The following is a 1,015,000-nucleotide window of genomic DNA, read 5'->3' on the forward strand; positions in this document are numbered from 1 at the left end:
AGAAAAGAACATTTCAGTAGTTTTTCATGTTGTGCATAGAGAAAGTTGGGACGGTAAGCTGGCGATAGTAGTAGGCCTACATATCCTGAACTGGTGTTCAGGCAAGCATATATTTTTCATGTAGTCAAATGTGACAGCGAGAAAATCCTCTGTCTCTATGCTTAACTTGGCTCCATTTTGCAATACTTTTTTACTTCAGCTACAAGTTTAGCACGATTACTAAGCATATTGTTTTTCATTTTCATGCTCTGTTCTTCAAACGTGTTAAATTTTCTCAAACTAAAGAATTACCAATGACAACAGACAAACATTTTGTCAGCTGAATGTATGATTAAAATTACATATTATGTAAGTTTCTTCAGCACTTGATAGGCAAAACAACTTAAATCCAGCACTAAAGTCGTTTTACCCCTTAACCAAACATTTTGCTGCTAAGAAAAACTATACAATAGTCGCGGATTAAACTCATTCTGCCACTAAATGATGCCCGTAGCACAAAGTAACATAATCATGCTCTCAACTCAAAACCCCCAAAATGTGGACTTAAGTCGTTTTGCAATTTCGCCATTCACATGTACTCGGTCTGAATAGCAGCATTCCGTTCCTAAATCACTGCAATAAAGTTGACAGACTTCCTGTCAGCAGGAAATAACGATATCTGTTAAACCTTTTATTAAATGTGCAAGAAAACCGTTCATTTTAACAACTGCAGAGGGTTAGGCTAAATAATTACTTATCACTTTCTCTATTGATAAGAATAAACATCATAATCGTAGATAGTAGTTATCGAGTAAAACTGTGTTTTAACATTTAACGTTTAGAATAAACATCATAATCGTAGACAGTAGTTATCGAGTAAAACTGTGTTTTAACATTTAGGGAAAAGTATTCATTTGGGTCTAATATTGTATTAGAATTTTTTGTTGCTGCTAAAACATGTTTACTTTTTAACTTCGCTCTAGAATATGCCATTAGGAAAGTTCAGGATAACACAGAGGGTTTGGAATTGAACGGGTTACATCACCTTCTTGTCTATGCGGATGACGTGAATATGTTAGGAGAAAATCCACAAACGATTAGGGGAAACGCGGAAATTCTAGTTGAAGCAAGTAAGCGATTGTGTTGGAAGTAAATCCCGAAAAGACTAAGTGTATGATTATGTCTCGTGACGATAATATTGTACGAAATGGAACTATAAAAATTGGAGATTTATCATTCGAAGAGGTGGAAAAATTCAAATATCTTGGAGCAACAGTAACGAACATAAATGACAGTCGGGAGGAAATTAAACGCAGAATAAATATGGGAAATGCCTGTTATTATTCGGTTGAGAAGCTTTTGTCATCTAGTCTTCTGTCAAAAAATCTGAAAGTTAGAATTTATAAAACAGTTATATTACCGGTTGTTCTGTATAGGTGTGAAACTTGGACTCTCACTTTGAGAGAGGAACAGAGATTAAGGGTGTTTGAGAATAAGGTTCTTAGGAAAATATCTGGGGCTAAGAGAGATGAAGTTACAGGAGAATGGAAAAAGTTACACAACACAGAGCTGCACGCATTGTATACTTCACCTGACATAATTAGGAACATTAAATCCAGACGTTTGAGATGGGCAGGACATGTAGCACGTATGGGCGAATCCAGAAATGCATATAGAGTGTTAGTTGGGAGGCCGGAGGGCAAAAGACCTTTGGGGAGGCCGAGACGTAGGTGGGAAGATAATATGAAAATGGATTTGAGGAAGGTGGGTGATGGTAGAGACTGGATTAATCTTGCTCAGGATAGGGACCAATGGCGGGCTTATGTGAGGGCGGCAATGAACCTGCGGGTTCCTTAAAAGCCAGTAAGTAAGTAAGTTAAAACATGCACAATTACAGCATATTATTTCCACTTTGTATATTTTCCTTTACCATGTCTTCCCTGATAAATGATACTCAGGTACGAAACGTTGGATATCTCCACAGCTACAGCACGCCGCAAAACCCAATTAAATTTAAGACTTACTCGTAAATTAAACAGAAAAAAATAAAGAAGTATCCGTCCCTGGCTGTAACATCCTGCGGCACATGATGGGCGCTTGCAGATCAAGAGGCAAGGAGGACGATAAATGTAATCTTGGTGTCAGCATTGCTAGAGATGGAGTAGAATTCTACGTGCCTCGCTAATAACGACACGAGTTTCCTACGCGGTTTTTTATTTCGCTCGCTCCCAGCGACGAGACTATTAATTACAGCTATAAACGTTTTAAACCAGTGCTTCCCAAACATTTTCCGGCGTGGAAACCTCAGGAATAGCGACGAAAGCCCACAGCAATGCAAATAAACCAACTGCGAGGCGCCAAGTAATACACAAGAGCTCACAGCTTCACCTTCGTATTACATTACACGGAGTGGGCGACCTAGCGGTTAATATGCCTGCCATTAGATGAGGGAGGTTCGCGGTTCAAACCCGGACGAGGGCGGTGTTTTATTGATAAGAAAGCTTTCCGAAGTAATCTTGAATAGTCGGACATGGATTAGGTATTGAAAACGAAAGGTTAGCTAGCAGTAAACAGAAATAAAGGCTCCAAAACAGCATAAACTTGACTTTGAGTAGCCAGGTTGCTGAACCACAAGTGGATCTGGAGAGCAATAATTATGAACATTGTCTCGTCCTCCTACATCAAGCAAGGGAATCTCAAGAGAACAGAGTTATGCATTAGGTATGTTTAAGGCATTCGCTAGATGAAAACTGGATTACGAACATATATTAAGGAAAAGAACGAGCTCAATCCACTTCAGAAAATTGTTCAGGAGAGCAGTTTAAAGTCCATCTTTAGCATAGCCTATACTTTCGATTGTATGCCAAATCTAAAATCTATCATAGCACTTAGACTCTTCAAATAATCACCACAGTATTTCATCCATGGGATTAAACTACATTGAATCCTACTACACACAATACGCGTAACTCACTTTCGAAGAAAATTGGACAAAACTGGTTCTGTCCTTGTACCCTTCATGTGTAAAAACACACACACACAGAAACACAAAAAAAACACACACACACACACACACATGGCCACTGGCGTGGCTAAGTCGGTTAAGGCGCTTGGCTGCCGGTATGAAGTTGCTCTCGGGCGTGGGTTCGATCCCCGCTTGGGCTGATTACCTGGTTGGGTCTTTCCGAGGTTTTCCCCAACCGTAAGGTGAATGCCAGGTAATCTATGGCGAATCCTCGGCCTCATTTCGCCAAATACCATCTCGCTATCACCAATCTCATCGATGCTAAATAACCTAGTAGTTGATGCAACGTCATTAAATAACCAACTAAAAAATTAAAAAAAAAACACACATATACTCGTATATATAATATAACATCAATGAGGGGAACAGTGACAGTTTCAGTAAGTCATAAATAAACATATTACTTTGACATTTTAGCAAATAGTAAATTAGTTATAAACGTGAAAATTGCTTAAGGTTTTTGCAATAGAACTAGGTACATTTCTCAACACTAAATATGGGAGATGCACATACAAATGCAACACCCTTTATTCTCCTTCTATTCTCTATGTTCTTCCTGTAGGCTATTCCTCTTATTCTCCTTGTATTTCTCTTGTCCTCTTTGCATTCTCCTTGTGCTTCTTGCCTTCCCCTTTTCTTCCTTGTATTGCGCTTATTGTCCTTGTATTTCCCTTGTACCTCTTGTATTCTCTTACTCTCTTTGTGTTTACCCTTTCCCCTTGTACTCCTTGTACTACCCTTGTTCTCCTTGTATATCCATTTTTCACACTCTATTTCACTTGTTATTCTTCCATTCCCCTTGTTCTCCTTGCATTCCCCTTGTTCTCATTTTATTCCTCTTGTTTTCCTTGTATTTTCCTTGTTATACGCATCTTGTTCTTCTTATATTCCCATTGTTACTCTTGTATTCTGCTTGTTCTCCTTGTATCCTCCTTGTTCTCCTTATTCATCTCGTTTTTTTTCTTTTTCCCTTGAAATTTCTTTGTTCTCCCTATATTCCCCTTGTCCTCTTTGTTCCCAGCGCTATTCGTCAACCCTTCTACAAAGGTTGACATGTGATCGCACCCATAGCTAACTATGATCCGTCCCAGAAATCTGCGGAGTAACTTCGCGCATATGGGGACAGAGTCTGTCTGTGCCGGAGTGTACTGCGGACAGCATCAGCTCGAGTTCGCTAAGGAATAAGATGCTCGTGGCAGAAGGTAGAGTAGAGTTCAGATAGAAATGATCCCCTCCTGCAAGCGATTGCTCGCTTGGTTCAAGTAATGCCTCCCCCAGAGCAGTCACTGGCCCTAGCCCTCCCGCATATCACTTGCGCAGAGGTCTTGTTTCGTCTTTCCACTCCACAGATTCCTGGAACGATCACAGTTCTACGTAAAGAATAAAGATATACAGCATAGTAAAGTTATGCAACTGTCGATTTTTTTTTTTGTACAAAACAAATTGACAGAACTCGTTACAAGTTGCTCCTTTAGAAAACGATTTGAAGCTCTCTGACATGTGCTGGCCTCAAATATTTTTCTTCTTAATGATAGTGATAAATAACCTGCGGTTGCAAAGGTACTGTTGACTCCTATTAGTAGAAGTATTGACACGGATGGAACATCATAGTGCCAGGATTGTAAACTAACTTCCACGCAATCCTACTTGTGTGTAATTGAAAGGATGACAAAGCGAGTGATTCTCAAAGCCACACATCACTGTCTGTCTATATCTTACTATGTTTCTATTAACACAGAGAAAGTTAGGAATTCCTTACAGACATTCAAACAGTTATACAACATACTGCTGTACTTAGTAGCCCCTGAACAACTCCAATGTAGCGCAAAGTGTACCTTCGTTAGCGACGAGTATGGAGGTTAATCAATTGCCAGTAAAATAACACATTTTTACTGTTTTTAAACAAGTATGTTGTCTTACAGTTATATTATTATGAGCCAAATTCTTGCAGGTCGCATTTGCTTACAGTGTTCACACATGTGCAAACTTTCGAAACGAGTTTTCACCTGAAGTTGTGGACTGTTTCCTTGTCAGATGAAATTCCTAGTAGAGTAATCCTATATTCTAAGAATACACTGTGTGTCTTAAAGAGCAGTTTTACGATAGTTCTCCACCCCCACAGCTGGCACGCTGTACAGCACTTGCAATAAGATAATAAGCTATATAGTCTATCTTTTCTGTAGGTAGTAACAGTGGTAATGTCGTCAACACACATAAATAAAAACAAAGAATAGGAAGCAAAACGACGTGAGTTTACTGTCGGAAGTGCCTGGAAGATGGAGGGGTAACTCATTTTGGCCTCATGCGTTTTCAACGTCGTCCCAAGAGCCAAACAAGTAGGCGGCGGACAAACTTTTCTGCAGTTCGGTACGGGCTGCTCTTCCAAAGCAACAAGCACCAAACTCTTTAGTGTACACCCGCCCCGCATAAAGAATAAGACTGCTCTATGGTTAACAAGTAAACATGTAGCATTCCATCTACTGCAACGTTCTTCGTCAACTCTACAGAATAGGCCTACTTTAGAACTTTTGGGATTCCCAAGAAAGTATGTAACTGTCAAGAGACTATTCTTTAACTCCATTTTTTTTAAATAATATTGTATTATCAGAATCGAAATGACGCCAGGAGTCCCGTGTCATAGATTTACAGCATGCATTTCAAAGAATCCTGGTCCTCAATAGTTCAGATGATGAAACTATTTGTTGAAACTACAGCAATGGATCTATGAGTTGCCGTTAAATGTAAGTAAGTACTGGGAGAAGTACGAAATTAGAATAACTGGCAACGTGCGTTGTATTACTTTTGTTTACATACATTCAACATTTTCCATTGACTTGATCGAATTACAGTAAAACCTCGTTAATCCGCACTAATTTGGGGATAAGTTGACCGGTTTATCGAAAGTCCGGATTAACTGAAATACCTAAACCAGACCTGCAGAACTGTAGCTCCTCAGAGCGACTACTTCGTACCCCTTCTAACCCACCCACCTTTTCTATCAGTGTGGTCATTGCGTTCTAGTTGCGCTCGACTGTATCACATTCATTCTCGCGGCGGCAGGTACACAATACGCTATCAAGATTTACAAATGAACAGATAATAAAATCCGTAGGAACATACCTTCGGAAAGTAAGAGAAATACGAATGAGGGAAATAAATAAGTTAAAAGGCATGTAAAATAAATTTTACAATGTATGTGTGCATATATATATGATCTACTTATATAAACTGTATGTTGATAAGTGAGTGATAGCTATATGACCGGAGGTCAATGCTGTCATTCAACACTGTAAAGCACTGCAGCCAAATAAATAAATAGACAAACAGGCAAACAAACAAACAAACAAATAAATAAATACACGTACTGCAGTTTGAAGAGAACTGGAACATGGCAAAATCTAAACCCGAGAAGAAATACTACTTCCAAAGGAAGTGGGAATATGATTACGTTGTTGTTGAAGAAGACGAAAAAATTGCTTATTTACTGCGTCCCATCCAACTTATTTCTACTCGTCATTTCAATATTAAACGAAATTTAAACAAAGCCCATATTAAGAATTATGCAATAGTCAAACTTCCGGGTAAGTTCATTGTTATGGATGTACATTGAATATTTATTTATAGGCCTATATTATTAAATTAAGGACATCGCTCGTTGTGTTCATTTTGTATTGAAATGAATAGTGACATTTACATTAATTTCAATGTTCATTACTTAAATGTTACAAATTTATGTTTCCGTAGGTGATGGTAGGAGGAAAGTTTTGGAAAATCTAAAGCAGGTTGAGCGCAAAGAAATCTCAAAGAAACTACCGACAGAAAATCTAGCATAATTGTAAACTTTGAAACGACACAACGCATTACAAATACAATGACTTTATTATAATCGTTTTTGAAAATTACAGTGCTGCCACTGATGGACCTTCCACACGCAAAAATGTCAACAATTCTACCTAGAAGTCGATCATCCCCAATAGAAGTGGAGTGAGGCTGACGTCATTATTCCCCTACTTACGGGTTCTACAGGCCTGACCTAAATAGTAGTTTATAGCAACAGAACATCTTTATTATGGTGTATTTAAAGGGCATAGGCCTAAATACACAATACAATAAAATGTGAAGCAATACATAAAACGCAGTACATAGGCCTACGTGATACCCATGATTATGATGACGTGGTCGACGGACCTGCTATACATCATTAGAAAATATTGTGATTATTTGAATTCCATAGTTTTAATGTATAGCAGTAGGCCCTAAGTCTTAAAACAAAGTTCTTTAATTTTTCCAAACTCATAGTTTTTTTACCTGTCCGGATTAAGTGAAGTCCGGCTTATCGGGGTCCGGATTAACTAGGTTTTACTGTACTCTTCATTGTAGAAATACCTAATGTCCCAGATTGAAACCCTGTGTCCGTCCAAACTGATTCGGGTTATTCATGGTTTCCATCAGTCACAATTCCAAATGCCGGATTGAAAATTTACGATTGTTTTGAAAAGTAATGCCTCCTAATTATTTGTGTTGATGTATTTCGAAGTACTAGCTTCATACATTCTATTCAGTTAACTTTCCTGCTTCACTGACGTAAGTTCCATACCTCTGCCTCTAGAGAGCTCTGAATTACAGTCTGAAACAGAGTCCGTGTAGTAGAGTAGCGCAATCATCGAATTTGCCGCCATTGTTATTCCTTTTCAACACGCTTGGGATAGGAATATTTCATATAAAAGTAAGATATTTTTAATTTGAATAGCAACAACTTCTAAAGGATCTTCATATACTTTAGAACATTATTGTCAGTTAACATACTAATATACAAAATCTTCATTTTATAATTATTACAGCATAAATATACATTAATTAAGTGTTCAATACATTCCTTCATACACATAACATATATTACAGCAACATGAACTTAATAAATTACAACTAATAAATGGAAATAAATTACAAGTAGTAAATGAAAGCAACAATGTTGCAAATTAAACAAGTAATAAATCCAAACATTTCCAACCGCATTCCTCTTGCCCACTCTTTGGCTTCAGCATTTAATAGGATTTCTACGGCTTTTCTTTGTATTTTCCAATCAAACTAAACAATACAATCTTGTTCTGAAGAATGAATTCAGAACTTTAAAAACTATATTATGGCATTCTGGCAAATCGTGATTAGAATTGAATTCAGAACTGTTTGGTTTTAAAAGGATAAGATGATGAAATTTGACATTTTCCCTGATTGATACATAATTTTCATTTGTTTTATGTAGAAATATCATGGCTACAACAACTTAAATTCTAGATTAGTTTTAGAAAATCATTGCGGCCAAATTTTTGGGGAGAAAAAAACAAGATAAAGTCATTCATTAATCTTAAAATGTAATGCTCGCTTAGGTAGTGGATCGTTCCTTTCCAAATTTATAATCACTTCTTTCCTTTTTCTTTATTTCTTTCGCCTTGTGACAGTGATAACAAATTTGCGCCTTTTTCAGTTCTCTGTAAACAGTACGGAACACAACATGACCTTTTTTTTCGCATCACATTACTTTCGTTCCCTGTATGTATACTGCACAGCCCACGCTGAAATAACAATGGCTGATTTGTCGGCATTTGCCGGCGTAAAGAATTGCGGTACTCTGGATATTCACGGACTCTGGTCTGAAACATGGCGGCATATAACAGCACTATGTTGGTGCGTCTGAAGCAGTGTGCTGTGATAAAGTTTGTAACGGCAGAAAATGTGGTTCCGATTGACATTCACAGGAGAACGAAGGTTATTTATGGAGGTGAATGTGTAGACATCAGTACTGACGTAGATCTGTTCGTGTTTGTAACGAACCTGGTGCGACTTACACTTCGTTTCTGGGATAAATCGCAATATAGCGAACGCCAGTAGGGGAAGTTATCCCCACCCATAATAAATGTGCATTCCACACAACACTTGCCTATCACGTTGAGCTAGTAGGAGAAAAGTGAAAGGGGTCGTGGGTGGAGCTTCTACGTTCGCTATATTGCGATTTGCGCCGTTTCTGAAATCTGTAATGACGACGCATTTGGGTGGGACCGGTGAGAAGCGAATGGGCGGAGTCTATCAGTACAGAAGTGTGTTGCGGGCTGCATCTGCTCGCGACCGCTAAGGGGTAAGAAGGGCGCGGCAGAAAGTGATCATACAGTAGCATTTTAGACGCTCGTCTTCAAGCAATGCTTTCCCTCAGAGCGGTGATTGGACTGGCCCCCTCCACTCACCACTTGCGCATAGGAGTTGTTTCGTCCCAGGAATCGCGCATATGGGGGCGGATTCTATCTGTGCCGGAGTGTACTGCGGGCAGCATCAGCTCGATCTGCTAAGGGGTAAGATGCTTGTGGTAGAAGGTAGAGTTCAGATAGAAATAAAATCCTCTCCTGCAAGCGATTGCTCGCTTCTTTCAAGCAATGCCTCCCCCTCAGAACAGTCATTGGCCTAGCCCTCCCACATACTACTTGCGTAGAGATTTTGCTTCATCTTTCTACTCCACAGATTCCTGGGACGGACCATACACATTCTAGAAATGAAGTGCAGTCCCAATCTGGCGCCATCAGATTTGTATCTGTTCCCAAAACTTCAAGTACGAGTACACCTGAGAGGACTGTACCTTGATTCTGGTGATGCAATGCAGACAGAATTGAGGCTGTGATTCTATCGTTAAAGTGGAATATTCTACAGTGATGGTATCAAGAAACTGGTCTCTCGTTGAGGGAGATGTGTTAATCGACAGAGCGACTGCATGGAGAAATAATTATAAGGATATTAAGAATAAAGTTGTAGGAAGTTACCACTTATTGTTTTACTCAAATATCTATACCCATTTCCAAATGAAAAATAAGAGGCAAAACGTTTCAAAACAACCTCGTGGACTATATATCAAAATTCATCAATGTCTTAATAACCAGTATCATGCACAGAAAAACAAAAATCTGAATCAATTACATGAATACAAGTCATCTACAGTATATCCTCATTCCCTTGTGTACAGCTGCACTATGTACTGCCGTGTCCGCTCTACATCCGGGAGCGGAGGAAGATAAAATACATGCACTGTATAATACATGACAATAGAAACAGAAATTCAACAGTAGTAAACGGCCTACTGATACAATCCCAAAGATATATATATATATATATATATATATATATATATATATATATATATAGTATAATAAGTAAATCCCTGATTTTAAGCTAAATTCTTATTTTTTATCGATAGAGATAAGCTGAAACTAGTTCAATATATTCAAGTTCTATATAAAATATCAACGTTTGGAAAGGGTTTTATGGTGCCTAAAATTCTATTTTTCCCATTGTTACCTATTTTAAGACTTTACAGCCTAAAAAGACTATTTAAATTCTGTTAATATGTGTAGGAATGAAAGAGAAAGCATTGAATATCATGCGGTGGATTTTGCTCAAAGACCTTAAAATAATTTGGTTGTAGGAATGAAGAAATTTCTTGAAAGTGACTGGTTTTGTTAAGCACTTGAGCAAGCAGTAGGAATGTGACGAATGAGGAGGATATACTTCTCCTCAAAGAAATCAGCATGATAAATGTTGCTAGATTGAAATGTGCACTCATTATTTCGGTATTTTTGGAAAAAAACTGTCCGTTTTATAAAGTGGTTCTGTCTAAGGAAATGCAACGTTTCACAATAGAAAATTTAGAGAAAATCTTATTATGTAGGCCTACTGCAATGAATTATGGATCTGTTAACTGAAGTTCATTGACAAAATAATTTAATTGTAACATTAATACTTATACGAGTGTACCAGAAACCATAGAGCTATGAGGCTGATGAATTCAATAATTTATTCATAATTTAAAGCATAACAAAAATAGCTTCTAGCCATAATAACTTTTCACTCTTTTGTCACTGTTTACCATAATGTTTAATACGCACTAATTAATTGCATTTTATAGTTATTACAGTTTGAATGGATAGAAACACGTTTTAGTTTTATGGAATCGTATTTTATCTGCCTGAAATTGTATTTTTAGGTGCCTGAATCTCTATTCTTATTGCCCATTTTAATCAAATTAGAGCCTATTCTAGACGACTAAAAGTTGGTTTTTACGGGCCTAAAATCCTAAGTCTAATGACTTCTGACATTCTGAAAGTGAAGAAACATTCACGTTTCGCAATTAAAATGAATATAAATTAGGGGCGCATAAAAATGTTATGTGACACACTATTTCATTTGTATAAAACAGTGGCATCATTTAGGGGTGGGCAGAGGGGGACTGTCCACTCTCGGAGTGTAAGATTAACAAAATTAGTAATTCAGCAGTACTACTAAGGACAAATAAATCTGAGAACTGTAATCTTAATATTAAAACATAACAATTTTATAAACGTATCAGAAATAAAAGAAGAGCAAATTAATACTTTGCTCAAATTAAAACAAGGCGTCACTCTTTGCTATATTAGTGGTTCTTGACTGTTGCAGAGCCGGATATTTATGTGGGTCGCGATAATCACGAAATTTTAGATATACAATTATTTTTTAAATTAATATTGAGTAATTAAGTTATTACAATTAATAATGTGTAGATAAAACAACAGCGATAAATTACGAACTGGGAGCCTAATAGCGAAATACAAATACAATCGTGAATCATCACTATTATGTTGTTTTATAGAGCTTTTCAATTATCAGTGTCTAATGCAGATTCTGGAAGATTTTTATAAGGTACCTGCAATTATATTTAACACACAAGCGCTTTAAAATGTTGCAAAACAATATTGAAACATGTGCAATGCTACAGTTAGGGATGCTCCGGGTGACTATTAAGAATACATGAGGTTTCCTAATTCTAACTGTAAGTAAAATGCAATCACTTACCAGATTTATGATTAAAATATAACTTTCTCTTTCATAATATGAAATAAATAATAGGGCCTCTATGTACTTCATAGTGTGTGATGATAGAGACTGGATTAATCTTGCACAGGATAGGGACCGCTGGCCAATCTCCGACATGGATACAAAATAATCTCCAACAATCTCCGTTGACACCAATAGGCCTACTAAGTAACACAAATTATAAAATTAATCTCCATAAATACTTGCATCTGCCTACTGTAAATACAACTATATTTTTCGGTAATTTAAATTAAGGCGTTTTATAAATAAAATTGTCTCTTCATTTGTTCGCACCTACGTCATATTAACGGCAAGTTTATGTAAATTACTTAGCATGTAACTTAAGTAGGATAAGAAGTTAAAACTAGGTCCATGTATGAAAACAAGAAAAGTGCTTTGGCTCTGAGCTAGGTATAAACTTTATCACAAAACTACAAAGAATAAATAATGATATCAATCCTATTTGTAATTTAAAACAATGAAAAATACTTAAGAAATGGAGGAAAAATAATTATTTAAAAATGTGTTTAATTCATCTGATACCACGGTTTAAATCTTTTTTTTTTATGGTCAAGTTTACTCCAGTTTACTGCAAGAGAAATAGTTCATTTCAAAGGAAATGGGAAGGGGGTAAGCCATGTGATATATCCTACAAGGTTTTCCCTAAGAAAATCTCGTCCCCCAAAGCAAAACCTGAAATGATGCTCCTGATATGGAATCAGGAGTAATGTCACTACAACAGCATTTTTTCGAGCCATGCGAAAAGGAAATGTTTTTACATTAGTATTGACATTCACGTCAGTGGTGTGTTCGTCACCCATTGCAATGTCTATTCCGAAGGTAAAGATGCAGAAGAAAAGCTCTCCTAGGCGGTGTGTTCCTATTGTCACATTATACACTCCACAATTAATTGACGTAGCCGACACCTTTCCCGCATTCTTCGCGACTAGCAATGTTAACAAAATTATATGAAAGCTAATTTTATAATAATCTGACATAATAATATAATTCAGTGTTGAAAAAGGACCTTGCCAGTGCTTACCTCGTAGTCTCGGTGCCACGAATTTCGGCTGAATCGTTGTCCTTCGCGATGATAACATAAGTTAATCTACTGGTGATATATCATCACATTGCACGTTTCTGAGTCTTTCAACAAGAATAACGTATCCAACAATACAATTAGACAGAGAGCACAGACCTACTAGAACATAAGTTCTAAGGCATTTTCAGATGCCTCACGGAAAGGAGAACTGAATTACATTAGTCATAGCAATACAGAGGACTTCTGATTACACCAACTTCTTCCCCGTTTAAAATCCACTTTAAGTAATTAGCACATATTTGTATTATTAAACTAAAGCTGTAGAGATCACGAGGAGAAGAAATTTCACATTGCACGTGCTCCTACTTCATAAAATAAATTCCCGACAAAGCAGAGTCCGGGAAGGTCCAAGTGAACATAACCAAGCAGCACTGTAATACTCACAGCTTGGTTGCGGCGCTGGTCACACCATCCTTGAGCACAACTATCGGTTAGTCACAACTCCTCGCATGGAGCCCATTCTCGCAGCTCTGGATCTTTCGCCTCAGCGCCACCCGCGGACCACAATTTGAGAACCACGGCTGCAAGCCACTAGCAGCCTCACCATCAGTGTTGACGTCGTCGAAAACAATCAAGGTGGCGAAGGGAACCGATTTCGACCAAACTCGGGCCACAGCCGGCCGGCTCCACGAGCGTCAGGTCCCCGCAAGACTCGGCCGAGGACTGGCGGGCCATGCGCCGCGCCGGCAGGCGGAGCTGCTGTGCTGGACCGGGCGGGGGCAGCGCGCGGCCCGCGACCCACAGCGGCCCGTGCGTCGCCTTTCTACGAGGCTCGTCCCAGGAGTAGGTTTACAAGAACTGATTTCAATGGTAGCGGAATTTACGCGTGACTTGCGTGTGTCACGTGGAACATTTAGCTGCATTATTGGGCAGTTGGGTTTTCACGATGTTGATGTTGATGTTTATTGACTTTACTGGCTTTGAGCCAGAGGCCGTTTTAGGGTCTTACACGCGCAGGATGCCCTCTCCAGCCATTGTACATAAATAACAATACATATATATTTACATACTGTGTATGACACTATTTCTGGCATAAGTGCCAGTAGGTGTGTGAGTGCAGTGATTGGCTTTTTATTTATTTTATTTTATTTTATTTTTTACTTTATTTTTTTTTTGTTTTAATTATTTTGGTGTAGGCCTAATTTGTTAATTTGGGATGCTTAAGGAATGGTGAATGGGACAAGAGTTCGGGGTAAAAGATATCAGTTGATAGACAGCATTAAAGTATTATATGGGGAGATTAAGAGGAAAGCAAGAAAGGGAAATGCTGGGTTTGCAGTTAAAGACCTGCTCTTGGGCAGAACACTGTGCATACATACATACTTTTTTTTTAAGTTTTCCCTTCCGGTGGCAGAAGCGTCTGAATCGTTATGGAGACTTTCATGGTGTGGTGTTATTTTATTCATCTGCCTCTCTGTTGCTGTCGTGTGTCCTCTCAGACGAAGTGCGTGCACGATGGGTCACGAGAAATCTTTCTAAAGACCACAAAGCTCAGAGATTGACTTTTAAGGCTGGTTCACAAGAAACCAGAAACGAGAATCGGAACGAAAACGAAAACGGTAAAATTATTAAAATGTGTACATTTAAATGTGAGCATTCACAATTAACGAAAAGCTTGCCGGAGCCCGGGATCGGGAACGGAGAGTTGCCCAAGTTTCAACATTGGCGTTCACGTTTCCGATCACAGCCCACTAGATTCATTCTATTGCCATCTAAAAGCTATTTTGTCGTCATATATTTTGTAGCAAGAAGACCGTGACATAACCTATGCATTATTTTGTTCTGTGCTGTGCATCATGGAGCAAGTTTTATTTGATGAGATTCTAATATTGAGTGTTGAGGAAAATCCTCAAGTTTACGATAAGCGGCGCGCCTCGTATAAAGATGAGAAAATGAAGGAGAATACGTGGCTTTCAATAGCTGCATCTTTGAACACCGATCGGAAGCGAATCATATTTTATTACTGTATTGGTTGTATTACACACTACATATTCATGCTTCAATTCAATAACTACTGTTGTGTTCATTTTTGTTCTATTACAAATGTTTCTTCTCTAATTGTTTTACGTTATGGTAGACTAAAAATAGGTTGTGATAATAAAGATGCATGGGCATATCTATAGTACCGTACCTAATGAAATGTTTCAGTTGAAATTTCGAAGTTGGTTAACCTGTGTTTATGTTGGCTGCCTTGTACTCATGAGAGAACGCCATTGGTCAATTATACACAAATAACATCAGAATGCGTAATATCGACTTTACATATCGTTATTGACATGCATATCGATATGCATAGTCGTCTACGTTCTCGGTTTATTGTGAATAAAAAATTTTCATATTCACGTCGTCTGCTTCTCGTTGTCATTCCGGTTCTCGTTCCCGGTTTATTGTGAACCAGCCTTTACTCTTGCAACAATATGTCACTGGCAGATAAGACCTTCTTGAACGCATTGTCACTTGTGATAAGACATGGACTCACCATCACACATCAGAAACGAAAAGAGCAAGCATGGAGTGGAAGTATCCAGGTTCCTCGCGAACAAAGAAATACAAAGTCGTGAACCAGGTTGGCAAAGTGATGTCTACTGTCTTCTGGGACCAGAAAGCTGTGTTGCAGGTTGATTTCTTAGAAAAGGGAGCATACTTCCATTCGGTAATGAGTTTTGGAATAATATTCTGGGGAAATTCCACAGATGGTAACAGTAGTCTATATTCCTACTACAAAAAAGAGTAATTAGAATAATAGGTGCCAAATCTAGGGAATCGTGTAGAACTATTTTAAAAAAAACTACAAATAATGTCTATGGCTTGTCAGTAAGTTATATTTTTTCACTAATAATCTTCCTCGTATGAAATCGTGAAAATTTTGTAACTAATTCAACAGTTCATAGCATAAACAGGCGTCAAAAATAACTTCCATACCGATACTCCATAGGCAAGTCTATCGTGCTATCAAAAAAAAGTGCATTATAAGACAGTAAACATTTTTAATAGCTTCCCTATGGAAATAAAAAATGAAACTAAAAACATAAGATTATTTAGGGCCTAATTTCTCACGCCTTCTATTCTGTAGGTGAATTCATGACATTCAACAACGCTTCATGAATATTTCTGTCTTATATTACTGTAAGTATTGATACTTATTGTGTTGTACTAGTAGACTATACCGCAAAACTCTTCTGTATATATTTCAACTGGACTGTGACTATAATTAAGACTTTATAGTACTATTAAGGTTTTTTCCATATTCTAGTTGTGCTGTACGAATACCATGGAATGTATCTAAATAAATACAATACAATACAATACAATACAATTAATGGAGCTGTATGCGGTGTTTCAGGTGTAACGCTGACCCAACGGTCAGGACTCCACATTTTACGAGAGTGACATCGAAAAACTTGTCTTACGGTTACACAAATGCCTCAATCGCCGTGGAGACTATGTGGAAAAAATTAAGTGTTAAGGGAAGACCACAGTACATAGTGTGTTATGTAAGAATAAGAATAAGAACAGCCCATGAAATCCAATTAGGGCAAGCGCCTCCTTTAATGCCTGTTACAGGACTAGCTCAATTACTCTCAATTGACGAGTCAATCCAATTGAGATTTTTGCCTGCTCATCCTATTTTCTTCTGGTTAATTCAATACTCTCTGCTTATACCTTCGGTTTTTATACTACAAACGGTAAAATATACACTATACATAGACAAATGCCTTGCACTCAAATGCTTTACTTATATGAAACACAAAGTACTGATCGACTCGAAATTGAGTACCGTCTTGTAAGTTGTATGCTCGGTCCTTAATCATATTTTACACTGCTACGGTTTGAATCGTTCTTCTTTCCATATGTCTCCATTCTTCACGTTGTTTTTCTCTTCTAGACCGTACTGTTTCTCCTGTTTCTTTGGACAAAGCCGCCTCAGTCTGCCCTGGCCTCTCTTTCCTGTTCTCGGGTCCCTTACAGTTAATGCATAGGCCCATCTTGACTGACTGAGCTTCAGCCCCATTTCCATCTGGCTTCGATACTTCATACTTATCGGGATCATCACTTCTCACAAACTATTATATTGTCTAATAATTGTATTGAGACATATACAGTAGGAGTAGGATGATCTGAAATATATGCAATTTATATAAAATTTAATAATACATTGATATAATTTTATGTACTTTCAAAACTTTAAATTCTAAAAACAATTTTTCTGTAGGATAATCAATACGTTTTTTAGACATATTTTAATTATTCTTCTCTGTAATATATCTAGTGCATTGAGGCTAATTTTAAAAATACTACCCCATCCTATCATAGACTACTGAGTTAAAGACTGAAATAGGGCAAGGTACATTGTACTAAGTATATCCATTTTCGTAATTCAGCAAAATAATATATGTATAATTCTACGTAATTTGTTGCAAAGGTAGTTGAGGCGGTCAGAAGAAAAGGGGTGTGAGTGCACTTAAGTTATTTGCGAGAAAATATCATTAAAAGTTACTAAGGTTTCGTAAATTCCGTGAAGTTTTAATTTTAAATATTAATGTGTGATATAGTTAGAAGATATATCCCTTTACCACTGAAATGTCAAATGCTTTAGTTTACCCTGAATGCACTTAAATCATTTTTTATAAATGTCACTTACATCCCTTTGCTTCTTACTGCCTCAATTGATATGTCTGTCGCATTTCAGATGTTTGTCAATAACAATTCCGAAATATTTAACCTCTGAAGATTTATTTATTATTGGACAACTACAACTAACTGGGGAATAATCAAAATCGTATAGTTTAATGTTTAGGCAATTTTATAACATTTACTAGTTAACGAAAAAGGAATAACTATAGTTTTAGCAGTGTTAAAAGACAGAATATTCAAATCAAACCATGCTTTCCATAATTTTAAATCATTATTAAGAGAGAGAATATTCAAATCAAACAATGCTTTTCTTAATTTTAAATCATTATTAAGAGAGAGAATATTCAAATCAAACCATGCTTTTCTTAATTTTAAATCATTATTAAGAGAGAGAATATTCAAATCAAACCATGCTTTTCTTAATTTTAAATCATTATTAAGAGAGAGAATATTCAAATCAAACCATGCTTTTCTTAATTTTAAATCATTATTAAGAGAGAGAATATTCAAATCAAACCATGCTTTTCTTAATTTTAAATCATTATTAAGAGAGAGAATATTCAAATCAAACCATGCTTTTCTTAATTTTAAATCATTATTAAGAGAGAGAATATTCAAATCAAACCATGCTTTTCTTAATTTTAAACCATTATTAAGAGAGAGAATATTCAAAACAAACCATGCTTTTCTTAATTTTAAATCATTATTAAGAGAGAGAATATTCAAATCAAACCATGCTTTTCTTAATTTTAAATCATTATTAAGAGAGAGAATATTCAAAACAAACCATGCTTTTCTTAATTTTAAATCATTATTAAGAGAGAGAATATTCAAATCAAACCATGCTTTTCTTAATTTTAAATCATTATTAAGAGAGAGAATATCCAAATCAAACCACGCTTTTCATAATTTTAAATCATTATTAAGACAGAGAATATTCAAATCAAACCATGCTTTTCTTAATTTTAAATCATTATTAAGAGAGAGAATATTCAAATCAAACCACGCTTTTCTTAATTTTAAATCATTATTAAGAGAGAGAATATCCAAAACAAACCATGCTTTTCTTAATTTTAAATCATTATTAAGAGAGAGAATATCCAAATCAAACCACGCGTTTCTTAATTTTAAATCATTATTAAGAGAGAGAATATTCAAATCAAACCATGCTTTTCTTAATTTTAAATCATTATTAAGAGAGAGAATATTCAAATCAAACCATGCTTTTCTTAATTTTAAATCATTATTAAGAGAGAGAATATCCAAATCAAACCACGCGTTTCTTAATTTTAAATCATTATTAAGAGAGAGAATATCCAAAACAAACCATGCTTTTCTTAATTTTAAATCATTATTAAGAGAGAGAATATCCAAATCAAACCACGCGTTTCTTAATTTTAAATCATTATTAAGAGAGAGAATATTCAAATCAAACCATGCTTTTCTTAATTTTAAATCATTATTAAGAGAGAGAATATTCAAATCAAACCATGCTTTTCTTAATTTTAAATCATTATTAAGAGAGAGAATATTCAAATCAAACCACGCTTTTCTTAATTTTAAATCATTATTAAGAGAGAGAATATCCAAATCAAACCATGCTTTTCTTAATTTTAAATCATTATTAAGAGAGAGAATATTCCAATCAAACCATGCTTTTCTTAATTTTAAACCATTATTAAGAGAGAGAATATTCAAATCAAACCATGCTTTTCTTAATTTTAAATCATTATTTAGGTTAATATAAATGTCGTGTCAAGATATTCCCCCGAATTAAATATAATGTTCTTTCGTGTCGGTATAATTTATTCTGGGCCAAACTGTACATGTGTCAAACAAAATAATTTTTAGCAACAGATGCCACTGTCATTGGCTATAGGATGTCGAATTCCAGAATACAGAGTTCCTATAGATAGGCAACATACAGTACACTGTATCCTACTTTACTTAATCCACTTCGGTGCAGAAACGAAGGATACTGAGTTACAAACGCGCCGGTAGCATAGAAAATCATGGCGTGCTACTCGAGATAATCAGCTTCACTCTGCTTGAAGAGCTTGTCCTATTCAGTTCGGCGCTTTTTATATCTTTATATGTTGCATTCGTAGTTATTTTACCATAGCTTACTGCAGTAGTGGTTTATTTTGTATTTTTGAAATGGAAAACGAGTGTTTGAAACGTGTTGTTTTACACAAACAAGCACAGGATATTGCGTTTAACGTTTTCCAATACTTCCGAAGCGAGGCAGAGGAAAATAAAATAGTCTCGGGCTGTATCTCTACTCCGCTCACTATCACGCACCGAAGTTCAGAAACATATTCGGAGCCGGGATTTTTTATTAGCGATAAACGCGAAGTACGACTAAAGCCTTGGGTTTTCTGAACCGACGCATGCGAGGTGCGAGGCGGACAAATCCGGACTACACGAGAGATAGTGAGTGGTTTCGATAGCTGCGAGGTGCGCAGACCTCACATCTCGCAGCTATAGTAACCACTCACTATCTCTCGTAAAGTCCGGTTTGTGAGAGACGGGCCTCGCAACTCGCATGCGTCGGTTCAGAAAAACCAAGGCTTTAGAGTTGCAGCAAAACGTACATACAAGTTTTATTATAAATGTGACTGATTTATGACAGTAAATTTGTCGCGAATTTTCACGAAAATTGACTGCTTCTGCGAACATGTTTATTTCTACAATAAAAACGAAAAAATACAATATATTAGTTTTAAAGACGTTAGCTGCAAAAGAACAGAGAGATAATAAATTATTTGAAAAATTCTGCCACGGATGACCCGCTGGTGTGCAGCGAGAAAATCATTTGAGCTAGCATTCGAATGCGAAGTACATGTTCCTTACTTACTGACGTTTAAGGAATCCGGAGGTTCATTGCCGCCCTCACATAAGCCCGCCATTGGTCCCTATCCTGAGCAAGATTAATCCGGTCTCTACCATCATATCCCACCTCCCTCAAATACATTTTAATATTATCTTCCCATCTACGTCTCGGCCTCTCCAAAAGTCTTTTTCCCTCCGGCCTCCCAAATAACGCTCTATATGCATTTCTGGATTCGCCCATACGTGCTACATGCCCTGCCCATCTCAAACGTCTGAATTTAATGTTCCTAATTATGTCAGGTGAAGAATACAATGCGTGCAGCTCTGCGTTGTGTAACTTTCTCCATTCTCCTGTAATTTCATCCCTTTTAGCCCCAAATATTTTCCTAAGAACCTTATTCTCAAACACCCTTAATCTCTGTTCCTCTCTCAAAGTGAGAGTCCAAGTTTCACAGCCATACAGAACAACCGGTAATATAACTGTTTTATAAACTCTAACTTTCAGATTTTTTGACAGAAGACTAGATGACAAAAGCTTCTCACCCGAATAATAACAGGCATTTCCCATATTCATTCTGCGTTTAATTTCCTCCCGAGTGTCATTTATATTTGTTACTGTTGCTCCATGATATGTGAATGTTTCCACCTCTTCGAAGGATAAATCTCCAATTTTTACAGTTCCATTTCGTACAATATTCTGGTCACGAAACATAATCATATACTTAGTCTTTTCGGGATTTACTTCCAACCCTATCGCTTTACTTGCTTCAAGTACAATTTCCGCGTTTTCCCTAATCGTTTGTGGATTTTCTCCTGCATATTCACGTCATCCGCACAGACAAGAAGCTGACGTAACCCGCTCAATTCCAAACCCTCTGTGTTATCCTGAACTTTCCTAATGGCATATTCTAAAGCGAAGTTAAAAAGTAAAGGTTATAGTGCATCTCCCTGCTTTAGCCCGCAGTGAATTGGAAAAGCATCAGTTACAGCAAATTTAAAAATCTGCAAAAGTGATGTTTGTAAATCATGCCTTAAACAACAATTATATAATGTGTTCGACACTGCATATTTCTGGAAAACTCTAAATTACATGCATATTTCTGAAATTTTATCGTAAACTGCATCCTTCACTAATAATTTCGATTAAAAAAAACATAATTTATCCCCCTTTGGAGCTCATATGAATGTTCTCATCCAGTTGTGACTCGATGTGGTTGATGGTAAGATACTGCAGAATGTTACGCGAAAAATTTCTCTTAAGTGAGAAGAGTGTTCGGTATTCTGAATGCTGAAGACGCTGCCAGCATTTCAATAGCTTAGAAATGTTTTGGCACCGACACTAAATAATTCTTTGCAGCTTTTAGTCCCTCTTTCACCAATATTGTCTTCAGAAACCTACAGTATAGCCAAATTTACAATTGATAAATTATGTAATTTCACGATATGAATCCTGGCTATATAGCAATATGAGAAAATGTCAAGAAGCTGTCCCTTGAGAAGAGGAAATAGAAGACGAGTTTACACGTAAGAAAACGTATGGTGTTTGTCATATTATTATCCAGTGACATCACGTCACGTCACATAGAAAGAACATTCACTGATAAGACGTGAAGGATACACATATGAAAATCTCAGGATGACTTCTCTCGTGTACAGCAATACCAAAGAATAAGTTAAGTTTTGTCACGAAACACGAAGTTTGTTGTCTTAATCTGTTTCGCATGTAACTATGCATACTTTTCTGAAGTGAATATGTCTATATAAGTTCGGTCCAGTACTAGGATGTCATTCCAAAAAGTCAAACAACGCATTTCTAGGTCAGTACTGTCGCGTCCATCATTTGTAAATTTTATTACAAAACATATTCCACGACGTAAATACCAGAGCACTTATCTGTGGCACGCTAAGTATACCTCTTCATAGAACATCTTGTTATTCATCATCTTTTACAGTATCCACCTCGCGTCAATGGAATTCCTTGTCACAAAGTATTAGGGGCTGCAAGACAATAAACACCTTCAAAAACAGCTTAAAAGATAACCTTACTAGCATTTCACTCCAATCATACTGATTTAAACTATCACTGACTACATTGTTACTTCTTTCTTTAGACATCATCCTGATAGTGCTATATTTTCAAAATTGTCTCATAATAATCTCTGTCTATTATCTAATATTATTTGAAATACATTAACATTCTATGTATTTTAGCTTAATTCTGCTACACAGTTTATTTCAGTGTTTAATTAATAGTTCATAGTATTTTGTTGTTCAATTCGTAAATAACTCTTGTATACATGTAACTCTCATCTAAATCAAATTGTTGAATTCTTTGTAAGTTCATGCATATATATATATATTTTTTTTTTTTTTTTTGCTGGTTGAGTGGAAGAGAAGGCCTTACGGCCTTAACTCTGCCAGCTAAAATAAATAATCATCATCATTATTATTATTATTATTATTATTATTATTATTCCAATAAAGTAATCTGCGATAAACAGACGAAAGATAAATGCATCCAGTGTGATCTTGAGTTGGAACGGGTGAAGTCATGTAGCGATACGGGGGAGGGGGAAGCTGAGATACGAATTGGAGGGTCGCGCGGCAGTCGAGGCAGTGTAACTCGAGAATGCAAAGCGCTAGAATATTCGCTGTGATGTCAAACGATTCGTAGCAAACAGGGATGCAATCTAAATTAAGTAACAATCGCAGTCGACCAGTTACATTAGAAAAATGCGCGAGTGAATTTGGGTGAAGGAAGAAAATTGACAATGTAGAGGCATATGCAGAGCAAATGGGAGCAGGCGTATAAGCAACGGCCTAGATCATATATACCCCAGATAGGTCGGCCTTATAGGCTTTGAGGTTAACAACTTTTGTCAGGTTTACTATGCTGCCATCTAGTCGTTACATAAGGAGTCACGTCATAACTCCCATTTGAATTGCATTAGCGACTGTACTGCCATCTTATGTTCGTTTATGACGGACGGGTGGCGATCCTGGCGGTTGTTTTCTTCAAAGTTCTGCCGATTTTAACATAGCGATGAGTTATCTGTTACATACATGCTCTAGGGCAACGGGTAGCAAACGATAGAGGACGAGGTTTAAGTTTGTTATAGCAACCGACATGTTTACTCTCAATCCAGACAGATGGCTACTCCAGGAGTCCCAGTACAGCGAAGATAGGTCTATACCAGGCTAACTGGAAAGAAGAGGTGTTGATTGTCACTGCTGACGTTTACCTTAGCAGAAATTCTATCAGCGCACAAAACTTGCGGCTTTGTCTTCGATATAGCCTACCCCGATTTTTTAAACTTTCATGCATATTTGCATACATATTTTACTATTTTATTTTGCACAGGAATCCGGGCCCTGCAATCTCAAAGAAGGATAAAATCAAGTGGCAAATTCCGAATAGTAATTATGCCTTCAAGCTACGGCTGCCAACTTTTCAAACTGAAAACTAGAGAGATTTTGAAAATGATTGCCAAAATCGTCTCATCGTGGCATTACTGTCATGTTTTATCTTTAAGGAATGTTATACACAACTATAGACAAAAGTATTTTAAAACAAATCTCATAGCATAATTAACATTAAATCCAGACGTTTGAGATGAGCTGGGCATGTAACACATATGGGCTAATCCAGAAATGCATATAGAGGGTTAGTTGGGAGGCCGCGCGTAGGGAAAAAGACCTTTGGGGAGGCCGAGACTAGATGGGAGGACAATATTAAAATAGATTTGAGGGTGGGATATGATGGTAGGGACTGGATTAATTTTAATTTAAGACTTCACAAAAATAAAATTTCTAACCACAATTTGATTTTGTCACTTTATAGCTAATTGCATTTTATAATTACTGTAGTTCGTGTGGATAGAAATTATATTTTAATTGCATTAAATAGTATTAATAGTAATTTTATGTGCCTAAATCCATGTCCTTAGTGTCTATTTTAATAAATTCAGGGCCTATTTTAGGTGTCTAAAAGTTAGCTTTTAAGTGCCTAAAATTCCGAGGTCTGCTTGTAAGAGTTACGTGTAATATTTAAGTAATGAAAGATCGAGAGAATGCATTAATTTTTTACCGAATGAAGTTTATACATTTTCTTTGGTAGTGCGCAAAATGAATAGCTATGCCTATAGTGATTACTTACTCTTTTACGCACTAGTGTTTTAAAGACTCACTCTACACACTGATAACAGTGGGTAAATGCAAGTTTACGCACTATCGTACAAAAAAATATTTAATTAAAACAACCTTCAATAGCATCATAGCACTATTAGTATTTATTTTATGAATGAATGAATGAATGGATGGATGGATGGATGGATGGATGGATGGATGGATGGATGGATGGATGGATAGATAGACGGACAGACGGATGGACGGACGGACGGGCGAACGAACAAATAAATAAATAAGTAAATAAATAAATACATAAATAAATAAATCTTTATGAATGTACAGGAAAAACATTATCAAATACGTGAGATGAGAGGCAGGAGAAAATGCGGATAAAATACGGGAGACTTCGCAGCCCTCTTCGAGCTGTGACTATTGTTACTGCACCCACCTCCGAGCTTAAATCACTTTACAAAAAAACGAAGAAAGGAGCTAAACTGTGAGATTTTCAACATGTGGTCGTTCTGGGCGTCGTGTGTCCAGAATGGTTTCCCTCCTGTAGCTGATCGCTTGAGCCCATCGTACGAGATAATAACTAGAGAACAGAATTCTAGGCCCTGAAAAGTGGCATTTTAGGCGCCTAAAATAGGCTCTTAAACTCCTTTATTTACGCTCTATAAAATAAAAAAATGACTTTTTTTTTTTTTTTTTGTTAAAGAACGTCACTAATATAAGGTTCAACATTTACAATGTTAATGCAAAAGTCTAGGATTAAAAGAAACTTCCACACATTTCACATTTTGCAAGGGTGCACATGCATACACAAAACGAAGACATTCTGTCTTTAAGTTAATGTTTTTCATTCACCAATCACATAGTTTGCTTCACAGTACTGCGTGTTCAGTTCAAAGTGTGTCATGACTCGCTGTATGCCGTCATGTGGCTAGCCGATGAGCCTAGAGAATTCAATCTTTCTACACTTCAGCAGAGGCGTATTACCTATGTGCCAGAGAAGTTGCCTAGCAAGTACGGCGTTCATTCTGAAGAGTACGTACCGAAACGTACGGTAACACCTGTAGTGGCAGGAATGTGAACTGTTTGGAAACACGTACTGAGGTGAGTTTTTTTTCTTACTGTTGGGATATGGGGAGAGGGCTAAGACGATTACTTACGTATTTGTTGACACTAACTTGGACGGTCAACATGGACACGGAGCATTTGATTTGTATTGTGGAATGTTGCCGTACGCAACCGATGATAACAAATACCCTGCGTACGACTTGCCCGCGCAAAACACAGTTCGAAAGAGGTTATGGTAGCACAGAGACTTTACAGACCGCCATCTATTGCTACGACGTTCAAGTTATACAGTACACGTTCTCAAGTTCAGATTGAACGCCTTGATTAATAGGCAACTTCTCTGACATAAAAGCTGAAACTCGCTTCAAATTGCTGACTCACAACAGTGACGTCATGACACGTTTTGAAATGAACACCCGGTAGATGATCAGCACCCATTGTGGCTATTGTGTCGCCCAGTGCTGTACTTACAAATGGTGAGAAAAAAGGAAGGGGTTGTTATCTGTCTTGGAATGTAAGAGAATGCTTACTCGGGTACAACCCAGCGAGTTTGTGTTGAATTCATGACAGACAGAGAAGATATAATAATAATAATAATAATAATAATAATAATAATAATAATAATAATAATAATTTGTCCCGCAGGAGTTCTTCTACATGCCAGTAAGTGTACTGACATGAGCCTGTCGCATTTAAGAACACTTAAATGCGATTGACCTGGGCCAGGATCGAACCCGCAACCTCGAGCTATACCGACTACGTTACTCAGGCCGACTGAAAGTTGGAATTTTAGGACTGAAAAATTGTAAGGGTGGTCCGGAGGTACTTCTCTGTTGTGTTGTTCACCGCTAGGAAGGAGTTGTTGTTATCCGTCTTGGATTGTAAACGGTACAGGTTGTTAAGAAAAACAGTTACGAAAAATGATGCAAAAATAAAACAAAACTTAAAAATAGACACTAACGTCGAAATATGCATTTTTAGGTACTATAAAACCCCTTTATTTATAGCTATATTTCTATGAAAAAATGTAAATATTAAATCTTAAGCCTGTAGGGGAGAGTTGGGTAGTATGGGACATCGGGTAATATCGGACAGTGAATTTCTTTCATCTACCACTAGATTATAGTACCTGAATGACATGGTTACGTTTCTGTGATGTCGCATACAGAAACGTAAACATGTCATTCAGGTACTAGCATCTGGTGGTAGATGAAAGAAACGCACTGTCCGATATTACCCGATGTCCGATACTACCCTACTCTCCCCTATGTATCAAGGGAAAAAAATAGGTTTTTGCCTAAATTCCGTTCTCTATTAAAAACATTTTGTAGCTATAAAGGAGAAGAACCACAGCACGCGCTTCATATCCGAAGACTATAGATTGTAGTCTCATTCTCAATCAATATTTCGTAACGACAAATAATCACCACAAAGCGACACATATGGCCTCCGAATTATTCACATAAACAGACTGCTCATGCATGAACATACTTGGAACTCTTGATCGACAGTAACATTCCAACGATCCTTACATTCTGAATGTCCTCGTATTTCGACATACGGTTCAAATACTCATCGATTACATTAGCTACAGAAATATTACATTTCTTGAGATGAGAGACACATTTCTGAGATCGCATTTGACTTCATTCAGCGTACGTAAAGGCCACGGAAACGTCAGTTTCCATCAATACGCCACCTAAGGGAGCGACATTACACATCACGCCGTCAAGCTCGCGGATTAGCTCCGCAATTCCATTTCCAGAGCAAAGATTATAAGGTCAGAGGCCGTGCATTCATGGAGTTGCGCAATTCATTACGAGAAGCACTGAGAAATTTAACAGTAAAATAATCCGGCAATCCCAGTGTAGGAGTGGATTTGGCATGTCGTCCGTTCTCCTACACAGGCTGATTCATTCAAAAGTACGACTCAATTCAGCTGCGAAATATGTAGTGGAATTTCAAATTTTCTAATACAAAAAAAAGTGTCGCTAACATGATGGGTACTTTCTCATTTTACCTTATATGTGTAAATAATAATAATAATAATAATAATAATAATAATAATAATAATAATAATAATAACCTACAATCATTCATAGTTAATTTTCTGAAATGTATATTAAAAATATCCAAATAAAATCACACTGTATGCACCCAAATATTAATAGGCTACAGTAAAATCCCTCGTAACCGATAATACCAAAACAACGGCACTTTTGGCTGAGCCAAAAAAAAATAAATAAATAAATAAATCTACCATATTGCCATAGTCTAGACCATCAGTGTTGCCACAATAGAAAGTTTGCACGAAATTTCATTTTCAGTGAATATTCGAACCTAAAATTTGTGTCTTATTTGTGTTGTGTGATGTGTTTTAATTTCCACGCAGCTTTTATGTTTATTTAATTATGTTTGGGTCCGTCAGTGTTGCCATATTAGGAAGTTCGCACGAACGAGCCTAGAGAATTCAATCTTCCTACACTTCCGCAGAGGCATATTACCTATGTGCCAGAGAAATTGCCTGGCGTTCATTCTGAAGAGTACTTACCGATACGCACGGTAACGCCGGTAGTGGCAGGAATGTGAACTGTTTGGAAACACGTACTGAGGTGAGTTTTTTGTTACTGTCGGGATATGTGGAGAGGGTTAAGACGATTACTTCCGCATTTGTTGACATTAACTTGGACGGTCAACATGGACGCGGAGCATTTGATGTGTGTTGTGGAATGTTACCGTACGCAACCGATGATAACAAATACCCTGCGTACGACTTGCCCGCGCAAAACACAGTTCGAAAGAGGTTATGGTAGCACACAGACCGTACAGACCGCCATCTGTTGCTACGACATACAATTATACCATACACGTTCTCAAGTTCAGATTGAACGCCTTGATTAATAGGCAACTTCTCTGACATAAAAGCTGAAACCCGCTTCAAATCGCTGACTCACAACAGTGACGTCATGACACACTTTGAAATGAACACCCAGTATTATTGTAGAATTTGTGTTATGTGATGTGTTTTAATAAAGAAAATCCACACAGCTTTTATGTTTATTTAATTATGTTCGTTGACCTCTTATATCTGTATTACGAGAAGAAAGAACATTGTGTTAGTGGCAATGTTGCCAGACTGCTGTAAATTCCAACTTAATTTTCTAATTAACCATGCATTTAATCACAAAACGTGATATAGGTTTTCTGTTGTACCCTATCGTCTCTTTCAATCTGCAGTATTGTTTTACTTCCACCCAGTATATACACATATACATAAATAGAGGTAGTAATTATTAAGGATATGTACATATAGAGGCCCTTAGCGCACTAAAATATGTATATCAAGAATGTTCGTACTTCGCATTTTTAATGCTTGGAGTGTAGATTTGGCGAAGTATTTAATGTTCTGTGTTTATTTACTTGATATTAATAAATCCGGGTGGATCATAAGCAGTTCACTGAAACCTACGAATATTTGTGCAAAAATCAACACAGATTAGTAGACTGATTAAAATTGTTCTAATTTAGTAAATAAAGACTGGCAACACTGTAAATTTAAGCAACAATGTACGAGAAATCAACAGCTGCCAGTCTATGTTTGCTTCTCATTACAGATGCAGCTTTACTTTCGAAGGTTTTATTTTGTCGACATAGATCGTGAATTAGTAACCGAACGACATGCATTCTACTTCAGAAGTAAGTTATAATGCAGCATTCTCAAGGAAAGCTAGTGACACTGACAGTCTTAAGTTTCTAATCGAAAAGTAATGATGCTAAATGAGAATAAGGAATTTTGCTAGAAGGAATGCTAGTCTGTTATTAAACGATGTCAGATGCATTAATAATACTTACAGTATTTTACATTTAAATGTATCAGGAGCTTACGCAAGGGGGTTGCCAGGTTTGAACCTCCCCCCCCCCCTTGAACTTAAAAAAGTGACATATTTAGATCTGAGTATTTTTAAAACCTTAATAATTTTCCACATGAGAGGAATGATAGTAGGAGGAAGAAGAATAAAGTGCATAAGATTTACTGATGATATGGCGTTGTTAGCAGAAGAGGAAATGATACTAAAGGATATGCTTGCTATTGGAGATAAATGACAGCTGTGAGCAGTATGGGTTGCAGATAAATGCAAATAAGACGAAGAGCATGGTCATAGGAAGAAAAATACAGAAGATAAACTTGCGAATTCTAAATGAGGCAGTAGAGCAAGTGGACAGCTTCAAATACTTGGAATGTACTATAAGCAGTAATATGAGCTGCTGCCAGGAAGTCAAAAGGAGGATGACAATGACCAAGGAAGCTATTAATAGGAAAAGGAGCATGTTCTTCGGACCTCTGGAAAAAGAACTAAGGAAGAGACTAGTGAAGTGTTTTGTGTGGAGTGTGGCACTGTATGGGGCAGAAACATAGGCATTACGATGAAGTGAATAGAAGCATTTGAAATGTGGATATGGATAAGAATGGAACGTGTTAAGTGGACAGAAGAATAAGAAATGGAGCTGTGTTGGAAAGAGTGGGTGAAGAAAGAATGATGCTGAAACTGATCAGGAAAGAGATAAAGAAATTGGCTGGGTCACTGGCTGAAAAAAAATGCCTACTGAAGGATACACTGGAAGGAATGGTGAACGGGAGAAAAGTTCGGAATAGAAGACGATATCAGATGGCACATTAAGATATATGGATCATATGAGGAAACAAAGAGGAAGGCAGAAAATAGGAAAGACTGGGTTTGAAGTGAAAGGCCTGCCCTTGGGCAGAACACTAAAATAATGAAATGAAATAGTTTCCCCTTCTATAATTTCTCACTGTCAGAGTAACAAAATCTACATCGACATAAGGCATAGTCCTCCTACCCCTTTCTCAATATAATCCCTGTGCTTGGTGCTGCGGTACGTTCGAATTATAACAATGCTATCTTTATTATCGAGAGACCTACCGCCTAGTACCGACCTTGTAATAATATGAAGCCGACACAATATGAAATTTAACTTGTGAAACATATTGAAAAGGTTGTTTTGATAGTTCTGCTGTGTAGATGTTAAATATTGTGCATTGTCGATTTTAAACTCATAACTTTATTGTGAAACATCCGTTTAACATTTTTCGCCTTTATATTTTTAATATGAACTTCACATTATCGTTCCGGGTTCTTTGATATGCCTCAGCGACAACAAAGTTCAAAACCTTTTTAGAAAAAATTCGCGTAGTGATTCTCGTGAGGTTAGTGAAAATTTCACAATGTGACGAAGTTGTCGCGAACATTCTTCCAGGAACTACATAGTTTCATGCTAATTCAATTATTTGACCTTCCAATAAAAATCGATTAATATATTTATTGAAAATTATTGCAATTATTATATATGATACAACTATTAAAATTATAATAATTATTATTAATAATAATTATTAATAATTATAAAACAGCAACTAAAATAACTAATTAGATCCTTCAAAATCGGGAAACAAAAAATATATAATATAATTTAATAAATTCACGTCCCCCTGTGAAAACTCAACTAATAATAATAATAATAATAATAATAATAATAATAATAATAATAATAATAGTAATAGTAATAATAATAATAATACACAAAATTTTTAAAACCGATCATGTAAATTGTAAACAGTTTTAATAACGACAAAATTTTGCGTACGCCACTGAAATGTATGAATAATGTAAGAAAATTCCGTTTGTCCTCTGTAATAAATCGCAAAAAGGATGTCAGATGCGTTTTGAAAACAATGGTGTACAATTTGACCAACACTTGTAATATTATTCTGGTTGGTTTCAATTAAAAAAATCAATTTTGCATTATTCCATAAAAGTGGCTTACGGGCCACTCTATATAATTAAAAAAAAACATTGTTGACTGAACTAGACAAACACAGCATATTGCGTGTAAATATAACCTTACAATAGGCCTATTACTTTAATATCAACATACAAAATAATTCAGATTATCCACAAACAAAATATGGAAATTGTTAACGGGACACATCCATCCTCCCTCTCCCCACATAGGCTACACAAAAACGGCCGGTTCACATATAGGACGAGCCTGGAGCGACAAATTTTGAGGGATGGCGCTTCTCTAACACAAAAACACGTACTTGGTGCCGCTCATATTGAACTAATTTGTTATTTTTTCTTTCTAAAGAAAACACTTCGACATCAGCGTTGCTAACAATCAAAACAGCTGTGGAAGATATCAAAATTATGCATGTCTTAGAAGAATAAACATTTCTCAAGATCGAGCATATTTCATTGTAATCTGGCATAATTATTGTTGATAACATCTGGCATATTTCAGCTAGTAGAGTTGGTAACACTGAGTTACAAAGACAGACGCGCTCAAATGGTAATGTTGTGGACAATGTGGTACTGAGATCACGACCAGGCGACTTAGATCAGCTATGGTTATGTCTGGGGTTTGATCGCGATACTTACGTTAAGGTTTTTGTGAATTCCCAAGTCTCTCCAGGCCAATGTCAGGTTAATACCGATTGCAAACGAACACGAACAGCTTCCTTCCCAATCCTCTACCCTTTCCTCATTAGCATAAAATTCCACATGTCATTCATCCAACTTTCGCGACAGACGTGCCATATGTGTGTCCGAAATATATCTTGAAATATCGCTTGAGTGCGCTCTCTCTGTGGAGAGGCAAAGAGAATCTGTAGCAACATGGAACCGCAAGAGACAACCACTTAATAATATAGCAAACACCAAAACAAATAAAAGTGCAAAGTTTTACTATGTACATATCTTAACGTAAAACGCGGTGTGAATGCGATCACACAAGGGGAATGCTAGGAGAACAAGAGGGACTCTGACAGAAAAAGGGGAATATAAGGAGAACAAGAGAAATACAAGGAGAACATGGAGTAGATAACGAAAAAGGAGGAATACAAGGATAACAAGGGGAAGACAAAGAGAACAACGGGATCACAAGGAGAACAAGGAAACGACAAAGAGAACCATGGGAATAAAAGAACGACACGGCGAATACAAGGATAACAAGGGGAATGCTAAGAGAACAAGGGAAAGATAAGAAAGACAAGAGGAATACAAGGAAAGCAAGCATATTATATGTAGAAGAAAGCGAATACAAGGAGAACAAAGGGGAGACAAAAACAACAAGGGGAATATTAAGAGAACAAGGGGAATACTATGACAAGAAGAGGATTGCTAAGAGAACAAGGGGAATACAAGAAAAACAAGAATAGTATATGTAGAACAAGGCGAATACAAGGAGAACAAAGGGAAGACAAAAAGAACAAGGGGAATATTAACAGAACAAGGGGTATACTAAGAGGGCAATGGGAATACTAAGAGAAAAAGAAGAAGACAAGGAGAACAAGGGAAAAACAAGAATATATGTAGAACAAGGTGAATATAAGGAGAACAAAGCGGAGACAAAAAAACAAGGAGAATCCTAAGATAACAAGGGGAATACAAGGAAAATAAGAATAACATATGTAGGCCTAGAACAAGGCGAATACAAGGAGAACGAAGGGGGTGGGGGAAGAACAAGGAGAATATTAACAGAACAAGGAGAATACTAGGAGAACAAGTCTCTTTTGGAATAGGCCTATATTACGACTAAGCTTATGAGGTACATCTAGTTCTCACTAAATAGCCACCTTTCGACGGAAAATAAGATCAATGCACGTTGCACTTCCTATAGGAAATTAGAAACAAACAAAATTTTGGCTTTTGAGGGTTAAAATATGACCCATTAGTGAAAGCCAGAAGGTCATTATTCTCCTATATCTCGCTTGAAGATGGCATAACATTACTCATACCAACGGGGGCATCTTTTCCTCTGATATTACGAATTCATGCGGCTAACCTTTCCATCATAAAAGTTCAAACCGACTCGTACACACGAGATCTCGGCAAGTCACGACCTTGTTACAAGTTGTCAGCAAGTCATCCTTAGAACTACTTCAAAATGTCGTCAATTTTCAGCATGGTGAAATGAACGCAGCACGCGGACACTTACTAGGGACGTTACATCGCGTAACGAATGTCGACACAAAACGCTTTAAGAAAACAATACAGTATTTTTGTGTAAGTTTATGGTCGCTCTTCAATATACTGCATCGAGCTGCAAATATTCGATATATTTTCCCTACTTTGACTCACTTTCATACTTTGAACGTCCACCAAATTGCTCGATGATATGAAGGGTTCAGAGCCATAATGGACCAAGCGCTATTTATTAAAAACGGAGAAAGTAAGGGTTAAAGGTAAGTGAATACCATAGTTTAATGAAGACTGACATATCATTTAGTTTTAATGTGCATACTTTATATTACTTGCTATATGTTTTCATTGAATTATGGTAATAACTTAATTTTAACCCTTGTTTTCTACATCGTTAATATATGGCGCTTGGCCCATTATGGTTCTGAACTTTTCATATATTCTTCTACGACCACAAAACATGCTAATCTTATATAAGGCAATATTCTGGAGCAATGGTCATGCTATTAAGGCAGTTTATTTCTTGGACTGTAGGTCGTACCTACATTCATTACAAAAAGATATTTAAATGAAAATAATCAAAATGACCCATTTTAGAAAAAAATAATAATAATAATAATAGCTTAATTGCCATTAAACATACATTTAATATGCCTTATCACAGCAACTAAGGTAATAACATATTACATATTAAAAAATTCGTCACGATTATAAAAACTGTGATCCAATAAAAATGTCTTAACAGAAGCTTCAAAACTACTAAAATTGCTACTCTGCTTAATAAAATTGTACTGGGTAATTTGTTATAGAAATTTACACTCATTATTAAAAATTTATTCTGTGCCTTAGTCAATCTACAAGTGGGAGTTACTAAATTCGTTCTCGTTCCAATTTTGTAACCATGAATATCTTGAACACTCATATAACGGCTTTTTTATACAAACATAATTCATGCACTCGTAAATATACATCATAGATGTCCAATTGTAACTCGTACGAGGTAATCCCTGGTGTAAGCAACCCGCAGCGCATATTCTTTAAGGTCGTTTTTCCTATTTTATATGGAAAGTTATTGACTTTAGCACGGCATGCTTGACGTACAATATCTCCTGGTTCTATATGCGTTTGGACATCCATGATATACATAGTTGGGAGAATCAAAATTGAAAGAGTCCTAAACAATAATTGTCTACATGAGACAGTAGGCAGAGACGATGTTATAATTCTTTTGCAGTATAAATACATGTCTGAAGTCACTACTATTTCCCCATAACAAAATTCCATAATTTAAGGAGCTATGAAAGAAGCCAAACAAAGCACTGATTAAGGTATTTAAACCAACACACTTTTTCATGCTCTTTAAAAGAAATATAAATCTAGACAATCTGCTGCAGAGCTCTTCAGTATGTCGCTTACAAGCCATCTTACTATCAATAAAAACCCAGAAGTTTAAGGGGTTAGGTACAGCTTACAGCAGTAAAATTTTTGGAAATATTCAACATTTTTTTCCTTCATTACTGTATTTTTTACAGTAATGAAAATTGGTATGTGTAAAACACTGTCCTTCTGCTATATGAAAAAAATATTTTTACGATTTAAAAGAAATTATTTATTTATTTATTTCAAAATTCAAAATGGTGCCATTTCACTGTGCAGTGATGAAGCTTTTCCCTCTTAACTCATAAACTTGTTGACTTTTTCATGTTCTCTCTCTTTTATTTTATTGCTGAAACTCATGTTTACAATATCATGCTCTTTCAACTACATTCCTTAATAAATAATATATAAATAATGTATTTAATAATAATTTTAATTTTTAATAATAATATTTATTTATTTTGTATTAAAATTTTATTGTGTTAGAAGACCAATGGGGGGCTTATGTGAGGGCGGCAATGAACCTCCGGCTTCCTTAAAAGCCAGTAAGTAAATATTAGAAGAAAATACTGCTATCTGACCATTTTTAAATGAATTTATTTTTTATCAGACAATCTATCAAAGGTACAGAAGTGATTTTGCATCATATTGCAGATATGACATGCATAAATACACACAAAAAATTTAATCACAGAATGTTGGATAGTTTTTGAGTTATGAGGGAAACGCTTACCACTGCACAGTGAACTGACATCATTTTTTAATTTTGAAAAAAAAAAATATAATTTTTTAAACCATAAAAATATTTTTTTCATATAGCAAAAGGACAGTGTTTCACACATACTAATTTTCATTACTGTACAAGATACAGTAATGAAGGAAGAAAATGTTGAATATTTGTAAAATTTTACTGCAGTAAGCTGTACCTAACCTCTTAACAGCTTGATCAGATCCCTGAAATAAATTAATGAAATCAGGACAAGTCTTTAACATTTCAATTTTACTAGCACAAATAATGCTGAACTCCGATTCTTCGCCTTCCTTTTCTGTGTCTTCGAGGATTTCGATCGTCTACTGGACTTCTGAATCTCGTCCCTGGCTCTAAAATATTTACTTTTTTGGGTTGATTTATTTATGTAAAAATTATTTTTATATGTTGGAATTGCCCGTAGAGTATTATAAGAACATTCAATCATCGTTCTCTTACTTAGCAGTTATTCTGAAGAAGAGAGAAAAATACTGGACGTGGAAGAGACAGCTTTAGAAAACGTTCTAAAAGCAAGAGAAATCTACAATTTTTCTCTAATAAGTACTCGTACTAGAATTGTTGTTAAAAATTGCATAGTTCAACAGTTTTACATTTATTTTTGTTTCCAATTCAATTCGAAACTGTGACTCTTTGTATGCACATATTTAATTTTTCAAGTTTACCAATTTCTGTTACTTTCATTTTATTACGAAACTATTAATTCCAGTTCTATTTACAAAAAAAAATATTTATTTCCATTGTGTTCAACTAACGCGAACGAAGTTATGAATGGTTTGTTAGATATGTTCAACGCTGCAGATGAATTATGAGGCCTCCTGGAGTAATCGCAATTATGAGTCCTAGTTCTTGACCCTCCGCTTTGATGTTTTTGTGGTTACACGATATTTGAACTCTCTCGCACAAGAAGGGATGATTTCTTGAGGCTAGCAGGACGTTTACGTCGCACTTTCTCTAGTCAAAACTTCCATCCTACTTCGTTTATCCATCATTTTTCTTGGGCACAGAAAGCAATTCTTTCCGGAATTTTAGGCGCAGATTTTAGTCATTATTGCAGGCAATTCTGTATAATTTGCACAACATAAAATGAGAACAGAAAAATGCCACGTTTCACAGCTGGATGTTTCAATTGGACGGAGTTTCGCAATAATAGACCAATGACAATTTGAAAAAAAAAAATGAGATATTTGCACAAATCTGGTGATAGCAAGCTAATTTAACTCGGAAAAAATCAAGAATGCGATATCTGAATTTTGTTGCTATTTATAAGCAAAAATTCATTTCTTGCATAAAATTCATTTACTTATTTTGCTTTGAAATATTAATTTAACTGCCGGTCTCTTATTAAAAATCGGTTAGCCTTTTTTGGTATTATTTGTGCTATTTTTTGTTTTAAAAAACTGGGACATTTCCAATTTTTTAAATTAAAAAGCTGGGACATTTTGTAAAAAAACGGGACACAATAAAAACTGCAAATTTATAAATAAATCCATCACATATGTCACAATCACATTTTAATCAAATTATAAAAATACATCCTAATAGCCATTCGGCAAACTTTGAAATTATTAATCTATTATTTTTTGTATTATTATCATCATCATTATTATTATTATTATTATTATTATTATTATTATTATTATTATTAAAATACAACTTGATGATAGGTACTGTAAACAAGAATGAAGATAATATTTTAAGATGCATTCAAGTATTTCTCAGATTTATGGACGTGGTTGACTATGACCGAACACCATGTGAAATGCAAAATCTATTACTGCACAATATACAGTACATTCCAAATTTTCACCCGCACTTTTGATGAATGAAATTTCTCTTCTGATGCTATCGTTTATACTGCACTTCGGCATGATTAATAACGGTACAAAATTATAATGAGCTATATAACCTCAACTTTCTGCTATGATACTGAATGTAATCTGAAACGGAAATTATAACTAATACTGCCAACATAAGCATGGAGAGAGAAGAAAAGGCATCGCTTTAAGTAGGCGTATCACCAACATTGCAATAGAAATAATGTTCCATGAATTAGTCACCAGGAGCGCTACTTATTGAAAAGAGAACAGCTTTCGTAATCCATTTTTAGGAAGGCTATTCAAAAGCGGGACTTTTGAAAAAAGTCGGGACACCGGGACATATAATCAGAAAACGGGACTGTCCCGAGAAAAACAGGACGAATGGGAACCCTACTGGAGATCGAACCCGATCCGCCTAGATGGAAGTCCAGCGAGCTATAGCACCTGAGACGCGGCATACGCGAGTTGCTTTCACAAGTCTGCGTTCATCCATCTTGGAAAAAAGAAAACAAAGAGCTTACATTATGAACTGCCTTCCTAGAAGGCAAGGAGATTTTATCAATATCGAATTACAGTATCTTCAAGAGTATTACCTGCAGCCTTCGCTAAAACTTCGCTATACAAACGCAGCTCTCCATCACTCCGCTGCGACAGCCCTTAATGTTGCTATGAAAGCTAGCGTCGAGATTGTCTCCACCGACAAAATACATTTCGTAAGAAGCCAAGTGTCAAGTCAGGACAGCATTAGAGATGTGGGAAGTGTGACACACACAGGGTCTAGCAGCTCGTGCTTTAACATTAACGAATCAACGTATAAATAAATAGATAGACTATTAATAAATCTAAGAAAAATAATGCTTTACAATTTTCTATAGTTAAAAACGTTAAAAATGTTACAATTTTAAAAAAGGTAATACACACTGACGTTCAAAGGTATCCCACTTACGATTTTATGATGGTTTAAGGGGATACGCTACTGAGTTTTCGTCAATTTTGGTCAATGTTAAAAGTTAATTTTTTTTACTGATGAACTGTATTGACTAGGAACAAACCCATGCACCATTTCATTGTAGGGAGTCTTAGCATCATTTTAAAAGTTTAAGAAACAAATTATCTTTATATGAGACCTAGATATTTGTTTACTAAAATTATAAACACTTTTTTATATTTTATTTTTTTCCGAGTAGCTACATTTTTCAACATAAAAATTTGAAAATAATTGTGCACATGTAACTCATCAACATCTATTCGATTTTAAAATTTCAAAAACTTACAATCAAAATTGTGGAGATTAGAAATCTCAGTAGCGTGTCCCCTTAAGCGAACTTTCAAACCAAGGGATAAGTCAGAACCAAGGATATACACTATCTACCAAAATGTAATTGGGCATTGTTTTTGCCCCTTTTAGAATCTCTTGGTACCACCTCTTGTTGCTATAACAGCAGCCACCCTGTCAGGCATGTTCTCCACTGGTTTGTGTAGGATATCCACTGGAATGCGTCGCCATTCCTCTTGCAACATGGCACTCAGTTGGACAATGGAAGTTGGCCGCGTCTCCCGAAACCTCAATCGCCGGTCCAATTCGTCCCAAAGGTGCTCAATGGGATTGAGATCAGGACTCTGTGCAGGCCAGTCCAACCGGTGAACATTATTGTCTGCATACCACTGCATAGTAGCCGCCGAAACATGGGGCCAACTTCCATTGTCCAACTGAGTGCCATGTTGCAAGAGGAATGGCGACGCATTCCAGTGGATATCCTACACAAACTAGTGGAGAGCATGCCTGACAGGGTGGCTGCTGTTATAGCAACAAGAGGTGGTACCACGAGGTTCCAAAGGGGCGAAAACAGTGCCCAATTACTTTTTAGTAGATACCGTTAGTGTATAAAAGTGACAAACGTTTGAAAGAGTTCCGCTAGTTCTCTATAGGTGGCACCATTATTGGGGCCGTTAAAAAGTATCAGGGAAAATTATTATGTAGATTAAGCATAAATTATTCTCATAATTGACAATATCAGCGGTTTCTACCTAAACCCAGTGTTGTTTTACAATCAGTAGAGTGGGATGAAAAAGTGAACTTTATATTGCGGCTATATTTATCTACAATTGGCAACAGTGACTATTACCTCGCCATCTATTCATAGAAGTAATAACTAAAGAATCCACACTTACACCAACAAATTATCGATCACTATCGATTAGCAGGGTCAGATATCTTTGAACGTCAGTACCTTTATGACAGAAGGGCCCCGTTTCAAAACCGGTGTGGTGTCATTTTCAGTGTCCTTCGAACTACTGGTGTTCCAGCTGGTCTTGATTTCCGGCGATAGCTGGAGCATCGGTATTTCGAAAGATAATGAAGATGACACCACATCGGTGTTGAAACCGAGGCCCGTCTGTCATAAAGATATATTACTTCTTTTAAATTGTAACACTTTTAAGTTTTTAAGTATAGAACGTTTTAAAGTTTTAATGAAGTGTTAAGGTGAACACAAGAAACAATGAAAAATCATTATTACTGATTCGAATTATATATATAATTTTTTCGGTATATTATACTATAAATGTATTAAATTGGGTGAGTTCCTTGTGGAACAAGATGGGTAAATATATGCTGAGTATTATTAATTCATCCAAATAAAGTAAATCTACTTCATAACGGACTGTCAGAAAGAGGACGCGAAAAAGCAACAGTGCAGAAAGGTGACGTTGCTGTAACTAGAAGCTTGTCTCGTTGGGAAGTGAACTCTGATACTCAAGTATTTCAGCAGTGAAAATGCATCTTTTATTTTATTCTTTCCTTTGAAATTCAAGATAGCTACTCGAAATACCAGGAACCATCGTATGTATGAAAAGGTAATAAATTATCCTGTTTAGTCAGCTTACTTCTATTTAATTTTTAATTGGTTTATTTTACGACGCTTAATCAACTGCGATAGTTATCTACCGTCGAGTGAAATGAAGGTGATAATGCCAACGAAATGAATCCAAGGTCCAACGCCGAAAGTTACACAGCATTTGCTTTTGTGTTGAGGGAAACCTCCGAAAAAAATGTCATTCACATAATTTATCCCAACCAGGGGTGCTAACCGTTATTCCACAGCGGTGGATATTCATTTTTCCTCACACTACTTCTAATTACAGATAATCTCCCTTCTAGCTAATAGACCTACGTTGGTTGAGTTTTATTAATTTAATATTTGATAATGTACATATTGTTGATGCATTTCATGAGTCAACATTTTCTGCCACTTTACTGATGAGTAGAAAAATGACCAATAAAATGACTTCAAATTTTTGAAAATGTGACTTTGAAATTTAGAAAAACGACCATGACTTTTCATTTTAATAGTAAAATACAAACAAAATAATAATATACTTCCATCTTTGGAAAAACTCAGTCACACTATCGTAAAAATTTTGCGTTGTTCTACTTTCGGCATTTTTACGTCTTCACTTGTGTGATATAATATGCTGACCGCGGACACTGCGGCTGCAGTGTAAGATGCAATCGAATTGCGTAAAATTCTGCAGTAGGTGAATATAGACTATTACACCGTAAAAATAAGCAGAAAAGGGCAAAAATGGAACAAAAAGTAGAACATTTCCTAAAAAAAATGACCAGTAGACAATAAAAGAAAATGCAAAATAAAAGTAGGCTATATTAGTTCGTGTTGATGTGAAACGAGTTTGTATTGCATCCTGCATTGTCTGTGACTTCTAAGAAAAAAGATGATATTTCATCAACTTCTGAGCCCTACTTAAGAGTGATTCGTTCTCTCCCTTTCTTTCATAAAAAATTAAAATAACTGGGCCCTTGTGCCAATGCTTCGAAGGAGTCTCGCGAGCATAGTCCAATTTCCTTAAAGCTGTCACAAGCAAGGAACCGACTTCTAACAGTGCCATAACGTCTATGTTTAAATCTCCTTCTACTCACTCCCGTTTGGAACAGCGAATTGAAACTGATTCGTCACATCGACTTTCAGGCGATACAATGCAACTGAAGACGGCGTTGTCACATAGTTCCTTGTCTCAGATGTCATCGTGGTGTAAAATCTTGCGAGCTTAACAATAATGTCCGTCCTATTATCTGTCTCGGAAGGAGGGGAGGCGAAAGCTGCTAGCTGCAACGCCGTGCTCTGGCTCTGTATCTTCCACGTGCTTCATTAGAGACGCCAGAAGTCGCTTTTTTGGCTGCGACGGCTGTAGCTAATAATGTACGTTCAAACAGGCTTTTAGATATACGGAAACGTAATATTTTTTAAAAGTACAGAACTAAAGTCGTTCTCAGCTGTTGGCATTATATTCGAAAACTTGTATTTATGCGAAAAACACCCATTTTTTACAGTCTTTAAACTCCATCAGTCTTACTAATAAACCGTGTATATTTTTTATAAGAGACTTATGCAGAGTTGAGACACAAAACGTTACTAATAAACCGTGAATAAGCTATGGACGTATAAGCAGGCTGTAACTATACAATGGGAATTGCTTTGCAGTAGTTATATACACGAAACCCCTTGTTTAAGCGTTGTATATAGAGAAAAAATGGCCGCCCCTTTAACAGCTGTTCGTATCGACTGTCATTTTATGATGATGTTTACCTTGTAACCACAGAAGAACAAACCAAAGATCATAGAATTATTAGGATAATATTGCTGTAGCTTGTACTCTTTGACCAAAATGTAGTGTGGTAATCGATTAGAGCCAATTGTACTATCGATATTTAACACACCACACTAGAGCGCTCTACCGGATCCAGTAGAGAACCTCAGATATTATGTTACCTTTCGTAACGAAGTAATGACGAAACTATGACGTAGCTGTGTAACAGTTATACTGTTATACACGACGTATGTAGTGATTATTAGTAAGGGATTTACACACAACTTATAAACGAGCTACTCATTGTATAAGTATAAGACAGTTAAACGTCTGTATATAGAGTTTTTATTAGTAAGACCGCATACGTATACGCTAATACAAAAGTTGAAAACGTCACTGATGACAACCTTACAAAGCAAGAGATATGTTACAAAGCACGAAGACACCAAACGGCTGCCACAAAATATTGCTTCAGTTTCTCATGTTTGGAAGTTCCGACTAAAGACATCGTCCAAAGGTCTGCGCAGCTGCCCGTGCCCACACCACGGTGTGATCTCCCACGCGCGGCATATAGGCGAAGGCACAGCTTTTGCTTTACAGCATTGCTCAATGAATCGGAGCTAATGTGTAAATATAGATGCAAAGAATCGAATGTTTCCACACAGGGACTTTTTGATTTCAAGGAATCTCACATTTGACACAAAGCTAGTAGCAGAACGGCGATTTTCAATCTCTTTCAACTCAGGCATGCTGAACAAAGCGCTAAAATTGTCAAGGCAACACCTCTGTTCTAATTCCTGATAAAAAATTGGACGTCAGCAAGGAAACTCATTCATTTATATTTTACGTTTTGTGTTTCGCAACAATTTAGTTCCTTTAACTTATCTTGTTGCTGATGATGATATTACCGTTTATACGAGGGAGAATCAAACAGTAACCTTAATAATTGTTTTATTAATTGAATATGTACAATAAGACTACAAACACTTCATCACTTTTCAACATAGTATAACAGGAACATTTGCATTGAATGTAGTGGGGACTATATTGAAAAGTGATGAAATGTTTGTAGCCTTATTGTACATATTCAATTAATAAAACAAATTATTAAGGTTACTTTTTGACTCTCCCTCGTACATTAATTGCTGAAACTGTTACTCAAAAGACACACCTAAATTAAATTATTTATTATGCATAGAGAAAGTGTTACAAATATGGAATACCATTCCGATTTTTCGTTTTGGAACCTACATGCGTTGAATACAGAACGTAAAGTATCGTTCTGTTTATTGCTAAATGTCCCAGTGAATGATACAAAGGATTAAAAAGTTCATAAGGCGTTATAAAATGTTTGAAAAAATAAATAATTTCCTCAAAATCTAACATATTTCCTTCATAAAAATTGAGGTACAAATGTGGAATACTACTAACAAGTTACAAGATTAACAAAATTGCAAAGTCAAAATGGTCTCTACTAGGAAAAGCACAGAAAAAGAATTCAGCATTTTTAATTAGGAGGTGTTTTCCCAACCATAATACTGGGTCCAGATGAATCATTTTTCACGTCTTTTCTCGAACTTGTTTTATGGCTTCTTGCATTGCCTTTTCATTTCACTGTTTTCTAAAGTTTGTTGAAAAATGAGGTTTTCCTTCCTCCTACAAGTGCCAACACTAGTAACGAAACAGAAAACCAGGGTATAAGCAAGCTCGATTTGCACATAATAGGCACATATCTAAAGTAGTAATGTATAGTCCATAAAACGGGGACTCCATATAAAGCCCTCCGCCCTACCCCATAATAGAGAATTGATCATGTTGAATTAATAAAGCTTCCAGTTACTCTTTAGAATGGAGATAGGGCAGAACAGAGTAGCGTCACATAGCCTGATTTTCATACGACGACTTGAATATAAATTTGTTGCAAACAAAAATTGCTTTCTGGTATTTATACACTCAGACGTCACCATTCACAACAATGTTCGAAGTGCCAACTTCTTTCTTCTTACACAGGAATATGGTGACCTACTCACAGAAAATGTTGTCGCCTGTGCCCTTGTGACTTATGATTCCAGACGATATCAGCACCAAACAGCCAAGATTCTGAGGTACCCCATATTAAGTACCACCCCATATTAAGCTACTTTCGTCTATACATACAGCCAGTGCCACCGTTTCTTGCGTGTGAAATATGTAATGGAAATGTTGAGAGCGAGTATCTTATCTTTGCCTCAAAATGTGGGCGAGAAAGCTGACAACTGTGATTGGCAGATTGCTGACGTCACATCTGTTTAGGAGGTGGTACCACTCTCAGCCGAAGTGGCAACAGATGCCACTGACTGGACAGTGTACTCAAGGACACACCCACGAAACGCGAAGTGCGAGTGTCTTGCTTTTGACACAGTTGGCATATTGCTGACGTGACGTGTTGGATGGTACCGTTCTCAGTGCACTGGAATAAGTGCTCACTGACTGGCGTTTTACTCAAGGACACGCGCCAAAAACACTGGCACTGGTTATACATACGGTTGTTCCGCGACGTAGCGTGATATGCATCATGCCTGGACTTCCGTTACGAAATGAAAGCTGGTTTGAGTTCTCATGGGGAAAAATTTTTCTCATCAAATTTCGGCCACTGTATAGGACCGGCGCCCACCCTGCATCGTAATGAATTTGGGGAGCTACTCAAGGTAGCAAAATTCTGCTTCGAAAACCAGCTATAGCGGCTCAGGAATCATCGTACTGACCACTATTACCCCGTACTGGTGCATGATCGTTCACCTCTAAGCAGATGTGAGGCCAGCAGTCGGCAAGTCGGCCTTAGCACCTCATAGGCTGTCGCGCCACGTACTACATGTATGCGATTACATCACGAAGATAACTGCAGCATAGACTGTTGTGGTTGCTTTAGAAATAAATAAAAAGAATTGATCACACGCAGTTACTATCAGAATATGCTGTAAGAATTTATAAAATAAAAGTTTTTTTTTTTTCCTTTTACGGTTGTCGCACGATCTTTTGCCACTACTAATGATCTAAACCGCCAGATTTGGCGGAAAACCGCTGACGCAGGAAACACTGACCGCAGCTTAAAGCTTTGTCCTGCAACTGTACAAGGGGATACCGAACGAATTTACCTACCAACATAAAGTTTTACTTTTTTCGCAAAAATGAACAAGGCAATATGAGTCACTAAGTGTCCGCTGATTAAATACGTATTGATAGATGGCAAGTACACACATCAAATTAGCTCTTTACCGCCTGAATTGTGGTCAAATGTGCGAATCTGATTCCCTGAGAAGCGAGAAATCAGTAGGTTGGACTTCTAAGAATGAATACTTCTCGACTCCGTTACCATCCACCAGGAGAAAAGACGCTTTTGGAATAATATATTTCGATAATTCTGCTTCTGCTGAAGTTAACGATGTACAGTAGTGACAAAACCGACTCTTATACCTGATTTCAGAGCCTTGTTCACTCCAGAGCACGATAGACAGGTAACTAAGACTTCCGTGATTCGAATCCTGCCTGGGAAGGAAACTTTTTTTTTTGTTCCTTATTCAAATTTATTCCCAATACTTTTCGATTGCAGCGATATTTTACTACTTAATTAATTTATTATTCCCAGAACATAAATTTTACCAGCAATCGAAAAGTATTGGGAATAAATTTGAATAAGAACAAAAAAAAAAAAAAGTTTCCTTCCCAGGCAGGATTCAAACCACGAAAGTCTTAGTTACCAGTCTATTGTGCTCTGGAGTGAACAAGGCTCTGAAATCAGCTACAAGGGTCGGTCCGGTTTTTTTGCCACTACTGTAAATGAGTCATACAAAAGTCAAAGCTTAAAGATTTGACAGCATAGTTGGAGAAAACCTGTGAAAAACACAAACCAGATAATCAGTCCAAAAGGGAATCGAACCCACGGTTTATGGAAGTATTTCTCGTATGATGAAAGAGTAATGGAACGGAGAAAAATTCTCTCCGGCGCCGGGATTTGAACCCGGGTTTTCAGCTCTACGTGCTGACGCTTTATTCACTAAGCCACACCGGATTCCACCCCGGCGTCGGAAGAATCGTCATGTGTGGACTTCGGTCCTAGGTTCATAGATATCTATGACGTAGTGCAGAGGGCGGCCACTAGAGGGAACCCAAGAGTTGGAACTTAAAACTGAGACGATTCTTCCGACGCCGGGGTGGAATCCGGTGTGGCTTAGTGGATAAAGCATCAGCACGTAGAGCTGAAAACCCGGGTTCAAATCCCGGCGCCGGAGAGAATTTTTCTCCGTTCCATTACTCTTTCATCGTATGATGACGCAGAATATCTGCATGGAAATATCATATGTACTTCGGTACATTATAATAATATATATTTCTCCTATGTTTAAAGTAATGCATAGAAGCAGTGTTTTTCCTTAATACAGTGCTTTATAACGTGTGATGTGTCAAAATCATTCGTTTACCCGAAATTATAGAACTTTCAAAGGCTACTCTTTAAGAGGAGAAGATGGTTGAATATGGTGAAAAACAACAAAAGAGCACGATTGTCTAAAAACACAGCAGCGACTGAAAACAAACTGGAAATAGGCCTACTGTACTAATGAACAAAATGCATTTTGTGGCTTGCTAACTATATGTGTAAGTACTGCATTACAGCAATGCGACGTCGATTTTGTCGTGTGTATGTTGTTCGATAAACAAGAATGCAATGGAATCCATTTATAAGCCATACGCTTCTGTCTGTAAGCTATCGTTGCTATGACAGCGAGGCTCAATAAAAGTCTGAGGCGGTCGTTGAGAGAGATGGCTACTCCATACATCATCTTAGAGAACAACTTGTGAGTTTGTGGAGGGCCAATTGCGTGGACCTGAATTTCACCGTACCTGACCCCACACGACTAATGACGTAGAATAGCCTTCGTCAGTGGTACCCAAGCATTTGGTTGCCTAGAATCCCATAAAGCGGACTCCCCCTTTAATTCTTTACATAAAATATGACCATAAACACGTTTTACTAATTCAATACTTACATAATGTAGTGGATGCAGCATTTTTAATATAAATTAAAAGCGATATCAGGCTGAATTTTAGTTTTATCTGCTTAAAGATTTAAGAAAATACAATGGGATTATTGATGTTTTGCAACTGTCAGTTCTGCGAAGTCTAACTCAACCAAGTTTGCAACAGAATTGTAGGAAACACGATTTTTAAACTCAAACCAGATTTCTTTATAAAATATATTGGACCGACAAGTCAATACAAACAAATAAATGATAATGAAGGCTCTATGCACTATCATTTATTTGCTCAAACCAGAAGATGATTCTAATAGCTCTTCTTCTTCTTTGACGGCTGAACTATTTTTTCCCCCAAAAATGAGTAGGCCTATGTCTTAACCCAGATAAGCCCAAAAATTTTTTGTGACTATTACACTCTTACTACGTCATACTACTTTTGACCAATAAAACGGTACGAAAGGACGTATTTCAACCAATCGTGGCTGCTTATCGCACAATTTTATCGCGTCCCTAGCATTTGTTTCTTTGTTTGCCAACATTTGAAACTGCGCTGGTCTGGACGTCAAATATATATATATATATATATATATATATATATATATATATATATATAAGTACAAACCACTCCAGTCGATGCACAGCAGTTTCAAATATGACTCGCATTGGCATTCAAGAACAAGAATTAATAAAAATCACTGATCATAACTATGCATCTTCTGAAATCCGATTTACAAATAAATGAAGAGCACCATTCGGAAATCCTGAATAAGTTGAATACACCATGTAGGCCTAAATCAACGAGTTCCACTTCTATTACGCACACGTCCAATATAACATCAATTGAACCACCAACCACATTCAAATTTGAAAATTGTACATTCAATAATTATTCCTTTTAAAATTATTCATTCGGAAATTCTGAATAAGTTGAATACACCATGTAGGCCTAAATCAACGAGTTCCACTTCTATTACGCACACGTCCAATATAACATCAATTGAACCACCAACCACATTCAAATTTGAAAATTGTACATTCAATAATTATTCCTTTTAAAATTATTCAGGTTTATTTTTTATGTCATCGTCGTTAATTAAAACTTTCTAACACTTGTGTATATTAGTTAGGTTATGTTATAGCTTCTGCTATATGATATTATGGATAGTCACGTATCAGAGATTGTTTAATATTAAGATTTATTGAAAATCATCTGTCAAGTGACGTTGATTACTGGGATTCGGATAATTGAAGTGGAATGTTGCATTTTAATAAAAATGAAACTGAATCAACAAAGCCTTCTTGACTAGTAACACTGCCATCGTGTATAATAGATCGAGAACTTCTCGACGAGAAGGCATTGCTCACTACTGCCATTTAGCATGCATCTAGCGTAATATTTGTAATGTTGAGATGGTACAATAATACATTTGAAGACAGTTGTATTTTCATAAGTCAATTAATATTTTATTGTACTGGAGTACTTCGTTACTTCTAATCTATATATACTTTCTTCTAATCGTGTAATAGTCAATTAAATCCCACTCGAGTTTTGATTTTCTCTAGATAAATCGAAACATCTAGTGAGATTACTGTTGATAAAAATACAGTATCACATTAGTTACTCTCAAAAATCGGTTAAATGATGTTGAAATAAACTGAAACAAGGAACGTATATTTTCTAAAGCTAACATATACTACCAACATTATCGCACAACTTATAAAATGTCCCTAACACCAACAATGACATAATATCCGAAGGCACTGCAACTGTCCTTAAAAAAGGACGGTGGGAAAATCTGGGTTAATTTCAATCTTTATATTTTCAACGATACCGGACTAGAGTGCATTACCATTTGATGTTAGAATGTAACATTTAGTCGGAAATTAAGGGGTTAGGTACAGCTTACAGCAGTAAAATTTTTGGAAATATTCAACATTTTTTTCCTTCATTACTGTATCTTGTACAATAATGAAAATTGGTATGTACATAACACTGTCCTTTTGCTATATGAAAAAAAAATGGTTTTACGACGTAAAAAAATTATATATATATATATATTTTTTTTTTTTTTCAAAATTCAGAATGGTGGCAGTTCACTGTGCAGTGATGGACTCCCTCGTAACTCATGAACTTGTTAACTTTTTCGTATTCTCTCTTTTTTATTTTATTGCTGAAACTCAAGTCTACAACATCATGCTGTTTCAATTAAATTCCTTAATAAATATTTTTTTTGTTTTGTGTTGGAGGAAAATACTGATATATGACCATTTTTAGAATTAATTCATTTTTATCAGACAAACTATCAAAGTCAGAGAAGTGATTTTGCATCATATTGTAGATATGACATGCACAAATGCACACAAAAAATTTAATCACAGAATGCTGGATAGATAGTTTTTGAGTTATGAGGGAAAAGCTTCATCACTGCACAGTGAACTGTCATCAATTTGAATTTTGAAAAAAGAAAAAATTTAATTGTAAAAATATTTTTTCCATATAGCAGAAGAACAGTGTTTTAGTGTTTTACACATACTAGTTTTCATTATCGTACAAGATACAGTAATGGAGAAAAAAATTGAATATTTCCAAAATTGTACTGCTCTAAGCTGTACCTAACCCCTTAATCGAATTATAAATCTACAATTCAGCGACATCACAAGTTTAATTTCTTTACTGTTCCTTTTATCTTATCCTGAACTGTGAACTGTGTTGAAGTTGGATCCTGAGCATGAAATTTAGAGAATTTAAAACACTTAATATATCAAATAGATAGGCGAGACTTCTCAGCCAAGAAAACTCCTTCAGGAGAAACCTCGTTCCTGCTGAACTCTGGTGCCTCAAAATCTGAGATAATCAAACATTTTCCAACAAGCTACAAATATCAGAGAACATAACAAAGCCAAAATTAATTAAAACATAATTTTAAAACATTTAAAACATACTTTGGTCCGAGAACTCCTTTCGAATCATTCGCGAACCCCCATCGTTCCGCGGAATGAAGTTGGTTTACATCTTTCCCAGCACTGAATAAGGGCATATACTTCTGGATCCGTGGTGAAAAAATGGCAGAATTTCAAATTCTTACTGTAATAACATTATGAGCCACAGTCGAATGCTGATGTCATTAGTGGTTAGGTCATGAACCAATGTAACTTATGAGCCACCGGCGTGGCTCAGTCGGTTAAGATGCTTGCCTGCCGGCCTGAAGTTGCGCTCGGGTGCGGGTTCGATCCCCGCTTGGGCTGATTACATGGATGGGTTGTTTTCGAGGTTTTCCCCAACCTTAAGGTGAATGCCAGGTAATCCTTGGCGAATCCTCGACCTCATATCGCCAAATACCATCTCGCTATCACCCATTTCATCGACGCTAAATAACCTAGTAGTTGATACAGCGTCGTTAAATAACCGACTAAAAAAATGTAATTTATGTGACCACGTCTAACGACGTCACCTCCTAGTGCTGCGGGAATGATGACGCAGAAGTTGCGTATAAATTTAACCGCATCGAGCTACCTCTGTCAGTAATATCTCGGCATCGAGAGTGAACCATAGTAAAAGAAAAACTTGGTGTGAGATGGGACTAATTTCGGAATGTCACTTCATGAGAAGAGAAAATATATTGCATGTCCTTCATTACGAGCACTTCTCTTATCGCAGATCCACACTCTCCATGTGCAAATCGAAACAAAAATAAAATTCCAGCCAACACAACTGTAGTTCCATTCCCGAAACTAGGTGACGTATGTTACGTGGCGATGTATCCTTGACAAAGCGCACAATTCCTTTTTTGTTTGCGGTTGTGGCACACTGTATACGCACAATGACCCAAGGGACGAACATTGATCCACGGGCATTGTTGGTTTCAAAATGAACTGCATGACAAAGAGAAATGTGTTATTTATTACTTCAAATAAACTTGCCTAATTAGAAAAACTAGTTTACCCTCTCTCCACTATTTACGGATAACATTACAACACATATGGTGTTGCAAATACCACGATAAATCCATAACTTAAAAAAACCATTAACACTTACAAATATTATTTAAATTTGCAGCTACATATTACCACATAAATTAGTTCACGATGGCGTTTTTTTTTTTGGTGGACACAACTCATGCTATAAAAGACAATGTCAAGAAATGTTTTTAGTTGGTTATTTAACGACGCTATATCAACTACTGGATTATTTAACATGGATAGAATTGGTGATAGCTACAGTAGATGGTATCTGGCGAGATGAGGTCGAGATTCGCCATAGATTATCTAACATTCGCCTTACGTTGGGGAAAATATCGGAAAAAGCCAAGGTAATTTCATAGAAGACGGGCACCTGGTTTGATGTAGTAAGTATTGCCAACTTTTTTACTTTAGATTTAAATGTTAGTGATTTTAGTGACTTTTATATGTTAGTTCTAGGTTTTTATACTAGGTGTCGCCGTGATGTTCTTTCAATTTGATTGGTTATAGTTGTCATTTGTTCTAGAATTTTCGTTAATCTTGAATGGGTAATGATGTTGTCAGTTGTTCTTGGTTGTTTGACGTGAGTGGTGTTATACTGTTCTAGTGGCTAAACCTATTGGAAGTTTGTCATTTTATGATTTTCTTTTGATTTCATTGGTTATAGTTGTCATTTGTTCTAGAATTTTCGTTAATTTTGAATGGATAATTATGTTGTCAGCAAGTTGTTCTTTGTTGTTTGACGTGAGTGGTGTTATATTGTGTCTGATGGCTGAAGCCATTGAAAGTTTGTCATTTTATTATATTTGTAAAAGATGTGTGAACATAGAACAGAGTATTAAATTTTGTGTCGATTTTAGTTTAGTTCTTTCGCTGTTGAATAAGAATTGTGTCGATTGTTAAGGAGAACACTGTTTCTGTGGTTCCAAGGAATTATTTGCTAAATTTTCCGTATAAGTTAAGGTGTAATAAGTCTTCGAAGAGAATTTCATTTTGTGTAAATACATGGTTTAAAGGAAGACTCCACTGAAAATCATGAAAATTTTTTCAAATTTTTTTAGCTATTTCACTTATTCAGAATTTATATTTTCATACCCCAAATAGATTCAGCTCAATTCTGATTACAAATATTCGTATGTTTACACTTTTTAAATTAAGGCTGGAAGGTGGCGTGGAATTTAAAGAGCTGTCAAAATTGTTTTTCCATCGAAGAATTCTTTTTTAAAATTTCTGATTACGAATCTAGTAACTTTTTGTTGGCTCCCTGAAGTTACTAGATGAATGTAGCGGAGGAGAATATTAATTTACATAAATATTCATTTTATTTTCAAATCTATTTTTCTGTGTTCATTTTTGTTGATTCAACACCAACTTTCTTATGCCAAATATTAATCAATCTGGATGAAATTTTTACTGCAAGTATTTATGAGGTAGCTGCATGTTTCTATGCATTTACTTAGTGAGAAATGCTGCTAGTGTATTTTATTAATATTTTTCTTAATGCTGCTAGTTCATTTTATTAATATTTTTCTTAATGCTGCTAGTTTACTTTATTAATATTTTTCTTAAGAAAAATATTAATAAAATAAACTAGCAGCATTTCTCACTAAATAAATGCATAGAAACATGCAGCTACCTCATAAATACTTGCAGTAAAAATTTCATCCAGATTGATTAATATTTGGCATAAGAAAGTTGGTGTTGAATCAACAAAAATAAACACAGAAAAATAGATTTGAAAATAAAATTAATATTTATGTAAATTAATATTCTCCTCCGCTACATTCATCTAGTAACTTCAGGGAGCCAACAAAAAGTTACTAGATTTGTAATCAGAAATTTTAAAAAAGAATTCTTCGATGGAAAAACAATTTTGACAGCTCTTTAAATTCCACGCCCCCTTTCAGCCTTAATTTAAAAAGTGTAAACATACTAGTATTTGTAATCAGAATTGAGCTGAATCCATTCGGGGTATGAAAATATAAATTCTGAATAAGTGAAATAGCTAAAAAAAATTTGGAAAAATTTTCATGATTTTCAGTGGAGTCTTCCCTTAATTATGTGAAGTTGACTGTACGACAAAGTGTTGGTTTAGTTCTTTTGTTGCCTGCATGATTTAAGTTTAGATTGCATTGAAGCCTGTGTCATAATGGAAGTGAAGTAATTGTCGTTGAAAACGTCAATGAGGATAGAATTTTGTTTGCTAATGTGATAAATTATCGTTTTGTTTTGTGTTTTAGTGATTTGTAGAGGTAAAGTGCGAACGAAAACTGCCAGAAAAGTACTGCCAACTATTAAGTTCCAATACCACCAAACACCAAAAAATCAAAGATGAAAAATTAGACATATTTTCATTTTTTGAAGGGCGTATTCTTCTTTAAAAATACGAATATATGTTTGATTTTCCATCATCAATTTTATTATGTTTGGTAGCATTTGAACTTCATAGTTGGCGTCCACACCTGTGGAGTAACGGTCAGCGCGTCTGGCCGCGAAACCAGGTTACCCGGGTTCGAATCCCGATCGGGGCAAGTTACCTGGTTGAGGTTTTTTCCGGGGTTTTCCCTCAACCCAATACGAGCAAACGTTAGGTAACTTTCAGTGCTGGACCCCGGATTCATTTCACCGGCATTATCACCTTCATTTCATTCAGACGCTAAATAACCTAGATGTTGATATAGCGTCGTAAAATAATAAAATAAAATAAATAAATTCATAGTTGGCAGATCGTTTTTGGTAGTTTTCGTCAGCCATGTTGGATTTTGCCCGTCTTCTAGGAAATTACCAAACCAGGTAATCAACCCAAGCGGGGATTCGAACCCGCGCCCGATCGTAACTCCAGACCGGCAGGCTACGCCGACTGAGCTACGCCGGTGGCTAAGAAAAATTTTATTTTGCTGTGTTATTAGCTTATAATTCATAAACTGCGGTTAATGCGAAGTGTTCAAACACATCCTTCTCTCAACATGCCCTACTGTAGTTGATTGGTACACGACGCTAATCGTCGTGAAATTGCTTAATACTCAATTAACAGCGAAGGTAGCAATCTGCGCAAGGTTCATGCTGTAAGCCGTCATCGATAGCAGCCATGTCGATCAGCGGTGTCAACAAATCTAAACTCTGAGCAACTTCAACTCTGTTTCGAAACACAAGTAACAATACCAGCGACGTAGAGCGGTGGTCTAAGACATCACGTCTACAACTCGCGTTATTGAATGAGCGCTGGTTCGAGGAAGGAATTTTCTAATGATCAAATTTCGGCCAGTGTATGGACGCGGTGCTCACCCAGCAACGTGATGCATTTGGGAAGCCTATGGTAGATGACGAAAACCAACTAAGGTAAAATATCGTTATAATTAGGGGACGGATGTTGATGAATGTCATCTTATTTTTCACATTAGAACGATGCCTATTAATATAGAAATACTTTCTATGTTAATATCAACGTAAAGAAGTAATTTCTTATATTGCATTTTTGACGTTTTTGAACTAAGAGGTCATTTTTATATTTTTTCGGCATTTTTGGTCATTTTTAATACTTTGAAGAACTTTTAGAACATTTGGAATGCGTTTTACTTTCTACTTTACCGATAGGTCTGTTAAATCATTTTCTAACCAAATAGGTCAGTAGTAATTACCTACTGAATAAGTGAATAACAGTGAAGTTTGATTTTTATGGTTTGGAACAGACTCTCAAGTTCATCCCTCACTTCACAACGAAAGTAATATAAACTGCTTGACAACAGCTTAGTTTAAGTGAGGACTTTCACCGCTGCTGTTCTTTTGTCGGTACGAGGGTGTCTTTAGAATTTATGATTGGAAGGGGGGAAACTTTCACCGTGTCCTGGATGGGACATTGTGTCCTCAACATGGTTTGGAAGAGATGTCTACTATAGTAGACAATATTTTTAACACAAAGATTGCAAGAATGCACGCTGCGCCCACAATTTGTTTCGTCATTCACACTCCCTCATCTGGAAGATCCGGTAACAAAAGTGTAGCGCGGAAGGAGGAGGAGAGGAAGAATGAAGGCACTGACATGGACCACCCCTGATTGAAACACATTGTTTACCCTTAAAAACCTTCATTTTGTTGCATATTCTTTTCCTTTATCTTAGCCAAATTCCAGGTAGTTGCCTCCTCTCTCCGAGATTTACAGGGCAGTCACTGAAACAAAGTGAATAATTTTTAAGAAGTTGTGGTGCGAGTACGGTGAATAATATTTAAATGTCACTTTCTTTTAATGTTAATTTTTCCATCAGTTTAAGGACATTCTAATGATCATATTAAGTAGGTTTTTAGGTCAACAACATCCGTCCCTTAGGTTTAACGAACGTCAGTAGCCCTATAACGAAATATTTAGTATTACAAAATTTATTATTTTCTGTTCCCTGACTTTTTTCGTTAGGTTATCATTTAACGTTAGAATATTTTAATTTAACGAATCTCGTTTCTACAAAAAAAATGAGTATATAGCGGAATAAAAATTCCGTTCCGCTTCCTTGACGAAACAAATTTACTGTTTTAACGATTCGTTAGCAAGCAGGGACATATTTTATAGGAGGAACGATATGAGGAGAAAGGAATGATATTGTTGGTAGAGGAGATTGGTGCAACGGATCATGTTCACCATCATTATCGTCGTCGTCGTCGTCGTCATCGTGAGAGACTGCATGGTCATCCTCTTCGTCGTTTGGTTTCTCTTGCATTTGTTTTGCCAGTGTGTTGCTTTTGACAGGGCGGGATTTCAAAAAGTTGTTCAAATATTGTATATATGGTGTCAGATAATACTCTTTAACTGGTTTAACTCCAGAACCTGAGGGCTGAGCTCTTTTTTTTTTATTATACTTGGAGTACCGTCTTCTAATATTTTTCCAGCGCTCCTTGCAATCGCTTACTGAAAACAAATGCAATCCACTGATGTATCGACAAATCAATAATTTAAATACTGTTTTCCCAGAATGACACATAAATCAATTTTAAAATGTGTTAATAAATAATTAAATAACATTTTTTGTTCCTTTACAGGTACTAAGCGACTGGATGTTCATTTAAAGCACTATCATTCTATTTTCTGAAAGGACACTCCACGATACGAAACATTGTGCATGAAACCTCTGAAGTTATTTGGGACAAATTACAGCCAAAGTTCATGCTTACACCTAGTACAGAGATATGGGTGGATATAGCTCAACGTTTCTACACACAGTGGAATTTACCCAATTGTACTGGGAGTATAGATGGAAAGCACATTCGAGTGAAAGCGCCGCCAAATTCAGGTTCTGCCTTTGTGAACTATAAAGGATTCTTCTCTATAGTATTGCTAGCAGTAGCAGATGGGGATGGCCTATTTGTGACGGTGGATATTGGTGAATACGCACGAAACAGAGATGGACGGGCATTTCAGTGTAGTGAGTTGTGACAAGCTATGCAACAAGAACGTCTCCATTTACCTGAATCAACTCTACTACTTGGAGAAACACAAAATATCCATTATTTTGTAGCAGATGAAGCGTTCCTTCTTAAAAGAAATGTAATGAAACCTTTTCTCGGAATCAAATGACGTACGAACGGAAATATTTAATACTAGGTTGTCTAGAGGAAGAAAATCCATAGAATGAGCATTCGGTATGTCGACATCGAAATTCAGGGCTCTGACTATCTCCATTTGTTGTCATCCTTCTAAAGTTGATGTGATCATCTAAGCAATATGCGTGTTGCACAATGTCATAAGTAGGGGCGTGACATCGGTATATTTGTACAGAGACATCATTTTATTTTTACTAACATTTTTAATATTAACCTGGCTATATCTTTGGATTAACGCTTGACAACCGGAAACACCGTTTGCTACCCCGTTCCACGACTGGAGTTCGATGATATGGCGTAATATATAAACAAATCACTTTCCTAGGTATAGGAGGGAAGAAAAGTAGTTTACCCATTTACGTAAACTAGGAAATATCATGATTTTGAGTTTGATAATTTTCATTAGGTTTTTGTTTAATCAAAATACAGTGCAGTATTAACAATAAGTGTTTTTGCTCATGAACTGAATTATCCATGCGAACGTATTCATTATGCAGTGTATATTAAACTGTCTACAGCACATAAGCGTACAATATAGAGAATGAAGTTAAATTGAAAAATAATCATAATAACTTATGGATATTTAAACACATTTTTTAAAATGGTGGCCGTTCATTTCGATACAGGCTTCAGTTCTTTTGTGCATATTATCGCACTATAGACTATTGCATCTAGTTCCAATTACCAGTTTCGTCCTTCGTACTAGCAACTCATGTTGAAATAATTCTGTACCTATTCTATAAAAAAGTACCTTACGTACTGCAAATTCAATCTTCACTTCTGCCGATCCGAAAAGATAAAATTACTCAGACATGTTATCTACAGTCCGTCCAAGTGGTTTTGTCGCAGAAAGGGGAGAAATCACGTGACAGTTAATTACTTAACGAGGCCCTTTTATTTAAGTTATATTAAATAGTTGTTTAAATAGTTGTAGACGTCCAATTCCTAACAGAAATTAATGTTTTCAGAAAAGAGCTAAGACAGCGCAGCCACTAACCTTTACAGAGGGGCGAGCATACGCGGGTGGGGGAAAACCGGGATGCGACATAGGCAAACGGACGACAGTACCTGTGCGAAAATATGATTCAATATTGAAAGCTCTTTCGTCACTGGAAAACGCGAACATATTTCTGGAACGTACTATACTCACTTACTCAATACTGCTTACTATATGCGGCCTTGGTTCTGTGTGGAGGACAGTTGGAACTTCATTAGTAGAAGGGGTGGGAGTGAAGTACATTCAAAAACTCAGGTACAATAAAAATTGAAGTAAAAATAAAATGATGTCCCTGTATTAGTTTGAAGGTGAACATACGACGCCGGACAGAATGTAGTCGAGGTGTTTCAAGTACAGGCAGCGGAAAAGAATTTGACACACGTCTAAACAAGCACGTTCCGTATTTTATATACGATTATTAGGTGTTATAAAATCAGACAATACAATCATTGTATATAAGTGTTAATATCGGAAAGGTCTGAAATGCTGGTGAGGTTAAGAAATCATAGGGCCTACTTAAAGTGTCACAAATGTGGTAAAACGTAAGTCTGAAAAGATGTTTTTTTTTTTTTTATACTTGCAGTTTTGCATTACAATTTTAGAATGCCGAAAACGAATATGGCGTACAATTTTGCTTTCTCTATGTTTAAGTGTTACATTAATTTATTTATCATATCTATTCTGTACCTTACTTTTCTTGCATGTTGTTCGCCTGGTTTCGATTCCTGCTGAAATAAACAACAACAACATCCATTTCAAAGTTTCAAATGAAAATGACAGCCAAGTGTCGGATAGTATAACCTTGTATGGGGAAAAACTGCGTTTAACATCGACTGAAATCAAGGGCGCATATGTCAAATATTTCACATCATCCCTTTCTACATCAACGCCAACATCCAAATTTAAAAAATGAAATAATCTACATTTTAGGGAATTTCTAGGAACGTACACAGAAAAATAGTGGATTTTCAGTGATGAGCGCCATGCAATATCCTAATGAAACATGAAAAAATATCAGACAATAGGAATATCTTGTACTGCATCATGCACCAATAACGTCACGTGCTACTGAAAGAATTTCTTGCAATATAAAATCATTTCCAGTGACATCCGCATATGTTCAAGTTCTGTAACTTACGAATGCACGTTATTATTCATTGCAAAGATCACGACGAAAATGAACATCAGGACTCAAGCACGTGTTTACCACTGCTCTGATGTTTACTAGTATAGGCTCTTCAGAATGTCGGGAGTTGATTGTACTCCACGAACACGCAGCGACGACGTGTTGTTTATATTTTTATTCGTTGCATTACCTGTGTTCGGCATACTATACAGGGTGTTTCAAAAATAGAGGGCATAATTTCAGGTATGTATTCCCCATATGTAGGCAATACAAAAAGTTCATTACAACATATGTCCTAAAATGTTTGATTTCCGAGTTATGGCCTTTAAAACAGTGATATTCACCGGAAAGGTTTTCTTTCCGCAGTTAGTTGCCTTTACAGCAGATGTTCAAAATGTCCACCTCCTGCTTGAATACAGCCCTCATATCGATGTCTCATGGCCCTGCGAACACGATCCCAAATTCCAGGAATATTGCGTATTTCCTCACAATCTGCCACAATTCGATTCCGAAGGGATTCCATGTCAGGCACCGGAGACGAATACACCAATGATATTAAATAGCCCCACAAATAGAAATCGATAGGGTTCAGATCAGGTGAGCGTGGAGGCCAAGCAATTGGGCCACCGTCGATCAGGGTACTTCTCCTGGTACGAACGATGAGCCAGCGCAGCATTGCCGTCCGCCTTACCGTACATGAAGTGCACTTCTGCCACCTGATTTGAGTACATGTCGCACAGTACGACGCCAAACACAACACTCAATGTATCTTTCGTCTCGGAATTAACTGTCAGTGTCCTCTGTTTATATCTGCTGTCACGACACCTACCTGCGGGAAGAAAAATGTTCCGGTGAATATCACTGTTTTGAAGGCCATTACTCGGAAACCAAGCATTTCCGGACACATGTTGTAATGAATTTTTTGTATTGTCTACATATGGGGAATACATATCTGAAATTATGCCCTCTATTTTTGAAATACCCTGTATACGTAATGTGTCTTTAACTTCAGTCTTTAGGTAGCTGGAATACGAAGCCTAGTTATCACTAGGGACCGGATTTTTATGTCCTTACATATTATATTCCTTTCAACCTAACCGTATATAAAGAACAAATCTTTGCGAATCTTGTAATTACTATTAACATATTAAAATTTGATACTACATATTTTTACATATTTACCCCACATTACATATTATGGCTTGGTATTACATGAATATACATATTTGGGTTTTATTCATTTTTACTTCTCTAAAAGGAAAAAAAAACAAAAAACAAAAAAACAAAAAAAAAACTTCTGCTGGGGAAGTTTACATTTTTAAATACACAGATTTAAAAAACTTTTTTTTTACCTACCCAAGAAAGGATATATTTCGGGACGAAATATAACGTCCTTAGTTCCAGGAAGTAATAGAGGCACTCGCCCCATACTGCCCACTGTAAATATGAATGAACAAAAGGCAATCTTTATCATACAACTAACTTGTATTGTAAAAATCACTCAGAAAGTAGCGTTGCCTTCATGCGGTGGAGTGGGATGAGGACGACATGATTTGCCTCGAACTATAATTGTTCTGCACACGTCTTAACAAGCCGTTCCCATGCAATTTGCAACCTTACCCACACTATTCCTAATCCTTCCAGGGAAAACCCATGTTAAGTCTGACATGAGCCGCAATAAAGTACCCGACTTTTGAAAAGAATCTGAAGTAAAGGAACAAACTGGAAAGATGTTGATAGATTAAAATAAATAGCTTTTCAGATTATTGCTTGATCTCTTTACTTTAAATTTAGTATACCTATACGGAAATGGGATTTTTCGAGTAATTAGAAAGTATGGTTCTCGGCTGGACTAATCCTACCCTTCTGAATGAGACAGGAATGTCACTTTTCAAACAACAGTTTGTAAATGCCTATAGTTTGAGGTTTTAGTAGGTACTTTGTTTCTTACAGGGAGCAGCTAAAATGCATGTGTCTCACATCTCCTTTTATTTTCTCCTAATCCAGTAAAGCGAAACAGTGCTTGCAGTACTGTTGTGTCATTCTTTTCACTCAGTTCTCTAGTTTTAGTACCTACAGTATAAAGTGCAAGTGAGTTTATGTACTGCTTTTAATTAACTAAAATTGCCTCTGTATCTTCAACCCTAACGACAAAAATAAAATCGCTGATTGTGATGGACGAAGTTTTCACTACAGATGGAAAAATAGTAATGTGTCAAGTGTGCGGTAAAAAAGTCGGGTGCTCTATGAAACCACAACTGAAGAGTCTTATCTATCCTATACCTGTCAGATATTGATATTAAATATGTTTTATGATTTTACATATTTTGGTACATATTCAGCTTATTTTTCTTACATAAATATGTACATATTTCACACCTTGATATTACATAAAAATCCGGTCCCTAGTTATGACTAACAATGTGACATCGCGCCGTAGGCTGTAAAGGAATGATCGCGATGATCACACGCTGTCTCTATTCTGGTCGGATTATCGTTCACCTCTGCTGAGGCATGTGGACGTGAGCCAAGCAGTCGGCCTTCGCCCTTCACGGGCTATCGCGCTAGTCGCTACAGATTACATATACAGTAGCTAATGAAATAATGATATTCTTCAGAAACATTTGAGCGACAAGCTTATTCTGAATTCGGCAGCGTCGCATCATAACCACGGAAACGAGAGAACATCAGAAAGAACTTACAAGTTGGCTCAACTTCTTGGCATGGTATACCTCGTGTCCCTTTTCACTTTACTGTCACGCACAATCTTTCCCCGCACGGAGATTACCCTAGAAAGTCCGAGGAGACCAGTGGACCCACGATGAAAATGTATTAGCTTGTGTAACATTCGTCTTCCTTACGCTCGGTGACTTGCTTTTCTTGCGTGTTGCCTACTGGATAAATTTTATGAGCTGCGCTATACAGACAACACGAAAGAAACAAAAAACAGAAAGCAGGTACGAACCCACAACCAAGTCATTCCCTTTGCATATGTATATAACCTAAGAGTTTACGCAAAAACATAGAACAGTACAGAGTATTCATAGAATTCCTGCAATTGCTTGAAACTTTTCTGCCCTCTATTGAGTGTTATTGTTATATCTGGGTTTTTAAGGAATTGGTTATTATTTAGGAAGACTGTGAATATTTTTTATTTTATTTTATTTTAAATCCACCACGAACAGAAGCAGGCTTCCGATTACAGGTGGATTATATAGATATATACACAAAATACATAATAAGAGAAAAAAAAACAACAAAACAAACAACACAAACGAAAGAAAGAAAATATATAATGGTAATAGATGCTAGAATATAATATTACAGTTAATACAGTGCCAAATGTCAATATAGTGATGCAAAATTATTTAAAAACTAGAGTAAAAACATAATACACTTCTTCATAATTTAAATATCTAAGGAAATACAATTCTTTTTAATACTGTATGAAATTTTTCAATTGTTAAACTGAAATCCAATTGAGAATCACAGTTTAAAAACAGAGAGTTGTAAGTATTACACATCACAAACAATGGAGAGTTCTTGAAGAAAACAATTCTAGGAATAGGAATAATAAAAGGTTGCCTATGACGTAATTCTGTTCTTTTTACGTTGAACTGAAGGAATTTAAGCAAATCACAGTTATTCAATATACCGTTAACAGTCTTATAGAGTAAAATTTGGCTATTTATTAATCGTCGAGATTTTAAAGTTTTATAATTAAATTCAAAAAGCAACTGATTATATGAAATTTGCTTCTCATAAGACGACACGTTATGTTTTTTTTTAATATAAATATAAATATATGATTAACAGAGAAATAAATGTAATGCAATTTATGTATTAATATTATTTTTCCTTTATTTTTATTGAATATCTACACAAGTACTTACAATGGAATTACTGTGTTCCATCTGAATTGGTTTGTTGGAGAGCGGTTAGTATGTATCTATGATAAGAGAAATAAGAAAGTAAGCCTAGCCGTCTAGCAAACTTCATATCAATGTAAGAGTCTGTTCCGTTGCTAAGCATGTAACGTCAGAATAGTGTGATGTACAATAAATGAATGTCGTTGCTAAGCAACTGAAGTCAGATATTGAAATTTTGATAGGCCCTAACATTTTATTCAATTGACAGTCGAAATTGTTGCGAATATTTGGGTAGATTTATGACAAAAAAAATGAGAAAATACATATAGAAAAAAATACTAGACGGTTTAATAAATAATGCATATCAATTTGTTTTCTTTTTTTTTTATTTTAGTAGGTTATTTTACGACGCTTTATCAACATCTCGGGTTATTTAGCGTCTGAATGATATGGTGATTTTTATTTTATTTTATTCGGTTATTTTACGACGCTGTATCAACATCTAGGATATTTAGCGTTTGAATGAAATAAAGGTGATAATGCCGGTGAAATGAGTCCGGGGTCCAGCACCGAAAGTTACCCAGCATTTGCTCACATTGGCTTGAGGGAAAACCCCGGAAAAACCCTCAACCAGGTAACTTGCCCCGACCGGGATTCGAACCCGGGCCACCTGGTTTCGCGGCCAGACGCGCTGACCGTTACTCCACAGGTGTGGACATGAAGGTGATAATGCCTGTGAAATGAGTCCGGGGTCCAGCACCGAAAGTTACCCAGCATTTGCTCGTATTGGGTTGAGAGAAAACCCCGGAAAAACCCTCAACCAGGTAACTTGTCCCGACCGGGATTCGAACCCGGGCCACCTGGTTTCGCGGCCAGACGCGCTAGCCGTTACTCCACAGGCGTGGATTTTTGTTTTCTCATTCAAAGTCTGTTTTTATTACAAATCCAATACATCACATTATTCCCCAATTAATTGGCTACAAATATCTATTGCGACCTGAGTCACTAGAGAAGGACTAGTTGCGGTAATAAAATTAGTTTTGTTTTGATCATGCGCGATGCCTCCTTTCTGGGACTATACCTGGTAAGGTTTATCTTGTCTCAGTAGCAATAAAACCAAGTCCCTTCAAATGAGGGTGGAGATTATAGGAGGGTTGTAAATTTTCAGTATTCCTTTCAAAACCTTGTTATTGTACAGGCTGCCGGAGCTCAGTTTCTTGAAAGACAAGCTCAGTGACGGAACTACACAGTAGGAAGAGAGATATTTTGTTATTTTATTTTGCGCTACAGAATTTATCAACTAGTCCCTTCCGCCACTGGATGGATGGACGGCACCGCTCCACTCCCCCATCGCCATAACAACACAGACGAGGAAAGACATATCTCCTTTCTCTCTCTTTTTACAGTGAGACAAGATACATCACACAGCCTTTAATAAAGTATCTGAGCGACGAAACTTTTTCTTCTAAGACTGTACACAAATTAAATAAATTGCTACAACAGCTATTTCATTGGTAAGACTGTACACAAATTAAATAAATTGCTACAACAGCTATTTCATTGATAACTATGTGAAACAATTACGAATGAAATAAAATTAGGTATAAAGAATTAGAGGGCACTAGCATTTCAACCGAAGACCTCTCGATCTGCAGTAAAATGCTCTACCAGTGAGCTACAACAGACTCGTGTGCAATGTGTTAAAGTTTCACTGTTACAGTGAGCGATGATACAGTAGTGGAGAAGTCCTGAGAATAATTCAGCACGGACGAACGGCTGTGTAAAAAGTAATGTGCGACACTTGTTAAAAATGGCGTTTCATTTTGTGAGTAGAGTTCCCGAAACGAGGCAGTAGGCCAGATGAAGTAATCCCTATGAATAAAATAAACTGTCACTATTAACACTAGTATCGTAAATAATTAGATCACTTTCTTTTCATCGAAGTCGGTATTTAAAATAATGTAAATATTATCAATAGTAATCTCACTAGAGATTTTGATTTATCTAGAGAAAATCAAAACTCGATAGGAATTTAATTGACTAAGAAAGTATAATAAAGATTACAAGAAATGAAGTACTCTAATACAATAAAATATTAATTGACTTACTAAAATTCTATGTCACTAATATTAGCTTCACCAAAACGTTCGAACGGAGCCGCCATTTTCAGTTGACTGTAAACAAATGACGATCGCAAGCATGTTTTATAGTACCGAAAAGAATTTGCAGTTTAAAATGCCAGCAAACAAAGAAATAAATGGTAGGGAGGTGATAAAAATAGACGTATATAAAGATTAGAAGGAAAGAAGTACTCTAATACTCAATAAAATAGATATTAGAGCCTATTTGACTTAATAAAATTATATTTCACTAAGGTTAGCTTTACCAAAACGTTTGAACGGAGTCGCCATTTTCAGTTGACTATGCAAAAAACAAATAACGATCGCAAAGCATGTTTTATAGCACCGTAAAGAATTTGCAGTTTGAAATGTTCGCAAACAAAGAAACAAATGCTAGGGAAGTGATAAAAACAAATGTCAGGGAAGTGATGAAATAAATGCTAGGGAAGTGATAAAACTGTAGCGATAAACAGTCATGATTAGTTGAAACACATCCCTTTGTACCTTTTTTTTTTTGTCAAAAGTAGTATGACGTAGCAAAAGTGTAATAGTCAATAATAATTAACTTATAATAACATGTAAGTTACCTGGTTCGGGCTTTTTCCCGATGTTTTCCCTCAATCTATTAACAGCAAATGCTGGGTAACTTCCGGCGCTGTACCCTGGACTCATTTCGCTGGCATTGTCACTTTCATCTCATTCAAACGCTAGATAACCTTAGCAGTTGTTGATAAATAATCAATTAAAAATATGTAAGGAGAGATAATATCAAATGTACCAGATCATTGAACGGCAAATTATAAAACTATATATATTTTTTTTTGTACGTAACGAGATATTTAAGAAAGAAAGAGCCCGCATGTCTATGTCGCCCCACCTGGTATCGAATTGCAGTACTTGTGGCAAGAAATGATTTGCGAGCATAAAATTGAGGTATTAGTGAAATGTCAATCCTGGGCGTAACATGAAACGGCAGTCAAGCTAACAGCGTTGGAGGAAAACCATTTCCACTAAAAAATGAGAAAATATAGAAGGAACTTTGATGGTTACGTGATATCCAGTGTTTCTTTTTTTATGGACGCGTTAAAAAAAAGTACACTTTGCATCTCATGTGACGATTCCCTTTCAAAATCGGTCGTCCAAAGGACTTTCCGCTAAATGACGGCAGATCTCAATCTGTCGTTCGGCTTACGCATTCGTCAATCGCTAGGGATCTGTAGAAGCAGGTTACGAGTAAACTGAGGCGTTGATTGCGAGAGACCAAGGGCTGTTGACATATCTCGAGGGCTTCATAATGGTTCTTCTTCCAATTCAATTCGTAGAGGCCCATCAGTAACGTCAGATGGCAGCCCAGACCTAGGTTTATCTGTCATGGTGGGTCATCTGCATTGAAATGATTGAACCAAACAGATGTAATACTCATATTCACTTCTTGCTCATCTCCAATTTTACAAATTTCTTCAGCAGTTGCTTTTGCACCACAAAAACGATTCTATTATGACAAAATAAGCGCGTGTTACTATGACGACAGAAGAGCGTATTCCACATAACATTCAATTATCGTTCAAATTCTAATTTTAAAAAAATTGTAAGTTTATGTCTAATGAAGTCTAAATCAAGCTATTATTATTATTATTATTATTATTATTATTATTATTATTATTATTAAAAAGCGATTGAATATGCAGCACCAGTTTTTCTTTGCTTTGTGGACCTAACCAAACCTTTCGATCGAGTTAGACTAGACGACGTAACAAGAATTTTAAGAGAAAAAGAAGTATCAGAAGAGATAATTGCAGTAATAGAAGAAATGATAAAAATACAATAACAAAAATTTGTATGGAAGAACAAAAAGACAGATGAGATAAAATGTTAAAAAGGAATAAGACAAAGTGATTCCCTCAGTCCCTTATTATTTAATTTAATAATGGACAAAATTATATATAGTGTAGAGATTTACGATGTTATTTGATGGGAAATAAAAATTTTAATATAATAGCTTATGCTGATGACGTGGTACTGACGGCTAGTACTGAAGATGATTTACAACGATTGCTATATCATTTTGTAAAGAATGCAGTGAAATATAATATGAAGGTATCTACAGAAAAAAGTAAAAGTATGTGTGTCAAAAGAATCAATAAGATGTAAATTGGAAATAGGAAAAAAAAAAAAAAAAAAAAAGATCGAACAGGTGATGAGTTTTAGATACCTCGAAGTGGATATAACGAGTGATCAGCATATAATAAATGAAGTACGACATCAAACACAAAAAGCAGCTAGAATTTCAGGATGTCTATGTGATGTGGTCCGGAAAAATAAATACCTTAATACTTAAAAGTAAAATAAAAATATATAAAACAGCAGTTAGAGCAATTCTAACATATGGTACAGAAACTAGTAAAATCAAACAACTTATGAGGACAACAGAAATGAACACTTTAAGAACAATACTAGGAAAAACAAAATTAGATAAAGTAAAAAATGAAACAATCCGACAAGAATGTGATATAATGGATGTGATTAAATTCACAAAAGCAAGAAGACGAGAATGGAATTTCCATGTAGAACGAGCAGAAAGAAATAGATTGATCAGAGCAGCCAGATATTTTATACCACGCGGGAGGAGGAGAAGAGGTCGTCCAAAGAAGAGATGGAAAGAGGGATGTCTTTCATCTCCGTCAGACCAAGCGTGAAGACAAACAAGCGAAAGCTTAAACAAAAGAAGAAGAAGATTATTATTATTATTATTATTATTATTATTATTATTATTATTACTATTGTATTTATTGCTACATACTACAATACAAAATTAATTCACTGAAAAGATATAGGCCTAGTGTACACCCATTGGAGCATGTTCCTGTTCGAGGGCAGTTCCCATAAATAAAACTTTGTACTTAAATAAAATATTAAACAACTTCAATGAAATTACAAAATTTAATACAATAATTACAAAACATGAACTACTAAAACAGAAAAAGAAAACGATATCAAGAATATATGAATAACTTTGAATATGCATTGGTAATAAAAAAAGGGACATGAATAATAAAACAATTTGCTTAATTTATTCTTAAATTTATAAAAACTAAATTCCTTAGGTCTGGAATTATTATCAATATGAAGTTGTATAATCTTTGTCCGTAACTCTGGCTGCGATTTAGTCTCCTGATTGTGTAACATTTAGATTCAGCTGAAGGACATGACAAATTCCTGCGGTTCTTCTTCATATTTTTTATGACTTTTATGATAATAGGCTACTTTAGTAATGTATCTTTACATATCTGCTCAATTTGAAAACATTAAAATTGGAATACTTTGAATTTGTTGGATAAATAATCAATTTACTCTGTAAGCAAATTTTAATTATCCGCTTTTGAAGCACTAGTATAATTTTGTTGTTCCTCCCCATCCGATTACACCATACTGAATGGCAGATTGAACCACACTTTGAACTGTGGCTCCACAGTGAATTATAACTTGGATTAAATCTGCAAGATACAAAATTATTCGGAGTATACTGTACCTAAAAATGGAGGAAATATTTTGAGCAGCGAGTACGCCCATTTTCAACTTCTATTAAAAATAAACTAATTAATTTACTTTGTTTCTTTGTTTATTTATTTTGCTTAATTAATCATTCATTCATTTACTTATTTATTTACAATTTTTTTACTCATTTATTTATTTACTCATTCATTTATTTAGTTACACATTTATTCATTTACTCATTCATTCATTTACTTACTCATTAATTAATTTATTCATTCATTAATTTATCCAATCTTGTATTTACTCATTAATTTTTAAATCATTTATTTATTTCACTTTATCGTTTATTAATTTACTCATTTATTAATAAATTTACTAATTATTCATTTATTTATTAAAGCAATCGTTTATTTAACCATTTATTTATTTACTAATTTATTTATTTCTTTATTTACTCATTCCTTCATTTATTCATTCATGCATTCATTCATTCATTCATTCATTCATTCATTCACTCATTGATTTTTTCATTCATTTATTTACTCATTCGTTTACTTACTCATATATTCATTTATTCATTCGTTTAATTACTCATTTATTCATTTACTCATTCAGTTCTGTATTCATTAATTTATTTACTCATTCATTTATGTACTCAATCGCTTATTTACTCATTCATTTAATTGTTAATGCATTTATTTACTCATTCGTTTATTTATTCATTAATTTAAGTACTCAACCGTTTATTTACTTATTCATTCATTTACTTATTTATTTACTCCTTCACTTATTTACTCATTAATTTATTTACTCATTTATTCATTTATTTACTAATTCATTTATTTATTAATTCATTCATTTGCTCATACATTTATTTACTAATTCGTTCATTTATTCATTCATTTACTTATTCATTCATTAATTTAGCCATTTATTTATTTACTCATTCGTTTACTCATTCATTTATTTGCTCATTCACTTATTTAATCAATCATTCATTACTCACTCATTCATTTACTCATTCATTTATTTACTCATTCATTTATTTCCTCATTCATTTATTTACTCATTTATTCTTTAACTCATTTATTTACTCATTAATTTATTTACTCATTAATTTAGTTACTCATTCACTAATTTACTCATTCATTTATTTAGTCATTCGTTTACTTACTCATTCATTTATTTACTCATTTATTCATTTACTCATTCATTTATTCACTCATTCATTCATTTACTCATTCATTTATTTACTAATACACTTATTTACTCATTCATTTATTTACTCACTCTTTTATTTAGCCGTTTATTTTTTACTCATTCATTTATTTACTGATTCATTTATTTACTCTTTATTTATTTACTCATTTATTTTATATACTCATTTATTTATTTATTTACTCATTTATTTATTTACTCATTCATTTATTTAATCATCCGTTTATTTACTATTATATTTATTTACTCGTTCATTTATTTACTCTTTATTTATTTACTCATTTATTTATTTAATCATTTATTTATTTATTTACTCATTTATTTATTTATTTACTCATTCATTTATTTAATCATTCGTTTATTTACCATTATATTTATTTACTCTTTATTTATTTACTCATTTATTTATTTAATCATTTATTCATTTATTTACTCATTTATTTATTTATTTAGTCACTCATTTATTTATTTATTTACTCATTCTTTTATTTAATCATTCGTTTATTTACTATTATATTTATTTACTCTTTATTTATTTACTCATTTATTTATTTAATCATTTATTCATTTATTTACTCATTTATTTATTTATTTACTCACTCATTTATTTATTTATTTACTCATTCTTTTATTTAATCATTCGTTTATTTACCATTATATTTATTTACTCTTTATTTATTTACTCATTTATTTATTTAATCATTTATTTATTTATTTATTTACTCATTTATTTATTTACTCACTCATTTATTTATTTATTTACTCATTCATTTATTTAATCATTCGTTTCTTTACTCATTTATTTATTTACTCATTTATTCACTCACTGCTTTGTAATAGTTCATCAAGTAAGAAAAGTTCGAATTACTCTCACGAATGAAAGAGACCTTTTGACTTTTATAGATTTCCGGTTTCAATTAATTAATTTTATTTATATCTACTATATAGGCTAAATACGAGAACGGCTGGACGCATCATCGTTCTGACCACACGATACCTCCGCTCTGGCTGGATGAGCATTCACTCATCAGGCAACTAAGCCAGAAGATAATGTGCTAGGGTGGCCACTTCCTTTCTCCTTCCATTGCATACATCACTATGATGATGATGATAATTATTATTATTACATAAACCCCAGTCATTACGTCCCTTAAAACTGTGGTATGATAATGGGCTCAACTTGGAACAGAACACCAAGGGAGCAAAATTCGAGCTGTCCCTACGAATGAAAGAGAACTTTGACCTTTGAGGATTTTCGACTGCAATTAATTGATTAATTTACATGTACTACATGTACCGAGGCATTACTATCCTAAAAAATTCATCTCCTACGATCGGGTTTTAACACGCGAGCTTCGACTATAATGTCAAGTTGTGAGTCCGAACCGTGTTCCTTTATCCCCACATCAATTAGGAGGCATCTATAGAAAAAGAACTTCGCTAGCAAATTACTTTAATGATTTCACTAACTCCAAGCAAAACCAAGCCCATAATTTACTGAAAACTAACAAGATATTTACACAACTCATTTCGGTTAATTAAATCGCCTCCCTATCTTTTATTTCGCGTAATTAAAACTGACTATCGGCGCAAGGGTCCAGTTTCAAGAATCAACACTAACATCCCATCGAAGCCCAGGCAGTAGTCAAGACACAAAGTGGTTATTTGCGAGCTCGCGCGAGTGCATTATTAATTACGACTCAGTCAAACAGCAGTTCCCCACGTCGGTCGCCGAGCCCAATTCGTTGCTAGGAGACGGAATATTAAAGCGGAGCTGCTGCTACTTGTGGGCCACCCTGTTCCGTCCTGAGAGTCTCCATAAAACATTTCACGACCGCTTTACGGCTTCACACGGCATCGCTTATTTTATGACGCCAAATCAGTTGCAGAGTCACGCGACTGCTCCGGCATCGAGGCGTCGAGGGTTCGAAATCCGTCCACAGAACAGGGTGTTCCAAAATATCAATAAAGCATTCCTCACATAAAGGAACGGGTAGCTGCGGTAACAAACTGTCGACATGACGAGGAGATCCGATGACATTCGTTCACAGCGAAATGAGTGACACCAAACGACACAGAATCTGACATTGAAGAGTATCACAAAAGAGAAGCAAATCCAGTGGGACACTTTGTCATTTATATTGGGAGTAGCCTACAAATATAAATGCTCTTTAATAATCAGTGTCATGAAGAAGATGATAGACTCTCATACTGAAGGGTGCCACAGATCTTAAACCAAGGGTTTTCAACCTTTTTAAGATTGTGAACACCGTCCAGAAGCAACGTTAAGTGAGCGAGTGCCATGAAATGGCATAGATTTAATAGGCTTACATAAATACATACTCACTTACTTACAAATGGTTTTTAAGGAACTCGCAGGTTCATTGCCGCCCTCACATAAGCCCGCCATCGGTCCCTATCCTGTGCAAGATTAATCCAGTCACTATCATCATATCCCACCTCCCTCAAATCCATTTTAATATTATCTTCCCATCTACGTCTCGGCCTCCCCAAAGGTCTTTTTCCCTCCAGCCTCCCAACTAACACTCTATATGCATTTCTGGATTCGCCTATACGTGTTACATGCCCTGCCCATCTGAAACGTCTGGATTTAATGTTCCTAATTATGCCAGGTGAAGAATACAATGCGTGAAGTTCTCTGTTGTATAACTTTCTCCGTTCTCCTGTAAATTCATCTCTCTTAGCCTCAAATATTTTCATAAGAACCTTATTCTCAAAACCCTTAATCTCTGTTCCTCTTCCAAAGTGAGAGTCCAAGTTTCACAACCATACAGAACAACCAGTAACATAACTGTTTTATAGATTCTAACTTTCAGATTTTTTGACAGCAGACTAGATGACAAAAGCTTCTCAACCGAATAATAACAGGCATTTCCCACATTTATTCTGCGTTTAATTTCCTTCCGAGTGGCATTTATATTTCTTACTGTTGCTCCAAGTTATTTTAATTTTTCCACCTCTTCGAAGGATAAATCTCCAATTTCGTACAATATTCTGGTCACGAGACATAATCATATACTTTGTATTTTCGGAATTTACTTCCAAACCTATCGCTTTACTTGCTTCAAGTAAAATTTCCGCGTTTTCCCTAATCGTTTGTGGATTTTCTCCTAACATATTCACGTCATCTGCATAGACAAGAAGCTGATGTAAACCCGTTTAATTCCAAACCCTGTCTGTTATCCTATATGAATACATAAATTAAATAAATAAATAAATAAATTTTTTAACACTTACCAGATAATGATATCCTTCAACTTGAATGTTACTCAGAATTTCAGTGATATCCAAGGAGAAGTCGCTTATAGCCTAGCCACACGTAACAGTCCTGCAGATGTGAATTAGATAACACTGGTCTGTGTCATTTTTGAGGTCGACATCTTTCTAGCTGTTCTTTTATATTTAGCGCATGCTGAATTCAGAAATACAACTCATTTTGCTCACTCAGGTCAGATTTTCTTGCTATCACATTTTTTTTAAATATGGTGTTTCAGAAATAAATTGTATCTTATAGCAATGAAACTATACTAATTGAGGTTTCAAATCAGACTTACATTTGCAATAATATGAACATATGTGTACGGAATGAAACACGAACACAATTATTGCGGAAGAAAGAAGCTTTTCAAGGACTTTCGTGTGTGTTTTGCATCTGGAACATCCTCTTGAGGTACCAACATGTTCACATCCCAGCGACCCTGGTACCTCTCTTCCTTCACTCCAGTGTCTCTATGAAAGCATTCGCCTTGCTCCTCTCCGTATTCCTCACAGTTTTCAGGAAAGTAATCTAAATGCGAGCTGAGAAATAATTTCATTTTTATGGACATACATGCACCAAGAGCCTGGTAGTTCCTCAACAACATGTTCGTACTCTGGGCTCCTATGGCTGCCCAGAAAGTTTTAATAATAATAGACTTCAATGCGAGCCAAGCCTCTTTATCCTCTCTATCATGATTCTAATTAAGCATCATTCATAAGCTCTCTGATTTGAGGGCCATCAAAAATACCTGTTATTAGTTTGGCCCCATTGACACGTGGAAACTTCTGACTTAGGAAAGCAAGAGCTCTACTTTTTTTGTTGTCTTGACAAAATTTTTCATTAGGCCAAATTTGATGTGCTATGACGGAGGTAAAAAATTTCAGACTTTTCTTTTTGACGGTGAGGATTGGTATAAGCCTTATGTCCATAATATTGCAGATATATTAATAATTTTGGTAGGGTGTGTTTTAGTATCTATGAGCAGTAAGTGGCTAAAGTTTCAATTCAAAGGGTGCTGGAGTAAGTGAACAGATGCACCTAATCACAGGCATGTAGCGAATTTATATAAAAAATATGTTTAAATTAAATAATTCTTTTAAGGGAAAGATTTACTCTAGGGTAACAATTCATTTTTTATTTTAAAGCTTAATGTGTATACGTACATCACTAAAAAAATGAAAGAGCTCTGATAAATAGTATAATCTTTTCGCTGTAAGAAAAATCCTAATGTAAACAATAGCACGTGACTGAAGTGAGGCTTCATTGGCCGCTGTTTGGCGCCATAGATTTTCAGTACGTGTTCCCGCCTACTGTTGTACATTCTGTTTCATGTTAAACATTTCCCGTTACTCGTCAAGTAGGCCTAACCTCACTACTATGCATTCGTTTGCTTAGGAAACATTTACTTTATAATTATACTGTAATTAAATTATCACATGATTTATTATATTCATTTAAGACTATTTGTTTTTCCGCTTTTGAGAAGGTTTCCAATCTTATGACTAATAACCACACACACCGAGGATACAAAAGCCATACTTCAGTACCACGTGCTTACGTAGTGACGCCAGCTCTTACAAGAACAGACTACCGCGGTATTACTGTTGGTATTCATCCGCGTTCATAGTACATAACAAAATATAAAAGTAGTTTTTCTTTTACATAGCGTTTTACATATGAGTGAAGTTATATGTTTCATTGTATTTAACAACTAGAATTGAATTTTTTATTTTCAAATAATACGAGATTATGGTTTCCAAACACGAACTATATTTCTCTGCGTCGTGTGAGTGTTTCGACTGGGAGCCAATCACGGGTGTGACAGCAACGTGCTTGTGTTTACATTAGGATTTTTCTTACAGCGAAAACAGTATAGACTATTATATTTATGACTGCAAGAAGATAGGATATTTTTTACCATTATTTTGTAAGCGATAAGTACCAACTTCCCTTAAGGCTACTGAAACATGAAGAGTTGTCTATTTTAGCTCTTGAACTTGCAAATGACATATAAGCTCTACTGAAACATTCCTATGTCACAGGATTACAAAATTTATTTATACCATGCATTAAACAGTGCTTATAGTAGGCTACCTTTCGAAGAAAAATTAAGTCACTTATCGCAACAGAATATTAATGTGCCCAGCGTATAGGTAATTAAGAATGGACACTTCGCGTCGGTACCTTTGATGTAGCCGGACTGATTTCAATGACCTTCAAGCCAGCTAGAGCGTGAGATTATGCTTTCTTCCTAGAGTTGGCGCTGACATCACACCAGCTAGCAGTCGACACAGCGGAAATATAACACATATAATTAATACATCTAGGTATATTATGTACTCAAATAAAATAAATGGGACCCATAAAATAATAAATCCGCCATTAACTGTAATGTCTAGACTTTAGAGTTCCTTTATAATGAGAGTTGAGACGTTGACCCCAACAACAATTAAAATATGTAATGATTTGATAGCACTGAAAATGGAAAAACAAACTCTTATGAGAAGTAAAACCATATACCTATATTATATTATATACAAATATTAAATAAATTTGATACTTAATTTTATAATGTATTATATTATTTTATAATATAATTTATTATATCTGAAATATAAAAAATTATTATTATAACTAGTTCGTCACTGAGAAATAAGGAAAAGCTGTTAACTTGAATTTATTTGAAGCAAAGCGTTACTGGATTATTCAATAAGGTAGGCGATGTTCGGATCCAGTATCTCAACTCTATACTCAATTATTATCTTAGCGTATGCTCGATTACACTAACCTCTAGCGCTTGAAAGTGGAACTAAACGCCGGCGCACAGAGAAACAAAACACAGGAAAATTCGCTCAGTGTCCATTCTTTATAATCCCTATTCGCCGGGGTGCCCCCAAATACGGTAATTACAAAATAAAGTGTTACGCATGGTTCATCAGTTAGGTACACATATCTCATAGAATTTTAGTCAGACCTCTCTCATTTTTTTCTGAGAATATATCACATGACAAAATGAATGCACTATTTTCTTAACTAAACACTATATATGTACAAAAATAAAAAAAATATATATGAAATTTTTTTTTTTTCAAAATTTTCCTTAATTTTGAATTTTTAAAAATTAAGTGATGAAGTTTAAAAGCAAACCACTCCAATTATTTTAAAGAACTAATTAATATGTACCTGCCATAACAATTTCATGACTCTATCTTCATTAGTTTATGAGATAAGTGTATCTAAGTTTTGAAAAATCAAGGTTACGGGAAATTCTAATTACCGTATTTGGGGGCACCCTATAAATATCATGTTTAGGATAAGTGATTTAATTTTTTATCAAAAGATACTACAAAATTTCGTAAATCTGTGACATAGAAATATTTCAGTAGGGCCTATATGTCATTTGCAAGTTCAAGAGCTAAAATAGACCAGTCGTCATATTCCAGCACCCTTAAACAATATACAAAATAAATATAAGTATGGAATATTACTCGTAACTTAATGAATGTTAGTTTTACCATAAAATATTATATACAAAAGTTATTGAATATAAATGAATTATGCTAATATTAGAGGTCGGTGTTAGAGTCATACACACAGTCTGACAAAAAACTGTCACGCGCACGCATGTACACACATGAATTAATGGAATTAAGTCGGAAGACGTTTTTATGGCAGAGCTCTTAGTCAGCTGTGCTGCAGATTCTCATAATTCCTACTGCTAGTTTTAAATTTTCAACAAGCAAAAGCGGACCCAATATTTGAAAGCAAATGCAACCCTCAGTAGTACCACAGAGTCCGCATAATGTTCAGTTAAGAAACCAACTGACTGTAACATTGACAAGCGATTCATACACATTTTCATTTCAGTTTCTTTGATGTTACTGAAATAAATATTCCTTTCTGGCGTTTCTACTCTCTTTATATTTTTCCATGTCTGCATACCCATAAAAATGTTAATTCTGATATTTATGCAATGATTGAATCGCATTCCGATTGCTCATTCGTGATTAAAAAGCACAGAATGACTTTCGCCGTCTATCAACTGGTGCACACTTGAAATGTCACTGCAGAACCGGGTTGAACTAGATAACAATAATTAATAATCGATAATTATCGACATAAAGCGTGATGTAGCTTGTTACCGCACATGCGCAATTGGAAAAGTTTATAAGCATCTAAAATGTTAATGGGAAGTTTCATTCGTGGAGTAAACGAAAACTTCGCATAAATAAGACAGAAAAATTAGCGAATGAATAATTTTTATGAACGTCGAAAATGTGTATTCGTTGAGGTGTTCATTCCGTGTAGAATAATAATAATAATAATAATAATAATAATAATAATAATAATAATACTTAGCCTACTTACAAAAGGCTCTTAAGGAACCCGAAGGTTCATTGCCGCTCCCACATAAGCCCGCCATCGGTCCCTATCCTGTGCAAGATTAATCCATTCTCTATCATCACATCCCACCTCCCTCAAATCCATTTTAATATTATCTTCCCATCTACGTCTCGGCCTCCCCTAAGATCTTATTCCCTCCGGCCTCCCAACTAACACTCTATATGCATTTCTGGATTCGCCCATACGAGCTACATGCCGTCCCCATCTCAAACGTCTGGATTTAATGTTCCTAATTATGTCAGGTGAAGAATACAATGCGTGAAGTTCTGTGTTGTGTAACTTTCTCCATTCTCCTGTAACTTCATCCCTCTTAGCCCCAAATATTTTCCTAAGCACCTTATTCTCGAACACCCTTAATCTCTGTTCCTCTCTCAAAGTAAAAATCCAAGTTTCACAACCATACAGAACAACCGGTAATATAACTGTTTTACAAATTCTAACTTTCAAATTTTTTGACAGCAGACTAGATGACAAAATCTTCTCAACCGAATAATAACAGGCATTTCCCATATTTATTCTGCGTTTAATTTCCTCCCGAGTGTCATTTTTATTTGTTACTGTTGCTCCAAAATATTTGAATTTTTCCACCTCTTCGAAGGATAAATCTCCAATTTCTATATTTCCATTTGGTACAATATTCTGGTCACGAGACATGATCATATACTTTATCTTTTCGGGATTTACTTCCAAGCCTATCGCTTTACTTGCTTCAAGTAAAATTCCCGTGTTTTTCCTAATCGTTTGTGGATTTTCTCCTAACATATTCACGTCATCCGCATAGACAAGAAGCTGATGTAACCCAATAATAATAATATACTCTTAGTATGGAATAAACCAATAAAAGTGGTGTTTGAAGATATAATTATTTTGGATTTTGGGTCACAGCCAATGTGAACCACTTCCCACCATATTCGTTCAATTACTATTTCCATTTAGGCTTATGGGAGCAGGGTTTGTAAGAACAAACCTCATTCGCTGAAGGATCTGAAGGCAATATGCGGGGAAATATAACATTTTTATGCAAAACATTTATATACTGCATGCTGTATCAGTCTAGGCCCTAGGTTACACTAGTACATGTTTCATACGGTACTAAATTTCAGTCTACAACAAATTAAAGACAATTGTTTTAAAAAAATTGCAAAAATGTTTTTAAGTAATTATTTATGGATTTATTTGATACCTACTCGCCAGGTCCTTTTTGAGTACGTTTCCTGCGATTGTCAGGACCTCTCATTTGAATAACATGATAGACAGCTTGTGGTCTTTTTTCCCAGATAAATGTTTCTTCTTCTACTAAGTTATTCGAAATCCGTGCAAGAAGTTTCTTATCTCACTGTAGTTTAGTTAATAGACGCTAAAAAATGTGCAAACTCTGCTATAACTGGATTGTTATATTTTATATTTATTCTTTTCAGAACTAAGAGAAGAAAGACTTGTTCGCTTCACCCTTAGATGTATTCGTCCACAGCAGTCGTGTTCAAGTTTCCTTCTACAAACAACTACTCTATCTGCTGCCGCTTCTTTTGCCAATTTGTCAGTTCGTTGCCATGAATTCCCGTGAGTTACTTGACCCACCTGAAATGTACCGTGCACCGTTGTCTCCTGAGACACAAACTTCGTCTCCGATTCTATCAGGAAGCTATTTTACATCATTTTAGAAAGATCTAAAGTAATTTTACTACCTGTAAATACTTTCACCCTTTTTATTTGTGTTGTTGGTTTTTTAAATGGTTCTTCTACAGCCGAAGATACAGTGGTGATATTTAGTGACTGTTCCTGAGATGAAGTTTATAAAAATACTAACAAAGATATAAATACGGTTAAAGATAGGCTTGATGCCTTTCTCTTTAACAACTATTAGACAACAATATTTGAATCATCGTAATGTAAGTTTACTAATAAATACGAGGGTCATTTCATAAGTCATGGCAATTATGTTATATCTTCCGAATAACCGAAAATGTGGTTAGATCAGTATATACGTTTGAAAGCCTGTCGTACATTGTACGGGATGCCACCGCCAGTTTACTTTTGTGTGCATTGGTGGCCAGTTGACACCACACGCAAAAGTTAGTATGCTAGAGGCTGTGCTCCAAGATGGATGTAAGTAAAGCTGAACAGCGGTCATACGTGAAAATTGCTGTTCTTCGTGGTAGAAATGCTCGTCAGTGTCATTCTGAGCTACGAGAAGCATTGGGTGATAGTGCGTTGAAACATCCTCCCTACTCGCCTGATCTCAGTCCATGCGACTTTGATCTCACTCCGCAATTGAAGAAGCCTGCAAACAGGGAGGACTTCTTAACAGCGTTTCGACGAGAGTTGGTACACATAGACGAATCGCACACATTTATATATAACTCGCACATTTGGTATAAATAAATATCAAATATAAAAATAAAAGCAACGTTTTCCAAACTTTCTAGTCGCGTGACTGCCAGAACTAAAAAATAAAAATACTTCGCGATTCTCTTACAAACACTTAATAATATTAATAATACTTAGCCTACTTACAAATGGCTTTTAAGGAAACCGCAGGTTCATTGCCGCCCTCATATAAGCCCGCCATCGGTCCCTATTCTGTGCAAGATTAATCCATTCTCTATCCCTCCCTCAAATCCATTTTAATATTATCCTCCCATCTACGTCTCGGTCTCCTCAAAGGTATTTTTCCCTCTGGTCTCCCAACTAACATTCAATATACATTTCTGTATTTGCCCATACGTGCTACATACCCTGCCCATCTTAAACGTTTGGATTTAATGTTCCTAATTATGTCAGATGAAGAATACAATGCGTGAAGTTCTGCGTTGTGTAACTTTCTCCATTCTCCTGTAACTTCATCCCTCTTAGCCCCAAATATTTTCCTACACACTTTATTCTCAAACACCCTTAATCTCTGTTCCTCTCTCAGAGTGAGAGTCCAAGTTTCACAACCATATGGGCTATTCCATATGAAATCGATCAGTAAAAAACCTCGCATTTTTTATACTCTAATTTTTTCCCTATTTATACAAGGTACTGAGGAGAGTGCATTTGCAAAAATATACTATCGAAAGTCAAACGGTTTTCGTATTGTTGAGCGACAAATTTAGCGTATTTTAGAAAAACAAGCCTCTTTCAGCGCTCAGAACTCTGGAACCATTTACTGCAGAACATTGAACGAGAGCTCATTTTGAAGCTGACATTTGGTAGGTTATGATAAGAAGTAATCCTTATTTTCACTGTATACAGAGAGACAGATAATCAGATTTTGCTTACTTTTAGGCTTTTTGCCCATTTGTAAAAATGTAAAAAAATATTGAAAAAAAAAACCTTGCATAAGAGGGATTCGGCATTGTTTGCTTAGTGTCACGGCAATAAGTTTCGGGGGTTTTAAATAAATTATTTTCATACGCCTAGACTTGAAAGGCACAACACAGCACGCACTGGCCGAGAGATGAAGATAAGCGAGCGGTGGGCGTCATTTTACTCCTGTGTTTATGAAAACCTGTGATAAAGCTAGCCCAGCTATGCGCTACTAGACGAAACATCACGTGTTTATGTCTCCTGGCCTTGCTTGCCTAGGCTAGCTCCCGCCTCACAGTCAGCTGGTTAGTTTATACGCGTACTATTTATTTTCTTTATTTGATTTTTCAATACTTTCTTATTAACGTTGCACCAGTAAAAAAGTGTTTATTTATACTTTCAATGCGGAATCTAACCATATATTTTAAAAATATTTTTTCGTGGGCAAAGGTGCCTTAATTAAGAAAAATCTAAATTTCTCCATTTCCATAAAAAGTAAGAAAAACTGTTTACATGTCAGTATAAACTTTAACTTTTCAGCATCAAAATAAACCATGATTTTGATCATTGGGTGAAAGGGTTTCGGAGCCACAACAGTTTAAAGTTGCTAATTTTATGAAAATACGATAAATTAAAATATTTTTAATTTAAACACTATGAAGTTCTGATGCCTCAAACTTTGCACAAAGCATTGTATCATAGTTGTCTACGGACAGAAAAAGTTTCATTGTATTTAAAAATTGCAAGGTCAATTTTCTCTATATTTCGGTCGATTTGAGATGGAATAGCCCATATAGAGCAACCGGTAATATAACTGTTTTATAAATTCTTTCAGATTTTTTGACAGCAGATTATATGATAAAAGCTTCTCAACCAAATAATAACAGGCATTTCCTATATTTATTCTGCGTTTAATTTCCTCCCATTAATATAATAATAATAATAATAATAATAATAATAATAATAATAATTATTATTATTATTATTATTATTATTATTATTATTATTATTATAACTTACAGTACGACATGAGCAACTAATTACAGAATAGCTTGTTTGCTAGAGTGTCCGATAAAATGGAAGCAAACAACAAAAAGCTCCTTTTCCACATTGAGGTCAGGAGGTTATCGCTAACTGCATACAAGTTGTATGATACAACACAGAGTAGTTCGTTTGGTAAGTCCATACCCATAGACTTATGCTGTACATGGGCCAACAACGGCCGTTAACAAGGGCCGACACCACTCACTGTTACCACTACAGCCACTCGGTCTATCCACATTACCGTGATTATGTGGTCTATACCCTAGGAGACGGAACAAAGATATTGCATTGAGTTGTCTAACTTTAAAAACGATATGGTACTATTAAGCAATACAACAATTTATGTAATATGATTAAAAACACAATACGAAATATTAGAAACACTGACAAATATAAAGAGTGGAAGTAACGTAACTGTTGATTTTAATGGCTTATTCCTTGGATAGAGCACAACAACAAAATTTGAATATATTAGTCCTAAATGAACACTTTACTCAGAAAAAAATATTTTGTGCGAGATCGTGCGTATTTGCTTGTTTTCCGCACAGAACCAATACGCGGTAAGTGTGAAATACCACATTCAGTATTCCCAACCTAACACACATAACAATTTCCCTCTTCTTACCGCTTAATCGCGACATTCATTTTACTGCTTTAGGCTTTTAACATATTATTTTTAGAGACGTTTAACATAGTAATAATTATAAATTGGAAACTTACCACTGCAATTTCACCTAAATTGCAATGTTAATTATTGTTTTTAAATATTTGCAAAAATTAAGTAAAGTCTACTACTCCACGAAACTTATTGCATTCCTGATACAAGTAACATTAAGGAAGCCGTGAAAAAATCAACAAGATTCCAGATGCCGATGTTATTACTGCAATATGTTATATAAATAATATTGTTAAAATATTAAAATGAAAAATAAATCATTACATAACCTTACCGATTGTTTTAAGTTCGCATTTATAGACTGGGGGAAAAAAAGACAGACGTATATCACGGCCTGCTGGAGTATAGTAAACACAGAAAACATTTTATAGCAACAATGTTGAAGAAAGATATTTTTGTTTTGCAAATTTGCCGTCATTGAACAGAAACCAAGATGGAGATTTCATTGCAACTAATTAGAAATTCGTCTTTCAGGTATGTAATAAACGATCTTCGCGCAAAATAATGTACGATACACGAGCGGTATGTTTGCTTTCATGTTCTCGGAAATTAAAAAAGCTCAACTACGTTTCGCTTTTTCAATCTTTTCCTCGACCATGAAAACGTCAACATACCGCTCTTGTAACGTATATTACTATTCTCCTGAATGTTTACACTGTTTTACTCACAAAACAGAAACGCAATACAATAACCAGAATGCTTAAAAGAACTAAAAAGCGTTGTCACGGATTTTAAATTCTGTTTAGACATCACGCCATACTAGACAAATGATTTATATGAGTAGGCCTACGAGTTCTGTGCATTACGCTGTTTAAAGTGATAGATAACGGTGTAGACACGCGTATTAAACACTTCTGAAAGAATTAGCACAATCGGTTGGAATCTATAGGTTTTATTAACGTTTATACAAATCGCGTTTTTAGCTTCTGAAACGAAAGATTCTCCGTTTCTGAATTTTATTCTTACCATTAGAGAAAATGATAAGGAATGATTTACCTCTTTGCAGTTTTTTAATAAAAGGGTTTTCTTTCAAATTAAATACATAGATTAACGCGGATCGTTGTTTCCTGCCATTCGAAAGTCCGGCAAACCTGCTGCAACGACTAAGGGACGGAATGTTGCTATTCAGTTGTGTGTATTCGTAGGTGAGCCGGCGATGCGCTGTTGCCAAACTATACAGAATTTCAGTCTAATTTTCTAATTCATCACGCACTTAATTACAAAGCGCATAATACATTTTTATTTATTTTAATGTATTTTATGCTCGACCATGCCGAAATGTAGTAATTATACACCTGGTAGCAGTCCTTTAATGCATGTCATTAAAGTACACCTACTCATTAAAGTACAGGTGTTCAGTCAATGACAACTCAGCTTACAGGTGTTCAGCCAATGACAAGTCAGCTTTGTACCGTTATAAAACCGCAAGTATCGATAATTATCGGATATGCAATCGAAAGAGAATTAGCGAAAAGTCACGGAGGCTGGAAATCCAATACTGTCGCAGATGGTTATGTTCTGTTACTATAATAATTAGCGTTAATTGTAAATAATATTCAAATAAATTAAATTTGTCATCTCGTTTTTCAATGTCGAATTCAATAATTAAGGTTATGTCAAATTTAAAGGGATTACATCAAGGTCAATGACATTATTGTTCCTCGGAAAAAATCAATACTTTCGCGTCTGCGCACACCTCACAATGCACGACCTAGAACAAGGTCACTTCCGATCTTGTCTGATACAAATAAAATGTATACATCTGAATAATTTCAAGTTAGAAATATGGTCGAGCATAAAAAGTCATATGAAACTTGCCTATAGTGGTAATTAAGACGCTCCATACTTGCGTCTTAATTACTATCATTATAGGCTCGTTACATAATGTACTATTATTGCACATTTGAATCTGCAGAGATATATATACAACTCCCACCCTTTATATTTTAGGTAACGTTGTGTAAATTGGAATAATTAATTGCGACGAAAAAAAATGTGGTTTATTTAACGACGCTCGCAACTGCAGAGGTTATATCAGCGTCGCGGTGTGCCGGAATATTGTCCCCCAGGAGTTATTTTATATGCCAGTAAATCTAGTCTACTAACATGAGCCCGACGCATTTAAACACTTAAATGTCATCGACCTGGGTCGGGATCGAACCCGTAACCTCGAGCACAGAAGGCCAGTGCTATACCGACTACGCTACCGAGGCAGACAATTGCGAAGATTTTGGGATGGTTTTCTCCTCTTTCCAGAAGTAACATTGGGAACATATTTTTATTCAGTTAGGATGCGAAATCTCTTTCTATTGCAAACGTAAGACCTATTACAGAGTTCCTTCCCTTTAAGCATAGAATAATGGCGAGTCAACACAGCCTGGAAGTTTACTCAGAAACCCTCTCGACTGAAGGCAGGCTGGATGTATAAAACAAAATAGGGATTTCAGTTTACTTGACTTTGAACAGCATCAATTTCCGGTCCATCTCAACGATGTATCTCGCCCTCGGTGTTCAAATACACGCACAAGCAAGTCCTTGACAGTTTCCATGTGTTACCCTCTCCATCTCTTTCACTGTATTAAACTTCGTTTTCATTTCAGTTTTTTTCTATTTTATTTCCAACCGCTTTGTTTCTTGGTTATTTCTGCAATGCTTTCAATTACAGTCCACAAAGAGTATACGTATGCACGATGAGGAGAAATCGAAGCATTTAAATCTCTACAACAAACATCGCAATGTAAGTAGGTCTATAGTCATGAAAGGTAGCTGGATTCAATCTCTTGGAGAAACAAAGAAAAGCTGTTATTGGAGAACAGCTGGATATTTTTAACTTGTATCACAGACTTGAAAAGCCCAGAGAAATGTATCAAAAACATCCTCTACGAGGAAAATCTCACGGAAATTATACACAATTCCAGTCCCTCACGATGTAAAAGGTAGTGGGCAATTATATACTTCTTGAATTGTATCACTGATGCAGATACATCCAACGTTTCGGCTCCGTTACAAAGAAAGAAAATGAAAAAGAAAGTTATGAATTAGATCTATTCTCTAGGACCGTATGTTAAAGACATTTTGAGATATATATATATATATATATATATATATATATATATATATTGATTGTATCCTCTTTTTATATTAATTGTATTATTTTATTTCTATTTCTATTGTTGTAATTATATTCTGTAGTCTGATATATTATTCTGTATTAAGTTATATGTTCTCTTCTGTATTATTATATAAATTTGTACTTGACCATGTTATAGCATCTTACAATAGATTTGAAATTTGAAATAAACAATAATAATAATAATAATAATAATAATAATAATAATTAATGGTGTTATTCATAGATATTTCGCTACCCCAGGCTACGAGCGTGCTAAACTAACCCCGGCTATCGACTGGTTACTTGCACAATATTCATATCATATCATATCATATCATATCATATCATATCATATCATATCGCTAACACTGGTTTATGAATACGAAAAGCGTTAGTTCACTGATCACCCACCGGAAGCCCGCGCTAAAAATGTCTATGAATACGGCCCAATAAGATTAACGCCCTCCTAAGAGCCACGAAGATATTAGTAAAGAAGAAAGGAAGAAGATTTATATTGAATGTCACTCATCAACCATCAATACTTTCTTATTTTCATGTTTAAAAATTTCAATGATCATTATACTCCCACAATCCCGCATAATGATAAACTTTTTTTACTTGGTTATTTAACGACGCTATATCAACTACGAGGTTATTTAACGTCGATGGAATTGGTGATAGCGAGATGATATTTGGCGAGAGGAGACCGAGGATTCGCCATAGATTATGTGACATTTGCCTTACGGTTGGGAAAAAAACCTCCGAGAAAACCCACCCAGGTAATCAGCCCAAGCGTGAATCGAACCCGCGACAGAGCGCAACTCCGGATCGGCAGGCAAGCGCCTTAGCCGACTGAGCTACGCTGATCGCTGATAAACATTTTCTGGAAAATATTAAATTCGAAAAACTTCAACTTATTAGGTATTTTTAGCTTATTGAATTTGGCAAGTTTCATAATCGTACTGATTTAAAATATTATAAATGTTGCTGGAATGTTTCACCTTATTAATGATTTTTTATACTAATTGAGTTTGCTAAGTTTTATGGGCCTAATTTTATTGTATTGATACAATTTTATTATAAAGAAGTCATCAAAAATTTTCTCTTAGATCTAAATAAATAAATATATTATTATTATTATTATTATTATTATTATTATTATTATTATTATTATTATAGATAGGGACCGATGGCGGGCTTATGTGAGGGCGGCAATGAACCTTCGGGTTCCTTAAAAGCCATTTGTAAATAAGTATTATTATTATTATTATTATTATTATTATTATTATTATTAAGCAATATTTTTAGTTTAACGATTTTGCTAGCTTTTATAATCATTGTATTGATAATCTATAATCAGTCAACAGTTATCCTGGTTGGTACACAACTTCATACTGCTCGAATAGCCTCCAATTACACGACACATATGTTATGTATCACACAATTAAAGGAAAACCGTACACGCAGAATTCAAAATGGATCAGAAATTAAAACAAATTTTATGTGCACATTAATAGAATAACATAAAATACAACGCAGAATTATGGATGAAGAACATTCAACATTCTACACTACACACCAGCTGCAAGGAGATATTTGGGAAGACCGTTCAAAAGATGGGCAGACCAATAAATAATTGTTACAATTTTGAACTCAGAAGGAACCAATATCAGGCGTTGATGATGATGATGATGATGATGATTATGATGATGATGATGAACTTCGTTCTTGCTAAGTGCAGTAAGTGTATGGGTGACTGAGCGGTAAATATGTTGTAAAAACCGGAAGGAAAAAGCCATACATCATATTTTAATGTTTTCTTTAGCCAGTCATAACTATTCCAAAATGATAGGCATACATCAGTTCAACATGGTGCAAATTGTGTTGTGACAATTTGGATTAGATCAATAAACTTCTCGGAAAAATATATTCGTCAGCGCTTGCTTCTTAATCAGTGTTAATGTTTGGTAAAACAAACGTGACAATGGCGCTTGTTCTTCAGTCAGTATTGACTGTTAACACAGCCATCAAAAGTGAGACAACATAATGACACGTTTGATAAGCTGGCGGCTGGTGAGAATTCTGAGTAAAAAGTTCTGTGCAGCTCTTGAAGCTATAAGCAATCAATTTTTTCAGGCGGGAAACTTTCCTTTTTCCATCACTAGCCCCGCATAATAATCTCATGACACTCAAAAAATTAGGATGATTAATATGACCCGAGGTTAACTTACGTTAGGTTAGTCTTGCTAAATATGTTTACCTCACAATGAAGCACATTTCTTTTGGTTCTCACGAGATTAAGTGAAGGAACAACAGACCAACCAGAAGTTTTGTAAAATGAGATTTTGGTATTATCTCCAGGAAAATAGTTGGAACTACATATGCTCCCTTATTTTTCACTATCAACATTGAGTTTCAGTTCTAGCACACTTCCTTTTCCTCTATTTCGTATTCTACAAGAAGAGACCAGCACTTAGCTTGTTACTGCAAAACTTACAACTTATTTCATACAACGGTAACAAATTTGCTCAATAAAATCTCTATTTTCTGCATCTTGGTACAACAATATAAGTTACACTTAACATGATTTAGCATCTCAAGAAGTCCCAAAATATTACTAGAAAGTTACTCCCCCTCCACCCCAGGATTTTTAGGACTAATTTTCTAGAATTTTATTTTCCTCGCGTAATTTCCCCCCTTTTACATTAATTCTCGAGGAAATAAATTACGAAAGTAAATTTGGTATTGGGACGGATGTGATCGTTGGAATGCAACCTCGCCTGCACTGCAGAAATGGGGCACGCAGATTTCAGGCTGGGATTCTGCAGTGGAAGGCAAGCGGCCAAGCTTGCCCGGTCACCCGCCAAGTGGTCCAGCAGCTGAACGGTATTTATCCTGTTCGGACGTATTGCAGAAATCAATGCGGGTCAGGGAGATAGCGGCGCGACATCAATAATAACAACACGACGCGACAAGCAGGCGGAGACGGAAGGGAACCAGAACGAAGCTAAGGATACGAGAAGAGAAACAGCATAAAGAAGAGTAAAAACAAAAAGGGAGTAAAGCAAAGGGAAAAGGACAGAGAAGCAATGACAACAAAAGAGGAAGAACCGATGGAAACGGAAGGGATGAGAAGGGAATTAAAAGAAAAGGAAAGCAAGCAAAGCAAATCAAGAGAAAGAAAGCAAAGCAAAAGAAAGGAAAGTAAAGCAAGAGAAAAGAAATTAAAGAAAAAGAAAGGAAAGGAAAGTAAGAGAAAGCAGAGCAAAAGAAAAGCAAAAGAAATCAAAGCAAAGCAAAAGAAAAGGAAAGAGAGCAAAAGAAATGAAACCAGAGCAAAAGAAAAGGAAGTAAAGCAAGAGAAAGGAAAGCAAAGAAAAGAAAGGAAAGGAAAGGAAAGGAAAGGAAAGGAAAGGAAAGGAAAGGAAAGGAAAGGAAAGGAAAGGAAAGGAAAGGAAAGGAAAGGAAAGGAAAGGAAAGGAAAGGAAAGGAAAGGAAAGGAAAGGAAAGGAAAGGAAAGGAAAGGAAAGGAAGGAAAGGAAAGGAAAGGAAAGGAAAGGAAAGGAAAGTAAGAGAAAGCAGAGCAAAAGAAAAGCAAAAGAAATCAAAGCAAAGCAAAAAAAAGGAAAGAGAGCAAAAGAAAAGGAAAGAGAGCAAAAGAAATGAAACTAGAGCAAAAGAAAAGGAAGTAAACCAAGAGAAAGGAAAGCAAAGAAAAAGAAAGGAAAGGAAATTAAAGCAAGAGAAAGGAGAACAAAGGAAATCAAAGCAAAAGAAAGGAAAGCAAAGCAAAAGAAAAGGGAAGATATTAACCTTATGCTTTCAAAACATATACTTTTCTTTAAAGCTTTTTAACTTACTTTAATTATTTAAATTGTCTCAAAATTTTATTAAATTTAATATTCATGAAATTGCTATCAATAAACAGACATTCCCAATATATGGTTAGATAAGGTAGTAATTATACCTGCATTATAAGATTTAACATTTTGATAAATAACTAAACAGTAAGAAACCAAACCCAAACCATCCCAACCTAATAAGAAATGAAACCAGAGCCAAAGGAAAGAAAGTAAAGTAAGAGAAAGAGAAGCAAAGAAAAGGAAAGGAAAGTAAAGCAAGAGAAAGGAGAGCAAAGGAAATCAAAGCAAAAGAAAGAAAAGGAAAGCAAAGAAAAGAAAGCAAAAGAAAGGGAAAGAGCAAAAGAAAGGGAAGCAAAGCTAGAGAAAAGGAAACAGAGCAAAAGAAAAGAAATAAAGCAAGAGAAAGGAAAGTAAAGTAAAGAAAAAAGAAGAGCAAGAGAAAAGAAAGCAAAGGAAATCAAAGAAAAAGAAAGCAAAGAAGAGAAAGCAAGGCCAAATAAAGGGAAGAGGACCAAAAAAATGAAAAGCAAAACAAAATAAAGGAAAGCAAAGGAAGAGAAAACAAAGCAAAGCAAGAAGGAAAGCAAAGAAAGTAAAACGAATGAAAGCAAAACAAAAGAAAGGAAAGCAAAGCAAAAAAGAGAAGCAAAAGAAATCAAAATAAAACAAAACAAAGCAAACGAAAGGAGAGTTAAGCAAGGAAATCGCAGCGAAAAAAAGAAAAACAAAGCAAAAGAAACGAAATCAAAGCAAAAGAAACGAAAGCAAAGCAAAAGAAAACAAATTAAAGGAAAAGAAAACAACGCAACGCAAGAAAAGAATACAAAAGGAAAGAAATGAGAACAAAGGAAAACAAAAGAAAAGAAAGCAAAACAAAGAAAAGAAAGCAAAACAAAAGAAAAAGAACAAAAGAACGAAAGAAAGAAAAGAAAATCAAAAGAAGAGAAAACAAAAGTAAAATAACGCAGAGCAAAGGAAAGCAAAGCAAAGAAAAAAAAGCAAACGGAAAAGAGAGCAAAACAAAAGAAAGGAAAGCAAACCAAAAGATAGGAAAACAAAGCAAAGCAAAAAGGGAAGCAAATAAAAGGAAACGAAAGTAAAGCAGAAGAAAACAAAACAAAATAACGGAAAGAAAATCAAAACAGAAGGAAAAAATCAAAGATAGGAAAGCAAAGCAAAAGAAAGAAAAACAAAGTAAAATGGAAAGATATGAAAAGGAATGAAAAGGAAAGTAAAAAAGGAAAGTAAAAAAAATCAAAGATAGGAAAGCAAAGCAAAAGAAAGAAAAACAAAGTAAAATGGAAAGATATGAAAAGGAATGAAAAGGAAAGTAAAAAAGGAAAGTAATGCAAAACAAGCAAAGATGGAAAAAAGGAAAAGGAAAGAAAGGAAACCAAACTAAAGATAAAGAAAATAAAGCAAAAGAAAAGCAAAACCAAATGGAAAGGAAGGAAAAGGAAATAAAGTAAAAGAGTGGAACGGAAAGGAAAGCGAGGAGGCACGACGCTAGCTCTTCACATAATCTATAAGGCAACTTTCACTGGGATGGCTTTGAAATGCGACCTCGCCAACACATCTTAAGTAGACAAATTAAGAGAGAGAGAGAAAAACTCTCGTTTCTGAGTGGCAGTGGTGGAGCGCCGTGCGAGGTCGGCATCTTCTCCGGCTTGCTCGTACTGCGTGTTGCCTACTCTCTGCAAAGTCGGATTGTTTTACAGTAACACAGCCCCGCCCAATAGCGGCTGCCCCAGCGACGCATGGTGGAATGGGAATGCCACGAGTCGAACCACGCTGCACATACATACAACGGTTGTTTAGTGCTGCTAATTGCATGCTTTCCATAATTATGATACACAAAACTAAACTTCTGCTAACAGCAATCAAAGCCAAAACTAACTAAATATCAGTAAATAACTGAATATAGAAAAACGCATGAATTCAATCTCTCTACACCTGGCATTTATAGAGTACAACAAAACATTCGACCGTATCGGCAGGGAAAATTTATGGAAGACAATGGAAGAAGGAAGAATTCCAAAACATAACGGTGGTAAATTTGTACAATAACACCATCAACATCATCATCATCATCATCATCATCATCAATAACAGTCTTGGATTATGGTCCTGGCCTGTTCGCTTCCAGAAGAAAGTTGGTCTTTCCATCTCTTCCTTGGTCTTCCGATATCTCGTTTTCCATGAGGTGTATAGTCCAATAGTCTCTTGGGTAACCTATTGTTGGGCATTCTTAATACATGTTCATACCAGTTGTTGCGGTAAGATTCTACAGTATCCGTAATGGCGGTGATGTTCAATTCTGTTCGGATTTCAGCGTTCCTTTTATGGTCGTAAAGAGTATAACCTGCCAGAGATCTTAGCAAAACACTATAATTTATATAAAAGTGGAACATTACGTTTGTGGCATTCTTCCTTACGTTTTCCCTGTCAACTATTATTTTGTACTAATTGAGTTGCTTATGGTATATTCCAGTCTTTAGATCTGTATTTTACTTTTTTTTTCTATTAGCCTACAGCATTATTTTCATTTTGTACAGTGTCAACTCTTGTTATGTTATCATTTTCTGTAATATGTTAGTATTTTGTTCTTTCACTTTTTGTTAAATTTCACTGCTTATGTACTTCGTGACCTGTTAGAGTATATAGGCCCTATGGCCTATAAATAAATAAATAAAGTAACAGAGGAAATTAACACTAACCGAGAATTAAAATAAGGATGCAGTATGTCATCCACATTACTTGACACACATAACACAGTCCGCTCAATAATTGCTAACAGATTAAGGGAACATGGTGAATACGAAGTATATGAGGAAGTTCAATATCTTTTTACGATAGGATCTACACGGCGAGCTGACATCATAATAATTGACCGAGATAAAAAAAAACTGGTCTCATTCTTAACCCAACTGTAAGGTTCGAAATTAATGAAGATCAAGCAAAGCAGGTACATGAAGAGAAACGCGCTATTTACCTTCCATGCTGTGATGATCTCAGTCATAAATATAATATTCTGACGTATCTTCCTCTCCGTTTCGGCGAACGGTAAACACAGCTCTCCCGTTCCAAAGGAGCGCGCGCGCTCGTTGAACGCTGTTTGTGCAGGTATGGTCTAAAGTAACCATGTGCTTAACTGAAGATAGTACTACATGTGTGATCAGTATTTAAATGTAAATAAACAAATAATAAATAGTTCCTTAAAGAGTGTATAATTTCTTTTGGTGGACCCTGCATATTTGAAGTATGTAATGTCAAAAGTAACCTAAATAAATTTTGTGTGAAACAGTAACTATGTTGTCAATACTTTTCGAATGCTCTAGTATATAAAAATGAAACCCACTCGTTCTGTAGTAAAGTGTACTGTAATAACGTGAACAATAAAATTGAAGCATATCAACTTAATCGGTGCTATAATATCATAAAGGAGAATAATCACAAATAACAGAGTGAGACGCTTAAAACGAATAGAACTTCGGATCTGGTGTATGACTAAGCACGAGAGAATTCCTTGTGGCACGGAATTCAATTCAAGGGCTATTCCATACGAAATCGATCAGTAAAAAACCTCGCATTTTTTTATACTCTAATTTTTTCCTTATTTATATAAGGTGCTGAGGAGAGTGCATTTTCAAAAATATACTATCGAAAGTCAAACGGTTTTCGTACTATTGAGCAACAAATTTAGCGTATTTTATAAAAACAAGTCTCTTTCAGCGCTCAGAACTCTGGAACCATTTACCGCAGAACATTGAACGGGAGCTCATTTTGAAGCTGACATTTAGTAGGTTATGATAAGAAGTAATACTTATTTTCATTGTATACAGAGAGACAGATAATCTGATTTTACTTACTTTTAAGCTTCTTGCCCATTTGTAAAAATGTAAAAAATATTGAGAAAAAACCTTGCATTATTAAGAGGGATTCGGCATTGTTTGCTTAGTGGCTCGGCAATAAGTTTCGAGGTATTAAATAAATTATTTTCACACGCCTAGACTTGAACGGCGCAGTACCCCACACACTGGCCGAGAGCTGAAGATAAGCGAGCATTGGGCGTCATTTTACTCCTTTGTTTATGAAAACTTATGATAAAGCTAGCCCAGCCATGACTGCTAGACGACAAATCACGTGTTTGTCTCCTGGCCTTGCTTGTCTCGACTACCTGCAGTCAGCTGGTTAGTTCACGCGCGTACTATTTATTTCCTTTATTTGATATATTCAATACTTTCTTATCAACGGTGCACCAGTAAAAAGTATGTGCTTATTTGTACTTTCAATGCGGAATCTAACCATATATTTTAAAAATATTTTTTTCGTGGGCAAAGGCGTCTTAATGAAGAAAAATCTAAATTTTTCCATTTCCATAAAAAATAAGAAAAACTGTTTACATGTCAATATAAACTATAATTTCTCAGCATCAAAATAGACCATGATTTTGATCACTGGGTGAAAGGGTTTCGGAGCTACAACAGTTTAAAGTTGCTAATTTTATGAAAATACAGTAGAACTTGGTTATAACGACATCCAAGAGACCTTAAACATTATCTTGCTATGAACGAGTGTCGTAGTAACCGAGATTCACATTATCAATCTAGTGAGGAGGAAAATGAAAAATAACAAACTTAATTAGACTTATTTTAAATTTATGTATTGACTTTTAAGCCTACAATGAACATAATAAAATACACGTAGGCCTACAATTATAAATACAGTATTCTGTGTTAAAAAGGTTTGTTCAGTACTCACCAAACTACTTTACTTGGAAGTGAAGTAATCAGTCATTTTATTCTGTTGTCTTCTACTTGCCCAATACACACTTTCTAGGGCTAAATTACGTTCTATGTTCATAATTTCAGTTGCAGTTTCACTGCTCCCTTCCCTAGTTTCACAGGACATGTTCATAATTCTAATGACTTCTAAAGCGTCACTCACTTCTTTTAGTGGCCATACTGCGTTAAAATGCGTGCACTCAGTGAAAACTTCCAGTCGAAACTGATCTAATACCGCATGAATTCGGGCAGGTTCAATGGGGTGGGGACTCCGCCTGCATTCCAGAGATCTATGACAGAAGGAGACTGTAAAGAATTTGTCAGGGTCAGATTTCAACAAAATATTTCTTAAAATACTTAAGTTTATTGAAAATCTTATTCCAAACTGAGGTTGAAAATGACGTTATATGCGAGGTAGACGCATGCGTTTGTCGTATTAAGCAAGGTAGGAAAGCATATGTCTTATGGGGAATTAGTTGGGACCACAGAATATTTGACGTTATAGGCGAGGTGTCGCACAAAACGAGGTCGCTATAACCAAGTTCTACTGTACGATAAATTTAAATATTTTTATGCTCTACCATGCCGAAATGTAGTAATTATACACCTGGTAGCAGACCTTTAATGTATGTCATTAAAGTACACCTACTCATTAAAGGTCAGGTCTTTCAGCCAATGACGACTCAGGTTACAACTGTTCAGTCAATGACAGGTCAGCTTTCTACCGTTATAAAAAAAGCAAGTATCGATTATTCTCGGATATGCAATCGAAAGAGAATTAGCGAAAAGTCACGGAGGCTGGAAATCCAATACTGTCGCAGAAGGTTATGTTCTGTTACTATAATAATTAGCGTTAATTGTAAATAATACTCAAATAAATTCAATTTGTCATCTCGTTTTTCAATGTCTAATTTAATTTTAATGTTATCTCTGTAGGTTCTCATGGCCTAGCAAGGTCAATGTGAACATCTGTTCCTCGGAAAAAATGAATACTTTCGCGTCTGCCCACATCTCACAACATACGGGACATTAGCCAAGGTCAGATACAAAGAAAATTAATAATATGAAGTTAGAAATATGGTCGCTTGCGGTCGTTTCATAAATATCCATACTCGCTTCTTAATTACCTTCATTATAGGCTCGTTGCATAATGTACTATTAATTTAAACACTATGAAGTTCTAATGCCTCAAACTTTGCACAAAGCATTGTATCACAGTTGTCAACGGACAGAAAAAGTTTCATTGTATTTAAAAATTGCAAGGTCAATTTTCTCTATATTTCGGTCGATTTGAGATGGAATAGCCCTCAAATGTCCTACCATGTGCAGGACTGTAGTACTCCTGAAGAACTATGAGTATGCAAAGGGGAAACAACGGATCCATGTGGGATGCTGCAGGCGCATGCGCACTTGAACCAAACTTCGATTGATGGGCAAACACATCGGCCGGCGCTTCTCTTTTGTTCAATTTAATTTGAGGGCGGCGGAATAATGCTCCTATTGATCAACTCAAACATCACACAAGTCAAATCATCTGAGGTAGACAAGCAGCAATGCTAATACCGGGAGGGATGTTTCCCAGGGCAGTAATCCTTCCTCCCTGAAAGAGGGAGAGAGAATTAGATGTAAACAGAAGAAACTTCGACGATTCAAAACACACACATCCTTGTACCCTATCAACTCTTAACCTGCATGTAGGCCTATTTATAAAATGCTGGCATGTCCCAGAAGCACAGCTACTTATGAGTTATGAAAGATCTGGTGGTCCAAGATTCAATTCGGTAAACTAGTATAAGCCGCAATAAATATTTGTAAATCTTCACCCCAATATATTTATTTATTTATTTAACCTGGTAGAGATAAGGCCATCAGGCCTTCTCTTCCCCTCTACCAGGGGATTACAACTACAATATTAAGACTACAATTACGATTATAATTACAATTAATATTGAATTTACAAATGCAATAAAAATCAAAGTACTAAAAGATTAACAGACTAATAAAAGCTAGACAGTTCATTGTAAAAATTAAGAAGAGAGAAAATTTTTTTTTATTAACTAAGTAAAAATTAAACCTACTCTAAGCAGTAAGAAAATGCTTAATAAGTTTGCTTTTGAACGCTACTAAATTCCGACAGTCTCTGATGTCACTGGGTAGGGTATTCCACAAGCGCGAAAGCGAGATTGTGTATGATGATGAATACGATGATGTCTTATGTGTTGGTATGGCTAGTATGAGGCTATTTTGCGTGCATGTGAAGAGGTTATGATATGATGACAGGTAACTGAAACGGGAGGCAAGGTAGGTAGGTGTAGAGGTGTGAAGGACTTGGAAAAGGAGAACAAGAGAATGAAAATTTCTACGTTCGTTAAGCCGTAGCCAGTTTAGAGTTTGGAAGGATGGGGTAATGTGGTCATCGCGACGGACTCGCAGACGAAGCGAACACAAGAATTATGAACACGTTGTAATTTTTGCGACTGGTTGACATTGAGGTCAGTCAGTAGAAAATCACAATAATCGAAGTGGGGCATTACTAGTGTTTCCACTAGTATTTTCTTGAGCGATAGCGGGAGGAATTTTCGAATGTTGTTTAAGGAATGTAGTATGGAAAGCACTTTTTTGATAATATGGGTTACTTGATAATTCCAGTTTAAATGCCTGTCAAAGTAAACTCCAAGATTTTTAAGACAGGAAGCAAAAGGGATTATTGTGTCGTTTAACTTGACTGGAAGAGCAGGAGTAATGTTGCGTAATAGACGTTGATGTCCCACTAGGATTGCTTGTGATTTTCTTGCATTGAGAATCAAACAAAACTTTCTGTATTTCTGTACTGAAGATGATCTCATTAATGAATTTATATTTCTTGACATTTTATACATGTTATGACTATATTTGAATATAATCATGTCACTTTCTTGTCGAAAATGAACCAAGACTGGCAATGCATAGCTTAAGACATATAGAATGTACATAGAGAGTTATATGGCATTAACACTGATAGTCATTGTCCAGTAATGATCGGAAAATCACAGTTAAGCTTTGAGCGCTAAGCATTTCAAACTTTCAATTGCTTCTCCTGCAAAATGTATTCCAAATGACATCCATCATTCTTGCAGTGGACTCTTCATTTACAATGGCGATCGTACTGAATAGGAAAATGAATAACCGACAGTTGAAACGAATCTTTTATTTCTAGTGTTTTACTGTAAGGACATGCCTTACTCTTTCCCTTTGAAGGCTAGAACTTCACGAGGTATTTCTAAGTCATAACTAAACCTCGGATCTTTAGGCTGGTTTAACGTAGGCTGAAACATACGTTCTTTAATGCATCTAGTTTTAGGCAGTATCGTTCTTTGAGAGTTTCTTGTGATAAATGGGCTACATTTAGGGATTTTTACTTACAATTTTTGCAACCTCTCCTATTTTAGCATAAAAATCCGAGGTCTAGTCATAATCTTTTTATAGTTGTAATCTTTTGATAATACTCAAAATTCATTGGTTTACAATATATTTTCAGGAAAGGTCTATTATAACTTGCAACATTATCGACGAAAGAATGATAAAATTGTCTGAATGTGAAGCAACATTTAACACCCTTTACTTTTATTGCGCTTTGACAGTAGATCTAACAAAGTAAGGTTTGTGTGTAAGGAAAAACACGCGAAAATGAAAAAAAAGAAATTAAAATTTCTATAACCTTAAAAATAGTATGGGTTGTTGTTTATCATATCCGAAAATATTTTGATTTTATTATCTATTTTGATTGTATTATGTCTTTAAGTGCACTTAAAAATTTAAATGCCATAACGCTACTCTGCAGCGACGCATGGTATTTTAGCCAACCGTCTCTGTAACTTAAACTTCCAATATGTTGAATCCATTTTTCTCAGAAACTGTTTATTGTATGACATGAAATTATACACAGCTATTTTAGATAGTAATCGACATAATATAACTTATTGTTGGTTTAAGAACGCAATAACAATAATAATAATAATAATAATAATAATAATAATAATAACAAAAACAATAATAATAATAGTAATAATAATAATAATAATGAGGTTCTGGCTGATATGTTGGCCTACATCTACTGTATTATCAGGCAGTACATCTCACTTGACGAAATGTCCCAGAGAAAGAAAAATTGTTTGTATACATCTGAAGTCTGATTAGTGTAATATTTACGTACCCGTAATATGTATGCAATGGAGGGGGAAAGAAAGTGGTCACCCTACCCCATTATCTCGTAGTTCCCTCATAAGTGATGCCTTGTTAGTATCACTTGTAAGGTTGATACCTGTCTTCGGACAGTTGACTATACTAAAATAATAATAATAATAATAATAATAATAATAATAATAATAATAATAATAAGCTATGGTATAGTTTCGGTGTTGCAAAATATACCATTAAGTATTTTGCATTAGGCCTTCTGGCTTCTTCTGCTTCAGGTTGAAAGCTGGTCTCTTCACTGCTTTCTTGGTCGCCCACGGTCTCTCTTTCCACAAGAATTGTAGTTAAATAGCCTCTGAGGTAGCCTGTTGTCGGGCAATTAACAATTCTTTCGTTATGTTGATATGGTATGGGTGATGGTGATAATATTTAATTCCTTCCTGATGTAATCGTACAGAGTACGTCCTACCAAAGGCTTTAGCAGTCTCATTTCTGCGACTTCTATGTATTCTTCGAAGTTGTCCCAACATTAACACCTAGGCCTAGTGTAATAAAGTTGGATTTGCCATTATTTTATAAAGTTTCAAAATTGTCTCTGGGATTACTTTTTTTATATAATTTCGACTTCAACCTAAAAGTTGCCGAAATTTTTAAATTTGATGTCTACATCAACAGTAACAGAGTTAACTGAACATTTATATTTTATTGATTTTTATAAAATCAAATTACAACAGAAAACAAAAAACCAGAACCAATATAATCATTGTTCATTCATTCATATTTTTCTGCCCAAGGGCAGGTCTTTCACTGCAAACCCTGCAGTCACCAGTATTTCCTATTTTATGCCTTCCTCTTTGTCTCTGCATATGATCCACCATATACTGTATCTTAATGTAGTATATCATCTGATATCTTCTTCTGCCTCGAACTCTTCTCCCGTTCACCATTCCTTCCAGTGCAGCCTTCAGTAGGCAGTTTCTTCTCAGCCAGTGATTCAACCAATTCCTTTTTCTCTTCCTGGATCAGTTTCAGCACCATTTTTTCTTCACCCACTCTTTCCGACACAGTTTCATTTATTATTCTGTCTGTCCATTTCACACGCTTAATGTGTTTAAAACAGTTGTAAAAACTACTAAATTTTTATAAGTTTAGTTTTACAAAAAGTTTGGTAGAAATGAAAGTAATTATTACATTAGGTACTCTATTAAAAAAATAAAATTTCCTGCTTTAAAAATTATTTTTAAAAATAAAGGGAAAATAAGCTCGTTTTCTGTGAACATAACACGTTCGTAAAACTTCGGGAGTTATAAGAACTGAGGGGTGATCTGCAATAACAAGGTATCTACACATACCTCGGTGTAGTCGCCACAATTAATGTATCAAAATAACAAATTCAATAACGAGATTTTGACGAATAATACATGAAACTTATACATATAAATTATCAATAATACTAATTCAAAGGTACTTCTTTGTTAATGAAAACAATGTTACTTTTACTTACTGCCAAACACCCACTTCATACACATGCCTTGTTATTGCAGAGCAGGCCTCAATTTGTATATGACTCTACATTTTTACATCAGCTCCCCCTTATGTCCTTATGTTGTCTCAAAGGTACTGTACATGGCAAGTTGTGTCTGCCAGTTTATCACTATTATTTATCGGACAGCATTGCCGGCCGCAGTCAGATTAAAGAAACAGGAAGAACGTAAGAGCTCCACAGCAGCCACTCCAATTAGAGCGCAGTAGGACGGCTGGCGGACTCGAGAGTGGATAGCTTGAGTGCCCACAAAGAATGCACACGCGGCTTGCTTCGTCTGCGAGGCCGTCGGTTGTCCACAAGCTCAGTTCTTATATAAAATATAAGGCAGAGATGATGTCGATGACTATTGCAACAATGCGGAACATATACGGATTTCATTTTCTGTCGAAAGAAGGATCTTTTAATAGAAAACAATATATAAACTCAATTGAAGAGTGTGATCCCAAAACGCTTTAAGTCCATTTTTTTTATGAAAGGACTGCGTTAGTTCTTTTATCCACTGGTCTACGGACTGAGTGAGTTTTCAAGTGACATGCACAATACAAACTTTTAGATGAGGATTGGTTTTCTTTTTTTGGGGGGGGGAGGGGAGAAAACAAGCTTAAAATATGATTATAAAGATCTCAAACATAGTCATATATATAAATATATAAATCATAAAAATAGCCAAATAGACTGAGCGAGTTTTGATATCAAACTCTTCAACTAGCTACTACATCAAAAAACAAAATTAACTGTTGAAGAATAGCACATCTTACAATAGTATGGACGCCTCGAATTTTGGCGAATATGAAGTAGTAGTAGTAGTCACCATTACGCCTAGATTATTTAGTTACTTACTTGCTTACTTACTTATTTACTTACTTACTTGCTTACTTACTTATTTACTTACACACTCACTTATTTATTTATTTATTTATTTACTTTTTTATTAGTTTCTTTAGTTCTTTATGCCATTATTTATTTATTTATTTATTTATTTATTTACTCATTTATTTCATTATTTCTTTCTTTATTTCATTATTTCTTTCTTTCTATTTATTTATTTATTTACTTATTTCTTTCTTTATTTCATTATCTCTTTCTTTCTTTAATTCTTTCTTTTTATTTATTTATTTATTTATTTATTTATTTATTTATTTATTTATTTCCTTCATTATTTCATTAATCCTCTCTTTATTTTATTACTCATTTATTTATTTACTTATTTCATTATTTCTTTCTTTATTTCATTATTTCTTTCATTATTTCTCCCTTTATTTCATTATTCATTTATATATTTACTTATTTCATTATTTCTTTCTTTATTTCATTATTTCTTTCATTATTTCTCTCTTTATTTCATTATTCATTTATTTACTTATTTCATTATTTCTTTCTTTATTTCATTATTTCTTTCATTATCTCATTATTTATCTCTTTATTTCATTATTCATTTATTTATTTACTTATTTCTTTCTCTATTTCATTATTTCTCTCTGTATTTTATTATTCATTTATTTATTTACTTATTTCATTAATTCTCCCCTTATTTAATTATTTACTTATTTATTTACTTATTTATTTCCTTCTTTATTCGTTTCTTTAGTTCTTTATTCCATTATTTATTTATTTCATTATTTCTTTCTTTCTTTATTTATTTCTTTTTATTTATTTATTTATTTATTTATTTATTTATTTATTTATTTCATTATTTCTTTCTTTATTTCATTATTTCTCTTTTTATTTCATTATTTCTCTCTTCATTTCATTATTTATTTAATTATTGATTCGACTGGTGCAGTTAAGGACTTCAGACCTTCTCTTCCACTCAACCATAAGAAACTATTACATACAATATAAAATATAAGTTAATATAATAATACTATTTACTATATGAGTATCGTAACATTAATTTCATATTAATTATAATACCAGTCGAATTTTGTAACATGAAGATACGATAAGTAATTTTGAATTGTATTCTCATAGTTATGAAACAAAAGGTACGAATTCTTTAAGGGAAGACTCCACTGAAAATCATGAAAATTTTGTCAAATTTTTTTAGCTATTTCACTTATTTAGAATTAATATTTTCATACCCCAAATGGATTCAGCTCAATTCTGATTACAAATACTCGTATGTTTACACTTTTTAAATTAAGGCTGGAAGGGGGCGTGGAATTTAAAGAGCTGTCAAAATTGTTTTTCATCGAAGAATTCTTTTTTAAAATTTCTGATTACAAATCTAGTAACTTTTTGTTGGCTCCCTGATGTTACTAGATGAATGTAGCGGAGGAGAATATTAATTTACATAAATAATAATTTTATTTTCAATCTATTTTTCTGTCTTCATTTTTGTTGATTCAACACCAACTTTCTTATGCCAAATATTAATCAATCTGGATGAAATTTTTACTGCAAGTATTTATGTGGTAGCTGCATGTTTCTATGCATTTATCTTAAGAAAAATATTAATAAAATAAACTAGCAGCATTTCTCACAAAATAAATGCATAGAAACATGCAGCTACCTCATAAATACTTGCAGTAAAAATTTCATTCAGATTGATTAATATTTGGCATAAGAAAGTTGGTGTTGAATCTACAAAAATGAACACAGAAAAATAGATTTGAAAATAAAATGAATATTTATGTAAATTAATATTCTCCTCCGCTACATTCATCTAGTAACTTCAGGGAGCCAACAAAAAGTTACTAGATTTGTAATCAGAAATTTTAAAAAAGAATTCTTCGATGAAAAACAATTTTGACAGCTCTTTAAATTCCACGCCCCCTTCCAGCCTTAATTTAAAAAGTGTAAGCATACGAGTATTTGTAATCAGAATTGAGCTGAATCCATTTGGGGTATGAAAATATTAATTCTGAATAAGTGAAATAGCTAAAAAAATTTGGAAAAATTTTCATGACTTTCAGTGGAGTCTTCCCTTAAGATTGTTCGAATCAAAATGCAATACTGCTACAATATTTAATCATAGTAGTAATTTAGATATCCTAATCTTGTTAATTCTAATTGTTCTACTATTACATTTAAAAGTTATTTATGGATTTTATAAATAAGGAAAAATTGTAAATTTAATTTTTATATATTCTTAATGCGTAGAAGACATAAGACAAATTGTATTATAATATACTCTTTCAGGGGTGAGCTAAAGTTTTATCTGTTTATGTTATATTTTATATTAAAATTATTAGCAAAATAAATATAAAACAAAATATCGTACATTTTTTTAATCCACTTTGACAAAAAAAATTAATTCCTAAATAAAATTAATTGCATTATTTTTATTAATTTTAAACATGTATTTTGTAGGGAGGCAATTGCATTATCTAGTAGCGTGGAAGAGAAGGCCTTATGGCCTTAACACCACCAGAATAAATAAATTTATTATTATTCCTGCGAGAGGCGATTCGCTTATGTTAGTTTTGAACACGATAGGTTTTTGTTTATAACAGGAAACCAGGAAACTAGAAGAAATAAATAAACATTGTTAAAATGAGTTCAAACGAGGATTCAGATATTGAAAATGCTGCAAATTCTGCAATTGAACATTTAGTATCACCGATTTCCCGCGTAAGATATGAATGTTTAAAATAAATAAATTCCATTCCGTTTAATTTAATTAATGTGTGGATCACGCACCTCTGTACATAGTGCGTTGGACATTGCGCCACTGTCACATATTCTGTGACACACGGAACTTGAGGATAGGCCACCAAAGGGAAAACTAAGAGGTAGAACTTAAACTGATCCGGCATCGGAACTGGAACCCGGTGAGGCTTAGTGGATAAAGCGTCAGCACGTAGAGCTGAAAACCCGGGTCAGGGTCCCGGTGCCGGAGTGAATTTTTGTCTGTTCTATCCATCCTTCATCATATGGTAACGCAGAATTCCTGCATGGAAATATCATGTGTACTTCGGTACATCATAATAATATGATAATTTAGCTTAAATTAGTACTTTCATTTTGTTGAGGTTTTGACCGATAAGCAGAGTACAATAGGTTTTGGATTGAATGGGGCCGTCTGATGCTTATCTACTAATATAGTATTAATATGTTACAATTTATTAATCATGAACGTTTTCGGCATATTTATGCCATCTTCAGATATTAAACTTTGTCATTGTACATACTTAATATATGCCACAATGGTGAAACATGAGTAAGAGCGACGTAATCGTTGTGTGCTATTTAAATGAACTTATGGATATCGATATGAACACATCACTACAACAACACAAGCTTCTGCACGTAAGTTACTTCTACAATTTCTTCTTAAGAACTAGAAACTACAAAAAAGTACTTCAGTTGCATACAGTCCTAATATTTCGCGTGTTTACAGTCTGGCTATCTGAACTCCGAGAAGTGACAACGTGAAATTTGTTAATGCAGAACCATAGTAAGCTGATACCAAATAACAACATCACTGCACTTCAACTGTTAGTGACAACACAAATCACTACAAACGCAGAGATTAACTGAGGGACTTAGAACAAAAAGCAGGTAAGTGACATTATTTAAAAAAAATGAGGTAAGTGCGTGTTGTGATAGCCCAAAAGGATGTTTCTTTGGAATGAAATCAGGTAAGTGATCACACCGTCTAGTGCTGCTATATGGGCATCATTTCACCAAACTAGTGTATAATATTCCATTGCATGTAGAACTTTAACCGTAATTTTCTCAAAACTAGGTTTCTGTCACTTACCTGCTTTTTGTTCTAAGCCCCTCAATTGTTTTAATGTGTTTTATTCAAAATGTAACTAAGTGATTCACATTAATGACATTCACCTTTGAATTTTACCAATTATCATTTACCAGTGTGTTAAAGCTAATGTTTTATATTTCTGTTTTAGTTGTTCCATTCTTTCAGTGTGTATTTAACCGTTTTAAAGTTTATTTGAAAATGTAACTAAGTGATAGACACTAATGACATTCACCTTGAATTTTACCAAGTATCATCTGCTAGTGTGTTAAATGTTTACACCTCTGTTTTAGTTGTTCTATTCATTCAGTGTGTGTGTTTTAATTCATTACGAAGTGACAGTGTATAATCAATAGCTCTATGAACACTGTAATCCATAAGTTCATTTAAACACCACACAACGATTACGTCGCTCTTACTCATGTTTCACCATTCTGGCATATATTAAGCATGTACAAAGACAAAGGTTAATATCTGAAGATGGCATAAATATGCCGAAAACGTTCATGATGAATAAATTGTAACATATTAATACTATATTAGTAGATAAGCATCAGACGGCCCCATCCAATCCAAAACCTATTAAATTAGTACGATAAAAGCTTTTACACCAAGAGTCGCGACATCAATTGAGGCGCTGACATGGGAAAGGTAGTAACTGCCAAAAACAAAATTTTTCAGGGGAAGCAAAAAACAAATTTATGAACACTTTCTCACTTACATTATTACAGAAACTGCTTTAAATGAAAGGCATACACTCATGTTTGTGTTACATACGAAATTTGAGAAGTCTGGCACAGATTTATCTGTGAAATCCTATTTTATGAAAATACAACATTGAAATCACTCCTTAGCCAAACTGAGAATTAACGTTATTTATACATTATCCACAAATTTTCCGGTAAAATGCATGATACTTTTCATCGAGGAAGTCTAACATAGATAACAAGTCTCTCTTTTTGGCATCAGGGACGACTGGTCTTCTTTCAAGGCGTTGCAAGCACTGCAAGTTAGTGATTGACGTTAATGACTGTCCTTTCTTAAAAATCCTGTGCTCTGTCCACATTTCAAGGTCATTAAATGACCGTCTTGTTTTTATTAGAGGAAAATCAGCTCTTGAGAGTCTAATCTAGTTGAGGGTGCTGATTTTGATAGGAGTTGTATTCAAAAACTTGTCACATTCTGCAGAAAAGTCGAAGAAATCCTCATCCTTTCATCATTACTACATTATTAGGCCTTACCTCTTCTGGAACCATGGTCTTGCCTTTTCTCTATGATGCCAAATTCCTTATCACATGGCATGTAGGAATGTTCTGAAACCAGGAATTTCAAGTCCACTGAATCAAAATGTTTCTTGGCAATAATGTAAATCAGGACCATTAGAATCATCCGATTCTTATTCTGCCCTGCACAGTTATCAGCCCATATTTGTCTAGACATACGCTGATGTTGTAAAAGGAGTTACTACCTTCTCCGCGGCAACAGCTGTGCACATACAACTTACAACATCTAGTGACTACGTTTCCAACTTCGTTTCATTACATACGTACATACTACTTTCTCTGTGCCATTGGCATGGTCATTTACGTCCTTCTCAATGAAAAACCTAAAAATTCGAATTTTTGGCAGTTACGACCTTTCCCATGTCAATGCCTCAATTGTTCTAAAACTGTACATATCAGCCAGAACCTCAATCAGAGGTAAAAGTTTTAGTGAAGGAATGAACAAATACGAGTATTGTGCCTGTTGCCCATTACGGCAGTGATGGGAACTAAGTGAACACGGCTGGCGTGGACACCAAAGCAGACGGCGCAAATCTTCGTTCCGCCTTTTCCATAATAACTGACGCTGCAGGACCCAAGACTAGACCCGGTTGTGCGTGCACTGCACATTATTGATACCAGAACGAGAATTCAGAGCTCGTGGTAAATATATGAGCGGATCGCGCGTGGGATGGACATATTACTGCTCGTTAAGCTGTCCAGTGCTATGTTGTCAATTAACCGCGCCTATGACGGGCTCATGTGCGTCACAACTGCGAGGGGCAATTGTATACTTACTGGTCGGTTACCGATCTACTAGTCTATGAAGCACCTACCATTGACACAGGATATTATTATAATGGAGCTCCTTAAAAAATCATCACGTCCATTTTTTTCTTGACACAACATGCTCGTCGAGTTATTATACACGTAGTGAGATTCGTCAAAATCGAACTATGCATCCAGAGGAGGTAACTCACAACCGGCGTGGCACGAACGGTCCGCAAATGTCTCGCTGGAATTTTGGTACAGGCAGAAAAAGTTCAGGAATAAAAAATCATAACATATTATAATTTTTTAAAAACCTTGCACTTTTAATAAGGAGCGAGAAGAATGTGTTTATTTATTTATTTATTTACTTATTTACTTATTTATTTTCTTATTTACTTATTTACTTATTTATTTATTTATTTACTTACTTATTACTCATTTATTTATTTATATTTTATTTATTTATTTTCTTATTTATTTCCTTACTTATGTACTTATTTCCTTACTCTTATTTACTCTTACTTTTTACTTATTTACTTATTTACTTAGTTACACATTTATTTATTTATTTATTTATTTATTTGTTTAAATATTTATTTATGTCCTTATTTATTTTATTTATTTATTTCCTTATTTATTTATTTATTTATTTTCTTATTTATTTCCTCACTTATTTTATGGTTGTGAAACTTGGACTCTCACTTTTAGAGAGGAACATAGGTTAAGGGTGTTTGAGAATAAGGTGCTTAGGAAAATATCTGGGGCTAAGAGGGATGAAGTTACATGAGAATAGAGAAAGTTACACAACACAGAACTGCACGCATTGTATTCTTCACCTGACATAATTAGGAACATTAAATCCAGATGTTTGAGATAGACAGGGCATGTAGCACGTATGGGTGAATCAAGAAATGCATATAGAGTGTTAGTTGGGAGGCCGGAGGGAAAAAGACCTTTAGGGAGGCCGAGACGTAGATGGGAAGATAATATTAAAATGGATTTGAGGGAGGTGGGATATGATGATAGAGAATGGATTAATCTTGCTCAGGATAGGGACCAATGGCGGGCTTATGTGAGGGCGGCAACGAACCTCCGGGTTCCTTAAAAGCAAGTAAGTAAGTAAGTTTCCTCACTTATTTCCTTATTTACTTACTTACTCTTATTTACTCTTACTTACTTACTCATTTATTTATTTAATCCTTTATTTATTTATTTATTTATTTATTTATTTATTTATTTATTTACTGTTCTTTTGTCGGTACGAGGATGTCTTTAGAATTTATGTTTGGAAGGGGGGGGAACCTTCATCATGTCTTGGACAGGACGTTGTGTCCTCAACATGGTTTGGAAGGGATATTACTGTAGTAGACAGCATTTTTAACACAAAGCTAGCAAGAATGTACGCTGCGCCCACAATTTTTGTCATTTACACTCTCTCATTTGGAAGATCTGGTAACAAAAGTGAAGCGCGGAAGGAGGCGGAGAATGAAGGCACTGACATGGACCACCCCTGATTGAAACACATTGTAAACCCTCATTAAAATCTACCATTTTTTCTTTAAAACCTTTATTTTGTTGCATGTTCTTTTCTTTTATCTTAGTAAAATTCCAGGAAATTGCCTCCTCTCTCTGAGATTTGCAGGCAGTCACTGAAATAAGGTGACTAATTTTTAAGAAGTTGTGGTGCGAGTACAGTGAATAATATTTAAATGTCATTTTCTTTTAATTTCGTCATTTTTTTCATTAATTTAAGGACATTTTAATGATCATTTTAAGGGGAGAGGATGGTACTTTTTGGTGAAAAATGAGTAAATTTAAAAAAAAAAAAAGTTCTTTAAAATACTCTGTGATATGTGTGGAATGCATACCATAACATTTTGTGGGTATTTGTGCCCTTATCGGATATTGAGCCGCCATATTTAAACTTCTTGCGTTATGGATTTTTAAATCACTCGCCCACTTTTATTGTTGTTTCCGGTAAACTAAATTAAAAAAAAAATCGTTTTCTTTAAAATACCCTTTGATATGTGTGGAATGCATTGCATAACATTTTGTGGGTATCTGTGCCCTTATCGGATGTTGAGACGTCATTTTTAAACTTCTTGGGCTGTGGATTTTTAAATCACACGCCCGCTTTTATCGGTTTCCAGTAACTTCATTTTTTTTTGCCACATTGCCAGACAAAAATTGATATAATTTCTGAACTATTAAAGATACATAATATTTAATTGTTTTATTGAAATTTTTTATTCAAATATTATTTATTTGTAATTATGATGGAATTAGTAATTTTCTAATTATATTGTTAAATTTTTGTTAAGATTTTAAAAGGAACTAGGCAAATAAATTTATTCTCGCATGTTGCATGAAATTTAGAACACACATTCTTTAGACTATTAGGAAACGTTTCTCTGTAACAGAATTTTGTTAATTGATTTCATTTTAAAAATACGTCCGTTTGTTTGCAAGAAAGGAAATCAGAAAATTGTTATTAATTTGTAATTGTTTATTTTACAAACGTAGGGACTAATATCAAAATTCTGTTATAAACAATTTGTAGAACATGCTTTTGCAAATACATTGCATCAAACTGTTTGAATCTATATTTAAAAACGGTTTAGATATATCGGTGTTAGTACAATCCTGCATTGGGTATATTTTTTTTCAAATTTGGGCCCCCAAATAATTTTTATTTTTATTTGGTTCAGTTGCCGCAGCTATGAGCTCTCTACATACAAAAAAATTAATATTTTACACCAAATAGGAAAAAAAGTTTTAAAAAATACCATCTTCTCCCCTTAAGTAGATTTTTAGGTCATCAACATCCGCCCCCAAGTGATGTATAATTTTAAATAACTACTGCGAGGAGTGTTGAAGATTACGAATCTTAACATCATTCTGGAATTGAAATGAACAGCTTTATCTGTACACAGGTACAGTTAAGAAGACAGCTGGACGTAATCGTGACGTATCTGGACTGCGCCGCGCGTAGTCTGAGAACACCTGCCCCGCAGCAGCACACGCCTCCTGGCGGCGGCACGTGTGAGGCAAGCACCCCCCCCCTCCAACGGACCTGCGAGGTTCGATCCGAGCGTTGCCATGGCTACAGCCTCATACTCGCAGGACGAATTCTGATGAAATTTGGAGTAGTCGCGGGATACAGGGAAGAATAAGAAATTCTGCCGGACAAACCTGATCGGGACGGTCGGGTCGTCATGGAAACATGAGCCGCGTAACAAACCAACTGATTGAGAAGGTGGGACAGGTAAGAGAGAGAAGGAAAAAGCGGGAGATGTAGACTACGATTAGAAAGAATAAAGATAAAAAAAACGGCAAAGAGAAAAAAGAACTACATAATATTAATGGTTTTAATTTTTCGACACTTTATCAATTGCGATGGTCACCTAGCGTTTAAGTGAAATCAAGATGGCATTGCCAGCGAAATGAGCCCAACATCCAGCTCACAAAGTTACCCGGCATTTAGGCTGAGGGAACACTCCGAGAAAAACCCCAACCAGGTAAGTTCTTCCAGCCAGAATTTGAACCCAGGCCCACTCGTTTCACGGTCAGACATGCTGATCATTACTCCTCAGAGGCAGACAACTACTTGTAAAAATTAATGCAATAATAAAGAGAAAGAAACAAAGAATGTAGGAAAGTGTAAATAGAAATAAATAAAAAGCAGAAAATGAGTGAGAAATACAGAAACAGAAAAAAAGAGAAGAAACAAAGGAAGTGAATAAAAGAAAAGGAAACTACACAGAAAAACATAAAATATCAAGAAAGTTGAAAAGGTACGAAGAATAAAACATGAAGAAAATATATAACGGAATAAATGACCGAGTAAAGGAAGGATGTAAAAAAATAGACAAAAAGTAAATGAAGAAAAAATAATTACCACAAGAAGAGATTGTGGATTAATTCAAACTAAATTAAAATTTCGCTTAATATTTAATGTGACTATTTCGCTAAAAGCATGATAAATAATTAATGCTGCATTAAGATAATATGGCATACTATGTATTACATCCTATAATAGATACATTCGAATTCGTAAGGAAAGAATGAAAATACGTATTCATAAATACGACCAGAGGCATAGAGTTAATCACCTACCCTAACTACAAAGGATTAGCGGATATGTTCATTTTGTTACAAACATAATTACATTTAAAAAGACGGGAATGTAATTAAATACAAAATTTTATTATGAAAGTGGCATTCAATAAAAGTAAATTAATTGGGTGTACTTGATGCTGTGGAAACTGTTTTGATTGATAATTTGTGCGCGTTTATTGATTGGGTTACTATGCTCATTAATGATTTGCTGAAACAACTGCGAATCATCAGTGACAAAAGTGACAATACCAAATCGACAATATTGCAGTGATGTATGGTTCTGATTGAAATTCAACGGATTCTTTCACTCCACTGCGTATTGGTAAAATAGTAAATGTAAAGGTATCCCCTCTTTTACGGCATGAAGGCGCTTGTGAGATACGGAGCAGAGCTCCAAGCTTTCACGACCTCGGCACTAGAATGAGGTTCTGTGGTCGGCACTACACTCCGACAGCCTTTCACACCCGGAAAGAACTCTTAGGCCTACTCAATTTGAAAGGAAACTTAGTTCTCCAGCCATCTAACGTTCTATCTAGTTTACGGGATTTTCGGGTTTTCCCCTGCAAAATTTACTTGAGTACTATTTACTTCACAAGTTGCAGTGTCCAGTCGATCAGTCCTAGTGAAATGGAGGAGTACACGAAAGCGGAATATGCAGACCTGATTTTCGAATACGGATGAGCCAATGGGAACAGTAGACAAGCTCACAGATTGTATCGGTACAAGTACCCACATAGGAGACATCCGGCCCATAGGGGAGAGTCGGGTAGTATCGGACATCGGGTAATATCGGACAGTGAGTTTCTTTCATCTACCATACGATGATAGTACCTGATTGATATGGTTACGTTTCTGTGATGTCGCATAGAGAAACGTAACCATGTCATTCAGGTACTACCATATGGTGGTAGATGAAAGAAACGCACTGTCGATATTACCCGATGTTCGATACTACCCGACTCTCCCCTACCATTTTTCCACGACTGTTCCAAAAGTTAAGGGAAGAAGGGCACGTGGTGCCAAATTACAATTCCATTTCCACACAACTATTTTCGCTTATAACTTTCGACTCAGTCATTTCCGGCTCCTTATCTCAAATTGATACATGTGCCCTTCGCCATCATCTCTGAAAGTTTGTAACACCACTTCGGAAACACTCTGTATATTTGTAATGTTTGTCTTAAGTACTTTTAAGTGAACATTGTAATTGGGTTATCCTATATGTTCACATCTTGAAATAAATAAATAAATACTAACTTACTTACAGGCTTTTAAGGAACCCGGAGGTTCATTGCCGCCCTCACATAAGCCCGCCATTGGTCCCTATCCTGAGCAAGATTATTCCTTTGCAGTAGTCTTGCCAGAGAATCAGCCCCATTCCGAGGCTTATTTGAAGGATTCGTAACAAGCTGTTTTTTACGGTGATGGGTTGTTAGCCCTTCGCCCAACCCCCAAGCTGGAGGACCACCCCTCATCGGCTGTCCGCGACTGCTTATTCAATATATTCACAGCTACCCTCCATATCTGAAGGCCGTCTCCTCGATCCGCAACCTGAGGACGCGCCATGCCGTTGTGTTAAGGTCCCACAATATATGGAAATAAATAAATAACCCAAATCCTGTCCACCATAAATATTTTTCAGTCAACGCTGTGGATTCAAAGACCCATCGCTCTAATGGAAAGGTCGCTGTTTCACATTAATAATTCTCTGAACCTCCATTTGGTCGAGAACTATCCATTAGTGCAGTGAGACGAAACTCTATGCCATGGATTAGGCATTGTGAGGCACTGGTGACCCTTCCGTAGATTCAACTCACCACCACGAATACGATAAAGAGAAATGCAGAGCGGAAACAGCAAACGCAGGATATCCAACGGGGTTACCCAGTTCGACGACGTCGTATCAACTGGAAACAAAACCTCCGGTCGAGTGGAAAGGCTTGATAACCCGCACGCAGTGTTTATGTTGCAACATCCGCTGCAGTTGATACGTCATACAAACAATTGAACGTCACCACCGTGCAACTGCCTAAGCTCTCTCACTGATCAAATAAATGCTCTTGTTAAATTTCTCGTTTGCCTATTTACCATACGACGCTGTTCAACTACCAAAGCTATTTAATGTCTGTGCGAAATTACGATAAAACGTCGGTGTTGATTATAATGGTAATTACGACGATAAAATGTTGCACAGTGATGAACTCGGGGAGTAGCCCGGGGGAAATAACCTTTGAGAGATCAAAACTTACTTCTCTCCGGAGATTTCAAGCGTGTCTACATCATTTTACTTTAATTTCAAGCTGTTCGTTACAACTTAAACTTAGAAACTTTATTAAAAATTAAGGAATAGTCAGTTTTCTACTATAGACTATTTGTTAGGCCTATGCCATGAAGATCAGCACAAATAGTAGTGGCTCTCTACTTTAATATAAACGAGCGTTTCTACTGTTCTCCAACCAGGAGATTAACCGTGAAAGGAATGTGCTTACTATTGCGTCATCTATTGGAGCGAAGTAGACAGATAATATTACCGTTATAACGTAAGTTTAAAAAACATGCTCTCTCCTGCATATGTTATTTCCTATATGGAGGGATTAAAAGACCAGGAAAATAACCGTGATCTAATTTTGTAACTAGGGTAGTATAAATATGTGTGTATCAGTGTTATCGTTTGTGCTTTGAGAGTTACCCAATGGAGATGCGTGTACCCACGTGTGTGACCTTATGACATCAACATTCATTCATAGCATCACTCGCTGCGTCTCATTCCCCTGAGACTTTCTCCTGGTTGGAGTACAGTATTGTTTTTTTTTATATTATGGAAAACGTCTTCCAGGTTGTTATTTTCATTGTATCATAAACATGGCTATATTGCCATGATTTTTATTTCTACAGTATGCAAAACGTTTCCGTAGTTTGTTTCTAGTATCGCAATAGTATATTATGAAGCAAGTTTATAATGTAATAATTGTATAACATTATAAATGTGTTTCATACGCTATTTTTGTACGACATAAAGAAATAACATCAGATTTGTAATTATGGGAACTTTGATTTCATGATCTTTGAAGAAAGAGGTTGCTATGACAACAATGATTTTATAGCATTGGCAAATCGCTTCATAATGTTCACTTTATGATACAAGTCATGCCTTCTTCTTAATAGAAGTCATGACGTTTTAATTGTCTTGGTAATATTTTTACAGTATATTATGCAGGATTTTGACTAACGAAAAAGACTGTTTAACGTATAATGTTGATGTAGGAAAACATATGTTTTTATAGTTTTTATTTTAATAGTACCTCGCAAAACGTTTCCATGGTTCTTATTTTTATAGTAACGCAAAACGTTTCCATGGTTCTTATTTTTATAGTATGGCAAAGCGTTTCCATGGTATTTATTTTTATGTTATCGCAAAAGTATATGTGGGTTTTATTTTTCTAATAGGCTATCGTAAACATACATTTTCATGGTATTTATTTTTATATTATTACAAAACGTATCCGTGATTTTTATTTTTATAGTGTCGCAAACAAAATAATATATCCCCATGGTTTTTATTTATGTAGTGTGGCAGAGCGTTTCCATGGTTTCTGTTTTCATAGTATCGCAAAGCGTTTGCATGGTTTTTATTTTTATAATTTCGCAAAGAGTTTTCATGGTATTTACAAAAGTATTCGTGGTTTCTATTTTTCTAGTCTCGCAAACGCATATTTACATAGTTTTTATTTTTATACTCGACCATGCCGAAATGTAGTAATTATACACCTGGTAGCAGTCCTTTAATGCATGTCATTAAAGTACAGGTGTTTTCAGCCAATGATAACTCAGCTTACATGTGTTCAGCCAATGACAAGTCAGCTTTGTACCGTTATAAAACCGCAAGTATCGATTATTCTCGGATATGCAATTGAAAGAGAATTAGCGAAAAGTCACAAAGGCTGGAAATCCAATACTGTCGCAGAAGGTTATGTTCTGTTACTATAATAATTAGCGTTAATTGTAAATAATATTCAAATAAATTCAATTTGTCATCTCGTTTTTCAATGTCGAATTCAATAATCAAGGTTATACCAAGTTTAACGGGATTACACAAGGTCAATGACATTATTGTTCCTCGGAAAAAATCAATACTTTCGCATCTGCGCTCGTTTCATAAACATCCATACTCGCTTCTTAATTACTATCATTATAGGCTCGTTGCATAATGTACTATTATAGTCTCGCAAACGTATATTTACATAGTTTTTATTTTTATAGTACCGTTATGACAAAGCATTTCCATGGTTTCTATTTTTATAGCATCGCAAAGCGTATCAATTGTTTTTTATACAGGCCTATAGTAACGCAAACATAGGCCTACATTCCCATGATATTTATGTACAGTATATAGTATCGCAAAACACTGCCATAGTTTTTATTTGTATTATAGCGCATTTTTATAGTATTAGTATTTTTTCTACTAATATTTCTAGGGTTACTTCTAAAACCTTGTAACTGCACTTGAGGAAATTGCAGCGGAGAGCAAAATAACTTATTTTTTTTTTTTTTTTTTTTTTTTGTAATTCGATGGCTTAGTGCACACATGTGTTAAGTACGTTTTCCGGTCAAATTGAGTTAAGTACAAAATCGGAGTCCTGTGAGATGTATCCTTACTGTGCAGTGCACAGATGTGGGAAGTGAATACTAAGAGTTTCCTATGTTATGTTTACTTTTTGAGAATAGATCTTAATTGAAGTGTAATTCAGTATTGAAAATTAAAACTTGTTTTCCTCAAAATTAAGAAATTAGCACTTACAAACTGTTATGTATTTGTTATTTTGATGAAAATCAGAAATATTTGAAGATTTAAGATATGTTACCAGCAGATTCACTTTGAAAATATACACAGACTTAATGGTTGGGAAATATTTGACTTACGATTTATTCCTACAGAATCTATATATATAATTTGAACTGGTAATGGAAATTACGGGAAAACGGCTGAACGGATTTTAATGAGTGACCCCTCATTTTCATGCCTGGCATCCAAAGTTTTTCGGAAAAATAGTAGTTATCAGTGAAATGTCAATTTTCCTACATAATTTTCCTATTTTCCAAAATCCATCTGTTGTCAGTTTTGAGAACTAATTTTATCGAATCACGGCCGACTTGATTGAATTTCAGAACAAAACACACACTACAATAAACAATAGGCTTTTACACGAAGGCCATGACCTGCAGGATTGCCGACATATTTAGAGCTCAATTCAATTTGTTATTAAAAACTGATTCTGCAGTGTATAATTTTCTGAGTAGGCCTACAGCTGTGTATTGGATATTCAAATCTACGGAACTTGAGGTGGTTTGATGACATTATTACCATTAGAAATGAAATATTATTATAGTTAATATCATGATGCGTCTATTCTTCATTAATTGTACATAATATTGATGCTATATTGATGACATGAAAGTGAAACGTTTTGAGGTTATGTAAGTAAATGTAGAGAATATCTTAATTTAGATCTTCATTTGTAATAATTTACTGAGTGACTGCTATATATAACTACAAAACTTAAGTAAGATAATAATATTGTTACTAAAAATCAAATATTTTTATACTTAATAAACCAGTGGGGTTGGGTCTTTTTCATATACTTAATGGCGGTGTAGTGTAGATATTGATATGTGTCATTGTCTTCAGTATTGGCTCGAGAGAGCGCAAAAATTTCAGTTCCTAAGGAAAGATAAAAAGGTATTGCTTACTGATAAAATAAGAGGCCTAGAAAATTTTGTAGTCTCCAGATCATTTCAGCAAGATCTCTTTGAAGGATAAAATGATTTTACGCTCTACATTTCAAATTCTACATGCAGCAGCTATACGAAAATGTTATTGTTCGAAAGCTTAGCAAACCTGACATTTTTTTAACTTTTGCCTACAATCCACAATGACCTGAAATAGCTACTGCTATCGTCCTGACATTGATACTTGCGTTTTCGCGTTGAAACTCAAAAACTGAAGTTGGATAGGTTCAAGAAAAAGTATTTGGCCTAAAAAAATCCATTCAGAGGGAGTATGTTTCATTATTATGGAAGCAAATAACTATCAAAAAGACAAGTATTCTTCATTGAAAATAAATCTGAAAAATTTTTATTTGAACGTCTAACGAACTTAGTTTGCAGCAGCATTTGCTGCACAAGCCACTAGTACAATATAAATATATAATTATTATGAACGTAGGGCACAATCGCATAGCGTATAGTATTGCAAAACATTTCTTTCTCTTGGATGAACTAGAAATTGACAGATATAATAATAATAATAATAATAATAATAATAATAATAATAATAATAATATTTAATCTTCCTCAACTAGGTGACGTTGCCTAAGACAAAGAATGTTAAATAGTAACATTTACGCCATGATATTTAAATGCCTCAGAAGAAAATGATTTACATGAAACTGAAAAAGGCGAAAAATGGATGTTCTTGTGAGATGTTTAAATGTTATGTTTTATTTAACGACGCTCGCAACTGCAGAGGTTATATCAGCGTCGCCGGTGTGCTGGAATTTTGTTCCGCAGGAGTTCTTTTACATGCCAGTAAATCTACTGACATGAGCCTGTCGCACTTACGCACACTTAAATGCCATCGACCTGGCCCGGGATCGAACCCGAAACGTCGGGCATAGAAGGCCAGCGCTATTCCAACTCCGCCAACCAGGGGCCTGTTTCTCAAAACTCATGGACTAGTAATACTAGTCTGTACAGTAGTAATATTAGTTTATTTTACAAGTCTGTGTTTCTAGAAACTACAAGGGTAAAGTAGCAGTTACCATTTCAAAGACCAGTAATGTTGGTCGATTTCACCAGTTCATAAGTGATTCTGTTTCTCAAAATGCTAATCTAGTTGATTATACTTGTATTCAACAGAAATATTCCTACAAGACTCTAAAGACTGGTGATTTATACATTATCAGCAGGGAAAGGATTTATATGTAAATACATATTTACTTATAAAGCTAATATAATTTATATTTTGCATTATCTTTATGTTTCACAATGTGTAGGGTTGAAAAATCCTACTTTTATTTTCCATATTTTTCCATATTTTAGAGTTTAGTACATAGTTTCGTTAATTTCCATATATTTTCCATATTTCATATAAAACAGTCCATATTATATTAGGTTTAACAATAAAACAAAACAAGATTCCATTAACTTTTAAAAATACATTTCAACAATAGAGATTTAAACACATGTTCAGTAATCCCTTTAACATCAGAGTTATTTGAAAATTAGCAGTCCTATCAACAATGGGAAAGTAAGTTACAAAACTGTATTAATTTAATTTAAAATTTTTAACAGACTTCAGTTGTGCAGCTCAACAGTTAAATGCCAGTCAGAGTACACATAGGTTCAGTTTTGTAAATCATACTATAAAGACGGTAAATATGCCAAAAGTACGTCATTCAGTCAATTTAAAATCAAAACTAACAAGTTACATTTCAGAATTTAAAGAAGATGGTTTATCAACTGACAATAAAATATTATTTTGTAATTTGTGTCAGTGTGCAGTATCATCTACACAAAAGTTCCTGGTGCAACAACACATTACAACTAGTAAACATCAGGCCAACAAACAACTAAATTCCAAGCAGAGACAATTGTTTTTAACACAACCAACAACATCGAATGTAAGATCTGAGTTTAACATCGACCTGTGCCGTTCTCTCATCTCTGCTGATATTCCTCTCTACAAACTAAAGAATAAGGTCTTCAGGGAATTCCTTGAAAAATATACTCAACATACAATCCCGGATGAGTCAACACTTAGGAAGACGTATGCTCCATCCATCTACGATGAGACAATACAGAAGATAAGAGATGAAATTAAAGATAGTTCAATTTGGGTTTCCATTGATGAGACTCCCGACAAAGAAGGTAGACTTGTTGGTAATGTAGTTATCGGTTTGTTAAGTGAACAATATTCTGAACGAATTCTTTTACATTGTGATGTTCTAGAAAAGTGCAATAACAAAACTATAGTTAAACTGTTCAACGAAGCTATGGGTATCCTGTGGCCAAAGGGTATTATGTACGATAATGTGTTATTCTTTATTAGCGATGCTGCCCCTTATATGGTCAAAGCTGGACAAGCATTATCTGTTGTATATCCTAAATTGACTCATTTTACTTGTGTGGCGCATGCATTTCATCGTGTGGCAGAAGTGGTCAGAGACAATTTCCCTAAAGTAGATTTGTTGATTTCATCAGTGAAAAAAGTATTTCTCAAAGCTCCCAGTAGAGTTAACGTGTTGAAAGAAATGTACCCTGAAATTCCATTGCCACCAAAGCCAATTTTAACTAGATGGGGTACATGGCTAGAAGCAGTTGAATATTATGCCGAACATATAGACTCTATTAACAATGTTCTCCTTGCATTGGACTCTGAAGATGCAGTCTCAATTGATACTGCGAAAACAGTTACCTGTGACATAAGTGTGAAGAATGACTTAGCTCACATTCAGCATACATTTTCATGCATCATAAAAACGCTCAAAAGTCTCCAAAATAGGCACCTTTCACTATCTGAAAGTTTTGAAATTATAAATAGTACTGTGGAACAACTGAATCGTGGTAGAGGTAAAGTTGCAGATGCAGTAAGAGCTAAGGTGGACACTGTACTTTCAAAAAACCCTGGATATGAAGAACTACAAAAGGTTGTTGCTGTGATGAGTGGTGAATCAACAGTGAAGATTAACTTGGACTTATCCCCAGCAGACATTGTGAAATTGAATTATGTACCAGTTACTTCTTGTGACGTCGAACGCTCTTTTAGTCAGTATAAATCTATCCTCAGAGACAATAGAAGAAGATTCACTTTTCAGCACTTGAAAGAAATGTTTGTAACCTATTGTTATGGTAACAGACAATAAAAATTGTGTTTTGTTGAAACTACATTGGAAGATAAGGTACGTCCATTATATTTTTTGTTTAGTTTGATTAAAATGTACCAATATTTAACGTACATAGTCATTTTTTTATAATTTTAAGTCCATATTTAATTCCATATTTTGGTAAAAATCCATATTTAATTCCATATTTTGGTAAAAATAACTACATATATATTTACATATTTCATATATTTTTAGTCCATATAAATCCGTTCCCTGATTATCAGTTACCAGTGACATCTTTCTCAGATAATCAAAACAAAATATTGTAGTTATTTTTTTTAATATATGTGGTTTAGTGATTCCGATTGATGTGATGAAGAAGTTGTTGTGAGAAGAGCTAAAACTATATCGAGAAGGAACAATTATTATTCCTTTACGGGAGCATTGTTTAAATATAATGAACGGTTTAAATAAAGTGCTGAAAAGCTTGGAGAGTTGTTAGACACAGTGGGACTGCCATAACAAGACAAACAAATAGAAGTCATGCATTATCAGCAAAGCTTCAAATACAAATTGCTCTACAAATCGGAATGTTGATTATTTTCCAATGCCATCTGGTTTTTCTGCCCAAGACTAGCAACACATGCAGAATTTTTTTCCTAATAATCTCATACCAATTCATCAACTGCAGTAATTTTTGCTGGCTTTCCTCCTCCACTGGCAGTTCTTCTGACATTGTCAACTTTAGCCTACAAATTAAATACAAAAGACACTAATTTACGAATAGATCAAACGTAAAACTGAAAAAAAAAAATAGCTAATTTTTCAAGTCATAAGTGGCATTCATATCGCCAGTAGACCCACTAGCTACATAATGTGTTCATATTATGATACTGTGAACTTGAATTGGTACTCGTCAAAGTTGCTTTCTTAATGTTGGGCCAGTAAGTGTTCCTAACGTATGCATAATCTTTGTTCTGAGGTATCAGTTCCATAGCCTCACATATTACAAATTTTTTCGTCCATTCGTTTACTTTATCATTTTTTGTTATTATGCTTGAAAAACACCGAATGATATATCCTTTGATTCATTAATCATATTGAGTATAGTTAATTTGCTTTCAATTGATGGAACTTCAAGAGAAGAGAGAAGTAAGAACCGAAACACAACTTAGCCTTCTAACCTCAAATGACAATACCTACCAATGGCTATAAACAATTGAACTCAATGAGCTGACTAGTGAAAGAGATCATGTGACTAGTGAAAAATTGTCACAAGTTACTAGACTGGTAAAATAGTTTGAGAAACAGAATCTACTATAGCTGGTGAAATATACTCTGGTAACTAGTAACTGGTGAACTACTAAATTAGTATTTTTGAGAAACAGGCCCCAGGCCGATTTCTTGTGAGAAATGTGGTAGGCCTACTTTGAAGTATCGTACTTTTGTAACGAAAAGCTCTGCGACAAACTGTCATAAATCATCACGTTGACGAAAAGTTTGTGACGAATACCCCTAGACCTTTCTCCGGGAGAGAAGTAAAACTGGTCTCTTTCCTCACATTTACGCCAGTAAACAAGCCCCGTCTATCTTCGATAAAGTCCTTCATGTCTCGTCGATGTTGAATTTCAACATTAAATAATCTGAATAATCTCTGGAGTGGAAAGCGTCGTTAAATAAACTGCCGTACTACTACTACATTTATCTCTTTCCACCAGAAAATAAACCTCAAACCATCACAGTTGACGAATATAATGCCGATTGTGTTGAGGATTACAAAACCATTATGATGAAATGGAACTGTTCAAAGAGATTCTATCCCCTTCGCATCGGCGGAGCACCCTGTGGCAGGCTGCCACATAATTAGCCTCACATGTGTTCACAACAAAGCATTAATTACTGGGGCGAGGCGCGTGTCGTCTTTCCTCGTTCCGCCACGCGCGGCGCCACGGTCGCTCGTGCAGACCGTGCTGAATCGCCATTGTTGCAGTTGCCTCAGAAACCGAAGTAACTCCCATGCGATGAAACTTCTACAAACTAGGCATAAAACAAGTTGGGTTCAGATGGAAAATCGTCCTAATATTACAGGTCAATGCTTTTCCTGGATCGCAACGATAATGTACCGAACATGAGGTGCACGAAGGAGGGCGTCTCTACCCTCAGCCAGACACGAAATTGGAGAAAAAAGATTTGTTTTTCTTCTGTGAAAGAGTTTTCGTTCAGTACCAAAATCTAATTGAAAGATAAAAAATCTGTATTATTAATTATTCCGTTCCTCAGAAAGATTCAAATGAGGTTACTGAATTAAATATTTTTTATGAGCGTGCAGATCGTCTTGGTATACAGGGCGGAAGTGATACATCTGTGCGGATTGAAGGGGGGATAGAATACATTAAAATAAACAAAAATAAACTACAGGATGAATCAAAAGTCTGGAACCACATAAATATCTTCCATATGCTTGATTTTCGATTACTATAGATGTTATCAGTATTTGTAAGACAAAATGCTCTACGAGTGACACATTCGATTCTAGCTCTCAGTTATCTCAGCCGCCATTTTGGATGCAACTTCGAAATTTTAATGTAGTCAAAATCATGTTAAATTTTCTGAAAAAAAAAATGGTGCAATCTGTTTTGAGATATCTCTAATCGTTTTCAAGTTATTTAAAGATAACTGTCATGACACAAACATAAGTTAGTGCATCTACAGATACCGTATTCTGTAACATGGTACAGTACTAAGGAGGCTTTGGAAATAGTAATTGCGTTACAAGAGCGGTATGTTGAAGTTTCCATGTTCGAGGAAAAGTTTGAAAAAGCGAAACGTAGTTGAGCTGTTTTAATTTCCGAGAATTGAAAGAAAACATACCGCTCATGTATCGTACATTATTTTGTGCGAAGATCGTTTATTACATACCTGAAAGAGGAATTTCTAATTAGTTGCAATGATCTCCATCTTGGTTTCTGTTCAATGACGGCAAATTTGCAAAACAAAAATATCTATCTTCAATATTGTTGCTTTAAAATATTTTCTGTGTTGACTACACTCCAGCAGGCTGTGATATACGTCTGTCTTTTTTTTCTCCCAGTCTATGATGAGCCTGGAATCTTGTTGATTTTTTCACGGCTTCCTTAATGTTACATGCATCACGAATTCAGTAACTTTAGTGGAGTTGTAGTGTTTACTTAATTTTTGCAAATATTTAAAAACAATAATTAAGTGCAATTTAGGTGAAATTGCAGTGGTAAGTTTCCAATTTATAATTATTACTATATTGAACGTCTCTAAAAATAATATGTTAAAAGCCTAAAGCAGTAAAATGAATATGTCACTTAAGCGGTAAGAAGAGGGAAATTGTTATGTGTGTTAGGTTGGGAATACTGAATGTGGAATTTTAGACTTTCCGCGGATTGGTTTTGTGCGGAAACCAAGCAAATACGCACGATCTCGCACAAAAGATATTTTTATGCAATCCTGGTAATTAACATTTCCTAGACATCCTGTCACTTATCTATTCCCTCATCTAACCCACTCTACCCTTGTCACAGTTCTCGGATTGCTGTTACATAGCTATAGGAGCACGTGTCCACGTCGTGCAGAATACCAAACAGTGATAATTAAGCCGCGAATTCATGCCTATATGTCTATTTTAATGCTTAACCTGAAGACCCAAGCTTTTAGGTTACATATCCGTTTTAAGGCATTGTGTGCATTATATGCGAATTCTATAGTGCCTATAATTGCCTATTTCACTAGTAAATGCCTATTTGCTTATAAATGCCTAAAAGTTGCCTGAATATCCGTATTATATATTATACTTGAATTTATTGACCATTCTATCGATATTTTTTGAATCTGTAATTTGTTTCTTTTTTATCCAGCAGAGTGCAAGAACTAGAACTATTGATAATTCTGTGTGTTACGTTTTACTGCCAGTAGAACATGGAGAAATCGAATAATTTAAAATCAACCAATAGCAAAAAAATGTTTTTCGAAAGCCGCTTGAATCATTGGTGATAGTTGACTAGGGCAGTTGTTTTAAACTGTGTATTCGTTTTCAGAGTTTGTGAGTTGAGTAAAGCGTTGAGTTTTCTGCTGTAATACGTGAAATATATGTGGAGATATGCCAAAGCAAAAGTCATCAGAAGCACTGACATTACTGCGTTCCCACTGGTTTGGTCCCCAGCTGAGATTGGATCCTTGAAGTATTGCCCATCACTTCACATGAAGTGAAGAGGAGTTTCCCCAATTTAAGAACATTCTTACGACATAGGCTACATCAGTTTTCATTACAACATTTGGAGGAATATTTAGTTATTCACTGCCATAATGACATTCCTATAGAAACTAGTGTATATGCTACGTAATGCTACACTGTGATCGTGTTAGCCATTAAGAATTAGACATTTTTAGTGCCTTTTTAAATGCCTATTTTAGAATTTTGAATGCCTATTTTGTCTGCCTATTTCAACTGTTTTTAGTGCCTAAAGATCCGCAGCTTGGTGATAATATTGCTTTTCCATTTTTATTTTACTTTTGGACCAGGGGAAAATACTCTTCTTTGTTCATACGGAGTTTTACAGTGTCGCCATGTTGTTTAGTCAACTACCCGAAGATAGGTTTGAATCTCACACCAATAAGACATCACTCATGAGGCAACTAAGCTAGTAAATAATGAGGCAGAGTGGCCAGTTCCTTTCCCCCTCAATTTCATACATCGCTGACCAGTTACACATTACACTAATCAGACTTCAGTCGCCATGTATGAAATGAAAAGTTGGAAATAATGTTGGTAAAACGTATGAAGCCTGCATAGAAGGAAATGTGTATAATGAATACTGATAGCATTGTAATAGTCGCTCCTCATTCGTTACGCTTGCAGAAGACTGTTTAGTGCGTCGCAGTGTTGAAGGTCTCCCGGTGAAAGTAAAAGATATCTTATCATGCATTTCACATAGTAACTACTGTGCTCCAACCACGAGAAAGTCTCTGCCGGATGAGATGAAGGGGGATAATGCTGTGAATGAATGTTGATGTCATAAGATGTCATAAGGTCACACACGTGGGTACTCTTATCTCTATTGGCTAGCTCTCACAGCACAAACCATAACATTGATACAGACATATTGATACTACCCTAGTTACAAAATTAGATCACAGTTAATCTCCTGGTCTTTTAATCTCTTCATACAGGAAATAACATATGCAGGAGAGCGCATGGTTTTTAAACTGGCGTTATAACGGTAATATTATTTATCTACTTCGTTCCAATAGATGAGGCAATAGTAAGCACATTCCTTTCACGGTTGATCTCCTGGTTGGAGAACAGTACAGACTCTGTTGTCCTTGGTGGTCTGGTGGATGAGAGGCTAACTTATGTCCAACAGGTGAACAATAATCATGTCAAAGAATCTATATAATTCGACCAACATAAACGCAATGAAATCAATATGATCTAAAGGTAAGAACTCAAATCAAAGAATCTATGTACTGCGAGCAACAGGAACGCAATGAAATCAATATACATAGTGCGGTCAACAGGTAAGCAATCAATTCAAGCGATCTATATGGCAAGCAGCAGGTAGTCAATCCAATCAATCAACTTCTCCGTGTAGGGTGTGGTTTCCTGGAGCAGCGACTTTCCTTCATTATTCCAATTTCACAGAACCCCCGTCACGACTATTTTTAGGTTATGCTCGAACATTAAAATATGGCACACCATTAGAGCGTACCTTAAGTGGTTTGCGTGAGAATTTCCCGTCCATGGAAGAACACAGAAAAGACAGGTGCATACAGCTTACGATTTCAGAAAAGTAGAACGAGTGTGTTGGCTAAGCAGCAATGACTTCAAGACAGATAATGTACCGTATACAATAGGTTTAATCCGTGTTCTTCAGAAATGGATAAATCTTACCATGCTATAGCTGGTTTAATAAAGGACAAAAATGTGTACTCCCTGTTATTCGCCGACTATCAGATGATAATAACGCAGGACAGAGAATATGCAGAATTTATGGTAAAAAAGCAGTATGAGAAACATATTAAGCACATGGATTGAGGATAAATGCATAGACGACGGAGTATTTAGAGGCTGATGGAGATGGACAGCACATGGACAGACCTGGAGTAATACCACAGTCTAGTATATACAGTCACGAAGCTTGAGTTGTGAGTGTGCTAGGAACAACAGACTGTGCCGGTACTATTTCGCATTGTCTGTAATGAGGCGATATTAGAGATCCTAGTGGTTAGCAACTATCTATGGATGCATATTTACTACGTATTGAGCTTCTATATACTAGACTGTGGTAATACTTCAGGAGAAATCGCTATAGGTACACATAAAGATAGGTGGCATGACACAAATACTCTTTCCCATGTTATGAATGCTGAAAAACGCATATTTTCGTCAAATTATTATTTTTTTGCAATATTACAATAGCACGAATAAAGTATAAACAAGCTGTGATTAAAATAAATATAAAACAACTTTTTATTATTTATTTTTATACACGCTTTAATATTTGTGATCATATCGCGTGTTTAGGATCTGTGGGTATACTAGTAGGCCGTTGTTACTACTGTTGAGTTCCTGTTTCTATTGTGTATTGTAGATGGCTTGTGATAATGTAACCGATGTTAGATTGTAATTTGATGTTTGATATATCTGATGTCAACATGTACATCCATGTAACGTGGACCTCACAATTTTGTATCCGGTGCCACAATTACATTCATTACAGATAAACCTTTTGTTTTAACTTTCGATCTCATTTAAATTAATCAATATTCCCACCTTTAAAACCTAACAACTTAATTTAGATCATTCAAAATTGGACCTATTACGACTCTGTTTTTGATTTTCAGTTCACTTATATCGAAACACACACTGTTTCTAATAACACTTGTTACTAAAATATACTACACCATTGTCCAATATGCTCTTTATTATGTCTGTTTCTTGTGTACATTCCCTTTTCAGATCTCACTAATTTTCTACATATTATACTTCACTATCCTAGCTAGCCTCCCCCGCAATACTCCCCATCTATTTTCATTATCCCTATCGTTTTACTTAACTTCCTATTACACTCCTCTAATTCATTCAAAATTGACACTTTTGTCACTTCGTTTTTTATTTTTAGTTCACTTAGTCTATATCGAACACACACTGTTTCTAATAATACTTGCCACTAAAACATATTACAGCATTGTCTAATATCTTCGTTATTATGTCTGTTTTTTGTGTACATTTCATTTTCAGATCTCCCTAATTTTCTACATATTATACTTCGCTATCCTAGCTAGCCTCCTCCACCATACTCCTTAGGCCTACCTCTTTTCAATACCTCTATCGTCTTATCTATCTTCCTATTACACTCCTCTATTTCATATTTAATTTTACTTACTAAATCCTTAGTCGTCTCTTCCTTAGCCGTCTCTGTACCAGAAACATCCACTTCACCCTTTTCTGTTATAAATTCGTCATTCTTTTTCTTCACTTCACTTCTCACCATTTCAGCTCTTGCACTCACAGAAACAATTTCACTTCTCCTCTCGGCACTGACCTTCCTTCCCACTAAAGATTTTAATTAGTGTTTGTGATTTTGGTGATTGAGGCGGTGATGAATCACGGTATGTAAATTTCCAATCCGGTATTTGCATTTGTAACTGAGGGAAACCAAGAAAAACCTCAGTAGGATTGGTCGGCCACGCGGTTTGAACCAAGGACCTTCCGAATGCGAGATTCAAACGCTACCATCAGAGGTAATTCACTCGGTCAAACGACATTATGAAGCATTCCATAAGAAAATATATTAAGATGCTAGTAGGCCTAAAACTTCTCCAATTCTCAAAATAAAATAAGGATGATGCGATGAACCATTTTATACAGTTTAGATTTTGAATCAGTACGATTACCACGCGTGCCTTGTATTCGGAAGATAGGTTCGATTCCAAGAACCCGTTACTCTAACTTAATTTTTTCGTGGATTTTCAAGCCCTGCCAGGTGAATGTCGAGACAATACCTTATACAAAGCGAAACGACGGGTTCCTTCCCTGTCCTGTAAAACTTGATATCACTAGGACCAGGATTCGTATGCATATTTTTACTGATCGGTTGAAAGTTATGCAAAAACATTTTTATAGTCTACATGTTTTGAATGTCTGTGATGTCGAATATTGCATATTTTTGCACATTTCAGGCGTACCAGGATATAATAGACCATTGTGTATATAAAGTAGCATATTTTCAGATTTTGTTGCACAAACCCTCAAATTTGTACATTTTATAATAATAATAATAATAATAATAATAATAATAATAATAATAATAATGTTTTTTTCTAGATTGTTTCGAAGTTAGCACACAATATTTTTTTGGCTGACTACTTGATGGCTAGAAATTTCTTGCATATTAAGGGTAGATGTGAAAAAACCAGAACCACCACCCCTGTTTTAGTTCCACTGAACTACTGCACAACATGAAGCAATCTCTAACACCCCCTCTCCATGTTTCTTCTGTTTCACTTATTTGTGATGTCCACTGCAAAATTAGTACAGTAGCATAATTCCTAACACCTTTCCCACGCATAAGGACCCATTGGTGAGGCAGTCAAGATAAAACTAGACGTGGATCTACAAAAAAAAATAGTACATTATGCAACAAGCCTATAATGATAGAAATTAAGAAGCGAGTATAGATGTTTATGAAACGAGCGCAAGCGAGTTTCATAATTTTCATACGAGCTTCTTAATTACCATTATAGGCGAGTTTCATATGACTTTTTATGCTCGACCATATTTCTAACTTGAAATCATTCAGATGTATACATTTTATTTATATCTGACAAGATCGGAAGTGACCTTGTTCTAGATCGTGAATTGTGAGATGTGTGCAGACGCGAAAGTATTGATTTTTTCCGAGGAACAATAATGTCACTGACCTTGATGTAATCCCGTTAAACTTGATATAACCTTGATTATTGAATTCGACATTGAAAAACGAGATGACAAATTGAATTTATTTGAATATTATTTACAATTAACGCTAATTATTATAGTAACAGAACATAACCTTCTGCGATAGTATTGGATTTCCAGCCTCCGTGACTTTGCGCTAATTCTCTTTCGATTGCATATCCGAGAATAATCGATATTTGCGGTTTTATAACGCTACAAAGCTGACTTGTCATTGGCTGAACACCTGTAAGCTGAGTTGTCATTGGCTGAACACCTGTACTTTAATGAGTAGGTGTACTTTAATGACATGCATTAAAGGACTGCTACCAGGTGTATAATTACTACATTTCGGCATGGTCGAGCATAAACATCGTTATAACCAGGGAAAGGATTTATATGTAAATACATATTTACTTATAAAGCTAATATAATTTATATTTTGCATTATCTTTATGTTTCACAATGTGTAGGGTTGAAAAATCCTACTTTTATTTTCCATATTTTTCCATATTTTAGAGTTTAGTACATAGTTTCGTTAATTTCCATATATTTTCCATATTTCATATAAAACAGTCCATATTATATTAGGTTTAACAATAAAACAAAACAAAATTCCATTAACTTTTAAAAATACATTTCAACAATAGAGATTTAAACACATGTTCAGTAATCCCTCTAACATCAGAGTTATTTGAAAATTAGCAGTCCTATCAACAATGGGAAAGTAAGTTACAAAACTGTATTAATTTAATTTAAAATTTTTAACAGACTTCAGTTGTGCAGCTCAACAGTTAAATGCCAGTCAGAGTACACATAGGTTCAGTTTTGTAAATCATACTATAAAGACGGTAAATATGCCAAAAGTACGTCATTCAGTCAATTTAAAATCAAAACTAACAAGTTACATTTCAGAATTTAAAGAAGATGGTTTATCAACTGACAATAAAATATTATTTTGTAATTTGTGTCAGTGTGCAGTATCATCTACACAAAAGTTCCTGGTGCAACAACACATTACAACTAGTAAACATCAGGCCAACAAACAACTAAATTCCAAGCAGAGACAATTGTTTTTAACACAACCAACAACATCGAATGTAAGATCTGAGTTTAACATCGACCTGTGCCGTTCTCTCATCTCTGCTGATATTCCTCTCTACAAACTAAAGAATAAGGTCTTCAGGGAATTCCTTGAAAAATATACTCAACATACAATCCCGGATGAGTCAACACTTAGGAAGACGTATGCTCCATCCATCTACGATGAGACAATACAGAAGATAAGAGATGAAATTAAAGATAGTTCAATTTGGGTTTCCATTGATGAGACTCCCGACAAAGAAGGTAGACTTGTTGGTAATGTAGTTATCGGTTTGTTAAGTGAACAATATTCTGAACGAATTCTTTTACATTGTGATGTTCTAGAAAAGTGCAATAACAAAACTATAGTTAAACTGTTCAACGAAGCTATGGGTATCCTGTGGCCAAAGGGTATTATGTACGATAATGTGTTATTCTTTATTAGCGATGCTGCCCCTTATATGGTCAAAGCTGGACAAGCATTATCTGTTGTATATCCTAAATTGACTCATTTTACTTGTGTGGCGCATGCATTTCATCGTGTGGCAGAAGTGGTCAGAGACAATTTCCCTAAAGTAGATTTGTTGATTTCATCAGTGAAAAAAGTATTTCTCAAAGCTCCCAGTAGAGTTAACGTGTTGAAAGAAATGTACCCTGAAATTCCATTGCCACCAAAGCCAATTTTAACTAGATGGGGTACATGGCTAGAAGCAGTTGAATATTATGCCGAACATATAGACTCTATTAACAATGTTCTCCTTGCATTGGACTCTGAAGATGCAGTCTCAATTGATACTGCGAAAACAGTTACCTGTGACATAAGTGTGAAGAATGACTTAGCTCACATTCAGCATACATTTTCATGCATCATAAAAACGCTCAAAAGTCTCCAAAATAGGCACCTTTCACTATCTGAAAGTTTTGAAATTATAAATAGTACTGTGGAACAACTGAATCGTGGTAGAGGTAAAGTTGCAGATGCAGTAAGAGCTAAGGTGGACACTGTACTTTCAAAAAACCCTGGATATGAAGAACTACAAAAGGTTGTTGCTGTGATGAGTGGTGAATCAACAGTGAAGATTAACTTGGACTTATCCCCAGCAGACATTGTGAAATTGAATTATGTACCAGTTACTTCTTGTGACGTCGAACGCTCTTTTAGTCAGTATAAATCTATCCTCAGAGACAATAGAAGAAGATTCACTTTTCAGCACTTGAAAGAAATGTTTGTAACCTATTGTTATGGTAACAGACAATAAAAATTGTGTTTTGTTGAAACTACATTGGAAGATAAGGTACGTCCATTATATTTTTTGTTTAGTTTGATTAAAATGTACCAATATTTAACGTACATAGTCATTTTTTTATAATTTTAAGTCCATATTTAATTCCATATTTTGGTAAAAATCCATATTTAATTCCATATTTTGGTAAAAATAACTACATATATATTTACATATTTCATATATTTTTAGTCCATATAAATCCGTTCCCTGGTTATAACACTGTGCTCAAAGTGAAGATCTTGTACCAACAAAATGTGGATTGCTTGAGCCTGAATCTTACAAACATATGTGTGTATTAAAATTTTGTTCAGTAATCTCAAGTGATGTTGAACGATCATTTTCATTATTAAAAAATATCCTTGTAGATAACAAAACATAAGAACAGAGAACCTTGAAAAGTTGTTAGTTGTGTTTTGCAACCAGAAAAAGTAAGGTAAGCAAAGAAATAAAGTGTACGGTACATATTGGACCTTAATATCAATTAAAAATACATAATGTATGCCTACCTGATACATCATCCACATTTTGTTTTTCAGAAAGATAGTAAACCGTACAAAAATTGGATTTTGCATGTTTTTGCATATAAATCCTGGCCCTAATTATGACATAGGCCTACGTATCCACCCATCTTCCCCGACAGATCTGTCACATATCCGGAAAGTATCGCAATTGGTCGAATGCGCTCCCCTTTGTCGAGCGGCTATAACGCCATGGATCTGCGTGGCAACAACTGATAAGTGGAAACGATCTATAAAAAAATAACTAGCTATTACAAACCATCTATAAAATATGAAAAGTGTTTCGTAGTTAGACCATTTTCAGAAGTTCCTTATCGTTCTTTGTTACAACGCTTCCATTGAAACTTCCTGGGCTTTAAAATTACATGTTTCTTTATATCCTGCGGTCTTGCATTTTATCATGTGTTTCACTGTCTAGATCTAGGTTTACCGCTAATCCACTACATTAGTCTAAAAAAAAAATTGTGCGCCGCTAAAAACAGAATTCATCTCCTGTTCATAAGTACAAGGAAGATGTCCTTAGGCATCGCCGCAATATACCTTGGCAATAAAACAAAAATTAGAATGGAAACTTTAACGTTACTGTGGTATATATTTGCTTTCGTGTTAAAATAGCCTAAATCCATCTAAATATGGATTCACAAACGATACATAGACAGTAACCAATTTAGCTTTATATTTACATAAAATAGCATTCACCCACTATCAACAGACACGAGCTACGACTCTGATTTATTTCGATTGTAGCAGTCTTCGAAATCGTTAAATGTAAAACTTTCGTGATAAATTGTTAACTGTTTGTTTCTTGGTAAGTTAGGTAAACTGGCTTAGCGAAGTACAACAGAAAATCATAGGAGGCTGTTCAGTAACCTTTATATGAAACAACGAGTCAAAGTCAGGATAGGAGAAGAAATGTCAGAAGAAAGTGAAATAGGGAGAGGAGTACGGCAAGGATGACCTTTATCACCTACCCTGTTCAACATCTACTTGGAGGATTTAGTGAAGAACTGTTTGCAGAACATTGGAGGAGTGATAGTAGGAGGAAGAAGAATAAACTATATAAGATTTGCTTATGATATGGCGTTGTTAACAGAAGAGAAGATGATAATAAGGGATATGTTACTGGAGCTAAATGACAGCTGTGAGCAGTATGGGATGAAGATAAATGCTAACAAGACGAAGACCATGGTCATAGGAACAAAAGTAAAGAAGCTAAACTTGCGAATTCTAAATGAGGCAGTACAGCAAGTGGAATGCTTCAAATACTTGAGGTGTACTATAAGCAGTAACATGAGCTGCTGCCAGGAAGTCAAAAGGAGAATAGCAATGGCAAAGGAAGCTTTTAATAGAAAAAGGAACATCTTCTGCGGACCTCTGGAAAAAGAACTAAGGAAGAGACTAGTGAAATACTTTGTGTGGAGTGTAGCAGGCAGAAACATGGACATTACAACGAAGTGAAGAGAAGCGAATAGAAGCATTTGAAATGTGGATATGGAGAAGGATGGAGCGTGTGAAATGAAAAGACAGAGTAAGAAACGAAGCTGTGTTGGAAAGAGTGGATGAGGAAAGAATGATGCTGAAATTGATTATAAAGAGAAAAAGGAATTGGCTGGGTCACTGGTTGAGAAGAAACTGCCTATTGAAAGATGCACTGGAAGGAATGGTGAACGAAAGAAGAATTCGGAGCAGAAGAAGATATCAGATGACAGCCGACATTAAGATATATGGATCATATGCGGAGAAAAAGAGGAAGGCAGAAACTAGGAAAGACTGGAAAATGCTGGGTTTGCAGTGTAAGACCTGTCCTTGGGCAGAACACTATGAATGAATGAATGAACAGATAATCTTGCACCAGACCGTTTAACAAGCTTTCAGATGTATTTACTTCATACGGTTAACTGCCAAAAGGCTCAAAATTAATGTTAAAGGTATATTAGACTTTGCTTTTTATTTCTGGAAGAAAATAAACGATGTAAAATCATATACACCGAACAAAAATTCTAGAAATCTCCTGAAAGACTATGATCTCGTGCTCAGGGGAGGATTTAATAGATAATATATTTACATAGATAAATTACAATAAAGGACAATTCAAAATAATATTCACTGGGCCTAATAACAAAGTGATTACATACATTTTTAAATTTAAAACTGTTTGTTATTTTATTAAAAGATCCGTCTGTCATAACAAATGACCATATAGATCCGGAAAAATGCATATATGGAATAGAAATAAAAATCAATACAATAGATAGAAATCATGGTACAATATACAATTTAGAAAGTTTAAAAATTAAACATTATATAAATGATTATGTAATATGCCTGTGGATTTCTTTAAGATATTTAAACAAATATTTTTAATATCTTGGGATGTCATATCATATTGTTTTAAAATGTTGTAGTATATTTATACGCCGATCGGCGGGCACCAAATAGCGAATCCCTCACCTCCCAGGTGTAATCAATTGCATTATATCTCTCACTCAAGTGAGGAACACATGGGCGGTAAATGACTTGATTTTCTTTATCAACCGCTAAGGCTTGAGTTAGGCCTACATTCTTTTCGAACCGTACAGTTGGTTCCAATATTACTGCCTTTTTCGTCTGTCTGTTAAGAGCAATTATATCCGCTCGTCTGTTACTGCCATCCTCAGATATACAATGTACTTCTTCATGTACTTCAAGATTTTTATTTTTCCTTAAATGTGAGGCAATATAAGAGCGAACACTATGATGACGTACATTGCGCAATAAATCTCCTTTAGGACATAATTCTAGCACATGACCAAGACTAGATGAGGATATTTCTTAACCGGTGTATTATAAATTCTAGGACCAATATTACTATCGAGGAGACGGCCTCCAGATATGGAAGGTAGCTGTGAATATATTGAATACGCAGTCGCGGACAGCCGATGAGGGGCGGTCCTCCAGCTTGGGGGTTGGGCGAAGGGCTAACAATCCATCACCGTAAAAAACAGCTTGTTACGAATCCTTCAAATAAGCCTCGGAATGGGACTGATTCTCTGGCACGACCACAGCAAAGGAATAAAAAAATCTGAAAGTTAGAATTTATAAAACAGTTATATTACCAGTTGTTCTTTATGGTTGTGAAACTTGGACTCTCACTCTGAGAGAGGAACATAGGTTAAGGGTGTTTGAGAATAAGGTGCTTAGGAAAATATTTGGGGCTAAGAGGGATGAAGTTACAGGAGAATGGAGAAAGTTACACAACACAGAATTGCACGCATTGTATTCTTCACCTGACATAATAAGGAACATTAAATCCAGACGTTTGAGACAGGCAGAGCATGTAGCACGTATGGGCGAATCCAGAAATGCATATAGAGTGTTAGTTGGGAGGCCGGAGGGAAAAAGATCTTTGGGAAGGCCGAGACGTAGATAGGAGGATAATATTAAAATGGATTTGAGGGAGGTGGGATATGATGATAGAGAATGGATTAATCTTGCTCAGGATAGGGACCAATGGCGGGCTTATGTGAGGGCGGCAAGGAACCTCCGGGTTCCTTAAAAGCCAGTAAGTAAGTAAGTGAGTAAGTAAGTAAGTAAGGACCAATATTACTACTATAATTTATTGAAGGCAGTGACCGTTGACATCTAGGTTGAAACAAACGTATTGTATCCATGCCTTTGGTTTTGTGTTCGTGAAAATATGATCTGAAATTTGTATAATGTTTATATATTTGTTTTAATAATGCATTGATATAAATAAGTTGTATTTTCAAGACTTTAAATTCTTATATAGTTTTTCGGTAGGATAATCAATAGACATATTTTAATGAATCTTCTCTGTAACAAATTTAGTGGAATAAGATTAGGTTGAAAAGTACTACTACCTGATCCTAATATTCTACGAGTAGGCTATATTGAGTTACAACGCAATGTAACTGTTTGTAGTACGTCTATTGGTAGGTAATTTCGCAATAATAATAATAATAATAATAATAATAATAATAATAATAAATGCATTTATAAGCCTTACAATGACTTTTCAAACTTTGTTCAACATTACTCCTTAAAGAGCATAAAATTTACTTCTGCTCCTATAGTGAGGCCCTTCGCAACATTCGTCACCATGCTGTCTGTTCTATGCTGCCCGAGGCACTGAAGGAAGTAGGGTTTACAGCAGTGGCGGTTCCTCGGGGGAAGGAAGGGAGGAACGTCCTCCTCACATTTTCTTCTTTTGAAAGTAAATACCAAATAAAATATGTGCCTTGAATTCGAGGAAGATTCGATAATTTTTAAGTTCACAGCTATAAGAAAAACTCGGTTGATCGAGTTTTAAACGACGCGCAATCATGTGCTGTAGAAAACTGTGAGATTGTCTGTGTAGAGGAAAGGCACTCCATTCCTCCTCTACTGCAGTTAACACACACAGACAACAGCGCACTAGCGGCCAGAGAAAGAAGCAGAGTTTTAAAGCAAGTAAATGAACGGAGAGGGAGGAGATCCTCCTCTGAATCGGTCATGGGCGGGAAATAGAAACCGACTGGTCGTGCAGCAAGCTCTCTACCGCTGCTACCTAACGATGTTGCATTCAACCAGACTATAACACATCTAGGAGGAGACACAACAAAAGCAGTTTTAACGCAACGCTATGAAAGACACCATGTAAACTTTTTTTTTTTAAATTATAAATAAAAAATATTATTCATTGCACTTTATATAGGCTACTATTCATGGTTTGAAACATTCGTGGATATTTGAAAGTTAAAGTCGGGTTTATGTAAAACAAAGAGGAAGTAGTTTTACGTAGTTGGCCCCTGAAATTCACTTCTATTCATTGTTTACTAGACAGGGCAACAGCCAAGTTGTCAGTTTTGTACAAACATATTTCAAACTGAAAGTAGGTACTCCAAACTACATCATTTTAACATAAAAAATTAATCGGCCACCGGTAGCTTTGAACAATAATGATAGTATGACTTTACAAGAACTGACATTCTTCAAACGTATGTGATACTGAACTTGTAAAATGTACATGTGGCAACACAGACCCATATTCATTTCCGTAAAACGGTTCCGGTTACGAGTTAGTAGTCTCTTCCAACACGTGTGATGGATGCTGTAGTGTGCTCGAAAAATGCTACGAGGTTGTGAATTTCCTTGTAATTGTTAATTTGTGCAATTATTCAACAATGAATGGAAGTGAAATCATAATATATTTTGGACAATTTAGGAAACTCAGTTTACAAGAACAGATTATTGCTATACAGAAGGGAAGGCCAACCCTAACAATACCTGGTCTTACATGTATGCATGTAGGCTAATTTGTAGCATTTTTCATTCAAGAAGGTGTCATTTAGTGCTGTTAATTTCTTTCCTCCTCTTAAGAAATATGCAGGAGCCGCCACTGGTTTACAGTCCATCAAGAGGTGCAGGGACTAGCCACACAACAAGGAAGTGTTCGGCGAATTGATATCATTGCCATTAAGAACAACTCGGCATACATTCTCGATCCCACCATCAGATTTGAGACACATGCAGATCAACCGCATGAGGTGGACAGTGAAAAGAAGCGGATCTATGAACCAACAATCCCGTTCTATAAAGATAAATATAGCCTGTCCCACATTGATGTAATAGGTCTGATGGTGGGAACACGAGGTACCATACCCTCCTTCTTTGCCAACAAATGTAAAAACCTGGGGCTAACACACAGCATTGTGAAGGAAATAGCCATTAGTGCCCTCAAAGGATCGGTTCAGATATTGAGAAATCATTTATATGGGAGTGATAATGGAAATTTCAAGTTATCTTAACCGATGGCTGTTGATTGGTTTAGATATCAATGCCAGTAAATCCGTACTATTATTTTTCTCGCGGTATATGGCATTCAAATCATTCTAACCTATCTGATGATATTTTTTCCCCTCCTTTCTTAACTGTAAATGAGCACAAACGCTAATTAGGTGTAAATTTTTCTGACATTTTGTATATTCGATTCCCTAACCGTTTCAAATGTATATCGTTTTACCTTTTAGGGTGTTTTTCCAGATTATATGTAATACGCTTTGTCAAATCTGGCAACCTTTTCATAAGGGAAGCTAAATTTATTATTATTACACTTTCAAACTGAGCCTTGGGTACATTTTAAAATAATAATAATAATAATTATTATTATTATTATTATTATTATTATTATTATTATTATTATTATTATTGATTCGACAATTTGTAGAACGCAGCATGGGTCTCATCTCACATTTGTATCACGTTCAGAATTTCGTCACGGAATATGTGAATTCGTCACAAGAAAAGGTGAAAGAAAAACTGGAAAAAAGTCCACAGTAAAGGAATAAAGGAAAGAAAAAATAGATACAAAGAACTCGAGCAAAAAATAAATAGAAATCAGAGCAGAGAGCAAATATAAATAATAAATAAGGAGAGAAGGAAAAACGTAATGTACAGCACACTTCAGATTATTCGTGCGCGAGTTATTCGGTTTGCGAGCTGTCCGTGCGTCCCTCCTCTATTCCTGTAATTTGCAATGCGAACGGCATCTTCTGTGACGCAATAAAGCACCGCCTGTATTCAGTTCATGACAGGCTCCTTACTATACGATTCACTTGCAGCTTAAGACAAGCACCGTATCACTGTTAGCAGTGATCCGAAATACAAAAGCAATCGATAGCTGCACTTGTGAAAAATTGAAATTTCTCTGTTAGATTCTGTCAGATAATTATGTTCAATTCTTGCGCTAGACGACGGTTACTTTTTCTTGGAATCAACTTCGTACGGCATGCATCAGCAAAAATGTAATAGTGAACTCTAACAATAGTGACGTCGCAGGGGAAGCGCAGTAAACTGTTCTTACTTCGTCCCCTCCCTTCCATCCAACTCCCCTACAACTCCTGTACTGTACTCCAACCAGGAGAAAGTCTCAGGGGAATGAGACGCAGCGGGGTAATGCTGTTAATGAATGTTGATGTCATAAGATGTAAGATCACACACGTGGGTACATGCATCTCCATTGGCTAACTCTCAAAGCACAAACGATAACACTGATACACACATACTTATACTACCCTAGTTACAAAATTAGATCACGGTTAATTTCCTGGTCTTTTAATCCCTCCATACAGGAAATAACATATGCAGGAGAGCGCATGTTTTTTAAACTGACGTTATAACGGTAATACTATCTACTTCGCTCCAATAGATGACGCAATAGTAAGCAAATTCCTTCCGCGGTTAATCTCCTGACTGGAGAACAATACTCAAGCGTTCATCAGTGGCGGGCTACCTGCCTAGATTTAGATTGTTTCTTTCTCAAAACTTACGTCGTTCGGAAACGTGTGTTTAACGCAGAATGGAAGGAACAATATTTGTTGTGCACATGGTGACAATGTAGATGCTTCATGTGTTCTAAAATTCTAATAATAATAATAATAATAATAATAATAATAATAATAATAATAATAATAATAATAATAATAATGATTTATTTTAGCTGGCAGAGTTAAGGCCGTAAGGCCTTCTCTTCCACCCAACCAGCAAAAAGGATACACACATTTATATGAACTTACAAGCTAGATAAATGTTACGTGTATACAAGAGTTACTTGTGAATTAAACCGTAAAATGGTACTATGAACTATTAAACAATGAAATACAAACTGTGTAGCAAAATTAAACTAAAATACATAGAATGTTTAATATATTACAAATAATGTTCTATATAGTCAGTAACCGTTTAAGTCAGTTTAATTAGAATGAATTACCATTTAAGCTATTTTTTTAAATGTTTATTGTCTTGCAGCCTCCAATACTTTGTGACAAGGAATTCCATTGTCGCGAGGTGGATACTGTAGAAAATGATGAATAGCGAGATGTTCTATGGAGACGTATACTTAACGTATCACAGGTAATTGATCTGGTATTTACGTCGTGGTTAGAGTATAGATAAGAGAAACGAGACGAAAGGTAATTTGGTGTTAAGGTGTGCAGAATTCGAAAGAGTACAGAGAAAGAGTGTAAAGTTCTACGTTCTTAGTCTAATAGGCACCTAATAATAACAATAATAATAATAATAATAATAATAATAATAATAATAATAATAAACGTTGGACATTATGACACATGCCATAATGATTATCACGAAATCATAGGTAAGTATGAACACATCTAATCTAATTGTAATCGGAAATATAGAGAGAAAATAAGAATAAAAATAATTTTCTTTCCGTAGGTCTGCATGGGACGAAGAAATTACAATATTTAAAGAACGAAATTCAAATAATAGTTCCGGTATTAAAATATGATGAAACAAGATATGAGTGAAAAAAACTCTATGCCAGTTATGTTCCTGCTTTCGAAATAGCAAAATCTGCGAACTGCGATAATGAGAAGTTCATTAAAACGTGTTTGAATGAAGTTGCTAGCATTATTTGTCCCGAATAATCTGATGTGTTTAATGATATGAAATTATCCACACGGACAATTCAAAGGAGGATAATGAACACTAAAACACTAGCTGAATGAGAAATAAATCAAAGACGCGCCAATAAAATTTTTGGTCTATTCTCTCGCTTTAGGTGAAAGTAGCCTACAGATACTGACAGAGTAGAATTGATCATTTTCATCCGCGCAGTTACGAAGGATCTCTCCATATAAGAATATTTGCTCGATGTCATTCCACTTACAGGAAATAGAATAGGAGAAGAGTTATTCCAAGCATGAATAAAATGTATGAAGAAAAGAATCTGAAAATAAAGCAACTTGTCCAGACCTGTGGAGTAACGGCTAGCGCGTCTGGCCGCGAAACCAGGTGGCCCGGGTTCGAATTCCGATCAGGGCAAGTTACCTGGTAGAGGTTTTTTTCCGGGGTTTTCTCTCAACTCCTTTATGAGTAAATGCTGGGCAACTATCGGTGCTGGACCCCGGACTCATTTCACTGGCATTATCACCTTCACTTCATTCAGACGCTAAATAACCTAAGATGTTGATATAGCGTCGTAAAATAACCCACTAAAAATAATAATAAAGCAACTTGCGTCTGTAGTAATAGACGAGGCTCGAAATATGACTTTAAGAAAGTCTACTATGTCGACTAACGTAATGTTTCCATTGTATGACATATTCAGACTGATCTAGATTTAATTGAAATGCTCTCCATAGAAAAATATCTTTAGTCCCACCTTAGGTCGCCTATTAACTGTGCATTTCGAACTGGCGGCCCAAGGTCAAGTAATGGACTGCATTTTCCACGTATGCTTACGTATCCTGGACCATTCTCCTCAACTAAAGTAAGCTGGGACAGCCGGAATTACCAGTGCTTCCGTTCACAGTTTTCAGTTCAGTGACTCATGCGTGGTTTGTAAGTTTGTACGTGACCTTGAGCCGCCTGTTCGTAATGCAAAGATAATACCGCGACTTGGCTCTACATTCAGTAAATTTCCGAACAATTGTTTTCTGAATGAAAACCGGTAAGATCTAAACAAAGATCGCGTCTAACAGACGAATATTTACGAGTTGTGTTAATGGTAGCAAATTCTGACATATTTTCCTAGGCTCTTGTAGTACAGTAAGTATTATGGTGAAATAAAATATAATTTGTCCAGCTATAAATCATTAACGTGTAATCTACGTCAGATGCGTGTGTTGAGAGTCCGCCACTGGGATCTTGATATTATCTCATAATGTATTGCGGCTTGCGTCCAATGATGTCATCGCGAGTACAAATTTGCCGATGGGTGCCATACAATGTTTGTGTTTGTTATCTTTGAGCACGCTTTGAACAACGTTTCTTCTTATCGAGTACGTAATCTATTTCTAATTTAACGACACAATGTTTCGATGGTTGTGTGGCCTTTGGTTAACGCCGCCGAAAACACAACTCGTACTTCTTTCAGTAGATACGTTTGAACGAGGAAATACGTTTCTGTACTTTAACCATGGTTAAAAATACAATTTGTTAATAGGGTCCACGGAGCTGAGTAACTGAGATTGACAACGTAAAGTGTCAGCTAATTATGTTGCCAGCGTAGTGCAAGTGATAAAGAGAACCCACGCGCTATATTCTGGGCCAGTTTAAAGCAAATACCAGTAGCCTATTCCTACAGAGCTGCGAGATCGCTGTGTGTCAAGTAGTGACTTGGATTTTCTTGACCATGTACAGAACTGAATGTAGGACATTTTCAGCAACTGTTTTGAAATTCAGATAAGGTTCTCGCCACTTAAATATACAGAGTGGAACGTGTTCAATGACAATAACGTCAGAGTATATCCTTAAGAAAAAAGAAACAGAATTTTCCTTTGCCGTCTTGGGTTAATTATTTTAATTTACAGTGAAACCTCTCATTTACGGACATCAAAGGAACGTAAGAATCTGTCCGCATCTGGGAGGTGTCCTTTATTGGGAGGGAGGCTCCCCAATCTAACAGTAAATTTATAATATGCATTAAGTATCCCTTCACGTTTTAAATGAAATGTATTACTGTAGTTTAATTCTAAATATAGTCTACAGTACTATAGCAAATTCTTTGCAACTTTGAACTATAGTAGATAAGACCGAAAAAGGCCTACAGTACTGTGCCATGCAATTTTATACTAGGTCTACAGTTATGCAGAACTGTAATTTACAGTTGTCAACTTAAACTTTACGTTCAGGTGTCATGTCTCTCGAAACAGAACAACTGATTGAAGTGAAGAGAATAATCCTACTAACCCTATCATGTGTCGAATACAATTTCACGATCGCGGAAACCTTGGACCCATCAGACAGGTTAAATTTAATGACTTCGTTTATCCACCCGCTTCCAGCTAACAAAGGGTAGCCGGCTGGGCTATTGATAGCCTACGAGACCCTTATTGTCTTCTTTCGTGATAAGGAATTTCTACAGTTCTCAAAACTAAATTTTCCATTTTTGTAACACATTAGGTCTTGAAATCTAAGTTCTGTCCGCAGTCAGGAGGTAAAGCAAGCTTTAGGACTGTGAAACAGCTGTCCGTGTCCGTGTCTGAGAGTGTCCGTAAAGGAGAGTTAAATTTATCATTATTTCTATATTATATCATTTGGGACATAAAGATCTGTCCGTTTTTGAGGAGAGTCCGTATCTTGGGGGTGTCCGTAAGGAGAGGTTTCCCTGTACACCTTTTCCAACTGTAATTCAGAAAAGATCAATTTTATTTCAAATTAATAAGTGAATTTCATAAAATATCGGTTATAATTCAGATTTTTAAATTGTACAATTCAGAAAGCGTTATATATACCATGTTTACTCGGCTATAGGATCTTATTGTTTATAGTACCCCCCACTCCGTTACTTTTTGAAAGTCAAAATACAAAATTTTATAATAACTTTGTTTTAATTACAAATATCTGTATTATGTGGCATAAAAATGAAATACCGTATTTTTCGTCTTCTCTCAAACCAATTTTGGAAGTAAAAATAGATAAAAGGGGGGGGGGAGATCTTACAGCTGAATAAATACGGTAATTCAGAAAACATCAAATGTAATTCAGAAAACATCATCTGTAAATTCCATACTTATTAAGCTTCATGTTGACATAATATACAATCACAAAAACAAAATAGCCAGTTATCATAACAACACTTGGATTAAAAATATTTTGTGATCGCCAGCTGATGCATTCTGAGAGCAATGTTGCCGTACATTTTACTCTTCTGCTGATGTATTTCGAACCTAAACAATCGTCATGTCGCGAGAACAAAATTACAATATAAATATCAGTGATAAAATAACAAGATAATAATAGGAACGAAACAAATTGATTTAACAATGAATTAAACAACAGCAGCACTAAAAACAACTATACTATATAACAAAACAGAACAAATTCGTTTACGTTAGCTGGGAATTGGTGCGCATAAGCCACACAGCAGACGAAATACAAAGCGAACAAGCGTGGTTTAGTTTATAAAACGAAACGGTAACAATGCTACTATGTCACGACTCAAAACGGGCAGTGATTTGTTGTTGCTATAGCAACTTCATGTGAGCATACTTTCGGCGCAATCACAGTCTGAATAAAATAACATTAATTGATTAATCTCAATTACAATTAACTGATGTTTTCTGAATTACATCCGAATTACAATTAGTGATCATATATACTGACGTACGAGGAAGTGTAAAGATGATGGCGCAGCAAGGAGAAGAAAACAATAACGTGATCACGCAACGTAAGCGGATTCCTAGTCTCCATACGATGGCGGTAAGGTTAGCGCACTCCAGAAGGAATCCTGACAATAATGGAACAAACAACACGGGCGCTAGAAAAAAGGCGAGGGGTGATAAAAAGAGAAACCAAGAGTCAGGAAGTGATAGGGAAGAAAGTAGTGTAAGGAATATGGGTGCGAGTGTAAGTGGAAATCTAGTATGTGAAAGTGAAAGCGTGGGGGGGAATAAAAGAGGAATAGAAGAAGAAATAAATAGAAAGAAAGACAAAGTCAGAAATATGACAGAGACGAACAGTAAAGAAAGGTCAGAATTTGCGACAGTGGAGGATTTAGCAGAGATATTTGTATGTATGTATTTATTTACACTGCAAGTGGGCAAGCACCCGGTGGCAGTAGTATATACAATATTAACAATACACAATAAAATGATAAGCAATACACAATAAAATTTACAATACACAATACAATTTTACAACACATATACAATTTTACACACAATACAATAATAATACACAATACAATTTAACAAAATAATAATAAAACATAAAATAAAATACCTAATTTTACAATACAACCTACACAATTATGTATAGGTCCTACATAAGTTTCAATAGTCTTTCACTTTACTCTCATCTCATTCCATGTAGTGGCACTATGACGCATTTCACTGACACTTTAGCACACATTTCACTGACACTATAGAACATATTTCATTGACGCTATAAATTATCACTGATCGGAACTGTTCACTGCACTGTAAAACCATAACTTCACTGACTCACCTCGCTTCACTGATACAACAGTTCAAATAAGTCAAATAATTACATCCTTATGCATACTTATAAACAGAACTACATTTAAACTAAACATTTCTAGTCTAAGGCCCTCTTACACGCTAGTTTTAAATAATTTACAATTCAAACCAAGGAAGTAAACTCGTCAGCCTAGATAAATATATGTCACCTTAAAAAATTAAATGTTGAATGTCACCTTAATTTTAATTTTCACTTTATATACAACTTTTTAAATTATTCTTGAATCTCCTTAAGGAAGGACAGCCCTCAAAGACCGCTGCAGGTAGGTCATTCCAATCATTTATAGTTCTATTTAAAAATGAGAATTTACCTACATCCGTTTTCTGTTTCCTACATTTGATTTTAAAATCATGATCGTTCCTACCATAGTACGTTGGCTCTTCTAACCGAGCCGTGTAAAAAAAAAACTGGGGTTGTGATAAAAAAAAGTGCAAGTAAAGTGAAACTGGAAAAGATCGAGAAGTATAGGGGAGAGAGAAAGTGTTTAAACAGATGTGAAAAATAAAATAAAAGTATTTATAGGAAGTGTGAATAGTGACAATGGATTAGGTGTAAGGAGAATAGTGAGAAAGTGAAAATGAGCGCAAACAGGAATGAGTGATAATAGTGAGAAAGGGTTTAGAGAAATGAACAAGTGACAGCATAAAAATAGTACTAACATTTGAATGTTGGAACAGTAATTAAATAAAAGGTCAAAGAACAAATAGGCAAATAATTCAATATGATAATTTATAGAGAAAAATTGAAATTGAGATTTTAGTGAATAGTAGTTAGAGTAAAGGGGGGTGTGAAAGGAGTATATAATATTAGATATATTAGGATTAATGATCAAATAGAGAACAGCAAATGAAATGTAGGGAAATACTGAAGGAGAGATTGACCAAATAACAAAAAAGGTACATAGCTTAATTGGGAGTATGTGTGTAGACGTGTACTGCAAATACTGTGTTATTGTAATAATATGTTAATGGTGGCACGGATACAGAAATGTGAGGTACACCATTACATGTAAAGAAGTGCTGTGAAGAAATATATATCATATCATATCATATCATATCATATCATATCATATCATATCATATCATATCATATCATAACATATCATATCATATCATATCATATCATATCATATCATATCATATCATATCATATCATATCATATCAATTAGTGATCACATCTGAAATTCAGTTGCACAAATTAAATTACATACATGTGACCTATTCTGAAATGGACTTGATTAATCTAAATTATTGTTGATATTTTCAGAACTACAGCTGGAAAAGGTGTAGTGGGAAATCTAATTTGTTTGCAGAAAAAATTGCAACATCGCAGCGAATTCAGTAGCATTTGCACTCCGATCTGCAAGGCGCTCTACATGCCGTACGACCCACGTCGTCCTGCGAAACTCGTGCCTTTAAATTGAAGCACGTTTCGGTAAAAGCGTTACCAGACATCCATTTCTTCAAATGATTTAGTAATAATTAAAGTATTAAAAGGCTATTAACCTTAAACGTGACAGAAACAATATACAAAATATTTCTGGAACTGAGAACTCTAATGTAAAGACGTATTTCTATGTGTTTAAAAGATGAATAAAAAAATTATCAACAATAATCTCACTAGAGGTTTTGATTTATCTAGAGAAAATCAAAACTCGAACGGGATTTAATTGACTATTACACGATTAGAAGAAAGTATATAAAGATTAGAAGTAACGAAGTACTCCAATACAATAAAATATTAATTGACTTACGAAAATACAACTGTCTTCAAATGCATTATTGTAGTATCTCAACATTAAAAATATTACGCTAGATGGCATTAGCTGTTTTCCTTGTTATCAGTTGTGCTAACTATGATTACAAATATTACGCTAGATGGCAGTAGTGTGTTATGATTAGCTGTTTTCTTGTTATCAGTTGTGCCAACTATGGAATCTTCATTGAACTCTGTGGACGGTTACTAGTCAAGAAGGCTTTGTTGATTCTGTTTCATTTTTATTAAAACAGCTGCATTCCACTTCAATTATCCCGATCCCAGTAATCAACGTCACTTGACAGATGATTTTCAATAAATCTTAGTACATTAAACAATCTCTGATACGTGATTATCCATATCATATAGCAGAAGCTATAACATAACCTAAATAGGCCTAATATAAATAAGTGTTAGAAAAGTTTTAATTAGAGATGATGAAATAAACAAGAAAAGTTTTAATTAACGATGATGAAATAAAAAATAAACATGAATAAGTTTGAAAGGAACAATTATTGAATGTACAATTTTCAAATTTGAATGTTTTAGTGGTTGGTTGTTCAGTTGATGTTATATTGGACGTGTGCGTAAAAGAAGTGGAACTCGTTGATGTACATGGTGTATTCCTCAACTTATTCAGGATTTCCGAATGGTGCTCTTCATTTATTTGTAAATAGGGCTTCAGAGAAGATGCATTGCTATGATCAGTGATCTTTATTAATTCTTACTCTTCAATGCCAATGCGAGTCATATTTGAAACTGCTGTGCATCGACTGGAGTGGTTTGTAATTTTCTGTTTTTTTTTTTTTTTTTTTTCATGTCTAGACCAGTGCAGTTTGAAATGTTGGCAAACAAAGAAACAAATGCTAGGGTAATGATAAAAATAAACAAATGCTAAGGAAGCGATAAAATCAAACAAATGCTAGGGACGCGATAAAATTGTGCGATAAGCAGCCATGATTGGTTGAAAGACGTCCTTTCGTACCGTTTTATTGGTCAAAAGTAGTATGGCGTAGTAAAAGTGTAATAGTCATGTAACATAATTATTTCTGGGAAATCTAAGAGCAAAAGAACAAAATGGTAGACGCTATTCATGCTAGGCCTATACTTTGGCCGTGTCTCAAAGCTACATTTTCAGAAGAAGTGAACTAGATTGTTGAATAAATAGACAGATGTGACATCAGAAGTTACGATCCAAAGCTACGTAATGAATAGCAATCAAGTCCGTAGTAGCTAGTAAACGAAAATGCTTGCTTGATTGATGACTTGTTCACTAAACAAACATGGATGCCTCATCAGCAATTGGGGTTACGAAATCTGAAGATGCTTTGGAAGTGAAATAATGTAAATATAATGTAGAATAACACGTTAACTTTGAACATTGACATTGTTAGTACCTTTTTTACAATATTATTACTGTAATATATTAAGCCCTTATCTTTTTCACATAACTCGTAATGAAACTGCATTAGGACACTGCCTTCTTAATTCAGTGCTGCACCATAATGTCGCGGTTTTTAGAACACCTTTAACCTCTGTTCCTTTCTGAAAGTGAGAGTCCAAGTTTCACAACCATACAGAACAGCCAGTAATACAACCGTTTTATAGATTCTAACTTTCAGTATTTTCAAAGCAGACTAGATGCCAAAATCTTCTCAACCGAATAATATCAAGCATTTCCCATATTTATTCTATAATAATAATAATAATAATAATAATAATAATAATAATAATAATAATAATAATAATAATAATAATAATAATAATATAGTAAAATGGACGAAAAATGTATAGGAAAACAGAAAATAAGAAAGAATACAAGAAAATCAGAAAATAAAAAGAGAAAAAACAGAAAATGACGAAAGACGGAGGGAAGAGGGACAGGAGCAAAAATGAGAACACGAAAGTAATATAGAAGGAAAAAATGGAAAGACAGGCAAAAAATAAAGGCGAAAATAAAGAAAATGGAAGAAGATAAAGAAGAAAGAAGAATGAGAGAGGGAGAGGGAGGGAGGAAGGGAGAGAGCGGCGATGGGGCGGGTTGGAGGGTCATAACTCAGGCCGCTGGCGGGTTCTCAAGCCTGCACTTGCCAAGCTGCGCTGTACAGTGGCGGCTGCGACCTCGGAACGGAAAGAAAAGAAATGCGAGCGAGGGAGGAGGGCGGCCAGGGTAATTAAAACTGCGGCGACCGGCGCCATGAATGCTAATCGGGGTCACTTGCAGTGTTGCCAAGTTGGTGCTCTTGGCACCAGACCTGGTGTTTTTGACATCATCTGGTGTCCAATTTCATACACTTACCGTGTCACATCGAAAATCTGGTGTTCCATCAATAAAACCAGTTCCAAATCCGGAACTTTATGTTTTTAGACAAGGATCTATTTCGATTATTTTTAGGCAAGCAGATATGCAATTAGAATTTAACCAAAGACGTTTAAAGAGAAGACAGCCTCTCTTCGACATATCGCAGGACAACGACTACAGCGCACCTGGCGGCTCGACCTGGTGCGGAGAATATAACAGCTAGGCGTGTGTACATTGTAATATTGTTAATAGCCTACAGTGTTTTCTACTTCTCTAGAGGATTCGCAATTACTGTTTCGTTCCCGACTCCCTATGGCTCCATGTTAATTAATCAAACACGTCTGAAAAGTTTGTACAGTTTCTGGGTGCAGAAAAGGATTCATGTAATTTTTTCGTTTCCCGAGAGATATAAATCTGTAAGTATTGCATTAGGTTCCAGAGTTGATTTATTATAAAGAAAAAAAATTATAAATTACTGTACAGGGCTCCTACAAAATACCTTTCCGGTTTTGAACACATGTAATTTAGGTTCTACGAATCTAAGGTGCATGAAAATAGCACCAATGGAAAGAGAAACTCAAAACGTTTAGTTGTGGCAGCATTGTTTTCCTAGTTGGTAACACTGCCTGTAACAGTCCATATAAACAAATTTGTTCATTGTTGAGGCGAAATGGCTGTTATAGAGGACAAAAAAGCATGATTTTCATGTGAACCAGTCGGTTATTAATGTGCAACGGCAATACCGAACAAAGTTTGGTGCAGATCCACCCAGTGGGCCTACAATCCATAAATGGTACACTGATTTTAACGCAAGATTCTTCGCAAGCGGTTGCGATTTCATCCATACCAACTACAGCCCTTAAACGAGAGGATAAAGTGCTACGAAGAAATTTCTGCATAACTATGCAGACTTCAATTGAAAACGATGTTGAATTTATTCGTTCCGTGGTGTTTTCTGACGAAACCACTTTTCATCTTTCTGGTAAGGTGAACAGACATAACCTCAGAATCTGGGGATCGGAAAATCCGCGTACCTACGTGAAAATTGACTATAGGCTTGATGTGTGCCGTGTTACCAAGGGACATTGAACATCTTGAAGGTAACGAACTAAAATTTTTGAGTTTCTCTTTCCATTGGTAATATTTTCATATACATACCTCAGATTCATAGAACGTACGTATATTACACGTGTTCGAAACCGGAAAAGTCTTTTGTAGGAGCCCTGCACTTTGTGCACGCTTTATGTATATTTAGGCTGTTGTTATATTTGTACTGGCAACGACATATTATTTAATATAAGTGAGGTTAAATGCTGAATTAAACATAACGAAAACCTTGGTATTTGCAGATGTGATCTGTGGGTGCTGAGCTGCAGGACGAGTAATCTAGACTTCTTATATAAAAAAGAAGGACCTTTCAAGATTTATAAGACCTATAAAATTTGTTCGGATCACATTACTGAGAAAGATTTCAGGATTTCTAAATTCTTCTTCAGTCAGGGGAGAGTTTAAGAATCTAGTAGGCTAATTTTTATGGCAGCTTATAAAGTGTTCTGCAAAAAAAAAAAAAAAAAAAAAAAAAAAACCTTTTTAAGACTGAAATCTGAGGTAGTTCCATCCCTGAATCTGCCAATTACACCTCGCAATCTACACCAACAAGCAGAGCAGTTCACGTAAAAGGAAAAAAGAAGACAGTGTTGATAATAGCAGCATTAAAACAAACAAAGTTCCAGACAAATTGATCAATGTGTTGATAAAGTGTTATTTGCTGTAATAAAGTGAAGTGAAGGGTAAAAACATGCTTCCAAGAACTCCAAAGCAAAGAAGATTATGCATGACTGGGCAGTGAGGTTGTTTTATTCTTGTCTTAATGAAAGAAGATAGAATATTAAATATTCTGTTTTCTGTGTATTTATCCCTAGATCATATATACCCAGATAGGTTGGCCTTACAGGCTTTTCGGTTAACAACTTTTGTCAGGTTTACTATGCTGCCATCTAGTTGTTACATAAGGAGTCAAGTCATAATTCCCATTTGAATTGCATTAGCGACTGTGCTGCCATCTCGTGTTCGTTTACGGCGGACGGGTAGCGATCCTGGCGGTTGTTCTCTTAAAAGTGCTGCCGATTTTAACATAGCGATGAGTTATCTGTTACATATTAATATGATCTAAGATTTATCCCAATGTAATATTAATCATAATTATAAAAAAAAAATCTGCAGTGCCCGGGAAAAGTGACATAAGTCAGTTTCCACAAACCTTTTTTGATAATTTATTGACAACTTACACTGGTTTATGTCGATTTGATTTTTTTCTGTATGCATTATTGTGATGGGAGGAATACTTATGTATTTTTTCCAAGCGAGCAGATCAAAAAAAGGTTGTGGAAACTGACTTATGTCACTTTTCCCAAGCACTGCAGATATAATCTGCACTACAGTATAACACAAATTCAATAAAGTTTTATTTTCTTAATGAATTGTCACTATAAAATATTCCTATATTGAATTCCCGCTTCTTCTACAGGTCCAGCCGCTCGGAGCGCTGCATGCAACTTGTCTCTTCAGTAACATGTGAATTAATAGAAGACGGCTATCTTCTCCTTAAACGTCTTTGGTTTAACTAAAATCTACATTCATTGTAGGTAATCTTCTTCTAATACTGAACAAATGTCCCTGATTCAATCAAGTGTCATTGCATCCAAATGCACTACAAAACACAAAAGTATTACGTCATATTACTGATTTATCCGGTTGTGTTTTGCGGTCATTATCTTATGTTACTGTAAGACATTTAGTTTCCAAGCTTTGTTAATATATACAGTTTGATTAGAATATAATAATTTGTGATTGTAAGAGCAATGTTCCCGTACATTTCACTCTTCCGGTACTTGATGCTCGCTCGATCTGCCCGCGTGTCTTTCCGCCATTACGAATTTTCGCCCAGTACGACGACAATAAATACCGGTAATAAAATAAATAACAAAAACGAAAACAAACATATTTAACAACGAATTAAACTGCATCTGCAAATAAAAAGATAAAGAAATATGTGCTGTAAAAATCACAATTAAAAATAGGGCCTACTTGAATGATTAATATCACCACATTCAAGAATTAAATCAATCCGTTCGCACAGCTTTCAAAATCAACTGTTCATGCCACCTGTCAGCAAGTTTTCTTCTACTTCTGTATACTTTATATGTACTTCGACTTTTTTTTTGTTTTTACCTTTTCGACAAGTAAATTTATCAACTCTGCCGCATTACGAAGCAAAGTTCTGTGTATGATGCCGCCACGTCCGTCTCCTAAGTTAGACCCGTAACACACTTGAAGAGTTTTCGCTAGCGAGAAATGTGTTGCGAGAAAGAGGCGAAGAGCCTTCCTCCACACGCTTGGCGAGTTCTCGCTATCACAGATCACTTCTCGCTATGATCATCTATGCACTGCCTTCATGCAGAAAACATTTTTCTGATTAACTTATAGTAATCACTCGTTGGGTAAAATATTATAGGTTATGTATTTACGTATTTGTCGTACTTAAATATATAACCTGTAAGTATACTGTCGTACTTTACAAATTACGTACGAACGCTATGTTGAATCTGAGTATTCAGATGATGAGGAAGTGGAGTTACATGAACATATTTTGTTAATGAAAAGAAAAGGTAGGCCTAAAATCAAAGCCAGAAATATCTGAAAATCACATTGTATCTTACAAAAATAAACTGGTTTCGGTTTGAATGATGATACGTTTAGGCGTTATTTCAGGTTGAATGGGCCACAGTTTTTTGCCATTCATGATATGATAGAGGATTCTTTGCTATGTTCTGATTAAAATTATTTAAACTGTTAAGACATAGATACATTATTTCAAATGTTTAATTAATACAAATCCCAAATATATATATATATATATATATATATATATATATATATATATATATATAGCCCTATTTATTTTCAGATAATCTCATATTTGTCTCCAGATTTCCTCTTTAAGTTTCGTGTTTTTATAGTTTTCATCCCGTGTATCATATAAATAGGCCTAAGGGTGACATCGTACAAGTTCGATCATCCCGTGTACCATATAAATAGACCTACGGGTGACATCGTACAAGTTCGATAAGTTTCTGACTGCAATTATCAGCCATCTTTCCTCATTTTCAAATAAAAACAATACAATTCATCGCCACCTGTGATATCTTTTTCTACATTCAATCGTCATAAAGAATATAAATGTCAAACATCTTTGATAAATGTGTCAAGAAAATTCGCTGAGCTACCGATTCCAGCGAGAAACTCGCGCGAGGTTTTTGCCTCAAACGAGAATCTCTTCCAGTGTGTGGACGTCCATTTGAATCCATGTTATTAATCTTTGAATTTTCTCGCAATACATTTCTCGCTAGCGAAAACTTTTCAAGTGTGTTACGGGCCTTAGAAGGGTGCTTGTCTGTGTCACCAACATGTTTAAATGCAGGCATTCCCGAGTTAAGTCTGATTTAAGGAGCTCCGCATTTAGGACGCTTTTCAATTGCCGCCAGACCTCGAACGTGAGGTGCTTGCTTTCGCATTTACGACACTTAGCGACATGTCACCACTCACCACCGCCTCTTCAACCTCTTGGCGGCACGGCAGTCAGTTCGCTTGCAACACGTTGCGGTTTGAATCTCCGTAATTAAGTGAAATATCATCAGTAATTGTTTGCACTGCAACTTTTGCTTTAGTGATACAAATTTAAAATTGGTACATTATGCGACGAGCCTATAATGGTAGTAATTAAGACGCAAGTATGATTGTTTATGAAACGAACGCAAGCGAGTTTCATAATTTTCATACGAGCGTCTTAATTACCATTACAGGCAAGTTTCATACGACTTTTTATGCTCGACCATATTTCTAACTTGAAAGTATTCAAAATTATGGTTATGTGCGAACTGACCTGAATTGTGAGATGTGCGCAGACGCGAAAGTATTGATTTTTTTCCGAGGCCGAATTTCATTGACCTTGGCACAGAATAAGATGAACATTACTCAGGTATAACCTGCAAATTGATTTAGAACTGAAAAACGAGATGATAAATTGAATTTATTTGAATATTATTTACAATTAACTCTAATTATTATAGTAACAGAACATAACCTTCTACGACAGTATTGGATTTCCAGCCTCCGTGACTTTTCGCGAATTCTCTTTCGATTGCATATCCGAGAATAATCGATATTTGCGGTTTTATAACGGTACAAAGCTGACTTGTCATTGGCTGAACACCTGTAAGCTGACTTGTCATTGGCTGAACACCTGTACTTTAATGAGTAGGTGTACTTTAATGACATGCATTAAAGGACTGCTACCAAGTGTATAATTACTACATTTCGCATTGTCGAGCATAAAACATAATAAAGGCTGAAAGTATTGAACTTAGGGCGGTGTCAGTCATTTTGTAATAGTCATGTTTATTTTGGAAAAGTATGATTTGGATTATAAGGAAAATTCTAAAGTCAATGCCGATCTTCTAAGACAGCGTTTCTCAAACTTTTTTAAAGTGGGGACCACTTTTTAAGTCAGAACAGTTTCGCGGACCACCTTACTCTTGTTCCCTTAGATAGCAAATTTATCATTTTTGTAGCTTATTTTAATACCAGTATACTTATATTTTAAAATAGAATTAATTAATTATAATACTTTTCTAATTATATTTTTGTAGCCAATCAGAAGTAACTTATAACTACAGCTAGGATTCGGTATGTAGTAAAAGCTAATACTTTTTGTTGGTATAGTTTATGAACATGCAAACCATGCTCCCCCCCCCCCCACTTCTTATACTTTCCATTCTTAGTACTTCCATTACTTAGCGGTAAGGGTCTTTAATCCTCTGAACCACCACTTACAAAACAGCGGGGGTTTAAAAGCTGTATTGTCTAGTCCTTGTGACCTTTCTTGCATTTCGAGTTTTGTCAACCAGACTTAAAACCTTCTTAACCGGCATCACATCGATTCAGCTATACTCGGAGTCATTTTTAACTCTTACTACATATAAATCCTAGCTCTACTTATAACAAATTCTGTGCATTGTTGCTTCATCGCTTGCCTGTTAGCAGTTAGTTGTTTGAAATCCTTCGTATGTTGTACACGCTAGTAGTTGTCCAGGTCCCTGTTAAATAATGCCCATTATAAATAATGGAAAACTGGCTTCGATCCGGATTTTTTGAAAAGAAAAGAACATGGTACGCTTCATTTAGGCAGTGCTAATAGTTCAGAAGCTGTGTGTAAAGAAGTATATTAATTATTTTTGTGCCATTAAATAAATATCTAGTCCTAGTGAAAAAGAAAAAAATATTTTCGTAAATATAACAAGAGTTATTTGGAACTTGGATTTACTTGGTGTGGCAACGAGAGCGAACCAAAACCTCGGTGCGTTGTTTGCTACGATGTACTTTCAAACGAGTGTATGAAACCCGTGAAATTGAAACGACATCTAGAGACGAAACACGCTAGTGTAAAAAGTAAATCTGTTCGGGTGCTATTCATAGACATTTCGCAGCACGCGTTACGAGCGTACTAAGCTAGCCCCGGCTATCCACTGGTTACTAGTACAGAATTCAAATCATATCCTATCGCTAACACTGGTTTATGAATACGAAAAACGCTGATCTTCCACCGGAAACCCGCGCTAAAAATGTCTATGAATACGGCCCTTGGATTTTAAAATAGACGGATTCTAAAATTTCTTTTATCGTCACGTGGAAAAACAAATAGAAAAATTAATGCAGAAACATGCCCGATTTTTAACAAGTAAAGATGAAATTTGGCACGTTCTATTATTGGTGTACGACGTACAGTTACGTGCCCATTTCAATGTGCAGACTGGGTGTCGGAAAAACTATTAAGGAAGTCATCAATACATGAAAAGATTCGATCCTCTGTTATGAATTTGGGTTGTTCCTGGCTGGGTTACAAGCTCGGCGCTAGATGTGCAGGGAAACACCACATTCATAGTTCATAGTGCTTTAAATCCCTCTTCTGTTGCTGAGTGTGTGAGTAGGAAGTGAGTAGGGTAATAAATTTCATAAAATATTAGTACTGGGAGAAAAAGTGAAAGGTGATTGCCATGTGTCATTTCCAAACTCTGAGATTTTAAGCTATAGTGTGATACGTAATTCGTTTGAATTTTATTATTTCTTGTCTTTTTGAAGGACCACAAGGGCAGAACTCGAGGACCACAGGTGGTCCGCGGACCATAGTTTGAGAAACGCTGTTCTAAGAGATTACGCTTGTTACAGAAATGTTCACAGAAAAGAAAAGACTATAGGCCTATAGCTCATAAATGAAGTTAGACATACTTAAGCAAAGACCTGCAACCATCAACATCCACTGAAACTAAACTTCTTCCATCGATATTTTCTTTCTTTCTAAACAGTCAGCAAGAAAGTGTCTCTTTCTTGATGATTAAACATTATGAGCGTATTCCGAATCTCAGCGCTGAGCAATCTAATGGCATCACGGTGTCCGAATTTCAACGATGACGTCACTGATGCTCCACCGGTGTCGCACCGGTTCCATCAGCTTGCAGAGGTGGTGGCAGTCTCCTTCCGTGAATCTGATTGGTTCTTGCATAGGGCGGGAATTAGCAAACGAATGACATCGTGCACTGTTGTGTCATGGTGGTGCGTTCTGCTTTGGTTCTGCTGTATTGTTTGTAATGAGCACAACGTAATAACAATGTATTAATAGCTTATGAGCGAACATGTCAACGGACCAGATATTACTATTGGTTAAAGAAATAAATTGTTTATGCTTTCTTTTCTTTGAACGAGATGACAGCACGGAAATTTCGCAAAATCTTGCTACCGTAGCACAGACAACAACTTATAAAATCGCAGTTTTGTTCCCATTTCGCTGCAGCGTGACGTCATTGTTGTCCACCGGTCCGGTGAGATTCGGAATACGCTGAATGCAAATGTTTCCACGTAAATCGATGAACCTGAATTCATTGCACTAAATAATGTGCGAAATCCTACTTCCACATCTACATCTTCTTCTTCTAATTCCATGTCCATTGTATCTAAAGAAAATGACACTTCTTCATAACAATTGTTCATTTAATTAATGTATTAATCAGGTTATTTGTAATTATACTATTAAATGTTTAAATTAAATTATGATTTCAGCAGATAATGAAAACATATTTCTGTTATAATAACAAAAGAAAAATGCAGTACATGTAATTAACATTTTTAAACCTTTATTTCGCTTTTCTCAATTGGCATTACTGAATAACATTCAATTTCTTTATTCCAGTAATCGTTATTCATCTATTTCGACTTCACAATGTCTGAATAGGTTAAGTATTCATAAATATACAATAAATTATTAACATTTTGTGAGCAAATTTTAGGGATATATTATTTACATTTTTATTTTATTCACGAAATAGTCCTAATAAATGTCACTCGAGGTCTGAGATTTCCCAAATAAATCCACTCGCTTAGCTCGTGGATTTATCGGCAAATCTCAGACCTTTTGTGACATTACTATAGATGGTAAATACAAGATATGTCTAAAAAGTAATGAGACTGGTACCTACTGTAAATTTTGTTATTATGAACTTTCCTACAAACCAACACTATCTCCTTCAATGTAGTTTCCTTGAGAAGCCAAACAACGCCCGAGACGTTGCTCTCATTTCCGGTAGCAGTGCTGCAAGTCTTCAACTGAACTCTGTTCAGCTGGACGATATAACATTTTGTATGTTATCCACAGTTCCAAAATGACGACCTTAGAGATGGAATTTGACTTTCGGGAAAACGAAGAAGCCACACGGACTTCGATCTGGATAGTAGGGGAGCTGTGGGACAAAAGGAATGTCCTCTTTGATAAAAAAAAAAACTTGTCACGGAGATGGCTGTAAGAGAGGTGCGTAGTGATGCAGCATCCAAAAATTAGCAACCATTTCATGATTCAAATACAGCTCACTTGCGATCACTCTGTCAAACGTCGATCAGGGCCCCACGAGATCCCTCTCCTTAGTCATATTTTCGTCAGTTTTCGACGTGCAAGGCCTTCCAAAACAAGATTCATCTTCCACATTCTCACGACCACCCTAAAATACTTTATACCGTCTAGAAAGCTTCAAACCGCTGCGGTGGCTGAGTGGTCAGACCTCCGGCCTGACATGCAGGTGGCCCAGGTTCGAGTTCCGGTCAGGCCTGGGATTTTTCATTGAAAAATCCATAGTGACACTTGTGGCGGACAAAGTCGCAGTTGGGGTTTTTCTCGGAGTTCTCCCATTTTCCCCATATTAGGTATTTACATCATTCCGTCACCATTTCTCCATTTCGTCATCATTCCATAGCATTCCCCGATCGCAGAGTGGCGACGCACGGAGAGGCTGACCTAGGGACGAGGAGGATTACCTGTTCAAATCTGGGTAAGCAGCGAACTTTATGCCCAGTTGCTTCAAACTTGTTTAAAATACTTTAATAGCTAACCGTGGTAATATCGTTATCACGTTTAAGGAGGAAATCCGTTGCACCATTACTTATCATGATTTCTTTACGCCCGGTGGTATTCTGGTGGCAGTGATTGAATGCGTTATTCTTTTGTCTGCCGAATTTATGTAAACAAAAAGCCTCAGCTCTTCCGTTTTGTTACAATTTCGTTAAATTTAGCCTCTATTATGGAAGGAAATCGAGTAAGAGCACCGAACTTCAGTAAATATGAAGTGGAAATGCTCATCGAGCTTGTAGAGAAATATAAATATTTGATAGAAAATAAGAACGGACGGCGTTTCACTAAAAGAAAAGAACATAACTTGGCGAAAAATTGCAGAAGAATTCGGTCAACTTCGTGGTAAGTTATTAATTTATATTTATTTGTATGTATTTATTTATTTTCCTGTAGGATTGAACTGATGTCACTACACAGGTATAATTAGTATAATGCATATTGCAGACCTACAAGTAGTCGAAATCATATCTGTAGGCCTACCTACTTTTTAGTGATGTATTCAGGTGCTGGGTTTGGATAAATTTCAGAACATGAATACCTTCATTCCCCTTTACTCCAAAATTCCAACCTTGTGCACACAAAATAATTATTTGCACTGAAAAGTGGCTTTTCGTAGTATAGTCAGCTATGTGGGTTTGGGAATGTGCCCAGCGCAATAGATCGTAACAGGTCGCAGTGCTAGGCTATAGTGTCCCCATCCCGTAAATTCCATTCTAAAATCCAATTCCAACCTGTACTCTCGATAGAGCATGCTCTCCATAGGCCCACTGCAAGTTTTCATAAGTTACTGTTACGCTTTCATGGAGTTCCAAGCAAAGTTTAATCGCACAACGCTGCTAAAGATTTTGTTGCTTCATTTCGTAACGCGTCATTATTGTTAAGTTAGACGTGTTACCGCTATCAAACTGAAACTTGGAATGAACCTCAAGCAAGAAAGTAGGTCTCGGCTGGCATTAGTAGCGTGGTTGCATTGTTGCCAGTTCTCAAGCAATTACCAGAATGTAATACCAGCAAGGCACTGAAGTACAGTATTACAACGTAATGTTAATTATTTTGTTTATTTCACTTCGCTCTAAAGAAGTTAGTGGATTAGGCTTGAGGGGAAGTTATGACGCATTGCTTCGAAGCGACAGTTTCTGCTCCCTGTACATCAATTTCAATACGAAACAGGATCATTTTAAAACTGGAGATTGCAAGGCGTGTCGGCCTGCCAGGAGATTTTACGCATCATACAGTAGCTTCCCTATACAAATGACCCTAATCAGCCCAGTAAGATGGACCGGGCTTTAAGTTAATTAAGTGATTACGACGTGGCGAACTCCTCGACCGGCACGCAACTTACTGTTGCACGCGAACTCGGTACATCAACATCACAACTGAAATATCTTAATAATGAGAGATGGGGGTCAGCGAGGAGCACAGATGACAAATTTCCTAGTAAATCACGCTTACTGGAGGACAGACTCATCAAGTAATATTTATATGTACAGATGATGTATAGAAGTACATTAAATGATAGTCTACGTCTGTGGCTTTAATTCAGAAATAAATGCACCGACTTCTTCATTTTATTTTTTATTTTATTATTATTTTTTGTAGACGAATAGGGTTTATTATTCTTTTTAAAATAATGTGTCTGAAGATAGGAAGGAGTACAATTTTAAATTCAAAAGTTGGGGAGAGTTGGGGTGAAAAGTGGAACAGAAAATTAAATCGGCAGAGGTTTTGAACTTCCCTCTCAGAAACTAAATTGACATATTTTTCCTCAAAATCATTTTCTCTGCACAACTAAAATCATACATACATACATACATACATACATACATACATACATACATACATACATACATACATACATACATACATACACACACACATATACATACAGTACATACATACATACATACATACATACATACATACATACATACATACATACATACATACATACTGTACACACATACACAGGGTAAAGTTGCTTAATCCCGTGATACTCCTAATCTCGTGATATTTTTATTAAATTGAATGTCAGTCAAAGCTTTGCCGTTCGACCATAGCGCCAGACATCTTTCTCGAAAAAGTGCATCTTTCGCCTGCTTTTGAGACATCGGTGAACTTCCTAGCAAGATCATTTTAAAACTGGAGATTGCAAGGCGTGTCGGCCTGCCAGGAGATTTTACGCATCGTACAGTAGCTTCCCTATACAATCCCGTGACATTCAGTGAAGAAAACGTATCACGGAATTAGCCTACTTTACCCTACATACATACATACATACATACATACATACATACATACATACATACATACATACATACATACATAGTCCACACCTGTGAAGTAACAGTTAGAGCGTCTGGCCGAGAAATCAGGTGGCCCGGGTTCGAATCCCGGTTGGGGCAAGTTACCTGGATGAGGTTTTTTCCGGGGTTTCCCCTCAACCCAATTTGAGCAAATGCTGGGTAACTTTCGGTGCTGGACCCCGGACTCATTTCACCGGCAGTATCACCTTCATCTCATTCAGACGCTAAATAACCTGAGATGTTGATACAGCGTCGTAAAATAACCTACTAAAAATACATACACACACACACACCAGACTGGATGAACTTCACTATCAGACGGCGAACGGCGGACCGTAAACCGCAACGGAAATCTTCAGCATGTTCCCTGAAGTCCGAACGTTGGTGTTGTTTACACCGGAATATAGTAATAATAATAATAATAATAATAATAACAATAATAATAATAATAATACTTACTTATGGCTTTTAAGGACCTGGAGGTTCACTGCCGCCCTCACATAAGTCGCCATTGGTCCCTATCCGACTCAGAAAGATTAATCCAGTCTCTACCATCATATCCCACCTCCCTCAAATCCATTTTAATATTACCCTCCCATCTATGTCTCCGCCTCCCCAAAGGTCTTTTTCCTTTCGGTCTCCCAACTAACACTCTATATCATTTCTGGATTAATAATAATAATAATAATAATAATAATAACAACAATCCGTGGCGCTACAGTCCTCTTAAGGGCTCAAACCGACCAGCCAGCTACTGGCCTCACGCCCACACGCCGAAGCAGAAGTAAACGATCATCCAACCACAATAAAGGTATCGTTGTTTAGCACGTTCATCCCCCCAGCCGTTATACCTGCTTTCGTAACCGGATTTCAATACCTATCGTAGCTCTCCAAGTGCATCACGATGTTGGGTGGGCACTGACCGAAATTTCATGAGAAGAGTTCTTTCCCCTTGAGGGCTAGAACCATCGCGAATTCCTTAACGCGAGTCCTAGGCAGGATGCCTTAGACCACGACGCCGCAGCGCGGGGCCTCAGAATATTATTATAGCATTGACTTAATCAGAACTTACTTTCTGAACGTCCTACGTAAATTAACATATAATGGAGATGTAACTGACACATGTACGTTGTATACGAAATTTTAAACCAAATGAAACATTGCAATTGAGCACACAATTAACTATACTATTATGAAAATGTATGGATGAATATGAGGACGAAAAAAATCTGCATATCTTTACTGTAATAATTCAGCTCCAGTACAATAATAGGCTCATCTCTTAACCCTTTCTTACCTATAGATACCATACGGCAATAATTAACTTTATAGCATTTATATACTTGTGTGTTACATATGAAGGTGTCCACACCTATGGAGTAACGGTCAGCGCGTCTGGCTGCGAAACCAGGTAGACCGGGTTCGAATCCCGGTCGGGACAAGTTACCTGGTTGAGGTTTTTTCCGGGGTTTTCCCTCAACCCAATACGAGAAAATGCTGGGTAACTTTCGGTGCTGGACCCCGGACTCATTTCACCGGCATTATCACCTTCATATCATTCAGACGCTAAATAACCTAGATGTTGATATAGCGTCGTAAAATAACCCAATAAAATAAATAAATAAATACATATGAAGGTAAATTTTGCTGGATAACTTCTATTTCAATACATTTTCATCAATATAGTTTTGTTTCAAATGTTGCCACTCCCGTAACTTTGTCACTGAATTGGTCCTAATACAGTTATTTGTTTCAACATGGATTGCTTGTAAATTTAATTTCGGTTAGAAAGGGTTAAGATCTATCACGGCCTGCTTTGTTTGGTGCACCCTGTACTCGTGTTTACGTTTGGGTCGCGCATCTGCGCTCGTCTTGGTCACATTTTCAATTCAACCCGCGGGGGGGCGCATCGCATGAATATGTAGACCGCGGAATCATATAAACGTCTTCTATTCATAGCGACGCATCCGAGATTTATATGTCACGTGCTTCAGATATGTCGTTTATGCATTCACAACAGTGTAGGGCCTAAATGCAACGACAGATGAAAGTCCTGCTGGTATATACCTTGACTTATGGCTCTCCGACAAGTCAAAACTCACAACGAAGCATGTGTAAATTTAGACTCACAACCTGCAGACAGACCAATTGTATAGCTTACTACAACGTGTGCGCAGGCAGGGTAAGTCTACAGGTATGCTTGTCTGATAAATAGTTCACAACAATGAATGTGCAGATACATACTTTGTCCAGGACGAACACTATCGATAAGAAAGTTTTGTAACTCAGTAATTAATCACAACTCCATATCACACTCTCCATTCCTAAATACAGAACATCCTTATACTCTTCATCTTTCACGGTCTCTGCAGCTCATCTCTGGAACTCTCTACCACAACATGTCAGAGACTGTCGGACATTGTCTAGTTTCAAAAATAAATTAAAATTGCACTTTTTCAATTCAGATTCCTTTCAGTTATAAGCCCTTTTCTCTGCGTTAGTTTTCTAAAAATATAGGCTATACATTTTTTTCCTTCATTTCCCCTTTTTGTTCTCTTTATCAGCCGATGAATTTATTAGCATAGCCATTTTATTGTGAATTTTATTTAATATTCGTATTTCTTTTCTTTTTTATTATTATTTTATTACATTCCATTTTGATATATTCTACCTTACGTTTTCCATATTAACCATTTGTACTAAATAAGTTGCTTTTACTATATTTCAATGTATTTTACTTTCTTTTTTCTATTATGGTATTATTTTCATGTTGTTTAGTGTCGATTTTATTATGCTATTATTATTTTTTTGTAATATGTTAGTATTCTGTTCTTTAACTTTTTTTTTAATTTTAACTGCTTGTATACTTCGTGACCTGTTAGAGTGTAAGAGAAGGCCCTATGGTCTTAACTCTGCCAGTATAAATAAAGAATTATTATTATTATTATTATTATTATTATTATTATTATTATTATTATTAATCATTTTATCTGAAGGTGACAGAAGATAATAATTTAATATTTGGACGGAGTTATGCAATAACATATCAAGCGCCAAAAACCTGTTTCGAGATATTGGGCATTGAAATAAATCTATTTTGTTATAAAACATTTTATGCAAGAAGTATTATAACATTCATACTATTACAAAAAAAATAGCACAAATAATACCAAAAAAAGCTAACCGATTTTTAGTAAGAGACCAGCAGTTGAATTAATATTTCAAAGCAAAATAAATACATGAATTTTATGCAATAAACGCATTTTTGCTTATAAATAGCAGAAAAATTCAGATATCGCATTCTTGATTTCTTCCGAGTTAAATTAGCCTGCCATCAACAGATCTGTGCAAATATCTCTTCTTTTTTTTTTTTTTTTTTTTTCAAATTGTTGGTTGGTCTATTGTTGCGTAATTCCGTCGAATTGTTTTATTTAACGACGCTCGCAACTACCGAGGTTATATCAGCGTCGCCGGTGTGCCGGAATTTTGTCCCGCTGGAGTTTTTTTACATGTCATTAAATCTACAGGCATGAGTGTGTCGCATTTAAGCACACTTAAATGCCATCAACCTGGGCCGGGATCGAACCCACACCTCGGGCACAGAAGACCGTGACAGAGGAACTCACCGAGTTCCTAAATGATGGCAACACAGTAATTCAATTAGTCGTGATTTTCCATAGATGTTCAATTGTATTTAAGTTTTATGTTAGCGACACTGTTATTCCTTTCATTGTTGCTGCGTTGATACAATCATTTGTTTACTCAAAATGGCACCCGTGAAGATTTACTGATCACCATAAAAATTTGGTGAGTTCCTCTGACTTTTGCAGCAAAAGGCATTCGGATAAAATTGTTGTTTGGATTAGGCCTATGAAACCTTATCGGTACTGTTTGTCCAGGACACTCTTTAGGTTCACAGCTTGCATAATAGGCCACTTTTATGGTTTACGAACATAGTTCTCAACAATGAATGCGAAGATATATGTTCAAAGCTTGCTTATAAGCAAGTTGGTACCGAAACTATTGTGTGAGCTTGGACTATATCCCTACCGAACGGAAAGTAATAGCGCAGCTCTCAATGTCAGTGAACCAGAACGACAAACATGTACAGCCGGGTGGGTAACCAAACTTGTGCTGCAATCGTCCACGGCTTAGAACGAGAAAGGAATAAACGAATAATAAAAAAAAAACAATAATTTGTAATTACAAACTTCGCAACTCCCAATCTAAAATAATTTATCCATACACATAAATAGTACATTATGCAACGAGCCTATAATGGTAATAATTAAGACGTAAGTATGTTTATGAAACGAGCGCGAGTTTCATAATTTTCATACGAGCGTCTTAATTACCATTATAGGCAAATTTCATACGACTTTTTATGCTCGACCATATTTCTAACTTGAAATTATTCATAAGTATTCATGCTATGATTATGTAAGTGAGAAGCGGAACTGACCTGAATTGTGAGATGTGCACAGACGCGAAAGTATTGATTTTTTCCGAGGAACAAATGCCATTGACCTTGATATAATTTAGAGAGTAAAGTGAACATTAATCTTGATATAACCTTGAAATTGATTGAGACATTGAAAAATGAGATGAGAAATTGAATTTATTTGAATATTATTTACAATTAACGCTAATTATTATAGTAACAGAACATAACCTTCTGCGACAGTATTGGATTTCCAGCCTCCGTGACGTTTCGCTAGTTGTCTTTCGATTGCATATCCGAAAATAATCGATACTTGCGCTTTCATATTGCTGCAATGGTGTTTTCTGATTGGTGAAACACCTGAACTTTAATGAATAGGTGTACTTTAATGAGGTCCATTAAAGGGCTGCTACCAGGTGTATAATTACTACATTTCGGAATGGTCGAGTATAAAATAACATACAAAGTATATAATTATGATTCTAGCCTCATAATAACAAATAACAATGAACATTTTCATTTTATCAAACGAAATGTTCCTTTTATGTTGAGAGAAAAAAAACATATTTGTACTCTGAAAATATTCGTTCTGCATCACAAGATGTTACTGAAACAAATCTCAAATATGATACAGTATTTCTTACTATCATCAGGTGAACAACAACTTTGTGAATCTAATAGTGCATCTCATACGTGGCTCATAATAACATATATCATAATGGTAAACGGGAAAAAAGTTCGGGGTCAAAAGAAGATATCAGATGATAGACAACATTAAGATATATGGATCATATGAGGAGACAAGAGGAAGGCAGAAAATAGGAAAGACTGGAGAATGCTGGGTTTGCAGTGAAAGACCTGCCTTTGGGCAGAACACTATGGATGAATTGTTTTCGAGAATTTTTTTTATTTCTATTGTAATGACAGTAGAAAGTTCGTATTGTAATTCTGATGTTGAATGAACTTGGACTGTAACGCAACCGAATGCATAGTAGCACAGCAGCATGAGACGTCAACAGACCAGCAGAACAAACAAGTATTGACTGCTGATAAATAAACTTGTCTTTCAACCAACATTTAACGAAGAATAATCCGGGAAAAAATAAACGTGTTAAACACTTCTGTTTGCATAATTATTTAATAACAGATGAGTTTACTTTTTTTAGAATCATGCATAATATTAACATTACATAACAAGAGAATAGCTCACTTTGTACAAAACATAAACTATTAATATAAATTAACAATATTCTTCAAATTACTCATGACTGTACATAGCTCCAAAGAATGATACTATGCGTTGTTTATGTGAACTGCGTATCGTCTGTAGCAAGCGCGAGCTGGGCGAGGCGCGGGTGACATCTATACTACTCGTTGTACTCAACTGAAATCTATTGTTTTTGTGCGAACTTACTACCTATGCTTATCAGTCACTTGTATGTAGTCTAACATAGATCACAACAATGAATGCGAAGATATAGGTTCACAGCCTGCTTATAAGTCACTTGTATGTTGTCTAACATAGTTCACAACAATGAATGCGAAGATATAGGTTCACAGCCTGCTTATAAGTCACTTGTATGTTGTCTAACATAGTTTACAACAATGAATGCGAAGATATAGGTTCACAGCCTGCTTATAAATCACTTGTATGTTGTCTAACATAGTTCACAACAATGAATGCGAAGATATAGGTTCACAGCCTGCTTATAAGTCACTTGTATGTTGTCTAACATAGTTCACAACAATGAATGCGAAGATATAGGTTCACAGCCTGCTTATAAGTCACTTGTATGTTGTCTAACATAGTTCACAATAATGAATGCGAAGATATAGGTTCACAGCCTGCTTATAAGTCACTTGTATGTTGTCTAACATAGTTCACAACAATGAATGCGAAGATATAGGTTCACAGCCTGCTTATAAGTCACTTGTATGTTGCCTAACATAGTTCACAACATTGACTGCGAAAGATATAGGTTCACAGCCTGCTTATAAGTCACTTGTATGGTTGTCTAACATAATTCACAACAAGGAATGCGAAGATACAGGTTCACAGCCTGCAGATAGGTCACTTGTATGAGTTGTCTGGCAACATGTTATGGCTCACAACAATGAATGCTCTTGGATATAGGTTCACGGTCTGCAGATGGGCTACATGTATGGTGTCTAACTTGTTACAGCTCATAACAATGAATGCGCAGATACTGACTCACAGCCTGCGGATAGTTCACTCGTATCATTGTCTAACACGTCAAACTCGTAACAAGGTTTGCAGATTAGAGGCTCACAACCTGCAAGGCTGTATGACAACATATCAAATCTCACAACAAAGTTTACGCATGTGCATTGTACAGGTACACGTGCCGCTTGTATTTCAAAAGCCTACCAGTATATATTGCTTAAAAATATGTCAAACCATTAATCACAATTAATGCAACTGAACACGTGAAGGTCTGTACTCCACCAAAGTCCCATGAGACCTTTCACAAAGCTATTTCAGTGCACAAGCCGCCACTGAGAGGCCGCGCTCTGTATACAATTTGCCTTATACCACATCGATCCGCCACACCGCACTGTGTCCAACCCGGCGAAAAGAGGAGGAGGATGAGGAAAGGAACTGAGGCAGAGATCTGGAAAGAAAGAAACAAACAATGAAACAAAAAGAAAGAAAGAGAAATTTTAAGTAGGAATATAAGGAGACAAAAAGAAAAACAATAATAAGCAATGAAGACAGAAAGAGAATGAATGAATGAATGAATGAATGAATGAATGAATGAATGAATGAATGAATGAATGAATGAGTGAATGAATGAATGAATGAATGAATGAATGAATGAATGAATGAATGAATGAATGAATGAATGAAGGTGTTAGTGGGGTTTAAAAAGGGCGCGTCAGCATCTATGGCTATTTGCGCCCTTATCTAAAATTCTTTACAGAACAGAGACATAATACAATAATCAGAATGCTTAAAAGAACTAAAAAACGTTGTCACGATTAAAACGAGGTACACAAATGCAGTTTCAACAGGGTGATGCATAAAACATTATAAAAATCTCAGACCTTAACTAGTATTTAAAAAGAGACAATAAAATAACAATACAAATGCTACCATAAATAAATTATCTGGCGTATTTCTAAAATACTCAGATGTAAAAGGTCCGAATGTCAAGTTTGTTAAAAAAACTTATATACTAAATAACAAATGTAACCTCCGGATGTAAAGGGTCCGGAGGACAGGAAAACGGGTCAATAAAAAAAAAACTAAATCACCCTGTCAAGTCCAGTACTCGATAAAAATCTCAGGACTGCATTTGTACAATTAAAATCATTTCCAAGAGCGTCACGAAGAGTCGGCCGAATTCCATATTGCCGACGGACTGAATGAATGAATGAATGAATGAAAAGTACAGAAAAATTGGTAAATTCGTTTGTAGACAAAACGCAGATAAATATTGAATAGAAATACATACATACATACATACATACATACATACATACATACATACATACATACATACATACATACATACATGTGTACATATACACAGGCCTGCATTACATACATAACGTTATATTACATTACGTATACTAAACATACATAGTACAGACAGGAGGCATAAATAATAAAAAAGAAAACTAAACAGAAAAGAAATAAAAAGTAGAAATTGTCGATACTAGAGAAAGAAACAAGCAAAGAGTATAACAAGGCACTCTTTTCGAACGTATTGAACCTTGCAGCGGTGTTTGTTAATTAGCCAACTCCCAGCTACTTCTCGTCTCCTTATATTTGACTTTGTTTGAAGAGGGCTGGAAGTACCCAGAGCTATCTTGAGACGGAGGAGAAAATGAAAAAAGAAATAAAGCGAGTTCATCTTCTTCTTGATAAGTTGTAGGCCGGGAATCGAAGCCTTGCCCTTCGTTCATGCGGAAGTGCATTGGGGCTCACCCTTTACATCGACCCGAAAGTTTAATTACCTCGGCGACAAACGAGGGGCGGAGCGGCCTGAAGGGCGGGCGAGGTCGCAAACTTTTAAATTGCAAGTGGTTCAAACTGAACGCAATTTCCAGATTAATTTTTTAACGTCTTAATTTGCAACACGATACCACGCCTGTCCAACCGGGAGGAATTGCCAGTGTCGGAGAAGGACCCAACAGCGGATGGATAACTGCTGAAGATAGTATGAATAAATACAGTTTATGACGGCATACCAAGGCGTAACATGACAAGATCAGTGCTTATTCAAGCAGTTGTAAGATAAAGGAGGGCAAGTGTGCGCACCTGGTGTATTATTGTCTGTGGAATCTATTGTATTATAGACGAAATAATGAAAAATTGTTTATGCTCAACCATGCCGAAATGTAGTAATTATACACCTGGTAGCAGTCCTTTAATGGACCTCATTAAAATAGCTATACCTATTCATTAAAGTTCAGGTTTTCCACCAATCAGAAAGCAATATGAAAGCGCAAGTATCGATTATTCTCGGATATGCAATCGAAAGACAACTAGCGAAACGTCACGGAGGCTGGAAATCCAATACTGTCGCAGAAGGTTATGTTCTGTTACTATAATAATTAGCGTTAATTGTAAATAATATTCAAATAAATTCAATTTGTCATCTCGTTTTTCAATGTCTAAATCAATTTCCAGGTTATATCAAGATTAATGTTTATTTTACTCTCTAGATTATATCAAGGTCAATGACATTTGTTCCTCGGAAAAAATCAATACTTTCGCGTCTGCGCACATCTCACAAATTACGAGATTGCACAAGGTCACTTCCGCTCCCCAGTCAGATAAGAATAATATGAATACTTATGAATAATTTCAAGTTAGAAAAATGGTCGAGCATAAAAAGTCGTATGAAACTTGCCTATAATGGTAATTAAGACGCTCGTATGAAAATTATGAAACTCGCGCTCGTTTCATAAACATACTCGCGTCTTAATTACTACCATTATAGGCTCGTTGCATAATGTAGGCCTACTATTAATGAATGACAGTATGATACGGATTATAAATTCAACAGATGAACTTTAGAAGAAGATACAAATGAAATTCGATTTTTTTTAAGGAGACAAATGCATACTTAGCCACATAGGCGGGTAAGAGTAAGCATAACGAGTTTGCAGTCATGAAGTTATAAAACAAATATTTGAATTCACGCCAAAACAATTTGTTTTATATGAGAAGACTTTTGAGACATACACGGAAATTTTCAGGCTTTTAATACACTTATAACCAGGGAACGGATTTATATGGACTAAAAATATATGAAATATGTAAATATATATGTAGTTATTTTTACCAAAATATGGAATTAAATATGGATTTTTACCAAAATATGGAATTAAATATGGACTTAAAATTATAAAAAAAATGACTATGTACGTTAAATATTGGTACATTTTAATCAAACTAAACAAAAAATATAATGGACGTACCTTATCTTCCAATGTAGTTTCAACAAAACACAATTTTTATTGTCTGTTACCATAACAATAGGTTACAAACATTTCTTTCAAGTGCTGAAAAGTGAATCTTCTTCTATTGTCTCTGAGGATAGATTTATACTGACTAAAAGAGCGTTCGACGTCACAAGAAGTAACTGGTACATAATTCAATTTCACAATGTCTGCTGGGGATAAGTCCAAGTTAATCTTCACTGTTGATTCACCACTCATCACAGCAACAACCTTTTGTAGTTCTTCATATCCAGGGTTTTTTGAAAGTACAGTGTCCACCTTAGCTCTTACTGCATCTGCAACTTTACCTCTACCACGATTCAGTTGTTCCACAGTACTATTTATAATTTCAAAACTTTCAGATAGTGAAAGGTGCCTATTTTGGAGACTTTTGAGCGTTTTTATGATGCATGAAAATGTATGCTGAATGTGAGCTAAGTCATTCTTCACACTTATGTCACAGGTAACTGTTTTCGCAGTATCAATTGAGACTGCATCTTCAGAGTCCAATGCAAGGAGAACATTGTTAATAGAGTCTATATGTTCGGCATAATATTCAACTGCTTCTAGCCATGTACCCCATCTAGTTAAAATTGGCTTTGGTGGCAATGGAATTTCAGGGTACACTTCTTTCAACACGTTAACTCTACTGGGAGCTTTGAGAAATACTTTTTTCACTGATGAAATCAACAAATCTACTTTAGGGAAATTGTCTCTGACCACTTCTGCCACACGATGAAATGCATGCGCCACACAAGTAAAATGAGTCAATTTAGGATATACAACAGATAATGCTTGTCCAGCTTTGACCATATAAGGGGCAGCATCGCTAATAAAGAATAACACATTATCGTACATAATACCCTTTGGCCACAGGATACCCATAGCTTCGTTGAACAGTTTAACTATAGTTTTGTTATTGCACTTTTCTAGAACATCACAATGTAAAAGAATTCGTTCAGAATATTGTTCACTTAACAAACCGATAACTACATTACCAACAAGTCTACCTTCTTTGTCGGGAGTCTCATCAATGGAAACCCAAATTGAACTATCTTTAATTTCATCTCTTATCTTCTGTATTGTCTCATCGTAGATGGATGGAGCATACGTCTTCCTAAGTGTTGACTCATCCGGGATTGTATGTTGAGTATATTTTTCAAGGAATTCCCTGAAGACCTTATTCTTTAGTTTGTAGAGAGGAATATCAGCAGAGATGAGAGAACGGCACAGGTCGATGTTAAACTCAGATCTTACATTCGATGTTGTTGGTTGTGTTAAAAACAATTGTCTCTGCTTGGAATTTAGTTGTTTGTTGGCCTGATGTTTACTAGTTGTAATGTGTTGTTGCACCAGGAACTTTTGTGTAGATGATACTGCACACTGACACAAATTACAAAATAATATTTTATTGTCAGTTGATAAACCATCTTCTTTAAATTCTGAAATGTAACTTGTTAGTTTTGATTTTAAATTGACTGAATGACGTACTTTTGGCATATTTACCGTCTTTATAGTATGATTTACAAAACTGAACCTATGTGTACTCTGACTGGCATTTAACTGTTGAGCTGCACAACTGAAGTCTGTTAAAAATTTTAAATTAAATTAATACAGTTTTGTAACTTACTTTCCCATTGTTGATAGGACTGCTAATTTTCAAATAACTCTGATGTTAAAGGGATTACTGAACATGTGTTTAAATCTCTATTGTTGAAATGTATTTTTAAAAGTTAATGGAATTTTGTTTTGTTTTATTGTTAAACCTAATATAATATGGACTGTTTTATATGAAATATGGAAAATATATGGAAATTAACGAAAATATGTACTAAACTCTAAAATATGGAAAAATATGGAAAATAAAAGTAGGATTTTTCAACCCTACACATTGTGAAACATAAAGATAATGCAAAATATAAATTATATTAGCTTTATAAGTAAATATGTATTTACATATAAATCCTTTCCCTGCTTATAACTAAGTTCTTTTACACTATTATAGAGCACAATGCCCACAACAGAAATATGAGATTTAGTAATAAATTTAACTACAACTGTAGAAACGAGAAATAATAGATAATGATTACAAGAAAGGGCTCAACAACAATAGTCGCATACAAATGCTCCAAATCCTTCGCAACTTGAATATAACTCGCGCATTCTTACCCGCTCATTCTACGCACACTCTTAGCCGACATCGAATCAGTTTAGGGATGTGTTACTAAAGAGCAGCACAATACGGTCTTAGGACATTAGTTCATGCCACTTCATTGCTACAAATACGACTTCTTTTTAATGTCAACATGTTCCTTCTGATTGACTTATAGTTATAACTAAAATGCGGGAGTGCGGGCCCTTTGCCGTCAAGTTAAGTACGACTGGAGTGTTCCGTGGCGAGTGTACTGAACTCTCAGGTAAGCAACTCACTGTGCGTGCTTCAGCCGTAGACGTACAGTATTGAGTATATGAATTGCATACATACAATAATCATACATTTCGTATTTACCTAATTGATGTGATGAAGACGGAATCTTTTTCTTTACAATAAGGAATTACAATATACTTCTACAACTATGTACATATGTCGATTGTCAAAGGGGAAACTTCTGCGTGTATCAGAACATGTTTGTACTGCGAAAATCTTCTTCCGACATCACATGAGGTTAATGGAAGTACGTGAAAAGATTTACATTGTCATTTAAGTTTTTGTCCTGTTTTTTCACCAAACTGTTCAACACTGCATAGTCATTATTTTTAATTACACTATGTAATTTGTCATTTACCTTATCAGGATACAGTCCTTGGTGTACCTTGTTAGTTGTTTCCGATACTTTCTTAATTAATTTAATATTTTGGCAATCGTATTCTGGTACGAAATTGGTAAATATTCTTTACGTGTTGTTGCTTCTCCTGGAATATGTTGATTTGCGTATTTTTCCAGAAATGATCTAAAGTGGGGGTTGTCCAAAATTCTGAATGGAATGTTTGTGTGTACCAACATGCCACATAAGTCTATATTGAATTGTGACCGACTATTTGAACTCGATTGGTTCTTGTTTGAATTGCGTTCAACATTTTCCTTGTGTGCTTTACTATTACAGTGTCTTTCAAAATAGTACTTCTTAGTTCGTAATAATCTGAAATTATACACGACACATACAACATTTTCTCCTTAGGTTAAATATATCGCTTCCGAATTGTTTCACCAAATTATTTAGTATTGCATTTCGTGAGCGAGTTGTTTTAGGCATTGTAATATCGATGGCTGAGAACCAGACTGTTCTAAGTTCAACTTTTTATAAGAAAGAAATCTGTGTTTCATTGTGTTCCAGTTCTTGTCCGCATATATGAATCGAACAAAATTGTAAATATTCCTCTCCATAAGGTTGCTATGAAGCTATTCCAAATTGTTTCATGAAGCTTTGAATGTCAGGAGCTTAAAATAGCTCTTCTGAAAAAAAAATAGTAAAATGGACTTGGAACAGTCTGGTTCTGGGCTATCAATATGTGTCATTTCACACACGCAATTCTTCAGTATGACAGCTAAACACACACTGAATGTTTCGGACTCGATGCACGGAACAGTACGACGAAAGGCGAGAGAGACTTACGTCATACTCTATACTCGTCTGCATAGTCAACTGTAATCGCTGTATTAGGCCCGCACTCCCGCGGTCTAGTTATAACTGTGTAGAAAGCTCAAGTTTTCTTTTGAAAAAATTACATGAGATTTCAAATAAATTACACACCTTTCTAAATAGAGATTCTTCTGCGGCTCGACCAACGTATAATCTTGTAAATAATCCATACTCAATGGAATAATGTAAACCAATTTTGCAGTAGGCATACCAACTATGAAAAATTCATGAGAGCACTCTTACCCAACGCGCACACTTACCCTCCGTTACCTTGCATGGGCTTTTCCAAAAGTAGTCCCCTAGCTGTTTCCATAGCCTCTGAACATCGTAAGCATGAAATACAATCTAATTGGCAGTCGTCTGAAAATCGCATCCACAGTCTTCCAAGACAGCTTAATCAGACTTGTAAATAAGCAGACGCCCAAGGCGTATAAATTATTTTCGCGGTATCTAAGATATCAATAACACGGGCGCCTCAATTTAAGAGAAAACAGCCGAAAAAAATTGCGTTATAAAATGAATGTTTAAAACGTCGTATTATTTTGCGACATCTATTACGTTTTCTTTTATATTAGGACTATGTTTACTCTTAGAGCATACTTCTTCCAGAATTTTCTTCAATGTTATACAGTGGACTGCTAAGGGAGTACAGTAAGTATGTACAGTAGTGGCAAAAAAACCGGACCGACCCTTGTAGCTGATTTCAGAGCCTTGTTCACTCCAGAGCGTGATAGACTGGTAACTAAGACTTTCGTGGTTCCAATCCTGCCTGAGAAGGAAACTTTTTTTTTTTTTTTGTTCTTTATTCAAATTTATTCCCAATACTTTTCGATTGCAGCGATATTTTACTACTTAATTAACTTATTATTCCCAGAACATGAATTTTACCAGCTTATTTTCTAATGGCTTTCGAAATGGGCTACGTCAGCAATCGAAACTACAACAATTTCAATAGATTACTCGCTATCTTGTGAATGCGGGCGTGGCATGCGCAGTGGCTCATTTCGGGGACTTTGATTATCCCGTCGGTCCGGTTTTTTTGCCACTGCTGTACATTGTACAGTGCGTCTTCGCTATCACGTTCGCGACGACCGACCGGCCGCGTGCCCGGTGGGGTACCGCGTTTCTGCCGATTGACGGTCGGTCGTCGCGACGTGATGGCGAAGACGCAACACTCATCACTACCACAAGATGGCGTTTAAGTTGTATTAACAAGAAATTGGACTGACACTGAATGATCAGTGCCAAGAACTTCCCGATTATTTTGCTAGAGGTAACGAATACTAGTAATTATTTAGGGGAGGTTGTTTTCCAAACAGATCGTAAGGACAAGAGTCACTATGGACAAGTCTATCTGGAAAGATTTACTAATATATCTTCCGTTTTGTTAAACATGGAGGTTTCTGACACAGCTAAATGGCCAGTTGGACGTCATTTAGCTGAAGCTAGACGCAAAGAAATACTGCAAATGGCAGAACATACCAAAGATTCCTTTCCAAACTTCAGTGGAGATCGGTTGCTTAATGAATAGTTTCGTTTAAGGTACTTAACTACCCTTGGGAAAAAAATTTGCAATTTTATTCAATTTTTTAAAACTATGTTTTTCCTGATTACTTGACATAAAATTATGGATTTTCGCACAAAATAAACACCTCAAATTTTTTTGGAGAGCAGGGGGACAATTTTTTAAAGCGAAAACTAAAATGTGTTTCAGTCCTTGGCCCACAGTTTTTATATTAGAAGAAAATCTCTTTCACTATCTTACTATTGAAAGAACACAGAATAAGCTGTGAAAACAGTTTTCCCCTATCTTTTCCCACTAAGAAAAAGTGTCATTTTATTTTTTGAAAATTTCAAACATAAAAATAAAAATTTAAGATCTTGGAATTTCAAATTAACTTTCTTAAGCAGTAGGAAATTGTTTGTAGTTTGGCATTTCGGAAGAAAGGTGTTGAAGAGAAGTCTCTCCGTGAGAGTAGAATTCGCTCTTGGTGCCCAGCCCTGGCTAAGGGTAAAGATACGAGCTGGACATGCACTGATGTGTCAGATTTAAGCCATTTGACACAAAAAAATTAAGAAGCTTTAGGAATCTATTGCTCATAAGAATGCTTGCCTAGATTTATCAGTCTTTGGAAGAACAGAAATTAGGCAACAGCTTAGCTCAGCTTTCAGGAGAATATTGAAAGACAGAATGATAACGTAAGGAAAAATCGTTATGTTCTTTCAAAGATAATTGAACATCATTATCATCATCATCATCATCATCATCAGGCTCATTTTAAGGTAATTAACTACTTTAGAGAACTAGTATTTTTTTAATTTTTCAGAAATTAGATATTGTTTAATTTGTTGGAAAACTATGTAATATCATAAAAGTAGTGAACCCTTGTCATTTTAGGCACGAACCGCCATTGTTTAACATCAACTTGATGGATATGTTAATGACTGCAACTTGGAGTAGTACATCCAGATAGGCCTAAGTTGTCACAGGGCACGCTCCCTTTTCACAGGAGAGGGCGTGTCCGTGCACGTGTGCAACAGCGCATCACATAGCGTGGTGGGGAAACAATCGACAATTATTTACAGCCTTGAACAAAGGACTGTGTACGGTTTTTTTCTTTAAACGATCGTTCAGGCGGAAATACCAACAAAAAAAAATGAAAAGAAAAATAAAAGTTCTGTGTTACCCTTTACAGTGATTATTTGTAAGTTTGTGAAAAACCTGAATAATTAATGCAAGTAAAATCATTTATGTTCAGGAAGGTGAAAAAATGTCGTTTTTGTCCCTGCTATTCTGTCATCGTTCCACAGGGTATTTCGCAGTCATATTGCATTATGTGAGACTAGGTGATGATGGTGACCAAGCTCACAATCAAGTTCCAGGGATCAAACCTGGCGTTGGGAGGCTGATTTTTAAGTGTGACAAAAATTCTTAGCATGATTGTCTTGAAAGAAGAGTAAAGTGATGAAGCTTTGTCCAATAACAAGCGGGTTCCAGGCAAAATTATACGGCACTTCTCGACCAAGTCTCTCAGACAGATAGACATATATTCTATAGTTATCTCCAGAGCTGGAAACTTACGCGTAAAAAAAATTCTACGCAACATGTAAAATGCGTGTAAAATACGCGTAAATGCGTAATTTATGTAATAAATGTAAAACAGTAAAACCTTGTTGTGTTGTTGTTTAGTCAACTGTCCGAAGACAGGTCTGAACATCACAAGTGGTGCCTTGTTGGTATCGCTTACTTACTTACTTACTTACTTACTTACTTACTGGCTTTTAAGGAACCCGGAGGTTCATTGCCGCTCTCACATAAGCCCGCCATAGGTCCCTATCTTGAGTAAGACCAATCCAGTCTCTATCATCATATCCCATCTCCCTCAAATAAATTTTAATATTACCCTCCCATCTACGTCTCGGCTTCCCCAAAGGTCTTTTTCCCTCCGGCCTCCCAACTGTGGCTTATTGTGCTTACCATTTCTATTCAGTGAATGATTGAGTAGTCGAATGGTCGCGCTCTTGTACAAGTACAGCACGCTGCACCGTGAACTTAACCTGGGCTATTATATGGATGGTGATGATGATGATGATGATATGTGAATTAATGATGACGAAATGAGTCCGAGGTCCAACGTCGAAAGTTATCCAGCAATTATGCTTCAATTGGTTGAAGGAAACCGTCAGAAAAAAACTCCAACCAGGATTTGACCCAGGGTCCGCTCGTTTCACGGGCAGACGCTCTAACCGGTGTTAAATTGTTACGCAGGTTCCCAGATTACCAGCGTGCATTACCTACTTATAATTCATTCGAGCGCTTCATATTGTCTTAATTCCTTCCATCCTTCGAAAAGATACGCCAACACCACACAGTGTTTCCGCGTGTTACTTAGCTACTCGCCGCGTCGATATAGATCCCAGATTTACATGTAATTTACATAAAATATGTATCATGTAATTTACGCGGCCAAACCTAGTTGTCTCGGATTCCAGCGTTAATGTAAATTGGACCTTTTCCATTGGTTGTAAAACAGAAATAGGCATACAATTCACGACGTTTCGAAGACTGGATCTACCTTTTGTGTTCGAGTGGACAAGGTCATCTTACTCATTCGGGCCGTTAAAAATGACTAAATCTACATAAATGGTCATTTGTGATGGCTTCTATACAAGCATAATTTATAATCTACGTACCGGCAACGATCACCACTGCGTCCGCGAAGTATAGTGACATAACTCGGTAGTGTTCTACGACAGTCTGGCTCAAATGCACGTTATTAACTGATTTTAGGAACCATTTTTGTGTCTTACAATCCGTATTAGCAGATAACTTGTTACATTCAATCTTTCTTTTGTAGTACAACGCTTACGGTTCTTCAAAGGAGATGATTTAGGAACAGAGGAGTCATTTAGACGGGGGTTAAGGTTAAAAAGTTCAATAATAGAGTAATAATACTTACGCACTTACTTACTTATGGCTTTTAAGGAACCCGGAGGTTCATTGCCGCCCTCTCATAATCCCGCCATCGGTCCCTATCCTGTGCAAAATCAATCCAGTTTCTATCACCATATCCCACCTCCCTCAAATCTATTTTAATATTATCCTCCCATCTACATCTAGGCCTCCCCAAAGGTATTTTTTCCTCCGGCCTCCCAACTAACACTCTATATGCATTTCTGGATTCGCCCATACGTGCTACATCCCCTGCCCATCTCAAATGTCTGGATTTAATATTCCCAATTAGGTCAGGTGAAGAATACAATGTGTGCAGTTCTGCCTTGTGTAACTTTCTCCATTCTCTTGTAACTTCATCCCTCTTAGCCCCAAATATTTTTCTAAGAACCTTATTCTCAAATACCTTAATCTCTGTTCCTCTCTCAAAGTGAGAGTCCCAAGTTTCACAACCATACAGAACAACCGGTAATATAACTGATTTATAAATTCTAACTTTCAGATTTTTTTGACAGCAGACTGGATTACAAAAGCTTCTCAACCGAATAATAAGAGGCATTTCCCATATTTATTCTGCGTTTAATTTTCTCCCGAGTGTCATTTATATTTGTTACTGTTGCTCCAAGATATTTGAATTCTTCCACCTCTTCGAAGGATAAATTTCCAATTTTTATAGTTTCATTTCGTTCAATATTCTGGTCACGAGACATAATCATATACTTTGTTACTTCCAAATCTATAGCTTTACGAGTAATAGTAAAGACAAAAAAAATGAGAAATGTACCTTTAATATTAAAATATTCCACTTTTATAAGCGCTTAACAAATAAAAGACGAGATAATGGCTTCGATCAGATGAAACCAAGCCGTTACCCTTTGCTATATTAGTGGTTTTTACCTATTGTAAATAAAATCAGAACTTTTTCTTAATTGAAATTCCAATTTCTTTATCAATAAAACTGTGTTTCATTTGTTCCCACCTACGTCATATGAACTGCAAGTGCATGTAAATTATATAGCGTATAAGTAGGATAAAGAAGTTAAAATTAGATCTATGTGTGGAAACTATAAATGTACCGATACTGTAAAGTGTGGTAAATTTGAGCATAAAACAAAAATAATAAATAAATATATCTATCCGTAGCTTAAAATAATAAAAAGAATAATGAACTTTAAAAATAAGTTCACTGCGTCTGATATCATGGTTTACATCTATCTTTCATGGTGAAGTTCGTCCCAGCAGTCAAGTTTACCCCATTTTACGGTATGGAAAGTGGTTCATTTCAGAAGAAATAGGGAAGGAGCACCCTACGAAAATCTTGCCTCCTCCAAGCCAAAATTGAAATGACACCCCTATTTTGGAAGTTTCCTTATCATGGAACGAACCAAGAGTTGGGTTAACTACGCTGGAAAAATCCACATCGCCAAAATTTTAGCCATAAAAAAATTCTGGACAGTAATAGCAGATATATGCAGGGGACATCCTGACATCATCTTCAAACTCGGAAGAGGAAACGCGCAGCAACATTTTTCGTTAATTACTACGAGAGTTACCCTCACCACAAGACTCCATTACACACCCCTCTCTCACTCGCTCTCTTTTTTCTTCCCTCTCGCCTCCTCTCTCCCCTCCTCAAGCCACTTCTCAATCCTTTTGTCCCTATCTCAACAAGTACATAAATATGACAATATCTATTTCAGCTATATTTGTGACTGTTCATGAATTTGTGATTGCAATATTTTCTTTCTACTGTAAGTACTAGAAACACAGTAAACAAATCAAATACGAGACCAAAAATGTGGAATTTTGTTTTCTATCTAAAAATTAAGTTTCTTTGTCATTTACGCTAACTCGCTTAACAGACTGAAGCGTTTGAATAACTTCAAGGAAAAATTGTTCCGGGGCCCGGAGCTACTACCTGAAAGCCAGATTTGCAGAGATAGAAGCGTTCTTTACGATTACGACTGTGCAAGTTGTATGACTATAATCCCTGCAATATAATTTGAACTTTCAGAGGTAATGACGAATTCTGTTTATAGTCCGGAGAGAAAATTGCTCCCAGAGCTAAAAATTGTCCATCCTCAAAGGATTTCATACACGTATATAGTCAACTCGTTTGCAGTGAACCTCTAGGGACTCGGATATTTGGTTCACTACGTCCGAAGTTGAATAATATAACTGAAATTTATTCCTTTAACTCCAATTGAACATAATAGTGACAAAATAGAATATACATAAAATAGAATTGATGTTATTATTGTAGAATCTGTTAATAAGAAACAAATATAAAAAACTATTATTCTTACCTTATTTTCCATTCAAATAATGACTTAGGGGAGAGTCGGGTAGTATCGGACATCGGGTAATATCGGACAGTAAGTTTCTTTCATCTACCACACGATGATAGTACCTGATTGACATGGTTACGTTTCTGTGATGTCGCATAGAGAAACGTAACCATGTCATTCAGGTACTACCATATGGTGGTAGATGAAAGAAACGCACTGTCCGATATTACCCGATGTCCGATACTACCCGACTCTCCCCTACTGTTACCCTAGATCATATATACCCAGATAGCTCGGCCTTATAGGTTTTGACGGTAACAACTTTTGTCAAGTTTACTATGCTGCCATCTAGTTGTTACATAAGGAGTCACGTCATAATTCCCATTTGAATTGCATTAGCGACTGTACTGCCAATTCGTGTTCGTTTACGGCGGACGGGTGGCGATCCTGGCGGTTGTTCTCTTCAAAGTGCTGCTAATTTTAATACAGGGATGAGCTCTCTGTTACATATATGATCTAGGCTGTTACATACAGCTGCTTGCAGTGATTTAAACATTTTAACTGAACTGACAAGTATAGCACAGATAGATAATTGTTGTCCCACTCGCAAGATTACCCCTCTTATTTATCCCGTGGGTTCGCAGTTAGCCACAGACTTTTCTTGGGCCCTCATTCACTTCCTCTCACTTAACATGTGGGTTGGAAGCTGTTGTCAATTGGACTTGGTCAAGGATTTTCTCTGGGCCCTCATTCACCCCTTCTCACGTCAAACACGCTACCAAAATAACTCAGGTATGGAACCTGCATCTTCAAGCTTATGAGAAATGCTTGTTTGAAAATATTTTTGTGATGTTACAATTGAATTTTTCCTTGCAAGTTATTCTTAGATTTACTAAAACTGAGGTTGAGAGTTCATTAAAACCAAATATTTTAGTGTATATTTGTATTGTATGTGGATAGGAGCCAATGTTTTAAGTTCACTATAATTATATAAAATCAGTGAGGGAAGTGAGACGGTATGCGTCGGTATGGAATACCGTCACTGGTTTCTGTGACCAGAAAACATACTGTCACTGAAAAAATGTGATCCATAAGAATTTGTTTATACATTCTTTCACAGCAAAGGGTTCTATCTGTTTGCTTCGTGAATCTAAACCATTCTGGAACTGTAGTCAACGCGTATTTAGACACGTTTATTTGATGTCTACTCTTGGAACGCTTAACAATGGTAGAATTTCAAGTATAGAAGGCTGTGATCTGTAGCTTGTGGTGGTCATTGTTGCCAACTTAGTGATTATATCAGATCTTATTATTTTAAAATATTTGTCAGTGACTTATCTATTATTAAATAGAGTTACATACAGTACTAATTTAAGTATTCGCACTTTGAAGCTTTAACATTATCTTAAATGATAAGTCTCAACGGATATTGGAAAATAATCTAGTAAATGACTGAAGTAACTTGAAATTATTTTATTAAGAAATTTAATATGTTGCGTAAGCTTCGAAGACTCGCGTTACTGACTAAATGAAGCAATTTATTGTATATGTCATGTGTGTGTATATTGTAAAGGGAATGGTAGGCCTACGACTTTTTAAATAGAGGTATGCCAGGGGAAAATCTAGGAGTAGCATACCACATCTGGTTGTTTACAGTTGTTTTAAATACTACCGAATGTTAATATAAGCATTAATTTAAAGATATTAATATTGTTATGCAAAACATGGTTAATACGAATAGGGGACTGTCCTGCGTAAAATTGTCACATAAGGCTCGTGTTAAGTGTTTTTATGTAAATTATTACTTAATTAAAAAAAGTCTTATGTTTCTGGGAGGAGGGACACATTCTGGAAGTTTGGGGGACTCCCTGAATTCACCACTCTTCTGGTGATAGAAAAAAATGTGATAAGAAGTAGTTCCTACCCACTGAGGTCGTGACAAACAGCTAAAATTTGTTTGAATGACCAAAACAATAGAGAAGATTTGGTTGTTTGTATCGACTCCAACAAGCAGAAATCTCATCTCACTCCACTTTTTTTTTATTATTACCTGAAGATGAAGATATAGCCAATTTTCAAAACATTGTGATTTCTTCTTTCACCACCTGCACTGTGAAAAGTTCCATCTACAACTCTTCTAAATAACTACTTCCGTACCAATTACCAATGATCTGTAGGAATTGTTACAGGAAAGACAGTTTAGTGAACATCCCTCTATCTTTCCTGAAGCATTAGGCTACCACACACAGAAAGCTATAAACTAAGCTACACTACGCTAACTGATGCTAAGCTATGATGTATTATGACATGAAATGCTAATTAAGTTAAGTTAAGCTATACAGATGTTTTAAAATGGCTGCATTACATCCACTTAATATTTGAAGGGGAGGCAAATTTAGGTATTAACATTGCTGTCGTGGAAGATGAAGAAAGAGAAAGAAACAGATTGCTTTTGTTCATAGAGGCCGAAATCAAGATTGACTGTTCAAAATGGGCTCATTATTATATTAGTAATATAAACTTTAATACAATGTAAAAAATGTATTTCATAAAATGAAAAACATATTACTGAATTTATAGGCAGTACTCACATGTATTATGCAAAAGAATAAATGATACTATAATCAGTTCCGAGAGTTTCACTTATTTCTTGCCAACAGTTGTTTTTCCTGGTTGTGTATAATAATAATTTGAGATTGTGTAATAGATATATGGATATTTTTGTATTTTTTTAATTACCAGTAATCTTTTCTCCCTTGGTCTGCCTTCCATGATAATTAGTACACAGAAACAATAAAATAATTATTAAAGTAGGTCTAACAAAATTTACACACAACAGTCTGCTAGATTCCTCCTAATAACTGATTATGTGTATGCGCTAAACTAGCTACAACTACGAAAATCGCCTCCTAGGCAATCTGTGAAACCTAACTTAGCATAGCTCAACTTATCTTGGCTTAGCATAGCGCTCTGTGTGTGCCATTCCATATAACTACATTAGAGCTACTTTTTCCTTGGCTTGCATAGCTTAGCTTTCTGTGTGTGGTGGCCTTAATAAAAAGAAAAAAATATTAGTCTCTCATGACATCAATTGCAAGACACTTGGCTTGCAGCATAATATTTCTAACTGAATGTTACCTATCAGAATGTCGTTCATTCTCAGTGACTACTGTTTCATCAGCTTACAATTTTTTTAGAAAAAAATAATAATATGCCTAATGGATGTAAAAAGCATCAATTAATTCAATCAGTTTATGGTTACTCAAACTGGAAAAGGCTTTTCATCTCATTCACTAAAGCTGTCCAGAGATTCCTGTCTTCAGCTACGCCTTGATGGCTTCTCAGTAGGTGCAGATCGTTGTCTACTTGGTCCTTCCATCACAGTTATGGTTTACTGAGCGACCTCTCCTCTCTTGGATTATTCTGATATCTACATAGAATATGGTCTAGCCATCGTAGTCTTAAGTTTTCACAAATGCCACTATATCTGGATCTTTATGCAGGTTTTTCAGTTCGTTCACTATTTTTTTTAGGATTTTCCATGCATCCTGGTCTAGAATGGGTCCAAAAATCTTTATTAAAATTTTGCTTACTTTTTTTTTTGTTACAATCCTTATTTCAGCTGGGTATAAAAGCATACATAATATTACTACTTTTGTAAACTTTTAGTTTTGTTGTTCTGGACAGGAATTTGGATTCCAGAATTTTTGAGAGACTGTAATAGCATTTGTTTGTGCTGGCTAAGCAGTGCGTGACTTCCTTCTCAAACATATTTTCATCGTTAATAATATAGCCTACATCCCAATACATCCAGACATTTAAACTGTCCCACTTTTTGAAATTCCCAATTATCTATCTTAAATGTGTTTATATTATTTAAGTGTCTTTATATCTTCGTATGTTCGGTTTTAGAGGTGTCTAATTTAATTCACTGACCAAAACTCCGAATAAATGTTTGATGTGAAGAGTTGTTGGTCTCCCATCACAAGCAGTGGCAGATAAGGGAATGCCCACCACATAGGTTATGGAAATAAAATACCTAGGGTGGACCAAAACAAACAGATGGTGCCTTACAGTGACAGAAGTTAGATCTTCAAAGGCTAGGGAAAGAAAATCCTGATCAAAAACTCAGCTGGTCCTCCAACGGAACTAGATATTTAAGCACTGGGCCAACAAACCACCTTAGAAAAAAGTAAATGTTGTGTATCATTCACAAATAGCCTCGATGAAAAAAGCACTGCTTTTGCACCATGACAAAGATGCAGAAATAGCCAACGTTTCGGAGCCAACTATCAGTCTTACTATCAGGGGAAGGAAAGAAAGACTGACCTATCTCTTGCAACTACTATATTAACCATGAGCTTTGTCTAGATGGAACCAACAGTTAGTATGCTCTTTCCTTGCTTATTGAACCAATAGGTAGCTATGCAGTTTCTAATTTTAAAACAAATGTTCTTAACAGGCAGTTGTTACACAGTAAACAAGAGCACAAATATGCCTACAAAATTAATAAAGACAAAATATAGAAATTATGAGGTAATTATTTAAGTGATGTGTAAGCCTAAACGGTGAAACTTCAATCTCGATGAAAAATTTTTGATTTTCAGATTTACCAAACCTATGACAAACTTTGAGCATTTCTTTAGTTGCTAACTTTTGTACAGCAATGTATACATCCGCGTTAAAAATCCTGTCAATAGCACAATTAAGCCTTCAAAGAGGATATAATATAAACATAAACATTACAACCTTAGCCCCTAATAGTGTTACTACTAATAGCACTTCTAATTAACATATCAAAAATTGAATACGAATTAAAATAAATTAAAAATTTAGTCGAACATAAATCATACAGATAAAGGTCTGAGTTTCTAACTACCGGTCACAGTATTTATGAAGAAAGCTATAAAGAATCATCTAAAATTCTCTGTAACTCATGCTGCTTTTCCTCCATCATGCAGTCAATGCAATTGAGATGGCAATGAAACTGGTACAATAATTATTTTCTTCTGTGCCAAATTGAACTTGATCAGTATGGTGGACATCATCGAGGATCAGTGACAGGTTAGGTTTGGTTTGTTCACGATATTTGGTTCGTCTTGCATATTATACGTTTTTTGGTAAGCATACCGAAAATCTGAACAAATCAAACCTAACTTGTCACTGATCCTCGATGATGTTCACATACTGACCAATATTTAATTCGGCATAGGATAAAATAATTACTATATAACTAATCACAGTTTGATGAAACAATTAATATAAAAATGATAAAAGATTAAAAAATAAGTACCAAACTACGTTGATAAGTGTTAGAATGCATTCTTAAAACAATATTTAAATTACTGGGTGTTTTTGAACTCTGAACATACCGGTATGTAAAAATTGGTGCAGTGAAATTCTCTTGTAACCAATAAGTTATTTAAGTTTTTTTTTTTTGGGAAGGGGGGCGGGATTAAACAATAATTTGAAAGTTTATCAGTATAAGCAAATAAAAATTATTAGTAATTACTGATAACACTTTCACTTAAATGTCTTTCAGTAAGCCTACAACAATAAAATTGAAATTCTTATGTAAGTATGTACTTACAGAAGCAGAAGTTAAATTTTTTGTTGCAAGTGTACACTTACTCCCATAAAGAAATAAATACCATAACTTGATAATACGATGTTTACTTGAAACCTAAAATTAACAAATTTATTGGTTAGTTTTTGTTTTACAAACACTACGGTAGGGTAGCATCTCAATTTGGAACTACCGAGCTGGTAGGCCTACTTGACAGGCATCTTATAGTTATGACAGCTGAAAATCTAGTACGTTACATTATTGTAACCGATTGTAACAGATTTTCCGGCACATCACAGAGATTAACAAAGTTAATCACTTCTATTCATTTTACTTTACCAATGAAACATTCCATACACGATGAACCTCAATTTCACTGTCACTGAACGTCAAATACGATAATATGACACAAATTTCCATTGTATTGCATTAGAATGACATGACTAACCTTAAATAAACTCAGCCAGCAAAAAGGAGATATATCCAGTCATCATGCTCACAATATTTATACACGAAATGTTTTAAATGAAAATCTTTATGCACAACAGTACTCCACAAACAAAATAAACTCACATGTCCATTTTGAAACTGACGCCATTACTCTTGTACCCTGAGGCCGCGAAGTCAGCGATTATACAATATAGACTTTTCTCGATTTAAAAATACCCTTTAGTCAATTAAATATCTCTAGTTTTATTTTCGTAATGTTGACGTTACTTTAATGTTTCTTTAATTAAAATTGTTCACAAAATAAATAAATAAAGGCACTGCTCACGAAAAATATAAAATTCATGTCTGAGGAAGCTAGTAAAATAACAAATGAAGAAAAGAAACCATAAACGTGGGGCGCCACAATTGAAATGCATTTCGAAACTTGACTTTTCATCATTCACCCATATGAAGTCAAAAAGTTTACAATAAATTAGTAATAGGTTTTCAAACCATTTCCTTTCGGAATTTTATCATCATCATCATCATCATCATCCTAATTCCCTACTAACTTACTTATAGATTTTAAGGAACCTGTAGATTCACTGCCACCCTCGCATAAGCCCGCCATTCGGTCCCTATCCTGAGCAAGATTAATCCAGTCTCTACAATCATATCCCACCCCCTCAAATCCATTTTAATTTTATCCTCCCATCTACGTCTCGGCCTTCCCAAAAGGCTTTTTTTCCATCCAGCCTCCCAAGTAACACTCTATATGCATTTTTGGATTTGTCTATATGTGCTAGATGCCCTGTCCATCTCAAACATCTGGATTTAATGTTCCCAATTATGTCAGGTGAAGAATGCAATGTGTACAGTTCTGTCTTGTGTAACATTCTCCATTCTCTTAGCCCCAAATAATTTCCTAAGCACCTTATTCTCAAACATCTTTAACATCTCTGTTCCCCTCTCAAAGTGAGAGTTCAAGTTTCATAATCATACAAATGTTTTATAAATTCTAACTTTCAGCTTTTTTTAGAGCAGACTGGATGACAAAAGTTTCTCAACCAAATAATAACACGCATTTCCCATATTTATTCTGCATTTAATTTCCTTCCGAGTGTCAGTTATATGTGTTACTGTTGCTCCAAGATATTTGAATTTTTCCACCTCTTCAAAGGATAAATTTCCAATTTTTATATTTCCATTTCGTACAATATTCTAGTCACAAGACATAATCATATACTTTGTCTTTTCGGGATTTACTTCCAAACCTATCTCTTTACTTGCTTCAAGTAAAATTCTCGTGTTTTCCCTAATAGTTCGTGGATTTTTTCCTAACATATTCATGTAATCCGCATAAACAACCCATTCAATTCCAAACCTTCTCTGTTATCCTGGTCTTTCCTAATGGCATACTCCAGAGCAAAGTTGAAAAATAAAGGTGACAGTGCATCTCCTTGCTTTAGCCCGCAGAGAATTGAATAGCATCTGACAGAAACTAACCTATATGGACTTTACTATACATTTCACTGATACAAATTTTAATTAATCGAACTAGTTTCTTGGGAATACCAAATTCAATACCAGGTAATAATCCTAAACAGAACTGTTCCTGTCAACAAAATTTTCCTTCCATCTCTTCACAATATGTAGGGAATATGCATCCAATGACAGTTGAACTTTAGTTGCTAGCCACTAGGATTGCTACTATAGCCTCATCACAGACCGGCAGAGTCTACCATTCCTAGTACTCTCAGTTGCTAACCGGTTGGAGCACTGTATCGAACTTGTGTCTCCCATTTCAACTGACAGAATGATGATCGAGTGAAGCAAACTCAACAACAGTACACCGACGTAACCACAATTACTAATGTTTTTTATAATATGAAACGCTAATAAGAAACTAAGTAAGTTATAGGGGTATACAGACTTCCCGGACGTACTATATATTGACATAAATATGTTCTTAATTACTTTAATTTAAGGAAATAATTTATCAAGGACATCTATGATACTATTTTTACATAGGATGATGCAATATATAGGCTATTTTTGTTAACAAGCTGTAAGCACCTAATACTTGTAGAATTATATGCATGTAATGTGTAAACTATTGCCCAACCTAGAATGTAATTAAGCATTTGAAAAGACCATGGTCTCTCATGTATTTTGTATATTACATATCTAGATCCAACTTTAATATGTAATGGCACATGTTTGAACGTAATTCAACATACAATTTTTTTTGTACATTATAGTAATACACGAGTAATAAATATTTAACTGTTATATAAGTTCACATATAAAGCGTTTTAAAAATATTTATTTTGTAATCCTTATCTTTCTTAACTTATCGTGAGTTATTCAGCAAATCATTCTCTGAGAGGTCTGTTACATGTAGGATGTATCCGTTAATAAAGTGACAGGTGAAGTTGGTATAATGATGGACTTACTCTTACATTACACGTAAGCAGTTTTTATGCATCATCCTTCAACATAGAGGTATTAACGTCAAAAAAGTTAAATTCCCAAATAAAAAAATAACATCACACTAAAAGTTTGTTTTGTATGCTCTAATTCAAGTTACGGCAACGTAATGCTTCTGTTCTGTTTGGAGTTTGCCACAATAATGTAAATGCTGTAGTAGGATAAACAAAATTCTCGAATCTCTCTTCACTGCTGCAAAAGCTGTCAAAGTCATTCTTCTAGAAGACCAAGGATAACCACAGGCTACTGGAAAAGTAAGTGTAATGAAGGTGATACATATCTACCTTTTCATTGTAAGTTCTAGTACGCATTTCGGAAAAAATTCAGTTCCCTTATCAGGTTAGATTGATATTATAGTTCATAGTTTATTTTCTTGAACGATTATTCAAAAGATAAACCCAATGAAATCATTTAATATGGACCCAAATTAGAAAATGAACTTTAATTTTCTGGATTGCATACAAGACATTTTCTATAATCCCAAAATTAGGATTTGACTTCAGTTACAGATTTTACAGTATAAGTAGACAAATATAATTTATCTTTCACAAATATACATTAAATAATTCTATGTATATTGTAATAATTTCTAATAGCATTTTCTACTTACAAAAAAATCGGTATTTAACAGTGATATAATTATTACTTCGTGCACTTAGCCTAAAAATACTCCAATTTCTTGCATATGTAACTGAAATTATAAACATAAATGAGGATCTCAAAATGACTGTTGAACAAGTCACTTTCTACAAAAATGAGTTTAATGTTTATACTCTATACTAGAAATACATTCCATTCCACCCAAGTTTTTGTACGAGATCCAAAAATTTACAACCCCCTAAATACGGCCTTGTCTACAATGTGGCACTTCATTAAACGTAATAGCTATACCTGGTTAGTTCTGAAAGCTATTTTGACTCAGAATATCTGCAACAAAAAGGAGAAATAACTGTATATATATATATATATATATATATATATATATATACAGTAAAAACTGTGTTAACCGAAATAAAGGAGGCTAACCCCATTTCGGTTAAGCAAAATTTCGGATAATATATACCGGTACCCTCTTTTTAGAGTTAAAAGGTTAGAAACTGCCTCATGTTGTGTACACGAAAGCATGACGTGTATTAAAAAAAGTTGATATAATGCATACAGTAGGCAGAGTATTATCAAATCTAAACATTGATTTTTCAGTTTCTTTAAAAAAAAGTTTTGGCCTCGCACATATTCCTCTGACCTGCTTAGTGACTACTTGTCTTGGAACTGCTTCTACTTTGGCCTTATATTTTGCCCATAAAGTATTGAAATTAAACATAAATATGAGTGAAATTGTATATTTCATAAATATAGTACATAATATAACTTTTTCAATTTCTTTATAAAAATTCATTTACATAACTTGCACGTTTCAGTTAAGTCAGTTTTCTGTTGACAAAGGTTTGGTTATTGATGTTTTACTCTAATAACTAATTTAATAAGAAAAATAGGGTTTGGATACATACTACACTGCCCATTTTCATTTATTTCTTTGAATAAACCTATGCAAAAAAATAAATAAATAAAAGACATTCATTTGAGCCCAATTTAAGTTCATATCCATTTTTGTTTATGATTTCAAATAGATACCTATTAATTTATTACGGTACTGGAATTTTTGTATCATGTGCAAATTTCCCAGATAAAGTGACTGATATGAACTAAATCAGACAAACAATAGGAGGTGGATGGGGTGGAGGGGAGGCAGGCAAACACGAAAAATAGAATGGCTCAAAACCACTTTTCTTTATCAGAGACTCGAAAAACGTGTAATAATGGGAAAATCTCTAAATTGATTTTTTTTCAGCAACAAAATACTATCTTCACATCACACATATTAGTGTGTAGACATTTGCGCTTCTGCCTACTTTTTGGCGATTATGGTGAAGAATACTGTTCCGAGGTTGGGACAGGATGCATGAAGAGGGTGATAATGGCAGTGAAATGAACTTGATCAGGCCCCAAAAGTTACTCAGCATTTCCTATTAATGGGTAGAGGGGAAAACCCCGAAAAAACCTCAACCAGGCAGCTTGTTCCAATCAGAATTCCATCCTAGGCCCTCTAGTTTCGCAGTCAGATATCTGACCACTGCTCCAAAGTGCTGGACTTCCATAGAGAAAGTGAAAATGGTTGAAGTGTACATACGTATTACACATACTACACATTTCACATGTTGGTAGGAGAATTGGCCCAGTGGAATACAGACTCTAAATCAGGATACCTTTTGCTCCTCAACACTGAAAATTCAGGAATTCTATGTCGCAATCACATTTTCAGCATGAAGTGACTGAGGTCGACCTAGCACAAAAAGAGAAACAATCATTCACAGATTGCACCACTCCACTGGTAGAGGCACAGATGGAAGCAGGCTGCAATGCATTTTATTTCACAATTTCTGTACATCTCAAGGCACATGAAGCACACACACACAGCCAAAATATTCTTATTTCGGCATTACCAACTGTTTGGCACAAGAGTTAATTACAAGTATTAACCACAGCCAAAATATAAAGAGGTGAGACCCGAGACAGCACAGCGGGGTACACAGAGAGGTGCAATGCACCTCGTCACATGTGGAAGACAACGCACTCACATCCTTGCTAGTTACACAGCAGTGTTGCCACGTTGTCGGCTTCCCTTGGAAGTATCTCCAGTCATTATAAAATGTTACAAATATGTTTCTTGTACAGTTTCCCTTCCATCACAAAATTCTCCCTACACGGGGAAGGGTATTACCAAGCTCACCTGCTATTCATACATTTACAAACAGCTGCTATATTATATATATATACTTTTTTAAATCCTTCATAACCGTTTTTTGGTTCATCTGCGTGGTTCAGTTCCTGACAATACTGAATGCAGCAATGAATGATCTGATTCATATCCAGATTCTTCTGCTTTATGACCAAAATTATCAGATGTATCACACTCATTCAAATGTTGACATAGAGCGTATTCCGAATCTCACCGGTGAGCAATCCGATGACATCAGTGTTCCGAATTCCACCGATGACGTCACTGATGCTCCACCGGTGTTGCACCGGTGCCATCAACTTGCAGAGGTGGTGGCAGTCTCCATCAGCCGCCATCAGTGAATCTGATTGGTTCTTGTATAGGGCGGGAATTAGCAGACGAATAACATCGTGCACTGTTGTGTCATGGCGGTGTGTTCTGCTGTATTGTTTGTAATGAACACAACGTAAAAACAATATGTTAATGGCTTATGAGCGAACATGTCAACGGACCCGTTATTACTACCGGTTCAAGAAATAAATTGTTTATGCTATCTTTTCTTTGAACGAGATGGGAGTACGAAAATTTCGCAAAATTTTGCTAGCGTAGCACAGACAACATGACAGCCATCGATCCTTCCAGCAGTTTTGTTCCTTATTTCGCTGCAATGTGACGTCATTGATGCCACCGGACCGGTGAGATTCGGAATACGCTGTTACAGACAAGTAAAAAAAGAGACAGGCATTTGGCAAAGAAAGTAACAATTAATTATGATTTTCTGGTTTAAATTACTGTTTAGAAAAAATCAATACTTAATAAAATCAATATATAAAACCTAGAAACAATTTTCTGTTACACTATCAGTTATTATCAGTACGGTTACAAAATAATAAGAACAATGGCAGTGCAGGCCCCATCGAGACAGTAACATGATCTGGGAGATTCTAAAGTTATCATTCTTAGGAAATTCTGTGAGATATAACTGTGTATAAAATATTATTTCGAGTGAACACTACTTAATTTTCTCAGCCATTCTTTATTATGTGTGTATAATTATATACTGTATATACATATATACTCTGTAATGGACCTTAATGAGTGTAATGTTGGGGTATACAATGAAGAACCCACATAATGAGTGTGGTTTGGCATTAGAAGTAGCCATCCACATTATATGTAAATTCTAGGCCTAATAGGAACAGAACTGGAAAGTACCACAGCATTCCAGCACAAAATATTCCGTATGTAATTCGTTTTTTTTTTTTTTTTTTTTTTAGGGATCTAAAGGAAACTACTTTTTAGTATTTAATTGTAATTTTTAAGACACATAATTTTGTTCAATTAATTTAGAGTTTTCGAACTATGTGGACTGTTTGAAAATTTTGTGGACTGGTCACAGTGCTAATATGAAAAGTTACAAATTAAACACAATAATGTTACAAAAATATTCTGATGACCACTGGAGAGGCAGAACAATGTTTTTCTACTCTGGTAATTGGTTGGTTGGTATCCAGTATTCAGGTATTTGGCAATGAAGTCATGTTGCAACCTAGCGGTGTTGAATTAAACTCATGTTAGAAAGACCCTTGCAGTTCAGTAAGTGATTTCCATTCATCAGTAATTTATTTTTACATAAAACCAGTTCGGTGATTTGAGAATTCCTATTCGGTTAAGGTGCTTAACAAGACAGTTGTGTTCAGTTAAGTTTGTACATTTTACTACTGCTGTTCTTGAGTTCTTCTGGAATACTGGGTGGTTTATTCAGGATATCTTCTTATAGTTTTCCTATAGCTGAGAGCTTATGTACATTGTACATTGTAGAACTGTATTTAATACTGTCCTTTTATCATAGATTTCTCTTTTCTGAAACAGGTGAAAACTTTCGTGCGAAATACAATGGAAAAAGACAGATTTTTTGCAGTTTTATTGAAAAGAGGCCATTACTGGAATCACAGAACTTTGTCATAAACCACTTTGCTGCACAGAAGAAGATGGTTGATTTAATTTACAAACAAATGAATTCAAGAAGGCCAAGTTCTCATATTATAATATAGGCCATACATACATAAGTGTTCTGCTCATGGGCAGGTCTTTCACTGGAAACCCAGTTTTTTCCAATCTTTCCTATTTTCTGCCTTCCTCTTAGTCTCCACATATCTTAATGTCGTCTATCATCTAAGATCTTCTGCCCCGAATTTTTCTCCTGTTCTCCATTCCTTCCAGTGCATCCTTCAGTAGGCAGTTTCTTCTCAGCCAATGACCCAACCAATTAAAATAGGCCCTAATAAGTAATAATTATACTGTTACAACTTTCTACTTACAAAAATAAGTAACCGAATAAACAAATATATAAATAAATATACAACCCCTGAGGACCAAACAATTCACAGCCTTTCCAAACTTTAAAACCACAAGCCATGAATGCTTCTTCAGTTGAATGACATTGACGAGTTACTTTGCAACCACTGGGTGTGTTTTTTTTTTTTGTGGTTTATTTAACAACGAATCCTTCTCAGAAGAGATCTGAAGAACACACTGAGAAAGAAGAGGTAAGTTCATCTCAGTGAAAGTGGTTTTTCTGCTTTAGGGTAACATAAGATCAAATAATAGTTCATGGATCAGCTCATGTACGGTTCCTGTACCGTCTTATGCGCATGCGGTAGTTGAGCATCTGCTATGGGATTGACACTGGACTGGACGCTGTTGGAATGCTTTCGCGGATCGTTATGTACTAAATCCAGAGATGCTATAACTGTAATCATATTTGCTAAGAACGAGATGCTTTATTATTATCGTTTCACAGCTAATTCTAATTGCAGAAAATAGAATTTCGATCATTTTCTATAAGAAGATGACAAAAAATATGGAAGGCAAGAATTCTGATAAATCAATGTAGTGTACTTGGGGATTCTCATCTAAAAATAGTTCTTTATATACGTGATTTATTATATTTTTAAACAAAGCTGCGTGTTGAAATTGTAATTAACTATTTCAATACCTAAATAATTTCCATTCCCTTTCTTTTTGACGAGAATTTAAATTAAATCTCTAGTTTTATTATTCGTCTGCACTGTCACTTTTCATCTTAACCTCACTGATGTGAACAGTCGATCATGTCTTTCTTCAGTATCCAGGAGACGTTTGTGAGCTTATGCACATGCGCGTCTCACATACTCTTCCGTACATGCCTCAATCCACTTACTACTTCTGACCGTTCCGAACCCGTGTCAAAAGTTTGTTGGAACACCCGACTGCAGTACATGTTTCCGGTTCAGGACTGGTTCGGATTGTGTTGGAACACTTTTTCTGTACTGCGCATGCTCACAATAGTTACGGACGGTTCCTGACTGTTGTTGGAAAGAACCTAATACTGGAGTGTATCAACTACTAGGTTATTTATTTAGCATCAATGAAATTGGTGATAGCGATATGGTATTTGACGAAACAGGCTGAAAATTCACCATGAGATTACCTGACACTTGTCTTCAATTTGGGAAAACATCAGAAAAAGCCCAACCAGATAATCAGTCCAAACAAAAATCGAATCCACGTCCGACCTCAGTCCAAATTGGGAGGTAAACGCAATCCTGCCTGAGCTATGTTGATGGCTCTGTGGGTGTTGCACGGATGATATACAGTAATACTGAATCCTTCTCAGAAGAGACAAATTCATGGCAATGAAGATGGTTTCTGCTTCTGGGTAATGCAAGATCATACAAGGCTGGAGTGACAGAGAGAGCATTCACTGAACTCAATGGAACACTGTTAGAACATCTATCTCATAATCTCATAGTTAATTTCTCGTATCTTATAATTTTAGGCATTTCCAACTACGATTAAGAGCGTTGGGAGGTAAGAGGTTTCGAAGTGATCAAGGCCATTATTTGTTCCATCAACACTTTGGAGATGTCAAAAGAAGTTGTACAAATGTAGGCCTACATGTTTCAGAAATATAAAGTCAATGCATAATTTTAAATCACCGTTGCTCCTTTAACTTTGTATCTCTTGAATGTAGCAAATGACAAAAAGAAGATTAGTCAAACAGGCTTATTACCATTGTTGGGATATTCCAAAGTTTTTGTAAAGCTAAAAGAATGGTGCCATTTCTTAGCTTTTAAAGAAAGATCTAAAGGAATGGGGTTCTTTGATTCATATTTAGAGGTGATGGAGGAGATAGCAAGAGATCCATGCTACACTGGATGGTTAAACAATCAGCAATCGCCATCAGAAGTTAATGACAACTGGAAGTGTCTGCGATAAAATAAGAACTGGACTACCAGTAGCAATCAAGACTAAAGAGAACATAAATCTTGTGCGTAAACTTTTTATAAAAAGTCGTTCAAAATCCATTTGCCAAGTCAATTGAGAAAGTGAATTCTCCCATTCTGCCTTGGAAACCTTATTGCGTCCAACAGAAGAATGGAATCTGTGGAAATTTTTCTGCAGTGGAAGGACAATTGCTTTATTTGTTTGATATTCTGTAAAGTAATGAAGCAGTCTTCCATGTCAGTTGCTTTGTTCAGAGTATAACTGCCATTATTGGACACAAGAAAATCCCCATATTAAAATGTACCTATTCATTTACATAAACGTGTAGAAAATGCAGGAGTTTATATTGAAATTTGAACTGTATGAGAAAGAAACTTTATAGTTCACTGTATTTTAGATTTGTCTTCCAATGAAATAGCTAACAAATAATGTTGTTATTTGAAATTATGCAATGGATTAACAACCATGATGCAGATAGAATATTGTAAGAAGTGTATTGCTTCTCAAGAAACCTTCCTCAAAAAAGAAAAGTTCAACATGGCAGGACCAACCTCTAATTATGAAGAATAAAATGAGTCCACAACTTTCTTCAAACAGCCCTCAGAAAATGATCTATATAGAGTGTTCTGAAAAAAGGTTCCAATATTTAGAGAGGAAGTAGTATGCAACAAAACAAGAAATAAAAGTCCTACAAACATGGGTCTTAAAATTAATATCTTCTGAGAAATGAGCATTGTTTACCATTACTGTAAGAGCAGCATATCTTCCACTGCGAGCTCTTTGGCAAGAGGAAACAGAATGCAACCGTTTGTCACTACATATTACACAGCACACCTTTGTTTGTGTTTGTATCAAGAGGACACTTAAGCAGATGGCAGTACATTAGAGTTCATAATCTTACTACTGCAGTAGTATTACTATATCAATCAGGTAAGTTAGTTTCGTATGTGATGAATAGGATCATGTTTTGTTTCTCGCCCAAGAGCTCATAGCATGTAAAAGATAAGCTGCTCTTACAAGATGGTAACATGCTCCTACTCAACAGATACGAAACTAACTTTACAGTAATAGTACTGCTGTAGTACTCTAGTGTACTGCCGTCTACTTAAACGTCCTTTTGATACAATCACAAACAAAGGTGTGCTGTGTAATACATACTGACAAACGGTTGCATTCTGTTTCCTCTTGCCAAAGAGCTCATAGTGGAAGATATGCCGCTCCTACAGTGATAGTAAACATTTGCTCATTTCTCAGAAGATATTAATTTCAGGGTCCACGTTTGTAGGACTTTCATTTCTCGTTTTGATGCTTATCCCTCTCCAAATCTTGGAACCTTTTTTTCCAGAACACCCTGTATTATTATGGCCAAGTCTCTCAGAGAATTGCATGACACATTCCTGTCAGACTGACATTTTTCACTCAGTTGATTGATTAAAAAATGCACCGAGTATTAAATATTAGGCACTGAACTTCAAAATTTAGTGATATGGGAATTATGTATCATCTTCATCACATCTCTTGCTTACACAACACTTCCGTCTTGCCAACAAATGTAGGCGTTAGAAGACTGGATATCTAAATTTAGGCCCAAGTTGAACGAATGTTTCCTTCCAATGCAAAATACTCCTATACCTTCATCTGGCAACACTGCACAAGGCTCTTGCACTGAATATCTTTGTCCTCTGTACCGATCTATGGTACAGACCCTGCACATCAGCAACTGCCACAAGTCGATGGTGGAGGGTTGAGGGTCACGTCTGCTTCCTCATCACCGGGCTTGGGTCGTCCACGCCTCCCAGGCAGCATGGCTCTGTCAACTGCCAACTCCATGCGCTTCATGACGCGGTCTAGCAGCATGTCAACAGCCCGTGCAACATTGTGGCCTGTCGCAGCACTGGTTTCCATGTATGGCAACCTGTTGAAATAAAATGAGCTAAATTACGTACTTTATTTATTTTGCCTAAAGAAAAAAAATCAGTCATGAAGACGACACGTAAATTCTCAGTACCCATTTTACATGTTCTGTAAAAATTCAATACCACACTTTTATCATTTTGCCGCAATTTACACGTATTTTCCAGAACTATTATTCAAAAACATTTTATGCATACAAACTTGTTATTCTTTTACTATCAACAGACAGTTTATCATTATTGTTTATGAATTGCAAATAATCTTTGACAACACAATACTCGAACAGAAAGTTCATCTGAGCATCGGTACCTTTGATGTAATAGTGCCTTATTTCAGTGTCCTTCAAACCAGCTCTATCTGCATCAGTGGGAAGTTCTGCCTTTCTCTCTAGAATTGGCACTGATATCACACCAGTAATTGACAGCAGAAATATTTTTCAGCAGACTTGCCAGCAAATAGAGATTGCTGTTCCATCATTCGCGGGTGCTCGATTACATTGACCTCTAGCGTTTGAAAGTGGAATTATACATTAAAAGAGCGCATGAGTGCAGAAAAACAGATCAGAGAAATTCGCTCAGTGTCTTCTTCATAATTCTTATTTGCTGGTCTGACAGTACAATTGAAGACATTATTACAAAAACAACCCTGGTCAAAATTGCTATTTTTCAGGAGAACAATAAAAATAAATAGAACAACACATGTCAGCTGTTTCTGTACAACTGGTGTTTATCTTTGTGGCTATTACACCTGACATGTGTCATTTTTGGAGTCTATAAACATTTGAAGTAGTAGCAAATGTGTCCTTAACTCAATTTAATTAAAAATGATAGGGTTGTTTTTGTAATAATGTCTTTAATTTGTTCCTCTTACCCATATTTCTCAGCAATCTCCTTGACACGCTGCTCGCTGATGATCCGTCTGTCCTCTAGGTCACACTTGTTGCCACACAGCACGACATCAGGATCCTCGCAGTATGCATGTGTCTACACACAAACAGTCAACCACTCATGTACTGCATTCCATTTCCTGCACCCTCACAAGTCTTCATATTTGCATACTTAACTCTAGAGAAGGGGCCAGAGAGACAGCACCATGTCATGCACTCCTGCGTCTCCGGCCCCTGTGTTAGTAGAGTGCTTCGGGCACACATATATGAGGGCGACCCCCATGATATGCAGTGCCGAACCACTTCCGTACCCTCAATTGGTCAAGCCAATTCCTTATTTCCAAGAAGGACTGCTCGTTAGTCAAGTCAAAGAGTAGCAAGAAGCCCATTGCATCTCTGTAGAAGGCGGTGGTTAGGCTACGGTATCTAAGGCAAGACAATACAATGTTATTTCAACACTACAACTATAAGCGTGTTCTACACTAAAGTGCACTAACCAGGACCACTCTGCACTGCTATTGTGTTCACTGTAGCAAATGTCTGTAATTAGAGTTATGAAAAACAACGCTCACACAAAAAAAAAAGTGGACAGAGAAAAAAAAAGGGGGGGGGACAAAGTACCCATGTTCTATACAATATTTCCAGTTCCGACATTTTTTCTCTCATTACAGTGCTTCAAGTCCATCAAATGGATATTAGCCAAGGGCAAAAAAATGAACTCCACTATGATAGTTAACATAATTTACAAAAAAAAAAAAGAAAATAATATCTACAAAATTTGGACAGAATTGAAGATAATCATATCTCCAAGTATGCCTATACTGCATTGCAAGGCATTATGATACAGAATGAGGAAACAAGAGATTATTCAGTGATTACAGAGACTATAATGGATGATAGTGTAGTGACAGTAGTGATAGTCAATGAAGGGGCGAAAATGACGATGATGATGATAATAATAATAGTGGTGATAGTGATGATGATGTTTTCAATGAAGAGGAGGAGGAAAAATACCGCAAGTCTTTTGTGTCAATGTTCTGAGCTTTACAGTAGAGCAGAGTGGACCAGGTGCTACAGTTGAAAGGCATTGCCATGCCTCATGCAGGCAGTCAACCCTTCCAACGTGCAGTGCTGCAAACTACCAACTGTATGATTCACAGCTCGAGGTTGGCATCACTGCTCTTATGAGTACATGCTTCAGTGTGAAATTAGCCTACACTGACTGCAGTGATGGCTAGTACTTCTTTAAAAATTTCCCTTTTCCTTCTCTATAATTTTCCTTCCCATAACCGAATCTCCCTCAAGTTTTAATATTAGCCACGGATAAGTGAAATCCAAGAATTTAAATATTGGTTCAAACAGAGAGCACGAAACCTACTCATAATAAATAGTAAAGCTAACATTAATTTCAAGATTAAATGACTCGTTCTGGTGGAAATTTATGGAAAAAGTCCTGAAAACTATTAAGTAAAATTACTGAGAATAGTATAATAAATGCCAAAGAGAAATGTTTACTATTCTCTTTGCTTCTACAAAATATGCCCAAAAAAGGAAATTTCCATCGACTTACCATCACTGATTATGTTACTAGTTTACTGTGACCTATGTAGACTCTGCAAAAAAATTAAAATAATTACGCACATACATATATTTATATTATTCAAAATTCATGTCTTTGCTTCATTCATTATGTCAAATTCGAAATCCAACATGTAGGTTTCATGAGCTAGTGTGAAATATACGAATGTGATTCATTAATCTTCAGATATCAAATGTTTTGGTTATAAAAAATCTGGAGAATGAAGTGCCACCAAAACGGACAGTTATAGTCTTATTGACAGGACACTTTATCCTTAGAAAGCACAAACAAAAGAACTGAAAGCTTCAGTGTACATTTTTTAGGCTGGAAGAAGACATTGCCTGGCATGCAATCTGTGAATGTGATACATTAAGCCTCATAAGGTAAGGTATCTCAAGTGAATATGACACGAAAATTTCCACCTCAAAGACAAAGGCATGACAATGTGTGGGAAAAACATCCATTGCATGAAAATTGAAATAAATGGGGAAATAATAGAAGAAGTTTCTGAATTTACATACTTAGGAAATTTATTTGCAGAACATAAAACTGATCTGGACGTCAAATTACAAAAATGTAATAAAATGAATGGAGTTATTAGAAGACATTTTTGCAAACAGATGACAGTGGATACTATATTAAGACTACTCAAAATAACGTCAAAAGCAGCATTTAGTTTGGATATTAAATAAACGAATTTCACAGACACTTGAAGAAGCTCAGATGCGTTTTTTTAAGATTGTTATTGGTATAACGAAGTTGGACCATAAAAGAAACATAGATATCTGAAAAACATTACAAGTTCCTAGTATAACTGAAGAAATTCAACAATATCAGCAACATGGAAGAACCATGTACAAAAAATGGAAAGGGAGAGACTTTCAAGATTAGCCTTAGAGATCAAGGAAAGCAAAGACATCGATGGAGAGATCAAGGCCATCTTTCTTAGATTATCATTATAGATCACATGGTCTAAAACGAAGAAGTTGATGATGATGATGATGAGATACAGAATCAATTGTTTGATATCAAACATTTCGGGTAAAGAATATCACTAAATGAGATTATTAAGAGGTTACTGATGGGGCACTATACTCTTAGAAAATACAAAGAATGTGAACGTCAACTGTAATTTTTATGGGCTAAAGGAAGAGGCAATTTGGCATTCAATCTATGAATGTTATCATTAAACCTCTAAACTTGCCAACTGTGTGGTATATATCTCTGGGACAAAGCGTACCAGAAAAAGAGACTGCAATAGTCTAACTGCAAACCCTGTGCTTCAACATAGGGCCAATAAACTGTCAATATGATATCATATTAAATTGATAAAAAGATCTGCTGTACTCGTGCTTGTATTTCTATGGTGAAGTTAATGAGGCTGCAAGTCTTATGTAAGAATGTGTCCAATGAAGACATCTACATCGTGACTGTATTAAAAATAAATCATATGAATTCCAAACTGGCAATTGACGTAGTAACAGAGCAAGTGATATAATTACTGAACAGTTCTTTCATGAAATGATTATATGATTTATTTTGTTGGTTCTTATATTTGTGATGTTTATAAATTATTAGACCTAATTTAATTAGAATTTTGTTAGGTTGGGATGGATTGGGTTTAGTTTCTTATTGTTTAGTTATTTATTATCAGAATTTAATTATGTTGAAGAAGCAAATACGTATTATTTCAACATTAATGAACTGAAGCACTGTTAGAAGTGAGAAGCTACTGAAATATAAACCAAAATGGTCTACATAGATCACAGTCTCTGCACTACAGGGCTGCTGCCACGCAGACCCATGCAAGGTTATTTCATAATGCTGTAGCAACTAGTTGCGTTATTTAGGAGCCACAACTTCCTCTTCAAATATGCAAAAAGACACATGCCCTTGTAGTTTCATTTGGAATCCCTAAAATTCAAGATGAATTAAAACTTTCTAATTAGTGTAGTGAGTACAGCATCCAGACCTGAGAAAAATACCCACCTCTCCTGCCCAGCAGTGTCCCATAACTGCAGGTGCACCCGCTGACTGCGTCCTTGTGAGCGGTATACCTGCAACACAAACATATTGTTCATGTATTGCAACAACATGAAGTTCAGAAGGGGGCTCAGCCATAGGTAGTCTTTCTGTACAGGAAGAAAGAAGCAGACACAATACAAGAAATTCTCATCAATGTGCCAGAATCAATTAATTGTGCTTTTATGAAATTTTAGCATGAGTCTTTTAACAGCTTCACTTTCTTTATGGACATTTTATTAGGAAGATTGAAAATGACAGTCAGGAAATATCTGTCGAGTTATTTATCAAGGTCATAAGAATGGGAACCATGCACTGTAATTTACACTACATCGATGTTCAAAAGCCAAATCTAGAACCTAAATGATTTAACCCACTGTTGCAACACCAGGACAGTGTGAAAGCAGTGGTTATGGGTAGGCTTAATTGTTGCGACCCCATTTGCAAGAAATTATCATGCAAACACTTAAAAATTATCGTTTTTTGGTTAAATTCTCGTACAGTACTAATTGTTCTCTTTCTACCTAGAAATTTAAAATCTTGTACATACTGAAAAAAATTAAGTTTTTTTTCTTTTTTCCAGTACTTCAAAACAGTATTTTATTTCAGTCTTATCTAAAATGTTTACTGAAATATGAATTGCTTTAGACTTAGAATTAATAACAGCAGTAAAACTAATAAAATTATATATGTGTGTGTGTGTGTGTATATATATATATATATATATATATATATATATAGAGAGAGAGAGAGAGAGAGAGAGAGAGAGAGGACAAAAAAACATTACACTGATTCACCAGTCAAGTGATAGTATTCCATGCCAGCTGCTGATACTCTAATATCAATGTATTAGGCTACTACTGGTGTCGGATCACTAAAACATTGTAGATTTACTTCAAAATATCCATTTATGACTGAATGTCACACACAACACAAAACACTAAAACACATAAAATGTGCTTAATTTTTGGACTCAGTATTTTAATAAAAACTATTTGTTCTTATTAAATGTTACTTATGAAAACACCACTTCAAAGATCTTTATATTCCTCTACCTCAGTGCTCGTCTCTAGAGTTGACGATTTCTTTTTCTCTTCTTTTTTTTTTCTCTCTCCGGGAAAAAGTGAATTATTATTCATCAAACTGATCATTACTTGACTCGTTTACTGAAATTTGCCACAACCACAAATGAAAGACACATATTGTGAGGAAAATAACAGGGCATTTATGGTATCAGTAACTAGACGGTTGCGAACTTTTGTTTTTGTTGAATTAATTTCAGAAAATACATGTTCACATGTATCATATGCATGAGGGAGGGCCAATTATCATATAATAAGGGATTATCCTACGGACATTATCATACACCAGAAGACAGTCAAAATTATGGTACGAGGTGGCAACACTGGTAGGCATAATGAAGAAAGGATTAAATGCTGGTTAAGAGATGATTGTCTATCTAATCTCTTTTTGTCTTTTCTGTTCTGCAATTCTATCAACAGTCACATTACAGTTCAGCGACGCAATTATAGTGTGGTATTATGAAAGTTTCAATTTACTTGCGATTAGAGATGGATGGACTTGAATCTGCTACTATCAGTTTTACTGCAAATCAGCTCTATGTACTTAATTTATATCATTAAGCTATCAAGTCAGTAAGTATGTTTGAAATGAAACAGTTGATAGAGACAAGACCACAGATCACACATAACACAGAAAGGAAAATATGAGATGAAGAGAGGGAGAGACGGGGGCAAAGGAGCAATGTGGCATACAGAGTCATTTGTTAACGAAGATTTAAATCTTTACGCGCTGTAAGCAAGCTGTCGCGTTCGGGAAGAAACGGCTTAAATAGCTATTCAGGTTTTAGGCTTTTACCGAAATGAAACTAACGTTGAGGCAGTTCCGGTGATTTCGGAAGTGAAAATCGTTGAATTTATAAGGGATTTTTTTTTTTGTAGAGATGCAGTTGATCGTACGCAAGGCATAACAAAAGCCTAAACTAACCAAATCTAACCTGTCACAGATCCGTATATACAAGGTGTATAAGCGGAAGTACGAAGGTAACTACCTCAACGCTAGTTTAATCCCGAAAGGCATTATCAAGAGGACTTGATATATATATTCCTCTTGTGCACTATGCTATAGCCTACAAGTTATGACTGCAGACTTACAAGTCTCTTTTCTCTGAAATCTATGCCCACAGTGGAGATGAATCGAGAGTTGAAGATTCCGTCCGTATACTGGTACAGGAAGCTGGTCTTGCCCACGCCAGAATCGCCCAGTGCCAGGAACTTGATTAAATAGTCGTAATCCATCACAAGACCTGCAGACATCGAACAGAACTGAAGGTTAAATTAAAGTACTTTAACATTGTCCTATTTTGTCTAGTCACACAGCTATGAAAAGTAAGCCTTAAAACTGAGAAGCGTTTTAGGTTTCCCAGACGTAACATTAGACCGTACAAATTCCAAAATGAGATTACAAACTTGCTCATTTCGTTATCAAGCAGGTACTTAAAGGTCACCTACTCTATGTTGGGTTCTATAGGACTATAAATAAAATCCAAACGGATGAACCTATTCTTAAACTGAAAGTGTCAAATCTAGGAACATTTGTTAACCCAGTTTAAAGGTTCACAGTTTCTACATTAAGCCCTACCATTTTGTCGCACAATATAACATAACCTACATTTCCTTTCAAGCATTGACGAGCAGTCGCAAAATCAATAATTTACGTTTCTAGTTTAGTGACAAGCAAGCTTATCATAGCATGACCCATACCGGTACACTGCTGAAAATACAAAATGTGCTATATAAAATACAAGCGACTACTGGTAGTAATAACTGACAATATACTACCAAGACAATCTTAAAACAGCCCTAAGTTTTCACGAAATCGAATTAAAGTTTACGAATGCCATTCACACAGAGCACAATAGTGGCTATAACAGCTTTAAGCTTACCTTTACTACCTCCTTGTGTATAACCAACACTACCCTTCACTCCTTCGTGTACTATATCTACCGCCTATTAGCCTATTAAGCCTATACACTATACAGTAGATATTTGCCCTATATAAATGAATTATGAAATAGCACACATGGCACAAACATCCAGGAGGCCGTGATTAGAAACTATTCTTGATAGCCACCCGCCACAGATATAATTAATCTTCTACAAGTGCTGTGGGATCTACAAGCGTTAAGTCCTCTTGTACATAAACAAATCAAATTTGCTTTAATAAGTAATTCTACAACGTTACACGAATAAAATGCAATCCCTATATACATCCACCTGACTCATGCAAGGGTAGTGCTTTCCTTCAATAATACAATAGGCCTTATCATTTTTGCCATCTTGCCACATAGAGGAAAACGTTATGGACACGAAAGAAATCTTAAGGAAACAATTTTATGAAAATTTAAATTACTATTAACATACGTTCTGCGTTTTAGCTGCGTAGTTTGAGAGTAACTATCACTATGAATATAGATAAGAGAGGGGGCAAGTGTAATCCTAGATCATATATACTAACAGATAGCTCTTTTATATAGGCTTTAGGGTTTGCAGTCGAGGCCGGCTTGATGTAGTTCAATAATCGTCAACAGATGGCACAACGACCAACACCATCACGAGACACGAACTCTGAACCGGTCTGGTCGGTCTAAATCGATTATTTCCTGCTTACGAGATTATCTCGTATGTACTGTCGACAACTGATGACCATGGATAAATATTATTGGCCTATATGACCTCGGCAAGTTCGGAACGAGGGAGCTAAATATAGTTGTCACGTGGGCGAAGCGAAGAGATAAGATAAAGTACGCCTTTGTATTGAATAGAATGCAATACAATCTCTCGGCGCAAAGCCAATGTACCTATATAGAATATAGAATATGTAGACCATGTTATAAAGTTATCGGTCGGCTAAATTATGATTCGTTATCTCTTCTGTTTTTATATATTTGTCGTGAATATTATTTATATTATCAACTGAGTGTATAACATAATTTATCCGTTAATTGATATTTTACTAAGATAAATCCAAAGAATAATGGGAAATAAGGGACCAAACACTGAAAAATAAATAAAATAAGAGAATTTGACGTTCATAATTATAATGTTGTCGGAGTTTCGTTATACTTTACTTTGAATTATTTTAACTTGCACCACAAAAACGTATGAAAATTAATGTTAACATTACCTATTTAGTTATGATAGTAGTATATTGGAAAATTTGTGCATATAGCCTGATTACAATATATAAGTAATACTATCCTAACCTAAGCAATAGTAGTCTTGTTTATTTCATACATGTTCGTATAATTATACAAAAACAAGAATAATCTAGTTCGCAGCCTGTGATGTCTCGTTTACAGTATTATATAATATACATATTACGATATTTACTAGGTACTTTAACAATATATAGTTAATAATATAAAATATACAGGCCTAATCCATTACCAAGAAATACCCCTTCCCTCACATTTTCAATACTGTTTACCTCAAAAGGCCTTCAAATCTTAAAAACTATTAGACACTGGATTAAAATAGTCATGTTGATGTAGGCCTACAACATTACATTTTTTTGTTACTACTCCTGATCCCATTTTAACAGTTTCAGGTTTTGTAATTTGTAACAATACTAACAATACTGATGGGTCATTCCATAGTGACACACATAACATTTTCGAAGTAACTATGATCTTCACAGGATATTTAATTAAATACTTAAGAGTTTATGAAAGAGACATCACTGTCTTTTAACGTAAGCATTCCAAAATATAAACAGAAAATCTTAATGAAAAGGAATAATTAATCGTGTAAAAAATATGAAATATTATATGGTGTGACGAACATTTTCTTGCCACTTAATTTATTACCAAAATGGAAAATATTCATATTATTGTTCCAAATGACATAAATAGTTGTTTTCCAAAGAATTAAGACACTTGTGTAGTACATGTAACTGCTGACATACTTTAATCAAAATAACAGTGCCATTAACAAATAAAATATTACGAATTATATTGTGACACACGAACATTTCTGCCAAGTTGATTACTATTTTTTTCAGATGCATATCGAGATTTATACACAGTGCCTACAGTTCTTATTATACAAAGCAACACTTGATTACACTAAAATACACATTCAGATTTAAAATGTTCTTGGTTATTTACAACCATATGTGGTGATATCTCCTGTGTAATATCATGTGTTGAATATACCAATATAGGCTATCTATTTTTCCTCCCATTTGTTGTACTTTCCTTTCTTGAACATCACGGAAACTTTAAATTCATCACCACAAGCTTTTGTAACTTCCTCTGCTTATCTGACGTCTTTTTTTTAAATTGATTATTTAACGATATTGTATCAACTACTAGGTTATTTAGCCTCGATGGGATTGGTGATAGTGAAATGATATTTGGCGAGATGAGGTTGAGGATTCGCCATAGATTACATGACATTCGCCTTACAATTGGGGAAAACCTCGGAAAAAACCTCAACCAGGTAACTTGTCCCAATCAGGATTTGAACCCGGGCCCACTCATTTCACGGTCAGATGTGCCTACCATTACTCCACAGCAGTGGACCGAACATGGGTTATGTACATTAATTCTTTTGACTTTCAGTTAGCTTTCTTAAGAATACGCATAAAGAAATGTAGTGTTTTCAGGCTATCCTTGTAATATTAGTGACTTATTTCAACCAGTTTGTTACTAAAATATATACAGTACCTAAGTGTTTACTTGTGGCACTGGTGATCCATTTAATTGGTATATGAGACGAATTTAATTTTGTGTTTTACAGAAGGATACATATTGATTTACTTTTGCTCACATTGATTTTAATTTTATTTGTTGTAGTCCAGTTTTCAATAACGTCAAGCTAGTTTTGCAAGGCGGTGATACAAGATTTATCACTAATTTTTTCTATATATATTATACAGTCATCCACGAATAACCTTGCCTGAGAAGTGGCATTTCTATTCAAATCCTACAATAATTTTCAGTAAATATTTTGCACCGAGAAGCTATTATACATTTAATTTTACTTCTGAGACCAGTGAAATATATGCCAATTTTATTAGAAAGGTGCATGTATAATTATCCAATAGCATGATGTTATCTGCAACAAAAACTAAAGGGCATGAAAGAAAAGAAGAAAACATTAATGCTGTGGTTCTTAGAGTTCCATTAGAGTTACACGTTCATTGTCCACTGAAAGTTGTATTTCTCTATTGAAGTGTAAAAGAGAGGCTTACTGTAGGAATTCGTAACAAGCTGTTTTTTACGGTGATTAAACGCAGAATAAATATGGGAAATGCCTGTTATTATTCGGTTGAGAAGCTCTTATCATCCAGTCTGCTGTCCAAAAATCTGAAAGTTAGAATTTATAAAACAGTTATATTACCGGTTGTTCTGTATGGTTGTGAAACTTGGACTCTCACTCTGAGAGAGGAACATAGGTTAAGGGTGTTTGAGAATAAGGTGCTTAGGAAAATATTTGGGGCTAAGCGGGATGAAGTTACAGGAGAATGGAGAAAGTTACACAACACAGAACTGCACGCATTGTATTCTTCACCTGACATAATTAGGAACTTGAAATCCAGACGTTTGAGATGGGCAGGGCATGTAGCACGTATGGGCGAATCCAGAAATGCATATAGAGTGTTAGTTGGGAGACCGGAGGGAAAAAGACCTTTAGGGAGGCCGAGACGTAGATGGGAGGATAATATTAAAATGGATTTGAGGGAGGTGGGGTATGATGATAGAGACTGGATTAATCTTGCACAGGATAGGGACCGCTGGCGGGCTTATGTGAGGGCGGCAATGAACCTTCGGGTTCCTTAAAAGCCATTTGTAAGTAAGTAAGTAAGTAAGTGTAAAAGAGAAACTCTCATAAATTATGTCAGAAACAAAGAGAAAGGCACCACCCAAATATGTGGGATAATTAATTTAATAACGTTATTACCGGGACTTGAAAAAAGCAATCATATGTAATGGGTGGGGAAAAAAATACTTTTTAATCGCGCTTCTATAGTTCGACAATGCAGACTATTCAGAGTTTTGCCTGACAGGTGAGCTACCATAAATTCCTTGAAGTCCTAGTTATTATTGAAGCCAAATGTGTGTCTATTGTCAAGAGTCCATTTTATTTATACTTGTTAAGACATCATTCATAGACTAGTTACCACTTTCAGTTTTGATACTACATACATTGAAATTAATCTATTATTATTCGTCCTATTTATACATTTATATTGAATGATTCGGTCTACCTTCATAACACATCTCATCAACAATACTCGATAAAGTTGAATTAGCTTCCATGCTGCGTTGTATTTATTTTGTCATGTTCCTATAGCAGGAATATTAAATAGGAATTCCTTAAAACAGATTTATATTCACTCCTATGCCTTTATATAGAATACCAGTACATATACTGTATTTCTTAAGATTTGGTTACTTTATAAACAGTATGTTAGTGCAAGAACTCTTTTTTTCATATTTAATAATTCTGGCATGTGTCATTAAATATGCTTGAGACCTCTGTCTCTCTGAATTACTCTTTACTAACTGGAAACATATTCCAAATTTATATTTTAAAAAAGTATTAAAATATCCTCACAATTTAGAGCATAACAATTCCCGAAATAATCATCCTACATTAAATTATTAAGATAAAAATGATTCAATCTATCGCTTGTAACAATACCTTTATGGTCCTAATAAATTAAGAAATAATTTACATCCAACAGATTTATTTTAAAATGGCCTGCAGTTATTATTTTGAATTTTATTGTACCTTAATAAATTGAGTTAAGGTACAATAAAATTTCATCAAGTTTCAAACAAAGTAATTCCATCTTTCCAACAGGGGGACAATAAATACTTAAAGTAATGCTAAACTCGAAAAACTTATTGATGCAACTTAATTTCATATTCTATACCACTAGCACCAAAAAAAAAAAAGTATCTTATTGTTCATACTGATTCAAGATGAATAGTTTCTTAGTGTTTGTCCATTCCACTTTTTTTATTGTCCTTCCCATTTCTATTTCTCTCATTTTTAGTAGGTACTTCACATGTAATATATGTTTTATTTTAATACATATAATGACCATGAAGATAAAATGGATTTGAGGGAGGTGGGGTATGATGATAGAGACTGGATTAATCTTGCACAGGATAGGGACCGATGGTGGGCTTATGTGAGGGCGGCAATGAACCTTCGGGTTCCTTAAAAGCCATTTGTAAGTAAGTAAGTAATGACCATGAAGATATTTGGATATGTCTTACAAAATTCTTGCTGAAGACCATTGTGGTAATATTCTGCCGCATCTGTAGTTTGTACATTTCGAAATTTTCGTGCTTCAGCCCAGAATTCAGGCGGGGGGAGGGGAGGTTGATGTGCCAATGTAGTTTTCCAGAATATAATAATATTCAAAACATTCTCTAATAGGAGGGGCCTCTGATATTAGCTCTGCAAAAAATCTGATACCGGTACTTCTGTTGCTGGTAAATAAGAAAGAACGAAATATAAAAATTTTTAACCACTTTCGAATTTCAGGTGCTTTGTGTCTCAGCTGCTGGTTTGATATACTGTTTGTTTCCTTTAATTTTCCAGAGCAAAAACTGTCCTAAGCGAAATTTACACTCTGTAATTTTAACACTGGGAACATTTATTTTGGCAGCATTGTGTGATGCTATTTCATAATATAACAAGAGCTTTGAAATGATTAACTGCTAACTACTTACCTGGGTGAAGCGGTTCCTGTGATTTCTGAAGTGAAAACCGTTCAATTTATAAGGAATTTTTTTGTGGAGATGCAGTTGATTGTATATGCAAGGTGTAAAAGTGCCTAAACTAACTGACCCCAGTGCTGTCATGGAGGCCACATGAGGCCATATATCGTATGGAACCTACAATTTTTTTTAATTAATCGTATGGGGAAATGAAAATTTTGTCTGTAAGGAGCCATATGGCATATGGTGCCTAAGTTTTGTACGTGGAGATCTATACAGATCTTAGATCATCTCTTCCTGTTCCTACTGTACCTATTTTGTTTGATGTTCATAAACAAAAATTATCCACCTCTTCAGCACTGGAATCCAGAATTATATAAAATAATGGTTGAAAAACAAGAAGTGCTGCAAATATACACTCCAAGATTCATCGAGACAAGTGTGCATCTATGGTGGTGCTACATGGTGTATTCTTTAAATCAAACTTGTACAATTAAATTGTAAAGCAAAACAATTTATTTACTTCTTCTTTAATATTAAAAAAAAATAATTAAATGGCAATTGGAGAGATAGAGAGAGGAGAGTAAAATATATTTCAAGGGAGAAAACAAGGGGTGGGGTGTATGGCCAAGAAAAAAATTACCATGACAGCACTGACCAAACCTAACCTGTTTACAGACTCGTGTATGCAAGGTGAATAAGCGGAGTATGAAGGAAACTACCTCAGCGCTAGTTTAACTCTTATAGATGAACTATATAAAGAATTTCAAGTGTCAATATTGTCTCAAAGGTTTCTGTGTAACAAACTTCATTTAGAAATGTCCATCTGCGATTATGTTAACTGCAGAAGAAGGAAGAAATATTGTCGTCATATGAAGTTACTCAAATTTCCAATTAAGGACAAGGAAAGGCTACAAAAATTATTTTTGATTTCACCCTTATAAATTGAACTATTTTCACTTCAGAAATCACCGTAACTACCTCAGCACTAGTTTCAGTAATTTAAGGACCAGTATAAAGTAAATTTGATTAAAGTTAGAAAGAAATTCGTAAGGGAGGCGGTCAGGAGGGATTGAGGTTGTCTACTAATTCGTTACAAACAACTATTATAGGCTATTTCATTTGACTAACGATGATTTGTAGAGAGCAAAATACCTACAGTAGGGTAAAGAATCTAAATCAGTACGTTTATGAGAACGGATATAAAAGTGTCAGGAAAATAACAGAATTACCGTATATTGCAATTAACTCTGCATTGGCAGAGAAACCGCACAGGGTATCTTAAATCTGTTGAAAATTAGAAAATTGTGTAAAAAAAAATGCATTCAGAGCGAATTTTCCAGCCTGATAATATCTCGCCCACGTTATGGACATAATTCAATACCGTAAGACTGATATGAAACGAATACTTGAACAATTTGTTAAACAAAGACGATGTTCAGTAGTTATTTAACAACATACAGAGCAAATAAAAACACAAACGCATATTCTAGCAATAGTTCAGATGAAAAGAAAATGATTAGTACGACCGCTTATTTGTAAAAAGAACACTGCCAGCTGTGTAGCCTACATGAAGCAATATATCAGGTCTACGTTATGAACACGTTGAATTTAATGTGGACGAGAAATGTACAGTTATTATTTATCTGCTTCAATATCGCATCATATAATACACCTGTAAAATGAAAACGTGTAGGGGGAGGGAGTTGTAATTCTTCCCCTTTCGGATAAATTTCAGAAGAGGGATACCTGCTTTTCCTTCATATTCAAAAATTGTAATCTTGGTCACACAAAATAAATTAGTGCCTTTTCGTGAGCATCATGATGTGCATTCAACAAACGCAGACAAATCTGCTCTTTTTAGTATTTTGTGATAGTTGTTGCTAGGGAGGTATTGTATACTGAAAATTAAAAACAATTAGATATCGTACATCAAATGATGACAGATTATATATTGAACGCAAACAACATTATATCAGCCATGTACCAAAATGTCATCTATGTGTGTTGATGAATTTGGGTAAAACAAGCTTCTGTATGCTACAATTTAGCGACACATCAAAGTCTTATTGTAACATAACCTCACTTTACAATGAGAAAGAAATTTGGAGGTGGCATCACGTAAAAAAGTCTTCCCACAGTCGTATTACTCTATGTACTTTTCAGGTACTCTGCCATCTAGTGTTTGTTATTGCAAGCTCATTTCTCGACACTAGCGACGCATAGCGTCCGTTATTTTCCAGTTGCGTCCAAATTTAACATAAGCTTGAGCGATCTGTTTTATATATGATCTAGGGTGTAATCTAACAAGTCAAAAAAAGCGGAAAATTCAAAAGACATCTCTGCATCTCTTATATTCATATTTACATCATTGTTTAGAATTTAACTATTAGTACTAGAATTTATTTTTTTTTATAATATAAAAATATTCAGCAAACAACATCAGAACTTTAAAAAATGTGATATGCCAATTGCCATATGGAATGGAATGGAATTTATGTGAGGGGGGCATGGATGGCCCAGCACTGCGACCTGTTGAGATCTATTGCGCTAACCCTCGATATGGAATGGGTTGCGTGCCATAGATCCCCTATGCGCACCAATCCAACCACATGACTCCCTGACGACCGGTCCCTACAGAAATCCATATACCATTCCTGCTTCGGCAACTTCCCTCAAGGCCCCCCTTGTCGGTCCGAGGCGAAACTCCTTCCTCGAGTAGGTCCGCCTCGGGTGCTCGTTGCAGAAGCCATCTAACATCGCTGGAGCTACATTCCACAGAGGCCAGTCAAGAGAGCCAGTAGTTCAGGGAAGCCGCCTGTAGAGTGATCTGAAAAACCAGAAGATGAGGAAAGGATGATGGGGGAGGAAAGGAAATGGCGAAGATGAGTGTGGTTCCAATCGCCTGATAAAGTTACCTGATATTCATCCATAGGAGTGAGGGAAAAACCCTGTAAAAACCTCACCCAGGCAACTCGTCCTGACCGGGAATTGAACCCGAGACCGCTGGGTTCGGAGTTAGACTCGCTATCCCCTCAGCTACAACGGTGGATGCCAATTGGCATAACTATAACATCGATATCGCTAGCAACCTCTATAGACCACTCTTCTTCAGTTGGGAAACATTTCTACATTGAAGGAAAATCCAATTAAATAATGTCTTAGTCAATGCAGCAGATCATGTAGTGTCTCTGATTATTTTTTTTTCCATTTCATTTATTGTATGCCATAGATCTTACATTAGCATTGAAGTTTTAAAATGTGGAACAAGTCAAAATTTTAAAAGATTACAATTTTTGGGCGAGATGTAGTGAATGAGGCCGAGGATTCGCCATAGATTACCTGGCATTTGCTTTTTGGTTGGAGAAAAACTTGGGAAAAGCCCAACCAAATAATCAGATCAAACGGGGATCTAACCCAAGCCCAAGCATAGCTCTGGATCAGCAGGCTAGCGAGTCTGCCGACTGAGCTACCTTGCTGGCTCTACAAAAAAAAATAAAGAGTACATAACAATCAAATGTAAACAGATTAAACATTTAAATTTAGAAGTAGAATGTAATCATTAAAAATTCTCTGTAGTTAGCTATATAGTAAATGTGACTGGATACCATCAAGCATCTACACATATTGGACATCATTGATGGCCCATCTTGTACGAAATTTGGGATGGATGCTGAGTCAGCACCTCACATTTTTCTGGATTGTCTAGGTCTAAGTCACATCAGGCACTAGTATCTCAGGAAACACATGCTGTCTCCCAAAGAATTTCAGAAAATAAAATCCAGCAGCGCTGCAAAGTTGATCACACACTCCAGTGTTCTGGGCTGGTTTCCAGTTTATGGGCCATTTATGCCTAAATGCTTCAGTAGCACACTATATCCTTATTTAGGAAGAAGAAGAGACTGAATCCTATGGGTGAGAAGGTGAAATAGATATTATTTCAGAACAGAAATTATACTCAAGATGGATGAGTCAACAGACAGTAATAGTACAAAACACCTACTATTAGTTTCAATTGATTTTTTATAGAATAATACTTAATCATATTATATCAGGTTTTTTTTTCGTAAACTCAATATTCACAGCCACTGTTCTTCTTTTCTTCGTTTACTTTCTGGCATATCATGCCGATTGGGTTGCTATCATTATCACTAATGAATGATACCTCAATGGAGATGCACTGTCTCGATGCTTGTCTGACTTGATTCTTTTCTAAAATCAACAAATTTGTGGGATTGCAGCAGTGACAACAGCGAATAAATGTCAGGAGTTACCAAGTTTTCATTTTACTTTTTACTTACCTAGAGATGTAGGTAGTACAATATAAATTTATGGCAACAAAACTTGGGTGAATTTCTGTACCAGAAACTGAAAAACTATTCTGATAGATATCATGAGAACCCATCAATGATTCCTTGTTCTTTTATATTGGCCATAATAAAGATGCTATGTGCAAGACATTGAATAAAATGAAACACGTGTGCTTAGCACAGGGATTCTCAACCAGTGTGCCGCAAAATTTTGGAAAAGTGCCGCGAAATTTTGTCTTGTAAAAAAAATAAGATTGGTCGACGTATTGCAGAAATGTCCGAGGACGTAAATCAGAATGTCGTTGAACAAATTAAAGCAAGCAAGCAATTTGCTCTTCAAGTAGATGAGAGTACTGACAGAAACAACAAAGCCCAGTTACTTGGATTTGGTTGTTTTGTTTATAGAACAGGTATTATTGAACAATTTTTGTTTTGCTTGGAACTGAAGACCACAACGGCTGGAACTGACATATTTCAAGGAGTGAATTGTTACTTAGCAGATTCAAGTTTAATATGATATGACTCCTGTGCCCTTAGTACGGACAGAACACCGTCTATGTTGGAAAAGTATGAAGGATTTGTTTCCAGAACAAAGAATGCAAATCCATCAATAATAGTTACATACTGTGTTCTGCATGGGGGAGAATCGGTAGCTAAGACAATTGAAGGAGAGTTGTCTAAAGTCCTCGATGGTGCTGTACAAATGGTGACATTTATAAAATCTCGTCCTGTAAAGGTACAAATTTTTTAGAAACTTTGTCATGGCATGGATTCAGTCCATAATATCTTCTTTTCCACAAAGAGGTAAAGTGGTTATTCAGGGGCAAGTTTTAAATCGAGTTCTTGAACTGAAGAAAGAGTTATGTGCATTTTTTTAGGAGGGTCACCTTTTATTTGTTGCATTCTTGAGTGACGAAAGCTGGTGTTTTAAACTGGCTTATCTTGCAGACGTATTAAAAAAACTGAACGACCTAAACTTGTCACTACAAGGACGCCAAGAGAATATAATTACCTCGACAAACAAAATTAAAGGTCAGTTCTTGGAAGTACTCTATTTCGAAAGGAGATCTATCGATCTTCCCTACATTGCAGAATATGGTTTCAGGAAATGAAGTTGAAGAGTTGAAATAATTGATTGTCGAGCATATTGTGAATCTGGAAGAAAAATTCAAAACTATTTTCCATCGCTGTCCACAACAAACCTCGACTGGATTATGATGCCATTTAATTTTGCCGATAGAGTTGAAGATTTGGATTTGATGGTAGTAGAAAGAGAAGAACTAACTGATTTGTGTTGCGATTCTACACTGGCACTGAGACCAATTTTATTAATCATATGGATTCTGTTGTTGTTTTCTAATGCCAGGCGTTTGACAATAAAGTCATTTGACCTCTTGCACTCCAATATTTTTCAAAGATATTATCACGACCAGCCAATGAAGCATCATATGGATTCTTTCTGGCTAAACATTACAGAACATTACCCATCTAAATCAATGAAAGTTACTGCAATGTTGTTGCCATTCTCAACATCTTACTTGTGTGAGCAGACATTTTCGGCAATGAATGATATAAAATCAAGTTGCAGGATTCTTCTGTCTAACTTTGAAGTCAATCTACGAGTTGCATCTTCAAACATTCGACCCAGGATTGACAAGATTTGAAAGCTACATCAATCCCAAGTGTCACATTGATGGAACATTTCTTTATAAAGTACTTAAACTTTTTGTTTGTTTTGTATTTTGTAATAAGGAAATAAATTAAGTTTCTGTCAACTGCAACTTGACATTAATAATTTAAATTCAAACTTAAATTTAATATAAATCTCAGACAACGACAGTTCATCAATGCCAATTGCTGGTCTGATATAACGACCTTTAAACTAGTGTTCCCAGAAAATTTGGCCTCCAATCAAGTGTGCCGCAAAATGAAAAAAATTGGGAACCCTTGGCTTAGCATATTATTATCGCCTTGTCTGATTTTAGAAATGCCACGAAACTACACAGCAAGTGTATGGTAGGTAATGGATTCTATTAAAATATGAGTTGGCAATTCCATGTGATATTAGAATGCAAGCTTTTTTGTGATTACATTTTATTTCATATTTGAAGGAAACATTATTGAGGTTTGCCTTGTTGATGCAGCATCACTGAAGAAGATAAAATGCCACTGTGGGCTTATTGTAGAGCTCGGATTTTCATTCTGTAATAACAGAAACAGATTAATTTCAAAGCTACCTAAGGCAAGGTACGTGGCTATAAATAATGAATATTATACAACTGAACCTAATTTATGCAGGCGAAACTGTATAACACTGCAGTAAAAGTAAGATCAGATAAAGATTTTATTCTTGCACTGCATAGAATTTTATTTGTGGTATTGTTTCTAAGCGACAATATATAAATGGAAAAAAGCAACTATGTATGAACCAATCACAGTGCTTGCCATCTTGTTGACATTGCGGCATTCATCCAGATGAAACAAGTTATTTTGTATTGTGGCGAAACATAGTGATACCCAGTGAGACAGGGAGATAGAACAGCTTAGGCATGCACTGCTTCATTTAATTCAATTTTTTTTAAGTAGACTAAGTCTTTCCCCACACCGAATATGGGTACCTGTTTCGGGATCCATGTTGAAACAAAACAACGACAGAAATTCAAATGCTTACTGTAACAACACTATGAGTCACAGCTGAGTGCTAATGTTATTAATAGTTAGGAGGGCATGAATCTATGTAAATTGTGTGACCATGCCAATGATGCTATCTCCACTTGGCGCCAAAGTTGTGTATTAAATTAGTCATACTGTGCAGCCTCTCTCAGTAATATCTTGGCATCGAGGGCAGGATACAGATCTGTGTGAGCACTTCTTTAATTTGTAATCACGAATTCTGCAATATTAAGGTGACAGCAGACATATGCGATAAACTTTAGTGAACTATAATAACAATTTATTGTTAGGTGGGACTATTTTTGAAATTTTACCGGTACTTCATATTATGAAAATAAAATACATTGCATGCCCTTCATTAATTAATTACTATCTTATATTACGTCACTGCTACTTTAGTATTAAGATATCTTTATTGGTTTCTTTAATTCGAATATCATTACATATCAAATTATAAAACTTTAAATTTAATTAAGTTGTCCTGATCCTAATAGTAATAATGGACAGACCAATCAATATATAAGGTAATGTGAAAGACTGAATATTTTAACTTTCACTTAGTATATTGCATGATACAATATTATAACTTTCATTTTTTTAACTGGACCTCTTCTCATGGACACAATGATTTCCAAGGAAATACCGTTCTCCCTTCCTGACCCAACCTAATTTGAACCAAACGAAACTAGAACTAACTTAGTTCAGGATAGGTTTGATAAGAGAAGGTGAGCGACTTTTCCTTGGAAATTACTAGATATTTTCATCAGTTAAAGCAAGTTAAGAATTCAGATGACACTTGGATGTATAATCAATTGTTACAATTTGTACTTTCCTTATTGATTCTTCCTAGTGGTTATTAGTATTAATTTTGAATGGGCATGCACTATCAGTAAATCAGTTCATTATTTCTAAATAAACCACAGAATTTCATTAAATTGATTTCATATAATACCTACATTCATTTCTGAATAAAGAATATACTAGTACACAAAATCTAAATCTTTAGAGATTGGCCAACAACAGTTTAAAAAGAAATCATGTGAAGTTGTACCCATTTTCGTGTACGATAAATTACACTAGTAATTTTCTTGTTTTTTGTTGTGCACATAAAAATAAATTTCGAGTTAAAGTCATGTTCTTTGAATTTTCTACTCAAGGACTCGTACAGTTTCTCAAAGCTAGGTCTTATGAGTTATATAACTTTGAACAATATTATATATTACAAAAAATATCATCTCTCCACACTACCCATACTGAAGGATTCCTCAAATGCTTCATTTCTTTCCACAGAAAAAAATTAAGTCGAATTCTTTTTTAACAGACTTTGTAGATGCCTATGTAATAAAGACAGTAGGTCTAAGAAACGAAATCCTCGGGAGCGTTACTGGATGTTTGAGATTGTGTGAATGTTAATAATCCAGGAGAAAAGTAGACCTACCAGTACATGAACAAGCAAAGACAATGATTAGTAAATTGGATACTTAACAGTAGAAAGGTGCTAAGTACCAAAATTTAAAAAAAAAAATGTGACATTTTGCTAGAACGGTGAAAATTGCCAAGGGGCATTATATATCAACAGGGCTAGGTCCACAGAAGATGGTAGAGTGTTATTAAGACCACCAAAAGATGGCAGTGGTGCTAAGTTATCAGGGCTCTCTCATAAAAAGGTGCAATGCGCCATTCGTTTTAATTTCCCTCCACTGTTTATTTGTCGTATTAATAGTGAAGTTATGGCAAAAGGCATTATTGATTATATACCATGGTGTTTTCTGCAAACAGGAAGATCAGCATAGGTAAATCTTATATAAAACATAAGACGTAGGACATGAATCACATAGAAATATAATGTATTACCTCTAGATGATACAGCTGGTTTGTTTTAAACTTTTCAATTCCTAGTGTTAAACATCTAGAAAATTGGGGAAATATCATTAAATTAATATGTTTTTCTTCATTGTAAGTGGCATGAAAATGCAGAATAAAATGCAGTAAATTAACACCTGAGTAGAAAATAGCTTTATTTTCTAAGTTATATGATAAAGATTATTCAACACTGGTTGGGTTTCATTATTGTCATACCAGTACAACGACCTCAACAAAGAATGTATGATAATCATCATGAAAGTCGGTGATATTCAGTTCCAAGTGGTGAGGGTGATTTGCTTCCAATGGAAGTATTTGCAGAAATTAACAGATCTGTGGATACTAAATGGATCATAGTACCTACGAAATGTTTATAGGACTTAACACCTTTCATAAATTGTGAAGTTTGTTTGTCTCTCAGTATGTTAATTTTAGTAGTATCATCAAACTATTGATAAAGATTGGTGAAAAGTTGTCATAAATACTATCAATTCAATTCTAAAAAATATATTCTTAAAATTGTTCAAGAGCGAAAGTTATTTATTATTAAATAACAAATTTGGCACTTTGCACCTTTCTATTGATAAGTATCCAATTATCGCTGATAAGTATCCAATTATATCAATGCTGCACTGTATGCTGGATGGTAGACTAATCAAAATAACAACTAATGAAAACTGTTAATGGTTTAAGACTGCAATACCCCATAATAAGTTAACGAAGTTCTTATGATCATGTTATATTATTCAAAACGGCATTACAAGGACCTGCATTTTTCGCAAACAATAAAATCGACTTATACAAATTTGGCTTTTCACATATAGCTTCTTGTAAAGCTGGCTTGAATAATTTCAAGAGAAAAATTATTTCAGGGCCGAGTATCAATAGGTAGAGCGTTGGCGCGCTCAGCCAAAGGTCCCGGGTTCGATACCCGGCCCTGGAATAATTTTTCCCTTGAAATTATTCAATAAAATCTACTATTTTTTAAGTGTCTATTCTAAGCGACTAGAGAAGTTCCTGAGAGATATGTTTGTTGAATATGTCTAATGCTGCATTTTAAAAATTGTGAAATACTGGTAATTTTGGCCCACAGCGCGAATTTTCAGAAGAATGGGGCTTTATGACGAAAAATCAGTGTTCATAAAGTGGAATTTAAATAAGGAAAGAATAATTCGAACAACAAGCCAAGTTTTATTTCTTGATAATCTATTACTGTATCTTTCTTATGCAAGGATTGCATTGTATATTTATAGCCAGTGAGAATGCTAGATATCAGAAACCATTCCTTTATCTCTTAATGCAATAATTAACAATATATAAATGTGAAAATGTTAGTGAAACATTAAACTTACGATTTCATTGTTAAATAGTTATCGTAATGTGAAGGATCTTTGAATCGTAATCACAGTACTACCGAAAACCTAAAAAAATTAATGCTGATTTTAACAAAAAATAAAACGAAAAATGCAGATCTCATATAAGGTGGTAACGTTAAACAAATGAGTGTTCCAGTTTTCATTCAACTTCAATCCAAAGAGCACAGAAATGAGCACAGATGAACAAGTAAAAAAAAAAGTATATGATTTAGTAAAAATAGAAAAATCATATGATCACAACGTCAAACTACATATTGCTCATACAAAACAAATATATTTTTACAACTCTATAGGATGAAGAAGACAGATGGCACGAAGTCTGGCGATTTCACAAACAGGAAGACAATGCAGAGCATTAAAAACAAAGAATATAAAAGTATATTGTCACTCACTCACTCACTCACTCACTCACTCACTCACTCACTCACTCACTCACTCACTCACCCACTCACTCACATTCTGACATCTCACATCACATATGCAACTCAGTTTCTGTGTGTCGCGACTGGGGTGCTTCGTCCTGTAGTGAAAATCCAGGGTTTTCTGCTCCACTTCGACATTCTTCATTCCGTGGCGGATCTGACTTATTGTTATTACTGGTCGTTTCACCAATCACCTCCGAGTATTCTGGTGGTTCCGTCCCCCATGTGCCAGGTAACTGCAATGCAAGAACTTATCTTAGTACACGAATTCATTTGTAACATATTATACAGAGTAGAATAAGACTTCATGCATTTATTTATAAGAATAATAACGCACGTGATTATTATTAAAATAGCATAACTAAAATCCCTCTAACAGCCATCATTTTTCGGATATTCTAATTTTAACAGAATAAAATTAATGAACACTGGTGAAACACTACAAACAATGCACTTTACTTCACAATTCTCAACACATCTAACACATTGTAAACAATATGTAATTATAATCATCACTTCATACAACTTGACTGATTAGAGAATGCCCTGTTACAGCTCTTTCACTGATATTAAAGTTCCTTAATGTGATGACTGTGATAAGTAAACTTCTTAATTATGAATTGCAGACAGTTTCTAAGATGTACAGTAGTGGCAAAAAAAAAACCGGACTGACACTTGTAGCTGATTTCAGAGCCTTGTTCACTCCAGAGGACGATAGACTGGTAACTAAGACTTTCGTGGTTCGAATCCTGCCTGGGAAGGAAACTTTTTTTTTGTTCTTTATTCAAATTTATTCCCAATACTTTTCGATTGCTGGTAAAATTCATGTTCTGGGAATAATAAGTTAATTAAGTAGTAAAATATCGCTGCAATCGAAAAGTATTGGGAATAAATTTGAATAAGGAACAAAAAAAAGTTTCCTTTCCAGGCAGGGTTCGAACCACGAAAGTCTTAGTTACCAGTCTATCATGCTCTTGAGTGAGTGAACAAGGCTCTGAAATCACCTACAGGGGCCGGTTTTTTTTTTTTTTTTTTTTTTTTTTTTGCCACTACTGTACATTTTAGAGACAAAACATCATAAGAACTTTTTATTGGTACAAATTACATTATAAAAATAAATAGTTTTCCTGATATGGAATATCAAAGTTTGTTTAAAGAATTTTCTTTTCTCTAAAGCCACAAACAAAGAAACAAAATGCCAAAGAACTTTTCTCCTTGGTTCGCTTCAAGAATTCATCACTCCTTATCCCAATCTGCATTACAAATACTTCCATTCAACTGAAACCACTTGACACTTCATTGTACATCTAATATTGGTATCGCATTATATCAATGGCAGTTTCTGGTCTAGTTGTAGGTTTTCACTACCACTACTTTCACTAACACCTTTATTGTTGTTGTTTAGTCAACTGTCCGAAGACAGGTCTGAACCCCACAAGTGATACCACGAAGGCACTACTTATGAGGCAACTAGGCCAGGAGATAATGGGGTAGGGTGGCCAGTTTCTTTCCCCCTCCATTGAATACATCGCCCACTAGCTACATATTACACTAGTCAGACTTCAAACATATACAAACAATTGTTCTTCTTCTGACACATATCGTCAAGTAAGGTGTACTGCCTGATAATATACCTTTATTATACCCATTTTATTGAATCGAAATTGAATTGTTACTTCTCCCAATAGCATTTCAATTAATTCTTTCTGAGCAGCGATTCGTTCAAAGCTCTCTAAATTCAAAAGCGGCACTGCATAGCCTATGTTCAGTGCAGCGAGGTATGGCAATTGCTCTGCCACCAAGCAAGCACAAAATCAGAATTTTTGTTCAAATCAAGCTTTCAGGTATAACTCCCTGTAAAGTTAATTTGAATAATTTCGAGGGAAAAATTGTTCCAGGGCCGGGTATCGAAAATTATTCAAATTAACTTTACACGGAGTTATACCTGAAAGCTTGATTTGCATAATACACGTCACTGTACGTAACAGAAAACCACAATTTAAGTCGCACAGAGTTAGTGTGCACTCAATGTTGGTTGCTTGACGGTTGTCAGCCCACTTTGATGTCTGTGGATATAGAGGGAAAAATTGGATCGGTGTCAGGTAGAGTTCCCGGGTAGCTCAGTTGGGAGAGTGTTGGTACGTTTAACCAAAGGTCCCGGGTTCGATACCCGGCCCCGGAACAATTTTTCCCTCGAAATTATTCAGAATTTTTGTTTTTCGCGCTCGCGCATCTAGTCTATCTCTCTCACAACTCGAGCAGTTAAGATCTCCATTGCAAATGCTGGTTGCAGTGAGCTTGCAAACTTTGTGGTGATGATAAGGAAATGGTATTGTTATTGTTGCTGTGTGTTTAAACCCGACAGTAACTTAACTAATGCATTTCTATGATTCAGTGTCCAGTTTCATGTTAAAACCCTTTAGTTTACATTCCATGGAGGAACTGGAAATGAAAACTTTACGACAATCCGCTCCAGCTTAAAACATGACGCAGACTAGAAAAAATGCCGAGGGATAAGAGTGGCTTTCAGTAGAAAAAGATTTTAACATTAACATTTTCAATTTCAAAGCAGAAAGTTATTGATAGCAAAGTAGGATCAAGTTTTTTCAAGGATTGCAAAGGCAACAGCACACCACAGCCTTCCTCAGCAAGGTGAGACAAGCACGTGAAAATGATAACTGTCATGGTAATGTAAACAAAACATTTCAACAGGATATGCATTCGGATTCCAAAACTTTCTCTTTCCCACCTTTACAGGAGCTATTTTTCTAGAGGTCTAAGCCTAAAAGTATGAACCTGTGATTCTGTGCCAGCAGTTTCCTGGTAGGGTGGTGGCTTCTCTAGGCGGATCTGGTTGTTGTCTTCATACCGTGGTGGCCTGTCTCGCAGTCGTTGCATGATAAATCTCTGCATGGATGTGAGGCTGCTCTCTCGCTCTCGTATCAGTGACGACGAGTGTCCATTGTTGGATGCATTGCGACTGTGCACAGAGTAAAACCTCAAAATGGGATTAGTGCATTAGGTAACATAATTATTTTATTAAAGCAGTGATAAGCAGAAAGTAAAAATGTGACATTGGATTTATGAAACCCTTGGATTGCGCGAAACATCTTTATTCTTGATATATAATTTTTAGGTTAGGTTAGGTTGGATTCAAGGATTAAGTACACCTTATCCAATAATAATTAGATAACGAAGCAAGACAGACAAGGTATATTAAATAGAGAATGGAGTGAGGCAGACTACGTAGGACGCGAGGCACGAAGTTCATCTTACACTTGTTTCCATGGTGCCATCACTGACGTAAGGGTAAACCTTTCATATGAAAACGTCACAATTTTTCTCTCTAGCAGGTCGAATATAGACGTTTCGCATGTGAAAATAAGAAAATCGCATCATATTAAACGAAATAAAAATAAGAGTCATATAAAGAACTGGATATTTCCGATATTATTGAATATTTATAAAAATCCACAAATAAACATGTAGTGCACAAAAGATGCCAGAAACGAAAATTCATACAATTGTTTATAAGTGAATACAGAAAGAGACGAGAAGTTGACTGATAACTAGACGAAATAACCAATTTACCATAATCATACTCATCATCATCATCATCATCATCATCATCACTTCATGGTATAGGATAAACTCCTGTTATTATTATAGCTGAAATGGACTCTTTCCATTTTTTTATCATTCAAGGTTTCGTCTTTCTGCGGCTTTGTATTCACACGCTTGTCCTGGAATGCAAGATATTGGAATCTTTAAAACGTGGGCATTCCATCTGTCTATATATTCGGTGAGTTTTTCTTGAAGGGAAAATATGTCCATCTCGTTATGAATATCTTCATTTCCAATTTGATCTAATTTATTAGTTCCTTGATGATTCTCAGAAATTTCATCTATGCTGATTAGATTTCATTCCAATCTCTTTTTCGTAATGTATGAAGTATTTTTGTAATTTTTTTCTGCCTTTTACTTCATACTTTCGTCATTTGTTCTTGCACTATGCATGTACGATTTACCATACCTGAAGTTAATCCACTTACAGCAAGTCATTTATGGCACTGTTTACTTTTCGTTTTTTCTTTATTTTGCTCCATTATTACTTATCTTCAAGTATTTACCTACGTATGATATTATCAATGCTTGCTAGAACTGTAAATAACCAAACAAAACATTTTTCATCCCATTGCTAAACAGAGAAGATGATAATGACGTCTTCAAAATGAACTTTGCAATTGGTAATTCATCATTTCCAGAGCGATAAGCCCAATAGGATGGAATAGCTATTATTTTCTAAGAATCACATCAATGTTTATATTCAGTGGAATTCAGTAGTTTGGTTCTTAAAAGTTTTTCTATACATGTAAGTATATTTCAATTTCCTTTTGTAAAGTGAGTATTTAATTTATTCTTGTTCATTCACTATGAGTGTACCGTTTGTCAATAAGGTATATTACCTTTTTCAATATTGTTAACACTTTTAAAGTTTTGATTTTTACAAAAGTTTTATATATTTATATGTATATTTATCATGCCTGAAGATAATCCATCTACAGAGAGTCATGTAAGGCAGATTGTTTTAGAACTCAGCAATTTTTTTTTTTTACTGATGGTCAAATACTTTCTCTTAAAACATGACAAGTGAAAGTTGCAGCAGATAAAAAGTTTACTGTTCAACAATATGTCGGTCGTGAAAACCACGTACATGTTATCTAGAATACCAGAAACAAGCAGTCCGACTGTTATTCACATGAAACACCCCTACAAGCAAAGGTTCTGAATTTTACATGCTTAATGTAAATCCCCACTATTACAGAATAAATTTCCATTCAAATCTTTAATAACTTTTGGTCGTAAATTTTAATTTTATTTCTCATTATACACCTTATGAAGAAAAAGTAGCCTACTATTCTAATACAAAAATTGATTTCAAGACTTTTGCAAAGATATACCGTTTCAGCAGCCTCAGTAACAAAAATATGGTTTTTGCATAATATGCTGTCTGTGCACTTTTGAGGGTTTTAAATCTGATGTTTCTTTCATGCATATACCGAGATGCAAGCAGCAAGCAGTAATTTAATTTTTCGTTCTCGAAAACGAAAGTGTGGTGAACATCCATAAATGTTTGTGTGCAGTGTATGGAGTCGTGCAGTTGATAGGAACACTACTGGGTAGGGTATTCAGAGAGTTCAGGCGTCAGAAGTGCAGAAATCGAGCTGCGTACTGCACGCCCCACCATAGCCAACATTCCAGACATTATTAATCGTGCAGATGTCAGTATCTGTGTGGATTGACACATCACAACACAACAAATGGCCCTACAGCTGTTAGAAAGCATTGGAAGTCTTCATTCCATTAGTGAGGTTCTCTGATATTCCAAAGTCTGTACAAATTGGATTTCACAAAATCTCACCATAGACCACAAGTTGCAGAGGGAAGCCATTCTGAATTCTTAGAGTGCTTTGAAGCCGAAGGGGAGGCCTTTTTGTCCTGGATTGTTAAGTGGCGAAATTTTGGTGCATCATTTTGAGCAGGAGACAAAAAGGCAGCCAGTGAAGTGGCATTATCTTCAATCGTTCAGAAATAAGAAATTCAAGACAGCCCCCCTTGCAGAAAAAATCATGGTTACTCTCTCTTGGGATTGTGAAGGAGTCGTTCTTGTGGATGTGATACCAAGAAGAGCAACCATTAACTCAGATGTGTACATCAACGCCTTGAACAAGCTCAAGACTGGCCTGGCAAGAATCCAGCAGAAATGTTTTTCCAGCTGACAATGCAGACCCTCACACAAGTCTGAGAACCCAAGAACACATTACAAAACTTAGGATAATATTCGATGTTTCGTGCACGACAAATTCTTCGCAGATCCCTTCTTTTTGGAGACTGTAACACCTGGGTCAGGAGCCACACATGAGTATCATTATTTGTCACAGTAACAGGCTGATCTGTGCAGCCTTTTCTTCGAGTGAGGTCACTTCCTGTACGGCGAAACTTATCAACAACTTGTAACAAAACCGCGTTACCCAGAGGAGCTTTGTGAAACTTATCACGAAACTCATCTGAAACTTGTTTCAAACTAGGACCATTTGCGTGTCCTAGCCCATATGAACGGAAATAATACTCTACAATAAACACTTCTTCCTCAGTTGTGAGAACCATTTTAGCAAGTCTTCACTATATTACGAGGGGGGGTCCAGGAAATAACGACCGTTTTGTTGTAATAATTAAAAAAAATATATTTATTTGAAAAAAAAAAGTCTGTTACATAACTGAAGCTTCCTTTACTTCTCTACTTAATCACCACCTACATTTAAACATTTGTCGTATCTGTTCACTAGCTTTAGAATTCCCCGTTATACTCCTCTGCCGCCAGTTCATTAAGCCAGGTGTTCACTGTCTTCTTCAACTCTTCATCACTTCCAAAACGCGTACCACCCAGAAAGTCTTTCAGCAATTCGTCGAGTGATGTGCGCCTGTCTTGCAAGATTCTGTCGTTCACTTTAGTCTTCAGGTCTTCTGTGATGAGTGATGGGCGTCCGGATCGAATTTCATCATGGACATTTGTTCGCCCATTGTTGAACATTTCGCACCATTTTCTCACATTTCTTTCATTCATTACAGTATCACCATACACTTCTTTCAATTGTCGGTAAATTTCTGCAGGTTTCAAATGTCGGGCATTCAAAAATCGAATCACACTTCTCACCTCACAGTCGGCAGGATTATCAATCACGTCGTTCATTTTGAAGTAACACAAAATGCACAATGGCGACTTGTTGCAACCAGTACTCACAACATTATGAGAACACATGTTAAGGAAGCCAGTTGACCTTCAAACAAGGAAGGGGAGTCAGCTGCATGGCGGGTATGCCCGAACGGTCGTTATTTCCTGGATCCCCCTTGTATGTATCAACAATACAACAATAAGTTCAGAGGATACGATACCTACGTACATGCACAGTATCAATGCGAAAATTTCAGTGCTGTTTATTAAAACAGCACAGCAACTAACAATTAAAAAAAAAAAACTATAATGTGAACTGAAACGAAAATTTTTCTGCTGGCTAATAGTAAAGGCTAGCTGACAATTTTATTCTGAGATAAAGGTCCATACTCACCGAGGGCAGGTCTTCCAGAAGAGGGCCACAAGAGCCAGGAAAGCAATGGCGAGAGCTGCTCCCAGAGCCACTTGGGCTGCCATTACAAAAGAGTCACTGCAAAACAACAATCATGTGAAGTAGCACACTGATATGATATGAAGAGACTCGCACATTCACATGGAACTCACTTGCAGTTAGCGATGCACACACACCTCCCGCTGGTCTGGTCACAGCTCATCTGTTCAGGTGGGTAGCAGCAGCCATCACATGGCTTGTTTAGTCCTGCATAACACACAATGATGGGTTCTCAAATTATATGCCCGAGAACTCTGAGAGTCATGAGTCTCAATTGGCAGCTTGGCACATTCCTTATCATAATTCTTAATACAATTTTCAAAAAACGTGTTTTTCCTAACTGCAATTTTCGAATTAAAATTTCTTAAATTACTTTCCCTAAAACACTTTCCTAACAACCAAATTTCCTAATAAACTAACTTCCGAATCCAACCTTCCTAAATTTCCGTATTAATATATATCGTATTATGTATTGGAAAACAGGACATGTGGTCCCATTTCATCAGTCATGAAGGCAGACACAACTGAAAAATGTTTGGGTAGCATATAACAGCTATGTTAGACACTAAATTACGATTACTTACAAGGGAGAAGGCACATTTAGTATCAGTAGTGTATTTTCCCACAGCAACATTTTGATATCCTGTCAAATATTAAACCAGTTTGTAAAATGATAATCAGTACCGATAACTAATGACTGTTACGTCGTCACTAGCAGGAAGTTGTGGGCAAGAGCACGTCAAGTGCAAGGAAACAAGTTGCCAGTTTTCTTACTTTATTTCATATCATTTACACGAATCCTTTTAGTTTATAATCTATGCAGCCCATCCCCAGATTTGTAACGAACAATGAAGAGCTGACAGATGAATACTGGTATCACAATCACCAATTCTCACAAATATTCATTTTGCAAGCGAAAAAGTTGCAGACTGAAACTGATATGTCAAATGCGATTCATGTGAAAGAAGTGTCTTTGTGTACACAAATGAATAACTTGCTAAACTAAAAGCCATATATAGGACTTCATACCCAAACCAAGTGCAACACGCTATACAATATACAATTATTCGATCAAATACTATTAAAATTCAATTGCGGAATTGACAAGAAAAGGATATTATTTTGCAAAAGAAAGCAATTTAGGTTCATAAGATATTATTATTACAGAAGTATTTTGTGTCAGTGACGTGTAAATATATATAGTATGTAATGACTTTAATATTTTCAACAAATCCTTTGGTTCACAACTGAAAAAATAGACCTTCATTTGCCAAATAATAACATTGATCATTATGAAAAAGACGTACACTATACTGGATAAAGAAGGTCAGCAATCTAGCAGCTTATATATAGAAAAGCTAGGCAATAAGAAAAAAAAATCATAGAAACCTACAATGGTTATTTATGCAATGAAAAATGAAAGCAGGGAGCGAATTAAGATTTCTGATGACGGAGAGGGATAGAATCCTAGATAGAGAATACCATGCTGCTGCTGCTGCTATTATTACTATTATTATTATTATTATTATTATTATTATTGTTATTATTATTATTTATTATTATTATTATTATTATTATTATTATTATTATTATTATTATTATTATTATTATTATTATTATTATTATTATTACCAGATATTGTGTTACATGACACATATTATGTAGTGGCCCACTTTCACTACGTTCTATCAATAGGAGCAGTTTTTGCCATTATAGCAGGATTCATTCAATGATAACCACTATTTACAGATCTAACTATAAACCCTAAATGACTAAAAGCTCAATTTGCAGGAGAAATTACAGAAACAAGGAAAGGAACTGACGAACAAAAAAATAATTTTTTCCAAAAACCTACACCCTACAAGAAAAGTACCATACAATCTTCCAACAGTTACTAATACTTTAAAATCTTTTACTTCCAATTTTAATTCTATCACAATCAGAAGTCAATTACAAAGAAAATCTTCTGTAAAACATATAGTCATAACGAGATGCAAATACAGACACACTCAAAATACTAGCTTTAGAAACAATCCACACCAGTTATCCTCAACATTCGTGGTTATGAAATACACTGATGGCTCACTAATAATAATCGACAAGGAAGGTACAGTAATGCAGGAGCAGGGATTCACAGTGGAATATTCAATTTCTCCTTCTCTTTAGGCATATTGGCAACTCACTATGTTGGAGAACTGGAATCAAGCAACACTTCATTGAAACAACTCTTGAACCACATAAATTCCTTCTCAAAGGACTCTAAATCAACACTTCAAGGATTATTATCATATCCCATCAGCACATGACATTCATAGTTCATTAAGGATATTACAAGGTCTTAGAAAAGATATATATTTCCAATGAATACCGGTACTATGTCACTGTGGCAATGCAGAAATGAAATGGCAGATTTCGCACCAAGAAAAAAAAAACGAATATAAAACAAAGCTGCTCAACCAAACTCCCATTCTACTCATGTAAAATACATATAAACTACCAGAATAAGTTTACTTCGGAATCAAGAATGTAAAGAAAAAAGTGTAAAAAAAAAACAATGGAAAATCATACTAGAACAAAAAAAAATCAACATCTCAGACTACCCAAGAGGCAGTACTGTCCCTGTTTTTAGGCTGAGAACTAGTCATGACTGCTTGACTGAACTCACTCACACTCACTCACAAATGGCTTTTAAGGAACCCGAAGGTTCATTGTCGCCCTCACATAAGCCCGCCATCGGTCCCTATCCTGTGCAAGATTAATCCAGTCTCTATCATTATATCCCACCTCCCTCAAATCCATTTTAATATTATCCTCCCATCTACGTCTCGGCCTCCCCAAAGGTCTTTTTCCCTCCGGTCTCCCAACTAACACTCTATATGCATTTCTGGATTCGCCCATATGTGCTACATGCCCTGCCCATCGCAAACGTCTGGATTTAATGTTCCTAATTATGTCAGGTGAAGAATACAATGCGTGCAGTTCTGCGTTGTGTAACTTTCTCCATTCTCCTGTAACTTCATCCCTCTTAGCCCCGAATATTTTCCTAAGCACCTTATTCTCAAACACCCTTAACCTATGTTCCCCTCTCAGAGTGAGAGTCCAAGTTTCACAACCATACAGAACAATCGGTAATACAACTGTTTTATAAATTCTAACTTTCAGATTTTTTGACAGCAGACTAGATGATAAAAGCTTCTCAACCGAATAATAACAGGCATTTCCCATATTTATTCTGCGTTTAATTTCCTCCCGAGTGTCATTTATATTTGTTACTGTTGCTCCAAGATATTTGAATTTTTCCACCCCTTCGAAGGATAAATCTCCAATTTTTATATTTCCATTTCGTACAATATTCTGGTCACGAGACATGATCATATACTTTGTCTTTTCGGGATTTACTTCCAAACCGATCGCTTTACTTGCTTCCAGTAAAATTCCCGTGTTTTCCCTAATCGTTTCTGGATTTCTCCTAACATATTCACGTTGACTAACTGAACACGAACATAAAATTACCCTTTAATCCCCAACCTACGTAATTTATAAAGATCTAGCCTGAGTGATGAACAGAGACCATCTACTCGAGTATAATGCTTGTATAAAAAAAACAGAGGAACTGTTGTTCTAACTAGTCGCACATTACTGGGAGGCCAAACGGAAAATAGAAATACTCCAATTCCAAGAGCATTAGCAACCAACCAACCATATTGTGAATGTTTAAAAAGAAAATATATAAAATAAAAAATTTAACTTCGATAAAGGTGAGCTACTGGTCAGTGATAAAGTATCCATTTTTTAAAGATGGTCTGATAAGAAAATTTAAGAGAAAAAGAACAGAGATCACAGATGAACACTGTGTTGAAGGACCTATTTCTGTGATCACTTCAGAAAAATTGTGATGGTGTCCCTGACATGATTTTGCAGGACTGGCAAATTTGGCTGAACATATATGAGAGTTTGAAAATTGTTTATGAACATGTCCTTCACATCGTACATCATGATTTGTGTACGAAAAAATTATCTGCTAAATGGATCCCTAGATGCCAGAATGCTGATCAGAAACAATTAAGAGTGACAATTTATGTCACTTTGCTACCATCTTGGAGAGCATTTTTCTAACCTTTCGGATCAAACCTGGGTGTCATTTTATATTTAATTCTTAATTATTTCATATAATTATCAATAAAATTGTTGTTCAAGCAATTTATTTAATTTGTTTACATTACTTAAGCAAACAAAGTCATTTTTAAAAGTAGCCAGCCATTGTTTGAACTGCTTTATTGATCAATGTCATTGTTCCCATTTGACATCTGGTGGGAAATAATTGACAATCGGCATTAACAGTTGAAAGTCAGTGTTAAAAATACTTTTAGCACTAGTGTTAATAGTAATTTATAGTATAAGAATAAAAATATATTTAATTCGTAAGTGGAATGTTTAGCGCCTGAGGCAAAGCTGAGAGTGATAATGTTTATGCATGCATATAATATGTTTATTCTCGTGTTAAATAAATTAGACCTACTGGAATCTGAATTTCATTACTGGTATCTAAATTTAATTTTAAATTATAGACCTTTTCTTTGTAATAGCCTTATATGGATTTCATTATTGTCAACGTGTTGGTTATCAAGGAAAGAGTAAGTTAAAAATGTTTAATTCACAGTTATGAATAAAGTCACTGCTTAGGTTGCAAAGGAAAGTGAAATAAATACAATTTAGATACCATCATCTAGAAAACTATGGCACATTTTGCACGCCAATATATAGTAGTTATTTTTGACATACTTGCCTAGTGTTAAAAGATCTACTACTTTTAGGAATGGCTGTTTTAAAAAATCGTTGTAAAGACAGATTCAAACTCTAACATTTTTTTATGAAAACGTTTTCGATTGGAGATAAAATTTATCTGACAAAATAATTTTTTTTGTAGAAATAATGTCCGCAACAGTATCAGTTCATTTACATAATATGATCTATTGTAAGAAAATTAATAGAGAAAAATTGGCATTTCCATTTTGAATAAATCGGCATTTTTTTTTAATTAAAAAAAAAAAGTTTAACATCATGTGCGCTATTCCAGTTGAATTGATTCGTACATACTATGAAGGAAATTCGTTCTATAATTTAGGAAAAATAGCCGTTTAAGAAAGATAGGGAGACAAACACAATGCCAAAAACCACTTTTCGGGAGTTTTAGTGTACTTTCGTAAAAGTCTCAAAATCGATTTTTTTGCAGCATAATAATACTTTTTTATTTCTATAATAAATAGCTAATCATTCGCCACAGTTTTCATATCAAATAATAGTTATTAACTTTACGTAGATTCATATCAAATGCCTATATAAAATTTGTCCCTAACAAACAGGGAAATAAATTAATTGTCTTCTCTATCTTAATTCCAACCATTAAAAGGTCTATTAAAACCAACACGGGTAATATCTTTCACATTTCACTTTATAAGATTTCATCTGCTGATCGTATCTCTTATTGTGATTGACATTTCCTACTTCAGTATCAAACTCTGACTTCACAAAGAACACACCTGGACAAACTTCACAGTTGCAATATTCTTCATCAAGCTTAGCCCCAGGGTTACATTGTATATTACAAGAATCTGCAAACAAAGAAAGAAGACATAAGTCAGCTCGCTTAACTCCAAGGCTGGTCTGCAACTCACTGATGGCAACTGCGTGTTTGGAACTTACTTTTCTCCGCAAACACTATAGAAAAACACCACACCACCAATACCAGCACCTCCATGGTGGCCTACTGCCATATCACAGGGTGGGCGAGCGGGCAGGTGCGAGTAGGCCAGATAAGATAAGAGCCTCAAGCCAGCAGCTGGCGTCAAGGCTCCCTTATCTTCAGGCACACTGTGAAGAATGGCTTCTACCTTAGGCGGAGGGAGACTGGCTTTTAAACGAATTGGAATTTGATCCCCAGTCAATTTGTGCTCCGCAAATACTTGTACATTTTTATTCCCCCCCCCCCCCCCCCCGAGCATTTCTCTCTCATCCATAACACTAATAAACACACAAAAATCTGATTTTCTGATGACATGATTACTCACCTCAAAATTATTCAGATTCTTATCACACTTACAATATATTCCCGTTTACAGTTTATCTTATTTAACCATCATTCAAAATACATAGATACATAAATGAACACTGTAGTCCCATAAATTGATTAGTAAAATAAGAGTATTTTCCCTGGACCAAAAATAAAATACAGAGTGAGTAAAAAATTAGTATTTTACCGTGCACCAAATTTGTAGTCAAACAGCTTAAGTTCACATTACTGTGGATCACTATAGCTGTTCCGAAATCATTTAGTGCGCACCAAGATAAGCAGTTACATTTTTGTTTGAACTGCACACAAAGACATTTTTCCTATTCCCAGAAAGAATGATACTGGCACCTGACTTTATTTATGAAGTGTACAGATATAAGTACAGTAGAATTACGTAATTTGCATAACATAATGTACCCTTTCATCAATGACAACAGAAAAAACCTCTCCTACTATAGGAATAATGCTATATAACAAATTACTTAAATACCTTAGGATTGAACAGGATAACACTTTTATCGGACATTAAAAAAATACATGCTAGAAAAATGCCCATACAGACTAGAAGAGTTATTACATTCAGTTTATTTTCTTTCATAACAAAATAATTTTTCATTTTTCTGTATACACTTTTAACACTTATATATCACAGATTAACTTTACAATTTTTTTACTGTGTTAATATTTAGGAATTTACCTGGCGACTAGTTTCCGAAAGTTGATCAATAATAAAATAATTATTGTCTGCAGTTGTATTTATAACTCTTGAACACTGTATGGTATTAATTAATTATTCTGAAGTTATATACATATTTTTAACATTGTATTAATTATCCTATAGTTGTATTCATAATTTTAAGCACATTATTAATTATTGTTTAATTACATTCATATTTTAATACTGTATTTAATTATGAGCACTAAGTATTAGATATATAAACTGATATTGATAAGAAAGTAATGACAGTGCTTAATACTGAATTTTACAAGTCTATGAGCAATAAAGAATTTGAAATACTGTACTGCCATTTATTAAAATCGGTATTTAGGATGGATAAACACAAGAAAGAATCATTTATAATGAGATACGAATTACACTTCTTGTCAACCAACCAACAGTATTATGAAAGCAAATAGTTCAAGAGTAGAAATATTTATGACCATTTGTTCATGACTATAAACGTGCTCTTTACAATAACTATGAAAAGCAAGTAATCCTTCATCACACAGAGTGAACTGTTTTATTTGAACTGTTTTTCCCAGTTTGTAAATTATTTGTGGTGAGGGAGATATTTGACTGCATTTTAAGGTCTAAATACCTATTACAAAAATACTGTTTTTTTTTCTATTTTCGTAGTGGCTAGGTTCAATTTTACAGAGTAATAACTTATCCACAGATATCTTTAAGCCCTAACATTTTTGTTCAAAGTTTTCTGGTGTAAGGAAAATATCGTAAATATACTTTTTTTTTAAGGAAAAATTATCTCTTTTTTAATGTTTCCATTGCATGTATAAATATGTCAGTATGCAGTAGTTATTAATTGATTTTATGTAATTTCCTTTCTGAATAAGTTTTCGATTGGAGACATAATAATTATGTCATACAGAAGTTTGACATCATAGGCCTGCTGTCTATAACATTCAATTTATAGTTTCAGCTTGTAGATAAGAAATGTTTTTCACCGAACAAGATGGCTCAGTGGTAACACACTGGACTCACATTCGGGAAGTCATGGGTTCGATCTCCAGTGCTGATCAATGTGGACGAGATTTTGTCCGTGGTTTTCTTCGACTGAATACAACTAATTTTCAGTTAAATAAAGGTGGATGTCGGATTGAACCACAATAGACACAATATAACAGCAAGCATTCTGTACAATAAACTACAGACAGTCATGGTATGACCCTAAGTACAGACAGACAAACAAATAAATAAATTAAATAAATAAAATTAATTAAATAAAATAAATTAAATACATTAAATAAATAAAAAATTAATTAATAAAATAAAATAAAAATAAATAAATCAATTAAATAAATAAATTAAATTAAATTAAATTCAGTAAATAAAATAAATGAATTAATTAAATAAATAAAATTAAATAAATTAATTAAATAAAATTAAATAAATAAATTGGATTAATTAAATAAATTACATTAAATAAATTAAATTAATAAATAAAATTAATAAATACAGATAAAAAACGTATTTTTGCAACACAACAAACCACGAAGTGAACATAAAAAAATAAATACAGTACCTGATACTGGTTTGTTACAAATTAAGACATTACCATCTTCCACACAAAGGTGACCACTTATATCCTGTTTAATGGGCTGTCTCATTTTCTTAATTTTAATTTGTAATTAATTTCAGATGTATTTCAAACTCTTCATTACGAAGATAGCAATCACTTCTTAAGTGAAACCGAAAAGAAAACTTCAACAATGGATTTATATTACATAGGAATTACGTAATTCAGGGTTCAGTATTTATTGAAATGAATTTGAACGACAGTACATGGTGAAAAGAAATTCTTTAAAGGAATAAACAGATGATGTATCCTCATACCAAGGCCAACACGGACGAGGTGAGTTATTGCCTATCCAAGTTAAAGTTAACCTGTGCTCATCTTTCTTCTCCCTCCCTTCACACAAATATTGAAAATGCAGCTCGCATATTCATGAATTTAATTATTATTATTATTATTATTATTATTATTATTATTATTATTATTATTATATTTAGTTCACAATTCTTCACAGCTTTACTTATTGCTGTGCATAAACAATGTTCATGTCCCGACATTGATGTTGCAACATTCTGTGAAGTCCTGGGCAAGATAAGGTGAAGCCCCCTCTCTTCACTTTAATCTTTCAATTGTCGACTTTAAATTATATTCAGACGTATTTCAGCAACAATGTAATTAAATATTAATGTGTCGTATGGTTTAATAGTGAAGGTAGTAGGAGCAATAAATGGTCTAATAAATAACCGGTTAGCATAACTTTTAATAATTTCACTCATCTTAAAAAAGCTGGCAATCCAGACAGTCATGCTTATGACATAGGTGTTGTCTGAAAGAAGGTCTTCATTAACTTAAACTATAATTTCTTTATTGTTTTTTTTTTTCAACACACATGATCAGAATTTCCTTCCCACATTGCATTCCAGGCATCCATCATAACTGTATGAAACCACCATTGTCTTTCAGAACTGAACATTAATTACAGTAGAACCCCGATTATCCATCACCCTATTAACCGATGGGTGGATTATTGTCCAACTATCTTTCTCTCGCTCTTTTCTTTCTTCCTTTGCTGCGGAAAAAGTGTAGTACTATACCTTACATTATTATTTTTTCTGGAGTGTATTATTACAAGTCTTTACCCTTACATAGTACTACTGCTGGCAATAAGAACAGTTACGTGAAGGTGTTTTTCTCAACTTGTAAAATAGTTATTACCTGCTTCCAAAGGAATGGTCCCAAGAACTTCCGCACAATTTATAGCAAACCTGTGCAGCATTCAGCCCTTGTCCTATTGTTCAAGTGCCCGTACTTTATATCTTCTATGTAAAATATCTTCCACGGGTGTGAAAAGTGTTTTGCTAAGTATCGAAATAAAAATATAAATAGTTAGGAGCATTGGGAAAAGAGAAATCGCAGCTCATTTCGCATCAGAATACGAGATTAATGTCAAAACTGTGCACGATTAATGAAAAACAAAGATAAATTATACAGAGTGTTTCCAGGCTAGTATTACAAACTTTTAAAGATGATGGGGAAGTGTACATGTACAAATTTGAGATAAGGAACCCTAGTCCGGAAATGACTGAGTCGAAAGTTATAAGCAAAAATAGTTGTGTGGAAATGGAATAATTTTATTCCTCTGTACACCTTACACATACTGTATTCATCTGATGTTGTTTACATTGTCCACTTACAGTATTCCATTCAGTGCGCTGTCTCAGGGGTGGGGACAGGAAACTACACTAAAGCAATGCAGATAGCATAATGTGTAACGGACATAGTTGGTCCTGATATGCACGTCTGTAAACAGCAGTGTATGTGTAAAAGTTGCAGTGTCCTGTCGATCGGTCCTAGTGAAATGGAGAACACGAGAGCGGAATATGCAGACCTGATTTTCGAATATGGATGAGCCAATGGGAACAGTAGACAAGCTCACAGATTGCATCGGGCCAAGTACCCACATAGGAGACATCCGGCCCATACCATCCTTCCACGACTGTTCCAAAGGTTAAGAGAAGGAGGGCATGTGGTGCCAAATTCCATTTCCTCACAACTATTTTTGCTTATAACTTTCGACTGTCATTTCCGGACCAGGGTTCCTTATCTCAGATTGATACATGTGCCCTTCCCCATCATCCCTGAAAGTTTGTAACACCAGCTCGGAAACACTCTGTATAAAGTATGTAAATCTTCAAAACGAGACCTCTACTATTCCTATCTTTCCTCAAACAAACATCACAAGGAATTTCCTTGGCCCTTATAAACCGATCATTGACAACCAGACGTAAATTAGTGAACTTTTGGTCCACTATCTAGCATGTTAAACATGGCACCACGGAAGGAATTACAAAACTGTAATGAAAATATTTTATGGTACGGATTATCTGATTTTTTCGATTAACTGTCAAGCCCACCCCCTTCATTACCACAAATAATAACTGTATTGCTATTCTTTAAAACGTCTGTGTATATATGCAACAATTTTATTATACATCTCCTTGCAAAGAAAGGTGCTGAACTACCCCGAAATAGGACAAAAAAATTATGCTTCATGTCCATAAAAATACAATTAAAAATAGATACGGTACAAAGATAAACATAATTAAGAAATACACAACAAAGCCAAAGACAAAAATTGGAATATTGTTAACCAACCAGAAATCATCTTCAAACACCTTTTAATACTCATACTGCAGTAGCAAGATTCAGACTTATCACAGAACATGATTATTGGTTAAACATATAAACAAAATAGGAGTTCACTCTAACCCAAACTGTTCCCTATGTGGCAAAGTAGAAGAAATGACAAAGATCATCTCAAAACCTGCAAAGCCTTACCTGCTGGATCTATAACAGAAAGCTACTTAGGGGAGGAAAAAATTACTAATTGCTTCAATGCCAATGCAAGCATTCGACAACAACAAAACAACCACCACATTTAACTCTGAATTTAAAGAGGAGGAATTGAATACAGTAGTTTTTATTTAATGTCTTCATATTTCAAATTTTCTGTCGGATTTTAATTTTACTGTTCTTTGTATAGCAACCTTATGGGGCACTAGACCCCTTTAGGCATGAGGCATTAGCCATCGTCCATTTTGCCTATCTGCTGTGACATCTTTGAATTTCAATTTGTTGAATATTCTTAAAATTATTAACTTCATTTTGTTCATCTTTATTTTGTGTCTAGGTGATGCCAAATATTAAATGAATTTATGTAATCAGTATCAACATTCAGTATTAAAACACTTGCATCAATTTCTTCTGCTTCATTCCATAATACACGGCTTGGAGGCATAAAAATTCCCAATTATATAAATGTTCTGCAGTATCAAATCTTTGGTCGGTGGGAAAAGGCACACAATTCTTTCGTACCTAATCACTTAAGTCTAGTATTTTTTTCTAATTTTTGAAATAATAAAATTTCTTGTATTTTAAATTGAAAAGGGTCTTACCTTAACCAACATACATGAATTTCATTATTTGTACTTATATTCAGTTAAGAGTAAATTAAAAAGAAAGTCTCTCCTGAAAAAATTATTTTTTTTGACTGATGTGCCTTTTCCCACTGACCAAAGAAATACAAATTTTGTGAAGTTTGATCTTCAGAAATCATGTAGAAGCTTGTTGCTTTTGTCATATTTTAAATTCATCATATTTTAGTTATGCATAAGGTATTTAAATAAATGAATGAATGAATAAATAAATAAATAAATAAATAAAAATATTCTCTACATGAACTAAAATTCTAATAAATAACGAAATTATAGAGTATGTAAATTCCTTTGACTACCTCAGTTGTAATCACGTAGACAGCAATAAAAAAGTGATCTAATTCCAACATTTCAGAGGCACAATGAAAAGAACATGATTCTGGAAAATAAGACCAGAAACCAAATTAAAATTTTGAAAAACATTAGCTTCCCAACAATAAAACATAGTTTCGAAGTACGGCCACATCATCAAAAACAGAAATGGAATATTAAGATAAACAATTAGTGGACATACATTATCAGATGGAGCTAAAGAAGAATGAGGACATCACTCACAAACTAAGCATAGAAAATTACGAACTACAGAAATAACTGGAGTAGCAATGTAGAAAGACTGAATCCGACAGTCTATCATATAATCTTCTGATGTACAAATCAACCAGGATAAAAGTTATAAGAACCCCAGAAGTGCTGGAAAAATAAACTCTAACGTCTACACTTCATCAACTTTTTGAAGACAGAATAGACCAAATGGTCTAACCAGTGATGATTATTATGATGGTGATAACGATGATCATCTAGTACACTTGCTTTCAAAGTACTGAGCAAAAACAACATGCTACTAACATGCATTCTTGAAATCCATGACCTGTATGTTCGTCATTATCTTCGTAACATGTTGATACAGGTACTGTACCGCTAGCAAGATGAGAAATAAAAGAATGGTTTTGTATAATTAGATCCTCTACTAACAAATGTATTTATGACAATGATGCTTATCCTATAATAATAAAGTGATTTTCATTGTTTATACAAGTACTCATTATCTTCTTCGTTCAGTGAAAAAAAAAATTGTAAATCATTGTGTCTTTTGGCAAACGCATATATTTGTGTCACATTCTAAATAATAATAATAATAATAATAATAATAATAATAATAATAATAATAATAATAATAATAATAATACTGTAAATAATTCACAATCGTAGCATGTTCTAGTGTAAAGTAAAGGCAAAAAAAGATAACAATAAATAAATGGTCTGGCAATATTGTTTTGTTGCAGAGATCAAACTTGTTTCGGATATACTGTATAGCACAGACCTGCAGAATGTAGCTCCTCAGAGCGACTGCCTTTGTATCCCTTCTACCCCACCTACCTTTTCTACCAGTGTGGCCTTAGCGTTCTAATTGCGCTCGCCTATATCAACATTCATCCTAGCGGCGGCAGGTACACAATACGCGTACTGCAATTTGAAGAGAACTGGAACATGGCAAAATCTAAATCCATGAAGAAATACTGCTTCCAAAAGTAATGGAAATATGATTATTTTGTTGTTGAAGAAGACGAAAGAACTGTTTGTTTACTGTGTCCCATCCAATTTATTTCTACTCGTTTCAATATTAAACTACATTTCAACAAATGTTTTGTAAAAGCAGGAGCAATATTTTTATCACTATATAATACTTTGTTCTTGAATTTAATTGGTTCTTTTTTAAATTGATTGTTCTTCTTTACATTTGATAGGAATTGATATATTTTAGAACTATGTTTTTTGTACTGTACCCAATATTTTCTAAAAATGTCTGTGTGACTGTCTTTTTGACAAAATTATTTCCCTTTTAAAAACTGCAACTTTTCTTCCATTTTTAAACCAGTGCAGTATCTTCAGTTTTTTAGCTTCTTTTCTAGTGTCAATTCTGCCTTTTCTTAATTGTGTTAAATGTTCAGTCCAGAAGGACTTGTATTTTGGAATTTTTCTAAGGAATATGTTTTCTTTACAGGAATAAGAAGCATATCAGTAAATACTTTGCTGCAGTTCCTGTCGGATAATTTTTCAGCTCTGAACTCAAAAATTTTCACATTCTGCTTCAACTGCTTCTTGATATTTTTTTTCCACTTTGCTTTTTTTAAATTTCAAGAGCATCTCTGTTCAGTAGGTATACATTGTTTTGGTTTATTCTTAAGATGAATTGTATTAATAATGATTCTATGGCCACTACCATGATCAGAAATAATTTATTTCTTTATATGTTCAGAAATAATTTGTTTCAGCAATATCTGAAAATGCTAAAGTTAAATCAGGATTGGACATACATTATAATTGATAAAGATGGAAATATCTGTGTTGCTATAAATTACATTAGTTCAACATTCTGACTGCTGATAAAGTCTTTAACTTTTCCTCATGCAGAATTTGTATTTATAACTAACTTCAGGAAAGCATGCATTAGAATTTTCAATAATAGCAGTTTTAAGAGAAATATTCAAGCTATCTACAACTGGATAGTTATTTGGGAGGTTATGACATACGTATATGCTATATAATTTTAAGTGAATATTTTTATTCCATACATTAGTTTCAACTGCCTAAAAGGCAACCTCATTACATGACATGAAGCCATTTAGGGTGCATGGAGATAAGAGCCCCATGCTTTCTAGACCTCAGCACTAGAATGAGGTGCTCCAACTGCCTTTTACTCCCAGGAAAGACTTGGTACTCAATTTGATAGACTGAGAGAACTTGGGGTCCGTTCTGGAAGTTTGGAGACGAGAAAATTCTGCCTTCATCCAGGATCGAACCCCAGACCGCAGTCAGCTGCTCTACTAACTCAACTATCCAGCCGCCATAAATATAAATATATAATAATAATACTAATAATTAATTAGTGTCCCATGCCGTGGCATCATGGTCTAAGCGATCCTGCCCAGGACTCACATTATGGAATGCACATTGGTTCGAGTCCTTATGGGGGAAGAAATTTTCTCATGAAATTTCGGCCAGTGTATGGGACAGGTGTCCACTCAGCATCGTGATGCACTTGGGGAGCTACGATAGGTGGCAAAATACGGTTGCGAAAGCCAGCTATAATGGCTGGGAGAGATCATCACGTTAACCACATGACACATGATACCTCCATTCTGGTTGGATGATCGTCCACCTCTGCTTCAGCATGTGAATGTGAGACCAGTAGCTGACTGGTCGGTCTGGGCCCGTCAAGAGCTGTGGCCCCACAGATTATATATAATTAGTCCTTACCTCAAGTCTACTGTCTAATGTCAGATCTACAGAAGAAAATAAATTAAATAAAATATCTATGTAGGCCTTGTAACATATTACCTGTGGATACAGGGACACTATTGTATTCAGTTCTTTTCAAGAGATGGTCGTAATTGATGTGTGTAGTATTTATTGTGCTTTGTAAATCAATCTCTTTCAACTAATTACATTTATTACTAATTTATTTACTGCATTGTTCTTACTATTATAACATGTCATGAGAATCAAGAAAGGAAGGATGACCGAAGAACTATTAAAGAATTATTGGGAAAGAAATTATAGTGCAAATTCAGTCCCACAAATTCGAATGTTCCAATTTCTATTAAAGAAGCAAACAAAACAAGTCATTTACCTCTCCTGTCATTAATAATAATTGGTCACATGAAATTCAGTAATACTGTACTAGTGTTGTAATTCCAAGATACTTTATTTTCCATTGCTGCATGGGTTTTAGAATGTTTTCCTAACAAGCAGTCAATAGCAGTTGTTTGGCTCAAAGATTGATTCAGACGAATCTTGCAGGCCTGGGTGTGCACAATAACAGCAGGATGAATAGAAGTAATAGTGTACACACTTCCAACGTTTTCTCATTGTCTGTGGCAGACCTGAGAACTAGTGGCGCTTCGATCACTAAGATCTATCGTTTGAGGTCAGACAAACATCAGACACCTCGAAAAAATATTTTTCTTTTCACGCGTTTAATGGCGAAAGTTGCTACGGGCTGTTAGTATGCTTTGTTGTTGAAGGTTGTGTAGATGTCTTTAATTTGTTGTGCCTTGAACTAACAAATAATGAAAAAATATTGTGTGGTTGTTTACAAAATAATTACAGAAATGCCATACTCTTTTGTTCTGAGTTGTAGATCGGAATAGATTAGAAATAATGACAAGACTTTTGTTTTCACCTTCCAAAGAATAAGATGAGTTTGTGAAATGTGCCAGAGTGATTCCGCTGAAAGATTGGCAACTTTCGGTAAATAATCGTATTTCTGATGTGTATTTTTCAGAAGACATTATTTTAAAATCAGACTGTTTTGTTGTAAAAGGTCAAAAGACAGAAATATCGCGAGTGTGTTGGATTCAGGAGCTGTACATTTTCTCTAATTCACTGAAATATTTATGAAGTCAGGTAAAACATCAGAAATCACTCACGAGTCAGAAGAATGTTGAAGCCTCAAGACAGAGATCCAACAATAAAAACAGTTAATTGAATTGAAGTTGAAAGTTAGTCTAGCAGTGATAAAGATAATGAGATTCAAATTCAACCCAATTCTCATGTCGATATTAATAATATATTACATTTGAAAAAGCAGCTTAAAATTTTGAATCAAAAGTACACAAAAGCTAAAATAAGTCTGCCCTCGACAAAGCAAGAATTTGTTTGCTAGGAAAGCAATTGAAATGTAAAAAAAAAAAGTATAAAGATAATACTTTTATTAGTAAGAAGCTGAAAAATGATTATAGGGAGAAAGATAAAGAAATGTGGACTCAGAAATCACAGTGGAATTAGATATAGTGCTGACTTTATTTCAGAGAGTTTGCTCTTTAAAATAATATCACCAAAATGGTACACACACTGCGGCATGATTTGCTGCCTCTTCCTTCAGAATAGGATTTAAGAAAATTTTGCCTACAGGTATAGCAGTTATATTGTCAGACTCCATAGCAGCTATTCTATCAATCGTCTCTAAACACACACCTTCATCTCAAACAGCAGAAATAACTAAAATGCTCTCTTAATAAATATCACTCAATAAAAGAATTGTATTCCAATGGATACCATCCCATTGTGGAATCCTGGGAAACGAGAATGTGGATGCTTTAGCATAGAAGGGCAGCACTGCTACTTACAGACCTGTTACTAAATCTACGTATTACTCTGTGAAGAGATTTATTAAATCTACATACTTAGACTTCAACAAACAAAATTTGATAACTCAATCCCAAGGGAAAAAATGGAACTCTCTGCATCAAAATCCACAGTTAATTCCCGATTCACCACGAAAATCGTCTGTAGCTGCATTTAGATTGGCAACAGGCCATGATTGTTTGGCCAAACACCTGCATAGAATTGGAATATATCAGTCCCCTAACTGCCCACTGTGCAACTCAAACCAAGAAATGGATTCGGAACACCTCAAAATCTGTGCTTCAGTGGCTGGTCATGATAATATCTTTGAAAAATATTGGAGTGCAAGAGGTCAAATGACTTTATTGTCAAACGCCTGGCATTAGAAAACAACAAGTATAGCATAAATTCACATTTCTTGGATGCTATTTCAGATTCTTATAAAAACGTAATAGGTGAAAATAAATGTTACCAAGTGGTAATATTCGATGACGTCAAACTCAGAGAAGAAATTCACTTTAATAACTCTTCCCTTAAATTGTACCGATCTGTTGATTCCATAGATCTCACGATTGATGTCCAAAAGAGACAAAACTAGCAAATCATGCATTAGTATTTATGTTTATGCCATTTATGCAAGACTGGATCCAATCAATTGATTACGCTAACAGAAATGCTACTCAAGGAGATATTCTCGCTATAATTCTTATACAAATGCTACTAAAATTAGAAGCATTTGGGGCAATAGTAGTCCATTTCATTTACAATGGCAGTCAAATAAATAAAAAGGCTCGGAAATCTTTAAAAATTAATGGGAAAAGAAATATATCGAGCACAATGCTATATTGTAATCCATCTGACGAAAAAGGAAATATGGGCGTTCTTAATTTTGTGCACTTACTGAAATGCATAAGAAATTATGTCCATGATAAAGTCGAACTATCCTATAAGGATAAAAATATCAACTTCAGTTTTTACAGTAGACATTTTGAGGAAGACTTTTCTGGATGTGCCAGTCTTAGGGTTTGTGCCAAGTTGACAACAGCTCATGTAGATCTCTCGTCCTTAAGAGAATGGATGCCAGACTCACGTTCCAATTCTTCAGCGACAGTGTTGTTAAAGGCCTCAAATTTTTGTCATGAAATACAGTAATCAAGTTTTGAAGGCAATGAAGACACTGAAGAAATTGCAAGGCATTTAAACTGTAATGTCCACGCATTAAATTCACTCATTCCTGCCAAGGCTCTTTATAAAGACTCTTCTGACCACAGAATTCTTATTAATTTTCTTCAATGTCTCAAAACTACAACCAACACATTTTCTTCTGGTATAACAAAGAAGTCTTTAATAGCAACCTTACAGAATACCTTAGAAATGAGTGAATGACTCTGGTGCAAAAGATATGAGTACAAATATGTCTTTAACAGGGAAACTCACCCAAAACCCCTTAGAACGTCACTACAGAATTTTGCGTTCACTCAGTTCAGATGACATTCCTTCAATGATGGACTTTCTCCATATGCATTTACTACAATGTATTTATGTCCCAGCAAAGCAGGTCCATAACATTGCAATAAACTGTGAACCGAAAAGTGATCATCTACTATGTCGTTTGTAAACCAAATGTTAACCTTAGTGTGAAATGCAGAATTACACAACAAGACAATAAAGTCTGTAGAAACTTGTATAAAAGGTAGAAATACATTGTCAAAACTAGGAATGTCCTGTGCCTGAGTTGGTAAAAACTAATCCCGATGCGTTGATTGACATGCTTAGTATATCATGTGGCCGATTATGTCGTAAATAATTCCTCTAAATTTATTGCGTGTAACCTCTGTGCATATTGCCTCCGACAAAACAGTAATAGATATAAACACTAAGCAGTTCTTACCCAAATCAAAGACTACAGATCAGATATGAACACCAATTCTTTAACCTTTCCTTCCCGAGCTGTGTACAACGTACTTTTTCAAACAAACACGAAAATTAAAGAAAAGATTTGCTCAGCAAATGCAATGTGGGATGAGCATTTTATGAATGTCTCGACATCATTTGCCCTCTTTTGACCCAGTCTTTGGGAGCAGGCTGTTGCAGAGAATACATCATGGATATTATTCCTAAATTGGCCTATCACTGTTTAAAGTAGTGATTCTTTTTAAACACAAAGGGAATTCGATGAGAATTACAGACTCGTAAATCTGCCAAGTCATCTTGCAAACTCTCGAAAGTAGCATCATGGTGAGTAATTTAATTCATTTATGAGTATGTGAAATATTTAACTCTGTTTTTATTTAACATTTTATAGATTTTTCTGTCCCTGAATTCGCAACTTGTTATGGAAAGATCACTTGATTACTGAACTTATAATCACCTTCATAATACTTCAGATATTGTATTTCTGTTATGGACGTTCATAGTAGTATTAATCAAGAGAAAAATATGAATTATAAATAAGGGACCATACAGATATTCCATAAGTTATGAATAGCAGGGTTAAATGCAAGAAATTAGCTTCTAAAAAGGACTATGTTCTGAAACTTCCTGACTCTTTTAATGGTGCCGACAAAACATCTGTTTACCAACATAACCCAAAAACAACTGGTAATGTGAAGAACATAATATGAATGTTAATGAAATCAGTGTCAAGAAATATTTCAATAAAAGTGTGCAAGAATAAATCTACTTGTGTCGAACTTCATTTTGAGTTCTGTGATAAATATTTGCAATACTAATTTTGAAATTATACAAAGCGAGTGTAACATCTAAACATATTTATTTACAGTACGATTATTTAGTCCTGACAGTCGCCGGCAATCTGCACCTGGGTCAGGTGAGTCCATTAAGTTACGCCAAGGGGTGTTCAGGTTAGTCTGTTGCCTGCAGTCAGAGCGATTGGATGTCACACATGCGGTATAGCGTTGTGTTTCCAGTACAGTTAAGCTGTACTACATTCCTTTACCGACTGCTCGCCCCTATGTCTACTCCGGAATTCTCCCCACTACTCCTGTTACTTCCCCTCTTTCGCGTCTCTGAGCTGTCAGGACTAAATAATCAGTTTGAATAGGACTTTCAGCTGCTCGGCTATGACAAGTGAAAATAATTCTGACTTTTTAATTGCGCTTCTGTAATTTGACCATGCTGACTAATGAAATTTTTGCCTGAATGGTGAGTCATCATAACATTTTTAAAGCCCTGTTTATAAATGTTTTATTATTTCCGAATTGACCAAATCACTCCTATAACATGAGGATGTAATGCCAATTTAACTTTTTCTTTTACCAGGCCTCTGTCTTTGTACCTGCTGGAAAGGAATTTTTCTACACACAACAAAAATTTAAACCCACAAAAAGACAGCATACCATACGCTTGCAAGGTTGACTGTAGAATGCACTTCTGTAGAAAGCTGCGTGGTTTTTCATAGTAATGTAGGCAAAAACCAGGCAGACCCAGTTCTGGAACTTTCTCTTCTTTCTTCACTTCAATAATAGTTGTCAGAACAGTTCTTTCAATGACCTTAACCCTCAATTTAATAATGACTCAGAAGGAAGACAGGATGGGGGAGACAGAAACATGCAGGCAGCTTCGATATTCAGTCTGTATTATAATATTGCGTAGCCAGCACCATACAATTGCATGTATCAATATCACAAAGATCAGTCTGTAAGCGCCACTAGTGCCTCGACAACGTTGCCATGGTGCTCCCGCAATGTGCGCTCTGCAAGGTTCCGAGAGATCTCCAGCTCCCGCATCTGTGAAGAGAGCAAACACAGTCACTATACAAAATAAAATGCAATAGGTACAATATTTTATTCTTTAATTGGGAAATGAAAGTAAGTTATATGATTTACCAATAATAAAAATACGTCTTTCATCATCTGATTCAGGCTTTGGACATAATTATCTATTGTGGTCTCATTAGTTTCATGCCATCTTGCAATACATCATTTTCCAGTGGGGAAATAATTTCATGTCTACGTTTCATGAATATCCATGAAATTTGATAAAAATTTTATATATCCTAAAAGGGGAAAGGAAGTGGTCAGCCTACTACATTATCTCCTGGCCTAGTTGTCTCATGAGTAGGGGACGGATGTTGATGAAAAGTCATCATCTTATTTTTCACAATAGGATGATGCCTATTAATATAGAATCGTTTCTAAATATCAACGTAAAAAAAGTAATTTCTTATATTGCACTTTTTGCATTTTTTGAACTAATAGGTCATTTTTATATTTTTTCGGCATTTTTCGGTCATTTTTAATAGTTTGAAGAACTTTTAGATCATTTGGAATGCCTTAGAGAGTGAAGGCTCTATAAAGTCTAGGTAATATCGTTCGCCATTTTTGTTCTTTCATTGCCGAGCTACGAGACAAGGAATCTATTTGCCGCACTGTTAAACTTTATCATGTCGTAGCTCCTATAATAATAAATCGACTCTCATAGGAGCTACAACATGATATTTAACAGTGCAGCAAATAGCAACCTCATGTGCTTTCTTTTAATGCCAATGAAAGAACCAAAATGGCAGGTCTTAGGTGGTACATAACATCGTTAGCAGTGAATGACAAGATTCACATGTTTAAATGTAGCTGACCTGCAATGTGATTGGCTGCAGGAAATAAAAGTGATGCGACTATACATATTACACTAGTCAGACTTCAGATGCATACAAATAATTAACTTATTTAACAAATTTATCTAAATCTACAGTTTAGGTCCCATGTTAGAATTGTAGATTTGCTTACTCATAGGCCTAGTTACACTCCAAGTTATGTAGTTAGATTAGGTCAATATTTTTTGTCCCATTGACTAATATTAAAGGGGTTCTGGTTTCAGTATACACAAGTAACTCACAATTAAATCGACGTCTTCTTTTTTGATGGACACTTTCAGTAACTCTCGCTCTTTTGCCATTTTTTCTGCTGCTTCTTTGTTACGTCTATCTCCAATGATTGTCATTGCCTAAAAATAAACCATATGCCAAACATAATTAGAAGCTTTCTACTTCTTATACAATCTAAAAAAACTGCTGCTGCTACCAGTTCTCCAGATCGCCCACTCACTCAGTAGTAATGTGCATTCGACACTTCATAAAATAACATGGAAATAGCACATTTTTAGATTTTCTCGATATGCTGTGAGACATCATTACATATAGACCCGTTTTACACTAAACCTAAGGTACAGATCTTGTAGATCTATTATATCTCTGCCTCTGTGCAACGTCACGTTTGCTGTGGGGGACGAGAGAGAAACAAAGTTCACAATCATTTTTAATGCTCTCATGTCCATGATTAAGATAAGACATTTGAAATTTACCGGTCACTCCCTGCCAGAGATATAATGAAAGAACTGTAACAGTTCCATATACCTAGTACACAACACTCTATACTGGATAATTAAATAAGCAAACCAACACTTTTAGCACGACTTGTGGGCTATCCCAAACCCCGACTTCCACCCCTCTGAGCGCGAGTACCTATATAATCGGTCTGTGAAGATCTATTATTATAAATAAAAACAATTAATAATGTGTATCTCAGTCATAACAACCTCATAAAATATCAGATGAAACTCCTGTTGAAACTATGAAGTAGCCTAATTAAATAATTATAAGATGATCATTTGTGCAATAAAGCATCTGTTTTTTGTGCAAAGATAATTCGTTTAACATGTCTAATTGCAATTGTATTTAAATAATTAAAATACGATCATTTTGGTCCAGGGAGCAAGCATTTTGGGAGAAAATTTCAGTATACGGATTCCTCACTGACAATTATATCTTAAAATACTAAAACGGGCAGATTTGTCTACGTTTGTCAAATGCGCATCATCATGCTTACGGAAAGGCACTTTTCAGTGCCAATTTTATTTTGTGTGCACAAGGTTGGAATTATGAAGTAAGAGGGAAAGGAAGGAATCTGCGTTCTGAAATTCATCCTACATCACTTCAAACCAATTTGGATACAGGGTGGATTGTGTATGAAGATATATTTTTTTGTGTTGACTCCATTATGCATAATTGTTTACGTAAAGAAAAGCAAATGAAAATAAACAATGCATATACACAAATAGAAGAAAGAAATTTGAATATTCATCTCTCTTAACGTTCATAGGATAGAAATAACATACCAGTCAGCGAGAAAAAAAAAAGTAGAGGGAATTTCGATTAATTGCTTAATTACTCCGGGTTTAATGAAGTAAAAATTGGCCTATATGCAACGTCGTCGCCTACCAAATTACTAAAATATGAAATTAAACAGTTTTACCAGATCACCTTGTTTAGAATTCAAAGAATCACAAGCATGTCCTTAGTGACAACAGTACACTATCGGTCCAATCAAGCTTACGAAAAGGCACTTTTCAGTGCCAATAATTCATTTTGAGTGCACAAGATTGGAATTTTGGAGTAAGAGAAAAAGGAAGATCTCCGTGTTTTGAAATTTATTCTAAATATCAAGACTACATTCTCACGAATTCCTCATAACAAAAATGCATTTGGCTATTTGTACATGTCTCGACCAAATTATTAACCCTTAAATGCAGTATACACGTGAAACTTACGCCTGACAAATCTGCAGTAAATATTTCTTTCTCTTCAGCATAATCTGTAACTTTCTCAAGATCTGCTGCTCCACTGTCATATTTAGCTATCTTTTTCTGGAACTTCTCTTGCTGAACTTCGTCGGAATCTCCACCAATATCCCCATTTGCTTCATCGTCCGCCATTGCTGGTCTATCGATGTATCGAATTAAATCTGTCGACTATTTCGATTGTTACAATCACCGCCGTCTGAATGGTCAATATGCAATGTTTGCAATAATTACAATCCAGATGGCAGTGATTATATCGAGGTTCTCGCTGTGTACTTCCAGTGTCGCCAATTTAAGTTTACCGCTAAATCTGACGACTTTGTACGGCTTATCGGTGACAATTTCGTTTAACTTTTCAAGTGCTTAAATAAGGATTTAGCAAATTTTTCAGCACCCTTAGTGACAAAATAAAACTTTCTCTATTGATGATAAAGAATCTACTACTGAACTTTCCTTACATTTTATTTGGCAACACTGCTCCCCTCAGTCCACACTCATGGTGTTGCCAACATGGTGCTTTTGGCACTAGATATGTTTTTTGAAAGTCATCTGGTGCCAAATTTAAATAAATATCGCATTAGCGAAACTTTAGTGCTTTTTGCAGTAATTTTAGTGCCTAATTTGGAGCTTTTGGAGAAAAGACGAAAAATACTGATGAAAAAGAGGTTCGTTGGCCATGCAGAAAAAAAATGTCATAACGGAAACCACTTCACCTCCTCTATGAACCTTGGGTCACACCAGGAGAATTGTAAAGGGGCTTCCCTGACTAAAATTCCAGTTCTTACCTGTCTTGGGTCTTGGTGTTCTATGGTTCAGTCTCGGTTGCAACAAAGTTAGTTTCTATCTGTTAAAAGTTGAATGTGTTAGAATGATTGTTATAAATGTGTGATAATATTGTAATAGTGAAGTGTTAATTTAAATAGGGAAAACAACTAAAAATAATTATAACAGTTCATTATCATGGGGAAGAGCAGTATGGTCAGCGATGAATGGCAGAAACATTTAGCAGTAACCGGCAACCTGTTTTACCGTTTAAGCCGATAAATGAGGAATCGAAATTAGAGGAGGGGAAAATGAGACTTTTTATTCCAAACACTGTTCAATTCAAACAACAGACCATCTCTGTGATCTATGAAAATCCTGTTTTTCTGATGGCAAAGGAGCAGTTGATCTTAAGCTCCGTCGACCACATTGGCAAGTTGGTATAGCACTGGCCTTCTATGCCCAAGGTTGCAGGTTCGATCCCGGACCAGGTCGATGGCATTTAAGTGTGCTTAAATGCGACAGGCTCATGTCAGTAGATTTACTGGCGTGTACAAGAACTCCTGCGGGACAAAATTCCGGCACATCCGGCGACGCTGATATAACCTCTGCAGTCGCGAGCGTTGTTAAATAAAAAACATAACATTAACATCTTAAGCTCCATTGTACAAAGTGCACTGCAATTGCATGTGGTGTATTGGCACCACATTTTGAACACTTTATAATCAATGACTTTGGAGATCAAGGGTGTAGTTTACTACTTGATGAGAAGAATGACATTTCTATCACAAAACTGTCAGGAATAGTTATTATACCAGTTTTTTTAAAGATGGGACATTACAGTTAAGCAGCCGAGCTTGAACTACAGTGCTATGTTGCTAATATGGACTACCATGCTGTCAGCGGATGGATGCTAGCAATTGCCGTTAGATAGCAGACGTTAAAAAATTGACATTTGATGCGAAGGTAAACAAGAATACGAAAATCGAAAGAGAATCAAAGACAAAATGTATCAATGCTAACACTGTGTGCACAATAAATGTCTCCAAGAGAGCTATTAAGCGCGAAAAATACCATAACCACATATCTACAAGTGGTAGAATTAAGAGAGTAAAAGTCAGTACGCAACGTTTTAATATATTTACTAACAATTATTACAATAAGCAGGTTAGGCTTATTTACTGAAGTTCTGGTGTTTTTTGAACAAGGATTTAGTGCTTTCTCATTTGTCGAGTTGGCAACACTGCTAGACAATATTTTAAGTGATTACAGTCAAAATCCACATTATCCAGACTGGTCGTTTTCTAAACTCAGTCCACCACTGTGGAGTAACGGCTAGCATGCCTGACAGTGAAATGAGCAGGCCTGGGTTCAAATCCTGATTGAGATTTTTTCAGAGTTTTCCCACAACTCATTAAGAGCAAATGCTGCGTAACTTTTGGTTCTGAACTCTGGACTCATTTCAGGGGGCATTATCACCCTTATCTCACTCAGATGATAGATAACCATAGCAGTTGATAAAGCATCTTAAAATAACCAATTAAAAAATGTAAAGTCTCATGTTCAAAAAGCCACATTGTCGAAACATAATATGTGATCCAGAGGTCATTGTCAAAACTCACATCATCCAATATTTAATGTTAAATGAATGCTATTGCTACACAAACTTTTCATAAATGTAAATGATAATTTTTAGTCATTGTTTTTTCATAGTAACCTTCATTCTCAAGGATAGAATTCTAAATATTAAAATCATTTTTTCCCTCATTTGTGAAAATTTCTATTTTTGGAGGATGAGAGTTATGACTCTAACCTACTCAATTGAAAAAATCACATAAAAGTATACTTCATGAGTGATATGAATGTAACAAGTGACGAGGTTTGTTTTCTTTGTAGAGAGCGAATCTTAATGTGGTATTGATGAATGCCACTTTGAATGCCAAGAATTTGCCAAGTATTTGGTAGTTGTCCTTGCCTCAACATCCCGGGCTTCACCTGTCCTGTGATGGAACACAACCTACAGGATGTCTTGGACATGACTGGGTACATTACATGAAAGGAACTAGGGTATCACTCAAGTTGTGTGGATATAAAGGGAAAAATTGAGACAGTGTCGGGTTGAGTTCCTGGGTACCTCAGTCAGTAGAGCACTGGTGCATTCAACAAGAGATCCCGGGATCGATACCCGGGCCCGGAACAATTTTTCCCTTGAAATTATTCAAATCTGCTTTACAGGAAGCTTTACCTGAGAAACTAGATTTGCATAACATGGCATATCCTAAAACCAAATAAATATCATATTTATCTCCAGATACATTTACATTATATTTATTTTTAAACAACCATGTAATTCAGTTTCAAACAACTACCTATGTCAACACCCATTTTAAATAAAGAGAAAATTTTAATAATCCTCATTCAACAGACATTCCTTGAAACAGTGACTGCTACATTTTATGGAATAAAATAATATTTTCATGTTGAAAAACTGCTTTCTGCAGAATGAAACCAGATTCTTCTGATATCATTAATGAAATGCATAGCCCATCGAAGTTGGGTAACATAAAACATGTAAATATCATACACAAATAACGAATCGTGATGAGGGGGCATTGAGCAAGTGATATTAGTACACAGATTGTGCATGAAATATCGAACACACTTGGGATGTAAAGGTTAAGTTTACAATTATTTGGTTGTTCAGTTCAAGGCCAAGAATATTCTCTTTTATGTATATTATATACAAAATGGATCTGGGTAACTATTCATACAAGCATTGGAATAATCCACCGATAGAATTGAAATTGACAGATTTTTAAATTTACGAGAGAAGAGAGAGAGAGAAAAAAACAATCGTCCACTACTCGTTTTAAAGATGGAGTTCAAGTGGACCAACAAACATGTTCCTGTTATACAGGGATATCATTTTATTTTTACTTGCATTTTTATTGTACCTGCATTTCTGAATGTACTTCACTCTCACCCCTTCACTAATGTCCTTGCTCCCGTCAGACACACAAACTTACGGCTGCTGTTGCATTCGAAGTCTTCAAGCAGTGAAGTAAACACTGCAGTATATAGTGTGTTTCATAAATATGATTGCGTTTTCTATAGAAGAAAGAACCTATATTAATAATATTGTACCAAAAAATTATATTCAAGAAACGATAAATTCAATTTCAGAGAATATGGTTCAAAATGTTTTTAATAATATGCGTACTGAATTGAAGCCTGCATTGTAATGAATGGCAACCATTTTCAGAAACTTGTTTAAAAATTCAGATTAGCTTATTTTGAATTGAGGTGGCTAGAAGCAAAGGAATGCTAGTGACATTTGTAATAACATGAGTTAAGTGCATCCAGTGTAAGCAAAAGTATCTAAAATTTTAGTGGCAAAGGGATATTTTAATCGCATCACACATTAAAATTTAAATAAAAATTTCACCGATTTTACGAAAGCTTAAATATTTAAACCCCATTTTCTCAAAAGTAACTTAAGTACACTTACAGCCCTTTACTTATGACCCCCTCAATTTAAATGCATCTCTATATTGTATGTTAACATTAATAATTAATATGCTAAATAAAGTAGACATTACATAACGAACATAGCCGCCTGAAAAGTTGAGTTTTTGAAAAAAAAAAAAAATGTTACTACTCTACTGTATTTTGATAAATTCCGTAAAAGTGAGGATCAAACTGAAAATCGTAATATCGTATTTCCCTACAACATAAATGGATACACTACTTTTCTCTCCTCCTATACCTAGTAACATCAAACTCCTGTAATGGAAGGGAGCAACAGTGTTTCCGAGTATAGCCAGGTTAATGTTAAAAATGTTGGTAAAAATAAAGTGGTATCCCTGTAAAATTTTACGTAATTTTTGTTTAGGCCAAAACACTTGAAACTACAGCTTATGAGTAGCAAAATGGGAAACATGCGTAGATTTTATTTTTCATTCAAATGAAATGTGATATAATCTCTTAGCATTTATAGCTACACTAAAACCTACGAAGGAACTTCAAACTATTGTGATTATAATGCAAAAATAAGTAATGTTACTCAAGAACATTATTTCAATATGTAGTTGAAATAGTGTGACATCACAGCACACATTACTACAACAAATATAATGTGGGTCAGATGGGAGGACACTTTCACTACTTAATATTTACATTCCTGCCAGTTGTTTAGATATCAACCATTGCAGAAATTTTATGTTGATACGAGTGTATCAATGTGCAAAAACATAAATTATCACTCCTGTGCTCAGGAAACATTTTGAAATTAGCAACGCACTTGAAACTTTCACACTAGCAATATTTATAAAATTACAGGAAAAAAGTTTTTAACACAGTCTCACATTGCAACAATTAAGAGAATTAATGATTCAGGAAAAGACCATGTCGTTGTTTACAGTGTGGCCGGAATTTTGGCAGACACAAACAAAGATCAATCAATTTTATACTCGAGTTTGTATCTATACGTCGAAAAATATCTGCTACTGTCAGAAGTAATTATAAATCACAAACCATGTTCACATAGTGTAAAATACATAAAATTACGCTGACATGTACGTATTTTCATGTAACGCACATCTCTATTTCTTCCATTTTTCGCTCAACAGCCGCTGGCGATGATGTGGGCGGACAGATCATCACTTTTTGACTGGCGTCCCGGACTGCAAGCTGCTGGCAGAGCACATAGTCATGTTCTTCTCGGTTCGGCCGGAGCACATCTGATGGTAGAGAAGGGATGAGTTTAAACGATATTTTCAAGTATCTGTGACTTTTATCAGTGATTTTGTCACACCGATATTTTTATAGTATTGATAAGTAAGCAAAATATGCATGAATTACACCGATAAAAATTAACAGGAAATATTAAAGAGCAGTGAAATGTGAATACGATTTCTCTACACATGCCACACATCAGTGATTTATATGGGAAAATCCAAGAAATAAATTAAATACACGTCCCATTAACAAATAAATACTTCAATGGTTGAGTTGTTTGGAGTTTTTCCATTGCTAATTTTTTTAATATTGTAACACAACGTTTCAAAGAGTGGATCTCTCTTCGTCGTCAGGTGAAAACCTACTGTTGGGATCATTATGAACAGCTATGATATACGTAAACAGTATTTGATTTAAGTTCATTGGTATAAAAGGCATTATTAGTATTATTTATGTTAAAATAAATTTAAAATAAAGCATAATTTGAAAAAAGATGAAGCATAATTATAAAAAAAAATCAAGCTCAACACCCCGTACAAATTAGTGTCCATCCATAGAAGATGATGTTACGTATGTGTCTGGTGGGACAAATATTCCATCAGTAGGTACGTAGATATTTAAATGAATCATTTTTTTTTAATTGCAGCTAGTTTAACGAAACTGTCTAAAAATGGATTTAGTATCCATCTGTGACTGTCGCTATGTTTTGAGTGTTTTCCAGAAACTATTCACAAAGCTGTTAACAAACTCAGTATTTGCCATACCACACGTAGCTACTTTTCCCATAAGATCTTTAATGCATTAGAATGCTCTCACTGTTTCTTGTCAAGTGATGTAGATCAGAAATCAAATTTCTTTATAAATCCTTTGATTTTATCCCTGGCTATATGTTAACAGCTTGGCCTTGCAAGCTCGTACTATTCAAAGTGTTTAAGAGTTCGAAAATATCAGCAAAGTAGGTCACTAGAAATGACTTTCATGCAATATTTCATATCATTGTTGCACTATATTTTTCTATTTTGGTCGTTCTTTGGGTTGTTTCTACTAATTATCGTTGTTTTCAATTTTACAGGGATTTGCAATTTTCGAATGGGGCTGAGTACTCTTCCAGTTCGGTAAAGGGAGTTGCATACAGAAGTCTCCCCCAATAGTGGGTTGCGCCTTCAAAAAGTTTGGGGACCACTGAACTAGACGTACGGAGAGCTCATTCAGTCGTCTGCCGCGACACATTGTTGACCATCGCGTAACAACAGGCTGTGAAGGCAGAGGAACAGTCGGTGCAGTTACCTTAAATGTTAACACTCGTGAAGGAGATTTAAAAAAATACTTTTTTGCAGTTAGTGGTCCTCAGCTTGGGAGTTGGGCAAAGGGCTAACAACCCACCACCGTAAAAAACAGCTTGTTACGAAACCAAACATTAAGCCTTGGAATGGGACTGATTCTCTGGCACAAAAATTGGAGATTTATCCTTCGAAGAGGTGGAAAAATTCAAATATCTTGGAGCAACAGTAACAAATATAAATGACACTCGGGAGGAAATTAAACAGAATAAATATGGGAAATGCCTGTTATTATTCGGTTGAGAAGCTTTTGTCATCTAGTCTGCTGTCAAAAAATCGGAAAGTTAGAATTTATAAAACAGTTATATTACTGGTTATTCTGTATGGTTGTGAAACTTGGACTCTCACTTTGAGAGAGGAACATAGGTTAAGGGTGTTTGAGAATAAGGTTCTTAGGAAAATATTTGGGACTAAGAGGGATGAAGTTACAGGAGAATGGAGAAAGTTACACAACGCAGAACTGCACGCATTGTATTCTTCACCTGACATAATTAGGAATATTGAATCCAGACATTTGAGATGGGCAGGGAATGTAGCACGTATGGGTGAATCCAGAAATTCATATAGAGTATTAGTTGGGAAGCTGGAGGGAAAAAGACCTTTGCGGAGGCCGAGACGTGGATGGCAGGATAATATTAAAATGGATTTGAGGGAGGTGGGATATGATGGTAGGGACTGGATTAATCTTGCTCAAGATAGGGACCGATGGCGGGCTTAGGTGAGGGCGGCAGTGAACCTCCGGGTTCCTTAAAAGCCAGTAAAGAAGTAAGTAAGTAAGTGATGAAACACTAAAGGATGCCTGTATCTATTTAGCAACCCTGGTGGCATCCATGGACTAGACATGTTAAGTGGATGAGTTTGGAGTAAGTGTGTTAGTTTATGTCACTGCTTGTAGCATGTATGTAGCCCCATCCGTTACAAAGAGAAGAATATTTTCTTTATTTACTCCGGCAGGATATAAAAGATCCATTGCCTTATTAAAAATAATAGACAATAGACGATTAATTGACGTTTTCTATAACCTCACTGGTTAGTAGAAATTGTTTTCCTGGACTGTCAGTTACAAAGGTTCCGACTATGACACTATATACCTGCGAGCTGAATCAGCAGCTTCATCTATCGACACCCAGATTTTATTATTCGCTGTTTGTTGTCTAATGTTATTTAATGTTCTATTGTAGCACCTTTTCAAATAAGTCTGCCGTAATGTCGAGTTAGTAGGGAGTACTCTTGATATATTTTTCCATGAAAGCTTTGAAATTAGGGTTGTTTACTTTATTAAATGACTATTGACAAATCATGACTGTCTAGGAAGTCATCTCTACAGAATAGATATCTCAGCTTCACCAATATGTGTCCTGTGTAATGATCCAGCAGAAATGAATGAAGATCACTTGAAGACCTGTGAAGCATTAAGATCAGAAGAAACTACAGTTCAAAAGTATTGGAAAGCACGATTGCTAATGGCTTCACTGCCAGATGCAAGGCACTAGACAACAACAACAACAACTTTATTAAATGATATGTTTATAGCTACCATCATTTCACATAGATCTAGAAAGAACTCAGATTCTTTATTTGTAAGTGAATCTGACACAGGTGGAATTTCTTCCCTCTTAAGAGACAAAATATTTATATGTGAAATGTGTTTTCGGGTCGAGAGTTACAATGGGTCTCAATGTATCGTTTTTTGTCTCCCCTTAGTCTGACATGACACAATTTACAAGTAACATGGTCCCCATTAACTTCAAAATAATCACTTCCAAACTCCTGCACAAATAAATGCGTCTTAGAGCCTTTCACTTTTGGCAGACTTACTGTTAATTATATTCAACTAATCAGATAGATAACCACTTGCACATACAAAACTAGACTACTATCCCATCCTTTTTTCTGCCAAAGTGAACTAGGCATACGGGACTGTTTTTATTATCAGAACAGTACCTCCTCTCTTACCTTTTGAGTATGACTGAGTCAGTGGCGTGCGGTAGCATGACGTGAAGGGAAGCAGTGCCTGTATGTATGCCATTGCTCGACTGGGCTTCGATGCCTGTTGCCTACATACAGTGTTTCCATGGAATTGCTTCCCCGAAAACATTATCACCGCACGACACTGGACTGAGTAAATAAAACTCATGGTACCCACAGGTAGGTCGCTACCCTCACTGTCCCCACCCACTACCGTCCTGTTTTCCAACTTGAAAGCTCACTGTTTTTGTCTATTGGGTCTAAAGTCTTAAGCCTACTCATTACCTACTGTATTTGACTGGTAGTATGTATGCCTAAACAAGAACATAGTGTGAAATAAATAATAAGTTCAAATACATTTATGACACATTCATTTTGCACTTTCTTCTCCATGCCATGCCATCCTTCTATAATTGAATCAGGAATGTGCAAAAGGGACCTAGTCCGAAAAAGTTGTTGTTTTCTAATGCCAGGCGTTTGACAATAAAGTCATTTGACCTCCTGCACTCCAATATTTTTCAAAGATATTATCATGGTCAGCCACTCAAGCACAGATTTTGAGGTGTTCCGAATCCATTTCTTGGTTTGAGTTGCATAATGGACAGTTAGGGGACTGATATATTCCAATTCTATGCAGGTGTTTGGCCAAACAATCATGGCCTGTTGCCAATCTAAATGCAGCTACAGACGATTTTCGTGGTAAATCGGGAATTAATTGTGGATTATGATGCAGAGAGTTCCATTTTTTCCCTTGTGATTGTGTTATCAAAGTTTGTTTGTTGAAGTCTAAGTATGTAGATTTAATAAATCTAGTCCGAAAAAGCAAATGTTAAGAAAACAACACAAAACCTTTTTGTATGGATCCTGATGTATAACAGTCCAAACATGTTGATACACAATCTATATAGCTTAGTTCCTTTTAATGCTGAATCCAAGAAGAGTGTATGGAGAGCCAGAAAAGGATATAAACTCAATTTGCAAAAAATATGGACTTGGTCCCTTTTGCAAATTCCTGATTCAATTGCTTCTGCTACCTCTATCCTTTCAGATCCCTATTGCAGTAGTCTTTGTCCTTTAAATCATATAAACATGGTTAGTGTTCAACTTCTGTTATAAATTTCTCTGTATCCAACATATTACTGGAACAACAGTGAGCCCTTACTCTAAAAAAGGCTACTTATCTACTGGAGTATCGCTGCGACCTAGTCTTACGTATGACTATGTGCGACCAGGTCGCCAGTCTGGTCTTATCCTAAGACTTTACATAGTTCTTTATCACAGAAAATGACAGTTTCGCCACATCACCATAATACCTTGTCAAAACTGGTGCTCTTACCTTGAAATGTTCATTTGTCGAGATTTTATTCTTGCTTTATACAGTAACGTATGGATTTCAAACATGGCCTCAAATTGCTCTTGGGGTGGTAAGGCTAGAAGTCCTTCCACTAAACGTCTTTGAAAATCAGATATTTTCTCGCTCTTCTGCATCCCTACCTGAAATACAGATTTTTTTTAATGTACAGTATATAACAGTGTTGTTTGTACACATCATATATTATTAAACTAACGTTTGAAATGACTTTAAAATTCAAAATATATCAATAAAACTAAATTCATTATGTTTGATGAGTTAAACACGAACACCATGACATGAATAAAATTAATTTACATAAATCTGTTACTTACATAAAAATTTAAAACTACATATTCCGTGAAATTCATGTAACACTGTTGTTCGTACATTTACCCCATGGAGAAGAGGTAGTTACGTTTAGATGCATAGTAAACAAGTATGCGTGCACACAGGGTTGTCTTTCAGTGGACGTCACTTGCTGTTAGTCTGTCATTCAGAATTGTATACAATGGAACATCGTAAGGAGCTCAGTTCCGATTTAAAGAAAGTTATTGTTCGCCTGGCACTGAAAGGCTATTTCTATAGAAAAATAGGTAAAATAGTGCATAAAACTCATTCTACAGTACAAAACATTGTAGATAATTTTCGAAATCATGGAACTTGTAATAACTTGACAAGAAAAACTATGAAAAATTTGCTAAATGCACGTAATGAGAGATTCATAGTTAATCATGTTGTAAAAAAAAAAATTCAAGAATAAGTGTTCCAAATTCGAATCATGATTGAAGAGTCTTCGAACACGAAGATCAGTAAAGCAAACTATCTGGCGATATTGTGAAAAAATGGTTACCATGACAGAAGACCACAAAAGAAGCTGTACATTAGTGAGACAAATCGAGCTCGAAGATTGGACTTTGCTAAAGAACATGTCGGTAAGGATGTGGAATTTTGGAACAGGGTGATTTGGTTAGATGAGACAAAGATAAATCTTTATGGTTCCGATGACATTCATAGGATATAGAGGAAGCCCAACACAGATAACGACAGAAACAACACATTACCTACAGTGAGACATGTGAGTGGATGTATACTATTGTGGGGATGTATGTCTGCAAATGGTGTGGGGAATATGGAGATAGGATTATGGATAAGTATGTGTACAATAACATTTTAAGATCAAATGTTAGGCAGAATGCACAAAAAATGGGGATGCCACTTGTGTATATGTTCCAACAAGACAATGACAGTAAGCATACTGCTCAAATTAATAAGGATTGCCTCATATGGAACACACCCCAGCAACTGCGAACATCTCCTCAATCACGAAATTTTGAAAAGGACTGTGAAAATGCAGAAGTGTACAACCATAGAGGATTTCAAACGTGTAGTAAGAGAAAAATGGACTAAAATCAAACCAGAACAATGTAAAATCAATGAGAAGGAGATGCGAAGCAGTAATAAAGTCGAAAGGCTATGCAATAAGATATTGTTTTTCACAATTGTAAATAATCAAAGTGTACGAACAAGATTATTAGGCTACATAGAAATTGGACGTTTTTGTTTATTTTGTTTTGTTTAATGTATTAGAAGTTTACATTAAATTTTTTAACTTCAATATATTTCAAAGTCCGCGCGTAATAGTACTCTCATATGAAGAGAAATTAAATTATATATTTTCATAAGATAAATTAGCATTTTATTTGCAAACAGAACTGTATGAACAACACTGTTATATACTGTAGGTCTAATTATCATTATTGGCATTGCTTACTGGATAAGGAATGGCAATATGGGTCCATAGGCGTCTCAAGAAAGAGGGGCGGTCATCCTGAAAGCACACAGAATTTAATATATTATTTCATTATGTTTCTTTCGATCTGAGAAGCATGGAGTATGGAGCAACCAAACGACGATGAATTGCAGAATTCAGAAAGAGAGAGAGAGAGAGAGAGCGGGTGGAACCATGGGAAAAGTATTGTTTTCCCATCCATAGTCCAAGAGCAGTGAATTTTTATTAAGTATTAAAATTTAGCATAATTAGCCCAAATCTGCCCCTGCCTCCAGCACCAATTTTAACTAGATGGGGTACATGGTTAGAAGTTGTGCAGTATTACAGCGAAAATGTTAGGTTATTTAGTGTCCAAATGAGATGAAGGTGATAATGCCAGTGAAATAAGTCTGGGGTTCAGCACTGATAGTTACCCAGCATTTGCTCATACTGGGTTGAAGGAAAAACCCCGAAAAAAACCTCAGCCAGGTAACTTGCTCTGACTGGGAATCGAACCTGGGCCACCTGATTTCACAGCCAGACACGCTAACCGTTACTCCACAGATGTGGACAACTATATTATGATGGAATGCAGTTATATTGTCAGACTCCAAAGCAGTTATTCTATCAATCGTCTCTAAACACACACCTTCATCACAAACAGCAGAAATAACTAAAATGCTCTCTCAATTAATATCACTCAATAAAAGAATTGTATTCCAATGGATACCATCCCACTGTGGAATCCTGGGAAACGAGAATGCAGATGCTTTAGCAAAGAAGGGCAGCACTGCTCCTTACAGACCTGTTACTAAATCTATGTATTACTCTGTGAAGAGATTTATTAAATCTACATACTTAGACTTCAACAAACAAAATTTGATAACTCAATCCCAAGGGAAAAAATGGAACTCTCTGCATCAAAATCCGCAGTTAATTCCCGATTTACCACGAAAATCGTCTGTAGCTGCATTTAGATTGGCAACAGGCCATGATTGTTTGGCCAAACACCTGCATAGAATTGGATTATATCAGTCCCCTAACTGCCCATTGTGCAACTCAAACCAAGAAATGGATTCGGAACACCTCAAAATCTGTGCTTCAGTGGCTGGTCATGATAATATCTTTGAAAAATATTGGAGTGCAAGAGGTCAAATAACTTTATTGTCAAACGCCTGGCATTAGAAAACAACAACAACAACATATTATGATGGAAAGTTGACATTGTCTGGTGAAAAAAATATGACGTTAAATTGTTCGAATTAGACTCTATCCTAACATTAGTTTTATGGCCTTCACTTCTGGCATGCTGTTTCAGAACACACTCCCCTCCGTGAGATACAGACACTTCATATGCACAAACAATACACTTAGTGTTATAAGAATTTTTTAATTACATCTGTAGGCGTGGAAAGGTTCTTCTCAGCATACAAAGTTGTGTTAAGTGATAAATGTCGTAAACTTACCCCTGAGCATTTGGAAAAAATTATCATTGTGTACTGCAAATCAAATTAACGACCAGAATGATGTCTAAGGAAGAATGTTGTTGTTTTCTAATGCTAGGCGTTTGACAATAAAGTCATTTGACCTCTTGCACTCCAATATTTTTCAAAGATATTATCATGACCAGCCACTGAAGCACAGATTTTGAGGTGTTCCGAATCCATTTCTTGGTTTGAGTTGCACAATGGGCAGTTAGGGGACTGATATATTCCAATTCTAGGTGTTTAGCCAAACAATCATGGCCTGTTGCCAATCTAAATGCAGCTACAGACGATTTTCGTGGTAAATCGGGAATTAACTGTGGATTTTGATGCAGAGAGTTCCATTTTTTCCCTTGCGATTGTGTTATCAAATTTTGTTTGTTGAAGTCTAAGTATGTAGATTTAATAAATCTCTTCACAGAGTAATACGTAGATTTAGTAACAGGTCTGTAAGGAGCAGTGCTGCCCTTCTTTGCTAAAGCATCTGCATTCTCGTTTCCCAGGATTCCACAGTGGGATGGTATCCATTGGAATACAATTCTTTTATTGAGTGATATTAATTGAGAGAGCATTTTAGTTATTTCTGCTGTTTGTGATGAAGGTGTGTGTTTAGAGACGATTGATAGAATAGCTGCTTTGGAGTCTGACAATATAACTGCATTCCTAAATTTATTGATGTGACATAGAAGATTCCTGAGACTTTCCCTTATTGCAATGATTTCACCATCAAAACTTGTTGTTCCATACCCAAGAGATCTATAAAGTGAGAAGAGACAGCACGTAACACCTGCACCTGCACCTGCACCTTGTTCCCTGGAGATCAAGGATCCGGCCAGCTTTGTGGAGGGTACCTAATATTAATTGTCTCTAAAGACAATTGTTTCAGTATTTCAGTGTTTACTTCTGTTTTCAGTATTTCTTGTGTTAAATTTAGATTATATCCTATATTTAATAGAGTTAAAGGGTTTGGTTTAATTTGTAAGTTTTCTTTTAAATTCGGGATATTGATTTTCTGTTTTAATTCTTGAACAATGGATATGAAACTTTTTTGAGTTTTCAATCCACAGAGAGGACTGTATGAATGCCAATTGTTTCCTGGTAATCTGATAAGTTTTTCATATTGAATCAGTGCTTTTTCTTCTATTGTCATTTTGATACTGTTAATATTAGTGAGGAATCTCATAGAGCTTGGTTTTGAACATATTCTATGTCGTTTATGAAAGGTGAAGTAATTAAAATTTCTCCGCAGTATGTCAGCACTGGCTGTATAAACATTTTGTATGTAGTGTTCAAAGTATTCCTAGAGCATCCCCATTTCTTTCCTGCTAGTCTTTTTAGAAGGGAGAATCTTTTACGAGCTTTTTCAGAAATGTATTTCAAATGGTTGCTCCATGTTAACTTACTATCGAAAATAACTCCAAGAAATTTGGATTCATAAGTCCTAGGAAGGTGTTGGCCATTGTATTGGATATTGAATTCTCTTTCTTTTTTACCGAGTGAAAATATTTGGTAGTTACTTTATTGAGTGTCATCAGATTTGATGTATTCCATTCATGTAGTTGATTTAGAGCTTTAAGAGCAGAATTTTTAATTTTGTCTCTATGTCTGTAAGATCCGGAAGTCCACAAAACTATATCATCTGCAAATATTGCTGTTTTCATGTTTGATTCCTCTAATAGGGAGGGTAAGTCATTTATATAAATATTGAATAAAGTTGTGCTGAGGACAGCGCCCTGAGGTAGACCTCGATATGTTTGTCTGTAACTAGAAAGTGAGTTATTGAATTTAGTGGCAATGAATCTTTGACTAAGGAATTCTGATATCCATCTGAACATATTGCTGGAGATACCTAATTTCTGGAGTTTTAGTAATAATTTATTTCTCCAAACAGAGTCATATGCTAACTGAAAGTCAATAAATATTGCCAAGGTATCTTCTTTCTTGTTAAAACTGTCTTTTATTTCTTGGCCGAGGCATATGACTTGTTCATTGGTAGAGTGTAATTGTCGAAAGCCGGCTTGTCTTGGTGATAAAAGATTTTGGGATTCTAAATACCAAGTTAATCTGTTGGAGATCATGGACTCCATGGTTTTTGCTATCATGCTTAATAGTGCTATTGGTCGATAACTATTAATATCATGAGCAGGTTTCCCTTTTTTGTGAATTGGTACGATTGCTTTTTTCCAAGCTGCAGGAATTGAGGTGTTCCATGATAAATTGAAAATGGATAAAAGTACAGACCTGGCTTTTTCCCCCAGATGTTTAAAAAATTCGGAATGAATGTTGTCGGGGCCAGGAGATTTCTTGGTTTTTAAATTTTGTATAGAATGTACATTGTAAGGACCAAAATGCATAAGCTTAGAATTAAAATTTTTAGTGCATGTTTAGTGCATCTTTTTGAAATGATAGAGCACATTTGAAAGATTTTGACAGCACAAATGTATGCATATTTTAGATAAATTTAGTGCATATAAATCTGATGTCTACTTATTAGATAGTGCTCAAATGAGAAGTAAAATGAGGGAATCAAAAGCGAAGGGATGTAAGTACACTTAAGTTACTTTTGAGAAAATGGGGTTGAAAATATTTAAGCTTTCGTAAATTCCGTTAATTTTTTAATTTAAGTTTTAATGTGTGATATGGTTAAAAAGGCTTATTGTAAGGTTTCGCAACAAGCTGTTTTTTTTATGGTGATGGGTTGTTAGCCCTTCGCCCAACCCCCAAAAAGTATTCTTCACTTGACATAATTAGGAACATTAAATCCAGATTTTTGAGATGGGCAGGGCATATAGCACATATGGGCAAATCCAGAAATCGATATAGTGTGTTAGTTGGGAGGCCAGAAGGAAAAAGACCTTTGGGGAGGCCGAGATGTAGATGGGAGGATAATAATAAACTGGATTTGAGGGAGGTGGATATATGATAGACACTGGATTAATCTTGTACAGGATAGGGACCGGTGGTGGGCTTATGTGAAGGTGGCAATGAACCTGCAGGTTCCTTAAAAGCCATTTGTAAGTAAGTAAGATGTGGTTAAAAAATATATCCTTTTCCACTGATATTTTAGAAGCTTTAGCTTTCCCTGGATGCACTTAACTCATGTTATTAGAAATGCCACTTGCATCCCTTAGCTTTTAACCACCTCAAATATGCATAATATGTAGGTCTAATTATTGGAATTACTTACATTTATCCATAATTTGCGTCTGAACCAATTCAGTACTGCTTGGAAGTGCTGAAAACAAACACAGTTTAATATTACACCATAATATATATGCATAATATGTAGGTCTAATTATAGTTATTGGCATTACTTATATTTGTGAATAACCTGTATGTGAACGAATTCAGTATTGCGTGTAAGTGCTGAAAACAAACACAGTGTGATATTACACCATAATATAATAATATCAACATGGCAAATGTTCCCGTGGAGTAAGTGTACAAACAACAGTGTTACATGAATTTCACAGAGGGTCATTCCAGGGTAACTTACATTACAAACTGACATTTTCAATTATATATTACCATAAATATCTAAAAACAAGGAACTTTATGAGGTATATGGTGAACCGCATATAATGGGTGTAATTAGAAGCACAAGGTTGAGATGGGCCAGCCATGTTGAAAGAAGTGAAAAGGGATCATTACTGAAAAAGATTTATAGAGGGAAGTCGGATGGTAGAAGATGTGTTGGGAGACCTAGGAAGAAATGGATTGAAGGCACTGAAGAAGATATAAAGCAGATGGGTATAAGGGCATGGAGGAGAAAAACTCAGGACAGAAGAGAATGGGCTTCTATTGCTAGGCAGACTCTGTTCCTTCAAGGAATGTAATGGCCATGGAGTAAGTAAGTATAAATAGCTTATCTAAAGAAGTTCAGTGAATACAATATTGTAATATTTATTATTTAATAGTATTGATCCATAGAGAACAGATACAGCAAACATTTTGTAATGTTGTTGTATATAATATAAATTAAATTAATACACCATTGGTAACTTTCATTACAATTCGAGATAAAAATGTAATAGATTACTGAAAACTTAGAAAACTCTGCTCTGCTAGTAATTCTGTTAGCTGCATAATTTTATAGAATATACACAAAACATGTAGAAATGTTGCACAGTACAATTATTGCAAAATAATTCTATAAAAAAATAAACTTCAGCTTAGTAACTTACATTACACTGTCAAACACACTATGTTTTAATATGATCTTCTTCCTATTATTTTCTATCTCTCATGGTCATGGTTATGGATAACTCATAACAATCACATGTTTGAGTATATTTTAGAGCCGTTCTTACAATATTTTCAACTATTAATTAATTAAATTAAGAAATGTTAGTTTCTACTATGATGCCATGGGTGAGTAACACAGTGCAGATTGTCCCACTGTATATGTTGTGGAGTACCAACTAATGGTGAAGAAAACATTTATCTTTCCTTCTCAGTAGCTTTTTAGTGTGCCAATTGATATAAACAGCAATAAAAATTAAATACAAACACTTATAAAAATGAAATACAAATGATTATAGACTTTCGAAATATAAATTACGGGTAAAAATTTTCAGTAATAAAATTTGTTACAGTATTCAAAGTCAATTAGTATAGTGTTTGTGAGACAGACAGTAGCATCTTTCCCTTCACTGTTGGTAGAGAATGTGAGTGGAGGGGAAAGGCCAATCAACCAAACTGAAATGGAGATTACACTTACGTAATCCTTACTATAGTCATCTATCATCAGGCAGTACATCTCACTTGACGATATATTGTGTCAGAGGAAGAACAACTCTTTGTATAGGCCTACTACAGTGAAGTCTGATTAGTGTAATATGTAGCTAGTCGGCAATATATGCAATGAAGGGGGAACAGAACTGGCCATCCTACCCCATTATGTCCTCAGCTAGTTGCCTCATAAGTGGTGCCTTCTTGGTATCTCTTGTGAGGTTCAGACCTGTCTTTGGACAGTTCACTAAACATACAGTAATGTGCCAGTCCAATTTTTTTTAATTCATCTGGTAGTATCCAAATTGAAAAGCAAAAATACAGAAGAAATAGAGAAGGAGTATATAGAACGAGAAGTAGGCCTACTTTAAGATGATGTTATCTTTAAATTAACTGTGGTGTCATCAGCGACAACAATAAATGTGACCATTCGAGCAGTGATACAAATATGGGGTATAGAACAGCTGGCGAACATAGATTAGTAGCTGTGTACAGGTATGTCGTCAATGTTTTTAGTTCGGAGTTCAACTAGACTAGCAAAGTCGCACATCCCGAACCACAGTGACATCACTCACGTGCCAAGTACAATGTATGTGCCCAGAAAATAAATATATAAATAATATATTATTTTGAATTATATTTTCAGGAAAGGCTAATTAATTAACTATCCCTTTGGTATTATTAATTGAACAAATAAATAATTTCCTGTTTAAATCTGTACCGATATAGTAAGAGGCCAATAGCGGGAAATTATTTACACACCCGAGATTGAGTAGTTTACACTTTATTTTAAATCATGTCTTTTTCAGGGAGCTTTTTAACTGATATAATGTTATGATAATGTGGGAAATTACATATACGCCCTCACACTCTTACTTGAAAATAGTTTCATTCATGTATTGTTAATTTAAAGGTACTTAAATCCTGTAGCACTGAATGAAAGGGAACGAGGGCTACCGCAGCCTCGTGTCAGTTGTGTCATATGTGCGGAGACACAGGAGAGAATTTCGCGCATGCATACTCTCTATTTGGTGCAAAGATCAGACTATCACTAGACGCTCATCTCATTATTTCTAGAAAGTCAAGCTGAATACTTTTACTGGATACTTACAGCCTGAAAAAATCCCATAATACCTCTACACATCTTGGTATTCCAGAATTCTGAAAAAAAAAAAGAAAATTCAATTTTTTTTATTTTGGTCAGTTATTATTATTCAGACTTTTACCTTTAAAATAATCTAACATTGAATACATCTGAATGGAAATAAAAAGAAAATGATGAAATACTGCACTCCAATTAATTGTTCTAACATAGTCTATATTGTAGGATACTCAGAAAAGCATGCATCTCTTAATACAAAGTGAGCCAATGGAACAGGCAATTTTCAGATTCGTGTCTTTTCGGCTGTTGTTGGGTATTTTAATTGTTACATGCAACAATTTATTCTTCATTCGATAGCATTTGTTTATAATGGATCGTTGGATGGGTGAACAATGTGCTTTTGCTATTAAGGCATATTACAAGAATAATTACAGTTTCATTGCTGCACAACGGCTATTTCAACGTCATTACAATATCCATTGCAATGATCCAATACCCCATGTATTGTGGGTCCCTATCACGCATTGTATTCTTCACCTGACATAATTAGGAACATTAAATCCAGACGTTTGAAATGGGCAGGGCATGTAGCACGTATGGGCGAATCCAGAAATGCATATAGAGTGTTAGTTGGGAGGCCAGAGGGAAAAAGACCTTTAGGGAGACCGAGACGTAGATGGGAAGATAATATTAAAATGGATTTGAGGGAGGTGGGATATGATGATAGAAAATGGATTAATTTTGCTCAGGATAGGGACCAATGGCGGGCTTATGTGAGGGCGGCAATGAACCTCCGGGTTCCTTAAAAGTCAGTAAGTAAGTAAGTATGATCCAATACCATCAGTCCATGAATTAAAAATCTGGATTCAGAACTTTGAAGTAACTGGTTCTGCGGTAAAGAATAAGTTTCCAGGTAAGCAAAGATATGTACCCCGGATAACATCAACACCATAAGAGTTGCTATGATCCGTAGTCCTACATGTTCTACCCGTCGTCATGCACTTGGCTTGTCAAACACCAGTATATAAAGAATTCTTCATAAGGACTTACACACGCATCCATACAAAATTCAAGTAGTCCAGACATTAAAAGATGCTGATAAAGTAAACCGCATGACTTTTTGCCAACAATTCTTGGATCTAAATGTTAACAAAGACATTGTCCACAATATGCTCTGATGAATGATGAATCTCATTTTCATCTCTCTGTTAATATCAATAAACAAAACTTTCGATACTTCATACTGGTCACTAACTAACCCTTATCAAATGCATGAGGAAACCTTACACAGTGTCAAAGTCACAGTTTGGTATGCAATAGCGTCATTTGAAATCAGCGGTCCTTATTCTCTGAGGATGGTAATGGGACATCTGTTACTGTAACATCACAGCGATATGTCTGAATGATTCAAGAATTTTTGTCTTCACAAATTGCAAATAAATAATCCTCTCATCAATAGAGACACGTGGTTTCAACAGAATGGTGCAACCAGTCACACAGCTACACTTAGACTTAAAGAATGTGTGCAATGAAACGGGTCCCACCTGCGGGATATAGTGTTCAGAAAATAAGAATTTCATGAAGTACAGGTAAATGCTGTTGTGTAAACTTTAAATATAAAGTGAAAGTTTCGTTTCAAAGTAATCAGTGCAATAATTATTAAAGTTTTAAAATCGCCTGTTTCATTGGCTCACCTTGTATTTGGAAGAATGTTCTAATTGCAGTTCCTCATCTGAATGTGTTTACAGAATGTCAAATCATTTTTTGGATAACTTTTATCCAGAAACTCATTAATCAGGTTTATACAGTTGATTTCAACAATGTATGTAAGGTATAGGTGCCATCATATTAGTGGATTATAATAGCAAAATGCATAAGAAGTTCCTTAGACAGCATCTGTATAAAACTGTTTTGTTTCAGAATAAATTAATTGATCATGTAATTAAATTCTGTTGCTTTCAAATTTCCAGGGATTGTTATTCAAGTACTTCTGCATACTTTAACATGGCCATTTCGAAAAAAAATAATACATAAAAAAATATGGGTTGGAATGTGTTCAAAAATGTAAATGTTGGGTCCAAAGAAATTTTTTTTTTTGATAAGTAAAAGTTGATTTATCAAAAAATTCCTGTGTTAAAGTGAAGCCAATGTATATAACCATGCTGCATATGGTTTTGTGCGAGATCGTGCGTATTTGCTTGCTTTCCGCACAAAACCAATACGCGGTAAGTGTGAAATACCACATTCAGTATTCCCAACCTAATACACATAACAATTTCCCTATTCTTACCGCTTAAGCATCATATTCATTTTACTGCTTTAGGATTTTAACATATTATTTTTAAAGACGTTCAATATAGTAATAATTATAAATTGGAAATTTACCACTGCAATTTCACCTAAATTGCACTGTTAATTATTGCTTTTAAATATTTGCAAAAATTAAGTAAACTCTACAACACCACAAAAGTTACTGCATTTGTAATGCAAGTAATATTAAAGAAGCCGTGAAAAAATCATCAAGATTCCAGACTCATCATAGACTGGGGGAAAAAAAAAGACAGTTGTATATCACGGCCTGCTGCAGTATAGTAAACACAGAAAACATTTTATAGGAACAATGTTGAAGATAGATATATTTGTTTTCCAAAGTTGCCGTCACTGAACAGAAACCAATATGGAGATTTCATTGCAACTAATTAGAAATTCCTCTTTCAGGTATGTAATAAACGATCTTCGCACAAAATAATGTACGATACACGAGCGGTATGTTTGTTTTCATGTTCTCGGAAATTAAAAAAGCTCAACTACTCAACTACGTTTCGCTTTTTCAATCTTTTCCTTGAACATGAAAACGTCAACATACCGCTCTTGTAACGCATATTGCTATTATGGCACGAAGTTTGGACACAAGTTATTTAAATGTCGCACATATCTTGCCTGTTGCAACCATAAAAGCTGAACATTTGTATGTGTTTGGAAGGGGTATTATTTTTAACCTGAAGGAGACAGGTTTCCAGGTTTCTAGCATTATCTCAAATAACAATGCTATAAATAAAAAAGACTGTTTCATTATTTAGTAACTCCTCAGAGCTGGAAGTAGAATATAACCACCCCAAAAGCAATGTCACAGAGCGACCCCTGTACTTTATTTTTGACAGTGCCTTAGAAAAACGTTTTATCAGATGGATACTTTACAAGTCCCAGAAAGGAGGCAGTGAGCATGATCAGACATACAACGAAACAAAACGAATTTTATTACCTCAACTAGTCATTCTCTTGTGAACTAGGCCGCTCGTCCTCTGATCATGCGCACTGCCTCCTTTCTAGTACTTATAAAGTATTTCTGCAACAAAACTTTTTTCTGAGACTGTACAATACATATTTGTAAGTGTGTCAGAAACAAATGGCTGAAACAAACAGATCAGGTTATTAGATTTAAATGTTTCAGTAATGATATACAGGAAGGAGGCACTTCTTCTGCTGCTCTCAAAGACCTTCATGCCCTTGAGAAGGACAATTTATTGAAATATGGTAAAACTCTTGACTTTGAAGTCTTCTTCCTTGGAGAGACAAAATGTAAAACTTGCTATAAGTATTTTTAACCACTGTACTCAGCTGCACTAAGAGAACTAGGTCAAAAAAACATTGAAAACTGCCAAGGGATCGCAGATTTAATTGAATTGGTATGTACAATACTGCTCAAAAAGAATGAGCACTTGAAATATTGAAAGGTCCAGTATTCCACACTGCTCATGCAATGCTTTGTTCACAACACAACGCATATTTAAGTAGCTTAAATTTGCTTATTTGGTTCAGTAGTCTGAAATATGTTACAGATCAGACCAGACAGGCTATGCTAGATCTTCTGAGGGTCTGAATAATGTAATATGAATCGAATAGAGATATGTAATGTCAGTTAAAAATCTTGTGCGTAATGTGTATATGAATAAGTAAGGTAGGAAATAGACACCAAGTTATCAAAGCTCCGATAGCATAGATGGCTAAAGCAAGAACCACGATAGAAGCTGAATTACATTGGCTTCCAGTTCGAATCCCGTGCAGTACTTTTGTACGGGACCCACAAACTCGAGCACAGAAGGCCAGCGCTATACCAACTGCACTACCCAGGCTGATTTGGTTAATTTATCTTCATATTGGATCAACATAATGCAGAGGAACAATTTTTTTTTAACGGGTAGGATGCAGACAGATTTGGTAACTAGCGTCAAATGAGTATGTGGGAATTACCAATATCTGTCACACAGGTTTATGAAACAGACGCAAATAAAGAGTATGCTACATGAAACATTTCATAGCATGTTTCGGGAAAGTCATTGATTTAATTCCTAATAGCCTATGCTCAGTCAGTTTAAGAGACCAGGGTATTATGTTAAATGACAAAGAATTTTAGTTTTGTCCTTTAAATGTGCAGAAATTTAAATTATTTCAATAATTTATTATCATTATATACTGCTCTCTTAAATTGTAAATTAATTCAGTAGATTTCCCAAATTACGTTATAGATGAAATGTTGGTTGTTTCATATAATTTTTTTTTTTCTCGAAAAGGAAGCAAAAGAGCAAAATTGTATTAAACTTTTTTGTTTGAAATATTTTAAAGAATAACCTCTTAAAATTAATTATAATGACATTTCTTATGGTTCAGCCGGTATATGTATGTAAAGACCAGAAACACAATTTCGGCCACCTAAATTTTCCAAGTTCCTGGTATAAACATAAGCATTGAACATGCGCAGTATGTTATAACTGGAACTTAGAAAATTCAGGTGGCCCAAATTTTGTTTCTGGGTCTGTACCAGGTCAGTTATAATATACATAATTCAACATGTACTCATGTCTTGTGAGATATGAAATGCTCCATTTTTATATTGTAAGTTATGGCAGTCGAAATATTGGAATAGTATTATGTCTATTATGCCCTTTTCAACCCACGTTATCTTACCCATATGCTGCATCATCTTTAATTCCAAATAAAAGACAACATTAATAGGCTATTTTTGTAATTTGTATTCCTGCCGGTTAAGGAATATTACTCACCTGATAAGATATTTCTAGTACTATTAACTAGCGTTTCTATACAATTTTTCGTAACTCTGAATTTTAAACAATGGTAACTAAAACAAAATAACGAACACCAACGATAACCACATGGACAATGAAGCTGCTAAAACTTATGTTAATCCATGCACAGTATATCCTAGTTTGTACCAAAATCTAGGCTGAAATCTTGAATTTGAGTCTATGTGCTCTCTTTCTACTGTTTCATAACCGAAAATTCATCCAATAGCGTACTCAGTACTCTGTTCAAAAAGTATTTGCTTCTATGTTTTCTCATTGTCGGTGGCGGACTTACGAACTAGTGGCGCTTCGATCGCTAAGATCTACAGTTTGAGGTCAGACACATCGAAAATACAATTTCTCGCGCGTTTAATGGTGAAAGTGCTAACGGTTGTTAGTATTTATTGCTTATTTATGTAGTTTTCATAATTTATCCAACAGTGCTTTGTTGTTGGGGGTTGTGTAGAAGTCTTCAATTTGTTGTGCTTTAAATTAACAAGTGACAAAAGAATATTGTGTGGTCGTTTACAAAATAAAAATAATTGCAAAAAAAAAATATTATCCCACCCAGCAGCCAATCACAACCCCCACTCAAACCGAGCCACCAATCACCACAAAGCCCGCCGAATTCAACCGTATAAATCTTCTTCTTCTTCCTATAACGTATCTTCCCATTAATGCCCATGGCAGGTTTTCCTACCAATCACGTTTTAAATTTTCAACAATATATAAATATTTTTTTTCTTATGAATACTGTAACAATGGGTTCTAAGTTATATCCCGCACGGTATTTTCTTCATTTATTTTATAGACATATTATCTGACGTTTGAAGAAAATCTGAAATCTGGATGAGACAAAGTCAAATCTAGGTAAAAAGCAGTGAACTTGGTGTTCGATATTATCATAATAATGACGTAGTGCCACCAACCACAGTTGCTCCATGGGGAAAGTGCGGAAATCATTCATTAATTGTTGGCTGCATTTCGTTTCAACCTCTTTCTTAAAAAAAACATCCAAGAAATAGAAGGAACAGCAGATGGAAGTGTAGGCCTTCAAATATAGGAACGTAGTGGAAAATAAGAAATCAGACATTGTTTCGTTTTTCGCAAAGAAGAAATGGCACGAAAGTATATGACCTAACTTCTGACTTCAGAAAGTGAAGATGAAGTGAAATTGAAGTGATGTTCTTAGATATGGCCCATAAGCTTTTAAAAGTGTAATTCCATTGTAGCTCGAATAAGTGACTAGAATTTAAAGTAACATCACTACTGCATGTAATAAAATGGCTATGAACTATAGTTGGTAAAATGGCCCTGTATTATATTTTAAAAAGTGAGTGTATCTAACCTGATAAGACTCTTTCTCTTTATTATAATGTAGTCACGTCACTATCTGGCTACTTAATCCTTCAGGCATCTTAAGGAAACTACCGTCTGTCCCCATTTCACCATCTTTTTTTTCTTCACCATATTGCTGTCGCACACCTCTCTGGTGCTGTTGGAGACGTCTTGCAGCTATCAACAAAATCAAAATTATTTTTCAGAAAATACAGATTAGTTAAACTAAAAAGCTAGTACAGTGCAATGAAGAGATGGGCTGAAAACTTTTGTGGACAGTAACAATCCTTCTGGGACTATAACCTGTATGGCTGATGATGATGATGATGGCGACGACGACAAACATGAAGTTCTCCAGGGATTAGGTCCATTGTTTTTTCTAGTTTACATTAATGATTTAGCCTTAATCATAAATAATTTTATTTGCAGATGATACAAGTATGATTATTTCAAGCAAACAATACGATCACTTTACAAACACTTCTAATATAGTGTTGAATCTAATGAATGAATGGTTTCGTGTAAATAAACTATAGAGTATTCGGACCAAAATTGCAGTACAGCACTTACGGAGGGAGTTGTTGCAACGTCAACTGCAGAAGAGTGCGCGCAAGAGTGGCTTAAATGGAACGTCACATCTATAACTGTGCGCAAGAGTAGCTTAAGTGGAACGTCACAACTATACATTGAACATCTAAGGATTAAAATTAAATCCATTAGAATTCTAAATTATGTACCGTACTACATACCTTAACCACTGTTGTTGCTTTCAGGTAGTGGTAGTATCCCTTCTGTGATTTCTGCAAGTGCCGATGATCCCACCTTAGGCAAACTCCGGGAGATGAATGAGATGAATTTGAAGATGTTGCAGACGAAGAAGATGAAATTCTTATTAAAAATTGTTTTTCGTTGCCCTGAAATTCATCTGCTTTTCATAGATCTTCAATTTTCTTCACGCGGTTCACATAATTTGCCTTATTGTCCACAGTAATATTTTTGTAAGCAGCAGATGAGATTCTGGATACTTTTTTTTTCTTTGAAAGATGTATTGTGCATCCTAATGTAATTTTTCATCTGAGCCCACCCCAAATTTCACAGATCATTTCGTCGTGGGAATCTGCAGTGTTTTTGCGACACAAAAATGTTAGCTCAGCATTTCGAACGAATCCATGTTCATTACTCGCGTAAACGAAGGAGAATTGCGCTCCTCAGCCTTCTGGCGATTTAAGTCCTGAACTCACCTCCTCGATAGCAGCCTGCAGCGCACTTTTCACTTTTGTGTCCCTCCATTCTTTAGTTACACTGAGACGACATTTACACAAGATTCGTCTGTGTAAATTGTAGGTTTATTTTGTGCTCTCAAACGTTTTATCTCCCGTAGATATCTGTGCTTCCAAATAATAATTTCATGGTTTCAATGAAACTAGCTTTATTACCTCTTCTTAGGTACCAGAAGCCTATGTCAAAAGAACTACTCGACATAAGGGAGTTCGCAAAGAACCCTGTTTTGGTTCCTTCCCTATAGCATTATATTGTTCACTCGGAACAACCTGTCGCTTTAACACTTTCTCTAACCGAGCTACTCACATTCACTATCTTCAAAAAATAGTCCAGGACTTTCATAACAATGCTGCGTTCTTTCTTCCTAAGGACCAATGGAACATTTCTTCTTAATTAGAGAATCCATTTTACACTCTGATATCTTATAGGCCTATATCTTACTCGTATTTTATCTTGCACAAGTTTTACTTTAAGACACTGTTGAGCACAAGCAGTAAAAAAAAAAACAAAAAATCACACACACAGTTACTCTTCTCACGTATATAATTATATATATTTCACTATAAAAATTACTAATGATCGTCAATGCACATGACCATAGCAAGATTGAAATGTATAACTCGGTACTCTCTTCGAATGTGTGTATGTTGTACGATAGTTGCAACTTTCAGCTAACTCGGCACGTCAGAATGAAACAGAACAGATATCCACTCTTTCCTAAATCATAAATCTAGAACTAAATGAGCTACAGACTTGGGTTTTATCTTAAAAATAACTTCCATCTCGGAAGGACATTTCTACTGCTTTGACCCCTTGTACAAGTCAATACCAAAAAAGTTTTCCGCTCACTGAATTTTTCGTGTAAAAATTTCTGACTATGACTGAAAAGAAAGAGAGATTCTGTATTTTCTTATCATTCAAATGTAGATTTAAATTTACGTACGTGGACAGTGAATGTTTGTTTACCAACAGTAAAAAAAGAGAAGTTTCTAATAGATTTAATATAGGATTTATAACGTGATATGTTTTGTGCACCGAAGATTTTGCATTTTGGGTAAATTTTCACCTATATTGACATTTTAACCCTTAATTACTTCGTAAGACATTTTTCATTAATGCCAACAGATGCAGCTTCAAATTCTGTACGTAACTATATATTCATATGTCCGAACACCTTGTCCACATTCTGTAACAAAGCACATAGCATATTGACAAAACAGCAGCTGCTAATAGCAATACAACAATCTGAAATGGCTGAAGAGCAAAGGCTGCATGTATTATGTATTCAGAAACGTCAATCATTTTACTAACTTTATTTCTAGCCCACGACAGTGGTACCAGTATAAGTAGTTGGATTCCTTCACAGATGTTGACATGTTTAATTTTATCTTTAATTTGCCCCATTAACTAATCAAAATGTTGTGCTTTTTCTTGCACATTCTCTTCTGTTGTCTCAAGTTCTGGTTCGGTTGCTAATTCAGTATTATAAATTTTACTAATTTTAGTTTGAAGTGCTTGTGCTGCTGATTGAAACTTTCACTTAGCTGCAACTGATCGGCTGTGCCTAGGAACTGAGTGCAATTGTATAGGGGATATGTATGTATGTATTTATTTACACTGCAAGTGGGCAAGCACCCGGTGGCAGTGGTATATACAATATTAACAATACACAATAAAATGATAAGCAATACACAATAAAATTTACAATACACAATACAATTTTACAACACATATACAATTTTATACACAATACAATTTAACACTATAATAATAAAACATAAAATAAAATACCTAATTTTACAATACAACCTACATAATTATGTATAGGTCCTACATAAGTTTCAATAGTCTTTCACTTTACTCTCATCTCATTCCCTGTAGTGGCACTATGACGCATTTCATTGACACTTTAGCACACATTTCACTGACACTCTGTAACACATTTCACTGACACTATAAATTATCACGGATCGGAATTGTTCACTGCACTGTAAAACCATAACTTCACTGACTCACCTCGCTTCACTGATACAACAGTTCAAATAAGTAAAATAATTACATCCTTATGCATACTTATAAACAGAACTACATTTAAACTAAACATTTCTAGTCTAAGGCCCTCTTACACACTATTTTTAAATAATTTACAATTCAAACCAAGGAAGTAAACTCGTCAGGCTAGATAAATACATGTCACCTTAAAAAATTAAATGTTGATCAGCGATTTCCCACAATATCTCACAACATAAATTAGTGTTAATTTAAATTTGTTCAAGTATGAATATAGTATGCCATTAAATATAATATGTATCCCAGTTTTCAAGAGAATTTTGTCAAAAAAAGATATGTATTATAATAGCATAACTACATTGGTACATTCACATGATGCGAACATGATGTACGCAGATTTTCTCTTATGTACCCACATGAAATTTAACAGGCTGCCACACGAAATTTTTCACTTGTTGGAAATCCTTCGTGAAACCATAGAGAGAAGAGGAATACATAGCACATGTTGGCAGTTTTCAGGACAGTTGTAGAATATTCTGATAAACTTGTTTTTACCAATTTTGCTAATAATGTTGAGTGTTGTACTAACTTAAAACAGATAATGAATATTTCACAGGTGTCTGAAAAATTCTTTAGAATGACTACAGTATTCAATCAAGTTATCTGGTAGATGGGGAAGAGTCATCAAGGAGGCAGTATATGAGAATTGTCTGGCCAATCATAAAGAAGTAACAGGCAATAATACTAAGGGTCGTATTCATAGACGAGACTTTGGACCAAAGTTGACTTTGGAAAGTACAAAGTCACCATTTTCCTATTCACAGTGGACACTTTGAGGAAAGTAAACTTCAATCATGACTTTACTTCGAAGTCGCCGAAAATCTAGATTTTGACTTCGACTTTTGTTCGTGGACAAAAGGAAAATGACTGATATTTGGGAAATTGTTGAATTTGCCGAGAATATTGAAGACATCTAGGAGATTATTAAAGCTGCTCATGTTCCTTAGCGTATTAATATAGATTATAAATTCAAATCAAGGTACAGATTTGATAGATAGTATTAAATATCCTCATCATGTTTCAACTTTCAGTGATGAATAATCAAAGAGGATTATCTGTTCCACCAATAAATAATACAACTTATTTCATCGCGATTTTACGCTATAGGTAAGGATTAATAGCTCAATATTGATTCTACTATTTAATTTTATATTATAGGTTATACAGTTGGAAATGCAGTTAATTTATAATCCTTGCGGTCGTCATGTTTCCAGCATATTGATTTCAGATAATTTTAAGTAGTTTCTGCAGACATGCAGGGAATAACTCTGCCAACTGTCAGCAGGATAATATGTCTCTTTCATAGTCTGTCATTGGTGGAATCTTATCTTCCATGTCTTCACAACAAAATTATTTTACAATGAAATATTTTCAGGGCTTAATGTGAACCTAACGTAACTACAATAGACGTTTTATTCACAACAAAATTCTTAACACGCAATACTATTTCAGATAACCTATACCATCATGTTTTGTAGTTATGAATTGTGTTATATACAAGACTGTTCGAACTGAGTTACGATTTTTTGTGGCCAGGTAGAAGAACAAAATAATTATTATCGATTGGTGTAAAGACCTAAAAATGTCAATTTTTGTACTTACGTTAGTTTCACAATAAGCCCTTGAATAATATTATTCTTATGTAAAGCTGCAAGAACGGTTAACAATTGCTTAACATGTACCGATGTTGAATTGTTTCATTGATTTGTGACTCAAAAGATGGCTTTGATTGTGGCAATGCCTACTCTATTTCAACTATCTATTAATTTAATTCGTTTAGAAGGCAGTGATTTTGATTGCCAACATTAGAACAAGATCGTCAAATCTCGACTTACCAAAGTCAAAGTCTCAGAAGTATTGTCTATGAATAGAACTTTTAATAAAGTTAAACTTTACTACGAAAGTCGACTTTGGGAAGTCTTCATTCAAAGTCTCGTTTATGAATACGGCCCTAAATTCTTTTGTTGATGTTGAGGGCAAAAGTAATTTTAAATAGACAATATTCACCCTCATTTTTATTTTACGAAATACCCACCATTCCAGATTCTTTCATAGCACTTATTTTATTTCACCAAAAAAGAGAATCACTATTCACAGAAAAATGCGAAGTGTCTCTTCCCCATAATTCAGTGGGTAGGAAAAAGGTAATTGTCATTTATATGCAGAGAACCAACAAATTAAGCCTAGATAATGTTGAAGACAGACAGTTCTTTATTTAACAACTCACTTCAACTACAGATGCTATTCAGTCAGTGAAATGGTATTGCAATAATGGAGCAATGATGGAATGAGAATGGCAGGGGAAACAGCCATTCGGAAAAAGAATTGCCCCACAGCTGCTTTCCACTAGAGGAATGGAACCCATTCCCTCGCATATGTGCAACTTGGAGTGGAAGGAGTTAGTCGAATGTAACTACACACACAATTACCTCACTTGAATTCTGTTATCTATCTACAATTTTTGAGCTTATTAATATACAAATAAAAAGAGAGTTTTTAAAATAAACAGTTCTGTATGTACTCTTTCCTCAGTGTACCAAATCAATACATTCTCCAATTTAGCTTCAACACTCAGATTTATTCTACAGAACAATCAAATGAACACAAACGATGGCACTGTTGCAAAATTTGTACTATCATACTAATCTGTTTAGAGTGTGCGCTCTGTCCATATCAAAATCGTGAGTAGGAATTCAACGTCGCTGAAACAAACGGCGTTTCGTGGGGTTTATAAACATTTACCAAAAATTGAAAATAAATAGCTTTTAAAAATCTGCAAAAAACAATATCAAATCAACAAAATAATAGTGTTGGCCACTGATTTCACTGAGACTCGCCCTTCTTGTGCTCCAGAAGTACACGTTGCCTCATCTCAATCTTATCTGTCCACAGCACAGCAGCCTGTGGGTTCATGGGGCTGTCGTTATTGGGCTCTGTAAGCAAACACACACACATCAGCAATAAACATAGAAGCAAGACGTTTCATTCAAGCTATCCATTATCACCTGCTTTACAATTAGTTTAGTTCCAAATATTTTTCGTGTGTTCCAGAGACAAATGTAGGTTTCAAACCTAAAAGATATAAATAATTTCGAGGGAAAAATTGTTCCAAGCCGGGTATCGAACCCGGGACCTTTGGTTAAACGTACCAACGCTCTCCCAACTGAGCTACCCGAGAACTCTACCAGACACCGATCCAATTTTTCCCTCTATATCCACAGACCTCAAAGTGGGCTGACAACCATCAAGCAACCAACATTGAGTGCACACTAACTCTGTGTGACTTAAATTGTGGTTTTCTGTTAACAAACAGTGACGTGTATTATGCAATGTTGGTTGCTTGACAGTTGTCAGCCCACTTTGAGGTCTGTGGATATAGAGGGAAAAAAATTGGATCGGTGTCTGGTAGAGTTCTCGGGTAGCTCAGTTGGGAGAGCGCTGGTACGTTTAACCAAAGGTCCTGGGTTCGATAGCTGGCCCCGGAACAATTTTTCCCTCGAAATTATTCGAATCAACTTTACAGGGAGTTATACCTGAAAGCCTGATTTGCTAAAAGATATATTTAAGTTGGTAATAATGTCAATAGCTCTGCATATTTAATGTCTTTGCTACAATTAACGGTTTTACAAAATTTCCATCCGAAACTGTGTCATCAAAACTAGTAAACTCAAATCATGTGTTGATTTGTGTTTTTCTCTAGTTTTAAAATAATTGCAAGTTTCTAGTTTATGTAAGTTATCTCAGTTTTGTTAATTAACTAGGATATAATTATGACACTTAATCTTAAGTTTACCTCTAATTGAGGTTCTGGCCGATATGTACATCTATTATCATGCAGTGTACATCTCACTTGATATGTCAAAGAACAAGTATGCATCTGAAATCTGACTAGTGGAATATGTAGCTAATCAGCGATTGTATGCAATGGAGGGGGAAAGGAACTGGCCACCCTACCCCATTATTTCCTGGCCTAGTTGCCTTATGAGTAATGCCTTATTGGTGTCACTTATGAGGTTCAAACCTGTCTTCAGACAGTCGACTGAACAACAACAATCTTAAGTTTAGGTTCACTTATTTAAATTTTGTGTGACTGTAGCCCGTGTATCATTTTGTGTTTACTTAATATTTTTTATAATTTGACTTTTCCTGGTATAGAATATGTTTATCTGGTGGTTTGAAGAGGATTCGATCCTGGGCCCACAAATTTTGCAGTCAGGCACACTGACTACTACTCCAAAGCAGTGAACTATAGTCATTGTTCAGAACCTACCCCATTTGTAAGGTTAAGTACTTAATTATTGACAAAATTTGTGCTTCATTGGCTGGTCATGATAATATCTTTGAAAAATATTGGAGTGCAAGAGGTCAAATGACTTTATTGTCAAACGCCTGGCATTAGAAAACAACAACTTAACTATTGAGGAAGTTGTAAGAACTTTAAATTATGTCCCAACTAATCTTCTTTCATACAATCATGCAAAAGGTTAGAGATTGAACAACAAGTAAAATTAAGTTTCAATGCAAAGTCACAGTTCGTTTCAATCATAAGTATCGTGCATTCTTATATTTTCAATTCTCTATGAACAGTAGTAGCGCTCCTTTTCACAATACACACACATTCATTCAGAAATTTCTAAGTGTACAATACTCAGTGAAAGAGTGAATTAAGAGTAACTATTTTTTAAGTGATTGGAACTGCTGGAGGAGGTTAAGTTACAGATTTACCTCCCAAGAGAGATTGAATGGACAGCAGGATCGTCCGCACATCATACAAAGCTGACCACTTCTCCTTCAAAATGTCGAGGCAGATGTTGCCAAACTGATCCACATTCGGGTGGAAAATCGAGCTGACGAATTTTACTACTGGAGCACTGAATGGGTAACTGTGGGGGAACTCCAAGCACAGCTTGAACGTCAGGTCTTCGTACACCTGCAACAGAACAATTTGTCATAGTATTGCCAACAAGTACCAATTAGTGTTACATGCAGTGCTGTCATTGGGGGTCATATGGCATATGGCAACCTACGATATTGTAATGAAAATTCTGTTCAGATGGAGCCATACAGCATATGGGTGCCTCAGTTTCGTACACAGAGATCTGTATTGATTTTAGAACATCTCTTGCTATTCCTAATATGCCTTTTTTTTTTCCGAGGAGGACCAGCAGGGAAGCAACACAGCCTTAGGCTTAGGTGCAACCTACTTATGCTAGAATAATTGTTATAAAGTCCATTAGGATCACTCTTCAAGCGCATGATTCACTGCATGGTGTCATCATATTGATTCAGCCATAGCATTCAGTTCTGACTGGAGACCTGATCCTTCGCCTGCCTGTGTTGTTCTGCGGCCTCCTCAGATTGATGGCATCTGTTCGCAATTCATGTGCCTGAATCTGCTGCATCCTCAACCAGAAGAACATGCCACAGTTGATTCTGTGAATCACCAAGTGTCATCTATCCGAGGGAGCTAAACTACTCCTGGATGCACCCAGTCCACACTGAAGCCCCTGTGGCTTCGCTGGATATGTGCAGCTCCCTTAGACAGATGTCACCTATAAGCAGATCCTGGAACCACATCCGCCATGTCCTCCTGGTCGACCTGTAAACTATTAAGATTAATGAAATGATACTAATGAAGGCGAAATGAGTCCAAGATCCAACACAGAAAGTTACCCAGCAATTTTGCTTAGAGTGGTTGAAGAAAACATCAGAAAAAACCCCAACCAGGATTTGAACTTGGGCCCGCTTGTTTCATGGCCAAGAAGGCTAACCATTACTCCACAGTGGTGGACTAATATACCTTACTTTGTTGTCCATAAACGTAAATCGTTGTTCCTGCAATAACTCCTGCAATAACTTCCTAACTCAGTAGGAAGAAAAAACACATTCCTCCTATGGCAGTAGTACAAAGGTGATTGTGAATTCTTACATTTTCGAAGGAAAGAAATATAATTAGATATAGGAGATTTTATTATTTGCTCTATCACTATTTAAGTTATTTAATAGAGCAAACATCTGAAAATCGATAAACCTGTCACATAGAAGTTATTGCAGGAACAATGACAAAATGGTCCACCTCTACAGCAGTGGAATCCAGAACCATACATAAAAGAATAGTCGAAAAACACCGAAGTTTTGCAGATTCACGCTCCAGGATTCATAAAGACAAGTGTGCATCTACTGAGAGATCTTCATAGATCTTCTTTCAATCAAGTTTGTTTTAAAATTAAAAGCCAAAGCAAAATAATTTCTTTACTATAAAAACATCGATTAAATGATGGTTGAAGAGATAGAGAAAAGAAAGTAAAATAAATTTCTAACAAGAGAATTCTAATGAACTCATGAACATAGTACGCCTATGATTTATTTACATAATCACAATAATATATTCACCTGTGATTGAGGTTCTGGCTGATATGTACGTCTATTATCAGCTGTATATCACACTTGACAATATGTCAAAGAAAAAACAATAGTTTTTCAACATCTGAAGTCTGACTAGTACACTTAATCAGGGATGTATGAAATGGAGAGGAAAGGAACTGGCCACCCTAACCCATTATCTCATGGCTTAGTTGCCTCATGAGTGATGCTTTATTGGTTTCACTTATATGGTTCCAACCTGTTTTCGGGCACTTGACTAAACAACAATATATTTACAATTTTCACATGCAACCACATAAAATTTCTACAAGCTTACTTTCAACCCTGATCACATATATAACAGATTGGCCATCTCCATGTTAAAAACGGTAACATGTGGAAGAGAACAACCACCAGAATCCTCACCGTCAATTGAGAACGACTGCTATATGGCAGCATAGTGAAATTAATCAACGTTGTTGCCATCAAAGCTACAAGGCTGAGCAATCTGTTATATATGCGATCAGGACTTTCAATCAAGATAAGACGCATGCTATTGATCGATCATTAAGTACTGTTGCTAGTGCTACTTTTGTGTTTCCGTACCTCGTACAAAAATATATGTAATTGGACTAGTGGCTTGTGCAGCAAATGCTGCAAACTAAGTTCATTAGATGTTCAAATAAACATTTTTCAGATTTATTTTCAATGAAGAATACCAGACATTCGGAAAGTTATTTGCTTCCATAACAATGAAAGATACTCTCTCTCGAGCCAATACTGAAGAGAACCACGCATATAAATAACTACACCACACTGCCATTAAATATATGAAAAAGACCCAACCCCACTTGATTAATAATTATAAAAATATTATTATCTTACGTAAGTTTTATAGCTTTCAGTAACATATACTATATAGCCGCCACTCAGTAAAATATAGAAATCAAAATCTAATTTAAGTTATTCTCTACATCTACTTATATAACCCCAAAACGTTTCACTTTCATATCATCAATATAGCATTAATATGTATAATTAATGGAAAATAGTCACATCATGGCATTAACTACAATAATATTTCATTTCTAATGGTAATAATGTCACCAAACCACCTCAAGTTTTGTAGTTTTTAATATCCAATACACAGCTGTACCCAGATAATTACACACCACAGAATCGAACCTGTAAATTACTTTTAGTAAGTTAAGTTTTTAATAACCAATTTGAGCTCTAAATATGTCAGCATTCTTGCGGATCATGGCCTTCGTGTAATACCCTTCCTTTACAAAAAAGCAAAGGGAATATCAAGTCAGCTGTGAATGCTATTAGCTAGTTCTCAAAACTGACGACAGATGGATTTTGGAAAATTATGTTTAAAAACTGACATTTCACTGAAAACTACTATTTTTCCGAAAAACTTTGAGTTCCAAGCTTCAAAATGAGGGGTCATTTATTAAAATCCGTTCAGCCGTTTACCCGTAATTTCCATTAACAGTTCAAATTATATATATATATATATATATATATATAGATAATTTGAAACAGGTTAGAAATTTTGCTAAAAAGGTGATGAAAATTTGCAAATCCATTCAAATTTCTCCTTAAAACGGGAATTAATTACATTGTTTTTATGGTAGTTCTTCCAGAACTTCTGAAACCATTATCCAAAAACAGGAATGTCGAAACGAATTTATTTTACTACAGTTATCAAAATGCGCAGGTGGACAAAACTCGTACAATCAGAAAGAAACTAATTAAACACTGTGTTGTTGGCGTGGTTCAATGTATGATGGATGAAAACACGGTCAAACACTGTCCCTGTCTTAAAAGACAGTCTCTCATTGGATTAAAGACTTAGCAGTGCAGCGATTTTGTTCTGCAAATTGACGAATCTACACTGGATGACAGGAATATGAATATTAAGGTAATTCTACAGACGAGCTAGATCAAAGGAGGCACTATTTTTTAAAACTCGGTCCAATCTCGCTCTGTTCCTCTTTCTCTCTTTTTCCCTTCCTCGCACAATCTCTCTTTTTTTCCTTCTAATGACTTTGCTGACGCTAGGACTTGATCTGTCGAACTTGCCAACGAAACGCAGGCACAGTATTTGCTAATGTTTTAGACCACTCGGCTACCGAGACGACTTGCTGGAAGAAGGGAAAATTAATCTACTTATGTTCAATGGAGACTACCATAATGTACTGCAGCAATGTAATGTGTGACGTTGAACACATCTTTAAATGTATTTTACAGTGCTATGTTCACAGGTGAGTGTTATTTTATGCTAAATAGGCGTGTGTTAAGCTAAATACGTGAGTGTCGAATGCAAATTTCATTTGCAGGCAGTGATCCACTGGGACAGGGAGCAGACAGTAGACAGAGTAGCTGCCGTATGGCGAGGGTGGGAATAACTTCCCCTACTGGCGTTCTGTTCTTTGCGATTTATCCATAATCACTTTTGTGAGAACTCACTGTGCCTTTGGGACCAGAAATTGTGCCTATCCACTTGAAGAGAGATTCTCCCTCTGGAAACGCTGACACACTTCTATCTTTGTTGATCTGAAAGAGAGAATTAAGCGTTAATGTTTATTCAGCTTATAATACCTGAAAAGGGATAATTTTAGTATACGGATTCCACATGACAATTATATCTTAAAATACTAAAAAGAGCAGATCTGTCTGCGTTTGTCGAATGCGCATCATGCTTACGAAAAGGCACTTTTTAGTGCCAATAATTTATTTTGTGTGCACAAAGTTGTAATTTTGAAGTAAGAGGGAAAGGAAGGAATCAGTGTTCCGAAATTTATCCAATACTTGTTACGGCTAATCCCTCATCAAATCCCACGTAACCTTGTCACTGAAAATGAAGCTACTTATCACTAAATTGAAAGAAGGGTACAAGAAAAACAGTTTCCTGGTAAGAACGACACATGTGAACGTCAGGTCCATTGTCCATTACGTTCGAAAAGAATATCAGTTTTCCATCATGCATTTTAAAACTGTACACTTTCCTAACCATATAGCTTACTGAAGTAGCTACTTTCTAGCCCTACTTTTTTTCTTATTACATAAATCTCAAACGGTATTTTCATCCCCTAAGGTACTACTACATTCATGCAAACTACGAAGTCTTAATTGTTATATAAATCACTACAACACATGCCATACGAACCATTAATTCCATCAGCTCCTTCTGCAACCTAGAAGAGGGGAAGAATTGCACATTACTCGAATGAAAGGTTTAATCAAACATATTTGTGAAGTCAAACACACGTACCACATATCTCGTTTGTAGTTTACAAGTATATTAAGTTAATAAGAAAGCAGGATTCGTGATTTTATTATACGAAATGGAAATGTACCACAAAACGAACATTACACTGAAAATTTTGAAGTCGAGGGCCATCTTTATTGCCCTATCGTTAGTTATTATGTATTACTTGCCTCTTCGTTACTGCATGATTATCCTGAGAAACGTTTTGTGTTTCTTCGTCTGTTTTCACAGTAAATGTTGAACTAGTCATGAGGGGATTAATATTTTGAGCCATTATGAAAATAAATTACCGTTACACACAACAGTTCAAAAGAAGCAATTTCGCCAACAGTAATTTAAATGCGATATTAACCAATCAATGACCTTCGTCCCAACTCATGATCCGACCAATCAGAATACCCATTTATTTCCATTTCCGATTCCGTTTACGGGAGCACCAACAATAAGTGGTATATATGTTTTCCCTAAGGAAATAAGTGCAGGGAAATTTATGTATATTCCTCAAGAGGTATATACGCAGGGTATATCACTATTATAACGTCTTTGGGTATATCTCGTGATCTGGGTTCGGGTTCAGGTTCAGGCCCATATGAGATCAAGGCTTCAAGTCAAAGAAATACCACCTTGATTAAACAGTACTGTACAGTACCGACATACCCCACCCCCTGGGGCATACCAAAGAGAGATAACTCGAAAAAGATAATATAGCAAAGTATAATAATTCATGGGATTTGTACGTTTTGAGACCTGAAGAATCCAAAAAGAAAAAAATGAGTAATTTACATAGAGCCATAGAAAAAAAAAAAAAAGACTCCATAACATACACATTATACTAGGGCTGGGCAGCAAGAGCGGATTCTACTCTCTCACAGGGAGCTATATGACTTCGCTTCAATCCCTTTCTTCCCCGCCGAACACCGCGCAGCGTTGATTCAGTTACGGATGAATATTAAGCGTCCCCGTTTAGAGTGTGGATCTGCTCCCGATGCCCAGCACTGCATTATACTTAATTTGAAAAACATACTTTTCTGAAACATGTTAAAATAAATATTCCTTTTTTTCATACCCCTCTATAGCTAACTTTTGTAAAGAGAGTTTCTTCGTAAAATTGAAAATATTCACCTGATATAAATGCAATAGGCCTATAATGTAGGTACTTTAACTCAATCTAGAATGTTTTGCTGGTTTCCATTTTGTATTCTGTGCTATCAGTATCTTGAGAGCTTTGCTTGTTCAGAGGAACCTTGCATCATTGGGGATTTATTACTTAAATAAATAAATTTATCCTCCACATGCTTTAAATATTAAATATGATTGTCTATTATGTAAGTTTTTCCTATTATACATATTGGTACCGTTACGATGGAAATAGTTTTCAGCTGGATCAGGAAGTTCTAATGCCTAAATAAAATTTAACAGACTTCACTCAAAAGGGAGAAAACAGTACCTCCATTCTAAGTTTATATAGAATATTTGAGTCCAGTTATTTTTTTATTCTTGAGGAGAAAAAAGGCTTCGAGATCTAAGACTGTCACGAGGACAATTTAATTATCTAGGAGACTTAAAGTCAGTTTCTGGAATCTGTAGAGTATAGGAGACGAAACAAATCCTCTGTGCAAGTGGTGAGTGGAGGGGGCCAGTCCAATGACAGCTCTGGGGGAAGCATTGCTTGAAGGTAGGAGCGACTGCAGAGAAGGGGTTATTTCTATCTGAATTCAACTGCAGTTAAAATGTCACACTATCAGTAAGCTTACCTATCACTTTCTGCCATGCGCATCCGATGCATCCCATGCTGATAGGCTCCGCCCATTTGTTTCTCATCGGCTCCACCCAGATGCACTGTCTTACTCTACAGATTCCAGAAACGGAGTTTAAATTCTTAGCATTCTACAGGATAAGATGATGAAAGGCTATATAATTATTAATGTATATTTTGAACCAACTGTGATTTCCCAATGGCCGTGGGTATACCATTATGGTGCCATGCACATTTGGATCGGTTTCACAGTACCCAAAGCTTCGAGGCAGAGGAAAGCAGTCCACACCTGTGGAGTAGGCCCAACGGTTAGCGCGTCTGGCCGCAAAACCAGGTGCCCCGTGTTCGAATCCCATTTGAGGCAAGTTACCTGTTGAGGTTTTATCGGGGTTTTCCCTCAACCCAAATTGAGCAAATGTTGGGTAACTCGGTGTTGGACTCTGGACTTATTTCACTGGCATTATCACCTTCATCTCATTCAGACGCTAAAAAACCTAAGGTGTTATTACACAGCGTCGTAAATAACCTACTTAAAAAAAAAAACAGGAAAGCAATTTACCATCAAAAGCAATTATATTGACAATATATTTCTGGTCTCGCTCACCATTCAAGAGCAATCAATAATTTACAGGTAACAGAAATAAAGTAATTAGTATCTTGGGGCATTCAACAAAAGACTATTCCTCCATCTGCAAATCCTTCACATTAGACACAAAGTTCTTTAGAGATTTATGTAACTCTATCCATTTTTCAAAACCCATACTCCTAACAAAATTCAAACATTGTATAAAGTAGGCCTACTAATCAAATGTTATATGACATACTGCTGCGAGATATGGAGGTTCACATCTGTCATCTCGAATGCCTGCACCAGATGTAGAACTATTACTGGACCAAATTACTACATAACCGGTACGTATTATCGAATTACACAACAAACTTTATATTCCACTTCAGTAAGTATGACACAAAAAATCTACAAACAAATTTCCTTCACCTTCTTCACGAACACCTCATCCACCGATATTAGTAACAACAATCAGATACACAATAATAACTATTGTCAAGTATATTCAAATACTTTCCCACTTCTCCAACCATTGAACATAATTCTTACAGTTTCTTCTCCATTGGCAGAGAAACGGCCAACTAACATAAATATTATTATTTATCCAATATTTCATAATATTGATACCGTACTTCTTGAAAAAAAGGCAAGGGTCATAAATAGGACTACCAGATAGGTACTCATGAGTGAAAAACGTAACTGATTCAAAAAGCAGGACAAAAGTAGAAAACGAACAATTAAATTAGTTTCGAGTGAATCTGATTGTGAAATTCGTCTGAACAAAAAGTGCTAAGCTTGCAGAAAGGAGACAGAATAAGCGTACGATAATGAAAAAACTATGGTGAAGTGTAAAACTATACCCAATAATGTTCACCAAGAAGCATTCAGAACAAAATTTAAGAGGTGATTCTACATGTTAAATAATATACCAATACTTTTATTACACTTTTCCTTCAATGAAGCACCGTTAAGCAAATGGCTGATTGCTATATAAGCAGATAGGTAACAGTTAATGTCTTGAATTTTTTTTTTCTTTGCAAATTAAACAGTTTAGCCATAAATTTAAATTGAATAATTGCGAAAATCGTTAAAATAAATCTTGCAATGCAGGCCACTGTTGTGTCCCATCAGCTGAGTACAGCAGAGGGGGAGGGGAAGGTAAGGAGTGCAGGCCGCGTTTGCTTGCAGTAGCCGTCATGTTGCCAAATGCTTCACAGAAACATAAAAATATCCTCTAAAACGGTGAATGTTAGAGAAAAAAACTTTAGATTTTTTAAATCTCTCCTCATGATCTATTACCAGTTTCATTTTGGTGCAGAAGTTACCATCCACTCTGTATAACTGATACAATTCGTGGTTATATCTTGTAGATACGTCATTTTCGCATATTGGACCATATATTTTTCAAATTATCTTAGTTTCAAATGTCTTTTTCACTGCCATATATTAATAGTGGTTTTACAAGGGTTTCATAAAGCTTGTATTTTGTTTTTCGATTAAGAAGCTTCGATTTTAAGGGTGCTATTCATAGACATTTCGCTAGCCTGGGCTACGAGCGTGCTAAACAGGATTCATATCATATCATATCACTGACATTGGTTTATGAATACGAAAAACGTTAGTTTGCTGCTCATCCAGTGAAAGCCCGCACTAAGAATGTCTATGAATACGGCCCAAAATGTCTTTATAGTACAGAATAGGTTTTATTGTCATTTTGTATTCTTCTATTAATTTTATGTACAACGGTATTTGTCATGAATTTCCGTCAATAGGTGATTTGTAGACTGAGAATTTATGTGCACTGTAAGCTGAAAGTGACATCTACTATAATTGGATAGACATGGTGTACATTACGGTTGACAAAGCGTGGTTTACAACATCACGAAGTTTAAATCTTTCAGTCACTATCTAATCGTACCTAAAAAAAAAGACAAAAGTCGCCTACTGAACTGCACACCGGTATATTACACGTGCAAGTTGCTGTTAGAGTGGTTATCAGGAGACACTGCACCTGAATGTGTTTTGTCTTTTTTACAGGCTTCTGTGATTGCATATGGGGGAGTGGTTAAATGTATATGAATTAGGAATACTACTTTATAGTGCATATAAATCCTCAATCTAATGATCTGTTTATAGGCCAGCTCTCTCGTCTGAACGAATTAGTCTTTCAGAGCAGATGAAATAAACTTCCAACATATTGGAAAGCCATTCATGTGTGTTGTGAGGTACCGTACAGGCACAGTCCAAACTATGCTGCATTGCTAAATAAGAAGAGGTCTGCTTGGTGTTCAATTGTGTGGAGGTAAAACAGTACAGCCACCCAAAGATTAATATACCAGTTATTCATACTCATTTAAGACACTTGGTATTCACCAATCCATCAATATATTTATTCCAATATTATCCGAATGCTAAATAACTGTGAAAACTAAAAGCACATTTAAATAATACATAAATATAATTTCTCATATATTTTAGTTAACAGATATATCACCGTGTTTTGGGCTGCAGTACAAAAACAAACTTTTCTGTTATGTTAATTCAACAAAATTTCTCGGCCTGTTCTGATGAAAATGTGTCCTGCACTTTAGGAATTATAACACAAGTCAATTAGATTGGGACTGTGAGGTAATAGGAAAATTAAGATGCATTATACAACTTAACATGCACTTTTCTATATTCTTAATATTATTAATGGAATGATTAAGTAACATTAAAAAATAAACAAACAAAAAACATGTAAAAACATCATCTAAAATTCTATACAATCAAATTTCTATACAAATGCAATTCAGTTAAGGCACACATTGCTTTATGCACAATTACGTCATTCAGAACCTACAGCCTTCCACAGCCCTGTGGAAAGGGCACAAATGTGAGTACATCGAAAGGTGGCTATGTGGGAAGCCAGTGCCAGCCAATCCTACCGTAAAACGCCTTGCGTAACTATCCGAGGTAGAAAGTAAACACAGGTACGAGGCACATTCAAGCAGTGACGGCACCAGCTTTCTTAAGTTTGAGGGTGATGGGCATTTTGGTTGGAAAAATTTAATCAAGGTGGGCTACCATCCTTTTTGTGTCTCAAACCAGTCAAATTGTTATGGGAATAGTATTACTGATCACGACAAATAATTGTACTTCCTTGCTTATGGAAGGTCCGGGGCTCGATCCCAAGGGTCAGCTCTTTTAACTTAAATTTTTCTTTCCAGGCGAATGCCAGGATAAAAATCTATTACAAAGGGCATAACCTTTCCAATGCTGTAACTCTCCATTTGTCCAGGAAGTATTAAAACTGTCTAAGTGCACTCCCCTCTTTTGAGGGGCAAAAGAGGTTGTAAAGCCAAATAGCATTAGTGGTAACCTATGATAAGGAGAAACATTCTTAAATATGTATATATTAGTACCTTACTACTTTACTACTTGCTCCCAACCTACATGTGAAGTAAAAATAAACAAGATGAAGCTAAAATGTAATGCAGTTGTAGCAAATTACAATATGAATATGCGAGAAATTGTGAGCTGATTATATATTAATGAGTGAATAGGGCTGGAAGTGTTCTGAAACAAATTTCAGCTGTGCTGTCAACATCTGCGTCGCATTGGAGGACATGGATGGCCACTAGCCCTTTGCAGCCCCTCTGCTGGTGCCTCCTGTATTTGAAGTAATAAAACCTCAAGAAAGTCTTACTGCTCTAATCCAGTACCGGTAATCACTTACAGACTTCAAAAGAAATGCACGTTTTAAGGTTTACAATTTCTAGGCGAACAATAGTCACATGACTAAAGCATTGACTTTCCATGCCAGAGACCTAGGTTCAAGCCATGGCTAATCAAAGTTGAATTTGTGATTGATAAGTACTGTGTTCGGGCAGGTTTTTGCGAGATACAACCATTTCTACTGTCAGCATTTCCGTATTTCACTTACTCATTATATATAAATATACCTTTTCCGTATTTTTTTTTTCTGGAATGATGGAGAAATAAAGTATTTGCAGAAAACCTGCTCCAAAAGCTTGCATCACAAATTTCAGAGCATACGTAGATAATTAAAAGACTGTTCATTTATCAATTATCATTACACTTCACGCCCATAAAAAATAAGTGCATTCAATTTCCATGTTGTCCATACCATAATGAATTCGTATTACATTTGTGGAGGAACAAAGAGCGTATTCCGAATCTCACTGGTGAGCAATCCGATGGCATCACGGTGTTCCGAATTCCACCGATGACGTCATTGATGCTCCACCGGTGTTGCACCGGTGCCATCAACTTGCAGAGATGGTGGCAGAATCCATCAGCCGCCATCAGTGAATCTGATTGGTTCTTGTATAGGGCGGGAATTAGCAGACGAATAATATCGTGCACTGTTGTGTCATGGCGGTGTGTTCTGCTGTATTGTTTGTAATGAACACAACGTAAAAACAATATGTTAATGGCTTATGAGCGAACATGTCAACGGACCCGTTATTACTACTGGTTCAAGAAATAAATTGTTTATGCTATCTTTTCTTTGAACGAGATGGGAGTACGAAAATTTCGCAAAATTTTGCTAGCGTAGCACAGACAACAACTTGTACAGTCGCCATAACAGCCATCGATCCTTCCAGCAGTTTTGTTCCTCATTTCGTTGCAACATGACGTCATTGATGCCACCGGAACGGTGAGATTTGGAATACGCTGAAAGACAGATTTGTGGACAATTTTTATTAATCATCCAGCTGTACGGACGCAAGGTTATTGATAACATGATTGCAAGCGACTGCTATATTCTCCCAATAGATGACATAGCAATAGTATAAAATAGGAATGATAATATATCTGAATAGCAACCACTGCAGTTTTCAATGTGTAGGTCATGATCCATTGATCCATGTTATTTATGCAGCTCTCGGTTAGAATAAATTTCTTTAGGATAAGTTAGGTTTGTTTACGTTTCTTTGGTTAACAAATTGGGTAGGCTCAGCTAGTAGCAGAGGGTAGCTTAGATAGCCGAAGTATTTAGCTTATGTAGATTGTATCGAAGAAGTATTGTAACATTATGTAGATGGAGTCAATTAGTGAGCTGGATAGGTTAGTTAGGTTAGATAGGTGGGTATAGTCATTATCGTTTCCATTATGTTGGCAGTATCGCTCTGTCAATGTTCCAATCAAAAACAATTTAAGATGTCATTATGCTTCACTACTATTCAGAGTGAACAATTGGTATGGAATAGGCCTATTGCTAATAACTTCTTAAATTTTAATTTTACAAAAAAAGTTTTATACAAAAGTGTTGGAGGTCAACCATACAATAATGTGATACCAGTATTCGGAAAAAGTCAGTTATTCAGGCATACAAGGTGTGACAGTTAATTTTATTTTTTCTAAATGGCACCCTATATTAAAATTTACATATTCCTAATCACCATTAAATTTCACGTACGAATGTATAGAAACTTTACCTATTCACCCATCCATTTCATGTTATTTACCTGTTTATTAAACTTGTTTTGTGGACTTCAAATTAGAGGCAATTAAGTATACTATGTAAAATCATGTTAAACCATAAAACTAAACACTATCACTAACAAAACTTGACAACAGATGCTCAAAATGAGAACCTATTCACAGCCAAACAATGTCCCAGTCTATCACGGAAACAGTTCAATGTTTTTCTCACAGTTACATGACTGAACTGTTTCATTTCATATCTGCAATAGACTGTTTTCATGATATACGCGGACATTGTTTGGCTGTGAATGGCTCTCATTTTGAGCATCTGAGGTAAAGTTTGGTTAGTCATAGAGTTTTGTTTAGTTTTATGGCCTAGTCAAAATGATTTTACAAATGTAAAGTTTCTTTCCAGCCATAAGCAGTGCTGACGAAGATCAGACGCTATGGACAGTACTCTATAACAGAGTCGCCAGTATGAAAGGATAATTCTGAGCCTTTGGCGCGAGACGAACTCGATAGCTCAGTGGTAGAGCGCCTGACCGGAGACCAGGAAATCGCAGGTTCGATTCCCACTCGAGGTTGTGAAATTTTTCTTTCATACCATGGCATGATTGTGACTATAATAGTATTTAATTCATGATTTTACATATTTATTTGTCTTAACTTTGAAGTCCACGAAAAAAGGTTAATAAATAGTTAAAAAAATATGAATCTGGTAAATGGATAACATTTCTATATATTCATACGTAAAATTTTATGGAGATTCGAAACATGTAAATTTTAATATAGGGTGCTATTTAAAAAAAATGAAGTTTACTGTCACACCCTTTATGCCTGAATAACTAACTTTTTTCGAACACAGATATCATATTGTATGGTTTATCTCCAACAGTTTTTGTATGAAACATTTTTTTGCAAAATTAAAATTTAAGAAGCTATTAGCAATATTCCAAACCTACTTATTGTTCACTGTGTATAAGAAAGTATACCATCAAGCGAGTTTAGGTGGATTTACAGCCATCAACAGGGCAATCTCCTCTTTAGTTGCATTTTAGTGTCGCCATAATGAAGCTCGTACAGCTGGATAATTACGTACTTCCGTTTTTTCTACCCACAATTTTAATAAATCTCAATTAGCACCATTTTGCACAATGGTATGGGACAAGATAATAGCATTACATGTGCATTCTTTTAAGGTTGTCATGCAAACATGACTAAGTACATTTTTTTCCAGTTTGACTGGCACTGATTGCCCACTGTTTTTAATTAAGTGACCAGACTGTGTTATCATAGAAACAAAGAGGAAAAACTGTTTTTGAATCTCTTTGTTTTACATATAAACTTGAAACAAATGTGGACACACATCCTTGTTGTAATGCAATTCTTGCATCCACATCTAAACAACTTGTTTTTAATACCTAAAAATTTACATATTATCACAGTTAGGATACGACAGGCACGCCTCCAGGGCAGTCGCACTAAATCTAAATGATTTAATTACTTCCCCGCTATATAACATAACAACCCACTACGATCCTGGTGACGTCCCTGAGTAAGGAGGAGTGAACTGACAAAGACGTGCAGTGATGACAATACATATCTAATGTAGTGACTCGGCCATCCAGCACAGGTCACGGCTTTGCTAGGGAACTTGAAGAAAAGTAGTTTGCCGTAAAGATACAGACAGGTAAATCATAATACCCGAGGCCACGACTCTCAACACACGAAGTATTGTCTTGCTGTGTGCAACCAACATCAGGAAAACTGTTGATTTTAAAAGAACTAAAATAAAATTACGAACAGTGAAGGGAGAGGGGGTTATGGAGTTTCAAAATCTTGTTAATCTAATAAAATGGTGTAGTGTTTGTTCGAAATGCAGTGGCATGACCACATATGTTCCTCTCTTCATAATATGTGTAATAGGAACTAGTAGTCCTTGAAATGCATTTCCTGTGATGGAATATTTATTCCAGTATAACACCCTTGAAGTGCTTTCCGATTTAAATTAATTCCTTATACACAGGGCCCCAGTGTACTTTCAGTTTCCTTCTTGTTACACGAAACTTTATCAGTACGTCTGTGTCTATCAGGGGAAGTCGCGATGCAGAAACTCGATATTTCAATGAAACCCAATCAAGTTGTAGGGTTTGAACAGAAGACTTAAACACATCTACGCTATTGATGTGGACGGTCTGTCTTTAAAAGACAGTGTTGTCGTCAGGCTGCATGACTGACTTACAGTGGTCTAATGAATAGCGTAATATGGAGTGAGTAGGGACGAATTTTTACTATTTTTTATTTCTTTGTGTCAAAGAATAAATATAATAATCAGAGTGTTTACTTGTTCACTCGTTATGCAGAAAAACAGAAACACTCTTATTATTATATTTAGTTTTTGACAAAGAAATAAAAAAAATAGTAAAAATTCGCCCTATTCATCCTTGCATCTCTATTCACCCCATATTATGCCAGAATACCGAGAGAACCATGGTTCGTATCTCTGTAATAACTTTTTAAAACAGTGTTGTCATGACTGTCCATCGCAGTAGCCTAATGAACAGTATGCCAAGAGAGCCCTGGTTCGAATCTCTGTAATTCCAACTTCTTTTTCTCGTTTCTATATTTTCTGCTATAGAAAAAATTTGTATTATTGTGATATTAATACTGTTGTTGAATTTGGCACACATTTGTTGTAAATATTGGGCTATGAAAAGCACACATTGGTAAATGTGTTTTTTTAATCTCGTAAGGATTTTCTAAGGAAGATACTATTAAATTGCTTTGTGTAGAGTGTGGCATTGTATGGGGCAGAAACATGGCTATTACAATGAACTGTAGAGAAACGATTAGAAGCATTCGAAATGTGGATATGGAGAAGAATGGAGTGTTTGAAATGGACAGACTGAACAAGAAATGAAGCTGTGCTAGAAAGAATGGGTGAAGAAAGAATAATGCTGAAAATGATCAGAAAGAGAATAAGGAATTGGCTGGGCCACGGTTAAGAAGAAGCTATCTACTGAAGGATGCACTGGAAGGAATGGTGAACGGAAAAAAAATCAGATGATAAAACATTAAGATATATGGATCGTATGCGGAGACTAAGAGGAAGGCGAAAAATAGGGAAAATTGGAGAATGCTGAATTTGTAGTCAAAGTCTTGTCCTTTCGCAAAAGACTATGAATGAATGAATAAATGAAAATAATTGTGTTTAAACACGTCTGAAATTCAATAAAAAATATATTATGTTAATGCGAATTCAACAATAGAAAATAATAAAGAAAACGGCAAAGAAGAAAGTTGAAAATATATAGATTCGAACGACACTCTTAAATTCTAATTTACATCCTTATCCGTTAGACCACGTTAACTGGCTGCAAAGGAGTGCAACTAATAGCCCACAGAAAACACTGACAGTCCACACCTGAAAGGTAGGTGTGTTTTAGAGCACTCGTCGAACCTTACAGTCTGTTATAGGCTTTATTACGTATCTCGTTTTACACCGTGACTTCCTGTAAGTAGTTATTTTCCGCCGCACAATTCCTAGACCAATGGCAGAGTGGCTTCTGAATGGTCCACATTCAGTTCTTACATTGCGCAGCAATGCCTCCTTCACTTACTTTTACTGTATATTCAAGTCACGTGAGCCATAATGTACGTATATTTATTTTATCTTGTCTGGTGCTCACAAGGCAGTGTGGTGCAGTTCTTTGTGGATGTGGCTCGCAATGGCTACGGCGCCACCTTGCAGGAATCGCACAAAGTTGTCACCAGCCAGTGGCCCAAGGGCATACATGCCAGGTGGGGCTCGCACTGCTCTGTGAGTGTAGGGGTCCACGTCCACTGGATTGGAGCGACAGTCCACCGACTCTGTCGCACGAAGTCCCAGACTTAGTCCTGGGGGCAGGAAGTTGAGGTCGGGGCGCGAACCAATGAGCACGGCGACAACTGAGACCTGGTGCACTGAGACAGCATTATCAGATCCCACCACGCACACCTTGTGATCCGAGGAGATCTCCAGCACGCGGTGCTCAGCCAGCGCCGTGTAGCAGGGGTAGCTGGCACCACCGTCACCCATCATCTGGTGCACCTTGTGATACTCGGGGTACATGTTCTCGGGCAACTGCTTGCCCAGTGCGCCTGCTTTCTTGCGAAACACGTGCAAGATGGGCAGCGAGCGGAAGCGGGCTGCAATCACAGCGTCAGCTGCACTCAGCCCTGCCCCCACAATCAGCACGGGGTCACAGCGTGGCTCTGTGGGCACTCCTGTAAACACATTCACCAAATTCATTCTATGCCAATTTTGTAATACGAGTAGCAAATGGATTTATTTAACCACTAGCCGTACCTGTGTGCTCCGCTGCACCTGTTAGAAATAAATATAAAGTAATTATATAATTAAAATAGGACATTTGATCCAGGGAACATTCGTGTTTGATAGAAGGATAAATCGTTTATTATGTTACTTAATTTAAATTGAATTAAAAAATTAAAATGCGATCATTTTGATCCAGAGACCACTCATTTGGTCATAAAAATTAGTTTTGGAAATACAGGAAACGAATATACAGAATAGCCTATCAAGTTTTCTGTGCATAAGAAGCTATTTTAATCTTACCTGTCCTCGATTCACTCAAAAGTTACTGTGATAACATCATAGCATTATGTCCATCTAGAGAAACTACACTTTCCAATGGTGAATTAATAATTAATTATACAAATCGGTTAATTTAGCTTCCGATATTACTTCATAGAAACGCAGAAACATTATCTGTAGGATATCTTTCATAGCTTTCGATTGTTGCTGTCCAAGGCCCCTTATAGAAGAAGTCATTTGTTTTTTAATTCATTACAAGGCCTTATGTGGCAGTTATTTTAATTTTAAAACTCATTTATCTCATTAAATATCAGTCGTATCAAAATTTTTCAAAGAATAAAACTTATCGGAAATGATTTTTAAAGAAATTTTTGTTATGTAACATTTTTCATAAAAATCAATAATAAGTGAGATATTTCGATTTATTTAATTCAGGCCCCCTTATAATCCCCCTTTTAAATAATGTATTTTGAATGCCATATAGCCTATAATCTAAGTTACAACGAACTTAATTTATATTCCAATTTTCATCGAAATCCGTTCAGACATTATCGCGTGAAAAGGTAACAAACATACAGACAGACATACAAACAAAAATTTCAAAAAAGCGATTTTCGGTTTCAGGGTGGTTAATTATATATGTTAGGACCAATTATTTTTGGAAAATCGAAAATTACCAGAAAAATTTCGGCTACAGATTTATTATTAATATAGATTACAACATTATTTATATTATTTATTACCTCATCAAGATAATTTATTTATACAGCATAGTTGGAAAAGTGACAACATTGCACTTCTCGCCAAAAAGGTATTATCAGCTATCATCGGCGACAAGCTGCGAGCTTTGAATCTAGCACAAAGAATACCGACAGGCTTTTTAGTTCTTCCAAAGATCAAGGTTCAGATCTATATGTTAACGCAAAGAAGACAAACAGGCTTTTAAGTCTTTCCGCGCCAATCACTTTGTTTTCCATTGGTCAAAGTTTAATCACTGCATGTTGCCAGCAATTTCTTTCCACTTCAACTAAGATCCATGATTTTCGGTCATATGAGACCAGCCATTCAGGTGGATCCATTATGAAATATGTACTGTATTTGAACTTTTCGAAGAAGACATGCAGGGATAATAACACATTTTCTCGCTTCATATCCGACTAGTAAGCATGTGATAACTTGTTGTCATTAATTTGCACATTACTGTAGATTTTCAGCTCTTGGCTCATCCATCTCATAGTCCCGATTTCGCACTTAATTATTTCCACTCGTTTGTTCCATTACAAGAATTAAGAACTACCATATTAAAGGAATTGATAAAAGAAACTGTTCTAAAACATCAGTCGTACCAACTTTTATGCAGCCGAAAAGTGGGTGTTAACAACTTAACGAAGAATGACGAATTAAAGCAGAAGAAATGAAACAGTGGCATTGTTGGCAGGCTATACTTTAAGTCATCGTATGAAATGTGAAAATGTTCGAGTGGAATTATGTTTTTGTTGTTGTTGTTTCAATGTCTTGAATCTAGCAATGAAGCCATTAGCATTCATGTTCTCCAATACTTCTGGGCTACAGTGTCTTCTGCAGATAGTGCATTGCAGGTCTTCAAGTGGCTCATGAGAACGTGTCCTAAGTTTCAAGATTTCGAGTGGAATTATGAACTAGTAACATTTTGGAAAATGTTACTAATTAGAATTACCGGCACTGAACAAAATTGTATACTGTACCTATTTACAGGGAATGGATCAAAACTGCATCTGTAAAGATGCTTCAATAACAATCCAAGGAACCAGAAAAGTGGAAGAACAAAAAACATTGGCTGCGTTCAGCCGGGACAGCGCTGGGGTAGCGATTCATTTTTGCTGAGTTACAGCAGCTGTTAGTGGCTGAACGACCAGACTGCAAAATGTCTGCTGTGTTTACAAAGAAACACGCCATTGTTCTGTCTACTCCGGCACCATTGGTTGATGTCTACTCCCTCCACTTTCGCTGGCTAGCAGCAGGCTTGCAGCGAAAAAAATTTTGCTACGAAAAATGGCGGCCGCTATTCCAGCGCTGTTGGCCAGCAAGGCGTTCAGTGCTGTCGCTATTTCAGCGCTACCACAGCGCTGTCCCGGCTGAACGCAGCCATTGGCAGGAACAACTTTAAATCTTTGAAGACGGAACGAATTGTAGGGTACAAACCTTGATATTCATGATGATGAAAAGAAGAATTTGGAGAGCATAAATTCTACTCAGTCTAAAAATTTCAGCTCTTGGCACATCCACTCACAGTCCCGTGCCTAGTGCCTAGTGAAAAGTAATATTCGGACAATAACATATCAAGCTTTTATTCTAGTTGTAATTCCTCCTTGGAAAACTTCCATATAAATTAAACAAATCATATTTTCTATGTTTTCTCGGTTACTGAAGCAAGCTCCTTCATGTAATATTGACTCATATTTGTAAAACATAGAGACGTCACATCTTGAGTTCCTCCCTCACCTTCTCTGTCGCCTTCCTCCTCCTCCACTAGCCTGTCCAAGGCTGCTTCCAGAGAGCGGAGGTCGTGGAGGACCCACGTAGGATTGGCGAGCTCTCCAGGAACCCCCAGCCTGTTTGGCAGATCTGCCGCACCTGTCGCCAGCACAACCCTGCGGCAGATGTAGCAGAATGGGCCACCATTCTCCAGATCGAAGCCTTCTACCCTCCACATTGCCTGTGGCTGACAGTACTGTACCCCTGTCTCGGGGTCGATAATGTCACCACTCTGCAACACCATATCGAACAAAGTTTAACACCAAAAGAAGAATACCAATGAATATTGAGATCAATAAAGAAGTAACAGAGAATATCAGTCCATCATGAATGAAAGTGGAGCATGCTTGCTCTCAGGCATCCCATATATTTGGCGGATTATTAAAATACAACACAAAAAAAGGTCTTGGCTCGCAAAAGAACCACTGTGACATTTTTGAAGAACTTTATGACAGAAAACCCAGATAAAAATTTTATATGATTAAAGGAAAGACCGTCTAGCTTGAAATCTATGATTCTGATTTTTTTTAGTAGGTTATTTTACGACGCTTTATCAACATCTTCGGTTATTTAGCATCTGAATGAGATGGTGATAATGCCAGTGAAATGAATCCGGGGTCCAGCACCGAAAGTTACCCAGCATTTGCTCAATTGGGTTGAGGGAAAACCCCGGAAAAAACCTCAACCAGGTAACTTGCCCTGACCGGGAATCGAACCCGGGCCACCTGGTTTTGCGGCCAGATGCACCATGATTATGATTAATTAAGTATTGAAATAAAATAAATTATTTGATAAAATGAAATACTACAAAAGAAATTGTGGTTGGCTAACTCACAGGACACTGTGGCTTTATAAGACACAACCCAGATGCATAGAATAGGTCCTTTGATGGAAATCTCTACAAGTATGCTTTGTGAACTAGAAGAAGTTTAGGCCGCCTAAGATGTAATCATTGTGCATCAGAAGCATCAATTTCTGAGTATCATAAATGTGGGAGGGATTTTAGGATACTTATTGATAGGACACTACTCCCAGACAACACAAGGAGAGAATAGGACGCGAATGTAGCTTTGTGACATAGAAGAGATCACCTAGAATGCATCTGTAACTATTATATTCGTCGACCTAGTTGGCGACTTGGTATAGCGCTGGCCTTCTATGCCCAAGGTTGCGGGTTCGATCCTGGGCCAGGTCGATGGCATTTAAGTCTACTTAAATGCGACAGGCTCGTGTCAGTAGATTTACTGGCATGTAAAAGAACTCCTGCGGGACAAAATTCCGGCACATCCTGCGACGCTGATATAACCTCTGCTGTTGCGAGCATTGTTAAATAAAACATAACATTTTTTTTTTAACATTTCTATGACTATTCCAGAAAATTACTCTATGATTCCGCACTCCCTCTCAGGTCAGATGCTATAAAATTAATTTGCAGTAAATATAAAGACTGTCTTCATATTTAAACAGATTATAAGTTCCTATGTGTTCATAAAATATGCAAGGCTTCCTAAAATATCTCTCAGGTATTTTACCAAATCTTGCAAAATGTCTCCCAATATATGAAATCCTATGAATGAAAAGTGCAACTTCACGTCACTGACTGTGTATATTCAGAGGGGTTACGCCGAGTTTGAATCTCGTTATTGCTCAATTTCAAATACAGTTTGAATTAAAATCGTAGGCTCGAACAGTTATATTATTCGAAAACTTCACACCTGACAGCTACAACCAGCTGCACATGCGAGTTGAAAGCTACCAGCGAGGTAGTGTATCTCCAATATTTGCGTTTTACTGCCGTCATATTGAAGTCCATAAAGTTGGATAATTACCAGTTTATGTGAAGTCTGACTTACCTGGGAGTGTGAGATGTCTAGGGGGCGCACAGACGTGACGACACAACCATTGCGGAAAAACCTGGCTAAGGTCTGGCTGTGCACATAGTCGTGGTAGTATTGAGCAACTGACGACACGGAGGCCCGGCCATCCCGAGAGTGGGCTGGCCCACTGCCTCCTCGAAACTCCACGCCCGGCAACTCCATCCAGCTGCTCAGGCTGATTGTCAGCACGTTGCCATCCATTGCCTGATAAAGTAAGTCACACGTGAAACTTTTTAAATTTAATATTAGTCTAATTGAAGACCTCGGTGTGAAAGCCGGTCAAGTCCAGAAATGAAAATATTACAGGACATAAATATAAATTTATACAAAAATTGAATGTACATTAATTTGATAATGTTTCTTTTTACACGATAATTTAGAACTTTAGTGAGTATGATGAATACATAGAAAAGTAGCTTTTCTTCATATAAGAAGATTCCATACTTTACTTAATGGTAAATGCAGGACTGACAATAAGAATAGAATCTTACTTTCCGATCGTCCCATGTAATAAAACGACAGTCCTTCTACAAAGTGTTAGCAATATTGGTTAGGCCTATATAGAGCATTAATTTCAAAACTTCCCAGTCTAAAGAACTAAAAAATTTAAATTGAATTTAATTAAACAAAGAACACGTCAATTTAGATATTGAGGGGATAGTTTAAAACCAGTCTTAACTGATCATTAAGTTTCACCCCCACTTTGAAATTTCAAATGACACCCCTATCTTGTGATACTTAAATTTGAAAGAGTATTCAATTGTTTATACATCTCATTCATTTGTTTTCGCATCTTTTGTTTTCTATCGTCGCCTGGCAACCCGTATTGTTGTTATTGTCAGTTGATTGTAGGATGAAAACACAGTTTATTTTGTATAATTTCACAGTTTAGTCGCGAAGCTCAATACGTAGTAAATATGCAAACATTAGATAGTTGCTCACCACTAGGATCGCTAATATCGCCTCATTACAGGCAATACAAAATAGTACCGTCACAGTCTATTGTTTCTAGCACCCTCAAAACTCAAGCTTCGTGACTGTATATAGTAGACTGTGATAATTTCCTAAATTTAATCAATAAGGATGATTTCTGTTCTCTCTTGAAGGGTATATACCATTTTCAAATAATTTAATACACAAACACAACTATTACATGAAATGCTCAATAAATAATCTTTATAGCTTTATTCTCTTCGGCTCTAATCAACAATAACAACAATCAAGTCCACACCTGTGGAGTAACGGTTAGCGAGTCTAGCCGCGAAACCAGGTGGCCTGGGTTCGATTCCCAGTCGGGGCAAATTACCTGGTTGAGGTTTTTTCCGGGGTTTTCCCTCAACCCAATATGAGCAAATGCTGGGCAACTTTCGGTGCAAGAGGTCAAATGACTTTATTGTCAAACGCCTGGCATTAGAAAACAACAACAACAACAACAATAACAACCACTTTCAGTGTTGGACCCCGGATTCATTTCACCGGCATTATTACCTTCATCTCATTCAGATGCTAAATAACCTAAGCTGTTGATAAAGCGTCGTAAAATAACCTACTAAAATAAAATAAAAACAACAAACAAAGTTGCCATGCGACGATGGAAAACGAATGAGATGTATAAATAATTGAATATGCTTTCAAATTTAAGTATCACAAGATAGGGGTGCCATTTGAAATTTCAAAATGGAGGAGGCTGGGGGTAAGGGGGTGAAAACTAAGATGCAATTAAGACAAGTTTTAAACTTCCCCTTCAATATCTAAATTGAGGTGTTTTTTGTTTAATTAAGAATTTATTGGTTTTTAATGTACAGTAATCTGGCCATGTATGCTTACTCCATACCCTACACAATCCCCCTTATGTGCAACTGAGATTTCTGCCGTCCCCTGGCACATATCTTTATTATATGCACCTGCCATGAGCCGCCAGGAGGGCCTTTCCCCAGCACGATGTGGTCGACTTGGCATTCCGGGTGATGACGCCACTCTAGGAGGGACGGCAGCTCCAGTCCCAGGTCAGCACATGGGTGGTTCAGTGTGTCCATGAGCAGGGACACAGGGTTGTTGGATCGGCCCTCCAAGCCCTGCAACATGTACGTGATAGTATGCAAATCAGTCACAAAGCTATGGGATTTGCACTTCTGTAAGATATCTAAGGCTAGGATTTCGACGAATTTACATTTTTAATAGTAAGTGGGAAAATAACTGCTTCAATGACACGTTTTATGAAGATTATTATTTTACATTTTTATCGTTTATGCTTTACCTGCTGATTTTTTGACAATCTTTAGGTATCTTTCGTTTTTCAAAAATGAAGGCACTTTTTTATGTTTAGCTAATTTCTCTTCGGGGCAATGCGATGAAAACCACGAAATGTTTGTTATAAGTATGAGCATATACTACTCTTCTATCTGTGGCAGTGAAAAGAAGTTTTTCAGAGTAAATGTTTGTTGGTTTGCAACAAATATTCTTATTCATTTCAACTCAGACATATCCTTTGGGTGAAACATGGACAATTCGTATAGTATTTTAAGTAAATTTATATGGTAAAAGAATATTAAAAAGCAGTTTCATTATTTATTTTTGCAATATCTGTCTGGAACCACATTCACGAAAAAGATGAAGTACGGCAAAGCCAAATACACAATACACAATACCGATAACTGTGGTCTGCGTAGCTCAGCGGGCTAAGGTGCTTGCCTGCCGATCCGGAGTTGTACTCGGGCGCGAGTTCGATTCCCGCTTGGGCTGATTGCCTGGTTGGGTTTTTTCCGAGGTTTTCCCCAATCGTAAGGCAAATGTCAGGCAATCTATGGCGAATCTTCGGGTTCATCTCGCCAAATACCAGTCGCTATCACCAATTCCATCGACGCTAAATAACCTCGTAGTTGATACAGCATCGTTAAATAACCAATATATATATATATATATATATATATATGGAAGAGGTCCTAAGAATCGTTCAGTCTATCTTCTTTTATTTCCTTTTTGTCATGTAATTTTACTTTTATGACTATCGTCGTAATTTATTTTCAAACCTCTTTCTTGTATATTTATAACATAGAAAGAGAGGCACTGCTTAACTGTGAGCGATACTACTGGGTGTTCAGTTCAAAATGTGTCATGGCTCGCTGTATGCCGTCATGTGGCTAGCCGATGAGCCTAGAGAATTCAATCTTCCTACACTTCCGCAGTGTATAACCTAAGAGGCAGAGAAGTTGCCTAGCAAGTACGGCGTTCATTCTGAAGAGTACATACCGATACGTACGGTAACGCCGGTAGTGGCAGGAATGTGAACTGTTTGGAAATACGTACTGCCGGGATATGGGGAGAGGGTTAAGACGATTACTTACGTATTTGTTGACATTAACTTCGACGGTCAACATGGACACGGAGCATTTGATTTGTGTTGTGGAATGTTACCGTACGTAACCGATGATAACAAATACCCTGCGTACGACTTGCCGGCGCAAAACACAGTTCGAAAGAGGTTATGGTAGCACACAGACCGTGCAGACCGCCATCTGTTGCTACGACGTTCAAGTTATACCGTACACGTTCTCAAGTTCAGATTGAAGAACGCCTTAAATAATAGGCAACTTCTCTAACATATAAGCTGAAACTCGCTTCAAATCGGTGACCCAACAACAGCGACGTCATGACACACTTTGAAATGAACATCCAGTATTTAAGCATTATTCTTACCCTCTGTTTACATTCAAAGGTTTGTTTTTACCTCACGGGAGTCATCCTTGGTGGTTTTGCTATTACCGCAATAGCTGCTGGATCTGAGGTTCGCGAGTTCAAACCCGGATGATGAATTTTAAAGGGCGAAGAAATCCTTAGCATAGCTTCCTCCAGGAAGGGAGTAAAACTGGGAGGACTGCGTAGATTTACAGCATTTTTACTAATCATGCCCCTGATAAGAGGTCTGCAGGCAAGAAATGCCGGCCATTTCTTCCCCATGTTGAATTTCGACGCTGAATAACATCTATAGTTGAAAGCGTCGTTAAATAAAATATTGCTATCTTCCTCGCCAATGTCATCACCACTATTACTATGTGACATTGGAATCTTCAACCACTCAACAGTCACATGTTTCTTCCGTTTAGACAGAGGTGGGGTGTGACAACGTTTGGCCGTCACAGATCCGGAAAAATCGCTGTGACAAATAACAGAGATTTTGTCACAGTGTGATTTTTGTATTCGCATGATTCTTGACGATTGTGAATATTTCTTATCACGAGCCGACAGATGTTTATGCTTATCGCTCTTCTGCGAATTTATTTATAATACTGATCAGCGCGACGAGAACAACAAACACGCTCTGAGCTGTGTTATCGCGATGTGTAGACGCGTATGTTCTCCCAAGAATGTTTACGAATGATTCGGTGGATCATCATTTAAGTTCTGAGTTGCAGTTGTTTAGCAACAAAATCATAGGTCTTCAAATCACACCTCACTAGTTCAGAGAAGTACATGCATCAGTGCAATACAGGACGACTACTCGAATTGGTATTGATAATGTCATCAATTTTTTTATCTCCACGTATTAGATTTCAAATAATATTGAGATAACATCACTCATAGTAAAGCACTGAATGAAGGAAATAATTCACACATCTTTCGTCTATTATTAAACATATGAAGAAACACGTTTATAGAAAAGTTACAGTGATAATTTTAGTATAAACGTAGTAGAACATTAAAAAAGAAGAAAATATATTACACGGATTTCGAACTCGGGACCCCTCCATTACCTATCTCACTTTAGTTATGTCGGCTACTTGAAGGTAACAGGACCGTTGCATAATAAATTGGCTTTGCTGTATGCTACTTCGCTTTACGTCATGAATTTCAATTCAAGATAGTATTATGATCCTAAAAGCATATTAGATCATTTTGAAACAAAGCTGAGTAAGTTTTAAAGTGGAACCACGGAATATTAAACAAATTTCTTCTCCATTGTATCTACGTCATTTTACACTCCTCCAGAAACTTACGAATAAGATGTGCTGTAGCCCCAGAGTCGGTTGAAATAAAGATTCGTAAATTGAAATAACAATCTTCAGCCAACGAACATAATTTTATTAATGTACCTAGGTTTTATTTTGGGAACGAAATTTTCACTATAATGTAACATGAAACTACATGATTTTACTGTGGGACGAATTAATGACGATAATAGAAAGTTCATGTAGAGTCTATACAAAGTAGCCTACAGACAAATTCGAATGACAAACTTGTGACGTAATAGACGAGATCAAGGCAATCATTTATAACAATAAACCCACGCCTGGAAATGTAATCCTTCCTTACTAAAGACAACCCATCGCCATTGCACACTGCCCTAATGAATGCTTACAAAAACTGTTTAGTATTTTAGTTTAACCTTGAAGTGCTTCTGTGGAAAAGGAACATTTTAAGTTGACCAAAAAAAGATACCGTATGTTGCTTGTGTAACTTAGGCTATGTTTCAAGTATTTGCAACAGCAAACATTCCAGAAGAGTTGAGAGCAACTCCGAGGGGATCGAGAGAGACTGGCAAAAACTGTTGTTGCTGCAGATTCCAATAGGCGAAAGCCATGAATGTTTGGGTGAGCTCAGGAGTCCATGCTCCACCGCTGTGCATATTATGCATTCGGTTTATACAGTGTGTTAAAAAAAGCACTCAATATTTTGAGAGGTGCTAATGTTCATCAAAACAAGAAAACAAAATCTAATAAACACGAGTCCTAAAATTAATATCTTCCAAGATATGAGTACTTATCATCTCTTTTATCTCACGCGGTTTTCGGTAGAACTTTTCTACAACCTATAATTACTGTTAACTTTTCTCAACCTATAAACAAGTGTTTTCAACAACAGGAGTGCACCATACCTGCGACAAGAAGCGGAGGTCTTGTTGGATGATGGAGCGTCCCGAGGGAGCGCCCGAGAGGCGCGTGGTCAGCATCTCATCGGGGTGCACGGCGCCGTTGTAGTAGGGCCAGTTGCCGGCCAGCAGGTACGACAGAGCGATCCCCGACGGACCATTGCCTGCAAGTACCATACATACTTCTTGAAACATTACCTCGTTGGCCTCCCATTTCCTCACCTTCCTCTATATAGTCGAGATCTTCGTTCAGTCTTCCCCCTCCACCGCATTATTCTTTTCACCTTTTCTCAATCTTTTCTCATTTCTCTCTTCTTGTCTATTTTCTCGTCCTCCTTTCTACCATTCCTCTTATTCACCTCCTATTTCCCATATCATCCTCCTCCTTTCTCTTTGTTCATCTTATTTTCTCCCCTTTCTCTTCCTCCTTCTTCTACTCCTTTTTTCTTTCCCCGTACTCTTAAGTTCCTTTCCCCTTTCTCTTATACTCCTCTTTCCCTTTTCTTCCACCTCTTCTTTCCTCTTTCTCTCCTGCTCTTCCTCTTTTCCCTTCCTCTACTGCTACTACTCTTTCTCTTTACCCTTTCTCTCCTTCTGCTATTCCCCTTTCTTTCTTCCTCTTTCCCCTTTCTCTCCTGCTCCTCCTTTTCCCCCTTTCTTTCCTGCTCCTCCTGTCCTCTTTCCACTTTCTTTCTTGCTCTTCTACCTCTTTCCCCTTCCTTTCTTACTCCTTCCATTCCTCTTTCCCCTTCCTCTCCTCTTTCTCTTTATCTCCTGCTCTTCCTCTTTCCCCTTGCTCCCCTGCTTCTCCTCTTCCTCTTTCTTTCCTGCTCCCCCTTTCTCTCTTCTTTCTCTTTATCTCCTGCTCCTCCTCTTTCTATTTCTTTCTCTCCTCCTCTTCCTTTTTCTCTCCTGCTAGTCCTGTTTCTATTTCCCCTTTCTCATCTACTTCTCCTCTTCCTCTTTCCCCTTTTTCTCCTCTTTCTCTTTCACCCTTCTCTCCTGCTCCTCCTATTTCTTTTTCCTTCTCTCTCATCCTCCTCTTTATAAATTTCCCCTTTATTTCCCTGCTCCTTCCATTCTTCTTTTCCCTTTCTCTCCTCCTCCTCTTTCTCTTTCCCCCTTCTCTCTAGCTCCTCCTCTTCCTTTCCCCTTCTTATTCCTTTTTCCCTTTCTCTCCTCCTGTTCCTCTTTCCCCTTTCCTCCTTATCTTCCTCTTTTCTCGCTTTTATACTTTTCCTCTTTTCCCTTTTTCTCCTCTTCCTCTCTCCCCTTTCTCTTCTACTCCTCCTCTTTCACCTTTCTCTTATCTTCCTCTTGTTTTCCCTCTCTTATACTCCTCTTCTTTCCCCTCTCTTGTCCACCTCTTCTATTTCCCCCTTCTCTTATCCTTCTCCTCTTTCCCACTTCTTATCCTTCTTTACTTCCCCTTTCTCTCATTCTTCCCTCTTTCCTCTTCGCCTCATCCTCTTTCAGTGGCGTAGGCTGAAGCCCCAGCCTCATCTTTAAATAAATATTTTAAAATGATATTAAAATGAAACCATGAAGAAACAATCCACTATTAGCGTTGCGAGAAAAGTATTGTTTAACAATAAGCAATATTTAGAACAACAAATCCTTCACATTATTTCTACTGGCAGGTTGTGTTAGATTAAACGATGATTTTGACAGAAATTGTGAAGCTATCGTTCTGAACACAATAACTACAGTTATTTATATATTTCGAGTCGGCGTCTATTCATTCACTCTGCAACGACGGAGAATGGATTTTGTTTTATAACAAATTGTGGCGACTGTAAATTGATTTTAAATTTCATAGTATTGAACAATAATAATTTATTGTTATTATGTTTTAAATATGTTGCATGTAAGTTATGACAAATTTGCCAACTGATGTTCCCAAAATTTGTCCCCACTATTTTAAATTTCCGAGTACGCCACTGTTCTCTTCCATCTCTTTCCCTTCTTTTTTTAAGTCGTGTACAGAACATCATTACCGACATACGTACATAAGACTGTCTGCCTATTATCTCTAATTCGAATTTAATGATGACTGTCGCTGCAGTTACGTAAGCCGCAGTGACAACACAACTTTATGCACGAATTAAATCGTTACATCCGCGCGTGGGAAGCGGCCGTGACCCTGGCGTTAATTTGAGGTCTGCTTGTTGAGCAGGTGGACTACCTACTATGATGCTGCAAAAATCTGATTTCGAGAAAATACACATCGCCCGGTCTGTCGCCTTCCAAACATGTTTCGGCATGCCGTCTGGTCTAGATGCTCTTTCTTGACTTCTATCGAACTTAATTCGTTCGAACTGTCTCGCTCTGATATTTACAGCACTCCAAAAACGACAGATTATCTGAAACTTTACGACAAAATTTCACAAGCGGTGCAATAGGGCTGTCGATTGTTATCTTTTCATGTTTACTTTCTCATTACGCGTAAGCATACTGAAACTTCCCTGAACGATAGCGAGGATTTTGTTCATACTCATTCGACTGTTCACAATGACAATGCAGATATCAAAGTTGCATCACTAATTCAGTTTTTGTAGGTCATATTTCCTACGTACAGTCTTAGAAAAAAGTTTTGTCGCACAGATACTTTGTAAATCCCGGAGGCAGTGCACATGATCAGACATACAACCAGGTCGCTCGTCCTCTGATCATGCGCACTGCCTCTTTTCTGGGACTTAAAGTATATTGCACTGTTATAGTAACGTTAACTGTTTACCACTCTTTCTTCTCACTCTGCACTCGTCTTCTCCTGTAGTTTCAAAGGACAGTTCTGAAATATCAGTGAAGTATCAGTGCGATAAAACTTTTTTCTAAAACTGTACATAACTCGAATTTTCAGTATTTCATCGCTCAACAAATAAAGTGTGTCAAGCATTTTATTTTGTATCTTACTGCAATTTATTTATTATTAAGAATATGTTTTTTTATTCTGTAATATTTTTATTGTAGTCTATTTGATTTTAGTTTTTTTAGTAGGTTATTTTACGACGCTTTATCAACATCTTAGGTTATTTAGCGTCTGAATGAGATGAAGGTGATAATGCCGGTGAAATGAGTCCGGGGTCCAGCACCGAAAGTTACCCAGCATTTGCTCATATTGGGTTGAGGGAAAACCCCGGAAAAAACTCAACCAGGTAACTTGCCCCAACCGGGAATCGAACCCGGTCCACCTGGTTTCGCAGCCAGACGAGCTGACCGTTACTCCACAGGTGTGGACTTTGGGTTATTAAGGATATACTGAGATTTTGTTTTGTATGACAAATCCGTTTTTTAGATGATTATTTAACTATGCTGTATCAACTACTAGAACATTTAGCGTCGATGGGATTGGCGATAACGAGATGAGGCCGAAGATTCGCCATAGATTACTTGGCATTCGCCTTAAGGTTGGGGAAAACCTTGGGAAAAACCCAACCATGTAGTCAGCCCATGCGGGAATCGAACTCGCGCTCGAGCGCAATTCTGGATCGGCAGGCAAACGCCTTAACCGACTGGGCTACGCCGGGTGGCGTATCAGATTATAATATATGCAAATAACGCTAGTTGTTTATTAGATAACGCTCGTCGCTTATTCATTTGCAGATACAAGTAGTTTACGCAACATTGGACAGATAGCAGAACGAGTACATTCTAGAATGTGCAATATTAGTGAAGACTTCTTGAACTTCATATTACGCTAAAAGTGTCACACTTCCTCATCCACTGCACTTCGAATAAGGACATATTCACGTCAAAATCTTCTGTACCAAGATTGTATACTTTTCATTACACGAAGCGTAAAGAGAAAGTATTACGATGCTCCAAATATATATTTACAGATTTTGAAGTAAATACACATTTTATTATTATTAATAACGAAACTGTGGTTTTGGGCATGCCTTGTGATTTTCATCTCTAGGGAACTCTGAAAGATGAAGTGTACAAAAGTAACGCACATACCCTGGAAGAACTGAAAAATATCATCGAGAAACATAACGCCTACGTGTTACTTCTTAAACAACTGCAACATTTTTGGAACAAGACAACAGTTTCAGCATCTCGTTTCTTAATTTGGGTAAGTAAATGATGTTTTAACTGTTTATATTTAGTAATGTTTTACATTAATAGTTTTTGGTAGCTATGTCGGATTACCGATATTGAATTGCGTAACATCGATAGCACGCTTTCTGTGTAACCGGAGCTTACGAGCGACTCGGTCAACAGCCAGTTTGCCACGTTACGTTTTCTCTAAAATCTACTCACCTCGTATCAATTTAGAGTAATTTTGCAAAGTCTTCATTGTGCAGGCTATTAATGACTTATCAACAAACTGGAAGTGATATGAAATGCTATATTATCGTTTTTAGGTAAATTGAAAACCGTATTCTTTTGTAATTTTATTTTTAACGAAGTTTCTCAGTTTCCAATTATGTTAACTCAGTATTTAAGGATGAATCTGTTTCGAATTGTTCCCCTTTTGAACTAGTATCTGACAACCCTATTAGAGAGGAAACTGCTATATTAAACAGATATTATTTAGAGCACTCCGAAAGTACGTGGAGGAGTACGTATTCTGAAGGTTGTCATAAGGGAAGGGAATAACATTTGAAACATTTGTAATTTCAATTCTTCTTCACTAAGAAATGATGATAATCTAAATTAGGGGGCAATACAGATGAATAAACGCAAGGAACAGAGGAAGACCAAAGAACGGATGGATAGATGACGTCTTAGAAGACAAGAAAGATGGAAATAAGGTAGGATGACAAGATGTCATGTTTTTCGCAGGATGCTCTTTTTTTAGTCCCTTATCCTGCGGCCTGCGTAAAGATGTGAAAACTATAAATATCCTGATTTTTAAGTTTCTCCTGGTAAAAGTCATGCGAAGTAAAAATTTGAAGGGGAAGTTCTGTTTTCTATTCTCTCATGGAAAGTGGAGAGGAGAGAACAGAAAATACTTCGCAACAGTTAATACGTGGACAGTTGAAAAATCTAGACTCAAGCCGGAAACTTAAAAGCATATGATGATCACAAAGTGTAATCTGAATTATAGCTCTGTCGAATTCTGTGACTTCCTTCCTGGACAGCGGTAGTTGTTGATAGCAGTATATTCAAGTCAGAAATATACAGTTGCTCAGTAATTGCTCAAGAATAACCATGCTGCATTAGCTACATTACGTCTTTGTATTTTTGTAAATTATGTTAGGACATAGTTAATAGTGAGAAAGAGTAATAAATACATAATTAATTTACACCTCCTCACGACAAAATGTATTATTTTTTTTATCGATACAGTACCGGTATTTCTTTTGCTGCAATTATATCCGAGTACTACTAGTCTGGATATTTGAACATTTGTATTGTATTAAAACTGGTTACTACTTTGGTATGAAATTTTGATATATGTACGGCGAATAGAAAACTCAAGGCCGCGTTTTACAGGACCACTTTTAGGAATAGGTTCCGCTTTTTGTGTCTGAAAATCTGGTCACCCTAAACCAGAGATGGGCATCGTGCCTCACTTGAGAATTTGTGCCTCACTGACCTTCACAGAGCTTATCGCTCTGAGTGACATCATCTTCACACTCCCCGTTCCTCCCTCAGGCGTGGACAGGTTCTATATCAGTTTCATACGCAATATCAGTGGTGGCAAAATGACATTATCAAAGCAGTGTGTACACGTTAGAAAGCGATTATTTCATGAGAAATGGGAGGAAGAATTTTTTAGCTGTTTAGAAGAGGAGAACATGCTCGAAAATCCTATTAGGCATTAATAAATTTAATATACAATGACATTACTCCTTATGTCATAAAGAACATGCTGAATTAGAAGGTAAGACAAATTAAATGTTATTTTTCGTGCTATTCCGAAGAAAATTTATGACCTTAACATTTGCATAGTATATTAAATACGACATTATACCTTAAACACGCTGCATTAAAAGGTAGCCTACGAAGAATTAAATGTTGTTTGTACGTATTATTTCCAAAAGAAATTTATAAAAAAATATCAAATGTGCGTAGAAAACTAAATATGATTTTCTGAAATTATTTTAGGTCGAGAATGTGCAAATCTATTAAGTAATCTTGAGAAACGCCAGAATATTCAAGAAAATAATCATAGACAACGTGATGGAATATTATTGGCTAGTTACGCAATTTATCGCCTGCGATTTAAATCAATTCAGCTACGGAGAAACAGTAAAGAGGTTTATGATTAAAGCTGCCGAATTAATTTGCCAAATTGAATAAAAGTTTTCGAGTCTCTCACGTTAACCAAGCGCTTTCCTAATAATTCGCCACTGACCGCCTTAGCGATTACGATAAGGTGACGCAGGTCACAGCAGTTTACAGTATATTTCCCATCCTACTCTGCAATCTCCTCTCCTAGTAAACAAACTATTTCAAATCTAGTGCCTCACGTAACCGAAAATTGTGCCCATGTATGCCCTAAACTAAGGAATTGGCCAAAACTTATACAAAACAGGAATAGCTGAGAAGGTAGTACCCAATGACAAAGAAAAAAAAATACAAATGAATTGCTTCACTAGCTCAAACTTGTCTCCGCAATAAAATTAAGTATATATGTATAATACACGGCCTATCTGTCAAGAATCTAACTAGAAATAGAAAATATCTGTATAAAATATGTACTCAAAAATGGTAGCCTATAAACCATGAGACTTACGTACGGAAAAGCAACATGCCCAATATTGCATGTCATTGTGCAACCGTCTTGGTGTCTCAAGGAAGTGTTACTGCTGTCATGGAAACGAGACGAGACGATTTTCAATGTCTGGCACGATTTAGTGGAGCATAGTTGCTAGAAACATCGGTAGATGGCAATACTCGACTCACCTATGACGACGACCTCCTTGTAGACAGCGTCGTCTGGGATGGAGACCCCCTGCACGCTGTAGTCCCTCATGACAGCTGTGGCACCCTCGCACTGCAACAGTCAGACAGGAGTGACTCTTTATAAAGATCTGTACCATATACAATCTGGCGCTGTCATCGCTACCCTTCAACTCCTCATCTGATACTTACGGTTGCATTTCAACTACCATATGACAATTTCATTATTATATTTCAACTCTCCGTTTGATATTACTCATCTGATGTCATATTTTCAACTACCCAGTAACGTCATTACTTTCACTTCTCCTCCTGATATTTACGGTTGTACTCCAACTACCGAACTGATAATTACATTTACAACTATCCTTCTGTCAATAATACACTTTCAACTCCTCACCTGATATTTACGGTTGTATTTCCACTACTCATATGATAATGCCATCATTACAATTTAAACTATCGTACCCTCCTGATATTTGACGTTGTACTCTAACTACCCATCTGACAATGTCTTCATTACACTTTCAACTTTCCATCTGATACGAGTATTTACGTTTGTTCCCAACTACCCATCTGACAATTACCTTGCAACTATCTTCCTGATATTTAGGATTGGACTCCAACTACCCATCTAACAATGACAACATTACGCTTAACTTCCCATCTGATATTTACCGTTGTACTTCAACTACAACAATAATATAATACCATTATGCTTTGAACTTCCAACCTGAATCTACGGTTGTAATCCAACTATTCACCTAACAATTACCTCACGTCCGCCGAGTTAGCTCTGTGGTTGCGTATCTATCTCCAGACTATTCGGCCCAGATTCGACTCCCGGCGGGGTCAGAAATTTTAATTTCTACCTCGGGACTAGGAGAGATGGCGGTGCAGAACTTCTAAACAAATCTCTCCGCAGTGCATATGAAGGGAAGGCATATGTCACTGTTGATAGTGATTCGTCCGTCGGATGGGGACGTTAAGACTGGCGGCTCCCTTGGTGCTATTCAACAGGAGTAGGCTACGTGCCGGCACCGAGTTTCCCCTTCTCCCTTTCTCACCTTCATTATCATCATTCCCTACACTACACTTACACGAATACTTAACATACACTCACCCTAGTACACGACATAACTCTTCACAGATACACATCATGCATAACGTGGCCCGTCGAAGTGATGTGCAATTGAGGACCGTTTTTGCAAAACTTGCTAACTGAAAAAACTAAATTTTACAGGAGATACAAAAAACTGAATGAAGACAAATAGGTTATAGGTGCAACCATCACACTTTGACACACTACAATGAAGAGAAATAATTCAATTTTACTAAGATAACTTTAACATCGTGTAGAGGCCTGCTTTATGTTAACGAATCCACCAAAATCTCAATTTTGCAAATTTTGCAGTTAGCAAGTTTTGCAAAAACGGTCCTCAATTTGAAAATGGGTCCTGCCATCTATCGGCAGTATGCGGAATCCGAATCACGTAAAGTGGGTAGGTATTAGATACACACACAATTACATCACTATGCTTTCAACTCCCCATCTGATATTTACGGTTGTACTCCAACTACTCATCTGAGACGATGTTATCATTACACTTTAACTTCCCACTATTACAACTATTCATCTGAGAATGTGATTATTACACTTTCAACTATCGCACTCTCCTGATATTTAGCGTTGTGCTCCAACTACCCATCTGACAATGTCTTCATTGTACTTTCAACTTCCCACCTGATATTTACGGTTGTTCTCCAACTACCCATCTGACAATTATCTTTCAATTACCTTCCTGATATTTAGGGTTATAGTCCAACTACCCATCTAATAATGACATTTTTACGCTTTCAACTTCCCACCTCATATTACAACTATTAATCTGAGAATGTGATTATTACACTTTCAACTATCGCATTCTCCTGATATTTACGGATGTACTTACATTACGCATCTGACAATCTCATCATCATTACACTTTCAATTACAGTACCCTCTGATACGGTTGTATTCCAACTACCCACCTGACAATGTCATCATTACACTTTAAATTTTCCTTCTGATATTTAGGTTTGCACTCCAACGACTCAACTGACGCTTCTAATATCCCACGTGATATTTGGAGCTGTACTCCAACTATACATCTGACAATGTCATCATCGTTACATTTTCAATTACCGTACGCTTGTACTCCAACTACCCTTCTCATAGCCATCGCTGTGCTTTTAATTTAATACCAATACCGTGTAGCTGTACGCGACTTTTCATCGTTACACCCGAGACGCATCATTTCATTTATTGTATTCCATAGATCTTACACTAGCACTGAAGCTTTAAGTTTAAGATGTGGAACAAGTCAAGAGTTGCACAATTTCTTGGCGAGATGAGATGGTGAGGGTCGGCCTTCTTCGGTTTATCTTCTCGCTCGCCTCGCTTCAGTCAATCGGGATGCCGTTAAGGTCCCGTCATCCAACCTTGCACTTGGCACAGACCGTAGCCTTGACTTTCTGCTGAATTCTACAATTCTACCATACACGTTGTCGCTCTCATAAGCAATGCAAACAAACGGTTGTCATAGAGAAAACTATGGATTGTGGTACTAGGCTCGATTTTCTGCGTGCGCATAATAATATTATTATTCAAGTTGCTACTGTTTAAATCTTGAAGAATATGTGTAACATAATATTCTCCAAGCAAGATTATCAGTCTTTCATTATATCGTTCACTTCTGTTTATGGAGAGGCTGCATTCTCAGAACAGCCATTTTAGCGTGTGTAGTAGCACCGCAAGAAGAGCAGCTTCCTCCTTTATAACTTAATGTGTCTAACGAAGTAGTCAAAGTCGCATACATTTGAATAACTTGTAGTAGGCCTTATGAAGCAAAGTAAGGAAATAACTTATTACTAGAGCTAGGAAGTTGGTACCAAAACTGTTAAGTTGTGTGAGCTTGGACTATATCTCTACCGAGTTAAAAGTAATAGAGCGTCTCTCAGTGTCAGTGAAGCAGAACGACAAACATATACAGCCGGGTGGTAACCAAACAAGTGCTCCAATCGTCCACAGCCTTAGTACAAAAAATAATATAAAAACAATAATTTGTAATTATGAAGTTCGTAACTCCCAATATAAATTAATTTACCCATACTTACTTACCGGCTTTTAAGGAACCCGGAGGTTCATTGCCGCCCTCACATAAGCCTGCCATCGGTTCCTATCCTGAGCAAGATTAATCCATTCTCTATCATCATATCCCACCTACCTCAAATCCATTTTTATATTATCTTCCCATCTACGTCTCGGCCTCCCTAGAGACCTTTTTCCCTCCGGTCTCCCAACTAACACTCTATATGCATTTCTGGATTCGCCCATACGTGCTACATGCCCTGCCCATCTCAAACGTCTGGATTTAATGTATACAATTATGATTCTAGTCTCATAAATAAAATAAATAACAATTAACATTTTCATTTTATCAAAAGAAATACTCCTTTTGGGTTCAGAACAAAAAACAATATTCATACTCCGAAAATATTTGTTCTATGTTACAAGACGTTAATGGAGCAAATCTGAAATATTGTATGATACAGTAGTCTAGGTGAACAACTACTTTGTGAATTTAATAGTATATCTCGTATGTGGGACATAATATTAAACTCATAATTATTTTCATGACAATTTTTCGTTTTTATTGTAATGGCAGCTAGGAAATTCGCATTGTAATTCCGATGTTGAACTTGGACTGTAACGCAACCGAATGCATAGCAGCACGAGACGTCAACATTTAACGAAAATAATGCGGGAAAAAATAAACGTGTTACACACTCCTGTTTGCATAATTATTTAATAACAGATGAGTTTACTGTTTTGGAATCATGCGTAATATTCACATTACGTAAATAATAGAATAATAACAGAAAAATTCACTTTGTTTAGAACCTAAAATATTAATATAAATTGATAATATTCTTAAACTATTCACGACTCTACACAGCTTCACAGAATGCCACTATGCGTTGTTTGTGAACATACTGTGTATCCTCTGTAGCGAGCTTCAGCAGGGCGAGGTGCGGGTGATATCCTAGATCATATATACTGTTTTATATATGATCTAGGGTGATATCTATACTCCTCGCTGTGCTAACTGAAATCTACTGTTTTGGTACGAACTTCCTAGCTCTGCTTATTACACCCGGTGCTGTCATGAAGTCCGCTAACGTAGAAAATGACTAAAAATTACAGGCGTCAGAAATGAAAATGTGTAGATATCTTTCAGGATACATTTTACTAGATTAAAAATCTAAAGAAAGAATAAGCTAGGGAATAAATGTGAAAACCGGCAACAACGTAAAATAAATTATATATAGGTAATATAGCGCTTGATATACGAAGGTGATTTAAAAAAAGTGACGTAACAAGAGCTGTCACGGTTGGCATATTTCCCCTCTTTTTCGAATTTTCCGCCAGGGCCGCAGTAGCAGACCACAGCTTTATCACGCAGCCATGAGATGGGGTCTATGTTGCGTCCGATTCTGGCAATAACCGTTGCAAGATGGCTGCGTGCAAGGAAACATGGTCAAACGTGGAAGTGCGACCCGGTTTTTGCTCTGAAGGGTACCTCACCAGCAGAAATTCATCGTCAATTTGTTGAGGTGTACGGTGTAAAACAGCGATTCCGGTGAGATGTACTGGACCATCCTCCCTACAGTCCCGACCTGATACCCAGTGATTTCCATCTCTTCGGACCGTTGATGAAGCACCTGGGTGATAAGCAATTAAACACTACACGGCTGTTCAGCAAGCCGTCACGACGTGACTTCAGGGGCTTGACGCAGATTTCTTCTATGCCGGCATCGAAGCCTTGGTCTACCGTTGACATAAGTGTTTTGTTAAGCAAGGTAGCTATGTTGAAAAGTAATGTGTACCAGTACCCTACTACTGTGTATCGGTATATCTGCCTTTGAAATAAATTTATTCATGACAGCTGTTACCTACTTTTTGAAGCACTCTCATATGTTGAAAGGAAAGTTCGAAAACGGGAAATAATTTGTCAAAGTCTAGAATTCGCGCTTTGGTCTTCGTAAAACAGACAAACTTAAGTCTGTACAACTGAATTTTCGGACACTAGTTTTCCGAAGCTCGAATTTCAAGTAACAGATGAGCAGTTTCTATATATAAACGAAGTTCCTGATAAGAAAGTTACCCTGAGATCATTGACACATAGGCATATGTGTAAGTTACAGTAAGTTAAATTCCGCTTTATAACGATTCTGTTTCGCATGAAAGTTAATGATTTAAAACGAAGTGCAGTAAAGTCAAATATTTAACACTCAAAGATTACTGAGTAATTGGCAGCGAAGTTGTGGTCCACTGCTTCTTTAGTTAATGTATCTCCTTCCCGCTACTGACAGATTTAGAGCTTTAGCACTGTGCTGGCAATGGAGAGGTCACGTGACTTGTTTAGTTAGTCATTTTTTCAAGTTGTTATACATTTAGAATAATATATGAAGAACGGAACTGCTTTGAGATTTTAGGCTTTCACAGTGATTGTGATTGTGTTTAGATAAAGAACTTTGTGTATTCCACTGTATACTGGGACATAACATGTCCAAAAATTTAAAACTATGTAAAAATTTCCATCTTCATAAATGGCTCACCAGGCTAGGGTGACGTTTCAGGTCTAGGTATAAAAATTAAATTAATTATCCTGAAGATGGATCCTACATGTAATTACGAAACTTTGAAAGAGAGAGATATAGCTGCTTTCCTTACCCTTTGAGTGATATAGCTCACGAAGAGAAGAGACATGACAATGAAATCTTCAATCGCTAACAGTCAAACTTTCCCTCAGTTTTTAGAAATCCGTATTATTCGAGAGCGGCTACTTTCAAGCTGATTTGATCATAAAAAGGAAAATAGATACTTATGCCACAACCTACATACAGAGCTTTCATTTTAAAAACTTCCTAGTCTAAATAACTATTAATTTCGATTAAATTTAATTTAAACGATGGAAAACAAAACATGTGAAAACAAATGAATGAGAAGTATAAACAATTGAATACTCTTTCAAATTTAAGTACCATAATGTTGGGTGACATTTGAAATTTCAAAGGGGACTGAGGATGAGGGGGTGAACGAAAATGGAATTAACGCTGGTTTTAAAGTTTCCATTCAATATGTAACTGACATGTTTTTTGTTTAAATTAAATTTAATTGAAATAATTATTTAGACTGAAGTTTTGAAATGAAGTCCGGTATAATAGTGAAAATAACTACTATTTACGAGTTGTCAATAAGAGTTTGGTGTTTTCTGATAAGCTAATAATAACTGATAGTTTTCAATCACATTTACAGATTATACCGTATGCCACGCTCTCTCTCTCCCTCTTTCTCTAGGTCAGAAAATTTGGATTAGAAATGGTATCATGCTCAACACAGTACCTTCTGTTTGTATTCTCTGTCCTTGATTTACGATAGCAAACAACTGATATCTTCTTATGTCTAATGAACCACATCTTACATACCAGGTCATCTCTTCTTCTAGTCTACAAAGCCAAGGTCGCCGACATAGCTCGCAGTAGCCAATTATACTCGTGATCCAAGGCTGCGCTTAGGTCTGGGTTCGAATCCCGCTTGAGCTCTATTTCTTTAGGGATTTTCAGAGGTTTACCCAAACTATAAGGCGAATGTCAGGTAATTACATGGCGAATTCTGTAAACCGTATCGGCAAATACCATCTCGATATGACCCATTCCATTGAAGATAGATAACCGCTCTATTGATGCAGCTTAATTAAATAATTGATTACTTACTTACTTACAAATGGCTTTTAAGGAACCCGAAGGTTCATTGCCGCCCTCACATAAGCCCGCCATCGGTCCCTATCCTGTGCAAGATTAATCCAGTCTCTATCATCATATCCCACCCCCCTCAAATCCATTTTAATATTATCCTCCCATCTACGTCTCGGCCTCCCTAAAGGTCTTTTTCCCTCCGGTCTCCCAACTAACACTCTATATGCATTTCTGGATTCGCCCATACGTGCTACATGCCCTGCCCATCTCAAACGTCTGGATTTAATGTTCCTAATTATGTCAGGTGAAGAATACAATGCGTGCAGTTCTGCGTTGTGTAACTTTCTCCATTCTCCTGTAACTTCATCCCGCTTAGCCCCAAATATTTTCCTAAGTACCTTATTCTCAAACACCCTTAACCTATGTTCCTCTCTCAGAGTGAGAGTCCAAGTTTCACAATCATACAGAAGAACCGGTAATATAACTGTTTTATAAATTCTAACTTTCAGATTTTTGGACAGCAGACTGGATGATAAGAGCTTCTCAACCGAATAATAACACGCATTTCCCATATTTATTCTGCGTTTAATTTCCTCCCGAGTGTCATTTATATTTGTTACTGTTGCTCCAAGATATTTGAATTTTTCCACCTCTTCGAAGGATAAATCTCCAATTTTTATAGTTCCATTTCGTACAATATTCTGGTCACGAGACATAATCATATACTTTGTCTTTTCGGGATTTACTTCCAAACCGATCGCTTGATTTGCTTCAAGTAAAATTTCCGTGTTTTCCCTAATCGTTTGTGTATTTTCTCCTAACACATTCACGTCATCCGCATAGACAAGAAGCTGATGTAACCCGTTCAATTCCAAACCCTGCCTGTTATCCTGAACTTTCCTAATAGCATATTCTAAAGCGAAGTTAAATAATCGATTACAAATATGAAAAAGTACACCTGAAGTTTTAACGTCACACCATTATCCCTAGTTTACAAAAATATTTTAACAGTCAAAGCGTACAGAACAGATGTATTTAGTCTTGGTTTTTCTGAACCGACGCATGGGAGTTGCGAGGCGGGAGGTACGCAGACCTCGCAGTTATAAAACCACTCGCTATTTCTCGTATAATCCGGATTTGTGCGAGACGGGTCTCCCAACTCGCATGCGTCGGTTCAAAAAATCCAAGGCTTTATGGACTCACTTCGTGTACACATACGTATATAGTCGTAAAGTCGGGGAAGTAGCTATTCGATTAATGAAACTATCGATGTAATATTGGTGTTATTAAATGGCGAAGTATATTTTGATCTCATTACTTCACAGGTCCAGCGAGTCCTTCGTTAAATATTTATATTTGTTCCGAACCTTTGTTAAAATAGCTCGTGAGGAAAAATAAATTAAATTAACAAACTTCTAACTTAACTATTTCCTATTCTACATTCTGCTAGAGCGATCGAATAAAAAATCTACGAATTTACCGGCTTTTGCACTGCTTGTTGGACACTTTCTATAATTAAGACTGCAAAGATTTCGTGGAGGATCACTTAATAGGAAAGACCAATGCCCCTTTGCCATCAACTATAGGCAAAGCCAAAAAGTCGCGAATTCTATCACCATTAGTAGCGCAGAAGCTGAAGGGGCTTTAGTATAATGGATGACATTGCCACTCTTGTGAAAGAAGTATGCTTACAGTCTCCGCTTGTCCAATTTAATAACTTAAAATTACCGGCAAACCTATGAAAGAACTGGACGCGATCCCTTCCGTGTTATCCTGGTTGAGAAATCATCGCCTTTCTACTGACATCAAGTGCGTCCCATAGCTGAGCTGAACCCATCGGTGAACAAAATGACGTTTGAAATGTATTTTAAAAGTAAATTATTATTATTATTATTATTATTATTATTATTATTGTAAAATAACCATTATTTCCTCCTTCCCCCACTCCGTATGTCTCCGCTATAGGGATCTTATGCGAAGTTTTACCGTTAGATGGCAGGAGCGTTCCATGCGGCACAACTTGTTGTAGGGCTGTTTTATGTCATATACTACAGTTGATCACGTTCTCTCGCTTGATGGTTTTGTGTGCGTGTCAAAATTATATTTATAATTATTTTGTATAACCTAGTATAATTTAATATAATTCAGTATTTTCTTATCTCATAATTTAATTTAATTTAATTTGCCGTAAATAATAGCGTAAACTTTTATAATACTGAGCGATTCTCCTTAAGAGATGGATGGGGAAATCTGCAGTATGCAGAATATAGATACGAGTAAATTGAATGTTCATGAACCTAAACGAGAACTTCGAGAACGAGGTGTACGAATAAAATAAATAAATAAAAATAGGAACTTTGTCGAAGGTGAATATTACCTCTTTAATCATTACTATTGTAAGTACCATACGCTAAAAACAGGATATGCAGCCACCAATGTGTGTTTTTTTTATAGGGAAGGGACTATGGAGATTGAATTCCTCGTATTTTTTTCTCTAGTTGCAGAAAGATCAAATGCAATGTTTGATAAGACGATATAATATGATCGTAGTAGTATCACGATTATTCGTGCGTTCTGTAGGTTAAGGACATGCAGTTTTGAATACTATGTAGGATGGTTTTGAAAATTTAAAGTAAAAACACGGTTTTAATCATTAGTCTACAGCACATTAAAAACATTCACGAAATGTATTTCACTATGGATCGTCCTGAATAATAAACATCCCAGTTAATCGAGAATTTATTACAGGCATAAACTTCGGAGACTCCTAGAAGTACTGAATATAATCTAAGCTTGCTGTAGAGGTTGCACATGATTGTATAAAATTTTCTTTTCCCTCTTCCAAAACTAAACTGTAGCTAGCAGTTCCTTACTTGAAGTAGTTATTTTTTTTAATAGCTAGCACTTTCGAGGCGCAATTTAATTACCGGTAGTTCTTTTTTTAAAGCTTTAAAGCATGTATTCAGAATATTTCGGGATCTGAATGAAGACAAAAGGCTTTCCCTGGTTTTCACAAACAGGAATACAACAAAAAATTTGGTATTTTGAGTTATTTTTAAGAGTGAGTAATGCACTAATACACTACGTAAATCCTCAATATTTATATACCGGAAAACAAATGCACACGCAAAGCGCATCCCTCAAGGTACACGTGCGCTATCTGTTGGTGCTAGTTCAGGATATCCCTAAACATCCCCGGTTTCTATACTGTATTATGTATATGATATATGAATAGTACAGAGTTTGTTGGTTCAGGAAAATAGAACATCAATAGTAACATTACTGAAGTAAGGCGGAGGGCGGGAAACCATAGCAGAATAATTTTATTATCGATTACATTGAAGTAGGCCTACTATCGAATAGACTGGTGGATACCATAATGCATCATTCTGATTTATCTCAAAAGAAAAAATTACCTCATCAAATCAGGAGTAGAAGTTTAAAGGTCACTTAATGTTGCGAGTTTGTTGACCTCTTTTTCATGCAGACAGCGAAGTCCTGTGCAGTTGCTACACCAACACTGTCTGCGTTCACCGGCTTCCTCGAGACTCAGGCTATCGCTCCGTCCCGCACAACTCTCACTGTGTTAATGGAGACCCTGTCATTCAGGAGGAGAATGCTGTTTACGCTACGGCGCCCAGAAATCAATGTCAACTCATTAGGTACACAATGTAGTCGACCTGTTATCATCTGCGGCGGCTCAAAGTCGACGTAAGCGGAGAGATAACCCGGCAATGTCGAGGTCCGCGCGGCAGATTAAATAATCTTGTTCGACTCTATTTTAAGAAGGATCAAGCGAAAGCGAATCTTGGGCATGTGCGCTGTGGTCCATGTACAAACTGCATGTCGAGACCTGCGTGTGACGTCATGCACAAGAATTTGGAAAAGCGTGGATGACGCAACCGACGTCGCAATTGCGAAACAAACGCAGGAGCCGTGTTCAGGACTTACGTAATCATGATGCATGTCCTCCCCAAGTTTAAGATTAAAAACAATAATTCTGTAGTACTACCACTACGGAAGTACAAATAAAAATGTGAGAATTGGAGCTACGTTTAATATTAAAATATTGAACTTTTAATAATAATAATAATAATAATAATAATAATAATAATAATAATAATAATAATAATAATAATAATTTATTTATACTGGCAGAGTTAAGGTCATAGGGCCATCTCTTACACTCCATCAGGTGACAAAGTATACAAGGAGTGAAAATTTAACAAAAAGTTAAAGAATAGGATACTAATATACTGAAAAAAATAATAGCATAACAAAATCGACACTAAACAATATGAAAATAATACCATAACAGAAAAAAGAAAGTAAAATACAGATCTAAAGACTGGAATATAATAAAAGCAACTCAATTTGTACTCATAGTTAACAGGGAAAAATGTAACAAAGGATACAACAAATGGAATGTAATAAAATAATACGAAATTTAAATAGAATTAACAATAAAAAAGAGTACGATAATAAATTCATCTGACGATAAAAAAAGGGGAAAAGGAAGAAAAAGAAACATATATTTTTTCAAAACTATCGCAGAAAAAGGGCTTATAAGTGAAAGGAATCTGAATTGAGAAAGCGGAACTTTAGTTTATTTTTGAAACTAGATAATATTATCGATTTTATTAATTTGTCCTACAGAATAATATCTGTGATATTGACAATTAATATTTGAGGAGAAAAATTCGCTCCGGCGCCGGGGATCGAACCCGGGTCCTTGGTTCTACGTATCAAGCGCTCTAACCACTGAGCTACGCCGAATTCAATCCACAGCACCGGACCGAATCCCTCTCCTTCGTTGTTTCCCCTTTGCGGCGCCAGAGCGAATTTTTCTCCTCAAATATTAATTGTCAATATCACAGATATTATTCTGTAGGACAAATTAATAAAATCAATAATATTCTCATAGCTGCAGTGCATATATTTGTACAGATTACTGTGCACGTAACTGTGGAATCCCGGCCAAACAAGTCACTCAGCTGAGTGCTCTCCTAATATAATGGCAGTTGACATATGTCAACATGTATGCCTAACTTGGAGTCAGGCCACAAAAGGGAAACAACGAAGGAGAGAGATTCGGTCCGGTGCTGTGGATTGAATTCGGCGTAGCTCAGTGGTTAGAGCGCTTGGTACGTAGAACCAAGGACCCGGGTTCGATCCCCGGCGCCGGAGCGAATTTTTCTCCTCAAATATTAAACTAGATAATGCCCGACCTGAGAGGATAAAAAGAAAGGAAGGAGTACTTCAAGTCAAATACGCTTGAAATCGGTGCGACGGATATGACGTCAAACTATACCTTTTACGCCCCATAATCCACCGCGAAATACCGCCAATTGCCAAATATTAAATTGCTACTACCGGTTTTGGTCATACGTAAACGGATTAGAATGGATCTGGAGGTAACAGGACTACTAGCAGATTATTATACAGAGTGATTTATACAGAACTGACACATTTCATTCTTTAATTATTCCGTTGGAAATTCATTCAATGACCCAATTTTAGCACCAAATTAAGCAGAATGTTCTGGAGTTTCGATTCCTTGTCACTAGATGCGCAGATGTTTATGTTTTATTCCTATTGTTGACAGCACTGATCCAATTTTAGCACCAAATTAAGCAGAATGTTCTGGAGTTTCGATTCCTTGACACTAGATGCGCAGATGTTTATGTTTTATTCCTATTGTTGGCAGCACTAGATGCGCAGATGCTTATATTTTATTCCTATTGTTGGCAGCTGTTTTCGACATTTTGTGTCAACGTGAAAATGCAGTACACATTAAATCAACGACTCTTCCTTGTGAAGCAATACTGGATTACGAATTCAATTACAGCTACTCAAAGGGCATACCAGAGAGAATTTGGTGTTCGCAATCCTCCCAAAAGAAACACAATACTGGGACTGGTAAACAAATTGGAAACAACTCGATCTCTGGTGAGTGAAAAGGGCAAGCATCGTTCATCTAGGCTTCCCACGGTTGTTGTTGACGTAAGAGCACGACTGGAGTAGTCACCCAAAAAATCATTAAGACGTTTGTCGCAGGAGACAGGGTACACCTACTCAATGTGTCAGAGAGCTGCGAAAAGTGCAGGCCTAAAGCCATATAGGGTTACGGTTGTTCATCAGCTACAGGAACCAGATAAGGATAAAAGATTGAATTATTGTCGTTGGTTTCAGACGTTCATTGCGCAAAATCCTGCCATATTGCCCATCACATGGTTCACAGATGAAGCATGGTTCCATTTATCCGGTTATGTGACGACCGAATAATTTCCAGGAACCTGTGGCCACCGAGATCTCCGGATTTGACAACGCCGGATTTCTTTCTATGGGGTTACTTATTTGCCACACGTCCCCAGACATTGGACGATCTGAAGCACAACATCACACAGGACATTCAAGCTATTGACAACAGAGTCCTCCAACGAGTGGCCAGTAACATGGAACGACGTGTTGAGTTGTGCCTTATGCAGGATGGAGGACATTTTCAACATTTGCTATAGAGGTAAATAATCTCCCAAAATTCCTCTACATTTTAGGTATAATAAGTTGTCGCTAGCACGATTCGTTTTGAAACAATTAATGAAAGAAATGTGTCAGTTCTATATAAATCACTCTGTATCAATGTATGTTTCACTATATATTTATTAAAAGTGTTATGGTTGTGACATGGACTGAACACTTCATTTCCACATGCTCTCTCTTATCAAGAAGGATGTTGGCATTCCTTCATATGTTAAAGCACAGGGGGACATATCAACGGACATATTCTACAGTTAAGCCGAACAGAATATTAGCTTATTTATTAAAAAAATAACTCCTGCTGAACTTGACTACACTTTTGAAATATTCACAACAACACGAAACAATTTGTAATCGTAATAATATGAACAAAACAGCTGCTAAACACACAGGAAAAAGAGATGGACTATAGATAATTTGACGGTCATACTAGTACACCTTTTTGGTTCCACCGTTTCAAGCTTATGACCCGGGGTTGTGCCCGACAGTCTCTTACATGTTGTGGTAAGAGTTCCAGAGATGAGCTGCAAAGACGGTGAAAGGTGAAGAGTAGGAGGATGTTCTTTGTTTAAGAATGGAGAGTGTGATATGGTGTTGTGAGCGAGTATCTATTTTGTGATATGAGGACAAGACAAGTGTTGAAAACGAGAAGCTAAGTAGCTAGGGTTAGAGTTCTGAAGAATATTGAAGAGTAACGTGAGAGAGTGAATAGTTCTTCGCTCTTTGAGACGGACCCAGGACAGTATATTTAATGAAGATGAGATACGGTCAAATCTACGGACGTTGCAAATAAATCGAACACATGCATTATGAACACGCTGTAGTCTGTCAGTCTCATATTAAGGTCAGTGTAGAGTGTGTCACAGTAATCAAAATGAGGCATCAAGAGCGACTATACTAAATTCTTCTTGTGAGCCAACGGAAGGAAATTTCGGATTCTTTTTAGTGTGTGAATTTTCATAAAGATTATTTTACATGTGTGTGTGATTTGAGTATTCCAACTTAAGTTTTTGTCCTGATTTTTTACTCTATCACTGTATAAATAATATAAATGTAAATGCTTAAGAAATATGATGTTAATGTATTTGCTCAAATGAAACAAATGCGTTACTGTCTGCTATATTATTGCGGTAGTTACTTATTTAGTGTGATCATACGTGATCCTATGTCCCGGCCGTCCTGTCGTTTTAGTAAAAATATCACCCTTTTGTCCCGTTTTTTTATAAAAACTTTTAAAATTAAAATATGCTTAAGTATTGGTAAATCATAACCAAAAAATCAATATTGCTTTATCTGATGGACTGGTGCACATTTTTTTAACGGGTGAAAAATGTCTACATTTTCTTTAATGAATGAAAAATTCCTACATTTTCAGGATTTTTGTAATGTAGTAGACTTTATTCTCTCTCTGCCAGGAAGTACAGCACCCATGGAAAGAATACCTACTTTATATTATGAAAATTATATGGTCGAAGGAGAAATTCCGTTTAAACGTTGAAGCAATGAGAGCTGTACTATAACGCTTTTCACAAGACTCACACTACTCATTTTCTTCATGGGTATAATATTTTCTCTGGGCGCATGTAAATCTAATATTTAACTTACCATAACTAACAGCGACTGAGTCTTAACATTACAACTAGGCAACGTTGCTGAAGTGCGAATGGCTCGTGTTATTCTGGGTGGCTAAAACGCCGCGAAAAGGGGTATTTGTAAGACAAAATTGTGATATGGAGTGTGATAAGTTTTATGATAAGATACTGAAAAACCGAAATTTGTTACGTGAAGTAATATCTGAAAAAAATACTCATGGTATGATCGTGGTGAAATGCAGCTCCCTCTCTCTACAGCGCGCTAAGTTTTTGCGTATGTTCTGCCAAGATTAACTGATGTGAGTCCAACTTGCAATTGAATCCTACAATGTCTTTAATTGTAAAACATGGATGAAATAAAATTCTATCAATTTTTATATTTAATCCAATTGGATTATTTGATCCTGTTTGATGTAGAAGCATTTTATCAGACAAAACATTATTAATTACTTTTTTTTAAACATAACTTGTTGCTTTCCCGTCCCGTTTTTGTCTCAAGGAATTATGGTCAGCCTATGTTTATTGTAAATAAAAATACCTATTTTTTAAACTGAAATTAAAATTCTTTTATCAATAAAATCGTGTGTATTAATTTGTTTGCATCTATTAACAGAAAGTGATATAAATTACGTATCGTGTAAGTAGGATAAGTTAAATTAGAAGTAACTTATGTGGAAATTGGAAATATAACTATAGTGGGGTAAACTTGATCATAAAGTAAAAAAATTAACTTTAAAAATTATATCATTGTTTTAATTTTTTTGTGATCTAGTTTACCCCAGTTTACAAAATGGAAAACAGTTCATTTCAGAGGGAATCGGAAGGTACGCCACGCGATATACCGCATGTCTCCTCTAAACAGTTTTGTTCCCACTCCCCCCCTCCCCCTAAGCAGGAACTAAAATGATGCCCTCTGTGTAAAGCTTTGTCGCAACTGGTCGCTATCGTGCATATGCTCTCACGTTCAAACGAACAAAAGACCAACAGATAAAAAAGAGTAACTGTCCCAACATATATGTATTTTTAGGCAGGTATCGGAAGAACACCTATTTCAATAGCTTATCCATGAACGAGGAGTCTGACAGCGAGTTTTGGAAAGAATTAATCAATTATTATCAAACTTACAAACTTGTATTTATTTTTCAATTTTATGCAAACAGTCCAGTATATCTCAGACACTTTTCTACTCAGAGTTTCACGGCGAATTATTGAAGTCTTCAAAAGTTCTTTCAGTTGCAAGGTATCTCAACATGTCATGTGATACCACCTGTTCTCATTGGCACCGCTACCAACGATCCGTATTTCAACAGCAATCAATTCAATCAATATGTAACAACTTTCAACATCCACTCAATCATAATTCAAGACGTTTTCTAGAGCGGAAGCTTTCAAATCTGAAACATGAGAGTTCCTTGGTACAGTATTTACTTAGCCCTTTTCACAAAGACAAGGAATTTGTATTACTTAGGCTGTCTCATGGCAAGAATCATGAGTGCGTAGCCCGCTTCACGAAAGAGACTAGAGATTTGTATTACTGAGGCTGAGACTGTATCACGGTAAGAATCAAGAGTGCGTAAACTTTTTCACAAAGACAAGAGATTTGTTTTATTGAGACTAAGAGATTGCATCATGGTAAGAATCATAATTGCATAACCCTTTTCACGAAGATAAGAGAGTTGTAATATTGAGACTAAGAGACTGTATCATGGTAAGAATCATGAGTGCGTAACCCTTTTCGCGAAGACACGAGAGTTTTTTTTATTGAGACTAAGAGACTGTATCATGGTAAGAATCATGAGTGCGTAACCCTTTTCGCGAAGACACGAGAGTTTTATTTATTGAGACTAAGAGACTATATCATGGTAAGAATCATGAGTGCGTAACCCTTTTCGCGAAGACAAGAGAGTTTTTTTTATTGAGACTAAGAGACTGTATCATGGTAAGAATCATGAGTGCATAACCCTTTTCATGAAGACAAGAGAGTTATTTTATTGAGACTAAGAGACTGTATCATGGTAAGAATCATGAGTGCGTAACCCTTTTCACGAAGACAAGAGAGTTTTTTTTATTGAGACTAAGAGACTGTATCATGGTAAAAATCGAGTGCATGACCCTTTTCATGAAGACAAGAGAGTTATTTTATTGAGACTAAGAGACTGTAGTCCACACCTGTGGAGTAACGGTTAGAGCGTCTAGCCGCGAAACCAGGTGGCCCGGGTTCGATTCCCGGTCGGGACAAGTTACCTGGTTGAGGTTTTTTCCGGGGTTTTCCCTCAACCCAATGCGAGCAAATGCTGGGTAACTTTAGGTGCTGGACCCCGGACTCATTTCACCGGCATTATCACCTTCATCTCATTCAGACGCTAAATAACCTAAGCTGTTGACAAAGCGTCGTAAAATAACCTAATAAAAAATAAAGAGACTGTATCATGGTAAGAATCATGAGTGCGTAACCCTCTTCACGAAGACAAGAGAGTTTTTTTATTGAGACTAAGAGACTGTATCATGGTAAGAATCATGAGTGCGTAACCCTTTTCATGAAGACAAGATAGTTATTTTATTGAGACTAAGAGACTGTATCATGGTAAGAATCATGATGCGTAACCCTTTTCGTGAAGACAAGAGAGTTATTTTATTGAGACTAAGAGACTGTATCATGGTAAGAATCATGAGTGCGTAACCCTTTTCATGAAGGCAAGAGAGTTATTTTATTGAGACTAAGAGACTGTATCATGGTAAGAATTATGATGCACAACCTTTTTCTTGAAGACAAGAGAGTTTTTTATTGAGACTAAGAGACTGGAGACTGTATCATGGTAAAAATCATGAGTGTATAACCCTTTTCATGAAGACAAGAGAGTTATTTTATTGAGACTAAGAGACTGTATCATGGTAAGAATCATGAGTGCGTAATCCTTTTCATGAAGACAAGAGAGATATTTTATTGAGACTAAGAGACTGTATCGTGGCAAGAATCATGAGTGCATAACCTTTTTCATGAAGACAAGAGAGTTATTTTATTGAGACTAAGGGACTGTATTATGGTAAAAATCATGAGCGCATAACCCTTTTCATGAAGACAAGAGAGTTATTTTATTGAGACTAAGGGACTGTATCATGGTAAGAATCATGAGTGCGTAACCCTTTTCGCGAAGACACGAGAGTTTTTTTATTGAGACTAAGAGACTGTCTCATGGTAAAAATCATGAGTGCATAACCCTTTTCATGAAGACAAGAGAGTTTTTTATTGAGACTAAGAGACCGTACCATGGTAGGAAACATGAGTGCATAACCCTTTTCGTGAAGACAAGAGAGTTTTTTTATTGAGACTAAGTGACCGTACCATGGTAAGAATAATGAGTGCATAACCCTTTTCATGAACACAAGAGAGTTTTTTATTGAGACTAAGAGACCGTACCATGGTAAGAATCATGAGTGCATAACCCTTTTCATGAAGACAAGAGTTTTTTATTGAGACTAAGAGACTGTATCATGGTAAGAATCATGAGTGCGTAACCCTTTTCATGAAGACAAGAGAGTTATTTTATTGAGACTAAGAGACTGTATCATGGTAAGAATCATGAGTGCGTAACCCTTTTCATGAAGACAAGAGAGTTATTTTATTGAGACTAAGAGACTGTATCATGGTAAGAATCATGAGTGCGTAACCCTTTTCATGAAGACAAGACAGTTATTTTATTGAGACTAAGAGACTGTATCATGGTAAGAATCATGAGTGCGTAACCCTTTTCGCAAAGACACGAGAGTTATTTTATTGAGACTAAGAGACTGTATCATGGTAAGAATCATGAGTGCATAACCCTTTTCATGAAGACAAGAGAGTTTTTTATTGAGACTAAGGGACTGTATCATGGTAAGAATCATGAGTGCGTAACCCTTTTCGCAAAGACACGAGAGTTTTTTTATTGAGACTAAGAGACTGTCTCATGGTAAGAATCATGAGTGCATAACCCTTTTCATGAAGACAAGAGAGTTTTTTATTGAGACTAAGAGACCGTACCATGGTAAGAATCATGAGTGCATAACCCTTTTCATGAAGACAAGAGAGTTTTTTATTGAGACTAAGTGACCGTACCATGGTAAGAATCATGAGTGCATAACCCTTTTCATGAAGACAAGAGAGTTTTTTATTGAGACTAAGAGACCGTACCATGGAAAGACTCATGAGTGCATAACCCTTTTCATGAAGACAAGAGAGTTTTTTATTGAGACTAAGAGACCTTACCATGGAAAGAATCATGAGCGCATAACCCTTTTCATGAAGACAAGAGAGTTTTTTATTGAGACTAAGAGACTGTATCACGGTAAGAATTATGAGTGCGTAACCCTTTTCACCGAAGACAAGAGAGTTGTAATATAGAGACTAAGAGACTGTATCATGGTAGTCCTTTTCAGAAAGACAAGAGGTTTATATTACTTAGGCTGAGAGACTGACTGCCGCATGGTAAGAATCATGAGTGTGTAGCTCTTTTCACGAAGACAAGATACTTTTATTGCTTAGGATAAGGAACTGTTTCATGGCAGGAAACAGTGAGACTAAGAGACCATCTCATGGTAAGAATCATGAATGTGTAACACTTTTCACGAAGACAAGAGACTTTTAGGCCTATTATGCTAAGAGAATGTCTCGTGGTAAAAATCATGAATGTCACGAAGGCAAAAAAGAGACTTGTGCCACAAACAAAACTATGTTAATTTAACTTAGAGTTCCACTTACTATGGGATTCAGACAAACTACAACCTCTCGGCAGTGTCCGTCCTGATATCTTCTTTTCATTCTGTTTTGTCCGCCAGAGGTCTCCGCTAATTCACAACTTCATAAGATGTTGCCAGCACTCTCAATAGAGACGTGGGGGATGAGCATGCCATGTGCAGACTGCACTTCAAGCCTGCTATGTCATGACTCAGTTGCTGGGGGAAATTTCTTAAAATTTGTATGCGCATGCTTTATTTTGACGGAGGAGGCCCACAGACCAGCGCAGTGTCCCGAAATAACAACCTCCGCCTTGACCGACTTCCACGAAGGACAAGGAGACTGCAAGACCTCCAGAGCCGCGGGGTCCAAATTGTAACACTAGCACAAAGCTCACCTGTCCACATATGGATACGGACACTCATTTTCCAACTTTTATGAATTGTGATAGGTAACTTATTAGTTTCCTTTCACCCGTGTGCAGTGGCGTTGTTAACAGAACTTAATGTGGACAACCTTCCTTCCTTCCTTGTGCCCCTCGTCATTGAAATTGTAATGGGAGTAGATTATTCCTCGTCAAGGCAAATATTTCCAAGATATTAGTACTGATTAGCATATCATTCATTTCCCATTTGCGCAGCAGCATAATGAAAAACAAAAATAAATAAAATGAGCTAAAATAAAATGAATGTTCAACAAATTAAAACCTGAACGCTGTTAGTTTATGCACAGCAATACGAGAAACTATGATGTAATGGCTAAGAAAAAGCTGTGAACTAAATATAAAGGAAACCGAGTTGAGAGAGTTATGAAAAAAAAATGCTTCATTTTCGACATTTGTGTGGAATAGACGAGAATGAGGTGATCCCATGACGAATCCACGGACTCATCCTATCAAATACTATCTTACTATCGCCAATTTAACCGAGTGTAGATATTATTCATGAGACGACGAAAAGAAGTAACGTGGCATTCATCACTGAGAGTAGGCCTACTTACTGACTTGACAGCAGCGTCTGTGACTTAGCGTTAGCCTTCCATCAGGTTCGGTCCTCGGTCAGGTCACGATGAAATTTTTGGTGGACTAAGCAAACGTTGCAGAGGTTTTTCTTGTGGTACTCCCGCTTCTTTCATTCCACCTCATTTCATCTATCAGTTAGGCCTATAGTTAAAAATAGGCTTGGTGCAAAGTCTTGGCGGTAGTATGGATTTCTAATGCTAATGTAGAAAGGGGCTGAGGTCTCGTCTCGGAATGGGACGTGGATGTGTCAGGGCTGAGGCACGATGACCCACCTGTCAGGATCGATCCACTATTGTCACCCAGGCTACTGTCGGACAATCATCGCATAAATAGGGCGCACAATGAGTCACTGTAACCCTAAGTGCATGTATCCGGCCCTCGAAAAGGGCAAGTCAAGTTGATTATGATAAAAATCACTCACGCAAGTATCACAGCAGCCCGGTTATTACTAGCGATGGAAATTTAGATACCGAATCTATGAAGTTAACTACGTCGAGTATTATAAAAGCCGTGATTTTTACATCAACTCAGGGTAGTACAGGGACTTCTACTGAGCATTGCTGTGTTTTAATGAAAACATTGCTCGGTATAATCAGGTGATTGAAAGAAGTAGGGTGTAACACACATTTACGAAATCGACTTACTTCATTCTCTTCTTTGTAGAAAATGGTGATACATTTGAAATAAAAATTAATTGTGTAATTTAAGTGTCACTAATTTTGTTGCAATGCACAACTCTGTTCATTCGTAAACTGTCAAATATAAACCTGTTTCGATTGTCACTGAAACAAGATGTTCTTTCGACATCACACGGCGTTATTGGTGCGAATTTGAAATAGTTTTTATTTATTATAATCATGCGACTATTCATTATTTAGTTCATATTGTACTTTACAGAGATTCGAATATGTAGGATTTTTTTTTAAAGAACACTATTCAGTTTTAGTTTAACCCCTTTATTGTTTACCAATAGCTGATCGTATAGAAATTAGAGTTATTTCATAACATGAGGATAAATATTCACTATGCATGGTTGTTCGAGTCGGAAATTTTCTAAACGTATACATTTCAATGAAGTGCTTAAATGTGGATTTTAAAGTTCATTCAACGGAATATTCGGATCAGATAGAGTCATAATAAAAAGTGGACTGTGATCCGAAATCAAATCATTGAACAATTCCATATGTTCGATGTGTCTTTTAGAGTCACAATGTTTTGTAAACCATGACGCTTATTGACTTTTATGTCTAACATACACACTTTACACTTTCTGTGACTGAAAAATAGTAATCTCCGAAGTCTTTTACAGACACATGCAAAGTTGCAGATTTTATTGGCGACATTTTAATACATCTTCACAGTACCTTTGATAGATCACAACTGAACTCCATGTGAAAGGTATATTTTTTAAACAGAAAATTGGCGTGATGTGTCGAAACAACTATTATAAGGCAGTAAACAATACAAAACCCGCATTCATTAAACTTCGAATGAACAGAGATCCCTTCACGCGACGTCCTCCATTTTGCAACCGAACCTGAAGGTACATCAGTAAACAGCTAACTTCATTCTATATCCTGTGTTCATTAAAACTATAGCCGCATCTAGGCAATGTTTTGGTGTCTCAACTTCATTTCCTAGTTATTACCAGACATCGGATTCTAGGGCAAATGCCTATTTTGTTTCTTTAGGAGAAAAGTAAAAATAATTATTAATATTTGTGTTTCATGGAAATTGAAAGGTATTCAAAGAGTTTTATAGTGCCCTAAAATGCTCTAAAACGGTTATTAGAGCCTAATTTGTTAATATTCGCCTAAAAATGCCTAACTCACTGTAAAGTTTCGCATTTTACTCTTACTTTTTATAATTTATACATGCATTCACTGCGAAATTTAAGGCATTTAAAAAGTGGAAAGTTTGCTTCACACCGGCCATGAAACCATTGATAAAGGAAACAAAATGTTTTGAATCTCACGACACTCGCAATAGATTTCACCGAATTTAACATGTTTGGAGGCATAAATGCCGACAAAGAACCAACCTTAGTTTTGAAGCAGGCAACAATCACAACATGTGCTGCTACCGATTCAGAGATATACTATACTATAAAAATGACTGTTTTCTGTCTGAAACCGATTAGCTGTACTGCCCTTCAGAGTGTCATAAAATCACAATTTTTTGAGAAAGAGTGTTTTTGAAATATTTATGAAAAGTCGTAAAACTGCGAATTAGTAGGGTAAACCGTTACAAAATATTTAAAAGAATGGCCCTCCTAGTGTTAACACTACCAGGAAATGCAACAATAAGTGGAACTTTGTATTTTTGTCCAATTGAATCTCAATAACAACGGTTCATTTGAATGCTCGTTAACAGTTGCTCTTTCCCTCACCTTATTTGTGTTGAGAAGTTTTGAGCGGTAGGACGTTTTCCTGTGAAGTTTAACGCGATAATGCCGAAAAATATAAGTGCAAAATCTACATTGATCCGGCAATGGCTAACAGAATATTCAGAATTCACTTATGATGGAAAAATAATATTCTGCAAGATTTATAGCAAACAGGTATGTAACAATAGTTGAAATATATAAATTCTATTAATTTTAATGAGTAGGCCTATAATATTTATACATTGACTGAGCTATCCTGAGGTATAATTCTTTTCAAGACCACTACACTTTAACCTTTTAAATTCCGATAGTTAAAGTATTTGCAGGTCATTAAAATTTTGATTGTTCGAACCCACTAACTTTGCGATAGAAATACGGCAATACAACAATTAGGATTTTATTTTAATTCAGTTTACTTTACATTTTTAGATTTCGCAAGAAAAGAAGTGCCACCTAAAGCAGCATGTGCAAGGAGCGGCTCATAAGGCTAAAGCTCAGCAGAAAAATCAACTGCAACAAACTTTACTAACACAGCCTACTTCATCCAATCTCAGCAGCAATTTCTATGCTGATTTAACCAGAGCGTTTGTTGCTGCTAACATTCCCTGGAATGCAATTGAAAATCCGGTTTTAAGACAGTTTTTACAAAAATACTGCAAACAAAATATCCCATCTGAGTCAACCCTAAGAAAAAATTACTTAGACAGAATATACAATGAAACTTTAGCTTCCATTCGGGAGGATATAGGTGATTCTTACATATGGGTCTCTGTGGATGAAACCTCAGATCCTATGAATAGGTATATAGCAAATATGGTAGTAGGAAAACTTAGTCCTGATGGACCTTCGATTCCACACCTCGTATGTGTTAAGGAACTTTCGAAAGTGAATAGCCAAGCCTTTGCTTATTTTGTAAATAAAGGCCTACAGTCTTTATACTCAGGTAATATAGACGATTCTAAAGTTCTGTTGTTTTGTACTGATGCTGCCTCATACATGGTTGCTGCAGCTCCACTTCTTAAAACATTTTATCCTAACCTCACGCATGTAACCTGTCTAGCACATGCCTTCACAGGGTTTCTGAAACAATCCGGAATGAATTTCCTCTTGTCAATTCGTTTATTTCTAACACAAAAAAATGTTTTTGTAAAGCCCCATCCAGGATTTCAATATTCAGAGAGAACTTTCCAGATATCCCACTCCCACCTCAGCCGGTTGTTACACTATGGGGAACCTGGATTCAGTCAGTGGTGTATTATTCTAAGTATTTTAAAGAAGTGGTCACAGTTATTGATAAATTACCTGAAACTGATAATGCAGCGTGTGTGAAAGCAGTGAAAGATTATCTGAATGACTCACGAGTGAAAAACGATATTGCCTACATAACATCAAACTTTTCTTTCATACCTGCAAGCATTGAACAATTAGAACGTGAAAAACAATCTCTTTGTAGCCAAATAGCAATAGTAAAGGAAGCTCAAGTGAACATACATTCTGCTTTGGGCGAAACTGGGAAAAAAATTTAAAAATAAGTGGGACAACGTATTAAATAAGAATGTAGGATTTTCATTGTTGGAAAAAGTATCAAGAGTGATATCGGGGGGAAAGTGTAAATGTTCCAGTAAGTATTGATGTTTCTATTGTACCTAATTTAAAATTTGCGCCTCTCACATCAGTTTCGGTTGAAAGAAGTTTTTCTGCTTTCAAAATGATTCTCAGTGACAAAAGGCAAAGGTTAACTGTGGAGAATTTAGAAAAAATTCTGGTGGTGTACTGTGCAGATAATTATAATAAAGTCTGAGCATGGAACTGAATTTCAATAACTTAAAATGAGTAATCTTGATATCAATAATCATTATTTCATTAGTTTCAATATATTAAATTTGTGCAGCTCTGTTTATAAATATAATATAGTAGGGGAGACTGTTGTACCTTTAGCATAGTGTACCTTTGAACATTTTTTGTTTTTTATTTTTGCAGCTACCTAGAGGACTCAAAATGAAGTAGATTGTAGAGAAAGCCGCTAAGCAGCTCTGGTCGTAGTTTCAGTTTGATTTATTGCAAAGTATGAGTTCCATACAAAAAATAAGTTTTCTTAGTACCAAAAGTAAACATTTCGTTGATTGATGTATGTTTTCTAACACAAAACCAGATTGTATTTGTTAATATCTTTCAAGTACGGTGTGTTCCCTATCATCTGGTGAGTAATAACATATTTTAATTTCCATGATTTATTTGACTCTCTTAGTTTTCGGAGCCATATTTGTTTAAATGTGCACCCTCTTGTACCTTTGAGCACAAAACATCTTGTACCATGGAACATGTTCCAAATTACACGATGCTATCGGTTTTTGTTTTTCTTTTATTTTAAGGTCATGTCACGAAGTAAGTCTGGAACTAAAGAGGTCCCCAATTGATACGGATGCCTTGAAGAAAGATGTTGAAGCAGTTATTGCTTCTCCAGGAAATAAAATCTAAATCAGAGAAGCCTGCTCTGTTTTATGATGGCAAATACACTTTAAATATGATTGTCAGTTTTTACACCTATATTCCCACCTATATTCCATGTGTTCCAACTTACAAGAGTGAATGTTCCAAAGTACATGAACCTGTTGTACCTTTGAACACATTACATATCCCTTCATTTTATTTTTTCCGTTCTTAATATATCTGTAAAACAGGAAAATACATACAGGAAGTTGTAAAGGAATCTTTAATAATTATTTCAAGCATTTTTTCATTTAAAAAAATTAATTTCCCAAAATTAAAAGAAATAAAATGTGAAAAGTGTTTAAAGGTACAACAGTCTCCCCTATTCTTTTTTAATGTTTAAACATACTTTTTTGTGCGTATTTTAGTGTATAACTAAAAATTTCAGTGAAAGAAATAAGTATGATACCTTGATGTGCCTAAAATGCCTATTTTCATTGAAATAGAGCCTAATTTTACAAATTTTGAGCTTATTTTAGGCGCCTAAAACTGCAATTTTAGTGCCTAAAAATCCGATGTCTAGTTATTACTCATTGCTAAAACATTAGTTACAATACGCGCATGCAAATTAATGCATATTAACTTTATTTCCAAAAAACTGTTAATGATAAAATTGCTTAATCTAACACGAATTATAATTAATAAAATGTAATAATGTACTATACAATTCACTCTTTCATTCATTAAAAGGTAATGAAGCAGCTAGTTCTGATCCTGAAAGTGAACCTTCGCTACTTGAGGTATCGGTATTGGAATCCCTTCTGTCCACACCGTCTTTCAACTAAAATTCTTCTTCTACTTTTTGTAACATCTTCGAGAGGAACGAAAGTCATTCTATATTATTTCCAAACCTTTTCACTCTACACGAAAATTCAATCGGACTAAATACGCACACATACAGGGTGTTTCAGAAATACTCTGACAAACCTTGGGAGTATGCTCCTCACACCAAAACAAGAAAAAAAGTTCATGTAAATATATGTCCGAAAATCCTTAGTTTTTTAGTTATTAATGAAAGAACATAATGAAACATCTGATAGATATTGTCAGCTTGGTAGCAAGTGTTGCAACGTTAATCAATTCAGAAACTAATAACAAATGTTCAGAATGTTCTCCTCTTGCTTCCACACACGCATGTACTCGTCGGATCATGGACTTCTTGGCAACACATAGCCATCTAGGATACAATGGGTGCATCAGCAGACTTGTATCGATAACATCATTCGATTATCTAACAAAATGAATATTATTATCGGTTACAAACTTAAGTTAAGTTGTTGGATTGTACCTCGAAACGCTTTGAACGTAAATTTTCATTGTTATGAGTTTCTGAAATGATTAAAGTTGCAAAACTTGCTACCAAGCTGACAATATAGAACAGATGTTTCATTATGTACTTTCATTAACTAAAAAAAATAAGGATTTTCGGACATGTTTATATAAAATTTTTTTTCTTGTTTTGGTGTGAGAAACATACTTTGTCAAAGCATTTCTGAAACACTCTGTATAGAGGTAACGTACAGTAAGTTCGCTATGGGCATATGATTTAATACAATAATTAATAAACTCTGTCTTTAGTTTTTTGTATGCTTATGAATTTCAATCAAATCAAGAAGTTCTGCTTCACACATTTCTTCAGTAACTCCATTACTCAACAGTTTTTTCAGTAGAATAATTAGTTGGAAATTTGTTATTTTGGGCTGTGATATAGCGCGTTGTCAACTACCACAAAGCTATTTTCTGGAAAACTGAGCAACAGTCTATCGTGAACGTACTTTTCGAAGCCCACGAAATTCAATTACACGGGTTAATATCCCTTACTTCGTCTTGCCTTGAAAATTAATATCGGTAATGTACATACGTTCAAGGGATCCAACTTCTGAACCTGCATGGACTATAATAAAGCATTCTGATGAGCTAATAACATGCCAGTTTCCGCCTCGCTTTGCCAACATTATTACATTTAAATTTCACGTAAACCATATCTAACCTAAATATATAACTGGGTGATTTTTGAATCGATATTAACGTAATGCTCAAGTTATCTACAACGTCAACTAAAAATAATAACTACTACACTTTTCCATTTCTAACCTTTCCCATTTGGCTTGGCTTGACTTCTGGATGTCTGGACCCTGCACGAATTCTTGCACTTAGACTTAACTCACACGGACCACAGCACAATCACACCAGACCACAAAACGGTGGTTCACTTGTGGGCAGTCAGGAATTAGTATGGAAACAGACGATAGTAACTCACACGAACCACTAACTGAAGCCAGTGTCGACGTCTATCATAATAAGTTGTCGGTGTCACTCACAGAATTGTAGCTGTCGGTGGTTGAGCGCAACTCACACAGTGTAACACGCCGACCACTCGTCAACCACTCGCCGCAGACACCGTATCCTTGGAAACGACAATCGCCTACTTCACTGCCGATGGCATATGACACATTTTGGTATTAAGCTTGCGGTGTGGTTATCTGTGATCGATATGGACTTCAAGCGACTACTAAAAAGGGATCCGCGTGTGGTTGGTTCTGCCGACAGCACAACCACACAAAACTGCAAAATAATCGCAAAGATGTAGTCCGTGTGAGTTCAGTCTAGAGTTACATTGGCCTATTGTGTGCCCTATATATGTGATGACTAAGTCCGATAAATGGCCCAGCTGGCATTCGTGAACCCTATGCTGATAGATGGACCATCCTGCCTCAGCCCCAATACAGCCAGATCCCACCCTAAACGAGTACATAATTAGTTTCAGGCCCCGGATCCTCAAATGCTTCTTATGTCAGTATTGAAAATCCCGTACTACCCCTAAGATTTTATTCCAGTATAATTTTAACTAAACAGCAGGGAGAATCATTTATTTATTTATTCTGGTGTAGTTAAGGCCATCAGGCCTTCTCTTCCACACCACTAGAAATACAAATACAATAATAGAAATAAAAAGAAAAGAATCATACTATAAACAAATCAAGCCACACAAAAATACACATAGGTTACAGTCACACAAACTTTAAATGTGTGATCAAGTATCGTAATTAATTATTGTATCCTAACTAATTAACTAACATAAACAAGAAACTTGCAATTTTAATCTAGAGTAAAAAAAACACAAATCAACACTTCTAGCAATACCTAAAAACCATTCAATAAGACAAAATTTTCCAATTTGATTTTGAATTGTGATAAAGTCCGGCAGTCCCTGACGTCATTAGGTAACAATTCCAGAGACGAGGTATTTCTACAGTATAGGAGGTGAATAATCGTGCTAACCACACGATACCTCCATTCTGGTTGGATGATCGACCACCTCTGCTTTGGCATGTGGACGTGAGGCCAGCAGCCAGCTAGTCGGTCGATCATGGTCCTTCATGGGCTGTCGTGCCTCGGATGATGATGATGATGATGATGATTATTATTATTATTATTATTATTATTATTATTATTATTATTATTATTATTATTATTTTAACTTTTGTAGATGATCGATGAAATGAGGGGGTAGAACGAAAGAAGAAACGGAAATATTCAGAGAAAACCCTCTGCAAAGTCGCCTTTGTCCTCACTACCTGACTGAGTATCGAACCTTGATCATCTCAATGGAAGACCAGCGCGCTAGTGCCAAGCCACAGACGCAGTACCCATTCGCTTTATTTTTCGCCTTAACGTTTGAGCACTTCATGGCAATGTGATTTTTTTCTCACGGCACACTGAAGCTCAGCACAAGTTGGTACTATTTACTTATTTACGCAGAAAGTCATGAATCACGTTTCTGATCACTGTCATCGCACTGCATATTTCTATGTTCAGGGTCAAACTGCTTTCTTCACATTCCACACTCTCCTTGCGAATTCTGCTTACAGGAAACTGATCTTCCAGAATACCATATGAGAGTGCTTCTCCGACTAGCGCAATGAATGTTAACTTGTCTTGACGGCTATTCCTCGTCACATTTTTATTAGTAGCTATTTTATCATATTCTTAATATTTTTAGAACATAATAATAATAATAATAATAATAATAATAATAATAATAATAATAATAATAATAATAATAATAATAATATACAGTAGTAAAAACTCACGAACAATACGAGACGTCACTAATTTAGGCCTAAGAACTTCTATTAATAAATGTTCGATTGATAACACTTTTCACTCCCTAAGCACAAGAGCAATGACCAGCAACTGATGGTGTGTGCATATCTGTTAATGAATAGTATCGCTATTGCGTCACATAATGAACGCATTCGTACCACAAGGTTTATTTCGCGCTGTTCATCTCCTGAGTAACATACAATGCTTCGCAGTTGATACAGATCGTTAAATAAACGATATGAAGTTTTATATATTAATCAATAGTCTAATGTAACTAGGCCCATAGTATAAGTCTGATATAACATTCTTTTTGTTTTAGGTATGCATGTACAGAGAGAGAGAGAGAGACGGAAGTTATGCATGCAGACAAAATACGGTTGATCCGATCAGTGGTATGATGAATGGGAAACCATCCGAGTAGGCCCGAAAATACCGCAGAAATCGCTCAGGCAGGTCACTAATGGTCACCAGATATTACAGACACACCCGCATGCCAGCGAGACGCAACTTAGACTACCTCGATTAATATGAACATCCCTCGGATGCCAGCGTGTCTCACCGCAAGGCGTTCTTTGTCTAGCACCGGTTGTATAATCTCGTACGGCAGCGCTTGTAGCTCGTCTGGCACTGGTACACGAACATAAGCGTTTTAGAGATGTACAGTAATCTGGCCTGTCATCTCCATCTGACATCACCGAAACTCGTACATCTTACGTTAAATCACATTTTTTTGGGTGATAACGAAATTTGTAATGCTGGGGGAACCGTCATTCTCAGCAGTTCGTCTAGCAGAGCTGACTATCTGAACACATTTTCTAATATCGTGTATGTTCCATGCCAATGCTTCTTATGTGCATTTTTGTGCAGTCTCTCTTCTTGTTGCTCACGACATTGGTCGTAGAAATCTCATTCAAACAGCTTTCAATTGCCTTTCTTTTTTATTACATTACAAATAACGACCCAGATTTCATAATATTGTAAAATAAAAAGGCCTCTACTCCCAACAATTTTCAAATACTTTTATTTAAATTATCCTTTTTCATGATTTGAATTGAATTATAAGATAGGACTTTCGTATTTTGTTTCTTTCGTCTGAATGGAGAACACATACTACTAGCATATATTTTATTCTTTAAATATATTCTAGAGTCCTTAATTAGGAGGAAGGGAGAGGGAAGGACAGGGAAAGGGAGAGGGAGAGACTGCTCATTAATTTTCTGTTATTGACAGTTTTTTTGAGTATTTAAATTCCACTTTTTAAAAGAAAGAGATATATCTTTATCAAAGTGAAAAATAGTTCAGAAGTAAATAATATGACAAGTTATTAAAAGGACTGGAATTTTAATATTCACAATTTAAAATGAGTTAATACTGAAATACTGCATATGAAATATATTTCGGCCCTGATGTTTCAACTTTCGTTCATTTACAAATGAAATTTGTATTCTTTTTGTCTCTATGTATTACCATCTGTAACGCCACATTGTAGGAAATAATTATGAATACTTGTTTTACACGCCAACGTTGTAACTGGACACAGCTTACATATGTACACATCTATAAATATATAAACAAAAAATGAAAACAAACGAACAGGTTAACAAATAAATAAACGAACAAAAGAACAAACACACAAACGAAGAAGCAAGCGAGCAAGCAAACACGTAAATGGTGGAAATTACAATAATAGAATAAATCACAGTAAAAACGAAATTATTTACACTGACTACTTGTTTCTTATTTTGTTTCGTCATGTTGGCTGTCTTACTCACTGAACAGCAGACCTGAACTGTGTGTATGCAGTTCAATGCCACTGATCTATACCCCATACGCAACTACACTGTTGCGGGTTGCTTGATGACTCTAGGTAACAAAACGCAGAACTGTAAATTTATTACACAATGGGACAAATGGAACAATAAACCACATACAAGATTTCTTTGTGTATAAGTTTTTAGCAAGAATAAATGCCATAATAAATTTCTACGAGGAAGGACGAACAAACATTGGTAAGCATAAAAAACTAATAATAATAATAATAATAATAATAATAATAATAATAATAATAATAATAATAATGGCACGAAACCATAACATTAAACACGAAAGTTATGCGATCACCTCTAAATCCCAGAGATTATCGCATCAATGCAGGAAGTGGAAGTCGTGAGCTAATTGTGGTTGACTCGTGCATTATGTAGGAAAGTTGGTAGGTCTGTAATTTAACCACAAACTGATGACAACAAACCTACAACAGCGATCTGCCTCCGATACGGCTCGTCCCTTTGGCGCACTACAAACCACATTTGTGGTATTCTGACTTGCTTTCGGAAATAATTTCTGATGTCATCGGGATCCAATTATCTGATGATACTCACAGCCTCTCCTTTTTCTTCTTGATTTCAATATAAACTTCCTCCTTAACAGGCATCATTTAAAAGTAGCAGTAAGTTATGTTCCTCCATCTTTCATAAAAACAGGAATACACTGACGAGGGAGACGCAACTCGGCGTATTGCTACCGATTGTAATACTTTATAAAAAGACGAACATCAGGACTAAGGAATGGATTTATAGTTCCGTATCTATTTTGTTTGCTACGTCCTACACGTATGCTATTCGAATATCTCTACGTTTCATGTACGGGATTCTGGTATTAAAATTCTATAGGATCTAAAACGTCTACATGAACCATAATAGTACATTATGCAATGAGCCTATAATGGTAGTAATTAAGACGCAAGTATGATTGTTTATGAAACGAGCGCAAGCGAGTTTCATAATTTTCATACGAGCGTCTTAATTACCATTATAGGCAAGTTTCATACGACTTTTTATGCTCGACCATATTTCTAATTTGAAAGTAATCAAAATTATGGTTATGTGCGAACTGACCTGAATTGTGAGATGTGCGCAGACGCGAAAGTATTGATTTTTTCCGAGGCCGAATTTCATTGACCTTGGCACAGAATAAGATGAAGATTACTCTGGTATAATGTGAAAATTGATTTAGAATTGAAAAACGAGATGACAAATTGAATTTATTTGAATATTGTTTACAATTAACTCTATTATAGTAACAGAACATAACCTTCTGCGACGGTATTGGATTTCCAGCCTCCGTGACTTTTCGCTAATTCTCTTTCGATTGCATATCCGAGAATAATCGATACTTGCGGTTTTATAACGGTACAAAGCTGACTTGTCATTGGCTGAACACATGTAAGCTGACTTGTCATTGGCTGAACACCTGTACTTTAATGAGTAAATGTACTTTAATGACATGCATTAAAGGACTGCTACCAGGTGTATAATTACTACATTTCGGCATGGTCGAGCATAAACTCCTATAAAGGCCTAAATACTATATTTGTGCCTGAAAAGCACCTTTTAGTATTTTTTTTACATTTAAAATAAAAATATCAGCACTAAAAATGCAATAACGCTTAAAAAAAACTAAAAACAATGCTATGTGAAAAATTCTCTTATAGACAAACACTGATCTGGCAAGTTCGTCCCATTTTGGTATTAGAAGAGGAGGGAAGAAGATCTTACCCAATTTCCTAAGTTCGTTTGCAAAAGTCCATCCTAGAATAAAAGAGAGCCACCGGCGTGGCTCAGTCAGTTAAGGCGCTTTCCTGGCAGTCTGAAGTTGCGCTCAGGCGCGGGTTCGATCCCCGCTTGGGCTGATTATCTGGTTGAGTTTTTTCCGAGGTTTTCCCCAACCGTAAGGTGAATGCCAGGTAATCTATGGCGAATCCTCGGTCTCATCTCGACATCACCAACTTCATCGACGCTAAATAACCTAGTAGTTGATACAGCGTCGTTAAATAACCAACTAAAAAAAAACTTTGAAATAATTCCGCTAGTTCTCAATAGATGGCACTATTATTGGGACGGCTAAAAAAGTGTTGGGGAAAATGTTAATGTAAATTGAGTACAAATTAAACTCAAAATTGGCAGTATCAGCGGTTTCCCGGTAAACCTAGTGCTTTTTACAATCATCAAAGGGAGATGAAATTTTGAATTCTATAATGCGGGTATATTTACATACTATTGGTGATACTGTTAACTTCGCCATCTATTCATAGTAGTAATAACTAAAGAAGCCACACTTACACGAAACATTTATCGAACACTATGGGTTAATAAGGGTCAGGTATCTTTGAACGCCAGTGTAGGACATTCCACCTAAAATGAAATACTGGCTAAAATTAAAATTATTAATTTTATATAAACATCTAAACATCCTAAATTGGATTTTATGAAGTCCTAAACCTCTCTTTTACAGCACAGTAAATTTCCTTTAAACCAACTTTAGTTGTCACGTGGCAATGACCGTGAGTAGTAACAATTTGTAGTGTACTTGTCTTTATAATACGTTTAAGTGGTACAGATAGTGACACTGATAGTGGTGACAGTAAATCTAAAGATTATAGAGAATAGGATAGTGTAACGGTGCTACGCAACGGTCATCGGAGTAATCAGTCATAATTAATGTCTTAGTCTCGAAAGGGAAGTACGTGAACTGCAGAAGCTCGATTTTGTTTGAACATTGCAAAAATGGCTAATTATGGGTCGCTGATTAACGTGATGATAGTCACTAATTTCGCTTTTTCGTCTTGAGCCGTTAAGTCCGAGTACTAAGCAACATAATCTTTTCCTTTGATCTGTCTGCAAGAAATCGTTTTTTTGTCTTAGTGACACACACACACACACACACACACACACACACACACACACACACACACACACACACACACACACACACACACACACACACACACACACACACACACACACACACACACACACACACACACACACACACACACACACACACACACACACACACACACACACACACACACACACACACACACACACACACACACACACACACACACACACACACACACACACACACACACACACACACACACACACACACACACACACACACACACACACACACACACACACACACACACACACACACACACACACACACACACACACACACACACACACACACACACACACACACACACACACACACACACACACACACACACACACACACACACACACACACACACACACACACACACACACACACACACACACACACACACACACACACACACACACACACACACACACACACACACACACACACACACACACACACACACACACACACACACACACACACACACACACACACACACACACACACACACACACACACACACACACACACACACACACACACACACACACACACACACACACACACACACACACACACACACACACACACACACACACACACACACACACACACACACACACACACACACACACACACACACACACACACACACACACACACACACACACACACACACACACACACACACACACACACACACACACACACACACACACACACACACACACACACACACACACACACACACACACACACACACACACACACACACACACACACACACACACACACACACACACACACACACACACACACACACACACACACACACACACACACACACACACACACACACACACACACACACACACACACACACACACACACACACACACACACACACACACACACACACACACACACACACACACACACACACACACACACACACACACACACACACACACACACACACACACACACACACACACACACACACACACACACACACACACACACACACACACACACACACACACACACACACACACACACACACACACACACACACACACACACACACACACACACACACACACACACACACACACACACACACACACACACACACACACACACACACACACACACACACACACACACACACACACACACACACACACACACACACACACACACACACACACACACACACACACACACACACACACACACACACACACACACACACACACACACACACACACACACACACACACACACACACACACACACACACACACACACACACCCCGCGCACGTTGCTTCTTCAAATCACTGCAGAGATAGTACAGAACTATGCAAAATTCATCCGGAATAGTAAAAAATATGCTGGGATGAAGTCTCGAGGCTCCGGGCTCCTGGGGCTTTCCAGCCTACTCGTCCGTGACGCGGGACCTGGCTCTATCAGGGGATGACGCAAGACGGCCCACTGGTCGGCGTCCGATTCACGAATGCCACCTAGGCCACCTGTCGGACTTGGACAATCGTCGCATATAAGGGCGCACAAAGTGTCAAACGGTGTCTAAGTGTACAGAGACGTCCTCGTAAAGCCAAGCCACCTGATCAAGGTATCACACTAACTGGCTATGCTATGCTAGTCACAACACATCGACTACACCCGCTCCGCAGCCATAGGACAGTCTGTCATATGCGCCTGAGGACATATACTACCCGCCACGAAGGTAAGGCAGAGAAGTTGCCTAAATGGCACAACATCGGTAGCAGGTAAAGTACGGTTCATTTTTGACCCGTACATGGACGCGACTTATACACGTGTAAATCCTATTGCTTAAATGCATTTACTTCGTCAATATCAGCCCTTTTTATTACACTTCCAAGGCTTCCAATCTCGAGCGCCCCCAATGTCAAGAAACTCCATAAAGTCCATTAACTAATCCCAGTACTCTGGCGATCAGACCAATGTTATACTGTACTTACCACACGGTACCTAGTATTCGAATGATAAGCTGTACTTATCCCACTCTATAGTCCTAGTCACGTCAAGAAAAAGGTATCTGCGTTCTCCACCCTCTGTCCTCTGCGCGCGGTACTTTCAATACATCATAATCAGCTGGCAGTAGAATCCGAAGGTAAAATATGAAACTTGTTTCTATAGGACAACGACGATGTAGAGGAGAGAATTTAAAATATCATCCGTTGCTGTCGCCATTTTCAATATACTACAATAGACTAAAAATCCACCAACACAGAGAAATCAAATGGTTAACAAGATGAAAAGTTTAATACAATATCTTAAATAATGATAAGAAACTACTATAATTCTATTTTCCCAACTCATATAACATTTTCTGGAGCTTTCTTGCAGTTAATTTGCTTTTTTTACTCCAATCAAATAGTTGTTCTTAGTTAAGACTTTGTTGGTATGAAAAAACTATTTGTAGATTCAAATTGTAGTGGTTTATTGTATATTATGGACTCAAATGTAGGGTGAAGGTTGGTAATATTGTGATAATATGAGTAATATTGTGATAGTTCTTTTTGAGAATTTATTACAATTTTACTGAGCGAGAGGAAGATCGGTTTTTTTCGTCAACGTATTAAGAGAATGTTCATGGACAAGTTTCTGCACAAAACACGTCCTTCTTTCGTTCAGTAAAATTGTAATAAATTCTCAAAAAGAACTATCACAATATTACTCGTATCACAATATTACCAACCTTTACCCTAATTGTTCAGTATTGTCTCGCAAGTTAAATGTGACCTGTGCCAAATTTTCAATAATTTTTTATGTTGTGTAATGGAAATAGTATATTGTATATGAAACTATTTCCTGCCGCTGTACAACTTATGATGTAGAGGGGAGTAGAAAACATCAAAGACGCCACTTTTTTCTTGACCAGAAGAATAAGTAATATATCTGAGGGAGGGATGAACTTTAAAACGTGAACTACAGACTGGAACAGCACACGTTAATAGTGAATACTTTAATTTGCTAAGTACAGACATTTTCATGAGTGTATATTTAAATTTGTGAGAAAATTTCCTGGTGAAAATATTCAAAGCAAGTCAATGATAAAGGGACTTTATTCTGCAGTTTGTACATAATGCGATTGTGAATCCAGAATTGTTCTTTTTTACTGACGAAGCACGACTACTTTTATCAGAAAATTCCGGGTTCGATGACGATGGGCAAAGAGCTAGCATCAGGCCGGTACGTGTTGAGGGCAATCCCTGTACTGTTATATCACCACATTAGTTTCACTAATCTCTTGTAAAAGTTTTCTACTAACCAACGAATGCATTGCGGGTAGCATCGACGCAACTCCCATAAGGGACAATGCTGCAATCTTTGTTACAATTCTCAAGTAGTAGGCAGAAGAACATTCCACGCTAACTAAAACGCTTCGTAGTAGTGGTAGTAAATACTTTGTAATCAGTAATGATAAGAGATGTTGCAAAATATTTTAATAAATAAACACTCGATGCATATCACTAATAACTCATTAAAACTTTACGAATATTGCGTATTTATAGTGATATTCATCTTCAAGTTCTGTCATTATTGATTTAAATGCGAATCATTCATTTACAGAGATAATATGACAGGAAGAGGTGGACTTAAAGATAACACTCGATAGGACGGCAGTGATGCGTAAATATAAAATGTCTTCGAATTTTCTGCATGAAATATTTCAATGAAGATTTCCGATCGATTAAAAGACGTCGAGAATTGATCGATTCATTGCTGTAGAGATATTAATTACTCGTATTTCTCGTTTGCAGCTTCAAATGTGCGGAATATGTAGGCCTATATCAGACATTTCAGAAGATGGCATTAATATACTGCTGGCAAAACATGTCTCTTCCCCCAAATAGATACGATATTTGCATGCAGGTAACCATTTTATCGATTTTATTTTTTTATTTTATTGGGTTATTTTACGACGCTGTATCAACATCTAGGTTATTTAGCGTCTGAATGAAATGGTGATAATGCCGATGAAATGAGTCCGGGTCCAGCACCGTATTGGGTTGAGGGAAAACCCCGGAAAAAAACCTCAACCAGGTTACTTGTCCCGACCGGTATTCGAACCCGGGCCACCTGGTTTCGCGGCCAGACGCGCTGACCGTTACTCCACAGGTGTGGACCATTTTATCGATCATCTATCTATTCTCTAATATCAGAGTTTTTTCTCTTGTACGGAGGAGGGACCCGAAGGCTTACACTGCAGCCTGAGGCTTATTGTGCTTACTATTTCTACTCTGTGAATAGTCGAACGCCGAAAATACAGCACGCTCCACCGTGAATTTAACCCGGGTTATGGTATGGATATGTGAATTAATTATGGCGAAATGAGTCCGAGGTCCAACGTCGAAAGTTACCCAGTAAATTCTGCTTCAATTGGTTGAGGGAAAACCCCGATAAAACCCCAACCAGGATTTGAGCCCGGGCCCGCTCGTTACACGGTCAGACGTGCTAACCGTTACTCCACAGCGGTCGATAATATCAGGGTTACTAGATATTTCAGATCAGTCTTTGAAGTAAACGTTCACTGGTCTGCGCCGTACGACCAGCAAGAGCTGCACGAATCGCAATATTTTAGTGGAGCGCGTTCACTGACTAGCATCACCCTTAACGCACGCACCGAATTTTATTTTAAGCTGAATGTGACTGCCAAAGTATAGACTGTTCTGGTTGAACTGTGAACAAAATCAGTAATAATGGTGAAATAATTATTATTGTTGCCTACTTGCTGACCGATGAGGAAAAGAGAAAGAAAAAGTACACGATTTTGGAAACAGATTTTACCTTGGAGAATTTCATACTGGAGGACTCTGACAGAGTCGTTAAAGAACCTAGTAAAAATAATTCGTTGCCGAGGTGGTGTCCTGAAGTATCTAGAAAATATACGACCCGAATATCTTTCACTACAGAGGAACGGAGGATAGCCTATTATCTGTTCGTTAATGACAAATTCACATCACGCAATCGTCTGTGGCGTTCAAAATGTTGAACAAAATTAAACAAAAGCCAGTTTATCCTAGGTATAGGAATGGGCTACTCATTTGTTCACTGCAACTGTAATTGACATTTTAACATTTTAAGCAACACATTTCTTTCTGACATTACGTCTTTTCTTAGCGTTCTCTGTATATGATTTTGCTTTCCCTCAACCTTCTAATTACGTTTTGCGGTTTATGTTCTGTAATGAAATAATTAATCCTTTCTCCTGGGACTTTAAATAATATTCCTTTTGTTTTGTGTATTCCTTTTCAGTATTTTCTATAATGCCCATTTTCACAGTTTTATTCCTACCAGAAATTAAGCATTATTTTTCCACAAATGTTCTTGACTTGCAGAGTATGGCTGATCAATCAGGAAAATTATAATTAGTTTCCAGTTTCAAAACACAACTTGTTATATAGTTTTGAAGACTTAATAGGAGACATGTTGTTTTTCTAAACACGAAAAGGAAATACGATAGGTCTATATGAAACAGATGAGAAACTAATTACTAAGTCTGTGAACAAAGAATGTAATTTGAAGGTAGGACGAGGAGGGATATGATGTGTGATAAGATGACATACTGTTGCGTCATCACTCACAACATAACTCCCAGGATATGGGAACATAGGAATCAATCAGCTGTCGGGGCGCGAAAGAATTTTGCGTTATGTTTGTTGATATGCGGAGTCATCTTGTATTGAATGAAGATTAAAGAGTAGTCAATTATTATTTGCTGACGAAATTGATAGACCTATTATTTTAGCGACAAGTTACAACACTCACGGTTGTTCATTAAACAAAATCTGACGAACTCTGGTGAAACCGATCTTTAGAAAGTTACATCTACGAAGTAAATTTAATGAAAACGACCATCCGTTTAAATTTATTCATCTAGTTTACTAAATATAAATTAACATATTAAGCGCCCCGATTAATAGGGCAAACGACAATCCTCGTTTTAATGTATCGTTCATAATAAGTTCTGCATTTCTATCATATTGAACTTCGTTTTCAACCGACATGTAAAATTTCTTGCTGATACAGATTTTTTTATATTTGCGGAACCGGAGTTGCGGTCTTGAGGTTTCCGTGTTTTATGTAGGCCAAGTATAGTCAAAATCTGTTACGAATTAAGAGTAAACAAGCAAATAGTTACTGCTACACCTCGGTGATTCAATACTCCCATGTCTGGCGTCTTATCAGTGCTGAGTCATGGCGTCATGACGACGCCGCCTTCGCAATATGCGCAGCTATCTGGGCCCCTGCGTCGGCAGTTGGAAATATCGGTCGTCATGGAGATGACAGACACTTTGTAATTATACGCGACAATGCATATGCGTCATCATGTTGCCAATGATATATATATATATTTTTTTTTGTTTCTGGTTCATTTTCTTCAACTGTCATTTGAAATTATTACGCGCCAAAATAAGCTCAACTTTCGTTGGATTGGACACTAAAGGAATTCTTCACTATTCCGAAAAGTAAGATATTCGACTTGACTCATTAACCATACGGCGTAAGTAGATTTGGCGTTAGTTTAGTGATAATATACTGTAGTGGTTATGATCCTAGATGAAGATCAAGAAAAAGGATGACAAACATGTCCCACTCCTAACCAATCTTATAAACCAGGGACATTCATTCCTTTTCCCCCATGGTAAGAACACCCACTCTTCCCCACAATATTAACTCTGGAACTTCGGGCCAAATTTTATTAGGGTCATCTGACAGCTAATTAATTGACTAGTGTCCTAAACTGAGACAATTCATCCTGTCTGTGGTTTTCCATGGTTTTCCTAAAGCGTTAAGACAAATGTCGGAAAAAGCTCAAAAACATATGACCACCGACCTACACACCCATTCCGTCCACAACTGTGGAGTAACGGTTAGCGCGTCTGGCCACGAAACCAGGTGGCCCGGGTTCGATTCCCGGTCGGGGCAAGTTATTTGGTTGAGGTTTTTTTCCGGTGTTTTCTCTCAACCCAATATGAGCAAATGCTGGGTAACTTTCGATGCTGGACCCCGGACTCATTTCACAGGCATTATCACCTTCATCTCATTCAGACGCTAAATAACCTGAGATGTTGATAAAGCGTCGTAAAATAACCTATAAAATAAAATAAACACCCATTCCTACACAATTTTTGGCATTGTTCCAAATTAAAGTCTTGTGAATCTGAGCCTTGCCTTTCGCATATTGCCTTCGGTACTCGGCGAGTTTACTCGAGTATTACTCGCACAGTGCAATGGTTCGAATCCCTTCTCCTGCGAGGACAGCGGCTTCCCAATCGTCCCACTCGATGTACAGGCTTTCAACATCTTCGGCTGTTCTGTCGTGCTTCTCCCCCACCTCATGTGATAGCTATTAGGTTACGTCCATTTTCGGCGAAACTCGGAGTGAGACAAATGGTCAGCAGGTTTGGAGCTCACATATTCATTTTTTCTCAGCTCCAAATTCCCTGGAAAGGACGTCTTTTAAACGTTTCTCCTCCCATTTCCCCATTGACATTGGCACTGACTGCGGCGTAATACTCTCCCCAGGCTTTTAACATCTTCGGCGATTATGTCCTGCTGTTCAGTCGTGGAACGGGACATTCCTTCCTCTCACGTGGCAGATATGTTACGTGTATCTTCGGCTTCTCCCCCTCTTCAACATTATTGTGAGACAAGTGGTCAAAAGGCTTGGAGCTCACATAGAGACTTTCTCTCTCAGCTCCAAATTCCCTTGCGGAGTCATGTACCTTTAATTGTTTCTCCTCTCATTTCTCAACTTCTTTCATTCATACTTCTAACGACACTCTACATATTATCAGGGAGGAGATCAGAAAATGGAAAGATACAGGCTAATTATCCTTCCAAAAACTTCCAACTTTCTACATTATATACTGCGTGTTCAGTTCAAAGTGTGTCATGGCTCGCTGTATGACGTCATGTGGCTAGCCGATTAGCCTAGACAATTCAATCTTCCTACACTTCCGCAGAGGCATATTACCTATGTGCAAGAGAAGTTGCCTAGCAAGTACGGCGTTCATTCTGAAGAGTACTTACCGATACGTACGGTAACGCCGGTAGTGGCAGGAATGTGAATTGTTTGGAAACACGTACTGGGGTGAGTTTTTTTCATACTGTCGGGATATGGGGAGAGGGTTAAGACGAATACTTACGTACAGTATTTGTTGACATTAACTTCGACGGTCAACATGGACACGGAGCATTTGACTTGTATTGTGGAATGTTGCCGTACGCAACCGATGATAACAAATACCCTGCGTACGACTTACCCGAGCAAAACACAGTTCGAAAGAGGTTATGGTAGCACACAGACCGTACAGACCGCCATATGTTGCTACGACGTTCAAGTCATACCGTACAAGTTTTCAAGTTCAGATTGAACGCCTTGATTAATAGGCAACTTCTCTGACATAAGAGCTGAAACTCGCTTCAAATCGCTGACTCACAACAGTGACGTCATGACACTTTGAAATGAACACCCAGTACTTGGTAGGAGTCAGCAGGACACTGTGAATCTGCCTAACAAATGACGTCACATGGACAACAGACATCTGCGCCGCGAGCTTCAAGCTTTTAACAGTCCTTTGCATACAAGTATGCGCACATCGCAACCGAATAATTTATAGTGATGATGATGATGATGATGATGATGATGATGATGGTAGCAACAATAAACGTACAGTACTCACCAGATCGAAGGCTGCTGGACTGAATGGCACCACCGTGGTCCGAAGGAACGCACGTTCCTGCAACACAAAAACGAGCAAAGTGTATACAGATCGAAGAACTGCGTCGTAACTCGTACTGGACGGCATCACCAGGGCAACGCCGCCGTCAGTACAACAGGGCCACAGGTGAAAAAAGACAAGTGGTCAATATCAACTTTATCCTTGTATTCGACTGGAAGAGAAACTTGTTTCTCCTCTCCGGACGAGCACGCGCTCAAGCAGTGAGGACGAGAATTCTGTGTAATGATAGTAATGATCACAGCCATTATGCTGGTGATACTGTAGCTATTTTTACTGGTCGTCAACTGCGAGGTTACCTAGCACGTCGGTGGAATTGATGACAGACAGATGATTCGCCACCAATTGCATGACAGTTGCCTAGTTTAGGAAAGTCTCGGAAAGAGCCCTAGTACTTTCGTCAGAAGACAAAGGGAAGTAAGCGCCAAAAACATGGATTTTTAGGTTATGGTTGATTCATATATAGGATTTCATGTTTGTTTTTATGTTGGTACAGTCCGAGCGTTCAATTAATACCCAGCCGGTGTGAAAGACGACCCGTGCGTTTTTTTAAAGCGCTTCAGTAAAACGCTTCATGCCTTTGCTGCAGCAAAATGAGGGCCGAAAAAAAACGCAATTAGGTCAACTGACTGCAAAATGGGAGGCAATTAATATTGACATCTATTACTGCAGTAATAAATTTAACCTTAAAAGAATCGAAGATGTTAAATAATTTCGACTTCCATGATAATGACATTGAATTATTATTACTAAACGATTTTAACAAAAATAAACGTTGCAAAAGACCAAAACATGCATTCCGCCATGATGGATCGTGCAGCAAACTCGTAAAGCGATGTTTTGATTTGCTGCACGGTTGCTGGAGCGACGGTGAAGCAAATGTAATAAAAGACCGGTCTTGCTGCAGCGCTTTAGTTCTTGTTTAAAAAAAACGCACCTGACGTTTTCCTTTGAAGAGATAAGATAAGAATTTGTTTACTGACTAGGCCTTCTAAGATGCCGTTCCAATCACAAGGGTGGTAACATATGTCTACCAATAATGCGTTAGAATTTGTAATTGACGTTCTGATATCTACTCTACGTGGTCATATCTCGAGTTGATTGGTAACGACAAAAAAGTTAATAAACTTAATTAAAAGCCACCTTACAGCTTAAAACGTATTCACTGTGGATGGTGGTGGTAGAAATAAAAGTATTTATATTGGTATGAAAATAATAGAACTAGGTACTGTTCTCCAACCAGGAGATAAACCGTGAAAGGAATGTGCTTACTACTGCGTCATCTATTGGAGTGAAGTAGATAGATAATATTACCGTTATAATGTCAGTTTAAAAACATGCGTTCTCTTGCATATGTTATTTCCTTTATGGAGGGATTAAAAGACCAGAAAATTAACTGTGATCTAATTTTGTAACTGGGGTAGTATAAAAATGTGTATATCAGTGTTATCGTTTGTGCTTTGAGAGATAGCCAATAGAGATACGAGTACCCACATGTGTGATCTTATGACATCAATAATTATTCACAGCATCACCCCGCTGCGTCTCATTCCCTGGAGACTTTCTCGTGGTTGGAGTACAGTACAATCTTTACAACCACAACATTACAACAATGCTTGACATTACAAATATCTATGCATGCAAAAAAGGTTTAACCCCCTGAGTCCTGAGTGTATAGTATACTATACTATATCATACTCCATACATGATTATGATATAAGTATAGTAAACATACCTGCATTTGTGCCCTCAGTGTAACCTGCAGAATTTTTTCAGCAATTTTCCTCATGTCAGTGACTTCTTTTCTAAGTGTAGAATTATACTGATTTATTTAAAAATAAAACAACAAATGTCTCAGGACTCAAGAGGATATCCAACACAAACCCTGCCGATAGAATATTAATTAAACGATTTTACTATAGACTATCCTCGAATTGCAGTAAGGAAGTAAGTATAAAGCTGTGTACAGTAGTGGCAAAAAAAAAAAAAAAAACGGATCGACCGTTGTAACTGATTTCAGAGCCTTGTTCACTCCAGAGCACGATAAACTGGTAACTAAGACTTTCGTGGTTCGAATCCTGCCTGGGAAGGAAACTTTTTTTTGTTCCTTATTCAAATTTATTCCCAATACTTTTCGATTGCTTGTAAAATTCATGTTCTGGGAATAATAAGTTAATTATGTAGTTAAATATCCTGCAATCGAAAAGTATTGGACATAAATTTGAATAAGGACCAAAAAAACGTTTCCTTCCCAGGCAGGATTCGAACCACGAAAGTCTTAGTTACCAGTATATCGTGCTCTAAGTGAACAAGGCTCTGAAATCAGCTACAACGGTCGGTCCGGTTTTTTTTTGCCACTACTGTACAAAGTAAAACATTAATCTCAAAATGGAAATTTTGGACTGAATTCCTTCTGTCTTCTGAGGTAAGAGAAGGTAATCGGTCAAAGAGGGGTTCGAACCCAAGACCGAAAGAAATCTAGGATTGCGAGTCCGACTCGTGGCCCCGAGATTACGTCAGCGAACACGTGATCAGACATTCTTACCTACTATATGTACAATCCAAACGGTGGATGACAACGGCGAAGAAGCAAAATGTATTAGTCTAATCCGGCCAGTCACCAAGTTACGAAACAGCTGTTACATAAGGATGAGCAGGCGGGCTGTGAAGGTGGGAAACTGGATCGATTGGACGCACTGCATACAACGGTTTAATTTTAGAATTCAATATACTCACAAAAAGCAAGAAAACGTCTGAGCTGATCTACCTACGCCCGCCCACTCATTATCTTCTTTCACACAGAGCGAGTTATAATGTCACGCTGACCCACAGCAGACGGTCCCCACCTGTTGTTGATTAGTGGTTCAAACAAAAGAAATCACTTTGCAGATTCCCTAGCCGAAACGTCCTGAGATCGACCTTTGAAGCCTGGTGCACCATGGGAGGGAGGTAATTTATTGAGCTGTAATTAGCTTTAACGTTAACGCATAAAAATTATTGGAGAATCTTTTTTTACCATAATGTGTTTCTTTTTACCGTAAACACTAATATCATGTGAGACCGAATACGGTAAGTAGGCCTACAATAGCGGTCTTTGCCATAAAATAGTTGTTGCCCAATTATTATCTGTCATCGAATACGATAAAGACAAGGAAAATGGAAGAAACACATACATAGTACATTTTGTGTTCAATTTCGAATTTTATCGGCGATTAAAAACTGTAGTAATATACTTAATATGCCTTTAAACATAAAATTACTTATTTTGACAGCATTTGGTACATTTAGCATTTATCGTGATTCCAAAAATCTACCATCACTAAAATTAATCCATGTTTACGTCATATATTAAACTAAATATACATAATGTGATAAGCTAAGATTATTTGTTGAATTGTTGTGAAGATATTTTGTTTCTTGCTTTGTAAACCAATCTTGTCTTTAATGTAGGAAATAATTACATTTTATATTTATACTTCCGCAAATTTGCAGTGTCAGGTTTCCGCCATACTTTGATAAAATGATCCATATGCTCTTTCATGTCTCGCAGTGAGAAAGGTTTTCCAGCTGCAGCACTGTTTTCTCATGAATATCTTTCCACAGATTCAAGTTTTCATAGAGATTAATTGCAATTACTTCACGCATTAATATTAAGTTATCGTTTACATTTAAACGTAGCTTTTCCTGTGTCATTCTGCTCACGATAAACGAATGGGATTGTCGTATCACCGTATCAGGATTTCTGGTAGCGATAATGTGACGCATGCGTAGAACATCGGTTATGTGTCTTTCCTTAAGCGAAAATTCTCTATTGTTTAATGTAATTAATTTTAAAAATGAGAGTGGACGAACAAGGCTTCTTCTAACTATGATTTGAGGCTTTAGAGCGAGGTTTTGTGTATTTGCAATGTTCTAGAAAAATGTAGACACATGTTTATTACATACAGTATGTTCATATAAAAAATCTCGTACCTTGAATAATTTTAGATATGTAGGGAACACGATTTTAAGGAAAAACACGTCGATTTAGTTTTCGAGTGGAACGTTTAAAACCACTGTTGATTGAATATTCTGTTCCACCCCTTCACCCCCACATCCACTTTTTAATTTCAAATTGCACCCCCTATCTTCAGGCACACAATTTTAAAACCGATAATAAACCCTATCCATTTACCAGAAAAAAAATTAATGAAGTCCACCCATTTGATATAATCAGAACATTTAATTCAATAAAGTCGGCCTGAGTAGCGTAGTCGTATAGCGCTGGTTTTCTGTGTTCGATCCTGGCCCAGATCGATGGCATTTAAGTATGCTTAAATGCGACAGGCCCATATCAGTAGATTTACCGGCATGTAAAAGAACTCCTACGGGACAAAATTCCGATACACCGGCGAGGCTGATATAACCTCGGCAGTTGCGAGCGTCGTTAAATAAACCATAATTTAAAATTTTTTAACGAATGATATTAAACAGTATTATGAAGATACTGTGTTATTACTATGTGTACTAGAAAACAATTCTCTTTTTTTCGCTGGTATGACTGGAGTTCCTCTTGTGGAATTGTCTGACGGTTCTTTTTCTTTGTTTGCTTTTTTTTTTAAGTTCATTTAACACGCTTTAACATCTGTCGTATTGCGTGTGTAGGATTTTTGCGTATTTATCAGTAGGCCGTGAACTATTGTGATTCTGCTTCTGTTATCATTTGTTATAAATGGGTTGTATTTATTTTAACCCTATAATTTTATTATTGTTATTCATTAAATGATACATTTCTCGCTCTATTTCAGAACAGAATGAAGTGATTTTTTTTTGTAGGCGGATCCTTTTTAAAATTATGTCCGAATATATAGGGTGCAATTTGAAATTCAAAAGTGGGTGAAGGAGTGGAACGGAAAATTCAATCTGCAGTGGTTTTTAACTTCCTCCTCGAAAAATCTCTGTGTTTTTCCTTGAAATATTGTCCCCTGCCCATCTAAAATTATTCAAGTTGGGAAGTTTTGAATGAACACTCGGTATGTATATCACATGGCCCAAATACCCGAAAAGAATCTTCGTAACAAGGTTTCCTCTTTAAAGAACTTTACACCGTATATTAATTTAGTAGAGAGCGTTGTTAAATTGAAGGGACAGACACATACTGATAGATCTCGAAACTTATACTACATGCATTGCCATGGTAACATGCGACACAAGTCATATGTCAACAGGATGAATTAGTCTAGTTTCCGGCTTGCCTGGCATAAAGAGCTCAGTTTACATTTCCTACAGTTTCCAGTATGCAGACGGGAATTAATAAAATAGCTCAGCGCACGTGTTGGGAACCAAGCAGCCACGTGACGTGCGACATCAGTGACCATGCATTACTGTAATACACACGTAAAATAGACTTTGTTGAAAATAATAAAAAATATATATATTTCGTGTTATTCTCAGATAATTTAATATGTATTAGCCAAATGAGCTTGCACGAAGCCATCAAACCTGTCCCACACGCTAACCGAGAGATGAGTCACATCTGTTAATCATTTCAGAATATTATCCAAAGCCTCAATGGATACGAAGGACTGATCAAGCACAGATAACTTTCGAGCGTTATGTGATCTAACTTTGTTAAACTTCAGTTTCGGAAACAGAAAAATAAAAGCAAGTTGTACACTGTGCGACACGTGATGCGTGCGTCGTGTCTGTTTTGCACGCGACAGCAAGACTCGCTATATTTATCTGAATGCACTCGGTATCTGCTATCTGTAACGTAATCTGCTGGATGATCTTGCAATGTCACGGTTACGCAACGCGCATTGTCTCGGTTAAGGTACAGTAAGTTACACAGTTTATCCCAAGAGTAGAAATTATTACAGATGAAACAATAACAAAAATATTGATACTCGTGGATAGGGTTTTTCCCTGGAGTTCCACCGTTTCCACCAATACTCTCCTTCACTTCATATCGATCGATTCATACATAACATAAAATGGAGCTTTAGTTTCATTAAAGTTCAATGAAGCCAGATGTTTCTCTGTGAAACGTTCACAATAGTGCACCGAATGTTCTCGATGCTAGACGAAGGACGTCTTGCGGCGAGACTCGCTGTAGTATGTGCTATGTTAAAAAAAAAAAAAACTATATTTCTTATGGTCGCCGCGGTCATTTAGTTCCTTACCGACAAATTTTGCACGCATCAATACATGTAACGTCAAGCGGAGCTGTCAGGGTTTTGTTGTAATGATTATACCTGCTGATAATTACCGATATATACACTGATTTTTACCACCCCTTTTCACACTGAATGTATTTTAATGAATTAAAATTGAAATTCCAGTTACTAGCTTTTTTGTTGTCATCGATCAGCTCGCGATATGACAAACTTTTTTTATACTCCACATGAAGTTAACATGAGCACGTCATTTGAAAATGCTAACGCATTATTGGTAGACATGGTTACAGCTTCTTGTGATTGGTACGGTATCTGAGAAGGCCCAATCAATAAACTCTTATCTTATCTCTTCAAAGGAAAACGTCCGCTTTGACAGCGACTGGGTGTTAATTGGACGAGGATACTATACATCATCATCAGTGCAGCGTTGCCAACACGGTGGTTTTCCCACTAAATCTAGTTTTTTTTCTCTCTCTATCGGTGGGGAAAAATTATTGAACGGTGGGCAGTGGGAAATCTAGTTTCTTTTTTTTTTCGCGATCAGATCAGTGGGAATTTGTTTTTTCTTCAAATAACTAAACTCGACTTTGTCCTGTGTTAATATTCCTCGCGTCTGTAGTGAAGAGGAAGCCCCGAATCATACATAGAATATGGAGACGCCACACCATGTTTTAACAGCGATTTTTGGTGTGAAGTTTTTCAGTACAAAGATGCTTAAGATATGAACCCATTCAAAGAATAAGCTAAGTTCGCACTTTCCATGCTCTGTCTTCCGTGGTCAAATGCAGAAGTATAAAGGCTATTTAGCCAGACGAATATAATTAAAACCAAAATTAGAAATAGAATGGGGATAAAGATATCACGGTCAATTTTGACAGTTAAGGCTGCACTAACACGGTGAGGTAAATGTTGCCATGATTTTGACTTGCCTGAACACATTGTAAAAAAAATCGGAACAATGAAAACATGCGACCAGAAACTGCAGGTGCTTCAACTTTCAAAACTGTGGCTGAAATTGAAGAAAAAGAAGATGATAATGATTATGTAGAATCTCTTCTTTTTTAGTTTTGGTAAGTGTTTAACAATTATTTATAGCCTATTACTACTATTTTAAATATGTAATATACATCTAAAAATCTAGTGAGTTTTATGCCATATTTAGTGTTTTTTTTAAGTGTTTAGTGTATTTCTGCAAACTGAAGTTGACAACGCCGCATCAGTGTTTGCTTGACACAGGAGTAAGAGACACATTTGCAGTGAGTACTCTTGCTCTCACGGAGTTGCCACTTCTTTCTGTCTTGTCTTATCTCATCCTTTACAAAGCGCATACAAGGCAGAGGTCATAATTATCCATAAGATGTGGCAGCGTTGTCTCATTTAAAGCCATAATACACTCAAAGTCAATTATATGCCTTTCTTGTATTCCTTGAAAATGAAATCGGAAGTTGTTACGGTTCACCTTAAGCACATCTTCTATTATTAATATCTCGAGTTGATTATATAGGTGAAGGATTTTTAAATATGACACGAACTATAGCATGCGTGGCCATGGCGTCAGTTCCGGACTGTCTACTATTCGGGGATGGTCTGTGTATCTGGTGATCGTTAACTCTGAGGCTTAAAAACCACTCAGAGCTTATCCATCTCACTCCTATCTCCTTGAAAATGTTTGTATGTCAGACATCTATATAATCTACTTGCAGAAAGACCTTCAGGGTAGGAAGCCACGCGTTTACAGCTGAGACGACATGCGTGGTCTCACAACTGCTGAGCTAAGACGGAATGCGTGCTATCAGGCCATTCTCGTATCAACTCGACCAGTCCATAGATAAAACATTTGACGCAATATCAATAAATGGATTCGATATTTGTTTGTATCTTTCAGAGTTAATTGTATCACCGAAGAAAACTGACTCTTATTATTTGAGTTAATAATAATAATAATAATAATAATAATAATAATAATAATAACAATATATCATACAAAAACGTTTATCATGTAGTGGAATTTCGTAAATTAGGATTTTCTGCACTCCAATATTGGTTACTTTGAGATGACCCAAGTACTTAAAGTTTACCATTATTACGTAAATAAACACTTTAACAACTTAAGACACGTACATCAATACACAATACAAAAACACACAAGCGACGTATAATTTTTTTTTCGACGAGTATTATATTCATAATAGCTTCTATATATATATATATATATATATATATATATATATATATATATATATATATATATATATATATATATACAGGGTGTTTAAAAATACGGGGCATAATTTCAGGTATGTATTTCCCACATGTAGACAATCAAAATAGTTCATTACATGTGTCCGGAAATGCTTTATTTCCGAGTTATGGCCTTCACAACATTGAAATTCACCGGAACGTTTTTCTTTCTGCAGGTCGTTGTTGTCGAAGGAGACATTAAGAGGGCACTTTGACAGTTCATTCCGAGGCGAAGGTTACATTCAGTGTTGTGTAGGCGTTAGACTGTGCGACATGTATTCAAATCAAGAGCTGGCAGAGATACACTTCATGTACGGTAAGGCGGACGGCAATGCTGCGCTGGCTCGTCGTTTGTACCAGGAGAGGTACCCAAAGCGACAATGTCCAGATCGGAAGACATTTGTACGTCTCCATTACCGTCTGTGCGAGTATGGAAAATTTAACTCTCCTGGTTTGGGAAGGGGATGACCAAGATCTACAACTCCAGAAGTACAGGAGGAGATTCTGGAGGCTGTGAACATGACTCCTTCTATCAGCACACGAAGGGTAGCGTTGCAAGTCAATGTTCCTCATACGACTGTCTGGAGACTGTTGAAAGAGTATCAATTGTATTCTTATCATTTGCAACGTGTACAGGCCCTGTCACCAGCAGATTACCCTGCACGAGTTAGGTTCTGTCAGTGGTTCTTGCAGCAGTGTGGTGTAAATCCGAACTTTCCTGCTTTAGTATTATTTACAGATGAAGCACAGTTCACACGAGATGGCATAACAAATTTCCACAATCAGCATGTATGGGCGTATGAAAACCCACGTGCAACTGTTCCATCTCATCACCAGGTGCGGTTCTCCCTCAACATGTGGGCCGGTATCATTGGTGATCGATTAGTTGGACCCCATGTACTTGTAAACAGACTTACGGGGCAGGCGTAACAAACTTCCTGGAAAACACCATACCTCATGTTTTAGAAGACACTCCACTGATCAATCGCCAACACATTCACTTCTTGCATGATGGCGCTCCTGCACACTTCAGTCGTACGGCTCGCCGGTACTTGGATCGAAGGTTTCCTGATCGATGGATAGGTAGAGGTGGCCCAATTGCTTGGCCTCCACGCTCACCTGATCTGAACCCTCTCTATTTCTACTTGTGGGGCCATTTAAAATCATTGGTTTATTCGTCTCCGGTGCCTGATTTGGAATCCCTTCGGAATCGAATTGTGGCATGTTCTGAGGACATACGCAATACTCCTGGAGTTTGGGATCGTGTTCGCAGGTGAATGAGACATCGATGTGAGGTCTGTATTCAAGCAGGAGGTGGACATTTTGAACATCTTCTGTAATGACAACGACCTGCGGAAAGAAAAACGTTCCGGTGAATTTCAATGTTGTGAAGGCCATAACTCGGAAATGAAGCATTTCCGGACACATGTTGTAATGAACTATTTTGATTGTCTACATGTGGGAAATACATACCTGAAATTATGTCCCGTATTTTTGAAACTCCGTGTATATATATATATATATATATATATATATATATATATAGAGTTTGTTTACTTTTACTCCTTTGGTTGGTTATTTAAAAGAGTTAAGATAGTTTTCCTGCACGGGCCGCTACTGATTTACTAATAATAAAAATGAAGCACTACTTTGATCTGTCCATTTTCAGAAGATACTGTACGAGGCAACCGAATTCTTCGAATCCGCTCCTGAAGAAGACGGGTGTAACTTGGAATAGATAGGTGAGTCTAAAGTTATGTGCCATTCCCTTTCCTTAAGTTAACAACAGACACATTATAGTGTTGTAATTCAAACCGCAGCATTGCCACGTTCCTATCACAACTTAATTCAGCTATAGGTCTAATGACTCGATACCTAAGCAGTATTTAAGGAATTTTATTCCAACAAACCTCTTATAAAAAAAGAATCCTATTACTTGACCGGAGTTCTCTCGAAAGAAGGGCCAGCTTCTTCGCTTGGTACAGCATCTATCGAGGCCATAATAACTTTAACAGTTTTAAACGACCCACTACGAGTCTGATCACTACAGCATCTGAATTGTGACTATAGCTAGTTATTATATGCACAGTTAAGCATATTTACAAATCCTTTGTCGGAAGTTGAATGGCCCGATATGATAACAAATGTTAGAGGGTTTGCGTTCCAGGAATTATGGACGTTATAGAAAACCGTTCCACTGTAGTTGACGCATGGTCTTGTCATCTCGCGCAGGTTGCGTGGGCGGCACCACGTGGAAATCTTAAGCCTCGTTCACACTTTTCAAGTAACTTGAATTCAAGTCATTTGAAAAGACTAACTTGAAAAGTGTGAACTATGTTTCAAGTTGACTTGAAATCAATTAACGGCTTGAATTCAAGTTTCAAGTGAAGTTGGATCCCTTTCTACTTTTTACTTGACTTGAAAGGACACTTGAAAAGTGTGAACGTCACTTGATAACTTGAATTCAAGGAGAAAGGAGCGGGAATTTAAATTAACAGTTGTTTTAAGACCGTTAAATTAACAGCTGATTATTTTTCAGTTCTACTGGGAACGTAAAAATAATGGGAAACAGCAGTAAATGAAATAATGACCAAATATTTGAGTTTCTGAAGTTGTACGAGTATAAAATTCACGAAAGCCTGCGGATTATAGAAACTCCAAAGTTTCGTAATAGAAATGCAAAGGAAGCTGCAAAGAAAGGAAGAGTTCATTGAAGAACTGAACAGCAGAGAATTTAACGTGGACACAGATGAGATAGCCTATGAAAAATAATAAAAAACCATTAAACTGTAGATAGAAAAGAAGTGAGGAAGATGAGAGGGATTAAGAAGAGAAGAGCGTTGCTTGAAGGGATGACATTTATCGCCGAAACTGGCATGGTTCAATGTGGTTGATAGATTTTTGTGGGGGAACTGTAACAGCTGCAAGATAATCATTTTCAATTATGGTAAATCAGACTCGCTTATATTTTATTACATTTCCGATAAGAATGATTAAATCTGATTGAATATTTCACTTATTCTATTTGTAATAGTCAGTGGTCGTGTATTTCTCTTACTAATCTAATTTCTAACCCATACTGAACAACGCGTTTTCCATTTCTTCAATATATTTATAATTTCCCTGGCACAGAGTCTTGCTACTACAGAAATTCCTAACTGCACAACATCCGTGGACGCCATTTTATCCTACTTGAAAACAAAATAACTTGAATATGTCTGAACGGCGATTTGAATTCAGGTACTTCAAATCATGTGACTTGAATTCAAGTTACTTGAAAAATGTGAAAGGATTAGACGCATTTTCGTACACAGCGCATCCAAGGTCATGCTTCAACCACAGTGGAACGGCTTCTAACGCGGAGAAGACTGTACACTCGAATGGCATGGATAACAGTGACGACAGAAGGCTTCTTTTGTGCTATTAACGATTATAAACTACAGTAAATATAAAATTAACAATTGAACGAAGTGATTTATGCAGGAAATGCAAATCTATTGAAAATAAATACATTACATTCCTGGCGGAGGAAAACATCCTAAGAATATTATTGTTCTTTACAATCCATCCCTATACATTAGTGAAAACAACAAAATGAGTTTTCTTCACCGGTGAAATATTCGCTGATGAAGCTAAGTTCTTCCACAAAACATTAGGATTAGAGAGAGATTTTAACATCTCTCTCATCCGAATCTTAAGATCCGCTCAACATATGCCCTTCAATTAACCGGGATAATCGGTACTGTCTGTTATTTACCATGGTATTCATTGGATCCGAGGTTCGTGTTTTCAAATCGGGATGAAGGAGACGGGTTCTAAAGCGCGATAAAATCCTCAGCATGGCTTCCTTTGGGAATGAACTGAAACTGTGAATTCCGTTTCGTAAATTTGCGGCAAGTAAAATAACCTTGTACCTGAATAAGGACTCAATATACTACCACTACTACTACCACTCCCACCACTACCACTACCCCTGATCCCACCACTACTACTACTACCACCACCACTCCCGCCACTACCACTACCCCTGATTCCACTACTACCACTACTAATCCCACTGCTATTACTATTACTCCTGATGCTACTACAGTTACTACTACTACTACTACTACTATTGGTCCTATTATTACTATTCCTCCTCCTGATACTACTACTGATCCTACTGCTACTAATCCTGATCCTACTATTATTACTACCACTACGACGACTACTACTACTACTCCTGATCCTACTACTATTACTACTACTACTCATGCTAACACAGTTACTAGTATTACTACTACTCTACTATTACTGCTACTCATGCTACTACAGTTACTAGTATCACTACTACTACTATTGGTCCTATTACTACTCCTGATTCTACCGCTATTACTACTCCTGATCCTACTATTACTACTACTCATGCTAACACAGTTACTAGTATTACTACTACTCTACTACTACTGCTACTCATGCTGCTACAGTTACTAGTATTACTACTACTACTACTATTGGTCCTATTACTACTCCTGATTCTACCGCTATTACTACTCCTCCTGATACTACTACTGATCCTACTGCTACTAATCCTGATCCTACTACCACTACTACTACTAATCCTGATCCTACTACCACTACTACTACTACTACTACTACTACTACTACTACTACCACTACTACTACTACTACTACTACTCCTGATCCTGATCCTAATACTATTACTGTTACTGATCCTATTATTACTTCTACTGTTAATGGCTCTATTATTACTACTTCTACTGTTACTGGCCCTAGTACTAATATTAAGTTTTACTACTACTACTACTACTACTACTACTACTACTACTACGAAATATTTTGCATATTAATGGAGGCAGAAGACAGGCAGAAAATGGCTTGGTTCTGCTTAACATAATACGGCATATTAACACAGTTTATCACATAACATTATTGATATCATTATGTTAATAAGCTGACCGCGGGGTGCAGATAAGGGTCTTTCGCAACGCATTCCTCGAATTGATCGCAATGGAAACTACCAATTCCATTATCTGTGGTGTCAGGAGTTATCTACGGGCAGAGAGGCCGACACAGGGGTTCCAACCGGCGAGTGGCGCTCTTCGTGCTGGTCTTGCTTCTGTACGTTCGCATGCGGAAGCGCGAGCAAAGTAGACGGAAGTGGACCAAGGTCGCGATTGCGATGCCGAAACAGGGCAGTCTGATTGGCAGGGGGCCGTGGTTCAGGGCCCGAGTGAGAGAGCGTCCGCGATCAAGGCCACGCCAGTGGAAAATTCCAGACGGAGAAATCAAATTGCATAAATCCTTACATAATTACAACCGATTGGCTAGAGTGTGTCAGCTTTCTACGTTGGGCACACGAGTTCAAATCTCAGCCAGTTCATGCGCAATTTTCGGTGGTCAAAGGCTGTTTTGTGGCCACTTTTCTCGAGGTACTTCTGTCTACCAGTAGTCCATCATCACTTATGAGGAAGTGTCCTTACTGTGATGTGTATTCCGGTACTTACTAGGGATGTTCAGAAAAAAAAAGTTTCGATTCTTATCGTTAAGCATTTATAAGTTAACTATTAACACATTCTGAAGTAAACAAAGTACTTCCTGAAAGTCATTTTTCCACGCAAGTTACAATTACTGCAGCAATGTGTTCTAACTTATCACAAAACTGTTTCGAAAATGATAACCATGTAAGCAACGATGCATTGAACTCCGCAGTCACAGTTTGATGGGGTTTCATAACATTCGCAGCATGCATTCGTGCATTGTCACGATGCAAGAGTATTCCGTAGGAGACCTGGCGTTTTCTTAGAACACTCGTACACACAAGTCGTAAACCTCCAACTATATGTATATACAATGACTATAATTTTATCAGAAAAAAAGTGGGACAGCTGTCATTATCCCCTCATAAACAATGTCTTGCAAAAGTTTGTTTTAGAACACACGAAGCGTACTGAGGAATTAGTAAATAATTTTACAACAGAATAGTAGACTCATTCATTCATTCATTCATTCATTCAGTGTTCTGCCCAAGAGCAGCTTTCTCCAATCTTTCCTATTTTCTGCCTTCCTCTTCGTTTTCTCATATGATCCATATACTTACTTACTGGCTTTTAAGGAACCCGGAGGTTCATTGCCGCCCTCACTTAAGCCCGCCATTGGTCCCTATCCTGAGCAAGATTAATCCAGTCTCTACCATCATATCCCACCTCCCTCAAATCCATTTTAATATTATCTTGCCATCTACGTCTTGGCCTCCCCAAAGGTCTTTTTCCCTCCGGTCTCCCAACTAAGACTCTATAGGCATTTCTGGATTCGTCCATACGTGCTACATGCCCTGCCCATCTCAAACGTCAGGATTTTATGTTCCTAATTATGTCAGGTGAAGTATACAGTGCGTGCAGCTCTGCGTTGTGTAACTTTCTCCATTCTCCTGTAACTTCATCTCTCTTAGCCCCAAATATTTTCCTAAGAACCTTATTCTCAAACACCCTTAATCTCTGTTCCTCTCTCAAAGTGAAAGTCCAAGTTTCACAACCATACAGAACAACCGGTAATATAACTGTTTTATAAATTCTAACTTTCAGATTTTTTGACAGCAGACTAGATGACAAAAGCTTCTCAACCGAATAATAACAGGCATTTCCCATATTTATTCTGCGTTTAATTTCCTCCCGAGTATCATTTATATTTGTTACTGCTGCTCCATATAGCCTATCTTAATGTCGTCTATCATCTGATAACTTCTTCTATCCCGTACTCTTCTCCCGTTCACCTTCCCTCCAGTGCATCCTTCAGTAGGCAGTTTCTTCTCATCAAGTAACTCAATTTCTTTTCCTCTTTCTGGTCAGTTTCAGCATCATTTTTTCTTCACGTACTCTTTCCAACATAGCTTCAATTCTTATTCTGTCTGTCCAATTCACACGTTCCATTCTTCTCCATATCCACATTTCAAATGCTTCTAGTCGCTTCTCTTCACTTGGTCGTAATGTCCATATTTCTGCCCCATATAATGCCACACACTGTACAAAAATGACTCCACATTTTATAAACTGGTCTACTTTTAGAAACACTGTCAAGTTTTTAAGCTTACGTAACTAAATGACACGTTTGAATGTATCATATCTTAATACATTTTATCGTGTCGTTTAATCATGTCTTGCTTACGAACTTTTTTTTTTTTTTTGCATGTCATATAATGAGTATCACCTTCGTTCTCTCTCGATAACATTCCATTCAGAATTGAACCTGTTATACCCTCCCTCCCTCTCTCTCTCTCTCTCTCTCTCTCTCTTGAAGATATCGCTACTTAACTACCGCCCACGTTTTTGTGTACAACTTTGAACGACACATCATTTTCCGCGTTCTTGCTTGGTTGGAAATAGGTACTGACGGTGACTCAGGAAAAGACGATTGAAAGGAATTGACCTTCGTCGCCCATCCGTCCAACTCGAATACTTTCCTTGTTCAAGTAGTAGTGCTATTAATTACCCATGCTGAGAGACGCCTCACGACACATGAACTGAAGGAGACCTAATGTTTCCGCTTACTAGTAGTTCAAGTATTGCACGTGTAGAGATGGCAGATATTTCACAAACCGATATTTTGTCACAGGTATTTTTTGTCACAGATAAACCTGTGACTGATGACGCGAAATATCTGTGACAAAATATCGCTATCGAAATCTGCTCCGTATTCAGTACTCTGTGACTGATATTTTCTCCTCTACGTCGTGAGTTTGCGCATGCGCATGATACAATAACAGCAATTGGGCGGTACGATTTAAATAATAATACCATTGGTTACCAGTACTTTATCTTATGTAAAATCCTATCTGATCAACTGTTTTGTTTTGTAATTATTTTCCAATATTTTTCCGAATACTTACAGTATGTTTCGTTAATTTTTATTCTATGACTCAATATTATAATGTTAATGCAAGACTTAAAATAATTTATCCATTTTATATATACAATAAGAAGGATCAATTTTTAAAACGATTAGAATAATCACATAACCTCAATTTCTCCATACCCAACTACATTTAAAAATTATCAAATGATTCACTAACTACATTATAACCTCTTGGTACATGAGGTTAACTTTCGACATGTTACTGTTTAGTTAGGTAGGTATTTATTTGTTAATGGCACATGTAAATAATTTTTTTGTTGGATTTTCCCATATAAATCACTGATGTGTGGTGCGTATGGAGAAATCGTATTCACATTTCATTGCTCTTTAATATTTCCTGTTAATTTTTATCGGTGTGACAAAATATCGGTGTAATCCATGCATATTGTGCTTACTTATCGATATAAAATATCGGTGTGACAAAATCACCGACAAAAGTCACTGATATTTAATTGTCACAGTCACAGTTGTCACAGATACTTGAAAATATCGTTTCAGCTCATCTCTATGCACGTGCTGTCGTAACGTTATCTGTTCAACATCCTTCCTCCTCACTCCGCGCTCGTCTTCTCCTGGGTCACCGACAGTAGTACAGTACGCGTGCCGCATCGAGTACGTGTCGTGCGCACTAACCTGTAGAGTCTTGAAACTTTGAAGATGAGAATATATAAGCTATTCCATCTCAAATCGACCGAAATATACAGAAAATTGACCTTACAATTTCTAAATACAATAAAACTTTAATTACATAAGTTAGGTCAGATACAACAGTGTTCATGAATTAGATAGTTATATACAATAGAAGTAATTTAATACAGTTATATGGACACTTTTTAATGATTGAATAAAATTAATAAAATCGGTTAAAAACCAGACATGTTTCGGAGGTATGCTCCTCCATCTTCAGTGGTAGTACCACGACGCTGGTACAGATGTTAGACCGCGTAACTTAGCTTAAGGAAGACTGACAATGCAGAATCTAACTATATATTTTTAAAATATTTTTTCCTTGGCAAAGGCGTCTTAATGAGGAAAAATCTAAATTTCTCCATTACCATAAAAAGTAAGAAAATCTGTTTATATGTCAATATAAACTTTAATTTCTCAGCATCAAAATAAACCATGATTTTGGTCACTGGGTGAAAGGGTTTCGGAGCTACAACAGTCTTCCTTAAGCTACGTTACGCGGTCGAACATCTGTACCAGCGTCGTGGTACTACCACTGAAGATGGAGGAGCATACCTCCGAAACATGTCTGGTTTTAAACTCATTTTATTAATTTTATTCAATCATTAAAAAGTGTTCATATAACTGTATTAAATTACTTCTATTGTATATAACTACAATAAAACTTTTTTTGTGCGTAGAGAACTGTGATACAATGCATTGTGCAAAGCTTGAGGCATCAGAACTTCATAGTGTTTAAATTAAAAATATTTAAATTTATCGTATTTTCATAAAATTAGCAACTTTAAACTGTTGTAGCTCCGAAACCCTTTCACCCAATGACCAAAATCATGGTTTATTTTGATGCTGAGAAATTAAAGTTTATATTGACATATAAACAGATTTTCTTACTTTTTATGGTAATGGAGAAATTTAGATTTTTCCTCATTAAGACGCCTTTGCCAAGGAAAAAAATATTTTAAAAATATATAGTTTGATTCTGCATTGAAAGTACAAATAAACACATAGTTTTTACTGATGGCACGTTGATAAGAAAGTATTGAAAATATCAAATAAAGAAAATAAATAGTACGCGCGTGAATTAACCAGCTGACTGTGAGGCGGGAGCTAGCCGAGGCAAGCAAGGCCAGGAGACATAAACACGTGATGTTTCGTCTAGCAGCGCATAGCTGGGCTAGCTTTATCACAGGTTTTCATAAACACAGGAGTAAAATGACGCCCAACGCTCGCTTATCTTCAGCTCTCGGCCAGTGCGTGCGGTACTGCACCGTTCAAGTCCAGGCGTGTGAAAATAATTTATTTAATAACCTCGAAACTTATTGCCGTACCACTAAGCAAACAATGCCGAATGCAAGGTTTTTTCTCAATATTTTTTTTTACATTTTTACAAATTGGCAAAAAGCCTAAAATGAAGTAAAATCAGATTATCTGTCTCTCTGTGTAAAATAAAAATAAGGATTACCTCTTAACATAACCTACCAAATGTCAACTTCAAAATGAGCTCCCGTTCAATGTTCTGCAGTAAATGGTTCCAGAGTTCTGAGCGCTGAAAGAGGCTTGATTCTCTAAAATACGCTAAATTTGTCGCTCAATAATACGAAAATCGTTTGACTTTCGATAGTATATTTTTGAAAATGCACTCTCCTCAGCACCTTGTATAAATAGGGAAAAAATTAGAGTATAAAAAATGCGAGGTTTTTTACTGATCGATTTCATATGGAATAGCCCATATGATGAAAACCTAATGTTAGCTTTGCGAGAAGGAAGAACAGACAGCTTGGCGCGTATTACCCATGTTTCAGTAGCCTAAGCCTCAGAGGGGATCATAAATCTTTTGCAGAAAATTTCACCAAAGTGAGCTGTAAATAATCTTGTGAAACCGATTAAGACTTCGGTTTAATGAATTCCGAAGTTTTGGTATTACAGAGATGAACACAATCCACTGACTTCTTCCGGGATGACCTAACTCCCATTTTGTCCCTAACAAGTGCTTCTCCACAAAGCAAAGATGATATTAGGACAAGCCAAAAAAAACAATTATAATAATAGGGGAATGTCTTTATGCGCACTACATTACAACTTCTAATTTTTTGCGTCACAATCTCACACAGTTACCTTCGAAGAGAATGGAGGATGATTGGGACGCAAGTACAGAATGTTGAAGAATGTGCCTAACAGCACAGATCAGCAATTCAAGACTGTAGCAAATACAGTTGAATAGCTGGTGGAACTGGATGTAGGGAATGTAGGCATGATTGCATAGTTCAGTTCAGTCCGGCTACACCACGAGATACTGACAATTGTGGCGTCACAACTGGAATGTGTTAAACTGATGATAGGAAAATTATTTTAAAAAGTCGATTTTGTAGTGCACATGAGTTGTACATCCTTGAAGAACAATGCGTGTTAGCAAGAAAGGGAGATTTTTAAGTAGTGAAATGAAATTTTAGATATTGTATTAAATTAACTTTTATTATATAAAAATATAGAATATAGTACGCCATTTGCATGTAACCACTACTTCTTGAAAATGACATCCTTCAAATGCCCTCCACCAACGTGCATACATTCTTGTAATCGCTCCTTGAAGTTTCTCATAACACTTTGCAATATTTCGACTGTGACGTTTGAAATTTCTTCACGAATTGAAGACCTCCCTCGAATAAGGATATAACCACAGTCTAGTATATACAGTCGCGAAGCTCAATACGTAGTAAATATGCAAACATTAGATAGTTGCTCACCACTAGGATCGCTAATATCACCTCATTACAGGCAATGAAAAATAGTACCGTCACAGTCTATTGTTTCTAGCACCCTCAAAACTCAAGCTTCGTGACTGTATATAGTAGACTGTGATATAACAAACAAATCTACAATACACGTTTCAGGAGAAAAGAAAATAACTTCAGGGACATATTTCGTTAGGCCTATATTTACCAGCAGAACCATTTGATTAATCAAGGATACAAATTTATTCAGATAATTTATTCTTATAAATGAATACTTAAAAATTTTTGTTCCACCGAAGTCACATACAAGTATTTAATTCATTTGATGTTACACCCGTTTTCGAAGGAGGTCTTCAATTGCTGTCTTCCATTGTTCAATGTTTCACGGTTTGTTTCCGTATACCTTACTTTTTTAATCTCCCATAAAAAGTAATCACATGCACTTAAATCGGGGGATCATGTAGGCCAGGGAATGTCTCCATTTCTCGATGTGACAAACAAATTTCGCATTTCCGTCATAGAGATAATATTGCAGTATGTGCTGTTGCACCGTTTTGTTGAAACCAAGTTGATCTGTTGATATGATAATTTCTTCTTCCCAATTGACCACTTAAAAAATGTTGAATCATTATCACATAACGAGCTGCATTAACAGTTTGCGCACGACCATTGGCATCCTCAAAGAAATATGACTCAATAATTCATTTGAAAGAGACTTTTGTGCTCAGCCTGTTTCCTCTAAATTGCGGACCCAGGTTTTAATTGCATGTGAAGAGGACACCGGATCATGACGACGGAGTTGAAAGTGGGGGCGAAACTCCCTGCGAGCAGCTTCTGCGCAGTGACCATTTAGATAAGATTTTACAGCAAATCCTCGTTGCTCACCAGTCCAATGCTCCATGTTTAATAAATTGCAAGAATCAGGCTAAAGAATGACAATGAATGTAAGCCTACTAAAATAATCCCTGTACTACAAACAACAAAATTAAAATCTCCAGTTTCTTTGGCCCAATCCTGCTTAATAATTCTAATTGATAATCATCATCATAAACATCATCATCCTAATCATCACTAACTCCTCCTAAACATCACCATCCTAATCATGCTTAAACTATACACCTATACCTCTTTTTTACAGTCATCCTGATAAACATTCTCACCGTCGTGATCAAAGTAAACTATGATTACAATCGTCTCCATCATGATGAACACATCAATATCAGGATCAATGTCCTGCAGAATGTCAAGTTGGTCTTTATCTTGTCGACCTCTTGATAAGCCAGTATTAGAGGCAATGTTCGTCATTCCACTTCGTGGATATTCAATTATGTCACACTGCAAAACAGAACACTTCTTTTAATTTCTTAGTTTTTTCCTCAAGTATTTATTTTCTTATCAAGATTAGCAATGACATGATTTTCAAGATCAACAAGGAAGAATGTGTTGTGCAATGACATAACCAGAGCAAGGTATTTGGAGTACTATAATAAAGTAAAGGTGAAATATTGTATATACAGCCAAAGTTGTTGTGAACTTGAACCGAGCTACTGCACTGATCAAGCAGGAGTACAGTTCAGTCAATGAAAATTACACGAAACTTGTTGCAAAATTATTGCAGAACCGGCACAGTACTTGCTCCGACAGAGTATAAACAACTAAACAGTGTAGTTGTGTTCAAGTGTGTCTGTCAGCAGTTCGTGCACATTTCTTCCAGAGATATGCCGAAAAATAGAACAAGTAGAGTGTATACAAAATTAAGAGCACGTATTTCAGAATTTGATGGCGTGTTTATTATTTAAAACGATGAACTATTCTGCAGATTTAGTAAATATTATGTGACAGGTTTTAGGAATTTAACGTAAAGCGCCATGTAAATACTATTAAACACAAACGTGCTTATTATGACAAATTGAATTGTGAGACTCGAGTTACACTGCCTCGGCTGCTGCGCGACCCTCCAATTCGTGCCTTAAATTCCTCCCTCCCCCGCGTATAGCTAGATGACGTCACCGCTCCAACTCAAGGTTACGTGGATAGTACATTGATACTCGTCTATCACCCTATACTTCATTTAAATGTGTCGTGTAGTATAGAAATAAAATTATAGGCGCGACAAAACTGGTCTGAAAATGTGTCGGTAGACGTTCTGGGATCGCATCCTAGTATTGGACCGAACTTACAGACACATTCACGTTAACACAGTGGATATAGCATACTTTGTGAAATTTCAAATGTGTTATCAAACACATATTCTAATGAAGTCATTGAAGACGTACATGTAAGTGACGTGCCTAATTTAAAGTAGCCTATGCTGCAACTGTGTAAGCCAAAGTGGAACGCAGTTTTTCCATGTGTAGGCCTAAGTATTTTCTTCCATGTAACAGGGTGTCGTTCTCAATGGCAAATTTGAAAATGATATTCACTGTATAAAAAAGTCACACAAGGATTATAAGGTCTCTGTTTGTTAATATGTAACACTGTAACATTTGCGATGTCGAGAAAGTATATGCCTATGTATGTTTTTTTTCTTTTTCTTCTTCTTTTTTTGAAGAGCATCAGTCAATTGATGTAAATTTTGGGAAACCAACAAAAAAAACTATATTAAGAGGTTTAAAAAATAATTGTATTTTTTCTGATTGTTAATAATGCACTATGTGATATTTTGAGAAGCGCTTTTAATATATTAATGATTTATTTTTTCAGAATTTCCTTAATTTTCACACGATGGAAATTAGTTACATGTCCTTTCAAAAAGCAAATGGATTCAATTATTTAGTTCGAAATGAAATGTATATTATATATGTAGCCCAATATATTTCTTTAAACCATGTAATATATTAATTTGTTCTCAAATGATTTTGTAATAAGATGCGTGTAATTTTCGATGACTGAACTATACTTCTGCTTTGGCAATGCAGTAGCTCGGTTCCAGTTCACTAAACTTTCGGTTATAGGCCTACTCGTATATATTACGTTTCAACATTACCTTTTAGTGCTCCAAATCCCTTGCCCTGGACATAACCTTCTTCTTTGCATGCATTTTCTAAAGGTACAGAGTCTCGATAGTGACCCCAATACGAACTCTTTGTGGTATTCTCTGGCTATGGAATTTTTTTTAAGTCCGTGGCGCGAAAGCCCATGAAGGGTCAAGGCGGACCAGCAGTCTGTTGACCTCACGTCTACATGGTTCAGAAGACGTGCAATCAGTACGGGGTTAACTTATGGTTGGCACATTGGTCCCCCACCAACTTTCCAAACACGTCTCCGTTTCCAACTACCAGCAGTCCAACCAGCTTCCCTCACTAGCACCTTCTCTCCACATACAGAGTGGAAGTAATAGAACTGTGCAGATTCCAACAGCTTATTCCTTGGATACAGTACAACAAAAAATTATAAAACCATATTAGTCCCAAATAAATACTTTTCTCAGAAAAACAAATTATTTTCTCTAAATGTTAACACTATTTCACTCCGTAAGGACAGTCTGTATGATTCTGATTTTTACTCTTATCATTAGAGAAAGTGATAGGAATTATTTAATCCTTTGCACTTTTTTGAATAAAATAGGCGGTTTTCTTAAAAATTAAATGAAAAGATTAACATGAATCGTTATTTCCTACCATTAGGAAGTTTGGCAACCCTACTGCAGTGACTATAGGACAGAAAACTTGCTATTCAGATCTGAGTTCGTGTGTGTAGGCTATTCATAGGAGAGCCGGCGATGCGCTGTTGCCACACTACGCGGACTTTCAACCCAATTATCTAATTAATCATGCACTTAATTACAAAACGCATAATTAATTTTTATTTTATCTATTCTATTGCCCCCTTCAATCTGTACAGTTATACACTTTCACTCTGTATGTTCTATACATTCACTACCACATCCTCTAGAACAGGGATGTCGAACAGCGCTCTCAGACTGTGAAGCGATTAATAGGCCTACTGTTTCCTAACGTCGCTGAGCTGAAACGACAGTCGGTCATCTCGCTGTAGCAGTGTTCTGTACGCAGTGTGTTTATCAACTCTGGCGGCTAGTATTGATAGGTAACGACGATTCAACAGTGAGTGGACAGATAAATATTTATTTATCTTAAAGGACGGAAAGGCACATTGCTTAATATGTAGAAAAGAACTTGGATACATTAGCCATCATAATATTAAAAAGCATTTTAATTCTACACGTCATGCTGAAGCTTATGGACCAGAAAAGTTACCCGGTTTCACTCGTGAAAAGGCTGTAGAAGAATTAAAATCAAGATTGAATTCAGAAAACCTTCCATCATCATCGGGTGTTAGTAGAATAAGCTTGGTTCGTGCTAGATACAAAATTTGTGAAATTATTGCAACGGCTTCAAAGCTATTTACTGACGGAGAATTTGTGAAAGGCTATCTCATAGCTGTTGCAAAGGGATATGTCCGGAATACGTTAATGATTACAAATTTATATGTTTGTCTCGTAATATTTTTGCAGAGCGCGTCTCATAAATGTGAGATAACTTGGAGGAACAACTGATAGCAATAATGAAAACTTTCACTTGTCACTCACTATAGCTCTTGATGAAAGTACCGACCGGAAAGATACGGCGCAGCTAGCTACAGTATATTCATAAGGAGTGTGGAATCAGAGTTTAATGTTCTTGGAGATCTTGTAGATGTCATTTCACTAAAGGATGGAACTCGAGGAGGAGATATTTTTGAATCTGTAACAAAAACTATGAACAAATTTCAAGTCACGCTAAAAGCAATTAATGTTATACAGCAAAACAGTTTACGTTTCTGAACTTGAAGTTGCACTGCTACAACACATACATACAAAGTTGATATTTTAAACATGATATTAACAACATTATTATTATTATGATTTACCTATTTCCGTCACTAACGAACAACATTCATGAAATGACACAGTAGATAAAACTCTATTATCATCATCATCATAATTCATCCTCATGTAGGCTACATTCTTTGTTTATCAGAGTTTATCAAGTGCAAATCTAAACTGAGTTCCTAATCAATTGGTAAGATGTATAAAAGTTATCGAAGTACCAGCCGCCGCAGTTTCGCTTTTGTTTACTATCATTCGGCCGGACTGACTGCTACCTGTGTTCAACCGTTGCACGGTAAGGGAGGAGTGAAGGCTCTGCAGTTCACAGCTCGAGTGCGCTGTTCGACATCCCTGCTCTAGAAAGATGAGAAATTAAAATTATCCTGTAATATTTTACATATATCACAAAACCGAAACTTACTTTCTGAAGGCCTAGTGTGTTAGTTTCATCTTCAAATAAAAATATTTCTTTCCGCTGTTAAACACAAACGTATGAACTTGTGGTTTAAAGACACTTTGTACGAAATTTGGTAGAAGTAATTTACGAAACAGAAACATAGCAATACTGCTTGCAGGGTTCCGCAATTACAACTTAATGTTATACGCAAAAAATATCTGGTAGATAGATTGGTTTAATTTGCATAAATGAATGAGAAATGAGGCTGAAAGCGACATTCATTGCAGTCTCCTGGCAACGCACGTGTCAGCCAGTAATGACTAATTCCAAAGCATGAGCTTGCAATCCTAACTGATTACATCGTGTTGCTTATGTTTGCCTTGTCCATCGTTTGGGTCCTGCAGTGAGGTTTATAACTGCGAACATGATTGCTATTAACTCTCAGCATTGTGCTATACAGTGTTTCAAAATGAAGCTAACACTTTCATATGATTATTATTAATAATAAGTTTTAATGAGAAATTAACGTGGTACACGTCATTTCATAGTCAAACTTTCAAAGTTTCAAGGTCTAGGTTTCAGAAAATGTATTATTTCTGTTGTCATTGTTAAAAAATGCCAACTCCATAACATAAATAGTTTTGCGTTCTGCAGCTTGCGAAAACAAATTCTGTAACAATGGTACAAAGATTGTTTCGTAGACATTTACGGATCGACCATCTACCACATTGTTGGATTGGACGTGCTACCGCCGCTGATATGGCTTATCGACCTTGGCCTCCCAGGTCACCAGACTTGACAAAATGTTACTCCTTTCTCTGGGAGTATGTAAAGTATGTGCCGCCTCTACCCCAAGACAAAGTGAGACATCGGATCACTGCTGCGACTACATTCATAAACAGACTTATGTTGGAGAAAGTTTGGCAAGAATATTTAACTATCGTGTTGATGTAGAATAGCGTGTAACAAGGTGTTCTCACATTGCGTGTTTATAACGTACCAAAAAAAAACTTGAGAGTTCTTAAATTATATACACCTACTTATTTTCATCACTAATACTCACTTAAAAACAATCATATGAAAGTGATACTATAATTTTGAGATTCTGTATATTGGTACATTCTGATGTTTCATAATATCAGGGATTGGGCTCTGGCCCCCGTATGAGTAATATGAACAAACACCAGACATTCATATATTGCGGAAATGGTTTATTTTGTCATTTCTTTTAAACAGATATTAATGGTAAAAACGAACATACAGAGTATTTCATAAGTAACGAGTCTATCGAAAAATCAACTATTTTGCATAATTTTTTAAATGATGTTCAGCCTCACGAGAAAGAACTCTTTCCGGTGCCGTACAGTCGATTTGGAAACAAATACCCCTCTCCTCCCGCCGCCAGAGAAAGCTACTTATCTATGTATAATGTGCATTTGATGCCAACTTAAAATGACCTGAAGCATGGCCTTCTATGTGCCAAGGATAATGGCACACTGCCTATACACATTGTTGTGATAGACTAGAACGATAAAATGCCACCCAGCCGCTTAAAGTTATTAAGAAGAGAAAAATTGCTGGCTGGTTTGAACTTGGAAACAGTGTCGCTCAAATTAAGAGTTTATTCCGTAGACGAAGTGTTTCCAGGCAGGTAGATTGGTCGCACAGGCCCAATCCGTTGGCCTCCGCGATCACCTGATTTGACTCCTCTGGACTTCTTTTCCTGGGGATTCATTAAGGATCGTGTCTATGCGACTAAGCCACGCACCATTCCTGAATTAGTGGAACGAACTGAACACACGATACAAATGGTTACGCCTGACATGCTCACCAGTGTCCATGAAGAGTTGATATGTCGCTTACATTTGTGCATTAAGCAGAACGGAAGAAATTTTGAAAATGGTACACCATAATTTGTCAACAATTGAAACTATTTTTACATTTTTGTATTTTAATAAAGGTTTAAAACACTAACCATTTTTCGTTTAATAGCTCTGGCGGTGAGGGGAGGGGGTGTTTGTTTCCAAGTCAACTGTACGGCACCGGGAAGGGTTCTTTCTCGTGAAGATGAACATCACACCAAAAAATTAGTCAAAATTATTAATTTAACAATAGACTCGTTACTTACGAAAGACCCTGCATATTTCAAAGGTATTATTCCCAGATAAGATTAATAAAAAAATCGATTAATAAAAGAAATCGCTTAATAGTAATGAAGAAATCGCTATGAAACACATACGGTATGGCATGCTAAATGTCACTTTTTATACAAATAACGTATACTTCCTTGCTTCGTATAATGAGAAAGTAAAGGCTGCTTCACAGAGAAACGAGAATCGGAACGAAAACGGTAAAATTGTTTAAGTGTGTACATTTAAATGAGAGCATTCACAATTAACGAAAAGTTTGCCGGAACCCGGGATCGGGAACGGAGAGTTGCCCAAGTTTCAACACTGGCGTTCACGATTCCGATCACAGCCCACTAGATTCATTCTATTGCCATCTAGAAGCTATTTTGTCGTCATATATTTTGTAGCAAGAAGATCGTGACATAACCTATGCATTATTTTGTTCTGTGCTGTGCATCATGGAGCAAGTTTTATTTGATGAGATTCTAATATTGAGTGTTGAGGAAAATCCTCACATTTACGATAAGCGGCGCGCCTCGTATAAAGATGAGAAAATGGTGAATACGTGGCTTTCAATAGCTGCATCTTTGAACACCGATCGTAAGCGAATCAGATTTTATTACTGTATTGGTTGTATTGCACACTACATATTCATGCTTCAATTCAATAACTACTGTTGTCTTCATTTTTGTCCTATTACAAATGTTTCTTCTCTAATTATTTTAAGTTATGGTATACTTAAAATAGGTTGTGATAATAAATATGCATGGGTATATTTATAGTACCGTACCTAATGAAATGTTTCAGTTGAAATTTCGAAGTTGGTTAACCTGTGTTTATGTTGGCTGCCTTGTACTCATGAGAGAACGCCATTGGTCAATTATACACAAATAACATCAGACTGCGTAATATCGACTTTACATATCGTTATTGACATGCATATCGATATGCATAGTCGTCTACGTTCTCGGTTTATTGTGAATCAAAACTTTCATATTCACGTCCTCTGCTTCTCGTTTTCATTCTGGTTCTCGTTCCCGGTTTATTGTGAACCGGCCTTAAACGGGGCTAAACACATGTAAGGAAAGGCGTATCTTTAGTCAAACGGTTGGAGCATTGACTTTGCACATCGAAGACGCGGTTTCATAACCTGGCGAGTCCACAGAGGCTTGGAGCTCACATAATATATATTTCCCTTGCAAGAACGCATTTTCGCGTACCTTATAATTATTTCACCTCGTTTCATTCATTCATTCATTCATTCATTCAGTCCAATAGAAATTTGTAGTGGAGAAGCAAGGGTACTTTACCAAACATTTCCCTACAGTTCACATTCATGCTTATCATACAGCAACGGGAAACCACTTCACCGTTTCATCCTTCTAAAAGTTCTCAACGCTGAATATAATAACGATGGAGCTCCTTAGAGCTTGCATAGACGTCTGAGGATTATATAAAGTGAGTCAGTTCCCCCTCCCAACCATCCTAACAGATCTAGACAGAGGAGGACTCTTACGAAAGAGTAAATATTTACAGGACGTTTACAGCCTCGCGTGCAAGCTATGTTCCGAGGGTTGGTCCTGGGATCGACGTTACTTATGAGGGCAACGGTCTTCTGAAATCGATCGTACAAGCCGCGAAGAAGCGTTGTGGCTTTTTATTCGCCAAGGATTAGACACCGTTCATTTTTGTTTAGGCAACCCAAATAGCAGCTGAGCTATGTGGGAAGTATTTAATGGATTTGCAGGCGGAACCAGAGGTGGATATAATCTAATATATTTATCTGACGTTCACGGACACGTCACGTGAATGTCATGAATTTCAGTTTTCGTGTGATAAATTTATTTTAAACATGTGCATGTTATTTATTTTCTTTCGGTTACTAACGTTTCTTCTAGTCATGCTTATCATTGGATAGTGTTTTTAATAGAGTCATTTGCTCTTTTTATAGTTCCGTATCATATAACATCTTAACACGTGCCGGTAAGTTATCACCAATGCCTAAAATTAATTGATTTGTTTTTGTTTCACTCGGAATAAGAAACTGACATAAGAAGGTATGTTTAAATAAGAGAAAGAGCATAGTTTAAACACATTTATAAATTTATTTCAAGATATTTTGAATACTCGTATATCACTCATAGTGACACTACATGAGAACATCACAATCTGAATAGACCAAGAAAAACGTTGGATTTAGAAATAGACCATACGAGATCGATAACTAGCATGGAGTTGGACCATGTCGACATATTGTTATATTCAATTCTTCTGTCGTTATCTTTCACTTTTGCTGTCACGAGCTTGAGAGATTCGAACCGTCGATTACCGACGGCAGGATTCTAGCTTTGGAACATTTTGGCTCATATGGTGTTTCGATCAATTACACATTTCCGTTTTAAATAGTATTAACTAAAATCTTCTAGAAACCTGGAATCTGCGTACGAAATTAAAAAGTACGAAAGGAAGAACTGGGGATCGAACCCTCTCAAGGCCCGCTCCCACTTAGCGGAATCGAATTGAACAGAATTTCTCTTCACTTACTTACTTACTGGCTTTTAAGGAACCCGGAGGTTCATTGCCGCTCTCACATAAGCCCGCCATCGGTCCCTATCCTGAGCAAGATTAATCCATTCTCTATCATCATATCCCACCTCCCTTAAATCCATTTTAATATTATCTTCCCATCTACGTCTCGGCCTCCCTAGGAATTTCTCTCTTCACAATGTATTTAAATAGAAATAGCAGAAAACGGCGCGTCGAATCCAACAGAACAAAATTCAGGAGCTAGAATATTTATTCTACTGCCGGAACAAAATTTCTTTTTTTTTTCGAGTATGATCGTAAGATCTCGTGAAGCCTTCGTGAAAAAACAAATGAATCATATCCACTCCTGGCGGTTTAATTCATTTACTATTGGAAGTTATTGCTGAAATAGTACGTACACAAATTAATATAAATGAAGAAAATTTAATAAATTTTGTATAGAATTATCCTCTTCTGTACGACAAAACACAAAAGTACTGTTCTGTTCTATTCCATTAGATGTAAGAGGGTCTTCAAGCAGTGAAAGCATTCGTACGAGGTCATCAATCTAGTTAATAGCCCTGAACACATGTAACAGATTGATCAGCCTAATGGACTTTCAAGTCAACCACTTTCATCAATTTCACTATGCTGCCATCTAGCGACTGCAAAAGAAGTCACGTTATAATCCTCATGGAACTGCATGGAGCAACTGTGCTTCCATCTAGCTGTCGTTACCAAAAAATGCCTTTTCGACGGTGGAGGCTCTGGTGGTTGTTCTCATTTTATGTTGCCATTTCATGACATGGGAATTGCCAATCTGATATATATGTGATCAGGGCTAAAAGCCATGAACTACCTCGATAGATCTGCGAATTAGAAACTACTTTTCCTTTATTCACACGCATCGTATGGATAAATATACAGTATAATTCAGTCCATTCGTCTGTTTATTTATTAGTTTAGCTGTTTTTAATCGCTACTAAAATTAAAATACAAGCGCTGCGAATTGGAGAATTTCAACGACGAAAAATATTCTCTTTCCACCTCAAGTCGTGTTGTGCGTAATGCATAAAACAATAATTCATGAACGGCTTTGAGTCAGGCACGCTATAATGTATAGGCCTATAGTAGTAGGCTATTATTTATTATTAAAGAAAATCTATACACACAGTCGGCCTCGGTAGCGCAGTTGGTATAGCGCTGGCTTTCTGTGCTCGAGGTTGCGGGTTCGATCCCGGCCCAGGTCGATGCCATTTAAGTGTGCTTAAATGCAACAGGCTCATGTCAGTAGATTTACTGGATTGTAAAAGAACTCCTGCGAGACAAAATTCCAGCACACCGGAGACGCTAATATAACCTCTGCAGTTGTGAGCGTCGTTAAATAAACCATAATTAAAATTTCTATACACACATACCTTGAAAATTGTAAAAAGAACTCTCATGTTCAGTCGTTGTTGCTGTCTGCGGTTTCCCAGACATCTATAAAGCGCTTTTGTAATAGAAACTACGAGTTTCTTTTCTTTTATTTTTCGATTACAATTGTCTGTGTTGCAATTATTTTGTCAACCATTCCCAAAAGTGTATCTAATGCTAGACAAGCGTGTTAAGAATTAACTATTATACAGTAGCGTGCGAAACGTACGTACTTTACCACTGATCTCCAATTTTTAGAGATGATTGTCAATTGTTTCCCACAAGATATCACACGACAGCAATCGCAACCGATCAAGCGTTTCAAACAATATCAGGCCTACATTTTAATATAAACGTTTTTGTTATTATACGTAGGTACACAAATTAAATAAATTGCTTCAATAGCTACTTTATTGATAATTATATTAAACAATTAAAAATTAAATGCAATTCTAACAAATATTAGGCACCCGGGTTTCAGCAGTTGTTCTCTTGATCTGCAGCCGAAAATTCTACCACTGAGCTATACCACGCTTGATTTTGATGTTATAAAGTGTCACTATTACAATGAAGAGGAAAACAGCAGTGGAGAAGTCTGGGGAATTGCCTCTATACCAACACATACTAACGGTTGTCTAAAAAATAGTGTACGACACGCATGTTAAAAAGATGTTATTTTGTTCGTAGGTTTGCTACACTCGGCCTGCGACTTCGTTTCGCAAACTACCCTACTCACAAGATGAAATTCAATTTTTAACACTTGTATCGTAAATGACTATTGAGAATGGAATTCTTCGGATTTTCTTACCTGGTCAACGTTGACTTCAAAATAATTCAAAACGGAACGTAGAAATAATTCTCCATATGATAATTTCTTCGAAACAAGAGAGCTCAGGGACGTACAATAGCTAATTTAATTAATCTTTTCATCTAATGCAAGAAACAAAATAAAAAATTCGTTGCGATAGATTTCGAGTTCGTTACAATATGTTCTGATACGAATTAAAAATCTCATTTTTTTTACTAAAGACTATTATATTTCATGTGCATAATTCCGGATAAACCGAATTGTAAATTCTGGATATGAACACAATCAGACCAATCGCTGTAGACAGATAGTATATCCAAAACCAGTTTTTTTTTTATATCAGGGATGTTGAGAAGTTGTATTTCCACGAAAGTCTCCAAATATATGTTTGCGGCATTGCAATACTTTTCCTAATGAAAAATTAAAACGTGTACTTGTAGTCTAAAACTCTAAACAGACAATGTTCAATGTTATGTTTCGTAAACGCTGACACAATTACAGTACTCATAAATGTACGCACCGCGAATTTGATGGTAAAATCCTTTATTTTTCCCTTAGTAGATAACTAGGCAGAAATCTACACTGGGTTTCAGCTGAAAACCTACGGTCGTGTGAACAGTCTACGAATATCTTTCTGTTTGAAACTGGGGGAATAAGTATTTCGTGATAACGAAAAATACCCTTGAAAAGAGATCCTACAAACACGAAGAGCAAAGGCTGCAGTGTCACGTGGTAAGTTTGATAATTGTTGTGCACTTATAATCCTGTTTGTTTGTTTGATCTCTCGAGTTACACAACTCATTTATCTCAAGCGAAAACATTTTTCTTTACAATGCTGCCAAAAGCAACATCTTTCGCACTCTGTAAATTTATTCAAATTAGCAGAATTAACTTCTTAATGGAAGAAAACCAAGAAAATGCGAAACAGGACTTCATGCTTTGCAACAGCAGCAGCGGCTTACGGACCTCAGGGAAGAAGAAGAAAGTGACTCGTAGAAGATCATTAGATGGGAGAGATGTCCTTCACCGTGGCTGCAAACCAAGGGATCCGTGTTTGATTCCCGGCAGGGGTTTATCTGCCTTTTATTGCCAATTGTACGCGTTCCATATCTCGCGTTTTTCTCGTGTGGCTTTCCGTCACCTAGTCAGGAAGTCGCGCTTATTATTGGTTCATAATTTCCACAAAAGGGAGTACGGAAGGGCCGTAGGGCCTGATGCTTGACGCCTTATGACAGGCAAGAAGTGGAAGTGAAGTTCGCAGATTAAACCTACCTCTATACACTTTGACCGCAACGGAAATGAACTCTCTGATTCACCGTGCATGCTTCTCTATTGCCACGTCTGTGAATCATCACACAGGTGATCCAGTAGTGATTGAATTTGTAGTGAACAAAGCAGACATGGCACATGACTTTTCTCTGAATACTGTTGTTTTCCTTTTACATTCCATCAACAACACCACCACCACATTTCATCTATCATCTGCAATAGTTAGAAAAAGAGGCTCGAGTGTAGTCTTGGGGGTACACGATGTTCAAAGATATGAGCCTACTAATCGATACATAGGCGAAGTTATGGGGGGGGCACCGCCCCCCCCCAAACTTGTCTGAACTCTTTTTTTTCTATTAACATTAGAAAATATTGAAAGCAAAAGACATTTCTTGCTTAAATTGACGAATTAATGTATTTAGATCATGTGTCTAAACTACAATATTCATTTTAAACTTCTGAATGTATAAGAATTTCTATACCTCGTTTGAGGAATGGAAGTACTGTAATGTTTCTTTTGTAACAGCCTGTACTTCTGCGTTAGAAGTCTGCAGCGGCTATCTACTGAATTAGGTGTTAGTGAAAAAAAAAAAAAAAAACAACACCATAGTCCCATGTTAAAGGAGTAGAAATTTTCAGTAGTTTTCGTAAAACAATCATAGTCCAAAGATTTTTTTGTGAAAACAGCCATTTTCCAGGAAGATGGTACGATGGTAGCATTTACAAAATGATATCCCATTCATAAACAAAAGCAAGAAAAGTCTTTTGAATCCAATATTTTGTAATGTTAATAAAAAAAGAGTTCAGACAAATTTGGGGGGAGGCAGTGTCCCCACATACCCTTCCATAACTGTACCTACAATTATGCCCTATTACAATTGTAATAGACCTACAGTGAAGCCCTATACAACTCGGTCCGAAACATCGTGGATATGGATATAACACTGTAAGAAACATGCATCCCAAAAATACTTTTATTAAATGATCATATTCCGAAATACTGTACCACGGTCTACCTAAAATGGGAGAGGAAGTAAATGATATCCCCCGTAACCTCGTTATATCGGGATTCTATGGTTTTGCTTTGCCCCCCCCCCCAAGGAAACGATTCTATCTTCGTCTATGAATCGATAGTGATCGATAATTTGTTGGTGTAAGCACAGTCTAGTATATACAGTCGCGAAGCTCAATACGTAGTAAATATGCAAACATTAGATAGTTGCTCACCACTAGGATTGCTAATATCGCCTCATTACAGGCAATACAAAATAGTACCGTCACAGTCTATTGTTTCTAGCACCCTCAAAACTCAAGCTTCGTGACTATATATAGTAGACTGTGGTGTAAGTGTGGATTCTTTAGTTATTACTTCTATGAATAGATGGCAACGATAACAGTCACCAATAATGGTGCCATCTATTGAGAACTAGCGAAACTCTTTCAAGGTTTGTCAATTCTTTATATCTTTGGTTCCAACTTATCCCGTGGTTGGCAAGTTCGCTTACACGATCATAAAATTTAAGGTCTGGTACCTTTGAACGTCAGTTCACACTGCTCCGCAGATTTAGTAGAATGCGTTTGAGTCTAAAGAAAGCAGAAAACAGTGCAACGTGGTCTGTTGTGACGAGAATCCAAGCACCCACATACCAGTAAGGCATATCACAAAACGTTCACGCCTAAAAAACGGCGCAAATATTCAGGACATTGCTGAAGAGTTTAAGGAATATTTATTTATTTATCTATTTATTCATTTGTTCATTCATTCAGTCACTTACTTATTTACTCACTTATATTATGTATGTCTTTATTTATTATTATATATTTCAGAAATATTCCAGGAAATTAAATTAATTTGTATTGACGTTATATCAGACCCACTTTTTATATCAGTTAACAGCTCTTAAAAATATCCATTACCGTATACTGATGTTTTCCTATCCATAATATCCCTCGACTTTCAAGCTCTACCGCTTGCCGATTGCAGGAGAATTGCTCCGTGTGTTGTATCTACGGTAAGTAGGTAGGTCCTGTATCGATGGAGCAATGTAGTAAGGGACTCCGATACTGATACAGCATAAGGGGTTACTCTTCGGGCTATGGGGTTTATCAGGCACTTGTCTGGGGATGGGACGTGGCTCTATCAGAGCTGCCTAACAGCATCGGATTCACAAGTGCCACCCTGACCAACTGTCTCACTGAAACAATCATCGCACAAGCCCAGGTATGAGCCTCAACAGATAGCCTAATGTTTGTCTACTGTTTTATGTCAGTGGTGGGCGTGCTTTCTGCGTGACAGACTGATGGACTGGACCACGCAACCACCGCAGGGACATCTGATAGCGTTAGTAGTACAAAACTATATTATGTCCTATAAGCCTACATTTCTTCTACAGAGAACAAGATTATTGACGTCTCGCATGGCAGCCGTATCTTCAAGCTTATATTAGGTGGGATATGTGGCAGGAAGATTCTTTGAAAAAGAAAGGAATCTGTATATCTACACGGTTCAACTATCCAAACACGTACGCATGCAGTCTGAGGAGGATATTGAAAGACAAGTTAAAAACGCACATTCAATTAAGAAGCATGCAGATTTTGTGTGTAAATGGTGCGCCGTGTTGAACGTCATCTTCACTAGACATTTATATACATACAGGGTGACCCATATTTATGTCCTACTTTTATTCGTTTATCACAAGTAAATGAATTAACATGACAGGATCAAAGTAGCATGAAATAATAGTCCAGTCATTAAGATCGCTTAAAATTCCACCAATATTAAAATTCGATGTAAACACCAGCATTTGCTATACATTTTTCCAGACGTGGCTGAACGTTCTGTACTGCTCTTACAAGCATTTCATTTGGCACCCGGCCACACTCCTCTCTTCTGACCATAGAATGGGTCGCAAAAGCTTAGGTTCCTCTTGAATCCACGCTAGTAGAGACTCCGCAAACTCTAATCTGATATGACAGTCCTCACATGACAGAGCTTGCACAAAGTGTGGCTTCCATGGCCGCCAATTCATTTTCTTTAGCAACCGCTGCAAGGATCCACAGGATACACCAGATTCCCGCTGGTACTGTCGAATGTATTTTTCAGGACTTCTCTGGAAGGCCTCAGCAGCGGCTGCTTTAGCCTCCTCTGTGATCACTGTTTTTAGTCAGCCAGCACCCTTCTGTTGCGTAACTGAGCCAGTGCGAATCAAGTTGGCGTGAAGTCTCTTGATGGTCTTGTAGTCCAGCGTCGCATTTCTTCCTTTCACCATTCTCCACCATCTCTGTACCATAATTGGGGACTGCCACACCTCCATTCGAGCATAAATTCGTGTTCGATCGTACACAGACAGTCTTGTGGACATGGTTAATGTTTTAAGATTTACACTACATTTCTCTGATTACATTAAATGTTTCGGACCGTACTCAGAACACAATGAAGTAAAAAAAAAAATGATAGCTTCTTTTGTGCTTTTATGCTCGACCATGCCGAAATGTAGTAATTATACACCTGGTAGCAGTCCTTTAATGCATGTCATTAAAGTACACCTACTCATTAAAGTACAGGTGTTCAGCCAATGACAACTCAGCTTACAGGTGTTCAGCCAATGACAAGTCAGCTTTGTACCGTTATAAAACCGCAAGTATCGATTATTCTCGGATATGCAATCGAAAGAGAATTAGCGAAAAGTCACTGAGGCTGGAAATCCAATACTGTCGCAGAAGGTTATGTTCTGTTACTATAATAATTAGCGTTGATTGTAAATAATATTCAAATAAATTCAATTTGTCATCTCGTTTTTCAATGTCGAATTCAATAATCAAGGTTATACCAAGTTTAACGGGATTACATCAAGGTCAATGACATTATTGTTCCTCGGAAAAAATCAATACTTTCGCGTCTGCGCACATCTCACAATTCACGACCTAGAACAAGGTCACTTCCGATCTTGTCAGATACAAATAAAATGTATACATCTGAATAATTTCGAGTTAGAAATATGATCGAGCATAAAAAGTCGTATGAAACTCGCCTATAATGACAATTAAGAAGCTCGTATGAAAATTATGAAACTCGCTTGCGCTCGTTTCATAAACATCCATACTCGCTTCTTAATTACTATCATTATAGGCTAGTTGCATAATGTACTATTATGGTATGTAACACGGTACATTTTAGCGTGGAATGGGTCACTTAACCTGATTGGTTTCGCTACTACAGTGTAATAAAAAGTTGAACATGAATATGGGTCGCCCTGTATATATATATATATATATATATATATATATATATATATATGTATATTAATAAATATTTAATATCAACCCAATACTTACGTCTACTTGATCCTTCAAAATTGTGGTTGAACACACTATAGGCACTCCTGCTCACAATAATCATCAATAAAGCTAATCGTACTTGCCGCCATTTTCAACTTAAAAGGTCAAACATCACCAAACAAACCAATTTTCAGTTTACTCATGGCGACCTACAACAATCAGTTCCTCGCTACATGCTACTGTTGAACGAAATAATGCACAATATAGCCTACCCACCGACAATGGGCAACTTTCAATTACTGCTGCATGCGTTAACATTTTAATAGAAAAAGGCATGCACAACTGACTGCATTTCGTACACTACTGATTCGTAGAGTTGAAAGAGAAGTTGAACCTGCACCTTAAAATTTGTGAAAAGCCTTTACTGAATAAAATGATGATGTATTTCAATTCTTTCATGATATGTAATGACAAACTATGTTCCATTTAATGTACCCTGTTTTCATACTTCAGGTAACAAAACCAGCTTCGAAACTTCATCCAAAAGTTGGATTATCCTGTCATAGCTTTCAAATCAATAATTTTGCTCATTAACCCGGAAACGAGTTGAAATTATAAACTATTTTCTTTCTTCATATTTGACACAAAAGCAGAATGAACAACTAGCAATATTGCGCAACTTCATTAAGCCTCGTGACATTGTGAAATACTACACACCGTCGAAGACAGCAAATTCAGCATTAGCGCCGGATATTACGTCACTACAATACCTGTCATGTCCCACGATTTGCTACTACACATGGGATTCCCACCATACAGAGTCACGTAATTACATTTTATGAAGCGATAGTAATGTTGTTTTAATGGACTTGTACCACGGAATGCTCGACAGATACAGTAAGTGAATACCTGGATTGTGTAAACCAGTTCACTAGGTTGGGGATATTGGGTTTCAAAGGTCAAGTAGAATTAGAGAACAATGAGATAGAACAGAATGGAATATAACAACAAAATTTATCTCTTATGACTTAGATCTATACGAAAATACATAGGCTAGATGCCCATCAAAGCACCTTCTTCACACATACATATATAAATTATCAATGTAACTTATAATATTATGATCATTTACGTGAGTGGGTCCACACCTGTAGAGTAACGGTCAACGCATCTGGCTGCAAAAGCAGGTGGCCCGGGTTCGAACCCCGGTCGGGGCAAGTTACCTGGTTGAGGTTTTTTCCGGGGTTTTCCCTCAACCTAATACGAGCAAATGCTGGGTAATTTTCGGTGTTGGACCCCGGACTCATTTCACCGGCATTATCACCTTATATCATTCAGACGTTAAATAACCTGAGATGTTGATACAGCGTCGTAAAATAACCCAATAAAATAAATAAAAAAATACATGAGTGGCAGTTGAAATTGCTTAACATTTTAATTATTTAACGGTAAGTTTATATGAAATATGTTTCTCGATCTTGGAATATCAAATAACAAATTTCTTCTAGATTTAACTGGAGGGATATAAAATAGAATCAGTTCGAGTATTTCTGTGAAATCGATACTATTTGTTAATAGTTTTCTTAGAAATGGCATCGAGAAAGTGATTCTTCTGTCACTGAGCGTATGTAATCGAAAAATTGATCTCAATAATCTAGTTGGGAACTGGAATGGACAAGGTATTTTGAATGTTTTATAATATGTGAAACCTAAGTAATGCATTCTGCATCATTGCAATAGAATAAATATTGCACAATGAATGAATACATTAAAATATAACATGATATAATAGAATAGAACAGGACAAAATAGAGAAGATTAGAATAGAATACCACAGACTAGAATGAAATATACTTACTTATGGCTTTTAAGGAACCCGGAGGTTCAGTGCCTTCCTCACCGTATTCAAGCAATGCATGCAAGAGTGAACGAAACGCATTCATTTATGCATGTTTTTCCACTAAAAATGAGATGAGCGCATGCGACAATTGCAAGCTACCCATCGCCTGTGGGTATCTTGTGCGTCTTTCATTCAACAGCAGAATGTAGCGAACAGCTGCTTATTCTAGGTGGCCTTGAATAAACTGAACATTGTTTTCTTTGATGATAGTGGACATTTTAAACTGAAAATGGCGACAAGTACGATTAGCTTTATTGAAGATTATTGCAAATACGAATACCTATGGGATGTTCAACCAAAATTTTGCGAATCAAATAGGCCTAAGTATCGGATCGATATTTAATATCTATATCCTTAATGACGATGACATTCAACACGGCGCACCAACGAATAGGGATTATAAAGAATGGACACTTAGCGTCGGTACCTTTGATGTAGCCGGACTCATTTCAATGACCTTCGAGCCAGCTAAAGCGTGAGATTCTGCATGCTCCCTAGAGTTGGCGCTGACATCACACCAGCAAGCAGTCGACACAGCGGAAATATAACACACATAATTAATACATCTAGGTACATTATGTACTCAAATAAAATAAATTGGATCCATAAAATAATAAATCCGTCATTAACTGTAATGTCTAGACTCTAGAGTTCCTTTATAATGAGAGTTGAGACGTTGACCCCAACATCAATTAAAATATGTAATGATTTGATAGCGCTGAAAATGGAAAAACAAAACTCTTACGAGAAGTAAAACCATATACCTATATCATATTACATACAAATATTAAACGAATTCGATACTTAATTTTATAATGTATTATATTATTTTATAATATAATTTATTATATCTGAAATATAAAATATTATTATTACAACTAGTTTGTCACTGAGAAATAAGGAAAAGCTGCAACTTGAATTTATTTGAAGCAAAGCGTTACTGGATTATGCAATAAGGTAGGCGATGTTTGAATCCTGTGTCTCAATTCTATTCTCAATTATTATCTTAGCGTATGCTCGATTACACTAACCTCTAGCGCTTGAAAGTGGAACTAAACGCTGCGCACAGAGAAACAAAACACAGGAAAATTCGCTCAGTGTCCATTCTTTATAATCCCTATTCGCTGGGCGCACCGTGTAGACACAAAATCTGCATGCTTCTACTTGAACGTTCGTTTTCAACTTGATTTTTTCAATATTCTCCCTAGATTGCATGCGTAAACGCATGAAAAATTGAACCCTATTTTATATCATAATCATGTATGAAGTATGGTATAGTATACTATACTCTCAGGATGATATAGTCAACATAGCGCATAAACAACCCAAGACACACATGCATGCAGTGAGATCTGCCGGGCATCCAATGAGTACACTACCACTGCACTGGCGCCAGAGCGAAATCGCGAAGCAGGTTATGTGGGGCGTGCTGCTGGGTTTCCTCCTCACAAGGTCGTCCTCGCTACAATTATTGTAATTACACCGGTGCCAGGTCCATTAGTCGGCTGTTGCTCTCACCGCGCGTCCTTGTGCGTGCGGCAGCAAGATTTCAGTTTAAAACTGGACAGGGAGCGGCTGAGGAAGCTCACGGGAGTTGTCCCGCCGCTTCAGCACCTTTCTGATTTATATCGGGCAGCCTGTTCGTAATTTGTAATTGTTCCCAAGTATACGCAATTCCACTTTATATATGTTCTCTTACATTACATCAGAGATGTCAAAACGCCTGCACTGCATGCTCTCAAGAACCCGCACAACATTTCCTTAAGAGCGATGATTGTGCTTTATCTTGCTGATAAGTTAACCTTGTTGAATTTGTATTGCTTGTAGTATGAGCCCGTAATTCAGGCGTTTTAACATCCCTGCATTACATTGTAATATATTCTATGTTCTCGTTTGTTGTATTTTATTCTATCGTGTTGTATTCTGCTCCTTTTAATATCCATTCTATCATATTCCTTTCAATTTTATCACGTTCTGTTCTGGTTGGTTGGCTATTTAACGATGCTGTATCAACTACTACGTTATTTAGCGTCGATGAGATTGGTGATAGCGAGATGGTATTTGGCGAGATTTCGCCATAGATTACCCGGCATTCAATTTACGGTTGGGGAAAGCCTCGGAAAAAACCCAACCAGGTAATCAGCCAAGCGGGGATCGAACCCGCGCCCGAGCGCAACTTCAGACCGGCAGGCAAGCGCCTTAACCGACTGAGCCACGCCGGTGGCTTGTTTTGTTCTGTTCTATCCATTTTACTACGTACAGTTATATTATTTTTCTGTTATTTTACTGTGTTCTATTTTATCCTATTAGGTTGCGTTTTGTTGTGTTATATTTCATTCTCGGGTTACATCAGCTGCTTGTCTATGCAGATGAGGTGAATATGTTAGGAGAAAATCCACAAACGGTTACTTGAAGCAAGTAAAGAGATAGGTTTGGAAGTAAATCCCGAAAAGACAAAGTAGGCCTATATGATTATGTCTCGTGAACAGAATATTGTACGAAATGGAAATATAAAAATTGAAAATTTATCCTTTGAAGACGTGGAAAAATTCAAATATCTTGGAGCAACAGTAAGAAACACTCGAGAGGAAATTAAACGCAGAATAAATATGAGAAATGCGTGTTACTATTCGGTTGAGAAGCTTTTGTCATCCAGTCTGCTCTTAAAAAATGTGAAAGTTAGAATTTATAAAACAGTTATATTACCGGTTGTTCTGTATGGTTGTGAAACTTGGACTCTCACTTTGAGAGAGGAACAGAGGTTAAGAGTGTTTGTGAATAAGGTGCTTACGAAAATATTTGGAGCTAAGAGGAATTAAGTTACAGGAGAATGTTACATAACGCAGAACTGCACGCATTGTATTCTTCACCTGACATAATTAGGGACATTACACCAGACGTTTGAGATGGGCAGGACATGTAGCACGTATGGACGAATCCAGAAATGCATATAGAGTATTACTTGGGAGGCCGTAGGGAAAAGATCTTTGGGGAGGCCGAGACGTAGATGGGAGGATAATATTAAAATGGATTTGAGGAAGGTGGGATATCATGGTAGAGACTGGATTAATCTTGCTCAGGACAGAGATCGACGGCGGGCTTATGTGAGGGCGGCAATGAACCTCCGGGTTCCTTAAAAGCCATAAGTAAGTGCCAAAGAAACAAACCTTTGAAAACAGAGCTTTCTTGTGCGACTAGTAATGTAATATCATTCGTTTTGTATATCTAGGGAGAAGGAGGGCCTAAATAAAATTACAATGGGACTTATAATTTTTCTTAGAGGATTGAGCAATGGACAGAAACTTTTTCTTTTGTAAAAACTAATTTTCAACGCATTTGCAGCCTTTTTTATATTCAGTCTTCAATTACTCAAATATCTGAGTTTTGATGCGAACTAGTTTTGAGCTGTTCTTAATAAACATACTACGGTACAACAAAACGAAAAATCTCTCAAAGTCAATTCAAAAATATTATATACGCCCTAATTTTTATCTGTTCCAAATTTCATATCAAATTTAAAAAATATATCACTATAAAAAGAAAACACTAAAGAACTAATACATTCTACGTACATGAAAGATTTTTTTTTTATTTCTAGTAGGTTATTTCACGAAGCTTTATCAACATCTTAGGTTATTTAGCGTCTGAATGAGATGAAGGTGATAATGCTGGTGAAATGAGTCCGACGTCCAGCACCGGAAGTTACCCAGCATCTGCTCATATTGGGTTGAGGGAAAACCCCGGAAAAAACCTCAACCAGGTAACTTGCCCCGACCGAGAGTCGAACCCGGGCCACCTGGTTTCGCGGCCAGACGCGCTGACCGTTACTCCACAGGTGTGAACTACATGAAATATTTTAAGCTTATTTCACATAGGAAAATGTATATGCATGCAAAAAATATTTAAAATTTCTAAGTAGGCCTACTTCTTGAGTTAATCATGTAAACATAGCCCGGCTAAATAAAATAATTACGCCACATATTTTCATAATAAAAAATAAGGTTTTCAAAAACATAAAATTTCTTGGTGATGTAGGTTACATGTTTCTAGTGAGCATTGTATGCAATGGAGGTGAAAATGAATTAGACATCCTACCCCATTATCTTCTGGCTTATTTGCCTCATGAGTGATGTCTTATTGCTGTCACGATGTTTCAACCAGTCTTCGGACTGTTGACTAAACATATATACAGCGATGTACAGATAGTTTATATTAAGCATGCCAATTTTTATTTCCAAAGAAAGGACATAGATTCTGAGAAAAAATGCTGTTGTTGTTTTCTAATGCCAGGCGTTTGACAATAAAGTCATTTGACCTCTTGCACTCCAATATTTTTTAAATATATTATGTTGAAGTAAGAAGAAAAGCGTAGAAAAATAACTCTAATGGGTCGTCTTTCAATTGCAATGGGATGTTTCATGTTCATGAACTTGCGAAGAGAAATCGATCAGGCAAAAGGTCGGCGAGGACAATTCATTCAACGCCACTTTATGTAAAATACCTAGTAGCTGATGCGAAGAACTATGATATACCTAGTGCGGCACTATTTGTTAGTGGCAAGCGAAGGAAGATAAAATGTATGCACCAAGTATATTACGAGTAATTCGTTTCAGAAACAAGTCTTGAGCACAGGATACAACAATTTTGAAGGAACAAATCAAGCGCCAATTTTTGTTTAGGGTAGGGTAGGAGGGGAGGCAATAATTACAATCGTATGCATCCTGAAACAATTTTTTGGAACAAAGAGTAAATAGAACTTTTGGTAGCCTACACTAACGAAGGCGAGTGAGCCACATGAGTTGCAGGAAGAAAACGGTTGTATCTTTCGCGTGCAGAACGCGTGAGATCCTATCACTGTCTAAACTGACACAACTCCATAGATTCGAAACAATGTAATCATGAAATGCATTGTCACATACACATGACGATGCACGAAGGAATAATGCACTCGTTGTAAATATAGAATTAAACTGAAACACAGGACGTTAGCCATTACGTCTATTTACATGCATAACCACGTGGAATCCGATGTCATCTGAGGAGTCATTGCAACAATCAACATAACAAATTGTACTTACTCGAATACGAATGTCGGCAATGGATGACAGTCCAATTGTGATTCGCAGGAAAGCTCACAGAACTCAGTACCACTGGTTAGGTATCGAGTAAACTATTTCCAGAACTGAAATCCTACTCGAAACAGAATTAAATCCAGGGCAGACGAAACCTACTCTCTCCACCAACAGCAAATGATAACTGACATCTGAAGAACGCAACATGGAAGGGAGGGAAGAAATTTTACAGGAAATAGATCTCACTTCGTCAATATAACGGCTTTCTAAAAAGAAGTAAGAACTTCCATGATTGTGCAGGCGTATATATGCCATATACATAAATGAAACTATTTTAGAAACAACAAAATGTTAACCAGGACAAAGAATGATTATATGAGACATCATCATACTCTTCGTACATAAAATTGGGTAATCGATATTCTAGAAATGTCTTTCTTATGAACATCTTCAACGCCATTATTGGCTGCCGACGAATACGTCACAAGGCAAACCCGCGTCGGTATCGACTTACGACATGATGAGTAACAATATGCAATGCCGGCTATGTTATTAGTTCTAGTATTGTTATGAGTGTCATGACATTTTACATTATTTATTATTTCCCCAAGGGCATTTCCACGATTACATCACTACTTTACATATACACAGTATAACCGAAATGGCTGAAACTGTAATTTACACTTTCAATTGAAGTTGAACACAAGAACTTCTAACACTAAAACATGTAATTTAAATTCGGCAGAGTTCAATAACATTACCTTGCCAAATCGGTACAGCAAAAATTCACCATAATTTTTCCTCACATTACAATTGAACTCACCAGGTGGCAGTGGTGTGTAATCAGCGAGTCACAGCCTTCTTGATTATCGACATTAAAGTTGTCCTGTTTGTGAATGGAATATCGAAATACACGTGGCCTGTGGACCTTGCTCGTTGGAAAGTGTTAATAAGTAAAATGGAATCACAACAACGTGGAAAGAAGCGAAAGAAGAGAAAATCAGTTTTGAAAAATGCCAGGAAGTATGGTAAACAAGGAAAATTTGGAAGAGGAAGTTTTCTTAATGAAGATACATACCAATATTTTGTTCGTGTGTTAGAACTTCTGCAGTCAAATAACTTCGAAACAGAAGAGGAGAAAGGTAATCGGTACCGATAACCTATAACATTTTTGGGTAATTTGCTAGGAGACGTCGTTGCATATGGACCACTTTTACATTAAACCTAACCTTAGTGTATACAACGTATACTAAAACATTAACCTAACCTAACGTAACCTGTCACAGATTAAGGAAAAGGTTAGGTTAGGATTTTAGTATATCTTGCAGAAACAAATTTTAGGTTTAATGTAAAAGTGCAACGACGTCTCCTAGCAAATTACCCCAAAGTTAAATTTAGTGTATGCAAAATATACTAAAACGCTAAATTAATCTAACATTTCTTATATTTCCTGTTCCTAGAAGCAATGCTACAATACTGAATCTGTACTGGATAACATAGGCCGAAGACTGGAATGAATAGGCCTAATTATTCATTTCGTTTTAACTTAAATATGCCAATTAATCGTCTGTTTCAGTTGTTTTCGTCAACAATGTATTTGATGAAACTATTGGTGAAGAAGTTAATTATTCTTGTAATCAGCTTGCATCTGCGGCACTAGAAAAGTTATTGCCTTTTGCCAAAGATGTAGTGTTAAGGAGATTCATGGAAGCCTTCGGGGAGAATCTCCGCCCCATTTGCTGTGATGCCTATGGAAGCCACATTGTGGAGAAGCTAATTGTGCTTGCATCAGAAAAAGGAAAGGTAAGTACTGCTAGATGTTGCATGCATGTAACTTAAGTTACCAAACTAACTAAGGTGTTTCAAATTTGCTATTTTCTGTTAATAGCATTCAGAAGAGAAAAGTGCTGAAAACTTCCGCTGTTGGGTGCAGAAAGTAGGTCGGTTCATACTCAACAACTTGGAAGACTTTGTGTGGGACACTTACGCCAATCACATTATTCGAACTGTTACCGAATGTTTGGGGGGGACAGCAGCCAGAAACTCCAAGATGCAGCAGCAACCTGGAGCAAACCCTACACCAGCGGAATACACAGAGCTATTGTCACAGTTTGTGCACCGTCTTTCTGCTTGGCCCCAGTTTCAAGGTTAGTTCCAGGATTGCACAGAATATGTGAATTGACTTTCCATACTCGAAAACCAGGTTCGACTCTTCTTTTGGACCTGTGACAATTTAGGTTTTTGTCAACTCTATTATAGGCTATCTACAAGGAAAAGTACCTAACTACAAAAATGTGCATTACAAGGGTAATTCTGGAGGACGACCACGCCATGATTTTCTAACTTTTTTTTTTTTTTTACAAACAACGATTTCATGCTTCATTTTCGAAAGGTAATAGGAAAAAAAAAAGTCGGAATCACACAATTTCGACTATCTAATTCATAACCTTAACTAACTCAAGCAAAACTATGCTAAATTAAGCTAACCTAAACTAATCCAAGCTAACAGGTTAGCTTAAGGTACGATCACACGTCGCTACTTTTGCAGCGATGCAGTACAAAAAACTGCGCAACTCTTGTACTGCGACGTGTGAACAACGGTGCAACCCGAAAAGTAGCGGCTGCCGAACCTGCTGCCTGCTACTTTTCCATGCTGTGCGCAACTTCAAAGTAGCGACGTGTGAACAGGGTTCTCAGGGTTGCAGCCGCAGCATTTTTGATATCGGTTTGTTGAAACTTTTGCTGCGGTTGCAACCAGTGTTACCACCAAATGTGTCAATGATACTTTTATTGTTTGGATATATTTTAATGTTAAATGTGATGAAAATAAATTATTTGTAACAGTTATTAAATACACAATACAGTCTGAGCATAATTGGTGACGATATAATTCATTTTTTTAATTTTCCGTAGCGTAGTTCCAAACAGGAGGGTTGCCAACATTGATTACGTGAATATACTGTTGGTTATCATTTAAGTATATAGGCGTTTATAAAGCTTTATAGTAAAAATAATGTCAATTTCTGAATACTAGATATGACAGAAAAGCAAATAATAGAAAAGGAAGCTTTCGCATGAGTTTCTTAATAATGCGAACATAACCACAAAATGTATATTGAGAAGTCAACACGGAGATGGGAACCTGCAGCATGACTGCGGCTGCAAAAGTAGCGCCTTGCGTGTGAACAGACTCTCAACCTCCAGTTGCAACTTTTGCAGCACTCGGGTTGCGCAGCACGAAAAGTAGCGTGCAGCGCGCTACTTTTGGCTTACGTGTGAACAGGACACGCAACTTTTGCAGCTGCAGTATAAAAGTAGCGCTGCAAAAGTAGCGACGTGTGACCGTACCTTTAGTTTTCCTTTGGTTATGTTAGGTTACAGTCGAAATGATGTTTCCGAAATTTGTTTTCTATTACCTTTCGAAAATGGAGCATAAAGTCGTGGAATTGTCGTCCTCCAGAATTACCATTACAGGTAATTAGAAACTAAGTACAAATCTTTCACTTACTTATGGCTTTTAAGAAACCTGGATATTCATTGCCGCCCTCGCATAAGCCCACCATCGGTCCCTATTCTGAGCGAGATCTTTGCTATGATCATGCCAGAGAATCAGTCCCACTCTGAGGCTTATTTTAAGACAAACCTCTCACTGCTTTGTAAATTTCACGAATATAAAATAATGCAACCAAGATGATTGTCGAAATTTTATGCAATGCAGCCAACAGACCTGATGCCACGAATATTTACAGTATAGGCTACTAAACTACAGCAATTTAATTAATTAAAACACAATATACAATTAATTCTGGGAATGGGTGTGACAGAATTTCACAGTCCTGCCTGTAGAAATATTAAGAGAAGTGAAGATCCATTTTGTCATTCGAATGCTGTCCTGGGATAGATGATATGTCGGAGAGCTTGTAAGCATGTTTGTATGTCCATCAGCAACAAAGTTGATGAAATGATTCATTGTCAGATGGGCTGCAATATCACCAGTCATTAAATCATTTGTTGTTGTTTTCTAATGCCAGGCGTTTGACAATAAAGTCATTTGACCTCTTGCACTCCAATATTTTTCAAAGATATTATCATGGCCAGCCACTGAAGCACAGATTTTGAGGTGTTCTGAATCCATTTCTTGGTTTGAGTTGCACAATGGGCAGTTAGGGGACTGATATATTCCAATTCTATGCAGGTGTTTGGCCAAACAATCATGGCCTGTTGCCAATCTAAATGCAGCTACAGACGATTTTCGTGGTAAATCGGGAATTAACTGTGGATTTTGATGCAGATAGTTCCATTTTTTCCCTTGAGATTGTGTTATCAAATTTTGTTTGTTGAAGTCTAAGTATGTAGATTTAATAAATCTTTTCACAGAGTAATACGTAGATTTAGTAACAGGTCTGTAAGTAGCAGTGCAGGAATAATTTGTACTGTGCAATGAAGTTGAATAAAGTTTTGGCATTTTAGGTCCTATAGAATTTTAATAATGGTATCCTGTGTACATGAAGCATAGAGATATCTTAATGACATACTTCTGGGATCTAGCAAACAAGGCACAGAACTAGAAATCTGTTCCCTATTAATGAGTGCTGTGTTTAAAGACAGACTTGTGCCTATGTTGCAGAGCTCGCACACAGCAATCTGACATCTGGACTGCTGCAGGCTCTGCTATATGCCTCCCATTCGGCTGACTCCCAGCTGAATGAGAAGCTGGTCTCCAAGCTGCTGGCCAAATGCTTTGTACAGGATTTGTCTGACAATGCAGCAGCACTGCGACTTGTTGAGGCTGCACTAGTCACAGCATCACCTGCTACCTGGACACGCATCTATGAGCAGTGCTTCCGAGGTCAGTTGGCAACCTTGGCACAACATCCCATGGCCAATTTCTCCGTGCAGAAGTTGCTGGACAGCTGTACTGACAAACAGCTCTTCGAGGGGCTGTTTGACGAGCTGGAGGAGCATGTGGGGTCTGTACTGGCGCAGCGTCACTCTGGGGTGCTGCTGAGTCTAGCACAGGGGTGCAGGCGCCTGGGCACACGGCAGAGCAGATTCATGCAGATGCTATCAGGAGCACTGCAGTGCTCGGAGGCCAGCGAGTTAGTGCCACTTGTGGCCAGGCTTCTACCCTGTGAAGAGGATGGTGTCCTGCGGGTCCACCTGCATGGCTCTCTCATTCTACAAGCAATGCTGCACTTCAACAAACCAATTCGTGTCGTGAGCAGCCTGTTGGATATGCAGCCCACCAGGCTCCAGGCACTATTCACTGACTTGGCAGGTTGTCATATCACGGATGCCTTCATGCAGAGTCAGCATGTTGGAGAGAAGAGCCGTGATCGCATGATCAAGAAGCTTCAGGTGAGCCGAATGGATAAGATGAACCTTGTCTTGTGTTTAATGGTATTAAATAGCGTTAGTAGAAATGAGATTAGTTGAAGATGAAAATTATCAAACTCCATTATATTCTACTCCAGAGTTTTTCGCAAGAGATATATAATACTCGCCAGCGTTTTTGGCATGTGTCCTAGAGTATAGTGCCCAGTTTGTGAGCATGTTGCTAGTGCAGCTGAGAATGGTACTACTTCCTATACACGTCACATCAGCCATTTGTCAAACACAGTTGTCAGACTGACTGCTACAAAGGTAAAACACTCGTACTTAACATTCCCATTACTTATTTCACATGTCAAAAACGGTGACACGGACTGTAATAAAATGAAGCAGTGAGGAGAGTAGAAAGGAAGGGGATGTAGATATAACATAATATTTCACCAACTGTACTTACAGTGAAATATGAATTTTAAGCATGTAACAAAAAATGTATGAACTATTTGGCATTATGTTAGAAAAAGCAGGACTTGATGTGATGTGAACAGTTTGTTTGTTTATCCAATTTCAGATTAACGAGGATGTACTGTAATGCTGGAACTTTCTCTAGAAAACATTTTGTTTCTTAAAGATACCTTCACAAATTACTTTGTAAAACTGACATAATTTGTACCCACATTGCATTAGTGAATCAACTCAAAATTGCTAGTTTAGAGAAAATGGCATGTAAGTTTCAAATGATAAAATTTAAATACATTTCAAGTTACCTGCTACTTTTTATGTATTATACATAACAGGTAGCATGTAATCTGAAATGTATTTAATTTCATTGTTTGAAACTTAAAAGTTATTTTATCTAAACGATAATTTTGAGTTGCACTGAGAGTGCGAATTATAGCCACTATGGAAATGGAGAAAAATAAGATATTTTACTCTTCTGTAGACGAAGTCATAAACATACTCGTACAATTAATATATAAAATATATCTAACTATTTGACGTGAACTTGTCTAAAATTAATTACATCTGCCTTGAACCATACGATTTGTAAATGTATTCAGATACCTTACTTTTTGGGATTATATAAGTCCTTATGTGCAATGTAGAAAAGGAAAGTTCTAACTTATTTGTGTGCATAGCAAGTGATTTCATTTATATAGTATCTTTCAAATAACAGTTCAAGAAAATGAACTACGAACAAGAATATCATTAACATAATATGGTAAAAGAACTGAATTGCTGCAAAATACGTTAAATATTTAATGATAAAGTATGAGTGATCTTATTAACATTGATTTTTCTTACTATTAAATATCGAATAGACTGATTCACTTGTTGTTAAGCCTCTGGATACTTATATTGTTTGTTTCATTAGACTAGCTGGGGAAATCTATGGTAATTTATTGTAATACAGTGAATTATTCTGTGTGATGCAGGGGATGTATGTGTCATTGGCTTGCTCGAGGCACGGGTCACGCAGTCTGGATGCCATCTGGGAAGTTGCAAACCTCAAGCAGAAGTTTCTAATCATGGACGAACTTTCTAAGAAGGAAAATATATTGAACAATGACAAGTACGGTTCTATCCTGAGCAGCAAATACTGTGTGTCGCTGTACAAGCACCGCAAGGAAGAATGGAAAGACTTGCAAGGCAAGGAGACCCGCAAGCGGAAACTGTTTGCAGACATTATTGGCAAATAAAGTGAAATATTTTTACAGTTTATAATGTGTCATTTCTTCTCTTTCCTAAGGAACTTTAGTCTTACTAGTACGTGAAGAAGGATGGGTGGAGTGGAGAAAAATTATCTCCGGCACCGGGATCCAAACCCGGGTTTTCAGTTTCTCCCGGCCATTTCAATCCAGCATCGGAACTGGAATTCATTGTGGCCTAGTGGATAAAGCGTCATCACATAGAACTGAAGACCCGGGTTCGGGTCCAGTGCCAGAGAGAATTTTTCTCCGCTCCACCCATCCTTCATCATATGGTAATACAGAATTCCTGCACGGAAATATCATATGTACTTCGGTACATTACAGTAATAGTTGCTAGTGCAGGTGTTATGGGCCTATTATGTGGCCTCAATTCTCTAGGCCTGATACTAGCTGATTTCTTTGTTTTGAGGTTTTGTAAAGAAAGTTGTCAATGCATAGCAATCCAGAGATATTGATAATCTCAAATTAAAAAATTCTTTCAGCTTTTGAAATAGTTACCCTGAAATGTAAGGCCACACATAGGAGGGATTAGCCTCATAGTGTGAATTGTATTGTGTACACATTGGTGGCACATTGAAGTCTAATGTTCAAAACTGTTATCCTTCTGGAATGTATTACAGATGACTGAAAAATAAATAGTAACCGATCTCATATTACAGCATTTTTATTTTATGTCTTCCCAAACAGCCTTTAATATAGTGGAACAAAAACAAATGTGATATTCCTTAGATCCACTTTAATACATACGCGAAATAGGTTAGGCACATTAGGTACGAAACACAAAAATAATTGAATTGAAGGGAAAGAATAGAACTTGGAATAGAATGAAGATGTCCCAATGAAAAGTCTACATAATTCAGGGAAAGTAAATGAGGGAATTATGACTTCGAATTTACAAGTGAAGAGTTGACAGATAACTAAAAGAAAAAATTACATATCACCCACCCATTCTCCACCATAGTGGTTAAGAAAGAAATATTGTTGAAGACAGGAAGTCTGCTTCATAGAAGCTTCAGAATAAAAGTCACCAGGAAAAATGAGTGAAAGAGATGGGAAGCAGTGATTGAAGAAGGAAAGGTTGGCGAAGAGCTTTGTGTAACAGAGAAATTGTTGCACAGTGTATAATATATGCACGTTTTGCGAAATTAATGCTTTCTTTTAGTCCTGAGAATTGATGACATCAGTTGTCTTACTAATACGATTTTTATTTTGGAAAAAGCTAAATAGTATTTATAGTATTTTCTGTAAAAAAAAAAGACCAACGTTTTAGAAAAGTGTAGTTTTCAGAAAAAGCTTTCAAGAAATAACTCTTAAAGAAGGAGCCATTAAGAGTTATGAAGGTGTTTAAAAAGGACGGGATATGCACAATTAGGTTAGAATTGAATGTTTCAGACAACTGTGTTAAGTAAATTTTAACTTCCTGGCGCCCATAGTAACAATTGAACTGTCCCAACTCAGAAAGTTCCATTTTTTATTAAAATTGATATTTAAGTTAATTTTGGGTTGACGAAAAGCATGGTGATAGTCACTTGATTCACTTTTTTGTTGTTTGTGAAATATAAAGGTTTGAATAGATGCACGTAACTTCTCCCTCCCTGTTGCTCTGCCATCTTTTTATACAATATTAACACTGTACGAGTATATACTATGCACTAATACTAATTTACGTTGCAGAAAACTTATTAGAATATAAGTCTTCTTTGCAAGTAGCAGTATTGTGTTCCTCTGGGGCGTGCTTCCGAACAGGGGCAGCAGTATTTCCTCTAAGGTTAGAGCCCTTTAGGTGTGTGTGTGTACTAATCGAAAATTAGGGGCTAGAAAATATTGAGAATAGGACGCATGTTTATATGACATTTTTTTTTTTCGATTAATACACACACACCTAAACTGGGCTCTAACCTTAGAATTGCTGCTGCCCCTGTTTGGAAGCGCGCCCTTTCTCTGTGACGGCACTTCAGTCCCTGAAGATATCAAAGCTAGTAATCAAAAGCTTGGAAGCAACAATCCAACTCTCCTGGCTGAGAACCTGAGAAGAGTTATTCCATATCCAATGCCGAAAAAGCCTCAAGTCCTATAAATTTTGCATTTTTCAGTTTTCTAATAATTCTGATTTCCCAATATCATACAAATCATCTTTTTTTTTTGTTATTGTAAGGAAAATGGTAAGTGTGACAACCAAGACCTTTCTATTAAACTCGTTTGTGACCACAATCCAAGACAGTGTTGACCATAGACAAATAACAGAGATGTTGACTGCCTACTATCACGCAAAATCCACTTCACAAGTTTATTCGTTATTTCAGATTCTTTAAGAGAGGATATAGACTTCACTAATAGGTGCTGTAACATTGAAAGATGAACTGGAAACAGCAACATTAGAAGACGTAGAACCAGCTTGGAAAGAATGAACATGTTTAGATGATATTGGAGACTATTTATGCTCCCACTGTAACTGAACAATTTTCGCATTTCTTACAAAACTCTGTTTTTCTATCCGTGACTTTTCCAAAATCCTTAAATTTAAATCCAAGTTTTTCACGCGACATTTCATAAGCCATATTTGTAACTACTACTACTACTTACTGGCTTTTAAGGAACCCGGAGGTTCATTGCCGCCCTCACATAAGCCGCCATTGGTCCCTATCCTGAGCAAGATTAATCCAGTCTCTACCATCATATCCTACCTCCCTCAAATCCATTTTAATATTATCTTCCCATCGACGTCTCGGCCTCCCCAAAGGTCTTTTGCCCTCCAGCCTCCCAACTAACACTCTATATGCATTTCTGGATTCGCCCATACGTGCTACATGTCCTGCCCATCTCAAACGTCTGGATTTTATGGTCCTAATTATGTCAGGTCAAGTATACAATGCGTGCAGCTCTGTGTTGTGTAACTTTCTCCATTCTCCCGTAACTTCATCCCTCTTAGCCCCAAATATTTTCTTAAGAACCTTATTCTCAAACACCCTTAATCTCTGTTCCTCTCTCAAAGTGAGAATCCAAGTTTCACAACCATACAGAACAACCGGTAATATAACTGTTTTATAAATTCTAACTTTCAGATTTTTTGACAGAAGACTAGATGACAAAAGCTTCTCAACCGAATAATAACAGGCATTTCCCATATTTATTCTGCGTTTAATTTCCTCCCGAGAGTCGTTTATGCTTGTTACTGTTGCTCCAAGATATTTGAATTTTTCCACCTCTTCGAAAGATAAATCTCCAATTTTTATAGTTCCATTTCGTACTATATTCTGGTCACGAGACATAATCATATACTTAGGTCACAAATATACAACACTGAATACACAGACCTCTGAATAACCAACAATCACACACAATTTTTATAGTGAACTGATAATCTAGAGCCATTGAAACTTGAGTTTTGAGTTTCATAAACAGCTAATACACAAAGGACAAAACAAAGTACCAGTATCCAATTCCAAGAAATACTGTTACTCAGATCATTAACCTTCTTCCAATTGCAAACTTCCAGCTATCATTGGGTAGTTATTTTGACAAAGGACAACATGTCCGCAAATATAATACAATATGTGGTATGGCCTTTCCATAGTTTTTGAAAGTAAATGATCACCTAAGGTAAGTTTACCAGAGATTCTCCCGAAAATGTCTCTAAATATCCCCAGGTTTTTAGTGTTAATTATTAATATGGTTTAACGATCCTTGCACATTGCTATGGATGAATTTTTTTAATGCAATTTTGCCGCTTTTTCATGATGCCGTAATGAAAATAAGATGGGAACGTAATTGCAGTCGAGTCTTCCATATTGTTATAAAAGTTAATAGAAAGATTGAACTTTAGGAAAAAAGAAATTTATTCCATCATCAATTAAGGAACTTTTGGAATCTTCAAAATATGGTTCTTATTCTGTAACATAATTTTTTAGTGTCTCATAAATTTTATTAATGTGCTGTTGAATATCTCAATATCTTCGTTTTTCATTCACAAGATAGAATATCTGTGAAATGTATTTTACTGAATTCTCCAGAAAGAGAAAAATTTGAAGGAAAAGTCCACAATTTTTATTCAAATGTAGGTGGGCTTTACCTGAATGAAGATCATTTATTTAATGAAATTTCTTGCTTGAAGAAATATATGACTTCTTAGGAAATAGCAAAGTGAAATAAAGAAAAAATGCTATTCTTTGCTCAAAATAGAGCAAAGTTTTTTTTATTTATCTCTGAGAAAATGAAATTTATGAGAAGTACACTAAGATGTACAATACAAGATAAAAAGAAGAACATAGATATACGGAAGAAATTAGAGGTGGAACCATTGCTGGAGAAATTAAAGAGAAATAACAGAAGGTGGTGTGAACATCTACAAAGGATGCCGAACTACAGACTGCCAGCTTTAGCAATGGGATATAAACCGAAAGGAAGACGAGATGTAGGAAGACCAAGAGCGAAATGGGCGCCGGAACAGGTTCAACATGAACCTAATCCTTGAAGTGAAGAAGAAGAAGAAGAAGAAAATGATTCCCTATGCGTCCAGAAGTTGATTGAATTATCTCTGTATTTCCCGACATAATGCTTCAGTGGAGATAGTTTTTTCTTCAGTGAACATGATGTGGGCATCCCAAAAATTCTAGAATGAGTTTAGAAAATATTCGAGCCATGCTTGCTATCTTAACCAACTTCAACATGATCTGTCAGGAATTTTCCGCAAAATTGGGATCCAGAGAAGACCTGCTTAAAAAATTCTCTCTTCTGATAAATACCAATAGTTTTAATTAGTAGGTAAATAGAATGAATATTTTTAGTGTGTCAATAAAATGAGTATTTTAATTATGTCAGTATCTGACCCCGGAAATTGTGAAAAAAAATCCGGTAACTTTAACCTAAGCCACATTTTCAAAAGAGAAAACTATTAACAAGGGATTTGTACAGAGTTGTACTTACAATATTATTGCTTTTATCTTTCTAAAGCAAGAAAACAAGAACTGTCTTCGTTTTGCACTAATGACCAGTCATTCATATTTTAAGAGTCTACCACACCAAATCCAAATGATATACAAGTTTTGTGCTATACAGATTTCACAAAGTAATTATGTTTCCTTCACCACGTGATAAATTTAAAATGCCTCGATTAATTGATTAAAATACATCTTATCGGATAATTGGATTTTAAAATTAATTTGTTGAATTGATCAACAGCTGTAATCATTATTATTAAATGAGAAATTTCTTTTATTTTTAAAAATACTAAAGATTTTCTTCAGTTATATGTCTGTAATTATGATAGAATAATACTGACATCTCTTCTGTGCTGACAAGCAGCAGTCAATACCATGTGCGATTGTTGGAAACATCTTGCTATTTTTATGTGGATCCTATACCGGTACCAAGTTTTTACATTTTTGACATCCCATGCTAGACACCACGTAGGTTACTGGCTTAAAGCTATTATTTAGTCATAGAATTTTATGTTAAAGTACTGCGCTATATATAAAATAATCCTAAATAGACTACTTTTCTGTTAAAAAAAAAAGTTACTGTATCTGCAGAATTTTTCCTCCAATGAAAACTGCATCAGACAAATTTAGGACTTAGATACACAAATTACTTCGTAAATTTAACGTAACTATAGCTATTAAAAAATACCATTTTTCAGTAAAAAATTACTTTTGTATACAATTTACAAAATTTAACCTTTAATCCCTTCTTCACAACAAATGCAGAACATACTGGTGAGTTGCTGTTTGTAAGACCACCTACATATCTGTGGGTAAATGTCCATAAAATGTTTCCCCTTGGACAGTTTCCTTTCGTAGTACTTCTTATTTGAGCTGTGAAAGTACTGTTAGTTGTTTGACAAATAACATACTTAGAATCTGATAAGCAACTAACATTTTAAAAATATTTTCATAATTTTAAGAACGATTTTCGTAAAGCGAAGTCACATTATAAGCGAAGAGCTGTGTCATGGTAATTTGTGCAATCCCTACAATTTATAATTGAATTCAAATATCATACTCTTTGGGATTACCAGAAACGTCTTTTGTGCACATTGCAGAAATTGAAAGTTTTACTTTCTTATGTGGGTGCACACTAACTTATTTAATTTTCTATATGTTATGTAAAGAATATTTCAAGAAAAACTGAAATATTACTGATAACTTGATAAAACGTTAAATTGTAAAATGTGTATAAAAGTATGTCATATTCATTATACAGATTTATTAATATCAAACATTTGCTATGACATAGTAAAAGAGAGAGTAGGTATTTGTACATTTATCTCATCATGCTTCTTGAAGCATTATATGAACTGGCTTAAATTTATTTTATAAAAGTATAACTACATTGCATTTTTGTCATGCTCAGAAAATCGTCATAGAGAAAAATGATGAGATAAATATAAATTGCAAGTTGAGAATAAAATATCAAAATAGAATTAAGTTATTTGGCTGAGTCATATCCTACTCATATCTCAGTTTAGTTGCATGAGTTTTTTAAGTAGAGCCAACTTGTGACCTGTCTTGGGTCACTGAAGTTCGGAGCCATGTTTTGATCTTCTTCACTACAGAAAAGATCCTCTCTCATGCTGCTAAACTTATCGGGCTGCTAAATAGCAGTCCATTGGAGTTGAAACGTATTAACAACATTTTCTAAAAGGTTGAAGTTAATGGATGAAAATTCTACACCTGATTCAATTGCTTTGTTTGTAATACAATTTTTGACAATCACCATTCTTGCTTTGAGAATGGTTTTATCTGTAACATATTTGACATTCTCTGCTTCTACTGATGCGGAAAATATATGCTTTGTGAATACAAAGCCAACAGCTTGAATGCAGAAGGAAAATGAAATAGCTGTCACTACTGCAGTACAATGCAAATCCACATACTGATACTCTGGTTTTATTAATTACTCACCAGAATTTAAAATGTTGAAAATGTTTCCCTCTGATGTCCACATATTTTTGGCAACTCTTAAGTTCCTCTAGTGTAATTTAACGAATGTTTTCTCTTATGCATCTTGATTACACAACTTTTAACACTGTATCACTTCGGAATATGTATGATAAGAACTTTCTTGTGTTAAATATTAACGTACCTTGTTAACATGTTTCGACCTATTTTCGGTCATCTTCGGAACTGGTCGTTGTTGGTCTTGGCGCCTCTTGTTCCCTGTGTGGATGTGTTCGTAGTGTAGAGTCAAAGAGTGTATGTGTTTTCTCTTAGTTCATCTAGGGTATGTGATTATGGGGATTTGTTCTGTACACTTTATTCTTCATATTGCCCCAAAGATAAAAATCACACAATGTGAAATGAAGAGGACCACAAATTTGTGCTAATCATTCAGTCCTCGAAAATATCTCTTATGTCGTATATTATGTATGGAGTGACGGATCCTGCTGAAAGAATACAACCAGTTAATTCGGCGAAAAATGATTGAAGGATCTCAGTTTTAGACTTACGTCCTTCACAGTGTTATCATAAAATATTAGTCCTATTATTCTTTACCCTTGAATAAAACATCAGATGCCAATTTTACAATCATGAAGTAGAACTTTGTGGGGGATATCTGGTTTCTCAGAACTATATTATCCGTTATTTTGTGAATTTATCCTTCCACAAAGGTAACACCAGTGCTATCATGGAATCTATATGGGAACCTACAATGTTTTAATGAATTGTATGGAGAAGAGAAAATTTTGTCCATATGAAGCCATTCAGCTTACGGGTGCTTAAGTTTGCACATGAAGATTTATATTTTGCACACAGAGATATGTATTGATCGTCTGAGTAGAATCATCTCTTGCTGTTTGTAATATAGTAGCCTATATCTTCTTTGATATTCATAAACATAAATGTTCCACCTCTACTGTGCTGGAATCCAGAACCATTTAGTCTATAAAAAATGGTTTTACCGAAGTGTTGCAGGATTCAACAGGACAAGTGGACTTCTACTGTCAGGGCTTCATAGAATCGTCTTCAAATCAAGCTTGTTTTACAATTAAAAGATAAGAAAAAACAATTTCTTTACTTCTTCTTTAACATAAAACCATCTATTAAATGACGGTTGGAGGGTTAAAGAGAAGAGACTAAATATATTTCAAGGAAGAAAAATAAGGGGTGGGATGTATGGTCAACTAAACAGTTACCTTGGTAGCAACAGGTAAAACCAAGCTTCTTCCGAAAGAATGTGTGATATGGGTTAATTTGTCAAACATAAAGCTGTTTTAGGATTCATTTACAAAAATTTACTCTTGCGGTAGGCTCAGTACATCATGATTCATGTACAACAGTTTTTTTTATATGGTTTCAGTTTTAGGAGTTCTATGGTTCTGAAAGCAGGAGTTTTGTAAATTCCAGCCTGTTAAGGAAGCTTATGTGTTGTTGATTTTATAGAAGAGTGTTCGAATGCTAGTCATATAAATGCTTAATCAGCAGTTATGTGCATGAGTCAGTGCCATTGCAGAGAATATGAAACACATCATGACTTTCATACTCCATCGGCAAGTCTATCATGCTATCAAAAAGGAGTGCGTTATATGGCAGTATAAATTTTTAATAGCCTCCCTATCGATATAAAAAATGAAACTCAAAACATAAAATTATTTAGGGCCAAATTAAAGAAGTACCTAATTTCTCACGCCTTCTATTCTGTAGGTGAATTCATGACATTCAATAACACTTCATGAAATTGATACTAAAACTTTGTGTTGTACTAGCAGACTATATTGTAAACCTCTTCTGTATATATTTCACCTAGACTGTGGCTATAAATTAAGATTTTATAATAGTATTAAGTTTTTTGACTTGTTCCATATTCTAGCTGTAAGCATGTATGAATACCATGGAATGTTAATAAATACAATACAATACAATACAATCAGGGGCGGCTTTAGGGGTAGTGCCCTCGTGCCATGGCACTGCCTAAATAAATAATTAAATCTTATTTTTAACTTACTTTCATACCGCTATAAGATCACAAATATTATAAAAAAATTTGAATTTATCATGGAGTGATTTCAGCAGAACATTGATTTGAACTACTATGCCACGTCGTGACAGTTTGCCTGCTCATGCGCTGGTATATAGCTGTACATATCTTTGTCATTCGAGCCAGTTGCCAACTACCTCTGTTTAACCTCTTCAGTCCCGAATTTATATTTGTTTTTAAATTGAAAAAAAAAATATATATATATATATATATACATAATCATTCTGGGGTTCCGAAAATCCCAAATCATGTCTTTGCAGAAAATCAAATTTTGGGGCAATTTTGACTCTTGGTGCCCCAAAATTTTAATTCTAACTTATAAATCTGGTATATAAATGTTGCAAAAGTGATACTCTTCATTTCTATCAAATTTAATTATTCAAAAATTCAAAAGTATCCAAGATACTGCAAAAAAATTAAAATATAATTATGTATAGTATACGCTCAACAGAACTGAGGAGGATAGGCATGTGCAGAAGTGTTTTGTTATCCATTCGATGGAGCTTCACGGTAGTACAAAGGGCAAGGGAAAGATCTAATCCGTACCATTCAGTTGACAACTCGATTCGAGGTGGCAGCACTAAAATACTAAATAACGAATATTTGTTCCATGCCAGGTCTGACTTTCTTCCCGGCAAATATATTATTGAAAAGAGTGCGAGCATAGGGAAAACAGTGTGGTACGTATCTAGCATCATATAATTATGCATGTAATTGTGCTGTGTTGATGAGAAACAATAAATTATGAATAAAATAAATACTCTATTATAAAATATACTTTCTTCATCTTATGAAGATAAACTGAAAGCAAATACATATGGAAAGACTAACTCTAGATTTGAACATAAATATGTAAAACAAATACAGTAGATTTACTGATGTGATATTACAAATTCTTTCTTCTGTTTTCTCGTGTTCTTTTTGATTGCATCTGGCATTGGTCTAAGAAAGGTGTGATGGATTTAGTTCAAGATCCCCAATTTTAGACAGAAACTCATTGAACTCTTTGCTGAAAATTACAGGAAAATAGAATTCAAGGACAGAACAGTTTAGAAAAATTCAGAGTTCCGTGAATTTATTATATTAATTTATTACTAGGTCTATTATTATTATTTATATAAAATATTCACAATATAAAATGATACATTATCGTTACCAGTACTTTTAGTTTCTGACTTGAATGTTTTGGCACTACTCAGACAAAGTGGTTTCAACTGCTACTGAAACACATCCCACTTTCCAAGCAAAACAGACCATCAACATCATTTGCAAGGCACAAGAATTCTTAATTGAATTAATTAACCTCTCTGTCAAGAAATCTATAGTCTGAAATTGCCACATTTTTCCAATACTTTGGCAGCTCTGATTGCTTTCACATTGCCTCTCCTCAAGTATTCCTGTAATTGAGAGTACCAAATTGATTTTGAGCATAACAATTTTTTTTTGATTCCCCAGAATTTTGTAGGCAGATGTTGTGTTTGATTAAAAATTCTTCTTCTTTTCTTCTGCCTGACAAGTGTTACGCCTGTTACGGTCTCACATAAAATTTTCACGCCATTTCTTAGCAGGACGACCCAGAGATCTTTGGCCATGTGGTACATAATCATAAATTGCCTTTGGGAGTCTACTATTACTCATTCTTTCCAAATGATGTTTCCAATTAGACCGATATTGAACAATGTAATCTAAACTGGTTGAGTTTTTAGTTCCTTTAAAATTTCACAGTTTCTTTTCAGATCCCACTTAGTATAGCCCGCTGTTCTTCGCATGAATCGCATTTCACAAGCCGTTATTCTCCTTTTATTTGCTTTTCTCAGTGTCCATGCTTCGCTGCCATAGCTGAGCATTGGTTGTGCCAATGTGTTGTAGAGATGTATGCGGGTGTGTTTCTGAACCAAGGATGGCTTATTTATAATGCCCATAGCTCTTGTGTATTTATTAATTTTCTGTGATATGTCCAATTCTTCAAAAATGGAAAGATTGTAACCTAAATATGGGAAACTATTACATCTTTCTAATATTTTATTATCGAGACAAATTTTACTTTGTATTGGGTATTTCCCACAGAATGCCATATTTTTTGTTTTATCTGTTGAAATTTCCATATTGTATGTGGCTGCTACTTGCTGCAAATTATATATTGACCTTTGGAGGTCGTCTTCTGAAAGTGCTAAAAATACCAAATCGTCTGCAAAAATTCTTCAATACAGTATTCCTCGAGATTTGATAATATCGTTGGCACAGCCAATAACGACCTCAATAATTCGCAGTTGTTTGCTTAAGAGTGTGAAGAGAATTAATTAAAAGCTAAAATGTTAAGAAATTCTAATAGCTCATATTGAGTCTTTCACTTCGGTTTATAAGTTTATTATTCTGTATTATTTTTATTTGGGTAGCGATGTTAATTCTGTATTTTCTTTTTTATTTTAAACTTATTTTTGTTTCTTTTATATTTGTTTCAGTTCGAGGTACAATACCTCGTTTCGAATCTGAATTTATTAATCGACCTGGTGTATTATATGGTCAATGTTCTGAAATCTGTGGAGCAAAACACAAATTTTATTAGTCTCAGATCTTAATGCCTCCACAACAACACCATATTGTTTTATAAGCAGTTCACTGTTCTGATAACTGCAGTTTCACCATATTCCAGTACTCAGTGAAGATATTTCATATAGTTTTATCACCAATAATCTTTCACATTTTGCACAGTGATTCAAAAGCAATGAATAATCGGTTTGAAATGTCTATGTTTTTAAAAGCATTGCTACCACAGGTACACTCTGTGTTTTTAGTTTGCAGGCCTCCTATAGGCTATTAACAGACATTACTGCTGCGCCATCTTATGCTTGAGTTATTGTGTCAAATATTATGAAGAGCACTTAAAATCACAGCAGCTACTTATACTGCAGTTAGTCTGTTTAGGAAATCTGCCAATTTCAGAAATCTTTTATGAGCAGTGAGTTCACCGTAAACATACTGGATCCAAAGCCATAACTGTTACTGCTCATGAGACCTAGTCTATTCAACCAGAATAGCAAGCAATTCACAGTATTTAATCTCAGTAACAATTTCTTTCTAGCAAACGTTAAAATTATGCCATTTACTTCATTTCTAACAATTATTCTACAAAATGAAATGTTTTTCTTATAATTCCCAGAGACGTATCATCATTTTGGAATAAAACCTCATAAAAAATGGTTTCCTTATGCTTCACTTTCTTTCCAAGAAGTTCTCCTACAGACAAGAGTAGTTTTAAGAAGCATAATTCTAACACTTTGCTCAGAAATACGAGTTTTTTTCTTAGTTACCAAACCAGATTTGTTACTAATCATATTTTCAGAAGAATAAAATATATTTCAAATATAAGAAAAGCATAATAGCATACAGTAAAACCCCGATAAGACGCTGTTCAAGGGACCAGGTGTAAAATGCGTATTAACCGGGACCGCGTATTAGGCGGATATACTAATTTTGACTTATATACAGTATCTATTAGCATTTTTCTTTATTGAAATACATGATTCATGAAAGGTAATACAGTATTACTCCATTATGTAATTACTGTACTGTACCTCAAAGACATTTACAATATGTCCTGTACTTAATTCTGTCGGAAAAAAAAAAACATTTATATTTGTTTTCCGTGTGTGTGTTCTCCAAGTCCTATGTTTACCACACTTCAGTTTCTGCGATTACATCCTCCCGACATCGCAACTGTAGTGATTGAGTCGCGATTTTTTATTATCGTCCTTAATGTCGATGATGGGATTCCTAACGCATCGAGAGTTGTTTCTGAGTAAGAGTACTGTTCTCATCATACTTTCGTAAGATTTCCAATTTTTCCGACACAGAAAGAGCTTTTCGTTTAACACTTATTGTAATTACATTCACAGACACTTCAATACACAAAAGGACAACAAATTTCCAGAATTTTATTACGGCCGAGTGAGGACTGTTGTTTGAGAGAGAGGGTTACCGGTAGCAAGAGAGTGAGGTATTGTAACTGTATGTAGGCTTACCATGCAGGTAAGGAATTGAATAAGAGAGCGTAACAAGAGGGTGGGGTATACTAAGGTATGAAGTATGAAGGTTTAAATGCGCAGATAGAGTCGAATACCAATACTTTTCAGGTTAATGGCACCAGTGAGTTCAATGACCAGGATGTTTCATTGCTGTTACATTACATTGCTGAAAATTACATCGAAAATATTCCACAAAAACAGCGTATTATGCAAGACTTGAACGCAACAAACGGGGTATTTTATAAAGGTGTTATATATGAAATGTGCAGGGACCGGACAAAAAAAGCGTATTTCACGGGATAGCGTAATAAGCGGGCGCGTCTTATCGAGGTTTTACTGTACTGCGTCCCTTTTTTTGCTATATTCCCGCCAGTATTGATTGTTCTAAATACATTCCAGAGAAAGAACGTGCTGTTTACCAAACTGCACTAGTGGGTAAGGACTAAACACTGCTCACACTGGTTCAGGTTGTCACACAAGTCAAGTTCAAACTGACCTTGAATATCATTACTGGCTATCACTTCTGTTGAAATAGTTCGTCTAGTATTAACAAGGACCAGGGGAGAAGATTGCTCGCATGCAAAGGAAGAAAAGCCTGACTGACTTACTGTCATTATGTTTGTCTCAGACTGTGGTTTTCAAATCTCCTGAGAAAAGTTTGTAAGACATTTCATCATAGAAATTTTTCAAAATGGTTCCGTAATGAAAATATCAGAGTAAGGCTGTATTTTAAAAATACAGCAATACACAGGATTCATTCGGACCAACTTCACAATTCAGCATCAATTACAGTAAAGTTGCCAAACCTATGATAAACCCAGAACCTGGAAGTCTTGGGATTTATTTTTTCGTGGTTACCTTTCCTTAGAAGGTTGCTTTGACTTCAGCTAACGAGATTTCCTCACGGTGTAATTTTACTCGCAGTTTCATTTCTCTAAACTTTGACGAACCAACATCAAAATGGAGGAAGGTAGTAATCATGGTCAGTCTTTTTATTTTATTTTACTTGGTTATTTAACGACGCTGTATCAACTACGAGGTTATTTAGCGTCGATGGGATTGGTGATAGCGAGATGATATTTGGCGAGATGAGGCCGAGGATTCGCCAAAGATTACCTGACATTTGCCTTATGGTTGGGGAAAACCTCGGAAAAAACCCAACCAGGTAATCAGCCCAAGCGGGAATCGAACCCGCGCCCGAACGCAACTCCGGATCGACAGGCAAGCGCCTTAGCCGACTGAGCTACGCCGGTGGCCTGGTCAGTCTTAGAACAGAAGACAAAACCTGGAGAAACAAACCCCTGACATTTCCTGAGGGAAGATTATTTCTGTTTGGACTGCAACAGTCAAGCAGTCAAGACTGTCTCGGCTACGTCCTCTTCGACTGAAATATTACAAGTCTAGACTGACCAATTTGCAATCAACGTGTAACGAACACTGACCACTGCATAACTGCTCAGTTCTAAAGAGTATTTCATTACATGAATGGTGCTGGGAAGTCACGAAACATATATTTAAACTTTTTTCATCTTCTATTTCTCTCAATAGTTGAGCAGTTTGGACTTTTTGCATTGTCATTTGTTAAAAATTATAACACAACTTTACAAAGAGTGGATCTCTTCATCTTCAGGTGAAAATCTACTGTGGAGATTGTTACAAACAGTTAGCCTGTCTGAATGATCCTATATCTCTCTTCTTTCTCGTGCCATCTAGCAGGCATTGCTTTTGAGCAATAGAAATGTAAAATTTCTAATGCTGCATTGAGGAAATATATTTAATGAGCAGATGGACCAACGCATTTGTTTTCTCATTAAGGGGAAGGAACTACAGGAAATCTCTTTTCTCATATTATTTTAAATAGAGCCTCTATTTCTCTAACATAGTTTCATATCAATGTATGAAGCCTTTCACAAACAACATTCTCACTTGTGCCCTTTATGATACAGTCACAGACGTAAAAAAATGCAGTATTGTAAAGGAAATTATATATCTGCTCTCAAATATCACAGAATCGCAAATCTTGTCTTAAGTGAAAGTTAAACCAATTTTGTTTGATGATTATTTAAAATTTTAATTTTGATATTTATTTACATTTTTATGAAAAAAAGAAAAATTGCACGTCTATTTTTAACTTATTTTTAATTTGCAATTTGAAAATTTCCTCTTACAGAATTATTCATATATAATATGAGAATATGCCCTGAAAATGTTACCCTATTCAATTATCTCTGTTATTGTCTTAGGATATTAAAAGTTTAAAAATGTAAAATAAACAAACTCCTGATATTCAACGGAGAAGTTTGAGCGCACACATTAAAAAATGGTCTGAAAGCAATTATTTTCTTTCTAATGACCTTGAAATTTCTCTCAAATGAAGTCAATGCTATGAAGTATTTTTAGGCTAAAAATAAAAAAAAAAAAAATGTTAATTTTGACACATATCTAGTCATTCCTGTAGATCATTCCCCTTAAAGGGAAAGTATTGTAGTGGTGCGGAAAGACTACATACCGGTACTTGTTGATCACAAGCAAAATTAACATAATGCAAACGAGTTTAAAACAATTCCAAATGGTAACTTTCAAAATTTCAAACGAATATAAAGCAAGAAGAATAAATTGTGGAGACCCAGACTAATAAAAGATAAAATAATAAGAGAGACAATAAATTGAGAAGATCTCCCCACTCGAAAGAAGGAAGGATTCTTTAATGGGATAGGTGTACTCGTAAAACCTCTATACATACAGTATACTACTAGATAGGAAGAAGAAGACAAATAAATTCCACACAAAAGAATATAGAAAAAAATATATTCCGCCAAAAATTTAATTGTGATCTTAACATTTTTGAGCCAAGGAGACAAATTCTATGGATATTGACAGAGGGTTTAGCACCAATTGATAGGCAAGATCGAGAAATCCAAAATTCTATAAAATTATCGGTTCAAAATTCTTCTATTAAATGATAGGTAGTTTATGAAGATTGTGGCAAATGTTGTAACTTGAAATTAAAGCATTTTTGTAAAGTAAATTTTGACTTATTATATTGTTAGTAGAGATTTGTTATATTATGCAAAAAAATTATTATTATTATTACTTCTTCATGTAATATTTCGTGGAGAATATAGTTTTTAACGTTGTCAAAGGTTCTAATATAGTCAATAAATGTTAAACAAGTTTGTAAACTAGGCTAATTGCTATTGAATGTAAAGTTAAGGTGCAGTACTTAAAATTAAGCACTATTTAAAAATAAATAACTTACGAATAATTAAGAATGATTAATAATAGTAATTTATAGTATAAGAGAGTAAAATTAGATTTTATCCGTGAGTGGAAAGTTTAGCACATAAAGTGAAGCCGAGGGTGATAATTTTTACGAACGCATAAAATCTGTCTACTCTCGTGTGCTATACATTATTTTATCCATTACTGGTATATAAATACTGTATAATTTTAAATTGTACGCCTTTTCTTTATAATGTGTTATTTGTGAAGAAGCTATTAATGAAAGAATGTATGGATTTTATTTTTAATGTGTTGGTCGTCACAGACAGAGCAATTTAAACATTTTAATTCACTGTTGTCATTAAACGCTTTGTTTAGGTTGCTAAGGGCGGCGAAAGAAAGACCGTTTCAGATACTATTAATGTATAAAAATAATAATTGATAAATGCTTTCATTTCACATCATATCGATGGGAGAACAGCTTTCCCTCATCATGTATGTCTGGAGCCCTTCTTGCACGAAACCATTAACGAGTACACTTCATACTTCCCTTGCACAGAATGATGACACTGGATACTGAAATTGAAGTATGACAATGTCTGTTTTCATTCACAATGTACAAACATTAATACTTTCTGCATTACTGTGTAGATTACTAAGCAATACAATATATAATGCTCTGATGCTAATTCAACTTAACTTACCCTACGAAAATCAGGGAACAGCTTTCTCTCCGCAGTCACGTCCAATTAAACATAAATATATACATAGATCAAAATGTTTTTAGGAACATAAGCTAGATGCTTTAACATTGTGTTATTTAGTGAAAAGTACACAAAATCATAAAATTATTGGTTTCAAAATCCTGTAAGTCTTAATACAGATCCAAAAGAGAAATAATGTACATTTTAAAAATTCAGAACTGGCATTCAAGGTGAGTTAAATAAATGCAACTTCTATTATTACGGCAATAAAAAATATTTGAAATTAAATAGCTCAGTACCAATGTTTATATTTTGATTAGCTTCCAGTTTGGAGGTGTTTTCCTAAAATAGCTTACCAGGTCATAGTCTGTAATTTTACGTGCTTAGTTACAGAGAATTGATTAAAAAGAATTTGTCACCAAGTATAACTGATCACATTGCAGTTACTTGGTCACAAAAAGTTGAATTTTATTTTAACCAGATGTTCAGTTTATGGGTAATTTGACAAATGACATGTGGATTATTTATTTTTTAAGACAAATTCTTTTAGTAGGTAGATAGGTAGAGTAGTGCTCCTCTTAAGGATATATCGGTAGTTAAAAGGGTTGGTTACTTTTTGTTGTATTTGAATAAAATCATATTAATAATTGATTAAATGGCGATCTTACTCGTGTTAATTATGTAAGCATGTGCGCCTTACAGCTGTTTCGGTGCTACTTGACATCATCCTCGGAGCCTTCTGTGTCTTGGCGTCATCTCAACTTCGCTGCCTATTGTGTGGGTGCGTTCGTGTGATGAAGAGTTGTGTCAAATAGTGTGTGTGTTCTGAAATTGATCTGTTTGTTGAGTATTTGATTAGGGTGTGTTTTAGTGTGTCTATATTTCACGCACTATTTGACACAACTCTTCATCACACGAACGCACCCACACAACAGGCAGCGAAGTTGCGATGACGCCGAGACACAGAAGGCTCTGAGGATGGTGTCAAGTAGCACCGAAACAGCTGTAAGCCGCACATGCTTACATAATTAACACGAGTAAGATCGCCATTTAATCAATTATTTATATTCAAGCGTTAAAAGTAGTGTACGAAAGATTCAATATGGAAAATCATATTGTTTAAAATATAAATGTCAAACTCTGGATGTTTTATTGGCTAGCAAAGAGAGCCTAAGTCCGCAACATGACTCGAAATAGCACTATAAAACTTTCTAGAGTTAAAACGTTAAAAGTGTTACAATTTTTGAAAGAGTAATATACTTTTATGACAGATGGGCTCTGTTTCAGCACCAGTGTTGAGTCATCTTCAGTGTCCATCGAACTACTACTGCTCCAGCTGATCTTGATTTCCGGTATTTGCTTTCGTCAGTGGTGGGACTGGGGGATGATTGTCATAAAGGTATATTACCTCTTTTAAAAATTACAACACTTTTAACGTTTTAACTCTAGAAAGTTTTATAGTTTTAATCAAGTGTTAAAATGAATAATTATATAAAAACAAAAGCAATGGAAAAAGCAATTTTCAATTTTTTTCTGCTAAATCTATATCTGTAGGGAACAAATGGAAACTTGATTTCTTTCTTCTTATTTCTTTCTCTTTTTCTGTAGCTTCCATTTGTAATATGATATACAACAATGCACCATAGTTCTAAATCTATATCAACAAATTTAATTAAAACAATTACACTAAATTAAACCTTGGCATAAATGTAATGAAGCACTTCTGTCCACTTTGTTAACACATACCTAATAAACAACGTGCACTGAGGATCATAACATCTGGAGGGGATAATATGAACTCAATATGGAAAGTTTCTTAGATCAAAAGTATCAATTCTCTCCTATAGTCTCGTCGCTCTAATTTCCGGCAGCCAATCACGTTGCAGGTCGGCTACATTTAAACGTGTGCGTCTTGTGATTCGCTGATGAAGACGTTAAGCATTTCCTAAGGCTGGATAAATACTTAATATAATCGCCCGCCATTTTGGCTCTTTCGTTGGAGTTTGGAGAAAGCACACGAGGACGTTATTTGCCGGTCAATTATTTGCTTACAGTGCGTTTGATTTATTATCATAGGAGCTACGACATATTTAACGGTGTGGCAAATAGATTCCTCATCTGGTACCTCGGCAACGACAGAACAAAAATGGCGAACGATACTACCTACCTAGACTTTATAGAGCCTTAACTTCATAAGACGTAAGCAAAGAGGAGGAGTCACGCCGGGAATAACAGCATCGCGACTATAGTTTTGTACATTTCATAGGCATAGCTTTATGACAATGAATATTGTCACACTTAAATTGCATTCTGTCGTCGTTAATTTGTAACATTGAAGAGGGACAAAGAGGTAGACTGGTAGAAGGAAACCGAGGGTAAATGGATCTATTCTTTTTCTTTTTTGTTTGTGAAAATAGGCAATATTTACTTCTGTTCACTGTTGACTTTCGTCTGAAAATTAATAATATATTGTAATGCGCAATGCATGAAGCAGAAGAGACACTAGATAATATTTCGTCCTACAAAGCAGCAAGCATTATTAAAGGAAGAGGAAACCCACACAAAAACAGGAAAGCAACCTCATGCATGGAAGCCCGGTCACTCTGAAATGCAAGTGCTGATATAAACATAACATGACATATCCTAAAACCAAATAAATATCATATTTATCTCCAGATACATTTACATTATATTTTCTTTAAACAACCATGTAATTCAGTTTCAAACAACTACCTGTATCAACATCCATTTTAAATAAAGAGAAAATTTTAATAATCCTCATTCAACAGAAATTCCTGAGACAGTGACTGCTGCATCTTATGGAATAAAATAATATTTTCATGTTGAAAAACTGCTTTCTGCAGAACGAAACCAGATTCTTCTGATATCGTTAATGAAATGCATATCCCATTGAAGTTGGGTAACATAAAAACACATAAATATCGTACACAAATAACGAATCGTGATGAGGGGGCATTGAGCAAGTGATATTAGTACACAGATTGTGCATGAAATATCGAACACACTTGGGATGTAAAGGTTAAGTTTACAATTATTTGGTTGTTCAGTTCAAGGCCAAGAATTATTCTCTTTTATGTATATTATATACAAAATGGATCTGGGTAACTATTCATACAAGCATTGGAGTAATCCATCGATGGAACTGGAATTGACAGATCTTTAAATTTATGAGAGGAGAGAGAGAGAAAAAAAAACAACCGTCCACTACTCACTTTAAAGATGGAGTTCGGGTGGACCAACAATAAATGCACGCACATTGATGCAAATGACAAACAGTAAATTAAACGATTACAACTGTGACTAGAATAATGAGCACCTCATCCCATATACTATTCCATGAAATCTTTGGCAACGAATTTATCATAGAAACATTGAATGAGAAATCAGTCAACAGAAAACAAAGCTTCTGAGTTACTCATCCCTGTTCTTTGGACGATGACTAGCCCTGTGTAACTTCGCATGCAGTCTTTACAAAACTCGCCAAGAGATTCTCTCCCATTCCTAAATCTAGTTCGCGACACTTGGAACATACTGGTAATGTAGAAAACAAGTAATACTGATAAAATTCTTCTCTCAGCAGGCGGGAAATCCACCAACGCCTTTCCATATTATTGAGAGTTTATGCAGAACTGGAACTGTTCAACACTGGCCAATCTTTGCACTGCTGTCTTGCGGTATCTCCATGTTTAATCTCACCACAAACGTGTTCCTATTATATAATTTTACGTAATTTTTGTTAGGCCAAAACACCGAAAAAAGAAGACACATTACTTGAAACTACAGCTTAAGAATAGCAAAATGGGAAACATGCATGGATTTTATTTTTCGTCGAAAAGTGAGTCCATTTATCGGAAATATGATATAATCTCTTAGCGTTTATAGCTACACTAAAACTTACGAAGGAACTTCAAACTATTGTGATTATAACGCAAAAATCAGTAATGTTATCCAGGAACATTATTTCAATATGTACTGGTAGTTGAAATGGTGTGACATCACAGCACACGTTACTACAACAAATATTTTGTGGGTCAGATGGGATGACACTTTCACTATTTAATATTTACATTCCTGCCAGTTGCTTAGTCATCAACCACTGCAGAAATTTAATACAACGTTTATTGCTGCTGCAAATATGCACACAAAGAAATTTTATGTCGATAGACTGTGTCAATGTGCAAAAACATAACTTATCACTCCAGTGCTCAGGACATATTTTCAAATAAACTATGTTAATGTTAATGTTATGTTTTATTTAACGAAGCTCGCAACTGCAGAGGTTATATCAGCATCACCAGATGTGCCGGAATTTTGTCCCGCAGGAGTTCTTTTATATGCCAGTAAATCTACTGACATGAGCCTGTCGCATTTAAGCACACTTAAATGCCATCGACCTGGCCCGGGATCGAACCCGCAACCTTGGGCATAGAAGGCCAGCGCTATACCAACTCGCCAACCAGGTCGACGAAATAAACTATGTGCTTGAAACTTTCACATTAGCATTATTTATAAAATTACAGAAAAAAAGTTTTTATCATTTACAATTAACAGAATTAATGGTTCAGGAAAAGACCATGTCGTTGTTTACATAGTGGCTGGAATTTTGGTAGACACGCAGAAAACTATCATAAATAAATATACTCATGTTCGACTATTGGATTGCGCCTTCATGAATCCTTCATCAACCATCAATTTTATTTGGTATTGACTGCAAAAATAATGGATATTTGAATGCATACAACAAGCACAGTCTGAACCACGGCCAACTAGAACCTTATTTTTATGTCTTTGTTTTAAATACAGTAAGAATCCTTTTAAAACTATCTGTTCACAAGTCAGCCCAGCTACATTCTGGTGTGACCCCCTCGCAACCACCAGCATATCCTTCCATGAACTCACAATGCCACAACACTTCACCAGCATTCCTGTGTGTGCCCCCTTTGTAAAGCTATGGAGCTGTCTTGAATTGGACAGATCAGTGAGTTACGCTCCATTTGGGGCACCACAGTAGTATGTTGTGTTATGCAATGGTTGGAAAATTAAATTATGGTTTATTTAACGACGCTTGCAGCTGCAAAGGTTATAGCATTGCCGGTGTGTCGGAATTTTGTCCCGCAGGAGTTCTTTTACATGCCAGTAAATCTACTGACATGAGCCTATCGCATTTAAACATACTTAAATGCCATCGACCTGGGCCGGGATCGAACCCGCAACATCGAGCATAGAAGGCCACCAATGGTTGGATGATCACTGCGTCATCATACTACATTTTGAAGAAGTACATAAGTTCTACATGCAGTAGAATAAAGCAAACAATTAGACGTAAATTTCCTACCAACCCAAAGTAAAGTAAGGTAAAGTATTCGTTATTTCGGACTTTCTCCTTGATGAACGCCCAGAGAGCACTGTTAAATGTTGTGAAGTCGGGACTTCTTGGAGGTCAGACAAAGAGATCTGGGTTATTTTCCGAATTTCTTCTTCGTGAAAAATCTGCCAAAAAAAAAAAAGGCACAGAATTCGGCTATGCTACGGCAATGACAGTCTCCAAACCAATTTTCTGGACCCTGAAACAATCAGGTAAATGTCCATATCAAGCATTCAAACTTAAGCATCATAGTGTCGAAAATAAAGGGAGGTATGCCCATTTCTCGACCACTGTTATATTGTGCCTCATAAAAAATGGGCAACACTTGCAGTGCCTTCTGAGAGAAGGATGAGTATGGAATTAATTAATCAATTAATTAATTACATGTGTAATACGACGTAAATTTAGGTAGGGGAATGCCGGTGAAGTCTTGTGGTGCCATGAGTTTATGGAAGGAGCTTTGCAAGGGCGTCACACCATGGAGCGACGGATTTGCGAACCAATAGTTATAAAATATTTTCACCGCATAAAGACATGACAAATGTCAAATTGTAAAACTGCGCGCATATTGAATCGCGCTTTTGCCTCATTCCATTGGCTTGCATGACAATTAATTTTATCTTACATTCCTTAACAATGGACTGTATGCTTTTACTCGAGAACCTGCATTAGAAACTGACATTTATTCTTAAGTACCGGTACTTAATATTTTCGGTGATTTGGTAGAAAAGATTCGTCAATATGATGGACATAAATGACATCATCGAGGATCAGTGACAGATTAGGTTTGGTTTGCCTTCCATATTATACGTTTTTTGGTAGACATATAAAAACCTCAACAAACCAAACAAGCTGTCACTGACCCTCGATGATGTCCATCACATTGCCCAACGTTTGCTACCGAATTACCATATTTTAATATTGCTTAAAATACCGGTAATTAATATTAGCTTCATACAATTATTAACTTACAATTTTAGCATCACTTTTCTGCATTTATCAGCAGCAATCAGTCATTTTTTTAATTAACAACTTCATTAATTTAAAAGTAGCAACTTCTCTTTTGTTTACTTAACAACTCCTGTTTCATTCTGTGGTGCTACCCTCTGGACTGACTACTGCTGTCTGTTTTGTTTCATTTTTCATAGTGACTTTGTGTCCCATGCTGTGGCATCGTGGTCTAAGGCATCCTGCCTAGGATTCGCGTTACGGAATGTGCATTGGTTCGAGTTCTCATGGGGGAAGAAATTTTCTCATGAAATTTTGGCTAGTGCATGGGACCGGTGCCCACCCAGCATCGTGATACACTTGGGGAATTACGATAGTTAGCGAAATCCGGTTGTGAAAGCCAGCTATAACGGCTGAGGAGATCATCGTGCTAACCGCACGATACCTCCATTCTGGTTGGATGATCGTCCACCTCTGCTTCGGCATGTGAACGTGAGGCCAGCAGCTGACTGGTCGGTCTGGGCTCTTCAAGGGCTGTAGCGCCACGGCTTATTATTATTATTATTATTATTATTATTATTATTATTATTATTATTATTATTTTATTTGTGTTTACATGGAGCTGAATGTGTGCTGTGGTGTCACGTCCGCTTTGAAGGGGAAGAAAGAATTATACTATATTATTTACAATAAAGAGATGTTCTGCTTAAATTGTATACTCCTCTTAATTAGGGACTGCATAATCTATCAAATACAATAAAAAATATTGTGCATGTTTCCCATTCGACTTCCAAAATGGAAACAAAATTAATGACAGATGAATGTCGACACGAACGCCTTCCTAAATTGTCGCTCGCCATCTTTCAAAAGTTAAGAAAAGTTATCGAGTTTGTATTTATACGTCGAAAAAAAATCTACTATTGTCAGAAGTAATTATAAATCACAAACCATGTTCACATTAGTGTAAAATACATAAAATTACGCTGACATGTACGTATTTTCATGTAACCCACAGCCCTATTTCTTGCTTTTTCCGCTCGACAGCCGCTGGCGGTGACGTGGGCGGGCAGATCGTCACTTTTTGGCGCGCGACTCGCCGTTGCCGACTGTCGCGTTCGTGGAGGACGACGCGGTGACCGGCGTCCCGGACCGCGAGCTGCTGGCGGAGCGCGTAGGCACGTTCTTCTCGGTCCGGCCGCAGCACACCTGATGGTGGTTTTCCCAGTCCTTGTGCTGGCAGAAGGCGCCGCAGTAGCGCGCCATGTTGCAGCCGCTGCATGTCTCATTCGCTTTCCGTCCGCAGTTCCAGCAGCTCTGTAACATCAGCACTGCTTGTAACTTCATGCCACTGTTACTCCGGATGCCGAGGGAACCTTAAAAAAAACGCGTGTTGGAGTTACCCAAACCCGTTCAAATACAGAAACCGAGAAAAGACATATACACACATATAGGGATATCCTGAACTAGCACCAACAGATAGCGCACGTGTACTATGAGGGATGCGCTTTGCTTGTGCATTTGTTTTTCGGTATACAGTAGAACTTGGTTATAACGACCTCGTTTTGTGCGACATCTCGCCTATAACGTCAAATATTCTGTGGTCCCAACTAATTCCCCGTAAGACAAATGCTTTTCTACTTTGCTTAATACGACAAACGTATATGCTTCTACCTCGCATATAACGTCATTTTCAACCTCAGTTTGGAATAAGATTTTCTAAGAACCAAAGCATTTTAAGAAATACTTATTTACTTACTTATAAATGGCTTTTAAGGAACCCGCAGGTTCATTGCCGCCCTCACATAATCCCGCCGTCGGTCCCGATCCTGTTCAAGATTAATTCAGTCTCTATCATCATATCCCATCATAAGTGCACGCATTTTAACGCAATATGGCCACTAAAAGAAAAGTTTTAACGCTGGAAGAAAAAGTTAAAGCGATTCATTAAGTTGAGAATGGAATTAAAAAAGCTGACGTGTGTCGTGAGTTTGGCCTAGTTAATTCTAAACGATTTGGGACAGCAAGGATGAAATTGTTGCATTTGAACAAAATTTATCAAGCTAGGGGAGGGAGCGATGAAAATGCAACTGAAATAATGAATATAGAACGTAATTTAGAAAGTTTGTATTGGGCAAGTATGAGACAACAGAGTAAAATGACTGACTACTTCATTCCAAAGTAGACTATAGAAGTTTGGTGAGTTCTGAACAAACTGTTTTAATACAAAATACTGAATTTATAATTGTACATGTATTTTATTATGTTCATGATAGGCTTAAAAGTGAATACATAAATCTAAAATAAGGCTAATTAAGTTTGTTATTTTCCATTTTCCACCTTACTAGACTCATAATATGAATCTCGGTTACTACGACACTCGTTTATAACGACGTAATTTTTAAGGTCCCTTGGATGTCGTTATAACCAACTCCTACTGTATAAACATTGAGGATATACGTAGTGTATTAGCATATTAAATACTCTTAAAAAGAACTAAAAATGGCAAATTTTTGTTATGTTCCTATATGTAAAAACCAGGGAAAGCTTTTTGTCTTCAATCAGGTCCCGAAATATTCTGAATATATGCTTTAAACCTTAAAAAATATAAGTAATAAAATTGGGCCTCGAAAGTGCTTGCTATTAAATAAAAGTAACTACTTCAAGTAAGGAATTGTTAACTATAGTTTCATTTTGGAAGAGGAAAAAGAAAAATTAATAAAAACATATGCAACCTCGACAGCGAGCTATGTTAGCTTAGATTATATGCAGTAGTTGTAGGAGTCTCCGTATGTTACGCCTGCAGTAAACTCTCGATAAACTGGAATGTTTATTATCCAGGACGATACCTAGTGAAATCCATTTCGTGAATAATGTTTTAAATGTACTGTAGCCTAATTATTAAAGCCATGTTTTAAGTTCAAATTTTCAAAGTCATCCCACACAGTATTCAAAACTGCATGTCCTTAACCTATAAAACATACTACTAATCGTGATACTATTGCGATCGTATTATATCATCTATTAAAAATTGCATTTGATCTTTCTGCAACTACAGAAAAAATACAAGGAATTCAATCTCGATAGTCTCTTCCCTATATAAAAAAAAACACTTTGGTGGCTGCATATCCTGTTTTTAGCGTATGGTTCTTAAATACTAATTATTAAAGAGGGCAATATTCACTTTTGACATATTCCTATTTTTTTATTCGTGCATATTGTTCTCAAAGTTCTCGTTTAGGTTCATAAACATTCCATTTACTCGTATTTATATTCTGCATACTGCAGATTTCCCCACTCATCTCGGGGAATCGCTCAATATTATACAGGTTTACGTTATTATTTATTGTAAATTAAATTAAATTATGAGATAAGAAAATATTGAATTATATTAAATTATACTAGGTTATACAAAATAACTGTAAATATAATTTTGACACGCACAGAAAACCAACAAGCGGGAAAACGTAATCAACTGTAGCATATGACAAAACATAGCCCTACAACATGTTGCGCCGCATGGAACGCTCCTGCCATCTGACGGTAAAACTTCGCATAAGATATCCCTATTGGTAACGAGCGATGGGGAGGGGAGAGGTAGTAAAAAGTGGCGGCTCGTGAGGTTTAGTTCTGCAGAAGCTCATTTAGGAAAAACAAAATTGAGACAGAAGCAACTTTAGAATGGCAAACAACGCATGAGAATAAATGACCTGAACTATTTAAGCTGACACTGTATTCATCTCCTTCAACTGGAGTCCTACAAATTTGCACTCAAAGAAACTATATGTTTCAATTGGCATTCCATTCACATCCACAAATTTGATAAAGAGGTATCCCTACTTCGCCATTAAGTGATCAGTTTGTAGAACCACACATTCTCGCAATTGATTGAAAAGAGGAATAGCGTGGCCTGCAAGATCTCCAGACTTCAATTTTTTAGTTTCTGTTCTGCGAGGAATTGTAGGAGACTAAGTATACACCACTTTCCAGAATACCCTACTGCAATGCTGTGGCAAAAATGGATGGGGACATGTTTATCTGCATCACGGAAGAAGTTTAATATCGATGGATTATCTTCATGTGACACGGGGAAGCCATATTGAACACACATAAACAAAACTTGAGATATTTACGAAACAAGTGCATATTATCCTGTTTATCTAATTACTATTAATTGAATTGAGTCGCCTAGAATCAAATTTTCTCCAAATTATGAAATATGGGATTAAGGTATGTTTCAGTGCAGAAATTTGCATGGAATGTGATGAACTGATTCGTTTGGAGTGAAACTGGAATTTATCTGCCTTAACTTTAATAGTAAAATCACCGTTTGGAATCTTACTGCACTAGTTTTTCGTCTTTTCTGACAAATCAGATTTTTTGATAAAGTGCAGTTTGATTCGAGGCGACTGAATTGTGGAACATCAGCTAACTAGTTTTGAGATAACAATGCATTGTAAATAATACAATTAAACACGACTACAAATTTGCAGAGAAAACCATTACGTCAGAATTGTATCACTGTCGACTGATTATAACATGTTCAGGTGATACATTACGTTGGTGATTATGTTCAAATATAAATTAAAGTTACAAAAAAAAAACAATTTATCGATTTAAGTAATAGAGAGTAAATAATTTATTCTATGTTCCCCGATCAGTTCCAGAAGCGTCTGCACTACCTCGCTTTCTATTGAGTTGATGTGAAAGTTCGTAACGTTTTTTTTCACTGTGACTGAAGAAGAGGACTGGTTTTGTGCAGCAATTTGTCCACGAACAATCCCTTAATACGTTGACGCAAAAAACCGAGCTTCCTCTCGCTCAGTAGAATTGTAATAAATTCTCAAAAAGAACTATCACAATATTACTCGTATCACAAAATTTCCAACCTTTACCCTTTGCTTTCGAGAAAATGTGATTAAACGTTACTAAGCTTTCGTAAATTCCGTAAAGTTTTAATTTTACATGTTAATGTGTGATTTGGTTAAAAGATACATCCCTTTGCCACTAAAATTTTAAATGCTTTAGTTTACCCTAGATGCACTTAACTCATTTTTCATTGTACCCCTTTCATTCTGATCCCCTCAATTCAAATTAACTGTTCACAGATGAGATTTCTATGCTCGTTAAGTGAAGTGACTTTACGATATAGAATGAGAAGTGAGGAAAGTAGAGGAAAAATTGCATGTCGAAGAAATGATAACAAATAAAAAAAATAGATGCCAGTTAACCGCTTACCTAGGAAGTTATTAAATTATAAACGAAAAGGAACCCGAAACATAGGAAGATCATTTCGCTGATGGACGGATCAATTTTTGTAGTTTCAGAACAGGCATTGGTTACCTAGAATCGTGAAGGGGAGAAGAAGAGAAGTAATAATGATAATAACACGACAAATTATTTGTAGGACTTGAGCCTCAAGGGCCCATATAAGTTGGCGCCACTGTATGTCGGAAGTTTAGTTTTTTTTTTTTTTTTTTTTTTTTTTTCACTTGACACTCCATTTTCTTTAGTCCAGAAATAGCACAAACTTTCTTCAAATCCACAAAATTCAAGGCGCATTTACAAGCACAGCTCTCCAAATAACCAATGACAAATGACAAACAATAAAGGATCTTCTAACAACGCAGTGTTGTGATGAACAAAACCGCTACGAACCTACGCATCAACCTAATATTAGGCTTACACCAAGAAATTAATAAATATAGTTTCTGCGCATGCGCTTGCCTCATTCCTTTCTATACCCCTCGAATGTATTAGGGGTACAACTACCACAGCTTTCTAATTTTAAAAACTCAGGTTTTTCTTTCTGTGTTTGTGTTCACGCGAATGAGCCAAATCACAAGATTCGAACTCGTACTGACGGATCAACTAGACCAGTGGTTCCCAAACTGGGGGGCTCGTGTAAAAACTGAAAGGGGTGGCGAGATGATTTACAAAATAAAACAAAAAAACGCCTTATGAACATACACTTATTGTGTTTTCAGAAACATAAACAATATTCAACATAATAAAAAAAAAAAGTAGTTATACACTAAAACAAAAAGTAATTTTATTAATGCGATAAATCTGCTTGTTTTTCAGAAAGTAGCTTTCAAATCTGGACTCTGTAGTTGATACACACATAGTGATATCACTTTCAAGTCCAATGAGATTTCTCATTGATATTGATGGTAATCATAGATGAGAAATATATTTTGTATAAATATGAGGTTGAACATTTTATAAAAATATATTATTACGATGTACCGAAGTACATACGATATTCTGCGTTATCATATGATGAAGGATGGGTGGAACGGAGAAAAATTCTCTCCGGCACCGGGATTTGAACCCGTGTCTTCAGCTCTACCTGCTGACGCTTTATCCACTGAGCCACACCGGATGCCCATTCCGATGGCGGATTGAATCCCCTCCTTCGGTATATAGTAATATTATATGATATGCGAAAATAATAACCTACTGATTTAAGACGGCGCTCATACCGTCGGATCCCGACCACTCAGTCACTCGTAATGAGTGCACCTCTGCACATTAATGTGTTGGACATTGTGCCACTGTCACATCTGTGACGCAGTGCATGAGGGTTGGCCACTAGAGGCAACTTAAGAGGTGGTGGAGCTTAAACTGAGAGGATTCAATCCGGCATCGGCATGGGAATCCGGTGTGGCTCAGTGGATAGAGTGTCAGCACGTACAGTTGAAAACCCGAGTTCAAATCCCGGTGCCGGAGAGAATTTTTCTCCGCACCACCCATCCGTCATTTTATAAAAAGTTTAAGAGATTCTTTTGCAAGCTCGAAGTATTTATGCATTCTTTTGTGCCACAACTGGTCTACAATTTAAAAAAAAGCCTAATTTCAAATATTCCATCTGGAGGTACGTACCGGGTACGTTTTTAAATTAATCGTTTTTTTTTTAATTTCAGCTAGTTGAACACAACTGTCTAAAATGGATTTAGTATCCATCTGTGACTGTCGTTATGTTTTGAGTGTTTTCCGGAAACTATTCACAAAGCTGTTGTTTAGAGTTGTACAAACTTAATTTAACTCAGTATTTGCCGTATCACTCGTAGCTACATTTCCTACGAGACCTTTAATGCACTGGAATGCATCATACTCCTTCTTGTCAAGTGTAGCCCAGTAATCAAGTTTCTTTATAAATTCTTTGATTTTATCCCTGACTGTTATTATCTTAACATCTTGGCTTTGCAAACTCGTAGCAAAGTGGGCTATTAGAAATGATCTTCATGTAATATTTCATGTCATTCTTGCATTATATTTTTCTATTTTGGTCGTTATTTTGGTGGTTTCCATTAATTTTGAGTAAAATCATTGTTTTCAGTTTTACAGGAATTTGTAATTTTAGTATTTTTTTTTAGTATTTATTTATTTAACCTGGTAGAGATAAGGCCGTGAGGCCTTCTCTGCCCCTCTACCAGGGGATTACAACTATAATATGAACAATAAAATTACAATTAATATTAAATTTACAATTACAATTACAATAAAAATTAAAGTACGACAAGATTACCTGATTAATGAAAGCTAGACATTTTATCATAGAAGTTAAGAACAAAGAATATTTTTGTATTTACTGAATTACAAATTAAACCTACAATAACAAAAATCTATAGTGATGAAATTACCGGATATTGAGATATTTTGTGATAGATTAAGAGAACTGTTTACAAGAAACCATGTCTGAACGAGTCTCAATTACTGACCAAGTGCCTAGTAAGTTTGCGTTTGAATTCAATTTTATTTCGACAGTCCCTGATGCTAGCAGGTAATGAATTCCAGAGTCTTGGCAGGGCTATTGTGAAAGAGGATGAGTATGAGGAGGTGCGATGGGATGGTGTTGTTAGTATTGTTTCATGGCGAGAGCGTGTTGGGGTTGAGTACCCTTACAGTTCGGTAAAGGGAGTCGCATACAGAAGTCTCTCCCAAAAGTGGGTCGCACCTTCAAAAAGTTTGGGAACCACTGAACTAGACGCACGGAGAGCTCATTCAGCCTTCTGCCGCGATACATCGTTGCGCGTCGAGCGATGTTTGACAGCAACGTAACACAGGGTGAAAAAACATACTGTATAGCGTGTATAAGAAACTCACATTCTGCTGGGAGGGCGCTGGCAGCGCGTCGCTGCTCTCAGCCTGCTGCTGCACGGCCGCCAGCGCTTCCTCAGCAGCCTGCTTACGTGCCTCCAGCAGCAGCTTCTCCATCTTGGCGCGCTCCGTCGCCACCAGCTCGCACGCCTTGCTCTCCGCCGCCGCCACGGCCCGCTGCAGCTCCGCTACGGCCTGCCGCTTCACCTCGTTCACGGCCTCCTCTGTTGGGATTAACAGATTACGGAGAGTTCAGTAAATTGGAGAACGATTGCCAAACAAGCTAGTGAATCTGAGTAATTCGAGTTTATCGAAGTTATTTTGAATCATAACTACTGTTCAATACCGAAGGGTTAATAATTGAGACCATCACCATAGTGATACAAGTAGCACGAAAGATGTTCTGAGATATATTTTAACTTTGAAGGTTGAGGGATAGCATGCCTTCAGTTCACGTAATAACATTTTTGCCCAACATAATGCAAGTAGGTGATGGAGCTCATGTATATCACTCTGTCCCTCAGTAGATACAGCATTTAGGTATGCGTCAGTGCACTTTTCTCATTTTTCCTATATTTCTTACTTATATTACTGTGGTTTTAACGGCCTCAAATGGAATAAGGCCTATCTAACACTATCAAATTTCTGTATCACAGAATATAATAAAAGTTTTGATTAAATATATATCAGATTTTGAGTATATTACACTATGTCAAAGCTTTATCATATCTTTCATCACAGTTCTAATAATCCACGACAATTCTATTTGTGTTGAAACTGTAAAGGTGCATCTACACGGTTAAACTTTTCTTTCAACTTTAAGCATTCAAGCAACGCATGCAATATTGATATTTAATATTAATTTATATATAAATTAATATATATAAATTTATATATATATATATATATATATATATATATATATATATACACGTAGTGAAGATGACTTTCGAAACGTCGCACCATGTAGACGCAAAGTCTTCTTGCATCTTAATTGAACATGCATTTTAAACTCGATTCTTTCAATATTCTTCCCAGATTGCATGCATATGCACATGGAAAATTGAACCATGTAGATGCAGCTTTAATGCAGTAATGGTTATTACATTAATACTAAAGAAGAAATCAAGGAAAAAACGTATTCAGGTTAGAGATTGGGCAGGGATAAAATATACAAAAGGAATTCATCAAACTCTATAGAGAGAACTTCAGTGTGACGATGTGAAATCCGAAGTATTTAAGAATGGATGACGAAACATTTAATGTGATTCATAATGTGATATTAAAAGTTCTGTGGTTTTCACAGACCATGTGTATTTAATGTCCGCCATTTTCTTTCTTCTTAGTCACAGATTTTATCAAAGGCATGATGATGACCATAAGTTTTATCACAGAACTGTGTCACAGCTAGAAGTGATCAAAGATGCTATATTACACTGTAAAAGCTTTTATCATATATATTTTATCTAACTTCCGTGACACAGAAATTTGATAGTGTAATATAGGCCTAATGATTACATATTGCCCTAGTAAAGGTTTATGTCAAATTAACGTTAGGTTAAAGTTAGAATAAGCCCTAGCCCATCTTAAGCCAGAACCACTCCTCCCCCCAATTCCTATCCATACCCTTCCTTATTCCTTTCCTCATCCTCATCCTTGGACATGTGTTAACTACCTGCTCTTCTCTTGACTTCGGCCACGCGGTCTTCGGTAACGCGGATGGTCTGCGCCATGATCTCGCCCGCCGTCCGCTTGATGTCTCTGGCGTCGCTGGCGTCGGCGGGTGGCGCTCCGCGGTGCTGCAAGATGGCCAGCGCGCGCTTCGTCTTCTCCACCATGCTGAGGATGCAGTTCAGCATCACGTGAATATTCTTCCACTCATCGTCCGATTGCGCGTACGGCGGGTAGCCGAACTGTTGGGGATAGTCGGCGGCAGGATGCAGGTGCGGTGGAGGCGGTACGTGGGGGTGGGTCGACGCCGTCGCGCCCCCACCGCCGCCGGGCGAGAATAATAATCCGCCGCCTCCGTGCTGCAGCAGTAGGTGGCCGCCCCCGCCGCCGCCAGGGTGGTGTCGTTTGGGGGCGGGCAGAAAGTCGCCCCCGCATTCGCTCGTCGCGCCCAGCCCGTTCTCGTAGTAGCTGGAACAATGACCAAATCTCAGCTTCGCAGTCCTTCCGCCTTCTCCCATGGTAACTCTTATACGAATGCACTAATGAGCTACACAAACGCTATGGAAAAGCAAGCAATTGCGTGGTTCTGCCCAGATTCGAACCTGTGTATTTCTAGTTGCTCTGCAAAAATAGTGACAAGTGCAGTTACAATGTCATCGGTAAAAGGCCTAATAATAATAATAATAATAATAATAATAATAATAATAATAATAATAATAATAATAATAATAATAATAATAACAATAATACAGTAAAACGTCTTTTATAAGTTTCGCACTTACGCGCTTTTCATACTTAGACATTTTCGTTTTTTCTTAGGTCCTGCAAAAGTCCTATACTTTTCACGTTAATTTATTTCGGATATGTTTATCGTTTATTCGTTTTTTACACTTGTATGATTGTATTTTGAACATCAGGAGAAACCAAATGTCATTAATTATGTTCTAAGCCAATTTCTCTCGAAATTAGGTTTGCAGTGAACATGTAAGAACGCAAAAATACAGAACGTATTCATTGTTTTAAGATGCAGACCACTTTATAATTCGTGGAAATTCGAAGCTGCCCATGCATACATCCAACAATCTTTTTTTGTCTCTTAATGATGTTTTTACTGCTTTAGAAACAACGAAATGTTTCGTAACACACCATAATGTAACTGAACAAATTCTGGAACAGTTGTCACAGTTTCAGGGCATGATTTATTTCTTACGAGCAAGCAGTTCAAAACAACTGACTTTTTTTTTTTTTGCAAAATAATCACATGCCATTATTAAATGAAAATCATACGGTAAGTAAATTTCGTAAAATCTTCCGGATTGGCATTTAAAATGTAATATGCAGGGAAAGGATTTATATGTAAATACATATTTACTTATAAAGCTAATATAATTTATATTTTGCATTATCTTTATGTTTCACAATGTGTAGGGTTGAAAAATCCTACTTTTATTTTCCATATTTTTCCATATTTTAGAGTTTAGTACATATTTTCGTTAATTTCCATATATTTTCCATATTTCATATAAAACAGTCCATATTATTAGGTTTAACAATAAAACAAAACAAAATTCCATTAACTTTTAAAAATACATTTCAACAATAGAGATTTAAACACATGTTCAGTAATCCCTTTAACATCAGAGTTATTTGAAAATTAGCAGTCCTATCAACAATGGGAAAGTAAGTTACAAAACTGTATTAATTTAATTTAAAATTTTTAACAGACTTCAGTTGTGCAGCTCAACAGTTAAATGCCAGTCAGAGTACACATAGGTTCAGTTTTGTAAATCATACTATAAAGACGGTAAATATGCCAAAAGTACGTCATTCAGTCAATTTAAAATCAAAACTAACAAGTTACATTTCAGAATTTAAAGAAGATGGTTTATCAACTGACAATAAAATATTATTTTGTAATTTGTGTCAGTGTGCAGTATCATCTACATAAAAGTTCCTGGTGCAACAACACATTACAACTAGTAAACATCAGGCCAACAAACAACTAAATTCCAAGCAGAGACAATTGTTTTTAACACAACCAACAACATCGAATGTAAGATCTGAGTTTAACATCGACCTGTGCCGTTCTCTCATCTCTGCTGATATTCCTCTCTACAAACTAAAGAATAAGGTCTTCAGGGAATTCCTTGAAAAATATACTCAACATACAATCCCGGATGAGTCAACACTTAGGAAGACGTATGCTCCATCCATCTACGATGAGACAATACAGAAGATAAGAGATGAAATTAAAGATAGTTCAATTTGGGTTTCCATTGATGAGACTCCCGACAAAGAAGGTAGACTTGTTGGTAATGTAGTTATCGGTTTGTTAAGTGAACAATATTCTGAACGAATTCTTTTACATTGTGATGTTCTAGAAAAGTGCAATAACAAAACTATAGTTAAACTGTTCAACGAAGCTATGGGTATCCTGTGGCCAAAGAGTATTATGTACGATAATGTGTTATTCTTTATTAGCGATGCTGCCCCTTATATGGTCAAAGCTGGACAAGCATTATCTGTTGTATATCCTAAATTGACTCATTTTACTTGTGTGGCGCATGCATTTCATCGTGTGGCAGAAGTGGTCAGAGACAATTTCCCTAAAGTAGATTTGTTGATTTCATCAGTGAAAAAAGTATTTCTCAAAGCTCCCAGTAGAGTTAACGTGTTGAAAGAAATGTACCCTGAAATTCCATTGCCACCAAAGCCAATTTTAACTAGATGGGGTACATGGCTAGAAGCAGTTGAATATTATGCCGAACATATAGACTCTATTAACAATGTTCTCCTTGCATTGGACTCTGAAGATGCAGTCTCAATTGATACTGCGAAAACAGTTACCTGTGACATAAGTGTGAAGAATGACTTAGCTCACATTCAGCATACATTTTCATGCATCATAAAAACGCTCAAAAGTCTCCAAAATAGGCACCTTTCACTATCTGAAAGTTTTGAAATTATAAATAGTACTGTGGAACAACTGAATCGTGGTAGAGGTAAAGTTGCAGATGCAGTAAGAGCTAAGGTGGACACTGTACTTTCAAAAAACCCTGGATATGAAGAACTACAAAAGGTTGTTGCTGTGATGAGTGGTGAATCAACAGTGAAGATTAACTTGGACTTATCCCCAGCAGACATTGTGAAATTGAATTATGTACCAGTTACTTCTTGTGACGTCGAACGCTCTTTTAGTCAGTATAAATCTATCCTCAGAGACAATAGAAGAAGATTCACTTTTCAGCACTTGAAAGAAATGTTTGTAACCTATTGTTGTGGTAACAGACAATAAAAATTGTGTTTTGTTGAAACTACATTGGAAGATAAGGTACGTCCATTATATTTTTTGTTTAGTTTGATTAAAATGTACCAATATTTAACGTACATAGTCATTTTTTTATAATTTTAAGTCCATATTTAATTCCATATTTTGGTAAAAATCCATATTTAATTCCATATTTTGGTAAAAATAACTACATATATATTTACATATTTCATATATTTTTAGTCCATATAAATCCGTTCCCTGGTAATATGCTATATTAGCCAGTTTTGACTATAAGCAGCTAAGATTTCCTTTAACTTCTTGAGTCCTGAGACATTTGTTGTTTTATTTTTAAAGTTCAGTATAATTCTACACTTAACAAAAAGTCACTGACATGAGGAAAAATGCTGAAAAAATTCAGCAGGTTACAGTTAGGGCACAAATGCAGGTATATTATACTATACTTCGGGTCTCTGTACATACATGCTATATCATATCATGTATGAAGTATGGTACAGTATACTGTAGGGTAAAGTTACCTAATGCCGTGATACCCCCAATTCCGTGATACGTTTTTTTTTCAATCATGGGATTGGGCATCTTTCTTGAAAGTTCATCGATGTCTCAAAAGTAGCTGAAAGATGCACTCTTTCGAGAAAGATGTCTGGCGCTATGATCGAAGGCAAAGCTTCGACAGACATTCAGTTTAAAAAAAGTATCACGGGATTAGGGGTATCACGGCATTAGGCAATTTCACCCTACTCTCAGGATTCAGGAGGATAAATAATTTTACATTCTTAAGGAACGTGTTTTTTTTTCTCTCTTGTACGGAGGAGGGACCCAAAGGCTTACACTGCAGCCTGAGGCTTATTGTGTTTACCACTCCTATTCTGTGGATGATTGGGTAGCCGAACGGCCGCGCTCTTGTACAAGTATAGCATGCCGCACCGTGAACTTAACCCGAGCTATGGTATGGATGATGAGGATGATATGTGAATTAACGATGGCGAAATGAGTCCGAGGTCCAACGCCGAAAGTTACTCAGCAATTCTGCTTCAATTGGTTGACGGAAAACCCTGGAAAAAACCCCAACCAAGTAACATGTCCCAAACAGAGTTTGAAGCCTGGTCCGCTCGTTTCACTGTCAGACGCGTTCACAGTTACTTCACAGCGGTAGACTTAAGGAATGTGTTACAAATTTGAATACTGTAGTATAGGCTCAAAGATGGTTTAAATATTAACTTATAAATTTCTCTCGGGAAAATGTTACTAAATTGATTTAAAGTGAAACATTGGAGGAGAATTCGATCCGGTGCTGTGGATTGAATTCGGCGTAGCTCAGTGGTCAGAGCTCTTGGTACGCAGAACCAAGGACCCGGGTTCGATCCCCGGCGCCGGAGCGAATTTTTCTCCTCAAATATTAAATATTAATCAATTTTATCCGTTCTTTCCGTTATAGTCTTCAAATGTTACGTCAGGTGTTACTAAATGTCATTTAAGTTACACATTACTTCTCACTTATGCGTTTTTTTTTCAGATCTCCATAAAAGCGTATAAATAAAGTTTTACTGTAATAATGTACTATTATAATACGTGTAACACGGGGAAGAGATTAAACATAATTAAGTGAAGTCGACAGAGAATATGTCTCGTAATAATTTTAGCTACTGACAGACTATCATTACAAACTACGAGGGAGAGTCAAAAAGTAACCTTAATAATTGTTTTATTAATTGAATATGTACAATAAGACTAAAAACACTTCATCACTTTGCAATATAGTCCCAACTACGTTCAAAGCAAGTGTTCCTGTTATACTATGTTAAAAGTGATGAAGTGTTTGTAGTCTTATTGTACATATTCAATTAATAAAACAATTATTAAGGTTACTTTTTGACTCTCTCTCTCTCTAGTACATAATTTTGACACAAAAAGTACTGGATTTAAAGCGCTTGACTACAATTATTATTAAAAGATCTGCACTATACGATACCTGCCACATTATGAGAAAATCAACAGAGTACCCATATGCTCTACATTAATTACAGCCACAGACTACTCCAAACTCCACGACTAAAACACCTGATTCCACTTGTTCAAAGATCAACAGTACGTCATGCCTGCCACATTGTGAAAACATTTCTACATAATGAGTTGACAATGCATCACTACCCAAGCTGTATTTGATACCGGTACTGTGAGTAACATTTTGTAAGAATCACAGCAAATAGTAATGATGAGGTTGATAATGATGACGATGACGATGATAGGATAGTAAGAATTTTAATCGCTATATCCTGAAGAAAGGGACTGCGATATATATTAAGCTATTTTAAAATCCGTGTATAACTATATATTTCAGTAGAGAATAGAATGGATTAGCCGACTATGAGAATGTTTAGCTCTTGTAGAGAACTATAATCGAAATTGATTAATTCGAAGTTAAAAGAACCATTAAAAATCGAATTATTGAATATTTTGATCTGTTTTCTTATTTCATACCCGAGAAGCATTTTAATTTAAATAAATAATCGTGCTTCAAGAGAAAATAGTCTAAACCAACTAAATTTATACAGTCGCATGGGAATCATACCGGATCCTCTTGTATAAAAAATCAACCCAATACAATAAGAACAAAAATATTTATTCAAGATGTTGTACAACATTGTTAAAATAGAGGACTTTCAATTTTATTTAAAAAAAACTTGACACTTTTGTTTGTCTTTTTAGCACTTAATCCTTGATTCAGACAAAATTCTTCGAGTACTGGGTGTTCAGTTCAAAGTGTATCATGGCTCGCTGTATGCCGTCATGTGGCTAGTCGATGAGCCTAGAGAATTCAATCTTCCTACACTTCCGCAGAGGTGTATTACCTATGTGTCAGAGAAGTTGCCTAGCAAGTACGGCGTTCATTCTGAAGAGTACTTACCTATACGTATGGTAATGCCGGTAGTGGCAAGAATGTGAACTGTTTGGAAACATGTACTGAGGTGGGTTTTTTCTTACTGTCGGGATATGGGGAGAGGGTTAAGACGATTACTTACGTATTTGTTGACATTAACTTCGACGGTCAACATGGACACGGAGCATTTGATTTGTACTGTGGAATGTTGCGTACGCAACCGATGATAACAAATACCCTGCGTACGACTTGCGCGCGCAAAACACAGTTCGAAAGAGGTTATGGTAGCACACAGATAGTACAGACCGCCATCTGTTGCTACGACGTTCAAGTTATACCGTACACGTTCTCAAGTTCAGATTGAACGCCTTGATTAATAGGCAACTTCTCTGACATAAAAGCTGAAACTCGCTTCAAATCGCTGACTCACAACAGTGACGTCATGACACACACTTTGAAATGAACACCCAGTATATTGAGCGATTGGAAAATTGCTTCATTCATATTTTGTTGTCCTTCAACATAGCACCTTAATTCCTGGTTGTTGTCCATGGCCTGGTCGGTTGTAGGCAGTTGTTTCTTGGGATGCTCTGGCCCTTCTCTTCGTCTGAAGACAGGGCGACAGTCTGCTAGCGCTATATTGTGGCCTGATTTTCGTAATTTCGGAACTGAATTTCGTTGGATTTTACTTCGAATTATAAAAAATCGAACTACAAACGATTTGTTAACATTGCGTTGTATAGTAATGTCAAGGGATCGAGCGAAAAGTTCGAATTATTCACAATTTCGAATTAGACAGGTTCGAGTGTACTTCATATTACACGAAATCATGTTAATACTAAAACTTACATAATTAAGTCGCTGTTATGTTCATTTTATGTAGTTATTAGTTACGATTCAACTGTAGTCAGTATTTTTATGTTTCTTTAACGTAGTCTGTGTTAATTCTATGTGATTGCTACGATACGAAATCGTGATAATACTAAAATACTTAAGAAAATTGTAGTTGAGCTCGTTTGATGGAAATTGTTTATTAATATTTATAACTGGATCTTTGAGTCAGCATTTTTAGGTTTCTTTAAAACATTCTGTGTTAAGCGTAGGCCTATCTGATTGGTAGGATACGAAATCGTGATAATACTATAAATACTTAAGAAAATTGTAGTTGAGCTCGTTTGATGGAAATTGTTTATTAATATTTATAACTGGATCTTTGAGTCAGCATTTTTAGGTTTCTTTAAAACATTCTGTGTTAAGTGTAGGCCTATCTGATTGCTAGGATACGAAATCGTGATAATACTATAAATACTAAGGAAAATTGTAGTTGAGCTCGTTTGATGGAAATTGTTTATTAATATTTATAACTGAATTTTTGAGTCAGTATTTTTAGGTTTCTTTAAGACATTCTGTCTTAAGTGTATCTGATTGCTAGGATACGAAATCGTGATAACACTAAAAATACTTAAGAAAAATTATAGTTGAGCTCACTTGATGGAAATTATGAATATTAATAATTATAGGCTAACTAAATCTTTGAATCAGTATTATGTTTCTTTATGGGTCACTGGCTGAGAAGAAATTGCCTACTGAAGGATGCACTGGAAGGAATGGTGAACGGAAGAAGATTTCAGGGCAGAAGAAGATATCAGATAGACGACATTAAGATATATGGATCATATGAGGAGACGAAGAAGAAGAACACTTATGTAGGGGAGAGTCGGGTAGTATCGGACATCGGGTAATATCGGACAGTGCGTTTCTTTCATCTACCACCATATGGTAGTACCTGAATGACATGGTTACGTTTCTCTATGCGACATCACAGAAACGTAACCATGTCAATCAGGTACTATCATCGTGTGGTAGATGAAAGAAACTCACTGTCCGATATTACCCGATGTCCGATACTACCCGACTCTCCCCTATGTATGTATGTATGTATGTATGTATGTATGTATGTATGTATGTATGTATGTATGTATGTATGTATGTATGTATGTATGTATGTATGTATGTATGTATGTATGTATGTATAACACATTCTGTGTTAAGTGTATGTGATTGCTAGACTACGAAATAGTGATTATACTAAAGTGCTTACGGAAATTGCCGTTAATTTTATTTATATGTATTATTAATTACTATTTAACTTCAGGTTATCTTGAGAAGTGTTTTAACACAAGTTATATTAAGTATAGGTGGTTGCTGGGATATGAAATCGCCGTTACACTAAAGCGGAGGTAAGAAAAGTGTATTTTAGTTCATTTTTGTTCATTATTAATTACAAATTGAACCTGATAGTCGGTCTTGTTAGCACAATCTGTGTTAACTATTTGTGAGGGAAAGTCCACCGGGAGCCGGGACATGTTTCATGCGGTGCGGACTGTATTTATAAAACAGCTGGTCTATTTCCCAGCGCGCGCCGTCGATGTGTTTATCTTCCTTTGCTGTTTTCGCTCTCTGTCCCGGGTTCCCTTCCTTCCGATCGGGAGAGAGACGGAGCGAATCGCAAGATAAACAGAGCGGCGATACCTCCGCTCATTGCGCCACGGAGTTTTAATTATTCGTGGGCGCGCCCCACATTCTGCAAACCACCGGCAACAATGTTAACTAGCGCTCTGCCGCAGCGTCAGTTACTTTTTGGGGGTAGCGCGGCGCTTGACGGAAAGCAAATGTGTTGCGAGGATCGGATCAACGTGATGCTGATTCTATCTACATCTCAGATATTACTCTCAAAAAGAATAAATGTTCTTTTCCTACAACCGTTACACTATTATACAAATAACTAGCCGTACCCGTGCGCTCCGCTGCACCTATTAGAAATAAATATAAAGTAATTACATAATTAAAATAAGACGTTTGATCCAGGGAACAACTTTTACAACAGCGCAAGATAATCTGCTTCGCTCATTACCCATTTTTTTTTTTGCATTGCATTTATTGCATATATATTTTATGTATTTTAGCATGATTCAATTGAGCATAATTAAAATTTGAATTATAAAATAATGGATTGCTAAGCTAACGTACTATTACTGCACACTAAATCAATAATTGTTAATTCTCTGAGGTTAAAAAGAAGTGTACATAAATATTATTTTAAGAAACACAGAAAACGAATGTACAAAATAACCTATCAAATTTTCTGTGCATAAGAAGCTATTTTAACCTTACCTGTCCTCGATTTACTCAGACGTTACTGTAATAACATTATAGCATTATGTCCATCTAGAGAAACTACACTTTCCAATGGTGAAATAATAATTAATTATACAAATTGGTTAATTTAGCTTCTGATATTACTTCATACAAACACAGAAACATTCTCTGTAGGCTGTGTTTAATAGCTTTCGATTGTTGATGTCCAAGGCCCCTGTTTCGATTGTTGTTGTCCAAGGCCCCTTATAGACGAAGTCATTTGTTCTTTATTCATTGCACCGTCTTAGATGGCGTTATCTTAGTTTTAAAACTCATTTATCTCATTAAATATCAGTCCTATCAAAATTTTGTAAAGAATAAAACTTATTGGAAATCATTTTTAAAGAAAATTTTGTTATGTAACATTTTTCACAAAAATCAATAATAAGCCAGATATTTCGATTTATTTAATTCAGGCCCCCTTATAACCCCCCTTTTAAATAAAGTATTTTGAATGCCATATAGCCTAAAATCTAAGTGACAACGAACTTAATTTATATTCCAATTTTCATATAAATCGGTTCAGCCATTATCGCGTGAAAAGGTAACAAACATACAGACAGACATACAAACAAAAATTTCAAAAATGCGATTTTCGGTTTCAGGGTGGTTAATTATATATGTCAGGACCAATTATTTTTGGAAAATCGAAAATTACCAGAAAAATTTCGGCTACAGATTTATTATTAGTATAGATAAGTACACAATTCGTGGAACATAATACACATAATGGTAGCTGTACTCCAGATTTTAGAAATTGTAGTAAAATACAACCCTGGGAAGCAAGTAAAAAATAATATAGTACAGAGAATCATGGGCGGAGAGAGAACCGTTTTCTTGGGGGGGGGGCAAAACAAAACCATAGAATCCCCATAATGGGATTATGGGGGACATCATTTTACCGTTATGGTACAGTATATCGGAATATGATCATTTCATAAAGGTATTTTCGGGGGCATGTTTCTTACAGTGTTGCATCCATATCAGCTATGTTTCGGACTGAATTGTACAGGACTGAACTGTAAGTCTACTGCAAATTGTAATAGGGCATAACTTATAACAATCTCCCTCTTTTTCTCTCTCGATACAGAAACAGATGCATATATCAATAAAAAAAAAACTACGTAACAGTGCTAACAGAAAATTTTTTATATGAAGTTTACTTTCCTGAAGATATCACACGAAATGTGAACTCTAAGTATTTTATTTATTCTCGTCTTTAAGTTTGCACATTATACCGGGATCACTTTTCTTTTTTCTGTATTGTTGTGCAGTATGTTATTCATATTTCTCCAAGTGGCGGCCTGAACACCTGCAGACTTCCAACACATGAGTACAACCTGTTACAAAATAAACATTACACTGCTTCCATTTCTCAATGAGGTATAGGAATTCTTACACATTCAGAAATTTAAAATAAATATTACAATCCAGACACATGATCTGAAGACATTAATTCATCAACTTAAGCACTGAAACTTAATCATAAACAAAAGCAAAAAAGATCGTATGAATTCAATATTTTCTAATGTTAATAGGAAAAAAAAAAAAAAAAGAGTTTAGACAAGTTTGGTGGGCAGTGCACCCCCATAACCCCCAACTCCACCCATGTAGAGAATGGCAATTCTTTACCTGGGATATTATACTCAAAAAGAAAAAGTATCCTCTATCTATAACGGTTATACAATATTTTTTTAGTTGGTTATTTTACGACGCATTATCAACTGCTATGGTTATCTAGCGTCTGGTGCGATGAAGGTGATAATGCTAGCGATAAGTCCAGGGTCCAGCGCCGAAAGTTACCCAGCATTTGTTCTTAATGGGTTGAGAAAAAACCTCACAAAAACCTTCAACCAGGTAACTTCTCCCAACAAGGATTTGAACCCTGGCCCGCTCGTTTCACGGTCAGACAGGGTAACCGTTACTCCACAACTACAATATTTCACAACGAGAAGTGGGAGAAAAGTTCGAGATCAGAATATGTCAAATTCCTCAGGACGGGGTTCGTAACGATAGAGTATTATGCACATCATGGCAGCTGTACTCCATATTTTAGAATTGTAATAAAATTCAATCAGAAAAAACACGAAAAAACTACAGTACGTAGAGATTTCGCCAAATAGCCTGTCTTTTTCTCTGACAGAAGGAAACACAGTTAAAGCTGCTGACAAATAAGCTGACACTCCACTGAAATCACCTACCGCAACGCGTGTCAAAAGAAGTTTTGATCTCGCGGCTAAACGTTCTATTAGGCTCCTAGCAAAGATGGGAAAAAATTGGCTTCAGAAGTTAAACATCAAAATACAAAATGTACAGATCTTCGATTGAGAAGTTAAACGTCGAAACTCAGCAGTAATGAAAGAACTTTTCCTTAAGGATCAAATACTAGAATCAAACAGTACAAAAGTACTTATCGCTTGAAGAGTCCTACATCAAAATTAAGCGGTAAAAATAACTTTGTGTTAGAGAGTTAAGTGTAAAAACCCAATAATACAGCAATACCTTTAGTGTTAAGAGATAAATACAGAACTAATTGCTCTATTGAGAAGTTAAGCACCCAAATTGTGAAGTATAAACAACTTTCATTCTACAAATGCAAATTGAATAAACAAGGGGGAAGACAGGGGACATAAAGGACGTCCAAGAACACATCCAAGATATCAAATTCACACAAACGGAGTCGGAGGGAATCCAAATCTTGATGATGTTTACCATAATGATGATGTTAATATAACTACATTAGTTATCTTCATTACTTTCAGGACCCCAGAGTCCGTATTTGTTGGTATTTTCCGCCCCGAGATTTATGATACCAAATAATTGAAGGGTGTCTGGAGAAAACAGGGAATGTCACAAAATATCATTATCGAGAAAAACAAGTTTTAATACCTGAACATTCCTTTTTTTAACTAGTGTTCCAAATGTTTTTTTTTTATTTATTTTAGGTCTCATAACTGCTGGGTTTTCTTGCGACCACAATATTCATATACAGAACAAAACAAGTGAAGCAATGAAGATTACAAAGTAGGCCTACACAATATATTACAATGTATCTAGAGGTTAAAAATAAATAAATAAACAAAATAATGAACAAAGTATATGAACAGTATAAATTTTACAATCAAATCATATTGTACAAAGAAATTTCTTTAAAGAATTGAATTACTTGTGGAAGAACATTTGTATTGTTGAGTGCTGTAGATATATCCTTCGGCATTCTATGGTGACGTGTTTGACTGTGAGGAAGCAATGACAGGTTTCATAGGTTGGTGGTTCATTTCTTGATATGAGGTAGGAATGGGTTAATTTTGTATGTCCAATTCTTAATCTTGATAATAAAACCTGATCTTTTCTATTAAGCTTGTGGATTGGCATAGGGTAAATTAGGGTCTGTTGGATAGTCGGGCATGTTGGACACTCTGTACTTTAACGTGTTACCTCACCACTTGTGGGCACCATATTCTGCTACAAGTTAATGACGGAAGTAGCCACGAGTGGGGCTACTTCCGTCATTGACTTCTAACAGAATATGGTGCCCACAAGTGGTGAGGTAACACGTTAAAGTACAGAGTGTCCAACATGCCCGACTGTCCAACAGAACCTAGTTTACCTTATTAATAGAAGGGCATTTTGATTTGCATATAATTCACATGAAGAAATTGAAAAGGATTCTGGTAACTTAACAGATATTATTATAGATATATTTTAATTTGTCCTACAGAATTTATCTGTAATATTGACACTTAATATTTTAGGAGAAAAATTCGCTCCGACGCCGGGGATCGAACCCGGGTCCTTGGTTCTACGTAACAAGCGCTCTGACCACTGAGCTACGCCGAATTGAATCCACAGCACCGGACCGAACTCTACTCCTTCGATGTTTCCCTTTGTGGCCTGACTCCAAGTTAGATTATGTTGACGTGTTTCCAATGTCAACTGCCATTATACTAGGAGCGCACTCAGCTGAGTGACTTGTTGGCCGGGAATCCGCAGTTATTATGCACTGCTAGCTAAGAGAATATTATAGATATATTTTAATTTGTCCTACAGAATTTATCTGTAATATTGACACTTAATTTTTTCTCCTAAAATATTAAGTGTTAACAGTTATTATTTCATTTTCAGATATCACTGCACATCCACTTCCATCACTTGATTTAGAACCATCAGTATAAATTGCGATGTGATTAGTGTAAGAATTTCTAATCTCATTATACAGACATCTGTATTCAATTTGGCTGGTCTCAATTTTAGTATGTTGGGTTAAATCTAAATTTATATGGGATTTCGATAGTGTCCATGGTGGATTACTGTTTAACGTTATCTTACACGGACATTTCCACTTTTAAATTTTTTGTGATTGCATAGTTCTGTAGCCCCAGTTACCACCTATAGAATGCGCTGTATATAATAAAATCACTAAAAATAGATATTCCTTGTTTTCTACCCAACATCCTTCAATGGATGTCTTTGTCAGGCTTACTGGAGTACATTCATAGAGTAACATGTCAGGCGATCACTTCTTTTAACCTAAACTTGGGGTTTTCATAATATTGGTTCGATTCTACTGGGTATTCAGTTCAAAGTGTGTCATGGCTTGCTGTATGTCGTCACATGGCTAGTCGATGAGCCTAGAGAATTCAATCTTCCTACACTTCCGCAGAGGTGTATTATTTATCTGCCAGAGAAGTTGCCTAGCAAGTACGGCGTTCATTCAGAAGAGTACTTACCGATACGTACGGTAACGCCGGTAGTGGCAGGAATGTGAACTGTTTCGAAACATGTACTGAGGTCAGTTTTTTCTTACTGTCGGGATATGGGGAGAGGGTTAAGACGATTACTTACGTATTTGTTGACATTAACTTCGACGGTCAACATGGACACGGAGCATTTGATTTGTATTGTGGAATGTTGCCGTACGCAACCGATGATAACAAATACCCTGCGTACGATTTGGTCGCGCAAAACACAGTTCGAAAGAGGTTATGGTAGCACACAGACCGTACAGACCGCCATCTGTTGCTACGACGTTCAAGTTATAACGTACACGTTCTCAAGTTCAGATTGAACGCCTTGATTAATAGGCAACTTCTCTGATACAAAAGCTGAAACTCGCTTCAAATCGCTGACTCATCAACAGTGACGTCATGACACACTTTGAAATGAACACCCAGTATACGCCTGTTTTCTAGCAGTACATTATCCATTCAGTGAGACCGTCACAATTTCTTTTTGTGGCAATGTCTACACCGTATCTGTGATACCAAACAGCCGATGTCCTCTATGACTTAACGAATCACAGTCATATGTTACATGTAGCTCCAAAACAAAGACTCTAGGTTTGCACCCTGTAGAAAGGATTTTAAGGGTACAAGCCCCCTTGAGTAAGCGCGCATCAAGGAGCGGACAGACATTGGAATCAATATTCGTGGATACATAACTTCCGTATACTCAAAAACTTTGCGGTGTTTTGCATTTTGAATGTGACTGTCGGGGGAGAGAACCAGCTGTTACATCCACTTGCAGGCTTTCGTCACCAGGTGGTGCTGATTTCCTACCCCCTCCCCCCGCCCGCCTTGCTCTACTCGCCCGCGCCCCCATTCTTTAGATACAGAAACAATATGGCTCCCCCGTAACACATCATTCGCGCAAAAACTCCGACGCCGTCGCCGCCGCCGAATTTCGTTAATGTCTCTGCAATATTGATAACAGGATTTCTGCGAGCAATTCCACCGCGGCATAGCGCAGCAATAATATTTATCTTTCTGAAATGTTCTGTCGCTGTGTGCATTTGATGTTTTATTCAGTTAACTTTGATCGTTTAGACGTACGATATCAAGCGATTCCGATACCAGAGCATTGGTTCTCCACACCAAAAAGCTGAGTTCACATCTTGGAGAGTGAGAACGTGTTCAGTTTAGGTTTTCGCGGGATATTACAATTTCCCCTGCCAGAATCACAGCATTTCAACATTAACTACCACTATCTTAAATATTAGGGTAAACTAGGGTCTGTTGGACAGTCGGGCATGTTGGACACTCCGTACTTTAACGTGTTACCACGCCACTTGTGGGCACCACATTCAGCTAGAAGTCAATGACGGAAGTAGGCACGAGTGGGGCTACTTCCGTCATTGACTTCTAGCAGAATGTGGTGCCCACAAGTGGCGTGGTAACACGTTAAAGTACAGAGTGTCCAACATGCCCGACTGTCCAACAGACCCTAGTTTACCCTATGATGTAACGCAGGCTATAGAGAGGATCGCGTAAGAGCAGTTCCTAAAAGCCTAATTTGGCCGTCTCATCAATGTTGCCAGCTAATACCAGATATCATCAAAGAGGGTAAAATCACAATGGCATGTACAATAATAATAATAATAATAATAATAATAACAATAACAATAACAGCATACTATTAACAATAACGATGTCTTGCTTATTTACTAATTCCCATTTCAGTTTCGTTGACAGGCCTTCTCTACTCGCACTCTCAACCATCAGTGAAGGGGAAGGTGCTATTATTCATCTTACTAACGTTCGACTGATTGACTTTCAACATAGTGAAAAATTATATTATTGAAATGTTTACTGATAATCTATATTTCAACATAGTGAAAAATTATATTATTGAAAATGTTTACTGATAATCTATATTATTGCTGTTTATATCAACTGGCACATTAAAAAGCTACTGAGAACAGAAGACAAATGTTTTCTCCACCGCTAGTTGCTATTCTACAGCACGCACAATGGGGCAATCTGCACTGTGTCACTCCTCCATGACCTTATAATACAAACTAACATTCCTTAATATAATTATTAGTTGAAAATATTGTAAGAAAGACACTGAAATATATTCAACCATGTAATTGTTGAACGTCTGTGTTATTGTATTTTATATTCAGTTATGTACTTTATTTAATATTTTATTTTCTTGTGTTTTCAAATTGAGGGGTGCAGGTATAAGAGGTAACAGCTACCGCTCTGTTACTGACGAACTCAGGGCAAATAGAAGGGGAAAGAAATCCTTTCGCATCCTCTCAACTTGTATGAAATGTCATTTAGGCCTACATCTCATTTTTATGTTGGGAGGTATTTTCTGAATGAAGAGTCCACTGCAAGAATGATGGATGTCACTTTCTTGTCGAAAATGAACCAAGACTGTCAATGCATAGCTTAAGACATATATAATGTACATAGAGAGTTATATGGCATTAACACTGATAGTCATTGTCCAGTAATGATCGGAAAATCACAGTTAAGCTTTGAGCGCTAAGCATTTCAAACTTTCAATTGCTTCTCCTGCAAAATGTATTCCAAATGACATCCATCATTCTTGCAGTGGACTTTTCAAATGGTTCAATAATTTATGAAAGAGTAGGCCTATACTTTCCACCTGGACCTCTCGCACATTATGTTGAAAATTAGTAGATTAATATGATCTAATATTAAAATGTATTTTGTCTGACAACATGAAATTCATTGCTTTGACTAAACAGTTCATGATTCACGAGACATAACCTAAAAATGTATTTTGTTTCATCGCGTGAAATGATTAGTACAAACTCCGAAAACCGAATGTCACTTTAAAATGTATGTTTAAGAATACTTACTTATTCCTAATAATTTTGCTATTTTAGTTATAATTGCTGTCATCGATCACCCAAGTGCATATATCACACCATGCGTTACATTTATTTACACTTATCTGATTACAATCTTGAATTGTAACCACAACACATAAAATAACTATAAAGTATTAATATAATTCTGATATGAATTAATTATTAGTATCTTCGAATTTCACTAGCTTCCAGTAATCGGCTCAGTAATCTATAACAATTTGAATTTTCAGAATTTGCACTGCCGACAACAGCTGTTCCTGCTACCAACATACCAGTTAGAAAATCACTACCAGTTGTAGTATTTCTCAGTATCGAAATTAGAAACGAAGTTGGAAAAACAAAATTCAACCTTCAAACTAGAAAATCACCATAATCCACTAGCATATGTGGCAATGGGGGAAAAATTATTAGGTTTCACCCTTAGGGTATTAAGTAAGCTGATCCGGACTATAAAGTGCTACGGTGCGCAAAGCGATCTGCAGATTACTTCTAAGGGGACGCTCGATCGACAATAAAAATTATTCGCTGTTGAGAAAAAAAGAAAATAAAAATAAGTCTTCAAAGTGCTTATAATTTTTGTTAACTAATGGTGCGTACATGACTTTTCGTCATTCATCCATATGAAGCCAAATGTGTAGTCCAATTTACTGACGGAGTCGTTGCCCAGAGTGCGCCGTAGGAGGCTGGTCTAGCTACACCCGAGATGAGATGATGATGGAGATTTATTGGGATGCGACAGTGGAATCCGAGCTCCCGAATAAAACACTCGTGTTACCTGGATCACGAGCTTATCCAACACAAGTTATAAATCGGGGGTACATCGGGGATCGAACGTGGGTCCACAAGATTGTAATTCCAGCATTATAGCCACTAGACCATCGTGGGGGCGCGAAGGTAAATTATAGGGCACTCAAAATTTGTCGAATTACTGTCAGCGAACGTAGCAGTCTGCCGCCTCTTCAGTTAACGTACTTACCTCCTTGCCATTCTCTATCTGCTAGCAAAGGTAACTCAGTGCCTAGACATGAGACTGGTCGAGATATCTCGAATTCAAGACTTGTCTTATTATTCTTTCTACTTCTTTAATTTTTGCAATGCTAATTTTGCATATTTACAATTATCACAAATAATACTACGAGAAATTTTGATATCATCGACAAATTTACGAAATAGTAATATACGTTACACGAGCGGTATGTTGACGTTTTCATGTTCGAGCAAAAGATTGAAAAAGCGAAACGTAGTTGAGCTTTTTTAATTTCCGAGAACATGAAAACAAACATACCGCTCGTGTATCGTACATTATTTTGTGCGAAGATCGTTTATTACATACCTGAAAGACGAATTTCTAATTAGTTGCAATGAAATCTCCATGTTGGTTTCTGTTTAATGACGGCAACTTCGGAAAACCAAAATATCTTTCTTCAACATTGTTGCTATAAAATGTTTTCTGTGTTTACTATACTCCAGCAGGCCGTGATATACGTCTGTCTTTTTTTCCCCCCAGTCTATAAATGCGAACTTAAAACAAACGGTAAGGTTATGTAATGATTTATTTTTCATTTTAATATTTTAACAATATTATTTATATAACATATTGCAGTAATAACATCGGCATCTGGAATCTCGTTGATTTTTTCACGGCTTCCTTAATGTTACTTGTATCAGGAATGCAATAAGTTTCGTGGAGTAGTAAACTTTACTTAATTTTTGCAAATATTTAAAAACAATAATTAACATTGCAATTTAGGTGAAATTGCAGTGGTAAGTTTCCAATTTATAATTATTACTATGTTAAACGTCTCTAAAAATAATATGTTAAAAGCCTAAAGCAGTAAAATGAATGTCGCGCTTAAGCGGTAAGAAGAGGGAAATTGTTATGTGTGTTACGTTGGGAATACTGAATGTGGTATTCCACACTTACCGCGTATTGGTTCTGTGCGGAAAACAAGCAAATACGCACGATCTCGCACAAAACTTTATTCATTCATTCATTTAGTGTTCTGCCCAAGGGCAAGTCTTTCACTGCAAATCCAGCTTTCTCCAATCTTTCCTATTTTCTGCCTTCCTCTTTGTTTTCTCATATGATCCATATATATTAATGTTGTCTATCAACTGTTATCTTCTTCTACCCCGAACTCTTTTCCCGTTAACCATTCTTTCCAGTGTATCCTTTAGTAAGGAAATCAAAACCTCGAGTAGTACTTATTACGAGTAGTACTATTTAGTGAACATAATAATGAATGAATGATTGATTAATAATATGAAGCTAATAACGAATATTATGTTATTAAATAAAATATTTAATTTGCTGACCCAATATTATAATATTTAAAAGGCCGGCATGGCCTTGGCCTCCTATAACATGAAGTTCATGGGCAAGCAGCAAATTATGATGAATGAAATATAAAAATTAGACAAATATTTGAGGTAATGACATTTTATTCTGAACTATACTGCATTCCATAACGTCTGAGCCGATGTAAACACCGGCAAAAGAGAAAGGAAGGATGATAATTGCTCTTCAGTCAACGGTAGAGGTCATATTCCAGACTTATCCTGAAGTTGGGTGTCTGAAGCGTTTCTATCTCCGCCCAACTTCAAGATAAGACTACAATGTTACCTTTGCCATTGGTTCAATAGCAATAAAATTATCCTCCTTCCTTCCTCTGTCGGCAATGTTTACGTCGCCTGTCAGACATTATGAAACGAAGTATAGGTAATTTATTTATTTATAGTATACAAGCCGTTTTTTTTTATTGTTTGATGTTTCTCGAATCTCGTAGTTTCTTTCAATACCGAATTCTGAAAATTGATTCAAAACTATAAAATGGCCGGTATGACATTGACTTCCTATAATATGAAGTACACAAGTAAACACTTGAACACATCTTTAGAATTAATTTTATTACGATTAATGACACATCTGAATTAGAAAAATAGCCTATTTGAGGTTATAACATCTTATTCTGAACTAGATACTTTATCCATAGCATTGAAGCCGTTTCTTTATTACTTGATGTTTCTTGAATTCCTAATATCTTTATGCTCGACCATGCCGAAATGTAGTAATTATACACCTGGTAGCAGCCCTTTAATGGACCTCATTAAAGTACACCTATTCATTAAAGTTCAGGTCTTCCACCAATCAGAAAACGCCATTGTAGCAATATGAAAGCGCAAGTATCGATTATTCTCGGATATACAATCGAAAGACAACTAGCGAAACGTCACGGAGACTGGAAATCCAGTACTGTCGCAGAAGGTTATGTTCTGTTACTATAATAAATAGCCTTAATTGTAAATAATATTCAAATAAATTCAATTTGTCATCTCGTTTTTCAATGTCTGAATCAATTTCAAGGTTATATCAAGATTAATGTTCATTTTACTCTCTAGATTATATCAAGGTCAATGACATTTGTTCCTCGGAAAAAATCAATACTTTCGCGTCTGCGCACATCTCACAATTTACGAGATATTGCACAAGGTCAGTTCCGCTCCCCAGTCAGATAAGAATAACATGAATACTTATGAATAATTTCAAGTTAGAAATATGGTCGAGCATAAAAAGTCGTATGAAACTTGCTTATAATGGTAATTAAGACGCTCGTATGAAAATTATGAAACTCGCTTGCGCTCGTTTCATAAACATGCTCGCGTCTTAATTACTACCATTATAGGCTCGTTGCATAATGTACTATTCAATACAGAATTCTAAAAATAAACTTATTCCAAACCATTTAAACGGCCAAGATAGCCTTGGCCTCCTACAATACGAAGTTCATGAGTAAATATTTGAAAATAGCTTTAGAAATATTATAATTAATGAAACATCTAAATTAGGCAAATATTTGAACTTGTAATATTTTATTCTCACTAGGTATGCCAGTGTCTATTCGCTGGGTTGGCCTACTTTATTTACCTATTGATAATTTAGGAGTCGTTTCTTTATTGTTTGATGTTTCTTGGTTCTCGTAACTTCTTTCGATACAGAATTCTGAAAATTGATTTCAAACTGTATTATTTAATTGGGCGGCATGGTCTTGACCTCCTGTAATATGAAGTTCAAGAATAAACACTTGAAAACAACTTTAAAAACTATGTTCAATTAAACATTTAATTAGACACGTATTTGAGATTCAGACATTTTATTCTGAAGTAGGTACTTCATGTCGATTAAGGCGCTTGCCTGCCGGTCTGAAGTTGCGTTTGGGCGGGGGTTCGTTCCCCGCTTGAGCTGATTATCTGATTGGGTTTTTGCCGAGGTTTTCCCCAACCGTAATGTGAATGCAAGGTAGTCTATGGCGAATCCTCGGCCTCATCTCACCAAATATCATCTCGCTATAACCAATCTCATCGACGCTAAATAACCTAGTAGCTGATCAGCGTCGTTAAATAACAAACTAAAAAAGATATTAGAGAAGCCATTTATTTACTGCATTATGTTGCTTGAATCTCGGAATTTCTTTCAACATAGAATTCCGAAAACTGATTCCAAACTATCGCTTCATTTCTTTTTGTATTTATTAGCGTTGAATTTTTCACAGTGGCGTGACCGCCAGGGCCTTCTAAATTGTCTGCGTAGGAGGAAACAATTACCTAGAGATATCGATAAAACAAAATCAGAATTTATAACAATAAATTTGCATTGATAGGCAGCTCGGTCGAATAATTCACGACACAGACAAAATATAGATCACGTTTTCAGCATCAAGATACTGTAAACGTGCATTCTCGTGAAAATATTGAAATCGAATTTTTGCAGAACGACAATACTAAAGTACAATAGACGAACACTTAAATAATATACACTCTAGATGTATTGAAATGTACTCTTGACGTGGTAACGATTTCTGTAAATAAGCTACGTACGCGATCTCCACTTGTCAAGGTTAGCTAATCTAAACCAAACTTAAGCGGTTAGGTACAGCTTACAGCAGTAAAATTGTGGAAATATTCAACATTTTTTCCTCCATTACTGGATCTTGTGCAGTAATGAAAATTAGTATGTGTAAAACACTGTCCTGTTGCTATATGAAAAAAGTATTTTTACGATTAAAAAAATTATTTACATTTTTTTTCAAAATTCATTTCATTGTTTAGTGATGAAGCGTTACCCATATAACTTAAAACTATCCAACATTCTGTGATGAAAGTTTTTGTGTGTATTTATACATCTACAATATGATGCAAGATCATTTCTCTAACTTCGTTAGATCGTGTGATAAAAAGTAAATTCATTTAAAAATGGTCAAATATCAGTATTTTCTTGTAACACAAAATAAAAAAAAATATTATTTATTAAGGAATGTAGTTGAAAGAACTTGATATTGTAAACACAAGTTTCAGCAATAAAATAAAAGAGAGAGAGAACATGAAAAAGTTAACAAGGTTATGAGTTATGAGGGAAACACTTCATCACTGCACAGTGAACTGCCACCGTTTTGAATTTTGAAAATATATGTATATGTTTTTGATCGTAAAAATATTTTTTTCATATATCAGAAGGACAGTGTTTTACACATACAAATTTTCATTGTTGTACAAGATACAGTAATAGAGAAAAATAGTTTAATATTTCCCAAAATTTTATTGCTATAAGCTGTACCTAACCCCTTAAATACATTATTAGAAGAATCATTACAAATTTGTTGGTGAGGTATGGATGTTTGAGTCACTGCAGAATTATTTAAGCATCGCAAAGGAAAAAAAAACAGGATATCATGGTTTATTACATCCCTCAGATATAGTACACTGATCCCCACTGAACAGTTCAGTTTTGAGCACAGTCGAGACAGGCGGCTTTTGAGTTAGTGGCGGTGAACTGTTTGTGCTACATGCCCATCCTACTCGTTAATTACGCAAGGTCTTACGCAAGTGATATATTGCCAACAATGGATGAATTATGGAGCGATCCTGCCTTTTGTGTTTCTTGTCTTTTGATATTTTATTCACTCCCTCTGACATGCACAGACCAGCTCCGTGCCTGTAAGACACTTCTCCGACAGCTATGCCGAGCGGGAGGCGGATCTTGCAGGCGCTCCGCGACAGATTGCGCTGCGCATTGCACTAGTAATCTAAGGACGTTCAAGTGTAAAGCACAGCATCAAGTCCGGAAATTTACAGATAATTTTAACTCATTACATGAACGCTGTGGGGACAGAGACTGCTTTAAACGTACAGTGACACTAAGCCGGGAGACAGTGCATTAAAAAACCTGGTGGAGATAGGATTTTTCATCCATAACTTCGACATATTGGCTGGGTCACTGGCTAAAGCCGCGTATCCACTAAGCGAGGCTGCATCGCAGTGATTAACTCGCTCCATGTGGACTGTTCGTTGGTGAAGATGAGCGTATTCCGAATCTCAGTGCTGTGCAATCTGATGGCATCACGGTGTTCCGAATTTCACCGATGACGTCACTGATGTTCCACCGGTGTCGTACCGGTTCCATCAGCTTGCAGAGGAGGTGGCAGTCTCCATCAGCTGCCATCAGTGAATCTGATTGGTTCTTGTATAGGGCAAGAATTAGCAGACGAATGACATCGTGCACTGTTGTGTCATGGCGGTGTGTTCTGCTGTATTGTTTGTAATGAGCACAACGTAAAAACAATATGTTAATGGCTTATGAGCGAACATGTCAACGGACAAAGTTATTACTACTGGTTCAAGAAATACACTGTTTATGCTCTCTTTTCTTTGAACGAGATGATAGTACGCAAATTTCGCAAAATCTTGCAGCACAGACAACAATTTGTACAGCGCCATGACAGTCATCGAACCTTCCAGCTGCCTATTTCGCTGCAGCGTGACGTCATTGTCCACCGGTCCGGAGAGATTCGGAATACGCTGGATGCCATCACGCAACCCGATGTTAACTGTCTCAATTGCTATGCAGTAACTGGTAGCTGACGCTGCTTTGAGTTATTTTCTCGCTACCAAAAGAACAAAATCGCGAGGCAAACATTAAGCGAGGCTGCCACGACAGACGGTCTCACGTGGCAGCCTCGCTTCGTAGATACGCGACTTAAGAAGAAATTTCCTATTGAGAATGCACTGGAAGGAATGGTGAAAGATAGAAATGTAGGGAAACAAGAAGATAGTAGGTGATAGCCAGCATTAAGATATATGGACCGTATGCGGGATCTAAAAGAAAAGCGAAAAAGAGGGAAGATTGGAGAAATGCTGGGTTTGCAGTGAAAGACCTGCCCTTTGTCAGAAAACTATGAATGAATGAAATTCGACATCGGGTCTGGGTCCACTCTATGACGGGAATGTAACTGACGTGAACACCAATCTGTAAACTGGCTAAAAAGAACACCATTATAATCACGCAAATACACATTTTTAACCTCACTGATAATAAAATAGTGGTTTTGCGCATGGCGCCTGTCTGACTGTCCGTCCATTCGTATAGGCCTACATCGATTTCTCCTAACTATTGGATCGATTTTGTTCATATTCAGCATCTACAAGTCAACCTACTGCATATGGAAATGAACATACAGTTATTTTATGTAGATTTACTGCACCTCTTTGCTTTATCCCGCATTCAGAATCCATTCTACTTGTTTGTTTAGTCATGTACAACAAAAATCACGATGAAATTCATCTGCTGTGGCGAGGAGTGAATGACCCTTTTGTGTCAGATAAAGACTATTTACTCTTTTACGAAAATATTATATTTCATATCATCCTTTCTGGGTACTCGTACTAAATACTGACAAGAATATAAACATAATCCGCTACAAAATGTATGAGATACCACTGTAATGACAGATTAGACTGCATGTTAAACACCACATTTTTAGTGTCAGGTACTCTGAAAACACGTATCCTGTGAACATCTAGAAATGGACTTCTATTGCATTATAATGAGAAAGTAAAAGGACTTAAAATTTGTGGAATAAAAATAATTCGTTTTCGTATTTCTTTATACCTTTGGCACGGTGTTTTCATTCCTGTAATTACAAATTGAACGTCAGCATATAACACTATTATTACAAAATATTTTTGTAATAGAAGAATAAATAAAAACAGAGTTTTAATATCAAACTTAAATGACATTTTGTGGCATTGGAATTTAAGTTCTAAAACAAACATTCCAATTTTTAATACAATTATAAGAAATACAGTAGGGTAAACTTGCCTAATTCCGTGATATCTCTAATCCCGTGATACTTTTCTTAAATTTAATGTCAGTCAATTTTTGCCGTTCGACCATAGCGCCAGACATATTTCTAGAAACAGTGCACCTTTCGCCTACTTTTGAGACAACGGTGAACTTACTAGCAATATATCCAATTCCGTAACATTCAGTGAAAAGAATGTATCACGGAATTACGTAACTTTAATATACGAGCAGAAACATGGGAACTAATAATCCAGAATAAAATCAAGATTATTTTCGATAGGAATGGATTTTTGGCGGCACTCCGCCAGAATTTTCAGAAGAAGCAGAATAAGTAACAATGCCATTAGAGTAAATATGAAGGTTCAAAATTCAATAATATACTTCACAACAAATAATCAGCTAAAACGGTACGGACACTCAAAAGAATGGCAGAGGACAGATTGCCAAAGAAAATACTGAAATGGATTCCATCTCGTAGGAAAGGAAGGGGACGACCGAGGATTACATGGAAGGATAGAATTTTCAGCAGCATGCGGGAGGAAGAACTGAAGGATGGGGATTGGAACGACAGGGAAGGTTGGAGGAAGCAACAGAACTGTAATTGGACGTGAGATGTTAATATTGTTAGCTAAACCTGCTAAGCAGCAGCAGCAGCAGCAGCAGTAGTACTACAGTAGTAGTAGTAGTAGTAGTAGTAGTAGTAGTAGTAGTAGTAATAAAAGGTAAAAAGGTAAAGGTATCCTCGTAACATACCATGAAGGCACTTGGGGGGCATGGAGGTAGAGCCCCATGCTTTCCATGACCTCGGCACTAGAATGAGGTGGTGTAGTAGTAGTAGTAGTAGTAGTAGTAGTAATAATAATAATAATAATAATATAGTAATAATAATAATAATAATAATAATAGTAATAAATTTGCTGATGATATGGCGCTGTTAGAAGAAGAGGAGATAATATTAAGCTATATGCAACTGGAGCTAAATGACAGGTGTGAGCAGTATGGGATAAAGATAAACGCAAACAAGACAAAGACTATGGTTATCGCAAGAAAAATAAAGAAGTTAAAACATGCGAATTCGAAATGAGACAGTACAACAAGTGGATACCTTAAAATACTTGTGGTGTACTATAAGTAGCAAGATGAGCTGTCGCCAGGAAGTCAAAAGGAGGATAGCAATGGCAAATGAAGCGTATAATAGAAAATGAAGTGTCTTCTGCGGACGTCTTGAAAAAGAGCTAAGGAAGAGATTAGTGAAGTATTTTATATGTAATGTGGCATTGTATAGGGTAGGAACATGGGCATAACGAAGAAGAGAAACGATTAAATACTTTTGAAAAGTGAGTTGTTCTCTAATCAACTGTTCGAAGACAGGTTTGAACCTCATACGTGACACCAATAAGGTATCACTCATGAGTCAACTAAGCCAGAATATAATGGGGTAGGGTGGCCAGTTCCTTTTCGCCTCCATTACATACATCGCCGATTAGCTACATATTACACTAGATGCAAAGAATTGTTCTTCTTCTGACACATATCGTCAAGTGAGGTGTACTGCCTGATAATAGGTGTACATATCAATCAGAACCTCAATCAGAGGTAGAAGTAATAATAATAATAATAATAATAATAATAATAATAATAATAATAATAATAATAATAATAATGATTTATTTAACCTGGCAGAGTTAAGGCCATACGGCCTTCTCTAACACTCAAACAGGAGTAATATGAGTATGGAGCACTGTAGGTATAACGTTCCGGGTTCTTTGATATGTCTAAGCGAACCCAAAGCTCAATTTTATAATTTTTAGCAAAATGTGTAGTGATTTTCGCGATGTTAGTGAAAATTTCACATTCTCAAATGTTTCTTCGCAGCCGCAGCGTGAATATGTTGTTGCGAACGTTCTTCCAGAAACTAGTTTCACATTTCCCTGTGAAAACGCAGCTGCTGATGATAATAATAATAATAATAATAATAATAATAATAATAATAATAATAATAATAATAATAATAATAATAATAGAAGCGTATCTAGTCTGTTTTTAAAACGGCAGAAGCTACCAGCGCGGCATAGCTCAGGTGGAAGACTCGTTAACCTGCTCATTCGGAGTTGCTCTCGTGGATTGATTCGACACTCTCTTGAGTTGATTACCTGGTTTCAGTTTGGGCGAGGTTTTCTCCAACTGCAAGGCTAATATCAGGTAATCACATGACGAATCCTCGGTCTCATCCCGTCAAATACCATCTCGCTATCACAATTCCATCGACACTAAATAACTAGTTGATGCAGCGTCGTTAAATGACCGACCAAAACAATTAAAGTGGCATATCGGGGACCCCAGAGTATTAATTCATGTCGTCCCACAGATCCACCGAGTGTTCTATGAACTGCAAGTCGGTCGGAGCGTGATGCAAGAGCCACGGTGGCTCTACCTGCTTGCTTCTCTTGTGACATGTGGTAGTGAGCGTCGCTCGTAATCAATCTCGCCGGCTAATGCGATCTGCCGGGACTGTACCACGGCCTTCTGTTACACGGCCCCAACTGCTGCGCGTTTTATTAAAATGAATAATGGTTTCTTAGAGAATAGGCACAGCCCGACGCGCCGGCTGCCAGAGCTATAGGCGGGGGCACGCAGACAGACTTGGGCACATTAGTGACGACCCCACGTCCGTAGCCTATGCCAGGTCTTAAGAAGTGGACAGGCACGAAGAGCATTCAGTACCGCAGGAAGAAAGAAGGAAAAAGCGGAATAATAAGGAAACTGACATAGTAAGGAAGCTGAGAAACGAAATGAAAGAAAATATGGAAATGGAAGGAGAGGATGAGTAAAACATAATAGGAAACAAGAAATAAGAAATAGTGAAATGAAAGTAAGGAGACAAAAGAAAATAAAGCAAATGAAAGCAATAGTAAGAAGAAGGACGCGTGAAAAAGAAAAGATAAGAATAATAAAAAGCCAAGTAAAAAGACGTCACAGAAGAAGCCAAAACATAGAGAAATATGTACATATAGAATGAAGATACGACAGCATCTTACGTATTAGGTACAGCTTACTTCAATGTCAGACGCTGATTTCCTGGTTTCCTTTCTTCCGATGTTTCTGCAACTGCAAGGTGAGAGTCACGTAAACTCATAGCGAGAACTTGAACTTACCCATCCGAAAAATTTAAACCCATTCTTCAATTAATTATATAGGATGAATATCAGCGACTATAAATATTGGAGGAAATATACCTGCTGAACATCACTAATTGTATCGACACTGAATATGGGGTAAAGGTTGGTAATATTGTGATACGTGTAATATTGTGATAGTTCCTTTTGAGAATTTATTACAGTTTTGATGAGCGAGAGAAGGGCCGGTTCTGTGCAGAAACTTGTCCATGAACATTCCCTTAATACGTTGACGCAAAAAACCGATCTTCCTCTCGCTCAGTACAATTGTAATAAATTCTCAAAAAGAACTACCACAATATTACACATATCACAATATTACCAACCTTTACCCTACGTGTAGTTGATACAGAGTAATTAAATATCAGAATAAAAATAACTGCATTAAAAAAAATTTAGGCGCACAGATAATGTAATACAAATGATCGTAAATCAATATGAAATTGACGAAGTTTAAGAATCGGAGAGAACGCGGTCATACTGCAGAACTTGAGCAGAAGAACCCTGTCGTGCTGCTGAACTTTGAGCAACCAGAAATGACTGTTTCTTTGTAGGACTCGAGCAATCAGAGGCAACTCTGTCGTGCTGCTGAACTCTGAGCAATTTAGAGATGACTGTTCCTGTGTAGAACTTGAGCAATCAGAAAGAATCCTGTCGTGCTGCTGAACTTTGAGCAATTTAGAGATGATTGTTCCTCTGTAGAACTTGAGCAATCAGAAAGAACCCTGTCGTGCTGCTGAACTTTGAGCAATTTAGAGATGACTGTTCCTCTGTAGAACTTGAGCAATCAGAAAGAACCCTGTCGTGCTACTGAACTTTGAGCAATTTAGATATGACTGTTCCTCTGTAGAACTTGAGCAATCAGAAAGAATCCTGTCGTGCTGCTGAACTTTGAGCAATTTAGAGATGACTGTTCCTCTGTAGAACTTGAGCAATCAGAAAGAATCCTGTCGTGCTGCTGAACATTGAGCAACCAGAGATGACTGTTCCTCTATAGAACTTGAGCAATCAGAAAAAACCGTATCGAGCTGCTGAACTTTGAGCAACCAGAGATGACTGTTCTTCTGCAGAACTTTAGCAATCAGAAAGAACCGTATCGTGCTGCTGAACTTTGAGCAATCAGAGATGATTGTTCCTCTGTAGAACTTGAGCAATCAGAAAGAACCTTGTTGTGATACTGAACTTTGAGCAACCAGAGATGACTGTTCTTCTGTAGAACTTTAGCAATCAGAAAGAACCGTATCGTGGTGCTGAACTTTGAGCAACCAGAGATGATTGTTTCTCTGTAGAACTTGGGCAATCATAAACAACCCTGTATGATGCTGAACTTTGAGCAACCGGAGATGTCTGTTCCTCTGTAGAACTTGAGCAATCATAAACAACCCTGTTGTGCTGCTGAACTCGAGTAGAGATGACACTATTAGAATGCAGGAGTTGATCAATTATAGAAGACTTTGTCATGCTGCAAAATTTAAAAAATCAGGGACAACTCAGTTATACTGAAAAACATAGGCAATCAGAAACCGCTATTCTACTTACTGCATAACCTGAGTAATCAGATACAACTAATACTGGCAAACGTAAGCAATCAGAGACGACTCTGTATGCTGTAGGACTAGAGCAACAGAAAAGACTTTGTAATATTGCAGAATTTTATAAATTATAGTCGACTCAGTTATACTGAAGAAAAATCAGATGACTCAGAAAGAATTGTTTTATACTAAAGAACTTGAGCAATCACACTGTTCTGTTATACTGCAGAACCTGAGTAATCAGAGAGAAATAATACTGCAAAACTTAAGAATTCAGAGACGACTTTGTTATGCTGAAGAACTTGAGCAAACAGAGACGACTCAGTTATACTGAAGAATTTAGGCAATCAGAACTGACCTGCTATACTGCTAAATTCAAAGAATCAGAGACGATTCTGTTATACTGAAGAACTTGAGAAATCAGAGACGGTTATGTTACACTGAAGAAATTGAGCAATCAAAGATACTCTGTTATACTGCAAAACTTCAGCAATCAGAGTCGACTGTTACACTGATGTACTTGAGCGATCAGATTCTGTTATATTGCAGAATCTGAGCACTTAGAGACTCTGTCATACAACAAAATACGAGTGATCAGAGACGACTTTGTTAAACTGCAGAACTTGAGCAATCAGAGACAACTTTGTAATAATGCTCAACTTGAGCAACGAGAAACGACTTTGTTACACTGAAGAATTTGAGCAATCGTCAAGGACTAAATCTGTTATACTGCTGAATTTGAGCAGTCAGAGACAACTGTGTTATACTCAAGAATAAGTGCGATCAGAGACGGTTGTTACACTAAAAAACTTGAGAAATCAAAAACGACTTAGTTGGACTGGAAAACTTGAGCAATCGGAGACGACTTTGTTATACTGTTGAACTTGAGTTATAAGAAACGACTATCTGTATGTTACACTGCAGAACTTAAGAAATTATAGAATAGTTTACTGTACTGCAGAGAGGAATTAGAAATTACTTTGTTATACTGATGAACTCGAGAAGTCAGACACAACTTTATGTCTTACTGAACAACTTGAGCAGTCAAGAGACGCTTTTATTATACTGAAGAACTTGAACGATCAGAGACCACTCTGTTATACTGCAGACCTTAAATAACCATAGACGACTTTGCAATAAACTACCGCTACTTCAATTAGAGGCTACTACTCTATCATATTCATCAACGAGGACAATGAGCGAAGACTCGCTGAAATTCATAAACTACCGGTACTTCAGTCAATGACGACTCTAAAAATCATGAAAAAGAACAATGAATAGAAATTCTTGTGAATTAATAAACTACTTCAATCAGTGGCTTTCCTATCATATCCATGCACGAGAATAATGAACGGAGATCCTGTTGAAATCATAAATAATTATTTCAACTAGTGGCAATACTTTAATAATTTTGAACGATGATAGTGAATACCTGTATTCCTTTATATTTATAAAGTACTTCTTTTGGCTCTTTTATATTCGTCATTTACACCAATCAGTGGTGACTTCTTTCGCCTGTGAATCTCCATTGGAGCTGCCAACACTTCAATTCCCGGCGCTGGTTGTTCGTATCCACGGTAACAGAGTCCCCACGCGAGCAAGAGAAATTTTATTAACGTGCCTTAAAAAGAGACGAACGACGCAGCTGTTGGTTGACCTGTGATAACAGTAGTGCGGCCCGGTATTTTTGTAGCGAAGTATGAGAATTGCATGCGTGCAGTTTGTTATATTATGATAGAGTGGTGTTTGTTTAGTGCAAACAAACATCATCAGGTGGCACTGACCTGTCGGGCGCGCGGCGCTTGCCGCTGTCCGCCACTTCCGAGTGGAAGATCTCGGAGGGCTCTGATGGAGAGAAGGCGGGGTCCAGCACCACATGCTCGTGGTGGCGCAGGTACTGCTGCGGCGACTGCAACAATCAAACAAGAACAAACATCACTCCCTCCGCGCCTTCTTTCAGCAGTCATTTCTCTTCTTATTTGTACTCACATTTAATCAATACTTCAAGCCTCAGAAATTAATATGCAGAGAGGTGGATACAGGGTGCCCTACAACATCAATCACAATGAAAATTAATGTGCAGAGAGGTGGTTACAGGGCGCTCCATATCATGCACCACAATAAAAATCCGTTGGCTCAAGCGCGTGTTGAGATGTTAATACCAGCAACGTTTCGGGACCACTTAAAACTTAAATGAGATTTTCGGTCTAATCTAAAATGTTTCAACTCAGAAAAATAATTTTGAAGGTTCAATAGTGTGTTAAGAGTTTAATATTCGTAACGTTTCGAAACTACTGTACTTCATAGTGATTGAGTTCAGAAGAAGAATTCTGGGCTCTTCAACTGTGTATTGATGTTTTATATTCGCAACGCTTTGCAACTATTCACAGGATCCATAATCGAACACGACCTACGAGAGTAAACTACTCTGTTCGCTGTGTCCGGCTAACCCAATATAATGGACTCGTAATTAAAAGCTGTTTACAGGTCATATCACTATAGTTGTGATGTAAAACTATGTCATTTTCCTTAGTTTGAGTGGAGGTAACTTAGGAATTGACCATCACATAAAAGTGCAAGCCCCTATCGCCGTAACTGCTCGCAAATGAAAACAGAAGGAGAACAAGGGGAAGATAATGGCAACAAAGAGAACGCAAGCAGAACAAAAGGAACACAAGGAAAACAAGGAGAATACAAGGAAAACAAGGGGATACAAGGAGAACAAGGAAAATACAAGAGAAGAATAGGAGAAGAAAGGAAATAAAAAATTATGGGGTGTCTTATGTACGCCTATTTAAAAAAGGAGTAAGGAAATAAAGTTTTTACAGTTAGGTAAGTAGGTATACAAATTAGTTTAAGAATGTAAATACACTTTCTTCGCGAAGTCAATCACATTGAATTTGAATGACAAAAGTAATTCGCTCGTTTGTTCCTCATTTCACATTCACATCTGACACTTATCTCATTCTCTGAATGACTGATTTCGAAAGTACGGTATGCGAAAACCAATACCATCTGTAGAAGAAGAAAGGGAAATCTCTTTCTCTGCCTGTGCTATGACCACGGAAGGATTAACGGGACAGAGAGTACGATAGGTAGTTTGAGAATAGACAAAGAGAGATGTTGTTCCTCGTTGTCAGCGCGAAGGCAATTAGGGAAGTAACGGGGCAACGGGACATAGGTTGGTTTCAGAAACGAGTTTTACCTTACAATCTCTCCATAAGAATTTATGATTGATAATATAGGTTACTGTGCAAAAGTCTTAGGCAGGAATTCAGAATCTAGAGCTTTGTATTATATAGGATGTCGGAGATTTCTGACATGCGGATATAAGGTAAACTAGGGTCTGTTGGACAGTCGGGCATGTTGGACACTCTGTACTTTAACGTGTTAACACGCCACTTGTGGCTACTTCCGTCATTGACTTCTAGCTGAATGTGGTGCCCACAAGTGGCGTGGTAACACGTTAAAGTACAGAGTGTCCAACATGCCCGACTGTCCAACAGACCCTAGTTTACCCTATATATTTTTTTCTACATTTTGCTCTTAAAGTAGAGGATGTCCTACATGCGAGAGTATCTAATAAGCGAGTAAATACGGTATACTCGATTTAACTTAGGGGAGAGTCGGGTAGTATCGGACATCGGGTAATATCGGACAGTGAGTTTCTTTTATCTACCACACGATGATAGTACCTGATTGACATGGTTGTTTCTGTAATGTCGCATAGAGAAACGTAACCATGTCAATCAGGTACTACCATATGGTGGTAGATGAAAGAAACGCACTGTCCGATACTACCCGACTCTCCCCTATAGTCTCTCGATATTAGCATAATGGGACAATCTAGCATAATTTAATTTTCATCAGATCGGAAAAAATTCTCTTAATAAAATAATTTGCAGAATTTGGAATTTCCTGTCCGCAAATCCTTTCATTTTGAAAAAGAATGCGAGCGGCATGTTTTGAAATGTGTGAAATGCACTATAGGCCTGCAAGTCACGTCATCTGATAGTGATTATTGTGTCACGTAGGCCTACTTATTTTGTTGGTCTTTTCCAATATTCCACAATACTTGCTGGCAGTATCAGATTAGGGAAGAAGTCGTAAAATGTTATTAAAAGAATATCGCTGGCTTTAAGAGAATATTAATTGAAATTAGGCATGTTTTATGTAGAGCTATATCATTCAACATTTAAGAATAAATTTTCCGGAAAAATGGTATGCGATAGGCAATTTTAGATTTCATATTTGAATTCAGGATAGCGTAAATGTTCAAAATCACACATTTTCATTCGAATGCAAAACAAAAGGTTGAAATCTGTTGTAGTGTCGTAATTCGAAATGTTAGCATTCACGCAGCTAAGGTCAAGTGAATTTCCAATTTAGATAAAATAAAAAAGTGTAGCAAGTCCTTGGCTTCCCAAATGAATGTTACTACCACCTGCATAACGAACGGGGAAAGCACTTAAGAGAAAGAAGGCTGCTTAATTCAAGAGGCGAAGCGATTCAATCAGCAGAGACGGCAAAGAAAACAGAGGATTAAAATAAGAATGATAATGAAGACGAGGGACTGGAAAATAAATAAACATGCTGCAATGTAAAGTAGTAAGAAGACGAGCAGATGGGAAGAAGACGGAGAAAAAGGAGGCATGCAACTTCCGATAAATCACTAAAAAGAATCAACAAAGGAAGGAATGGAAACTAAAACATAAGAAGACAGAAATAAAAGTAGAATTAAAATATTTTGCGAGATAAAGAGAAATGGATGATAAAAATAAAAAAAAACAAAAAAGTGGAGTACAAAACAAAGTGTTATAAAAGTAAATAGAGGAGAAAAGCGAATGGAGAATGAGAATCACATATTGAAATTATTAAAATTAAATTAATAGAGAATAAGACAGAACGAATAAAAAGAAAAGCTGATAAAAAAGAAAGAAAATGTGAATTACATGTAATTCCAAAGAAAGTAGTGAGGGAGAAAATAATGAAAGATTGTAGAGAAGAATTACTGATAAGACAGAAAGATAATAATAAAGAAAGAAAGAAAGAAAGTAAGAAGGGATGAATAGGAAATAAAGTAATCACATAAAATGTAACACGAAAGGAAGTAAAGAAACATAATTAATTAAAGGGACATAAATACTTAAACGAAAAGGGAATTTAAGAAAGTAAAAAGCGATAGAAACATGAATAAAATCAAAAGGCTGAAAATAAGAAACTAGTACAAAGGAGATAGCAAAAGAGTTAATTAAAGGAAACTATAAAAATCATTAAGGAAACAGATACAGAAAGCTAAGAAACAAACAGATAAATATAAATAAGAAGCGACAGAAAGAAAACGATGAAACAAAGAGGGAAGAAAAACGGAGTGCATGAAAATGAAAATAAGAAAGAATTTGAGCAGACAAACAAAAGAGAGAAGAAAAAAATAAGGAATAACAAGAATAGGAACACATAAAACAGAGAAAAAGATAATAGCAAATAATAAATATAAGAAGAGACAAAAGACAGACGAAAAAAATAAGGATGAACAATAATAAGAACAAATAAAACATAAAAAGAAAACAGCAAATATAATAAGCCTAAGAACAGACAAAAGAAATACGAAAGAAATAAGAAAGGACAATAATAAAGAAGAAATAAAACAGAGAACAAGAAAATAGGAAGTAATATGAAGAGACAAATAACGAGAAAAGAGAGACGTAAGAAAGAACAGGAATATTTAAAAAAGAAAGAAAACGAAAAGAAATAATAAGAATAAAAAGAAAAAACGAAAGAGAGACGAAATAAATAAGGAAGAACAAGATTAAGAACAAACAAAATAATAAGAATAAGAAGAGACATACAAATGAGAGAAGAAAGAAATAAGAAAGAACAAGATTAAGAACAAACAAAATAATAAGAATAAGAAGAGACATACAAATGAGAGAAGAAATAAATAAGGAAGAACAAGATTAAGAACAAACAAAATAATAAGAATAAGAAGAGACATACAAATGAGAGAAGAAAGAAATAAGAAAGAACAAGATTAAGAACAAATAAAATAATAAGAAGAAACATACAAATGAGAGAAGAAATAAATAAGAAAGAACAAGATTAAGAACAAACAAAATAATAAGAATAAGAAGAGACATACAAATGAGAGAAGAAATAAATAAGGAAGAACAAGATTAAGAACAAACAAAATAATAAGAATAAGAGACATACAAATAAGAGAAGAAAGAAATAAGAAAGAACAAGATTAAGAACAAACAAAATAATAAGAATAAGAAGAGACATACAAATGAGAGAAGAAAGAAATAAGAAAGAACAAGATTAAGAACAAAAAAAAAGAATAAGAAGGGACATACAAATGAGAGAAGAAAGAAATAAGAAAGAACAAGATTAAGAACAAATAAAATAATAAGAATAAGAAGAGACATACAAATGAGAGAAGAAAGAAATAAGAAAGAACAAGATTAAGAACAAACAAAATAATAAGAATAAGAAGAGACATATAAATGAGAGAAGAAAGAAATAAGAAAGAACAAGATTAAGAACAAAAAAAATAAGAATAAGAAGAGCCATACAAATGAGAGAAGAAATAAATAAGAAAGAACAAGATTAAGAACAAAAAAAATAAGAATAAGAAGGGACATACAAATGAGAGAAGAAAGAAATAAGAAATAACAAGATTAAGAACAAATAAAATAATAAGAATAAGAAGAGACATACAAATGAGAGAAGAAAGAAATAAGAAAGAACAAGATTAAGTACAAACAAAATAATAAGGATAAGAAGGGACATACAAATGAGAGAAGAAATAAATAAGAAAGAACAAGATTAAGAACAAACAAAATAATAAGAATAAGAAGAGACATACAAATGAGAGAAGAAAGAAATAAGAAAGAACAAGATTAAGAACAAATAAAATAATAAGAATAAGAAGAGACATGCAAATGAGAGAAGAAAGAAATAAGAAAGAACAAGATTAAGAACAAATAAAATAATAAGAATAAGAAGGGACATACAAATGAGAGAAGAAAGAAATAAGAAAGAACAAGATTAAGAACAAATAAAATAATAAGAATAAGAAGGGACATACAAATGAGAGAAGAAATAAATAAGAAAGAACAAGATTAAGAACAAACAAAATAATAAGAATAAGAAGAGACATACAAATGAGAGAAGAAAGAAATAAGAAAGAACAAGATTAAGAACAAATAAAATAATAAGAATAAGAAGGGACATACAAATGAGAGAAGAAATAAATAAGAAAGAACAAGATTAAGAACAAACAAAATAATAAGAATAAGAAGAGACATACAAATGAGAGAAGAAAGAAATAAGAAATAACAAGATTAAGAACAAATAAAATAATAAGAATAAGAAGAGACATACAAATGAGAGAAGAAATAAATAAGAAAGAACAAGATTAAGAACAAACAAAATAATAAGAATAAGAAGGGACATACAAATGAGAGAAGAAATAAATAAGAAAGAACAAGATTAAGAACAAACAAAATAATAAGAATAAGAACAGACATACAAATGAGAGAAGAAAGAAATAAGAAAGAACAAGATTAAGAACAAACAAAATAATAAGAATAAGAAGGGACATACAAATGAGAGAAGAAATAAATAAGAAAGAATAAGATTAAGAACAAATAAAATAATAAGAATAAGAAGAGACATACAAATGAGAGAAGAAAGAAATAAGAAAGAACACGATTAAGAACAAACAAAATAATAAGACTAAGAAGAGACATACAAATGAGAGAAGAGAGAAATAAGAAAGAATAAGGTTAAGAACAAACAAATAATAATTATAAGAAGAGACAAAGAGAAGAAAGAAATAAGAAAGAATAAGGTTAAGAACAAACAAAATACTAAGACTAAGAAGAGACATACAAATGAGAGAAGAAAGAAATAAGAAAGAATAAGATTAAGAACAAACAGATACTAAGACTAAGAAGAGACATACAAATGAGAGAAGAACGAAACAAGGAAAAGAAGGTAGGAAGGAAATACAAAGAAGCAGAAAAAGAAAGGAAAAGTAGAAACATATGGAAGAAGAAAAGAAAGTCCGTACAGATCAAAATATAAAGAAACAATAAGCGGCAGAGAACAATGAAATAAAAAAGCAAAAGAAGAAAGAAAGGAGTTAGGGAGACGGCAGGCAGCAGGCACAGTCAGTCTTGCGCCGCTCCCCCGTATGTTTAATTAGCGACAATTTGCATCCGGTCCACGAAACGGGGATGAGGGCAGGCGCCATATTTGCCAAATGGATCAGACTTAAGATTTTACGCTGCCACCCCACGCAACAGCATGAAATGTATTAATTCCCTACTTCGCTGCGCAGAGTATAAATCCGAACAGGACATGAACCCGGGACAGGCACGACACGCTGTTACTAAACACGGTTTTCAGCACAACGATGATGATGGAGCTAAATTATAATTCATAATGCCTATAAAAAGAACGTCAAAGTGATTTCTGTATAATATGTATTATTAATATTTCGTATCCTAGCAACCGCATTCATGTAACATGATAGTGTTAACACCACGTAACAAGACTGCTTCTATGATACGGTACAATAAAAATAGGATCCAGAATTTTCGTCAACGATTTTTCGTCACACGGTGATTTCGTCACATATTACATTTTGCAACTGCAACATTTTGTCACCAAATCACTTTTGTCACCACATTTTGTCATCAATTTAATTTCCTCACCACTATTCGCAACCACAATTTTTCCCCCCTTCGTGTTGCTTCACTTGATGATACCTATATAAAATGATACGTAATATAAAACCTCCTACTTCATTGTGTTCATATTGTTCATTTCGTTTCCAAGGATACATTCATTTTTTGGATTCGAAATCTTCAAGTTACAGGATTCATTGTGTTCATATTGTTCATTTCGTTTCCAAGGATACAAGTCATTTTTTGGATTCGAAATCAAGTTACAGGATTCATTGTATTCATATCGTTCATTTCGTTTCCAAGGATGCAAGTCATTTTTTGGATTCGAAATCTTCAAGTTACAGGATTCATTGTGTTCATATTGTTCATTTCGTTTCCAAGGATACAAGTCATTTTTTGGATTCGAAATCTTCAAGTTACAGGATTCATTGTGTTCATATTGTCCATTTCGTTTCCATGGATACAAGTCATTTTTTGGATTCGAAATCTTCAAGTTACACGATTCATTGGTTTCAAAATCGTCAATTTAAGGTATGGCGGAATTATTTCGATTCGTAAAAAGTAACAGAGCAAGAGATAAGTTAATCTATAATGGACATATGTATGCAAAGAATAAAACTACAAAGACCGAGGTTGTATGGAGGTGTAATCAGCGCGACATTTGTAATTCACTGACTATTTCCTCAGATAAGAAAACCATTATAAAAGAACCACTCAGAAAATTGGGGTAGAATTGGAGCTGCGGAATGTATAGAAGCAATGAAAACTGAAGCTGGAACTTTAGCGGAAGCTACGTCATCTATTTTACAATGACATACAATTATTATTTTGGTGATGAAATCCCCTCAGTATAAGAAAAAAAGATGACAAAATGTATATGATGACGACATATCTTCGGTGACAAACTCTCCTCAGTGACAAAAAAACATAATAAAATGTATTTGATGACCAAAAAACTAATGACGAAAAATAGGTGACAAACTATAACGGTGACAAAATTTCCGGTTACGAAATACCCTAGACCCACAATAAATTGTAATTAATAATACAGTACACATTAACTTAACAGTGATTTCCTTGTGTCAGTATTACTAAAATTATTTTTTGTCTTATCCTAGACTGCTTCTATGGTACCGTACCTTACAATTGAGGCGTTCCCTGAAATAACAACTTAACATAGGTTACGTCGTTTTTCCGTTTCCAGCATAAATTGAATCATTAATAACACTGACAAAATATTATTTCCCCACAAAAAACACAGCACACTCTAGAAACATTTCTGCCGTTCCGCGCAATGGTATGTATCTCACATTCAAGATATTGCTGTTAAGTTCTTGTTTCAGAGAACGTCTCAATTAATGTAATTAATTGTACATAAAAACGTAACTGTAAATTCCTTACGTCAGTATTAGAACTGAAATAATTTCTTATCCTAGCACACCACACACATATAAGACTTAACATGATTGTATTAACACCATGTAATAAGTCAGTCTCTAATAACGGACAATTGAAATAAATTAATAATATGTCATAAACTTAACAGCGATTTCAATACGTCAGTATTAGTACTGAAATGATTTCGCATCTTAGTAACCACATATATACAACATGACTGCATTAACACCAAGTAGCAAGTATGCTTCTAAGGTATAGTACGATTGTAACTGAATCGGTTTTTTGAGAAACTCCTTAAGTCACGAAATACTAAGTTTCGGAGAAACAGAAAAAGAACTGTTTAAAAGAAATTCATAAGTTAAGAACTGGAATATTTGAAATGGGAAATGTTGGTAAAAACATAACGAATATCTCTGTATGCAAAAGTATATTTTTCAAATGGAATATGACTGCATATTCATGTTTCAAATGTTTGACTTATAAGAGTTTCTCAAAATCTGGTAAATATTAAAAAAACAATCTCTTTATTTCATGAATTAATTGCTACTTTTGTTCAAAAATAATACGAATTTGATTCTAAAAACCAGTATTTAGAAGCTGACTTCATAATTTTTGCTTCATGTGAACAAATTTTATTCTAACCTGCATGAAATGTCACTAAGGACATAAATAATAAAGTTCTACATGAAACAATCTAACACGATAATATATTACACAAAAGACAACAATATTATTCTGTACACAAAAGACAACAATATTATTCTAACAAATCCAAAATTCAGGCACAAAATAATTAATATACCAAACACAACAGCTTAGGCTATAGTTTTATTCATTCTGTGTCAGCCTTATCACTGACTTATGGGCCTTCTCCACGAAATCTAATTTTGAAGAGTACATATTACAACAGAAATACCGTTTCTACAAAATGATATATCTATTCCTGTAGATCAGGAATTAGCAATAAACTCAATTTTGTTAAAATCTGACTTATGGTTTCTCAAAAACAGATTCATTTAATAATACACGTCATAAACTTAATAGTAATTTTCATGTCATTATTAAAACTAAACGATTTCGTATCTTAGCAACCACATGCAATGAAATTGATAACACGACTGTTTATAACATTCAATTGTAATTAATAATTCATAAAAAATGAACAATAAGCTCCTACCTCAGTATTATATACATCAAGATTTCGTATCCTAGCAACCGCATATAAAGATTGTGTTAAGACCAACTCTAAGGCTAAATTATAATCGAAATCAACTAAAAGACTATTTTCTTAAATTGTTTTTTGTCGTCTGGAGTCCAACTTATGCGAACACAGGCTCGAACTCGGCAGTGCTGCAGTCAACTTTGCTGCTAATTCCACCCCAAACCCCTTCTTCCTGAACCTCCCCCACACGTGCGGGCGCTGCCAAAACAGAAACTTTTGCAATATCTTGATTTGCAGCTCGCTTTCGTCATAATTTTTAGTATTACTTTTCCTTCCCTTCGTCGACGGCCGCACCTTGCGAGGTGATAAAAATTACTAAGGGAACAAATCAAAGGAAATGGGCGTATGCTCACCTGCTTGGCGAGGCGTGCCAGGCTGCCTAGCTCGCGCTGCAGCAGGGGCAGGTGCGCCCTCAGAAAGGGCACGACGAAGGGCCTCAGCGGGAAGTTGGTGACGTCCTGAAGTGAGTGGTGAAACTCCTCGATGGAGATGCTGCTGCTCTGGAACACGAATAGACTTCTCAGTGCTGCAGATCGACTTTAACGTGTGGAGCATGGCCGGACAAGGAGAATACAGCGACCACGGAGATGGTTTCACTTTCTGAATTACATGTTGATACACGATTTTACGGACGTTTCAGGAGTTCATATCAAACACCGATCAAGATCATGAGCTACAAGGGGCAATCAATAAGTTTCCGGACTGCTATGAATGAGTTATCACACGTTAGACAGGAAACGCAGAAGGTATCTAAAACCAGGGAACGCCTGGTATCTATACTAAATGCATTACTTAAAAGGCAGAGAAGAAGACTAGTCATTAGGCGTATATGGAGAGATTCCAGGAAAAATCGCAATAGGTCTTTGACATGTTTGCACAAAATCACGTGTAAAAGGTCATTTCTTAAAGACAATCTGACGTTGTATGAAAGACTGAGTCAATAGGCATGGAAGCAATGATCTGCAATACACGCACATGTATGTATAATAAATACAAATGCAGTTCGAAAACATATTGATTGCACCATGTATACTACTCTGGTGGTGGAATCTACGAATTATCGGAGAAATTACAACACACAATTGAAAGTATAAAAAATTCCTTCCCAACCCATGAAATAGCTGAGAATATAGCTGTGTCGCTATATATTGCTGGTTTTGCAAGTTTCGAACTGTGAAGTAGAGACCAAGCTCTACAGGTGGTACAACAATCCAGTGAATGAAAACGTTAAATACAATTATTATCTTCCCTTTCATACTTTAATTTTTATATGAAATAGTATTTTGTTTAACGACGCTCTGAACTGTAGACGTGGGCGAGAAATGGCTGACTAATTATGTGTGAAACCCGCCATAAGGGGCAGGGTTCTTGTAAGTGCTGTTGTACATCTATACATCTACGACACAGACCTCCCTGCATTCTTTCTCCTCCGAACAAAGCTATGCTAAGGATTTTGACGTAGAACTACGTCTTTCTCTTCACTAGGTAAGAGGAATAACTTGAGAATTGACCATCACATAAAAATACAACTCATTTCACCCTTGTTCTTCTTGTAGTCCCCTAGTCCGTCTGATATTCCTCTTATTTTTCTTGTCCTCCGTTTTTGTTGCCCCCCCTTTTACACTTTTCTTTTCTTTCTATTCGCCTTGTTCTCCTTGTATTCCCATTGTTCTCCGTGCATTTTCCTCATTCTCCTTGTTTTCTCCTCGTCCACCTTGTATTCCTATTGTTCTCTTTGTGCTCTCCCTTTTCCCTTTCTATTCCCCTGTTCTTCTTATCCTCCCTTGTTCTTGTATTCCCATTGTTCTCCTTGTCTTCCCCTTATTTTCTTTGTCCTGTCCTCGTTTACCTTGTATTACTTTTGCTCTTCTTATATTCCACTTCTTCTCCTTGTATTCCCATTGTTCTCCTTGTCTTCTCCTTCTTTTCTTTGTCTTGTCCTCGTTTGCCTTGTATTATTTTTGTTCTTATATTCCCCTTGTTCTCCTTGTAAAGGAGCGTTCAAAAAGCGCTCCGGTTTTGAATCGCTTGGTATATTTTTGTTTGTCGGTTGCCGACATTGTTTTATTTCATTTCGATATCCATAAACATTTCGACTGTTGCTTCAGTCTGAATTTCTCGCATTTCGTCATTGTGTGTCTAGCCATGGAGCAGTTTACTACTGCGCAACGTGTGGTTCGTGGCAATGTGACTGTTAGTCCAATGAAATCGGTTCTTCGCCGTTCCCAAGAATTAGGCATAGGATGTTCTTCAGTACGGCGAATTCTCCGATATGATCTCCATTACCATTGAGTTGCTCGATGAGCGGTTCCCGGATCGTCTCATCTCGCGTAATGGTGACCACCAATGGCCACCAAGGTCATATGATTCAACCCCATGCGATTTTTTCTATGGGGTAATCTTAAATCATTGGTGTATGTCAACAAACCCCGAAACATCCGTGAGTTAAAAGAGGAAATTCGACGAGTTGCGGCGAAATCCAAGTGCAAATTTGTCAGACAGTCATAGCGAATTTCACGGACAGAGTTCTTGCATGCCAGCGCAGTAGAAGGGGTCATATGCCCGACATCATTGTCCATATCTGAAGTGGGAAGGTGAGTTGAAGATGTTTATGTCCTAGTTTAAAGTATTTTGAACAAATAAAGTTCATAATTTGATATATCAAAACCGGTGCGCTTTTTGAACGACACTTTAGTTTTCTTGTTTTACTTGCGTCCCCTTTCTATTCTCTGTCTTCTCCTTGTGCACATTGTATTCCTATTGTTCTCCTTCTATTCCCATTTTTATCCTTATTTTCTTGTTTTCCTTTTCTTCTTATATTCCCCTTGCTCTCCTTCTATTCTACGTGTTATCTTTGTTTTTTTCCTTTTCTCCTTGTCTTCTCCTTGTTCGCCTTGCCTTTGTTCCCCTTATCTTCACCTTTTCCTTGTTATCCATGCTTTCCCCTTGTTCTTCTTGCTTTCCCCTTATTCTACTTCTCTTCCCCTTATCTTTGTATCTCCCTTGTTGTCTTTCATTTCCTTTCGTCCTACTTGCATTCTCCTTGCTTCATTTCTCGCACCATCCACACGCAGTTCTACGTAAAGATATACAGCATAGTAAAGCTATGCACCCGTCGATTCAATTTTTTTTGTCATGTAAAATTTTATCTTGCTGACATTAAAAGTTACAGAGGCATTGAACACAGTTCGAGCCGTTTGAAGCTTTCTGACTTTTCGTTAAATCAACTTAAGGGGAGTCTGTACTGCCTATCCCAGCAATGTAAATTTCATCTAATTTAGGTGCACTTTTCTCAGGACTTACATAATTTACATGTTTGAAATTTTTAGGGGTTATTCTTCAAGTATTATTGTATGTAACAGGCTAAAATTACGGTCTTTATCTTTTATTAAAACATATTTTCAATTTTTTTTCAACAAATTCAGAGTACAGACTCCCCTTAAAGCTATGTTATACACATGTATTGCTTACTAAACATGTCGAATAACAATTTTGCAATACCAACAAGGGAAAAAAAAATATTTCCCATAAAACTTTCATGGCACAGAATGTTTGTTATCATATACAATTCACCTTTCAGATTTCAGCCACAACAAACGGAAAACACGATGTCTAGTAGAATAAAAAAAATGCAAAACACCATTATCCACGCTTTCATAATAACTGGTATTTTAACTCTATATTGAGGGGATACCTGCCATATTCAACAGGGCCGTAACACTAAAAATGTATTTGTGATCCTGATGATGGAAACTCATGACTTTGAACTGTCAACTACGTTAAGGTATGACATTTGCGATAGTTTCGTCAAAATAATCGTATTGTCGGAGAAATGGACGTGATCCTTATCATGAAACTTGACGACTTTGACTTTGTTTTAACAATATTCTGAGGTAAGGTATATGCGATAACTTCATTAACAGGGATGTATTGTTAAAGATATAAATGTGATTCCGATTATGAAACTTGACGACTTTAGCTTTGTTAACAATATTCCGAGGTAAGATTTATGCGATAGTTTCATTAACAAGGATGTACTGTTGAAGATACAAATGTGATTCCGATTATGAAACCTGACGACTTCGGCTTTGTTAACAATATTCTGAGATATATCTGCAATAGTTTCATTAACAGGGCCATATTGTTGAATATATGAGTATGATTCCGATTATGAACCTGACGACTATGGCTTTGTTAACAGTATTCTGAGATATATCTGCAATAGTTTCATTAACAGGGCCATATTGTTGAATATAAGAGTATGATTCCGATTATGAAACCTAACGACGACTTTGTCTTTGTTAACAATATTCTGAGATATATCTGCAATAGTTTCATTAACAGGGCCATATTGTTGAATATATGAGTATCATTCCGATTATGAAACCTGACGACTTCGGCTTTGTTAACAATATTCTGAGATATATCTGCAATAGTTTCATTAACAGGACCATATCGTTGAATATATGAGTATGATTCCGATTATGAAACCTGACGACTTTGGCTTTGTTAACAGTATTCTGAGATATATCTGCAATAGTTTCATTAACAGGGCCATATCGTTGAATATATGAGTATGATTCCGATTATGAAACCTGACGACGACTTTGTCTTTGTTAACAATATTCTGAGATATATCTGCAATAGCTTCATTAATAGGGCCATATTGTTGAATATATGAGTATGATTCCGATTATGAAACCTGACGACTTTGGCTTTGTTAACAGTATTCTGAGATATATCTGCAATAGTTTCATTAACAGGGCCATATCGTTGAATATATGAGTATGATTCCGATTATGAAACCTGACGACTTTGGCTTTGTTAACAGTATTCTGAGATATATCTGCAATAGTTTCATTAACAGGGCCATATTGTTGAATATATGAGTATCATTCCGATTATGAAACCTGACGACTTCGGCTTTGTTAACAATATTCTGAGATATATCTGCAATAGTTTCATTAACAGGGCCATATCGTTGAATATATGAGTATGATTCCGATTATGAAACCTGACGACTTTGGCTTTGTTAACAGTATTCTGAGATATATCTGCAATAGTTTCATTAACAGGGCCATATTGTTGAATATATGAGTATCATTCCGATTATGAAACCTGACGACGACTTTGTCTTTGTTAACAATATTCTGAGATATATCTGCAATAGCTTCATTAATAGGGCCATATTGTTGAATATATGAGTATCATTCCGATTATGAAACCTGACGACTTTGGCTTTGTTAACAGTATTCTGAGATATATCTGCAATAGTTTCATTAACAGGGCCATATTGTTGAATATATGAGTATGATTCCGATTATGAAACCTGACGACGACTTTGTCTTTGTTAACAATATTCTGAGATATATCTGCAATAGCTTCATTAATAGGGCCATATTGTTGAATATATGAGTATGATTCCGATTATGAAACCTGACGACTTTGGCTTTGTTAACAGTATTCTGAGATATATCTGCAATAGTTTCATTAACAGGGCCATATCGTTAAATATATGAGTATGATTCCGATTATGAAACCTGACGACGACTTTGTCTTTGTTAACAATATTCTGAGATATATCTGCAATAGTGTCATTAACAGGGCCATACTGTTGAATATATGAGTATGATTCCGATTATGAAACCTGACGACTTTGGCTTTGTTAACAATATTCTGAGATATATCTGCAATAGTTTCATTAACAGGGCCATATTGTTGAATATATGAGTATGATTCCGATTATGAAACCTGACGACGACTTTGTCTTTGTTAACAATATTCTGAGATATATCTGCAATAGTTTCATTAACAGAGCCATATTGTTGAATATATGTGTATGATTCCGATTATGAAACCTGACGACGACTTTGTCTTTGTTAACAATATTCTGAGATATATCTGCAATAGTTTCATTAACAGAGCCATATTGTTGAATATATGTGTATGATTCCGATTATTAAACCTGACGAATTTGCCTTTGTTAACAATATTCTGAGATATATCTGCGATAGTTTCATTAACAGGACCATATTGTTGAATATATGAGTATGATTCCGATTATTAAACCTGACGACTTTGGCTTTGTTAACAATATTCTGAGATATATCTGCAATAGTTTCATTAACAGGGCCATATTGTTGAATATATGAGTATGATTCCGATTATGAAACCTGACGACTTTGGCTTTGTTAACAATATTCTGAGATATATCTGCAATAGTTTCATTAACAGGGCCATATTGTTGAATATATGAGTATGATTCCGATTATTAAACCTGACGACGACTTTGGCTTTGTTAACAATATTCTGAGATATATCTGCAATAGTTTCATTAACAGGGCCATATCGTTGAATATATGAGTATGATTCCGATTATGAAACCTAACGACTTTGTCTTTGTTAACAATATTCTGAGATATATCTGCAATAGTTTCATTAACAGGGCCATATCGTTGAATATATGAGTAAGATTCCGATTATGAAACCTGACGACTTTGGCTTTGTTAACAGTATTCTGAGATATATCTGCAATAGTTTCATTAACAGGGCCATATTGTTGAATATATAAGTATGATTCCGATTATGAAACCTGACGACTTTGGCTTTGTTAACAATATTCTGAGATATATCTGCGATAGTTTCATTAACAGGGCTATATTGTTGAATATATGAGTATGATTCCGATTATGAAACCTGACGACTTTGGCTTTGTTAACAATATTCTGAGATATATCTGCAATAGTTTCATTAACAGGGCTATAATGTTGAATATATGAGTATGATTCCGATTATGAAACCTGACGACTTTGGCTTTGTTAACAATATTCTGAGATATATCTGTGATAGTTTCATTAACAGGGCTATATTGTTGAATATATGAGTATGATTCTGATTATGAAACCTGACGACTTTGGCTTTGTTAACAATATTCTGAGATATATCTGCAATAGTTTCATTAACAGGGCTATATTGTTGAATATATAAGTATGATTCCGATTATGAAACCTGACGACTTTGGCTTTGTTAACAATATTCTGAGATATATCTGCGATAGTTTCATTAACAGGGCTATATTGTTGAATATATGAGTATGATTCCGATTATGAAACCTGACGACTTTGGCTTTGTTAACAATATTCTGAGATATATCTGCGATAGTTTCATTAACAGGGCTATAATGTTGAATATATGAGTATGATTCCGATTATGAAACCTGACGACTTTGGCTTTGTTAACAATATTCTGAGATATCTGCGATAGTTTCATTAACAGGACTATATTGTTGAAGATATAGATGTGATCCCGATTATGAAACCTGACAACTTTGTGTTTATTAACAGTGTGCTGAAGTATGGAATTTTCGATAGTTTCACCAACAGGACTGTAAGAAGATATGAATGTGATCCTGATGATTGGATATGACTATGACCCTGATTATGGATATCGACTATTTTGGAGATTTCAGTCATGAGTTTTGAGGTATGATGTCTCTGACTATTTCACGATTAGAGTTATAACTCTCAAGGCAGCCTAAGAAATTTTGACTACACGCCGCTGTGTTTTGAAGTATGAAATCTTCAATAGTTTCATCATTAGAGTAATAACACCCAAAGTAATAATATGACTATAATTTTGGAACCTGACTTTGGATTTTTGAACCTTATGTTGATGTACGAGTATGATTTCTCCAAGGATTTCATCATGTAGTGGATAGTTTTTTCCAAATCTTACATGCCTGAGGATGTGACCTGCAAATAGTTTAGAAGCATTGAAGGAACAATAGCTCAAGATAGGAATAATGCGTCAGTCACTGTATTCTCCTTTCGTCCGAAGCGGCGGGTTGTGTGAGAACTCACCACGAGGCTGAGCACGAGGGCGCGCACGCGGTCGCCCGTGTCAGGCGCGATGTCGCTGCCGAACTGCACCAGCGTGCTGAGGAAGCGCTTCAGCTTGCCCAGGCCGCGCGGCGGGTGGGAGTCCAGCAGCAGAGGCAGCGGCGGACTCAGACTGCCTGCAACAATGGATCACTGACTCCTGTCAGTCACAGCTGCTCTCAATCCGCATGAAGAATACCATATGTGATGCTAAGAATCAGTGCACTGTAGGATTCCGAGTTCAGTGTCCTCGGATCGATCCTGACGTCACACGGTGCGCTGAAAATCTTTAAAAGTTGTTCCAGAAGCTTAAAGCATAAAACTTCGGTATTTACCTCAGTGGCTTGCTATGTTAGATTAAGGTAACGACATGAATAAGTTGTCTTGTTCCATAAATAACCTCAGTTTAATTGATTCTAGTTAAATAACCTGAATTGTTATGTAACTTATTTACATTTATACCACAAAAATTGTTGCAGTGTCAGGTTGCAACATCTTTGAGTATACCAAATAATTCATTTACACCACATTTTTTTTTCAGTTTTATAAGCTATGCATTATGTAACAAGCCCTCGAAATAGTGCTACCTTTATTTTTTTTTTTCTGGAGATTTGGATGCAAGGTTAGATGTGAAACTTCTCTACCGCTAGAGCAGGATGTCAAAGCGTGCTCATACTACAAGCAATGCAAATCCAACAAGGTTAATTTTTTTAGCAAGATAAAGTACAATCACCACTCTTAAGGAAATGTTGTGCAGGTTCTTGAGAGCACGTAGTGCAGACGCTTCACATCCCTACTCTAGAACGAGCCATCTGCACCTTACTTACAAATGGCTTTAAGAAACCTAGAGGTTCATTTCCGCTCTTACAAAAGCCCGCCATCGGTTCCTATCCTGACCAAGATTAATCCCGTCCCTAGCATCATATTCTACCTCCCTCAAATCCATTTTAATATCCTCCCTTCTACGTCTCGACCTCCCAAAGATCGTTTTTCGTCAGATCTTCCCTTACTTACTGAAAATGGGTAAGTCTGAATTTTATTGAGTGACGAAGAAACGTTAGTACAAGTTGATATTAGACCTTGACATATTTGTTTTAAAAATGTTAGGAAAGATACACCTATGATTGGTTAGGTTGTACTGGTACAGTACATAACATAATTATTATATTTATTTATCTAACAGCAGGTACAATAATAAAAATCATTAACCTTAAACAAATAGACTTAACAAACAAGCATTATTTTTATTGATTAATAAGTATTCAAGATATTTGAATTGAAGGCAGAACCATTTCATAATATGTATTTGTTCGAATTATTGACTTTGTTTTATTTTGCTTTTACGACACCTCTCCAACATATTGAACCTGGCAAGTAGGAAAGTGTCGCCCGAATAGAATTGCAAACTGCAAGTAATTCCTACTTTTAATTGCTCTACATTTCGCCATCTCTTTTAATGCACACTACATATCCACGTATTCTTCGTTATTGACTAGTACTCTCTGTTCTTTCGACTAAGATTCATAATCCAACCGAAGCTGGACTTCATAGGAATGCGAATTTTCTAGAGTACTTTAAAATAGCGTAGAATAAATGAGGAAGAAATTTCTGGAATATTCCGCGGTTTCCACATCAAAACAACACGTTTGGTGTGATACTCTTAACCTGCAACATTACCGTTATTGGTTCCATGTCTTAAATGACTAGGTATGTATTATATCAAACACAGTATTGCCTTTTGCATACCAGATCTGAAGATAATTTTTTTACTTCCCCCACCCCTAAAATATAGTAGTCCTGATTGTAGCAAATCTGTAATTTCAATATAATTGAACATGCAGAATTTTGAAAATGTATGTGCATTGTTAACACTTTCAATTTTTTACTTGTGCCACTTTAATAAATGTATAATGATAATAATAATAATAATAATAGCAAACCAAAGACAATAGATTACTGGGGTTCCACAGTTACAATGTAGGTAAGACTAAAAGGGATTCTGATGTGGAGAAAGTTTAAGAAACACTAGGTTAGAGCGTGCTTTCCAGCACTGCTTACGTACAACCGTAATTTTCTTTATTTGTGTACGATAAAAAAGATACAATGTTAAAAAAAGAACAACAAATGAGTGTCACAGAGATGGCACATACTTTCTCATATGTCTTACGTGTTACGCAATAATTCAGTCCCTTTATCATATTGAAAACGATACTAAAGAGAAGAAGAATGCTTCGTCTTCAGTTGGGTTTTAATCCAGGAACCTTGGAATAGCACATTCTCAGTCATTTACTCTTCAGATCAAGACGAAGGGACTAGTCGTCTTGGAGATATAGGGAGAGCACACACTACAGAGTTTATGAGAATTCTATTGCGGATAGGAGTTAATGATATAAAACGAATCATAAAAAAGGAAAATTGTATAATACTCAAAGCTAAGTTGATTGCAGAGGAATTGGGCTTGCAACGTTTTAAATAATGTACCGAACTCCTATGTCTGCCACGAAGTCCTGGTAGCACGAAAGATAAAATTCCAAACTATTCATGGAGAGTTTCTGAATTCGAGACTTTCTGGTTTGTCTTCCTTTCATGCAATTGTTTTCTTCCTGCCACGTTATTCCACGTTTAGAATTTTCTCTGAAATTTATTCATGGACGTGTTTCTCGTATATTTAATGTAACATAGGAAAAATATATTGCTTCTATCCTTAATGTAGTGTCTTACTGTGATTGATGCTATCTGAACTTTATTCCCTTATAAAAATCACCTAACTTTCATTGAATACTCTAAGTGCCGTAGTCATCACTACTATGTGAAGATGATGATACCTGCATTTCCAATTCGATGATAAAATTAACTCGAAAGCAGTCTCTCCCTAAAGGCACAGAAAGCCACCGGTGTAGCTCAGGTGGTAGCGTATATGCCTGCTGGTTCGGACTGCACTCGGACGTGGGTTCGATTACCGCTTGAGCTGGTTTTGTTTTTCCTAGTTTTCCACAACCGTACGACGAATGTCAGGAATCTATGGCAGATTTTCGGTCTCATCTCGCCAAATATTATCTCACTGTTACCAATCCAAACGACATTAAATAACTTAATAGTTAATACAGTACCTTTAAGTAACTAAAAAAAAAACACACACACAGAAACTTCTTTGAACAGAGGAAACATTACGTATGTTGAGTGGTTGAAGGTTCCAATGCCCTCTTCCTTCCCTCCATTAGATAGAACGTGCCTTTGAATGTAAACATAGGGTGAAGATAATGTTGACATATTATCGCTTACAGTAAGGCACTGTATTGATGGAAGAATCGATACACCGTGTATCTAAAAGGACTTTACAACATTGAAAGAGTATAAGTATTCATCCGCAGGGCATACACAATGTCTTAAAGTGTTATAATGCAGCAAAACACTCGAGTTTGAAGCAGATCTGAGATAGTACGTAGACTAGTGTTGGGTACTGTAGTAACCAATATTGTTACTGCGACGTTCATACGTTGTTGAGAAAAAGATGGCTACTTTCACAGGCGCAAAGCGTACCTACTCGTTGTGTTTTGGTTGGAAAAAACAAAGTCTGCTACATACGTCCGAAAGAAATCGACAGTCAGTATTACAAGGAACTTTCCAGTACGTTTACAATTTACTAGTGGCACAAGAATTTCGTTGAGAGTAACCATGCCAAATCATCTGGTCGTCCAAGTGTTCCAGATGCTAATATGAGACATGTTAGGAGAATTTCGATCGGAGTCCATAAAGATCAACAAGATGTACAGTACGTCTCGGAAAATACTCGTACTACTCCGCATATAACTGTGTGCCGAGTGTTGTGGAAACGCCCACACTTAAGGTGGAAGTAATGTAATTTTACTATAGGCTAATTCAACAATTTCTTCCTCAGAATCTACTAGTTTTTTGGAAATAAAAATTGGCATGTTTAATATACATCATCTGGATGTTACTAAGCAATTTTTAATGTTTTAAAAACCTAACAGTTATAAAAAAAAACTTATGACATTTTGTGCAGTGTTTTCTTCAGCCGGAAAGCGTTTACCTGATAACTCAAAACGTTTTTAAGATATTTTAATGAAACTTCGCATGCATATATAGTTAACCCATTTGAACTACATACTCTAAAATCTTTAATATATGTAGAGTGTAGGCTTTAGTTTATTTAAAAGAAATAATACTAGCCTTTTTTCTAAATTTAGGCTACTATGAAATAAACATTATTAAAAAAAATAAACTATATATTCTACATTAAAAATTTTAGAGTATTTTGTTTACATGGAAGAACTATACAGAGTGTATCAAAAGGTGAAGTCAATTGTTATGGGATGAGAGAGGACCTGATTTGCTACATATTTGTTCCCGTTTTCGAGTTGCAAGATGATAAACGTTCCTATGAATGTCATATTCTATGGACGCATTTGGTATTTGAAAATTACGAAGGAAAAAAAAAAAAACAGCGTGGCGACTACATACAGGAGGGCTAATTTTGTAGATTTTCCTCTGCTCTTTCATTTGTCCTTGTCTTGGCCTGTCAACAAGAGGATGAGAAAAACGTACGCAATGGATTTGAGCTAGAATTTTGCTTACTCGAGATCAGCTGATAATAAAAATTATGAGAACGGTTTTGAGCCACTTCTGTTAGACTTCACTCCTAATCATTTGCGTTGGAAAAGTGTTGATGTTGATAATGCCTCTTGCAAGTGCATATTATTATATCTTAGTACAGCGTTTCTCTGCCCAATCCTTATACTGTTTTATCCACTGCAATAGTTCATTCATTACTTCAGTCAACTTTGCTTTTTTAGAGGTCGACAACTTTGTATCCGCATGTCTTTAAATCATCTCTGTAAACTTCGACTAAAAACTGCTATAACATTGTTCTCTAGAACAGCGGTCATCAGCACACTGCACCCTCGGGCTACCGTCTCTTATCCGCGGAGAAGAGGCTGCACTATGGTGCATCTGTGGCTGCTGGCTGGTATGTTCTCTACCTCTTCCTGCTGCACGACGGGGCATATCACTTTGTTCCGCTTACCCTTTACCCATTTAGCGAGTGCTGACGACCACTGCTCTAGAATCTTCTTGATTACCTTTTTTTGGCTATCTTCAGTTTATCAAAGTAATTAGTCGAGTTTTTCTGTCTGTTCTTGGAGTTGTTATTTGTTTTCGATCACACTTTCCTTTTCTATTTGATTGTAACTTCATGATTTTTATTTTATTATTTCTTCTTGTGCCAGACAAGGTTCAGCTTTTTAGACCTTTTCCGAGGCAAAAACTCGTATGTTCCAAATCGGGATTTTTCGTTCCCGAAAACTCGTACTTGGGACATTTCGTCACACAAAAGAAAAATATCAGTGGGAAATATTCGTACGTTTTTTAAGTAACTTCACTGGATCTGATTTTTGTACTTTTCCTAAGTTATCTACTTCACAGATTTAGACTCTTAAAACATGAATGACCATTAGAGGGAAGACGAAAAATATATATAAAGCTTTCATGTTTACAAAACACAAGAAATTTAAAGCAGGTATATTATGGAGATATAGAGATGGATGTAACAGGACATTAGTACTATCATCAGACGAAGAGAGGGCAATAATATTATCAGAGAAGTAGCACATTCACGCACCAGATTTGGAAGCTTGTGGAGCAGCAGAGGTTTGAAAAGAGAGGCAGCTGAATCCAATAGTAGTACTGCAACAATATTAGACTACAAAATGAACTTGCGAGTTCTTGAGGAAAGATCAATGTAAAAGTACCAAAGAAGGAATCTTTGAACAAGACGTATGGTTAAACATATAAGAAGGATTAGTATGCCTTCTGAACCTCGCTCACTAGAGAGTATCACCGATTTCCCTGTGAAATACAGACCTACGACGGATGGTTTACGTTGGTTACTTCATCTATTATTATTTAGTAGGTTATTTTACGACGCTGTATCAACATCTCAGGTTATTTAGCATCTGAATGAAATGAAGGTGATAATGCCGGTGAAATGAGTCCGGGGTCCAACACCGAAAGTTACCCAGCATTTTCTCATGTTGGGTTGAGGAATAACACCCGAAAAACTTCAATCAGATAACTTTCCCCGACCGCGATTCGAACTCAGGCCACCTGGTTTTGCAGCTAGATGCGCTACCGTTACTCCACAGGTGTGGGCTACTTCATCGAGACACAGATAAGGGGATCATAATTTTTTCTTCAGATGCCCATTTGGAAATTCTACACAGAGCTAAATATTGGATTTCTGATTGTACTTTTAAAATAGCATCAAAAATAACCGCCCAATTATACTCTATCCACTGCAATTTCAGGGGCTCCTGGTTTCCAGTTGTTTTTATATATGAGCAAAAGTCCACTGGTACGTATTGGGCATATGACTAACAATACGCTGGTACAAACTGTTACTGTTATGGAATGTCGGTGACAAAATGTCCATAGTATGAGTTTTCGGGTATAAAATGTCCTGAAAAAGGTCGGCTTCTGTCTGTTCGTCCTAATGGTTGATTATGCAAATTTGTGTCAATTCTTTATGCTGTAAGACGAACTACATATTAGGTAGGCTACTTGTATCGAACCTGGGTGAATACACACCATACCAAAAGCAAATTATGAAAAACCGAGAAAGTTAATAATTACTTCCCACTTAAAACCCCAATTTTTATTTTGTATACTTATTTCAGATTGGGACACTCCTTCCATCACACAAATTTCTCGTTGGATGTAGTAAAACAACAGTACTGCAGGAGTGTAGCAATTTTTTATTGTTTTCTTGCAGTGAGGTCAAGACCTTTTTCCACTCCAGACGAGAAATAATATACCTTAATATATGCTGAATAGTGTATATTATATTAGTTGGTTATTTAATGACGCTGTATCAACTACTAGGTTATTTAACGTCGATGAGATTAGTGATAGCGAGATGCTATTTGGCGAGATGTGGCCGAGGATTCGCTATAGATTATCTTGCATTCACATTACGGTTGGGGAAAACCCCGGAAAAAAACCCAACCAGGTAATGAGTCCAAGCGGGAATCGAACTCGCGCCCGAACGCAACTTCAGTCTGGCAGGTAAGCGCCTTAACCGAGTGAGCCACGCCGGTGGCTTAGTGTATATTAATTTGGCACCCCACTGTAATATGATTTACCATATTAGACTGCCACTCTGCAGTCTGGATTTGAGACGTGGAACGATAAGTTGTGTTATCTATTTTACTGCCAACGTAACAAAATAAAATGTCTCTACAAGCGTATTCTCTATCTGCTGTAAAGTGGCTCAAAACCACTGTGCCGTCCAGGTATGTGGCTGAAATCCATTGCCCCGGGTAAAACACGGTCAACTATGGTCCGTCCCAGGAATCTGTAGAGTAACTTCGTGCATGTGGGAGCGGAGTCTATCTGTGCCGCAGTGTATTGCGGGCAGCATCAGCTCGAGGCCGCTAAGGGGTAAGGTGCTCGTGGTAGTGTGTTCAGATAGAAATGATCCCCTCTCTGCAAAGGATTGGTAGTTTCGTTCAACACATGTCTCCCCCCAGAGTGGACATTGGCCCTAGCCCTGCCACAAACCACTTGCGCAGAAGTCTTGTTTCATCTCTCTACTCCACAGATATCTGGGACGGACCATAGCTCTCTTTGTCTGAATTCTTATAAATACAAGGTTTTTACACTCCCTCTGTCGTACCGATAGCCTATTGAAATAGTCGTAGTGACAAGGGAAATGTCAGTGATGTATAGCTATTTTGTGAGAAAGTACAGTTGAATCTTGAATATATCGTTGTTGATTTTATGAACCCTCCTATGTGATAGTACAGAGCATAATTTTCTCAGGAGGTAGAAAAAAGTGATTAAATATATCAATAGTCGTACATAAGAATAGTAGATAATTCGATAGAAAACGTTGGTGAATACGATGAACGTGTCGAGGCATACTGTCATTTAATTAATTCAATCTACCGCTATGGAGTAACGTGGAACGAGTGGTCCCGGGTTCAAATCCTGGTTGGAATAAGTTACCTGGCTGAGGTTTCTCAGGGGATTTTCCTTAAACCCATTAAGAGCAAATGATGGGTAACTTTCGGCGCTGGACCGTGGACTTATTTCGCTGACATTATCACCTTCAACCCAGTCAGACGCTACATAAACATAGCAGTTAAAAAAGCGTCGTAAAAAACCTATTAAAAAAATTTGTCCTTCCTCTTGAAAAAATATGCTCTGTACTGTCATATAGGAGGTTTCATAAAATCACCGACGGTATATTGTTTTAAGTTAAACAATTTGCATTGTGCAATCACGACGATATATTGTTTTAAGTTAAACAATTTGCATTGTGCAAACAATCAGCAAGATGTTTTGGTTGGAGAATTTTGCTATTATTGTAAATATTATTCTGGCAATTGCGCTTGTGTATGTAATAATTGGTGTTAGTAAAACAAGAGAAGATCACAAACTCAGACGGTAGGGAAATTATTATTAAAGTTCATAAATTCCGCTGAGCTCTATAATGCGATGGTAGAGCTGAACATTCCGAAGAAGCTGGTGAGACTAGTTAAAGCATGTATGGACAGTCAGTGTCAAATAAAGATCCAATCTGAACTATCAGATTTATTTCAAACAACTAAGGGTCTAAGGCAGGGCGACTCACTAGCCTGTCTTTTATTTAATATTGCCCTTGAAAAAGTGATAAGGGATGCAGATATACAAACTAGAAGTACAATACTCTACAAATCATCTCAAATACTGGCCTATGCTGATGATATAGATATCATTGGTCGATCTGAGGAGAATGTTAAGAGAACATTTACTGCTTTAGAAACAGCAGCCCAAAAAATGGGGCTGAAAATTAACGAACAGAAGACCAGGTACATGATTGTTGGATGCAAAAAACAAAAAGGAGACGTGATAACAACAACCCATCTAAAAATTAATCAATATAAATTTCAGAGGGTCTCTAGTTTTGTATATCTGAGCTCATTAATCAATGACACGATATTAGCGAAGAAATTGATAGAAGAATTCAAAATGCTAATAAAGCATATTTTGGATTACTGAGGCACTTTAAGTCAAGACTTCTTACAAGGGAAACAAAATGCAATATTTATAATGTTCTGGTAAAACCTGTATTAACATATGGCAGTGAAACGTGGACCCTTTCAAAGACTAATATGTCAAGGTTGAGATCCTTTGAAACAAAAATTTTAAGGAAGATATATGGCCCATATGTGATAATGGAGAATGGCGAATAAGATACAACTTTGAACTTTACCAACTATATAAGTCCCCTGATGTGGTTACAGTTATTAAAATATCAAGATTACGATGGGCAGGACATGTGCAAAGGATGGCAGATCATGAGATACCCAAGAAAGTTATGGGGAATAAATTTGAAGGAAAAAGGAGTGTAGGACGACCAAGACTACGATGGATGGATGGAGTGTTGGAAGATTTAAAGAAAGTGGGAATTAAAGGATGGTGGTTGGTTGCCAGGGACAGAGATACATGGAAGAGAGTTCAAAGGGAGGCCGAGGCTCAAATTGGGCTGTAGCGTCGATGATGATGATGATGATGATGATGATGATGATGATGATGATGATGATGATAAATTCCTCAGTGATGAATGTTAGGCGCAAAAAATGCCTAAAATAAACAATATCGGTAACGTGTGTAATCGAAAGAAATACTGCAGCTACTGGTGTATCTCTCGTACGATTCATAAAATGCTTAATGAACAAGAAAAGATCAAGTATGTGACAGTGTTTTACAGACTCCAAAAAGAAATGCTCGAACAGGACATCTAAAAACTTCAGTGAATTCTTTCTGCGCTGCCGCTGTAAGACGAGCCATCTATTAGGCACTTGTATCGGACCTGCATGAATACACACCATACCAAAAGCAATTTATGTAATACTGAGAAAATCGACAATTACTTCCCACTCAAAATCTCAATAGGGAAACTTTAGCCTTCATCACTTTACATGCCGGGTGTTGAACTGATTTCAATGCCAACGCCCTACTAACTTTTAAATCAAAGTTCACAAACGATTACCATGAAGAAATGAATAGCACTGTCTTTAAAGGCTGGTTTGTTAATCAACTGTTATTCAATACTTTTCACAAGAGAACCATATGGTGTGTTCATTTCGAAACTTTCCACCTTGAATAATTTAAGATGTGCAGGGAACACGATTTCGAGGAAAAACACGTCAATTTTGTTTTCGAGGGAGCAGTTCAAAATCATTGCTGATTGAATTTTCTGTCCGACACTTTCACCGCCACCCCCACTTTTCAATTTCAAATTGCACGACCCTATCTTTAGATATATTATTTTAAAAGGGATGACAAACCTTATCCATCTACATTAAAATAATAATAATAATAATAATAATAATAATAATAATAATAATAATTCGGCCCATCCGTTTATGAGATAGAGCCATAAACGTATCAGTTAATGAATTAAAGTTTAGTTGATATTAGACCATATTATGAAGATACTAGTACTGTATGTACTAGAAAACAAAATCTGTTGTCTGTCTGATATGACTGAAGTTCCTGTTGTCGTGGAATTGTCCGGCGGATTTTCTTTTTATTCATTTATACACGCTTTAACGTCTTAGGACATATCGCGTGTGTAGGATCTTTGGGTATTTATCAATAGGCTGTGAACTATTGTAGTGATTCTGTTTTTATTGTAACGAGTTATAAATGGCTTGTGCTCATTTTAACTCCTGTTTTTGTATTATTGTTATTTATTATATGATACGTACGTTTGGAAGTAAATCTCGAAAAGACAAAGTAGGCCTATATGATGTCTCCTGACCAGGACATTGTACGAAATGGAAATATAAAAATTGGAAGTTTGTCCTTTGAAGAGATGGAAAAATTCAAATATCTTGGAGCAACAATATATAAATGACACTCAAGAGGAAATTAAACACGGGAAATGCCTTTTATTTTTCGGTTGAGACGCTTCTGTCATCCAGTCTGCTCTCAAAAATGCTGAAAGTTAGAGTTTATAATACAGCTGTTATATTACCGGTTGTTCTGTATGGTTGTGAAACTTGGATTCTCACTTTGAAACAGGAACAGAGGTTAAGGGTGTCTGAGAAAAAGGTGCTTAGGAAAATATTTGGGGCTAAGAGGGATAAAGTTACAGGAGAATGGAGAAGGTTACACAACGCAGAACTGCACGCATTGTATTATTCACCTGACATGATTAGGAACATTAAATTCAGACGTTTGAGATGGGCAGGGAATGTAGCACGTATGGGCGAATCCAGAAATGCATATAGAGTGTTAGTTGGGAGGCCGGGGGGAAGAAGATCTTTGGGGAAGTCGAGACGTAGATAGGAAGATAATATTAAAATGGCTTTGAGGGATGTGGGATAAAAAATAATGGCTTATTTAACGACGCTCGCGACTGCAGAGGTTATATCAGCGTCTCCGGTGTGCCGGAACTTTGTCCCGCAGGAGTTCTTTTACATGCCAATAAATCTACTGACATGAACCTGTCGCATTTAAGCACACTTAAATGCCATCGACCTGGGCCGGGATCGAACCCGCAACTTCGAGCACAGAAGGCCAGCGCTATACCGACTACGGTACCGAGGCCGACAGGTGGGATATGATGGTAGAGAGTGGATTAATCTTGCTAAGGATAGGGACCGATGGCGGGCTTATGTGAGGGAGGCAATGAACCTCCGGGTTCCTTAAAAGCCTTAAGTAAGTAAGCATTAAATGATACGTTTCTGGCCCTATCTCAGAAACGGATGGATCGAATTCATTTTTTTTTTTTTGCATGTGGATAGGGTTTGTCATCCTCTAAAAGTGATGTGTCTGAAGCTAGAGGAAGGAATTTGAAATTCAAAACTGGGGGGTGGGAGTGAAGGGGTGGAACAGAAAATTCGATCAGCAGGGTTTTGAACTTCCCCCTTGAAAACTAAATCGACGTATGTATTTTTCCTCAAAATCGTATCCCCTGCACATCTGAAATTATTCAAGGTGGGAAGTTTTGAAATGAACGTTCCCTATCATTCCATAGAAATAAAAAGGGCATCTACTTCATCCACACTTAAAAAAGAATATGCAGTTATGCCTTTGCAAGTAATTGCAACAGTCCAGAACAACTAAATCATACTGCTGATGACAACGAATGGAGCTATGGTTGAATGAAGACATAAGAATGTCCGATGAAACTTCTCACAACAGTGTGTTTGCTCACCACAGATTCTAATGCCCTTTCCGAGGCACGAACCTATGTGCTATGAGAAAGATCGAAGGACCAACGGGACGCCGATATGACATAACTGTAGTAACAGAATATTCTTGTGAAACATATAGTTTTTGTTATTATTACTATTATTGTTATTATTTTTACTGTCATTAGGCAGGGTGTTTGACGTGGCACGCAACTGGCATCATGCGCCGTTCCCATGGGAACCGGACCAGTGGGCTCGCTTTTAAACATTCTCTCTGTGCATTTCCCATTTTTAAGCTTCCTGGAAGGTCTTGCGTAACGCCTTTCTGTTGGAATCGAATTCAGACTCATCTCCTGAACATCAACCGTTTTTTAAAGTCAAAGGTTTCCATTGCTGTAAAATGTAAATACCAGTATACTCAGTTCGTTATCTTATTTCAGGGGGTCAGAAGCAAAATGTTACAAGTGACATTTCTAAAAACTGCATTCAGGGCAAGCTGAAGGATCTAAAATTTTAGTGGCAGAGGAATATAGCTTTTAACCACCATAAACACTAAAACTGACATAAAAATTTTCACGGAATTTACGAAAGCTTAAGTAGGCCTACTTTAAATCACATTTTCTAAAAAATAATTGAAGTACACTTATACCTCTTTGCTTCTGACCTCATTTGTCTTCTACTTCGAAGAGGGGAAGCAGTACAAGCGTATTTAACAGTAAGGGTTCCTATTGTTTAAAAAGTTTCAAATATTTCTGAACAATATTGTTTATTACTTTGAGTACGATTCTTCCTCTTGTTATTGAAGAAAGAAATCAATAACAGTGGGCAGACGAGTAGAGGCTAAATGTTGCAAACAATTGTTCTAAATGTTAATATTTTATTCTTTTTTTCTTCCAATTCGAGAAAGGAAGCATTAACAACTTGTTTAACAATGAGAAGGGATTTCCATTATTATAAAATTCGAAACAGGACACCATTATAGCTGAAGATAGCGTTTCCAATGACGTGAACTATTGTAAATGCAAACCGAATTATCTTTGCCATGCAAAGGAGGAACCTAATAAAATAACCCATCCAAATCCTTCACCTACGGACAAATACCATAACAAATTACAGTAAATACTTTTTCTTTCGGTTCCATATATTTTACGTTCGATAACACTCCTTCGTTTAAGGGGTTAGGTATAGCTTACAGCAGTAAAATTTTTGAAAATATTCAACAACGTTTTCTTCCATTGTATTTTGTACAATAATGCATATTGGTATGTGTAAAACACTGTCCTTCTGCTATATGAAAAAATATGTTTACGATTTAAAAAAATTACTTAAATTTTTTTGTCAAAATTCTAAATGGTGGCAGTTCACTGTGCAGTGATGATGCGTTTTTCTCATAACTCAAAAACTTTTTCATGTTCTCTCTCTTTTATTTCGTTGCTGAAACTCATGTTTACAATATCATGCTCTCTCAACTACATTCCTTAATAAATAATGTTTTCTTTATTTTGTGTTAGAAGAAAATACTGATGTTTGACCATTTTTAAATTAATTTATTTTTTATCAGACAATCTATCAAAGGTAGAGAAGTGATCTTGCATCATAATGTAGATATGACATGCATAAATAGGTCTACATACAACAAATTCCATCACAGAATGTTGGATAGTCTTGGAGTTATGTGAGAAACGCTTCATCACTGCACAGTGAACTGAATTTTGAAAAAAAAAAAAAAAAAAATGTAAATAATTTTTTTAATCGTAAAAATATGTTTTTCATATAGCAGAAGAACAGTATTTTACACATACTAAATTTCATTATTGTACAAGATACAATAATGGAGGAAAAAATACTGAATATTTCTAAAATTTTACTCCTGTAAGCTGTACCTAACCCCTTAACTCGCCGTAACTCGAGAACCAGAAAAGATTTGAGTAGCGATTACTTTAAAAGTAATTTCCATTCTTTCTGAACATTTCTCTCGCTTTGACCCACCATCTAAAGTAAAAAATGAAAAATTTGCCGCTTACCAACTTTTGAATGTGTAAACATCTATTCTGAAGAGACCACATCGAAGTTATTTATTTATTTATTTTCACTTTAAAAAAATTTAATTTCGAATTTGTTTCTATGCTTTCCGTAGACATTGAGCTATCAATTAAAAAAAAATTACAGCGCGACTGATTGAATAAGACTAGGCCCTATCATAGGAGCTACAACATAATAAATGTTTAACGGAACGGGAAATATTGTATAATAAAGCCTTACGTTAATGGAATACTTGCACCGATCCCTTACGTTTCTTTCCGAAGTTTTACGAATGTGAACACATGTCACCAAATACGTCATTACTGACGTCAACATAGCGTCAACCGTTTAGCGGGCGACGATGGTGCGAAAATTCTCTAATGATTGGCGGCGAGCGGTTACCGAGCAACGACGGTCAAGTCTTGTTTGCCGCGCTCTGAATTTGAATGCATATTCACATAAACTTAAGCCTAGTTCCGAAGGTGCTTGTTTTCTTGCTGACTAGCAAGCTGGGTGCCGTGTTCTCACGGAGCTCGCTCTTTTCACAGTTCAAATTGGAAAATCATCTGCTGTTTCATCTGTTGCCAACACTCATGGTCAAAAATAAACTAAACTGTGAGTGGAAAATAACTAAAGTTCTACATTAACAATAGTAAATGTCATAATTAGGTAATTAAGCCATAAGTGCAAAACAGCTAAAGTCCGATATTTAATTGCTGTTTCTTAGAAACTAAAGAATATAGAAAAAGCAGGTTTCACTGGAAAACCACGAACATGGCGACATGGTTTCAGTGGTGATACTAAATCATCATATTTGGTTCCAGCCTTCAAAGCAACACAAAATAGCAAGGAACCTACAGCGTATTCTGAATCTCAGCGCTGAGCAATCTGATGGCATCACGGTGTTCCGAATTTCACCGATCGAGCCACTGATGCTCCACCGGTGTGGCAGCGGTTCCATCAGCTTGCAGAGGTGGTGGCAGTCTCCATCAGCCGCCATCAGTGAATCTGATTGGTTCTTGTATAGGGCGGGAATCAGCAGACGAATGACATCGTACACTGTTGTGTCATGGTGATGTGTTCTGCTTTAGTTCTGCTGTATTGTTTGTAATGAACACAACGTAAAAACAATGTGTTAATGGCTTATGAGCGAACATGTCAACGGACCAGTTATTACTATTTGTTCAAGAAATAAATTGTTTTCTCTCTTTTCTTTGAACGAGATGGCAGTACGGAAATTTAGCAAAATTTTGCTAGCGTAGCACAGACAACAACTTATAAAATCACCATAACAGCCATCGATCCTTCCAGCAGTTTTGTTCCCATTTCGCTGCAGCGTGACGTCATTGTTGTCCACCGGTCCGGTGAGATTCGGAATACGCTGCTACCCTCGAAATCCAGCAAGCTAACCACCAAAACAGGTACCAGAGCGCATTACTTCCAGCAAGTGAGCACGCAGGGTAGCCATCAGCGCAACCAGCTTGGAATCCATCAAAGAAACAAGCACCGTCTGAACCGGACTTTACACTAAAACTCCCAAGGAATGAGCTAATCAGTTGAAAAGCAAACGGTTCAGTCCACAGTTGATAAATCACACCCTCCAAACTCAGCAAGTATGACTCTCCAATAAACGTTCCTTTGTTATTCAATTACTGGGCGGGTTGCCTACCTGCGCTCGCGCCGCTGCCGTTAAGCACTGGCGACACGTCTCCTCCGCCACCTCCACCACCCACGCCGCCCCCACCGGAGCCCGCTGTCTGACCGTTGGATATGCCGCTGGGCGTCGCGTATCGCAGTGTACTGCTGGAGATGGCCGCAGCGGTGGTGGGACTCGCGGAGTTGGATGTCGGCGTGGTCAGCAGCCGCGCCCCCTCGGGGCTGTCCGGAGTCTTCACGCGCTCCTTCGTGGCGCTTCCTGCAACAATCGACAACAAACCCATCAAATCTCCCACGAGTGCTTCAGTTTGCTCTTCCGCATCTTTACTGCAACATCCGGAGCTCAAATACAGAATGTTTTATTACGCGGTGTTCCGATGCTGTCAGATACGACAAGGCGGGCGGCGACGCATAACTGCTGTGCAGAACATTGAATGAAACACGGTACGTTTAATTCGTATTTCAGTATAGTTCAAATTCTGTGACTGCAAGGCTAAGTGCACCATGCAAACAAAACCTATAAATTTGTTATTGATTCCGACTATCGATTAATTAAGTCACTTGTGAGGAGAAATCGATTACTGTTATTATAGAGGCAGTAAGGATTGTTCATATTCAGTGTCAGCACGGTGGTGCTTTAATGGGTAACATGCACTACATTTTTATTATTTAGGTTGTATTATAAATTAATGGAGAAAGGCATACGGAGCGATAAAAATGCATCTTTGCGCAACATAGAACATTTACACCTTTTTTTTTTATTAAGCATCTACTATGTAAAATAGAATAAAATCACGTACAGCTTGATTCAGGGATTTTGGCTCCTGCAAAAAGTAAATAGATAGACTAAGAGCGAGTTATTCTTCACTACTGGCGGGCTGGGTCACACAGGTCAGGTCGCGCAGTCATAACAGCTAACACTTCCTTCTAATCATATCGCGGTACACTACATCTTAAAACACAATATTTTTCCACACGTCCCGTTACTAACCACTACGTCTGTTGACTAAACAATGTCATGATGACTTACATTTTCTTGACATGAGTGTCCCTCAGCATCGAGCATAGATATTATGTTCATTCTTCCTCCTTCTTTTTCCCATCCTACGCACATTTGTGATTAAATTTCTTTCTTATGACGCAACACACAGCTCGCTCACTAGCCAAACAAGCAAGGACAGGGGCCATTAACGCTGAATCGAGCTGTACTTCACACTTGGACACAGGCGCGCCAAATGAAAAGAAGTGCAACAGAGAAAAGGTGGGTAGGAGGAGTTAAGAGTCAGGTAGGTGAGGATGCTTAGAAATGCTCCTTGTTGTGTAGTATAGTTCAATAGAACAAAAGCGGGGAGTGGTTGGTTTGTTTTCCCACAGTTACCCTTCATATGCGCGGAATTTCAAGCTATCGAGTACAGTTAACCAAAAGCTAGTATGTGCTGACAATCAAACAATCTAGAATCTTACTTTTTTTTTCCTAATATGCAAATTTTGTGGTTTATATAGCAAAATTCTGATAATATGCTGCAATATAGCCACACCAGTCTGTTATAGGGCCTATTGTTTTCATTGTTTAGTCAACTGTACGAAGACAGGTCTGAATCTCACAAGTGATACAAACAAGGCACCACTTATGAGTCCACCAGCCAGGAGATAATGGAGTGAGGTGGCCAGTTCCTTTCCCCTCTATTGCATACATCGCCAATTAGCTATATATTACACTAGTCAGACTTCAGATGTATACAAACAATTGTTTTTCTTCTTATACACATTATCGTCAAGTGAGATGTACTGCCTGATAATTCCTTAAAAGAATCACGTAAAAATCAACAACAGCACTATTTTGCTATGCTACAAAGTGTACTCACATACATAATTTTATTTGCAGCGTTCACGTGTCCAGCAGAGTCAATACCATTCACACTATGGTTCGCCACCTTAGTTCAGGTTTACCAATATACTATCTAATGCTTTGTAACTCACGAAGAATTAGGGTAACATGAGCATTACCTTAAAAGTGCCAATATTATCTGAGTTCCCATATATGCCTGATTTTCCCTACCCTGTCTCCTTCAGATTTATTAAATATCTTCAATTTGTAGAAGTTCAAAAAAGTATCCGTTGCGCACTTAGATATTCTTACTTACTTACAAATGGCTTTTAAGCAGGGTTTAAGCTAGAAAATAAAAATTATGGCAAAATAGACAAATGAAAAATTATATTTGTGCAAATTGCGAAATGCTTGTGCAATATTATAAATAATTGTGCAGAAAGATAAAATTAATAAAGTATGCAGAAACAAAAAATTATGTAATTTGTTTCTTGGAGTTGTATTACTTTCAATCCATCTTATCACATTCTACATATAGCTACTTATGTAAGTAAATCATTAGACGTAGGTATGTTTAGAATAAATTACTGCTGAATTTACAACACATTAAAACACGTTATTTTATGGCCACTCTAAACATTCAAATTCTTTACTAGTAGGCCCATCAAGATTTATTGTTAGCAGAGTGAAAGGCGATTTCCAGTTCTAGTTTTTACAAGATTCATGCAACTAAATCCTCGCTCACAATTCACAATATGCGATGGAATTATATAAATCAATTAGAAGAAATTGTTCACTTAACTTACATGAATTACACCAACTCTTTGAAATCAATTCCTGAACATCTATTGCTCAATGCCTTTTTGAACATTGCCCATGCCATTAGCATTTCATTTAAATTCAGATTAGTTCAAACACATCTCTGATGTAATTTTTTCATCACCATCTTCGTTTCTGAAGTCCAATGTGGTTGTCGCATTTTTGCACATTTACATTCAAAATTTGTTGCATTTTTAGAAGTCGAGTAGCAAAATACGACTGTGGATTAAACCCTGATTTTAAGGAATCCGCAGGTTCATTGCCGCCCTGACATAAGATCGCCATAGGTCCCTATCCTGTGCAATATTAATCCAGTCTCTACTATCATATCCTACCTCCCTCAAATCAATTTTAGTATTATCCTCCCATCTACGTCTCGGTCTCCCCAAAGGTCTTTTTCCCTCCAGTCTCCCAATTAACACTTAGATATTCTACCTGCAGTAATTTTATTGTTTTAGTCAAGAGGCACTGCTGGAATATTTACCAATGCACAACTGATGATTAATACCCAACCGTGGCGGACATGGTATATAAAGAACCCTAGAAATCCCATGCGATTAGCATAGATTATGTTATAGCAAGATTTAACTCCAAGTTTAAATTTGTAATGAATAATGCACGTGAAACTAACTTAGCGTCAATTACTTATATGATTAATTTTTATATCATCAAGATGTCGTATCCTAGGAACCATACATGGTTAGCAAGGCTAGTGCTAAAGCGACATATACTAGGCAAGCTGTGGATTAATAATGTACGTTGCAGGTTGTTCGCTCCCTGCTTCGTGGACATGTCCTGTTTTGACTTGCTCTCTTCTTGTTTTAGTTAATGCGCTGTTAACATGTGACTCGGGCGACAACCCCACAGTGCCAACATGAGCGCAACAAATGTCCCGCGCGCGCACGGTCGCGGTCCCCGGCGTGCAGTCCGCGCGCCCTCATAATAGCGCGGTGTCACCAGCACGCAGTGCGCTCCCCGCACCCTATCACACAAATATGATCGATTCCTCTATTGTGTTTTGTCGGGTTCCACTAGTGCTGGCCGGGATATATATTTTTTTGATCGGCGAACAGACAGACAGACGGACAGAAGGAAGGTGACCGCCCACTTGTCATAAACCAATCGCAGAACCCCCAGTACACTCGCACCCAAAAGACACGGCGTACGCGTTACAACATGCACATGTACCGTGCGCTATTTATATCTAATTTAATGACGCTTGTAAGAAATATGGAGCACTGCAGGAACGGAGATAAGCACTGGCCTAGGTCAGCTACTATTAGAATAGAGATTTGGACTGGATTATTCATGAAAAGGAAAGTTCGATGTATCTTCGTCTGAAATGAAGATGTGAGTAGTATTTTATTTAACAACGCTTTCAACTGCAGAGGTTTTTCAGCTTTGTATTTCAACGTTGGCGAGAAATGAAAAATAAATTTTCCATGGAGCCCTCTATTAGGAAAATAGTTTTTTACATGCCGTAATTCTACGACAGTGGACCCACAGCTTTACTTCACTCCGAGAGGAAGATATGCTAAAGAACTAAAGACTCTTTAAGACCCATCAATGCTGAAACTGAAGGGTGAATAGAAAGGAATTCGTCTAAGCGTGTACAACTATACATCTACCTACAAAACTCAGATTTAGGTGTGAAGTGTCAGAACACTGAGGAAAACCGAAACGAATACATATTTCTTTCTTCAATGTGCGTTTAGCCTCCCCTGATATAGGTCTTACATACCAACGATACACGCACATTCGTAGGCTTCCCCTAGCCTGGCGCCAGCAGAGTGTAAGGTCCTCCACTAAGACACACACACAGAACAGAAAGAAACAAATTATGAGAAATTACTGTTATTGAATCCCTTTCGACGAGTATTCAGTACGTCCTTCGTTGAATGACGTCGTCGTGACGTTACGCAATCAAGTAGCACAGACTCTAAATACGAATCCCTCTACCCTACCATGTCAACTATTTTGAGAATTTTTGGTTTATATCTATGCCTACTGCATTACTTATTTATTTACTAGCTGTACCCATTAGCTCCGCTGCACTTGTTAGAAATAAATATAAAGTAATTACATAATTAAAATAGGACATCTGGTCCAGGGAACATTCGTGTTTGATAGAAGTATAAATCGTTTAATATGTCACTTAATTTAAATTGTATTCAAATAATTAAAATACGATCATTTTCGTACAGATACCACTCATTTAGTGCAATGATAATTCCTTTAACATATTTCTTACTTGTTATTACATGCAAATAATTAAAATATGATCATTCGGTTCAGAGAACATCCGTTTTTGGAGCAATTTGGTCCCATCAAAATTTTGCTTGGAATGAAACGTATCGGAAATCATTTTTAAATAAACTTTTGTTATGTAACATTTTTCATTAAAATTAATAATAAGGGAGATATTTCGGTTTATTTAATTTAAGTCCCCTTATAACCACCCTTTTAAATAAAGTATTTTGAATGCCATATAGCCTAAAATCTAAGTTACAACGAACTTAATTTATATTCCAATTTTCATCGAAATCCGTTCAGCCATTATCGCGTGAAAAGGTAACAAACATCCAGACAGACAGACAGACTTAAATATCAGTCCTATCAAAATTTTGCCTGGAATAAAACTTATCGTAAATCATTTTTAAAGAAACTTTTGTTATGTTTTTCACAAAAATCAATAATGAGCGAGATATTTCGGTTTATTTAATTCAGGCCCCCTTATAACCCCCCTTTTAAATAAAGTATTTTGAATGCCATATAGCTTAAAATCTAAGTTACAACGAACTTAATTTATGATCCAATTTTCATCAAAATCCGTTCAGCCATTATCGCGTGAAAAGGTAACAAACATCCAGACAGACAGACAGAAAAAAAAATAAAAAAAAGCGATTTTCGGTTTCAGGATGATTAATTATATATGTTAACACCAATTATTTTTGGAAAAGCGAAAATTACCAGAAAAATTTCGCTTACAGATTTATTATTAGTATAGATTATTTATTTATTTATTTATTTATTTATTTATTTATTTATTTATTTATTTAACCTGGTAGAGGTAAGGCCATCAGGCCTTCTCTTCCCCTCTACCAGGGGATTATAACTACAATATTAAGAATACAATTACAATTATAATTACAATTAATATTAAATTTACAAATACAATAAAAATCAAAGTACTAAAAGATTAACTGATTAATAAAAGCTAGACAGTTTATTGTAAAAGTTAACCCTTTCTTACCTATAGATACCATATGGCAATAATTAACTTTATAGCATTTATATACTTGTGTGTTACATATGAAGGTAAATTTTGCTGGATAACTTCTATTTCAATACATTTTCATCAATATAGTATTGTTTCAAATGTTGCCACTCCCGTAACTTGGTCACTGAATTGGTCCTAATACAGCTATTTGTTTCAACATGGATTGCTTGTAAATTTAATTTGGGTTAGAAAGGGTTAAGAAGAGAGAAGCATTTCTTTTATTGATTAAGTAAAAATTAAACCTACTCTACGCAGTAAGAAAATGCTTAATAAGTTTGCTTTTGAACGCTACTAAATTCCGACAGTCTCTGATGTCACTGGGTAGGGTATTCCACAAACGCTAGAGCGAGATTGTGTATGATGATGACTACGATGATGTTTTATGTGTTGGTATAGCTAGTATGCGGCTATTTTGCGTGCGTGTGAAGAGATTATGATATGATGACAGGTAACTGAAACGGGAAGCAAGGTAGGTAGGTGTAGAAGTGTGAAGGACTTGGAAAAGGAGAACAAGAGAATGAAAATTTCTACGTTCGTTAAGCCGTAGCCAGTTAAGAGTTTGGAAGGATGGGGTATACAATTAGTGTAAAATAATTTACAATATAAATATTGAAGATTCCAATTTGTTCTAAACAATATAATGTAAGTGTTCTTTTGCTTTTTACTAGATTTGTGCCAACGAATGCCATTACCATCATTTTCAATTTTGTTGTTGAAATTTCCAGTTCGAAGTCTGTTCCTATGTTATTAAATTTAGTGTAAATATTGCCCTCTGATTTTATTTTAAATACAAATAGCTTGTATGATCACATAATGCGAATGGATCCTAATAAAATAAGTAAAAGATTCTACATTATAAACCAGAAGTCACAGAGATGTTGCTTGTTATAGAACCAGATGGAGAGATTCTCTTTGAGCTGAAACAGGTATTCGGGCTACAATGTAGAAGAAGGAGAAGAAGATGATGATGATGATTACTGTCTGGAAATTATTTTCAGAATTTACAATTAACACCTGGTAATCACAAACAATGTCCCGCGCCGTGGCGTCGTGGTCTAAGGCATCCTGCCTAGAACTCGCGTTACGGATGCGGGCTGGTTCGGGTCCTCATGGGGAAAGAAATTTTATCATGAAATTTCGGCCAGTGTATAGGACCGGTGCCAACCCAGCAACGTGATGCACTTGGGGAGCTACGATAGGTAGCGAAATCCGGTTGCGAAAGCCAGCTATAACGGCTGGGGGGATCATCGTGCTAACCACACGATACCTCCATTTTGGTTGGATGATCGTCCACCTTTGCTTTGGCATGTGGGTCTGAGGCCAGCAGCCGGCTGGTCGGTCTGGGCCTTTCACGAGCTGTAGTACCACGGATTATTATTATTAATATTATTATTATTATTATTATTATTATTATTATTATTATTATTATTATAACCACAAATAATAATGTATTGCTATCGTATTGTCTCCAATTTTGATTTCTTATAAAATTGATTCCTTTTTTATTCAATTTACTAGCCGTACCCATGCGCTCCGCTGCACCTGTTAGAAATAAATATAAAGTAATTACATAATTAAAATAGGGCGTTTGATCCAGGGAACATTCGTGTTTGTTACAAGAATAAATCGTTTAATGTTACTTAATTTAAATTGTATTTACATAATTTAAATGCGGTCATTTTGGTCCAGAGAGCAATCATTTGGTGCAATGACAATTCCTTTAACATGTTTCTTAATTGTTATTACATGCAACCATAATTTAATGAAGATTCACATATCATTTAGTTTTAATGTGTATACTTTATATTACTTGCTATATGTTTCAGAAGTTACTGTAATAACATTGTAGAATTATGTCCATCTAGAGAAACTACACTTTCCAATGGTGAAATAATAATTAAACAATTAATTAGCTTCCGATAGTACTTCATACAAACACAGAAACATTTTATTACGCTATGTTTAATAGCTTTCGATTGTTGTTGTCCAAGGCTCCTTATAGACGAAGTCATTTGTTTTTATTTCAGTACAGCGCCTTAGATGGCGTTGTTATTGTAAGTTTAGAACTCATTTATCTCATTAAATATCAGTTCTATCAAAATTTTGTATAGAATAAAACTTATCGGAAATTATTTTTAAAGAAACTCTTGTTATGTAATATTTTTCATGAAAATTAATAATAAGCGAGATATTTCGATTTATTTAATTCACGGGCCCTTATAACTCCCCTTTTAAAGTATTTTGAATGCCATATAGCCTAAAATCTAAGTTACAACGAACTTAATTTATATTCCAATTTTCATATAAATCGGTTCAGCCATTATCGCGTGAAAAGGTAACAAACATCCAGACAGACATACAAACAAAAATTTCAAAAAAGCGATTTTAGATTTCAGGGTGGTTAATTATATATGTTAGGACCAATTATTTTTAGAAAATCGAAAATTACCAGAAAAATTTCGGCTACAGATTTATTATTGGTATAGATGTTAATATTGAATAGTGTGGCCAGGTTAGAAACCGCGATCGTTGGATCGAACGGCTAACGAGGTAAATAGAAGACCTTCGGGGATGACACATCATTAATGAGCTCATAAAAATACTGATTATGAGTGAATTTCGTCCAATAATTAAGGAGAAATCGCTTCACAAAGACAGGAAAACTGTGCGTCAAAGTCCACTTTTGAATACAAGGATGCTGCAAACTTGAATGTCCATTAGAATTTAGAAATTAGTTTTCATGTATTCAAATACTTCCTCTTAAAATGTCTCAGAATTACCGTATCACAAAGATGAGCTACTACTGTAAGCGGAATTGTCTGCAAACAGGATTGTTATAGGTCAGAGATGCTGGCACGTTTATACGCATGCGACAGGTTTTGTGTATTATTCTATGTGTTTTCTGAGCCTCCCTCCTGAGGGGAAATCTGCTAAATAAAACACTCACATTTCTGCTGTTTGTTATTGCTTCTCTGAGAAAACAAGCGCTGACCCGAGGTGACGCACTTTTTCCAGAAGAACAACAATCAATACCGCTTCGTCCCCGCACTTTGCAAATTGGAAAGACCTCACAGTCCACATCATTTCCATGGAAATAGATGACAAGATGAGAAAACGAACCCAAAAATATCCTTTAGTTCTCGCTCTTACGAAAACGAGAAAGGAATTGTCGTTCCTACGGAAACGAAAGAGAAACAAGCGACAGACGAAAGAAAGAAGGATATGGTTTCCACGACAATAAGAGAGTAAATGGAAAATAAATGGTTTCACCAACATGATACAGTTTTTGTAATTATAAATTCTAATCACCTCTGATTGAGGTTCTGGTTGCTATATACATCTATTATCAGGCAGTACAACTCGACGATATTATTACTTACTTACTGGCTTTTAAGGAACCCGGAGGTTCATTGCCGCCCTCACATAAGCCCGCCATTGGTCCCTATCCTGAGCAAGATTAATCCAGTCTTTATCATCATATCCCACCTCCCTCAAATCCATTTTAATATTATCTTCCCATCTACGTCTCGGCCTCCCCAAAGGTCTTTTTCTCTCTGGCCTCCCAACTAACACTCTATATGCATTTCTGGATTCGCCCATACGTGCTACATGCCCTGCCCATCTCACGTCTGGATTTAATGTCCCTAATTATGTCAGGTGAAGAATACAATGCATGCAGTTCTGTGTTGTGTAACTTTCTCCATTCTCCTGTAACTTCATCCCTTTTAGCCCCAAATATTTTCCTAAGCACCTTATTCTCAAACACCCTTAACCTATGTTCCTCTCTCAAAGTGAGAGTCCAAGTTTCACAACCATACAGAACAACCGGTAATATAACTGTTTTATAAATTCCAACTTTCAGATTTTTGGACAGAAAACTGGATGATAAAAGTTTCTCAACCGAATAATAACACGCATTTCCCATATTTATTCTGTGCTTAATTTCCTCCCGAGTATCATTTATATTTGTTACTGTTGCTCCAAGATATTTGAACTTCTCTACCTCTTCAAAAGATAAATTTCCAATTTTTATATTTCCATTTCGTACAATATTCTCGTCACGAGACATAATCATATACTTTGTCTTTTCGGGATTTACTGCCAAACCTATCTCTTTACTTGCTTCCAGTAAAATTCCCGTGTTTTCCCTAATCGTTTGTGGATTTTCTCCTAACATATTCACGTCATCCGCATAGACAAGCAGCTGATGTAACCCGTTCAATTCCAAACCCTCTCTGTTATCCTGGACTTTCCTAATGGTATACTCTAGAGCAAAGTTAAAAAGTAAAGGTGATAGTGCATCTCCTTGCTTTAGCCCACAGTGAATTGGAAACGCATCTGACAGAAACTGACCTATACGAACTCTGCTATACGTTTCACTGAGACACATTTTAATTAATATAATAATAATAATAATAATAATATTATTATTATTATTATTATTATTATTATTATTATTATAACATACTTCCCCTAAAATAGAGGCTGCCCTGAAGGACAAAGTATACCAAATATACAAGTATAATAAATACGTACAATTTTATGGAAATATTTTCGTGAGAAATATAATTATTATTATTGTGTTATTAATTTACTTTATATGTGTCATTTTTCAGAAGATAGATTGAATATTTTAGAGCTTTCAAAGAAACAGTCTTGGCCAAAGAGGATTCAAGATTGATCTCTTTGCAGGAATAATATTTTTTTTTGTAATAATGCCTCTAGCACGCACTAATAACCCAATACTTTCAATGGTTTGTAATTTATACCTATGTATAAATTACATCGCCATTTACTGAAATAAAAAATAAGTTAATAATAATATATTCATAACTGATCTAGTATTAAAATGAAATTTCTCTGGCAGCAATTATTTTGTTTGACCACATGAAATGTCTAGTACGAATTCCGAAAACAGAATACCACTTTAAAAGATATAATGCTTTTAATTGATTACTGTGAAGTGCTTTGTGTGGAGTGTGGCTTTGTATGGGGCAGAAACATGGACATTACGACTAAGTGAAGAGAAGTGACTAGAGCTATTTTAAATGTGGGTATGGAGAAGAATGGAGCGTGTGAGGTGGAGAGACAGAATAAGGATTAAGATGTGTTCGAAAGAGTTGATGAAGAAAGAATGATGCTGCAACTGATCAGGAAGAGAAAAAAGAATTGAGTGGGTTACTGGTTGAGAAGAAACTGTCTACTGAAGGATGCAATGGAAGGAATGATAAACGGGAGAAGAGTTCGGGGCAGAAGAAGATATTAGATGATAAAGACATTAAGATATATGGATTATATGCGGAGACTAAGAGGAAGGTAGAAAATATGAAAAATTGGAAAATGCTGGGTTTCCAGTGAAAGACTTGCTCATGGACAGAAAACTATGAATAAATGAATGTATTATAATATTAATATTATTGATATTATTCCTATTATTAATTATTAACTAACGTTCAAATTTCAAATAACACTAGTCCTAACTTTCGTTTCATGAACATTGGCACTTCTTCAAAGGCAAACGATACTGCCAACATAACAGTTAGAAAGTAACTGCCAGTTATAGTATTTGTCTGTAGCGAAATTCGAAACTAAATTTATAAAATAAATTTGAATATAACAGCTATAAAATTTCTGCAATCCATTAATATACTGTGTGTAGTTTATGCGGAAAATGTTAGGTTTCACCCTTCGAGTATTTAGTAAGCTGACATTGATTATAGGACAAATCATTCTAGATCAGTTCCCTAAACGTCTGCTGCGATCTACAGTAAAGAAAGGCCCAAGTGGCTGAAAGCGGTCCCCATGGTTTATTTTTGCAAGGTGTCAAATATCAGTAACATTAAGAGCCACACAAATAACTTCGAAGGGCCGCGGATTGCACACGGCATACCAAGCGCGGGTTTTCCGTATCAGGCGTGCATTTCGACTTCCTCCTCGGCATAATGAGTGCGGCGGCTATGCGTTATCAATAATTCCAAGTTCCTTTTTTTTATATATATATAATTTTGTTGGGACCCAAGTTACAGCAGTTTTGACGCCGGGGTGGGGGGTGAAGGGACAGGCCTCGCCCTGCCACCGCCAGATGGTGTCTGGGTAATTACCTGATAAGTCAAACACTGTGCTCTGCAGGGTCTGGGAATGCAGGCACAGGGTGTCTCGCAAGTCGATTTACGCAATGCAGCATTTTCCTTGTCGCTTATACGCGAGGCGTCGGCGTCTTCTTCAGCTATTCTCGTGGTTATTCGCTGCATAGGACTTTCGTCAGTCTTCTAAGAAAACAATATGGTGCAGTGGTATCCCGTCGGTATTGTGTCAGTGTTAAGCGTGATTAAGTGGTGGAAGTTTTTAGGCACTGTTCTCTACAAATCAGCTCACTTGGGTTTGAATCTCGGTAGGAAAATTTAATTTTCTTTCTCTTACACTGAGACTGGATGTGCATTCTATGCCATGTGTTTGTGCTGTGTTGCTTTAAGTGGTGAGCTTGTGGCACGCCTACAGCATTTATTTATTTATTGGGTTATTTTACGACGCTGTATCAACATCTAGGTTATTTAGCGTCTGAATAAAATGAAGGTGATAATGCCGGTAAAATGAGTCCGGGGTCAGCACCGAAAGTTACCCAGCATTTGCTCGTATTGGGTTGAGGAAAAACCCCGGAAAAAACCTCAACCAGGTAACTTGCCCCGACCGGGATTCGAACCCGGGCCACCTGGTTTAGCGGACAGACGCGCTGACCGTTATTCCACAGGTGTGGACGCCCACAGCATGAACAGGGAATCCCGTCATTTAAAAATCAGTACAAAAGTGGTGAAAGAATCAAGTTTTCTAGTAGTAGTAGTAGGACAGTAGGAGTAATGCCAGTAGTATTAGCATTATTTTATTTAATGATATTTTCAACAGAAGAAGTTATTCAGCGTCGAAATTCAATGTGAACGCAATATGTCCGAAATTTTGCTGGACGTCTTGCACACGCAATTCAAGAAAAACGACCAACAAAACTGCGTGAAATGATGCTACTCCACGATAATGCCCGTCCACACCCTGCTAACCTGACACAAAACACTATCCAGGTGGGTTGGGAAGTCATTCCGCACCCACCTTATTCACCTGACCTTGCGCCCTCAGATTTTCACCTTTTCCGCTCTCTATCGAACAACCTTCAAGAAACTTGCTTTCCGGATGAAAATGCGCGCCGAACATGGCTAGACGACTTCTTTAACTCAAAACCACGCGATTTCTATAGGCGTAGAATCAAGAAACTACTCCAGCGTTGGCTGATTGTCGTAAATATTGAAGGAGAATATATTGTTGATGATTAACTTCTCTCTTATGTTTATCGGATGTGTTTAATAAACTTATGAAAAATACGCTACGTACTTAAGCACCAACCCAATAAATAAATAAAATCAAATTTTATGTATTTACTTAAAAGTAACGAACTATCAGTGTCGCGCCCCACTATGTGCTATGAGGAAATAATTAAATGACTTCTTATACCTGTAATCTTTCTAAATTAATTTATTGGAGTGGAGATTTGTAAGAAAACAGGAATTAATGTAGGTAAGAAGTAAGCGTGAAAACCATTTCTGACGACTTCCAGTTCTTGCTCTGAGCTTCATTCGTGAAGTCGTGGCAGAACGCGAAAACATCCTTGGAGAAAAATACGTATTCAAGCATTAACCTATACCGGTATGCAATTTATTTACACTGATGTATAATTAATGTGTCACCTACAAACATTTTTATATGCTACTTATTTATACTGATGTATGATTAATATGTCACCCCAAAAACGCGCCACGCAGTCAACATCTGTTTTTGAGATTAGGAATGAAGTATCTACAATAATAATTATTATTAGGTCCCGGTTTCAAACACCGTGGCCGACAAATCTGACTAATGATTTTCATGGTTTCCCTCAGTCACAAAGCCAAATGCCGTTTGGAAATTTACATACCATGATTCATCATCGCCTCGATCACGAATATCATAAATATTAATTAAAATCTAAAATCAGTTACATGAACATAAGGCATCTATAACACACGGCAATAGAAACAGAAACTCAACAATACTGAACACGGCCTACTTATATACCTAAAGATCCTAAACACGCGATATTACCACAGACGTTAAAGCATGTGTAAATAAACTTAACAAAATAAAATATTATTACCGTAGAGTCTTTATTATCCGCGGTAATGAAGGGAGTAAACTGAACGGTTAATCGAAAACATCTGTTAATCCGTACCACAAAATATTTTCATAAATTAAGTGAATAATACTTGAACTTTCGTAATTTCCTCCGTGGTCTTGTGCTTAACACGCTTGGTAGTGAATCAGAAGTTCACTAATTTAAGTTCGGTTGTCAATGACGTGTTTTTAAGGGGCAAGAAACTCCTTGTAATGGCTGTCAGCGGAAAGATGGAATAGTAGAGATCTCATGTTGTAGATTTACATACTCTATACACTTCATCCTTAATTTTTATTAAAGCGGGTCGTAACATCAGTCTCGTATTCTGATGCGTCATGAGCCACGGTTTCTGTTTCCCCAAACCACTAAATTATTTGCATTCTTTTTCCGATAGCACAACACATTTTATTTTAACACTCATGGAATACATTTTATATAGCCGTTGTAGTGTATGGCAACTCGAACAGTAGACCAAACTGTGTAAGTGAAACGACTTGTAATAACACTCTCTAGAAAGAATACGTACTAATATAGCGTAAAGTAGTATACTTCATACTGTATGTTTCTGTATCAGGAAAAAAGAAAGGAGCGAGAGAAAGACAGTCGGATAATCCGCCAATCGGTTAATAGGGTGACGGATAATTGAGGTTCTACTGTATTCTGAAAGTTATGAAGGCACTAAAATCAGCTAAAAAGCATTATTTAATTAATTGACGAACTAGTGGACTTACTCGTGTTAAATAAGTAATATTTGTTCGGCTTACAGCTGTTTCAGTGCTTCACGCACCATCATCAGAGCCTACTAGATCGCGGAGTCATCTCGAACTTCTTTGCCTGTTAAGAGGGTGTGTTTTATTGTTGGAAGGTGTTGAAGTGTGGAGTCGAATAGTGTGTGTGTACTGAAATTGATCTGTGTGTTGAGGATTTGATCGGGGTGTGTTTTAGTGTGTTTGTATATTTCGTATTGTTCTAGTGTGTTGAGTTTTTGGTTCTTGGGTTGTGTGTGTAGGATTTCCATGTCCGTATTTATGTTATTGTATGTATGGTTAGCATTGGTTATGTGATCGGCGTATGTAGATGCATTGTGTCCTCTGGTTACAGCTTTAATGTATTCTTTGTAGCGTGTTTGAAATGATCTGCCCGTCTGTCCTATGTAGAACTTGTCGCAACTATTACATGTGAGTTTGTATACACCTGTGTGGTCGTATTTATTTGTTTGTGTTTTTTGTGTGTTGAGATGTCTTTGTAGTGTGTTTTCTGTTCTGTATGTTAGCCTATGTTGTATTTCTGTTTTCTGAATGAAGATGCGATCTTATGTGTGCTTTTATTTTCATATGTTAGTGTGATGTATTTCTTGTGTTCTTGTGTTTGTGTTGTGTTTTGTGTATTTTTGTGTTTGATAAGTTTTCGTTTTGTCTTCCTTATGATGTTGTCTATTATGTATGGATTGTATCCGTTTTAACACACAAAAAACACAAACAAATAAATACGACCACACAGGTGTATACAAACTCACATGTAATAGTTGCGACAAGTTCTACATAGGACAGACAGGCAGATCATTCCAAACACGCTACAAAGAACACATTAAAGCTATAACCAGAGGACACAATGCATCTACATACGCCGATCACATAACTAATACTAACCATACATACAAGAACATAAATACGGACATGGAAATCCTACACACACAATCCAAGAACCAAAAACTCAACACACTAGAACAATACGAAATATACAAACACACTAAAACACACCCCGATCAAATCCTCAACACACAGATCAATTTCAGTATTCGACTCCACACTTCAACACCTTCCAACAATAAAATACACCCTCTTAACAGGCAAAGAAGTTCGAGATGACTCCGCGATCTAGTAGGCTCTGATGATGGTGCGTGAAGCACTGAAACAGCTGTAAGCCGGACAAATATTACATATTTAACACGAGTAAGTCCAATAGTTCGTCAATTAATTATATTCAAGTGTTAAAAGTGGTGTACGCAAGATTCAAAATGCATTATTTAAGTTCAAGGTGTAACAGCCATTCTCAAAATACTGTTTGTAATTATAAGTAAACAAAAAAAGACGACAATCCTGTTTTAATGTTTTATGTTTTTACATAGGGTAAAGGTTGGTAATACTATGATACGAGTAATATTGTGATAATTCTTTTTAAGAATTTATTACAATTTTAATGAGCGAGAGAAGGACCGGTTTTGTGCAGCAACTTGTCCACGAACATTCCCTTAATATGTTGACGCAAAAAACTGATCTTCCTCTGGCTCAGAACAAATTCTAATGAATTTTCAAAAAGAACTACCACAATATTACTCGTATCGCAGTATTACCAACCTTTACTCTACGTCTTACGCGAGAATCCGATTGTCGCAACATAGTGTTGTCTTTTCTAAGAAAAGTGCCGTATTGATATTGAAACGACGGCCGTTTTCAACAACCATCTTAAAAGTGTACACCCTATACAAATGGGTTTGACGCTATGCTATCTACATCAATGGTTCTCGACTAGTGGTCCGCGGAGTCTGCTGATGCCCAAATGACCTTTCCGCGTCACTATTCACAAGGGAAAACATTAATTTTCTTCCAGATTAATTTCTATGAGGCCAGATTAACAAATGTTATGTGGTTGTGCATGGTGGCCTTCTTAGGCGACGTTTGTCAGCACTAGTCTCCCAGGTATTACTATAAATATTTTGCTTTGAAATTGAGAATGAGGCAATGAATAGGCAAACCGAATCAAGGTGGTATTCCCAAGACTGGAGACGAAGATTTACTGTCGTAAGTTAACATAACATCACTGAACGCCTGGGAGATTGAGCGAATAGCTTCAAGATTTCTTCCCTGTACCAAATCCAGAAAACGTATGGATACATAATCCTTTTTAATGTGAAGTAGGCCCATGACTAGATCTATAACTAACAACTCTATTTGCGGAAAAGCAAGTTGAGCTTGCTGATGTGACCGGGAAAAATATTTTTCAAAGATTTTAAACTGGAAAAATTCTAGGTGAATGTTTTTCTTGTTTATAAGGAATTGGGTGGAAAAACTGTGAACTATTCAGTTCCACATAACATTCTAGACATAGTTATATGAAAAGAAGCATAAAAACGACTCAATATTGATTCATATTTGAGGCTAAGAATGGAAAATATTGAACAGGATATGGAAGGAATTGTTCGAGACAAAAATAGGCTTTGTTTATCCCATCACATGCAGGTTGAGTTGCTGCTGGACATGTCATATTTTGTTCGCTTATACAGGGTGTTTAAAAAATACGGGACATAATTTCAGGTATGTATTTCCCACATGTAGACAATAAAAAAGGAGTTCATTACAACATGTGTCCGGAAATGCTTTATTTCCGAGTTATGGCCTTCACAACATTGAAATTCACCGGAACGTTTTTCTTTCCGCAGGTCGTTGCCGTCAAAGGAGACATTAAGAGGGCACTCTGACAGTTCATTCCGAGGCGAAGGTTACATTCAGTGTTGTGTAGGCGTTAGACTGTGCGACATGTATTCAAATCAAGAGCTGGCAGAGATACACGTCATGTACGGTAAGGCGGACGGCAATGCTGCGCTGGCTCGTCGTTTGTACCAGGAGAGGTACCCACAGCGACAATGTCCAGATCGGAAGACATTTGTACGTCTCCATTACCGTCTGTGCGAGTATGGAAAATTTAACTCTCCTGTTTTGGGAAGGGGACGACCAAGATCTACAACTCCAGAAGTAGGCTACAGGAGGAGATTCTGGAGGCTGTGAACATGACTCCTTCTATCAGCACACGAAGGGTAGCGTTGCAAGTCAATGTTCCTCATACGACTGTCTGGAGACTGTTGAAAGAGTAGCCTATCAATTGTATCCTTATCATTTGCAACGTGTACAGGCCCTGTCACCAGCAGATTACCCTGCACGAGCTAGGTTCTGTCAGTGGTTCTTGCAGCAGTGTGGTGTAAATCCGAACTTTCCTGCCTTAGTATTATTTACAGATGAAGCACAGTTCACACGAGATGGCATAACAAATTTCCACAATCAGCATGTATGGGCGTATGAAAACCCACGTGCAATTGTTCCATCTCATCACCAGGTGCGGTTCTCCCTCAACATGTGGGCCGGTATCATTGGTGATCGATTAGTTGGACCCCATGTACTTGTAAACAGACTTACAGGGCAGGCGTACACAGACTTCCTGGAAAAGACCATACCTCATGTTTTAGAAGACACTCCACTGATCAATCGCCAACACATTCACTTCTTGCATGATGGCGCTCCTGCACACTTCAGTCGTACGGCTCGCCGGTACTTGGATCGAAGGTTTCCTGATCGATGGATATGTAGAGGTGGCCCAATTGCTTGGCCTCCACGCTCACCTGATCTGAACCCTCTCGATTTCTACTTGTGGGACCATTTAAAATCATTGGTTTATTCGTCTCCGGTGCCTGATTTGGAATCCCTTCGGAATCGAATTGTGGCATGTTCTGAGGACATACGCAATACTCCTGGAGTTTGGGATCGTGTTCGCAGGTCAATGAGACATCGATGTGAGGTCTGTATTCAAGCAGGAGGTGAACATTTTGAACATCTTCTGTAATGACAACGACCTGCGGAAAGAAAAACGTTCCGGCGAATTTCAATGTTGTGAAGGCCATAACTCGGAAATGAAGCATTTACGGACACATGTTGTAATGAACTATTTTGATTGTCTACATGTCGGAAATACATACCTGAAATTATGCCCCGTATTTTTGAAACACCCTGTATAAAAAAAGATAGTAGAATTAAATCCAACTTATTTTCTGACCAAATAATTTTAGTTTTATGATATTTTTCCTTATTAGGGCCTACTTGACATTTTCTGCAAAAAAAAAGGCCTATTTCGAAAAGATAACTACTACACAGGTATCGACATCTGGAAAGTCGACCTAGTTGGTGAATTGGTATAGCGCTGGCCTTCTATGCCCAAGGTTGCGGGTTCGATCCCGGGCCAGGTCGGTGGCATTTAAGTGTGCTTAAATGCAACAGGCTCATGTTAGTATATATACTGGCATGAAAAAGAACTCCTGCGGGACAAAATTCCGGTACATCCGGCGACGCTGATATAACCTCTGCAGTTGCGAGCGTCGTTAAATAAAACATGACATTTTAACACCTGGAAAGAAAGCGGTTCTGGTTTGGTAAGTGACAGTGTTCCATTTGTCAAGCTACGAACATCAGGGAAGATATGAGAAACACATAGAGGTCGATACTCTGTTGTTGTTCAGAATCGCTGTGAAATCATTTACATAAAGTTAAAAATAATATTTATTAGCAAAATAAAAAATCAGCTTTCTCAGCTATGGGACTGTCTCATTAGACAAAAAGAACAAAATTGAAATTAAAAGAAGAGAGCAGAAAGGATCATAAAAGAGAAAGTAGTTAACGAACAAAAAATTAAATTCAGTACACTTGATATAACAAAAAATCAACAAATTAAACAACGAGATTAAAGTTTCTAACAAATCAGCTAGGTAGGTCAGTCTAAAAAGCTAAAGAGAATTGGAAAAAAAGGTTTGTATATTCCGATTTATCGTCTTTCAGATACCGAAACATTAGAAATTGGGTAGTATCCACTGGTTTCGTGTAAAATTATCGTTTATTATTTTACAGGAATTTGTATTTTTCGAATGGAATTAAGTACCGGTATGATAGAAAACAACAAGAATCTCGCTCAAAAGTGGGTTGCTCTTTCAAAGGGTTTGGAAACCACTACTCTAAAGAATAGCTTTTTTGTCTTGGACAAGAATTTAGGCATCTTGTAACTTGCTAGCTTATAGTGCAGTAACGAAATGCATCTCTTAAATGTCTGGTATAATAATGATATTTACAAATGTAGCTTGTAAAATCTTAATACAGCCATATCTTTTAGCTACACCGAATCATATGGAATTTGTAACTCTAAACGTGCTTGGTATACACAGTAATAACAATAACTGTAGTTACATAATTTATTATCTGTACTACGTCTCCTAACGAGAAGAACATTTGTTTGAAGATTTAATCTCTTTGTTCAATTCGTTAATTTATAATAATAATAATAATAATAATAATAATAATAATAATTATTATTATTATTATTATTATTATTATTATTATTACAGTAGAGCATCGATTATCCGAAACAATTGGGGACGGGAGGTGTTCGGATTACTGATCATTTACGAAAACAAATTGTACCGGTGTCATAAAAGCAGTATGAAACAAAGAAACGTCCACACCTGTGGAGTAACGGTCAGCGCGTCTGGCCGCGAAACCAGGTGGCCCGGGTTCGAATCCCGGTCAGGACAAGTTACCTGGTTGAGGTTTTTTCCGGGGTTTTCCCTCAACCCAATACGAGCAAATGCTGGGTAACTTTCGGTGCTGGACCCCGGACTCATTTCACCGTCATTATCACCTTCATTTCATTCAGACGCTAAATAACCTAGATGTTGATACAGCGTCGTAAAATAACCCAATAAAAAAATAAAAGAAAAACAAAGAAACACTGATATTAAACACAAAACTGTACATACAGTATATCTTTTGTATCACACGTCTTACAAATAACACAGAGAACTGACTAGCCTAGTTTGACAAGTTCAAAACGGCCATTAAAGTAAGCCTACAGTTTAGGAAAAGAAGTCCAAACTTTTTTTTTTTTTGCTTCAGAGCTGAGACTCGTGTTTTTCCCGCAACTCGTAAACAGCACTAGCGAAACGCGCAAATTCAAATTTGCCTTGCCGATTGGAACGCTTTCGGTTAACCGATGTTTCAGTTGATCGGTATATGGATAATCGATGCTCTACTGTATGATGATGATGATGATGATGATATTATTATTATTATTACTATTATTATTACCATCTATACTTCGTTTCCCAACGACAACATTTGTTTGACCCTTTTATCTCTTTATTCAATTCGTTAATTTATTATTATTATTATTATTATTATTATTATTATTATTATTATTATTATTATTATTATTATTACCATCTATACTTCGTCTCCCGACGAGAACATTTGTTTGACTCTTTTATCTCTTTATTCAAGTCATTAATTTATTATTATTATTATTATTATTATTATTATTATTATTATTATTATTATTATTATTATTATTATTATTTATACTTCGTCTCGTAAGATGACAACTTGTTGCAAGAGTTTTATTTTTTGTTTTATTGTAGGGAAGACGTAAACATTACGTAAGATCCTCTGATAGAGGTCAGTGGATTGAGGATAGTCTTCAACTTGCGATAGAACATATATTAGAACAGGGGGTATGAACTGTTTTAGAGCATCGCAAGCATACGGGATTCTTTACCGTACCGTTTAATACCGCCTAAAAAGAGTGATGACAAAAAATGTACTGGATTGAATTCGTAGTGTGCAAGAAGTGATTTCACGAGTCTTGCACATGGCAATAAAATCTGTGCAATGACTGTGTTGCTAAGTAGTGATAAACGAGTGAGAAAGTGTCCATGAACTTTAGATTAAGTCACTTTTGTTTTATGCATGTTTCAAACCAAGTTCAGGTAAAATACATATATCGGTAAATGTGTTAATTGCATTTGCCATCTTACCCGACTATCGGGGAAAGATGCCTAAACTGCACATAAGAAGAAAACCTATATCTATAAACAAGGTAATTAATGTTTCCTGTTTTGTACCAAAAATATAGTTTCAAAATACCTTCCAGATTTTGATATTTCAATACGAAATTCAAAACTAACTGAACAGTATCTTAAATTTTCAATCAAATAAAAATTTAGCCAACTTCCCCGATCCACTCTAAACGTTTCCGGAACAACAGACATGAAACAAAACTCGTAATTGACAATCATTTTCGATATGTTAAACTCCATTCTTTTGTTTCTGAACTGCACAGGTTATTTCTTTTTATAGTTTATTTATTTTTCTAAAAAAGGTTTCAGCGATTTCATAAATGCTAAGACTTTTGAGTAAAACTATGAATAGCAGGGTGCGAAATTTGATTTTAAAAACTGTACCGTTGTTTGCAGGAATCGACAAACTAAAAAATGAAATCAACAAAATTAATTTAAATTACAGAAATGTAAATGATTTAAACAAAATGAAAAACGCCGGATGACCAAGGAAGCGTTGGTTTGAACAATCAGAATCTCGACGAAGTTGAGATTCAAATTCTTGAACAAGAAGAGTTATAAGAGAAAAAGGGTAGTGTTGGTGATGATATGAAAATGATAATAATAGTGATGTTGATGACAATGATAAAAAGAACACGTTTCAGATTTCGGATGTCTCTTAACCTTTTTACAGAGGGTAAAAGAGATTTTTTAAGTATGAACTACATTACTAGAGGAATATCACGATTATAATAAGAAACAAATTGGCAAGTTTGGTGCTAAATTTGCGTAAGTGGTGATAATGTTGTTGATGATGATGGTGGACGCGGTGCAGTGTGTGACGCGAAATTAAAAGCCCGCGAAGCTCCTTGGGCTTATCGGGGCGCGCAGGACGTGTGGGTCAGGGCTGCCGCTGTCCACACGCAGATAAGACACGTTCCCACTAAGCCCCGACGCCTGTCACCGCGCGCCTTGGATAATAGCGGCCCACTCATCAGCATTCAGATGGCACAAACTTCACTTGTTTTATATTTCCATAGCAACTTGTGTTTCAGGCCTTATCTGTACCGATATATTCCAATAAGATTTCTTGGTAACAAATCTGCCTTCTTTTGTTTTATATGCCAGCAGAAAATTTACCTTCTTTTTTGTTTCCATAGCTACTCTCATCATTAAATTTATATTCTGAAGATGCCTCACCTGTACTGATACATTCTCATAGCAAATTTCAACAACGAATCAGCTTTTTCTAGTTTCATATTTTCAAGCAACTTCTATTGTAACTTGATATTTAAACTCCTTATCTGCACTGCATAGTTTTCAATAGAAATTTTCGGCATCTGCTTTTTCTTGCTTTATATTTCCATTTCAACTTTTTAAACAAAGCTTGAAGTATAATCTATACTAATATAATTTTAAAAGCTGTGGAAATCATAGAACTAGATATAGAGATTTAACATGGGAAATCAATTATTGTAAATATCATCTCCCCTGTACGTTTCACAGAAAACGTTCATATGAAAAATGTAAAGGGACTAAAAATACATCAAAATTAACTAATAACTATTTTATTTTCTTAATAGCTTCAGAGGAATTGAGTAAATAAATGTATTTATATGTAACTTCGTTTCTTTTATTTAAAATTTTACATATGTTTCTTCTAGAGTAACATTTATTATTTAATAGATTTATTTCTACTGGCATAGTTCAGGCCATAAGGCCTTCTTTTCCACTCAACCAGTATTATTGTTATTATTTTTAATACTATTATTATTATTATTATTATTATTATTATTATTACTACTGCAATCTGTGTACATTTTATGATACTATTAGGTATTTGCTGTATCCTTTCTAGTGTTATTTGTCTCAGAAAGATTTATACAGTATTATGTTTTCTTATATTGTTGCATTTTGTTAATAAGGAACAACTCCAGAATGCATATGGCATGTGGTACTGTACACAGAATGTCTTCTTTTACTGTGTACTGTATAGCAACGCCGACTATGCTCGTTACTATAGCGACGGGGCCTTACTGAACCATGTGAAATAAAAGAGAAGAGATATAATACTGCTAGTAAAATTCGTTATTATATTCTTTAAAAATTGACTGCAGTAGTCAAGTGCAAGGTTTAGCCAGAACAGAGGCAGTTTTTTTTAATGCACAAAAAGGAAATATAGATTTTGAAAGATACACCTAACACAATATGAGGCGAAATGAAGTAAAAATATGATACGGTTTAGGGAATGTAGTTGAAATCGACGAAGGCAAATTTGGGGGAAATTTTCACAAAATCTTCGTGTCAGTCTTTCATTCAGGCGGCCCTGATTCGATTCCCAGGCAGGTCATGATGGGATATGTGGTGGACAAACGGACGTTACAGAGGGTTTTCTCGTGGTACTTCCCTTTCCCTCTGTCATTCCACCAACACTCTCCGCCTCTCATTATTTCATCTATCATCTCGAATAATAAAAATATGCTGGTTTTAAGTCTTGGGAGTAGTACGGGTTTCCGATGGTGATGACACGAGAAGGGCTTGGGGCTCTGGGTCCCTGATCAGGCTACTAGTGTTCGGATGGAATCTGACTTTATCGAGATCTGAGGCAGGATGGTGCACCTGTCAGCGTCAGTTGAACAGGAACGGTTTGGGGCTCCGAGCTCCTGAGGCTTATTAGGCTAGTCGTCCAAGAAACGGAACCTGACTCTATTAGAGGCTAAGGCAGGATGGCCTACCTGTCAGCGTCGGATTCGCGAATACTGCTCAGGTCACTTGTCAAACTTGGACAATCATCGCATGCATTGGGCATACAATGGGACAAAGTGTGCCTCAGTGTTACAACACGATAACACGTGGCCTCACACTGATCGTGTCATCGTGGAGAAAATCAGAAACTCTTCCGTAATTTCCCTACAGTCCCGACTTGGGACCCTCCGACTACCATCTTTTGGGTTCTGTAAAGGAGCAGCCGCGAGTCCAACACTACGAGACGCCGGAGGGCATCCGGAAAGCAGTGCGTCAGTGTCTCCGGGAAGATGAAACGGACTTCTACAGCAAGGGAATTTTCAAACTTACAGAACAGCGGGAAAAATGTGTACAAAGAAATGGAGACTATGTTGGAAAGTGACAGAAAAGTCTGTAGATTAAGATGATGTACCTGGTTTGTCTAAAAAATAAAAATTAAGATTTATAACAATAGGTTGCTTATGACTTTCAGTATGACCCTCGTATTATAATCTCACTACAATATGTACAGAAATTTAGATATACTGGTACCGGCAAGTTTGCAGACGTGTACAGTAGCTTGTTACTGCTAATTGGTAGTAATTCGAGCCTAACAATATAATTTATACATGTAAACCAAGCTATGACCTACAGAGAGGTAACTTGTATGATTGCCTGGCAACAAATCGAAGCCCGTAAGAGTGTATTTAATACCGTAAAAACCCGAAATCCGTCAAAACCAGTTTCAACTAGTAAAAACTACTTTAAGCAAATGTAGGTAGACAGAAAGCGAGTTTTCGTAAGATCTAGAATCAGTAACAGGTTAGGTTTGGTTTGTTTAGGTTTTTCTTTGGTGAAAACCTGCCCTAAAAAAACCAAACCTAACTTGTCATTGATTTGAGATCTTGAAAAAACTCGCTTTCTGTCTATCTACATTTTTAAAACTAATTTTTACTAGATGAAATTGGTTTTGACGGATTTCAGGTTTTAACGGTATCACATACACCAACTCTGAGGTGAATTCTGGAGATAGAAAGCTTGTGTGGTTGTCCGGCAACGAATCAGAGCTCACAACAATGTGTACACAAATTTACAGGTAAATTCTGTAGAAAGGTTGCTTGTGTGTTTGCCTGGTAACGGCTTCAAACGCGCAACAATATCCACGTAAATCAAGCTAGGACCCACAGCGGTATCATGTACGGTTAACTGGCAATGTTTCAAAGATCGTAAAAATGTATACACGAAATCAGAATTACGTTCCGCACAGAGGTAGTTTGTGTGGGTGTTTGGCAACGGTTCAAAGCTCACAACAATGTAAACACGAATGAAGAGATAAATCACCTGACAGGTAGCTTGCAAGGTTGCCTGGCAGCGAGTCCAAGCTCACAACAATCAAAGCAGGAATATTGTGGTTAGGTCGCGCTAGGTTTCGCAGCACTGTGCTCGCCGCCAGCTGGAGGCTGCCTGCTCACCTCAGATACCAGATCGCAACTGTAAAACTCCCACCCCCGCGTCTGGCGGCCCTGATGCGGTAATTGTGTGTACACAAGCTGGCACGGGTGTGAGGAGCGACGTCGATTCATGTAGTGCGGTCACTTCCTCTCAACCCGTCTTCAGCCAATGAAAACATCGATCTTCGAGTCGACCTGGTTGGTGTTTTGGTATAGCGCTGGCCTTCTATGCCCAAGGTTGCGGGTTCGATCCCGGGCCAGGTCGATGGCATTTAAGTGTGCTTAAATGCGATAGGCTTACAGCGAATAGGGATTATAAAGAATGGACACTGAGCGAATTTTCCTGTGTTTTGTTTCTCTGTGCGCCAGCGTATAGTTCTACTTTCAAGCGCTAGAGGTTGGTGTAATCGAGCATAGGCTAAGATAATAATTGAGAATAGAGTTGAGACACAGAATTCAAATATCGCCTACCTTATTGCATAATCCAGTAACGCTTTGCTTCAAATAAATTCAAGTTAACAGCTTTTTCTTATTTCTCAGTGACGAACTAGTAGTAATAATAATTTGTTATATTTCACATATAATATAATTTATTATAAAATAATATAATACATTATAAAATTATGTATAAAATTCGTTTAATATCTATATGTATATATATATATATATATATATATATATATATATATATATATATATTTGAACTGGTAATGGAAATTACGGGAAAACGGCTGAACAGATTTTAATGAGTGACCCCTCATTTTCATGCCTGGCATCCAAAGTTTTTCGGAAAAGTTGCAGTTTTCAGTGAAATGTTAATTTTCCTACATAATTTTCCTATTTTCCAAAATCCATCTGTTGTCAGTTTTGAGAACTAATTTTACTGAATCACGGCCGACTTGACTGAATTTCAGAACAAAACACACACTACAATAAACAATAGGCTATTACACGAAGACCATGACCTGCAGGATTGCCGACATATTTAGAACTCAATTCAATTTGTTATTAAAAACTGATTCTGCAGTGTATAATTTTCTGAGTACAGCTGTGTATTGGATATTCAAATCTACGAAACTTGAGGTGGTTTGATGACATTATTACCATTAGAAATTAAATATTATTATAGTTAATATCATGATACGTCTATTTTTCATTAATTGTACATAATATTGATGCTATATTGATGACATTAAAGTGAAACGTTTTGAGGTTATGTAAGTAAATATCTTAATTTAGATCTTCATTTCTATAATTTACTGAGTGACTGCCATATATAACTACAAAACTTAAGTAAGATAATATTGTTATTAAAAATCAAATATTTTTATACTTATTAACCCAGTGGGGTTGGGTCTTTTTCATATGGCAGTGTAGTGTAGACATTGATATGTCTTCAGTATTGGCTCGACAGAGCGCAAAAATTACAGTTCCTAAGGAAAGATCAAAAGGTATTACTTACTGATAAAATAAGAGGCCTAGAAAATTTTGTAGTCTCCAGATCATTTCAGCAAGATCTCTTAGTAGGATAAAATGATTTTACGCTCTACATTTCAAGTTCTACATGCAGCAGCTATACGAAAATGTTATTGTTCGAAAGCTTAGCAAACCTGACATTTTTTTAACTTTTGCCTACAATCCACAATGACCTGAAATAGCTACTGCTATCGTCCTGACATTGATACTTGCGTTTTCGCGTTGAAACTCAAAAACTGAAGTTGGATAGGTTCAAGAAAAAGTATCTGGCCTAAAAAATCCATTCAGAGGGAGTATGTTTCATTATTATGGAAGAAAATAACTATCAAAAAGACAAGTATTCTTCATTGAAAATAAATCTGAAAAATTTTTATTTGAACGTCTAACGAACTTAGTTTGCATCAGCATTTGCTGCACAAGCCATTAGTTTGTATATAATATAATATAGGTATATGGTTTTACTTCTCATAAGAGTTTTGTTTTTCCATTTTCAGCGCTATCAAATCATTACATATTTTAACTGTTGTTGGGGTCAACGTCTCAACTCTCATTATAAAGGAACTCTAGAGTCTAGACATTACAGTTAATGATGGATTTATTATTTTATGGATCCAATTTATTTTATTTAAGTACATAATGTACCTAGATGTATTAATTATATGTGTTATATTTCCCCTGTGTCGACTGCTAGCTAGTGTGATGTCAGCGCCAACTCTAGGGAGAAAGCAGAATCTCACGCTCTAGCCGGCTTGAAGGTCATTGAAATCAGTCCGGCTACATCAAAGGTACCGACGCGAAGTGTCCATTCTTTATAATCCCTATTCGCTGAGGCTCATGTCAATAGATTTACTGGCATGTAAAAGAACTCCTGCGGGACAAAATTCCGGCACATCCGGCGACGCTGATATAACCTCTGCAGTTGCGAGCGTCGTTAAATAAAACATAACATTTATTTCGATCCTCGGACCTCAGACCAAGCGGGGTGCTAGCAATCGCTGCAATGGTAGCTGGTTCATATCCCGCCCGGTGAGTTATTAAAACACTTCCTGCGACCGGATAAATCAAAGTTTGCAATTGTTGGATCGGAACGCGCAGGCCGGGTCGCTTGCCACGCCTACGCTGAACAAATGAACACGAGCACGCAACAGCTCGAAAACAATTGACGAAGCCTGCTGACCAGGCCAAGGGCTGGTCGTTCCTCCCGCAACAAATAGCCGACAGAACAACAGGGACATTCTTATGCTAATTCAATATGTGAACGGGTTTATATCCTAGCAACCACATATTGTATGGTTAGCGTAGAGTGAGTCTTACTACGTTGAGTTAACACAATGTATGATAAAGTTGTAATTGATAATGCATATAAAGTGAACTTAACAGCGATTTATTTATATCAGTTTTAGCATTATCACGAGTTCGTTTCCTAGCAACCACTTATATTTTAATATAGATCATATTAACACCACATAACGAGACTGAATGTATGCTTCATTTGTAATTAATAATGGATATAGCATGCATTTGACAGCAATTTATGTTAGTTTTAGCATAATCACGATTTCGTATCCTAGTAACCACATCAAGTTAACATAACCTATATCGTGTTAACGTCACATGGCAAGACTGACACGAAGATCCAATTATTAATATGTCTATATAATAGTAACTCGCTTAAATATTTTAAAAATTCCCTGCATAATGTGTGTATCAAAATATTCAATATTCAATGCTTACTGGAATTTTGTTAATGAAATTCGCAGGAAAACTCTACAAGCTGTAAAATTTACGAAAATGATAAGAACTACTTCATTTTTCGCGAATGAATACATTTGTTTTTGCAAACATTTCTAAGCTAGGTATACGTAAAATTTCGTAGCCAAAAGCTGCGTTTTTTTAGCGTTAATAGTGTAAATAAAAATCAACTTAAAAGGAGGAAGTTTTACGGCATATTTTCGTTCAGATTTTTAGAGTTTAACTCAAACGGCGACATGGTAACTTTATCACTTCGGGTCGTTATTTCTTTGAGGACACCCATTGCAGTCGTCACTTAAACAGATCAGAACAATTATTGATACTTAAGTTTGTGTGTGTATTCTTAATTAAAAGCTGGCAAGAGTTTGTGTGAAATGTTCAATATTTTTCAGACTAAAATTTCAGGAAACACGCGACATTTTCCATAAACTCCATAGAAGGAAAAACTGTCAGAATTTGAAGGTTACAGTTCTGAATTAGAGGTAAATATATACAGGGGATACACAATATAATGTTTAAGTAATATCGTAGTATAAGAGGGCAGGGAGCTCAGAAAGTTAGTGAAACAAATAGACATGCCATCATTACAATAAGTCCCTGTGGCAACTTCACACACCAGATGGCAATTTGTTTAGCAAGAATTTCGATTGTAAGCACTTGATAAACAATTCAACCTACGCAGGACATCACAAACTCCAACCACAACTACAGCAACATAGACACTGACGTTGAAATACTACAACTTCAACCAAAAAAACAGAAACTCGATACTCTAGAACAATACATTTATAGATACACAAAAACACACCCACAACACTCAGCTGAATTTCAGAATACACACTCTTTTTGATACAATCATAAACACACCCCCACCATAACAGGAAATCGGAAGATAACGTTGAAACTCACGAGGATTTAGGAGATTATACAAATAATATTGAAACTAGTCAATCAGGTAAAAAAAAAAAAAACACATGAGTAAAATCGTTATTCATTTAATTTAAATAACTTAATAGTGTAGTTCATCAGTAACTGTATAAAGGTTCGGCATCAGTACAAGGTACTATGGAAAGTCAGGAAAGAGATTATCGACTTGTCAAAAGTTCTGACCGGTATGCTTAAAATACTAGTACCGGTATATCATACTGCAGCTAAGGCTTTAAAGCCCGACTGTTATATAGCTTAAATTACTATAGAAATATAACGATGGCTAAAAAGTGATACCTTATACCTACAAAAGTGGTCTTTACTTTAAATTATTATTTATGTTATCTACATTATTGTGTTAAAAAATCGGACAGTTAACTAATATTTTGTCCTCCTCGAGTAGAAGATCTTGCAAAGCAGAAACATATATAAAAAACAATTGTTATATAAGTTACTAAGAAATAGAACTCTGAAAAGTCTGATATAAAGTTGAAAATGCTGACTAATAATATATTACTATTGCTAAACAAGGTTTTTGAACATAAATTATAAAACAAGTTACTATGGGACAGTAAAAAAAGAGAAGTAGATTTTGAAACGTAAATTCCGATTGTAATGTGTCGGTATAAATATGACTTTAAATACCTATAAGCTGTGACAAAGTTACTGTAGGGTATCAAGCTGGAGAATAGAGATCTGGTGCTAAAATTCTTATTGCAATACATCAAGCAAATAAACAAACAAATGAAGCTGCTTGTATTTAACATACTACCTTAAATTAAGACACAGCTGACATGGTCAATCATTCAAAACAATAAATATAATAAATACATATTCAAATAACGTAAGACAAATTTATTATATTGTATTAATAAAATTCATACATAAAAATCGAAATAATTTTGAATTGTATTCTCATAGTTATAAAACAAAAGGTATGATTTCTTTAAGATTGTTTGAACCAAAATGCAACACTGTTACAGTATTTAATCATAGTAGTAATTCAGGCCCAAGAATATATAACAAATTTATATTTAAATATCCTAATCTTGTCAATTCGAATAGTTCTAGTATTAAATTTAAAAAGTTATGTATGAATTTTATAAAAATTGAAAAATTGTAAATTGAAATTTATATACTATAATTGAAAATTGTATTGTATAATTATTAATTATAATTGTATTGCATAATTATTAATTATAATTGTATTGTATAATATTATTAATTTCAATTCAGGAATCCGCCCCTGAGCACGAGTTCTACTCTTTCAGGGGCGAGCTAAGGTTTCTCTGTATATTTTATATTTTATGTTACAATTATTAGCAAAATAATAAATAAATAAATAAATAAATAAATTTAGTGTTCAGACCTACATTATAGGCCCTATGACATTCTGTTTTTCTTTTAATTTAAATATTTTTTATATATGGCAATTTAAAATTTCAATGGAATCAGTAATGATGTTCTCGGAAAATTAAATGACGCATTGTTTGTTGAGGCTAAAATTATTAAATAACTTTACTGTATTGTGAAAGATACTTCCCCCCCCCCCTCGCACCAAAAAGTAAACCTTGAACAATTAATTTGAAATTACGGAACTTGTCTCTATATTTATCCTGAAAGAAAGGAATGCAAGGCTCATAAATATTTTTATTTTGTGCTTGATCCTCTTCATTTTTCTCATGTCTGATATTCGGATTAATTATATAAGCTGTTTTCGCTTTTTATCAAATTTCACAATGTCGACAAAACGATGCATGCCATTGGTATCAACTGCATGAACTTCTTCATAACATTCGAGTCTCTTTGTTCCAACAAGTTGGTGAATGCATGTTTAATCTTGTGGTGTCTTTGAGTAATTAGGAGAGAATTAAATGGACAAGAACCAAGAGCGTAACTTGGAGTTTCAATCTCCTTCGCACACCTTCAGCAAAGGGAAGTGTCATTTCTTCCTCCGTTATTACCTAGAACACCATTCAGTTTAGTGTAATTGAATGGTTCAAAACCACAGTGGGCCAAGCGCCATTTATTAAAAACGGAGAAAGCAAGGGTTAAAGTTAAGTGAATACCATAGTTTAATTAAGATGGACATATCATTTAGTTTTAATGTGCATGCTTTATATTACTTGCTATATGTGTCGTTAAATTATGGTATTCACTTAATTTTAACCATTGTTTTCTCCGTTTTTAATATATGGTGCTTGGCCCACTATGGCTGTGAACCTTTCAATTTACATTGCATTTCAGTAAGGAAACCTGTTCTGAAGAAGTTAAGGTGATTTTTGCAGACATAAAATTATTAGCTTCCGTTTATTCAGCAAAATGCGTAAATACAATATCTTGCAAAGGTAAAGGGGACAATTCATTAAATGATTGTTCCCTAAGATGTTTCCGAAGTTGTCGCGAACTTTTATTTGACATAGTCTCAACAACAGTAATATTTAAACAAACCAGACTAGCCTTACTTTCCTATTTAGAATCAAAACCGTTGAAAAGTCGAGGATCTAGTGATTTGTGGGTTATAGAAATATGCTGCAATGGAGCTTCCCACGTACAATCCTAGTCCCCGTAATTTATGTGAGGAATACAACATAGAGCTAGCAGTTCGATCAGCAAGCCCAACAATATCTTTAACAGTACATCGAATAATCACGTCAAGACCTTCTCGAACATATAATAGTGATATATTACCGTATTTACTCGAATCTAATGCGCACTTTTTTTCAGCTGCGCATTAGAATCGATGGCGCACTAGATTCGCATGCAAACTCGAAAATTCTACTTATCGTTCTCTCAGGTTCTGCGTATGTTTCGGCTCTGTTCGAGTTACCCCGTTTCTCATCGTTCCTCACTTCGCGCGCTTCAGTATTTCTGTAGGCAAGTTAATACCGATAACAACTCCAAAGTGAGTTGTACTTGATCAGGAGATGGAAGACAAAACGCGAAGGGTGTCGTATGAAGCAATTTTCAAACGTAAGGTTATACTTTATGCTGAAAACCATCGAAACAGGCAGGCTGCAAGAAAATTCGGTGTAGCAGAGAGCAACATTCCCTTACGGCAGTGGTCGTCAGCACTCGCTGAAATGTGCAAAGTGTACGCGGTGCAGTCCCGTGTGCACCGTCGTGCAGCAGGGAGAGATAGAGAGCATACCCGCTAGCAGCTACGGAGTGCACCATAGTGCACTGCGTTTTCCGCGGGTAAGAGAGACTAGCAAAACCACCACTTCTATACTCAACATTAAAGCCTGAAACTAATTTTACTGTGGATATTTCATTCCCTATTAAAAACGTTTGATTAATAAATGAAATTTGATGTGATATGACAATTATAATGATTGTTAAAGTTAACATTGAATAGATTAGAAAGTAGATAATTCATATATTTTCTCCAATGTGCTCTGTGTTGACGACCCCTGCCTTACGGCGTCAATACAGTGTGACGATATCTGCTTCTAAAGCGACGAGGAAGAAGTTTACCAGCCCACGGAAAGGAAGGCATCCTGAGGTAGAGGTTTGGAATTCATAAGTACAGGAATGGAGGAAAAATGGACTCCTTGTGATTAGTGACACAATTAGAAGTACCGATAAAGCCAGTGCTGTAGTTGGGCGGTACGGCAGGTACGCCGTACCGTCTAAAATAAAAGCTCGCTGTTACCGTACCAGAAAAAAATATAGACTCGAAAATATATTAATTATGTTTAAATAATCTTTAGTATACTTTGAAATGGAGGTTGTTAGCTATTTGAAAAACATTTTGATTTTGATATCTGGCATAAAAGTAGCGGCTGGCATCTCATATTCTTTACTTAAACGCTTTTCCACTCGTTGTTTTATCGGAAACCATGGTCTGACACTTCAGGAGTAGTTGTGATTTGTTAATTTCGAGCTTGCATACCGCCGTGGTATTTCTATAAGTAATTAACACTAACTTTATGGCATGGCACCTCAAGAAATTTGCTACATTGATTCGCTAATTTCAAAACTTGTGTTGAAGCCTTCGCATAACACTAATTTTATGATATGGTGCCTCAAGAATTCTGCTGTACTGATTTGCTAATTTTAAAACTCGCTCAGTTATAGAGGAGGAAAATATTGTTACATTTCGTGTGTTCATGAATCTTGAGTCCGGTTACATATTAAAGATCCTATTTAAATTTAAACCAAAGAATGTGAATAAGCATTACTGTAATGAACGATATCTGCACTAAGAAATAGAATACTCTTCCAATAAAAGACTTACTAGGTTTTTGTTCCTAAAAAGATTTGGGCCACTAGCGTCAGTGTTTAATTTCTTGCCTTGTATGCAATTGTGGCTGCGATCTGGAAGGAGATCTGCATGACGAAAAAGTAACCTTGAAAAAAAAAGTGCAGTACGAGTCCATACAGAGTCTAGTCTGACCGAAAAGGTTTCAACAATACCCCCTAAAATTTGTTTCCAACTGTAGCACTGGATAAAGCTAATGAGATGGCTACATCTCGTGGTATATCAACACAAGTGTAGATAGGTAGTTGGGTAAAGTAAGCGCAATACATTCGCCAATAAACATTTTTATATCAAGCCTTTAAACATTGAAGTGCGCATTATATTCGAGTAAATACGATAATTAGAGGCGCTGTTTGAAAATTATAAATTAAAAAAGAGAAAATAGTGTATATTGGTTGATAATATTAAGCTTCTGGTTTAGTTGCAGTAAGGCAGATCTAGCTAGTTTCTCCAGGTTTTCATTAAATGATTTAATTGACTCTTTATTGAGAGAACTTCGTTATTAAATGACAACCAAGATATTTTAGATGCCGAAGACAGTTTCTCTCCTGACTTTAAGTGTAACTAAAGTTGACTGCTGAAGCCCACCCTGCTGAATAATAACAGCAGAACATTTACTTATGTTTATTTCCAGTCCAATAGTCTGTAAAGGATGTGTCGTGTCGTAACATCCACAAATAAAACAAGATGAAGAAGAATTTGTTGCTGAGAACTGTGATTGAACTATTACGAGCTCTAAACATGAAGTTCCAAGTTGCTATGGAAACACGTTGCACTGCAAGCCGTGGTTCGCAATCCGAGGTGTCGATAGAGTCCTTATTATTGTAATTGGGTTGGAGCGCCAGCTGGCGGTTCCCTTGAGCCAGCCTTGTTCTTGATCGATCGCTCACCGCTGGGGGAGTCCCGCACTCACGGGTGACATGCACTACTGCGACGAGCTGACCACTCGGTGAAACAGAAAAACTAAGGACGAAGGTAAGGAAGGAAAGAGCGGCAAAGAGAGAGGCACCACAAACAGAAACAAGAGAGATGACGAGGATACGAAATGAAAGGAAGGAAATTAACGATGAAATAGGGAATCGGAGAGAAAGATTTAATGCAATGGATGAGATGAAACGAAAGATGCGGGAATAAAAATCTGGGGATTAAGATGAAAGAGAAAGGGAAAAATGCATTAAAAACAAACAACAGGCATCAATAAGAGAAGAAAAAAAATGAATATCACGTAGTGATATATACTTTACATTATGTTTTACATGTTTACCAGCAATTCAATCCCTTCATCATGTGCGAACGATATTGCACTTCAAAAATGCATAACCTTCTTGAACTATTAAACAAAAGAGATACGTAAATTTCATTCATTCATTCCACGTGCTTCCTCCCGCTCCATTTTCTATATTAATATTTGGTAGGGTATATTTGGACTATTGCAATTCTACAACTGATACTGATAGTTTAACATCAGAAACAATAATAACAGGGAATTTTTGGCACAAATAAGTGTCATTATTCTAGACCACGACGCTACCCCCGGGTTCGAATCCCGGTCGGGGCAAGTTACATGGTTGGGTTTTTTCCGGGGTTTTCCCTCAACCCAATACGAGCAAATGCTGGGTAACTTTCGGTGCTGGACCCCGGACTCATTTCACCGGCATTATCACCTTCATATCATTCAGACTCTAAATAACCTAGATGTTGATACAGCGTCGTAAAATAACCCAATAAAATAAAAATAAACGACGCTACGGCACGGGACCGGCTCGCCTTGTACTTATATAAAAGTCAAGGGACTGTGAAGAAAATAGGCAAAGAGAAAATGCAATAATAAAAAAGAAGAATAAGTAAAAGATACGAATATGAAAAGTGAAAACCAGAGAAAAGGAGAAGCGGAGAGAAACAGAAAATAGAAAGGGAGCGACAGAGTGGACAAAGGATGAAGAAAACAATTACCGTAGAGCATCGATTATGCGAATACCGATCAACCGAAACATCGGTTAACCGAAAGCTTTCCAGTCGGCAAATTCAAATTTGCGCGTGCGCCATGTGGAAGTTTCGCTAGCGCTGTTTGCGAGATTTAGCGGCAAAAAAATGAGAATCAGCTCTGAAGCAAAAATATATATATATATATATATATATATATACATACACATATATGTGTACTTCTTTTCCTAAACTTTAGGCCTACTTTTGTGACCATTTTGAACTTGTCAAACTAGGCTAGTCAGTTCTCTGTGTTATTTGTAAGACGAGTGATACAAAATACATACTGTATGCACAGTTTTGTGTTTAATATCAGTATTTCTTTGTTTCATACTGCTCTTATGACACCGGTACAATTTGTTTACGTAAATGATCGGTTATCCGAAAAATCAGTTTTTCGAACACCCCCCGTCCCCAATTGTTTCGGATAATCGATGCTCTACTGTATACGAAAAAAGGGCAGTAATAAATATAGAAATTTGAACTAAAAAACTGATATTCATCTCTCATTTATAACTTTTAATAACTTACTTCTATATTCGGCCTACTAATGATCTGTTAAATTTGTTAAATAAATTTATTTTTTAACTTTACTGAGTTAATATTGAAACTACTATGATATTTTACCTTAATGACTAGTTCCGGCGGGTTTAAGGGAAAAAAACCGGAAGTGCAAGACTTCACTAGAAATCTGAAGATGTTGTATACCCGCCGAAACTAGTAATTCATGAAGGGACAACGGGACTGAATTTTGGAACTTCTAAACTTTTTTTATCAATTTATTTCAAAATTCGGTGGGATTTCTGTATCTTTTTATTTAAATAACAGTACCAAATTCCTTCAAGTTTCATACATTAGCTCCTTAGATATTAATTTTCTCTTATTTTAAAGTACATGCAAAATATCCCTGGTGACTTCAGAAAATTGTTATTCCGTTTTAAAATATTCTGTGAAGGACTTACATCTTATGATTAAAAAAACTGCGCATGTAATTTTTAAATTTAACACTGATTGATGCGATAAAATATTCATATTGATCATCATTACTTTTTCTTGATATTTTTCTTTAATTTTTAAAAATTAAACATTTATATCTTGAAAATTTTTCTATAAAGAGTTGATTCCATGCACTACATTGTGTACTGGAGTATGCTGAGTATTCTTGCAAATTCCCATGTTAATCAAATAGAAGCCGCTTGGGAACTTTTTACTGACCAAAAAGTAGTTTTGATAACACTAAACTTTAGTGGGTGTGATAGGTTCAAAAGAGCAGCGCGCAGCATTTTAAAAATGGCCGCCAGGCCTTTAAACATGGCGGGCGGAGGCTAAATACGGAACATATGTTAAACAAATGTACAAGGTAAATGTTTATGTAAAATACAAAAAATAAACATAAACATCAGTCCTAGTGTCCCTTGGATAAAATATAATAGTTTCAATATTAAAACAGTAACGTTAAAAGTTATTTATTTAACAAATTTAACCGATCATTAGTGAAAACACGAAATTAAAGGAAGGAATATAACAAGGAATAGAATAAACTGACAATAAAAAACGAAGAAGATGACGTAAATAAGGAAATATTTTGCCACTAGCGTAGCTCAGTCAGTTAAGGCGCTTGCCTGTCAACCGCTGTGATCTAGAGGTAACGTCTTCGCGCCCGAACCCAGCGGGCCGGGGTTTGATTCTCCGCTTAGGACAAATTGCCCGGGTGAGGTTTTTTTTTGGTGTTTTCCCCTCATTCCTATGGCTGAATATCGGGTAACTTTATAAGGCGTATGGAACCCCATTCATTCTCGCCACTTCCTCTCCTCCCTTACCATCCTTTCCTGTTCATTTCTGGCTGTCTTACTTGGTTTTTCAGATGGCGCCTGCGGCGGCCCTCCGAAGCTGCTGACTCTCTCGGCCGGCCTCCATGGATATGTCAAGCGTTGGTAATTGGTGGCCAGCAGCGGAACCCACTCCCCTCCCGACGGGAGAGGTGACTTACACCTCAGACCGTTGAGGAAACGGGAGAGGGGGCTTACAACTCAGACCGTTTGAGAGGGATAATGTGGGGAGGGGGCTGTTGGCGTCGAATGATACACGGGTTTGGGAGGAATTCAGAACTGGTCGTTAGGGTGTTAGCTGTTAGGTCGGTTAGGGGTAGGTAGGCATGCAACTCATCCCAGAGGCGCACAATAGACCTCAGGTCGCGGTGCATGGGATGTTCCCCTCCCGCCCTCATAGAGAGAGAGAGAGAGAAAAAAAAAATGTGCTTGTCTGCTGATCCGGAGTTGCGCTTAAGCGCGGGTTCGATTCACGCTTGGGCTGATTACCTGGTTGGTTTATTCCCAAGTTTTCCCCATCCGTTAGGCAAATGTCAGGTAATCTATGGCGAATCCTCGGCCTCAACTCACCAAATACCATCTCGCTATCACCATTCCCATCGACGGTAAATAACCTCGTAATTTATACATCGTCATTAAATAACCAAGTAAAAAGTTAGGGAAAGAAAGAGGTAAGACGTAACTTGAATAAATAAAATTAAAATATGAATGTAAACAGGGAAGAGAAACAAATAGATAAAGAAAAGAAGTGCAGAAGAGAAAAAGAAATGGACAGCAGGCAGAAGGAAAGGAATAAACAGCGGTGGAGAGCAGACCTGTCCCCTCGCAGGCTGTGACCATGTCAGCACACAATGGCCCTGGCACTTGGCACCGGCGCGCGGCGTGGGGTCGCCGGCCACAACGACGCAAGTGAGGGCCCGGCGCGCTCTCATGGGCCGCTGCTGCTCTCAGGCCGGAGCGCATAACGGAAAAATATCAACATGTAGAGCAAGGCTTGATTGTATTTTCAATACGGGGGTGTGGGGCGGCTAACGACCTGGCTGATGTCCCGCCGCATTACAACGCCCCTTGTTTGACAGCGCCGCCGAAGTACTCGAGGAAAACAAGGGGAATCGATCACAGGACCTCAAATGGCTAGAGATTCGCTTTCACACCCTGAACAACCGATTTAAATTCCCGACCAGTGTACTTTTTTTATTAAGTCGCGTCATAAGTAATGTCGGTTTTTCAAGTTTGGTGTTTTGTAAGATTTTAATGACTTTCTTTAGTTGGGCAAAGCAATTTACGATTACACGATGCTATGGTTATTACTACGTATTGTGAACATGTGACAGTCGTCAGTTGTTAATACAAAGAATATAAAGTGGAGGTGATAAAGTTTGATATTAGAGTTCTTCTAAAACACTATTGCAGACAAGATCATAAAGCTGTTGCCTCCGCTCAAAAAATATGTGAAGTCGAGGGTGAAGATCTCGTTAGTGAACGTGCAGCCAAACTATGGTTTCAGTAATATGCAAGGCGTGGCGTAGGCAGAATTTTGTCAAGGGGGGGGGGTAATTATTATTATTGTTTACAATTTACATGATCGGTATTTTGAATGTTGTGTTATTATTGTTATTATTATTATTATCATTATTATTATTATTATTATTATTATTATTATTATTATTATTAAAATATGAACTGTCGAATATACAAAATGTTAAACGAATGTTTCACAATAAAGAACTCAAACTAACGAACGGGTGAATACCGCTCTTAAAATGAGAAATGCAGAACTGTTAAAACAACCTTTTCAATATGTTTCACAACAAGTTAAATTTCATATTGTGTTGGCTTCATTTTATTATAAGGTCGGTACTAGGCGGTAGATCTCTATAATAAAGATAGCATTGTTATAATTCGAACGTGCCGCAGCAGTAGGGACAGAGTTTATATTGAAGGAGTGGTAGAAGGACTATATCTTATGTCGATGTAGATTTTGTTACTCTGACACTGAAACATTAGAGAAGAGAAAACTATTATGGATAAAAAATATTCAAATCTAAATATGTATTTTTTTAGTTCAAAAAGGGGGGGGGGGTCCAAGCCGGTAACCACCCCTTGCGTACGCCCATGTTGGAAGGAGATATTACAGATTTACAACGTCCTGGAAGACCTAAAGTATGGAATATTGAGAATACGCGCATGATGTGTTTAAAATCGACAATACACAGTATTTAATATCTGCACTGCAGAACTGTCAAAATAACCTTTTCAATATGTTTCACAACAAGTTAAATTTCATATTGTGTCGGCTTCATTTTATTACAAGGTCGGTACTAGACGGTAGGTCTCTGTATAATAAAGATAGCATTGTTATAATTCGAACGTGCCGCAGCACCAAGCACAGGGATTATATTGAAGGAGGGGTAGAAGGACTATATCTTATGTTGATGTAGATTTTGTTACTCTGACAGTGAAACATTAGAGAAGGGAAAACTATTATGGATAAAAAATATTCAAATCTAAATGTGTATTTTTTTAGTTCAAGTGGGGGGGATCCAAACCGGTAACCACCCCTTGCGTACGCCCATGATGCAAGGAGACATAAAAAATTTACACCTAAAGTATGAAATATTGAGAATACACGTAGATATTCTTCTTTATGGGGTAGGAATACACAAAAGTTCGTCAGAAGAATTTAGTGCTTCAAAAGATACAATACATCGCCACATTAAGATATACAGAAGTTGAGAGCTGTTCCTCATGACTTTATACCTGAACAAGCCCAACGCAAAGTGAATAATATCTGTCGTCAACTTATCGCTAACACCATGGATGATAGATTTATCAGGAGAATAAGTCACATGTGATGAAAAATGGGTACATTACCGCGACCCTGACCCTCAAAACATGGCACGATCCCCGTCAGTCTGCCAAAGTCGTTGTTAAATGAAATCGGTTACGCCTCAAAGTAATTTTGTGTAAATTAGGTGGAATTTTGAAGCTGTCTTTCACTGGGAGTTTATCCCAAACGGGCGTGCAGTCGATGCGAGTCTTTATTCTCAACAGCTAGAACGAATTTACGAAGTTTTAAGAGAGAGGTACACCGCACTAGTTCTTCGAAATAGAATTTTCTTGCAATAGGACAATGCGAGACTCCATACCGCTTGAATAACCATGGAAAAAAATCCAGCAATTGGGAGGAATCGAACTGCTACTACACGCGGCAAATAGATATGATCTTGCACCTTCAGATAGCGATCTGTTTTGATCCATGGCTCACTTCCTGCGTCGAATACATTTCCAAAACTTGGACAGTGATAGATGTATTCCGGAACGAAACCGACGTATTCGCAGAAAGCCTGCACTACTGCCTGTAATTTAACTCCAAGCCTGGATACCCCCGGCACCTGAATCTGCGATTCTATTTTTATTTCGGATATTAAAAGTTCGCTAAACGTGTCAGGCGAAAAAATTACTGCAGACAAAACTTTCCGCGAGGGAAAAAGTTCAACCCACTCCCCTGCAAAACCCCTCATTATCACTTCCTTCATCCCTCCCCCATGTGCATCGTGAAATAGCTCAGGAACTTGACAAGCTGGGAAACACTGCACAGACACTGGACAGACAGACGGCAGGCGCGTACCGACACGATGGACTAACATGAATCCCACCACGCAGAAAAGAAAACAACTGAATTCAGTGGGATGCTGGTCTAGTGGCTCGCAACCCACTCGGAGAAACAGACTCTTCGGGCAAGTAAATAGGAAACAACTGAGACTGGCGGTCCGTCATCCTCGACGACTGTCATATTACATTTTATTCAATTCTATATTATTTCATGTTTATATACTTCTATAGGCAGCCGGGTAGCTCAGTTGGTAGAGCAGCTGGCTACGGAGTGAAAGGTCCGGGATTCGATCCCAGATGATGACAGGATTTTTTCTCGTTGCCAAACTTTCAGAACGGCCCCGAGGTTCACTCAGCCTCCTATAAAATTGAGTACTGGGTCTTTTCCAGGGGTAAAAGGCGGTTAGAGCGTGGTGCCGACCACATCACCTCATTCTAGTGCCGAGGTCATGGAAAGCATGGGGCTCTACCTCCATGCCCCCCAAGTGCCTTCATGGCATGTTACGGGGATACCTTTACCTTTTTATATACTTCTATATTTTAAAGTGTGCATACATATATGTTCTCTTGTTTAAATGTGTTTTATTTTTCATATCTTACATTTATATGTAGGCCTAGGAGTATTATTTTGACTATTACTCTTTTACTACGTCACACTACATTCGACCAATAAAACGGTACGAAAGGACGTCTTTCAACCAATCATGGCTGCTTACCGCACAATTTTATCGCGTCCCTTGCATTTGTTTAATTTTATCGCGTCCCTAGCATTTGTTTATTTTTATCACATTTGTTTCTTTGTTTGCCAACATTTCAAACTGCACTGGTCTGGCCGTCAAAAAACAGAAAATTACAAACCACTCCAGTCGATGCACATCACTTTCAAATATGACTCGCATTTTGGCATTCAAGAACAAGAATTAATAAAGATCACTGGTCATATATGAAGATCACCATTCGGAAATCCTGAATGAGTTGAAGGATACACCATGTACACAAACGAGTTCACTTCTTTTACGCACACGTCCAATATAACATCAACTGAACCACCAACCACCAAAACATTCAAATTTTAAAATTGTACTTTCAATAATTGTTTCTTTTAAAATTATCCATGTTTATTTTTTATTTCATCATCGTTAATTAAAACGTTTCTTGTTTATCTCATCATCCCTAATTAAAACTTTTCTGACACTTGTTTATATTATTTAGGTTATGTTTGTTATAGCTTCTGCTATATATTATGGATCGTAACGTATCAGAGATTGTTTAATACTAAGATTTATTGAAAATCATCTGTCAAGTGATGTTGATTACTGGGTTCCGGATGATTGAAATGGAATGCAAATGTTTTAATAAAAATGAAACTGAATCAACAAAGCCTTCTTGACTAGTAACAGTCCACAGAGTTCAATGATGATTCCATAGTTGGCACAACTGATACCGGTAACAAGAAAACATCATAAAACACTACTGCCATCTAGCGTAATGTTGAGATGGTACAATAATACATTTGAAGACAGTTGTATTTTCGTAAGCCAATTAATATTTTATTGTACACTTTGTTACTTCTAATCTTTATATAGCCTACTTTCTTCTAATCGTGTAAAAGTCAATTAAATCCCACTCGAGTTTTGATTTTGCGAGTGGAACACGAGCAGATTTATCGATAAAATCAAAACCTCTAGTGAGATTACTGTTGATAATTTATTCAAATTTGGTATGAAACTGCATTAGTTGTAATTGTGTTAATAATAATGATGGTAATTAAAATAATAATAATAATAATAATAATAATAATAATAATAGTAATAATAATTGTTGTTTTATTATTTTATTACTATTTTTTGTGAAGATTCAAAGTGTGTATAGTTATAGCACAAATGACCGTACAGGCTCGTGCGAAGAATCATGTGTACATTGTGCTTTTATCTATTATGTAACAATAAAATATGCACTTCACTCATTCATTCACAGCGAGTCCTCAATGCATAGAAGATTCTATCGAGATCTATATAGTTCTTGATTATAAAACGCGCAATTATATACGTCAAAATATTTTTGTGAGAAGATACCGTATATACTCGGTAATTGGACCCCTCGCATATAAGATCTCCCTCTACTTTAGGAGCAAAATGCAGGGTTTAAACTAGAAAATAAATAATAGTCGCAAAAATTCACAAACGAAAAATTATATTTGTGCAAATTGCGAAAAGCTTGTATAACTTAACATGATAAATAATTCAACAGAAAGATACAATTAATAATGTATGCTGAAACAAAAAGTTAGGTAATTTGTTTCTTGGAGTTTTATTATTTTCAATCCATCTTACCACACTCTAGATATACTTATTTACTTACGTAAGTAAATCATTACACGTAGGTATTCTGATTTCTGAGCTGGTTATTAGAAGCTAGTGAAATTTGAACATACTAATAATAAATTAATATCAGTATTAATATTAATACATGATAGTCATTTTATGTGTTGCTTTGAGTTGTGGTTACAATTCAAGATTATAGTCAGGTAGGCTAAGTGTAAATAAATATAACATATTTCGTGTGATTCATACCCTTGGGTAATCGATAGAAATACCATTTCACATTTTAATTAATTTCTTTCGTGTTTAGACTTTTATTAAAATAATGGAGTAATTATTCTTAAGCATGCATTTCAAATTGACATTCGTTTTTGGAATTCGTACTAATCAGTTCACGTGATCAAACAAAATACATTTTCAGGTTAGTTCACGTAAATCGTGATCAAAGCGGATAAATCGCAATGTAGAGAACGCCAGTAGGGGATTAGAATCTTACAATAATCTACTATAGATTGACAAATCGAACTGAAACCCTGACCGAGTTACTACTAGCGTAATGTGCGAGAGGTCCAGAAGGAAAATATTCTCTTTCACAAGTTATATTGAACCATTTAGAAAACACCTCCCAACATAAAGATGAGATGTGATAAATAAGCAAGACATCGTTATTGTTCTTATTATTATTATTATTACTATTATTATTATTAGTATTATTATTATTATTATTATTATTATTATTATTATTATAGATGGCATTGTGATTTTACCCTCTTTTGGTGATATCTGGCATTAGTTGGCAATACTGAAGAGACGACCAAATTAGTCTTTTAGGAACTGCTCTTACATGATCCTCACTATATATATATATATATATATATATATATATATATATATTTAAGCCTACTATTACCTAACTTTAAAGGTTTATTTCCTTAATGCTTTTTTTACATACGCGCATATAAGATCTCCCACACAATTTTTCATTAAAGAAGGGTGTGGGGGAAGAGGGTCTAATATGCAAGTAAATATGGTATGACTCGAACAGATGCATACATACTACTTACATGGGTCATTCGAAAATTAGCGGCAAAATTTTAATTAAGAGCAACAACCTATTTATTCACAAAATTAATCTCCTTCGATATCACATATCCGTCGCCAAACCTCTGGAAGATGCCGGATGCCACCCACTGTGCCACTTTGCTGTAACCTTCTAATTGACTGCTCTACAGCTGTCATAATGGCCTGTCTATTTCTAAAGCATAACCCTCTCAGTAATTCTTTCATCTTATTGAAAATATTATAGTTACAGTGATTCCTATCCGGAGAATAAGGACGACACCGACGCTCTGGACCATTCCGTCAACATAAGGACGAGTGGGGTTACCTGATCGAATCCTGGGTACGCAGCAACCTTAGTGTAGTCACCCATTGTGGGTTTGGAAAGCGCTTAGCTTGAGGGATAGCGTAATAGATCTTGAAAGGTCCTAGTGCCCCCCCTCATTAAAATTCAATTCAAAGCGCTAGCCTCAAAACAATTTATTACGCGTGAATGAAACAAAGCAATGTCTAAAATATTTTACGGTTTGTTTATTTGGTTATTTAACGACGCTGCATCAACTACGAGGTTATTTAGCGTTGATGGAATTGGTGATAGTGAGATGATATTTGGCGAGATGAGGGTGAGGATTCGCCATAGATTACCTGACATTTGCCTTACGACTTGGTAAAACCTCGGAAAAAACATAACCAGGTAATCAGCCCAAGCGAGAATCGAACCCACGCCCAAAAGCAACTCCGGATCGACAGGCAAGAACCTTAATCAACAGAGCTACGCCGGTGGCTTCTACGGTTCATGTCACTATTAAATTCTGACTTTTATAAATGTATGAAAACAATATTGGACTGATTTACAATAGGTATTTTTATGTAAAAATATATTCACTTGAACTGCACAATTTGTAAATGAAGTGAAACGTGTTGGTTATAGAGTTATTTTGGGGTTGTAGAGTAAGCCTCTATCGTGAAAGGTAGAGAATAAAAATTCATAATTATATTATTTGGTAGCATATTGAATGATATCGCTTTTAAGTAAGTATTGTAGGATTATCATTCGCAACATGGCAAAGAAACTGGATTGTTAAAAACAATGTGTAAAACTTAAAATGAGGCAGTATGTTTGTGCTTCGTGACACTAATTTTTTTCGTTGAAATCAATCATTTGGTACAATATTTATGAATAATTATGATGATGATTATGATGATGATGCTGATCGTGATATTGATGCCCCAACGGAAATTACACGTGCTTTACCAAAGTCAACAGAAAAACTAGCTACAAATTTAGAACTGTACATCAAAGCATAAAAAGTTGTTAATACAGAAACATGTGGCATTACTATGAAAGTTCCCACTCATGAAAAGTAATAAAAACTTTTTTTTAATATAGGGTTTTCCAAAAGTAAGAGATAAATTTAGCTAATTGCTCATGTTTTCTACACAGACTTTAAAATTCTGTCACTGCCTTATTATACAAAAAGACGGATTCTTTTTTGCAACATCATGACGAGTTTCTTTGTTTCTGATTATTCTGGTGGTCGTGTTATCTATAGGCTCTTCCCTGTAACTTGACGTGCAAGATCGCCAGATATTAAGCCAATAGATCAGCCGTGGCAAGAATGCGACTCGCGAAGACATTGTGGCTCGCAGTCAGAGCTATGCATTTCTCTTGCTTCTAACCTTCCCCAACCCCCACCCTCTCACTTACTGGAGTCAAACTCCGTTCCATTTGTATTGTCTCTGACCTGCGAGTGGCATATGTCTCTCTCGAAACCATGTACCTCTACAAAAACGAAAGTTTCAAATAGGATGGGAGGACGCATTTTTTTGCTGTCAATATGATGAGAATATTAAATGTACGATTTGTTCACAAGTATTACGAGGAAAACGGTTGTATAACATAAAACGGCATTATGCTACATGTTACTCATGAAACATTAAAATTTAGGTGTTAATAATAATAATAATAATAATAATAATAATAATAATAATAATAATAATAATAATAATAATAATAATAATAATAATATCATCATCATCTCTGTACGTCGATCCTTTTTCAGCAAATGTACGAATAATGCGGTTAGCTCTTCAATTTGAACTCACTGATTTACTATGTGATGCCAGCTGAAAGCTAGATGTAAGGACTTGACAAATGTTGAACTTCCAAATCTTTGCCAAAAAATAAATATCCGAAGCTTCGTTCTTTCGTTTGCTCTGTTGAACCCATGTTCGCTACAACTTACGTTTGTGAAAAATTATTTTCAACAATTGAAATAGTAAAAACCAAATTTAGATCACGACTGACAGACAAATACCTTCGTGATCAACTACGACTGGCAGTAGGTGACATAATTCCTGATTTTGAAACTTTGTCGCAGAGACATTCTGAAGACAGTTAATTTTAGGTTGTGATATTGTTCATTTATTCTTCATTCCTTTCTTCGTTACACGTACTAAACATTAGTTTGTAACCTTATACTGTATAAAATTATATTTAAGCGCTTGACATAAGGAAAATGAAAATCCGTTAATAAGTCAGACAGTTGCTTCACTTCCCCTTCGGGTGTCCGCCTCCCTCCACAGGTGCTATGCACGTTGCAGGTTACACAGTGGCTCGGCGCACAACTACATTTTCGCCACCGCTGCAATAGATTATTGATAATGGGGCTATCTGAAGGCAAGCGTGTTCTTGAACAAACCTACGACAATTGATGAGTTGAAGGACTCCATCGCACACATTGTGGAAGATATTCCAGAATATGAACTCAGAGATGCTGTATACAGCATCGAAGAGAGACTGTTACTTATACAAGAACAAAATTATGAACACGTACATCATCTACGATGAAGTTATGGTAGTGGGTGGTGATGCAAAGAAATCCTATTTCTTGTATAAATTGTCAGTGCCAGAATTTTTTAGATTCTTTAGAAAATGAAAATATATAAGCAATTAAAGTAGGTCTTGCATTTGGAAAAAATAACCATACAATGTGTTTACGAAAATTTGAGTACACTGCGAAACATATAATAATAATAATAATAATAATAATAATAATAATAATAATAATAATAATAATAATAATTTATTCGAAGAAGAAAATGGCTTTCACTGAAAGCTTATTAAATAAGGAACCGAAAATAAAACAACCGTCGCTTATAAGAGGGTGGCATCACGTCCGACTTTCTTTTGTTCGCGCGTCACAATTCGGACGTGAAAACTGTGTATGCAGCAGCCCCAGGTGCGTCTGCTGCGGGGGTGGGCGCAGCTGATACGAGTTTTGATTAAAAGGAGCGTCGGATCGGCGCAATGTGTCTTGCCTGACGGCTCCCGGATTTGCCCTTGGCGCGCACACCTGTGTCCGAACACATGCAGTCACCCTCCTGCTTCCTTTCCTTGCATTAGCAGTTCTCTTTCGCACAATAATTAATAATTCATCTACACATCAATTTTATACCAACTATCACTGGTAACGCCGGCTCAATATTTCTGTAACTAGTGAGAACACAACGCTACGCTGTTTTGCAGACTAACTTAACTTCCACTACTGTCATCAGTCGTTGTAAGACGAATTGTGCAGTGTTTTGTCTGCGTTAAGAACACAAGCTTAACATTAGACTCAACTTCTTAAAACTGACGTAAGAAAATCTCTGTTAAATTCATATTAATACAGGGTGTTTAAAAAGTGATCTAACATTTTGAGCGATGGTGGTACGCATCACAACAAGAAAAAAAATCCAATTCCATAACAGAGTCAGACGAAATCTAAAACTGATTTTTAAATCTTTGATGGATTGGCCGGGGAGGTCCTATACCATAGCCTGCTCCTTCCCCAGATCTTAATCCCTTGGACTTTTGATTACTGGGAAGTTTTAGGCCTTAGTGTATGTAAGACGTTCAAACGCGTGTTTACAACCACCGGGAGTGTTTGAAAGGTTGCGTGGTTTCCCTAAGACGTCAATAAAAAGGATATGTTGTTATATTGAATGAAAGTCACATCAACGATCTGCTATGAACAAGTTAAGTTCTAATATCTCGGAAGATACTCGTATTAATTTTAAGGCACATGTTTGGTAACTTCTTTACTTGTTTTGATGAGTTTTATCATCTTTTAAAATATTAGACGATTTTTAAACACCCTGTATAGGATTTTTCAAACGTAAGAAGTAACTTTAATTATAGCTCATATTTTCTACATAATCTTAAAAAGAGCGCATATTAAGTGTGCCACGGTTGGGGTTTTAATCCTCAAATGTGCATTGCCAAACAATCCAGCAACGCGATGAGACTAGAGCAATTACTGTAGCCTGAATATGTAAGTGTGCCACGGTAAATTTTGTTTTAAGTGCACATAAGTGTGTTAAATTTTTGGGTTACATATTTTTACTTCGAGTTCAAGAAATTGAAGACATTGATTATGCTTCACAGATGGCTTGATGGCTAGCAAACCTGAAGGAGACAAACTCTCTTTGCGACTACATATTCCAGAACTATATTTCTCCAGGCGCCAAGTTCTCCTCTCCAGAACATGGGCAATAGTACAGCATAGGTCTAGAGAGATGAAATCAACCACAAATCCCGTACAATCGTTCCATTCTAAGCTCAATTCTTCCTTTTATCACAACCATCCCAACATATTTCTCTTCATTGACACTCTATTGGAATCCCCGGTCTTAACATAATATGTAAAAATCCGAAACAGTCATCAGCATGTACCAGTAAGAAGAATTCGTAAAGTATGTGACAAGAATAAACGAATTACGATTCTCTTCCTACGCTGAAAACAGAAGCAGAAATATATATCATCTTAACAGATACTCTAAACTTCAAGAACAGTTTCAAATAACATATTAATATGGACACAAAATATTCGCCAAAGCATTATAACCAATACAGATAAAGTTCGTTGAGAAATTATTTCTAAGTACACCTACATAACTTCGCAACCAGTCCTAAATCTGGGGGAAAAGTGAGAAGGGAAAAGATATGTGTCATTACTCCATTAGGCAATTATGAAACCTTGATGCACCTAATATTATCTTGAACCTGGAATTGTGGCGCACCTAATACTATCTTGAACAGGGAATCGTGGGGCACGTAACATTACCTCGTGCCAGAAGTCGTGGTGCATCTAACTCTATGTCGAAGATCAGTTCAGGTGACCGTAGTACATCTCTCTCAGTATTCCCTATTAAACACACACAAAAAAGGAATTGCTTACATCATCATAAAAACGAGTGATTGTTTTGATTGTTCTGGTCGTCGTGTTATCAGTCGGCACTTCTCTTAAACTTGGCCTGCAAGATCGCCAGATATTAACCCAGCTATCTGAAGGAAAGAGTGTTCTTGAATAACCTACAAGAATTGATGGGTTGAAGGTCTCCGTCGTACACACTATCACAGATATTCCAGAACACGAACTTAAAGCTACTGTGTACAGCATTGAAGAGAGGTTGTTTCTTGTACAAAAACAAAATGGTGGACACATACAACATCTAGGATAAAATTATGACAATGGCTGGTGATGCAAAATATCCCATTTCTTGTGTAATATGCCAATGCCATAAGTTTTAAGATTGTGTGGAGAATGAAGAAAATAATAGCAATTAAATTGCCTTACTTCTGAAAAACTCTATACGTCTAACACTAGAGTCATTCTTTTTACCATTGTTAATAATCTATAACTGCCTGTGGTTGCTAAGATACGAAATCGTGATAATATTGAAATTAGCATAAAGAAAGTCCTGTTCAGTTTATCTTATATTAATTATTAATTCAACCTGAGGGTGTCTTAAGTGACTTTACCAGAAACTTCAAAATAACTACATGTGGTTACTACGATACGAAATTACGATAATATTGAAACTTACATAAAGAAATCGCTGTTCAGTTGATTTTGTGTGAATTATTAATAATTATTCAATTGTATGTTATGGTGCAGAAACTGGACACTTTCAGAGGCAGATAGTAATAAATTAAAGGTTTTTGAAAGGAAAATTATTATTAGACGAATCTAAGCAGCTACTTATGATGGAGATGATTAGAGAATCATAAAAAACGAAGAAATTGAAAGAATATTGAATAATCAGAATAGTAGGCATATTAGATTTATTATAGCTGGAAGTTGAGATGAATTGGCCATGTAAAAAGAATGTCGACAGATCGTGTACAAAGTAAATTGAAATCAGAGATGAGTGGGAAAAGAAAAAGAAAAAAAGTTAGAAGTAGATGGATTGATGAGACAGAAAAGGATTTAAGAAAAATGGGAAAGAAAATTTGGAGGATGGACGCTTTGGATCGTGTGAGGTGGAAAGCTCTTGTGAAGGAAGCCAAGGGCTTCTCGACCTGTAGCACCAGAGAGTAAATAAGAAAGTATATAATTATCACAGCTGAACCTTATGTTACCTATAAGTGATTGCTAGGACACGAACCCATACTGTTATTAATAGAGGAAGTTTACAAATATGAAATGAGGTTACAAATATGAAATAGTATGATATACCACCTGAAATGTGTTGTATTCTAGCGGAAGACTTCCAAATTACTACGCACTGATACTCTCTTTGGAGGGAATATGTTGGTTTGCAGTTAGAAGCTGAACTGTTGAAACATTTATCATTATTGCATTTTCGAGGAAAGTGAAAATTCTGGCATAAGTTTTTTTTTTCTTGAATATACATTGTTATTCCTCAATGTTAAAAATATTTTTTTTAAATTTATTTTAGTTGGTTATTTAACGACGCTGTATCAACTACTAGGTTATTTAGCGTCGATGTTAAAAATATTAATGATATTTATTATATTCTTAAAGAAAAACAATCTACGTTTATAGCAATTTTAATTAATTTCGTTCTTAAATTATGATATATTTTGAGGTTATGATTTACAACATCGGTGTGTCACAAATACGAAATACTAGTACTATTAGTATTTCATCTTTATATCCTGATTTTCTGTTTCGTTACTAGTGTTGGCATCTGTGGGAGGAGGACAAACCTCACCTTCCAACAAACTTAGAAAACAGTGGAATGAAAAGGCAATGCAAGAAGCCATAAAACAAGCTCGAGAAAAGACGTGAGAGACGATTCATCCGGATTCAGTATTACGGTTGAGAAAACACCTTATAATGTAGATGCTGAATGCTTCTTCTGTGCTTTTCTTAGTAGAGGCCATTTTGACTTTGCAATTTTGTTAATAGTATTACATATTTGTATTTCCATTTTTATGAAATAAATTATTTTTTCAAACATTTTATAACACTGCACGCATTGTATGCTTCACCTGACATAATTAGGAACATTAAATCCAGACGTTTGAGATGGATAGGGCATGTAGCACGTAAGAGCAAATCCAGAAATCCATATAGAGTGTTAGTTGGGAGGCCAGAGGGAAAAATACCTTTGGAGAACCCGAGACGTAGATGGGAGGATAATATTAAAATGGACTTGAGGGAGATGGGATATGATGGAGGGATTGGATTAATCTTGCTGAGAATAGGGACGGATGACAGACTTATGTGAGGGCGGCAATGATTATCCGGGTTCCTTAAAAGCCGTAAGTAAGTAAATTATTAAGAACTTCTAAGTCCGGTGTATCATTCACGACATTCAGCTATAAAAAGAACGATACTTACGTTATTTCATATTTGTAACATTTCCTCTACTCGTATAAGGAAAATTTTCTTATAAGCATTTCTTAAGTGAGTCGCAGACTTTTCCTCATAATGTGTTCACGTGACGAAGTTGGCAATTCTGAGCGAGTAAGAAGGTAAGATAGTGCGGTGAACGACAACACTTCAATTAGCTCCTCAGCGCATCGAGGACTTCTTTGCTGCACAGCGCCTTTGTGCAAACAAGCCCCCTTTTAAAAGACCTTATCAATTGTTTACCTCGAAAGAAGGCCCCGTAAACTTGAGCTATTGTCCGGCAAAAAGTGCGCCCGCCTGCACGCCCGCGGGGGCGGGGCGCCTGGAGATTCATCCCCGCCTGCGTCTGACGTCGTGTATTTCACCATCAGGTGTTAGTGATGGTTGCATAATGGCCGGGGGAAGGCCAAGACCTTTCCTATTATCTTTTGTCTTAGCGGTGCCAATAATTATGTCTGCGCGGAATCCGTGTGAATGGAATCCAATATGGCGACTTGTTATCCGCGCCGATTCTCAATTCGCACCGTCTTTTGTCTCTGTGTATTGGAGCTAGCGACCCTCGCACACACTGGCAGACGTTCAAAATATCGCAGAGGCGGGATCCAATTTTCCGCTTTGATTTTTGGTGCTTCTGACGCAACAAGGTGCTCTCCAGTCACACCCCGTTCTGTCCTCTGTTTATTTCACGAGGAATGCCATCTCCTTTGCTTTCCGACGAGAGTGGCAATGTTAATAATAATAATAATAATAATAATAATAATAATAATAATAATAATAATAATAGTAGTAATAATAATAATAATAATACATCACGTCGAACTAGCCATTAAGGTAAAATCATGAACTCAGTTTCAATGATAATACAGTGAAGTTAATTTGTTTAACAAATATGAAGATTAATAATAATAATAATAAATAATAATACGTCACGTCGAAACTAGCCATTAAGGTAAAATCACGAACTCAGTATCAATGATAATACAGTGAAGTTATTTTGTTTAACATATATGAAGATTAATAATAATAATAATAATAATAATAATAATAATAATAATGATAATAATTTTAAAATAGCGTACGTAAATAACTTACACAAAATGTGAACACCATTTCAACCTTCAGCCATTAATAAAATTCTTCCAGACTCTGTACAGATTCAAAAGAAAACTATGGAAGTCACTAGATCGGAACCCCGTTTGAATAGTCATACGTTGAAGGTACTGTAATAATAATATCTGAATGATAATACTGGCCTGGTTGCAAAAAAAAACCGATCAGATATGGTCAATGAACAAGTAGAGTTTGATTGACAATCAGTTCTATTTTCGTTGCAGAAAGAACAATCAGTATTTGATCAAATCAATCTTATATTAGACCTGAATAACAGATTTTTGCTGATTAGTGAGCATATGGAAAATATTGTTTAAGAATCTGTCCTACCGGAAGGATTTCTATGTACAAAAGTCCTTCTGGAAGCGCTTCGGGAAGGACATGACTACGATTAATCACTAAACATTTATACTTCAACCATTAGTGTAATATACTACTGACGCTTCAAATTTGATTATTATTATTATTTTTATTATTATTATTATTATTATTATTATTATTATTATTATTATTATTATCTTATATTCTACTAAAAATATTTCTGTTGTTATTTACTCCCTTTTGGGACACGCTGAGCCAATATGTATTATACAGGGCTTTCATTTCAAAACTTCCCTGTCTATATAAATATTATTTGCAATTAAATTCAATTAAAAAACACGTCATTTTAGATATTGAAGGAAAAGTTTAAAACCAGTGTTAATTCCATTTTAGTTTCACTACGCACCCCACCCCCGTTTGAAATTTCAAAAGGCATCCCCTATAGTCTTATACTTAAATTTGAAAGAATGTCAAATTGTTTACACATATCATTGATTTGTTTCACATCTTTTATTTTCTATCGTCGCTTGGCAACCCTGGATTATTGTTACTGTCAGTTGGTTGTAGAATGAAAACACAGTGTTTGTTTTGGGTAATTTCCTAAATTTAATTAATTAAATTTACTTAATTGATCAAAATGTGATTCATTGTTGACTAGGTTGTAATGCGGCCTATTTGAGAACTCTTCTATATAAATTTAACATTAACAAAGTATTAAAATTATACATAAATAAGGTCAATCCAAACTTCGGCTTTTATTATTCTCTATCTTCTTTTAAATTTTTAAAGAATAGGTTTACAATACTTGATTCTCATCCGCTCTAATCGACAATAACAATCCAAATTGCCAAGCGACGACAGAAGACAAAAGACGTGAGAACATATCAATGATATGTATAACAAGTGAATACTCTTTCAAATTTAAGTATCAAAATAGAGGGATGCCATTTGAAATTTCAAAGAGAGTGGTGGTGAGAGAAAGAAACCTGAAATGCAATTAAAAGGGTTCTAAACTTCCCCCTCAATATCTAAATTGGCGTGTTTTTTTGTATAATTAAATTTAAAAGTTTGAAATGAAAGCCCGATATAGATCGACTTTTAGTTTCGGAGATGCTACAGCAGTGGCGGCTGATTGACTGAGGCAAGAGAGGCCGGGCCTCAGTCACTTGGCTTAACAGAAATAAAATTTTGTGTTTTTATATAATGTATTAGTTATTTGAATGAAGCATCGCTGTAGAAGCATTTTAAAACTTTGTGATGTATATAGACCTGTTTTGCAGTAAAATTTACTCCTGAGGCCAGAATCGCTCGTGCCGGGTCTGGCTTATGATGTATATAGACCTGTTTTGCAGTACAATTTGTTCCTGAGGCCAGAATCGTTCGTGCCGGGTCTGTCTTCTGAATTTTCTGTATTTTCGCGGGGTTTGAGCTTGCGCTTAAAACGTTGTAGCTGAGGCACAATTCGTCTGGCCTCGTGGCCTGGTCAGGTTTCACTCCTCACATCCATGGGCCGGCCTCAAGGGTAGAGTGGGGTGGGAATAGCAATGGTGACTTGTCTTCCTAAATAGGTCATAAATAACACAAATTCCAGCTCTTTGGAGGCAGAGACCCACACTATTCCCTCCCCTTATGTCTCAGTTTATGACTTAAGCGAGGGTGTTGTACTATTGTAATTCGTAGTACAGTAGTGAATCTGGGCCAATGTTGTTATGTATTTCGGGAAAATATAAACAGAAACAAATGCGAGAAATAATGCTGGTGTAGTTAATTCATTGTTAAAGTGTCCTTTTTTCAAGAAGAAATAATATTGAAAGAAAGGAAGTTTTAAATAAAGAGAGAGTCTACCGAGATACCTACGACATCGCTGACAATTTTTCTGACAGATAATCTTAAAACGCGAGTTTCTATTGCATCCTGGTATGGGCAACATAAATGGTTAAGTGGTAATGTGGTGTAAAATAAACTTCTCTGTTGGCCTTGTTCGTTGCTGTCAAGGGAAAAAAATAAAAAGAACAGAAAGGAGGGGATTTTCAATACGTAATGTGGGTTGCTTCATCACACTGAAACAATCACTGAAACTCACAGCATAACATTTTATTTGGTGAGTGACATTATTTTTCATCAATAGTAGGCTAATAGTAATAGACTAATAATAATAATAATAATAATAATAATAATAATAATAATAATAATAATAATAATACAGTAATCATGATATTAATAATATAACAATAATTAATATCATAAATAAACATTTCCTATCGGAGGCACTTAAACTAGTTGCATCTGGCCTCACCGAGGATTTCGATCACCGGCCGCTACTGTGCTACAGAGAAAGCCTAGGCATTTTCTTACCGGTGGCAATATTGAAATATGAACCATAACATAGGATCAAGAATCGCGTCTCACCTACGTATCCAGGAGTTAGTTCTCCGGCGCTTGGACTGAGCATTATACAGAGTGGAAGTGAAATAGCCTTGCAGATTTCCAGAGCGAATAGCTCATGCTGTAAGTAACAAAAACTATAATATCATATTAGTGGAAAGTTCATAGATTTTTCCCAAATGTTTAACAATCTCTTATTCGGTAACTATTGCGAGTAGGATCGTGATTTTTGTCCATATCGATAGGAAATATAATAAACAATAATTTATCCCTCTGGCGTATTTCAATAGCTTGCACATTTTTCGTGTAAATTTAATTTAAAAAACCTCTAAATTCAAGCCATTGTATGATGCGAGCAAGTAGCAAGGTCTTCGCAGAGAACAGCTTACCTACCGAGACACACCGAGTTCGTTGACCTCTTACATCTACAGAGTGATTGACGACAAAAGGTAAAAAAATTTACGATACGATTCTTAGGGCATTTTGAGTGAAAAAGTTCATATAAACATAGGTTCGGTTTCGAACGATGGCGGAGCATTTTTTTGGTAAAACGTCTCGCCTCAATGTGAATCAGACGTGAGACGTGAGACAAGGTCACCGATCGCAATAAATGACGTAATATTGGAATCTGCATTGTGAGCGATGTAGATAAGAGAAGTTAATCTCACAAACCGGATGGTGAGGCATTACAAGTGTCCAATCGCCTGAACTTGTCTGATGTAATGACATAGAACGGCCACATAACACAAATAAACTAGTCAGTTACCTACAGTACAGTAATACAGGTACAGTTATCGGAAGTGTTGTGTTTTTCAAGATGCCTTATAAATTTTCGAATACAGAATACGCCGATATTGTGTATCTTTATGGTTTGTGTGATGGAAGTTCCTTGCGTGCCGTCGCTGAATATGAACGACGCTTTCCGAACAGAAGAGTACCATATCAAAGAGTATTTACTGTCTATGGGGTTGGATGGTATACCAAAGGAAGTGGAAACGAGAGAGGCACTAATCGACCGTATTTTGGATGCGGCATAAAAAACAGCCACGAGCAACTCTTCCGAGCTACGAGCGCGATTCACACCTGACTGCAACAGTGCATTGAAGCAGGAGGTACCTTTAAAAATGTGCGAAAACATCGACCCCAACGTCTAGAATATTAGGTATGTATGCATACGTGAATATAAACTTTAAATTTGTTCGTTATCTATCTCTAAATGCGAGTTAGTACAATGAAATTCCAGAAGTTTTTGTGAAGTCAAAGAGCCATATCTCTGTAACCGTTCGAAAACGGATCCATATTCATATGAACTTCTTGATTCAGAATGACTTCAGAATTCACATCCCAAATTTTTTACCTTTCCTCGTGAATCCCTCTGTATATCACGAGTAGAGTGTGTTAGCGGCGATGTTGCGGACTGCTGAAACTTGAAACTTAATTGCATTTAATCGCAAACCGTAATATAGCTGTTCTATTCATCTACGTGTACTCACTCTATCGTCCTTTTCAATCTCCAAGGTTATTTCACCCCCCCCCCCCTGTATAGAAGAAGTTTGATCTGGCTGGACATGTTTGCTCTTGTCCCAGTCTCTACTATATTCTTTTAATAATATGAAAGAACGAGAAGGGTGGGTGGAGTACTGATGGAGTGAAATTTGTAAAGTTGAGGGAAACTGGAAACCCCGGGAAGAACCATCTTCCTCAATTTGTTCGTCATAAATATCAGTCCAGTCAATGCTGGAAATTGAACTACAGTAGATTTCGCGAAATGATAGTTCTGCCACATATTGCTCACTTAGAAGAAGACAAGGAATACACAGGGACGGAAGGAAGGTAAACTTCCACTATTCCATTGCGTATCATGCTCCAGTGCACTAGAAAAGTTACCATTTGTCTAGTTCATTCATTATACTGTACTACTTGCACACATACATACATACAAATGGCTTTTAAGGAACCCGAAGGTTCATTGGCGCCCTCACATAAGCCCGCCATCGGTCCCTATCCTGTGCAAGATTAATCCAGTCCCTATCATCATATCCCACCTCCCTCAAATACATTTTAACATTATCCTCCCATCTATGTCTCGGCCTCCCCAAAGGTCTTTTTCCCTCCGGTCTCCCAACTAACACTCTATATGCATTCCTGGATTCGCCCATACATGCTACATGCCCTGCCCATCGCAAACGTCTGGATTTAATGTTCCTAATTATGTCAGGTGAACAATACAATGCGTGCACACACAGCACAGTAAAATGCTTTGATGAAATCCGGTCGGACTACAAGAATAAACTGAAATTCTGTCATTGGCTCGAGCTCGAACTAGGACTTGCGAAGCTTACAGTCTTCCGTGACAAAGAAAAGTAACAAAAGAAGAATAATGAAAGTGGTTACGTATTAATTGTACAATACAAATCAAGCTTTTAATATAGTAAATGCTTCATAAAGGCCGACCTCCGAGAAAATAGCTGGCATAGTTGCCACGGCTACGACGACCGCTCGCGTCCTAAAACAAATCGTCAGTCACATGGTCACTCAATTGACGAACGATATCGATTAACACGGGAATAATTTAAGTTGTGTACTGCGGGCAGCACGCGATCCAGGGGCTGCTAATGACTGGGTGCCGGCAAGCAAATGTCAAATGATTAAGTGGAATCTAATAAGCGGGCAAGACTTTCCAAAGCGACGGGTGTACTCCGTGAAGGAATACAGGTTGCTCTGCTGATGGTGTTCGTTGCCAGGCAACCAAGACGCTACTAAGTTCTATGTCTTCGGGCCAACCGAAGTAGTGACTATACATTTATATAATCGCAGCCGAATGCACAGATTGGGGCATGATTAAGTAATGACAAAGGGAAATCAATACAAATGCACGCTGTCATTCGATGAACCGATCATGTAAAATTTACAAGAGTGATTCTAAGGTTACTGTAATTAATAATGTGCTGAACAGCGATTTGTTATGTCGGTTTAAGTATTTTCACGATTTTGTATCCTAGCAACCACATATAGTTAACATAGACGAGAACTTTTTCAGTTGTATTTCAGAAAATATCAATTGTATTTCAGATTTGTCATTTGTTGCAGATTAGTCAATTCAATTTCAGATAGTATCAGTTGCATTTCAGAAAGCATCAATTGTATTTCAGATTTGTCAATATAATTTCAGATAGCATCATTTGTATTTCAGATTAGTCAATTCAATTTCAGATAGTATCAAATGTATTTCAGAAAACATCAGTTGTATTTCAGATTTGTCAATTGTATTTCAGAAACTATCATTTGTATTTTAGAAACTATCATTTGTATTTCAGAAGTTACGGTTTGCACCTTATTCTCCCGTAAAAACCCATCTTGGAATTCCTGACGTCATGGCTCCTGGTGCTGAAGACTAATTTACCTACTGTATAGAGTAAAACTGATGAAGCAACACACACAATATTGGTGGTGGTGATTGTGCTCGTGCAGTACAACACAGTGCAATTCATTAAGCTGCAACTTTAGCTATGGAGAATATGCCTGTCGGAACCTAAAATACAATAAAGTTGAGGATTTTTTAAATCCATTTTCCATTTTTTAATGTATGTTAAAATCTCAAGTAGGCCTACACTTATTTTGTGAAATAAAAGTGACTATGTAATCTTAAATGCATTGCTTATTTTCTGAAATACGTTTGATACCATCTGAAAAACAATTGACAAATCTGAAATACATTTGATACCATCTGAAATACAACTGACAAATCTGAATACAACTGACGCTATCTGAAATTGGATTGACAAATCTGAAATACAATTGATAACTTCTGAAATTAAATTGACTAATCTGAAATACATTTGATAATTTCTGAAATACAATTGATATTTTCTGATTTTTCTGAAATAAAACTGGAAAATGTGTAGATTATGTTATGGCTACATAAGATTGGCGCTAAGATTCAATTATTCTAATTAATAATACAGAAAAAAATTAACTTTACATCAATTTCTTTGCATCACTTTCACTGTAAGTAGGATTTCGTAATCTGACAATCACATAATAATGCCACATGACAACATCGGATCAAATGTCCAAATGTTATTAATAATGCACATAAGATAACTTTAAAACGTTGTTATTTGAGTTTTAGTATTAGTACGATTTCGTGTCCTAGCAACCACAAAGCTCGCTCGCCCCCTGCACACTTGGGCTCGCTCCAGTAAACATGGTCCTCTCACAAGTAGATCAATCGCTGGAATATGATTATTTAAACGTCACGCAGAGTAGCCAGTCACGTGGCCCAAGGCGTAGGAGTTAGAGACAAATAAGGAGAGCGTCTCGCAGCCATTTTGATTGAGCATTTGGAGGTTATGTGAGCGGAACATCTGGGCGGCCCGGCGGCGTCCTCAGTACAGGTGCGTCGTCGCTTAGCAACCCAAGGCGCCTGGACTAGCACATTCAACACAGACACGATGATGTGTCTAGTGCCGGCTCCTCATTATACGAAGAAAACAGCAAGCACGGTGCTGGACAGTATCTGTTGGAATAACATGCACTTTGTCTAAAACTTAATGCGGCAAGACAGTAATTGTACCAAAATATGGACAATAAATTTCAGTGTATTGTATGTATTATTCTATATTATATTCATTCATTTATAATGTTCTGCCCAAGTATACAGCCTTCACTGCAAACCCAGCATTCTCCAATCTTTCCTATTTTCTGTCTTCCTCTTAGTCTCCGCATATGATCCATATATTGTCTCTATCATCTGATATCTTCTGCCCCAAACTCTTCTCCCGTTCACCATTCCTTCCACTCTATCCTTCAGTAGATCGATTCTTCTGAGTCAGTGACCCAACCAATTACTTTTTCTCTTCCTGACCACTTTCAGCATCATTCTTTCTTCACCCACTCTTTCCAACACAGCTTCGTTTCTTATTCTTTCTATCCATTTCACACGCTCCATCCTTCTCCATATTCACATTCAAATGCTTCTAGTCGCTTCTCTTCACTTCGTCGTAATGCCCATATTTCTGCCCCATTCCATACAAAGTACTTCACTAATATAGTTCTTAATTATTTTTCCAGAGGTCCCCAGATGTTCCTTTTTCTATTAAAATCTTCCTTTGCTATTGCTATCCTCCTTTTGACTTCATGGATGCAGCTCATGTTACAGCTTATCGGTGGTATAGTATTTAGTCTACTGCCTCATTTAGAATTCGCACATTTATCTTCTTTATTTTTCTTTCGATAACCATGGTCTTCGTCTTGTTGGCATTTATCTTCATCCCATACTGCTCACAGCTGGCACTGAGCTCCAGTAGCATATCCCTTAGTATCGTCTCCTCTTCTGCTAACAACACCATATCATCAGCAAATCTTTTATATTATATTATATTACCTATTATTATAATTTCTTAAATTATTATTCAAAAGATATAAATGAAATCATTTAATAACTTATGCACGTAAATAAAACGATAATAAACGTAGTTTTCTGAAGTAAGGCCAAACAGCAGTAATATTTATTTAACAATGCTTTTAATTTCAGAGGTTTTTCGCGGTAAAAATTCAACTTAGACGAGAAATAACCAACAAACTTTATCTGTAACATCTATATTCGACCTACATTGATGCAAAAAGCGAAGGTATCTGGTGGAACGGAAATTACACTGACGTCATTCCACTTCGGTCGTCATGGAAATGCTAAAAACCTACTTGGAAGGGTTTATTCTAATCCATGGAGTAGCCAACTTTTTTGTTGTTCTTGATTATTGTGAGCATGGTTGGGATTGTAAGGTTATTTGAAAACTGAAATTAAAGTATAATATTTATTTTCATTTCTCTCTTTATACTTTCCGCATTTAAATTTAACAAGGCGGGGCCTTCTCGTTAACTACTTCATATTTGCTTCCTCATTCCATGAGGCCTAGCCTATAGGTAACAATGCAATTGATAGTCGAAACGATTCACACATCAATATGACGCTAATGAGTTGTTTGAAACTGTAATGAATAATGTCATTACAGAGAATTGGATTCATTTGGAACATTTGGAAAATAATACCACAGTTAATTAGAATTAGAGTATGCTAAATTAACTGTTTCTGTCTTTTAACTCCCCACATTTATGTACGAATAATAATGTTTGATTAAATTAAAATTAAAATTAATGTTTCGTTAAGCTTTTAGACCAACACGCGTTAACTTTTCTCAGCTACAGATACGAAATTAAAATTTGGAGCGAGTCTTGATGGGAGTCCATCTGTATGTAGGCAATAATTTCGCACGATTGTCCACACTGTTTACTGCACTTGCGCAGTGTGTTGTAAGCAAAACTTATATACTGTCCAAATTTCACGAGAGGATCCCTGCGAGGGGAGTACGGTCCTTGCGGGGTAAGAGGAGAGAGTAAGCCAGTAACTCAGCGTTCTTGGAAGAGCAGGTGGATAGGAGTGATGTCATTGGTCGGCTGGGACAAACAAGGCTCGGTCAATGGCCGGCCGATTCCGTGTTGTGTGTAGGTTATAAGAGTGGGGGAAAAACTCGCATTCCTTGCTCGGATCTTCTCGTGAAATACGGAGAGTAATAAGGGATCTCCAAATTTCATTTCCTCATATGTTACATCTGATTCCGAAATCAAGATCTACAGCAACTGTTTTTAACATGATCCCCCATGTACAAAGATTTAAATCATTGAAATAACGAACCATTAAAATACATTATTCAATATCATGTCATTGTTATTGGAACTGTCTATATAAAGAGACGACATCCCGGATGGCTTGGTGGCTTCTGTCAGGAAATGCTGCGATGCACATAATCTTTTAAAATATAAAAGCAAAACAGTCTAATAAGTATATATTATGCATTTCATTTAATCAAAGTTCTTGTACAAGCAAGTCCTGGGCCATGAATGAAGAAATTATTTAACTAACGAATGCATTGCGGGTGGTATCGACGAAACTCCCGTAAGGGGTAGTAATATAATTTTTGTTACAGTTTTTCTCGAATGGTACAGAGAGTAGCGTTCCACATTAAAAAAATAATGTTATTCAGTTGTGCTTTCATATTGATGCGTAACAGACGCTTTAACAATACATGCGTAACTACAGAAAGAGCGATTCTATAGTCCGTCCCAGAAATCTGTAGAGTAGACAGACAAAACAAGATTTCTGCGCATATGGTATGTGGGAGGACCAAGACCAATAACAGCTCTGGAGGAGGCATTGCTTGAACGAAGCGAGCTTGAAGGGAGGGGATCTATAGACATTAAGAAATCTCGCAACACTTTCTGTTAATACCATCTGCTACCACGAGCATCTTGCCCCTTAGCGGCTTCAAGCTGATACTGCCCGCAACACACTCCGGCACAGATAGACTCCGCCCTTTCGCTTCGCCGACATGGGAAAACTTACTTCGCAGATTCCTGGGACGGACCATAGCTCAACATTATTTGATTAGTAGCACTCACCAAACTTTCAGTAACTGGTAAGTAGTAGACATTACATGAAGGTAATGACACGTAGATTTTCCTTTTTCTGATAAAGCTAACACCGTCGTCGTCATCATCATCATTATCAGTGACATAACAGCCATTTCTTGATCATAGACTTTCTCCGAAATCCCAGCCAAGCTTCTTTCTTTTTTTTTGCAAAGGACCAGAAATTATAGTTACCCGGAGCATTATCTCTGGAAATTGTGTGATTTCGGGTTATTAATTAATCAGTCTTAAAATAAAATACAATATCAGGAATGTCGCTGGCAGAAATCTGAACGCACGTTTCAACGTCACATTGTTGACAAAGTAACGACATCTGTGAGTTCAACCAGAAAGCAATAAGAGAGCAATCATCATCATCATCCTTTCAAGTAGTAGGCCTAGTGGCCTGTTACGGTCTCCAACCATCTCTTGTGAGGTCTTCCAATAAGTCTTTTCCCTCGTGGTGTGCAGTGAAGCATCTGTATAGACTCTAGGTAGTCTGGAATGCTCCATTCTTTGCACTTGCTGAAGTCAGTCTTATCTGTATTGTTGTAGGTATTGTATAATGGTATTATTTCTAATTCGTCTGCAATGTCAGTATTCCTCTTGTGATCCAGAAAACTATAGTCAATTGCTTTGAAGTCTCCAAACAAGAGTAAGAGAACAATGAATAAAGAGAAAAAAAAAACAAGCAAATAACTGGCTGGCAAGCAAGTATCTATGAAACCTACGATATTACTAGAAAAATTCGATGGTGTTTGGGTAAAGGGAGATGTCATAAAAAATGAGTTTTGAGATATATTATATAAAAATTAAACTTCGGTCCCCTATTGCACATAATTTTCTACACAAATAAAACACATCAAATGCTAGTATTGTTTTGTTGTTTTGCACAGCCACTTGTAGAATTTAATTTGTGTATTCACCTGGGAAACAAAACTCCATTTGTACAAAAAATGACTTAACTTCCTTTACCCGAACACCATCGAATTACAGTAATTATATGAAAAATCAACTTAAAAACTTCCTAATTCAATAATTGTAATCATGAACAACATTTAAAGCATTTGCTGATTCTAAGAACTTGTCTAGCACAACATGCCACAATACACGTCAGAATTAGCATTACGTTATGTGGAATACATTCCAAATCAAATTCTGACTTCATAATACTTGAAAAAATACTCAGATCAACACCATTATCATGATTTTGGCTATTAAGATTTGAAATGCACATTACAATGTTTTGCTGTAAAAAGTACTCAATTTTTTCAGTTGGTTATTTAACGACTCATCAACTACTCGATTGTTTTGCGTCTATGGGATTGGTGATAGCGAGATGAGGCTGAGGATTCGCCATAGATTACCTGACATTCGCCTTACGGTTGCAGAAAACCTCAGGAAAAAAACCCACCAGGTAATTATCTCAAGCGGGAATCGAACTCGTGTTCGAGTGCAACTCTGGATGGATAGGCAAACGCCTTAGCCGACTGAGCTACGCTGGTGGCACTTTATTCTTAAACCTAATTATATTTACATTTTCTAGAATCTGAATACGTTTGATGTAATTTAAAAACTAAGGTGCCATATTATTACTCGACCGAGGCGAGTGGAGCCGTGGGCGTAATGTGAACTATCGCGATAACGTATTACGAACGCAGAAGCAGTACAAGTGGCGCTCCGGGCTGCAGGACTTCACTGGCCTCGGTCCAGTGTTAGGTACCAGTATTTCTATATTTCTGATATAGAGTGTATTTACGTAGTATGTTTTTACTATAAATGAAATTCCTTTACAACAGAGTTAAACAGAGGAAAACTAACCTTGCCCACAAAGTTAATTTGCTATAGCTACTGTAGCATTTTTGTAGCACACAATGTATAGCAATAGAAAATATGTTGAGTTTTTTTCTTTTTGTTTTTAATTTTGGAACGTAGTATGTGTTACTTAAACTGAGCAGGATTAATTGACAAGGTCTGACCTTACCAAAGAAGCATGTAACTACATGTTTAGCAATAATGCATTGACAAAGCAGGAAGAATTGCCCGCTTTACATACAAAACTCCTACAAACAATTCTGTTAAATTTCCACCAAGCAAAGGTTGTAAGCTTAAGGCAAACTGAAAACTTATATTCATTATATAGATTATGATTATTTTGCAGATATTCTGCAAGTCTAGTTAGAATATGATTCAGGGAACAGATGTATTACAGGGACCATCCTTCTTATTGGTTGAATGATATGAATGTTGCTATCGATATACAGTGGTGTTACAATTGATATAAAATATCGATGATATTCAGGTAAAAGGACTTATCCCACAAAATAATAATGATTCATAAACAGCTATAATTAAATTTCAACACATTATTATTTGCTACTTTATTTGAAGCAACGTAAACATAACTGTCAAAAACATATTACCACGTTTTGTAATTAAACTTTAACTAATTACAACAATAACAGCATAAAAAGTCACATTTAAAAATGAGGGCTGAGTCCTTTTACCTAAACACCATCGATATGTTACCATCTTCTAAATTAACCGACAGTTTTCGTAGTAACTCCATTTTGTATTTTTGGTCCACTGAAAATTCAATTCGATAAATAGAAAAATAATATTTAATTTATTTATTTTTTGTAGTATTTACAGCTTATCGATAATCGCTTGCGGCTTAAGACTTTCTCGAAACACTAATCAACCGTTCTTTACTTCCTTTAGTCTCTTTTTTTTTGCGTAGGTCTACTATGGTGTTGAATGGTACCTGCTGTAATACATTTCTTCGACAGAAAAACTAGTTATAATGAATTTTTCGTGTTAGAAGTTGTAATTTAAATTAATTTAGCTATAAAATGGAGTTATACATTTTAAAACTGAGTCTCATATATTTATAAACGCTAAGCATTAACGAAAAAATCACAGAAATTAAATAAGCACATTGTTACGAAATACCACCATTTTCCAATACGTAAGCCTAAATACGTGACAGAACGTGCCTGGATTATCGCAGATAATTGAGTCGTAAAACTGTATTTGTTTGTATCTTACAAATTCGTATTGAAATCGATAGAAACCTGTTCTCCGTCTTGGAAAGTTATTTCTTTCTGCTGGTCAAATGCGAAACATTCAGTACGAGTAGTTATAAAGAAGTAGGTCTATGACGAAATACTCCTATCTTGAAATATAAATACATGGGAACGCGCTTGGATTATCACGAGACATAACAGAGCCGTAAGACTGTATTAGTGCTTGACAAATTGGTACTGAAATCGATGTAAACCTAGTCTCCGTCTTGGAAAGTTATTTCTTCTCAGCTGGTCAGACGCGAAACCCCCTGTACGAGTGGTAATAAAGAAGCAGTACGAAATACCACCATCTTGCAATACGTAAGTACGTGACGGAACGTGCCTGGATTGTAGCGTCGGTTTTTGCGTGGCGCGCACCGGTTAGTTTATTATAGTTTAGTGTCCCGCGCGGTGCTGTGGTGTGGTGACCGCTGGGAGCGAGATTAAATAGAGCACACCTGTGTCTGGAAAGGCGGCGTGGCCGCTACAGACGATCAGGCGCCGGCCGACTCACAGCGTAGCAGCCAGTTCCATCTGAGTTCATAGTGAGCTGCAGCTGCCGATTCTGATTTTTACTCTGAGACCGCAAGTTCGAAAGGCGTTCTTTGTAAGCACAGTGCTGGGGACAGGTTTTTCTCGAGATGTCTCTGACCGTCAGGCATCATATACCGACACAAGAGCATCAGTCCTTTAAAATAATTAATTTATGGATTAGAAGTAGAGGGTGGGAAAAGAACACGCAGCCATTGTGCTAATTTCGAATTTCGAGAAATGACCGACAAATTTTGCCGGAGCCCTCTGTCAGAGACAGGGTTCTATTACGTGTAGTAATCTACGACACGGACCGCCTATCTCTACTTTCCTCTTGAAAGAAGCCATGTACTTACTTACTTACTTACTTACTTACTTACTGGATTTTAAGGAACCCGGAGATTCATTGCCGCCCTCATATAAACCCGCCATTGGTCCCTATCCTGAGCAAGATTAATCCAGTCTCTATCATCATATCCCACCTCCCTCAAATCCATTTTAATATCATCTTCCCATCTATGTCTCGGCTTCCTCAAAGGTCTTTTTCCCTCCGGCCTCCCAACTAACACTCTATATGCTTTTCTGGATTCGCCCATATGTGCAACATGTCCTGCCCATCTCAAACGTCTGAATTAATGTTCCTAATTACATAGGTTAGATAAAAAATTATGGCAACACTGCTGTCACGTGACGATGGTGCGTTCGAGAGTTGCCAGCTGCTGTGTGGACATGAACAAAGACTGTTAGATGAGTTAGTGCAGCCAGCAGCGACAGTACTCTGTCAATCTACTGCAATGTGTAGAACGTTGACTTTCATAGAGATAGTGCGAGCGCCCTAAGACCATGTTTACAAAACTAGAGCATTGAAGTGACACGAGGTCGTAGTGCACAAGAATGTTTTCAGGGACTGCGTGAAGCATGTGCCGATGCAGCGTTGCCATATCGCACAGTGGCACGATGGGTTAAAGCGTTCCGGGAAGGCAGGGATGTTATTCAGGACAACCTCCGTACAGGACGACCCCGCGTGGAGGACAACACAGTTCAATTCCTTGCTTCCTTGTCGGATGCTGATCGCCGATGGACTGCGCGTGAGATAGCAGCGGAAGTCGATGTATGTCACAAAACTGTGCTCCACATTCTGCAAGACATTCTGGGTTACCGCAAAATTACAGGGCGTTGGATACCCCATGAAATTTTCGAGGTGCAACAATGACACCGCTATGCAGTCGCACAGGCCTTGTTGGACCGGTACCAAAGGAAAGATAACGTCTTTCTTGGACGAATCGTCGCTATGGACGAAACCTGGGCTCGCTCATACGAACCAACCAAACTTGAAACGTCAATCAAATGAATGGAAGCATCCAGGTTCTTCTCGTCCGAAGAAAGTGCGCCCTATACAAAGTGATGTTCATTGTGGCGTATGACATTGATGGGGTAATACTGCACCACACTGTACCTCCAAGACAGACGGCAAACGCGGACTACTACTGCAGGTTCCTGCAGCACAACCTTCGTCCAGCCGTCAGGAGAAAACGAGGACACTTGGTGGTACAGAATCCCATCATTCTTCATGACAGGAGTCACACCGCTGCTGCTGTCAAGGACCTCTTGCGCCGCTGGCAATGGGATATTCTGGAACATCCACCGTACTCACTCGATATGAGTCCATGCGAGTACGATCTTTTCACCAAAGTGAAAGAACTACTGAGAGGAACCCGGTACAATGCCAGAGATGAACTTATCCGTGCTATAGGGCGGTCAATACGGAACATCAACAAAGATGGACGCGCTGATGATGTACAACGCCTTCCAAACATTTGGCAAAAGGTAATAAATAAGGAGGGCGACTGTATAGAAGGTACGTAAATGTTGTACCACTGTGAATAAAGCCTTGTCAGAAATATCGAACTATTGCCATTACTTTTTATCCAACCTTAGTATGTCAGGGGAAGAATACAATGCGTGCAGTTCTGTGTTGTGTAACTTTCTCCATTCTCCTGTAACTTCATTCCTCTTAGCCCCAAATATTTTCCTAAACACCCTTAACCTGTGTTCCTCTCTCAAAGTGAGAGTCGAAGTATTTGTAGGATTTTATTCCCTTTTAAATTCCATCGCCATCAACTGGCTTTGTTTCATTCCCGACAGCCAGACTGACTCATTTTTTTTTTACTAAATATGACTCCAAGATAATTAATTAGCCTATATGAATCTAGCCCTCCAACAGTTTCATCGCCAAGAATGAGTCAGTGATTTAAAAATTAAAACAAAGAATAGCCATAAGGACAAAAACAAGAAAGTTATAGTCAATAATTTGTAATAAAAGATATGAAACGGAATTATTGTGATGTACGGTAGTACTTATGATATTTCCGTGCAGGAATTCTACATTATCATATGATGAAGGATGGGTGGAGCGGAGAAAAATTCTCTCCGGCACCGGGACTCGAACCCGGGTTTTCAGCTCTACGTGCTGACGCTTTATTCGCTAAGCCACACGGGATTCCACTTCCGATGCTGGATTGAATCTTCTCAGTTTAGTTTCCATTTAGTGACCAACCTTCACGCACTGTGTTACAGATGTGTGACAGTGGCACCATGTCCAACACATGTGCGGAAGTGCACTCATTATGAGTGACTAAGTGGCCGGGATCCGAGAAAAGTTCGGGGCAGAGAAGGTATCATATGGTAGACAATGTTAAGATAATATATGTATCGTAAGCAGAGACTAAGAGGAAGGCGAAAATTATTATTTTATATTTTATTGTGCTCTTTTTGTTGTAATTTATATTTGCTTTTTGTGTAAATCGTGTTTGTTGCATTTAATACTTATTGTATTAACATTACCACCGGGTAGGTGGCCATACGTAATGCAATAAATAATTCATTAATTCATTCATCACAGTCTATGGAGGTCCACAGAGTGATGGGAGGTTAGGGCTCCCAACTGTGCAGACAATCGGTGCTATAGGTGGCCGCAGGAAGGTACTGGAGTGTATCTAAAGACTTTATCTTTTCCACAGAGAGATAAGTCTGTTCGTGTGATGGACTTGTCTTCCAAAATATATTTAATGTCTGAAAAAAGATATATATTTCAGTTAGTTTGGAGACCATTAAACCGAAATAATGGCAGAATCAACCTCTACGTGCTCTTCCAGTTTAGATTTCGTAACCAACACGGGATCCACACATTCTAATCTCTCTTCAGCTGACTGCCTGTGTTCACGTGACAGTAAAAAGGAATCAGATCGATTTGTAATATCTTTTTAATATGCCGTACAGACGTTCCCATATTGAACATGCGATGCATTTACAAGAAATATGAATATATGCAGTTGTTTGCAACATGAGACCTTAATTCGTGAACTTATAAATTGACAATTCGTGTAAATACCAGGGCATTCGAAAAGTAATGGCAATATAGTTACCGTTTCACGCTACATTTATTTAGGTAATTTTTGGCATTACACACTTCAATTACAGTCCCTTGCCATGTCAAGAATATGTTGCCAAATCCTTGGAAGACAGCGGACTCCACCTGCAGCATCATTTCTGGATCTCTATTTCACTGATCAATCTAAAGCTCTTTGGATGTCAATTCTTGATTGAAAGCGAATGCCTCGACTCCACTCATCCTGCAATAGTTCGTTATGGTTAGACTTCTCTCCCACGAGCTTCTTGTAATACTCTAAAGCACTGGGTTACATTTTTTCCTCTTGCAACTTGTATTTTTATGAAGCATCTTTGTTCATATCTACTGAACATTCTTAGGGCGGCATTACTTAACAGAAATCAGAAAAAGTCTCTATATTCACAAAATATGGTTAGTTAAAGACTTTTAATAATCCATATTTATGCAACAATTGCTCCTCTATTACGTACTAAAAGATTCCGATACTCACCGCTAGCAGCGCTGATTTACAGTATTGTTGCCTTTACTTATTCAATGCTCTAATAATTTGTTAGCTTGTATTCATAACCTCTGAAAAATCATGTAATTATATGAACATCTCGGCTCTAATAATAATAGACTAACGGATTGTCGTCATCGGTGGTATAATGGTTACAAGAGACGTTGCATTTGAGGTTCATGGTTCATATCCGGCAAAGGCAAGGATTTAAAATAGTTATACATTGATTAACATCGCTTCTCCTGGGACCGAATTAAGCTGGATGACATGTCCCACAGATTTACAACAAGCAACGTACAATCACAGTCTAGTATATACAGTCACGAAGCACAATACGTAGTAAATATGCAAACATTAGATAGTTGCTCACCACTAGGATCGCTAATATCGGCTCATTACAGGCAATGCAAAATAGTACCGGCACAGTCTATTGTTTCTAGCACCCTCAAAACTCAAACTTCGTGACTGTATATAGTAGACTGTGGTACAATGTCTCTGATTGGGGGTTCCAGGTAAAATTTATTGACAATTCTTCCCCTACGTCTAATTTCGACGCTGAATAACTTCTACAGTTGGATACATCGTTAAATAAATTACTACTACTGCTGCTGCTACTGTTCCTGCTGCTACTGCTAATGCTGCTACTACTGCTGCTACTACTGTTGCTACTACTGATACTGCTACTGCTAATGCTGCTACTACTGCTGCTACTACTGTTGCTACTACTGATACTGCTACTGCTAATGCTGCTGCTACTACTGATATTCTGCTACTGCTGCTGCTACTGCTACTACTCTGCTACTGCTGCTGCTACTACTGATACTCTGCTACTGTTCCTGCTGCTACTGCTAATGCTGCTACTACTGCTGCTACTACTGTTGCTACTACTACTGCTAATGCTGCTGCTACTGTTACTGCTACTGCTGATTCTGCTGCGCTGCTGCTATTGCTGCTGCTACTACAGCTACTACTGTTGCTACTATTGATACTGTTACGCTGCTGCTACTGCTGCTGCTACTACTGATATTCTGCTACTGCTGCTGCTGCTATTGCTGCTGCTGCTACTACCGATACTCTGCTACTGCTGCTGCTACTGCTACTGCTGCTGCTACACTACTGCTACTACTGATACTGCTACTGATACTCTCTACTACTACCGATACTGCTACTGCTACTACTGATACTGATACGCTGCTGCTACTGCTACTGCTGCTACTACTACTGATATTCTGCTACTGCTGCTGCTACTGATACTGCTACTGCTGATACTCTCCTACTGCTACTACTGATACTGTGCTACTGCTGCTGATACTGCTACTGCTGCTGCTACTACTACTGATACTGCTACTGATACTCTGCTACTACTACCGATACTGCTACTGCTGCTGCTACTACTAATAGGCTACTTCTGCTGCTACTACTGCTACTACTGATACTGCTACTGCTGCTACTACTGCTACCACTGCCACTACCACTACTACTACTACTACTACTACTACTACTACTACTACTACTACTACTACTACTATGGAATGTAAAGGCCTGTATTTAAATCCGGGGTGAAGTGCGATCCTGTATAATGCCATAATTTCCATATGTACTCAGAAGTCTAATACAAAATTCAGTATTAATTTTCTCCAGAGGTTCAAAACTGGACGAAGCGTGATGCTACTTACATCAACCAGAAAGAAATTTAGCTCTAATTCTCTGAGCCTACACTACCATGTCTTTCAAATTGAGATGATACCGCATGAACTTAGTAGCGACAGCCTGGAGCAAATGAGGGCAAGCTCCCAGCCTCTCAGTTATAGCAATCGTACACAGGGATCGAAGACGTACCACCGAACGTGAAACAGCTGTCTACATATCCCAGCACCTTAACTCAGCCCCTGAACGCTCTGCAACACGCATCGTCTGTTGGGGGAATCCCTGTACGCGCTATCAGTGCCATCTGCCGCGTATGTTGTGAGTGTATCCGCCGTGTGCTTGTGTTGAGAGCAATTAGAGGGACGATGTGGCAACCATGGCTTGTCCACAATGTTGCCGCTTTGCCATATATCTTTCTATCTTTTTCACCTCAAAATAACAATGTGCCTGCGAAAGAAATGCGAATAAACAATCACCCCGTTATATCACGTAAGGAAAATGTCGCATTTAACTGTCTTACTAAACGAGTTATCATTAACTGTTCGTTCTTGGATTCCCAATACCATATGGGGACCGTCTGATCTCGAGCATTGGTTCAGCTGCTATCAGCAAATAGTCAGGTAGTTGCAATATCAAACATTTCGAAGTGAGCACAGCTCCTACTACGATATCGATGAAAATGAAAATTATTGAATCTAACACTAAAATATGTAGGTCTATTATTTTGTTTTCATTCTAGTGTTATCACGATTTCGAACCCTAGCAGCCACATACAATTATTACTATAACATAAATTGTGTTAACAAAAACATTAGGCCTACGAAACAAACACTAACGTTAAATTTAAATTAATGATGCATATAGAATGAACTTAAAATAGCGATTTTCTTGAATTAGTTTTCGCATTATCGCGATTATCTATCCTAGCAACAATATACAATTAACATAGATTATGTTAACGACAACATTAAGGTCTACTAGACAAACACCAAGGTTGAATTGCAATTAATAATGCGCATAAAATGAATTTAACAGCGATTTTATTTGGTTAATTTTCGTATTATCCTAGTAACCACATACAATTAACATAAATTGTGTTAAAGAAAACATTACAAGACAAACACTAATTAATTATTAACAATGCACATAAAATGAACTTAACAGCGATTTTCTTGTGTTAATTTTCGCGTTATTCTAATAACCATATACAATTAACACAAATTGTGTTAACGAAAACATTACAAGACAAACAATAAAGTTAAATTGCAATTAACAATGCACATAAAATTAACTTAATAGTGATTTTCTTGTGTTAATTTTCGCATTATTCTAATAACCATATATAATTAAAATAAATTATGTTAACAAAACATTACAAGACAAACACTGAAGTTAAATTGCAATTAACAATTCACATAAAATGAACTTAACAGCGATTTTCTTGTGTTAATTTTCGCATTATTCTAATAACTATTATATAATTAAAATAAATTATGTTAACAAAACATTACAAGATAAACACTGAAGTTAAATTGCAATTAACAATTCACATAAAATGAACTTAACAGCGATTTTCTTGTGTTAATTTTCGCATTATTCTAATAACCATATATAATTAAAATAAATTATGTTAACAAAACATTACAAAACAAACATTGAAGTTAAATTGCAATTAACAATTCACATAAAATGAACTTAACAGCAATTTTCTTGTGTTAATGTTCGCATTATCTTAGTAACCACATACAATTAACATAAATTGTGATAACGAACATATTACAAAACAAACACTACGGTTGTATTGCAAAACACAAATTGCAATTAATAATGCACATAAAATGAACTTAATAGAGATTGCCTTGTGTTAATTTTCGCATTATTACGATTTTCTATTCTAGCTACCATATTAAATTAACATAGGCTAAATCGTGTTAATGAAAACATAGGGTCTACAGGACAAAGAATAAGATTGAATTGCAATTAATAACGCATACAAATGAACTTAATAGTAATTTTCTTGTGTTAATATTCGCATTATAACGAGTTCCTATCATGGCACCCACATACCATTAACATAAATTGTGTTAACTATGGTTGAATTGCAATAACAATGCACATAAAATGAACTTAATAGCAATTTTCTTGTGTTAATTCCGGCATTATCACGATTTTCTATCCTAGCAACCACATACAGTTAACAGATTGTATTAACGACACAAACGTCTGACATTAAGGTTCCATTGTAATTAATAATGCACATAAAATGAACTTGACAGCATTTGCCACAGGTGACGCTAAACATTAATAAAAGCAATATGGCAGCGTCGTTGTTCAATTATTTGGCGTCGCAAGTAACGGCGTGTGCGTCTGAATAAAGTAGTTTGGACAGCGGTGAATCAGAGCGTCCAAGCAGTGCGGGCGGTATCACCGGAGGGGCCGGTGTAAATCTCGAACACCGGGGCGTAGGGCAAGAAGCGGACAACTGCGTCGTATATACAGGCATTCGTGGGGCCCGGAGACGAACGTGTGGCAGTGCCCTGTAACTGCGATACGCCTCCTTGCAAGCTACCTTAGTTAAAGAGCGACGCGTGCAGACGTCTTCCAATGATACTAGCTATGTACAAATGGTGGAGCAGGGGAAACGGGAGTATCACGATTAAATCCGTTTCAACACTGTCTTCGTGTACGACACATTTCACGTCGAACTCTGATCTTGTAGATATCCCATGAATTGTTGCTGATCCTGTAATATCTGTCGATAAAACAGTGAGTACGTAATTACACTCAATATCTCCTTTTTGCACTTGTTATTTCAATTGAAATTTACAATTTAAAGGCGACAATGTCAATATCCCAGATTCCTCCGCTTTAGTGGCATAATGTCACTACTGTGAGCTGTTAATGTCCATATGTCTCGTTTTTTAGTTTCCGTAGTTTTTAGTGATCTAGCAAGTATCATGCGAGCCGTTGCATTCGAGGTTCGCGGCTTAAAACCGGTCTTGGGCGGTGGATTCTAAAGGGTGATAAAATCCTTAGTATTCATACACATATAGACTATAAATTTATTTATTTATTTATATATTTATTTATAAATTTTGTCCAATATTCTTTTGAGAAGATTAACTCCGTACGTAGATGAAAATATTGGGGATCATCAGTGTGGTTTTGGGCGTAATAGTTCGACTATTGATCAGATTTGTTGTATTCGACAGATATCTCAGAAAAAATGAGAATATAAGGGCACGATAATTAGTTATTCATAGACTTCAAAAAGGCATATGACTCGGTTAAGAGAGAAGTTTTATATGATATGCTTATTGAATTTGGTATTTCCAAGAAACTACTTCTATTAATAATAATTAAAATGTGTCTCAGTGAAACGTACAGCAAGTCCGTATAGGCCAGTTTCTGTCTGATGCTTTTCCACTTCACTGCGGGCTAAAGCAAGGAGATGCACTATCACCTTTACTTTTTAACTTTTCTCTAGAATATGCTATTACGAAAGTTCAGGAAAACAGAGACAGTTTGGAATTGAACGGGTTACATCGGCTGCTTGTTTATGCGGATGACGTGAATATGTTAGGAAAAAATCCACAAACTATTAGGGAAAACATGAGAATTTTACTTGAAGCATATAAAGAGATAGGTTTGGAAGTAAATCCCGAAAAGACAAAGTATATGATTACGTCTCGTGACCAGAACAAAGTACGAGATGGAAATATAGAAATTGGAAATTTATCCTTTGAAAAGGTGGAAAAATTCAAATACCTTGGAGAAACAATAACAAATATGAATGACACTCGGGAGGAAATTAAACGCAGAATAAACATGGGAAATGCGTTGAGAAGCTTTTGTCATCCAGTCTGCTCTCAAAAAAGCTGGAAGTTAGAATTTATAAAACAAATATATTACCGGTTGTTCTATATGGTTGTGAAACTTGGACTCTCACTTTGAGAGAGGAAGAGAGATTAATGGTGTTTGAGAATAAGATGCTTAGGAAAATATTTGAGGGATGAAGTTACAGGAGAATGTAGAAAGTTACACAACGCAGAAATGCAGGCATTGTATTCTTCACCTAACATAATTAGGAAAATTAAATTCAGACGTTTGAGATGGGCAGGGCATGTAGCTTATATGGGTGAATATATAAATACAGATAGAGTGTTAGTTAGATGGCCGGAGGGAAAAAGATCTTTGAAGAGGCCGAGACGTAGATGGGAGGATAATATTAAAATTGATTTGAGAGAGGTGGGATGTGATGATAGGGACTGGATTAATCTTGCTCAAGATACGGATTTATGGCAGGCTTATGTGAGAGCGGCAATGAACTTCCGAGTTCCTTAAAAGCCATTTGTAAGTAAGTAGGCCCTATTTGTTTATTTATTATTTATTTATATGTGAACATAATATACAAAATAACATAAATTACAATTATTTCGTATAAAACAATACGAATTATTTAATATGAAAAATTGTAGACATATTTATTTATTATTTATTTACTTATAGAATTCTAGTTTATTATAGATTAATAAATATAACAATAATAAATGTACAATAAATATTTATCAAATAAAGAATAAATGGAAACAAAAACAAATCTAGTGATGTAAATATAAAAACATAACGATATAAGGGAACAGAAATTCAAACAACAAAGCCTAAAAATGTACTTAACATAAATCTTAATACAAAAGTTAAACTTTGTAATGTAATCATCTTAATAAAATATAATAAAATTTAATATAAGCCATATCACTTTCAAGAATACATATCACAGGAGTTTTTGAACTGTTTAACGCTCACGTAAAACATATGTAAAGGTAATGTATATTATTTATCCTAAGTTATACAATCTATTATAAGTACAAATAACTCTATAAATAGAGAGGTAGTAACGTCAATGTGCATTTACTTTTGGAATAACATATTTTAGAAATTTATTTTGAACTTTTTCAAGCAAATTGATATGGTTAATTGTCATTAGATTCCAAATCACAGAACAGTATTCTAATTTTGGCTTAAGCAATGCATTAAATATTTTTGTAAGATAGATGTACTGAAGTATTTTGAGTTATAAGAGATAAAAATCTAACATTCTATATGCATTGCAAACAAAAGGTCCTACTAGTAACATTCTTTAAGAAATTCGTCAGCCCTATGTTCAACCAACTACCTGCAGGTCCAGTACCTCTATCGTGTTTCAAGATTTTTTTAATCATTGAGAGAAATTTACGTCAGTCCCACGTTCAACCCTCAACATGGAGGACCAGGATCTCTTTTAGACTTCAAGACATTTTTGGATTATTTACTGAAATGGGTCGTGAGTTCCACTTCCAACCAACTACTTGGGGAAGCAGCATCTTCATCAGGCTTCAGGACATTTTTATTTGCAACAACAGCCCGTTAGTTCAACGCCCAACGAACCATCTGGTTGAACTTTATTTCCTTCATGTTTCAAGACAATTTTGGATTCTTTACAGGAAATGGTCGACAGTCCCAAGTCCTCTAAACGGAGAAGAGCAAAACACCTTATACCAGCAGGGTCAGGGAGGCCAGTGGCACTAACTACCCACTTTAGTCCACTCACGCTGTTTTCTCGACCGCTAGGGGAAGTCATGTCATCTTTAAGGAAATTGCGAATTAAGTTATTTGAGTGGTTGAATATCCCTTCTGTTTAGACCAGGAAACTCTGCCTATTTAATTGGCTTACGCCGTCTCACACTATACACAGACTGATGGTCCGACCCAAACTCATCACTCCCAGATTAGAATCCAAAGATTGTGAGAATTGCCCTGTTTATCTCTAGCTGTCCGTCGCCATCAACAATCTCGGCCCTACTGCTCTCACGCCTCTTCTAGTGCTGTGCATTTTCCCTTCATTGCCTAGATCATACATGTAACAGATAACTCATCGCTATGTTAAAATCGGCAGCACTTTGAAGAAAACAACCGCCAGGTTCGCCACCCGTCCACCGTAAACGAACACGAGATGGCAGTACAGTCGCTAATGCAATTCAAATGGGAATTATGACGTGACTCCTTATGTAACAACTAGATGGCAGCGTAGTAAACCTGATAAAAGTTGTTAACGTCAAAGCCTATAAGGCCGATCTATCTGTTACATATATAATCTAGGCTTCATTGCCGTCTTTACTACCGCGTCTATGGCTAAAGCACTCAAGAAGGCCTCGGTTCGAACCCCAGCCAGGTCATGATGGAATTTTTGTTGGACAAATTAGAAGTTGTAGAGCTTGTAGAGGATTTTTCTCGAGGTACTCCCGTTTTCCTACATAATTTCACCAACATTCTACACTTTCCCTTTATTTCATCTCTCACATCAATAGTTAAAATAGGCTAGGGTGGGTTTTTGGGGGTAGCACGGGTTTCTGATCCCGATGCAGGAAGGACTTAGTTCTACAGGCTCTGGGGCTTATGTGGTACTCTTCTGGGGGTGGACCTGGCTCTATCAGGGACTGAAGTAGGATGGCTCACTTGTCAGCACGGATTCATATATGCTACCAGGTCAACTATCGGACTTGGATAATAAAATTAATCATCACATATAAAAGGGCGCACAATGGGCCAAAACAAGCTTAAGTGCAAGGATGCTTCCAGATTCCGGTCCTCGAAAAGCCAAGCGAAGTCAAGTCCTCTTTTATGTTTTTTCCCTTCAACATTTTCTAAGTTCTACAGTGGAGACTCAGAAATTATACGCCTATTCGTAGCCACTAGCCGAGACCACTTGCAAGGACGCGTCGCGCTAACAATTTAAGTATCATTGTCCTGTCTGCTCCATCGTAAGGTCTGCTTTTATGTCCTGTGGTCAGATACCCTCATTCATGGTTGATGACATCATGTTTACAACACTCTGAAAGTTTAAAGAGCGCTCTACACTCCAGAGTTTGATAAATTTCGTTTAAGCAGTAATACACCGCTTATCAAAGTAGGGGATTAAACATGGAGCAATGGTGGAATTAACACGGGCCCGCTGTGTAATGGGGACAGGAGTTTGCAGACGCCGTGCCGCGCGGCCGTCTCCCCGCAGGACAGCTGCGGAGTTTCCGAAAGGAAAATATCGACTCGGACACCAGTGCGCGTCTATCGCGGGCAACAGCGGGCTACGGCACTTCCACCCGCGCCGTATTACACCACTGCTCCCTACCACCACCTGGCATCGACGAAATAGAGGACAAAACCACCTTCTCTTATGGGTCAGTGGTCAGTCCTTCGAATCCTCACAGCTCCGTTGTAATTAATTTGCGCGCAGTTCAAGAAAGCAGTTGAAATAAAGAAGTATCCTTACAACGCTATAAAGTTGTTGAATTACCGAGAATCAGAAGTCGACTATGTATTGAGTTTAAACCCGCTGCGGATTTCCAGCAGGTGAACTTCTAGAGCAAACTGGAAACACTAGATGTTGATGTCTTGTTATATGCTTGGCGTATTTTGTAAGGTTTTGTCCTTTTATCGCGTTCCAAATTACATAGTTACCGTTTGTTTTGGAATATCATTCCCAAAATAAACACAAATTAAACCAATCACTGTGCACTTAATTAAGAAGCTAAGTATATTTTGTTTCTTGTATAGCACATAACAGAACTATTTTTTAAATAAAAAAATCCTGATTCCTGACTTCTTACAAACTGTGTGGTTTAAATAGATTCATGTAGTTAGTGTACTTAATTCCCATGATATGCAGGAGAGGAAATGATATTAAGAGATATGTTACTGAAGCTAAATGACAGCTGTGAGCTGTAAGAGATGAAGATAAACGCAAACAAGACGAATACCATGGCTATCGGAAGAAAAATAAAAAGGCAAACGTGCGAGTTCAAAACGAGGCAGTAGAGCAAGTGGACAGTTTCAAATACTTGGGGTGCACTATAAGCAGTAACATGAGCTGGTCCACACCTGTGGAGTAACGGTCAGCGCGTCTGGCCGCGAAACCAGGTGGCCAGGGTTCGAATCCCGGTCGGGGCAGGTTACCTGGTTGAGGTTTTTTCCGGGGTTTTCCCCTCAACCCAATACGAGCAAATGCTGGGTAACTTTCGGTGCTGGACGCCGGACTCATTTCACCGGCATTATCACCTTCATTTCATTCAGACGCTAAATAACCTAGATGTTGATACAGCGTCGTAAAATAACCCAATAAAATAAAAAATAAAAACATGAGCTGCTGCCAGAAAGTCAAAAGGAGGATAGCAATGGCAGAGAAAGCTTTTAATAGAGAAAGGAGCATCTTCTGCGGACCTTGGAGAAAGAACTAAGAGAGATACTAATGTAGTGCTTTGTGTGGAGTGTGGCACTGTATGGGGGCAAAAACCTGGACATTACGACGAAGTGAAGAGAAACGAATACAAGCATCTGAAATGTGGATATGGAGAAGAATGGAGCGTGTGAAATGGACAGACAGAATAAGAAATAAAGCTATGTTGGAAAGAGTGGGTGAAGAAAGAATGATGTTGAAACTGATCAGAATGAGAAAAAGGAATTGACCGGGTCAATGACTGAGAAGGAACTTCCTACTGAAGGATGTAATTGAAGGAATGGTGAACGAGAGAAAAGTTTGGGGCAGAAGAAGATATCAGATGATAGACAACATTAAAATGGATCGTATGTGGAGACGGAAGGCATAAAATAGAAGAGACTGGAGAATGCTGGGTTTGCAGTGAAAGACAGCTGGAGCAGAAGAGTATGGATGGATTAAATGAATGATATATTATCTCTATTGAGCAGTTGCTCCTAACATTACTTTGCTATTTAAAACATAGGTATCCAAATTGATACGAGCTACCGGCGTAGTTGAGCGGTAAGGAACTCTTTTTTATCCGAGGTTGCGCTCTGGAGTGAATTTCGAATCATCCCGTGTGGGTTGATTATTTGGTTGTGTTCCTTTTTCCGAGATTTGGTCCGTTTGCATGGAGACTGTCAGGTAATACAATATGGGATCCTCGAACTCATCTTGCTACAATCTCATATCATTATCAATAATTCGCAATTAATGTAGCGTCGTCAAATAACATTAAAAATGTGTTGCTTGATGCTCGTTCGTTCGTTTGCCGCGATACGTTATCTTCATGATATAACCGAAAGTAGCTAGATGACAGCGATAACATTATTTCCAGATTTGGGGATCTTGGAATCGTAAAATTTTCTTCCGAAATTTCGATGTTTCAATATATCTGAGATACCCAAGATCGTCAACAGGGAATATCATTACGGGTATACAAGCTGAAGAGGAACGCCTGATGCGGCAGAAGGAGGAATGAGTCGATGAACCGAGTGTATAAAACTGGCATGCAACTTATTGTAGCATATTTGAGCGGCAGTAGTTTAAGACACTGTCTTATTTTGCCCTGTTTCGTCATTAGTCAAATTATAATTCATCTTCTGTGGAGATATAACTTGCTGTAGGCCTATGTAAGGGTATACAGTTTAAGAGGAAGTTTTTTTACTAGGTTATTTTACGACGCTCTATCAACAGCTTAGGTTATTTAGCGTCTGAATGAGATGAAGGTGATAATGACGGTGAAATGAGTCCGGGATCCAGCACCGAAAGTTACCCAGCATTTGCTCAAATTGGGTTGAGGGAAAACCCCGGAAAAAACCTCAACCAGGTAACTTGTCCCGACCGGGAATCGAACCCGGGCCATCTGGTTTCGCGGCCAGACGTGCTAGCCGTTACTCCACAGGTGTGGACGAGAGGAAGTTTCGACAGAATTCATTAAAGCTTTCTTGGTATTTGTTTAGAGACACGAATGTAAGAACACAGTATCGACACCTATGACTAACTTTGCCACAGTCCTCGGCCTCATGTCACTTAATCAATCCCCTCATTTAACCCATTCTAACCCTGTCATAATCCTCAGTCTGCCAATAATTAGACAGCTATCATCTCATCTAATACACTCACATTCCTCGGCCGCATGTCACTTAACCTACCCCCTCATCTAACTTGTCATAGTTTTCGGTCTCCTGTCGCTTACTGTTAGATAGCTATTCCCTCACTTAACACACTCACATTCCTCGTCGCATGTCACTTAACCTACCCCCTCATCTAACTTGTCATAGTTTTCGGTCTCCTGTCACTTACTGTTAGATAGCTATTCCCTCACTTAACACACTCACATTCCTCGTCGCATGTCACTTAACCTATCCCCTCATCTAACCTGTCATAGTTTTCGGTCTCCTGTCACTTACTGTTAGATAGCTATCCCCTCACTTAACACACACATTTCTCGGTCGCATGTCACTTAACCTATCCCCTCATCTAACTTGTCATAGTTTTCGGTCTCCTGTCACTGTTAGATAGCTATCCCCCGACTTAACACACTCACATTCCTCGGTCGCATGTCACTTAACCTATCCTCTCATCTAACTTGTCATAGTTTTCGGTCTCCTGTCACTGTTAGATAGCTATCCCCCCACTTAACACACTCACATTCCTCGGTCGCATGTCACTTAACCTATCCCCTCATCTAACTTGTCATAGTTTTCGGTCTCCTATCACTTAGTGTTAGATAGCTATCCCCTCACTTAACACACTCACATTCCTCGGTTGCATGTCACTTAACCTATCCCCTCATCTAACTTGTCATAGTTTTCGGTCTCCTGTCACTTAGTGTTAGATAGCTATCCCCTCACTTAACACACTCACATTCCTCGGTCGCATGTCACTTAACCTATCCCCTCATCTAACTTGTCATAGTTTTCGGTCTCCTGTCACTTAGTGTTAGATAGCTATCCCCTCACTTAACACACTCACATTCCTCGGTCGCATGTCACTTAACCTATCCCCTCATCTAACTTGTCATAGTTTTCGGTCTCCTGTCACTTAGTGTTAGATAGCTATCCCCTCACTTAACACACTCACATTCCTCGGTTGCATGTCACTTAACCTATCCCCTCATCTAACTTGTCATAGTTTTTGGTCTCCTGTCACTTAGTGTTAGATAGCTATCCCCTCACTTAACACACTCACATTCCTCGTCGCATGTCACTTAACCTATCCCCTCATCTAACTTGTCATAGTTTTCGGTCTCCTGTCACTTAGTGTTAGATAGTTATCCCCTCACTTAACACACTCACATTCCTCGGTCGCATGTCACTTAACCTATCCCCTCATCTAACCTGTCATAGTTTTCGGTCTCCTGTCACTTACTGTTAGACAGCCATCCCCTCATTTAATACGCATTTCTTCGGCCGCATGTCACTTAAACTATCCCCTCATCTCCTGTCACTTACTGTTAGACAGCTATCCCCTCATTTAACACACTCTAATCTTGTCACATTTCTCGGCCGCATATCACTTAACCCAGGCCTGCACAAGTTTTCCGCTCTCCGAGCCGGCTCACAGCTCATGAGCGGAATGCAGATATTAGCTGCGCTCTGTATGGGGTGGACTGGAAGAAGGGGTGATCTCGTACAAAATAAACACAAAAGGAAATACTATTACGAGTGCTTATGAAATGAATTCCCGTTCAGTGTTTGCAAAACTATCTTGGACTATTATTAAATAATAAAGAAATATTTATTTTACAGAAATAATAGAAATTCTACAGCTACTTAAATGTACAATATTATTTTGTTATATTTTTATTTATCAGTACATCAAAACGGGGTTTTATGCTGTTGGCAGCTGAAAGGAACAGTAGCCTACTGATCATAATGAAACATCAGTTACAGATGTTCGATGCCTGCCTTTATTAAAGTTGATTATAGAAAACAGTTGCTCACAAACATAAATGTTGAGCCAAACATAGCAATCATTTTCACAGCCAGCCTGTGTGGTCTTTGATATTATTGCTAATGTTTAATCTTGTAAAACGCAAACAGGCTAGTAGTATTATTCAAACGATCTTTAGCCCTTAGGTCACATTGAAGATCAATAAGTTCGAGTTGTAAATCGTTAAATGTTAAATGTTACGTTCCGTCTTTTAGATTCCTCCATACTGTACTGTAGCAGTAGGTAAGCAACGTGAAACAGTTACTGAGAATAGGCCTACACACTGCACTCCACTAGATAACTGAGTGGTCGTTTCCCTCTCCTCTACCTATAGCAAGTCTATGTCATTCTGACGTATCTTCCTCTCCGTTTCGGCGAGCGGTAAACACCGCTCTCCCGCTCAGAAGGAGCGCTGTTTGTGCAGGCCTGACTTAACCTATCCCCTCATCTAACCTGTCATAGTTCTCAGTCTCCTCTCACTTATTGTTAGATAACTATCCTCTAATCTAACACACTCTAAATTTGTCACATTCCTCGGCCTCATGTAACTTAACCTAACTCCTTATCTAATCCGCTCTAATCATGTCACAGTCCTCGGCCTCCTGTCACTTAAGACGTTATCGCCTCATCTAACACGCTCTAACCTTGTCACATTTCTCGGCCTCATGTCATTTACATAACGTCTCATCTAACGCACTCTAGTCGTGTGACATTTCTCGGCCTCATATCATTTAGCTATATATACTTACTTACTTACTGGCTTTTAAGGAACCCGGAGGTTCATTGCCGCCCTGACATAAGCCCGCCATTGGTTCCTATCCTGAGCAAGATTAATCCATTCTCTATCAGCATATCCCACCTCCCTCAAATCCATTTTAATATTAACTTCCCATCTACGTCTCGGCCTCCCTAAAGGTCTTTTTCCCTCCGGCCTCCCAATTAACACTCTATATGCATTTCTGGATTCGCCCATACGTGCTACATGCCCTGCCCATCTCAAACGTCTGGATTTAATATCCCCAATTGTCAGGTAAAGAATACAATGCGTGCAGTTCTGTGTTGGTTAACTTTCTCCATTCTCCTGTAACTTCATCCCTCTTAGCCCCAAATATTTTCCTAAGCACCTTATTCTCAAACACCCTTAACCTATGTTCCTCTCTCAAAGTGAGAGTCCAAGTTTCACAACCATACAGAACAACCGGTAATATAACTGTTTTATAAATTCTTACTTTCAGATTTTTGGACAGAAGACTGGATGATAAAAGTTTCTCAACACGCATTTCCCATATTTATTCTGTGTTTAATTTCCTCCCGAGTATCATTTATATTTGTTACTGTTGCTCCAAGATATTTGAACTTCTCTACCTCTTCAAAAGATAAATTTCCAATTTTTATATTTCCATTTCGTACAATATTCTCGTCACGAGACATAATCATACACTTTGTCTTTTCGGGATTTACTGCCAAACCTATCTCTTTACTTGCTTCCAGTAAAATTCCCGTGTTTTCCCTAATCGTTTGTGGATTTTCTCCTAACATATTCACGTCATCCGCATAGACAAGCAGCTGATGTAACCCGTTCAATTCCAAACCCTCTCTGTTATCCTGGACTTTCCTAATGGTATAATCTAGAGCAAAGTTAAAAAGTAAAGGTGATAGTGCATCTCCTTGCTTTAGCCCACAGTGAATTGGAAACGCATCTGACAGAAACTGACCTATACGAACTCTGCTATACGTTTCACTGAGACACATTTTAATTAATCGAACTAGTTTCTTGGGAATACCAAATTCAATAAGAATATCATATAAAACTTCTCTCTTAACCGAGTCATATGCCTTTTTGAAATCTATGAATAACTGATGCACTGTACCCCTTTTAGCTATATATATATATATATATATATATATATATATATATATATATATATATACGCCGGCGCAGGGTAAGGCACAGTACAACACTATCACTACAATCAGATGCTGCCATTAAATATGTGCCAAATACGGTAAACCCACAGTGCAAACAGAGTAAATAATTACGGTTGTCTTTCCATTCCCACGTCTACGTACTGAGCCACCGAAACTACTGCCTAATGTTAAAGGAATATCGGTACATTAACTGAAGAGACGGTATACAGCAATTTCGCTGTCAATAACTCAACAGCACTGAACGTTGTATAATTCCTTGCTATACTTCAATTTATATCATTAACTTCCATAATCAAAATGGGTTATTCAAAAAGCGTTTCGTGTCATTGTAACGCGGATATAATATCTTCCTCGATGTTGATGTGGTTCCCATGCTCGTCAATGGATTCGAAGTTATTCCGGTCGAAAGCGATGGTTGTTAAACGGTCGATAAAAACGTATCACGCTATCTTTCGGAAGAGATGTAAATCGTAAGATCCTACAGATTTATGACATGTACAAGAAGCGTAACTCATGCAAAATTAACGCCTATCTGTTTCTCGTCCACGAAGTTCATTGCTTTGACTGGAAATGTCTCTACGAATTAACGACTCGATCTACAAGACAACGTATCGTGAGATCGCAAAAGTCTTGTATGAAGGAAATATAATCTACTAAATTTCACCTACTCTTATAGTGATTTTCTTCCCTAAGTTGTAGCTCTTCCGGGACAGAAGAATCATCAGTAAAGACCACGTATTGTATAATAAGAAAGGATCGCCCTTTCGGTCATTAAATTCAAGCCCAGCACCTCTTGTTAATTGGGAGAGGGGGCCAATGTGTAGAGAATCGATTGTTTTTTTTTAGTTCCCTCGTTAACAGCCTGATTTCATAGTACTGCTTGTTATTTGAGAAGAAATTAGTCAATATTAACGTCGTTGTAATTGACAAATATCTTTAAACTTGACAATACTTTTCTGAAGCTCGATTTTTGTAAATAAGAAAATAATATGAAATATTATCACATTCATCACAAATAAGTAAAGCTATTTTATATTAATTTGGTGCAAAATTAACGCTGTAATTAACAAATAAAATCAGATGCTTTTTTGTTTGTTACTATAAATAAATATTTCCGTTTCTAATTCAGAAAACAAAAGTTCATCTCATTGTAAGAATGCACAGTAAATGATTTCTCTTAAGAATGATATTGCAAAAAACTAATGAATTAATCACTGATAACACGACAAACAACTCAATTATGGTGAGTTCGAATCTCACTTGGACTGATTATGTGATAGGATTTTTCCGAGGTTTTCCTCCACTGTAAGGTGAATGTCAGATAATCCCCTGTTGAATCATGGCCTCATCTCTTCAAATACCACTTCGCTATCACCAATCCTACCGACAAGCATAAGAAACGTTCAGGCTCCGATGCGCTGATGACGAAAAAAGTCGAATACTCTCCGAGCGTGAAACTCGGCGATGCCAAAGGAAATACTCCGTCTGCAACTTAAGAGCATTCTATGATGAGACACACTGCCCTTCTAACTGGTATGAGGTAAAACTCCAGGAGTTACCGTCTATTCATACATTTTATACCACTCATTTTGTGTCGTTCTCTGGTGTAATGGAACGAGATTCGTCATGAAACCAATGGCTCCCAGCTTGACGGAAAATCATTCGCGTAAACCCAAAAACAGAATAGTAGCCAACACTTAGTGAAGTTGTGGCTTGCTTTATGTTGCTGTAGTTATGGAGTGATTGCATGAATTAAAGAGCGAGTGACTGAGTGCATGAATGAGCGAGTGGTTGAGTGCATGAATGAGCGAGTGATTGAGTGCATGAATGAGCGAGTGGTTGGGTGCATGAATGAGCGAGTGGTTGAGTGAATGAATGAGCGAGTGGTTGGGTGCATGAATGAGCGAGTGGTTGAGTGCATGAATGAGCGAGTGGTTGAGTGCATGAATGAGCGAGTGGTTGAGTGCATGAATGAGCGAGTGGTTGAGTGCATGAATGAGCGAGTGATACAATGCATGAATGAGTATGTGGTTGAGTGCATGAATGAGCGAGTGATACAATGCATGAATGAGTATGTGGTTGAATGCATGAATGAGCGAGTGACTGAGTGCATGAATGGGCGATTGATTGAGTGCATGAATGAGGGAGTGGTTGAGTGCATGAATGAGCGAGTGGTTGAGTGCATGAATGAGGGAGTGGTACAGTGCATGAATGAGAGAGTGATTGAGTGCATGAATGAGGGAGTGGTTGAGTGCATGAATGAGCGAGTGATTGAGTGCATGAATGAGGGAGTGGTACAGTGCATGAATGAGCGAGTGATTGAGTGCATGAATGAGGGAGTGGTACAGTGCATGAATGAGCGAGTGATTGAGTGCATGAATGAGGGAGTGGTTCAGTGCATGAATGAGCGAGTGATTGAGTGCATGAATGAGGGAGCGGTACAGTGCATGAATGAGCGAGTGATTGAGTGCATGAATGAGCGAGTGATTGAGTGCATGAATGAGGGAGTGGTACAGTGCATGAATGAGCGAGTGATTGAGTGCATGAATGAGCGAGTGGTTGAGTGCATGAATGAGAGAGTGGTTGAGTGCATGAATGAGCGAGTGATTGAGTGCATGAATGAGCGAGTGATTGATTGCATGAATGAGCGAGTGGTTGAGTGCATGAATGAGCGAGTGGTTGAGTGCATGAATGAGCGAGTGATTGAGTGCATGAATGAGCGAGTGATTGAGTGCATGAATGAGCGAGTGGTTGAGTGCATGAATGAGCGAGTGGTTGAGTGCATGAATGAGCGAGTGATTGAGTACATGATTTTTTTTTTATTTTAGTAGGTTATTTTATGACGCTTTATCAACATCTTAGGTTATTTAACGTCTGAATGAGATGAAGGTGATAATGCCCGTGAAATGAGTCCGGGGTCCAGTACCGAAAGTTACCCAGCATTTGCTCGTATTGTGTTGAGGGAAAACCCCGGAAAAACCTCAATCAGGTAACTTGCCCCGACCGGGAATCGAACCCGGGCCACCTGGTTTCGCGGCCAGACGCTCTAACCGTTACTCCACGGGTTTGGAATTTGAGTACATGAATGAGAGTGATTGAGTGAATCAATGAGCGAGTAATTAAGTGAATCAATGAGCGAGTAATTGAGTGAATGAATGAGCGAGTGATTGAGTGCATGTTTGAGCAAGTGATTGAGTGAAGTAAATTGCGAGTGGTGAGTGCATGAGTGAGCGAATGAATGAGAGTGTGATCAAGTGAGTGAATGAACGAATGATTAAGTGAATGAATGAGCGAATGAATAAACGAGTGATTGAGAAAATGAGCGACTGAATGAATGAACGAATGATCGAATGAATGTATAAGCGAATAATCGGGCGAGTGACTGAGTGAATGATCGAGTGAATGAAAGAGTGAGTGATTAAATTGCAGTAAGTGAATCAATGGGCGAGTTAGTGAATGAATTGCGAAATAGTAACATCAGGAATTGGGTGATGAATGACATGCGTATGAACAATTGAAGCAATGAACAAAAAATGGAAGTTCGAATGATAGTAGAGAGGAAAAAAGAAATAAAGAAGGAGAGAAAGAAATGGAAACAGAAAGAAGGGAAAGACGTAAAGCTACATATGAAAGGAAAGAGTGCAACACAGACATTAGAGAGGAAACTGTGGTATAAGAAACGAATCAGGTAGGAAATAATAATGAAAAGGGGAGAGCATGAGAGCTAAAAAAGAAAAATAACACACAGAAGGAAAGATAAATAAATTATGGAGAGAATATAAAATGAGATAAGGAAGATAACAACAACGGGAGAAGAGGGAGAGAATAACGCTGAGCAACCAAGTCGATAATGCAGCTCACTGTCAATTCAAAGCTGTGAGTTTTATAAAACAATAGAAGGTCGGGCGGCGCCTGTGTTGCATTCAGAACGTGTGAGAGTTATTTCAACTCTGGCCAACAGTTGGCGCTGACTGCTACACTCAAAGGAGCGCACGTACAGGCGCGGCCACAAACATCGCACAGGTGCGCCGGTTCGATCCAATCGCAGTGCAAGAGCGGCGTCAGGGGGCCAAGACCATGGAGCGAACGTTTTCTAGACGCGCGCTAGGCGCAGCCAGAGCCTGCAAGTGACACGCGAACCCGCGAAACCCCGAGGAGGGGGCGAAGCGGCTAGGTGCTCGCTGGTCAACGCCGCCATGAATGCGAAGCAACCGCGCGCGTGGCTCCCGTTGCTAGGATACATATCATTGTTACTTACAACAAAATTCGTTGCTACTTTCAAACTAAAAAAAATCTTTCCTTAGATAAGGCAGTGTTCCTAGTGTTTCTTATGACCATATTTATTTTAATATATCATTTAACGACGTTGTATCAACTATGAGGTTATCTAGCGTCGATGAAATTCCTGATATCGAAATATTTGGCGAGATCAGTCAATGGAATTAATTGACATTCACCTTACAGTTGGGGAAAATTTCGAAAAAACCAAACAGATACGCCTAGTCAACCCAAGTGGGACCAACCGAGACAGTTTCGAGTCAGTAAGCAAAGGCGCTACCGTATGAGCTACGCCGATGGCTTCCATTGTAACTTATAAATCAAAATTATCGCTAGGATATTGAATTTATTTAATTTTAATTTATTTAAATTTAAATATATACAGAATAAAGAATATAATTACAAACAAACAAGAGAAATAGAAATAAAATAATACAAACAATACGAAACAGGAGATGCAGTAGTATTAACAAAATTTGAGACCGAATGAACAGCGCTCGTGTTCGGTCGCAGTTCAGATATAATATTAATAAGCCTATAAGATAATATAAAATAAAATAAAATAGGAAAAATAATTAAAATTAACAGTTACAAAAATTATATAATACAATATTAATATATTTATATTTTTTCTTACAGTTAAAGCTGTTAGGGTGCGTATCAACATTCCATTGCATCATACAATTGCTAGGATACGGAACAGCATTCTATTGTTTCTTCTAGCCAAAGGCGTTATTAGGATGCGGGCGAACATTCCCCTGCATCTTACAATCAAAGTTATCGCTAGGATTCATTCATGCATAGTTCTCTGCCCAAGGGCAGATCTTTCAATGAAAACCCAGCATTGTCCAATATTTCCTATTTTCAGCCTCCATTTTAGTCTCCGCATATGATCCATATATTATCTTAACTCATTAGGGACGGAATTTTTAATCTTCACTTTTTCCACATTTTTTTGCCTAATTTTGTATAAATACATCGTAATACGGCTATGCCAGTCCTCTACATGTACATTTTATAAAAAACAGATATGAACTATAAGAATACGTTTATTTTCCTAACAAAATTGTTCTCTTTACATGCTTGAATCTTACTTCGTGTGGAAAGCCACAATAGATACATGGTACACATAGTTAAACGTCACATTTCTTGCACTGTGTGCGATCTGTACTTGGGCAGAATTTGCCTGCACATCTCCGCCTTTTATTCCCCGGGACAGCTTCATTGAAATTATCTTTTCGATCAAATCTCACATTAGCAAGAGTGTGTCCACCAGATTTATAGGTTGAAAGGCGTCTGGGCCCTTAGGGATATTTTTCTTACACTGAAGATATTTTGCGCAATTTCCCTTCTGCAGTTCAGATGAGGAATGTCAGATTCAGTCCCTCTCATGAGTAGCCAGGCATTGCAGTGTCCATCACCCAGGTGAATATAGGCCACCACCATTTCTTACCTCTTATGTGCATATATATTCATCCATTAGATCAGTTCCTCCCATGTATGTGTTGTAATTGTGATTAGATTTGGACTTGAATTTTGATTCTCTTTTTTTTTCTGAGCATGAATACCGATAAGTGATGTTATTAAATTGAGTCCATGTACTGCTGAGACTACAGTTACAACTGAATTGTTCATCGACCTTGCCAGTAACACTCTTTCACAGTTATTGTAATTGTAGTCACAGACAACCTGATAACCAAAATAATTCAGCCATAAAGAAGAATGTACTCAAGAAAGAATAGTGTAACATATGGTAACACAAAAATGTTCCTGGCTACACTGGACCAGTAAATTCTATTCACCAAGTTTCATAACGCCATCCAGTTAGGGCATATCTAAACAAAAGGATAGAAGTGCCAATAACGTGAAAAAGTAACAAGAATGACAAAAAATCACTTTTCCTCTTGATTGTGTCATGTTTCATACAAAAAGCAGCACGGCAAATCAATGACGAATAAACAAAACTTAGCTGATACCAGCAGAGTGACAGAGTTACCTTCCCATTTCACGAGACAGTTTTGCCAACATTCGGAATGAAGTCAAAACAAGTTTCATTACCAACAATGGAAACTAGTTGGACAAATAATTTAAACAGCGGTTCTTGTATAGCTGTAACCCTATGGTCACGCTAGTAGGCCTCCATAATGAGTTTGAAGTAACATTTCATTAATAATTCTTATAACCTGTCGTTGCTACGATGCAAATCAATGTTTCAGTGCATCCTACAATAAAAGTTGTCGCTAAGATACGGAAGAACATTCTGTTGTTACTTGATAAGAGTGGACCAACATTCCATTGCTTCCTATTGTGACAGTCATTGCTAGGATGCGAAGTATAATCTGGGTCTTCTTACTTCGTACTCTAAGGGTGAAACCTATTTTCCCCCTATTACTACACTATGCTAGATGTTTATAGCGATTTTCTAATTTTATTGTCAGGTTGAATTTTTTTCACCAACTTTGTTTCAAATTTTGGTGTTGACAAATATGTCTACTACAACTGGCAGTCACTTTCCGTTATGTTGGCAGTATCGTTTACTTTTCAAAAAGCTGCCAGTGCCCATGAAACGAAATTTAATTGCGAGTGTTACTTAAAATGTCATATAATTAATAATAATAAAGTAATATTAATATTGATAAGTGGTACAGTATCAATAAAATAAACAGCAAACATTTTAAAGTAGTATTCGTCAAACCAATGACTGTCATGTTGCCAGACAGTATATATTTTAATATTAGATCAATCATAAATAAAAGAATAAATTATTATTATTATTATTATTATTATTATTATTATTATTATTATTATCGATTCCGTACATAGCATTGTGATTTTACCTGCTTTAGAGATATCTGATAACAGTTGGCAACACCAACATTGAAATATACTAAAGTCGCCAAACAGCAGTTCAAAAGTCGCTAGATACCTTATTATGAAGAAAAATTTTTATTTTTGTCGCTAGAGACAGCTGAAAATGTCTCTACATTATTCCTAATTAAGCAATAGAAGAACAAAAAAAAAATTGTCGCAGAAAAACTGTTAAAAGTCGCTGGATTTAATGAAAAAGTCACTAAACTGGCAACATGGTTGGCATTACTGAAAAGACGGCCATACTAGCTTTCTAGGAACTAATCTTACGTGAATCCCACTATAGCAGTTGCGTATCAGGGGTGGGGGGACATCCGAATAAGTGCAAACACAGATGTAACTTTGCAGGCAAGTCACACCCCTGAGAGCCGGCTCAGACTTGGTCTTAAAACTTGGCAGAAGCGAGGCACAAAGGAAGCGAGCTGTGGCCTGCGGGTGTGGCGGACTCGCGAAGACGAGCAACAAGGGCGCACGACCGAATGCAAACCGCGGCCACCGCGTGCCCGGTCCTCGCTGTCCAGGTGGACGGCACTTACGCCGCTCTCGCACGCTGGCGCGCTCTTTGCATTAACTTATTAGCAAAGTTTGAGCCGCGCACGGACAGCACCTTGAGGTGATCAGTCACTGGTCAAAGGGAGCGCGCTACCTGCACAATAGGGCTGCTCAAAACAAGGATAAGCGCTGTTTACAAATTGCGTCTGACGGAGATCGAACCTAGATATATTTATGAGTACAATGAGCTACATAAACGCATGGATTTACCGATGACTGAATATTTAGTTTTGACATTATAAAATGCAAGATAGCCTATCCTACAGGGTGACTCTCAAAAACACCGACAAATTTTCATCAATGATGTCGAAGACATCCTAATATTTTGAAATATTTATTATTGAACAAACTGCCTCCCAGTAAAGATAGTCATGTAGGACTCAGTAATTTATACGTAAATAAATTTTTCAAATAAACATAAATAACTAAAGTGAAAATAAAATGAATACAACATTTTCAAAGTATAAAATAAATAAAAAAAATGGATTTAGCATACAGTCATTAATTTAGAAACTTGATTTAAAGGAAAGATATGTTTATTCAAAATTTGACACTATCTTTTCAGAATATTGCTCACAGTATCTTGATACAAAATCTCTGGTAACCCATATCTATTCCTGAAATCTTCGAAAAACTTCGGAATAATGCCATAAACCCCTATGAGAAGACTTATGACTTCTAAGTATTGAAGTTTGTATTTTTTTAACGAACCCATTCTTTATTGTATTATGATACGTCAAAATGTCAACACGTCTTGATGAACCAATCATTGCAATACAAGACATTTCTACCTCTCAAGACCTTTTCCTCAATACAGCAGCAATAAGTGATCTTACATGATGATGTCTTGTATTTCTTAATGGTAAACCTCGGACACATTGATCCTGGACGTGGACAAGCGTTTCATTCTTCAGGCATCCATATCTATATACGAAACCGTCCAAGAACCGACCAGGTAAATGCTCTTACAAGCAAACATTCTGATGGGTGGGGGGGGGGGGAGGCAGATAAAAAAGTTAATTTTTTTTCTTCCACCATGTTAAAGCCTATGTGATGAATCTTGTCTCACTGTGAAAAGAGAGAGAAAGGAGATATGTCTTACCTCGTCTGTGTTGTTATTGCGATGAGGGGAGTGAAGCGATGCCAGTGGCGGAAGAGACCAGTTGATACATTCTTTAGGGTAAAATAAAGTAATAAAATATCTCTCTTCGTACTGTATAGTTCCGTCACTGAGCTTGTCTTTCAAGAAACTGAGTTCTGGCAGCCTGTACAATAACAAGATTTTGAAAGGAATCCTGAAAACTTACAACCCTCCTATAATCTCCATTCTCATTTGAAGGGACTTGTTTTATTGCTACTGAGACAAGATAAATCTTACCAGATATAATAACGTCAAAAGAAGTGCTTATACAAATTTTGGCCACTCGACCGCAATTACAAAGTGATTTTCGTTGGGGCCGTTTACAGAAAAAAACACAATTGCATGGAAAGATTTATTGAAACAGATACAACAGTTATTGCTCTATTTGTCAACATATCCCCCACTGGAATTGAGACATTTGTCATACCATGGAATCAATTTTTGTATCCTTGTGTCGTAGAAGTCAGCCGCCTGGGATCGGAACTAGCGTTTGACAGCCGTATGACCCTCTCTGTCGATCCCATGATATGACAAATGTCTCAGTTCCGGTGGGGAATATGTTGAAAAATAGCTCAACAATTGCTGTGTCTGTTCCAATAATTTTTTTTCAATGAAATTGTGTTTTCTTCTTTTAACGACTTCTAATTTTTCACAGCTATCGTAATTGCTGTGGAGTGGCCAAAATTTGTATAAGAAAATTTGAAATTATTAACATGGTGAAAGAAAAAAGTTAACTTTTTTATCTGCCCCCATCAGAATGTTTGCTTGTTAGAGCTGCATTTTCGTTCATTTTTATTGAAGTTATCCATTCTCAGGTGGACAAATCTGATTTGTTGAATATCCAAATATTCGTACCAGGTACGCTACCTCACTGTATAAATCAACACCTTAACCTCTTCCAATCATTAGTTTCCATGTTTCATATTCTTTGTGACGAAGGTCTTCCCTGAGCTTTCTGTTACAGACTTGCGAAGTTCTTGAAGACAAGTGAGATCCAGACGTTGACATGAAGCTTCAAGTTCGTCTTGCAGAGGTCTAACAAGGTTTATATGGGAGTATTTGCTGTTGAGCTATGTTACCCTCATATCAGATCAAAGTCTGCCAGCACTCCTGCAGCTCAAGAAGTGAGGTAATGATCGCTCCCTGCATCTGCCACATGAGGAATTCTTTATCCCAAAGCAAGAAATCTCTGAAGTGTGATTGCTCTCAATCAGATCTCATCCGCTTTAGGATTGGAGACAGGTCGAATCGCTTAGGATCCACTGATATGCATAAGCAATAAATACAGTAGTATTCTGGTTAAAAATATATAATATTAGTCAAATATTAATGAACATACACTATGGAAATCAAAGTACTGGACATAGTAGTAGTATTAGTAGTATTTATTTATTTAACCTGGTAGAGATAAGGCCGTCAGGCCTTCTCTGCCCCTCTACCAGGAGATTCCAACTATAATATGAACAATAAAATTACAATTAGTATTAAATTTACAATTACAAATAAAATTACAATTAGTATTAAATTTACAATTGCAATAAAAATCAAAGTACGAAAAGATTATCTGACTAATTAAAGCTAGATAATTTATCAACAGTAATCTCACTAGACGTTTTGATTTATCTAGAGAAAATCAAAACTCGAGTGGGATTTAATTGACTATTACACGATTAGAAGAAAGTATATAAAGATTAGAAGTAACGAAGTACTCCAATACAATAAAATATTAATTGACTTACGAAAATACAACTGTCTTCAAATGTATTATTGTACCTTCTCAACATTACAAATATTACGCTAGATACATGCTAGATGGCAGTAGTGAGCAATGCCTTCTCGTCGAGAAGTTCTCGATCTATTATACACGATGACAATGTTACTAGTCAAGAAGGCTTTTTGATTCAGTTTCATTTTTATTAAGATGCAACATTCCACTTCAGTTATCCGAATCCCAGTAATCAACGTCACTTGACATATGATTTTCAATAAATCTTAATATTAAACAATCTCTGATAAGTGACTATCCATAATATCATATAGCAGAAGCTATAACATAACCTAACTAATATACACAAGTGTTAGAAAAGTTTTAATTAACGACGATGACATAAAAAATAAACTTGAATAATTTTAAAAGGAATAATTATTGAATGTACAATTTTCAAATTTGAATGTGGTTGGTGGTTCAATTGATGTTATATTGGACGTATGCGTAATAGAAGTGGAACTCGCTGATTTAGGCCTACATGGTGTATTCAACTTATTCAGAATTTCCGAATGGTGCTCTTCATTTATTTGTAAATCGGATTTCAGAAGATGCATAGGTATGATTAGTGATTTTTATTAACTCTTGTTCTTGAATGCCAATGCGAGTCATATTTGAAACTGCTGTGCATCGACTGGAGTGGTTTGTAATTATATATATATATATATATATATATATATATATATATATATATATATATTTGACGTCCAGACCAGCGCAGTTTCAAATGTTGGCAAACAAAGAAACAAATGCTAGGGACGCGCTAAAATTGTGCGATAAGCAGCCATGATTGGTTTAAATACGTCCTTTCGTACCGTTTTATTGGTCAAAAGTAGTATGACGTAGTAAGAGTGTAATAGTCATAGAAAAACAAAGAATATTTTATATTTACTGAATTACAAATTAAACCTAGAATAACAAAATTGTATAGCGATTAAATTACTGGATATTGAAATATTTTGTGACAGATTAAAGAAACTATTTACAAGAAATCAATTACTGACCAAGTGCCTAGTAAGTTTGCGTTTGAATTCAACTTTATTTCGACAGTCCCTGATGCTAGCAGGTAGCGACTTCCAGAGTCTTGGCAGGGCTATTGTGAAAGAGGATGAGTATGAGAAGGTGCGATGGGATAGAGTCATGGGAAACCAATTGTTCTCAGACACAGTATACTTTGTTCATTTTAGGAAAAATATTTTGAGTACACTATTTTTCAAAAGTGAGAGTTAATTTAATTGCTCATATTTTCTACACAACCTTAAAAATTCTGGCACTACCATATTATAAAAAAACCCATTGTATCCCATAACTACATCGCAGATGTATGTGCCCATCATTTTGTTCTTGTACAAGTAACAGCAGCTCTGAGCTCGTGTTCTGGAATAAAACCAATAATCTGCTGGTTAATATCTGGTGATCTTGCAGGCCAAGTTAAAGGAAAGTGCCTACTTATAACAGGACCACTAGAACAAACAGAAATAAACAAATTCGCCATGGCGATGCAAAATTAAAAAAAAAAAACTATTTTTTGCATAATACCCCAGTGCCACAATTTTCAAGATTGTGCAGAAAATATGAGAGTTAATTACTTTTGACAACCCCTATATACTATTAAGAATAAAAAATAAATTGAATTAGAATAAAACATTAACAAATTATTTTTTATTTACTGTTACAGAAAAAATATACCAATGCTATTGTTTCGTTAAGTTTTACATCGGTACATTCTATTTTATTGATTGGGCCATGATTCATAATAATGTTCGACTCTCATAACAAACTTAATGAGAGCCATGATATAAAAGGTATATTTGGTTTCAACAAAATTAACTGCAAATATATCTCTTACATGTATGCAAATCCAATCACAATACCATTTCACGAAAAATATATTTTCTTCCACATTGTAACTCTTCAATTCAATTTTGTTATTAATGAAAAGCATTAATAGCAGAAAACTCCTATAACTTTCTTTTATCTTTCTATTGGTTAGCTATTTCGCCACCACACTGCCTCACATTGCTTCCATGTGGTGAGAGTGCTGTTTGCCCACCTATTACAGCTTCCCTATGGCTGGAATTACAGCGTTCTCGTCCACTAAACGAGAGAGTGAATTCCCCGCGGGTAAGGAAAAAATCTGTCTATATTTAATTTATACTAGAATAATGTTCCTTCGTCAACATTAACTTTTCATCACATCATTTTATGAGTTTATTATTAGTACAAAAAACTCAAAAAAGGAATGTGGCCAAAAACGTCTTGCGTTCTTCTATACTAGGAATACAGAAAACATGTATTTCCCCGAAAATATCGAATTTGATTTTCGGAAAACAAGGAAATAAAACATTTATTTTCTGTAAAAAGAAAGTTTGCTTACTTATATAGGTACGTTTCATTTGTGTATATGTTTTGCATGTCAATTTAAGAAATAAACTACAAACGGAATATCATTGCTAACACGATAAAATGATTGAATTGCTGAGAATCTGTAACATATATAATAAGACATCATTTCAAATCTTTATGGCACAAAATTTTAATTTTTTTTTTTTTTTTCCATTAAATATGTCAATTTCTCAATGTTCTATAAGAAACGACGAATCAGCGGAATTAAAGCAGAGAAGCAGAAGTGCCCCACAAAACCTGTCCACCACAAACCCAACCTCTGGGTCTCGGCGGACGTAGGATGTAGCCTGCTAAACAAACAGCGAGGCTCCTTGGGCCGTGCGTGCTTTCTACGCTCGCCGGCAGATAGCGCGCGTTTATCCCGTAAGACGCGGCGCCGTCCGAAGAGCACGTTCGTCAGGTAAGAGCATAAACAAAGAAGAGTGGCGGACCTCGCAGAAAACAACAAGCGCGACGTCTTATCTCCCCATCAATTATAAGCAAAACAAGCTCGTTCTGTACACAGTTCGTTGTCAAGGGAGACGTGCGCAGCAACGGAGACTTGCATAGTGCCACACGGCAAAGAGGGACTAATGCCAATGGGAAGTTATTTTTTATTTCCTCCTCCACACTGCTATGCAGTGAAACCAAATAAACACAATAAATATCCATTTCAAGGTTTCAACGGAAACACACGTATTCAAGTTTAGTGTGAAGTTTCCCTTTTCTCATAATAAGTTGTCGGTATATAACTATGTCACGTGAAGTAATCAAATTAAGAAAGAAAGAGAGAAAGGAAGGAAGAAGGAAAGTAAGAAAGAAAATATAATACTAAAAACAGTACAGAACATACAGGGTGATTCACAAATATCACGCATTGCCGGCACTCTACGAACTGATTTCTGATAAAAAAATATATCACGAGAAAAGTTTGTATAAACGTACATCATAATTTTAAAATTGGATAAGTTACAGTCTCCTGAAAGCTGAATATGAAAGTGGAAGTATTGCAGATATAAGCATTTAAAAATCTAGAAAAATGGTATATTATAAATTTAGTGAAGTACGTTCACACTATTACTCATCAGAAAAATTGTATTAAAGCTAGTTTTCTACAGCAATGCATGCAGTCGCCCAAGAATGAACTGCGCGCACCAACATAGGAGACATATTGGTAACAAATCAAACAAAATTGTTACTAATGGACCTAATTCACAGTTCGTTGTGAATTTTTATGGAATACTCTGAGCTTTGTTCCAAGAAGTGTGACTTATTTACAGTACAGTATCATTTTAAACGCAGTTGAGCGAAGTTCACAAGAGTCTGTGTTACGGAAACAAGAACTAAGATATTTTCAAAACTATTCAAAATCGGACATATGTATAATATTAACTTTTTTTCCACAATTATATTAGATATTAGTTCCTGGAATATTGCACGATGTTCGTTAATTACCCTGTATATGAGCTCATCATAGAAAATAATAAATCAACTTACCAAATTTCAAAATTAAAATATTTAAGACAGGGAAACTATTGTGTTAAACGGCGTCTGCCCCTAAAAAAATCGGCGCTTTTGTGATGACAATATTGAGGGAAAATAAAATTCCTTGACGATTCTTATTTTCATAGTATACAAGGTATAATCAATATATTTCCGAACTGCACTTGTATTTATTGTATCGTTAAACATACATGTGCATGTCATTGAAGATAATTGCTTCCATACCTGCTGCGTCACTCTAACAAGCAGTGTCAGATTGTCTTTAAGAACTGAGCTTCTACACGCGACTTTGTGCAGATATGTCAAGGACCTATTGCGATTTTTCCTGGAATCTCTCCATATACACCTTATGGCTAGCTAGTCTTCTTCTCTGCCTTTCAAGTGATGCAGACGTTTCCTTGGTTGGTTCTATGGTCCGTCCCAGGTATCTGTGGAGTAACTTCACGCATATGCGGGCGAAGTCTTCTGTGCCGGAGTGTATTGCGGGCAGCATCAGCTCCGAGGTGACTAAGGGATAAGATGCTCGTGGTAGAAGGTAGAGTAGAGTTCAGATAGAAATTATCAAATCCCTGCAAACGATTCCTAGCTTCGTTCAACCAACACCTCTCCACAGAGCGATCATTGGTCCTAGTCCTCCCACATAGGCCTACCACTTGCGCTGAGGTCTTGTTTCGTCTTTCTACTCCAAAGATTCCTGGGACGGGCCTTAGATAACTTCTCCGTTTCCTATGTCCTGTGTGTTGCCTACATTCAGTGTAGTCCGGAAACTTATTGATTGCCGATTGTATAAAACAGACGTTGTTTAAGCGCTAATTTTCAACATTCTTCAATTAGAACGACCCTTGTTCGAATTTTTATTATTGAAGCTACTTTTTTATTATAGAAATTATGAAGAGAAAGTATTGTGATGCCAGAAAAAATCGATTTAGAAATGTTTACGGAAATACACGTTTTCAGAATCTTTGATACCCGAAAATTGAATTCAGACATCCCATCTGTCTGTGATCGACGGAGGGACGATCATCACATAACTGATTCCTTAAGATACAGCAATGCTGACGGACATTAATCCAACATGAGAAGAGCACACTCAACAGGGTATAACATCACAATACTACACAGAAAACGCACTGGCTAGCGGAAGCCTCTTTCACACTAATTTATACAAATATCAACAACTTTAATTACAAAATAGCACGTCGCGTACAACACGCAAAGCCCTCTTAAAACATTCGACACATAACTTTTTTTAATAGCATTCGACTCATACCTTGCCTAAAGAAGTTTGACTTTAAAATAAAAACTGCTTCAATTCCACTGAAGACTAACATCAATACACGCTAAATAAATGTTACTCCTTTGTTTCAGTTACTATTTGAATTGTGTTTTAAATACAGTAAAACCTCGTTAATCCGGATCCCGATGATCCGGACTTCGCTTAATCCGGACAGGCAAAAAACGATAAGTTTGGAAAAATTAAAGAACCTTATTTTAAGACTTAGAACTATGGAACTGCAATAATTACAATTTTACACCTACAGTATTAAAAATTGTACTGCATTGTATGTATTACTTTACATTTTACTCTACTGTATAGTGTATTTAGACCTATATCCTTTAAATACATCATAATAAACGTGTTTTATTGCTATAAACGGAGTTTTAACGCACTTTTTACTGTTCTTTTAGGTTATTTAAGTTAATCCGGACTTTCGTTAAACGGTCAACTTACCCGAAATTAATCCGAATTAACGAGGTTTTACTGTACTTCAGACGATCTCATTAAATTCGTACATGATTTCCATATCTTTTTTTGCGTGTAAATTCGCTTCTCCTACATCTTTACCTGAGGCTTTTTAATTTCTTCAGACTTACTTTATCAGATTTCTAAGTTATTATTTCTTCATTAACAAAAAACGGAAAATTAAAGAAAGAAAACCATTTCGACCACATATATTACACCTGGTTCTGTAAGAAACAACAGTAGTGAAGCAATAAAAATTCACTCGTTACTCCCATGTCACTTGTATTCAAAGATTCAATCCAAATATTACATTGCCATTTATATTTTGGCCATTAATGATTCTACTGGGTTCGCATTTCTCTGAATTTTTTTTTTTACAATTCCTGTATTTAACCATTTTTGTCTTTCTAAATTTTTCTGTAGTGTTTTTATTCTGGATCTTTATAGTCACCCTCATTGAGGGCAGATTATGTTATTAAAAATAAAATATATGTATGGTGAAACAGAAGACCGGGCCCGGGTTCAAATCCTGGTTGAGACAAGTTACTTGGTTGAGGTTTTTTCGGAGGTTTTCCCTCAACCTATTAAGAGCAAATGCTGGGTAATTGTGATACTGAACCGTGGACTTATTTCGCCAACATTATCACCTTCATCTCACTCAGAAGCTAGATAACCATAACAGTTGATAAAGCGTCGTAAAATAACCAATTAAAACAGAATGTCAGCAGGAACTTGGGTGACTTACTTAAAAGTTCCAGGGATTATATTTCACTACGTTATTAACAATTCGGCGTTTGACAGCCCTAGTTCACATGGATTTGTAGAAGTTTACAGTCCGTCACTGGGTAGGGAGTATTTCCTTCCCTAAACGATTACCCTCCTCTGCATTGCAGGCGGTATCTTTCATACAATTGTTCAACAGAAATTTCTCCCGCTCTCTGATGTTGTTGATTGCTAAGATGAACGAACATTCTATAGCAATTGGCTTTTAAAAAAGTTAAATTTAGAAACAAAGTATACCATGTTCTGGTCACCCCTGGTTATAAATGCAAAATCTCGGCGTATGTAATTTGGAATCCCCTCCCTGGAGCTGCGATTGGCGCTTAATCAGTATCTGTTGTAGTTTGCATCAGACAATCTGCGGGTGACAGCGCGCTCCTTCTTTCCACCTTCCTAGTGCACGGCAAACTTTCCAAGAAGCAGAAGAAGGGGGTACAGTCGCGCCGATTAAAACTCAGCCCGGCCACTTCTTCTACCGCATTCCTTCGCAAATCTTCACTCTCCCCGTCTAATCGCGCTTTGCATTAGTGTTCCGATCCTCTGACAACTCGTTGCTGTTGAACCGAATATCGCTCATCGTTTAGTGTAACTTGTCCTGGACAACTAGTAATTGTTGGTGTTACTTTGACAATTCGTGGTCGTAGAATTAAGATTATGTACTCTTGAGTTAGTGTTCCTCTTGCTTAGTAACTCGTCACTATTGTGCTCCTTGTCGTGTTTCATTTGTTTGGTAACTCATCATTAACAAGTCACCCTTTCTCTTAAATGTTTCGTTTACTTGGAAACTCATCAATATTTTGTGATCATTTATGTGAACTGTCTCGTTTGCTTGGTAATTCGTTACTACTACGTACTCCTTTGTATTAAGTATTCCGTCTGGTTGGTAACTCACCACTATTTAGAGATCTTCTGTGTTAAGTATTCTGTTTGTTTTGTAACTAATCGTTACTACATGGTTCTTTCTGTTAAGTGTTTCATTTGCTTGGTAACTCGTTAATAGTTCATTATTATTCGTGTTGACTGTCTCATTTATTTGACAATTCGTCGCTATTATTCCTTGGTGTTAAGTACTCTGTCTGCTTGGTAACTCATCAATATTTCGCGAACATTTGTGTTATGTTTGGTAACTCATATATGTATGTATGTATGTATGTATGTATGTATGTATGTATGTATGTATGTATGTATGTATGTATGTATGTATGTATGTATGTATGTATGTATGTATTTAATATTCAACCAGATTGATTCAACATCATTTGGTTTCTGGCAGACCAGTACAAAGTCCCCATAGAGGATTTAAAATTTACAAGTTTTTTACAAATATTTAATAGAATTTTCCTCATTACAAATGACACACTGAGGTGATGGTAAAATACCCTAGCCTATTTATATAAATATTCCGCCAGGCAGTCGTGTCCTGTGGCAAACCTTATGGTAACTCATATATACTACGTGACTTATTCCGAAAATTATTTCGTTTACTTGGTAACTCATTAATATTTCGTGATCCTCTAAGTTTAAGTTATGTATTCCGTTTGTCTGGTAACCCATCATTACTACGTCGTGACCTTTTCTGTTAAGTGTTCTGTTTACTTGATCAGTCACAACTTTTTTCGCGATCCTTTGTGTTAAGTATTCCGTTTGATGATAACTCACCAGAAATGCGTGATCTTGTGTCTTATGTGTTCCACTTGCTGGTAACTCATCAACATTTCATGATTTATTGTCTGAAGTGTTCCGTTTGCTTCATAACTCATTATCATTTCATGACCCTTTGTCTTAAGAGTTCCGTTTGCTTCATAACTCATCAGTAGAGACGACAATTCCATGCAAATGCATGTTTTTATAGGAACATAGGACATAGCTCAAACTTAGTACTTATCCATTTTATCACTTTTCGGTTCCAAATATTTGTACTTTTTCCGTGCATATTTGCGTGTTTTGGCCTTTTTTGGGGGGTAAAAACATGCATAATGCATATTTAAGCAATTTTTAGCTTAATCATTCAGTTTAAATGCATGTTTCAATGGTTTTGAGTGGACACCTAAGTTTCTCAATTTTTATAACCCCCACTTTAGTTTTAGGAATAACGATTGAAGAAGGAAAAGAAAGAAAAACTAAATAAGAGAAAAAGGTTCATTCAAGTTTGCACCCATAACTTCTTGCAATGTAGAGAGGCCATTCTCTGCTTACACAAACATATTGACTAACAAGCGCAGGAACCACACAGAAACGAAGTTAGAAATGTTATTAGTTGTTAGCTGTGCAAAAAAGTGAAGTGAAATAAGAAATTTGGAACAAAAATGAAAGTGCATATTTTAATGTATTTTTCGTTTGATCGTCCATGTTTCATAGTTTGATAGTGCACGAATGCATGTATATTTTGGGGTTTTATAGTGCATGAAATTCTCGTCTCTACTCATCGGCATTTTGTGATCCCTTGTATTATGTGTTTCGTTTGCTTCATAACTCATCAATATTTCGTTATCCTATGTCTTTTGTGTTCCGTTTGCTTAATAACTCATCACTATTTCGTGATCTTTTGCATTAAGGGTTCAGTTTGCTTCATAATTCAAAAATTTACGTGATATTTCGTATTAGGTATTCCGTTTGCATAGTGAATCATCAATGTTCCGTGCTCCTTTCTGTTAGCATTAGATTTTCTTAGTAACTCGTCACTGTTATATGCTCCTTCGTGTTAAGTGTTCCGTTTGGTTAGAAATTCACCACTGTTGCATCTTCCTTTGCATTAGTGTTCCGTTTGTTTGTCAAAAACCATCACTGTTGCGTGTTCCTTTGTTTGTGTTCCGTTTCCTTGGCAACTTGTCACTGTTGCGTGCTCGCTGTGTTTCCAGGCCGCCCTGTAGAGTCTCAGGTGCGTGCGCGAGGCAGATAGACCGGAGAGTAAACATGTCTGCAATATTACGCCGCGCTCTGTTTGATCTAGAAAATTGTTTCAGAAATCTTGAAGACGAGGCGGAGCCCAGCAACAACCAGCTCACGCCTTCAGATAGACCACGACCGCATCCTGGGGCTGGAGCGTTGGTATCGCAACCGAATTGAAATCCCGGAGTTTGTGGTAAACAAATACGACGTTTGGACACGTTATCTATCAATGATCACGTTTCTCCTATCACCATCATAATCAAACCAAGTATATTTGCAGAAATGAAAGGGATACTACTTCATCAATTCTGATAATAGTATGTTTGAAAAAGAAATCACACAACTAAACCTTGCAAAACAAAAACAAATAAATATAGGCCTAATGAAATATCGACGAAACGAACCGTTCATGCATGATGAATAAATTAAAAAATGAAATTGAATGATTCAACAGTCGAAGAACTTGGGGGAAACACGTGCTATGTCACTATATTTTAAATATAAATTCAAGTTGACAGTTTGTCACTGTCTCTGAAATGATCTTCGAGATTCTGCGGAAACATAAGTTTGAGCACCAGTCGTTTTCTGTAGACCTAAACAGGGGTTTCTTCTAAAACAGTTTCTCAAACCTTTTAGCATTGCGATCCTCCAAAATGTAAAATAAGTTAATAATAATAATAATAATAATAATAATAATAATAATAATAATAATAATAATAATAATAATAATAATAATAACAATAATAATAATAATAATAATAACAATAATAATAATAGCAATAATAATAATAATAACAATAATCTTCTATTAAATTAATACTTCACGACATTTAATAATAATAATAATAATAATAATAATAATAATAATAATAATAATAATAAGTTAATAATACAGTGCGCGACAGCCCACTCAGGGCAAAGACCTACCAGACAACTGAAGGCCTCACGTCCATGAAGAGGTGAACAATCATAGAAGTAGTACTTGGGTAACGTGTGGCTAGCACAACAATCCTCTCAGCCGGATTTCACCACTTACTACAGCGCCCCAAATTCATCACTATGCTGGATGGACTCCGGTTCTATACACTGACGAAATGTTATGAGACAATTTCTTCCTCATGAAGACCTAAACTAGCGCGCTTTCTGTAACTCGAATCCAGACCTTAGAACACGACGCTACGGCGCGGAATATACGAATAGCTATATCATGTGAATTTGTGAAGAGATAGTCAAATTTTTACATTTGGTATTACAAAGAAAGTTTTTCTTACGCAATTAAAAAACTAAAGTTCGTCTCTTATTTCAGTGGTTATTAAATTGCGTACGTAGGCCTAATTTATGCTTTTCTTTTGAGTAAAACTTACAAAAATAAACTGTAGATAGTAATGTCATTAACCAAATGGTAAAATAACAAAATTTATGAGAAACTTGTACAATGCATAATGAGAAAATACGTCATTCTTCTCGATGTTTCTCCACAGTAGAAATCACACTGCATGAGAACGAGAGAAAGATTTCCGTTTCAAATAAAATTCTTCTGCTAGCGCGCATTATCATACCATGTCCAACTCTTAGGCCTATAATTTAAGTCTTTGTTTATTTACAGCTCTGTACGTTGTGGTTCTGCCCAAAGAAGGTATTTAATATTATATTTTTCCATGCTAGCCCCTTAGCAAGGCTTCCTTTGGGAGATATCGTCGTTGTTACTGCAATAACTCCTATGTGACATATTTATCAATTTTCGGATTTTTGCTCTATTAAATAACTTCAATAATGTTACAGCAAATAATAAATTCTGCTATTTGTAATTATATTTCTTTGTTTCGAAAATGTAAAAATTCACAGCCTCCTATGCATGGCTACCATAGAATGAATAAATGTGTTTCTTCTTCCTACTGAAAATTGTATATTTTGCACATTTGCTAAGGAAACAGTTTCTCTTTTTATTGAACTGCATACATACTGATGATGGCTACGAGCAATACAAAATGTGAGAAGCAACAGTCTAGCTTCAGAGCTTCAAAACTTCTTAAATTTGTATTTGAAGCTTGATGCCATAGTTTTAAGGATGGAGGTACACTATTGGGCTGCAAAAATTCAATGAAATTAATTTTTTTTATATCTCAGCTACTATAAAAACTAAATGAACACAACTTTTCATGCTTAATATACATACATTACACTTTATGAAAAAAAGTTAAAAAGGTAAAGGTATCCCCGTAACACGCCATTAAGGCACTTGGGGGGGCATGGAGGTAGAGCTCCATGCTTTCCATGACCTAGGCACTAGAATGAGGTGGTGTGGTCGGCACCACGCTCTGACCGCCTTTTACCTCCGGAAAAGACCCGGTACTCAATTTTACAGCAGGCTGAGTGAACCTCGGGGCCGTTCTGAAAGTTTGGCAACGAGAAAAAAATCCTGTAACCACCTGGGATCGAACCCCGGACCTTCCAGCCCGTAGCCAGCTGCTCTACCAACTGAGCTACGCGGCCGCCCACACTTCATAAAACACTATTCAAATATTAAAGTACCTGTAAGAATATCAAATTTGCATTTTTTTCTAGGCGTAAAGCATTTACATAGTAAGATATGCAATTAATTAAATATCTGCATGATTCTTTTACTAGAATGTTTAAAAGCCTACATCAACAACATAGTCTAGGATCTTTTACTTATTCCTTCAGGAAATATTTTTTCTTAATAAAAATTAAAAAAAAAAAAATGTAATATTGAAGGTAACGATTAAGAAAAAAATATATTTCTTGAAGGAATAGGTAAAAGATTCTAGACTATGTTCTTGATGTAGGTCTTTAAAAATTTCAGTAAAAGAACCATGCAGATATTTCATTAATTGCAGAATTTATTATGTAAATGCTTTACGGTTGTAAAAAAAAGTAAGAATATTTGATGTTCTGAATAGAGTTTTATAAAGTGAAATGTATGTATATTAAGCATGAAAAGTTTTATTCATTCAGCTCTTATAATAGCTGAGATAATAAAAATTGAATTTCGCTAAAGTTTTGCAGGCCGTTTACCTCCCCCATTAAGAGCTCCTTTTTCGTCTTTCATAAACCGATAAAGTTCTGTACAACTAAATGTAAGCTTGTCCACCGCTGCGGAATAATGGTCAGCACGTATGGCTATGAAACGAGCGGGTCCGGGTTCAAATTCTAGTTGGGACAATTTACCTGGTTGGGGTTTTTCTGGGTTTTCCCTCAACCAATTGAAGTAGAATTTTCTGGGTAACTTTCGGCGTTGGACCTCGGACTCATTTCGCCATCATAAATTCACAAATTATCATCCATACAATAGTCCAGGTTAAGTTCACGGTGCGGCGTGCTCTATTTGTACAAGAGCGCGGCCGTTCGGCTACCCATTCATTCACAGAATAGGACTGGTAAGCACAGTAAGCCTTAGGCTGCATCCTCCGTACAAGAGAAAAAATGTAAGCTTTTCCTACTTACTATTTCCACACTTAAAAAATTCCTCTCATAACTCCAAAACATGATAATCATGACACTCAATACACGCTCCAAAAAAGTACTGCTTCCAGGAATAGCAAACACATGTTGAACTACCACTATTATTTCTAGATATGTCTCTGAGGCACCCTTATCCTGAAAATATTTACACCGTTTTTCAACACATTTCAAAATGTTGATCTTTGACAAAGAAAGAAGCCACTTCGTAATAGAGTGTATCTTCATCTACTTAAAGTTCTACTTTTTGTCCAACATTTAAAATTTCTTCACTTCTGGTGTACAACCATCAAGCTTTAAGGATGCAAAATACTTTAAAATCCCCATATCTTTAGCTGCTCTGAGTTAAAGGTTAAAATGACCCACGAAACTGAGAAAAATCCCTTTCAACCTACTTCATAAATGCTCTTATCACAAGTCCACAAACTCATTTGATCAAATTACTGGTCGATAAGGGATTAATACCGCCTATCGCCCTCATGTTGAGACCTGACAAAATTTCCGACTGGGCCGGTGAAATATCAGCTAGTTGCAACAGTACCTTTAGGATATGTCAGATGAAAAGACTCAAGAAATGAGCTTCGCGCAACTGATCAACTGTTTTTGGTCCTAGAGTGACCTAAAGCATGGTTACTTCGAACTTGGAGTGTGAGTAATATCTTTACCAGTACAGTACAGATGTGTTTTATTACCGAAACGAATGTAGAAATTTAACGGGTGGAAGCATTCATCGTTGCTAGCACACGGCCTAATGTCAAGATGTCACTTACAAGCAAACATTCTGATGGGGGCAAATAAAAAAGTTATTTTTTTTTTCACAATGTTAATAATGCCAAAAGAAGTTCTTATACAAAATTTAGCCACTCGATCTCAATCACGAGGGCCATAAAAAATAAGTTCGCTTGGGACCGTTAACAGAAGAAAACACAATTTCATTTTTAAAAAATTGGAACAACCACAGCAATTGTTGGGCTATTTTTCAATATGTTTCCCACCGGAATTGAGACATTTGTCATATTATCATGGAATCGACAGAGAGGTGTAGACGGCTGTGAAACGCTGATTCCGATCCCAGGCGGCTGACTTCTACGACACAAGGATACAAAAATTGATCCCATGGTATGACAAATGTCTTAATTTCAGTGGGGAATATGTTGACAAATAGCACAACAATTGCTATATCTGCTTCTATAAAGCTTCGTGTGCAATTGTTTTTTTTCTGTAAACGGCCCCAGGAAAAATCACTTTCTGGACGGCCTCGTAATTGCGGTCGAGTGGTCAAAATTTGTATAAGCACTTCTTTTGACATTATTAACATGGTGGAAGAAAAAATAACTTTTTTATCTGCCCCCATCAGAATGTTTGCTTGTTAACTTAAACATGTGATGTAAATGTGATATGAAGCTACGATGGAATAGTGAGTCTTCATCACAATCTCTATACGCACACGACAAAATAGTGTGAGAGGATCTTAAATTTCAACAAGTTTCAACAGTGACAAACAAGAGACAGAACAAAATATATTATATCAACAACGGCGAGAAGAAATTCGGTACAACACAAATACAAATAATGAGTGTTCCCGAGTCCTTGGAAGAGACGAGAGAGACGATATATATATATATATATATATACTGTATATGAATTCCGGGGTTCTTGGACACGACTCACTTACCATGAAAGCGATAGCGATTTGTAATTAGTACATTCTATGTCTACAGCAACAAACTGTTGCCCATGACACTAATAAACGATTGATTGATTGATTGATTGATTGATATTCCCTCCATTTTTAGTAATCAGCTGTGAAGTTTGCTACAAGTGTGGGAAAGTTAGATTTCTTCCTCGAAAAACTGAAAATGGGTCGAAAGTCAATGAGTGTGGACGTAAAGTGGCAGAGTATTGGGATGTGGAAGAATGACTGGAGATAATATCTGACTCTATCCCAAAATTAATTAATCTAAGTAGGGTAAACATTGGTAATTTCGTGGCAGTGGTTATTTCGTGATACTTTTTCTTTGCTCTTTTGTGAACTAACCAATGGTGTTACGAGATCCAAATTTCCGCCAAGGGATTGCATATGTTGTCCAGTCCAGAAACATACAGCTAAGCTTTGTGTGACTATTGTAGTTGCTTCAGTGAGCTTTTATGTTTGGAGAGAGCAAGTTTGCGTCGACTTCTCAGGCATAAAAATTTTGTGGATGTTTGTAATTACATTACAGGCTTATTACTAATGGTAAGCATATGATATTTGGTACAAAGATTTATTGCATCTTCATGCAATTTTAGGAAATGTTTTCGGAATTTTAGATACATCTGTAGTCGCCATATAGGCTTAGCTTTACTGATAGAAATCTTAGCTGTTTGAGGCGAAATTTTGTTGAGCATTAAGTGTTACAATTTTTAAAATAGTATAAAATGTATTACAATAGGAATTTTAGAAATCTGAAGACAAGATGTGATAACAAAAAAGAAAACGGAGATGCAATGGGTTCAGTGTAGCTTCTGTTTGATTTGTTATCATGCTAAGTGTCAATGATGAGTGTTAGATGACTTGCAAGAATTGTGACAGAAGATGGAACATGGCTCCACCATTTTGGACCGGAGACAGAGGCAGACAATGGAATGGCATCATGCAAATTCACCAAAGAAATAGAAATTCAAAAGTACAACTTCGGCAGGAAACGTTATGGCTACTGTGTTTTTCGATTCAGAAGGACTCTTGCTTGTGGACATCATGCCATACGGAACCACCATTAATTCTGACGGGTATGTTGCAACTCTCAAGAAACTTCAAGTTCGACTGAGTCGTGTTCGACGACATCGGGAGAAGCAGGATGTTCTGCTATTGCACGACAACGCACAGCCATATGTCAGTCACAAGACCACAGACCACATCAGAAAATTCGGATAGACAACACTGAAACATCCGCCTTACAGTCCTGAACTGGCACCGTGCGATTACCATCTCTTTGGTAAACTGAAGGATCCCTTCGCGGAACGAGGTTAGAAGATGACTCCCTTGTGCACGCTGCTAAAGACTGGCTCAGACGTGTTGGTCCAGACTTTTACCGTATTGGTCTACAGGCCCTCATTCCTAGGTTACGTAAGGCAGTTGAAAGGGACAGGGATTATGTGGAAAGTGACATTTTGTTCCTTAAGGATGCATCTACATTCTGTGAAAATAGCAAAGCTGTAGGATAAAAATACAATTTTTAAACAAAAGTTATGCATTACTTTTGGAGTTACCCTAGTAATATAGGCTATAGTAAAGTCCGTAATAAAAGTGTTCACCCTTTCAGGGCAAAGAAGATCCCTTTTCAATTTCAATTTTTACTTTGATTTCATTCTTATTATGTGTTGATATGTATTTCCATGTTTTCTTGCTATGAATATTAGACGGAATTACTGTGTTTGAAGTCTTGTAACAATAAATGAGAATTTCATTTGACTTTAATGAATTTTTCCACAATTCTTCTACCTCTCACGAAATTATCAATGCAATATCACGAAATTATCAAGGTTATCACGAAATAACCAACCTTTCAGCTTAAGTTGTAAAAGCGGTTTTTGGCACATATTCAATTATGAATTATATTTTTCAACAGGACAGTTCCTCCATCTACAATTTTTGTTGTATCAGATATGGTTCCAATATCAGGCGAGAAGACCCAGCGGGAATCTGCTGGTTGCAACATGCGCATGCTAGGTAGCATACAGGATTTTCCAGTATGTGGATATATTGCTGGGAAGTCAAATTCTCTTCAATTTTACACAGAGTTCCTCCTCATAGCCTGGAAATCCATCCCCAAACAGCGACAAAATTACGTCCACTGTGATGTGTTGGTGTTACATATATTGTAGCTGGAACTCTGTGAGCCCAAAAGGACGAAATACCTGAATAGGCCCACGACTTGCGTTTGAGAAAATCTTTTAATCTGCAAATATTACATTTTCCCATGGATATTCATAATATTCTTGTCAAAACGCGATGTTATCTATTCTATGTTTATGATCCAACATGGTATTTATACGTGCAGAGAAGATGAAAAATTTCCCTGAAATATTATATAATATTCAAGAGAAATAAGCAACATGTTTTAAACATTTCAGTGAAAAATAGACTCATGGCGAAGTGTATCAACATCGGTTAAAAACGCAGTAATCGTAGATTATGAAACGACGGTTAAACAGTAACAGTGGTTAAAATGTAATTTATGTGCACCATTCATAATCACAGATTACTTAAACATGGCTAGCTGACACCTCATTTAACCAGAGTAAAGTCTATGCTGGTGTACTGTTTCTACAAAATGACTAAAGGAAAGCATCTATACCGCTGCAAAGATAATAGTCAACGTCTAAAAATGACTGCGCTCACTCCGTTCTACATCGAAATGAACGTGTCCTACATTTTCGCTTTGCATTTGTTTGCCTTTGGGCGCTGTTATATTTGTGAGTTGCATTTCTTTGCTGTTGGGTTAAAATCGTACAAAATAGAAAATTGAATGCAAAAATGATTATATCCCAATGTGTGGTTGAAGTGTCGCTAGACTTAATTACTAGAATTTAAATATATTATATAAAAAGATGGAATATCTATAAAGGAAAAGGATGCAGAAGATTAATAGGAATGTGTATACGATCAAGCACCTCATTTACACGAGGGAACTGTTCATTATCCTAAGATCCATAAATAACCTCTCTTTGTTCAATCAGTGACATAGAGAAAGAGATATTCGAGTATTCCCTCTTAAAATACAGAACATAACTGTTACATAGAATCGTAATATAAGCAGCCGAACCATAGGAGAAATATGACTTTTTGTGTTATTTCAAGTGATCCATTTGTAGATTTTGATAAACGAAATCCCTCCTGAAATTTTCTGTCACCTAATTCCTCGTAAGAATTCTCTTTTTCCACTAAAGAAACTTCACGCTCACGCTCTATCCAAGTAATTCAAGTACTGTATAATAATAATCGTCTTCGAAATAAACATGTGGCTCTGGCCGCCATTTTGCTTTACTTGCTCTACTAATCACTGGTTATCTCTTTTAACCGCTCGAATATGGCCGGTTAGAGATTACTGTGGTTAACCTCCTATTTAAGTCGTAACCGAGGTCGATCCACTGTAAAAATGCTTAACCAGAGGTTAGGTGACAATTTTAACCGGTGGTTACACTAACCGACGTTGATGCACGTGGGCATCAATGTTTTATTTCTGTCGGTTACATATACCGTTATTGCTTTAAAAAGTTATCTTTGGTTCGATTAGCTAGGTATATACCTGCAACTCAGAGTCCAAATATCTCCCTTCCCAGGATGACACGTGGAGTGGGGTATGTAGACATATTGCCAACATAATATCTCACAAAGTTCACTTCCACATTTTTTCATAGGACAAAAGTTTGCGAGCCAGTGTACGTTCGTCCTGGTTATGTCTTACTACACAGAATTTTTGTAAGTTATTTTTTCTTCACAATGTTTAGGCCTCCGTTGAGAAAACTTCCAAAGAAAGGCTAGCCGACACGATTATGTGTGAGATTCTGCTGTCAGATAATTCTGAAGTGGGAAAATCGAAAGTAGTGGGTAGACAGTGAAACATGAATGGCAGAGATTAGGATAGACCACGAACCCAGAATCCACAAACATGAGTGACCCCGCGTGTGCACAGAGACCTCTTGCGGATCTAATTATATTTCTGTGCTTTATTACCAACTAACCACTTTTTTTTTCAGAACCAACAAAGTACGTGAATAACAAAAAAAAAAAAAAAATAACAAAGAGAAGTCTGGTATTGCGAATAAAAGAATCACAAACAGCGCACGTCAAATACAACAAAGTGGAACACTGCGCACCCTGCTCTGTCACGCAGAGATTGCAAGTGTCACAAAAGATAATTAAACCGTGACGTCACGTGCCCATTGACTACACAATGATCAAAGGACTACACTTTTTTTTTCCGAAATATTAAAATATTTTGTTAAATTAATATGAGTTGATGTAGAAATAAAGCAGTGGAGAAAGAACGTGTTTTGAAGCACTTTAAAACATCGCCCAAGTGCGACAGCGCACAGCGGTGCTCCCGCGAGAAGGCCCAGCGGGAATCTGCTGGAAAAGTTACTAATCAGCTCAACCACATACAGCTAACAGGCATCGTGTTCATATACAATGAGACTCTGCTGTAATTTAACATTCAACATGAAATGAACTAGCAACTGTTTCCTTGTATCATCAGAACTTGGTATCCTAGCAACCTCATATAAGTTAGATAACATAGATTGTGTTAACGACACATAATAAGACTGACTCAAATTGTAATTAATAACACATAAAATAAGTGAACAGCGATTTCCTTAATAATACATGTCAGCTTTATTAACATGATTTCATATAGGGGAAAGTTGCGTAATTTGTACCGTTTCCTAAATTGTACCACCGTCTTGAAAATTAGTTCCTCGATAAGCGTTGTCATCTACGTCAAACATTGTGAACTACATCTACAAATGTGCCATTTTATGAGAGACGAAGCCTGTGGGTTGTGTTGTGCAGACGTGATGTAAAAAAACTTGTTTTAGGTATTTAAAGAAATAAATATCAAAAGTCCTTCAATAACTGTCTATTCAAAATATTACATAGGTTACATGAACGTATCTTTGACAGATTTTAAAACCCTTCAGCAATGGAACCTTTAATTTAGCAGCTGAAGAATTTTACATAGCTTAATAATACTGTTTCATTAATTAATGAACAATTACCTAGTTCCGGTAACCCCTTATTTAAATTAGCCAATGGAAACTCTTCTCACTGCGGCACGTACCCCCCTCCACTTACGTCATGACGTGTTTTCTCATACTGTGTTATTTCACCAGTCATTACCACGCTACCGACCAGGCAACATTACATCTTTTACTACGCCAACACCAAAGATCTCGTAAGTGGTTTATCGTCACTTCATTTTTCTTTCTGTTTTTCTATACAGGTCCCTTCACTAAAACTTATTATTGATTTTTGCAGATTTTACAATGTGCTGCCACGTCGTGATGACTGATGCAAAACAATATTTTAATCTGTTATTCTTTTAACTGTCTGTGTCTCAATTTTAAGCTGCATATATGTTTTGCAGACTTCAATTTTTAAACAAATTTTGATCTATAAGCTGCATACATGTTTCTGCAGGCTTTAACTCCAAATACTTTTATGTATTAATTTTTGAGACCTCATGAAGGTTTAACTGTCATACATATATATATTCGACTGTTCAAAAGTCAAATTTTACTTGTTTTTCTTATCATTGTATTTTTATATTCTCATGTCATGTACCTTAACACATTTCGATGTTACTTGTCCATCTACGTCTTTATATGAAAGCTTAATATCACGCAAGTCTGACCTGAAGATGCTATTATAATAGCGAAAGCGCTAGTCAAAGATACGTTCATGTAACCTATGTAATATTTTGTATTTTGAATAGACAGTTATTGAAGGACTTTTGATATTTATTTCTTTAAATTTGTTAACTTGTCGGACCAACATGCCTGTCAAATTTTGTTTTAGGTAGTTTCAATCTAGTTTTTGCGCTACCTGGCTACAACAATTACTTCCGAAAGGTAAGTGGAAGTCCACAATGCTATATATTGTTTAAAACTACATTTATATATTGTAATTTTCATTAAGTTACAGACTTCTGTTAGAAACCGTTAAGCAGCAAGAATTTAACAAAGGAAACATGGCGAGGTTGCGTATTTTGTACCGGCTTCAGTTTCCTATAATGTACCGGTACAATATAGGGAACTTTGATTATATATATTTGAAATTATAGTGACGTATGAAGAAAAACATACCTAATTTAAATCAGCAATTATAATTTATTAACTTCTAATCATTTTAATATGAATATAATAATGTAAGTTTTATTTTTAGGAAATAAAACACATTCAATTCTGAATTTAAATAGTTATGTCAGACGTTCATTACAAATAATAAAACTTACTGTGACAAAAATAGCATAAACACAATAAATTGTGCATTTAGAATTTAATGGAATAATTTTCACATTTCATGTTCTGGCGTTTTTAAGTTTCTTCCTTTGTAACAAATTATAATTGCATTTTACATTAATTCCAGAATGGCAAAATTCTTGCTGCTGCTGCTGCTGCTGCTGCTGCATATATGAATGGCGATCATGGAGTAAATGAATGTTCCCGAATGTACAATGTACCTCAGTCTACAATACTAAGACATGCGAAAAACAAAAACGTAATTGCTAATGGAGATGTGAAATCGTTAGGAAGAGCCACAGTATTTTCGGCAGAAATTGAAAATGAACTTGAAAATCACATTCTAAAGTTTGAATAAATTATGTTTGGATCAACTCCAACAGATTTTAGGAAACTTGCTTTTGATGTAGCTCAGAGAAATGGACTGCCACTTAATTTCAATCGTGAAAAGGGCCAAGCATTGAAGAAACGGTATTATGCACAGCCTATCTGAAGAGACATCTCAAATTGTGTAGTCAGACAGAGGCAACATCCATGGCTCGAGCGAAAGGGTTCAACAAGGAACGTGTTTATGAATTCTTCGATCTGCTGGAAAACATTAGTGAAAGATACAAATTGGAATCCACGAGAATTTTCAATGTGGACGAAAGTGGCTTCTCCACAGAACAGAAGAAGACACTCAAAATCGTAGCGAGGAAAGGCAAGAAAGAAGTGGGTGTGATATCGAGCGGAGAAAAAGGAGTGAATACAGCGATGTGCCAGTGCATTTGGTCAATATGTTCCTCCCATGATTATGATGTGTCTATTGGTGCTCCACCGGTCATTATTATTGCAGTTTCAGAAACTGGCTGCATCAACTCCGAAATGTTTGTGAAATTGATGCAACATTTCATTTCCTCCGTCCATCCTACCAAAGAAAGGCCAGTATTGCTGTTGCTCTATGGCCACACTATCCACAGCAAGAACTTTGATGCCCTGATGTATGTGGTACAATTTAGGAACCCAATGGTACAATTTAGGAAACCAGTTGGCACTCATTGCAGACATTTAGAAAACTGAACGTAATGACTTTATGTTAACTTGTAGTAAACTTTTCTTTTTAGGAAAATCCTCCCAACATACCAGGAATTAAGATGTCGCTATTGAAATGATTCAACATTTGTCAGTTAAAATTAGAAAAAATAAAATGTGTAAAAAGGTACAAATAAGGCAACTCTCCCCTACTAGACTGTGATATTACCTTCAGTAAAAGGTAACAATTTAGATAAGAGTCGTTGCTTTCGATAAACGACATTACTTTCCAGAAGAGCAAAACTTTCAGTAGCAAGAATTATTTTCGATAAGAAGAATTGTCTTCAATAAGAAGTATTAAAATCACTATATTAAGGACCTCAGTCTATTGTTGGAGAAACTTCTGTATTACTCAATATTGGTAAATAAGCTACTTAGTGCGGGCCATATAATTGCTTCTTCTGGCACATAATTAAACGTTTTATACGAGATGAACACAGATGAAAAGAAATACAAAGTTAACTATCGTAATCCACCATAGCAGAGACTAGTAGTGACGCGATGTTGCAGTTTTCTTGGCAGAGACAGACCCCTCGTCATTGTCATGTAGCAAGTTCATTAAAATGGATTACCCGCTCCGCTACTTGCTCTAAATTACAATCCGTCTGTGTGTCACACTTACTTCACTTCAGCCTAATCTTGCCACCTTTCCCTTTCGTAACAGTGGTGGTCTGCTTCCTTCTACATGTCGTGATTCTTGTCTATTCCGCTTTACTGGTCATTCTATGAGTACGCATCCTATACCTGGTCATGCAAAGAAGTTAAGACTGACGATCGCCATCTCGACATATGTTAACGCAAGAAAAATAGTTCAAAGAAGCCCCTAAGTAATCAACATTACACGGACTAGTTGGTCAAGTTGCCGGCACTGTACCATTGCACCTGTAACACAGAAAAAGCATAGGATGGCAGATATACGTCTGCCTCAGTGCAGCGTGAATGAGTCAGTAAAAATGAGAATACTCGTTTTTAATTTAGGATCCCGTATGAAAAAATGGAAAATCGTAAACAAAACAAACATCGACAGATTCATAACTTTACGTAGAAAAGGTTGTTAACGAAAAGCACGTGGAACAAATAGAACATGAGGAATACCAGGAGAACAAGGCGAGTACTTACAAGGAGGACAAGGAGAAAAGGGGAAAAACAAAACAATAGGAATACAACGAGAACAAAAGGAGTACAAAAAACGAGGGGAATATAAGAAGAACGAGAATACAAGAACAAGGAAAATACAAGCAGAACAAAGGGAAGATCCTACCTAACCTTGTCGTTAACAGTAGCGCTACCTCTCAGTAATGTTGAGAACGAGGAAGGGAGAGAGGAAAGAAAAAAACAAATTTATCCTGGTAACAGGTCAAAGGTAAACGTAATGCTCATATGTTGGCAATGTTGTGTACTAGGTTTATCAACAGTAATCTCACTAGAGGTTTTGATTTATCTAGAGAAAATCAAAACTCGAGTGGGATTTAATTGACTATTACACGATTAGAAGAAAGTATATAAAGATTATAAGTAACGAAGTACTCCAATATAATAAAATATTAATTGACTTACGAAAATACAACTGTCTTCAAATGTATTATTGTACCATCTCAACATTACAAATATTAACTTACGCTAGATGGCAGTAGTGTGTTATGATTAGCTGTTTTCTTGTTAGCAGTTGTGCCAACTATGGAATCTTCATTGAACTCTGTGGAGGGTTACTAGTCAAGAAGGCTTTGTTGATTCAGTTTCATTTTTATTAAAACAGTTGCATTCCACTTGAATTATCCGGATCCCAGTAAACAACGTCACTTGACAGATGATTTTGAATAAATCTTAGTATATTAAACAATTTCTGACGCATGACTATCAATAATATCATATAGCAGAAGCTATAACATAACCTAAATAAGTGTTAGAAAAGTTTTAATAAGGGATGATGAAATAAACAAGAAAAGTTTTAATTAACGATGATGAAATAAAAAATAAACATGAATAATTTTAAAAGGAACAATTATTGAATGTATAATTTTCAAATTTGAATGTTTTAGTGATTGGTTGTTCAGTTGATGTTATATTGGACGTGTGCGTAAAAGAAGTGGAACTCGTTGATGTACATGGTGTATTCCTCAACTTATTCAGGATTTCCGAATGGTGCTCTTCATTTACTTGTAAATACGGTTTCAGGGAAGATGCATATCTATGACCAGTGATCTTTATGAATTCCTGTTCTTGAATGCCAATGTGAGTCATATTTGAAACTGCTGTGCATCGACTGGAGTGGTTTTTAATTTTTTTTTCCGTCCAGACCAGAGCAGTTTGAAATGTTCGCAAACAAAGAAACAAATGCTAGGGTAGTGATAAAAATAAACAAATGCTAGGGAAGCGATACAATTAAACAAATGCTAGGGACGCGATAAAATAGTGCGATAAGCAGCCATGATTGGTTGAAAGACGTCCTTTCGTACCGTTTTATTGGTCAAAAGTAGTAAGACGTAGTAAAAGTAATAGTCATAATAATGGCACTCTTGAAAGTTCCTGTACCAGACCTAATTCTCCAGTTTAGCGGTATTATTTTTTGCCTTTTCCTAAGTGTCGAAGTTCCACTTCCACATAGGAGAGATGACAGGGCAAATACGTTACAGATTCTGATTCTAGAGGATTTTCGTGTTAAATGAGGTTTTAAAGCGTTGTTTAAAATCCCTAGCTTCTGCCACCTACTAGTAATGAAAACATATCACTCACCAGTGATGGTATTAACAGTACAATAACGAATAATTTCTGAGCAGCTAACCTAATGTTTTCAACAGATAATACACAACTTTGGATGATCGACCAAAAAAATTACACTCTCAGTATCCCCACCCTCTAGAGAGGCTGTTTCTACCCCTAACTTCCTACAAACACCAGGGGCTCAGAATCAGGTCGCGGACGTAAGGTAAGGAGGGAGAGGGAGTTTAGCCAGAACAGATGACCATTCACTAAATGTGAGGGATGTCCATTAAGGATACTTGTATTCGTTATACTTCAACTACGGCATACGTATATTTATTTATTTATTTATTTATTTATTTATTTATTTAATATGTCCTTAAAGAAGTAGTTGTTATCATTAAACTATGGTTTAAGTTTATTAACGCGCAGATGAAATAAATATTTTCAGGCCCAATCAATTGCGAGAACACACCAGATTAGAACGCAAGCTTGCCAAAAAAAAATTGGACAATCTTTGTCCACCCTTGTAGAGAACGTCTGACCATGAAACGAGCGGGCCCGGGTACAAATCTTGGTTGAGACAAGTTATCTGGTTCGGTCCCTCAACCACTCGAAGCAGAATTGCTAGGTAATTTTCGGCGTTGGATCTCGGACTCATTGTGCCTTCATTAGCATCATTTCATGTACCATCTTAACCCTGCATTACTGTTGTGGATAAAATTTCCTTCGCTATTGTGGTGGGGTGTGACAAACCTCAGCAGGATAGGAGATTTTTTTTGGGTATAGAAATACATATTTCAAAGTTTTTTACATATATATTTGAGCTGTACTTGTAACAAACGTATATAATTACAAAGTCCTTTATTCTTCTTTAAATGCATTATTATTCATATTTGAAGTACAACTTCAAATATATAATCAATAATGTGGTATGTAGTTGATATAAATATTATAGGCCTAGTATTAAAAAAGGAGGGTCGTGTTCACATTGGACTACGTGTTATTCTTCTGGCTATGTCAGAGATACTGAACTGGAATTCCGAGCGATAGGGAGACGGTTTGCCGCGTGTTGCATGGCCTTCGTGCCGGTCGCGCGCCGCCTGGTCGACCTAAATGATGTAAGCGAACAGTCTGTATGTCTTGTACGAGGTATCGTAATCATTATAATAATAAACATTTAGAAATAACTTAAATTATAGGAAAAAAAAGGTACCCCAGAAGAAAAAAAAAGGCGTCTGAACTTTTCAACGGTTGAAGTTCAACTAACTAAGCCTATATGATAAAGCAAACTAGAAAAAATAATGTGAAGATACACAGATGCTCAATTGGCCATCACAAAACTCCTAGCCAGAAACTGGTGCAACGTATGAGCTGGATTTGACAAACCCCACCACAGTAACGTAAGGTTAATAGTCACAAGTCGACCGAGAGATCGTGGTAAGGATGATTCACAATAACCCGGGAACGGAAACGACAACGAAAACAGAAATACATTTATTTTAACATTATTTCCGTTCTTGTTCTCGTTGTCGTTTCCGTTCCCGGTTTATTGTGAACCAGCCTGTAGTCGTGTTTCCGGGATTCGCGTACAGGTTTCGTCTCTTTGGAGAAGTGTCACAAATCCCAGGGAGCCATAGGAGCTTCAAGAGTGACTACGGCGCCCTTGGTGAGTCGCAGAATCTACGGTGGCGCGGCCTTCTAGTCAAAGAATGCAGTAGAACGCAAGCAAGTGAATTGTGAACAAATTCTATCATTTCAGGAAGCGATATATTAACTCCTTCGCTCCCAGCGTAGCCTATAAGCTACATATTCTTTGAAAGTCAGGAGCTCTTATGAAATCGTACAAATGTCAATCAGACCTAATGTAGCTTGTAAGCTACGGGTCTCTGGTCTATGGCCCAGAACCAGATTGTTCCAAGTCCATTTTACTTTTTTTTTTTTTTTTTTTTTTTTTTTTTTCAGGAGAGCTATTTTAATCTCCTGACATTCAAAGCTTCATGAAACAATTTTAAATAGCTTCATAGCAACCTTATGGAGAGGAATATTTATAATTTTGTTCGATTCATATATGCAGACAAGAACTGGAACACAATGAAACACAGATTTCTTTCTCATAGAAAGTTGGACATAGAACAGTCTGGTTCTCAGCTATCGAATGTTCTTGCCAATTTTTAAGAACAATGTAAAATCATTGAAAAGCATTCATTCAAAATACAATATAGAACAAATGATTTTTTTTTCTAGCAACAAAATCTTTTGGGTATGAAAGGATTAACAGGGAGGGTTAGGGCGTTGCTGTTCACGCAGACTTCGTCAGACCTGCCGAATCGATAAAATAGCAGCAGGCAGTGAATTACCTGCTTGAAGAGCGGTTCTAAGGAATTTTAAAAATCATCCTAAATACGGAGGTTGCACAATAAACCTAAGGCTGCGGTGCTTCTCTAAGGGCTCTCATCCGGAAAAAAAAAGAATACTTCAAATCACTGAAATTTGGTTAAAATTTACTTCTAAGCAAATACAAAAGGAACCACTTCATTAAGGGGCTACATACCGGTACATCTTCCACAGCTAAAAATTTATGATTTCTAAATTTTATTTCTCCATTCGTAAACCCTGTTTTCATGAATTTTATATGTTCAATTTCTGAAAATTTCTCTTCAGTGTAAAAGAAACATATTTTGCTTACATTTTTGGAATTTAGAATTTTCAAATTTTTCATTTTGGAATTTGTACCAAACAGCTCTTCAAATATTACTCTCCCAAGATCTTTAATATTTTCTAGTGATTTTTCTCTTGCTTTAACGGTAACATTCATAGAAACAAGGATAAGCTAAATGATTACAATATCAGCACTGCAAGAGTGAACTATTTTTTCCTTTGTGTATTTTGATTTTTAAGAAATTATCATCGATTTCTTTTTTCTAAATATCTGTTAAAGATTGAGCTACAGTTTGTTGACCTTAATAAGGAAAGGGTAAATGCAAAATTTCATATAATTATCTAAACTAAACAGTTTTTAAAAATACAAACTTGAGAAAATGAAGGATAAGTTTACAGATTGTTGGCTGGTATTCTGTTTGCTTGCAATGACATTTCAATGCATAACTTGGTGAATTTTATAGATACCTTAAAGTTTCTTTCACAGTTATGAAGCTAAATGTTTATATTAAATTACTATAAGAGAAATGAAAAACACAATATTTTTCTTTACCATCGAGGGCGTATTCTTAAGGGGTTAGGTACAGCTTACAGCAGTAAAATTTTGGAAATATTCAACATTTTTTTCTCCATTGCTGTATCGTGTACAATAATGAAGATTAGTATGTGTAAAACACCGTCCTTTTGCTATATTAAAAATATTTTTACGATAAAAAAATTATTTGCACTTTCTTTTGTTTCAAAATTCAATTCACTGTGCAGTGACGAAGCATTTTCCACATAACTAAAAAACTATCCAACTTTCTGTGATGAAACTTTTTGTGTGTATTTATGCATGTCATATCTACAATATGATGCAAGAATACTTCCCTACCTTTGATAGATTATCCGATAAAAAAAAAATTCATTTAAAAAATGGTCAAATGTCAGTATTTTCTTCTAACACAAAATAAAAACGGTACTATTATTCATTAAGGAATGTAGTTGAAAGAGCATGATATTGTAAACATGAGTTTCAGCAATAAAATAAACGAGAGAGAACATGAAAAAGTTAACAAGTTTATGAGTTATGAGGGAAATGCTTCATCCCTGCACAGTGAACTGCCACCATTTTGAATTTCGAAAATATATATATATATATATATATATTTTTTTTTTAAATCGTAAAAATATATATTTTTTTTCGTATAGCGGAAGGACAGTGTTTTACACATACCAATTTTCATTATTGTACAAAATACAGTAATTGAGGAAAAAAATGTTGAATATTTCCAAAAATTTTACTGCAGTAAGCTGTACCTAACCCCTTAAGAAAATGAGCGATAAACTTAAAGATTACTGGCTGGTATTACGCTTGTATGACAGAACATTTTAAAGCATAACTTTGTCAATATTAAATATATCTTAATCCTAAGTGTTCATATTAAATTACTTTATGAAAAATGATTTTTTTTACCCTTGAAGGAGTAGTATAGATTATGTAACCCTTTAACGAAATAATGGGGTTCAGTGTCACGATATTAATTGATCAAAATTGTTTCATTTCGGCAGCCCTCTAAATTTGTTTGTCGAGCTATCTTCGTGAGAGTTATTGCGAATTTCCTGTGATTTTTTTTCTCTTCATAGTGTTCTAGTAGTCCGGATTGACGGTATGTTGTCATTGTGATTGGTGATTGAAAAATAGATAAATTATCAGTAAATCGGACTTTATTGCACATTTCAAAAACGAGAATGATACTCAAAATACCGGAATTTTGACGTGAACATTATACTTTACGTGCTTAAATATCACATTGAACCTCAGAGCAGTTTATGATTTCTATTTCACTTATTAACAACTACAAACTCAAGCACGGATCAGATGTGAAAATCCTTCTGTGTTCCGAAAGCTGTGGTCAGCGAGGCTGGGCTTATGAAATAACGTTAAGGATTCTTGGAACCTGCGTACCTCCGATATAACGCTACGCATGCAAACAGTAATGGAATAGTGTTGCAAACAGAATGGCAGGGAAAACGAAACGAATAAGGTCACAGTGCACCGCAGGATGTCCCGCCAACAGATCGCCGGTCTCTTCACGACAATGCATCGCGTCGTCACAGCAGATGGCTGTGTCGTATCTCCACGCCGACCGCCACCTGCATTACCGACCGATGGTTTGTGGATGCGGGATTCATTGAACAAAGTCTGTGCTCGTCCAGGCAACAACCGCTCAAGTGAATGGAAGAGCTTAATAATATTAACCCATATCTGATTAGTACAAAGGGGACCAAGCTATATTTCTTTAAAAATTCATCGCCATTATAAAACACAGTGTTCATTTTTGTTTTTAAATGTGGCACATGAATTAATCAACATATCTGTAAACTATAAATATTAAAGTATATTTGCTTATGTTTATCGCAAGTAAGTTAACGAAAGGTGTGACTGGACTCATAAATTTAATAACGTATAATATGTGACCGACCAGTTGCAGGAAATGGGACCTAAAGTAGGATTTTTCATTTCCTTGTTTTTTGTAGTTTCAAAAAGAGGATGAAATACTGAGCAATTTAAAAAAAATTCATGGTTCTAGATGCTATAGTTTTTAATATATTGCCTATTGAATGTTTATATTACATTATGTACTTTTCGAGAAAAGTGCAATTAAAGTTTTCACTTATTTTCTTAGCAACTATAAGAAAAATTTAGGTATTTAAGAAACACTGTGTAGTTATTATGAGTTATACATGAAATAAGAAGGTAAAAATAACATTAACATTGCTTATTTATGTGTTAGTATGTTGCAAGCTGTGTTGATTGATAATATAAAAGTAAATTTTTCTGCAAAATGAGTTGAACGTAGAGTGAGCATAAATTAATATGAAACACAACACAATAAACTTTAAGTTACAGCATGGAATTGATACGAAATACTTACTTACAAATGGCTTTTAAGGAACCCGAAGGTTCATTGCTGCCCTCACATAAGCCCGCCATCGGTCCCTATCCTGTGCAAGATTAATCCAGTCTCTATCATCATATCCCACCTCCCTCAAATCCATTTTAATATTATCCTCCCATCTACGTCTCGGCCTCCCTAAAGGTCTTTTTCTCTCCGGTCTCCCAACTAACACTCTATATGCATTTCTGGATTCGCCCATACGTGCTACATGCCCTGCCCATCTCAAACGTCTGGATTTAATGTTCCTAATTATGTCAGGTGAAGAATACAATGCGTGCAGTTCTGCGTTGTGTAACTTTCTCCATTCTCCTGTAACTTCATCCCGCTTAGCCCCAAATATTTTCCTAAGCACCTTATTCTCAAACACCCTTAACCTATGTTCCTCTCTCAGAGTGAGAGTCCAAGTTTCACAACCATACAGAAGAACCGGTAATATAACTGTTTTATAAATTCTAACTTTCAGATTTTTGGACAGCAGACTGGATGATAAGAGCTTCTCACATAGAGAAAACATAAAGAACTTATAACAATAACTGAAACTATGTCTTCTAGCGGCCATCAGATTCTTCATTCTCCATGTCACTTTCTGTTTTCACTTTCACTGTCACGTGATGTAAAATAATCAGTATAAAAGTTTAAAATTGTTGCTTAAACCCTAGATCATATATACCCAGATTGCTCGGCCATACAGGCTTTGACGGCAACAACTTTTGTCAGGTTTACTATGCTGCCATCTAGTTGTTACATAAGTCACGTCATAACTCCCATTTGAATTGCATTAACGACTGTACTGCCATTTCGTATTCATTTGCGGCGGAAGAGTGGCGATCCTGGCGGTTGTTCTTTTCAAAGTGCTACCGATTTTAACATAGGGATGAACAATCTGTTATATATGTGATCTGGGCTTAAACCTTCTACATTAATTTTCTTCTTCATGACATTAAATCAAGGACAATTTCAACAAAATGAAAGGGACCTAATATCGGCAATGTTATAATCCCATAAACGACTTTGGGTTCCTTTTCTGCTGTCGGCATTCAGTCGGTAAAATCATTTTGCGCGATTTTGTGGCAAGTAATAAAACTACGTCCTAGTTTAGTATGTAAAGAAAGCCTACAGGTAGCGCAAGATGTCAAAACATAGAAATGCAGTTTTTAAACTGCAAACTCGTTATTTCGTTCTCGTGTAAAATTTCCTTTCACGACTTTAGGTCCCTTTCCGCACAACGGGTCACATTATATTTTATTCATTACTAATTAGCTAAGGTATTTATGTTGAATCCAATGCTCTTTTAAATGTACATTCCGCCACGCGTCCTCATAAATCAAGATCATGTCCACATAACCTTCGTTACTGAACAGTAATTATTCTTTCAACTTCATTAATCTTATTTTCAACCAACGCTATCATTTTTTCTCTCTCTAAGTTAGTTCTTCACTGCTAAACATACAATGTTATGCCAAATGTGTTTAACAAATCTTTTATTTTTCAATTACTTCAATTTAAAAACGAAATATATTTTTCGAAATTAACTTGAAACTGCATGCGAGAAGAGATTAGAAGTTTCTATAATAGTGTAGAATGGCGTAAAACCAATGATGAATAAATTTGTGGAATGTTCCATGTTCTTAAATTAAAGCACACGCCTTAAAACTGAGGCTCTAACCCCCAATTTTACTATCACTGCTACTATTACATCTTAGCTTACCTAGCTAGAGTGTCAGGCATACTATCGCCTTAAACATGATTTTGAGTATTGTGCTTACATAATCGACTAACACGTGCGGAATTGCATAACTCTATGTAACGAAGAAGCGGGTGACTCACCCGGTATATACGTGTGAGTAATGAGATTTCGTCACTTCTCCTACTGGATCATCACATATTCGATGGATAACATTCACGCATATTTTCCACTACAAGAATGTATTTAATAAAAATATTTAGGTAGCTATATTAATATAAAAAATGCTATTATTTATTTAATAGAGAAGATATTATTTCCTTTGCATTCTTATTTTTATTTTCACATGAATTCAGAAATCAATTTTTATCCAATAATATGTTCATTTAGTAAAGAAGTATTTTCTTTGCAGTAATAATTTTGTTTTTACATGAATTCAGAAGTCAATGTTTCTCCTTTAGTATCTATATTATTTTATTGAAGAATATTATTATTTTTTGCATTATATATATGTGTATATATATATATATATATATATATATATATACACAAATACATACATGATTTTAAAAATCAATTTATCTCCATTAACAACTTTCTTCAATACAGAAGATATTATGTCTTTTTTTTTTGTTTTTGTATGAATTTAAAAGTCAATTTCTTTTCACTATTACCAAATGATAGTTAGCCTGTTTTTGCGAGCACCCATTCAATTCGTAATACAATTTTATTACGAATTTCACAGTAATCCAACGTTTCAAAAATGGTCAAAGAACGTACAACTCTATTGTTAGTATAGAAGTTTCTTTGCATGAATAATATTAGCCTATTATTATTATTATTATTATTATTATTATTATTATTATTATTATTATTATCATTACCATATTCAGAAAAGCTGGAGGTGGTAAATAGTGGGATGTTTTAGCAATTTAAGGCACATTTTTGACGCTTTATTTAATTCTTGAGGTTCTGGCTGATATGCAGGCCTATATTTACGATCAGGCAGTACATCTCATTCAGCGATGTCAGAGGAAAACAACTAAAGTCTAAAGGCTGGTTCACAATAAACCGGGAACGGAAACGACAACGAGATCGAGAAAGGAAATATTGTTAAAATAAATGTATTTAAATGTGAGCATTCACAGTTAACTATTGTGAATGCTCACATTTAATTACGTTTATTTTAACATTATTTCCGTTCTCTTTCTCGTTGTCATTTCCGTTTCCGGTTTATTGTGAACCAGCCTTAATTAGTGTGATATGTTACTTGACAGCGATGTATGCAATGAAGAAGGAAAGGAGCTGGCCACCCAACTTCATTATCGCCTGGCTTAGTTGCCTAATGAGTGGTGTCTTATTGGTGTCCCTTATGAGATTCCAACCTATCTTCGGTCAGTTGAATAAACAACAACACCTATACCCTCCTTACTCCCCTTTTTCCATTGGTGTTTTCACTGTCCACAAGAAAGTATCCAGTCCTGCCAGCCGTCACTGACACACATTCTGTGGCGCATTGTATGGTTTATATTTGACCATATATTCCAGTTGAATAGAGGTTTATTAGTATTATTGTTGTTACGATTACCGCTGCTACTATACTGTTATTGTTTTTGTGGTACATTCTTCCCTGAGGCTGAATGGAAGGTAGGGTTCGAACCCAGCGCCTCCCAAGACGAGTTGTGTTATATTTCAGCCCTAACAGCGGGGGTAGAATTGGTGGCGGGAGCAACACAAGTGCGCTTCGCCGCGGGCCCGCCAGATGGCGCTGACATGCAATCAACCGACACAGCTCTCTCCGTCTCTCTTTTCGGAGTCAATATAAAGAGAGGGCTCCGAGAGAGGCGGGGGGTGGCAGTTGGATGTGACAGGACTTGTCGAGCACCTCCCCATTTTTGGGGTGGGGGAACACACCCCACACGCCCTTCAACCCGCTAACTAAACTAAAAGCAGCAAAAACATGCAGAGTGACTGCTTTTACTTAGAACGGGTTTATAATGCGGGTACACACAGGGGCACACGCAGGCCCCACAGGGGCACAAGGCCTGCCAGAGTAACAGATAGAGGCAGAACAAGGGTGGGCGGAAAATAAAATAATAAGGGGGAAAACGACGAAAGAAAGCATAGGCAGAAAAGAAAGGAGATAAAAATTAGTGATGAAAATAAAGAAGCAATGTAGAAAATAAATAAAGATAGAATATAAGAAAGAAAGAAATATAGGAAAAAGTACTGACAAATAAACACAATGAAGGAGGTAAAAGAAAAAAAATAAATAATAGAAAGAAGTAAGAAAGAAAGATTAAAGAAAAGAAATAATGTATGAAAAAAATCAAGTACAAAAAGGTAAATGAATGAAGAAAAAGTAAGAAGTTAGGAAAAAGGCGAGAAAGGAAAGAGAAGGATACAGAAAAAAAGAATGAATGGAAAAAGAAATGAAAGGATAGACAGAAGGGAAGAAAGAAGAACAGAAAATAACGAAAAAAGCTGAGGTGAAACTTCGATAATTTCCAGCACCACACACGGAAGAAAAAGTTACTTAAATAATTGAAAATAGCATCTAAACTGTAGCAAACCACTCTAGACACGATGTGAACACTGCGAAAGCTAAAAATTCACTCAACCTCTCCTAAAATACGTTCCTGTCTTTCATACTCCAACCGATGATTTTGTCAGATATTTTCACACACAGTGATGGAATACTCCAGTGGTACCATGATGTTGCACTCCTTTTTTCGCTATGGAGCAGGGTAAATCTTTGATAATCACAGCTTACGAAAGCACTCCCTTTCTTCGCTATGGCCCAGGGTAAATCTATATGTCCACCAAGAAGCGTATATGCAAGGCATACCAAAAACCAAATCTAACCCGTCACTGATCCTCAATCTTAGAAAACACGCTTATTTATCTTTCCAGATATTGACAGAAGTGCGACACACATTTCAAGACCCTCAGCCGGACAGTGTGACAATTGCTGAGAATGTAATGGATAATTTTGTGTGAAATGTACGGGTTGAGTGGAAATGTAAAATTTGTGCGCCGTATATACAATTATTATTCGTAAGGTTATTCTACCTCTACGTTTAATTTCAGAATACCCAAGTTTCAATAAAGTCAAGTAACCCTGGGTTCTTATCTCTCTCTTATTAGCAGACCTCGTTCTTCAATCGAAGCACATTTCGAGCTTTACAAATGAGGAGGTCAGAAGCAACGGGGTATAAGTGCACTTAAGGGGAGTCTGTACTCTGAATTTGGTGAAAAAATTTGAAAATGTGTTTTAATAAAAGATAAAGACCGTAATTTTACCTGTTACATACAATAATACTAGAAGAATAACCCCTAAAAATTTCAAATGTGTATCTTATGTAAGTCCTGAGAAAAGTGCACCTAAATTAGATGAAATTTACATTGCTGGGATAGGCAGTACAGACTCCCCTTAAGTTATTTGTGAGAAAATGTGGTTGAACGTACTTAAGATTTCGTAAATTTCGAGACATTTTTTATTTCAGTGTTAGTGTGTGATATGGTTAAAAGATTATCTCTTTGCCACAAAAAATTTAAATGTTTTAGCTTGCCCTGGATGCACTTAACTCATGCTCTTAGAAATGTACTTGTACCCCTTTGCTTCTGACCCCCTCAAATAAGAAAAAAACAGATCACATAGTGAAGTGGAATGGACGGTCTTCGATCTCCGGCAAAGAAACTATTAATGTTGCAATTTTCTTACAAGTACCTCCGTTTTCCTCTCTTCTACTTCTAACCTTGTTTCACTGTTAACTCATTTACTTCATTTTTTATTTAGTAGTGGTAGTAGTAGTTTTATTTTGCCTGGCAGAGCTAAGGCCATAAGGCCTTCTCTTCCACTCAACCAGATTTCAATAATATAAATGAAATACAAAATTAAGCGATAGGTTACAAAACAACACAATTATTTACTGTTGTGACAACCTGTCACTAAGTCCACAAATACCCTCCAGGAATAGAGTAATAACTGTCGTCGATCATTAGACTGTTTGGGCTGGCTCAGATTTGATTCCGGGTCTCAAGCGTGTAAAGTCGTTCGGCTAGTGATAACCTTGAAGTGACTAAGAGTTGCAAATATCAGAAAAGGAGACCTCGGAATTGAAACTCATACTTGTCGCGTTGCACTCTGAGGCCAATGGTTCTTACGATGCCAAGGTAATCTATTATATGTAGAAGTCTGTGGAAGGCTTTTCTAAATGCACTACAAGTGAGGGAGATGGTGACTCATCCCATGATAAAACCCAACCTGCGTTGAAGTGCCCTCAACTCAGAATATTTCCTGTCACTGCTAGAGAACCACGTCTTCAGTATGGATGCGAAGTAAAAGTGTCGTAGATGTACTGTGAGGGTTCCAGGTAAATCTTGCCGGCAATCTATTTCTTGCCATATCAAGAGATCCTTGTTTTGCTGATAGATATCTCTTCGATTCAAGGACTTCATAGACACAACGTATGTATCTGCAACGCTTTTCGAATAACTCAAGATGCAAGAGATAAAAACATTAAAAGCGTTAAGTAATCGTTTGAGTTAGGGTAAAGGTTGGTAATATTGTGATACTAATAATATTACGATAATTCTTTTTGAGAATTTTTTACAATCTTGCTGAGCGAGAGGAAGATCGGTTTCTTGCGTCAACGTATTAAGGGAATGTTCGTGGACAAGTTTCTGCACAAAACCGGTCCTTCTCCCGCTCAGTAAAATTGTAAAAAATTCTCAAAAAGTACTATCATAATATTATTAGTATTACGATATTATCAACCTTTACCCTATATGTTGCATTCATATTACGAGTACTATTACGTTTACAGACAAACATGATAATGGAAGTTGTAAATTACTTGCCAGGATGCCTATGGACTTTCTAATGTTCCTCTCACTGTATTTTTAATACTATGATTAATACTTAAGGAATTAAATAAATATCTGTGTGACATAGTAACTAAACTAGAGACTTTCAGCCTATATTAATACACTAAAATTGAAAACTGCTTAAAACAATTTGAATTGGAAAAAATCTACATGTGAGCAGACAGCCACAGAAAATGAGAGGAAGCTCGAAACATCCATTATCAAAGTGTGTGTGTGTGTCCATTGCCCACCTACTTCACTTCCGTGATTCGGGTTCCGCATATTGCAGATAGATGGCAGAACTATGACCCATTTTCTAGTTGTACACCACTTCGGCGGATCACACTGTACATGATGTGTATCTGTGGAGAGTTATGTCGTGTACTAGGGTGTAAGTGCTCGTGTAAGTATAGTGTCTGGAATGAGTGAGATGAAGATGAGGAAGGATGAAGGGGAAACCCGGTGCCGGCACGTAGCCTACTCCTGTCGAATAGCACCAAGAGGGCCGCCAGGCTTAACGTCCCCATCCGACGGGCGAATCACTATCAACAGTGACATATGCCTTCTCTTCATATGCACTGCGGAGAGATTTGGGATTTAACCCAGGCATATTGGTGCACAATCTAGTGATTAAAAGTTGTGCACCGCCATCTCCCCTAGTCCCGAGGTAGAAATTTTACATGACCCACCGGGAATCGAACCCGGGCCGGCTAGTCTGGAGGCAGACACACTGCCACAGAGCTAACTCGGCGGACCCATTACCAAAGTAAAAAAAAAAAATCTGGTATTTACTAACTTGTATGCTAATCCCTACATCTTTTCAAAGAGGAGCTTCAGGGATTCAGAAATACAGTAAAACTACTACTACTACTACTAAAAGTTTTTATGGACTTGTCCACTATGTTGATATTCTGCGTTTTACCCGCTAGACAGTACTTTTGTCAGAGGCGATACTTTCACGTATAGGTGTTAAGTCTATTGCCTAAGTTGGTGAGATGATATATAAGAAGTGATGGCGAAGGGTTATATCGGATTGGGAAGGAGGGACTTGGGCAATAACGAAAAAACCAAGTCAGGATAGCCGTCCCCTGAAATCGAGTTCCGGACCAAATGCAACGCGAAAACGATAATCATTAGCCGACCGTGATTGAGGTAATAATAATAATAATAATAATAATAATAATAATAATAATAATACTTACTTATGACTTTTAAGGAACCCGGAAGTTCATTGCCGCCCTCACATGAGACTGCTACCGGTCCCTATCCTGAGCAAGATTAATCCAGTCTCTACCATCATATCCCACCTACCTCAAATCCATTTTAATATTACCCTTGCATCTACGTCTCGGCCTGCCCAAAAGCCTTTTTCCCTCCGGCTTCCCAAATAACACTCTATATGCATTTCTGGATACTTCCATACATGCTACATGCCCTGTCCATCTCAAACGTCTGGATTTAATGTTCCTCATTATCTCAGGTGAAGAATACAACGGGAGCACTTCTGTACTGTGTAACTTTCTCCATTCTCCTGTAAATTCAACCCTCTTAGCCCCAAATATTTTCCTAAGCACCTTATTCTCAAACACCCTTAACTTCTGTTCCTGTCTCAAAGTCCAAGTTTCACAGCCATACAGAACAACTGGTAATATAACTGTTTTATAAATTCTATCTTTCAGCTTTTTTGAGAGCAGACAAAAGCTTCTCAACCGAATAATAACAGGCATTTCCCATATTTATTCTGCATTTTACTTCCTTCCGAGTATCATTTATATGTTACTGTTGCTCCAAAATATGAGCCGTTCAGAGCAAAAGTGGTCTAAGTCAAAATTGGATAATGAGGTTTAAAGTAAAATTTCTGTAAAATACAGCACAAAGTAGCAATTAATATGTCATTCTTCCTATACACTGACTACTAATAGTTTTAATAAATTGAATATTAATTGCTATTTTGCGTTGTATTTTACAGAATGTTTACTTTAACCCTCATTACCCATTTTTTACTTATACCACTTCTGCTCTGAACGGCTCATATATGAATTTTTCCACCTCATCAAAGAGTAAATTTCGAATTTTTATATTTAGTAATAATAATAATAATAATAATAATAATAATAATAATAATAATAATAATAACAAAGTTTTAACATTTAAAATTACAAAAGTCCATACTGTGCTTGTGATAAAGTCGCTTCTGTGTGTAGTACTACACCTGTAATTACATGTAATTCTACAATTGTCATAATTTGGAAGTTGGAGCACGAAGAGCAAATGAAAACGATACCGGCTCTACAGGCTACCTGCACTGCTATTAAACTTGAGGCCATCATGGTGGCTACTGGGGCCTCTGCGCTGCTCTGTTTATACACAGCTCTGCGTTCGTGAGATTGTGGAGTCCTCTGATGTATAAAGCAGGAAGAAAAATAGTAAAAGGCTGGCTGCAGTGTACGCGGGGTCGAAGTGTGGGTTGTTCGTGGAAATAAATGAACTAAACAATGCAATGTGAAATGCACACACTTTGTCATTACAAATACAACCAAGTGAGATGAAACGGTTAAAATAGAAGAAAATGTGCAAACGAATTAGGACAAAATATTACAACACAAATAATAATTTTTCTATGACAAATACAGATTTTTGATCCAATGAATTAGGAGGTACGAAGCTGCAACAGAAGACCGACTGAACCATAGGCAATGGACAAACCCTAGCAATACCAACCGGGGCGGAGGGGGTACTTTGTGCCCATCTTCTTTGAAATTTATATTTCAAATATGTAATTGATATATTAAAAATATGAAAATATAATTTATTGTCAGTTACGAATCCTTCTATCTTATTGTGTTATTGTTCTTCGTTTTCTCAGATAATTTTATTAAATTCGAAAATATGCCAAGGTGGACAAAAAAACATCCCCTCCCTGTTGAAGTAATTGTTCGAAAATATACAGTGACATTTTAATTTTTCTCTTTTATTACAGTACATGCTACTGTATTTGCTGATTACAAATGTTAAAAAATCATTCAAAATTAAACATTTTTGTAGTAAAACTGTGGTCGTCCACCGCTGTGGTCTCGTGGTAGCGTTTTTGCTCTCGAACCCAGCGGGCCGGGGTTCGATTTCCCGCTTGAGACTTGTTGCCTGGGTGAGGTTTTTCCGGGGTTTTTCCGGGGTTTTTCCCTCACTCCTATGGATGAATATCCGGTAACTTTATCAGGCGTATGGAACCCCACTCATTCTCGCCACCTCCTTTCCTCACCATTCTGGTTGTATTACTTGGTTTTCAGAACGCGCCTGCGGCGGCCCTCCGAAGCCGCTGACTCTCTAGGCCGTCCTCCGTGAATATGTCAAGCGTGGCAGCTGGTGGCCAGCAGCGGAACCCACTCCACTCACAATATATATTTTTAATTTCATGAATTTGCCATTACAGCATATTTTAATCTAAAGTGCAATATGAATATGCCGTAAGGAAGTTAATATTTCATAAAAATGTTAATTAAATTTTATTTATTGTGAGAAGTTTCAGACCCACCTGACAATGAATGTTCTGCAGGGAGCTTTATTTATTCAAGAAATTGCTTAAAATTTTAAAATCGAGAAACCAGCATTAAAAAAAAAAATTTCAACTCATTCACGCATCTTATGTTTGATCATACGGGATATTTTAGAACGGTGAAAGTTTCTTCTTTCTCTATTATTATATATAAAAGTCACGTGACACAGTTTGAAGGGGGTCTCAAATAGGAAATGAAACAATGTGAGTCGTCTAGAATCAAACTGCACCTTCTCTAGATTATGAAATATGGAATTAAGGTATTTTTCAGTGCAGAATTTTGCAGGGAATGTGATAAACTGTTCGTTTGTAGTCAAACTGGAATTTATTTGCCTTAACTTTTGTAGTAAAATCACCGTTTACAATCTAACTGCACTAGTTTTCGCCTTTTCTGACAAATCAGATTTTTGGATAGAGTTCAGTTTGATTATAGGTGACTCATATTATGATACTAAAAGGTTCAAATATAATTACGAACATACAAACATAAAAAAGTGGATTTCCTTACTTTTTCACCATTATTTCATCATAGTTTCCTCTTAAGAAATAAACAACGAGCTGGTGAATGACTTCGTTGTCCTTTGCTATGTTGCTAGTTGTTACTTATTGCAAGTAAAAGCACAATTATTCTTGTTAATTTAAATTAAATTTTCTTTATCAATAAATTCGTTTGTGTTCAATTTTGTTCACACCTACAACATATTATCAGAATGTGCTTGCAAATTGTATAGTGTAAGTAAGTAAGAAGTTAAAACTAGGCCTATGAGTGTAATAAACTTAACCATAAAATAAATTAAACCATATCAGCCCTACTTGTGACCTAAAATAATAAAAACAACATTTAAGAAATTTAAATCACAGGAGAAATAAGTTAATGATAATTTAAAATGTTCAGTGTAGGCCTATCTCATATCATTGTTTAAATTTTTTATAGGGTCAAATTTATTCCCTTTTTACTGTATGGAAAATAGTTAATTTCAGAGGAAATAGGGAGGAAGTACACCACGCGATATACCCTATAGCCTAAGTTCTTCCCTAAAAAGTTTTGCCTTCTCCAAGCAAAACTGAACCACAATACAGGGTAAGTTCATGACTTGAGTCTCAGCACCTGACCTTTGGGGGGTTTTGCACAATGGGATTAAAATAGCATAAGGTTGTTTAGAAGTGACGAGGTTGATGAAAGTTACACACTGATTCGATGTGTTAGCCCACTCTCTCACTGATATAGTCAATTGATAGTCCAGAAACATTTTGTCTACATGTCTGGTATGTACCATGTCGTTCAGACGCGTTCCGAAATTGCAGAAATCCGATATTAATTAAACTGACAGACGGACGTGTCAAGAGCAGATGATCAGCATGCGAAGACCGAGTCGCGATCCGGAGGCGATGTGGCAATATAAGAAATCCAATTAACATGGCGCGCTGCGCCGGACACGAAGCGCGGACTCCAAGGAGAGGAAAGAAGCTGCAGAGCTAATTAGTCGTGACAGGTGGTGATGAAGCGGACAAAGACAGCCCGAAGCGGCGTGCCGTACAGGTTTGCGCAACTGGCATGTATCAAAAATGATACAGGGTGTTTCAGAGAGACGACGGTGAATAGCGTAGCTGAAAGGCACAAAAAGTGCAGGATATTTTGGAGAGACGGCGGAGGATGGTAAGGAGATATTTATAAAAAATATATAGGTTTTTTCATAGAGACAGTGACTGATGATACAGGAGACATACACAAAATAATACTGAACTTTGCAGAGAGAAAGGAACATGAATAAAAAATACAGAGTGCTTCAGAGAGACGACATGAATGGAATAGGTGACAGGCATAAAAATTATACAGCTTACTTTGGAGAGACGGCAGTAGATGGAACAGGAAACATGTATAAAATGATACAGGGCGTTTCAGAAAGACAGGAACATGGATTAGACTACAGAGAGATGACAGTAGCTTAGACATGTGTCAAGTATAACATAGTACAGATAGTTTCAGAGAATATAGTAACCTGAATCACACACTTGAGTGCTTAGGAGAGATGGCTGTAGTCAAGAGACATGTATCACATATAAAATACTACAGGGTGTTTCAAAGGGATAACAACATAAATTTCACATGCTACTGAGTGTATAGAGTGAAGACAGTGGTTGTTACATTTGACACATACAAAAAATTACGGTGGTTCAGAGAGACAGCATGAATTTCACAAGCTACAGAGAAGTGGCAATAATTGGTATAGGGCGTATGTGGCATGTTTAATGTACTACAAAGCGTTTATAAGAGATACAACAACTAATCTCACAGGCAATAGAGAGATGGCAGTAATAAATATTGGTACAAGTGACCATGCAACATGGGCAGTTGGCAGAGGTGGCATGTACTGATCATTCAGACAGGAGTGCACACCTGTGGAGTAACGGTTAGCGCATCTGGCCGCGAAACCAGGTTGCCCGGGTTCGATTCCAGGTCGGGGCAAGTTACCTGGTTGAGGTTTTTTCGGGGTTTTCCCTCAACCCAATATGAGCAAATGCTGGGTAACTTTCGGTGCTGGACCTCGGACTCATTTCACCGGCATTATTACCTTCATCACATTCAGACGCTAAATAACCTTAGATGTTGATAAAGCGTCGTAAAATAACCTAATAAAATAAAAAAAATAAAAATTCAGACAGGACGGAGCAGTGGTGACCAACTCAGTGCACACACGTGCATTCACAAGCCAAAAAGAGCAAATTTGGCACTGCAAGCATTGCAATGATCTGCCCTCGCATACTGCTCGTGTGCAGCAAAGAGTGTTCTTGCACAAGTTGGCCACCACTAGGATAGAATATTACAGAGAAACGGCAGCGGTTGGCACAGTTGGGATGTAAATAGATTATCAAGATTATCAGTCTATGAGAAGTGGATTGTAACATCGTCACTACTACTATTATCACTGTCAACATATTCATCATCACGATCACTCACACCATCACCCACCACCAACACCACCACCACCACCACCACCACCACCACCACCACCACCACCACCACCACCACCACCACCACCACCACCAGCACCACCACTTCAAAATGCCCTTCAACTTTACTAGGATTGTCATCAGCACCGTTATTAAAGTTACTCCAGTCTTTTACGCTACAATCTCAGATTATTGTTGTTTAGTGAACTGTATCAAGACAGGTCTGAATCCCAAGTGATAGAGTGAATCGGGGAGAGAGACTATCAGGGGAAGATGCTTATTTCTTTGTAGTTTCACATTCTTCCAAGAGAGAAAGCCACGCGCATGTCTTCACGATCACTGAGACAGTTGAATGTCTGTAGAGTGGAAGCTAATCATTTTGCCACGTGTTCTTGTTGTGAGAAGAAGAAAAGCAAGAAAACAGCTCATGTTTCTTCTATAAAATAATTGTAAAGGTATGTTAAAATTTTAATACATCCTTGAATTTGTAATAACTGTCAAACCTTTGTAATGGATATTGTAGTAAAGGTTCTAAAGTTTGAATTGTTAACAACCAACGACCTTGTTCCGCCATCTTAGGTTGCGTCACAGCATTAGGCATCTACCCCGATACTTGGGGAAGATAATCACTTTTTTGGGGTAAGATGGCAACTTGTTGCAAGAGTTTTATTTTTTGTTTTATTGCAGGGAATGTGTAAACATTACGTAAGATTCTCTGCCAGAAGTCAGTGATTGGAGGAGAGTCTTCAACTTGCGATGGAACATGTTATAACAGAGGGTATGAACTGTTTTAGAGCATCACAAGCATACGGGATTCCTTAGTAAAGGTTCTAAAGTTTGTATTGTTAACAACCAACGACCTTGTTCCGCCATCTTAGGTTGCGTCACAGCACTAGGCATCTTACCCCGATACTTGGGGAAGATGGTCACTTTTTTGGGGTAAGATGGCAACTTGTTGGAAGAGTTTTATTTCTTGTTTTATTGGAGGGAATGTGTAAACATTACGTATGATTCTCTGACAAAATTCAGTGGATGGAGGAGAGTCTTCAACTTGCGATGGAACATGTTATAAAAGAGGGTACGAACTGTTTTAGAGCATCGCAAGCATACGGGATTCCTTACCGTACCCTTAAACGCCGCCTAAAAGGGAATGGTGACAAAAAATGTACTGGATTGAATTCATTGTGTGCAAGAAGTGATTTCACGAGTCTTGCACACGGCAATAAAATATGTGCAATAACTGTATTGCTAAGTAGTGATAAACGAGTGAAAAAGTGTCCATGAGCTTTAGATAAAGTCAATTTTGTTAAATACATGTAAAATACTTATATCAGTAAATATGTTAACTACATTTACCATCTTACCCGACTATCGGGAAAAGATGCCTACAGTGCAAGCAAGAAGAAAACCTGTATCTATAAACAAGGTAATTAATGTTTTCTGTTTTGTACCAAAAATATAGTTTCAAAATACCTTCCAGATTTTGATATTTCACTATGAAATTCAAAACTAAATTAACAGTATCTTAAATTTTCAGTCAAAGAAAAAGTCAGGCATCTTCCACTGATTCACTCTATCAATATGGCATCACTTATGAGGCAAGTAGGCCAGGAGATAATGGGGTACAGTGGCTAGTTTCTTTCCCCCTCCATTTCATACATCGCCGATTAGCTACATATTCCACTAATCAGACTTCAGAAGTATACAATAGTAATATGCGTTACAAGAGCGGTATGTTGAAGTGTTCATGTTCGAGGAAAAGTTTGAGAAAGCGAAACGTAGTTGAGCTTTTTTAATTTCCGAGAATTGAAAGAAAACAAACCGCTCGTGTATCGTACATTATTTTGTGCGAAGATCGTTTATTACATACCTGAAAGAGGAATTTCTAATTAGTTGCAATGAAATCTCCATCTTGGTTTCTGTTCAATGACGGCAAATTTGCAAAACAAAAATATCTATCTTCAACATTGTTACTTTAAAATGTTTTCTGTGTTTACTATACTCCAGCAGGCCGTGATATACGTCTGTCTTTTTTTTTCCCCCAGTCTATGATGAGTCTGGAATCTTGCTGATTTTTTCACGGCTTCCTTAATGAGACTTGCATCACGAATGCAGTAACTTTAGTGGAGTTGTAGAGTTTACTTAATTTTTGAAATATTTAAAAACAATAATTAACCGTGCAATTTAGGTGAAATTGCAGTGGTAAATTTCCAATTTTTAATTATTACTATATTGAAAGTCTCTAAAAATAATATGTTAAAAGCCTATAGCAGTAAAATCAATATGTCACTTAAGCGGTAAGAAGAGGGAAATTGTTATGTGTATTAGGTTGGGAATACTGAATGTGGAATTTTAGACTTTCCGCGGATTGGTTTTGTGCGGAAACCAAGCAAATACGCACGATCTCGCACAAACAATTATTGTTCTTCCTCTGACATATCGTCAAGTGAGACGTACCGCCTGATAATAGATGTATGTACATATCAGCCAGAATCTCAGAGGTAAAACTCAGAATATAAGACGAAAATTGAGCAATGATTGAATATTGAATAAGAATAGTGAGAAACAATAATTTTAAAGATAGCTGTTGCATTGCCGTTTTCATCATTTGGTTACATCTTACAGTGTGATAAGGACTATTATAAGCATTTCTAAAATAAAGGACATTGTCAGCATTGCGGTTAAGTTAACACAGCATAATACATTAATTTTAATAGCTTTCTAAAATCCACATTTAATCGGCGGATTTAAAATGCGGCTTCTGTGATCCGCTGACAGCTAGGATCACGGGGTATCGGCAGAATTTTACGGATAGAGTCTCAACAAAAACACCGGCGATATTTTTCTTATGACTTCAGATAACACCGCCAGGGGGACAGGTGGATTAGTTTGCCATTAGATCGATGTTTGTTTGATAGACGACGTGAATAGGATTATGGAGCGGAGCCCTGCTATAGGGATGACGATTACTTGCCAGCGTTATAACGTCGAGAATGTATACAAGATGCCCACAGGGCAAGCGAAAGAAAAATTTCGTATATCAGACGAAAACGAGATGCCGGTGAAGTTGCATATAGGGGAAGGCGGAAGCTAACTATGTCAGAGGGCAATATAATGTTGAAGAAATTGCCTATAGAGAAAAGCGTAGGCGTACTGTCAGGCGGCAAAATGTCAGAGAAATTATCTGCTGACGACGGAAAAAATAAGTAGGATGTTTCCTATGAAGAAAGAGGAAGAAAAATAACGTCTACAGATGACAATATAATGTCAGAGAAGTTGCATATAGTCAAAGGAGAAAAGCAACCGTGTACGTCTGTCACAGACAACATGGTAGGAAAAGTTGCCTGAAGAGGAAAGAGAAAAGCAACCATGTATAGTGCAGATCAGCTTACTTCATACCCTAAAGGTGAAACCTAACCATTTCCCCCCCCATTACTAAATATGCTAGTGGATTGTGGTGATTTTCTAGTTTGCAGGTTGAAGTTTCTTTTGCCAACTTCGTTTCGAATTTCGATACTGTCAAATACTACAAATGGTAGTGATTTTGTAACTGGTACGTTGGCAGCTGAGACAAATGTTGTCGGTACTGGAGTTCCATGAAATTAAAATTGTACTAGATTTCTGAGTCGGTTACTGGAAGCGAGTTAAATTTGAACATATTAATAATTAATTAATATCAATATTAATATTAATACAAAATAGTTATTTTGTGTGTTGCGATGTGGTTATAATTCAAGACTTAGGTAAGTTTTCGGAGTTAGTAGGCCTACTAATAATTTCATGTGGTCAAACAAAATACATTTTTAGGTTAGGTCTCATGAACCAATTGTTTAGTCGAATCAATGAATTTCATATTGCCAGACAAAATACCTAACATGTTGATCACTTTCTCGTATAGTTTGCCTATGAAAATATGTTACAAATTATTGAATTATTTAGAATAACCTTCCAACATAAAGGTAAAGTACGTAGGATCGTGTGATATCTGGTAACAGTTGGCAACACTGACAAGACGGCAATATTTGCTGTTTAGGAACTGTTCTTATGTGACCCTCACTATATGCAAGATGGCAACATGATGTGGAAGTATTTGCCAATTATTTCTATCGGACGATTACGTGAAGTTGAAGAAATTGCTTACACAGGAAGGACAATATCAACGACATCTATATGGTAGCAAAATGATATCAGAAAAGTTATCTACAAAGAAAGGCGAAGGCCAATTATGTCCATGAGATGATAACATGATTTGAATCAAGCTACCTACAGAGGAAGGCAAAGGATAACTATATATATAGGTGAGATCATGAATGTCGGAGAAGTTGCCTACCGAGGAAGCCAAAAACCAACTGTAATATATTATATTTCTATAAATAGTTGCCGACTGAGAAAAGGCAAAACGTTGTCTGGGTACCATCTACTTCAGTACGTCAGTAACATGTCAGAAAAGTTGCCTGCAGAGGAAGGAGAGAGTCAGCTACATAAATCCGTCGGAAACAAGGTGTCGGAGAAGTTGCCTACCTACGAAGGCGAAGACCAGTCGTCCGCTCTATTACTATCAACACTAATGTCTCTCGGTCCCCTGCTTGCAACTTTCTAGGAAATCAATTAATTGGCCATGAGGCTTCAATTCCGGTTTACTCTGGATAATGAGCGGGCGACTGGGGACGAGCAGGTGGATAATAAGGGGGCCGCGCCCCTCATTCATAATTCAGGCAATTCGTGCCACTGGTCGGAGAAACTTAGCAGGCGCGTCCAAGAAGGTTGCTTAGTGACATTTCCTGTGTACTTTTACAGAATGAAAGTACAGGACGGTCCACCCGAAGGGCAATTCTAACATTATTTGAAGAAAAAAAAAAAGAGAGATGTCATGGATGTATTGAAGAAGCTTCTTCTTGTTCTTCTTTTGTATAGGCACATGGCCTGTTTGTCTTCACACAGGAGACGATTCAGTAGAAAATGACATCAGTCCTTCCTTCCACCGTTTTTTCGGTCGGCCCACATCTCTTTTGCCACTGGAAATAATGTCTCGTGCTATTTTAATAAGTCTTGAGTTATCTGCTCTGTCTATGTGCGTATTCCATTCTTCCTTTCTCATATTTATGAACTTTTTAACGTCCATTATATTGCACTGTTGTCTCACATCTTCATTCCTTACTCTATCAAGTCTAGTTTTACCAACTATGGCTCGTAGAGTATTCATTTCTAATGTACGCATGAGTTGTTCAGTCTTTTTTGTCTCTGCACGGGTTTCTGTACTATACGTCATCACTGGTCTTATTGTGGTTTTAAAGATTTTCATTTTACTTTAAATATTGATATATTTATTCCTCCATATTACATCCCTTAGGCAACCCGACAGTCTGGAGGCTTTGGAGACTTGATCTCTTACTTCATTTATTACATCCCGATGACTTGTTATATTAACCCCTAAATATTTGAAACTCATGACCTGTTCTATAATTTTACCATTAACTTCCAATTTGCATCTTATTGGATATTTAGATATGCACATGCATTTTGTTTTCGTACTTGATACTGCCATTTGAAGAAGCAGTGGAATTAATCGCAGGGAAAATCAAAGTATTCGTATCAATCCCATTTCCGATAACTTTATCCATGAAAAATCTTATGGCATTTGACTTTAATTTAACCCTGGAATGGCGAAGCAAGGGAGCAAGTGAAACACATCGTATAACTATAATTATTTTCCATTTTCCAATAGAAATATGCGTCTATGTGTATTTGGTGGGAATGTTAATCAGAAGATTTGAGTGATACAAATCTGAACCAGGAGGTTCTTCTAAAAATTTGGATATATTCTTTTCAACAAACGGATGAACTTTCGAAAAGCAACATTACAATTCAAAAAAATCTGAAATCTGAAACCCGTTTTCTCGATATTTCAGACTCTAGTTGAAATGTATATGACCGAAAATATACATTGTGTATCAAAAGTTTGAGACCAAATATTTGTGTATATTTATGCAGAATACCCCAAAATTCGCACGCACGCAATATGTAGTGTGAATTCTGGATGAAAACTGAGATGAAAATGTTGTGACAAAATTTTGTTACAAGATATTCAATTGCGCAATGTGCCCTCACTGCATTTTTCAAATAAATGTTACAAATTGAGTCTGCAGCAACAGCACCAATCCCTACCCCCTCAGTCTACAACGAAGTCTCGTACACGACGCTGCGTTGAGATCTATCAGATTACGGGCGCTGGTCTGCCATTCATACTGCCCGCGTTCGCTCTCCAGTCTGGTCGTGATGCAATTATTTGTGGTTGACAAAGCAGACGTTTCGGAAGATTTTTCTCGGGGTACTCCCGTTTCCCCGCTGATTCCATCGCCTTCACTTCTCCCTCATTTCATCTATCACTCGCAATAGTAAAAGTAGGCTGGAATAAAGTACAGATTGTGACAGATAGGTACATACAAAGCAGTTAGTTGGGAGGCCTACCCACATTATTACAGGCGAACATGTTTGGATTGATGTAGAAGATGCTGGAAGTGATGGTTACTTGAGAAGAATTTTATGGACTGATGTATGTATGTTTGGAGATGATGGTAGCATCAACAGCCATAACCAACACCATTATGCCGAAGATGCCCTTATTTCCAGGAAGAACTGCATGTCTAAAGTCGCTTCAATGTAAACCTTTGGAAGGCATAATAATTGACAACTGACAACCAGGTCATTGGCCTCCATTAATCGAAAAGAATGTCGATGCTGCAAACTACTCTGCAATTCTTGAGAGACAGTTGGATAATTTGTTACAGGATGTGCCATTGGCCATTCTCTGTGACATGCTGTTTTAACAAGATGGCCATCCCGCTCGCACGACATTAATGAATCGTGCTATATCAAATAGATATCCCGGCAGATGGATAGGACTACATAACCCTTGACAATAATGGCCCCCGAGATCCCCAGATTTAACTCACACTGACTATTTTCTGTGGGATTACTTGAGATCGTGTTTACCACTAGTTACCTATTGACATGGATGACTTGATAAACAGAATTCGTGCTGAAAATGCAACTATTATAATACCTCAAATAATAATGTTGCTGAAGGTACGAAAAGAGCAAATGAAGAGAAGAGTCACATTGTATGCAGAGCAGGAAGAAGCTTATTGTGAATATTTGATGTGAATTTCCACACAGAAGGCTGATGTCCAATTCTGTTCTACTGGGTGTCAAAAGTATAATGTATTCGTTAATTATCAAACGCCATTGGTAAAGATATATGGGAAGGGTTATAAATGGGTTATTTTAATATATCGTTTACTTATGAAAGATGTTCATAATAGCTACCCTGTTATTCTATAGTCCCGTCGCTCTAATTTCCGGCAGCCAATCGCGTTGCAGGTCGGCTACATTTAAACGTGTACGTCTTGTGATTCGCTGAGGAAGACGCTATTCATTTCTTAAGGCTCGATAAATATCTAATATAATCGCCCGCCATTTTGGCTCTTTCGTTAGTGTTCGCAGAAAGCACACGAAGACGTTATTTGCCGCTCAATTATTTGCTGAATTACAGTGCGTTTGATGTATTATCATAGGAGCTAAGACATGATGTTTAACGGTGTGGCAAATAGATTCCTCGTATGGTAGCTCGGCAACGAAAGAACAAAAATGGCGAACGATACAACCTACCTAGACTTTATAGAGCCTTCGCTTCCTAAGACGTAATCAAAGAGGAGGAGTCACGCCGGGAATAACAGCGTCGCGACTATACATATGAAAGTCGCAGGCAAACTTGATCCCCTGTAATAATCTGGCTAGACCACCCAACTAACTGCTCTGTATGTATCTGAGACATCCTGTACAGATAATTATCTATTGAAATGGATACTGTATCGTCGTATGCGACGCCATACAGATATCAAAAGTGGACGTGAATTTACCGTTAAAAATTACATACCTTGACCTATTACCTGACAGTGTTTGTAGGCACATCCTGTATAGGTATAGTGACACGCAATTTCTCATGAATTGTACGAAAAGGTTGTTCTTAATTTAATAACATGCTACATACAAACATTTTTGTCACTTTACTAACATTTATGAAGTGGTGCTCAATTCTTGAAATTTGAGAACGCAGCGAGATGGGTCAAATCTAAGAGCCACATACTTTACTAGAGTGTAGACACGGTCAGGGGGAGAGGAGGGCAATGGCTGTGAGTCGGATTAGCGCCCGGCGTGCGGTTCGCATCCAGACAATACACCTGGGCTCCCAGATGCGCACGCATCCGTGTCGTGCGGGACAGTCTAAACACACTCCCCTTACTGTTTTAGCTTCGTGTGACCTTTGAGGGCTGCAGCGAGTGCCGTCGTGATAATTTTTGTTCTTGCACCGCGATACAGTCCAGGCGCGTTTATTATTATTACTGCTAAGTTGCGACTCAATCTCGATGAATGGGGAAATTACCATCATCCGGCATAGTTTGAAGCCAGATTGGCTGGACACGTCGCATGAAATGCTTACAGAGGGTTACTGGATCTACGTCAGTGGCAAGTTTGAAGGTTTACAGAGACAGGGAAAAAGTAGGCAAAACTGATCTATGGGATATGAAGAAGAAAAAATATGTCAAGAGGAAATACAGAGAAGAGTAAAAGAAGAGGAGGATTGATTAAGAAGATCAAGAGAAAAATAGAGGCATAAAATAAAGCAATAAACAAAGGCAAAAAATAAAACAAGAAGCCAAGAAAAATATAAACAGGAACTAAAAAGGAAAGCAAGGAGCTAGTAGGAATATAAACAAGGAAAAAAAAGAAAGTAAGAAGCTAAGAAAAAATAAACAGGGAGAAAAAAAGAAAGCAAGCTCAAAAAAATATAAACAGGGAACAAAAAAAGAAAACAAGAAGCCTAGAAAAAAATAATCAGGAAGAAAAAAAGCCTTGGAAAAATAAACATGGAACAAAAAATATAAAGAGGAAACAAAAAAGTAAACAAGAAGCCAAGAAAAAATAATCAGGAAGAAAAAAAGAAAAATGAAGCCGTGGAAAAATAAACATGGAAAGAAAAGAAAGCAAGAAGCCCAAAAAAATATGAACAGGGAACAAAAAAAGAGAAAACAAGAAGCCTATAAAAAATAATCAGGAAGAAAAAAAAAAGAAAAAAAAAAAGCCTTGGAAAAATAAACATGGAACAAAAATGAAAACAAGAAGCCCAAAAAATATAAACAGGGAACAAAAAAAGTAAACAAGAAGCCAAGAAAAAATAATCGGGAAGAAAAAAAAGAAAAATGAAACCGTGGAAAAATAAACATGGAAAAAAAAGAAAGCAAGAAGCCCCAAGAAATATAAACAGGGAACAAAAAAGTAAGGAAGAAGCCAAGAAAAAAGAAGCTATGGAAAAATAAACATGGAACAAAAAATAAAACAAGAAGTCAAGAAAAATAAACAGGCTGCAAAAAAGAAATCAAGTCAAGAAAAAAATAAACAGAGAGCAAAAAGGAAAGTAAGGAGGCAAGAAAAAATAAACAGGGAGTAAAAAAGAAAACAAGAAGTCAAGAAAGAAAATAAATTGGGAGCCAAAAAGGAAGCATTAAACAAAGAGAAAAGATCGCTCCCATGGGTGTTTCACACAAACATAAATATTATTGATGCAATAAATATATTGCCTTAGTTATTAGAATATTTACAATGAATATGAAGAGCTGAACATTTTTTTCCCGATGATTGCACAAATGATATTAGTAAGAAATTTTCTGTTATTTCACAGTTTCGTAGGAAAGGTCACGTATAAAGAGAACAAAAATAATACCTCTTTCCTGTGCTTCATTTATCTCTAAACTTCGGCTTTTGCTAATCCTTTAAATTATTTGTAGGCGAATAACGCTTCCTGAAATAAGTAAGACGTAGGGCCTACTGTTTCTGACTGATATCTAAAATTATTCAAAGTCTTGTCATTGTTAATTTATACTCGATTTTTTATTTCCGTAGCTACCACCTTTGCAGTGTTTTCGAAAATAAATTATTTAAGCCCTAAACGTTTTGTCTGGAGAAGTTCTCAAGTAGATGTATAATTTTATAGTTATTAACTGTTTAAAGAAATTAAGACAATTAAACGACTCGCCACAGCTGATATCGAGTCAGTTGTTATTATGTGTAGCCTATACAATTTCAAATAAAGACTAATTTCTTTTGGAGTAAAAATGTAGGCCTACTATGTTCATTTTTGGATGGATGAAGGATACATTGGTGTGAGATTTTGTAATTTTTAATAAAAAAAGTGATTTTTTGTTTGTATGTTTAAAAAAATTGTTTATGGTCTAAAGATGCCTTCTGCCAATTGTCATGGCCATACGACCGGTTTATCAGCTGTTTAGGGCCACATTTTTAAAAGGCTGCGCGCTCTGACTGATAATTTAAATGCTCCGTCCACGTCCTCCACTCTGAATTCTGCGACCATTTTGGAAATTACGCTGTATTTCATACATTATTTATTATATTAGATTTCAGATTGAGCCAGTGTAGCTTCTCGACTTCTCGAAATAGTTCTTCATAGAATCCAATAGATGTTACTTCAAAGGCTCCTTTCCTTTGAAATAGCCTATATTCAGTTATAAAGGAGAGCACAACTCTTGTCTAAAGGAAAATTCCACTTGTTGCTAGTAACCATAACAACGTGATTTCCATGCTCGGCTTTTGTTTGTGATACAATAAATATTTGTAAGTCTCTAACAGTTTTATTCTTAGTGTTATAATAGTTCTACGGTCTATAGTGATAGTTATCTATAGTGTTTTCATAAGTTTACATAGTTTTTTCAGTCATCTTTATTTACTAGTGTAGGTTTGGTATGCACAACGTGATAGTGTATATAAGGTTAAGTTCTGTATATAAGATAGGCTTATATATTTCAAAATGCCTGAAAATAAAAAGACATAGGTCTTGTTCATTATTATCATCCCAAACTTTGACGTCAATTTTCTCAACTTTCATTTTCTGTAAATTTTGCATTCCTAAAAATGCTACTCTTCCTACACATTTTGTACTACATGCATGACTTTTTTTGTAGAGGTTTATGAATATGTTGTGAACAAAACCTACTATCAGGATTATAACTGACACTGATATTTTTTTAATATTAATTTTTCTTTATGCTCGTGGTGAATTCTTTTTCTGTTTTGTACACTTCAGTGCACAAAATGTTTTTAATTAATTTTAGTAAAATAAAAAGAAAAATTGTACAGTTTTGTTCCTGAAGGTCTGACAAGTATATGACAAAATTTCAGGCAAAAACATTTGAATTTGTGGGAGGAGTAGCAATTTTTTAAAACTAAAATTTACACAATTTAAAATTATAAAATTTTTTAAAATTCATACAATTCTACACCAAATGAGATGAAACTTTGCACAGAGACTATTTATATGCAGCAGGACAACTGTACAAAATTTCATAGATCTAACTACAATAGTTTAAAAAATTGAAATTTCACATCATTCTACTCTTAAGTTAAGAGAATCTTCTATATACCAACAGACAGAGAAGCAGATAGCCAGTATGCCGAAATGAAACCATCATTTAATGATAGCTATTTAGACACGAGTACGAAATAAGTTACAACATAAGCCTTGACGAGCGTCGTAAACAATTTAACAGTGTATTAATAGCCGTTATAGGAGTGTTGCATATGATATTTTTCCACAAGATACTTAAGTAGTAAGAAAAAACTATACATTTATTTATAAAGGTTCGAATTTAGTGATATTGACGATATGGAACTATCAGAAAAATCTGAAATAGTGAAATATTAACACTGAAAGCAATAATGTACGCCTATGTCTAGTTATCATAACTACGGAAATAAACAAAGGGAAACACAGTTTCGATTATGTGAGTTTGTGGTTTTTCAATCAATATTTGATTTTAAAATGTCTGACATCAGTGATATTGACGATGCGAAACTAATTTCAATACTTATTGAAATAATGGAGGGAGCTATGAATGTGAGTAATAATTTATTACCTCAAAATCGAAGAATATTTATGAAAAATTTTATGGACAATTCATAGACTGGAGAAGAACAAAAAATATAACATTATTTTCAGAAAATGTACTGATAATTTTTATTCAGCAATTATCAAAGAAAATGAAATCACCCATTATTTTGTTACTAACATCTGAATAAAGTTTGTAAATTGTTCAAATAAAATTAAGGGGACACTTCACTAATAGTGACAACTTTTTTCCTCACCATTTTCTTCACCAAATTTTGAGATCGTCTTTACTATGTAAAAGACTAACAAAATACAAATTTTGAACTTTCAAATGTTTTTTACTTTTGATTATCTTTTTCTATTTTTTTAGAAATATTTTCAAACCCAAGTTTTTAGTCGAAGATTTCAATTTTTAAGCTCTGATTTTTTGTTACGTTCACAAGACATAGAGAAACATTTATATTCATTAATTTTATAAAATATCTCATTTATTCACTTTGGAAAAAAAATTGAAATTTTAAAAATGTTATTTTTCCTATAATTCATGAAAAATATTAATAAAATAAAACTAGCAGCAATTCTCAGAAAATAAATGCATAGAAACATGCATCTATCTCATAAATACTTGCAATAAAAGTTTCATCCTGATTGATTATTATATTTGGCATAAAAAGTTGTTGTTGAATCAAGAAAAATAAACTTGCGGAAAAATGGATTTGAAAGTAGAATGAATATTTGGTCTATGTATATTAAAATTCTCCTCCGCTACATTCATCTAGTAACTTCAGGGGGCGAATTTTAGAACAGAAAGTTACTAGATTTGTAATCAGAAATGTGTAAAATACAATTCTTTGATGAAAAAATAATTTTCACAGTTCTTTATCTAAAATAGAGATAGAGAAAATACACAGTCAATCAGTAAATTTTAATATGGGAGCAGAAAAAAGCTTTTTATACCAAGGATATTGAAAAATTTTATTTCCACAAAAACCTTGAAAGCGACTTTTGTAACAAAACATTACTTTTTCTTTACACTTCGTATAATAGGAAACAAAATAATAAAATTAAAGTAAAACAATAAACAAAGGATTTGATGAAAGGAAAAAGAAAGAAGGCACAACAAGAAAAATAAAGAGGGAAGAGAAAATAACAAAATAAGAAATAAAGAAGGAAAGAAGGTTGACAGAGATAATGAAATGGAGAATAAAGAATAAGAAAGAAAAGGAAGGGAGGTATAACAGAAGAGCGAGGAAAGAAACAGAAATAAAGCACCGCGAGCAGGCCGCTACGCTCCCGGATTGCTTCTCTGTATTGTGTGGAGTGATCGATAGGGCGAACTGCAACGCGCGTACTTAACGCACACAAACACCTTGCTGCTGCTACCTGCAGCTTAGTGGTCAAAGACACGCCGCTACAGGACGCCCAGCAGTACGCATCTCCATGCCAGCCCATTCTTTTGGAGTACCACCTCCATGACAACTGACTACTTTCCTGCGTCATCAACATCACAACTCTCTCAGGTGGTGATTCGTTTCCATTACAATTCACTACTTCACTATATCATCTCCATGAGATGACTCATTTTCATGATAGCTCACTACTTTGGTGTATTATTCCCATGACAACTCACTCCCGCGATGCATTATCATCTCCATGGCAACACACTACTTTGGTGTATTACTTCCATGACAATTCACTCCTCCGATGCATCATCATCTCCATGACAACACACTACTTTGGTGTATTATCTCCATGACAACTCACTCCCGCGATGCATCATCATCTCCATGACAACACACTACTTTGGTGTATTACCTCCATGACAACTCACTCCTCCGATGCATCATCATCTCCATGACAACACACTACTTTCGTGTATTAACTCCATGACAACTCACTCCTGTGATGCATCATCATCTCCATGACAACACACTACTTTGGTGTATTACCTCCATGACAACTCACTCCTCCGATGCATCATCATCTCCATGACAACACACTACTTTCGTGTATTAACTCCATGACAACTCACTCCTGTGATGCATCATCATCTCCATGACAACACACTACTTTGGTGTATTACCTCCATGACAACTCACTCCAATGATGCATCATCATCTCCATAACAATACAATACTTCGGTGTACTACCGTCATGAAAACTCATTCCTTCGATGCATCATGATCTTCATGTCAACTCACCTCCATGACAACTCACCTCTGTGATGATTAATCTCCATGAAAGTTCACTACTTTGGAGTATTACCGCCATTAAACTCACACCCGAGATACATCATCACACATCACCATGATAGTTCATTACTATGGTGTATTACCTCCATGACAATTCATTCCTGCGATGCACCATTATCTCCATGACAACTGACTACTATGGTTTACCATCTCCATGATAATTCCTCCCTGTGATGATTAATTTTCATGGGGGCTCACTATCTTGGTGTATCATCTCCATGACATCTCACTCCCATGATGATTCATCCCCATGACAGTTCACTATTTTGGGGTATCACCTTCAAGACAATTCATCCCTGTGATGATTCATTTTCATGGCGGCTCACTACTTTGGTGTATCATCTCCATGACAACTCACTCCCATGACGATTCATCTCCATGACAGTTTGCTACTTTGAGGTATCACTTTCAAAACAACTCAGTCATGTGATGATTAATCTCCATGATAAACCACTACTTTGGAGTACTATCTCCATGACAGCTCATTCCTGTGATGTATCATCTTCATGATAGCTTATTACTTAGGTGTACCACCTCAGTGATAACTGACTTTTGATATATAGTATCATCTCCGTGGCAAGTTACTAGTTTGATGTAGCACTTCCATGACAACTCACTTCTGCGAAGTATAATCTCCATGACAACTAATACCCATCGGCATAGCTCAGTCGGCTAAGGCGTTTGACTGCCGATCCGGGGTTCGCTTCCCGCTTGAGCTGATTACCTTGTTAGATTTTTTCCCAGGCTTTCCCCAACCATAAGACGAATGTCAGGTAATCTATGGCGAATCCTCGGACCTATCTCGCCAAATACCATCTCACTATCATCAATCTCATCGACGCTAAATAACCTACCAGTTGATAGAGCGTCGTTAAATAACTATGTAAAAAACACAGTTCATTACTTTGGTTTACCAGCTCAGTGATAACTGACTCTTGATATGCAGTATCATCTCCATGGCGACTCATTACTTTGCTGTACCACCTCAGTGATAATTGACTCTTTTGCTATATAATATTAATGGTAGCTTATTATTTAGATGTATCATCTCCGTGACAGGTCATTCATTGGGTGTACCATCTCCATGAGAACTCATAATTTGGTCTACCCTCTTCTTGGCAATTCTGTGTACCATCTCTATGATAACTCGCTTCTTTGGTATACCATCTGCTTGGCAACTCATTTCTTTAGTATACAACTTCAAGGGCAATTTAGTTGTTCCGTGTACAATCTCCACGACAACTAATCGATACACATCTACATGACAGACCCTTGTTTGGTGTACATCTGTACAATCTCCATAACAATTTACTTCTTCGATACACATCGTCATGATAACCTACTCCTTTAATATACAACCTCATGACAACTACTTTATTTATTTTACCGTCTTCATGATTGATAACCCATTGCTTTCGTTTATAACACATTGCAACTTAGTCGTTTCATTCACTCACTAGTTTTCAGTCTTAATGACAATCTACTCCTTTGGTCTATCGTCCTCATGACAACCGATTTTCTTGGTTTTTTTGCCTCCATGATAACTCACTCTTTTGGTGTACAGTCTCTAGTACAATCCGTTCATTTGTATAATCTCCAGTCTTTCGGTTTATCGCCTCTATGACAACTCACTCATTTCATGCGTCTCCATGACAACCCACTCCCTTGCTCTACCAACTCCATGACAACCGACTCCTTTGGTTTATTGTCTCCATGACATCTCACTCCCCTGGTTTACCGTCATCACAACAACCCTATTTTCTATTCTCTATTCCCAATGGCAATCCACTCCTTCGGTGCACAGTCTCCATGACAACGCATTACTTTGGTTTACCGTCTCCATGACAACTAGGATCCGCAATATCCGCGGCAACGAGCCGCCCGTGATTCGAAAGACAGAGCCGGATGCAGGATGAGGGATGGTGGTTAGGGGTGGGGGGCTCTTTGTGCTGCGACCATGGTGGATAGGGGCACCCGTATCTGTGACGTATCAGGAGCCCCGACGTATTTAACCCCTGGCAGACCGCAGCGGCTGCCCGCGCCGAGCGACACGCTGCAACAAATCCCGCGGTCGCGGGCTCAATGCCCGTGAGATTTATATGGCACCTGATACAGCACCCCGCTGAATCCTTCTGTGCTATTTTCTTCTTTCTTTTTACTCATTTCTTTAATAATTTTATTCTTCAAATCTTTCTTCGGTAATTACATTTTATTTTTGTATCTTTCTCTTTTACATTCTTTTTCCGTCGCATAAATTGTAACACTTAAAGTAAATGGTCTCATGTGAAGCCTCTACTTGTCAAAATGCGTCATACTCCCTTCAAGCAATGATAGAGACAAAAGGGACCTCGCGTAGGCCTACACCTGTCAGTAGTTCACTCACAAGTGCCTTTCGATCATACCTGAAATCGAGCAGAGATCCGAGAACATGACTTCACGACACTTTTGCCAAATTGTGGATATAGTTTTTGTTGTGTTTGCAGTGGACAATTTAACTATGAGTTCTAGTTTTCTACTACATTTCATAAAATTCAGAGCACTCAAAGAACAATAAATGAGGAGTGTCAATTCAGTGTTGCTCACGGAACAAAAGTAGTGGTGATTTGAGTAAACTATCGATATTACAATATTCGGTATCGACACAAATTACATCTGTATCAGAAATGTCATAACCTACATGGGAAGCAAATGCATTGGCATATCGAAATTAATTTATCCTTATAAGTGAAACAATTGCATCCTTCAACTGGGAGTGGAACGTATCCCCAGTGCATAATTTTAAAATAATATTCAGAATTCAAATATTTATATTGAACACAAAAGTACACAATTAATATCATGCGAACGAAACTGTAGAATGGAAAACATGAGTGAATATTATTTTCAGTTCAGAATGCGTTCTTTTAGTAAAACTATGCTACGATCTCATGATATGTATCCCAAAACATAAGAAGCACCTATCTCCATAAAAATGAAAAGCAAATGAATGAATGGAGGAAATTATAAAAAAAAATCACATTTATTTCAGATCATATACTCACAAACACGAAACCAAAGGCATGGATTCGATATGTTTGCTTGAACCCAAGTGTTTAACGAGCACTGCTTTCAAACATAGTAGTAATATCGGTCCTAGAATTTATAATAAATTAATAAAGAAATTATCTAATCCATTTAATTGCAACAGTTTCAGATTTAAAAAATATGTAAGCAATTTGTTATGAGTAAATATTAATTTTTAGGTGTTATTTTATTGTAATTTATGCATGTAACTTTATTATGTATTGAATCCTCCCTGAGCACGAGATCACTCTCTTTCAGGGGAGTGCTAGAATTTTGTATATTCACAATTTCATTTTATTATATTTTTCTGGCAATAAAATTATTATTATTATTATTATTATTATTATTAAAAATTAATATTTATTAACTACAAAATATGGGTTTTCACTCGGTGGTAGTTATAGAAAAAATAACAAGAAGCACAGGAAAACTAAAAAAAAATGCGAGTACAAAGTAGGAATATAAAGAAATAATATGTTACATTACTAAATACACTCTTCAATATTAACATTTTCAACAGCCCGTGTACATTCTCCAATCACCACACATTAATTGCACTCATCACTCGGTTATTATATCTTACTGCACTGTTTCTATAGCTCATGCATTTTCATTGCAAAACACTGCACACACTCTACAACTGATTGCACTTACACTACTATTTATTGCGGAATCACTATAACTCACAATCACTGTAAATCTAGCTTGTTACTCGGACACTATAACTCACTGAATTGGCTCTGTAGCTCACACACACTATCTCTCACTGTACTTTCATTATTACGCTCTACTCACTCATAACTAACTCACTTTTGTTATAACTGTAATAAATAACGAGAATATTATACTACCGTCTATTAGTGAAGTCCTTAACTCTAATTTTTAAAACAAAGATTATTGGTAAAGCCTTTATTAAGTCTGCAGGTAAAGCATTCCAGTTTCTGATAGTAGCCTACGGTATGCGATAAGATTAAGAAATATATAACGTGGAAAATGCACAGTAATAAATTACCTGAAAATTAGCGGAGTAAAAAATAAATTTTTGAAGATGTATGAGATGATACTTACTTACTTACTTACTTACTTACTTACTTACTTACTTACTTACTTACTTACTTACTTATTGGCTTTTAAGGAACTCGGAGGTTCATTGCCGCCCTCACATAAGCCCGCCATTGATCCCTATCCTGAGCAAGATTAATCCAGTCTCTACCATCATATCCCACCTCCCTCAAATCCATTTTAACATTATCTTCCCATCTACGTCTCGGCCTCCCCAAATGTCTTTTTCCCGCCGGCCTCCCAACTAACACTCTATATGCATTTCTGGATTCGCCCATACGTGCTACATGCCCTGCCCATCTCAAGCGTCTGGATTTAATGTTCCTAATTAGGCCTATGTCAGGTGAAGAATACAATGCGTGCAGCTCTGCGTTGTGTAACTTTCTCCATTCTCCTGTAACTTCATCCCTCTTAGCCCCAAATATTTTCCTAAGAACCTTATTCTCAAACACCCTTAATCTCTGTTCCTCTCTCAAAGTGAGAGTCCAAGCTTCACAACCATATAGAACAACCGGTAATATAACTGTTTTATAAATTCTAACTTTCAGATTTTTTGACAGCAGACTAGATGACAAAAGCTTCTCAACCGAATAATAACACACATTTCCCATATTTATTCTGCGTTTAATTTCCTCCTGAGTGTCATTTATATTTGTTACTGTTGCTCCAAGATATTTGAATTTTTCCACCTCTTCGAAGGATAAACCTCCAATTTTTATATTTCCATTTCGTACAATATTCTGGTCACGAGACATAATCATATACTTAGTCTTTTCGGGATTTACTTCCAACCCTATCGCTTTACTTGCTTCAAGTAGAATTTCCGTGCTTTCCCTAATCGTTTGTGGATTTTCTCCTAATATATTCACGTCATCCGCATAGACAAGAAGCTGATGTAACCCGTTCAATTATAAACCCTCTGTGTTATCCTGAACTTTATGAGATGATAGCGTTCATAAATCTAAGTAGGCCGCTAAACATTAACAAGCATAATAATTTAGACAGATTATAATGTCAGAGGATCCTCATTCTACAAAAGTTAAGGAGTAACCAAATTAGTAATCTGTTAAATAATTAAGTAAACAAGAGAAACGATTAATTAAAATAAGAATAGTAAAAGATTTAGGAATAGTGAATATAGTGAATAGTGAATTTATTGTAATAATATACCGATCTAAAATTGTTTATAGATTATGAACAAGTATAGGATAAGAACAAAAAGTTAAAGTGTGATATTTTAGTATTGACAGAAGGAAGAAAGAATAATCCAGTTAAATAATTAAAGTACAGAGAACAGAGAAATAGAATAAGAATCACCTAAAGCGGAGGAGAACAAATGTCTGAGACCAGAGGCAGAGGATAGAGGGTGTACTGAGCGTCAGTATCAAAAGAGTCATATTAGAGGAAACATATACATATAATGTTATTATTATCTTATTCATGTTGTATTGTATGATAGTATAGTAGGTGCACAATATTAAATAATATTAAATTGTTACTATCAGAGTTAAGTTAGGAAGTAGTTCATAGTACTAGTGAAATTATACTAGTAGTCAGAAAGTACCGGAACTTCGTGTGGCAACTTCTCTGCCTCGTCCGTGTGGTATGTAACCTACTCTCCAGGCGTATAGACTCAGTGCGGCTACGCATGAGAATGGGAAAGACTAACGTTGCCGGAAATCAATCGAAATACAGTGCAGCTCTCAGCTTCGTTTAATGAAGACGTGTAATACAGTGCAGCTCTCAGCTTCGTTTAATGAAGACATGCAATACAGTGCAGCTCTCAGCTTCGTTTAATGAAGACGTGTAATACAGTGCAGCTCTCAGCTTCGTTTAATGAAGACGTGAAATACAGTGCAGCTCTCAGCTTCGTTTAATGAAGACGTGTAATACAGTGCAGCTCTCAGCTTCGTTTAATGAAGACGTGTAATACAGTGCAGCTTTCCGCTTCGTTTAATGAAGACGTGTAATACAGTGCAGCTTTCCGCTTCGTTTAGTGAAGACGTGTAGGTATATGTGATAAAATGAGCTTGAAAGAGCAGAGGCCAAGTGTATGGAGAAGAAGCAATGTCTCGGACCCGAGTGTATGAATGGCACAAGCGCTTCACAAGTGGCCATCCTTCAACGGATGATGATCCACGTTCAGGAAGACCCAGATCGGCAAGAACGGAAGAAATGATAGCTCGAGTTGCACAAGAAACCAGACGAGACCGCAGACAGTCAATAGATGATGTGGCTACTTTGTTAGGCATTTCGCATGGTTCTGTGCAGTCCATTCTCCACAATGATTTGAAAATGCAACGTGTGCGTGAGCACGTTGTTCCAAGAAGCCTACCAGATGAGCAGCGGGAACAGCGGCAACTGGTTAGTGGAGACCTGATTGGCAGGGTGGACTAGGATCCAACTCTCTTGCACAGAGTGATCACAGTGACAGACATGGTGTTTCCTTTACGACCCGCAGCCAAAGCGTAATCTTCAACGTGAAAATCTCCCGGCTCACCACGGCAAAAGAGATTCCGTGCCGACTGATCAAAGGGGAAAGTAATGCTTGAAGTGTACTTTGATATCCAGGGTCTCGTACATTTCGAGTTTATTCCTGAGTGTCGAACTGTCAGCAAGAAGGCGTATGTTGCAATTCTTCGGCATCTTCGTGATGCAGTTCGACGAAGAAGACCCAACTTGTGGCAAGGACAGAATTCGGTTCTCCATCATGACAATGTCCCAGCACATCGGTCGCTCTTGGTAAGAGAATTCCTCGCACAACACAAAATACCTGTCCTTCCACAGACACTATACTCTCCAGATCTTGCTCCAGCAGATTTCTACTTATTTCTAAAGGTCAAAGCCCTACTCAAGGGACGGCGGTTTACGTCATCCAAAGAGGTGAAAATTCATGCGACAAGCGCTCGGCGAGCAAGTGACCAAAGATGGGCTGCAGGAATATTTCGAGAAGTGATATGGACGCTGGCAGAAGTGTGTCACTGCCCAGGGGGCGTAGTTTGAAGGCGGTGTTGTGTAAATGGTTATATGCCATCTGCAACTAAGGTTGCACATGTCTATACGCCTGGAGAGTAGATGACATACTACAGTACATGGGCAAGACAGAGAAGTTGCCTATAGAGCATGGCGTTGCCATCCAAAGTTCCGGTACTTTCTGACTCTACTAGTATATGAAGCTTCCACTGCAAGAATTATGGATGTCACTTTCTTGTCGAAAATGAACCAAGACTGTAAATGCATAGCTTAAGACATATAGAATGTACATACAGAGTTATATGGCATTAACACCGATAGTCATTGTCCAGTAATGATCGGAAAATCACAGTTAAGCTTCGAGCGCTAAGCATTTCAAACTTTCAATTGCTTCTCCTGAAAAATGTATTCTAAATAACATCCATCATTCTTGCAGTGGACTCTTCATATTATATTTGTATTTGATATGGGAATGAGGATTTGAACTGGAATGCATTAAATCCTCCATGTCCAGACAAGATTGATGAGAAATAAATAAATAAATAAAAAGTCTATGTAAGGTGACTCGAAAATGCCATAATATTGGTCTGACGTTATAAAACAATAGCGGTTTCTGAGTTGGACGAGGTGATCAACTGTTCTCATGCAATCCGTTGTTGAAACTTACTACGACATCTTTTCTTGCTGAAAAGTTGCACAAGTCTTATGCATGGTATATTGTGCAAATGTGTACTAACACATCACTCTGGTCATCTGCACTTAGAACGGATTTTGTACTTCACATTGCACTTTTCATTGAAATAACGTATTTCCCTTCCTCTTAAAACCCCCACAGAGATTTAATGCAAGAGCTTACAAAAAATTAGAAACGTTGCAGAATAAAAGCTTAATTAGAGATCTAGATTGCAAAAAAATTAAAACTTTATACGATAAAAAATCATTCACTCATGTCCTGTCACTCCTCTTGGAAACATAGGAGGGTTGTAAACGTTCGCCACCGATCACGATTTGATTGAAGCCAATAAAATAAAAAAAATTACTGTCTCATAATTATATACAAATATATGACTAATGTGGAACTTTCGATGGTTCAATAAGGGTATGACATACAAAATGTTTCATTCCCTGCTTAAACCCCACACTGCTTCAATGATCCATCTCACACAAATCTTACAGGATAAGATATTAATTGCTTGGCTAGCTTATAAAAAAGCTAAAAACCTTATATATATGCAGTATATATGTATATTCATATAGAGAGAGAAGAGAGAGAGGGGTTCTTTCCTTACCCGCGGGGAATTTACTCTCCCGTCTAGCGGGCGAGAACACTCTGATTCCCGCCACACAGAAGCAGTAATAGGCGGACAGGTGCGCGGTCGGAGAACAGCACGTGTTATTCACAGACTAATTCTCACCACATGGAAACAATATGAGGCAGTCTGGCAGGCAAACAACTGTTTTGCACGTGCTATTCGTATACTGTACGCTCTTTCATGACCCTACATCTTGGCTAAGTACAGTATAGTCAGTTGAGTTCTAATGGCTCGTAACAGATACATGTTAGAACAGGGAGTTTTTCTTCCTATATACTCGTACGATAAGTTTGTAAAAACGAAATCTGTAGTAACTGTAAGAAAAAGATTGCGGGAAGAATCTACAGATTCTGCAGTTTCAGATGCATCGAGTTTACGAGATATAGTCAGGAAATTAAGAGACACTGGCATCTTAATTGATAAAAAAAAAACCTCACGCGCGCTGCAGAGTTTTTACTGAAGAAAGTTTGGATGACATTGGTGCTAGGTTCGAAAATTTGCCGCAAAAATATCTCAAGACGTTTAGCGCTGGAGGTTGGTGTAGGCCTATATAAATCAGCAAGAGTCACAACGAAGTTACTTCAATTGAAACTACATGAGACAACACAAGTGCATGAATCCAACCAGGCGATCTTGACAGCAGAGTGAACTTTGTAAACGAGTGATACCTACAAAGTGTTCTTATCGATATGAATAACACGTAAAAAGCAGCTATTTGCCCGCCAAACTGACTCATATTGCTTCCATGTGTTGAGAATTTATTTTTTTATTTTTTTTATTTTAGTTGGTTATTTAACGACGCTGTATCAACTACTAGGTTATTTAGCGTCGATGAGATTGGTGATAGCGAGATGATATTTGGCGAGATGAGGCCGAGGATTCGCTATAGAGTACCTTGCATTCACATTACGGTTGGGTAAAACCTCGGAAAAAACCCAACCAGGTAATCAGCCCAAGCGGGGATCGAACCCGCGCCCGAACGCAACTTCAGACCGGTAGACAAGCGCCTTAACCGATTGAGCCACGCCGGTGGCTTTTGAGAATTAATCTATGAATAACACATGCTATTTGATCACTTGCTCACCTGTCCATCTACTGCTTCTTCCGTGTTGCGGGGATCACAGTGCTGTCGTCCGCTAAACGAGAGAGTGAAATCCCCGCGGGTAGGGATAAAACCTCTCTGTATAATGATTTGGATTAATAAGACATTAGATCTACAAGAAATAATTGTTTCTTTAATCCCAATTAACGTAGTAACTGATTTCTAAGATGGAAAATATTCAGATAATTTATTAGCGCAAATGGATGTACAAACTCAAGTAAACCTTTTCTGCCAGGGCTGCTTGGAAAATTATTGTTAAATACTGACATGCATTCTAAATGACGAAGAAGTATGTACTGATGATGATTCTACTCGTTAAATAAGAAGAATAATGACACAGATAAACTATTTGGCTCGAATATTGCCCTGAATTACAATGTCTACTTTCTCATCACAACTGTGCAGCAATACAGAAATCGTTAAATTAACGGACAGATACATCGACGTATGTACACACATTTCACCAATATTTTTCCATAATTAAATTAGCGTTACAAATACACAGAAGTTTAACTTTGTATCAAGAGAACTCATACGACCCTGTGTGAGTTTGACGTGTACTTTGTTATTGCTATAGGCTAACACATTTATACTATTAATTTAAATGAATTATTCACATACAGACTTAAGTTACTACAAATAATAAGCCTGAGATTATCGATAAGCTCATTTTAGTGCAAAGTATTAGAACAGTGATATTTTTTAAGGTTAGTGAAATCAGTATAGTGTCGGTGAAATGTGTCGTAGTTTCAGTGCAGTGAGTGGTTGACAGCGAGTACTTGTGCGCGTTTGGACATATCATACTCGTGGGTTTTAGTTAGAACTTAGGGTTAAGATGTAAATTTGATTTACTTTAAATGGTATTTTAAGTGATCGTGCTTCATTTAATTTAAGATGCTCCTTGTTAATATTATTACACTAATGTTATTAGTTTATTATTATTATTATTATTATTATTTATTAGTATTAATTATTAGTAGGTTTGTTATTATTGTCATTATTGAGTGTAATTAGTTATCATTACCACCGGTTATTTACCCATTTGCAGTGTGAATAAATACATACACATAAACATATACATTATTAATTTACAAATGAACGAAATGAGTCGGTCTTATTGTGTGGTGTTAATACCTTAATGTTGTTAACTCTATGTGGTTCCTAGGATATGAAATCGTGATAATACTAAAAACGACAAAACAAAATTGCTGTTAAGTTCATTTTATGTGCTTTAATAATTACAATATAACTGAAACTTAATCATTCTTGTTGCATGATGTTAACACAGTCTACGTTAAGTATAAGTTATTTTGTTGCTAGAATAAAAAATCGTGGTAATATAAGGTCAGTTGTAAAAACAATTAACCTCACATTAATCTTGAGTTATACTTAGCTGAGAATTTTTAGTTGTGTAAATACTAACTTTGGTTCATTTTGTCTTAACTTTAAAGTTATATACATATAACTGACGAATCTTCTCAAGTTAATCATATTAAATTAAGTTTAGAGAAAATATTTCTGAAAGAAAAGAAGAGAAAAGTTCCTTCTTATAAGTAAATTGGTGAGTAAAGTTTACTTTCATTGTATTTAAACAGACTTTTGTTAATTTTTAAGTTCCGACTGTGGTGAAATGATACTACACACACTTTTAATATTTCTTCTAGGTAAAGTTAAATTACAAATTAATGTAATTATTTCCAAGTTTTTTATTATTCTAATAACTCATATGATAATACTGAATGCCGCCGTGCTCCTTCGTCCGTTGGACTCGATGACAACAAATTTAAAATGGGATTTTGATTACCAAAATTTGCAGTGGGAGAATCTGAATAAAGGTTGCGTCCTCAGTTACAACCACAAACAAAATGAAATCATGTTCTGAATCCAAAGTCCATGATCCTCCTCACACACATTGAAACACATATCCAGGAAGCGGTGAATTACATAATTTCTCCCTCATTGGTGAAACTGACTTTACATACGAATTTCATCAAGTTTCGAGATGTTGCCATATACTACGTATATTACTGCAAATGTCACTTAGTACTAAATCTAGTTTACATGTTCATGACTAAGTTTTATACAACATATTATGTAGAAATTAGAGATGAACAACGATAGAGAAAGCAAGACTAACAGCGCCCGCAAAGCCGGAAACCCGCACGACAATGTTGTATACGTCGCGTCGTTGACGTAAAGACTGCTTGTAAGTGTTTCGAGACGTCGAGATTTATCACTCCCGAAGTCCCTAACGTCAAGCAGCCTTGAATCGCCACAGTTGTTTATACCTGACTGAACTTTTATCTACTTTGGCAACTGTTATATATGTATAAACAATCAAGTAGCCTATTAGAAACATCATCTCTACCTTTCAGTGTATAGGCTAATAATCCCTTCCCCAGTCTTTATTTAATTACTAGGCCCTTATTAAAAGGCTAGGGATTTTCTTTTCATATGTTTGAAATCGAGTGTGCAATCTCAAGTAAAAATATAGGTATTAACGTTATGATTTATGTTTCTTGGAAATGCAAATTTATTTGAGAATTGTTTTTTTTTTTTCTATTTATATAACCATGGATAATATCATATAATAGAACGAGAACATTTTGATAACTAACATACTGTTCTGTTTGGTCTTTATGTCTCATTTAAACATTTATAATATTGTTTATTTCAATTATATATGTTATTGAAAGTTACGAAATCTTTCCGCGCCGACCAAATGCTATTTCGAGAATGATGAGCGAGACTCGAAGCGCACGAGAATGACGAGACGAGACTCGAAAGACAAATGCAACGAACACAGCGAGAGAGAGCGGCAGTTAGTTTTGTTCATCCCTAGTAGAAACTAACCTTCAGTCATTTACTAATATTCAGCTAAAAATAACCTATTGTTAGTTGCTTTCATACAACTGGGCCTAAAACTAACATAAGGAAATTCGTTTTAAGTTAAACTCTGTCTTAAACTCAATGGGCCGTATTCATTGACATTTTTAGCGCGGGCTTCCGGTGGATGATGCACGTTTTTCGTATTCATAAACCAGTGTTAGCGATAGGATATGATCTGAATTCTGTACTAGTAACCAGTGGATAGCCGGGGCTAGCTTAGTACGCTCGTAGCGCGTGCTGCGAAATGTCTATGAACAGCACCCAATCTTGTTTACGTAATATTATCCCAATATGGTTGGTAGAATACGAAACTGACAAGAAAAATCGCCATTACATTCATTTTACGAATATCGCATTATAACTGAATCTTAGATTCAATCCTGTTATGGCGTAGCATTAACACAATCCATGTCAACTCCACGAGTAGGCAGGCCTCTATGGTTGCTAGGATACGAAATCATAGTACTAAAAGAAATCGCTGTTAAGTTAATTTTATGAGTATTATTAATTACAATTTATTAAACCTTGGATTCTGTCTTGTTACGTCGCGTTTGCACAATCTCTGTCTGCTAATTGGCGTTCCTCTCTCTCGTAATGGACGCGGCACGAGCCGCGCTGTCAAAACAAAACACTGACGCTGCACAAAAACAATATCAATCAGCGTGATGGCACTCGCAAGACACGTAACGTGGGAGAAACAGTTGCCGGTCGCCGCCCGCCTCCTCCCCTCGCACCACCGCCTCCCTGGCGCACTCACTCCACCCTTATTATTACCCTTTACCTTATCTCCGTGCTCCAACCAAGCAGAATATATAATTTGCATTTTTCCTCCCCCGGATCCAATGGGGTGTGCGAGATTAGGCCGCCAGCTATTTGCAGAGAAAATAGTGCGGCAGCCGAGATTGGCTCCACTTTTTCTGAGGAATTACATTACTTAAGCCACGAGTTGGTAATCATATTGAAAGGGGGCGGCGAAGCAATTTTCGCTTATTTTTTCGTTAATGGGTTTATCTCGCACATTCAACCCCCAACAAAGGTTCGAGTGAAGTAACAAGAAAAAAAAGTTTTCGTAATAAACTAATGGATTTTTAAACGCCGCTGCGTCGCGGCGCAAGACCTTACCTTTCTGCTGTCGCGGGGTTCTGGAGGTAGGTCCCCCGCCCCCCTCTGGGTGCACTGGGGGCGTGGGCTGTCTTGTGCCCTTGGAGTTGGTGCTACAGCTGGAGGCAGAATCGCGGTCCGGAACTTCCTCCTTGATGAGCTTGGGCTCCATCGAGGCTGCGGGAAAAATGCAGGATGGATTAACATCTCACGACAGTGAGTATGAATCGGTTAACGAAGAGTAACATCTTACAACAGTGAGTATGAATCGGTTAACAAGAGTAACACCTATAACAATGAGTCTGAGTCGGTTATCAAAGAATAATATCGCAGAACAGTAAGTACAGACAAGTTAACGTGGAGTAATATCTCACAACTGTGAGTATGCATCAGTTAACGAAGAGTAACACCTATAACAGTGAGTCTGAGTCGGTTATCAAGGAGTAATATCTCAGAACAGTAAGTATAGACATGTTAACGTGGAGTAATATCTCACAACTGTGAGTCTGAATCGGTTAACGAAGAGTAACACCTTACAACAGTGAGTCTGAGTCGGTTATCAAGGAGTAATATCTCGGAACAGTAAGTTAAGTTAACGTGGAGTAATATCTCACAACTGTGCGTCTGAATCAGTTAACGAAGAGTAATACCTTACAGCAGTGTTGCTGAGTCGGTTATCAAAGAGTAATATCTCAGAACAGTAAGTTAAGTTAACGTGGAGTAATATCTCACAACTGTGAGTCTGAATCAGTTAACGAAGAGTAACACCTTACAACAGTGAGTCTGAGTCGGTTATCAAGGAGTAATATCTCAGAACAGTAAGTTAAGTTAACGTGGAGTAATATCTCACAACTGTGCGTCTGATTCGGTTAACGAAGAGTAACACCTATAACAGTGAGTCTGAGTCGGTTATCAAGGAGTAATGTCTCAGAACAGTAAATTAAGTTAACGTGGAGTAATATCTCACAACTGTGAGTCTGAATCGGTTAACGAAGAGTAACACCTTACAACAGTTGAGTCTGAGTCGGCTATCATGGAGTAATATCTCAGAACAGTAAGTACAGACAAGTTAACGTGGAGTAATAACTCACAACTGTGAGTCTGAATCGGTTAATGAAGAGTAACACCTTACAACAGTGAGTCTGAGTCGGCTATCAAGGAGTAATATCTCAGACCAGTAAGTATAGACAAGTTAACGTGGAGTAATATCTCACAACTGTGAGTCTGAATCGGTTAACGAAGAGTAACACCTTACAACAGTAAGTCTGAGTCGGTTATCAAGGAATAATGTCACAGAACAGTAAGTATAGACAAGTTAATATGGAATAATATCTTACAACTGTGAGTCTGAATCAGTTAACGAAGAGTAACACTTTACAGCAGTGTGTCTAAGTCGGTTGTCAAGGAGTAATATCTCAGAGCAGTAAGTTAAGTTAACGTGGAGTAATATCTCATAACTGTGAGTCTGAATCAGTTAACGAAGAGTAACACCTTACAACAGTGAGTCTGAGTCCGTTATCAAGGAGTAATGTCTCAGAACAGTAAGTATAGACAAGTTAACGTGGAGTAATATCTCACAACTGTGAGTCTGAATCGGTTAACAAAGAGTAACACCTATAACAGTGAGTCTGAGTCGGTTATCAAGGAGTAATATCTCAGAACAGTAAGTATAGACAAGTTAATGTGGAGATATATTTCAAAAGTGTGAACATGAATCAGTTAACGAAGAGTAACATCTTACAACAGTGAGTCTGAGTCGGTTATCAAGGAGTAATATCTCAGAACAGTAAGTATAGACAAGTTAATATGGAATAATATCTCACAACTGTGAGTCTGAATCGGTTAACGAAGAGTAACACCTTGCAGCAGTGAGTCTGAGTCGGTTATCAAGGAGTAATGTCTTACAACATGCGGTTGAACATGTCAGAGTGGTGAAACATTAAAACAATGAGTATTAACAAGTTAGCGTGGAGTAACATCTTACAACAAGTCTGAACAAGTTAATGTGGAGTAACATGCTGAAACAATGAGTCTGAACAATATAACGTGGAATAACATGCTAGAATGATTCTGAACAAGTTAACGTGGAGCAGCATGTCACAACAATGGTTCTGAACAAATTAACGTGGAGTAAAATGTTTTAACAATAGGTCTGAACAAATTAACGTGGAGTAGCATGTTACAACAATGAATCTGAACAAGTTAACGTGAAGTAGCATGTTACAACAATGAATCTGAACAAATTAACGTGGAGTCGCATGTTACAACATTGAATCTGAACAGATTAACGTGGGTTAGCATTTTATAACAATGCATCTGAACAAGTTAATGTGGAGTAACATATTAGAATGAATCTGAACAAGTTAACGTGGAGTAACATGTTACAAGAATGGGTATGAACAAATTAACGTGGGTTAGCATGTTATAACAAAGAATCTGAACAAATTAACGTGGAGTAACATGTTACAACAATGAGTCCAAACAAGTTAATATGAAGTAACATGTTGAATGAGTCTGAACAAGTGAACCTGGAGTAGTATGTTACAGCAGTGGGTCTGAACAAATTAACGTGAAGTAACATATTACAACATTGCTCTCAACAAGTTAATGTGAAGTAACATGTTTTTTATTTAGCTGTTTAACGACGCTGTAATAACTACGAGGCTGATTCGCTATAGATTACCTGACATTCGCCTTAAGGTTAAGGAAAACCTCAGAAGAAACCCACCCAGGTAATCAGCTCAAGCGAGAATCGAACCCACGCCCGAGAAAACTCCGGATCGGAAGGAAGGCGGCTCAGCCGACAGAGCTACGCCGATGACTCAGTAACGTGGTACAGCAATGAATTAACATCTCACAACAGAGCGTCTGAACATGTTAGCATGAATTACCTTCTCACAACAGATAGTCTGAATACGTTAGTGTGAATTAAGGTCACACAACTGTGAGTCTGAATAAGTTAGCGTTGCACAACAGAGATTCGGAATAAGCGTAAATTAATTTCCCACAACAGAAAGTCTGAATAAGTTAGAGTGGATTAGCTTTCTACAAAATATACTTTGAATTAGTTGGTATGAATTAAATTCTCACAAAAGTTGGTCTATATGAGTTAACGTAAATTAACTTCTCACGACAGTGAATCGGAATAAGGGTAAATTAATTTCCCACAACAGAAGATCTGAACAAGTTAGAGTGGATTAGCTTCCCACAAAATATAGTTTGAATAAGCGTGAATTAACTTCTCACAACAGATAGGCTGAATACGTTAGCGTGAATTAACTTCTCATAAACAGAAGGACTGAATACGTTAGCGTGAATTAACTTCTCACAACAGATAGGCTGAATACGTTAGCATGAATTAACTTCTCAATACAGATAGGCTGAATACGTTAGCGTGAATTAACTTCTCACAACAGACAGGCTGAATACGTTAGCGTGAATTAACTTCTCACAACAGATAGGCTGAATACGTTAGCGTGAATTAACTTCTCATAAACAGACAGGCTGAATACGTTAGCGTGAATTAACTTCTCACAACAGATAGGCTGAATACGTTAGCGTGAATTAACTTCTTACAACAGATGGACTGAATACGTTAGCGTGAATTAACTTCTCACAACAGATAGGCTGAATACGTTAGCGTGAATTAACTTCTCACAACAGATAGGCTGAATACGTTAGCGTGAATTAACTTCTCACAACAGATAGGCTGAATACGTTAGCGTGAATTATCTTCTCACAACAGATGGACTAAATACGTTAGCGTGAATTAATTTCTCACAACAGATAGGCTGAATACGTTAGTGTGAATTAACTTCTCACAAACAGGTGGAATGAATACGTTAGCGTGAATTAACTTCTCACATACAGATAGGCTGAATACGTTAGCGTGAATTAACTTCTCACAAACAAATGGACTAAATACGTTAGCGTGAATTAACTTCTCACAAACAGATAGACTGAATACGTTAGCGTGAATTAACTTCTCACAAACAGATAGACTGAATACGTTAGCGTGAATTAACTTCTCACAAACAGATAGGCTGAATACGTTAGCGTGAATTAACTTCTCACAAACAGATGGACTGAATACGTTAGCGTGAATTAACTTCTCACAAACAGATAGGCTGAATACGTTAGCGTGAATTAACTTCTCACAAACAGATGGACTGAATACATTAACGTCAATTAACTTCTCACAAACAGATAGGCTGAATACGTAAGCGTGAATTAACTTCTCACAAACAAATAGACTGAATACGTTAGCGTGAATTAACTTCTCACAACAGATAGGCTGAATACGTTAGCGTGAATTAACTTCTCACAACAGATAGGCTGAACACGTTAGCGTGAATTATCTTCTCACAACAGATGGACTGAATACATTAGCGTGAATTAACTTCTCACAACAGATAGGCTGAATACGTTAGCGTGAATTAACTTCTCACAGCAAATAGTTTGAATACGTTTGTATGGATTAACTTCCCACAACAGATAGGCTGAATACGTTAGCGTGAATTAACTTCCCACAGCAAATAGTTTGAATCAGTTAACGTGAATTAACTTCTCACAGGAAATAGTCTGAATAAGTTTGCGTGGATTAACTTCCTACAGCAGATAGTTTGAATCAGTTAACGTGAAATAACTTCTAACAGCAAATAGTTTGAATAAGTTTGTGTGGATTAACTTCCCACAGCGGATAGTTTGAATCAGTTAACGTGAATTAATTTCTCACAAACATATAGTTTGAATCAGTTAATGTGAATTAATTTCTCACAGGAAATAGTCTGAATAAGTTTGTGTGGATTAACTTCCCACAGCAGATAGTTTGAATCAGTTAACGTCATTTAACTTCTCACAGGAAATAGTCTGAATAAGTTTGCGTGGATTAACTTCCCACAGCAGATAGTTTGAACCAGTAAACGTGACTTAACTTCTCACAGGAAATAGTCTGAATAAGTTTGAGTGGATTAACTTCCCACAGCAGATAGTTTGAATCAGTTAACGTGAATTAACTTCTCACGGGAAATAGTCTGAATAAGTTTGTATGGATTACCTTCCCACAGCAGATAGTTTGAATCAGTGAACGTGAATTAACTTCTCACAGGAAATAGTCTGAATAAGTTTGTGTGGATTAACTTCCCACAGCAGATAGTTTGAATCAGTTAACGTGAATTAACTTCTAACAGGAAATAGTCTGAATAAGTTTGTGTGGATTAACTTCCCACAGCAGATAGTTTGAATCAGTTAACGTGAATTAACTTCTAACAGCAAATAGTCTGAATAAGTTTGCGTGGATTAACTTCCCACAGCAGATAGTTTGAATCAGTTAACGTGAATTAACTTCTCACAAACAGATAGTTTGAATCAGTTAACGTGAATTAACTTCTCACAGGAAATAGTCTGAATAAGTTTGTGTGGATTAACTTCCCACAGCAGATAGTTTGAATCAGTTAACGTGAATTAACTTCTAACAGCAAATAGTCTGAATAAGTTTGCGTGGATTAACTTCCCACAGCAGATAGTTTGAATCAGTTAACGTGAATTAACTTCTAACAGCAAATAGTCTGAATAAGTTTGAGTGGATTAACTTCCCACAGCAGATAGTTTGAATCAGTTAACGTGAATTAACTTCTCACAGGAAATAGTCTGAATAAGTTTACGTGAATTAACTTCCCACAGTAGATAGTTTGAATCAGTTAACGTGAATTAACTTCTCACAGGAAATAGTCTGAATAAGTTTGCGTGGAATAACTTCCCACAGCAGATAGTTTGAATCAGTTAACCTGAATTAACTTCTCACAAGAAATAGTCTGAATACGTTTGCGTGGAATAACTTCCCACAGCAGGTAGTTTGAATCAGTTAACGTGAATTAACTTCTCACAGGAAATAGTCTGAATAAGTTTGCGGGGATTAACTTCCCATATCAGATAGTTGGAATCAGTTAACGTGAATTAACTTCTCACAGGAAATAGTCTGAATAAGTTTGCGTGGATTAACTTCCCATATCAGATAGTTTGAATCAGTTAACGTGAATTAACTTCTCACAGGAAATAGTCTGAATACGTTTGCGTGGATTAACTTCCCATAGCAAATAGTTTGAATCAGTTAACGTGAATTAACTTCTGATAGGAAATAGTCTGAATACGTTTACGTGGATTAACTTCCCATAGCAGATAGTTTGAATCAGTTAACGTGAATTAATTTCTCACGGGTAATAGTCTGAATAAGTTTGCGTGGATTAACTTCCCATAGCATATAGTTTGAATCAGTTAACGTGAATTAACTTCTCACAGGAAATAGTCTGAATAAGTTTGCGTGGATTAACTTCCCATAGCAGATAGTTTGAATCAGTTAACTTGAATTAACTTCTCACAGGAAATAGTCTGAATAAGTTTGCGTGGATTAACTTCCCATAGCAGATAGTGTGAATCAGTTAACGTGAATTAACTTCTCACAATAGTCTGAATAAGTTAGCGTGAATTAACCTCTTAGGCCCACAACAGAGAGTCTGAACAAGTTACTGTGAATTAATGACTCTGAGACTGAGCAAGTTAGAGTGGATTAACATCTCACAACAGAGAATCCGAACAAGTTAGAGTGGATTAACATCTCACAACAGCGCCCGCTATAAAAATTCCAATATCCGCGCGCATCTGCCGGCCTCACGTCGAATATGAGTATTGATATCGGCGGGGACAGCGGTCAAGGCGCGCCAGTTGGGGTGCATCGTAAGAACTCCCTAATTGAAACCGCAGCAGCCCTGACGTACGATGAGCCACAGGGTGCCAAACAAATGAGGCATGAACGCGATGCTAAGCTGCCTCCTCATTTGCATCTCAGAGCCCTAGGGACCCATGCTGCAAGACGCGGCCAGCTGCCATAGCAACAAGGTCCGACACAGTGCTGAAGTATAGAAAATGATCTGTTTTTGTTTTATTTTCTGTACATCCAAACTTCAGTTCATTCAGTTATTGATTAATCTTCGCTTATTTAGCGATTGACTAATTTCCTTATGCAATTCCTTGTCTATTTATATAATTTTATTTGTCTCTGAAATAATCTCGACATTAATTTAATTTATGTAGATATCGATTTATTAAGTTCTTTAACTATGTAGTCTAATTATTTCTTCCTCTATTTATTACGTAGTTATTCATCTGTTTACTTACATAGATTTATTTACTTACTTTCTTATACATTTATTCATTTTTTAATTTTTCAATTACTAATCTATTAATTAATTAATTTTATTTCTTTATTTTCGCGTGTATTTATTTTCGATCATCAAGTTACCACAGAGATAAGGCCTAAAATACAATTTTCTAATCTAATCTCCAAGAAGGCTAATTAACATGTGAGCCCTAGGGAGAGGAGATTAACCAACCAGGAGATTAACAGTGAAAGGAATGTGCTTAATATTGCGTCATCTATTGGAGCGAAGTAGATAGATAATATTACCGTTACAACGTCAGTTTAAAAAACATGCGCTCTCCTGCATATGTTATTTCCTGTATAGAGGGATTAAAAGACCAGGAGATTAACCGTGATCTAATTTTGTAACTAGGATATTATAAATATGTGTGTATCAGTGTTATCGTTTGTGCTTTGAGTGTTAGTCAATGGAGATGCGTGTGCCCACGTGCGTGACCTTATGACGTCAACATTCATTCACAGCATTACCCCGCTGCGTCTCATTCCCCTGAGATTTTCTCCTGGTTGGAGTACATATCTCATGTAGCTAGGTTACATACATGCAGTTGAGCTTATTATGTACAGTAACGATTAAATCAACTTCAACAACAATTTAGGCTATATATATATATATATTCGTACTGCTATATTGCGCTTCTTAATTCATATCCAACTTTATTTGATAATTTGATAATTTTCTCTGTTCTTGTTTCATACCCACATGAGTATGAAGTATATTTTTAGTTGCCCTTAACTTATTTTTGGTTCTGTTATTTTAGAAATTGTCAGTCTTCTGTCTGTTTCAGTAGTAACCACGACATTGTATTGTTACTGTAGTAACTTTCACTTGCACTGTATCTCCATAAAAATTTAATCTTCATTTCTTCTATTTCAGTAGAGACGTCCAATTTTCTATACTGTGTTCTATAATATTCACTTTCTATTACTTCTTTTTCCACATAAATTTTCAATATTCTGATTCAGTAACAGTCTTTACTTTTGATTGATTCTGTATCCGTAGCAATTTCAATATTCTGTCCTTCCTTAGTAATATTCAATTTTAATAGTTTCTGTTTCCTTAGTAACTTCCAATGTTCTATATGTTTCCAGAGTAATATTCACTTGTCATTGCTCTCGTTTCCGAAGCAACTTTCAATGTTCTTGTGTTTTCGTAGTAACATTCATTTGTCATTATTTCCATTTCCATAGCAACCTACAATGTTCTCAGTGCTTCTGTAGTAACATTATTTTGTCATTGTTATCGTTTCCAAAGAAAACTTCCCTTTCCCCTGATTGTTTCCATAATAATAGCATTTTCTCTTAAAATTTCATAGTAAATATTTTTATAGATACGTTCCCTTACTTAATGTCAGTTTTCTGACACATCGTCTGTATGGAACTGATGTCCCAAAGTACAGATATTGCATTATATCTCTTCCGGTAATTGGCCTTTGAGTTTCAAGTGACTTATCTTGATCGTGGGCATTAAAGAACTAAAAAAGAAGACAAAAGATATCTGGTTGCTTTCATTCCCATGCTCTGGTCACTGCTTGCCTGAGTGTAAGGTGAGAGATTAGACATGTTTTTTCTCGCAGATTATTACAACCTTTTGCTATCTCTTCTCTCTCGCCGCAAACTGTGACGTTGCAGAGAGGCAGAGATATAATTAAAAATCAGTACGACCTAAATTACTCATATGTGAATTTTTTTAGTGGATGATTTTACGAAGCTTTGTCAATTGGTGTGGTTATGTAGCATCTGAATGATATGAAAGCGAAATGAGTCCAAAAGTTACCCAACATTTGCTCTTAATGGGCGAGGGAAAACTCCTTAAAAAAGCTCAACCAGGTAACTTGTCTTCACCAGGATTTGAACCCGGGATCGTTCGTTTCACGGTCAAATGTGAATTAGCAGGTCAGCAGATTAAAATAAGTACAGGTACATTCGTAAAGATTACGGTTTATGGAAGTATTAATTTGGGGCTCACAAGCTCTTTTGGGCTTGGCATAAGGCGTAGGTGTTGTGGTTAACACTTCGTCCCGACCGCCTTTTACCGCTAGAATGATCTCACCACTATTCTGACGCGAATCCAGGATCTTCCAAATCGTAGCATGTTACTACAACCAAATGATCCACTACGCTTCTCCAATTAGTAAAGCATATGCAATTACAAATTCTCTTTATCGTTAAATCCAAGGATACACGCTTTAACATCTGTGGTCATATCGCGTGTTTAGGATCTTTGGGTATACCAGTAGGCCGTTCTTACTATTGTTGAGTTCATGTTTCTGGTGTGTGTTGTAGATGGCTTGTGTTCATGTAACTGATTTTGATTAATGTTTATGATATTTGTCTGTTCTTTTTTTTTCCCCTTTTATCATTTTCCATTTTAATTTGTATTTACACTTGTATCTGTTTCATCTCTTTTTTTCATGTTATATGAAATTTTATGTTTTTTAAACGAATATTTGTACTGTCTATTGTAACTGGGGCTTTGTTCTGTTATAGGCATAAATAAATAAATAAATAAATAAATAAATAAATAAATAAATAAATAAATAAATAAATACATACATAAATAAATAAATATTGGTGATTCAGGTGATGATGAATTATGGCATGTAAATTTTCAATCCGATATTTTCCTTTGTGACTGAGGGAAACCAGATTGATCGATTGCGGGGTTTGAACCCGAGAACTCCATAATCCCAGTCCCAAATGCTACTGTCTGAACCAATTCGCTCGGTCCTAGGAATTGTAGTTAACGGTGTTCATTATTTCTTTCTGGGAGGTTACTTGATACCGGTACCAATTTCGATAAAACATTCTTTGATGAATATAGAAAATGTTGAGGAACATACAGGCACGCAAAACAATATTCCGTATGATTTGTTCCGTTTAAAGAACGCGAAGACGTCGTCAAGGCGACGTCAACAATGACCACGCAGAGCATCCCCTGCACGAGCCATGCGCGTCGTCTTGCAGCGGCAGGCACTTGTTTCGCGCCACCTGGCGGTTCTCAGGCGCTCGCACAATCAATTAAAAATTCCGGGCTGCAGTTACGTCAGCGCCGCAGGGCACGGAACTGTTCCGTAATCGGAACCCCTCCGCAATAAGCGGTCCCATAATTCACGTGCGGGTTCTGATATTGGTAAAGTTGAGCACGTGACGACAGGAACAGACGGCAAGGAGCGTGCCCCCCACTCCAACGGGGGGCGGAGAAAACCTGTCTCACACAGCGAACCCGGGCCACTTCATTGACGAAGCATCCGAGTTGATTGTATCACACAAACAAGCAGAGTATCGAGGGAAATGTAGCGAGTCCTTTATACAGCAGATTGAGATAAAGAACGAAAAGTAACCAAATGAAAATAAAGTAGGGTCCTATGTAGTAGTTATGATGTCATACAAACGCAGTAACGAAGGAAAATGAAGCGGATCACTCATATCGAAAATTAGAACACAAAAGCAAAAGAAACTGTCGAAGTAAAATTAACTAAGTCCTTATGAAGTAGTGTACGAAGCAACATTAATAAACAACCATTATACCCGTAGACATGAAGTGAAACGGAAATTACAAATTATATCAAGTAGGTTATGAGATCATACAAACAAACATTACAAAAATAAAATATAACAGGAGTTAAAGTAGATTACGAGGCCATGTAAACAAACAAACAAAGAAACAAACATTATAGAATAAAATGTAGCGGAAGTTATACAACTAGATTATGAGACGATACAAACAAACATTATATATATATATATATATATATATATATATATATATATATATATATATATACAACGGGAGTTACATAAAGTAAACCAGGGCTGGGCACCGGGAGCGAATCCAGACTCTAAACGGGGACGCTTAATATTCATCCGTCACGGCATCAACCCTGCGCTGTGTTCGGCGGGGAAGAAAAGGGTTGATGAGAAGTCATATGGCTCTCCGTGAGAGAGTAGAATTCGCTCTTGGTGCCCAGCCCGATGTAAACAAACAAACATTATAGAATAAAATGTAGCGGAACTTAAATAACTAGATTATGAGACCTTACAAACAAACATAAAAAATAGACTAAAATAAGGTACCGGGGGGTATTAAGGCCTGGCATGTTATAAGGCCCAGTACCTAGTTTTGCAATTAGTTATACACTTTTGCAAAAAAAGAGCAACAGCTCTTAAGACCTAATTCTTTCTTGCAGGAAACTAAGTAGTGGGCCTTATAACATGTTGGCCTTAATACCCCCCCCCCCCGGTACCTTATAACGGGAGTTAAAGTAGATTACGAGACCATGTAAACAAAAAACAAAAAAAAAAAAACATTATATAATAAAATTTCGCGGAAGTTATATAACTAGATGAGACCATTAAACAAATATTATAAAAATAAAATATAACGGGTGTTAGATAAAGTAGATTACGAAAACATATAAACAAACAAAAAAACAAACATTATAGAATAAAATGTAGCGGAACTTATATTAACAAGATTATGAGACCATACAAACATTATAAAAATAAAATATAATGGGAGTTAGATAAAGTAGATTACGGAACCATGTAAACAAACAAACAAATATTACAGAATAAAATGCAGCGGAACTTATATTAGTAGATTATGACACCACAAAAACAAACACATGAATAAAATGTAACGGGAGTTATATGAAGTAGATTATGAGATCATAGAAACAAACAAAAACAAACAAGCATTACATCGTAGAAATAAAATGTAGCGGGAATTATATAGCTAAAATAGATTGTATGATCATACAAACAAATATTATATCATAGAAAGAAAATGTAGCAGGAGTTATATAGAGTACTCGTAGATTATAAGAACGTACAAACGAACAACAATACTTTTCACAGTTGGTTATTTTACGACGCTTTATCAACTGCTGTGGTTATCTAGAGTATGAATGAGGTCAAGGCGATAATGCCGGCGAAAGGAGTCCACGGTCCAGCGCCGAAAGTTACCCAGCATTTGTTCTTAACGGGTTGAGGGAAAAACATCAACCTGGTAACTTGTTCCAACAAGGATTTGAACCCGGCCCGCCGCAACAATCGGAATCATAGACTAAAAAGAGCTATGAGTTTTTCTTTAGCTGAAATCGCGAAGATCAGTCATTCTCGGTTGTATAGCGGTTACCATGTTAGTGGATTCGTAGGTTCGAAACAGGTCGAAGGCGATGAGTTTTAAAGATGACTATTACACTTTTACAACGTCATACTACTTTTGACCTATAAAACGGTCCGAAAGGACGTCTTTCAACCAATCATGGCTCCCTATCGCACAATTTATCACTTTCCTAGCATTTTACTTTTATCTCTTCCCTAGCATTTGTTTCCTTGTTTGCCAACATTTCAAACTGCAAATTCTATACGATACTATAAAACATGCTTTGCGTTCGTCATTTGTTTCCCGCATAGATAGTCGACTGAAAATGGCGGCTCCGTTCAAACATTTTGGTGAAGCTAACATTAGTGAAAGAGAATTTTATTAAGTCAATTAATATCTACTTTATTTATTAAAGTACTTTATTTCCTCTAATCTTTATACACTTTCTTCTATTTTTCTCACCTCCCTAGCATTTGTTTCTTTGTTTACCAACATTTCAAACTGCAAATTATTTAAGGTTTTACAAAACATGCTTTACGATCGTCATTTGTTTATTGCATAGACAGTCAACTGAAAATGGCGGTTCTGTTCAAACGTTTCGGTGACGCTAACATTAGTGAAATAGAATTTTAGTAAGTCAATTAATATTTTATTGTATTAGAGTACTTCATTTCTTCTAATCGTGTAATAATCAACTAAAGGGAGATTGAACATATTATTTCATTTTACAATCCAAAAGTTCAACGGCTGGAGGTATGAATCATGGCTGCAACTAAAACTATACAACAAATTAATTTCTCAGTATCCTGTTTTAGTTAACATAAGTACTATTACCGGTACATTTAAACTTAAAATCAAAGAAATTATTAAGGGAACTTAACATAGAGTTAGATCATTAATTAGGGGAGAGTTGGGTAGTATCGGACATCGGGTAATATCGGACAGTGCGTTTCTTTCATCTACCACCAGATCGTAATACCTGAATGACATAGTTACGTTTCTGTATGCGACATCATAGAAACGTAACCATGTCATTCAGGTACTATCATCTGGTGGTAGATGAAAGAAACTCACTGTCCGATATTACCCGATGTCTGATACTACCCAACTCTCCCCTACTAAATATTAGTCTTATATACTTGTGATTATTGGTTACAAACTTTTTCAATTTCGATAGATTTTTATTATATGTATAGGTTCTTGTTTTTGTAATCTATGGTGAAGAAAGAATGATGCTGAAACTGATCAGGAAGAGGAAAGGAATTGGTTGGGTCACTGACTGAGAAAAAACTTTCTATTGAAGGATGCACTGGAAGGGATGGTGAACGGGAGAAGAGTCGGGGTAGAAGAAGATATCAGATGATAGATGACATTAAGATATATGGAACATAAGAGAATACTAAGAGGAAGGCAGAAAATAGCAAAGATCGGAGAATGCTGGGTTTACACTGAAAGACCTGCCCTTGGGCAGAACACTAAATGAATGAATGCTATTTCATTGCTTAAATTAATTATTTTGTCTTCTTCTTCTTTCTGCTTATCTACAGTACGGTTTTGACCTCCCGACCACGAGCGTTTGTGCACACGGGGGGAAATTGTTTAATTTATATTTCTGTTTTGTTTAAATATTTGTCATGTTCATTTTTGTTTGATGTATATAATAGTCTTTAATGTATTTTTGTTTCTATTATATTTAATATGCATTTTTGTAGTTTCCCAAAATATGGGTCAGACTAATAAATAAAATTAAATAAATAAATAAATAAAAATTGGACATTTTCTCAGGCAGAAACATAACCCTAGTCATGTCCGCCTACTTGGTCTTGAGGTATCGTGCTGGACTCCTGATCAAGGTAGCCCGGGTTCGATTCCCGGTCGTAATGTCAAGGGGAATTAATTCAAACCTCTTCACGGGGACTGGTTGTCTGTCCATTGTCCCAGTGTATGTGGTGTATCGCAGTGGTCCCACGGTACCCTGCCCCAGTAAACGGAGGAGTCCTGCAGTGTGTGCGTGTGTTCAGTAGAGTTGTGGGTCTAGGCACAATAAGCCTCAGGCTGCAGAAATTAGTAAAAAAAAACCCTAGTCATTACAGAAATAAAACAAAGATAAGAGACTTAAATTACATAAGAAGAAACTTAATAGTGTATTGGGAGAATGGAGGACATAAGCCTACCACGAGTACAGAGGTGGATGTATTCAATGTAAAACCAAAACTTGGTCCTCGCCATAAATAATTTAAAATTCAGGAAAGGGCCCAAAAATCAGTTACGCTTTTCTTTAATCTGGGAAGGATCATTCGTATAATGTTATCATTTCAATGGTTTATCAATTTTATCATAGATGAAATGACAAAGAAACCGAATTATCACGAAATGCGTAAAATGTGCGATGGGATAGTATGTGTCATCCTCATGATACGGATATTTTTAGATTACTGATCCTCTACGCCTGCCTAGAGGCGTTCTCCCCTTGTGTAACGCACCGAAGTGTTTACACAGACGAACAGACGTTCCGTCATCTCACACCCCGTTGCCGTCCACAGCAGTGCACGGGCCGCAAGTTCCGTCAGAAAATGACATGCCGGTGCGACAGGAGGCGGTCAAGTGTCGAGGTCTATTTAAATGTGCCTTGAGGAGCTCGGAAAACCCAGGCGAAAAACTCAGACATCAGAGCTCGAGCCCTGGACTCTGGAATTGCAGACTAACCTGGACGTGGTCATGAGCCGCTCTTGCCCTGCAGAACGGGGCGCGGCGGTACAGGTGAGACCACTTGTTTTGTAGTTGCCCGCCCCTACCCTCGCCGGTAAATAATGCAACTTGTTTACAAAAATTCCCACAGCTACAATTTATAATTCACACACGGACAGTGCCCCACCCCAGCACACAGTTCCGCAAATGAAAATTTGCTGCTGCCATTCATAGCAACCAATTACTATATCCGGCGCCGCATCTCTGCTCTAAATAATAAAAAAAGAATCACGAGCACTGGATCATCCATTACACCATTGTTGTGCATGGACACCGCGCCCAAACGCCGCGCCGTTCCTTCGTAACCACACAAGCAGTTCAACTTTTATTGATTTCTAACTACATGAATTGTTTACTGATTCGTAACCACAGACATAGTTGAGTTTTTATTGAATCGTAACCATAAAATAGAACAATTGCTTTCTGATTCGTAACCGCAGAAATTGTTCAATAGATTTCTATTTCGTCACCATTCAAACAATGTAACATTTTACTGATTCGTAACTATGGAAATACTAATAATGTTTACTGATTCGCAACCACAGAGTTCAACAGAGTTTTAATTTGCCATCATTGAAGCAATTTAATGTTTTACTGATTCGTAACTAAATATATATATATTGCTAATGGCGGGTATTTGATTTTTCGTCATTCGCTCATATGAAGCCAGTTGTGAAGACCAATTTACCGACAGAGTCGTTGCCCAGGTTGCGCCATAGGAGGCTGGTCTACGCTACACCCGCGATGAGATGATGATGGAGATTTGTTTTAATGCTAAATGGGAACCGGAGCTCTCGGAGAAAACCCCTGTGTTACCTGGACCCGGGATTGGCCAACACAAGTTTTAAATCGGGGGTACATCGGGTATCGAACTCGGGTCTACAGGATTATATTATAGGCCTAGGATAAATCCGGTAGTGATGCCGCACTCTTTAAAATTATGTTAATTACTTCCCTCCAAAAAGCTCAAAACGGCTGAAAATTCTGAAGCAAAATATTTCATATATCATGGTTGAGTGTTACAGAAGGTCGTATGGCCTTAACTCTGCCAGGTTAAATAAACCATTATTATTATTATTATTATTATTATTATTATTATTATTATTATTATTATTATATGGGTTTTCATTTTATGTGTGTGTGTGTGTGTGTGTGTGTGTGTGTGTGTGTGTGTGTGTGTGTGTGTGTGTGTGTGTGTGTGTGTGTGTGTGTGTGTGTGTGGAACAGGTGTAGAAATTAAATTTAAAGAACTGGATTCGAGACGTCTCCCCTGGGTACGACGGTAGAGTTGCCGTCTCTGTTCAGGGTGAGACGCCGCTGTGAATTAAATATAAAAACACATGTAAATAAAAACACAATACGTTTCATTTATTGAAAAAAAAATCCTATTTACTAATTAAACAGGTTACAGGTATGCAAGGTTCTCAGAGTACCTATTTATAATTTGGTGATTATTTTGTAATCTCATAATTAAATTCTTTGCTTATTCGTAACTATAGAAATAAAATTGTTAGCTGAGACATGATCTTATTTGTAACTATAGAAATAGTACAATTGTTAGCTGATTCATAATTTTATAATTATTAAGTTCTTCGCTTATTTGTAACTATAGAAATAGTACAAATTGTTAGCTGATTCGTGATCTTATAATTAAATTCTTTGCTAATTTGTACTGTAGAAATAGTACAATATTGTTAGCTGATTTGTAATGTTATAATTAAATTCTTTGCTTATTTGTAACTATAGAAATAATGCAATTGTTAGCTGATTCGTAATCTTATAATTAAATTCTTCGCTTATTTGTAACTATAGAAATAGTACAATAATAATTATTAGCTGATAAATAATTAAATTCTTCGCATATTTGTAACTATAGAAATAGTACAATTGTTAGCTGATTCGTTATCTTATAATTACATTCTTCGCTTATTTGTATCTATAGAAATGGTACAATTGTTAGCTGATTCGTTATCTTATAATTAAATTCTTCGCTTATTTGTAACTATAGAAATAGTACAATTGTTAGCTGATTCGTTATCTTATAATTAAATTCTTCGCTTATTTGTAACTATAGAAATAGTACAATTGTTAGCTGATTCGTTATCTTATAATTAAATTCTTCGCTTATTTGTAACTATAGAAATAGTACAATTGTTAGCTGATTCGTAATCTGATAATTAAATTCTTCGCTTATTTGTAACTATAGAAATAGTACAATTGTTAGCTGATTCGTTATCTTATAATTAAATTCTTCGCTTATTTGTATCTATAGAAATGGTACAATTGTTAGCTGATTCGTTATCTTATAATTAAATTCTTCACTTATTTGTAGCTATAGAAATAGTACAATTGTTAGCTGATTCGTTATCTTATAATTAAATTCTTCGCCTATTTGTTACTATAGAAATAGTACAATTGTTAGCTGATTCGTAATCTGATAATTAAATTCTTCGCCTATTTGTAACTATAGGAATAGTACAATAATTGTTAGCTGATTCGTAATTTTAAAATTTTCGCTTATTTGTAACTATAGAAATAGTACAATTGTTAGCTGATTCGTAATCTTATAATTTTAAACTTTTCGCTTATTTGTAACTATAGAAACAGTGCAATTGTTAGTTGATTGTAATCTCATAATTAAATTCTTCGCTTATTTGTAACTATAGAAATAGTACAAATTGTTTGCTGATGTAGGACTATTTGTAAGGGAACAACAAGAACCGCGGGACCCCGGAGCAAACACGTCACTTGAAGAAGCGAGTCTGCAACGTGACGAATTGTCGCGGAATATGATCGTCAGACTTCTCGTCACTAATTACTTTGATTTGCAAAGAAATGTAGCTATTAGATTTGCCACACCTGTTGTAACAGTGGCGCGGCAGGTGTCGGGAGCCGGAACTAATAAATATGTCCCCTTCCACCCCCGCAACACGTGCGATATCGGCGTTGCTACTATCCACTACGAAGAAAAAATTGTCCGACGCTGAGGTTGCACGTTGTCGTTTGGGGGAAAGTTGATATTGTTATATAGAAGAGCCAACGTTACGGTGGGAACGTCTACTACCATGCAAACACGGTAAAGCCAAAAGTTTGCTTAGGAACGGTGAGAAAAGTCACAGCAACAACAGAAATAAATACAACACATATTTGATGTGAAAATAAAAGTAAAACACCATCGTTGCTATGAAAAATATCAGAAGAAATGGAAGTTTACTATGAAGCAGAAACACTAAAACGAGAAAGTTACTAGAGAAACAGAAGTAAAGATGTTAAAGTGAATATGAAAACACAAATAGAGAGAAGGGAATCCTTCTACAGATGCAGTGACAACGTGTATCACTATCGAACGAAACAGAAAATTTAACATTTCTGTGGATGAGAAGTTTTGCTTACACAGGGAATCCAACCAATGACCACTTAGTTGGAGTCGTTAATCCACAGCAGCGGGCACAATGAAATGTACACATTTAAAATACTAAATTTAAAGTATTAATTTGTAACTTTTCTCCAAAATCTTAAAATAGCCTATGGTAGCTATTTTAAATGTCTAAAATTGTTAAAGTAACTCTAAAACGCAGAACGCGATAACAGCACTGTTTCACTGTGGGCGCAACATCAGACTCGCCATCATCAAGCGTGAGAACGTTTTAAAAATGAGTGTCACAAAGGTGATAAATTATTTCTTACGTTTTATGCGTTTACCATCAATTCAGTTCCTTCAGCATATCTTGAATTATATTACCATTCATAGTTTATTTTCCTGAATCATTATTCAAAATGTCCCGCGCCGAAGCGTCGTGATCTAAAGCATCATGCCGGCTTCATGTTACGGAATACGCGCTGAGTCGAGAGTACTCAAGGGGAAGAAATTTTCTCATGAAACTTCGGCCACTATATGAGACCGGTGTCCACCCAGAATCGTGATGAATTTGGGAAGCTACAATAGGTAATGAAATCCGGTTTCGAAAACCAGCTATTGGGGGATCATCGTGCTGACCACACGATACAACCGTTCTGGATGGATGATCGTTCAACTCTGCTAAGGCATGTGAACGTGAGGCCAGCAGCAGCTAGTCGGCCTTGATCCTTCATGGGCTGTTTACACTACGGATTGTATTGCATTATTCAAAATACAATAAATAAAACCATTTAATGTACATACTGGACATAAATTTCCTTTTCTGAATTGTACACAAAATGTACTGCTTATAATCCTTATGGCCAGTTTGTCCAAGTAATGTTTAATTTTGCTTAACGAATGTTAAATTAACAACCTGTTTATTTTTAACGCTTTGTTAATGTATTTTCCATTTGTTCAACATAATTTTGTTTAAGATAACCAACGCTTAACTATAACGTCTGTTAGCACTATTTTAACTACTCAACAGCAGTTGGTAATGATTCTACACATGTAAGACAATTTTTGATTGGCTAAAATTAATCTTTAAATTCTATATATAGAGTGAGTCATGAAACTTGCATAAAATGACAACCTGTTATAGTAGGCCACGCTCCATAAACAAACAGTTGACAAATGAAAGTTGTAGGTGATGTGCTGAATAATAATTACAAAGTAAGGTTATTATTTCCTCATTGCTATTATGGATACGAAATACGAAAGAAATAAAATAACACTGATGTATTTAAACAGTTCAAAGTATTTTTTAAATGTTATATTACCAGTCATATGCTAAACATTCCCTACAGAGAGAGACAAAATATTAATTTCGCAACTTCTGTTCGAACAGCTGTGGAGACATCGGTCATATTTAACTAATTGTTAAACGAGTTAACTGCCCGAAATCCTACATTTAAAATTAACAAACTGTTAACAATCTACAAATCTAGTCTTTCAGGTAAAGCTCCCTGTAAAGCAGATTTGAATAATTTCAAGGGAAAAATTGTTCCGGGGCCGGGTATCGATCCCAGGACCTCTGGTTGAACGTACCAGCGCTCTTACCAACTGAGCTACCCGGGAACTCCACCCGACACCGTCTCAACTTTTAACAATCTGTTAAACCAAACTGGTGTTGAAAACATACAATTTTATTAATTAACAAACTGTTTAGAGTCTAACAGTCGTTAAATTTTCTAACAATACTTGGAAAAACCGGCCATTAAAGTAAGATATCTGACTCAATTTATAAATACATTGACCGTACTTCAATGGTTCACTCACAAACAACAAACTTGTTTTCAAGTGATGCCAATTGGACACTCTCCGTTTCCTTTCATATCAGGCGTTAATTTCTTCAAAACATGAAGGTACGGATCTCTACACCAGGATAACATTCTTATCCCACGGTCGGAGACTCGTTGTTCGTAAAGGCTAGTGAGGCCCGCTGCGGTGCACTACTGCTTGTGGATTTGGAAGGGGAGGGTCCAGGTAAAATAAACGGTGTACGGCATTCCTGGACATTGACGGGACAGATAGATGCACCGCAGTGTGGGACCGGTTTGGTAATAATACTAATAATGTACATACATTACTATACCCATTTATTTTGCGCCACAGAGTGCAAAATACAAGAAGTAAAAACATTTAATGAGCATACAGCACATAAATTTCGTTTTCTGGATTTTACACAAACGGTATTGTTTATAATCCTTAAAGTGAGATATGTGACTCAATTTATAAATTATGTACTGCAGATACACCCAAGTACACCATTTCTAATATTATTTTACTTACTTGCTTACTTACTGGCTTTTAAGGAACCCGTAGGTTCATTGCAGCCCTCACATAAGCCCGCCATTGGTCCCTATCCTGAGCAAGATTAATCCAGTCTCTACCATCATATCCTACCTCCCTCAAATCCATTTTAATATTATCTTCCCATCTACGTCTCGGCCTCCCTAAAGGTCTTTTTCCCTCCGGCCTCCCAACTAACACTCTATATGCATCTGTTAGGTTTCGTAACAAGCTGTTTTTTACGGTGATGGGTTGTTAGCCCTTCGCCCAACCCCCAAGCTGGAGGACCACCCCTTATCGGCTGTCCACGACTGCTTATTCTATATTCGCAGCTAACCTTCATATCTGGAGGCTGTCTCCTCTATTATTTTACTATTTGCAAAAATTGGCTTTTGAAATTTATATAAACGTTCAAACACATTAGCCCATACTCCAGTGGTTTACTCACAAACAACAAACTTGTTTGCAAGTGATTCCAATTGGACTCTCCCACTTCCCTTCACACCAGGCGTTAAATTCTTCAAAACATAAAGGTCCGGGGTCACAATTCCTACCTTATTTAATTTATTTCTTCATTTCACGCAAGAAGCAAAACAAAAATCTGATTTCAAGTAAACCGCCATTTTATACTTCAATTTCAAATGAAGGCCCATTTATACTTTACTGGAAATTATTCCATTTTATGTGCATCGTTCTCTGACAAATTGATCCCTTTTTGGTCAGCTATGTATCACAGCAGCAGAACTCTACACTCAATTGTTACATTGAATCGTTTCTTTTAACAGTCTAATCTCAGTTAATGTAATTTAACAGCATCATTTGTTTACAAGTTACTTGTAAATTGTTACTTTTACTAACAGGGAAACCTGTAACCGTTACTAAGAAATGACAGTTTAGGCCAATCACACACAAAACCGAAAAGGAAGGAAAATTAAAATTTCTATTGAAACAGTAAGATAAAAACGATTATTGCTACGTAAAAAATATGAGAAAAGTGAAGGCTGTTATGTGAACAATGACAGAACAGTGAAGGTTGCTTTGGAAACTATAAAAGAAAAGTGAAAACTGCTGTGAAAAGCAACGAACACAGAATACATAGAGTAGACAAGAACAGCTTGGAGGTGAAGCCGCTCTTGTGGACAGTCGCCATCATGATGCTACCAAAACATTGGCTCCCGCTTAGCACATGGACAGTTGATTGTGATGTTGCATCGTTGTTTTAATTCATAAATGAACTAATTTCAAGATACCTACATATGGAATTCCTATTATCATAAGATCTTCTATAACGTAATAGCTATTTTGCAATGTTTTGGTAGCAACAAGATGGCGTCAGGTCCATCAAAGCGGCTTCACTCCGTCCAATGGTATTAAGATGCTAGTGTCTATTCTATGTATTCTGTGCTCATTGGTGAAAACGATATGAGAAAAATGAAGGTTCATACAGAAGGAATAAGAAAAAAGTGAAAGTTGCTATGGAGACGATACGAGAAAAAAGTGAAAGATGTTATAGAAATAGGACAATAAAATTAACGTGAATGACACTATTTATGTATATAAAAATAAAATATGATAATATATGGAAACAAATAAAATTGTAACGTGACTACAGAGGCAGAAACAGACGGACTGGAGGATACTGAAGAAAATGAAGATTGCGTATGTGCACAGAAGTAAAAAAGTTTAGTATATGAAAAAACTGAGGGATGATACTAACGCGAATTCAGAAACATCGAATAAAGAGTAACTTATGGAAATGCACAAAATAGCCAAGAGTCCCAATATTAAGAAACGAAAACTGAAGGAACTCAAGTTTACGATGACAATAAAGGTTACTATGGAGACGCGTAGTCATGTCCGCCATACAAATCGGAGGGGATTCACATTTTAATCGACGGTACGTGACGCGTGCTGGCTGACAGTAGCCAGAGCTTCCTGCAGAGCGTCTGGACAGCCTCACGGGCCCAAACAATGCGCCGCCGGCAGACGAGGAGCAGGCCCCGCGCGCGCGCTCTTTACATCATTGCTCCACATCCTCGACTCGTTCAACAGGGAACAACTACGACTGCAATTGGCTCTGTCGACATGTTATGGCAGTGATCGCAAAACGTGGTCTCGCGAGACATGCCCCTGAACGGGCCTGAACCCGGAGAAGTGTAAGTTAGTCACAAAATACCCCTTTTCGTTCCACCCCTTTGTTTAGCTTAGAGGTTAGTCAGTAATATCAGCAGCAGATTCGTTCTGTTATCCAGTGCTGTTTGAAGATTGTTTTATTATTACTTACTAAATTTTTATCGTCACCAATATTCGTACACAGCTAACTTAATATATGCAACTTTTTAAGGGAGTCAAAGTTCGCGAAATAGAAATCGAAGGTTGCATTAGCAATTTGGCGTTCCTTACAGATGTTTCTGAATAATTGAATCCCAATATTGAGAAACCCCACATGTCCATGTTTTTATGATATTGAGTTATATATGATTTTATGCTCGACCATGCCGAAATGTAGTAATTATACACCTGGTAGAAGTCCTTTAATGCATGTCATTAAAGTACACCTACTCATTAAAGTACAGGTGTTTTCAGCCAATGACAACTCAGCTTTGTACCGTTATAAAACCGCAAGTATCGATTATTCTCGGATATGCAATCGAAAGAGAATTAGCGAAAAGTCACGGAGGCTGGAAATCCAATACTGTCGCAGAAGGTTATGTTCTGTTACTATAATAATTAGCGTTAATTGTAAATAATATTCAAATAAATTCAATTTGTCATCTCGTTTTTCAATGTCGAATTCAATAATCAAGGTTATATCAAGTTTAACGGGATTACATCAAGGTCAATGACATTATTGTTCCTCGGAAAAAATCAATACTTTCGCGTCTGCGCACATCTCACAATTCACGTCCTAGAACAAGGTCACTTCCGATCTAAAAAGTCGTATGAAACTCGTCTATAATGGTAATTAAGAAGCTCGTATGAAAATTATGAAACTCGCTTGCGCTCGTTTCATAAACATCCATACTCGCTTCTTAATTACTATCATTATAGGCTCGTTGCATAATGTACTATTATATTCTAAACATGTAGACTCATGATATTATGAAGAGAAACCCCACATATTCCCATCAACATTCATTTTAGCTGAAGTGTTAAGAAAAAAATAATTTGAGCACAAATCTAGATCCGAGATGTTTTTTGTATCTCCTGAAAAGTTTAGTTTTCTAGATATTCCGGTTCAATTGAAGAAATTGAGTGGTTGACTTCAAGGACGTGAAGAGAACATACGTTTCACATGTATTGACACAGCGAAATATTTTTCTATGAAGATAGATGTTTGGGTAGTGCACCTGAAAGAAAATGAGTCTCAGCATTTCCCATGCCTGTAGTCACTTTCAAACATTTCTGAATTAAGAATAAATAAGTAAGCGACATCCTGCAAATTGAATCAATTATTTCAGAAACCACACATGTCCTTAGCTACAAGTCTGAGAAAACTGCAAAAAACTATTTGCAGTTTATAAATATTTGATGTACGCTTTTATCTTTTTAGGGTGAATTTTTCATATGAATAGCAACATTTCTAAATGTTTTAAAGAAAACTTTAATTATATTTGAGAGTGTCAGGTGCCTTAAAGTTCGCAGATATATGTTGCTTCTCAAATACCTGAAATATTTGCTGAAAAGTTATAATAGTTTGTACTTATTTTCTACGCAATGTAATGAAAGTAAAATCTATGTAAGTACAAATCTAGTACACAGGTAATATATTTTGTCCTTCATATTAAAAAAATGAAAAGAAAATTCCTATAACGTTTTAAACTGACTATTACACTTTTACTACGTCACACTACTTTTGACCAATAAAACGGTACGAAAGGACGTCTTTCAACCAATCATGGCTGCTTATCGCACAATTTTATCGCGTCCCTAGCATTTGTTTATTTTTATCACTACCTTAGCATTTGTTTCTTTGTTTGCCAACATTTCAAACTGCACTGGTCTGGACGTCAAAAAACAGAAAATTACAAACCACTCCAGTCGATGCACAGCACTTTCAAATATGACTCACATTGGCATTCAAGAACAAGAATTAATAAAGATCACTGGTCATAGCAATGCATCTTCCCTGAAATCCTATTTACAAATAAATGAAGAGCACCATTCGGAAATCCTGAATAAGTTGAGGGATACACCATGTACATCAACGAGTTCACTTCTTTTACGCACACGTCCAATATAACATCAAATGAACCACCAACCATTAAAACATTCAAATTTGAAAACTGTACCTACTTTCAATAATTGTTTCTTTTAAAATTATTCATGTTTATTTTTTATTTCATCATCGTTAATTAAAATGTTTCCTGTTTATTTCATCATCCCTAATTAAAACTTTTCTAACACTCGTTTATATTATTTAGGTTATGTTATAGCTTCTGCTATATGATATGAATAGTCACGTATCAGAGATTGTTTAATACTAAGATTTATTGAAAATCATCTGTCAAGTGACGTTGATTACTGGGATCGGGATAACTGAAATGGAATGCAACTGTTTTAATAAAAATGAAACTGAATCAACAAAGCCTTCTTGACCAGTAACTGTCCACAGAGTTCAATGAAGATTCCATAGTTGGCACAACTGATAGGAAAACAGCTAATTATAACACACTACTGCCATCTATTAGCGTAATATTATTATTATTATTATTATTATTATTATTATTATTATTATATTATTATTATATTATTATATTATATTATTATTATATTTTTATTATTATTATCTTATTCAGTTTTGTGTGTACTTTGTAAATTTGTAGTGTTTCTGTAACGCAGTTTTTACTCCTGGTTGAGTGTTAGAGAAGACCGTATGGCCTTAACTCTGCCAGGTTAAATAAATAATAATAATAATAATAATAATAATTATTATTATTATTATTATTATTATTATTATTATATTTATAATGTTGAGATGGTACAAATTTGAAGACAGTTTTGTATTTTCGTAAGTCAATTAATATTTTATTGTATTGGAGTACTTCGTTACTTCTAATCTTTATATACTTTCTTCTAATCGCGTAATAGTCAATTAAATCCCACTCGAGTTTTGATTTTCTCTAGATAAATCAAAACCTCTAGTGAGATTACTGTTGAAAACACTGATATGTTAATGAAGTCCCACACTACTGCTCTCCAAATGTGTCACCTCTTATTACGACTAGGCCAGGAAAATACTCGTGTATCTTCATAAAATCTTTTGATTTCATCCTCTTCCGAGAAATAGTGTCATGACTAAGGAGCGGATTCCTATGTAATTAAATATTCTTTTTGCGTGTGATAAAACACAGTTAACAAAATTAAAAATTCCGAACATGAAGTTTCAAGTTTAAAACCCGAATTTTATTTCACATAAAAACACATATTTTCACAAAAAAATTATGTAAATACATATTTTCAGGAAATCTATTATAAACACATAAATCTTAGAGTTTTTTTTTTACTTAAATAACTTTTACAAGAACTTTTAAGTATTTTAAAACTAAATCAATTATATCACTCAAAAGTACGTTATCTTTTTTTAAGAATTCTTGGTTGCTTCGTGTTTCTAAGCGCTGTGTGGTGTATCCGTGATCCATTTTCGTAATAGTATCACCTCAAGTTCTGAGAACTGCTAGGCAGCATATCAGTGTTATTATTAGAGAATAAATTAACATGGACAAGGAGGAGAGATCTTGCAACACATAATTAGGAATGTTTATTGTTGCTGAAGATGATTTCATTCCACGCTTTGTTTGTGAAACACAACTGATAAGAGCTCGGGTATGAACATTATTTAATTTAAACAAATCTCTCGCCTCTCACTCGTGTCTATCAAATAAGGCAATATATCTTGTTGTGATTCCCTGTTATCGGGCTTCGTCAACCGATATCCTTCAAGATATACTGAAACATGGTTGTTTAAAAAACCATTTGGCTTTCCTATTAGCAAATCTAAGCTTTTTGTGTGACTCCATAAAAAAACTCGAAACATCCCAAAAACCTGTTGTCTGAAACAGGGAGGTGCGTGCCGTGAAAATTAAACTAGATTCGCTACCAGGTTCAGAAGCACAATTACTAAGGGACAAATTCCAGAATGTGTTTAGGAAAAACAGTGGATATAAAAAAAATGTGTAAAGGTGCTCAAGTATTGGAGGATGTGCCTGTAGGTGAAATTGACGGTGTTTGTGTTTGTGACATTCCTCTCTTTAAATATGCACGTCTGACGTCCTGTGATGTGGAAAGATCGTTTTCACAGTATAAGTCGTTGTTCAGAGATAATCGGCATGCATCTGTGATGGAGAATTTGGAGATGACCTTTGTTGTTCACTGCAATTCTCGGCCAACTACTAGCACTCAAGTGTGGTTGGTGAGTACCTAGTAACATTTTTTTCCAAGCTAATTAAGGTATTTTTGTCATATTTAAAACAAATATATATTTTTTTTTGTTTTTAGCAAATATTTTCGTACTTTTTAGCACATAAAAAATAAATATATTTAATTTTTTAGCACATAAAAATCCGCTCCCTAGTCATGACATCAACACTTAAAATAAGGCAGACACGTCTACTGTCGCCTACGGACGTGCAAATACGTTTGTTAATATCAGACACACAATAAAAATGGATTTGTGTGGTTTCTCAAATAACCGATTCAATTTTAGCTATGGAATTTAGATATAGAAGATTCGGTGATTTGAAACAAGTGAAAAACCATTTCGTGCACTTTGTAAATCCTTTTACTGTAGTCATAGTGAAATTAATCCAGATAATTATTTGAAGTTGCTGATCCCCAAAACGACACCTTTGTAAAAGCAAGTATACGGATTGCGATGGTTTAAATGTTTTAAAAAATACTGACCCCTCTAAATATCTATTTCTCAGGTTATTTGTTGCCAGAATCACATCTATGTTTCGGTCAACGTACATTTGTGATTTCCCCCCCCCCCACGAAGAACCCATTTAACAGATGTCAGCCTCGTGCACAATTAAGAGTGGCTACTTGTGAGGTAACGCTTAATTTTGAAAGCCTAGTGAGGTAAGATGCATGTTTCAGTGTGACAATAAAAATAATTAATGAAAAAACAACAAAAGTGAATACAGATGAAACTAATATAACAGTCAAACAGATTTTAATTCCTTCTTTCTCTTGTTATTACTTATAAACACTGAAGGGAGAGACTGAGTTCACTATCCAGGACTGCGTTCTCGCTCATTGCGATGAATAAACACATCTAGTATTCACTGTATCGTGCGGGTTGTATTCACATTACGTCATTAATTTGTGACTTTTCCATGGAATAAAGGCATAATTTTTCATTGTAGTGTAACCTACTGGACCACACAGTCCGTATAAAACATAATACCGGCAAGCGCTACTTCGTAACTTCCTCCAGTAGCGAATTCGCAGATTGTGGACCCCACAGTAGCGGTAATTCTGCAATTGCACACAGCGGAACTCTTGCAATAAGGTGTAACACGCACACAACAGCCGAGCATTTCTTTTTCCCGAAACTGTAACGTCGTCAATGCTGATATAAAACAACGAAGAAATGGAGACATCACATCTTGTGTTTCTTTTCTGAAGCTGATGAGGGGAAAACAGCATCACTCACGTTTCAAGCGTAACGAACTTGTCTCAGGAAACAAACAAGTACAATGAGATTATTCGTTCATGAGTCAGCTTTTCTGCTATCTCTTAGCAAGCGTGAACGTATCGCCAGCCGGCAAAGCCAAGTTACTAACGTTTGTTCGAGTATCTTGCCTGTTCAGCAGAATTCAATCAGTTCTGCACTGAGTGGATAAGCTAACAGTTGCATGATTTTAGTGTTTCTGTCTTTGTGAGATAATAAATAATGTTCTTTACAATATGAAGAAGTCAATAGTCTACAGGTCTAGAGATTTTGTGACGAGGACATCGAAATGCTGCGCACGAAATATTTTATACGCCAACGAGTTTTTCTGTACGACATATTTATTAAAATTGAGTCAGTTCGTAGGACAATAAGACTGTTTTGAGGTGAATTTCCTGACGCTAATGTTGCGAGTAGAGAAACTTTTCGAAGGCTTGTTAAAAATTTGAGAGAGCCGGGAACATTACTTGAAAATAAGAGAATCGTGAAACGCCGGGTTTTAATAGAGCAGAAACTACACGAGATACGTGAACGATTAGAAAACACATGAACAAAATCATTTAAACGTCTTCGGCAAGAGGCTGGAGTGTCCAAATCATCAGCACGAAATACCACAAAATTGCTTAAATTGCAACTATATAAAACAAACTCAGTACGATATACCAGATTATTATCCGATGCAGTACTCCTATGCAATACTTTCTGAGGCAGTACTCCTATACAATACTTTCTGAGGCAGTACTCCTATACAATACTTTCTAATGCAGTACTTCCTGATGAAGTACTCCTATGCAATACCATCTTATGTAGAACTCCTATGTAGTACTTTCTTATGTAGAACTCCTATGCAATACTTTCTTATGTAGTACTTCTATGCAATACTTTCTGGTGAAGTACTCCTATGCAATACCTTCTAATGCAGTACTCCTATGTAGTACTTTCTGATGAATTACTCCTATGCAATACTTTCTTATGTAGAACTCCTATGCAGTACTTTCTGATGAAGTACTCTTATGCAATACCTTCTTATGCAGTACTTCCTGATGAAGTACTCCTATGCAATACCATCTTATGTAGAACTCCTATGTAGTACTTTCTTATGTAGAACTCCTATGCAATACTTTCTTATGTAGTACTTCTATGCAGTACTTTCTGGTGAAGTACTCCTATGCAATACCTTCTAATGCAGTACTCCTATGTAGTACTTTCTGATGAATTACTCCTATGCAACACTTTCTTATGTAGAACTCCTATGCAGTACTTTCTGATGAAGTACTCTTATGCAATACCTTCTTATGCAGTACTTTCTGGTGAAGTACTCCTATGCAGTACTCCTATGCAGTACTTTCTGATGAAGTACTCCTATGCAATATCTTCTTATGTAGTACTCCTATACAATACTTTCTAATGCAGTACTCCTATGCAGTACTTTCTGATGAAGTACTCCTATGCAATACTATCTAATGTAGAACTCCTATGCAATACTTTCTTATGTAGTACTTCTATGCAGTACTTTCTGATGAAGTACCCCTATGTAATACTTTCTTATGTAGTACTCCTGTGCAATACTTTCTTATGTAGAACTCCTATGCAATATTTTTTATGTAGTACTCCTATGCAATACTTTCTGATGTAGTACTCTTATGCGCTATACAATACTTCCTGGTGTAATACTCCTATGCAATATTTTCTGATGCATGCTCCTGTGCACTAGTTTCTGGTGCAGTACTCATATACCGTAGCTACTTCTGGTGCAATATTTTCTTACCTCCAATTTTACTAATTTCTGGACAATTGATTTTGCACTTATGCCATCTTTGCTGCAATAACGCGAAAGAACACAAACACTATTTCTTCGATACATATTCAGAATTTAATAACATCCAAGCATGTTTTCCTGTACCTAAGAGACACCTGTTACGATGGAAGTAGAGGGGTGCATTCAAATAATAACTTAACACAGTTACGTGAGCCGAACAGATCGATTTTAAGGGACGAAAAAATCCTTAGCATGGCTTTCTCCATGAGGAAAGTAAAGATATGGATTCCAAGTCATAGATTTTAGGTATGTAAAAAATTCTGTCCCTGATAGAGGACTCCTGGCAAAAGTGTCAGTAATTTCTCGTCCACGTAGCATTTCGAGCTGAATAATTTCTGTAGTTGAAATGCAGTTAATACAAAATATTATTATTACAATTTGTAATGGGTTTAATTACCCTAAAGCTAGTATCTCAGGTAAAATGATAAAACTGGAACTTGACTTTTCATATATATTAATTTCTTTCTTAAATAAGTGCCTGAAATATTTTCCTACGAATAAAGACGGCCGAAGTTTGAAGCTGCAAATCATAGAACTTTCACGTTTGCAATTTTTTGCCTATTACCTATCAGGGAAGGTGGCCTGATAGCCTGGACATAGGGGTTGTTTGCAGAAAAAGCGCAGACACAAACGAGGCTCTTTGCATTCCAGCCCTGCCGTACTTAATTGCTTGTTCTGCTAAAAATTCAAACGTTGATGAGAATATGTGCATGCAAAATGTAAATGGTCAAGTGATTGTTGTATAATGTGTTTTTGTTTTCCCTTCCGTACGATTCTAATTGGTTTTAAATTTCCTCGTGAACATCAAAATGCAAAATATGGTTGTGGCGATGTAAACAAAAAAGCATCAGCAATGCTGCATTCATATCTGAACCATTGGCTTGTTTCTCACGCGTCTGTTGTTTTTTATTTATTTAATTTTTAACTATATATTAATGCCTGTTTCATTCGAATATTAAAACAATGTATTCCTCATTTGTTTTCAGTGCTCATTGTAGGCAATGTTTCTTTTTTCCCCTCGTTAGCCAAGAGCGCTTTCCTCGTAAAAACAAAAGCGAACTGACAGCGCACCAAGATATTTGATTACTAAACAATAACACAGAACACGACGCCCGATTTCTAAGTGCGTTGGCACGCCTGGACTTCGCCCCTCCAACCGGAAATTGACGATTGGAATCGATATTTATTTAATGGCCTTCTGAATCAATATTAATGGCCAGTTATTTTTTCAGGATTTTAAGAGTAACTTAATTCATCAGCGTCATACAGGGCTGTCCAAATTCTGATATTACAAAAAAAGAAATTAAGATTGTTTAGTGAGAGAGTGAACTAAGTTACTCAATCTATGCGCAGGGGTGTAGACAGAAGAGTTTTTCAGTCCAAAGACAATTCTAGTCGCCCTCGGTGGTCTAGCGGTTGTTAGTAACTGCGTCTGAGGTTCGCGCGTTCAAACCTGGTCAAGTGCGATGGATTTTAAATGCCGTTATAAAACTTAAAATGATATTCTCTGGAGGAAAGTAAAGCTGGGAGAATTTACGGCCGTAAAAGACTCCAGGCAATATTTCTCGGTCATTTCTTACCCACGTTGAATTTCAACGCCGGATAACCTCTTCAGTGGAAAGCGTTAAATAAAATAGTGTTAGATCAATATGGAATGAAACAGTTACAATGGTATGGCACGTAAAACAGACGGAAGGGCGACAACTACAGAGAAACACACTGGAATGCACACCTCAAGGAAAGCGCAAAAGAGGAAAACCAAAAACAACGTGGAAGAATGGTATAAGGTGCGCTATGCTAGAATTACATCTGGAGCAGGGTCAGTGGAACAACAGAGAAGAATGGAGATGGGCTATCGGAAGATGTGATTAACATTGAAATAACCGATAAGTTATACATGTGTGTGTGTGTATGTGTGTGTGTATCAATATGACTACATAGAAACTTGTGGTGGCATTGGCACCTGTGTGAGTACAAATTATGTGTAATAATAGGCTACTCATACAATATGTAAGCAATAATTTTATTTATTGATCTGTAACGCTGTAAGTTTTGAAAAGACCGGGTGCGGCGTAAGTCGCTACTCCGAAAATTCGTACTGAAGTAACTTAACTTTTACGTATATAGGGATAGGTCCTAATAATACAACTTACTTACGTCCATATGGCTAGTCGAACTACTCAAAATGTCGACCATCATTCTCCATACATTTCAAACAACGTTTCACCACTGATTTCCATTTCTTTTCAGAGTTGTAGGTTCTCACTGAAAGTGTTTTCAAACTGTATCTCAATCATGTTCTTCAAATTTTCTAGATTTCTCGGTATGGTAGCAAACTCTCTGTCTTTCATAAACTCTCACATAGCGAAGTAGTAAGGTGTAAGATCTGGTGACCTTTCTGGCCACTTAATAGTACCACGTCTTCATATCCATTCAGTGAAATGATAATTAAGAAAATCGTATACGATTAATTCATTGTGGTGTGGAACGCCGTCTTATTGAGAAATGAATAATGTGACTCATTTTAAAAAATGGGAATATTGTCTAGTTCAATAAGTCAACATATCGCTGTAATTTTCATAGTTCACACTACACGCAGTAACTCATAAGAAACAGTTGAATAGCTTTCATTTGGTTTGTTTGGAAATAAAACGTTGCGAAAGCAACTAAAATGAGACAACTGAAAACAAGTTTGAGACGTTAGATCCCCTTCTTTATAAGTGTTTTACTTTTGAATAAACCTATAGCGATTATTTTATTTTAAAATATTTACTTTTAATTCGCCTTCATTTCGTGAACCTTACCTACAAAGTAAAGAACCAGAGGAATTCTTGCAGGTTAACACCTAATTCTCAGTACTACCGAATTGAAACACAGGAGTAAACAGAGATAGGTACATGGAACACGTCGAGATAAGAAAAATGTTTACACTGAAAGCCCTGAGATATGACTAAGCAAGGAGATAGGAAATATTAATTTTATTATTGTTAGTTCTACTACCACTACCACCACCACTACCACTACCACTACCACTACCACTACCACTACCACTACCACCACCACTACCACTACCACTACCACTACCACTACCACTACCACCACCACTACCACTACCACTACCACTACTACTACTACTACTACTACTACTACTACTACTACTACTGCTACCACTACTGCTACTCAGAGCCGAAGTTACGCTTACGCAGAGCAGGCAGCTGTCTAAGATGACAAATTTCAGAGGCGGCAAATTTTTAAATAACAAATTTACTTCTTCAGATGAAAGGTTTTTGTTATTCCTTTCTTAATATACGATATCTTGTAGTCAATAATCGATTACGAAAAGTTCTGTTTTTTCGACACTTTAAAAGTTGGTAATTTTTAATCGATTCACCGAGACTGCGCTTTTCACAATTTTTAGTTATGGTATGTGCTTTGATTGAAGATTTATAATGGTTTATGTTGCTTTCAGTGCAGTTTAGTATATTATCAAACAAGTTTATAATGTTACACTCTATGGCACGAGTCAATGTTTAGGGAACGAGCTAAACGAGTTTCCTAATTTTAACGAGTTCAATAACTATAGGGCAGACTGGCTAATTTCGTGATACCAAAGTTTTGGTGCAAGAATAAGGTTCAAATTAAAATAAAAAATAGTGTTTTTAATGTACATACATTATTAGAATTCAAGAAGTTACATAGCAGCACTTTTACCTCAAATAAATTTATATAATAGTTACACACAGACAATACAAATATACAAAAAAAAATTAGCACTCCATACGGTTGGTATAATTTCGTGATAGTACAAGGGTATTTTCGTGATAGTTCTTAAATTAAAATATATTCAGTCAAATTTTAAATTTCTAAGTCAGATTCATACCTACAACCCAAACAATTAAAGTTCTTTAGGTATTTAAAAAAGCCTTGACATATTTCATGAAACCACTGACCACAACTGACACACTGAATCTATCTTTCATCATGCTTGTCGTCCTCGAAATTTCCTGAGCAAGATTAGCAACAAATCATTAGGCTTATCATTCGGCTTTTCTTTAAGCACAGATCTTCTTTGTTTGGCTTCTGAAGATGATGCTGTTTCGTTGTCTACCTCTTTTAACTCACTTGGGAGGATGGAAATGTCAGTCTCTTTGGTTCCTTCCTGGTCCTCGTCGAACTTGCAAGTTCTTTCTGGGGCAGTTTTCTTTTGTTTAAGACACAATCAATTGTCTCTTTCATATCATTTATATTGTATTTCTTTCTACATTGCGATTATCTGCCATCAGCAATATGCACGCCATGCACTGTATATCAGTAATGCTCTGAATACACACAAATATTTTACGTTTCATCTATTCGATAAGTTATTTCTTCCATCAGAGTGTGTTGGTATAGTACATAAAAAAATTAAAGAAAAAATGTCCTCTTAGAACAGGAAAATGCTAAGAAAATAAACTCTCAAGATATGGCTGTTACATAATTATATTATAATCAGTGCGTTGAAAAGCATATATTTTTCAACGAGGAATATACAATGTCAGTACTTACCATTGAAAACAATTTGGACTACAAAACACAGAAAAAAACTCTTCTTTTAACAAAGGAAATCGGATAGTGTATTCACTCACAAATTCAAATCTACAGATTTCACAAATCTTCAAGTAATTAAAAAAAAAAATCAGGTTACTGCAAGAGCGCAGTGAACAAAATCTATGTTACAGTACATCTTCTATATACAGTACTATACCATCAAAATTACATTTGTGTTTGTATAATTTCGTGGTAAATTTAAAAAGGAATATCACGAAATTAGCCGTGTCACGAAATTAGCCGAGTTTACCCTATAACATTATAAACATGTTTAATACGCTATTTTTTATACGACAGCATTATAAAACAATTAATAAAGAAAAAAATATCAGATTTGTAATGATGGGTAGTCTATGAAAAAAAAGGAGTTAGTATGATAATGATGTATTGAGTAATATTATAGCACGACAAATAGTTTCATAAAGTTAACTTAACGGCACAAGTTATGCTATCATAATAGAAGTGATGACGTTTTAGTTGGCATGGTAATATTTTACGGCTTTGGGGCAATAATATGGTGTATTGGCTATGGGCGTATTATGCACGATTTTCACTAACGATAAAGATTGTTTATAATGCTAGAGTACAAAAACATATTATATTATTAATTTGTAGCGCTACATGACTAGTTAAAGGAAAGGCGTTTAACAATTCAATTATTTAAACATTAACATAAATCAAATGGAAAAGGCCACCGGCGTAGCTCAATCGGTAGCGCGCTTGCCTACTGATCCGAAGTTGCACTCGAGAGTGGGTTCGTTTCCCGCTTGAGCTGATTACCTGATTGGTTCTTTCCGAGGTTTTCTTCAACCGTAAGGCGAATGTCAGGTAATCTATGACGAATTCTCGGCTTCATCTCGCCAAATACCATCTCGCTATCATTAATTCCATCGACACTAAACAATCTAGTAGTTGATACAGCGTCGTTAAATAACCAAGTAAAAAATGGAAAGGTAAGAATTATCACGTAATTTTAAGGTAAGTGTAATTCGCGGGCAATTGTATTTATAAATGTTACTGACTACAGCAGATTTACCCAAACTGTGACATAGATCTACGTAAGTTCTTGCGTGCTACAGCGTCCAACTGCTCACAAGCAAACATTCTGATGGGGACAGATAAAAAAGTTATTTTTTTTCTTCCACCATGTTAATAATGTCAAAAGATGTGCTTATACAAATTTTGGCCACTCGACCGCAATTACGAGGCCGTCTAGAAAGTGATTTTCCCTGGAGCCTTTACAGAAAAAATAGCACAATTGCATGGAAAAATTTATTGAAACAGCTCAAATAATTGTTGCGCTATTTGTCAACATAGCCCCGACTAGAATCGAGATATTTGTCATACCATGGGATCAATTTTTATATCCTTGTGTCGTAGAAGTCAGCCGCCTGGGATCGGAACCAGCGTTTGACAGCCGTCTGCACCTCTCTGTCGATCCCATGATATGACAAATGTCTCAGTTCTGATGGGAAATACGTTGAAAAATAGCTCAACAATTGCTATGCCTGTTCGAATAAATTTTTCCAATGAAACTGTGTTTTCTTTCTGTTAACGGCCCCTGGCGAACTTATTTTTAACTTTTTTATCTGCTCACATCAAAATGTTTGCTTGTCAGCAGAACGCGCCTGCTCATGGCTTAGAAGAGTAAAAAATTATCTGCGCACAAACATGACTGAAGATCTCCTCAACTCACTAGCTAGCATCTGCATATAAGTCAGCATTTTGAGCTTGTCCTAAATCATTGATCAGTTTCCTCAGCAGAAGGCAAGGCAGAAGACGTATGAAAGCTGATACTGTATCTCGTAATTTTCAACTTCCAACTTTTTCCTTAATAGAAACAGAATTCGTAAGCCTGGATTTGACGTAGAAACAAGTCTTTCCCCGCACAGAGTACGGGTACCCGTTCCGGGATCCATGGTGAAACAAACAGTGAATTTCAAATGCTTACTGTAACACTATGAGCCACAGCTGAATATTAATGGCCATGAACTAATGTAACTTGTGTGACCACGCCCAATGAGGCCATCTCTCCTCGCTAAGGACATGAGGCCGCCGAAGTAGAGTATAAAATTATCCGTGTCGCGCGGCCTCTCTCAGTAATATCTAGGCATCGAGAACAGCTACAGACCGGTGCGACCACTCGTTTGATTTGAAATCGCGAGTTCTACATTAGTAAAATGATAATGGGCATGTACGACAAGATTTGAGTGAACTAGAGTGAAAAATGTTTTGTGAACTGGGAATAATTTTCGGAATGTCGGTCGCTTCACGCGAACAGAAAACATATTGCATGACTTTCATTACATCTCATATCACAGACTCACACTTTCCACTTGTAAACCGAAGCAAATATAAAACATTAAAATAAACACAATTGCAGTTTTATTTCCGAAACTGGATGACGGTATTCTGCGTGCAGTTGCATCCCTGATACAGAGCAATTTTTTTATTCCCACTTTCATCGAGGATGAAATTCGAGCGGTAGGTTTTCTGTATGGCTGTGAAACTTGGTCTCTCACTTTGAGAGAGGAACAGAGATTAAGGGTGTTTGAGAATAAGGTTCTTAGCAAAATATTTGGGGTTAAAAGGGATGAAGTTACAGGAGAATGGAGAAAGTTACACAACGCAGAACTGCACGCATTGTATTCTTCACCTGACATAATTAGGAACATTAAATCCAGACATCTGAGATAGGCAGAGCATGTAGCACGTATGGACGTATCCAGAAATGCATATAGAGTGTTAGTAGGGAGGCCGGAGGGAAAAAAGCCTTGGGAAGGCCGAGACGTAGATGGGAGGATAATAATAAAATGGATTTGATGGAGGTGGAATATGATGAGAGAGATTGGATTAATCTTGCACAAAATAGGGATCGATGGCAGAATTATATGAGGGCGGCAATGAACTTGTGGGTTTCTTAAAAGCCATTTGTAAGTAAGTAAGTACATATTAAAGTAAAAAAGTGCACGAAATTCTTGGGTTCTTATAGACGGCAAAATTGTAAATTCGCCACTACTAATACTACTACTACTACTACTACTACTACTACTACTACTACTACTACTACTACTAATAATAATATTAATAATAATAATAATAATAATAATAATAATAATACAAGTACTACTACTACAGCAATTCAATGAACTACGGTTCTCCACAAGGATCTGTGCGAATTTCCATTGTATGCTTTATGAGTTTATAGAATCCGTTGTTGTAATGGATTTCCATAGGCCTACTGCTGATGTATTTCAATGTCGACCTGATAAATGCTAAATAAATTATACACATTAGAAGTAGGTAGTACAGTAGTATTTTATTTACAGGAGCTTTTAATTGTAGGGGTTATTTTTCGTCGAAGTTTAATATGGGTGAGAAAGATCCGACAAATTTTGCCTGGAACCCTTCATTCAGGGACAGAGTTTCTTTACATGCAGTAAAGCGTTATCCACGACACGAGAACCATAGCTTTACTTTCCTCCCGAGAAAACCCATGTTACAGAGTTTAAAATCTATCGCCCTCGGTCGAATTCGAACCTACGAACTTATGATACAACATAATAACCGCTAGACCATCCAGGCCGGAAAGATATTACGCATACGTGAATCATGGTATAGTGATAATAATATTAGTACTTGAATAATCGGGGCCTTCGACATTTCCCGTTCCTACTTCTTATATGCTGATACCACTAGATATTCACTAGAAGCATTCAAGACAACACAGCACAAACTCAAGCCATGGAACTCGCACGCAGTCTGTTTTGAACCAAGATTAATGTGCAGTTACTTACTGTGAATGAACCCGAGTATCCAGGTCCGCTATCAACTGAGCCACATGCGAGAACTGACGATAAATTAATAATAATGTTAATGATAATGGCGTCGTTAAACGGGGGCGGGGCTCTAGTTGGCTGCGGCACGGACTGTACCCGGCGTAAATGTGGTTTAGGAGGTTTTTGTGTTTGTATTTTGCACAAAAAAGGAGAGAGAGAGAGAAAAAACCTCTCTTTTGAGGTGGGTGGTTAAAAGCTGTCACTAACAAACAAGGCCCCCTTTGAAAAGAGCCTGTAGGTGGCCGTGGCCTGGGGGTTTGCGGCCAGTTGACCAGGACGTGCCCACTCCACATGTGTGAGGCACAGGTACAGTTCGCTCCCAATGAAATGCGCTAAAAACCGCAAACTGGCCCGAAACCACATGACAGTCCGGGAACAGTTCCAAAACAGCTGACACTCGCAGCCATCGAACTGCGCGCGTGGAGGGCGCCCGCACACTGAAGCCATCGACAGCTCCTAACTAGGTCGTGGCCTGCTTCAAGAAGCAGCCATGATTATAATAACGACAAGCACAAAATGTCGGGGATCGCACATTCGCAACTGGTCTCAGTATGTTGCCATGGCATGACGTCCTTGCAAGTCATGTTTCTCATTATGAAACAGATGAACATCATTATTTTGTCAAAAGAAAAGCTGTATTTTAACGCAGAGGAGATCGTGGCCAATTCAATATGACATATTCTCGAAAACGCGACAAGAAATAAAATAATTAAGGGAGAGGATAAAAGACGGATTGAGACGAAAGGGGGAGAGAAGAGTAGAGGGTAAGGAAAAAGTAGAGGGTGGAAAAAAATGGGGAAAGTAGACGAAGGGAACGCAAGGTGATGAGAGCATGGCTTAGTGAGGCAATGAAGGTAAGAGGGTGACGAATTGGAGAATGAAGGCTGAGGTAAGGAAGAGAAAGGAAAAGGAAGAACAGTAAAGGGAACAGAAAGTAAAAGAAATAGAATGAAAATAGAACAAGAAGGAAACGGAAAAGAAATAACATTATGTTCGAGAAAGAAAATGGAGAAGGGAATGGAAAAGAAAGGAAAGGAAACAGAAAGGAAACACAGGAGAAAGAAAAGGAAACAAAGAAAATGGAAAAAAGGGAACAGAAAGAAAATGTAAAATAAAGAAAAGGGAACAAAAACGATATTGAAAAGAAAGAAAAGGAAACAGAAAGAAAATACAAAAGAAATAAAATGAGACAAAGAAAATGGAAAAAGGAAACAAAAAGAAAATGTAGGAAAAAGGAATAGAAATAAATGAAAAAGAATGGAAAGAAAACAGAAAGAAAACACAAAAGAAAGAAAAGGGACCAAAGAAAATGGAAAAGAAAGAAAAGGAGCAAAAAGGAAATTGAAAAGAAAGAAAAGAGGACAGAAAGGAAATGTAAGGGAAAGAATACATAAGAGGAAGAAAATGGAAGAGAAAAAAAGGAAAGTAGAGTGAACACGATAAAGAACACTGTTTTGTTTGAGAGTGACATCGACAACTGTATTTAGGTCTGGATACAGTGCAGCCTACCGAATTATTTAACTCACCCCCATAATTTTACTCTGATTTCTACGTTTTCACTTACCACGACGGAACAGATAAACATCATTTGTTAAACGAAAGTGTCTTCAGGAACGTACTCCAAACAGTATGCCTGGGTATAGGGATCGATGGAATAATTATGTAAGCTCCAAACCCTTAGGCCACTTTTCTCATTCCAAACTACGCCGTCCCAATGAAGGGTCTTCGAGAATTTTGAATATATAGACAATTTCTGTCATAAATATTACACATTTATTTACTATAGCTACGTTTCATCACAGTGAGTCATCTAGTTCGAGTGATGACACTGTTTATAATTAATTTTTTGAACCATCAATCAAAAGTCATATATGAATGAATTAATTTAATATGCAGCCAAAGAAAATGCATTTTAGCCTTTGAATTTCACAAAAAAAATCAAATTCTAGATGAATTGTATCCACGAGTTAATTACATATCAGCCACCAGTGTAACTCAGGCGGTAGCGCGTCTGCCTACTGATCCAGAGTTGCGCTCGGGTGTGAGTTCGATTCCCGCTTGGGCTGATTACATGGTTGGGTTTTTCCGAGGTTTTCCCCAACTATGAGGCGAAAGTCAGGTAATATGTGGCGAATTCTCGGCCTCATCTCGCCAAATACCATCTCGCTATCACCAATCTCATCGACGCTAAATAATCCAGTAGTTCATACAGCGTCGTTAAATATAAAAAACTACATATGCCTACCTTACGTTTTTATAGACATTTCCGCTTTTCAGTAGTTGTCTTTAATCGTCTTTCCTCTCGATTGAGGGAAGCATACTCAACCACTTGCGATATTTCTCCAACAGATGGACAACCTGTAGCGGAAGTGAGAAGATGGCATACGAAATTATGTTGTTCTTTAGTCAACTGTCCGAAAACAGTTTGGAAGCTCATAAGTGACACCAATAAGACATCACTCATAAGGCAACTAAGCCAGGAGACAAACGGGTCGGATGGCCAGTTCCTTTTCCCCTTAATTTTATGTCATGAAAGATTTTAAGATTGGGAAGTGGGCTATCTCAGCATTCGACTCGAGAGACTTAGGAAATCACGAAAGCGGTATCGCAATGTCTTTACATTAAACATGATATAATGAGAAGCTAAATTTTATTAATGACGTAGCCCACTTCAGGACGCAAAGAAGGAGCGACAGAGTGCACAGCTTCGCCAGTAGCCGGAACGTATTGTTTTCTGATGTCTATCGGCAGTGCCATCATGACTTGAAACCTGAACAGTAAGTGGGCTCCGTTCTTCATGAGTCGAAATGCAAACTGCGACTCTTGTTATCAAAGTCAAGGGGCAGCTTTCTCCTCCCTCACAAAAAAAAGACAGCAGTGAACTAAGCCGAAATGTTCTGAATTTGTTTGTTTTTTCAGTGAGTGAGTGAGTAGCGGACTCATTGCTTGAGCCGATGTAGACGGCTGAGACGACACGTCTCGCCGTTCTACAGTTACAGCACAGTCTAGTACATACAGTCACGAAGCTCAATACGTAGTAAATATGCTTCCATAGATAGTTGCTAACCACTAGGATCGCTATTATCGCCTCATTACAGACAATGCAAAATAGTACCGGCACAGTCTATTGTTTCTATTGTCCTCATAAACTCAAGCTCCGTGAATGTATATACTAGACTCTGGTCACTCCCTCTGCCGTCTCTGTACTCCACAGCTGTGGTCTTGGGCTTGTTTGATTCGACTTGGAATGATCTTTTCTCCTATTGTACTCATCTTCATTTTTGCATTCTCTCAACATTTGAATCTCGAGGTATTTTGGAAGTTCGCAAATTTTTAGGAGTACTTTTTCAAAGATGAATCGGATGTAATTTATCCGGGATCATTTTTTGCCCGTTTGTTCAGTATATCTCGTCGCGCTTGATCGATAGACACCTCAAATGTCCGAAATGATTGAAATTTCACGGAGTTATGTACATAAAATTGCCGCCGGAACGTAGTTTTCGTGGCATGCTTTGCCCCATCCGACTTGCCGATCTTGAGGATCCGTGCGGATGTTTACGGGTACGGGACTCCTTTATCTACGCCTTGGTACACCTTTAGTTTCTCTATGTTTACTTGTTCATAAGTTATAAACGATTCTATTGTAACACTTTTTTTAACATCGTAACAGAGCGGTTGACGACCTACCGTGCCGAATACAAGGAAGTAGTTCTACGTCAATAACGGACTCTTAAATTTGTAAAATAAAATTTTAAGTTGGCAGCAAGTGGGTTAATGTCACATTATTTTAGGGATTTTCTCAACATATCTTTGACGTAATTACATTTTATAGAACATAGATCACTGTTAAGGAGCTGTCTTACAAAAGTGCCTGTACTTTGTCAGGCTGCGTGCAGATTTTTAATTATAACACTGCACTCCGTCCAAAGCTGTAACTCTATAATACATCCAGGTTATTTCTAAAGAAGGGAACAATACAGAGAGACAGACGGCGTATCGAAAACCAATTCTGCGGTCTCAGGGATGCAGAAACCGTTTGTAACCGGAATAATTTAGACGCTGTTGATAGCAGAATCTCTGGGAAAAAAGGGCGTATTAAAAAATAAGGCATAGACAACAACAACGATTACATAAACGACATAACAGCCTCAAATCCAACTACGGAAAACATAATTCTTTTGTAACTACGCCGAGATGACCTGGATAATGTTGGTAATTGGACACCGAAAAACATAATGCGACTGACAAACAAACTTTTTTTCTTCAAATAAAATAGCTTCCAGCTACTAAGTTATTTCTTTATGCATTTTTAGTACAAAATGAACCTTACACTAAGTCTTGTTATGTGATACATTGATGTTAATTATAGCCTATGTATATGGTTGCTAGGCTACGAAATCATACTAACTGACAAAATACAATCTTTGTTAAGTTTATTTCATGTCCGTTATTATTATAGGTTCAGGCTTGTTATTGGCGATAACAAGATATAGTACATTTTTCAATCACGATAAATGTTAAATGTGCCAAAATGCTGTCAAAGTAAGTAATTTAGGGTGGTATTCATAGACATTTCGCTAGCCCGCGCTACAAGCGTGCTAAACTAGCCCCGGCTATCGACTGGTTACTTGTACAGGATTTATATCTTATCACATCGCTAACACTGGTTTATGAATAAGAAAAACGTTAGTTTGCTGATCATCCACTGGAAGCCAGTGCTAAGAATATCTATGAATAGGGCCCTTTGTGTTTAAAAGGATATTAAGTACAGTATATTACTGAAGTTTTTTAATCTGCGACAAAATGCCAAATTCGGTACAAAATGAGAAATGTACTGTATGTGTTTCTGCAAAATTACATTTTAAGAGATATTTCTGTGTTTTTGTAAGAAAAATTGAATCTATCTAGAGGCCCAGGCACATAGTACAGTTTTTTTTTTTTACATTTTTGTTGTTTTTTTCACTCCTCCATGTTAACTTTCACAGTATGAAGAGCACAGGAATGTGAACTAATTGATACCCTCTTTGTTATGTGTACCGTTATTTCGAGTTTTAGATAATCTGTCTGGTGGTAGAATAATGGCTGCCTATGCGATCTCTTTACACTCACAAAGAGTCGTATGTGACAGCGGTGATTATGACTGGGTAACAAGATGGATCGGGATAAAATCGCACCATACAACATTTTGGCATATTTTTCAATGTTCATAATTTCACTGTAATTTAATACCTTCCTTTCCTTACTTATTTTAAAGCATTTTAATTGGAAAATCTAGAAAATGTATCTGTTAACACATTGATTACATTGAATTTCTATCACCAAACTTTGCATAAAAATGTTCCATTCCAAAAATTACAAAACGCTAAATTCTAACATCGGAAGTGTTAAAGAATGCTAAATTTAATATTTTAATTACTATTTTTCCATTTTAAGTTGCTAAAATCTACCATCTCTAGCGATAACACAAACTATGTTAACTATACATGGTTGCGAGGATACGAAATCACACCAATAATAAAACTGCCTAAAGGAAATCGCTATTGAGTTCATTTTATGTGCATTTTATTACAAAATTCAAACTTAGGCCTATTTGTTAGCCCACTCTTGTTAGGGCAAAAATGTAATATAAACATGAATCCTATTTTCAATATTTTCAGAGTTACACTAATTTGAAGTTGTTTGTAAAATACATTTTATTTAGTTTTAAGGGCAAAAGAATATTACAAATAGAGAACGAACTATTCAAAAGTATTTCTTTGATTGGCTAATATTCTGAAGCTGAAAATGTGTTGTTAATTCCTTACTTGCTTCGTACAGATTTTTTTCAATTTTTAACTACAAAATTACATTATTTTTACACACTTATCACAACAATTGTTACAAATAACACGACTTCTAGCAACTGGATTCTTTACAGTCCAGTTTTGCATCCTAATGTACAGTCCTAAAGAGTTTACAAGAGTGGAATGATTTGTAACAACTTTTGTGAGAAGTGCGTAAGAAAAATGTAATTTTGTAGTTTAAAAAAATCTTTACGAAGCAACTATGAAATTCGTAACACGATTTTAGCTTCAGAATATTAGTCAATTAAAGAAATGATACTTCTGAATAGTTCATTCTCTAGTAGTATTTTTACTAAGTTATTTTACGACGCTCTGTCAACAGCGTAGGTTATTTAGCGTCTGAATGAGATGAAGGTGATAATGTGGGTGAAATGAGTCAGGAATCCAACACCGATAGTTACCCAGCATTTGCTCATATTGGGTTGAGGGAAAACCCCGGAAAAAAACCTCAACAAGGTAACTTGTCCCGATCGGGAATCGAACTCGGACCACCTGGTTTCGCGGCTAGACGTGCTAACCGTTACTCCACAGGTGTGGATTCATTCTCTATCTGTAGTCTTCTTTTGCACTTAAAACTAAAACAAAGCATTTTAGTAGCCAATTAAAGAAATGATACTTCTGAATAGTTCATTCTCCAGTACAATTTTTTTAGTAGGTTATTTTACGAGCTTTGTCAACAGCTTAGGTTATTTTGCGTCTGAATGAGATGAAAGTGATAATGTTGGTGAAATGAGTCCGAGGTTCAACACCGAAAGTTACCCATCATTTGCTCATATTGGGTTGAGGGGAAACCCCGGAAAAAACCTCAACCAGGTAACTTGTCCCGACCGGGAATCGAACCCGGGGCATCTGGTTTCGCGGCTAGATGCGCTAACTGTTACTCTATAGGTGTGGATTCATTCTCTATCTGTAATATTCTTTTGCGCTTAAAACTGAAAAAAAAGCATTTTACGAACGACTTCAAATTAGTATAACTCTGAAAATATTGAGAACAGGACCCATGTTTATTTGAAATTTTTTGCTCAAAATGTCTTCGGAAATAAGCTCCGTAAGTGTCGGTAACTTCCCGTGAATCATCCTCTACATTTAGGTATAGAAAATCGTAGTAATACTATAACTGACAAAAAGAAATCGTTGTTAAGTTTGCATGATAAGCATTATTAATAAACTAAAATTCAATCTTAGATCCAGTCTTGTTATATACCATTAACATTATTTATGTTAACTATATATAGTTGCTAGGATACAAAATCGGATTAAATTTATATGCATTATTCATTACGGTTTAAACTTAGACTGCCTTGTTATGTGGCGTTAACACAATCTATTTTAGCTATATCTACCTTACGTGGTTGCTAGCGTAATAAATCGTAATAATATTAAAACTAACCTAAGAAATCAGAGTTACGTTCATCTTAATTGCATTAATAATTTATTACAATAAAACTTTATGGTCAGTCTTGCTATGTGGCGCTAACACTATGGCAACTATACTTGGTTGCTAGAATATGAAACCCTGATAATACTAAAACTGGCATAAAGAAATCGCTGGTAAGCTCTTTTTGTGCATATCATTACTTACAACTGAACCTAAGAGTCAGTCTTACTTTAACACAATATCTGTTATATAACTGTAAGTTACATGGCTAGTAGGATACGAAATCGTGCTAATACTAAACTGACAAGTGGAAATCGCTGCTAAGCGCATTATTAATTACATTCGAACCTTAGACTGAGTGCTGTTGAGCTGTCCGTCTGTTATCCAGGTACTGTAGCGCCGGACGCCAGCTGCAGCACATGTGCGCGCAACTACAAGTGCAAAGTTCCACCGTGCCATAGATCACCGAGCTGCCTGTAATTCATGCAGACAGCCTGTAAACACGCGTGCCAGAAAACATGGCGGCGGCGGCGGGCGACTTGAAAGAGAGAAAAAGGAAAGAAAAAAGGAGAAAATCGAAAGAGAGAATGAACGAGGGGAAGAGGGAAAAACACGTGAAGTAGAAATACGGAGGGAAAGGAGGAAATATACATAAATGAAAAGCGAATTACAAAAGAAAGAAAAACAGATAGATATTCTAACAAATCTATTCTAATATATTCATTAACAATATATGCAAACACAGGAATTCATTCATTCATTTAATGTTCTGCCCAAGAGCAGGTCTTTCACTGCAAACCCAATATTCTCTAGTCTCTCCTATTTTCTGTCTTCCTCTTAGTCTCCGCATATGATCCATATATCTTAATGTCGTCTATTATTTGATAGCCTATATAATAGTATCACTGAAAAATGTTATCTTGAAAATATACTGTAATTCATAAATTTAAGGGGAGACAGAGGTGAAATTTTCGAACAAAACTGAAGAAAAAATGAAAATTTGGTTTTTTCCATTTTTATTATCTTTATTTTCATATTCCGATGTTAGTTTTTGATTTTGTGCCCTTTAAAAGTATGAAATTAAAACCAAGATAACTGTATTACTATATTATTCCCATAATAAACTAATACTTATCATTATTTATATACCGTCTCTGAACATATAAATAAAAAGAAATATTGAAAATTTCATACAATATGGTGCATGGAACATTTTATATCAAACGATATAAAGTTTTATAAAATTATTAATATTTACAGAATTATTGTACTTAGAAAGTTGAAACTTGGTACGTCCATTACTAATAACATACTTAGTATCCATGATCAATTTCAAACAAATCGGATAAATTTTGTGGATTTTGAAATATTCACCTCTGCCTCTCCTTAAACACAGAATTAAAAAAAGTATTTTTGATACTGAAATTCAATTGAATTCTTTACTTCTTGATAAACGTTATCATATATTAATTTTAAATAATCTTGCAATGAATATTGTTGTTTAGTCAACTGTCCGAAGACAGGTTTGAACCTCTTAAGTGATACAAATAAGACATCACTCATGACGCAACTAAGCCAGGAGATAATGAGGTAGTGTGACCGGTTCCTTTGCCCCTCTATTGCATACATTGCTGATCAGTAACATATTGCATTAATCAGACATCAGATATAATTGTTCTATCGTCAAGTAAGATGTAAGTTACTGCTTGATAATTATAATAATTATCTATTATAATAGATGTAGGCCTACATATAGCCATGACCTCAATCAGAGATATGTTGTATATTGTAATTAAAAATTTGTATATTTCAGATTATGCACTGTCCTCTTTCTTTAGTTTATATAATTATACTGTAATAATATAATGTTTGTGTGTTAAGCTTAACAATGCAATTTTCTTTTTATTATATGAAGCATTCATTTCCATAACGTTGTAAGTGCCGAAGCCGGGAGAATCTATTTTTTCACATATATCAGTTGTAGATGCCCTGTTTGACAATATTACGAAAGGTTATGAAGAAAGTGCTGCTCCAAGTAATAAAGTAGTGCACTTTCAGGTTGTGCAAGTTACAACGTTGTATGTACTGTATAAAACTATTTTTGCTTCCACTGTAAACTTTACAAATTGGCACTAACAAAGTTCTGGAAATGCACGCTTCATATATTATTCTCGTATATTGCTGAACCAAGTGTCAGAAATCTCATGGAAAGTGTTTTCTGTTGGACAAAGTCAGTGTAATGTTCGTCGAGTTTCTGTAACGATAGAACACTGTGAGTTCGAAGAGGTATTGAGGCACCGAGAAAGATCTGAAAGAGACTACCGAATCTAGTAATCGTGCATTACGAAATCGCACGACAGTATATCGTAAATGCGACGAAAACTCTGACGCAACATGCATGGCCGGGATCCGACGGAATAAGCGCCGTTTTAAATCACAATGTATTACTGTATTTTTCGCATATCATATATATGTACCGAAGTACATATGATATTTCCGTCGGATCCCGGCCTCATAGTCACTCATAACGAGTGCACCTCTGCACATGTGTGGACACTGTGCCACTGTCATACATCTATGACGCAGTGCATGAGGAGAGGCCAACTAGAGGGAACCCAAGAGGAGGAACTTAAACTGAGAGGATTCAATCCGATACCGGGATGGGAATCCGGTGTGGCTTAGTGGATAGAGCGTCAGCACGTAGAGCTGAAAATCCGGGTTCAAATCCCGGTGCCGGAGAGAATTTTTCTCCGTTCCACTCATCTTTCATCTTAGAATATTTCTAATTTTGTGACTTTTTTTAGCCCACTGTGTATATAAATGAATGTGTTATTATTATTATTTTTTTTTTTATTATTATTTTTATTATTATTATTATTATTATTATTATTATTATTATTATTATTATTATTATTATTATTACAACTATTATTCCAGTCTGCTGTCGAAAAATCTGAAAGTTAGAATTTATAAAACAGTTATATTACCGGTTGTTCTGTATGGTTGTGAAATTTGGACTCTCACTTTGAGAGAGGAACAGAGACTACGGGTGTTCGAGAATAAGATTCTTAGGAAAATATTTGGGGCTAAGAGGGATAAAGTTACAGGAAAATGGAGAAAGTTACACAACACGGAACTGCACGCATTGTATTCTTCACCTGACATCATTACGAACATTAAATCCAGACGTTTGAGATGGGCAGGGCATGTAGCACGTATGGGCGAATCCAGAAATGCATATAGAGTGTTAGTTGAGAGGCCGGAGGGAAAAGGACCTTTAGGAAGGCCGAGACGTAGATGGGAAGATAATATTAAAATGGATTTGAGGGAGGTGGGATATGATGATAGAGAATGGATTAATTATGCTCAGGATAGGGACCAATGGCGGGCTTATGTGAGGGCGGCAATGAACCTCCGGGTTCCTTAAAAGCCAGTGAGTAAGTAAGTAAGTAAGTATTACAACTATTAGTTGTCATTTATGTTTAGTATTTGCAGAAAACTGTTGAAAGTCGCAATCAAACTTACAAATTGCAGTTGTTTTACAAATCTGTCACCACTTGCTCTGTCTGTAAGATTTACAACATTCACTTCTTCTGTCAGAGATAAAAGTAGGCTGCCCTTACACTAATAACATGTTAATTAATAAGAACTTTCTTAATTGTTTCCGCCTGAAAATATCCGCTAAATTTATAGAAGTACAGTACTTCAGGGACACACTGTAGCTGTACTGAGGTATATTACAACTGTATTATTAGTACCAGTACAAATATAATAGCATTACTACTATTATTAGAGGTAATAACATTTTTGTAGTGTTGCTGCTGTTACTACAACGTGTATATTCGGCAGCCGGACTCCCAACTCGCGTCGTCTAACTTCATTTGATCTCGCGTCCACCCAGTAATTAATGTGTATAACAAACCGGCTAATGAATAATTAAACAACGGATGCATAAAATAAAAATAATTTTGATAATAATCCGCCCGCGGCCGTGTGCACCTTCATCTGTGACGTCACGCGGAATCATCGCCCAGGCAACGGTGTGGCAGCCGGGTCGCCCGGAGCAACGTGGCGAACGCGCGCAACCCGCGGACCACAGTTACTCTAGCTAGCGGATGCAAATTCAGAAACTCGAGACAACTACATAGGCACTAGTTCGATTCTCGACACCTTCATTTCCTCCAAACACCTCATGACTTACGTGTAAGAGCGAACTCTAATATTATATAGATACTTCTAGATTATAGGATTCCTGAGTTTCCGGTTTCCTTTTGCACTATTCTATTCCAGTGGTTCCCAAAGTGTGGGTCATGACCCCGTTAAAATGTTTCAGTAGTTATAAAGTAAAAAAATAATTGTGACTACTTCGTTTATATGACGTCATTCCATTTTCAACCAATGAAGTGTAATGAATTTATCGCATGGTCGTTCTTTTGTTTAGTCGTTGTCGCCAACTGTTTCCCCGTGAATTGATGATTATGAATACATTAAGATGCAACTACACGGTTAAACGTTTCTTTCAACTTCAAAGCAATGAATGCAAGATTGATATTTAATATTAATTAATATATTTACGCAGTGAAGACGTTCAAAACGGCGCACTATGTAGACAAAATCTTCATGCATCTTAATTTAACGTACGTTTTAAACTTGATTCTTTCAATATTCTTCCCAGATTGCGCGCATACGCGATTGGAATATTGAACTGTGTAGATGCAGCTTTAGTTCCGTTACACACTACAGCGAGAATGTGTTTGTCGAGCTATAAAAAATGTTTTCCTGTAGCACTGATTGTAACGGTCGAAATAAGACACAGCTGACATTGGTCCTGCGCCCACAGGTAACATAACCTATAAGTAGCCTATAAAATTTGTATTTTGTGAATTAAATTAAACAATTAATAGAAAGTCAGATGTTCAAATTTATGTAACATCCTCGCATATCAAACCCAAAGATCTTGCATAGTAATAATGTCTTTGATTAAACTGCCTTCCGTATGGCGTAATAAAATTCGTGTTTTAATTAGGCCTATCTACAAAGAGATGGCTTCACTGTGTAGCAACTCGCTCGCTCGTGGATTTATCGGCAAATCTCAGACCTCTCGTGACATTACTACAGATAAATGTGCTTGTTATTTAGAAAGTTGTTTCACTAATCTGAACTCAATATTCGATATCGTATACTAAATTTTTTAACTTTCCTCGTGAATCACCCTGTGTATACATACATACATACATACATACATACATACATACATACATACATACATACATACATACATACATACATACATACATACATACATACATACATACATACATAGGCATACACACATACATACACACACACTGATATCATTTTCTATTACAATGAGATTTCCCGTTTACTTATTTTGCATAAATACGAGACTGCAAATTCTATAAAAAATTTAAGCATAACAGGCCACTAGGTTTAATGTTGTCTATGAATGATGATTATAAAAATTTAACAGTTTCTTTCGCAAGCTCGATGCATTCTTGCATTCTTTTGATCCAAAACTGGTCTACGTTCTGCGAAAAAAAATGTATAGTTTCAACATTCCTTCAGTAGGGGAGAGTTGGATAGTATCGGACATCGGGTAATATCGGACAGTGAGTTTCTTTCATCTACAACCAGATGATACTACCTGAATGACATGGTTACGTTTCTGTCATGTCGCATACAGTAACGTAACCACGTCATTCAGGTACTACCATCTCTGGTAGATGAAAGAAACGCACTGTCCGATATTACCCGATGTCCGATACTACCCAACTCTCCCCTATATACATATTTCAATGAGTAGTTCCTTAATACGTTTTTAAAATTTCATCCAGCTGAACACAACCGTCTAAAACCAGATTCATTATCCATCTGGGACTGTCGTAATTGCTATCAGTTTTTTTTTCCAGAAAAAAATTTAAAAAGTTAGTGTTTAAAATTGTGAAAACTTAATTGCATGTCCACAAAAACAATCTCAGTATTAATTGTCGTATCATACGGTACGTAGCTAAATTTTTTCAAGAGTTTTATACATTGAGCTAAGCTCATATGGGGGTAAATTAATTTATTTTAATTTTGTGCTTAATATTCAATATGTTCAGTACTGTTTAATGTATTTAATATGCTCAGTATTGTTTAATATATATACAATAGTTTTAATGCATATTGTAGTCTACTTAATATGAATTTTAGTAATAAATTTATATGTAATTTTAAAACCTGGAATTAATCATATTATAAGTGTTCATTATGAGTCTTTGCTTCTATGAGATATGAGGTCGGTCATTATGTACCAACTTATGTCCTAATCTAATGGTTTGAATGGTTGATTATTGATAAGTAATTCTGACGGTAATAAATCCACACATATTGAAAATTATATTTCTTTTTGTCAAGTGATGACAAGGAATGAAGCTTTCTTATAAGGTAGGTGTCCCTAATATGGCCATGCTAAAGTTTGAGAATTTTTCTAGCCGCCATTTAAAAAAATGTAAACCACTTTTTCCTTATTCGTTCTCAGTCTAATGGACTTTCTTAAAACAATTTCCTTTCCCCATAAAAATAGCTTTAATTGTCCAAAAAGTCCCAAATTCCAAAAGTCTACCTAGTGGCCATATCAGGAACATGTGTACATGATATGGCCACCCTTGTTCCATGTTCTACAAATCGTGATTGTTTTCAGTTTGATAGCGCAGTTGTGGTAAAATTAAATAATTTTGGTGTAAAATGAATAAACATGACACTTAATAATCTTTTTTATAATTCAAAAGTGTAGTCAAAACAGGTTTTTCCATAAAAAATTAAGTTTTTTCTTAAAATACAAAATTTTTGTGTAATCCCAGCTATAAGGCATGTAAATTTGTCAGGTGAAAAAATAAAAGTGAAATGAACTTGATATGGCCATGGTGCACTTGATATGGCCATATCAGGAGCAGGTAAACTTTCACGAAAATCGTTTGATTATGAACAACTCGTAAAAGATACGCCATCAACGACAACACCAATGAACAGAATATTAAAAACTGAATGGAGTACTATGGTTTTCATGAAACAAGTCTTTGAAAAACATGCATAAAACAAGGGAGACGTACCAGAGAAAAATAAAAAGGGGTCACATGAAAACCGCAAAACAGGCAACTGACGCCATATTGCTCAACCTGACTGGATGGAAAACGATCAAGTAACATACCAGGATGCCCTTTCATTGGATTCTGCTGCAATTTAGCGGATTTTTTGGTTAACTAACTCACAATAGGGGAGTGGCCATATCAGGAACATGGCCATAACAGGAGCACCCACCTTAAATCATCCTTGGCTGTTATTATGTCACCATCTTGGTCTTTCAAGTTATTATTCAAAATGTTCAAATGTTCGAGAATATATCAAGGAAGGCCAGTCTAAGTAAAAAAAAAAAAAAAAAAAATTGGAAAATATGTTTGCATATTCCGATTTCTCGTCCTGCAGGTATCGGTACATTAGAAGTTAGGTAGTATCTACTGATTTTGAGTAAAATTATCATTTTTTTCGATTTTATAGGGATTTGTATTTTTCGAATGTGGTTAAGTACCGGCACGGTAGTGGGAGGTAGGCTACCAAATAAATGTCTCGCCTAAAAGTGGGTCTTGTCTTCAAAAAGTTTGGAAATCAATACTCTAGTGTACTACCGGCGTGATATGAATTAGCGGTTACCCTGATGTAACTGATATTTAACCCTTGCGGCGAATTTCGATCAAGTCCAGAGAGCCTAATTAATCAAATCCAATCTCCTCACTTCCATGCTGGGAATCTTTTAAGATACGAAAGAGAGAGTGGTGTGCGGAAAGCAACTGAAAGTAACCATATTTATATTTTCCAAGAAAAACCTGTTAAACGAGAGGAACGTTCACGACAGAAGACAATATCAGATGATAAACAACATCAAGTTAATCATATGCGGAGACTAAGAGGAAAGCGGAAAATAGGGAACATTGGAGAATACTGGGTTTGCGCTGAAGGACCTGCCTTAGGACAGAAAACTATGAATGAATAAATAAATAAATAAATGCTAGTCGTTTGATCTGGGACTCGCGAGTTTAACCCCCCCCCCCAGGGCCAATGGATTCCAAATGGCGTTAAAATCATTAGCATGGCTTTGGATCCTCTGTCGTAGATCCACGACACGTAAAAAGAATCCTGTCCCTGATAGGGCTCCGGATAAAATTTGTCGGCAAGAAATTTCTCGCTCACAACTTGCCTATATCAAAAGCTTAACCTTCTGAGGACTGAGATATTTGTTGTTTTATTTTTAAAGTTCAATATTTGTATGTGTGTGTGTGTGTGTGTGTCTCTGATGCCTACCCACTTCACTTTGCATGATTCCGGTTCCGCATATTGCGGATAGATGGCAGGACTGTGACCCATTTTCAAATTGCACACCACTTCGGCGGACCACGTTATGCATGATGTGTATCTGTGAAGAGTTATGTCGTGTACTAGGGTGAGTGTATGTTAAGTGTTCGTATAAGTGTAGTATAGGGAATGGGCGAGGATGATGATGGTGAGGAAGGGAGAAGGGGAAACCCGGTGCCGGCATGTAGCCTACTCCCGTTGAATATAGCACCAAAGGGGCTCCAAGCTTAACGTCCCCATCCGACGGACGAATCACTATCAACAGAGACATATGCCTTCTCTTCATATGCACTGCGGAGAGATTTGGGATTTAACTCAGGCATACTGGTGCACAATTTAGTGATTAAAAGTTGTGCACCGCCATCTCGCCTAGTCCCGAACAAGGGCCGGCTAGTCTAGAGGTAGACGCACTACCACAGAGCTAACTCGACGGACTTTTTGAAAATATTTGTTGTACGAAATTGCAAGTATACGTAATACTATAATTTAAATAAAAGGGCCACGTTCAGTACGCAACTATCACGTGATTTTCCCTGCGACATAACCACTCGGACGGACAGTAGGAGTAACTATTATTCCCTCAACAACAATGGAACATACCTACAGAGTGATTTAAACAAGCGAAAAGTTTTTCCGTATCAATCCAGGGTATTTTATTCCATTCAAAAATAGGCTATTATTGTTACCATAACAACTGTGAAATGTTACATCTGAATATAATGAAGACTTCGTAGCGCATTTTAATTCAGTTGAAAATAATTCATTGTCATAGCAACAGCAGCAACATTACATCGTTTAAAACTAAGAAAACCACTATCTTAACAATCTACAGTCTTTTATCTCCTATGCATGCAACCAAACTACGATAATGGCACAGAAAGTGTGCCACACGCCGAATCGAAATCCGGTCTCGTTCAAACATCTGTACAACATGGCGGCAGCGCGAGTCCAATCATTTAGACCACGAGTGCAGCTTGAAAAATGATCGACCGCTGGTGACGTGCCCGCGGGTCTCATCACGTAATTGACGGCCCGGGGCGACAGCGGCACACGCAACATGGCGGACGCCAAGGATCGCCGTGCCAAGTACTCGGGGGAAACCTGCCGGGGAACGAACCCCGCTGACTTGGATGAAAATCATTTTCCTGATTCACGGAACAAAATGGTACACACCACATGGCGGACAAGGAAGTTTGCCATGGTCATCGGGAGATACTTCCTGTGAATCGAACCGCTATAACTTGGATAACAATTCTTTGGTCAGCGGAAAAAGGCACATAAAGTCAAAAAAGTCGATTTTTCTGTTGTACCTAATCACATAAGACTAATATTTTTTCTAATTTTTGAAATAATAAATTTTCTTGTATTTTAAATTGAAAAGGATCTTACTTTAACATACATGAATTTCATTATTATAATTATATTCAGTTAAGAGTAAATTAAAAAGAAAGTCTCTCATGAAAAATTATTATTTTTTTACTTAAGTGCCTTTTCCCTCCGACCAAAGAATTAGTCACTTGATTTACCGAACGAAGTAATACGCACCGCATGGTGGACAAGAAAGATTGTTATAGCAAGTATACTTCCAGAAAAACTTGCTGGGGAACGAACTACGGTAACTCTGATAAAAAAAAACCAATAAGCTAATTTAATGAGCAAAGTAGTACACACATTAATGTGAACAAGAAAAATTGTCATGTAATTATCGGGAAAATTTTGCTGGGAATTGAACTACGGTATCTCGGATAACAAACTATCACTTGATTTACTGAACAAAGTAGGGGAGAGTTGGGTAGTATCGGACATCGGGTAATATCGGACAGTGAGTTTCTTTCATCTACAACCAGATGATAGTACCTGAATGACATGGTTACGTTTCTGTCATGTCGCATACAGTAACGTAACCACGTCATTCAGTTACTACCATCTGTGGTAGATGAAAGAAACGCACTGTCCGATATTACCCGATGTCCGATACTACCCAACTCTCCCCTAATTGTCACGGCAAAGTACTCGTCGGGAAAAAACTTGCTGGGGATCGAACCACGATAACTCGGATAACAAATCGCTAACTTATTTTGTGAAAGAAATGATACCATTAACATTGTAAACGAGACAAATTGTCATGTCAAATACTCGTCGAGAAAATCTTGCTAGAGATCGAACCACGGTAACTCGGATAATAAATCGTTACCTGATTTACTGAACAAAGTAATACACACTACATACTGGACAAAATAGATTATGGCAGAGTATGTATGCATCGGGAAAAACTTGCTGGGGATTAAACAGCGGTAAGTAAGATAACAAACGGTCACTTGATTTACTGAATAAAGTAATACATACCACATGGTGGACAAGAAAGATTGTCATAGCAAATATTCGTCGGAAAAAAAAAAAACTTGCTGGGGATCAATCCACGGTAACTAGGATAACAAATCGTCACATGATTTGCTGAAGAAAGTGACACACCCAGCATTATGAATGAGAAAGATTGTCATGGCAAGTAGACTACTCGTCGAGAAAATCTTGAAGACCGAACCACGGTACCTCGGATAACAAGCTGTTATGTCAGCTGATTTACTAAACAAAGAAACAACTTACACATCGCATGGTGGACAAGAACGATTATCATGGCAAACTACTTCGGGAAAACTTGCTGGAATCGAACCATGGTAACTTGGATAACAAACCATCACCTGATTTGTTGAAGGAAGTGATACGCCCAACATGGTGGACAAGAATGAGTTTAATGATTTTCTTTAGTTGGGTAATGCAATTTACAGGACGCTATGGTATATTGCGTATTATGAGCATTTGATAGTTGTAAATTGTTGATGCAAATAAATATAAAATAGAGGTTATAAAGTTTGAAATTATAGTCCTTCTAAAGCACTACTATAAACAAGATTATAAAGCTGTTCTCGCAGCGCGAAGAATATGTTAAGTCGAGGGTGAAGGTGTCGTTAATGAGCGTGTAGCACAACGATGGTCTCAGCGTTTCAATAATGGACAAGAAGACAGTAAAGATTCACAAGGTCCTGAAAGATTTAAGGTATGGTAGAATATTGAGAATACAAAATTGTGGAAGAAAATCCACAAAAAAAGTACTCTCAGATTGTCAGAACTTGGTTCCTCAAAAGATACAATACACCGCCACATATTAGAAAATCATAAAGAAATTGTAAATCTGTACCGCATGAATTGACACCTAAACAGGCTTAACTCAGAGTGGATATCTGTCGTCAGCTTAACGCTAATCCCATGGATGATAGATTTATCAGGAGGATTGTCACGTGTAATGAAAAATGGACCTATATTATCTCAACCGTGACACCTCAAAACAATGCCATGATCTCCGTCAGCTTGCCAAAGTCGTCGTTAAACAAAATCGGTTCGGCCCCAAAGTAATATTATATGTCTGGAGAAATTTTGAAGGCGTGATTCATTCGGAGTTTGTTCCAATCAGATGTGCACTCGATGAAGATCTTTATTCTTAAAAACTTAGAATGAGTTCGTGAAGTTTTGAGAGAGAGGTATCAGGTGTTAGTTAATAGAGTTGTCTTGTAACAGGACAATGCGAGACTCTATACCATTCGAAAAATCATGAAAAAATCCAGGAATTTGGAGAATCGAATTGCTACCACACCCGGCATATAGCCTGATCTTGCGCCTTCAGATTATCATCTGTTTCGATCCTTGGTCCAATTCATGCGTGGAAGAAATCTCCAAAACTTGGAAGCCGTTGAAATGGGTACCACGGAATTCTTGCATTAAAAAAAAAAAAAAAAAAAAACAGAAACTGATACCGTCGCGGAATAACAAGCTCAAAGATGGCTCAAGACTATAATTATGGTCTTTATTTGAAGATTCGATTAATTATTTATTTCTTGTCACAACACTCTCCAAAGTTCTGCTCCAAAACTGACATTACTTGTGATTTTACGTGATTTTGTAATATCTCGTAACAGTTGGCAACGCTGAAAAGGCAGCTTATTAGCTTTTTAGCAAATAATTTTACGTGAACCCCACTATAATATACTGTTGAAAAAGTTGTATTATGGTATGACTCTACACCAATTGAACAAGGAGAAGACAAGGAGAACAAGGGGAATACAAGGAGAACAATAGGAATACAAAGGGGAAAAGAAAATAAACGAAGAACGGGGGAATATAAGGAAAACAAGAGTGGTTGTATTTTTATGTGATGGTCAATTCCCAAGTAACCTCCACCATACCTATGTAGTTCTTCAACAGTCGGGAAATGTTTTGTATTTACGTGCTAAATAAATATTTTGCAACCTCTTCATACCTTTACTCTATACATATTTCATGTAATAAGAAATAAAAATTGGTACTTATATTGGCCTACTTATATTGTGTCAAATTGTTGAAATCAATAGAGATGAAACTTGCTTATCAGTATGTTCAGAGATTAATACAAATATTACAAAAGATAAAGAAAAGAACTAAAATATAAACATTTAAATGTAGAAATTAAGAAAACTTGGACCGTGAAATGCTGTGTAGTGCCAGTAGTCAATAAATAAAGATACCTAGTTTTCGCAAACCACGGATTCACGGTTTTCCAGCTGGTAAAAAAAGTATTACGTTTTAAGCCCTTCCAGGTCAAAATAGGTTATCTTTAAACTCCCGAAATAAAGCGAAATGTTGTGTATACGTAAAAGTATTTTAGTACGAATTGTTTAGAATTAGTGTTTTTCAAGAGAAACTTTCTTTTTCGAAATTTTTATTTGAAAGTTCCCAAAATATATATTTATTGGAAGTTACATAAATATGTGCATGGAATAATACAATAATCTTCGGTGAATGTAAGCTCCTTCTTCGCTGTACTGTTGGCAAGCATGACGACTGAAATTATCTGAATATACGATTTTCGTTTAATTAGGCAGGCCTAGTGGTATTTTCGTAAAAGTCATGATTAAAATTTATGTATAAAATTTTTATTTTAACATTGAACCCTATTTCAATACCTACAAAATTTTGAATCCAATAGTCAAGCAGTATTTCGAATGACTTTATTTTAAAATAGGCCTATAAAGTAGAAATAGCCTGAATGTTTTGTGGTGGCTATTAGTTTTTCATTAACACAAACTGTATTAGACTATTACACTAATTTCCCTAAACAAGAGGTAAGTAAGTGTCAGTACAAAACTAGTATTGTTAAATGTACAAAGATCCTTAAGATTTCTTTAATGATACAGATCTCTAGTCTTTGTAAAAATATACAGTAATGCATTTTGCACGACGAGAGTCAAAATGTTATTTATTTTAATGCGAAATAACATCGAATTTTTTTGTGCGAAATAACATGGTAATTAACCAAATTTTATACAGAAATCTAATATTATTCACCGTAAAATAGGATTGTAATCAATAAAACATTTAATATGCCTAACTTGTGTACAAGAAACAGTCATCATATCACACATGCAAGGGAATGTGTTCCACTCTGAATTTTGACTAGATTAAAAATTAACGACAAAAATAATAATAATAACAATAATAGTAATACTAATAATGAGTCGAATAATAATAAAAATAATAATAACTTTTTCCTGCATGTAATATATTCGCCTATGGCAAGGTCTGTTTTGTGTTGGATTTTTAAGACCCGGGTTCAAAGCTCACTCGACCTACGCTCGGTGCCGTGTGTCATTTTAGTACAAATTTAAACGAAAAGCCATTTGCCCGTGCAAAGTGTTTGACAAACATTTCCTAATGGTGCGGGATAATATCTGGGTGTTTGTTTTAATATGAACCGCGCATCTGCTAATTAGGATTACACTAACACCGCTATTTATTTTGCGGGAGCGATGCACAGCCCGTGGAGCACGGGCCAAATCCCAACCGAGCACATAGAGTTGCATGTTCAGGTTAATAAGCAATGCCATATCAAGGAACCATAAAAACTTGACTTGTTTTAATTCAATTCAAAATAACTGAGTCATTACCGTAGCAACAGTAGTAGTTTATTTTATGTCATCTGAAAGAAATCGAAGTAATGCCTATAATCTAACGTATATTGGTCTAATTTTAAAGAGATTCGACTTACTGTCTTTATGCCAATGGTGTCTTACCTCATTTTAAAGAAACCAAAGTATTTCCATAGTAATTTAACGTACAGCATTCATTCATTCATTCACAGTTTTCTGCCCATGGGGAGATTCTTTATCGCAAACGTAGCATTCTCCAATCTTCCCTATTTTCCACCTTCCTCTTCGTCTCCACATATGATTCATCTAATATTGCCTATCATCTGATACCTTTTTCTGTCCCGAACTTTTTTACTTTCCAACATTTCTTCCAGTACATTATTCAGTACGCAGTTTATTCTTAGCCAGTAACCCAACCGATTTCTTTTTCTCTCCCTGACTAGTTTCAGCATTATTATTCTTTCTTCACTCACTTTTTCTAGCACAAATTTATTTCTTGTTTTGTCTGTCCATTTCACACGTTCCATTCTTCTCCATAACCACATCTCAAACGCTTCCAGTCGTTTCTCTTCACTTCGTCATAATGTCCATGTTCCTATCCCATACAATGCCACACTTTATACAAAGCACTTCACTAATCTCTTCCTTAGTTCTTTTTCCACAGGTCCTCATAAAATTCTCCTTTTTATTAAAATCTTTCTTAGCCATTACTGTCCTTTTGATTTCTTGGCAGCGGCATATGGGGCGTTCAGAGCACAAGGGAATCAAGTCACAAAAATAAACTTTTCGGAAAATTAGACTTAAAGGGTCATATTCATAGATATTGGAGCGCGGGCTTCCGGTGGATGATCAGCGAACTAACGTTTTTCGTATTCATAAACCAGTGTTAGCGATATGATATGATATGATATGATATGATATGATATGATATGATATGATATGATATGATATGATATGATATGATATGATATGATATGATATGATATGATATGATATGATATGATATGATATGATATGATAGATATGATATGATATGATATTTGATATGATATGATATTTGATATGATATGATATGATATGATATGATATGATATGATATGATATGATATGATATGATATGATATGATATGATATGATATGATATGATATGATATATGATATGATATATGATATGATATGATATGATATGATATGATATGATATATGATATGATATGATATGATATGATATGATATGATATGATATGATATGATATGATATGATATATGAATTCTGTACAAGTAATCAGTCGATAACCGGGGCTAATTTAGTACGCTCATAGCGCGGGCTAGCGAAATGTCTATGCATAACACCCAAAGTCTTTATGTATAGTTAATAACTCATTAAAGGTAAGTATGATTTTAAACATCTGCACCATTATAAAGATTGTGAGGACATGATTCTTTTATGCTCTGAAAGTAGCCTCATCTAAGATATGTACAGACGAAATTCTCCCAATTGACCAAAAGTGGACTTGATTCTCTTGTGCTCTGAACGCACCATATGTTACTACTTATAGTACACTCCAAGTAGGCCTAATTGAAGATGTCCACTTGTTTCGCTGCCTAATTTCGGATTCGCACGTTTACCTTCTTTACCATACATTATATTTATCTATTTTTTTTAGTTGGTTACTTAACAGGGCTGTATCAACTATTCGGTTATTTAGCGTCGATGGGATTGGGGATAGCGAGATGGTACTTGGCGGGATGAGGCCGAGGATTCGCCATAGATTACATGGCATTCGTTTTAGAGTTAGGGAAAACAACGGAAAAAACTTAACCAGGTAATCAGGCCAAGAGGGAAACGAACCCATATCCGAGCGCAACTCGGGATCAGCAGGCAAGCGCCTCAGCCGCCTGAGCTACGCCGGTGGTCACTGATCTCATTTTAAAGAAACCAGAGTAGTGTGATAATAATCTAACCTATGTTGTTCTCATTAACCAAAGTATTGTCATAATATCCTGAATATTAATGTTTTTATTCCAAAGTAATGCAAGCGTTGCCATAATAACAGCAGTTTTTTATCTTGTTTCAAAAAACCAGAGTAATAATATAGTAATCTGAAGTATTTTATACTCATTTTAAAAGTAATTTAAACTTTCTACAGTAACAGCAACTCATTTTACTTGAAAGTAACCAAAATATTGTTCCATTAAATCGTTTATAGTCCGGGTCAGCTTACTTCATACCCTAAGGGTGAAACCTAACAATTTTTCTCCCATTACTATATATGCTAGTGGAATGTGATGATTTTCTAGTTTGCAGGTTGAATTTTCTTTTGCGAACTTCGTTTCGAATTTAGATACTGACAAATACTACAAATGGTAGTGATTTTGTAACTATTAATGTTGTTGGCAGCTGAGACAGACTGGAGTTCCATGAAATTAAAATTGTATTAGATTTCTGAGCAGGTTACTGGAAGCTAGTGAAATTTAAACATACTAATTTAATTAATAAATAGCAGTATTAATATTAATGCATAGTAGTTGTTTTACGTTTTGCGTTGTGGTTATAATTCAAAACTATAGTCAGGTAAGTGTAAATAAACATAACATACTTAGGTGTGATAATGCAGGTGGATAATCGATAGAAACATCATTTCACATGTTAATGAATTTCTTTCGTGTTTACATTTTTATTACAATAATGCCAAAAAGAGGAAAAATTATGAGTGACTTCACCAAGAAAGCGTAAAGCGTGCTGCGAGAGTGGGGACAACTTCCCCTACTGGCGTTCTTTTCTTTCAGATTTAACCGAAAGAAGATCATGAAGAAGGAATAAAATTATGCTCACGGGGACAGCAATTATAACTAGAATAGCAAAATTATTAGGAGTAAGTATTCTTAAGCATACATTTCATGGTGATATTCGGTTTTCGGAGTTAGTACTAATAATTTAATGTGGTCGAACAAAATACATTTGTCAAACCAATGAATTTCATATTGCCAGACAAAATACCTAACATGTTGATCTCTTTCTCATATAGTTTGCTTACGAAAATATGTTATAAATTATTGAATTACTTAGAATATCCTTCCAACATAATGGTAAAGTGCGGTAAGTAAATAAGTCGCTCAGTACGTAGAATCGTGATTTTACTTTATATGGTGATATCTGGTAACAGTTGGCAACATTGACAAGACGGCAATATTTCCTGTTTAGGAACTGTTCTTATGTGACCCTCACTAAACTTATGTGTTTTGTACCAAATTAAGTGGTTATCTAGCGTGGGACCGAAGTATTATCAAAGCAAGCTGACGTATTTAATCTTATTTCGAAATAATAAATAATTCAAGCATTTCCAAAGTAACAATAACCTGTGTCATCACACTTGAAAGCAGTAACATAACTGATTATCGTAGCATGATGAAACGATTTAATCTCATTTGAAAGTATTCCAAGAGATGCCATAGTGAGCCAATGGTTTATGGGTGAATATTCTCAAATGGGTAAATGTATGTCCCGGCTGATTTAAGGAGTTTCTTGAAAATGTTAACTGATAATTACTTTTGCGTTTAATTAACTAACTCTCACATGTTTTAGTTGGAAGCAAAGCATAAAAGGATTAATTTTAAAATTTATAATTAAAAAATAACGTCCAAACGTCAAAATGAAACTACGGTCCCTATGTCCCCAACTACATTTTACTCTGTTTTACTAAGTTTTTCTCGGAATGTTTCGATTTGATTTTATTTCCTCGGCCAAGATTATAAAAATAAATAGTTAAAATACTTATGAAAGACAGGAATTGTTGTTTGTTTAATTCTGAAAGGACACAACTTCAACGTAAAGTTTGTCCCCAAAAATTTCGTAACGCCGGTCTCTCGAAATAAAAGAGCTACACAAAAGACAATTTTGCTTCATGTGGTAAATTTTAACGGTTAGTAGTGATGAGAGGTCAACATGGCGCCAGTTGAAAAACTTTTCGTCCATTGTCGTAATTTATTTTATTGAAAAATACAAAAATCATCACTGATGACTGAATGTTATGTTTTCTATTGGTAACACCGGTCCCAGGTGGCATTAAATATAGTTTGTATATACTAAACTTTCGTAGTATATGCAAAACATTACAATGTTTGTCGACTAAAAAATCTAACCTCCATGATATTTTTAACGATTTATTTTGTCAGAACTATTACGGAAATTATACTAATTTGTAACAACGGTCCCTGTAACGTCGGTCCCTTTATTGTGGGACAGAGGTTTCATTTAACATACAATTATTAAATACTGGTGGATAAAGTAACTTCGAATATTATTTTATGTGATTGTTTATAGGAAAAAAAAAAGTCTGATGATGAAAGTAGGAAATATGAAAGGGAGAAGATACGTAGGCAGAGGGCAAATACGACTGAAGAGGAGTTGCAGAAAAAAGGGACTATGGCAAAGAATATAAAAAAAGAAAGAAAATAGCAGATATGACTGATCGTGAAAAAAGAAATGTTCGAAGACAAGTGAAATCTGAAGTACAGAAGTTTAGAAGATACCTTAAACAATGGGCTGTAAGGGAAAGATAACAACAATCCCTCGTTTTTTTTTAAATTAGAAAATCTCACATAAACATTTTTTAAGCTCAACTGATACCAGAATCTTCAATAATAGGAGCAAATGTAACCAATGTGAGAAAAAAGTACACAATTTAATATAATATATTTTTTTCCAGTTTTGTTATTCATATTTGGCCATTTCAGAATATTCACCCTTATATCATCATATTGAAAGTATACCAAACATCTTTCCAATAACAGCAACGCTGCTTCCTACACGTGACAAATAAGCCATGCCAAGAGCGGCACCTCTCGAAGTAACACAAGCATTACTATAGCAACAGTTGCATGCAGGGTGGCAGGAAGTAAAGGCAGAGCAGGTGGCGCAAGGACACCGGTAGGTGGACAAACATATCGAGGTAATCAGTATGCACTAAGAAAGGAACAAAAAGAAAGATCCTAAATAAGATGGAAAGAAACAATAAACTAAAAGAAAGACCTACATAAAATGGAAATAAAGAACTAAAAAAATGCCTGAATAAGATGAATCTAAAAAACAAACTAATAGAAAAGCGAGCTATGGGGAAGGAAAGAAACAAAGGAAGACAGGCAGATAGAGATGGCATGCCAAAAACCACTTTTCGATACCATGGATCGTGAAGACTTTTGTTTCCGTTATAATATTGAAATTGAGGAGTTCTATGTAATGTTAATGTTATGTTTTATTTAACGACGCTCGCAACTGCAGAGGTTATATCAGCGTCGCAGGATGTACCGGAATTTTGTCCCGCAGGAGTTCTTTTACATGCCAGTAAATCTACTGACTTGAGCCTGGCCCGGGATCGAACTCGCAACCATGGGCATAGAAGCCAGCGCTATACCAACTCGCCAACCAGGTCGACAGTTCTATGTAATACGGGCTCATACCGTCATGGACCGTTTTTAGGGAGATTACATTTTCTGTATGTCTATAGTTACATTGTTACGCCTCTAAAGTTTCATATCGATATCTCTATTTATGAATGTGTGACAATCATTTTGAAATCAGTTGTTGTAGGAGAGATAAGCCATTACGATTATGAACTGCAGTTGTGTTATTGATTATGTTATTTTAAGATATCTGAGATAGCTGTTAATCATGGAACTAAGAAGCGCAAGGGAGAGTCAAGAAGGGACCGTGCTGCGAAGAAGATTAAACGAAATTCCGGCCAAAGTTGTAGGTATTTCTAGCAAACAGTTTCTTCTAGTTACATATTGCTGTAAAAATAAATGTTTTGAAAAATGTACAGTAACAAAACAAGAAGATTTAAACAAGAAAAATGACTGACATGAATATTGACACTAGGATATTGGGAAGCCAGCCTGTGCAACTGAACTCAGCAAAAGAAAAAGATGTGCATAGTAAATTTAAATTCCTGGAATCAAATTATGTTGCTTGGTACGAAGAAGTTTTCCTGCAATCCAGAAGTGAAAGTGCACAAGGAGCAAGTGATGGTGAACTAAATCTGAATGATTAACTTCACTTAGTGTTAAGGAAGAATCATTTATGTTTCAAATTTCATACAAAATGATTTATGTTTACATTTTGTTAAAATCTGTTTAAGATAATTTTTGTGTCCTGTTTACTCCTAACTTGTATTTTTGTATTACCACACTGTGTAACATAACAATGTAACACTTCTATGTAAAAGAGGATCATGAACAGCTGTTCTCCCTAATAAGGATCCATATAAGCATCATTTCGAACATCAATATCCATATGAAAACTGAAGAAAAACTTAGTTTCTACTTAGCACTTGATAGAATAAACATGAAAGAGTATTTTTTGTTTAATGTCGCACAAGCAAAAAAGGCAATAAATAAAATGTTATGCATAGTTGAATTATTTATTCCTATTTTTCTCGAAATATGGTTTCCTGTCATAGGCCCCTATTACATGGAACTCCTCAATTGAAGTTTTTCAGCCCTTGCAATATTTCTACACACTTTCCGTACAAGAGAAATGCGGATATTTGTCAGACAACCCCACGCAAACGTTTCTCAGCCAATTAACGAGCTCTTTGACGCTAGATTGACCAATGAGAATCGAATTACACAGATAATTAAAAGTGTGCTCCTCAAAATTAATAAGTGATAGTTTTTCCTCCTACGTTCATTTGCTTTATTTGTATCGTCTCTGTTTCGATGTATCAGCAATCAAGCAATTACGTGAGACTCGCAGTCTCTACATGCAACAGTAATTAATTACAATAACTCCACAACAAATTACTATAAGTAAAAATGTTTACAAGAAAACTAAACATGTTGAAAATTAAAGATAAGTGACAATAAAAAAGTTCAAAATAAAATGTTGTTATAACCTCAAACGATCAGTTGTTTTTATTCCAAGGAGTCTTTTATTCTTATCATATCTGCTTCCATTCGACTGTTTTTCTGGATCGTATTATTATAACCTCGAATGTTTAGTTGTTCAGAATTACAGTTGTTCGCATTGGGATTATCTTGCCAAATATAATTCGTGATAATAGTTATCCACAGGTAATTTAATTTTGCTTTTTAAACTCATATTTGCTGTCATTAGATAATTACACTTTTACTACGTCATACTACTTTTGCCCAATAAAACGGTATGAAAGGACGTCTTTCAACCAATCATAGCTGCTTATCGCAAAATTTTGTAGTTTCCCTAGCATTTGTTTAAATTTATCGCTTCTCTAGCATTTGTTTGTTTTTATCACTACCCTAGCATTTGCTTCTTTGTTTGCCAACATTTCAAACTGCAAATTCTTTACGGTACTATAAAACATGATTTGCGATGTTGGCAGCATAGACAGTCAACTGAAAATGACGGCTCCGTGCAAAAGTTTTGGTGAAGCTAACATTAGTGAAATAGAATTTCAGTACGTCAATTAATATTTTATTGTATTAGAGTACTTTATTTCTTCTAATCTTTATATACTTCCTTATAATCGTGAATTAGTCAATTAAATCTCACTCGAGTTTTGATTTTCTCTAGATAAATCAAAATATTTAGTGAGATTACTCTTAACAAATTCGTTAAGCTCAATTAAATTACCGGAAAACTATCAGCACTCGGTGTATTATAGAAAATAATTTAACTTGCACAGAATATAACGAAATACGGATATTCCTCAGACAAATTAACTCACATTCGATATGAACGAAATACGGATATTTCTCGGATAAATTAAGTCATATAGAATAGTAGGTACCGAAATGCAAAAATTTGTAGGACAAATTAACTTGTATTGGATATTAACAAAGCATGGATATCTCTCAAGTAAATTATCTCGCTTATAATAAGGTCCCTGAGCCAAATAACGCCATGTATTCCTTTAACGTCACCCTATTAAAATTTGTTAACGACACAAGTTTTCGGTAGTGCACTTCTGTAGCCTGCATTCGCTTGCAATCTAGTGATGAAATGAGTTACTAGCTGTCCGCTGACATTTACGAGTGACATGATATTCCATCATTTTCCTGTTGTGTGTTGATAGTGAATGGCTGTTCTTATATCAAGGTAAGAGGTAATATTTTATTTTGTGTGTTGAGCAAATAATAACTATATTAAACTATATATTTTCGTGATTCTTAAACATTCTTCTATGTATAGACAGTATTTGTTATCTATAAAATTTAAAAATGTTAGAAAAACAGGCATATTATGTTATCAAGTACTCAGTAGCGCTTTAACGCCATGTGGCGTTAAAGGTCTACAGACAGAATTTTAGGTTATGTTAGTACTAAGGCTGACAGTACAGCATCAGTGTGAAAACATCAGGAAAATCACTAAGCTTTCAACTTACAAATGTTCAGAATGTGCAGTGATGATACTGTTTCAATTGCTTATCGAACTCTTAATTTTTTTTTTATTTTACGTAACTTAATTTTTTGTTTTACTTATTGGAAAACATTCATATTAAACTAAGGTAAATGCTTTTGTGTTTAATAACTTTCTACTGTGTCTCATTGTCTCTTTTTTTTTAAAGTAAGGAGTCACTGGAAAACATATTTTCCTAATCCATCTGGTGTTTCAGTTTCACATCATGAATCTTTCATTAGTATTGAGTGATTTTGTATCTTTTATTAACGGAAACTCAAATTTAGTCGCTTAGTTCAATTTGTGTTGCTTAGGAAAAATAATTCATTAACATTTATAATTGTATAGGTTACTAGAAAATAGGTGGCGTTAATTGGACAACCTGTTCCTAATAACGCCAGTTTACAAAGTTTTCCTATTTGAGTTCTAATTCTTGTTCGCTATATAATATATCCATTTTCATTGCGCTATTTTGTAAAGATAAGATTACAGTTTCTATTTCATAATTTTCGTGTTTGTACATGACTTATTTCCAGAGAAAAAGTGACTGAAGTGTTAAGGTGGCGTTATTTGGTACGTGTACCTTATTAACGAAATACTGATATTTCTCATAAATTAACTCATATTAGAAATTAACAAAATAAAACTGTTGTTAGGCCTGTTCTAACATACGGTAGTGAGGCATGGACCATCAGGAAGACGAATGAGAAAAGTCTGACGGTGGCGGAGATGAGGTTCATGAGGAGAACCGCAGGTTGTTCTCTTCTCGAACATCGGAGGAATGTTGACATCATGCAAGACCTTAACATGGACCCAATTGTCAAGTGCATTCAACAATACCGTGCGAACGGATTCCTCCATGCATAATACCTACACAGATCCTATCCTATGCTCCACGAGGTTACAGGTATTTGGGACGTCCTATGAAACGTTGGCTGGAGACAGTAACGGATCCACTTGATCTGCAAATGATGATGATGATGATGATGATGATGATGATGATGATGATGATGATGATGATGAGATTATTTATTAGGTAAATTAACTCACACTGGATATTAACGAAATACGAATATCATTATTATTATCATCATCATCATCATCATCCTAGTGGCTTGTTACGATCTCCAATCAACTCTTGTGATATTTTCCAGCAAGTCTTTTCCCTCGTGGTGTGTACTGAAGCATTGTACGCTCCATTGCTTTTGCACATGCCGAAGTCAGTCTTGTCTGTGTTGTTGTAGATATTGTACAATAAGTGTCATTTCTAATTAGTCTGCAATGTCAGTGTTCCTTTTGTGATTCTGAAGACTATAGTCAGCAATTCTTCGTAAAAATCTCATTCTGCACCTGTTAATCGTCGGTCATCTTGAATTCAAATACAGTAGTCCAGGCTTCACTTCCATAGCTGAGAAATAATTGTTCCAAAATGTTGTAAAATTTAAGTTTTGTATGTTTTTGAATCTGATCAGGAAGAGAAAAAGGAATTGGTTGGGTCACTGGCTGAGAAGAAACTGTCTACTGAAGTATGCACTGGAAGGAATGGTGAACGGGAGAAGATTTCGGGGCAGAAGAAGATATCAGATGATAGACGACATTAAGATATATGGATCATATGAGGAAACAAAGAGGAAGGAAGAAAATAGGAAAGATTGGAGATTGCTGGGTTTGCAGTGAAAGACCTGCTCTTGGGCAGAACATTAAATGAATGAATGAATGAATGAATGAATGAATGAATGAATGAATGAATGAATGAACGAATGAATAATGAATGAATGAATCAATCAATCAATCAATGACGTTTTTGGACTTTTGTCACTGGAAAGACTTTGTTAGTGACTCTCAGAAATTTCTTATAATTTTGGATAATACAAATATTTCTCATATAAATTAATTCGTACGGGATATAAAAAATTACAGATATTTCTCAGGTAAATTACTCATATTAGATATTAACAAAATATGGGTATTTATCATACCAATTTATTTACATTATATATTAAGGGAATAGGCCTACTACAGTAATTTACTTCTCAAGTAAATGACCTCGAATTGGATATGAAGGAAATAAGGATATTTGTGAGACAAATTAACTCACAGCAGGTAGATATTAACGAAATGTGCATGTCAAAAAAATTAATCATATATCATATATCATATATATATATATATATATATCGAAATATGAATATTTCTCAGACTAATTGGATATTGACCAAGTACGAAGATTTCTCAATCAAACTGATTGAATATTAACGAAATACGGATATTTCTCAGCTAAATTAATTGGATATTAACAAAATACGGACATCTTTCAGACAAATTCATTGGATATTAACACAAAGTGAATATATCACAGATAAAATAATTGCATTTTAGTAACAAAATACGGGTATTTCGTAAATAAATTAACTCACAGTTAAAGAAATACGATCAGTACTTGAGGGAAAATTGCTGTATAAAGACAGGCAGAATTTCCAAAACCACTTCTAGCTATATTTCTGTAAATCGATTTTTCTGGAGCTTCTTCGGTTGTGTCTGCACACGTTCACACGCAGATACAACCTAATCCACATCAATGCGTCGGGACGCCCAGTGGTTCAGTTGCCAATTACAAACCATGTCACACATCTTCCATCTCCATGGCAACTTGTAATGATTTACAAATAGTATCGCAAGGTGGCAGTGCCACCGCATTGAGCCTGACATAACTAGTTGCAGCATAACGAACTGATAATAATAATAATAATAATAATAATAATAATAATAATACATCTTGATTACACAACTTTTAACACTATATAACTCAGGAATAAAGTATATATTACTTTCACGTGTTAATTTGAACTAAGTTTAAAAATACCTAAGTTGACTAGTTTCGGCTTGGAAGCCATCTTCAGAACTGCGTGGTTCTTGCTTCTTCCGGTGTCTTCGCTCCAGGTGGGAGTGCGTTTGTGTTGTGTAATGTGGAGTCAAATAGTGTGTGTGTTCTGAAATTGAGTTATGTGTTGAGGATTTGTTGAGGGTGTGTTTTTGTGTATCTGTATATTTCGTATTGTTCTAGTGTGTTTAGTTTCTGGTTTTTAGGTTGGATATGTAGAATTTCCATGTCTATGTCTATGTTGCTGTAGGTGTGGTTGGCATTTGTGATATGTATGTAGAAGTGTTGTGTGATTTGGTTATGGCTGTGATGTGTTCTTTGTAACGTGTTTGAAATTATCTGCCTGGCTGTCCAATGTAGAAGTTGTTGCAGCTATTGCATGTGAGTTTGTTGTATACACCTGTGAGGTTGTATTTGTTTGAGTACTGAGATGCTTTTGTAGAGTGTTTTGTGTTCTGTATGCGATGTTGTAGTTTAGATGCATGGACCAAGTTCTGAAGATGGCTCCCAAGCCAAAACTAGTGAACTAAGATATTTTAAACTTAGTTCAAATTAACACGTGAAAGTAATATATGTATCTTTATTCCAAATTTATTATAATAATAATAATAATAATAATAATAATAATAACCATCATCATCATAATAAGGCATTGGGAGCCAAATTTGGACGAAGGATCTGTGAATAACTGAATAATGAATAGTAAAATTAAATGGAATGAATACATTGGGTCACTGGCTGAGAAGAAACTGCCTCCTGAAGGATGCACTGGAAGGAATGGTGAACGAGAGAAAAGTTCTGGGCAGAAGAAGATAAAAGATGATAGACGACATTAAGGAGACAAAAAGGAAGGCAGAAAATAGGAAAGATTGGAGAATGCTCAGATTCAATTTTTCATTCGTTTCTAATTATGTTGCATCTGCTTTCATCCCTTAATAATTCTTGTATAATTGTTTTTAAAATCATCTTATATGTTGTTTCATTTAACTCCTTAGTTTTTGTGTTGCAGTTCTGGATTCGAAGTACGAATCTTACAACTGATTTGTACATCCTAGTTTCGGTTTCCTTTCCTAATTTTTTATTATTCCATATCGTAGTATTGAGGTAGTCTCCAATTTTGTTAGCAGTATTGGCTTGATGTATTACTTCGTCATATTTTATTGCGTTTATGCTATTAATTTCAATGTCTAGATATAATTTAAATTTAATTGTTTGCTCTATTATTTACCATCTATTTCTAATTTTACTCTTCTACGTTCTTTTGATACTGCTAATGCTTTTGTTTTGTTTGCTAAGATTTTCATGTTATATTCGCTTGCTATTTCTTCAGATCTGTGGAATAACATTTGCAAATTATTTTCATAATGTACTGAAAGTAGGTCTATAGTGTCGTCTGCATAACAGATCAGGTTTAAATTTATGTTATTTATCTGAATTTCATTTTTTACTTCTTTATTTAGTTTTCTTAAAATTTCAACCATACTGAGGTTAAAGAGGGTAGGACTTAAGGAGTCTCCCTGTCTTATTCTTTTCTTGATTATGATTTCTTTAGATAAAGATTTTTTGTCTTAATTATTGTCGTATTACTTACTTACTGGCTTTTAAGGAACCCGAAGGTTCATTGCCGCCCTCACATAAGCCCGCCATTATTGTCGTATTATGTGTGTATATTTCTTTAATGATGTTGATCAGATTTCGTGAAATTTTTTTTTCTAAAATATTAAGTAGGTCTACATCCTCTAATCGTACCCTATCAAACGCTTTTTCTAACTTAATAATAATAATAATAATAATAATAATAATAATAATAATAATAATAAAACTTGTATGAGCGACTACTTCAAATTGTTTAGCAAATTTGATAGCGACGTGTTTGAATGGACATGTTTGGATGGATGTAAGCCATGCAAGGAGATATATGGCCTCACATGCATATTTCATCCATCCACCAATCTTAACTGCCCTGATAATGGAAGCTGTATGTAGTTTCAAAACGTTAGGAATGTCAAGTTACAGGATACGGAGAATACCCAAAAGTCTATTTCTGATATTATGCAAATTATTAATTAATTATAATATAATAAACTAGTGCGTATTATAAGTCATTCTGAGAGTTATTAAACGTGACAACAGCACTTAATATGAAACCTGCAGAATAACAATCAGTCGACAAAGATAGATTTCCAAAGACCACCGCATGTTAGCCATACGAGCAGTATGTTCTCGGTACGGAGGAACAGATGCACTGCACATGTTGCAACATAGCTGTATGTTCTCTGAGCGGTGGACCACGTGTTTTGCACATGTTGCAAATAACGGTTCCAATCAAACATCTCATCTATTCTATGCCTCCTTCCATGGCATTTGAGCTCGTCCGTGGCTGAGTGGTTAGCCTCTATGTCTTCCAGCGTGGAGATCAGAATTCGATCCCCGTCTGGGTCATGATACAATTTGTGGTGGACAAAGCGGGAGCGATGGACTTTTCTCGGAGTTTTCCCGTTTCTCCTCACCATTATCATTATCATTCCACCAATACTGCACAATCGCTGTCACTCTGCGAGCTCCCAAGTCAGGCCTCCAGAAAAAAAATAATGAATGAAAGTTCTACTCGTGCTTAACAAAGACTATTGTTTATGGCTGGATATGGAGAAGAATGGAACGTACAGACAAAATAAGAAATGAAGTGTTGGGAAGAACTGGTGAAGAAAGAATGATGCTGAAACTGATCAGGAAGAGGAAAAGTAATTGTTTGGGTCACTGACTGAAAAGAAACTGCCTAATGAAGGATTCAATGAAAGAAATGGTGAACAGGAGAAGAGTTCGCGGCAGAAGAAGATATCAGATGATAGACGACATTAACATATATGGATTATATGAGGAAACAAAGAGGAAGATTGGAGAATGCTGGGTTTGCAGTGAAAGACCTGCCCTTGGGAAGAACACTGAATGAATAAAATTATTTATGGCATATTGGAGTGTAGAGAGTAACAATAATTTATAGTTTAGTAGTATTTTCGCGTTTGTGAGATGCAGTTGTTTGGAGCTCTGTATATTTCGTACCAAATTTTAAAATTTGTCCCTTTAAACTGCATGTTCAATTTAACTGTGTTCAAAAGAACAGACAAAAATATCAGATGATTAAGATACATAGATCGTATTAGGAAACTAAGAGGCAGGCGGAAAATATGGAACAGTCGAGAATGCCGAGTTTACAATGAAAGACCTGCCCTTGGGCAGAAAACTATGACTGAATTAATGAAAATGATAGTTATTTAAATAGTGACATTTTGTATATGTACATCGTGTGACGGTATTCAGTCACTTATTTAGTTATAATGCTAATAGGCTATGTCTCATAAGTGTTTAAATTGGACCAACTTAGCTATTTTGTTACACAGTTGAACTTCCGTACAACGAAAACAGATATAACGATAAACCCTGTTGCAACGATAAATTTGATTGATTCTGGCATATTTATTATATTTTCAATATGTTTCATCCATCGTCACCATGATGGTCAAATTCAGGGGAAACCCCGATGAAACGATAAAAAAAATTACATTTTTTTAATGTACAGTGGAAGCTCTTAAGTTCGACTGGAACAAGTTCGACATTCTATAGTTCGACTGCTTACGTAGGAGAATTAGACACGCCCCTATACGGGCACTAAGAAATGGGTTTGCCATTTGAATGGGAATTGGTTCTGTGTCTTATAGTGATACTTTTGTTAAAGGAAAACAGAATATTTTATTGATTAGGACATCCATATTTAATCACTGATTTTAAATTAATGAACTCTTCTTTTCCTATTTTAGAATTTTGCAGTTTGTGAGACGGAACTGTCGAAACTCACTGTGGTACTAGAAGGGCATACACAAGTCTCAGGGCGGGCAGGTAATGCAAGTACAGTACTGTATTCGTTGTTGGATAACCAATAAGAATTTGTATTCATTTCACCTGCCACACCCACTACCCTTATTGGACTGAACTTTCAATTCTGTTCAGTCGAACTTAGGAGAGTCCACTGTACTTGGTTTTTATGTTCCGTGTTTCACTTTTAACTTGATATCGCCCTCTTAAGGATGTTTCTCATTATTTCGTCTACCCTCTTTCATGCTTGAGTTGACTGATCCTAACATTCTATTCAAGGAATATTACAAAAGAACTCTACTTACTTCCAGAGTGTATGACCTTTACCAAGATTAGCCCCCATGGTTCCTACCACTGTTTTCCTGACAACCTGGTGCCTTTCACATTCAAGTGTCATTTGTTAATGATGACAGGTGTAACAGGAAATCAAAAGAGTTTGGAGACTAAATTAACAGCATTTAGTGACTTAGGTAGGGAACTGAATCAGATTGAAGTGGCTGAAAGGTATGGGTTTGAGAAGCGACAATCGCAATATTCATAAAGAAACGCAAGGAAATGAGGATAGTGTCGCAATCCTGAAAGAAAGTGTTTAAAAATTGCGGCAATAGAAGACGTTGACATTTCTACCTTGAAGTGGTTTAATATCCCTAGTATGCCACCGGACCATGTGATGGTGCTCGAAGCAGTAAGAAACCTTAAAACCAAAAGACAAAGTATAATAATTACTGATTTCAAAACACGCCTGAATGTTAAATAAATTCGTACGTCAAGTAGGGTAATCAAATGGTGAGTAAATGTTATTTCGTAGTATGTAATGTTATTTTATACTTATTGTTACTATATTCTCTTTCAGAACAAAGACGGGTAAAATTTCATAACCTCTCAGAACAACTATAATCCTGACATAACGAAACAATTTTCATAGTCCTCAGAAAATTATTATTACATCGAGATTCGACTGTATACCGTCCGTTTACAAGCAAAACAAATTAAGTCAAAATGTTACTTCTGAGAAAAAGGCATATATAATTCTAAACTTTTGGAAAATGAAATACCGTCAACCGGGTATACTTTACACAAGGGGGGTAACTTTACACATTTCTAAAAATATGTTTAGAAGGCAGCATATTACAGACAATGTGTAGCAACTCCGTGGAACTGATTCTATGTGACAACAGCACATATGTGTGGTAGACTGAAGTGTATGCCATTATTAAAACTGTTATACACCATTTTTCTAGAAATGTGTAAAGTTACCCCCCTTGTGTAAAGTATACCCGGTTGACGGTACACATAAAGATAAACAACTTACTAAGTACCTTTCAAATGTTAGTGCTACAATTAAGTGCACATTGTAAACTTTTACTGCTATAATGAAGATAATTTAGGATGTTTAATATTATAATAATTGTAATTAGTAAATTGTTAGTGCTATTATAAAAGTAAATTGTATACTTTTAGTCACATAAAAATGCAATCCGTAAATGATTAATGATTCTAATAAATGTAGTTTTCAAATATGTATTTTGTGACATAAATTTAGTTTGTACATTTTTAGATTCTTGTAGTTTTTAAGTTTAATTAAATGTAGCCTGTAAATGATTTTTTACAATGCCAAATGTACCTTCTGATTTTTTTTGTGTAATGCCAAATGTAGCTTGAAAAAGTTTAGGTATTTTTTTTAAATTGTTAGTAAAATAACAAAATGCATATTTTATAATATATTACTGAACACTTATTATTAAAATTTATACATATTTGGACTGATAAGCACATCTATTCTCAGGCAGTACATGTCCTTCGCTATATGTGTCAGAGGAAGAGTAACTGTTTGTAGGCATCTGAAGTCTGACTAGTGTAATATGTAGCTAGTCAGCGATATATACAATGGAGGGGGGGAAAGGAATTGGCCAACCTACCCCACTATCTCCTGGCCTAGTTTCCTCATAAGTGGTGCCTTCTTGGTATCATTTTGAGGTTCAGATCTGTCTTCAGACAGTTGACTAAACAACATATTTGGACAGATATTATTATTATTATTATTATTATTATTATTATTATTATTACTTACTTACAAATTACTTTTAAGGAACCCGGAGGTTCATTGCCGCCCTCACATAAGCCCGCCATCGGTCCCTATCCTGTGCAAGATTAATCCAGTATTATTATTATTATTATTATTATTATTATTATTATTATTATTATTTTATTTTTTTTAAATAAAAACACATTATTATGTTATTCAGTTATTTAGCATTTGCAGTACAACAAAGAATTAAAAGATAAAAGAATAAAGAACGAACAACAAAGATGAATGTCCGTGGTATGTAAATCACACACAATTTCTCACTGCTCATCTACATATGAGTAGTGTCAGAGCTACCTAACTGACATGCAGCCCTTCAGCGACAATTTTTTGCCCGCGGGTACTCATATGTTTACTATTTTTATATGAAGTACAAAGAAAATATATAGTGTGTTGCTGCAATATACCGACATAGACATTTTCACGGAAAAACAGTTTCAGCATACCCGAAGTAGTTGTTCTTTTGCGTGTCGTGTGAAGCCTTACACCGATTTTCCCTAAACCACTAGATGGATTTTTTTGCATTTTCGGTATTTAAGAGTCAACTGAACTGAGAACGCTTGTTAGCGGGCATAAAAAGGACTAAACTGTCAGGTATCTAACAGAAAAAGTTGTCAATGTATCTTCAGAATCTAATAAAATTGCATTGCTCACCACATTTACCTGAAAGTTAGTCTTCACTAATTTATAGGGTGTTGCTTAAGTAATTTTAACGAATTGTCACTTATCGTTACATCAGTCATTAATTTCGTATTTCGATCAAGCCAACGTCGCCGGCTGTAGTTTTTACATAATTTCCACGAGAGACAGCACCACTTTAAATGTACACTGACGTTCAAAGGTATCCGACCTACGATTTTATGATCATGTAAGCGAAGTTTCCAACCACGGGATAAGTCAGAACCAAAGATATGAAAAACTGACAAATTTTTAAAGAGTTCCGCTAGTTCTCAATAAGTGGCACCGTTAAAAAGTGTCAGTGAGAATTATTATGTAGATTAAGCATAAATTATTCTTCTAATAGACAATATCAGCGGTTTCCAGCCAAATTCAATATTGTTTTACAATCACTAGAGTGGGATGAAAAATTGAATTCTATAACATAAGTATATTTATCTACTATTGACAACTACTATTATCTTCACCATCTATTCATAGAAGAACTAAAGAATCCACACTTACTTACTTACTTACTTATACTTACCTACTTACTCACTTACTTACTTACTTACTTACTTTACTTACTTACTTACTTACTTACTTACTTACTTACTTACTTACTTACTTACTTACTTACTGGCTTTTAAGGAACCCGGAGGTTCATTGCCGCCCTCACATAAGCCCGCCATTGGTCCCTATCCTGAGCAAGATTAATCCATTCTCTATCATCATATCCCACCTCCCTCAAATCCATTTTAATATTATCTTCCCATCTACGTCTCGGCCTCCCTAAAGGCCTTTTTTCCTCCGGCCTCCCAACTAACACTCTATAATATGCATTTCTGGATTCGCCCATAAGTGCTACATGCCCATCCCATCTCAAACGTCTGGATTTAATGTTCCTAATTATGTCAGGTGAAGAATACATGCGTGCAGTTCTGTGTTGTGTAACTTTCTCCATTCTCCTGTAACTTCATCCCTCTTAGCCCCAAATATTTTCCTAAGCACCTTATTCTCAAACACCCTTAACCTATGTTCCTCTCTCAAGGTGAGAGTCCAAGTTTCACAACCATAAAGAACAACCGGTACCGGTAATATAACTGTTTTATAAATTCTAACTTTCAGATTTTTGGACAGCAGACTGGATGATAGAAGCTTCTCAACCGAATAATAACAGGCATGTCCCATATTTATTCTGTGTTTAATTTCCTCCCGAGTATCATTTATATTTGTTATACTGGTGCTCCCAGATATTTGAACTTCTCCACCCCTTCAAAAGATAAATTTCCAATTTTTGTATTTACATTTCGTACAATATTCTCGTCACGAGACATAATCAAAGGACGAGGAAACTAAGCAATATTATCAGATCGAAATTTCAAATAGGTTTGCCGTATTAGCTGAGGAAGAGTTAGATGTTAATAGCATGTGGGAAAATATCCGAGAATCCACACTTACAGAACAAATTATCGATCACTATCGATTAGTAGGATCAGATATCTTTGAACATCAGTGTACACTTGAATAGAATATATTGTCCAAAAACCTATCCTTCGATAGCTTAACAGCCTAAACCTAAATAACAAACCAATATTTTCATAAGTTTCTTTCAGATTAGATCTGGGTAACCATGAGAAGCAAATACTGTCTTGGAGCTTGTCGTGGATAAATCGCAATATAGCGAACACCAGTAGGGGAAGTTATCCCCATCCACATGAAATGTGCATTCGACACAACACTCGCCTATCACGTAGAGTGTCTGGTGAGCTAGTAGGGGAAAAGTGGAAGGGGTCGTGGGCGGAGCTTCTACGTTCGCTATATTGCGATTTGCCCCATGTCGTTATTACTTTCGCCACTAAATGTGCCGTCTGCCCGCAGTTCATCGTCTGTACCAGTAAAAGGGTAAAGGGCTTCGATTTTTTCCCGTAAATATACAACTTCTGTACAGGCCTACACGTATGACGACATGTGCTGTAATAATTCATGTTATCACTTATGCTCAAACGCCAATGTATTTCTTAGTTGAACTTCAAATAGGCCTATAAGAGATCCAAGCTTTATTTTTTTGTTTTCAGAAACTGGTAGTTTATTAACGTTGAAGTATGTCTTTCTCCGCACCAAGTATGGACACCCGTTCGGGGACCCGTGGTGAAACAAAAAATGACAGAATTTCATGAAATGCTTTCTGTAACAACACTATAAGCCACAGCCGAATACTAGTAGTTTGTAGTTACGTCATGAACCAATATAATTTGTGTGACCACGCCCAATGACGCCTGTCCCTGTCGCTAAGGGCATGAGGGCGCAGAAGTTGCGTATATTAGTCGTACCGCGGAGACCCTCTCAGTAATATCTCGGCATCGAGAGCAGCTACAGCCATGTGCGACCAGTCGTTTGATTTGTAATCGCGAGTTCTGCAATATTAAAATGATAGCAGACACGTACGATACACTTTGAGTGAACCATACTTAAAAAATTGTTGTAAACTGGTACTAATTACTTATCTTGTCATAGACACATGCTGTCCATTTGTAAATCGAAACAAAAATAAAGCATTCAAACCAACGTAACTGTAATTTAATTCCCGAAACTAGATTATGTAGTTTACGTGTTTGTGTATCCCTGACACAGCGTAGAATCTTTTACAGTTCATTTACGGAGAGATAACTTCTTAGAGGAATAAAATCTGAACTAAACATTAAAGGACTATGTAGCGAACCATTTAAAGTTAGTGGACGTTCTTGCAAGTTTACATTAGTAGAGGACCGTCAACGGTTAAAGAACCAATAAATATGTTTTTGGAATTCAGCATCGAAGTGTGATTATAATAACCGCCGTCGATGTCTTTTAATATCTCTATTAACTTCTGTAAATAGCAATAAGTGTTAGGTATTAGCAATTAGGTACAATACACCAATGGCTATTTTAGTTTATATATATATATATATATATATATATATATATATATATATATTGCAGACATCTACTTTGTATCATCGTATCATCTATAAATTAAGTCAGCTTATTTTTTTGGATTACAAAATTCATCTGTTCGCAATACAGCACTCAAACTTTCATCTCCTTAACTACTCTGGATCGATCAGAGATCTCTTCAAAATTTACTAGTTGCATTCCATCAAACCTCCCCAGACTATCTTACTCTTCTCTTCATTTCACATCATAAATTGGATACAGTTTCAGAGTAAAGCGTACAAGCTTCGGTGATGCCCGATGGCGATGACCAGCCAGACAGCTTCTCCGAAAAACAGATTCGTGCACCAGTGCTCCATGAGCAACATTTAGAGTGGCACCGATGCTGGAAGGACACCTTCTGGTGAAATAGATTAGCATTCCAGGGATGATCAATGTATCAGACGGGGCTGCGTAAGTGTCGTTCCGCTGATATTCGCGGATTATTTCTGGTATTTGGTGACCATTAGACACTTGCGTTAGTCACCTCTACGGATATCTCCTGAACTGAAATCCACCTGTAACATTTCCCATTTATTACAGTTCCATTCTCTGGATGTTGTATGCATAAAGGACCTTCATAAATGGTAAACTAGTACTATTATTATTATTATTATTATTATTATTATTATTATTATTATTATTATTATTATTATTATTATTATATGCAGACGTACCTTTGCACACTCCTCTGTACACACATACGCATAATATACACACTTTATTTGGGTGTAATAGTAAATAATTTCATTAATAAAGGTGCTTTTTACTGATTGTTTGAGAAAATAAACCACCAACAGAAATACGGATGTAGGCCTACCAACTTTCCCGCATTATGCGGGAGTCACCCGCATGTTAAGTAGGTCTCCTGCTCTGCAGCAGCAGTGTTCAAATCTCACGCACTGAGCGATTTTCCAATGGACATGTTAATATGACTTTCTGCCCAGTTTCATGAGCTTAACTTTTACAAAGAAAATATCTCTGTTTCTGTGGCTTATATCGGATTATTGAGTACTGCATGTGTGCTACTCATCTTAGAAGTGAAAACCTGACGTCTACGGAAAGATTAATAGACTTTTTCGATGTTGTATTATGAAAAAGGAATTGTTTGCACAGAAAGTTAAACAAACGGTCACAATACGCGAGATATCTTATTTTATCACCATTTTAATTATTTTTAAGGACGTTCTATCAACTGCTAGGTTATTCAGAGACGATATTTAGAAATTTTACACAAATACTAGAAATCTTACAAAAATATATGGCCCCAGTATCCTTGGTGCCGAAAAATTATTTTCGAAATTCCCTTCATCTCTCACTTTCTGTACATCCATTCGCCTGACTCTCTGTTCATCTGTTTACAGAGATTTCTCATGAACTATTAGGCGCATTTTGATCATAATTACTCAGTTTTTACAAGTCAATTTATAATGGAATGATGCACATGAATTATAATATTTATTTTAGACAGACATTCCTAAAAGTAGATGTTTTTAACGCTAGGCAACCGTATCAAAAATGTATTACTATACGGTAATGTGCGAAAAGTACCTACTTCTAACACTAGTGTGAAAAGTATTTTGAACTTTGACTTTCAACAGTTTGCGTCTATTCTCAATTGTTTCCCACCAGATTTCGCAACAGATCAATATAACAGTTAAAATAATGCCAGATCTACTTTTTAAAATGACTATTTTTTTTGGTTAAAAAACGTACCCAAATTAAATAAACACCTTCAATGACTATTTTATTGATAACTATATGGAATAATTAAGAATTAAAATGTAATTATAAGAAATTGAAGCAATTAAGAGCTTGAACCGGAGATCTCTCGATTGTTTTACGATTAAGCTATATACTGCCTACTTTCAATGTGATGACGTTTCACTATTATAATGAGAGATAATACAATCCGAATGGAGAAGTTGGGAGAGTTACCTTCATTCCAGTATGGACGAACGGCTGTCTAAAAAGTAGTGTACGATACACATGTTAAAAGTGATTTTATATAACTCGTAGGGTTAACTCTAATCGCCTTGCGGCCTCGCTTTGCAAACATCACTACTCACAAAATAAAATGTAATTTTTAACACTTCTATCATAAATAACTATTACTATGTACAGTATCAGTCAGAAATTTAAGAACCACAGTTATTATAACATTCTATAATACATTTCTACGTAAATTTTTCACAAAATATGTTCCATTTTTCTTTTTTATATTGTCACTTTCAAAAGCATCAATGCTCTCTCAATAATATAAAATATTTTGTTAAACATTTAGGTACAAAAAATTCCCTACAAAATGTGAACATGAGATCGGGTTCCTGAACTTTTGACTGGTACTGTAGCCGATAGGCCTTTACTTAGTAATTTTTCCCCCACAAATAACATTTAAGACTTAAAGAATGACTTTCCAAAATTAACATATCCCTAATCATTGAGAAATTGAAGTAAAAAAAATACTTTCTTTCCTGCATTCCCTAGGTACATTATCATTATTTACAGAATAAATTATGTTCAGAACTGAAAATTCCTTTATTCAAAACAATTAATGTAATTTCATTTCATTTAGTGTTCTGCCCAAGGGTAGGTCTTTCACTGCAAGCCCAGCTTCCCCTAATCTTTCCTATTTTCTGCCTTCCTCTTCCTTTCCTCATATGATCCATACAATTAATGTAATGCTTAAATATATTTACTCAACTTATTTTGTAAGATTGAAACTACCCTACTCACTACGAAAATAGAACAAAAAGAAAGGATTGTGTATTTTCGTGAAAACTTTACTTTCCTGTAGACGAAAGAACAAACAGTTTCTTGCCAAAAATAATATAAAACCTAGTCAGAGCCATCCGGGGTCGCCTATTCAACGATATGCTTTCATACTAATGACAAATAATATATTAAATTGGAAATTATTACAGTATACGAAAATCTATTTATTTAATATGAATTGGTGAAAAATGGTTTGCATGCATTTACTTAAATAATATATTTTAATTCCTGGAATTATAAAAATGTGTTTTTTCTATAAACCAGAAAACGAAACATACTCTTATGTTTATTTGTATCAGTGACTGATTCATTGTCCGCTCTGTGTCTGTATGTCATAAGGCGTTAAGCCTTGAACTAGCGTTGAGGAATGAGTGTTTGTTCGAGTCCTCATCGGGGATTTCTCATGAAATTTCTATCAGTGTATGGAACTGGTGCCCATCCGGCATCGTAATGAATTTGAGAGCTGCAGTGAGTAGAGAAATTCCGTTTTGTAAAGCAAGCTAAAAGGCTTGGGGAGGGGGGTCATCGTTCTGAACACACATTATTATCGCCGTACTGGTTGGATGTTAAATGTTATGTTTTTTACTTAACGACGCTCGCAACTACCGAGGTTATATCAGCGTCGCCGGTGTGCCGGAATTTTGTCCCGCAAGAGTTCTTTTACATCCCAGTAAATCTACTGACATGAGCCTGTCGCATTTAAGCATGCTTAAATGCCATTGACCTGGCCCGGGATCGAACCTGCAATCTCGGGCATAGAAGGCCAGCCTATACCAACTGCACCTACTAGGCCGACGTACTGGTTGGATGATCGTTCACCTCTGCTGAGATATAAAAGAAGTGAATTGTTGAGAAATGCTTAAAACGTACAGAGTAAATATGTGTCATCTATCTGACAACGATTTGTTTATTTAATGCTCAGTAAAGAATTGTCCGTATATTTTCGTCCAGTCCATGAAAAACAAATTCTACAAACATCCTTGTACGTGGTACAACTGTAACATCAGGAAACATTGCCGCTGTGTACGATAGGTCTACATTACATACCTCACTGATAATATCTCTGGTCGTGATGGTTCAGAGGACTAAGACAAATACTGTAATAACACTACCATTTATTTATGACTTCATCTCGAAAAACTTGAATATTCAATTTAAAAAAGGTGTATATTTCTACTTAAAAAAATTATCCTCCTTACTTTAAGGTTTACCTCTGATTGAGGTTCTTGCTGATATGTACATATATTATCAGGCAGTAGATCTCACTTGACGATATGTGTCAGAGGAAGAACAATTGTTTGTATGCATCTGAAATCTAATTAGTGTAATATGTATCTAGTCAGCGATATATGCGATAGAGGGGGAAATGAACTGGCCATCTTACCCCATTATCTCCTGGCTTAGTTGCCTCATGAGTGATGCCTTATTGGTGACATTTATGAGATTCAGACCTGTCTTCGGACAGTTGACTAAACAACAGCTTTAAGTTTCATAAGGTGTCACTTTGCAAGTCGCTTCAAACAGTAAATACAAATATTTGCACAGCGTCATAGATACAAAAACATCCAACGTTTCGGAGCAAAATACTGATTCCATCAAAAGCGAAGACCAGGAAAGTAAAAACCTGTTAGACTCCTTAACAAAATCTATTCTTAGATTTAATATTCGATGAGTCCCGCGCCGTAGCATCGTGGTTTAAAGTATCACGCCTTGACTTGCTGGTTCGAGTCCTCACGGGGAAATAAATTTTTAATGAAATTTCGGCTAGTATGGAACCAGTGCCCACTCAGCATCGTGTTGAATTTGGGGAGCTATGCTAGACAGCAAAATCCGGTTTCGGAAACCAGCTATGACGGCTCTGCTGATCACACGTTACCCTGTTTTGGTTGGATGATCATTCACATTTTATGAGGCATGGGGATGTGAGCCCAGCAGTAGGATGGTCGGCCTTGGACCTTCATGGGCTGTCGCACGACGAAGGCCCAGATATGTACCCTCGAAATGTTGAAGTTTCTGAATCTATGATATGGTGCAAAAACCCAGTCCTAAAAACAGCACTTGATAACGGATCCAAACTGTTAAGTTCCCCTTTTCTTGCCCACCCTGATGCTGAAGCTGAAACGTTGGATTACCCTGCATCTATGACACCGTGTAAAAACTGAAGAATCTTGCAGCATAATATTTTAATGTGTTCAATAGAATATTTAAGTATTTGCAATGTTAAATTAACATTTGTACTTCTCTTCAAGCAAACAAAAACAAGAAGAAGGTGCATTGATCTATATTGTAATTTCTATATACACAGCCTGGCTACCTGACGTTAGCATTTTAACTTCGAGACTGAACTCGAAAACCCATACAAGATAAGCTAAGCACATTATTATTATTATTATTATTATTATTATTATTATTATTATTATTATCATTATTATTTATTATTATTATTATTATTATTATTATTATTTTATTCTTATAGTAGTAGTAGAAAATTATTTTAATCAATTTAACCAGTCGAGCTATACTGAACGCATAACGCAAAGTTTTTACGTTGCATGGAGGTCACATTTGAGAGTTCGAATCTCGCTTGACACATTGAAAAGATTTTCTGTCAACCATGTGCTGACCTGTGCTGTTGTGTGGACACTCGACGCCGTGCTGATACCACGTGACGTGAGACCATCCACGTGTCTATCAGAGCAAAAAAATAATTCTCTGAAAGGGCAAAAGGTCAAATCTCGATTAGAGTAAAATGTCTACAGAAATAAAACAGCTTCATGCACGAGCCCTGGAGAGGTTTAAGGCGGACGGAGCGTCACTGTGAATCACACGTGGACTCGGCAAATCTTGACAGATATCACTCTCTCTCTCTCTCTTCGGTAGCCTCAGCAGTTGAGGAACTGTCGTTACATAAACAAACATCGCGGTACGAGAAGCGTGTTTCGCTTTTTCTGGCACAAGCTTTCCGAACACGCCCGGTGCCATATGGCGTAGCTCCCTAGAATAACACAGACACAGGACGTGGGGCGGCTTACCTTGGTACAATCCCTCGCGTCGCACCAACAATCAGCACTAACCACTGCCGCCGCCGCCGACGACGACGCCTCCGATGTTCTCGCGACGAGAGCAACCCACGGAATGCAGCCTTCAACTGTCCGTCCACAGAGCTGCCCGCCAAAGTTTACAGCCGTGCGCGCGCACGTGTCCACGGCGTTGCCAAAATTAACATAATTACTGATCGAGAAAAATACTTCCGCAAAAACACAGACCGCCTGTCTTTTGTTCCAAGACTTGACAGTGAGGAGGGATATTTCGGCTCCTTGACGCAGGAGCAGGCTGGAAAACCTGTGCTAGCGAATTACATGTCTAATTGATTTTACAGGAGTGTGAGAAAAAAAAAAGAGAGTGTGAAATGAGGGACAGCAGAACATCCCGGCGGCGATCTCTGATCATCAATTTATTTTATCTGTGAGGGCTCAGCTGTGCCGTTAACAGAATGGCTGTGCTGTACACTCTTCACGCTAGAGGACGAATTCATATCCTGACGAGTGCAAATTGAGAGTTGTGGAAATCGGAAAACGTTGTGCGGGCAAGTATTATCAGAGTACTCTCCTTTCTCTGCTCGTACAGCTAGCAGTAACTCAACATAACTTCCTGTTCAAAGCCAGGTGACACCAGATGCAATGACAAAACATCTCGAGTGCTCCCGTTTCCCTGTCATCAACACTGCCAGCTGGTTCGACGTACCTAAATATCAAAATCCAGGTTCAAAACCTACTGAGAACAGGAAAATATTAGAACGGATTTTCTTGAAATAATCCTGTATTCTCATCATTGTATTAATACCAAAACTACGGCTACAGAAAGCAAATGGAAACTAATGCATCTCATACTCGTGAGATGTGTGGGCGTAATGAGTAACGAGTTATGTTGGGAAAAATACAGACCCTTGTGCAGCTCTGTTAAATTATAGTTGCTGGAATAATTATGTTACTTCTATGTTCAGCATGTGAAATAACAAGCTGATGGCTTCGTTACCAAATATCCCAGGTTCGACCACCGCCGGTAAATTCTATCAGTTTCCGAGCGTAAAAAGTAGGTTTTTTCCAACTACTTCGAATTCTCATATCATTTGACGAGTCCACTGCAAGAATGGTGGATGTCACTTTCTTGTCGAAAATGAACCAAGACTGTCAATGCATAGCTTAAGACATATATAATGTACATAGAGAGTTATATGGCATTAACACTGATAGTCATTGTCCAGTAATGATCGGAAAATCACAGTTAAGCTTTGAGCGCTAAGCATTTCAAACTTTCAATTGCTTCTCCTGCAAAACGTATTCCAAATGACATCCATCATTCTTGCAGTGCACTCTTCATTTTCACTAATCCAATGTTCCGTTTTCGCCATATTTTCTGCTTATTAACTCTGAACAGCTATGTTACTGTCTATGAATTTAGGCCACATTCCTTCTAAGACCGGATGGACAATTCTAAGAGCATCTTATGACATTATTATTATTACTATTATTATTATTATTATTATTATTATTATTATTATTATTATTATTATTATTATTATTAGCAAATAAGTGTGTCGCGATATCGTGGACGTTCAATAAACTGTGCCGTCAGTCAAAAAAGATTCAGAATCACTCAATAACAGACTAAAGAAACATAATTAGTGTCGTTCTTTGTGCTCTAGGGGTTACCATTCTTTCCACGAGATTAGAGATTTACTGGCTCAAACTCGACAGAAGACGATGAATTTTTAAGGACAGCCACAGAGCTAACTCGGTGGACACTGTAACAAGTATTGATACTAAACCTTTGTGTTGTACTAGTGGACCGTATTGTAGAACTCTTCTGTATATGAATAATTTCAAGGGAAAAATTGTTCCGGGGCCGGGTATCGATCGCGGGATTCTTCGCTTAGCGCACGAATGCTCTACCGACTGAGCTACCTCAGGAACCATACACGACACCGTCACAATTCTTCTCTTTATATCCACACAACTCAAATGGGCTGACAAGACGCCAGTAACCCAACTTTTGAGTGCACACAAATACTGTGTGACTTAAATTGTGGCTTCCTGTTAACGTACCTACAGTAACGAATGTATTATGCAAATCTGGCTTTCAGGTAGAAGCTTCCTGTGAAGCAGGTTTGAATAATTTCTGTATATATTTCAACTAAACTGTGACTTTAATTTAAGACTTTATAGTAGCCTACTATTAAGTTTGTTTTTGCATGTTCCATATTCTAGCTGTGAAACGATGTACGAATACCATGGAATGTAAATAAATACAATACAATAAAATAAAGTTATAATAAAAAATAAAATTTCAGATGAACAACTAAGCAGTGTAGTTAGTAACAGCTGAAATCTAGCTGTCAGTGTCCTTCTAGAGTATTCTACCCCATAACCTATACTACGTGTTGGAAAATTGAGCAGTTTATTCTTTGTCCAAATACGAGGCAAATGTCGTCAATTTCACCACAATTCTAAACAAATAACACAGATAAGTATCACTTTACTTTGACTGGTAGAAAGATAGGCCTACCTGTATTTCGACGTAAATAGGCCGCACTTTTTTACCCAAAACTGAAGGGAAAAGTAGCAGTGGAACCAATAGTTACAATGTATATAATTTGTTATCAAGGACAGCCATGATACTTTCTTTTCGTAAGATGAAACAATACTCAAGCTGTTAATATTGCTAACAAACCGCAAGCGCCTTTACTTGTAAAATTATTATATGCCTGTAATTTAAAACTATTTTTCCAAGCTAGAATCTAATTACGCATTTGAAAAGGTTATAGTTTCTCACCCACACAAGATCCATCTCTAGTATTTAATAGCACGCGTTTAAACAAACAATTTTTTTCACGTTGTTATATTACAAGAACAATAAATATTTAACTATTAACTATTATAATAATTACATAATAAAATTATAAAGTATAGGCCTATAGTTTTAAAATGTTTATTTTATTTTGTGTTTATTTTGTGTGTATATATATATATATATATATATATATATATATATATCTTTTATTTCATTTTTTTTATTTGTTTAATACTTTACACTTGAGCTACATTAGGCATTGCAGCCCGAAAGAGCAGAAGCTCGTGCTCGGGCACAGTTCAGATCAGTTATACAAAATATATTACAAAATTAAGAGAGTTCATTGAGCACAATAACATTAATAAATGGTAAAATAATACAGCATGTAATAATAGGGTCTATATACAAATAGAAAATACAAAAGTACATAAATATTAGAGTAATCAATTTTTAACTCAATTAGCTTAAACAATTAAATAATAAATCTGATTTGTTTCTTAGCTCAGGGTAAGCTCTAATTAATTCATTATATATTTGGGGTCCAAAACTTCTGCTGTGTTTTAATCCAGCAGTTGTGTGGCATTTCGGAGTATTTAGAAAGAAACTGTAATTTTATCTCGTATGGTATTCGTGAGGATCAAATTTAAATTTACTGTGGTTTTTATGGAAGTAAATTAGCAATGTTTGTTTATAAATTTGTTCTAGATTTGATACACCAAATTCCTGAAAAAATAATTTTGTTGGGTAATCAAAAGGTTTATATAGACAAATTTTGATAATTCTTTTTCGGAGCAAATTTAAAGAATGGAGAGTCGATTGTACAGTATAGACCTATATGTTTTATTAGTCTTTCCTTACCGTATTTAATTTATGGCGAATTGGCGAGTTACTCAACAGTTTAACTAATCGTGAACTTCTGGTGAATCATAATTTTTCTGATTTGTAGTAGCTACAAGCGAATTCACTTGTAAAACGTTTATCCACAGTTTTGTGGAATTAATAATTCTCTGTAATCTGGACAGAGACGAGAAGTAACTAGTTGCTACTTCCAATCAGGTTTTTTGCGTATCATAAATTACAAAAATACGAGACACTCCGGTTTCATTTCTCTTTTGAAGTAAGTTAAGCTAAGGACTTTTGCAGTTCTTGGTCGGGTTTAAAACCGCGAACCCCAACTCCAATAACAAACATGGTATCAACAAAGTAGAATTTCATATGCAACCAATCACATGCCTTGAAAAACAGATGAAGAGACTGAATAATATTATAATTATTTTTTGGTACAATGAGAGCTATGGCGAAGCCTGCTGGACGAGGATCGTGCGATCGACTCCCGGTCCGGTTAATTATGTTAAAGAACACAGGTCAACGATTTTTAAGGGCGCCTGGATGTGACTGCGGGATGTATTGATATGGCGGCACAAGAAACTGAGTGAATGAATGAATGAATGAAGTCCTGGTCTGGCGCTGGCAGCTGAAAAATCACCACTACAATAAACCAGAGCCACGGCATAGTCCGACCGCAATAGCAGCAAACAAGTGTCATGGCCTCCTGCATCTTGCTCCAATTGAATGCAAGCTTTGATAACTTAATGTTAAACGTGCATTACATGTTTCATTCTTAAATAAGTAGACGCTATTGCCGTAATTGAAATGTGAAAGTACGTGATCCACTCAAATGATAACGTATCTGAAAACTGGTGTGACGTCACAGAATTCATACAGCTTTGTGCATGTAAGCAAACAACTGAAACTTAGGTTACAGTTGAGGAGATGGATGTAATAAGAGCGTTAGCCAGTTAACGCTGTTATTGCGCAGATACCTGTTCTTTCTTTTACTTGGTTATTTAACGACGCTGTATCAACTACTAGTTTAGCGTCGATGGGATTGGTGATAACGGGGATGGTTTTTGGCAAGATGAGGCAAAGGATTCACCATTGATTACCAGATATTCGCCGAACGGTTGGGGAAAACTTCGGAAAAAACCCCAACCAGCTAATCAGCCCATGTGAAAATCGAACCCACGCATGAACGCAGCTCCGGATCGGCAGGCAAACGCCGACTGAGCTACGCCGGTGACCCCTTGTTCCTAAATATGATACATTATATTACCTTGAATTGTATTAATATACAACCCCTTAAAATAAGATTAATTATTACCAAATGTAAAGATTTTATTCAAAAACAGTTTTAAATGTTCTACCTAACTATTCCTAAAAGAGATTTTTTTACATTAAAGCTATTATTGCACTCAGCTCCTAAACTATCCATGGTCCATGCTACTGTATGTTTACTACCTGACTGTATTGTTGTCTTCATTCAGTTGTTTATTGTTATTGTATCTAAAATTAAAACGGTGGTTAGCGATGAAAGAAACAATTATTCGATAATCAATTATGGGTAATTGATTTCTGGTTGCTTCTTTCGTGAAAGAGAATGGATGCGTTGTGTTGGCCGAAATTCGAGACACCAAGGCACAGGTAACGACTCTTCTTAAACCATAAATTTTCCAGTGTTACAATATGAAACTATTATAAAACTATTTTCATACTTCGGTATATAGTGGTGATCGAGTAAATTATACGAACATCTCTCAGTTAACGAACAAGCTTATTGATAAAGTGATCAATATGAATCGCACTAAACTGATATTCAAAAGTGTGGTGCTAAACTCTAATACCATAGTCTAGTATACACAGTCACGAAACTCAATACGTAGGAAATATGCATCCATAGATAGTTGTAAACCACTAGGATCGCTACTATCGCCTCATCTCAGACAATGCGAAATAGTACCGGCACAGTCTATTGTTCCTAGTACCCTCAACAACTCAAGCTTCGTGACTGTATATACTAGACTGTGCTAATACTTCATAGTATTTTATCCTACGTCCATTTGTTTCATTCCAAGGATATTTATATATTTTCTCTCATCTCTGATTTCGATTAGATTAATTATTGCTCCAGAAGTTATTAGCGGTTAGTACGAAGCGCAAAATTTGAGTGTGAAAATATAGGAAGAATGAAATGAAGCTGTAAATGATTTAACACCAGTGAACACTAAAATAAATAAATTAGGGTAAAGGCTTCAGTGTGTGTTGATGGTAGAAGGAAAGCTGATTGCTGATTTAAATATAAATAAATAAATAAATAAAACCAATTTCACTATAGTGTTATTACACCCTCAAATTTTTACCCATAAATTTCATATTTGCAGAAGGTGGTGTGAATTTATAATCTCTGCTTTCAGAGAAAAAAAAAATTTGAATGCACTTCTGTAATATGATCCAGTTGTTTGCATTGGAATTATTTAACTGAATTTAAGACCTGAAAAATAGTTTACACAGGTAATTTTATTTCGCTTTTAAATTCATGTTTCTTGCGGACGTGAAATAATTGTTATGACAAAAAAAATTCGTCAAGCTCAATTAAATTACCGGAAAACTACCAACACTTGTGATATTACTGTTGATAATGTAGGAGGATACGTCCAAGTGACAAGTGCATTATGAAGTGTGTCCCAAACAGTGGTGACGAAAGTGATTTTTTTGGACAATGGCACAATACATCATACATAAATTTTCTCGTATGCATACTCGTATTTTCAGTAGGTGTTCTGAGTAACGTGAACTATTTTAATTGCATTTTAGTCAGAAAAGATATGTTTTTTTTTATTATTTTTTCGAATAGATATGAAATTATATAATATTTTCACTATTCTCAAATAAAATTGATGCATATTCCCAATTGACAAATGTTGCAACCGTATAGTCTACACACGCTCTGAACGTTTCAATAAGTAGTACGCTAATAATAATAATAATAATAATAATAATAATAATAATAATAATAATAATAATAATAATAAGAAGAAGAAGAAGAAGAAGAAGAAGAAGAAGAATCTTAAAACATACGGAACTACCACAGTCTAGTATATACAGTCACGAATTTTGAGTTGTTGAGAGTACTAGGAACAATAAACTATGCCGGTACGATTTCGCATTGTCTGTGATGAAGCGATAGTAGCGATCCTAGTTGTCCGCAACTATCTATGGATGCATATTCCCTACGTATTGAGGTTCATGACTGTATATACTACCAGACTGTGGTACTACTCTGGTATCATAACAGGAAAAATTGCCGTAAATGTTTCTTATTAATCTTCAGAATAGACGAGATGATTTAATTGATACAGCTAGTCCTATTGTCGAATATTTGCAAAGAGTCACTGTGATATAAAATATATGTACCATTTGCAAACAACGAAAATAACAACAATGGAAGGATCATGTAGGCAGAATGGAGGCAGATAGTACACCACAAGTAATATCAAAATACAGACCTGCTGGAAGAAGAAACGTTGGCAGACCGAGGATGAGATGGTCAGATAAGTTTCTTTGAAGACGAAACAGACCACGAGGCTTAAGCCGTGACGAAGATGATGATTTTTTCTGTCAATGAGTTGATATAAATAATCGAAGAAGAAAAAAGGGATGCTATAGTACACCTTCACATGCCAGTAAGAATAAACTTGAAGAATAGAATGAAATCCTTTCCGATATAGCATTTAGGCCTATTGCTGCCACCGATTGAATATGATAGAACAGCTGATTCGTTAATTCGTTATATAAAACATAATATTAATTTTTAAATATTAAAATAATTTCAAGAGTCCATTTTACGCTGTTTGTGAAGCTGTTCAATTCTATAATTTTTTATCATTGTGACAGAGCACAAAAAAATAAATGAAATAGCCAATCACCTACACCTACAATGCCGGAACACTGAGCATTTGGGGCCATCATGGTGGCTATCCGCATTTCTTCGCTACTTAGTTTATATACAATTGAAGAGTCCACTGCAAGAATGATTGATGGATGTCACTTTCTTGTCGAAAATGAACCAAGACTGTCAATGCATAGCTTAAGACATATAGAATGTACATAAAGAGTTATATGGCATTAACACTGATAGTCATTGTCCAGTTAAGCTTTGAGCGCTAACCATTTCAAACTTTCAATTGCTTCTCTTTAAAAATGTATTCCAAATGACATCCATCATTCTTGCAGTGGACTCTTTGTATGTGAAAATGAAGCGTCTCTTAAGTCCAATCAAATAATTACGATACATAAAAAATAGTTTTACAAAGTATTCTCAGTGAAGAGTAAATAGATTTTGGACTCTTAGGGCCTGTTGCGTACTCCTGACTCCATGTTTCGAAAAAAGTTCGAAGATTTACATTTTTTTCTGCGAAATATGTTTCCTAGTACATGAAGTAGCATACATGCAAGTGTAGAAAGCCAAGATTCTACTCATCTAATTTTGTGTAGGGTGAGTGTACACTAAACGAACAGCCGTCGCGAACTCCGTATAGACGAGAAGAAAAGTTTGTTTTCCATAATAATTATTGTCTCTCGAGACAAGTTTGTACATTCCGGAGTACCAAAATGAGTACCGGTAATGTTCCCTCTCCTTAGTCACTTTCGAAAGCAAACATATGATTAATATCTTCGATTTGTTTATATCTGTTGATGACATCAGTTACAGTAAACGGGACAATACTATGTGTCAAAGCATAACTTAGTGCGACTGCTGTGTTATGTAAACTATCGCAATACTACTCTCGTAAAACAGAGTCTACTTTCAACTCAGAATTCGCGATAGTATCGTTACGAAGGTTGTGAAGACTTTTTACAAGTACGTTAAAACTTGGAAAGGAACAGTGTTAGATTTATACTTTGAAGATGAACACTGCGGCTGAAATGTTTAGGTTCATTATAGCATACTGCTTTGAAGTATCCGTTCCCTCTGTTAAACAAACTACTCGAGCTGCTTGCGCGACTCCTGCTAGATGGGTCCGCCTGTAGCCTGCGAGGCAGGCAACCCGCCCCACACAGCAAGAGCAGAACAAGTAATTTGAAAAAGGAACTGTCGCCGCAATCAGGACTGTGCAGACTTTTACGTCATTTTTGCGTCCACGCCGCTCGCAGCGTGGTAAAGGCAGGTTGGTAATCTAAACTATGGATGGAGTGCGCGCCTAAAACATAGGCAGCCTGCAAATTGATAGGGTCAGGAGTGTGGGTGACAGCTCGCAGTGGTCGAGAGCCATCAAAAGCGCTTTGAGAGCGCGCGGCTGCGACACTCGATCGCAATCAGCCCGCCCGCCCGGCCGGCTTGCAATTAAAACAGGTGAACTCCTTCTGTTTCCATAAAACAAGATAATAACGTTGTTACGCTTTCTTCTGTTTCCATGAAACAAGATAACATCGTCACAAAATTCTGCCTTATTTTGTTTCCAAAAACAAAGTAATAACATGTTATGTTTCCTTTTGCAGCAATAAGATAGTAAGTCGTTACGCTTTCTTTTGTTTCGATTAAAATAAGATAACATCATCACAAAATTCTCCTGCTTTCTGTTTAACGAAGTAACAACAAAATTTAATTTTGTTTTTCTCATAAAACAAAGTAATAACGTGATTAAGAGTTTTTTTTTTTCTGTTTTGATTATATAAGGCGACATCACCATAAAATTCTACCTTTTCTTGCTTCCAAAAAGAAGTACGACTAATTTTTATTTACTATTTTTTGCGGTAAAACATGATAATAGTGCAATTATACTTTCTTGTGTTTCAACGTAACAAAATAATACCGTCATGCATATTACACTTTAATAAAATTATAATTATATCCTTATTTTCTTTGTATCAATAAAATATGAGATGCCAGATAATACACGAGAGAACTGCGAAAACTGCATAATTAAAATAGAAAAGGAATTCGTGAATTGGAGCTCCAAATCTTGAGAAATGTCGAATATGCTGTTAATGCATGTGAATGATTGAAGTGCTGATTTTATTCCTTTGCCTTCTGCTATATTTTACAGAGTCTACTAACGAATTCTGGGATAGTTTTCACGTCTCAGAAGATCTTAGACGGATATAGCCATGTTCCTTTAGATCTAAAAAATTGTTGACCCCTATAGGTAGCTCCTAAAAACATCAAATTAATGGTTAAGTCTGGACTCTTGATATAGCTTCAACCGAGATATACGGAGTTCGAAATTAACTGACCTGTGATGAAAGTTCTAGTTTTTACATGGATATAGGTCATCGGGAACACGCCTTGTAATTCGGCAGTGCACATTTTAAAGGCAGGCACAGCGCTTTAGCCAAGGTAAGTACCGATTGGAATTACACATTTATGGAATGTCTGGCAACGTCGCTTTCGCTGATTGTTACGGGACAGCTGTTAGTTCGTAGCAGCTGATGCCCACATGGAAAGCGGCAGACAGAGATGGAACGAGAGAGAGCACAGCTGGGGAATGTCACCCTCCCACAGCAAGGAGGGGTATGTATAACACGAGGGGGGAGGAAGATATCATCGATAGTGCATGTCTGAAATCGATAGCGCCTCCCTAATTTATAAAACAGAAAGCGATTCGCTGAGATGGTTGACAAAAGCTGGCGCTGTCCACGTATCTAAATTAGATGGAAGAAATTAAAACTAGAATCAATAATCAGCATCGCAAAGCCATCTGCTGTGACCGGCATCGAATTCCGGGGATGCAGAGACATCTGTTAGCGAGAATCAGGCATCACACTTCTGATGTTTATCCAAAATTGGCGCTGACTGCAATCAGGGTAGGCAACCGCATTGGAGAAAGACGGAAATGTATATTATTATTATTATTATTATTATTATTATTATTATTATTATTATTATTATTATTATTATTATTATTGTGGTTATGATTGCCTGAACTAACTACTTCTAAAAAAATAATAATAATAATAATAATAATAATAATAATAATAATAATAATAATAATAATTACTTACAATTGACCTTTCTTTTTGAGGAACCCGGAGATTCACTGCCACCCTCACATAAGCCTGCTTGTGGTCCCTATCCTGAGCAAGATTAATCCAGTTCCTAGCATCATATTCCACCTCCCTCAAATCCATTATTATTATTAAGGTGGTTATCACTGCCTGAACTAACTACTCCTAAAAAATAAATATAATAATAATAATAATAATAATAATAATAATAATAATAACTTACAATTGACCTTTCTTTTTGAGGAACCAGGAGGTTCACTGCCACCCTCACATAAGCCTGTTTGTGGTCCCTATCCTGAGCAAGATTAATCCAGTTCCTAGCATCAGATTCCATCTCCCTCAAATCCATTGTAATAATATTATCCTCCCGTCTAAGTCTCTGCTCCTCAAAGATTAATAATAATTATAATAATAATCTTTCAATCATTCATTCTGTTCTGTCCAAGGGCAGGTCTTTCACTGCAAACCCAGCATCCTCCAGTCTTTCCTATTTTCTGCCTTCCTCTTAGTTTCCGCATATGATCCATATACTGTATCTCAATGTTGTCTATCATCTGATATCTTCTCCCCTAGCCAAAAACATACACTAATGACACAGGCTTCATCATACAGAAAAACAAAATCAAGGAGGATTAGGAAATGGTCCACATGAGGCACAAAGAGTCAGGACAATTGTTATTGTTTTTAACAAAATTTTAGGAATTCCTGTAGTGTTCTTTTGACTTCTGAATTAATTTTCATTATTTCATTATTGATTTTATAGTTCTGGAAAGGTAAAGGTATCCCCGTAACATGCCATGAAGGCACTTGGGGGGCATGAAGGTAGAGCCCCATGCTTTCCATGACCTCGGCACTAGAATGAGCTGGTGTGGTCGGCACCACGCTCTGACCGCCTTTTACCCCTGGGAAAGTCCCAGTACTTAATTTTATAGGAGGCTGAGTGAACCTCGGGGTCATCTGAAAGTTTGGCAACGAGAAAAAATCCTGTCACCACCTGGGATCGAACCCCGGACCTTTAAAAGTTCTGGAAAAAGAGGGGGACAAAAATAACACTTCGTTAGAAAAAAAAAGCTGAGTTAATCTGGCTCCAGATGGTAGCCAGTGAGGGCCTTGTGCTTAGGGTTAAAAGGGAAGACTCCATAGTGAATGAGGTGTATAATTCTAGTCTTACTTCCTGATAGCATCAGTATCAGCATAGTATAAAGAATACGATGATTTATTTTACTGCCATGGTCAGATCAACTTAAACGCAGTACAACTTTAATATACATAGAAGGCAACAAGAAATCACTACATTACTATTCCTAGTCATAAACAACCAAGGAATGAGGAGGAAAGGTAGTCATAAAATCAGACATAACACATTTTTATATCCATATCGAAAATTAAACTAGATAAAATAAGAACGGCAATGGTATTTGTTGCACTTATATAGAGCTAATAGTTCAAGAGATATTAATGAAAATTCTGTTGCACAAAACAAACATAAAAGACGACTTTCGTTTTAGGCCTTTATGAAACGACATCTCCATATTGACAGTCTGTTGTTTTTTGTTTACTGCATAATGTTACCCTATCTGATCATTTATGTATATTCCTGATTATTTTGACATTTTGTTCCGTTCCCAATGAATAGCATTGGAGCTTTGAGTCATTGTTATGTGATATTTCATAGAAGAAAGTTGTGCCAGATATTATACATAAGATGACATTTACAAAGTGTTGAAAGAACCAATATGCCCCTCTCTTATGGTGGATGAAGGAAAAACGCAGTGTTCTCCTGTTGGCTTTTATAATTTGTATGCTGTTACTCCCTCCTTGACCATAAAAGAACTGAGGACTTTCTTACAGAATTAAAAGTAGATTCAATTACCCAGTACATAGAACAATACAGACTGAACTGGAAAGAATATGTTACCAGGATGCCCTCCAACCGCTTACCAAAACTAATCACGTTATACTCCAAGAGGCCGAAGGAACTTGGAAAGACCTAAAAAGCGCTGGATATAGACTGTAACAGACCCCTAGGTCTAATACGTGAAATGGCTATGATGATGATGCTGATAAATATCCTGAGAGATGTCAACCATCTCGAAGAGCGTTTGCGAATCTTTTTCGTCAATAAGGCAAACTGGATGTGTAACACCTAGCAACTGTGTTCGAATCAAATTTATTAAACGTAATTTCAGCCTGTAAGAAACGACAGAAAACAGTCAATAATGAAGTTAAAATTCTCTAAGGAACATAACTGTTCTCTAAAATAAATGAATTCACTCTAAGTTTTAGTCTATTATCTACTCCGAATGACTGACGTGAAGTGTATGAGTTATTAGGTTGTTATTTATGGTTACTATATTAGGTGGTACGCCTAATTTGTTTATCATTTTATCTTAAACTTCAGCTTTGTTGGTTGGACTTCCAGAAGGATGTTTTGGTTATAAGGTATTTAAGGTGGATCTTAGTGGAAAACTTATCATTTCTTCTACCAAATTAAACCCTTCAACGAGATTTCCAGAAGAAATTTTTTTGCCATTAAATTCTTTCCTTCACGTATTTCTTTGGTCGTACTGACTGTTATCCTCCTATTATGAATGATGGGATGGAAAATAGACGGAAATATCAAAACCCTCTACAAGTGCTCAAATGAAAATTGCACTCAACCTAGGCTTATTGCTAATTTCTACACTTTCATTATGCTGAAAAAGAAATACAGCATACAGGAACAAATATGGCATATAAAGCCCTTACCCAGCGCTCAAAAAGTAAACAAATAAAATAAATACGCAAATTAAATAAAAAATACACTGAAAATTACAGATTTGCAATTGTAAACATTCCTAACATAACAAGCATTCTAACAAAGGTATAATACGTTAGACACAAAATATAAACCATACAATTTATAGTTAGAAAATGGTATTACTGACCTTTCAGATGTGAAGATCTTGTGATTATTGCAATGTCTTGAACTCAAAGAAAACTTAGATACAAAACACACAATTGTGATCACACTTGCAGTATTACAAAGTATTTCGTCGCACACGGTTCACCTGCCTGCCTGCATATCTGTCCTCATCCTAAAATTGCGTCTATATTATCTTCCAATTTCTAAATTAACTTCTGTGGGCACTGTATCTTTAAGCTCCTGAAAAAAAAAGAAAATAAATAGGATTATGATTTCGTACATAAATAGTTTTAATTACAATTTAATGTTTAAATAACAAAAACAGTTACTGTAAACTTACTATTGTAATCAAAATGATTAGCATACATAAATTAAAATATTATCTTGTTTAGATTCATCAGTAAGGGTGTATATTCATGGTAACCCTTAGAAAGACACCTATAACTTTTTGTTATCTCTCTTTCTCTCTCTTCTTTTTTTTTTTAATTGGGTTACTTTACGACGCTGTATCAACATCTAGGTTATTTAGCGTCTGAATGATATGAAGGTGTTAATGCCGGTGAAATGAGTCCAGGGTCCAGCACCGAAAGTTACCTAGCATTTGCTCGTTTTGGGTTGAGGGAAAATCCCGGAAAAAACCTCAACCAGGTAACTTGCCCCAACTGGGATTCGAACCCAGGCCACCTGGTTTCGCAGCTAGACGTGCTGACCGTTACTCCACAGGCGTGGACCTCTCTCTTCTAACAGGCTGTATTTATTATTATAACATATATCAGCTTTTCACTATAGCAAGCTATATTTTATAATATACCTATATAAATAATAACTATCTACTCTTCATTGCAGTAGGTCGTATTTACGTACCGTCAACCGGATATACTTTACACAAGGGGGGTAACTTTACACATTTCTAGAAAAATGTTTAGAAGGCAGCACATTACAGACAATCTGTAGCAACTCCGTGGAACTGATTCTATGTGACAACAGCACATATGTGTGGTAGACTGAAGTGTGTGCCATTATTAAAATTGTTATACCCCATTTTTCTAGAAATATGTAAAGTTACCCCCTTGTGTAAAGTATACCCGTTTGACGGTACCATATTTGAACACTTTTTTTTATTATTATTTAAGGTTGACTAAGTTTTACTGAAAAACAATAATAATCTTCTAGATGTCATAGAAATTTACGACTTCGTGATGGAGGAAAGCATAGGGCTAGGGCTAAGGAATAACAGAGATAATCGCAAAATAGCTCGTGATATACTTCCCGCATGCTATGTACAAATGGAATTATCAGCTGAATTAGAATAGCGAAGTATGATACTTAACTGAATAGCTTAATGAAGCCAATTAGATAAGGTTACCATATGGGGACAGTCCTCGAATTTTGCTTTTTGTCCCCAGACAAAAGTCGTCCCAGGAATGTCCTCGGATTTAATAATTTGTTTCCAAATATTTCCGGAATTTCAGTGTTGACTATTACAATTGTATTAAAATCCTGTTGAACATCTCAGTGCCTGTTCAATTCATTCAAAGATAAGATAACTATAGAATAGTATATGACTGAGCTCTCCTCTAGAAAGAAAAAGATTTGATGAGACTATCCATTATTTTCGTTCAAATGACCTGGTCTGATGAATATGATTTATTTAACGAAATTTCTTGCTTGAAGAAATTTGAGATTTCATACAAAATAACAAAGTGGAATGATGAAAATTTCACACTGCAGAAAATGGAGTGAAATTTTAAAATTTTTTTCTGAGAAAATGATTCTCTGTGCACAACTTCAGAAGTTGATTACACTATCTCTGTGTCTTCCTGGAAATAATGCTTCAGTGGAGAGAGGTTTTCTTCAGTGGATATTATGTGGACATCCTAAAAATCCAGAATGAGTTTAGAAACTGTTCGAACCATGCTTGATATCTTAACCAACTTCAACATGACCTGTCAGGAGCAAAATTGGGATCCAGAGAAGATTTGCTTCAAAATGTCACAGTTCTGAAAAATATCAGTACCAGTAGTTTAAGTAGTAGTAGTAGCTAAGCAAATGAACATAATGAATATTTTAGTTTGAAAATAGAAAATGACATAATTAGGAATATTAAATCCAGACGTTTTGAGATGTGTAGGGCATGTAGCACATATGGACGAATCCAGAAAAGCATATAGAGTATTAGTTGGGAGGGAAAGAGACCTTTGTAGTTGGGAGGGAAAGAGACCTTTGGGGAGGCCGAGACGTAGAAGGGAGGATAATATTAAAATGGATTTGAGGTAGGTGGGATATGATAATAGAGACTGGATTAATCTTGCATAGAATAGAGACCGATAGCGGGCTTATGTGAGGGTCTTTAAAGTGTGTAAAAGCAATATTAGTGAACAGCAAACTCAAGAGAAATGTCAAAAGTAGTATTTTCATATGTTAATACCCGTCCCCAGAAATTATGAAAGAAATCTGGTAAGCTTACAATAAGATCAGTTGTTATACATTAAGATTTGTTGATTCTACTGATGAAGACATTGAAGCTAAAGACCATTTTCTTTCTTTTTTCCCTATCTACTATAATTCACTTCTAGAAGAGATGAAAACAATGGTGTTAGTATGACTTGTAGAGAGAACGGATTAGAATATAATAATGACACCAATATGATTGCAAAGAAGAGAGACATGTAAACCAAAAAATTCCTTTTCCTGTTTTCTGTTCCATCTATTTGAAAGTTTTTAACCCTGACCATCTGAAACACTGGTAGGTGATGTCATGAAACTGACACAATCCCCAAGGCAGTAGCTGTGTTATTATTATTATTATTATTATTATTATTATTATTATTATTATTATTGAGGCCTATTTTGCAAGCTGAACAATTTATTTAATGTTATGAATCTCAAGCAAATCCCCAACTACATATTGTACTGTAGTCTGTAGTTGTAATTCTGATGGAATAAACTACATGAAGTAAGTTTTTCCATATAATTATACAAACATTATCAATATGTATATCATCTGTCCCTTCCTAAGCTCATAATACACCGTTTGTGTAAGAAGTATTTACAGAAAGAAATAAAACTAGCATATCTTTATGTTAATTTCTCTAAAATTACGGTACTTTATATTCCAATATTGCGTCCTCCATTAATTTATGTGACACGTTATGCAATTTATGTGTTAAATTATTGATTGTAATTTCTTCTTCTATTTCAGTGGGGCCCTCCTTGCACATGCGGTTAGCATTATACGGTACAAGGCAAATATCCAGTGGGGCCCTCCTTGCACATGCGATTAGCATTATATAAGGCAAACACTTTATGCAGGATATACTGGTACCGGTACACACTGAATACACTGCCAGGTAAATTAACCTCGTAAACAAAATCAAAGATAAATCGTACGTTTCATATTTACACTGAAATATGACGAAATATTTTTCCTTCCTTTCGTTTCTTTCATTATGTCCATGAAATGCTGAATTTTACCGGTAGCTTAAAAAGACCACAAGCCGTTCTTCCTAGTCCACTCCTATTCACAAAATCGTAAGCAGAATGTCACCCCATAGAGCCTGATTCACTATGTCCAATTAAAAAATAAATATCAATCAAATATCACTTACAATTAACAATATAATACAATCACTATTTATTACATGTATAACATACTAATGACACACCATACCATTAGCTTGATTTTACTCGGAAATAGCGCGGGAACAAAGAGCGCGAAATTAATAGTGACGTCATCATTCGAACAAAATAGCAAGTTAAGAAAATATTTCTAAACTATACTTAGATGTGACAAAATGAAGCACACAAACTTTTTACAACATTAGTAAAGTCATAGAAAGATAACAGTGATATATTTTCTTACCTGTATTTGTCCTGAAGGTACAGATAAAAAACTAGATTCGCGGAAGAAAGTCCACATTCAGGGAGAACATTCGATAGAATGACAGAAAATGGCGCTATTCTTAAATCAGCTGGAAGAATCTACCAAATGTCTCCTAGAACAGAGAACCAGAGTCTAGTATATACAGTCACGAAGCTTGAGTTGTGAGGGTACTAGGAACAATAGACTGTGCCGGTACTATTTCGCATTGTCTCTGAGGAGGCGATAGTAGCGATCCTAGTGGTTAGCAACTATCTATGGATGCATATTCCCTACGTATTGAGCTCGTGACTGTATATACTGGACTGTGAGAGAACTATCTTCTCAACAATGAATGACGTCACAACTTTTAGCCACATTTTGTGCTATTGAAATGTGAATAGAAATTGTGAAATCTACATTTATTCTTCTAAGTAATGGTGTGTCAGAATGGTTTTATAAATATTTATAACATTTCGTAAAGAAGATATTATTACCATCACCTTAAGGTACGAGCAAATTTTATTGTGAGAAAGTTAATATTGTGTTGAAAAATAAACAGAAAAGTAGTCTTACAATGCTGATAATTAAAAATTTTGAACTTTTACATGTCTAATATTATTATCGAAACTTAAGGTGTTTGACTATGCTAAATTAGTGTGATGATACACGATCTAAGGGAATAAAGAAGACTGAAATACCAGGGGGCCTAGTAATTGAAAGTTACTACCGTACTCACACTTTTATATACGGTAGGCCCTATAGGTTACGTGTCTTAGCTTCTGTTTTAAGGGGTTAGGTATAGCTTGCAGCAGTAAAATTTTTGGAAATATTCAACATTTCTTTCCTCCATTATTGTATCTTGCACAATAATGAAAATTGGTATATGTAAAACACTGTTCTTCTGCTATATGAAAAAAAAAATATATTTTTACGATTTAAAATAAAATTATATATATATATATATATATATATATATATATATATATATATATATATATATATATATTTCAAAATTCACAATGATGGCAGTTTACTGTGCAGTGATGAAGCGTTTCCCTCATAACTCATAAACTTTTTAACTTTTTCATGTTCTCTTTCTTTTATTTTATTGTTGAAACTCGTGTTTACAATATCATGCTTTTTCAACTACATTCCTCAATAAGTTAAATAATATTTTTTTTTATTTTGTGTTAGAAGAAAGTACTGATATTTGACCATTTTTTGGTTAAACAAGCATTGAGCGGATTCCGCCGATTTTGGAATAGACACCAATGCACTTAGGTTAGGTTAGGCTTTTATTATCCCGTCAAGATGAAGGTGAAAGCGATTGAGTGTGATTTTTTGTTTTCTATGTTGGCAGTTCAAGTACGTTGGTGTCTATTCCAAAATCGGCGGAATCCGCTCAATGCTCATTTCACCCATTTTTTAAATGTATTTATTTTTTATCAGACAATCTATCAAAGGTAGAGAAGTGATCTTGCATCATATTGTAGATATGACATGCGTAAATACACACAAAATATTTCATCACAGAATATTGGATAGTTTTTTAGTTATGTGGGAAAAGCTTCATCACTGCACAGTGAACTGAATTCTGAAAACAAAAATGTAAATAATTTTTTTAAAGTCGTAAAAATATTTTTTTCACATAGCAGAAGGACAGTGTTTTACACATATTAATTTTCATTATTATACAAGATACAGTAATGGAGGAAGAAAATGTTGAACATTTCCAAAATTTTACTGCTGTAAGCTGTACCGGTACCTAACCCCTTAAATATGAATGGGCCATATAGTATAATTTAAGCAGCAGAGTATTCTTGATGCTTTAATAGCTTGTTTTTTTTTTTTTTGTTACTATTTAGGGTAGCCTACTTGGATACGAAAGTAGGTAGCTGAAGGATAGCTTACCTCCTCTGAATTTATCATAAATTTATAACTTGGTGTTTTTGAAATTGTTGGGCATTTTCTTGATATTTTAAGTAGGCTAGACCTATATCGTCGGCTGGCGATCAAAATCTCGTAACTCCAAAATTGAAAATTTTACAGGAGAAAGAAATAATGTTGCTGTGACTGTGTTTTTAAAGCAAAATCGATGTGGTTTTGAATTTAGCAACCGAAATGTGATACATTAAATGTACGATAACAGTATATACTGTAAATTATATACATTTGTGTGTGGTGGAGTTACGGGTTTTTGTTACTGGTTAGGACTTTGGATTTACGTGGTTTTTACTAAATGAACACACTTCTTTCGTATACTTTATGTTCTTTTAAGTAATCTCAATAGTTTTTCACAACTACGTGGATGCCAAATTAGTAAGTGACTACACTTGAGTGGAATACAGGTATGTTTGTACATTTTATGACAAATTTAACGACGATAAAAATGAATACAAACTCTACAGATAACCATTATACAAACTGTTAAAAAAATTAACATAAACGATGTAAAGACAATTTTAATTTTTAATTTCCCAATTTTATAAATATTTCTGTTGTTCGTTGTGTTGGGATTTATACAAAATTATATACTTTCCACTAAACTGGAAGAAAGTGTCTGCTGACGTTTTGCAGGAAGTCGTAGAATACATTGAAATCATGAGGCATAATTTTATTTATTTACTGCAAGTAGGTGAGAATTTGTATAAAGCTGTGGTAAAGACACATTTTCTCTGTTCTTTGGCATCCTTTTAGAAATAATGTCCCATGCACAATTCAAATTCAATTTGTATTCAATACTTATTCCCGAATTGTCGGCGACAGTTGGGTCTCCTGCTTTTGAAATAAGTCCAATGGAGAAGTGCCTCGAAACATTACTACATACTTTGAAGAAGTCATGGTGAAGATATTACATGATGTATGGCTAATTTTTGTCTGGCAGTTTTGCATGCTTCAAGATACACTGCAGGTGTGTAAATTTACCAGTTGCTTAATTTTCTTTCTATTTTAGAATGAACAGAATCACACTTCATTTGATTGTAACCTATCTCAAGAAACTCCCGAATAATTCTCATGGTTAAGGCGATTAAATCATTTGCCAAAATACTATTTCTGTTTTGTTAAGTACATTCATCACTATACAAAATTACTTCATCTTCAGGTACCTTTTTTGTAAATAAAACTCACTATTATACTGGTAAATTAATTAGAATTTAGTCTATGTTCAGCTCATGCCATCGATAACAAAATACATCTTTTCATTGTGAATCAAACAGCGTAAAGTTATGCAGTTTCAGTTTCGTCTTAATGGTACAGAGCTGAGTCATGGAGAGATAAGCACAGAAGTACATCCTGCAAGTGAATAGTCAGTACTCTTTTAGTGTCTTTTTTTGTCCGCTTCCTTAGACTTTCTTGCTTCATATTTTATAAGAATATGATACTAATATTTTTCATCATCAACATTTCCTGCATCACGAAAGCAGCACAAATGACAGTGTTGTTTTTTTAGGTGAAAATAGACTTAAATTTTGTTCCTCAATCACATACCTACATAAATATATTTATTGAGGTCTGTGATTTTTTTTTCTGTATAGAATGTCTCATATTCTTTGTAGAGGGCAGCTTTACTCTGCCAATTTGGTTCAAAATATATTTTTCTGGAAGTAGTTTGGTAATGATAGAACTCCAATTTAGGCAGCTCAGAAAAAGTAGAGAAGTATTCATTCTTAAGTCATTACCTTTTTTTACTATTAATAGCTTCTTTGGTTTGATGGTACATTTAGAGTTAGCTTAGGTCCCATTTCTTATAGACACATTCCCCTATGGAAAATGTGTTAAGAAACGTGGTCTTGCAGACTTTCTGTCTTTTACTGCCAATGAAAAATAATTGGGCATAGTATAAAATCGATTTGATTCTTTTGAATCTCTCCTTCGACGCTGAACTGGAATACAATCTACAAGCCCTATTACAAACATCTTTTTTTCTCCCATGACAGATTAGTCCAGAAATTATCGATAATTGTCTTTTGTTGATTTTCTGAAATTATTTTACAAAACCTACTTTTTGCATTACACGAATGCATCTTTCTACTTCCTATCTCCATTTTTCTGCCTCATCTTTCGCCAGCTCCATGTGATCTAGTTCTTTCATTCGTTGTTTCTTGTTGACTATCAGTTTCCATTAGCCGCATCCTGATTTCTTATATATTAAGTTCTGCCACTTTATTGCTAATAGTAAATAAAAAAAAATAATATTGTTTCATTACCATTTCAACAAACCATTACAAAATAATGTATACCAGTGCAGCAACAATTAATTTCAAGTGTCACTCACTTCGTCCATTTATCTTCCCTCCATTTTCGTTTTCTGATTCACCTTCGTTCTAAAAGCTATTATTTTTGGCATATAGTGTTCATCACAACTACTGTTAGTGGATTCCTCTTCACTGCTCTTATCAGCCTTAGTATTACTACTGAGTTGAACGGAGGTATTGGATATTCTGATGCCTGTAACAGGATTTTTTGCAATACCTCCACAGAGTGCAGACTAATTTCTAAAGTGTTATGTTCTGTAACACCGAAGTTTACAGCGGAACCATAATAATGGTGTTTAATATTTATCTTGTTCTAAATAAAAAGAATGTAATTAGAGCATTTAATTAATTATTTATTTATTCATTCATTCATTTATTATTTAATTATATATTTATTTATTCATCTTTTAGGCCTAATAAAACGCCATTTCAGTTCCCTTTATTCTGCGTATTATTTCCATACAGTGCAGGCACAATTTCTGAACTGTTGTGTTCTGTAACACCGAAGTTTGCAGCAGATTATTGTCATACTGGTCACTAGACAGAGTACAATATTTTTAATGTAGCATCAGTCGCAATGCCTCGTATGTCAGTTTCAGTCTGCAAATGATCAATCAGCATGATATTTAAAACCTCGTAATATCCCACCCAATGGAGTTCCGAGCTTTCGAGTCTGAGATTAAGAGCAGTGGAAACCTCGTGATTCCAGTCTGCTGGAGATCCGAGGTTTTGAGTCTGAGATTAAATGCTATGGAGATACGAGGTCTTTGTAATTGGTCAGTAGATGGCTTCTGGAGTCACAATGCTTTAATAGAACATGAGATATGTTATTTGTTGCCAGGTTATGGCAAAAAACCGATTTTACTTGTAAATGGAGTTACGAGGTTTTGATCGCCGACCGACGATATATTTATTACATGCTCTGGTAAATTGAAATAAAAGTCTGTGTAGAAGATCTTCATTTTCTGCTGAATGCTTTATCATGCACATAACAGACCATAATGATGTTTCCCAATTTAAAACCTCGAAGTACTTGTAAGTTTTGAATAATCTTGTTCATTACTAAATTAAAAAGATGGAGACTTAGTCACTTTGCCATATATTCCTTTATTGACAGGTAATTTTCCTTGTTAGTTTTCCTTCCATTTGTTTTTTACAGAACTAATTAGAAGAAATTTCCCAGATCAAGTCAATAACCTCATTAGGTACATTTTATTTTTCTAAAATTTTTAAAACACAATTTAGTTTAATTCCATCGAATCCTTTTTCCAACATAACAAAACAGAAGTAGCAGGTTTATTGAAGTCTATTGTATTATGAATACAGCATCTGTGCAAGATTGATCTCTTCTGAAACCTTGTGATTATCAGTCATCCTTCTTGTTTAAACCCTTTTAACACTTATATACATGTCATTGAAGAACTATTAAAGTATTTAAAATAAATAACAACTTCACTGTGTTAATATGTAAATTATGGTATTATTTTACCTTATTGATTAGTTTCGAAGTATTGGTAGTTTCCATCATGATCAACGATGTCATTATATTTTCATTAGGTAATTTTAAATATTTTTAATGGACCAAGATTCATTATGGGGCTGCCAGGCACTGCTTTACACCCCTCCCCTTGTGCACGCCTATGCCAACTTAACCCAGTGAATCAGTGGTAACAAAAGCAATGTATCTCCATCAAAAAATATCTCGAATAACTGCAAACCACACAGAACAAAGTTCTGAGGCTAATTTAAGATTCTAACTGGTATGTCACCACAATACAAATTCATAAAGCTCTGAAAATGGATTATTTGCCAGATAGAATGAAGAAATATGTCAACAAATTTATACTAAAAATGTGATGAAAGTAATAACATTTTTATGCCCAAACCCCAGAACTCTTACTGTATAATGTAGCCTACTTTCTAACCCAAAGCAATTAAATTTTTCAGGAGTCCGTTTATGTACAGGACAAGCCTCTTGTTCATAGTCAGGAAACTGAAGATACGCTATATCAATATACATTAATCTTATATCAGTCTGCAACATGTCCTTGTTCTAATGACACAATGAGCCAAACTAAAAATGTCAACAATGAAATCAAAACAAGTAACATCTGTGTCGTCAAAGAAATTTAAATTGAGTAATGATAATATCTCTGATATAGTTTTATCTGTTATCTTGGATTTAGTAGTTCATTCTGAAGTAGAATTACACAATCCCTTTGAACCTCTAACTCACAGCATGGCACAAGAATATCAGATCAGTGAAAATGATTCACCATCTTAAGGTTCAGTGAGAAAATGTAGCAATAATGATACCTCCATAAGAAAATAACCAAGGCATCCAGCAAATGAGATAGTAATTATGTGCAATATAGAGTGAAATGCTATTGAAATATATAGATAACAGAAAAGCAACAATGTACCGGTATCAGGTGTTATTAAATCCATTGGTAATTTTTTCCACAAGTGCCAAGTTGTTATGTAGTTATTGATTCTTTGATCGACCTTTTGGAAGGCCATTTAAAAAATTGGAATTTCATTGCTAGAATGCTCTGTCAATCGAGAAATAATGATGCTTATTAGGACCTTCACATGTGTACCGAATTTAATAAAATTATAGGTCGTCCACCATATGGTGGAATCTTCATATGCTTTAGGAATAGTTGTTGTTTTTTTTAACGCATGTTTCTAAGTAGATGGAAAGTTCTGGAGACACGATGCTGCATTATACATTTTTGTTAGATGGCAAATAGCTTTATGAGAAAGACGTTTGAAAGCCAGATTGGTACTGATACTATTTTGGCCAGGAGATTTAGGTGCTTTCACAGCCATTTGATTATTCTTGAACTTCGAAAGATCTTATACGTTTCATTGTCTGTGCATTCTTCTATTGGATAAAATTGTTTACTTCTTGACAAATTCTAGCATTTAGTTGAATGCAAGTATAAGAATGTATAGGAGCTTTTCCAAGTTATGTTCCAAGATGTTTTGCAATCACTTCAGCTTTGCAGTGGAACTGTAAACTAAATCCTCAGAGTTTTGTATTGGTAGTTGCTTTGGATCGGACGACGGTTTAGTGAGTCCATGTTAAGACTCTCCTTCGAAATAGAATTTAGGGTAAGTTAAGATTTAAGATCTCTCCTGGCACCACATAATCTTACGTACCAGTACCGGTACTGGTAGTCATCCTACCATATCACTGGGTAACATTACTTCTCCTTCCAGACATCCCAACCTGATGTGGGTTACACATAAGCCACTTGAGGAGAGAAGACCAGAAATGGTAAAGACAACCTGATGGCATTAGTAAAATAAAAAAAGTCGAGGAAGGAAAATCTCTAACATTTTTGGCAAATCTATGAATTTGTTTTGTAAGTCTATGGACTGTATTGTTAAAATTATTAAATATTCCTGCAGACCTGGGTTCAGTCCCTGGCATACCCCCGAGTTATGTCTACTGTTGGACAAGCCTGTTGTCCAGGTAATAAAGAGCAAAATAGCTTCGATTCCTTTGTGTTATCCCAACAAATCTCCATCATCATCTCATAGTGGTATTGCGTAGACCAACCTTCTATGGTGCAACGACTCTGTCAGTAAATAAAATTGGTCTACACAACTGACTTCATATGGGTGATTTGTTCCCATCCCCCAGAAATGTAAAAACAGACCGCTTCCGATATGGTGAATAACGAACATTCAAGTATCTGCCATCGTCATTAGTAATTACAAAAATAATTTAATACATTTCTTCAGTTCGGTGTTTCTACCATACTTTTATAGCTTTGCATTTATCACTTCTGGGGAGACCTTTTGTACTGAGAGTGTATCTTCAAACAATGCATCCAATTAATATTATCAATTCTAGCGATAGGTGACAGGACAAATCAAACAGTGTGTGCTGCCATCTATCATTGTCTTCATTATTTAGCCATATAATTTCAAACATCTACCACCAGAAGCGTTGGTGTTAGTGATCACATGTGTTCGCATGTGTTTTTACTTTTTATAGTATTGCTTTTTAGTATTGTAACGAGGAGGTAAAAGGTTAAGGTAGATTTAGGCTAAGAAGCTATTCGGAACATTTTGAAAGTGTGAGTTTAGTTTTAGGGTTGTGTAGAACTTTCGATGTTATATTTAAATAACTTGTGTCGCCGGTTAATTTCTTTCTTTCAGATGTCTGAGCTTAAAGAAGTTTCAAGTAATCGCTGTTTTGGAGGTTTTCAGAAGATTTTCAGTCATGACAGGTATAATTATGTGAAATTTATAATACTAAAACTAAACTTACGTGCTATGTAAAGGATGATAAGTCATAAAAATGAGCTTTGAGATACCTACATGAAAATTAAACTTCCTAACCCTATTGCAAATAATCATCTACACTAATAAAACAAATCAAATGCTAGAGTGGTTTTGTTTTTTTTTTGCACACTTACTTGCAGAATTTAACTTGTGTATTCACCTGGGGATCAAAGCTCCTTTTGCACAAAAAATGACAACTCCCTTTACCCGAACACCATCGATTTTATAGCTCAGATGTTGAATAATTTTGTTTAGGTTTGTAAATTGAATCATCTGATTATAGCAATCAGATAATGTATAATTTTTGTAGAGCCAACAATGTAGCTCAGTCGGCAAACTCGCTAGCCCGCTGATCCGGAGATGCACTCGGGCTTGAGTTAGATCCCTATTTTGTCTGAGTACCTGGTAGAGTTTTATCCGAGGTGTTTCCCAACATAAGGCAAATGCCAGGTAATCTATGACGAATCTTTGGTCTCACCTCATTTCATCTCGCCCAAAAAATTGTAATCTTGTAAAATTTTGACTTGTTCCACATATTAAAGCTTCAATGCTAATGCAAGATCTATGGGGGGGGAAAAAAAAAAAAAAAAAAAAAAAAACTTCTTGGAATAGATTTCGGAAAATGACTCGGAACATTGAAACCCAAGCCTGCAAATATCCACTTCAAATTAAAGCGTTGTAGTTCGGACATTTCCATTGCTGGTGTTGGTGTAAGTACATGTAGCCAATTAGATACCGTTCTCCACAATACTTTAATTATGAAGAGCCTTGAGACTAGTCATAATGGCGAGTCCTTTCAATCATCTTTACGCTTAAGTTTAATTACATTGTAATATTGTTTGCCTATCAATTTTTAATGAACGAATTTTCATTGCATAAATTGATTTGCTAGATGAATTTTAACTTTCATACTTGTCGCTCCTCAGACAAGTTCATATTTAACGGAATAGACTTGCTAGAGTAACAGTGAAATCAACAACCATACCTTATCATGTGAATTTTTATTTTCTGTCGATTTCAGAGACTTTTAAGAAAATGTATTTGATTGAATCTTAGATCTCGCTACACACCACATATATCTGGCTTGCTTTGCGTTTAACTGGTCAAATGAAACGCTGAGATGAAATAATTTCACAAATGTACATACGACACAAATTAAGTAAATATCACATTTAATACATTGCATTTCCATAATTACACTTAATAAACATATCACAAATTTATGTCTTATTCCGTTACATATCTCGTAATTGTAAATAGATATATCCAGCAAAGGGCTCTTGAAATCAGTGTTACAGGACTGCCAGTATCTGGCAAAAAATAAGCGATCAGTATCGGATTAGGTTTGGTTTGTTCAGGCTTTTGGTATGCCTTGCATAAGCAGATAGGAGGTAGGTAGGTAAACATATTTACCCTGGATCATAATGAAGGAAAAAATGCTATCGTAAGATATGATTATCAAGGATGGTATAATATGTATTATTGATAACATCTATTTTCTCGTATAGAGTAAAATATTGGTAGTACCACTTGGTCATGTGATTGTCTGTGAAAATGTCCGAGAAAATTATCTGTCATGCACTCTGTATAAGAAAAGAAGATAGCTATTTGAGGCAGGTTGAGTGGATTTACAGCTTTTGTGCTGATGATACCGTGTTTCTAGAGTGGTGTGCTACAATGATATTTTCAATGATTTAAGCAAGTTTTTTTCTGTGTGTGTTATGCATAGCAGGATCGAAGATTCACCACTTTTACAACAAAGCACTAAATGCTGATATTTTAAATTTTGTATTAATAACTTGATACAGTAATGCACTTTTTTCTTTTAAGAATGAACTGTTTTTAACAAATTCTTGGCAATTTAAAAACATGGCAATTCTTATTGTGTGTGCAGCAAGGAGTTGGGCTGTAAGATGAATTTTGCAGTGTACTTACCGCCACAAGCCGAAGATGGTAAAGTTCCAGTTATCTATTGGCTGTCTGGTCTGACCTGCACAGAGCAGAACTTTATCTTCAAGTCTGGATTCCAACGCTATGCCTCAGAATACGGCGTCATTGTTATTGGGCCTGATACGAGCCCACGTGAGTATTTTTTAAATTTACAAATCTTTAGAAGCGTACCAGGCTGTGGAGACTGTGGTCAAAGTCTGAAGTAGTGAAAATGTAATTACATAACATCATGTCTCTGTTGCTGTTAGTCTCGCCTCATCTGCTTTTCTTACTATTTAGGCTTCACTTCCATGAACCAAAACTGATCTTGCCAAACATTTGTATAGTCGTGATCTGCTTTGCTTATTGTTAATGACATCTGTTACTTTAACACATTTGGAGATTTATATTGGCATATCAATAAATAAGTAAAAATGTAGGAAGTAAAAGTTTAAATATTAAAGTTAAAGAATTAAATTAATCCATTAACACATTTTAAATAATAAAGAGTGAAAAATATGACATTTATGCTTGCTGCTAACTTTACTGTCAGTATCATACTCATGAAAATACCTCAGGAAAGAAACCATGCATGCTTAGAACAGAGCTTGGAAAGATATTCGGTAATTTTAAAGATACGATGGAAAGGTATTGTGAATTTATTTCAACTCAACAATAGGATTTTCACTCAACACAGTATTCGTTATAGCACTCCACTGACGGCAATGACAATTTACTTGGACTATTACGAACAACAATGAACTGTTAATCTTAACTAATATTTACAAAGCACTATTTACAAATCAGAACTATCAGTTCTCAGTTCACAGTTCTTCTAGCTCAGTCACTCGAGTTCACAGTATCTCGAACCACAGATCTTCAGAGACAGTTCACTGTACTCGAACTCAGGTCCCTCCAACTGCGGTCCACTGCACTCGAACTCAGGCCTTCGGATGCTGGCACAGTTGCGGACGCACACTCAAGCCGAACTCCGGTACACAAGATTGGCTTGCTTGCTCTGGCTTACTCACTGACTGGCTGACTAATCAACTGAAAAACTGCCTCTCGTTCACTTGCGCGCGTAATTTATACTCACACCACAGTTTCTGGAAAGTACGACTTCTCGAATTATCTGGCTATCTCCAGTTCGGACGGACTTCTCTAGAAGATTCAGGAGGGTCGTTCCCCTTTACTCCGTAAGTAGCAGCTGCGCGCGCACTCTCCCCTCGTCGCGTTGACGTAATACACCGCCACGCGCCGTCCCTCAGTGCTCCGCGCGATCTGCTTTCTTGCGGGACGCTGGTCGTGAGTTCGAATCTCACGTCGCTGTCACAGTATGATGTCATACAATTCTTGCAGATGTGTAACCAAAGGCATATTGTACATTTTCATTTCCTTACATCACAACATGAGGCGTTCTTTAATCCGAGACATCTATGCTGTTTTAAAGAAGGAGCACTTCTCAGTTAAAACATTTTATATTCTTTGTACTCTATCACAGATAATGATAATTTGCCCATCATGGTGGTCTGGCGACTAGAGCACTGGGCTTATAATCCTGTGGATCCAGCATCGATCCCCTGTGTGTCCCCAATTTATAACTTGTGTTGGACGAGTGCGTGGTTCAGGTAATACAGAGGTTTTCTCCTGAAGCTCTGGTTCCCCTGTGGCATCCCAACAAATTTCCATTATCATTTCATCTCATTGTGGGTGTAGCGTAGACCAGCCCTCAATGGCACACCTTGGACAATGACTCTATCAGTAAATTGGTGTACACAGTTGGCTTCGTATGGGTGAATGACATAAAATCAGGTACCTCTGCCATCATTATAAAAAAATTAAAAAAAAAAAAAGCAATTTCATTTTGTATTATTTTTCTGTATTCATAAATTTAGGGCAGATAATGTCCACACTCTCATTTTCTCTGTCCATTAGACTGCAGACTGTGTCCCTGATATGAAAGTTAAAATTGCACTGTCTTTCTTCAATTTGTGGAATACATGACGAAAGTTAAAATTGCATTGTCTTTCTTCAATTTGTGGAATACATGACACGTACATTTAGATTGTCTTCTCAGCTTACCTTTAAATTCATCTGTCGTCGTCTTTAATGAGCACAATGCTTATTTTTTTTTTGTGCAGGAGGTTGTAATATTCCTGGAGAAGATGAAAGCTATGATTTCGGCACTGGAGCTGGATTTTACTTAGATGCTACTCAAGAGCCATGGAACAAGAACTACCGCATGTTCTCTTATGTCACTAAAGAACTTCCAGAAGTTGTTAACTCGAACTTCCCAGTATTGCCAGACTGTCAGTCAATAATGGGGCACAGGTATATTTGTTAACAATGATTGCAACAGGAAACTATAGTCCTGTCATTCTTACTTCTGGCTTGACCCAACCTAGAGTGTTCGTGATTCCCCTCTACATGGTTGGGTATTGCCATATACTCATAGTCTAGCTAGCTGTCAAATACATTATTGGATGCTACAAAATCATCAGTTTCTGTTGTATTATAACTATTTTTACTGCTTAGAGTTTTACTGTATAAAATGTCACTTGAGGAGTCGAAAAATATCAGTTCATAGAATTTATCGTTACGTTTATTGTTAATGGGCCCTAATTAACTGTTGAAAAGTAGTGCAAAGAACAGCAGATGCTTGTTGTGTATAGAAGTACATAGTTTCTCAAATAATGGTGAGAAGTTCGGACGGTCAAGCAGTAGTGATTTTATGATTTTTTTATGTCAACACATTAAAAAATTAATTATATTTGTAACTATCCGTACCATTTTTACAAAGAGAATAATTTTTGTTGTGTGAATAATGGACGTGTGTTCAATAATATAGTGGAAACAACTTATCTTAATAGGTGTCAAGTCTTTGACAACACACAAACATTTGCTTTGAGCATAACGTCATTGACAGCCAGTGCTAGTGAAGCAAAATATCCAGTGACCAGAATGACTTTAGGTTTTACTGCTGGAAATAAAAACGACCAGACTATAGTCCCTTCCTGCTTTTCTCGCAAGTTAGATAGCTGTTTATTTAACAGGAGAGACTGTTGAAAGTGGTTGAGACGTTGATATGGTAAGAATGCAGTATTGGTTGAACGAGAAGTGCAGAAGAAACTAAAACATTATGGAATAACTCGATCCAACAAGAATCTATAGAAGGTGTTACTCATTGAACCTTTACTGAAAGTTGAAAATGTTCATATGAGATTTCAGGCTTCCACGGTGACCGTGTTTACTGTGTGTTGAGTTTTAATATGTTAATAATGTAATCAATGTATAATAATATCTTAGGTATCAAAATATAGTTATAAACCCAAAATTAATGTATTCTTTGAGGGAATGTCACTTCCTCAAAATAAAGCAAGTTCTGCACATTGCAGATGTCACCACCCCTGTAGTACTTGTGCTGCCAGAACAACACACAGAGTCCATTGAATGGTTGCTGTTGGTCATGGACTTCTTTTTTTACAGCATGGGAGGTCATGGTGCATTGATATGTGCTCTAAAAAATCCGGGGAAGTATCGCACAGTGTCTGTATTTGCTGCCGTCTGTAATCCAACTCAAGGCCGCTGGGGGAAGAAAGTTCTTGCTGGGTATTTGGGCTCGTCGGAATCGTCGAATTGGGCCGATTGGGATGCTACTGAACTAGTTAAGAAGTACAATGGACCACCTCTTGAAATTCTCCTTGATCAGGTATGCATAATTTGTTCTGCATTCACTGCCTCTTGATGTTGCCAGCTAAGTTCTTTTTATGCACTGGCATTCTGCTATAACAACACATTGTGTACCAGAACTCACGGCTTCAAGTCTAGACAGAAGTGGGATTATTCGACTTACTATAACTTCCTATTAAATATATCCACAATATCATGATTGAATCTCTGATGTACTTAAAAATTGCACTGTGACATGCAAGTAATTCGTCAACATTGTTATGGTTTTAGGGTAAAGAAGACGAGTTTCTGGCAGCTGATTTGTTTCCTGAGAATTTCGTGAATGCCTGCAAGGAGTCTCAAACACCTGTGATCCTCCACATGAGGGAGGGCTATGACCACAGCTATTACTACATTGCAACCTTCATTGGGGAGCATTTCAAGCATCATCTCAGATATCTCAAGGCTTAAAGCAACAATAAATAACGCATTGTTTACATAATTACCTCAGTTTACATTTACATGTTTTATGTACAGTAGCTTTTCTTTTTTGTACAAAATTTTGCAAAAAACTTATCATTACTTTGATAGGCACTGTTAATGAGTCCTGGCGACTTAAGAACATAACCACATGGTTACTCCAGCAAATAGGGATTATAAAGAATGGACACTAAGCGAATTTTCCTGTGATTTGTTTCTCTGTGCGCCAGCGTTTAGTTCTACTTTCAAGCGCTAGAGGTTAGTGTAATCGAGCATAGGCTAAGATAATAATTGAGAATAGTTCTTTTTGTCCTCTCAGGTTGAGACACAGGATTCAAACATCGCCTACCTTATTGCATAATCCAGTAATGCTTTGCTTCAAATAAATTCAAGTTAACAGCTTTTCCTTATTTCTCAGTGATGAACTAGTTGTAATAATAATTGTTTATATTTCAGATAATATATAATAAATTATATTATAAAATAATATAATACATTATAAAATTAAGTATCAAATTCGTTTAATATTTGTATATAATATAATATAGGTATATGGTTTTACTTCTCGTAAGAGTTTTGTTTTTCCATTTTCAGTGCTATCAAATCATTACATATTTTAATTGCTGTTGGGCTCAATGACTCAACTCTCATTATAAAGGAACTCTAGAGTCTAGACATTACAGTTAATGACGGATTTATTATTTTATGGATCCAATTTATTTTATTTGAGTACATAATGTACCTAGATGTATTAATTATATGTGTTATATTTCCACTGTGTCGACTGCTAGCTGGTGTGATGTCAGCGCCAACTCTAGGGAGAAAGCTGAATCTCACGCTTCAGCTGGCCTGAAGGTCATTGAAATCAGTCCGGCTACATCAAAGGTACCGACGCGAAGTGTCCATTCTTTATAATCCCTATTCGCTGGTTACTCTGTCATGTGAAAAAAGAAGCAAGCATTTTATAATATGTGGCAAAACAAACAACACCAAAATGTTAGTTAATTGCATTGGTACAGTATGTGTTCAAAATGTGTACCATTACGTCCACACATTGTTTATAACGTTCCTGAAGATTATTGAGCATGTTGATGAACTAAGGACACAAAAAATGACGTTATCTTCTCGCGTAATTCGGAAATATTTGTAGGTGGGTTATCTGCCTTGAAAACTGGTTATTTCAACATGCTCCATCTGGAGCCATGAGATCCGGGGAACAGGAAGGCTACGGGAATGGAGTTCCACGAGAAATTAGGCAATCTCCAAAGTGACGTTGCAGAAGTGACTCCCCAGCGGTGTGGGCTGTAGGTCCATCTTGCTGCATTCATTGTCGTTGGAGAGGTAAGTTCCTGGTGCAATAAAAACTGCAAATCCTGCACGAGTGGGGTAATAATGTGGTCTCTGTAGAATACCTGGTTTACTGTCTTTGGATTCTGTGCAGCATCCTCGACGAAATAAGGGCCCTTTATTCCATGACCAGACATGGTGCTCCAAATTGTAACCTGTGCACTGTGCAGTGGTTTCTGTATAATGACATCAGGCTATTCAAACCCTAAAAAACGAGTTGTCTGTTGATGTAGCCATCAAGGTATTCTTTAACATGAAGCAAACTTGACCCATTCTGACATTCTACTCTGTATGACTGGAAATAATGTTCCATGATAAACACAAACTGAATTCACAATATGTCAAACTATGATATATAAGTTGCTAGTGAAACGTGCACATCAGATGAACAATAATTTCAGTGTTGTTTGTTTTGCCGCATACCGTATTATCAAGAGAGCAGAGAGAGAGAGTTGAGGGTCCGTTTGGCTCCCTTAACAAAAAATTTTAGAAAAAAAAAATTGTACACTAGAAGGATTGTGACTTTTATATCAAAGAAATAAAAATCAGATACATTTTATAGTTATGTAAAAGATTAAATAAAATATGTCTTGTTAGTAAATAGGTAATGTCAAGTTACATTAACCTGTGTTCGTTGGTAATTTTAATTAATAATATATTTAACAAAACTGTTGAAGACTAATCTTCTCTATTGACTGGCTTAAAATTTTAATGAAATGAAAGTCACATCACGATGTCTATAAATTGACATTGTCTTTCTAGTGGAAAGATCATTTAAACGTATGCATTCCCATAGAATTCCAAATGGCATGCTTCATTATTGTCTACATGAGAAGAGATTCTTGAGCCGACATAGAAGAGGTGGACTGAAAAGTCAGCACTCAGACTGCCACAAATCATTGAGTCTTATACTCTAATAGAAGATATGATTATATAGTCACTTTCTACTAGAAGATAAAATAACTGAACTAATATGACCTACTGCTCCATGGACTGACATGTGATATTTCACATATTCTAATTTGTCTTCTATTTTCCTACCATATATTTCACTTTTAGTTCAGCCTATAATTTCTTCTTTCTTATGTCTTCAAATTGTGTGCCATTATTGTTGTTTTTTCCCATAATTTCTATTCTCATATCATCTGTTCACTCAGGTATATTTAGCCGTTTTTAATGACGCCAACCAGTAGGATATTCTCTTCTCTCCCCATCTGCTATTCATCTGAATATGAAGTTAAATTAAAAGTTTGAAATGTGATCTATTATTTTTTCCATCAACAATGGAACACATCCATTTGAAAGCACTGTTGAATAAACCGCCATTGCTCCATCCTTCACTTGTTAATACAATTAATATGATGACAGTATAATTTTCTTGAGTTAACTTACAAAGAGCCTACATATTTTTAATCCAATGCCACCAGGTTGTCTTTTCGACATTTCTGGTCTTCTCTTCTGGCCGTGGCTTAATTGTAACCCACTTCTGAGGTTGGGGGTGCCTGGAAGGCGGAGAGTAGCCTACATATATCAGTATGTGAAAAAAGTGAGGTTATTATGTAAATACAGTTTGTGCCAAGACATATTGCTGAAAGTGAATGAATGCATTTTGTGTTTAGTACCATACATTTGTAATGGGACAATCATGTGTCAGTTAAGGGATTTCTCGTACTAATACAAACAAATGCTTCTTTAATATAAAAAAAATAATGAGAAGTAATAACATGATGTTAGAGGTTATTATTTTTCATAATTCTGTAGCATATAAATACACTGTATTCAGTTTCGAAAGGGAATTAAAACTGGGAGTTCCGTGCAGTATCAGTTTATTGCATGTAAGTTTCTTGCCTGTATGATCAACATTAGTTTGGTGGCTATGTTATGAATTCAGATATCTGTATGCCTTAACTGTGCAGATATCTCCATTATAATAGGGAGTACCTAAAATTTCAACACAGCTAGCAACAAAATCTGCTTAATGTAATTCGCCCATTTTGTATGCCAGAAGTTGACTATGCTAAGGCAGTCATTTGAAACAGAGAACTGATGTAGCAGTTTGGTAGCTGACGTAATATTCAGTGTACATCCACATAATCGGAGTTTGTTGGCACAATTTTTGGCTCCAGAGTTGATGTATTTTTATGATAATTAAGAGAAGGCTGTTTTATAAAAAATAGTTTATAATGGACTCCAAAACTTTTCAATGGAATCATTAAACAAATTATAAGGAATAAATTTGAATATTACTTTTTGTAATTTTGAAATACACCTACACATGTTTCAAATTACTTGAGCCTTTGTGCTAAGCTGGTTACCTATGAGTAATCAGTTATCACGAGAGGACTTCATGATGGTGCATTATCAACTAGGATTGCCATGTTTTCAAACTGAAAATACGGGAGATTTGGAAGTAATTGCCAGAATCGTTTCATCAAGACATTATCGACTTTAAAATGAATCTCATAGCACTAGAGAGAATATTATCAAAATGATAGCCGTCCAAATCTTGGATTTAAAATATCGGCATCCTAATCAATTCAAATGAACAAAAAAGAAAATGTAAATTAATGTTAAAAAAAGTACATAATGAAATTTTAAAAAAAGAATATTCTGCGACAAGATGTGGTAGCTATCAAAACGATAAAAATTTATTGAAAATAAATAATATACATTGAATATTATAAAAATGAATAGAGATGGTGATTGATGATGTTCAATGAAGATTTTAAAATGATTGATGCAATTGTCTGAAGAGTCGTATCAGGAATACTTACCACTTGCTTTGAATTCATTCAGAAACTTTAACAATTGAAATTTTCCTTAACAAAACAGGTTGAAAATTAATGAGAATTTGTCATTGTAGATTACACTTAAAAATATGTAATTAGAATTAACTTTCATAGCATTATAGCACTATTCATATTTACCATTTAAATAAATAAATAAGGGGAAAAAATATTATCAAAAACGTGAGATGGGAGACTGGCGAAAATGTGGGTAAAATACAGGAGACCTGGCAACCCTATTATTAGCTTAACAGCCATGAGCTTGCATAGCCTAATAAGTATGGTACTTAACCAGACTTATTTTTACTTAACCAGGTACTCCTCTGAATGTTGTTTAAATATAAGTAAACCCATATTGTGTCGTACATTCTTTCATGTTTTGTTTTTATTAAGCAAGGCTTGATGTAATTTTTCACAAGGTTAAATCATATTGTGGCGGCCGGGTAGCTCAGTTGGTAGAGCAGCTGGCTATGGACTGGAAGGTCCGGGGTTCGATCCCAGGTGGTGACAGGATTTTTTCTCGTTGCCAAACTTTCAGAACGGCCCCGAGGTTCATTCAGCCTCCTATAAAATTGAGTACCGGGTCTTTCCCGGGGGTAAAAGGCGGCCAGAGCGTGGTGCCGACCACAACACCTCATTCTAGTGCCGAGGTCATGGAAAGCATGGGGCTCTACCTCCATGCCCCCCCAAGTGCCTTCATGGCATGTTATGGGGATACCTTTTTTAAATCATATTGTGTGCTTCCATATAAGGCAAGTGGAAACTTTGGTCGACAAGAGTAATTTTAGGGCAAGATTTTTCGAGTTACTTCTCTTTCCCCTGTCTTTCTATAAATAATTTATCATTCATTCATTATCAATAGCGCAGTAATAATGCAAAACTACTGCACTACTGTCATCCTCAGTGGACCAACTCTATAACAGATGTTCTACAGAGAAAGTAACTATAGAAATCCCTAGAGTTGGCGTCAATGTCTGTGAATTGTGGCATGTCATTATAAGAGCAAGCGAAAAATAATTAAATTTAGGATTAGACATAAGGATGAAAGGACGCAACATTTTATTCCCAGTGAAGTAACTAGTCAAACACTGTCTGACTTTCAATTTAAGTGCCTCAGAATACTAGAGTGTTCTGTGCTGAGGGTGAATGAAATTGCTTACTGTGATACTTCACAGCAGTAAATAAATTAACTTTTTAGCTACATCATGCATAATTGAACATTTTTTTAGTCAGAAGTGCTGACTGGTTATAGAGTATTCCTAGTGCCTTACATCACCTTTTTCATGAAATCCATGCAAATCACAACTATCATTCGCATGTTTACATTTCTTGCACAATAAGGAGAAATGACAAGTGATTACATTCTAGGTGCCATCTGTTCAGGTTTTGCCATCCCACTTTAGCAATTTTACTAGTGTAGCTGACTTGAGTTCAGTAACATCATGGCACCAGAACGTGGAGGTATAAATGAACCTGTGAGAAATGTTATGGCACTGGCATATAGTGGAATAAATGGTTATGTGAGAAATTTCACGTGGAGCCAGTGCTTATATAAGTGTTGTGCCACCAACGTGTGGAGGAGTAAGTGGTTGTTTGAGAAATGTTATAGTTCCAACCAGTGGGGAATAAGTGGTTATTTGAGAAATGTTAATGCACCAGGGTGTGGGGAACAAGTAAATGGTTTTAGAATATGTCTTTTATTAAAAGAAAGAAAAGAATAGAAGCCACTTCTGTAGCTCAGTTAGCAGAGGCAATTTCCTTTTGATCCAGAGCTGCATTTGGGCATGAGTTCAATTCCTGGTTGTGCTGATTACCTGGTTGGGTTCCCCCCCCCCCCTGTTAAGTAATCTATGGGGAATCCTCGGCTTCACCTCGCCAAATACTATTTATCACCAATTTCATCAATGCTAAATAACTTGGTTGATACAGGATCGTTAAATCAACTTAAAACAAAAGAATTATTCTATCTGCCTGGTCAGCATGTATGGCTGGCTCTAGCATATCTTAAGTCTCGACATTGATCCAATTCATGGATCCTCACAAACAGGGAGAGCTGTTACATATGAGTACGGGTACATGCGAGTCTGTGATCTAAGGTTTCAATTTCGAATTGGATATGACTATTGTGTATGTTCGTATGATGACGCAGAATATCTGCATGAAAATATCAGATGTACTTCGGTACATTATAATATATATGATATGTGTAAATCACTTCGTGATTTAAGACGGCGCTTATTCCGTCGGATCCCGGCCAACTAATCACTCATTACGAGTGCACCTCAGCACATGTGTGGACTTCGGTCCTAGGTTCATAGATATCTACGACGTAGTGCAGAGGGTGGCCACTACAGGGAACCCAAGAGTTGAAACTTAAAACTGAGACAATTCTTCAGGCGCCGGGGTGGAATCCGGTGTGGCTTAGTGGATAAAGCGTCAGCATGTAGAGCTGAAAACCCAGGTTCAAATCCCGGCGCCGGAGAGAATTTTTCTCCGTTCCATTACTCTTTCATCGTATTATTGAATTCGCTGACATTTTCTATAAATTTTTACATGAACATAAAACCCAATTTAATTTTAAAAAATAATAAAGTTATACTTGTTTTATATTGGTTGCCTGGCAGTGTTTTAAACTTAAGTTTATTATTCATACTATTTTTGTGTGGATTGCATTTATTTTTTCGCAGATATCTGTAGAATCGAATTCAACTTATTCATTGTTGTCAGATTGATATACTGAGAAATTTACAAACAACATTCTTCTTGAAATGGTTGTTGACAATCTGATAGTTATCAGATTGTACCTGACCATAATATTTGCGTTCTGACAGCTGAGAAGTTACTCTATTTTGCAGACTTTATCTGGACAAAGTCTAGAAGAGAGGCTTTAATGATGAAGAACAAAATAACGGTCTTACTTGAACTGTATACATATTAATTGCTTTTACGTGAATAAATTATGTTAAATTATAAACGAAATGGTAATTGTTAACAAAGTTTCAGCAATTTCAAGTGTTCTGATTTTGTAATATTCCCATACTTCTCTGTAAAAAGTAACTACGCTCAAAGTTGCACACATTAAACATGGAGACTTTCTGAATGCACTATTCTCACCTTTCACTGAAGAGTGGATATTACAGGACAAGCTTAAATTGACTGTGTTTTAATGATGCATACTATATAAAACTGAGTAGGAGCAAACAAAATTTAGTCCTGTGATCAAACATAATCTTGTGGATCTTACATTTCATAAATAATTGTCCCATTCTGTGTTCTATTTATAGGGATTAAACAGAACCAAATGCTGGAGGATATGCTACAGTACTGATCGATACTTCCTCATAGTGTGTTGGTAATGAGATGGTGGCAGGAGAAACAGCAGTTGTTTTCACTAAGGTTTGCCTCAAAATCGTCTCCACCATCTCAGATTCACTAGGATTTTAACCCAGTAATCCAGATCTCTAGCGTAAAAATCAATATAAATTTGTTTCTGGTGTTCAGAAATAAACAAGGAAGTCACTACAATATTCCTTTATGTTTATTTTCTTGTTTGTATTACAATAAATTTGTTACAATATAACAAATAAAAATACAAGAGTGAGGTGACATGACCAATTGTACATCATGGTAAATCAGGGCTAATCCCATCAATATGCAGTTACCAGATCCAATACTGATCAATATTACTTCATAAATAAGGTCTCCAAGATCATACAAAATTAGCTTGCTTCATTTGTACAGCACTTAAAAAATTTATTACTGTCTGTCATTTGTTAGTTTACAGTGACCGCTGAGCTACTTAATAGGTCCTTCTCGTAACTCATGCCACCAATGCAACAAAGGCTCCCTCTTCTGCCAGATGTATGTGTTACCCCAGTAACTCCATAAACTGAAAGAGAAAAACATAAAATTACAGTGTTACTGAATATAATAAGAGTGAAGAATACTGTTACATGCAGTGTACTGGGATCACAAAGTCACGTCTCATTCTTGTAACCATAACAATTATAATCCTTAGGGGTTTTTACTTTCTTATGTTGTTACTCATGGGTTATAGTATGCACACAGTTCTTAATCTTTAAAAACGACACATTTCCATTTCATGCTGAACATAGACTCCTTTACGCCACCAGAAGTACCCCATGAAAACCTACCACCAAACACTCTTTGTTTACTAATAATTCCACTTGGATCTGCTAGGATTCGAACTCAGGTTACCGGCATGTAAAACTAATGCTAGCCACTTGGCTAACAGTGCACCAAGCCATAGATGTATAAAATCAACTTTTCGACATCATGAATGCTGAAGTGCATTGTTGTTCAAATATTTACACAGATTTCTTTTCCCCACTTTTATAAACTGATAATTTTTCTATTTCGCTGTAGTTTCACTTATACTGGAGTATACTTATATTGAAGTGCATGACAGCAAATGACATCATTCAATGCCCAACATTAGATATACCTACATAGAGTCCGGATCAGCTTACTTTATACCGTAAGGGTGAAACCTAATCATTTTTCCACTATTACTACATATGGTAGTGGATTATAGTGATTTTTCTAGATGTCAGGTTGAATTTTCTTTTACCAACTTTGTTTCGAATTTCGAGTTCTGACAATTATGACAACTGGCAGTTATTTTCTAACTTATGTTGGCAGCAATAATTTTGATTTGCAGTGAAGGACACAGACGAAATGAAAGTATAACTAAGTTTGTGAAATTTGAACATAATTAATAATGTAATAGCGGTATTAATATCAATACATAATTTGTGTTGTGTTGTGATTTCAATTTAACACTATATTCAGATAAGTGTAATTAAATAAGATAACTTAGTGTAATTAAATAAGATAACTTATACACTTACATGGTATGAAACATGCACATGGCTAATGGACAGATTTGTATTAAAATTTCCAAGAGATAAAATAGCATGGTAGCGACTTAGGAGTATGTATACATACATAAAATTTTTAAGTAGGATATACATTTCAAAGTGGTTTCTGTTTTCGGAATTCGTACTAGTTATTTCACGTGATGAAACAAACTAAATTTTCAGGTTAAGTCTCGTGAATCGTAAATTGTTTAGTCAAAGCAATGAATTTCATGTTGTCAGACAAAATACATTTTAATTAGATCATACTAATCTACTAATTACTAACATAATGTGCGTGAGATCCAGGAGGAAAATATACTCTTTCACAAATTATTGAACCATTTATAAAACACCTCCCAACAAAAAGATGAGATTATTATTATTATTATTATTATTGTTGTACATGGCATTGTGACTTTGGTAATATCTGGTATTAGTTGGCATCACTGAAGAGACGGCCAAATTAGCCTTTTAGGAACTACTCTTACACGATCCTCAATATACCTACCAACCAACCTACTTCGCTGTATGAAAGAAATCATTGAATTCCCCCACCCCCACCCCTGTATCAGGTTAAGTTCACGTTTTATTTTTTCATTTTCCTTTTTCCTGATTTCTCTTGGTGTCTAGGTTTTATTTCACTCTCCACATAATATTAGATGGACCCACAATGGGGCTCCCATGACATGAATTCAGCATGTCACTGGACCTCCAAAGAGAAAGGTTCACTGCTTGTAAATAAGTAAAACGAACTTACATTCCACAGGCTGCTCCTCCCAGATGAGCAGCATGGTCGAAGTATTTCCATCCCAGTAGCACCCCAGCAGCGTCTAATGCAAGGATGACTTTAATTGCCTGGAAAGAGATGTGAATGTTGTACATCTCTGATAACTAGCAACATGAAACACTGTGTATTAGGTTCATCTACAACTTTTCAGAACATAACCTTTTCGAGAAATGTATTATATGGAAGATATTCTTTCAACTCACTGATCCTGCACTAAACGTGAAGAATGGCAGAAGGATGATGTGGAGTTTTGTGTCTGGATACTGGGTGCATACATATCCTAGCACAGCCATGATTGCGCCTGACTGAAACAATGCATATCAACATCACTAATTGCAAGCCTCTTCTAAGATGTACAGAAATTCTTAGAGCAGTACACTTGCACAAGTTTCGTAATTGTATTCAACAAAGGCAATGATTGCAGATAAGCCAGGAACATATTTATGGCAAACCAAGTTATTTAGGCTGTATTTATTAGAGCATCATTTTGAATTAATTTGCCATTTTTGGCTCATAAAACCACTTTCTCGCAAATTAATTTCATCATCTTTCTTTGCTATTTCAAGAATTTACAGTTGTTAGAACTGGTTAATAAATAGAACAAGAGAAAAACTGACCCTGCAGAAATTAAATTCCTTTACTCTCTTGCTGATTACATCCTATGGAACCACAACACGAATACTGACATTAGAAAAAAACTACCCTATAAAATTATGTACATGAATTGACAAAATAAAACCAGCACTACATGAAATATCAATATAAATAATACAATGCCTTGTAAAACATGTTTCCCACTGTTCTCATACGTGTTTCTGTTAAGAGTTGTACTTTCTCCTCCTCGAAGGATTTTTCATGTCAGAAGGTTATGACCCTCTTTACCCCAATATGATCCCAGACTGTCTTGTGCCGTAATGTTGCAATAAATCCCGTCAAACTTTCAGTTGCAGACACTGATTGTCCCTGATGAATATTTGTCTTTTGATGTCTTCCAAGCTTTCTAGATAATGTTAAGCTCTATGCATCTCTGAAATATTCTCTGGAAAATAAAAACATTGACACTAAGACACCCATCCAACAATGCATAGTGTGGTGACCCTAGGGATTTTAATGCTAAAATTTATATTTTATTGTATATTTTTTTAATCTGTGGTGCCACAGCCCGTGAAGGGCTCAGACCGACCAGCTAGCTGCTGGCCTCACATTCACATGCCAAAGCAGAGGTGAACGATCATCCAATCAGAATGGAGGTATTGTGTAGTTAGCATGATGATCCTCCCAGCCGTTATAGGTGGCTTTAGCAACTGGATTTCGCTACCTATCTTAGCTTCCCAAGTTCACCACGATGCTGGATGGGCACTGGTCCCATACACTGGCCGAAATTTCATGAGAAAACTTTATCACCCATGAGGACTCAAACCACCGCTCATTCCGTAACGTGAGTCTTAGGCAGGATGCTTTAGACCACGATGCCACAGCAAGGGACATTTTGTTATTAATGTCAGCCTAATGATGGAAAAGGCCAATAACAACAGAAAATTTGTGAGAAACATTTGTTTTAGTGATGAATTTACATTACATAATGAACCAAATGTTCAGAACTTCCAACTATGGGCTACTGAAAATCCACACAATATTCTTGAGACAAGAACCAGTATAGACTTTGAATTCACATTGATGTCACATTCATTTGTCTCCCCTTTAAATTTTATCATAACTGGTTGGATCCTGAACTTACTTACTTAATGGCTTTTAAGGAACCCGGAGGTTCATTGCCGCCCTCACATAAGCCCGCCATTGGTCCCTATCCTGAGCAAGATTAATCCAGTCCCTACCATCATATCCCACCTCCCTCGAATCCATTTTAATATTATCTTCCCATATACGTCTCAGCCTCCCCAAAGGTCTTTTCCCCTCTGGCCTCCCAACTAATACTCTATATGCATTTCTGGATTCGCCCATACGTGCCACATGCCCTGCCCATCTCAAACATCTGGATTTAATGTTCCTATTTATGTCAGGTGAAGGATACAATGCGTGCAGCTCTGCGTTGTGTAACTTTCTCCATTCTCCTGTAACTTCATCCCTCTTAGCCCCAAATATTTTCCTAAGCACCTTATTCTCAAAAACCCTCAATCTCTGTTCCTCTCTCAAAGTGAGAGTCCAAGTTTCACAGCCATACAGAACAACCGGTAATATAACTGTTTTATAAATTCTGACTTTCAGATTTTTTGACAGCAGACTAGATGACAAAAGCTTCTCAACCAAATAATAACTGGCATTTCCCATATTTATTCTGCGATTAATTTTCTCCCGAGTGTCATTTACATTTGTTACTGTTGCTCCAAGATCTTTGAATTTTTCCACCTCTTCAAAGGATAAATCTCCATCTTTTATAGTTCCATTTCGTACAATATTCTGATCACGAGACATAATCATATACTTAGTCTTTTCGGGATTTACTTCCAACCCTATCTCTTTACTTGCTTCAAGTAGAATTTCCGCGTTTTCCCTAATCGTTTGTGGATTTTCTCCTAACATATTCACATCATCCGCATAGACAAGAAGCTGATGTAACCCGTTCAATTCCAAACCCTCTCTGTTATCCTGAACTTTCCTAATGGCATATTCTAGAGGAAGTTAAAAAGTAAAGGTGATAGTGCATCTCCCTGCTTTAGCCCGCAGTGAATTGGAAAAGCATCAGATAGAAACTGGCCTATACGGACTCTGCTGTAAGTTTCACTAAGACACATTTTAATTAATCGAACTAGTTTCTTGGGAATACCAAATTCAATAAGAATATTATATAAAACTTCTCTCTTAACCGAGTCATACGCCTTTTTGAAATCTATGAATAACTGATGTACTGTACCCTTATACTCCCATTTTTTCTCTAATATCTGTCGAATACAAAAAATCTGATCAATAGTCGATCTATTACGCCTGAAACCACACTGATGATCCCCAATAATTTCATCTATATATGGAGTTAATCTTCTCAAAAGGATATTCGACAAAATGTTGTACGACGTCAACAAAAGTGATATTCCTCGAAAGTTACTACAGTTAGTCTTGTACCCCTTCTTAAAAATAGGTACGATTATGGACTCCTTCCATTGTTCTGGTACAATTTCCTTTTCCCAAATTGCAAGTACAAGTTTATAAATTTCGCTAGATAATACGCTTCCACCCTCTTGTATTAATTCTGCTGGAGGATCCTGAACTATTTTGTTTTAAACACAAATATCAGTTATCTATGACCTACTGTAATTAAGTTTTCATTACAGATTGATATAATTAATTTTTAATTTTAATTAATTCTGAACACACTCATAATCAAAATATTAATTTAATACAACAAATGGATGCAGAATTTTTTTCTCTACAAAAAACTTTAGTAACATTTTCTTCTATAATAATTAGAGGAGCTAATATAACAAAATATAAATTTTAGCATTGAAATTCCTATGGTGTGTGTTCCAAGTCACCAACTGTTCTCAACAGTAAAACGTGTGGTAACATTGGGAAAATGTTTTAGTGAAGTATTATCCTCATTATCGTATACTGATACTTCTCATAGTGATGCAGTCAGTCTATTTTTAGAATGTGGAGACCATAAACAGAATTTATAAAAACACATGCAATGTTTCTCACTAAAGCAAAAAAGATGACGTCAAAATCTAGTCCCTGTGATTACGCGTATAGATAAGGCTGCTGAATCACTGAATGCAAATCAAAATCAGTCACCAATATAAGTGCTAGAGTAAATGTCATTCACCACCACCATAATCATGAACTGCAGGAGTTTAGTCCAGATTGCAATGAAATACTTGTAAAAAAAACTGTTGTTCAATGTACTTTCAAGTAATGCTACCAATATATTAATAAACTTACAGCACCGAGGGAAAGACCAGGTTGTTTTGTAATTGTTTTGTGAAAGTAGCTGAACATGGATGAAATTACGCCTGCACTCATGTACAGGCCAAGAAACTGCTCCTTTCCAAGTGACGCCACGGCTCCTGTAACACAACAGCAGAAGTAACATGACAAATACAAGTTTACTATTGTCCTTATATTGTCGCTAATGCACAGAAAGTTACATTCAGCATACTACAGGTTGTTTTAGAGGACTGAAGATTTAAAAGTGTTTGCTTGCATGTTGAAATTATATTTCTTGGTGATTTAAAAACTTATATTTACTAAATTTGAACAATCAGTCACATCTGTCTAAACGAGTTCATGTGAAATCAAATTAATATTCTGTGAAATGATAAAAAAAAATACACTAATTAATACAAAGGAGTGACTGTTTGCAAATGAACAATTGAGGTGTTTGGGGGAAAATTGTTTGGGGGAAAAACCAGGCAGCTCCAATTTTTTTCATTTTTGAGCTATTTATGCACATAGGAAGAAAAAAATATGTTCTATTGTTCGGTCAAAGAACCAGGTAGTTCCAAGAATTACACTGCATTTTGGACCTGCTTCTTTCTGTACATGCTTATTGTTTGACGGTATCTCGAAATTAATTATCTCGAAAAGTACTGAATTGGAACTGCCTGGTTTTTCCCCCCAAATCCCATAATTGTTTTCGTCTTCAAATAAGAAAGATTAATAACAATGGTCTAAAAACTATTCTCTCAGTGAAACGAAAATAAATCTCAGAATTAGGCTTTTGGGTTTTCCGTGTCCTGGAACTTCAAATGTCAAGATATAAAAATAAATGTCCTTAATGTGATAATAGTTACAATTAACATGAGAACATATTATTTTATAAATCTTTCCGTTAGATAAATGCACAATGTGGTTTCAATACTGATGTGGCTACAGTAAACTAAACTCTCATAAATATTAGAAACGAAATCAAATAATTAGAGTAGCAATTCTGGCTAAAGAGAAACTATTTTTGTCAAGCAGAGAAGAATCGGTATGGTAAGTAACGAAATTTAGAATCTGGAAATGATAACCAAGCAATGAGAAATCAAAAGGATAGTGTTACTTACACACCAATCAATCCCTGCTGACAAGGCAGAAAATGTAGAACTGTGAGGTCGACCTTGGAGACAGCAGACAAGAGAACAAGAGAAGTTGCAGAGGCAAAACTAAATAAACACGTCATTGCTTGAACGATCGAGAATCATGGTTACGGCACAAAGAACACCTATATGACGGAAAAGGAAATGGAGACGACGTCATAGAATTATCAATATGTCAATCTCAGCACAAAATGTCAGAGCACATAATGCGCCACCGAACTAAATAGAAAAGTGAAATAATTTATGATATCAGTATAGAGCTAATGGATATGATAAACCGAAGTTCATTAGATGAAACATGTTAATTACAAATTTTTTCTATTTATTATGGACAAAAATTCTTACGCCAGACACCTTCTGTGAATTAAGAAGTGTCCACTAATGAGAAATGATGGTAACTGGGAAAATTAGTGAAACTTAATACATTTTAATAAGCTTTATTTTGCTACAAAATTACAAACATATTTTTCATTATTATTTATTTTTACTCGATGCTTTAAGCAACACGACTTTTTGGATTAAAAAAAAAAAATTTTTTTTTTCTACAATTCTGAAGTTCATTTTAAAGATTTGATATTAATATTTACTCTTAAATTACATTCAGATAACATGCTGACAAACTTCCACATGAATATAGTAAATAAAAGCATATATTTTCTATATTTAAGAAATTGAAACTAGCATATATGACCATACGATATGTACGGTATTTTTTAAGCCTATGAAACAGACAGGCAATGACTTTTGCATATTGGTATCACGAGAAAAATATTCAGGTTTGAATGAATTTAACTGAAGAATTATGGCCTTCCCTGAAGCATTTTTTAATCATGAAGGCAGTGAAACTGTCACAAAGAAACCGCCTGACTGATGATAATCTTCAAAACTTCTTAAAAATATGAACATCATTATTGCAAATTTACTTACCTGAAGAAAAACTATGTAGAACATACATGTTTGCCAGGAGATGAAATGCTGAATAATGACTGAATGTGGACAGCACCATTGGCCAGCAGAGGACTCCTATCATGAGAAAAACAACTCATACAATAAAGGTTAACTTTAAAAGCTATGCTACATGAAGCTGTATCTTTATATATCCATCTCTGCACTTTACAAATAACTGACATATAAAGACGTAATTCTGAAGTAGCTCGCTTTTTTTTTTATCACTGAGAGTATTTCGTAACAACTAAGTACTGATAAGGTGCAATTTTTTAAACTATGCATTAACTTTTAAATAAAATAGTTACTAGCATCGACTATTATTCCACCCATGAAACATGATGTCATAGCTCTTGGTAGAAGGGAAGAAAAAGTTGGATTTTTCTTGTATTTTCAACACACTAATGACAGTACTCACCCGTTTCATAATACACCTAGTTGCTGAAAATGTTCTCTGCCTGCATGTAGGCACAACTGCTACCTTCTTTAAAAGTTAGAATTTACACGAAACAGTTCTTTGGGATTTATGGAAGAAATTTCTCCCTTTACATTATTTTCTAGTTCTCTTAAAGTATATGGCTACAAATCATATGATGTGCATTGGAGAGAGGATTTCTAATTCCATTTAATGTCTCTTCTGTTAGCACAAGCCATCTCCAATTATTGATCTATGTACAAATTATTCGCCTAACACTGCATATACTGTAGGAGTCCCAGCCGCCAAGTGCTTCAATTAAATGTGCTCCTTGTGTGTTGAATGATGACTGTTGTCTTAATAGTACATTATGCAACGAGCCTATAATGATAATAATTAAGAAGCGAGTATGGATGTTTATGAAACGAGCGCAAGCGAATTTCATAATTTTCATACGAGCTTCTTAATTACCATTATAGGCGAGTTTCATACGACTTTTTATGCTCGACCATATTTCTAACTTGAAATTATTCATTTTATTTGTATCTAACTGACCTTGAGTACCTCGTAAATTGTGAGACGTGCGCAGACGCGAAAGTATTGATTTTTTCCGAGGAACAGATGTCCACATTGACCTTGATAGCCTATAAGAACCTACAGAGTAAACTAAATATTAACTTTGATATAACATTGAAATTAAATTAGACATTGAAAAACGAGATGACAAATTGAATTTATTTGAATATTATTTACAATTAAAGCTAATTATTATAGTAACAGAACATAACCTTCTGCGACAGTATTGGATTTCCAGCCTCCGTGACTTTTCGCTAATTCTCTTTCGATTGCATATCCGAGAATAATCGATACTTGCGGTTTTATAACGGTACAAAGCTGACTTGTCATTGGCTGAGGTTTTATAATGGTACAAAGCTGACTTGTCATTGGCTGAACACCTGTACTTTAATGAGTAGGTGTACTTTAATGACATGCATTAAAGGACTGCTACCAGGTGTATAATTACTACATTTCGGCATGGTCGAGCATAAAATATATATCAATATAAATAAGTCGAATGAGGAGTAAGGCTACTAAGGAAAAAGAACCTAAGGAGAAAGATTCGATCCTGTACAATGGGTTGAACTTAGGCATAGCTCAGTGGTTAGAGCACCCAATGCGTAGAACTGGAAGACCCAGGTTCGATCCTCGGCATCGGAGCAAATTTTTCTCTGTTAATAACCCAATTATTGAATTTTCACATACATATCATACATAAATAAATTGTTATTCCATTATGTACCATGCTCTGGGCATGATCACACTCAACAACATGATTTTTTAACTATAAATATTACAAATCACTATGATTGCTGTTCTGATATGTTGGTACTCTTGTGCTAAGCCACATGTCAGTAGAATATAGCAATCGTCCAATTGTTCATAACGTCTATGTTTAGTCACTCCAAGGCGTGATATCATTAACCTTGCATATTTAGACCCTACAGGTGGGCATTTAGGCCTAATTGTGTGTTTTGCTATCGAAAGGTATGCCACATCCATCACTATGCACAGCTGCTTTATTCCCTTGCATATACCCAAGATTTGATGGTATTTCTTTACTATTGCGTCACACATTAAGTACAAATGTAATTACAGCCTTAGGTTCTAGTCGAATCATATCTATCGTATACGAAAAAAAAAAAAAAAAAAAAGATTGAGTGCCGATGCCAATTGCACACAAAAGGGTGGAAAGTTGCTGTGAAAGTGTTGGCCAGAGAGAGGTGCGGGCAGGTGGGATATTAGAGAGAAAAAAGCGAGTTTTTGTAAGGTCGAATCAGTGGCAGGTTAGGTTTAGGCTTTTGGTATGCCTTGGAAGAAAAGGCCCATTCTTAGACAATTGTGAGTATATGCAAAGCATACCAAAAGCCTTAACTAACACAACCCATCACTGATTCAACCTTACGAAAACTCGATTTTTTTCTGTGATCAATAAGGAAACGAACGGAAATGAGATGTATGTGCTCCCCTCCTTGCAGTCTACCTCTTGAACATCGATTGAATAATCCCGTCTGCCCACACTTCTTCACGTCCCACTTTTACAGCAACTTTCCACTCTTATTTCGATGCGAAATTGGTGTCAGCACTCAATTTTTCTTTTGTTTATTGATATTACTTTCGAAATTCTGGGAAAAGGTGAGCCCCTGAATTCATCACAGACTACACATAACCTATTCTCACACTTCAATTTCCGCTTCCCAAATTACTTGTTATAGACATGATAAGCAAGCATAAGTAGTTCTGTAAAAAAAAAGAAAAAGAAAGAAAAGAAGGCTGTTCCCCTCCAATTTATAATTATCATTCATACAAAGTGTAGCCTACTTATAACTAAAATAAACAGGTAACATGATTATTTACTTGAGGCAGGATTGGAGCAGAAATATCGCACCATTGTGCCTTGAAAATGAGGCACTCTCCATGCGAAAAAAACCAAACAGTTCAGAAAACATATTGGGAAGAAAAGCCGCTGTCCTTCAGTGAGGTTGTTCCACCATGTATTCACTTCCTGACGCCATAATCCAAGTTTTTTACTTCCATACAGTTTTTCTTGGAGCCACCTTCCAGGCTGCTTCATAAGAGAGATGGCTCTTGATCTCATATTCTCGTATTGCCATATGGCTGCACAAACAAAACTACCAGAGCTCACCTTCAACAAATATAAAGCAAAGCATTATTTTTCTTCTTAGGAGGGATAACGGTGAAACTTCGGTATCCCCCCCACCCTACACACAGGAGAGAAAATGTAATTGAATAATTTTCACATTCCTCGGCCTCATATCACTTAAATAATCCTCTCAACTAACTCACTAATCTTGTCACATATCTCGGCTTAATGTCACTTAGCTCTCTCCCCAACTAACCCATAAAGAAACTTATAAATCAGACGTCAACCTGTGTGTGGTGTGAAATGATATCGAAGTTTAGAATGATCTACATCATATAAGAATGGAGAACATAGGGACTTACAGTTACTTGGAATTTACACACTGCATCTTCATGTTAAATTATAACCACTTTTTATTCAATTCTATCAATAAACCAGAACGATAAGTAAATGTTTTGATAGCAGCTGTTACAAATTTAACCAAAGAAATTACATCAGATGTATTTAGAGAACATAGAAAAAAAAAAAATCCAATGGATAAATCGCAATATAGCGAACGCCAGTAGGGGAAGTTATTCCCACCCACGTGAACTGTACATTCGACACAACATTCGCCTATCACGTAGTGTGTCTGTTGAGCTAGTAGGGGAAAAGTGGAAGGCGTCGTGGGCGAAGCTTCTACGTTCGCTATATTGCGATTTGCCCCATCCAATATATATACGGAGTATCACTTACACATATTGTAAAACAAAGAGGCTTCCATAACCTTGAAAGATGGACTGGACCACTCTCTAATTTCAAACCCTCAAATGGTTCGACTGGTTCCAATTTTGGTCTTGAAGCTGAAGACCGCGTTGGCCAACGAGACTTCCGAAAAAAAGTGGTTTTGAACCCTCGCACAGAATTAGCATGTGCAATGGAAAACAGGCATTTATTTCCATGTGTGTCTAGAAAACTGAAAAATTGAAATTGAAATACAGCTTATAAATTTATTAAATATGATTCAGTGTATGTATGATGTCATGCTTACCATAGATTTGAAAGCGTTCGCATCTGAAATAAACTACGAACGTGTCCCATATTTACAATTAACCGTAAATTGAAGTGTCTCTTGCACTACTTTCTCCCTTGATCATATTATAACGAATATAGGTAATTAATTTATTTTAAAATCCTGTCAATTTTGCCCATCAAAACACTCCACAGGACCTCCCATTCTTTTCAGTCATTTTTGTGGGTTTGCAGACAAGGAAGACACAAAACTGGAGGGTGCAGACTTTACCACAGCTATAATTTACCAACTGTAATGTCACAGACAGTGTGATGTGACAATATTTAGTTATATAACATAATTATATTCAGTGGCAACTTTGCACCATAATGCATTGGTAATATAAACGCATGAAATATACAACTCATTTCATAATATAGTAAGTATTTTCCATTATTGTGAATTATGAAAAGTATTATAACTTGCAATGTCTTTGCAGCGATTTATGACATCACGTTACCATGGTGACCAGTATTTGTAAACAAGAAAATAATGAATAAAATGACTTCAAAAAACTGAAGAAAGAGAGAACTCTCATTCGACACCATGGTGAGACAGATAGATGACCTTCTTAGAGATCTTGGATGGGCAGACGGTTTCCATATCCCAGTGGCGAATGACGAAAACAAATCTCTAGAACAAAAGGTAAAGAAATAGAGGGATTTTAAATATCCATGTTTATTATTTCATAACCTCAAAACATTCGACAACGACAGTATTTGCAAGCATGGACAATACATCAGTGGAAGAAATGGTGCTTTTTACGTCTAGAATACGAGACTTAGATTAATTCAGTGAAATATATAGGCCTATGATTAAATTTAGTGCCAAAATGATTCTCATATCACAGCAACCGAATGTGTAAAGGTTGGCCAACCCTGAGGAGAAAAAATTCACGCTTTTCTTTAACATGACATCTACTGGTAAAACAGTGAACTATGTCCTAGGCAGAAGTTAAGGTAAATGTCAGGTAATCTTATGGCGAATCCTTGGCATCATTTCGTCAAATACTATCTCGCTATCACCAATTCCATCGACACTTAATAACCTAATAGCTAATAGTTAATACAGCGTCGTTAAATACCGGACTAAAACAATTCAAAACGCACAAGCTTGAAGACATTTTTGAGCAACAGCTACTGGTTTGAATCTTGCTGGTGACATGGATTTGAAAATGCATGCAGTATAATTGAATGAAAAATGAAAGAATTAGGTACTTACGTAATTACATTTTATTTCAATTTTATTGATTTAAACTGTGTAAATTTTGTTGCGAAGATAATGCGTTCTTAGGTTTAAAAACTATGATTTTAATTAATTTCTCATTTCATAGCAAATGTAACATTACATTGTATTTTATTAGCAGATTATATTTAAAATGTACGAGTAAAACTGTCGACGCACACGACCTCCTTTAATAACTGCAACCGCAGTTTTCTCTTGTCACAGTAGGTCTGAAATAGGCCTTTGAAATATGTTGTTGTTGTTGTTTTTTTCTAATGCCAGGCGTTTGACAATAAAGTCATCTGACCTCTTGCACTCCAATACTTTTCAAAGATATTATCATGGCCAGCCACTGAAGCACAGATTTTGAGGTGTTCCGAATCCATCTCTTGGTCTGAGTCGCACAATGGGCAGATAGGGGACTGATATATTCCAATTCTATGCAGGTGTTTGGTCAAACAATCATGGCCTGTTGCCAATCTAAATGCAGCTACAGACGATTTTCGTGGTAAATCGGGAATTAACTGTGGATTATGATGCAGAGAGTTCCATTTTTTCCCTTGGGATTGTGTTATCAAATTTTGTTTGTTGAAGTCTAAGCATGTAGATTTAATAAATCTCTTCACAGAGTAATACGCAGATTTAGTAACAGGTCTGTAAGTAGCAGTGCTGCCCTTCTTTGCTAAAGCATCCGCATTCTCGTTTCCCAGGATTCCACAATGGGATGGTATCCATTGGAATACAATTCTTTTATTGAGTGATATTAATTGAGAGAGCATTTTAGTTATTTCTGCTGTTTGAGATGAAGGTGTATGTTTAGAGACTATTGATAGAATAGCTGCTTTGGAGTCTGACAATATAACTGCATTCTTAAATTTATTGATGTGGCATAGAAGATTCCTGAGACTTTCACTGATTGCAATGATTTCTCCATCAAAACTTGTTGTTACACTCTATATCTATAAAGTGAGAAGAGACAGCACGTAACACCTGCACCGGCACCTTGTTCTCTGGAGATCAAGGATCCGTCAGTGTATAAATGAAGCCAGTTTTGTGGAGGGTACCTAATATTAATTGTCTCTAAAGACAATTGTTTTAGTATTTCAGTGTTTACTTCTGATTTTAGTATTTCTTCTGTTAAATTTAGATTATATTCTATATATAATAGAGTTAAAGGGTTTGGTTTAATTTGTAGGTTTTCTTTTAAATTCAGGATATTTATTTTCTGTTTTAATTCTTGAACAGTGGATATGAAACTTTTTTGAGTTTTCAATCTACAGAGAGGACTGTATGAATGCCAATATTAGTGAGGAATCTCATAGAATCTATTGGAGTTGTTTTGATTCCACCAGTAATGAGTCTGAGAGCTTGGTTTTGAACATATTCTATTTCGTTTATGAAAGGTGAAGTAATTAAAATTTCTCCGCAGTATGTCAGCACTGGCTGTATAAACATTTTGTATGTAGTGTTCAAAGTATTCCTAGAGCAACCCCATTTCTTTCCTGCTAGTCTTTTTAGAAGGGAGAATCTTTTACGAGCTTTTTCAGAAATGTATTTCAAATGGTTGCTCCATGTTAACTTACTGTCGAAAATAACTCCAAGATATTTGGATTCATAAGTCCTAGGAAGGTGTTGGCCATTGTATTGGATATTGAATTCTCTTTCTTTTTTACCGAGTGAAAATATTTGGTAGTTACTTTTGCTTAAATTGGGTGTCATCAAATTTGATGTATTCCATTCATGTAGTTGGTTTAGAGCTTTAAGAGCAGAATTTTGAATTTTGTCTCTATGTCTGTAAGATCTGGAAGTCCACAAAACTATATCATCTGCAAATAGTTCTGTTTTCATGTTTGATTCCTCTAATAGGGAGGCTAAGTCATTTATATAAATATTGAATAAAGTTGTGCTGAGGACAGAACCCTGAGGTAGACCTCGATTTGTTTGTCTGTAACTAGAAAGTGAATTATTGAATTTAGTGGCAATGAATCTTTGACTAAGGAATTCTGATATCCATCTGAACATATTGCTGGAGATACCTAATTTCTGGAGTTTTAGTAATAATTTATTTCTCCAAACAGAGTCATATGCTAACTGAAAGTCAATAAATATTGCCAAGGTATCTTCTTTCTTGTTAAAACTGTCTTTTATTTCTTGGCCGAGGCGTATGACTTGTTCATTGGTAGAGTGTAGTTGTCGAAAGCCGGCTTGTCTTGATGATAAAAGATTTTGGGATTCTAAATACCAAGTTAATCTGTTGGAGATCATGGACTCCATGGTTTTTGCTATCATGCTTAATAGTGCTATTGGTCGATAACTATTAACATCATGAGCAGGTTTCCCTTTTTTGTGAATTGGTACAATGATTGCTTTTTTCCAAGCTGCAGGAATTGAGGTGTTCCATGATAAATTGAAAATGGATAAAAGTACAGACTTGGCTTTTTCCCCCAGATGTTTAAAAAATTCGGAATGAATGTTGTCGGGGCCAGGAGATGTCTTGGTTTTTAAATTTTGTATAGCTATAGTTAATTCTTTGGAAGTAAAATTTTGATGAAATATTTCAGGTTTTGTACTAGTAATATTGTTTTTATTATTTTTATGTTATTCTCTTTTGATAAATTTGTCAGTTTTTTTATATTGGGATGTAATCTGTGAGAGTTTGAGTAGTGTTTATTAAATGTGTTTGCTATATCTCTACTATCTGTTAGCATTTTGTTATTATGAATAATAGGTTGGCTAGTATTTTCCTGTGTATTGGAAATATTCTTCAGAAATTTATGTGTTTTAGCGCTATCGGTTCTGTAATTAATATTTTCAATAAATTTATTAAAACTGTTCTTTTTTGCTGTTATGATTGCTTTTTTTAAGAATGACAGTCTTCTTCCTCCAATCTTGAGTATCTTCTGGTGTTTTGCTATGTTCTGCTTTGGTTCTTGCTTTATCTCTATCTTGTTTCAATAAATTCAGGTTTTCTGTCCAGAATGGGGTGTATTTTTTTGGTTTGCCTCGTGGTTTGTTCAATCTATCTGAAATATTTGCATTTTGATACCAGTATTCCAAATGTACATTCCTCTTGAGTGGAATTGTGCGCTATTGGAGTGAAAGAGGTCAAATGACTTTATTGTCAAACGCTTGCCATTAGAAAACAACAACAACAACATTCCTCTTGACAATTTATTTATAATTGAATACGGTAGGCCTATGCATTTCTTGGATAGAAGTTTATGGTTTCCTTCCTTTTCCTCTATCCCAAAATTGCTACGGCACCTTATGCACACAAAATAAATTGTTGACACTGAAAAATGTCTTTTCATAAGCATGATCATGTTTAATCGACAAACACAGACGAATCTACTGTTTTAGTCTTTTAAGATAAATTACTGGCAGGGAAGAAACCATACGCTAAAGTTTTTCTGGAAGGGAAATCATATTTATCTTTTGGCATTGATGTTTGTTTTGGAGCACGGAATTTGCCTTTGTATAGTAATTTTCCAATAGCTGAAGATTGGAATATAGTGTTGTCATTGCTTCTGTCTGCTGAGTGACAAAAGTAGAATCACCCAGATATTGAAACTAACTTCCTAACTCTGTAATTACAGAGTTATATACCGTACACCTCTCGTGTGTAGGTATTAACAATTATAATTTCTTTAGTAGAAGTACTACTAGCACTGTATGTGGTATTAAAAATTGTTATAATTTTATAATTGTATCATACATGATTTGTCGGAAACTTGCTGAAATTTCACTTTCTTAGGTTATATAATACAAATATAATGTAGTAAATTAAAGATATTAATTAATTCTCTTACAATACAATTTTTCATCCATAGGTCGAGAATAAGATAAAAGAGAAAGGGGAATTAACAATACAATTAGAGGTGTTGAACGACCAAGTGAATTCTACCATAAAATACTCACAAAATGTCAAACATGAACAAGACCAGAATCAGGTATGTATGAGAAATAATTTATGCCTTCCAGTTGCTTTATTGAGTTTTATTTTATTACTTATGTTTAATTTCTTATTTGACATGATTTTCTTATGGGTGGAAAGTTTGCTAGTTCATTCTGCACAACTGTTTATCAGAAAGAAGAGAGTTTTTGCTTGGAATCTTCCTTCATTTAGGTACTACTATGGCTGAGAAATTGATATATTCTCATTAATCTGATGACTAGGGTCCTCCTTTAAAGCAGATTACACTCTGTATTTTAGCTTCTGTTATTGACTGATGGAAGAAATATTTCCCCAGTCAATTTACAAATCGCATACTGCTTGTACCTTCCCTTAAACGTGCTTTCTTGCAGGCTATTCTCACAGCACACACTAGACAAGTGGAGACAGAAGAGAATCTGTACCGGTCAGCCCAAGCTGAGCAAGAGAGTTACGAGAGGGAGCTGAAACGCGTGAACAAAACCTTCCAAGAACTCGGAGAGAGGCATTGTGCCTTGCAGGTAACTTCTTTTGCATAAGTTGGCTTATGCACACTTACATTAATCTGTCCCTTTATTTACTTATGGCTTTTAAGGAACCCGGAGGTTCATTGCCACTTACATAAACCTGCCATTGGTCCCTATCCTGAGAAAGATTAATCCAGTTCCTACCATCATATCACATTCCCTCAAATCCATTTTAATATTATCCTCATTCCCTTCGGCCTCCCAACTGACACTCTATATGCATTTCTCAATTCGCCCATACATGCTACATGCCCTGCCCATCTCAAACGTCTGGATTTAATGTCCCTACTTATGTCAGATGAAGAATAAAATGCATGCAGTTCTGCGTTGTGTAACTTTCTCCATTCTCCTGTAACTTCATCCCTCTTAGCCCCAAATATTTTCCTAAGTACCTTATTCTCAAACACCCTTAACCTCTGTTCCTCTCTCAAAGTGAGAGTCCAAGTTTCACAAGCATACAGAAGAACTGATAATATAATTGTTTTATAAATTCTAACGTTCAGATTTTTTGAGAACAGACTGTATGATAAGAGCTTCTCAACCGAATAATAACAGGCATTTCCAATATTTATTCTGCATTTAATTTCCTCCCCAGTATCATTTATATTTGTTACTGTTGCTACAAGATATTTGAATTATTCCACAACTTCAAATGATAAACTTTCAATTTTTATATTTCCATTTCGTACAATATTCTGGTCACGAGATATAATCATATACTTTGTCTTTTCGTAATTTACTTCCAAACCTATCTCTTTACTTGCTTCAAGTAAAATTCTCGTGTTTTTCCTAATTGTTTGTGGATTTTAGGAGCTGATGTAACCCATTCAATTTTAAACCCTCTCTGTTATTCTGGACTTTCCTAATGGCATATTCCAGAGCAAAGTTAAAAAGTAAAGGTGATAGTGCATCTCCTTGCTTTAGCCCACAGTGAATTGGAAAAGCATCTGACAGAAACTGGCCTATATGGACTCTGCTCTACGTTTCACTGGGACACATTTTAATTAATCGAACTAGTTTCAATAAGAATATTATATAAAACTTCTCTCTTAACCGAGTTATATGCCTTTTTGAAATCTGTGAATAACTGATGTACAGTACCCTTATACTCCAATTTTTCTCCAATATCTGTCGAATACAAAAAAAATCTGATCAGTAGTCGATCTATTACGCCTAAAACCACCCTGATGATCCCCAATAATTTCATCTACATATGAATTGAATTTTAGGCAACAGTTCCCAATCCGAAATTAAATGAGATATTCTGCAGTTAATTTAAGTTGATTGTTATGACAGTTGTAAGTACTGGGTTTTTCGATAGTCGTTTCCTTATATTTTGCCAAATATCTAAGAGAAGTTAGCAGACTATTTACAGCATCATGTAGGAATGACATGTAAACAATGTACCTGTAATGTTCATGTTAGACTGTGCTTGCATGATACAACAATAAACATCATTCCCAAGTCATACCACAAGTTTGATTTAAATAACAGTTATTTGAAGTAACAACACCAAAAGTTGTTTTCATCATGTGCATTTTTCTACTTTGTTTAGTACTGGAGGAAATTGAATTTATAATAAGCAAATTGTTTTATTCCTATTGAATCAATTACTCATATTTGAATTTATTGCAGAATTCAATATTTACTCACACAGAAAAATTAGAGAATCTGAAAGCAAATGTGAAATGGGACAAGGACGCGTTGCTGGCATGGGAGGAACACGTGGCAAGGGGAGAAGAGAACAACTTGCTGCTCGCAAGATATGCCATTGAAGATGAGAGCAGGGCCAAGGTATTGCCGTTAAAGCATAATGTGCCACTACAACTGTTGCACAAATTGTATATTTAAGCACTATAACAAGAAAAAGTTTTTAACTGATATTGCATTTGTATATTCTCGTATGTGTGTATTTTGTTTCAGTTCTTTAAAGGAAGTTGACATTGTTTCTCCTTTCTCTTTTTTCAGGAACTTGAACTAAACCGTCTGAGATTATGTAAAGAAGTGGACGAAAAAAATCGACTTCTCCATGAAATAATTGGTGATGTGGATTCACTAGAAAGAGTGCTGCAGCGAACAGCAGACCTGTTCAAGAAGACTCACAGTGAGAGGCAGGAGAGCATTGCACAGTGGGAAAATTCTGTACGAATCCTGCATCAGCGTGACCGTGACATTCACAATTTAATGCAAGTACGAATCTTCTGTTGATGGGATGGGGTACTGTAAGTCGAAAGTCATTAAACGACAAATATTATTTTTAATCTTTTCATTTTTAGTTGCTTGATGAGAGTCCCTGAAACTTGTTCTGTTAATATTATACAGAGTGTCCCAGCGAGGTTTGTGCCACCATGCGCCCCCACCAGGTAAACGAATCCTGCTCAAGGCCAAGGTCATTGCTCAGTGCGTGGCTGGCACAGACCTGACTGGGACACTCTGTATAAGGGGCTTTAATGAGATTTTTTATGGTAATGGTGATAATAATAGTAATAATAATAATAATAATAATAATAATAATAATAGCTCGAAATGAAAACGAATGAGAGGAGAAGAAAATGACAATAACAACAACAATAATGATAATAATAATATAATAATATTATTATTATTATTATTATTATTATTATTATTATTATTATTATTATTATTATTATTATTATTATTATTATTATTATTATTTTACTCCTTTTAATTTTGAGCTACACTGAATATATGTTAACATTGTAATTACTTTTGATGATTCCAATTGGTAAAGTACCAATACTTTTTCTTATAGTGCCAGTATTTCATTTTATGTGGAGGCCAGAAGAATTATTGTAATGCTGCAAAAAATTAATTTTGATAATTTTATAAGTTGATTAGTGTTGCCAACCCTTCCGTATTTCCCAGGAACTCCCGTATTTGCCCCTAATTTTTAACTGTCTCCAGGCTCCCGTATTATTCTTCTCGTCAAACATTTTTCTCCCTTTTTTTGCATAATGTAAAAATTTTTATTGTAAACATATGATTTTGCCGTGAATGATGATGATCGATCATATGATGAATTTTGTTCTTCATGAGATGCATTAAAATGTGCAGTCTTTATAGAAAGTAATATCTTTGAAAAATATTGGAGTGAAAGAGGCCAAATGACTTTATTGTCAAATGCCTGGCATTAGAAAACAACAACAGACAGTAATGCTTGCCAGAAATGGGTTTTAGTGCTCACCAGTCTAAAATCAAGCTGTGTTAATTTGTAAATTTAAAAAAAAAAAAAACTAGTTAGTTTTGTTCTAAACATACCAAGTTGTAATGCTCATACAAAGAGGGTGTTTCACCTCGTGAACAATAATTGGACAGATGTTCGAAACATGAGCATGACACATTTAATCAAATCAGAGCTGAAAAGTGCAGTCGACTTCAACTATTACGCAAGACAAAATCTGTCTCAAAATACTCTTAATTTAAGCCTAGCTGTCGAAGTGTAGAATAAAATTGTTTTTTTTAGTAACTGAACTGAATAATTTGCTATTTTATATGTGAAATTTTGTCGATTCCTTAGTCTCCCGTATTTTCTTAAAAAAAAGTTGGCAACCCTAAAGTTGATGCACAAGTAGTTTGACTCTGAATTTTAAATAAAGAAATAACTGCCTGAAATATGTGTGTAATTGTTACATATCGGCAGAGCTATAAGAAGGTTATAAACTAACGAATGTAGTTAAAATACGTTCATAAAACATTTCTGACTGTCTATTTTTTTCAGGAAATAGCCCTAATACGTGCAGAAGAACGACAGAAGTTGGAAACGTTGAGAGAGCACAAACAATTTTATGAGAACGAAGTGAAAAACAACAATGAGACTGATGCCCAGATCTCAGTAATCACTCGATCTTTGATTCAAAGGCGCGATGACTACAACAAATGTTGTAAACTTGTTGAAGAAATGACACAGGAAGTGAGTGATTCTTTATTAAATTACTCTGAATGGTGGCATGTTAACTGACATCGAAATTTTGTGTTACTTGTATTAATACACACACAGGGTGTTTTAAAATATATGGGATCCACGTCAGGAATGGATACAGAATGTATTAATATTTTTTTTAAGTTGATTTAATCTTATATTCGGAATTGCTTTAATTGTAATTTACAGTTATTTTTATGTTCCAGCAATAATATGTTTACTTCTTGAAAATGAGATACTTGGACCTCGACACCAGCTCTACAGCACCTCCTTTCCTCCACAATACTTTTGTTTTGGTTTCTGCACATGTACAATATGCTTATGATCAGCATTTCGCATTTTCTGTGTTATTTACAGATGATGTCGAATGATGTGCTCAATTTTCATAACACTCATTTATGTGTAGATAGAAATAAGTAACGATAATTTATTCGGTTTGGTATTCTCAATGGAAGTTGGACAGGACAGTCACACTTCAGATTTTAAGAAAATACTTAAACGAGTTTGCTGGGAAAATACACTGTAATTTTTTATTCTTTAAATAGATTTTATGAATTTTAATTAGGAGGGAAAGATATGTAGCTTATTATAGAAATACCTTTGGGGAGGCCGAGACGTAGATGGGAAGATAATATTAAAATGGATTTAAGGGAGGTAGGATGTGATGGTAGAGACTAAATTAATCTTACTCAGGATAGGGACCAATGGAGGGCTTATGTGAGGGCGGCAATGAACCTACGGGTTCCTTAAAAGCCAGTAAGTAAGTATTATAGAAAATACTGTATTTTAATTGTTCCTTCGATGTCACACTCTTATACAAGATCTATTTTGTGTAGGCAGTCATGTCATCTATTTGGCCTGGTTCAGATTATGCTTGCTTTCTGATTGTATTGTTAGATTCATGATGAATGTTTAGTGTCATATCATATTGTTTTAAAATGTCAGTAATATATTTATACGCCGGCACTAAAAAGCAAACCCCTCACCTCCCATGTATAATCAATTGCATTATACCTCTTACTCAAGTGAGGAATACATGGGCGGTAAATGACTTGTTTTTTTTTATCAACCGCTAAGGCTTGAGATACATCCTTTTCGAACCATACAGTTAGGTCCAATATTACTGCCTTTTTCGTCTTCCATTAAGAGCAACTATATCTGTTCGTCTGTTACTGCCATCCTCAGATATACAATGTACTTCTTCATGCACTTCAAGATTTTTATTTTTCCTTAAATGTGAGGCAATATAAGAACAAACACTATGATGACGTACATTGCGCAATAAATCTTCTTTAGGACATAATCCTAACACATGATCAAGAGTCTCAGTCGCCTCCTCATTATAAGGAATATACTAAGGATGGATAAAAAGTAATGGCAACAGTTCGATATTTCTGACATTGCTTTATTCACACAGTACAACACTTACGTACCTTCTATATAGTCGCCCCCCTTATTTATTACCTTTTGCCGAATGTTTGGAAGGCGTCGTACACCATCAGCGCGTCCATCTTTGTTGATGTTCCATATTGTCCGCCCTATAGCACGGATAAGTTCATCTCTGGTATTGTACGGAATCCCTCGCAGTGGTTCTTTTACTTTTGTGAAAAGATCGTAACCGCATGGACTCATATCGGGTGAGTACGGTGGATGTTCAGAATCTCCCATTGCCAGTGGTGCAAGACGTCCTTGACAGCAGCAGCGGTGTGACTCCTTGCATTATCATGAAAAATGATGGGATTCTGTACCACCAAATGGCGTCGTTTTCTCCTGAGGGCTGGACGAAGGTGGTGGTGCAGGAACCGCATTTGCCGTCTGCCTTGGAGGTACAGCATGGTGCAGTATTACCCCATCAATGTCATACGTCACAATGAACATCACCTTCACAGCACTTTGTGTAGAGCGCACTTTCTTCGAACGAGAAGAACCTGGATGCTTCCATTCATTTGATTGACGTTTCAAGTTTGGTTGGTTCGTATGAGCGAGCCCAGGTTTCGTCCATAGCAATCATTCGTCCAAGGAAGTCGTCATCTTTCCTTTGGTACCAGTCCAACAAGGCCTGTGCGACTGCATAGCGGTGCCATTGTTAAACCTCGGAAATTTCATGGGGTATCCAACGCCCTGTAATTTTGCGGTAACCCAGAATGTCTTGCAGAATGTGGAGCACAGTTTTGTGACATACTCCGACTTCCGCTGCTAACTCTCACGCAGTCCATCGGCGATCAGCATCCAAAGGGAAGCAAAGAGTTGAACTGTGTTGTCCTCCACGCGGAGTCGTCCTATATGGAGGTTGTTCTGAACGGCATTCCCTGCCTTCGCGGAACGTTTTAACCCATCGTGCCACTGTGCGATATGGTAATGCTGCATCGGCACATGCTTCACGCAGTCCCTGAAAACATTCTTGTGCACTACGACCTCGTGTCACTTCAATTTTGATCCAGGAACGTTGCTCTAGTTTTGTAAACGTGGTCATAGGGTGCTCGCACTATCCCTATGAAAGTCAACATTCTACACACTGCAGTAGATTGACAGAGTACCGTCACCGCTGGTTGCACTAACTCATCTAACAGTCCTTGTTCATGTCCACACAGCTGGCAGATCTCGAACGCACCATCGTCATGTGACAGCAGTGTTGCCATAACTTTTTATCCAACCTATGTATAACACTTATTTTGGTTTGAAAGTTTGGATTTCTATTCTATTCGACGTCTCAGGTATCTGTATAACTTCAATGTTAAAACTTTGTTCTGTTTTGATGTTTTCACACCCTTTATGCTTAATTTTCAAGCTGGCAAGAGTGCGGCGCACATTGGCTGCAACAGCATTACGTGTAGAAAACCATCGTGCAAGAAATATATCACTGAGTAAGGACATAAAAGCCAAGAAGAGTCGCATTATAGAAATGTCTGCCGTGGTCCACAACACACAGAAACGCTTGGATCAGGTTACAGAGAACACAACATCTGCTGCAGAGAGAGCAAGACATTTAGAAGAAATGATTCAGGTAAAATGTTATTTTAACGTCTTCTTTCTCGTCCTGTCCATGACAACCTCTTGAAAGTCTCTAGTCCATTAGATATCTTGCTTTTCATGGTAAGGGCGTGTGCACATCCACACACATACCCGCATGCACTGTAATCTAGCAGTTACCGTGAGCAGGGGCGGATGCAAGGGGGGGGGGATTAAGGGGATATATCCCCTCCCGAAATTTTGAGAAAAATACGAAACAAGAAACAAAAATAATATTAATTTTAATTCGTGAATGTACATAGGAATTAGAGAGTTTTCCACGTAAATTCTCTTTGCTAAAATGTTAAATTCCAAGAAATGCAGGAAGACAAACACAGCGTTCTCACTTCACGACAGAGAGTCATGAAGAGTATTTTAGGCTTTTAATTTTTTCTTCTCTTCTTAGACCATTTCATTAGTCGGCTCAAGGATAGGTTTTTAAATCATAAGGGAATCCTAAAGTCCATACAAACTTTGCTGCCTAAAAACATAGTGCGAGCATCAGATGAAGATTTAGAAACTGCTGTTGAGGCTGTAGTAAATCAGTGGCCCAATGATGTTGATGCATCACCAGAGTCTTTCTTCAATGAATTGAGGATGCAGAGAAGAAATTTCCTTGATCAGAAAAATCTTCACCTAATGCCTACTGATTTTATATCATCTTTGAACAGGTGCAATGAAATTATTTTTCCCTGCACTCACAAGGTGCTGAAACTTTTCTGCACATTGCCTGTAACTACAGCAACACCAGAACGGTCGTTCTCAACTTTGCGGTATTTGAAGACTTAATTGAGGAGCACGATGAGAGTAGACAGATTAAATGGACTGGCCTTGATGTACGTATATACATAAAAATGTAGCAGTAAAAGCTCATGAAGTACTGGATGAACTGTCTAAGAAGCCTCTTCGCCTTCTTCTGTAAATGTCATTCTTTCATTGTTTTTGTATTGCAGTCATTTTAAATGTTAAAATTAAAAAATTATGGTTTATTTAACAATGCTCGCAGTTGCTGAGGTTATATCAGTGTCGCTGGTGTGCCGGAATTTTTTCCCTCAGGACTTCTTTTACATGCCAGTAAATCGACTGATATGAGGCCTGTCGTGTATAAATACACTTAAATGCCATCGAGCTAGGTTGGGGTAGAACCTGCAACTTCGAGCACAGAAGGCTATACCGACTACGCTACTCAGGCCAACTTGTAAATGTTTGACTTGGAAACGAATTGTGAGTATATAAACTTATTTCTCATTACTCCATTTTTACTATCGCCACAAATCCCTCCCCGAAGAAAAATCCTGCGTCCGCCCCTGACCGTGAGGTTCGTGTCTTGAAATTCACCCAAGGGTGGTGTATTTTAAAATATGATAAAACCCTTAGCTTAAGGCCGCACAGCAGTTAGTCAGGCCACTTAGTTGTACTTTTGTGAAAAACATTCTTTAATCTTAAATAGTACAAATTTTGTGCAAAAAATATTTGTTGTTTTCAGTGTGAAGAGAAGACAGTGGATATAGTGATCAAAGATACAGAAAGACTGAATGAGTTGTTATTTCGAACACAGCGAGAATTGAATAACCTTAAGAAACAAGAAGAACAGCAACAGATTGATATTCGCTGTCTGGAATCAGCAAAGTCTCAAATTTCCTCTCGCATACAGCAACAAGGGAAAGAGCTTTCGCGTCAGAAGGAAATCATTTACAACAAGGTATGTATTATTGCACTTGTTTGGTAAGAGTTTCAAAGACAAGTTTTCATAAAAATGTTCCTGAAAGTAATTAACAAAAAATAAAATTGTGGTAGCTGAATACAAACGAAATAAATATATTTTTGTCAGTATAACTGAAAGCAATGGCTTTGTATGAAATGAAAGTAATAAAAATTGGTACCGGTACATTTTAAAAATTAAATCTTACTTTCACACCTATGCATTTAAGTTTTCATAAATATAACAACTACATATTATTATTTTATCTCTTCTACAAAATAATTGCGAAGTAAGAGAATAGTGATTGGATGCTGTTAATAGTAATTTACGCGCAATTCCAACATACAGGCCGCATTCATAGACATTTTTAGCGCTGGCTTCCGGTGGATGATCAGCGTTTTTCGTATTCATAAACCAGTGTTAGGGATAGGATATGATTTTAATTCTGTACAAGTAACTAGTGGATAGCCGGGGCTAGCTTAGTACACTCGTAGTGCGTGCTGCGAAATGTCTATGAATTAGATTAGATTAGATTAAATCTTTATTAGCCGAATAGAATTACAAGCATTCATGGCGTCGTCAGTACACAAGAAAAATGACATAACATACAATATAATACAAAAATAGACATCATTCTAAATAAATTTAACAGTTTAATATTAAGTGACATGCAAAAAAAAGAGAATATATATATATATATATATATATATATATATATATATATATATATATATATATATATATATATATATATAGGACAAGCTTGATCTTCAGTCTCCACTGTTCTATCTAGTATCTTCTCTTTTTGCTTTTCCCTGTCTTTTCTTCAACTCTGAGTTACCTGAAACATAAATGGTCAAGGGCAGTATCAAGAAACGTTAAATTCTAAAATTTTAAATTTAGGTATTCATTTGTGCAAAATGGCATATGTGTTAATAAAATGTTCTTTACGGCCCACACAGTTTAATTTTTTACATAAATAAATCAACCTAAAAAGTAAATATTGTAGAGCCAGGGGAATAAGGACTCCGACCCCAAAGACCCACCTAATAGGTACCCATAATAATAATAATAATAATAATAATAATAATAATAATAATAATAATAATAATAATAATAATGATGATGATGATGATAATAATAATAATGGCGGTGCACAACTTATAATCACTAGATTGTCACCAACATGCCTGGGTTAAATCCCAAATCTCTCTGCAGTGCATATGAAGAGAAGCCATATGTCATTGTTGGTAGTAATTCGTCCGTCAGATGGGGATGTTAAGCATGGCAGCTCCCTTGGTGCTATTTGACAGGAGTAGGTTACGTGCTGGCACCAGGTTTCCCCTTCTCCCTTCCACATCTTTATCATCATCACTCATTCCAGACACTGCACTTACACGAACACTTACAAATACACTCACCCTAGTACATGACATAATTCTCTACTGATACACATCATGTAGATCTACAGTGTGGCCCACCGAAGTGTTGTACAACTAGAAAAATGGGTCCCAGTCCTGCCATCTATCCGCAATATGCGGAACCCGAATCACGTAAAGTGAAATGGGTAGACATTGGATGGATACATACACAATAATAAATAACAATAATAATAAATTAATAATAACAATAATAATAATAATAATAATAATAATATTAATAATAATAATAATAATAATAATAATAATAATAATAATAATAATAATAATAATAAAGAAAAATGTACTATAAGTGACATTGATATAAATACAGTGCAATCAATATAAAATGTATGATTTGAGGCTTTCTCGGCATTGGTTCGCTAATATGTTTTCGCGGGATATCAGCCGAGTTAAAATTTTGGAATGTTCCAAGCTTTCAACTGCTATCTCTGCAGTCATCTTCAGGGAAGTTGTGTCTGGACAGAAAGTCGTGGGTTATATAGATATTAGGCTGTCTCAAGTGATATGGGATTGGTTGGCGGATCTGCCAATCCGGGGCCGGAAATTATAATTCCTCGTAAGACATTCCAAAATTTTAACTCGGCTGATATCCCGCGAAAACATATTAGCGAATCAATATAAAACTTTACCATTTTAAGGAGTTATAATTTTTCTTTGAGAGTTAATGAAAACTTAAAATTGAATATTGTATTACAATCTCTGTTGTTCTGGGAGAATTTGTATTGCTATCCTTGGCCGATTGACGCCCATTGTTGATACTGATATTGGCTATGTCGAAGTGAGTACTGCATGTTTGCGATATTATGGCAAACTAATCACTACATAAATTACATAACACAGAACTGCATGCATTTTATTCATCACCTGACATAATTAGGAACATCCAGACGTTTGGGATGGGCAGGGCATGTACCACATATGGGTGAATCCAGGAATCCATATAGTGTGTTAGTTGGGAGGCCAGAGGGAATAAAACCTTTGAGGAGGCCGAAACGTAGATTGTAGAATAATATTAAAATGGATTTGAGGGAGGTGGGATATGGTTGTAGAGACTGGATTAATCTTGCTTAGGATAGATGGCAGGCTTATGGGAAGGCGGCAATGAACCTGCGGGTTCCTTAAAAGCCATAAGTAAGTAAGTAATCAGTACATACGCTCTGCAATAATAGCCAATATCAGTATCAACAACAGTTGACAATCATGCCAAGAGTGCCAATATAAATTCTCTCAGAACCACAGAGATCATAATATTCAATTTCAAGTTTATACTAACTCCTAAAGAGAAATTATGACTCATTAAAATGGTAACGGTTTATATGGATCACCCTGTATTTACATGTGAACGAAGCCCAACCATGGTCTATTCAGTAAGCTGCCGATTTCGTACTATAAGGTCTATGTTGAACAAAACAACTGTGAAGGTATCTTCTCTGATTACTTCAACTGCCCCTGTCAGTCATATCCTGTTGTTTAAGAATAGAAATTGACATAATTTGTTACATTATGATAACCTCTGCATGATCTGTACAAGGATATACCCCCCCCCCCCCCCCGTGGAGTGAGTAATATCTAAATTTAATGTTATGTGAAACAAAGGAAGTTTCTTTTCAATACACTGTGACCTTGAAAATGGGTCACAGTCCTGCCATCTGTCCGCAATATGCGAAATCCGAATCACGTAAGTGAAGTGGGTAGGCATTGGATACATACAAACATATATCAATACACTGTGAATGATACTTTGCACATAGGCGTAGTTATGTGATGTGCCCGTGCACACTCAAGCCTACATCAGCAAAAGTTTAACTACTTTCTTAAATATTCTTTTATATCTCGGCATAAGCTTGTATTTTCGATAGTGTTTTATTATTTCACAGAAATATCTTTCTTTGTCGGAAATTGCTACTTTTCATATGTTATTTGGTAAAACCAGTACACATGGAATGTTGCGGAGAGGAGGGGAAGGTTTAGCACATCCATATGAAAAGTTCTGACTATGCCTGTTTCAGAGAAGGAAGTCGAGCCATACAATATTAGCGGTTAAGTTGCAATGTCAATAAAATGTAACAAAGTTTTCACATTGGACACTCTCATAAAACTAATCCAATTCTGTTAAGAAAAGTTAGTCAGAGATATAGTGGAACAAAGTAACATGTGTGGTTCAGTTGTTCGGATTGTATGGATTGCATTGAATTGATTTGGGTTGTCTTACTTGGACAGGAATTCGAGGCTCAGATGATTGAAGCTCGTATCAACCGTCTGACTGGTGCCGACCTAGACTATGAAGTGGAGGAAGCTAACGAGAAGAAGATAGCTGAGCTGGAGAAGACACTCAGCGAGAAAACAGCAACTTTCAATCTGCTAACAGGGCAAAATAAGAAACTTGAGGTAGGCAGACAAAGATGATGTACAGGGTGATTCAGAACTTATGTTATAGAAGATTGTGTTAGATAGAGGATACTAAAACATTTTTCATTAATCAATGTGTGTCCTATCTCTCATCAGTACGGTGCTGCACTTGTTTTAGTGTTATGACTGTTTGCCACATTGTGATTATTTGTTGTTCCTAAGTGCATTGATTCATCATTGTCTGTTGTTTTTAGGTTCAGTCGTCAGAGAGTCAACATTAAAAAAGTGGAGCGTTAGGGCCTGAGAGAACTAGCAAATGTACATTTGGTTTTTGCATCAATGCGCAGTGATAACCCAGTTCGCAAGTTATGTGTTGTTCATCGATGAAGGAACTTTCACTCGGGATGGTATTTTTAACACACACAAGCAGCACATTTGGGAGCAGATAAATCTATCTTCCATTGCAGTCAGATCTCATCTAGTGCGATTTAGTGTCAATGAGTGGTGTGGCATCATTAGCAACACACTACTCGGTCCACTTAACATGCCAAATCGCTTGAGGGGAGAAAATTACAGGGACTTTTTCGAAAATATCTTGCCCATATTATTGGAAGGGGTACCGCTTGCAATATGCACCTGGATATGGTTCCAGCATGATGGGGCTCTTGCACACTTCAGTCTTGTGGCAAGGCAATAGCTGATGGCAACATTTGGTGATGGATTGGTTATCAAGTTCCCGTCCCATGGCCAGCAACATCATCAATCTTAATCCACTTGACTTCTGGTGGGGACATCTGGAAACCTTTGTGTATGCCATATCTGTAGACCATGTCGATGATCTTCTTTCACGGATTCTCAATGCCTGTAACACCATACATACTACACCTGGCATATTTGAACAAGTGTGGCAGTCAATGCTTCGACGATGCCAGTATTGTTTACAAGAAAGGGGACTTCAGTTTGAAGCTTTTCTGTAATGCACAAGTTGTCAAGCGTCATTGTCTGTTGTTTTTTAATTGAAAGCTTAGTCATCAAAGAGTGAAGCCAGGGTCTTTGAATGATTGATTGCCTACCAGCCACAACAATGAAACATGTGTAGCGTCGTACTGGTGTGAGATAACACACCCATTATTTAATGAAAAATGTTTAAATAATTGATTAAATGGCGATCTTACTCGTGTTAATTGTGTAAGCATGTGCGACTTACAGCTGTTTCGGTGCTTCTTCACACCATCCTCAGAGTCTACTAGATCTCGGAGTCATCTCGAACTTCGCTGCCTGTTGTGTGGGTGTGTTCGATTGTTGAAATGTGGTATCAAATAGTGTGTGTGTTCTGAAATTGATCCGTGTGTTGAGAATTTGATCCGGGTGTGTTTTAGTGTGTCTGTATATTTCATATTGTTCTAGTATGTTGAGGTTTTGGTTTTTAGGTTGTATGTGTAGGATTTCCATGTCTGTAGTTATGTTATTGTATGTGTGGTTAACATTAGTTATGTGTTTGGCATATGTAGATGTATTGTGTCCTCTGGTTATTGCTTTAATGTGTTACATCTACATCTACACCTACATATGCCGAACACATAACTAATGCTAACCACACATACAATAACATAAATACAGACATGGAAATCCTACACATACAACCCAAAAACCAAAAATTCAACACACTAGAACAATATGAAATATACAGACACACTAAAACACACCCTGATCAAATTCTCAACACACAGATCGATTTCAGAACACACACACTATTTGACACCACATTTCAACACTTTTCAACAATCGAACACACCCACACAACAGGCACTGAAGTTCGAGATGACGCCGAAATCTAGTAGGCTCTGAGGATGGTGTGAAGAAGCACCGAAACAGCTGTAAGCCGCACATGCTTACACAATTAACACAAGTAAGATCGCCATTTAATCAATTATTTATATTCAAGTGTTAAAAGTAGTGTACGAAAGATTCAACATGGAAAAATGTTTGTTTTAGTACCTCTATCTACTGTATTCTTTTGTAACATAAGTTCTGAATCACTCTGTATAGTTTGTGTCGTCGTCGTCATCATCATCACAATCATTGCACCAATATCATCATCATCATCATCATCATCATCATCATCATCATCACTGTTGTCTTTATTATTATCTTTGTACTTGTCAATATTTCCATCATTGTTATGAATCCTGACATCGTTGTCATCGCTGTCACCATTTTTATTCATTTCATATCATTGCCATCATCACATTGCCATCGTCATCATTATTGTCACTATCATTATCGCCCCATCACCACCACCACCATCATCATCAATAAAACTTTCCAAGATTGGACCTTGGCTTGTGTTTCACATTCACACTGTAGAAACTCATATGTCTCGTGTTCTTTGTTTGTTTCCTAAGATTCGTGACACCAGCGAATAGGGATTATAAAGAATGGACACTGAGCGAATTTGCGTGTATTTTGTTTCTCTGTGTGCCAGCAGTTAATTCTACTTTCAAGCGCTAGAGGTTAGTGTAATCGAGCATAGGCTAAGATAATAATTGAGAATAGAGTTGAGACACAGGATTCAAACATCGCCTATACCTTATTGCATAATCCAGTAACGCTTTGCTTCAAATAAATTCAAGTTAACAGCTTTTTCTTATTTCTCAGTGACGAACTAGTTGTAATAATAATTTTTTATATTTCAGATATAATAAATTGTATTATAAAATTAAGTATCAAATTCGTTTAATATTTGTATATAATATAATATATATTTTTTAATCCAATGCCACCAGGTTGTCTTTTCGACATTTCTGGTCTTCTCTCCTGGCCGTGGCTTAGTTGTAACCCACTTTTGAGGTTGGAGCGCCTGGAAGGCGGAGTTACATTACTCCGATGATGTGATAGGATGATTATGATAATGTGGTGCCAGGAGAGGTCTTAAATCTAAACTTAACCTAAATTCCAGACCATGGACGAAAACAGGAATAATCCCCTTTAAGGAAAAATTCCTGTGCTCTAACCAGGAATCGAATGTAATATAATATAGGTATATGGTTTTACTTCTCGTAAGAGTTTTGTTTTTCCATTTTCAGTGCTATCAAATCATTACATATTTTAATTGTTGTTGGGGTCAACGTCTCAACTCTCATTATAAAGTTAATGACGGAATTATTATTTTATGGATCCAATTTATTTTATTTGAGTACATAATGTACCTAGATGTATTAATTATATGTGCTGTATTTCCGCTGTGTCGACTGCTAGCTGGTGTGATGTCAGTGCCAACTCTAGGGAGAAAGCAGAATCTCACGCTTTAGCTGGCTTGAAGGTCATTGAAATAAGTCTGACTACATCAAAGGTACCAATGCGGAGTGTCCATTCTTTATAATCCCTATTCGCTGGTGACACTGTGTGTACAGTAATGAATTAATCTCTAAAATGTCTTGAAATGGCTGTTTTGATCCAATAAATTAGGAGAGGATGCAGGGCCTGACCAAGACACTTGCAAGAGACGCAGCCGAACTAGAGAAGCTCGTAAACAAGAAAGAGGACCAGGTATTAATGACAGATGGAGGACAGAAGCAGCTCGAAATCAAAAAGGCCCACCTCCAGGAGAGTCAAGTGGAGGAAAATATCTTGCGTCTCAGAATAAACCAGGCTGAGAAAGCTATCGCACGTGAAGGAGATATGGTTTACTCTCTGGAAAAGCAGAAGCTGGATCTGGAATCTGTAAGTGGCTACATTCTACATAGGCCTACTGTGACAACGTTTAAATTAGATATTATACATTCAGTGTGGCTCTCTTGTATGCTGCAGGCTATGAAGGAGCGGGAAGTGGAGATTGTAGTGCACAAAGACGTTCTCTTGGTGCACAAACGAAAATTAAACGAGGAGAAATCTAGTCTAATTTCTGGTATCAAAGCCAATGAAATCAAGATCGACCAACTACAGAAGAAGTATGATATTGTGATGAGCTCACTTGGACAGTCAGAAGACGGGGAGCCTCTTTCAGTTACTTATTTCAAAATAAAGGTATCGTAAGTAACAATTAGAAGCACAGTGCAGCTTATTCTGGACTTTATTATGCAAATTATACAGGTCTACTACAAAAGAATCATTCATTTTCAAACTGCAATATTTTCCAAAGTATTACTCGTACAACAGTGAGTTGTTGTTGTTGTTTTCTAATGCCAGGCGTTTGACAATAAAGTCATTTGACTTCTTGCACTCCAATATTTTTCAAAGATATTATCATGACCAGCCAATGAAGCACAGATTTTGAGGTGTTCCGAACCCATTTCTTGGTTTGAGTTGCACAATGGGCAGTTAGGGGACTTATATATTCCAATTCTATGCAGGTGTTTAGCCAAACAATCATGGCCTGTTGCCAATCTAAATGCAGCTACAGACGATTTTCGTAGTAAATCGGGAATTAACTGTGGATTTTGATGCAGAGAGTTCCATTTTTTCCCTTGGGATTGTGTTATCAAATTTTGTTTGTATGAGTGTAAGTATGTAGATTTAATAAATCATTTCACAGAGTAATACGTAGATTTAGTAACAGGTCTGTAAGTAGCAGTGCTGCCCTTCTTTGCTAAAGCATCCGCATTCTCGTTTCCCAGGATTCCACAATGGGATGGTATCCATTGGAATACAATTCTTTTATTGAGTGATATTAATTGAGAGAGCATTTTAGTTATTTCTGCTGTTTGAGATGAAGGTGTGTGATGAGTGATACAATGAGTGATACATCAAAGGAACCCTACACGCAACACATTTATTCCCACACTTTACAAAATAATGTTCTATGTGTGCCTCTCTGTTGACACGACATACGTCCAGGCGATAGTCCAATTCGTTCCACACATTGTGTAGTGTTATTCTGTCAATAGCCATTACTGCATTATTGATGCGCTTCCTCAGCTGTACCAGTGTTTGTGGCAGTGGAGGTACGTAAACGCGGCCCTTAATGTACCCCCAAAGGTAGAAGTCACATGATGTTAGGTCTGGTGACCTGGGGAGCCAAGGGAATAGAGCTTGGTCATCTGCACCAACATGCCCTTGAATTGCCGATACCGCTGCAAAATGCCCTGTTTACATGGCGGTTCATGTCCATATTCTCGTCTGAATTCGCGTTGCACTGTTATAACAGACGTACATCTCGCTTATTCCAACACACAAAAACGCTTTTCTTGTTTTGTCATCATTTTGTGCAGGCACTACACTTGTGCTGCTAACTGGTGTACACAATGCAAACCAGGTGCGTTTCCGGTTCTTTTGATGTATCACTCATTGTTGTGCTAGTAATACTTTGGAGAATATACAGTCTGAAAACGAATGATTCTTTTGTAGTAGCCCCGTATGTAAAAAAATCAATTTTGTGCCAAGTTTTAAAGGGAGAGAGGAATGAAGACTTGTTAATGAGAAGGGATTTTCTTCTGTAATTAAAATAGAGGAGGGTGGGGACATATACAGAATTTTCTATCAACTTTGCATTATGATTATGATTATGATTATGATTATTATTATTATTATTATTATTATTATTATTATTATTATTATTATTATTATTATTATTATCAGCCACCAACGTGGCTCATTAAGTTAAGGCGCTTGCCTGCCGGTGTGAAGTTGTGCTCGGGCGCAGGTTCTATCCCCGCTTGGGCTGATTACCTTGTTGGATTTTTTCCGAGGTTTTCCCCAACCGCAAGGTGAATGCCAGGTAATCTATGGCGAATCCTCGGCCTCATCTCACCAAATACCATCTCGCTATCAGCATTCTCATCGACGCTAAATAACCTCGTAGTTGATACAGTGTTGTTAACAACCAACTACAAAAATTATTATTATTATTATTATTATTATTATTATTATTATTATTATTATTATTATTATTTTTATAAATACAAAGACAGATTTAGGCTAGACAGAGATAGTGCCGTGTGTTTAGTTGAATTTATTGGCAGCAATTTTATTTACATCCTGCGACTAATAGAAGCTTTCCACATTCTCCTCTTCATCCTATTTTAATAACATTACGCTTTTATGCCACACGTTCATAACAGATTGTTGTTGGCGATTGCATGTACATCCATAACAGTACAATTTGTAGAGTAATTAAAAATATACTAGTAACTCACGAAATCGCAAGTTTTTAGGTGTACATAAAAATGTCTGAATCAAAAAACGAAATGCTAAGAGTAAAGGAAGGTTTCTCTTTTTATTGATGGATTTCCTAATACGGTCAACCCTCTTGATAATGAGGCTCCTCCTTTACTCACATTACTTTAGAACGGCCCCCTGGCCTAAGCTAGAAGTTACTCATCTATTCTGTAATTAAAGTAAAAATATTAACAATGAAAGAGTAATGGAACAGAGAAAAATTCTCTCCGGCGCCGGGATTTGAACCCGGGTTTTCAGCTCTATGTGCTGATGCTTTATCCACTAAGCCACACCGGATACAACTCCGATGCTGGTTAGAATCGTCTCAGATTAAGCTCCAACTCTTGGGTTCCCTCTAGTGGCCGCCCTCTGCACTACATCATAGATGTCTATGAACGCAGGATCGAAGTACACACATGTGCTGAGGTGCACTCAATATGAGTGACTAGTTGGCCGGGATCCGACGGAATAAGCGCCGTCTTAAATCACGAAGTGATTTACGCATATCATATATATTATTTTAATGTACCGAAGTACATATGATATTTCCATGCAGATATTCTGTGTCATCATACGATGAAAGAGTAATGGAATGGAGAAAAATTCTCTCCGGCGCCGGGATTTGAACCCAGGTTTTCAGCTCTACGTGCTGATGCTTTATCCACTAAGCCACACTGGATACAACTCCGACGCCGGTTAGAATCGTCTCAGATTAAGCTCCAACTCTTGGGTTCCCTCTAGTGGCCGCCCTCTGCACTACGTCATAGATGTCTATGAACGCAGGATCGAAGTCCACACATGTGCTGAGGTGCACTCAATATGAGTGACTAGTTGGCCGGGATCCGACGGAATAAGCGCCGTCTTAAATCACGAAGTGATTTACGCATATCATATATATTATTTTAATGTACCGAAGTACATATGATATTTCCATGCAGATATTCTGTGTCATCATACGATGAAAGAGTAATGGAATGGAGAAAAATTCTCTCCGGCGCCGGGATTTGAACCCGGGTTTTCAGCTCTACGTGCTGATGCTTTATCCACTAAGCCACACCGGATACAACTCCGACGCCGGTTAGAATCGTCTCAGATTAAGCTCCAACTCTTGGGTTCCCTCTAGTGGCCGCCCTCTGCACTACGTCATAGATGTCTATGAACGCAGGACCGAAGTCCACTCTTTCATCGTATGATGACGCAGAATATCTGCATGTAAATATCATATGTACTTCGGTACATTAAAATAATATATATGATATGCATAAATCACTTCGTGATGAAGTGATTTAAGACGGCGCTTATTCCGTCGGATCCCAGCCAACTAGTCACTCATATCGAGTGCACCTCAGCACATGTGTGGACTTCGGTCCTGCGTTCATAGACATCTATGACGTAGTGCAGAGGGCGGCCACTAGAGGGAACCCAAGAGCTGGAGCTTAATCTGAGACGATTCTAACTGGCGTCGGAGTTGTATCCGGTGTGGCTTAGTGGATAAAGCATCAGCACATAGAGCTGAAAACCCGGGTTCAAATCCTGGCGCCGGAGAGAATTTTTCTCGTTCCATTACTCTTTCATCGTATGATGACGCAGAATATCTGCATGGAAATATCATATGTACTTCGGTACATTAAAATAATATATAAAAATATTAATTTTAGGACCCATATTTATTACAATTTTTTATTTTTATGATTACCGCCTATCAGCGTATTGAATGCTCTTTCTTTTTTAATAGAAATTACATTCAATAGGTATCTCTTATGGTCTTGATAAACAAGTACTTATATCTTGAAAGATATTAATATTAGAACCCATGTTTATTAGACTTTCTGTCTTGTTTTGATGAATACTACCACCTCTCAAAATATTGAATTTTTTCTAACACCCTCTATACATTATTATTATTATTATTATTATTATTACTACTACTACTACTACTACTGTTGTTGTTGTTGTTGCCACTTATTTCAGAGTGCACAAGAAAAATATGAACTTCAACAAGAAGGTGATGAATTGGATGCCAAAATAAGGAAAGCAGAAAAAGAAATTTTAGCTATGGAAAACACGCTTAAGGTTGTAAATGCAGCAAATGACACATATAGAAGAAACTTATCAGCAGTGGATGAACAAAGTAAGGATATAGTAAAATTAATCTGATTAGTTTATATCCTCATATTAACAGTCATTTAATTTCAAGCACATACTGATATAATGAAACCCTATGAATTTCGGGAATACTATTAACTACTACTACTACTGCTGCTGCCGCTGCCACTGCTGCTGCCGCTGCTTAAATGCAATAATGTGTTGGCGACACAGTATGTTTAAAGTTTTATCCCTCATGTCATGTAAACCCCTTGTGTCATTAAATAAAACGTCAACAATGAAAATTAGGTGCAGGTGATAGTAAATTAAAACATTGTTACATTATATTCTGTTTAATTTGTACTTTTCTTCACAAAACATGTTAAAAAAGTCCACTGTCAACTTCAGTCTACTTTGCAGTTCTTGCAGACAGCTGCTGTGTTACTGATCTGAGCTGATTTGAACATTCCCTTACTTGAGCAAAAACATGTAACATGCGAGCCAGAAGAGTCCACTTTGCACTTGTAGACTTCCCTCTTAAGTCAACTCCATGCACAGTAATCCAATGTAGTAATGTCGGGTGACCTCGGTGGCCAAGAAATGACTCCACCTCTACCGATGCAACACCCAGGATACGTTTTATTGATCCTACTATATCGTAATGTCGTTTTGGTTGTGTCCGCATATTAGTGCTGATGAAGGACATGAGACTGACTCCCGTAGTTTTCAAACAGCTGTATGTCAGATTCTGTTAAGAACAGGGCATATGTTCATAGAAACTTTTTTGTTCAGAATAACCAATATTATCATCCCTCACACCATGTACTTTTCCTCCTGACTCACCCTGTATACGTGAATACTCCGCGCATTATTTCAAACACAACTTACAGTAATTTTTTTTTCCTCTCTCCTAAAATTAGGATGCGCGGATTATTCGATGGCGCAGAGTATTCGCTTATATATGGTATATTGAGTAACTTCCCTGCATTGAATTTTGGGCAAACACTGTCTACATTGTCTCCCCTGTTGCTGTACTGTTATTATGAAACTGAATTATTATTATTTTTCAGGTGACGAATATAAAAAGAAGACAGAGCTCGACTCTCAATATTACTCTGTTATTGGCACACTCAAGGAACGAAAATCTCAACTCAATGACCTAAATAAGCAAGCAGAGGTAAAAAACGAGTTCAGGTTTTCATTCGACACACTTCCTTAATATTGTTTAATAACTACCATTTAGAATTTTGTTTTGACATGCCCTAGTGCCTTATCAACACAGTATATTGTAATAAATTGTATGCTAATGGGACACTTCGTATTGTGTGGAATTTGTATTTTCCTGTTTTTCAGATTCTGGAACAATCACTGCGAGAAATTACGATAACAGAGGATGAACTGAAAGCTGTGTGGCGGAACAACGATCAAGAAGCTAATGATCTAGAGAAAGATCTGAGAGACCAAACTGACAAACTTCAACGTGCTGAAAAGCAGCTTCGAAAAACAGTTAGAGAATTAAAATCTATGAGTCAATCCAAGCTTACACCATTGGAAGAGGTACATTTTCATACAGTTTATTTTTAACTTAATAAACAGGACTATTCTCAGAAATTTTTAAGGAGCACATCACAGGAAGTGAGTGCAATGCTGTAACAATAAATTCAAGATCTATCGTAGGTAATGTGAAGTACGAGAATTTAGAATTAGTGGCTGGTATGCGACGTAAGGAAAAGTAATTATACATAAAGACTGTAAAGAGCACCTTGTAGTGATTATTTATATTTTCAATATTAGTTAAACACTAGTATCTCTAGTAGATTTTATTTATTTATTTATTTATTTATTTATTCATTTATTTCTTCATTTATTTATTTATTTATTTATTTATAAATTTATTTATTTATTCATTAATTTATGTATGTATTTATTCATTTATGTATGTATTTATTGTATTTATTCGTTTATGTATGTATGTATTTATTTATTCACTTATGTATGTATTTATTGTATTTATTCGTTTATGTATGTATTTATTCGTTTATGTATGTATGTATTCGTTTATGTATGTATTTATTCGTTTATGTATGTATTTATTCGTTTATGTATGTATTTATTCGTTTATGTACGTATGTATTCGTTTATATATGTATTTATTCGTTTATGTATGTATTTATTCGTTTATGTATGTATTTATTCGTTTATGTATGTATTTATTCGTTTATGTACGTATGTATTCGTTTATGTATGTATGTATTCGTTTATGTATGTATTTATTCGTTTATGTACGTATGTATTCGTTTATGTATGTATTTATTCGTTTATGTATGTATTTATTCGTTTATGTATGTATGTTTCGTTTATGTATGTATTTATTCATTTTTGTATGTATTTATTCGTTTATGTATGTATGTATTTATTCGTTTATGTATGTATTTATTCGTTTATGTATGTATTTATTCACTCATGTATGTATTTATTCATTTATGTATGTATTTATTCATTTATGTATGCATTTATTCATTTATGTATGTATTTATTCATTTAAGTACGTATTTATTCATTTATTTATTCATTCATTTATTTATTTGTTTATTTGAGGTTGAATTGCTTTGAGCTGGTTGGGTTGGATTAGATGGGCGGGATTGAGTGGAGGTTGGATTGCTTTGGGCTGATTGGATTGGGTTAGATGGGCAGGATTGAGTGGACGTTGGATTGCTGTGAACTGGTTGGGTCGGATTAGATGGGCGGGATTGATTGGAGTTTGGATTGGGTTTGTTGTAATGCCTCCAGATCTGATCAACTAAACCTTCATGTATTCGATTAATCATATACGAGATGGGAGCATCTATAAGCCAGAATACTTTATCCCCAATGGTAGGATAGTAGGCGAGAATGATAACCAGTGGAATTTTTACGTTGGTCAGAAACAGCTGATAAATTTTACATGGAATCCTCTGTCATTCATGCGCAGAGCTCTCTTATGTGCCCAAAATCTACGACATAAGGCCTTCAGTTTCATCTTCTCTTCTAAAGGAAGCCATATTAAGGATTTTTATTGCCTCTACTTTAGCTGTGTTTGAACTCACCACGTATGCAACGAATAGTTGGTTGATTGCAGAAGGACATAGCATTGCGCGAGTTGCAAGAGCAGAACCAGAGCGCCCTGCAGCAGCTGGCCGAGCTGGTGGCACGCCACATTGAGGCGGGGCCTGTGGTGACGCGCTACCTCGAAGAGAAGGGTCTGTCCCTACCCATGAGCCGCAGTCCTGGTGGAACTCTCACCTGTGTGTCCTCTCGAGAATGCATGCGTCATGCACAGTCAACGAAGTCTCAGCCATCCAGCAGACTGTCACAGTCAGTGCTTGGTCAGTGTCTCTCTTTTCATTGTAAATAATAGCACATTAATGATCTCAATCCTTCTGCCCTATGTCTTAGAGACATTTACTGCATTTCCGACATGGTACTGTATATGAACTAAAAGCACACATTAGAAGATATGCTGTTCTTGCAGTACAAATTTAAAAGCCCTTGTATAGTAAAAAATTGATTCTTAGAACCTATATTTATTCAACTTTTATTTTTTTTAATTTTGATGAATACTACCACCTCTCAGAATATCGAATGATTATCTTGTTTTTATGGAAATCACATTGAGCATCTCCTATGATGTTACAAACAAGGCCTACTAATATCTCGGAAAGATTGCTATGCTAATAGATGAAAAGACAACTGAAATAATACAAATTTATGTTCCGCAATGTGGATATGATGAAGAAGAAGAAAAACAATTATTCTTACAAATGTTATAAGACACAGTCCATAGAGATAACACCATAAACTTCGACGACTTTAACATATGGAAAAAATTTAGGCAGTCATGGTACAGGAAAAAGAAACGAGGAAGATAGAAATTTATTAATTTTTTTTAAGAGAAATAATTTTATTATTGACAATACAAGGGCAATTTTTTTAAGTTAGGATCGTTTTGCAATAAAACATGAATTATTACGAAAAATTTTAGTATTTTATTTTCTCTCAGATGCTACATACATTTAACTACTTTTCTATGTAATTGCCATTGTCATTGAAACATTTGTCATAGCGGAAGACAAGTTTCTGTAGGTTCTCATAGAAATCCACTGCCTGTGACAGTTATTCCTGGACTGCTATTTACATTTCATCATCAGTGTTGAAATGCTTGCCAGCATGGAACCACTTCAGATGAGAAAGATGTGGTAATTTGTCAGCACCAGGTCTGGACTGTATGGGATGATCCACTTGCTGCCATGTGAAAGATTCGACTAGAGCTTGCGTTCGAGCAGTAGTATGGGGCCTCGTGTTGTCGTGAAGCAAAAGAACACTGGGAGGCAGCATGCATTTCAACACCGATAATGAAGTGAAAACCAGAAATGGTTGTCGTCTCAGGCAGTGGACTTCTATGAGGAGGATATACAGAAACTTGTCTCCTGCTACGGCAAATGTTTCAATAACAACGGCAATTACATAGAAAAGTAGCTAAATGTATGTAGCATCTGAGAAAAAATGAAGTACCCAAAATTTTTGTAGGCCATGTTTTATTGCAAAATGGTCCTTACTTTAAAAGTAGCCCTCGTAGTTGGTCTCAAAAGCAAGAAAGTCATAAATATATAAGATACTAGTGGCTTGTGCAGCAAATGCTGCAAACTAAGTTTATTAGACGTTCAAATAAACATTTTTCAGATTTATTTTCAATGAAGAATACCAGACATTCTGAAAGTTATTTGCTTCCATAATAATGAAAGATTCTCTCGAGCCAATACTGAAGAGAACCACGCATATGAATATCTACACCACACCGCCATTAAATATATGAAAAAGACCCAACCCCACTTGATTAATAACTATAACAATATTTGATTTTTAATAATATTATTATCTTACGTAAGTTTTATAGCTTTCAGTAACATATACTATATATACTATATAGCCACCACTCAGTAAAATATAGAAATCAAAATTTAATTTAAGTTATTCTCTACATCTACTTATATAACCCCAAAATGTTTCACTTTCATATCATCAATATAGCATTAATATGTATAATTAATGAAAAATAGTCACATCACGGCATTAACTACAATAATATTTCATTTCTAATAGTAATAATGTCATAACCACCTCAAGTTTTGTAGTTTTTAATATCCAATACACATCTGTACCCAGAAAATTACACACCACAGAATCGAACCTGTAAATTATTTTTAGTAAGTTAAGTTTTTAATAACCAATTTAATTTGAGCTCTAAATATGTCAGCATTCTTGCAGATCATGGCCTTCGTGTAATATTGTTTACTGTAGTGTGTGTTTTGTTTTATTCTGAAATGCAACACGGCCGACTAGATGCTCGCTTCGCTTCTCCTGAATGCAATTAGCTAGTTCTCAAAACTGACGACAGATGGATTTTGGAAAATAGGAAAATTATGTTTAAAAATTGACATTTCACTGAAAACTACTATTTTTCCGAAAAACTTTGGGTTCCAAGCTTCAAAATGAGGGGCCATTTATTAAAATCCGTTTTCCCGTAATTTCCATTACCAGTTCAAATTATATATATATATATATATATATATATAGTTTGAATAAAAAACATAAAACAATAGTAGATTACGTAATGTGCTCAAAAATAATTCTAAATAAATTAACAAATATGAAAATTATTTCCAGTGAAATTTTGATAGTGACCATAGACTGCTGGTTGGAGATTAAAAAAAAATAAAGTTAGAAAGTTTGCATAAAAATAAAATAAAATAATGTGCATGCTTTCATTGATTAAGTTGAATGAGCATTGAACATACATTGCACGTAAAATGGCCTTGAGTGGGAAGATAATGGACCAAGAATGCTGGTAGTTGGCCGGTCGGAATCTGTTGCTGCTTGCTTGTGTGGACTCGGCTGATACTTGACTGGAATTCCTTGTATACCCACTTTTGGCACCGGGAATCAAATACGGACCTGTCAGCCTATGGCCACAATGGCTTGTAACTGTTGCAGGCTCACCTTCCTCCAGCCAGCTGCACGTTGCTCACTCCACAACATCGCAAGAGACACGCAGCAGCAGCAGTAGCTCTTCATCGAGGTCAGGCCACAGTGTTCCTGCAGCCAGTGTCATAACACTGGACCCGAACCAGTTGGATGGTAAACAAACTGTTTTCTTAGTTGTAATATATGTGTATACGTTTTGGATGATTAAATCTACATTCTTCATCAAACAATATAGCTTTTGACAGATATTGGACTAATTATTGAATATGGCCAAATCATTTGGGTTTATATAACGAAGATGTCATTTGTTAGCTTCACAAGCAGGAAAAAGAGACTGTATATTGTTATGGTGTATGAAAATCTCGAGATTACAAGATGAAATTTTTTTAGGATCCATTCACTTGGAGTAGTGAAATATTCTTATATTCAGGCCGTTGTAACCTTGCACTTGACATTTGTTATTTGGGTTGTCAATTCTTCCTATGAAAAAGTTGAAGAATGCTGTGCGGTAGCCTTTTGAATCAATCACAATCAGCTCCTGCTGTTGTACAGAGCTTTGCTGTGACGTCAGTTTGCTACATGCTGTGTTACATGGTGTTATTACCACGGTCGTAATTTGTGTGTTAGTGTTATAAAGCTATAAATAATTTGTAGTGCTGGTTATAATGTGCTTTGTGATTAGTATTCATTTGAATGGAAATGATATATAATTGAAGTTCATATACAAAGTTCTGTAATTATTAATTATTATAATCAAAAGTTACACGATTAACATAATATACTGTAATATAATATAATATATATTTTTTTTTATCCAATGCCACCAGGTTGTCTTTTCGACATTTCTGGTCTTCTCTCCTGGCCGTGGCTTAGTTGTAACCCACTTCTGAGGTTGGGGCGCCTGGAAGGCGGAGTTACATTACCCCGATGATGTGATAGGATGATTATGATAATGTGGTGCCAGGAGAGGTCTTAAATCTAAACTTAACCTAAATTCCAGACCATGGACGAACACAGGAATAATCCCCTTTAAGGAAAAATTCCTGTGCTCTAACCGGGAATCGAACCCGAAACCTCATGAACTATAGCCAGAAGCTCTGAGCACTAGACCATGAGGCTGGTCTATTTTGATATACTCACATGGTGGAAGAAAAAAAAAACAACTTTTTATCTGCCCCATGAGAATGTTTGCTTGTTAGCTTAGGCAGAATCAATTTTTACTTTTTTTCATAATATTTTTTGTTCTTTTCTTTCATGCCTTTGTCCCCAGCCATGGGACTGATGCCGGATGATCTATGGCGAGTCCCCGGCCTCACTTCATTTCACCCCCCGTTTGGTCTGATTACCTGATTGGGTTTTTTCCGAGGTTTTCCCCAACCATAAGGCAAATGCCAGGTAATCTGTTGGCGAATCTTCCGCCTCACCTCATCTCATCTCATCTCGCTACAAAAATTGAAATTGTAAAAAAAAATTATAAAAACTGCAATTATAATCTTGTAAAATTTCCACATCTTAAAGCTTCATTGCTAATGTAAGATCTATGGAATACAATAAATGAAATGAAAACCCAGAAACAAAATTTGGGCCACCTGAATTTTCCAAGTTTCAGTTATAACCAGGGAACGGATTTATATGGACTAAAAATATATGAAATATGTAAATATATATGTAGTTATTTTTACCAAAATATGGAATTAAATATGGATTTTTACCAAAATATGGAATTAAATATGGACTTAAAATTATAAAAAAATGACTATGTACGTTAAATATTGGTACATTTTAATCAAACTAAACAAAAAATATAATGGACGTACCTTATCTTCCAATGTAGTTTCAACAAAACACAATTTTTATTGTCTGTTACCATAACAATAGGTTACAAACATTTCTTTCAAGTGCTGAAAAGTGAATCTTCTTCTATTGTCTCTGAGGATAGATTTATACTGACTAAAAGAGCGTTCGACGTCACAAGAAGTAACTGGTACATAATTCAATTTCACAATGTCTGCTGGGGATAAGTCCAAGTTAATCTTCACTGTTGATTCACCACTCATCACAGCAACAACCTTTTGTAGTTCTTCATATCCAGGGTTTTTTGAAAGTACAGTGTCCACCTTAGCTCTTACTGCATCTGCAACTTTACCTCTACCACGATTCAGTTGTTCCACAGTACTATTTATAATTTCAAAACTTTCAGATAGTGAAAGGTGCCTATTTTGGAGACTTTTGAGCGTTTTTATGATGCATGAAAATGTATGCTGAATGTGAGCTAAGTCATTCTTCACACTTATGTCACAGGTAACTGTTTTCGCAGTATCAATTGAGACTGCATCTTCAGAGTCCAATGCAAGGAGAACATTGTTAATAGAGTCTATATGTTCGGCATAATATTCAACTGCTTCTAGCCATGTACCCCATCTAGTTAAAATTGGCTTTGGTGGCAATGGAATTTCAGGGTACATTTCTTTCAACACGTTAACTCTACTGGGAGCTTTGAGAAATACTTTTTTCACTGATGAAATCAACAAATCTACTTTAGGGAAATTGTCTCTGACCACTTCTGCCACACGATGAAATGCATGCGCCACACAAGTAAAATGAGTCAATTTAGGATATACAACAGATAATGCTTGTCCAGCTTTGACCATATAAGGGGCAGCATCGCTAATAAAGAATAACACATTATCGTACATAATACCCTTTGGCCACAGGATACCCATAGCTTCGTTGAACAGTTTAACTATAGTTTTGTTATTGCACTTTTCTAGAACATCACAATGTAAAAGAATTCGTTCAGAATATTGTTCACTTAACAAACCGATAACTACATTACCAACAAGTCTACCTTCTTTGTCGGGAGTCTCATCAATGGAAACCCAAATTGAACTATCTTTAATTTCATCTCTTATCTTCTGTATTGTCTCATCGTAGATGGATGGAGCATACGTCTTCCTAAGTGTTGACTCATCCGGGATTGTATGTTGAGTATATTTTTCAAGGAATTCCCTGAAGACCTTATTCTTTAGTTTGTAGAGAGGAATATCAGCAGAGATGAGAGAACGGCACAGGTCGATGTTAAACTCAGATCTTACATTCGATGTTGTTGGTTGTGTTAAAAACAATTGTCTCTGCTTGGAATTTAGTTGTTTGTTGGCCTGATGTTTACTAGTTGTAATGTGTTGTTGCACCAGGAACTTTTGTGTAGATGATACTGCACACTGACACAAATTACAAAATAATATTTTATTGTCAGTTGATAAACCATCTTCTTTAAATTCTGAAATGTAACTTGTTAGTTTTGATTTTAAATTGACTGAATGACGTACTTTTGGCATATTTACCGTCTTTATAGTATGATTTACAAAACTGAACCTATGTGTACTCTGACTGGCATTTAACTGTTGAGCTGCACAACTGAAGTCTGTTAAAAATTTTAAATTAAATTAATACAGTTTTGTAACTTCCTTTCCCATTGTTGATAGGACTGCTAATTTTCAAATAACTCTGATGTTAAAGGGATTACTGAACATGTGTTTAAATCTCTATTGTTGAAATGTATTTTTAAAAGTTAATGGAATTTTGTTTTGTTTTATTGTTAAACCTAATATAATATGGACTGTTTTATATGAAATATGGAAAATATATGGAAATTAACGAAAATATGTACTAAACTCTAAAATATGGAAAAATATGGAAAATAAAAGTAGGATTTTTCAACCCTACACATTGTGAAACATAAAGATAATGCAAAATATAAATTATATTAGCTTTATAAGTAAATATGTATTTACATATAAATCCTTTCCCTGGTTATAACATACTGCGCATTTCTGGGTCTGTACATTTATCTTTTTCGTCTTTTTTTCTAGTGGAGCTCTCACTCTCTAATTGCTACTATTCCAATAATTTCATATATATATATATATATATATATATATATATATATAACGTAAATATGTTTAAAATATATAATTAATTTATAATTAAAAGTTATATAATAATACCATTTCAATTAAGTCAGCTGTTGCGCAGTGATCATTGTGGCAGCATCTCTTGTTACCAACATTATGCAGAGCCATCAGATGCAAGATTACAACGGTCTGGGTATAGTACGTCACAAAAAGCATGAGCATCCTGAAACTTGTAAAAGGAAGCTTTTAACAAAACTGGGTAGTGAGGGGAGTACAAAAATTAAAGATACTAGTCAGCTTTAAGATGATGATGATGATGATTATGATGATGACGATGACGATGACGACAACGACGAGGAAGAGGATGATGATAATGATGTGTAATCAACTTGAATATGCCTCCTTCTCCTTACGTGAAGATGACAGCAGCTTGTCACACAAATGTTGCGTTTTAAGATCATTTTCAAATTAATGTGTGGTGAACACGTCTGCTCATGGAAGTCCAGTTTTTGTATAACTATGAATACCAAACTGTAGTTGCATTACACTTACTATAATATTTGTGACTGTCATATAATAAACTCTTGATTATTGAAACTTTCCCTTGGCAAGATCGTTGAAAGCAAAGATTCTAATTCTCAGTAGCACTCAGCCAAGCATTGGATTTTAAGGGCGATAAAATTCTTTGCATGATTTCTTTCAGGATGGAAATAAAGCTGGGAGACACGTGTCGCCAGGGTGCGAATTAAGATTTCTGATGAGGGGGGAACAGAATCCTAGATAGAGAATACTATAACTTAGGCTACATAAAATTATTATTGTCCTCAGTCGATATGGCTCAACGCTTGGTCACACTGAGTTGCTTGTCTTGCATCTTGATCATAATAATAATTATATCCGTGAACAGGCTTAAGATAAGATGTGTAATTCCTAAATTATTGATTGTTGTCAACTTGCCGGTGATGATAATACATCAATATTATTTCCTTTGCTTACTTTGTACTTTATAAAGTACATATACTCGTATTAAAACAATTATATTTTGTGAGGGGAGGATAGAAGTTATTCCTGGCAGGGATGTTAATATGAATTTATGAGGGGGGATAACTTTCCAACAGAGGGGGAAATCCCCCCCATCCCCCCTCCGTTAATTCGCACCCTGACTACTCCTGTTTTGACCTTGATGATATACAATCAAATTTTTAAGTTTGATATATCTCTTATAGCAAACAGAGCAAGATAATTTTCATTATATTTACATTGGTAATCTTATAATAAAATAAATACAGTACCTATTATAAAGAGAATCTGAATTGTTGCGAAAATGTAAAACGTGTAGTGAAAAACTAAATGTCAAATTTTTGACACTGATTTTTTTATAGGTAAGCCTACTGCCGGTATTAAGTTTTCTGTTATCTTGTTTTATGCAATAAATGGTTATGAAAATAGTAGATACGGAGATGAAGTTAAATATTGTTCACAACAAAATCTTGTTCTTGTGTTCCCAACAACACTTTTTTTTTTGTAGGTACAGATGCAGGAACATCAACAAGAACTGTCAGTGGATCTGCAACTTCTATGAAATCCAAGCAAAAAAGTAAAAAATAGTTTTTTTTTTTTTTACTGTTTCATTCAGATGCAAAAATTTGGCGGGCCACATACACGATTCTAGTCATGAATGGAACATGAACTTTATATTGTTTTATGGCAAGAAATTTTAATGAGTTTCTTACTTTGATGGTATATTTTGTGATATGTCGCATTTCACGGTGTCTTATTTTGTTTGAATGGAAGGCGGGAAATTAGAAATTAGGATATTTATTTTATTTGATAAGCTCCACGATTATTATATTGTGCATTAATGCTATGATGTCTATTAGCATGTCATCATGTATTAGATCATTTGATGATGTAAGTGCTACGGTATTTTGTGTGACCTTGAAAGTTCCTATTTTGAGTGTATAGTGTCATGTGTAAACCAAAGGTCTTTGTGTCTGCTGTACTTGTGTGAAGATGGCATCTGTCTCTGCTAGAAATGTTTTCAAACGCTTAATTTTGAGTAATAAGTGTAAAAAAATAAATGTGTAAGTAAACTTTTCGAATTGTTTTATTCTATACAATTAGTTATTCAATTTACCCTGTTCAAATATATCGAAAGTGTCGAGACGAAAACATAACCTTACTTTTGCGACATTAGCTGTCACAAAAAATATTAGGCCTACTTTTCTGATTATAAATTACATTGAAATTATTTCATAGAAGTTAGTTCAATAATATTATAATTATAGGGCATTATAGGAATAAAATTGTATTCTTCTTTATAATTTGTAATTCTACATTATTAGTTACGGAAGCACTTTCTGCACTGGGAGAAATACAAGAAGTACCGGTAGCACACAAGCCGCTGTAGAAGATGACTTGACAATAGCAGACGGTAAGTGGCTAAATATATTGGTGTAATCTACAGATTTATTATTGAAATTTTCAGTAAAATTTTACACCTGGAGACCGTGATCATAATGATTAAGTTATCTATGAATTGTTTCTTCACAAGTAAACTTGCCAAAATTAAGTGATCCATCACCTTTATTTATTTATATTCATTGCGTTTTATGTGTAAAATTCTTGATTAAAATCTAGTATTACCGGTAGGTCTAACTATGTTGATTACAATTTTTTAGACTGTATAACCATAGGCTATGCCTTAAATTCAACTTATTAAACCTAGCCTACGTGTGCAAACAATTCATATGTACTTATATGTAGCTGATCATCAGAATTTTAAAGTTTATTTGTGTACTTTGAACTGAACATTTTCTGCAGCCACTTACAACTATATTAATGGTGACAAATTCTTGAATTACGTCCACATATAAATATTTATTCAGACTTCACATAGGCCTATTAGTTAGTATTTTATTAATGTAACTAATTTAAATGATAGAACCAAAATATTCTCTTTAATTCTTATCATTTTGTAGTTAGGCATAGACTGATCAACTATATGGGATTGGACAGAGGCTACAAACCACTGCAAACTTCCAGAAGTCATCTGTTATCTCTGTTACCTACATCACAAGATGAGTTACCACCTCGTAAGATGAATGTAAGTCTACTTGTTGTACTCGCATAACTATAAGAAATGCATATTTGAAGACTTTCATATTTAAGAGAAAGCTTAACACATAATATACTTTCTTATTAAAATCTTAACATTTTTATTGTAGCTTAAATGAATTTTATATTCAGTCCTTCAATTAGTAACAACTTTTTTTTTGTTACACATTTTTAAAAAGGTGTATGTTTCATTAGTGATTTACATATATTTCCAGATATTGCTGTCTTATTGTCTTGCAACAAATAATTAAATTAACTTTTACATATTAAGTACTTTTCTTTTTTCAATGTAGGATAGTTTTGCAAGTGTCATCATCCCACTAAAAGACGATGAGTCCCTTCAAGAGAAATATGTTACCTTAAAAGGGTATGTAAGACTGGGTAGACTGCTTGAAGATATGGACATATTTGCAGGTGAATTTTTATAAATAATTAAGCATTTAAAACTTAGAATGACTTTAAATCAGTAGTTAGCAACTTGACTTTCTAATTATGCAGGTGTAGAGGCAGTTCTTTGATGGATTGAATAGTAAATTGAATCTTCACCATTTCTTGTTTTAAAATTAGGCCACCTTCAAGAATAAATATTATTTGTTTAGTGCAGGTTGTCATTAGTTGACCAGTGACATTTCACCATGAAGTATTGCTTTTCTGAATGACTATAAATGTTCCTCAGATCGTATATAGCCTATACAGATAAGCAGAAATTTGGAATTTTTTTGAGGTGATGCTGATCTGCGAGTTGTTTATTTTATATAAAAGGATCCCAATAATATCTCTAGGCTACTTTTTTTTAGTTGGTTATTTAACGACGCTGTATCAACTATTAGGTTATTTAGCGTTGATGAGATTGGTGATAGTGAGTTTATATTTGGCGAGATGAGGCCGAGGATTCGCCTTATGGTTGGGGAAACCCTCGGAAAAAACCCATCTAGGTAATCAGCCCAAGCGGGAATCGAACTTGCGCCCAAGCGCAACTCTGGATCAGCAAGCAAGTGCCTTAGCCGACTGAGCTGTGCCAGTGGCTCTCTGGACTGGGCTACTTGTTTTAATCAGATGGTAGCAAGGTGGAAATGAAATCTGAGGGTGCTTGGATGGGGGTTCAAATCATGCCCAGACTGATTACCCAACTGAAATGCGAATGTCAAATAATTACTTGGCGAATTCTCGGCTTCATTCGCCAAATACCACCGTGCTTTTACAAATTCCACAATGGATAACCTCGTAATTGATTCAGCGTCGTTAAATAACCAATTAAAAAAACAGTATCTCAATGTCTTCAGAATTACATATTGTATGTTGTGGATTATTAATAAACATGAATGCATGCATTAAGTTGTTAAAGTTTCCTTGCATTAAAACAAAAATTCTTGTGTTCATTATTTCCAGTTTGGGTAGCTCACAAACACATTCACAATCCAAAGCAGAAACCAGAGGATAACACACCCTATGTAATCGTCACAGTTCTTGTGGATCAGATTTCCTTCACTTCTTATCAAGCACAGGTGAGATTTTGAGCTTTAGTGTGGTGTAGAAACAACGCACATTTAAATATGTAGCTCTATGCTTTTAGATGAATAACTTCATTTACATACAATACAGTAGAGCATTGGATATCAATAACATTGTATACTTTCTTGGCATTATTTGCTTATCATAATTCACTAGACTTTCATGCTAGTCATCACTAATACGTGGAGTTAACAACATTTTCAGCCACTGGCATAGCTCAATTGACTAAGACGCTTGCCTGCTGATCCGGAATTGCTCTTGGACTCGGGTTCGATTCCCTGGTTGGGTTTTTTCCGAGGTTTTCCCCAACCATAAGGCAAATGTCAGGTAATCTATGGCGAATTCTCGGCCTCATCTCGCTATCACCAATTTCATCGATGCTAAATATACTGGTAGTTGATACAGCATCATTAAATAACCAAGTTAAAAGAAAAAAGCATTTTCACTAAGTACTGTATGATAAAATCGCTCTCTAATAAACAAACCACTGATGTATATGGAAGACAGTGAGTTGGAATTGTGATCTGAGATTGCACTTGGGCATGGGTTGATTACTTGGTAGAGTTTTTTTCCGAAGTTTTTCCCAGCTGTAAGGTAAATGTCAGGTAATTCCATTGAATATCCTTGAACTTACCTACTAAATACCATCTCACTATTACTAATTCCACCAACACTATAAATAAGATTGGAGTTGCTACAGTGGCTTTTAAAACTGGATAAAAAGTAGCAACATAGATATTTTTAAGCTATTGTTTTATAACAGATACCTCATACTAAAAATAAAATTATTTACTCTGATATGAAAATAAAATAATAAAGTATAGTAAAGTGTCAGAATATTTCATAGCTTAATGTGTTCACAAAATATTTGTGAAGCCTTAGTTTTCTGTTTAAAATAAAGTAAAAACATGTGTTATGTGTCACATCTGTTATAAATCCTTGTCACATCAATTACAGAAAATAACATTAAGAATGGAACATAAAAAAAAACTATTTACATTTAAAAAAATTAACTTTCAAGAATTTATTTTTTTACTAACTGCGAGTAGCCTACTTTCCAGGAGATATAAATGTGTGTTTGGATGTAAATACAGGATAAGGATAATGTTGAGATAATATCGCTCACAATAAGACATTGCGCTGAGGGAAGAGCAATATTTTGGGAAATTCTACATATAGTAACAGTATATTCTACTACAGAAAAGAGTAATTAGAATATTAGTAGGTGCCAAATCTAGGGAATCGTGTAAGACCATTTAAAAAAAAACTACAAATATGCCCATGGATTGTCAGTATATTTTTTCATTAATAAACTTCCTCATATGTACTTGTGAAAACTTTGTAACTAATTCAACAGTTCATAGCATAAATATGCGTCAAAAATGACTTTCATACTCCATCGCCACATCTATAGAGCTATCACAAAGGAGTGTGTTATATGGCATTAAAAATTTTTAATAACTTCCCTATAGATATAAAAAATCAAATTCAAAACATAAGATTATGTAGGGCCAAATTATAGAAGTATCTTATTTCTCATGCCTTCTGTTCTGTAAGTGAATTTATGACATTCAACATCACTTCATGAATATTTCTGTGTTGTATTAAGTATTGATACTAAACCTTTGTGTTGTACTAATAGAATATATTGTAAAACTTTTCTGTATATATTTCAACTAGACTGTGAACTAGACTGTGACTATAATTAAGACTTTATAGTACTATTAAGATTTTTTTTGACAAGTTCCCTATTCTAGCAATATATGAATGCTATGGAATGTAAATGAATACAATATAATACAATACCTATCTTACTCTTTATGAACATAGGAGACATGTTCATAAATAAATTTCACTAATAATTATAAAAATAGGAAAACATGGTAAGAAAGGAAAGACAGACAAACTTAATGGGTCTCGAACATTGGAGAGCCTAGAGTGTGCTCTCTTCTTGTGAGGAAATTACTTCTGTCCATCACTTTTAGTTGCTTTCACAGAATGGAGCATGCTCTGAATGAAATATTGAATTGAAAAAATGTAGATTTCTAGGGACAACAGATACCTAATGCGTGAAGGGTGATGATGATAAAAGAGAATTATTTAGATACACTGATAATTTTTCAGACTTCTGATTGTGAACTTTACCATTACTTCATACAATGTCAGTGTACTATTATTTTGGTAGAAGTATACAGATTATTGTAATATAAGTTGATATTGGTGCTTTTAATTACAGCACAATGCCAACATCCGACTATCAGGTCATGTGTCATGGGTTGGCAGTTCTTCGATGGAGATCGTTGTGTGGTTGGAACAGTTTGCACATGGCCACTGGGAAAAAATGACGAAGGCTTTGTTCTTGATGGCTGCTCGCAACTCTACGAATGATAGCCCAGCTTTGGTCAATTCGCTAGTTCCAGAGAATGATAGGGAGAAAGAGATACTGTTGGGTGGCGAAAGTAAGTATTACTAGATCCTTACATTATCATCTATCAAGATGCCTGTTCGGCTTCCTTGAACGTCTAGTTTTTTTTTCCCCCCTTTATGCTGTTAATTCAGAGTTTTTCTTTAGCAGTCTTCCATTTTACATTATCTGTTGACATGAATTTCAGTCCTCTTCTCTATTTTGGCATTAAGTGAGTAAACGTTCACTTGTCCACTGCTGTGGTCTCATAGTAGCATCTTCATTCTCGAACCCAGCGGGCAGGGGTTTGATTCCCCACTTTGTACGAGTTGTGTGGGTGAGGTTTTTTTCAGGGCTTTTCCCTCCAATGGATGAATATCAGATAACTTTATCAGGTGTATGGAATCCCACTCATTCTCGCCACTTCCTTTCCTCCCTCATCATCCTTTCCTTAACATTCTGGTTGTCTTACTTGATTTTCAGATTGCGCCTGCGGCGGCCCTCCAAAGCCACTGACTCTCTCGGCCGGCCTCCGAGGATATATCAAGCATGGCAGCTGGTGGCCAGTGGCAGAACCCACTCCCCTCCCGATGGGAGAGGGGGTCTAAACCTCAGACCGCTGAGATGGGAGAGGTGGCTTCCACCTCAGACCGTTCAGATGGGAGAGATGGCTTACATCTCAGACCGTTTGAGGGGGAGGGGCTGTTGGGGTGGAATGGTACACGAATTTGGAAGGATGGCGAGATTGGTCGTTAGGGTGTTAGATGTTAGGTCGGTTCGGCATAGGTGCAGTTGATGGGCTTGCAACTCATCATAGACCTCAGGTCGCGGTGCACAGGGATGTTTTCCTCCTGGCCTTATAGCAAGAGAAAAAAACGTTCACTTAATTTTCAATATTTTCATTTCTAATCAGATTCTGTATATTCCTTTACTGCACCTAAAAGTTTATTCCTACAGCAGTTTGGATTGTATTTTTTTTTTTTTCTATTCATTTCTGACCCACTTATTAGCAGCAGCACATAACTGTCGAAATTATTATGTTTAACCTGTGTCTCGTCCACCAATGTGGAGTAACGGTTAACCTTCGTGACCATGAAACGAGGTGGCCTGGGTTCAAGTCCTGGATGAGACAAGTTACCTGGTTGGGTTTTTTCCGAGGTTTTCCCTCAAACACTTGAAGCAGAATTACTGGTTAACTTTCGGTGTTGGACCTCGGACTCATTTCGCCTTCATTAGTATCATTTCATTAATCATCTTCAATAGTTACAGGTTGACCAGGAGGACATGGCGGACATGGTTCCAGGATCCACCCACAGATGGCATCTGTCTGCGGGAGCTACACATATTCCAGAGAAGCTGCAGGGGCTTCAATTAGCGGACTGCAGCAGACAGGGGAAGTGTAGCTCCTCAGATAGATGGCATCTTGGTGAGTCGTGAAATCAATGGCAGCGTATCCCTCTGGTTAAGGATGTAGCAGATTCATGCACATGAATTGCGAACAGATGCCAACGATCTGAAGAGGCTGCAGAGGAACATCACAGGGAGGTGGAGAGGCGTTCCTGTTCAACCAGACTCCATCATACCTGGATGCTGTGGCCGAATCGATAAAGGTGGCACCAGACAGTGAATCACGTGCTTGATGAGCAGTCCTAAGGACTTCAAAATCATTCCAATATAAGGAGGTTTCACAATAAGCCTAGGGCTGCGGTGCTTACCTATGGGCCCTACGAATGATAACCTAACTTTGGTCAATTCGCATAACCTAACTTTGGTCAATTCGCTAGTTCCAGAGAATGATAGGAAGAAAGAGATATTGTTGGGCGGCAATAGTAATTATTACTAGATTCTCACATTATGATATTATTGTGGTTTACCGAAGTACATATGATATTTCTCTGGTCCACCCAAAGTTCACACTTTCAAGCTCCTTAAAATAAAGACAAACATGCTCTAAGAATTCTGTATGTGACATGCAGTAAATCTCAGTGTCAATATTCTTTGAACATTGCTGTTGTATAGTAAGTGTAACAATTTCTTTGCAGGTAGAAAAAAACGCCGGATACAGTTTCAACAACAGTCCCTTCTGAAAGTTGTGCCAAACACAGAAGAACAGAAAGTCATTCACAATACATTTCTGCAGACGGTAGATGTGAGAGATCCCACCATTCATAAACGAGTGTTGCCTTCTAATAGTATGTGGATGGATGAGGTGTCATACAGCAGTATTATCTTTGGTCAGCCTGAGGTAATGTTGAAACACCAAGTGCTAATTATACACTGTTCAAACATATTTGTATTTTAAGTCTGCTGTATGTACATCTGTGTAACATTTCCATGATATTCTTTTCCATCAAACATAGGAGTACCACCAAATAATATTAACAATTACAGATATTAGTAGTAAGCATAACTTTAATTCTTTTTATGGATATACTGTACGAATGGATCATTCCATGGGAAATAATAGGTTGTGGAACCTCAACAACTCGGAGTTTATTCATTTCTTAATATTAATAATCTCTGGGTAAACATAACTCATGGTTATTTCGTGAAATAAGTTGTGAATTAAAGTATTATGTTATGTTTGATATAAAGCTTTTTGTTACTTTTTTGTAATTTCTTTTTTCGTACATGTATCACAAATCAGCAGCGTCACCAAAATATAAACTAAACTTGGGTTCTACATTGACCACATGAAGAGTTGTGTGATATTACCCATAATCAGCCTTTTTCAATATTCTCCGGAGGATTTAAGTATTATTGTTTTGACCTAGATTTCACTTTTGCACATTTTATAAGAACATTTTTTGTGTAGATGAAAGTAAGTCTGGCTGAATTTGTAATACTGACTTTGTTGAATCTTAAAGTGAAGTCTATAATGGAGTGTACACATTTTAAATTAAGCATAAAACAAATCGAAATAAAGTGATTTAGTATCAGCAAATTTAATTTCTTCTTGTTCATAAAAAATGCACTGGAATATAAGTATGAGTAGCCTATACATAATGAATTTACTGTAAAAATATGTACTATTCCAGGATCGTAATCTTCACAACAAAATATTTGGTGGCTTTCTTATGAGGAATGCTTTGGAACTTTCGTGGATGGCCGGAAGTTTATACAGGTACACTAATTTAGTCATTCTTTAAGTAGAGAGATGTTCAGACAGTTTTACTTACAATGATTACTTACTTACTTACTTACAAATGGCTTTTAAGGAACCCGAAGGTTCATTGCCGCCCTCACATAAGCCTGCCAGCGGTCCCTATCCTGTGCAAGATTAATCCAGTCTCTATCATCATACCCCACCTCCCTCAAATCCATTTTAATATTATCCTCCCATCTACGTCTCGGCCTCCCTAAAGGTCTTTTTCCCTCCGTTCTTCCAACTAACACTCTATATGCATTTCTGGATTCGCCCATACGTGCTACATGCCCTGCCCATCTCAAACGTCTGGATTTAATGTTCCTAATTATGTCAGGTGAAGAATACAATGCGTGCAGTTCTGTGTTGTGTAACTTTCTCCATTCTCCTGTAACTTCATCCCGCTTAGCCCCAAATATTTTCCTAAGTACCTTATTCTCAAACACCCTTAACCTATGTTCCTCTCTCAGAGTGAGAGTCCAAGTTTCACAACCGTACAGAAGAACCGGTAATATAACTGTTTTATAAATTCTAACTTTCAGATTTTTGGACAGCAGACTGGATGATAAGAGCTTCTCAACCGAATAATAACACGCATTTCCCATATTTATTCTGCGTTTAATTTCCTCCCGAGTGTCATTTATATTTGTTACTGTTGCTTCAAGATATTTGAATTTTTCCACCTCTTCGAAGGATAAATCTCCAATTTTTATATTTCCATTTCGTACAATATTCTGGTCACTAGACATAATCATATACTTTGTCTTTTCGGGATTTACTTCCAAACTGATCGCTCTACTTGCTTCAAGTAAAATTTCCGTGTTTTCCTTAATCGTTTGTGTATTTTCTCCTAACATATTCACGTCATCCGCATAGACAAGAAGCTAATGTAACCCGTTCAATTCCAAACCCTGCCTGTTATCCTGAACTTTCCTAATGGCATATTCTAGCGCGAAGTTAAAAAGTAAAGGTGTTAGTGCATCGCCCTGCTTTAGCCCGCAGACTTACAGTGATTAGATGTTAAAAATAGAATTGATGTGAAACAGATACAAAGAAAAAAAATGTTTTATATATATATATATATATCTTACTGTTTATTTGTTAAAAAAATTAAATGTGCAACTTCTTTATACATTGTGCATACAGTTTGAGCATAATAGCAAAGTGTTCTGATTCACTGTTTTTACGTTTCTGTCTTATTTTAGTAAATATCGTCCTGAACTCTTGCATATCAGTGATATCAGCTTCCTAAAACCTGTGAATGTGGGATCTTTCATCAATATGCATGCACATGTAAGTATAAATATTTGGTTTATGGGGTTATTCGAAAATCAGGACACATGAAATCGCAGTTAAATAATAATAATAATAATAATAATAATAAAATCACCATTTTATTTACTAAAGGCTGGGGCTTATTTATGTGAAAAGTAGTTAACACAAAACTAATCTCTCTTCCAGGCTATGTGTAGTAATCAAGAAAAATATCCTGCGAAATGTCTTGGATTTTCTGAGCTTATGATGGTAAATTCTCTATTGCATTCATAATAATACTGAATAAACCAGTTTGTGTCTTCAGAGATAAAACCGTTACTTTGAGGGTTAACTTTGAAAGAAATGCAACAAAGCTAAGCCTTGCGTAGGTTTGATTTATTACTGTTTGTTGTTTAGTCATCTGTCCAAAACAGGTCCGAACCCCACAAGTGACACCGACAAGGCAATCACTCATGAGGCAACTAGGCCAGGAGATAATGGGGTAGGGTGGCCAGTTCCTTTCTCCCTCCTTTGCATACATCACTGACTGGATATATACTACACTAATCATACTTCATATGTATACAAACAATTGTTCTGTACATCAGCATTGCCAAAAGAGTTGAAAACAGATACCATGAACTTAAAAGTCCTTAATTTGTGAATGAAATGGTTTTAGTTTTTTTATGTAAAACTATGCAAATAAAGTTCCTACGATTTCATAAATGTCCTGATTTGTTTGATAATTATCTCTTACTTTTCACTTCATTTAAGCAGGAAATAAAACCTAGAATATACAATAATTTCTTTCTTTACCATACAGTGAATATCAAGTTTTATAAATGTTTAATAATCATGCATGCTGCTAGTCATAATTCTATTTTAAAAGGTAATGAATTTTGCTTTACAGATGCTTCTAGATCAGAAGCAGAATTCCTCACATTTTTAACTGAAGTCTTAAATAAGCCAGGCATCAGCAACTAAGCAGCCTTGTTCTTGGTTTCAAGGTGGAATATAAAATTGATTCCATTTTTCTATAATATTTTATAAAGTTGGCTGATGCTTTTCCTCCACGTATGATCACTTGAATCTACTGAGACTGTGGCAAACTGACAGTGTCAGAGTCTATTTTTGAGGTGGTGAACCTGCATAAGATTGAAATTATTATTTGCTTCAATAACAGGACCATAGAGAAATCTATTTTTGGCATAAGAAGGAAATTGTCTGTAAATTTTGTCTGGAGATTCTCATGCTATAAATCCGCATTACAAGTCACCCAACTTTACTTCTCTTCAAAAGAGATTATTAAGTATTGACTATTATCGCAATTAATAATCTGTTCTAAGCTAGATCTGAGCTCAGGAATCTTAGTTCTAATTGCAAGCACTGTGACCACCATAGTCTGTATAAAATAATTTCCAGCCTTTATATAAATTAATGCACATATTGCAGTTACAACGCCTGAGAAATAAGATTGTAATTGACACTGTGTGAGTGGAAGTGCACTGTGGATGCTCAGCATCGCCTTGCCCAGTCACAATTCGTGACATAAGAGATCAAGTATTCAGCGAAGTTACAGGTCATATCGAATTTTATGTCTGCATTCCACCTCCAGTTCCAAATGCAGTGCATTTTGCTCTGTTTTGTTCCCAGTTCAGTGACATAATACTGTAACTTTAAATACAAAACAAGAATGTAACTTTTATTGTTACGACAATAATTACTTTCTATAATTGAATGTAAACACTTCCGTCAACAATGGAATTTCCACTCCACACAGTAACACAGTATTCGTTATTGCACTCCACAGACGACAATGACAATTTACTTGAATTATTGAAAACAACAATGAACTGTTAATCTTAACTAATGTTCACAAAGCACTATTTACAAAACAGAACTGTCAGTTCTCAGTTCACAGTTAGTTTGCCTTGGCTAGTTCTTCTAGCTCAGTCACTCAAGTTCACAGTATCTCGAACCCAAGACCTTCAGAGACAGTCCACTGAACTTCGAACTCAGGTCCCCCAACTGCGGTCCACTGGACTCAAACTCAGGACTTCCGGCTCCCACGGACACAACTCAAGTCGAACTCCGGTCTCGAAGCTGGCTTCACTGCTACACAAGACTGCCTTGCTGTCCAAAACTAGCAATGACTGCAACTAACTAACTAACTCTCACTCGTGTGTCGTATTTATAACTAAACCATAGTTTCGGGAAAGTACGATGCTGGAAATTTCCAGAAGATGGCACCTCTCGAATTCTCTGGATTTCTTCCCTCAGTCACAGGCGCATTACTCCCCCCTCTCTGCCGCGGTCGCCGTCTCTCCTCTCCTACCTACACCACAGCACATGCCCCAGGGAGCAGATGCGCGTGCAGCTTCGTTTGCCGCGTCGCCTGATCCTTCCATGCACGCCCGTGCCCTCTGCAGGACGCGTGATCGAGTCTCGACAGGGCTGTCACAATATATTGACTAAGTTTTATAATATATAATCATACCATACAATTATCTCAGCAGTTATTCAAAGACAATCGAAACAGTGCTAGTTATAAAGAAGAGGATTTAGATGTTTTGCAATTGAAGATTAACAACAAGTAAGAGGAAGTGTGACAACACTGTGTTCTTGCACCACGAGGCAGCAGGTAACGTCAGTCACAATCTTATTTCTCATACTCTGTATTTATGATTTATGCCAGTCAAAGCTCAAATGTCACTGTCACTTGTCTGGTGTGTAGTAGTAGTAGTGGTCACGGTGGGTGCAGCAGCAGCAGCAGCATATCCTCTCGCTCCTTCAGAAGTGTAGGGAATCTGTGAAACACTTCCATCTAACTCTGTTTCTTGCCAACATTTTAACTTCATTCCATGTCTTGCTGCATGTCTTTGCCTCCTCTAGTATATTTATGTCTTCCTATTTTCTGTTCTTGTAAATTCCAGTCCATTGCCTGCTTCTTGATAAATTTCTTTCCTCAAAGTATGTCCTATCCACCTTCACTTTCTCATTTTAATTTGCTTCTCAACTGGTTTCTCACCACAAACTTACTACATTGTAGAATTACTTATTTCTTCAGGCCATGTTATACCAATTATTCTTCTCAAGCAGTTGTCTGGTGTGTGCAAAAAAATAACCCCATTAAAATTTAGTCAAAATCTTACAGCTCCAAAGAAGTTTCTCTTCTTCTTATTGTGCAGTCTCCTAGCAGAGATTGACTATCACCATGACCAGTCTAATGCTTTTGACTGCCACATAGGACAGTGAATTCATGCATACCAGTCTGTCAAGTTCTTAAGCCAAGACATTTTCTACCAGGTCTTCGGCAATATACTGTTTTTCCATTCATCACAAACTACAAGAGACCGTATTTCTCGTCACGCATTATATGTTCGAAATATTCCAGCTTTTGTTTCTTCAGCAATCTCATGACTTCTTTATTAGAGTTCATATGCTTCATAGATTTTTCATGATGGCCCTATAATTCTATGAGTTGCACAACATATGCCTATACGTCCACAATTCAAAGATATCAAGTTTGTTGTATAACGTCTGTTAGGGTCTGTGCCTCCATCCTCTACAGGTGTCTTGGGAAGACATAGCATTTCAGGATTCGGAGTTGAAAATCCATGCTCAATTGTCTGTTGCACAGCAATTGTCTCATCTTAACAAAAGAATATTGCCAGCCTGCTCAATATAGACTCTCTCCACCTTGAGTATTTTCATTGTTCATTCAGCCAGCACCCAAGGTACTTGTACTTCTACATGTGTTTAATATCATTTCATTATTCTCACTGCCAAATGTCGAATTAGTATGGATGTTTTGTCCCTTACTGACAACAATAAACTTGATTTTCTTGCTTTTCATTCGTAATGAGTGCATGCAGAATTTTATTGTATGATTGTTTGTTGAAGGTGGTGTACACAGAGCAGAATTACATGCAGATAATAGTATTTGCAGACGTGTTTGACCCTGTGAGCAGTCAAACTGTTACTACCAATTCCTTCCAGTTCACTTACAAAACTCCTGCAGATGTGTTGAGGATCATACCTCGGTCATACAGTGGTAAGCAATAAGTATGTCTGTATTTATATCGAGCTGCATGTAGAATATAAAATAATGCCTTACTCACCAATTTGCCTGATCATTAATTCCGTCTCTCTCTTCTACATTCGATATAATTGGGCTGATTGTTTCCTATGATTTGTTTATTATATAGGTTCAGTGTTTTCATTCTATAATTATCGCCATATATGATCATTTTGTCAATCAGACATTTAACTGGGTACATATTGCGCAATAGTTGATCATTATACTTACGTTTTTATTTTTTATTTTTATTTTTTTTAGTAATGGGACACACGAATTAACGTGAAATTATAATGGCAGACAGAATAATTATCTCATGCCTCCATGTTAATTATTGTGCCAGTGCACTAAAAAGGTACCCAGCTTTGAAGCTGTTAGCTCTGTGAACTCAACAGTATATTTAAAAGATTTAGGTTTTATTAAATATTAACAATAATTTATTTATAATTTAATTTATAAGTTTTTTTTAAATAGACTTGTTTGAAAACTTATCCTCCTGAGTCTAGAGACATTTGTTGTTTTATTTTTAAAGTTCAATATAATTCTACACTTCAAAAAAAGTCACTGACGCGAGAAAAAATGTTAGGGCACAAATGCAGGTATATTATACTATACTTTGGGTTTCTGCACATACATCTTATATCATAATCATGTATAATAATAATAATAATAATAATAATAATAATAATAATAATAATGATTTATTTAACCTGGCAGAGTTAAGGCCATAGGCTACGGCCTTCTCTAACACTCAACCAGGAGTAAAGACTGCGTTACAAAAACACTACAAATTTGCAAATTACACTACAATTTTACACACAAAACTGAATAAGATAATAATAATAATAAAATATAAACAACAAATAAGAAGAAATCAGACATAATATATAACATACAGAACGAAAGAAAAAAGCATAATAATATGTGAACAGCAGGTCAAAATAAATGAGGCATACAAAAAAAGACAATTATTCATAATAATAATAATAATAATAATAATAATAATAATAATAAGAATAGTAATAATGATAATAATAATAATAATAATTATAATAATAATAATAATACTAATAGTAGTAATAAAATAGTGCAGTACAAAGTATACAGTGAATACAATATTTCTAAGTACACACAATAAGAAAAATTAAGATTATATATAGCTCAACTTACACATTAGAGATATAACATTATCGGAAAATATGAAAACAAAAATATAAAATAAGTTGAATATCATTAGAACATAAAAAAATGTGAATACGTGGAAACATGCAATACAACACTTGTCATAATAGTAAGTTAGTTTGGCAACTCGTCATAAGATAATTTTCTAACTTGGATTTGAAAGAATTCAATGTTCGGCAGTCCTTGACTTCAGGCGGCAGAGAGTTCCAGTGACGAGAGGTAGCAACAGTGAAGGAGGAGGAATACAGAGACGATGCGTGAAGTGGAATTTCTAGCGTGTTATCGCGTTGTGATCGAGTATTAATATTATGATAGCGAGAGAGAGTATGAAATCGAGCGAATAAATAATAGGGGGATGAAGAGTGCATAATTCGATATAAGAGAGAAAGTGAGTGCAGATTTCTCCTCTCATGTAACCTAAGCCATGATAACTTCTTGAAAGAAGGTGAGATATGATCATAGTATCGAACATTACAAATGAAGCGGACGCACGCGTTATGAACACGCTGTAGTTTCTGAGCGGAATCAATCCTGAGATCACTGAACAAAACGTCGCAATAATCGAAGTGAGGTAGAATGAGTGTCTGTACCAGCGTCTGTTTTAATTTAGATGGATAATGATACAATCTTTTTAGTGAATGGAGAATAGAAAATGCCTTCTTACATGTATATTTAATATGTGTATCCCAATTGAGATTAGATTCGAAATGTACTCCGAGATTTTTTACGGTAGAGCTAAACGGGATGATTGTTTTATTCAGTTTCACAGGTGGAATATTCAGGTCGTTGACTTCAGGAATTAATCTACGGTTCGCGAACAGAATAGCCTGTGATTTACATGCGTTTAGGTTAAGCCCAAATTGTTGAGACCAGGAAGAGATGGAATCAAGATCTTCATTCAGACTATTAATGCTATCGTTTAGTGCGTCGGGACGGGCTGAAATATACAATTGAACGTCGTCTGCATATATTTGATATCTGCAGTGCTTAAATGAGTTGGAAATTCCATTTATATAAATAGAGAAGAGCAAGGGGCCTAATACTGATCCCTGAGGAACTCCTGTGTCTACAGTACGCCAGGATGAGAAACGATTATTAGATATGACACGCTGCTGGCAGCCAGTAAGGTAGGAGTACATCCAGGTGATAGCACTATCAGAAAGGTGTAGCGTTTGTAGTTTAGTCAATAGTAGATCGAAGTCAACAGAATCAAAGGCTTTGCTATAGTCCAATAAAACTAGTACAGTAGCCTGTCGTTTATCCATGGCTGCGCATATGTCCTCAGTATGAAGTATAGTATAGTATAGTATAGTATACTCTACTCTCGGGACTCAGGAGGTTATAGGTTATTTGATGACAAATTTTTATACTTTTTTTTTTTACAATTTCAAACTAATAAGTGAAAATGGTAGTTTAATTGGAGGAAAATTCTTTAAGATCTTCGCCATCTGAGGAAGGTTTTATGTTTTGAATTTGAACTAGTAGAAATGATAGACCTCTAACATCTTATTTTTCATTTCTTTAATATTTTAACAATGAGTGTTGTTGGCAATGAAGTCCTCTCTTTTTTTTTTTTTTTTTTTTTTTTTTTTAATGTATGTAGATGTTAAATCAGAACCAGCAGAAGGGCATGACATTTAAATGTGAGTTTGTTTGAAATTCCTGTCAAGGTTGTATTTTTAAGAACTGCAGTTGTTGCAGAATAGATCTAATGAATCAGTTTCGATGTATTTTTCACAATAAATAGATTCTTTCCATTGTGCATTGAATCTAGGAACACCAGTTCATTTTCACTTTTCCTTTGATGAGGTATGCTTGATAAAAACTATTTTACTTCACACTAAAAAAAAAAGACTAAAACTAAAGCCGCCAAAAAACATGAACATGCATGTAGGAAGTGAATCACCACATTATATTTAACCATGTAGCGTCTGTTTTACACTGTTAATAGCTGGTAAGGAGGTGAGCGTAGTATATAGTCACGTGACTCTGCTTTATCTTGTCTCCCACCTTCTCGGTATTTACAGAAATGTGTCATTGTTCGGGCTACAGGTGAGAAAAATTCCTTGATGGGCCATGGTCTGGGGGTTAAGAGTTGGCCACTACTGTTTTATGGCAAACTCCTGTTTTTCGACCAGCACTCATTATTACGAAATGGTGTTAATTTCTGTATCCATTCTTACGTGTTATGATACTCTGATAAAATATGGGAGTAGTGTCAAATTTGCAACATTTAATTGTTTTTGTCATATATTGTATTTCCAGATTTGGACTTAATAATTGTCGGTATTTAATGCATTTTTCTTTTTCAGATGCCATGCTGTATATAGATGGAAGGCGAACCTTCCAGCACGTAATGGGCTTGGGAACAAGAGCATAGCATCCGCTGCATCTTTAATTTGCTGTACACTCTTCATGTACTCATGCATGGGCTGTTGAGCTATTGTTTGCTAATTTCTATTCTGTTTTACTGCAAGGCTTCTAAGAAGACTTGTAAGAAGCCGTAATACTACTGAAAATGTACTTGCAGGTGTCTTTTTCCATTCCATATCCATTTTCTTTCCAAGATTATGTTTTCATGTTGAATCTGAGTATATGTTGAAAGAATTAACAGAGCGATTAATTATTACAAATATGAAAATTAATTTTTCTTTGCCCCACTAAAAATTACATTCTTTTTAGTAGCTTGTAACCCTGAAGTAGAGAAGGCCTGTCGGCTTGTTATACCACATCTGCATAATATTGGTGCAAGTAATTGTATTATGTTGCCATGCTTAGAGAATTTATAGGTAATCCATCAACCAAATGTTGATATTTTTTATGATTTAATTTAAAATGATCTCTTCTTCACAGTAGGCCTAATTAATATGGATTTCATCAGCAGTGTAGTCAGTATGCAGCAGGTCTGCAGTAATATTTTGACGGATTGGGAATTGTAGATATATTTGATACCATATCTGATATTTTTCTTCACTTTCATTAGAGCTTTATGTGTTGTCTTCAGTTACAGAGAGAACCATTGTGTATGTAATCTAACAAAGGTATTCATATTGCATGGTGTTCAGTGCAATCGATTGTTATTACTTTTCACTATTACTTTTAATTTCCTTAAGATATCACGATTGTATTTGGCTCTCTTTCTAAAGCATTAGTGTTTGTGATTAAATGAACTAGATATTACTAAGTAACTTAATAGTAAATATGCGTACTTGATAGATTATCGTTCTGGTTTGTACACAGTACTTCAGAGTGCAACTGGTAGAGCAAGGATGGAGAAATATTCATCTTTCTGACTTCCAAAAGCATCTCCCTCTCCACATAAATTGCTCGCCCAGTCAGGAATAATACCATAATTTCCCTCAGACAAACCATCGAAAACAGATTTGTGAATATTCATACTTTCATATGTTATAGTATGGAGTGCCAGTTAGCTGACAGTATTGCATCACTACTGGGTGGAAGGTTGAATGAGTTATTCAAGATATGTTTAGTTTATCTTTTATTACGTGGTTTACATGGAAGTTAGGAACTGTTCTATTAAATACGACTATTCACAATACATCCACGTAGGCGCAACTATAAATAAAATTAGAAACTTCGTAACTCAAAGCTTCCAAGTTTAAGTTTGTGTAAAAATAAAAATTCAATCACAAGACAGTAATAATGCAACAATGGAACATCAAATCAAAGGACGAAACCATCTTATTATTTAGTATATTCTCCAAGCCTGAAAGTATTTACAAGAATCTGAGGAACATTGCAAAATCTGTTTGAAGTATTAGAATTAGTTTCTAAACTCTGTGACATAATATATACCTAAGGACTCATTTCCTCGGCAACAATAAACAGTTGACTCCTCCCCACTTGAGAACCAATAAACTTGGTTATTTCTTACATATATATGCCAGATCATTACGTTTAATTTTGTATTGTAAGTAAGGCTTTGCAGACATAGAATTTGATTTTTTTATCCAGTGGCAGGCTCTTAATTTGTCGTTATTCGTCCCAACTCTATGAACAGCTCATAGATGTCACTAGTGCCAAGAAGTGTAGACTACTTAGTTCATCAGAGACAATCCGGAGTACACTATAGGTGGCAGAACCACATTACACTAGTTATGAATGATGATGATGGAGAATGGAGAATTGTTGGGATTGGGATATAATAGGGGAACTGGGGTGTCCGGAGAAAACTGTGTTGCATGGATCACAGGCTTGTCCATCACAAGTTATAAATTCAGGGGAGAGCGGGACTTGAACCCATGTCTCTGGATTATAAGTCCAGTGCTCTAACACTGAGCCACCATGGCAGTTGAATTTGAAATTGTGCTGAAGGATCAATTAAACATACTATGAGTTCATTCAACCTTGTGCCCAGCAGATGGCTGTGCAGGATTGGACAATAGCAGAACATGTATAAAAATAGTTTTCTTTTCAACTCTTACATATTCGTCTGCACTTTTACAAGACAAATAGGCCTATATCAATATTACATACGGATAAGAGAGGATATGCATTTTAAACAATATTTTTCCATTAAAATTAACTGTATAGCTTTAATTTGTTTACAGTTACATAAGACTGCATGGTGAACTTTATTCCTTTGTTTTTTTAAATTGAACTTGAACTATTATTTCGGTACTAGGAAAGGAAAGAGAAGGGAGAAGAGCAAGCAAATCATCCCCATTCTTTGGAAAAATAACAGCTTGCACACTGGATACATTAAGAGTGAAATAATAAGCAGCTATTTTCAGTATTACAGAAAACTTGTAATTTATTTTGTGATATTTTTATCTTCTATGAACAAAACTTTGAGAGAGTTTTTTAGGAGTGTAATAAGCATGTTTTTATGTGCTTGTTGAGCTTTTGCAGAAATATTTATTGTTATATGACAGTTGTTATAGATTATTTAGTTTTGGGGTTTTTCTTGTTGTGTGATATATCATGTTGCAATTGAAAGTATAAAACGGTATAATGTGTATTACTACTATTCATTGACGTTTAAAATTACATCTTAGCATATTCTGCAAAAGTGATAAGAGTTTCGCTACATTCATCACTGGAAATACAGTCACTTAAAATGAAAATATACAGAATCAAAGTTTGCTATTTAAATTTAAGTACCGTATATAGTGTCGCTTGTTGACCTAATGTTAGCATCAGATTAAGTATTGTATGGTTGTTTCCTTCAAAAATTCATGAAATCATTTAGCACTTTCGTGTCATTTGCTTATTGACTGGAATTGTAAGCTAGTCAATCACGCTTCTGATTGAATGTAGTGATTTACTGAAAACATTTCTGGAGTACCTGTGGCTATATAATGAAGAGAAAGTAAAAGATAATGTATTTACATTTGTCTAAAAGTGATGCATGTAATAAATTTATGAAACTAACAAAATAAGCATATAAACAATGTGGTATGCTATATATAAACTGAGATGGCTCTCTATTTCATTTCACATATTCACTTTTCTTTTTATATTTTGCCACAGTTCAGCTTTCTGTAAATTATATAGTAATGATAGTGTTTCAGTCCCAGGATATAATTTCAGACTATGGCAAATGTAATACAGATATTAGAAACAGATGTTTCAAGTTACAATTTTGATTAATCCTTCCGTTTCTGTTGTCTGATTTAACTTAAAACTTCTAAGATCAATGTCAAATATTGTTATCATATTTGTGATAATCCGACACTGTATTCTGTAACTGAAAAATACACATACAAAACAGTTTTTTAATTTATTATTTATTGGCCTCAATTTAAAGCTTCTTATGTACTTACCTACTTACTTTTATTCGTATTTATTTATTATGAACTGTTGAACAGTATTTTAAAAAATAATTTGTAACAAGATATTTTTAAGAGTAAAAAATTAACAATAAGTTGTTATGCCATTAAAACTCTATTCTTCATCTTTATGATGGGAGTCTGCTTTAATTTTACTGGTATTACCAACTATAAAAAAATGTATGTAATACTTCAACAAGAATGCAGCAATAAATGTTTGACATTCAATATGCTGGATGGTTATTTAACCTTGAAATGTATCTCCTGCAGAAAGTGCGACAAAACATGATGAAGAGAAATGATTGCTAGCATTTGAACTTTCGTTAAATCAGTATTTTAATGCTTTAATCCACACACACACACACACACACACACATACATACTTGCATATACATATACGTATACATACATACATACATACATGCATGCATATACATATACGTATACATACATACATACAGACTGAGTCGTAATTATGTACTATAAAGTATTGCAGAGTATTCTATACACCAAAACAAACATATTTTGTCATATAAATGTATACCCAATAGTGCATTGTTACCAAGATATGGCAGCGTTAATTAAAAGCTAGTATACCAATTTTACCCGTGGCTAAAATCGGAACTAACAGTCAGTGTTGGAGGTGCGAATTTGGAAACAGTGACATTGGTAATCACTCTACCACTGTGAGCTGTATACTTATACAAAAATTAATCTCATAAGTCAATAGAAAATGGTATGTGGAATACTGTTAGGTTTAGCCCAAGGACAGACTTCACCCTCGCTCTGAACATATGAGAGACTTTATCAAACCAAAGGAATTATTCATATGAATTAATCAATTTTTCACTGAATATTGTATATTTTAAAAATTAAGATTTTTTTACTGCAACTTTTCTTCTTTTTTTTTTTTTTTTTTTAACTAATGGCTGTAATGGGATGGGGTGGAGTGAGACGAGAATTGTTGAACCACGGGCTTGATCAACACAAATTGTAAATTGTAACAGAAAAGTAAGAAGTAAAATTTTCACTTTATGAAAAGTTACATGCGTCATATAATATCTTATGAAATTAGTAATACAGTAGATAGGCTATATTTTTATGTTATTAATATTTTAGTCACACACACAGATACATAAACATATACATATTAGTTTTTCTCTCATTTACATTTTGATAATAAGTCAAGTGTTGAACTAAATGCTTAGAAGTATTCTACACAAATTACGAAAACCTAACCTGAAGAATGTTGTGAAATTATTACTCTTATTTTGTTTGCTTTGGTGTTTGAAGTATGAATAAGTATTGTTATGATGTTATCAGTGACAGCAGCTAGTGAGCCTTGCTTATATCCTGTAATTTTAATACTGGGATGCTTCATGTTTTTATGTAAAAATAACATTAAAACCTTTCTTATTAGTAGAACGTAGTATGACTCCTTATACAAGTAAATTAGTTTATGACATGTTTAGTGTGAATGTCATAATTTCTCATGAACACATAAGATTTGTTCCAGCTTGGTTCAGAATCAATTCTGAATTGTCTGCTCATGCGCAGTAGCTCAGTGTGTGTTCCAACAAGACTAGAACTGATTCTGGACCGATTCTGAATTCCCAGTTGCCTGTCCCAACGTGCTTTAGGACTCGTTTGTAATGAGTGAAATTGGTTCTTGATTAAGAGCAGGAACTGGGAATTCCAAAATGTTGATGCATGCGCAGATGGTTTAATCTGAAATAAAATGTTTCGAGACTAGGCAGATTGAAATAAAAAAATAGTCCGTCATGAGTGATTTGGAAGGTGATAGTGAAATATTTTGTGGCGAATTAAATTCGGAAGGTGAATATAATTTTAATATGAGAAGAACCACGACATGGCGCGTCTTCAGGTTGTGGATAGAGGAGATGGCCTCCAGATATGGAGGGTAGCTGCGAATATATTGAATAAGCAGTCGTGGACAGCCGATAAGGGGTGGTCCTCCAGCTTGGGGGTTGGGCGAAGGGCTAACAACCCATCACCGTAAAAAACAGCTTGTTACGAATCCCCACAATAAAACAATATGGTTGTGAAACTTGGACTCTCACTCTGAGAGAGGAACATAGGTTAAGGGTGTTTGAGAATAAGGTGCTTAGGAAAATATATGGGGCTAAGCGGGATGAAGCTACAGGAGAATGGAGAAAGTTATACAACACAGAACTGCACGCATTGTATTCTTCACCTAACATAATTAGGAACTTAAAATCCAGACATTTGAGATGGGCAGGGCATGTAGCACGTATGGGCGAATCCAGAAATGCATATAGAGTGTTAGTTGGGAGACCGGAGGGAAAAAGATCTTTAGAGAGGCCGAGACGTAGATGGGAGGATAATATTAAAATGGATTTGAGGGAGGTGGGGTGTGATGATAGAGACTGGATTAATCTTGCACAGGATAGGGACCGATGGCGGGCTTATGTGAGGGCGGCAGTGAACCTTCGGGTTCCTTAAAAGCCATTTGTAAGTAAGAAGAAACTCTGAAGGCCGTGAAAGAACAGCTCAAGAAACATTCCAACGACGTAAAATCCTGAACTAGTTCTGAGAATGCAACTGACACATGTGTTGAAAGAAGTTTGGAATTAGTTAGGAATGCGTTCTGAATTGCTTGCTGGAACAAATCTGTAATTGACATTTAGCCACGTGTAATATACGTTTTATCTTATCCTAGTAATTATTGTAATTAGTTTCCTTCTTAATATAACATAGTTAGCCATAATGTTGTTTAAAGCTCTAGCGTGATGTAAAAATGCCTTTGTTACCAAGTAATTGGTCGTGTATAAAATGAATTTTTTTATAAGCAGTAGGCCTAAATTATTAAATTATTTGCATTATGAAATAATGATATCTTCACATGTGAAGTAATGAGCTACTCGTATTTCTGACAGTTGTTAACAGTTTGATATTAACAGGCAACATATTTGCAGCCAAGACCTCTTCAAGTGATATCTCTATCCAGTGCTTTTGCTTCAGTAAAGTCTCATTTTACAAACCTATGGGTCAACAATTGACTCTCTTCTGACAAAGGGAAAATTTTACAGTCTGTACAAAAGAAACCAAATGACCTGGAAATGTACAAAAACTTCCCCAGACTCTAAATCAACTACATGAATGGAATACATCAAATTTGATGACACTCAATTTAAGCAAAAGTAACTACCAAATATTTTCACTTGGTAAAAAGGAAAGAGAATTCAATATCCAATACAATGGCCAACACCTTCCTAGGACTTATGAATCCAAATATCTTGGAGTTATTTTCGATAGTAAGTTAACATGGAGCAACCATTTGAAATACATTTCTGAAAAAGCTCGTAAAAGATTCTCCCTTCTAAAAAGACTAGCAGGAAAGAAATGGGGATGCTCTGGGAATACTTTGAACACTACATACAAAATGTTTATACAGCCAGTGCTGACATACTGCGGAGAAATTTTAATTACTTCACCTTTCATAAACGAAATAGAATATGTTCAAAACCAAGCTCTCAGACTCATTACTGGTGGAATCAAAACAACTCCAATAGATTCTATGAGATTCCTCACTAATATTAACAGCATCAAAATGACAATAGAAGAAAAAGCACTGATTCAATATGAAAAACTTATTAGATTACCAGGAAACAATTGGCATTCATACAGTCCTCTCTGTAGATTGAAAACTCAAAAAAGTTTTATATCCATTGTTCAAGAATTAAAACAGAAAATCAATATCCCGAATTTAAAAGAAAACCTACAAATTAAACCAAACCCTTTAACTCTATTAAATATGGAATATAATCTAAATTTAACAGAAGAAATACTGAAATCAGAAGTAAACACTGAAATACTAAAACAATTGTCTTTAGAGACAATTAATATTAGATACCCTCCACAAAACTGGCTTCATTTATACACTGACGGATCCTTGATCTCCAGAGAACAAGGTGCCGGTGCAGGTGTTACGTGCTGTCTCTTCTCACTTTATAGATCTCTTGGGTATGGAACAACAAGTTTTGATGGAGAAATCATTGCAATAAATGAAAGTCTCAGGAATCTTCTATGCCACATCAGTAAATTTAAAAATGCAGTTATATTGTCAGACTCCAAAGCAGCTATTCTATCAATAGTCTCTAAACACACACCTTCATCTCAAACAGCAGAAATAACTAAAATGCTCTCTCAATTAATATCACTCAATAAAAGAATTGTATTCCAATGGATGCCATCCCATTGTGGAATCCTGGGGAACGAGAATGCAGATGCTTTAGCAAAGAAGGGCAGCACTGCTACTTACAGACCTGTAACTAAATCTACGTATTACTCTGTGAAAAGATTTATTAAATCTACATACTTAGACTTCAACAAACAAAATTTGATAACACAATCCCAAGGGAAAAAATGGAACTCTCTGCATCAAAATCCACAGTTAATTCCCGATTTACCACGAAAATCGTCTGTAGCTGCATTTAGATTGGCAACAGGCCATGATTGTTTGGCCAAACACCTGCATAGAATTGGAATATATCAGTCCCCTAACTGTCCATTGTGCAACTCAAACCAAGAAATGGATTCGGTCATGGTCATGATAATATCTTTGAAAAATATTGGAGTGCAAGAGGTCAAATGACTTTATTGTCAAACGCCTGGCATTAGAAAACAACAACATTTTTAACAAGAGCCAGAATAGGTCACATTGTCACTCAATTGTACCTACACCGATTTCACATTTCTGATAATCCTACTTGTCTGTGGTGTAATAATCATGATGAAGATCTGGAACACATTCTTCTATACTGTCCATCCATTAACCACAAAAGAAGTAAATTAAAATCATCAGTACCGGTTGCAGAAGACACAGCCCTGCAGTATATATTGACTACACCCCACCTCTGACTACTAGCAACAGGCACCTATAATGAACACCGATCAAAATACCCCTCATTTCTCGTGAAAAATAACAACTGAATAGACTACAGTGGATTATAGTGGACTTTATGTTGTCAGCAAAGACCTGGATACATTAAGAAGATTGATTGATAAGATAATTGTTTCGTTGCTAGGGCGCGTTAAGATTTTGTTTACTGTGTTTCAGAAGGCAGTGATATTGAAGCCAAATGAATCAAACAGAAATGACACATTCTTCCAAGAAACACGAATTAAATGTGGTGTTAATATTGTGTTAGGTAGCAAGAGAAGGACTGTGAAATGTACACAGAAATTACAACAATACATCATATTTCAAGGTAATGTTTTTTTTTTTTTTTTTTTTGCTCTCCTTTAATGCATTATATCAATTTATTATTATCTGCTATGCTTTGTCTACAGGTAACCTCAAAATTTGAGGAAGCAAAAAATAATATAAAAATATAAATAACATTCGTTCAGAATTGCAATAGTATTTATCAGGAAGCACAATATTGCATTCAGTTCACTAATGTGTAACATATGACACTATAACTATTTTCATCCATATAGGTTTCGATTGTCAGTTACAGTTAAATAACACGTTAATTATACTGTTAATAATAGTGCTAATTAAATTATAGGTGTGCATATGGAGTATTTAAATATTTTCCTGCACTAAGATTTGCCTTTAGAAACATCAGCCTTTTTAGTGGCGATCAAGTGACAGATATAAAAGATGCAGTGACCCTCCAAAAAAGTAAGTAGAACTAAAATTTTTTACCAATGGTGAAGATTTAACAATAAAATTACCCTCCTTTTTGCTTCCCAGTATTTGGAGGAAAGATCTTCAATACAGAATTCTTGAGAGATTCACAGTTGCAAAGTGTTCCATATCTGTTACTGCTTTCCTTCATTCATAATAATTTTTTGAAGTAATTAATTTTAATCCAGTTTTATTAAAATTCTTACTTTGACTTTCACGACCAATCTGAAAGTAGCTGTAGCGTATTTTCTGTATGGATATTTTCTGACTATTCCAATTATCAGCATTTGGAAGCTTGATTAATTTTTGTAAGTTAAGAGGGCTTATGTTTCAAGATACCATAATTGCTTTGTGAGAAATGATTCTTGCATTACTTTAATCGAAGTAGTTTTGATTGCACCAGCAATTGTGTACATTCTAGTATTGCTTATTACTAACTCGTGAGGTTTAGTATTTCACTACAATATTTTGGAAACGAGGTTGTATTTAGTATACATACTCTTGAATTACCATAATCTATTTTGTATATCTGCTAGTCTTTTTAACAGTTTAAATGTATTAGTTATCTTTACACTTACATGTTCAATGTGCTTATTATCAAAATGTATGCCCAGATATCGTGCATTTTGTGTTCTTAGTATCTCCATAGTTTAGGCATATTTCAACTGACTTCTTTCGTGAGGAGAAAAGTTGAAAGTTTTTCTCTATTTATTGGCTGACTTGTAGCTTGCAGTTGTTTTATTTATTTATTTTTTGTAAAGTCCAAATAAATGAGTAATAGCAAAAAGTGTGTTTTAGTTTCAATTGCTTTGGTAAATCATTTATATAAGTATAATAATTTAATAATTATTAAATAATATTACATATTGAGGTAAAGTCAAGTGAGTTTGTTTATATCAGAAGTTGCAGAGCCATTCATTGCAGTCCAGTATCTTTGAGTTATGAATCAGAATCTATTATGATGTGTTAGGTTTAATAGCTAATTGTAAATTTTTTAATGAAATTACAGCTCCAAACTTGATCCTAAATTTTTAATGTGCTTTCTTTTATCTAATTTTTCTTTCAATAGTGAAAGAACAATTTTTCTTCGATATGGGCCTGGATCAACGCTACATGGTGCTGCAGAAGTCCAGATCTCATCTAATGAATAGTCTGCCTAAATCACTCAGTGAATTACCACCTCGTACAATGAAGGTAATTTCTTTTGTAATGAATGATTCACTTTATCTTCTCTCTATTTATTTATTCTAAAATGTAATATATACAGCATTTTATAGACGACAGTAATGTAACGTCTTGTAAGAAGTTAACTTTTTTGTTTCATTTGGCATTTCGTGGCAAGAGTCCTTTAAGGTAATCTGTACATTTTTGAAGAAAACAAACAGCAGTTCATAATGACTTCACCAAAATGGTGATATTAGTCTGATGACTACGAATTGAATTTCTATTCTTAAAAAGTGTTGTTGTTCATGAACTAAAATTATGAATACTAATGACTAATAATGAGTTAACAATTTAGTTAATACAGTACTAAATTTATTTAATTTTTATATTTTGTTTTAGTTAGGAGTTTCCTCACTGCTGAGGTTTCCTTCGATCAAAAACAGATATGATACAAAAAGAATGCAAACATATTACATTTGTAAAGGAACTCTTACTAAGATTAATCTTGGAATGTAGGCTTTCACGGCCGGCGTTGATAGGATGCATATTTTCCGGGCTAGAGGGCTGTGGTCTGTTGGTGTTACAACCAAACGTTTTGTCCACTACTCCGGTGGACATCTTCAGTGGTGTGGTACACGTGTGTGGAGGGATCTGCTGTGTGTATCAGGAACTGGCATTGAGACTGGTAGCACGTCGATATTTAAGGTGTGAGGCTATTGTTGCTTGTCGTCGCTGCGGTCCGCACTAGTGGCTTTGGTGTTCTGATTGTTTGTGGTAGTGTCTAATTGTCGGAGAAAGGGTTTGATGTGTGTGCTTCTGAGGGCCGGATACCAAGCTTTGTTGATCTTGAGTCCTTCCTCCTTACGGTTAAAGTTGTTTTTGTGTTTATGAATCTCAATAGCTTCCCGAAGTAACCTAGCATAGAAGTGTGGTGTACTGCTTAGGATGTCGGTGTCCTGAACCTGATGTTGTGATCCCCATCATTATAAGCATGCTCGGCTACAGCTGACTTGTCCATGTAACCTAGACGGCAGTTCCTTCTATGCTCGGTGATTCGGGTCTTGAAGCTACGCTGTGTTGTACCTATGTACACTGACCCACAGGAACACGGGATTCTATATACTCCAGCTGATGAAAGTCGGTCACGTTTGTCCTTGACAGACCGTAAGCAGTTACGAGTCTGGCTAGTAGGAATGAAAATTGTCTCCACGTTGTGGAGTCATCCCTTTATCCAGTCATCCCTTTGATGATATGCTCTTTCCTCTTCTGCATTTTACCTCCCATTTTAGGACTGCCCTTGGCAATCTGCTGTTCCTCTTACATGTCCGTACCATTCCAGTCTGTTTTGTTCAATTATTTCCAAGATATTTGTTTATATCCATAATTTCTCTTACTGTAATGTTTTTAATTCTCTCCTTTTTTGAGTTGCTGGCTGAGCACCTTCAAAAGTTCATACCGTAGCGAGTAATTTATCTTGTTCTTTCTTATTTAAAACCCACTTTTCAGCTCTGTACAACAATATGTTTTGCACTATTTACTTATAAATAAGAGTTTTTGTTTTCGTTATATTGTTGCACCATAAAATAGAGTTTAGCATGTCAATTACATTAGACTAGTAATGGAGTGATCCGGAAGCCAATATCCATTGAATCAGCTTCCTTTTTTCTACTGTCTCAGCATGTTAATCAGCGATTTTAATTATAAATAATTCATTTATGAACGTGTTTATCGCACATTTAAAATAATGGCAGTAAAGAGACACTGCTTTTTTCCTTAATGTAATGACTTACTGTTAGTGATAGTGTCAACATTGTTCACTTACCCGAATTCACCTAATTTTCGTTGATTACTCCAGTGGGGATATTCAAGAAGTTTAACAACCAGTTCTCTCATGTGTACCTATGTTAAACATATACGGCATATGTCCATGGTAATTGCAAATATTATCTAGAAATAATTTAACAACCAGTTCGTCAGAACCAGTGTGAACTGGCCAAATATCACCACTGGATTACTCGTAAGTAGCCATCACAATTACGTGAAGATGATGCCACATTGTTGAAATAATATCGATTACAGTAAGACACTGCATTAAAGGAAGAAGCAATAATTTCTTCATTAATTATTTTAAACCTGCGAATTCGTATATAAATAAGTTACAGTGGCAATTAATAAGGTAAAGTAATATTGTAAGAAAGTAAAGAAGAACGGAATAGACCAAATGTATCTCAATTTGGGACCTGTCTATTATCAGTCTCACCTTTAAACACTAAGCTACTGCTCTGATCTGATGGAAGGTAAGTGGATTAATTGAATGAGTTATGTATGAAAAGGCCTAAGTCATGATACTAAATTCTTTGCAATTTAAGAAAAACTGCTTACAGGCCGAAATTTTGAAATTAAGGCTGAAATAAAAATTGTATCATAAATTCTAGTAAGCATTAGAGTGTGAAACTTAGTCCTCTTCATATCTAAATCGATCTATCTACACCCAAAGAGCAGTTATTACATTACAAACTCATTTTCACGAAATTAGTGACTTAGGCCCTTTCATAAATAACCCATTCAATTGAGAAGGCGACAAACCTCAATTGTTCCTCCAATAACGAGGAAACATTTGAAGGTTGTGAAGTGAAAATATCACTCAATAAAAGAATTGTATTCCAATGGATACCATCCCATTGTGGAATCCTGGGAAACGAGAATGCGGATGCTTTAGCAAAGAAGGGCAGCACTGCTACTTACAGACCTGTAACTAAATCTACGTATTACTCTGTGAAAAGATTGATTAAATCTACATACTTAGACTTCAACAAACAAAATTTGATAACACAAGCTCAAGGGGAAAAATGGAACTCTCTACATTATAATCCACAGTTAATTCCCGATTTACCACCAAAATTGTCTGTAGCTGCATTTAGATTGGCAACAGGCCATGATTGTTTGACCAAACACCTGCATAGAATTGGAATATATCAGTCCCCTAACCGCCCATTGTGCAACTCAAACCAAGAAATGGATTCGGAACACCTCAAAATCTGTGCTTCAGTGGCTGGCCATGGTAATATCTTTGAAAAATATTGGAGTGCAAGAGGTCAAATGACTTTATTGTCAAACGGCTGGCATTAGAAAACAACAACAACCTTTGAGGGTTGTATAATTTGACCATGCTATACTTCGTTCTACATCATTAACTTCCAACAAAATCAGTGATCCCAAAAGTGTGTAATGATAGTATGTTTCAACAGGACAGCTACAGTGTTGCAGTCATCCCTGTGGAGCAGGATGTGGCAAAGCTGGCTCATTACATAACAGCTGAAGAGAGGATTCGGGTAGACAGACTGCTAGAAGACATGGACATGTTTGCTTGTAAGTAGATGGATGGTGTAACTGTGTTCAGAGTTGTTGGTATGGCGACGATTAGAGTTCGGATTTTACCCCTTTTACCGAATTTACGGGTGAGAAAATCTCGCAAAAAAAATCGAATCATGTAATCATTTCAAACAGGATTCGAACCCATGCCCGTACGCAGCCTCAGGTCTATAGGCAAACGTGTTACTGTATGAGATATGTCGGTAGCTTCCACTTTTGTTCCCAATTGCAGATTTGTAGGCTTTTTTGGCATGTAAATTTGCTTGAAACTCGTAATGGATCTACTTCAGTTTTATAGTGCCTACTGTATTAATGCTTATTTTGATAGTTAGCATCTATTTTCAAGACACGAACCTATAAGAATCTAATCACAATATTTAAGAATAAAATTGTGCGAGATCGTGTGTATTTGCTTGGTTTCCGCACAAAACCAATCCGCGGAAAGTCTAAAATTCCACATTCAGTATTCCCAACCTAACACACATAACAATTTCCCTCTTCATACCGCTTAAGTGACATATTGATTTTACTGCTTTAGGCTTTTAACATATTATTTTTAGAGACGTTCAATATAGTAATAATTATAAATTGGAAACGTACCACTGCAATTTTACCTAAATTGCACTGTTAATTATTGTTTTTAAATATTTGCAAAAATTAAGTAAACTCTACAAATCCACTAAAGTTACTGCATTCGTGATGCAAGTAACATTAAGGAAGCCGTGAAAAAATCAACAAGATTCCAGACTCATCATAGACTGGGGGGAAAAAAAAGACAGACGTATATCACGGCCTGCTGGAGTATAGTAAACACAGAAAACATTTTAAAGCAACAATGTTGAAGATAGATATTTTTGTTTTGCAAATTTGCCGTCATTGAACAGAAACCAAGATGGAGATTTCATTGCAACTAATTAGAAATTCCTCTTTCAGGTATGTAATAAACGATCTTCGCACAAAATAATGTACGATACACGAGCGGTATGTTTTCTTTCAATTATCGGAAATTAAAAAAGCTCAACTACGTTTCGCTTTTTCAAACTTTTCCTCGAACATGAAAACTTCAACATACCGCTCTTATAACTCATATTACTATTTCAGTACTATTTTTAATTTTTTTACATAACAATCACAAATTATTTGAAATAAAAGGAAGTGAATAAAATTTCAGGATAATTTTTCTGTTACTAGTATTATTATGTCATAATTTGTATTTGCATAACAGTGGCTGATTATTTGAAATAAAGATACTGGACACCTCCTCCTAGAAGTCATTATCATTTGACTTGCACGTGCAGAGGCTTATCAGGTATCAACATTATTAAATCTGATTGCTATTTATGGAATAACTGAACCAAGTCAAGTAGTTGGTGAACTTACACACTAGAAGCTTGGTACATATCAGAATTCTGAAGGAAAGAGCTGTCTAAAGTAATAATTGAAATATTTATTTTTATTGTAGTGTGAATTAAAAGATTTAATTTATGGAGATTTTCAATTAGATTATTGTGTATAATCATAAAATGTGTGTATATATTACGTAGATTCTTTTGCTACACTAGGACCCCAAACTAAGACCTTAAACCTGCTTACTATGACATTGTTTTCCTACTAGGTTTCACTTTAAATATTTTTCTGTTAACAGAGCTTATAAACAAAGTGATGTTTAATAAACAATAAAAAATTAAGATTATTTTTACATGAAACTATTTTAATGATTTTGAATGAATTGTGTTCATATTCAATGACTTCAAGTTTTCTTATTCATTGATGCTTATTAAAACAATTTTTAGTAAAAAAAATTAAGAAATATTTACTCGAAATCAAAATCACCACAAAATGTGTGACGAATTTGAAATCTATCCTAACAATTTTTTTTAATTTCATTTCTTGGATAAGATCTAAGGATAGGTAAATTGAATAAATAGTCTAGTGTGAGGTAAATTAAAATAGTATGTCCCTAGACCCTATGTTTCGAAGAAATTTATTATAATTTGCATAATTATTTCTATTTTTTCGTTGTGAATTATTTTAAAGTCCAACAAGTCCGTGATCAAGTATAGAATACTCGAAAAATCTCTTTGTTAAGAGAAATTTCTGCTCTGTTGTAAAACATTTATGCTTGGGTGAACCAGTGAAAGAGCAGTTGGTATCTTTAGAATGAAAAGAGAGGGATTTGTTCGGTATCTTATAATAAACTACTAATATACTTTTGAAATTTTTATGTTAATTTTCGTAAATAATATAAAAGTAATGTTAGAAAATATTACAATATACAAACATGTATAGTGTAGCTGTCATATGCAAATTTGTCAGAAAGTAATTTCCTGTAACATCTTCCCCTGTACAATTTGTAAATAAAGTCAGCTGTCTTTGAACTATAGAGAATGTCTTTTGTGTGTAATGTATAAAATTAAGTTCATATTCTTATTTTGATGAATGTTAAATTATCCCTTTAGGAATGTCTTTTGAGTAATAGGGCAAGGAAATGAACTATAAACGATAGAATAATTCACAACATGATGAAACTGAATTATTCGTGACAGTATTTTTTTTTAATGTTTGTTAAAACAAACAAAATACAATTCCATGGGTTAGTTGCAATGGAAAAAAATGGAAGGATATTCAGTACGATAGCTACTCTGTTTAAATAGTTTGTTCTACAATATAAATAAAATCACAATTTCTCACAAAAAAGGGAGACATCTGCCTGACATACCAGATCCAGATTACAATACAACACAAGAATAAGTCTCAATGAAAAAGCCGTAAGGTATTTTTTAATCGGAGTGCACTTTTAATTTCTTTAAAAATGTTTGTTATTAATAGACAGCGAAATTTAGGCAAAAATCTATTTTTTTTCCTTCATACACACGGGCTTCAGATGTAATATTTACATTTTTCGTGGCTATATAGGTCTACATAAAAGAGTTCTGTAGTGCATAAAAATGCCTATTTTTGACGTTATTGCCTAGTTTTAAGCTTTAATTTTTTATTTACTTTAAAAATTTTTAGTTATTTTTAAGTTTTTATTTATTTTTTGCATAATTTTTTGTAAATGTCTACTGTTTTTATTAACAATCTGTACTCCTTACATTCCGAAACGGATAACACCACCTCCCTTTTTCCCACAATTGGAAAGTCTAGCAATGAGTGACATAATACAGAAGTACCTGCAGGCCATCCCCTTTTCATTCAATCCTGAAATTCCACCTTTCATCGAAATAGCAACTACTCTACTACAAACCAGTTCATCCTTTGACATATAAGTGGTAGGCAGAGTTGTATTGTGTAACGCCGAAAGTTGAATCATCTAAAACATTGTTAATTCGACCTATATAGCCATCGTTAATTCTTCGGCTAAATGAATTCAAATGCCAATAATTATGTATTACTTATTTTTCATTTCAGTGTGTGTGGCACATAAACATATACTAAATCCAAAACGAAAAATTGACGATAAAGCTCCGCATATACTTGTGACAGTTAATGCAGAAGTGAACGTGTATGAAGGTCTTAAGACACAGGTATGTATTCTTAAATGTCAGCTCATAATACCTCTATGTTAAACTAACAAAGAATAATGCAAAGAGATTATTTAGGAATAATCTCACGTCTATAAATTTTATTTTAAATAACAATCATATTTTGTTCGTAATTTCTGTTTTTGTAGAATTGTCCATAAAAAATATTTAATTCTCTCACAACGTTTGTTACAGAATCTGAAAGATATTATCCTCTCTGGGCATGTGACGTGGACCAGTGAGTCGGTAATAGAAGTAACAGAATGGGCAGAGCAAATTGTGGATGGTCAGTCACAACTTTTAGCAAAAGTTCTGTTTAATATATCTGCTCAGAATGCGCTCAATAGTGACACAACCTTTGTCAACCAATTGATTGCACAAGACGAGAAAGAAAAAGAGATCCTCGAGAAAAAAAGCATAGGTACGTATAAGCAGAAGAATTCGAGAAAGAGTTGAAAATTGTTTGTTGTACCACCAACTACTGGAATATCAGTGGTGAGGCATCAACGGAACCTTTATTTTTCTTAAACAAATTTTTCTATTTATTTTCTGGTTTATTGCCACTTTTAAGCTTTTGTCATCTAGTCTGCTGTCAAAAAATCTGAAAGTTAGAATTTATAAAACAGTTATATTATTGGTTGTTCTGTATGGTTGTGAAACTTGGACTCTCACTTTGAGAGAGGAACAGAGATTAAGGGTGTTTGAGAATAAGGTTCTTAGGAAAATATTTGGGGCTAAGAGGGATGAAGTGACAGGAGAATGGAGAAAGTTACACAACGCAGAGCTGAATGCATTGTATTCTTCACCTGACATAATTAGGAACATTAAATCCAGACGTTTGAGATGGACAGGGCATGTGGCACATATGGGCAAATCCAGAAATGCATATAGAGTGTTAGTTGGGAGGCCGGCAGGAAAAAGACCTTTGAGGAGGCCGAGATGTAGATGGGAAGATAATATTAAAATGGATTTAAGGGAGGTGGGATATGATGGTAGAGACTGGATTAATCTTGCTCAGGATAGGGATCAATGGCGGGATTATGTCAGGGCGGCAATGAACCTCCGGGTTCCTTAAAAGCCAGTAAGTAAGTATTGCCACTTTTAAGGAAATCCGATTTAAGGAAAATCCTGCTTTTAAGGAATACTTTTCAAGTGAATTTTGTGATAATGAAGCCCGAAATATCGACTTTATTTACAATAATCAATAGTACCATCATATTCAATAATATATCTCAATCATAATAATGCAGCGCCATATGGTGGCATTATTCTTTATCATTCTTTATGGTCTTGCTTTACGTTATTTTCACAGAGTGGTTGGTTTGCTGCTTTGTTCTCGCGAATTGTGTGGATCCTGTTTACAAGTTTTTTTTTATTAGTTTATGCATCATTATAGTAGCGACTAAATGGAAGAAACCAGCAGACCGAAAGTGAAAATAATAAAGATTCTGAGGTTAATCCTCAAATAACACTATCGCATATGGCAAAAAAAAAAAGCATGGTTTGCCAATTACTTCATTATGGGGAACAATGAAGAGAAAAGGAATTTTCACTGCCTAGTTTCAGTGTGATTCAGGTTCAACCAAATGGAAAAGCATTCATGTCTCACCATTTGAAGAGTTAGAAAATATTATAATGAAAAATGTATTGTAAATAATAATTGTAGGCCCAATTAAATGATTATAATGTTTGGTACATAACACACAAATTAGACAGATAGATTTATTGATATAGTTCACAAAAGTACAAAACTTAATAATTTAACAAAAGATCTATATACAAATGTAGTTCTACATAATAAATATACAATTTCCTAAACTAATTAATCTATCGCAAATCTCAATAATTTACTGGTTCAAACTCGCACTTACGTCTTGTTTTAGTGCATGTTTAAACCAATCGTGATAACCATTAAGACTTTAAACCTTATTTATCTGCTCCTTTTCAAAATGTAATTGTAATTTTTAGGTCTTATTTTGCATAATAATTTATTATTCCAATTAGGTGATCAGATGTCGACATACTGTAAGTCATGAATCTGAAATAGCTGAATCAGTACATTCCATATGTAGGTTAATCTTTCTTTCTTGCAATATTTTCATGTCAGCAGAAAACGTTTGCATAACTTCTATGAAGACTACCGCATACCTGCTTAAAAACAAACTTGACAAGTTGCTTACATAATCAACCTCAATTTAGTTTCATCATTGTGTCGCATGTACTCATTATCGATTCATTGCTATTATGATGACTAATAAATTTATTATAAATGCATTCTTATTGAAATTAAAATATATTAGTTAACCAATTTATACAGTCAAATTTTCTTCTGAACTTTTACTAATTAATATAGCTATCGGAATACATTAATAACTACCTTAATTCTCTATTTTCAATTTTTTTTTTATTATTTTAAAAACCTTGACGTAATTCTATCTTATTTTCAAAACCTGTCTTCTTATCTTATTTAATTAATAATAAGTTTTTCTGATTTTAGGAAAATTTAATCTTTGTTGATGCCTATCTCTTAGTAGGTAGTTTCGTTCAGTATCTATAGTTTTGATTGAATCTACTTTATTTCTGTTAGAGTTTCTATTTGTCATTTTACCTCTTATTAACTGTTCGTCACCTGCTTCTACTTAATCGGTCGTTATCGCACAGCTCCTCCATATTGTGGCACTTTCTCTCGCGCACCCCAGACTACCAACGGAATAACACACAAATTAGTACTAGTTACTTTAGCCTTTTCGTCTCATTTTATGTAAACCTCCTTTTAAGGAAAAGAAAAGTAATCCCTCAGAGATTCGTTAAAAAGGTGTTCTGTACTATAAACTCGTGAAGTGTCATAACCTTCTCCACTAAAAGAGTCCCTGGCTTGTAAGAAATATATATAGAGCTGGTAGTTTACACATGCTAATCTTTATTCATACTGTTGATTCGGTCCTCATTGTGGATCATTAAATTAAGTGCTGTATATGTAATATTATGGTGTGTGGAGAAGTCTTGATATGGCTGAATGACGAACAGTCAAGCACCAGCTGTTAATAAAAAAATGTTCTTTGTGTCAAGTAAGAATATTGTTTTAAAAACAGTGTAACATGTAATTTCAGATTTTTTAAATGATGATGCAGAACATCCTCTTCTTTTAAATTCATACCTCACTACAGAACTACTTATGTGTGTTTAGTTTTACATGTAATCTTTTACAGTCGGCACATTCTCATTTTCTTTATTCCTCTCTTTTTTTTTCACTACTGATTTGTTAAATTTGGTTTTCTTTGTTTCTTTTTTCTTTTTCCATTCCTGTCTTCTGTTTCTCTTTCTTTATTTCTTACTTTCAATCTTTACTCTTACTTTTTCATATGAGAACATGTTATGATAGTGCAAAATATAGATTCCGAGATTTTCGTGGAAATATGTTTTCAACATCACTGTTGCCAAAAAGTGGTTTTAAACATGCCATCTCTCTGTTAATATATTTGTACATCCGTCTGTGTAGATTTCTTCTGAGCTGTTGGTACTTCTCATTGCGATTTTTCAAGTTCAATAGCTGCCTGGCCCAGCGAAGTATAATAATGCCCTTAGTGAAGAGCACCTCATTGGAATCATTTGTCATAAATACATTTGTTAAGTGTAAGTGAACGAAAGCAAAGCCTAATATATTTTAACATTCATGTCACTTTTAAATGATGATTTCATAATAACTAGTATACTCGTATTATGATAAACAAGCAGAGCGAGTTTTTCCATTTCTGAAATTTTGTAATGCACTTCACAAACATGTATTGTACAACATTTTTTACACAATCATATTTTTTTTCATTGCAAATACAGGTACAATATATTTTGCATTGAAAATTTAGAGCAATATTATTCCAAAGCCTTCGCAAAACTGCATTGTAATGGTAACTAAGTAACAAGTGCACTGTAATGGGTCTATTTCAGTATAGTTTTATGTTATGAAGAATGGTTTCCCTAGCAACAAGTTTCTGTGTGGGAATTTTAACTTTCAAGGCCTAACAACAATAGCTGTAAATATAACAAAAAACACGATCGTGCAAAAAAGTAATGTAAGAAATGGTTACAATTTATATATCGTTAGTGTTCGTGCAAAATGTCACGTGTTAAAATTACCAATTTTTCAGGAAAGGGAAAAAACTCAATATTTTTTTGGTTTCAGAAACTAACTGGTTTTTGAAACTATCATAAAAGCACATCTTGTGATATTTTGCAATTATATGTGAGCACCAAAATAATGCATGTCTAGAAGGGAAATAATTTTTTGAATTGAATTGAATTGAATTTTTTGACATATGACATTTTGCACGAACACCAACGATATGCAAATTTTATGGAAATTTAGGAAATAATAATAATAATAATAATAATAATAATAATAATCCATGGCGCTACAGCCTGTGAAGGGCCTAGACCGACCAGCCGGCTGCTGTTAGGACAAAATGCATAACATTAAAGATTTAAACAGAACAATTTTGAAATAAAGTCAAATGCCTTTTGTGTGCAATTCTAAGAAAGAAATCATATTTTCATTTGTGTGCATATTAAATTTTGTTATGCCTTTTAAAATAAAAGTGTTCAAGTGAACAAGCTATAAGTGGTACTGGTAATATCACTGTCACATGGTAAGGAAATGAATTTTAAATGCATAAAAAGTTTTTTGCTTACTATCTGTCTTTTTTTTCACCTCTTCATTCCCTTTCTTTTCTGTTTTTTTTTCTTTTCTTCTTCCTTTATATATTTATTGTACGTCTCTCTTTTTTCCTTTTGTTTATCTCCCTTTTTTTTTTTAGGATATTTATCACTATTTGAATATATAGTGTAAGGAATGGGTGAGGATGATAATGAAGCTGAGGAAGGGAGAAGGAGAAACTCGGGGTAGGCATGTAGCCTATTCCTGTCTAATAGTACCAAGGGGCCTGCCAAGCTTAACGTCCCTGTCCAACTGACGAATTACTATCAACAGTGACATAAGCTTTCTCTTCATATGCACTGCGAGAGATTTCGGATTTAACCCTGGCATATTGATGCACAATTTACTGATTAGAAGTTGTGCACCATCATCTCTCCTAGTCCTGACATAGAAATTTTACAGGAAAATCTTTGACTCTGCTGGAAATCGAACCCGGACCGGCTAGTCTGGAGGTAGACGCGCTGCCACAGAGCTAACTCGATGGACTATTTATATATTTGTTCAATTTGGAAAACATTAAAATTGGAATGAATCAAATTTGTTGAATAATCAATTGACTTGTTTAAGCAAATTTTAATTGTCCGCTTTTGAAGCAGTATGAGTGGGGAAAGTGTAAGCTACAAGAAGTAAATAACATGACATGTTTTATTTTACGCCCTTTTATTTTAAGCTATTTTATGGGTGATTTAGTCTTTGTCAAATTTTTAGGTTATTAAAATCCTAACCCTAATAATAAATGTTGTCTTCAGACTGATGTGAAATGGGTTTCTGTTGTAATATTACGATTCCTTTAATCACTGTGTGCATCGCACATAGATTTTTTAGATGTTGTTATTGATTATTATAGAAATAAATGAACGCACTGAAGAAAATAAAAAGTTTTCATTGCTGAAAGTGGCGCCAACTAGAGAAGAACAGATAGTTATTCATGAGTCATACACCAGGACAACTGACTCACAGCACAATGCGCGAGTACTTCCTCCAAACACGGTGTGGATGATGGACACAGTGTGCTACCAAGTGTTCACGGGGTATCCTTCGGTAATATCCTTTACTAACATCTATATGTATAGGTATTAATTTAAAGATCAAAACCTTAAAGTAAGCTACAACAACATCTTTTTTAGAATTATTCAGTGCCTTAATATGCTGACAAATATTAAAAAATCGTTGTCATGATGGAAACAAACACTTCTTCGTGTAAGTTGTACACGTTTGACAATGGTTCAGATCTTTATCTTGCTGTCAGTAGTATTAAAGTACTATTCATTTTTTTTATTTTCTTGACTTGAATGAGCCATTCAGTAATCAAAGAAGAAAATTATTATGATATAAAATAATATGGTTCACTATGTACTATATTTTGTGGACATACATTGATAACCTTCGCTGTTGTTGCACATTATATACCGGTACAAAAATAAGTAATAAATTTAAAGTATTGTAAATTCATTGTAAAAGAATACGTTCACTTGAAGTTTGTACGCTTATTTGAACAGTGGTTAGTAATATGGTATTTTAATATTTGTGTTACATTTAAAAGCCGATTTTCGTAAATAGAAACTTAATATTAGAAAATGATTACAATATACGTAATACATATGGCTATTTTATGTAAATTTCTGAAAAAGTAATCATAAGTATTTCAAAGAGTAGAATTTATAAATTAAGTCATATGCCTTTTGTGTGTAATCCAGAAAATGATAGTTCATTTTTCTCTTTAGGTAAATATTAAATTATTACATTTATGGTACCTATATATTTTGAAGAGTTCAGTAAAATAAAGTGTAAACAGTAATCTCATTTGCATGTATTTAAGAAATTAATTGTTGTGAAACATGGCAAATGTGTATGCAGGACATATGTTTCACCTTCGTGACAATTTTTTTTAATTTCATTATTAAAATAACTTTGGTCTGCAATTTTATTTTATCTAGCCTATTACTCCTTTGTTAGTTTAATAATCATTGAGATTAAATTTAAGAATATATTGTAGATGATAATAATTTTTTTAAGTAATGGCAGATGCTTGACTTACTTCGTTTACTTAAGCATTCCCATCTAGTGGATGACATGCCAAAGCTTGTAGTTCTTTCATCTGCCATGAAGGCATTGCTGTTGGTGCACCATAGGAGGCGAACTACGTAACACCGTATAATAATTAATGTTGCAATGGTATAATGCCAGTAGGGGAAATCGGACTACCCTGTGAAAACCTACCACCAAACGCCATTTTTGTCCACTAAAAATTACAGTTGAACCCACCAGAATTCGAACCCAGGTTACTAGCGTGGAAAGCCGATGTCCTAGGCATTTGGCTAACAGTGCACAGATAATAATAACAAAAATATGTAATTATATTGAACAAACCGAACATGAAGTAAAAACAAAGTTGACTTTTAACACAATGCATCCTCAGGGAAGGAATATGCTCAGAAGGAAGATCAAGATTTATAAATTTTGGAAAATATTTTTATAGGGTGTGATTATTCTTAAGGATTTCTTTTGTGAAACAAAAATATGTTTAGCTTCAGATGAGTTAGCTCAGAATATTGTTGCTTTAGCTATTTTACTTGCCAAATACAATTTTTGTCTTGAGATATTATTCTATCTTATAATTATGGATCTATGTAGGAAATTTATATTTTTTTCTGTTACAGGTCCGTAACATGTACAACATGATATTCAATGGCTTCCTGTTGAGACATGCTGTAGCAGTTTCTTGGCATGCTGGACGACTGTACTGGTATGTTTTTTTAAATCAGTTTTTATTTAACTATATACAGTATTTTAAACTGTAGTCGTTTTACTTCCTAAATGAGATGTATATTGAGCAGGCAAGTCTGCATCTACAGAGTGATTCAAAAGGTTGCGCACAAACTTAAGGAGCTTATAGGGAGGTCGAAATATAACAACTTTAGAATAGAAATTTATGGTTTAGGAAGTAATCCTGAGTCAGTGCAACCCTGGGAATGTCAGCAACTACATAATGGACAATCACATATTTAAGTTAAGCACAGATAATGTTTACTCAACACTTTTTTTTACAAAAGTTATTCAAATTGGTAACCACCACATTCAATACAGACAGAACATCATCGTTGGAAATTCTGGCGCACTCTACCAAGTACATCACGCATCTCATGAACCTCATCAAATGCTGCAAGTATCCTGGCAAGAAGTGTTTCTTGGTCGGGAATTGGTGTCTCGTACATGAGGCTTTTGACATGCCCCCAGAAGAAGAAATCAAGAGACGTCAGATCAGGGGAGTGGGGTGGCAATCAATTGGACATTCCCTTCCGATCCAGCGCCCAGGATATGTGCATTTAGTATGTCATGTACTTGAAGAGAAAAGTGTGCAGGTGCTCCGTCTAGTTGCATCCACATCTGGCGATGCATGATAGGTACATTTTCTAACAGTTCTGGAAGAACATCTCGTATGAAGACCTTGTACCTCACCCCATTCAAACGTAGTGGCAGAGGAACGTCTTCATTATTTCATAATGTATCGAACCAAGTGCCTTATTGCAAAGTGAACTTACATCTGCAATGTAGATCCTGATATTCCTAAGCATGCACTGACTCAGGATTACTTTCTAGACCATAAGTTCCTATTCGAAAGTTATTGTATTTCGACATCTCTATAAGCTCCTTAAGTTTGTGCGCAACCTTTTGAATCACCTTGTATATCATGATAAGAAAAAAAAAGATTTCATTCTGTATTGAGTGTTGGTGTCTAATGCTTATTAGATGACAAATACAAATGCATATCAGAAAGTTCGGTGTCATTTCTTATTATAGGCGTAGAGAGATGCATTAAAATAAATAATTAATTACACTCAGGGACAAAAAAAACCGGACACTTCTATATTTGCTTGTATTTTGTTGCCAATTATTTCAAAATGAAACAAAACCCATTTAAACAAAATAATGTTTCATTTAGCACCTTATACGACAACATTTGAAAAAAAATCTCTGATGAGAAAATTTACAAAAAATTACAAAGGGCATATAACTATGACATCGTTTGGTCTAACTGTTTTTTTCATTTTATGGTGCCTTAAACATTAAAAACTCTTTTTAGTAACGGGTATTACCCCCTCTGGCTTGAATAACTGCATCCATACGTCTTGGCATGCTCTCAATTTGGTTAGCAATGTCTTCTTGAGGAATAAGTTCCCATTCTTCGCCAAGTGCTCGCCTCAACTCTTGTAACGATCCTGGTCTCGGTGTCTATTCGTAACACGCCGTCCCAGCATGTCCCACACGTGTTCAATTGGGTTCATGTCTGGACTCCTTGTTGGCCATGGAAGAACATGGATTCCCACTTCTTGGAGATAATCTCTGACCGCATGGGCAATATGCGGCCTTGCATTATCATGCATTAAAACAAAATTATCGCCTACAAATTGGCCAAATGGCACAACATGATCAGCCAAACATTCATTTATATACCTATCAGCTGTTAGTCTTCCATTTTCAACAAAAACCAACTCTGTACGAGCATCCGTACACGCTCCTGCCCAAACCATCACTCCACCACCTCCATACGGCACATTTTCGGAAATGCAACACTGTGAAAATCGTTCTTCCCTCCTTCTCCAAACTCTTTCACGTCCATCAGGTGAGCACAGATTGAAACGGGACTCATCGATGAACAGAACACAGCTCCACTGTCCATTTCTCCAATCCCTGTGATCATTTGCAAAACACAGTCGTTCAACTCGATGCATCCTGAGAAATCTGGGATCAGTTGCAGGTCTACTTGATATCAGTCCACTTGCTTTCAACCTCCTTCTAACTATTTTGGCCGAAATTGGGCGTCCATGCATGTTAACAAATTGCTGGGCTACACTAGTAGCTGGCAGGTTGCGCTCCCTAAGAACTCTCAACACCATATACCTGTCTTCATTTGGATTTGTAGCTCTTGGACGACCCGAACCTGGTCTTCTGGTATATTCTATGGTTCTCTATACCGTTTTATGGTATCATGGGTTGTGCTTCTAGCCATATTCATAACATTTGCAAGTAACGTACACTGCGTCCATCATCGTAAAGGGCTACAGTTCGAGCCACATCTTCAGGTCGCATCTTGTTTTAAGACAAATGTTACAACCCCACTTAAACTCAGAAAATGTAAAAATAAAGAAATAACGAATGATAACGATAATGAAGCACAAAATGGTTGAGACAAAATTGTTATAGCTGAGACTCCGAAAGCAAAATTGGAATATTTGGTTGTAATGGCTTGTTTATAAAACAAAAAACAATCAACAATACACGTCTCCATAACAACAGATGGCTACCATAATATTGTATGAGAAGATAATGTTTTGCAAAATACCAACAAATATTAAAGTGTCCGGTTTTTTTTTGTCCCTGAGTGTATTATATACAAAGAAGTCGTAACTTTTCACGCAGAAATATCTTGTTAACACAAAGCACATTCATCTTGACTCCTGGTTGGAAATACGAACGTCAGACATGCTTGCATGGCCTACATAAATTTAGTCATTATCAATACGAAACCTCCTGTGTACTTATATCTATATAACTTCGGTTAATAATAGCAAGTACACAATTACATTTTTATTTCATAATGAGTACTGACCTGTATTATAGAATTGTTCAAAGTGATGTTCATTTTCATTCACACATTCCTGACATCTTTTTGTAAAATTGTTGTTCGCACCCTAAAAAAACCCTAAACATAGAGTGTACAGGGAAACCCTTATACTCTAGACAAACTTAGAAAAATATAAGAGAAAAAGTTGCAAGCATAATGGAAATACATAGACTTTTGCATGACGAATAACAATTTCATCAAGAGATGTCTGGAATATATGAATGCAGATGGATACCACTTTCAACAACTCCTACAACACAGATTAGTACTCATTATGAAATAAAATTATAATTGTGTGCCTGCTGTTATTAATACAAGCTATATGAATAAAAATACGTGGGAAGTATGGCGGCTGATTGACTGAAGCAAGTGAGGCCGGGCCTCAGTCACTTGGCTTAACTGAAATCAAATTTTGTGTTTTTATATAATGTATTAGTTATTTGAATGAATCATATATCGCTGTAGAAGCATTTGAAAACTTTGTGATGTATATAGACCTGTTTTGCAGTAAAATTTGTTCCTGAGGCCAGGATTGCTCGTGCCGGAGACTTGCTTTGCAGTAAAATTTGTTCCTGAGGCCAGGATTGCTCGTGCCGGGTCTGACTTGTGATGTATATAGACCTGTTTTGCAGTAAAATTTGTTCCTGAGGCCAGGATCGTTCGTGCCGGATCTGGCTTATGAATTTCATGTCTTTTCGCGGGCTTTCAGTTTACGCTTAAAATGTTGTAGCTGAGGCACAATTCGTCTGGCCTGGTCAGGTTTCTCTTCTCCCAACTATGGGCCAGCCTCAAGGGTAGAGTGGGGTGGGAATAGCAGTGGTGACTTGTCTTCCTAAATACGCCATAAATAACAAAATTCCAGCTCTTTGGCAGGCAGAAACCCACTCTATTCTCTCCCCTTATGTCTTAGTTTATGACTTAAGCGAGGGTGTTGTACTATTGTACTTCGTAGTACAGTAGTGAATCTGGGCCAGTGTTATATATTTCGGGAAAATATAAACAGAAACAAATGAGAGAAATAATGCTGGTGCAGTTAATTCATTGTTAAGAGTGTCCTTTTTCGAGAAGAAATAATATTGAAAGAAAGGAAGTTTTAAATAAAGAGAGAGGCTACCGAGATACCTACGATATCGCTGACAATTTTTCTGACAGATAATCTCAAAACGCGAGTTTCTATTGCATCCTGGTATGGGCAACATAAATGGTTAAGTGGTAATGTGGTGCAAAATAAACTTCTCTTGACCTTGTTTGTTGCTGTCAAAGGAAAAAAATAAAAAGAAAAGAAAGAAAGGGGAATTTCAACACATAATATGGGTTGCTTCATCACACTGAAACAATCACTGAAACTCACAGCATAACAGCATATTTGGTGAGTGAAATTATTATTTTCATTAATAGTAGTAATAATAATAATAATAATAATAATAATAATAATAATACAGTAATAATAATATTAATAATATAATAACAATAATAATTATCATAAACAAACATTTTCTCTCAGAGGCACTTAAACTAGTTGCATCTGGCCTCACCGAGGATTTCGATCACCGGCCGCTACTGGTGGGAAGTTACAGATCATTTGATACAGTCTATGCTGGCCATGGAAGTATATCTGATGTGCGTGTTCCAGGCTGGAAGCCAAGCTGAATGTTCTATATGACGTAAATTTCAGAATAATTATGTTCCTAAATATATTGCGAACCTAATCAATTTCTTTCTTTATGTTCCAGCAAGTCTAATCCCCAGTTAATACATGTGACTGCAGTTCATTTTAGGAATTCGATACATGTGGGAGCTATCATTAAGATGTTAGCACAAGTAAGTTGTTAGTTTTTATGTTTTGTTATTTTTTTATTGAATAATTCTTTGAGATTGGTAAGACGTGAAATTCTAACTTTACATGTACCTATATGTTTTAGTTGTCATTGATGTTCTAATGTTACCATTCTTTACATATGAACCCAACATACACAGATTTGATTTTGGCTGAGATTGAGCGTATTGGAATTTTAGACGGAAGAAAATGCATCTTCAATTGGGTGAGAAAGTAAAATCATTTGCCACCACATAGTACATTTACTAAATAAAAAAATGTTATGTTTTATTAACGACGCTCACAACTGCAGAGGTTATATCAGCGTCGCCGGATGTGCCGGAATTTTGTCCCACAGGAGTTCTTTTACATGCCAGTAAATCTACTGACATGAGCCTGTCGCATTTAAGCACACTTAAATGCCATCGACCTTGCCTGGGATCGAACCCGCAACCTTGGGCATAGAAGGCCAGCACTATACCAACTCGCCAACCAGGTCGACTTTACTAAATATGTGTGGGGCCAAGGCCGCCTGAATTTAGAAGATTTATTGCCAAAATATACAAGCAGTGGACTGTGTAATCATACAATTTAGTAAACGATATCAAGAGCCACATTCAATCAACCCGTCCATGTCCATAGTTCGTAATGTCTCATGTTCAACTGACGCCAATCTAAATTGACGTCACTTCCTGTTTCAACCATCCAGAATGTTCGAGAAGGGTCACAGAGTTTATGACAGTGCTACATCCGGTAGCAGCAAATATATAAATTAACTGTACTAGTGCTGCCACAAGCAGCTAAATCACACACTATAACACATTACACCCAACAAAATGGAAGATTCCCTTTGTTCATGAAAGAAGACAAAATTTGATGATGTCCAAGTTCGTCATTAATCTGTTCTCAAGCTGTCATTACGTAACGAAGCCAGTTGTGTGGACCAATTTACCAACAAAGTCGTCGCTCAGGGTGCGCCATAGGAGGCTGGCCTATGCTACACCCGTTATGAGATGAGGTGATGGAGATTTGTTGGAATGCCACAGGGGAAATGAAGCTTCCAGAGAAAATCCCTTTGTTACCTAGACCACCAGCTTGCTCAACACAAGTTATAAATTGGGCATACGTTGGTGGTCGAACCCGGGTCTACAGAATTATAAGTCCAGCACTCTAGCTAGTAGACCACCTTGCCATTTATGTATAGTGAAATTGTCGACGTACATGGACGAGGTGCACAAACTGAAAATAAGATGCACTATGGGAAATGGATTTACATTTTGTCAAAATAATGATCATGATGAGTAATGGAGAACTGGTAGAATTCTGACAGAGGAAAAACTTTCCAGTTAACTTCATTTACCGGTACTTATTATCCTTCTAGAAGAAACCTGTCTATAAAAGAACTTGTAACTTTGTAAGCAATAAAAACCTGTCGTTGTAGGAATTTGCACATGGTTCCGCGAATTTATTGTTACAGTGATACATGGAACAGTCTCTATTTTTCAGAAACTAACAAGGAAATGGAAAAAGAAATCAAGAACATAATGTAAAATACATACAGTCACCCTATTAACCGATTGGCAGATTATGATCAGGCTTCGCATGTTTGTCACAAGTGCTATATTGGATGGAGTAGTTTCTCTTGGTACATTAATGACGTCAGTCAAAGGCACAAGCAAGTTAGAAGACCTCTATGAGCTCTTTCTTGTGTTATGTAGGAGTGCACGTCGTTGTGTATGTTTGTATGTCGATGAGTTCATTGTGATCCCGTTCAGTCGTAGAGGAGGCATACCAGAAGACAAATGCCATCACTAATATCTACACTACAGTTATTTATTTCGGAATTTTGAAATAATTATTTTTGTGTAAGGAATGGTAACATATTCTGTAAAGTGTGCAAAGTGGAACTGAAGGTAGAAAGACAACGAAATATTCAAATTCACTGTGGCAGCAAAAACTTACGGAACATTTACAATTGTTCCTTGCTGCAAGAGATGTAGATTCTAATTGTGATCTTTCGCAGTTTTTCAGCCATTTGTGCTTAATTATGGTAACTGACAATTGGAAAAGGTTCCAGTTACATAATCTCAGAATGCATATTTTTTGTCATTGCAATAGTAGTTATTTCAATAAATAGGTGTAAATTATCGTTTGTATATACAGTAGGTGTAAAAACTTCTGTTGTATATTTATTATCAGATTATTAATTTTGAAATGCAATTGTAGTCAATCGAGGGGCAAATATATTTGTTTAAAATATTTCGATTGTGCAAACCGTTAAAATTAAGTTGCAGCGTTGTCATGATATGCTCCATTATTTACATTCACTGTAGGTCTACTGTACCGCTCACTTATGCAGTGAGCGCTAGGCATTTGAACTCCCGCCTTACAAGGCTATATTCTCGATAAATGCAATGTGACAAAAATACGAAGTCTGATTATGATGGTCTTTCTCTTGCTTTTATTATTATTTTTTTTTTTGCTTCAGAATTAATTTATATGAAATACTGTTTTGTACATTATACTAGTACGTATTTTTTCTAGAGAGCATCATTACAAGCCTTTACCATTACACAGTATGGTCTACTATTCGAATTGCTGTACTGTATAACTTTCTTTTCTTCCAATTGGTTATTTTACGACTCTTTATCAACTACTAAGGTTATCTAGCATCTGAATGAGATGAAGGTGATAATGCCAGCGAAATGAGTCCAGGGTCCAGTGCCGAAAGTTACCCAGCATTTGCTCTTAATGGGTTGAGGGAAAACCCCGTAAAAACCTCAACCAGGTAACTTGTCCCAACCAGGATTTGAACCAGGGCCTGCTCGTTTTCACGGTCAGGCATGCTAACCGTTGACCTACTGTATAACTTTTATATAACCTACTGTATAACTTTTATATAAGTGTCTTCCATGGACATAGAACGTGTTGTGTTAAGTATCGAAAAAAAAGTGCAAATAATTGAATGGTTAGCAAAAGGAAAACTAAGGTTAATCTTGCATCAGAATACAAGATTGAAATTTATAACTGCGCTATTTAATAAATAAACAAGGATAAAGTATGTAAATCTACAACATGAGACCTCCACTATTCCTGTCTTTTCACGGACAGCCATTACAAAGAGTTTTCTTGCCTCTTAAAAACCCAATGTTGACAACCAGACTTAAAATAGTGAACTGATCCACTACCTAGAGTGTTAAACACAATACCATGGAGGAAATTATGAAATATTGTATGGTACGGATTATCCAATTTTTTTCGATTAATCTTTCAGTCCATCCCCTTCATCACCACGGATAATAGAGGTTCGACTGTATATTGATTTTATTGTACTTATTTATAACATCAGACTCCCATTAAACCTTTGAATTTATTTCTTTCAAGCCACTTTCTGCAGTCAATGACTATGCTAAGGGACATTCAACTTTTCACTTCCACCCTGCATAAACCTGGCTTTAGCAGAAATTAGTGCTAGTCCTATGGGATTACACTATCAACAGATTTTACAATATAACTAACATTCATCCGTTTGGACTCCTTAAAATTTTATTTTTAAATGTCATGTGTGATGTATATAGCATTTGATGTTTTGTTTGTTTTAAAGGTTGTATACACCGAAGGGAATTACTTGCAGGTGGCAGTTTTTACAGATGCTTATAATTCCCTCTCTGATGAAGCTGTTCACAGTAACTCTTTCAACTTTACTTATGTACTGGATGATAAAGTGAAGTCAGTTGTACCTTATTCTTACACTGGTAGGTATTTCACATGTTTCCCATATCCTATATTATACTGCCATTCTTTGTACGTTTTCCTCATTTCTTTTGCCTCCTACTTTTGGTTTCCGCAGCACGTCATTCAAATTGATACTTTGTGCTGGGATCAATTATGATGTCTCCGCATTTCTATGCTGTAAGTGGCCTCGTTGTAGTTCCCTTCATTTCCTGCATCCTAGCAGTCATATGTGACCGTAATTAGTAGGGAACAGATTTCTAGGTGCTAAAAAAGAGAGATTTAGGACTTTATAAAATCCAATTTAGGGCTTTTAGGAGTTTGTTTGAAAATTAACAAATAATAATTTTTAATTTTAGTAAATATTCCATTTTATGTGGAATTTAAATACAAAGAACTGGTTCTGACAATGAATGCTACTGAACTGAACACTCAAATTATATCAGTGAAATAGACTTATTGCTGATTGGTCAGTTTCATTTCTCATAACAGGATGCATTGACGTAAAACTAATTTGTAAACTCTCGCCTAACATGAACAACCTACCACACTTTTGATGCTAGATAACTTTTCCAAGTGAACTTCGGTTCCAGAAAATTAGGTAAAATCTCCTTCTCCTGGGGGTAGAGTTGTGGGTGTGGATGTGTGCGCACGCGTGTGTGTGTGGGTGTGTACATGCGTGTGTGTGTGTGTGTGTGTGCGCGCGTGTGCGTGCGTGCAGTACTGGTAATGTATTTACTTTTGTCTGTGAAGATTATATTGTACAGCTGAGTTATGCTTCGTAAAGTTGAATTCCATGTATTGTGGGTCCCTATCACCACGGCATGGCGCGTCCTCAGGTTGCGGATAGAGGAGATGGCCTCCAGATATGGAGGGTAGCTGCGAATATATTGAATAAGCAGTCGTGGACAGCCGATAAGGGGTGGTCCTCCAGCTTGGGGGTTGGGCGAAGGGCTAACAACCCATCACCGTAAAAAAACAGCTTGTTACGAAACCTAACAGTAGAAGAGGTGGAAAAATTCAAATATCTTGGAGCAACAGTAACAAATATAAATGACACTCGGGAGGAAATTAAACGCAGAATAAATATGGGAAATGTGTGTTATTATTCGGTTGAGAAGCTTTTGTCATCTAGTCTTCTGTCAAAAAATCTGAAAGTTAGAATTTATAAAACAGTTATATTACCAGTTGTTCTTTATGGTTGTGAAACTTGGACTCTCACTTTGAGAGAGGAACATAGGTTAAGGGTGTTTGAGAATAAGGTGCTTAGGAAAATATTTGGGCCTAAGAGGGATGAAGTTACAGGAGAATGGAGAAAGTTACACAACACAGAACTGCACGCATTGTATTCTTCACCTGACATAATTAGGAACATAAAATCCAGACGTTTGAGATGGGCAGGGCATGTAGCAAGTATGGACGAATCCAGAAATGCATATAGAGTGTTAGTTGAGAGGCTGGAGGGAAAAAGACCTTTGGGGAGGCCGAGACGTTGGTGGGAAGATAATATTAAAATGGATTTGAGGGAGGTGGGATATGATGGTAGAGACTGGATTAATCTTGCTCAGGATAGGGCTTATGTGATGGCGGCAATGAACCTCCAGGTTCCTTAAAAGCCAGTAAGTAAGTAAAGTTGAATTTCTAGCCAGGGTTAAACCATTCTCACATTATTTACGACTGAGGCTGTCCTGTAGGCAAGAAGGCAGCTGGAGCTTATATATTATTACGTTATTCACTCACTTTCATTTTCTGGTGTTATTAGATCACTTGTGACTCCATATGGTATGTTGTATTTCGAGCATTGAACTATTGCACACTTTATAATATAGCTATTTACATTTTCAGATGCAATGCTATATATTGATGGAAGACGACAATTTAAAAAGATCAAGAAGTTAAAGAAAATTCTTCATTCATAAAAATATTAATTGTAATTCATTTTTACCTTTTTAGTGTATATTTTATGCACTGTAATAAAGAATTGTGATAAATTAAGTAGTGAGAAGTTTGAAAACAAAGAATTATTTTGTTTGTCATGTCGGGGGTACATTATTGCCGTTTAGCTGGTGGGGATGCCTAGTGATGCTTTTGCAAGTCAGGACATGTTCTTTCTTTAATATATATATATATATATATTTTTTTTTTAATCCAATGCCACCAGGTTGTCTTTCGACATTTCTGGTCTTCTCTCCTGGCGTGGCTTAATTGTAACCCACTTCTGAGGTTGAGGTGCCTGGAAGGCGGAGTTACATTACCCCGATGATGTGATAGGATTATTATGATAATGTGGTGCCAGGAGAGGTCTTAAATCTAAACTGTAGAATTAAATGTACTTTACAACATACAATTCTGCCTTTTATAATGCATTTATAACAGAAGAATATCATCTGTTCAGTACAGAGTTTTTAGAATTATATAATTTGCACCTATGTAAGAACATTTTTCTTATTCAAATATAATCGTAGTATTTTCTTTAAATATTTATATATAATTACTTGATGTTTAAAAGCAAATTCTCGAGGTGTGATAAAAACTCTTAGATAGAAACTTTCTATTAATTACCATTACTAATTTCTGTTTAACATTTAACATATAAGATGAAAGACTTAACCCCTGAAATTAAATTATATTTAAAGTATCCAAGATGCTACCCAACCCAGTCAACACCATGGACCAGACGCATATGGCGCTTCATGTTACTCTTGCGACTTAAAACCTGTGAGCAGATTGAACAACGAGTTTCGCCCAGGTGGATGGCAGAATGATACCACACAGAGTTTGCATGTTGGAAAGTCTTTCCACACTGACCGCAAGAGTATGGCTTCGACCCTCCTCCTGCGGCTTGAGCAGTTCTCATGGCTGTTGTTGGCCACCGAGAGGAGGGCATCTGTGTACTGCGAGCAGAGCTTTCAGACACTCCATCGCCCTGTAAGGAATCCTGTGACTGATTCTCCCCTGATGGTCCAGGTTTGGCTAATATTTGACTTATGTCTGATGCAGAGAGACTCTCAGCAAATGGTGGAAGGGATGAGTCACCAGAGTTGGTACTGTACATTTCTGTAGGCTCTTGTTTTCCAACTGCTGATGACGACGTACCGCCATGTGTAAGTATCTGTGACATAGACGGCAGTGGTTCTCTGCTCGAACTTTGACCACCACCAGCAGCAGTACCTTGGTTTGAGTCACTGTAACTTCATGAAGAAGCATCCTGTTCTTGTTCCATATAGTCTGGCATTTCCAGTTTCAAATTTGGTACTGGAATAATTTCAATAGGGTCCGGACTTGATCTCCCAACTGACTGCGTTGTTGATTGGGACAATTATGTTACAGTCTGACTCTTCTGAGATATAAACAATAAAATTGTCTAAAATTATGTAAGTGAGAAAGACGAAAATTGAGTTATCTTCCTTCTGCATCCCCTTCAAGATATTTGTCTACTGTGCCTCTGAACTGAGAACCGTCTAATTCACTTTACCTATGGAAGAAGTGTCTCTACAATAACCGTCAGTACAGACTTAGGAATATGATGCTTAGTGTAATTCTTGGAATGTGAAACTCTTAATTTAAAAATCAAGCTCCACTGCCACAAATACCGGTAGATAATGTAGGTGATTAAAATATAGAACACAAGCTCAATTCTACTGATTATACATATTACAGAAACAATTATTAATTGTAGGCCTACTCTCTGTAATGATTACCGGTACCGTATATGATCTGCCATGTGCCACAGCAGTGTCATACCTTTGTACCATGGTCAAAACTTCAACTAAGATTCTAAATGTAAGACAAATGGCACTTTCATTGTACTTAAAACCGAAATAATTGAATACCCAAAAAGATATTTTTAATGTGAAAGGTTTAAGTGAGCACCTATTCGGCGAAAATGTTCGTCACTGTTTGTATAATGCTCTGTGCACATCTTGCTTTTTTTTTTTTAGCAGAAGCGCATCTATACAACTTATAATAGGCTATATCATTGCTCAGTAACAGGTCGATGCAACCTGCAACATATCATTATTGGAAAAATAAATGAAGTTTGAATATCATCTTAGTATTACCACGAAGCTTGAGGTGATGAGAGTACTAGGAACACTAGACTGTGCCGGTACTATTTCGCATTGTCTGCGATGAGGCGATAGTAGCGATCCTAGTGTTTAGCAACTATCTAATGGATGCATATTCCCTACATATTTAGCTTCGTGACTGGTAAGGTAATAACTGCCTCCCATTGGAGGTAGCCCAGAAGAACTCAGTATACTCTCCTACATGAATTTTGCAATATTCAATGTTTACATAAATTTTGTAGAAAGAAAATTAAAATAAACTGTGGTATTACATTAATAATGTTACTAGTGGCTTGACCAGAGAATGCTGCATTTATTTTCTTGAACCTCTTACAATAATCATTAAAAGTTAAAATTCTTTGTTTTATGATTATTCTAAGATAATTCTGACGATTATTTGAAATCACACAACCACCAGCCATTTAAACATTCCACGCAGTTATAGGGATTCTACGAATCCCCTGCCATCCTTTTTTCTTTTGTTATCAATTATTGTTTATAGTTAATTAAAATATTATAAAAATTATAATATGTTTTTTCTATATTAATGTTAAGCGATTATTCTTGGATATGAATCAAACAGAGTGCCTTTAAATTATGGTAATTGATATATTGTGTATTAGCACAGTCTAGTATATATAGTCACGAAGCTTGAATTATGGTAATTGATATATTGTGTATTAGCACAGTCTAGTATATATAGTCACGAAGCTTGAATTATGGTAATTGATATATTGTGTATTAGCACAGTCTAGTATATACAGTCACGAAGCTTGAGTTGTTGAGGGTACTAGGAACAATAGACTGTGCCTGTACCATTTCGCATTGTCTGTGATGAGGCGATAGTAGTGATCCTAGTGGTTAGCAACTATCTATAGATGCATATTCCCTACGTATTGAGCTTCGTGACTGTTATACTAGACTGTGGTATTAGTAACATTGACGTCATTAACACATTGTTGTTGAAATGGTTGAAGTGGCAGAAAGCCAAATTAAAATTCAATAAATCACGACAGGCATTTGTTAAATGATACAAGCTATGCTATGATGGCATACCTTTTGATGAGATGTTTAATAAGAAGTAGTACCACCACAGTATACTGTGGTAGTACCAACAGAATAAAAATGTAAGTTAAATACATTTATATTTTATATTAATATTAAAGTAATAATATATATGGACGTATTTAAAATTAATCTTTGATCATAAGAGAGTAATGAAATTTAATTAAAAGGTAAATGAATGAAGCACAACTTTAGTCATAAAATGTGGTATCTAGATAAATCACTATCACATTTTAGTGCATAGGAAATGAACTTAAAATTAATAAAATAACTTAGACTATTGACCACCTCTGTGGTATAGATGTCAGCAAGCTGGTCTTTTATGCAGAGGGCCAGGGTTCGATTCCCGGTCGTGTTGAATTTCCTGGTTGAGGTTATTTCAGGGTTTTTCCTCAACCCTAAGGCAAATGCCAGAAAATTCGGGCCACAACATCCCTGAATATCACTGGCCTCATTCATCACCGAAATCATATTCATAACGAATCAGTAATACATATACAGTCATCATAGATGATGAGTTCACAACAGTAGAACCAGTCTTAACAATAGTATATAGGCCTTCGGATTTCACATAAAAAAAAAAAAACGTAGAAGATTAACTCGCAATATGACCAGAGATGTTAAAGCAAGTATAAATAACAGCGAGAAAAAAAAAACTTAGACTATTGTATGTGTACAAGTCATTCCACATAATCATCACATATTTTCGTCGGTTGCGTGAACTGTTAGTTTTTAAGTAGTAGAAATGATTTCTGAAACGTTATATTGCCATAAAATCCACGTGTAGCTCGTATCAAAATAATAATTGCTTACGTTTAAGTTAAGATACTACCGTCCTTATAGCATTTGCATAACAATCTTATTTTATATATTATTTGCTTAAAAAATAATAAACAAATATTTTGTAGTTATATTTTGTCCTCTTTTTAGGTGTTTTAGTTCTGCAAACAAGGTAATCCCGTTTTTCAGAGATGCATCACTAGTACGTAACTTTCATCTGAGGAATAACATAAATTTTCAAGATGTAATCACTCTTGCTGAAGGTAAATTCCATACAGAGGTAATTAGCATTCTTGATTCAATTAATGCTTAAGTAATTATTTTTAAAGGAGACATATTTGTAAGTGAACACAACAGTTGAACAAGTGATTTAACTGACCGTGCACCATAATTTATATTTTTCAGTGAAAGAACATTTAATCAAAGAAATGGGGATAGATCGTGGTTATTCAACAGAACATAAGTCCAGAGAACATCTGCTGCCGTTGTTACCAAAATCACAAGACGAGCTACCAGTACGTACAATGAAAGTAAGAAAAATAAAATTTCATAGTTACATCCAATTTAATTCTAATTAACATGAACATAGTAAATTAGACGATATAGTTCTAAATTAATAGTCTGTTTTCATACTTATTCTTTATTTTGAATCTATGTTTTTATCCCAACAAAATGACTAAAGATTAAATTTTGTAACTTAACTAGCTCATAATATATCAGTAGTGTGCATTTGTAGAAGTAACTGGAAAGCAATACTAATGTGAATTAGCTTAACATGATATACAAGTACTTATGGTAGCTTGACATTGTTTTCTATAAACTGAACTCTACAGTTGTAATTTTTTTAAAGGCAATTATTCCGACTGTAGCTTTGATTAACTTATACCTTAGGATAGTTTCAGCATGGCAGTCATTCCGTTGTCTAGAGATGCCTCTCTTCAAGAAAAGTATGTTTCTGTGTTCGGCAGTGTGAGATACGGACGTTTATTGGAAGCTTTAGATATGTTTGCTGGTAAGTAAGGATATCTGGTAACGGTAAAATTTAGACAATCGAATATGGTACTACTATCTCAAAAGTAACATGCTTCATCTGAAAGAAAATAATCCTATCGCACACTTTCAGATACAATTTTCGTATGACAGACTTGCTTTTCCCAGTTATAGTATTTTTTAATTCATCGACTTAAAAACAACTGTTCTGTATTCTGGATCCTTGGGGTCACCCTCACTGGAGGGCTGATGATTTGATCAAATCCTTCTCTCTGAAGATATTCAGGAAACATTGTTTTGCTGAATTGTCTTGAGAGTCTTCATATCTTTTAGGAAATACAGTTTTAAAATGGTCAGGAATAGAATGTTGAGATATGTGTTAAGTGTTGAGTTAGCTTGTTTTCTAATATTATTTCCAAATAACCATTCCTCAGTTGATAATAAGCAAAAATAATATTTTTGATGAAGTTACCTTGAAAAGAAAAGGAATCTTGCTCTAAGTTTGTGTCAGTTGTTCCGAGTTTCTCTGCGAAACAAGAACAATGCTTCATTTCTAACAGAATACTTTAAATTTCATTTCAGTGTGGGTAGCACATAGACACATCTCAAACCCTAAGAGAAAGCCTGATGATGACACACCTTACGTCATAGTTACAGTCCTTGTGGATCAGATTGATTTTGTTCCTCTAAGCAGCCAGGTAAATATACTCACTTAAAGAATGGAAATGGTCCTTCAACAACCACATTCCTCTCCTCTCCTCTCCTCTCCTCTCCTCTCCTCTCCTCTCCTCTCCTCTCCTCTCCTCTCCTCTCCTCTCCTCTCCTCTCCTCTCCTCTCCTCTCCTCTCCTCTCCCATCCCTCCACTCCTTTCCTCTCCTCTCCTCTCCTCCCCTTCCATCCCCACCTACCCTCTTTTCTGCTCTCCCTTCCCCTCTCCTCTCTCCTGCAGCTGTCTCTCAAAAGGGAATTTTGCATTTTGTGTACTGATACTAATTTCAATATGTAAGCTTAAACACAGAGCATATGATCTCTCAATGATTTAGAATTTCTCATTGCTGATGGTTCACTGTAAGCCCTCCTGAATTCTGTAAGGTTTTATTTTGGTGCTGTGGATCTATCGCATGTGGGAAAGTCTATGAACGTGTCTGATTCAAGGAGAGGATTAAGATTAAGGCAATGCATTAACTTATTTTTTATCTGTGACCACAATATGTCCAAGAAACCACACAAGTTGTGAATTATTAATCATTGTAGTGTTTATTTAATTGTAGATATATTTCTTTTGATTTCAGGTCATAGATGACATATATTTGTCAGGACATGTGTCATGGGTCGGCAAGTCATCAATGGAAGTGAGTGTGTGGGTGGAACAGGTGATTGCTAATAAATTAAAGAAAGTGATGAATGCTTCATTTCTAATGGCAGCACGGAACACTACTCTTACTCATTCTGCATTTGTGAACCCACTTGTAGCTGAAAACGACACAGAAGCAGCAATCATCAAAGGAGGAGAAAGTAAGAAAAACATTGCTTCAATTTAGCTACTTGATTTAAAAACAACTTACCATATTGTGTTGCCTTACATGTTCACTTTTCCATTATACATACATACATATATATATATATATATATACTACTGGGTTCAAAAAGTTCCCGGAATTTTACTACCATTTTTCGTATTAATATATAACAAGGGATATTATACATTTGCCGTGGCCATGTTTAGATTGATTACTGGTCATGATTGCCTCAGTAAACACCTCCATCGTATTGGAGTACTGAATTCACCTAAATGCTTACTGTGCACCAGAGAAGAGGACATGGAGATGGAGCACCTGGCTAATTGTGAAACTCTTAGGACATTTGTGGACCTTCCATCAAAATATTGGGAAGCAAGAAGGATGATGACTTCATTGTTAAATCCAGAGCATTAGATACACACACACACATTTGTTTTGTTGGTAACATTCATGATGTCATTTCCTTAAAGTTTGTTGATAATGGCGATTGTTGGTTTTGAGTTGTAGGCAATTGTTTATCATAGTGTTTTGTTTGTTCGTCGCATTTTGTAATTATGTCCACAGAGCAACGTACAAACATCAAGTTCTGTGTTTTGTTACACTAAACTCCTGCAGAGACATTAAGATTGTTGGAAGAAGCATATGGCGAAGCAGCAATGAAAGAAACTCAAGTGTATGCCTGGCATAAACGTTTTTCTGGTGGCCACGATAGCATCAAAGATGACGTATGCAGCGGTCGACCAACAACTGCAACAAATGAAGCAGTCGCTCATCGTGTGCGTAATGTTGTCAGGGATGACCGACGTAAAACCATAAAAGAGATAGCAGCAGAGGTCGGAATATCAGTCGGAAGTGTACACAATGTTATTCACAAGCATCTCAACATGCATTACGTGTCTCAGAAGTTAGTTCCGAAAATGTTGTCGGCAGAACAGAAAGAAACAAGAATGACTCTTGCTGGGGACATGATCAGTATGGCTGATGGAGATGGTGATTTCTTAAACAAAATTATTGCTGGTGATGAAACTTGGTGCTACTTGTACGACCCAGTCCCTAAATGACAGTCATCTGAGTGGAAATCGAAAACATCTTCTCGGAAGCAAAAATTTCCTAGGGACACTTCTAAAGGCAAAGTTATGTTGGAAGTTTTCTTCGACTCTCAAGGTCTCATCCACCATGAGTTCATTCCAGAAGGTCGTACTGTAACGAAAGAATTGTACGTAGAAATCCTCTGTCACCTCCGGGACGCAGTGAGAAGGAAACGTCCAGAAAAGTGGGTAGAAAACAACTGGTTCCTTATGCATGACAATGCACCTGCTCATCGCGCAATTATTGTAAATAAATTTTCTTGCCAGGTACAACATAACTGCTTTGGATCATCCACCATACTCTCCTGATCTCTCACCACCTGATTACTTTCTGTTTCCCCGTCTGAAAAGTCATCTGAAAGGACGGAGATTCAATGCTGAAGAGGTTATCGCAAACGCGACGAGAGCACTAGGACGGGGTTCACAAAATGGCTTCCAGGCCTGCTTCCAGGAACTCTACACGCGTTGGCAAAAGTGTGTTGTTGCTGTAGAATAGTGTTTAAGGTACGTTGTTTCTATGATACTAGCAAATTCCGGGAACTTTTTGAACCTAGTATGTATACTGTATATAATGTGAACAGAAAATATTATGCTGCAAAACATGATTTCTATCTACCTACTTGCCTCTCTATTCACGCACTCACTTATCTACCTTGCTGTCTATTTGAGAAGCCAACTGGCTGTCCATCTTTCCATCAATCCATCCACTTATCTATCTGCCTGCTCGCCCGTCTTCAGTAAAAAATATTTATGTACATGAATTACATCATGAAATTGATATAGCATTAGTCATTAGGAAATATAGAAAAATTGACTTTTTTCTGTAAAAATTTATTTTGCTGTGAGATTCACATATGTTCTTTCAGGAACTGTTTATCACAACATTAAATAATTTTAAATTCAGAAGACTATCTATGTTATCTGTTACTGTAGGTCCTTTTCACACATTGTCATTTAGCTGTAGTAACCAAAGATGTTACTTTTGTACATATGAGCAAATGTCTATAATGGAATATTGTTTACAAAAATTAATCATATGCGTTTAATTGAACTGTATAGTTTATGAATGAGGTCGGATATCTGATTTTTCAGAGGTTATAAAAATAACTTTCTTGTATAAGTGTGAGCTCATTCATGCTTTGTACTTCACATAAACTTTTTTATTTCATTGGCGTTGACTTCAGGTACTGTACTATTATATTTGTGTTGCATACTACAGTTGAACAGTTGACAACTCTTTCTAAACTAGAATGCTTACTTTTATAATCATAATGCTTTCTTAGAAGGCCACTAACTAAATGGCTAGAGTACCAGCTTTCTTTGCTGGAAACCAAGTTCAAATCCAAGTGAATCCAGGTAGAATTCGTGGACAGAAACCTTTTTGAGTTAGGTTTTCTCAAAGTAGGTATTATTGTTTCCTAGCTATAAAAGCACCATTCTTCCATAATTCATAGCTGTCTTCTTTCACTGGTACCTACACTAGCAATTTCATATTACCTATCCCAAGAGATATCTACATGAGATCCATACAGTGAATATTATATGGAGCAAGAAATCACTAGAATCCCAGAAGCTGGTGCAAGGGCCTGAGTATTTGAAAATGCCATCATAACAATCAATGCTTACTACTAGAAATTATTATGAAAGTACTTGTCAGTAACAGTTATGTTTTAAGTTTCAATACCTGTTATAAGAATTCTATTTCTAGGTAGAAGAAATCGGCGACTTCATTTTCAGACACACTCACTTCTGAAGGTCACACCAGACGAAGAAGAAATGATCCTGATCCATAAGTTATTCCTCAGTACGATCGATGCAAAAGATCCTACATGTCATAGGAGAATTCTGCCTTCTAATACAATTTGGATGGACCAAGTTCAACGTTACAACCTATTTAATGGATATCCAGAGGTATTTATCATGATTAATAATTATTACCAACTTAACAATTTCTCAAGAATGTGACAGCTTTATGGAAAAAAAGAAGAAATAGATGTTACAGATGTTGAAAATTACTCATTTCTTCGGTCACAAGAGAGGGATGCCCTATGCAACTCAGTCCGAAACATAGTGGATATGGATGTAACACTATAAGAAGCATGCACCCCAAAAATACTTTCATTAAATGATCACATTCCGATATACTGTACCATAGTCAAGCTATAACAGGGGAGTAAGTAAATGATATCCCCCACAACCTCGTTATATCGGGATTCTATGGTTTTACTTCCCCCCCCCCCCCCCCCCCCCCAAGGAAACAGTTCTCTCTCCGCCTATGCTGATATGGAATGATCCTTTTCATTGTACAAAATAATATCAATTCATACAGAAGGTGTAATCTTTTGCCAGAAAATATAGAAAAGTTACTTGTGTTGTATTGTAACCTGTGTTAAATGCAGCCAATGTTAAGAAGTTTTTTTTTTTGTTCTGTTCAATGTAAAAAATTTAGTTACCTGTTTCTTAGATTCAGGTAACTATAATATTATACACTAAAGGCTTATTTTGTAAATAATTATGTAAACCTGCTCGAAAGATTTAGGAACGAAGATATTTTAGCATTGAAATGTTAAATAAATATTTTCATATTGGCAAAATGTTCTTCATATTGTGCTGGTCTCCAGTCAAAAGCCAGATTGATCATGAATTGAGAAGTCATATTATACCATATATATATAATATGTTGTAAATTTTATATTCATATTGCAAACATTGCGATTGGTTTGCTGTATAAGTAAGCACTGCTTAGCATACACGTACAACAACTGCTATCAGATGTCAACTGTAACACGTACTTTTTCCCCCTGCCTCTAGGATCGGAACATGCACAACAAAGTGTTTGGAGGCTTTATTATGAGGCAAGCCCTGTCGTTGTCACATCACACAGCAACCCTGTACAGGTGAGGAGAGGTACCGGTATCTTCTTTCTTCAGAGCAGTGGTGTATAATGACATACTTATCCATCTCTCGGTAGGGCTAAATATTGGCTTAAGGGGACACGCTACTGAGATTTCTAATCTCCACAATTTTGATTGTAAGTTTTTGAAATTTTAAAATCGAATAGATGTTGATGAGTTACATGTGCACAATTATCTTCAAAATTTTATGTTGAAAAATGTACTCGGAAAAAAATAAAATATAAAAAAGTGTTTATAATTTTAGTAAACAAATATCTGGGTCTCATATAAAGATAATTTGTTTCTTAAACGTTTAAAACGATGCTAAGACTCCCTACAATGAAATGGTGCATGGGTTTGTTCCTAGTCAATACATTTCATCAGTAAAAAAAAATTAACTTTTAACAATGACCAAAATTGACGAAAACTCAGTAACGTGTCCCCTTAAGCCAGATTTTCATCAGATCATAACTTTTAGAATGGCTTCATGGTCTATCAGAGTTTGAGCTCACATAAGCCTGTATGGCTGCAAATGTCCATTCTTTATTATTCTTTCATTTTTAATTTGTTCATTAATGTAGTTAAATCATTTATGTGTATGTGTGACTGGCTAGTAATTTGCTCATGTAAAGTACACGATACACAGTAGGCTCCAAATTCAGTAGAAAATAATTGTAAATTAAGTTACCTATTCAGCTACAGTGCCTGCAGGCCAACATTGTTTTCTCATTTACATTGTTTCTCATTAGGTACCTGTTGTTATGTCTTCCATTCAGTCTAATAACTTCATGCATTATATTCTAATTAACGTTTTACTATAGACTGTGTAAGTAGTTCTAAATGAAAACAATTGATTTTTTGACACATTGTTTATGATCGACAAGAACCTTTCTCTTGCCAATGCTGACAGTGTCGTTATTAAGAAATAATTGTAATCGTACTCACTGATTGACTCTACTGGGTGTTCATTTCAAAGTGTGTCATGACGTCACTGTTGTGAGTCAGCGATTTGAAGTGAGTTTCAGCTTTTATGTCAGAGAAGTTGCTTATTAATCAAGGCGTTCAATCTGAACTTGAGAACATGTACGGTATAACTTGAACGTCATAGCAACAGATGGCGGTCTGTACTATCTGTGTACTACCATAACCTCTTTCAAACTGTGTTTTGCGCGGGCAAGTCGTACGCAGGGTATTTGTTATCATCGGTTGCGTACGCAACATTCCACAATACAAATCAAATGCTCCATGTCCATGTACACCATCGAAGTTAATGTCAACAAATATGTAAGTAATCGTCTTAACCCTCTCCCCATATCCCGACAGTAAGAAAAAAACCCACCTCAGTACATGTTTCCCAACAGTTCACATTCCTGCCACTACCGGCATTACCATACATATCGGTAAGTACTCTTCAGAATGAACGCCGTACTTGCTAGGCAACTTCTCTGACACATAGGTAATACACCTCTGCGGAAGTGTAGGAAGATTGAATTCTCTAGGCTCATTGACTAACCACATGACGGCATACAGCGAGCAATGACACACTTTGAACTGAACACCCAGTATAACTTCTTTACTGTGTTAACATTAGAAAATTGCCTGGCTGACTAATTTCGAAATGGTATTCTTCATTGTCCAAAGTCTAGTGAAGTCCCGTGCTTTCTTCTGGTTTCCTGTTGTGGTGGGGTGTGTTCATGATTGTGTCGAAAAGAGTGTGTGTTTTGAAATTCAGTTGAGTGTTTAGAATGTGCTGTGGGTGTGTTTTTGTGTGTTTGTAAATTTAATATTGTTCTAGAGTGTCAAGTTTCTGGTTTTTTGGCTCGATGTGTGATATTTTCATGTCAGTGTCTATGTTGCTGTAGTTGTGATTGGAGTTTGTGATGTGTTCTGTGTAGGTTGAATTGTTGTGTGGTTTGGTTATGGCTATGATATGTTCCTTGTAACGTGTTTGAAATGATCTTCGTCTGTCCAATGTAGAAGTCGTTGTAACTATTACATGCTGAACACTCAACTAAATTTCAAAACACACACACTTTTCGACACAATCATGAACACATCCCACCACAACAGGAAAGCAAAAGATAGCGAGGGACCTTCACTAGGCTACGAACAATGAAGAATACCAGTTCGAAACTAGTCAGCCAGGTAATTTTCTAATGTTAACACAGTAGAGAAGTTATAAATTCAATCAATGATTATATAAGTGTTAAAAGTGTATATCCAACAATGAAGTATAATCCTACTGTTTTAGAGGCAATAATTCACCGTCAAGGAAAGTGTTAAGAGAGTCAGCCTTACAGCATTTTCTCTCTTGCAGTCAAGAGTACGCTCAGCTTATCCATATGTCTGACATCTTGTTCAAGAACTCGATCAACATAGGAGACATTATTGGGATGCAGGCACGTGTAAGTACACACAGTTGCATAATGTTGTCCACCTGATTAATTCAAGTTTTGCTGTGGTCCTTAAAGCAACAGTGCGCAGGTTTTCACTAACCTCGTTACTGTAACTATGATATATGAAGATTACCATCTTCGCAATTGAATAAAATGAATCTTGTGTACTACAGCTTTGCTCTCTTTCGGAAAGTATCCAAATGATAATACTTCAGAATATTGCGTGACTTCCTCCTTACAAATCCCTTTATGTTGAAGAATTCTTCTTCATCATCAGTATTGTCATCATCATCAACTATCTTGTCTACTTCATGTTGATTCACGATGTTATCACATCTCACATCCTCATATGAAGCTTTTGTATTCACTCATTACCAGAAAAACCGAGTCACTTTCATTTCGTTACATTTTATTAAAATCTAGAAAAATATACAGTCATAGTCATTGAAATAAAACTGATTGTTGTCTCAAGAGGGGTGCGCGGTAGCTTCACAGTTAAGGGAGAACGCTATAAAACCGGAAGTTTGCAGGTTCGATTCCTGATGGAGTAACAATTAAAGTAATGAGTAAATTGGATTGGTGCTTTATGAAATAAATGGTAGCTGCAGTTTCAATATTTCTGTGGAGTGGGGGTGAGAGGAGAGGCAATGGTCCATTTAAATCCCATGTTGTTCCTGTTTTTATTTTCAGCATCTTTGATATTATTATTATTATTATTATTATTATTATTATTATTATTATTATTATTATTAATTTTCATTTTATATTGTTACTAGAAGATTGATTGATTGGTTGATTGGTTGATTGATCGATCGATCGATTGATTGATTGATTGATTGATTGATTGATTGATTGATTGATTGATTGATTGATTGATTGATTGATTGATACTGAAGCTATAGCATGAGAAGTCATCAACTAAGATATTGAGTTATGGCTAACCCCACAACTTCACATGGAAATATTCTTGTGCGCAAACATAAATATGTTACCAGCATTGTAACACAAACACTTATTTCTCATCCTGAAGGTACTTTACACGGAGATGAATTACATGCAAGTTGGAGTATATGCAGATGCGTACGTTTCATTGAAGAGACCTCCAAAACACACCAATTCATTCCAATTTACCTACATGTTTTCCAATGTTGTGAAACCGGTTATTCCTCGTACATACGATGGTAAGCAAATCATTTCAGTATTTAATGTGTGTATGTGTTTAAGTATATGTCGCGAGCCTGTGCGCGTCTATGTGTGTTTGTGTGTGTGTCTCTGTGTGTATACAGATACTGGAAGCTAGGAAGTTGTCTGGCTAGTGAATGCGAACACAATATCTCCTCCCTACTTTTATTCTTATAAAGATACTACTAGCATCCGTTGAAAAAAAAAAATGCTAACTCTTTATGTGTGCAGCGTTCATACAATAAATAGACGTTAGGATGTTGCATTAGTTGGAGGTCAGTCTTTAAGATAATGTGGCGAAGACAATAGGAACAGTTATTAATTTAGTTTCATTGAAATATTTGAAGTGTGTTATTGTATGAGAAATATTACATAGTCTAAAACTTTTGTGTTATGTTACAGATGCCATAAGGTACATTGAAGGAAGAAGATATTTTCAGTATGTTATGGGTTTAAAAGATAAACAATCGGAGGATAGCAAATAAGAGAATTTTAATTGTTATATAAGGAATAAATATTCTTAAATACAATTATTTGTAATGAAGAATGCATGTCAATAAAAAGTTCAAGTAATAGCATGTATATTCATTCAGCGTAAGTGTCTCTTCCTTCTCGTGGCTTCAGTCTTTCTTTAACGCAAAATAATAATAATAATAATAATAATAATAATAATAATAATAATAATAATAATAATTACTTACTTATGGCTTTTAAGGAACCTAGAGGTTTATTGCCGCCCTCACATAAGCCCGCTATCAGTCTCTATCCTGAGCAAGATTAATCCAGTTTCTACAATCATATCCCACCTCCCTCAAATACATTTTAATATTATCCTTCCATCTACATCTCGGCCTCCCCAAAGGTCTGTTTCCCTACGGCCTTCCAATTAACACTCTATATGCATACGTGCTACATGCCCTGCTCAACTGAAACATCTGAATTTAATATTGCTAATTATGTCAGGTGAAGAATACAATGCGTGCAGTTCTGCATTGTGTAACTTTTTCCATTCTCCTGTAACTGCATCCTCTTAGCCCCAAATATTTTCCTATGCATCTTATTCTCAAACACCCTTAACCTCTGTTCTAACTTTCAGATTTTTTGATGGCAGACTAGATGACAAAAGCTTCTTAACCGAATAATAACAGACATTTCCCATATTTATTCTGTGTTTAATTTCCTCCAGAGTGTCATTTATATTAATTGTTACTGCTGCTCCAAGATGTTTGAATTTTTCCACCTCTTCAAATAATAATAATAATAATAATAATAATAATAATAATAATAATAATAATAATAATAATAATAATAATAATAATAATAACAACAATAATAATGTGCTATTATTAAGGAGCAAAATCGTTGTCGAAAATCAAATAGTAGAACAAGGAAACACATTCAAGGATTTAGGGTCTACACCTGTGGAGTAACGGTCAGCGCGTCTGGCTGCGAAACCAGGTGGCTCGGGTTCTAATCCCGATTGGGGAAAGTTACCTGGTTGAGGTTTTTTCCGGGGTTTTTCCTCAACCCAATATGAGCAAATGTTGGGTAACTTTCGGTGCTGGACCCCGGACTCATTTCACGGGCATTATCACCTTCATTTCATTCAGACACTAAATAACCTAGATGTTGATATAGCGTCGTAAAATAACCCAATAAAATAAAAATCAAGGATTTAGGAAATTTGATTTCATACGAGGAAGAAAAGTATATAACAAGCTGACAATTTAAAAAAAAATAATAGACATAATAAATAGCATATTTAAACCAAAGATACAATTAAAAAAGACTAGAATCAAATTATACAACACCATGGCTCTTCCTACTCTTCTATACTGCAGTGAATTCTGGACCATCAAAGCAGCAAATACATCAAGAATTAGAGCAGCAGAAATGAGATGCATGAGAAAAACAGCTAGTTACTATTGGTCAGATTACAAAACTAACGCAGAAATAGCAGAAAAATTGAAAATGACCCCATCTTGGAAAAATTTGAAAATTACGAAAGACAGAATGGTTGCAACATGTAGATAGAATGATAAGACAGACTGCCTAAGATTTTAAAAACTACAGATCAATAGAAGATGACGTTGACGACCTATGGAAAGACTACTGGACTAAAACCTGAAGTGAGACTGGAACAGGCCAAAAAGTGGCCTAACCCATGATAGTTATATGATGATATTATTGTTGTTATTATTATTATTATTATTATTATTATTATTATTACTACTACTACTACTACTACTACTACTACTACTACTACTCATTCATTCATTCATTTATTTTATTCCATAGATCTTACATGAGCAATGAAGCTTTAAGATGTGGAACATGTCAACATTTTACAATATTACAATTACAATTTTTACAAATTTTTATACTTCTACAGTTTAGTAATTTTCTACAATTTTTACAATTTTGTACAATTTTTTTACATTTTTTTTACATTTTTTTTACATTTTGGCGAGATGTAGTGAGATGAGATGAGGTCCGAGGATTCGCCAAAATATTACCCGGCATTTGCCATTTCGGTGGGGGAAACCTCGGAAAAACCCAACCAGGTAATCAGATCAAAGGGGGTAATCAAATCAAAGGGGTTGATGCCAAGGACTCGCCATAGACCATCCGGCTTCAGTCCCACGGCTGGGGAAAACCTCCGAAGAAACCAAAGTCCAAAGGGGGATCCAACCCAAGCCCGAACGCAGCTCCGGATCAGCAGCCCAGCGAGTCTGCCGACTGAGCTACATCGATGGCTCTACTAAAAGTATACAATATATAGCCAATCAGATTATTAAATTTACAAACGCAAACGATCATTCATAAGTTGAGCTATATTATAAATCAATACTTTACTCCTACAATCATTAACCTTATCTGTTTTCTGACTTACCTTTACTAGTGTCGATACTGGGTCTGAGTTCTCCTGATCAACATTCATTGCTTGAAGAGCACTACTACTACTACTACTGTTGCTACTGCTACTACTATTGCTGCTGCTGCTTCATGATTAAAAATTTGGAATTGCAAAAGCTAAAGATTTTCATGATTTGAAGAATATCAGGTTTTTTTTTTTTATTTATTATTTTCAATTCTATACCTTTTAAAGATTTTTTACTTATGATCCTGAAGTTAATACGTCATTATTGTAACTTTGTACTCGCATATTGTCACTGTTAATATAAAATGTGTAGTCAAGACCATCAAGTAAATGAGATTTGGTAGGTAAAAAAGGTGAACAATTCTCAATAAATAAGAAATGTATTTATAGTGTTAAGAAATTTACATATTTGAGAAGTGTAATCAGCAAAGATGTTGTTATAAATAGAATAAAGAAATCGAATAGTGTATAGTCCAATTGTATTGAATTCCGAAATCAAGTTCCATGTTAAGGCATACTGGTACTAAACTGAAATATCCAATAGTATAAACAGATCAAAGAAAATTAAATTGTAAATATAGAAATGAAAATGAAATTGGATTGGACATAATTAAGGAAAGGCTTTGAATCTATTGAAAAGATGGCTTTAGTCTAGAATTTTCAAGGGAATAGGGGAAGAGAAAGGCCAAAACAAATATGGAGATGAACAGTTGTTGAGATTTCGAAAGAAGGGAAAATATAGAAGTGAAGAATTTGGAGCAGAAGAGGATTTGATGAAGACACTTTGTGGATGTTCTATGATATGCTTCTGCTAGGAGATGATGATGATGATGATGATGATGATGATGATGATGATGATGATGATAATGATGATGATGATGTGAAATTCATGGTGAACAAAGTTGGTGTTCAGAGTGGGTTTTTGGAAGATACTTAAATTTCCCTATGACATTTCACCAATTCTCTGTTGATAGCAGTAGTAGTAATAATCATCGTCGCCGTCATCATCATCATCATCATCCTCATCATCATCATCATCATCATCATCATCATCATCATCATCATCATTTAATTTAGATGAAGTGCGTCTTTGACGTCTAAGTGAAGTACAAGTTTCGGTACCTTCTTGTAGAGGTGGGCGCTTGAGGTCACATCATGTAAATCGAAGTATCCGCCGTTGATTAGAAGATAAATTTGTAACATTCTGTATGGTTTTTAATGTTTTTAATTTTACCGCTCTTTATACAGCCATATTTTGAACAAATGAAAAATGCAGTCTAGGAGTACCAACCAGATAATTTTATAGAATGAAATATGTTATATGCATTGGCCTTGGCCTATATTGAACAAGAAACATATTGTGTCTATAAATATAAAATAATAATTCATGATTCATAACATATATTTTGTAGGCTATATAAAATAATACTTGTGAAATGTTTTATCACAAATCAAAATGTTTACACTCCTTGTTATGTTGGTCATTGGTCTAAACGCGGTTCTTCATTTGTTATTTTGTTTTGATTGTAACCGTGGTGGATGCTGGACTACGCCCACATGTGAAGTATTGGGTGTTTCAAATAATTTGTAAATATATGTATATCAAATATTTTAAAGCAATTGTCATCACAAACGAAATAAGTAATACATAAATGCAGTAAACATGTCACGTTAAAAATAAAATTGCAATGGTTGTACTCATCTTGCCTTTTAGTTAAAAAAAATATGCACAATCATCTTTTCATTCTGCAAATCATTATTATATTTGTTATCTATAATCAGTAGTAATCGCGTTAATAAAATTACAATATGTCCCTTGTTATAGGCAAACACATAATTGGAAATTTAATGCTTTGGAGGAATACAAGTAAAATGAAGATGTAAGTACCAGTGTCAAAAATTCCAATTAATCTATAGACACATTTCAGTTGCTGCATTTGATGTCGATGATGTAAATGTAGTAAGTTTTAGTTTATTCTACATGCACACTACAGTTTCTAAATAATAATTAGGAGTGCCCTATGCCCGCACACCTGTTTTACGATTGAAAAAGTGCATATGTCTGTGCTATTGTCATGTCATAGGCCTACTTATAAATGTTGTTTTTAAATATTTTACATGAGATGAACAAATGCATATATGTAATTCAAGACTTTTATATCTCTAGGTACCAGTTTGCTCTTCGAACATGTAGTAGCAATATCATTACAACGAACTCTTCTACAGCAGCTGATACCACAGGAAAAGAGAATAGTTATAATTACAACAGCCAGTTTTTAAGTGCAAATGATATAACAATATCAGAAAGTAAGTTTCGTATGAAGTAAATTTATTAAGGAATCACTCATGTTTGTATTGTTCTAAGTTGTATGTATATGAAGTTTAGAATCATTAATTAATAAGGAATTATAGGCCTATAGCCATAGAGGACATATTTTTAAATAATGCAATTACAGGCTCCATTTAAATGCTGTAATTGTGAGATATTTTGTAAAAGAAATAAAGGAAGTGAATGAAGTATGTTAAGGAAAGACCTGGATTTCAAAATCATAGTTGATATTAAGAAGTACTGGTAGCAAGAAACAGAGGGATGATTGGCCTGACATTCATTTGTGTTATTTTTACTCGAAGCACATAGCCTAAATCTATATCCTCATCAAACCTTATCTAACCTTGTCACTGACAGTGTGGCTACATGTCACGAAGCTGTCTCTTCATAAAAACCTACCTAAACTCATCTCTAATGTTGGCCCATTATCCTTCTGTTTGGTAGCAGATTGTCTCAGTAATAGGTATAACATGTTAAGTTTTAATGGCTGGTTCTGAAAGAACAGAACAGCAGTAGGAAAACATATCCCCCCTCTCACCGCTTCTTGCATGGCAGCTGCTCTCTCTGTCTACTGTGTGCTGTCTCTCTCTACCCCCTCCTCCCACTCTGGTGAGTCACTCCCTAGCCTTCCTACAACAAACCTATGTCCGCCAAAATTTGATGTGCATTTCTTCACTCTCGTGGTAAAAATTACGCCTATTAATTAGCTCAATTTCGTCAAAATTAAATGTGCATTCGACAATGACGTGGTAAAAATTACACATATTATCAAGCTCATGTTTGTAAAAATTAGGTGTCTATTTGGCAGCTCTCACATGGTAATAATTACACTAATAACAAATTCAAAATGACCGTATTTAGCATAACACAACACTCACCTGTAATCGTAACACTGTTGGAGACCCAAACTCCCTTCCCTTGCTCCCCACTGAGCATAAGTAGATTCATTTTCTACCTTTTCAGCATGTGTTGTCGTGATCGTATAATCTAAAGCGTTACTCGTTACCCATAGTGTGTGTTCAGTAGGCAACTTTGATGGATCAAATCCCACTGTAAGCGAAGAAATAAGAAGAAGAAAAAAAGAGAGAGAGAAATGTAGCGAAAAAGAAAGAGAATAGAGCTGAAGAGAGGCACAGAAAATTCTATTTTTAATTTCTAGATGGTGCTTTCAGTTCCTCTTTCTCCACTAGGTATCATCCCGCCTTAAATCCCTACTTCCTAGTGGAGGGGATGGGGCGGAGCTTCTCTGTTCTGTTCTTTCAGATTTAACTGTTTTTAATTTTGCAACATCATTTAAACACACCTTTTTTTTACAAATGAAGTGGGGAAAACTAATTTTAGGGAAAATTGGTTTTTACTGGCAAAAACTGTAATAAATTTAAGATAGGCCTAGCTTAAAAAAATCCATTGATAAAGCCATAGCTGAAACGTAGGCATTACCTCACCAATTCCTCTCTGTTGACACCACTACTAATGCATTTCAAAAACACTATTAACTTAGTTATAGTTGTATATATGGTATGGCAGTGTGGACTGTTTTCATATAGGGCCTATCACTTTGAGAGAGGTTAAGGGTGTTTGAGAATAAGCTGTTTAGAAAAATATTTGAGGCTAAGGGGGATGAAGTTACAGGAGAATGGAGAAAGTTACACAACGCAGAACTGCACGCATTGTATTCTTCATCTTCTGAGAGATTGCGGTAGAGCACAGAAGGAGTGATTGGGACATTGACCAGGAAAGTGTTCCATACCTTGGATGCACTATGTTGAAGATGAACTTTTCGTGTTGATCTTCCTTTATTTACTTTGAAACAAACTATAGAGAGATATAAACTTTTGTTTTACATATAACATTTACTACAAAATTGAAAAATCTAGAAGAATAATGTCTCTTTTTATACTAATTAAATAGTTGCTAGAATTTTTCACATATTTGATAATAATGTTATCATATTCAAGTGAGTATTTGGATTGAAGATTGATACAGATCTGGCTATCAAAGTTAAGTCGAGTTTGATGAAATAATCACTTGATCAGTCAGTTATGACCAATGAATTCATCTTCCCATCAATGTACTAATTACTGTACAATTTTTTGTTTGTAATTTTAGCTTATACAGTAAAACCTGTTCAAGACGGAAGTGACATGGTCCTAATTTTTTTTCCGTTGTGGACAGGTTTCCGTATTATTCAGGTGTGACATTCAAATGGAATATTTTGTCATTCATATACATGAAAAACAAAATGGCATGCCGCAGATTGCAAGAAGTACAAAATATTCCATTTAACACTAATCACATTAAATCAGCTTTCTGTCGCTTATTACGTTGGTGAATCATCTTGATTAAAATCTCATTTTCTGTATAAATATTATCGTAACTCACTCATTAGTCATTAAACATTACTAAAGTTTACTAATCTCATTCTATTTAATATCTAACACTATTCTCTAATACTGTACTGCATATCACTGCACATTATTAATTAATTGGACTAAGAGCCATCTATTAGAAGCCTTGAATACTGGTTTATTTAATTTCTTTCCCAGTTCAAAAGCTTGCTTTGCAGAATAGATCCAGAAATTGGCTTGTTCTTTGAAAGGTCATGAAGAACTCACTCCCACAACAGTTCATTTATTTTCACAAAAACAGTTGCTTTCTGGTTCCTTTTGTGTCACCAATATCGGCCGCAAGCCACTCACTCATTAAGATCTTTAATTTTTGAAGTGTCACACCTGAGTTTTCCACAACTGAACTTCAACATTGATTCACATAGACTTTGTTCTAATTTTCCTTTATCTCAATTTTATGCAACTTTTTTTTTTACCTGGAAATCACTACACTTGCGCTCTATTTAGCTACGACAGTATACGGGTGTGAAGCATTGAAAATCTTTGAAGGGACTCGTCTGCCTAGTCAACAGGGTAATAAAATTTATGGCCCACAGGCCAACACACCCTCATACCCTCTAAAATTTTGCAAAGAAAACTTGTTTTTATCTTAGTGACCTATATATTTCGTATATTCCTTGAAATTACACGCTGTTTCAAAATATAGTTACAAAATATAGTGTATCCAAAATATTGTTTCCGTTTTGAACAGTGGCAGACAGTTTCCGTTTCCGCGTTGGACAGTTTCTGTTTTATTCAGGAAAAATTACACATAATAGATACAAATTTCGCCAGGACCAATAAATTGTTCCGAAATAGACAGGATTCCGGATTATTCAGGTTCCGATTTGAACAGGTTTCACTGTATAATATGTCATCAACTGAGTGAGAAGTTTTAATGAAATAGAACTTTCATATCAACAGTGAAAAAATATGCATCTGCCTACATGGGCCTGGATCGCGGGTACAAGCCCCTGAAGGAACCCAGAACTCATTTACTGAAATTACTTCCAGAATCACAGGATGAGTTACCAGTTCGGAAAATGTGTGTAAGTATAGAAAATGACGATCAGGAAACCTGACACATTTACAACATTGGCAACGACTCTTTTATGTGCTATTGAGTTTATAGCGCCCTTATTCTTTTGTTGAATAAAATATTTCTTTATTTTGTTCAAAGTGCACGATTATAATGCCTTTATTTAGACTAGTAACGTGAAAAATAATCTTCACTGCTGTGAAGAGTCATATACTCAGCATTTGATATCCTATACTTGACTGCAAATCTCCTGTGTATGATCTTCAAAGGCAGCTAACCTAGACATTCAGCATTGCTTAGTCAGATTCTCATGACTCCTACTGTTAAGGCATGCAATTGGTGCTTGGGCATAAGAATTACCAGCTGTAGAGGGAATAAGTTTCTTAATACCCCCCAAAAAATAAAAAAAATAATAATTTTAGCTCAAACTGTTCACTCTGTATATAATATTGCATCACCCTCACTCTGCGAGTTCCTAAGCCAGGTCTCCAGAACAAAAAAATAATGGCTAAAAGTTGTACACATTGCGTTTAACAAAGACTATTACAGGTGTTACGTGCTGTCTCTTCTCACTTTATAGATCTCTTGGATATGGAACAACAAGTTTTGATGGAGAAATCGTTGCAATAAGTGAAAGTCTCAGGAATCTTCTGTGCCACATCAATAAATTTAAGAATGCAGTTATATTGTCAGACTCCAAAGCAGCTATTCTATCAATAGTCTCTAAACACACACTTTCATCTCAAACAGCAGAAATAACTAAAATGCTCTCTCAATTAATAACACTCAATAAAAGAATTGTATTCCAATGGATACCATCCCATTGTGGAATCCTGGGAAACGAGAATGTGGATGCATTAGCAAAGAAGGGCAGCACTGCTACTTACAGACCTGTTACTAAATCTACGTTTTACTCTGTGAAAAGATTTATTAAATCGACATACGTAGACTTCAACAAACAAAATTTGATAACACAATCACAAGGGAAAAAATGGAACTCTCTGCATCATAATCCACAGTTAATTCCCGATTTACCACGAAAATCGTCTGTAGCTGCATTTAGATTGGCAACAGGCCATGATTGTTTGGCCAAACACCTGCATAGAATTGGAATATATCAGTCCCCTAACTGCCCATTGTGCAACTCAAACCAAGAAATGGATTCGGAACACCTCAAAATCTGTGCTTCATTGGCTGACCATGATAATATCTTTGAAAAATATTGGAGTGCAAGAGGTCAAATGACTTTATTGTCAAACGCCTGGCATTAGAAAACAACAACAACAAAGACTATTATTTTTATACTTACATATTGCATTTTAAACAAGAGAGATACAGTTCTGAACCTCGGCATCATCTAGATACGTGATTGTAAGAAATCAAACACACTTGATTGTATTTACTCACTGGTCTCGGTTTTCCTTTCTGTCCTGTTACAACACAAGAAGTTCTTAGATCTTTGGATAATGTATGCACTTACCATCCAAGCAATCTGTGGTTTGATTCCTGGCATGGCAGTCCATCCATGCGTGAGTGTTTGTTCTTTGACATGTGCTGTCTCGTGTTGTCTGGTGGCCCTATACCTTGCGAACCACATGCCAGGAAGGGCCACAGTGTGAGTTTTTTTATAGTGCTGATTCAGAGATATACCTTCCCTTACACTACATTAGATGGTAAGTCGCTATTGTAAAGAAGAGGTAAAACAATAGAAGAAAGAAAGAAAGAACGGTTTATTCCAAAATCGATGAACGAAATGAACGTATTATTATATTATGCAGACGTGTAGCTGAAAATTGTTCAACCACCCATGTTAAATTCAACTCTGCATTCAAGGTTCAGTTACGCTCTTGTGCTATTTGCTTTCATAAGCAGAGTTTAAACATTTTTATGTACAGTAGTGGCAAAAAAAATGGACCGCCCCTTGTAGCTGATTTCAGATCCTTGTTCACTCCAGAGCACGATAGACTGGTAACTAAGACTTTCGTGGTTCGAATCCTGGCTGGGAAGGAAACTTTATTTTGTTCCTTATTCAAATTTATTTCCAATACTTTTCGATTGCAGCGATATTTTACTACTTAATTAACTTATTAACATGAATTTTACCAGCAATCGAAAAGTATTGGAAATAAATTTGAATAAGGAACAAAATAAAGTTTCCTTCCCAGCCAGGATTCGAACCATGAAAGTCTTAGTTACCAGTCTATCGTGCTCTGGAGTGAACAAGGTTTTTAAAATCATCTACAAGGGTCGGTCCGGTTTTTTTTGCAACTACTATACAAAGTACTGCTTGATGCATAATACTACCTAAAATAGACTATAAGTTCAATAACAAGTACATGATAGCCAGACTTATGATTGAAAGGTTGTGGGTTATGAAAGCATATTTTATTTTCCAGGTCTTCTTTTTGGTAACAGTGAATCATGGAACATAAGGTAGTAAAAATCTTGAACATCTTAATGTGTTGATGAAAAAAACATAATGAAAATGCAAAATATTAAATCAGGCCTATTTTCTTAATTATAAATAAGTAAAATACAATCAACAAGTTGAGAAGAAAGGTACTGGCCTTTCTAGAATAATTGTCCATGTTAAATTTTGTACATGACAAAAACGATACATCTGAAAATCTGTCTATATTTTATTGAAACTTATGGATTTTGTTTCTAGTATAGACTGTCGAGTAAAGAAATACGTGGAATCATGTAAGGGTTTTAAGAGGACCTCTGAAATAATTCATAATTAATTCGCACTCCAAGTAAAATACTGTCTTATGTCGAAAATAACATAATACTTTTGTAAATAATTTCCATTGCTGTTTTACTGGTTGAAGTTATGAAATTCTAATAATAAAATAGTAAATTACCAAAAGTTTCGGTACTTATTTATTAAAATATTTTTACAGCAGTACTTTACTAGAAAATAGCGTATCTTTACAAATCACAATTTTCAAGTTATGACAGCACACAGTTGAGTTTGTTTACAATCCATCACTCAAGAGATATAAAATAAGTTGTAATTATTAATGCAAATAGCTAATTTATTTGTGCTGAAATGAAATATAAAAGAAATTCTTAAAAAATACATATGAATCACTGTGAATTACGAAGTAATGACAGGGCTAATAACTGTTAATTTCAGTAATTAAACTCTCATGTTTTGTGTTATGTATGATAAAAGACACTCGTGCCAATAAAAATTCTTGTCATAATTTAATGTTAACAGTGTGCATCTTGATTACACAACTGCTAACACTATATCACTTCGGAATATAAAGTATTAATTAACTAGGTTACCTTGTTGAATATTTAATTAACACGTGAAAGCATATATATACTTTATATTCTGATCCAATAGATTCTATGAGATTCCTCACTGATATTAACAGCATCAAAATGACAATAGAAGAAAAAGCACTGATTCAGCATGAAAAACTTATTAGATTACCAGGAAACAATTGGCATTGATACAGTCCTCTCTGTAGATTGAAAACTCAAAAAAGTTTCATATCCATTGTTCAAGAATTAAAACAGAAAATCAATATCCCGAATTTAAAAGAAAACCTACAAATTAAACAAATCCTTTAACTCTATTAAATATAGAATATAATCTAAATTTAACAGAAGAAATACTAAAATCAGAAGTAAACACTGAAATACTAAAACAATTGTCTTTAGAGACAATTAATATTAGGTACCCTCCACAAAACTGGCTTCATTTATACACCGATGGATCCTTGATCTCCAGAGAACAAGGTGCCGGTGCAGGTGTTACGTGCTGTCTCTTCTCACTTTATAGATCTCTTGGGTATGGAACAACAAGTTTTGATGGAGAAATCATTGCAATAAGTGAAAGTCTCAGGAATCTTCTATGCCACATCAATAAATTTAAAAATGCAGTTATATTGTCAGACTCCAAAGCAGCTATTCTATCAATAGTCTCTAAACACACACCTTCATCTCAAACAGCAGAAATAACTAAAATGCTCTCTCAATTAATATCACTCATTAAAAGAATTGTATTCCAATGGATACCATCCCATTGTGGAATCCTGGGAAATGAGAATGCGGATGCTTTAGCAAAGAAGGGCAGCACTGCTACTTACAGACCTGTTACTAAATCTACGTTTTACTCTGTGAAAAGATTTATTAAATCTACATACTTAGACTTTAACAAACAAAATTTGATAACACAATCCCAAGGGAAAAAATGGAACTCTCTGCATCAAAATCCACAGTTAATTCCCGATTTACCACGCAAATCTTCTGTAGCTGCATTTAGATTGGTAACAGGCCATGATTGTTTGGCCAAACACCTGCGTAGAATTGGAATATATCAGTCCCCTAACTGCCCATTGTGCAACTCAAACCAAGAAATGGATTCGGAACACCTCAAAATCTGTGCTTCAGTGGCTGACCATGATAATATCTTTGAAAAATATTGGAGTGCAAGAGGTCAAATGACTTTATTGTCAAACGCCTGGCATTAGAAAACAACAGCAACTTTATATTCTGAATTTAACATTGTGGTAGCCTATTTTTCATAGCGGTAATGACTTTTCTTTCTTGTAGGACAGTTTCTCCACTGCTGTAATACCTCTGAAAGATGACAAAGAATTGCAGGAGAAGTATGTTACGGTGAATGGGAATGTGCGGTTGGGTCGACTTATGGAAGACATGGATGTATTTGCAGGTATTGACAACTTACAGTATTTGCTGGATGCTATCAATAATTGAGAACCCAATAATGAGTGACAGTTTGTGCTTCTTTTTCTTTCGTAAGATCATGTTATAAATTAAGTGGCATAAATGGTATACCTGCTTACGTAAGAAAATTAGGGACATATTTATATCATGATGTAAGTGATCAATTGTAAAAGTGCGTGAAGTGTTTAATGGGAAATTCTGTGTCATCTTCTAACACATTTTTAAATGCTGTAAAGAAAGTGTTCACAGTGATGGTTGTAGTGAGAGTCTTTATTGAGTTTGCCATGTGATGCAGTCATGATTTATTTTTTACAGTATGGGTCACATATAAACATATCCTCAACCCCAGACAGAAGCCAGAAGATTACTCGCCATATGTTATTGTAACACTTCTTATCGATAGAATGTCATTTACTTCTTTTCAACCAAAAGTAAGTGGTGATTATTTGAATCTCTTGTGTTACTTGTAAACTTCAATTTTGTAGGTAATAACAACATATTGTGGGGAGAAAAGAAAGGACGAGTAGTGTGCCCCTTTTTATTCTTGTTATATGCTGTTATTTTCACTAAATTGGATTCTTCTTCTTTTTATGCTTCTCCAATTCTTATTCTTTCATACTATTTCGTTTTGTTGAATTAGTAACGTAGTGTAGGTAAGGTAATCCATGGCGTGACAGTGCATGAAGGGCCAAGGCCGACCAGACGACTTCTGGCCTCACTTCCACATACCAAAATAAAGGTATGAACGATCATCCAACCATTACAGGGACAATGTGTGGTCAGCATGATCCCTCAAGCCGTTATAGTTGGTTTTCGAAACTGGATTTTGCTATCTAGGATAACTCTCCAAATTCATCATGATGCTGGTTGGGCACTGGTTCCATACACTGGCCGAAAATTCCTTCCCCATGAGGACTCAAACCAGCACTCATTCTGTAATGCGAGTACAGACATAAGCCTCGGACCACTATACTATGGCGTGGGACTCTTGAATTACTAGTTTTGCAGAATTTCCTATTGTGTAAGTGAGTCAGTACCCTAAATAAATTACTGTAAGATATTAAAGAGCAGGTTGCACAAAAAATTATGCTTTTCATTTTCTGAATACTGTACATAGTAGAATGGTACTTTAATTATCGTTATTAATTCGTTCCACAAACATTGAAACGATGACAATCAAATAATTTAAACCCATGTTAGAGCTACAATTCATTCTGAAATTAAAAATCTAGTCACATATCATCATCTTCCGTTTGGGTTATAACTATGAGGAAGTCCACACCTGTGGAGTAACGGTCAGCGCGTCTGGCTGCGAAACCAGGTGGCCCGGGTTCGAATCTCGGTTGGGGCAAGTTACCTGGTTGAGGTTTTTTCCGGGGTTTTCCCTCAACCCAATACGAGCAAATGCTGGGTAACTTTCGGTGCTGGACCCCGGACTCATTTCACCGGCATTATCACCTTCATTTCGTTCAGACGCTAAATAACCTAGATGTTGATAAAGCGTCGTAAAATAACCCAATAAAAAAAAACTATGAAGAAAGTTGTGTATTGCAAGAAATATGAACTCATAACACTATCACATTGATTTAATTGCAATAAGTGTTGAATCCATTACATTGCTTATAGGACTTCAATAAGAAAGTTTAATATGCGATTCAGTAAACACTGAATCATGTGTTTTGATGGGATGCCATCTGACATAAAAAAATATCAGCAACACTCTCTTAGTTGCTTACATCACAAGAACAGTGTACCTACAGGATGCTATTATGGAATGCCCTAATCACGAAGTGCATTCATTAAAACATTGCTTGCAGTCCCTGTGAAAATATTATATTGGAGAACTTACCTAGTTTTTCTATAGTTTCTGCTTTTACTTTCCATCTCCTGCTCTTCATATTCATATCTTTGTAATATGACCATTCATTAACCACAAGCAAGGAAGAATTTTTACGGCTTCTATTAAAGTTTCGATAAATTCAAACAAACAACACAAATGTAATATTAATAGCAAATTTGTAAAGTCCGCGTATTAATGGTTCGAGTTTGCTTACCAATTGACTGGGATATTAGTGGTGGTGGTGGAAAGTGTTATGTATGTCTGTGCATGTTGAGGTGTACTATACGTCCAAGCATACTGGGTGTTCATTTCAAAGTGTGTCATGATGTCACTATTATGAGTCAGCGATTTGAAGCGAGTTTCAGCTTTTATGTCAGAGAAGTTGCCTATTAATCAAGGCGTTCAATCTGAACTTGAGAACATGTATGGTATAACTTGAACGTCGTAGCAACAGATGGCGGTCTGTACGGTCTGTGTGCTGTGTATCTGTCGAACTGTGTTTTGCACGGCCAAGTCGTACGCAGGGTATTTGTTATCATCGGTTGCGTACAGCAACATTTCACAACACAAATCAAATGCTCCGTGTCCATGTTGACCGTCCAAGTTAATGTCAACAAATGCGTAAGAAATCGTCTTAACCCTCTCCACATATCCTGACAATAATAAAAAAAAAAAACCACCTCAGTACATGTTTCCAAAGAGTTGACATTCCTGCCACTACCGGCATTGCCATACATATCATTTAGAATGAACACCGTACTTGCTATGCAACTTCTCTGACACATAGGTAATACACCTTTGCGGAAGTGTAGGAAGATTGAATTCTCTAGGCTCATCGACTAGCCATATGACTGCATACAGCGAGCCATGTCACACTTTGAACTGAACACCCAGTATGTTCAAGCTACCAAGACACACTATATTGCTGCATTTTATCACTTATAACACTGTATGCTTCGTATGTGCTGTATTAACATTGCTGTATAGTACTTATACAGCTTTATAGCGCTAAATACTGTAGTGTGTGGTGTGCATTAACCTTAAATATAATTAGAATTGCAGTGCAGAATTGACAGTGTCAAACATCAGCGGATTTTAATCAATGCGGAAGTTGCTTTCCATGTAAGACATCTATCATGTGTCACATCCTAATCAAATATTCTGTGCTTTATTGTGATTGTTATTTTCAAGTGTCTAAACTGAACATACATTTTGTTGAATATTCGTTCTTGATTACACACTTTCTAACTTATACATCATTAATGATCTGTGTATTTCTTAAGTAAACAAATTTATAGACATACAGAAAAACATGCACAGCACATCCCCAACATTCAACTGAATTTCAGAACACACTCTATTCAATAAAATATTACTGATCATAAATTCCCACTAAACACCAAGAAGAAAATGGAAACACAAGACCTCACTAGGAAATCTGAAGATGACGATACATTACGTCGAAACTAGTTATTAAGGTAAAATTACCAACATAGTTTCGATAATAACACAGTGAAGATAAAAAGTTGTTTGTTTAATAAATATTATACAGATAATTAATAAATGTTGTGTAAAGAGCCTGGTGCAATGGTGCTTTCCTGTTTGCAGAGTGATGCTAACATCCACCTCTCTGGACATGTGTCATGGGTGGGCAAGTCGTCCATCGAGGTGATGGTGTGGGCCGAGCAGTATGTGCATGGCACCTGGGAGAAGATAACTCGCGCACTCTTCCTCACAGCTGCTCGCAATTCAAATAATGATGGACCTGCTGTGGTTAACAGACTCATGCCGGTGTCTGAATCAGAAAAGAAGATCTTTAATGGTGGAGAAAGTGAGATTTCTTTAAATTATCACCTAAAAGATTTTCTCTATTTATAACATAAAAAAATATGTTGTGTTGAATCACATGTAAAATTTTGCTCCTTTTAAATTAATTTTATTATTTAAGCTGTATGAATTTATTTTGCAATTCATTTTTATAGTTTTCAGAGAAGTCTGTATTGTATATTAAAAGTATTTATTTCAGTCACTGACTTCACAGCATATGTTTAAGGTGTTAAACCTTTGCATTACATGTTTAAAAGATGTATGAACGTTTTCGTTGAACTACGCCAACATTTGCAGTACACAGTCCTCACACAACCAACATCTAAAGAAGGCATGTCCACACTAATTAATTTTGACACCTGACTTGCGCCTTATCACACAATTTATTACGATTACAGTATTGGATATCGACCATGTATTGCCATATTGGATGAACAGCATCATCGTCAAATTAATATACATTACTAATTAACATTAAACAACCCAACTTATAATATATTGGCATTTATAAGACAATCATATTAATTTGAAAAATATTCAAGAAAAATTACGAGACACACACCATGATACACACGTTCTGAATGGTTGAAATATGTGCATTATTGGGAAATAGAAATATGAATAACATAAATGTAATTAAATACTGTAATTTGCAACTCTTCACATTCATAATATATAATTACCTTAGTTTTATATTTTATTTTTTATTCCTTTTACATCATGTTACTTCGTTATTCCATGTGTGAAGACTTGCAAACATATATATTTTGCAACTTACACGTGTATTTTAATTAATTGACAATAAGGGCAGTCATACAAGAATATCAGTGTGTTGGTTTTTAGTATGTTTTATCTTGCATGCCACTAAATATGTTTTGTATGTGTAGAGATTATGTAGAGATTATTGATATTGCTGAAATGTACGTCGTATCTGATGATGGCGTAGTCCAACGAAAACGTTCATACATCTTTTAAACGTGTAATGCAAAGGTTTAACACCTTAAACATATGCTGTGAAATCAGTGACTGAAATAAATACTTTTAATATGTATGAATTTAGTTTGACAACTATTTTGGCGCTACAAAAAATCGATTTCGAAATTTTGTGGAAATAATAGATTTCCATAATCGAAAAAGTAGTTTGAGCATGTTGCCGGTCCGTCTACCCATCTGTGTACAGCAATTTCTCATAAGAGATTTTTCCAATTTTGTTCATATTCAATACCTATCTTGTCGATTTATCAGAAAATGATACACATGAAATACATTAATTTTTAGTAAAATTTGATAAGTCTTTATTTGAAATGAAAAGCAAATAGTGGCAAACTCGAAATCTGTCCCAACAGTTTTATTTTTAACTAGCTGTACCCGTGCGCTCCGCTGCACCCGTTAGAAATAAATATAAAGTAATTACATAATTAAAATAGGACATTTGATCCAGGGAACATTCGTGTTTGATAGAAGGATAAATCGTTTAATATGTTACTTAATTTAAATTGTTTTTAAAATATTAAAATGCGATCATTTTGATCCAGAGACCACTCATTTGGTGCAATGACAATTCCTTTAACATGTTTCTTAACTGTTATTACCAATTATTTTTGGAAAAGCGAAAATTAACAGAAAAATTTTGGCTACAGATTTATTATTATGTTTATATTATATTATATTATGAAAAAGTGTGTTGATAATGGATGTACTCGAATTAGAAAGTTTTTAATTTGTTGTGGGAGCTCTTGAATCTCAGGAGGAACAACTTTTACAACAGCACAACATAATCTGCTTGGCTCATTACCCAATTTTTTTGCATTGCATTTATTGCATATGTATTTTATGTATTTTAACACGATTCAATTGAGCATAGTTAAAATTTGAATTATAAAATAATGGATTGCTAAGCATACTATTACTGCATACTAAATCAATACACTCTCGTTGTTCGTTAATTCTCTGAGATAAAAATGAATATGTTCATAAACATTATTATAAGAAATACAGGAAATGAATATACAGAATAACCTATCAAGTTTTCTGTGCATAAGAAGCTATTTTAATCTTACCTGTCCTCAATTCACTCACAAGTTACTGTAATAACATTATAGCATTATGTCCATCCAGAGAAACTACACTTTCCAATGATGAAATAATAATTAATTATACAAATCTGTTACTTTAGCTTCTGATATTACTTCATACAAACACAGAAACATTGTCTGTAGGCTATGTTTCATAGCTTTCGATTGTTGTGTCCAAGGCCCCTTATAGACGAAGTCATTTGTTTTTTATTTCAATACACCGCCTTAGATGACAGTTATTTTAATTTTAAAACTCATTTATCTCATTAAATATCAGTCCTATCAAAATTTTTCAGAGAACAAAACTTATCGGAAATCATTTTTAAAGAAACTTTTGTTATGTAACATATTTCACAAAAATCAATAATAAGCGAGATATTTCGATTTATTTAATTCAGGCCTCCTTATAACCCCCCTTTTAAATAACGTATTTTGAATGCCATATAGCCTATAATCTAAGTTACAACGAACTTAATTTATATTCCAATTTTCATCGAAATCGGTTCAGCCATTATCGCGTGAAAAGGTAACAAACATACAGACAGACATACAAACAAAAATTTCAAAAAAGCGATTTTCGGTTTCAGGGTGGTTAATTATATATGTTAGGACCAATTATTTTTGGAAAATCGAAAATTACCAGAAAAATTTCGGCTACAGATTTATTATTAGTATAGATTTATTTCTTGTGCGAATTGAAGAGAGTCATTTTCTCAAAAGTATCGATCACTCTCAAGACTCCCAAGCATTGAGGACATTGCGAACTAGACTCTAATTATTATTATTATTATTATTATTATTATTATTATTATTATTATTATTATTATTATTATTATTATTATTATTTTTATTTTTATTATTATTATTATTATTATTATTATTATTATTATTATCATTATCATCATCATGATTATTATTATTATTATTATTATTATTATTATTATTATTATTATTATTATTTTAGATAGGAGAAAGAACAGGATTCTGCGTCAGCAGGCATCATTACTCAAGGTGGTGCCAAATTCAGAAGAACAACAGGTGATCCATGATCTTTTCCTGAAAACTGTAGATAAAAGAGATCCCACAATTCATAGGCGAACACTGCCCCCTGACAGTGAATGGATGGACGATCACGTATACAACAGCATTGTGTATGGTCACCCTGAGGTAGGAAGTATACCTACATTCTTATTAGCTGCATCACTTTTGTATGTCAGTGATGTGTTGAAGTTCGTTATCATTTGCTGTGCAATAACATTTAGGAATTTTAAGTGCCAAAGTAAAATTTATGTATGGTCTTAAATAGTGTTGCATGCACTGTTGTCATTAATATCAACATTACTTAGAAATGTTGTTAGTGCATAAGTTAGTGCTATCAAGTCATCGTGTAGAAAGTGTGAATAGTATCAGTAATTAAATTCATACACCCAGTGTTTTGCTTACACTATCAGCAATAGTTATTTAATGTATTATTTTGTTGAAGAGCTTTCTGTACTATATATATTTATTTCTGTCTTGTTAGATTGTTGTACATATTTTAATCTAAATTTTGTTCTTTCTGGTTGCTTTGTATCCCAATTTGGTGACATATTGCAGCATTGTGGAGGTAGTTTGAGAATAGCCTGACATCTTTTTGCTATATTTTTCTGTAATGTTTTATTACACATTTAGGAACGTAATATGCACGACAAGATCTTTGGTGGCTTCCTCATGAGGAATGCTCTGGAACTTGCATGGATGTCGGCAGGCATGTACAGGTAATGGTTCTTCAGTTTAGTTTTTAGTGCGGGGATGTAAGGGTGACTTGTTTTTGAGAAGAGATTTGCTTTGGCTTATTTCTAATGCTGTTAATATTTCTGCAAAAGTAATGTTTTAAAGTTTGAATCTGCTTTTGTTATCATTCGAAGTGCAGTGAACCAAATCATTGGAACCATACACGTCTCCTAGCTTAACTATGGAGATAGATTCAGGTGTACTTACAAGTAATGTAAAGACAAGCCCTTTCATGAAGCAGTAGTTTCTAACAATTATTTGTTATAGTTGAGAAACTACAGGAGGAGTTAAGAATACTGAAGTGTGCGGTGTCATGCATCATTGAGCATTTTGTCCTTGATTAACATTTAAAATAAAGAATGTAATCACAGCATAAGTCTACGTAGGTCATTCGAAAATTAGTGGCAACACTGCTGGTATTCAGCTCTCTTAGCAGTGACCAAATGTAAGCTGGTCGTATGAGATGGAGTGGTGCCTGATATGGCTTATCTGTAAGTTATGAGATAATAATCTCATTTATATTCTATAATACAGTGGTTGTAATAACACTTATCTGCAACGTCCTAAGGTCAAAAAAATGTAGATAAGAGCAGGACCCACTCAAAATTATGTCTTGTTGTTAATGATTATGACAGTGTTTTGATCACTCATTCTGTTCCAATTGGAATGCTCGTGAATGCTGCATATTATTACAGTCACTTTTTGGACAATATTTATGACTAGCAGTGTGCCGGAAGTGCTGAAATCTCTTCAATACCCATCCCATTGTGCTTCCAATGGTGCTTATTGTTACATAGCTGCCCAAGTGGTTAATTTACTTAACAGGTGGAACTGGGTAATTCTGGAGCATTCTCTGTATTCTCCAGATATCAGTCCCTGCAAATACGACCTTTTCCCCAAGGTGAATGAACTGTTGAGAGGATATGCTTTAGAAATAGACAGGCCATTATAACAGCTGTAGAGCAGTCATTTTGAGACTCAGAACAAAATGACACTGTGGATGAGGATGAAAACCGCCACCTGCAAAAGATATGACGAGGAATATGTAATACTGGAGTAGATTACTTTTAAGAACTGTCAGTATGTCATTTGCAAATAAATAAGTAATCTTTTTCTTAATTAAACTGTTGCTACTAATGTTCGAATAACCCATGTATAGAGCAGTCAGATCATGTTTCAGCCAATGGAGCAAAGGAGCTGATGCAGCATGGTGCACCTGGCTCTCGGATTTTCGCTCCGTAATATTCTGCTCATTTCTATGTATATTATATAAAGCATGCAAGCAATTATAATTTATTGCGTAATGAGAGCTCACCTGTGAGAGAACGTTCTGCTCATTTTTAGGTATATTATGTAAAACATGCAAACAATTATAATTTATTGCGTATTGAGAACTAACCTGTGAGAGAATGTTCTGCTCATTTTTAGGTATATTATGTAAAGCATGCAAACAATTATAATTTATTGTGTATTGAGAACTAACCTGTGAGAGAACGTCCTGCTCATTTTTAGGTATATTATGTAAAGCATGCAAACAATTATAATTTATTGCGTATTGAGAACTAACCTGTGAGAGAACGTCCTGCTCATTTTTAGGTATATTATGTAAAGCATGCAAACAATTATAATTTATTGCGTATTGAGAACTAACCTGTGAGAGAATGTTCTGCTCATTTTTAGGTATATTATGTAAAGCATGCAAACAGTTATAATTTATTGCATAATGAGAACTAACCTGTGAGAGAACGTCCTGCTCATTTTTAGGTATAGTATGTAAAACGTGCAAGCAATTATAATTTATTGCGTATTGAGAACTAACCTGTGAGAGAATGTTCTGCTCATTTTTAGGTATATTATGTAAAGCATGCAAACAATTATAATTTATTGCGTATTGAGAACTAACCTGTGAGAGAATGTTCTGCTCATTTTTAGGTATATTAAGTAAAGCATGCAAACAATTATAATTTATTGCGTATTGAGAACTAACCTGTGAGAGAATGTTCTGCTCATTTTTAGGTATATTATGTAAAGCATGCAAACAATTATAATTTATTGCGTATTGAGAACTAACCTGTGAGAGAATGTTCTGCTCATTTTTAGGTATATTATGTAAAGCATGCAAACAATCATAATTTATTGCGTATTGAGAACTAACCTGTGAGAGAATGTTCTGCTCATTTTTAGGTATATTATGTAAAGCATGCAAACAATTATAATATATTGCGTATTGAGAACTAACCTGTGAGAGAATGTTCTGCTCATTTTTAGGTATATTATGTAAAGCATGCAAACAATTATAATTTATTGCGTATTGAGAACTAACCTGTGAGAGAATGTTCTGCTCATTTTTAGGTATATTATGTAAAGCATGCAAACAATCATAATTTATTGCGTATTGAGAACTAACCTGTGAGAGAATGTTCTGCTCATTTTTAGGTATATTATGTAAAGCATGCAAACAATCATAATTTATTGCGTATTGAGAACTAACCTGTGAGAGAATGTTCTGCTCATTTTTAGGTATATTATGTAAAGCATGCAAACAATTATAATTTATTGCGTATTGAGAACTAACCTGTGAGAGAATGTCCTGCTCATTTTTAGGTATATTATGTAAAGCATGCAAACAATTATAATTTATTGCGTATTGAGAACTAACCTGTGAGAGAATATCCTGCTCATTTTTAGGTATATTATGTAAAGCATGCAAACAATTATAATTTATTGCGTATTGAGAACTAACCTGTGAGAGAATGTTCTGCTCATTTTTAGGTATATTATGTAAAGCATGCAAACAATTATAATTTATTGCGTATTGTGAACTAACCTGTGAGAGAATGTTCTGCTCATTTTTAGGTATATTATGTAAAGCATGGGAACAGTTATAATTTATTGCATAATGAGAACTAACCTGTGAGAGAACGTCCTGCTCATTTTTAGGTATAGTATGTAAAACGTGCAAGCAATTATAATTTATTGCGTATTGAGAACTAACCTGTGAGAGAATGTTCTGCTCATTTTTAGGTATATTATGTAAAGCATGCAAACAATTATAATTTATTGCGTATTGAGAACTAACCTGTGAGAGAATGTTCTGCTCATTTTTAGGTATATTATGTAAAGCATGCAAACAATTATAATTTATTGCGTATTGAGAACTAACCTGTGAGAGAATGTTCTGCTCATTTTTAGGTATATTATGTAAAGCATGCGAACAGTTATAATTTATTGCATAATGAGAACTAACCTGTGAGAGAACGTCCTGCTCATTTTTAGGTATAGTATGTAAAACGTGCAAGCAATTATAATTTATTGCGTATTGTTAACTAACCTGTGAGAGAATGTTCTGCTCATTTTTAGGTATATTATGTAAAGCATGCAAACAGTTATAATTTATTGCATAATGAGAACTAACCTGTGAGAGAACGTCCTGCTCATTTTTAGGTATAGTATGTAAAACGTGCAAGCAATTATAATTTATTGCGTATTGAGAACTAACCTGTGAGAGAACGTCCTGCTCATTTTTAGGTATATTATGTAAAGCATGCAAACAATTATAATTTATTGCGTATTGAGAACTAACCTGTGAGAGAACGTCCTGCTCATTTTTAGGTATATTATGTAAAGCATGCAAACAATTATAATTTATTGCGTATTGAGAACTAACCTGTGAGAGAACGTCCTGCTCATTTTTAGGTATATTATGTAAAGCATGCAAACAGTTATAATTTATTGCATAATGAGAACTAACCTGTGAGAGAACGTCCTGCTCATTTTTAGGTATAATATGTAAAACGTGCAAGCAATTATAATTTATTGCGTATTGAGAACTAACCTGTGAGAGAATGTTCTGCTCATTTTTAGGTATATTATGTAAAGCATGCAAACAATTATAATTTATTGCGTATTGAGAACTAACCTGTGAGAGAATGTTCTGCTCATTTTTAGGTATATTATGTAAAGCATGCAAACAATTATAATTTATTGCGTATTGAGAACTAACCTGTGAGAGAATGTTCTGCTCATTTTTAGGTATATTATGTAAAGCATGCAAACAATTATAATTTATTGCGTATTGAGAACTAACCTGTGAGAGAATGTTCTGCTCATTTTTAGGTATATTATGTAAAGCATGCAAACAATTATAATTTATTGCGTATTGAGAACTAACCTGTGAGAGAATGTTCTGCTCATTTTTAGTTATATTATGTAAAGCATGCAAACAATTATAATTTATTGCGTATTGAGAACTAACCTGTGAGAGAATGTTCTGCTCATTTTTAGGTATATTATGTAAAGCATGCAAACAATTATAATTTATTGCGTATTGAGAACTAACCTGTGTAAGAATGTTCTGCTCATTTTTAGGTATATTATGTAAAGCATGCAAACAATCATAATTTATTGCGTATTGAGAACTAACCTGTGAGAGAATGTTCTGCTCATTTTTAGGTATATTATGTAAAGCATGCAAACAATCATAATTTATTGCGTATTGAGAACTAACCTGTGAGAGAATGTTCTGCTCATTTTTAGGTATATTATGTAAAGCATGCAAACAATCATAATTTATTGCGTATTGAGAACTAACCTGTGAGAGAATGTTCTGCTCATTTTTAGGTATATTATGTAAAGCATGCAAACAATTATAATTTATTGCGTATTGAGAACTAACCTGTGAGAGAACGTCCTGCTCATTTTTAGGTATATTATGTAAAGCATGCAAACAATTATAATTTATTGCGTATTGAGAACTAACCTGTGAGAGAATATCCTGCTCATTTTTAGGTATATTATGTAAAGCATGCAAACAATTATAATTTATTGCGTATTGAGAACTAACCTGTGAGAGAATGTTCTGCTCATTTTTAGGTATATTATGTAAAGCATGCAAACAATTATAATTTATTGCGTATTGTGAACTAACCTGTGAGAGAATGTTCTGCTCATTTTTAGGTATATTATGTAAAGCATGCGAACAGTTATAATTTATTGCATAATGAGAACTAACCTGTGAGAGAACGTCCTGCTCATTTTTAGGTATAGTATGTAAAACGTGCAAGCAATTATAATTTATTGCGTATTGAGAACTAACCTGTGAGAGAATGTTCTGCTCATTTTTAGGTATATTATGTAAAGCATGCAAACAATTATAATTTATTGCGTATTGAGAACTAACCTGTGAGAGAATGTTCTGCTCATTTTTAGGTATATTATGTAAAGCATGCAAACAATTATAATTTATTGCGTATTGAGAACTAACCTGTGAGAGAATGTTCTGCTCATTTTTAGGTATATTATGTAAAGCATGCGAACAGTTATAATTTATTGCATAATGAGTACTAACCTGTGAGAGAACGTCCTGCTCATTTTTAGGTATAGTATGTAAAACGTGCAAGCAATTATAATTTATTGCGTATTGAGAACTAACCTGTGAGAGAATGTTCTGCTCATTTTTAGGTATATTATGTAAAGCATGCAAACAATTATAATTTATTGCGTATTGAGAACTAACCTGTGAGAGAATGTTCTGCTAATTTTTAGGTATATTATGTAAAGCATGCAAACAATTATAATTTATTGCGTATTGAGAACTAACCTGTGAGAGAATGTTCTGCTCATTTTTAGGTATATTATGTAAAGCATGCAAACAATTATAATTTATTGCGTATTGAGAACTAACCTGTGAGAGAATGTTCTGCTCATTTTTAGGTATATTATGTAAAGCATGCAAACAATTATAATTTATTGCGTATTGAGAACTAACCTGTGAGAGAATGTTCTGCTCATTTTTAGGTATATTATGTAAAGCATGCGAACAGTTATAATTTATTGCATAATGAGAATTGACCTGTGAGAGAACGTTCTGCACAAGTATATGCGTAGATTTCCTGAAGACAGCATCAGTGTCTCTGTTCCGTCTCTGCACAGCAGAGTGTACTTACTTACTATTGTGTGCCAGCTAATCTCTACAGAATGTCTCTCTACTCATCACTATACTGTCCATTATGTAGAACCAATATGTAATGAATAAGGACAGTCTCCTCAAGTGTCACAAAAATTGATGCAGATGAAAATTCTCAGTTAGAGAAATATTATTGGGATGCTAGACAGCAAATGGAGGACATCCAAAACCAAGAGCAATAGCAAACAACACATTTCATGGGTATATAATATAGGCTAATGTATGAAATAATTTTATTACTTCCTAATGAAATGTTTCATTCTGTTTTAGTAAGTATCGTCCTGAGCTCCTGCACATAAGTGACATCCATTTTCAGAAGCCAGTTAATGTAGGTTCCGTCATCAACATGCACGCACATGTGAGTTGTTGGTTTTTGAAAGTAAGATCTGTTACTTTAATTAGGTGTGTCATATAAGGCCATGTATTATATGCTATGTGAGTGACAAAGTAAGTGATGCTGTGTACTTACTGCATCTCTCATGTTTCCACCAGTTAGTCTGTTTCCAGTGATGCAATGATTTCATTATCAAAACTCCGAAGAAAGTTGCTTTTGAGCAAAAATTTGGTACAAGGGCTCTAACTATTTCATTGAATTAAATTGTTAATATGATTTAATGTGATTCAGGCATATCTAGCAAGTTTTATAATTTATATTGTAAAACTCTCTTTATAATGGAGAAAAATTCACTCTGGTGCCAAAGATTGAACCTGAGTCTCCCAGTTCTACGCACTGGACGCTCTAACCATTGAGCTATGCCGAAGTTCAACCCACTGCACTGGATCGAATTTTTCTCCTTTGGTTCTTTTCCCTTATTTGCCTTAATCCATGTTGACTTATATATAGGGTTATTCAAAAGTAAGTTCCCATTTTGAAACAGCTGTATCTTCTGTACATTTCTGCAGTTTGGTTTCATATAGGGACCATTATGGTTCAGAAGGTTTGGGGTTTTTTATCAATGCATGTTTGGTTGCTAATTAATCTCTATATATAGATCTCTTTATAGTGGTAAATTTTTTAATATTTTAGAATGAGAAGGAAAACATTTGATTTCTTGCTGAAGAATATTATGAGAGGCAGGTAAAAATTACAACTGATTTTAAGAGGACCGGGTAGTGATTAGGGATAAAAAATCCGATTTTTTATTTTGTGTTTTTAAAAAAAGTGCAAAACTTTATGTGAATCTGGGGAACTACATTGAGCATTGAAATATGGTTTTGCAAGTTATAATGGCTGGAAAGTTCGTCATATTAACTACACATTACCCCTATACTGGTTGGATAATCTTTCACTCTGCTGAGGCATGTAAAAGTGAGGCCACCAGTTGGCTGGCAGACCTTGGTCCTCCACTGGCTGTCACGCAATGGATTTGTTTGTTCTTAGATGATTAAGGTTTAGATTTTTGTTGTTGGGTGGCTGTATTTTCCATAGATGTTATACTTTTGTTGGGTTTTACATGCTGTAGTCTGATGTGTCCATATGCTTACTGATTTTGAAGTGAGATTTCAGATTGTTCTCTGAAAACTTTGCAGACCTAATACACATCTACAGTCTTCCATAGGATCCCACAATTACAGTAAAACTTCATTTGCTCTTATTTTATTGGAGTCTAAAGAAAAACCGCATAAGTGAGAAAAATGTATAACTGAACGACATTTAATAATACCTGAAGTACCATTTGAAGACTATATGGGAAAGATGAGTTAAATCTATTTAGTAAAATTTTCGCAAGAGAAATTTAGAAGGGCAAATCGCAATATTGCGAACGCAAAGCTCCGCCCATGTCCCCTTCCACTTTTCCCCTACAAGCTTACCAGACACTCTAACAGGAAAGAGTGGAAATAGGGGTTTATGGTGGGGTGACATCTAGTGGAGAAAAGTGGAACAAAAAGAGTCACTGCAGCATCTATGAAGCAAAAGAGGAACTTTGTCCTGTCTCTCTCTCTCTCTCTCTCTCTCTCTCTCTCTCTCTCTCTCTCTCCAGCCTCTCCTTCTCTCTTCCTTGCTCCATGTCTCTCCATTTTTTTTTCTTATGAATTTGCAGAGGGTAGGATTCGATTCGTCGATCTTCCTAACAAAACAGAAACGCACGCACGCTTTTTGGTCACTCTTTAGACCTCTCGGCTATCGAGACGAGTTGGTGGTAGAAGGGAAAATGGCTCTATTTATGTTCAAGGGCACTGCCATAACGTATTGCAGAAATGCAATGTGTGATGTTGTACATATATGTCTTTGTACGAGGTGGTAGGCAGTGAATCATGTGTTACTTCGAGGAAAAAATGTTGTGTCTAATGCACATTAAATTTGGTTGCATTGTGTTGTGTTGTGTGGAATGCACATTAAATATGAAATACGTGCGACGTGGTGGGTGTCTATTGCACATTAAATTTGGTTGTAGGCAGTGATTCATGTGTTACGTCGAGGGAAAAACGTTGTGTCTAATGCACATTAAATTTGGTTGCATTGTGTTGTGTTGTGTGGAATGCACATTAAATATGAAATATGTGCGACGTGGTAGGTGTCTATTGCACATTAAATTTGGTTGTAGGCAGTGATCCATGTGTTACTTCGAGGGAAAAACGTTGTGTCTAATGCACATTAAATCTGGTTGCATTGTGTTGTGTTGTGTGGAATGCACATTAAATATGAAATACGTGCGATGCGGTAGGTGTCTATTGCACATTAAATTTGGTTGTAGGCAGTGATTCATGTGTTACTTCGAGGGAAAAACGTTGTGTCTAATGCACATTAAATTTGGTTGCATTGTGTTATGTTGTGTGGAATGCACATTAAATATGAAATACGTGTGATGTGGTAGGTGTCTATTGCACATTAAATTTGGTTGTAGGCAGTGATTCATGTGTTACTTCGAGGGAAAAACGTTGTGTCTAATGCACATTAAATTTGGTTGCATTGTGTTGTGTTGTGTGGAATGCACATTAAATATGAAATACGTGCGAGGCGGTAGGTGTCTATTGCACATTAAATTTGGTTGTAGGCAGTGATTCATGTGTTACTTCGAGGGAAAAACGTTGTGTCTAATGCACATTAAATTTGGTTGCATTGTGTTGTGTTGTGTGGAATGCACATTAAATATGAAATACGTGCGACGTGGTGTGTGTCTATTGCACATTAAATTTGGTTGTAGGCAGTGATTCATGTGTTACTTCGAGGGAAAAACGTTGTGTCTAATGCACATTAAATTTGGTTGCATTGTGTTGTGTTGTGTGGAATGCACATTAAATATGAAATATGTGCGACGTGGTAGGTGTCTATTGCACATTAAATTTGGTTGTAGGCAGTGATCCATGTGTTACTTCGAGGGAAAAACGTTGTGTCTAATGCACATTAAATCTGGTTGCATTGTGTTGTGTTGTGTGGAATGCACATTAAATATGAAATACGTGCGATGCGGTAGGTGTCTATTGCACATTAAATTTGGTTGTAGGCAGTGATTCATGTGTTACTTCGAGGGAAAAACGTTGTGTCTAATGCACATTAAATTTGGTTGCATTGTGTTGTGTTGTGTGGAATACACATTAAATATGAAATACGTGTGATGTGGTAGGTGTCTATTGCACATTAAATTTGGTTGTAGGCAGTGATTCATGTGTTACTTCGAGGGAAAAACTTGTGTCTAATGCACATTAAATTTGGTTGCATTGTGTTGTGTTGTGTGGAATGCACATTAAATATGAAATACGTGCGAGGCGGTAGGTGTCTATTGCACATTAAATTTGGTTGTAGGCAGTGATTCATGTGTTACTTCGACGGAAAAACGTTGTGTCTAATGCACATTAAATTTGGTTGCATTGTGTTGTGTTGTATGGAATGCACATTAAATATGAAATACGTGCGACGTGGTGGGTGTCTATTGCACATTAAATTTGGTTGTAGGCAGTGATTCATGTGTTACGTCGAGGGAAAAACGTTGTGTCTAATGCACATTAAATTTGGTTGCATTGTGTTGTGTTGTGTGGAATGCACATTAAATATGAAATATGTGCGACGTGGTAGGTGTCTATTGCACATTAAATTTGGTTGTAGGCAGTGATCCATGTGTTACTTCGAGGGAAAAACGTTGTGTCTAATGCACATTAAATCTGGTTGCATTGTGTTGTGTTGTGTGGAATGCACATTAAATATGAAATACGTGCGATGCGGTAGGTGTCTATTGCACATTAAATTTGGTTGTAGGCAGTGATTCATGTGTTACTTCGAGGGAAAAACGTTGTGTCTAATGCACATTAAATTTGGTTGCATTGTGTTATGTTGTGTGGAATGCACATTAAATATGAAATACGTGTGATGTGGTAGGTGTCTATTGCACATTAAATTTGGTTGTAGGCAGTGATTCATGTGTTACTTCGAGGGAAAAACGTTGTGTCTAATGCACATTAAATTTGGTTGCATTGTGTTGTGTTGTGTGGAATGCACATTAAATATGAAATACGTGCGAGGCGGTAGGTGTCTATTGCACATTAAATTTGGTTGTAGGCAGTGATTCATGTGTTACTTCGACGGAAAAACGTTGTGTCTAATGCACATTAAATTTGGTTGCATTGTGTTATGTTGTGTGGAATGCACATTAAATATGAAATACTTGCGACGTGGTGGGTGTCTATTGCACATTAAATTTGGTTGTAGGCAGTGATTCATGTGTTACTTCGACGGAAAAACGTTGTGTCTAATGCACATTAAATTTGGTTGCATTGTGTTATGTTGTGTGGAATGCACATTAAATATGAAATACTTGCGACGTGGTGGGTGTCTATTGCACATTAAATTTGGTTGTAGGCAGTGATTCATGTGTTACTTCGAGGGAAAAACGTTGTGTCTAATGCACATTAAATTTGGTTGCATTGTGTTGTGTTGTGTGGAATGCACATTAAATATGAAATATGTGCGACGTGGTAGGTGTCTATTGCACATTAAATTTGGTTGTAGGCAGTGATCCATGTGTTACTTCGAGGGAAAAACGTTGTGTCTAATGCACATTAAATCTGGTTGCATTGTGTTGTGTTGTGTGGAATGCGCATTAAATATGAAATATGTGCGACGTGGTAGGTGTCTATTGCACATTAAATTTGGTTGTAGGCAGTGATCCATGTGTTACTTCGAGGGAAAAACGTTGTGTCTAATGCACATTAAATCTGGTTGCATTGTGTTGTGTTGTGTGGAATGCACATTAAATTTGGTTGTATAAAATATGAAATACGTGCGAGGCGGTAGGCAGTGATCCACCTAAGCAGGGACAGACAGTAGAGAAATACAGCAGGCGTGTGAGGTGCTGAGCGACGAGGATGGAGATAACTTCCCCTACTGGCATGCGCTGTATTGCGATTTATCCATTTAGAACTTCATAGTTAAGCCAACTTTGAGCTCATAATACAGTACTCTAATATATAACACATATTCTTGAAGAATATAAGATAATGTAGGAAATCTTAGCTTGTTAGAGCCAAAGCTGGCTGATATATTACATTTCGAACACCAACCTAGAAAATTTTACGAAATTGACTTACCTTGTTCATACCGTGTGATCTTCATAATTTAATAACATGTTATTGCTTTAAAAAAATATTATTTTGGACTGCTTCTGCTTGCTCCTAAGGAATAATCTATGTCCTCAAATTGTTGTGACAATTGTTTCCTAATTTATTCAGTTACATCATGGTGTGCTATGGAACGTTTCACTCTTTGTAAAGCAGTAACAACGTCATTAAAGGACACAAGATTGTTGGAGGCAAGCATGGACAGCTTCTGATTTCCACGAATTTCGAAGTGGACCACAAGTTAACAATGAACATGTACTGTATATTCGCGTTCGTACATTTTCACGCAAAACTAATTTTGAGTAAAAATTTATTTAGAACGTATAAATGACGTTTTGTATCTCCTAGGGATTTAAAATACGATTGTACAAGTGTAACAAATAACGAGAAACGTATAACCGAAATAAATTGATATGGAAAGTGTAGGAATTTTGCTGGGAACTCAGAATAAAAATGAGTAAGTGTGAAATGTATAATAGTACATTATGCAACGAGCCTATAATGGTAGTAATTAAGATGCGAGTATGTTTATGAAACGAGTGCAAGTGAGTTTCATAATTTTCATACGAGCATCTTAATTTCAATTATAGGCAAGTTTCATACGACTTTTTATGCTCGACCATATTTCTAACTTGAAATTATTCATAAGTGTTCATGTTATTCTTATGTGACTGGGGAGCGGAACTGACCTTGTGCAATATCTCGTAAATTGTGAGATGTGCGCAGAAGCGAAAGTATTGATTTTTTCCGAGGAACAAATGTCATTGACCTTGATATAATCTAGAGAGTAAAATGAACATTAATCTTGATATAACCTTGAAATTGATTTAGACATTGAAAAACGAGACGACAAATTGAATTTATTTGAATATTATTTACAATTAACGCTAATTATTATAGTAACAGAACATAACATTCTGCGACAGTATTGGATTTCCAGCCTCCGTGACATTTCGCTAGTTGTCTTTCGAGTGCATATCCGAGAATAATCGATACTTGCACTTTCATATTGCTACAATGGCGTTTTCTGATTGGTGGAAGACCTGAACTTTAATGAAGAGGTGTACTATAATGAGGTGTATTAAAGGGCTGCGACCAGGTGTATAATTACTACATTTCGGCATGGTCGAGCATAAAAGAATTTTTACTATCGGTATATATATATATTTTTAATATACTAAGTGACTTATCTAACTGGTTGAAACTCTTGGCAGGGAAAGCAAAGAAATATCTAAGATGACATTGGATGTTTTTATGATGCAGTGCTTCCCATCACTGCATACTTCGCACATTATGGCCAGATTTACATAGCATAAGACCATTAAAGTAAGAGTTTGATTTTGTTCTATGTCTGTTCACAGGTGGTGTATACAGAACGCAACTACGTACAGATGGCCGTGTTTGCTGATGTCCTGGATCCTGTAACAAGTCACAACATTACAACGAACTCATTCCAGTACACGTTTGAAAACCCAGTGGAAGTGTACAGGATTTTACCAAGATCATACAGTGGTATGTATTGTGTACTGAGGAATGCTCTAGCTGAGCCTCGAGTACCTTCATTAATTTTTTTTTTACAAAACTGCTAATACTACCAAACGACGATAATTGAATCATTTAAACCCATGTTACAGTTACAGTTCGATCTGAAAATAAGACCTAGCCCATATAAGCATCTTTCTTTTAAAACTGAACCGAATTACGTATTACAAGAAATGTCATTCCTTAGCATAATTACATTGATTTAATTTAATAAACAATTATTAAACCCATTGGGGCGGCTGGGTAGCTCAGTTGGTAGAGCAGCTGGCTACGGACTGGAAGGTCCGGGGTTCCATCCCAAGTCGTAACTGGATTTTTCTCGTTGCCAAATTTCCAGAATGGCCCCCAGGTTCACTCAGCCTTCTATAAAATTGAGTACTGGGTCTTTCCCGGGGGTAAAAGGCAGTCAGAGTGTGGTGCTGACCACACCACCTCATTCTAGTGCCAAGATCATGGAAAGCATGGGGCTCTACCTCCATGCCCCCCAAGTGCCTTCATGACATGTGACGGGGATACGTTTTTACCTTTTTTTATTAAACCCATTGTGCTGCTTATAGGACTTCAACAGAAAAGTGTAATAAATGCTGTAAAATTCAATAACACCAAATCACATGTTTTTTTATGGACACCACCTTTCTTTACTGGCATTCATTCATTTATAGTTTTCTGCTCAACGACAGGCCCTTCACTGCAAACCCAGCATTCTCCAGTATCCATATACCATAGGGAATATTAAAAACTTTAGATATTCACTGCCAAACTGTGGAAAAATTATCATAGGCATCATCAAAGATTCCTCGAGCATTTTGAATTAGCACCTCTATTTTAAATATATATATATATATATATATATATATATATATATATATACTGGGTGTTCAGTTCAAAATGTGTCTTGGCTCGCTGTATGCCGTCATGTGGCTAGCTGATGAGCCTAGAGAATTCAATCTTCCTACACTTCCGCAGCTCAAGTGTATAATCTAAGAGGCAGAGAAGTTGGCTAGCAAGTACGGCGTTCATTCTGAAGAGTACGTACTGATACGTACGGTAATGCCGGTAGTGGCAGGAATGTGAACTGTTTGGAAATACGTACTGTCGGGATATGGGGAGAGGGTTAAGACGATTATTTATGTATTTGTTGACATTAACTTCGACGGTCAACATGGACACGGAGCATTTGATTTGTGTTGTGGAATGTTACCGTACGCAACCGATGATAACAAATATCCTGCGTACGACTTGCCGGCGCAAAACACAGTTCGAAAGAGGTTATGGTAGCACACAGACCGTACAGACCGCCATCTGTTGCTACGACATTTAAGTTATACCGTACACGTTCTCAAGTTAAGATTGAAGAACGCCTTAAATAATAGGCAACTTCTCTAACATATAAGTTGAAACTCGCTTCAAATCGGTGACCCAACAACAGTGACGTCATGACACACTTTGAAATGAACACCCAGTATATATATATATATATATATATATATATATATATATATATATATATATATATATATAGTGGAAGTGAAATAACCTTGCAGATTGAAAGCAACGATAGGGTACACGTAAATAAATAGAAAACATATATTATGTTTTGTGATTAATTGCACGGCTAATTAGAGAATTAAGTTCGAAGTTTCAGCAGTTTGGCAACATGTCGCTAATACACTCTACTCGTGATACAGATGTAAGAGGTCAACAAACTCGCTGAGTCTCTGTACGTAAGCTCTCTCGGCCAAGATGTTGCCATTTGCACACTTCGTGCAGTGGCTTGAATTTAGGGGTTTTTAAAATTAAATTTACACGAAAACCGTGCATGCTATTGAAATATGCTAGAGGGATAAATTATTCTTTATTAGATTTCCAATCGACATGGACAAAAATCACGAACCTATTCGCAATTGTTAACTAATAAGAGATTGTTAAACATTTGGGAAAAAATTTTCTTCTGAAAATCTATGAACTTTCCACCAATATGATATTATAGTTTTCGTTACATACAGTGCGATCGAAAAGTCCCTCTGCAGCTCCATTAGTTCTAGTAACCCTGTAGAAAGTTGGCACTTCCCCATTAATTCCGGTTTGACAATCTCACATCCTCAGTCCATCATATGTGTAGCTGCCAGTGTTGCCATTTGAATTCTCTGCTAGTGGATTCTCGGCTATCTGCAAGACTATTTCACTTCCACTCTGTGTGTATATATATATATATATATATATATATATATATATACGCAGGGTGTAACAACTTTAATGTTTAGAATTTCTGGAACATGTTCCCTGACACATTCTACATTGATTAAACCTAACATACCTATATCCGAAATTGAGAGGTTACAGAGATAACACAGCTGGAAAAAATAGAATTTCTTGCAGCTCCAAGCATTATACCGTTTATACAAGGCCTATTTTATGGCATTACTAAGTAGAGATACATAAGAAACATTTGAAAAGCAGTGAATGAAGGAAATTTTACTTTTAAGAGAAATTAAATTAAAATTGTTTAGGTTGCTAAGGAAACGAAACAGACAACAGTTTAAAATAACAGTTGTGAGAAAAATAAACCGTATTGTGACTAGTCTTTTTATTGAGTTTTGACCATTAAAACATGCCTTTTGTGTACACACATCAGGAATACGCTGACATAGTTTATGTGTATGGACTGTGTTATGGCAATGCAACTGCAGCTGTTTTGGCATATCAAGCACGGTTCCCAATCGTAGGATTCCTAGTGCACAGGTATTTTCACATGCCTATTGGCAAATTTCAAGAAGTACAGTGTTTGGAATCTTAAGGACATTTTTTTTTCAACTTTGCACTGCTTCTTTCATACTCACAAGTAGTTGATATTAAAATGCAATATGGTACTAATAAAAATAATGACATAGACATGTCACTTTCGGAAATTGGTGTTACTTCTTTCAGTATTCAGCGATAAAATTAAACTCAAAAATTTAACTTTGAGGTACAAATACTCCAAACCTATAGAAGTTTGGATATAGGTATGTTAGGTTTAATCGACATAGAACGTGTCAGGGAACATGTTCCAGAAATTCTAAACATTAAAGTTGTTACACCCTGTATATATATGTGTATATATATATATATACGACTTCTACATATATACAGTATAGAGGTCGTCTACTTCCTGGAGGACATAAGAGGAGATGGCAAAAGTGGCTAGGGACTGTAATGGGCCAGTGACGCCCAATACTTGCACCGCATAAAAATAGCATATTAAATGGTACAGTATATTAGCGAGAGTGGGTCATTTTTGGATTTTTTTTACTTTTAATACAAGGATATGAATCGGCGTAAACATTTGTTGAAGAAATTTAAAGATTAAATACTGTAATTATGCAGATAAAAGGTTATTTTATTTTCTTTCCTTTCAGAAAATGTCAGAAAAAATACACTGTCTTATCAATTAAAGTGCCCCTTTATTAAAAAGTCAAAAATTGTTTTCTGTCTTGCACTTCATTCAGTACTATGAATAATTGCTTTTTCCACACGATTTAAATCTAAAGTGACATCAGTAATTTGACTACTAGAAACATTAATGAATCTACAAATCACAGACACCGCGGCAAGGACTTCATTGCGGGAAGGATTTGGAATGTCTCCTGCTTTCACTTCCTCTTCGTCAAGTCTTCACTGACAATGCGATTTAAAACTGCCAGCAAGAAGGACAGGCTCTGATACAGTAGTCTTGCAGGTACTCAAGGGTCGCATTCCATTCTATTGTATTCACCAAACAAAGACTCCTACAAATCCTTGAATATGTGGGCACTAGCTGTAAATGTACTGGGTGTTCATTCCAAAGTGTGTCATGACGTCACTGTTGTGAGTCAGCGATTTGAAGCGAGTTTCAGCTTTTATGTCAGAGAAGTTGCCTATTAATCAAGGCGTTCAATCTAAACTTGAGAACGTGTACGGTATAACTTGAACGTCGTAGCAACAGATGGCGGTCTGTGTGATACCATAACCTCTTTCAAACTGTGTTTTGCGCGGCCAAGTCGTACGCAGGGTATTTGTTATCATCGGTTGCGTACGGCAACATTCCACAATACAAATCAAATGCTCCGTGTCCATGTTGACTGTTGAAGTTAATGTCAACAAATACGTAAGAAATCGTCTTAACCCTCTCCCCATATCCCAACAGTAAGAAAAAACCCAGCTCAGTACATGTTTCCAAACAGTTCACATTCCTGCCACTGCCGGCGTTACCGTACATATCAGTAAGTCGGCTACTCATCAGAATGAATGCCGTACTTGCTATGCAACTTCTCTGACACATAACTAGTACACCTCTGCGGAAGTGTAGGAAGATTGAATTCTCTAGGCTTATCGACTAGCCATATGACGGCATACAGCCAGCCATGACACACTTTGAACTGAACACCCAGTAGAAGTCTAGGAAAATTTTCTGAGTATCCTTTAAAGTACGATATTTTAGAATTTTCAGCAGATGAAAGAGTGTATTAAATGGGATGATGAGCATATTAAGTGGTGTATTTTACATGGTTTTATATAGGGATGTCGAGGGGACCGAACAAAAAGAGCGTATAATATGGTATAGCTTAACAAAAAGCGTGTATTATCGGGGTTTCACTGTATATTGTATTCTGTATGCAACCTCCTGTATGTAATTCATTTGATCAGTGTTTTATGGGCATGCTTTAAAATGTTCAGTTTTAACAGAAGTTTGCTGTCATTTTTCGAAATTCTTAGTAATTTACTGGTATTTCAAAACTCAGAAATTGTAAATTATTACTTCTATTTAATATGGCATAGGCCCCAAGGGATTATCAGCAAAGATAAACTCAATAGTTACATAGGGAACTTTGTAAAGATCCCATCAACTTATGTGCAGGAATTGGATGAGTTGATAATGGTTATCAATTAAACTGAGAAAAGTTAGCTCGGCATTAGAAACCAATCTGGTTTACTGATAAACGTGACAGTGCAAATAATTACAACATTAATGAGTCAGCATGTAGAACATTACACTGTGTACGCAGTATTTGTTGACGTGTTGTATTTTTGTTTAATGTAAATTTTCCATTCATTTGTTTGCAGATGCCATGCTGTACATTGATGGTAGACGCCACTTCCAGAAAGTGATGCGCTTGTTACCAAAATCCAATTTATAGTAGTACAGTATAGAAGTTTTTTTATGCTTGAAATGCATTATTTACCTTCCACACGTCTTCCATTTATATGTGATATAATCATACAGTTCTATTCTACTTACAAAAATACATGCCAGAAAAAGATTTATAAAATAAAGGAATTGTTTCTGGTACAAAACAACATACATGTTTGTAATAATAAGTAAGAGCATCCTACAGCTCTCTTCTACTTATCTGGGAGGACAGCAGAAATTTCTTACTAATATTCGTATTGAAATACTGTATTTAATATGGAGCTTGAAGGAGGGGAGAAACAACGGCAGAAGGGGATTTATATATGACAGACGTTAACAAGAAGTTGTATTGTTAAACCAGACCTGTGCATGCTTTGCCCGTACGAGCATGCTCTTGCCCCAAAGTGCAGCTCTTGTATCCAAGTTCACTGCGTCAGTTGTGTTTTAGAATTTTATGACATGGACAGTTTTAAAGTTCAAGGAGTAATGTACTACATAAACTACAATATCATTACTGACTTACAAATATGATCAAACCAGTGATGCGTTTTTAATGCTAAATTGTTAATGAAATAATATTACCATACATTGTAAGTATCACAATGCTGTGTGACATGGCAACAGACTTACATTTTCATTAGGTTAGGCAATAATTATTTGCAAACATTATTAAGCTTTTGTTAATGATATCTCTATCATCAACATTTTTGATAAACATTGCTAAATGTAGAAAAAATCAGTAACTGAGCCGGTAAGATTTCTTGCTGTACTCGTATATCTGTTCCTCGGTGTCTGTCCAAAAAGCAAAATACATTCTATTTAAAATGTAATAGATACACTGAAGGGGTGATAATGACAGTAATGGTGGTGGTGATAATAATAATAACATTCTCAACTTCACTTCTTTCTTGAGGTAATTTTACTCATGGTTGCTGTGACTGAATGCCCCCCCCCCCCCCCAAGAGTTATATTTTGCTAATTTAAACCTCTTTGGTAGCAGTGCTGCTTTGAATTCATTTATTACCGGTAATTTAATTTGTGATTCACCTAGCCATAATATTGTTGGCTGTCATATGCAGAGTAATGTCTCGTAAGATTAAATTTATTCAAATATTTAAAGTTTTCGTACATATTAAACATTGTAGTTCCATCATATTCAATAAAAAAACTTTTCTTTCCAACCATACTTAAAAAAGTAGGCAAAAGTAGGCGTGGTAGATCTCCTTTATCACTTTGACTTGGTTGAGACATGTTCTTCTTCTGTACATTTGTAGGAAACTGATGTAGTGGTTAACACTGTAATCCACAGGTCTCGTGCCAGCTGACGTCACACGAGACAGCCCATCAACTTGCCATGCAGGCACTCGTGCTGCTTTTTGCTCGTAGAACACTATCGTGCATGGGTCTGTGTTAAACTATATTTTGCTGTATATAACAACTCGAAATAAAGCAAAAATAATTTGTAATAAAAGAAACTGTGTGTTATTTTCTCATAAGTTACCAGATGTGACTTTTTACATAAAAACCTTTATGCTTTAGCTCATAATTTGATTTCTTTCCTTTTATTTTTTTATATACAAATATCTTGAAAAAGCTATGTGGTGATTCCCCCCCCCCGAGACGTGTGCCTGATAAGTTCCACAACTTGGAGCTCCAAGCTCTTCCTATATCAGCTTCAGAAACCCGTTCTGTCCCAAAGATTTCACCCAGCCTATTTTTAACTATGTACTGCAGTTGATAATGAAATGGGGAAAAGATGGAGAACATTGGTGGAATGAAAGAGGGAAATATGAGTACCCTGAGAAAAAAAACTGTCTGCGATGTAGCCTGTTTCATAAAACATTACCACAGTAAATACTGCTGTAGACCCAGTAAATAGGCTACTGCTGTACCACGATAATGAAAAATCTATTCCAGTAAACATTTATTCTGCAGTAATTTACCGCGGGAAACTGATTAATTATTGCTTCATAATAATTCTGTCCGCAAATTTGCAGTGGTAATTAAGCAACATTTATTTTCAGTTGTATAAATCATTTATTTAAGTCAAAAGTATACTGCATTATGTTTTTGAGTGAATCCAGTGATGAACACGAAGAAATGCTGCCTGTGCAATATAGAAGATCAAGAATTTTCTGACCAAAGTCAGAATTTGATTATATGGAAATACTTATGAATATAATTAACGGTTTGATTAAATTTTCAACAGATTCATTGCAAAGTACTCAGTTCTTCTTACTTCACAACATTGAAATGGAACCATTCCTTATCATATTTATCACTAGAGGAGCAACTCTATCATGTTATTCGAATGATCATCATTGAAATAAATAACACGCATTCTCATCAACTTGTTAAATGGCCTAATAATTGAAATGACATAGTTAATCAGTTTTATGAAATAGGTAGCATGCCACTACTGGGTGTTCAGTTCAAAATGTGTCATGGCTCGCTGTATGTCGTCATGTGGCTATCCGATGAGCCTAGAGAATTCAATCTTCCTACACTTCCGCAGAGGCATATTACCTAAATGCGAGAGAAGTTGCCTAGCAAGTACGGCGTTCATTCTGAAGATTACTTACCGATACGTACGGTAACTCCAATAGTGGCAAGAATGTGAACTGTTTGAAAACACGTACTGAAGTGAGTTTCTTTTCTTACTGTCGGGATATGGGGAGAGGGCTAAGACGATTACTCACATATTTGTTGACATTAACTTCGACGGTCAACATGGCACGGAGCATTTGATTTGTGTTGTGGAATGTTGCCGTACGCAATCGATGATAACAAATACCCTGCATATGACTTGCCCGCGCAAAACACAGTTCGAAAGAGGTTATGGTAGCACACAGACTTTACAGACCGCCATCTGTTGCTACGACATTCAAGTTATACTGTACACGTTCTCAAGTTCAGATTGAACGCCTTGAATAATAGGCAACTTCTCTGACATAAAAGCTGAAACTCGCTTCAAATTGCTGACTCACAACAGTGACGTCATGACACACTTTGAAATGAACACCCAGTAGTGTGTGGCTTGATGTTCCGAGTAAACATGAAGCAATGTATGTTGAAACATTCAATAAACATAAAGTTAGTCTGTGGGCCTCACTATAATTATAATATATTTTATTTATGCAATGCAAATCGGCCTGGCAGTATTGGGTAATGATGTCAATGTTTTAGAAATAGCAGAATAAGAATAGCATCCTCTATTGAATATTATGTAGTCAATGACTTTATGTAGTCATTCATGTAGATACTATTAATGGAGAAAAATTCGTTCAACCCAGGACCCTCAACATGGTGCGCTGAGTGCTCTTACCATCTGAGCTATGCTGAGACCTATACACAGTGCCAGCCGAACTTTCCTCATTTGTATCGTCAATAGCCTACTACCTGCATTTTAGACATACTGTATAAGTCATATATTGGAGGAGTGCATATTTTAATGACTTCATGGCCATTTCAACAACAGTTTTTGAATCACTGTTAACACTAATACAGCTATATTCTCATATGAGGACCTTGCTGTCGTCTATTGAATATTGTGTAATCAATGACTTTATGTAGTCATTCATGTAGATACTTATTGAACCTCAGAGGGTTAAAATTACTGAGTTCTTCAAGCCCTTTTCACAACCTTGCATTGATGTTGCTAATGATATAGAAGTAAAATTGTTAGATGTGAATGAATATGATGTAGAAATGTGTGACAATGACATGCCCATATTGTTTTATTTATCAGGATATTGCTGTCATTCCATCCTGAACAAATTAAACAGTGTATTGTATGTAGTAAGGAAATAACTGTGATTAGTGATGAATTTATCGATGTTGATGATGAGACTTACAGTCTAATAAGAAACAAAGTAACTTGGGTTGACAGCAACAAATGCATCCATTCTGCAGAAAATTAAACCTAATTGCTCTCTGGAAGCTGTAGCCACAAAGCTCAAGCTGTCATATTTCGGACACATAGTGAGAAGATCATCAGTGATGGAGGACATCATGTTAGGAGTAGTTGTAGGAAAAAGAGAAAGGGGAAGAAGAAGAAGAAGAAGAAGAAGGAGATGGCATGATGAAGTCAAGAAAGCAACTGACTCCCATGGATAGAGATAATGAACCTGGCCCGAGATAGAAACGAATGGAAGAACGTGACAACCACAAGAAAAAGATAATTCGAGCTTAAAGAAAGGCTGGCAACCAACTGCCGTGTATATCCAGTGTGGATCATCAAGGATCGCTAGCAGTCTATGTACTACTACTATTACTACTACTACTACTACCACCAACACTATCACTACTACAACTACTATTGCTGCCACTGCTGCCACCAAGGAACAAAAGAAGAGGTAGGTTATTGCATCCTCAGTTACCAATTATCAACATTATAGTGCACAACTTTGTAATAGTTTCCAAACATTGTACTGTATTAGAATCAAAATTTCTTAGTCAAAAATCAAAGAGAGGTTGCACTTAATATGACAATGCAGATAATAAATAAGAAGGAAATTCTCTGGGAACCAGAGGTATGTGCAAATGGACACAGTGCAGAGGATGTGTGTAGGTAAATGGTTTGGGTATCAACCAACATTTCCTTGAATAATAATTATTAAAAAAAAAAGTCAATCAAAAGTTGTATCCATGAGAAAGTGCTCTGTTTTCTGTAACAGGCAAAGACGTTTTATAGTTTAACAGGCAATAATATTAATTTCAATTTCTCAAGTCAACGCCCATTTTGTTATGTGTAAGAGAATATCGTGTTCCTGTTAAACTGTAAATATTCCAGATGCTTGCCCCTCTCCTTTATATTTAACATTTTTTATTTGATATTGGGCAAAATGCTGTTCTTTTTGTTTGGATCCCCCTTTGTTGGTAGCATGTAGCATACCAGAATCAAGATTCAACTTTTGTCATGTTGGCAACGATGGTTTTTAAACATTTGAAAAACGCGCGTTAATGTGTCGAAGCAGAAATAGTTTTACCCTAGATCATAGGGTTTTACTAAGCGTAATAATAAATAGTGAATGTGTTTTCTGCGTGTATGTTTAAGAGATTGTAGAACTACAGAAGAACAAAATTTTTTTTGTAATAACTATAAGGTATCATGCGTTGTTTGTAGAGCCTGAGTAAGTGGAGTCCACAATTTTAAAGAGGTTAGGTTTCTTCTTTTAATTGGTGTATAAGCATAATGATCAGGGCTCTTTTAAACCTTGTGTTTGCCGTAAAGAAGTATGTTCACGAAAAACAATGTTCAGATGTGTAATAGGCTTATATGTATTGTTGAAATATGTCTTGTTACTTGTTTAATTTTAAGCAATGTATCTGAAGATTTTGGAATGATTCTCAGTTTCCCTTAAAGTGACACCTATTTTCAGTTCGTATATTCGCTACCGGAATTCACATTAAACATTGCTTGCTTTCATAATAACTAAGCTTAAGGGTCCAAATCTGGCTTTCACGTATAGCTCCTTGTGAAGCAAACTTGAATAATTTCAAGGGAAAAATTGTTCCGGGGCCGGGTATCGATCTCGGGATTTTTCCCTTGAAATTATTCAAGTCTGCTTCACAGGGAGCTTTACCTGAAAGCCAGATTTGCATAATATACACGTCACTATAGATACGTTAACAGAAAACCACAATTCAAGTCACACAGAGTTTGTGTGCACTCAGAGTTGGGTTTCTGGCGTCTTGTCAGCCCACTTGAAGTGTGTGAATATAAAGGAAAAAAATTGAGACAGTGTCGGGTGTAATTCCTGGGTAGCTCAGTCGGTAGAGTATTGGTGCGCTAAGCGAAAGTTCCCGGAATCGATACCCGGCCCGGAACAATTTTTTCCTTGAAATTATTTAAGCTTAAGGGTAATTCTCCAGAAAACTTACACTAAAGATGGCATAATTTTCAACATAAAAATCGTTTGATGCTTACCTGTATATTCCACTGCAGTGTTGTAGGCCTATATAGCCTCCTCCCCGTATTTATTACAAATATAACATTCCAATATAATACTCGAGATGTTGAGAACGGAAGAACGAAACTGACCATTTCTCTATGAGCCTAGTACATTACTACCATCTTCCAGTTGAAATGTGTTTGCACACATCTGTACATTTAGCACTGATTGCACTTCTCTGTGTTTCCTCCAAAATTCCATTTACCTTCACCTTGGTAGCCTAGTAGTATTGGAGATAACTAGAGTGCATTGTAATCACTACCTTCAGGAAGTGGAGGTAGGAGTGATAATAAGAATTATGAAAACAACGTTGATTATTATAATGATGATAATTGCTGTACATAATATCTGTTTTTCAGCTATCATGTTCAAGATGAGAATGTTCATGACCTCTCGACATAGATGTCTTCGTTCTCTTGTGCCAACATTGCAGCATGTTCGTCACAAACGAGTTCATGATATGAACATTGGTCAAATGAAGCTTCTAATGGATGTATTTGGTGAGTCTTAGAATTATTCCTTATTTCAATAGAGAAATGTTGCGGAAAGAGAAGTGTGTTAATGAAATAAATATGGTCTGAATTACAGGGCATTATAATAACCAAAACTGGTTTACTTTCCAGTAATCTATTAGTAAAGTTACCTGGTTATGACTGACATAATGTTGAAGTAGAGATTGCTCCTAACCACTGGGTGAAATTTGTGTTTTTTCCAGAGTCCTCTTCATTTTTTAGCAAGTTTTCTAACTACATTTAGTTATTAGGCCTACGTGATAGTTTGGGGTTCTTGGGATCTTATTAGCTATGAAATATATTTTTCCAGACATGATAGTATGTTTAGTAACAAATGTAGAATGTACGTAGAATTAGGCTAAAACAGACCAGAAGAAATCTGTTCCTATTGGCAAGTCAGGAAGATAGAATTGTGACCAGTTACTCTGAAAGAAGAAGAAAAGAGCCAGACTGAAGTCGCTTTAGCTATGACTAAATTCACTCACATTATTACTTGGACAGTGGAGAATGATGGGAACAAGGACAGGAAAGAAAACTGACACGACTTGATAGATTGATCTGATTGGAAAACGTCACTTGCAGTGATGCACTACCAAAACGAAATAGAAAATTCGAGGTTTGACAGTTAATAGTTGAACTGTAATTTGAGTTTGAAACAGTTATAAGGACAGAATTGTTGAACCATGAATTGTGGCAAGGTAAATTCCCCATTAAAGGAAATTAACTAACTTGAATACCAGCAAAAGTTTCATTTCCTTTCTGCTGAAGGAGGCACTGTTTGCCAGACAGTGACCATTAGGCACCAGATAAATAGCTGTAATAACATTATTGAAATTACCTTCAGCTATTCGAGGCCGAGAGAGTATTTTCCTTCTGGCCAAATGTCTTATTGGGTTTGCACGCTCTAATACCTTCAGTGGCGAAGCTCTTAAGAGGCTTTTGAGGCTTATCCTATCCATAAGTTTTAGTTATTGTACCTAGTAACAGTAAGCCTAGACGTTCGTAATGTATCATAACACCTGGTTTCACTCCGATCCTTCCTTATATTAAATTTGCTGTTGGCAGTCATTCCAGTATGGAGAGTTCAGTACGAGAGGCTTGTGGCAAAAGCCTCTTTAAAGGCACAGCTACGACCTTGACTTACAAGCTGTTGGGGGGGGGGCAGGAAGAAGGTGTCGATTGACTACAGCTCAGTGTGGAATGTGGCTAGCCTCACTGTCACAATAATAAGTCACGCTATATTGGTGTTCTGTGAATGTGAGTGTTGTTGAGTGTTAGTTTGATCAAAAGTTCATGCGTGTGTGTGTTTTACATATTAATTTTGTGTAAAATGGCTAATACTGAGAGAATATTGAGGTCATTATTTGTAGAATTGAAAGAGAAACCATTTTCAAGTTGGATGTATGAAACAAAATGTGCTTACAAAAATAAGAGATCGACACCACATTTACCTATTAAAATAGTGGATGGAGGAAGACAGAATAAAAATTTTCAATTTTCATGGTATAAAAAATATCCTTGGCTAACAGAATGCTCAGAGAGAAATAATTAATATTGTTATACATGTATTCTGTTTGGGGGTGAAAATAAGTGGTCATCATCTTTTTGTGAGATCTGTGTCACAACAAATGTTGATAGAAAAGCCAAGATACATTTGCTGTATAAAAAGATACAAGGTAAGCAGATTTTTTCAGCCTATCCAGCATTGATAGTACACCTTAGCTTCTAAACTGAATACCTTACTGAAATGACCTTTTGTTTTGTGAACCAGTGGTGGATTTCCTCAGTCAAGATAGGCCGGTACCTTTCACTAGGACACTAGAATGGAAAAGAATGTCATGGCTGCATAATATGAGACACTACATTGGATTGCACACTGTGAAAAATTTAATACACATATCAAGAGATCTACGTGAAATGAAAAATATGGTCGCAAACATCCATTAATGGCTATAAAGAAGAAAAAGAATGTGGAAAAGGAGTATTTTAGGGACATGCTTGCCTTCCTGCTGCTCATCTATTACTGACTTAAAGAAATACCGAATAATATTTTTACTCATAAAACAACTTCACTGATCTTTTATTTTGGTGGAATTGTTATTTGGTGCCCCAATTGAGCTGTTTATCAATCAATCAATCAATATATATATATATATATATATATATATATATATATATGTCTTCTCCATTTTCTTTCTTGTGTAAATGTCTTTGCCATTCCCATCATCCTTTATCATCAAGTAATGATATCTCGGTGTATTGACTTGGTGTGCTGTCTTTAAAGAGTGATTAATCAGCAAATCAGAAAGGTTTACATGTGATCGTGGAAGCAGGTGTTAGGAAAATGTCAGCTTTTAAAGTAACTTTCATTGCATAATCCATATTTTGAATTTTCGCTAATTTCCTGAATATTTTGTAAAATCATCGCAGGATTGACATTGTGTGACAGGAGATCAGTGCTGTCGTTCAACACTGTAATGCATTGCAACAAAATAAGTAAATACATTTTCATCGTGTTCTATGAATTTTGGTTTACCAGAACATTTTTTATCTGCCATGAAACTTGTCCCTTCAAGTTTTCCAACAAGCTTTCAGAATGAAGACAGATTATATTATGACCCATACTTCAAAACCATTTAACTTCAAGAAATGCAATAACCCAAAGCTTTTGTTTTTTACATAAATTAACATTGCCAGAATAATTGAAATGAAACAATTGAAAACAATATCCTGATTTCTTTTGTGAATGACATGGTGTTTAAATTTCTATGTAAACGTTATTTTTAATAAATTTTCAACAAATTTGAACCGTCTTCACTACTTCATAATGCTCAAGATGGTGTATGTCATGATCTAGTTTATATTTTGTAAGTAACTGATTATTCTTTCGCCTATAACAGGCCTAAACTATCGACAGACTTACTCAATTGTATACAAGAATAACACACTAAGAACACTGGATCAAGATCATATAAAGAAGGTATCAACAGCATTGAAGGTAAGTCGTTTGTATTGATGTTGGTTTTTACAACATGTCTAAATTTAGTTTTGCAGTTTGGCTATGGATAGCCAAGCATGATACACCTGACAGAGCAAGTGGCTCTTCAAGTTTGAAGTGATCCTGAGAGTGGAAACTGTAATTAGTTCCGAAATAGAGAAATTTAATATCAACACATACTATAGCTGAAAAATAAATGATCTTCGTTATCTTCATTAATCAAGTTGCCACGGTGGTCTAGTGCAGCCATTTTCAACCAGTGTACCATGAGAAAATGAAAATAGTAAATTGAAAGAATAAAATGGAAAATATTAGTAAACAAGTGAGTTCACTAGAATCAATAATCAGTAAATGCGGCACAAGTCAACATTCAGTAAACAAATTCCCCACTAAAACTCTCAAAATTCCCCCCTGGTTGGAAATACTGGTTTAAATTATATGAGTGTGTCCGTGGAATTTAAAATTACATCTTTAGTGTGCCGCATGTTGAAAAATGTTGAATAACGTGTTCTGATGGCTGGACTTATAATCCTATGGGCCCAGGTTCGATCTCCGGTGTACCCTTGATTTATAACTTGTGTTGGGCAAGTCCAGGTAACACAGGAGTTTTCTCTGGGAGCTCCAGTTCCCCTGTGGCATCCCAACAAATCTCTGTTATCTCATCTCATCTCATCTCATTGTGGGTGTAAAGAGCCTCCTATGGCTCTCCCTGGGCAACAACTCTGTCAGTAAATTGGTCTGCTGGCTTCATATGGGTGAATGACGTAAGTCAAGTACTCTCCTTAGTAACAAAAAAAATCTTTATTGATCATCATCATGGTGCAATAGATTCACCTATAATCCGTTTACGTTTCTTTAGGGTAGTATAAACACAGCTGAATTGTAGACAGTAAGCATAGAGAGCACAGTGGTGTGGCACTGAAAATTATACAAGTCTTCTGAGTGTTCTTACGAGGAAAACCATTAGCTTCAAGTTGATACCAATAAAAATATTGCACCAAATGGAGCAATGTAACCTGGGTACTTTCCAGCTGATTTGGTTTAGTATTGGACTGCAGGTCTGCGGACTGGAGTTCGATTCTTGGAGTCAGTTTTTAATTTTTGTATTAATGTTTTAATGAATGATTCGTATTGCTATATTAAATCTGTTTATTTGTACCCATTTCTACTCAGTAAAATGCATTAAGCCGTAAATAATATACAAACCTTTATGACTAATACATAGATCATTAATAAGTAATTGAAACAACTTCAGTTGTCATATGAGTAGCGAGAACAGTACTTCATCTTTTCAGCCATGTCATTTTCAGTTCCACTCATTATGCCTATTTCTTACTGAATTAGAGAATACAGATATCCAGATATCCGAATATTTATAAATTGTACTGTAAAAATTGGGTGTGAAAATTTAATGTTAATAAGAAAATTGTATGACATCTTATGTTATGCAGTATTTAAAATTGAAGACATTGAATTTGAAGATAGTGTGCTGTGCAATGTATTGCTCCCACTGCATATATTGCACTTCACAGCCCAAGAAAACGAACACCTTGAATTTGGATACAGAGTGGAAGTAATATAACTCTGTAGATTTCAACAGCTTATTCCTTGGATAGAGTACAACAAAAAATTCTAATATACTCGTATTAGTCCCAAAAATGTGTGTGTGTGTCTATATATATATATATATATATATATATATATATGTATATATGAAGCCTCCAATTTCAAAACTGTCTACATCCATTCTTAACAATTTTCAGGAAACGCCAAAAACTGATGACTTTTTTCCTAATTGTTTGCAGTGTTCGTCATATTTGAAGCTTATTTATGGAAGGAAAGAGGGAATTTAGGCACAACATTCATTAGAAAATTGCTAGAGACATTTAGGTAGATGATGAAACCGCCATTATCTCAATTTTTTTAAAAATGGATTTAGACAGTTTTGGAATTGGACGCTTCATATATATATATATATATACAGTGAAACTTGTGTAATTCGAACGTTTTTAATTCGAATTATTCTTTATTTCGAAGTTTTCCGTTGTCCCCTTGAATTTCCTATGGAAACAGTGCATAAATATCGTCTTTTATTCGAACATAATTTTGTTTAATTCGAAGAAAAAAAAATCCAGAATGGACATGAGTTTTACAGTAAAATGTGGCAAAGGCGGAACGAGCCAGTACTGTAACAAATTGACCTGACCATAGGGGTTGGAGGATGGAACCGGGAATGCATTGTATCTCCTTTTCGGAGAAAGTGGTCCCAGTGCGGGTTGACAACCCTTGGAGTGTCATTCACCTCGAAAGTACAGTCACCGTACTCAGTTAAAACGGTCACTGTGTATTGCTTTTCACAAACTCCGAAACCCCGATCTTTCACTTTCGAGAGCTAAGAAGATTCATTGAGGGACACCAAAATGTGCATGGTTCTCTGTTTGATGCAGTAAATAAACTGGAGGACTTTACAGTAACCCAGCAAATCAATAAAAAGAAGCAGATTAAAATCACATCCTACTTAACAAAGGCCTAGTAAGGTATGTTTTTTTAACTACTGTATGTGTTGTGCATAAATGTTTACTAATTACTATAATCCGTTTACGTTTCTTTAGGGTAGTATAAACACAGCTGAATTGTAGACAGTAAGCATAGAGAGCACAGTGGTGTGGCATTATACAGCACTATATTTTCTTGTATTATAATACCCTGTTGTCTTGAAATGTTGTAGTAATACATAGTACATACAGTACACCTGTAGTTTGCCTTCTGCAGTACTATTTTTTTAATTCGAATTTTTTCTTATGCCCTTCAGATTCGAATTACACAAGTTTCACTGTATATATATATATATATTTTTTTTTTCAGAAAAAAATAATTTTCCTCTAAACATTAACACTGTTTTATTCAATAAGTAGGCTACTATCCATACAATTCTGATTTTTATTCTTATCATTAGAGAAACTGATAAGGAATTTATTTATTCCTTTGTAGTTTTTAGATAAAATGGACGGTTTTCTTGCAAATTAAATAAAAAGATTAACGTGTATAGTTATTTCCTGCCATTAGGAAGCCTGACAACCCTATTGGAGTGATTAAGGGATGGAATTCTGCAGTTCAGACCAAGCGTGTGTGCGCGCACACGCTTTCATATGTGAGCCAGCGACATACTATTGCTAAAGTACACAGACTTTCAGCCTAATTTTCTAATTAACCTTGCCCTTGATTACAAAATTCATACAGTCAGTGCTCAATAACTTGTACTAAAGGAGGCAGAGATCTGTCCGAGTTACGAAAAGTCCATCTTATTAAAGGGAAATAAAGTTGTATGTTAGGAATGAACACTAACACCATATGTTATCTATACAGTAGCAATATTATGCTGAACTTTAATGCAACAAGGTTATCAATACATATCAGGTAAAACAGAGACACAAATAATACAGGGAGTGGACAAAGTGCGTTAATCAGAGTCTACTGTAATTCGATTGGTCTATTATAGGAGCATGATGGTGATTGATCTGCCACTTTGTTGTTGTTTTTCCCAGCAGAATGTTTGAAAAAGTTGTCAATTTTTTTTTCTATATTTTCTTATATTTTATTTTCGAAAAATTTGGTCTGAGTTATCTGAAGCCCAAGATATTGGGGTCCGAGTTATCGAGTGTTCACTGTATTAGATTTTTTAATGTATTTTAATGTATTCTATTGCTTCCTTCAATCTGCAGTTATTTCAGTCTCATTCTGTATATTTGCTGAAGGAATTGCACATGTGCAAAATAATCTATTGCTACAGGGTTCTGCCTCTAAAGGGCACATGTTTCAGGCATCCGCCATTGCATAATAAAATGCTTCTCTTCTTGAAACGTCCTACATTTACAGAGACTTGGAGTAACAAGAGAAGATATAGCACAGCATCCAGAAGTGCTGATGGTAATACCAGTAACAATTGAAAACCGTTCAATGCTCCTTCAAGAGGGAGGTTTCTCAACAATTACTGCCCAAATTATACTTAGGTAAGAAGATTTATTCTTCTTTCTTTCTCTTCCCAGACATTCAGTGTAGTTTAATCACTTTGAAGAAATGCTCTAATTTTACATTTTTATTAATAACATGAAGAGTTATTCAAAACCCAAGCACACCTTAGAAATTCTGAAACTTCGTTGAAAATAAGAGTTCATATAAAATAATGGGGTTTGTGACAATATTTGTTTTCAATTGTTTCATTTCAGCTACTTGGTGTGTATTTGAAATGTAACGAACTATTAAAAGATTTTGAGTAAAATAAAAGTGTCAATTTCCGCAGATGCATGACATAGTCGACATGTAATTCAAATTATGTCATTAAATGTCTACATGATGTGAACGTTTGTGTTTGATGTGGTTTCACTTCACGTTTTCTCATATGACCGTATGGGCAGAGTTGCAGTTACAATTATTAATGGACAGCATTGTTTTAGAATGTTGAAAGATGATGTGACCTTATCTCTGTGCAAGACAGTGCCCTTTCAAATTTTTATCGTTCTGCTTCCACTTCTCTATGTATTTAATGTAATGAAATTTCCTTATAATAAATTTTCAGTTAGTAAGCAGCAGGCATTAATACTGTTTGTGGTAATTTGATATAGACTGGAGTTCCCTTTATTTTAATGCAAGCTTTGTGATTGCTTTGTTGACAGTTACATCACCGTAGTGCACAAGCCAATTCGTCTGCTTAAGCTCCATCGCTACATTCCCTCTGATGTCAACATCATTGAAAATTTTCTGTCTCACTTAAAACAGAGGCCACCACCATTTGAACCACTTAGCCCTGAAGAAGAATCTGAAGAAACCGCTTTCTTGGATGTTCAGTTGGCCGTGTTGAGACACTACCTCTGTTGGAGACTTGAGCTCACACCCAAAGAAGTGGCAGAATTGATGAAGACATATAGTCGGTTGAAACACAGGAGCTTTAGACTCATTGAGAGAGCATTAAAAATATTAGAAGAAAAAGTTGGATTCAGTAAAGATAAGGTATGGTAGTGTATTTGTTATAGCATAGCCCTCTCTAGTCATGGCCCGGCCTTGGTAAATGTGGCAACGCCGCAGCCCGTCCTATCAGCCCAGCAATGTGCCATGTGTTTCAGTGTCAGATGCTCTCCTCGCTTGTGGATTTGCGCCTATATTTCCTTTGTTATGTCTGTGGTAACAAACTTTTCATAACCATGATATGAATGAATACGTGTAGTGCCGAGCTGCTTAAGGACCTACGATAAGACAATAAAAGCAGATGACTAATATTATAAGTTGTTTTCGGTTTCCTAAAGATCCTGAAATACGCAGTAAATGGATTCGTTGGGTTCCACGGGCAGATTGATCACCAACCAACAGATCTGTGGTATGAAAGGAACATTTTCAGGAAAAGTGACTTGAGTTTTACGTGAAGATGCAATTCCGAATATGTTTCCAAATTCTTCTTCCTATCTAAGCAGAGTGAGTGGAACCAAATGGAAAAATCCGCAACAGAGGAGAGAAGAAATTGACAAACCGAAAGGAGGATGAAAGGAGACAGACGAAAAAACCATGTGTAGCATTTTTTTTTTTTTGGAAAATGTATCAAAGAAACTATTTAAAAAATACGGGTCATTATTTAAAAACGATTCTTGTTGAACAGTGTATGAACTAGACGTAACTAATGCTCCTAAAATAACTGTTAGCATTAGAATAAACAGGGATTTTAGTGTGGAAACGCACATGAATGGTGGACGTCTACCGAATGAAGTTTTAATATGCACAGCCTCTAACTGTAGAAATTCTTTGCTCAGCTTCCGTCTGTAATAGATTTTTGTGATTGTTACGTTTCATAAGATACCAATAACAAAAGCACTGTTCTATCCCAAATTACTGCCTCACTACAAAGTTTGAAATTGTTGTTGAAAATGATGGGAACTGTGATGAAAGCAGCTTAAAAAGTTTGATCTTTTATGTAATAAGTTTGATCTTATACTTACGAAAAAATCTAAGTACGATGTAAATTAAATTATGTTTTATTTAACGATGCTCGCAACTGCCGAGGTTATATCAGCGTCACGATGTGCTGGAATTTTGTCCCACAGGAGTTCTTTTACATGACAGTAAGTCTACTGACATGGGCTTGTCGCATTTAAGCACGCTTAAATGCCATCGACCTGGGCCGGGATCGAACCCGCAACCTCGGGGACAGAAGGCCAGTATTATACCGATTGCACCACCCAGGGCGACAGTACGATCTATCCTCAATAATTGTAAAATCTTTTTTAATTCATATCCAAAATGCCAAGTGTTACGATATGACTAGACTCAAGAACATCTTGTCATTACCGCACCCTCGATAACTTTCCTCGTTGTTTCAATATCTGAGAATAGACAGCTCTTGAAGCATGTTAGGCGGTAATCAGAGAGCGAAAAAATTGTGAAAATTCAAGTAGATGAAATTCAAGTAAAAGGAACTTAGACTACAAAAATGGACGATTGTTTGGGGTTGCTGCAAATAAAACAGAATATGATCTCGCGTAGAGTGTTGTATCAGTAACTTTTTTTAATCATAGCTGCATTTTGGTAATTTTAAAAAGGTGGTAAGACTTGTTGCGGTTAAACAACTTACAGGGTCAGGTGCAGCAGAAATATGTAAAGATATCTTACAACAAATACACGAGTGTGGATTGCAAAACATTGTGTATCATAACTGACAATAATAGGGTGAATCACATAATGTTTAGTGAACTCCCTAAATATTCAGGAAGTCATTACTTTTCCTTTGAAATAGAAGAATGATGTAGCTTATGCTTTTCTCGCATTTAACAGCTATGCAACAGGATAGGACGGCAACTAACGTGCCATCCGACGTTGCCATGTAGTGTGGGCCGGGCCATGACTAGAGAGGGCTATGGTTATAGTCTTATACAGAGTGCCCCAGGAGGAAAGTTGAGTATTCTAAAAAAAAAAAAGAATGCTTTTTTAATTTTATTACATTTCATACTGTTTCTTGTTCAAGTGACAAAGATGTTACAATACATTCTTAAAAATTCCACTGTCCTCCTGAATACATTTTTCAATTCGTGCGAAAATATGGTGTGTGCTCGTTGTAGATCATCGTGTTTATTGACATGGCAGAAACATTCATTATGTGAGCGAGCAGTTCATCTCGTGTATTAACTTTCCTTTTGTACACTTCATCCGACACCATAAACAAAAATTCAAGGAATTGAAGTTCGGAGATCTTGATGGCCAGGAAATTTTGCTGTCGCAACCAATCCACCCATTAAGAAATTAGATATTGAGATGAGCCCTCACATTGTGCCAATATGAGAAGGGATTCCGTCATGGCGAAAGTACATAACACTCTATGTAGCCAAAGGAAAGTCCTCTAGTATTCCTTGCACTGTGCATTGCAAAAATTATGGGCACTTTGGTCCGACTGTATGATCGTCTAAAATAATGGGACCTAGCAGCATATCGTCATCATACCATAAACAAAGTTGAAAACTTGTGACCACAATATCATTTAGATTTTGGAGTTTAGGAGACCATAAATGATTGTTACCTGTATTTAGAGTTGACAGATAACACAGGCTGAAGGGACGTCAATGTTAGAGCATTAGTATAAAGAGTGGCCATAAAGTCACTTTCCCCAAACACTTCCTTGCATTTAATTACATTCAATTTACATTTGATTTCACATTTCTTTACAGATATTGTTCAAAATTAAGGCCCTGTTTAAGCAGTGATTTACAGATGGCAGGACATAGCTCACGACTTTCATCGATTTTTCACGAATGACTGTTCAATCATCTGTCGCAACTGATGCAAATCCTGCGGTTTCTGAGTAAAAACATCATTTTTCAAGATATCCCACAGCGAAAAATCACACGGTGTCAAGTTGCATGATCTGGGTGGTCATTCTGTTGTGCCACAACGGCCAATCCATTCATGGAATTGCTGGTTCAAGAAGTCCCTCACTCCTACATTATTGGGGAAAGTGACTTTTAACCTATCTTATATAGATGACTTTCATTCAGTTTATTCGTCATAACTCATAATGTAGTACTCATTAGAACAGCAAATCTGGATTTATGATAATATATTACGAATGTATCGTACAAAAAGTGTGATGCTATATTTCTTTGGAAATACCCTGGCATTCAACAAACATCTGATTAAACAATCTAGAATTTAGTAAAAAAAATTAGAAATTGGCTCGTTTTTAAATAAAGAAAGAAGGTGCATACCATAAACTGCATTCTATCAGAAGAAAAATTCGATGACATAGCCTGTAGGCTAGAACGGTCTCCTGCAAAATCATTAAGTTAACTCAGTAGTCAAGGGTATCCAAGATGACAACTTAGAAAGTGATGAAATCATTAACATTTTAAGCCTGGAGGTATTTAAATATCCAGCAAACCCATGAGCCGGCACTTCTAAATGTCTCCATCGCCACCCACTGTCTTGTGTACATGTGCTTGAAGTATTACAATGGCAAACTCAACCTCTCCTGGTCGTGTCATGTGCTATCTATTGAGTAATTTACCTGGTTTAATAAACAAAAACCTTGTTATTTGTTTTTAGATCCGAAGAAATGCATATTTAATTCATAGTAATCCTGATAATACCCTGGACACGCTGAAGCGAGTTAAAAGTCTTGGAGGGATTGACATCAGAACACTGTTTCATAAATTTCCCAAGCTCGTGATGAGTTCAACTGACAGTCTAATAAAGATTGCAGGACATTTGAAGGTGAGTATGTAGAAATACAAATAAAATGTTTATTTCTTGTTCTAGCTGTGGGTTATCCTATCAGCTGATTTCTCGTCAAGTGGTTTGCAATTTTTGTATATAAAACATTTGAGTACTTAGATTTTCTTCCACTCTTGTTCCATTGTCCGTACTTACATCAGACGTGAATAGCATTGATTAACGTCCACACCTGTGGAGTAACGGTTAGCGCGTCTGGCCGCGAAACCAGGTGCCCTGGGTTCGATTCCCAGTCGGGGCTAGTTACCTGGTTGAGGTTTTTTCCGGGGTTTTCCCTCAACCCAATATGAGCAAATGCTGGGTAACTTTCGGTGTTGGACCCCGGACTCATTTCACTGGCATTATCACCTTCATCTCATACAGACGCTAAATAACCTAAGATGTTGATAAAGCGTCGTAAAATAACCTACTAAATTAAATTAAAAGCATCGATTAAAAGAGGTAGTAAATAAAACATTGCCACCTACCCTGCAAACCTTCTCCTTTGTGTCTTTTCTCTTAGGCTATTCAGATTGGATCTATGTCGAGCAATATTATTTTGTTCATTGTCATGCACAGATGAACAATCCATTGTTGCTCCATGTAACACTGCATCCGCTGCTATGGAGTAACAGCACAGTCTACTATATCCAGTCACGAAGCTTTAGTTTTGAGGGTGCTAGAAACAATAGACTGTGATGGTACTATTTTGCATTGCCTGTAATGAGGCGATATTAGCGATCCTAGTGGTGAGCAACTACCTAATGTTTGCATATTTACTACGTATTGAGCTTCACAACTGTATATACTAGACTGTGGTAACAGCATGTATGACTGGGAAATGAGCAGGCCCGAGTTCAAATCCTGGTTAGAACAGGTTACCTGTTGGGTTTTTTCCGAAGTTTTCCTCCTAAACCAATTGAAGCAAAGTTGCTGGATAACTTTCAGCATTGGACCTTGGAATTATTTCGTTTCATTAAATTCAACTTCATCTATCATCTTTCGATAGTTTCAGGTCAATCGGAGATGCAGCAGCTATAGTACCATGATTTGCATACAGGTGACATCTATCTGAGGAGACTACAGAACTCTCAGAGGGACGGAGGACATTCATCGTGGACTCTGTCAGATGGGGTTATGTATGGCTGAATCAATAGATGGCACCAAATAGTGAATCACGATACCTACAGTAACGCAATCTTCAGGTCAATATAGGATGCAGCAGGATGTTGTAACGTGATTTACGAACATATGGCATTGATCTTAGATGGCTGCAAAATTCCCAGGGGAACAGAGGGGCATTCTTGGTTTACCACATGGACTCCATCGAATTTGGGTGTTGTAAATGAATCGATAGATGGCACCAAACAGTGAATCATGATACTTACACAAATGAGGTCCTGAGGACTTCAGCAATCATCCCAATAATAAGAAATAAGCCTTTGGGCCGTCCTCAGTAGGAAAAAATGTTGTTGTTGTTTTCTAATGCCAGGCGTTTGACAATAAAGTCATTTGACCTCTTGCACTCCAATATTTTTCAAAGATATTATCATGGCCAGCCACTGAAGCACAGATTTTGAGGTGTTCCGAATCCATTTCTTGGTTTGAGTTGCACAATGGGCAGTTGGGGGACTGATATATTCCAATTCTATGCAGGTGTTTGGCCAAACAATCATGGCCTGTTGCCAATCTAAAAGCAGCTACAGGCGATTTTCTTGGGAAATCGGAAATTAACTGTGGATTTTGATGCAGAGAGTTCCATTTTTTCCCTGTGATTGTGTTATCAAATTTTGTTTGTAAAAGTCTAAATATGTAGATTTAATAAATCTTTTCACAGAATAAAACGTAGATTTAGTAACAGGTCTGTAAGTAGCAGTGCTGCCCTTCTTTGCTAAAGCATCCGCATTCTCGTTTCCCAGGATTCCACAATGGGATGGTATCCATTGGAATAGAATTCTTTTATTGAGTGATATTAATTGAGAGAGCATTTTAGTTATTTCTGCTGTTTGAGATGAAGGTGTGTGTTTAGAGACTATTGATAGAATAGCTGCTTTGGAGTCTGACAATATAACTGCATTCCTAAATTTATTGATGTGGCATAGAAGATTCCCGAGACTTTCACTTATTGCAATGATTTCACCATCAAAACTTGTTGTTCCAAGGAAAAAATGTTACACTGCTGTTAATGGCTGAGTTTCACCAAACACTGGTGATATTAAAATTATTTTGATTTTTCTTGTCATGCACAAGGTGTGCTGTTAGTTCAATAATCAGCAGTAGCTATTACGAGAGCTATTCATAAAGTAACTTCGTTTACGTATAGAGTGCTCAATAATTGGCATAACAACGCTGTCTTTGCAGTGAATGTTACTTGATTCAGTTTGCTTCGAGCAAAGGTACAGAGAGGATCATGCAGCTGTTACACATGTTCAAAATGTGTGCTCTAATTGAGAATACCAGCAGCTGTGAAATATGCTCAGTGATAGAATTTCTTGTAGTAAAAACTGTAAAGCAGCTGAAATCCATCGTCAAACTTTGCAAAGTTTACTGGACACGACAATGCTGCATACTGTATAGTGTACTGTGTCCAAACTGCAAAATTTCAACTGGGAAATGTTTGGTTACCCTCCAGACACCTGTTATTTGGTGCCTAATGATTACCACCTTACATACGAAGAAGTGACTTACGTTGCAGCACATTGACAATGATGAGTTGTAGTCCAGCATCTTAGGTTAATTTCAGTCATTGGTGGGAGACTTTTATGACTGCGGTATTCAAAATCTTGTTAAGCACTATGATAAGTGTCTAATTTAGCCAGATACTATTCATTCATTCAGTGTTCTGCCCAAGGACAAACCCAGCTTTCTCCATTCTTTCCTATTTTCTGCCTGTCTCCTCGTATGATTCATATATCTTAAGTCGTCTATCATCTGATATCTTCTTCTTCTCCGAACTCTTCTCCCATTCACCATTCCTTCCCAGTGCATCCTTCAGTAGGCAGTTTCTTCTTAGCCAATGACCCAACCAATTCAGAGTCAGCATCATTCTTTCTTCACCCACTCTTTCCAACACAGCTTCATTTCTTATTCTGTCTGTCCACTTCACACTCACACGTTCTATTCTTCTCCATACTGGAAACTATGTAGAAAAATAAATCAAAGTCTGTAGTTTCAAACTGTCATAAACAAATCCTGTAACCACATTGTCATTTTTGTTACAATAAAAATAAGTTATTTTATGAATAGCCCTCGTATTTTATCTTATGTCCTTGCAGTTTTAAGAATTTTATGACTGCTTCTGTGGTCTGTTGGTCAGTATGCTGGCTTGCAGATCCGGAGGTCCCGGGTTCGATTCCCGGGCTCGGCTCTCGGTGAATTTTTCTTGAAGAAAAAAAATTACCTGGGTGTGTAAAGTCTGGAAATTTGTATGAATGTGAGTGTGATTGTGAGTGTGCCAGGCTAATATTAATTAACCAATCATCAAAATATAAAAAATACATCAGGACTGTCGCTGGGCAGTAACCTGAACACACGTTTCAGTGTCACATTGTTGACAAGTAACTCAATCTGTTAGCACAACCATAAAGCATCTTATAGATGCTATAGAGTTACCAAAAAAAAATTATATTCTAGAGAAGTTAATTAATGACAAGAACCTGCTGGACATAATATAACTTAAATAAAAAAAAAAAAGTTACGTAATGAATATATGTTATGATACCCAAAGCATTATGTCACTGATAGAGTTGTTCTTTTGCAAGCAATTCGACATTCCTGATGAAGCAATTCAGAAGTGCCCACAATTGTTCACGCTGAGCAGTGAGACTGTGCTCAACAGGGTGACAGCCTTGCAACTGGTCCCAGAATTTATTGGCCTTGCTAAGAATCCTCGAGTTCTGAAACTGGTGTACCATCAGCGCAAGGCAAGTTCCCGCTTAAGCTACCTTCAAGATCTCAAAATCAAGTGTGTCAGTCTTCATATACTGTCATCGACACAAGCTCATTTTGAAAGGTAAGTTTCTTGTACTGTACAAACTTACTTGTCTCATTCTTAAATGTCTTGACTAGACTTTTCTCACCTCTTTAAACACAATGGTTTATGAATCAATCATCCAAATTGATTACTTTATACTATAATTGCTATATAACTAAAAGAAAGAACAACAGCATTGTTGTAATTAGAGCCAGATGTTTGGCAAAGTGCCTTTTATTACTGGGTTGACATATTATTAAAATTGTATCACAGTCTAGTATATACAATCATGAAGCTCAATACTTACTAAATATGCAAACATAGACAGTTGAAATATGAATCCATAGATAGTTGCTAGCCACCAGGATCGCTACTGTTGCCTCATTACAGATCCTTTCCTCAGCAGACGATAAAATGTATTGTACTTTCGATATCGTATTCTTTTGAAAAAAATAACACCTTCCTTCCACTATTGAAATATGAAATACATAAGGTTTAAAGGTTTATACATTATTTTCATAAAGTATATATTATATTTTATAAACTCACCTTCCTGGATCTTTCGGAAGAAGGATAACTCTGACCTCTTTTTCTTACAATATTTATAGTACCACAAACGTCTCCTTGTCCCATATTATTATTCAAATTATTGCATTTTAGCCAGTTACAGTTATTACAACCGATAACGAACATTTCACAGTTTACACAACTTTTCACAACAAAGCGAAATATGGCACAGTCAGTGCCTTTTCAATCTAGACCAGGCTGTAATGTACGTTCGGGTTTTCTGTTTCAGTGTATCCTATGGAGCTCAGTGAAATATTATATTATAACTTTATTGCGTATAATTGCTAAGCTTTATTTAGTGTAATGTGTCCATAAGTTCCGTTTATTTCTTGTTGCATAATGTGTTGCAGAAATAATTACAAAACTGTGTTATTTTAATGTGAAGAGAATTTTACGTGTTAACATAATGTTTGCATCAACATTTTAAGTTTAGAATGGAAGCTATTTTGAGGTTCAATAAAAACGAATTTATATTTTGATTTTAGATACAGATTTAAGATACAGATAAATAGAATGTGACAGGTGTCATACATGACATTATGTTTAATTATAATGTATAATTGTGAATATAGGAATATAAGTTAAATATAGTAAACATAACCTATAATTACCATATGACAAAACATACATATGTAGTGGCAGGGCATTGGAGACCACTAAAATTAGACAGAAAGGGGCAACTGGTACAGTAAACATAACCTATAATTTCAACATATCTAAATATTCATGCGGTGCAACTGAAAATTATTGAATCGTGCATAAATGAATGTACAAGAATTTCGCAATATTTAATCGAAATAAAGGGAGGTATTACACATACGAACAACGTAATTTTCACACCAAAAATAATATTACACCTTAACTCGCAAGGAATTATGTTTGAAGTGTCCCCTAATCATTGTTTCAAATTTTATTAATGCAATTACACTACATTTTAGAGAACCTATATGTTACTCTTTATGCATTCCAACTAATTTATATGGTTGAAATGCCGCCCTTCGTGATCAGGTAAAGTGAGTCACATGGTCTGCCTTACGGCCTGTATTAGATCACGATGGCAGTGACCCAGTCTATTGTTCCTAGTACTCACAGTGCTCCAAGCGGCTAGCAACTATCGCGAGAAATGCAAAAAATCATCCCAAGCTTCGTGACTGTATATAGTAGACTGTGATTGTATGGATTGAGATTAAAATCATCTGCGATGGATTGATGGAGTGGAGGAGGATCTTGTAAGAATGGGATACAGGAATTGGAGGACTGTTGCACAGGACAGAGACAGAGACAGATGACAACACCTAATGAGGGAGGCCAGGGCTCATAACGGGCTGTAGTGCCGATGATGATGATGATGATGATGATGATGATGATGATGATGATGATGATGATGATGATGATGATTAAAATACTTTTCGAGGTATTTATGAGTAACAGTCCCGGCCCTCATATATCCAACATTGCTAGCTAGGCCTGTCATGGCTTCACTGGAGCCCTTGTTAGCTACTTGTTTCAGAGTTCTTGTTGAGCCTTCTTAGATACCTATGAGGTGTCAGAGACAAGTCCAGGCTGTACATCACCCCAACAAGCATTCCCCTAATGGAGCATTGCCGATCTCCCACTACTAGGTGTAGGAGTTGGAAAAAAAGATGAGAGCACAATTCAGGCAACAGAGATGAAATTCCTTAGAAGTATAGTACAGTAAACAGGAAGGGATAGAGTTAATAATGAAAATATAAGTAATATTTTGGGAATTGCAGATACATTGGAGGAAAACAGAATTACCTAGATGGTTGGATATGTTATGAGAATGGGTGAAGAGAGCTTACCAAAGAAGGCATTGAAACTTAAAGTGAAAGGGATAAACTTATTGGAAGACATAGAACTAGGTGGGATGATCAAATTAAGAGGGATATTGAAAAAAGAGGAAACTATGGCGAGAAGTAGTGGAAGAGAAGAGCTGGGAGGACCTTGATAGATGAAGGATACTGTCTCATACTCTACCTCACAACTAGGGACACAAGTCTAGATGTAGAGAGAGTTTTTTTTATTATTTATTTATTTTTTAGTTCTTGCTGCCTATTTAAAAAATAAGTGCCTCTTTTTGACTTTCAAGACTTTCAAAATTAAATTGAAAGTGTATGTGATATTTTTTTAGCTATTTGGGTTGCAAGGAGTAGTGAAGTGCATTCCATAACCTCTCCTACTTAAATCTCATCCTCACCTTCCCATGGTGCAACCTGTTTTAAACAAATGAGGCTCTGGGGACTGAGTCCATAAAAATGGAGGAAATGCCATTTCAGCATGCTGACCTACCATGGCATGCATCCCATAAGTGATGAAGAGGGGATATGATTGGTGGAGTTGTGTAACAATCTTTCCGGCTAGATCATATGGAACTACTAACCAACGGCAGGTATGGTCCTCCAAATAGTTTGGGAGTTGCGTGTAGGTGATATAATCACCATAAGATAAAAGTATGATGCACCTTCAGTATCAAAAGAAAAGAGATTATTAGTTACGGATCATCTATCCACTGAGAGACCATCTCTGAAAATTAAGCGAAGTCAGCATAGTCCTTTTGTCATCCAAACAAATGAAAAACAGAAAGAGGACTTAGTTGAACAAGTTGCAAAATTCTGTTATGCTACAAACAATTCCTCCTCTTGCATTCAGTAAAAGACAGAAGAATTGGTTCAGAAATATGTTGTAATATATCATATCCCAATTATAATTCAAATTATTGTTAATACAGCATGTAGATTGATTCTTCATTATTCATCCTAGGTACTTTATAAACAATGAAGCACACACCAATCTGAGAATAATTTCAAATGATTTATATAAGCAAAAATGGAACATAAAAAATCTGATTTAAATAAAAAAAGAATATATATATTTTTTTAAATAAAAATTATGATTTTTTTTTTAACGCTCTGAGTCTATATAACATTACGGAGGCTCCTATCCAAAGCTCAGGTTACAAGGCTAGCATACCTATGCAAAGGTCTTATGTAAAATACTTAGGTTTGATTTTCTCTTTTTCTCTCTGTCAACAGGTATGTACAAGAAGGAAGTGGCCGAACAAGAGGCAATGATATGATTAATTTTCTATCAACTGAATTGGATGCAAATGATGTCAACATAAGGAAAATGTTGCACAGACATCCGTTTTGGTGCCAAGTGCCACTTAACACTGTGAGGGAGACGCTGGACTTCTTGTTCCAGAAGGGCTTCACAAAACAGCAGATCTTGTTAAATGTTCATATTCTTTTGTACTCTAGGTAACTCTGGCTTATGGTTTACACTGTCACTAGAATATGTGTACATCTGTATGATTAGTAAACTATAGCTGTCTGCAAGATTGTGTACTTTTTATCTACAGTAATCTCAGTAGAGGTTTTGATTTATCCAAAGAAAATCAAAACTCGAGTGGAATTTAATTGACTATTACACGATTAGAAGAAAGTATATAAAGATTAGAAGAAATAAAGTACTCTAATACAATAAAATATTAATTGACTTACTAAAATACTAGACTGTCTTGAAAATGTACTATTGTACCATCTCATCATTAAAAATATTCCGTTAGATGGCAGTAGTATGTTATGATGAGCTGTTCTCTTGTTACCAGTTGTGCCAACTATACAGTCTTCATTGAACTCTATGGACGATTACTAGTCAAGAAGGCTTTGTTGATTCGGTTTCATTTTTATAAAATAGTTGCATTCCACTTCAATTACCAATATATATATATATTTTTTAAACAATCTCTGATACGAGACTATCCATAATCTCATACAGCTAGGGTTGCCAGATATACTGTTTTACTCGGAACATTACGGTTTTACAGTTCTTTTTTTTTTCTGTGTGTGGTGCAAGTCTTGAACCGTACACCAGATGTTCCGTTTTCAAATTCCAAATCTCGCACGCAGTCTGATTGGTGTTATTTTATTTTCTAGTACAAAATTTCTTTCTTAACATCGACTCCTTCTTGCTGCCAACATATTTTCTTTCACCAGAATGTATTACATTTATTATTAATTATTAATTTCTTTCTGTATGTATAACATATGTTTAGTTCCTGTTATTTCTAATAGATTTATATTATTGTGTTAAGGCTTTATTTTTAGTAGCTGTGAGTATACTCTTCAGTGCATACAGTTCATCGAAATATCACACTTCTATCTTGCGACTTCAGAATTACTTCAGAAAATATCCGCTTTTTATCTACACATTTTAAAGAATTAATTCCTTTCTGGACATTGGAATTTGTGATGAAATTCTATGAGTGACACAAAATCTGGTGATGTGGAAGAGAAAGTCTGATAGCCTTAACTACACCAAAATAAATACATCTGTAATAATAATAATAATGATAATAATAATAATAATAATAATGCCATTTGAAACGACACAGAACAAACATATCATAGTCCACACTTATGGAGTAACGGTTAGTATGTCTGGCCGCGAAACCAGGTGGCCCGGGTTCGATTCCTGGTCGGGGTTTTCCCCTCAACCCAATATGAGCAAATGCTGGGTAGCTTTTGGTTATCTCATTCAGACGCTAAATAACCTTAGATGTTGATAAAGCATCGTAAAGGAATTTACTTAAAAAAAGGCATATTATAAGGACACCAACCACCTGGTTTTTTAATGAACCTTTACTTCCTTTACAGGGAGTCAAACTTCGTTAACTGAGTTGAGAGCCATAAACACTGCCAGAGTAACAGTACATAATAATATTATTTGTTCAATTTATTTTCAGAACTCAGGTGGAGAAAGAATTAAATGAGCTTCCTACACGCCCAGAACTGGATGTTGAAAGCTGTCAGTTTGGGACTGAGCCCCATGGAAAGAGGTCTTACATAGCCCCTGAGCAGAAGTTGGCACTGTGCTTATACTTCATAGAGCGGGACTTCCACTTCACAGGACATGGGATCTGGGCAGACAGCATCACTGCTCCTGCCAGCGCTGAGTCTGCAATATGATGTGATGATTGTAAATACGATTTGTTAAAATTATGTATTGAATAAATTTTATTAGTAAAATGTGTATATATATAATGTTGTTTCTTTAAAGACGAAAAAAGTCTTTTGAGTGTGTTTCCTGTTTGGACCAGCAAGTTCTCTAACAAATCCTATACCGTATATAATAACTTACTTTTACGAACTTTGATCGTCTTACTTTATATCCTAAGGGTGAAATCTAACCATTTTCCCCCCATTACTACATATGCTAGTGGATTATAGTGATTTTCTAGTTGTCAGGTTGAATTTTCTTTTGTCAACTTCATTTTGAATTCTGGAAATTGACAGATACTACACCTGGCCATTACTTTCTAACTGTTATGAAGATAGCATCATTTCCCTTTCAAGAAGCTGCCAACATTCATGAAACGAAAGTTAATAGCGAGTGTTATTTTAAATTTGAATGTAATTAATAATTGGTAACATTAATAAATATACAGCATACATTTTGAAGTGGTTTTAAGAGTTTGTAGTAATCAGTTCATACGGCGAAACAAAATACAGTTTTAGGTTAGGTCTCATTAACTATAAACTGTTCAGTCAAACCAATGAATTTCAGGTTGCCAAACAAAATACATTTTAATATTCAGTCAGTCAACCATAAATAAAAACATAATAATTAGTATTATGGTTTCAGTATATAGCATTTTGATTTTACTTGCTTTGGTGATATCTAGTAACAGCAACATTGAAAAAACGGCCATAATATATTTTTCTAAGTTATAGACATCAGCTCAAAGAATTAGAGTGACCACAAGGATCCTGAATGCAATAAACATGTACAATATAATGTGATGTGATACATTAAAGAAAAAAGAAAGTTAATTGTTTAAGGCAAATACTGTATAAGTGGATTAATTGAAATAGAGATGATGATGTAATATTTGAAGAGAATCCTTGATAATATTTATAAGGACAGACATTACATAATCAAAAGGAATGTGAAGTTCCTTAAGATAATTCCATGTGAATTTTGTAATAGAACCTCTACTGCCAAACAGCAAACCAATGACAGACCATTGTTTAAGAGGGACTTTGTACTTTTGAGAAAGATACGGCAGACAAGGTTCATACGGTATTATATAGTCTTCATCTCAATATCAACTTCGGTGGCCTGATTTAGGTTGCTTTCGAAACGGATAGTAGGGTCAAGAACAAGAGCCCGTTTTAAGCGTCTGTTAATAGCAATAATATATGCATGTCTAAAAGAACCATCTCATGATACACAATAGGAAATAATCTTATGTGAACCCCACTATAGGGAATTAGCTTACCGCCTTAGTAGCACAATTGACAAAGCACTAGCTTGTGATGACTGTGAACCCTGGTTCGAATGGCAGAGCTGTATTTGTGGTGAACAAAGTCGAGGCTCCTGAGAGTTTTTCTCTGGGGTTCTGCTATTTCCGTCATTCTACCATCTCCATTTCATTTATAATTTCAATAGTATTAATCCAAAATTGTGCTGGTGTGATCTAGTATTGTGACTGGCATACAAATGGCATCAGGAATAGTATGCTTTCGTGGGGATGAGGATGAAAGGGCAATCTAGTGTGATTCCATCGGAATCTTAAGACCTGTAAGATGAATCCACAGATGACACCACACATCTGAGTCACAATATGTACAAAAATGCCACCGTTCAGACTTCAAAAATCATTCTAGAATAGTAGCCAAATAGAGGCTTCAGTGCTAGCCTTCGGACCGCTCTTCCTTCATAAAAAAAAAGGCAACTACTGTAGCTCTGACCTGACTTCTACTAAACTCGGTATAAGTATTTAATTGTTATTAAAAGAACTGACTTTCATACCTTTAGGTTATACGTGTTGAAAGATTTTATGTATATTTCTTTTTAAAAAGAAACTGACTTACATTTTTGTATGTGTCAATTGACTTTTATCAAACTTATGTAGATATGTATAAACCATTCAATTAATGAAGCAACTGAATATATATTTTTATGTATATTAACCGATTTTCTCAAACTTAGTATACTTAAAGCAACTGACCGAAATTCAAGTGACGGGTGACGCAATAGAAACAAGGTTTCCAAAGCATAGAATGAAATCTATGAACGTGGTTACAACTCATAATTTAGTTTCATATGTTAAGAATATATTCCCCAAGTTTCATATATATATATATATTCAACCCACAAAATAATTTGAAAAAAAATTAGCATTTAAAAGGTTAAATATCAGAAGTTCGGTAGTGTGTAAAAATGTATCTATTTGGTTTGTACATTAGGTATCTATGAAAGAACGGAAAGTGGATCCTAATTCAGTGATTTAATCGTCTTTCATAAACTACATACTTTTCACTAGATAAAATCACTGGTACACTATAACGTCTTAAAACAGGATCTTCAAAAAGTCACGCAACTGTGTGGAGAATCACGTGTAATACCTAGTTGTCATTTACTCTATGTCAATAATTGTTCTCTTTTATTTCTCTGTTAATTGTTTACTTTTATTTCTCATGTGCTAAAGAACACTGAACAGAGCAGACTTTTTCTTGTAGGGGTACCTTATCCACACAGTATTCTGGAATTGCAAGCGAATGTTCAGAACTTTATCAGTGCTATCTCACGCCAAATATTACAACATGATTAAGCATGTCTACTTGTATGAAGCACAAAATGGTGACTGCTTCCAGCACTTACTCTAAAATAAATGTTTCCCATAGGGTTGCGTGACTTTTTGAACATTCTGTATAACTAGTACACAACTGTACAAAACACACAAATATATTTAATTCCTGGTGAAAATATAATGGCACAATAACATAATAATTACAAAATGCCTTGAAATCAACATCTCCCTTTAAGAAACAAATTGTGAAAGGCATGTTGTACTCCAACTTTACAGCTTGTGACCATTTATAAATGGCATTCATTTGTTTAATCAATCTCACACATAAAAACACGCTATAAAAATATACGGTTATATATGTTGCAACTTAAAGTACTATACTCTGCATGCTATAAAACTATTCATAAGGCACACGAATGCGACACTGGACAGAAATTGTCCCAGAAATTCATATGATTAAATCTTAAATATAAACTTATTCTCTCACTCTATTTTTATTTTCCTTTTTTTCTTTTTCTTATCTTCTTAATTCACCTTAACTCCGATATAATGTTAGCTGTAATGGGTTCATTGCTTAATTTCGCAGTACATGAGGCTTTATCTGTATTCATTCTCTGTAACACATTAGTTTATATATTTTGTCAGAATGGTAACTTCTTTACACCTGTAATTAATGCTAATGGCCCTTTTGTATTATCAATCACAAGTTAAAAGACTGGAAAGTTTCAAATCTTTGGTATCTTACTATATAAAAATATAAAAAAAGGAAGACAAATTGATGAACATATTTTTAAACACGTCAGAACATGTATTTTATGTACATGTTAAAGAACAAGCCTTTTATTTAACCCCATTTGACTAAAATTGTGTTTATATTTACACAAGATTCAGAGCGCAGGTATTGCCATGTTTAGTTCGAAATGAAATAAAAATTATAGCTGCAGCAACACTATTGAAGTAGAATGTATATTGTATATTTTATGTAATGAAACTACTATAGTACATAGTACAAATAGGCCTAATTCTTATTTTGTAAAGTGTAGCTTGTAATACAATGGATACTATTATTCATTATGAAAACTATGTTACTGTTGTAATAAGAGTAGGTACCAGCATTTCTCGAAAACAGGACGGTACCGGTACGGTATTCAAAACCCTCAGTATCATCTCTTTCCTTAGTAGGCCTAATGGCTACTAAATATTTTCCCTTCCCCCCTCTCCAATTTGAATCATTCAACATGTATATTTAATAACAGGCAACAATAAAAGGCTGTTATCATAGATCCAACTATACGCATGGAGAGAGATCTAAACCAAGCTCATCAGGTTGATCATGAAAAGAGGACCATTTATGAGCCTTGCATTCCCTACCTTAGTGCCAAGTATAACATCCCTCTCTTCAATTGGCCAGTGACAGGTTTATTTTTTGGTGCTCGGAGTTCTTTACCAAAATTTACTTATAATTTTTTAAAACAATTACAGTACAATATCATCTTTTGAAATTCAAAAAATCATCTCGCAAATTCTTAAAGATTCCCTGCAGATTATACAATTTCATTTATACCACTCAGAAGGCCTTAATTAAGGATATGCTAATTTTAAATATCTTTTATTTATAAGTATAATTTTAGTCATCTTCTAAGATTTTATTTTATAATTGATAATCGGTGCTTAATTATTACATTTTATTTTTATAACAATACTCGTATTTAATTAATTATATTTGTATGTGCTATTAATTTTCGGATCCTCGTGGTCATCCTTAATTAAGGCCGGACGATTTATTTCTCTCTCTCTATATCGGGAAATGTTATACAATAAAATAAGAGTGATTTTTGAATACAACATCATTTAGCCTGCAACATCTAGACATTGAAAACTGAACTGTTGTTCCATTTATTACCCTAAGAGATACTAAAGAGATACTAAATATCTTGAACGAAAAATGTTCATAAAAATAATGTAAAATGAAAAATTTTTAAAAGTATTAGTAGCAGTCAGTAAATTCCATCAGACAAACATAGTCGTTGTGTCTTCATATTTTCTACAAAGAATGATTTTATAACAATCTTATCACTGATCCAACATAACTTCTTTCTGTTTGTGCTTTAAGCATTGAATAAACATTTTCAAGCAATATTCTGTTTGCAAACGACGAGTATTTAAGTCCAGTATTTGTTTTTTGTCATTAAATGCTAGTTATGGACTATTTGTAATCTCAGTACCGGTATCACAGGGAATAGATGTTATGGTGGATGATAGATAATACTGGCGTTTTATCTCTAGGTTTGTAACAGGTTCAGAACCTTTTAAATAAGCGATGATAATACCTGGAAAACTTTATGTACAACATATTATATATTTCTGTCCCTAGTATCTTTTAATTTAGTTAATCCTACTGCAATTAAGTGTGGAAAACGCATCAATTACAAAGCCTCCAAAATACCCTTTTGCTATAAAATTAAAATGAATACTGTCTTTTGCTTGATTTGAAAATTTTTGTATGCCTTTCATCGTACTGGAATTACCAGATTTGTGCAGTTTATTTAAAATTTCTCCATAGTTGTATTTCAACTTTATATTACTTCCCACAAGGCATTAATCAGTCTACTACCAGCAGCTTTACATTGTGTAGAAGTAAACCTTTTTAGTAATTATACATTATAATACAGAATTAAATTTTTCGCTTAATTTTCTCTCACTCCACTTCCAAAACACGATCGCCTTTTACACAAAAATACTTACATAGAAATGGACCATCGAAACTGAAGAATATATTATGTAGTGTTTCTGTTTAAAGTCAACAACTTTTGAAGCTTTCTTCAGTTTGATGGGAACATTATTTGTTGCCATTATATTTGGAAATTGAACTAAGTAACTGCAGTTTTACAGATTAAAATAAAAAATTATGCTTAAATTGATCATTCTTGCCCAACATAAACATTACTTAAGTTCTTACTGAACACATTGTCTTCTCTATCACACTTTGAGACACACACATAAATTCAATTTACACTGACACACGCACACACACAACAGATTTTTGGGGTATACCCTACTAATGGGAAGACGTACGATTTTCAGCATTGAAGAAAATGTGGTACGCTTAATGTTGACAAAGATCAAATAGTAACCTTTGTTAAATGTTCACTTTCTGTGCAAAGAACATTTCAAATTTACTATTACACTGTATATCTCAGTAGATCATTCTGAAAATTTAAAACTAAAACTTTCTGAGCCTCTTAAATAACGTCCAGAATTTGATAAAGCTACAAATTTAGTTATATGAAAATATAAAATGTTCATAGAAAATGATGAGTTGTAAATGTCTTGATACTGCTGACTGAGCATATTTTTATCTTACGACTAAATAATTGCTTCTTATTAACAACACAGAAAATAATAAGTTGCAACAAGCAATATTATACATATTTATTTTAGAAGTCACAAGACCTCAGACAAATCAAAGAATGTAGGTTTTTTTTTTTCTTCATATTTTACAGAGTTCTTTTATAGTTAAAATGGATCATTTATTTATTTTTTGCAGACTATATTACATTAATGTGGAAGTTATTAATTTTTTCTTTTGTAAAGAAACGCATTTCTAAATACATTTGATTTTCCCGACACCAGTGCTGGGTAAACAGAACGAAAGAATTTCAGTAATTTCTTATGAAAAGAGAGAGGATGGAATTTTTAATCGCATACTTGTTTTTAATACCCATATATTTAGATTTAGAGAGGTTTCTGATTATTGTGTTCCCCTCTCTTCCTTAAAGAGTAACCCTGTGAAATACTGCATTGATGGCAACATCTAGATTCCAATAACAAGACAGAGCAACTAATTCAGTAACCCTCAGGCGAAATGTCTTCATAAACATCACAAACAAATTTAGCATAACTCTCGAATATCCGGTGGACAGGATGGTCACGTTCTATAACTTAGTATTGCTAATAGAGCGTGATTGATAAGACGGATTGCAGAAATTTGACAAGTTTTACACACCTAATTAGAACTGTTTTTTTAATAGTTCAGGTGAATTAGACATCAAACGTTTTGACAATAATTAAAATGAATTTATAGATGTTTTTTAACAATTCAGATGAATTGATAATCAGATGTTTAAATAGTAATTGAAATGAGTGACGAAAGTTAAAAAAATAAAACAAATTATTCATCAGATGTTTTAAGAAGCCAAATAAGTTAATCATAAGATATTTTGAATGAGAGTGCATAAGGCGGAGATTATTTAAATTGACTATTACACTTTTACTACGTCATACTACTTTTGATCAATGAAACTGTACAGAACGACGTGTTTCAACCAATCATGGCTGCTTATCCAACAATTTATACCATCTCCCTAACGTTTGTTTTTATCACTTCCCTAGGATTTGTTTGTTTTTATCATCTTCCTAACATTTGTTTCTTTGTTTTGCCAACATTGTACTTTCAATAACTGTACCTTTTAAAATGATTCATGTTTATTTCATCATCCTTAGTTAAAACTTTCCTATCATTTATCTTGTTTATATTATTTAGGTTATGTTATAGCTTCTGCTATATGAGATTATGAGTAGTCACGAATCAGAAATCGTTTAATATATATTGATAATTGAAGTGGAATGCAACTGTTTTAATAAAAATGAAACTAAATCAACAAAGCCTTCTTGACTAATAATCTCCATAGAGTTCAATTAAGATTGTATAGTTGGCACAACTGGTAACAAGAGAACAGCTCATTATAACACACTACTGCTATCTAGCGAATATTTGTAATGGTGAGATAGTACAAGAATACATTTCAAGACAGTTTAGTGTTTTTGTAAGTAAATTAATATTTTGCTTATTAGAGTACTTTATTTCTTCTAATCTTTATATACTTTCTTTTAATCGTGTAATAGTCAATTAAATCCCAATCGAGTTTTGATTTTTTCTATATAAATCAAAATCTCTAGTGAGATTACTGTAGATATATTGATGCTGGATGCGAGGTATTAACAGCAAAAATGTACCGGTACCATAAATCGAACTTCATGAGTTTATTATTCACTTTTAATTGTTCGATTTATGTTGTTTATGGAGAGACTTTCAGTGTTGGAAAAGAGTAGAGTGTTTATACATTTGTCAGGATACAGTGCTTAATAGAATGTTAAAATTTATTACTTATTGTTCTTACATGCCACTTTTTTACATTTTGACTGCTAAATGTCTAAGGTTTGCGTAAGTTCATTGGAGAGAGACGCAACATTTTTTCAGGCCCGTGGGTATAGCAGTATACTCTATTTTTTTTTCATGGAGTGCAGTTTCATAGAAAGGACTTTGCCGACAGACCTTCTACTGCCCACTACTAATTGGTTGTCATAAATAAATGTCTTCCTTACTGTGACGGAAATCTTGTCTTCTCCTGTCAGTAACCAATCACAACCCTTGTTCAGAAGAATTGACAGGCTCCCGTCAAATCCACCTGGAGACAGAGTTGCTGCATCTTTTCCGAATTCCAAGAATCCCGTCAGTCTCATTTCGAGGGTCAGCAGGATTATGGCAACTGTGCAATATTGGGACGAGGGGACAGGATGGAATTGTCAGAGGTGTTTGTGTAGGAAGTCATAAATCTGTAAGTGGGTGTTCAAAGGAGCCACCGAACTGCAGTCCTTGAAATAAAATAGAGTATACCTAAATATGGGATTGCCTATGGCACCTGCACTGTTTTAACTCAAAATTTGTGGTCGTCAGTGGCGTAGCGTCAATGTAAGCTAAAAAGCTCAGCTTCCCCAGTTAATAATAATAATTTCATAATAAACCTGCAGTTTATGAACAAAATTATTTATTAATTTTAATAGAGTTTATATTTATGCGTTAAATATTGTGATGCGGCAGCTCAGGATGATTTGTGATGCAGCAGTAAACAAGAAGCCTGCACACACCAGCTTCCAAGCAGACTGGTTTCTTTAACTCATTCTTCTGTGTAACCCATCCCGCAGATTCTCCATCCCTTTCTAACTAAACTACCCTTGTCGCAAGGCACGGAAGAAGCTAGCTTTTACATTGAAAGTTACCGAGTTATCCCTTTCGTGAGGGTTTGTTCAGTTGAAGTGTTAGTGTGCATTGCAGCTGATATAATAAATAATGAGTGAAATAACAGTTCCTGACACCAATTTACTTGAATTTTTAGGACAATTCTATTATCAAGACTGACTTACGAACAAAAGTGCGATTTAAAAAACAAATGACTGTGTCTATTTGTTAGAGATATGTGTAAACCATGAAATCATATTTTACTACGTACCATTTGAGGTCATGCCTTATTGGTGTTACGAGGTTCCAACCAATCTTCGGACTGCTGACTTGACATTGACTACTATTTATTTTAAGACTATATTTTTGTAATACGTTTTCTCATATGTACATGAAAGACAACTTGAGTTAGCTTCCCCTGCTCAAAATTTCATGCTACGCCACTGGTGGTCGTGTCCCTTGATAGTTTCATAACATAATGGTCACCATATTGACGAGGAATCTGCAATTGACCTCCGCGATGTAAGGGTTAGACTTGTCGCTCCGTCGTGTTATATGAAGACTATATCCTGAATGGACTGCCCAGCACCAATGTTTGCCTTCAGTCAGCCGAGAAAAGGTGGGAGAGTCACGAAATTTTGAGTAGCTTCCGTCTTTATCTCTTTGTTCCCTCTATTCCCTCCATTGTTTGCACTGTTTCCGTTCGAGGCGCCAACGTTGAAGCTGTCTCGCTTGTCGTGGCCCCCTAGCATCTCATCCTGATATTTCTGCGGACTCATATTGCCCACATCGATGTAATCCATGCTCTTGTTGCCCTGGCCGTCGATGGTCGTCGTCAGCTGCTGCTGGTGTGACGGGGACTGCTGGGAGGTGACGATGCTCTGGTACTCCCGCAGGGGGGGCGGCGGGCTGTGCGCGTTGGTCACGTAGTCCTGGTGGGCGCGCAGCGAGTTGGGTGGGCTGTTGTTGCCCGTGTAGTCTTGGTGCGTCCGCAACGCACCGGGCGGACTGTTCGTGTTCGTCACGTAGTCCTGGTGGGTTCTCATAGGCGGACTGTTGCTGCCGGGCGTCGAGACGTGGTACTCCCCGTGAGTTCTCAAGGAACTCGGAGGACTGTTGTTGCCCGATGCGACCACGTAGTCTTGATGCGATCGCATGGAGCTGCCAGGGAACAGCGTGGCCGTGGAGGCCGTGGAGTCGTGCTGCGGCAGCATTGTTGCGTAGGCGGACGTGTAGGCTGCGCTGTTGTTGGCCGTGGAGAAGGACGTGGAGTACGGGGAGCTGGAAGGCGACAGGAGGTTCAGGTGCGGGGAGAGATCGTATGCCGAGGAGTACGCCCAGGAGTCCGGGGTCGACGTGGTGGAGGGCGCAGGGCTTGCAAAGGGGCTCAGCGTGTTGTTGAGGGCGCTGAACGTCGAGCCGAGCGCGGAGCTGGGTGACCCTGGAACAAATAATAATAATAATAATAATAATAATAATAATAATAATAATAATAATAATTTATTTATTTAATCTGGCAGAGCTAAGGCCAGTAGGCCTTCTCTTCCGCCCAGCCAGACTCTAATTCTAATTGAATACAATTGCTTACATAATTATTACAGTTGCGTTTTCGCAACAGTCTGCATTAGCTATTTTTCTGCAAAAAATGCAAAGGAATGAATTACAAAATTAACTTTTATTTAATTGCTGTGTATACTAGAAGAATCAAAGGAGCCTGCAGCACAATAATTAACTTCCATTTCAATTTCATGTGGCGGTGGAAAAATTATGAAAATATTCAACAAAAAAAAAAGTCTTGGGCATAAATGGGTTAATATCTAGACCATAAAACAACATGAAAGTAAATAATGAAAGTTGGATAAGTAATGTTAGTGTGACAATAATAAACATTGGTAAGAAATAGTTATAATAATAATAATAATAATAATAATAATAATAATAATAATAATAATAATAATAATAATAATGGGATAATTTAGATATTTAACTGTGATATATATATATAACCATTAAAATCAGCTGTGTTAAAGTGTTGATCTACGACGAAAGAAATGAACGTTATAAAATATTGCAGGAGAATACTTGGTGATCGGTTCATGCTAATTGAATTTGTTTTCTACTTGCAAGTTTGATAAGGGACACTGAGACTGAGTTTTGGAATTTTTAAAGTTTTTGATTAATTTCTTTCAAATTCGGCGGATTTGTTGTGTTTGTACATTTAAAGATTATAATATTTATAAATATTATAAAAAATTAATAATTATAATTTTATTGGAGTGCAAGAGGTCAAATGACATTATTGTCAAACGCCTGGAATTAGAAAACATTTAAATGACAATACTAAATTCCGTCAAGTTTCATTCACTATAAGTCGCGACGCTGTTATTCCCGGCTTGACTCCTCCTCTTTGCTTACGTCTTAGGAAGTGAAGGCTCTATAAACTCTAGGTAGGTAGTATCTTCGCCATTTTTGTTCTTTCGTTGCCGAGCTACCATACGAGGAATCTATTTGCCATACCGTTAAACATTATCATGTCGTAGCACCTATGATAATAAATCAAACGCACTGTAATTCAGCAAATAATTGTGCGGCAAATAACGTCTTCGTGTGCTTTCTGCGAACGCCAACGAAAGAGCCAAAATGGCGGACGATTATATTAAGTATTTATCGAGCCTTAAGAAATGAATAACGTCTTCATAAGCGAATCACAAGACGCACACGTTTAAATGTAGCCGACCTGCACCGCGATTAGCTGCCGGAAATTAGAGCGACGGGACTATAGTTATATAGATATTAATTTTCACTTATTTTAATAATATTAAATTATACGTCAATTCAAAACATCTCTGATGGCTTCAGAATTGTTTTTGACTAAAAAAAATTTCTGTGAAGGACTTACATTTCGTGAAAACTACGCACGGATTTTTAAATTGAGAATTGGTTCATAAGATAAAAATTTTCTTACAAATCATAATTTTTGCTTCATAATTTTCTTTAATTTTTAGAAGTTGAAAATTCATATCATGAAAAGTTTTCATTGAAGAGCTGATTTCATGCACAGCTTTGTGTATTGGAATATACTGAGTATTCTTGCAAAGTGTCATGTAAATCGGACTAAATGGAAACCTCTAGGAACTTTATCATTGACCAAAAACGTAGTTTTGAGAAAACATAATTTTTAGTGTTGTGATACGTTTAAAAGAGCTGCTCGTAGCATTTTAAAAATGGTCACCAGATCTTTAAAAGAAATAGGCGAGAGTTAAATATAGGCCAGAGTGTTGAACAAATGTATAAGTTTGGAATATGATGACTTTCTTGTGTTAAATTCTATCGTACATGGTTTACATGTTTCGACCTTTTATGGGTCATCCTCAGAACTGGTCGTTGTTGGTCTTGGCGCCTCTTGTTTTGTTTCTTGTGAGGATGTGTTCGTGTTGTGTAATGTAGAGTCAAAGAGTATGTGTGTTCTGAAATTGAGTTGTGTGTTGAGAATTTCATTCGGGTGTGTTTTTGTGTGTCTGTATATTTCATGTTGTTCTAGTGTGTTTAGTTTCTGGCTAAACTACAGATTTTAATTAGGTTTTACAATGTGTTTCAGTCAGGGATGGTCCATGTCAGTGCCTTCATTCTGTCTCCTCTTTCCGCGCTTCACTTTTGTTACCAGATCTTCCAGATGAGGGAGTGTGAATGGCAAAACAAATTGTGGGCGCAACGTGCATTCTTGCAATCTTTGTGTTAAAAATACCGTCTACTACAGTAGACATCCCTTCCGAACCATGTTAAGGACACAACGTTCTGTCCAGGACGCGGTGAAAGTTTCCCCCCTTCCAAATATAAATTCTAAAGACACCCTCGTATCGACAAAAGAAAAGTAGCGGTCAAAGCCCTCACTTAAACTAAGCTGCTGTCAAGCATTTTATATTACTTCCGTTGTGTGGAGTGAAGCCTTCAGTGGAATGAGGGATGGACTTTAGAGTCTGTTCCAAACTATAAAACTCAAACTTCACTGTTATTCACTTATTCAGTAGGTAATTATTACTCACCTATTTGGTTAGAAAATTATTTAACAGACCTATCGGTAAAGAAGAAAGTGAAATGCATTCCAAATGATTTAAAAGTTCTTCAGAGTATTAAAAATGACCAAAAAATTCCGAAAAAAATATAAGAATGACCTGTTAGTCAAAAAATGCAATATAAGAAATTATTTTTTTACGTTGATATTAACGTAGAAAGGATTTCTATATCAGTAGGCATCGTCCTAATGTGAAAAATAAGAAGATGACTTTTCATCAACATCCGCTCCCTAGTTATCAGACATAAAAAATGAAAGTTCTGTTGATATCATTAAAGCTCAGTTAAAAATTATTACATTTCAGTTTTTCTTATGAAGATATCTTCAGTTATGAGCAAGATGATGCTAAATCGCTTACCTGTAGTCATGTAGCCTGTTTTCCGCGGTGGTTCTCTTTTGCGCCACTTGGCGCGTCTGTTCTGGAACCAGACCTGGACCCGAGACTCGCTGAGGTTCAGCTTCAGCGCCAGCTCCTCCCTGGCGAAGACATCGGGGTAGGGCGCCCTCTCGAAAGCCCGCTCCAGCTCTTCCAGTTGGTATGCCGTGAACGTCGTTCTGGAATAAAATCAGTTCCACAGCATGTTAGTCTTTTCTGCCAGAGGAACTATATTTGTACTGCTGTTCCACATTTATGCTTTCTGAACTCGGATCGGAACCTTGGTTTTAACGTGCAATGGGGCCTTCTGGTCGAAGTAATTTCGGCCTTTACTCTGATTGAGGTTCTGGCTGATATGTAGACCTATACTTATTATCAGGCAGTACATCTCTCTTGACGATATGTGTCAGAGAAAGAACAACAATTGTTTGTATACATCTGAAGTCTGACTAGTGTAATATCAGCAGTGTATGCAATAGAGGGGGGAGGGAAGGAACTCTCCACCCTACCCCATTATTTCCTGGCTTAGTTGCCTCATTAATGATACGATGAAAGAGTAATGGAACAGAGAAAAATTCTCTCCGGCGCCGGGATTTGAACCCGGGTTTTCAGCTCTACGTGCTGATGCTTTATCCACTAAGCCACACCGGATACCCACCCCCGGCGTCGGACAGAATCGTCTCAGTTTAAGTTCCAACTCTTGGGTTCCCTCTAGTGGCCGCCCTCTGCACTACGTCATAGATGTCTATGAACGTAGGACTGAAGTCCATACATGTGCTGAGGTGCACTCGTTATGAGTGACTAGTTGGCCGGGATCCGACGGAATAAGCGCCGTCTTAAATCACGAAGTGATTTACGCATATCATATATATTATTTTAATGTACCGAAGTACATATGATATTTTCATGCAGATATTCTGCGTCATCATACGATGAAAGAGTAATGGAACGGAGAAAAATTCTCTCCGTTCCATTACTCTTTCATCGTACGATGACGCAGAATATCTGCATGGAAATATCATATGTACTTCGGTACATTAAAATAATATATCTCATTAATGATACCTTATTAGTGTCACTTATGAGGTTCAAACCTGTCTTCGGACAGTTGACTGAACAACAACTCAGTCTAAAACCCTTTGAGCAGGAGTGTCATTTCAGTTTTTGCTTCGGAGAGCAAGATTTTTTAAGAAAGACCTCAGCGTCGCCGGTGTGTCGGAATTTTGTCCACAGGAGTTCTTTTACATACCAGTAAATCTACTGACATAAGACTCGCATTTAAACACACTTCAATGCCATCGACCTGGGCCGGGATCGAACCCGTAACCTCGAGCATAGAAGGCCAGCGCTATACCAAACTACGCTACCAAGGCCGACTGACCCATATATCTTAATGACGTCTATCCTCTGATATCTTCTTCTGCCCCGTACTCTTCTCCCGTTCAACATTTCTTCCAGTGCATCCTTCAGTAGGCAGTTTTTTTCTCAGCCAGTGATCTAACCAATTCCTTTTCCTCAATATAAATGTATTATGTTTTGAGATGAAAATCATAATAAGTAATCAAAACTGACGGTAAATGGAAGAGCACTGTTCTAATTTTTTTCTATTAGACTATACAAATCCAGGAATCTGTGCATAACACTCTTTAAGTTATGTCGTCGGGTAACCGTTTCTGAAACATACTGCTGTGAAATATGACGTAGGGGGAAGCAGTCAACCAACACTTCTGCCTTCGTTTATAATAGACAATAGATTATTGAGTGTGATAGCCAAGCGGTATAACAGTCACGTCAGAAGTGGTGAGAAGCAAAATAATGCGATATTAACTACTGCATCTTGCTCGCAGCTGCGCCCATGTAACTTATTGGATAAAATAAGAGTAGCCTAGCTATTGGTTTTGGCATGCATTTTAACTGGCCGCTCACGTCACATATTTAATTTAATTATTCGTAAACATGAATAGCGACATAGGCAACGTTTAAATGAACGTCATTTGTTTTCTTGGAAGTCGTGTAACATTGATGGCATTGCGTTTTCTCTCTTCTGATCTGTGTAATCTAGATTTAAATTTTGTCGAAAACGAGTCGTGGCGTTTGTGTAATTTCAATACTTATATATAGTTTCTCCATCGGAAGTAGCTTCTTTATATCAGTGAATTTATAGGCCTATAACATAATTATTATTTAAAATTCTGAAATATACACGGTGTGTAAAAAAGTAACACTGTGTGTTATTCGTAATAGGCCTACTACAATTGATGATGAGATAGGTGCACAGAATGAGGAATTAACATGAAATACGCGATTTGTTTAAAGAAGCGTATTCGAAACAATACATCAACGATTTCGGAAATAGTGCAAAAAATTAAATGAAACAAGACGCGTAAAATTAATCCGAAATCTGGAAGAACAAAGACAATAATTATTACAGAATGAGAAAATGCCCTTGATATGACGTTATCCACTCAAGAAGATTGGAATAAATCTACGACACGTGGCGATGGAAGACAATGTCAATTACCCTTTGTATATATCAGTAAGGAAGTTGATGAAATCGGAGAAATTACACATAGATTATACAGATATCCAGTTTTTGCAAGAATTAATCTAAGTGAAGACGATTTTGACAGAAAGAATGAGTTTTGTGAAAACATTAATTCAGAAGATCTTCATAGGCATATCATATTCTCAGATGACGCAACTATCTATTTAAATGGCAGCTTTAATCGTCATAATTGTCGATAATGGTGAACAGAATACCCTCGTAGAATGGAACGGACTTAAGTACACCGCTTATTGGAGATTCACTGCGCCAGATTTCGGTTTTAACCCTTTATGGGTGCACAGAGAAACCATGGAGAACCAAAATGCAAAGCAATCCTCTTCTTAATAACAGCTTTCCAAGGAACTGGCGGGTGCTGCACTCTATTAGTAAAGAACGAAACTACTTCTGAGGATACCAAATGGAATCATCAGGCAAATTGTATGAGTCCGAGATTACAGAAATGTTTGTGATTCCAAATGGACTCATTCGAGCGGAAAGGGTTAAACTCTCGCGACTTATACCGTACATTATACGGTAAGTGTAATGTATTAGCTCAGCTTACAGTAAATGCAGTTCACAGCATTCTCAAAAACTCATTATGTCGACGGGTTTAGCGGGAAACAGAGCCTAATACTTGACCATTTTCAGAGAAAGAAATTTAAACTATGAGAACAGGGTGTGAATTAAGATTTATAGTGGGGGGGATAGAATAGTAGCTAGAGACTATCATACATAAAATTATTATTATCCTCATTCGATACGGCTCAACGCTTGGTCGCACTGAGTTGCTTGTCTTGCATCTTGATAATATTAATAATAATAATAATAATAATAATAATAATAATAATAATAATAATAATAATTATATCCATGAGAAAGCTTAAGATAAGATGTGTAATTCCTAAGTTATTGATTGTTGTCAGCTTGCCGGTGATGATAATACATCAATATTATTATCTTTGCTTACTTTATACTTTATAAAGTACATACTCGTATTAAAACAATTATATTTTGTGAGGGGGGATAGAAGTTATCCCTGGCAGGCATGTTAAAATAAATTTATGAGAGGGGGATAATTTTTCAACAGGGGGAAGTCCCCCCATCCCTGCGTTAATTCGCACCCTGTATGAGAAACATCAACGCATTTTATAGGTTCTTGAATGAAATGTTTCTTGGAAAACAGATTGAAAGAATAGGACAAAATTATGTACCGGCTAGATCACCTGATCTTGACACACTGGATTTTTTCCTGTGGGACATTTGAAGTTCAGGATGTATCGGGATTAAAAAAATGAAAGTAGAAACTAAATAAAATGAAATAGTCTACAACGGATCAGTGGACAGTTTTTGTGATATATGTACCTGGACATTGTTTAACTATGAATGGTTCTCATTTCGAGAATATTTAGTAAAGATTGTGAAGTGTTTTTATTTATCTTATAATTTGATTAGTAATTACCAGGCAAACACTTCAAAATTTGGGTTAAATAACTAAAACCTTTTCCTATTTAAAATTGACGCAACATTCACGATTTTACTTTTGGTATAGCCTATACGTCTAAATCGTAATACAGTTTCCGATTACCGATGTACAAAATTTAATGTAGTTTTCATTTTAAAAGATATGTTTTTACTACACTCTTCATACCTGAACATTTTCCCCCACAAATACGGTCTTAATATTACGTGATTTATTTCAATAAATTTTGCAAATCATAGGCTGTATGGATGCGCTTAATTAAATATGATTAGGAGTTAGGACTAATTCATATCAAACATTACTTCGCGAGGAAAAGCTACAAACGTAATCATTGTTTCATTCATTTAAAGTAGGCTACCCGAAAAGATGAACTGTAGAGATTATATTAAGACTATTCACTTGAATAAATGTGCGAAGTATGTTCGCGTTTTAAGGTAGGCGCTCACTTACCGAAATGGATTCGTTCGGCGCGTTCGGATTTTTATTCTTTGCATTATTTTAAATGGAGCAACGCCCACTTGGTCGTATCGCCTCTGTCCGCTTGACCGGATTCCGTCCAGAATTCTGGCCAGAGTATTCTAAACGGTTTTCCGTAAGGGCCAAGAGTCTAAATAAAGAATGTCATGAAAATTATGTCGATGCAAGGCCTCCAATCACGGTAATATTGAAGATATAAATGAAATGGATGACGTAAAGCTTATTTTGTTAGTCCAACAGTTTGAAGAGCTTTGCAATTGATCATATTAGAATTATTGCAAAGTAAGAGCAAATCGCAATATAGCGAACGTAGAAGCTCCGCCCACGACCCCTTCCACTTTTCCCCTACTAGCTCAACAGACACTCTACGTGATAGGCGAGTGTTGTGTCGAATGCACATTTCATGTGGTTGGGGATAACTTCCCCTACTGGCGTTCGCTATATTGCGATTTATCCCAAAGTAATATGCAAAAAGAACATGTGGGATGAGATTCGAAAATATTAATTCAACGAGGTATGTCCTTCGTAGTTTATTTCAGTTACAGAGCTATTCATTTTATTTCCAGGTTCAGTTCAGAACACTACAATGAAATAATGCGCTCTAAAGGTAAATTACAACACTATTTGATGATTAATTTGGAAAAGCGGACAAGTGAGCGATAATATAATAAAAATCCGAATGCAACGAACGAATTTTTTCCAGTAAGTGTTTCTTTCCGTATCCACAAATGAACAAGAACATAGAGGCCTTGGAAACAGAAGACAGTCACTCATTTTATATTCGTAACTAAAACGCATGACTGCTCTATAATTTCATGGAAACATTGATACAGCTGGAAATAGTGCCACATTTCTTTCTCAGACTGCTTCTGTCAGGCCACACGGCTGTCACATTAAATAATCTATTACTTATAATAAACTGAAGTCAGGAGTTGGTTGACTGGTTATCCATGTCTGATATTTCACAGCAGTTTGTTTCGGAAATTGTGGCCCGTCCACATATATTAAAGCGTGAATGTTATACAAAGAGTCATGGGTACAAAGAATAGAAGCTGCTAATAGATAGGTATAGGCCTACGCCAGATGTTTGACTGATGACACACCAGAAGATGGCGCGAAGTGGGTGTCACATCTTTTTATTGTTCATCCATGACATTTCCACTTTCTACACCTATTATTACGACACAATTTACGAATAACGTTGAGAGGTTAATTGTGATTAAGTGATAAGTACATCGCACGCGCTCTTTACAAACGAGGGGTGACCATACACATGTTTGATCTCAATAAAATTATAGTCTATTGTTCTTGTTCAAACATCACTTCTGCAGTTACGAGCGTCGTTAAATAAACTATATTTTTTTTTTGCTACGAAATACTACCACACCTCCTTTACAGCCATACGATTTCCATATTTATGGAGATTTGAAGAAAAGTCGGAATGGAACCAAATTTTCATCGGATGAAGTAGTACATTGGTTCACCTTTAGGCCACAGGAATTCTATGAAGACGGTATCCATCACTTGATGTCACAGCGGGAGACGTGTTAACAACCATGGCGAATATTAAGCAGTTTAATTTCCTTCTTTCCGTTAGTGATGACCGGATTTCATTTTAACAACTTAATACTTAGTTATTTTTATGTAGGCTGAATGAAAAAGATTTTAGTGCAAACATTCGTGATGCCCCACTTCGATTACCGTGGTATTCTGTTTACTGACCTAAACGTTACTTTGGAGCAGAGACTGCAACGTGTGCTTAATATATGCGTCCGTTTCGTCTGCAATGTTCACCGGTCTGATCATGTAACACCATCGCTCAAAATGTCCTGGTTTCGTCTACAAGATTGCCTGTCTCTATCCGTGACAAATCCCCGGAGTATGGATTTCATATTTTGCCTGTCTCTATCCGTGGCAAATTCCCGGAGTATGGATTTCATATTTTGCCTGTCTCTACCCGTGACAAATCCCCGGAGTATGGATTTCATATTTTGCCTGTCTCTATCCGTGGCAAATTCCCGGAGTATGGATTTCATATTTTGCCTATCTCTACCCGTGACAAATCCCCGGAGTATGGATTTCATATTTTGCCTATCTCTACCCGTGACAAATCCCTGGAGTATGAATTTCATATTTTAACCATCTGTACCCGTAAGAAATCCCCGGATTATGGATTTCATATTTTGCCTGTCTCTATCCGTGACAAATCCCCTGAGTATGGATTTCATATTTTCCCCGTCTCTATCCGTAACAAATCCCGGGGTATGGATTTCATATTTTGCCTGTCTCTACCCGTGAGAAATCCCCGGAGTATGGATTTCATATTTTGCCTGTCTCCACCCGTAACAAATCCCCGGAGTAATTTCATATTTTTCCTGTCTCCACCCGTAACAAATCCCCGGAGTAATTTCATATTTTGCCTGTCTCTATCCGTAACAAATCCCAGGGTATGGATTTCATATTTTGCCTGTCTCTACCCGTGAGAAATCCCCGGAGTATGGATTTCATATTTTGCCTGTCTCCACCCGTAACAAATCCCCGGAGTAATTTCATATTTTTCCTGTCTCCACCCGTAACAAATCCCCGGAGTAATTTTATATTTTTCCTGTCTCCACCCGTAACAAATCCCCGGAGTAATTTCATATTATGCCTGTCTCTACCCGTAACAAATCCTCGGAGTATGGATTTCATATTTTGCCTGTCTCTATCTGTAACAAATCCCCGGAGTATGGATTTCATATTTTGCCTGTCTCTACCCATAACGAATCCCCGGAATATGGATTTCATATTTTGCCTGTCTCTACCCGTAACAAATCCCCGGAGTATGGATTCCATATTTTGCCTGTCTCTATCCGTAACAAATCCCCGGAGTATGGATTTCATATTTTGCCTGTCTCTACCCATAACAAATCCCCGGAGTATGGATTTCATATTTTGCCTGTCTCTATCCGTAACAAATCCCCGGAGTAATTTCATATTTTGCCTGTATCTATCCGTAACAAATCCTCGGAGTATGGATTTCATATTTTGCCAGTCTCTACCCGTAACAAATCCCCGGAGTAATTTCATATTTTGCCTGTCTCTATCCGTAACAAATCCTCGGAGTATAGATTTCATATTTTGCCTGTCTCTACCCGTAACAAATCCCCGGAGTATGGATTTCATATTTTTCCTGTCTCTACCCGTAACAAATCCCCGGGGTATGGATTCCATATTTTGCCTCTCTATCCGTAACAAATCCCCGGAGTATGGATTTCATATTTTGCCTGTCTCTATCTGTAACAAATCCCCGGAGTATGGATTTCATATTTTGCCTGTCTCTACCCATAACAAATCCCCGGAGTATGGATTTCATATTTTGCCTGTCTCTACCCTTAACAAGTCCCCGGAGTATGGATTTCATATTTTGCCTGTCTCTACCCGTAACAAATCCCTGGAGTAGTTTCATATTTTGCCTGTCTCTATCCGTGACAAATCCCCGGAGTATGGATTTCATATTTTGTCTATCTCTACCCGTGACAAATCCCCGGAGTATGAATTTCATATTTTAACCATCTCTACCCGTAACAAATCCCCGGAGTATGGATTTCATATTTTGCCTGTCTCTACTCGTGACAAATCCCCGGCCTTACCTCGTCAAATGTTATCTCGCTATCATAAATCAAAACCTAGTAGCCTACCTAACTAAGTGGCTACATGACCGACTAATTCCCCAAAACTAACTACGTTGTCTGGAATTTGAGACAGGTATAAATGAACCAAACAAAATCTTACGAATATTGATAAAGCCATCAGTTTGATCTGTACAAACTGCGCTAGCCACGCATGGCCAAACTTTTCGCTGAAGTTTGTCCAAACCATGGCATATGTTCACATAATGCTCTACAAGAGTTTATGCAAAAAAGTGTATGTGCCACAGGTCGGTTTTCGCTATTAGTAGTCCTCCACCCTCACCGCCGGCATATGGCAAACATCATGGAAGACGTCACGCATGGAAGGTGGGCACCCTGTGGGGGTGCGTGTTCATCTCAACTGTTGCGTTGCCACCAGTCACGTGCCTATACCAGCATAATGTTTTGTTAATTTGAGGGAGGGGGTGCAATCATCCAGCTTCAGTGATGGAGAGGGGTTAGTGCAGCTATAGCAGATAAATCCTTTATCCAATAATGACCCAAAACAGCTTCATGGGCGAGTATTAGCTACGACATTGTGTTTACTATTCGTAACTAAATATTTAACAAATCCCTTCTGACAACCCGCGGACCTGGAAGAGGGGTAGTTTTACTTTTAATGGAACTTTGGTTCTGTTGCATTGTATATATGACAAGTTTTCAAGCAGCGGGCAGCACAGTTCTCCCTTGATATTTTGTAGGCCTTCTCCATCCAAATACATAGTATAATACATAATCATTAGGCCTACCTGATAAGTCTATTGCTTTCTCACTAGTCTAACTGAAGAATGCATATACAGTAGTCTAAAACCCCGATTATCCGTCACCCTAATAACCGCTTGTCGGATTATCCGACTGTCTTTCTCTCCCTCTCTCTTTTTTTTTTTGTTTGTTCGTTTTGTTTGTTTTTTTTTTTTTTTGCTACAGAAACTTAAGAAGCACGTACTACTACACATTATATTAGTACCAGTACGTAATTTTTCTAGGGAGTGTTCACCCATTCCTCATTATCTTCCATCATTCGATTAAAACTACTGCACATTTCAACATGTTCAAGCTTGTCTTGAACTGTTAGTGACTGTTTCACTTGCAATTTATACTGGGTCAGTTTGAATTCTTTTTTCAAAATTCTCCTGATGGACGTTGGACGCAGTCTCAGTTCTCTCGCACCTCTTCGGTATCCTGTTTTTGGGCTCTGATTGACTGATAACCGGACAGCTTCAATATTTTCTCGGTCTTCCTAAATTTCCTTTACTGAGGTTAAAAACAGTCCCTTCCCCATGAATTCTTTGGTATACGCAGTATTGTCTTTGGAGTTGGTGCTAATCGGCAATTAAAGTGATTCCGACATCTACGTTGTGTCTCTATTGATTTTATTTCTAAATAATATAAATACCTAATAAAATTGATTTTATTTCTAATATTAATTCTTTCTGCCGTAGTGAAAACCATAATGAATTCTCCCAAGCTTGCACAACAATTACCAAAAACCAAAAGAACAATGTTGTACCAACATAGTGAAATATCAAATATTAAAATCAGGTACATTTTATTGGCACATACAGTACTGACATAAAAATGTGAAATTTTTTTCGTGTAGGTCTAGGTATAACAATAATTTCGAATAGGCTATTAATTATTATAAACGAAAAATATTAACAATGTTAACAACAATAATCATGGCCAGAAAGTTGGCAATGCTGGATAGCCATTTGAGAAACTGATTATGCAAAGGTCCATATAATGTAAAACACGGACCAGATGGTGCTACAAAACTGCTAATTAGTGTCCAATTACAGCTTCACTCTCATGTGTATGCGGTGAATTCTGAACATTAAAAATGCATTTCACTCTCAGAGCAATAATCGCGTAATAATTGATGTCTTGGGCTTGCATCTAATTATAATTATTTATTTTATGTCCTTTTAAAGTATAGAGGATATTCAAAGACTATTAGGCGTTACTGGAACGATGTGGAATCTGTTATTAGTTCAAGGTTTGTGGGAAGCCCCTCCTC

General features: G+C 36.0%; 18 protein-coding genes, 2 non-coding genes and 1 pseudogene across 40 annotated transcripts in view; 10 read left to right on the forward strand and 11 right to left on the reverse strand.

Moving 5' to 3' along the window:
• The window catches only part of LOC138703552 (protein artichoke), a 399,724-nt gene extending 211,229 nt beyond the window's left edge, over positions 1-188,495 (reverse strand). Inside the window, exon 1 of one of the 2 annotated variants that reach the window (XM_069831514.1) lies at positions 186,545-188,495. The gene's annotated coding sequence lies outside the window, so the exon portion shown is untranslated. Of the gene's footprint in view, positions 1-13,379; positions 13,642-186,544 lie in introns of those variants that run through there. The other variant, XM_069831513.1, reaches the window with a different exon arrangement.
• LOC138702798 (uncharacterized) lies at positions 8,663-61,119 on the forward strand (annotated as a pseudogene).
• A 2,885-nt stretch (positions 188,496-191,380) lies between the features above and the next one.
• Rab27 (RAS oncogene family member Rab27) lies at positions 191,381-205,629 on the reverse strand. The gene is made up of 6 exons (XM_069831515.1): positions 205,427-205,629; positions 204,636-204,787; positions 202,429-202,496; positions 199,172-199,286; positions 198,845-198,957; positions 191,381-197,975 (listed from the first exon to the last, which is right to left on the reverse strand). Exons 2-6 carry the CDS (start codon positions 204,777-204,779, stop codon positions 197,774-197,776), a joined length of 642 nt encoding a protein of 213 aa, XP_069687616.1. The 5' UTR covers positions 204,780-204,787; positions 205,427-205,629; the 3' UTR covers positions 191,381-197,773.
• A 12,970-nt stretch (positions 205,630-218,599) lies between these two features.
• LOC138703554 (uncharacterized) lies at positions 218,600-234,953 on the reverse strand. Its single transcript, XM_069831516.1, has 6 exons — positions 234,754-234,953; positions 234,591-234,662; positions 229,164-229,257; positions 228,994-229,089; positions 224,663-224,846; positions 218,600-222,102 (listed from the first exon to the last, which is right to left on the reverse strand). The coding sequence occupies exons 1-6, from the start codon at positions 234,806-234,808 to the stop codon at positions 221,917-221,919; spliced, it is 687 nt and encodes a 228-aa protein (XP_069687617.1). The 5' UTR covers positions 234,809-234,953; the 3' UTR covers positions 218,600-221,916.
• A 14,621-nt stretch (positions 234,954-249,574) lies between these two features.
• On the reverse strand, positions 249,575-252,767 carry LOC138703555 (huntingtin-interacting protein K). The gene is made up of 3 exons (XM_069831517.1): positions 252,558-252,767; positions 250,848-250,955; positions 249,575-249,742 (listed from the first exon to the last, which is right to left on the reverse strand). Exons 1-3 carry the CDS (start codon positions 252,720-252,722, stop codon positions 249,647-249,649), a joined length of 369 nt encoding a protein of 122 aa, XP_069687618.1. The 5' UTR covers positions 252,723-252,767; the 3' UTR covers positions 249,575-249,646.
• Positions 252,768-255,661: 2,894 nt separating this feature from the next.
• On the reverse strand, positions 255,662-283,647 carry LOC138703558 (uncharacterized). 4 transcript variants are annotated; one of them, XM_069831519.1, is made up of 6 exons: positions 278,263-283,647; positions 271,843-271,892; positions 269,188-269,235; positions 264,520-264,576; positions 262,731-262,888; positions 255,662-258,088 (listed from the first exon to the last, which is right to left on the reverse strand). In XM_069831519.1, exons 2-6 carry the CDS (start codon positions 271,873-271,875, stop codon positions 258,058-258,060), a joined length of 327 nt encoding a protein of 108 aa, XP_069687620.1. In that variant the 5' UTR covers positions 271,876-271,892; positions 278,263-283,647; the 3' UTR covers positions 255,662-258,057. The 4 variants fall into 4 exon arrangements, with proteins under 4 accessions (XP_069687620.1, XP_069687622.1, XP_069687621.1 ...); XM_069831521.1 differs by lacking the exon at positions 278,263-283,647 and adding an exon at positions 277,065-277,184; XM_069831520.1 differs by lacking the exon at positions 278,263-283,647 and adding an exon at positions 276,894-277,055.
• A 149-nt stretch (positions 283,648-283,796) lies between these two features.
• vih (ubiquitin conjugating enzyme vih) lies at positions 283,797-291,618 on the reverse strand. Its single transcript, XM_069831518.1, has 5 exons — positions 291,414-291,618; positions 291,142-291,169; positions 290,442-290,528; positions 286,329-286,533; positions 283,797-284,536 (listed from the first exon to the last, which is right to left on the reverse strand). The coding sequence occupies exons 1-5, from the start codon at positions 291,515-291,517 to the stop codon at positions 284,427-284,429; spliced, it is 534 nt and encodes a 177-aa protein (XP_069687619.1). The 5' UTR covers positions 291,518-291,618; the 3' UTR covers positions 283,797-284,426.
• Positions 291,619-295,933: 4,315 nt separating this feature from the next.
• On the reverse strand, positions 295,934-409,051 carry LOC138703560 (oxidative stress-induced growth inhibitor 1-like). 5 transcript variants are annotated; one of them, XM_069831529.1, is made up of 8 exons: positions 408,995-409,051; positions 363,828-363,884; positions 320,713-320,803; positions 313,861-314,018; positions 309,893-310,063; positions 307,965-308,192; positions 306,079-306,343; positions 295,934-303,266 (listed from the first exon to the last, which is right to left on the reverse strand). In XM_069831529.1, exons 3-8 carry the CDS (start codon positions 320,780-320,782, stop codon positions 302,686-302,688), a joined length of 1,473 nt encoding a protein of 490 aa, XP_069687630.1. In that variant the 5' UTR covers positions 320,783-320,803; positions 363,828-363,884; positions 408,995-409,051; the 3' UTR covers positions 295,934-302,685. The 5 variants fall into 5 exon arrangements, with proteins under 5 accessions (XP_069687630.1, XP_069687626.1, XP_069687627.1 ...); XM_069831525.1 differs by lacking the exon at positions 408,995-409,051 and adding an exon at positions 408,240-408,428; XM_069831526.1 differs by lacking the exons at positions 363,828-363,884; positions 408,995-409,051 and adding an exon at positions 330,927-331,238.
• Positions 409,052-409,092: 41 nt separating this feature from the next.
• Positions 409,093-415,926, forward strand: LOC138703559 (nucleolar protein 9). The gene is made up of 5 exons (XM_069831524.1): positions 409,093-409,375; positions 409,810-410,036; positions 410,122-410,380; positions 412,861-413,591; positions 414,998-415,926. The coding sequence occupies exons 1-5, from the start codon at positions 409,192-409,194 to the stop codon at positions 415,259-415,261; spliced, it is 1,665 nt and encodes a 554-aa protein (XP_069687625.1). The 5' UTR covers positions 409,093-409,191; the 3' UTR covers positions 415,262-415,926.
• Positions 415,927-437,997: 22,071 nt separating this feature from the next.
• On the reverse strand, positions 437,998-768,691 carry LOC138703562 (protein CBFA2T3-like). Of its 2 annotated transcripts, none has more exons than XM_069831530.1 (9): positions 768,564-768,691; positions 681,668-681,823; positions 513,224-513,469; positions 497,312-497,466; positions 489,806-489,952; positions 479,924-480,048; positions 448,307-448,770; positions 446,638-446,855; positions 437,998-439,845 (listed from the first exon to the last, which is right to left on the reverse strand). In XM_069831530.1, exons 2-9 carry the CDS (start codon positions 681,816-681,818, stop codon positions 439,606-439,608), a joined length of 1,746 nt encoding a protein of 581 aa, XP_069687631.1. In that variant the 5' UTR covers positions 681,819-681,823; positions 768,564-768,691; the 3' UTR covers positions 437,998-439,605. The 2 variants fall into 2 exon arrangements, with proteins under 2 accessions (XP_069687631.1, XP_069687632.1); XM_069831531.1 differs by having other exon boundaries at positions 439,778-439,904.
• Positions 452,898-452,970, forward strand: TRNAC-GCA (transfer RNA cysteine (anticodon GCA)). The gene has a single exon. It is a non-coding gene; the product is annotated as a tRNA-Cys (tRNA).
• A 25,508-nt stretch (positions 768,692-794,199) lies between the features above and the next one.
• LOC138703566 (S-formylglutathione hydrolase) lies at positions 794,200-804,238 on the forward strand. Of its 3 annotated transcripts, none has more exons than XM_069831539.1 (6): positions 794,200-794,283; positions 794,420-794,490; positions 796,440-796,627; positions 798,616-798,805; positions 799,961-800,183; positions 800,435-804,238. In XM_069831539.1, the coding sequence occupies exons 2-6, from the start codon at positions 794,420-794,422 to the stop codon at positions 800,612-800,614; spliced, it is 852 nt and encodes a 283-aa protein (XP_069687640.1). In that variant the 5' UTR covers positions 794,200-794,283; the 3' UTR covers positions 800,615-804,238. The 3 variants fall into 3 exon arrangements, with proteins under 3 accessions (XP_069687640.1, XP_069687639.1, XP_069687641.1); XM_069831538.1 differs by having other exon boundaries at positions 794,206-794,290; XM_069831540.1 differs by having other exon boundaries at positions 794,253-794,296.
• A 4,034-nt stretch (positions 804,239-808,272) lies between these two features.
• rho-7 (rhomboid family intramembrane serine protease rho-7) lies at positions 808,273-820,754 on the reverse strand. 2 transcript variants are annotated; one of them, XM_069831536.1, is made up of 8 exons: positions 820,509-820,754; positions 820,214-820,433; positions 819,232-819,520; positions 816,384-816,479; positions 814,318-814,442; positions 810,627-810,728; positions 810,394-810,491; positions 808,273-808,645 (listed from the first exon to the last, which is right to left on the reverse strand). In XM_069831536.1, exons 1-8 carry the CDS (start codon positions 820,556-820,558, stop codon positions 808,552-808,554), a joined length of 1,074 nt encoding a protein of 357 aa, XP_069687637.1. In that variant the 5' UTR covers positions 820,559-820,754; the 3' UTR covers positions 808,273-808,551. The 2 variants fall into 2 exon arrangements, with proteins under 2 accessions (XP_069687637.1, XP_069687638.1); XM_069831537.1 differs by lacking the exon at positions 820,214-820,433.
• A 21-nt stretch (positions 820,755-820,775) lies between these two features.
• Ccdc39 (Coiled-coil domain containing protein 39) lies at positions 820,776-858,494 on the forward strand. Of its 2 annotated transcripts, XM_069831533.1 has the most exons (18): positions 820,776-820,866; positions 820,969-821,174; positions 825,584-825,703; positions 826,059-826,205; positions 827,847-828,005; positions 828,180-828,401; positions 829,951-830,142; positions 832,940-833,155; positions 834,647-834,862; positions 838,525-838,692; positions 842,122-842,376; positions 842,464-842,679; positions 846,781-846,940; positions 847,965-848,071; positions 848,248-848,451; positions 850,013-850,259; positions 852,925-853,068; positions 858,358-858,494. In XM_069831533.1, the coding sequence occupies exons 2-18, from the start codon at positions 821,076-821,078 to the stop codon at positions 858,435-858,437; spliced, it is 2,952 nt and encodes a 983-aa protein (XP_069687634.1). In that variant the 5' UTR covers positions 820,776-820,866; positions 820,969-821,075; the 3' UTR covers positions 858,438-858,494. The 2 variants fall into 2 exon arrangements, with proteins under 2 accessions (XP_069687634.1, XP_069687635.1); XM_069831534.1 differs by lacking the exons at positions 852,925-853,068; positions 858,358-858,494 and having other exon boundaries at positions 849,999-850,155.
• TRNAY-AUA (transfer RNA tyrosine (anticodon AUA)) lies at positions 845,035-845,106 on the reverse strand. The gene has a single exon. It is a non-coding gene; the product is annotated as a tRNA-Tyr (tRNA).
• Positions 858,495-858,780: 286 nt separating the features above from the next.
• Positions 858,781-879,541, forward strand: LOC138703564 (acyl-coenzyme A thioesterase 9, mitochondrial-like). Its single transcript, XM_069831535.1, has 11 exons — positions 858,781-858,913; positions 859,175-859,263; positions 859,811-859,935; positions 860,240-860,360; positions 861,336-861,451; positions 863,695-863,917; positions 865,905-866,107; positions 866,901-866,986; positions 868,213-868,300; positions 872,165-872,315; positions 875,834-879,541. Exons 1-11 carry the CDS (start codon positions 858,843-858,845, stop codon positions 875,899-875,901), a joined length of 1,341 nt encoding a protein of 446 aa, XP_069687636.1. The 5' UTR covers positions 858,781-858,842; the 3' UTR covers positions 875,902-879,541.
• A 6,515-nt stretch (positions 879,542-886,056) lies between these two features.
• LOC138703569 (acyl-coenzyme A thioesterase 10, mitochondrial-like) lies at positions 886,057-911,006 on the forward strand. Its single transcript, XM_069831545.1, has 9 exons — positions 886,057-886,184; positions 889,403-889,523; positions 892,938-893,053; positions 893,246-893,471; positions 898,609-898,802; positions 900,422-900,507; positions 905,121-905,208; positions 908,808-908,958; positions 910,781-911,006. The coding sequence occupies exons 1-9, from the start codon at positions 886,083-886,085 to the stop codon at positions 910,852-910,854; spliced, it is 1,158 nt and encodes a 385-aa protein (XP_069687646.1). The 5' UTR covers positions 886,057-886,082; the 3' UTR covers positions 910,855-911,006.
• An 815-nt stretch (positions 911,007-911,821) lies between these two features.
• Positions 911,822-925,509, forward strand: LOC138703567 (acyl-coenzyme A thioesterase 9, mitochondrial-like). Of its 4 annotated transcripts, none has more exons than XM_069831542.1 (10): positions 911,822-915,127; positions 915,253-915,377; positions 915,739-915,859; positions 916,420-916,535; positions 917,131-917,353; positions 920,155-920,357; positions 921,258-921,343; positions 923,592-923,745; positions 924,767-924,917; positions 925,321-925,509. In XM_069831542.1, exons 2-10 carry the CDS (start codon positions 915,276-915,278, stop codon positions 925,401-925,403), a joined length of 1,239 nt encoding a protein of 412 aa, XP_069687643.1. In that variant the 5' UTR covers positions 911,822-915,127; positions 915,253-915,275; the 3' UTR covers positions 925,404-925,509. The 4 variants fall into 4 exon arrangements, with proteins under 4 accessions (XP_069687643.1, XP_069687642.1, XP_069687644.1 ...); XM_069831541.1 differs by having other exon boundaries at positions 911,822-915,110; XM_069831543.1 differs by having other exon boundaries at positions 911,824-915,110; positions 923,658-923,745; positions 925,321-925,508.
• Positions 925,510-929,326: 3,817 nt separating this feature from the next.
• On the forward strand, positions 929,327-965,457 carry LOC138703570 (acyl-coenzyme A thioesterase 9, mitochondrial-like). Its single transcript, XM_069831546.1, has 12 exons — positions 929,327-929,358; positions 929,625-929,679; positions 929,967-930,106; positions 933,440-933,564; positions 938,124-938,244; positions 938,574-938,689; positions 941,707-941,929; positions 944,965-945,167; positions 945,672-945,757; positions 952,009-952,096; positions 958,653-958,803; positions 963,916-965,457. The coding sequence occupies exons 2-12, from the start codon at positions 929,648-929,650 to the stop codon at positions 963,987-963,989; spliced, it is 1,359 nt and encodes a 452-aa protein (XP_069687647.1). The 5' UTR covers positions 929,327-929,358; positions 929,625-929,647; the 3' UTR covers positions 963,990-965,457.
• Positions 965,458-968,914: 3,457 nt separating this feature from the next.
• mTerf5 (mitochondrial transcription termination factor 5) lies at positions 968,915-991,790 on the forward strand. 5 transcript variants are annotated; one of them, XM_069831547.1, is made up of 9 exons: positions 968,916-969,141; positions 970,296-970,436; positions 973,349-973,446; positions 977,323-977,456; positions 978,120-978,453; positions 982,024-982,191; positions 985,950-986,200; positions 989,782-990,006; positions 991,494-991,790. In XM_069831547.1, exons 2-9 carry the CDS (start codon positions 970,301-970,303, stop codon positions 991,714-991,716), a joined length of 1,569 nt encoding a protein of 522 aa, XP_069687648.1. In that variant the 5' UTR covers positions 968,916-969,141; positions 970,296-970,300; the 3' UTR covers positions 991,717-991,790. The 5 variants fall into 5 exon arrangements, with proteins under 5 accessions (XP_069687651.1, XP_069687652.1, XP_069687648.1 ...); XM_069831548.1 differs by having other exon boundaries at positions 968,916-969,114; XM_069831550.1 differs by lacking the exon at positions 989,782-990,006 and having other exon boundaries at positions 968,915-969,141.
• Positions 991,791-994,025: 2,235 nt separating this feature from the next.
• repo (reversed polarity) overlaps positions 994,026-1,015,000 on the reverse strand; it is a 26,871-nt gene continuing 5,896 nt past the window's right edge. Inside the window, exons 4-5 of the mRNA XM_069831552.1 lie at positions 1,004,793-1,004,989; positions 994,026-1,001,803 (exon numbers count right to left, since the gene is read on the reverse strand). Of these exons, the coding sequence (XP_069687653.1) occupies positions 1,000,968-1,001,803; positions 1,004,793-1,004,989 (1,033 nt within the window). The 3' untranslated portion in view covers positions 994,026-1,000,967. The remainder of the gene's footprint in view (positions 1,001,804-1,004,792; positions 1,004,990-1,015,000) is intronic.

The sequence above is a fragment of the Periplaneta americana genome, chromosome 7 (assembly GCF_040183065.1).
Source record: "Periplaneta americana isolate PAMFEO1 chromosome 7, P.americana_PAMFEO1_priV1, whole genome shotgun sequence".
Taxonomy (NCBI): domain Eukaryota; kingdom Metazoa; phylum Arthropoda; class Insecta; order Blattodea; family Blattidae; genus Periplaneta; species Periplaneta americana.

What these genes read in the sequence shown, in the direction of transcription:
- LOC138703559 (XM_069831524.1), top strand. Translation starts at nt 409,192, where the DNA reads ATGGAATCACAACAACGTGGAAAGAAGCGAAAGAAGAGAAAATCAGTT. An exon ending in TGCTTGGCCCCAGTTTCAAG is followed by an intron (nt 410,381 to 412,860) that starts GTTAGTTCCAGG and finishes CCTATGTTGCAG; the next exon opens with AGCTCGCACACAGCAATCTG. An exon ending in GCATGATCAAGAAGCTTCAG is followed by an intron (nt 413,592 to 414,997) that starts GTGAGCCGAATG and finishes TGTGTGATGCAG; the next exon opens with GGGATGTATGTGTCATTGGC.
- Rab27 (XM_069831515.1), bottom strand. Translation starts at nt 204,779, where the DNA reads ATGGATTACGACTATTTAATCAAGTTCCTGGCACTGGGCGATTCTGGC. An exon ending in ATTTCAGAGAAAAGAGACTT is followed by an intron (nt 202,497 to 204,635) that starts GTAAGTCTGCAG and finishes TTTGTGTTGCAG; the next exon opens with GTATACCGCTCACAAGGACG. An exon ending in GACACTGCTGGGCAGGAGAG is followed by an intron (nt 199,287 to 202,428) that starts GTGGGTATTTTT and finishes GTCTTGCCTTAG; the next exon opens with ATACCGTAGCCTAACCACCG.
- LOC138703558 (XM_069831519.1), bottom strand. Translation starts at nt 271,875, where the DNA reads ATGTGTAGAGGTATTATGGGATTTTTTCAGGCT. An exon ending in ATATTGCCATTCCTTATCCA is followed by an intron (nt 262,889 to 264,519) that starts GTAAGCAATGCC and finishes TCTGTATTTCAG; the next exon opens with GTAGGGATGCAGAAGAGCGA. An exon ending in CGACAAATGAACATTTCAAG is followed by an intron (nt 258,089 to 262,730) that starts GTAAGAGCACCA and finishes CTCTACCATCAG; the next exon opens with ATGTGCTCCGGCCGAACCGA.
- vih (XM_069831518.1), bottom strand. Translation starts at nt 291,517, where the DNA reads ATGGCTCAAAATATTAATCCCCTCATGACTAGTTCAACATTTACTGTG. An exon ending in AATCATGCAGTAACGAAGAG is followed by an intron (nt 291,170 to 291,413) that starts GCAAGTAATACA and finishes CCCCTCTTCTAG; the next exon opens with GTTGCAGAAGGAGCTGATGG. An exon ending in AGGAGCTGATGGAATTAATG is followed by an intron (nt 290,529 to 291,141) that starts GTTCGTATGGCA and finishes TCTCTCTTTCAG; the next exon opens with ATCAACAAAGATAGAAGTGT.
- LOC138703555 (XM_069831517.1), bottom strand. Translation starts at nt 252,722, where the DNA reads ATGGCGGACGATGAAGCAAATGGGGATATTGGTGGAGATTCCGACGAA. An exon ending in TTACTGCAGATTTGTCAGGC is followed by an intron (nt 250,956 to 252,557) that starts GTAAGTTTCACG and finishes GTTTATTTTTAG; the next exon opens with GCAATGACAATCATTGGAGA. An exon ending in AAGAAGACGTCGATTTAATT is followed by an intron (nt 249,743 to 250,847) that starts GTGAGTTACTTG and finishes CTCTCTTCACAG; the next exon opens with ATGCGGGAGCTGGAGATCTC.
- LOC138703566 (XM_069831539.1), top strand. Translation starts at nt 794,420, where the DNA reads ATGTCTGAGCTTAAAGAAGTTTCAAGTAATCGCTGTTTTGGAGGTTTT. An exon ending in CAGTCAATAATGGGGCACAG is followed by an intron (nt 798,806 to 799,960) that starts GTATATTTGTTA and finishes CTTTTTTTACAG; the next exon opens with CATGGGAGGTCATGGTGCAT. An exon ending in TTGAAATTCTCCTTGATCAG is followed by an intron (nt 800,184 to 800,434) that starts GTATGCATAATT and finishes TTATGGTTTTAG; the next exon opens with GGTAAAGAAGACGAGTTTCT.
- mTerf5 (XM_069831547.1), top strand. Translation starts at nt 970,301, where the DNA reads ATGTTCAAGATGAGAATGTTCATGACCTCTCGACATAGATGTCTTCGT. An exon ending in AGGTATCAACAGCATTGAAG is followed by an intron (nt 973,447 to 977,322) that starts GTAAGTCGTTTG and finishes CTACATTTACAG; the next exon opens with AGACTTGGAGTAACAAGAGA. An exon ending in AGATTGCAGGACATTTGAAG is followed by an intron (nt 982,192 to 985,949) that starts GTGAGTATGTAG and finishes TTCTTTTGCAAG; the next exon opens with CAATTCGACATTCCTGATGA.
- rho-7 (XM_069831536.1), bottom strand. Translation starts at nt 820,558, where the DNA reads ATGGGACACGTTCGTAGTTTATTTCAGATGCGAACGCTTTCAAATCTA. An exon ending in CTGCTCCAATCCTGCCTCAA is followed by an intron (nt 816,480 to 819,231) that starts GTAAATAATCAT and finishes TTCTCATGATAG; the next exon opens with GAGTCCTCTGCTGGCCAATG. An exon ending in CTGGTCTTTCCCTCGGTGCT is followed by an intron (nt 810,729 to 814,317) that starts GTAAGTTTATTA and finishes GCATTGTTTCAG; the next exon opens with TCAGGCGCAATCATGGCTGT.
- LOC138703564 (XM_069831535.1), top strand. Translation starts at nt 858,843, where the DNA reads ATGGCATCTGTCTCTGCTAGAAATGTTTTCAAACGCTTAATTTTGAGT. An exon ending in AAGTGTAAAAAAATAAATGT is followed by an intron (nt 858,914 to 859,174) that starts GTAAGTAAACTT and finishes CTACATTATTAG; the next exon opens with TTACGGAAGCACTTTCTGCA. An exon ending in GATACTGTTGGGTGGCGAAA is followed by an intron (nt 863,918 to 865,904) that starts GTAAGTATTACT and finishes ATTTCTTTGCAG; the next exon opens with GTAGAAAAAAACGCCGGATA.
- LOC138703570 (XM_069831546.1), top strand. Translation starts at nt 929,648, where the DNA reads ATGCTTTGGAGGAATACAAGTAAAATGAAGAT. An exon ending in AATACAAGTAAAATGAAGAT is followed by an intron (nt 929,680 to 929,966) that starts GTAAGTACCAGT and finishes TTATATCTCTAG; the next exon opens with GTACCAGTTTGCTCTTCGAA. An exon ending in TTACTTCTTTTCAACCAAAA is followed by an intron (nt 938,690 to 941,706) that starts GTAAGTGGTGAT and finishes TCCTGTTTGCAG; the next exon opens with AGTGATGCTAACATCCACCT.
- Ccdc39 (XM_069831533.1), top strand. Translation starts at nt 821,076, where the DNA reads ATGGTGAGACAGATAGATGACCTTCTTAGAGATCTTGGATGGGCAGAC. An exon ending in ATGAACAAGACCAGAATCAG is followed by an intron (nt 825,704 to 826,058) that starts GTATGTATGAGA and finishes GCTTTCTTGCAG; the next exon opens with GCTATTCTCACAGCACACAC. An exon ending in AAGATGAGAGCAGGGCCAAG is followed by an intron (nt 828,006 to 828,179) that starts GTATTGCCGTTA and finishes CTCTTTTTTCAG; the next exon opens with GAACTTGAACTAAACCGTCT.
- LOC138703562 (XM_069831530.1), bottom strand. Translation starts at nt 681,818, where the DNA reads ATGGAGCCCAAGCTCATCAAGGAGGAAGTTCCGGACCGCGATTCTGCC. An exon ending in TGGCACGCCTCGCCAAGCAG is followed by an intron (nt 480,049 to 489,805) that starts GTGAGCATACGC and finishes TGATTGTTGCAG; the next exon opens with TCGCCGCAGCAGTACCTGCG. An exon ending in CAGCGCCCTCCCAGCAGAAT is followed by an intron (nt 439,846 to 446,637) that starts GTGAGTTTCTTA and finishes CTGATGTTACAG; the next exon opens with AGCTGCTGGAACTGCGGACG.
- LOC138703567 (XM_069831542.1), top strand. Translation starts at nt 915,276, where the DNA reads ATGGGGATAGATCGTGGTTATTCAACAGAACATAAGTCCAGAGAACAT. An exon ending in TACCAGTACGTACAATGAAA is followed by an intron (nt 915,378 to 915,738) that starts GTAAGAAAAATA and finishes CTTATACCTTAG; the next exon opens with GATAGTTTCAGCATGGCAGT. An exon ending in AGCTTTAGATATGTTTGCTG is followed by an intron (nt 915,860 to 916,419) that starts GTAAGTAAGGAT and finishes ATTTCATTTCAG; the next exon opens with TGTGGGTAGCACATAGACAC.
- LOC138703554 (XM_069831516.1), bottom strand. Translation starts at nt 234,808, where the DNA reads ATGGAGGTGCTGGTATTGGTGGTGTGGTGTTTTTCTATAGTGTTTGCG. An exon ending in GTGTGCATCGCTAACTGCAA is followed by an intron (nt 229,090 to 229,163) that starts GTGAGTTCCATG and finishes GTTGTTTTGCAG; the next exon opens with TGACTCTTTTGTAATGGCAG. An exon ending in TTCTGGAAGACCTGCCCTCG is followed by an intron (nt 224,847 to 228,993) that starts GTGAGTATGGAC and finishes CTCTGTGCACAG; the next exon opens with TCGCAATGCATCCAACAATG.
- LOC138703560 (XM_069831529.1), bottom strand. Translation starts at nt 320,782, where the DNA reads ATGAGGGACTACAGCGTGCAGGGGGTCTCCATCCCAGACGACGCTGTC. An exon ending in CAAGGAGGTCGTCGTCATAG is followed by an intron (nt 314,019 to 320,712) that starts GTGAGTCGAGTA and finishes TGGTACTTGCAG; the next exon opens with GCAATGGTCCGTCGGGGATC. An exon ending in GGAGGAAGGCGACAGAGAAG is followed by an intron (nt 303,267 to 306,078) that starts GTGAGGGAGGAA and finishes ATGTGTTTACAG; the next exon opens with GAGTGCCCACAGAGCCACGC.
- LOC138703569 (XM_069831545.1), top strand. Translation starts at nt 886,083, where the DNA reads ATGGGCCTGGATCAACGCTACATGGTGCTGCAGAAGTCCAGATCTCAT. An exon ending in AGACATGGACATGTTTGCTT is followed by an intron (nt 889,524 to 892,937) that starts GTAAGTAGATGG and finishes TTTTCATTTCAG; the next exon opens with TGTGTGTGGCACATAAACAT. An exon ending in TGTACCTTATTCTTACACTG is followed by an intron (nt 908,959 to 910,780) that starts GTAGGTATTTCA and finishes TTACATTTTCAG; the next exon opens with ATGCAATGCTATATATTGAT.